Source organism: Nipponia nippon, unplaced genomic scaffold (genome assembly GCF_047370975.1).
Source record: "Nipponia nippon isolate SJK-2023a ecotype South Korea unplaced genomic scaffold, ASM4737097v1 scaffold_19, whole genome shotgun sequence".
NCBI lineage: Eukaryota > Metazoa > Chordata > Aves > Pelecaniformes > Threskiornithidae > Nipponia > Nipponia nippon.
The window spans coordinates 4874671-5841825 of NW_028262335.1; the positions used below are offsets into that span (position 1 = coordinate 4874671).

The 967155-nt window shown below is 46.7% G+C and overlaps 14 protein-coding genes and 2 long non-coding RNA genes across 46 annotated transcripts; 9 read left to right on the forward strand and 7 right to left on the reverse strand.

Moving 5' to 3' along the window:
• Positions 1-13515: 13515 nt before the first annotated feature.
• On the reverse strand, positions 13516-52845 carry SPSB1 (splA/ryanodine receptor domain and SOCS box containing 1). 2 transcript variants are annotated; one of them, XM_087755504.1, is made up of 3 exons: positions 52636-52845; positions 19329-20157; positions 13516-15668 (listed from the first exon to the last, which is right to left on the reverse strand). In XM_087755504.1, exons 2-3 carry the CDS (start codon positions 20020-20022, stop codon positions 15541-15543), a joined length of 822 nt encoding a protein of 273 aa, XP_087611630.1. In that variant the 5' UTR covers positions 20023-20157; positions 52636-52845; the 3' UTR covers positions 13516-15540. The 2 variants fall into 2 exon arrangements, with proteins under 2 accessions (XP_087611630.1, XP_087611631.1); XM_087755505.1 differs by lacking the exon at positions 52636-52845 and adding an exon at positions 52391-52412.
• A 9319-nt stretch (positions 52846-62164) lies between these two features.
• H6PD (hexose-6-phosphate dehydrogenase/glucose 1-dehydrogenase) lies at positions 62165-76938 on the reverse strand. 2 transcript variants are annotated; one of them, XM_087755501.1, is made up of 6 exons: positions 76885-76938; positions 74339-74510; positions 71897-72551; positions 70577-70694; positions 68077-68346; positions 62165-67393 (listed from the first exon to the last, which is right to left on the reverse strand). In XM_087755501.1, the coding sequence occupies exons 3-6, from the start codon at positions 72521-72523 to the stop codon at positions 66036-66038; spliced, it is 2373 nt and encodes a 790-aa protein (XP_087611627.1). In that variant the 5' UTR covers positions 72524-72551; positions 74339-74510; positions 76885-76938; the 3' UTR covers positions 62165-66035. The 2 variants fall into 2 exon arrangements, with proteins under 2 accessions (XP_087611627.1, XP_087611628.1); XM_087755502.1 differs by lacking the exon at positions 76885-76938 and adding an exon at positions 75376-76578.
• A 27978-nt stretch (positions 76939-104916) lies between these two features.
• LOC148056020 (uncharacterized) lies at positions 104917-114915 on the forward strand. Of its 2 annotated transcripts, XR_015704299.1 has the most exons (6): positions 104917-105033; positions 109228-109325; positions 110773-110984; positions 111154-111232; positions 112434-112507; positions 114028-114915. It is a non-coding gene; the product is annotated as an uncharacterized LOC148056020 (long non-coding RNA). The 2 variants fall into 2 exon arrangements; XR_015704298.1 differs by having other exon boundaries at positions 111154-112507.
• A 4777-nt stretch (positions 114916-119692) lies between these two features.
• Positions 119693-133319, forward strand: GPR157 (G protein-coupled receptor 157). Of its 3 annotated transcripts, none has more exons than XM_087755371.1 (5): positions 119693-120169; positions 126605-126818; positions 129285-129479; positions 130006-130269; positions 132469-133319. In XM_087755371.1, the coding sequence occupies exons 1-4, from the start codon at positions 119793-119795 to the stop codon at positions 130225-130227; spliced, it is 1008 nt and encodes a 335-aa protein (XP_087611497.1). In that variant the 5' UTR covers positions 119693-119792; the 3' UTR covers positions 130228-130269; positions 132469-133319. The 3 variants fall into 3 exon arrangements, with proteins under 3 accessions (XP_087611497.1, XP_009459202.1, XP_087611498.1); XM_009460927.2 differs by having other exon boundaries at positions 132472-133319; XM_087755372.1 differs by lacking the exon at positions 129285-129479 and having other exon boundaries at positions 132472-133319.
• A 5167-nt stretch (positions 133320-138486) lies between these two features.
• Positions 138487-148693, forward strand: LOC104008974 (solute carrier family 2, facilitated glucose transporter member 5). Its single transcript, XM_009460926.2, has 12 exons — positions 138487-138619; positions 140145-140243; positions 140697-140857; positions 141368-141492; positions 144071-144223; positions 144307-144432; positions 144720-144907; positions 145312-145422; positions 145911-146012; positions 146426-146501; positions 147650-147777; positions 148435-148693. The coding sequence occupies exons 1-12, from the start codon at positions 138563-138565 to the stop codon at positions 148666-148668; spliced, it is 1560 nt and encodes a 519-aa protein (XP_009459201.2). The 5' UTR covers positions 138487-138562; the 3' UTR covers positions 148669-148693.
• Positions 148694-150736: 2043 nt separating this feature from the next.
• On the reverse strand, positions 150737-168405 carry CA6 (carbonic anhydrase 6). Its single transcript, XM_087755476.1, has 10 exons — positions 168339-168405; positions 161029-161121; positions 158737-158919; positions 155531-155679; positions 155027-155122; positions 154395-154461; positions 153789-153946; positions 152498-152621; positions 151895-151993; positions 150737-151354 (listed from the first exon to the last, which is right to left on the reverse strand). Exons 2-10 carry the CDS (start codon positions 161105-161107, stop codon positions 150741-150743), a joined length of 1569 nt encoding a protein of 522 aa, XP_087611602.1. The 5' UTR covers positions 161108-161121; positions 168339-168405; the 3' UTR covers positions 150737-150740.
• A 4249-nt stretch (positions 168406-172654) lies between these two features.
• On the forward strand, positions 172655-188644 carry ENO1 (enolase 1). Of its 2 annotated transcripts, none has more exons than XM_009460924.2 (12): positions 172655-172767; positions 178569-178662; positions 180010-180105; positions 182346-182404; positions 183655-183724; positions 183920-184053; positions 184221-184443; positions 186004-186201; positions 186437-186638; positions 187028-187136; positions 187583-187641; positions 188173-188644. In XM_009460924.2, the coding sequence occupies exons 2-12, from the start codon at positions 178578-178580 to the stop codon at positions 188240-188242; spliced, it is 1305 nt and encodes a 434-aa protein (XP_009459199.1). In that variant the 5' UTR covers positions 172655-172767; positions 178569-178577; the 3' UTR covers positions 188243-188644. The 2 variants fall into 2 exon arrangements, with proteins under 2 accessions (XP_009459199.1, XP_087611472.1); XM_087755346.1 differs by lacking the exon at positions 182346-182404 and adding an exon at positions 182695-182753.
• A 16219-nt stretch (positions 188645-204863) lies between these two features.
• RERE (arginine-glutamic acid dipeptide repeats) lies at positions 204864-462771 on the forward strand. Of its 8 annotated transcripts, none has more exons than XM_087755174.1 (23): positions 204864-205017; positions 282112-282582; positions 303154-303224; positions 335564-335669; positions 336303-336347; positions 337183-337279; positions 340872-340976; positions 358955-359003; positions 362707-362831; positions 363709-363808; positions 379543-379641; positions 406227-406307; positions 443494-443656; positions 445843-445935; positions 446712-446911; positions 448181-448342; positions 449816-449929; positions 450861-452245; positions 452659-452881; positions 454115-454838; positions 458071-458217; positions 458449-458629; positions 459704-462771. In XM_087755174.1, exons 2-23 carry the CDS (start codon positions 282258-282260, stop codon positions 459735-459737), a joined length of 4629 nt encoding a protein of 1542 aa, XP_087611300.1. In that variant the 5' UTR covers positions 204864-205017; positions 282112-282257; the 3' UTR covers positions 459738-462771. The 8 variants fall into 8 exon arrangements, with proteins under 8 accessions (XP_087611300.1, XP_087611302.1, XP_087611299.1 ...); XM_087755176.1 differs by lacking the exon at positions 204864-205017 and adding an exon at positions 255604-255752 and having other exon boundaries at positions 449819-449929; XM_087755173.1 differs by lacking the exon at positions 204864-205017 and adding an exon at positions 255605-255752.
• Positions 398582-405951, reverse strand: LOC148056021 (uncharacterized). The gene is made up of 3 exons (XR_015704263.1): positions 405543-405951; positions 404778-404939; positions 398582-399485 (listed from the first exon to the last, which is right to left on the reverse strand). It is a non-coding gene; the product is annotated as an uncharacterized LOC148056021 (long non-coding RNA).
• Positions 462772-464413: 1642 nt separating the features above from the next.
• Positions 464414-525415, forward strand: LOC148056022 (uncharacterized). The gene is made up of 8 exons (XM_087755345.1): positions 464414-464852; positions 465201-465276; positions 496687-496912; positions 512714-512897; positions 518419-518464; positions 520405-520533; positions 521752-521919; positions 525328-525415. Exons 4-8 carry the CDS (start codon positions 512789-512791, stop codon positions 525404-525406), a joined length of 531 nt encoding a protein of 176 aa, XP_087611471.1. The 5' UTR covers positions 464414-464852; positions 465201-465276; positions 496687-496912; positions 512714-512788; the 3' UTR covers positions 525407-525415.
• Positions 525416-526677: 1262 nt separating this feature from the next.
• On the forward strand, positions 526678-708045 carry SAMD11 (sterile alpha motif domain containing 11). Of its 2 annotated transcripts, XM_087755097.1 has the most exons (19): positions 526678-526744; positions 530882-530987; positions 553856-553950; positions 580052-580094; positions 580862-580935; positions 581274-582076; positions 583559-583650; positions 620057-620235; positions 630783-630833; positions 651915-652039; positions 668784-668876; positions 675525-675689; positions 681343-681487; positions 690601-690716; positions 691105-691183; positions 691452-692155; positions 699533-699657; positions 704072-704182; positions 706436-708045. In XM_087755097.1, the coding sequence occupies exons 6-19, from the start codon at positions 581290-581292 to the stop codon at positions 706682-706684; spliced, it is 3021 nt and encodes a 1006-aa protein (XP_087611223.1). In that variant the 5' UTR covers positions 526678-526744; positions 530882-530987; positions 553856-553950; positions 580052-580094; positions 580862-580935; positions 581274-581289; the 3' UTR covers positions 706685-708045. The 2 variants fall into 2 exon arrangements, with proteins under 2 accessions (XP_087611223.1, XP_087611224.1); XM_087755098.1 differs by lacking the exons at positions 526678-526744; positions 530882-530987; positions 553856-553950; ... (1 more) ...; positions 580862-580935; positions 581274-582076 and adding an exon at positions 582859-583114.
• Positions 706723-763103, reverse strand: NOC2L (NOC2 like nucleolar associated transcriptional repressor). Of its 9 annotated transcripts, none has more exons than XM_087755107.1 (21): positions 762947-763103; positions 762603-762770; positions 761625-761796; positions 760964-761074; positions 760182-760302; positions 758854-758944; positions 757073-757151; positions 754963-755073; positions 753029-753142; positions 752168-752356; positions 749740-749879; positions 744344-744455; positions 737397-737510; positions 737125-737226; positions 732243-732386; positions 726174-726287; positions 721660-721795; positions 713084-713224; positions 709368-710515; positions 709065-709133; positions 708036-708893 (listed from the first exon to the last, which is right to left on the reverse strand). In XM_087755107.1, exons 1-19 carry the CDS (start codon positions 762964-762966, stop codon positions 710370-710372), a joined length of 2325 nt encoding a protein of 774 aa, XP_087611233.1. In that variant the 5' UTR covers positions 762967-763103; the 3' UTR covers positions 708036-708893; positions 709065-709133; positions 709368-710369. The 9 variants fall into 9 exon arrangements, with proteins under 9 accessions (XP_087611231.1, XP_087611234.1, XP_087611230.1 ...); XM_087755103.1 differs by having other exon boundaries at positions 708036-708980; XM_087755105.1 differs by adding an exon at positions 706723-706874 and having other exon boundaries at positions 707001-710515.
• KLHL17 (kelch like family member 17) lies at positions 762957-785941 on the forward strand. 7 transcript variants are annotated; one of them, XM_087755113.1, is made up of 14 exons: positions 763220-763481; positions 765388-765830; positions 766057-766257; positions 773649-773901; positions 774328-774449; positions 774920-775141; positions 776201-776317; positions 777466-777679; positions 777768-777912; positions 778474-778641; positions 778997-779085; positions 780177-780250; positions 781296-781477; positions 782148-785941. In XM_087755113.1, exons 4-14 carry the CDS (start codon positions 773691-773693, stop codon positions 782374-782376), a joined length of 1773 nt encoding a protein of 590 aa, XP_087611239.1. In that variant the 5' UTR covers positions 763220-763481; positions 765388-765830; positions 766057-766257; positions 773649-773690; the 3' UTR covers positions 782377-785941. The 7 variants fall into 7 exon arrangements, with proteins under 7 accessions (XP_087611238.1, XP_087611241.1, XP_087611243.1 ...); XM_087755112.1 differs by lacking the exons at positions 763220-763481; positions 765388-765830; positions 766057-766257 and adding an exon at positions 762957-763157 and having other exon boundaries at positions 773649-773855; XM_087755115.1 differs by lacking the exons at positions 763220-763481; positions 765388-765830; positions 766057-766257 and adding an exon at positions 763077-763157.
• A 3840-nt stretch (positions 785942-789781) lies between these two features.
• On the forward strand, positions 789782-816151 carry PLEKHN1 (pleckstrin homology domain containing N1). Of its 3 annotated transcripts, none has more exons than XM_087755109.1 (16): positions 789782-790050; positions 791764-791863; positions 797603-797749; positions 798128-798208; positions 799650-799731; positions 803045-803169; positions 804131-804280; positions 804669-804749; positions 809060-809129; positions 809630-809784; positions 810758-810952; positions 811514-811765; positions 812331-812483; positions 813272-813481; positions 813741-813789; positions 814210-816151. In XM_087755109.1, the coding sequence occupies exons 1-16, from the start codon at positions 789971-789973 to the stop codon at positions 814401-814403; spliced, it is 2124 nt and encodes a 707-aa protein (XP_087611235.1). In that variant the 5' UTR covers positions 789782-789970; the 3' UTR covers positions 814404-816151. The 3 variants fall into 3 exon arrangements, with proteins under 3 accessions (XP_087611235.1, XP_087611236.1, XP_087611237.1); XM_087755110.1 differs by having other exon boundaries at positions 813356-813481; XM_087755111.1 differs by lacking the exon at positions 813272-813481 and having other exon boundaries at positions 789784-790050.
• A 5940-nt stretch (positions 816152-822091) lies between these two features.
• Positions 822092-830507, reverse strand: PERM1 (PPARGC1 and ESRR induced regulator, muscle 1). The gene is made up of 4 exons (XM_087755277.1): positions 830387-830507; positions 827749-829797; positions 825695-825811; positions 822092-823850 (listed from the first exon to the last, which is right to left on the reverse strand). Exons 2-4 carry the CDS (start codon positions 829793-829795, stop codon positions 823771-823773), a joined length of 2244 nt encoding a protein of 747 aa, XP_087611403.1. The 5' UTR covers positions 829796-829797; positions 830387-830507; the 3' UTR covers positions 822092-823770.
• An 84102-nt stretch (positions 830508-914609) lies between these two features.
• Positions 914610-916704, reverse strand: HES4 (hes family bHLH transcription factor 4). Its single transcript, XM_087755322.1, is given in 6 exon segments — positions 914610-915089; positions 915091-915161; positions 915164-915598; positions 915689-915776; positions 915873-915968; positions 916117-916704. Coding segments are annotated over 6 exon segments (870 nt in total). The 5' UTR covers positions 916228-916704; the 3' UTR covers positions 914610-915020.
• Positions 916705-967155: the final 50451 nt, after the last annotated feature.

Sequence of the window (967155 nt, forward strand, 5' to 3'; positions counted from 1 at the left end):
GGTTCACCAGCCAGACACTGCCCTGTAGTAATACATACCAGGTTTAGAAACCATACCAGCCCATAGCAATGCTGCTGTCTTTCTGACCTCCATACTTTTTCCACTACCTGCTGTCACCTTCTGAAAAGGCTAAAAGGGACAGACAATTTCCTAGAAGAAAGAAAAAAACACCCAGGCGTTCCAGGCCTTTCTCTGTATGTGAGAAAAGAAGTCCAAATCTTTTCCCTGCCCCAACTCCAGCAACTCCAGTGAAAAAAGTCCCTTCTGGGTCTTCTCAGATATATTGCAGGCCTTATCCATAAGACGTTTCAGTTCAGAACAAAGCTCTAGTCCTGGATTTTGCATCCTAATAAAGACCGTAGCCTAGCAAAATAATGCTAAAACACAGTTCTCTGTCATGTCCATCACTGCCCTTGCATCACAGCACCACTTCCCTGAGTGGTGCCAGAGCAGGCTCCATGGGTACACATGGAGTACATAAGCCTTTTGCATAGAACGGTTCTTTTAAAAATTCCTTGAGATCATAGCACCAAAGAAAGGACCCTGCAGAGGCCAGTGGTGCATATGAAATGAAAACATTATGCTCCACAAAATGCTATCGTGGGGAAGCCACACAGAGGAGAAGGGAAGTTCTTGTGATGGTTGATTTATGGTTGCTTTGGCTCACAGCCAGCTTGGAATACCCCAAGCCTTTGGAGAACCTATGGAAATGAAATGCTGAGGAAGTTGTACATCTTCTCAAAGAGGCAACTAAAAACAAAGTGCAAGTTTTATAAACATGGTGTGCGTACACTATTAAAAGACACTCTTTCTGCTGGGTTTTGGCATTGTGTCTAATACTGCTGGCCAGAAAGGCTGGTTGGGAGCAGGAATTCGGGGATTTCTTAAAAATCACAGTATTGGAAAAATGTTGAAATGTTGACATTTCCTGCAAAATGAGGGTTCCGAATTTCTTTTTAGTCAGGAACCATCAAATGGTATTGTTTTGCTTCTTTTGAAACAATATCCATGTTCAGTACAATTGTATGAGCATGATTCTTCCAATATTTAAAAGGGAACATGAAAATTTTAAACTTTTTTTGCTCTGTAGGACATAACTGCCCCTTTATTTGTCAAGAGCAAAGCAACCCACCAAAAGCTTTTTAAGCTTTTTGATTTTCCTTCTTCTTTTCCTGCAATAATCTCCCTTCAGGGACACTAGCTTTGAACTGGTGGTAACAACAGACAACGTTACCTCAAGTGTTCTTTACAGAGGTCACCTATGTAAGTGTTTAAATTGGAGCAGGTGCTAAAACCCGAACTTAGCATGTTCCTGAGCTGAGGCCAAAGGCAGGCAAACACTGAGATCACTGAGTCAAGCTTTGCCACTGACATCAATAGGATTTAGCATAAGTCCATTGCTAATTACAATTGTCATTAAAGTTGTAAGGCAAGTCCTTCTTTTTCTGATATCTAGGCACTGTTGTATGCGATTCATCCCTTGTTGATGTGAGGGTGCTGGCCTTTAACTGTAGCCTTGCTCATCTGTTTTTTATAAAGTACAACTACTATTTCAGATCGGAAGAGAATATGTTCTACGCACAAATATCTTGTCTGCTTCCTAGCACGGCCGTTTCCAAGCGGATGCCACTCTGGCTCCTAGCCCTGTCTTCCAGAGTCAAGCAATAAATTCCATTCCTTCTACATAGTTTAGCAAAGGCCATATGAGTCATTACTGGGTGTAAGGACAATGATAAATGTTCCTTTAAAATGGTTTCTGCTTGACTATTCCTTCTTTAAGAGGCCTTTTGGGAAGATCTAATCAGGTCCCTGGAAAGAAGTGCTGCCTGGGGCCATGACAGGCTGTATAATGCTTTCTGCTGTGAAAATCTGAAAAGACCCTTCTTCAGGTAATTAAAGATATTGTCCTTCTCCCCAGGGATATTTGCATTTAGGCTATTCATTTCATGGGCTGGTTGTGGCTTGGCTGTGATGGTAACTGCGTGGATCGGGTTGGCTATTTGGCTGCTTCTGCCCTAGTCAATAAGACTTGGGTGCAAACAGCAAGATGATTCTCAGTGGGCGTAGCCATCACTGTCTCAAAAAGGTTTGTTCTTTCAATTAATGCTAAAGATTTCCATGAAACTTCTGGATAGGAGGAGATGCTACTGACAGGCAGGAAGGGATTTCTTTGTGTGTATTAGAATAGAAAATTCAGAGGCTTTGGGGTTGCAAGTGAGCAATTATTTTCAATGTGTATGTAATACCTACTTGACCAGTGCACTTATCTGGAACACAAGGGTTTATTTTAAACACCTATGGCTTATACGTCTGTTGAGAATGATGAGAAAGGTATAGAACTATTAAGAATTCACAGCTAATCATACTTTTTTGTGGCAATTTCATTTTCCTTCCCTTCCATCTATACCCCCTTCACATGAAGTAAAGGTGATTGCATAGTGCACAGAGCCTGCACAGGGAGGTGCCACAGATGGTGCTGAAACATGAAAAAGAAACATGGAACTTCAGTTGCATTTTTGATTCCCATACTCCTACCAAGAGATGCAAAGTTCTCCTGTTTGGGCAGATAGAAAGGGAATCAGTACTGTGTGCCTCTCCTACTGCAGCCTCAGGATCCTGGCAGGGGATTAGATGCATCTCTGCAGCTGAGCCAATAGGTATGTATTGCAGCTGCAATAAAGAGACCCTCCTGATGTGCAAGCAGTGTCCAAGATTGTAGATGAGAAATATCAGCAGGTGGGCAGAATCCTTTCAGCTCTAAGAGAGTGGTTCTGAGTGACCTTAGAGCTGAGGTCTTCTTCTGTGAGGAACCTTGGGTGGTCACTACTAACCCATGTGTATAATTTCTAGAAAGCAGAGCCAAATAAAAAGATTGTAAGGACCTTAAACAAAGTGACTTAAACATCACTTCTCACCCACAGCCTCGTGCGTATCTCCCCCATTTGAAACAAAGAACATAAATCAGCTCTGTTGCCAAGCAGCTAGAGAATATAATTTTTTAATGTTGAACAGCTGAGAATGAACATGTACATGCGTTTGTAAAAGATTTGTCACATACATATAGATTTTCTTGCCAGGAATCTGGGTTTACTATATGAAACTTAAGGTATTGCACCTTGAACTTCCCATAATCAGGACAGTTTCTTTTTCCTTGTTCTTTTTAAGTACTGTCATTCTTTAACATGCAGGCAGCACTTCAGTGGGAGCTGTTACTGTAGATGACTGTTCTGTGATATTTATGTAGCATGTTCTACAGGCTTAGCTCTAGTCAGGTCTGCATCTTTGTTCCAGGCAGCCCTCCTGTTGACTCTTAGCACTAAACTCTCACACCAGACGTCCTGAGAACATGGGTTTTTTAGGAAGCTGGCTGTGATCCATTCCTAGCAGTGTAAGAGTCATTGTTGTACCAAAGCTCTGCCTGATCCCTCCGGGAGACATTTACCAAGGTGTCTTAGCAGGCTAACAAAAAGTGGGACACAGCTCCAAATGTTTGTCTTTTCCTAAACATAGAAAACACACAATTAAGAGAAAAAAAACCCCTGAATTTACTTCTGCAACAAGATACTGATAACACTGCCAGGTGGCAGCAAGTGCAGTACAGGCCAGCAGGCTATTCCCTAGTGCATCTCCATTCTTAAACTCCTCTCCTTTCACTCCTCTTTTCCTTGCTTATGGATTTTGGCAATAAAAAGGTAGGTCAAGCACCTAAAAGTCAGCTGGGAGTGTGCATATCCCCATCCATCTGTGACTAGTACGTGTGGCCTGTAGAGAAGCCGTGGGCAGGCATCCTAGGAAAATGTAAAAGAATGTTATTAACAGCTGCAGCGGTGCTGCAGGAAGAAGTGATCTGTTGCTTCAGCCTGTGGTGCACTTTGGCATCAGCTCCGCCATTAGAAAAAGATCAGTACATGCTTTAAGTATCAATGCTTCCTTAAATAGCATCAGAAAAGGAAATTTAGCAAGACAAGTCTTGACATCAGAGAGATCATCTCTGCAAGGGGAGAACAGTCCAGGATTCTTTGGTCCTATTCACGTCTCCATCAAAGGCTCTGAGGGTTCAGATGGAGTCATTTAAGTTGTTCTCTTCCACAGTTTTCCTGCTCCATAAAAGACAGATCTTAGTAACAATCTTGTGAGACTGGACAGTAAATCTGGAAAATAATTCTTTACTGACTGCAACCTGCCTTGAAAAATCCCAATGAAAGAAGCTGCTGGCAATTAACACTGCTCAGTAGGATGAATAAAGAGAGCAAGGTGCAAGCCAGGTACATGAAAAAGGCTGACAAAAAGGGAGAAATGCAACACTTCCCTTGGCAATCTGAGCTACATGTCCACATTTTATAAAGGTTGTTGGTTCCTACAATTAATAAATGAAGGTCTTAGCACGCTGTTCTCTCTTGCATGCTCCCAGCGCTTAGGGGATGGCAGGTTCTGGAGAGTGCTGCACAGTGGCTCTGCACAGCTGTAACGAAGAACAGAAGCTGCAAGAAACTTTCCGCTTCCTGCAGGAAAAGCCAGCTGAAGATCTGTATAGTGAAAGCCATGAGAGGCATAAAACCATTTCCAGTGCTCCTCTGTGAAGCCTAGATGTGCTATGTAATTGTGAGCTCCATCCCCTGGTTCCTTATCTGGAAACTATTTACATTTCTGAGACACCAAGCATCCCCTGGCACGGCCCCAGCCAGCTCCAGTCCCCTCCAAGAGATGGCAAAGGAGAAGAGAACTGTGCTGTGCCTGCCTTCACACGGCCAGCCTATCCTGCCAGTCTCTGTCTGCGAGCTAGTTTGACAAGAGAAGGAAGAGAAAAAAAAAAAAACAACAAAGCCCCAAGACTATTTTTATTTATGACCATGTCCATGGGCCACTCTTTGTCTAGACAGCTGGTATTAGTATCTGAAGCTGTCCTGGAATCTGAAATACCACTTATTTACAGGGGAAATAAAAGCCCCGGATTAAACAGTTCATAAAAATAATCTGGGAACTGACATGGGGCCCAAGGAGACCAAAGGTAACAAGATCTAGAGCAGGCATCTTTGTTTGTCTTGGCCAGAGAGATGTTTTCTCAGAAAACAAAACAAAACAACTTCTCCCTCCCAGCCACCCCCCAACACAATTTGGCTTCATGAAAGCGTCTCCTTTTGCTTCCTCTCCTCCCACCTTTGTTTGGCTGCTTTAAACATATCCCTGTCCACCCCCCCAACAAGGAAGTTTCCAAACAAACTGGTCACCCAATTGAAAAGCGGGACTGGAGAGGAGCAGCTCTTGTCCTTCCAAGAAAATCCTTGGAACTGGGAGCTGCTATAGTTTCATGCAGAGAGACTCCAAATGTCACAGATGCAACAAAATGTCATTTTGACACTGACATCTGACAATCTTTTTGTTTCTGCCTGTAGCAAAAAATAAAAGCAGGGAGGTAGATAGCAGGAGCCCTTCGTCTGCCCTTGTGCTGCCACAGAGGCTCCACCAGGCAGTGATCAGTGCCTCCTGCGCTTGGAAGGGCTGTGTTGCAGACCACCTGCTTGGCCTTCACACTGCACTCATTTGTCACTGCCAGTTGACAGACTTTAGGAGGTTTCCAGACATGGAGCTAAGCAGGTAAAGAGCAAAACAAACTTCTGGGCTCCATCTGTTCCCTTCCCTTGAATGAGCAGTGCACCATCACCCAGGGCAGTGTATAAAAAGAGTTTGATGGAGTCACCCTATAATTTTACACAGCAGCTGCCAAACTTTAAAGACAAGTTATGCTACGGTATGAGACCTTCCCCTTTTAGAAGGAGCCACTGGCTCCTTGTTGAAGCAGAAAGTTTGTATTAAGTGAAGCATTAGACCTAATGCATAACTGCTTGGCTAGCAAAGTGCTACAGTGCTCAAACCACACGGGGACAGTTCAATCAATAAGGCAGCAGCTGCAGGAGAACACAGCAATATCAGGCTGGCCACGGACTGTCTTTGTGCAGGGTCAGCAGGGGCAAGAGTGGGGCTAAGAATGATGGGCAGAAGTTCTGAGCAGTTCCGAAGTATTTTGATGCAGAGGTCTACGAGGGGAGAAGCAACCCTGGGTTCTGTGATCCTCAAGTTAGGAGTGCTAAGAGCTTCTATTTTACTTTGCTAGTGTCTAATATGAATTTTTTCTCGTGCAGTCATTCTGGTAACCCCAAACATGAATGCAAAGCATGGGCCATATTTAATGAAACTACCAATTGCAGTTGGTAGTCTGTCCTGGTTTCGGCTGCGATAGAGTTAATTTTCATCCTAGTAGCTGGCATAGTGCTGTGTTTTGGATTTAGTATGAGAATAATGCTGATAACACACTGATGTTTTAGTTGTTACTAAGTAGTGCTTACACCAGTCAAGGACTTTTTCAGCTTCCCATGCTCTGCCAGGTGCACAAGAAGCTGGGAGGGGGCACAGCCAAGACAGCTGATCCAAACTAGCCAGAGGGCTATTCCATACCATATGACATCAAGCTCAGTATAGAAACTGGGAGGATTGGCTGGGGGCGGCGATCACTGCTCAGGGATGTGCTGGGCATCAGGCAGCCAGTGGTGAGCGGTTGCATCACTTGTTTTTCCAGGGTTTTGTTTCTCTCTCTCTCGTTGTTTTCCTTTTCATTATTATTCTATTATTATATTTATTATTATTATTTCAATTATTAAACTGTTCTAATCTCAACCCACGAGTTTTCTTACTTTTGCTCTTCCAATTCTCTTCTCCATCCCACCGGGGGGGTGGGTGAGCGAGCAGCTGGTGGTGCTTGGTTGCTGACTGGGGCTAAAGCACAACATAGTCTCATTTTAAGATACAGTCCAAGGAAATCTGCCATTTTAATGCAATGCAGGCAGTAAAGAGGGAAATAAAAGCCTTGTGCAAATCACCTCTGTTGCCTGTGTTCTAAAATTCAGCTATTAAACATGTTAGTTATGAAACTATTCCCTCTTTGTCTGCTTTAGACAGAGGCAGATACTGTCTTACAGTGCAAAGAACAACGAACACAAAAGACTGTGTATATTACAAAATAACAATTTGCTTCCTTTCTTCTTGCATGCTGTCTGCAATCTTTGAAGCATCTGCCACATTACCAAGAGAGCCACTTTCTGTGGAAAACAGCTGAGTTTTGGCTACTGTTGCAACACTCAATTTACTGGACCATGTTCCTGACCCAAGATGGCCAAACTTGTTGTAGTATGGAGACACTGCTAATGAGTTCAGAGTCTGAAAAGACAAATTCCAAAGCACAAAAAGAAAAGGATGTTTTCCTTTCCGCTGGACAAAACACAACTTTTCTGGCAGGCACAAGTAGGACAGTCTGTCCACTTTGGCAATACCCTGCATGCCTGGACGTACACAAGTGTGTTTTTACATGCAACCCAGTTTGATTACACAATCTCCCTCCAAGAGAATTTGGCAAGAAAGATATCTGAGAGACTTTAGAAACTGAGAGCAGTCTGCAGCGTACTGCTTCTCTCACACTATTTCTAGCACCATTCGGAGCAGCTGACCACTGGGAAAACAACCAAAGAAAACCACCTTAACTTGATCAGGTACCCAGCCTGCCATTTCGGCGATGAGGCAAGGTTGCAGGTTCAGCCTCAGTTGCCAGCTTGTACCTACCAACCTTTATCAAACAGCTAAACAGCTAGGTCCATGATCAGAACACTGAACCAGCCCCTAGGCTAAATCTTTTCCTCCTCTTTGTTTTCCCAAGAATGATTCTGAACCTTTGCCAAAAGCATCTGGTAAGAGATTAACATGTCAAAGGCTTTTCCTGACCAACAATCTTTTTGCACCTTGGCTTCTTCCAAAGTTGGATCTGCTCTTTCAGTGTTCATCCTTTCCTGAAAACACTGTTTAACACCCATCTGGGGAGACAGTATTTAATGCTGGTGCCCAGTTCTCCTAGACTCCAAGTTAAACTTTCTGGGAAATGCATCGTAGCTTGTCTTGGGATTCTCATGCTTGTTTAGGTTGCAGGTATCCTCCCCTATGACCATAATATTATTTTATTTGTATTTGCTGTTTACAGAGAAACATATGTGCCTTGTGCTTACTGAAATGTATTTGAGGTCAGTGCTAGTGCCAGGCAACCTTGCAGAGGAAAACAAGTTTATTCTAGTGAAGGTCTTGATTATGAAGTTTGAAACACAGTTAGCAAACACAAACATAAACGCAAGAAAATACAGACCTAAAGCATGTGTGGCACAAGTCTCTTACTCTAAATGTTAGGCATCCTCCAAGGCATTGCTTGCCTGTGGACCTGCAAGCCCACCTCAAGAGCATCTGAACTCCAGGATGCAGCTTCTCAGAGTGGGTTCCTGTCCAGAAATGTCTGTCGCCCTTTTAAACTTCAGGTTTATTTGCATTTTTCTGACTATTTTTTAAATGCAAATAAAAATGTCGGATTGCATACAAGAATCACCTTCTTTCCTTCCTAATAATGACAATCTTAACACACAGCACTTCACTATGGAATAGATAGTTGGCATCTGTGAGAGCATCAATTGAAAACACTTGTATTTATCCAAGCAAGATGCATCATAAGGACTCCGAGTGCTCATTCTTCTAGGTTTTCCCTTACTAAATCAACTAAAATCTTCATTTCTAGCATTCTGTAAACCTAATTTTCATTGCTGTAATTTCCTATTGTGCAGCACGGTTTCAATCAGTTTTCATTTAACAGCATTTCAGAGACAACATCAATACAGTGACACATCAATACAGCTTACTGTTTTAAGGGTTTAGTGTGTCAGTGTTGTTATCAAACACCACAGCCAATAACTTCTGAAATCTTGAAATTTGTGCACTGTCTATACCAGGTCAGAATGAAAAATATCAAAATGTCAGCCTTAGTGATCAAATTTCCCCACTTGTCTGCTTGATTCACTGTCTTTCCCTGGGTTTCCATATAGCTCATTAAACAAAACAAACCAAAACCAGGCCTTTATAGAAAGAAAAAGTTTGACATGATTAACTAGCTTTGCTGGTAATGTGTGCAACCCACCCAGGTGTCTAGACAGTTTGAAAAATACAGATCATATTTAGGAGTAACAGCTGTTACTCCTCAAGTCTCTGTTGGACCTCAAATTAAGTAGGAACAGACCCTATCAATATTAGGTGGTCCTCTTCCAAAAGAAACATCCAGCATGTTGCAGGAAATTAAGTTACTGATTCAGTAGGTGGCACTTTACCCTTCAGAACAAGGTACCACTTGCGCAGCCTGTGAGAAAGTTCTACACTCCCAAAGGTCCCAAAGGTACCTGCTTTGGGAAAGGTTAGAGAACAAAGAGTTCAGAGCCTCAGTTGTAGGGAAGCCCTCAGTATTTTTTCATAAAAGGAAAAGAAAAAAAAAAAGATCAACACCTGTGTCCTGGCCAGATGCCAGTTTAGGCAGGTGTTTCTTGCCTGCCTATGTACCCTTTATAATAATAAGTTGGAGAGCATGTTTGCTTATGCAAGTTTTAGACAGTAAAATTTTGCTAGGCCCTCCTACATAATAATTAATGGCTTAACGAGAGGTTGTGAGAGGGAACAATGACAGACTCTGGTAGGAACAGGCATTTAAGGAACTCCTCAGGACAAACAAGGTGCTGTCTAGAAGGTTATCCAGAAGTAGCATCTATTTCTTGGCCTACGTCCCCCACAATACCATTGCACAGCAAAGCTTCCCTGGGCCATAAGCTGTCGACTGCAGAAGCGCCACACGTGACGTTAGAGAAAAATGCAATGCTAGGTGCCTAAGAAGTGTGGACCGAAGCTGTCTGATTATTAAAAGATGCAAGTCTGAACAAAGCAAAAAACTGCAGGTTAAACCCATTTAACAAGGACTCTGCCTTAAGATGCTGTATTTGTATAGATGTGGTGTTGGAGCGCAAGTGGTGCAGAAGCACAGAAAGCCAAGGATGTGTGCTTCGAAACCTGTAGGCGTATCGGACTGCTCCCAGCTGAGAAATGTTACACAAATAGTGTAACTGGCTGGGATGCTGCTGGAGCTGGGCAAACACAAAGGAAATCTTGAGGTATCCCTGGTCAGCTGGTGTATCTTTTGATCAAGTCAAATTTGTCACAGTTCTGAAAAAACACAAAGGTCTCTGCCCTGCTTCATTGTATTTGAGAATTTATTGCCCATCTTACTCATGGGGGAAAAAAGATTTACAACTCGGCTAAGTTACAGCTAGTCAAAAGGCTGCCCAAGCCATGAACTGTGGGTGTTCAGTGTAAGGTTGTTCAGCAAGGCCTAAATTCAGGCCATAAGTGCTTTTATAAGAGACTGTAAATCACCTTAACTTTTATACACTGTGGCAACATGTGAGCAGAGGAATGTGGCTGGTCTGTGCTAGTCCCAGATGAGGCCAGCAGATTGGGCGGCAGACATGCAATGCCGAGCCTTTGAGTAAAATACTCAGACTTGTATCTCCCGTGCTACGTGCGTATGAGACTGGGGCGAAGGGGCGGGAAACCAGCACAGAGGTGCCACAGGAACAGAATGCACATGGGCAGCTTGAACACCCGATGGGAAGAGCATTGCTACGCAGTAAGCAAATTGTAAAACACAAGTCAGACAAAACATCTGGCAGCTGCTTCAAATAGTTTTCTGTCTGAAGGGCAGACAAGCCTGCAATAGTTTCGAATGAAAACATGTGCAAGGACAGGATCAGTGCTCCAGTGTGTTTTGTGCAAGCATTGAATGAGTTTTGTTCCTTTCAGCACTGTTTCGTATGCCAAGAAAGGTTTGTGCTTTGGGTTAGGTTTTTAATTTTAATAAACTTTACTAAATAAATCACTACGTATTTCCTTCTCCAGTCAAAGGCAACTTAGTCTTTGGCATAAGATCAACAGCATTAGCTTTGCATAGGAAGCATATGGGAGAGAAGAGGGGGAGCATGCTAGGAAATGTTTTTCATAATTGTCCTACCTTATGCAGGAAAGAAGGTGTGACTGCCAAAATAAGTTCTTAAAAGTATGATGCATATCCTTCTAAGTTCACACATCTCAGGCACAGGGAAAGGGAAAATTGCCTTGTGCTGGTACTGGCTAAGGACTTGACAGGTACAGACTGATGTCTAGGCTCCAACAGGGAAGTTGTTTGAGCTCGGAGAAATATATTTTGGTTCTGCAAATAAAGGAGAGAATTGGCAACTGTTTCTTCCCTCCCCCCACCCCAAGTTTTTCTGTCTTGACATTATCATAGCTTTGACCAAGATGCACTGCAGGGATGTTTGCTGGCACAGATATGCTGTGCAGGAGTGTAACCTGCATCCCAGACAGACTTTGCTTTCAACAGGAATTGTGACAAGACTGCTGAAGTAGTGTGACATACTGCCTTATCAGCTACTACACTCCTCCACTGAAAACTTCCCCTCTTGCACACTTTTCTAGACTCAAACTACTTTCACCAAAGCCTCAACTATCAGGAAGAAACAAAAGCCACCCCACTGCTTGTCTAGAGCATCAGGATGCCAGATTCTCTGCAAAATTGCCACAGCACTTCTGTATCACCAGCAAGGCAACAGCAGGCAAACTATCAAGGCCAGAAGCCTCCTATAAAATGTAGGAACAGTTCCATGTGCATGATTAGTCAGCAGCAGCAAGAAGATGAGAGATGCTGGCCAGGGTAACAGGGTTGGTTTTCAAGGAGGCCCTGATACAAGTAGGACTTGCACTGTTAATGCTACTCAAAAAGGAGTAGGTCTGCCTGCCACATGCCAGCGCTTGAGCAGAGGCAATAGCAGGGGAAGCAGAGAGCCACTGATTCATTAGGACCCGGTAATCTGTGATATCATTTGTTGATTCCACCAGGTCCAATCCCCATCTCATGACTTCCTCCACTGTTGCCATGGCACTGTACATAAACACTGCAAACTCCCAGCCCTGAGCAGGTCATTTGTTTCAAATATTCCATGCAGCTGGAACACAAGCCTGTTTGGGTGTCTGGAGCTCAGCATGAACTAATTTCTCAGTCTTCTGCACCCGCCCCACCTTATGCACCCTCCCCAGCCTGCTGATCTCTCAGAACCCCTCCAGCCACACTTCCAGCAAAGCAGAGGCAGCCTTCCACTGAAAGGTAAGGGGAAGCTGGCCTTGTTCACATGCAGGCAGAAAATAAGCGTTTCACTGAAGTCTGCCACTACCTGCAGCAAAACAGCAGTAATGATTATTGAATATGCTGGATATTTAAGCTTAGGATCTACAAACAGTTGTCTTCTACATGTGGGGGAAAGAAAACAAAAACAAGAGTCAAAAAGATTCTTGCCCTGACTGGAGACAAAAAAACACTTGCTTTTTTTTTTTTTTTTTTAAGCTCTCCTCACCCAGTACCCTTATAAGGCAGTTCATAAGCATACCTCTGAGCTTTAGTTGAGCCTCACGTGTTGTAGTGTTTGTGTGAACTGATTAAATCATCTGGTTTCCACACACAAGCTGGTAGCTGCGGGGAAGGCAGAAGAGTGTGTGAACAGGAGGGGGAATTAAAGCCTTTGTCATAACTGACAAAAATACCAAATCATCTCACTTCCAGTCAGTTTGGAAAGGCTTAACCTAACTGCTGATACAATTCAAGAGCATCTCTGTATTGCACAGGATGGAAGTGGAAGAGATTGGAGGCACTACCAGCAAGCAACAAACAGTTTGTACTCCACAAACAGTATAATCCATAACTCCTCATAGCCCAGGAATGAAGCCTCTTGTGCAAATAATCTCAAAATATATGAAAACACAGCAACTTACAGCAGTAGGTAAGGAGTGACAGAAAACTAATACCAAGTGACTTGAGCTACATCAGGTTCATGACCTGAAGAAGATGGCCAGAACACACTGAAATCAAGCAGCCATTTTTTAAGCACACATGATACAGGAATGACTTTCCCAACACTCAGCTTAACCTGCCACAGCACCTTCTGTAATTAACCTAGGGATCCCTTTAGACCTCACCATTTTATTTTGCTTTCTTCTATCCACCATCTCCCTTCCTAAGAAAAAGGACAGTCAGGTAGCAACATAAAATAGTAGGTTAGTGACTTGTTTTCATATGAGCTTCTTTTCTGGAAGAAAAAGAAAGAGTTGCTTGCTGTAATCTAGGAGTGAAGTTTGCAAGCCTGCACAATGCATCAAGTTTGTTAATATAACCAGAGCCCTGATCTATTCAATCTACTTGAATCTATTTGAAGAAAAAGGAGTATGGTTAATAAGTCAGTTGTAAACCAAGTTAAATTATGAAACCAAGGCTGCTGTCTCATCACAGATTTTATTCAACTCCATCTGGAATAGCCATTTTCAGGCACTAGTGGCAGCTCTACAAAATCTGAGGTTATCACACCCTGCCACCCTGTACCCATAGTTGCAGCTTGCCCTCCTCCACCTGTACACACCTTTCAGATGCCAGCTTTCAATTGTCATCCTTCCAAGCAGAGAGAAGGCCACAACAGCCCTTGCTTTACCTGTTTGCACTGGCTTCTTGGGGAACAAGCTCACCATTCATGTAGAAACTAGATATAAAGAACTCTGATCATTTCACACAAAAACCAGCATCAAGTAATATTTAATAAAGTTTATTAGGTTACTGAGCATTATCTACAGTCATAAAATAGAAAGTCAGGATTTAAAACTGTACAAAGCATGTACTGGTGAAGTGAGAAGAGATGGAAGCAAGGGAGCACAAAGAGCATTAGAAGTAGGGAGAACACAGCTGCTTCCCTGGAGTTCTGGAAGACACTGGTTCAAGTTGAAGGCAACCAAGTAGGGCTCCATACACACTGAATTTTCGTGTCCCACCCTGTAACAGAAACTAGTACAAACCCCTATGGTAAAAAGAATCACATAATATTAGATTAAAAAAAAGGGGCACATCACACCCCACCCAGTCTTGGCACCAATTCTGTGCTTTAAAAAATATACTATGCAAGTAGTTTATTTTAAAAAAGGTACCCTACAGCAGCTGTTTAAAACATGTTCTTATACATACACCACAAATATATATATTAACATTTTCAACAACTAAACCCATTTGTACCTACACAGAACTGAAGGGATAACTCAAGAGCAAAAAACCAACCACACAAACATTTTTCAAGACAAAGAAATGTGCAAAATAACCCCAGAAAGGCAGCATAGTAACCTGTGGATAGGTCAAGAGAGCAGCTCCTGCTAGTAAAGGAGTGTCATCCTCTTTACTTGGCTACTGAGGTGATAATCTATTTGGGATGTGCTGATTTTGCCTGAATTGCTTGTCCTGTTTATTGCAGTTCTCTCCTGCCCCCTGCTCCCAGCTCTGGAGAGGTTCAGTTTCTTCTTGCTGTACCTGAAGATCACCCCATTGGCCTCTGTTAACGTCTCACAAGTTATATTCTGCAGCAATCACCTTCTGGATTTCTCATCTGGCTGGTGGTACTTTCTGCAGTCACACTGCTGTCCCAGAGAAAGTGGTAGCATCCCACCCCCAAGCAAGAAAGAGAGAACGATTCCTGCTGCATAGTTAAGTGGAGATTATGCCGATGGTCTATGACAGAACAAAGCCTGGTTTGGATTACTTTAAGAAGCTTATTTAAGAAGAGAATTCCCTGGCAGAGCCATTAGAGAAATGCATTAGTATGTTTCTCTAAAGCCTTAACATGGAACAGGCTATACAGAAAGCAGACCTAGGATGGCAGGACTTACAGCCATGTAACAAATCTCAGCTCATACAGCCTGTCTCACCCTATTGCAGGAGAAGTTTTGTCCCCTCCCTGTTCCCACATCAGCAAGGAACCTCTGATCCCAGACTAAAATCTGTGGTTTTAAGTCAAGAAGGCAGCACATGAAGGCTGCTATGACTGCTCAATCAACTGAGTCAAACCCACTGAGAAGGGACAGAACAGACAATGGAGCAGGAGAACTGAGAAAGCAATGGTGATAATCAAGAAAGCAGGATTCACCATCTCTGAAATAACATTAGAACATGGTGAAAAGTCTTGGCAGAGACAGACATCAGCAACATAACCACCTTCTACAAATTAAGAAGTGTCCTGGTGGAAGGGTTCTTGGTTTTGGTGTTTCAGGGTTTGGGGGTGAGGGTTTGGGGGTTTTTTTGGTTTTTAAACTCAGCAATTAATTCTTGGTATTCCAGACTCTTCCCAGCTCTGCTGGCCACCCTGTGCCTTTCCATTCGTAAGACCTGGTCTTAACATTTCTACTCCTAATGCCTTTCCTGCCCCCAAATTATGTTCTTCCCTTTAGCTGGTACAGAAAAATCATTCACTCCTAGGCTCTACAACCCAAAGGATGCAGTATAGCCTTTTCTCAGGAGAAGCAGGGAAGCACAGAGCTTCTGTAGATGTTCCTTTTGTAAGTGTGCTGAGGAAGTGACTTCCAAAGAACAAAACACTCAGTTGTAAAACAAGGATTACTTGAGAGCTTGCCAATAAGGGCACATGGAGACTTAAGCAGTGGCAGGAATACTTTGGCCGAGGCGTTCCAACAGTAGCGATGACACGAGGGTGGAGAACCCATTGCCCAGTCGGTCAGCTCCAATATTTTGCCTTGGTTCCAACTCTCTGTCCTTGAACATGAAGGTCATTGGTAGAGCAGGTAACTCTTGAGGGAGGCTGGCAGTGGCAGTGTAGGGATCTCATTGAGTCTTTCCTTGCCCAGAGCAAGCCTCACAGCTCGCCGACACAAGTCCATCAAAGGCAGTGGTTCAGCTGGTAAAAGAGACACAAGACATTAACATCCCAACCCACAAGTTACACATTCATTTTGCTAGTTCTAAAAATCTCCCAGAAAAGACTGAGCAAGAGAAGTGAATGCCTAGCATGTCTGCAAGACCCAAGCCATTCAGCATTCACCTATCAGCAACTGCAGCTCCTCAAATACACAGGCAGAGCATGATGTTTCTGTAGAGGTTATTTAAGCCGCATGTGTGTGAATGAAAAAATACTAGAATCCCCTAATGGAAGTTCCTCCTCTGCAATACCATTCAAGTCAGAATATATCTTCTAGCTTGTGCCTCTTATTGCAGTATCCAAAAACCTTTGTAAGAGATTCACTGAAGTAAAAGGCTGCAGCAACCAGTTTGATAGCATCATGTGGTATGGGTACCCAGAAAGTAGCATGATTTGTTTTTATATAGTAGGATAACAGCTGCCAACCCCTTCATTTGTACTACATACTTCCCATGAAAGACAAAGCCATCCAAAGCGTCATGTCACTACTTGTATTGTGACATTCTCCATTACAGGATTCCCTCCTGTATCATAAACCTGGGAAAGATACAAGCCTTTGGCTATCATTTTTGTATCCTGTACTTACAAACACCGAACAAGATAATACTAGTTTTTCAGGAATGGCGTATGGGGCCCTTTGATGCTGAAGCGTCATTCACAACATACAGGGGACTAAGGTCAAAGCCAGAGTGAACACATCACAGCTGCACAGGAGGAAGATACAGATTAGTTTCTGACAGCTTCCGTTAAGTCTGTCAAAGCTCACCTTTACAGTTTGCTACTCAAGCCTAAGGGGCTTCTCCTCCCCCAAGAGAGGGCTAACATAAAGACATCCCAAATTAAGCAGATAACTGGACATGCTTTTAATAGCCTGAGGGCTCATCATGCACCATTAGAAAGCTTCCTTTACAGACATCTTGGGCTGACCACAGACACCTAAAAACATCCACAGGAATGGAAAAGTTTGGCTGAGAAGCCACAGTTTTCAGGAACCTTGATAGATGCCAAAGCTGTAGCTTCCACTACTACAAGCCAAATTAATTAAATACAGACATTTTGAACAGCTGAGAGACAGGGAAAACTTAGTTTTTCTGAGCATGGTCGTGTTACTGCATTTTTTACCAGAATTCATTCCATCAATAAGGTGGATACAAGCCCCTTCCTTCCAGGTTCAAAGATAACAGCTAACATTAAAAGCTGAAAGAGTGCTGTCAGTAGCCTCTGATTAGGCCACTCCTAATTCTGCTTTGGAAAAAGTAGAGTCATACTGCTTCATGTAGAAAACACTTCCAATGAGAAGTGGAGAAAGCTAATTTTTATCTAGTTTTTGGCAACATATCTGTGAGAAGGAAAGTTTAAGTGAGAAGAGACTTGGTAACAAAGTCAGGAAATGCACGCCTGAATTGGTCTGTCTCCTCAAGTTAGCAGCCAGAGCTGAACTAATGCCCTACTTCCCCGCTTTCCTTCCCTGCTGTGGATCACAAGCTATTACCTGCTCCAGGGGAAGCTGCAGTAGAATGTTTTTTCTAGCAGTTCTTCAAAGTTCTCTCAGTGCTTCAAGCATTAATTATTCCTGAGGAATCATGCCTCTATATGCACACCTCTCTTACACTGATAGCTGGGTGGAAAGCAAACAGATCTGTCAAGGCAGTGCTGTCGCTTCCCAAGCCCCACCATTTGTCATACATGTTCTGTGCCACAGTAAAACATGGCTGCGCCCAGCCCAAAGTACTGCTGGTCTTGCCTGCTCGTGATTGCTTCAGGATCCGTGCTGCTTCTTCTGCAGGGACGGGTCTCCACAGCTGGACTGCACGTCTCAGCTCTGGCTCTGACACTGCCAGAGAAGCCTATTACTGTCAGCACTCCTTTGGCACTTCCCAATGTAGCTTATTCTTAAACCACTGAGGTACAAATATGCTGTATTCAAAGTCTGTCCCAATTCCTCCTGCTCTGTATGGAGATAGCTGGGACAGAGGTATTGTCTAGCCAGCATCCCAGAGGACAAGGGGCCCTGACCTTCAAAGCCTAGAGACATTAACGTAACAAATACATTCCAGTTTAATGGCCTTAAAAGGAGAGGATCTTCTTCCCACAGAGATTAAGAACAAGAACTTCGTCCTCAGCTAGTTTGCACTGATAACCCAGTCTGACAGGAGATCTCCAGACCAGAAGAGAAAGCACACATACATCTGACCTCCTTCTATTCACAAGCACTACAATCACTGGACAGTGTTGCTATTGAATGCTCAGAAGTGGCTAGAGCCAGACACCTTCTTTCTGTCTGTGCCAAAATAGCGTCCCGTCATTCTTGGCCTTATGCCCACAATTCACTCCTATGCTGAGAGCACATTACAACCAAATCCAATACTAGAGGTGGCCGTTTCCTTGCTAAGTGCAGTTCTGTGCCAACAGCTCCACAGACTTGCTGGCTTTGAGGGAAGCTGCAGATTTTGGCTTTGACCCTTCAGAAAAACCTGGTTACTGGAGCTGCTGCCATTCTCTAAGCTGTTGTGGCAGAATGAGCTAGGTTTCTTTCTTTTGGTGAGAAAGTGCTCTGCCAAGAGCTCTCTATTTGGTTTTGCTGGGTTGAAGCGTATTTCTCAAAGCACTTGTGTGGATTTTGCTGCTGTCCCTTTGCAAGGCTTTCCTGGTTATTCTGACAGCTCAGTTTTTCTGGTGCCCAGCATCAGCTTTTTGTACCTCATGTCACCAGTGCCGGGGGTTGCAATTGCTGGCCCAGCATTAGAACATGTTATAAGGACAAAGAAAAGAGCCCAGTATGTTACAGCCTTTGGGCAGATACTGTTCTGGAATGCAGGGGAAACACTACTCTTTTCATACCAACACTGCCAAGTTTATTTCACTAACAACATAAATCCAGATTTTAATCCGCTTCCTTCACCTCTCTCCTCCACCCTACCCAGAGGACTGAGTCACAGTCTGGCCCAACGGGAACTTCTGACTATGAGAGATAACAGACTTTAGCACATTTGGACAGCCAGAATTATTACTAAGCTTAGCTAGAGATTGATGTCCCTATTAGTAAAAGGCCTGGCATGCAAGTTGGGCTGGCTACAATATCCAGCCCCACGCTAGAAATGTGCACACCCTGCCCTGAAAGAAGCAGAGAAGTGAGCTACTTTTTTGAAAGATGAGACATTCCCATTTCCTTAGATAGGGACAGATGTTCCCACTCTTGCCTGCAAGGGATTTTAGAAGTCCCTTCATTGGATATTCAAGGAAGGTAGTTGTCCCTCCTGTTTCCTGTAAAGGGACACCAGGATTACATTGCCAATAATGCAACTGTCAGAAGGTCATTACTGCTGATACTTTGGTAGCAATATAGAAAGGTTTGTTATCTCTAGATAGACAACTGGCATCACCTTCTCCCACCATACTACCTCCCCAAACCCTGCTTGCTCCCTGCAGTGCCTTGGTAAACAGTACATGTGTACAGCCAGACAAACTTTTTGAATTAGCCATTAAGGATTCAGAGCTGTATCCAGCCATCCTACTGCTGATGTGAAATCCTCACCTCTCTAGCAAAATGAAAACCCTCCCCAGGATGGTCTAGTAAGCCTGCACTTAAGTAGCACACAGATCCGTGCTGCTAGAACAAATACAGGGAGTTATACTCACGGTCCAGTCCATTCAAGTAGCGCATCCGTATTTCACAGTGTCCCCACACTGCGCTTACCACTGGATATAGCTTTTTCCCTTTGAGTCCCCGAAATGCAACACCCATGTATTGCCCATCTACAATGAAGCTCAGTGTCCCGTCATCCATGTCCAGAACCACCAGGAAGGAGTCCGGCACGATGAAAGTTTCATCCGGTTCTAAGAAGGCAGGATAGGTTTTACTTGGCTGGTTCTTGCCATCATGGTACAGTCTGTTGCGCCCAAGGTCCCACCCCCAAGATTCATGGTTATTTCCTACAAGCGTTGTGTAGCCTACTGAATGCAAAGGGGCATCTGCTGTGGCCACCCCTACCACAGCATGCGTGCCTCGCTGCCTCATTGCCCACGTGATCTGCCACACATGCAGTCCTCGTGTATATCCCACTTTGCCTCTGATGGCATCTGTACTCTGAGCCACCGGATGCCGGTGAAATATGAGTTTGTCATCCTCTTTCACAAATACATTCAGCGAGCGATCATCATTGTTCCATGAATGCAATAACTGGACTTCATAAGATACCGGAGGCATGTCCAGTAGCAAGTCCAGACGTGTGGGTTTGCTGTAGTCGAGTCCTTGGAGTTCCTGTTTCAATGGCCGGTATACAGGGTCCCTCATATCCACAGTCTTTATCCCACCTGTGACCTTCTGACCCATTGTGTGTTCTGATTTTGCCTATTTATAGGCTCCCAAGGCAAGCTCATCGATTTACCCGGCTGCTCCTGCTGTCATTCAGCCCTATAGGAAAGGTTGCTAGGAGACCTTGTCAAGATGCACACCAGTCAGTATTGCCTAATGGATGGAAAGAAAAACAAGAGACAAGTTAAACATTAGCACATACAGCCTTGTATGCAACATTTACAGAGCACAGTTTTAATCTGTTTATCCTGACAACTCGTCCTTCCTTTCCACCAGCAAGGAAGGGTAACGCATGCTACTTATGCGGTATACCCTGCATAGCAGAGCTACCATATAGATCAAATAGATAGGTACTAAGTTTCTAATGCCTCCTTCAGAAAGGCACTTGAATTTCTGCTTCTTTGTCTAAGGAAGGTATAGATTCAGCCACCAGAGCTCATCTTCTCTTTACAGTGAATGCACTGCTCCTTATTACTGCATCACTAAACCGTAAGAGATCACATCTGTATTTAGGCTGCCTCCAGCAAACCTTGCTTTTACATCATGATCACCTATATGGTGTCCAGGCTGGAAAATTTCAGAAAAGAGTTTATTCAATGCAGAAGACTCAGAAACCAGTACACAGTAATGCTTGAGACTTAAATTTTTCCTAATTGTCTTCAGTTGGCAGGAGGGCTGAAAAGAGTGTCTTGTATAAGCATAATTTTGCCTGGTCTCCCAGCCCTAGTTCATACCACAAGGTGAGGCTGAACAAGACATCCCAGTAAAAACCCAGGCTGCCCACTGGTGTTCACTGCTCCAGCTCCTTCCAACCACCATGGAGAATTTCTCCTCCTGCCAAAGCCATCTCTACAGCTATCCACAATGGAGCCAAACCACACAAGGCTTTTAATACTCACAAAAAGAGTCCAAACAGCTTCAGTCAATTTCTCAAAGACAGACCTGAGTTCACAATTGCATTGTCTTTGGATCCTGTAGTAACATGCTACAGCTGACTCGTAGCGAGGGATTGGTTTATATGGATAACTGCTCTGCAAAGCTTTTGTCTGAGCTGTCCCTAGCAGGAAAGAGTGGCATTACCAAATAAACTTCTCCCTCTGCTGCTCTAGAGAGGTTGGAACCACCCTGCAGAATGCAAAACATTCCTAAGTATAGCTTCCACTATAAGGAAAAGAAAGCAGGCTGCACTTCAGGAGGGATGTATTTGTGTTCTAGCTCAAGAAGAGGACCACAGTAAGACTGGCAAGTAGAACAGGCACTACAAACAGGCCTAGTACCCACAATGGTTTTCCAGGGTCCAGACCAGCTTATTCATGCAACACACCAGATCAGCACTTTGTGTTCTGCTAGCAGGTACTCCAGTGCTTCCTTTGCAGTGCTCCCAGATCTGTCAGACATTAGATGAAGACAACTAAACTCCAGCCTTCCTTTTTTGGCTGACAGTTGTAAATTAAAGTTCTTGGGGAACCTTTAGGATGTAGGCATCCCCTAGAGCAAAGGCTACATACTGCAAAGGCACACACAAGTATTGCTTGTTGTTATCCAGCCATAAATAATTTTCTTCCCTCAGCACAAACAGTTCCAAAAGAGAAAAAGCGTTGAACACAAACTATCTCCCCATAGAAATGATCAAACAAGGTAGGAGCCAGGCAATAAAAATGAAAGCTTCTCCATCTGGAGAGCTACAAACCTTCCACAGATCAGCTGACAAAGCAACTCACAGCCATAGATACAGGTTTGAGGAAGTAATTCTCTTCAACCCCACTAAAGCTTTGCTAAGTACCTTGGAGGCCTGACTGCAAGTCCAAAACAGCAGACAAAACCTGCTGCGTCCAGCCGTGGGGGACACCCATGCCAGCAGCTATTGGTACTATTGGCCCCACTGAATTACCCTAGTCAAGAGAGCAGATAAACCTGCTGTATGGTTTGTCTCAAATGAGCGGCTTCAGTTGGAGCGGCTTTTCTTCTCCAAGAGGGAAAAATCCACAGCTTCAGACACAGAGTCCAGGGGGAGGAGCAAGAGTCTTCTCACAGTTTAGCAGTTTTCCTTCCAAATTTAAGGGAAACTTCTAAAAAGTTTAAGCCAGCTTGGCTAGAGATACTAGCTCACTTTGCATACCTCTCCTCCAGCACTGCATCCACCGAAGTGTCTCTGCTCTCACTCAGCAACACAAACAACCCTCTGTAAGACGGCTGCCAAACTGGGGGCAGCTATTAGGAGATTTAGAAGTGGGAGGGGAGCGAACTAGCTTTCTAAGAAAAAAAAGTGTTATTTTAACATTTCCTGAAGTGAGGCAATCATGCAGGGCTCCTGCCAGCTACAGTCACAACACTTACTCACAACCAAGGACCTCATCTGGCATAGAAAAATAGAGCATGAATCAGATCTGGTTTAAAAATAAGGTTACTGGACATAAGCAGCAAGGCTTCAGCTAGAAGGTGACAGGGAACATTCATGTATGCTCTGGGTTTGGGATTGATTTACCAGCTTCCCTACAGGTTTTTACTACTCGTCCAGGGTATGCCATTGGAACAGTGAGCTCAAATCTTGTAGTTCTTAAGTAAAAAGAGACAAGACTACTTTTGCTTTCCTTCCCTCCTTTTTTTCAAGTATAGAAAGGAAAATGCCTGAGGTTCTTTAGAAATCGCATCCCAACGTACATTACTAGGCAGCAGGATAGCCATTTCAAACTATTCAGGGACCTCAGATGTATGGCACTGACAGACAGAAGATGGTTTGTTAAATAACCGCCATTTAAATAAATTCCAATTACATTATCAGCTGGTAAGATAACTGAGACATCCTGCAAGTTAAATAAGCACCATCCACATCACAATAAATCCTGAATTACGTGAGCCAGCTGGTCAACAGCTGAAAATAAGCTAGTAACAGCAAAACCAACTGAGGGATGGCACAGTCACTGGGTGCCAGTTTATCACCCTCTCCCAACACATAATTTAGTTGTTCTGCCCCACAGCTCAGGTGCTTGGGCCCAAGTGTTTCCACGACACAGAGGCACTCCCAGCCTCTAAGGGCACAGGCTCCCTTGCTCTGTAAGCCTAAGGAACAACAATATCTCAACCCAAGGGATCCCAAGAACAAGCTGATACAGACATGAGCTGAGCTGCTGGTGTACAAGTTCAAGTACACTGCTGTAACTGTCTTCCAGAGACTTTGTTGCAACATTGCAATGAACCCTACAAACCCACTTAGTAAGTTGCTTGATCTACTTTTTCAACTCAGCACATGCATTGCATGCAGTTATTCAAGGGTTTACCAGCAGTTCCTCCCAATCACCCCACTGTCCCATCTTTAAGCCCTCATGCCTGTGTGTACTCAAGTTCTCGGTTTTATACCTCCAAGCTGACACCAACTCTGTTATGAAGAGATTTGTGGAGTCACTCTAACACATGTCTTCCCTTCCCTGGGAAAGGCACGTTAATGCTGACCAGAAGCAATACTTTTTAAAAAGTTTCAGTGTAAGTCATTTGCTCAGGCTGGGATAAAGACCATCAGGCTGCTGAGACAGAACTGAATCATGTGGTGTTCTACAGAAAGTACCAGATGAACTACCTGGCATTCCCAAGGCCTATGGCATATGGACAAAGGCTGTCAACAAGGCACTGGCTAAAGCACACTTGGAAGTCTACAGGCAAATTCAGCTGTTGGAACTTTGATTAGGATAAAGGAACAAAACATTGGCAGAAGGAGGAGAGGCAGAGATTTCCTGAGAGCTGTACAGTACATGTGAGAACACTGCATAGGAAGCAAGAACCAAAACAAAGCAGACTGCCAGACTGCGGGAGTATTGGTGCAGACTGCTTTGAAGCACAAAATGCTCAAGGGAAGTAAGAGAATATAATTCCGTGCTCTTCATGAGCAAAACAATGCCTCGTTCATTATGACTTTTTGCCTTTTGCCAACATAAGCTTCATCATATTTCTCTCAAGGCTGCTGCACCAGAAACAGAATCACCACAGTGAAAGACAACAGGGACTTCTGAAGCACATGGGATAGGGTACCATCTCACTGCCTGCTCCAAAGAGAAAGAAGCCTTTCCTGAACACAAGCACCACTCGTCACTTGCATTAGTTATGTCTCTTTTCCCAGGCAGACTGTTAGCACTAGATGAAGGACAATGGCCAGAATAAAGAAGAGAAAGCAGGAAAGCCAGAAAAAAGATTAGGAAAAAAGGGGTCTATTAGAGTGAGAGCAGGTCAGATACTGAGCACAATATGCCAAGATTTAAGTGCAACATGGCTCCTTATTAGGGCAAGGCAATGATTCCTGCTCAGAGCTGGCTCCACTGTGCCTGGCGCTAGCCTGGTCTAGAACTGCAGAGTGGCACCTTGCCCTACAGTCAGGAAGCACAATTATGCCCTCATTTTTTTTAAAAGGAAAAGCCTCTTCATGCACAAGACAATACAAGCACTTTCCCTCAGCAGGACAGATACAGAAAAGCTTACCCTCTTAAATTAATGGATTAATGCCCTAGGCAGCTTGATATGAGACACAGCCAGCCATAAATGACAAGATATGCTAGGGAATTACCTACTTCAAAACCTTTGAACTGTTACAGGCTTAAGTAGAAATGTAAGCACTGAAAGTGCTTTTATCTATCATATCAACAGCTCAGGCTTACTGCAATTCTGCTCTGCTTTATAAACATAAGCTCATCCCCATGATGCTCTGTTCTACTCCCATGCTATTTTCAGTTTTATTGTTAACCTTCTAGGCTTAAAAGCTTTGGAACAAAGTTATAAGCGTGCCTCAGAGAAAAATGTTCACTGCTATTTTTGGTGAGAATTAGATCTCCCCTCAGTTTAGCTGTTCAGAGCAAGTAGGCAATTTGCCATACTAGAAAGATATGCCAGGTTTCAAAACAACTGCTTGCTGCAAATAGATCAAGGCAGGAGACAGCAAAGACATTTTAGTGGAATGTGTCAAAGTCCCTGCTGCCTAATGGGGAGAACACAGCTCTGCAAAGAAAAGAATGTATATGGCGGAGCAGAGGTGGTGTCCAACTTCTGTTTAGACATTGACATGAACCAGGCAAAATAAATGCCTACCACAGACCTCTCCAACTGAGGCAGTCATCTTCATTTATTCACCAAAATGCTGTGTATAACAGAGCAGAGCCATACCCTGTGCTATTTACCCCCTTCAGCTGGCAGTGAACCTCAAAATGCAGCCAAGAACCCAGCTAGGCAGATGTCATGCAGGTAGCAGTCTCAGCTATCCACAGCAGAATATTTTGTCCCCCAGTATGAATGAAACAACTAAGTCTTGACTTCAATTACTTCCCTAGTGTCCCCCAAAACTTAGAGGAACACCTTGCAAAAAATGAGACTAAACAGTGCCCTTTAAACAATTCATACAGCTAGATTGAAAAAAAAAAGTCATCCACGTTCAAAACAAGGCTCCTTATTGCTCCCAGACAATTCACCTCATTCCTACCTATGGTGGCATTCACACCCATTCACCTCATCTGAACACACACTAGAAATGCAATCCAAGATATCAGTACAGTGAACTTAAGCCAAAGAATACTCACCCAAGATGCCCTCATTGTTTTATCTGAAGCCAAAAGGCTGTTCCCATGCAAGGTTTATCACACAGTGGGAGGTTATTTCAGGTAGCTACATCTCAAAGTAACATAGGAATTTTAACAGGCTGCTGTGCAGATTTCACCTCCATTTGGAAGCAACTTGCACAGCAGCAAGAGCCCTCAAAGTCCCCAGCCAACATCTGCACACAAGGCAAAGTGTTAGTACTAGCCATTCAGGAGTCACTGTCACTGGTGGTTCCATTAACCAACCCAGCTCCTGAGCTGCCAAAGTGCTGCCAGAGGCTTAGTATAGCATCAGTGGTTCACAACTGAAAAATCCAGAGTATAAAGAGTTCTAGAAGCATCCTCTCCAAAACAAGGGGAAGCAAAGAAAAAAAACCAACTTACTGGAGGATGCCTGCAGTTGTTTAAGCACCTGTGAGGCACTCAGCCACTGAAAACATCTGTTTTCTTGAGGTTGAATACTGGCAAACCGTTCTCCTTCAGTTACAAACTTTACCAGAAGGAAGGACCAGAAACACTTCAGACAATTACAAAAAGTTTGATAACTTCAGCTCAGAAAACCCATGGCTCCTCATAGGTCCTCCCTTGCTCTGCAGCTCAACACCTATAGGACAGCTGTCTGGAACATCAATTACAAGAATACATGAAGGCTTTGAAATTCCTTGATTCCTGATCCAGTTTTACTTTAAGTCTATTTCTTTAAGTCAGTTTCCTGTAGCTCCATGTCCCCCCCTCAACATTTATTGGGTGTAATTCTACAGATAAGAAGCCAAACCTTTAAACACCCAGCATACTCTGGGTGCTTTACAGACAATGAATCAGAGCCCTACCCTGAAGATTTCCAGCCTGGAAAATACCTCAGGAGAAGGAAAGAAAATATATATATTCTGCACATGGTCATTTACTTGCTTACAGCTTTGGAACTAATAAACTTGGTACTAATAAATGAGACTAAAAACCCACTGTAGTTTTGCTCAGATTTCAATGATTTTACTAGAAAAACATTAAGTAAACTCGGTCCATTTTCTTGGGCTGAATGTTCGTCCCACAAGCCAGCAGACAGAGGAGCTACACTGCTCCTAGTTTGCTGACTAACCTGCCGGCAGCAGCTTACCTGGGGTCACCTTTCACATCCTTCAGGTATGTGCACAACTGGTATGTCAGAGAGCCCCCACAGAGACCCTTCACAGTGCTAGCCCTTCTTTAAGGTGATTTCTAGAAGCTGCTTTAACACCAGAGGTTTTCCCCTTCCTCCCTTGGTGGGGCTGAGAAGAACAGATCCCTTGATGACATAGACCTTCTGTAAAACCAAGCTAAAAGCCAAGACGGATCAGCAATGCTACAAAACATCCTAACTAGAGTGGAGAGACAAGAACTCACGTGCCTCAAATACCATTCAAACTTTAGCCCCAAAGAACCAGGACACTCAATTTCCCCTGGCATCAATTCTTAGCATCAAAAAATATACCAGCTTACTTGCACTATGTATTTCTGCCCACTGCAGAAACTGGTCACAGGGAGGCTGTGCACTGATGCAATCGCTTCACCAGCATTCTGGCTTCAGCACCCTTCCCACCCCACTAAATACTGATCAAACCCTGGGAAAAAAAGGCAAGCTCACCTAATGCTGTTGAAGAAGTTTTCCAGTGCTGTGTTAGCAGACACCAGGCAGCTACAGAACAGATGACAGGAACAACTGCACTAACAACATGGTTAGAGCTAGTTTCAGAGTGTTGCAATTTTGCTTGTATCAGGGCTGGGCAGGCAACCCTTATTGCATCGCATTGGTTTTGGCAGCACTGTTGGCTTCACTGCTATCTTGCTCCGCACAGAGAAGGTTGCCACAGGGGCAACTTCCTCAGCCCCACCTACTGAAGAGCAGAATCAGTTTGGCTCAGCAGGTTTAGCTGTTGGCAGGGCTGAGTGGCCTCCACAGAAAGTGAAACTGCAGTCACCCTGAGATCACAGGAGGTTGGGCAAGAAAGAATTGAGAAAGATGGCACATGTCCCAGCAAACAGGAAAATCCTCCAGCAGAGTAAGAGGCCCCTGACAAGTAACTGTGCTCAAGATACTCTAGGGATGGGGAGAACAAGACACTATTTGGCAACACTTGATTTACCTAGATTACAAAGTTAACAAGCTGCCTTGCTAAGCAAACAGCCTTATTCATCTACTAAGCAGACACCAATAGCTCTGCTTTTCTGTACATGAGGCAGCTAGCATAAGCATGCCCACCCTGAGATGCACCAAAAGAGGCTTCTGTCCAAGGAAGCCAAGAGCATGTCATTGCACAATGCTGCAAGGACTTGTAATCACTAAGAATCAGCTTGTCTGTATGAACACAGCACTTCACCGTTCCTCTCCTTGGGATGATGCAGACAGTTTCTGCAGAAGTTTCCTAGCTATTTTTGCAGTGTTGAAAGGCAGCATGCCCTCTTACACCATGTATGGAGTGTCTGGTTCTCCAAAGCAAAGCACCAAAGTTACTCAGAGCACCACATCTGAGTAAACTAAAACCTGAAGAACAACAATCACCCATCCTCAACTAAGCCACTTACTAGACACCAACTTCAGCAAGTTTCCACTGTCCACCTACCCAACCAGTTCCTGTTAACTGCAGTGCTGCATAGTCAGCAGAAAATACTACTAAGCAACAGAAGAGAGGTTACTTTGCAAAGTATTTGTAATGATGGAAACAACTCAAACAAAAGGAGTTCCACAAGTTCCTGCCAGAGGTCTCTCCTACAAAAGGATAGTTACAAATGGCAATTTTGGTTGCAGAGAAACTAAGATATTTCTTTCAATGAAAAAGTGAACTGAGGCTGGTGTTCCTCATAGAGGAAGTTTAGTGGATGTTTCAGAAAGGCCATTAGACTCTTTACAACCCTGTATAAGGTGGCTCCCAGGTACCTTATGAATGCCAACTGCATGTTAAAGACCAGGCACAATGTTTTCTCAAGGCTATTTAAAATAGCTTCTCAGAGGCAGGTTCCAGCCATTCACCTGCTCTGGCAATGCCATCTTTAGTGGGCATCAAGTCTTAAAATGGTCAAATATTTGGATTTAAGTTCTCCTTCTCACTCAAACCACGTGCTTAAAGTGACAGACTCTCTTCCCTAAAAAGCCTTCAGAACCACAGTGGAACACATTCTTCCACAGCCTCTCCCATTTCTGACTAACATGTACTCACAGGCACAGCATTAAGATCAGCATGCCATACTGGCATAATGGCTCTGTCCACCGGCACAATCCATGACCTCTCATCCCTCCTACATGCCTGAGCATGCTTTGTAGTTTATTGCAGAAAGCATTGTTTCATAACAGAGATGCTGGGCTGGAGACTTTCCTTCCTTAAAGGACAAATGGTAGTAAAGCATCTCATCAGGACCTCTGCTTCCTTGCCTCCCTCAAGAAGCAGAGGAAGCCAGCCTGAGTGCTAGTAATCCGAAAAGCTGATCCCAGCTTCTTTATGGATGCAGAAGACTCAGTCACTGCAAGCCGTTACATTCTTGGCATGAGGCACTGTTAGTCCATCTTCCTATGGTCAGTCTACTTAGACCAGTACTCTAAAACAATTCTTTACCTTTTCCAAAACTACCTTGAGGACGCTTTGTCCTCAGTATTCTGAGGACAGCAGCATCAGAAAGGAATGTAGGTTAAACAGTTACTACTGCTGGCTTCAGACATCTGCATTACCAACAGCACGGTTTCTCCTTATCCCCTTGTCTGACGTGTCCATTTCCTTTCCACCCTTACTCACGGTCTGTGGCCACAGCAAAAACTGTGTTCAAGTGGGGACAATGAGACTCTGGCTAGAAATAATTCATTTATTGGTAGTGTAACATACAGATATTAAAGAGTTAGGCAATTTGCTCTGGTTTCCCAGCATGCTAGTTGTACAACAAATTTACCCTGAATGCATATCCCTAACATTGCAGAACATCACCAGACAGGCATGCAAGTGTCTGTACTGCAAAGTAAGCAGCATTATATGGCATAAGGAGGGTTGCTAAGTTGACCATGGAGCCTTAGAGAAGCCATGGTAAAGTATGCACAGTGAGTAGGAGCTGACTGAACAGGCCAGCAAGCCGGCACCTAAAGCTCTTCCCCCATAAGGCAGGATGGAGCCCTGAGTTTACCATCCTACATTGAACTGACAGCTCTGCATCTTAGCTAAGCACTGAGAAATTTAGCCAGAGTCCCTTCCCATGTCCCACGTCTGCAGCTGCAGCACTGACCTTCCTTACACCTCTCCCCTTTGCTCCTCTCTAACTTCCTGCTGGTCTAGAATATTTGTTTGTAGCCAACTGGTGAAATGCTATTTTCCAGAAGCAACTTTAAACTCTGTATTCTAGCAAGTATTTGCAGGCAGCTGTTACAAACCGAGGAGACGGTCTTGATGAACTTGGGTTCCAGGTAGAATTCAGCATCTCAATCATGCTTGGTGCCACAAAACAGATTGTCACATGCTCAGATGACAGTCAGCTCAGCTAGCAGCCTAACCATTTGCCTGTGGCTCTCAAGTTCGCAATACATACAAATGAATTGCAGACATCACTTGTTTTCAATGCAGAAGTTGTAGACAGGCTATAGTGGGGACATACTGCTGATGAAGATCAGATGTGGCAAGTTCAGTTTTGAGCCATAGATCTGCACTCCAGATCATGTCTTTTGGAGGAAACAGCAAAACAGCTGTGGTTTGGCATTTAGGCCTGAGCTGAGACAGCACCTGCACATGGTGTTACAGGAGCAGGAAGATCCACACAGTTCCCTTCTTCCTGTGAGTAAGCATAGGGAGATGTGACAGCAGGGGCACAAAGCAACGCAGCCACTGCAGACAGAGAGCCTGGAGAAAAATTAGTAAGTCATTGCAATTACTATGCCCTTACGTACAGTCCTATTCCCACTCAGAGTTCTTTGTGCACAGTCATCAGCACAGCCATTCTGGAGTGCAGGCTGTTTACAGCCGATGCAGTGGATTGAGCAGCTTATGGGAGGCTATAGCACTCCAGCTGCAACATGTTCCACCAGCATAGCAGGTTCTCTGCGTGCTTCAGCATGCGGATACCCATTCAGAGAACACAGCAGCACCAGATCAAATGTCTTCCAGACCAGGCAAGACATACTTCCCCACACACCAGGTTCTCATTTCACTGGTCACATTTGGTAAAGTCATTTTTTTAGCTCCTGGTACCATTTCCAGGCTAGATCCAGACAAGTGATGCTTTTCCTCATTGCTTGTGTCAAGAACCCATTTTCTGGGGATAGAGTTTGCTTGTATTGAAATGAAGATTGTTTGATACAACTAGGGAAGGCTGCTCCCAGGTTGCTTCAGTGCAGTCTTTGCCTTAAGAAAAAGGCACCAGTGTCTCAGAAGAGCTTATTCCAAGGAAAAAAAAAAACTAGGCTGGCATAGATACACCAACTGCAGAAGTCACCTGCAAAAGACAGTCTTTTCACAGTTCCGATTTCTTTATGTGCACTGAAGAGATGGCTCTATGATCTGCTTGCAGACTAAGTACTATGGGAAATCAGTCACATAGGTAGCAGGAAGAAAGATCACATGCAACCTTTTTTCACCTTATCCAGAGGTTCACCTTTCTTATACCTTTGTAGCTGTCCAGCCACCTTCAATTGATTTTTCCTTATGTTATTGAGACTTTGCATGTAAACAAGCACTGTTTCCAGAGGAAGCCTCACATCCCTGTAAGGTTGAAATTTGTGCTTGGCACATTGCAAACAAAAAAACCCCAGATTTATAAACAAGCTACACCTGAAAGACTAGCTTGTAGGACTGAACTACCAAGTACACTGTCTAACAGCACTTGTCTTACAACTTCCCTGTCCTTCAGCAGCCAACTCCATGCTGCTTTTCTACTCCCACATATTCTTAAAATTAAAGAACAGCCCAGTTTTTAAAAATTCTTCTATAACCAAGGATTATACTGAGGCTTCTGTTCAGATACCATATAGTATTGCCCTTAGATAAGAACTCTTTCAGAGAATGGGACTGTCATTTTATCTGTACAAGGAGCTTAGCAACTCCAAGACAGCCAAGTGCTAGTGCAGCCAGCATGGAAGTGTCTCAGATGAGCTTATCTTCAGGACCTGTAGGTTAGATGGCTACTCAGGAGGAAGTCCCAGGGTCTTCCAGGGCTCTTAGTCCATCGTCACAAAAACAAGAGAAGACCAAGCATTTAGAAAGTCTACCTTTGAACCATGCCTTAAAACCTAAATTGCAAAGTTACCAATGTTGTGGTTTAACTCCAGTCAGCAACTAAGCACCACACAGCCGCTTGCTCACCCTCCCTCCCACAGTGGCATGAGGGAGAGAATAAGCAAAAAAAGTAAAACCCACTGGTTGAGATAAAGACAGTTTAATAGGACAGCAGAGGAAGGAAAAACATGGTAAAAGAATGTACAAACCAAGTGATGCACAATGCAACTGCTCACCACCCACTGACTGATGCCCAGCCTGTCCCCAAGCAGCAATCACTGCCCCCTGGCCAACTTCCCCCAGTTTATATACTGGGCATGACTTCATATGGTATGGAATAGCCCTTTGGCCAGTTGGGGTCCACTGTCTTGGCTGTGTTCCCTCCCAGCTTCTTGTGCACCTGGCAGAGCAGGGGAAGCTGAAGAGTCCTTGACCAGTATAAACACTACCTAGCAACAAACTAAAACATCAGTGTGTTATCAGCATTATTCTCATACTAAATCCAAAACACAGCACTATGCCAGCTACTAGGATGAAAATTAACTCTATCGCAGCCGAAACCAGGACAATCAACAAAAGGATGGTCCAAGTAGTGTCAGGAAAATGAACAGGAACAACGAAGGACTGAAGAGGTACCTGCCCTGACAAAGCTAAACTACAACACTGGTCCACTTTAGTTTCCCATTCAAAAGTATTTCAAACACAGCACCTAGGTTGGTCAGCTACTCAGAAGCTTCTGTTGAAGACTCATCTAGAAGGTGGGGAGAAGCAGTGGAAGCAGGACAGTCTGCCCTTTCACTGTAGTTATTGGCTGGACCAGAGGATGACCATCAGGTCAGACCTCGTTCTGGTGCAATGAAAACCACAGTCCAACAGCCTAGTAGTTACTGTTTTCCTCCAGCCCTTCCCATCCCACTCCCTCACACTGCTGTACCCATGCAAGCATTTGTGCAATCACACTGAAGACTGAATTGGGGAACCAATCCAGGATGATATTGTTCCCCAAGCAAGCTGTTTCACTGCCTTGTGCTACAGACATTTGCCCCAGCTCACAAGAGGAACAGAAGCAAGCAGCAATTATTTTGACAGCCACGACCCTCCAGAAGCCATTCAATAGGCAGAGTAGTAAACTTCAGCACTGACGTTTGAAAAACAAAGTCAGCACCTGGCCAAGTTGCCACGCCTGCCTGATGTTTCTCCTTCCTTCCCTCCAGCACTGGAGCTGTAACATCCCAAGACAGGCTGCATTTAGAAAGGCATTTCCTCCACAATTAAGCCACCATAAGTTTTAAATAGTAGATGTTCATATTCAGAGCTATTTGCATTAAAGAAGCCCACATAATCCATAATAAGCCACCCTCTTGCACAAGAACTCCCTGCTTTTAGTTATTTCCCCACTTACTAATTTGCAGCCTACACAGCTCACTGTCCATCCCTCATGTCCATTTAAGTATCTTGGTTCATTAGTTTTGTCTGATGATCAGTAGATGGCCAGGGGATCAGTGGGTGGAAAGAATGAAGCTTGATATGTCTACCTCTGTCCTGAGTTTCCATTCCCGTATCAAAAGCACTTTTTTTGCTATGACTGCAAGACTGGGCAACAAAACAAGCCATCAGGGCAAAGGCTTTGGTAACAAAGCACTGCTTTTGCCTTGAAACAGTTAACAATTAATCACTGTGGTTTAATGCTAGCAGCAGCTGCATTCAAAGAAATCCATGTTGAAGTTCTCAGCAGTCACCTACCAAAACTCCCCTTCTGTCTCCTTCCTAGATGACAGCAGGGCAGAGCAGACACACTTGTACAGCTGCATCTTGTGCTATCCTCTCCTAGGTCCTGGGAGGTCAGCCTCCTATTTTAGCTATCCTTTGCCTAGAAGCAAATTTTTAGAAAGCCTCTCTCATATGCCACGTGTTTGAAGGAATGGGAGAAACAACACGGTTGGGCTTGTCATAGGCTAACGAGTACAACTATGGTATCCCAACTGCTGGAAATCCTAGTTTAGAAGTTCTGTTTTTTTCCAGGATAGATGCTGTGGGCAGAATAAGGCAATGCACAACACCTCCATAAACACTGAGAGCCCAGAGTTGAATGAAGTCACCAGTACACACCAAGGACTAATACCTGCATGAGAACAGGAACTGAGCCCTTACTGTATTAGAGTCACGTAGATTTGGGTATTACAGACCTGAAAAGCAGCATTTTCTCAACTAGATGGCTTGAAAATATAATGTACACAGCAGACTGCTAGGATTTCAATCCCTGCTCCTAAAAGCAATACAGGATACTCTGCCAGGAGACATGTAGAATCCAGCAGGATTCCTTCTCTCAGGAAAACCATTTGCAGTTTGAGCTATTTTAATATTAAGGTTGCCCAGCTACTGCCGCCTCCTTCCTCTTTTCATTTAAAGAGGACACAAGCACTGCTAACAGTAAAGCAAAAATCCCCACAACAGAGCAGCTGCCAAGCACCAGATTACTCAGCCTGTTGCCCTCAAATAGGTTTATTGTGTCTGAAGCTTCAGTACATATATCTACATCAAATACATCTATGCCAAAGGGGAAGTTGTGCAAGTGTCTGGTACCGCTCATCAGCACTACACAAAAAGCATAGTTGAAATCTGGGCCACGTACTAGAAAAATAATTCTTGGTCCATCACAACAGTGTCTCTCTGCTCCCTCCAAGCAGAGCATTAGATCCTTACGGCACCAAACAGAATACTGTTCTCTGCAAAAGAGGACAGAGCAGCATATGTGGTCACAGCAAAATCAGGGCTTTGTGGTGCAGAACTGAAGTTATGTTCCATTCCTGCTTCATTGCCACTCAGCTTGGGAAGCTTCAGCACAGCACTTCCTTGGATCTGCACTTCCCCCATTTAGATGGGCAGCAATACCACTACCAACCTACTATGTAGAGTAGGGGAAAACACTTTTCGTACGAGTGGAAGGTCAATGGAAGCATTGCACACTTCGTTGTTGCATCGCAGGGAGATACTTGGGGCAAAAGGTGAACAACAGGACCACAGAGGATGCCCCGCAAACTGCCTGCTACTGAGGAGGAAATTCTAAGGCCCAGCACACTTGACACCCAGCAGGACAGTATTCAGTTCCTCCTCACAAAAAGCTGTTTTCTCCCTGACATTTAAGGAAGCAAAAGTTAGCTTTCCTTTCTCCTCCCGTTTTACAATTTATTTCTACTTGCATCCTCAGCAACTCAGTTGGCATCCTCTTCCTCACATTCAACCATCATGCTCCACTCCCAAGTTCACCCCTTGCATCCTCCCATTACAGTCTGCATTTAGTCACTGTGTTGTCCTCTACTGTCACAGCAATCCCACCACAGCCAGGAGGATGGATGTACAAAGGCTCCCATCCAACTATGCATGCTTGCTGCTGTTTTTCAGGGAGGAAATACACAAGCCCCTCAGGCAGGAGCTCATGAGTTTCCTGACTAAGTCTTTTCCACCTGATCAGATACTACAACAATCAAATCATGAGACATAAGAAAATTCATTCTATAACCCTGGAGCTTAATGCAGTTAAGAACCTCTGCATAGCTACTGTGTCTTTCTACATGTGACCAGTGCTATACCATAACCCAATCTATGTAGAGCTTTAAGTAGAAGAAAGGGCAGAGAAGGATGCAGTATAACAAGCACAACTTCTCCCCAAGCTCTTTCCTTCCACCAACTCAAGAACTGCTGCTAGCAGTACCTTGTCACCAGCAGCCTGCCTCCGCCTGTACAGTAGGTTTCCTTCCACTCTTTCACAACCAGGTCAAGCGATTAATTTAATTGTGCTCCTTTGACTTATCATGATAGTCATGTCCCTCTTTAGAGAAGGGCTGATATCACACAGTCAAACAAAGGGCCAAGCCTAGAAGCACTGCAGTCTGGTAACTGTTGTTTTACATCTTGTCTTATTGAACATCTTGGGAAGAAGAACACCTTCCAAAGCTACATTTGACTGACCTTCATTACACCTTGCAAGTCAGATCTATCCTCCTGTGGACTTAAGGGATATAAACTTTTTCCTACAATACTGAGCAGAAAGCTAGTTTGCCTTGTTAATCATTCCCCCACGTCCCAAACACTTTTTAAGGACACAATTCATGATGCTGCTCCTTCCCATAAATCCAGAAAGCAGAGGGAAGCTGCTCGGTCAGTGTACTGTCTGCTTTCTTAAAACTTAGTCCTTCACTGCACCCTGAGAAAGGATCCATCAGTTTCATCTCTCCTACCACATTCTTCCAGCATCCCAGAAGGGACAAACAACTAACAAGAGCTAGCTCCATTGTCCAGCCCACAGCACTGCAACAAGTCTTCAAAGCCTTCAGAGGCACAGCGTTGTACCAGGTACTGTCAATTGCTATGACAAAATAAACCCCTATATGACAACTGTAGAAAACTTCCTGACATACGGATGGGCTCAGAGGAAGAAGATAAAGCAAGCTTATGTGGCTGCTTTGAGAGCCTAGAAACACTGGTGTCCTTCCAAGGACAGCCTGCTCTAAAGGGAACAATACTATTAAAGCAAAAGGACTTGCCACTACTAAGTATTCAGCAATACTGCAGGATAGGCGTAGTTGTGAAGTTAAATCAGAGTCACAGTTTGTTTTGTAGCTCACCTTTGACACTGACACAAGACTCGAAGAAAGCTTTTTTTATACAAATGTTTAATTGCAGTAAAGAAGTTTTAGTAGTAATGCTGAGACAAAGCAAGTAATTCATCTCCTCTGTGTTTCAGGGCAATTTGTAGGACAGAAACTGGTTATGAGAGTTTCTTAGACAAGCTGGGAAACAACCAACCAAAACCCCCAGATTCTAGCCTGGCTATGCAGGAGATAAGTCTTGCTGTCTATCAACTAATAAAGCAGCCTACTTCCAGAATTTAACTCTTCTGATAATATCACAGCAAGATGCCTATACAAGCTTATTTCACAGAATCCTAGACTAATTCAGGCTGGAAGGGACCTCAGGAGGTCTCTAGTCCAATCTCCTCCTCCAGGCAGGGTCAGACTAGGTTACTTAGAGCTTTATCCAGTTTACTCTTGTCAACCTCCAAAAATAGACTGTACCACCTCTGGGCAACCTGTTCCAATGCTTGACAAGCCCCATAGTGACAAAAACTTCTCCTTATACTCGGGGTTATGCATCTTCCTCCCTGTTCAAGTCATTCCAGTTTCTTAATCAGCCAGTTTCAGGTGAATTTAGTGTTAATCCTCAGGTCAAATAAAGCCTAAACAAGTGAATGTAGTTCAGCCTCTTGTACTAGTTGTTAGCACGTTCTTTCTGGACAGTGAATTATGCTAAGCAATATAAATATAAATTTAGTTCACAGGTCTCTTTGTCTTACCTTGCCACATGGAAAAACTCAGCATTCCTCTGCAACGTTTACCCAGATCTCTTCATCCTGGGCTTAAGTGTTGAAAAAGAGGACTGAAGTTACATCCTTGTGTATAAAGACCCAGTAGATCTTTCCCAGCTTAAACTGTAGACTCAGGTCTTTCCTGTCCTGAGGTCTGTGGAGACTGAAGGTGTCACCACTGAAGACAAAAGCCTCATAAAAGGAGACAGTTGAGTCACTGAGGAAGTGATTTTTTTTCATACTGTTTAGAAAACCATTCTGTTCACTTAGCAAAAGGATGTTTTCAGAAGTCAACACCCCTGCACATGCATCCAAAGCAGGAGCTCATCACACAATCATGACAGGTTCTTTAAATCAAGCTTAGGCTTCCTAACCTGAAAGTCTGACAGATTCTTCAATGCCTCCAAGCACCTGCCTATGTGCAAAAAAGCCTTCTGTGGCCTCCTGCAGAAAGTCCGGTAGTTTCAGTAGGATGAGGCAGACAAAAAAAAAAAAAAAACAACAAACATTGCCACTTTCAAAAAAGTGCCTTTTGCCTTTCATCTCCAAAAGCATCTGGCTTCTACCATTTTCTAGGAGGTATTTCCCCTAGCCCCTACTCTCAAATGAGATCTTGGACCCATAACCTGCACATCAGATGTGCCCCTGCTGCATCAGATGATAGTTCTTGTAACATGCTAAGAGATGACAGCAACATCTTTTCTTCCATGTCCTGGCCGCTAGCCAAGCCAGCCGTGGCCTAAGTTTAGGAATTCTTCCTTCCCCAAAGCCGCCTGCTACATGAGCAATGCTGTGGCTCAGCCTTATCCACCAGTTGCCCTCCCTATGAGGACAGGCATGCTCTGGGCCCCCCCCTTGGAGACATTCTTCCCAATGCATGCAGCTTACCCACATCACCCTTCAGGAAGTATTGCACCTCACAGGAACAGGGCTCATCTTTTTAAGTGGAAAAGATGAAAGCCAGAAGCTGGATGTTCATACAAACCTCGTGCTCCATACAAGTCTTTGAAGGCAGGAAGGCTAGGGAGGGCAGGGTGGACTGGGAAAGACAACACTGTCTGGCTAGAGGATACAGATTGCTTCACTACCACAATGAAGTGTTGAAGACTTGTGTTCTCCTCAGCTCCTTCCCCCTGCTGGGCTCCACCTTGAGCTATGGGGTTGGCACTCCTGTGACAGCATTAGCCACACACTGCAGCTTATAATCAGCTGTAAGAAAAACAATCTGCAGGAACACTGTGCATCAACATCAGTGCCTGCCACCCTCTTCCCCATGTACAGCCTCACCTTGAGAAGCTGAGCTGCATCTCTACCTCCCACCCAAAAAGAACAGTCACTGATGTTCCCAGGCAAGGAGGGATCTGCATGTTAAGTTAGAGCAAGCAGGGTTCAGGAGCTTTCAACCCTCAGATTTGTTTCAAAGGAACACAGAATTACCTTCAAGATAAAAACAGTTTTATTATCAAAGTTAACTAGGTACTTTGCTTTGAAATACAGTTTCTCCCTTGCATCAAAGGGCTGTTCATTTTAGTCTTGTAGCAAAAAAGTAGAAGAAATGAAAGCAGCATCTGCTTCGAAGAGATGAATGCAAGATAAAAGGTGTCTGTGACAGAAAGCTGGCAGCAGCCTTATGTTTTCTATTCAAGTTTGATCTGGGAACAACAACCACCCTTAAAACATAACAAAAGCTGTGGAAAAACCCTTTCCAAATCCAACAACATAGCCGGAAGATGCAATTTCTCTTCTCCAACTGCTGCAACAGCCAGTTGAGGTGAAGAGTCCAGACAAATCCAAACTTGCTATCCCAGTGTAATCAAGCACCTTGGCTTGCTCAAGCCCACAATATCCCCCCTTCAGCTTCCAATTCCCTCTTCCCCTCCATCTCTCCAGAGGGAAAGCAGTTTCCTAGGGATCTCCGTTAGCAAAAAGGAAGCAGAGTCACACCATGGCAGAACACCTCCAGAATGTTTGGGCATAAACGGCTTGCAATCCAGCCAGTAGAGAAAGGAAAAAAGCATTGGCATTTCTTGCCTGCCTGGTACAGTCTGTTCTTTGCAGAGAGTCAGGTCAGGATCATCATGAGTTTGTTATATAACACAAATTTTTACACGTGCTCAAGTCCAGTCCCGTAACAGAGGCCCTGAAGTTTGTCACAGAAGCGTATCAAGGGTAGGTCAACTGCGCTGTTTTAAGTGGATTTACTAGCACTTCACACATTAGGGCAAGAGATGGTAGCTTTTACAGCACTGAAAATACTAGGAAGAGCAGCCATGCTGTGGTGTACAATGGACTTCCACCGGAAACAACCCAAACAGAAAATTTACATTCTGCAATGCCACTTGCACTATCTAAGCAGGGAGAATATATAAGCACCTTGCTCTTGTCCACCCACTGCCCCAGTACCTCTGAAGCAAGTCCCTCTAAATATCTTTACTATGCAGACTCATTAGCTTTACTGAGGGTCACTTTGATCTGCCGTCCTGAGGTTTTGGGTGGGGAAGGACTCTTCTCTGCCCTTTCCCCATGCCTTCTAGTAGCATCAAGCTTCGTCTGCTAGAGCTTAGGGCAAGCATCCAGAAAGGACCAGATAGCTAGCACAAAAGTACAAGGTACAAGCAGCTCACGTGAAAACTAGCTATGAAACATGGATCCAATACAAGATTTGCAGAATCTAAATGCTATGTTGATTACCATGCACACATTTATTCTTTTACTTCAGCCCACGATTTCTGCAGTGGAAGCATGGATCCTCATCCTTCCACTGATTAGCAGTTACTATGGAAAGCTGCTTCTATCCAGCCTTTAAAATGTTTGAAACTATCAAGCAAAAAGAAGCCAACACAGCACACTCTGCCTGACCCAACCCATTGCCAGTCTCTAGAAAGATGTGTTCACCTCTCATTTCCGAGGCAGCTATCAGAAGCTATGTAACTCAAACATTGGTTATATGAGCAAAAACCCAAAGGAAGATCCAGATAAACATGCAACAGACCAGTGCCGAGACATTTGTCAACATTCAGCAAACCACTCCATCAGTATGCTTAGTAAGGTGAGCCCTCCACATCCAGGAATACACACAAGCAACAAGCTGTCTCACAGCAGCTCTCAATAAAGTGCTGAACTAAGAGGATATTCCTGGCAGGCAGATTACACAAGAGACAACTCACACTGCCAGCTTTACTGGAACATACACAGCAACTCCCCAAAGCAGAGCATTCTGGGATGATGCCTCACTAGATTTCTGACTTGTCATTAGCCAGAAAAGTTTAATGACATGGTTGGACTCTGTTTAAATATAATTGACCTGGGACATACCATAATTAGGAAGAGAGACATTCTACATCTGAATGAAGCCTATAGCTGGGCACAGTCTCAGCATGATGTAATGTTTTGCTTTCACCATTACCTGAAAGGGTCCTTGGAAATTGCTATGGTTGTTTGAGACAGGCAGGGTGACCAAAAGCTTCAGCTGGGTTCTTACATCATGCAGCAAAAGGCTTTACATAACATAGCACAATTTTAGAAACCCTTTCCTAGCCTGACTGCTTCAAGTTTTATCCCTATACAAGTGCAACTACACAAAACAGATTTGAAAGCGTAGAGAGCGCCAAAATGAAATAGATTAAAGCACATGATACAAACTGTGGCTGCAGGAATACACATGCTGCCTTCAGAGGACATCTGCTCTGTAAGGTGGCCAGATATCCAAGAGCAACTTTTTCCTGGACATAACAGTTGTGGTAACGCAGAACAAATGTTTTTGCCAAAAAGCACGACCAAGACATGCACCTACAGCACTGTTCACAGTTGCTTCACTACTGGTTAGTGTCCCAAGCAGCTGGTTCAAGTGGCAAGGAGGGGAATTTGTCCCTCAGTCTTACTGGGAAACACTCAGAAATGCATTCCTAAGCAACAGTTTCACTAGCTTAAGCTCTGTAAATCAAGTGATATTTTAAGTGGCTTCCTCATCACCTCCTGTGTGCCAACATTAAGCTGCACCTCAATCATTTAGTTTGAGCAACGAAGTAAATCTGTGTGATTAGGTCCAACACTGCTAATTTACATAGTGGTAGTGCCTCTCCATTGGAGAAAAGTGAGTATGAAGTAACAGTTCACATCAGTTGCTTCAGCACACGCAACCAGAACAACTGGTTCGGACATAGTCATGCTCTGAATCATGCAGAGGGGATATATTGCTGAAGAGATAGGATATATTGGCTGAAGAGACACATTTGTACAGGCTTTTTGACAGTAAAGAGCTTTAAGTGTCATCTTTTCAGATAGCATCTGAAAGCACAGTAATTTTTACTCTGAGCCGCTTTAGCGTAATCATCCAGACTCACAAGATTAAGTCTTGTATGGAACAGTCCATCTTTACACCCAGCCACAAGAATATTTCTCCCAAATTATCCACTTCCAAAAAGCCTCCCAGCTCAGCATCATCAACAACAGTTACATCAACAGGCATGATGCTGGAACATGGAAAGACTGCAATTAGAAGCATCCATGACAACTTCAACATCAGTTTGAGGAAGGATACTCTCAAAAGTGAAGTAACTGAACAGTTTGCAGCTCTACACAAGACTTCCCTCTGCTCCCCATAACTATGAAACATATCGGTCTTGCATACAGAGAGTACCCAGCCACATGTGATAATGAAGTTTAGTGCAGAAGTCCAGTAAGTCATGCAAAGCTGACTGATGCAAAGGTTTTCATTAGCTACCTGGTAAGACAGTCTCCTGCAAAGATGGCAGCTACTAGCACATGATCTTCATAAGCAAGGTTCCATAACACCCCAAGCAGCTTTGAAAAGATCTTTCCTTTAAATTAGGAAGAAGCACAATCTCCTGCAGGGAAGGAAAGAGATGGCCAGTGTTCAATGTCTGAGGTCTATCTGGGGGTGAGAAGGCATGCGAAGATGGTTTTTATCCCTTGCATTTCCACCTTCAAATGCCCTGACACCACCACAGAAGCCTGAGTAAGCAGAGTTTGAAGAACATGCATGTTCACCATCTCTTCCTTCCCTCCCTAGGGCTTCTCAGCAGACTAAACTGTGGGTTTCCTCTCTAAAACAGCAAAATTCCAGTACCTGTAATTAAGCCAACAGCTTTCTGCTGTGACTATTCCAGAGATTTTCATCCAAGTCCTTTCCATTCAAGTGAGCCATTCAAAAACCTCTCCAATGTAAGAGACAAGAAACAGCACTATAGTCAGTGATGGGACAAGTTCATTAGATGTAAGCAAGCCCGAGTTGTCTTATCTAGGCATTAAACAGCTGCTAGTACTTTTACAGTTTAAAGGCAAGACAAATGCTGTACAGGCAACCTATCCTCCCAACATACCACCATCATCATGGGTCCTCATAAGTCAACATGCCTTCTAAATAAGTGTTTAATATAAACATTTGTACAGTCACTTAATTCCTGGTGAATTAAGCTATTTGATGTGGGCCGCAGAAAGCTTCCATGACATCAACAGAAAGTTTCCAATTAGGAAACTGTTTTTGAAACACATTAATAGAACTTAAGTTCTATTAGAGAGGAAGAAACCTTGTAGAAACAGTCAAAAGATCTGTTCTTAAGAAAGATGCACTTAATATACTTAGGAACAAGCAGAAAAGATAAGCTGCCTTGCTTTTTCAGAGTTTAGTGAGTAAGAATTGTAGAGATATAAGCACAGTTATGTTAGCTGCTCCCTTCAGTATCTAAGGTTCTGTCTTTTCTAAGGCTGGTCAGTCTCAGCCAAAATATGTTCAACTGTTTTTTGGCTGGTACAGAAGTCCTTACTCCTCCTTTTGAGGAGGCTGGATGGCTTTGCCAAGATTTGCTGCGTACAAGCACCAATTTGAAAGTAATGAGAAGGCCACCACCACCCACCATTCAGTACAGCACAACCTCCCAAACATGGAATAGATGTAAACTGTCTAGAATGTCTAATGCCTGGAATATCAAACAAAGCCACCACATCCAACAGTATTTTCCTCCTTTAAAAACCTCACACAAAAAAAAAACCTTGCAGTTTTATTTCTACAATCAATTCATTACACTACTTCTAATACTCTATGAAAGTATAAACTGAAGTCACCCTACACAATCCCAGTGCTTTGGTGATAACATACTAGGACTTGAAAAAGCTAGCTAGAGATATTCACCCTGCATAAATGCATCTAGGCATGTATTAATTGGACTGCCCAGCTTTTCTATCAGACTTGCAAAGAAAAAAGGGCTACATTCAGCAATCTGCAAAGCCATCTCTTTCACTGCTGCCAGCCTGCCACCTGCTGGGCCCTCTGCTTTGTCCTCAGGCCTAAGGACAGGACTTCCATTTGATACTTAACAACCCTGGGTCAGACAGGATTTCCACGACAAGCTTGTTTTGTGGGTGTCTTAGACATGCCAAAACAAGATTTAAGAGTATATTGAATGCTGCATTAGCACAAAAGCCACCTCAGCAGTAAAATCACTGATGAGGCTTCTGCTGTACTGTTTTGCACCTTGAAATGGAGATTCCCATGAGGCCAAGTATTCGTTCAAGAACAGTCTAGACTTGAGATTGGCTGGCATTTTTGGAAGGTTTAAAGACAGCCTAATCCAAATAACATAAGAACACATGCCTCCGAAAAAGTACTGGTTATAATACCCTGTCCTTCCTCTTCACCTTAACAACCATAAGCTTGAAACCTTTCTCCTGTCTCAAATACACAGAGGGATTTGTCATCCGTCTTACTATATCATCTATAGCACACTGCTCCCCAGTACCCACTAAGGTCTTACCTGCATCAAGAAATCTCTTGCCACTTAAAGGTCTAAGAGCCACTCAATTCTTGTTTCTTACCAGAAACAGTGAAACCAATAACAGCCATCCTTCTCCATTTTCACAGAACATTATTTCTACACTTATCCCATAAAACACAGTCCAGCTGAGGATAAGCCATATATCTTATCTTGCTCTTGTATGTTCCTAGATGCATACCAAAAGCCATGCCACCCCTCTGGCCTAAAGCCCAAACCTGCTTCTGCCTACTAAGCTTAGTCAGGGGACACTGCACATGTCCCATCAGCAATGTGCAGTCAATGGAAATTCTGTTTACCCCCACTGTTAATGTGCTGCCACATGGTTGTGCCCACAGCAGCAAGCTGAGCTGTTCTACCTAGAGGGGTCTGGCTGGGAAGGGAACACCAGCATGCACTTACAACCATATCCCTCCATCAGGGGACAAAGATTGAAGGCACCTCATGAGTCACAGCCAAATTCCTTTTTGGAGAAAACATGTACAGCAGAAAGCCCTTATAGAAAAAGATATCACCAAGTATGTATGCAAGTACACCTAGCAGCAAAGATTCTCCTCTTCCAAAACTAATAAGCTCAGTAAAGCAGCAGATTCACTGGAGTTCCTTGTAGGCAAACATCTGGACATATCTGCCATCCTGGAGTGACACAGCATACTTGGCAAGCTTCCCCTAGTAAAACAGTGCACTGTTCTGGCTCTGGAGCAAGCAGAAGGCAGTTGCACAATCACACCCTGCCTGCCATTGTGGGTTATTGCTCCTTCCAGGCTCCCTCTAGTCAGGTGTCCCCTCCCAGTTAAAGTGTTGACACACAAAGCTGTGCCTCTTGCAAATCCAGTTCAGTGTCCACACACCAGGCTTTATCTGATTACTCAGATAAAGCCTCGGGATTTAATGTTCTTCATGCCAAAAGTGCAGATTTGGGCCTGTGTGGGCACATATGACCTGCCCCTTCAACAAGCTCACTGGAAGGCAAGATCTTACAGCCACTTCGCATGCCTCATACCCAGAGGATCAGAAGCACGTGAGGAACACCAGTACCTCAGTAAAACAGGAAAGATTCAGCTGGGGAATGCTTAGCATGAACCTTCCAAGAAAGCTCTCAGTTCCTTCAAAAGCTGCTTCTTGCAAACACTGAGTTAAGAAAGTTAAACTATTTAGCAGCTTGTTGGTCCTTGAGTAGATCATCTCAAAGTCAATTAACTAAGGCAGATAGCAAGAACTAACTACAGTATCCAAATTCCAGGATGAACCTCAGCCACTGAAATGGACCCATATTAATAAACATAAGATACACACTTTGCCCTTTCTTCTTCTCCCCATCCCAACATACAGCAAGTCAAACCCACAACTTGGAAAACCAGTAGCATATTATCATGCTTGTCTGCCTTCAGTCCCGGGATTTTCAGCATTACCCAAGCTCACAGCCATTTCACAGCAGATTAGCTGCCCCTTTTTAACTTCTACACAGCAGCTGTACATTGGCAAGACAGCATGCCACATACCTAACCTTACAGCAATATCCTGCTGGAATCAGTGCCATGTGTGCAGCCCTTCTGCCCTTTTCCTCTTAGGCAAAAAACTAAGCTATGCTAGCAAGATCTGAGGCACATGTGCCTGAATCAATACTAGAGTCAAGTCTGAGGCTGAAGCCCCTTATAACTGCCTGTCTGATCCATGTTGCAAGAGGGACACACAGCACTCCAAAAAACCTGTGAGGTAACAGGGAGGAAAGCAATGCCCTGGCTCACAAAAAAAGGAAACATGTTCATTAGATTGATTCATTCCCACCCCCAGCTCCATTTTGTTCCAGCTGGAAGTGCACAACATGCCACATGGAAAACCCCAGAACATTAGTAGTGAAACTGCGTGGACAGCAGGCAAGGAAGCCAAGTGTTTAAGCCAGTAGTGCAGAACCTTGACAGCAAGCTGTAGGGTAACACAGCACAGCCTGCAGCAGCTCATGCCTATCATATAACCCCACAACAGAAAGTCTAAGCAACTACATTTCCTGCCCATAGGAGTCAAGCCAGGTACTTTCTGGATTCACGCAGGCCCCAAACATCTTTTCAGCAAAAGTGTCAACAGGTTTCTTCTGCAGCTGTTCAACAGTTTATAGGAACTAGGGCATAAACGCTAATTCTCCAGTTCAGTTTACCCCTTACCAGCTGGTCCATAGAGTTTTAGGTATTTCTTTACATGGGCACCACTTGAAACTTCAAGTCCCAGATGTACTAGTGCCCTGGGATTAGTATGGAACAAAGCAATCCCTCCCTCATTGTCCAAGTTCAATAGCATGACCGGTCCAGCCTTTAAATAGCATGGGGAGACTGTCTATCAAAGAGATAGGCTCCACGTAAAACTGCTGACAACACAGCACCAACCCCATCCATTCCACATACCCAGTGTTCCAATTCCTCCATAGTATGGAGCAAACACTACTGTTCAGAAGCATTCCAGGGTCCTTATTCTCCTCTCAATGAGGAGCAATGCTTCTTTCCTTGCAGCACAGCTCACTAGGCTACACCACTACAGACCCAGGGATCCCAAAGCACCATATGACAATGGGTCATGAATGAATTAGGGTATCAAGGTAAGAACTGCACATTGGCAAACTCCAGGACTTCCTTCAAGCCTCCAAACACTGTAGTTGGAATCCAGGCATTTTTCACATCTCTACTTAATGTAGCATTTACCTTCCAAAAGGCCATTCAAACCAGAAGTTATCCACAGTGAAGTTCGCAAAAGTTTAAACTTAGAAATTCTAAACATCCAAGACGAATGCAGCCTTCTCATGTAAAGAACAGCTTGGCCTTACCCCTTGCTTGCTTTTCTTGGCTGTTTACCATCTGTGGCTCATGTTCTTTAGCGCAGAGTTGTTTCTGCAGTTTTTGTGCAACCGAGTGCCTTTGTACATTTATGGTGTCAAGGCACCATCTGGGATCTCCTCAGGACAGATTCCTGACTTGATAACATACCAGCTATCCAAAGAAAGCAGTTTGAAACTAACATCTACACAGCTGCTCCGACTTACAAGCTTCATCAAATTCCCCTCCCAGGCTAAAAGAAAAAGCCCATGTTTGGTAACTCCATTCAGACATTACCACCTTCTGCCCCAAAGCTCTCAAGTCAAAAGTTGTTGCTCTCACTTTGAAATCAGGCACATGGTAGTGTGTTTTGGTGGTTTTTTGGTTTCTGTTCAAGTAAAACCTTTCTCCTCCCAGGGGAAGTTTTGCAGGTTAAAAGCCTTACTATTATACAGTAGCAGCACAGTTTGAAGTCTCTCTTCCCATGTTCTAGAAGAGGAAAAACTAGCAGAGCCATAAGACAAGAAAATGTTAGTGGACAAGACTCTCCAGGGTTAAGGAAAAAAAATAAGGCAAGGGCAGGTGGCTGTTTCTCTATCCAGATCAGAAAAAGATGTTAATCCAAAAGTCTTTGAAGCTGAAGTTTGATGCTGCTTAAGCACAACACACAAAACCAGAAGGAAGGACAGCAAGACATCTACCACATGAATGAAACATTAGAAAGTCGTTGGCGTGCTAAGCCCCCCACTCCTAGCTGTGGCACTTCCACACTGTGGACAGAAAAGACATTTCCCACCTTTTCCACCCCACTGCCAGAAATCCCTGCATCACAAGTCTTTTCTATTCCAGCTGCTTTGATGAGCCACAAGGTAGAGCCCATTGAATAAAACCTGGTATTAGTATCCATCCCTGCTGAAGGTGATCGGACAAGAACAGCATTAACTTTATTTTCTCCCTTTTTAAAAACCCTAAAGCCAAATGCTGAGCGATTGAAGCAAGGCCACACATCAAGTCAGATGTCTAGAGAGGATCAGCCCACAGCTGTCCCTGGCTTGCAGCCCTACACTCATCCCTCTAAACCACACTCTCTGGGGCACACACAATACTGTCAGACTGCCACAAGCACCAGCTGGCCTGGAAAGCTCTGGACCTTAAGCCCAATCCCAAGCATGACAACCTGTGACAAGAAGAACTGTCCCCAGCAGTCATGAGAGCACCAAGCACCCATCTCACTAACCAGCACTTGCATCTGCTCATCCCAGTGGTCCAGGCCCAGAGCTCAAACTTATAGTTAACACACTAAGAAATTGTTCTTCCCTCTGTACTCTTTCCAAAGAAGGGGCCCCTGCAAAGGCAGCCTGCAGCACCCAGGCAGTCCATGGGGCTGGGACAGTTTTACTCACTTTCAGCGCAACGGTAGGACATTATTCATGGTTCGGCTGACTGTTCTGCCAGTACCCTTACTCACTGCCTTTACATACAGAGGGTGGACCTCAATATAGCATCCAGCTCACACCAAATCTATTTTACTAGGGAAAGTCTCTTGTACTCCCTTCCCTTAAACACTACAGAGTTGAGGCAGTTTGCGCTGCCCCAAAGCTACAGAAGAAAGCGGCTCCCATACCCAATTAACACCTAGAATGAAGATTTAAATCACATTTGCTATATAAAAAACACTCCTTAGTCACACACTGTTTCCAGACAGGCAACTCTGCAGCATCAGTAACTCCTGAGCCTCTTCAGGATCAAAACAACACTAGCACAGCCTGCTTCCAAGCTCAGACAGGTTTGTTTCAAGATCACACTGTATCCCTGGTTCAGGCAGATGGTGACAGATTGTCTAGCGACTAGCCAAGAAGTCACTAGTAGAAAGTTGCTGGCTTTTAAATCCTCCATAATAGGATGCATTTACAACAGACATTTTGGTTGACATGAAGAAACCTTCATGCTTCAAGAAGGAAAAGAAGTACGCAGCTGGACTGACTGCAAGGGAGAGAAGTCAAGCCTTGCCTATGAAGATGTACAGGGATTTGTTAGCACTTTGGTACTTGGTCAGTTATTCCGATCACTGAACAGGAGGAGGATTTCACTGCCACCAAGAATGTCAATTCCTGCAACTAAGTCAGGGAAGAACTGCCAAACAAACATATACCTAACAACACTGGCAATACATGTGTTTGTTTACTACAGAGTTGCAAGTTTATCAGGCAAGATAACTAGGACAAAAGAAAGTCACTGAAAGAGCTAGACTGACAGACATCCATCCCCTTGCTCTCAAACTTTTTCCTTGTGACATTTATGTGAAGCTGTTTGGGCAGAGACAGTGCAGAAGCTAAGTGTTTCAGTCTGTCCTTTGGTGGAAGGATCAGGGTAGACAACAGATTGCTCTTGACCTCCCAGCTGTGAGGCAAGCAGCAGCAGACATACAAAAACATCATACGAGTTCTCCCAATGGTATGCACCAAACCAGACATCCTCATTTCCAGTAGCGTGCTCATATCCTTCAGGCTACTTGGTTTGCACTTCTCTCCCGTGTGTAAGACAAGGCTGCATCTCAGTCACACTCATCACTACATTTATACATTACATTTCATTTATAGAACCCGCTGTAATTCCTCCAGGAAGGCATCCTGCCATGCACAAGAGCGTCCTTTGGTCTCCTGTCATACTCAGTTGCCCAACCAGACTGCTGAATCTTTCCACGACAGATCCATTATATATTCTTTCTAGGCTTGATACTACTTCACCCGAAGTATGATCACCTGGAAGAGAATTTCCTGATCAATGCCACAGACCAATTTACTTTAGCCCAGGAGCTTCCAAAGCATTACCTGTGAGGGCAGAGCAGTATGGAGTTCAAAGGGAATCTATGAACAACGCCTTCCCTACTTCTCTTAAAGAGGTGACGCTGCTTTAGTAGTCCCTGGGGAAACACAGTTAACTGTGGCACTTTTTCCCCACCATGTGCTTGGAAACTAGAACTTTTAAGCTAGATTTTCACACTGTGAGTGGGTGTGGCCATCTCCTGTAGCACATATCACATCTTTGCTAAGGACAACTGTACTCATCTTCCCCCCCCCCCAGCAATTATTTATTGAAACAGTGGCAGCTGTAGCAGTTACTCACATGAAGTAACTCAAGGGAATATTTTTTTTTTTGGTTACTCAGAGCAGCATAGTAACTGGAAGTGAGTCAACACCTTGACATCAACCCATTCTGCAGTGACCACCAGCAAAGCAGTCCAGTGACTGCAGTTTGGTAACCTTGGTTCTCAGACACTTACTCACTTCTATTCCGCAGGCATTACGCAGCTTTGTCTGGAAGCAACTAGTGTCCAACTTGTATCTTGTACCAGCAACTTAACTTGCTAAGTCCCATCACATGCTTGCAAATATAAAGGAGCAAGGCAGCAATTTCACAGCCAGCCACATACACCAGCTCTTGGTAGAGTCAAGGTTAGGGAAACTCATACCAAAACAGAGTTTGTTAGTATAATCCATGCAGGTCTAGTAAGCTGTCTCTCCACTGCTATAATGCTACATCACTCTACTAGTTAAAACATGTACAAGCCTCCTTCCACAGGACATGAAGATAAGCACAGCCCAGCTGAGGTCATCTCATTGATTCTCCCTGCCAACTTCAGTTAATTCTCACTCCCCTTGTCAACACAAGCCCTCAGTGCCTCTAGACTCGGTCAGTACATGTATACTACAGCCCAAAACAATAAGCACAGCTTGCATCGGCGTATCGGAGCTAGCCTATCAGGTGCCAATTCCAGTATATTCAGTGGCACCAGCCACAAAATTTGACTGAGACACAAACCTCAGCCAGCCATAGAGCATACTCCCTTCCACATCTCTTCTTCAAAAACTACATTGTGACTTGGAAGATGAACTGTCAGCACGGTCTGCACTCATTCACAAAGCCTGGCATACACAGCGTCCTGTCTGGCTCACTAGCTACAGATTTTTTAATTCCAGTAACTTCATGAATTCTTAATCAGCCCTTGCAAGACAGACTTGACAAGACAAGCAGCCCTTGCAGACTGCTTTCACTTTTTCTGAGGAAAGGAAATGTAGGGGGCTGGGGCGGGGGAAGACACAGGAGAGCAACAAGCAGAGCACATTTTCCACATCCAGGATCTAGCAGCAGGGAACTGACTCCACACAGATGCAGCACATATTAGCTAGCCAGTTCCTGGAATACAAACCCACAGCTCAGAAGTATCTAACATAAGTTTACAAACAAACTCCAACCACATTATAGTGCACTTCAGTAACCTCTAAAGCAGAGGAGAGAGGCTGCAAAAAGCCTGCTGCTGATGTACTGCAACAATACGATGCCTCCCAGAGGAATCCACTGCTGAAGTTCATCCCTTGTCTTCAAGGGGGGAGAAGAATAAACTGCTGCTTTACGCATCCATCTTCACAACTACTGAGAGCCATGACAGGGCCGGTGGCCAGGCACACGGACAGAGCAGGGAGGAGACAGGCGCAGCACCCGCTGGTTGCGCAGGGAAGACGCTCCTCCACAAGCCAGTGAAGTGCTTCTCAGCATGGCCATTCACTTTGTAAACAGTAGCACGGCTCCATCACATTCCCCGTAGTTCCCTTATCAACTCACTGCAGAAATATCCTTCCTCATAGGCTGGGATAGCCACTTTGACCCCATCCATCCTATAGCCAGATCTCTTTTACTGCAAGCCACTGAAAACTCCACGTAGTTTGGTTCTGGTAATTTGGCAGTCAGCTTGCACCCAGCAAGACTAAGCTGCCTATACTACTGTGCTTTGCAATGCTGGATCTGGTGTAGAAACCAGACATTAGAGGGGTGGGAAAAGTGAAGACTGCTTCTAGAACAAAAGGTTCATAAATTCATCCTGCATTGCTATGAGGAAAAAAAGAGCTGATCATTCTCCAAGGTAGCAACTCCCATTTTTACAATCATTTTGTAAACTTCCTTATCTTGAGCAATGGCTCAGACAATTCATCCGTTTCTAATCAGGCATGGCCACCACCAGTCATCAGCCACACTGACCGCCCCCTTCTCAGCCAGGTAATAAGGAGAACAAATGGCATACTTCAGCACAAGGCTACAGCAAGATTAGTCTCTTCTCATAACAACAGTCTAGGTACTTCAGATATAGGATTATATAAGCTCCCATTGTATTAGCATAGGTTTATGTAGTAAAAAACCAGACATATTAATTACGCCTTGTAAGGTGTGCTCCAGAGACCACCACTGTAACCACAGATACTGAACAAACAACTCGACTTCCTTAATGAGCTGAAGATCTCTGAACTGACATTATCAGTGTTTGCTTTTCAAATCCACACACAGCTACGCCAGCTGGCCTCTGGCAGCCACCCATCTCACGGTATCCCAACCGCAGCTCCAGGAGCCTTGCAAACGCTGGGAGTTCTTCAGGCCCCGATACTGGCTTGAGCAACGGGTGCCCCATTAGCCCCAGCACTTCGGGCCCAGCCACCGCGACCATGCCCCACTGACACCAGTGCTCCCCAGGGACAGGGCCTTCCACGCTCATGGGCAGCCCCACAGCCAACGCCAGACGCTGCCCGAGCCACCGTGCAAGCGCCTTCGAGCTGCTCGGGAGGGTCAGAAAGCATGGCCTCACCCCAGCCTGGCGTTTGTTGGTTTTGAAGTTGGCACCGGTTCCGAGCAGCTTGCACGGGCGGGAGGGGAGCAGGGAGGAGAGACCCGAGGCGCCTCCGCCGAGGGACGGAGGTAAGGCCGCGGCAGCCCGGAGCCCGCTGCGGGGAGCCGGGCCGGCGGCCGCCACCCCGGGGAAGGGCCGCCGCGCAGCCGCCCGGGCCCGCGGGCACCCGCCTCGCACCGCGCCCGACCCCCGCCGGCTCCTACCGTTCCCAGGCTGCCGGCCGGACCATGGCAGCGGCCCGGCCGGAGGCTGCTCCCGGGGCCGCGGCGCGCAGCGGAGCGCGGAGAGGGCGCCGCCCGCCTCTCCTCCGCCGCGGCGGGGAGGCTGGAGCCGCAGCGCCCCGGCTCCTCCCGGCGCCAGGCGCGGCAAGCGGGGCCGGGCCCGTCACATGGCCCAAATAGCGCCCGGCGGCGGCCCCGCTCCGCCCCCGGCCTGGCCCGGGGCGCGGCCCGCTCCGCCCGGGCCCGCTCCGCCCCGCCCCGCCGCCGGCAGCCCCGGGGAAGGGGGCGGGAAGCGGGGCGGGGCCGGGGGCGCGGAGGAAGCGGCGGGGCCGGGGGGCGCCGCCGCGGGGCGGCCTCGGCGGGGCGGCCCCGGCCCGCGGGGCCCGGAGGCGCAGCCGGCGGCGGGCAGCGGCCCTCGCCCCGGGCAGGGGGACGGCGGGCTCGGGCTGCGACGCTCGGCCCCCGCCCCAGGCAGCGGGCGGGGGTGAACGCTGGCCAGCCGGCGGTACTGCTGGGCGAAATCGGGCCGGTGTAATTCTCGCCGCCCTGCTTGCTCCGAGAATGGCTAAAAATAGCCGCGAGTTTCAGGCTTAGCGCTGTTTCTTTCTTTGTGGACAATCTAGTCGCTTTTTAATGAATTGCATCCTCGGCGTCCTCATACATTGCCACAATGTTGCAATATTTGCATTGCAAATACTCCGGGGAACGTGTGTTTGCTTTCTTAAAGCCGATTTGTTTACCAAAATAAATCAGGGAAATACAATTCTGTTCCTTTCAGTCTTTTTTCAAAAAGCAACTTTTTGGACAAATCTGACCCAGCAATGTCTCTTTGAGATGATTCATTTTTCAGCATTCCCAGACAAAAAGGGTCTGTTTGTAGCAATACTGCTTGGAGCTATAAACCAGTGGATTGTCATAAATTAGGCAAGCCCTGTTCCATGGGATACCTCCAAGGACCACCTAAGAGCTGCAGGAAGTGGTATGAATGATTCAGGAGGTGGCAGCCTGCCATCTGAGTCAGTACAGAACAAATGCCCCTGCACGCTGCTGAAGTCACTGTTTTTTGGGGTTGGACATCAACACTGGGCCTTGACCAGTTCTCATCACTAATGGTCTTGGGGCACATGTGAAAAAAAGAGCAGGGTTAATTTGTGTGTCCTCGTTTTTTTACGTCCCTGCTTCCGGAGGACTTTGCTTTCATCTCGGCTGAACTTCATTTCCAGCACGAGGCCTTAATTCAAACAAGGCTCAACCATAAATGTGCAAGTGCCTGCTCCTTCCCTACCTTTTAATTAGACAGGATACTCAGCCGTTTTTCTCCTGGCTGTGCGCCTCTCAGGGAGCAGGGAGGTGAGCAGTGAGGGAGGAGATTCCTGGGTGTATACGCGTGCTGGATCTCTGGGGAGGCTGGCAGAAGGAGGCATGATCTGCTGAGAGCTGAACAGGCTTTTTGTCACGTTTCATGGGCCGTGCATTAATGTACAACTTAGACCAGTGCTTACAAGGAAAAAACTCCTGCAGCTGCACATGGGATGAAATGAAATTGCGTGGTCCCCAGGGGCCGTAAGCTCCCCACTGCTAGGTTATTCCTTCAGTGAGGTGGTCACGGCAGGACATTCAGTGACATATAATGGGGCAGCGTCCAGTGCTGAACCCACTGAACTGTCAGAAATCAGAAGAAATGAATGTAAAGCGAAGGCCAAGGTGTGGTAGCTAGCCTGCTGAATACTCCCCTCCTCCTCACCCCTTTCAGGCCACACAGTCAAAAAAATCCCCAAAGAGGACTTCAGCCAATGGAGGGAAAGAAATTCTGTTGAACTCCATGGGACAATGCATACATGTGAAGTTGTTCATATGTGCATTCATATCTTTGCAGGACTGAGGCACTAATTTGTTAAGCATATTTTGAAGTCCTTGGGGAATAGTTGCTCTATGCCAGCCATTGTGGTTAATTAAAAAACACATTCACATTAGATTAAATTTATTACTCTAGCTGACCAGAAACACCAGGGAGTTTGTAGATACAGCACAAACATGTTCTTTCACACCCTGCAAGATAGAAATAGGAGAAATTTTATGTTAACTAGATACACATTTGGGTAGCTTTTTCAAAACTACTTTGCTTTGACCTGGTCCTGCTCCCATTTAAGCCAATTTTCCCCACTAGTTTCAGCAGAAATTCTTCAGCAATACTCCCTCAAGTGTGTTATGAAGATCTCCCCCTTTAAGCTTTTCCTGCAGATTACTGTTCAGTTCTTGGACAGTTAGCCAAACCTTGGGGGCCCATACTCACCCAGAGACCCTGCAGATATTGCTCTGAGGGAGCCGTGGAAGGATTGCGGCACTGCGGCCTGGCTCCAGTGTTTTCTGTCGGCACGCTTGCAGCTTGTTGTGTGAATCCATCTTTGTTTGTGGAGAGTTCTCCCAGTTGATCTCCACTGTTCAGAAGATCCACCCCTGTCTCTTCTGCCAATGCCAAAGATGTTAGAGGAATGTGCCAGGCATACGTTAGCTGGAGAGCAAGACAAGCTAAAATGCTGTCTAGGAAAACTCCAAAACTGCTCAGAATCGGAGCTCTGTGGACCTGATTCTCCTTTACAGTAAATCAATCTACTACACCTACTAAAGTACACCTACTTTAAATGCTTTTTTTCATTACTGCTGAGGTGGGAGGCTGCTGTAATGTGAGAACCTGGCTGGTGGGAGGGGGGCAAAGGCTAGCATGGATTCATAACCTAGAAAGGCAGAGAGGAGGCAGCTGTTAATTCGTTGGCTGACAGTAGCTCTTGATGCCTAGAGATGTAGATGGGGGACTTTCCTCTTACCCTGAGACCTTGTCCTGCCCATCTGCTGTGACGCAGGGGAGTAACAGAGCAATGGCCAGGGCCAGGGTCCTGAGGGAAGCCGAAGATCTCGCTTGTGGAGACTCAAAAGCAGGTTCTCCTTGGCCTGCCTAGCCACAGCTCCCCAGGGTGTATTAAACGGTCAGCACAGCATGAGCACCTTCTGCAACAGCAGAGACATGTCATCACCGAGTCCAAGACAGTTGTGAATGATGTCTGAGAGCTGTACAGGAAACTCAGCAGGCTTTAGTCTGCCTGTGAATTCAGCTGCTCGCCTAACTCCACCGCAGCCATGTTACCTGCCTCCCAGCACGGGTCAGCACTGTGACCCATTCTCTCTCCCTGAGCACCTTGCAGCACGTTGCCATTGCCAGATGTCAGCTTCTCTGTCTGAGGGCTACTCACAGTCTTGCATTTTCTCGTGCACTAGTTCCAGGTGTGCAAGGGTTTCCTGCTCTAACGGATCTCTGTTTAAAGAACAGAAATGGGAGAAGGGGAGAAGGGGAGAAATGGGGTGGAGGAGGTATAAGAGCAGCAGGGAAGTTGGAGGAAACCAGATGTGACAAGTGCTGAAGCAGAACTTTTCAGCTTTGTGGTGGCTTCTCGCCAGATGAGATCACAGCTCCTACGGAATCTTGTCTCCTTTTATTTCCTTAATATTTGACTTTCTTGCTTCCTTAAGAAGCAGGAATTGCTAATCTTCAATCGCTTGCTTTGAATACTGTCTACGTCTCAAACAACAGTGCAAACAGTGGCGGAAGGGGGTGGCTGACAAATGCCAGTGTTTATGGCCTGCAATGGAATCCCTCTAAGGCTGTTTGGAAAACTAACTGGGGATGGAGCCTGGATTAGAAGAGACTTTTCCAGCTCTCATCCTTGTGAATTTATGCTAAGATTATTAAAAGGGAGGTGGGAGGGGGAATGACTTGGCATGCCTTCTTTTTTGTGCTCAGCATTCAGTATTGTAGATTATCTGTGGGGTCTGGAAGTGGATGAGCACCTGCCTTCTGAAAAATGGGTCCCTTTTGAATGTCTGAAGTTAAGCATCTAAATCCTTCTTAAGAGCACTGACTCTCAGGCTGGTACAGACTTTGTAGATGCGCTTCATGCCTGGCTGATACTAACCTTGCAGCGGTAGGCTGGTAGACTAGCAAAAAAAGGGGATCCTATTGCTTTGCATTTGGGGGGGGTGTGTGTATAAAGACAGGCAGGCAGCAAACATGCAGCTTTCTATGCCCTGGGGAGAGGGGGGGAGAGAGAGGGTAAACACTCTGCCCGGAAACACGTACGTGCTGCATGCAGGCTCTGCCTGTGGGAATTAAGGGAGACAATGCAACAGATACTGAACAATAAGTGTCTGTAATGTACAGCAACAAAGCCAAAGTAACACAGTGTGCCGCAGAACAGAGAAAGAGACTGTTAAAACAGCAGCTTCATGAGGTAGAAATCCTGCCAAGCCTGCTTAGAGGACAATCAACAAGCCCTCCTCAGCTGGAAGATGGCTCCATGTGGTGGAAAAGCGAATAAAAGAGAGTGAGATGGAGGAGGAAAACAAAGACATCCCCAAGGGGCCCTTTTCAGGTGTATTGGGTTTGTGTGGCAAGGTTTTGGTAGCAGGGGGGGCTACAGGGGTGGCTTCTGTGAGAAGCTGCCAGAAGCTTCCCCCATGTCCGATAGAGCCAATGCCAGCCAGCTCCAAGACGGACCTGCCACTGGTCAAGGCCAAGCCCATCAGTGATGGTGGTAGCACCTCTGGGATAACATACTTAAGAAGGGGGGGAAAAACCCCTGCACAACACCAGCAATTGCAGCCGAAGAGAGGAGCGAGAATATGTGAGAGGAACAGCTCTGCAGACACCAAGGGCAGTGCAGAAGGAGGGGAGGAGGTGCTCCAGGCGCCGGAGCAGAGATTCCCCTGCAGCCTGTGGTGAAGACCATGGTGAGGCAGGCTGTCCCCCTGCAGCCCATGGAGGTCCATGGTGGAGCAGAGATCCACCTGCAGCCTGCAGAGGACCCCACGCCAGAGCAGGGGGATGCCCAAAGGAGGCTGTGACCCTGTGGGAAGCCCACACTGGAGCAGGCTCCTGGCAGGACCTGTGGACCCATGGAGAGAGGAGCCCATGCTGGAGCAGGTTTGCTGGCAGGACTTGTGACCCCACAGGGGACCCACGCTGGAGCAGTCTGTTCCTGAAGGATTGCACCTCGTGGAAGGGACCCACGCTGGAGCAGTTCGTGAAGATCTGCAGCCCGTGGGAAGGACTCACGATGGAGCAGTTCGTGGAGGACTCCCTCCCCATGGGAGGGACCCCACGCTGGAGCAGGGGAGGAGTGTGAGGAGTCCTTCCCCTGAGGAGGAAGGAGCTGCAGAGACAACGTGTGATGAGCTAACTGCAACCCCCATTCCCCATCCCTCTGTGCTGCCAGCAGGGAGGAGGGAGAGAAATTGGGAGTGAAGTTGAGCCTGGGAAGAAGGGAGGGGTGGGGGGAAGGTGTTTTTAAGATTTGCTTTTATTTCTCATTATCCTACTCTGATTGGATTGGTAATAAATGAAACCCATTTCCCCAAGTCGAGTCTGTTTTGCCCGTAATTAGGGAATGATCTCTCCCTGTCCTTATCTTGATGAACAAGCCCTTTGTTATATTTTCTCTCCCCTGTCCCATTGAGGAGGGAGAGTGACAGAGCGGCTTTGGTGAGTCCAGCCAGGGTCAACCCACCACAGCAGGAAAAAAAAAGTCGTCTTCCTTTTAGTTAGTCTCTTCTTGTGAATTCAGATCTCAGCACACTGCAACAGAAATAAACGAGGCTGTTTATCAGAACCCTTTATCAGAAACAAAGTGGAATCCAGGTATTTTGCTTTACATTCACCTGGACAGCAGGGGCTTGCTGTGATGGTCCCTGTCACTGTTCCTTTGCCTTTCCGCTTCAGCATAGGGCGCTGGATGTGAAGTGGCCTGCCTTAAAGAACGGGATATATGCAACTCTGGAGCACTTGGATTCAGAAGACACTCTACAAACTTCCAATTCTATTTGGAGCAACCCTTACAACACCAGCTGTTTGCCCAGTTACCTCTGAGGCACATGTAGTAGAGACATGACTACCTCTTAATGAGAGCACGTGCCAGGAGCAGCCCCTTGAATTCACAGGAACTTCACTGGCTGACACAACTGTCTGCAGTAAAAAGGACACATCCTGACACTCCTTCTCCTTATTGCACTGTATGTCGCAAGCCTGTATGTACAGGGGGTAAGAACATGGTCGCAGTCTGTGCATGGGAAGCCGTTGGGAGTGGGGAAGCAGAAAAATGAGTTCCTTGCCTTTTTGATGGGGGACCACAAACGGAAAATGGTAGCAACCAGGATAATACAGGAATAGCAGCTGTGGAGTAGCTCCCGGGAGAGCAGGCTGACCAGAGAGCTCACTGTGCCACAGGAGATCAGCGCTCACCTCTGCGCTGTGTGTGGCTCAAGGAACAGCAGCAAGAGTTGGTGTCAGAGGCCCAGCTGTGTTGGTCTGTGCCTCTAGGAAAAGCTCCCTTTGCAGGACAGGGCTGGGAAAAGTCGTTCCCGCCAGCTCCTGCAGCGTGAGGAAGCAGCACCCTCTGCTGCTGGCATGCTGGCCTCCAAAGCACCTTTTTAGTTACAGACACCTAAGTACTTCCAGCGAGCAGCTCAGGAAAAGCAGCTACAGCAAGGTCCCTCTGCAAGTCAAAACACTGCAGCATGTGGGTGGTTTGTTTGTCAGACAGTTTGGGCATGTCAAAATACTGCTGTTGGGAAAGGAGATGCCAGGCAGCATCTGCTTGCAGCAGATAATAGCAATAAGAACAGGCCCTGGCTTTGTGCTGAAAAGATTTTGACTGCTGCTGTTCCCAGCAAGTATTTTGTACTTTGCCTGATATTGTTTGATGAACATGACTCGATACACACAACACGGACACTATAGGATAAAGATCTCCATTGCTCCAGCAGCCTTCCTCCGGCCTCTTCCAAAGATTTCACATCCCCATGAGGCAGCTGATTTACTATTGCTGCATAGCGAGAGGAAAGGGGAACTTGGGCAAGCGGCGTGACTCACCCGCAGTCAGGCAGTGGCAGCGTCCTGCCCCTTCAGCTCTCTCCTGCTAACCATGGACCAGCGATTCCCGTGGGGCCGGGAACACAAGGAAGGAGTCCCAACTCCTTCCACCCCTAAGCAATCCTACCATGGGGCGCACAGCCGTGGTGCTGCATCACTACCGAACTGGCTCCCTAGAAAGCTGTGGGATGATGCAGGATCCGTGCAGCCAGATGAATCCTAGTCACCCATGTTTTCTCCCTCCGTTTTGCTGAGGACTTTTTGCTTTTCCCAAATTAAGCTGTTTAACATCAGGTCTATCCCACAAGCACATTCCCAAATGGGATATGCACACCTCAGACAGACACAGAGTACTTGGTCTCTTCCTCCTGTTTCCTCCCTCTCCCTGAATGCAGCCTGCCCTTTTCCCTAGCGTCTGACTCCAGGTTTCCCTTCTTCGTGTGGGGTAATAATCTAAACTTGGTACCGGCTGCAGCTCCAGTCCCCCCCAGCTCAGCCAGAGACATATACCTGAGCTCCCATTTTGCCCCCCCATCTCACCATCTCCCTCTCTTCCTCTCTGCGAGCAGCAAGGGGGAGCCTCCCCAAATCTTCAAACACGCAGAGTACTGTGCTAGCCCATAAAATATCCCCACGTAAGAAAAGCAAAGCATGAAAAAAATGCCTGAATCCTGTTAAAAATAAGCTGGGATCTACAGAAAAGAACCTGCTAAACAGTTTGTGTCTGTACACCGGTCTCATTTCAGCAACAGCAATGCTGCTCAGAGCCAAACATCATTCACACAAGACCCAGATTGTTTTGTGGATAGGGAGATGCCTACAAAAAGGGAGCCCTGTTTAAGGAAAAAATGAGGCGATGTCTGGTCAGAGCGCCACCAGGACATAGTTTCTGCGGGAAATTCCTCTCCGTAGAGCAATCTGTCAAAGGAGAGCCAACATGTCCCGCCGCAGGGAGCAGCTTGAGGGCACAGGCCTGGCACAGTCTGCAGTGGCGCTTGCAGGAGAACCCGGTGCTGCATTGCTACAGGACATCATGCCAGCTCTCTGCAGGGGGAGCAGCTGGAATGAACCGGATCGATTCACATTACCCACAGACATTTCACAAGGCAGCTTGTTTCAGGATCGCTCTGGCTCCTGAAATGTACTGTTTTTCACTCTCTCCCGCCCCCCCCCCCCCCATCTCCTTTCTTGCCCCTTTTTAGGCAACAGCCACATTTTCAGTCATCTGTTTGGGGAAAGGAAGGCAATAAACCAAATCCCTCCTAAAGCAGGCAATGAATCCGGAGGCACAAATCCTACTAAGGATTGCCCTTAGCTGTGGCCAAAGGAGAAGTCAAGCACAGCACCAAAAGAATTGTTTTGAAAAGCGTTAAGTTTTGCTGCTTTTACCACCACTACCTCTGCTCCCTGTGTTTGGGGAGGATTCACTAATCCTGTCACTGCTTGGAGTATCTCTCTTCAGGGATGTGCAATGGTCTCTAAACTAGAAGAAAACTCTCTCTAAACTAGAACTAAACCACTTCTGACCTGGATGGGAAAATACTGTCCTGGCCCTATGACATGGCTGTTAAATCTCCTCACTTGCACATCCACCTTCAAATGCATGGGTTGCTTAGATAATTCAGCATCACCAACATCATCAGAAAGTATCATACACACATCATAGCAACGTACCCGGATGCCCACAGGAGCACTGGAGAGGGTTTGGACACTGAAAAGACCCACATCGCTTGGTACCATGGAAATGCTCTGCTACGTTAGCAGCCCAGGGGATCCACTGAAAACCCACAAAGAGTCTGTGAATGACAGTGCTCTTTCAACTGCGTTCAGGGGAACTAGCATTTGTGAATCAGCAAGACTGCAACAAGAAAACATCTGATTTCAATCCTCCTATCCTCCTCTTGCCAGGAAAATGAAGCCTTCCCTTGGGGCAATAGGATGAAACTGCTGTGCTCCTCCTTCTCTTTCCAGGGGACACTGTGCCTTTTCTTTCTCTGGAATGGAGGTGCCAGGTGAGACTGTCCTCCGAGCGAGGAGGAGGTGACTGGTTCTGGACAGGGACACTTGGGTATCAGCTAAACCGGAGGCCAGGCCTCTGAGCTGGGACCTGCGCAATGCCCTGCCAGCCAGAGTCACAGCACAGCGCCTTCTTGAAGTTCAACTGCATAATCTCAGCTCACAGATCTTGAATAGATTATAGTTAAAAATTCAGCTCTATTTTAAAAGTCTATGTTATTAAGTAACTCTGTACTATGGTGATAGTATCTATGGAAATGCAACTCAGAGAGTAAATGTGGATCAGTGGAGACTTTCCTAAGGCCTGGCGATTCAGGACCCTGCATAGTATTGGGTGATTCCATCTTCTCACCTTAAAAGGGCTTTGGCTGTTCCCCTGTTTTGAAAAGTCCTGGCCTTGTTTGGATGATACACCAAAAAAAAGACTCAGAGCGAACATGTAAGACTGCTGGTTTCACACTACAGAAAATTCAATATTGTCCTCTTTGTACAACTAGAATGTTTAAATTTCACTCACCAAGATGACAGGAAAAAAACCAGAATGACCACCGATCTTAGAAAGAAATTAAAAGACAGTCTTGTTAAAAACTATTTATTTTTTATAAATATAATTCTCTATTCATTACACAACATGAAAGGAATCACAAAACTTTACTCATGGGAAAATAAGATTTTACAACTTGATTTATCAAAGTTGAAGTGAAAAATTAATTGCATCCAGTGTTAGTTTTCTGTAAAACATATAAATAACCATATCATTAAATTCTAGGAATGCACTTGCCATTTTAAAAAATTAAAATTGGTATCAGTAGTCACTTATGGGAGAAACAGACTGTAAGAAGTTACTCCATGGAGTTGCTTTTGCAAAGGAAGGTTAATACAAGCTCTCAAGAAGGTGCACACCTCCTATTAATAGCTTTCACAAAATAAAAATAGCACTGCTTCCTTGGCCTATAGCCCAGTGGATTTCTACCATTCTTCCTCATCAGATTTGTTGCTTGTTTAACCCTTCTTCCCATCTGCAGTCTCTCTCTTGCCAGTCACAAATTTTATATATTTTAAAATATTTACTTTTCATTTGGCAAATGCTAAGTATTAAAGAGTTTAACAGGAATGTCTGTGTAAAAAAAAAAAAACCCAAACCCAAACAACCCAGACAGCTGTGTTCACTGAGGAAAACATGGAATCTTTTACTGGACTTTAATAAAATCTCAGATGAATTTTGGGGTGACCCATTAGAGACTTTGCAAATGAACTCTATTTTCAGCTGGCAAGAACAGCTGCTATCTGGGAAAAAAAAACACATGCTTATTTAAAAGTGCAAATAAACCTCTCTCAAATCAGTGGTTATTTCAAAGGGTGCCAGCCAAATATTAACAAGAAAGTGTGCAGAAATAAGAAAACAACAATGCCACAGTCATCTGCAAAGTAGTAATACATTCTGTCATTCATAACAATATATTTATTCTCACATCGGTCAATTTTTCATTAAAATTTGTTCCCTCACACCAAATACAAAAGAACTGGAATGAAGTTAACATGGCTATTTTTGTTTAAAAACGAAAAATGATGTTTGAATTTATGGACATACCAGACCTAAAACATCTTCTTCTGCACAGCTGTTTCAGCCACTGTGGTATATTTTGGAGCCAGTGTTTGCTAGCACTCGTCTACAAAGAGAGTTATTCCAGAAGACTTATTCCAGTTAACTCCTAGGTGTATGCTCTTACTCCAGACTCCCCTGTCAGCACATCTACTTGACAAGCGAGTCCTGCAGCAAGGAACCTGCAGTGCTCACCTTCCTCCCGCTTTTCTACACCACTCTCTTCCCCTGTGATTTCTTTTCACCCTTTGGTGTTTGTGCTGGTAGTTAAGCCTGCCTGTAACCACAAAGCAGGCAGGAGCAAACTTATTCACGAACACGCACAAAAGATGGATAACCAGCTATCCCGGCTGCCAAACCAGACCAGTTAAGGCGCTTGTGTCTCTTCTGCGTTTCAGCTTTTGAGAAGGCTACGCCACCACAACTCCCCTCCTTTCCCTTGCCAAAGCAAAGTGATGCGCATCAGTGCAACTCAGCTCAGCTCAGTCAAATACAGTATGTAAAATGCAGCTTTTCTGGACCATCTGCAAGGTGGGGGAGGGCGTCTGCCAGAAATCGCAGCCAGTCCCTGAGAATTTGGCCTTTTCCTGCTGCACATAGCTTCTGCCAGGTTATGTTCTCCCTGGCTCTGTTTGCCTAGGGACTGCTGACGAGTAACAGGCTCTCTAGAGCTTGCCCAGTGCACTTTTATCTGTGCAATTAGCAGAGGACAACAATTCTGATTTCTGCATTAAGATAAGCATTATGCTGAAAGGCAACAGCTCCTGGGAGCCTGGGAGAACAGGCTGCATAGACCTGCCCACCTTGCTTCATGTGCTATCAGACCATAGCACCTATTTGTACCCAGATTTGCATCTTCATCACTAGGATTCAGCAGGGAAGGATTTGAAGCCAATGCCTATTGCCCAGCTTTCTAAAGCAAAGTCTGTCTCCTTCCTTCCCTATACTTTCAGGTCCCTAATAAGGGGTCACCAGACTCCCAGGTCCAGCTCCTGAGGATCCTGTTTTTCCCTTGTGAGGCTCCAGGGCTGTGAAGGGCGGCCAAGCCTGGCACAGCCTCAGACCAGCCCTGCTGAAAGAACGACACCCAACTCAGAGCTGCTGCTCGGGGTCGGGGCGCCATCTCCTGTCAGCATCGGGGTCCCTGCCAAGCCCTCGGTCCCTGGGTCACCTTGGACCCCACCATCTCCACCCGGTCACCCCACACAGCTCCTTCTCTGTGGAAACAGGGCCAGCATTCACAGGAAGAGAAGATAATTCCCCTTGAAAGCGGCCTCTGCTCCTATGCAGAATCCTCCCTGCTGGCATCCAGTACTGCAGCCACGTTCCAGCTTCCCGCAGTGGGTCTGCCCCATCCTGGTGCCACCCTGGGTGAGTGGGTTTGTCTCTAGCTCCACATGGACCATCAGCCCAGATTATCCCATCTTGTGCCGTCTTGAGTTCATTACCTAAAGCTGCACTCTGGTGTGCTGTGGTCAATTACCCATTAGAGAAGATCACGGAGCATTTGGGGATATCATGAAAGCAGAGAGACACCCATTGTGCCTGGCAGCATTCTGGAAGGTGAAAATTAGGAAGGGGAGAGTGGGGTCTCTAGGCAGATCTCTAGATGTCTCCAACCCTTCCTGTGAGCAATGGCACTATACATTTCTATAACCATTTAATGTTGTCCTGTCACAGAGATGCAATTTTCTAGTTCCGTGTGCCCAAGAGATACATACAGAGAAAATTCCCTCCCCTGATAAGTCAGTGTCCTTGAACTCAAACCCCGCCACCACCATCTGCAAACACTGTAACTACCTCAATGTGTGCTGTAATGACAGATATGTTGGTAGTTTATAAATCTGCCTCCCGTAGAAATTTTATAAGCCACTGAATGACACTGCGAGCTTCAATTCTGAGGACAAAGAAAAGTTCATTTCAGAGAATGAGACAGAGAAAGACAGTTAAAGAAAACATTTCTTTGCTAGCTAAACCCAAACAACTGCTCTGAACACCAAGCTTTTCCCTCAGTAATTATTGTACTGCAGGCAAATAACAGCTCTGTGAACTGCCATATTCCTCACCCTGTCCCCATTATTCTAACAGCCTAAAAAGCAATGTGTCTTCCTTCTCCATCCCCCATGATATCAGCTATCTACTTAATGAAAGCAGCAAATTATGGCTTATAAACTCAGCCTCTGCTGCTGGGCAATTTGCAAAGACTCAGGACTGCAGTGAGCTCACAAATCAGCGTCAGCATTTAGAGGCCACATGCCACAAAAGCAAATGCGTGTCTCTGCTCCCAGGAGAGCACAGCCATAGCCAGTGGCTGGCTGACACCAAGATGGTCTGCACATACAAGACTATAGACCCATGTGCACCATCATTTTACTGAGACAACAACTCTGTCCCAGCCAGACTGAGCAGGGCAGTGGATGAACATGTTATTACTGTCTTCCAGCCTGAGAATTTAAAAAAAAAATAAAAAAAATTGGCAGGTAGTTAATTTAACAAGTCTCCCGTAGTGCCTGCGAGGTAGTTAAATGCTAGTAACCACAAAGGCCTGACAGGGAAAACTGAGGCACTTCAAGGTGAGGTAATTTGTCCAAAGTCACAGTCAGAATCCCTGGCAGAGCCAGAAATGCTGCACTGGGCTCTTGGCTCCTACATAGCTCTGAACACTGAGCCGAGCTCCTTTCCGGGCTCAAATGTCAGAGGCACTGCAGGCCACAGATTTCCCAGAAGGTTAGAGGAGCCTGTCAGAGACGAAGCTGCTGCTGGCAACAGAAAAACATGGACATCGGGTAGGAAAATCCAGGCTGTAAGGGCCACGCAGACAAGGGAGGAGGGACACTGAAGGCATCACCCAAGCAGAGCTTCATAATCCACATACCACACCAGCTGGCCAGAGCTGGGGCTGACACCCGAGATGGGCCATTTCCTTGGCGCATGGCCCACTCTGCTGAGCAGGGTGGTGATGTCGTGCTTACCCTTCCCCAAAACCAGGACAAACACCTGCCTGGCCTTGTTGATGAGGGGTAGGCTAAGGCTCATCCTTTGGTGAGGTTTGACAGGGCTTTCAGTCAGCACCACAGTCTGAGCCCCTTCCAAGCCATCTTCAGAGTGGGGGAAGAGCGAGGCAGTATGCCCATCAGTGCCCACCCCCAGCAGCACCAGGTCAAAGCTGGCATTGGCCACCAGGGCCATGATCTCCTTGGCGTACAGCTCCGGGCCTCTGTCCTCTTCCACACAGAGCCGCTGGTTCAGGTGCACAGGCATGGGGTGGACATTGAAGTAGGGCACCCTCACACTCTGGAGGAGGTGGTTGTGCAAGCTGAAGAAGTTGGACTCAGCGTCAGTGAGAGGGACACAGCGTTCATCTACCAGCCAGATGTGGGTGTGCTTCCACGGGAAGGCATAATGGTGTCTTGCCAGCCGCTGGAATAGGACCACCGGGCTTGAGCCACCTGAGAGGGCCAGGTGGAACCGCCCAGAGCGTGCCACAGTCTGGCTTGCTGTCTTCTCGATGTCAGAAGCCAGCTGGGAAATCAAGTCCTCAGACCATGCTGAGACCAGGGGACTTTGCCGAAATTTGGACTCAATTGTCCTGTAATCACTGGGCATCAGCCTGTTGGGGTTCAGCAGTTCCACTGGCTCTGCCAGTGTGAATGCCACTTCCCCACTCACCATTTCAAAGTCTAAGAGGTGCTGGTTCTCCACGCCCCCAGGGTAGAGGCGCAGGGGCTGGTGGGAAATGCTGTCCAGCAGCGGTGTCCAGAATCCCCAGGAAGCCAGCAGGTTCTCGGTGGTAATGAAGAAGTCCTTCCTGCCATGGTAGATGTTGGAGATGAGGACAGAATACGCATCTCTCTCTTTCACAGGGCTGTACACATAGTAATCAGACAATGGTTGTCCAAAAACGTGCAGGTCTGACTGACCCACTGCTTCTTTCCAGCTGCCTTCTGGCATGACAGGCCTGAAAAGGTTCCTGCTCACAAGCACCGCAGGGGTGTTGAGTGCGCCGTGCCCGATGTAGAAGATGATCTGCTTGGCTTTGCATTGGCTGTGCCCTGCATCCCTCAGAGTCTCGCTCTGAGTGCAGTAGGCCCGGTTCTTGAAGAGAACACGGACATAACCTACTCGTTCATCCAGAGCTTTCCCAGAAGTGAGGAGGAAAGGCACCCCTTCCCAACGCAGGTTGTCACTGTGAATCAGCACACCTGAAATGACAGTGATCTCAGCTACCAAAGTAAACCTGAACAGCAAGCAGATTTGCGGGGACCTCTATCACCTATCCATCATTCTCCTTCCTTAGCTCCCAGAAATCTTGGCGTCCACTATGTCTCTTGCTCCACATTCAGCCCTCTCCTGACATCACTGGACTAACCGCTCTCCAGCTACCATGCTGTGCTTCCTCCCAGGTATCTTACTTAATTAGCCTCCTTTCAACTTGCAGGAAACACGTTTCTGAGCAGAAGTATCATTCAGACAAAATCTTTAATGTTCAGAAGATACACTATGGCCAGAGATGGCCTTGTGGTCTACTAATCACAGAGAACTGCCAATGCTTTAGCCCTCAGATGCAGAGAGCAACTTGACTTCATGAAAAGGCAAAGGAGTTTGCAGGCCACTTCTAAAAATAATGCAGCAATCTTATCAAGAATAATGGGACTTAGCTCTTATGCAATGCCTCCCAGTCACTGGACCATTAGTTAACTAACATGACAACAGTATTATCTTGTTACAGCTCCCAGTTACCACGCTGGTGGATACCTGGAGACATCCCTGTGTCAGCAGCAAGGTCCAGAGTCACGGAGCTGGTATCAGCATGCAAGGACTCACATCTCCTACTCTCCTCAGCTCCTGACTATTCCCCTCTCCAGAGCCCAGATCAAACTCTCACCTGCAAAGGTTGGTGTTGTGCTGATGTAGTCTTGTGCCTTCTGCAGTTCCTCCCGTACCTGGCTGGCATATGCCTGATACTGACCCAACACGGCACTGTTTTTCTCCAGGCCCCGCAAGGACTGGAAGGCCTGCAGCTTGCACTGCAAAACTTCTTCAGCCCTGCTCACATTGGCTGGGAGCTCCATGGTCAGGAACATCAGGGCCTCCGTGAGGTGGTTCTGCAGCACATCCCGGATGACTCCATACTGCTCGTAGAAGCTGGTGCGGCCTGAGGACAAAGAGGAGGTAAGATGCTGGTAAACTGATGTGGTCTTCTTGCAGCCTTGCCCTCTGCATGTATAACGTGTGTGTGCGCCAAGGAGAACAAAGAGCAGAAGCCCTAATTGGTTTGCACCAAGCTCCTCTTCTCCTGGCCCAACAATTAACTTGAAGCTGTCAAGCTCAGAGAAGTTGTGGATATCCCATCACTGGACATGTGTTCAAGGTCAGGTTGGAGAGGGCTTTGAGCAACCTGACCTAGTGAAAGACATCCTTGCCCATGGCAGAGGGGTTGGACTAGATGATCTTCGAAGGTCCCTTTCAACCCAAACCATTCTACGATTCTAAGCCTTTCCTCTCCCTCCAGAGGGGCTTCCAAAATGTCTCTGCTACTGCAATAAAGATAAAAGGCTCCCACAGGACTGCTTGTCCTCCACAGAGCCAAGCATAATCCTCCTTTTGGGTGCTGATAGAGCCTAAATCCAGCAGGAGTAATGGTCTTGCCTGGTACTTCCCAAGCACACAGAGCAGAAGGCAGCTTTGCTTTCTTAGACTGCTTGTGCTTTCAGAAGCTGTGGTCAGTGACTGGCAGCAATCTCCAGCTCAAACCTCCTCCATACAGCATGATGCAGGGCCCCTGTATAACCCTCGCTCTGACACTCCTGTCCCACAGGTCACCGCACCTGGGCCTGGGACTCTACACAACGTGCAGCTCTACGCAAAAGCTTTGACAGAGCAGCTGGACAGCGAGGTCAGAGCAGGGACCCCAGCAGCTCTATAGCTACACACCAGGTCCACAGAACAGCTGAAGCTGGGCCCTGGCAGTGAGCACTGCTCTTCACTGCCTCTTTTCCCCTGGTTTTCACGTCCTCAGAAGGCTCTGGCTGAGCCATGCCCTTGAGAGGCAAAATTTCATGCACAAAGCCCTGCTTCTCTTTCCCTGCCTGACTTCTCATGCAGGTGGGAACAGGGGGAGAAGGACAATGCACTTACAAAGAAAGTGACTCAAACAGATGCCTTTCTGTAGCCCATCAGCAGCAGGCTGCACACTGCAGACTACATCGCAGCCATAGGCTTCCCCTATTGATTGATACATTTATCTCCCTTGCTCTAATCCAACGGCACATTCATTAACGTAATCAATGCTGCAGGCTCGCTGGGAGCCAGGCTGTCAGCTGAAGCTGCGCAGGGGAAAAAAGACGTCAAATGAAAAATTACAAAGTTGTTCAGAGCGGGGAGGGTACAGGGTGTAGTTGGGGCTACGCACAGACAACACTGCTCTCCCTAAATCTCTCTGCAGTGCATCTCTCTCCCACAAGCAGGCCTATGTGAGGTCTGGGCTGCCAAACCAAAGATTACTCCAAGTTTGATAAAGTTGCATTAATTGAGTTTGTGGTGGCTGAGGAAGGAAGGGAGGCGGAAGACAGAAGAGGAGGTAAAGCGAGTGGAGAAGCAATCCTGATGTTGCAGAACTGAGGGCGCCTGACATCCCAAGAAGTGCTGCGGGTGGCAGTCCAGCCCAGAGTGCTTTATGCTGAGCACTGCAGAGCGGATGCTGCAGCATTGCAGGGAGGGATTGCAGCCGTGTCCTTCAGCAGGAGATCCATGCTAGCAACTCTGGGCTTGGATTTTCTCTCTGCAATGCTCTTTCTTACTACAGAGAGGAAGGGAAAGAAATAGGCAGACAAACACAGACTGACCTAGGTACCTGGACTGACACCAGCCAGCCGATATGAGTAACATCCAGGCAAAAGATGCAAGAACATCTTCCAAAAAATAGCGCAAATACATACTCAGCGTGAGCTTGGTAGCTAACAGGACAGGAATACAAAAGGGGTGTTGTTACAACAACCAGATTATTGCAGCACTGAACTGAAGTGGCCTTAGATTGCATCAATTCCAAATCCAGTGCCTTTTACCAAGATTTGGGATAGAAAGCTAGGTGCAATGTCCCCAGAGCTCTGCAGCAGAAAAAGGTGGTGGATTCTGCCCCTGCTCCTGGCTGAACTGCAATGGGAATCTTTTCTTGGAAGCAGCAACACTACCTGGAAGAGAGTCAGTCCCTAGCACAGGAAGTGTAAGACAGTTCCTCTCTGTTTCCAGGGAGCAACATATCATTCATCTGCTCTTTTTTGTTTCTGCACCAGCCCTACCTCAAGGGCCACTTTCACATAATTAATGAACCTGCCAGTCCTCCTTCTCACTCATTCACCCTAGCTCTGCACGCTCGCCTCACCAACCTTTAGCATCCACAGTCTCTTTCAAGACAATCTCCACTCTTTCCACGTGATGTCGGTTCCAAATTGGATCCAGAAACTGTCGGTTCTGATCTCGAAAAGGCAGGATATGGGCTACAGCCTGTGAAGGGAAAAATCAAAGACCCAACAAAAACTCACCAGATTTCCACAGTATCTCTGCCTCACTGCCCCATCCAGCACTGGGATGTGGCCAGCTCTGGCGTGCCTGCGGACATGCCACACAGCAAAGAGCAGAGTGGGTCAGAGAAGAGAAAATCAGCAAGAGAGCCTGCAGCGATGCACAATGGTGTCTCCAATGACCGTACACAGCAGACATTAAAGGTCTTGAGGCATTTTGAGGTTTCATGTGAAAAAGGCTGAACTACAAACTGCAAGGCACTCAGTGTATATCTGTCAAAGGATGAAGGGCTGAGTCAGACCATCCTGGGACTAACGTACAGTTCCAAAGTGCTGAAATACATCAGATCAGATGCTTACACCACTAAAGCCATCTGCTCTTTTTGGGAGAAAAAAAAAAAAAAAGAAAAAAAAAAAGAGAAGAAATCCCCCCTCTTAGCAGAGATGCTCTCCTTGCAGCTGGACATGCAACCTTCTGAGTAATATCTGGCCACAGTGCCATGGCTGGAACAGGCTACTTTCAATATGCGGCATCACATTCCTCTAAAACAAGGATGGCATGTCCTTGAACACATTCCCTCTGGGACAATGCAGCTCCACATCCTGAGCTGTCCCTGCAGCAGCCAGTCCTCCATGCCCTCAGTGGAGCACAGGGCAGGAAGAAACCTTCTCCTAAGCATCCCGCAAAACTACCATCCCATCAGCTCCATATCATATCAAATTAAAAACTGCTTCTAGGAGCCACGGCTAAGCAGGGAGGCCTGTGTGTAATGAGATGGGAGAACTGTGAGAGGGAAAGGGCGTTGCTTATTCAGTGAAATCAAAGCCCTGACCTTGGTGAGAAGACCAGATGAATTCTGCATCTCTCCTTCATGTACACACAGACTTCATCCCTACACCCTGGCTTCCCTCTGGAGAGGGGACCCTCATCACTCTAACGGGAGAAAGCCCTGCTTTGGTCTGCACATCTCCTCTGCTCTGTAAGAGGACGGACAGCAGCCCAGTACAGGGCAGGAATAACAGTACAGGACTCCATAAGCAAATGGGGGCTTGGAAGCACACTCAGTGGCTCTGCCTGAATTTGAGAGAGGAACACCACCCTCATTAGATGCAGAGCTGACATCCAACACTCCCGGCCACTAAGTCCCTCAGCCTGGCAGGGGCTGCGCCTTGCAAGCTGCTCACCTGTTTGCCAAGGTAGTGGTCCACCCGGTACATCTCCTCTTCCCTGAAGAAGCTTGTCAGCTCTGCAGCCAGCTGCTGGGCTGACTCCAGGTCATGGCCAAAAGGTTTCTCCAGCACCACACGCAACCAGGCTCCTGGAGGCGGTCTGCAGCTGCTGTTGATGTGGCGGGCAATCTCTGTGTAGGCGAATGGTGGAACTGAGAAGTAGAAGATCCTTCCAGCCTCCTTCAGCCCCTCCTGGCGAAGCAGCGTCTCAATCTCTCTGTTCAGCACAGTGTAGTTTTCGGCAGTCTTCAGCTGGTGGTATTGGCTCAGCTTCAGGAATTGGTCCTTGAGCACAGCACACCTGTTAGGAGCTTCATCTGGGGGACAGGCCAGCTTCTTCAGCACATCAAACATCAGCCTCTGCCCTGGCTCCAGAGCTGTCAGCGCAGCCCCATGGAAGGTGAAGCTGTGGCCACTGCTCACTTGGTCCATGTAGAGCTGGAATAGCCCCTGCCACAAATACTTCTTGGCCAAATCACCTGTGGCTCCCAGCAAGACCACCGAGATGTGGCCCTGGGACACTGCAGCCAGCAATGGCAAGGCTCCCATGAACAACACTGTACACAGGACTCTCATGAGCATCTCTGGAGAAGAGGTAGACCCAGGAATACTAGAGGACAGAATTAAAAAAGAAAACCTGTCAATCCATGTTGTAACACTGCAAAACACAATGCAAGGTACCTGCTTTCCCATGGCGGAAGAGCCAGGGACTTCTGCCTGGATCCTCCAGCCGACAGTCTCTCCTCCCCTCCATGATTTGAATCATGGTAGTACCCTGGGCTCCTGAAAAGACTGCAGCCTCCTTATGCAAACCAAGAAGTGGAAGACAGCACGTGCCTAAGGGTTTTCGGTAGCATAAGCATTGTTCCCACAGCTGAGTTAATGAGGGGGTGTCAGTGCCTTTAGACTGTGAAACTGAAATCCATTTTAATACAAATTTCAGAGCTGGCTACAAATGAACACATGTGCCTGCAAATTAAGTACTGCTTTCAACAACCTCCTGTTTGGGACTTTGCTCAAATGGTATTATGCTGTCTTGGCATCGCTTCATGTCAATATTGTCATAGCAGCTCAGAGACAAGGATGACCACTGGCAGTTCCAGTACACAGGCTCTTCTTTAATACACTGCACTTTAATGACTCATGTGCACCACCGCTCTCATGAATGGAGCTGAATTAGGTTCTAATGAGCTACTGGGAGACAAATGGTCTGATAGAACAACACAGGGGAAAAAGAAGTTTAGTCCTGAAAATTTAGTCCAGACACGAGCCAGTCTAGATGCTGCCTCATGATGGTTGTGTATGCGGCCAGGAGACACGGTGGGGTTTGTGTTCTGCCTGCTGCAACTTTCCATCACTGAAGAGTGCATGTCCGCACCCGTTCTGGCCTTCTCCACTCAGTACCCATTCACACCACTGCAGCCACTAACAGCTGGTTTCCCTGACCAAAAAGCCCCTTTGCTCGTTCTTATTTATTCTTGTTTCTCTAATCCAAAATAAAGTTGTTTTTAAGAGGTATGACACATTTAGTTCTTATTCCTAGAAACATGGCAATGACTTTACATCTCAAGAGAGATAACCCGGAACAAGTGAATAAACCATTGTGCTGTTCTCATTACATCAAGTATTATTTCAGCAGCTCTGACACCGGCTATCTCATTCTCTTAATTTCATTTTCTGAAGTTGTGTTTAATTAGAGCATAGCCTTCAGAGCACACAAGACAGTTAACTTCTTTAAAAACTTTCGGTTCTGTTCAATAGATTTATACCTTTTTATTTTACCTGCGTAGGAAAACCAGCCATTTGTTGACAGTAAGAGGAAAAGTACATGGCTTTTTATACTGGTGCAGTTGCACCACTCTCTAGGCTTTGCACTGGAATGATTACACCATTTTAAAAAGGCAGTTTTGTGACCATACAACTGAGAAATGGATCTTGGGTATGAGAATAAACATGATCATCTTAACCTTCTGCGAGCAGAGACAAGACAGAAAAGTGTCTCATCAGATTCATACATTCACAGTCAGCTAGAAAACATATCACTGGCCCCATTGCTCCAGTTACAGCTGTACATATGCCCTAGGACAAAAAGCTGTTAGCTTTTACCTGCCCAGACCTACTCAGGATTGTTTTTCCTAGCCTGGAGCAAAAGGCCTGGTCCTTGCTCCCCTTGAATGGCAGAGGGATGAAGCACAGATGTTGTCCTAGCTCTTGACTGGTTCTCCCCTGGAAAGCTCCCAGAAAAGTCACTATTCCATCCCTAAATCAACACAGGGTTTAAGTCAGCTAAAGGATGAGGATAACTAAATCAAAACAAGGAACTTTGGAATATCTCTCCCTATCTGCAGCTTGAACTGGTTTTTATAAATCTTGTGTTTCTCTCCCCAGCAGACTCACCTGAGTAATACAGGAGCTTTACAGACTGCAGTGGCAAAAGTAGAGTAGCTGAAAACTTGTCTTCTTCACAGCCCCTCCAGAGCGCAGATCTCTCTTCTCCTGTGACTGAGTGTACGGCAGACTCTGATCAATAGTCAGGTAAGCAAGTAAGATAAGGCAGGTTGTTCCCTTTCTGGTAAATGGGAGGAGAGACCCAATTACAGCAGAGAAAAAACGAACGTGCCTCTGCCAGCTACGCCCCAGCACATCCCAGCTCTCAGCCCATACACGTTGGCTGTGCTAAACCTTTTGTCTGCCGTTTGTGAGCAGGCAAAATGCAGGCATATGTGGCAACTCCTGCTCCCAGAGCAACTAACTCCTCTGCTTTGCATGTGAGCTCAGATCGATGCTGAAGGTCTCCAGCTGAAACCCTAGTGAGCCTCCCCGGGAGCAGTCCCCACCCCAGCTCTCAGAAGAAAGGGCTTCCCAACACTACAACCCTGATGCAGCGAGAAGGGGGCAGTTTTAGCGAGCCCCCCTAGGACAGCAGGACAGCACTTGTACGATGCTGCTGTGCCTTCTGGGCACCCAGGCTTCCCTCAAGAGATCCTCAAGAGACAGTCCAGTATCCATTGCTCTTCTCTGGAGAGCTTCAGGAAGGTATATTGTAGTCTGTAAATCTGACTCGTATCATCCCTCCTCAGCCTTCTGTTATGACTGCCTCCCTTCTTGCTGTGCTATTTAAGCTCCACGTACCCACTTAAGGAATCCACCAAATAGTGTGGGCAATTGCAAAGGGGCAGAAATGTGGCTCCTAAGATTTTGCCTGCAGTATAAATAATTTTTGTTTTAAGCAGAGGTTTGGTTTTCCTCCCCCCACTATGGGGTTATAATGCAGACGACAAAGTTTCTCAGTGCAATAAAGTAATATTTACATTTGCTTGAGCAACCTTTATTCCAGGAACTTAGAGAAGTTTGACATACTGCCCGTTGCACCTTGGCAGGCCGCAGCTACCGCGATGCTGTACAGAGACCGTGGCTGAAGAGCGGGTACCTACCATGAAATGGGACGGGTTTGGGTGGGTCATTCTTTTCCGTGTACCCAAGGAAGCGACTGAATTAGGCAAGCAGTTTCCTGGCAGATTCAGCTACACAGTCACATGTATTTCCAAGCCAACTGAAAACCAGTTTCACAACACTCCCAATTGCAAAATATTGTGCTACGCTGCCCAGAATAAGTACGGTAAACCCAGGGATGTTTGTTTACTGCTTTTGTATCAGATAATCACCACTGTTCACATTAAAAAAAAGACTCGCAAAATCCCCCAGCCAGCCAGAACAAAGTTACTCAGTCAGGCTTCAGGAGAAGACTCCTGGGCCCAATCCATATAAAACACTGCAAAGGCTTAACCCAGCAGTAAGACTGTGTGTTCCCTGGCACAGTCACTGGAGCTCCAGTTTGACAGGAGCTCACGTCAGGTCTTGTAAGTTCTCCTGCTGTATGGAAAAAATGAAAAAGATCTTTTTTGTTACTGTTGCATCCCCACTGAAAAATAATTAACAGGTGCATGGCCAAATGCAGCGTGGCCGGGGGCTCCTACAAGGCTATGCACACGTAACACCTGAAGGAAAGTTACCGAGATTCTTTGAGAATCAGGAAAAACATATTGCTCTTCTGCGTATGCAAACATTAGAGCAGGACTGACCCCACCATCAGCTCCTGGAAAGGTCAGAGGTGTAATGTGGAGGCTCTCATTAAAGGCAGGCTGAGAGATGCATGAATTAGTGTTTGGCCTTTCTTGTTACCGATGCAATGCAGCACTGATAGAGTCTCACTCCTGAAAGCAAGCAAGCTCTGGCCCCAGCAGGCTGACAGTAGCTCTGTTTCCGAAGCCTTGGACAAGTAGGAGGACAGGGTTACAGTGAGAAAAACGACTACAGCGCGTAGGCACCACCTCAGCCACGCAGACATCAAAACCAAGCGCTGAACCCTGCCAAGTGCCTGTACCTTGCTCTCAGCCAGCCTGCGCCCGAAGAGACCCAAACCTCACCATCCACCGTCCCCCGGCTTGTCCGCTGGCGACCTCCTCCCGGCTTCCCGAGCACTGGGGATGCAGAGAGGACCCGGTGAAGGTCCCTCACCGCGGGCAGCGGTAAGCGGCACCGGCAGGCCCGGGAGGCCCGGCGGGGGTGCTGGGGAAGCGGCTGCCCCCAGCCCGCGGCGGCCGGACAAGGTGCGCCGGGCGGGAGGCAGCGGGGGGGGCCCTGCAGCGGCCGTGCCCCCGCTCCCGACACACGCCTCTGCCCCTGGCTTCTCCCTGCCCCGCCGGGGCCGCCGCCCGCCCCGGGCTGCTCCGCGCTGCCCCGCCGGGGCTCCGGGGAGGCTCCCGCCCTCCCGGCCGTGCAGCGGCCTCCCCGCTGCACGCTGCTGCACGGCACGGCGCCGCACGGGAGAAGGTCGCCCTCTCCGGGCTGCGCAGCGGGGGAAGCCGCGGAAAGAGCCGCTGCCATCTCCCATCTCCCGTCCCCCGACCCCCGACCCGTCCCCGCCGCCGCCCCCCACTCACCTCCCTCCCACCCCGGGCCCGCCGGTGGGGCGGCGGCGGCGGCGGCGGCGGCTGCGGGCGGGCCCGACACAGCGCCCCGCCCGCCGGGGAGCTCCTCCCACCGCCGAGAGAGTCTGCGGTTGGCGTCGGCTCTCGCCGGGCAACGGAGGTCGGGAGGGGCGAAAATCGCAGGGCTAACGGGGCTCTGGGGGCGCGGGCCCTCCCTCGTGCGGGAGCCCCTTGCCCAGCCCCGGCTGAGCACCGTCGCTGTGGCTGCGCCCTGGGCACTGAGGCTTGCACCCTTTCGACACCTGGGGGTTGCATCAGGCGTGTCCGCACGGTTGGGCGCGTGGTGCGTTCTCTTGTAGCGCGTTTGGGCGGGGAGGTTTGTAATGCACCGTTAGACCAGAACCTTCACTGAGGCCAGGAGTTTCAGTCACCAACAGTCTCTATTTTCCCCAGTTGCACTGGCTGGTCTACTATTTATATATATGTACATATATGTGTGTTTGTGCGTGTAGGTATATTTCCCTGCAGACCTTGCATTTCTTTGTGTTATGAAATTACCGCGACTCTAGCATGCTACCTTCTAACTACACATCTGCATCCACAACTGCAGTCCTATGTTTTCTAAACAAAGGAATTACCTTGTGAACCTCCTGAAGTGCATTTCAGTTCAGCTCGACAGTGCTTTTAGACACGTCAAGTTTTGGGAAGGCAGGTGGAGCGATGAGAGGCAGGCAGAAGAGAAGCAGAACTCTACAAATGCCCCCTCTGCCCAAGAATGCACACAGCAGAGCACTCGTAATAAAATGTCCTCGTACAATGTAAAACTTCCACTGGAGCTCAGCTGGTGTCTTCAAATTCACTGGGGTGAACAATGTCATAGGTATCTTTCCCATAGTTGGCTCCACTAAGTACATTAATATATGGAAATCTTTACAGTTGCTGGCTCTAAGATCTAAGCAGGCTGTAGTCAGACTGGGGGTCTCTGCTAGCACTGGGCTCACTGCTACATCAGGGCTCTAATTATGGATTCCATCAGCTCCCCATAAAGCAACACATAAAATTAATGTGAATATTAAAAATTCCTTTGTTAAGAGCCCCGGCCAGCCAGACTTCACAGATACCATCCTAGACTTCAGAAAATGCCGTGGTTTTGCAAACCATGACTTGTATGGCAATAGCAAGGAGCTGTAAGGCAGACTTGCACAGTTAAATAGCTATAACTGTATCCCATAATAAATGGCATTACATTATATGGCAAGACTAAACACTATTCCTATTGTCTTTTTCACTCAAAGGTCTCAAATTATTTAACACAAGTAGATAGACTTTTCCACAACTGCTTTACAGATAGGGAAACTGAGTCACATTGGCAGAACTGAGAACAGAATCGGGGTACCTTGCTGCTCAGGCCGGTAATCTAGCAATGACATTATATATAAGACAAGCCTTGCATTATATTTGTGATATATCTTTGAATTATATTTACAGTATAATTTCTTGATGCTGTAACCTTCTTCACCAATCTGTTCTGGAGGTTATTCCATCGGCATGTGTGCCTGGTCTCAGAAAGACCCTGTATGGCATTGCAAAGGTGTCAGAGTGACACAGTGTTAGCACCTAGATTTGTCTGCAAGATACGGGTCCAAATTAGGGATGAGGGAGACTGCAGTCTACCCTGCTTCACATGACACATTGCTTTATGATTCCCACCGTGTTACTAATGCAGCTTTGGACTGGGTAAAGTCTGAATGCTTCTAACCGTGGCCCTGTTTCCGAAAGCCGGCAGAGGGTAGATCACAAGCATAACTCAAGTGACGAAATTTAACAAACTGAACTTGGTGAGGGGGTAAATAACTCATCTGAAAGAGCCAGCTGGACAAATAATCCAGCTCAAGAGATCTCCCCTTACCACTCTGTGTGATATTACTACACAGTACATTTAGCAAGAAGCTTAGGGGAATCAGTGCTATATCCCATAGCTATGTATTTAACCCATTAGTGACCTGATGGCAAAGCTTGCTTAGCTCTCAGAAGCTAATCTGGGTCTGTTTGGGTATAGCAGACTGTGAGAAGAGGTAAATGGGGGTCCCCTTTTACAGTCTGTTTTCTGTTCTGGAAGAAAATGGGGGTTTGCCATCTACTTTAGCAGAAATCATTAAAGTGCAAATCTCCCTCCTGCATATTTCTGGCACACTGAATGAGACAAACAGCTGAGGCCCTGGTCACTTCAGCCTGTTATTATAGACAGAGCTGGAAGCTGGGAGTAGTTTAACATCTTCTGTTGTTTAACATCTTCTGTTGAGATACCATGTTTTCAGCTAGTTATATGATGCCAAACTTTAAATATTGAGGCTGAAATTGTTGGGGGGGGTGTCACTCTATGCAGTCATTTTTTGGAAGTCTCTGAAAAAAATGGTGCAGCTATTTCTGAGCTGAAGGTCAGAAGATAAAATAGGTTTTTTGACCATGTTAAAAATATCTCAGCTGTTTCATTAAGGAGCTCTAACATCTCATAATTTGGGGCAAGTAAGGTTTTATCAGGATGATGGTTTGGATCAGAATGTGCTTTTGCCAGAAGAAGCGTGCTTTTCAGACTTAGTCCGTTGCATGCTCCTTTAAGGGAAATAGGTCCAATGTGGCAGATGAGACATGTGATGCCAATAAAGGAATAAAAGGTAGTTAGCAAGGGAAGGGGCATTAAGGAACCAGGTGTTCTACAAGCAAATAAAAGCTCTGTAGGAAAAAAGAGCTGTTCTGGTTGGTGTTTAAAGATGGTGTTTCAGAGGAGGAAGTATTAAGCTGAAGAGAGCAGCTCATCAGTTGAGAGACTCTAGCCTGTAAAGGCTGTGTTTTGGCATAGCAATTGAAAGCCGCTCTGTAGCGAGTGGTCCTTTAGTTAGGAGTGGGGAAAACGATATAAAAAGTGAGCTTGATGTAGTGGGAGTTTGTTGCCCTTTGGTGTTGCGTTCACAGACTAGTCTCGAGGTGTGGAGAGGTGAAACTGAGCCAGCGTGGGGTTTGTACTGCTTTGAAGAGGTAAGAAGTGCTTCAGTATAGCAAGCTTTTGATAAGTAATCTTAGAGGAAACTTGCCTGATATCTGCCAAATTTCTTAGCCTCTGCAAAGGCATCTACTGCCAATGATCTATAGATGTGGCTGTAAATGACTGAGTAATTTCTGTGGATGCTTTATCATTCCTCGGTTTTCATGTGTTGTTTCGTGAGCCGGGAGCCCTGCTTGGTCATGCTGCTGCGGAGCCTGGTCCCTTGCTGTGGGGGGGGGACAAGCTTCCAGGAAAGCTCTGAAGTTCTAGACCATCAGCCTCACATGATTTTGAGTAAGGCTGGTAACTTCTGCTGTGAAGCAATAAAGAACAGCTGTACCGCAGCTGGGGTTCTTAGAAAATAAAGTTACTGTCTTGTGGCTTCTGGAAAACCAGACTGTAAAAATCATAACAGCAGTTTTTAAACTGGTGTGGGAGAGAGTAAGAAAGAGGGGCTTTGTTATGGCTATTGGGGCAAGTCAATAACTTAGCTACTTAATGAGTTCTGGAGCTGCAGTTGTGCCTGCAGTTAGTTTGTGGTTAAGCATGCTCACTTAAAGCCTTGAATGGGCCTGATAGAGGGAAATGTCCAATCCAGTTTAAGAAGTTTAGATTTAAATACTTATGCCTGTTTGGTATTAAATAATGCCATCTCTGTGCATCCAGATGAACTGTGTTTAGAGGCTGGAAAGCTGATCTACACAGGAGCCCTGTGGTGGTGATGGCAGGCAGGTGATGTTCCCAAGGCCTGGCTGCTCTGGTGTTCTGTCTGGACGGCTTGGTCCTTAAAGAGCTTAGCTTCAAAGTAAAGATGAGACACTCCAAGGTGAGAGAGTATTGAGTAATACTGCCTCTTAAGAGCTTCTCTTTCTATTGTTTGCTGACTTTCCTTTTTAAACTGTAGCTTTTAAGCTGTAGAAATCATGTCTGGTGAATGCTTCATAGGTGTGCAACTTGAGTGGGGCAGGAAAGTGCCTTAACACAGCGGACTTGCTGGGAAGCTGGAGTGAACGGCATTGCTAGCTAACTCAATTACCTCTCTGCTGCTATCCCTAACCAGTCATGAGGCTAAAGCATGACTTAATGCCCCGCGGTAAAGTTCTGTCACGAAGACTAGAGGAGCCCTTCAGCAGCATTGCTGCAGTAATGATGCAGTCTGCCGTCCCTCTGCAAGCAGGGTGCAGCTGCAACACCAATACTCCACAAAAGCAGTGACAAGGGGAAAGGAGGTGGGGGGTGGGGAGGAGGAGAAGAGAGTACTTCACCCAGAGCTCTACCTGAATCAAAACAGAACTGATCAATCAAGTAAGCTGTGCCTACTTTCTGCCTTTTGTTCTAACAAAGTGATGCTCTCATCAGCTTGATCAGCAGATTAAAGATAAAGTGCTGGCATCTTCCCCAGGAATTCCTGCACTGGGACAAGCAGCCTTCAGTCCCCTGTTCAGTCTTGGGCTAAATGGGGATGGAAATGGAAGTTATAGGCTAAACATGCTGTTTCTTCATTGTAATGTAGGGGAATATTATCTTCCTCTTGTACATGAGGACAAAGAAAGCTAGGCAGCTTTGCTTGGCTTTCGGTAGCTGAAGACATTACTTGTGACTCCTGAGGACCTCTTAGTACATTAACTAAAAGAGTAAGTTGTACCTATCATATCTGAGAAAAAAAATCATAAAGCAAGTACGGATTCCCATTGTTGTAGACATAACATGTGGAGATGGACTAAAATCTGTCTGCTCAAGATAAGCAAAGGTAATTCACAGATGAAGTGATTGCCTCCTCTCTGCCCTTAGTGTTAAGAGTGATCATCTTTCCTCGCTCGTTCTCTAACATGAACTGTTCTCAGTGTGATCCCAACTGATTCAGAGCTTCAGCAGTTTTGATCCTGTATCATAATCGGTTAATTTACTTCAGAAAGAAGCACAAGGCAGGCAACTTGTGTTGCTGGCTGGCTCTGACAGCTTCTGGAGTGCTCAGGGTTGAAACTGCAAGCCTTTGAAGGCTTAGCTATGCTGTGGCAGTACTTTGTCCACTGAACAATGCTGGCTTTCTCCAAACTCTTTGGGGCTGGATAAGTAAGAAATGACTTTTCTTGGCTTGTGATGTAAAAGGTGGAGGGAAGACAGGCCTGTAGGGAGTACTGTAATTACTGAGCTACCTGAAGTTCCCCAAGATGTACTTGATTGGAGTTTAATGGTTGCTGTATCTTAGGTAAATATTGATTGATGAAGATTGACACACTGAACTTCTGAAGTTAATAATGGATATTGTTGTGCTGGTAATCAGTTTCCTGACTAATTAGTATTGGACATATTGTCCTAGAAAAAAAAAACAACAACAAAATTAATAGGATATAAATAGCACACTTGTGAGAAGAAACCTTCAAATACATGGAGGCTTCCTAGTCTAAGAATACCTTAGCTCTTGCTTTGACTTCCACATCTTCAGTCCTAGGTTTTTATCATTCTGAGTGGACAGTGCCACACTGAATGCCAGTGTCCACCTTTATATTGAATTCTTAGTGAGTGATACAGGTTTAACCATTGCAGTAGGATTGTTTCTTCTATCCAAGAAGTTTTGGAAACTGTAATAAAAGCAAAACCACTATCTGCCAACCACCTTTATGTTCTAATAGAAATAGTGGCCCAGGCAGTATCTGATGGCATAATACTGCAGCAGAGCTGTGTTGCACTTCACGTCAGAAAGCTGATCGGCCCAGGACTGCTGCACTCCGGAGCAGCTGAACTGCATGAATACAGCTGAGGAAAGTCAAAGGTTTTCTCTGAGCATCTGACAGCTGAATGGGAAAACAAAGTTGAAAAGATATCCCTCTGCCCTTATCTCAATGGCACATTAAGATTAGATGGATAAAGTTAAAAACCAAAGTTCTTCATCGTAATGTATTTGTTCTCCTATAACAAAGTGAAATGCACCAAAATGCATAACCATGTTACTATTAATGGATTGTGTTGCAGCAGCAAATTGGTGCAGAGTTTGGGATGGTACGTGTTGTTCAGTGCATTCTTTGGCATATTGCATACAGGCTGTGCACTGGAGCTTTGTTTCATTAAAGTGGTGCTTTTTCTCATCTTATCTACTACAGATTAACTGTGTTTCTGGTTTGTAGAGTGAGTGGCCTTGAAGTATTGTGAAACACTTCAGTAAATCAATGTTTACAAAGCCTTAGCAAAGACGTATAAAATTTCAGTAAAACACTGATATTCAGGGAAGTCTCTTCTTGCTGCTGGTTTTAGCCTACTTTCAGGCGTCACCGAAGGCCTGCAGAGGTAGTGGGCTTTCTTATGCTGAGACTCTCCTGCCTGTTAATGCGACTCTGCCATGCAGGCGCTGCAGCAGTGCAATGCTGGTAGCAAGGCACAAGTAGCTATAAGTATAAAGCTGAAAACCCAGCTTTGTCTTTGTGCTCTTCTGTGGTGGTGTAAAACCAGAAGAATCGAGTGTGCTATCTTATGCAACAGGTATAAAGGAGTAAAAACTGACGCAGCCCCCTGGATCCTAGGCTAGAGCTCTGCTGAGTGGGTGGTAATGACTAGTGTGCTGGATGCAGGTCTTCATCTCACCTGGCAAAGAACAGGTATCCTGTGCCTTTGGGTTATGCAACTGACAGGCCGGTATAAGTGGTCCAGTCAAAAAAATAATCTCCAAATGGAAAAGCAGTGAAGGTGAAAAGGAAGGAAAAAGGCTTTCCAGTTAGTGCCAGGACTTTTTTGGATGCAGATAATCAGCATATGTGGAAACTTGATCTAAAAGCTTTCAAGGGTGGTACCAAAAGTCAATAATAAATTTAGATTGACCCTGATGTACACTTGGCATTTTGCTATGGTGCATTGAAGTATGTGGATGAAAAATTAACATGTTTCAAAACTATCACTCTGCAACTGTTGGTTCCAGAGCCAGCTTACTGTAGAGCTCTTGCCCACATATTTTAAATGCTGCCTGCTTTGGTTGTTCCCCTGGCCTTCAAAAAACTTGAGCTTAAGCTGGTTTCCCCTTCCTCAGTCTCACTTAATACTGGAGACTAGAATAACAGAACCAGAAATGAGTAATTGATAACTCTAGGATGTAAAGTGAAGTCTCTTCTCTGGACACCGGTTCTTTTGTTCCATAGTGCTGGCTCTCACTTCCATGAAATGTAAGGAAAATGGACTGGTGCACGTTGTCTCTGTGCTCATTGAATCTCTCTGCCATGAAAACAGGGGCTGAATCCACCACGAATACAGGGGTCTACATAGCTTCATAGCTGTAGCCTTCCAATGGCTTCATCAATGGAGTAGTTGGGGGATAAATTGTACATTTTGTCAAACCAATAAGAGGCAGGAATTAAATGTGCACAGGGCAAAAAGCTTTTCTAGGCCTGAGCTGGTTTAAAACAACATAGCTTTGCTGAAGTTAGTGGTAGGTCTTTAGATCAGGCTTTACACTGTTCTGTGTATTGGGGAAAAAAATTGGTTCTGTTAAATGTTTCTGGAAGGTGTGAGCCTTCTGGTTTTTTTTTTCCAAATTTAATATTTAACTTGCAGCTACTGTGTGAATTCTTGGTATGGTTAAGACTGGTGTTAGCAATATGATGGAGAATGAGATTTTTTTTTTTCCCCCTGTTCTTTTTGTCACCCCCGTCTTTACTGATCAAAGTTAAAGAGCACTCTCCCTGCATCCTTCCGGCTCCTGTTTGCTGGAGAAGCCACTGCTGACTTCTGAATAACTTCCAGCCTGCACCCCAAATTTAGACTAGCTCAGGTGGGAGCAGAGTATGTTTGAGAGGCTTCTGCAGAGGTCTGATTTGCTTTTCAGTTTTCCTCTTGCCAGAGCAACATCACCAGGTGAGAGAACCCAGCAGGCAATCAAATGGCTCAGTCTCCACCTTGTCGGGAAATACGGCTGTACAGAGAGCGAGCGCTTGCTTTTTAGATACAATCCTATAGGATCAGGGTTCTTGCAGTGTCAGGGATTTAAGACTTTTTAACTCCCCCTCCCCCTTTTTTTCCTCGCTTGTCTGAACAGCTCTGGGCTCTCCCGGCATCGCTTCAGTGCAAGGACCCGTCTGACACTACTTATGCCAGGTCCTGCCTCCCTCACCGGAGAAGCAGTCTGCAACTTTTGCTGCTCTAGACAACGCTTCATCTCTGAGAAAGCAGAGCTCTACAGAGTGGATTTGGGGTAAGAAGAGAGAACTTCTGAGGGAGGGAGGGTTTCCTAACCTGGTTTAATGGAAGCTCTTTCCTTTGCATGCTCTTTTAGGAAGGAAGGCATTTTAAAGGCTGTGGTCCTTCCTCCTGCAGGGTTGTCTTTTAGAATTGATAAAAGATTAAAAAGTACAACTTCTGGTGTGTGCCTGCTAATTAAACTTCATTCAGTTTGCTTCCTTTCTGCCTTTTTAATTCTCCTTGGGACTAATATGAGGGAGGCTGAATCAGTGGGGCTTTTTTAATCTGCTTTTTTAAAACAAAAAAACCTGACAAACCCAGAATTAAAACCACTAAAATGACTTGTCAGGAGCTCTGGTTTTGCATTCTCTCTGCTGCTGATTTTCCAGGCAGGTGGTGGGGTTTTAATGCCTTTAGGCTGGTGCAGTTGTGCTGCAGTCCGAGCCCTGTGCTAAGCTGCAGAGCCTTTGCAGGAGCGCATCAGGACGCGCTGACTTGCTGCTGATGCAGTACTTCAGGAAAGGAAACTTCCTGCATCTTCCCTCCTTTCCCCCTTTCTTGACACTTCTTAGCTCGTCTCCCCACTCTCACGCCCTGTCACCCCCCCAAAGAAACTGGGGGTTGTGTGGCAGGATACAGGAGGGCGAAGGAGAAATTGGACACTGCAGCTTTAAGAGTGCAGTAGTGCCAGAGCTTTTCTCCTTCAAGTGATCTGCAAAGCAGCAGCCTTAGCCAGGGATTCCCCTTTCCTGCTCCTCCTGAGCTCTCCGGAGCTACCAGCTGGAATCAGGGGTTTTGCAGCTCCAACTGACTGGCCTTTACCTCTGATTTTTAAGCAACCAGTTAAAACCCAGTTGTTTCCTGCAATGTCCGGACTCAGACCTCAGCTTCAGCACCCTTCTCCCAAAAGACCATGTCCTTGTGTGCTTGTATCTGAACTGAGCTTAAAAAGTGTGTTTTACTAGTCTAAGAAAAGTGGTCTCATGACCTCCAAGCATTAATACCTTTTTACAGCCTTCAAAAGTTGAATTTGCATTGGAAATGTGTTAGCACAGCCTTTTACTGCAGAAGTTTAACTTGCATTTTCTGGAGAAATGTGCAGTGTGAACACAATTTAATGGCATGAGGACTGAATTTTTAACTGTAAAGTAAAAAAAATTCACTTGGACATAAATGTCTGCTAGTAACTTGCATTTTCCTAGTATGAAAATATATATATTAATTGAAATGTAGCTTCTTACCAATTCCAGAGTCTTGGTAACTATATGAATGAATGGGACAAGGGGAAAAATGCAGTTTGAGCAATTATCAATTCTGTTGAAATAGCAGTGAAGTCAGCTGTGCTAAAATCCCTGCAGATACGGATTTCATATTATGTGTCTGGGGGCGAGGGGGGAGGCTACTCAACAGTCAGTTACAGCACATACCAAGTTAGATCCTTGCTGCTGCTGCGGAGTTGATGCTGGATGACATTAGCAGCATCTGAAATGACTAAATATTTGACTTCCCTTTTTTTAGTGATGTCTCTTGACACCAGGAAGAGTGTTCTTGTCCCCACTGAGGCTGAGGCAATTACTTGTGTCTGCAACTTTATTTGAGACTAGTAGTGTATGTTTGCATTGATTAGATCTGTAATTGTGGTGGCTTTTTTATTGCGTGCTTGCACAAGGACTAAGAAAAGTCAGTCAGATCTATAGGAAAGGTAAGTGTTATCCTCATCACAGAGGAGGGGAGTTGGGACCAAAGTGTCATCTCTCAAGGTCACGCAATGCAAGCTGATGGTGGAGGCAAGCCCCCAGGCACCCTCAACTGCAAAGTCGTTCTTTTAAATTCAATGAAACTTGCAGATCTTCCATCAGAGATCTCTGGCCCCAAGTCTTGAAGACGCAAGGGGAGTCATAGATGTAAGGCTGAACGCTTGAATTTTGCACGATGTAAACGAGAAGTTAAAGTAACTGAAACTCAGATGGTTGTGATGCAGACTTTATGCAGCCCACTAATACTGTGTTACTTCTGTTTGCCTTACGTCATCATGTTAATGAGCAAAGAGACTTAAGTTCATTTGTAAAGTACTTATGTGTAAGTTTGTGGCATTTATGAAGTACCACTCTAAGTGGTAGAATAGGAACAAAATAGAAGTAACTGATTTAACACCAGGCTTGATGTAAATCACCAAGGGATAATGAATGTGATGGGGTGTTCCAACATATGGGCATTGTGGAAGGGTAATCAGCATAGAAGAGTATTGGCCTCTGCCTTAAAAACAGCTGCTCTAAAATTGAACAGAACAGGCTTCACCAAAGGTGGTACAAGTGGTGAAAGCATGGGAACTGCAGGGAAGCAGCCTCATTCTCTGGAGTTCCGCTTTCTGGTTGTGGGCATGAGAGCCTCTTGAAAGGGTTCTCTTCATGTCTCCTTGAAAACCTGGCATGATGACTGTCTACTAGACATAGAAAAGAATGATTATAGAGGACAAAAATGAGCCAAATCCAAGACTTGTGCATTTTAAATAGTAGTCCCTGTACTGAAGTGACATCATACTGGTAATATCCTGTTCAGGTGAAATATAACTGATTACCTGCTACTATAAGGAAATTAAGGGCAAAGAACTCTTCAGTGCTGAGCAATGGGAGGAAAAGTTGCAAAAGACAACACCAGAGTGCAAGGGCTGGGGGAGGGAGGACGTACTTTATGCTACCTATCCTCTTACATCCTATGCTGCCCTAGCAGTTCTTGCTTTGCGCATCTGGGAAGGCATCCTCAGTGCACATTAAATCTGAACTGGAGTTCATAGCACCTCCGGTACCACCTTAAACTTCTGTGCTATGCCTACAGCAATCCAACATGATAGATATCCAGACAGGGTGAATATAACATAAGCCGGTGTACTGAAAAGCCTGAGTGCATAGATTCAGTGCCTCTGAAATCTAGACTTTGCTGTGTCTGGTGAAAGACCATATTTCAGCCAATTTCTTCCTTTAATGCCAGTCTCTGATCTGGAAAGCAGTGATCCTTTCCTGGCTGCCATATTGATTTTAGAGTGACTTTGAGCATTTTGGGCTGCCTGGGGTATTTGTTCCTGCTAGAGTCTTTGTTGTGGGTTTTTTTTTTAATCAAGAGTAAATTGTCTTGAGAAAGTACTACCTTTATAAAATGTAAGGAGGTTTATTCCTAGTGCCTGCTCTTGAGGCTCATGAGCTTGCGCAGAGATATGCCATACCAAGTTCTTTGTGGTTACAGCCAGCACTGCTACCAGAGCCTCAGATGACTCCGCTTCACCACATGTTTCATAACTGGGACTTAAATGGTGGTTTGCTTATTGCTGCTGGCTTTTCATTAGCTGTTTCCAGTGGCTGGTATGGAAATGGTTAAGAAAGATTGGGTCAAATGACAGCATGTATTTTTGGAAAAGGTCATGGATTCTGTGCGTGGTGCCCCACTGCAAAAGGCACCTATCCTTTAAATATCTGGATATGTCTACAGTTTGTTTTAACACTTGCCGTTGGTGCTGCTAAGGCAAATGTAGTGTAGTGCAATAGCAGGCTGTGGGCTAGGCTGTAGGCATGTAGCTTATTTCCAAGCTGGTACGTGCTTCTTCCCCCCCATGACATACTCCATGGGTATTGCCTAGCACTGCAGCACACTCGCATGCTGTATATCTTTCTTCCAAGGGGTCTGGTTTTATGGGTGAAGAAATACAGAAGTGATGTGAGGAAGGGTCTCTTATACAAAGGGGAATTTAAAAATTGCTGCTGGACCCCAATTGGAGGATCACTGGTAATGCCTGTTCCTGTGAGGAACTGGGAAGATACGCTTTCCTTTCCTGAACAATGTCAAGCATTTAAGTTTTGCCCATTTTCCCACAGACCTGAAACATTTGGATTGGGGCAAGGGAGAGAGGCTGCTCCTTGCAAAACCTCTGCAGATTCTTCCAGTTGGCTCTTTCCCTGCAGAATCCAGAGTGATCAGGAGTGCAAGGGGTGGGGGAAATTGTTGGCTGTCTCAGTTGTGCGATGTGATGCACCAGTGTATTAAAAAGCCTTACCAGCTGCTGTAAATTGCTTTCTGCCCATCCCTGTCTGACATGTGAACACAAGAATTCCCATGTGCCAGGAATCTTAAATGTTTTTTCTCCTACCTCTATGCCTGGGCATAAATGTCCTTAAGAAGTAATTTTTCCAGCTCAGCCTTTAGAATTTCTCATTCTGCTGGGAGAGCTAAGCTGTGGCGGGGTTGCCGTTCGGCTACCCTTGTGCCTTTCCCCTGCTTTTCAGACAACTGATCTTTTGAGAAGGGAGAGTCCCTACTGCTGAGTGAGGAAGAACTAAAATTTGGCAAATCTAAATGGATTTTAATTTGTATCAATATTCTGTGGCAAATAACTGTGTACATTTATAAATGGAGGGCAAAGCTTACCTCACTTTAAAAGCTTATTTGTGATTAATAGAAAGTACTCTGCTCTTGTCTTAAAGAACAATTAAGTGAGGATGTGCTTATCGAAGATGCCCTTCACTTGGTTTAGCAGCAGTTGTGTTGAATCCTGTGAAAACAAAATAAGGTCCCTGCCCCAGAAAGCTCACAGACAAGAGCCTATTATATTCAAGAAAAGCATGGAAATGGCCTTGAACTAGCTGTTGACCTTGAATTGTTGGTGAAATTTTTAGGTTTAAAATATCAATGGTCTGTAATTTAGCACCAGTCGCAGTCCTTTGCCAGTCCCGTCATTCAAAAAAAGGTGGAGAGTTGGCTGATTATGTACAACTTGATTAAAGGAAAATTGTGTGGAGAGCCATTTTCAGCTTCGAAGGTCACTGTCAGACTGGGGAGAAAATTGCTGGTTGAGGTTGTCCCTAAGGTGCTGTGTTTTGGCTCCTGCAGAGCTGCCAGGCTCTGAACGCTTCCCCAGACACGCCTTCTCCCAGGGGATACCTGAGTGTACCTTTGCACATGGTGAAGAACATACTTTTTTTGACAGAAGTCGTTGTGCTAATGCAGCAGCACTGTCCGTGCAGAACACGCCACGCTAACCTGTCTCCCTTGCAGTTTGTAGAAGAGCTTGAGCATGCCTGCTGTGCTTCAGTGCAACATTTGAACTGCTCTTGGCAAAGAGGGGCATGAAGCAAATATCCTTGAACTGAAGGGCGGGAGGAAATTGGTCACTAAAGCCTGTCTCGGAATTCACCTGGACTGTGGAAAAGCATGCAAGTTAGAGCACTGGGCTGCAGTCCTGAGGAGACAGACCTTGGGCTGAATACCAGGGAATATTCCTAGCTCTGACACTACCTTGCCTATAGAGCTAGGAAAATCAGCATGCCTCAGGGCAGTGGCAAAAGTGCTCTGCAGAGAAGCTGTATAAATGTGGTTATGGCATGCAGAGGGTAAAACTGAGCAGGATCCTTGTGTACACCTGGAGTTTATAGGAGGGGTGGTGCAAATAAGACCTGCTCCTCCTTGAAGGCTCAGTCCCATAGACAGGCTAGGCAGCCGTTCAGTGTCTGATGACTGAGCATCAGCTAGTGTGCCTTGGGTAGATGGGGGAGAAGTGAAGAGGAGGGAACACTTTGTGGTTTGCTGGCAAATCACCCGCTCTTTGATGCACTGCAGCAAAAGCCCTATCTGAAAACTCTTCAGCAAAGAAGGACATTGCAGGGAAGGTGGTGGGGGGGGGGGGGATGACAACGGACGGCACCCGACTGAAATGCTGCTGCAAGTGCTGTGACAGCCAACCACTGTACTCTGCTTCTCCCCCCCAGTCATTTAGCAATTGAGTTGGCCAAGTCCATTGCCTTATGTCTGTGAGCAGAATGCAGCGTCCTTTTTCTGGATGTCCTTCAGCTGCAAGGAGGGATGGTACTGCCTGTAGGCATGTCTCCGGGGCTTATTGTAACGATCCAGGTAACAGTCATCGTGAAGAAGCAGCAAGGCTCCAATAGGTGAACTGAACTTGGGTGACAAGCCACCACTGCAGCACCCGCTCCGCAATTGCCTCAGCCAGGATGTTATATGCCTCAGCATATAATGTTCTGGGGACTAAAATGACAGATGTAGCGCATTATGTAGCAGCAGGGTTGATGGAAAGGAAGCGTAGACCAAAGAAATGGGTAACTGCTGATGCAGTGCAGGTGATCCTTGGATGACTGTTGTTGCAGCATGTGCAAGGTATCTGGACTGTACCCTGAGGCAAACAGTAAGATAAAGGGCAGTTCATGTGTCTTATCTACGGGGGATTAAAGCTCTTCAATTAGTAATAGACCTTTTTTTTTTTGCCCCCCCCAACAAATATACCGTTGCTGCAGAGGAAGACTGCAACCTGCAGGCTGCCCTCTCAGGTGATCTGTTCTGCCCCTCTTCGGAGAATTACGCCCAAAGCAGCACCTCAAGAGAGGAAGAAGATGCCACTGATCTATGGGTCAGGTGCAGGGCTGCTGGCCACAGGCTGCCATGGACTCGGAGGAGTGCTCGTAAAGGGGGTGTCCTGCTGCGCTGCTTCCAAGCTGGACCTCTTGGCAGCACAACCTGCTAGCCAAGCAGAATTTGGCCACCTTGCTCTGGAAGGAGTTGCAAGAGGTTGTGGTAAGGCTTTTTAACTTTGCTTCTCAAAGTTAACCTGTTAGCTTAACTCCTTATACTACAGTCATAATATTGAGGTAGAGGAGAGGGGACACTTGCTTGGATTACCTTATATGCAGTTTCTTGTGGTGCTAGTGAACTGATAGTTGAGCACTGGAGAAGCAAAGCTTGCAGGAGACCTTGGATGTGGAAAAAACTTGCAGTTGTAAATTGTTTCTATTCCGACTGTTCCTGTGTAACACACAAGTTGAATACATCATGTGATGAATGTGTTTCTGTTGGTAGGTAGCATTCATGATATTAATGTTCAGCTGATGTTTATTTTCAGACACTCTATTTTAAGAAACTGACTCAGATTTACATGTGATGAGTGTTTCTAGTAACAAAGCTCTTAACTCAGAGCTGTGTTACTGGCAATGTTGGTGTGTTTAGTTGTATAAACAACTTGTGTGGCACAATATCTAAAAACAGCTACTTGAACTATGAACGTGGAACTGGCATTTGTGTGCCTGTGCGGCTTGATTTAAAGCTGGTGCTTTTTTTTGCCCCGTTCTCCTCGTATGTCCTGAACAGCTGCAGTAGCAGCCAGGAGGGACGTGGAGACCTGTGCATGCATGTTTTCCAAAGCTTTGAATTGCTGCAGTTCCGATCTTGATGATTGCTCTGTGCAGTGCCATCTCAATGGGTTCAACACTGCTTTTCACTAGGCAGGAACGGGCAGGGATATTGGAGAAGGATGGATTAGGAAAAGTATCTTCCCATGGCAGTCATTTCAAGAGGAAACAAGGGGTTGCAATGGTCGTAGAGAAAGCGTGGCCAGGCTAACAGAGCTGTCGGTTTTCTTCTGGCCTTGCACTGTTCCTTGGGTGCAAAGGTGGATGCTTGCTGATGCGTAGGCTTCCCTCCCTAAGCAGCGCTGCATGTGCGGCAACTGAACTTGACCCCTTCTCTTGCTGAAAACTCTATTGGTTCCACAGGTGTGAAGCATGCAACAAAATAAAAATACCTGCAGTCTGTTGGGTGTTTGGGGAGGGGAAGCTGACAGCAAGAAGCCCAGTTTTCCTAACCTGGTTGACCAAAGTGACCATTTGTCTGCACCTGTGAACTAGTAGGAAAAATGCGATGAGCTTCTCCCAGATGCCTCTGAGAGACTCTTCCATCTGTACCCCTCCTTACTGCTGCAGCCCTGTGACCTTGTGTGCCTGCGGAGGCCCTTGGTGGGGGATGTCTCTCCACTGGCACGCCGGGTTAGAGGAGGAGAGGATCCTTGTTCCGAGGACAAGGTGTCCCCTCTGCCTGCCGCCTGCCTCCCAGCAGAGGGAGGCAGAAGCACACCAAGTTGCAGCCATGCAGCCTTCAGCAGCTCTGTGCTCTTTCTGCCTTGGTGTCATCAAAAACAAACAAACAAAACCCCACACCACCTCACCAAGAGAAGAGGTGTTTCTCTTGCTGCTTAACGATAAAGCCTTTGAGTAGCAGGGATTTGCTACCTGTAATTGCACCAGCTAATCCTACTAGCAAGCTCTGTCCTTCACCTTAGGTACTATTCTTAGTTCAGTCCCTACTGGATTCTTGATAAAGCAAATGCTAAAGCTTGGTCTGTGTCTTTGGAGAGCTTAGTTGAATAAGTGAATTGGGAAGCATCTTCCCTCTCTTTAAGAGGCAAAGCCATGCAAGGGATTGATGGAGACCCTACTTTTCTGAGGGAGGTAAGTCCAATACTGATGGAACTGCTAAGAAAGTGGTGGAAATGCTGATGGATGAACTCGGTGAACTGTAGCTGGCCCTAGCTCAGCCCACGGGAGTGGACTGAATGACTTAAGTTTCTTGTGACTCTTTGCTCTTATGACCGTGGTACAAAAGTCTGTCTTTTGTCGTCTTGCCTTTTTTTATCTGAAGCTGGGTCTCCAGCTTGCTGCTCGTTATTTGTTCCCTGAACTAATGCACAGAATCCCTGTGCCATCCAGGCCCTGCTCCTGTGAGCGGGTGTGACACCAGGGAGGAGTGACGCAGTCCTGGAGGAGATTAATGGCTGTTTGAAGAGGTGTCTGCTTCTAGAGGAGTAATGTGACTGCTGTGTCCTCTGTAGTATTCTTCTCCCTGAGCCTACAGGGACAGGTTTTTGCATTGCAGGAAAAGTAGAATATGTCAAAGTGCCTCAACTTTGGGCTTTTGCAGCCTAGTGCACTTCAGTGTGTCTCAGACCATCGGTGGTACAAGTCCTTTCTAACAGGGCAGCTGCAAACCATGTCAATGTGTTGAGGTATACCTGCCCCTGGCAGTTGTTGCTGGATGCCATCTCCTGTGCAGCAGAGACCTGTGGTGTGTGTCCTTACTTCAGTTTCTACCTGATCAGGAGAGAGAGAATCTTGCTAAGAGAGAAATCCTGATCTTGCAACTGGGACGTGTCTGAGCAAGGAGAAACAGACTGTCAGAGTGAGTAAGGCACTTCAGTTTGAGCAGTCAGATGTTTCAGTTGTCACTGGAAATGTACTCAATTGCCTGGAACATCATCCCTTGCTCTGTGCTTGAATTAGTACAGTTCCTTATGCTAATTGTTCCTCTTCTGTTTCCTTTTTCTGCAAAAAGGGGAAATGGTCTTAAGCTGTTGTACCCACAAAATGGTTCAGGAGAGAATTTGCCAGCATTCTTGGAGACCAGGAGCTTCTGGGAGATGATGCTTTTGGTGATGTCTGAATGGGTTTTTCTCTGTTTAGACAGAGGCAGTGCAGGAAACAGAACTGGACCCAAGTTGCTGTGTGCTGATGGGGGAGGCCAATTAGCACGTGGCGTGCAGGGGTAGCTTTTATATCAGACCATGACCTGCGAGGTCGTCTTTCCTTATCTTAAGATATTTCTCCCTTCTTTGGCAAAGTATGCCTTCACAAATTCTCAGAAGTGATCACTGATACGTTTATTTTATTCCCTCCACCATCTTCACTGATTACTTTTCTCTTTAAACACAGCACCTCTGTTTGGCAACTGTGATGCAGTATAAACATAGCCAGACTGCTGCCAGCAGCCTGGGCCACACAGGATCCCTGACAGCCTGCCAGCCATGCAGGGATTTGGGAAGGCTTGCTGAACTCTGCAGGGACTCATGTCTCATCAGGGCTTTTCTGCTCTTGTTGCCAGATCTTCAGCAGTCTTTCCATTACTCTCCTTAAATGTGAAGCCAAAGGAAAGCCCAGATGTACTTGCAGAACATGACAGCTAAAGGACAATCCAAACACTACAGAAACTAGATGCAGGACTGGAAAGACCTGGTCCTTCATAACTCAGATTTGCAAGACGAATGGGAGCACCAATTATCTAGCAACCTAAGCATTGGCTGAGCAGCAGTATGCTCACTGATGCTAATCACTTTGCTCTGTGTTTACACCTATGTGACTGAAGAGACTTTGTCCCCATCTCGTTACTGTAATTAGTCTCTGCAAAGTACGCATGTATGTCTGCAGCAGTCTTGCCAGAAGACAGCCCAGGGAGAAAGTATCTGCAGAGGAGCTGAAGAGAGCTGGGCCTGTATCTGAGTTTTCAGGTCAGTGAGTTCATGACACCTTGTGCTCCTACAGCACCCTGAGAACTTCTTATGTTCAAGTTCCAGGTGGTTAATGTGTCTTAGTCTCCAGCCCTTGTCCATCCAGTTCCTATGAGTAAAAACTTGAGCAGGGAGCTAGCTGCAAGAGTGAAGTAATGATGGATTTAGACTCCAATCATGTTATCTCGAGTTGGTAGGTGAAATGTGCCTTCATGCTCTTAGGCTATAGCATATGAGAGGTGGCTGATTCAGGCTAATGCTCCCTCAGTGTGAGCTGATATTTGTTGTGTTAACTCTTGTTAGCACAGGCTATGAGCTTGTACACATGGACAGTTAATCCAGCTCTGCTGAAGCATGGCATTCCCTTAGCTAAGCTGAGGGAACTTGTTCAAACATATGACACTGCAGTTGGATGCCTTCCACGTTGGCTTGCTGCTAAAGTTTCCCAACTTAGACACTAACCGAGGTATTTCCGCAATGGAAGATGTAAAACAGGTTATTGAGGTTTGTCAGGTTTGTATGAAGACCTTGGGCTATGTTTCAGCCATGTTTTACTTAGCCTCTGGGAAACGTTCATGATACAAGGTAAAAGGGCCTGTTGGGTAGGCACAAACTATTTCTATAATACAAGCATGAACACAGTAACTGGCGTTGTACATACATTATTTCTGTTCGTTAACAGGCCACTTTGCTGCAATTAAGGTAACTGGACCCTCTGCTCATTACAGGTAGATAGGTACAAAGTCCTCTGTTCATCTGCCCTTGCAAAGGAGAATTGGAAAGGTACTTTGGGGAAAGCCTGCATTTTTTTCCTGTTTACCAAGAATTTTGCCATGTGTATGTTAAAATGATGTTGTTTGAGGGGAGAGAAGTCACATATTAGTGACTTGTGACTGACAGTTTGCATAAGTGTTCATGAATCTGCCGCCATAGTGCTACGATTGAGGGGAAGGGGTTGGAATGGATGGGGAGTGGCTGGGACCTTAAAGGAGGCACTGAGACTGCTGTTTTCCTCCACGTTATTTGAGAATACTCTTTTACCCTTGGTAGGTTAAGTGGTAACTTGGTGTCATGATGTCTTGGCTGCAGGATGGAGATCAACAAGCTGACACTCGGTGAAGATAGTAGGTAATTTTTCTGTGCGTATGTTTTTCTCATCTGGCATTAAAACCTACTGCTAATATCTGTACATAATACAAGTTTTTAACTGGTGCATGATACTGTGATTAAGGAGAACTGTGAAGGTAAAATGTGAGTTAAAGTAAATTCACGTTCAGATCATAGTTCCCTAGAGTTGGAGGACAGAAGGGATCTACTAAAGTAATCTGACCACTAAGCAGTGATAATTCATTCGGTTAGTCTACTAGATTGCTGGGCTGAACCAGAATGTCAGAAAGGTGATTTACCTTGATTTGAAGATAAAATAATCCACCATTTGCCTGTGTACTGTATTTCAGTCCCTAATGCGGTTTCTCCACTTAGTTTAAGCAGTATCTCTGGCATTGGCTTTTAGCCACTGGCTCTTCTGCCTCTCTGCTGCTGTAAAGAATGAGCAGCAGCATCCAGCATTTCTCTCTGGGAAGAGCTTCCTACCCTGTAATCAGGTTATGTCTGAAGGCAGCTTGGTTTAGCAATAAGGGCACTGTCAGTGAGACCAGTTCAAGTGCTCCCCGAGTGCCAGCAGAGCCCTAAACACTCAGCAAGAGTAAGCTGAGCTGAAATGACAGCAAGAGTAGCTCAGCTGCTAGTTGTTGTTTCTGTGCTCTGGAGAGCTTTCCCCAGTGAGACCTGCCCTTAATGAACTCTGGTGGATGGGATCATGGTTTGGAAGTGGTGACAGCTCAGGCAGGTTAAAGGCAGCGGTTGCCCCTTGTATGGCAGGATGCCAGTCCTGCTTCAAAAAACCTGTTCGGTCATGGTGCCAGCATGCCTGTAGGAAGCCTTGGATTGCTGGCGTCCGTGTGTGTGCACTTAACAAGGTCATTCGGCTTAATCTTTCTGTTCAACTGTAGTGTGTCTCAGTTGTCTGGGAAATGACAAAAATCGGCTTGTTCCTGTGGTGGTGGTGCCCAACAGTGAATAGGAGTGTATTTCCAGCCATTAAACCTGCTTGGGGTCTGTCAGACTACCCACCCATGCTTGGCAAATCTCAAGCATTTGGCTTCAAACCCTGCTTTTGAGGGGAGCTTCCAGGCATGCCCTAACCTGTGGTGACACCATAAGGCCAACCCAAAGGAATCCACGTGCGGTGTAAATACAAGTGTGGGGACTGGCACAGCCACAGGCGCGCTCCTGGGGAGCCTCCTCTTGTGCTGCAGCCAGTGTGCTGGAGGGCATCCCTAATCAGGCAAGCTGCGGTGCTGCATGATGCAAGGAGGTACAGCTGCTCTGGGCTGAAGAGGGTGGGGGGATCACAAAGCCCGGAATGAGTGGGGAAAAGAAGTAATTTTGTGCACACAAAAGCAGAAATTCATCCAAGCTGTCCCTATGCAACCTGGTTCCTTCAGACCACCTTTCATCTTTCTAGTTATTGTTCCCTTTTATGCCATGTTGGGGCACACTTTCACTTTACTCTGGCTTTTTCTGCTCTTAAGGGCCAGGGCATGATCTAAGAGGAGCCCTGCAATATATAGGGAGAAAAAGGCAGCAGCTATGAGAAGCGATGGACATAAGAACAAATCCAGCGTCAGTAGAAACATGCAGTTTAAAGGGCCTTCTCTCATCCAGGTCTGTGTGGGTAGAGTATAGCTGAGTCACTGACTCCATGTCTCCTCCTCTGTCACAGGCTTTCTCAATTCTCTGCCAGAGGACTGCTCTGGCACATCTCTTCACTTTGCTAGCCCAGATGCCGATTGTGAAAATGGCTGTAGTCACTTATGCTTGTGTGCTGTTGTCCGTTGCTGGCATGCAGTAGGGTGAATGTGTTTAACTGCACAAGTGCCACCATGAAAATATTAAACATCTCTCACTGGAAAGAGGCTGTAGACCTGCGTGATCTCTTGAGCAATGTCAGAGCTGTGCTCCAGTATACTAGCCCAGCGTGACCAACGTATATGCACATTTCATACAGTTGCTCCGCAGAAGTTGATCAGATCTCTTGACCATTGCTTTCTCTGTTTGGATGGCTTATCAAAACCAGCCCTCACTGAACAGTGGCTCTTATAGGTCGGGGGCACTTGATATTTTGTGAAAACTTAGGTGTCTGTAGCACTTCCTAAGTTAGGAATACAATCAGTTGCCATTTGTGGCTACCTCAGCAAGCAATCTCTTGTTATTTCTTATATAAACCATGGAAGCTTAGCTTAAAGGCAGAAATGATAGGAAGTTTGCCATCTGGATTGAACGAGGTTTGCACACTCGCTTTTGTATTTTAATGTAATAGCTTTTACATTTGCTTCCCGTGTAAACTGAAGTGCAGAGACTCGAGAAGACTGGAGACTTGAAATATTTCTTATTTGTACCAAATCAGCCAACCTCTGCATCAAACTCTGAATTGGTATCAGGAGGTGGGAGTTGTGAAGGGTGCTGGGTGGGAAAATGATGGGATTTGCTGGGCTGCAGAGAGCTCTCCACCGTCTCATGTGGAAAAGAAAGGCTGTTCAGAAGTTGTTGGGGTTTGGTTTGGTTTTTTTATTTTTTTTCTTGGAAGCTGTCAGTTTAGAAGTTTGAGTAAGGTGGAAACCTCAGTCTCATGAAGTGGGAGAGCCCTGATGAATTGTATGAGCAAATGCAGAATTAGCCCTTTGTGCTGCCTGTTGCTGTTAACACTGTTCAACATCCCACACTCCTTTCCACATCCTTCCCAAGTGGAAAATGTGGGGGAAAGGAGTGAAGGCTTGTAGTACAAGCTTAAGGAATTCTGTGCATAAGGCCAGTTTATTTTTTTAAATATTTTTGTTGAAATGCATTTAAAAAAAAAGAAAGCTTTGGAGCTGTCAGGTATCCCACTCACCCCTGTCATGCTGTGCATCCTGACCCCCTTTTCTTTCCCCGGCTGCAGGGAAGCAAGGGCGCTGGAGGGAAGCAGAGGAGAGAGGTGCCATTTGCTGCTGCAGCAGCAGGGGGACAGCCTCAGCGTGAGTCAGCCTGGGCTCTGTGGGCACTGGGAACTTCAGAGGGGCTCTGCAGTTGTTGGCTGAAAAATGCTGTAGAATTGGGTGGTCTGTATAGAAGTCTGTTTAAAAAAGGAAAAAAACCCAAACAAACCCAAACCTGCAAGCTTGGTCTCATTTTGTGCAGGTTTTCTCTTATGTTATCATGGCTGGATTTAATGGGCCAAATTCTTTACTTTCTCAAGTAGGGAATAGTGGAGCCATCCTGTAAGGCATCAGGGTTGCTCTGAGCTTGTGCGGTGCTGAAATCTGAATCTGGCCCTGCAGCTTTATTGAGAAAAGTAAATGTGAACACTCATCCATACAAAGGAGAGGAAAAATATCTGCATTGTGTGAGTGGGGAGGAGGCTGCTGCAGTTCTGTCTCTGAAGGGCTCCTTATTAATTAGCTGTGTGCACAATAAGTGCTTCTCTGGAGAATGAACGAGGTGCCTTAGCCTCCCTCCGCAGCCCTACCATTTGTAACAAAATTAGTGTTGGGGAGCGGGGGGGGACCCACCGCATTTGGGATGGGTGGGCTGCAGCCGCACGGGCTGGCAGGCAGGCAGCCTCCAGACCCTGGCAGATGGGGTTGATGGTGTGTGCGTTTCGAACCTGGGGTCCTGCACCGATGGGTTTCTGATGTCACTGCTGCAGTACGTCTCTCGGTTGCCAGTTCACTTTTTCCAGTTACTGGAGCCTCTTCTGTGATTGCAAAGTTGTGGGTTACATTCCTTTGCCAGGAAGAATCCTGGAGAAATCTTGCATTTTTCCTAGTGCGGGCTTCTTTCAGTGCAATAGATTAAATTCAGCCCTGGCACAAGTCCGCTGAAGTTGAAGTGCTCCTGTTCAGTGTATCTCAGCTTCACTGAAATCAATGATGTTGCACCGGAAGAAATTAGGTCCTGTATTGTCACAAAGTGATGTGTGCTGACCTCTCTCTGTGTTCCGCACCAGCCTGCGGGCCGCGGGAGACCGCCCGTGGTCCCCAGCTCTGACATCCAGAGGGCTGGCTTCTCTTGTAACCGGGCAGGCTCAGGAAGAGGCTTTATTTGGGCTTGTCTGGGCTTGTTCAGGCCTGAGCCTGCCTTTGTCTTTGCGATCACAGGGATCCGAGTGGATCAAAGAGGATCTGCCTCTGCGATTTGCAGCTGCTTTGCTGACAACACCTCCTTGAGAGACCCCAGCAGCAATCCCCTAAACTGGAGCCTTTCTGACCTTCTGTCTCTTCAGGTAAGTGCAGTCTGTGTGTGTTTGTACTTGTGCCTGCAGATGTACTGCGTGTAGCTGCTGATGTTACACACTCTGCCGGCTTTTCTGCAGAGCCTGTTTGTGCCTGAGTGGGGCTGTGGAAGGTGGTGGTGGTCTCTGCAAGAATGGGCAGCTAGGTAACCTTTCAGAGGTCTTGAAAGTTGTAGGAGAATATTACAGTAACTGCCCTTGTTAGTCTGTTGTGCTGAGGCAAAGGCTGTTTACTTTTCCTTTTTTTTCTGTTTCCTCTCTGTAGCCCCCTTCCTTCAAGCCCTTCATACACAAATGCACATGGGAGTTGGGGATACTGGTGAGTGTCTAGTTTTTGAGGGATCCCAGAAAGTAATAGCACCCAAAAAAGCAGCTGTGTGTTCACAGTATCTGAATGTGCTGCAGCTGTATGGGGAAAGCTGAGGATGCCACTTAACAGCTTGAGTCTAGTGAGCAGTAAGTGATTCTGAGTTTGTTGTCTGGCTTTTACATCCAGGAGACAAGGTAACTGAATTCATGTGGTAGTAGCTACTCTGTGGCTCGTCGTCCTGTCTAGCATTTACATAGGGGAACGTGGAAGCTGAATGGTTAATTCTTTGCTCTTTACAAGGAACTGACAGCTTTCCCCCTCTCTTGCTACACTTAAGATGGAGAGGACAGTTTGTGCTATTTCCAGTGTTACCTGGCTCAACATGTTCCCTCCACATTCATTTTGTAATGGAAAGGGTAAATAATATAGCTCAAATGCTGGTATCAGCTGATGCTCATCTGGGGGAAGAAAGCTCTGTTATGCTGTGTTTGGCTTTGTTCCCCACTGCCCTGTTCAGTCTGCCTGAACACCGGCAAAGTGGAGCTCGGCTTTACCTGCATCTGGGTGCCCTATGCATCAGGCACCTGCTTATCATGAGGTTTCGGGTGTCTGTGCAAACTGCCAGTGGGATTATCTATTATCCAGATAATAACGGGTACATTATGTAGGAGATGGGCCTTTCCATTACTTAGGGAGGGCTAGCTCAGACAGGAATTGAAGAAGGCACTAGGAGTCATTTCAGATCAGAGGTAAGTACGTACCAGTCCATTAGAGTTAACTGCCTATGCCAGCACAGGTCTGGGCTCAGGGTTTGGTGTTATTTCCCTGCTGCCTTTCAGGGGCATCTCAGCAGAGCAGGTGGGGTGAATGAAGTTTTCTTTTGTGTTTTGAAGACAGGCCCACCCATGCTTACCTTTTATATCCCTCATAAAAAATGTATTCATTTGTAAGCAACCTACCTCTCATCTATACAGTCTGTTTTGATATTTTATTAGCTGTATATATGCAAGTGTGTTGGAGTTTCCACCTCCTGAGGGTGAGTTTGGTTGATTGTTACTGGCTTCATAATTAAGTGGTGTGAGCCTAAATTCCAAACAGGGTAAGAGGGGCAAAGGATTCTTAAATAATGAGGCTTCTTTTTCCTTCCCTCCCACTTGCTGCCCTCTGCATCTGACCCAAGGATGCTGAGTACGGGCAGTTCTGGTGACCATGCTTCCGTCGTGTCATCTCATGCTGTGTTTTGTCCCCCAAGAGAAAGTTAATTGACCTATTTTATGTAGCTTCAGAAAGCTGAGGCACAAAAAAAGGTATTTGAGGGGTGAGTGATGTTGGAGCAGTAACATGAGGCTAAAGTCACTGCTTGGGCAACTCCACTGATGCTAGGGGTGCTTGTTGCTTTGTCCCTTTGACTCCAGATTGAGATTCTGTAAAACTAGTTTTGTGGGTTTGTGGGGCTTTTTAACTTTCTTCTCACTTAAAAAGGCTGACAAAAGCATTGATCTAGACAGACAGAACTATGGATAAGCTTTAGGGACGGGGTTTCATCAGAGCAGGAAAGGAAAAACTCCTCTGAAAACAGTAGCTTATAAATTTTCCATTGCTGCTAGCTGAGCATCGTATTCTCTAATACTCTGCTCTGTTTTGATCTGTTCTGTATTGTGGAGGATGGACAGGCTTATAAGGTAGGTGACACAGTAGCAGATTTCATACCAATAAGACTTTTTTCTGTCCTGGCCTATTGACATCTCAGTGCATGTACCTTGTCTCAAAGCGTGGGGGAACTAGAGGATTTTTAGTAGATTTTGAAAAATCTTTTCCTTGCACTCACTCATCCTATGGCCTTGGAAGAAAGCTTGAGAAACAAAACATCAGTGCTCTCTTGCCGAAAAGATGTCAGTCCTCCTTTTTATAAACAACAGTTACTTCTGGTTGTTCTCTACAGCTGGATGGAGAGGACTTCTCCTCAGCAGGTTTCCTTGTATGACAGATCTCATTTTGAGTATACGATGAAACTTGCTAGTCCATTTGGTAGACAAGTCTGTGTTTCCTTGTATTTTGAAGGTAGAACACCAGTAATCTTCCAGTAACTGGTACAGACCATCTCTTAATGCAAATAGAGAGAAGTTAATAACACATAAGCCATTGTTTTGTTTCCAGAGACACTCAGCTGAAGGGGCTTATACAACTGTGGGACTTTATTTTGAGCCTTCAGTTTTATGTTTTTTTTTCTGTTTGCATTTGAATGTATTGTAGGAGCAGTGACCAGGCATCAAAACTGTGCCCAGCCTGTCTGAAGCAACCTCCTCCCTGAAATAAGAATCCTTCACTCAGTGGACAAGAGAAGGCTTTGGTAAGAGGAATTAGAGTAAACAAATTGTATGCTGCTGAAAATGGAGTTTGAATCTCTTTCACTCGAGCCTTCCTGCAGATTTTCTCCCCTGGTGATGTGGGTCTACTGTTATACCTCTTTACAAGGGAAGCAGCTAAGGTGCAAAACTCTTAAAGGTGCAAAACTCTTACCTTGTCTAGAAAATTGCAGTGCACTCATGATTAATTGAAATGCATCTTACAAGGGATGATAGTCTTTTTTTCCTGTGCAACAAGATATAGTCCATGTCAAGTTTTGCTAAATGCAAGCTTTATTCACCTCAGGCACCTGAGGATGAAGCTAGATGCAGGAGCAATGTCTGGCACTGTTTCAGTACAAGTAACCTTGGGCAGGGGAAATGTGGGGAGGAAGATGTGCTTCTGGGGAGCATCTGAGAGAACTTCCCTAGTTGTGTTGCAGGCATCCTATTGCTCTTTCACCAGCTTTTGTGTCACAAAGTGTCTCCTTGGGCAGATGGGAAGGCCAGATAACATCTTGATCTTCACATCTCCCTGCATGCTTTGGTAGTGCATAGTGAGCATCTCTCAGCATAGAGGATGGTGACAGCTTCAGCCAGTGGTGCGTGGGACTCTTCTGAAGTTCTCTGGCTATTGTGAGGAGTGGCTGACTGAGCAGCAGTGGGCATCAAAATGTAATTTTCCCTAATGCGGCTCAGACAAGGGCAGAAGCAGCAGACCCTGCTTGACACTTTGCCTCTTGCTTTGAGGCAAAGATGTAGGAATGGGTGGGTCTGGCCTTGGAAGGAGAGAGGCGTGTCCAGAGGGAGACTTTATAAAGATCCTTCAAAGTCCTGATAAAGGAGGAGCCTGAACTTAAAAAGCCAGAAAGGACAGAACTGCTGTGACAAGAAAATCTCTGCTATGAATCAGCCTGGCAGTGTCCTCTCTGTCCCAGCAAACTGAATTGGGGGTGACAGGTCAGGAGCTTCTGGGGTTGCATAAACTTGCTTTCCCAGGCCCATCTAGGCTATAAAACCACAGGTTTTTGTTTTTTGGACTGACATGCTACAGTGGACAGGGGGCTACTGACAGCTGCGACTCTGGGTTTATGATCTATGGCTAATGCTTGCGCATTGCTTGGTTAATGAGTCATGGGTGCTTACGTGTGGCTTAGTCCTCTGAAATCTGCAATGCACTGGACTCTGCCCAGGCTTCTCCCAAGGTACTGAATCAGCAGAACCCCTAAATAGCCTGGTGTTCTTAGCTCGTACTGACTGCTGCAGAGTGGAGCCAGCTATGCAAAGGGGTAGCCTTGCTCCCAGGAGCTGGGGCAGCGTTGCAGCCTTGGATGGGGCTACCCACCATGCTTTACTGTTTTGCACAACTTGCTGCTGGAAAGTACTTTTGTCTGTGGCATGTCTACCCAAAAATTAATGGTACTTATGTAGATGTAGTAGCTAGCTCAGCTGCTAGTAGAACCGAGCTGTTTGTGTAAGCTCCAAAATGACAACTCCTTAAAGACCTTCTCTAAGATGCTATATAGGGAGAACCAATGTTTATGGCATTTGAGAAATGACCTCAGAGCAGGTTTAACAGAACATTTTTGCTTCTGCTTAAACCTTTGGGTGATGAAGTTCACTCTGTGTGTCTTATTTAAGTTAGATAAGATATGGGGAGGGAATTGTGTAAAGGGAAGAGCTAATACGCAGTAAGTTCAATGTGTGAAATATGACTGTGCATCTGCTTTCTTGGTAATGCAAGTGCTAGGTCCTCTTCCAGCCAGTGAGATGGGACTACTATAAAGAGCTTGCAGTTGAAGTTAAGATGTTGCTGCTGGACATCTCTGATCTCATTTGGGAGAGAAAAGGGGAAAAGAGGTAATGAAAGCTTCGTTAAATATTGTTATTACAAGGGAAAGAACAGAATTTACTAGAACGCAGAGAGCAGAGGGCTTTTTTTGCTTGTCTTCATGTAAAAAGAAACTGAAAGAAAGGAAGAAGTTGCACTGAATCTGGCAAGGAATGAATTGTTTAACTCTGCTGTGGAAGAAGGCACAAGTCTGGTGTACTCTGTGTGTGTGTTTTTCTCACTGCACAGAATGTAGAGAAATTCAGTAAGTGATGTGTATATTAATTCCATGGCTTTATCTTGTTTTGATGTGGGGATTTAATATTGCTTAAGCCAGTGATATTAGCCAGGCTCAGTGAGATCCCAAATGAAGATTCACTGGGGTGAGATGTGGTAGATTTTAAATATGATGCCTTTTAAGGAATGGGAGGAGATGGTTGCTCTAGATTTTCTTCATAGCATCCTTAACTGTACCATGTTTTATGGAATTTTTGTCTGTATTTCTTGGAGTAGGTAAGTGAGTGACAGACATAGCTGTCCTGCAGATCTCAGTAATGTAATCACCTGAACTCCTTCCTGGATTTTCCCTGTAATATCTGAGAGCTTTTCTGCTTCTCAGAGAGCAGGAAAGTTTGTGGAAAGAAGCTACTGAGAGTAGAGCTGACTTCCATCTGCAACTTGATCCCAGGGCTACAAAACTGCTGCTGCTTTTTCACTTGTCACCTGCAGTAAGACGAAAATAGCCTGTTACCCAAATGGCTGTGTCCCTCGGAGCTGAGTCACCAGCTGAAAATCAGTAGGGTTAGCAATGCAGCTGCCCTACAGGTAGAAATGCTGACCAATCTCAGACTAGGACTCTCATCTTTTTCTCCTGTCATTCTGTCATTACTTATCTTGCATGATTTTTGCCTATCTTACTGTGTTTTACAGAAAGGAATTGCTAGTACTGTCTAGTCTTTCCTCTTAGTTCTCCTTTGTTTTAGACAGCCGGTGACTCACTGCAAAGGTATTGTCCCGCTTCCTTACTAGCTGTGAGGCTGGCCTGCAGGAGTGGTGGCGGTACGTGGGGTGGAGTCATAGCTATAACAAAAAGCCAGAACTGTCTGAGTTTGCAGTGAGGCTGAATTACGAAGCAGGTGTCTGCACTGCTCTGGAGCCGGTGCTCAGCTTGCTCGTGGTATACCAGGCCTAGCAGCAGTAAGCTGGGATCACTTGGGAGCTTAGATGGACTTCGGGTACCACTGCCAGCTGGATCATCTCCTGCCACACAACTGTACGGAACTGGTAAATATCTTTCCTATCTAAGGTCATGTCAATACATCTCATAAGGAAAGCTTCTGCTGTATGATTAATAAAAAAAGGCAAACAGGAGTTGTTAAGCAGCTTGTGCCCTATATTTGGGGAATTAGGATGCTGTAGGGAGTTTGGAGGAGAAGAAAGTGACAGGGAAAAGTACGATAATAACAGTGCTTAATAAGCATTGCCAAGAGTCGTAGCCTAGAACCATTTTCTGGTTGACTCAGTGGCATATCACAGGAGTTGCAGTAGAAGATGGGATAAAATGGCACTAGCTTGAAAATTTTGGGAGACTAACCCAAACCCCGCATATTATAGGACTTCTATCAAATCAAAGTCAGAGATATCAAATGTATTCTTATCTTGAAGAATACCTTACCTGCCTGTAAGGTGGTAAGTCAGGAAAACTGATTGTGTTTGGGGAAGCAATACACTTCCTATCCTACCTGAAGGTTTCCACAACAGGAAAGACTGACACCTTCTTTGGGAGATAGGAGGGAATTTGTTCTTGCTCTGCAACCACCACTAGTGGTTTGTTACAGCTTTAAGATGACTTTTCTCTGGGATGCCAGTTCATCCTAGTTAAGCATAACAGATTCAGCTAGACATTACTTCTAATTCTTTAGAAATAGACAGGGTTGATCAAAACAGCCTGTATAAGAGACACTGAGCATCCTGATCTAGTTTGAAGTTAGCCTTGCTTAAAATAGGCAGTTGAACTAAGTGATATCCAGGAGTGTCTTCCAACCTAAGTATTTCTGAAGTTTGAAAACTGTCATTTCATCTTACTCATTCAAGCTTTCTCCTATTGCTGAGTTTCACCCACAAATTTCACAGATGAAAACTCAGTTTTGTTTTGCCTTAAAACAAGAAATATTTTCAGCCTCCAGTGACAGAGGATCTGTTTGCATCAAGCTTCCAGCAGGAGTGGTTCAAATCTGTAGAGAAACTTTATAATTCTTCAGGTACTAGCTCAAGGCTTTTGACTAGGTCAGTCATAGCCTAAGCTCCATTTGTTGACAATAGGAGGATGACACAATGCTGGGAATGAACTTGAAATAAATACGGTTAGTTAAATGAAGCTTATGGTATTGCATATTTCAGCGATGACAAAATGATTGCTGCAGATCTTACCTGGCAGGACTTTTTACTTTTTTTTGGAATGCAGTATTTCCGTAACAGGAGAGTATTTCCATCCTCAACACCCATCAGCTTGTTGTTTTATAGTAGTGATTTCTCTATAGGCTGATTCCTTGTAGACAATTCCCTAAAGCAGAATGCTTTCCTTAAATGCACAATCACAGTAAACTTGGCAGGTACTTGAACTAAAGGGAGGAGAAAAGGATTTGCTGTTAGACAAGCTGCTGAAATGGAAAAGTTGCTCGGCTTATTGGCCAGCACCTTTGCACAGATCTCTTCTAACTCTAAACGAGCTAAGTTGTTTGGTTTCCCTGTAAGACTTCAAAGCTGTTCCCAAGTCAGTCATCCATAGAAATATAGCTTCTGACTGTCTAGAAGTAAGAGCAAACTCACGAGCTGGGTAACTTTGCTATTGCAAATGCTTGCTTTTCTTGCAGCCCCAGCAGTGAATAGTCAGTTAAATGATTCTAGGTCTCTGCAGACGGGATGCTTGTCTGTACTTTTACTTCTGCTGCACAGTTTTCAGACTGGGCTTGAAAAACTTGAAGGATCTTTGCCTCATTGTCAGCTTGTTTGGATACCACATGATGGTAAATCCCATTCACATCTGTGGAGGAGACTTGTGGAGTTCTTATTTGTGGAAAAAATACTCATGTAATTAAAAACTTTGAGTTGCAGCTTATATGTTCCCTCCAGGTACATCAACAGGAAGGGTGGAGAAGGGTGCTGCTATGTACCTGCCTGTGATGGGGTTTCATGTATACTTAATACCATGAAGGTTTTCGTCCACATTAAGGAAAGATGATGTTTTTCTAAGATGGCTCTGCAGCGATTTGGGAGAAAGGATTAATATCTTGTCTCATGCAACACAGTTAATGTTGGTGCAGAATAAACTCTTTAGGGGTAGGGATGCATTCTTCTATATTGCTGTACTGTGCCTAGTACAGCAGTCCCCGTTCAGTTGACACCTGAGATTGTACCATAAAAAATAATGAGCTGCATTGATTTAATAGATGTTGTCTGGATTTATTGAGATCTTTGGCTGCCAGGAGCAGGACTCAATAGATTAGATCCAACTGAGGCATACATTTGCACCTAAGATGCTGGCCCCTTGCAGCTGAAGGCTTGAGTAGATTTGTTTCGACCAGCTGAGTGGTACTGATGTGGCATGCTGCACTCCCTCTTTTCTACTTTGGGTGCTGGGTACGTATTTTTTTGGGCTGCCCTTCCTTTGAGGCTTGAGTACAAGGGTGGTTTTGCTGCTCCATATTCTCTGAGTTTCAGTTGGATGACTTGTTTCCTCCTTTCCTAAAGCACTAGGAATTCTTATAGGTAGCAAGCAGCAGAGGGGAGCTAAAATGATTTGAAAAATTAAAAGCAGGATCATTATCCTGCTGCATAGACACAAGGTTGTTCCTCAAAGCATCTTTTCCCTGGCCCTGTTGTGCTTAATTTTTAGTGGCTCAAAGGAGAGTTTTACAGTTCCCAAAACAGCAATTCGGCAGTCCCGTATGTCCCTGGAGGAGGATGAAAGATGAAGTAGTATCTTCCTCTTCTGTACCAGATTGTTTTGCTCTCCTATAGCTGTGCTTGTCCCTGACCTGTTAATTGCCTTTGAGATAGTCTGGTTTGTTCTGATCCTGATGGGAAATGTTGGAGGGATGATTAGGTCATTGTTTAAGCAAGACAGCTAGTTCCAGAGTGGGACACATTTTCAGGGCAAGAAGGTAGCTACTGTTGTCAAGTCTTGATTTTGATGTTTTGGAATTGTTTGCTTTTTTCCTTAGGGTGAAAAGGTTACAGCCAAGAAATGATTTGTTAATTAATTGGTGCTGTCTCCTGGGCCACAGGGAATGGAGCCCATGTTCTGTTATCACAACGCCTGGTGGGTATTATTGTTCTCTGCTGTGCTGGTTTGACTGGCGTGCAGTTACAGCACTTCATTTCACCTTTGTCCGTCTCCTTTGATATTATATAGAGGGCATGAGCTTTTCCTATCACCTGCACTGCTATCCTGTACAATAGAAGCCACTGAACTTTATCTCCTGACTCTTGTAATAAACCCAACAGGTTTGTCTTGGGTTACTGTATGTCTTTTGAATAAACATATGCTCCCAAATGCTGGCCATTCTGAAGGCTCGGTGATAGTCAGGAGTTTGGGGTTTTAACATAAAGTGTTTCTAATTCTTGCCTTTCAGTTGGTGCTCACAGCTTTCTTTGCAGGATGGCAGGTTTCTGATAATTTGTTGGAAGATGAAATATAGTTTTGCTGTGAACAAAACAGGGTGAGAGAAAAAGAATTGAGAGTCTTGGCGCTCTCTGTCTTGCTATCCAAACAAAAACCAAATTCCTGAGTTTCTGGAATTTGTAACCTGGTGCATTAGGAGGGGGAATAGAAGGCTTAATGTCTCAGAATATCCAGATGTAGTGTTGCCAGTGGGTTACTGAAAGAAATTAGAGGCTGATGACAGCCAGTGAGCTTCTAGTCACGCAGCATGTTTTACCTTTATACTCAAGTGCTGCGCAAGAGGCCCTCGAGTAATAACCTGCTTCTGAGGCTATGATGCAAGAGTTAAGGAATTGCTTTGCCCTGAAGGTTGTCTTCTCACATGTTCATGTGTTTCCAGGAACTGAGGAATGCTAGATAACACCATATCTTGTGTATCTGTGTTGTGGTTTAACCTCAGCTGGCAACTAAGCACCACACAGCTGCTTGCTCACTCCCTGTGGTGGGATGGGGGAGAGAATTGGAAGAGTAAAAATGAGAGAACTTGTGGATTGAGATAAAGACAGTTTAATAGGTAAAGCAAAAGCCATGCAAGCAAAGCAAAACAAGGAATTCATTCACTGCTTCCCATCAGCAGGCAGGTGATCAGCCATCTGCAGGAAAGCAGGGCTCCATCATGTGTAACAGTTACTTGGAATGACAAATGCCATCACTTGGAATGTCACCTCCTTTATTTTTTTCCCCCCAGTTTTGTGTGCTGAGCATGACACATGGTCTGGAATATTCCTTTGGTCAGTTGGGGTCAGCTGTCCCAGCTGTGTCCCCTCTCAACTTCCCACCAGCCTACTCACGGGTGGGGTGGGGTGAGGAGCAGAAAAGGCCTTGACTCTGTGTTAGCACTGCTTGGCAATAACGAAACCATCTCTGCATTATCAACGCTGTTTCCAGCACAAATCTAAAACATAGCCCCATATGAGCTACTGTGAAGAAAATTAACTCTATCCCAGCCAAAACCAGCACACTCGGGCTGTTCCACATGTATAACAGGAAAGTCAAATGGCTTTAGTACAAATAAGTATTGGTTGCTTTTTCATTTGTTTTGCAGATGATTGTGTTCCCAGTGAGTTCTCTGCCTAACATATCATATGTGTGACTGAAGAGGAGAGCTGTGTGGTCAAGTGAACCTACCAAGAGCTTAAACAGTTTTGTGTCTTAAACTATTGAGCATCTAGAAACACTTGATTGTCCCACTGTCTTGGCTGAATGGTGGTGTGTGAAACTTAGGAACTCATTGAGATAAATATGGACTGCAGACAAGTAAGCTGGGTTTATCTTGTTAATATTTGTAATTCTTAGAGGCCTTAATCAAGACTGGGGGTAAGGGACAGGGTAACTGTCAATTTATGGGTTTGAGCCTCTTCTCTCTTGAAAGCTGTTTTCTTTAGTACTGCTGCAGTTGCTTCATTGACTCTTTGTTTGTCCCTAGACTCTTGCCTTCTGTGAATGAGAAGAGAGGAGGAGCTCGAACAACCTGCCCTAACTTCCCTCCTTGCGTGATGCCAGCTGTGAGTGTTTCTTTGGCAGTGTCTTAGCTGGTTGTTGTGAACAATAGTCAAGGAAGCAATCAGCAAGTATACTGCCCTAGAAGTGCTACACATTGTTGGGCCTGCCTCATCTCCCTGGCTTGAGAGGTGGATGGGGATCCAGGTTGGGATGCTGCCTGGGTGTACTGTGTTGCACTGGAGCTTGGGGTGTCTGATGGAGCGGAGGGCTCACATGAGAAATGCCACAGGATGCTTGACGATGTGGTCACTGCATCAGAGAGGAGATGAAGAAAAGAGAAGATAAACATGTTGCAAGTTGTTTTGCTCTTTCTTTGTTCTTCCCATGCGCATCTTCCTGAGAGTAAAATACCAGCTATTGTTAGTAACACTGCAAAAATGCAACACTACATATTGGGAGAAGGGCCTGCTTTTAGGAAGAAGTCTTCTGAGCCTCAATCTCAGGCTGGTAATGACAAGCCAACTTGGCTTTGAACCTAGCATGGGAGCAACTCATCTGTAGTCACTATTTCTCCTGGGTGCTGGTCAGCAGCTGTGTATTGCAAATACATGAAGTCAGGTGCCCAAAAACTTAGGTGATCTTTCTGGGGAAGAATTAATTAGATTTTAATTATGCAATGAGACATTACTTCTTGCCTTGCTTGTCTGGATAAGAGGGAGGCAAGGAGGATTTATGGGAAGGACAAATCTATGATATGGGATCGTTCTAAGGGAGGAAATGCAAGAGCACCCCAACCTTGGAAGAAGAAAAGACCTTGCCTAAATCTTGTTTAAACTCCCAGTACTCGCACAGAGGAGAAGAGCTTACATTAATTTTGATCAAACCAAGTTGGTTTTGTCTTTTCTCTATGGCCCTCACTGACTTGGCATGATTTGGGTGTCCTAATCCAGAGACACTGGAGCTCCAACTCTATTTAAAAGAAACTATGACTTTGCTTGCCCACACTTCTGTATGCCTTTTTTTTCCCCAGACATGAACATAATTGCACCAATTACAGGGAGCTGTGAAACTTCATGAACTGTCTGTATAAGTTCTGCACTCAGAAAATAATGGGTGGCCAGAAGGGAGCATGGTATCCTGCTGTTGCAAATCTTCTGAAACTTCATCTCTGCCTTTGCAGGATATTTGTCACGAGACGTGTTTTGAGCTAGTACATCAGATTTCCTGATAAAATACTACTTTTCTATGGCTTCTTACTTTCAGGTGTTTTCCTCGTTATGGAGCCAAAGATGGCCATCAGTTCCAGGCTTTTTGAGGAGAAACAGGGTGTGTTACAGGTAATGAGAATTGCTAAAAAAAAATCACTGGAAGATTGCCACAAAGATCACTGCGGAGACTGCCTCTTTATTCTGCGTAAATCCCTTTCCCAAAGTGCCACTGCTCCATACTTGAGTCTGAGCTGGGCGTTGGCTGGATGGAACTGATGCAATGGCTGGAATGTGGTTGGGGTGACAAATGTGGGGTTTGACCTGGCTCACTTAGCATGTAATTGCTGAGCAACTTCACCTGTATTAATGAAGTCAGTGAGTTTGAATTACAGGTTATAAGATAATGTTCTGCTCTTCATGTTTCCTGTACATAACTTTGCAGTAGTGCTTAAACCAGGATGGCTAGTAGTGACTAACCATCCAGTTAGTTTCTCTAAATGTGTGGGCACTGTATTTCAAATAGTTCTGTTAAATGTGCTCTTTGCTACCTGGGAAAGAAGCACGATGCGAACAGCATTGTTGAATACCAAGTCATTCTGGAGTTTTGCGTTGGGAATATGACCGCGACTGACCCCTTAGTTGGATGAATGGTAGTGGCTGTGCACCGGTCTGCTGGGACCTGAGCAGTCAGCACTCATGCATAGAGAGAGAATCTGTAAACTGTTTAACACAAATTTTATGTCTGCCTTCAAAGAGGGAGGGTGAGGAGTATGATATGGTGTTTTACAACCCATTTTCAGGGTCATATTTGGATTCTGGACTGTAAATGTTGAGTGTCCTCGTGTCAATGAAAGAAGTAGTCTCCTGGGCTCTGTTGCACCCTTTCCCTTTAGCAGAATTGTTGCTTTGCTGCTTCGCACTTCATCTGTTTCAAATAACTTGTGTGAAATAACTTGAGTGAGGCTTCTAGCTCAGTAACCAGGGAAGCTGATGTGCTTCATGACTTTTCCTACTTCAGGGTCTCATTACTAGCCTTTACATTCCTGTCTCATCTGTGTTAAAACTACAGGCTGTAGGCAGACTGTTCTGTTGCAAAGTACAGTGTATGCCTCAAATGCAACTTACTGTAAGAGCTACACCCCAAAAATACTACTATTTGGCCTATTTTCCTGCTACTAAATACAAGAGATGCAGTCCATACATTTTTATTATAGGTAATGAGAATGGCTAAAAAAAAAGCATTGAAAGATTGCCATGAAGATCACTCCAAAGAGCACCTCTTTGTGTTCTGTGCAAGTGCCCCTTCCCAAAGTGCTGCTGCTCCATACTTGCATCTGAACTGGGTGACCTTAAGACCAGGTCTTAAATAATATGTTTTGTTCATGGCATACTGTGTTTAATTATGAATGTACAATATTAAAACTTTATTTTTCTCCATGCAGCCACAGCATGAAGGAATATCCCATATTAATCTCCTAATTTAAATTTGAAATTAAAAACTATCGCAACACTTGGAGCATACTTTAATTTATTGATTGTGCTGGCTTGATTCCAGCAGTGTAACTAATTACATTCTGCCTGCAAAAGATTCTCATTGCTTGTGGCTTTTTTGAGAGTCGCTGGCTTGAATTCTTGTGTGATCTCTGCAGCCTGACTACACATTTTTGATGCTACTGGAAAACTGCTTGAAATGACTAAGCATCTCCTCTTGATGAAAGAAAAGCCATTGGTCTTGCTAAACAGATCCAGAATAGTGCTCTGCTGGTAAGTGATGCATGTGTCCTGTTCCAGCGGTTGCATACACACTCTCTGCTCTGCAGTTCTCGTGCACTGGAGATGAGCACGAAAGACTGCATAAATCCCAGGCTCATCCTGATCCAGCAGGTTTCTACACTGTTGTACTTGCCTTAGGGCCATTCTTCTATCCCAGTGCGGAGCCTGCCAACAGCTGAAAGGTTGTTACTGCAACAGTCGCCTGTCATGTTGGTCTGGTTAAGGAAGATAAGGGGACTGCATATTTCAGTCTCAAGAATCACGAGCAGCCGGGTTGGAGTTACAGCTAACATGCCAAAGTTAGTACTCGGACACTGAAAGAGGCCTGCCTGCATTGGAGGGCTTCTGTCTCTCTGTTGAACGACAGAGGGATGGGAAGCAGGAGAATGGTGGGTAATTAATGTAAAAGCAGCAGAGAAAGGCACAGTATTTGGTCTTGCATAATCAAGATAAAACAGGAATATGAAACTTTGCTTTGTAGTTTCCCACACAAGGCGAGTCAAGGAAAGCAGTACGTAGCTGTTGTAGCTCCAAATTACTGTACTGGCTCTGTGTACTTCTACATGTATTGCAGTTCTGCTTCCAGAAAGTCTGTTCTCCGTATGTAAAATGGCCTCCCACTGCACCCAGCTTCCAGCGTGGCTCTTCACGTGTGAATGTCAGATTCCTCCTACTTGACACAGTAGTACCTAGTTGTACTTGTAACAGAGTTGTCTTGACTCCAGTGTTTGCCAAATAAAACCATTCAAATCTCTGAAAGCTATTTTTCTGAGAAGAGCAACATGAGAGTTGGCTATAGTGTCTGCACCTATTTGACTGCCTTGTTTCTTAGCGTTCTTGGTAGATATGTAGGGAATGTATTTCCTTGTGGGTTTTTTGCTTGATTCTTCTAAGTCTATATGAAGTTGTTGCCTGGAGGGGGCAGCTACTGAGGAATTGTTATGAAGGCTGTCAGTGATCATTTTGGAATTTCTTGAGCAGCCCTAATGTCTTTCATTAATACTGTATCAAAAACTGTCTGTATTAGTGTCTATCCAAAATGGAATAGATGGGGTTAATAAAGTCAAGGATTAGGTCCTTAATCTGTACCAGGACTGCTAGAAATGTAGAATTTTTTTTGTCACATGCTACAAAAGGCAACAAAGGACAAACATGAGGATTTTCGTGTTTCAGAAGGCTTCTCTGAACCATGCTTCCCTGGCTTCCTTTCAGCTGATGCAGTGAACCTAAGGATCAGGTGATGATTAGAAAATGGTCCGTTTAAAAATTAGAAAAATGGTCTTGTTCTCCTGGACATGAAGAGCTCAGGTGCTGGTAAAACTGTTGGCTAGCTTTTTTTATTGTGCTACGATTCCAGGGTTAGTGTTATGTTCCCAGAGAATCAGGTTTAACTCTTGACTAGATGTTTTCATATATACGTAGTGTCTTGCATGGGCATAGCCAGGCTATGCAGAAGATCTGTGTCAGTGAAAAATTATGCACGATGCATTTAATTTTGCATTCCTTGGAGAAGGTGGGTGGGAGCTGGGTGTCTTGGTGCTCCCAGGCTGAGCCCCGAGAGGCTACTGAGTACAAGAAGCAGTTGTACTGCCTTCCTTGAGAGGAGCTGCATGGTGATTTGAAAACCAAAACATTAAAGGGTTTTTGCCCAAACTGAGCCTCTAATGGTTGATTTTTTAAAATTTTTTCTTCTGGTTATTTCAGTACACATCTACTTCTTTTTAATGGGTGCAATGAAATGGGTCGCTACTTTTTTCCAGGCTCCTACTTGAAACTACTTCTGTCTAAGCTGTGGGCATGACGCAGGGATGGCAAAAGGAGACCAAGGTACATCTGCTGGTGTTGGAGCCATCTGCCTTCATCGTGAGAGAGATATGGCAGAGAAGCTCTTGTTAGATCGGTGAAAATATTACTGCCTGGAACGGCAGTGACCTCTTGTGGGTAGTGAGGATGGGTGGTTATGCTGGCAGTTGGCACTTGGGAGTCAGAGGAGATTATTATGTTGTAATTATGTCTGTGGCCTTAAAGTGAATGTGGTGAAGGGAGCTTGGATTCTCTTGGCTAGGTATCAGAAACAAACAGCTATAAATGGTGCTATGTCTCTTCTTCCTCGCACGTGTGTGCTCTGAAGCTGTGATGTGAAATAGTGTCTGTTGTTCAGGAGCAGTCCTGACTCCTCTCTCCCTGGTGAACCCAGAGTTGGCCTTCGAGCACATCAGGGGAGTAAGATAGCATGAGAAGAGAACTTTTACTCGTGTACTTTTTCCATGAAGCGTCTTCATCTCTGATAAAAGCTGTCTCGCTGGTCTGGCACAAAATCAGGGGAGTAACATGGTACCATGTAAGCAAGCATTGCGTCTGTGATATGCAGTGGTACTGGGGGGGTCTCAGCCCCTAATAATCACTTAAAAGCCCTAAGGCATATAACCAGGTTCCCAGTTAACTGAGAACTATGCCTCAGCCCAGCTTCCTAGCCAGCTGCAAAGGCAAAGTAAAAACTTCTTATTGAAGCTTTTTTTTAAAAAGGTTATGTCAGTATATTCTATCTCACAGCGGAGGTAAATTTATGTAGTTATAGCTCAACTGATGCTTTATAAGATGCAGAGTGTAGCTTGTGTGTCAGAAAGCTCTTTTAGTAGTGGGTGAGATGAATTCAAGTCAGGAAAAAAGATTGTCTTTCCACCAAATACGAGGTTGCTTCACCCCCCTGTGCTTTAAGAGCCTCTGAAGGTGAAATTCTCGAAGGAGAATTTTCATTTTGGATGTTGCTTTATGACAAGCTAGTTGCTTAGATTTTTACTTCTCTCCCCTCTGAGCTACACACAACACTGCCTTTGAATTGCCGTGTATCTTTGGGCAGCTTCCAAATATTTCCGTTCTCCGGACAGCTGCAGATTCCATGGGACTGAAGGTAGGAATGCGTCTGGGCAGACAGCTGCACTGCTAGCCTGCAATTAGAAGGTAACAATATCAAGATTACAGGAATGCCACGGAGATGCTGGGTGGTGGATGTCTTGCACAGGCAGATGTCAAGAAAATGAAAGGTGGTAGGAATATTTAGTAAGAAGTTACCTGCCTCTTATTACTCAGTTTTGCAGCACTGACTCGTTATGCATGCCCTGCTATTGAGTGATGACTTGTGTATAAATTTACTGTATTCCTATTTTTAGAAAATAGGGAGAGATCCAGCAGAGGATCCTATGCCTGTCCTATTTTTTTGATTGCTAAGGGAAAGATACATATCTCAGTGAATTGAGACAAAACCAGGATTTGCATTTCTACTAACTTGTGGTTGTGATTCAGATATTCCCTTCTTTCCAGTTCCGAAAAAGTAGTTTGTCAGGTCATCATAAGTTGTGGAAATAAACAACTACCTTGCAAGACTTAATTAAGCTCTGTTGTAGAGCCACATCCATCACCCCAAAATGAAAGCAACACTCAAAAACCCGGGTATTTGATGAAGTGGTTTGTCTGGATGTTTGTGATAAATGGGCGAGTGTCTTGCGCTATGAAAGCGGGGAAAGGGAAACCAAAGAACAAGGAAGAAGCCAAGAATATCTCAGAGCAGCAACCGGGAACGCAGCCTTGACCAAGTTTTGTCTCGTGGGGTTTTTTGGGTCAGATGGTAGCTAAAGAAAGCCTGGAATAATGATTAGTTTAAAAAAAAAAAAGCTATTAGTGTCAGACTGTGTTCAGGGGAAATGCAAGTTGCTGCAACTTCCTTTTCCTATAAAGAATATGCAGAGGGCATCAGGCTCCAAAATAAACTTCTAAACATAAAAGCCTGCCTGCCTGAAGTTTAGCTGAGTGGTGAAAGTCAAAAAATACATAGAAAGAAGAACTTGTTTCCAAAATAAGTAACTTTAACAGAGCAAATGACAGCTGCATCAAGGTGACCAAGAAGCAGCACACCAAGCCTGGATATAGCTGGAGACTTAGTAAAGAGAATTTTAAAGCTCTGAAGTTCTAGCAACTTCTTGGAAAGTGTTGGTGTGACTTGTCCTTGGAGGTGAATCTCAGCAGCCGTGTGTTTGGATGGCCCAGGAAAGACAACTGTAAGATGGCTCATTTGTGGGGCGCTCTGCGTGCTGACCTATGTGGCCCCTTTTTGTGCTGTGGCAAAACTCATTTAACTCAATCTGATAAAAAGCTCCGAGGACTTCATTCAGAGCTGGCACCCAATCCTAGGTAGCCCAGGCACAGGGGAATGTTAGTGAAAAGCTCTTTGTGAACTGGCAGAGTGGGTGTGAAGACTTATCCTGGCAGCCTGATGTATGCCCAGGACTTCCAGGACTTGTTAGAAAATTGGATTTGAACTTAAAGCCAGATGAAGGTCATCAAAAGTGTAAGGAGGCTGTGGAACTGGCTGCAGGTTTTGAATACAGCTGTGCAGCAGAGTAGTGGAAGAAGAAATTGCTGCTGTGGAAAAATGGGAAAACCTGCTCTTAAAGAAAACATGTAAGCAGTAGTGGCCCTCTGATACATCTGAGGGGAATGTGGGTTTGTTTTTCTAAAAAGTGCAATTTTTTTTTAGTAAAGTGGCAAAAGTGTAAAAATAGAGTTTAATTAAATATTAGCTATCTTGAAAAACTTAGTTGTAAAATGGTGTGTTCTAAATACAAGACTGGTCAAAAGAAGTGATTTATAAAATGTTGAGAGGAACCCCTTCTCAATTTGGAAGATGGGAATGTAAAACTGAAAGGACACCATGGCCAACAGTAATATGCAAACTCTAAATAATGGTTTTTTTTAAGGTATTTGTCAGATGTGTTTTCTAGGGTGTGTGAGATGGCTGCAGGGTGCTGAGAGAAGCTTGGGTGGGGGATAAGGCACCTGGTTTTACAGGTCAGAATAAACCTTGTTAAAAATTGAGTTTAGCAGGGATCCTTCATGGCTAGGTAGCTGGGAAATGATTAAACAGAGAACAAGACACCTGAGACAATAACCATCTCCTTTGGAGACTGAGCACATCAAAGCTCTAAGGTACGAGTTGGTGCGTGTAGCCAGTGAAGCGTCGGGGAAGTCAAGCAAACAAGGAGAGGCTTTCCACTTGCCAGTTCTTTGGCGGGGGGAAGGACTTTCTTACCGACAGAAATGTAAAATCTGTTTAATGCGGTAGTGAATGCTCTGTTGTGCCTGCTTAGCGCTTTCTGCTTCACAGGTCGCGGGGTGCTGCAGGGGCCAGCGCTGGCGTGCTGCAAGGTGAGGGATGCGGACGGTGAGGATAACGGCGGCGCCGCTCGGGGCCGGGGCAGGATTGGGGCCGACGGCAGCCTCCGGTCCCGGGTGCCCGAGCGCCCTGCGACGCGCCGATGTACCGAGCCCTGCCTCGGGAGCGGTGGGAGTTGTGCGCCCTCCTGGGGGAAGGTTTGGGGTTTTTTGATTTTAAAGGAGAAAAGGTGGCTTTTCTCCCCGCGCAGCCGCGGGGTGGGTGTGGGGGGGGGGTGTGTGGTGTGTGTGGGGGGGGGGGGTGTGTGTGTGTCCCGCCGCTCCGCCCCGCCGCTCCCGGGCCGCCCCCCGCCTTTCCCAGTCCCGCCCCGCTCGGCCGCGCGGCCCGGGGCGCCGCGGGGGTTCGCCTCCGCTCCCGGCCTCCCGCGGCTCCTCTGGGACCGGGGCCGCCTGCCGGTGCCCTGCCTGCGGCATGCCCGGGCCGCTGCCCCCCACCGAGCTGTACGCCTCGGAGCGGGTCGTCGTGCTGGTCTCCTGCGTGCTTTCCTTCCTGGGATCCAGCCTCCTGGTCTGCACCCATGCCCTGTGGCCGGAGCTGCGGACCCGTCCCCGCCAGCTCCTGCTCTATCTGTCGCTGGCGGACCTCCTCTCAGCCCTCTCGTACTTCTACGGGGTGCTACAGGACTTCGACAGGACCTCCTGGGACTGCGTGCTGCAGGGCGCCCTGTCCACCTTCTCCAACACCAGCTCCTTCTTCTGGACCATGGCCATTGCCTTCTACCTCTATATCACCATCGTGAGGGGCTCGCCCACAGGCCCAGGCTTGCTCTGCTGCTTCCATGCCGTGAGGTGGGTGCTGTCCGCCCTTCCCGGGAGAGCGCGAGGTGCGGACCCCGCAGGCACCCACCCCGTGCCCAGGAGCCCCCGCCGCTGCCTGCGGCACGCTCCCCTCCGCCACAAAGCGCTTGGATGGTTGCTCGAGTCACCTGCTCTTTTCTTAAGGATAGCGTGTCCTTCTCGAGTTCCTTTAAAACAGGGATTTTGCTGTCTTTTAAGTAAACAGCCCTGCTTATTTCCCCCCTTGCCTCACAAGTGAAGAAAGAGATGTGGAAAACTTAAAAATTACTTGCTTAAGGTCACATAGAAGAATCTCTGGCAAGAGATAAAGACTCTGAAAATCCTGGCTTCTGCTTTCCCTCCACAATCTGCTCCGATGTCCTAGAAATAGTATCACGAAACTCGTGTTTGCAGTACCTGTGGCTGCTGCCAAAACTCCTGTGTTTGGGGGTCTGTTTGCAGAGCTCCCTGACTGCCCGGTGGCAGCCTGCTCTGTGGATCCTTCCCCTTTCCCCAGGCAGGTTGCTGTAATTCAATATTTGTAGGAGAACGTAGCCTACAAGCGAGGAGGCTGTTGGAAAAGCACTCTTGGTTTTGGCATGTTTGATTGAAAGCAAGGCAAAACAGACCATAGCTTTATGTCTCAGTTTCTGCTATTTAGCGAGCTGATTTTCCACATCGTGTTTAGTAAGAGCTTTCATTATGCAATTTGAGCTTGTGGAATCATGTGCTACTTCCACCCGGAGCAAAACAGTGATCCTTCAGTCCTCTGTGCTGCCAGGGTTTTGCAGTAAATTATAAGAGGAATGGTCTGGTTTAAAAAAAAAAAAAACAAACCATCAGGGCAAGTGCTGAATTTTCTTTAGTTTCTTAGTTGAATATTTGTCACCTTTTATTTTCAAACAGCATAATTTGGGAGATGATTGAATTAGAGTTGAGTCTGGGTAAGGGTGGGCCCGAGAAAGACATTAAGGCTAAGTGTGAACTGGGGAGGAATTTCAATTCCTGCCCTACCTGTTCTAGTTACTGCCTGACCGCAAGGTCTGCATGTGGGGAAGCCGGAGGTGACTACGTGTGCATCTGGGTGCACCAGGGAGGTGCAGTTGAAATAAGATGCAGTGAGACAGTGGAGCTTGTTAGGTTATTTCATTTCAAGTGAACAGGGAGTTGCGCTGTAAGAATTACGGAGAGGACGGAGCGCCAGTGAAGAGCCACATGTTGCTTAAGGAACAGAAAAAAGGAGTCTGACTTCTTTACGGGCATGCTGTCTGCATCAGGCTACATCAAAGAGTTGATGCAAATCTGGCCTATTTGTAATTTTCCTGTCTGCTAATCACTTGTTGCGTGGCCTTTGTCTGTACTTTAACTTCTCCATCTGGTTTAATGCTTCTCAGCCTCCTCGGCTACAAAGTGTGGAAAGAAACAGGCAGATTCACTAAAATAACGTCGGCCGTAATCTGTGTGCTCTTTTAAAACTGTAAAAATCCTGAAAGGTTGCTCTAACCTTATGATAGAGAGGAGGGAGTGTTCAAACTGAACTTTCTCTGGGTGAATTTGCTAGGTTTATTTTCAGGTCTTTGCAGTAAAAATAAAATGCCATCTTCTGTTCTTGGTATCCATCAGTTCCACTTGCTCTGTTTAAAGGGCAATATAGATAGCTTTCATCAAAGACCTGTTGCTGGGTTCTGCTTCGTAAATGATTCCCATTCTGTCCAGAGCCAGTGTTTAAAGCTTCTTACTGCTTTATGATCTGTATGAGAAGCCGGAGAAGACAAGTGAGGACCTGTTCTCTGCCCATCCCCTTGTGACACATCTTCCTTCTTGCCTTCCCTGCACTTTTATCATTACCTGAGAACTCGATCATAAAATCAGATTCTGGGCATAATGCTTGGAGATGGCTCCCCCTTGTGCTTTTCAGTGCTTCAAAGTCCTACTGGCTATCTGTGGGGCTGGTAGCCTAAAAATCTTTCAGTACCAGGCAGATAAGGACTAGTATCTTTTCCTATCAGTTGCAGCAGTTCCTCCATTCATTGCTGAAGGTAGGTGGGGGAGACCGGTCTAGGGCAGAAGGAAAGGTGGCAAAGGGCAGGTGATGCTTGAAGGGCTTAAAGATAAGTTTCCAGTATTCTTGTCTAGGCAAGAGCCTGGGATTCCCCCCGCCGCCTCCTCGCTTCATGGGTTGTTAATGCAGTCATGCAGCGACCATTGTGCAAAGAGTCATCCCGAGAGACGCCCCTGGGAGGGCTTCGAGGCACGACGGAGTTTTGTCATGCCTGCTTCCTATCCTTCACGAGCAGTTACTCATAAGGGGCAAGCGTTGGTAAGGATGAATGCTCTTTTGATGATGAGTATAACCAATAACGAGAGACTGTTTGTTCTTGGGCTGAGTGGAGCTGACTAAATATATGTTAGAAGTCAGTACCTGAAGTTTTCTTTTAGGGAAATGAGGATGTCACCTGTCAAACAGGTTTGTTCCTTATTCATGTGGTAACACATCCACCTTTACTGCTGCTGGACTGGAGAACTACAGGCTCTGGTTTGTTTTTAAACTTGTGTTGAGCTCAGATGTGTTTTGAAAACAAGCTTACAGTTAGCTTTGAAAATATTTACGTAGTTGTTAGGTGTAAGTTCTGGCATCCAGAGTGTAAATTTCCAGGCTGCCTCACTTGTTCTGGTTTTCTAAATATCAAGTATCATTTAGATGGATAATCTCATCTTTGCTGTGAGAGTAGCTGATCCAAGCCCGGGGGGAGGGATGGACCAGAGCCCACCTTGGGATTGTTTCTTGCTTTGCTGTTGATAGCAATGGCTGTCAAACTCTGAAGTATTTGCATTTTATCATCAGGCTATGCAGATGGCTATAAGCACATATGCTTTTATATACATGTATTAAAAAAGTGTGTGTAGTTATATATATATAGAGAGAGAGAGTGTGTGTAGAGTGTGTGCATGCACTGTAAGTGTATATATATACTTATATATACACATATATGTTTATAACCATGCATATATATGCGTGTCCATGGAGCACCTGGGGATCCTCTCGTGTGCTGCTGTGCTGTACATCTGGGTCCTCAGTGGGCTACCTCACGCGTGATTGTGACAGTGCTAAACTTCAAACTGGACTTAAATCCCTAAGTGTTTCCTGTAAGGTGCAGGGAGCTCTTGAAACTTGCTGTGGCTTTATCATTTAGTTTATAAAAGCTTGTCAGTCAGGCCAACCAAAGTGTGAGCTACCTGACTGCTGGTGCCTTAGCTTTTACGTTCTTGCAGGCTTCTCTGGGAGGAGTCTCTGCTTGGTACCAGAAGTTGGTACTTTGGTACTGCAAACTCATTTTAACATTCGAGTGGATTAAAAAAAAAGGAAAAAAATTAAATTGGAGCAGATTTGGTCTGGAGTTCTGCTTCCAATGTATGCTCAAAGCTCTTTCCTGAAATTGGCTGGTATATCCAGAAGACTGATTTTTTTTTTTCTTTTTTCCTCTTACAGAGTAAAAATCCCTCTTCCCAGAAGGAATTGCCTGCAGGCTTGCTGGTAGGATGGCTCGTTGTCTAACCTGTGCAGGCAGGTGACTGCGAGTCTTCCCTGCTCCTATGAGCCTCTGGGGGAAAAAAAAGCAGCTGTGCAGCGTAAATCAAATGTGGTATTAAGCAATCTGACCCGGGCATCCTGAGGACAAGAAAACCAACACAACTTGAGCTGTACACTGGTATAGTTTAAAGGCCCTTGTCCTACCTTGTATAAATGCAGCATTGGTATTAATATGGAGAGTTATGCCGGGCTGTATGTATTTTTATTAATAGATTGCTGGGGGCCATGTTGGGGAAACAAGTACTGTTGTACGTGCCTTAGAGATGGGATTGCCAGCCTTCCGACAGATGCACGGAGTCGCCTTCTTTCCCTTCTCCTCCCCCATTGATTGTGTTTAGACCCAAGTGTGCTTTTGAGAGGCCCAACCTATGTAACTGCATTGTCTTTGCTCAGAGTAAAGTTTCTGCCTCTGTGTTATCTTGAATCCTTTTTATTCCAGTTTTTACATATGCCTTGGGTGTGTAATATTGTGATTCTTCTGTTCCTCCATTCTTCTGGGTGGGTATATAACATTGATATTTTCTAGTCCTTGGAAATCTGTCATTTAGGGGTTCTTAAGAATAATCAAATCACTACTCTCAGTTCTCCTTCCCAGTTTTCTAAAATGGAGCTGAAGAAGTTCGCTGAAATGTCTGTTTACTTTCTAGATTCTCTCTAACTTCACTTTTCAGTTTGCAATCCTTTGTCCTTGGTGTTAGTGGTAATAGCCATCTGATCCCCATGCACTACTTCAGTGAAAATTAACTGCCTGAGGTGTGGCAGTGGTCTTCCACATTCTTCCTTTTACTAGCTAGATACCTGAAGATTTTTTAAGTCCCTTGCCTAGAGCTCTGTTATTTCCTACTGTGGCCTCTCTCACTGTGCCTGTACGTACTTATGCTGTTCTCTTCTATATCCATGCCTCGCAATTTGACCTGGGTTTATCTTCTCATATAATTCTCTTTCGGTTTCAGGTCACCATGGAGATCACTATTTTGGCAAATTAGTTTTTAATACACTTCCTTTTTCTTGGTGCTGGACTCATTTGTGCTTCTGTGCCTTAATGTGGTTTCCCTAAGCAAGTGCCAGTTCCCTTGAATTCTTTACCTTAGTGGCCAGCTCTTCCAAGCGTACTGAAATTTGAATGTCTTGGCATCTGTAAGCCTTGGTTTCAGGCAAATCATCATTTTTTCCAAACTGAGTCTTGAGTTGCGTAGAAGCTTTCGTGGTGGTGGTGATGTTTGGAATGGTTTTGGAAAGCCTGCTCCGATAATAATAGCACGGGGAGGGCTTCCTGCAGCAGGGCCGTTCTTAAGTAACAACGCTGGCTTGGGTTAGCACTGGCTGTTCTGAACCGAACGTTGAAACAAAATGTTCTAGACACGCTGAAGGGAGGACTCTGACTTTTTTTACAGCGTTATATTTATGCTTGTTTAGTTTTGTGAGTAAGTGAGCCCAGACATTGTTTAAGAGTAGGAAATGAGGTATTTTTGAGATCTAATATCATGGGATTATCTCTGATTTTTCAATTGGGCTGTGGAATTTCAGATAATCTGGCCTAGGCAACTGCTTTTGCCTACGTAGTCTGAGGCATGTGAAACAGATTTTAGGAGGAAGATCCTTTTCACGTTCTCTGCAGCTGCTCCAGGCTGCCTGTGAAAGACGAGTGTGAACCAGGAGGGTAACGAGAGCAATACAGTAATGCCTTTGTTTTCTTTGCATCTGGAGAGACCGGGAGGGTTACGCTGCGAGCTCAGTCTGAGCGCTCTGAAGCGTTTGTGCCATTTACTGGGGAAATGTCCCTTGTCCCTCTTAAGGCTCCACAGAACCTTTCTCTGAGGATGGCTACGGGAAGGGCAGGTGATGCACTCAGTTGAATGCAGGGCAGGATTTCAGTTGCGGAGTAATTTGCGAGTTGTACGTCATATGCTAGGGCAGGCCTGTAAAGTCCTGGTTGTTAACAGCACCCAGGAAGGGGCTAACTACTTTTACATTTGGGCTTAGGGAATTTTTCGGTTCTTGCTCATGTTTTTTTTTTGTGGGCAGCCCAAGCTGCTGAGCAACTTAACATGTGTCACCACAGTTATTTTTCTTCTAAATGCTTCCCTGTATTTGCCTCTGCTGTCAAGAGAGAAGCCAAAGTCAAAACACAGCTCCAAATTATGTGAATATGATGACTCTCTGCTTTTTGCTGTTACTGCTGGTGTTTTTCCTTGGGAAGAAACTTGCCCTTTGTGTTTCAGAAATTATCTTTTTGCTCCCAAAATATTGACTACACCTCCATTTAAAAACAAAACAAACCCTGATGGCATAAAGTTGTGGATTTCTTTGTGTGCTGGTCTGTTGTGCCAAGTGTCACTTAGGAATCGGAATGTGGGATGTGGTTGCTTGTGTTCTGAAAGCTGTGAATCAGCCAGCTCGCTCTTGAATGGCTGGGTCCTACAGGATAGTCACACTGTACGATGCTCTGGCCTTGCCGAATCCTCGACCTCACCTGTATCCAGGAGGGAATGGGAGAAGGGGAGTAGGTGGGATGTCTCCTGTTCACCTTGCTGGACACTGATGGCTTGCTGTGCGGGCCAGGTTCCAGTTCAGGATGTAGCACATCATTATGCATCTGTCCTTCAGGACTGGGGATCCCAGTTCCTAGAGTGGATCCCTAAGAAGTGGATTTGCAGTCCGCATTCATATGTTGTCAAATCTCTGTCAGTCACTTCCCTTAAGCCTGATGCAGGAGTGTTTGATGTTCTGGAATAGGTATTGGCCTCCTGTCTGGTGAAGAATCCCTTCGTTTGTCACCCATTTTCCCTGGGGTGTGGAAGGACTAAACTGAGTATGTTCTTGGCTTAACCGTACTCTTCATGTTCTTTCCTCAGCTGGGGCGTCCCCCTTGGCATTACAGTGGCTGCTGTTGCTCTGAAGAAGATTGGCTATGATGCCTCCAATGTTTCTGTGGGCTGGTGTTGGGTCAACTTGGATGCAGAGGATCGGGTCTTGTGGATGTTATTAACGGGGAAAGTTTGGGAGATGCTGGCCTATGTGACTTTGCCAGTGCTCTACATTCTCATCAAGAAGCACATTAATAGAGCGGTGAGTATTTTGCTGCTTTCAGCTTAGGTTACAGACTTGCTATGTGATTATATCCTCCCATGCTCTGAAGATTTTGCTGCATATTTAGCAGCTACACGGGCAGGAATTGCTTCATATACTGCTAAAATGCACCCACTGCTGGGAGAAGCAGTACACCTGATTGAGCAGCCTGCAGCATCGTTACATGATGACTTAGCACAAGAAGAATGTAAAAGCCCTTTGACAACTTAAGGGGTTATGGGATGTACATGAGTGAAATGTAAATCCTACAGTAAGAACTGAAAGAGGATGTGAAGGGCAAAATTCAGCTTTAATCAGTCTTCCACAGTTCCACACATACCAAGCCTGAGTTTGGCATCTGGACATGCCTAACCTCGGTCATTTTAGGATCTCTAATGATAGTTTGCGTTTATGAGTACCTGTTTTGTACTAGCAGTGTAAAGCCGCATTTGGGAGTCTGGGCACTATAGCATTAGGTACTATATGCATATATGGTATGGGAAGGCACCCTGTCCTAGGAGGGTTTCAGAATTCAGAGGCTTATTTACTGCTGTTTCTTGTGAACACAAAGAATCCAGGCATCTAGGACATTTGCATAATAGAGAAATCTAGATCAAGAGGAGCAGAAGGAACTACATCTGGAGAGTCCTCTTTTCTAAGTTGTATTAGGGGAAAAAGCCCCCCCATCTGGATAGATGTCCTTCTGGAAAACGCTGCCACTGCAAATCTGCTTGCTGTGGTGCAGCTATGGCAGTTGTAGTTGGGGATGAACACAGTTAGGTTAGGGCAGGATCCTGCAGACAAGTTGGAAGAACAGCATGGTCCTGAGAAAGGGGAGCTGGGAAGGGTTTGCTAGTGCCCGTCACCATCGCCCGACATAAATCAGACAGGACGCTGTGTTCCAGCAGCTGTCAAAGATAGCAGTGTGACTGCCTGGAAACCCGACCGGCCACCCGGCCAGGCTCCTTCCCTCCTGCTCTGCCAGGGATTCTTGGGCACGCGGCTCTCCCTTCCCCGCTCCAGCCCTGACCCTCGTGCAGGAACAGTGCCGAGGGCAGGCAGCTCTCACTCTCTTCTCTTAATGGGGGTCTGAGGGCTGGAGCAGCAGCACACAGGGCTTTCTGGACTGGAGCATCTTCTTGCCACTAGGGATTTTGCCAAGCCTGGTAGCCTGCTTGCTAAACCTCTTTACTGCAGGAGGTCTCCCACTTCCAAGGGAGAGCAATAGGCAACCAGGGCTGGGTTTGGGCCGTATTAACGGCTGAAGTGGGTTTTGCAGGAGTGGCTCCTGCACAGCCTGAGAGGCAGGAGAAATTATGGAAGTGGCTGTTGCGGGGGACATGCAGGGTGTGTACTAGGGGCTTTCCAAATGGAAAAGACTTCATGGGAGTGGATGGGAAGGTGCACTGAAAGCCCTCGGTGGGGTTTGGCTCAAGCCACTGTGCAGTGTTGTCATACAGCTCTGTTCTGGAGGAAATAGCGTCAGGACTGGGAGTACTGGAGTGAAGGAGAATACTACGCCTCAAAGCTGTGAGGGCTCTGTAGCCCTGATAGTAGGAGGAGTAGTTTTCTGCAGGTCAGCTATCCTGAGATTTAATCTCTTCACCCACGTTAACATCCTGGTATTCAGCATCGTGTATCCCAGCAGCTGCTCTGTGCTGTGTTGATCTGTTCCCCCCATCCAGGAATCTGAGTGCATCCAGCAGCTTCTACCGTAGGAAGGTCTCATGGGCCTTACACCTCCAGCCACCGTGATCCAGGGCACAGATCCCTGATTTTTTTTATATGTGCTGATATAGAAGGGTTTGCTGGCTTGTCCAAATCCATGGAAGCCCATTGCTGACAGTATACGGTCAGACATCAGGCAGCAGGCTCTACACAAACATACTGAAAGACTGGTTCACATGGGCATAAATGCCTTGTGGAGCTGGCTGTGGCTGTGTTGAAGGCCAAAAGTTTGAGTAGTTTGAGAAGGATGAGCCAGATTTCTCTCTGTATATGTGTGTATATATATATCTATGTATCTCTCTCTCTATCTATATCTATCTCAAGAGGCCTATCCAGGGCCAAACCCTTAGCCATGCATTTACACAGCGGTAAAGCCAGCAGCAATGGGGCCAGGCCACTGGCCCAGCAAAACTATTTTGTGGAGCACTGCTTTATTTTTTTATATTGTTATGACCTGGTTTCTTGGCAACTACTTAGTGATGTTTGTTAATATAAAGCTTTAGTGGGACTCCGATAAGGGCTGGATATCCTTTATTTGCCACTCCTTGGCTTCAGCAGGAATGCTTGCGTTAGCAAGGGCAGAATGTAGATGAAGATGGGCGCTCATAACTGTGTCCCTGTTAACTTCCCACAAGATGCAAAAGTTTAGTTTGCTTTGGAAAGAATCCCTGGAGCTAAATGTCCAATGTATGTAGCTTTTTGTTCACGTTTTTGTCTCCCTCCCACCCTCCATGGAAGCACGCAGCGCTCTCAGAGTATCGCCCCATTCTCTCAAGAGCACCTGCATTTCAGCCCCGGACTTCCATAGCAGATAAGAAGTTGATTCTCATCCCTGTCATCTTTATCATCCTCCGCATCTGGAGCACTGTGCGATTCATTCTGACCCTCTGTAACTCCCCTGCAGTGCAAAATTCAGTCCTGGTTGTTCTGCATGTAAGTATTTGCTAGGAAATGCATTAGAAGAAGGAGGATCTGGGAGGGAGATAAGGCTTTGTTGCTTTTAAAATCACTTTTTTGTGCCTGGATGCAGTGCATACTAGTAAAGCATGCGTGTTGGAAGAACTCTTGCTCCCTGCTGGCAAGTGCTGTCTGGGATGCTCAGCAATAACTATTTCAGCAGCATCTAGTGGCTACAGGGAATAATTGCAATAGGAGTGTTGGGCAATGCCGGCTGCTTGTAGGAAAAGCAGGCTCAGACCAGGAATACTGGGTGTCTGTCCTTCAGCAGGGCTCAGCCTGCTCCTCCCCTAGCCTGGGCTGTAGAAACGGCAACCCACAACTGCCGTCTGGTCTGCTGTTTGGTGCAAGGTTGATTTTTTCTGAATCTATTTTTCTCATTTAGGTGGAAGTTGCTGCCTGGCAGTTGGGCAGTACTGTAGCTGGCCTGACACGATGTTTGCTCTTCGCTGGGGGGTGCCTGTAGGAACAGCACTGGTTAATTCCTCTCTTGCCCTTGCAGGGAATTGGTAACACGTTCCAAGGAGGTGCCAACTGTATTATGTTTGTCCTCTGTACGCGGGTGGTCCGGACTCGGCTGTTTTCCTCCATTTGCTGTTGCCGCTGCGATGAGTTGGATTGGCCTTTGCAAAGATCAAACAGCTACCGGCAGCGCCCCGAACCCCCCAAGAACAAGGATGTGCCAGGCCCTGAGCGGATGAAACCCCTGCTTTCCAGCACCTGAGCCTGGGCTGCCTACAGCTTGGTGTTGATCTCTTCTTTCTTGGTAAAGATCCAGCGTGAGCCTTTCCTCCTGCCCTGCCTGGGCACAGCTTCACGGTGCGAGGGGTGGGGAGCGGCTATCAGTGAGCAGTTGACAGGGGTAGGTTGCTGCTGTGGGGCTTCCCTGTTGGACTCTGCAGCAGCTCCCCGTCATGCTCCTTTGGGGTGAAACCATTTATAGAACTGATCCACTCCTGTTCCCTGTGAGCTGGGGTGGTGTCTGTTACTCAAGCCTGTAAAATGAGGAAATAGACTGCAGTGCTGTCTGGCCCGCAAGGACAGAACACCAGTGAAAACTGAAGAAGAGGAATTAGTGGCTCCTTCTGATGTAAAATACCATGCACAATATGTTTCTTCAGTACCACACAGTTCAGATGTATTTAGTGCCTCAAGTATTCCTCATAAGGCAATGCAGTCCCTGCTGCTGATTGTTGTAAAAAGAAAACGGAAGGTGATTCATCTGAGCTTATGTAGAAAATGTATAGGAGCAAAAGCTTGACAGAGGCTCTTCATTTCAGGTACAAACTGGACACTGATGCCCTTGCATTGGTCTAGTTGTGTAAGCATCTTGTTTCCTTGCACTTGACCTCATGAGTGATAGTTGCAGAGCACACAGGGGTGTCAAGACTTAATCCATTTGAGAGCGGTTGGGGTGCTGTGTGGGCTGCTGTCTGTGAAGCAGATATTGATAGCACTCTCTTCAGTAGCAGAGTGCAGCTGAAGGAGGCAAGAACCAGAGCAGCTGTCCTGACTGCTTGGGTAGGTGTAAGCTGTGATGTGCTGGGAACCGCAGCCTCTTCAGGAAGGGTATGAAGCCCTGTGTACTTCTGCAGTTACACTTACCCTGCAGGTCACCCCCCCTCAAAAGGGCTGAGTGCCAAAGGCAGCAAGCCTGTCTGGGTGCTGGGCACAGCAGGGGCTGAGCATCCTGGAAAGCTAGCTGTGTATTGGGTGTGGTAGGTCTCCGAGTAACCTCTCTCATGGACATCTGTGTCTTGTCCTCCCAGACCACAAAGCCCAAAAAACCAAAGGATTTTTTAAAATCAATTGGCAGTTCTTTTTAAGTTTTTGCAAAGAGAACAGGAGCCTCATGAATTGCCTGGGGGAGAGAGGGCAGCTCTTGGGCTTCCACTGCTCCAGGCACCCAGCTGTTCAAAACCTGCTAGTTTAATTTTAGTCATCTTAACAGCATGCCGAACAGTTAAATGATAGCGATCTCATGAGACTATAGGCAGAGGCGAGTCCTGTTTTTTCCTGAATTGAAGACTTGGCATTAACTTTATTATTATATTAATATATTTAAGCCCCCTTGTACACAGGCTGTGTAAACATGGGAAGGTGGAGCCCTCCAGAGCTCATTCGCCCATTTCATGGGGCTGTGAGGGGCTCAGCTCTTTAGCATCCCTTGAGCCTTTGAAGGGTAGATGCAAGCATCTTATCTCTGGCATAGATCACTTTCAGAGGTTTTTCCTTCTTTCAAAAGGCACTTTTAAACTTCTAAAAGCTAAGTAGCAACCTTTAGCTCAACCTCTTGTTAATCCCACATGGCTTGGGAAGAAGAGCTATGTTAAAAACTTCCTGCAGAAAGGCAGGACAGTAAATCTTAAATTTTATGAGACTTAGAATTGTGCTGTGTTCAGTTTTTTGGAGCCAGCCCTGAAGAGAGCAAGTAGAATTGTCACCAACTTGGCTTAAGGGAAAACAAAACACCACCACCCCCACCCCCCCAATAAAACCAATAAAGTGATCAAAATAGATTCCTTGTTCTCAGTTTGCCTTTTTCCATAACAGAGCTCTGATAAAGGCTTTTGGAGGAATGTGCAGCTCGACAGAATTACACGCCAAGCTCCCAGGGGTTCAGGGAAGTGTGCTGGTCTGTAAAGGCCAGCTATCGGCAATAGCCCCTGTGCTGGTACGCATGGGAAGTTCTCCCTGCAGCCTCAGTTGTCTGTGATGATGGCTCTGAACTCTGTCCTGTCAGGACTGGAGAATTTTAACTCGGATGTTTCTGAAGGTGGCTGAGGTTGGGGTACCTGGCTGTACTTTAGGAGTGGGTCCCTCGTGCCTGTTTCCAGCTGCTGCAAGGTGATGTCCCCGTGGCTTGAGCTGCAGTGAGCCTGTTGTCCTGGGTCAGGGCAAACTTGTGCACACTGGCTGCAGGAAGATGGGTCAGTCCTGGATTTTAACTGTGCTTCCTTTTGAGCAGGTGCAGGATCATCCCGGAGTCCCACAGAGGGAGCTAAAGCCTGGGGAAAAGCACCGCTGGAGTGGCTGAGCAAAGAGAAGAGGTCCCACTCCTCAGCATTCAGATACCAGCTGCTTTGGTCTTGAACTTCGCTCAGGATCCACTGGAAGATACTCTTTGGCTGTACTCCATCTTCCTGGTTTTCTTCCCCCCTTCCCCTCTCCCTCCACTATAAATCTTAAAAATTGTTTGGGGTTTTGCTTTTCTGTCTGACAAGGCAAATGTGTTTTGAGTTCTGGGGTGAACAAATATCATGGCAATAGAAAAACTTCAGTAACTGCTGAATAGGACTATCCTGGGCATGGATTTCAGCCCTAGTGTGTGAGGTCTTCCAGGGAGCTCCAGACTGGCTCCTGTTCTTCACTTGAATGTGGACAATAGTGTGCAAACATGCTTGTTTTGTGGTGGTGACGGATGGTTCCTCTTGATGGTTTATTCCTTCTCTTTGGTGGTTATGGGTCGTCATCAGGGTTTGTGGTGGCAGCATGCTTATTGCCTCCCGGGGAAGTCTGAGCTCTGCAGTCTCCCTTGGTGCTCAGGGATATCTGGACGTACCAGCCCAGCCTCCAGCAAGGACAGCCCTCACCAGCAGCAGGACAATGCCTGGCATGTGCTCTGAACTCCAGATGTCCTCTGCCGAAGCACAGGCTACAGTCTGTTCTTGCTTTGGGAGTGTTATATCGGAGCTGGGGCGGGGATGCGTTGTTTGCTATTTGGAGATAGTGTTTTACCTTATTTACAGCTCCTCACTTGCTTGTTTTTTAAACATTTTCTCCAACTTTTACAAAATAAAGTTTTTTGTTTCTTTACCAAGATGTTGTTCAAGCATGTTGTGATGGGTCTCGGCACCTTGGAGAATTTGGATGAGAGACTGTTGCAAGATCTTCCTTCAGGTTTCTTTTGTGTCTACTGTAAAGACTAAGGCATGTACAGGAAGACAAATCTTTTCTACCTATTTGTAGATATGTTAATCTCCCTATATTTTTTATATGTATAGAAATGTAAACCTTTCATCAGCTTGAGCGGCCTGTTCACCAGTATGTGTTGTTATAGTTCATTCTTAATGGCCTATTGCTATGGACTGTGAAAAGACCTCTGAGAAGCGAGTACGTGGGTCTTGTTGACCATATGGACTGTGGCTCTTGGCCATGCGAGAGCTCAATTGACCTTATGGTCTGTGACTTTCAGCTAGGAGTCTACAAATTGCACCTTCTCCAGATGAGGCCAGGCTGTAAGGTAGGTGGGACTGATGGTGGGGAGAGCTGGTGCCATCCCAGGACTTGCCCAAATAGAGAAAATTCAAGTCATTATGGGGAAAAAACCCGAGGCACGGGCAGGCTGACAGCTGAGAATTGCTTTGGAAGTTGCCATGTGATTCCAACTGGTGAATGAACTCTTCCCAGGTTCAAACTTTGGCTGTCTCACAGGGCTGGAAGCAGCCAAGACCCCGGTGTAATAAGTGGTGCTGGACCATGGCTGTAGTCACGACTGATTGAGTGACGGTGCCCATTACCAGGGTTGCACAATGCCACCCGGCTGGGATATCTGCTTTTCTGTGGTTTATAACTGTGCCTCAAATTTAACTGGTTGATCTGGGCAGGCGAGGAAAGGAATCCCGATGCTGTAGACAGCAAGCAGAGGGAAGCTTTTTTGTTCTGCAGTGTTAGAAGTGATTGCAGGCTCCTTGCAGTGTTTTGGCTGCTCTGTCAGGGGGACTTGCAATGTGTGCTTTGTGTCAATGTTCTGCCTTCTGACTGCATGACAAGCCTTTGAGAAAAATGTTAGCTTGCACATCAAGGGTTGTCCTTCAGTTTCTCTATCCTAAATATTGCCATCCCTGAGCATGTCTCTGTGACTTGGAGCTCAGTGTGCTCCAGCACGCGGACTAGGGGCTGATGTCAGACCGAAGGGCAGGGAGCTGAGCTGTGTGCTGGTTTCCAGTAACTCTTGGGAGTCTTTGAAGTTCACAGAGAGGTTTTAAGTATATAAAGACAGAAAGAGCTGTATGTGTGGGGAGGGTGCTGGCTGCCTGTTATGGACTGTGGGAGTGCAGCCTGGGGAGGGAAAGTAAGAAAAGCTAGGCCTGCAAAGAGCAGGGCTTGTTAAATAACAAGAGCTGGAAGGAAACCGGGCTGGAAAGATGAGAAGGACTTGTGGCTGGAAGTGGAGCTGGAAGTTTTAAGTCTGACTGGATAAAAAAATACAAGCCTGCAATGAAAATGTTGAGTGGAAGAGAGTGGGTGGTGTGAAGGAGGTAGGAGTGGGAGGCAGCTCTGGATTGAGGGGAATAAAGAGCAAAGGGCTGTAATGGCTGGAGGGGGCTTGCCCGTGCTCTTTCCCCAGGCAGAAGCTGGTTAAACCTGGTGAGTTCGCCTCTCACTTATACATACTATCACTACTGTTATACTACTTATCAATACTGCTAATACCGATTTGGTCATTGCAAAATCCTATTCTCCTTTTTTCCCTTTTTGTCTTCTTCCCAAGGTTTGACTCTAATTGTGCTAGATAATCCGTGGCTCTAGGAGTGAACCAAGGTTCTGTAGTACAGGAGGATTTGGGTGATGGTGGCTTTACTTTAAAACCTAGAAATTGTGTGTTTAATGAACCATCTATTTGCAAAAAAGGCTAAATCTTCTTGTTCCTAAAGCAGAGGAGCATCTTAGAAAAGTAATTTCTGGTTGTGCCACTACTATCTTCTCTTCTCATCGTGAAGAACAGTTACAGAGGTGACACCAGAGTACTCTAATGCCAAACCTCATGTTCGTAAGACTTACGGTTGTGTAATACAAGTCACTCCTGCTACTCAGCAGCAGTGTGAATGTCTTGTGCTGCACCGAATTCCACCTATCTTGTAGTCTGTGCAGCCCCGTAGGGCACCGCAGCAATCAATGCAGAGCGGCAGGAGCCGGCAGAAGGCAGGTCTTGGCTGGCACAGTTGGTATGTCTGTCCTGGATAGAAGAATGAACCCACTAAGATCCAAGAGGGCAGTGTGGGCATTTTGACAGTCAGGTGCTTCTGCTGAGCAAAGTGCAGATGGGGATTTAATATCTAAGCATTTCAACACTTTCTGAAACATCTTCTGGGTCGCACAACCCTGCCAGTAGAGAAAGGACCAGACAGTTCCCAGACCAACTTCTCAGATTGTGATAGGGTAAGTTTGCAGATCTGTCCCCTCCTTTTTTTTTTATTTTGGGGATGTATCTGTGTGGCTGAGGCTCTTCTGAGATGGCCTTTGAGGGCAGCAATGCAAAAGGAAGAAGGCTGGCAGGATGCTACCTAGCATTGCCTTTGTGCAGTGAAAATAAGATCTCGTTTGCTTTTTAGTTCCAGAGCCTTGCGTCTGTTACTGTTCACCTGCAGAGTGTGCTTGCTTGTTCAGCAATCCCCTTTCCTATTGCTAGGGGATCAGACTGCCATATCTACCTCTTACTTAATTGGCTGGAAGCCATTTATGCAGCTGATAAAGCAGTATCTGTATGTGACTTATTTGCAGGCAAATAATTAGTTACTTAAATTTTTGTTTCACCTTGAGGCCCCAGTTGTAGCTCAGGGCTGCATATGAGGTTGAATGAGCCTTGACTGAACGTGCAGTTCCTTCCCGAAATGCAGGTGAAAAGGCTGCTAATGTCACTCTTTTGGGCATGTACTGTGGGATGTCTCCTTACTGCAAGCGTTGGGATCAGCATACTGCAGCACGGCTGACTGCCAGCTCCTAATCTAACCATCGCTTTTCTATAGCTCACTGCTAATGTTCTCCAGCAGATTTATTCTCCTGGAAACTAAGCCTCCCCTCTTAATCATTTTTGCCAAAGATACCGCGGTTTCATAGGACCCAGCTTTGAGCACAGGCAACTGGGCTGAGTGTAAATGGTTTCCTGCACACGTGCATGGAACTCTTGCCATGTGGTGGACAAGTGCAGAGGAGAGCAGATAGAGAGCTGAGTTAATGTCTTCAGGCAAATGCACTCTGGGGTGAAGAGCAGATGTAAGAAGCTCAGTATGTGCAGTAGCTGAAGTGGAAAATGTGCTTGTAAAATGCCTGTAAAACTTGCTCTCTTTGCTTGTTACTGGCTCTGTTCTTTGCCCCAGTGCAACAGGATCTCAGCTGTTGAAGTTTATACCCCTGCAATTGCTTTGAAGTCCAAGGAGAAGCTGATTCACCATCCTGTCTCCATTCATTGAACTCTTCAAAGATCATCCCAGTGCTGGTTACTACCTTATGGATGTTGTTACCAGGTTCTTGCTGTGATTAGCAAATATTGAAAGTGTTCTGCTGCCACAAGCAAATATTTACTCTGAAGGATTTCTGATGGCAAACATACATGTGCTGTTTGTTTTCTGTATGTGTCAAGATTATTTCTTCAAGTTCAGGGAAGGAGTTTAAAACTCCTTTCTTATAATTACTGAGCATCAAAGTGGCTGTCATTCTGCCAAGAGCTCCCAGAATGAGAAGGTCTTTAAGAACAGGAATTTCATGAAAGAAGTTTGTCCTCCCTGCAACTTCCCCACCCCTGGGGCGGAATGACTCGCTTTGCATTTTCCCTCTTCTGGGCAAAGATCTGTACAGGTGAGAACTAAACTATTGCTGGGTGGGCTATGACCTCTCCCACTTGTTTTGGGGTGCTTTGAGCAATGTTTGAAGGCAGCATGGGAAAAGCTGAGCTGGCTCAGACTGTCTCAGTTAGTGCCAGCTAGCTACAGTCTCTCAATGGGAATGCAGAGGAAGGTAGAGAAAGATGAGTTATGGGTGAAATGAATATTCTGGTCGGCATCTCTTCTCAGTTAAGACGCCACGTGATAGGTGGGACTGAAGCAGGAGTAGTTCCTGAAAGACAGGAGTGTTCTTGAAGTGTGATCCGCTGTCAAGATAGCCTAGCGAACAGCATCCTTGAGGATGTTAATTTATAACAAATGCAATAAAAGACAAATGACAAGAAGCCTAGGGACTAAGTTCTGCTACCCTGAAAGCAACAGGGCTCTGTTCCCCTTCCTATTTTTAGAGCAGGGTGCTTTCACCTGGAGGAAGGGAGGCTGCAGCCAGTCAAAGAATGCATGCAAGGCGCATGAACAACTGCTGTTGCTCAAGGAGATGCATTTTTTTTTAAGCTGGCTGTTAAAGATAGATGGGCCAATGACAATGAGGTTTGGTTCCAGTTTCTCCAACTGCTGGAGGTATCTGAACTTTGTATTTCTCTGATAAACTAGAAATCGTAGTCGACTATTAACCAAGTCCTGTACTGTTCAAAGCAGTCTCGTAGTGTAGGAGGTTAATACTAAGCCAGCAGCACGTGGTATACCTTGCGTGTAGAGGGAAAGGAACGACTGTGCTTTGGCGGAAAAAATGTGTTCTGCGCGCTGTCAAAAACACAAATCTGAGAGGAGGAACCTGTTCTCTGCAAACTGCAAAAGTGCCCTGAGCAAGTCGGTCCGTGCAAGGTAGGACAATGAGGAGCATTTCGGCCCAAGGGCAGATATGCAGTTTGTGGCTGCAGGAGGATTAATACAGTTCAGTTTTATCGCTGTGGCCCATGGCAAACACCCTCTCTGTTGCCAAGGCTGCTCCCGCAGAATGCTCATTTTCCATGGAATGCAGCAGTTGCCAGGCAGCCTCTCCAGCTGCGCCGTCTGCAGCTGCCCAGGAGCTGCAGCTCTATGGCTACAGACTCACCTTGGCCCACGTACGCATAGCTGGGGGGAACCAGCGCGTTCAGCAGCTTTTGCGATAAGTCTGCCCCTTCTAGTTGGGCAGAGGAGCCTGCTTCCCCTGTAGCTAGGCAGCACCTCTGTTTTGAGTCCGGATCAGGCAAAAGAACACCTGACCTAGCGGTGACGGACCTGAACATGGAAAAGAAAGAGAAGACACGGGGGAGCCACACAGAGTAAGGGAATGATCAGACAACAACAACTTACTTCGGCTGACAGAGCTTGTCGTTGATTGGATGTCTTCTGAAAAGGCAGAGGGGGGTTTGTGTAGGGCGTTTCCATCCCCTGCGTCGTCTGTTTGGGCTATAAAAGCCTGTACTCGGCATCTGCGATTCCAACACCAAAATGAAGTTGAAAGGGGAGAAGCAGGAGAGCTCTGACTACAATGGAGGTTCAAAGGGGGTAAGTATGCCAGACTGCAAACTTCTAACTTGAGCCTCCCACAGAGATGCAGAGCAAGCAATTTGAGAGCTGCAGGTACTTGTAGAGGAAGGAGAAGACCAAGATCTTTCGGGCTAACAGTTTGTCTGCAGCGTAGCATTGCACTTATGGTTTTCTCCCTTTGCAGCTGACCTACCATGTAACTTCGGTGTGACTTTCCCCTTCTGTGTGTGTCTTCTTTCCTACTTTCTAATCAGTTTTAGGCCGCAGACGCTTCTGGATGGGGGCTGCCTTTCACAGCAGCATTTTTTGTGGAATCTTGCACAATGCAATGCTCGTGTATGCCAGAGGTTTTCCTAAAAGTGCTGAATGTGAATAATTAACACCAGTGGTTCTTTTGAGCTCCTGGGATTTGTTTAATGAGAGCAAGGCAGCCTGCTTTTCATCACCAATGAGAGAATGTCAACAGTCTGCTCCTAGAAAACGGAGCTGGAAGCCTCAGCTTCCTCCTGATCCTTATTCTGAGATTGACTTGAATTTTGATCTCCTGCAGTGCCTTAAACTCTGCAGATCTCTGGAGGTGAGCTGCTAGAGCTTCTGAGGAATACAAGGCGTACCAGCAGCTATTTGGACAAATGTTCAGTTAGGGGAATGACAGATCCTTCATGTGAGACCCGAGTTGAGCGTTGGGACATAAAACCTTGCGCACATTAAGGCTAATGATGGTGACAGAAAATTATGTGTCTGAATGAAAAATTATTTTATTGATGTAGCAGCAATGAGATATATTGAGCTATAAAAAAACCTCAAAACCAGCTCAGTCACCACAGTGGGGCTAGCCTGAGGATTGAATAGCAACTAAATTGTTGTGAAAAGCAAGTTGCTTGTAACCCTGAGGACTGTGTACCCACAGACGTGGTTGGTGTTTGATCCTACTCCAGATGGCAATTTTACCCTTCTGTTTCACTGCAAAGCGCTGCTCTTATACCCCACAACCAAGCCCTCACTGAGCTACTGGATAAGTCCTAATTGGCTTCAATGGCAATCGGATTTGATCCATAAACAGCCTGATCCTGAAATGTGGGAGGCAGAACAAGCCAGCCTGTGAAAGCAGAACAAATGAAGAGGAAAGGGATGTTGCCACTTCATGCAAAAATCTCTTCTTTTTAAAGCTTTCCTGTGCCAATATCCTGTGTTATTTCACTAACCAATTTGCAAGTTGGAAAAAGAATAATCGCATACAACTTTTTTCCCTGCGGGGTGGTATTTTAAGAATGATAACTTAGAAATTATTCATCATCTGAATGATCCATCAATACCAGGAAAGAGTAGGATGAATTACTGTGGTGACTATGTGCAAATCAAGCAGAACGAAATGAGTTATAATGAAAGCAACCCAGTGGGCTTTCTTTATACAGTAACATGAAGTGAAAAACATGCAAGGCAAGTCTTAGGGTATTTCTTTGTTTTTACTGAATGCCATTTATGCCTAAAAGCCAAACCTGCTTCCAAGGTATCGTTTGTGTGTTTTCTTTCCCCTCTGCAGAAAATGACACTTTTGCTTGCACTGGTATCGCTGATATCTGCATTTGGATCTTCTTTCCAGTATGGCTACAACGTGTCTGTGATCAATTCTCCAGCCCCGGTAGGTTGGACTGTGGAGCGGACCATGACCTAGGAGTAGGATTACAAACAAAACAAGGCAGGAGCGTAGCAGTAGGTTATGGGTGTTTGTGGGCAGATGCTTGTACTTCGTGCTTTGAATCCCCGGGCTCCTGGTGAGACGTGGTTCCCCAGAAAGGAAAGGGGGGCTGTTAAGGTGTACAACACTACTGTTGGGACTGTGTGCCTAGGAGAGACAGGGCATGAGGAATGCCTTCCCTTCTGGAAACCAGGCAAATCCTATAAGGCAGGATAACTTGTAGTAAGTTATCTATTCTAGGCTTCTCCATCCCTCTCTTGCATTCATTTTCCAACTCAGCCATTCTGGTTTTTATCAAGATGTTTGTGTAAAGCTTTATGGCATTTCTTGTTAACTAGCTTTTACAGCATGAAAATTTTACTTACTGTGCTAAACACACTCTGTATTTCATTCCAGTACATGCAAGACTTTTACAACCAAACCTACTTCCACAGGAATGGAGTGCCTATGGACAGTGGCTTCCAGACGCTGCTCTGGTCTCTTACTGTGTCCATGTACCCTCTGGGTGGCTTCTTTGGGTCCCTCATGGTGTGGCCTCTGGTCAACAATTGTGGCCGGTACGTGACAGTGGTGTTTAACACCCTTTACCAACAGTTTGCTGGGTTCAGATAAGACTTGCCTCACCGGTCACTCCTGCTTGTCAAGCCCATCAGGAGCATGACTGTGTCACACACACCTTGATTGTAAGGCAGATGGGCTGGTGATTAGTTGCTGGACTCAGCAATACGTGTTGTCTCCCATGTGTAGAAGAATTTATATGGCTTTAGTATGGCCAAGGCCAGGCTGCATGCTGGGCACTGAGCCAGGTAGAGAGCAATGATGAAGGTCCCGGGCTGGGATCCAAGATCAGGCCCAGCTTCTGCTGCTCGGGTTTCCTGAGAATTCGGTTCTTTATTGAAGCCTTCTTTCCCTGCAAGAAAAATGGGATAATTGCCGCTTTCTCTTTGATTAGTCTTTGGGATGGTGGTTCATTTGAGTTTTGGACAGTATGGGGACAGCGGGGATCTATCTGCTTTTGAGGCCTTAGAAGAAAAATGGAATCTGTCTCCTTCTCTCTTACTTTGCAGAAAGGGCACTTTGCTGATAAATAACATCTTCTCCATTGCTGCTGCAATCCTTATGGGAACCTCAGAGCTAGCAAAAACCTTTGAAGTAATCATCCTTTCACGTGTGATCATGGGAATATATGCTGGTAAGTGAGAGGCTTGATGGTAAAGGGAGAGCAACAAATATATTCTTGGCTATGTAAAGGTTTTTTATTCTCACAACAGATGGTTTCACAGGTAGAACATTTTAGCCAGACATCTGCGTAACAATGCTCTACTTGCTAGAATAGCAGTTGTCATCTGCACATTGCAGAAGTACTAAAGATCCCTAGTAAACAACAGCAGTGAGACTGGAATTTCAGATGTAGAGAGATGTGTGTCTGTAGATGCAGCTATCCTCTCTAATAGGCATCTGCTAGGCACTGGAGCTCCAACAGCCAGCAAACCTGATGATGGTAATCTGGTTTCCCAGACATCTTAAAGCAGATAGCCTAACTTTTTTTTTTTTGCTTTTTAACATAATCAGAAACAGAATAATCGTTCTAAGTCAGTCATTGGAGACAATGCTAGATCCAACAATCCAGTCCTGGAACTGCCTGTTCTTCCTTCAGGGGAAAAGAAATGTTAAAAGGGAAAGTGAAGGGTTCAGAGCCACTGGATTTGCTGCAAAGCCAGTGGGGAGCCAAGGAGAAGGGTGTATGTGAGTTGCTGGTATAAGCGGCTGTATTAGAGCTACAGTAATATGGAACAAACAGAACCCCAGAACGGCTGGGTACCCCATGCAGGCCTGTCCTGAGCCTGCGCAGAGCCAGGTTGATAAGGGTCCTAACAGCATTTGGGCTCAGTTAATTGGCTTTGGGCTGGCGAGACTGCCATGCTCCGTGGTTTATTAGTGCATAGGGATATCCTGTGAAGAGAAAACAAGAAAAGGATAAACTGACAGAGGAAACCAAGGTGATCTGTACCATGCAGCAACTGGGGAGCAGGAAATGTATCTAGTCCAATGGCTGGGGTTTGGCTTTTGACTCTCCTAAGCCTGGCAACTGCTCTTAGCATTGGTTCTCTGAATAAATACTAAGGGACCTGTTAAGTGTGCTCCCTCTTTCCAGTTATTTATAACTGACAAAAGAACCTGGGCTGGCTGTCCTGACTTGCACTTCACAGCTTGACCTCCCTTGAAGTGCGGACGCTGTGTCTGGGCAGGGAAGCTGCTGAGCCATGGGAGCCTGCTTCAGGCTCGCTGGGATCCGAGCATCGCTGTTCCGCAAAAGGGCGGCTCCGGTGCTGGTACCACTGCTGTCAGCCCTGTTGTACGCAGGGGCCCTCTGACAGGGCTTCACCAGCATAGGTCTGAACAGTTAGAAAGCCACTGTTACTTCAGTGCAGTAGTCCAGGAGTCCCTGCTAGCATGTTTTAATTTGGGCAATTAAAAGGCTGGTTATGGTGTGAACTTAAATGCCTCATGAGTTCAGATTTATAATGTTTTCTAGTTGCTTTAACACTTGTTTCCATGCCTTTTGGCTTTCGGATAACAGCTTGATCATCTCTGTAACTCCAAGCTCCCGAAGGCTAGGAACTTTAGAAATGTAAGATAAGAGTCTCATGTGGTCACTTGACTCCAGGAGTCTGGGGTTTGTGTGCCAGGATTTACAGTGTAAGCACGGGAGCTGGCAGCTCTCTGGGGTTACTCTGGGTACCCATGCAAAGTTCCTCAAAACAGCCTGTGTCCTTAGTGTCCTGTTAGAGTAGAAATACCTATTCCAGCACGCTACCTGTAAGAGATCTCAAACCAAAGCATTACTGAGCAATTAAAGGAGTAGTGAATTTTTAAAAGCCAGTAAGAAGTCACAGCCTTCCACCCTCACATCAGCTTGTTTGGATACTGATTTCTTTTCTTGTTTTATAGGAAGTAGAAATTCCTCCCTTACACTTTGAGTTTGTTTCCAAAACTGAAGTAGCACACAATTTTTTCTTTGCGTGTATTGCGTTGAAGTACTTGGCAGACCCTGCTGGGAGAAAGCTGCTTTTAGGAAGGTAAATACTGAGAGCCCCCAAATCATCTGCCAGCTCTGTAGGCAAGACAGGCTACCATTAGCCTTCTCGGACTCCTAAAATGCTTTGCTGCTGAGCAGTTGGTAAGCTAGACCCTCAAAGCACCAGAAGGTGGGCAGGTTGCGCTCCCAGGGCCCATCATGCACATGTGGTTGGTTCCCTACTGTATTTCAGTTGAAATGGGTGAAGCAATCCAGGCTTCTTGAATTAACTCCAGCATGGGAATGCCTCTGCAGCTCAGCCACAGAGACTATTTCTGTCTTAAGATATGTGAGTGTAATAGTGACAGGCTTTGCGAAGGGACAGTGTTACTTATGAACAGAGAGGCAGTGGGACAAACTTCTTTCTCGAAGGGCTCCCAGAGAAAGCTAGATTCCTGGGCACCAAATGCAGTGATGGATTTTGTAGCTGTCCACCTACTGAGTGAACCAATGCCACATGTTTTTTGTCCCATGTTTCACTGAAGAGTGAGGAAAACATAATAGCTTATTCCCTGGCCAGAAGATGACATTAAATCTTCAGCTGGAGCAGAAGGGTTTGAGTGTGAGGTTTCCATATCTCCTGTGGTCCAGCAGGGATCACTTTGGTCTCACATGGTAAAAAGGCACCCTACTGAAGATGGTGAGTGTGCTCAGGTCAGCTGCATGTCTAACATTGTTCTCTAACTACTAGGTCTGGCCTCCAATGTGGTTCCCATGTTCCTTGGAGAAATGTCCCCCAAAAATCTGAGAGGTGCTATTGGGGTAGTACCCCAGCTCTTCATCACCCTTGGGATCCTTGTAGCTCAGATCCTTGGTCTCGACAGCATCCTTGGGAACGCCGAAGGTAAAGCCCTGGCTCAGGACTTTTCTGTGGGCTCCACTGGGGAAAGATTTCTCACAGTTGTCATCTTGTCTCACTTGTTGCAGGCTGGCCCGTGCTGCTGGGGCTCACTGGGATCCCATCACTAATTCAGCTCCTTATATTGCCCTTTTTCCCTGAGAGTCCCAGATACCTGCTGATACAAAAGGGCAATGAAGAGCAAGCCCGACAAGGTACAGCATCATCCTTTAAGGAAAGGGGAGGTGGAACGGGATAGATCTGACTGTGGGACATGACTGACAGCAACCAACAGTGAAGCAAGCGAGTGTGAAATTCTTCATTGACAAGTTGCTGGTGGATGGAATTCCTGCAACATTGCTCCTTTCTCTGCGTGTGTGAATCCCTGATTTCCCACCACAGAAGCACTGCTGCCCATATTGTTCTGACTTGATTTGAAGGAGGAGAGCTCACTGTAGACCTGTTCTCTGGGGTCTGTAACTCACCTTCCTCTCCCAACTAGCTCTGCAGAAGCTGAGAGGCTGGGATGATGTGGATGATGAGATCGAAGAAATGCGCAAAGAAGACCGGTCAGAAAAGGAAGAAGGACATTTCTCCGTATTCAGCCTGTGCACCTTCAGAGGCTTGCGATGGCAGCTCATCTCGATCATTGTCATGATGATGGGCCAGCAGCTCTCTGGGGTTAATGCGGTGAGTGGGAAGGCATGTGGGAAAGGCCAGCGGGGTGAGTAGTAAAGGGATGGGACTTTAGAGTGGATGATGTGGGCCAGTGCTGACACAGGAGCTGGAACCTAGGACACAGGAGTACCCCTTCCTCAGGGACACTGGTTCTGCGCAATGTTGTGGTTGCTTGACCCTGACCAATACCAAACCCGTACACACATGTACTAGATAAAGAGTCAACTGTCGTGTTTGGATGTTTTGAGTAAGGTGTTTGTGCCTGAATCCAAATATCAATGTCTCCAGAAATGGAAGAATTCACTTCTCAGGCTTCTGTGTACCTTCTGTACAGTTCCAGGACATAAAAGCAGCCAAAATGGGATTCCTATGTTCTGCCTTTGGCCACATATAAACACAGCTGTGGTTTTCTGCAGGTCTTCTACTACGCAGACAGAATCTTCCAGTCGGCAGGCGTGGACAGCAACAATGTTCAATATGTCACTGTGTCGATAGGTGCCATCAACGTTGTCATGACTTTGCTTGCTGTAAGTTTCTATTAGGGCTCTTCCTGAGTTCTAGCTCGTCCAGTCTCCCCTGTCTGTCACTGTTTCAATTAAGTTACGTTATTTACATGTACTGTGAGCTGCTTTGCACAACAGATGCCCTGCAGTGTCCCTTGGTTGAAGGCAGCTATGTTGAAGTCATTAATTATTAATCATACTGATTTCTCACATGCCTCAGAAGTTTTCAATCTCTGGTCTCCAGGCTGATATGCCCTCCTTTTGCTGCCCAGTGTTACCATGCAGGGCTTCCAGGCTGTTCTCACAGGGACTGGGTATGGAAGAATGGCCTGCCCATTCTCTCGGTGTTACTGACATAGTTCCTGGGTGTCTTCATGCCCACAGTCCATCAGTAGATGGTGGAAATTTCACTGAATTCCTTAAAAGACAAAGACTACCTTAACAAATTTTTCTGCAGTAAGAAGTGCTGTGCCCCAGGTGTCTGGTCACTCACCCTCTTCTGCGTCTTTCAGGTTTTCATTGTGGAATCCCTGGGGAGGAGAATCCTTCTCCTTGCTGGCTTTGGATTGTGCTGTGTCTCCTGTGCAGTGTTAACTCTGGCCCTCAATCTCCAGGTGTGTAGCTGAATGGCTCCGGTGATCCTACCCGTGCATTTCTGGACCTTCCAGGGACCAGGCCATTGGTACATTCGGAAGTTGCTTCTACACCCTGGGGGGCAGGGGACAGCATGAAAGGTTTCTGTACTTGTATATCTACCTAAAGTAAACCCAGGAGGAGCTAGGATCCTGCTTGTCTGAATGCTACTTCCAGTATGTCGTGTTCATAATACCTGTTACATCCATTTGTTGGCAGCAAGGATCATACCCAGGCTATAATTTTTGTTGCTAAGTATGGGCATATCTGGCAATGGAGGGTGACGCTGGCTTTAGAATGCCTTCAAATCTTACTACAAATAGTGCCCTGAATGTGTTGGTGAGGTTCAGATAGGAACCACATCTAACCTAACCTGTGATTAAATTCTTCACAGGCCACTGTCTCGTGGATGTCTTACCTCAGCATAGTGTGTGTCATTGTTTACATCATTGGACATGCTATTGGAGCCAGTAAGTATGCACAGTTTAGTCCAGTCTCCTCCCCAAGCTGGGTCGAGCCAAGTGTTATGCTGAACTTCAAATCACAAGCTTTGTGGAGCTCATCCAAGGAGACTGAGTTTCTTCTCTGTGTGGCCATGCACCTTGTTGATTGTCAGCTGGGCTTATGTTCCAGTGATTTGCTGGCTGTGTCCATGAGGCAGGGGAGCATCTGGCTTTGAAGAGGAAAAGCAAAGGCACAATTGTGCTTGTGCCCGAGACTTCCCCAGTAAGATCTGGAGCAAAACTATACTGAGACAGTGAGCCCTACCAACTGGGCAGAGATGTTGCATACTTGCATGTATAGGCAACAAATCAAATTAGAAGCAACTCAAATTATAGACGTGGCCCTGTACATCACTTTGCAGAAAGGAGATGTGCAGGTAGATGTGGATATTGGAAAGGCTTTGTCCTGACTTTGCTTCTTAGTGTGGTAGAGTTGTCTGTTTAGCTTGGAAAGCCATGCCAGACCCTTGCTGGATGCAGCAACGCGGTTTTGAAACTCCTGTAGAAGTTTCACTGGCAGATGGAATTACATGCAACCTTTCCTTTTCTATTTATATTACCAGGCAGATTCAAGTGCCAGGGGCAGGGAGATTGCTGGAGGGAGACCACCAGGCCAGCTGGACCTGTGGCCTGACCTCGTGAATGAGAACATGGCCTGTTTCTGCTTAACCATGCCACAGGGCGGCGGTGCAGGGAGCGGGCCTGAGGGCTTGTTCCATCAGTCATTCTTCCAGCACCTGCATGTGTTGGGGGTTTCTCTGTTCTTTTTTTAAGAAGCAGTTTCTTGCTTAGTTGCTGCTCATAGGGTGCTCTCCAGAGAGGCAGTTCGTGTTTATCAACCTTATTTTACAATTTGTGCAGGAGATGGGCTCATGGCTGAGGTGTAGCCGTAGGAGAAAAGAGGTTGACTGCTATGTGTGAGCTTAGGAAAGTCATCTAGTTGCCCTGTTGTGTTTTGGTTTTTTTTAAATTTAATCCCTTATTTGATTTATTGGGTGTTTCTAAACAGCAGTAGTTTAGAAACCATTGCCTGTCACTGAAATGAACAGTATAACCTAGGAATTCAGAGTGGGGGAATTGCCTTTGGGATTTCCAAATATGCAACTGCCTTCCAGGTCCAATTCCCTTTGTGATGATCACCGAGATGTTCCTGCAGTCATCCCGGCCTGCAGCGTTCATGGTGGGTGGGTCTGTGCACTGGCTATGCAACTTCACTGTGGGGCTTGTGTTCCTCTACATGGAGGTAAGATGCGATCACGCAACCCGGCAAGACTTCAGCAGAAAATTAGTATCTTCACCCCTGTGTTCTTACGGCCTTTTAATACTGAGAGCCATAAACACCCAAGTTGGCTCCCCGTACCTCTATGCAGAATTATATATTAAGGGCAAGAAACTGATGTTAATCAGAATTTTTTATCACATCTGTCTGTTGTACGTGCTTTAAAAGAAAGCAGTTGTTTTTCCAGGTGAATGTCTGATCGTGAATTCAGGAGCATGGAAAAAATTACAAATTCCCCATCTTCTATTTTAGCCAACTTTAGCTTTTGATCTGTAGTTCACCAGTTCAAACTGATCCCTACTAGTAGTGATCCATAAATGGGTACAGTTGCTGATTTTCTCCTGTGCAAAGGGAGCTGGTGAGTTTAGTTGGATTTATGTAACAGACCCTCAGCCTCATTTTCCAGTAAATCCATGGTGGTTTCCAATAAACCCATGGTGGTGGTATGAGAAGACAGAATCTAGAACCACCCCTAACTTCTAGTCATTCAACTTAAAATATATGCACATCACTGGCTGCTTTTTTTTATAGCTGTCTCAGGGTTCAGCATGTCCAAATCATGTAATGTACACAACTGGAGTATTCCTCTGATCCCTGCTCTGCCTTCTTTCATTGCCCTAGGCTGGACTGGGGCCCTACAGCTTCCTCATCTTCTGTGCCATCTGCCTCGCCACTATAGTTTACATCTTCTTTATTGTTCCTGAGACGAAGAACAAAACCTTCATGGAAATCAACAGGATCATGGCCAAGAGGAACAAGGTAGAGATTCAGGAAGATGAAGAAAAGCTTGAGGATTTCCACACTGTCCCAGGCGGGCAGGCAGAGAAGAAAGAAATCGCCAGCAGTGAGCTGTGACCCAGACCAGTGTTTGGCCTGGCCCAGACATTTTTCAGGATCTGTTCATTGGGAGAACAAATACATCAGTTCATAGTTTGATACTGATCTTCATTCAGACCTTCTGCGAACTTCCCACAGCAGGAGCTTCCAAATAAGCCATTGTGTCTTGAGGGTGTTCTCATTGTGAGTAATTAGCAGGACCACTCTGCTTAATGGCATAGCCACTGTCAAGGCAAATTCCTCATTCATGGTATTTGTCACAGGGAAAGGGCAACATCCTCAGCCAGCTCAGTTCCTGTGATCAAGTAACCTATGTCATAACATATGTCCCTGATGTCCTGACTGACACATCTCAGGTGTGACACAAGCCACACCTGGGCTGGGTTTTGGTCAGTCGTGTGCAAGGAGTGCACTATATTCCTCTGAGGAACTCTCATTCATGTATTTGAGGGTCCAGCATGAGTGATGCCAGGCCTGTGGTGCTCTGGAGTGGAGAGAACGTCATTTGTTCTGAGGTACTTTGTTAGATAATGGCATTTATTGTGCCAACTCTTGTCCTTCGTGTGCTTCAAAGGACTGCTAAACTGGAAATGTGTATCACTATAATCTCACCCCTACCCTGCTTGCTGACTGTCTCCTTCAAATCAAACCTAGTCCTCAGCTGTTGCTGATGAGTCCTTCCAAAGCCTTATTCTTAAGGTTAGGACTCATCCATCTGGCTGATGCTTATTCACAGGCAATTATACCCATTTGTTCCAGTGGTGCCCTAGCCTTTGGGCTGTTAAGCTCATTTCACTCCCTAGTGTTTACACTTCAGTTGCTAAAGAGTAACAGTCCCTCTCAATCCTTTAATAACCCCCATACCCTACTCTGTAGGCATGAGCCAGTTGGAGCTCGTTTGGCCCCCAGAGATGGGTGGTATTGAACTGAGGAAGAACCTCCCTGCTGTGTTGCAGGAGTCAAATTCAGGTTGATTCCTGTGCAGTGGGCTACAGGTTGGAGCCTGTGTTTGCAAAACATGTCCAAACTTGTCTTTAGCTTCTCACATAGAGTTGCTTAAATTTAGTTTTTGAAATAACTCAGCTCTCAAGTACTTGAAACCACTTGAAAAAGTCTTCAAATGGTTTAGAGCTTGGTCCTTCTACTGGTTTCTGGTTGTGTCCCCTAAGGGCACTGTTCCAGTGGAAGGCTAAATTGGTTTGGAAAAGCTCTGAGTCTGAAGGACTAGTGCTGGCTCTCAGAAGAAAGTAAAGTGCACACTGATAAAAATGGAGGATTTCTTAAAGCATTTATTAGTTTAAAGGGTTTAGGGGATAATTACAGCATAATTTAACATGGGGAAATTAAATTTAATTAATTGTTATGTGGGGCTGCTGCCCTTTGCTTTGTAAAAAGCAGAACTGTTGAAGAGCCAAGCATGGATTTTGTGTTGTTGATGGAGATAGTCCTTCACATGATTTACTTAAACCTTAGACGATGAGTTTTACACCTGCCCTGAAACCTGTGATGTGTACATGTTGAAAAAGAAGCTGTTTCCATGCTCAGTCTCTATATCCATTTACAGAAAAGAAGGCCTGCCACTGATCAAAGCACAATGATTGCATAGGACCACACTCTGTCCTGCAAGGCCTTTACGTACCCTGTCCTGTGCGATACACCTGCAGGGGAATGGGTGGTGGTTTGATGGTGAGAAATGGGAAGGGAAGGATGCATGCAGGGAAGATGGTGAGGAACTGAGCCTGGGTGAAGGATGTGAGAGAAATTTTACTTGAGAAAGTGGCTCCTTTGACCAAAGAGAGTCTCTTTGACATGTAGGAAGATCTATGTATGGGGACCCAAGTCAAACTCCCGGGAGGGGTGTGACAATACAAGGTGCTGGACTGTGCCAAGTCCTGCTCTGTTCTTTGCCTCTGTCTCACTGATGGAGGCTTTGCTCCCATGTACCTACTTGGACAAACGACCTGGAGCACTAGCAGGTACGTAGTGAGCCTATACAAAGCAGAAGGAGAAACAAGCAAATAATCTAAGTTTTTCCCAGTTTCCCCAGCAAGCAGTTTGGATTCTTCTGCTGCCTTAAAAAAAAGTTGGGGTCACTGGCAGCTGGTGTCAGACTCCAGAACCACCCCCCCCAAGAGGGTCATGGAGGTTTCTCCCCATGCTATGATATCTCCCTTCAGTTGCCCTGGTTTGCACAGTGCAAGTGCCCGAACATCTACAGGACTGAGAACTTGGCTCCACAGGTTCACATGAGTCATCCACCCTGCAAAACCGTTGGAGAATGTCCCAAGAAGAGTGTCTCTAGCTTTCCCAAGGACAAGCGTCCCTCCAGCCTGGCTCACGTACCCCTTCTGGATGCTCTTTGCTTTACCAGCTGCTCCATTGAGCCATAAATTTGCCATTCCAGACTGGGAGGCCCATGCCATGCAGTAATGCAGCCAATCTTGTGCCTCGTGGTACAGGGGGAAGCTGATGAAATGGCCTCCTATCCACAATCCTACATCTGTGCCCACGGTCATCACTAGCTCATTATCCCTCTCCTGTGTGGAGTAGGAAAGAACAGTCTGACTGCCAGCATGCTGGGCTTTTGTCCAGAAACATAAGGTGAAGGCTTGGAGAGACATATCATGGAGGGGATGAACATTCACGAAACTCTCAATGTTTTCCACTGGGAAGTAGAAAGCTGGAAAAGTGCTGGATTTAATACCTGAAATAACCAAAAAGCCAGGTGTTACATTTCTTGCTGTGCTTATAAATCAGCCCAAATCCTGCAGAATACACCCACGGGGACTGGCAGGGCTGTGGCAATCTTAGCTGTCTTGAGCCACAGTTACTGGCATGTGTCATACCAACAGGGAAGGGGCTTTAAATGATGAAAAGCTTAGCTCCCTCACCCAACTGTTAGGGAAAATAACTTTTTTCCCTTCTTCTTTTCTCACCCTGTGTAAAATAGAGATGACTATTATTTATCCTAGGGGAACTGTGAGCTTAAATCCCCCGCTGTAAAAATGTGCTTACATGTTGCAAGAGAACGCTGCAGTTGCTGTGAGAGCAGCTCAATTAGGGCTAGCTTTAATGATGGTGTAGTTAAAGAATTTCTATCAGCAGGCCTAGGTATGGGACAAAGTTCTACCTGCATTTATCAGTACCAAACCTGTTAATGACTTAGGCCATCAAGGACAGCAGGGCATGGGCTCTTCATCCTTGGAAGGTAAGCTGGATTCAAGAATAGATGCGTGTTTCTTACCGATGTGGCTTACTCCATTCAGCAACTCTTTCTTCATGTCTTGGAGCTGCATCTGGATTTGTTCCAGTCTGAGGGTGAATTCTTCTGGATCGCATTGTTCTAGAGCAATCGGAGAGCTGGATTTATAGAAGGCCAGGACCTGCACGTGGTAGATTTTCTGCTTTCTAGTTTGTAGAAGGTTGGGGGGAAACCTTTGTTTGAAAATGTAGTGTCTTACTTCCATATGGTGCCTGGCTAATCAGCCATGCCGGAGCTGCTTCTACAATGGTTAGTGTACCTCACCCATATGGATGCAGACACACCTGAACCTTGTACTCTTGTGTGGTGCCATGTAGCACCACTTATCTTGGGAGATATCTCTGACACCATTGCAGTCAAAAGAAGGGGCTGGCACACAACCTACAGCCACCACTGCACCACTAGAAGCAAGATGGGGTTGGCAGGGGGCAAAGAGGCACACGGGCCGTCCCCACCTGCTGTGCAGGCACACTGCAACTCCTGGGAAAGGTGATCTCCATGCCTAGCTTAAGTGATTTGCAACTTAACTCCTTCCACATAGGTTTCTGGGGGAAAGCTTGAGTCCTGCCTGCTGACTCCCTTTACCTTGGGTGAGTTTGGCTCTGAAGGAGGACTCCACCACCCGCCCGTTGAGGGGCTGAGCGTGCCGGTAGTCGTTGCGCAGGGTTCTGTTTTGCCAGTCCAGCAAGGTGTTCTCCAGGAGGCTGATCTGTGAGCAACACAGGCTTATTACCAAGGGCATTGGGAACAAGAGTTTTGCCTGGAAGTGCAGTGTAGGTCCTGCAGCTCAGGATTAAACCTAGCAGTTTTTTATAGAGGAACCCATAGGGTCTCTTGCTGAGTATTAGCAAGGGAAAGGAACAGAACGTGAGGGCTCTTATCAGTTAATTCATGGTAAAGATATTTTGCCTGAAGAAGTTTTTAACACCTGCCTGATGCTATGCATGCTATTCTATAGCATACTGCTTTCTCACAAGCGCCTACTAGCCTTCCCCCTCCCAAAAACAGTATTTCTTTTTCAAATGAGAATGCACTGTGATCCTCCACTACTGTAGGCTCCACTTTATCTTGTTCTTCTCCTAGCAGAAAATGTTTCTGATGCTTCTTTTTCGTTAAGGAAGATGAACCACTCTGTGAGACTCAGCAGTAAGCTTATTTTACTTGTGCTACTTTTTTCCCTGCTAAAGCCTTTGTCCTGATAAGGCAAACGGAGAGAAGGGGATCCTGCCATGGGACAGTATTCAACTGCTGCCACAAGTGGGGTCACTGCCCAGTGCTCCTGTGCCCTCAACAAGGACCTCTGTAATGCCTCTGCCAGAGCCTGAACGAACCCTCCCCGTCTTGCAGCCAAACCTCACAGCAGGCTGCTCCTGAAATGATCCCATCTAGCCGCACAATTAAGCGTAGACAAGGAGGAAAAATAAAAATGAAATACTCTCCTAAAAATGTGCCAATTATTCTGTAATTATTTTAATGTTGGGAATGGCTCTTTTATGTTTTTTGGGGCGGCGGGTTTGGACTCTCTTGTAGCACTTTTTGCCTTGCTGATTCTGACTGGCCTCTTCCTTCTTATAGCACTTCAGTATGGTTGAGCTTAACTGAGCAGAGCTTTATTATTGCTCGCCAGACCTCAGGTAAACTGCTGCTACACAAAACCTGACCCTTGCTGTGATGTGGCATCATGGTGCCATTACAGTCACCGGTAATTCCAGTTGCTTAGGAGTCTATCCTAAAAGCCCCATATCAGAAATGCCCCATTGGCTTCTCTGTCAGGCTGGTCCTCAAATCACTGGAGGCCAGAAAAGGAAACTTGTGTGGAAAGGTGAAGCATGGAGGAAAGAGAAGCTGCTCTGCTTGCTAAACAGCTATCACTTACCTGTGTGTGTGACAGGACAATCGGAGAGTGAAAGATGGTCCAGATCACGCTCTCGGAGCATGGAGGGGTTGTTAGTGAGCCCTGGTACCTGTAGAAGTGTGAGAGGTTTTCTGGCAGCATGGCTTGGACATCCAGAGAAATGAGCTTTGTTGACTGACCTCAAAAGGAAACAGAGGCAATATTAACAACTAAAGGGGAACAAAGAGGAAGGTGAGAGTGGTGTTAGAGCTGGGGTTGGCAAATCACTTTGCCCGGAGCGCTGGTCCTCCCAGGAAGCACAGAGTGGGCCAGGGCAGCGGAGCACCTGCTATCTGGGCGTACGGACTGCGGGATCGTAGGAAGATGGTGTTTGATGGTGCCGCAGTGTGTTGTGTAGACCTACCAGGAGTATGTTTATTGCTGCCTTGAGCATCTTCTACGCTACCCTGCTGTGTGGGCTGCTGTTTGAGCTGGGTGGGCAGGGATGGTGTGAAGTTGTGCATGGCTGAGGATGCTTAGCCACAAAATTGCAAGCAAAGCAGCAGCAAAATGTCTGTCCCCAGACCCAGTACGTATGTACAGGCCTTGAGAATATCAAGGATGGAAAAAGGCATTCCCAGTTCTTACCTGCAAACCTGATTTTTGCCAGTTTGGAAATGAAGTCACTGTAGTAGGTATTCTCAAAGTGCCCATCCTAAACACAGCATAGAAACTTGAACAAAAGGTTAGTGACCTGCCTGTCCTTCTATACTACTAGTCAGCTTGGGGGACTAATTGGTGAACTGGGAGACAAAGAGAACAAATACTATCGCAGATCTCTTAATAGACTGGACAACCCTGGGCATGACAAGGTATGTACGCATAGGTCTCGGGTAGAATAGCGAACTGCAAGGATCCTTTTTCACCACTTATAAATCCACGCAAAATCAAGTGCTCCCACTTGCAAATCAGAGGAAGGCCTTGAGGTACAGCAGTGCAAACCCAGCTGCCACACCTGATAATCCATCTGTACTACTGATGGGGCAAACTATTCTGGGGCTCCCAAGTTGTATTGGCTGGTATTGTGTGAGCCCCACATGATACAGGGGAACAGCCCTGCTACAGCACAGCTTCCTCAAACTGGTGCCAGACATCATCTCTTAGGATAGACCTGCAAGCCTAATACAGGCTGCTTGTGTCTGGGCCCGCTCAGACTGCGATTATAGTGTAAACAGTGATGACAGACTGGCCTTGCTCAGCAGCCTGGGCATCAAACCTACCACATACAGAAAGGCAAGCACAGCCAATCCATTTGGTTTGTCTTTGGCTTCTTCAAAGCTTGAGTAGTCAGCTGAGTTGTAATGGACAATGTGCAGCTGTCAGAAGAGAGGCAGGGTCATTTAGCAAGGAGTGATAAATAGCTTTCTCGGTGCTTTAAAGGACCCAATACAGACTGAAGGGAGAGCTACCATCCCCATTCTTGCTGCTTGTGCCTCACAGCACAGCTAAATAGACCTTTAGTTTAACAGGTTTGTGAAGAATGTGGATGAATAAGTCCATCTTTGAAAGATATTAGTACTATTGCAATGGCTTTTCTTAGTCTTCTGTGCCAGCACCATCAGGCTCAGCCCTTGCATTGCACCAACCACCTGCACTTACAGGAGCCCTTTTCTCCCACTTGCCTCTGCATTGCTTCCTGCAGGCTTTGTGGGCTGCAGCTTCCAGCTTCCCAAAGGCCAGGCTTGCAACGCACCCTCCCTCCAGCCCGCTCCCTTCACAGGTACCTCTGCGAAGTATCTCATCCCGTCTATGGTGTGTTCAGAGCCGCTGGTCTCCAGGTCCAGGCCACCCCAGTGCAGATGCATCTGTACAGCTGTGTAGAGGCCTGGGAGCCCTCTGGAGATGTGCATGGTGGGTGGCAAATCAATCTGAACTGAAAAACAGGATTGGAGACAGCAGTGCATGCAGCCATGCCCGTTCTTGCAGCTATGCTTGCAGTGCCTAGTGCTTTCTGCCAATAAACTGGCACGGTCATCTTCAGGGAACTAACGCCAATATGCAAGGAAAACCCCTGATGCTTAAAGCCAGGTGTGCTTAAAATCTTTCCAGACCACACCAGGCACAAAGATGACCGGGCACTGCTCTGTCTGCAGAGTTTTTTTCCATTTGAGCAGCTCTGGGTTTTTCCTTAGGCACTAATAAAAGCGTGTTAATGCCTCTCTCTTGCATAGTATATCACATCTTGCAGGGCTCTGCTCAGATTTGTTAACTACTTTATTTCCAAGGAAGAAAAGGGGGATAGAAACTAACAAAGTGCCTGAGGGCAACTGCACCTTTCTCGAGCATTTCTGCAATTTGGATTCTTGTCCTTTGCTGCCTTACAGATTACAGCACACGGAGCCAGCCTTTTTTCCCTATCCCTGGCCTCTGAGGTGGTTGAGTTAATGAAGGCCACACTTTGAAAACCTGCTGCTGGAGGAAGTTGCACAGGCTGGGCATTGATGACATTTTAATCTTCCAGAGCTGTGCCTGTACTAGAGGACCAATCCTGTTTAAAAAATAAAGTCCAAATGCCAAATACAAAAGGCTTCATTAACCTAAGGTTATCTGTGTAAGTGTGTCTGCACAGATGTGATAGGGAGGTGTAAAGTCCTTGTGCAGACACTCTGTGCTACTGCAAATAGGCTTTATCAGGTGGGGTTTAGCCTGGTAATTATACAACTGGAGAGAAAGTGTAGTTGGTTTCTTAGGTGAGACGCTTGGTCTTCAGCTCCTGAGAGCCTGTAAGGAGAGTCCTGCTGATAAATCCATCTCCTGTCCCTTTCAGATCTGCTGAATGCTTTCTCATGTGGCCGAGTGGAATATTTTCCTTGAGAGATATTGCTACCCTGTCCCATCTCACCAAAGCCAGTATAAAAACCTAGCCTGACTTCACAGGAGATGTGAATAAGGACAGTCATTTTGCCTTTGTGCTTTTCTAAAATGCCCTGCATCAGAAAATAACTGTTTTGATGTTAACAAAAGAATAGGAAAATACACACGTGCAGTCAGAGATCTGAAAGCTAAACCTGCAGGAATTAATTTGTAGGCAGTCAGGGTAGCAATGCTGACATGACAGCTTCTAACAATGTTGAGCTTGTGTGGGCGACAAACAGGAGTACTTATTCATTTTGATTTTTAGAAATACAATCACAACGGTCTTTCTCTGAGGGCAGTATGTCTCTTATCACTTCATTTTCCTTGCTCTCTGACTCTGTATTTCTCTCTGTTACAGAGAAGAAGAAAGGACTGTTGTGCGGGATTACAGAGCTACCAGCTTTATGTTCCAAGTGCCTTCCCAAAAATACTCATTCCCTCCCCAATGCAGCTATTAGAAAATTCTCTCATTGCTCATCTGTAGTCTAAAAGCATTATCCCAACAGGACCAGCTGATGAATTATTTAGACAATGAATTACAGACTGCAGCAGGGGAATCCAGGACCTCCTAAATTATAAGCCTTGCCCCGAGACTGTGTGGCCAGAGGCAATGCTTTTAACCCATGCTGCGCTTCAGCGTCCCTTCCTGAGACCTGAAACACCAATCCTCTGACTGCAGGGGAGGGATTCTCCTCTGTGTTGTGGTTGTACTTGGGGTGACCTACACCCAACCGAACCTCAGGTGCAAACTTGCTACTGAACTACAGTTCTCTATTCCTATCACTTCTAGTTCTTATTATTGCACAGGGACAAAAGATGCATTTTCTGCATGCAGAGAGGAGTCAGTATGCACCAAATACCATTCACTATTATAGTCCTGCAGTCTTCTAGTACACAGAAAGAAAGGGTCAATCTATAACGCTCTAGCTGCCTTTTATCCCTTTTTCATGTCTAACAGAGAAAATATCTTGCAGAACCATAACTGCCTTTTATTTCTCTGGTTTATATATGTGTTTCTGGAGAGCTTTCCTGTGTGATTGGGGAAAACAGCAAAACTAGGAGAGCAGAATGAAGTGAGATGGCAAAGCAAAGTAAGGTGAGTTTAAAAAAAAAAAAAAAAGGGGCATTATCTGTGAATAGCATTTCAATCAGCTAAAACGAATAATCTGTTCCTGCACTGTTATGAGCTTGACATCCTCCCAGGACATCTGCTTAGCCGGGGAAGAAAAAAACTTGCCACCCCCACAGCAAAGCTGGCTCATTCCACTGCATTTCAACCTAGTGTCACTTGCTGGCCACAAAAGGTTTGTGATAATGTTCTAGGTATGGCAGAGTGCTGAGATGAACATACAGAGCTGTTCCTGTATCCTGCATGTGCTGGGAAGATACATACCTGAACTCGTAAACTCTCCTTTATACCCCAAGCACAATAAGTGCATGCTACGCTGCCCAGGCGAAACCTCCAGAGGATACACCACAGCCTACTTCATAGCTTAAAAGCAGAAAGCTGTCAGGTTCAGGTATTTCTTCCATCAGCTGTCCCAGCAGGAAGGTATGTTCTTTCTCCCACTGAATGCACTGCAGGACTAAACCCCGTTTGATGCACAGAAACCTGAACTCATCAGTGCAGGATGCTAACAAAGAGGTGTGGATAAAAGGGTTGGGTTTTAAAGACAGACCTACCATTAAAGAGCATCTGCATTTCAAAAATTTAAGGCCTTTGCTTTGCTGCTGCTGGCCTGTTCCCTGCGCTGTTGCTGCCAGCATCCCTGCTGTCATGGAAACAGTGCATGGGAGGCCCCTGGATGCTGCATGGGCCGTGATCCGTGCATGTACCAGGCCATGGCTTGGGGCAAAATGGGGCTGAAGGGGCCTGGCAGCGCTTGCTTCCTCGTGCCTTAGAGCTTCTCTTCCTGGCAGAAAGGTGACTGACAGCTAGAGCTGCTGCAGGACCAAATAAACTCCTTGAGCTGGATGGCCTGATTTCTGTTTCAGGCTGCTCCTTTGTCAGCAATGACTTCTCGACCAGCTCCTATTTTGAGGTGGGTAATGAGAAGGATCCCCCCGGTCTTACCAGAGTGGCCGTTGTTGGTCATTGTGAAATCCCCTTGCAAAGGCCCATCATAACCACTCAGCTCCAGCTGCAGCAACTGGGGATTGTACCTCACTTTTTTCCTCTGGATGTCAATTGGAGATTGGTGCTTGCCAGCACAGTCTGCAAAGTGCTTTCCCCAGTGTTCTTCATCCAGCTCTCCTTCTGTGTGGAGGAGAAGCAAACCAGGTTATTAGGACATGGTGAGAACTGCTGTTTGCTCAGGAGTCAGAAAACTGCCCTCATTTGCCGGCAGGGCATGTCAATCTAGTTATTATAACACCAGGAGCTGCAGCAATAAAAGGTTGCTCTGCCTTCCCTAGAGTGAAAATATACATTATTCTGTCTGCAGGACAACTGTGCTGCAAAATAAGAAACCTGCATTGCAGTAATAGCTTACTGATGGCTGGAGACTGAACCTCCACCGAAAGAGAGGCAGTGTTTATACAGAAATGGGGATTTAAACAGGTCTCAGCTGCCAAAGGTGTGGAATCAGGCTCTCAACCACTGTGAGAGTGAATGGGACCAGGGCAATAGGTGGGAAGTCTCTGCTTAGAATCAGGAACTGGCAGCAAATTTGCTGTTTTTAACTAGGGGAAGAGCTAACAAAAGAAGAATAGGAATGAAATCATTTAAATAAATGGAACCTTTTGTATGTTTTCTGGGATAGGAGTGGCCTGGGGTAGCTTTCATGTCCTCATGTGTGTTTTTATTAAAACCCTGAGCGCAGTGCTATGCCTCTTCCTGGCACCCTCTTTTTATACACAATAAATAATGAGAAAGTGATTCATTGCTTTTGTGAGACAGATCCTGGTGTGGAATAGGACATGGGCGTCCCAATTTCAGGATTCAGTTGATTGCTTTGAGCTCTTGACACCACTTCAGCCCCCAGGCCCAACAGCCCCTAAAGGTCATGCTAAGTATTAATACCAGCTCCTTTTCCTACTCAGTGTCACTAGCTCAGACACAAACCTTTGACATGCGACTAAGAACTAAAGGCCCCGGCTTCACTTGTACATGCTCATCATCTCTACATATCTTTAATATTAAAAACGTCCTGCAGTCACCTATGGAGGAAACAAATGTGTAGGAGACTTGGCATGCTGGATGCTATCCTTTTTCTGATGGCTCTAAGCCTCTTAGCCCTAATTTGAATCTTTCCTGCAGAGGTCTGGGTGCTGCTGAAGCTAAAAACAAATGCTTGAATCCTTCAAGGCTATTTGCCCTCTCCATAGTGCGATATTTAGGACTTTAAGCATAAGTAGAAATTTTAGTGCCATCTCTGTCATGGCTGTGACTGACAATCAGTATGGAAACCTTTTCTTCTTCACCCCAGAACTGCAATATGTTGATCAATGTCAGAGTCATGTCTGTCCGAGACAAACAGAGCTAGAGCTAAGGCATAATCACCATGTGATTGTTGAACTCACGGGTTTCAAATCCTGCAGAGATGGTTTGGAAAGAGAGGTGATTGTTTTAAAAATAAAATAGTTCAAAGCTACTTCATCATCTTCCCAATTTTCAAATTATTATAATTATGGCCACACTTGGGCATTTGTTACTATTTGCCAATTCTTTTCTATTTATTTCATTTAAGCAATGTCAGTTTGCAGGTATTTGTTTCCTGACATTGATTAAATATGGGGGGCTTAGGAGATGCAGACAGCCTGGCCAAAAGAAAATCCAGAGAGAACTTCTGCAAACAGCTTAGTGGCCTAATTGCAATATTGAATCTTTTCAACAATTTCCTTTGTTATAGCTTGATTCCCAGCCCAGTGAAAATCATAAGAGGACTACCGTTTACTTCAATGAGCTCTGCAAACAACCCCCTGAAACAAATGAAAATCAGATAAAATTTCACAAAATATATAAATACATAAATAAGCACTTCTTAGTGATCTGTACCACATGGGATATGAGAATAAAATAATGAGCAGGCAGTATTTAAAGCTTTTCCTTCCAGGATCATCCAAAGGGCAGCTTTTATTCTAACACATTGTAAAGATTTTCCCCATTGTTTGAACCTCATCTGTCTGCCAACTCTGACAATGTGTCCTAACCACACAAAGGAGTAAAAAGGGGTGACATTGAAGGGAATCACTTTCAAGACATACAGGCATCAATAAAGTGGAATAAATTAGCTGCTCTGTGGAGATCTTTTGCTAATGGAAACAGGGTCAAGCCGAGTGTTGCTTCTGCAGTACAAAAAGGATGGGAGCGTCTTCAGCAAGCAGGCAGTGAGTAGCAATCCCAAAACAGCCCCATTTTCATTACCTTTGTATGTCCAGTGCACTAGGTGAGAGCAGCTCAGATGCACCAGGAGCAGGTGGAACCAGACCGCTGTGATCCACATGTCTCTTGCTGTATCTGCAGTCAGAACCAAGGTGGGGAGTGCGTGTCTTTAAAAATCCTCAGGGAGCGTAAGTACCAATTTACTCCAGGTCTGGCCTTTCCAGCACCCATCCTACCCTTCTCCTTGTTACACAGAGGAAGGAGCCAAGGCAGAAGGCATTTAAGGGACTGGTTTTCAAAAGTGCTGAGCATTCACAATCTTCTTAGAAGTCGAAATTGTAGACGCTTAGCTCCTTTGAAAATCAGACTTCTGAGGCCAGATTTAAAACTGCTCAACACCCACAAGCCTAGTATTTTGCTTTCAGCACCTTCCCTAGTCACTGAAAATCCAGTTTTGAAATGTGAGAGATTTGAAACCTTTGGAAAATTCAGAGCTCTGAAAAACCTTTTAGGCTGTTGAAAGATACAGGCATGACACAAGATACTGAAACCCTGATGGATTTTTAAAAAACACACAGGAATTCAAATAAAAACTAGCACATGGCAGGTGTCTAAATGCTCTTGTGGGCTTCAGTAGCTGCTCTGTACGTCTTCAGACACTTGAGTTCCTTAAAAATATGTCCCAAGCAAATAATTGCCCAAGGTCCAGTAAAAAAGTAATTCGGCAGACGAGGGAACAGACCATGGATCTTCTGCCTGCCTTTTTGTACCCTGTTACTAGGCAAATGTCATTGCCTTTGAAAAGCCTTCTCCTCCCTCCAAGAATGACAGGCTACCGACAGCCCTTTCTGCCCAGCAGTGCCTCCCAACCCATAAAAAAAAAAAGGCAGCAATATTAAACATTTGGCAAGAAAGCTCACATCAGCGAAATCTCAGCACTTCTCTTTGCAATGTCCCTGCCACTTGCAATAATTATTTTCAGCAATAAGGTACATCATAACAGCAATTCAACAATAAGAGCCATAGGGAGTTACAGATTTCATGTGAACTCAGTTTTCTAGGATTAGACTGTACTGAAGAACAGAAGCAGGTTTTTTATTCAAAATCTTATTCTTTGCAAGTGAATTGTTAACATTAAAAGGCTTTTCCTGGTTTGCTGGTTTGTGCAGTGCATATTTAATCTTTGGGAACTGCTGTAATATCGTGGTGATTAAGCAAATGTGTATTTTTCTCTCTGTCCCCTAAAGAAGTCATTTATTCTGACAGTTGCACTGAACTGTGTAAGGACTAAACTAATCAAACATGCCCTGCAATGCACTTCATAATCCTTGTGTATCCAGTTGGGTAAATAGGCTTTGAAATTAGCTGAGGGAGAAATTTTGGGGGTTTATACCTGTTTACAGTCCAGGATTCCGCACAGCAGCACATGCGGGTGTGAACAAGAGCCAAGAACAGGAGGTCACCTCTGCACCAAAGCATCCCTCCTGTCACCCTGCCTGTGCGCGCACGCCGAGAGTGTTTAAATGGACGTCATTTAGGGACAAGCTGCTTCTCTTGCCTGGGCTTTATCGATCAGCTAGCCCAGTCTGCACAAAGGATTTGAAATAAAGCCCATTCGGGAACGTACTAGTGCCAGGAAACTGGAGATGACAGTGAATTAATTTTTAATGGAGCTTTTGCAAGATGCTAAAATTGTGACATTTCACTTGACACCAGCGGGAGCTGTGGGTGCTCAGCACATCCAAAACCCACATCTGTGTTAGCTCAAGTTAGCTTCCCCCAAATTAGTGCCTACTCTGGGAGACACAGCAATCTGGGGAGAGGATTTACTAAGGGCGCTAAGTATGAATTTGTTCTGGAGTTATGACAGATAATTTTAATTAAGATCTTTAAATGTATTTGAGTATTAAGCTTCTAATTAGAAGCTGAATAATATGGAAGGAGTCCTTCTCCTGTATAAAGTATTGCACACGTCAACAGTCACTTATTAGTTCTTGGAGCTATAGCGGTTTTTTAGTGTATATGGTATTCATAGAATCATAGAATCATTAAGGTTGGAAAGGACCTCTGAGATCATTGAGTCCAACCGTTAACCTAACTGCCTAGTCCATCTCTAAACCGTGTCCCTAAAGTATTAAACCAGTATTAAACCTGGCTGGCTTGAGGCTTGTCTTTATTAGTCATCTGTCTTACTACCTCAATATAATTGCTAGAGAGAAGTATGGACGTAGTGCCTAGGAACTCCAGATATCACGGCAGGACCGTGCTTGAAGTAAACTGGTGTTTTACAGGTGAAGAAGATTGTAGGTCTAACAGGAATCATCTCTGCACCCAAATTTAGCCAGTGGGAAAATCTAATGTTGGATATCTCAGCCATGAATATTCTTGGCATGATTTCTCCACAAAGGCAGGCTACTTTCACACAGATGCAGTTACACAGACTTCAGCCTCCCCGCTCCCCTCCCCGACTACAGTAGGAAATAAGCCTTTAATCCCACATCATTGGCTTCCATGCACTTCACTTTTATCTCTACAGTTTTCTCTGACTCCTTGCCATCTTTTAAATCCTGCTTCTCCCAGGCTATTCCGTCTGCCCTCGCTGGACTAAAGCTCAGCTCAAGTCTGACTTTCAGGTCCATTCTGAGTATTGGTAGCCACATTAAAACCTTGACATTGCATTGAAGTAGCTGGCTCAATACCTCAGTGCTCCTTTGACCCAGAACTTGAAAGGGTTAACTCCTTTTCCTCTGAATCAGCAGGAATTTCATCAGGGGTTGCAGTAATAGCTGCATCACTCCCAAGTCCAGCAAACATTTGACCAGGAACAGGCTGTTTGATGTGAGACGGACAGATTGCGGTCAATCAAGCTATCGAGGTTTTCGTAAGTCTAAAACCTCTTCAAACAGAGCTCTCCCTGCTGAAGTCATGCTGGATGAATAGAAGTATTCAGAGCCTACACAAGTTTTACGGAAGACAAAAAGCAGCTAGTGCTGGTAGGCCCAAACCCATGAGTAAAGCTGGCAAGCTGTGCAGATTGAAACATGAGACCCTTTTATTCAACAATTCCTGTAATGTTTTTACATCTTCCTTCCAAAACTGGCCCTTGCTTCTTTCAAATTTTGCCTATTTTTTTCCTTTTTGCCCCCTGGCTTTCAACTACATACAGAGATCACAGAAGCCAGAGGTAGAAAAGCGCTAGAATTTGTTTCTCCAGGTCACACAATCCCTTTAGGCCTCCTTCCTCTTATACAATATTTTGACGTGCTTGGCTAAATTCACCTTCTACTGACATAAATTCAGATACATTTGTTGATTCTGCTGAAGCTTTGTGATAGAAGCGGGCTTTGAGGCAGTCAGAGATAGACACCAGAGGTTTACACCAGTGTTCCTAAAAGCAGGATTTGCCTGTTGTAAAGCAGAGGTTTCCTCTGTGAACTCCATTTCACGGTCTAAAAGATCTCAGCATTAGCTGCCTGCAGCTCATTGTCAACCTCGATTTTCTTTTGCTCAGTTTCAGCCAATTACTCTTAGTTATAGCTATAGCCCTTGGATTATCTTAAAACACTTTTCCCTCTTTAATGTTCACATCACTTCTGGGGTGGCTATCACCTCACCACACCACAAGCATGAGCAGCCTTTCCCTCACCATGTCCCCAAGGTGGCAAAAAGGACAATGTGATGGTATAAAAAGAAGACAACATGGTCAAATAACCCCTCTTCATTTTCATTTCCAGGAAATTTAATTACAGTTCTTGCAATGTCTATATAGGTCTGCTCTTTTGCTGTAAGTGACTTCATGTACCGGATCTTTACTTGAGACTTTGAAAAAAACAAAGCGTGAAGGGAGGATTAGGAAGGGGAAGGTCAATCTTCCCTCTGCATTTAGTGTGAGGTACACAGGAACGTGGCCTGAGTGTGAGGGTCGAAGGAGCGCTGTCAAGAGCCAGCCTGGGAGAAATTTTTCCGTCATAGCAGGGCTCTATGCTGTGAACTGGATGGTGGTGGGATAAAGAAGGAGTAATTCAGTGACAGGCCAGCTTGTCAGCATGTGCAAATACCTGCCCACCTTCTCAGACACTGTGTTGTTAGTATTTTATACATATCTGCACCTCCTTCCATAAAAATATTCATTTTGCTCCTGATCTCCCAGTGTAAAGAGGAAGCACAGTTGCTGCTCAGTCTCTCTGAAAATCAATAGTATCAGTGCATAAACATAGGAGAAGACCCCAAGCCCCTTAACAAAGAAACACTCTTCACAGAACAAATAATGGCTCTGGAAATGTGGCTGTTGCCCACTGCTGGGTAAGCACTTTCCTTTCTTATTTCAGCTGCATTGTGTGTTGAGCAGCTGTGACATCCAGTGGCCAAACACAATACAGTTGGGTTTGGTACGGAACTCTTCATACGTGGTAACAATAACAGAGCCCTTCCATTGCACTTTTCATCGTCAAAGAGCTGTACAAACAGTAATTCATTAACCCCTACACAGCTCAGTGGGGCAGATGAATGTAGTGACCCTACAAGTACACATTAGAGGGGGAAAGCACTCTCCAAGCTCTCCCCAAGCATGGCAATCAGCCCTCCAGGGTGGTGAGGAGCCTGCCCTAGGGCCAGAGTGCAGAACCCTCACCCACCACTGCAGAGAGCAGCTGCTGAGAGATAAGGGATCAGAAAGGTGCAGCTCATTCAGCATCGGATGAAGAGGCCACACCTAAGGGAAGGGTTGTGCCATTTTTCCCTAGGGCAAGAGAGCCCATGGTTAGGAGCTGGGGAAAGCTACGTGAGAGGACACAGCAGGACCAGAGCTGGTCTGAAGAGATGCTTTGTCAGAGGTCTGGCCAGAGGAAAAGGCTTCTGCAGTGATTTTCTGAAGATGCCAGAGGACTTTGTTGATAGGTGTGGAAGGTAGTGAAGGGAGGGCAAACATGGATTTGGATTAAGAAATTATTCCAGTGATGGAATCAAAGAAATGTGACTGTAATGAGATCCCACTGGTTAACTGGGATTCCTGCTGGGACAGGTAAATTGGAAGATACAGAAATCAAATCAGTGGAAAAGAGGAGCTGGGTCTCATCCATGGAGCAAGACATCCCAGACTGATGCTAGCAAACATCTATTCCACAAAGAGAGAAAGGGTTTTCACAGGTCCACGTTAGTGGGGAGGAATAGCGGGTATAAAGTCTCTGACGGAGGTTTAATGGTAGCATTTACTGCATCTGTTGCATTTCAGACTTTGCTCAGCTCCCTGCCTGTGCTTGAGCTATGTGCTGAGGGAGATGAGCGGGTGGGCCAGAGTCTATTTGCTGAGCTGCTCGCAGCCTAGGAGAGTTAGTTTTCAGTGAGTGTTGTAGATGCAATTACTCCATATCCCATAGCGTGTAAGATCCAGGAAGACATGTAGAAGTTATGTGTCTGGGTAAGAGTTTGCCACCTTAAGTTTCCTTTCCAGCCTGTGCAGAGAAACAGCCTTGATACAGATGCTGTGTTTCATAGGGGTGTCTGAGGCCAATCCAGACACGCCTGTTTCCTGTTGATTATAAAAGCAGACTTGCATGACTCAGAGATCCAAACTATGGACAGATGCATCCAGTTTCAGAGACCAAGAAATCAGTCCTCACTTTCCCCAAGCCATCTGTGCCCCAGCGTTTGCTTGCTCAGACCTGCAGTGGTTTTTTGCTGCAGGCCAGGTCCATGCAGGGACATTCAGCAAGAGCAGAAGCGCCTCAGCCCCTCCTCTCCCAGTAGCTCATCACCGCTGCACTCTGCCTGTGCAAGAGGGGGGAAGGCGGCAGGAGCTAAAAGTGATTCCCATGAGAATGAGGTCGATTTTTAAGGCAGGAAAACAACATGAAGGACATTTAAATCCTACCGTCTGTGCTGTACCTGTTCTGTGGCAAGCGAATCCTGCTTGATAACCCTTGTGCTTTACATAAGTATTATGCACTCATTAAGAAAACAAATGGGTTGTTACTGGTTTACCCATACTGTTTTTTTCAGGTTTCCACTGTAAAAAAAAAACCAACCAAACCTAAATACCAAGCATAGTTTCTTAATGGCTAATCAATTCCTAGCTTGCTTTCCCCTTTATAGCAGACTGTATTTCAAAGTGAGAGGGAAAGACCTGCTCAGCAAGGAGTCTGGAACACCCTGTAAGAGGCAGTCCAAGACTTGCACGCTGGCCTCTATAAAGGGGATTACTTAATGGTTTCGTCATGGTTTGAATGAGCAGCTATGGCCTTTGGATGCACAATTCCTGGCAATTAAAATCCAGCTGGTATAAAAGCTTTCAGTCTCACCTCAAATCAGCATATTGGATCATTAGCTGCTGGGAAATGTACTCTTTGGTATTAACACCCTGATTTGCGTGCTGGCTCCCTTCCAAATAACCCTTCACCATCACCTGAAAATGGATGTAGTAGTTTTATATGTAGGTTAGCATTTACAGTAATTAAAAAGTAGTATATATTTTTCCTGTTCCAGCCATCGTATCTGCTTTTTTGTTGCTGCCATGGTTGTTGTGCAGTAATGTTCCATTTTAAATAAAATATGTTCCAAGTATTCTGCCCAGTACATTCTGCCGGTTACTCTAATGTTACCTGCATCTTCAGCATCCGTTTAACCCCCTTTACTAGTGAATAAACCCTGAGCACCCATTTCATATAAAGTCAGACATAAAATTCTCTGGCCAAGCTCTGTAAGCTCCCTGCCCTGGCCCTGCTGGCTTGCAAACTGGGGGCAGTAATTTCCATAGAAAATTCACATCCCAAACCTACTGAAGCCAGCTGGAGTTGGAGAAAATCAGAAATCAGACTGTAGGGTGAGATAGCAGGCTGAGGTCCCTGCAGCCATGCAGGGTTTGTCATTCTGATAGCAGATCCTCACTGACAACTCTTAGGTTTTTGTGCTGTAATTGTGAGTTTTCTGTATGAGGACCTGGAAAGATCTAGTTCAGTCTAGGTCCTTCCCCAGTGTCATTGCACTGAAGTAACTTTCAGACTGGCTATTAAATGCAGGAACTGGTGGCTTAATTTTCAGGACATTAACCAGTCCATCTCTAAAATCCTGGGAGGAGAGAGGAGAATCAAGAGAAGTGGTGGAAGTTACAAGCATTAAGACAGACATTAGGTCTGTCATCTCAAGTCATTTCATTATTCTTGTGCCTAAAACCTGTGGTCTTTAATTGCAGAGTTAAGCTGTAAGACAAAAGCATGACAGAAAAGGGGGGTGAGAAGCAAGAGAGAAGGATGTAAAGTCAGAGGAGGTTTTGAATGCCTGGAAGAAAAGATCTTAAATAGTCATTCAATAATTTTAATAGATACCCAGAAACAGCATTAGTCAGACTCTGCCATTACCTTTCCAATGAACGTTCCTTAAAAATACCACGATCTGCAGAGTCAAGGAAGAGAAGAAATCTGAGCGACAGAGTGCTGACTTCTGCATCCGATCGCTTTCCTCCAGAGATCTCACCTCGACTGCGGTGACGTGGTAACGCAGTCAGAAAGCCTCATTCATAAGGCCACTTAAACGCAGGACTGCTTTGCAAAAAGAAACTTAGCAAAACATAAACAGGCTGGCACTTGCAGAACTGTCGGATGGAGCAGACGAGGGTGGTGCATACCCAGCGACCCAGACACATGTTCTTCAGGTGTTTTGTGAGGCACTGGGGAGAAAGAGAAATCCCTGAGCATTCAGGAAGCGCTTTCAAGGTGCTATGAAAGCTGACGCCCTGGAATGCACCCTACACTGCATAATGGTTATTCAGCATATTAATGCACCGGCAAGCAAGTCCTGATCTGTGGTGGTTCTGCTCCCTGCCTTGGCATCCTCAGCCGTTTGAACCAGTGATTTCACACTCTGCAAAGCTCTGAGCTCTCCTGCCCAACCACTTTAAACAGGGAAAGAAAAGGCTGGCCTAGTCAGCCTCTGTGCTTATGAGCATGTTGCAAGCAATCAAAAAACTTGCATATATTACACTTAAAATTTTACCATGGCCTGTAAAGCACGAGGAATGACTAGGCCTTGCAATGGAAGGGGATTTTGATCACGAGAATCGTTTTCCATTTCTGGCTGGTGGATGCCTGTAAGCCAGATCTGTGTCGGTGGTTTTTCTCCACCTGCTCCAGCAGCACGCTATGCCAATGTGATAGCGTACTTGCGTGGGCTGTCCAACTGGATTACCAGCTACAGTGGCTTCATGTTCCCTGAAACTCTCTGTTCCCAGTGTCCACCCCATTAGCCATACATCTTCCTCCCAAACCATGAAATACATTATTTTAAAAGAGTGCATTGAGTATTTGATTAACTGGTAACAAGCCCAGAGTCCCACAGAAACTCATGCCAGCTAGCTATGTTATAACCTTAGGGATGCTCAACTTTTTTTTTAAAGAAAGAGAAAAAGAAAAATCAGGCAGGATACATGACTGAGCAGTGGCATGTTTAATATCAGCTTTGACTTTTAATATGTATAGTACAGTGCAATTTTAAATCTGCTGATCCAGGAAAAATTATACCAACACCTGAACAGTGCCAGACTTCTGATCATGGATGCCTGATCAATGCTGCCTCTAGCTACTGTAGTGCCAGTGCCTTCAGCTGCGCCCTCTCTTGCGGACACACGATTCAGTGGAGCGGACACGGCTCTTGGCACGGCGTCCGTGGCCAGAACCACAAGTGAGTCCTGCCTGCCGGGGATGGACCGTGCGAGCAGGGGGGGGATGCGGGGTCTCAGCACACAGCTCTTTGCTCACACCCCACCGGAGGAAATTTGCTTGCTTTGTGCTGTTTTTGTGGTCACAAGGAAGCAAGAGCCTAGGCAAGGGACAAGTGGGAGAGTTTAGGCTGGTCTTCTACAGCCAGTCCTCTCACACAGCTTTGGTTCAACAGGAATACGGAGATGCAAGAGGCTCAGTGCTCAGCCTCCCAAGCCAGAGGGTTTGCTTTACTCCACTTCTGCCCGACACCAAGCTAATTATGACATTGCAAAATATGTCTTCCATTCCCAAAGAGCACCCTACCGTACTTTACTGTCAGTCTTTTGCTCAGCTACTACAATGTTGAATTTCCCTTGGCCTTAGGCTTTCTTGTGCTCCATCTTTTCTAGCGCATTGTAAGACTCAGCACCTCTACGTGATTTTCCGTGCATAGCAATCAAGGGACTTTTACAAAGTGGAAAGATGGTGGAGCATCTCTAATCCAGCAGTTATCCACCAAAAAAATGCAGTTTTATGATTTCCAGCATCTGACTGCTCAGGAGCGTGTTTTTGCAGGGAGTGCTCCCCTCTCATGCCTTTGCACCAGGAAGGGTAAGGCTCTGTGGTAAGTCAGGAGCTACTGCCAAGGACACAGCTGTAAGGGGTGTAACATGCAGTTTTGGGGAGGCTGGCACTGCAAAGAATCATCTACCTACAAAATGACAGTTTAATTCCAAGGGCTTTTCCTGGCCAATATTGCTTTATCTCAGCTGAGTGCAACCCAGCAGCATTTCAACCTGATTCACGGCTGTGCAGGGCTCATGAATCTGCACCTCCAGCAAGGCAGAAAAAGCATAAAAAAACGGCATGCAGTGCCGCTCTGGGCATGTGGGCCATATTGTGCTGTCACGAAACAGCTTGGGTTTGAAACAGCATCTCCTTGCTAGGAGCCTAGGAGTCATGCAGGGGGGCCTCACGGGGTGCTGCATCAGCATGGCGTGCCTAGGGAAGGCGGTCAGTTCAACAGAGTTCCTTTGCTTTTTATTAGACTTAAAGCTTGTCTCGGGGGGATGTTCTCAGGAAGGAAAGAAAAACGTGCCCAGAAGAAATGATCAGTCATAGTCAGGCTGGAAGGGCGAGGCAGCTCTGGAGCAAGCACGAACATAGGAAGCTTTGCAAGCAACAAAACGGCTTTGTATGGTGCAGTTGGGATGAACTGAGCACTGTCAGACCCCTGGAGCCCTACACCCCAACTCCAGGCTTTGGGAATATCACAGGTTCAATGTTATGTACTTGAAATACTGCAGAGCCAGGCCCCCATCAGTCTGAACACAGGCTGTGTAGCGTCAGGTGAAGTGGGACGAAGCAAACCCAGGGGAACTGGGAGCCCCCATGGGATTACACGCGTGGGTCTGGGCTCTGCAGTGTCCCAGCAAGGCAAAGTGCCGGTCCCTGATTGAGGCTTCACACTTTTGCGGCTGGGGATGGTGCTCTGTCTTGAACAGGGGCAATCATGTCCAGCAGGGAAGGCTAAGGGCACAGAGGGGGAGTTGGAGTGGGGCCTGGCCAAGCAGGGAGCAGCTACCGGGGGCAGTTGGATAAATAAGCCCGGGAAGGAACAGGATCGCTCCGCAGTGCCGCAGCTGGGAACAACTCATGTGAGTGGTCATGTCCTTATTAAACACCATGACACCGCTGAGTCCATACAAAGTTGAGTATTACTTTCCAGGGATGGAGGCTTTGCCGACCACAGAGCACCCAGATCATTCAGTGGTGCATGGTTCATACTTCACCATAATGCAGCAGACTAAATAATTATCAATGAATAATTTGATGTTTTTTTCAACATCCACGGAGGGATTGGAGCTTTTCAGGAGCATGTTTAACTCCATTTTGGCAAAGTCTTTAATTCTGTGACCTGGTGTTGAGCTCTATTCCACTCTGTTATATTTTGGAAGAAACATAGTCTTCAAGCATGTGTCTTGGGGCATCAGATGCCCTTCTGCAGGCACAGGCAAAACACTTGAAAAGTTTTTGTTCCCGTTGGCACACTCGCATCTGAGGTGTCATATCCAATCGCTTGAATGCTCCTTTTTCACCCCAGGAAGTTTAACAGTTACTCGTTTCAAAATCAAAGCAAAAATTTATTGTAATTAACCTTTTCCTAGAACTAATAAACCCCCCTCTGTCTTCCCTGCCTTCCACTTGTCAGCACGCTGCCTTCTGGCCAGTTTTCGTCGCCGTTTCTTCACCCACGCGCCCACGCACGGCTGCCTTCCGAGCAAGGGGACGGGATTTCAGCCACACGGCAGCACTAAGCTGAACCACGCACTTGTTGCGTCTTGGCAAAATCAAGGCTCAGCTTCCAGTTTTAGTGACAATAAACATGCTAAATTCCTTCTCTCCCTCCCCACCAGCGTGCGTGTGTGTTTACACGGGGACACGCGAAGTCGCTGTACGCATACGCGCACAAAGGAATCGTTTGCTCCGCAGGCAGCCGCCAGCAGGGAAGCCCTATGGCTGCCGCCGGCTCTCTGCGCAGAGCCTCACCGGTTTGCCACACAGGAGACAAACCCCCCAGCGCCTTCCCGGCCTTCCTTGCCTTCCTTCCCGGCCTTCCCGGCCTTCCTTGCCTTCCTTCCCGGCCTTCCCGGCCTTCCTTGCCTTCCTTCCCGGCCTTCCCGGCCTTCCTTGCCTTCCTTCCCGGCCTTCCCGGCCTCGGAAGCCCCGCGGCCGCAGCCCCCTCAGCACCCACGGGCCCGCGCAGGAGGGCGGGAGGCTCCGCCCCCGCCCCCGCCCCCGCCCGCACTGGGATTTTCCACGAGGCGAACGGGCCGCCGCGGCACGTAGCGCACGCACCCGAGCCTGCCTCTGGCGCGAGGAGGCGGTAGCCAATGGGAGAGCGGCGAGGAGCCGTGCCGACCAATGGGAGACCGGAGAGGCGTCTAGCCGACCAATGGGGAGCGGGAGGAGGGCGGCTCATTTGCATGGGGTGGGCTATAGCCTGGCGTCAGCGCAAGCGCTCGGTCCCAGTCGGAGGTGAGGCGGCGTGCGGTGTGGTGCGGAGCGGTGCGGGGCTGCTGGGCCGAAGGTGAGTGTGGCGGCGGCGTGGCCTGTTCGCCGTGCGTGGCCTGTTCGCCGTGCGTGGCCTGTTCGCCGTGCGTGGCCTGTTCGCCGTGCGTGGCCTGTTCGCCGTGCGTGGCCTGTTCGCCGTGCGTGGCCTCAGCGGCCCAGCCTCTCCGCAGTTCGCGGGGCGAGAGGTCCGGCTGGGGCCGCGGTTTCCCCTCTCCCGGGCAGCAGCTGCGGAGCCCCCGCCGCTCCCGTGAGATGGGGCCGCCCCGGCCCTGCCTGCGAACCGGGCCGGGCCCAGGCGGCCTCCGGGGGCGGGGGTGGTCGCTGTGGGCGTGCTTCCCGCCGCACAGCGCGCTGGCCGCATCGCGGGGGGAGGCCTGCGCCGGCCGCTGCCCCGACGGCGTGCGCGGGTGGGGGTGGTAAAATCTGGGGGATGTGGGGGGTCAAGGCTTTTTTTCAAAGGCAGGGTTTAACCTCTCTCTTAATCATTAACAGTTGGTCTCGGATTGCGTGTCGTGATTTGGACCTTCCCCTCTTTAGTGGCAGTGGATGTCCTTCAGCTTCGCATCTCAAATATTTAATGTTTGATGTCAGCGCTCAAATCTGTGTGCCTTAACTCTCCCAGTAGGGTTAATTAAGTACTAGTTATCTCGAGGCAGCAGTTGTGGGGAGTAGCACCCGGCGACTTGATGTGCATTGCTGGACGTGAAGGTGCAGAAGAAAAATTGCTTCTTAACCAGCGTGCCTCGTGCAGGTTGCAGGAGAGGATTTTGGTCTTTCTCCTGTTCCGTTACTTGATTGCTGAGTCACGGGGCTGGGCTCTGACTTTCTGAGCCTGGCAGGAAGTAGTGAAGTTTGTCATCCAAACCCACAGACTGAGGCAATGCAGTTTCAGGCCTCCATCTTACTAAATGAGAGAGAGAAAGTAGCTCAACGTGTCTGTGACTTATCCCCTGCCAGGCATTATTTAAAACACATTGCATCGTGTTGCAGAACATAAAGGTGAATTAATACCATGTGGAACGCAAGAGTACAGGATTGGAAGGTGCCCTTGTTGGTCCACACTTGTCCAGTTTTTAGGAGTGCTTCAGCAGTAGAATTGATATGTTAGGATCTCATACAGTGAAGTCAAAGGTCTAATGAGCAGTAAGCTTTTTTCCAGAGTGGTGACGGTATGAGACTTGCAGTCTTACAGGACCTGTAAGTGTCATGTAAGACTTCCACTGGTAACTGTATGGCAGTTCTGTAATAAGACACTAACTAGGATAGTTCTTTCTATGGCCAAACTTTACTGTTGTTTTTTAGTGTCCATTCAGATGCTTGCAGTGCTCAGTCTTAACCCTGCCTTGACTTAAGAGAAACATGGCTGCAAAATAGCTCACAAGTACAGCTTTTGGTGATCAGGTTGGCTGTTAGCAAGATCTCTGGAAATTATTTTAAGTTGGAGTGGTCTGCATTGGTGTTAAAGTACTGCACTCCCTGTGCAGAGCATGGGATCAGATTGGGAGTAAGTGGTGATTTCTTGGACTGCAGTTGATAGTGAAGCTGGTACTCAGAGCTGGCAGTGGTGCATCAGGCTGCAACTTAGCCTTGAAGTAGGCAATAACGTGTGCTCCTGGGAAGGTCAGGTGTCTGGGAAGGTCCTGGAAAGCTGGTGTGTGTGATTGCTCCCCTAAAGGGAGACACTGACCTTGCCAGCAGATTATAGTACAAAAAAAAAGGTTTAAGGCAATGCATGCATTAAATACCACTCTGGTATTTGTGTGTGTTTGGCTAGCTTCATCACTGAGTACAAAGGTCTGGAGCAGGCAGTGCTACTGATGAGCTCTCTTGCGTTCAGTTAGCATTTGCACAGCTAGACCTGTGCATGGGCTGACTCGCACCTTCTAGATGAGTTGACTGAATTGATTGAGGCAGCTTGTGATGAGCTAAACAGCATCAGATTTTTACCCAGGAATAGCTCAGTGGGAAAACTGTTTCTTGAACACAGAAGTGAGGGGGTTTGCAAGATGAGCCAAAAAAAAAAGGTGTGAGGAATTTCTGGAATGGCACAGGGCTGTGAAATGCCTCCTCATAGAGAAAAGGGAGGGACTACTGGAGAGGTCATTTGTCAAGGACGCTTGAGTAATGTCAGACCTGGCAGTGGAAGCTCTTGCAGTGTGTATTCCTGAAGTGCGACCTTCTTTGTGAAGGTTAATGAACAGTTCTTGCATTACACTAAGGCTTCCTGAGAGCTGGCTATGCTTTCAAAGAATAAGGCACCTAGCGTTATGTCACAAAGCCATGGCTCTGAAAATGAAAGTGAGGCATAGCAGGTGCCAGCCTAATAAACTCTGAAAGCCCTTCTCAGACAAGTGGGGATTCTTCCTGTTAGCCATTGCTCAGTGCAAGTGCGGAGAGATAAGTGTTAGCATGGATGGGGCTGATAACTGGAGAGTTGCAGGGATTTATTTCTAGCTTATATATTTACTGATTCAAGTTAAGTAGTGGCAGCACGAAGGCCAGCTTGAACTAAGTTGTCTTGCTTGTTATGGTAGTCCTATCATGTGTCAGTGTGCAGGTCTTACTGTAAAATTGGCAAGATCTAAAATCTTTGAGGTGCCTTATACAATATGCTGCTTAGAGGCAGGACAACTGGAAGGGGCCCTTCAAAGCCAAGGGGTCAAACCAAATGGCTACATGTGTTTTTAACATGGGGAAGGAAAAATTTGCTGTTGAGGAAGAATGAATATATGAAGTTAAACCCCCCCACACACAGTCTGTACAAGCAGCAGTATTTCTAAGGTCCTGTTTTCTTAACTTTCAGTAACTGCAGAGAGATTCATGACCATTTCTGTAAACGGGGTTACCACCCACATTGGCTTGCCAAAAGGCAGCTTCCAGATAGTTCTGCTTCTGAGGCTGAGCTTTCTTCTCTGCAGATGAACTGGGTTTGGTGCCAGTTGGTGGCTTACTGGCATTTGTATGACTTGATTTTTAAAATGTAGCTGAGCTTACATAAAGCATTCCTTACTGCAGTTTTCTTAAGGAAAAGTGTATAGACATGTGAGAAGGGGGGAGAAGGAAGTATTCAGAAGACTGCGGTGATTCCTCTTCCTTTTAAGAGGAAAAGCTATTCCAGTAAGTCAGGGTGTAACTATTAATGCAAGTTCTTAATTAGAGCTGTGACTGTTGCTATTTCAAGATAGGCTGCATTTGGCTCTGAACAGCTGCTGTGCATACTAAGAACTGTTGCACTTTAGTCTTTTATCAAAAAGAATTCTAACTAGTAGCAGAGATTTCCTGTATTAGGATTGCTTGGCTGCTCTTATGTGGTGAGGCGACGTTCCCTTGAATCTCTCTGGAAACAAGGCTTCTGGTTTTAGACTGTTCTTCCCACTTAGGTTGAGATTTCTGTCCTTTCAACATACGACTCTAACTCTCACCAAGTAGAAAAAGTTTTCCCAGTTGAAACAGCATGATGGTTTTGAACTATTCTCATGACTGCAGGTATTAACTACATGATATAAATGTCAAGCTGATGCTAGCAGCAGCAGTTGCTGCATGCTGAGAGGAGTGCAAGGCTTGGGAGGTCCCTGCGGAGGGCGTCTGAGGGGGTTTCTGCACCCCAGCACCCTTGGGCTGTGTGGGAGAGGGACCAGGCAGCAGGTCTCATGACGGGTGAGTGAGAGTTGGGTGGTGCCAGCTATGCCCGTGGCCAGTTCAAGCTGCTGGAAGCCACATACAACCAGACTCTAGGGAGCACCAGGGCATGGAAACAGGGAGTGGTGTCTCCTGGGAGCCGCATCAGCAGTTTGCGTGGCAGCTCTCCTGGGAAGGGCGTGCCGGTGTTTGGGCTGCTGCCCGCTCTGCTCACCTGCAGGCTTAGGCTGCAACCTGATGGTCACCCCAACTCAACTGGTGGCTGTACAAGCCTACCCAGAAGCTTGAGGTCTCCAGGGAAGTAGAAGGATGACATCTTTCAAAAGAATTACCACTTTTAGTGGGCTTCTGTTTTTTTTTTTCCTTGAGAACTGTAGGGAGACTGTGACCTGCTCAAAGAAATGGTGTCTGGCTGCTGCAGCTGCAGGGCTGTGGCTGAAAGCCAAACAGAAGCGCTACAGCTTACCTATGCTGATGTCTCCACCTGAATAGTGCTCCCAAGGTCTGGAATAGCTGTCCAGACCTTGGGTTGCTGGAGCTTCAGTATCTGGAAGTTCCCCTGGCACATGAAGGCAGCAGTGGATATCATAACTGCAAGTGCAACCATGGGGAAAAACTAGAACAAGTAGCTGTGTTACAGAGGAGCTCAACAGGCAGTGCAGTATGCAGGGTTGTGAGCAGGAGAAAGATACGTGGTATTGTGTCCTGTGCCAGGCTGAGCCCTGCCTTAATGCTGTGCAAGGGGAAGGTAAGCCTGAACTCAGCCTTGAGCTAACTGATGCAAGTAATGCGTGAGATGAAGGAGACTTGACCCTTGCCTCCGCTTGGGGTGCAAGAACCTTCCTCAGTCCCCTGAAATGCTCCTGCATAACAGTCATGGTGCTTTGGGATTGAAGCATGAAGAGCATGTCAGTAACAGACAGGATCCAGGAAAAGCAAACCATGCAAAGTTGAGCCACCCACCCACATTAGAACTGGTGCTGCTAGTAAAGCATGTAAGGTATTAGTAATTAGAGATTCCTTACTGAGAGGCACTGAAGCACCCATTTTCCATTCAGACAATTTCTCTAGAGAAGCTTGCTGCCCTACTGGAAGCTTGCATTCGTGACATCACTGAGAGGCTGCCAAGCCTGGCGAACCCTCCAAATTATCATCTGCTCCTGCTCTTCTGTGTAGGGTCTCATGACACTGCAACAAGCTAACTTAGAAACATCAAGAGAGACTTTGTCCCTTGGAGCAATGTCAAAAGAATCAGGAGCACAGGTGGTGTTCTCCTCTATCCTCCCAGTCAGAGGAAGGGGTTCAGGAAGGAGGAGATGAATTCAACAGGTGATTGCCTGGCTGCCTAGCTGGTGCCATACTCAGGATTTCGGCTTCTATGATCATGGATCAACCTTTGAGAAGCTGGGTCTTTTGGGAGCTGATAGGACCAAGTGGGGCAGGGGCATTTTTGCCAACAAGCTGGCTGGACTTATAAGGAGAGCTTTAAACTAGAGGTTGTGGGGGGAAAGAGATGGAGTTTTGAGTAACAAAGAGCTAGGGGCTGCTGATATATTAGGAACCAACAGGGAAACAGTTGTGAAATGCCTCAAAGGAATTCAGGCTTGTCCTAAAAAGTTGACAGGGTCGGTAGCCCAACTGAAGTGTCCCATGCACGCAGCATGGGTAACAAACAGGAGGAGGTGGAAGCCCCTGTGCACCTAGAAAGCTGTGATCTAATTGCTGTTACTGAAACTTGGTGGGATGAATCACATGCCTGGAGTGCTGCAATCGATGGCTGTAAACTGTTCAGGAGGGAAAGGCAAGGAAGCAGAGGTGTGGGGGTTGCCCTTTATGTGTTTTTTTTAAAAAAAAAAGAATGATTGTACAGAGCTGTGTTTTGAAGAATATTGATGAACAGGTTAAAACTGAAAGTTTTGAACTGAAAGAGGGTAGATTTAGTTTGGATATAAGGAAGAAATTTTTTATGATGAGGGTGATGAGATACTGGAAGAGGTTGCCCAGAGAAGTTGTGGATGTCCCATCATTGGAAGTGTTCAAAGTCAGGTTGGACAGTGCTTTGAGCAACCTGATCTAGTGAAAGATGTCCCTGCCTGTGGCAGGGGTGTTGAACTAGATGACCTTGGAAGGTCCCTTCCAACCCAAACTGTTCTGTGATTAATGCTAAACTCTTTTCAGGTGTTAAAGATGTCCATTCTCAAGATCCATGCCCGTGAAATCTTCGACTCTCGTGGGAATCCCACTGTTGAGGTAGACCTCTTTACCAACAAAGGTGAGTCCGTTGCTGTAGATGTTTATTCCTTTCTTGTATCTGATAGAACTGAAGAGGCAGTCAAAAGTATACAAACTGTCCTGTTCTGGCAGTGGAATTGTGCTTACTCTTTCCTCCATGCATATAAAATGTTGCTGAGCTTGCTATGGGACTTGCAGGAAAAACCTCTACCTCATTCTACGGGGATGAATTTGCTAAGCTCAGGATATTAGTCTGGACAGTGAAGGGTTTTTTGAATTGTGCTGCTTCTTACAGTCTAAATTGTGCAAGTGTTAATCCAAACCTGCCTTCCTCCCCTTGCCCTGAGTGTGAACTGGGATAGCATTTGGAAACTCGGAGTTAATAAGGCCTTTGTTCTTATCCTTAAGCAGCTGCTAGTTTTCAGTGTTCCCTAAACTCTGTATGACTGCACTTGAAATGTAATTCTTGAGTTGTCTAGCAGTCACTTTATGTAACAAACAGTCTTCTGCTGCTGAGTTGAATCTTGGGTAATGGTTTCTTCTCTGCATAAGTACTCAGGCATGACTAAACAAGTCATCTAATTGGGTTTTCACATATAACATCTTATATTTTTAATTATTGTAGGACTTTTCCCTTGGTCTGTTAGTTGTTCATCCCATGTCTGATAGGATCTGACAAAAGCATTGTGCAAACGCATACCAGTGTGGTTTGGTGGAATGAGCAAGCACAATAGCTGTAATACACTAACTAAATAGCTGATCTTTCTGCCTTGAAAGATTAATGCAGTCATTTAATGAGATTGCCCCTCGTAAGCTCTTTGCTGTAGTGGGATAAGGGAAAGACTGGAGACTGAAGCTGGCATCTTGAACCACAGGCAGAACAGACTCCAGTGTACCAATTTGCTCATAAAGTTCAGCATCCTTGGCTGGAAGAACGGGCTGTCTGGGTGGCTGTGCTGTTGTCGGAAGAGCTCAGAACTCGTATTAACAGAATAGGCCTCCTAATTGTTCCTTGTATGCCATATCTTAGAAGAATTAAGAGCTTGCCTGCCAGACTGAGCTCAAAAGTAGATTCAGTGACTAAAGCTACCTTTTTGGAAGGGGAATGGATGGCTTTCCTAACTTAAACACTTGAAATGCACAGTAGAAGAAAATGAATGAGTCGGCTTGCTGTTGATCAGTATGAGGGAGACACTGATGAATTGGTGATGCTGTAAAGGAGCAGAGAGCTCTCAGGATCACTGTACAAGTGAGCAGAGATGTGGTTTAGAGATCACGTCTCCCATTTCCAGGGATGGAAGCATGCGGTAGGTTGGGATGGTTTATGGGTGGAGAATGTTTTGGGGGTTTTAATGTGCTAAGACAGTTCTCTCTGTGTCGTAAACAGGTCTGTTCAGAGCCGCTGTTCCCAGCGGTGCCTCAACTGGAGTCTATGAAGCTCTGGAGCTTCGTGACAATGACAAGACACGCTACATGGGGAAAGGTAAACCTGAATTTTGGTACCCAGCTTGGCCTGTTGCCATGGCTGTGTTGCTGCATATGTTTATGCTGGATTGTAGCAGAGGGCACACAGGCTCCTTTACTGCTGACTGTGTTCTGTACAAGGCCTGGCAATCAAGTGAAAGCAGTGGAGGTTAACAGTCAGATGATGTGTGGGCTATGTGGCTGGGGCAGAGGTAAAGCACAGACTGCTGGATTTTCCAGAGGACAATGTGGAGAGTGACTCTGCCTCCAGCAGTGCAGCTACATAGTGGTGGAGATCACTGTACTTCCATAGGTGGGTGCATGGAGCTCAGGCATGCCGGCGAGGTGGTAATGTCTAGTACAGTATGCCCAAACATACTTTGTTACGCCACTCCTGTTGCCCTGCGTGTTGGTGCATGTCAGAGTATGGAGTGCTTTAGTAGTGTGTTGTAAGAGCATCTAAACTACCTGCTCCAAAGGGCTGGGTGATACTGCAGCTAGTCACAAGATCTCATCATAGACCAAACTTTCAAAGAACTGTTAAATGTATCTGCTCTGGCACTACAGACTGCTTAGATCCCAGCGTGTTAAATCCTGAACCTGAGACTTATGCCTGCTGACCACAGCTGATGTGCAGCTTTACACTGGTAATCATGGAAGGTACTTTTGTTTCAGGCTGCATAATAGCTAAAGCCACTTTAGCTTTTTGTCTGTCATTATAGGTAGCCAGGATATGTAAGTTTGTGTTAGTGCTGTAATATTTTAGTTGTCAGGGGAACAATTGCATGTTCTGAAAGGAAACTAAACACAGCAGTCACCAGACTGGCTTGGGAACAATTCTGGGGGAAAATGAGTAGCCGTGTACAAGATGTGATTATCTAATGAACATCATAATAGTAATTCTTACGACTACTCTGAGAGCTTGGACAGTCGGGACTCCTTTTTAGTTTGCTGCTGTAAAAGCATTGGTGATGCTTTCCAGGTATATGCAATCAACTTAACTTTTGGCTGGAGGGAGAATTACTTGTCTTCAAACTTTTCTGCCAGTCAGGTGAAAGAAACCTGAAATGTTTTGTGCCTGTTAGGAAAGAGCGGTTAGCATGGATAACTACTGAACTGACCTTGGAGAACCTTGTCTGAGACGGTTCATGGTTGTTATTACTTTAACATAGAATAAACTCCTCGATGACTGAATATCCCAAAGAGCTGAAGAGCTTATGCTGTTTACCTGGGGCACTTTTCCTTGAGAAGAGTAAATGTGTACTTACCTCAGTGTGCTAAATGTGTGTGTGCTTAGACCTGTTAAATCTGATCCTACAGGCAGTTCTTCATGGCACTTAACTAGACAGTAGTCTGAGCTTCCAAAACAGGCCATCACAGCTGAAGTTGTTTTCAGCTGGGGAATAACATGAGTTATGAAAAGATAATCACCAAGTGGGATGAGTTGTAGATAGCTGGTAGCTGTTTTGTAATATAAATCTGCAGACTTAGACTATCTAAAAGGCAATTAATGTGGTTCAGGGTGCACTTAATGAGCATCGTCAGTTCTAAAGCTTAGGTCTTTGGAAATCTTTAAACACTATACAGGGATGACAATATTCCTTAGGCTAATATTGGTAGCTGACTAATGATGATCTCTGCTTATGGGGAAGAAGCAAGTTCATACTGGAACTGCTGGTTTACGCAATGGTGGGTCCACATAGATTAAAAGGATGGTGCTGTGTTCATGCTTTATTCCCTGTCTGAAGCAAGAGCAGACAGTTTCTGTGCCTGCATCCAGGTAGAGAGACGGTGTACTTCAGCATTGTATCAAGTGTAAAATGCGTGCCGAGGTGATGCTTAGCAATGTTACAAAATGGTAGCAGACAGTGAAATGCCTGAGCTGCTGCATGCTGAACTTCTGGGGAGACCTTTTTCTTTCCCCTTACTCATCCATTCTATGAAGGGGTAGGAGTAGCCTATCCTAAAACCTTTTCTAAATGCTGTCATTCAGCCACTCGAGGTTTGGGTCCACAATGGTGTTTGTAATAGTATGGAAACCTGGGCGGAAAGACCAAATACAGCCTCGCTGGCTGATGCACAATTTCCTCTACCCTTTGAACCCTTCTGTTCCTAGTCTGCTGCTGAGTTTCAGACACTTGCTGACTTGTAGGTCTGTTTACCTATTTGTGTCCTCTTTTTCTTGCATGACCGGCTTTGGTTTTGGCTGTGAGTCTTCATCTCTTCCTTGATTTCTCTTGTCCATTTCGCTTCTGTCAGGTGTATCCAGAGCTGTTAAATATGTTAACGAGTTCCTGGCGACAGCATTGTGTACACAGGTAATGGATGTACTTTCAGTGCAACCTTGTCACTTGGATGAATTTCTCCAGTGCATGGTCTTGCAAACTAATATTGCAGCAGGCATTCCTAGATGATGCTTACTTCATGCAACTTCCATTCAATTGAGATGACCTCTGTAAGTGTTCAGATTTGGCTGTAAGCTCAGGTTGGATTGGGGTTTCAATAGCATGAGGTGGTATTCTTGAGATCTTACTGTTACTGAGATCACCTACTAATGCCTGCATAACCAGTGTGGTTGACCAGTGTCCGATTTGCTTGTTCCTTCCAGGTGTCTCAAAAGCTGTTGAGCACGTCAATAAAACAATTGCACCTGCACTGATTAGTAAGGTAGGAGCAATCTGTCTTCTGCTAACATCAGTTAATGCCAGTCCAGCGGGTCCTAACTGATGGGTTGTCTCTCTAGAGACAGTTACAGGAACTGTATGACAGGGAGGGGTGTTAGCCTGTCTGCTGGAGTGCATGTGAACAAACTGACCTACAGCAATTGCTTTACTTAATGACTGCATATCTAACACTTAATCAAAACAATCTCTAGCAGCCTAGTGTTGTAGTGTGCAGAAATACGTAAGCACCTGGGAACTTCAGTGGTGTGCAGTTAAGATACAAGCTGCTTTATGCTTAAAAGGGTGGCTGAATGATGGGGAGGGACCGGCTTTTATCCAAGCTGGCTAATTTGAAAGGGAGCCTGAGGGGATCTTAGTAAAGTCTGCTTGAGTGAGATTCCTGTGCACTGTGTGGGCACTAAGCCCCAGCTAGAAATGATGGTGCAAAACTAAGTGGTAACGCATAAAATGATTGCACATTCTTAGCGACAATTCCAAACATAATGTACTAAGTTACAAATGGGTGTATGTTGTGAGCAAGCTGGTTGTCTTGGAGCTTCTGCTAAAGGGGCAGGGGCCATAAACTGGGGCTTCCTCCTGTGCCATGCCAGGAAGATAGCAGTGTAAATGTCAGGAAGTCAAGGGACGTGACAGCCTCACAGCTCTGAATGTGAAGAACAAACCAAGCTTTTCCTGTGTCCAACTTATCTGTGAGCCGTGGTCTGCTGGAAGTGACCAGAAGATGCTGCTGTGTGATAATGACAAGAACTAGTCTCTTCAACTGTTGGCAGTTGCCCTTAAGCAAGTCTTGGTGCCTGCCAGGGAAATAAAAATGCAGTGGGTGGGTGAGAGTTTGTAGAGCCACGTTTGGTGTCAAGCAGTGCTTTGCTTGCTTCTCTCTGCAGAATGTCAACGTTGTGGAGCAAGAAAAGATTGACAAACTGATGCTGGAAATGGATGGATCAGAGAACAAATGTAAGTGGGCTTTGTGTTGCAGTGAGGTGTGAAAAGATGAAGATTGGTTTATAGAATTCTAGCGTACCTTACCAGAAACAATGGGCAGTGCATGGCATATGCTGTGCACTTCCATAACCAAGACCATGGTGCTGGTATTGCCGAGTCTCTTTATGAAAACGTAACATTTCTGTGAACGATTTCTTCCTGTTTCAGCCAAATTTGGTGCCAATGCCATCTTGGGTGTGTCTCTGGCTGTATGCAAAGCTGGTGCTGCTGAGAAGGGTGTCCCCTTGTACCGTCACATTGCTGACCTTGCTGGAAACGCAGAAGTCATTCTTCCAGTTCCTGTAAGTCTCTTGATGGGGCTAGCTAAAGACTTGATCTGACCAGGTGCTTCATGATGTCTTGTGGTCTTGGATCAAGTTTTCTGGAGAATGAAGAGTCTTAACATAAATGCTGTTACCAATTTACCCTGAAACATTCTAACTTGACTTTTCTTTTTGGTTACTCCAAGGCTTTCAATGTGATCAATGGTGGCTCCCATGCTGGCAATAAGCTGGCTATGCAGGAGTTCATGATCCTCCCTGTGGGTGCTGACAGCTTCAAGGAGGCAATGCGTATTGGTGCAGAGGTCTATCACAATCTAAAGAATGTAATCAAGGAGAAGTACGGCAAGGATGCAACAAACGTGGGTGATGAGGGTGGCTTTGCCCCCAACATACTGGAAAATAGAGAAGGTAAGAATGAGCCGAGTGTGGGAGGAGGCATAACTGATAGCCAGAGCATGAAGGCCATACCTGTCTTGTATGAATGGAAAGCAGGATCAGTAGGTTGTAGGACTTGGTGCTGTTTCTTTGCTCTGCTTCTATCCTGACGGACTTACCAAGATGCTGTACTGGTGTGGTCCAGTATCGGACCACAGAGCTATTCCCTTGGACATCAGTTTATGCACAGGATGGCTTTGACTTCAGCGCCTCATTACTGTTTCATTCCTGTAGCAGCAGCTTAAGGGAATCTTGCCACCTTCCAGTTGAAAAGTGGTGTGGGAATGTCTGCATACATTGCAGGTTTCCCAGAAGTCAGTAGTCAAAGCTTAGTGGAGCTGTTTTTCTGCTGACAAAGGAGGAAAACAGTTTGAACTGTGCCTGGTAATGTGTGGGAGTGCGTGAAGGCTTGCCTGGGAAGTTGAGGCATTGGCTGTTTCCACAGCCAAACAGTTCTGTTCTGAAACCTGTGGGGGAGGGAGGCAGTTTGTCTTGTGGAAAGCGAAATACCTGTTCCTACAAAAACTATCAGAAGAGCTGTTTTTCCTGCCTCTTTTGCAGAAATGGAGCTGCTAATAACAGTTCTAGTATTCTGCTGGCTTAAGTTACTTTAAAGCTGTTATATTATTGTTGAAGGTGGCCCCTGAACTGCGTTGCCTTTTTTGACACTGAAGATACTGAGCCCAGCACCAGAAATCAGGGTATTTCTGAATCCCACAGTCGTGTGCAGCTCTTGCTAGGTCTGTACGCTAGCAGACATCAATGAAGATGACCTTGAATGACCATTACAGTCCAAGGAATTTGTGTTGCTGGCAGCAGCTGCTTTTGCAGTTTATACTACATGAACATCTTAAACAACAAAAAAAAAAACCCCAAACTCTTGATTTAAGTTTCCTACTGTAAATAGCCTGGCTGACCCAGCTGCTTGGCTTTGAGCCAGGGGTGATTGGGAGGGTCTTACTGGTTGTGACTGTACTGAATTTCCTTGCTTGGACTCTGCCAAACAGGGTAGCATAGTGAGTAGTATCCAGAGACTCCTACTGAGTAGTTCTGTTCCCTCTTCTGCATATAAATATGCAAGTGGAGAGTGGGTAGATGCAAGGAGAGGCGGAGGCAGGTGCTCTCAATGTGTATCACGTTGCCTGTCAGGGTTTGCATGGTCAGAACCTGATCTGGAGCTAAAAGGGATTAAAGTGCAGTCACTGCTTCCTGCCCACATGCAAAACGCTGAAAGAGGATGTAGTATCATCTAGTATTAAGCTTTCTGGGCTGACACATAGTCCTGCCTGAAGAGATTATGAATCCCATAATGGTGTCTCAAGGGTATTACAAGCTGAAAGCTGTATTAAAGTAATATCTTCTTCCAGTCAGTTCAGAAGTGGGAGAGTTTAAGAACCTTTTCTATGTGGCCTTTGGGCTTTCTGTAGGGGGTAACGGAGATTCTTTGCCAAGTGAATGTACTGTTGTTGGTAAATGAATAGCTTTGAGTTAAGATGTTTGGTGGGAGCTCAGCAATACCTTACCATGTTTCAGCTCTGGAGTTGCTGAAGACTGCCATCAGCAAGGCTGGCTACTCTGAAAAAGTTGTCATTGGCATGGATGTGGCTGCCTCAGAGTTCTACCGTGATGGAAAGTATGACCTGGACTTCAAGTCCCCTGATGATCCCAGCAGATACATTTCTCCTGATCAGCTGGCTGACCTGTACAAGGGCTTTGTCAAGAACTACCCCGGTAAGTTGTTCGTTGACAAGAAGCACAGTATAGTGGTGAAAAGGGGTTGATTGCTGAAGGAAGGAGTTAGGATGCAGCCTCCCTTGTAAGAGCAGAACACACAGCTAGCCTTTTTGGGGTCTTAGAAATGTTCTTTGAGGTGGGTAGTACTTGGCTGCCGCACTTTGGTACCACTGCTTTCAAACGAGACCTTTCAGGGTGGCGTTGTCTTAAAGCTCCTTGTATCCCTCTACAGTGGTGTCCATTGAAGACCCGTTTGACCAGGATGACTGGGCTGCCTGGAAGAAGTTCACTGGCAGTGTTGGCATCCAGGTGGTTGGTGATGATCTGACTGTGACCAATCCAAAGCGTATTGCCAAGGCTGTGGAGGAGAAATCCTGCAACTGCCTCCTCCTTAAGGTCAACCAGATTGGCTCTGTGACGGAGTCCCTGCAAGCGTAAGTTCTCCCCTTTTGGCCATGCCAGGGAGGGGGATTGTCTAATTGAGGGAGATGGACATACAGACCAGAGCTAATGGAATAGAAATCTGTTGATTGGGCACCTGTTAAGGGAGAAAAATTCTTAACCAATAGAGGATATTGGCAATTAAACCTGTACCTTTTGTGGTCTTGAAGTCATATAGGCACATCAAGCAACTTCACCGGGTCTAAGCATGTATGAAAGCAGCTCCTTATCACTGTGTTGTCACGTGATCCTAACCCTAACATGTACCAAAGGGCAGTTCTGTCGTGCCAAAGCAAGGAATGCCTGCCGCTTGGCAGCATCACCAGAGCAATGGCTAAGCAAATAGGCATGGTGTGAGGCTTCATTTGTTTATCTCTTCCAGCTGCAAGCTTGCCCAGTCCAATGGCTGGGGTGTGATGGTGAGTCATCGCTCGGGAGAAACAGAAGATACTTTCATTGCTGATCTGGTAGTTGGTCTCTGCACTGGTCAGGTTGGTATCTGTAGCTGCTGTAGTTTGCCGTTTTGCTTGATGAGATGATACGGTGATGAAGTGATGCTGCACAGCAGATGGGGTCTGCTCTGACTTCAGGCATGCAGATGTGCTGTTTCTGGATATAGGAAGCTGAGTTGTCTAATGGGAGTGTGATGAGGGAACGTGTTATCTTGTGTAAACTCACCTTTAACCACTGATTTAAAAAAACCTTAGTCAGCTCCGGTGGGCGTATTGGGACTTCCTGATACTGCAGCTGTTAGCAAATGAGCAATCTTTATTGCTCCCAAGCCCTATCCTGTTTGAGTATACAGGTATTTAGGGCCTGATGCTGAAATAAAGCTTGTGGTTATGCTTATTACTCTAAACAGAATAGAATAGTTTTCTGTTGGCATCTGTGGCCTTATTTCTGCTATAGTTCTTTACTCTTCTGATTTCCCTTTCAGATCAAAACTGGTGCCCCTTGCCGATCTGAGCGTCTAGCCAAGTACAACCAGCTGCTGAGGTGAGACTCTCGGTGGCCGGGCTTGAGGGTAAAGCCTGACACCAAATGGACGCTCAGCTAATGCATTCGGGGCACAGCTTGGTCTTCTGCATCTCAGAAACACTCTGCAGCTTAAGGACATAAACTGACACTGTGGAAGAGGTGCTTTTGGGCTGGTGCTGTGCTTGCAGAGCTGGCTGTAGGCTAAATGATGAGGTGGATGGGTAATGTCCATAACAGATGCTCTAAAGGAGACCGTCATACAAAGCATCCTGCGATGCTAGATATGAGGCACTGGCCTTCTGTCTGCATGATGCAGTTCTTCTGGGCAAGCATTTAAAATGTTTGGGCAAAGTTATGTCAGGTGGGTGATACCGAACAGTGCAGGTGAACAGGCGTATAACTGAAGGTGCTTGGTGGGAAGTGGCTTGTGACTCTTGTAGTATCTTCATAGCAGGTAGTCGGGTGATTTAGTGTAAGGCCAGCAGCTGTGCTAATGCAGGAGTTGTACGCTGTCTGCTCACGCCCAGCACTCTCTTCCCTTTCCATCAGAATTGAAGAGGAGCTTGGCAGCAAGGCCCGTTTCGCTGGAAGGAACTTCAGGAACCCTCGTGTCAACTAAGCTGTGTGGATCAGTCAACCCCTGTTCTGGTTTAAAGCACTAGACATCTACTTAGATCACAATTACCTGTACTAGAAAGATAAGGGCAGCTGAAGGAAAAAGACCAGTTTGCAGGTCCTCTTCCCCCTTAGACGGTTTCTTCATGTAGTGTTTTCACCAACTCTGATCTGTTGCTCGTAATGCTCTGCTGCTTTTGTAGAACGGTCCCTGGGGGGGTGTCTGTGTATCGAACGCCCTCTGGGATCGTGACCTTGTGACTGGGCATAAACACTTTAATTCCTTTCTCTGCTTGTCTGGTCTTCAATGTTTGGAGCTGTGTGACTTGCAGTGCAGCAAGAGGTACCTGCATACAGAAATACTAGTGTTTTTACATGTGATAAATAAAAGCATCAAACAGCCCAACGAAGTGTGGCTTTGAGTTACTTTGGGGGAGATTGAGGAGCAGGGATGCCTGCCTCTGCATGATCATGTCGTGGTTTAAAGCTGTTCTGCAGGGAGCAAGAGTTGCACTGCTGTCACTGGCTGTGGGGTGGACTTAAGTTGCCTTGTGACAAATAGACAAAGGGTTAGCTGAATGCATGTGCCTGCTAGCCAGAGGTGGCCTTCAAGGCTATGTTCAGTCATTTGGAAGGGAGACTAAGAATAGGTTTCTAACCCCTAGATCAATTGTGATCCTGCAGGGGAAGAGAGAAAGCTCAGAGGTCTTCCCTCACTTATCAAAGATGAGGTGTATCCTGACAACAAGTGCTGTGATTAACCTTTATCAGGGACTGTTACAGGTGACCAGTTGTCAGTCTTGTCACAGTATTACTGAAAGAAATTCAGTGGTAGCCTTGGCTTTTGACGAGAGGTTGGCACAGCGTTAACCATGTTGAAAGTGAATTTGTAACCTCCATCTTCTCTTGCTATGAGAAGATGTAGCTCAACAGGATGTGAGTTGTGCAGTGGTACTGCTGCTGAACCCTTGTGCTTTCTTAATAGCACTCTAATAGAAGGTGTAATTGAAAGTTGATCTGATAGCTGCACTTTAATTTTTACCCTATTAGTATCTGGGTACCATATTTCACATGGGGGAAGAAAAGGCTTCAGGGGATTTCCAGCTGTGTGAGAGCAGATGGCCATAAACAAAAGGCTCATGAGTAAATATTTCTGTTTCCCAACCCCTTTGTTTTGTTCAGGTTGCAGCTCTGTTGGTTTGGCTAGGCAGGGCAGGGGAGGCAGCGAGAGAGACGGTGAAGCATATGGCTCGTTCTCGGTTGGTGCTTATGCTCTTGGAGATGAGGAGGAAGAATTCCTTTTTCCTGGGGCTTGGCCAGAGACTTCAGAGGCTCTGTTGCCATTGTGGTTCTGTTGCTCTGTGTAGTCGTTGTCAGAGCAGCATCCTCAGACGGGGGAGTGGGGAGCAGAGTTGTAATGTTTGTCCCTTACCAGGCAGGAAAAAGCAAATTATTGCACAATTGAGGGAGGGGTTGTTTAAGCCAGTTCTTGTTGCTTATGGGTTTTTTTTTATAATAGCAGATGTGTAAGGCAAATATTAATTTCTGACTCACTTCAATGACTCTTCTCCTAGTCTTTAAATTGCAGGAAATTCAATTACCTGTGGCTGGAAACTCATATGGTCTGTGTGGAGCACAAGAGTGCCCCGCTGTGGGCGTTGCGTGGGTTGCAGCGTGTTGCACTGGGCTGGTGTACGTCAACTTTATCTCTCATGGTTTTAAATTGGTAAGATGGAAGCAGCACATTTAAAGCCAGCGATGCTGCAGGGAACGTGTCATCATTTACCTTAAACCCTGGATCTTAAAGAGCACCTTCAGTTCTAGTTTGGGAGAAACCACCACATTTTATTTCAAAAGCTGCTGTTACCAAGTACAGAGCTACCCCTTACAGGGGTAAGGACTGTGTTACAGCCCTAAACAAACCTCTGCGACAGTGCCCTCCATCAGAGGGCCGGGGATATGAGACTGCCCCGTGAGGAGTAAAGCCAGAAGGGAGATGTGTGAGCTGCTGGGAGGTGTTGTGCCTGGTACTAGCGAGAGTAATAGCTGTGAAAGGATTTAGCAGGCAGGGGACTGGCGATGGGGAAGCCTGGCGTCTACGGTGTCTGTTAATCAGTGTTTTTTAACGAAAAGACTCATCTGTTGTTGGTGTTCCCAAAATACCTTGTCTTGGATAAAGCTGCAACACCAAGAACGCTCAACACCCCTGGCATGAGAAAGGAGGAGTTTTTGGCATCTTCACTATAACTGAAACCACGGAGGGAGGAAAGTGCTGGCTCTTGTACAGCGCCGTGTTTCCTGATGCAAGTAGCCCCTGTGCAAAAGGCTGGAGCCCGTCTTGAGGCAATGTGGCCCGCAGGCCTGTGAGCTCGCTCACGTTCCAAGTAGGAGGAACATTGAACTCCTGTCGCCCAGGCTGTGGGTTTGCTTGGGTCCAGCTCTGTTTTTGCAGTGTCCGAATGAGCTCGGACCAGCAGCCGCTGGGCGGACGGTGAATGCAGGCCCCAGCCACGGCCCGGGCTTCCCTGGCCCTGCAGCCCCTTCAGCAGATGGAGTCTGGAAGCGAGCGCAGGCGCGGCTGGCTCCTGAAACAAACTTCCCTGCAAAGGCAGTAACCGGGGCAAGGAAAACATCCCGTTGTTGGGCAGTTGGCAACTGTTTCTCTTTATGAGATTTCTCTCCTCTGTCAAGCCCTTCTTAAGAAGAGCTTTGCTATAAATACCAAATTTACCAGCCCCAGCTCAGCACATGGTAAATGCCTCCTCTCTCACGTATTTGTCCTTTCATGAGGCCTTGCTCTAAGCTGGTTGCACTCCATGCAGATTTGAAACCTGGTGCACTTTTCACACATAGCTGATCTCTGAATTAGACCTGTTAAATGAATAAACCAGCTAATTACGCATAAATCCTATCAAGGGATTTTTCTTCTTCTGTCGAAGAGGCAAGCTTGTAATCTACGCAAAATGGTTCTGCTAAAAAGCTTTCTAAACCATGTCGGGAAGCAACAGCATGGCTGTTTCTCACTTGGCACTTCAGAAAGTGAAGTCCAAATTCTCAACCTTACCTGGGCCTCTGTATTTCCAGCTGGTGATTTTCCTTTAGTAAGCATCAGAAAGCAAAAAGAGCTGGGAAATCAGGTCACCGGTTGCCATAAATCAACAAAACCCTAAACGGCAGGACAGCCATGGTGGAACGGCTGACGCGAGTAGCGGCTGGCGCCTGGGCTGTTGTACTTGTGCGCAGCTACGTACGCCTGGGGGAAAGCGTAAGCTGGTGCCCTGAGCTGGACTCCTCTGTTCAGCTGAGTAGTTTGGTCCCAGCTCTGACAAAAGCGCCTTCTACTTCTGCTGGTTACCAGCACTGCAAACGAAGCCCAGGTATTAATTCATCATCATTCGCACCTTGTCGGTGCAAGGTGGAGAAGCGGTACAGGTACAATTGCCAGATGTGTCATGTCTTAAAATAATCAGCAAAGTGCATGCAAAATGGCAGGATTAGAAGAACAGTGCTGGGGCTGTGAAGTCAGAAGCTGTTGAACCGTATGCTCCTTCTTACACCGGGAAATGAGTCCCACAATGTCAGACGCTGTGCTCGCCTGTCCCATCAAACCAGAGCTACGTAAAGCTTTGAAGTTAAATCTCAGAGTATTTGGGCCAGATCAGCAAGGTGCTTCCAGCTGCAGAGGATTCAGGCTCTACCTAATGAGGCTAGAGCACTGAAAGGAGTTACTTACAAAGGAAGAAAAGAGACCAGAATGGGTAAGTGCTGAAATGTGGGACTGTGGTTTGTAGATAAGAATTTAAAGTGTGTCAGAGAAAAGTGAATGATTGGTAACTCTGCGTGTGTGTTTGGAGTGAGGGGAATGTGTGAATAGGGAACAAGATTTGATTGCTGGAAATCAAGACCTAAACCTGCAGTGCTGGAGAGGGGGAGAGACGTGTCTGCTCCTTAATCAGGGCTTGAATTCCGCTGCACAGCTCCTCACCTTTCTGTGCGGTCCCCACGGAGCTCCTGCTCGAAAGGCTGTGCTGTATAACAGAGTGCAAATGTAGCACAGCCAGTGTCTTTATTACTGTCATAATTTGCAGGGATGGCACTCTTTGGAGCAGAAGGAGGCATCAGCTTAGCAAACACAAACTGGGAGGCTATTCTGAGAATAGCAGCAGCTTTAAAAGCGGATCTGAAGCAAGAAGCAGGCAGAAGAGAGGACTGGTGAGCAGGGAGGAGAGGCAGGCGGCACTTTCGGGAGCTATTCAGGTAACAGGATATATAATGGAGTGATGCAAAGGACTGGAGTGGGAAAGATCTCCCGTTACCCGTGGCTTCATCCCTAGGTTTGTAGAGGTAGCTTTTCTGCTTTGTAGCCCAGCCTGCTCTTAGTATTAATTTCCTAATATCTCGGCTTCTAGGTCTTGTACAGGTCCTGTCTCCAGGAGTTTGTTCTGGACAGAAGGGAATGTTGCCACCCCTCTATAATCAGTGAGAAACCAAATGATTCAACATCTGGCTTTCTCACTCGACATTAGCCCCTGGTAGGGAGTAAGCACGTCGTTCATAACTTTCACGCTCAGAAACCGAAGCTGGCAGCGCAGGGGATGTTTTCTAGTCCTGTGGTTATTTGGAACCACCCATAGAGCCTGCTCACTCATTTTCTACTATTGCGGGCATCAAAAGTGGACCCTATCTTCCAGCAGCACCAACAGTGTCAAACCCAACCGTACTGTAACGTTCCCAGCTCAGTCTGGTCCTGTCGGGAGCTCGCTGCCAGACCTCCCGCCTGGGGGGCAGCTCTGTCCCTGGAGCGCAGAGACCTGCCTTCACGCGCAGCCACAACACGATGCTGGCTGGGGCAATGATCTGGATTGCTCGGTGTCCGTGTTTCATCCTGTTCACCTTTCTTCCCTGAGTTGTGTGTCATTCAAAAATGTTAGAAATGATATTTTTTTCTTAGATCATTGATTTTTAAAAAGAAACAAAACTACAATTGCACAGTGGATCGACTCTGTTCCTTGCAGGAACTGCTCAGCTCAGTGAAATCTTGAGACTTGCCAGGTAGGACATTTTACTGCCTCTAGTGTGGGTAAGAATAATTTTACCTCCAATGCTTTTTTCCCCTCCCACTTGCTTATCCCGAGCACAAAAAAGTCACCGCCTCATTGTGTGCATCCAGCAGCAGCCCAATCCTCCCGGGGGAGCCTGTGGCATGCGCTGCTGGGCCCTCTGATGCCCCCAGGAAGGGACCTCGGCAAGCCAGGCCACCTTCCCTGTCTCTGGCGAGGCAGAAACGGTGGGAGCGAGCCGTCGTTCTTTGAAGGAAATTCATTGACTGCGGTGCTTCGTCAACACCCACTCGCTCATTCGCAGACAGAAGGATTTGTGTAAGCAGCCTCGCACGCTGCTGGGGGCTCGGCAGCTGGCGGCGGAGGGGAAAAGCCCCATGGCAGCACAAAGGACCCAAAAGATCAGATGAAGGGAGTGCAGCTGCTGTGTTTTCCCCACTGGAAGGGGAATATTTGGTTTTGCTGCTGCTGTGTAGGCTGCGAGGAGACATGAGGGTGGATGGTGGATGCAGGGAGAGAGGATCTCTGCTGGGCAGCCAGCCAGCCCTGCCTGCCCTGCAGCAGCATCTCAGGCTACGGCCTCATGCTCCCTTTCCCAGCAGGACTGAAAGAACTGTGCCAGGCACCAGCTTAGTCCCACCACTCCCTTAGAAAGCTTTTATTACTGTTCTCTTTGTATTGCTGGGTGAAATGATTTCCTTGTAGATATGAGCTGTGGGTGGGCGTGAGAATAAAACGCAAGAACCCTGCTCTTCTCTGAGCCCATGGGAACATAGCCTCTCCCTGCGTCTGGCTCCTGGGGTCACCCTGATGGGGCTCAAGCTGTCGCGGTTTGGTTATTTCTAAAGTGAGAGAAAGAGAGACACCCATTTGCGTTCCCTCGTTTGGTCCCCAAGAGGGACTGAAGTGCTATCAGATCCGATGCACTCTACGTGTCCTTTGTGCTCCGTGGCCCGATACAGTCGCAGAGACTAGAAGTGCAGGGTGTGGAGGAGGGTGAGAGCAGGAATAGAGCCATACCAGCTGCAGGACTCAATTCTGCCAGGAAAGCTGAAGGTAAAAAAGGAAGGGGGAGGGGGGGGGGGGGAACCCAAAACAAACAAGGAAGAGAACTGAGGCAGGGAGGAAGAAAAAGGGTTGAGTGAAGAACCTAGGTGATAAAAATAAGAGATATGCAAACAAAACAAACCATAAGGAAGAAATTAATCACAAGGCCTGGATCACCTCCTTGTGCCACGCTTGAAGTTTGCATGTGGTGAAATCTTGTGTCTCTAATACAACGCACAGGCTTAGCTCTGTCTAGAAACACATGCGTTGAATCATCCAGGGTAGCAGTTACAGGCTTAAGTTACAGGAGAGAAAAGAAATACAAAGTAGTTCTGCAAAATAAAAACTTCAGACAAAGCCCAGGCAAAATAACAGCTTGCTGACGCTGGGGGCTGCAGCGGAGGCACCGGGACCAGCCCTGAGCATCCCCGGGCCGCCAGCTCGTGCCTCTAGCGGGGCTGAGCCTCCGGCTCCTTGGCTGTGCTCGCAGCCCCGCTGAGTTCAGCTCTGGTTCAGCACCTCCCCTTGCTGATGCTGGCTGGCAGTAACCAGCAATTTCACCAGCGTAGCAAGGTGTAGGAGGTTAACCCAGTCGTCCAAAGAGTAATTTCAGAATGAGGGAGTCCTGCGAGGGGCAGCGAGTGTAGTGTTCCCTCTGAAAACGAGCTGGGAAGCACCTGGATCGCTGCATTTCAGAAGCGGAATATGTGGTCTTCCTTGGTTTCTTTGCAAGGGCCAGAGCTGTCCCAAGCAAGCACTGCCATGTGCTGTTCAGAAAGGGTTTTTTCAGAGGCAGTGGCTCCTTCTCTGCCAGATGCTTTGCTTGAGACAGATCAAACTCCTGCTAGCAGTGAGGAGTGGCAAAGATCACTTCTGCCCACCTGGAACTGTTTACAAACTTGGCAAATTGATTGGAGCTCAAAATATTATTTGCATGATGGTGTGTTTTGTTTTAGCATTTTGAGAACAAACCACTGTCACTAACATAGTTTGTTTTGAAGGGATGTTTCTTTTGAAAACTCCTGAAGAAAGCTTTTAAAACAAGCTCACAAGGGGACGGAAGGCTTCCTGCCAGGCCCAACGTTTTCTTTGCTGATGTTCCGCGTTGCTCAGCGTCTTGGTTTCAGGGTGACCTAACGCAACTCGCGTGCAGACAGGGAAACAGCAACTGGGATTTTTGTGTGCGTTTAACTTGCAGCACATGAGTTGCCGGAGCCCCTCACCCCACAAACTCCACGTACTTTTATTGTTGAGTCTCTGTTTAATAGCAAGCGTGTTTTAATCAGAGAAATCATCCAAAACCACTAGCTGACTCTTGCTTACAAAATGCTTGCAATCAGTGTCAGTCACGAAGGCGCCCGTGTCCTACAGCAGCTGCGTGACTCAAAGCAAAGGACGCAGGTAGAACTTCATACATCAAGATGCCAATATGCCCCGGTTGGTTGCTGTGGGCTTTATCCATGTCTCATTTTAAATGCTTGTTCTCACCCCCTGAAATTTTGCAGAAGGGTCTTGAATACTATATATTGCATTAAACAGGCACCCAGTACTGAAAAATAAGAGGACTGATTCTGTTAATTCAACTACCTCCGCAGGTGTTAAAACCAAAATGCAAGTGAAGATGTTGTCCAGGCGAAGTCCCGGCGGTGAAGGCCCTGGGGCTGAGCACAGAGAGCAGAGCAGCTCAGCCCCGCTGCCGGGCGTGGGGCGAGCGTGGCCTTGGGAGAGGGCACAGGGAAGATGCCTCCGCTGCCGTTTGCAATCCGCTTCTGAAAGCGCTCCAGCAAAGCGCGCGGACCTCGGGTTTGGTGGCTTCTGATGACCTGATTCTTTCTTGCTTATTTAGAGTGACAGGATGAATGTCCATCGAGCTGAGCCAGTAAATGTCAGACTGCTGCTGATCCGAGCCTTCCAGTATCAGCCCAGGTGATCAGTGTTCATAGATTTCAAGGGCAGAAAGCACCACTACAAGCTGACTGGATTAAATCGGTTTAACTTAACCGCTGTCCCAAACAAAGACAGCCCCCAAAGCCACGCAAATGCGCTGAATCTGAGGCTGCTTTCTCCCCCAACGCTGCTTACACTGAGAATGAAAGAGGGGTGGGATTTTGCAGGGGAGAACAGACGTTTGTGCTGTCCTTTTGCTTCCTTTTCACCATGACCAGAGTCCTCATAGTTTTTAGGTGTCTGAAGCATTGCTATGTGGCTGTGCAGAACGGAGTCCTGCCTAGAAAAACACCCTGCCGACCGCCTAGCTGTACCAGTGCTCCGGAGGCACCAGCTGGTGGTGAATATTAGCATAGGTTGGGCTTGGGGATTTTTGCATCAGAACCCTAATACCAACCATTTGCACTATTGCGAGTACATGCAAAATCAAAAGAATGCTGAAAAAAGCAGTGTATGCTAAAGCTCCGAAGCCAGTACTTTGGAGGGTAGGTGACAAATCCCTGGAACAGTCCTGCTTGCTAATCAGAGTGGAGCTGCAGGGCTTCTGTGAAGGCAGGTTCCAGGACGTGCTTCTACCTCCACACTATTTTATTTTTGATTTGTCTCCTCATTGAAGCAGGTCGGCAAACAAAAGCTGGGGAAGAAAAGTGCGCAGGCTGCTGCACTGCTCTCCCGTTGCAAAGCCGACTGATCCATGTTACTGCACTACTTTAAGTCAGTCCTGACCCATGGTTTTTATGCTCTGTAGTACTCAGGTTCTTCTCTCATCTCCTGCAATAACTCCTGCAATGATTGAAAGATGCATATCGTGGCTTCTGTGTAGGCTATAAAATCACTGACAGTGGGAATAGCTGAATCCAGAGCCTAAAAATCTACTGTCCCAGAATCCGGAGAGCAGATGTTTCTAGGCATATACAGCCTGAACCTGTCTCCAGTCTCTGAACAGGAGAGGTATATGTCTTTAGGAAGGCAGATCGATTTCTCTATTACTCAACAAAACTGAAACCCCCCTTGCCCAGCTGCTCGGGATGAAGAGTGCTAAGAACAGGCCTCTCCAGCGGAGAGGGTCCCCACGCAGGTGCCGGAGGCCCTGAGCTCACCGCAGCCCCGGACCTTTTCTGAGACCTCGGACGTGTTGCTCCATTTCTCTGTCGCTCCCCCGTCTCACCGGTCCCATGGGGCGGATGATGCTTTCAGTAAGGTGGGGAGAATTCATCAGTCGATTTTGTACAGTGCTTTGAAGATAACAAGTGCTGAGGGGAAAAAAGAGATGGTGCTTGAAATGGAGATTTTCCCATTTCTGTCACTATGTTTTCTTTCCTTTTAAAAAAGTACATTCAAATGTACCATCAAAGGGAGCAGTGCTGCAACACCAGGGAAAGAGCAGCTACAATGGGGAGGTGGGAGCCAGAAACCTCCTCCTGGAGGAGCAGATCTGCAGTGGGAAGGACAAAAATGCAAATCTGAAATCAGTCCATCTCTCTTTCCCTTGAACGCTTTGGCCATTTATAACAGTTTAAAGTGAAGTCAGTCACTGAGGACAAGAAGAGAAGCTTGTAAATCCATTTACTACTTTCTGCACTAAAGGAGAAGCAGCGAATTTATAGTGGAAATGCAGTAAGTGCACAGATGAGGTGTTCCACATCAGCAGTAGAGGATGGCTCAAAAATATCAGAGCAAGCCTTTGAACAAACAGAAAGCACGCAGGCCGTGGGCGCCAGACGTATCGACAGCTTTGTGGACTGATCTTCCCTCCACTGCCCTGGCTCTGAGCTTTCATCAAAGGCGCAGAGGTGTCTGCGCCACATCTCCTTTCGAGTCCCCTTTGTGGTCCCGTTGTGCTGGCAGCTCGAGCCTGCTTGTCGCTCCCCCTGAAACCTTCCCTGCCGCTGTGGGGATGGACTGCTGCGCCAAAAAAACGGGGATCCTTCCCAGAGCGGTGGAGTTCAGCCTCCCCAGGAGCAGGCGAATCTGCTTACAGCTCAGCAGACTTAACAGCAGGCGTTGTGAACATCCGAATTCCCTCCCATCGCCCCTGTTCTGCTCGTGGAAGTCACCGTCTGCCTGATTTAGCAAGACTCCGTGCCTTGCCAGACCGATGCTGTGATTCCCGAGCTCCCTTTCCTGCAAGGCCAGCGAGCCTGTACCGAAACCACCATGCCTTTGCTGTGTTGGAGGCAGCCAGCTTTCCAGTCTGTAATTTCAGATTCAGCTGTTTTTTACATACGCTTCTATTATGAGCAATCCATTGATGTTGACCATAAGAAACGTAGAAACGAGCCAACTCTGTGCGTGTGCCAGCATGTGCCAAACTTATCACTGACAGTGAAGCCCCTTTACAAAAGTCCAAGAGTTTAGATGAAATGGGAAGTACGCCCACCTCTGAGCTGTGTTAGGCCACTGCTGTGGCTTAGGCAAGGCAGCGCGTCCGTGTGCGTCTGCAGGATATGGCCTTATGCAAACCTGGCGCTTTTCTCTTGGAAAGGAGCAGCTTGATACGCTGCTGGCTTCTCGGTGCGTGGCTATAGACGGAGATCTAAACATGCCCGGGTATCTGTGTGTGTGGCTGTGCACGTACTCAGTTATTACTTGATGTCCAGTGGCTGCTACTTCTCAGACACAAGGCTATGATACCTGAAAGTCCAAAGGCACCACAATGCACAACAAAAACACACACAAAACCCCCGGAGCTTAGGATCCTTCTTACAGCATTCTGCTTAAAAGAACTACGTTCAGTTTGTGATGTTATTACTATCCAAAAGCTGTTTTGCGTTGAAAGTAAGTTTGTTATATTTTCTTTACTTACCAGATTTTATCTGGTATGTACATCACAGAATGAATTACCTTGTAACTCTCCCCAGGTATAAACAGGAGACAGAAATAAGCATCAAGGGTGATGCAATTAATCCCGCTCATGAGGAAAGGCTGCCATTAGTCATTTGCAGCTTCAGCACTGGTGACTTTCAAGGTGTACAAATCTCTCGTTAGAAACATTCCATGTTCTGCAGATGGCCATTTTGTCTTCTCGCTGCATGCACTGGAACATGCCCAAGTTTACAAAAATGAGAGGAATGATTGTTAGGGCTGAAATTTTTTGTTCATTTTCAATGGGTTTTTTTTTTTCTTTGCATGGCGCACATCCTGGGCTTTGATGAATGAGTCTCACTAGACACGGTGGTAAGCCAACCTCTGCTAATATTCATTATGCAGAACCCACTAGGAAATGGTCTGAGTCAGGGAAATGGAAAACCTTTCAAAGATAAGAAGAAATTTTTTTTTTTTTTTAATGAGGAAACTAATTTATAACACTTTACATTTCTGGGATGCTTTCGAATATTAAAACCAGAAATTTCAGGGTTGTATGTGCTATCAATGTATTCAAAACTTCATAGCAAAGATATAATGATTGAGCCATGTGCAAAGATACAGACAAGACACTTTTTTAGATCACAGAAAATGTATTCAAGGGTGGCTTAGGAGTCTGTCCTGGTTTCGGCAGGGACAGAGCCTGATGTTAAAGAACCTGCGAGAAGCCACCAAGGTGGAAGCCGGGTGCGAACACACGGTGTGCCACTGATGCCATCATCTCCGCAGTGGGCAAGTTTTCAGCCCATGATACATAACCAGTCGCTTCGTCCAGTGGCCCTGCAGGACACCGAGAGCCTCTGTACCGTAGTCACCACGGGGCAGCTGGTTCCCAGTAACCTGTCACTTTGCCCTGTCCTGTTGGTAACTCGTTTCTCCAGCTTCTGAAAACTTGCATCAGATTAACGAATAATGTGATTCTTTTTAACAGATTCTGTTGAGCCACTGTAATTTTGTGTGCACTTGAATGCGTGTGAATATGCTCAAATTGATTTAAATTTCATTTATGCTACTTTTGCTTTCATTGCAGCCCATAGAGCCAGTTTTAAATAGAGACAACTGTGTCTAGGAGATCACAACCATCCAGTGCCTTGTCCTTCAAGCGGTGTGAGCCTTCCAAAAAGTTCTCTAGTAATATGTGTGAAAATGAGATTTTAAATTCCTGAGATCTCTACAGTAAACAAAAGAAAGAAAAACCCCCGGAGCAAACAGTTTGCAGTTAAAGGGCTGCTATTCAGATATTGCAAAGGGAAAGAAAGAATATAATCCTTTCTTGTGAGTGGAGCTAGGTCATCTGTAAAAGCCTCTCAGAATATTATCTTCCAAGCTAATCGCTGTATTGACATTTGCCTGTTTCATTAGAGCTGAGTTTTTACTATGTTGCTGAGGTTAGAACCTGACTCATCTGTCATGGTCAAGGACTGGTTTGTAATTTCATGACTGTAGAATGATAAAAAAAAAATCTCTCCCTTATTTTAACTAGTTGGGTTGAAATGGTGTTCACCGAATTCTCAGTATTGGTGTTTTTTTTACTTCATCATTCTTAGTTACATTTTTTCTCACAGATCTTTGTTTCATTCAGTTGCCAAAGTGACAATTATTAAAAAAGAGCCATGCTAAAACACATTTGTAAAGAGATAATTTTAAAAAGTTAAGTATACCACATACATACACTAATATATAGATGTCAGATATAACAGATGCAAGTGCTAACAAAGGGAGAAAGAAAGAAATATTATCTAAAACTACAAAGAAAAAACAACTTAAGCCAGAACTAAGTCAGTTATCCATGTAATAAACCTCCATGGCTACTGACCGAACAGGTAAGTTCATGGTCTCTCTAATACACTGACAGTAAACTCTGCAGCGAAAGGGAAGTGTCAGAGAAGTTTTATGCACACGCAGGAAAGAGATCAGCATCTGAAAGGAATCAAAAGTTGTCTGCAGAATCCTCCTTTACCCAGGGCAAGAATTCTTCTTGCATCACACTAATAAATCCAGAAATGCTTCGCATCATTATTATGCAAATGTATTTATTCCCTTCCTGAGTGTTTCTAAGGTTGCTGGATGCCCTGCAGATCTTCTTCTCTACCCACGTGAGTGTTATCTGGATTTGGCAGCGAAGTTGTCGTGAACCATTTTAACTCTTCACTCATTGATGACCTATTTTGTCTGAAAGTGATTTTCCTTTTGCATCAGTGCCTGCTTTCTGTCCATTCATTAAGTGGTATTTTGCCACTGTTTTGTTTGTTTGCTTGTTTGGATTTTTTTGTAATGAAAAAGATTGAATGGCAACAAGACAAAGCACAGTATGATTTTCCTGTAGCATAAGAATAATACCACTAAGCATGTGAAGTTTCTGTTGTGTCTTTTGCCTCAGTGGATGCCAGATGCCTGACCAGCAGAACAGAACTCTGTAGCTGAGGGGCCCAAAAGGGAGCTGGCAGAACAACTTGGGACAGGAGGTCCGCGAGAGCGTGGAAGATGGAAAAGCAGCAGATGAGGCAGGAGCAACACCGCGTGTTTTCTGCTAACCTGAAAGGCACGTTGCAGCCTTCAGCAAAGCTCCTGGAGCACCTAAGAGCATCCTCTTGGCTAAATGAGCTCCGTGATGGACACCTACGCGTGCAGCGGGGACCGGCAGCCCTGCCAGCGGGTTTGGGAATACTGACGGGACTCTGGTGTGACCCTGTCTGCGGTCAAGGCAGAGGCGTTTCCAGTTGACAGCAGAAGCCGTGTTTCAGATCCAGAATACTTCGATAGCAGAAATGTTGCTGCATCAGATCTTTAGACATATCCAGGGGTAAGGAACAGGATTTTGAGGATTAACACTTTGTGTGTAGATACCTTATGTGGCATGTTGGAATTTAAGTCTCTTTGTGGATTTGGCCAATTAGCCTTTCTCTGCATCAGCAATTTCATACCTCCCAGGAGTGCTGGGGGATAGACGCACAAAACAGTGCAAAGATGTCAGAAACTGCCTTGTTAGAGACCTGCTAGTATCTCATATAGACAATCTATAGGTACATAAAATATTTTACATGTAGAACATGCCCAGACATTTCACCATTAATCTCTCTCCGCTGGGATGTGAACCATGAAAATCTGCAGTCACCAGACAGAGGAGCAATGCTCGCTCTCTGCAGCATTTGGGTCTTCCTTGTGTTAACTAAACCTTGCACTGCTTTAGCTGGTGGAAGATTACGGGACAAGCTCTGTGGCTTTGTTCATTATTGTCCACAGGGAGGGCTGCATCTTTGCCAAAAAAAAAAAAAAAAAAAAAAGGCAGCGGCCTCAAGTGCTATTCCTGCAACAATCCTCTGGTTAGGAAGCAAATTTATAATTGGATCACTTGTGCGTGGTATGAGGATGTGGGTATGCCTGCTCTAACTGGCTGTGAATAATCACCTACTTCTGCAGTTCAACTTGTATGATTTCAGGGGGTACACAGGTGTTAGTTATACAACATAGGAGGAAATTCCCCCCAAACGTGCTTATTTTTGTTTAACAACAAAATACGACATCAAAATGTTGTGAGTAAATACTTCTAATCCTTGTGTGGTGATGTGATCACCAGGAGGTTAGTGGAAGAAGAAAGAAGGAGAGAAAAAGAGAGTAAGAGAGGCTGCTGTGGAGAATTTTCTCATCACAGAGGTGGTGACCGGAGAAAGCTGAGGGCAAGCCCACAGTTGTGGCAATTCGTACAGCTTTTAATGCATATGTCCAGAGACCAAGGAACATGAAATTGTAATTAGCGGAAAAAATAGAAGAGATGGAATCAGACTCCATCAAGGACAGCTTAAGTGTAGCCTCCAAAATGGCTGTGTCGGACATTTAACTGATGTGCATTTTTAGACGCTTATCTAAATTAGTTATTAGAACACAATCAACTCGGTGTCTCAGCCTCTAGTGGTAATGTCCCTGAAGTTAGGCTAGGGATAAATTTGTCCTGTATGTTCAGGGCAAAGAACTAAATTCCTCTGACGTACAGACCTCAAATCTCCTTGTGTGTGCCTTTCTCTTCAGTGAAAACAGTTCCCACTTCCCTCTGCTGAAGGCAATAATGTTAACAGCCTCCAACTTATCTCCTGTGATACTACTAGAATCAGCCGTGAAGACAGTTTACAGAGACAGCAAACAGCTGGGGTTACACAAGTGTAATTGAGGGCAAAATCTGTCCTCACATATCCTAGTGCTTTTTCAAAAAGAAGATATAATTCCACATGAAATTTCTCAGATCCCCAGGAAGAATGTGTGACTTTCTTTACAGCCATGTGATTTATTTTGCTGGCCCATGTTCTCTGGATGAAAGGTGAGGTTAATGTTAAATAACAAGTTTGCTCTATTTTCGGCACTGGTACCCTCATGCTCTCTTTTCTAACTATGCGATAGCTCAGAGATGAAGCAGCTTAAAAATCTCCTAAGAGACCAAGTATTTTATTAATTGCTACTCAGTCATATGGACCTCTGCTGTTGTGACAACCTCCTCACCGCACAGAGCAATAAGAAACAGCATCAGCTTTTTATCTAGCAACACACTTATGCATAATCTTAACTTTCTGCACAAGACCAGTAACAGTGGCTTAATGTGACTAATATGGAGCGTGGACCTAAAAGGTCTGATGGACTGGAGCCACAGCCCAGCCAAAAGCTTCCGACAGAGCCATAAAATTTTGTGCCTTGTCTCCCATTGAAGACACTTCAAACACATTTACTCGTAACGCTGATAACTGTTTATTTATTCATGAGAACAAGACAACTCGGAAGAAACGCTTGCATGCCAAACGCCCGTTGAACACGTACTACGCAGAGCGGCGGTGGAGGGGCACGGCGCCGGGTACCACTGAAGCGGGGCCACGCCACAGCGGCTCCGCCTTGGCACCAGGCCTCGTCCAGCTCCCGGGCGGCCTGGGCTGGGCCACATGGCCGATGCCTGCCCGCCCGCCCGGGCCAGCGGGGCCAGGGCCGGGGCCAGGCCGCGGGGCTCCCGCTCCCCATTATTTTCCCTTGCCGAGCGTGCCATTGCAGCGGGGGATGAAGGCCACCTAAAAACACACCCCCCCCCGATGATTTTGAGGTTTAGTTGTTAAACCAACCCGCGGAACAATTAAGGGGTGTGCGTGTCTGCCTGCGATCTCGCCCCACGCACTCTGCTGCTGGCGGGCGGCGCTGTGCGGGCAGGGCAGGGCAGGGCAGGCCCGGCCCCGCGGGGCCACCGTCCCCGGGGTGCGCCCAGCCCCTCGGGGCGGGTGGGAGCCGGCCGCCTTTGTGCCAGCGGGCCCAGCGCTCCTCCGCCGGCGGCAGCCGCCCGGCCCGCTCCCCGCGCCCCCCCGCCGCCTTCCCCCTATTCTTTTAAATCACTTCCATCCACTTTGCCGATTGGTTCCGGCCTCCTGCCGGGTCACGGGGTGCCCCTCCTCCTCCAATGGGGAGGCCGGATACTGGCATGCGGCTCCGGCCTGGCTGCGTTGCTGGGTGCCCGTTCGGTGCGTGCGTGCGTGAGGGAAGGCAGGCGGAGGCAGCGCTCGGCTGCCTGGACCCCAGCCCGCCGCCGCCGCCGCCCCTCCTCCTCTTCCTCCTCCTCCTCCTCCTTCCCCCCACCCACCCACCCCACGGCCCCCCGCCCCGGCCCGGTCGCCGCCCCGCTCCTCGTCTCCCCGTTAAAATGCCCCTGGGCTGCCGCCGCTGAGGCACCGCGCGGGGACCCTGCCGCTTGCCGCCGCCGTCGCCGCCCGGGCAAGAGGGGAGCTGCTCCCCGCCGCCGCCGCCCCCCGCTCCCGCCCAGCGGCCCCCGCCGCCGCCGCCGCTTTGTCCCGGCAGCGAGACGGAGCCGCCGTTGATGGTGTAGCCCACCGCCGAGGTAGGTGGGCGCCGAGCGGGGGAACTTGCCGGGGTTTTGTTGTAGCCGCGAGTCGGGGGGGGGGGTGAGGCCCTTCCCTCCCTCCCTCCCTCCCTCCCTCCCTCCTCGCGTGTGCGGTGTGGGTCTGTTTATTTGTTTGTCGGTATTGGTAAGTGCGGGAGACAAGAAGGGGGGGCGCTGGGCGAGGGCTCTCCGGGAGGAGCGCCCGGGGCTGGGCGCGGGAAAGGCGCGGAGGGGGCTGCGGCCGCGGGCGGGAGGCTGAGGTAAAGTCGCTCGCCAGACTTCTCGTTGCTCCTGCCCGCTCTTGCCTGGGGGGGTGCGCACACGGGGGAGCTGGGCTCACGTCTCTGTGTCTGTCTGGTTTTGTTTGGGTTTTTTCCCCCTTTTTTTTTTTTTTTTTTGGTAGAGAATGTCGTGTCTGTTTAATGCTCAGTAGAGGAAGGGTTCTCAGAGAAAGGTTTAACTTGTTAACCTTTTAAATAAACGTGAGATTGGGAAATGTGTAACTTAAACGGACACACAGGGGAACTCGACTCGGGTGTTTCAAAGATGCACTTATTTTCATGTGTGGTAGGTATGGAATTGTGAAATGAAGATTTTATGCAAGTGAATTTGATCATAACATTTTCAGTAGTGTAGGAAGGGGTGGGGTTTTTTCTTTATTTTTTTATCCACTTCTCTTCCTAAAGTGTGAAGAGAAGGTGACCAGAATCAGAAAAGTAGTAGGAGGTAGACAACATTAGAGGCTTCATTGCTGAAACTGGCTGCTCAAGAAATTGCTGGGAAGAAAACAATATGATTAATTGTTGAAGTGTCTTTTCCCTTAGATTTATTTTTACACACTGGTTGCAGTTATTTTGATTTACTGGCTTCTTATGCCGAGTTTTTCCTCGAAGCAGTAATGTTCTTGGAGATGAGAAGCTCAGAGCGTTTTTATGCAGTCAGCAGGCCGCTGACTGATGTCTGTTTACTCCTGAGTTACATTGACCAATCATTGAAATCAAAGATACTATTTTGCTTGTGCACCAATGTAACTGAAACGAGGAGCCTCAGTCACTAGTTCTTACTGTTACAATTTAATAAAAATGCTTTCTCAGAACAAAGCTGAAGTGACATAATTCAAATAGCATGCCCATTCTTAAATATGGAATTTAACCGGATAAAAATGAACGCTGTGTCAAAAGAAGTAGCTTGTTGTAAAAGGCGTGTGTCAAATTTCTGATTAATGTGCGATGTATAATATTTTTTTGTAGTTCTAATATTACCGGGTAAACGTTTTGCGTTTTTTTTGTACACTGCTCCCTTAGAATTGAGAAATCCGTGGTGGTTAAGAGGGGTGGAAGCGTTTCTATAATAATAAAAGCACTTCTGGTAAATACATCTTATTTTGGTTTTACTCCTTGAGTTTGTACCATAAGCTATGAGCAGGGGTTGAGTTCAGTGACCCGGTTTGGATGAATGGCGATTTTAGAGGTTTGTGGTGTTGGCGGATGAGGTCTGGAGGGAAGAGGAGGTAGATGCACACAATGCCCAGGCTTGGGAGCTCATTGTTCTTTGCCGTAAGCTCCGCTGTGTTTGGGACCGTGTTCTCACTCAAACGCAGTATCTTTGTCTTTTGAGAAGTGAAAGGTAGAGAATGGGAAATATTTTCTCCCTCTTTCCTCCTTCCCCAGAATAGCCTTTTGGTAATTTTGCAAAAAAGCAAAATAGTAAATTAGAAGGTAAAGGGCGCCAAAACATTCTGTATGTTCTTTCCTCCTCCCCTCCCAGTGCTGGCTCTGCTTCTTTCTCTGTCTAAGTGAATATATAAAGAGAGAGGGAGCACATGAGGTGAGACTCGGAAGTACACTCTTTTGAACCCCTCTCAACTTTCATGTTCTACCTTCTCCCCCCAAATGAAAACCTCAGCTGGCATAAAATAAAAATTAATCCACTTCAGATTTGTGTATGAACTTTGAGATGTTTGGTCTGGAGGCACACGTGCAAGGAAAACTACTGCCAAGGGAGAATACTTCAGATAAATGCATTGGGATAACAAAAGTAAAAGGAAGTGTGCAGAGGTTAGAAGTTGATTTCAGTGTATACATGGTTTCCTTCCTTGATGATTGTTTAATGTTTCTCTTTTTACAGCAGCACCTGTAAAAAACCAACCAAACAAAAAAACCCCAAAAAACCCAAAGCCCACCAAATCCCCGCCCCCAGCCACAAAACCACCCCCCCAAAAAAACCCTCCCACAAACCAAAACCACAATTGTAGAATCATAGCATATCTCAAGTTGGAAGGGACCCATAAGGCTCATCGAGTCCAATTCCCTGCTCCTCACAGCACTACTACTATAGTGTGTGCTGAGGCTGTGAAAGAGCCACTGCTGCGTGAGGGCTGGAGCGGCTTCGTAGCTTGGGTTACTGAGGTAGGGTAAAATCTCGGTTAGCCCCTGATAACTTCAACTAGCTGATGATATTGAGGTATGCAGAGGGGGGTAAAAAAATAACATGTGGGTGTTGAGGAAAAGATGCCAGTATGCTAGATCCTCTGGAAAACAGGCAGCAGTGACTGTTATAGTTTAATTGTTAGGCCTCTAAGTTTTGTTTTTGACTCTTTAGCTGACTTCAGTGTATAATTGGAAGAAACGACTTCAGTTTCCTTACCTGAATAAAATGTGGTGATTGCCTCTGGATTGAGGACACTTTTTCTTAGTATTTTTCTACCACTTCTATAGCTTTGATGTGACTAGCGATAACTGTAACATTGTAGGCTATTGTCTGAATGAATGCTATGATTTGAGTTCACAGAGAGGTACAGTGAAATACTTATGCTGCTTCTCTGTGGCTATATGAGTCTTAGGGCACGTGAATTTGTACTACGGAGTGACTGAGAAAAGGATAACTCTCCATCTGGACATAGCTCTTGATATCCTATGCAAAATGGGAAGTGTTTCTCAGGCAGAAAAGGTAAGAGGAGCTAGGAGAGACCTGCCTTAAACAGTAATTACATAGCTGGATTAACAAATAGTGACTTATTTGCATCCAGGGGTTTGTTTTATCTTAGTGGGGGTTTTGCATGCATGCGGAAGTCTATCCTGTGGAGTTGTGGGTATAGATTCAGTGCTGCCACAGCAAAAGGCTAATAATCAACAACATTCATGAATGTGAAGAGATATGCTGTGTGTAATTCTTAATGCTGATTACAGCTTAGGTGAGAAAAATGCCATTCTGATGCTGCAGTTTAATAATTGACTTTTTTTAATAATACACTATTTGGAAATTTACTATCATAGCTACAAAATGCATCTCTCTGTTCTAGCCATACCGGGTAGCTGTTTTGCCCATAAAGAAGTTATTTCACTTTTGGGAGCGGCAGGAAAAAAGTGTGCTATGAGCATATAGAATTTTGCAAGTATGTGTTACTGGCTGTGTAATGGCACAGCAGAACCTGTGTTATCCTCTCAGCAGAGCTGTTTGTACATTAAGATTGCCTGAGGGTAGCTTTGATTTCATTACGTGCCATATTTAAGGACACCGTAAGCTTCAGTAACATGTTACGTTCTGTTGTTGGCATATGAATACAGTACTCAAATTGTAATTAATTTCTGGTTTAAAAAATAATCATAATTGGAAAACAATTAGTTATTACGTGATCCTGAAATAAGATGAGTGAGCAACTACATAAATTTAAATGGGATGGTTGGGGTTGGAGTTTACCATTAAAAAAACCCAGCCAACTCTCTAACTTTCTAATGTACAGGTTTTTGGTGGTTGTGTGGTGTTTGTTTTGTTTTTTTTTTTCCTAGGGTGGTATCCTGGTTAGACTAACTATTTTTAAGGTTCAGCTATTTTTCGCTCTGGTTTTGCTATGGAAATATATTGCAGTTGTTTCAGTTGCATGAAGTCTAAACAAATCATCCTGCTTGACTTAAAGGGATGCATAGTATCTGACTTTAGCTCAGAGCTTAAATTTAACTCAATTGGCTTAAAATATGGCATGTTTTTAAAAACGGCCTATCTTGGAACCAAAACAGAACAAACCCGCTATTGATTGGAGACCTGTTTATTTAGTGTGCTTTTTTTAAAGCTGCTTGAAATGAAGCTTGTGCTCTACTGATGTTAAGTTTGTTTATTGCAATAGGGAAATTAGAAGGTATGCGAGATTGGTGTTGGTGGCGTGGAAGGTATCAGAAGGAGGTGAGTGTGATTAGATGCAGTTTGGATATGACGTTTCCAGCAAGTTGCTAGGAAGAAAACCTAGCCACTTCTTGGAGTGATAGGAGGTGTTAGGGAGCAGGATCTACAACGCAGTATTGTGCTCTTTATGTTGGTTTGCCAGCAGCATTTTACACAAGCTTTTATAATGTTGGTAGCTGTGCCCAACTGCTCTTTTCAGAGAGGCTGATGTATGAACAAAGGAGCAAACAAGATATGAATACAACGCTGGCTCTTTTTGATTTATAAGTCTACTGGGGCAAGGAATTGCTGTAAGTGACTGAAAAAAACCAAACAGATCGAAATATTAGCTGACTATTCTCGCCTCAATAGGTGGTGTTTGTTTTGGGGTTTTTTGTTGGGTTTTTTAATACAAATGTCTGTTTAGTTCACTGAGCATCCAGAATAGTACGCTGACCTAGAGAAAAGTGAAACTAGCTTGGATACAAACATCAATTTTCCCTCTATGCTTAATGGGGATAATGATGGCCTTTTTTGTGAAATTCTTAGAAACGTGTGCATGAAATGCACTGTATCAGAGCTGATGGTGTTTCTCTGAATTCTAGGCATAAAGGATTGCATTTGTATTTAGCATCTTAATTCTGTTAAAAGTGCATCTCTGAAAATGTAGATCAGCTTAGGTATTGCATAAATTTGATAGATTAAAAGTAGATTTTTATGATTGAGTTATCGAAAAACGGGTAAATCTTTGAACATGTAGGTTGTCTTTTGTTCTTCCTACAGAGCATGAGAGGCTAGTTCACTGTTTTAAGATTCCAGGTAAGTGGAAGAAAATGAGTGCTCGTTATTTTTGAGGTCTCAGTTAATCTATGTATTTAATCTACTTGTCTATAATTAAAAAAAAAAAATGTTATCATGGTATTATCAATCCCTGATACTGAGAGTCAATTTTGGCCTGTTTCAAATATGTAACAGGATTTCTGTTTTAGAATGATGGATGTTATGTGGTCTTCTCTAGTGCATGCAATGAAGGTTGTCATGTAAATTTATTTTCATGACCAGCAGTACTAATGAAGCTTATGTTCCAGTAGTTCTTCTGCGGAGACAAGAGCTTATAAGTCCTGAAGTTTGGCTCCTCCATCCCTGTTGCCAGTTGCCTCCTCTTTTTCCCCTGTCCTTCATAACACTTGAATGGGCAAGTGGCCTGGATATGCCTACGGACTAGCTGGCTGCCAAGCAAAACTGAAAATGCTGGTTTCTGTCTGGCCATGCCTTAGTGGGGATGTAATTACTTAGAGAGTTTTTTCCTATCCATCTGCTGGCTTGCACAAAACTTTCAGGAATGTTGGTTATTGCTGAGATGACTGTCGTGGCAGGCTTGTTTGAAATTCATTACGCACCAGAAGTTACTGGCATGAAATGAGAGGACAAGGGAGTTAGGGAGGGAGGGAGAGAGGGAAGTGAGGTGAATTAGGGAAGTTTATTTTCTATAAGAAGCCAGGTTAAAGAGAAAGGAAGTTCTGTCATCAAGTGCTAATAGATACTTCTGTCTGTGTGATGAGTGGTTTCTCCTTTATGTTTGTCTATGGCTCTTGGGGTGTGTGTGTGTGTGTTTATACCAATTCTCCAGCAAATGAGTCCTTACTTAGAGTAAGCTGAATTCATTTTAGGGGACTAAAAAATTATAGATCTTATTTGATCTTGGATATCTTGCAAGTGGTATATATTAAATTCTTAGGCAGATGTTGTATATTAAACTCTTGATCCTACAGCCAGATTTCTGTACATGGAATCATGGTAGTCTGAAAGTGTGTAGGGGAACGGATGGGGTAATCTACTTGGGGGGGGGATTGTTGATCATGCACATCATGACGCACGTAACATATATATATTTTTTTTTTTGTGCCTAACGTGAGGTAGGGACACATTAATGAGTTAGTGAAGGATAAGTTGCTATGTAACTTACTGAATGTTAGATACACAGCAAGTGTTCGCTCTCAATGACAGCATATGGGAGAGATGCTGATTTTCTTTCCCTGAAGGACAGGTAACTTCAAGCAGCCCTGTTTACTTCTGTCCTTTAGGAAATGGCTCTGGGCGCTTAACACAGAGCAGCTGTAACTCGTGGGACCTCATCTGTGCATTTATACCTTGAGTCAGCAGTCTGTGCAGAACTACTCATTCCATAACCACCCATGTATTAGATAAGCTAGAACAAGACGATTTGTCAGTTTATATCTTAAAAATTTTAACAAAAGATATTTGTAATGTTGGCAAGAGAAGCTGTAGTGAAGAGAGGTTTTAAGTTTCCTTTAAGTGAGAAACAGTTCAAAGCATGTATACGCTGTGGGAGAGCTAAAATGTGTAGCGACTATTAGACTTTGAGTTGCAGGTAAAGGCATTGAGTCAGACTTTTGATGCCAGAGATAGGTCTTTTCTATACAGCTACTGAAATCGCTATGGTCTAGAGGCAGCTGGTAAGACTGTACTTTGTTTTAAACCTGAGCACTTAAGATAATTACATGGTTGCATTGCTACGTAAAGCAGGATGATCTAGACTTGAGTGTGTTGGTGTGGTGGAATAGGGAATTAAAACAGAATATGATGGTTTCTGTCCAAGCCTACTATTTTGGCAACCAGTTCAAAGAAAAATGGCAAGTTCAGTTAGTAATTAACTATGTATTATAGGATGCTAGGAGATCAGAAGCTTTGTGTTAAATATCAAAGTTACTAAATATATGTGTTTAAGGATTATGAATCTTAAACAAGTGTGCATATGACATTAGCCTGCTGATACCAACAGCCACAAGGGACTAGAATACATGGTGCTGATGCTAAAATGCCTCTTTATCTTGATTTAGGAATCTTCATCCATTCATGCATGTTAACATGAAAAGTGTCATGAATATGAAAGAAGAAAGTGATGGTACATCATAGAATTTAAGTACTTTAAGGGTTGTATTTCTCCAAGAAATTATACCCAGTAAAAAATCATGGTGCCCAGGCAATCGGGATGTTCAGATTTGCTTTGAGTTAAGAAGGAGCACTTGGCATGTAGGAAGGTTCTTCATGGTGATAGGGTGGACACACAGATCAAATGCTTTTTCCTATACCTGTAACTGAAGAGTGGCTCTGAGCTTGGAAAACTTTTGAGTTGAAGGGAGCTGCTTTTCTCTTAAACTTCTGTCTTCCACTGTGTGTGTGGTTGGTTTGTTTGATTTTGTGGTTTGGTGTTTTTTTTTTTATAGTGGTGCTCATCTGTACTTTGGAATTTTTTTCTCTCCCACAAAAACAACTAAACCTGTCTCTTGGAATTCTACCTGTGTTCCTTTATAATAATTCTTCAACTTGTTTTCCCATCCCCTCTGCCTGCAATAGCTTTCATGCAGGTAGTTCAGCACTTGTTCAGGTGCATCAGCTTCACTGTGATCATATTTCAGCATGATCTAGAACTGAATTATGAACTTGGAAGTATGAAAGAAACTTCCAAGTATGGAAGTAGAAGTATGAACTTAAATTGGTGAAATTACTTAAAATTTACCTGGTTAAGGCCCAGTATCTGACAAGATTCTGCAGAGAAAGTTTTTTGCCTTGCTCCTTGTTCTTAGTAAGTTTAAAAATGGAAAAGGCCACAGGTTCTTTAGGTGAACAAAACACACAATTTAACAATAGCTGTGTGTTTTTCTGGTACCTGATATCTCTGTGCCAGGATGGTACATCTTGTGTAAAAAGGACCGCAGTGTCTGTATTAGAGATCTTCTAATGAGGTCAGTGCAGGAGGCTTAAACACTTAATCCTCATTTTTACAAACTGGGAGTGAGATGCAGGAAATCTAATTTATGTCTCCAAGGTCATTCATTTTCACGAAACTTAATAGACCTGCCTCTGACTGCTCCTTAAACCACTGAATTATGCTACTTGCCTTCTAACATGAACCCTTAAGATGAGAAACTTTATCCGATGGTAGAAGGAACTTAAAGGTATCTATACATTTAAAGATTTCTGTGAGTCAAATGCCCAGCTAGTAAGAGCCATGAGGAAATAAACTGGCTTACTTTAAGACTGGTTTGAGCTGTGTGTTTAATTTCTCATCTATTTGTAAGGCTTCAACTGTAGTTTATTATTATCACACACAAGTTTATTTGATGTTACTGGGAACAAAATGGAAACAGGCGAAGTAAACCCCGTTTTATTTTATTTTTTTTTTGAGAACTTGCTGTGATTTGCCCCTTGTATCTGTGCTTAATCAGGGATACCTCTTCCCCCTTCCTTGTTCACTGTGTTTTCTGTGACTCAGTTTCCATGGTAAATTTTATATTCCTGCTGCTTAATTCAGCTGAGCTCAGGGCAGAACCTATGGAAGGCTTTCAGGTGATGACAGTAGAAAAACTGTTTAAGGCTGCTTTTGTGTTGGCTGGCCAAAGCTGGAGTAGGGTATTGTTTCAGAGGTTAGGCTTTAAATCAAAGGAATTGAGTGAAAAGGGGCAAACGTGGATAACTATGAAGGTGAACGTTTGTGAAGAAACATGGATGGAGTATGGTAATGCAAATACTCCTAAGGCAGAGATGCAAATAAAACAGCTTAATGTCTGAATAAAGGGAAAATGGATTTAGGGCTTTTCTGTTTATAAGCAGTCCCTTGGTGTTAGGGGAGGTTGCAATACATGCTTCTGGATGAAAGTCTGAATAATATTTGGATTAGAAAAGGGCCAAGTCGACTGTTACTATATGCTCTTGAAAGAAAACTTAGGGAGAATCCAAGTGTTCTTCTGACCTGCTGAAACAGTCCTGATTGCTGTTTGAAAGTCTTTGTCAAAGTTTCGAGATATTGTAGGAGTGTGGTAGGTGAAAAGATAGTGGTGCACGTAGTCTAGTAGTCTTAGGATTTTTTTTTAATTGTACTGATTTGTAGGGAGGTGATAGAATCATCAATGACATCTTGCTACATGTCAAATGTCCTTTAGCAGGTCAGTATAAACATGTGTGGCTTGTAACATTTATTTTTTTTTACTTCTGCTTATGGTTTGTTCATAATTGTGCCAATTTCCCTACTGGAGACTTTGGGATTCTACCTGCTGTTATTCTTTTTTGGTGATTAATGTGAGCATTTGAGGATATGTTTCTTTTTTCCATGGGTCTCAGTCACTATCACAGCTTACCTTCCATGGCTGGCTTTGTTAAACACAGTTCTGTAAACAGTGTATCTGCTCATTCTTCTGGTTAGAAAAAGTCATTTGATTCTTATTTCCTGCTTCTCTTCATGGTGAACAGACTTCGTCTTTTATTGTTGAATTTTATTGGCTAACTGCATGCTTCTCTTTCCATGTCTGTAATATATGAAAAATGAAACTGGCTCCACGTGTATTCTCATTGTATGTCACTTCTCTCCGTGCAGGCTTGCTTCAATTAATGAGAACGCTGTTCTCTTCCCTGCACTAATTATTCATCAAATAACTACTTCCATAGCTTTTGTCCCAAAGTACAAGTTTAGTAAGATGTGGAAAGTAATTACTTTTGTGTATGTTTAGTGAAGTCTTCTGAGTCCTGCTAAGTTATATTCACACTTTTGCTTGCTGGGACTTTTCTGAGGCCCTAATGCATGTTAGATATTCTTGAATAGAAACAAAGGCTGGGAGGGATTATTAATGAATGAGGCCTCTTGTTTATTACATTGTTTGAAATTAAACATGTTTCCTGTATTAAATCCCAAAGATATTTTAATTAGGTCATATATTTAGTTCCTGAAGATAATAAAGGGTCATACTGCAAGTAGGCAACAAGAGAGATTGGAAAGATTGCATGTTGTTAATTCATAACAAGAATTTAGATGATGTTGGTATTGCGATATTTGGATTGTGCTGCAGGCACTTTAAAAAACAAAACAACACAAACCGCCAAAACAACAAAACCCCACAACTTGTTGCATGACCTTGAGCTGAACAACTCATTGCAATTGTGTTTTTCTGCTTATGAAATAGGTGTGATGATACTTTGTCATTGTTATCGGGAAGTTTTATAGATGTTAAGCAATATGAAAATGGTAATTTTTGTTATCTGTTTACTTTGCTGATCTGAAAACATGTGTTAACTTAGTTATACATTACATGTTTCCTCTTTGCAATCATCATGAAATAGCTAGTTAATGCTTTAAAAACAACACACAAAATCCTCCCAAACCTAGCAGCCTGGCCACCCCCCGATACAGAGAGAACTTGACTTGATCTCTCAGAATCATGAAAATCTGTGCTGTGGCAAACTTTTAGTTTTATTTCTATGGTATGTTATTGTTTGGTATAGAGGACCAGCGAGCTCTGAAATAATGCTGAAATATGTGGGGGGGTTAAAATTTTTTTAATGGCAGTTTGTGCTCAGCAGTGGGTTTCAGGAATGATAGGTAAACTCAGGAACCTGTTGTTCTACTGGTTAAGAAATGACTACATGTCAAAAATATAATTTAAACATCTCCCTTTTCAGTTTATTATGGTTACTTCCCCCCCCCCCCGAAAGCTCTTTTGGTATTTTACTGTGTTACTATTTTTTTTTTTTTCCTGGTGGAACATAACGGGGAGGTAAGGTGTGCTTTAAAAGTATGGATGTTGTTTTGGTCATGTTTTTTTTTCTATATTGATGTCTGGAGATTGATAGATACATATATGTATATATATTAGGTAGTATATTTGCATCAAGGCACCAGTGAGCTCTGTTCTATGTGGCTATAGATCATCACTTTCTCACTGTATCTTTTAATTTAAGACATGGTTGCTCTTCTTTCACTTCAAAGTCTAACTCTGGCAACTTTCTGTTGTATCTTTGCATTTGTTATTTTGTGTCTTGATGTATCATCGATATCTATTTGGTATTACTTGTCCATATCAAAGCAGTTAAGGGTCATCTGGTAACAGCAGCTGTATATCTAGTTCTTCAGTATTGAATGGAAATTATTCTTATTGTTTTTTTAAATGCTTGTTCTGTTAGCTGCCAAATTGGAGTTATATTAAATTTTCTTTTTAAAGTTCTAGAATAAATTTCTAGCTTGCTATTTTCCATGGTTCTCAGAACTGTTTTATGCTACAATTCTTGTCCTGAAACAAGTTTGCCTTCAAAATAAGCTTTGTAGGAATTACTGTAACTTCTTAGTCCCTGTTTTACTTATTTGTGCTTTTAGCAGAAAATATATGCCTTTATGCTTTGTAATGGCAGGATGTCTCTAGCTATTACTAATGGAGAGCTCCTATCCTTAGTCTCCCTCTTGTTACTAATTGACTATTTGCTCATTCAGAGAACAGTTCTGCATCAATACTGGAAATCCTTTCTGAGTAACATTCTCTCTACCTCCTTAAAGTGAATGAAATTGGGATTTTGCTTTCAGGTGTACAAAGGTGAAGATACAAATGTTGACTGAGCCTTCCAAGATGGAAAGAGGTGGTGTCACCCATCAGTAAGCTAAGGAAAGCCAGAAGACTATTTCCTACGTACATGTTTGCTTTTAATAAAAATACGTTCTTTAGAATCCAGTTCAGTAGGAACATAATTTGAACCTCATTTAAATATGGTTCTTTAAAATCAGTCTGTGGTTCAGTGGGTGTGTGAAGAATAAAATTTGTGTTCTCTCTAGCTTGCTTCCCCCACCCCTGCCCCCAGGTGAGAGGAAGGAAGGGCTCCAGAGAAGAAAATGAGGCAGAAGAGATTAATACTTGCAGTGCAGAAAATAGACTGATCCTTCTGTGATCTGAAGTTTGTTTGAAGTCCAACCAGGTCTATTCTCTCTGCAGCTGGATGTGTTTTTGAGCTGGTATAGCCTTTTGTCTCATCTGTGATTAGGAGAAGAGGTGGTGGCTGTAGTGAGCTGGTGTTACGAGTAAAACCAAAATATTCTTTAGACTTTGAAATAAAACTTGACATTATACAAACAATTATTGGGGAGCATATCTGGGGGGAAGAGGGTTTCTTCTCTTCTTTTCTGAAAGTACTTGGGCATGTGTAGGAGTATGCATGAGTTGATGAATGTGATTTAGTTTTTCCCCCTGCTAGTTTATTTTTTTGAGAGAAAATGAAGACAGTGTCCACTGTGTTCATTTTCCACACTATGACAATACAGAAAGATACTGGACTTAAAAGGTACCTTAAAAGTACTGCTTCACTCTAGCAGCAGAGCCCTTTGTTTCGGTGTTTAAGGCAAATGCCTTAGTGATAAGAAGTATTTTAAATTTTGGAAGTAGTGGATTTTTATGTGGGAAGAACCTATTTGGGTAGCATCACTTAAACATCCCTTTGAGATTGTTGCCTGCTTAGTTCCTTGATGTTAACAGTTCTCAGGTCATCGGTTCCTACTTGCAGAAATAGGACTTCAGGGGCCAGTCATCCATAGCACAGTCTGACTTCTGTAGCTGCGGAAAAATGTCTTATGTTTCAAAAGACTGCAGATGTTAAGTGTTTGTCAGAAAGAACTTGCAGAGCGTGGTACGTGGCTGATATGCTTGCTCTCGTGACTTGATTAGCCATGAATTTGGACTCTAGATAAATTGACTGTCAGGGTGGGCTGTAAATGTTGTCTCTATAGCACAGTACATTTTTTTTTTTTTTTTAAACCACTGGTATCAAAACAAACCTCTACTACTGTGGGGACTGAACACTGCAGAAGCTTCAATTGGAAGTTTTCACATTTATGAGAAACTGCTTAGAGATAAAGGGTGTGCAGAAAGTCCGACATTTGGGGGTAGCCCTGGGTAATAAAGTGCATCAAATCGTTTAAGCGGGGGGAGCTGATATATGCTATTACAGTGCAACATCTAAAGAAGTTGGTTTCAAAATATGAAAGAACTTGCTATGAGCAATAGCACCCCTCCCTGATCCCTTTAGGAGCTGGATATCCATCTGAATTACATTTGTCCGTTATGACTAGTTGAATATATTCCTGAAAAGACAAAGGTTTTGTATAGTCTTGCTTTTTTGATGATCCTGAGCTTGAGGAAACCCACATTTCTCTGTAGTGGTAACTCATTCAGTTGTGTCTAAAATTTGATGCTGTCTTGTAGGAGGCAAAAATATTTGCTATGCATTTAGTTTTCAGTGAAGTGTCATAGCTGAAACATGTTTAAAGAAGTCTGCATTAGATTACAAGGTTTAATTTTGCTTGCTTTTGCACATTTTTTTTTTCCCTCCAACATGGGATTTCTTGCTATTTTCTCAGTGTGAAAGGAGCCCACACAGTGCCTTTCATTACGGCATAGTCTAATCCAAAAGGAGATTATATGAAAAACTTACTGGTTTGGGGAATGTGCTTCTCAACAAGAAGAATGTCACAGCTCACCTACATATCATTCTGTGTGTGTCAGGGCAGTTCAATATAGGTATATGTACTTTTATATGCTAAAGAGAATTCCTTTTGTGACTTTGAATAACCATAAAGCTCAGAATTACACAGCTGACGTCTTTGAGGTGAGAAATTTGATTCAGGTTTGGGATACAATTAGATGCCACTTCTGTGTTGGTGACAGGTTTGATTGTTAGCACCACACAAAATGGTAGAGTAAAACTTTGGGCTTCATTATTCTCGGTCAGAGTAGCAAAGAGATGGCTACGCGCGTGGCCTGTTGAGCATCCGTTGTGTGGTCGGTGCTGGCCTGACCGGACTACTTATTGCTTGCCACGGGTATGAGGCAGTGGCTGTGGTGAAGGTAAGCAGAAAAAGCTTTCTGAAGGCTTTCAGGCAGTTTGAGATATTTCTGACTGGGTTTAGAAGAAGGTGAAAGAGCTGTGGAGACGATTACTAGGGGAGCTTGGGAGTGCAAAATGTATTTATGGAAATAAGCCAACACTTAAACAGTAAAGACCTGTCTTCTGATCAGCTTTTTAATGTGAAAAGAGCTCCCCGGTTTGAATTACAGGGCTCTGGTTAAATGATTACATGAGGTATGTTTAAAAATAGCAAATGTATTTTATGTCCAGTCAAATAAGGTTCTTGGCATTCAGAACTCAAATGAAATCTATGTTGACTTGCATCTGACAGCCAAGTGGCTCAAATGCTATGTTTCTTGAGGGGAAAATTGCTTTTTTTATTTTAGATTATTTGTTGTTACAGGCTACAATGGAATTAATCTTGTGCTGGATTTTCTTTAAAGGAGTAGGATCCATAACTCTGCAAGCATGCTTCCGTTCAGCTATTTAAAATAGTTTTTTAATGCTTATGCTAAGGCAAGTTATAATTTGTGAAAACTATTTTTTCAGTATGAAATGGTCTGTTGAATGCTTCTTTAGCTTATTTCTATGCACTTCAGTTTGCCAGATTAACAGAGCCGTTAATAATAGCCACTCTTGCTTTTTCAGCATGAAAGAGTTGGTAAGCATGGAGCTATATGTAGTTTGTATTTTTAATTAAACTTGTACTGGGATTATCTTGTATTACCAGTTGCCTTCTAGAAGATTATGTTCATAAAAGGTTCATGAGTTGTTAAGTGGCAGAGATTAAAGTGATTGTTGGCGCGTTAGTAGAATTATTTGTTGCCTACGCAGCATTTGTTCATAGCTTTCATTTGCCAGTAATGGCAGACAAGTAAAATGCAAGCATCTGAATTTTAAAATCCACACTAGCTGACAAAACCAAGCTGTATTTTGGAGTGATTGTTCCTTTCATTATTGTTTTTTAACGTGCTGCTTAGTTGTTTAGAAATATTGAGTGGAAGAATAGTTTTTTTCAGTGTTTCTCTACTGTTACTTTGTGATGGCACTCTTAATGGCATGACCAGAAAAGTATTTTAATAAAAGAATGGAAAACCACTTAAAGCATGGAGGGCACAAATGAGCATAAAGAACTGATGAGCAGATTCTGGAGAAGATAGCTTCCATTATAGTGGACTTGTAAATCCTTGCTGTATTGGTCAGTCAATATAGGCAAGGCATTGAAGGAATCCTGCACTTAATAAATAATATGTTGAAATACAGTGTTTAGTATGATTATATGCATCTAGATCTGTTTAGAATTAACTGTGAAATACGTTGCAGCGGTAATGAAGAATACAGTGGGTGTCTCTCGGTTGTTATCAAAATCCATTAGCAAGTTTTGCTCTGCTTGAATGCCTTTCATTGTTATGCTTTCTGATTCATCCTAGAGCAGTATAAGTAAATGGCATCCATTCTGTGCTGATATAAACAGTTCCTATATGCTTTACAAACAATGATGTTACAGTTTGAGTAAACATCTGTTTAGCTTTTAATAATGGATACCAGGCAGGCTGCAGAACTTTTACCTAGTTGCATGTGTTACTACAACAAGGAAAAACAAACATGAGAGATGTTATGGCAAACTTTTACGTTGTCTGATTATGCACAGATATACTGTGGAAATGTGACGTGTTATTTTGAAAGGTAATCTGTGGGATGAATTTTTGTGTGTAGAGTAACTTGTTAATGGACATAGTAAAACCAGTTTCCAGTGCATTCTGTAGTGCTACAGAAACGTATTGCACTATTCTGCTCTGTATGTCTTCTAAAAAAAAAACAAAACATTTTCCCCTCCCATGTTTAACAGGAACTTCCCTTGTAGTTCTTTGAATTTGTGTGGGCTGGGGGAAAAGGAGATCTATCTGTACGTGACTAGATTTGAGTCAGTGCATCATAGCAGAGTTGCGCCAACATTGTGCAATGTTAATGCTAAGCCCGCTGTTTCAAACTGATGATGACTGCGAAACTTGACATTACCACTAACTCTTCCACATGCTAATACACTTATCTCAAATTTGGAGATGTTAGAGATGATTAAGAATTCTAATCTTAATTGCTCTTTGGCTGCCGAATGTGTATTCTGTTAACAATATGTCCAATTTATCTTCATCCAGCTTTTCTTCTGTCCCGTAATGATAGTTGCATTATGTTGTCAGTGTAAACATGTGCTCAGCTTACTGAATTTACAGAAAGACTTAGTGTGTGTGTGTTACCTGACTGTATTTAGAGGTCATGTATTGAGCAAGATGTGAGTTTAATTTGAAAACTTATAAAGCAGTGCCCATTCCTAGTGTTCTGCTCTGAACTGTGAAAACACAATTCCTGTCTGTAGCAACTGGCAAAACCAGATTTTCATTGCAGAACTTTGGCTGAATGCATCACTATGTTTTGAAACATAACTTCTTGGGGTTTCTTATGTTCTTACAGATAGGTAATATAGGCACGATAGCTAGTCACCACGTGGTGGCAATTTTCTCAGTAAAGGAATTTGTGTGGATAGAAAGACTGAACTTTCTTTGCTCAAACATGAAGAATGCAAGCATGCTTTCAGTTAGGCATATTAGTGCCATTGATCACTGTTTTCCAGATGTAGCAAGTTTGAGAAGGGGTATATATCAGAAGGGACTATCAAGAAATTAGCATTAGCTCTGTCTTTGAATTAGTATTTCATGCATGTCTAGCCTATAAAATGCAAAATGCAATTTTTTAAATTTAATTAATTATAATGTTTTAATTTTAATTATAAAGGCTTAGCAAAGCTTAGAAATTATTTTCTGATATTCTAAAATATGTACTATTTAATACATAATGCAAAAGGAAAATCTGGTTTCTTAATGTAAGAACATGAAAATGGAACGAGCTGCAACATTATGCCACCCTGATGCAGCTTTGATGCTACATTTTTAGCAGTAGATTAAATATTGATACCTCTCTCTCCCCTCTCCCCTTCCACTACACTCTTAAAGCTTTTGCAGTTGTTCTTAATTTTTTATAGAAGAACTGGTCAAGCTTCTGTAATTTTTTTCCTCTAGATTTTTATGAAGTATTAATAGTGTGTTTGTAGTTTAGGGGGAAAAAACTGTATGAGCAATTTTCTTCTATGCATAGGTGAATCTGTGAACGAAACTGCAGAACTTTGTAAGCTCAAGTTAAACAACTTCATGTCAATAAGGAGGAGCATGATGTCCTTTGGCTGCAGCAAAATCATACCCAAGATCAGGTAAACAGTATATGAAATTAAACTAGTAAAATGGAAAATAAATGTGTAATTATATCACAAATGAAAGACAGATGTTGGGAACCCAGGGATTACGAGGGTTGGTATGAAAACCGTGCAACAATCTGATCCTTGTTTGAACCATATGTTGGGTCTCGAGAGTGAGTTATATACCATTGAAACTGTTCAGGATACTGGAAAAAAGTTCTTATACTTCTGAGGATTAGGAAAGTAGAGAGGTTAAGAAGAGATTTATAAGGCTGTCAGAATATTCTGCTAGGACTGGAAACATTTGGATTCAGTAGGACAATGAGCTGCCTACTGCAGAAAATCACTTGGGTCTGATGGCAGGGTGTACAGGTAGTCTGTCCCACAGTAGAAGCAAGGTAATGAAAAGTTCTTCTTTTGTCTTCTGAGACTTAGCAGCTTCATGTAGCTCTTGGAATTAGCTTAGCCCATCCCCAATTATCTCTCACCTAGAAGCCAACTTGTGTTTTTGAAATGGATTCACTAAATGCTCTTTCCTTACTATCAAAGAAGCTGAAATTTCACAATACTAAACTGAATCTTGTTTTAGTGAGCTAAAGGTGGCACAGTGCAGCATTATAACTAAAGCAGAGTTGGAGGATCACTGAAAATGCTTCTAGGTCCAACTGTAAGCTCTGTAAAATACGTAGTCTGCTAAATTCTGGTGTCTCTATTTAGTCCTTATTGTGGTAGAAATCAAATCAGTGGGAAGTGTTTCAGGACTGGTCCATACAGACCCAAATATTAGCAAATTTTTTTTTAAATTTCTGTCAGTTGTAATGCCTTGCTTTTTATTTTTTTAAATTTTTTTATAATTTTTTTTTTTAGAAAATACTGTAGCAAACTGACTACTCAAGTTATCAACCCCAGGCTGAACAAAGACATGCTAAGGTGACATGACTGAAAGTGCAGCGCTTTCTTTTCTGATATGTTGTTTGGCTCTCTTGTATGTATGTGTATGTGTTTTTGCAGCTTTAGCTCTAAGTGGATACTCAAAGGTTCAAGATTTCTAAGATGCACAGAAGATCACTCATTCTGTGTGTGTTTTAGCTTATTGTAACTTGATGACAGCGTTGAACTGAGTGCTATGAGAAATTGGTTCTGTTGTGAAAATTTTTCCCCTTTGTACTTCGCCTTGTGGTGTTCTGCTCACCTCTTATCTTGCAATGGGGAAAGCAGATATCGGAGAGAACTTAAAACTTAACTAAAGTTAGGGTTCGCTCAAGGTGCCTTTAAGCTTCATTGGATAGTTAGTTCTTTAAAGGCCAAATTAAGATCAATACTGAAAATGTTCTTTTTTGTTTTGTAGTGGTTTATCTACCTGGCTAGACTGTACCAGTGAGGTGGGACGCAGATTTAAACATCTGTAGTGATACCCTGTGTTTCCCTATAAACCCATAGTTCTAAAAACTTGCTTGATTTTTGTAGAAACTAGTAATAGTTCTTGCTCTTCAGTGTCAAGCTCTGAAAAGCCCACTCAGCTGGGAGATCTCTTCTGAATTGTGGCTGTTGATCTTTCTGCTTAGTTTGTTTGCTCTTCTGCAAGCAGTTTGTACAAAATGTACCTATCATGTAGCTTTCTTTAGGTATTAATTTGATGCAGGCTTCCCTGTCTGTCTCACTGCAATTCCTCTGTCCTAGTTTTTTGTTAGTTTGTAATGTAAAAAGATGAGTAAATACTTCTGGGTGGGAATCCATCAAGAATAGAAACTGAGTGTCCAATGTAATGTTTCACATTAAAAAAAATATATATAATCTCTTCTTGGTACGGAAGAAAGCAAAGTACTTTAAATATTGGCAAAAATCAAAGGGGGAAGATAGCAATTAATTTGGAAATTCAGCATCTGTGGTGAATGTGAGTCCATCAAGAAATGATAGAGCAATAAAATTTAAACCACTGGTGGTGTTTGAAGTATTTGGGGAGATGTGGAATCAAAAAACATAAATCCTCTTGTTCTTAGAGAGTAATCACATTACTTTTTTTTTTTTAAATTCTGGGTGGAGAGAGAATTAACTTCTGAGTGCACTTTTTAATCTTGTTAGTAGTTTGGTTTTCTGCAGTAGCAGGTGTATCTGATTGCTTAGCTTGTCTTCATGTGTCTTGATAACCGGGCCAGCTAGTTATGTTTGAGAGGTATGAAGGAGAGAGCGTAACACTTGAACAATGGTGAGCTTGTTTCTAGAAGCCCAAGATCTCATCTGTTGTTTTTTTTTTCTTTTTTTTTTTCTGTTGAGCATAGCTTGTTTGGTTTTTAGAGCATTTTAGGGAAAAAAAAAAAAGTGTGGGGCATCACACAGGTATCTGGAGGTGAAAGGAAGGATTTGGTTGTAATCTTGCCTAGAAACAACCTCCTCTAATAAGAGTCAAAAGTCTATTAAAGGTGCTTGGTTTTGTTGCTCACAGAACTATTTTTTTTTTGGATGTTGTGGCTTGCTTCCTGGGAAACATTTCTGAATGATTTGTAGTAACTAGACAGTCCCAATCTTTGTGTACTGGAGGTTGAGTAGAGGACACCTTTAGTTACATCCAGTTGTAATAAGTAGTACTGGCTTTCCTAAACAGCTGTTCTTAAGCTTCTGTAATGTGAATTCATCAGCTGACTGCATGTTGTGGATGGAGTGAGAGAGAAGCCAAAGTATAATTTATTGGTACAAACCAGTGAGTTAATGGTTCAATGGTAAATGCGACGGTGTTTTAACATGATTCAATGGCAAGGTACACTTGATTGTTTACTGCATAGAGGACAGGGTCAGGCAGAAACGGTCAGGGAGACTCTCCCATTGAGTCATGAGGTTCAGAGAGGACCCCCTTGCTTTCTAAACTCCTTCCTCAGAGAGGAGTCTAGGTGCAGCTGGATCCAATCCTAGTTCCAGACTTGGTCAACAGTCTATGTCAAAAGGGTTATATATGTGCAATCAATCCTCTGTATCACTTAGCTAAGATTTCAAAGTTTAGCATGCTATTCGTCACTTACTGAGGATCTGTTGTGGCAAGGAATCTCTCAGCCTCAAGGAGTGACCTTGAGAGGCGTCCCTACTCAAGGGGAGATCCTGGCATGCAGCCCGCTGCCATGCAGGAGAGCTCAAAGGGCTCTTGGGCTGCTCACTAATTATGGGGGTAAGATGATTGACTCATAGTCACATTTGCCTACCGACCACAGATTTTAGTTTCTTCGCTGTGATTAGGTGAGCGCATTGCACAATAGTCCTTGGCTATTGTGTTATCTGTCTCCTGAACCCACTTTGAGGCAGATGCAGTCATCATGACCAGATGCAGCCCTTACGACTGTCACTGGTGATTATTGCCTGAGCAGGGTTACAGGAGATAAAGATCAGGGTTGGGGGGGATGAACGGGGGGGATGGGGGACACACACACGACACGGGATGGGGACACAACACACCGATGGGGACGCAACACACTCACACTGCATCACTGGAAGTGGAAATTGTGCTTGACTTAATTTGAAGGATCAGATCATTGACATTCAAGGGACAGAATGCAGTCGATATTCCCTAATTCTAATAAAACGTGGCAGCTTTACAGAGACAGCCAAGCATCATGCCTGCAGACTTCCACGTTTACAGAATTGCCAGTAATAATTCTTCTGACCTTGTTTTTTTTCTAAAGAACCATAAGCATTTGTGTGATGCAGTGGGTGGTTTGTATGAGACTGGTAGTTCATCTCCAGCTGGCTCCTAGACTCTTGGATGTTCTTACTGGGTAGTGTGAAACAGCATGTATGGTAGGGAAGAGAGTTTTGGTATTCCCCCCAGTTTGGATATGAATGTCTGCAGATTAAAGCCTACCCGTTGTTGCTTTTTTGCATTAATTCTCCTGTGTATTAGTGTTTGTGCAGTGGACTTCCCTGCATCTTGACTGCTGAAAGCTGTCTGGTGGGGTGTGAGAAACCACTGCTACAAAGCTTCTGTAAGCAAACAGGAAAGGAAATAAATGTATAGCTCCATGACAGAATGCTCTGTTCCGAAGCAGCATGAAGAGAAAATAGTCCTATTCTGTGACAGCAGAATCAATAGGCCTCTGTTGAAATGAATGAGAATTTTTATCTCTTGAGGCTATTGTTGAGGGCAGACTGAGGCAAATGTTTAATGGGTTCATGCTTTTGAAATAATTCTATAACTGTAAGGGAGAGGAACATGCTTTTAAAAATTGAGTGAGCAATTATGAAAAGGAGGTTAGTTGCCACTTCTGTAAATGGTTCCTTTTGTTAGAGTTGAGTATTCAGTATTTGAACAAGCATTGGGGAGTCAGTCATGGCAATCACTGAATTTCTGTTTATGTATGTATTTTGTGACTTCAGACTTGGTGTGTGGTGATTTGCATGTCTGTAAAATGTCAATGTCTGTCCTGAAGAAAGCTTAACATATGTACAGAAGTAGAACTTCTGGTTTCAAAGGGAATACCTCTGCAAAATATAACTTCAGACAAATATGATTATATACCAGCATCTTTTTCATTCTTGAATGTTGGCATTTAGATTGTCCCACAGGATGACTCTGAAAAGTATGCAGTTCTCAAAACTGATGATTGACACTGCAGACATAGTAACTGGACCTCTGCAATCTAGAGCCTGTTATTGACTGCAAAGGTACTCATAAATATTTAGGAACAGTAATGGTAACATGGATTACTTGGTAAGAACACAGTTGTACATGGGAGTAGTGAGAAATGGGCTATTCTAAGTCTTTCAAATGCAGTACCTGTTTTTCCTGGTGCAAAACAGATGAGAGTAACAAATGATTAAAGAGTGTAATATTCACATGCATAAAGTGTTATCCTAAACTGTACTTGAATATTGGAAAACTGTGATACTTCTGGCAACTCATGAAGGTTTTTTTTTTGTACAAAAACTTGAAATGTGTGGATGCTCTGTTTTCGCTTTTGACAAAATAGTTCTGGATAATATGCTGTTTTGGCTAGGCACGCAGCTCACTTAAACTTTGGAGGGAAGAGTGAGAAATTCCAGCTTGAATTTCTTGTTTATAAAACACATGTGTGCTCATACTCTTGTTCTTGCCTCCTTCATACATGTCTATATATGCATATATATATTGCTGTGGTATTTATTATGCAAACAAGGGAAAATGAGTACTCACTGGATTGCTAGGGATGTTCGTGCTTGAGGAATTTATTCTAACCTCCTAATTTTGTGTAAGATGGAAAGTGTTTACATAGGTCACTTGCCAAGTTTGATACTTTTTTGTTTTGTTTTTAAAATGCTTGGAGTACCAAAAGCCTTTGTTATGTCCTCACTTCAATTACTGTAGTAGGAATCAGGAAAATGCCTTTTTTTTTTTTTAAATAGCTTGAGTTTCAGAAATACTAAGCTGAAGTGATTTTTTTTTTCCCTTTACCTTGTCAAATTAACATGATTGCATGTTTCACTTTTTATGCTAAAGAGTTTCTGATCTTCAAAGGCAACTTTCAAAAAGACATGCTGGTTCAGCCAAGGAGACTAATATTTTAGAAGGAATATTACCAGTAATAAAAAAGACAGAGTTATGATAGTTTGCATTAATTTTAATAACTTTTTGTACAGCTCTTGAGTCAAGATGTGGGAAATTAAAGGGAAACATGGTTCTTGGTTTGACTGCAGTGTATTTATACCTGATGTATAGCATTATCTCAGACGTAAAAAGGCTGCATGAAACCTTGTTGTGTGGCTTGCTATAGTAGTGCTGTAATAGAGGTTTGCGTTCATTTTCTAATCTCTTGTTTAGGAGTTGCATGACCCCGCATCTGTATTGCCCCTACTTGTGATCTCTGCCCTTCAAATGGGGCCAAATGCTATGAAAATTATCTTGAATTTCAGTAGCATTGGGTTTAGTAGAGGGTAAAAAAAGTAATGTGGTCTGTGGTGCTTAAATTCTTATCCTTTCCGTCAGAGGCTGGGAAAGAAGATAGCTCTTGTTTTTTCAGACTTTTTCATGGCTACATTAATATTAATTTGCCAGTTTTGGTATATCTACTTCATACTGTAAAGTAACATGGCTGATGTAAAACGTTCTCCATTTAATTTTCCTAGGTTGGACCAGCTGCTCAGTATTAGTAATCCACTGTGCAAGTTGATTCCTTTTCAGTATGGGGGCTAGGAATAGCAGCTCTGTTTCTTCTGGTAGTCCAGTGTAGTAATTGATCGTATTTTGCTTCTATTAAGATCAAGTGGAGATTGATATGAAAACTTGGGAGTCTTGATTCCTTCCTTCCCCTCCTGCCCCTTCAGATTAAGACAATAACAGGTAAACATGCTGGGCTCAGAGTACTTCTGGGACTCTAGTTTGTCTCAGAATAATTTAAGAGATAGTGAATGTAATGAACCTAATCAAATGCATGCAAATAGGACAGTGAATATTCATGCAAAAATAATAAAAAAATTAAACTTAACTGCATTGTTAGAAACAACATTATATGCCTGCCTGGGAAATTTATCTAGTGATAGTGGTAAACAGTATTCTTGAATTAAACTTGAGTAAAAGCTTGTTTTTTGTTTCTGTCTTGGTAACTTAACTTACAGGTTTTCCATAATACTGTAAATGGAAAGTAAAGAAAAGAGGTGACTACCTAAATAACTTGGGGGGGGGGGGAGGGAGGGAGAATGATTAGATACACCACCCACCCCCACCACCCCCCCCCCCCCCCCCCCCCCGAAAAGCCTGGTACCTGGTGGCATGAGTGAGAAAAAAATTGTGAAATGGGATGAGAGAAATTAAGAAAGAAATAGAACTCTTATGGAGGAGATTAGATGATGCAATGCTAAGGTACCTTCCTCTGCCTTCCAGTGATACCAATGTCATGGCTTGTAGCTGGTGTGTAAGCCAGAGAAAAAGAAACTATGAGTTGCCTCCTGTGCCCTCCCTCCATATAAAAGATGCAAGTATTTCTTCTATGTGCTCTAAATATTGGCTAGGAATGAGAGCTCCTAATACATGCGCCTGCCTTTTCATGAAGTCTGTTAGCCACACAATGCATGTTTTCCGAAAAGATGTAAAATCAGAAACAAATGTAGGTCTTCCACTTGGTAGGTGTGCGGTATGAGTAGGATATCTAATGAGTTCCTGTGAAACGTCAAATTTCATTTATCATGATAACCATCGGTAATACACCAGATGTTTTGACTGCATTTAGTTTTGTATTAAATTAAACATAGGCAGGGGTGCATGAAGTTCATCTTTAATGCTGCCAAAGCTGGTGCTGTTGACAACTACTTTTTGTGTTCTGTGGTTTGGGGGTTTTTTTTGTTGTTGCTTGTAACTGTGTGTATGTGTTTGTAGGTGTCTTGCTTATAGTAAAGAATTGCTCTAAAATTAGTTGGCTTCATTCAGATAAGCTTATACTCTTAATACTGCTTTGAACAATTTTTTTCTTCCATCCTGTCAATCAATTCTTACATTATTAGTTAGTAAGTAATTACATTCCCTATCTGCATTTTACTTGCTGAAATGGAGGCAAGGTTATAAATGGTAATAATTATATGTAATACTTCTGTTGTAAGGTAAACATAAAACTTAAAATGTGCTGTCTTGTACTTAATAATACCTTTGTCTAAAATGCAATCCCCAGTGATTTGTTAGTGTGTAATACAAAGCCTCTGTAAATGCTAACTAATACATTTAGAATTTTTACTGCTAAGGGTTGATACACTTCTCTCCCCAACAGCCAGTGTACAGTAGGTACCTGCAATGTGGTTCTTGGCAACGTGTGGAAGCAGTAGGGTAATTAAGATGGCAAACGTTGGAGATCTAACGTCCCCTCCCTCTTTCCTTAGAAAATCAGCGACATCATTGAAATAAGACTTGAAAGCATGCTCTGAAGCCAGAACAAACACCCTGAAATTTTTATCATAATGTTGCTTTTAAAAGTCCTAAATGTCCTCTATTTAAAATGAAATTCTTTTGTATTAACCTGCTTTCATATGCTAGCTTTCACCAGACTGCAGAATTGCCTGATTTGACTTTCTAATGTAACTGTAATGAATCTTCTGGGAAATGGAGCGATTGAATGCATATACTGTGCAACTCCATTGTAAAATATTCTGTCAGATCTGCTATATTTCTGATTTTATTTTTTTTTTAGGGGAGGGGTGTCTCTGTCAGGTATTAAAGCCTAAACCAAATGTGTTCTCTAGGGAACTTCAGGAGCTCAGACATTACAGTGTGTAATATTGCCTTGATTAAATATATTTTCAGTGTCACATATATAAATATGCTGGGTGATGGTAGTACAGTTATATTAAATTCAAAGGCATGTATTTGGAGAGAAAAGAATAAAGATGAAAATTATTGGCAGATAGTCTGGTAATGGGCACAAACAGAACTGCTGTGTTACGCGTGTGTAGGTAGCAAGGTGAAATATCTGGTAGCCAGATAAAGGCCATATATGTCTGTATATAATAGCTCATAAGGACACTTCTTCTACAGATACTGTTATAATGTAAGCATTATATTCTGTGCTTTAATGTAGCAGCTGGTGAGCTTTTGAAAAGGGATTTCTGTGGTACAAGTTTTTTGTAACTGGTATATCCACAGTGTTTGTAATTGCTATAATATAATGCTGTTTTATTTGTGTGAAGGAAATTGAACACTGGAGTTTAATAATTAAGAATTTATTAGTTAAAACCTCATGTTATAATTAGCCAGATGCTGCTATTTTGAAAGAGTTAGCTGCAATTAGTGTTTTTAAATAGAAGGGTCTTGCATTTAATGCTGCATAGGTTTGACTTTGAAGATTTCAATCTTTAGAACCTATTGAAGTCCAAGGTTGAAGGTAAATTTTCTTTTTATTCTAATGAAAAGCAGTAATTATACTGAAATTTTAGGCTAGGTAAGTGAATTCAAACAATTTGAGATTCCCCCCCCCCCTCCTCCCCCCCCAACTTGACATTGAGGGTGGAATGTGGTGGTAGTTTTTGTTGTGTTGTGTTTTTGTTTTTGTTTTTTTTTCTTTGAAGTAAAAGATCGTTTCTTTAATGCAGTGTGTGTGTGTGTATGGACTTTTTTATTGTGGTGGGTTTTTCTGTTTGGGTTTTTTGAAGATAGTAAAAGGAAAACCGTGGCTAGATTGATTGTTCCATTTTAGGTACAGATAATCCAACCAAATAGGCAACCATCTAATAATACCCATGCAGGAGATCTATAGGTATCTGAGATTAAGAATGTATGGGACAGGATTTTTTAGAGAATGTGTTAGTTTTTTGTCATGGGCAAGTATTTTTTAAGAATACCAGCTTGAGTGGTGTGATGAAGCATCCGATCGGCCCTCCTGAGAGAGGATGATTATACTGGAGAAATATCAAACTATGAATCATTTACACTAACCTCTTGTGAAGCACAGCTTGCATTTTTAATGAAGGATGATTGCATTTCATAAACAGACCTTTAAAAATTAAAATAATATTGATCCTCTTTCATTTAGCTCTATTAAAACAGTAAGCTATATATCTCCTTCTAATAGCTACAGGACGGATGATTTTTAAAAAGATATCGAAGTGTGCACAAAACTCGAAATAGAGGGTATATCTTTGTGTTAAAGTGCCTTCTTATTCTGCAGCTGTACTCGCACAGTGTCTGACTTGTGAACAAAAAGACCATTTGAAAAATATTGCCTATACCATATGTGAAAGGGAGGGGGGAATCCAAGTATCTAATACTCAGCTGGGCACCTAACAGCCATTCCTTTCATACTTCCGTTTCGGGTTTGAAATGCCTGTTATTTGCACTCTTTACTGTCTACTGCCAGGGAAGGCCATACTCAGATTCTCTTGTGTATTGTCTGGGTTGATACCTTTTAAGGTGGTATATGTAGTCTCGCTTTTTTGGTTCCTCTATCTTTGGGCTTCCTATGTCTTCAAGACAGCCATTGCAACAGGTAGAGAGGGCTGACGTGGTTCTTGAGCTGTGTTCAACTTCTGAATGCTGCAGCGTGCAACTTTCTCTTGAAGCTGTCACCTGTCCTCACTGTGGTGGTGGTGTTACCGTAGCTTCTGGGTAGCCCAATTCCCCAGTGGCAGGAGGAAGCAAGCAAGCAGGTAGAGAGAGAAAGATGTTACCAGGCTATCCTTAAATTCTGTTGCTTTGCTTAGCCTCATCCTGCAGTGGAGCTGTAGGATGGCTAGCATACCATTATAGTCTGCTGTGCATGGAGTTTTCAGGCCCCTCAGCTTTCTGTGTTCTGTGCCTTTTGATTCATCAGGGCATACAGGTTAGTCAGCTTTTTAGTAAACTCTTCCTTGTAAATTAAGTTGAAAATAATGCTTGCATAATATTGGCAGTATTGTGAAACAATCTAAGTCAGAAGTTCAGGTTCTGTCTCTTTCTAGAGAGTAAGTGTCATTGCATCCTGGTGATGAGCAGGTTTAATATATTTGCAGTGTTTGTTGAGATGGGAGCCTTTTGCATGATAAATAGTCTCTTGAATTTCCTTTAATTATGCACATGTGTGGGCCAAAGTTATTTTAAGGCCCTGGGTTGAGCTGTTATACTTCAAAACTGAAGAGTAAACAGAAGCAGCAGCCAGTATTGTGGTAGCTCTTCAGAGCAGTAGGTTAGATTATTAGATTATTCTAAGCAATTTTCAACAATTAAACATAAGAAACAGAGATATTTTCCCCACTGTTATGATTATTGCATTTTATTATTACTTAAATACTACATTATGTATATTGCTGTTTCTCCATAGATTTCAAAGTACTTTACAAAACAGTGGAGTATCACTCTGTTGAGATCTGGTACTTGAAAAGGCCATACTTAAGAAAAAAATTCTATAGACCACTAGATTGTTGGTTGTTTCAAAGGTGACTTATGGAAATCACGTTTTCAGAGCAGTGGTGGGTGCAGTCACCAAATCTCCTTCACATCTGCACATGTATGTGTGGTGTCTTTGGGGAGGGGGTCGTGATCCATCCTTTAACAGAGAGGATAGGAAATGTTGGCAGTCGGAACTTAAGGCAGCAAAATAGTCGAATTATCTAGAAGTGCCAACTTCCATCTTGGTGGCCGATACAACTTCTCCTGGGAGGTCAATTCTGCTTAAAGAAGGATTTCTCCAAGAGCATATTCACCTGACAAGGCTCCAGCTGATCTGTTCCTTCAGAACAGTTTTGTACAATGCCCTTGTCTTGAAAGTAGTGAGTTGAAAATTGCCATGAATAAAACTAGGTATAGTTTATATACCTGTGGGAAGACAAATCAGTATTTTATTTGGTATCTGATGTTGAGTCTCACGGCCAAGGGGCAGATTTAAACTTAAATCTGTTTATCTTTAAAATGCAGGTAGTATGTTGTAAGTTGAAGACAGATAAGTACAAAGCAGGTTCTGAAGCCTTCGAGGATGTTATAATTTCTATACTTTTCCTGTAGATAACCTTTTTCTTTTGTCAGTTGAGTTTGGCAATTGAAATAAAGGCTGGTGTTGCACAAAAAAGATGTTCTGTGGACTTATCTCCATATCGCTCCCCTCTTTTCTTTCTCTGGTTTCCTTCCATATAAAATTTAATTCCTCAAATCCATTGCAGTAGATTGACTTGCATCTTTCTGTCTCTAAAATGAGTTATATACAAATCAGCCTTTTGTCAGGGTATTTGAAAAAAGCAGTCTACGTTTGGAGTCAAAGGCTTTAAAACCTGTGTGTGTCACTGTTTCAGCATTGAGAATTTATTTTACATGTTCCTATGTGGCAAGCGTACATGCTGTGTTTATCTAGAAATGAAATTTTTCTACCAGTTGTTGCCATTTTGCATTCTGTTTTTGTAATCATCTTTTATAAAATGGCTTTATTGTTCACTGATCAGGTGTATCCTGACATAAATAAAACATTGGCAGTAATTGGCTGTGACAGATTTTCAGCACTCCCTCCTCTCCAGCGTGCACAGCCTCTGACAGTTACAGAAGGCATCTATAGAACCCAGTCCTCGCACAGGAAAGTCCCTGGGGTAATTGGCTTTGACGGCTACTGGTTGCTGCAATAATACTGATCCATGGGCTTGTGTGAGCTGCATAATGCCTCAAGGATTTTGTACCCATCAATATGTCCTCAGCTTGAATCATTTTTTTTTCATACTTTTTCTGTGGCAGTTTATTAAAAGAAACGCTTGCTACATTTGCTGTGTATTTGGTATCTACACAGCCTCAGCTGTCACGGTAGATGAAAACACTATGCTGCAATTCTGTGCAAAACACTACTGTGTGTCTGCAGCTGATGCAAAGATGTCTCCTGCAATTGGTGGAAGACACGTGCAGTTCAAGTCTCTTACTTATGTAGGTACATTGATGTTTTAAAATTATCCGTGATAATCTGTTGGCAAGAGCACAACTGCCTTTGCTTGCAAAACTTAATAAGCTGTGAGACAAACCCGAAAATACGAAAAGGCAGAGATGCACATGGTGAGTGAGGACCAACAGTTTGTCAGTTATAACCACAGCTGAAGGCATGCTGACTTGTTTGCTACCTTAAGTAGCAACTCAGATTTTTTTTTCTGCGGTGTCTGGTAGGAAAAAAATCTCAGTTGGTGGTATTGATCACACTTGATCTTATTGGGACATTCTAAGAAATGTAAATCACAGCAAATCCACCTTGGTTGGATCCTAATCAACTGAAAGACCAAAGTTATGGGGTTCTCAACCAAAATTGGTACATAGAGTGGAAATGCATTAAAAGTAGTTCTTAAAACAGGATTACTTTTTCTCAGCTAGAATTACTGCTTGCTCATCACTTCAAGCAGGATTTTTGTGGATGAAGTGTTGGCCAGAGTAATTTACTATCTCAACAGTAATCGTGATTGTTTCGGGGAAGGAAGTTTGTATAAATATCCCTGTATAACTTTGTTATCTGCCAATTTTAAGGCGCTCTGTTTAAGGAATCTGTTCTAAAGGGTTCCAGTAGTAGTTCAGGAAACACTATACAGTAGACCAAGGCTACAATGGCTGAGGAGTACCTGCTCTTGAAATGGATACTACCGCTTGCTTAAAATAAAATCGTTTTCGCATAGATCAGACGAACCTGCACCTGTAGTGGAGTCTGGATGAGTAATGCGTCTTTACAAATGCCAGTGACTCAGGGAAAGGTCAGGGATTTTTGGTTGTTTCAGTGCCAAACTCTGCTAACTCACTAGAAATATTTTTTTAACTTAACTGTGATAATTCTAATGTGGTTTATGGGTTTGTAGTCATGCAATACCAGGGTGTTGATGACTCTTCTGGGGAAATATCAGATAACTCGTAGTGGGATATTCTGCATCTTTATTTTTAGAAGCAAAACACTTCCCAGAGAAGCAAACCCTCTGGTTTAGTTGTCATTATGGGAAGGTCTGGCAAAATTTTAAGTTCCTTGTTTCATGGACTCAGCTCTATCTTGATACTGAAAATAACTGTTATCTGTTTAATTACATGCTACAGAGAGGAAGTTTATGATCAATGCCTGGCTGGCGGTTTGCTTTTGGGTTCCAGTTTTCTCTGACAAAAAAAAGAGTTTCCTACTTAGCTCATATATTATGAGTTTATTTTATAACTGCTTGTGTCTTGAATCTTTAGGCAAAATCCTGAAGCGAGATATTCCTCATTGTGGAGTCTTTCTAGTGGTGTTTTGAAAGAAAAGATACTGAAATGTCTTTCCACTAGGTGAACACAAAGTGCAAACAAAATTTAAAAAACGGGATTTGCTTTGGTTTTTGGTAGATTATCTGCCCTGGAATCAGTAATCGTTTGGGAAGAAACCTTTCAGAGGCAGAAAGAACAGTTTAAGCAGCTCACTTCTGCCTTCAGAAGAAGTACTTTTATACCAGAATGTTGCAGTGTAATATTTTTATCCTTTTTCTCTTCCAAGTTGTTCATGCAGCGACCAGTCATATATGGATTCTGTCCCATTATGACAGATAGAACATTGTACACTGAAGATCACGTTCTGTTTTGTAGGTAAACCGTAATTTGAAAACGTAATGATATTTGAAACCATTCAGCCTCTTTTGTGGTGTGGTATTGATATTCCCCCCCACCCCACGAACCAAAACCAGGGAATATCAGTTTTTCAAATATGCCCAGCAAAGTCTTAGGAATCAAAAACAGAAAAATGCAATTACAGGCTAATTGATTAATGGAATTACATGTATATTTGACTAAAACTGGGTGCTGCAACGTTAGCGACTTAATTACAAAATGCATTATGGTTGTAAACCTAGCAAAAAATATTTTGCTGATAGATGTAGCTGCTATTTCACATCCTGTTTTCTACATAAACTAGTTTTGCTAGCTAGTATATGAACAAGTGAAATATTCTAATTTGCATCAGAATGAAGCTTGCTCTGGAAACTTAAGCACACTGCAAAATTGCTTACAAAACTTAAGAAAAGTAACTTTAATTCTTACGGCTTTAGACTCTTGCATGCAAATCAGATTTTAAACATCTTGTCATGTGCCAGCTAGTGAGTTCTCTTTCTTGGATGTCATTTGGGAATGTTGAACCTATTTAGGAGGAAGCATTTTTGCTTACTATGTGTCTTCTTGCTCTTTGTCCTTCCACTTCTGGTTTAGGTCTCTTTCTTTCACTACTGTAGTAGTATGAGTTTCAGTGCATGTTAGTTCAGCAGCTGACCCTGCCTAGGTAATTTTTTAAAAGCTATTTCTAAGCTAATCTTTATTGGCTTAACCAAAACTCTTGACTTGCAAATTAAATTTTAACAAGAGTGGCAACTGCGTATTGGCATGACTGAAGACCTTTGTATATGAGAAGAAAAGGACCGCGTGCAGTGGATATAGAATAGTTACTAGGCTATACTAGTTCTGTCTTATGGTATTTTGTGTGTTGTTTTTTTTTTTTATTTGGGGAGTGGGTAGTGGACTTCAAAAGTGCAAATACTTCCCAGCATTTGCCTAAAGATATCTATTTGAGAAAGGGGTTGGTTTGGCTTCTAGATTTTGGGAAGAGCCTTCGATGCAGTTGGAATCACTGTTCCATGGACAAAGGCTGGCAGTGGTCAAGGTGTGCTGCTTTTGTCCTTTGGGCTGCTGAGGAATCAGACTATAGGGTGACTTTCCTTCCCCCTTTCTTCTCCTCCCCCCCTCAAGTGGTGAAGAATTGCATGCCAGGAAAAGAACTCTAGTGACATGAACTGAAGTGTGGATTTAGATTGCAATATTATTCTGTGTAGATGTGTATTCTTCATGAAAGGTGCTTCCTGTACTGTTAAACTCATTCATTTGGGAATAGATTAAGGTAACTGATACTGGTAGTTGCCTTTTAAAAAAAAAAAAAAAAAAATCCCGTACTATTCCATCGTTACTCCAAACAATTTGTCCACATAGATAAGCTGAATGTTTAATCTGTTTCAGCTCCATTCCTTCCTCTGCTTCTCTACATGAGAAAATTGTCATGCCACATTCTGCTAGTTGCAATGCCATCTAGGTGTGTTTCTAACTTTCAAAAGCTCTTCAAAGTTATTGAAGGTAATGGCTTGTCTCCTGTGTCTTTTTATATGTGAAGGCTGACAAGGCTGAGCCATATTTCCTAATGTCTAAGTTCTTTCAGATTTGTATGTCCTGTTTACTTTGCACTCTGTATGTAAGTACAGGGTTTTTTTTATTCCTGTTTTATTCTTGCATGTATATGTTTGGGGTTTTTTAGCTCTGAGTTGAAGGAAGGTAATGCATTCCTTCTAATGCTGGTACCAGCCACCCAGTGTTAATTCAACACTAATGAATTTTTCACTAAAGGGAGTTTCCTCTGCTAACTGTTTATGTGTATTTGAAGAGAAGTGTTATAATCGGAAATGGTTATGCTAAGAATGGCAGAAGTCCCTACCAGTGGTTTGAAAAGGCCTAGTGAAGACCTTGTTTGTGCTGTTCTCTGAATGAGGTATGACACAATAAAGATGGCTAACGTAAGGGTTTTTCTGGTAAAGCTTGCTTTTTGTGTAGTTTGCTGCTGTTGCACAGGCAATATCAATAATTGCTGGGCCTGTTCCATGTACTTTTGATGCAAGCAAGAAACACGCGGTGACAGGCGGTGGAAGCTAATCCGTGTGGTATCTGTACGGGGAGCATAAATGTGGAAGCTTGTTGCACTGGCCATCTCTAGCATTAATATTAGTTAGACTAACTGTCAGTAAAGGTCATAGTCTTGCTGATCCAATGTGAAAGCTACACAATCTTGTTAGCAGATACTGTACCACAAGAAAGAGGATTACATAGCAATAATGTTCATAGCATATCTTTTTATTGCTCTCAAAGGCGATTGATTTATTTTCAGGTGTATGAATGACAAAATACAAAACTCGAGTTAACTTATTTTCTTAATAAAATGTACACTTCATGTAATACTTCAAATGTGCTCTTCTAAATAACCTCGTAATGATCCACAAGCTTGCCCTGACTTAAGAAGATTAAAGAATTAATGTCAAATTACAGACATAACTGCAAATAGTATTTAGTCTGTTCGGCATGCAGGAGAGGTAGAGAGTTGACAAACATTAAATGTATTTTTAAGATTCTTTTTTTATTCTTAAAGGAAGAATCACAACTGTTACAATAATTTAATGTTAGTATGTTGTGAGTGTGTCTGAGGAAGAGATGGCATTGGCCAGCGATAGCTTTGTTCTGTTTTGTGAGAGTTTGGCTAAGGATGCAGGCAGATCTGCTCGGTAGTTGAAGGTGTCAGGTTAGTCCTACATCAGGGAGTTTCTTGTATGTCAGCAAAGTCTAGAAAGATAACAGTTTTACAGCCAAAGTGTACGTGTGTAGCGGGTTAGTTTTGGTGTGAGATAATGATAAAATGCCTAAGAAGATTGTCTGTGTTACATAATAGTAATGTAATGGAATTATGGTTGGATAACCACACTTCAGGGAGGGAGAAAATGCAGCCTTTAGCTATGGGAGGCATAAACGTTGCTGCTGAAAGCCATGGCATAATTTGTGAGTATGTTTTTAAATTCAGTGTAGCTAGTTAAAAATAACACGTAATAAGTTTTAGTTTTCCTAGCTGTAAATGGCTTACCTTAATCTTTCTATTTTGGTCAAGTGAAAGGGAAATGAGGTCTGAGGAAATGCTCTTTAGCAAAGGACGGGAAAGCTACCAAGATTACTTTTCTGTCAGCTGAATTGCAGGTAATATTTTATGTGCACAGCAGTTTGCTCATTTTCAGAATCGGAGCAGTAGTGGTTCTACAGAATGTGTTATGCTGAAACCGTGGCCAGACTATTGATCCTTTTTGAAAAAGGAATCTATATTGAGAGATGTAGTAAAGATTTGTAGTTATCAAAGGCTCTAGATTTGTCTTTCAATAGATGCTATTTTTAACTACTGTTCTCAATTATTTGTTGATTTTGATGTTCAAAGGTAAATAAACATGTATGAAGGCATGAGCTTAGAACTCCAATTTGCTTCTTGCACTGACAGCTGTTATAAAACTGCAAACTCTGTATGTGTAAAAGTACAGAGCTGTGAACAGGAGGTCTGGTCGATATGTTAGCTGTGTATGACACTTAATTTAGACCTTAAAAGCTGTGATTTTACAGCTTTTGTGGCTCAAAACCCAGTATCTTGCAAATGATATTTTTAATCCAGCAATGTTTTAGATAGTTTGGCACTTTTTTCCATCAGGATATTGCTAAAGATTACGTTCAGAATGATTATACTTAAGGCTTGGGAACCTAATGTTAACCAGTGTACAGAAATTGCTCTTATTGTATGTTATGGTCACCCACACAGATGTATGTTTCTGTTCGTATAAAGGCATACAGGTAGTTGCTATTTGGATAAATTGGTGAAAACCAAGAAAAAAAAAAATAATCACATGTAGAGTTTTCAAGGAAGACACAGCTTAATCTTTAAGTTACCCTAAACGTGCTAGGATTTCAGAGTGATGGTTTTTTGCAGTCCAAGTAGCCCAGCCTGGTTTTGTTAGCCAGGAAATAGCTGTTGTGGCTGTGAAGTTGAGTTTTTTGACTTGTTAGGCAAATTTGTTGGGCAATTGCAAGAGCAGCTGTTATTTTGAACATTTCTCTTGCAACAGATACCTCTGTGGAAGATCATTTGCAATGGAAGCTGCTTATATCCTTTCTGTAGACTAGTGTTTCTGCCTGGTCATATTGCAAAAAACTCTTCCGAATTTTTTTCCCTAATCTTTATTTTCCTGGCAATGACTTAGTGTGTTGGAGAGACAAACAGTTTTCTTCTGCCTCTTTGGCTTTATGTTGAGCTTGTTTAAAAATAAAAACCACTTTGTTTTAACTCCTTATTTCTCCTATGATTTACTTTAAAGGAAATGGGTGTTTGAAGATAGCCCTGAATTCTTATGGCCCTTAGAGTTCTTGCAGTTACTGCCTGTGTCCAACAGCAGGGTCCTCAAGAGATCTTTCTGAATCCCCTTAGATGAAGGATGAATATCCTCTTCAAGAAAGATTAGAAGGATAATCATAGATTTTCTGAAACAGAAGATAGGTCTCCGGTATGAGATATGCGAGTGAAGCTCAAGAGCATGACCTTGTACGTTTTCTTGCTTTTCTGTACTAAAATGTGGCCCTCAGACTGGAGAATGGAGGTGGGGGGGTGGTGGGAGTGAAGGAAACGCCTTCCTCCTGCTTGGTTAGGAGCTTACAGTGCTGTCACAGCTCACTAGAAATTGCTTGCATCGTATAACTTGTTCACTATTCTCGGTTATCAGTTGCAAGTCTGCTTAATTTGGAGGATTAAAACAAAACCACATAATTAAATTCTTCAGTCTGTTTTTTTTCTCCCCTCCCAAAGGCTCAGATTTGGATGAAATGAATCACTAATAATTGAATTGATTAATAGTTACTTATTAGATGCTCTCTGCATAGCTCCTGTCTTGTCAGTGTTATCTTTTGCATGTACCTGCTTTAAGCAAAAAGTTTATACTCTCAATGAGCAAGAATTTAATGAGATATTTCCACATGGCAGTAACTTACCCTCATTTAAGGTTGAAATAGATCTTTTAATAGTAGTTTGATAACTAAGTGGACTTTTAATTACTGGAAATCCTGTGCCTTAAAATCTTTCACTTACAAATAATAATTTAAAACTCCAGTTCTTATGACTGTAAGGTAATCTTAGACATGACCGCTGTTAAAACAGATCAAGGACGGCTCCTGCAATCCATACTTGGCCTGATACAAAAAAATCTGAGAAACAGCAGCTTCCTTATTCACTTCAGTAGGAAGCTGCACATGAAGTCTTTGAGAACAAAAGACCTATACCAAAAGGTATACCTATTCAGCTTTCATGTCTGAAGAAAGAACCGTTTTGACATGGACACATGCATTACTTGGTAAAATCAAAGGAGTTAATGCTGCTTAGGTCTCTTAAAAGTATGCAGGAGTCGCCTGATATCCAGAGGAAAAAACATTTAGGAGTTTATGCAGAGACTGTTCATGCATACCATCTGTCAAAAGTGTTCATACATAGGGAAAAAGAGATCAAGATGCTCATCTCATGTTAGATGGTATAGTCTTCTGTGAATTCTTTAGTGCTTTGGGAGATCAAAATTAGTAGCTTATGATGCCCTTTAAGGCTGATAAGGGTGGAAGGACCTGCATCTTTAAGGGATGAAAAGTGAGTCCCAAAATCGGTTGCATTGTCTAGGATTGGCTTATACCTAATGTAATTCCAAGAGTTAAACCACTTCAAATTGTTAAGTTATTGACATTTGTGCAGAAAGGGGCATGTGTTAGGCTGTGTTCCTTTGTAAAACACTGATTTTTAAAAAAAAAAAAAAAATATTTTGTGCCTGTCAGTAAAAAGGATGATGGGTGTCTCTGTCCAACAGGAACAATTTTTTTTTTTAGATAAGCTCTAGAAATGCAGATAATTAACAGGCATATGACATAAAAAGCTCAAGAGCTTTTTAGCTAAGCACGTTGGTATTTTTTCTCAGCTGACTACATAACTTATTCTGAGCTGTGGATATGGGAGACATTTCTGTTCTGAGAAACTTTGGTGTTCCCACAAAACTGGGACAGGAAATAAAAAGAAGAGTGGTGCTAACTCCAGCAGAAGAAAAATTAAGCTTTTCCTGCTTTGTGACAGGTTCTTGATGACAAAATAGCCTTGGCGACTACAATGCAGTTCTATTCTTAGCTTTGCCATTATTTCCCACCCTCTACTAAATTTTCATGGGTAGGAAAGTTTGTCAGAAGTGAAACTAGTTGCAAGTCTTCTGGTCTATGAAGGAAGGTATCTTTAGGAGATAAACTGGGAAGAATGTTGCAACATTGTGGTCTCACTTAAGCCAAGCAGTTCAGAATGGAAGTTTGTGAGAGGAATTTGAAAATGAGACTTTTCAGCCTGGGTGATTTTGGTGATTTTGAAGTTTGGTTACTACTAAAATGCTTTTTTACACTGTTATCTTTTTTTTTTTTTTTTAATACAGCCCTATTCAATAACTTCATCTGGACATTGGTATTCCAGAGAAAAAAAAAGCACCTTTTTTTCTTTCAGGGATGTGGGAGGGAAGCTTATCCAAACACTAGTAATAGGTAGAGGAAAAGGTGCAAGTGCATGTGCGTACCAAGTAAGAAGCTTTGCTGCATGGTGTCTGGTGTTGTTTAGCAATGTTTAAAAGACCAGGAACTTTTCTGACCACTTGTTATAAGAAAACTGTAAAATTTTACAGATGTAGCATTGTTCCTGTGGACATTGTACTCTTAGAAAAGCTGCCCTGTGTGTAGTAAAGCAATGCCCCTTCATAAAGTAAACTCGGAGAAAGTTCAGTTGTGTACTGTCACACAATTATCAACAACCTGCTTAAATATGTTGATAGTTGTTCAAAACTATATATATATATACACACACACAGAGTATGTAAATTTAGAAAAGAACACATTTCTCCCCTGATGAAAAAATACTATTGTGTTTACCAATATATAATGGGGTCTGTTATCAGCTTTTGTGTAAAATACCACCGGTTTTTAGAAACCTGCAGATACCGCTGGTATGAATTTTTGAAATGAGTGAGGACATTGGTGTTTGATGTCATTAATAAGGAGCTGACTCTAGAGGGTGCTCTAAATCAAGAGAGCGTTCTCCTTCCCGGTCTTGAATGTGCAAAGATGATGTTTTGCTGAGGAAAAGCAATAAAAGTTGCTATGCATTCCTTCTGTCTTTCTCACCGACCACATGGCCTCTCAGTCTATTGGAAGCATGAACATTGGTTTGGCCTGGAGAGTTACTCTGGAAGATGCATTTTAATTATTTAGCTCTGGGGGTTTCCTTCATGAGGCTTCCAAAACACTGTGAGCTCTAACATCCTACCTGTTGTTTTCATGCTGACTTAAAGAATTTGGATGTTTGAAGTATCTTTTCAGGCCTTTATAGAGCACAAATAAAAGGATGAATGGTTCAAACTTGATGGAATTTTCTTCCTTTCTTGGACAAGAAGTAAATACTGTGTTTTTGCCTCAATATAGTCAAAGAGAAAGAAGCAGCGTCTTGACCTGCTGTGATTTTTTTTTAATATTCCTTTCTAGCAGCTAGTAATAACTGGTAGTAAAACACATAATAATGTACAAATTCCACACTGAGATTTCATGTAGGATTTTTTCCTGTTTGTAACTGTCCCTGTAACACTTTTTTCTTACATTTACATACAGTCTTGCGATCCAGTTGTTTAATGTCTTATCTCAAGCTGTAGCTCAAGTTCTTGGTCGGAGAATGTTTACATCTGCAAATGTAGTGTCTGTTCAGATTTCTCTTCTCTTTGCTGCTCTGTGGGAAGAATGATGCATTTCTTTCACAGCTTAAAGTTTTGTCTTGACTGCTTGGAGTGTGTGGCCATTCTGGTACATGCAAAATTAGGGAGTATGATTGTTTGGGCTCCCCTCTTTTGTACTGAATATGCTTTGCCTTCTTCCTCTGGAAAAGTGTAACTGTTTCCCCCTGAATATACAATCAGGTAATACTAAACTTGTAATTTTTACCTCTGACTTGAGTGGTTATGAGGATAGTAATTGTTTCAGCCTGACGGAGATTAAAACTTGTCTCCCATGTCAGTTATTAAATGTGGGAATAGCTGCAGGCTGTGGAATAAAATATGTGGTTTACAGTGCAACTCTGTGAAAGGCTATAATGCAAGGACTGTATAGATTTGTTTGGTATAAAAGCTTCATTTAAGATGAGAAGAAGCAGCAGCCTACTAGACCATTTCTGGTTGTGATTCCTATTTTAGTAGGCTGAAGCCCAATGTGGTGATTTGTGTGGCATAATGATGGTAATTCAGAGCTGGAAGATGAGTTGTCTGTAATTTTGAGCCTTTCTCAGTGTTACAGCTTCTTATCAGCGGAGTTAACAGGAGCTGAACTGTCTGTAATACATGGAGTTTTCCTCCTTTTTCAAGTTAAAGGTTAAAGTTGTTACAACCATGTCTGTTAGCTTTTGTTGGCATTGAAGAGTGCTTTGGACACTTGCACGTTATTGCTGTGGACATATTTTTCTACTTAACGTGCTGAGCAGTTGTTTAATTGGAAAAGCTGTTACTTCTCTTGATCCTGACCATAGTAAAAATCAATGTCTTCTCTGCAGTCTGAACTAATAGGAATCAAACTCATTGAAGGATGAAAATGGATTAATCAACAGAGAGCCATCTTAAAGGTTATTTAAAAAAAACCCAAGCCCACAAACAAACAAAACACCCCCACCCAAGCTCTGAAACTAATGAGCAAAACATGGTGCTTCCTACCTTAAGTTGGACTAATGGAGGGAAGGTAGTAGAAGTTTTAATCTGAAATGGCTATAGTGATATTCTTGGGAGCTATTTGATTTCAAAGTCTTTCCTTTTAAACACCGCCTTCCGTATATATCTTCAGTCTTTGGATGAACTGACAAAAATGAGGTCTAATTATGGGTTTCTTTGTAGTGGAGGCCATGAAAGGCACGCTGTCGATTCATTCCAAGAACTGAATCAAACAGGATTGTCAGGCTTGTTCTTGACCTCATTTGTCCAGTGAGGTCCACTTATTTAAAATATATATATTGCATATCTGGTTATTGGTATCCCAAAGTGTAGATTTCATTGAGAAAGAAGTAGCAAGGGGAATGACAACAGCGTATTTAGTTTCCTACTCCTTTGGACAAATGTGGTGGGGTGGTGGGGTTGGAACTGATGTCTTGTAACCCTCTAAATTGGGTAATGGACTAAGCAATCATTGCGTACATGCCTGTAAAGGGAGGCTATGGGGTATACTTCATGTTGCTTTCTTGAAATTGCATTCACTGTTAATATTTAACCACTGTTAACTCCTTACAATTCCCTGCTTAATATATCTTACAGCCATGACTTGTGCTACACACTGGCATCCGCATGGATGTTAGAGGTGTGCAGCGTGAGCTTTTTGTCTGCTCTTTAGGGGGAGGGCGCTGGTGGTTCTTGCTCTCTGTGTATGGTTACGTGATTGTGATGTTACGTGTGCTATTGTAGACACGTGACTGGATCAGTTTCATTCTGAAACTTGATGACTGGAGGTTATAAACAGGAAAGAAATGGATCACCTAGGGTGTGTTCTGTGACTGCTTAATGATGGCTATGTTAGGGAAATTGAAACAAAGTGTAGCTTTTAAATCATGTTTTCACCCCTTGATATGCCACCCGTGGCATGTTCAGATCCTAAAAAGCAAAGAAACAAATTTTATTCCATGAGGAAGTTGCCTGCCAAGCTTTGATACAAGTCTTATTATGGATTATTAATAAACTTGTGAGGTGTACACGTATACTTTTTTCCGATAAAACACTGGCATGAAAATTCAGCAGTTCCTGTCAGTCGCCTCATCAAAGCCTAGACATTGTGTTCAGAAGAGAATGAAATAATAGCTCATAGACCAAACGGAGAACACCTTTGAGGTTCTGTGTATCACGGGTCAGAAGACCTGCCCGCGTGCCTCTGGATTTTTGTGCACTTTGCACGCTGTTCTTGTTGTTCTTTAGTTCATGCCTTGGTTAGTGAATGGATTTGTTAGCTGGAGTGGGGACCAAACATATTAAAGAACTTCCTGTCATGTTGCTTAACTTTGTGCATTACATTTTTTCTGAATGCTTTCAGTTGGGCTGTCATCAGTACTTAAGGGGAAAACTGAAGACTTAAAATTTCCCATTGGAAAGTCAAGTGTCTGCATGGTCTTTGTGGCTTACTTGAATTCACAGGGTTTTCTTTTAGGAGTCTGACACTAGGTGGCATACTGCAGCTTGACCATGTCACCTGATTTAAAAATGGTCACTGATTACTCTTGAGGCCTTTTTGCTGAAAGAGGTTTATGTTTTTATGCAGTGGCTTTAAAGCTGGTTTTTCATGTTACGTTGGAAACTTGCCTCACATCGTCTGACACTCATGCATTCCTTTTGTCCAGAAATGTTTGCTTTTCATGTAAATTTAAGGTAGAACATGTAAATATTTTCTTAAATGAATGTTTGTTTTGTGAAATTGTCCCTCCTGCGTGTGTTTCAGTTAGGTCTTGATTTGCAATCTGCAGGCAGTTGATCTCATCGAAGATGCGATGTCAGGAACACAGTTCAGAAGGGGAGGGAATGGTACTCTAACGTGTTACAGTTTTCTGCAAGTACTTCGAAGAAATGATGTAGATAGCTCTCACGTATCCTCATTACTATGTTGCCTTGAAATTATTTGATTGCCCAGTTCTGATGGGGAGTATATATTCTAAGTTTTTCTGTCTTAGTTTGTGTGGATGGCTGTGTTTTCTCTCCATGTCGCAAGAAGAGACAACTAAATAGGAGACCTGGGATGTCTTTTCATTGAATTATTTTTCTGATAGGCCATTGAAGGAACAGTGTCAGGGAAAAACTGGCACATTACCAGTATAGCCTTCCTAAAAATGCTAAATTAATTTGCGTGTTTCTGTAGTAGCTGCCTTACATATGAAACCAAGGTGAACGTAGCTAAGACTGGTGTGGTTTTTATCTGTCAGAATTACAGTCATGTGAATGGGATTTTTAAGCCCTTAGTGTGATTTTATGTTAAATGCTGATAGGGAACATGCATTGTTTTGACAAGTAGCACAGAACTGATTTATGTTAAAATATACAGCAGGATCCATTTTTTTTGAGAGAGTGTTTGATAAGTTAGTGTAAACCATGCTTAACTATTGCCACCTCCTCATCTACAGTGTGAGAAATATTGTGAAACTGATTTTGAAAGGCCTTTTTGACTGTTAATTGGTTGATACTAGCTATCAAAAATCTGCCGCTTCCTTTTAGTTCACTTAAAGCTTCTGTGTAGGTGGTTGAAGACCGCTGTGTGAAAGACGTTCCTACCTCAGTAAAACCCTATCTGTTTGAAAAACAAATCAAACTAAGTTGAGTCCAGCAAACCGCGTGCATAATTTGTGTGATTTAAGGAAGGTCATGTTCACTCTGAGCAGTATAGTTTTGAATTTCTCTCTTTATCAAGTCTTGCAAAGTGTAAAGAGACCTTTTTCGGAAGGATAAAAAGTCTAGTTACTTAAGTAGAGTAGGCTGTAGCATGGCCAAGACAAAAACATTTCTAACACTTGGTTGCAATTCTTACCCAGGCATATTGTTTTTAAGGCTCTTAAGAAATGGGTGCACGTGCATGTGGGAAAGTATCAATTTTTGACATAAAACACTACTTCTTCCTATCAGATGAAAGCTATCTTGTTTGCTTACTCTTATGAATTTGTGGAAGGAAAGGGAGAAAAGGAATAAACTAAGAACCTTCACGGTGTTCCATGTTTTGGGGGATTCCGGAGGGGTGTGGTGGAGCAATGCTTGAATTACTTTCATACCCTAGGTATCTTCTCCCATAGTTTTGGGAAATCAAGGGTTTCTTCCCCATGTAACTGAACTGGAGTCATGTGGTTTCAGACTGTTAACATTTTTTGAAGATCATAGTAGAAACTTCCTGTTTTTAGAGCTTATCTCTGCGTCTGGAGGGAAAGATTATTATAGGTATGGTCACATCCTGTGGTGGTTGTCACTTGAAAAAAAAAAAAAGTCTGTTGCATTTTCTGAAGCCTTTGAATGTGAAAGTGATTACTACACTAAAAACTTGTGAGCTGTAGTCACATTTCCTATCTCCACTGTGATTTCAATAAAAGACCGTAAATCCATTGCAGATTTTACATATCTGTTAGTTCAATTTCTGCTATACTTGGTGTGTTGAGAAAATCTCTTGGTAAAGAATCTATCTTGTTCTGGAAGGAAGGTTGTAAAGGAAGCATTTGGCAGTCATTTCCTTTAGCTTGTGAGTATGAGCATGCTTTATATTATAATAGTTTAAACATACCACAAGCTGTTGATAGAGGTATCAAATTTTCCATTCCCAAAGTTACTTTTAGTTGAAACTGGAGGGAAGTAAAGGCAAACTTTCATTGTTTTACAATTGCTTTGATAGAGTTGAAAAAGATGCATTTACTTACTTCTTCCCTCCTGTTCTTTAGCTTTGCCCTCCCTTCCTCCCCCACACATCTAACTATTGAGAGTTTGTGTTTGCTTTTTTATATACTGCTGAGAACAAATGGTTTCTCGTGTTTTTTGTTTTTTTAAATAAATTTATTAAATTTTCAAGTATGTAAAATTTTCCTTTTAAAAAAATTACTTTTTTCTTGACAAGTATTTGGATTTTTTTCTTTTGTTTAAGATAATACCTTCTAAAATAAATTGCGTATGTCACTTTGTAGTTAAATTCAAGAAGCTGCTGAAGAGGTTGATGTCTTGCCGTAAGTACCACAAAATCTGGCAGACACAACTGGATTTGGTTTTAGTATTCTTGGCTTACAATGTACCATTCTGTAACTTGGAGTTTCCCAGGGCAGGGATTTTCTACAAAAACATTTTTGAATTTAAGTATTGGTCCCTACAGAGAAGAAGAAACAAACCAGAGGAGAAATATTGAAAAAAAAATGATTTGTGATTAGCAGACATGAACTTTTTTGCTTAAACTTGTCTTGCCTGGTTTGTTTTGATGTCCGGATATGAAAGCTGTAGCGGGGTTTCAAGTTACTTGTCTCACTACTTGTTCCCTAGTAGCTTGGTCACAATATCCCAACTGAGTTTATTACGCTTCATACTTACCTATGCACATAAAAGCTTTTATTTTAAATGTCTTGCCAAGTTGCTGCATTCCTCAGCTTGTTCATCTTTTATTGTCGTGTTGTTCCCCGCCCCCCCCGCCCCCCCCCCCCAGCATACAGTCCTTCTGGCTGAATTTTGTCCTTTTTGAGGTGCAGCTCTTTTAGAGCATTGTCCTTGAATTAAATTTTAACTGTAAATAGAAAATGCTGTCTCCCCTTCTCTGCCTCGTGTTTGTTTTTTCTTGGGCTTTTTGTTAGGCGTGCTGAAGTCTGGTTTCAAGGGTTTCTGTAGCTGGCAGAATTGAGTTACCAGCATTCGGAGGGGGGAGAATAGGGAGCAGGGGATGGGCTGACACTAGTGTGAACATTCACTTAATTGTATGGGGACTTGAGATTGAACTCCTAGTGGGCTGGGCCATGTCTGTTTGGTTTGGGGTTTTTTGTTGGTGTTTTTGGGGTTTTTTTGTTTCTTTTTCCCCCAACACTTACTAAGCTAGGCCTTCCTGTAAAATCCTGAGATTTCACATGCTAGCATGTGAATTGCCTTAGTCTTCACAGCTCCCTCGGGGAGCAACTTTTGTTTTTTCTTTCCTACTGTGACAGAAAAGCTGTGTGCATCCAAGATGCTGTATAAAAATAACCTACCAGATTTCTTCCAAAGACATGTATAATGGAATTATGCAGGACTTGTCCTTGAAGTCTCTATCCCCATTCTTCAGCTGAGCGATGCACTGACTGTACCAACAGTTATTTTTCGACTGTGTCACAGGTTCTGGATAGGCTGAGAAGGAATCTGAGGCAATTTGTGTTTTTTACCTAATAACAAGCAACTGTATTAACAAGCAGTAAGTACTGTCAGTGCACAGGTCTTGGCATTTTTTTTTTCTTTGGAGGATTTTTGTTTGTGCTTTTGCATGGCTCTTGACTTGTGCCTCTCTTTTCAGGTGGCATGTGGCCCAAAGGTGTTACCTTACGGGGGTGGCAAAGGAGTTGTTGGTGGCAGTTGGTGACAGTTACAGCAACGGCGGTGCCTGGAATTCTTGGGCCTAAGAGTGGTTAAAATGAGGTGGATGTTCCTCATACTTTTCTGTACTTGATAGGGTCCTCCTTTCCCAGAATACTGATGTGGTGTCAGATTTTTAATAGCCACTTGTAAGGACTTAGAGCTTGACTGGAAGTCATCTGAAATATAAACCTGAACACCACGTAAGTACAGAAAAAGGAGTCACAGTTCTTCAGCCATAAAATGCATGATAGTGTTAGTAGTTTGGTTTAGCAGGTTCTAGGTTTAGATGCTGTGTACCTAGAGGCTTGGGGGGGGGGAAAACCCTCACCCCAAACAAAAACAAACAACCAAACCAATAAAAACCACCCCACCAAAACCAAAGAAACAAAATCCAACCCAACAAAGCCAAACCTCTGAAGGTTCATGGTCCGTCAAGGGTATGGGTTCCATTTGAGGATTTGAGAGAGGCAAGGAAATGGTTGATCCAAATGGCAGCAGTTATACACTAAATTAAAATAACTCTTCATGTGTTGCTTTTTAAGAACTGCTGCTGCTGTATATGTAAACGTGGTAGAGTGGAAGTGGACAAGACTGTTTAACTGTGTGCAGAGTTTACAGTCTCCTTAGGCAGGCTTGGATTACAGAATGAAATGGCCTTTTGATTATGTTGAAGCAATAATAATATTGCACTGAATTTCCTCTTAAAAGATTGTGTTTTAGTAGTGTGGAAAAGCACCGTCACATAATTGTGGAGCAAGCTGTAGCTGAATTAGTGCTGTGGCAAGAAGCTGCTTAAAACTCAGTGCATGTTTCCTGTTGTATATTCACTTGTGCTCACAGATCTACAAGCGTAGACAAGATTTTTCCTGCTTCAAGCAGGTCTGAAGAAATTTGTGTGTAGACAATACTGTCTTAAGAGCTGAGGATCATTTATTCTCAGCTGTGTTTATCCTAATAAAACAGTGCATTATTTGCGAAGGAAGAAAACATCACCTCTAACCTGACCAAAGGTTTTGTTTTTAGAATAGGTAGAGCCTAGACACTTTGATGTTGAAGTGAAAACAAACAAAACTGGGTAACAAATATCCAGTGCTCCTGTTCCGAGCAGTTAAGAGGTGACCTTTCATGCTAGTAGCCCAGCCTGCTTTTCCTCTCCTCTGCTAAGGAATCTCCAGTTAACCGTTTGCCTTGGGAATTCTCTAGCAAACTTTCATCTTAAACTGCCTCTGCTTCAGGCTTTTTGTTTTGCTGGAGGTATCATTGTTATTTTGGCTGGGAATAGATGCACTGGCAGTGAAAGGGAAACTTCTGGTGAGGACTGGAATTAAGTGACACACCAGAAAAACAGTGCTGTGACAATAATATTAAGCTGTTGGCTTGTTCTTGAACCTACTCCCTTCCTTTTCCCCCCCTACCCAATGCCAAATCCAAAGGGAGAGCTTGATTTACGTGGAACTCTGAAGACAGTGTTAAGTCCCCTTTTAAAAATAGGTTCAGCTTAGCAGGGGTTTAATGTGTTGCATGTGTTGCTTGCCTAAGCTGGGAAGTAGTGTTATATTAGCTTTTAGAAAACACTTGTCATGATCACATCTCCATGTGTTCTTAAAAGCGAGTTTAAGGCTTCTTTTTGTACAATTAGTGCAGGCCAGACAGTGTACTTGAACCTGCTTTTAAAAAAGTTAACTGGGTGAGTTAAGTGCATGACTTTGGAGTGAGCTGCTTTTAAGTGTTTCTGGAACTTCTTTGTCTTGGATGTCTCTTAAAAAAAATTAATTTACCCATTTAATCTGTGTAATCTCATTAAGCCTGTTTACGGTTAGTTTGTGTTTCAAGTGTATACATATCTGGTAGACCTGAAGTTGCTCCTTTTGGAGCAGTTTTTCTAGTGGGTGAAATGTTTGTGTACTTGATGGCTAATTTTGTTGGAAGAAGTGGAGAATACCGCTGATCGATAGATCTTGTGGCTTGGAGGGAGTATGTCTGTATTTAATATTCTTCAAATTTGTATGTCTGTATTTAATATTCTTCAAATGTAGTAGGACTCTTGTGCGAAGTTATGAATTATTCGTGTTTGTTATGAGTAGTGTGTCTAGAAAGCAGCACATTTTACAGCCCTTTGAAGATGCACTGTCTGTCACTTCCCAGTGCTTGATCTTTCATGAGCTGAAGTGCGTAGGTACAGTACACAGTGTTACAGTATTCGCAGAAAGCGCTGAAAACCAAAAACTGCAAGTTAAGGGCTGCTTTCCAGTCCTTAGCTGTAAGGAGAGAAGGTGAACCTGGGTGTATGCGTACGTGCCTTTAAGCAATGTCAGGAATTACTGACAGCAACTCAAAGCCTTATTTTTTCAGATTTCCAGTTTCTGTTGTTTATTGTCACAACCTTAATGTTTCTTCAAGTGGGTGTTCTATTTAATTATAATGTTTATAATAAAGTCAGGTATCAGCTCCCTTGGCTGCGTGCTTAGGCCTGTAGCATGCGGAGTGCTTCGCTTGTAACTGCATCCCTTGTCTCAGTTCATTATCTGTTAATGGTACTCAACATGACAGGGTGGTTTTGATAAATGGAGGCTGCCAGGAAAACTGGGCTGGATTTTGCATGCGGTGGAATTGAGCTTTATTTCATTGTGTAACACCAGATAACTAACGCACACTGGACCAAACACGACAACGTGTTGTGCCAGGTCTGTTAGCAATTGTTCCACAGCCGTCATTTGGTGAATCTCTGCTCAAGCCTGCTCTGGGTCTCATTCTCTACAGTATTTTTGCCTAACCCTTCTGGAGGTAGTTTTTGCTTGAGTAGTCTTGATGGGCTTTGTGTATGTATAACTTTTTTTTTTTCTTTTTGCTTTTTCAGGCATGTGTTCTTTTAGTGTTAGAAGAAATGCTGTTGTAAGTTTATAATGCTGTGACTAGCAAAGGTGTATTTCATGACCAAGAAAAGATTTTTGTCTTTATCTTGTCTTTTGGAAATGGATTATAAAAAAGTCCCTATTGCAAAATGGAGCTTGAGGCTGTATTCTGCGCATGGTTTTTTATTTTAGTCTATGAAATGGGGGCAAATCTCCATATCTCATAGGAAAGCCAATTAGTGAAAGTTCAGTTGTTTCTGATGTCAACTATTGAATGCTGTAGCTGTTCTGTTCATTCAAGAATCTCCAATATGCTGTATAAAAACAGATGGGGCTTCAGACGATTTCACTGCCGTCTACCACATTGCTGAATTCTGAAGTTGGTTTGCCTTGGATTTGCAAGACGGTGTCTGAGATTCAAGAGTGCTCTCCAGTTCTGTTGCTGTGTTCAAACTGCTGGATGCTGTACTCTGCACTGTTTGAACAACTTTCATCCTAATGGGATACAAAAAATTCTACAGATATGCCTTTTCTTTTTAAATTTGATTGCATTTTTCCAATATATACTGACTTCTAGGATTTGTGGTCCAAGCTGGCTGGGTCATCTGTCCTAAAGGGATAAAGTGTTTTTTAACAAATACCATCAAACAGGGTATTTTTTCAAGTAAATGGAACTTGGCCTGAATGAACTTACTGCTGGAAAGCTCTTTTGGAAGTCATTAGAAGTAAACACTCATTTAAATACACGCTGGAGCAGTAAGTTCCTTTCTAAGATTTGCCAGGTGTCAGGCCACATTTGACTAGAAAATTGAAGCGAGGATAAATGCAATGCAGTTGCTTTGTATTGACTTCAGGATTGAATTTCAGCTCTGGCAGGTTTGGAGCTATCACACGGCTACTCGGTTACAAAGCTTATTTTGAACCAGTTCTTTCGCAGATAGGCTCCAGTTCAGAAGCTGTTGTACAATGAACGTTGCGGGAGTGAAGCTTGTGCTGCACACCATCCTCAATTTGTATTGATCATAGCAATCTTGCAGTGTGGCAAGGGCATTAGAATTAATCAGCTGCTTCAGCTGTGTTAGTGGTTTTAGGTGGCTATTTCTAGAAAGTACAGAATAAATTTTGAAGTTGGACCTTTGTCTCCTGAAGGACTCCAGTGCTGCCGTACAAAACATGGTAGAAATATCTATGGGTAAATAGAGGGAAAATACACAACTACAAATAATTAACAGCATCTGGAAAGAATAAGCTGGCAGACAGTACTCGAGGGTGTTGCTCTAATTAACTGGGTCTGTGAACCTTATTATTATTATTATTTTTTAATTTTTATTTTTAACCTGGCTTGGTAAAACCAGAAGGTGTGCTCCCTTACTTATAGGTAAAATACTGCTGCGTGGCTAGGAAATGGATTTGCTTGGCAGGGAAAAAGTGTACGTTGCCCTCGGGTAATGGGTTACATAGATGACTTGTTTTGCATGTTATTCTGCAAGGGAAATAGCAAAGCTTTGCTCTAAAATTAAGTTGGGACTAGCAGCTGAAAGGTCACGGTTGTGGTGGTGAGCAGCACAAGACATTGTGAGATTCAGACAAGTTACAGGTTTGCATGAAGACACATGGCAAGAGATAAATATTCATTATTTTTTAAAATTGCCAATTAAGTACAATTAAAAGGAACATGTTTTGCTGAGCAGATGAATTTCTGTTTCGAAGGGGGGGAGGGAAGACGTCGTAGAAAGGGTTTTAAACAAAATGGCTCACTAATTGAATACACTGCAACAAAATCCTTGCGTAGAAGCGTCTTTTAATGTGACACCGGACGGGCATCTCTTTCTTATCCATCTTAGGAATGAATGCTGCGTGTGGATGTATTCCCTCCACCCCTCTATTTTATCTGCATTTTCCCCACCCCCTGTGTGTTTTGATCAGCGTTTGTAGAGGCGAGGAGGGCTGGTAGCATTAATATTCCTGGCTGCAGCTCTGGGATGTGAGCCGCCGATCACTCCCGGGGACGCTTTGCCTCCTTAGTATCTTGCTTGCAGATGCATTTTCTAGCTGACCACGCTATTAAAGAGCTGCCATCAATCACGGGGCTCCCGGGTTCCGGCTCGGCTGAGCGGGGAGGAGGCAGAGGCGGGCCGCCGCCGGGGGAAGGAGCGTGTGGCTCCGTCTGCCTGCCTGCGCCCCGCCGGGCGGACCGGGGAAGCCGGGCCGGTGCGTGAGAGCCGGGCGGGGCGCGGCGGGGCGCGGGGAGCGGCGGGGGCCGGGCGGCGGGCGGCTTCCGCGCCGGGTTTTCCCCCGCGCCGCCTCCCGCTGCCGGGCGGGGGCCGGCGGCCGCGGCGTGTGGCGGGGCCCGCGGCCGCGCCGCTGAGGGGGCGGCTGGGGGGGGGGGGGGGGGGCGGCGGGCCCGGGCGACGCCGCTCGCTCCGCCGCCTGCTCCGCGCCCCGGCCCAGCTGCTCGGCGGCGAGGCGGAGGGGCCTCCTTTTGTTCACCAACTGCGCCTTCGCGTCGCCCCCGTTTCCTCTGCCCTCCCCTGCGCCCTCCTCGTCTTGGCGCCGCGGCCGCCCCCCGCTCTCCCCGCTCCGGAGGACAAACAGGGGTTTGCTGGGGTCAGGCTGAAGGAGCCGCTGGGATCGCAGGCGAGTTGTGTTTGCCCGGCACCTCCGAGAGCTGCAGCGCCTAAGCCCGAGGCTGGCGGGTGAGTGCACCCCTCGGTGCCGGGGGCAGGCCCTTCGCCTTGGAGGTGGCGGAGGCCCCGGAGCGGCAGGGTCGCAGAGGGGGGACCTCTCTGTAAAATGACAGATGAGGGTCGGTGGAGCGGGGCTCCGGGCCAGATTGATCGGGTAACTTCGGTGCCTGTGCGTACACGTTGTATTTCCAAGAGGAAAATTGTTCAGGTTGCTCTTAAAGTTGACCGATTGTTACTTAGGCAGGGATAGCACAGAAAACACCTGGATGGAGAAGCAGCTTCACTTAATTCTCTTTTCCCCTTTCGGCCGCTCCAATTTTTTTTCGGAAAAAGTTGGATCGACTTGGTCGGTGAGGCAATAGTTTTTATTGGCCTAAGAAGTTCAGAATGCTTTAAAACTGCAGGGTTTTCTTTCCATAACAAATGCTTTACCTCTGTGTTCTAAATATAAAGTTAAGCTAAACGGAGTGCTGTGTTTAATTCTGGGGTTTTTTTTTAAGCAAATGAGATAAGGATTGCATTTCCCTTATCCTGAAAGAAAGTACTTTTTTACTGCACTTGATAGAATGGAATGCCTTTGAAGTACTAATTGGTACGGTGTGTGGTGTAACTTTTTTTAGCGATGTTTAATCGTGTTTTAAGATAGCGACAGGAGACCTGCTTGGCCACTTCGTTTCCTGAGGAAGAAACCAGCTCTGCTTTGTTTTGCGATTGGTTTTAAGCTCCTCCTGAGTACATGTGGCTTTGCGCTGCATGGGGCATTGTGTGGCTGGATGGCCTCCTTACAGCCATATGGGGCTGCTTCAGTTGTATGGGAATGAAAATGGCAGTTGAGAGGCGACTTAATTTGTGTGGGTGGTTTTTTGTATTTTTTTTTTAAACTTAACATGAATGTTAGGCATGAAGTAGAAGAAAGTTGAGAATAGAAATTTAGTGAAGTGTAGTTTCAGATGCTCCACCAATATGTTTCTTCTGGGAACTCAGTTTAAAGTAAACTGGATTTAAAACCCTGCAGACGGCGACTATTCCAATGTAAAGCCGTTAATCTTGCAGGCAATTAGTTCCAGACGTGCAACCAACTCTGCATTTTTGTCAGTTTCTGTTCTTACAGGCAATCACATTTTTGAATATTTATGCCTAGTGCATATCACAAGACAAGCGTTTTAGATGCTTAACAGCAAGCTGAGGAGTGTGTAGAAGCAGCGTTTTAAACCTTTTATTTGTTTTTCCAGCCCTGTAGTTTAGTAGTGTTTAAACTATTTTATAAAGATCTCTGGGACCCGTGAAAGGTGGTTTTGAGTCCAGAGCACTGGAGTGCTTATTGTGCTCTGGCAGGCCGGGTGCTTGGCAGGCACTTCTTGAAATGTGATTTGATCTGGCTGCAGGATGGGATTGACCAGGATTACACCATTCCCCCCCCCCCCCCCCCCCCGGCTGTTTGAAAGTGATGCATCAGCGAGTGCTGGTCAATGGCGTATTTTAAGACATAAACTGCATGTATTCACTTTAAACATCTTTCCAGAGAGAGGCAGTTAAGAATTTGTCTTGCGGTTAGGATTTATGAATTGAGGCGAGGGCTGACGTAATCTATCCCACCACTTCCTTTGTGTGTGTTTTATAGTTGATAGTGCTTTGTTTTACTTAAAATAGCCGTGACTGTTTCTTAAATGTTTTCTATCTCCTTTATGCTGTGGCCTTCAGTATAAGCAGGCAACTTGCTGAAGTTGTGTGTGATTATGCCTCTTTTGAGGAAATGGTTCCTTCCTTTTGTCACTAAGGTTCAGTGAATTGCTTGTATGCTAAGTAGATGAGACTTTAATTTTAATTAACATAATGATATATACAGCTGTTCTGTCAGAATGCATCGGCTGTCTGCAGTTTTACTACAGGTTGTAGAGAATCTCTTGGTGTGTCTCTCAGCCCCTCTTTTGCTTACTTTATTTACGTAATGGTGACAGGATGGGGCTTTTGTCTCCTGATGTGAGTGGTTAATAGCTCATCTGTGAGAGCTTTGGTTTGATTTTTGTGTGGGAAAGAAAATAAGCTATTTATCATTAACTAATCCTAAACCTCCTTGGTGTTTTGGGTTGAGGGGGTTTATGCTACTTATTGTTTTGCTTAAGAGTAGCCAGAAGGAACCCCGAACTTCCTAATTTTACAGGGTCAGTGCTGCTTTTTTTTTTTTCCCTCCCTCCTGGTGTGCTGTGAATGAGTTCCTGCTATAGTGATTGACCTGTGTGTAGGTAAAGCACTTAAAGGGTGACTGCTTTTTATCTGGAAAAAAACCAAACCACTTTTAAAGTGTAGAAACAATGCCATTTTTTTGGCACCTGAGATAATCTTCATACTGCTGAAATTTTGATTTAATGGACCAAACTTCAGCAGGTGAAAAATATTCAGATCTCCACAAACTCAGTTACTTCAGAATCAACTGCAAGTACAGCTTGATATCTAGCTCATAGTCCAAAAATCCCATACGGAGGACCTAAATTAACCACTTGGTAGCATTTGATAGGGTTGAGGTTTATAGGCAGAAAAAGCCATCCTTCCAATAATTATCTACTTCATCTTGGTGATGGGGTGCTGTAGATCGTCAGGAAGATTGCCTCTTGCAGAGAGGCATTGTATTCTTTAATGAACGTACAGCTTTATAGAGCTAGCTCTGAATGTTGGGTCAGTGTGCATATGTTAATCTTTCCTTGTTCTGGGTCTTTTTCAAGTGATGTAGAGAGGTTGTGCAGATACTGTGTATGCTGAACTAGGAGTAAAAGCAGTTTGTAAACCACTGAAAACCAGTGTTTCTGTAACTTGTTAATATATACTGCTAACATATTTTACCTGAGATCCAGTTACCAGTAAAAAACAATTATGAAGGCAGAGTGTAGAAATAGATACCATGTGTTGAGACTATCATGAAATGCTGTTTTGGCCAAGTGATTTTTGAAATTAAGGATATTTCTTTGCAGCATGAGCCTAGGCTCTGGCAGATGAATGGATTAGAAGGTGATGACGGGAGCTGTTATGGTCCCCAGCTGTTGGCCTTATCCTTCTGGTGGCTGTTGTTACCCTTGTCCCCAAAGCAAGGGGTGTCTAAACCACGAGTGAAACTTGGTTTTGAACCGCCACTGTTCTCAGCCAGACATGTTTAGTTAAACAAATTCTAATTCTACTTGAGCTGAATGCACCGGGCAGAAAACAAAAGCAATTCAGGAGCTATGTTGCAAGTGTGCCTTAGAGTTCTTTCTTAGGGGTGTGATAGTTGTTGGGGACTTGGCTTACTTGGCTCCGTAGCCAAGAGATTCAGAAAACTGGATAGAACTAGCAGTGTTTTCTAGGCATTAGGAAGCAGAAATTGCATATAGCCTGTGGTGTTTGATGCAAATGCTCAGCACTTTTGTCTCTATAAAGGCTACAGCGTAGCTTTGACTGCTTTAGTAAAGTGGTTGCTTACAGATGAGATTGGGTCAGTCGGCAAGCCTGCATGTTAGCTTAATTTTTGTGAGCTGCAATGTCTTTGCCAAGATGTCTACCTCTTGCTTTAAAATATTTCTTTTGTTTTGAACCTTGTGTATTTAAAGTGTAAGACTCGGATCAGTCAATGACACTGAGTAGCTCTATTTTGCATTTTAAGGGTAAATAAGAGAAATGGTATCTTGATTGCTGTAGTCCTAGAACAGAAAGCTACCTGATACTCTGATGTGAATCTCTAATATTGATAGTCAGTTGCGTGAATCTTTAAACAAAGTTTTTCATCTTTGCAGAACACTGAACACTGCTTCAGAAGTAGATCTGCCCAAGGGGCAGCAAAAGTGGCTTTGGTCTGTGAGGGGAGGCTCTTCCAGTTTTCTCATCTAATGCATCACTGAGCTGCGTGTAGTATGGAGATAAGCATTAAATGTAACGAAGATTCCCCACTAAGATGGGCAGGCCTTATCTTGGAGTAACGTACTAGTCAATAACATGTAGATTAATGTGCAAATATTTTCTAATATGTATAAAATAAGATGCTTTCAAAGGGGCGTTCTAGGGAAGAAGGGCTGTGTCAGGGAAACTGGAATCTTAGTTGGCAAGTTCAAACTGTCATGTCAACTGGACCTCGTTCAGCTTTGCGCTTTGTTTAACTGTTTCTCATGTTGGTGTTTTCTCACAGAACAAATTTCTGTTACTAAAGAAAGCAAAAGCCTATCATGTTATAGTCTGATTTAAGTAATAAAGGATAGGACCTGTGAAAAACTTCCTGTAGTCTAGCTTTCTGTTTATGAAAAATATTGTGAACCATCTTTAAATGGATCAGAGGGAAATCTGTTTTCTATACTTCAGCTTTCTTAACAGAGGTGAAATTCTTTCCAGAAGAATGGGCAAAAATAATATTTATTCCAAAGTTTGCCTGGGGTAGTGGTTTGAGTTCTGACCTTTGGATACAAAGTGAGAACAAATAGTGTTGAAAAATGTAAATGATTAAAACAAGCTGGCCTTCTTTAGGAAACTTTTTTGTCAAGTTTTGCCAAGAAAAGGTCTTGGTGATTGCATAAACGCTTTACTACTGCAATAAATAGTATTTGATTGTGATGCGTTAGATTTTCTTATAACCACATGGGTTTTTTTACATAATAGTGGGCTTGAAATTCAGGTTTTTTCTAATGTTAGCAAAGGCACAGAAGAAATGGTGGCTGTAAATTTAGCATTAACAACATAGCTGTACACCTTCTCTTGGGAAGTAATGGCAAATTTTGGAAGTGAACTTGCTTTGATTAGGTTTCTCTGAAAATGGATATAATTTTCATTTTCATATAAGATGAGAATACAGTGTGAAATAACAAATCTGGAATCTATTAGTATAGGCTCCTAAAATTAGATACTTGCAGATTTCCCAGTCTGTCTTTTTTTATTAATGCCCTGACTGTGAAAAGCAGTATGATAGGTAAACCTTTTATTAAAACCAGCCAGTCTTGGTATAGATACATCGCTGCTTCTGTAACACCAATTTTGTGCACGTAATAAATTTTGTCTTACATGCTGATTTGAACCTTCTTGAAACTAGCCATAAAAAAAAATGCTTTGGTTTTGACAGTGTTTTCTTTTGCGAATTTGCTTGTTTGTAGAGATCAAAATGACTTGTTTTTGAAATAAAGCTGAATTTTTGTTAATAGGCAATAAGTGTTTCAGCAGCATCTGGAGTCTGATAACTTTTATTCTGTTTAGATATTTAAATTAAAAGCATTTAGTAGTTTGAACATTATTGTCCGATTTTGTGTGTTAATCTTGTCTTAGAAGATCAGGGCCTCTGTTTTGATCGTTGTTGTTAGGAACTGGAGAAAGTGCAGAGAGTTTAGCCATTACGTTGGATGTTTTAATTCACAGTTCTGTAATCTCTGTTCTTGTTCATCTAGCTAGTGAAATGATGGCAGTAAAAAGTTCTAAAACTTAAAAATGGTGTCCCTTTAGGTTTGTTCTTTACTGGGGAGGTTTCAGCCTGTTAATCAGTCTACTAAATCAACATATTTACCTAGAACAGGACCAATATGTTCCTTCCTCTGACTGTGGGAAGCTCCCAGCCTTTCTGTTCTTGCCAGCGGGTCCCCCTTCTGTATTGCTTGGAAACCTGTAGAAACCCAGCCGACAGTAGTAGGTGTTTTAACCCAAGCACAAGTTGGACCTGGGAACTTAGTTATTTGTATTTACATCATGTTGCGAAGTTTCTTGGATTTAGTCAGTGACTGATGACTGAAAGTGGCCTCAGCAGGTAGTTAAATTACAAGACAATGTGAAAATGACTGAGCCATAATATAAGAGTCAATACAATTCAAGCACTTAAGGTTGGGGATTTTTTTTTTAAAGTTTGACATAGTAACAGATCCATGTACGTTTTACTCTTCCAAGCAGTCAAAACACACTGTATTTGCTCCATTTCCTATTGAAATCTAACAAAGGAGCCAAAAATCAAATTTCCGTTTCCTGATAATAAAGCTATTCCTTTGAGATTAGAGCTGGGAGTGGATTTTTTTTTTTTAAATATAGTAGCTCCTGCTTATTAATTGAATGCTCTTAGGTAATCTTGTATGCTGGTTTGTATGCGAGTATGTGAGGAAGAGCGCATCTAACCTTCGTGTTTAGTATTAGACTATTGTAATTGGCTTAAAGTTGGAGACCTAGCCTGTGCTTATAGTTAAGACTGGTATAAAAGAGTTAAGAGCAACCCAAGGTTATTAGATCATTTGGAAACAGATTACCCTTTCACAGTGTAATAAAGTAATTATGAATAGTGTATGAAAATTGGTTGCAGTCTGTTTCAACATTATGACTGCCTGTCTTTAAAAGAGATTGCATTGTCCTCTTTTGTGTTGATCTTATAATTTGCATATTCAAAGCATGTTAGATATTTGCCACTTCCAGCTGTAAATGCTAAGTAGCATTTAAAAAAACAAATTATGCCATCTGTTTGTATAGGTTTTCTGTGAGGTTTTTCAGTTCTTGATAATATTTCACCTCGGGTCTGTTCTCTTCACAACAGTACATGCCACTATTGCTAAGGGAATTTGAAGCATGTTCTGGTCTAAACTGAAAGAATTCTTTCATGAATGGACAGAGTAGTTGCAACTGAGCAGGGCTGTTGCAACTTCATCTGTTGGTAGGGTATTTCCCCGCAGCCCTGACATAAGAAAAGGTGGTGTTTGGAAAGAAACAGCCATGATGCTCTATTTCTAACTCAAGTAGCACGTGATCAAATGCTCCAGTACATGGGGAGTATCGATGTGAATTTTTAAGATTAAAAAAAAAAAAAAAATCAAAAATAAGTTTTAGCCTAACTTGACTTTGTGCACATATGAGATCTGTGGCCTTGAGTGATACAATTTGTGACTAAAATATTGTTAATGTGAAAACCTTGGGATTGTTTTACCTGTGCTTCCCTTAGAAGTCCCCTCCTTACTGGAAGGGATGGCTTAGCTGCTTGTGAGGCAGCTGCTGATTTACTGGAATTTGGCAGCATGCCCTGATAGCAGGTACCACTTTGGGGTTTCTTGCAGCAGGCTGGTAATGAGGACGGACAGGTGCCAGTGGTAACCTCCTGTATCCCGTCGCTTTTGTCTGCTGGTTCTTGAGAGTCAGAGTCAGGATGTGAGGGACTAATTGTCTGAAGTTTGCCCTAGAAAGATGTGCAAACTCCATGTAGTTGGTAAAAGCAATTCTTGTGGCTTTTTAAAGCATGGAGTCAGTAACGTAAATTGGAATTTACACGCTGAACTTCAGAGTTTGACTTTTTTTTAACAAATGCTGCTGAATAAAGTTATATTTTGGCATAAAGTTTTGTTGAATCCATGCTTTTGGCTGAGCGCTTTTCTTCTGAGGACGTAGTGTGGTATCTGAGATGCCAAAGGTAAATATAACTGTCTTGTTCTGTTACATTCATGTGGGAGTTCAGCAGTGGTTTAGGATTTCAGGAGCACTACAAAATTTCTGACAGCAAAACCTTTGCTCAGTACACATCTCTCGGCTCATTTCGAATATAGAATTGTTGCTGGAGATAAATTATAAGCATTGTATGTCAGGTTAATAAAATCCTGAGGTCATTCTCTGCTCTGAAACCCGTGCTATGACATGTAGTGTAAAGTTGATGTGGGTCTCAGGAGAGCGCTCTAAGAGGCGCCCAGCCTCGGCTGTTTGGTTCCTTGAGCTCAGCTGGGGGTTGCTGGCTGCCGTGTTCATCTTGGCCCTGCGGTGGTGGCATGAGCATCTCGGCTGGATTTCAGTGCAAAGCCCTCTGGCATGGCAGAAGTGGAAGCTTAGCATAACACAGGTATGACAGCATCTCTGCACATCCAAATCTGCATGAGCTTTATTGAAATAGCATGAACAGACTCTCCGGCACTAGTAAAATGCCATGACTTTAAGCTAAACTGGTATGTTAGGTTTCTATCATGGGCTTTGTCATGGTTGAAAAATCAAATCCCTACCAGACTCCCTCAGAATAATACTTCAGTTATTCTGCTGCAAGCTAAAGAGTTGAGGTGGGTTGACCCTGGCTGGACACCAGATGCCCACCAAAGCTGCTCTACCACTCCCCTCCTCAGCTGGACAGGGGAGAGAAAATATAACAAAAGGCTTGTGGGTTGAGATAAGGACAGGGAGAGGTCACTTGCCAATTACTGTCACGGGCAAAACAGACTCGACTTGGGGAAATGAGTTTAATTTGTTACCAATCCAATCAGAGTAGGATAATGAGAAATAAAACTAAATCTTAAAAACACCTTCCCCCTACCCCTCCCTTTTTCCCAGGCTCAACTTCACTCCTGATTTCTCTTCCTCCCCACTGGTGGTGCAGGGGGATGGGGAATGGGGGTTGCAGTCACTTTATCACAGATTGTCTCTGTCTCTGCAGCTCCTTCCTCCTCAGGGGGAGGGCTCCTCACACTCTTCCCCTGCTCCAGCGTGGGGTCCCTCCCATGGGAGACAGTCCTCCACGAACTGCTCCATCGTGAGTCCTTCTCATGGGCTGCAGGTCTTCACGAACTGCTCCAGCGTGGGTCCCTTCCACGAGGTGCAATCCTTCAGGAACAGACTGCTCCAGCGTGGGTCCCCTGTGGGGTCACAAGTCCTGCCAGCAAACCTGCTCCAGCATGGGCTCCTCTCTCCATGGGTCCACAGGTCCTGCCAGGAGCCTGCTCCAGCGTGGGCTTCCCACGGGGTCACAGCCTCCTTTGGGCATCCCCCTGCTCCGGCGTGGGGTCCTCCGCAGGCTGCAGGTAGATATCTGCTCCACCATGGTCTTCACCACAGGCTGCAGGGCAATCTCTGCTCCGGCACCTGGAGCACCTTCTCCTTCTTCACTGCCCTTGGTGTCTGCAGAGCTGTTCCTCTCTCATACTCTCACTCCTCTCCATCTGCAAGTGCTGGTGTGCAGGGTTTTTTTCCCCCCTTCTTAAGTATGTTATCCTAGAGGCGCTACCACCATTGCTGATGGGCTCGGCCTTGGCCTTGGCCTTGGCCAACAGTGGGGTCCGTCTTGGAGCTGGCTGGCATTGGCTCTATCGGACATGGGGGAAGCTTCTGGCAGCTTCTCACAGAAGCCACCCCTGTAGCCCCCCCGCTACCAAAACCTTGCCGTGCAAAACCAGTACAAGAGTGCACCACACAGAAGGCTACCTTTTCTGTGTTCCTACATCTTTATTAAGGTTCCTAAAGACAGCTGGCGCAGCTGAAATACCCACTGAAAATGTTAAACTAAGCATGAGTTTCTGCAGTGTGTTTTTGCATTGCTGTTCTGGATATTTCAGAGTTTAAGGAAACTCCAACCAGACCAGATGGGCTTCATAAACACTGGTGGTGGTTTCTTCCAAAATTGACTTTTTAATTCAGTGTGAACATTTGAAATGCACCAGTAGCTTAAGCTGGTTTTGAGTTTGCTTCCATGGAAGTTCTAAAGTATATTAACTATTCTTCTTAAGCAGATAAAGAAGTGACTGAGTCCTATAGATAAGTATGTGGATAGATGATGAGTAATAGAAACTTCCCCTGTGATTATCTTTAGGACATGCTTGACATTTTTCCTGCCTCTTACAGCCTAAATTGTGCATGTGACTTCAATTTATTTTTGTTTTGCAGCATAGGTCTTAAGTGAGGAAAACAGTGGTTGCGTGGGGTTTTTTTTTTGGGGGTTGGCTTTTTTTTTTTGTCTGGAATTAAATAGGGATTTTTTTCTCAGAACTCTTGCTGTGGTTTTTTTGCTTTGTTTGCAGGGGGGAAGTTATAGGTTTTTTGGCTTTTTTTCCCCCTCCCTCTTCAAAAAGGTTATTACTTTGTGGGAGTTTTTTTAAACTCTGTGCAGTGTGAGTGAAGTTGTTATACCCATCTAAGAAGTAATGGACAAAGAAATAATATGCCCAGCACTAGTGAAAAATCATGAAAAGGTTTTCACTTTGCTCTTGGGCTGAGAGCTTGATAAATGTCCTTCTGTAGGAGTTTATCTTATTTTCTCTTGGCCCTATCAGTGCCATTTGATGCTAGACATAAAAGTTTATTTCACATTCTGAATAAAAAAGTTACATAATTGTTTTGAAATGTCACTTATACCAAAGTTCATTCTGATTCACAGGCCAGATCATAATTCAGCATATGTTAAGAACTAGTCAGCAAGTAATAAATCTCATCGTGGCTGTATGTGTTATCTCATGGGAGAGGATACAGGACTTTAGGAGAAAACAGGCTAATCCCTGAAATGCTGGATAGATTTAATTAGGTCCCAGTTGCTTCAGTAACTGGCACTTGGTGAATTTTCTTCTGTAGTATTTTGGAAGTAGCTCTTAAGTCAGCTCCTGATTAGGTTAGTGTTTCAGGAAAAAACTTTGACATGACATTCTTCTAAACTCCTTGTTTACTTGTTGAATGCTCATGTGCAGTAAATGATGGAAACTTCATAGACAAGAATCTTCAAAGGTATGCTTTCACAAGTAAAACTTTATTGCATTGTATTTATAATAAATAGTGTAATTTAGTTTGCTGTCTTTGGTTGCAAATGGATCACCTCAGGTTTTTATTTGAAAGAGCAAGCAAAATATGGTAATCCTAGTTTACGTTACTGTGGGAATAAAGAAAGTCTTAACATGCCTTGGTCACAGATTGATTAAACACTGCTGTGCCCAGCTCATGGTGCTCTGCTTAGCCTAGTGTCTTGTCCACTATAGACTGCAATCAGTTTTAGTAATCTTTCAGTGGTGTTTCAGAGCTGTTACTGGTGTCTAACCTTAAAACTTTACCTTGAAAATAGAGATAGGAATTTCATGCTGCTTCATTTAGGAAAAATAACCTCCATTTTGGAGGTGTTTTCGGTATGATATGTGGCTTGTGTGGTCTTAATTTGCATGTCATGGGATGTTAGCATGTAATTATGAAAGCTAAGGGTATTTTCCTTTTTTATTTCATGTGCTCATTCTCCTCTTTAAATGTTTCAGGTCTGTTATTTTTGTGAGAACGTGTCATTCGGTACACAAAGGATGAGTAGTCCTGGATTTAAGGAGGGCAAGGCACAAGGCCACAAAATCAAACGTTTGCCACAGTACCTCTGCCATCTCCCGATTGCTGTTGGTGCCAGATGATGAGATGTGGTGGTATTGTAATGGGAATGAGGCCACCACATTTCATGTGGGGCTTAATTGTTTGATTGGTTATTCTATGCTTAATGGCTTATGGTCTAATTTTGCAACATCATTCTCAGCAGCTTACAAGATCAGACCTAAATATGTGAATACAACTATATTGCCTCATTCCATCGCATGAGATTCCATTACTTTAGTCATACAATAGTTAAGAGTATCTACTGAGAGTACTGGAAGTAGAAATTATATTAATGTCTGAAGCGTAACGAAAGTCAGAAGTTATTTCATGCAGCGTTAAAATACTTCCTCTTGGTTTAGATTAGAAGCAGACTAATCACTTGCAGCATTTCTTAATGTTTTCTTCCGTTTCTCATGAAAGACTCAGCCAGTTATGAAGTCCCTTTCAAATGGGTTCATTAGCAGTGGCCAGCAGATTACTGATGCAGTCGTTCCTGTAGCAGGGAGAGACTGCTGTTCGAAACATAATTTATAGTGTTGAAAAACCTAATGTGCGAGACCTGCGAACTGGCCCTTTTTTCAAAAACAGTGCTTCAAATCTAATGAGGAATTCAGTTGGTTGCTGCCCAGGAGCAGTAACATGGATACAAAGAAGGTGATTTTTTCTGTTATCTTTGATACTGTGTACATTTATTTATTTATTTTAAAAAAGAAAGCTCTGTGATTTCCAGAAAAGTGAACCAGACTTAAAGGAAAAAACCTGTGGAAACTTGTACAGTGAGAAGTCATATTGGATGCCATTGAGCAAATGAGAGATCTGATATTCATGTGTAGTATGGAAAGTGGCAAGAACAGCGTGTAGGTGAGTTCCCTGGGCTGTTTAACACGGTCTAAATACAGTCTCTGTTTGCCTACATGAACTTGCTAAGAACTTTCCAGTGGTGCAGATGGCGGTAGCTGTAGCAGCTGAGCAGGAGTGCTGTGGTTTGCTGGGGTGTATCGTGCTTTGATGACTGTAACTGGTTCAGTTGTACTAGGAGAGTTGTGGTACAAGTTACTTGCTGGTGCTGGAGCAAATGTTACTGGTTTCCTAACTTACAACGAATAATCTAAAAATGACTATGGGCAGTGGGTTTTTTGTTTGTTAATCTGTTCCACTTCATTACCCTGTGTGTTAAAATAACCTATATCTTCTAATTTTCCTTGCTATTTGTCAAGAGAAACAAATCCATGGGATTTGTGTGATTTCTCTTGTGTTTAAAAACTTCTGACATAAAGAGATGGAATATTTCCTAATTACCTGTTCGCTGCCACTTGTTATCTTACACATTCAGTCTTAGATGATGATGGTATGGGAGTAAGCTGGCCCTTTCTGATTAAAATGAAATGAAGCATTACAATTGCACAATATTACATGTTGAACAAGGGAGTCATGACTTAATATTTTGTGGTGATTTAAGTTCTTACTATTTGAAGAGGCAAGAAGATAAAGTCAGGGACTTTGGGTAGTAACAAATTTTGCTGTGATATACCTGTATGCATAAGCAGTGTACATTTTATTTCTTTTTTTTTTCTTAGAGTGATAGAGGTGAAACTGAGGGGAGGAGGTGGGTGCATGCAGTGTTTCTTGCTGAGTCCGATGCGTGTAGTCTGGACACAGGTTATTGCAGGTCTCCCAGGGTCTCAGTGCGACCTTGGGCAAGTGGGATGTATTCACAGATGTCTAAAAGACACCTAGCTCTATTTTTGGGATGAAAATATGTTGGAAGTTAAATGCCAATATTGACCGCTTTGGTTTTCTATCACTTAAGGTCATACAAGAGATCATATGAACTCTTGAAATATAGACCCTCTTTGTGAATACCTTTTAGCATGTGTTTTGAAGTCTTTAGCAAGAATATGGAAGGATAATGAGCTGTTGCATAGGTTTACTGCAGTCAAACTTATATTGAAACAGCACACCTCTGTCTCACAACTTTCAGTGCTTGTGCTTATTCTTTCTTGCACACAGTATTGTGTGTTTGCTTGTTGAATAATATTCCTGCTGCCTCTAGCAGAACTTGCTCGTGTAGCTGAAGTGTGAAGATCGAAGGTCATACTTCCACTAGTAAGGTTTTACTGCTTTAAATACTACATATTTGTTACTGTTTTCTGTAAATGCAATAAAGGAAGCGAGATGTACTGTAATACATTTCAGTTGTTAAGTATTATGAAATTATGAAGAATATGCTGACCGTTTGCTGTAGACAGTCTATAATACGAGACAGAGATCAAGCCCGCATTTCACACACGAATAAGCAGACTTAATCTCATGATTACAACAGTGCTTCTGTCCTGGGAAGCGAGGCTTTGTAGGAAAGAGAATTCTGACGTCTGCTCTGTCATTAACCAAAGTAAGCTGCTCCTCAGAGAAAATGAGACCAATCTCTGAAATCAAAGACAGTTTCTCTAGACAGAAATATCATCTGTCTTGATGCTTATGTAAAAAGGTTTTTAAAATGGTGGACAACAAAAAATATGTCCTGTTAGTATCTGTTGCTCATTCTGATAGTATTGTACCATTTTTTCCCTCTTTGTCATAGGACTGAAAGAGCAGAATTTCTTTGTGTCCACTGCTGTGGAATTTTATGGATCACTTAAGTGGCATAGCTTTAGTTAGTCTTGTAGGTGGTCTCTGCAACTCTCGGGATGCTGCTTTCTTTAGAGAGAAATTGCTTTAATTATAGCTGCATTTCAGTGGAAATGTCTGGTCAGTCAGCTGATGATAGGAGCCCACCCTGCAGTTATTCTTCCACTTTAAGTAGTTCAAATACACAGGCAGTTCTGTGGAGTTAAATAAAACAGTTAATGTGGCTGAAGATCAGAGGTTTTGCCTTTCCTGCTCAAAGGGGTTTTTCAAAAATAACCTGATCTACTTTTCATTTGGGTGATTTGAATGAAGATATTTTGGAGGCTTTCTAGAAGACGAAAGGATTGCGAGAGGGCAGCTGGGTGTTTGGCCATTTAAAAACGAAACATCCTCTGGAGAAAAGCACAGCTATGTACATCTACCTATAGGGAATGGCAGTTTGGTAGATATTTGTAGACCTGTTGCAGAGATGGAGGTACCAAAATAAAATTTAGAATGGAAATTGAAATTAGTTGTAAGTGGGTACAGTTCTGGATGTAGTTACATTTGCAGTTGCCTGCAAAGCAGCAATGGTCTCATTCTAATAAACACACACAAATGAATGTTTTCAGTGTTATGCAAAACTCATTTCTGTCTTAAAATAAGTGGCTTCACAGGGCGGCATAGGTGTGTGATGTACCGGTAGCTTTCATAGTCAAGTATTCCTTAAAACTCGAGCTGTAGTAAAATGGGTGTATGATTCTGTTTCATGGAAATATTCTTTAATGTTACTGTTAGCTTGGTTGCCATTGTGTACCAGGAATTTCTCTTATGCTTTGACTTCTTTGTTGGTGTTTCCCTGGTCTGAATTTACAGCATTTGGGAATGTTTATATTTTACTGATTTTTAGTAAACATACTTCAGACTCTTTTTTTGCCACAGACCTGCCTGTCAAGAAATCCATATACATGCTTTCAGGGTTTATCCTTTTTGCTTCTGAAAGTCTGTCATTTTTTTCTGAAACATCTCCCAGCAGATTTTTTTTTTTTTTACAATAGTTTATGATTTATCAGGAGAAAGTGTAAATTACTTGTTGCTGTACGGATGGTCCCATGGCTAGGCTTTGGTGGTGATGGTGGAACGGTTGCCACTGCCTTTGTTATACATTCTCCATCCTAATCTCACTTTTTGTCTCTTACCTGTATTTTTTTGGCTGAATAGTTATCCTGCAAATCCAGTTCTGGCTTGATATGGTTGCTGGAAGGAAAGCAAAGTAATTGTGGCTGATAAAAATGTAATCTGTTCAAAATAATATGCTGTGTATCATAACAAGCTCTTGTTTAACTTTTTTCTGTTTTAAATGTTGTTAAGCAACCTTATAATGCAGATGTTTTCTTGGCTCCAAATGACATTAAATTCCCTAGATAATAGTTCTTGTTACAATAGCAGCTCTTTACAGGTCTCTTGGGCCTTTTCTCCCCTAACAGCCCTTTAAAGTGAGGGAGCTGTGTTGTGTTACATGAACATTTTAAAAAGTCCTATTTTTCTATAGTGTTATGGGATGACTACTTTACTTTACTCAGACATGTATTGTAGTAATCATTTACATTAGCCTGAATGATGTTGGGGAAAAGGATGTGAATACATGGCTTCGTATTTACTGTCTGTGGATCGTTGTTTGTTCCCATATGTTATGGCTACAGAGGCCATTAAAGCACCTTTTTAAATGACTAGAGGAGTTCTACCCGCCATGGTTTAATAGCGTGGATCAATACAGTGGGCTGGGATCTGAATTTTTGTACTGTAGTCGTGTTCTGTATCTTGGTTGCTCTCTGGTTTTGAAGAGGCCACCTGGCCACTCAGCCCTTAAGCTGCTTGGCATGTGAAGGGGGCATGGGATTGGGGAGGGGCTGTCTTCGGTGTTTGATGTATCACAGCATGGTCAATGAGGGCTGAACTCTTCAGGTGGTGACCAAACGACCAGCCTCATATCAAAATGAGTGTGCAGACAGCTCCGGTGTCCTTGCTGTTTTTTAGATTCCTCACCAAACAGTAATAGAGAGAACAGAAAGTCTAGCTAATTCATCTGTTAAGATTGGAAAATCTTACTGGGAGTACAGAAACTTTCTAAGACTGCGTTGATTTTATGTTGCTGCTCTTGAATTAATGTGGGGAGAAATTGTGACTTATTTGGAACTGCATTACTTCTATGGAAGCCTATGTGTAAAACTGTCTAAAAGCAGCTGTTTTCAGAAAGCGTTTCTCGGATCACTGTTGTGAATGTGGTACATAAATTGCCCGACCCATTTTCGAAGGAGGTAGGAGCTGATACGTTCACTCCAGACATTATCCCTGGTCTTTCAGTCTGCTCTGTGGTCAAAGCTGACTGTCCTGTAAAACTTTGTTCTTAGTACTTAGTGAGCGTATGACCTTTTGCAGGCAGATAGTTGTTCTACCTGTCCTATGCCAATTAGAATACCACAAACAAAGTGAAATGTCGCTTTCCTCTCTTGGGTCCTTACCACTCCAGTCTTCACAAATCCTCACAATTGCCAGGTAAACCTGGCTGCTTTCTGAGGAAGGATTTAAAGATACTTGAAACATTCTTGAGTAAAATGAAATGAAACATGTTCCTCCTCTGAAAATGTAACTCTGAAGACATGCAGAATAGCCTGTCATTTTCTGTTGATAAATGCTGAAGTGATTTTTTTTTTTTGCCTTATGAAATCTTGCTTTGCTTCTGGGAGGAATCTCCTTCACTCTCCTCTTTTCTCCTGTTCCTTTAAGTTTTGTAGCATCAATATTGTGTTGAAGAGAAGGACTTATGATCTTATCTAAGCTGTCATCCTGCATAGCTCTTCTGTCAAACAGACCCTCAACCTGGATTTCAGAATGATGCCATAATATCCCAAGTCAGAGCGTATCAGTGTGAAGGTGGAACGTGCAGTGGGAGAGTGCTGATATGCAGCATTACACAGACTGTGATTTAAAAACTGACAGCTGTGAGCATAGTTGGTGTAAGGCATGGCTCAGAAATATGAGATCTCTTGTTTTTCTTTTCTCAGGTCAAGTTGGGTAAATAGCAGGGGGGAAAAAAAGGTCTTGTCATGAGAAACACCTTGAATTGTCTGCCTTTATTCAAGTGATGATTAATTCTCAGCTGCGAGAGGTGCTGATGAAGTCAGTGCCCGTTTCTTTCTCTACGTGCTAGCTTGAACCATTTGGGAATGATTAGCAGAGAGCAGTTCAAAGTGAACAAACATGCTTTTAATTTTCTTCATTTAGAGGGCTTACAAGAGCCATGGACTGTAAATATGTAACACACAATGACCATCACTGCCCACAGTGTTCCAGTGCTATATTTGTGTTATAAACTCAAAATGCCAGTGAAGGAGATAAGGAAGACAACTGATAAGAGGCATATCATTCATTGGAGAGAGGCTTGTAAGAGCTTTTTAAAAGGCTTTCAGCAGACTGGCTTCCAGGAAGGTCACAGACTAGTCCCGGGAGCATTCGAGAACAGGCAGCGGACGCCTTCAACGCACACTCGGCTGTAAAGCTGGTGAGGCACCAACTAGATTGCATGGTCCTCAGAGGAGAGTCATAAGGTGCATGAGAACAGAGGAAGAAAATTAACTGTTTTACTGACCAGTGCATAAATGTTGTGGAAAGAACATTTGTGCGTATGTATATATGCGAGAACTTTGGAAGCCAGTTATCCTCTAAAGCTTGTAGAAAACTTAATGAATGAATACTAAAGTAATAAAAGGCTCATGATATTTACCTTACTTCATTCAGAGATCTCATAGCTTTACAAATGCTCAAATGCTTTTAAGACATCTTAAGATTCTGCAACAGGTACTGCTGCATGGAGTTGTTAGATGTTAGCTGTCAATATTTTTCTTTGTCTTGAGAGTATCAGTCAGGAAGAGCTCTAGTTTAAGGCTGTGTAAGTTGATTGTATCTTCTTATTTGGCATTAGAATGTGACTTCAATTGACGTGGCTGCGTTCACATTGATAACCAGGTCTTTCTTAAGAACTTCTGAAACCACTTGCAGATTGTTTTTTTTCAAACTATTAGCTGACACCCCCCGCCCCCCCCCCGTATCCCCAAAAAGCACAACAACAAACAAACAGAAGTCACTGTGCCATGTGTCAGAAGCATTTCAATTGAAGCAACCTTTTCTCAACTCCATCCCTGCCAAGCTTCGCTCTTGTTTTTCAGGTGCAGGAGTAGCAATATTAAACCAGTGTAACACTGAACACAGCACAACAGGTAGTGCAGCAGTAATAAGGACTGCATGAATCTGTTTTTTTGGCAGCTGTCCACTGTTGTAGAATAGTCTAGTGGGATGCGACGTAAGTCTTTGGGTTCTGTTGAAATACAAAGTCTAAAGGAATGGAAGGCCCAGTACTATCTATGAATTTCTGGTATTGACAGGCTTGCAATTTGATGTGTGCTGCCAGATAAGATAGTTCTCTGCTGCTGCCTTCAGGAGCTGGGTTTATTTTCCTTTCCCTATTACTGGCAGGGAGAGATCTGTGTTTAGGCTCTGTATGTGGCAGTTGATTGGAAAATACTGTAGGTAAACTCGGCAGGATCTGGATTATGAAAGTTGGGGTAAGTATCTTTAGTAAAAATCTCACTCCAAACTGTGTGAAATACTGTCCAAGTGTAATGGTATAAAGCTCTTGCTGTATTTTTTTTCCCCTATGCTGGCTTCTCATTGAATTCGACTTCAGTTTGCAACCTGTGGATGTGTGTTGTCATGAGGCTAGCGGCTCTGGCTCTCCGGTGTGAGGTGACGAAGGGATCGTGGAGGTGGGGAGTATTCTGAGGGATATCCTGCATGGACTCTTAAAATACTTCGTCACTCTGAATGTCTGCAACTTGCATTTTCAACGGCAAATGGAAGACGGGGAAAGAATGTGGGAGAAAGTTGGTAACAGATGTTCTTAGTTTTTTCTGAAACCTAAAGGTTAAACTTCTGCGTGCCTCCCCAGGGAGGTCGAGCCCATGCAGTTAATGAGCTTTATCATAGAAGGTGGGATCTTTTGAAGTGTAAGCTGTATAAAAGCTACTCCTTTGTGTGTTTGAAGCAGGCATGTGTGTATTTGAACTCACAGTGCTAGTGCTGCATTTTGATACTTGTGGTTTAGCACTTGGTTCTGTCTGTTGCAGATGAGATTTCCTTTTCCTAATGTTGTCTTATTAGGATTATTTTTCGCAAATGACCTTGCAGGTTTTCTTAAAGCAGTTCTTCAAACAGTATGAGTGTATGGGGGAATCTTAATGGGCTGTTTTCTCCTCCCCCCCCCCCCCCCCCCCTAAAATTTAATCCCTTGCACTAAAACCAAGTTAAAATTCTTCCTTGACATCAACATTAGAAAAACTCCGTGGAAGTAACTCTAGCAGTTGCAGCACTTACTTCCTTTAATCTGGCATTTACTGAAAACAGTGCCTTTTTACCTTGCAATATGAGACTAAAAGCTTGCAGAAGAATGGTCCTGTTGTGTTTATTAAGACTGGTAACACATGACCAAACAAATCTTGTCAAAAGATTTATCTATCTGGCTTAAATAAAGAAAAAGGAGCTCTTCTCTGTATTTTTAGCTACCCTGCACACTTAGATGCTTTCCTGTTTCAGTCTCATAGCATTTCTGTTGGACTTGCTTTCACATTATCTTTAAAACCTGACTCTTTAAGTATTTAAACCTCTTAAATAGTATTAATGTGCAAAGAGGTGGTATGTGTGCCTTTTGCTCTGATGATGTTTTCCAGGTGTATAGATCAAATAACTGTGGAGCTGTGTGTAATGGGTAACTGCAGTTTGGCCATCTTAACTCACAGTGCCCAGATCTGACTGTAACTCATTTCTCGTGGGAGAAGTAGTATCCTGCTTTCCAGACTTGGATGGGAAGATGTGAAGGTTTTCGTGTCTGAATAAATGACAAAACTTCTTCAATTTGAACTAAATTTAAAATGCTGGGGAAAAAATCAACCAGATGAATGTGGGGTAATGGTCAGTTGAAAATAATGAACTTCCACACTTCAGTTTTTTAAAAGTTTAAAGGTTAAATCATGCCTGCTTGAGTTCTCATAAGATACTTCGGCAATGACTTTTTTTACATCACATTTGAAAATGCATGGGCAGATCTGATCATATTTGTTATGGGGTCTTTGGGAGTGGAACTGAGAAGGGTTTAGTGAGAGAGTCAAATCTAACACCTGGCTGCTTTGGGGTTTGACTAGAGAAGGATTAGAAATAAGAGGCAGGTATATCCCGTGTCCTGAACGGTGGCTGGGACCTTCGTGTGTCACTGTCTGGGGTGATGCTGCTCTCAAGTTGCCTGTCAGATAGGTGGAAGATACCGAAGGCGGTTTCAGGAATGCAGGGACTGGAACTGCAGTGCTCCCCATCCCAGCTGCGTTAGCACTGAAGTGTTGCTCTTGAACTTCTACGGGCAGAAGAGTCATCCTCGAGACTTGTCTGAAGTTGTTACAATTTTAACTGTTCTGAGGAACTGTTGTGCAATGTTAAACACCTTTTCTGTATAAAAATAGTGTTTGCAAGCACTTTTAATGTGCTTGGGGTATCGTACTAAGTAGCAGAATGCTGTAGGGGCAATGTTCTGACTTGTCGAAGCACTTGCTTTCAGTCTTCTCTTTACTTGGGACACTTATTGCCAACTTGCCTTCATCATGTCTGGCCCAGACTCCTAAATTGAGGTTCCTGTCTCCTACCAGAATCCTAGTTTCCTCTGTTTCTTCATCTCTGGAGACCTGAACATTTTAACAGGAACAAGAGCATTTCAATATGACTTGAAATCATAGGTATCTGCATTTTCTGCTAGAAAGCAGAGAACAGAAGACTTCAGCGAGTAGCTCTGCAAACACATTTTTGGCTTATCTTTGATTTCTAAACAGTTTAAGATAACAAGGACCTTTTAATGTGTGCTGGCATACTGGGTGGAGAGAAATAAAGTTATCCCATACTGGATGTAATAAACTTACTTGGATAAATGGACATATCCTGAGGCTGTAGTTAAAAAATAACAGCGACAAAAAAAATCTTAGAGTGTGATTGCAGGGAAGCTAACATTTTTCCTCAGGTTTTTCAACTTGCATTGAACAAATAATGGACGGGGGCTATTCGTCCTTTCCTCTGTATACCAGTCTCAGCCATTAAGTGAATGTTCCCCTTTTAGCTGAAATGACTTCTTTCCGAGATTAATCTCTGAAACACTCCCTATGGAAGAAGCGGTAAACCAGCATCAAAGGCAGTTAATACTCTTCAACCTGTGGTGCTGTAACCTGAAATTCTTTTCTGTAGTGTGATGACAGAAGCAGCTGCTTTGGTGGTTGTTTGGTATAGTGAGAATGAGGAGCTGCCAGGGAGTAAAATTACTGGAAACCCAAGCTACGGAGCTTGCCAAAAACCACTTAAGATTTTCAGTGTATTTGCTTCTACTGTCCTAATCCAGATTTAAACATCTGCGTGATTACTGTATTTGGCAGTATACATGATGTATTATCCCAGTTTACTTTAGAGAGCAAAAAAGAAGGCTTGCAATATCTTTTTAATTTTTGTGATGGTGTTAGTTTTATGGGTTCCATATTCATGCGTAATTACATATAGAATGATAAAAGTGCTTAACCCACTACAACATCTGTAACTGATGAATAATGTTGAGTCAGCAGATGTGTTTTCACAGTATTTACGTTTTGGTCAAGAGTGATTAGGCAACATTATAGCTATGGAATATGGAGTTGGTAGTATTCTCCAGTTCCAGTGTGGTTGGTGGGTGAAGTAAGAATGTGTGAGATGAAATGCAAATGCTGAAGTTTGGATGATGCAGTATTGCAGTTCTGCTCTTACGATTGAGGAGATCCTTCCAAACGTTGGGTGTATGCTTCTATTTATAAATTGCTATTTGCTTTTGGTTTCTGGTGTTAGTAAATAAAAAGTGTGGAGGTAGCAAGGGGAAATGTTGTATTTCACTGTAGAGGCAAAATATATCTTGGACTCTTTAGAACATATTTGGATCATTGCTTAAATAATAAAGATTATTTATCAAATACTTCCCTGTGGTAATAATGGCTTAATCTTAATTAGGTGGTTGCTGATAAAACAATTTTTCTTTGCTCTTCTGGTAGTCCTGTATTACTGCTACACAGTTGAGGTCATGTAACAGTGTCTTGCCTCTGGGTTTGGTTTCTTTTTTTTTTCCTAGTTGTGGTGCAAATACCCTTAAGGTTATGTGACTGCTTTATTCTTAGAGTCAGAAGTGGTCATTGTTTCATGATGATCTTGGTTTAATCCTGCAATATTTTTGAGATGGAATATTTTTTTTTTTTTGTAGAATAGTCTTAGAAATGTGATATATTTCTGTAAGAAAGTTGAATAGTGCTTGTGATGAGATTTCACCACTTGCCTTTTAATGCTAGTCGAACTAGATAGAGACTGGTTAGATGAAGAGGCTTTCTGTACTGTTCATAAATACATTGGCTATGAAAATTACTTTTGTATGAGTTTGCCTGAAACAGGAGCTAGGAGGAGGGTGGCAATTTTGCTCTATTTGTAGCTGGAAATTTCATAGATGAACAGACTGAGGAAATTGTGGTATATGCAAATTCTTGCACAGCCCTACAGTAAACTAAATCATTATGAACATAGTGTTTATTTATTCAGTGTTACTCCTCTATGCAGAACTTTGCTGTGCAAAAAAAAAACCAAAAAACCACCCACCCCCCCAACAATTGGACTGGTAGTAAAAACATTAAAGTACTTTGTTTGAATTTAATCTGAGAGACACAACAAGGACTTAAATCTGCAGCTGTGTGGAGAGTTGCGTTAAGTCCTGCAGTGTTTGTTCTTGTTCGTGAATGGTGAGAACCAGAATTCCTCAGGGCTTCCTCTGCAGCGTGTGACCCCTGACGTTCGGAGGCTTCTCTGCTTGCGCTTCGTGGCAGGTTTTGAAGGGGGTTTTTCTCTCTGCTGGCAAGTTGGTTTTGCCTGTGCCCATAAAAAGTGTTGGGGAAGACAGAAAAACAGAGTAAGGGGAAGTGCATTTGGTATGCTACTTCTGTAAAGTGATTTCCCCACCAGCCGTATAGAGGTCACTGCGTATTTGATGTGGTGTTGAACAGATTCCACTAGTGTAAAATGGTTCACTTGGCATTTACTTTCATCCTGAAGTTTGGCAAGGAGCAGCTTGCACTGAAATTGTGGCTGCTTTTTCAGAATTATTTGCACAACTCTGGTTTCTTGAGACTTAGAGAGTACGAGGAAGAGCTCAGAATGCAGATAGAGTTTCAGGATGCAGATAAAATTAATACGGATGAATTATCTGTCAGTTACTAATCAACTTTGGTTTGTTTTTCTTTCAGATAGGAACTTTAAATTCCTTTTTCCTTTATGTTTAGAAATATGAGGTGGTTGGCACCTTCTTAAGTTTTCCTCTTCAGGCTTCGAGGAAAAAATGCTGTAGCTGGCCGGGTTTCAAGCCTGCTTTTTCTGTGGTTTGCCACCCATTCCCAATAATGAACTATTGTGGTGACTGATGGATTATTATTTTTTTTATAACTTGGAATTTTTTTTTTTAAAAAGGGACATTTTGTACTTCGCAGTCAAAGGAAGGTGCTTGTGCTGCAGTTGGCTGTGCCAGAAGAGGGGTGTGATCTTCTATAGTGTTGAAAAGCCGGTGATACTGAGATCTTCCACTTGGAAGATGCACTTCCACCCTTGAGAGAGGAAAGAAAAGCTGATGCAGCTTCTTTATGGACACTTGACTTAAGTCTCTTGATAAAAGTTGTGGTAATTCTATCATAAAAATTCTGTTGTATTATCTCTATCATCAGGAGAGAGAGCTGAAGAAAATACATAGGCTGCGTACAGATGGGCCTGTTCCAAGAGCTGTTTCCTGAAAGTAGTGTCTGCTTGCCTTTGTAAGCTAGGAGGCGCCTATTGTCAAAGAAATGATGGGGGAACATAAAAATTTGATTATAGCTGCATTGCATTTAGTCACTACCTATGCATATGCTAAGTATTGTTAGCACGGTTGGAAAATGAAATGGATAGAAAGGGTTTTTCCATCATGATTTTGTGCAACTCAGGCTTTGCATAACCTTAAGAACCAGTGGTACCTATGCTGGTGGTAAACCTAAGTGGTAAATGTAAGATGTATATTTGCACGTGAGCAGAGTTCCATGTTGTGTTGTACCTTAGTGATATTGGGCTGTGCAAGTGCTTCTTAGATGCTGCTGAAACATTCTTGATTTCACTGAAAACAAGACAAAAGGACTTGCTCCTTGGCTTTTTTCCTTTTAAGTTCTCCAAAATTAACTTGTAAACAATATTCAAGTTTTAATAAACAGGAGAGTGTAGTGATATCCTACAAGTAAGACGAGAAGCAATGGAAAAAGCTCTGAGAACAACAACTTTTTTGTTTAGGCTTCAGTTTCTTATGTTTCTGTACCTAACTCAAAAAAAACCCGAGTCTTTGAGAAGTAGGGTTAAGTATATAAGAATAATCAGAAGTGGCTGGATTTTATCCATCCTTAGAGGTCATTGAATAAAACTTTAGGTGTATCCTATATCCTTCAGTTTCTAATCACTAAAACACACAAAGATGTCTTGTACATAGGTTGAGATGCCACTATTTGTAATTTTTAGATTGCCCTGGGAAAGTAATTAGTTTTCATTCGAAATGAACAGATTATTTACTTTCTAAAGTGAATTTTTTATCAACAACAATAGAAAAAAACCCTCAAGCTTGCTGCTGGGGAATTTCCTAGCCTCTTGAAATTTAAGACATTTCTTACTGAGTCCCTGTAGGCCATTGCTATCACTGTTATCTGCAGCTTCTCTGGCAATTGACAGGTTCATTGTAGTCTCCTCTACTGGAGTTCCGTTGGATTCCCCTTGTGTGTTATCAGAATGATGGCAGCTGCTATAAGGAGGAAAGAAAATAGAAATTTCCTACCTGGATGATTGGTTCATTCAGGAAACGCTGGAGAGTTTCAAGCCGCAGCCTGAATTGTATCAGCAAAAGCAATTTGTCTCTCTTTGGCTATTTCCATAGCTGGAAGTAGTAGTCAACAGGGACAAGAATATTATAGTCTGAGATTAACGTAAGAGTGAAGAAATTTCAAATACACAGGATCACTGACTTCTTAAAAATCAAAATAGTCTTTTTCCTTCTCTAATGTAGTTTCAGATGCTTAATGCATGAACTTCCAGTCGTCTTAGGTCCCCGACTTTCATGCTGTAGTATTCTACGCAGTGGACTAATTTCAAGCTGCACCAAATAGTAGCTTCCTCAAAAGTTATGAATTGGATGTGGGTAAATTCAGCTTTATCCTGAATTGGTGAACTAGGGGGGAAAAAGGTAACTTACCTTTGTATGTTGGATTCACCCTTCTTGAAATATCCTTCTTTCATGAATATTTACAGGAAAAAATGGCGTGTTATGATTCTTGTTCAGTAGTAGCTGTAACTGTTCAGACTGCTGCTATTGAGCGATATTAAAAGGCACTTGCAAGTACTTTGATCAGTGTGAATTCACTAGAGCCTTTCCAGAAAAGGTACCAAAAATACTAATGTATGTGCTGCTGGCTGTCACTCAAACATGTATCATGCAACCTGTCAGTCCAGATCACTTTGATTTGACCAATAGAAGGGACGTTTAAGGAAACTCTCGATTTTGAGTCAAAAGAATAAAGGATATACCTGCGTAGGGCCAGTATTCTTTACCTTTCATTTGACTGAGGTACGGTAATAGTGTCTGATGGGGAATTAATGCAGACCCCAGCTGCAGGGTAGTGGAGGGGAGTTAGTGAGTGGCTGTGCGGTGCTTAGCTGCCCTGCAGTTGATGTTAGCTGTATTGATTAAATGATCAGGGAAGTAAAAACATAGGATTATCTCTTCTCTTCCTATTCCCTAGCAGGTAACCGAGTGTGTGAAGGTGATGAGTTATAAAATCCATCTCTATGTGCTCTGTTACTGGTAAAGCAAACATGAAAGGTTGTGTTTTTGATATATGGAGTAGCAGATTTTGTTAGTGCACTTCTAACTACTATGGTTTGCTTTGGTTTCAATTAATTCATTCCTGTAATCTGGGGATTACAGGTTAGCTCTATTTTTGGAAAAGCAGGGTACGGGAAAGACTTCCTAACAGATTGCCCTGAGGTGGCAGATGGCATTCTTTACTCTCTACCAGCTTTGTGGGGCATCCGTTGCTAGTGGTGCTGAGATGTAAAACAACACGGCCATTTGCTAAACTTTTTCATTTGCTTCAAGGAAAAAAAAGTTGTAGGTTCTTCCTTTCTTGCACTTGTCCCTTCCTAAATGGTTTTTTCACTTGCATGCTTCCTATTCAGCTTCAGGTATAAAATGATGTGTTCTCAGTGAGCAGTTCCTGTGCAAGCAGTTATTATATTTCTGTAGTGAACAAAAGAATTTTTTAAGGTGTTGAGATCTTTTTGAGGATGGAGATAGCTTCAAACATTTTACAGACACTTCATAACTTATCGTTTCTATGAATGCTTCAAAAGACTGCCTTGTATTTTACTGTCTTGTGTTTTCTGTGCTGAATTGCTTTAGGATGTGGGGTTTTCTTTGTTTTTAATTTTTATTTACAGAAATGGAAAGAATTTTGAATATTAACATGGGCTTTTCCCCTCTTTCTCCCCCTCCCCTCCCTTCAAGAACCTTTTTAAAACGCTGGGGTTGTTGGAGTGGTTGAATTTTTCCTGGATTTGAGAGAGAAATTCAGAAGACTGAAGCCCAGGCTCACTGTCTACCTTTCACGGAGGCCCAGCCGTGAGAGGACAGAAGAAGGCACGTGGCGAATCATGACAGCGGACAAAGAAAAAGACAAAGACAAAGAGAAGGACAGGGATAGAGACCGGGATAAGGAGCGAGACAAGAGAGACAAGGTGAGGGAGAGTGAGAACTCGCGTCCTCGGCGGAGCTGTACGTTGGAAGGAGGCGCCAAGAATTATGCGGAAAGTGACCATAGTGAAGATGAGGACAATGACAACAACAGTGCCACCACAGAGGAGTCCACAAAGAAAAGCAAAAAGAAACCACCCAAGAAGAAGTCCCGATATGAGAGAACAGACAACGGTGAAATAACGTCCTTTATCACAGAGGATGATGTTGTATACAGGCCTGGAGGTAAGAAATTCTTATGTTACATTTGCTTTGAAAGTAACGGAGCACCAGAGCTACCTCTTAGTTGGCTGCAGCAGAGAGCACAATGTGCTATCTGTTAATTTAAATTATGATTGTCCTTGGGGCAGGTTGCCACATTTCCATTGGAGACAAATATGGATATGCATGCAAAAGCTTTTGACTATATCTTGTAATATCTGATTTGTTGGAATGAGCTTAGCTCCCCTTTGAAAAAGAGCCATGCTTTTTTTCTTTCTACTGCATTAATTATCTGTGTATCATATGGAATCTGTCCCGGGGAATTTTAAACTGAATTGGATGAAGCACAGAGCACTTTGCTCCAACTTTGAAACGAGACCTGATCTGAGCTAGAGATTTGACTAGGTGGCATATAGAGGTATCTTCCAACCTTTCTGACAAGGTTTTTTCTGTGAATCTATGATTTCTTTGTAGGGTTCCTCTCCTGTCTTCTGTTTGTAAAATAATTCAGGTGACTTAAGATCTCGCAGCTATTATGCCATTGATTCACCCCCTCGTTAAGAGCTGGCTAATGCCTGTGCACAGCAGCTTAGCTGTTGGTCAAAAGAGACAGTGCCAGTATCAGCAAATATCTGGGATGTTTTCGGGACAGAGGCAGAAGCTCGCAGCGTGCTCTGGAGGTCTTGGACGTGCCTCTGAATTGCTGCCAAGTTCACATAAGGTTTTTAGGGTCTCATGTAAGGTTTCAAGATCTAACCTGTGGTTGCTGCCAGCTAACTTTTTCCTCAACATGAAATTGTACTTGAAATTTGGATTATTCAGCTAGCTGTATTCCTCATTTTTGAGTAAAAACTTCTGTGTTCATCTACACAGCATTTTTAAAGTGTTGATTGCAGTTGTTTGTTCCACCACAAGGAATAGTTATGTTTGGCTTTACTGTTCAAAGCACTGGCTTAAGGGCTCTGGTAGTTTTATATTACTTTTCTGTAAAATGATCAGTATGCTGTGGTAACACTGTGGAGCAGAATAGAGATGGATTCAAACTAAAAACCATGGAAACTAATGAGGTAAAATCTTGTCAGATTTTTCCATGAGGTGCTGTATATCTCAACTACTAAAACCTCATTGTATGAGTACAGATGTAAATGTTTGAAATGCTCTATCTAGTTGTAGTTGCTGTAAATGCTCTAAAACGCTAGTTGTATGTGTGGGCATTATCAGCTGCAGATACAGATGGGCTGAAATTCTGCTTTTGGAGGTGTTGCATTCCATACTTGTTATTCCACATGAAAGTTGTAGAGTCTGTTTTCATGTAAATCTACCAGTGTTTGTCAGAGTAGCTTATCTATTGAAATGCTTCAAATATCATTTCAAACCATTCAAAAGGTATGTTTTTTTCTCTTGGTCAGGGCTTGTAGCTGAGTAATACTTGTTGCTTGAGCAGTAGCAATAGGGAGGCTGCAGAAGCATCAGCTTCGGTGGCAATCTTATTTTCAGTGTCAGGGATGAAAAATAATTTAGAATCTGTTAAGAGCAGCTGTTGTGTGGGCCCAGGAGTACAGTGCGATACACTGGCTTTATTGCAAAAAGACTTTGCTTAAAATTAAGATGGAAAATTAGTTTGTGATCTCAATTTTCTCATGTTGTAGGATGGAGAAGTATTAGCACTCTTTATCCAGTAGGTGCAGTGCTTGGGGTACCTCTGATGTAGCAGCACTTGGATAGAGGGATATTTGTAGAACAGCAGGAATCAGTACTGTAGTTACACAGAGTTTGCACCTTTGCCAGATAATTGATAAAGGAGGGGAGAGAGCCTGTAAGTGCTGGTAGTGTGGGGAGCGCTTAGATTGTTTATGCTGTATTTTTCACAAGAGTATCCATTCGGAAGAGGAATCTTCATGTACAGACTGGGAAGAGCTTCAGTTACGGCTTGTACCTTCTCACTTCCCAGCAATTACGCACTGGGGGAGATTCTGTTGATGGACGGAAAGGCAAGGTAAAGCCTTAGTCACAGCACCGGCACGGAGATGTGTCAGAGAGCCTGCACGCAGCAGATACCCTGTAAGTGCTGGCTGAGCACCGCTCAGGCCTTATGGGACTTCAGGGAGCACACATTGTTGATAGTGTGGGAGAAAAATCTTCTCTAACAAGCCGAATACTTCATCAAATGTATTTTGGTGATGGTGGTTGCAGAACCAGTGATAAGGGAGCTGGCTGCCTGGGGAGCAATTACGCCTTGTACGAGCGGTGTTTGGCAGGGTTTGGAAGAGGCTGCGTGATCTGGTAAAGGATTTGAAAGCTGCTCGGCCCAGTCTCGCCTAAGACTAGTGCTGGCCTCGGGCAGCTTGCTTCATTTTCTGTTTGCCCATCTTTCTGTACTGTTTGAAGAAAAGTGTGTGTGGGGGGGAAGTGGTTGTATCTGGTCTGGAAGAGGTTATCTAGCGAAAGAACAAAGAAAGCCATAGAACTTGTGATAATTGAGGTATTTTATATCTTTTGTAATTTAACAACCTGCTTATTAAATTTCACATTTGTTAGTAGTAATTAGCATAAGAGATGTACACTAGCATTGAAACTTTTCTGTTGAGTTGCTCTTTGTGCCTTTTTTAAACATGCATCTGTCTCTTGTCTTAAACTGCAGAGAGCAATGAGACCACACGTTACTGGCTAGCTCGTTGGAGGCACGTGAGCCTAGCTGGAACCTTAATCAACTATACAGATTGTTAGATTTTACTGAAAACATGATTTCTTAACAGGAGCGAGATCTTGAATACACGTTCCCGTCTGTAATGTATTCTAAAGCAATTTTATCACCTATTACAGAAGGAAATTTTAGCTTCTGTCTTGTGGCTAGGTTACATATAGGGAGATGTATTTGTAGCTAAGGGTACAAATTACATAAAATTTAAGAGGGATTAAGAGAGTTTAATTTAATGAGACTTGCACAGCAAGCATTAGAAAGATGAAAATGAAAGGTGTGTGCAGAACGGATAGCTGTCTTCAGCTTACATCTTTTAGGCCTTAAGGAAAGGAAATCCTTTCCATTCGTTTGATTCTTTCTCTTAAATACTCTTATCTGATATGGATGAATGTTAAAGGTCTGCAGTTTCTTCCTGTGAAGTCCTTGGTTAAAATCTCTTATGTTTACCGCATTGCTGTATAGTACTTAATCCAACACTTAACGTTACTTTTTCTGTGCTGAGCTCAGCAGCTATATTTGAGTAATAGCAAATAAACTGTAAATAATAGATAATCAAGATCATTGGAATTTTGTCAAATGAAAGGTTACACTATATTGTTACTATTACTGTTCTTATTAATTTGCATAAATATAATGAATGTATGCATAGCTTTAAACCATGTATTAAAATTTATTGAGTAGAGCTTAGACAGCACTATGCAATTAATCTTCCTCTATTTTGTTGGAAATCACACAGGCCTGTCCTAAAAGCTTGTTGGCCCACTTCCCCATCTGTCCTCTGTTTCCACAGCCTCCCTCCCATTTCCTTCCAAATCTAATTGGTGGGGTTTTGTTTTCTTCTTTTTCTTGCAGTTCTTACCTTGCTTTTGTCAAAATGACCGTTATGGTAACAAATTAATTTTTATTGTACAATGTGTATGTGGATTTGCTTATAGGCTTCCTTAGCATGAGGTATTGATAGTATAAGATAGTTGCCTCAAGACTGAGATTTTTTTTTTTTCTTCCTCTTAGATTCAGTTAGATTATTTAATGCTGAATTTCCTTCCATTTCTAGCGCAGATTGATTCCCTTCTATCCTACTGGCTTTTGCCAAAATACAGCATGGTTTGAAAGGGTTGATTTCCCATACAGTTTATATGCACATGCAATATGGTTAACACATGGCTCCTAATTGGGTGTAGTCTAAAATTGGTGGTTTTGCTTTGCAGTATGTTTTTTGCAGTTCTACTTTTTTGATTGTCAGACTGTAAGCAAATTTGAATACTTTGATACTCTGCTGTGCAAACCCGACTTTATAACTACATCTGTTGTTTGGGTTAGACAATTGGTCTCTGTGTACGATTTTCTGTATAGAAGAACATACCGAAGTGCTGTCAGTCAAATGGCTGTCAATGTATTGCACTGGACTTCAGTGGCTAAGGTGCTTTTGGAACAGCTGTCCAGGCTTTTTCCAAGTGCCATGCTACTCCAACCGCTGTTGAGTAACATAGGGGCTTTTGTATAGGCCCTGCTTTTGATGCTTGGTTAAGAGAATGGCTTGCCTAGCTGGAAGAGGGAGCTGTGTGATGGAAAACAAATAGCACTGTCAGTAACTTTAAATTTCTGGCCAATGTAATGAAAGATGAAAAAGGCAGTGATGGTACTGTTCCAGAGAACCTTTTTTCCCCTCCCTGTTCTGGGGGGCAAAAACATGCTTAAAGTCTCACAAGAACCTAACGTTTGGAGGTATTTTTCTTGTGTATCTTCAGGTTGTCCTTGAACATGGAGATTTTCTTTTCAATATCCCAATAAATTGCTCTTATGAATTAAATGGGTTAAGATTCCAGAAGAAGTACATAGCAGAAATACCTGCATCAAAGTAATAGCTGGTTATGTGGATACTTTTATTGCCCTGTCCTTTTTGTTCTCTGAACTCTTGCATACCTTTCTTGCTGGAGGAAGCTTTATCATCCCTGTCCCCTTTCACCCTCAGTCTGTTCAACACGTCAGGAAGGGGTATTACTGTATTAAAGCCACAGAACTTAATGCTGAGGATATTGTTGCTACTGAGCAGACTGCTGTAATGTCATCGTGATGGCACCTTGAATGCTGGAGTGGAAAAACTTTGCTGGATGAAAGTCTAAGTTGATTTGGAGCCTCAGGAAAGCAGATGACTTGGTATGTCACCTGGAGATGAGGACAATATTGTTTGCTCTGCCTATGTAGAAACATTTAAAAGGATCTGCAGGAATTAAAAGGATTTATGAGGATCTGTTTCTACAGTGACATCAGTAGCTATATAAACAGCACATCAGCACGAGGAATCAACATGAGGTAATGCAAGGTGAAATGCTTCTGCAGGGAGAGTAGTGCGCTATAGGACTTTATTGTTTCCTAGCAAATTGCTTTGGAATAGCTTACATGAGAGCCTCTTTGTTCTAGGTGTTTTAAGATCTGTGTGAAGCTGGAAGAGGTGCAGAGTGTTAGATATGGAAAGTGTGGTTTGATACGGTGCAGGGAAAGAGGCAGAATTAGCTTTATGTGGATCCTAAACATCTGGCCTAGTATATGAAAAAGTAGGAACATGTCTCTGCCACTTTGAGACATTTTAGGCAATCGCTGTTTGGGACAGCTATTGGACTTTTTGGTTTTGGTTTTTTGTCTGGTTTTTGTTTTAAGTTTTGGTTGCCTTTTTTTTAAGTTACAGGAAATCACTGTCACTAGGATGAAAGTGAGAGTGTGCTACTGGAAAATATAACTTGAGTTGAGTACTAACTTTTCTGGATTTATAGGTTGATGTCACTTTAAAGTTCTGTTAGATTTCTATCCCTGAGTGCTGTTTAGGAGGCACCGTAACCCCATAAGCTATTATCTGGACAGGCATCAGAGAAGGAGAGAGAGAGAGACTGAATTTGCAGGTCGGATGCACTGTTGTGAAATACTGCTGCTCAGTTGTCACCAAATGTATCAAAGTGAGATCTTACATACTTTTCACTTCGATACGTACTGTGATTATAGAGTATCTGGCCATTTTTCAAAGGGAGCACTTCATAGGCTATGAAATAGTTTGCAGTCTTCAGTGGCTCAGATTTGAAGCCTGCAGGTGTTGGGTTATTGCACTGTCACAATGAGAAAATAACAAAAGATGGTGGGTGATCTTCTGTGTGACCCTGCAGGCCAGCCATCAAAGTGTCCTGTGGAGTGTGGCCAGTGGAGTTCCAGTCACAGTGGAACCAGAATTATATTTACCTAAGATCAAGTCGGACTGAGATTTCTTCTAGCTGTCTTAAAATCCACTGTCAATTTGGTTAGCAAGCAAGTATTAGGACTTCTAAATCTCTAAGCTTTAGCTTTTGCTGGCATAATTAATTGTTAAATGTTTCCTTTAACTGTGCTGAGATGTTTTGTGTGGTTGTAACTGAGGAAGCTGCTGAAATGGTTGTTTTAATCGAGAAACCTCCATCAGCTTTATAAAAATATATATAGACAAAAACCAAACCAAAGTGCTTCCGCCCTCTATTTACTTGATTGATAAGTAGCATACTGGTATTTCGGTTGAATGTTGGTGAAATGGAAACGTAGGAATTTGGCTCATGCTCTGACAGTGATTAGCTTGTGTTTGACATTGACCCACGTGTTTGTCATTCTTCTAGATGCAGCCTTCTATTTATTCTGCCAGCTTTACCAGCTGAGAAAGGTGGCCATGCCAGAATTAAATGTAAAAATACATATAATATGAACATGATTTTTTTTTTTTTTTCCTATAAACCTTGAAGCTCTGGGAAGTGTTTTTTAGGCTGCTAAAAAGTTGGGGGGGAGGTGTTTTAATTATTTTCTGGGAAGTTTTAAAATTTGAATTTTATGCTTGGGCAGAAGGAAGAAATACAACAAAATTATTTTTTCAACTGTACATTTTAATTTTAGGAGGTCTTTGGCCAGACTTGTTTCTGTCCATGTTGTGTGGATTGACCAAGTTTGTTGAAGACGTGTATTTTTGCATGTGTGGTCTTCTCTTCCCTCAAAAGCTTCATAGTTGAAATGAGCACGTATTCTAACATGATGTACTCTCTATTTCCCTCTTCACTTGAAAGTCTGTTACCGTCGTGATACTAGATCATGGAAATAATCAGATATTCAGTGACAGACTCTCAGCTGCTGTAAATAACCTCAGGAGCTGTGCCTGCTTAATGTGTTTATAAGAGTTCCCTTATTTTTCATGGTTACACCAGTGTGTTTTCAACCTTTCCGCATATGTGAATAGCGGTGAGGAAAACTCATAACAATCTTTTTTTAGAAGAAGATATTATCTTTAAGACTTTTGTTTCAATGGAAACAAATGCATTCTTTACCCATTCCTCCTTTAGTAATTAAAAGAAGGAAGAAAAAATTGAGAAAAGGCCTGGATTAGTAGGTGAGTCTTAAAACATGTCAAGAGGGTTAACAAAATGCATAAAAGCATTTTAAAATGCATAAAAGCATCACAGAAGGATTTTCTTTGAAGTCGGTTGAATTCTGTAGAGAACTGTTTCCACATGCAGCTGGAACTTGTGTTGTTATTGTTCTGTGCTATTGGATATAACAGCAGTTGTAATCAATTTATAATCTCAGCATTTGAGATTTTATGAAAAGTGTGTTTTTTAAAGATCAGGTGAGTAGGTGAAGAATATTAAGCGTAGGAAATAATTAAGACTGCATGACAGCGTACATTGCCTACTTAACTGCATATGACTAATTTTCTGTGTATGTGCTGTTAGTATAAGCAGTAAACGTAAGCCAAACTGGAAGAAAAAGACGATGCATTTACTGAGTTCATATTTACTCTTAAATGCGGCAGGCATTGCTCTGTGTATGGCCAGCTGCTGGTGCTTGACAGATGGAGTCTTAAGTGCAGATCAAGGCTGATCTAGCAAATGGCTTCCTCTGGCTTTGTTTGGCTTTTGGGTATAAATGGTGACAGCACCGTGAAGGAGGTGAGCGTACCAAGGGGGGGGCTGGCTGGGCCTGGGGCCGTTGCCCAGCCACCCTTGGTCCAACAGGTAGTTTTTCATATTGTCTTTGTTTTACATTAAATTGTGGCAGTGTTTTTATAACAGAAGAATTGTGGAAGTGGAGAATTTTAGATAAGATTTCCTCTATGAGGTTATTGTTAATACTTTATCTGTGAGTCATCTTCTGTGTTCCATCGCAACAAAACATGGGTCGCTCACAAAAGGAGCTGTACTACCATGGACGACTATAACGAAGCATGACTAAAAATAACATGGGTTACATGAACTCTATAAACATATGCTATGTACTAAATGAACTTCATAACATGTTCCCGGAGAACCTTGTAATGCCAAATAAAAATACCTTGTAAAGCTGTGGTGTTTCGGAGCTGTTACAGGATGAATGTGAAACTTCACGTGAACACCTTATTGGCATAATTTTTTGCGGGCGTCACTACAACAGCTATAGCTGAAAATTTGTGGTTTAACTACCACAGGTAACTCTGGAACACAGATATGAACAGTTTTGCAGACTGCATTAGGGAATTATTTTTGCAGAAGATGGATATAGAAAGATTGTAACTGAAGCAAAAAGTAATACTTTATGGGGAATGCAGCATGCCATTATGGAATTAGGCAAATGGAAATTTTGAAATAAAAGCAGTGAGTGGGAAGCAACTGTGGAAAAATTGGACCAAGGGGAAAGAATTCCTTGAAATAGTGGTTTTCAAGGAGTACAAGTGGAGTTTGTGGTCGCAGTAATTGCTCATGGCCTGTTCTCAATTTATTTCAATTAAAGTAGTTTGAACTTGCTAGTGTATGAACTTACCAGCCCTTTTTCTTACTGTTACTCTGTGGAAGTTGCTATTTCTTTTATCAGCCATTAGATAAAGGAGTGTTTGGTCAATTATAATGCCAAGACCTGTGTAAGCAGTAAACTAAACTCTTGTTTTAGCTTCTGTACTGGGAATGATGCTACAATTTCCCATGTAGCACACCAGTTTAGTTTATGCCAGAGGATTGCTTTAACTTTTATCTGGCGATTTTTCTGATGAATTGGGGGAGAGAGGGAGTGAAACTTAATCTGGCAGAATTTTGATCCTGGGACTAACCTTTGCTGCTTCATTTTGGAATACCGGTTTCGTGAAAATATCTTGTAGAAGTATTGATGGGGGGATGGAGGAGAAAGCTCATAGGTGAGGGAGATATTTCTCTACATGTTTGACACTCCGTGCTACGTGTAAGCAGGCTAAGTGAAGAGAGTATGTTAAAGTGAGACTGCCTTTTTTTAAATTGTTTCCAAGTGGCATAGAAAATGGGAGAGGGTAAATACAACTTGAGAATTGATGAAAATAAATTCTCCTTTAAAAGTTATCTCTGTTTGTGTGTTACTACTTGATGGGCCACACTGGTAAGGTATTTATGTCTGTAACTGGATATCTTCAGGCTGATAATTGAGGGTTTTTTTTTTTCTGTAGTATCATAAATTTTGGGCAACCTGTTTCGTTTTCCTTTTGTCCTAAAGAGAGAGTTTTGTATAAACAGTATCTGGTAGCAGAGCATGTGTTGCTCTAAAGAAGCCTCTCAAGACAATTGAGCTGCAAATGGAAATATTTTTGTTTTGTTTCAGCATTGGCAGGAAGGATGGGTCTATCTAGTCGCCTTTTTTCTTCAAAGCCCAAAATGCATTATGGATGCCTTTACCAAAAGCAGTAAAGATATTTAAAGCGAAAAAGGATCAGAAACCCTGCTGTAAAAGGAGTGGCTAGATGTATGTGAAAACTGACATAGATTTAAGAATTTTTCATTTGTATTGTTTGTTTAGGGAAGAAATACACCTAAATGTAGACATATACTTATTTTTCTTTGGCCTGAAAATGTATGCTTGTATCTTTACTGTGGGGATTGTACTCCTCTTAATAGCGAGGAAAGCATTTTTTCTCTTCCTGAAATGGGCACTTCTTATTTAAGCATGATCATTATGCTTTAAAATGAAGAAAAAAAGGTAACATACCAGTGTTGAAACAAACTAAATACACTTCTGTAAGATCAGCTGTACAGCTGCTGCACTAATTTGTTGTAGTGTATCCATATTTTGATGAGGTAGTGCGTTGCACTTGAATTATCAAAAGGGAGCTGAGAGAGAGAAGTTAAGCAACCATTTGGTGTTTGTCACGGGCTTGGGAATAGAAGAGTTTTTCTCTTCCAAGTCCTCTTGGTGTGCTTGTTTTGCCTGCTAGAGCACGGAGTTCTAATTATGCATGGTCCAACAGAAGAACTTCTTAAACTCAAAGCTATGTAAAGATGCCAGTTTTCACATTAAGTCCAGCTTCATGGGCCAGCTGTGCACTGTTGATTTCTCTTACTGTCACCATTGACTCATTACCAAAACTTGGGAAACACAAGTGAATGGAAAGTGCATGAGAAGAAAGATTCTCTATCTTGAGTGATGCAGAATCTTGATCCCTTAATCTCTTCAGGGTTTTGTGTGTATTGGCCAACTGCGTGCTCTATTCGAAGACATTGTGGGGATTGTTCAGTTGATTTAATGTAGACCGTGACAGCCGCTTCTGTTGGTTTCTTAAGACTTATTATTAATGCTTGCATTTAAGGTATTGGAGAAATTATCCATAGCCATGGTTCTTCAAGTGTGTTGTAATTTGCACATTAAGGATCTTTTAATAGGAAAAAAGTTAAGGATATCTAAAAAAGTGAGGTCATGTAGTGGTGTGGTACATTTGTGGTGCTGCTCGTCTTTTGTGTCTTCCACAGTCCTTTAGAAAGGAGTGTCCATGAAGAGCTATTGAAATGCATCCAGCTCAGGTTTGAGAGACAGGTGGCTACGTAGGCATTTGTAAAATATCAGTGAGAAGCAGCTGGAGCAAATGTTGCACCTCTAGCAAAAGCTGGCTGTGACCTTAAAAGATCAGAAAAGACTGTTTTAAATGGCATGCATGCAGTAAAGCTTATCTGTTGCTAAAGGAGGAGTTCTTAGACTAACTGGTTATTTAATTAATTTTTTTAGTGGTCTGCACTCTTATTCCCACCCCTCCTCCTGTTTCATGTATTTAATTGAAAAAGAGAAACAATTGTAAGACAGGAGGATACCCTAGCATGAGTTAGTGGCTGAGCATCTGCATTGTCTCTGCTTTGTGTGGCATTGTTTAGTAACACTACTTTCTGTAAGAAAATGTTTGGTTTGTATCAAAATTGTTAGCAAAGTATGTCTGAATGCGTCTTGGAAGAAGAACTGTATAGTGTTGTGGACATGCATGAAAAGTGCAGAAAAATAATTGGTGTGGGAAATCATGTAGCTGGGTGCCTGAACTGCGGAACAGTTGCTTTTATAAAATTGGGAACTGCAGACTACAATTAGCTGTCATTAATTTTGTTGAATAGAAATATGTTCCATTTATTGTACAATCAGGAGCCAGGCTTGAATGAGTTTAAATAGATGAAATCTAAATTATACTGACAGTCCATTAAACAGCAGCAAAACCCCTTAAAGAAAATGGATTCGCTATGATACCAGTTTATAATAAAATCATTTGCCAAATAAGAACTATAGTCCAGGCACCGGGAATACTCCTGTGAGTTTCAAATGAAAACAGTAAATTGGTTGAACCATTTATTGCGGAACAGGGCTCTAGCACATTGTTTTCTGACAAGGAGCCAGCAGTGTTGCTTGAAATCTGCTCAGCAGGCAGTGACACTAAAAGATCAGACTAGCAATTTGTTTGTTGTCAGCCATATGGGGGGAAGAGAGGCAACTGTATAGCTCCCTACCTGTCACTGGTAATATTTTTCTAGTTAAAACCATGTGTTTGTCATTCCCAGTGCATTCCTCCCTGTGTTTCTGTTTGTTACTAAACCGTCATGCTAAATGTATTGCTGTCGTTAGAGGTCTGTTTCCATTATTGACCTTTGTTTTCAAGGGTTTGGTAATTTTCCTGTATTTAGAATACAGGCAAATTCAGATGTCAACATTTAGAACTCATTGAATGTTGCAAATATTTTTCGGATCCTTTGAAAGGTACCACTTGGTTATTAATGATCTGTAACTGCTAATGTCGTGCTCCTAATCGTATTTAACTGTTCTGTGTGGTGAAGGATTGGGGCGTTTAAGTACCTGAGACACTGCAATGAAGAGCCCGGCTGCTTGGGGTTCCCCCTAGTTTTGGCTGGGGCAGAGGTATTTCTGGAGAACGGTTCAGAATTGCCTGATCATGCTTCTTCACTGGCTGGCAGGGGGCACTAGGACAACTAAGCCTTTTAATTTTAGACACCAGAATGGAGGAATGTAAATATCCTTTAATTCTGGGATGTAAATATCCTTTAATTATTTGCCTATCCCACAACTTGTATTCAGGGTGGATACATACATACATACATACATATACAAAATATACACACACACACACACAGAGTGTGTGTCTCCCTCCCTCTCAAGTCCTTATATATATGACTCTGTAAAGTCTATAAATAAAACTGTCTCCCAAAGAATAGGAGTGTATCTTGATAAACAGTTGGATTTCTTTTTTTTTTCTTGGCCCTCCCCCCCCCCCCCCCTTTTTTTTTATTTACATCCAGGATGGTTCTGATGAAACAAACCCATTTTGCAGGGCTTGCCTGGACACTTTCTTTTACAGTTTCTCAGATCCATCATCTGCATTTCTGCTGTGGTGCAACTGAATCTGTAGGCTTACTGAGGGTGTTGGGATAAGTGCTATCTCTAAGTTAGAAGTGGTGGATGTGAAACAGGAGCGTACACGTGTGCTGCGGGGGTAAGTGTCCCTGCAGCATGGTTTATAGCACACTGAATGGTTGAATATAGGGCGTGTGTTACTACTGATGACATGAGCCTGATGGTTCATCTGGTTGGTTGTGACAACGTAGGAGTTGCTGTATGAACTAGTCAAACTTGGTGTCCAACGAGCTCCCGTAAGTTGTACCTAAATTGTTAAGAGTGGTTTTACACATTTGGCGTATCGTTTTTCAGAACCTCTAACTCTAACACAGAATATCTGAAGGGAAGCAAAATGAGGGAAAGACTGTGTCATCTAGTTAGATACTGGGGTTGCAAAACTGGGAAATGTGTGTGTATTGGAACTCTGGTTGCTTGCAGCTACACTGTGAAGTCTGAGCTTGTGACCAGTGAAATACGATGGCGGAGGGGTTGTAGACAATTCCCTGACAATGGCTTTCAAGGAATATCTTTCCTGTGGAAGTGTGGTGCTGTGCAGAGAGCCTAAGGCTTTGTTTCTTGGATGATGCAAGTGTTGACTCATTAGGTAAAGCATAAAAGGATTCTGACTGTGAAGATGGTTACTACATAAACTGCAGCATTTAAGCTGGTAAAGGTTCATGTGTTTAGAAAAGTGAGGTGGCTGGTTTCTTTTTTTTTTTTTTCCCCCCCAAAAGATCTTTAAGTCCATGTATTGAAGCTCTAATTTTAAAAGAAGCTTTTAGTATGGGAATATTAATGTAACCCTTCAGAACTAGGGCACATCTGGTGAATATCACAAGCCCAAAGGCATAATGACTCTGTACCATGTGTTGTAGAAATACTTCATCTCCAGTGGGACATTTTACACGAAATAGGAAAGTAAGCAAATGCACTCATGGTTGGAGAGAGGCAGTGAATCCCACTAGCTGTGTAGGGAACTTAAGATTTCTTTGCTCTATTTTGCCATTGTAGTGGCAAAGGTTATGGAAAGCCCTTTTTCCCCCCCTTTTTTTTTCCCTGTTGGAGAGTTGTCTGGTTTGTCACCAGTAAACTCTGTGGTGTAACAGATCCCATGGGTAACTTGCCTGAGGTGGGCCTTGAAAGTTGACACATAGATGTTATCTTGCTGTGGAGAAAGCCAGAGTGTGAGTTTACAGCACTCCCCTTTCCTATGTGGTTACTTGCTTCATGCTTGCTCTTATTTACTAATAAATGCAGGACGACATGAGGGTGACTCTCCTTCCGTAAAAGAAAGCAACTTTTGCTTTGGTAAGTGTTCAGAGCAACAATTTTTGCTTGCTGTATTTGATCCTATAGCTTACTTTACAGTAATTTCCGTGTTGTTTTGCTGATTTTTCACTGAGTCAATGTGGATCATCAGGCATCCCCTTTCATTTTCTGCTAGTGGTATGATTCTGTCTATAAAGGGCGTCATGAGCCTTGCCTAACAAAACTCATCCTTAAGTTCCGTTTTCAAGGGATCTTTGCAGATGACAGAGCAGCCAGCACAGAATGTAGTTGTTGATGCAACTCTAATAAGGACTAGAAAAGAAAAAATGACTGGGAAGGGAAGGAGACTTGAAGGGTTTAGAGGTGGACAGAATACAGGCTAAGAAAAATTCTTTAAGGTTATCACTGCCTTGCAAGTTAAAGGGAATAGGGAGAAAGTAAGAGCAAGAATAATGGAGATGCAGCATGCACAGTGGGATTAACGTGTGTATGTTTAAGCCAAGGCCTCTTGCGAGACTGGATTTTAGTCGGCTGGGGTTTGGAGAAAGATTGTCATAGAACAGTGAAGAGCAAGCACTGGATGTGGAGCCAGTGTAGTGGTGTTCGTGAGTATTCGTTGGCCTTCTGCATTGTGTTTTGTTTTGCAGGGAACTTACCTTGTCAGGGTTTCTGTGCAAACGTGTATTGCCCTCAAGCTGCCAAATGCCAGTAGCTGCAACCAGGTCCACTGTCTGACATAGCACACTCAGAGGGGACAAGCCAGTGACTTACCTTGGATGAGCAGGCATAAAGTGGAATGGCCTAATTACAATTATGGGCCTAATTACAATTCTGGGGCACTCAGTCCATAATTGCATGTAGTGAGATGAGTAACATTTTCAATACTGGATAGTATTTCTTTGAAAATCAGGGGGCTAGGAATTGTATGTCACCATAAAGCGACTTCAGTGGACATGACACTGAGCCAGTCAATTGATGACGCGTTTAAATTGCGGAATTTATAGTCAGTTTGATTTTTGTTGGGCTTTTTGAGTGGAAAGGATTGAATGCGAAGGTCAGTGCAAATGAATATTAATATTGCAGGAGCAAATAGATGTCTGAGACATACCTGTATTGTGAATTCCTTTCTAGGATAATAGATGTTGAGATAACTGACCAGAATTTCTTTCAGGTGTCTGAAGGGAGGGTGTACATGGGTTCATTGTATTTTTAGGCTGACAAACAGCCTCAGGCTTCAGACTTCTATTCAGTGTGAAGAGAGTACATGTCACTCAATTTATATCAACCTGCTGATCAGTAAAAGAATTCAGAAGCAAGTAAACTTGTCTGAGGAGCATCTTGATTTTGTGATTTTAAGTATTTTAGCTGTTTCTTTATTACAAGTGAGGCATCTTTTGTAGTTGTCACAGAGTGGCAATAGATGCTTCGGCACAAAGCAGCCTAAGCAATAGTGATGAGAATTGACTGAAGTTGTCTAAGTCTATGCAGAAGTTCTCTGCAGCCATATAGAGCTAAAAATGGTCCAGAAGTATGTGATCAGTGGGGAAAAAAAAGGGTGCAACAGCACATTCCAGTGTACTATGGATAAGGAGGGTCTAATCTGTATTTTTGATGGGCGTAAGTCTTATCTGCGCAGGTTTGTTGCATTAGGAAAATGATACGCAGTTTTTCTTTGTTGCTTGGGTCCACATCGAAGCTGTTCTTCAAAATAATGTGTTTGTATTTTGGATTTCTGGTAAATGAAAGTAATTGCTCTTTATGATGAGTTTTGAGTGGCTAATGTGAACGCATCCATAAAAGTTCTCCCTTTGGCATTTTTCCAGTTTCTAGCCTTCATGGCATTGCTTTGCCACCTGGATTAACTTGTTTTCTTATCTTTATGGCCTCTATTGCTTTGGAGACATCTTAACTGGATGTCATCTTTGTTTTAAATCTTGGCAGGCAGCCAGCAGTGCCTTACTTAAATGCAATATACTGGTGAGTCAACATGTTTGCTTTATCCATAGTAGATGCCAGATTCTTTTGTGTCAGCCATTTCAGAGGGATGCTTAGCTGTTTATTCTGTGTGCTGTCTGATAACACTCTGGAAATGAGGCTTGCAAAACTGAGACGTTAAAAAAAAATCTTGGAAGTTGTGTTTTCTGTATCTGAAATCTTGTAGCTTTTTATAGACATTCCCCAGTGAATCCTGAAAAACTTCCCACAAAGGAGTGGTGGAACATCGTGTAAATGACTGATTCACCTGGGATACTGAGCGGTTGGTTTGAGTGAGTAAAGGGCTGTCTAAATGGAATGATTAGCCGAGGAAGTCTGGGGTAACAAAATGGTGCAGGAATACTTTGATATGGTTAAATTGCTATAGCTTCTGAGTAAACTGGGTTGAATCATACTGTATCAAGGCAAGGAGGTGAAGAGGATGCATTTGGTGCAAGGTAGTTCAGATGCTTACCTCCCAAGACAGACTGACTTAATAGCTTCTGTGGGATTGTCAGGATTTTGGATGACAAGTGCTATATAAGCGTGAGAAGTCAAATAGATCACTGTTGTTCTGGTGTTGATGGTTGATTAAATATATGATATTTCAAGTTTTTAAAATGTACGTAAGCGTGCTGTTGCAACAGCTGCTCCTATCCTAGCTAGGAAATACACAATTTGAAATTGGTCGTTTGGAAAAGGCAAGTTGTACGTGAAATAAATGGACATATTTCTTGATTCTACAGAGCTACTGGAGGTTGTTATATAAAACTGTTTATTGTTATTTTCTTACTAAAAAAGAAAAAAAAACACCCAAGATTTTAGTGCATTTTACATCCATGAAACTTCTTTCTCTTGAGACTCCTGGTGCAAGACATTTGGTTTGTCATGTTGTAGACTGAAAATACGTAGCAGAAAACTTCACACTGATGCTACTTATACAGATAGCTATGTAGCCTTGCTGTTTAGCATAGTTTCCTGTGATGCCATCATCATTAAGACAAATGACTATATTTAGTAAATACTTAGTTAGCACTAGCATTTTTGAAAGATTGTACTCCTGGCCATGTCTCCTCCTCTACTCTAACGCTGGAATGGTATTAAGGATTCATAATATTTCCGATATGAGTTAACTCCTTCTCACCATTTCCTTCTACATTGCTTTAAAATTTAGAATTGTTTGCTCTAAACCTTTATTCAATGCTTATAGCACAAAAATGTCTCTAAACACCTGCCTTTCTATTGTTTCACTCTGTAGTTGATTCCATTATTCTTCCTCTTTGTTATTATCTCTCCATGTAGTTGAGGTTAAGTTTAAGTCAGGTGGACATCTGGTAAAGAGATGCCAGCTGTACTGAAGTGGAATTCTTCCTTTGTTGGTATTTTTATGCTAGAAAGAGCTGTGCAGAAGTTCTCAAAAGAGGCCAGGACTGAGATGGAGCTGTAACTGACAGCAAGCGTAGGAAGGTCAGCAGCGGTGCTTCTCGTGTGAAAAAGGCTTTTGGAACTTGTGGCCTGAGACATCAAGAATTCATTGCAGTGCTATTTTTCTGGATGCTTTTGTAAAGAATGATGAAAACTTATTACAGTAACAGAAATTCTGGAAGATTTCAGTTAGATTTATGTACGTTAAACAGTGTCAGCTTCTAGTTAATAGAAAAAAAAAAGCCAGGAGAACTGCTTGGTTTGGAACTTGCATGCTAAGTTCTGATTCACAACACTCAAGCTGTGAGTTATTGCATTTGTGGGTCTTCTAGAGGGAACGTGGACACAACTCTGCTGTAATTCTTTCTGTACGCTTGCAGAGGAGCTTCACTGATGCTGATAAAATTATGATTTCAGATCAATCCAGATTCTTATCCTGTGTCTTTGACTCTTACTATAAAAAAAGCAATAGATTTTCAGCTTAAAGAAATCTATTTTGTAGGGCTCATTTGACTTTATCAAATGCTTTTGGGAAGTGATTAACAGTGCAGTTTGCGATGGGTGGAGAATGGTGTGGTAAAGAAGCCTGTTTTACAAATAGTGTTGCAGGTAGAAAGTTGACACTCGGATTTCCAGGCTTTGCTTCAGATGGTTCCTGTGGTTATGTGATAAACCAGCAGCGGGTGACTCCTTGCTGGTTACAGGGCGCAAGCGTTGAGAGGATGCAGATGCTCGCTATCAAAGTCTGCGTTCCAGGCCACCCTCTGTGCACCGTTGCTGTCACTTAGCCCTCACTTCATACTTCTCTGCATGGGGTTGTGCGAAGCTCCTGAGCACGTGATCTGTTCTGTGACCTTGTCCTCCATGGCTTTAGTTTTTGACTTCAAGGAATTGCCTAATCTATTCACAACTAAGTAGTATTTGTGCTAAATGGAATCTACTCTGAGGACGAGATCTAAGTAACCTTTTCCCAGGTCTGCTTTCAAAGCCCCTCATACTTGAGTTCTCAGAGCAAGGTTTTGGTGACAGTTGAAGTGATTGCTTTTAGCTGTTTGCTAGCCTTCATATTCTTTGGGGATGTAGAGCACAGTGAGCTGTGGCTGTCATTTGAAGAGTTTCTTTAGAAGACTTTCTTTTGCAGAAGTCAAGGTGACCTGCCTGACTTTGATACTTAGGTGCTCTGGCCTCGACCTGATTTGTAACCGCCTAAAGACCAGCATCTTTTCCAGTCTAGATTGAAATCATGGGTCAGTATAACTGAGAAGTAACCTTTGCCTTTTGAATTACTTCCATTGAATGTGGAATTCTAGCTATACTGATCAGCAGGCTTAATTTGATACTAGTACATAGAGATTATTTTATAGCCTACTGGGGAAAAGAGGTACTGCTCTGCTGTCATGGTTTTGCAGTTAAAGTGTCAATTCGATGGGTAGTGCCTATAGTGAGGATGTTGGAAGTGAACAGTTTTGCATGTGAAACACAGTGTACCAGCTTTCAGGTGTAATTTTTCTGGGACTAGTTGTTTTTTAGAAAGCTTGACAATACTGCCTTGACATACTACTGACATGGGACAAAATAAAGGTCTACTTGCAAAGTTGTAGAGATGATCTGAAAACAGAATTTAGGAAGATGAGGAAAAATACAGAAAAGGAAGACAGAAAAAATAATTTCGCACTTTAATTTTAAATGACTGTTAGAAAAGCTAGAACTATTTCCAACTTTTTTTCTCTCTTGGTCTCACCACTGAGATGGAGAGGAATGTCTTCTGGTATAAGCAGAACATGAATTCTGTGGCTATGAAATGTCCCAGTGTCAGTGTAGGAAGGGTTTTAATGGTATGAAGTATTGGACTGTAACTCAAAAGTTCATTTCCTTGCTTCATCCACCCCCCCCCCCCCCCACAAACCCCACAAACCCCAAACCACCAACCCAACCCTAAAACCACAACTCTCTGAAATCTCAACCTGTTGCCTGACTACTTCAGGCTACAATTTCTTGCCTGTAAAATGAAGATACTGGTGTTTTACTGGAATACTAGTATAATCTAGTGTTGCTGGATATGACTGTGCTTGTAGTCAAAGGCAGCAGGTCCGGACCTGCATGATTGCAACAAGCAGTGCAGAATTTGGGGAAAGGTGCTAAGTGCGTTTAAAGTTTGGTTGGCCAGCAAAGTTGCTTTGATCCTGGCAAAACATCAGTTATCTGAAATTAATGAAGATGGGTACTGTACACCTCTGTCTCTCATTAGAACAGGGTATTTACGGCTGCCACATTAAAAATCAGATACATAACCATGCAATTCTGGTGTATATCATTGTAGAAGATTTGAGAAGCCTGGCCTTTGTCCAGCGTGGTTGATGTAGCTACTAAGACTCTTCCTGCACTTTTGTTAGTCCTAAGGTAGTCCTGCTAAATAGCTGCTAAGTTTCTGTCTTACAAGTTGATCTTTGAGGTATCTCTCAGTGGTGGGAGAATTCCCGAGTACAGTTTGGGTTTCAGATGATTAACGAAGGGTTTCTTTTTTCTTTCAGGAGAAGACATTTTATTGTGATGAACAATGACAATGCACCCTTAGGAATGCTCTTTGTGGAGCATAAGAACTAGAGAATGTTTGTCTTGAACAAATTTTAGATTTTGCAAGATGTGAAGCAGGCTGTGTTTTGAAACATGTCTTACAAAATTCTAAGACTTTGGAATTTTTCTGTAGAAATATAAAAAGGTTCATGGAGAATCATTCATAGAATAGCTGGCGTTCTTTGTGTCTTCTGTCTTTTGAAGAGCAGTTACCTATCTGAATATAAAAGGCGACACAATGACTGTCCTTTGAATATTTGTTTGGCTTTGGGTGTAGCATCTTTGCCTTCTAGCAAGCTGCGTGTGAATTTTCTCATTTCTAAGGTCATTATCATTAATCAAGCGCTTCATTCCCATCCTTGCTGTAATTTTATTCTGAGGCACTGCTTTTGTTGCGGTTATTGCCAGGCCTGTTTTTAATACAACAGACGTTATTTTACAGCAACCTTGTAGAGTCCAGTTGTCAGAAGCAAACAAAAATAATTACTTAGTTTCTGTCATGTCAAATGTAATTTGAGAAAGCCCAGTCCTTCCCTGAGGTAAATCTAATTTAGTTTGCTGCATTTCATCTATGATTGGTTGCCTTGGTTTTCTTCACAATTAGAAGAGAAAATATGTTAGTGCGAGGTTCTTAATAGCAAGCTGGCCACAAAAGATCTGATAAGTTTCCTGTCTTATTTTGATCGGGTTCATAGGTTGTGACCTGGTCATTTTTATTAACTAAATTCAGAATGGTCTTATATGACTTCCTTTTGTTTTTCTAGCAAAATGTCTATTCAAATCAAAGTTAATTTTTATGCAGTTAATTCCCTTATTTATCATCATAAAGCATCTAGTTTCTATTTTTAGATCATACTTGGAATAAATTACATGTTATGCAAATGAAACGGTGGCTCTTTCTAAGCTTAAGCTGGTTTTGAATTTATCCTGTTTTTATGTTCTTTCTTGGAGGTACAGAAGTTAATTTCCATTATTTTAAAATCTTGTCTTTTTTAAAGATTGCGTATATATTGAAAGTCGCCGGCCGAATACCCCGTATTTCATCTGCAGCATTCAAGACTTCAAACTGGTAAGGAAAATTTTCACATCTCCTCCTTTTCCCTGCCCCATTCTCCAGTGAGATGGCAATATTTCTTAGTCTGTATCTCTTCCTGTAGCTCCTTCCGAGTAAATCTTTAGCTTCTGAAATAGTAGCTGTTTTGCTATTAAGGCAGTGACCTAGCCTGGGTGTAGATTTAGTTAACTGGGCTGTAGAGTTCAAATTGTGGTCTGTGTCATTTTAAGGTTTTGTAACCCCCAGACGTATTAACTTTGAGTTGAGTGTTTCTGGGAAGTTGTGGCTCAGTAAGTTAAGTTTTTCCTGGGAAGTTAAATTTGGCTGTGCCTTTACCTCTGGCTGTATATAGCACCGCTGTGTAAATGGAAGCACGTGGACTGACAGTTGAGGATGCAAAGAGAGACTGGACCAATATGACAAGTTTGATTTGGAAAAATATAACATTTAAGAATGCTTTAGCACTTTATTCTTTAAAAATGGAAAGTTGGGGACCTGCGCAAGAGCAAAGTAGTTGGAGTTGTGGTTTGCCCCTTTTTATCTGAATTTGTACGCTTGAAAGGTGAAACGTGTTCCTTCCCAGTATGCTGTGGCTGCACAGAAAACCACTTGCTGCTTAGGCAGTGCAGAGCAGGAGGGTGCTGCCTGTTGGACACAGAGGACACCTGTGCTTGTTCTGGCCTTTGCAGTGCTTTGGGTCGTGTAAGCAGGATATTTGGAAAGGTGACTGTTACTGCTGATCATCTTGCTGTTGTTGGTTTATGGAAGTTCTGAATATGTGATAAACTGGCCTTCTTATCAATGAATAATCTACAGATGTAGATCACCTGCTGTCTGTTGCTATCAGAATATATCTTCCTTTTCCAAGCTTTAAGTCTTCTGTTTTACTCCTTACAAGTTTATTTTGTGAGACCACAGTGGAGGGGAACGTGTAGACTTCCTTCAGTGTTGATGTCCATGGTAGCGCTTGGCACTTGTGAGCAGTGCTCTCTTCTCTCCCTCCTCCCCACCCCCTCCTTTTTTTTTTTTTTTTTTTAAAAAAAGGAGTTGTTGGATTTGTAGTTAACAGGTTCTAGCAATGGGTTAAGCCGGTTGTACTACTCTTGCACATTAGCAGGTGCTTCTGTGTCTGACTGGAATGACAATGTGATAGTTGCCATTCTGGGCAATAAGTTCCTGCTGAGTCGCATTAATTGCTCAGGGTATCAGCAACAAAAGCTGAAGCTTCTGTTGTCAGCATTGGTCTTGTACAACACATTAAAGCTGTTTGCAAAACTATGTGGGAAATGTATTGCAGTATGTTTTAGTACCTTTAAATTTTTTTTTGGAGTTGTTTCTCTTTTCTCATGTTTTCAGCATGCAAAGGATATGGCACCAGGGTCGCTGGCAATTTTTCCATATTTTTTCACATGGAAATAGTATCATAGTTTTATGTTTAGTTTTCCCTGCTCTGAGTTCTTTAATTTCTCTGTTAGATTTTTTTTTTTTACTGACATCATGCATAAAAGGAACTTGTAAAAATGACAAAACAAAAAAAACCCAACCCTTGATGCTGATGATGCTAGCAAAAATGAATCTTCAGTGTGTTTGTCACTGTTGATTTTACTACTGGGGGAAAGGAAAGATGTACAGTGGAAAGGACACTTGATTTCTCTTCTAGTGTGAGATACCAACAGGAAAACAGTCTTGTTTTGCCTTCAGCTAAATATGTCAAGTGAAGCAGGGAAGTTAAAGTCAACAGCTTTGAAATGTCGCCTACTAATTATAAGTACATTATCACGTTGGTTGTCATAAACTAAAAGTTTTTGGCTGGGTGTATGAGTCTTACCCTGTCCTTCCTGTTGTTCGAGGTGCACTTCAGGCATAGGAGTTGATGGTGGTGTGTTTTTACTGCTAAAAACAAGGAATGTAAGGTCGCATTTAAAAAAAGGGGGGGGAGGAGGGCGTTAAAAATGACAAAGCAAATGCTGTCTGATATACACATATGGTATCTTGCAGGGTAAAAGGTGTTGAGGGTCATTCTGGAGATGAGGCTAGAGTACCATTCAGCTTCATTCTTGAAGTAAACTGCAGTCTAATTTGCTTTTTCCGGTAAGATCTTAAATCATAATTAGATATGATTTTTGTGTTTATTGTGGAACTAGAAACTGGTTCTATGAAGTCTGGCAGTTTCTTCTAGTTTAGTGTTCAAGCTTCCTTCATTTGACAGATGGCAGGAGGCAAAGAAGGCAGAAGCAAATACTGAAGTAATGGTGTATTCCCTATAAATGGGCTTACTCCCGTTCATGTTACTCGAGTTGCATTAGAAACAGAAACTTCGTGGTTAGAACGGTTTTGCCTGCTTCACTTTCACAAATACCAGTGTGGAAAATGGGGTGAGATTACTTATAACTTGATGAAATCATACTACTCCAGAAGCAGATGTTACAAATCATTTCAGAGCAGCGTTGTAGTCTAGTGTCTAGATCTTGTGACTTAGAGAAACCAATAGTTGTTTTCCTATGCATGCTCTTTGCAGTTCCAGCAATTACGGCAGGCAAAATGGTATATTTTGTTGCACTACCTTGTAATTCCATCACGAGTTTCTCTTGACATGAAGATGAATCAGTTCTGCTAAAAATTATACTAAAGGAACAGCTCTTTTGCTTTCCTGAAGAACAATTGCACTTTACTGATGGCCATAAAATCCTCGTGATGAAGCTTTACTTACTGCCGATTCCTTTGTAATCTGTCTCTGTTGCCATCCTGCGTCGTGTTGCTCCACACGAAGCAGAGCTGCGATGCTGTGGAGACTGGTCATTCCCTTCGTGGGTTGTATTAGTTGTTGTGTTAAGAAAAGCTGAGGGTGGGAGGAAGAGCAACGGATTTGGTTGCCAAGCATTGAGGGCAACCGGAGGAGCACGGCTAGCTTTCCAGCTCCGTCTCCTGAGTCAGAAAAATCAAATAGTGCATTAAGGCTGGCCGTGCGGGAAGAAGTTAAATGATTTGATCAGTCTGGTCATGGGTAACATTTATCTTCTTTTGTCTTTAGTCTTTCTGGGATTCATGTAAATATCTTTTTTACATATTTTACTTTTTGAGAAGTAAAATATGATCAACTGTGATGTGTTGTCTTAGGGAAACTTGTCAACAAGAAGTGGCACTTTAAGTAATTAGTGTCCTTTCTGGTCTGCCATTACTTCAGTACTTCCGTAACACGGGTTTCACTGTAAGATTAATATTGTCTTTCAAAATCACTTCCAATAATGAGTTGATAGTCTGATAAGTTCTTGGGGAGAGAGCTGAATAACACCAGCACCAAAGGTATGATAGGAGTACTGCTTTGCTACGCAAACTTCTTGGCGTGCTTTTAAGAAATGCACTGACTATTCCTGCAGCTGAGAAACTGCTTTGAAAAAGCATTGATTTGAAACCCATGGGAGCCTCCTAGGGCACTGCTAGGGAGTAAAGGTGCTGACAGAAGGGACTTCGCCTGTTCCCGTATTGCTTGTCCTTTGCTACTCTAGTCTAGTCATGAGTTTGGAAAACCATCTGTAGTTCAGACTTGGGATTTAGCATCTACTTGGTACAATGCGCTTCAGACTTTGACCAGGAATTGCATTTTCCTTGTCAAACTTCATCGTTTTTGTGATGCCTAATTCTCTGTGATACTTAGAGGGAACTGTGTTAATCTAATGACATCCCTCCCTGGCCTCTGTGTCTGGTGTCCGTAGTTCTGGACCTCCCACCTAGGGGTTTTTGTGTTGTGGTTTGATGGTTTTTGTGGTGTTATTTTTTAAAAACAAACGAAACGTGTTTCAGTACACAGGGGCATCCAGTAAGGTTTGGAGATGGTGAAACAAGCTATCTGTTAGTCTTAAATATGAAAACTTAGCAACTTTCCTTTCTCCCGTAACTGTTTGTGAATACAAGTGGTAACTTCCATTTGTTGGGGAGCTAACAGGTTTCACTTTTTCTCACTAATGTTATATGTGTAGAATATTCTTAGTAAGAAAGCAATCAGGAATAATTTTTCCTTCTTTAAAAGCTATTTATGGCTTAAAAGCCACAAAAGTTGCCTGCCTGTAAACTTGAGTTTGTACAAATAGCAGGAGGGTTTTTTTATTGGTGCTGGTATGGTAAATATGAATGGAAGGTGCGTTAGTAGCTTGTGGCAGCTTAAGTTCCCTGATGTTTTGCTACAACGTTGTGTTCTCGTTTTAGAATTACTGCATAGCTGAGGCTCATTTTAATGGCGAATTTCTAATAAACTAGTCAAATGAACTTTGTTGTTGAGAATGATATGTGGTACCTTTCATATCACATGGGAAAAGAAACTACTGTGTGTCTTTAAGGAAGTTTTTGTGTGTGTCTGTTTTTTGTGGAAGATGCCACAGCAAGTACAAATACACTTACTTTTACTTTGCCTTGCCACAAAATGACAATGGATGTGAAAAACACCTTCTAAATAGATACAGTTCCTTTCTGGTGTAGTAGTATTTTTAGAATCTAAGGAAATTCAGTGCTTGTTTAGGACCCAAGCAAAGGGTTGGGGTTAAGGAGTGAGGCAACAGTGAGTATTTTTAAGGCACAGTGTCTTGGCTCCCTTCTGTTACTTTCATCTGTCTGAACTTTGCTTAAAAAAAAGCCGATGGATGGTATGCAGAAGCTGGGAGAGAGTGAAAAGTCACTTATACATTTCAGCTGCTGGCTGCATGCTGAGATCTGAGTGCTGGGTTCAAAACCAGCTGCCTCTCGTAGGAACCCTTTAGGTTCAAAAGTTGGGAGGATTTCAGGGTGGATGAGGGAAGGGGAAGCAGGGAAAACATGCAGGTCTCTTTCTTTTTGTTTTTCAACAAATCAGAAGTGCAGTGTTGGTCCAGTTTATCTGTTGGATCAGATGCTTCCTTATACCACTAAAAATGTTCTGGTTTTTTAATAGGTCATATTTTTCAGCTTTTGCCTTCTAATCTGTTTTGTCTTCGCATAATCAAGAATTTTGCTGCAATTTATATAGTGCCCACTAAATGGGGTTTGCTAAATGGATAGTAAATTTTAGTTATGGCATTAATTCTGACAGACATTCCCTTTGTACCCATTCCTTGTGACAAACTCTCTAGAATTGATTACCAGCATCTATCAGATACTTTGATAGAGAGGCACAGTGATCTTTTTGCTGGCAATTGGTTGTCCTTTGACAAACCATCTCAGCTGCGTTGGTAAGGTATTCCATAGGAAGTCCATCAATCTTCCGGCAGTCAGCAAAATTTAGCATGAAGGTAATTTTGTTGATGGTTCTTTATAGGCAAAAACCTGCTGCCAAACCCACTGTAGCCTGATCTGAACCAGGCCTAGTTGCAAAGCTGCCTCTGTGCAGAGATCTGTTAAATTCCACAGAGATGCACAGATCTAATACAGTGCAGTAACAGAGCTGCTGGATAAAAAAAAATACAGATTTCCAAATAGTGTCATTATGTTAACTTTTTTTACTATACCAGATGTCTTCACTAATAGACTTTTTTTTTGAATTTAACTTTTATTAAGATAGCAGTGATTGCGAGGTAATTTAAGTTTCTCCCTGGAAATATTCAGGTATACATTTAGTACAGGTGTTGTCCACTGATGACAACAGAACTCTCAAGTGTGAAGAATGTGTGCATTTTCATTTATAAACCCGAGTTTAACATTATAATATTTTTTTTACTAGAAAGCTTGATTTCTGCAACAGTAGATAGTAACCTGGTTAGTTAACCCGTTTTTATTGAAGGAGAACAGCAGGCATTGGTGGAGAAGAATGGAAAGATAGGAATGGAAAGTGTTTCCTGTGAATCTTGTCTTTGTTAGAAGAGGATATTTTTTTCCAGCTGCCTACAGAGCCAAGGTGCCTAAATAAAAATTACATGGCACTAGAGCAGACATGTTCTTCAAAGCAAAAAATGTGTGGTGCTTGAAGTGAACATTAGTTTCCTTTGCAAAGGAGCGCTGTGCTGTACTGCAGGTGTAGTGTGGGTTTGTCGCACCTGGGTGTCTCCCCACGAGAAGAAGAAGATGCCCTTTTTGTCCGAGCTGGATCACTAAGGGTACCTGTTCTTGTCCAGTGCCTCTGGTGTTCTCTCAAGGCAGCAGTTCTGTTGTGAAGGGATATATTGAAGATGTAAAAAAACACAGAATAATGTTTCAGTAGCTCTCATGCTATTTTGTTCCTTACTTGTGATGGTTTGGTTTTTGTAGGGAATTTTGCAGATTATTGAGGAGCAAGTTCTTTGGAAATCTGCTGTTTTTATTTTTGCCCTCAAATACTGAAATATTTACTATAGTTGTGAATGTTGACTGTTAAAAGTACAGCTTCTTTTTCTTCTCCTTAGAGAAAATGATGGGGTGGTGGGTCATGCAAAAGGGTGTCATATGCCATAAATGCTTTTTCCTTCACCTTGCTTTGCCGGTTTTGAATTATTGAACTTAACATATTTTAAAACTGAAATTGCCTTAGCCTGTCAGAAGAGTATGAGATAGTTGTCTGTACTTAAAAAAAACAAAACCAAGTTACTAGATCCATCCACACCCACCCACCCCCTTGGGTTATTTTGTGCTGTTTGTGACCCAGAACATTTTTTTGACCTCTTCAGTGCTAATTCATTTTGCTCTGGATTAATACTATCCTCTTTCAGGATTCAAGACCAGATTATCCTTAAGGACTTTGATTAGGAACAAACTGTGGTGAAGCAATGCTTCACTCTCTGCTTGGTTTATTGCCTTACAGGTGTTTACTGGTTCTAAGTTCCTTCTCTTTCATTGGTGGTACGAAATATTGGCTCTCGGTTACTCTGCAGTGTGTGCTTTCCCTCCCTCCAAGCAGGAGCACATCAGGGCAGCTCAACAAGCGGTTGGGTTTAAGTGGTCGTCTGTAAATCTGGATTACGCAAGGTTATGATTAGCTTCAGAGCAACTTTTCTAACCTTGTTTTGTTCCTTGGGAAACACTTTACCCATTTGTTTTAAGCCTGTGTTATTCATCTTACAATGTCAGTTACTTTAAAAATATTATTTTTTTAAACAAGAAACAGCAAAATATAATTGGAAAGCTGGAACATGTGAATAAAGCTTGTAAAAGGACATAGTGATGTGGCTTTAATACTTCATTGATGTAACTTGACTGTTGAACAACTACAGGAAGGAGGAAAATGGTGTTTTGTAGAGTGGTAAAACTGGGATCCATTAGCATTTAATTCAGGGCTCGTTTACTGTTGATCTTTTGTTTTAGAACAATCTTACAGCTTGGGGTTTAAATTACATGGGCAAGTCAATAAAATGGAAGCAGTTAATGCTTAGGCGCGTGTTTTTAAGATATCTTTCCCACATAAGTTTTTCTGATTAAGTTTTTCTTTCTGTGAGAAAATGTTAAGGTTGTTTACATCAGGAGATGCCTCCTGTACATCAGTCCGCTGCTTGTAACTTAATTCTGCAGTAGTACCACTGCATTTCTGACAATGCAGTTGTTTCAACAGCAGCATGCTGCTGTCTTAAATACACATTTTCTAGTCATCACAAAGTTATGGAAACATACTTTTTGTTCACTTTAATATGGTGTGAGTCAAAAATCTTAAAAATCTACAGACTTCACAAAGCATTTCTTAAACATTCTCTGGTGCTACAAATACGTGATCAAAGCATACGCAGCAGAATAACGATGACTGAGTCATGTTTTAGTTGGCAATGAAGAGGAAGTGAGGAGGGGTGAATTGTCTGCAGACCTGAAGTTTTGAACTTTAGTAGTTCTGAAATAAGTATCTGGGAATCAAATGTTGCTTCATCCCCCCAAACACTAATTTTCCAGAATTGATGCTATCTTCGCTCATTTCATGTAGTCCTTCAGAAATAAGCCTGACTTCAGTTACTTATCCTGTTATTGCGGTCTCTGTGCTGAAGTCTAAGCTCTGCTAAGAATAAATCAAACCTGGCCAAAATCACTTTGATCTCCTTGTTCTGAGTTTCTGGCAGAAGAATGGTACCTGGAATTTCTTGAAGAAATAGCTAAGGATCTGCACAGCCACGCATGTTGCTCCTTCACACATCAGTACTTTTTGCTGCTTCATTCCACCCAGCCCCCTATTCTCGCCCACCCCCCCCACCCCCCCCGAAAACAAGTTTGGTTTTTTTTTTCTTTTTTAATTGAAGAAGGCTGTTTTGAAAATGGAAATTGTCACTGAATTTCTTTTTGGATCAGGCCACTTGAAGAAACAGATTTGGATTCTCATCGGACTGAGGATATAGCTTCATAGCGATATTTTTTTTTTTTTTATTTTAAATAGTAATATTTCATGGTTTCCTATTATAGTTCAAACCTTGACAGATTCTTTGCATTACAATCGGTGTGTTATAAACAGTGAAATTTCTCTTTATCTCTTTGTTAATGGTTAACAAGTCCTAAAATTCAGTCCATTCTCTTTATCTTAATTAAAATGTTGATTGTGATTACTTCCAGATGATGAAAATACATGATTAAAACTTAGATGACTGACTAGTATGAGAAAATCCAATTAATATGCAGAAATTCAGTAAATACACATGCACACTGGTCATTGGGAGGGCTTTTGCTGCCCTTTTGCATAGGACCCCACCGAACTGGAAGGAAGCTGCTTTCAGTCCCGCAGGCTGGGGAGCGAGGAGGCATATGCAGCGCTAGCTAAGAGCTTATCACTGGTGTGGAATATCTAGGCAGACTGCAGGGCTGATACATGTAGGTAAGACTAGCTTGAATAATTTGCCGTGTGTGTTCAGTGGGCCTACCAGAGGGGCATGATGAGGTGTGTTAGAAATTCTCAAGGATGTAATTTATTTGGTATGGAAACCTATGCTGTTGTAAAGCCAAGGATCACCCCGCTGCCTGTTCTTCCGACGTGGCTTTCTGCTGAACACCGTGTTGTGGATGGGCGCTATCTGTTAACTGGCCAGGCCCTGGCCTTTGTGAGGATGTGTTCATGATGATGTGAACTTACCCGCGGTACTGGGTTAGGTAACCATTTTATAACACAGATGCGCATGCACGTGCCCCCAGTTACATAAACTAAACCGGCTTTAGGGAGAGCTCTGTGGTACGATGTGAGTGAGAAATCCAACAGGAGTATTCTTTTAAGTTCAATAGAACTTAAGCAAATACGTCTTGTCTCTGTGCAGAGGAGCACAGACACTTTGTACCAAGCTCTTAATCTGTCTAGTGGTGCGAACTGCTTCCTCGGGAGACAGCGGCAGCTGCTTCAGAGGGCTGTGGGCAAAACCAGGCTGCAGTGTTGGTTACAAGGTTGTTTTAGCCCACTAGAGCTTTTCTCCTCACCTTAAATAACCAGCTGTTGGCCTAAATATGTGATGCAACAGTAGTAATTGCATTTGAAATATGAATATGTTAATTATGTAATTCATCTAAACCCATGCGTATCCAGTTTTGATTCCTTGTCTCAATTTAAATATCAAAAGTAGTAAAGAACCGTGGCTATTGGAAATATGTTTATCTGTATGCAGAGATCAGTAGTAAAATAAGATTACTGAACATTAGTGTTTTGGGAGAAAGAAGCAAAGCACAGTGGAGAACTCACCTTAGTTTTAACTTCCATTGCAAGTAAGAGCATACCGAATTGAAAATGTAGCTAGTCACAGAACGTTAGACTTATGTGTATTGAATATGAAGTTCTGATTAATTTACTGAAACCAAGGCAATTTCCGTTTCAACTTAAAAGTTAAGCTGGAAACAGACACACCCAAAATGAAAGAGAAAGTGGAACTATCATCCAAGAAGTTTATATGCTTTTTCTCTGTGATAACAAGTAGAGGTGAAGTGAGAAGTTAAGTAAACAAGAACAACAACAACAAAACCAAAGGGCGATAACTGATGGCCAAAAGAAACACACAGCTGCTGGTAGTAACAGGATAGCTCTGACCGTGATACAAGCTAATTTATACAAATACAATACATCTCGCAAATCTGCCCTCTAATCCTGGCATTTAAACCTTGCTTGGTATGAATTTCCAGTGCTTGATAAATAAGTTCAAATTTCCTTTTTAAGGTTTTCCTTTTTTCCAGAGAGAGACAGAACCCAACCAGCAAATGGATTTCAGCAGCATGTTTCTAATTTGTCATATTTTGACTTAATTTGATGTCACATTTAAAATGCTAATGGGCAACACTTTGAATCTGAGCATCAGAGAGAAACTTTAACACAGAAAAATGGTGAATTTGCCATACAAAAGAAAACATTATTAATTGTGATGCAGTTGCCCTTTGTGCCTGTATGTTTACTTGATTGAAGCATCTTGACTGTGGTGCTTTCTCCTTGAAGCCTGATTTGAATGGAGTATACAGCTGGATTGCCCCAGGGCCTTGTAACAATTTATAGTCTGGATGGAAAGGCAGAAGTGCATAAAAAGACAGTTGTGAAATGCCGCTAGTGCCCTGTAATAGAAAATCTGTGTATGATGACCTTGTCTGTATGGGCCTGTGGGATCATTTTACTGTGATCCAAAGGATTATAAAATGGAAAGTGTTGCATCTCACCTGGAATAAAGAGGAAAAATTAAAAGAAACGTGCTTTTCTGAATTACGCAGTATATGCTTCCTCTCCTTTGCAGTCTTCTTGCATATGGCCTTGCATTTTAGCAAACATGTTAAAATTACATCTGCTATTCTCTGTGCTCTTACAGGAGCTAGTGTTTTTGAATGTAAATGTCTGGGTGAGGTTTCTGTAGCCACAAGCATTTATGTATTTAAAAGCCTCATTCTGTTTGTAGATGAATTGATGTTCTGTTCCTGAACTGCAGCTGAATTAATTTGTGGCTAATTTTTCCTGGCCAGTTATGAGGCAGCATGACCTTTCCTTTTTGGTGTGGAAAAAATGCTGATTAATATAGATTCTTGCTTCTCCAGATTTATCTCCCCTTCTACAGCCAAGAAAAGGCTGAAAGATTTTCTTTCTACTCAAAACCTTTGCTAGAGCGGCTCTCCCGCGATTGCTCAATCCTGCCTTCAGCACGGCTAAGTTGCTGTTAAGGTATGGAGCAGGCTCGCTAATAAGAGATAGATGAATGAGACATTTGAAGGAGTGCTGAATTATTTAAAATAAAAAATTTAGTCTGCAAATGAGATTGGCTTTTATGTCTAATGTGAAGCAGATTGAAATGCTGCTGTGATTACAGTGGGGCATGTGTGGGGTGGGAGATTAGTGTGAAAATGTGGGTATGGGGGGCTTTGAACGAGGTAGCAAGGAACGATGAAGAATCAGAGGTGACAGTTTAAGGATTGCATGGCAGGAGCTGCACAGTGATTAAATTCACTGATGCTGTCATTGAGCCGTAAGGCTGAAGATAACATTCTCTCCCTGTGCTGAAAACAAGAATCAGTACAAACTCCTTGACAGGGGCTAAATTATTAAATAGAGCCTTTCTTACAATGTTTCATTATCTGGGATTTACCTCAGCTGGTGATTTGTCAGCAGTGCAGGGAGATTTGCTGGGCATTTTGTATTAAAATCATTCCAGATGCACATGAATCCATTTTGATAATTCCTTTCCTTTTTACAGTGCTTTTCGGTAGGTATTTTTTGTTTGTTTGCTTTTGCCCAGATGACACCTTGAATTTTCACACCGATATTAAGCTGTGGCACACAGCAGCGGGGTTAGGTCTTGTCACATACGTGTAACAAAAAAATTCTTTTGGTAGTAACAGACTGTTCTTCAGGTGCTGAGTTGATTTGCTTGCTTTTGCTGTGTTAAATTAGCAAGGTATTTGAAATGTCTTTCAGATGAGAGTTCAGAATTGAGGAAAGAGGAATGAGGCTGCTCTGTGGATTTATGGGTATTGGAGTTTCACCGAACTTAGTTGAAAAATATAGCAACATTCTTTTTATTTTGTTGTATATCTTCTGAAGACAGGAGCAGAAACCATCCATTCTGAAGTAGCTAAGCCAGCATATCTTGCATTCCCAAAGTGCACAGGGCTGCATGAAGGCATTTTATTTAGACCTGGCTGATGTTGGCAGAGATCTGTAATTTCAGCAGTGGCATTATTTTGTCAAGTAAAGAGCATTTAGTATTTTCGTGGGGTTTTTTTGGTTTTGTTTTTCTGAGTAGCTTTGATAGTGTAATGCACCAATGCAACTGAATTAATTTATGCAAAGCTACAATGTATACGATGTGTACAATTGCATCACTGTCTTTTGGAAAGGGAGAGAACATACAAATTTGGGGGGTTCAAAACAGATGGTAGCATTGTTAAGAATAAGGATTAAACAGCTGGAAGTTAAGACTATATGTATGTCTTTTAGGGCTCAACTCCAGCTCTGCCTCCCTTCCCTTCCATATGGCCTAGAGCTTTACAATTGAAATCCAGACCTTACAACTTATGGGCTACATCTGAAGGGGGGGGGGGGGAACAAAACACGACAGAATAATCTACAGGGGTTTTTTTATGCGATTACCCTGTTTGTTTTTGCACCACCGGGCATTCAGAAAGCCAGCAATTGGAATTTTCATTGCTGGCTTCTTGCCACATGAAAAACGAAAGCCTGTCTGGAGGCTGTTGAGGATTCACCCCAACAAAGGCCCTGCGAGCTCTTGCGCTGGCTCCTGCGAGCCGCTGCTGGAGCCCTTCCTCTAACGGCAGAGCTGTGCGATCGTCCTGCGCTGCTGCCGGTGGCGAGATGCTTGTCTGCGTGTGCACCACGCTACACGTGCACTCCAAAAGAGAGAACATGGCGGACGGTGCCTTAATATGAGCTGGTGATGCTTCTCAGCTTGTTTTACATCAGAAAATTGCTCCTATTCATCGTGAAGCTGTTTTGTTTTGGAGCCAACTTCTGTATAAAACAGAAAAGGGAATTCTAAGAATTGCAGGGCGACAAAAATAGGACTGAATGTGAAATCCCACGCTCATTTTGCAAAATTGCTATTGTGTTATTTTTTCTAATTTTATAAAAAGGAAAGCAGGAAGCACAATAGATACAAATGCCATTAACAACACACCCACCCCTCCCACCCCCCATCTGATTGTGAGCCAAGGATGAAAACAGATACTGAGCAAACAGGGATAACAAGAATATACCACTCATGGTTGTGGAGTGTAATCGGGATTGCTTTTCCCATACTGTGTTATCAAGAGGGACATGTGTGGCTGATAATTTTTACATGAGAACGTGTTTAATAGCAGTGGCTTGATTGTAGATACAGGAACCATAGAATTTATTAATATCCCTCTGTATATTAGACTTGCCCATATTTTTAGGTAGTGTAGTCTTCAGTACCTTTTGCCTTTTTTTTTTTTAAGTTTTCTACTGTCTCGTTTCCTCCTACTTACCCAAAGCAAACCAGCTACACCTGGTGTTGAGATAATTGGCTGCTAAATAAATCAGTAGTTGTCAACTTGAAAATATAGAGAAAAAAGATTGTTATTTCTAGCTTTTAGGGGGGAAAAAAAAGTATTGAATGGTACATTAGCTGCTTTACATGTAGCAAGAGCAAATGGAGTTAGAATAAATTTAGCCATGTCCTCTAGTGTTGAATAGTGAGGGCATCTGTCATGTTTAATAATGCTTCTGACCTTTAGGATTATTGAAGTTGAAATTTTCTCTCTGGTCATTTGGGGGTACTTGAGCACTGTCAGATTTCTCGTGTCTGTGCTAAGTCTCCAAAGATACGTTGTTATGCTTCGTAAGCTGGTGAAGATAATTCATTGAAGAAATTTGTTTTCCAGCTTTCAAAATGATTTTCCTTAAGGAATGTGAAATGTCGCTGTGGTCACTGAATTTTAGTGTGTGTCCTATCCCTCGCCGTTTGCCTGCTTGCCTTTTGCTGGGAAAGGGCAGCCTCACTGATGTGCTTCATATTGCTCTTCAAGGTAGCGATAAAGCTCTTGTGAAAATAAAATGCTCAGTGTAGCATGTGGAGGTGCAGGACATACTAAACATCCCACCACCAGCTACCTGTGCTAGCCGTGACTTCAGCGGGGCGTTGTGTTTCAGCGTTGTGTTATCGTAGCTGGGAAACTGTTATAATGGCTGTGCTGTAGGTATGGTTAAGGGCAGCTTACATGCACAAGCATCTTGCTAAGCTTAAGTCCTATCTGGATGCTTAAAAATAAAACAAGGGTAGAAAAGAATAATATGTAAAATAGACATGTTTGATTTTTCCAGCTACACTGGAGAAAGCGCAGTTGAGTTGTAGTGGAGTTCAGTTATGGAAACCATCGCTGCGGCTGCCTAGCTGAAGTTTTTGTCCTAAGTGCTCTACAATAAGAGTGCGTGGTCAAAGGTGGGAGGTGGCAAGTGTCTGCAGTGTTGGCAGTCTTGGTAGAGAAATCTCTTCACCTGAATCTGTGTAGAGATGTGAGTGTAACCAGAAATCTCTGTTCCTCCTTCCTTGCCACATTTTGAGTTGGTTGGACTCTTTCTTCCCGTTTCCCTAGTTTCCTTAAGATTTCAGGACTTGGGGACATTTAAGGTTATTGACAAACGTGTGTTCATTTTCAGTTATGGGTAGCTTCCCTTGCAAGTATTTCTTGCCTTTCTGTTGTGCTGCTGCTCAAGCAGGTAGCAATTGTCTTTATCCCTAAAGATCAGCCGTTGTTCCTCTTTACTATGGAAGCACTTGGTAATGTGATAGACGTTGGGCCACTGGTGCGTCTTCTGAAATGTAAGTTTTCTTGATTATCACTGCCGATGCGTCGTTTCCATGCACTACCCTGAGTCTTGCTGTGTGATTGTTGTGTAGAGCAAGCGTGTTCTTGAAGGCAAGTGATTATTTCATCTGTCCTTGGTAAATCTGAGGTTGGTACACCATGCTGTGTCAAAAGGTGTTGATTTTGTGTAGACTAAAAAATACTAGGAAAGATGTCTGTTCTAGCAGTCTGCTGGTGAGAGGTACAAAAACGCTGGCATGCAGAAGGGAAAATAATGTAGATGCTCTTTGAATGCCTGGGATGCGCTCTGTGTTTGAGTGGCAGGAAAGGCAATGCATCTCCCCTTTTTATACGGCAGAGACTGATTGAGCCTCTTGGGGAAATGCTCCAAGTCAGCTCCACCTTGTGACTGTCTAATAGAGTTTCAGATCTTTTGCAAATTCTTTTTTTGTCTATACAGAAGGCAGGCATGAGGTCTGTGTGCTACCTAGAGCCTGTTTAGAGAGCATAAATGGGGCTTAGGGGCTGGCTAGCTGCCTGTCTGCATGAGCCCGAGATCCACGGTTTGTGTAAATGAGATAACCAGCTCTTTTCCCGACGTGGGACTCGGAGCAAGTAAAAAGTAGGGATGTGATGGATGTGCATTTTTGACTCTGTAGTCACTGAACACTAATCCATGGAGAATTTGAACTTTTAATTTGATTAAAGTGATTGATTTTAAATCAGCTTGAGTTCGTTTTGGGCCATTAGAGGGTATTTAAAAGGAAAAGAACTCTTTAATTAAATTAATAGTGCATAAGTATCCTGCTCTGCTTTCCAAGCAGAACTTCTATGTGTTTTTTAATCTTATTCCTTTCAGTGTCTTGTTTCTTGGCACATTTTAAGGTTAAAAGCAATGCGAAACTATTGAAACAAATGAACTTGTGCTAAGCAAATCTTAAACTTTATTTGAACTTTTTTCCTTTTGGAAGATACGCAAGCTGTGTTGTTCTGTAAAGCAATTCTTGTTCCATCCACCTGGAGGTACTGTTAATGTATCTCATGTAAGGAATGCTGTATAAAACAACAAACTTTATTTCCCTTTTATTTGTAAAACATCCTTTTTAAAATAGCAAAATACGAGTTGTAATTACAGCATAAAATATAAAGCAGAAGTCCATCTAAATGTAAGGTTCCTTCTCAAAAATAAAGTTCTGGCACTATAAAAGCTCTAAGAGAGTGAGGCTATGAAAATAAGTATTTTTCAGCCGTTCCCATTTTCGTAACAAATTGTGATGTTGAGGGAGGACTTATTCTGCGCTCTTGCAGGCTGGTGAGTGGAGTAATGGACTGGGCCTCGTGGTGTGGATCGTATTCCTGTAGTGATTTGCTGTGGATTTCTTGATGAGTCTTGACAAATCCTTGACTTTTTAAATCAAATGATGGGGATGCCTTCACAGCAATCTATAGAGTGCTCTCTAAAAGGTGGTCATCTGCAGCTAAGCATAATATTATAAAATTTGGTTGAAACATGAGCTGTATGAAATGATCTAGTGACTTGAGCAACACGTGATAAAGAATCACAAGAGGCGATACCTCTTTTTCCCATTTCCTAATAATGAAGGGAAGATGCAGAGACTCCTCCTATGACTAACCTGTTTGACAGCTTACAGTTTGCTGAACCAAAATTCCATGCATGGTTTGCATTTTATGAACGGTAAAAGGAATTGTCTTTTCACTGTGTGGTGTGCCGGGTACTTACTTCATTACTTAAGAGATGGTGTGTTTTAAGCATCCTGAGTTAAAGTAGTTTAATTATAGGTAGCAGAATTGGAAGGGCGGTTCTTATCTTTCCGGATACATTCTGTTCTCAAATCAATCTTTTTACTAATTTGCTCTTTATGTATAAAACTGGAACAGCACAATTGTAGATATATATCTCTCTCTTCTGGTTACTAATATGCTTTCTATGATTGTCTTAACCCATTTTGCAGTTGTCTGGATAAGTGCATCTTCATGGCTCTGGTTGGTGTGTTGTTTTTTGTTGGTTGGTTGGTTTGTTTTTTCTTTCCCCTTAAGTCAGTAAACATCTTAGAAATACCAGAAGGGTGGAGGGAGTTGAAAGAGGCACCCTAATTGAGCCTAATGTCATGGAGCTCTTTGGAAGTTCTTGGAGTTTTAACACAAAATATGACAGTTGTAGTTTTGCTGTAGAACTCTGGGTAATGTCTCAATTTTAGGATGCATATAGGATCTTTGCTGGGACAAGTGTTGGAATCAGCCTATACGACCAATGCAGCAGACTCTAGCCTGGGACATTGTAAATAAGATTTGACGAGCTGTAAAGAAGGTGGTTCTACTTACAAATTCCTTTCCTCTTACACCAGACACATCACTAGGGTTGTAGAACTTTTGGGTCTTGCTCGTCCAGATTTCATAGCGAAGCATTTGTGCGAAGCTCTCTGTTTTAGAGTTGAGATTTCCGTAAAGTGGATTCATTACTAGTCACAGTCAGTGTGAGCATTTTGGCGGGGAACTAAATAATCAATTTAGTTCCTTACAACACGGAATTTTAAAGGTGCTGTTGCTGGCCATGTCTCATACTGATGACTGGGGCGGGGAAAAAGATTCATCCCTTCCGCTGTGGTTTGCAGTTGGAGAGTTCCAGTGGATGTCTGATTCAGAGGGGCTTTTTTCAAGTAGCCTAACATCACCAAAGTGCTTGCACTTGCTCTTTTATGCTCCGTATCCTGATTTTGCTGGGAAAGCTAACTAATGCTTTACAGTGAATGAACACCCTAGGAAGTCTGTATCCCACGTTTATGACTCAATGCAATATGCATCTTCATGAACTGCGTTAAGTATCTAAGAAATGCTAGAGTGGCTGCAGTATAAAATATATGCGACTTCATCTACACAACAGCGCTTTCATATATGGAAAAGATTCTTGATTAGAGTTAAGGCCACTTGACAGCTCTACTAATTGGTTTACAAGTAGCTGTGCAGTAGAAACAGCAATAAATGTGGCATCTGTATGTTGTATATAGAAAAAGGAAATGGGAAGGAATGGTTAAGATGAGGTTTACGCATAACCTTGCGGAAAGGAAAGGAGATGGAACATTAATGCTAGGAATATTAGAGAAAGGAGTTGCAGCTGTTTACACCCTACTACGTGTCTGGATTATTCGATTTATGGAAAGAATCAAGTAATTAAGATAAAAGAATATACATGATTCACTACTGTGAAATAGAAAGACATAATTTATGCTCTGTATCTACTGTAGTTATGATTAGTGACCTAAGGCTGTTGAACTTCCTCTTTATGGATTGCGAAAATGCTGTGACAGTTTTCAAGGGAATTGCTCTCTTTGAGTTTAAAGAGATGAAAATGGGCCTGCTAACAAGGACCAGCTTCAGTATGTGCTTTCATATTCTTCATGTTTAAAAAAAAAAAAAGAAAAAAGAAAAAAGAAAGGCAATTGGGTGCTTTGATATGCCTGAACATTAGGACCTAGAAAGGAGGCTGGAGCCAGGTGGGGGGCGGTCTCTTCTCCCAAGTCACAAGCGACAGGACCAGAGGGAATGGCCTCAGGTGGCACCAGGGCAGGCTTAGGTTGGATTTTAGGAAAAAATTCTTCACGGAAAGGGCTGTCAGGCCCTGGCACAGGCTGCCCGGGGAAGCGGTTGAGTCCCCATCCCTAGAGGGATTTAAAAGCCAGGGAGATGTGGTGCTTAGGGACATGGTTTAGCAGTGGCCTTGGCAGTGCTGGGTTAACGGTTGGACTTGATGATCTTAAAGGTCTTTTCCAACCTAAATGAGTTTATGGTTCTATGAATATATAATATCACACAATGCATGCAATGTATGCCAAGAAATCTGCAGAAATCTGCATTCCCCTGGATGCTTTTCAGAATGTCTGTTGCTGAAAAGATTGAGATATACGTTTTCAAAAAAGGAAGCTATTATTTGGTGTTAGTTTTCGGGTTCTGATGTGTTGTAGTGTTTCACTTATTTATATTACAAACTCATTCATAAACCTAGGAATTCTTGCTCCCTGTGCTGTGCTCATGATCCAAGATGATGATTATCACCAGTATGGACTGTGATTGAGTACTTCCCTGCATTAGCTGAGGCAAATTTGTAAGGAAATACCTGAAAATTGTGTACAGATTTCAGATGCCGTTTCTATGTGCTTTTCGGAGCCCTCAGTACATTCTTTCAATATAAGCTGTTTGAGTTTTGAAGTAGTTTGGGCCTTTAAGCTAAAAACTTCACACTCTGAAGTGCAAAATTCCGTGAACTGTGGCAAAATATCATCATAAATCTTTCATCTGGAAACTGCAGCTGTCATGATGCTCTCTGCAGTCTTCCAGTGTACCCTGCTACTTGGTGTAATTCTGTGCACTGCGTAAGCTTCACTTCTCATTAGGAAGGACATGTCCTTTGAATGTGCTCCGTTCCCCACATGTTGACTGTTCTTGATGCCAAAGAGGGCTAATACAGTAGCTTTAGTTGGTGTTTAATACTTGCCTTTTGATGCTGAATGTGGAAAGACGATTAAACCAAGGGTGCTATCTGTCAGTAAAGATATTGGGCCAGGAAAATAAGCAGCTGGGAGAGTATCTGGAGCATGTCTGCATTTGAAATACACTAACTGCATAGTAAATATTTAAATTTGAGCTAATATTGCGTTGTATTAAAGATTCATTTATTACTGTACTCATTGGAAAGCAGTTGTAGGACAAATGCTATAGTTTACATTAGTTTAAGTGTTGGAAAATGGATTTGTCAGTGTCGCTTGTGCCAGCGCATGAATATTTTATTTAACTTTTCTAAGGTAATAAATACTCGGGTAGCTCCACACCTTTTAGGGTCAGGTTCCCAGTGCGCTAGGACCCTTTTCCTTTCTTCCCCCACCCCTCCCTCCAGTTCCGAGTGATATCTGAGGTCCCTTCCAGCCTGGCAGCGTTCTCACAACTTTCAAAGCCTTAGAGCACATGGTCTGTGCCCTGTGCTGCTCTGTGCCATCAAATCCGTGAGCTTGTGACCAGCAGAAGTCAGAGATGGTATGGCCAGAACTGAGGACAGTTGCACAAGCTTCTCAGGTGTGTGCTTCAATATTGATTTAAGTAGGCTTCTCCCTCTAACGTATGCATCAAAGAGAGGGAGAGCGCCGAGTTTCCTTACATGATCTCTAACACTTCGTTTCCCCAAGTGAGACTCCTGGTAAGCAGTTTGACGTACTAAGCTCATCGTGATTTTAAAAACAATTTTTAAAGTCATGCTGAGAGGATTGTATTTGGTAAAAGGAAGCTAATCTAAATAACGAACTATCTCGGAAACAGTCAAATAAGGTTTTACGCAAATTTCCTTAAGTTTTAGTAACACTTGGTTAGGGTGTTTTGGTTTGCTTTATGAAAATTTTTTCTTTTTTGTAAGGTACTCTGCCAGTTCCTGCAATTATAGGTAATGGTTGCACACAGAAATCTTAATCAGATGTCCTGTTGTTTTCAATAAGTCTGTAAAAAAAAATTGGCTATGGTGATACACTTTGTATAAATCCTTGTGCCCAGAACAATGGGAAGGTGTAAACTTTCAGTAAAAATACATGATGATTTCTGAGTCAAGAGCATTTGAATCTGGCAAAGATGGGTTCCATCCAATGCCTCTAGTAATAAATAAATTAATGTGAATTCTACAGGAGGACTGAATGGTTTATGGAACTACTAGTTGGTCTCAAAGCATTCTACTTCTGGATCTCTGACTGAAATAACACCCTGACTGTTTAAAATGGAAGCTATTAGTAGCTTCATTTGTTAAAGCTGTGGTGCTGTGATGATTATATTGCCCAAGACAAATGATTAGCCTTAGAATTGTATATTAGCTTGGCTGTCTGTATTCAGTTTAATCTTAATTCAAATGAGAGTGCAGATGGTGTCCCTCATAGTGTACTATATGTTTAAAAACTATATATCTGTTTCAGAACGCCTTGTCTTGTGGTTCGTCTTAGTTGTCTGTATGTTCATGCATCTGAGAAGTTTTCTTAATTTGTACCCCTCCCAACTTTTCCTTTGAGCGTTTTTCTTTTGTAGCAGGTAAATGCATCCGTTTTATTCTCCAGTGTAGTTATTTCTGATTTTAGCATTTTCAATATCAGGCTATTTCCAGATGAATGGAGGCCATCTTTCCAATCTACAGGTTTAGATTAGATTGCAGCCTGTGGACCTGGTTTGGGGTATATTTATTTAGTACTGATTTACATATAAATACAAAGAAAGAATATAAAGTCTAGTGTTGCTAATTCTAGCTATTGATATTGCGGCAGACAGCAACAATCTGTATTAGAAATTCCTTGCATAGTAAGATAGTCATGTCTGCTACAACTTTGCATTTTAAGACTGCTGTTTTGTTTTCTTGATCAGCTGCTCTGGCTTGTTTCACATTAATTACGGAGTATTGTTTTTATTAAGGCTATGTCATGACCCTGTTTATCAGCCAGTGCCTGAACACCCTAATATATGAAGCACGTGTAGAAAAGTCATTATTTTTTTCTGGTTTGAAATGTTAGCTTTTTCTATAACGCAGCATGTTAGGAGCAGTTTCTTAGAGGATGTAAACATTTAAGTAACTGACCATTTCCATAAACAAATGGTTACATCCTCTGAGAAGCTGCACAAGGAAACATTTACTTTCCAGGCATTTATTTTCCAAATACACTTTGTTTCCTCATAGGAACAGCATTTGATTATGTGGTGAAATAGCCAAGTCACAGGATCTGGCTGGTCAGTCTTCTGGTTTTTTCTTTTTATAAATTTAAACCCCAGCTTGCTGGCAGAGCAGGCCAGTTTGCAGAGGTGCTTTAATTTTTCCTGTCATAAAATTCCCCTGACTATTAGGCGATATTTTAACAGCCATATGACTGTTCAAACTCTGCTGGGTTTGCAGAGCAAACTGTCTCCTGGTTGTTTTATCCTTTCAGCTCTTGGTATCTCTTTGTTAAAAGGTAAACCCCTTAGTGAAATGTTAAAGAAAATGTGGCCTCTTGATATTTAAAAGGTGAGAAATCTATTTAAACTGTATATGATGGCTTCAAATAGTCCCACTGCTGTGCTGCTTGTTTTAATAGAAGTGATAAATACTGCGGCTGGTGGTGCTCAGCAATTAGATTTGAGCTATATACTATAAATGACATTTAATGGCAAATGTCAGGCATAGTCTGAATGATATCTTCATTTCAGTGTTGCGTTTCTTTAGGATAATGCTTAAAAAACCTTAATGGAATTTAATTACCAGAGCATATATTCAATGATTAGTTAAATGCATTTGTAATACCATTAGTTGTTAGGTAACTGTTTGCTTATTATGCTTGACACAGAGTGTATTTGATGTACAATGTGTAACGTATGTGGTGCAGCAATAGAAATGCTAATAAGCCCGCGTGTTAAGGAGGGTCGCTATCAATACTGTGTCAGCAGCTTGCTGCCAAATTTACTTCTGTGAGAAAGGCATAAGCTGTAATCAAAGTGGAGTTTGTAGAAGCAGCAAACGTGAACAGAGATGCTGTGATTAAAAAATAGTGCTTATTGCTTTCTCTAGTAGTGATTTTAATTACGGCCTATTAATGAATTCTCACCCCTGTTCATGTCTTTTGTATAGGGCTTTTGTGATACTTGTAGAAATAATAGCTGAGATGTGGCATCTCCACTGCTTCATCTGTGGTTTTTGTACAATGGAGCTGAGCGTACCATATCTATGCGCGTATAGAAATGCAGTAGTTTCGTGTGTTGTGAAGAGTCTTCAGCCCGAGCACAGTGCAAGGTTAGGTGGGTATTGCGTGGAGATGTGCCTTGCTAAACGAACCCAGGAGGCCTGGATGGACCCAGCTGACCGCGTGCGGCTGCGCTCTGCTGTCCTTGTGGGCCTTTGTGGAGGCAGCGCAGACAAAGGTGATCTGCACAGGTTTCATCAGATACATACACACTTAACTGATGTGGATCCACTGGTGTAGACAGCTGCTTATTTTCCCCAAGAAGGGAGCAGCCAGCTGGGGAAGGCTTTTTGTGCCAGAGAAGCTTTGGGGGGGGGGACGGGACGGGACATGGGTGGACACACTGTCTTCTAGCCCTGACAGCTATAATTAAACAGGCTTGTTCGTGGGTAGTTGTACACTGTAATAGTGTGGTTACTTTATGCTTTTGCTCAGCATAACTGACACCATGAACCACAGATGGGATTCAAAGAACATAAAAGGGAAACGGAGCAGAAAGATACCACAAAGGGATTAAATGAGGTAGTAAGCAATGACCCATAACCTTCATGAAAGATCTTTTGATAGTTTTATTTTAAGCCAGCCAGTGTTTAAGCATAACTGCTTTTTTTACAAGATGAAATTATCTTTTGTCATTTAGAATGGCACTGAAATTTTAAGGGTATTCTTGTACTTAAGTGTATTTCACTGACAGGAAAACAGGTGACTTGCTAGATCTTGGTAAAATAAGCAGCTTTGTTTCTAGTAAAGCTGAAAAGTTTATGGAATAAATACTATAGTTTGTTTTAAATACAGAAATCTCTTATGGTCATTACCTGAAATGAGTAATGTTCTTTTTCTCCTTGAAAACTTGGATGAGGCTGTGTTCAATTCTGTTTTCTGGGTTGTTCAAAAGCTAAAACCCTATGAATGAATATATGTTTAATATCTGATATTTGATGTATTGTGGGCTGTAAGGGTGCTGTTTCTGGTCCTCAATTTCTGTGTCACTGCCAGCTAAAAGTAGGGAAGCTGGGATTAATTTTAAGTGTTGTAGGTAAGGAGGAAGTTGCCTTGGGAATTTGGGTAGAAAAACACGAATAACCTGGGCAAAGACTGCATAGAGTAGTGTCTTGGTCAGCCCTAATTGACCTCTTTTGTAATCTTCTTAAAAACAGATGATGATGATGATGTCGGTTGATGATTGATCACATTTTCTGGAGCATGAATATGAGTGGAATTCCAAAGGAAAGAAAAAAGACGGACACCTTTTTGATATTGAAAGAGGAGTCCACAGAGCCTGGGTACAAAAGGCTGGTTAGAAGTTGAACGTATTGAAAACTGTTCTACTTTGACAGATGGCCGATGCCATCATGGCTGCAATTTCAAGTAACCATGTAGTCTTGTTTTGATCAATTCTAGTTTCCCCTTGTTTTTATAGAATTACACATACTCTCTTTTGCACGTATAGAAGTATGTCATTCTGTAACTAACTCGGGCCAGTGATTTACACGGTAGGTTTTTTTACATACTTCTCTTTGTTCTTCTGTCTCAGCAGAAAACAGGCTTCATGTTAAATTTTAATGGCACTATGCCTTTAAGAAACACTGTCAAAGAATAAGGTTTTAAAGTTACCTATTCTTTAACAAAATTGGTAAAGCCTAAACACTCCATTTCAGTCGCTGTTTCACAGTTGCTCTTTAGAATCTTTTTCAAGACTCAAGAAAGACAGGCTTAATTTTTATTTGGCTCATGGCAAGTGTCTTGTTAAAGCTATTGTTCCATGTGGGCTTAGGTCTTGGAAAGGAATGACTATTTGCCTGATGGTATTTTCATTGTTCCTTGTGTTTCCTTTTTCTTTAATATGATGCCTAATTCACAGATTGATATCCCGTTGTTGGCATTCAGCATAATCAATGTCAGCGCTTCTGTGTCAAGGGGAATTGCTGAGGTGCACCCCATGGCAGTTCATTTGGAAGCAAATAATTAGAGGATGTGGATTTGAAAAGTGAGAAAATAGAGGCAGAAGAAGGGAATAGAGGTGTCTGAAAGAGTCTGTTGTCCGAATCCGATTCCAGCTGCAAGTTACTAGCTCTTTGAGGATGAAGCTGTTACCAATATGTTGGAGAGGATTATCGTATCTCTACAGTGTAATTTTAGGAGTGCTGAGCTCTCTTCCTTATTGATGCTGTTTCTGTGGAGTGGTATTTGGCTAACTAGTGAGGTGCTAATGTGTAACACCTCCCACCTAAAGGCCCGAATGGAGCTGTAACTAAATGTAACTCTAAATCTGCAAGCACTTCCCTGCCTTGGTGGGTGAGTAGCTGAGGTGTCTGCAAAAGACAAAGAACTAGTCCGGCATAGTGGTTTCACTGGGAGGGTCTGCTGATGAAGCTGCGTCTACGTACTGGTTACGTCTTTGTTTCAATTATAGCATATCAGCTCCTGGGTGAGTGGGGCTGATTTTTGGCTTAATTATTTCAGGATGTTTTGGACATCTGGAAAGCAGAAATTGAGGGGAAGGGAAGATTTATGAGTGACACTAAATAAAATTAAGAGCTGGTAGGTAACATTTATTCCATATCAGTTGATTTCTGTAAAAGTGTGGAGGGGAAGACAGAGCTATGAGGAGCAGACAGATGGAGGAGAGAAAAATGCATTTGGATAGCTGGATTTGTTGAGCTTTGTCTTACAAGCGCATCTAATTGAAGCGCGGTGAAATTCAGTGCTAACCTGGACCCTTATGAGGCAGACTTTACTGTTGAATTCACGAAGGTTCGTGCAGTCTTTTAGTGCTATTTGTTGCGGTTTCTGATGGATCTTTCCCTGGTTCTCAGTTAACCAAAATTATTCTTTGTCTGTCATATATGCTATAGAGTTCTTGCCTTGTGACTATAATAACTATCGCACCAGAACATCTAGTGTTCATAAAATGGCAGTGTAGCAAGTTTTGATCGTACAGTTCTTCTGGTGATCTGAAGACCGTATTTTTTAAGACAGTCTAGCAACTATAATGCCAAACCACCCACACTAGGAGACAACATATGGCAGCTACCATGAATTAACATGCGGATAAGTAGCATATCACCTGGTGTTTTTAAAAAGGCTTGAGCCTTGATAGCTGGATTCTAAAGTTTTGGCTATCTGGCCATCTCCCTACAACGCACAAAAACACAACATTGCAGATAATGAGTTTTAAGACTAATTTTGGCCATGTTTTGCGTTGTTTAAAGGTGTAGGCAAACAGATTGTTGTTTTATACTTGCATATGTGTGTATCAGTATGTACATAGGCTGAGATTTACAGGTATGTTTATGGGACTTGCGTGCTTTCCCTCCTCCTTATGTAGGAAGCAACTCTGTCTACAAATAACCTGTCTATATTGTATAATGTTTGGCATTGCTTGCAAGCAGTTTTGCTTCAAACTTTGTAGAAACTGTAGTTGAGATCTAGAACAAATAATATTCCCAACAAAGCAGAGTGGCTCTGAGCAAAAGGACTGTGTTTCTCGTGTAGTCTTCAGGTCCGGTGTGTCCCTGACGCTGCGCGAGTGTTCGTGTGCTTATGCATCTGAGTGTGCAAGGGTGAAATGCAGGGGAAGGCGAGTGCGATGCTTGTCTTACGTTTCCGAGTTATTTGTACGCAAGACTGAATTAATTTCCAGTGCACTGAGGTGACTTCATGAATTCCAAAAGGAGTTTCATTTGTTAAACTTGTGAATAAAAGGGACACAAGAGAAATTCTTGCTGTAAACAATCGCAAAATGTCAAGAGCAAGACATTGTGAAAAAATCCTATATTGTTTTGTCAATAAATTATACTTTCTCCTACATAGATCACAGAAATGGGACTTTAGCCTGGAAATAGCAATATTTGATACCCCAGGCAGCTTATTCCCAGCTCAGCTCACACTTCAGTGAATACGCTGATCGATTATCCGCGGCTTAACCAAGCCTTCTCATTTCCTGCCTTCCATTACTGCGCTCAATCAAGCCGCCGGTTCTTTGTGGCCTGCCTTGTGTGCCGAGATAAGCCATCAAGGCGTGTTTCTATTAGAAAAGCTCTTGTAGATGGAATAGTCATTAGATAACACTAACAGGTTTAAAGGTTGCAGTCTTTGTGTTGGTTCGGGTTAAGAGGACAGGGACGGAAAGGGCTGCCGCCTTGGGTTGTTGTGTTTGAGGGGCAGAGAGAATGAAACTGCACATTGCCATATTTAGTGCTCTGAGTTAACATCTTTATTTCTTGCTGAACGCTGATAGCTCTCACTTTCAACAATGCTTCTGTGTTTGCAAGAAGTAATTATGTGTTAATATGCATGCATCTGAATTAAATAATCAAGCTGCAAAAATAACATTCATTTGTAGTAATAACCTCTGTATTTCCAAACTGGGTTTTCTTGGCTTACAAACAACTGATCAGGTTTCTTATTTAATTAGAAAACAGCCTACAAAAAGATATCCTGAGAACTTGAAATTACATGTGCTATTGCAGAGTGGGAAGAAAAATGATCCTTGCTGTATCTCTTCACCTCCTGATTTCCAGATAGTTTCATTTGTGTCCCCCCTCTGCCCCCCCCCCCCCCCCCCCCCGGCATCTGTGTGGTCTTTATTTTTCTTTTTCCCTCCTTTGAATATTGTAAATGTCAGAACTAAAGTAGTGGAAAAATACTTCTACAGTAGGAGTAGAAATATGGGTGGCAATTCAGCATGGCAGGGAAGGGCCAGGGAGAGGTGGGGCACGGCAAGAGGAGCAAGTCAAAGCTACCTCTTGTATTGCAGTCGGGCTGATGCTGGGTCATGGAGCATAATTAGAACTGTTTGTGTGAAATGAAATAATCATCTTTGGGCGACAAACAATGCCCCAAAGGAGTAGGTTAATTTGTCGTGTTAAAAAATAAATATAATGTCCACTTGAAAACTGGCTTTGTGGGGCCAGAGCTTCTGTGCTGCAGTGCACAAGATGTTTATTTTGAACAGTGGAGTGACTGTTAAAATATTTAACGTGTTAAAATAATACAAAGAATTTGGTAGCTTAGAATTAATCACGTGAGTCTCTTTTTCTGATAGAAAAATTTCATTGTTGAAAACATGTTTGAAAGGAAAGATATTCTTTTCCTTGTATCTATTTTGCTGTTTGTTTCTTTGAAACAGCTACTCTTCACTGACTCCAGCGTGCCCATCTGTCATCTCCAGCATTTGGTATATTGTTTCCAAAGCTAGTTGTGATTTAACGTGGTATCTAAATAGGGCAAGTAATGAAGGATACTGCTTAAATCCCTCTGAGAGAATCTGCAGGACATCTGTGATCATTTGCACAATTTGGTTAGTCATAGCCCTGGGAAGAGAATGTGGAATCTCTTAAGAGACGAATCGTAATGTACAGTAACTCTGGTTTCAAGTGTGTTCTAAAAGAAAACTGGCACCTTGGAATTGCCACAAATGCTGTGGAAATCGGTACATTCATATTTTTAAAGAGAACCTGCAAGTTTGTTTGGTTTTTTTTCCTTTTGGGGGAGAGGCTCATTTTTCAATAGAAGTTGACCAGATGCTTGTGCACTGGGATGCTTTAATCCATTTACAGATTTTATCTAATTCTTGTTGAATGCCCAAAACTGATTAATGTTGTTTAAAAGGAACAAAACCCCAAACAGGAGCAACAACAAAACCCCCTAATGAGTACTTCAGTACTGCAGCAATAGACAATATTTTCATTTAGGGGGAGAATGGAGTTTTGTAGCACAGGGAATCTTTTTGAGCTGACAAAGATGCTTTAAAGCAGTTGCCATTGCTGTGATTTATGCAAGTCTGAATTTGGCATGTGACTATCTGCAGCTTTTCATATGTAAAGGTGTAAAAAAAAAAAAAGTAACACTTCATGAACTAGGGGACACTTCTTTTGTGTGCACATGGTTCAAAAATAAATAGTCTACCACAGAAGTCGGCGCCTTGACACCTCTGAATATAGTCTGCTCTGTAAATGACATACATATTTAGAAAGTTGGCTGACAAAATAGCATGTTTAGGAATTTCTGTGCAATGAAGGATGTAAATGTGAAAAACAAGGTTCTGACAGACGTTTTGTATTTTTGGGGAGATTGAAACTTCAGGTTAAAACTCACAAAATCATGGATGTTGGAGAGTAAATACAGGAAATACTTTTCAAGATGAATCTTCTAAATTAATTGGACAAAAAGCAGCAATGATGGTAAAAAGAGGTATTTAGGAAGGTCACACCCACCCCCCCAAACAAAGCCACAGCCCAAACGCGACTGCTATCAGCAGAGCACAACTAGCAGCTCATTAGTATATCAGCATATTTTTAGTGGCATCATTGTCCAGAGGCTTTTCTGTAAAAAGTTACTTACACATCTCAGCTGTAACGATGATATTTTTGTTGCTGGTTTCTTATGTATGGAGGCATTGAGTCGTGCCATATATGTGCATTCTGTGATTCAGCTGATGAAGAGCCATCAGCATCGTGCAGGATGTGCTGCTTTCCTTTTTGAAAGATACATAATGAGTCTGATAATTTTTAGATGTGTACATTGGCCATGTTCATCTTTTCCCATCACTTACAATTCCTTTAAAATGCCTATTTCATAATATTTAGTTTTTAGAAGTTAAAAGCATAGAAGGTTGGTGTATGCCATGGCTTCAAATCTGTGCTTATACACACCATTTGGATTGATGTTTCTATTGTTTTTATCATCTGTTTTGGTTCTAATTGTAACTTCACTTTTTTCTCTCGTTTTTAAAGGTACATCATTTTTGTTTCTGAAGTGTAACGAAAGAAAAGCTACTTTTCTGTGTTATGAAAACCCCTGTAATTTCTTTTTCTTTGCAACCTCCCCCTCTGACAGTGCCTCACAACTGCATGCTCAAGCTAAAGAAGTCAATACCATTCCTGGTGGCAGGTTGCAGTGTAGGGCAATTCATCATTTCCCTGAAAACTCCTTAGATTCAGCCAGCCTCCTGAAATTCAATCTCCTTCCCCGTGTTCTTCCTGATTGTGAATCTGATTTCAGGGGAGGGAATGTTGTTGTTCTCTTTCACCGAGCAGAGTGACTGCTAACCTCTGGAATAAAGCACAGCAAAGGGAACAACTGAGGCGTTCTGTGAGTCTGAGAACAAAGTTTCAAAATGGGAAATGCGTACCTTCCCATCAAATTAAAATGCTTGAACTAGCAAAAAGCTCCCGACTGTATGTAGATGTTATGCTTTCCTAAAGTATGGGGTTTTTGAGTGAGAAGGTGATAAAATTCTGCGAAACATAGTAAATACTTTGCCTGCCTTCACATGTGAATATTCCTAATAGGCTCTTGTGTAATCCCCTGCTATTCCATTTTTTTTGCCGCATGTCGGGGAACCTGGGAGTTTGCGGTGAAGCTTACAGGAGCGAGCGAGCAATAAGCAAAAACTTGTCTTTGTATTGACTGAGTGACAAACTGGGAGGGTCTTTTGGGAGGAGGGGAGAGAATGAGGTGGGCCCTTACGGCAGCGAGTGGAAAAACCTCACTTCCAACCAGTAATTTCTTCTGTCCAAGTGTATCAGAATGCTTTGGAAGTGTTGACCTTAGCCTCATCCCCGTGCTGCTAAAAGCCCTGTGCTGTTCTATGATACAATAAGAAACTGAGACAGGGAAGTTAAGTGATTTCATCACCATCTCCTTTACAGTCTTGGGCGAATTCAAAATAAAGCTGCGACCTCCCAGCCCACAGCTCTGTGATGCCAAGGCAATGAAAACATTTGGCAGTTTTGATCCTTCCCTTTTTGTTGTAATATAATCTCAGTGTACGCACACACAAAGGACATTTTCACGCAAAATTGTTACAGTTCTTGAGTTCTTTCTGCAAAACTCAACTCATAGTAGAACCGTCGTAAGGTTACGTATGAGGCTGTAGCCGTTCATTCATCGTTTGCTCTCGTTGTCCTCTCCGTGACTAGCTCTTTTTACCAAGGTATAGTAACTTGTTTCCTTCTCTCAGATCTCTCCATTGGCTTGCTGGTTGTTGTTCAGACCTTTGATTCGGTTTGTGGCCAAGCATTTGGAAGCACCATCCCTGGCAGAGCGCAGTGTAGGTTTCTAGTCCATCTCCTCCCCTCTGATGTAATTTGCTGTTCAAAAACACCGCCACCAACAAAATTCAGTACTGTTTTTTTGTAGTCTTCCTTCATGGTTGCATATATATGTGTGCCTATGCCTCCTTACAGTGCTCCTTGGAGTGTTGTATTATTTGAAAGACACCCGGCTTCAGTGGCATAAACCAAGAAAACTGAAGCATTAGCTTTTGACGCTTGTTGTAAACCGTCCGTACGTGTAAGTGAGTAGTTTTCGTGCCACAGAGTGCTGCTCTCTGAGTGTGCTCTCAGGGCTTCGTGGAGCACAAGAGGGGTGTTTGCTCCTCTCAGCGAAGAAGTGCAAAGAGAATTTGCAGAGGAATGCTGGGTTGACGTTTCCCATCGTTGTTGCATGCAGTACTTGCTAGGACTAATAAATAGACTTTATGAACACTTACTTGTATTTTTTGTCTTCAGAATTCAGAGAGACTATTCATAGAAACTGTGATGCACAGGACTTTATTTAAGGAGAACGGTAAAGTCTGCAGCCACGCTTTTTGCACAGCAGGCAGCAGAAATCAGTGTTGCATCTCAGACTTTGTCCTTTTGCTTTTTTTCACGCATTAGACAAGCTTGTTGTCTTTGACTTCAAATATGTTATTTAAAAAAATTAAGTAGGTTCGGGTTTCTGCTGCACAGCCCAAGTGCGCTTAGTGCGTTGCTGAATGGTTTTCGAGGCAGTCGGCACACAGAGCACACGTGGGAGTGGTGGGGTCCTTAACAAACTTTTTTCTGGGAAAATGCTGCCACTAGCAGGTTTTTTGCGGTATTACACGTGTTTTTAATCAAAGGCTTCAAGTGCATTTAAGGGGAAGATTTCGATGTTGTTTATTAAGCAGAAAGGGTGGAAATTGCTGTAACTGCTAGGCTGATGCAAACAGGAGAGACAATAAGAAGTTTCTGGTCCAGTAACCTGTGATTTAACTTTCAAATGTAAATGTTTTAAGAACAGTCTTAGAAGGGTCTAGAGAACTGTAGTCCAGAAAAAACAAACGGTGCTTGCCATTGCCTCATTCCAAAAGAATGTGACTTTCCCTTTAGGCCTTCCTCTGTTTCTTCAAGTGTTTTGGAGCCGTAGAAAGAATTGGCTAGCAAGGGTTTCAAAGAGAAACCGAAGCAGAGTCTCTGTAATAACTTGATCTCAAAATTCTCTTTTTATGTGGTGTTTATGCTTCTCTTTTCTTCTAAGAAGGAACAAACTGGTAGCTGGATTCTCAAATGGAAAAAGAGCACTTGAGGAAGATAGTTTTTTTGCTAAATGTAAATTTTGCTGTTGGTTTTGTGAGGTGCTGAGCAGTCAGAGCCTGTAATTATTGGGATTGCAGTGCAGCGTCCTATTTCTTTGTGTAAAGGGCTGTAATAAAGAATGTCTACGATTATGGCTGAACCCATCTGTCCTTGGGGGAAAAAAGTCTGGTATCTCTTGGTTACAACTGTTAAGAATGGTTGCATTGAATTGTGTTACTATTGGTATTCCTTTGTGTTTGGCCATAAATACTTCTTGTTTGTAGAAATTAGCAGACTAAGATCATACTGCATGAGGCCAACAATCCCAATCCTTTTCTGATCCCTGCCTCTTCTTTTCTTGTGTTAGTGTTTTGTGAGTGAAATGATTAGTGTTTGCCGGTCAGATATAGAGAGAGACGCACCCGCGTGATGATGCAGTAGTCTTGTCGCCTTTGTCTAGTTTGAAAGTCAGTCTGTCACTAGCACATTGCCCTTGTTTCATTGTCATAGAAATATGTTTTCCTCCCTTTTGGGTCTTACCTCAGGTTTTCTTCAGTGTGAAAACAAATCTTATACTTTAGAAGATTGTGTCAGATGTGGTCTGATTTCCTTTTTAGTAATGCCTTTAGACCTTCTTTTTCAGAGTAAACGGGACCACCTCCTTATGAATGTCAAATGGTACTATCGCCAGTCTGAAGTCCCAGATTCAGTCTATCAGCATTTGGTTCAGGACAGACACAATGAGAATGGTAAGTTAGGCTCTGTAGAGTAAGGCCTTCTTTACTTGTACTCTGAATTTTAAGTTTTAACAGTCCAGAAAGCAAGAACGCTTTTGCATAGGGATATGAAGCAAGGACTGTTGATGAAAACAATATATTAGAAGATGGATGATAGTGTTTCTTACCTGCCTTGTTTGTTCTAACTAGCGTATGTCCTGTAACCATAGCTATAATCAGCTGCATTTCAGGTATGGTTTAAATACTGTGCTGTATTATACTAATGCCTTGAGAGAGTAGAAAAGAAAAATAACACTGGATCCTTTGTAGGCCTTCTGGACAGTGTACTAATACCTAACTGGCTGAAGACCAAGTTGTCTGAAGAAATTGTGAATCTCTTCTATTTTTTGTGATTCTGCCATAGTGTCATGAGAACTACGGTTTTTTTACATTCATGCTACCTTGCACGTATGAATACTCACTGTGATTAATATTGCAGTAAGTGGTGTAACTGAAGCACTCGTAGCGGAGTTTCCCCCTTTTCTCTCTGCAAAAACAAGTGTGATCTTGGGTTTAATAGAAGCAGAAGAAACTTTAGTACATATTCCAGTGTCATTTATCTCTTGCCTCTAGGGGAGACATAACATTTGCTTCTATTCTTACCAGGTAATTTCCTTGAGGCAACTGTTAAAATTCTGAAGATACTCCAAGGTGAATTGTGGTGATAAAAGTTGATGCTTGAAATATGGAACACAGCAACTTTTTGGTGCATGACAGTACAAAGTTGGGCATACATTCTCCTTTTTGCAGGCATTAAGGACATTTTGCGTGTGCTTTTAGCAAAAGCTGCACAAATCTAATGTCTCTTACTAATTTATTTGAAACTTCTAACAATGGGGTTCTAAGCACAGTGTCAAGAAGTGAGCATTTTTGATAACATGGCTGCTTTTTTGTGTCACACTCTTTTGCATGTGGAGAAGTATTTTTGTGTGTTCTTCAAAGGTATTATAAACAAGTCATGGAAAAAATTGTCTTCCAGTTTTTCGTTAACACTGAGAATTTTCTGTATTTGAACATGATTATCAGTATTTATCTCAAAGCCAGAGGACTAAGCAGTTAGTACTGTCAAAATTTTGTTGAAGATTTGAGATTAAACACACAAAACAACCAAAGCTTTAACCTGTAAAGCTGAAGTCGGTAATAAATTAGTTTGCTTAGTTCCTTTCACCTGGGAGTGACCACTTCTAGTGGTCGGTGGATGAGATGTCATCCAGTACCCCTAAAGGCTCTTTACCTTCAGCAGTTCTTGAGATAGGGCCAGGGAGAATTCCTGTGTAAAAATGGGTATCACATTATTTCCATACCTTACAGGCCATGTAAACAATCTGAATGTTTGTCATCTTAACACTGAGGAGCGTGTATCTAAGAAACATCCTCAAACTTTGACCTGTAAAAAATACCTGCAAAATTGCAGTGGTAAGATGCTTTCGGACTACAGCTAATGTGTTGGTGGTTTTTTTGTTTGTGTTTTTTTGCTCTCTGGCAGACTCTGGACGAGAGCTTGTTATTACAGACCCAGTTATCAAGAATCGAGAGCTCTTCATTTCAGATTACGTCGACACTTACCACGCTGCTGCCCTCAGGTAAGCTACAGAGGATGTGGTGCGGTGTCTCAGAGGTGGATGAGAAAAACCTTGTTGACAGAGGTGCTTTTTCTGGGTTTGTGTGGGGATCATTAGCATACTGCTCAGCCTGCTCCTCATCTCCTACAGTAATTAACTTGTGTTATCTGTTCTCATTCAAAAAGAAGCTGCAATTCTACAATCTCGTTTTAATCTCAGTTAATCAATGTTGCTCAGAAGATATTGTTTCCCATCGTTGCCAATTTAGGTTATTGCTAGTTCCTGCAGAAATACTACCCTTCCCTCCTCCGTGTTTGATTTCACTATTAACAATAGTGTCTCCTGGTAAGTGACTGTTAGTACGGTGCCCTGATTAAATTGCGTTAAGGCTTTTGCTCTGAGGCACTTGTCCTTGTTGCAGCTCAGCTAAGAGCTCCATTAAAAACTGGCTGTACAGACAGGAGGTAATGGGCCCCTGCATTGTTCTCTGCTGCCCTTCCCTGGAGCTTGCTGCTCTCTTTACTCTCTTACGTTTTTAACTTAAGTGGCTAACCTTTGACTAGGCTGAGGGGATAGACCATTACTTAAAAATGTTTTCAAATAGAAGCAGCGAGGCATTATTTTTCAGCAGATTTTCAACATGCCGAACATGCATGGATATTGTCAAAATGCAAATTGAATAATCTCCCCGATAATAATGCTCAGATGGTGTTTCGCTAGAACCATCTGGAGACATTTTTTGTTCAGAGTCACTTTGCTGAAGCCACTTACTTCAAGACAAAGTAGCTGCAGCTTCTGTTAGAAGGATCAGAAGTCTTTGATTTATATATATGACTTTTTTATAAACTTGGAAAATTCCAGTGGTGTACTATAATCTCATGAAATTCCACAGTGCCTTTTCTGACTTAGAGAAGGTCGCCTTCCAATTTTAAATTGGCGTGCTTAGAAACAAGCTAGCAGGAGGCTGGCTGTCTTGATGGAACCAATCTTGGAAATCTGTCTGCTTAAACAGAAAAACTGAACTATGTGTATGGATTTTTCCCTGGGAGTATTTTAACTTCTCTTCTACATACTTTCTGGTTTCTTTAAAGAAAACACAAAAATGGAATATGTGTGTATACCAAGGAAACTTGAAAAATAACTTTCTCTTCTCCCCTTCCAAGAAGAGTGGAGGCTGCTGAAAGACCAAACTGATCACTTTTTCAACCTGTCTTGTGTTTTATCTGCCGTCTTTTTGTTTGGAAGTGCGTACCATCGGCACCGTTCAGATCACTCTCTTGTTTTTCTTTGTTGGCATATGGTTTCACTGTTGTTTTGTTGTGTTCTGGATTGTTCATACTTTTGATAATTCTTACAGGCTTGTAGATGGTATCTAAAGATGCTGATAATTGAGAGAATATACTTTTGCAGGATAAAGATTATATTTTTGCTGATTCTTTTCTAGCAAATTGCGATTAATACACGTCACTAACTTTCAGCATACAAGGCGAACGTAAGGGTAATTGCACAGGATGTTCTTACATTTCAGTAGGCAGAATGGTGATGCATGAAAGGAGGGTTAACATGAAATTCTAATTTATTATAATATGAGATTATTTCTCTGCCTTCTGCAAGCAAATAGCTCTGGTCACACAATGAATTGATGACAAACTGGGAAATAAAACCAGTGATTGTAACTACCAATCTTCTGCTCTAACCGGTGGAAAAATTTAACTAGAGGATACTTGTAGATCCCTGTGGAAGCGTGTAATAACAGCTACATCCTTTTTACCTGTATGGTAAATCTTTGTGGTAATACGTAGTACTAATTGTCTGAAATGCTGTGAACAGGATGTACTGCTTTCATGAATATAGATAATACAGGCTTATCTGGAAAACACTTATTAACTGTCAGATGAATTATTGAAAGGAAACTAAATATTTTTCCCCAAAATACTTTAAAAATGTGAATTTAATGTGAAATATCAAAACAAATACCCGTTCTCATTTTCTTTCTTTCTAAATGACTAAGCTAGGAAACTAGCTTCAGCCACCAGGGATAAAATAAATATTAGCGAACAAGTTTGTCTTTCAGCATTTCTGTGTGATGTCTCAATTACAGACCTTGTTAATGTTCCCTTACAACCTGGCGTGACCTGTGCAACATCCAGTGTTGCTTTGTCCTTTGCCAGAAAGGGAATTGACTGAGAATTAGGCAATCACAAGGACGATTATGCAGCCTCAACTCACAGGATAGCTGTATTGATTTTGTCTTACAGCAGTCTTATTCAACTTTTTTTTTTTATTTTGTGCAACTTTTATTCATCCTTCATCCTTCTGCTGTGTGTTTTCCTCACCTGTAGTAGCTGATGTTGTGTATCGGAGAGCTAATGTTACAAGGCAAAGTTCTTAGTGGCTGTTGATTGGTAAGCCTTTTTGAAGTGCTTCACCATGAAAAGATTAGGAAGGGAAGCAAGCTTAGCATTACAACTTTCTAGCGCTGTTTTCCAAGTACGCAGTGCTTTTAGGCTCTGCTGAGGAGACTAGGCAAACAGGTCCAGGATTATTAGAGGCAGAATAATTATTCATCTTGGTGTACTGGTGGCAACAGCGCTTTTCATTCAATTTTAACCAAGACTGGCAAACCTTTTTACAATGTTAAATAAGCCCCATAGCAGCTTATTTATAGTAGCAAATACTATTCGGTAAATACAAGTGAAAAGAGATGCTATCTGTATCAATACCAGAAAGCTTGACATACTGAAAAAGAGCAAAATCTTCTGCTTTGTTTATTCCATCGAATCAGGTTTAGATAAAAAGCACTAGCTGTGGCTGTCTGGCCTGCTTGTCTCGGCCCGCTTCTGATCTGATTTCCTTGGCGGCAGTGCTGCGATGCACTGAATGACAAAACAAGAGCAGCTGTTGAACATTAACAGGCCAACAAACCCTTGAGGAAACAAGATGCAAATTCTTACAGCTAGTCTTGATGCTCATCCTTAAGGATAATGACTTCATCAACAAACTATATTAAAAAAAATTATTAACAATCTGCTGTAGAACAAGCTAATAAATCCTCTTTTCTCCCCCCCCAATGTGTTTTACTCTTATATAAGAAAGTAGAAGGTAGAAACTTTTGTATGTTTGGAATTTGCATTGTTAGGATTGCAGTCTTGCTAAAAACAGCATAGCTTTGCTTTTTATTCGGAAGGGTTATTAAACTGAAGTTTTATTTAGCTTTCTAAATAAAAAGCTGACTTCCCAAATAATGAGTAGTAGAATTTTCGAAGCTTCTTTAAAGATGTAAGTGTAAAAACTTTGAAAATAAGACACTTCCAGGATTGTGTTTCTAGGGTAGATATTGTTTGTTAGTTGGATTAAATTTGGGCTCCTCAGGACTGTGTCCTGGCTGAATGAGAACTAATGAATGTTTGTAGAACACCATCTGAGACGACGTAACTGAGTTTTCTCCCTTTCCACCGTGGGAAGAATCTGCATGGTTATTTGTTACAGCAGTCTTATATTTACGAAGTTTTAGACATTAGTCTGTAGCTTATATGCAGATTGCAGTGGCACTTAATTAAAATAGCTGTTATTCAAGATAGAATTCTAATACCATTTTCCCTCTTTCTTTCAGAGGGAAGTGTAATATCTCCCATTTCTCTGACATCTTTGCTGCTAGAGAGTTCAAAGCCCGAGTGGATTCATTTTTCTACATACTGGGCTATAATCCAGAGACAAGGTAAGTGAAGTGACTTTTAAAGGCAAGCTTTACCACTGGTCTGAGCCTGTAGCAACAGGACAACTACTCAAGGGAAGAAAAGTTAGAATCAAGTGTGATGCTGATAGGAAGGGGGGGTGGCAGAGAATGCGAGGGAGAAGCTACCTCTTCCTGCTGAGTGTATGTATAGGAGAAAAATTAACAGTAGATAACAAAATTCTGCAGTGAGTCATGATACCTGGTTGCATCCCTGGGTAGATAACACACTATGTCAAAACAGGTTTTTAGAACCATGAAATTTTTTTAAAGGTTGCAAACATTAGCAGGAAGTCTTAGCTGTCGCGTTGGCTAAATGCACACCCCTGAAAATACTTCAAAAAATACATTCACATCTTCTAGTGAGCAATGTTGACATTTACATGCTTTTAAGAAATCAAATTGAAAGTTTTTAAGTGTGGGAATTCATGCTTTCGTCTGTAAATACTCATATAGGGCCCTATATCAGCAATTCCTAGTTTATGCTTTGCTGGCCTGGAGCAAATTAGAAGTAGAGAAAGAAGGTTTGTTGTTTGTTTGTGTTTTTTTTTTTTTTTTATTTTAATATATATTTGAAGAAGGTATGTTCAGCATGCTCTTTCATTTCACAGTTCTTTCAATGTGCCTGGGAGTTGTCCAACCAATCTTTATCAGCTCTGTTTGGAAAGCAAAGCTGATGGTAGACTGTACCTTCGTTATTTTCCAGGTCCAAACCCTAACTCTTATTTTTTCATTTATGTAGTTTTGTAAACACAGAGAATGCCTTACAAATACCAGCCCTGAAGAGTTTGTTGTCTAGGGGTGTATTTCTATGAGCACTTGAGTAAAAGATTACTAATGTGCGACAGGGTGCAGCAGGGCCGGTGCCGACTGAAAGTTGTATTGTTTCTTTCAATGCAGAAAACAACTAGCTTGTGGACCTTGATTTCTAGAGATATTGTTGAGAAAAGTATTATTTTAAGTGGGGATTAGATAGGCATATAAATAATAAATATTTGAATTGTTACATTGTAGATTTACTGTTTTTAATGCAGATATGAATCTTCATGCTTCAGGGCATAGCCAACCACTAACTGCTTGCAGTTAGGAAGAAACTTCCCTGTGTGGGCATATTATTGTGTAACTGCCTATTTATGAGGCTTCTGTGCCTTACTCTGAAGTGTCTTAAGCTGTCCCTGTGTCTGAGAGAGGGCATGGTACATGGGAAACTCCTTAGGCGATTCACTTCGCGTTCATAGCAGGTGGTGTCAGTCCCCCGGAGGCAGTCTGGCTGGTGTATGGTGCTGAGCTCTGGGAAAGGGGCATGACATCCTATAATATTTTAAAATACAATATGTTAAAATGCTTTTGCAATGTCATTTGTGTATTTTTTTGAGCAGTCTGACAAGGTGAGGCATTTTTGAAGTTTGTCACGATACACCTCTCTTGATATTCAGCACCGTGCTTGACCCCTGTATTTAACTGTGTCGCTTCTCTCCAATGCGTTTTAGTTTTGAGGGTGTGAATGCTAAATGAACTGTTTGTATTAGTGTTCAAGTACTGTGTTTAATGGATTATTTCTCTTATGAAATGCCACTTATGTGAGTTGTCAGTTCAGTTTTAAACCCACTTTCTGTGTAGAAGTAGCTGTTAATTCTTCCAGCTATTAGAAAATGACTGAGCCTGAAAAGATCAATGAAATGACAAAGCATAGCACTTAGTGATCAGCTAATTACTCAGACTAGCCAGCTCTCGCAATGTAGGTTTTTCTTTGTTTGGTTGTGGCCAGGGTTTTGTTTGGGTTTTTTGGGGTTTTTTTTTGGGGTTGTTTTTTTGTTTTTTTTTTTAATTCTAGCTCTTCAAGTCTGTATTTTGTCTTGGAATGGGGCGAGGTTTAGAAAAAGGACCTGAGTTTAGGTTGCTTGATTATTTTTGACCTGTGTGTTTGCTACTGCTTTAAAATGCATGCTGCTTCGAATACCTAACTCTAGATTTATTTTGCTTTTGGAAGTAAAAGTACTGTAACACACATTCCAGGATGACCTGTTGGTGGTCTGTCTATGAAAACAAAACTTTGGCTTGAACTTGATCTGCTTGATCTCTAATGTAGTGTTTTGTTTCACACGGAAAGGATGGAAAATGTTCATGGTAGCTTGAAGTAATAGTACGTTGTAGACAAGGTTGTGAATACTGCAATATGACTCCCTCGACTGACTTGTAGAAATGTGTGATAGGATACATTCTTAGAGCAAACAAGCTTGAGCTGTGTATCTACAAAGATATATTTGTTTGATTTTATGTTCAGCATAAGACGCTCATATACTTTTCCAGGACTCTCAAATGCAGCTCAGTGTGTTGGGAATCAGACTGTTTTCTATGTTTTCATGTGTTCTATTTGCAAAACAACCTGCAAAAATCCCAGACCCCCAAAAAAACATCCAAAACACTGTTGTGGTGGATGTGTAATAAGAAGCTTTTTGTTCCTGGAGCACACAGTGCTAAAGTAAATTATGCTTTGTCCTTTCTTTTCTATTTGAAAGCTTGCTGACTATAGGTTTAGCTTGGGAAATATCAACCATGATCCTGGTGTTGATCATTCTGTGGTCTGGAAGCGGTAAACCTGTGCGGTTTGGGATAACTTTTTTCTTTACAGTGTGTAACAAGCTGTTGGTTGGTTTGTTTGGTTGGTTTTTTTGTTCCCTACAGAGTTTGGTAAAAGATTACATGCTATGTTTCAGTAATTCTCACGTCAGTGAGAAAAATCTGATTGTGGAATAACAACCTAAACTAATCTTAAAGCTAGAGGCTGGGTGTTATCACCTTGAATAGAGTGTTAATCAAGCTAGTAAGCAGACCTGCAGACCAGCCAGTTCCTGGCTCTCAAGAGTGCAGAATACATCCACTAAACTTGTATAGTCAGCTGAGAAAGAAAATTCATTTTACGCTAAGTACTTCAAAATAATTAATTTCATGTCTCTTCGGAGAAGTGACTGCTCTGACACTGACTAATTCACTAACATGGAATCCTGCTCAAACTATTGGGCTCCCCAAATGGCTGGATGAGACCAATGCTTTATCAAAGAAGAAATGTTAGGTGAATTGTATATGCCCTGAAATTAGTTTAGAAGCATTTCAAAGTGTATAGAATAGCAGTCAAGAAGCATTAATGGACAAAGAAAAACAGACCTGATGCCCCACTTCAGAAAATCAGTAACTGCACCAGCTTAAGCTGTTGATTTTGGTATTTGAGTCAGATACCAGCTCTGCCTGCTAAAAAGAAATACATAGCAAGGCTTGGGAGTGCTGTTGGACATGCCGCTTGACCTCAGACAGCTGTTTTTCACCAGCTCACATCTTACCGCTCATTTACTACAACTCTAGTTCTTACCCTATCTGTAGTATAGTGCCAGATGTAGCTGATTCTGGCCAGGACTTCTTCCAGTCCTTCCTTTTGTACTCCGGCATCCTGTATGGACTTAGAGAAACAACTTTGAACTATCTTACTCAAGGATGCAGGCATGCCAAATGCCACTACTGGTATTGGCCTGTTTTTGTAGTGTACTGGCATGTACTAATCGGCTCTTTGATCTCAAGGAGTAGATAAATACATTATGAAGTTTTGTCTCACGCTGACATCTGTATTTAGATGACATCTATACATAGAATTAAATGCTACTGATTTTTTTTACTTGGAACTAGAAATAATCAGATATTATTCTACAAGCAGTTTTCGTGGCCGTGGATCAAAATTACTCTTCCGCAACACTGTTTTGCATTGTAGAACAAAATAATACCAAACATTCAAGGCATGGGTGAATTTTCTGAATAGATGTTTTGGGAAGACCAGGATCTTGTCTGTGTCTTTATTGCACAACATTTGTTTCCTTTATTTTTCATCTTTTTCTTCTGAAGTGTTCTTGTTTGGTGATGTTATGAGCTAAATGAGTATTGGTGTGTCTTGGAGAGGAGTGTTCCCAAGAGTAAAATTGAAGGTGACTTGCTCTTTCTTTTTCTAGTCCTTCATGGCTTCCTGTTTTCTTTTGAAAGTCTGAATCAAGAGCCTCTTTTTTCTTTTTTTTTTTTCCTCCCCTTTCAATGGAAAGCATAGTGGGTGGAGTACAAGTTTCAGTTCTAAAAACAGATAAGAATAGTGTATATTCTTAAAAAGTCAAGAAGCCAATATGGAGTTGTGTGTAAGTAAGATTTTCAAAGCTTCCTCTTAATATTGCCTTTCTTTAGAAAAAATTGTAGTTGAATGATAAATTGATATCTGCAACCAAAATGTGAACAGAGGCTAAAGAGAATTGCAGAGCTCTGTTTTGCTACTTTGATCCTTTTGTCTGGTTAATTATTAGCAGTCAGAATAGTTTGATTCTATGCGTATTATAATGCCTAGGGCAGTGATAGAGGGCGACATGATCGTAAAGGTTTACGTAAAGGATGTATCCATCCTTATGTCTCAAATCAGAGCCTTAAAATGAGTTCTTATTATGCTTACGCTTAGAACACTGACGGTTTGTGGTGTACTTTAAGACAATTCCTACAGTGTATTGAAAGGCCAATTTTTTTTTAAATAGGTTTAGCAATTTTAAATACAATCAGAAATCCTCCTGATGGGGGAAATCAGGGACTGTTTGTATGGTATGCCCATGTGATGTGAAACAGATGGCTTCTGTATGTCTTACTAAATTACAGCAAAGTTGTTTTGTATCCCTCTTGTCTAATATTCCTGGGAAAGAATCATGGAAGATGCTGAGCACCCTCACTGCATGTCAGTAGGTATTGTCATGCGTTGAAGTGCCTTGCACTTGATTCCTTCTAAACAGACAAACCTCCCTCCCCAAACCTGTATTTAGATACATGGATGTATAACTTCCCTGGGTTGTTCTTTCTGGCTGATATCACGCTGCTTAACATAATTTGGAATACCTTATTTCTATGTGTCCATATCTCAATTTATCTCTGAACTGGAGTGTAACATAAAAGCTGAGAACTTTTTCTCAGGTTCATGTTGTGAACTTCAGGGGGGAAAAAACCCAACCCAGAACAATAACAAAAAATCCAGAAATAATTTCAGCTGTAGTGGAAATGAAGACTCAGTACCTTTGGCCTTGTAAGTGTTCTTAATTAAAAGCAGTCAGCTGGTAAAGACAGTGCAACATATTTGGGGTAGTCATCTTTTTCTAGGCTGTAGTCTGGGAAACCTTGGTCAGACAGTCCTGTTCTGAATGTGTTGCCTTCTGTGATGTTTTATAACAGAAGTGAGCTGATAGAATGTTATGGTGGATTTGTCTTTTTTTTTTTTTTTAAGCACTTTCTAAAACTTCATTGTGTTTCTGGAAGTTCTAAATACATAGCCTAGTATAGCTTAGTATTTTAAAAAACATAGGAAATTTTATCATGGTTGATTGTGTTTGGTTTTAATTTTTTTTAAAGTGTGAGCCAATTTTTTTTAAAGTGTGAGCCAAGCCCCTCTATCCTGTATCTTAGGGACTGACTCCTTCGGATTATGAATGAGCTTTGGTAGCATCAGATAGTTTCAGCAGAGCCGTGGTGGCTGAAATGTTCAAGGTACTGAACATTTGAATTATTGCAGGTTCATTGAAGGAGCCAGACTATGTTGGTGAAGTTTCCCAAGAAGGGGGTGGGAGGTAACATAAAATGGGAAACAGGAGAGGTGTATCCCCCTATGTTATAGTAAATCTTTTTCACTGGATCATTGCAAAAGAGAGAAAATTGGGGATTGTTCTGTGGCCTGATGTGTTTTGCTTAGTCTGTTTCTGTCTTTTAAAATGTAAAATTTTTAAACTTTTTATCCTTCAGCCTTGCAGTAAATTCAGGCACCTCAGGTGCTCTAAAACGGAGGCAGGTAGACTCGTTAAAGCATTGTATGCTGTGGGGGGAAGGGATGTTACCTTCATATATATGGGTAGCTAAGAATTTTTTTTGAAAAGTGCATTAATGAACAGGAATGCCAAAAATTAAGGCTGATGAAGGAAGCTCAAACAGTGAGTCAAGTCTGGCTCCTCTTGGGTTCACCTTGTGTTCGCACGAGCTTGTAAATGGCAGGGGCATTGTTGCTGAGAATTGATATTCTTTAAATGTTCTCATATATTGAATTATTGACAGGTAGAATAAAAGTATATAGTGAATCAGCTCGCTGCTTCATTTCCTAACAAATAAATTGTATATTAAAATGTGAAGCTTCTGTCATTTGCATCTGTGAAAACCTCTGAGCCTTTCAATCCATGTAATTTTTTTAAAAGCTAATCACAAACTAGGAGAAAAAGCTTTTAGAAGCCTTTTTTAAATCGATGCGTGTTTCACTTGGAGAAGAAGTAAAGAGTGCTGGCAGACAGCTCTCCAGACTTGGAACGGCTCTGCTCTCGAGCGTTGGCTGTATCAGATCCCCTCGCTAAGGCCCCACTTCCCTGCACACTAGCTTGGTATGCAGAAGCTGCAGAGTCTGTTCAGTGTGCTTTATTTACGGAAACAGCAGGGTTGAGATTGATTGCGTTGTAAGACAGTGTGTGGATGAGGGAGGGTCACAGCACATGCTCAGTCCTGTCAGTCCGAGGGCGAAGTTTCTGCGTTCTGCGTGCAGGCTTAGGTCATAGCACAAGCTCAGTGGAAGCTCTCTGAGGTCTCTCAGACTGCATGTGCCTCCATTTTGAGTTGGTAGAGTGGAAAAGGCAGAGTTTTAGCTGTTAAGTAGAGGGTTCAGGAATACATCTAAACCCACAAGAGCCTGTCATAGTCATGGATGATCCATTCAGCCCCTGCAGGTAGGCTACATCACTCTGGCCTCCCCTAAACAATAATGATTTTTGCTGTTATTTGTGACTTCTGAAATGTTTATGAAATCATTTCATTACTATTGCATGTTCCTCAGAACCTTGTAATCACATCAGCGTTGCTGTGCAGCTGCTTGTATGGTGCATGAGGGCACTGAGCAGGGAATCTGCTGCCTAAGGGGTGCATGTAGCAAAATGCTGAAGCTGTGTGGGCTTTTTTTTTTTTTTTCCTCCCCTCGTGGTGCAGTTTTAATTTCAGTTGTGCTGTCTGCATGCCAACCTTACGGCAGGTCTGTAGGGAGCTGCAGAGGTGCTCTGCGGGATGCAGCGTTACCGAAGTGGCTATTAGGAAATGTTTGGGCCTGCAACAGACTGTTTAGATAATGTTATGGGGAGGGTCGTAGATCAGCAGCCATTGGTTGCTCTGAGGATGGGTGGTTCTCGTTTTGATTGAGGGGCAGCGGTCCTGCTGATACTTCCTCAAGTATTAAGAGAAAAAAAAAAGTAGCCAGCATGGTTGTGCTTGCTTGTCAGTCACATGCAAATAACACTTATGCACCTAAACTGCAGCAATATTGTCTTATGCATTGAGAAGCTTGTCACGTGACAGCTGTGTAAGCAACACCCGCGCCGGTTTTGTCGGGCTAGCAAAACACGTAAATTTTTAGACTGATCTGAATGAAATAGAGGACTCGGGCTCTACAGTTTTGTGGAACGATAGTGTGGTTGCAACCGGCTTTGCGGTGCTTGTGGGACAGCCATCAGTGACTTGTCACGGCTAAATATAAATGGGTTCGAGAGGACTTGGGTGGGTTGAATGGGAGTAAACTCGATTCTGCAGCGTGTTCTCATTCACAGTAGTGTCTGAACTTGTGCAAAAGTGGGTGCTGTTCTGCTGTGGCCCCCTGCCTAGCCCACTGGCTTGCAGAACTGACCTCGGCACCACGGGGTCTGTTGCTGAGGGGAAATAATTCAATCAGGGTAACTTGTTGGTGAGTTACTGGAGTGTATTGAGTTTGAAGGTGACAGGATGGTTTGTGCTGCTCGTAGTGACATCTCTGGAACTTTATAGGAGAAGGTTGACTTTTAGCCTTGCACACGTAGTGGTTCACCTATGCAGTGTGCATTACTGGGGCACCTTCCTTCTCTTGTCAGAAGCTGAGGAATGAATGATGAGTAAGACTGCGTAATTTTGCCCATGTTAGTGCCATGTCTGTATCTGTATGCTCTCTGAAGTGTCATTCACTTTTCCATTTCCTTTTATACCTGTAGAGCATAAGAACCAAGAACACCTATTCCCTGTGGGTCACTGGTCGTTTTTGCCATTGGCTGAAGCAAAGTCATGCGAATGATGATAGAGCACAATTCCCTTGAACCTCAGTCTGGCTGAATCACCTCACGGTTGACAGGGTTGTCTCCCTAGGCCTAGGCTTTAGAAACATTCTTGTTCCTAATAATGGAGCTCCTTGAATATGTACAGGAATATAACACTGCTCTGCAGGAATACAGGGATGTCACACCTTGTGTCCTTAACGTTTGTTTTAGATATTGACTTATAAGCAGACGAGAATGCATTAAGGGATGGGGAGGGTAAAAAGCAGTCTGCTTTGTGCTATTTTCCAGTGATAATTTGTGCATGCATTTAAAAAAGAAATGCCACTTCTAAACTTAAAATGAAAATTTGGTTGTGCTTATTTTTAAAAACTATAAGGTTTTCAAAACTATAGCACAGGTGGAAAAAAAAATTAAAATGCCTCTTGGTTGTAACAAAACAAAATCTGATTGTCAAACAAAAGTATTACAATTGGCAAAACAAATACTGCTGGGATAATATGCCAAATAAGGCATTCTTCACTGAAACACCTGCACATGAGAACTTGTGGATGTAATGTTGGTTGTATTGGCTCCCAGGACTCACCCTTGAAGGATGCCTCTGGTGTCCGTGCTATGCTCCTGTAGAATCAGATGGTTCCTGCTCCTAGCAAATGTACAGATATTTTCATTCCCTGTGGCAGTACTCACAGCAGACCTTCAGTGTTTTTCAGATCTCAGTTTTTCCTTTCCACATGCTTCAACGCAAATGCCTTTCCCCAGTATTGCCAGTTGTGGGGTTGGTCAGACAGTTTATAATGAAAGCAGTTCCTTAGGGTTGTGCATAGGTGTACAAGGCTGTTACGCTTTGCTTTAAAAAAAGCAACAACACAAATAGAAAACCAACCTCCCCCTTCCCCCTTAAAACAAAGCAACCAAAAACCCACCCACCCTCTCTCCAAAAAGATAAAAACCTGAACCAAGAAGACCCTTGGTGTAGTAGGAGAAGTAAGGCTGGCTGTAAGTTATCTGTGGTACTGGCAAGGTACTTAGTGCGCTGAAAAGACCCTCTCTCCTTGGTCAGCCTGTGTTCTCATGCAGCTCCTGCAAATGGTGAAGTTTTAAGCTGGCTGGATGCCCAGAAGGTTCTCTCCAGTCCGGAGACTGTTGATGGGTGGTCGGGTGAGTTACAGTTCCACTCCAAACAACTGCTTGAAGTTACAAATACAATATGGGAAGTGCTTGTGTTTTGTCCTGTGGATGAGGAAATAGTGGCCAAGTACTTGATAGACTTACTTCCCCTTGTTCTAGCTTCATTTTAGCTTTTTTCAAGACTTAAATCAGTAGGATTACCTCTTCCCCCTTCCTTCCAATTCTTTAGGCTGTAATTTGTTTTAATTAGAGCTTTGGGTTTCCAGGTGTATGGCAGAGCTAGGGGTATCTTCAGGCTTGTTTTATGCTTCACATTCTTCATGCTTATCACCTTTAATGTGTGCTGTTTCTTCTGTGTATCTGCTGTTCAAGGAAGCTGGAGATTTGTGTTGTCAAGCAAGCTAAGAGACTGAGTGGTAGATCATTGCATCTCACCTTGATGAAGCTTTATGGAAAGAATGAACTGCTAGGGTGCTGCCTGGTTCCACTGTCCTGCATATAAACTGTGGTTGCGATAAAGACAGGGTGCTGATGGAGTATGTAGTCTGTTTTAATAGCAAATGTTTGCTCTGGGAAGTGCAAAGGCACTGTCTGGCCATTTTAGAAACTATACGAGATAAACACTTAAAGCAACATAATTCCATGTTGAATTCATTTTCATATTTACTTATCAGTGTAGATGTTGCTTGTAAATAAGTGACATTCTGGCTCTATTAAAATCACATGTAGACCAGATGAAACACTTCGTATCGTGCACAGGTTTCCACTAATTCATGTCTTTTTTGAAGTTGTGACCAAGATACTGGTGTCTTCCTTATTTGAAGGTAAACAAATACTGGAAAACAAATATTAGAGGTGATCAATGACATCTACAAGCAAAATAATAGGGACACAGGTAATTCCTGTGTGGAGGGAACGCTTGTTTCCTTGCAGTAACTTGTGTCTCAGAACGACTGTTTTATCATTACTTCCATCCTACCTTCTGAGTACGGGACAATACTTTTAAGGACCGTATAGTATTTTTTTTTTTTTTCATATAGAAACCTGATGAAAAATAACGTTATCTTGAAAAAGCTTTCTCTGTCTGACTCAAAATTCTGCAAGTACTTCCTTCTCCAAAAGCAGCGTGAATGCAGCACACACAGTCCTCTGCTTCCTTAAAGCTCTGACTCTGCAATCAGTCAGCAGGTTTGAGCTTGTACTGAGGATACAAATGTTAGTACATGTTTATTCATTCCTGCTTTAGATTGAGCAATCACTAAAAACGTTCCCATATAAGTTCATTTGCCTGAAATACAGGTTTGATTTTTTTCCACTTGAACACAAAATTGCTTGTGCATTATTTTTTATTAGAACACACTGTTACAACAGATTTTAAACAAAACTTAAACTTACTAGAGGCTGACCATTAGCAAGAATATATTCTGAGCATTAAGATACTTTGTCTAGAAAAGGGATTTTAAAATCTTGCTTAAAAAAAGGTTGAAGGCACAAGTGCAAGCTGGACACATGAAATTGGGTACCTTGAAGTAGAAATTGTTATGTAGAAAATAATTGTTGGAAAAAGCTAACAAGCCATTGGTTAATCTGTAAATTGATACAGGTTCCCATATCATGAAAACAAAACAATGTGACTAACTCAGTCTTAAAGCGAGAACAGCTGTTTGTTTTGAGGGGGGAAGAGCCAATTCTGTTGTTCTTAGGCACCTAACTCACAGGTTTGTGGTAGTTGTGGGGTTTTTTTGGTTAAAGGTTGAATGGCCTGAACCTGATTGTCCCTTTTGCATTTTGAACTGTGCCATGTAAGAACATAACACACATAAGAATGGTCTTCCTGGGTCCAACTGAGGATCCATTTGGCTCAGTATCCTGTCTCCCAGCAGTGACCATAAGCAGACGCTTGGAGACAGTAAGAATAGAGCTGTGATGTATGACAGAGGCTTATTTTGTTTGTGGGCAGTCTATTTTGCATCACTGTGGTGAAATCTTAGGACATCTTTAGTGCTGCAGAGGAGCAAATGTATGTAAAGCTCTTTTTTTATAGTTAAGTCTTTGCAGACGGAGCCTGCGTAGCATTGGGTGAGGGAAAATGCCAAGGGAAGTTCTGAATGTTGTTTTACGGATGCACAGAATAAAACAAAACAATGTCCAACCAAATGGATCTCTTGAATGTAGTGCCAGTCCCTGTCAGGCCCTGATAAACTATTTTTTAACCAGCTGAAGTTGGAGTGGAGGAATTTTGTTCTCTCCATTTTTGTCGCTCTAGAGATGGAACAAAATGAGCCTTGCCAGATGTTTTTAGAACTGCCTCTGAAGAGCACTTTTTTCATCTTGGGTATTGGACCATTTGCATAAAAGGATTTTTTTAAAAACCTTTTCTTGAGACTTTCTCTTTCCTGATTACTTCAGATTTATATTAATTTTACAGAACTCAGAAATATCTACGAATTGCTTTACTGTATCACACTTTCAATTCATGTAACTGATTATCTTGCCAAAAATAGTGACTGTTTGGCTACATCAATGTTAAACTGTATGATTGCAATTTATAATCTATTCTGCCTATAATATATATATATATCTAATCTGGTTTTGGTTTTATTTTAGTAAGCCATTGATTTTCTTACTAGGCTTCGTAAATAAACCCAAATCTCGAAAGATTCATTGTTCAGTGCTGTAGCTTGTTATTGCTTATTAAAAACAAAAAAACACCCCCTGCATATCCTAGCTTTAAGCAGTGTCTTTCCTCTTTTACTCTTTCGCCATATAAAAATAATGACCTCTTCCAACTGTTTTTGCACACTTCCTTAGCTAACAATCTGTCCTCACACTGCGATGGCTGAACGCATGGTAGTCACTGTTCTGGTGCCCCTTCTGGTCTTGGCTTCAGAGCACCCTGTCCCCTCCTACAGCCCGTGTTCAGGATGGTGAGAGCGACAGTGCTTCTAGTTTAATGCTTAAAACTTCTTTTGCCCTGTGAAGTTTGCCTTAGCGATGTGCATATGTTGCAGCAGGCAGTGTTTTTTAGCAAGGTGGTTTTGAAAACCCTTTTTGGAGAGCTCCAGAGAGAGCCGAAGGACTGTTTGAGAGGTAGTCTGTGGCTGAGCAATTTGGCTGGTTTAAAAACCTTTTTCTATTGAAGCATCCCTCTAGTTTAATTACAGATCACCTCAATATACAAAATCAGGAATGACTATGCCAAAAGTGGTTAAATGGGTAGCACAGAATGCTGTCCTATATGTGACGTTTGGGTTGTGGTGTTATGGTTTGGTTTTTTGGTTGTGGTTTTTTTTGTTGTTGTTTGTTTGGGTTTTTTTGTTGTTGTTTGGGTTTTTTTTGTTTGGTTTGTTTGGTTGTTTTTTTTTTTTTTTTTTTTTTTTTTAATTAATGGTAGCATTAAAGTTATTTTCATGTTTTCTGAGCTGTTGCTGGCTAGTAGCAGGTGTTTCAGAAAGCCAGTGGAAGTGTAGTACGTGGTGCAGAGCACTGAGTGCGTGGTGACCACAGCAGAACGAATTCAGCCATGTCTGTTGCTGGGTGAAATGAGGAACATCACAGCTGGTTCAGTGTGACGCTGCCGTAGTATCACCTCCCTCAGCCCTGTCTCAGGCACGTAAGTCAGTATAAAAAATGTGCGATGACTGCCTAGCATGTTTCTCGCTGAACTTTGGTAAAAAGGAAACCATGAAAGAAACAGAATCACCGTTTCCACCTTGTACACGTGATCCCTGACCTTGAAGGTCCACCTTACGTATGCAGTGTGTGTAGTTTCTTTCAGAAGCCTGGCTTCCTAGCAAAGATCTTCACTAAATGTGCTGGGTAAAGAACAGACTTGGATTCCCGTCAGGGATAGGACAAAGATAGGACAGCGCAGAGAAGTGCTACGCAGAAATCTGCAAATGCCTTTTGCCTTTGCCTCCAAACTCTGGAGAGTTTTGCTGCGAGTTTCCAGCCTTGAATCCTGTATGGCTCTGGCAATACCGTACCAGCAGCTGGTATCGCAAGTCCTGAACCCGAGGTATCCTCAGAGCTGCTCTAGTGTACTTCATCGCAGCCCAAACTCGGTCTCGTGGCAGTTCCTTTGTTGCCACGTTTCAGTCCTTAATGGCGTGGCAATGCTGTGTTATTTTTCACGGGCAAAGCTACCGGTTGTGCCAGCTTTTGCATAAATGGCGTGAGTCTGGTGTACAGTATAGACAAGGAGGTAGATGATAAACAGAGAGGATTAAATGTGTTTCTGTATTGGAAATCGTGCAAGAACTGTTGTCAGCCTTCCTCCTTCTCTTTCCTTCTTTCTAAAGCTGATAAACTAACGCTCTGCACCACCCTGTGCCGTCTCCTGTTCCTTTCTCATCCTCACCTCTGAACTGTTTTCTCTCAGTGGTGCTGCTTTTGGCCTTGAACCTCCAACCTCCCCTGTTGCTTTAGAATTGAAAGGACAAAGCTTTATTGAACTGAACATCCTCTCTCTTCTCCCCAGACTGTTGGGAGCAAGCCTCTCGGATTGGAGTGTGCTTGTTTTGCCCTGCTCTGCTACAGACGCTTCTTGCCTTTTTGATATTCAGTCGCAGGCTTCCATCTCCTTTCTGACCAGCCCCTGTTTACTTTGCAGAATACAACGTTGCCATGGCAACAGGTTACTTTTCAAAGGGAACATCTTGTCATTATATTTAATCCACTGCAGCTGAAGAGGACTGAAATATTAAGTTGTTGTTGCTATGGATACTGCTTTGTTACATCGGTTTCTTTTGTGTCGGATTTCATATACAGTGTTGGGTCCTTTTTTTTTTTTCTTTCCCGTAGAATAAACACAGAGTGCTGTTCCATTATTAATGTAATTGCTCTCCACCAATATAATTTAGCTAAAAAATCTACGGTGCATTTTAGTTTCCATAGCAAGAATTTTCTTTCCATTTGCGAACCCATTCCTGGGGACGTGGAAACAGTAAAAATTATTTAACAGATTGTGTGCCCTTGCGGAGCCATCAGCTTTGTGCCCTTTTAGAAAAAAGCGTGATGGAGTGCAGTCTGAAAGAGCTTCCCGCACAGCAGCGTAACTCAGTCCAGCCCTCACCTCTTGGGGCAGGGGGAGGGAGCACCTTTAGGGCGTGAAGAAAATCAGGGAATGGTAAATGAGTGCTGAAAAGGCACACAGAAATATTTCTCTCGACACTTCATTTTCACGTGAGGAATCATGGTTGGATAGCCCCATTGAGTTTCCCCAGCTAACTCCACGTGAATAGTTAGGAGCAGAAGTCCCATCCAAAACTTTGCTTTTGTCTCCAGGATCCTATAATCAGTCCTGATTCTTAAATGCTTTATTTATGATATTCAGTGTGATGCATCTGAAGAAATTGGGAGTTGGGGGATATTTGGAGTGCTGTGGTTTTTCTATCTAAACAGAAAATAGCTTAAAACCTCCTTCTGCAGCCTTTGGCTGATGCGAAGTATCGTAGCTGCCAGAAACTGCATAGACACGTTTTAGGTTTGACTTGCACTGAGTAGTAGAGATGTGCATGGCTTTAAAATGAATTCTGGGAATAAAGGAAGAGCATCAGCATTTTCTGTTGTCAGTTCCCCCTTCATTCCTCACAGGGAGAAATTCTGACACCTTGTACCTGGAAAAATGTACCCTAGTATTTAATTTATAACTCTGTTGTAAATATAAAATTGATTTTCTAGTTCAGTCATTTCTTTGCCTAACCTGAAAACAAGAGAACAGTGTCAGATCATGTCTTGCAAAAATAGGCATTGGAGAAAAACACTTTGACATGTTCTCCTTCTTTTCAGGAGACTTTTGGCACATATTTTGGAGTGGATCTGCTTACCAGGAAGGTAGCATTGCGTAGGCATCACGACATAAGATTGCATATTACAACACCTGTGTTTATTCCTGTCTGACAGGTTCTCCTGTCGTGTTGTCTTGGATAAGGGCCATTCAGATCCACTGCTGTAGCTTGCCCACTTGTGCACCAATGAATAACATTTCAGAATGGTCAGTAAGGTGAAGTTTAACTTAATACACATACAACATACTTTGAAATTTTGAGGTGAAAATAAAGATACGCAAATGATCATGTTAAAAAAACCTTCAGTAACCTTTTTGACTTCAAAATGGCATTTAATGGTTTGGGCTATCCATTGTTTTGCTTGTCGCTGGCAGTTTACAGCTGTGATCTTAGAGTTCCCTTTAAACTTTAAAGATTTTCTCAGTTATTGCCCATGATCATGGTGAACATAGCAGGGTGAGTAAGAAATCCTGCAGGGCGGCAGCTTACTTGTAAAATGATGTCGTTATGCCTGTAACAGCAAATTGCAAGATGAATTCAAGTTTGCTGTTTCTGAAGTAAAGATGGTGATCTGTTGGGTTTATGTGTGTGCTCTTCCTTGCTGGTGTTGAGACTCACTTAAATGTCTTGCCGTTATTGAAGCGTTAAATTCAAAAGTTTGTCTTAAACACCTCTGAATTTTGCCCTCCTTTTCATGAAATATGCAGGATATAAATAAAAGATGTCTGTTTAAACAAGGACAATTTATAGGAAAAGAAGAATGTTGATCTTAAGGATATTGAATTTCCTTGGATTTAGTTGTGTTCTTTAATGCTGTTTTACAGGAGTCTTGGAGGGTCATTTAAGTTTTCAGACTTGTCGTGGTTTAACTGCAGCTGGCAACTAAGCTCTACCCAGCCGCTCGCTCACTCCCCACACCCCAGTGGGATGGGGGAGAGAGAGAATTGGAAGGGTGAAAGTCAGAAAACTTGTGGGTTGAGATAAGAACAGTTTAATAATTGAAATAAAATGAAATAGAATAGTAGTAATACTACTACTACAGCAATAATAATATACAAAGCAAGTGATAACACTCTACAATTGCTCACCACCCGCCGACTGATGCCCAGCACATCCCTGAGCAGCGATCGCTGCCCCCTGGCCAACTCCCCCAGTTTCTGTACTGAGCTTGACGCCATACGGTATGGAATAGCCCTTGGGCCAGTCTGGGTCATAGCCCTTGGGCCAGTCTGGGTCAGCTGTCCTGGCTGTGCTCCTTCCCAGCTTCTTGTGCACCAGGCAGCGCATGGGAAGCTGAAAAGTCCTTGACCGGTGTAAGCACTACTTAGCAACAACTAAAACATCAGTGTCTCATCAACATTATTCTCATACTAAATCCACGACACCGCACTATGCCAGCTACTAGGAAGAAAAATCAACTCTATCCCAGCTGAAACCAGGACAAGACTGTAGCTGCATTGTGTCCCAAATACCAGCGTTCAGGCACAAGTGCCTCTATAGACTATAGTGATCTGGCTCTTGAAAAGAGCTGGACATGTGAGATTACAGCAGAGAGGTCCCATGGATTCCACTGTAGTCCTTGAGAAAGCAGCATTTCCAGTAAATAGTTTTGTTCGTGTGCCTTCTTGTTCCTTATATTGTAATATGTTTAATAAAGAAAAAGGGTCAAAGGGCACTCTTCAATGATAAAGTTCTATTTGCTCTGTTAGTCTGTTCAAAATTTCGGAAGAAAAAGAAATTCTGTTGTGTCAGATGTGTTATTCTGGTTTATATTGGCATACCTTTAACTTCTGTTGTTGCCAGGGTAATTCTACTGCAACATGAAAAAATAGTTTTTCTTCTACCATATAATGTGGTGTTTCAGCAACTCCAGCCAATGGTGTGAGCAGCACAGAGCCCTTCAGAGTATGATTCTCAGTACGTGGAGGACAGTTTATTTGGAACTTGAAGTTTTTTATATAAATATATTTTAAAAATATGAGGGCCAAGTGTATTATGTAGAAGTGAAGCCCTTTTTGAATTAATTGAATTAAATTAACTTCTGCAAATGTTACAAGGCGTGTTTTTATTGCTTTTTAGATCTTTCATGCTTGTGTGTCATGCTATCTGATGTGATTTTAGCAAATGAATTAACAGCAGCAGTAATAATTTCAACTTCTTAAAATGAGAGCTTGATAATTTTGCATGTGAGATCCAAAGTAACTTGAATGGTTTTCCATGAACTCTGCCTGGAAAAAGAGGAATTACTTTTGCCAGTTCTGGTAACGCAAGGAGCTCTGTTCTTCAAAGATTAATACCCCAAATATTTTTAAGATATTTTCTCTTTCAGAATGAAAATGACCACAAAGATGTCCATGAGGAACGTGATATTTCCTGTGTATTAATCTGTAGCGTAGTGCTTAGCATGTTGTCTGTGTTACTTTAGGTTTGATGTTGAAATAAGTAGATAAAGGAACACGGAACTAGTAAAAGGCAGATGCTTGTTGGAAGGGGATTCTTTGCATTGCAGGCTTTTGAGTTGGCTGCCTAAAGCATAGAGCCGTTCAGAGCTGTAGAGGCTTTTAAAGGATCTTGATTAGAAGTCAGTGCTGCTGCTGTACTGCATGAAATCTAAACATCAAAAAGCAGGGAGATGTGTGTCCCGTTGTCAGCTACCCAATGCTTTCTTGCTACTGTGAGGACAGATCACACTGATCCTCTTCTTGACTTCAACTGCTTGACTAAAAGTTCCAGACTTGCCCTCTTGTTTTTTGCCATTTGCAGTGGCCTGTAATACACCTGAGTATATCCTTTCTTGTTTCCTTAATCACGTATTATTTTTGCTTCCATTTTGTTTTCTATTTGCATTGGAAATACAATGACAAAAAATACAGAATATGATCCTAAATTTCATTAATTGTAATTCTTTCTCATTACTGTTTTTTCCTTTATATATTAGGAGGCTAAACAGTACCCAAGGTGAAATCAGGGTTGGACCCAGCCATCAGGTAAGGGATTTTGTTTGTTTTCTAATACCCAGAGGGTGTGCTTTTGCCACTTGATCTGTTTGGAGGACACTTGTTTAAAGCTGTGTGCATTCAAATGCAATGCGTTTTTTAGATTTATCATGAGTTCTTTAGAATTCCTTAGCTCAGTTAATGAGATTTTTCTGTGTCAAATGTTGGTATGTTAATGATTTTTACTAGCAGAAGTGCTTTTGGGTTAATTCTAGAATAAGATTGAAGGAATATGAGTAACTACTGGAAATGAAGGAAAAATCTCAGCTATTACTGGGCACATTCTGGAGTTAGAAATGAATGCATTCTCAGCTGGCTTTCACCAAGCAATGTTTTTAATAAACTATAAAAAATTAATTTAGTGGTGTTTTCTAGTTCTATTGAAAGTAGATCTTTAATTTGCATAGCAAAATTGTAAAGTTGATACTATGTTGCTTATCACAATCCTTTTCATGAATCTATGTATTTAAACAAAATGGAGTTCCATTAGAAGTGATTAAAAAATACAGTTTTCGAAGAACAACATTACAAAATTAGAGGGACGGGGGAACTTTAAACCTGAGAAAGGTTTGTTTCCCCTACAGCAACTGTGTTGAGATACACATATATATATTCATGTATGTATTCATCTTTTAACACAGGATACACTGCTTTTAAGCATGTCTGTTAACGTAGCTGCTGTTAATGCAGAATTCACTGTAAACCTGCTCTCCCTTTTATGTTTGCCTGTGAGCGCGCTCTGTCTGGTGTCATGTCTGTGGCTTTGCATTTCCTCAGGGACTTGTGTTTGCACTTGAGGGCTGTACATGTTCTCCTCTTATTTTTATGTTAAATGAGTTTGGCCAACTGTGGTACTTCAACATAAAAGTCAGGGGGGGCCATTGTGTATTTAATAAATCAACAGTTGTCTTAAAAATGAAATTAGTATTTATAATTGGAGCGGTTTGGGCGGCTGTTAGGGACAGACCTCGTTGTAAATACCCTTCTTCTGTCTTGCCCTGTGCCAACATCACCAACACACACCCCCCGCCATTCAAGAGGTTACCTGGTCCTCACCCTTTTACCTGCATGATTTTCATACAAAGCTTAAATTCTTTTTAACTAGGAGGCACGGTAATTCTGGACAATTATTGAAATATCTCTTTTGTCCATAGCCTACAGAAGTCATGTTATAATTATAGGATCTTATTTGTATTTCCCATTAAGTTTTTTATGCAGGCTTTCTTTTCACTTTCTGATGCTGTAGAGAGGATAACTTTTGGTTTTAAAGATAGGGAGTATCGTTGTATTGTTTGGTTGACTGTGAGAAGCAACAAGAACTGTACGTTCTTAGGACCAGTGCCTTAAGTCATTTGGATTGTTAAAATAGAAATTGAGAAAGCATGCTGAATGCGTTCAAACACTGAGAAGCAGAATAAGGTTAAGACTCTAGATGTTTGTTTGTGGTATGTTAGTTCTAATTTGAGGGAAATCCTTCATAAGCATTGACAATAATCTGTTCTTAAAGAGCATTAACATACAACTTTGGTTTCTAAGGCCACACGTGTCACTAGTAACCGTGTGCTCTCCTGTACCTGTGGAATTGACTCTGTACTGTCCAAGTGCTGGATTTTTGCATCCCAGTGATGAATATTCATTCAGACTCTTTTCTTAAAATCTTGTTTAATAACTAGGAAACATTTATGGAACCTATGTAACAATCTTAAGGATGTTTTGCATTTAGAGGAAAAAAAAGTCCTTGGCAATTAAACCTGCAGTATTCTTTTCCCTAGTCATAATAAGAGTACTGTAAATGATACCTTCAAAACAGCTTTCATCTCAAATTGTCATCTAATATTTTGGCAGGTATTAGTCACCTGCGCTGTAAGGTATAATTACCAGATGCATTTATGGATGGAAGAAAAAGTAGAAAGAAGGTCCACTGATTTAGAATACTGTTAATTTTTGCTTGCTTAATATTTTAAGCTTCCATTGTTCTTTCACTCATTTGCTGAGCATCTTTGTTTCTGATAAACGTCATTGCTAGGAGGATATATTCTCATCCTGTTAATTAGTATAAGGTATAATCTTAAGATATATGAATGGCTGATTGTAGGCTGCGGTAGGAAGTTGGATTAAAGATGATATTTGCCGTGTTCCATTCTGTAGGCTGATTCATTCTGTGGAAAGTGTAAAAATAGTCTCCTCTACACGCTGGGCTTTGTTAACTCAGGGAACGGATACACTTTCCTCCACCCACCTTATTGCGAATAAGGTATATGTAGCAGGATCCAGAAACCTGAGATCCCAGTAGTGTTTTCTGATGAATATCTGTTGCCTTCATTTTCCTTAAACTGTGTGTGTTACAGATGCTGGAGGACTGTTGGAGGTTATTCTTTGATACTTAGTGCACAGATACCTCAAACTACCGCTTTTATCATAATAGCAAGTAGGGACACAAGTGTAGAGAAATGTTCTGTAGAATTGCAGTTGTTCTCAAAATTCACATGCATAGGAGGAGGAGAGTGGGTCTCTGCTAAATGTTCTCCTGTGAAAACTTTTGGCTAACAAGTTAATGACCAGAGGTGTTCCAGAGGAAGTTGCTCTTAGGGACTAACTCTAGTAATTAAGCATATTCCTAAGGTACGTAAGGATGAACATTAATTTGTGAAAGCACCCTGGTTGTTAGAATGCGTAGCTCTCATAGAAATCTCATCTTGGTACAAAGCTTGCTTGTCCTTTTCCAGAAGAGAAGTTCAATGACATATCCATTTTCCCAGGCAAGAAGTAAAATAAAGTACAGATTAAAGAGCAGAACATGAAAGACATCTGAACCTGTGACTTGTAATTACCGGTTATGTATAAATGTAGCCTCTCAAATATGTTTAGCGTTGTAAGTATAGGAGGTAATTATAGGGCTTAAAAGCTGTTTCTGAAGAGCCTCTCAGCTATCTCATCCCATAGCAGTAGATGACTAAAGATGCTAATTGGGGCTCTGGATACAGTGTAATACTTATTTAGTGGCAGAGTTCATTTCACTGAGCTATCTCGCTTTCAGGAAATTTCCTTGGTTCTCTTCAGAGTTTTAATGATTTACTGAGGACTTAATTTTAAACCTAGCGTCAAATGTGTAGGGCTCTTTACCGATTTTAAAATGGTACACATGATAGCCACAGTCTTGCCTTTTTCATATTAGTATGATATAGGAGTATGTTTTAGCCTGGCAGGCAGGAGTTGTAACAGCATCTTTTTGACAAATGAAAACTGTCTCTTTGAGGGTAAATTGTCCAACAGTGTTTGACTTCTGTATAACGGAGGGCTACATATGCAGTGCAAAATAGCTTACTTTCAAGCTGTGTTACTTCTGCAGACACGCTCGCGCTTGGTCTGTGTACAGAAGGGCTTCACTGGTGGTGGACTGAGAGGTGGGGTTAACCCTGCATAATTGCCAGAAAATAAACAGCCCTTCTAAAAGAGGGAATGCTGGATAAAGTGAAGAGATCGGGGCTTGATGACCCAGTTTCCTCATAAACTTCTGAAACTTGGATCAAATAGCTTCACCACCTGTTGTCTGAGTATCTTCCATCTATGAGATCACATTATTCCAGAGAATTTACAAACTTTGTTATTAATAACACTTGTGCATCCTCCTAACATTGTTGATAACTGTAATGTCTGTATGAACTCTTCATTTTTTTTTTTTTTTTTTTTCTAGGCTAAGCTTCCCGATCTGCAGCCATTTCCTTCCCCAGATGGTGACACAGTGACACAGCACGAAGAACTTGTGTGGATGCCAGGAGTCAACGACTGTGACTTACTTATGTACCTTAGGGCAGCAAGGTAATTTCAGCCAAAATATTGTCTTTAGAATGCTGTAGTGGAAATGTGGACTGCCGTGTACGTGCAGTTGGCTACGGCCGCTCCTTCCTATTCTGTTTTGGTGTAGCGTGGATGTCGACCAGATAAGCTGAAATGTTTAGTTCGAGACAAGAATGCTCTGATTTGATGTTGGGCCAACACAAAATCTTTCCATTGGCTGTGGCTTTTGGATTTAAAGCGCAAAGCCAGCAGTATGTGCTAGCGTGATAGAAAGAGCTTTGGATGTGTACCATGTAGCCAGGGAAGTAACTGCTATGAGTGGAGTAGCTGTGATAGTGTAGGATTCCTTCAGAGACTGTTTTTTCAGTGAGCTCTAGTTTGCATCTCAGTTTCATACAGATCTCTGGTATGGCTGGTAGATTAATCAGATGCACTGGTGGGCCTCATAATAATTAAGAGTATGAGTAAATTACTCGTAGTTTGCAAGAATTCAGAGATGTGGGCAATCTGCAATTTAAGTCAGTTTTCTAACATAATGAAACTCAGATTACAACAAAAGGTTTGCTGTCTGTGGTGAGACTCTGTTCTCATGTGTGGAGGTTGTATCTTCCATAATCCTGATCAGGCTTTGCTACTTCTGCAGTGCAGATTTTTAATTGATGAAATGCACTTAGATTGGATTTCAATTTTGAATTAATTATTGCATATGCTGAAGTGACTCAGGTTTGCATAACAAATAGCAGTGTTTGTGGTGCCTCGTTTTACTTGTTTCCACGGTATCGCAAGGCCCTGAAATTTGTGGTTTAAGGTCTAAATATACTATTTGTGTATTGCCTGATGTGTGCATCAAACAGCAGCTGAAGAATTTAAACTTTTTTTCCCCCCTCAAACTGTAAAGGAGCATGGCAGCTTTTGCAGGCATGTGTGATGGAGGATCCACAGAAGATGGTTGTGTTGCAGCCTCCCGTGATGACACTACGCTTAACGCACTCAATACAGTAAGTATACAGAATTACTGTATGGAAGAACAAGCCTTCCATTTATTTCTGGACTACTTAAGGCACGTAGTGCATAAAATATTTAGCAGATAAAATAGATTTGGGGATCACAATATGAGTATGGTGGTAGCCTAGGATACCATAACCTCCTTTCAAATACCAACTACGTTTTGAAAATCTAGCCCAAGAACTTCAGAGAGAAACTTCTGGGTGGTGCCTTTAAGATGGCAGCTAGCGAATGTTCTGTATGGGAGGCTGCTTGGGTCAGGTATGCCAGCTGGAATTGTTGCTCAGCTGACACCTGACCTGGCTGTTGGTCCTTTCATTAGTCCAGCTAGCTTCTAGCTGTAGGAAAACAATAGTTATTTCCTAGAAGGAAAATTCATAATGCCATCAGATGTACAGTGTCATGTATGTGGGAAGGCTGTCTGGAATTTGTCCCACTCATGCTCCAGTCTTCATTATCATTTATATTTGGATGGATGGATGTCCAGTTATCTCTTGCATAAACATAATGGGTGTAAATAAAGCATTACTGAGTCGTTACATGATGTGAGTGTATGTTGAGATGCTCACGCATTTTCAGTGCAGCCACAACAATTGACTGTTTTGGGGAGGGTGGGGGGCACTAACATCAGTAAATCACGATACGTGAAATGGTATTTTAAGGTCATGCTGAAGAAACTTGTCTCTTATTCCGTATTTTTTGGTAAGATAGTGAAATCTGTAGTTGTTTGTTTCCCCAGAGCCCTGTCCACAGCTTTTGCAGAACTGTGGTGGTAATGACTCTAAGCTGACCTTTGTTTCCTTCCTGAAATATAGTAAAAGGAATTACCTGTAACTGGTCATATGTTACCCTGAAGAAACACATAGACAGATCTGCTGACTCTACCAACAAACAATTTTCATTCTTCCTCTTTTTATGTCTCCTTTTATCCATAAAACATATCTTGGAGGTATGAACAGTTGAGTTCTGTCCTGTCATTTTCGTGGTTATGGGCTACATTCTAATCACATGCCCTTGTGAGAGCTGTGGAAAGGATAGGATTTACCCTGCGCTGAACGAGTTTCTAGCTAAATCTGTACAATGTTTTAGGGGCAATCACAACAGAAATGTACAGCCCCCATGTATGGCTGGTAGGACTGGAAGCTGGGAGCAACTTCAGTTCAGCATGATTTTTGTGAAACTGCCAAGGGAGGATGCAGTGTGTAGCTTCAGATTTCATTTTTAAGTATCTCCTTTCTTAAATGTAGTTTTAAGCATATTCTACCTCACTGTCCAGTACTGTAACTATCTACAGCAACTCGTACATTCCTTTGTTCACAGTGCTTGAGGCTCAAGTAATTTGTTTTCCTTCAGTAAAAATGAAACTAGCGATACCAAGAAAAACAAAGTAGTATGTTGTACTCCTGCAAACTGGCTAAGGTTAAATACCACCTAATGACCACAATATTATGTCTGCCTCTGCTTGCTATGCTTTAATTATTTACAGTTGCATAGTCTTTAACCATTTATTTATAAAATTCTTAAAAGCTTGTAGATGGCTATGATACACATCAGAAACCGAGTGATAATCACTGTACCAGGGAACAGATAATCTGTTTGTTTAGAGGAAGTATCCTAAGCATGTTGTTATTTGGTTGTTTTATTAAAGTGAGTGGAACTGACTTTATCAAATTAATCACATTAAAAATGCTTAACTAATTCCTTACTGTCGGTAAGGCATCTCATTACATGAAGCTTTTAAGTACTTCAGAATGTTAAAAAGAAGCTCAATCTGTGTAAGTTGTAGAACTGGTTTGTAACTGGTCAAGTCTAGGCATCCATAACTTGATATCTACACTAAAGTTAAAATGCCTGTATTTTTAACATGAAAAATGTTACCTATGTCACGTTAGCTTACCAAAACCACTGGCATTGTTTTTTTGTGTTATTTCAGCTTCTATTTGATTACACGTGTCTCACAGAGTGCATCAATTTTTGTCTTGTTTCCTGCAACAGACAGGAGTAAAATAGGATTAAGATCTAAAATGTGGCCCTGTAATACTTAACTTTCCTTCTTACTCTGCAAAATTGTTTAAATGTAGCCTATACATTCGCATATATAGCCAGCTGAAATCCAAGATCAAATTCTGTATCGAAATGAAATGCTTCCTCGTTGTTCTCACTCTTACATCTGCGAAGTCGCGTGTTATTTCTCAGTGCTTCGCAGTGCCCTTCAGAACTGAGGTGAATGTGTAATTCTTAGTCCTTTGGTTCCTTTCCTAAAGATAGCCAATGTGTTAAAGATTTCTATACTGTTTGAGAAGAATTGCGGTTAAGTCTGTATTGCGCACACATTTCAGTTTCTTACCTGTTTTCCGTTTTATTCCCTTCCTTTCTCTTGGGATGGATGCCATCTGGTTCTGGTGGCTTACCTCTCTAGAGTTTTCCAAGTTGTTCCCTGACACCCTTCTTAGAGACTCAGATCTCTGTTAAGGCCAATAATCATCAAAGCGCTTTTGGAATTGGAATTTCTTTTCCCTTGTCATCCATAATAAAAGACTAATGGAGAAAATTCATTTAACTTCGCTGTTTCACTATCTACTTTAATTACCCCCTTTAATCACTTGGGAGTCTAAGGAGCCTGTAGTTGCACTTATAGACTTCTTGCTTCTGAGATTAGATTTGTCCCAAAATATTTTGTTTCTGTTCTTGTGATTCTTTTTTCTTTGTATTTCTAGTGCACATCTATTTTAGAAAATCACTGCTGATTCGTTTTCTGAATGGGGGAGGGTTTCACACTTCTGAAATAAAAGCACTATGCAAACTCTTAATTTAGCCTCTTAAGAATCTTGTCTGTGTAGAATATTTTTGACTGCTGTTGTCATGACTTCCCCTTCCCCCCAATATGACATCTTAATGTATAGCAGTAGGACTTACCCTGGGGTGTTCTTGTGAGCATCTCAGTAGCTTTGCTGAAGTTTGCCTTTTGTAGGTATTGTCGTGCAAGTCCTCCGGTCCTTTCTAGGATGGTTTTCAACCCTGTATTGAGACAGCATAGTTCCCTTTAGAGAGTCTGCCTGAACATGGACTGTTGTACCTCCAAGAAAATACAACCTGCAAGGTGTGACCTCAATGACTCTTGAAAGGTCCTTAGGCTTCTGTGATGTTTGATTTATTCATGCTTCAAAAATTCATTCTGTGTACTAATACTGTTCATCGCAATTTTTAGAAACCAGTGAAAATACTTTCCTTGTTCACTTCGAATTTTTCTAGAAAAGTGTTTTCTTATGAATGATAGTTCTGTCAGGTGGGATATTTCAATAAACTTTGGCTTATTTCTGAGAGCCTACTTTTTTGACTAACTTAAACCAGGTTAGATAGGTAGTTTGTTGTCCTGACAAAATGGTGCCCTTTTTATCTTTCTGTTCACCATCTACTTAAAACATACCAGGTTTATCTGATAAATAATTTGTGAGAATCTTACCCTGCACTAAGTTGTGGTTTTGTTTAGAAATTATCATATGCAACCCAGAAGATTAATGTAAAAAAAAAATGATATGGCGTGATTTCTTGTTATGGAAATCCAATAAACTTCAGAGCAGCGCTTCATATAAATCAGTCTTGACAAGCTCCTTTGCTAGTGTTTTATTTATGTAATAACAGATGCTGTAGCCCCCAGAATGATTTATTGTTAATTATACCAGATAGAAATGAAGATCATAGAAGGCACAATGCAACATATATATCAGCTCATTGAAATAATGATTCACTTAATGTTCCAGGTAAATTTTGACTCCTGTTCCTTTGTTTGGCTATTGGGATTTGATGCCACATTTGTCATTGTAACCCTTAGGAAGGAAATAAAGTTTTCATTTGGAGTTTGTTGCCCTCCTGACGAGTGCTGGCTGTCATGCTGAGAGAGATGGAGGAGGACATGGTAGTTCCTGAAAGTCTTTCACCATGATATTTTTAGATACAGAGGGGCTTTTTTTGTTACACTACCATAGAGCAGGTAGCTGAATTTGGCTGGCTTTCTAAAACTAGCTGGTTTTTGTGCTTTGTTTAAATATTCATGAACAAAAGCCGTTTGATGCATTAGACCTTAAAATATTAGTCATGTGAAACGAAAACATGCATATTCAATACCTTTTTATTTTTCCAGTTTCATAATTGAACCATAATGTGTGAAGCCATTTTTATTGGTGGAATCATAGGTGGTGGAAACATTTTAATTTTTTTATAGCTACCCAGTTCCTCCTATCTTGTGAGCTGGAGAACCACATTGCTTCGACACAGAACCCTTCCTAATAAGTGAAAAAGGAAATGGAAATGCTAATTTGAGTTACTCCCAAACCTTGTGTTGGGTCGCTGTGGACAATGTTATTGCACTCTGAGAGCCAGCATGGTTGATGTGAAAGTTCTATAATTAATACTCGATAGTAATGCACTTTGCCTTTTTAGCGCTTTTGGGCTTTGAGTGTGGATAGGCATCACGTTTTAATAATCATCAAAAAGTCCCTCAAAACACTCTATTTACAAGATACCTGTGGAGATCCTTAGTAAGAAAATCATGCAGGAGAGCCAGGGCTTAATCAGCCAGTTGTGCGTTGGGTTGGTTGGTTGGGTTTTTTTTGTCTGTTCCGAGCTAATTGAAATTTGGAAATCAATTGAAAACCTTAGAATTCATTCCCTTTCCAAGTCAGGCTAGTTTAATTAACTACCTTATTTTGCTTAGCATTCTTTACTTGCAAGTGCATCGCCCACTCTAATGACATGTTCGGTGTGGGAAAGCATCTGGCACACTGTTTTGTTCTCTTGTGTAGAAGGAAGAAAAAAAGTCTTGTGGAAGTATTTTTTTAGAAATGGCCAGTTGTGGTGCCAATATGTTTTACTTGTGGATAAATTTCTTCTGTAACACATGCAGTTGGTAGGCACCTGGGCCATCTGTAACAGTTAGTGGAGCACGGGGAGGAGTTCCAGTTTTCAGATGAAAATAAAGACAACCCTGCACTTAAGTTCTGTGGCAGGATCAAATTCAAGCATGTTCAGACAAGCAGGTGAGACTGTATTTTATTTGTTTCTTTGTGTGTCCTTGTTCTGCGTTCCTGTAGAGACTCCAGTTCTGGCAGTATGTTTTGCAAAACTCCTCTTAGACATAGGAAATTCAGTACTTGAGTGTTCCTTCGTTGTGGGACTGAGAACCTCTCAGAGGTGTGATCCTGGTGCTTGTTACAGAGGACATCCTTCTTGTCCGCATCATACTTTTAAGCTAACATATAGTGCCAACACATTTAAGCACATTATTGGACTGTGGCTTGCAATGTCAGACAAGTCAGGTTAAGCTTTTCCCGTGCAGTTCAGCATTGCCCTACGAAAAAAAGTAGTAGGAAGTAGTTCAAATGTTCTTAAAAGCAGAAATGACATTGAGTTTTGCCTTTGTTAACTCTCAGATCAGGAAGCATTACAGTTCAGATTAACAAAGAATACCAGAAAACTTAAAGACATCATCTTAAGGGCTGAGTTTTAAAATTGTATTTCAGCCCTGGGAAGCTCATTTCAGTGGCACGTGAATCACTGGAGTAATTTTTGTCTTGCTCCTTAGGAATCTAAAGGAGTGTTTGCCTTCAAATGTAATAGGATGAGCCCTTCTCTCAGTATTTGGAGCCATGTAAATCACTTCTGCAACTTGAATTCAGAAGTGATAACTGTACTGTGAGTCTGTAATTTCCTCCAGGTTAATTTACACTAATACATCGGTAGTAGTTTCTTTTTGTTGCATTTGGTAGAAATGCTTTAAACTCTTACATGAGAGAGAACTTACAGGTAAGTCAGTTAAAGGTCAGTCATTTTGAAACCTGGTTTTGTACGTGTGAAAAAGTAACATGCAAACTTAGCAAGCAGTAAGTCTCCAGCTCCATTGTGTGTGTGGTTTTTTGGTTGGTTGTTTTTTTTTTTTTTTTTTTTTTTGAGATGGAAAACAAGTATTTACTTGTATCACAGTGGTAGTTCTTTAGACATGATACACACATGGACCTTATGGAAGCTTGTTGCATAGCTTGCTACATACACAGAATAGCCAAATTTTTATTAGTGTGTCTCCAGATGAATGACTGTTCTGGTTCTCACAGGTGTTTTCTTCAGTGTTTTTTTCCTTTTCTTATCCCACCCTGACAACTTTCTCTACTGTGAGAATTGTATAGGAGGATTTTGGCATGATTGTTGTAGACTTATTAAGGATCTGCAGAGGTATCTTGTAAATACAGAGAGGTGTTTTGTGGCTTTTTGACAGTATTCTGGTTATGAAAACTTTAATGTGACCTCCAAAGTGGTGCTTTTGTGGTTTTGTTCATTTTTCAAAACAAGGCACGTACCACTTGTGGGATGCTCTAAAGTAACATCATTTCACACATGCAGTGTGTGGGACAGCTATCGCATAGTTGAATCGGCAGAACTGAGGAGGTAGGAACATCTCAAATCATTCTTCCAGCAGGACGATTTGTGGTGGCTTGCCCTTAGTTAAAACTTCAGGATGTCCTTTTCGAAGTTAACAGGCAAGAAGACCTTTTCATTTTAAAACCCCACGTCTGTTAGGCTGGTGATAATTGCAGCTGTATTGGATCCCTTAGCACTTTGAATGTGCTTTCATTCATAGTAAAAGAAATGGAGCTAAGGGAAACAATCCGAGTGAGCTGGTACCGCCTACCGTGTGCTTTAATATCACGTTCATTTTGGGCAGAAGCCTGTGTCTGTGTCTGCACCAATCTGGTTGTGGCATACAAGCAAAAACTCGGCATTCACCTCTGTTGCTCACAGTTGTTCACTTTCTCTAAAGGAATGAGAGCTCTGATGTATCGTTAAAAGAAAACGCGAGAGTTACTGGTGTCCCGGGGTACCGTATTAGGAAGCATCGCAGCAGCCGATCGAGGCTAAGCTGTATGTAGGGAGGAGGAGGAGGAGCAGGGGGTTCTTCCCCTGTTGTCATCTCGCTTTGCACCATAGGGGTAATGTTAGAACTTCACTGAAATCATGGCTTCGTCTTCAGCAGAAGAGTAGGCAAAAACTTTCAAGGATATTAGGAAGTTGTCATATCTAGAATTTAGGTATGCAAAGGCTGGAAGAATTGATTTTGAAATGTCTTAATGTGATGAGGGCCTGTTCCAAGAATTGGAGCTGTCAAGCCCTGCAGATTAGAACTATCAAAAGAAACGTTTAATACTACAACAGTGATTTTGGAGAGCAGAAATGGCTGACAAACAGGTTTGGAAAAAAATGCGCTCAGAAAGTTCATCCTGCTCTGTGGTAGAAAGCTGGTGCCCTCGATCTGACAATCCATGGAAGGGTCCTAACATGGTGAATATTGAGCATAAACATAGTTGCTGGCAAGTCCTGTGGAGTAAGAGTTGGGGCACATCTTGGTGTAGTTTCTTCCCCTCCTTCCCTCCCTCCCTCCCATTTCTTGGCCTCTGTCCGCCAGAGCTCTGATTTAGTATCAGATCTGTTTTAAGACCCTTTTTGTGCTCCATACTAATACAAAGCCACAAACTTATGACCTGTTTTATCCTTTGCTATGCCTACTGTTCAGAGTTTCTACAGCTCTTTTCTCAGAGAATCTGGGTCAAGAAGGAGTTAAATTACTTCTCAGTTTTTAAAAAAGTTCCATAATAATAATTTGTCCTCAGCCTTCTGCCTGACCCGTTGTTCTGATTCAAGAGTAAGTGTGAACATCAGATATATAAAACAGCAGACCCTGGAAAAGAAATTGGAAATGACAGTGTGCAAACTCAGTGTGTAAGAGCGAACCTCAGAGTTTTTGGTCACTTTGATGTGCGTGCTATTTTTGCTGGGGAAATCAAAGAGCCAGCAACTCTTATTTACCCTCATATGGTAAGAAAATACCACCACTTAAGCTTGCTACATGGAAGAAAGACAAAACAATCATACGCTGGTATTGTATAAATCTCTCCTTACTAATAGCATTGTTCTGACTTCTCATAACACACTATTACATGGGAACATGTCATTATGAGTGACAAACATGACAGTGTAATATCAGTTTAAGGAAATTCAGTTCTAAGAAAGATGTCACCCAGACAAATTACTCCCTGTTTTAACTTGCCCTTAGACCAGATTTTCTTGTTCATTAACTACAGACAAGGTTGAAAGCATAAAAAATTATTTAAATATATGTTAGCATTTCTTATTATTACTAGTTTTCCTTTTGAATGAGTCTTAATTAACAGCTACTCTCATGGTTCAAATGAGGTAGCATAGCACTTCAGGGGCCATCACTCTCTGCCTGGGCATGTTGGAAAATGAAGCCACTTCTAGTGCATTAGACAATTTTGCCACTTTGAATTTTCATTCATCCTTATCCTTATTCTTAGGGGAAAAACTTCAGCACTTATTTGTAAGACAAGTCAGGAAATCTTTCTAGAGAAACTGTTGAAATGAGCAGATAAAAAGGGCCAAAAATTACTGCTATGGTTACTTTTAAAAAATTGATTTCCAATATGTAAAAATTTTTAAGTGTGGGGTTTTTTTTGTTTTGTTGGTTTTTTTTTGTTTGTTTGTTTTTCTAAATGCTGTTGCAAGTTTTGCAGGTATTTGGCATGTTCTTGCCCTGGATGCTTGTGGGGCACTAGCCATGCTGTTGTGTTGGCCCACAGAACCAGCTGGCACAGTTGGCTCCCTCTACTGTTCTGTATTTTGAGCTGTTTGGCAGAGCCCTGGCAGTACCAGTGTGTGAAAAGTGGATGTAACGCAAGCATCTGGCTTTTTAATCTCCATCATTAGCATCTCGATCACTTTGCAGCAATTAAGAGTTATTTAGTAGCTTAAAATAGATTAGAACTGGGGGGAAGAGGTGGAAGTTGCTTCCCCTCTCCACCCCACCCCACCCCCCCCGAGCGATGGGGACTGACTTCTGTATTTTCAAGCTCTCAGATACCAGAAATCAGATATTTAAAAAAACAGAACCAGTAGAGTAGTAATTTTCTCTTGAAATAGCTTACTGATTTCTGTCACCTTCTTTCTTTTGTTGGTTTCAAATTCTGTTGCAGGCCAAGCTGTGTCAACTGGTTACAAATCAAAACTTCCCAGTTAGCTGTGACAGCATGTTGGCGAAGCAAGATTGTTGGGCAGAGTCTTTTTGTTGGATAGTTTAGGTTCTTGATAGGTTCAAGGTTCTGTTGTCCTTGGGCACCAGAGGGAGCTCAGCAAAGTAGTTTTGTTGTCTGAGAGCAGTATATTTTTTCACTGATCCAGATTTAGTGCGTTGCAGCAGGTGGGGAGGAGGTAAAATTTCAAAGAGGAGGGGGGGAGGAAATTCCTGGAATTAAAGGGCATTTGGGGCTAGTGTCTTGTTGGGTATCAGGCATGGTTGATAAAAATCAAATCTTGCCATTTTGGAGGATGAGCATTTTAAAGAATGGTGCAAATTTGAAAATAGATTTTGCTGTTTCACCTAATGAGATATATTTGCTATGGTGCATATTCCATTTGATAGTAGGGCAAGATGTCCGTAGCTATAAAGAATATCTGCATCAAACTGAAATTTGTCAGCTCTGCTACTGAAAGAAGTGGCCTGAACTACATTTTGTATTATATTAGGTGCTTGGATTAGAGTAATTACACCAAAAGACCTAGCTACTCAAGCCACATGGCAGTAATTCTCGTTCTGCTTTTCATTTTCCTTGTTGTCTCTTTCCTTCTCTTTCCTCCTCTTTATTTTGTACCCTCTTAAACATGCTGCAGTTTTACAAAGAGCTACTGGGTATCTTTACCATTGTCCCTTTCAGTGAGAGGAGCAAATCCCTCATTAATAATTACAATGTTCTTAAGCCTGCATAGATTACAATAACTCGTGCTTAAATAGGGGCGTTGTATAAGTACCGACAGCGCAGGACCAGGCAAATACCATCTTCTTTTACAATTCCCCTGCAGTATCTTGCTTGGCAGCAGTGAAAGATTTCTTTTGACTCATCTGTATTACTTGGGTCTTAAAATACTCTTGCAATATTCGTAGTATTTATCTCATGTTTGGCGGGTCAGGCTTTATATCTGTGCCCTGACAAGTGATGTGATTCATCCATGACCACTGGTCATTCAGTGGCAGAGCCAGCACTCGAACCTGGAGAACTCCTAAATTCCAGTGCTGTCCTGGAAATGCTGGCCATGACTGTATCCCCACAGAAGTGTGTTCTGGCTGAACAATCCCCTCTGCTTTTATTGGCTTTTCTGGGTAGATTTCAAAGTAGTTCAGTACTACTTTCTCACTGTATAGTAGCAATTTTTGCTTAGAGAAAAAGGCTCTGGAATCTAACAGTGTTCTTAATGGACTGCAATTATTTAATATTGTAGCATAAATGCAGCCTAACTCAGATGGGCTTTTCAACGGAGATCATAATGACTGTAATTGCAAAAGGATGCCTTGCTGAAGTAGAAGCTGCCAGATGCAATGCCATTCCGATCTAAAAAGGTCACAGTAAAAGGGACATTTAAATTAAGTTATAAATTACAATTGAAGAACAATATTTTGATGAGCAAGACCAGAGATGTCAGAGCTGCAAGATGTAATTCATGGGTTCATTACAGAACAGAGGTGCCTGACAGCTGAGCCATGCCAAAAGGAGAATTTATTTGCAACATCACGCAGACAGAAAATGGCAGCTCTGCTGAGAAGCTGTAGGAGAAACTTGAAACCTTGGGGTAATGTGCAGACTTTATGGTAATAAGGCTTGCCTGTGATCTAGCATTGTTTAATGACTGTTGTAATATAAATGAGGTTTTTGGACACGTGCACATTCAGAATTTGTCTTTAATCTAAAATCCTGTCCAGTGATGCAGACGTTGCTGTATTTTCTGTTTTAAAGCATAAGTACATTTGTGTCGATTCCTTTTGTTGCAGTTGTATACGTACATAATGTCACGGTGGTTCAAAATTTAGGTGGCAGAGTTAATGCTAAAAATGGTGATTCTCTTGATGACAGGATAGTAATCTAGTGTTTATAGCAATACCTTGGAAAGTTCAACCAGAAGTTAATGAAACCATAGGCAGTCATCATTAGCTATTATTTATATGTTTGAGTTGCTTGCCAATAAAGTGCTTATATATATTAAATGACCGAAAGTAATAAGCAGAGAATGAGCCAGATTGAAACACGTAAATTTAACTCTGGCACTTATAAAAAAAATATTTTTCCTTTTTGATGCATTATTCTACTCCTGGCACTTACAAAAGCTTCCCTCCCCCCCACTTGCTAAAAGTAACATTTTCAGGAGACTCTAAACCTGTATCGGGTCTCTTGCTTTCAAATCTGTGTCTTGTCTGTTATAAGACTCTTCTTCTTTCATGTCTGTGCTTATGGGTTTTGTGATTGTTATTAACGTAATTACTTGGTCAAAAGTTAATGCTCATTTTCTGTTGTTGATTTGGGACAGTTCTGATGGCCTGTAAACTCTTCTATTTTTCAGTAACTAGAGTAGTCGCCTGTCAGACCAGTCCGTTCGTTCTGGGCTCGTCTGATTGTTTGCAGATTGAACTGCTTGGGCAATAGGGCCGCCAGGGAAAAACATGTGGTGTCCTTGAGGCAAAATAAAGATGCCCTCCAAGCTACAAAGAGGCTTTGGCATTACTGCATGTTTTGGGAGGGAGCAAAGAGGAAAAAGAAACAGAAGCACTATTCTCTTCAACGCTGTCAAATTTCCTAAGTGAAAAATCTTTTAGGTAGTGGCACGCACAGAAAAAAGCATTTGCAACGTGAGCTAGCAAAACAAACAGTCCTTTTTTTCTTTAAGGTGGATTTGTTTCCAGTGCTGGAGTGCAAATGGGGAAAAATTAATGTGTACCCAGTAGAAAAGGCAACATCTTATTTTCATGCCTTTAAGTAGGTATTGCATACCACAGGATTCTAAAAAAACAAGTTAAAAAACTTTGAGGTCAGTAGTGTTGTTTGAGCATTGGCATGGAGCACTGGCTTAGCTTTCTGCTCTTATCGTTTGATTTGTGGCTTATGTGAGATGGACAGAGATCGGTGTTTCGCTTGCATGGTGGTGCAGTCACGGGAGCTGACACTGATGTAGTCAACAGAGGCAGATTTACAAGCCATCCTTCTGTTGTACGTTAGGAAATTTCACCTGGGGAGACAGGTTTGAAAGCAATGGTTTCTACTAAGTGATCTCGGGTAATGCATCTCCCTGACTTACAGCAGTCTGAGGTGCCGTTGATGGCTCCGATGGGTTCATGCATCTTGGAGCGGCAGCTTGCAGAGATCAGATAGCTGAAGAAGGCAGGTGGGGAGGAGATTATTTTCTGGAAACTGAAGCATTGTTGTCTGTGGTTACTCTGCAAAGGTACATATAGTTATAATTATTGCACAGAGTATCTGTAACTTACCTGTAGGTGCCATATAGAAACCTGAGAATGAATAGAAAACCACCCTGGCTTAGCTTGCTTTCTTGTTCTCATTATTTAGTCAAGCGCTTGTTTTACTGCAGTAACACCCTGTATCCTGTTGTTATTTTAGTTGTTGGTAAGGAAAAAAAAAAAAATGTTGAGGCTGCCAGTTAAGGGAACGTTATTGTTGGTTCTAAAAACACACTGCAGGTAGTGACCAGAGGCCTTTGCCCAGTAGTGACCTTTTATTTTTAGAAGTACTTTACTTACTTTAAAAGTCCCTCAACTATAAATAAACTTTGAATGCCCTGATAACTTGGTGGAGGTGAAAGTGCACCTTCATCAGTTCAAGTTCTGTTCCTATTGATAATAGAAGACTTGAGCCAATTTGTGTGACGTGTAATCCATAATGTACCAATTTATTCTTTAACACAGCTGATAACATGCTCATCCCCATCCGTAGGAGGTAGGCAGTATTTCTAGAGGGCTGTGCACTTCTGCTTTTGTAGCGAACCTGCATTTTTGGACCTCGGACCACCTGCTTGAAGTGTTCAGTAACAATTGTTGATCAAATTGTTTTCTGGAAACTCGGCTCTTCAGGTGTTACAAAGGAGGCTCAGACTCATATGGAACTGAAATTTCATCAGCAAATGGAATAAATTAGCTGTTGTTTTTAATACCTTGGGGTTCATGTGCAAGGACTTTTGTCTTTACTGAAGGAAACAAAGTAATTTCTAGTGTGCTTTGCGAACGAGTTGGCTTTATAGACTGTAACAACCCCTTCTGTGGCATTCATGACCAGAAAACTGCCATGCTAATAAAATAGATGGGAAGGTGGCATGGCATGATATGTGGTATCCAAAATCCACCATTTCATAAAGTGCCCCAGTATGATAGACCACAGTGCCTTCTGTGAAATGGGCACTTTCTGTTCTCTGAAATTCCCTGTCCATTTACGGTATCGTTTTTATTGAAAAAGTGAACCCTGTTTTATAAAAAAAGCAGCGTGCTTACAGATGCACAAGCTATTTAAAACCTGAGTTGACAAAAGCCAGGTAGTGAGAGTGAAGAGTGCTTTGTGCCAGGTCTTACGGATGTGCTGCTCTTCCCAGCTGCATGAGCCCTGTGGAGCACAGAGCTTTGCTTTCCATTTCCCAGCTTTCGGCAAGTTCTGCTGCAGCTCTTGAGGACTTGATGTATGTTCTGCCCTGTCATTCCCAGAAGTACCATGGCTCTGGAGCCATGCTGGCTTTCTTACAGTGGGCTTGTCCCATCTGAAACCTAGATTCAGCAGTGTTGCAGCTTTAAAGAAGCATATTTTCTATATACATGTTTATAATACACACACACATGCTCGCGTGTCTGTATTTTGCTGTAAATGTCATTGCAGCAATCTAAGTTGTCATTTGACTTTCTTCCTTCTGTAAGTTGTGTGGTGGCTTTCAAAAGTCAGCGCACAAACCTTTCATAGAGAGATTTATTTACCGGGAGAACTGTACAAAGCTGGCTTTCGGTGGAAGCTGATTTTTATTATAGTCTCACTAAAAAAAACTTCCTGTAGGACCAGTGATTTGTTTTTTCCTTTCTCTTCTATCTTGATTCAGATGTCTGCCTTTATTTCATAGTAGAAATCACTTAGACCTACTTAACTGAATTAAATTTGAGTAATTTACTTACAGCTTTTAAAAGTGTCTGAATCATGCTCCTGGATGCAGTATGAATGCAGGGCATTCTTGTACACCGAAGAGCTTACAGTCCGAGTTACGACAAGACCAGACAAAAGAAGCAATATAAGGAAAAACCAGTATTGTTAGGAGGTGGCCCTAAGGCAGAAGGGGTCTGACCATTGTCAAATGTACATAATCAATACTTACAAATTGGTTGAGAGATGTAAATAGCTAAAGTGAGCAGCAGTAAGAAAGTAATCTTACTATTTTTATTTGAAGCAGAATGCTGTTCTAAAATTTGACCCTTTTGACATAAGAAAAATGAGGAATTTTTTCCTCTTGTAATCAGGTTTTGTTATAACTTTATATTAACAGTGACAAAGTAGTTAATATCTTGTCGCTGTTCAGTAATTGTATCTTGATGCCTGGTCAGTTAATCAGTCTTGGGAAAAGTTCAAGGATTACGGTACTTGTTGCAATGTTTTCTGAGGCTGGTTAAGCCCAGGTCTAGCAGCGCAGATGCTTCTAGAGAGTGGGATGCAGGTGGCTCGGGATAGATTCTGGGTGGGAAGGAAAAGCAGGAGATAATCAGTGTACAGAATCATGTTTTGGTTGTCCCTCCTGTAAAGAAACTTTTGAGGGTCTGTAAAATTCTGTGATGTTAATCGTTGGCTTTGAAGCTTTGGTTTGCGTAGCACGTTGTTAGAAAAACTGCCTCTTGTCTGCGTAGGGAAGTTTGCATGCAAATAGTTCTTCCTTTTGGGTGTAGAAAGATAATTCAGTTTATGTCACCCCAGCAAAATTTCTTTTTCTTTGAGATTACTTTCAGAAGACATAGAGCAGGCTCCTGACTAGTCCTTCAATTCTTAAAATCCCAGCGTACTTTGAAGATAGGACAGGCTATAAATCTACAGTGTGCTAAATGTTTTCTATCAAGAGTTAAGAGCCGGAAATTCTCATGGGTTCATTGTTGAATGTTTTTTTTCAGTGTAGTTGTTTTTCTACCTCACCCTGATTTAAATGTCTACTGTCTACTTCAGACAGCTTTTGATCATATAGATACCAAATTTATGGTAGAAAATGAGGTACATTGTAGGCTGTGACCAGCTGAAACAGTAATGTCAACTTAGACATCCCTGCTTGCTTTTATGTACTCCTGTAGCTAACTGTAGAGGTTTTGTTTCTCTTTCATCCTTGTTTTCCAACAGCACGGTGATCTTTGCAGTGCAATAAAAGTAAAGAGAATTTTCTGGATGGGTAAATGTGACATCCCATGGCTTGCAATCCCTCCCGTATGTTAGCTTTTCCAGTGGTTTTACTAATCTGAACAAAATATCCCACATAAAATACAACTCCTTTTGAAAAATATTTTGCTGGAGCTTTTTAAAATTTTCCTTGGAGTTTCTAATGTAAAAAAATATTTTTTAAAGTTGACCAAAAAATCTTCAGTGCTTTATGGGCTCAAACATTATCTGGGAAAAGTTTAGGAAGGAAGGGGAAAATATACTTGTTTTAATGCTATTTCTTCTACTAATAAAGCCCCAGTTACCCTTCAGGTTGTTTAAATTTCACTTCATATATCAACAGTAAAAATAATTAGGCATGTGGCCCCCTTTAGTGGTTTTTCTCCAATATCAGATCACTGCTAATTCCATTAAATGATCTATTTGTCTTCTTTATTTTTTAGCTACATGAAAGTAACTATGATGCTGGAAAAGCCCTGCAGCGGTTGGTGAAGAAACCTGTGCCAAAACTGATTGAGAAGTGTTGGACTGAAGATGAAGTGGTAGGGAAATTAATTATTCCCTTGAGCCTTATAGTTCATGTTGCTTCTCCTGCTTTTTTTCTTTCTTTTTCTTTTTTTTTTTTTTCCCCCCCTCTTCTAGAGAGGTTATCTTTATGGGAAAGAAGAGGGGGCAACTAATTTGCTGCACAGGATAAATTTTTGCACAGTTCTGAGTTAGTGGGCCCTCGTTTGATACACCAAACTTTATTAGACTGGGGAAAATACCTTTCTAATAGTAGAATAAGAGAGGAGGATGAGCAAGTGACTCTTTTTGAGAGGCTGCTATAGGGTAAATGAACAGCTGCAGAACTTCTGGACTCTAAATTTCACTTTCATTTACACTCCCAAAAAGGCTGACCACATCCAGTAATTGGAGTAGGACAAGCTGTAAAAGGCCTACGAAGTATTGTTCCTGTTTTTTCTCCTGCTAGTATTGGAGGAGGCTTCCAGTGTCAGCTCAAGTTGGCTAATGGGAGGTTGGATATCAGTGTTTCTCCTAAACAGAGTTGAGATTAAGTCCCTTCTTCCCCTCATACGGAATGTTAGAAAGTCTTTACTGGCATAGTTCTTGAATCTTTGACAAAGAGCAGACCAAAAATAGATTGTCTGAAAGCTGGGATTTAGCCATGCCATCCACATTTACTTTAAAATATGTAGAAATTGTCAGGCTCCAAAACTGTACTGAAAACAGTGCATCCATCGTATATGTAGCTCCCAAAGTAATGTATGGACATGATGAATTTGGGGCATGCAGTAAATACGCAGTGCAATATTGTGTCCTCACAGTTACGGACCTGGAATCGCTGAGGGATTTGGGCTCGTACAGTTCAACATGCTGGTACACTGCAAGTCTCAGCAACTTACACAACTTAGCAGGCACATTCTTCACGTGGCTGCTGTTTCAGCACGTGCTGGTAGCTAATCTTTCTGGGGTTGGGGTTGTAGTGCAGGCAGGGAAGGAACGTGTAAACATGTCATTCTTTCCTTCAGACAGAGGTTGAGGTTTTTGGTGTATGTGTCTTTGGATTGAAATGTTACTTTTGTTATTAGCCTACTAAAAGACATTGCTCTGCAGTCTGATTAGTGGAAAAAAAATAATTTTGACCTGAGAAAGACACCTCTTCATAAAAGCTGTAGTTGAGAGAGAGGGTGTGCTGCTGGGAAAGCACTTCACACTCAAATGGACCATGGGTGGTTTTGGGTTTGTTTTTTTTTTTTTTAATTTCTGCGTGTTTTTCCAGAATTTGTGGGAGATATCATCTGTGTGAGAATTAGTGAAGCAAAGGTGCTTCTTGTGGTTCATTCTGGAGCTTAATTGCTGCAACTGTGAGGTTTCTGCTGGCTTAATTTTTATGCATATGATACAATGCAACTGTGCTTATTAAACAGTTTTCTGTAGGGTTGTAAACGGAAATAAATCATGTGAAGTTGGGAATAAATTATAGATTCTTAATTTGCTGACACCTTGTAAGCAAACAGATTCTTAAATATTGCATTTAACACGATGCGTTTTCTGGCAGCATTTGGAATCCAAATGCTGCTGCATTACACCCCCTTGTTTGTCAGAACTTGCAGCTTAAGCTAGCACACAAGTACTTGACTGTAAAGAAAAAAAGCGAAACTCGTGCATTTTCAGTACCTAGGAGAAATGCTGAAAGAGTTTACTTGGATTACATCCTAAAAATATTTTGCATTTTCACGCCGATGTTAAATCTATTCTGTTAAGCATAATTATGTGAAATGTAACATGTAAGAAGACGGTACCTCTTTAGCAAGCTGACTAGGCGTGTCTGGTTTTGTGAGGATGGAAAAATGTTGTATTTCCTAGCTCAGTAATTAGGCTGCAGCGTGCACTAAAATAGAAAATCAGATGATTGGAAGTTAGTTATGATAAAATATTTATCAGAGAAGAACTTCAGACTCGCTTATGGTTTTTACCTTTCACTGTTGGAAAAGCTGCTTCTCTCTGATGTACCATATTGGAATAAATGGGGATAGAAATTCAACTTTTCATGTATACTTACCAGGTATATAAATGAAAAAAATCTGATTCAGTGCAAGACAGCATTGCTCACGTAAAAGTGACAAGAGGAAAGTTTTGGTTTGTTTTTTTTTTTCCTTTGAATGAATGATTTCTTTTTAAGCTAGTTAGTTAATTGGTAAAGTATTTGAAGAAGTAAATAAAATTTGTGGTCTTGTTAAGCTACTAATAAAGTTGCAATGGTGCTGTAAAATGGAACTGATTAATAATGGGTGAAACTTCTGTGGTCTCTTAGCATTTTTTAATTATTCAGACAATGGCTGGAGAGACTTTTTTTTTTTAAGCTCTAGTTTCTCTGGAAGTCTTTCAGGAAGTTATTCCAATGAATTATGTGCGCTTGCTCTCTCCTTATGTAAACCTTTTTGCAAGAGCTAGATTACGGGTAGGCCGGGCCATATAAACCTGTATTAACGTAAGCTTGTTCTGAAATCCAACAAAGAACCTTTGCGGTAAGGAGACTGCCTGAAGTCGTAGAGCAAAAGAGGATGCGTAAAAAGCCTAGAACGCAGCTTCCTGATAAGTTTTACAGTTATCTTGTCCTAAAAGGAGTTTTGTTTAGGGAACCGACTGTCAGAACAAATACTTCAAGTGCTCTGCCCTGTGTTTAGTAAGTTTGTATTCATATTGTTTTAACCTCTTTTTTCTCCGCCTATGTTCTTCCCCACATCCATGGTTAAGTTGTACAGTGCCAACACTTCTCTTTCTGCGTAGATTTTTTTCAGTCTCCTTGTTTTTTTCCATCAGCTGCACTGTGCTGTGAATGCCATAGCTGCTGCAGCTCGGGGTTTTTTGATGAGCAATCCTTGTTAAATGACAGAGAATAGAGCCTTACAGATAAGAAAAAGCAAAGTTTATTGAAAAGTGAAACATTACTCCAAAAGTGCAAACTCTGTGAGTACAGAATAATGATCATTGACTCTATAAATCATTGTCAGCCTCAGCTCATTTTATCATATTTGTTCTTGTTCTGTTCCATCCAAGTTTCCAGAAACATTTGGCAGCCCTCCAGCCTCAGCAGAGCCAAAGATCAAACTGTGCTCTTATTTATAGACAGCTAAGCTCCACCTGCACAACTTCATAGCATGTTTGTCCCTGGCAGTTTGTAGAAAACTGCAGACTAAAGCAGCTGTACTGCACTTCTGAGCGTTTCTGAGACTTGCAAGGGAAGTTTCTTTACTGTTGGCTCTGTGCAACTGAGGAAAGCTCTTTCTGCACGATACGTAGGGTGCTAGAGCTGCATAGGAACTCCACAAGAAAGTATTTTTCAGAAAACACTGATGTGTCAAACCCAAAGTCTGGCCAAAACAATTACATTTTGGTGAGGACCTTATTGTGTGCATCCCTCCCCCATCTCGTGATGGCAAGTGATGAGCAGGAGGAAGCCTCTAGTGCTGCGGCTGGCTGATAATCCAAGAGACGCTTCTGAGGGAAGTGGCAGACCCAGGTCCAAACCATGTCCCAGTTTGTGCTGGACTTCGACTTAATCTCTTCTTGTGGCCCAGCAAATATCTACTTACTTAGTTTTCACAACTTGGATAAATAGGCAGATACCACGCCAGGTACAAAGCTTTGGTTAGTTAACCTCCCTAACTGAGAAGCGTTCTGTGGCGTGTGACCAATTGGAATGATGTAGATCATGGCTTTTGTTGCCTCAGTTTTTCCATTCCTGCCTTTCTAATCCTTTAATCATGTTCTGCCCCCTGCCATGTCTCCAGACCCCAAAAACATCACACTCCCCTTTTTTCTATTCTTCAGTTAATTTTCTGCCGGATTCTCAAGATGAGCATCAGAAGCGTTCTGTTGCAGGGCAGCTGTAAGGTGGTGCGGCTGGGCAGGGAGCAGAGGGGAAGGAGCATTGTGGCAATGTCAAGTCATTGGGCAGGGGGCAAAAGCAGCTGAAGTAGAAGTGCAGTCACATTGATGCAGGGAAAGAACTGACAGGACAAAACTAATTCTTAAGACGTTACACTTCCCTAAATCAAAAATCCTCCGTAAGTTGGTTGGTCTATTACTTGCACAAGTATCTTGACTGAGTCCGTTTCCACTGTGCTGGATGATGAATGTAGTTGATTTTGTTGTGCACACGATAGCAACGCTGTGTCCAGCACAGGTCTCTGTAGTATTCAGTAGTATTTGTGATATAACACTGTGTGAATAACTCAAATTTATTGAAAATTTATTTATTTATAAAGCTTTTAACTTTTTCTGTGGACTGTCTGTTGCCCAAAGGTAAAGCCTTTCTTGTTAATCAAAACAGCTTTGTTGCCTGTGACCAAACTGTCAAGTACGAGCTGCTTTGCAGTGATCAGAACTGATTAAAATAAAGGATGGAAGTTATGTTATTTTTACTACAGATGATGTGGTTACAGAGGTTTAGATCAAATTAAACAGAGGATAAAATTTGCCAGTGATTGAATTAAATGGAAGACTCTGTAAATATGAAGACGGAGGTTTGTTGTCTCCCTTATGTTTCTAAACCTATGGCTATTTTTAAACCTGTTTTATTCCAGTATGTAAATTCAGAGGCATACTGTGAAAACCAGTCTTCCACACTACCTAATAGAAGCGGCTGAAGAAGCTTCTTCACGGATGCATCTACACGCAGCTCGAACGGCAGCTGCTTCCTGTTTGTAAAGGCTTGCGCTACACCTGACAACATCCATTTCCAGCAAAGATTTGGGGCGGGGGGGGGAGGTTGGTTTCTCTTGTGATGCTCACGAATTTACTTCTGTAGACAAATTTGAGCAATTGTCATATATAATGCCATATTTAAGCACTTTCTAAGCACGCACCCTATAGACCAACGTTCAGCAGCATCACCTGGTGGAATCTTGTTCGTGTTAGGCTGCAGTTTCAAATAGAAAGCAGTGTGCAGTTCAGAGCGGATGCATTATTTGGGAAGAGGCCATGGAGCAAGGCCTCTGCTTTGATACAGCTGGTGGCAGTGCCCTCTTACAAGTTTCCTACCGCCAAATGCCACGTCTGACACGTGCCGTGATGTGCGCTGCCAGGGCCAGGTCAGCGTAGCTGGGAAAGGGGGGCTGACGTAGCCATCGGTACGTGTTCCACGGGTTGACTTTTGCCAATACGAGATTAGAGTAACCACTTTTCTCCTTTCATTTTCTTCAGCCATCTTTCCTAGTCTCCCTAACCCCTGGTGGCACCCGGTCTCTATAACACTGTTTTTGTCATTCTGTGTGTGTAACAGTAGGTTGTAGCACAGGCAAGATGTAGTTAGTATTTGTCTTGCTTTCCATGCACTGAGAAGACAAAGATGCTTCACTCAAACTCAGCAAGGGATTGTCAGAGTGAAAGAGAAGTAAGCTCTACTCTGCATCTCATGATCACATCTACAAATGTCTCTCTTAATCTATGACAGACTACAGGCATTTTTGATGCAAGCAATCAGAAATCCCTAATAAGAATGGGATGGTGCTGGTCAATTCTTCTCCAGTTGGGAATATTTCAAAACTGACATTGAAATTGTGTTTTGAAACATGCAGACTTAGTTTGTTGTCCATGGGGAATAAGTACAACAAACCTGAAACTGAGTGCCTATATTTAAACTCTGGTGCTTGCCCTGGTGATACGCTGGTTTACTTTCCACAGATTCCAAATTTGGAACTATGATCATTAGCTTCTTTCAGTTTAGGTTAAATTGAACACCTGTATTTCCTGGCATGGTTTCTGTGGAAATATTTCACAAGAAAAATTGTCCTTACAGAATTTCTACCCGTCTTGGGACAAAATCTTCTCTGCAAAATGGCTTTTATACTTTCAGTGATGTTCAGTACAGTTCTGACCCTACACTTGCTCCAGGTCCAAAAATGAGCTTATTGTGCACACTTCCACTTCAGGTAAATAACCTATCAAATGGCTATCATTTACAAAGGATACAATGTTCATCTTCATTTAATGAAATGGTTTTCAATTCTGGTGTGCCCCATGTATTGGAAATGGTGAAGGAAATAGGCTGGTTCTGACTGTTCTTCACGTAACAGTCCCGCCGATTTGATCTTACGTTTCTGTCTCTTTATTCAGAGTGTGCTTTTTTCTGTCTTTCTATCAAAAGTACTAACAAAATCAATACGGCTTACAGAAGAGAGAAATACAAATCAGAACTAAAAGAACCTCTAGTTTATTAGGTTTTTAATTAAACATGATGAACACATTTTAAATAACACAAAGGCCTCAGGCTGAGCTGCATCTAATCGAAACAGATTAAGTCACCCGTCCACACTTGGGTAGTTATTAATTCTGTTTACTTATGCATGCTAGCTAAAGGCAGAGTTCACTGCTGCTGCGTTGCAGTTTATTGCACAGGGATGCGTTGGCTGCATGGAGCTGTGCTCCTCGTTAGCCCTCCGACGCTGCTGCTGAGGAGCACTGGTGAGGCACCTTTGAAATTCAGGGCTGTGTCTTCCAAAGTTAGAGAATCTGGGTGAAACAGTAATTTTGCATTATTCCTTGGACGCTTCTTCCCTTTTCTTCTACACTTGGTCCCATCTTTTCAGAGACGTTAAATTCTCAAAAAGAAAGTGCTCAGTGTTCCTTAGGAAGAAGGTTTTTTTTTTTTTCCCCACTTGCGCAGCTCCATGCAGAAGTGTCGATGACACACCGTGACGTCCTTGATAACTAGCTTTTATCATGAAATATGCTGCCCTTTAAATATTTTACATTGCTTTTGATATAGAGCAGTTGAGGTAAACAACCTCGATTCAAACAACCTCTTAAATTTATGGGCAGGGATAGTTAATCCTTGCTGGCGATAAACCTTAATTGGCCATGTACATGGATTTACAAGTTCATAAATTTTAGAACATCCACACCTGGCTTCAGCTTAAAGCTCATTTGTCATAAAATACAAGTGGAGATCCTTCTGCCAAAAATGACAAGATACAGCAAACTAATCTCCTAACATGTTTGCAAGTATTTGTAATCCAGTGTAGCTGGTCAAGAAATAACTTATGCAGAACACACATACTTATTTGCTTGGCTTCTTTGCCTAGCATCATCTTCAAATGTCTCTCGTCTGCCCTTTTTGGAGTATCTGCTCATGAAAACATTGTTCTCATTGCTCACTCCTTTGAAGCCAGGCTTTTCAGATATGCTGGAAGACAGAGCTGCTTACTGGGGCAAAAATACTATGAATTTTATTTACTGTTTATATGGCAGCTATAGAAAATGTAATTCATAGCAAAATTGAAACGGAGCCTCTGGAATAGTCGGGGGGGGGAAATCATCACGGGATATTTGAAAAGGAGGCTGGCATTGCGGGGCCACATTTGAGTAATTGAGTGGGCTTAGAAGGTTAAGATACCAGTTACTGCTTAATTTTAATTTTTTTATCCACAGAAAGTAAACATTACGGCTTCATAGTAGAGTGACAGTTTCTACTAAATTAACATTTTCTGGACTCTAGAAATCAAGCCATCTAATGCCATTTGCAAGTGTGTTAATCGGGAACAGTTGAAAATTAACTGAGCATTGAGATTAAAAAAAAACACCAAACACAAATAGCCGTGGTCTAGTAGGATCTTTATTTTAAGAAGAATAAATAAGATTTTAGTTTAAGAAAGAGTGGGAATGTAAGGTCTTGTCTGTAGCTTATTCTAAGAACTTAGAGTGTAAAAGAACCATCGGTCCTCACAGCAAAAAGTAACCGATGAAGGATGAAATTATTCTGCTTGGGGAAAAAAGTTATTATTTAAAGTTGCATAAAATTACATTACTTAGCAGTTGACAGGTTTACAAAATTATAAGGAGCAATACAGCTAGAAAATATAAGGTGTAATATGGCTAGAAAAGATGAATTTAGACAAAAGAGAACAATCTTTTTGGTTGTGATTAACTTGAATCACTCTTTGATCCAAGTCCTTGTTTAAAGGGATCAATATTGCACATATAGCACCGAGTTTATTGTCAAGTCCTTTCGGAAATAAGACAGTGAATTAAAAATCAATTATATGTGCAGAAAAGTTTGTGTAGGGCAATCAATTTTGTCCTTTTAGTTTGCAGAAAGATTCCATTGTTTAACCAGCTGTGAAAAGGAATGAATTTTAAAAGCCTCCAGCAAATGAGATAGCCCAAATGGGGCGGGGAGGTAGATTAAAAAAAAAAAAAAAAAATTATTTCGGCATTTCATGTTCAGCAAAGACTGCCTTCAGGGATAAATCTATAAATCCTGTCAGTGACCTTGGCTTCAAAATGGGTGATTTCACCGCTTTCGCTAATCTTGATCTTTCCACAGCTGCCAGATAAGTTAGTCTTTTTTTAACAATATCATTTTTTTATTTGCTTTGTTTAACCGCCATATGTTTCTTGATTCATCGTCTTTCTGCCTTCGTGTGGAATATTTTTATCTATTAAGCACTTACCATACTGCTGATCCAAAAAAATAATACAACAAATATTTACACTGGCCAGTTGCCACAGCTTGCAAGGCTATTTCTGTGTGGGGACGGGAAGCTGAACTCTAAACTAAAAGTTTAACTCCAGTATAAACTAAATAATCTGTAGGTGCTTTCAGAAGCTGGTGTTTTGTTTTCTAGAAAAAGGTTTGTAATAGAGAGACAGAAGCACATACACATAGTTCACTGTTGCCAAGGGGAAAGAATCTGCTGTTTGAAAGATTAATAAATACGACAGCAGTTGATTGTTGAAACCATGTTTTTCATCTCATTTTCAAGGGCATCTTAAAAATGGAGATCACTTACACTTCCTAGCATTCTCAATCATCTTTCTGTGTTCGTTTAAAAATGAGAACAAGGCACTGGGGGACTTGAGAGATTGCATTCGTTCTCCCATAGGGCAAAGCGGTTATTTTATAAATGAAGAGGGCCAAAAAAGCTATCCTTCGTAGTTTCTTAGCAACAGAGCTGGAGTCAGTTTTAATGTTCGTGTATATCTTACAAGTGCTATGTATAGAAGCATGAGCTGTGCAGCTCAGCAGTATTGCAACTGAAACAAAGACTCTTCACCCGAGCCTTGTGCAGGGGAAGAAAATAAACCAAGCGTGCTAATACGCTGCATGGACTTGTCTGTCTTTCTCCTCCTCACCAGCAGCCGATATTCTGGCCAGTGACACAGTTATGGTCTTCAGTGCTCTGACCTTTCATTCAGATTTTGTCTGCTAAGAGATCCGGAATCTGGTTTAAATATAACATCACCCTATGTCCTGTTCTGCAAAAGGAAACTGAGTCATGGCATTACAACAGTAAGAGCATCTGGAGTGTGCAGGGATCATCAAAATTCTGGGAGTTCCTAGGGTTAATGCTTTTCCCAAGTGTTCATCTCTTCTGAGCATGGTAAAACTTTTCTTGCCCTGTATCTGTCTTTTGGAGGGAGGGTTGCTCTCGATTTAATTTTGAAAGATACTGTGTATCGAAGCTATCTTGCTTACATTCCACTGACCTATTTATTCTCCATTTCTTCGTACATAATTTCCAAAATCTGAAATTTAATTTTTTTAAAGATAATCCATATTTGTTAATAGTATGATTGCCTCTTAAAAGACTAATAGTGTTAATAAGATACGTTGCACAGTTTGCTTCCCATTCTGAATGGAAATGTAATAAATGGCCTTGAATAGATTGCTGGCTCATGCTCCTTGGTGTACGCTATCCCAGCACCCCAGGATCTAGGGCTGGATGAGTTTGTTTATGCTTTTGACAGCCATGTTATAATTCAAATATAAGGAATGTTGGTTAGCTGTCTGTTTTCAGAAGTTTTTTGGTTTGTTTTGTTTTAAATGCTATAAGTAGCGTGATTTAAATTTAGGTTCACCTTTTCTAATGGTTAAGGAGGGGCGACTGGTTTATTGGCTTGTATTGGTAGCAACATCCAGAGTTCTTGATTTGATTTCAAATTATTTCAATAGTCCTGTCATTTCAGTAGTTTGGTTGAGTTTATCTGTCTTGCAGGTGTTAAGAAATTTAAATTAGTCTACAGGATCCTTGTGTCCTTAACACTTAACAGTGCAATTATAGTAATAAATAATGGTGAAGTGCTTTGATATTTTTCCATGTTAAGTGTATGATGGAAATCTCCAGCATCTTTCCAAGTAATTTTGGCTTAGTCTAAGTTGATATAGGTAAAAGTGTTTCGTTTTGGAATACTTACGTACATTGGAATTACGCTTTACTAAATACATAGAGTCCAGGAATGGATCACTTGATATGGCAAATCACTATTTTGTTTTGAAAGAGTTTTTTGCTGATTAAACCATGGGAAATGGCAATTTGCTGTTCCTAACAAGATTGCTTTAAAACCACAAAAAACACCTGAACAGAGTAAATAAGGGGAATCCTAAGGCTGTAGAGGGTGTAGGTGAGGGAGGCTCAAGAACGAGCAGAGCTGGAAGCAGGTGAGTGTTTCGGTCAGCACCAGGATGGAGCTCGGTCCATGCTTCCGTGCCTGGCGGGGCGCACGAACCAAGTTCTCCGTTCCAGGGCTGCGGCAGCAGTCGACGAGCAAATGTTCATCGCCAGAGCAGCGTTTGCTGTGCTAAGTGATGCTCTGTGGAGAGAGAGAGAGAGAGAGAGAAGCCATGTTGCTTTCTTGGCCAAGCTGGAAATATGGAAGCGAACAAATCTCTTTTCCGGTGTCAAATGGTAACTAATTTTAAATAACTATCTAGCTTCCTAGATCTCTTTCTAGCATCTCCAGGCAATGAAAGCTAAAGGGGGGATTGGAGGAGGGAGAGGAAAAACAACTAGGTTTGCCACCTGGCTTGTGGAGGGTGAGACTACCAAAACGTACTATCTCGGAAGGCTTTAGTATAATTAAGGTTATATTTGAAAGGCAGCACTCTTGCTTGAAGCTCTGATTTTAATGTTGGAAAAGGCTCTTTTTTAACAGGTATTTTGATTTTTCTAATAATGATGAAAAAAAATTTTTTCCAAACTTTCCAAATGTCATTAGATTCCCCGTGGTTCTGCCTGACAGCTCATCTGAGAATTATTTAGTATGGCCCAGCGGCCATTGCAGCAGAAAAGGACAAAATGCTGCTTCAAATTGTATAGTGATATAATTCTTCTTTAAGAAACTTTGATTACTGTCACAATATGGATGCTCTGCATGCTTTAGTGCTCAGGACTTGTCTTTCTTGCACAAGCGTAAGCAGTATGAATGCCAAAATACACCTCATTTGCAAGTTCTGTTTGCATGATAAATTTTATTTTTCTAATCTTCCCTATCAACAGCACCAATTTTATTTAATCTTTCAGATGACATAAAAATGCATTTTAATGAAGAAAATGATATAGCTTTGTCTCCTTTTGTGTATAAACGGGGCGGCCATATTCAATTAGGCTGAAAAATGATCATTTGTTCTATTACAGGCTGTAACAGAGTGAGTGAAAAAACCGTCATCCATCGCCAGTTGCTCAGCTTTACGTTACTTAAATCACTTGCCGTTCTGTCAGTGGCTCTGAATCCTCTCTGGGAGCCATTATTTAATTTAAGTTTGTGGAGGTGTCGCTTGTTTGATAATAGGCTTCTTCTGTAGTAGACGCACAGTGACTAAATATTAATCATTTTCTGCATCCATCCAAGATTCCTAATTAGTTACAAGGGTAACAGTGCCAGTAAAGCTAATGATTATACTGCCATAAAAAGAATTTGACAGCAAATAAGGACTCGATCCAGAGAGATGCGCGGTACCTGCTAGTACTGAGGGAGTCTGCTAGAGCCGAGGAGGCCTAATTTCCAGGTCTGGCCCTGTGTCGCTTACGTAGCAAATGGGAGGGGTTTCGTATGATTTGGAAGGAAACTTAGATTCGACTGTGGAAATGCCGCCTGAGAAAAATACTGTTTTCCATTTCATAGCAGCTTTTAACCTTTTTAAAAGTTTACGGAGTCGACACAGATGAACCCCAACATAGCAGTCCCTGGACAGCTTGTAAATACGCTGTGCTTCTGCAAAGGTTCTCTTAAACCAGCATGTGGTTAGGTTTTCTCTTCCTTCCTCCTTGTTTAAGCGTTGTGTAAAAGATGTGTTGTGTTGATCAGCGCTCATGAGGGTGCATTTAAAAACTACTGCTTTGTGCTCCTCGTCCAACGCTGCTTTTGTACTTTCGTGTCCCTGTGGTTTTGAATATATTGTGGTAAAGACTCAAAGTGCACGTAGCTTCTGGGTTTGTGGTTTTGCTTCAGCTTTTACTGGCCTCTTGATATCTCACTTGTTCGCCTATCCACTTGTGCGTGATCCACCATGTTTTTCCTTATTCTTTTGTTCCTTTCCTTCCTTTCCTCCTCCTCCCCCCCCAGTATCTGCTCAGATTTATATAGCTTTTAGGCTACATGGGGAGATTGATCAGACAGGGCCTTATGCATTTAGAGGAGCTAATAAATAAGCATCACAGCATATTACCCTCCGCTGCATTGGAATAACTTCAAACACTCAAATCAAACATTCCATTTGTTACAAATTGGGGAAGGCAAAAGAGGGCACCTCTGTTTTATGAGGGTGCATATTTCATTTATCTGTTACGGAAGATGTTGTCCAGTTCTGCGTGTCTGGGGAGGTAATTCCATAGTCTCGGCACCACTTCCCCCTTGCCTCCCTCCCCCCCCAAATATCTGCCTTTCAAGTTTCCCTTGCCAGTGTTCGCCTTTGTTATAGACACATTTTGGGTCCTTCGTTTTCCAATCTTTTTTCTTTCCTCTTATTTGTGGGTCACTTTTTCATATTTGGCACCCCCCCACCCCCCTGTAAATGTTTTTATTCAGAGCCCCTTACACAAAAAAGGGAACTTAGGAATCGTCTGATTCTTTTTAAAACTACTTTTATACGTTACTGCCAAGATTACCTTATGAGCCAACGTCTTCCTCAGTAACTGGATGGCCGCGTTGCAGAAATGTGTCCTTCACTTGACTGACATCTTACGTGCTTCTGACAAAAACACAGCGGATAATGGAACGAGGAGGGTTGTGGTGTGGGTTCGAGACAGGAGCTTGCAAGGAACTGAAACCTTGTGCAGTGGGACTTACTGGTTAAAAATAATAAAAATAATATAATTATTAATAATTGTAATTAGAAAGCTTAGCTGACCATTTATCCGCTTTGTGATAAGCGGTCTTCTTGCTGATTTTAGTGCTCGGGTGCCACTTGTACCCATACTGGCAGCTGGCAGTAGCTAAAGAATTAGAATCTTGCTATTAGGGCAGCATTGGTGCTCCTTATTACATTCTGAGGCTTTTAAACATTAAGGCTGTGAAGACAATCTTTAATTAGCAATCAGTCAAAATCCTGGAAAAGGCTAGGCCTTTTTCCTTCTGTATTCAGGGAGAAGGCTACGTTATGCGATTTCAGCATGGAGTCTTGTAAGTTGGAGGTAAATGCTGCTGCTCTTCCTAGGAGCTGCTACGTAGCTGGGTCAGACGGGGCTACACGGCTGAAATCAAGAATTCATGACGTTACTTCAACGCCAAATTTGGGTGTTCAGTTCTTATAAAAGTGTCAAAGGATGTGTGTCTGTAACTTTGGAAATCAGTCTCCTCTTTAAGCTGTTACCCACCTTCTTAACAGTGCAGATTACCACAAGTAATGTTTTAATATCTTTGGCCTTAGCCTTCAGAGCTTACGAGTAACAGACACCAAGTATGCTGCCACTGTCGCCCCAGCCCGCATCGAAAGAGGGAGTTTAGGGGCTTGCTCACATGCCGCGATCTGCGCTCTTTCAGTGGAGACAGTATGACATACCTAGGTTCCCCTGTGATTTCTCATCTCTAACTTTTTTGACTGGCAGAACTTACTTTTATTGTAAAATCCTCAGTGGAAGAAAGAAAACACAGGTTAAAAATCTTAAATTTTGAGGCTTTGGAGACTGCACTTTCTAAGGAGCTGTATAGAATTTGCAAGCGTTATGAATATGCTCATTTTGGTCTTAAGTGCTCAAGATTTTCTGATACTGTATCATCTTAAGTGAAAATGGGAATTACTAAATTTTCATTTCTCTGTAACTAAAAGAGTATGAAATTCTTGAAACGCATCAGGACACCCTATTTTTGTGGTAAACAACTTGGCAGGGAGGAAGTTTGCTTTCGACTTGGTATAGGAAAGGTCTCTCACTAGGATATGCCTCTTAGCCTGGAATTTGACTTTGTCGTCACTAGTTGTCGTGGTTTAACCACCAGCACACTACTATTTCTTGTATCCAGATTTGCGCTCTCATGTAGCTCTTCACTACGCTGCAGTCAGTGGGACACTTATCCTGAGAGGAATTCAGGAGGTTTGCAGAGGTTGTCTCGTGTCATTTAGTAAGGGTCACAAACTGGAATCTCCATCTTAGTGCTTGAACTCAAACCTGGGCATTGCTACTGTGAACAGCCCTGCTGTTTAATTATTTACTCAGCGAAGTCACCTACAGAAATATTTGCCTCTCTATATGTATCATTTCCTTGGGGATTCTTGCCACCATTTTGTCTCATTATTCTTGGATTTGTTCATTGCTTTAAAGTATGGGAGCTCTTGAAGTGGTTTTATTTGTTTCCTTCTGTCATTTGCATAAAGTCACCGTTTGAAGGCAGAAATAGTCTCCAGAATAATTGACAATAATGGTTGAAATCCCCATGGAACAATATTTCTGCAATAGGGACCTTCCACTCGACATACTATGTTTGAATCTTGAAAGGATCATCCAGTATATTTCGAGTAGTCTGAGTGCAGCTTTTTTATGCTTAGTGTTACAAATTGACTGAAAGGACAAAAGATGCCACAGTGAAGGAGAACAACTTCAGGCTTGTGTAATAGTGTTAAACTTGAGTAAACGGACATGTATTTTCAGAACTCTGATCTGTGTAACAAAAAGAAAATTTTCTGGGGAAAAAGACGGAGAAAATGGAAATGTTTTGTTGTTTAAGAGCTCAAGCGGAAGCTTATTTTGTGTTAACCCTCACGTTAGTTATTAGCCTTGTGGTCTGATCTCGCTTGAACTACAGCTTAGGGGTTGGGGGCTGGTGTATCTCTCTGTTCACCCGCCCATGTTATTGCCTAGAATGGGCATTTTAGTATTGATGATTTAAGAGATCCGCTTTGTGTTAGCGGGCAGAGTGGTGTTCCCTACGGTATTCTAAGTTGAGTAAAAATCCTGTTGTTAAGAAAAACAGAAAATGAAATTCAGAGGGAGACTAATATATGATAATTTCCTCTTGGCTCGTTTCTGCCCGCTAAAGGTGAGGAAACACGAGGAACATCTTCCGCCCCGTGGAAGATGATATACGTTCCGATGTTGGCGTTATTCAAGGAAATATTCATAACTTCAAGAATGCACTGGCACTGCAGCTTTTGGTACAGGTATTTGAGATTCAGCCTGTGTGAGGAAGAGAAAGGTTAATATTCCAAATTGATGCATAAGAACCATTCCTTTGGAGGAAGGGTGGCGTAGTAGGGCATTGTTTATATTCCACAGGTGCTGCTTTTCTGTTTGTGTTCGTATTACATATGCTGCTTATAGGTATTTTTCTCTGCTTTTGGATTCTATACTTCGACTAGTTTCATCCTGTTCAAAAAAACCCAACAACAACAATTGGAACTATGAATTTTTTTTTTAATTGCATTTTTACCAAGTCTGGGTGAGCATGAGTTTGAGAAATGAAAAGCAAATAACTTTTCTTTTTTAGCTTGAAGTTTGCAGGTTAAGTGCTGAGTTGCTACTACTTACCTATATTAAAGGGAGATACTTTCAGATACCATATGGGAAAGGAAGTATGTCCTTGGAAAGGAACATGTTGTCCAACTTTTTCTTTTTACTTGCTCTTTAGTTTTGATGTATAAGAAGGCTTTTCGTATATTAGCATTTTAACAGCAGTTTAAAATAACAATCAGAAATGAATCTCTTTGTGTACAGAAAAAGGCAATCTGAAATATAATCAAAAGCTTTCTGTTGTCTCTTGGCAGCAGCATATTGTTTTGCTTCTCTGGGTCACAAATGTGCCAGACCTTTGTTCTTTAACTCTTAAAATGCATCTTTAAAAAAAATCATTCATGTAAAAGCACACTCAAATCATCTTAGCTTTGTTTGCAGCACCGAGAAACTGTTGATTACAGGAGATGACAATCTACAGATAACGTTATGTAAATACGAAGCTCTTTGTCAGTGAAGGCCGTCTCCAGTTTGGTGGTTTTTAAGGTTTGTGCCCACAGGAGGGGATAGCCTTTCACTGTGTGAAACCCGGTTTATGGACATGTGCAACATGATTGTTTTCTGAAGATCACGAAAGAGCAAATGTCTCGGGGAGGCTTTGTGAGCAGCTGGGGCGTTGCGCAGAGCTGGAGCTGCCTGTCGTGCCTGCATAGGTGGACCCTGTCCTCTGTCAGCAGCAGGTCTGTCGTGGGCATTTAAATATAAACGTGGGCAAGTTGGCCAGCCGAGTTTCTTGCTGGTGGGAATGATTAAGTTTCGTAGCATAAGGAAATGCTTGTCTGTGTGTTAGGTGTAACTGCCTTTCTGCAGTGCTGTGCAGAGGAGAGGTATGTGGAGTCCTGAGGGACTGTGCATTTCCAGCCTTCTGGAGGTTCAGGACTTGTTGCTCTCGGGAAGATCTTCCCGCAGCTCGACCCTCTGTTCAATGCCACCGGGGGGCGAGTTCTCCAGACCTGGTCTGGAAAAATGAATGCCTCCTCTTCCCACCCTTACTTTATTAGAGGAAGGTAAATTGCAAACGGAGCAATCTTCAAACAAGAGTGCTCATCTCTCCCTGCCTGGTCATCTTGCCGTTGAAACGTGGGACCATGCAACCACAGCAGTGTTAGGGTGGATAATAATGCTTGTAATAATCCACAAATTGTTTTTCCGAAGAGTCAAGGTTGTTTATCAAATACCCCTTCTAGAGCTCAGGAAAAGTAAAGTCAGGTTTCCTTTTTTCCTCCTGCTGCTGCTTTAATATCCAGCCTTTTTTTGATCTGTGCATCGGCTTCTGATGTGCCACTGCAGGCTGTTCTTAGATCAGGTTTCTTGGCGTGCTGTTGACTTTATCTCGTTTACCGGATCACATTTCTGTTGCCATACGCTGTGTGATCGCAGCCTCCCCGCAGCTTTTTAACAATTAGTAATTGAGCAGGAAGTGTGTGTTCATTACAATAGCCTTTTGATTTTGATTTTACAATCAGGCAGTGTTTCGCGCAGAGCGGAGGCGGGGGAGGCACTTCTCCCAAACACGTTTTTGACAGAGCCAAGTCTGTTGTTGCAGCCACTTGGCTATTTGTCAGCGGTTCTCAGCCATCCCTCCTGCGCAGGTTGCTTGGCAACCCGGGCCAGAGCCATCGCACCGCGGCCCGTGCCTTTCCAAGAGCAGGTTGGTAGATGATTTATCGGCGGGGCTGCGAGCGTGGTGAACCCAAGAGGCAGGACTGGACCTTTTAACAGGAATCGACGTGAAATGTGAAGGCGAGAGAGCGAGCGGCTGGCTTGGGAGCATCATCTGGGGGTGTGCAGTGAAAGCACCCAGCGCCAATAATCAGAGGGCACAGTTAGAGCAAAAAAAAAAAAAAAAGGCTCCTCGTTTAGACATAATTGATTTTTTTTTTTGCTATTTTGTTTTCTTTCTCATCTAGGCTCTCACGCAGAAACAGGTACGATGCAGAAAGTGCATCAACGCTTTACGTACTGCTTTGGGTGAAGCTGCAATCTCTCTCTTTATAAAAATAGCTCTGTTAAAATACCAATGGTAAAATAAAGCTGAGGTTAGCACATAAGGTTAGCAGCACCCTGACAGCTCAAAGCCTGGGGTGAAGGAATAGTTGAATTCTCCCCCAGCTTTGGAAATGTCTGAGAGCTGTTGTGTCACCTTCGATATCGCGTTGCCTTTCATATAGACTTTTGCATTGATCCCTGCCATTAAACAGAGAAGGGAAGGAAGAGTTCTATAAACTGGCATTTAGGCAGTAGTTCATGCTGTGGTCAAACATAGAACTCTTACACACACCACCCCCAAAACATCAGCGCCAATAAACTAAACTGAAGGAAATTTGGATAACCTTTAGGTAAGCGCTCCAGTTCAGTTTCTTCTGCTAGCTTGTAAGTCCTTTTTCCAGAATAATTGTGATGAGGGATTGGCAAGATGCAGAAAGCATGTTGACGAGAGCATTTTTGCATACTTTTAAGAAGGTGAAGAGGAGAGAAAGGATGATGAATCCACTTTGACCTCTTGAATGGCAGTATAAATACTTTATTGAAAATTCTAAATAAATGTGTTTGTAACTAGTAATCCTGCTCTGCATGCAATCTCATTTAGCCAACTGTGTATGCAAATGTGCTATTAATGTGTTTGCATCCAGTATAAATATACAAATCTAATCTGTTTATATATGTAATTTACACACAGCTGTGCTCATGCTCACTTAATACCAATATTTTCAGCAAGCGAGAGGTATCATGGGAGATCTATTGTTCAAAACAAAAGCCAACAGTGCAGCGCCATGGAAGGGGGATCATTATCATTTCAGGATCTTTTGGCATTCCCTTGAGGGAGTCTGCTTAATGACTTTCCGTCTGCGTATATGGCTGTGGCTATACGGAACACGGACTCTGGTGGATGTTGTGTGCCTCTCTGCATCTGTGTGATGCTTTGGTGTTGAATCCCTTACAGTTTGAGGTAGGCTTTAATTTTTCAGTATAGTTTTTCAGGAAGACAAAGCGATCCGATTGGGAAGGAAGGCACCTTTAAGCCTTTCAGCTGATATATTTCTTGTCCATTTGTTTACAGAGGATACTTGATCTTACAGGATATGGCCTAAGGAGTATGAGACTTTTACCACATGTAGATGACCAGCAATGCAGTCTGAAGAGGTGCTTTGAATATCCAATGAGAACACGAATGCCTTTTAATATAGATTGGTATCTAATGAATACCATCAAAATATTTTTGTTTTCCTATAATATCTTTGAGTAAGAGGACTTGGTGAAAAAGAATTTTATTTTCAAAGTACCACAAAGGTTAGAGGACAACTTTGTCTTGACACAATAGAATAATTTCATTAAAATAAAGTGACAAGAAAAATAAACAGACCAGTATCTATTAAAAGAAAGCTGAATTTGGCTTTAGTATGTATTTAGAACTAAGGTCACAATCTGCTGAATGAAGAAGCAAATTGAGTAAGTATATTTTGGAGGTAAGAGATGCTTTCAACCAAAAATAAGTATCTATACACGCACCCACATACATATATATGATTGTTCCCTTCCAGTCTTGCTCTACAAAATGATCACCTGCATGTGTGCCTTCTCTCTTGGACTGGAAGTCTGGAAACACTTTTGTGGCACAATTTGAGAAACATTGACCTGTTTACAGTCGCAAAAGGGGACTGTTAAAAAAACAAAACAAACAAAACCAAAAACCAAACCAATTTGTCTCAAAATCGGTTGCTTAAAAATTTGTAGTTTGTAATTGAGCAGCAAGAAGCGGCATTGCAGGGGTTGCCTGGCATTTATTGCTGTTCATGCTTCGCTGCCAGAGCTAGCTGGTGCAGCGTGCGGTGCGCCAAGGACAGCGAAGGATCTTCGCCTGCTGTTACTCCACAACTTTCTGCAAGCCAAACAGATCATGAAAGAGCTTGCGTGTATAGTGTCAGTAGTCATCAGAGCCCAGCCGTTCCCCTACAACAGAGGCCTCTTGCACCAGGGATTTGCAGTAAGTGGTTGCAGACATCTTCAAGCAGTTGCCAGACGGTGTGAACAGTTTCTCATACCTCTGTGTGGTTGTGTCAGAGAAGAGAGTAAGGTCCTTCAAATCATGACACGTGCTTCAGTGCAGCCTCTTCAGGGGGAGACTCTAAATCGCAAGCTGGTGACAGCCTTACCTCCTGCAGGAGCAGACAAAGTGCTGCGGTTAGAGATGGGACGGAGCAGTAAACTCAACCTAAGCGCATCTGAGATGGTGTAGGCTCAAGGCAGATAACGCTGAGGGAACAGTGGGAACATAGATATTTCTGCAAAGATCTGCTACTTCTGCTCACATGCTTGAGATCTGCACATATCTCTGATACAATGCCAAGGTCTGTGGAACAACACGCAGAGACATTTAGGGAAGGTTTATGGTGTCTTGCTATTAAACAAGTTTGCCAGCTAAGTCATTTTTGCAAGCTTGCTGTTAACTGATGTAACACACAACAGCACAGGTATCTAATGCTAAGGGTAAAATTGCTTGCTACTTCAAAATTAAATTCAAAGAACGTTACGGTAGTGACAGGAACCAATGAAATGAAGTTCAGATGAGGGTGAAGCATATCCTGTTCTCCCAGCAGCTGGGCATGTTAAAGGAACATAGCAGAGGCCTGAATGTAGATTTTTCTTGATAGTTCCTCTTTCCCCGTGGACTGATTTTTTTTTCTTTTTATTTTACAAAGGTTTCAGGTGAGCTTCATTGAGTCATCATGCTTGTTCCTCATTCTACATGCTACTGTCTAACCGAGAATATTGTGTTACCTTGGGACCAATCCTTGTCATGGCAAGTTGCTCTGAGGATGTGCATTCCCCTAGGCCAAGAAATTTCGGTGGAACGTCTCTCCCTTCTGCCCTAGAAAAGGGTCTTTTCCTCTCTTTTCTTTTGTAGCTTTCTCTCCTCTGTAGCTGGCAATTCGTGCATCTTAAAATTGTATTGTGGGGGTCTTTGGCCATCCTGTTCTCTCTCCGACAGGACAGAACATCTGTCCATCTCTCCACCTGCTTCTCCATCACGCAGCCTTCCTGGGCTCAGTGCCAGCGAGTGTTTTCCCCCAGCTCGCCCCAGGCTGCCAGTCCCCAGCCTGGGCTGTTTGAGAAGGCAGGACCGAGAGCAAGCCTGCCAGCTAGGGCTGGAAGGGGCTGGGGCATGGCAAGGGCATATCCATCCGACTGGAGCTTCCCATCCCCGCGAGACCTTCCCTTCCCTGGCCGCCGTCCTAGCTGGTGCAGTGTCTTAGGGCAGTTGGACTTTTTCTGGGTAAGAGCGTTCAGAGAACAAAGCAGCTTGTGGAAAGAGTTAACAGGCATGCTGTGGGTCTGCAGTGGTTTGGTGGGCTCTGAGAAGAGCTTGGATATGTGACAGCTGCGTTTTCTTAACTTCGTGTACCTCTTTTTGCCTTTGATGGAATTACTTACTGAGCAGTACTTAGTCCTGTGTGTTATTGAGCATACAGAATTCCTTTGAGGGACAGATACAATAACTACTAGCATCGTTTTCTGCTACAGCCAGGTATAGTTTGGTGAAAAAAAAAATGGTGAATAACACGAGTTACGTTTTTCTAAGAGATACCTGACGTCTTTAGGTTAAACTGTGTCTCTTCTTAAGGAAACTATCAGGATGATTCTGTTTCTAGAGGACAGTATACATCACTTAATGTTATCAGCAATTGCCTTTATTTGCACTGTACACACATAAGCAAAATATAATGTTAAAACTCAGCCAAGCTTTTAATAAAATGTACTCTGTGCACTGAAATTCAGCTGGTGTGCATATACAATGTCTGCATGCTAAAAAATTGTTTGGGGCAATCTATAAATGTGCTGCACATTTAACAGAAGTTTTGCAGATATAACCAGATCTCATTTTCTTTTCAGAACAACTGCCGTAATTTTTCATCTTGTGAAATTTAGAAATAAAGACGCTTTTATGCATTTAGTGTTTATTTGCTGTTAACTATTAAAACCCTGTAGATTTTCCTACTGTATTTACTATAGAACTTAAAAAGGCATATTAAATATGGAAGGTGGTGAAAACTTCAATTGGCATCTGCCTAGAAAACCTTGGGCCTTTCAAAACATGCACTGTACCTACTGCTTTCATGATAGCAAAATCTTCTATTTTTATATGCTCATAATTAAGGAAAAGGTTGAGAGAAGAACTTGCTGTTCTTGGACATAGTCTAAAGAGGAGATTTTTTTTAGAAAGACTGAGGGGGAATAAAAGTCCTTATTTCCTGGATTAAGAAGGAACAGAAAAGGCTCTGTGTTTGTAAATATACTGCATTACAACACGCTCTTCACTAATTAACCAGGTGGGAGTCATGGGAAGGGAATGAAATAGCACATGGATTTTCTTAGAGAAAATATATTTGATCTAAACCTGATTGAAGCATCACCTCAGAAGACACATACTAGTAGCAGTTAAGAATTTACCGTTTTATCAGTCGTCCTGCCTTTCTGAGGCCCATGAGGTTTCAGTTGGAAACTCTTAAGCTGATTAAACAGGCTGTTTTGTACTAGATGTTATTCTTGCATGCTTTTAGAAACAGCTTTGTTTTAGATTTCTGCAGTAAAGAAGAAAACTGAACTGGGAACCTCAGTTCCCTGTTAAAACCTGGGGTGCTGAATTTCAGCATGCAGCAGCAAATTTTTCCTGCCAAGCTGTAATCTCTTGATAATAGAAACCCTGACGCATAACCTTAACTACAGCTTTGCAATGGCATTATCATCACATTGATAAACATGCCATCTGAGCTCTGTTAGTCAGAACATAATGGCTTTGTGTATCTTGTCATGATATTTGTTTCTTGGGATAAAATATGGGACCTGCAAGTAACACACATGCAAACATTAACATGCTTGTTCCTTGTGCTTCCTTGGTTATTTATGGCTCCCTGTTTACGCATTGTAGCAGGATGCTGCAGAATCCAATACATTTCATTGGGGCAGCTCAAATTATAAAATGGTATTAGGAGACCTTGTGTTGTGGCTGGTCAATAGCCATGGTAACCACTTCGGGGGATGTAACTGCGTCGTCTGTCAACACTGACTGACTGAGCAAGCCACGGGGTTTCCTAATGCCACTCCACAGCAATAATGATCCGTAGCATTTTTTTAATTGTGTTACAGTTGGTCTTCAGTGAGCAGTACAAACAGCAACAGAATTCTGTCAGAAGTAATGTTTTAAAGTTAAACATAAGTGTAAAATTGAAATGATTATCTGAAGTTTTAGAAGTACAGAACTTGGGCTTTTAAGCCATCGTGCTCTAGAGCCACTTCTGCTCTTTATCAAAACTTTTCTCGTGCATCCCTAGGCTTAAGCCTCCTTGTTCCACCAGCCCTGTATTGTGAGACTATTTTAATTCAGCAGCTGTCATTTTCAGATGCCTTTTGTGAGCAGTGCAACATCTCCTGCACCATTAAAATGCAGACATAAAATTTGTTGCATGTCATTTGTGCAGAGCAGAGAAAATTTAAACTGTGTTATGCAGTCTGTTTTATGAGACGCTGGGGAGCAACAGGTCACTTCTGATTTGGTGTGCAACTATTTAGTTCTTTTATATTTAAAAACATTTAGAGGTCTCTATTGTGCTTGACTTGGAGAAAAGAAGTAGCTGATCTTGCTGCAGGCTAAGGGAGAACTGAACGTGATGCCTGAATTAGTGGAAGACTAGAATAGGGAGGAAAATCTAAAGAAGAAAATGTTTTAAAAAAAAACCTTGTTAAGCTTTAGGATTTCTGTCTAAGTTTCTGAAACTAATTTTTGTGTGCTTTGTTGTTCTTTGTGTATTAAGAAGTGGCTCTCTTGCCTTTCAATAGAGGCATGCAACTATTTTATAGTTGGGTATCTTGCACTGCCTCAATGGCCTAGTGATAATGCTGTATGACACAGATAAAGGTGACAGCATAATTGGCCAAAATTTCAGAATGCCAGAAGGATTGACTTCATTCATATTTGGAAATTGGGAACAGCGTTTCAAGCTCCCTCTAACTGTGTTATTCAGATAGGCTGTTTGCTAGGCTTACGTTCCCAGTAGGGATTTTTGATATCTCATGAATTCAAAAGAAAACAGTTTGTCATAGGCTTTTTTTTAATACAGAGTTGAATCACAACACAAAACAAAGGTAAAACAGTTTGGTTAAACGGAATCTTAAAAAAGAAATGAAATGGTCCCCTGAGAATTCAGATGCACCAAAGTAAGTTTTTGGCAAAATGAGGAATAGAGAATCAGGGCTTTTCATTTTATGCAGTGGACCAGATTGCTCTCTCGTATTTCCCTGTGCTTTTTCATCCATGGTTGGAGTGTTCCAGCTCTGGTTTCTTTCTATTCCCCTACAGCTTTTTATGTCGGCTTTTCCTATATATGCTCTGTTAACTGATGCTGCAAAAGCACCGCACCTCTGATGCAGTCCGCGAGGCAGCGATGTCAAAGCCAGGAACTGAGCTCCATCGTTTAGAATCTGAGTTCCCTTTGGATTGCCTGTTTTTAAATGTTTCTTGATTTAGTTGATTTTCATTCTTTGTGATAAGCTGCAGATGGGAATTATATTGCTCTTTGGGATGTTGGGAGTGGTATGAGGGCAGGGTTGTTTGCCTTGTTGCTGCTGCCATCTTCTCTTGCCCAGAAGCATGAGAGAAGAGGGATGCATATGGTGCCAGGGGAGGGATTGTCCCCCCCTCAGCGTAATGAAAATTCCTTGTCATTCCCGTGGTAAAAAGTGAGAAGGATGCGTGTGCACTAGTGACCAGTTACACATTGTAGGCAGTCTTGGTATCTTGCTCTGTAGATACTTGTGTGACTTCCACCTGTGAATGGGGGGCTGGTACCTTGCTATTAGTAAAGTTTTCCTTGTTCAGGAGCCCGAGCATCCCTGTCACTGAGCTCTTAAACCCCTGAGTGCTCTGCTCGCTGGTTTAAAAGGAGCAGATGGGTATGAGCAAATCGTACACTGGAAGGGACTGTGATCTCAAAGCGTGTGCAACTGGTGGTTAATGCTTGTCTCCGTGCCCCCAGGCATGTTCTTGGCGAACCCTAGCAGTCTTGCTGGTTTTGAGGGTCAGGGTTAGGTAAGGATAGATCCCTGTGGGAGCATATCTGCAAAGTAATATGCATGAGGTTCCAAAGAGACTGCTCACTCGTATTCAGCATTGTGGTGGGAGCTTACAAGGTGTACAGAGCACTATTTCAGTAGTGAATTACCCTTTCTGGGATTCCTTATCCACTTCGCTATATGGAAGCCTCTAATCACTTGCCCACCTCCTTCAAGTAGATGTTTGCAAGAAGATGTGGTCCAAAATGCATTAAGCCAACTCGATATGTTTCTTTTTAGGGCATTACTAATTCTCATCTCCCCCAGAATGTTAGGGCCCATATGCTCAACATGGCTCATCTTTTTTGAAGGCAGAATTTGGTATTTGCTAGCGTTTATACCTGTACGGTTATTACAGAAAAGGAAAAAGTCCTCAGGACTGGCCCTTCCAAAAAGAGGCACTCTTGTGTTTGGTCTTGATCTCCTGCTACTGATTCATGGTGGTGCGATGCTGGGGTAGAGGTGAGACTGGTCCTGGAGCTGCAGGCTGAGATGGCAGCAGGCTGCAATAGATTTACCGAATAATAGATATAGATATATGAAATATTTACCAGTGCTGGCCCTGGAAAGAGAGGAGGAGGGGAGCGAGCGATGCTTACAGCTGGAGGCTGAAGAGTTATCGGGGGGGGGGGGGGGGGGGGGGTTGCAGAGGGGAAACACGAGTGCGAGGGGCAGCTGAGGGGGGACCGACCGGAGAGCGAGGAGGGGCAGCCGAGGGGTGCGGCAGAGGAGAGCCGGCAACTGGCAGGGGCGAAGGACGCCAGGCGGCTGCGGAGCCCGCGGGGAGCGGCGGGCGTTAATCCGCGGCCGCTTTGGCGGGGCTTTCCCGGGGGCGCGGGGGCCCGGGGCGGGGGGGGCCCGGCGATCCAGGCCGCCTTTTGCGGCGCGCCCCGCGGGTGCCGCGCCGCCCAGCCCCGCCGCGATCACATGCTGGGCGGCCGCGGCCGCCGCCTCCCTCCTCCCGCCCGGCCCGGCCCTCCGCGCCGCTCGCCTGGCCGCGCCTCGGCTCCTCCGCTCGTCGCGCCGCGGCTCCGCTCGCCTCCCCGCCCGCGCCGCAGCCCCGGCCGCCCGCCATCGCCGCGGGGCCGCCCCGCCGCGCTCCCTACCTGCGCCTGCCCCCCGCCGCCGCCGCCGCCGCCGCCGCCGCAGCCCTGTCCCGCCGGGCGCGGCCCCGGCCCCCGCGGGCGGCTGCGGGGCGAGAGGAGGAAGCGCCTCGGCGCGGCGAGCGACCGCCGACCGCTGCGAGCCGCCGAGGGGGAGCGGCGGCCCCGCTCTCGCCTGGCGCGGGGCCGGCCCGGGAGCCGCCGCCGCGCTCCGCCGAACCCCGGGCCGGGGGCGGCCGGGGGCTGGCGCCTGCGAGCCCTCGTTAACCCCTGCGGCGCCTCCTCCGGAGTCACTTCCCTCCCCCGAAAACCGGCGTTGCGTATTTTCCCCTCGCCTGCTGCTGCTTAGTTGAAAAACAGACTTCAGAAGAGACGTGCGGCAGAACACTTCGGTCGTTTCGGAAAAGAACTGACTGTGGTACTGACTTCTGGTTTGGTTTTTTTTTTTTTTTAAAGCTTCAAATGTTGGAAGTTTGACATGGAAGGGAATGTGGTTCGAATTTTTCGGTATCTTTTCAAAGCCTTTTTTCCCCTGTCTGTTTTCAGTTGCTGTGCGGGTATACGTTCTCTTCTATCGACAGTGCTTGAGCTGAGAACATTGTTTGGCTGTTGTGCTGATTAACAAGATTTTTTTTTTTTTTTCTTTTCCTTCTGCTGACATACTATTTTTGTTATCTTTTATCACAGAAACGTTTTATTAAGGGGTTGAGGCAGTACGGCAAGAACTTCTTCAGGATCCGAAAGGAGTTGCTTCCAAATAAGGAGACTGTAAGTACATTTGGACTTTATGTAATTTGCTTTTTCTCTTGCTGCTTCAGTGTTTGATCTTACGAAACTATTTCCTTTTCACCCTGAACTGAATTCTCTGCAAATAAATGGAAGAGAAATCCGCAGCCAGAAAAGGTAGCTGTAATTTTTAGTGCGGTTTTTAGGTCTTGCTGTACAAGAGATGTTACATAAAATAGTCGTCGCTGCTGGACGGAGTCACTAAGGTTGGACAAAGTGTATTTATGGAGACCAAATCTAATTTTAAATTCTGACATGATGGGATAATACATTTATGTCACCCAGTTGGGCTCAAATGGCAGCAGGTAATTAAAGAAAGCCTAAACCAAAACAAAATCTAATTGAATCTGGAAGACTGAGGTATGTGCCTGCTCCTAGACCTGCAGAATTTGGTTGTTGTATTTAACTCTTCACCTTCCTGAAGCATGTGGACAGCAAGCGTGTAGCTTCGTTTCGGAATTGATGGGTGGCTTAGTACTCTACTGAACTTGGTAAAGCTTGCATAGCTGTCGTTCTGCTGGAAATCCCGGCAAGTGCTTAGGAGGAAGATGGACAGGGAGGAGTGGTTGACTTCTTCAAAGGAAAGAGGGTTTGGGAAGCCTTGGGAATCTAGTTACTTTTCCATTAGTCCTAATTGCCAAGCTTCTCTAGAAGCTTCGGTTTCTGTTCTGCAGGTGTCGTTTAGCTGTGGGGAGGGTGGTTCTGGAAAGCAGTTTTCATATTTGTTCTGAATTTAGAAGGGAGATAACTCGGTGAAAATTGAGTTAGACTATTTTCTAGTGATGTGTTAGTGATTGGAAGACATTTATTTAAAGCATAACTGGTTGTTTAGGCTTATCTCTGTGTGGAATTTGGATGTTCAGTGGGGAAGAACATTACTGTAAAAACATTTTAAAACCTATCGCTTACTGTAGGACGTTTCCATTCTCTTCTGAGATGTTCTTGTGAGGCGATGCTGTGATACCACGATCTTTCATTAGTAAATAGTTAGTGACACTGCATAAGTCAAATAGAAAGGGGAGGATGAAATGGTTCCTGGAGTGCCTCAGTTGGTGTATGTGCTCGCTGATTCTCCCATTGGGAATGATGGGAAAACTTAATTACCGGTCAGGTGTAGGTAGACTTTGCTTTAGTATCCTGTTGGATTTTGAGGCATGAAGGCCCAGCGTTGGAAAGATGACAGCTTAGAAGGAATGTCGAAATGGTCCGCTTCTCAGCAACATCTAACAAATCCAGCACATAGCTTAAGCGGTCCTTTCCTCTTTTCTTTAAAGTATCTCCTAGCAATGTATTTAGAACCAATGGGCGTTTACTTCAGAAATTAATTCTGCTGGTGGTAAAGTTTCTGAGAGGCGAAAGTACTCTTCTAAAGTTTGAATTACAGCAACTATGAAATACGCTTTTAAATACAAAATGTCTCTTTCTGAGAGAGAAAAACAGTTTGCAGGAGAAAGGAAAAGAAGAACTACAGAACTGAGAGCTGGGGGCAGGTGTCTGACCCTGTTTGTACCACTTGACTTCCACACTTGAACTTGGGTATCGGGCCTAAGGCTTTTCGTAAAAGTTTTGCAAGTCTGCAAGTGGTGGGAAACTTTATATAAGCTATCATTTTTCAAGTTTTACAGTTTTGTTTCATTACGTCTAAATTTTTAGTATAGAGAAGAGTAACTATTAAGTTTGAGCAACTGGGAAGCAGTGTGTTGATGGTTTTGAGCAGGCTTTTTTAGCCCCTAGTGGTAACTGATCTACAAATAACCTTTGACCTACAACGGATTGTTTAATCTCTGTTTCCTATTTTTGTCACAGGTCTCGTTCTGCTTTCTTTTCATTCCCAGTCTTTTTCAGACAAAATTTACAGCAGTTTTGCTGTAGCAGGACACGCAGAATAAAGGCTGCAGTAAATAATATTTGACTCTCCAGTTTTGCTTTTTCTCCTTAAAGTGGAATAATGAATAATGTAAATTACAAGGCTGTGGAATTAGTCTGTCTGTATTTTTTTCATCAGCAGAATAATTTCAGATACTTTGCCTGCCATTTTTCTATTGCAGTGTGAAGTAACCCTCTAGCAATTCCAGAAACGCTAGAAAAAAAGGCCTTACTTTCCTGTTTAGCCACCATATTAACATGAGGTGAAACTCTAAAAATTATTATATGGACGCAGAAGCACTACAGCAACTCCCAAGTTCTGCAAAAGCTACTTGAAAATGAGTCAGGGGCATTCTTGAAGTGACTTGTCCTAAATGGAAACCAGGCTGTAGGTGAAAACATCCTGCACGTTTCTAATTTATGAGAGTTTACCTTACCGGTCACTGAAGCCTGTGGGGAGGGGAGCCAGGGTTTTTGCCTCTCTGCAAAACGCACTTAAAGTTAAATCTCCTTATTATCATGCTTCTTGTATAACGTGTGCCTTTTCTAGACACATATTTATGCTACTTTCACTGGGGGAGAACTCCTCCTAGTATTGCCTTAAGCCCGGCGCTTGGAAGGTTGCAGTAGTGGCAGATAAGTAATACAACAGAAATACAAAATTATTGTAGAGACTGGGCCTCTTTTATGTTAAATCAAGCTGATGCTGCTGTACAGGAAGTCAGAATATAGGGGTGAATATGACGTCGTATTTCTCTTGCAGCATTGGGAGGTGTAAAGTGGCCATGGTGAGAGATGAGAATTACGCCGTGCTGTACGAAGTTTTCACAAGCATGTTAAGGGATCTCCTATTCGAGTTGTCCCTTTGCTATTTTTTTTCCTCTCCACAGTTAACGTACCGTATCTTCTAAGAAAACCCTGTATTTGTCGATGTGTGTGTTAACTAGTTTAACGTAGTTTTTCAACAATTTTTCGTTGTTTCTTCTAAATGAATAACCAGCAAGAAAAAAATCTTTATGAAGGAAAATATTTACTGCATATCAAAACTGTGTGTTTGTTTAGGTCTCCACTCTTCTAATTTATTTCAAATTTTCAGTTTATTTCAAAGTTTATGTCCGAGAGGCGTTTCCCGTGGGCAGGAGTGTCAATAGCTGTACCATTCTCTTCAAGCTTTTATAAGCAAGAGGCAGAGCAACTAAAATCAGCTCTCAGTTGAGCTGGCCCTCTGCTGAAATGGGAATGCTGAAACGGCTCAGGGAAAGCCAGCAGTTTTAAGGCCGGATCAGTCAGTGTTAACCTTGTGATACTCTGAATAAAAAGTGCTTCCATGCAGATGAGCTTAAATAAAACTTTGGAAACTTCCTTGGGTTTCCATTGAACTCTGTCTTAAATGGCTTTCTCTTAGTCAGTTATGGCTGTAGTTGGATGGCACAGCTGAAGTACCCTGCTCTCGTTTGGTTCATGCTTAGCAGCACTTTCGATTCTTCTACATGGTAAGCAGAGAAATAAATTTTGGAGGCACTTATGTGACGTGAACGGTTTTCATTAATAACTTTCATTTGAATTTGTATGTTGTGAGAATGCAAGGTACACAGCTGGCAACAAGTTTTCTGATTTGGCTTTAAATGTGTTTCCCCCCTGCCCCCCAGTTTTGGGTTAATTTGCTAAAACTTTGTGGTAATATGGGATTTTCAGAGTATTTAAAATTCTCCTGCTCTGAATTCTTTAGGTGATTACCTTGAGCTACTTGAATTGGAGAGTTTTAGAAGCACTAGCATTGTGATAGGCCTGAGATAAATGTACTTAAATGCCTACAAGGTTGGGGATTGACTTACTGTGTTCTTGTAAGTAGCTTAACTCTGTGTTAGTGACATGCAAAAGGTAAATAGAAACATGGAATGAAGGCGAGCGGGAGCAGAGCAGTAATTCCCAGTCGGAGGAGGAGGAGGAGGCCAAGTGGCGGTGCCAGCTTGCTCAGGTTTAGAGCTGGGTCCTGTTGCGCTCAGCCTACCCTTGCGCTGGTCGCTCAAACGCTTCTGAAAGCTTCGGCTAGGGTGCAGTTTCAGTTTGCCTGAACTATTTAAGGCCACGGTCCCAGAAGAAAGATTTGCTTTCCTCTGGCTGGAATTCCTGCAGCCTGCTTTATGTCAGATGTGTTGTCTGACCTGCAGAACTCAAACATCTTACCTGGGTTCGTTAGCCGCTAGGAATGGAGGGGGATGTATGTGATTGTCCCTTTGGCAGCCTTACATAGGTGTAAGAATAATACCATATTACACCGTTAGCTAGCCATGGCATATGCTGCAATTGAATTGAGGCTTTGGAAACACTGTCTTTCATGGGAATAGGCCCAAGTACTTTTGACCTCTTTTACCTGTTCTTAAAACTGGGGATGACACCTATCTGAATGTTCTGAGGTTCTCCAATGACTTCTACTGAATTCTTCAGGGAAGGTTTATGGTACAGTGACTGTGACCGTGGTCTAATTGTCTGCTTGGCTTTTTTCTGGCAGGCTGAAGCTCCTTAGTGAGTCCTGTAGAGCTGCTTGCTTAGTGAGAAGCCTAAAAAGAGGACAGTGAATCTTTGTGGAGGCATGCAGACTTTGGTCTGATTTTGTTTTGAATTTCCCTGTCGAGCACATAGGTATCTTTGGCGTGTATGATTTTTGGTTTGGCTGCTTAGCAAGAGACGTCAGAGTGCGATCGAAAGGTCTTGCCTCTGGGTGGATGCTTCTGTATTTAGCTTTAAAACACAGTGTAAATAGAAGTCATGAATATCAGTTGTTTTCCTTAGATCAGAATACCTATTTATGCGTGTAAGAACTATATATGCATCACTTTCTTCTTTAGGAAAAATATTCTCTCTTCTGATAGTAGAATCCTTCTGTCCAGATTAAATGCTGTTGGAATTTATCTCGGAGACTAAATAAACTGTGCTCTGTTAATGTTAGGAGACAAAATGAGCGCAGCGTGCGATTTCAGCATAAACTTCTGTTTAATTTTAGATTGGGGTTTAGATAAACAATTTTATTCTTGCCTCATTAACGCTTAATCTTGTGTTACATAATGTACAATATTGGCTTCCTGAGTGGCTCTTAAATATAGTGCAAATGTGTAGCAGCTGAAAGGTCACTGCAGTTACCATGTGTGCAGGCTGGCAAGGTGTTTGTCCTCTCCGAGGACAGACTGTATACTATTCGCATCAACAAACAGCCTCAGTAATATTTGTGCAAAATTCTCATGAGCATATGAAAGGTAAAAGATTCTCCCTCGACGTTAGTGTTCAAATAGCAGTTTTCCTTTGATCAGAAGAGGGGAATAATTAGGTGAATATATTTTGGTCTGTTAGTATAAAGTGATTAGTTAGCCCTACGTTGGCTTTTTAATGTTTGCATTTAGTGGCATAAGTTATTTGTACCAATAGCTGAGTTTGTGTCTGTGGCACGGGCATTATCGCTGTGCTCCTTTCCCGAAGGAAATATATTTTATTTGATGGTATATTCCCCTAATGATAGGATATTCATACATTGCATAGGCAAGGCATATTATTTTCTGACTTGTCTTTGCTGCAGGAGTGTTCAGAAAGGGACAAGCTATGTAAGCCTTTTCTGTTTGAAAGCTGAACCTTTTTTCCTTAATAACTTGTTCTAGCCTAGATGCAGTCAGAGCTGAAATTTTCCATTAGAGTTTGAAGTGACTGCCAACATAAACAGCCACTGCTTCTTTTCATTTCATCTCTGCTCGCTGCTGCTAGTGCTTCCATTGCATGGATGTTACAGTTGGAGGGTTTTGTTCTTGTTAAAACAGGGAGTATAGGCTTCACGTTTAAAAAATGATAGCCTAAGACTTTTTTTTTTTCTTTAGTCGTAGCAGCTATCCTACTGGGCTTCAGTCCATTTTGAAAAATGGGCAGAGGCATCAGTTAGTTGCTTTTCCTGTGTAAGTGAAACCATTGATTCATTTGCATAGCAAACTCTTCTGTAGGGAGCATGTTGCCTTTTTTTTTTTTTTCCTTTTTTCTTTTTTTTTGAGTGTGGCCATCTTAGCTGATTGAGGGAGAACACTAAATTAATACGTTTGGCTTTAAGGTAAAGCACTGTAGTGAGGAGGCATACAGTAATTCAGTTCACGCTTCTCACCAGGAGCAGAATAAGTAAGCCAAAGAATTTAATGAAATGCTGAGCTCATAGGAGCTGAGCTCAGATGGAGATATTCCTAAATTTAAGTGGCTCTGAGCTGAAAGCTGAGTAGAGCTGCCAACTGTATACTTTATTGGACAATCCTGGGCCACAGTTCCAGCTTCACGGTTTATATACCATGCGTGTTCCTTTTCAGTTTTTTGAGTTTCTTCTTTTGACTTAACATACCCTGAAGGTATATATTGCTTATCTCTTAAATCCTTGCTCTGTGAACTGCCTCTTTACATTGACTGTTCACTTTCAGGGCCCAGTGCCACTAGTGTGTGGTCATCTGATTAATGACGATGGCTACATCTTCCAGAGACCAAGATACCCTTTCGCATACCTGTGTGTCTCGATTTCAGCTGAAGCAAGTAAAACCAAAGCAAGAAAGTACCTGATGTGCTTTGTTTTCATTTGGTTTAAATCTCTTAAGCTTTCTCTTAAGAGAATAAGATAATTTATTTTCAGTTGTATTATTTTACTTTTCTATTCTAAAGGTAACTTACAATGTCATCAGCTCAAAAGCTGGGCTGCTTATTTGAGTTTCTTACTAAAAACCTTTGGAGGTGAAGAGCATAAAACCAGAAAGTGTATTCACTGTGCCAAGTGGACTCCAGAATTGCGTTTAGCATGGGTAATAAATCAACTCTGCACTCTAGTGGTTTTTTTTTTATTATTTTACATTACAAGATTGAAACTCATTGTTTATTTTTCTCTGAAGGTTTAGAGGTAGATAGGGGTAAAATATTCTTGCAAGCAAAAGAGGGCCATTAGGCAATTGCATTGAGTTCTGTCAGAGAGCCAAAAAGGACAATTTCTGCTTTGTAGCGAAAGGTATGTAGTTGAAGATCTAAGCCAAGGTTATTTGGGAAATTGGTACAATATTGTCTGAGTCTTCCTCAACAACTGAGAGAACACAATGCTTCTGTGACCCCTCGTAGTTCTCTTACACTGCATTTCCCTTACCTTCTGTTTATAGTTCACCACCATAAGGGATTTTGTTTTGTTTATTTTCTTATTGTGAATTCTCTTTTTTTGCATCTCTGCTGAAGGGTATGTGTGGCTCTGGTTAAAACGTTTTTGCTCATCAACAGCTGTATACTTTTTATTCTGTATTTTTCTTTCCCTATGAGAAAAGATATTGGTTCTTGTTCTTTTGTAGCAGTTGTCAGATTGTATCAAATACTCAGACATCAACCCTAAGGTCCTATTAATCTCAGGTACATAAAATAGGTATCGATTTGAGAATTTGTGCAGTTTATTTTCATGGTTGACTGTCCTATCCTGGCAAGATTCTTTTCCACAGATGCCATGCACCAAACCCTTCATGTTGTTGGTTTCCCATCCAGTTAGCGACTGAAGATCTGCTTTAAAACTTGAAGATGGCTTTCAGAAAGGCAAAAATAAAAAAGTTATATAAGCAACAGTGATGTTTGTGGGACGTCCTGTCCTAGAATGGTGCTAATGTTATAAAATTGGGGTAACTCCTTGAAGAAATTAATCTGCGTAATCCTGCCTGGTGTCTGATTTTTGAAATGGCTTAATAGAGAAACATCCTCCACGTAATCCGCTCTGTGGTACTAACTCACAGACCCACAACTGATACCTGAGGATCTCAGGATCTTTAATCCTAATCCTAATGTACAGCACTGTTGGGTACAGAGTTGAAGTTTTCACAAGTTAAGAGCTGGGTCAGAAGCAAACCTAGCGACTTGCTCAGGGAAGCTGAAAACTTCTGTGGCAAAGCAGGAAGATGAGCCTTGATGTCCTTTGTAATAGTTGCGTTGATGTAAAAATGGTGTTGCACTAATCTCATCCTGCAAGGACTTGATTTAATCTGTGAAAGATATACATGAATCCATGGCTTTGTTTTAGGGCCAATTAGAGATTTCTGCTACGCATGAACGTGACATTCTGAGACAGATGGTATTGTCTGTTTGGGGGGGCGGGATGGGACCAAAGGGGACGACACAGTGCAAGTCTCTTTGGAAGAGCAACATATCAGTGGTGAATATATGCTTCAGATGGTGTCTACTTGGTGCTGGTTAGTCCCTCTTTCTTATCTATGTGATGGGAATGCTAAATTTTAAAAATCCTGTACGGAGCAGACAAAGGAATCCTTTTTAAAAAGGGGTTTTAGAAAGGAAAGATGTGGAGACAAGTGGTTTGGTTGGCAAGTGGTGAGTTTTATGGCAATTGCTCAAGTCTGAGATACTGAAAAACAAACTGCAGCGAAACTCAAGCAGATTTTGCCGCTAATTCAACTTCTGTGTTTAAACTTGGTGTTTATGGCCTGTATGTAATTGGTTTTCTGATTTTGTGTGTGTGTATTTGGATCAAGCTTCATCCTTAGTTATCCGCTGGAAGCCAGGACAGACTGCTCTCAGACAGTTTTTGCCAGACTGGTGGCTTGCTTACATTTGAGAAGCAAGCATTCTGTCCTGCTACTTGTTTTATCTTCTCCTCAGCACCCACACTGCTTGCTTATCCTAGTCAGGGATAATGAAGATTAATTACAAATGTACCATGAAGGGGAAAAAAAAATGGAGCTGGGGCAGCTAGATTGTAGCTAACATAGCTGAGGGTGTTATCTAGGTGTTGTCCCAAGTGGTGCCATTTCATGTATGTATTTACAGTGTGTGAGAGAGAGAGATTACAATTCAAAAGGTATGGCAGCAGTCGTCTTTGAATTTTCAAGTTCAAGAAGAAAATAAATATGAACAGCTTTGACCTGTCATGTTACAGGAGAGTCAGGGTGATCTGGAGTGCTTAGTAGTGCAAAGCCGTTTTCGGTTCCTTAACACAGACATTCATAAAATCGTTGTCCAGGTTGTGTGGGGTTCAATAGAGCAAGACATTTAGGGGCAAAAGATGGTGTACCAGGAAAAAAAAAAAATCATCTGTTGGCAGAGAGTAAGCTATACTTTTAATGCGTCTTGCCTGCCACACTGAGCATGAAATTAACTTTCTTCTTCTACAACAGATCATTGGCCTTAATCGTTGCTTCCTGCCCCAGATGGCACCGTAAGAACGGTGTCTACAGTGTTCTTTTGGCATAGAGTCAGCCCCCAAATACATTATTCAGTCTTAAATATCCTGTAATATGCTGCTATAACTGTACTGTGAGAACAAGACAATAACAACTTCAGTAGACAGATGCACTCATTTTGTCATTTTTGTTTCAAGCCAGCTGTAAAAAAGAAGCAATGCTTGATTACTATTTTTTGTTGGGTTTTTGTTGTTGTTGTTTGTTTGTTCTTGCCAAGGAAAACTCCCAGGAATTACACAGATTGCGGAATAAACTGAGAACGGGGAGTTTAAGGATAGTGGATTTTGTTTAGAAGGGCTGTGCCATAGGGGAAACTAAGGCAGTTTGTGGCTAGAACAGGCTCTGTAAGCCTCGTACTTGAAGAAACATTTAATATCACAAGCTGAAATCTGCTATGTTTGCTTTTGTTTTGTTTCCCCTTTCTATTTTGTATCTGAAAGAAAAATGCTTAGGAGTATGATAGAATTCAAGTTCTCAGGACATAAAAATGCTAATGATTCCTCATAAGTGACGGTGGTGTTCTTTTGGGTAAACATCTACTGCTTTTATCACGGCAGCAGGTAAGGGAAGAGGCCTGCTCTGCAAGGTGTTCGGTTGGTAGGAGGAAGGCTGCAAACCCGAACCGTAGCCCTGTATACGTGTGTACGATGGTGGATTTATAGTGGGGGATTCCTTTCCCTGCCAAGACGTAGAATGTATTTTCAGGCACCTTAATGTCTTCGGGTATGTGGAAAACAAAGGTAATGAAGCTGTGAGCCATGTGAAATGCTTAGGCTTTGGGTTTCCCATTCCTGCTTGTGGGCAATAAGTATCTTGCAAGGCTGGGGTCCACCATTTGTGCTGTTTGTGCATTTTGCTTGGAGTAAAAGGGGGCTCCCGCTGCTGACTGTGCCTCCGACGTTGTCCCAGGTGGAACGCCCTTCTTATGCTGCAGCGTCACGCGTTCTGCAGTAAAGAAATCCGAGACACTGCTTCACTTCTTGCTTTTAGTCTAGTTAAGGTGCAGGTAGTGTCGCGTCAAGCATTGGGTAGTCAAAGCAGGTTCCACAGAAAACTTTTTGCTTTTTGCGTCTCTTATTTTTTGAAAATCTTAGAGTGTTGATAGGTGTGTTTCCTTCTGATTTAGATCTTTCAAGATTAAATTTTTCAATTCGCCTTTTCCTTGTAAACGTGAACTTAGAAACTTTCTCTTTTGGGGAGATGTAAACGGAAGAGGTGCTTTCCTAAGTAATCGCTGTATTTAAGTACTTGGAGTCTTAAGAAATACAGTGCTATGAGATTAATGACAATCAAAAATGCTGACAGTACTGATGGTTGGGAAATCGTTATTGGCTCCGGTCATCTGGTATATAGAAAATTGGCGGGGAATATTGTGTATTTTTATGCTACCAAACTCCTGTACAGCAGTAAGAGATCTGACATTAAAAAGGTGCGGATAAGTACTTTTATTGCCATGGTGAAATAGGTTGTTCTTGTTGGGCGGACAGTTGAGTTGATTCCTCTTCTTTCCCTCGCCCCAACGTATTCTCTGTGCTCCCTTTTCCCTTCCTCCCAATGCCCCTGACACAAACCGAATTATTTTGTACAATGCCGCTAGAGCCTAACCTTTAAAGAAAGGGAGAGTACATTCCAGGTTATAAAACAGCTCTTTCCTCCTGCAATCTGAGAAGTCCTCCCCGTTGTTTAATTCTGAGCCTGCTTTGTGCCTAGTGCCGCTTGTTGTGTGAAGCGCTAGGACATCCCACAGGAACTCTTGATTTATTTTGCTAACTCTGCCCTTCTCTGTGGTTCAGAAACCTCTAATGATCTGTGAAGCTCCAAGATTTCTGAGTTGAACAGTAGTAGTTTTAAGAACCTCCTCTACTACATGAAAGTCTTAACGCTTTCCACATGCTGGGTTTTTGGCCTCATGAAAAGCTGACCTCCTACAAATAGAGTTTGTAAAGCTAGGCGTCCTGGGCCAAGGCTTGTTAATGCTATTGTGAAATGGGGGAGGGAGAAAAAAAATGTAATGAAAACGCTGGGCTCTTGGCCAGCAAGGGAGATGTGATGCAGTGAACGTGTTGCTGTTGCCCTTTGTTACTGTTCAAGTTTGATTAGCTTTGTTTCCGGTAAGCTTAATTACGGAGTTTGGGTTTTTTGTTTGTTTGTTTTATGGCTAAGGAGGGGATCTTTGCCAAAGCTCAGGTCTTTCATTACCTGAATTGCAGTGGGAGGGAGCTGGAGAAATAAATCATGCCACCTCCCCAACAAACCAACCAACCAAAACACCCCAACCACCCCCCGCCCAAAGGAGACCCATTAAACTATAAAAACAACCCTTTTCTCTCTCCTTTCTCTGTTCCTGCAGCCCTACCACTACTACTTTCCATCCATTACTTGCCCTTTCCTGAAGTTTCTTTTAGGCCTTTAGGCTTAAGAGTGAATTTAGGCAAATTTATCTTTTCTATTTAGCAACACAAGGAAGGGAGAGAGGGATTTTGCCGTTCTAAATGCTTATTTGCAAGAGCCCAAACCGCGCATTTGTTGCCTGCCCGTGTAGGAGAGGGTGTGTCGTGTAAGCGCCACGACCTCAGCCGAGAGCGGGTGCTTGCTGGTTTGCGTAGTGGGTTTTTTGCCTGGGCAGTGTTCCTCACCAGAGCCTGCCTGACTCGGCTGCAATTCTGATGTCGCGCAGACTACGCTTTCTGCATAGGTTTCCTCTCCTTGTGTTAGAGTAATACAGTTGCAATGTATAATGGCTTAGAAACTGGAAGACCATGATTTACAGAAATAGGTGGGTTTTGGTTTGGACTCTGGTTTTGTTCTGCAGAATTTCATACCTTGCAGATTCAGATGTCATTAAAAATATGTGCCATAAACCTTGCACGCTCTGGATGCTTAAAGAGCATGTGGCAAAATGCGTTTATCCTAATGCGCGCTGTTAAATCGGATCCAGTGTGTAGAACAACTCTGTGGGTTGTATAACTGGACTTTCACCTTGTTGTGAAGAAGTGACATGGACAAAGGCCTTCCACCTTCAGCGCTGTGTTAAAGTTGTATTGATTTAACAATTCCAGCTCATGTTCTTATTCTGTGCCGTTTGATGTGATATTTTTTGTTGGTTTTGCCTGGCTTTAGAAGAACATGCTTTTGTTGTGAGCCTGAGAGCTTCTAAAAAGAATTTTGTCTGCTCACTGTGGGCATAAAGCTCTCCTCCCTATCTTTCCCTTATTTATATTCTCTTAAGGGGAGTAATGTTTTTGTTTCAGAGAAAACTGTGTTTCTTAAACTTGTAAGCCTTTCAAAAACGATTCAAATGATTTTCAGCTAAAGGATGAAAAGGAGGAAGCTGAAGTCTTGTTAGATTTGAACAGCCAGAGAGTTTTAACCCATAGTTGTCCAAGATATATTTGGAAATAATGCATACGCTTTTAAAACATTTTATTTAATAGGTGTGTATCTACTGTAGAGAGGCAAATGGAGGTTGTAAGCTGCTGTTTGTGGTTGTTATGAATGACCCCACTTGCCCCACTCCTCTGAATATAAAAATATGGAGCATGGAGCATATTAATAGTGCTGCTGAAGACGAAGCAGTGGGATTGTTAAGTGTTTAAGTGAAAACTGCCCTACCGTTTTCCCGCCCCATCCAGTCACTCTTTTATAGTCCTTATCCCGTGTTTACACACTCTTGAGTCATGACTCTAAAAAACCATGCTGGCATTTAGAAATTGCAACCGTAGAAGTTTTCATTGCTTCAGCAATTAAGTAGTACGTAACAAATTTATGTGAGTCACCACAGGATAGCTAGTTGTATGTATTCATGTCTGTGCCAAACCAGTGTTAAGTTTTGGGGTTTTTTTGAATTACTGAAGTTTCACTTTGACCTTTCCAAGTGGACTTATGTAGAAAAGATATGGGAAGTCTTTAAAACTGAGTTTCACATTATGTTTGGCTGCTTTAGTTGTCATCTCGGAGCTGAAAATGTGGATGGAATCCTGCAGGCTGTAGATAAACAGTTCTGGTGCGCTGTTCAGTCTTGGTTTGTCGTTCCATAAAGGTCATGTCAAAATGAGGAAAAAAAAAACGAAAACAACGAAAAACCCCAGACTAACGGGGACTTCTTGACTTAGGAGTAAGAAGTTCTTTGGGCTACTGATTTTTTGGATATTCTTGCTTCAGTCTCTCTCCAGGAATCTATCATCTCTCCTTCGGTGCTGAAAAGAGTCCGTTGTGTAACCTACTTGTCAAATACTCTGTTAATCAGCTTCCAGGTTTTGCAGCTTCATTGTAGTTGTAATACTCTACTGGCAAAAGGAAGGCGAAGAAGAAGAGGTAGTTTCTTTAATTGGGTTAATGTCTGTAGTTGAAGTCTTTGCAGATTGAGCGGTGCAGGGGAAGAACCCAGTTAGTGGAAACCTGGCAGACAGACATCGATAGATATGGTTTGCTCCGACGCTGCCATTAGACCTGTCCGATCCAGAATGGCTGGTACCTGGTGGAGGGACGGGGCTGGGGGGGAGCTGGTCTGTTGGATACCAGGTGGTTTCCTAAGATCATCCACCTGCTTTTAGTCCTGTGCTTCCCCCACTTCCCAAGGTCACCTTCATCTGCAATATATAGTGGGGATTTCCATTTTATTTCATTAGAAGTGTTTTTGAAGGGCAGCAGGAAAGTAAGTTAGATGCTGCCAACGCTTTGTTGCCTCTGTATTATTTTGCCTTTTCTCCGTAATAATTAATGTTGACGTGCTTGCTTGAAGGCTGCTGGGTTCCTGGCAGCTCTGCTTTCTTACTCCCCAGGGGATCTGTTAGCCCTGGGATATATGCCCTCTGAGACAGAGGCGCTGAAAAAATAAGTTGCAGGTACCTGCATCTTTTCTGAACAGAAACAATGTGCGCCCGTTGATTAAATCCTTTAATAGGTTAAAAGCCCTTTTGTAGGAGGCTTCCTCTGTAAGCTTTGAAGGATTTCTGAGGGATTCTGTGAAACGGTGCCTTCCGAACGCCGTGAGCTGTGCACACCGCGGCGCACGGGGGTTGCAGGCTGTGCACCTGTCTGGGCCCTGCCGCGGGACTGGGGTCAGGCTGCTGCAGGTTTTTCGAAGCCTGGTGAGTAACCGAACCACAGTAAAAAATGGCTGCTGAACCCCAGAAAAAGCTTTGTTCGCGTATTTGACAATTAGAATGGTTTCGGTTATGAGACCACTTTGCCGTAGCATGTGTTTGGTGGATTAGGGAAACAGGAGTGACAGAAAACCCGTCTTGCTGCTTTGTCTCTCGAGGCTTTTCTGAAGGGCGGAAGAAGCGCGTGCTGTTGAGGTTAGCAACAGCTTTCTGCTGAGTAAGTTAAGAAGGCCTGCATGGTTTTAAATATAAAAAAAATAACCAAATACTAAAAAATATTTAAAAAACCTTAAAATATTTTAAAATATTAACATATAAATATATAAAGGTATATAAAATATTATATAAAAATATGAAAAATAACAAAAGGAAATACACACAACCACTAGAACTTACTATTTGAATTCTGCGTTATGTGTGATATTCACTTACATTCTTTTTTCCACTTTTTATATACTTTTGAAAATTTGAATTTTCACGGGTGCTGTGGGAATTTAGACGTTACTGGGTGTTACTCTGCTCAAGGTAAGTGTCTGCTGTGACTGACTGTAAGGAAATAATTTGTATTAGTTGTGGGATTGTTAGGTTTTGTTGTTGAGTTTTTTGTTTGCAATTGCCAGAGCACTGAATATAGAACAGGTACTCTTCTAACACAGGTACAAAAAAGGACACAGGTAAACGGCTGTATCTTGTAACGCTTCCACCTTGTCCCACATATTTAATCTGTTTAAAAATTCAAATGTGCTTAGAAATCTGTATAGCTGTACGGTAAATAACTGTTGTTTTTCTGAAGTTAGTACCTCTATCTAAGGCCAAAAGGAAATTGGTATTTTCCTGCACTGGTGGATGTAGGACTTTGGTGCGTTAAACAAATATTTTTCCCTCACAGTAAATTAAAATATGCACCCATCCATAACTACAGTAGCTGGAGAATATCCAAAGTCAGGAAGCAACCTGGTTTGTTATCCCTTGCGCAGCTCACGTCTTGGTAGCTGGATTGTTCCTCTTGGGGAAGAACCACAAGGCAATCTAATAGGAAAGTAGTGAGTTTAATGGTTAGACTATGTAGCTTTTCCATGCCATGCAAGTGTTCTCTGCTGACCTGTTACCTTCTTGACTACAATTCATGGTTAATTATTTTTTCTGGTTGACTGTCTTTTGAACTCTTCCTGTATGGAAAATTATCATAGGTTTGGAAACCAACACAATGATTTTTAACTTTTAATCTTATCTGGACTTGTTAAACTTTTATGTGAATTTATTCCAAGGAGGGCAGCATGTGTGGCAGACAAAATGACTAACGGACTTGTTACTGATCAACATAATCCCGAAAAAACACAACATTAACGGTTTCCTCCCTCCCTGTTACCCGGTTGTTCAAAGCTAACTCCGTGTTACCGAGAGCCTCGCTCTTTTCTCGCTGGAGGAACACTGGCTGCCACGAAGGACAGTTACAGCCAGTGGCAATCAAGTATCTGATAATATGGTTGCCTGCCCTTTGAAAACGAAATTAATGTTAAGAAGCAAATGTCCTAGGATACGATGCAGTCATCTAGTTAATGACTTGGGATGGGGGGAGGCACATGTTTCGAGTCACTCTTGGTTTTTGGTTTTAAGGTGATAGCACCGGTGAGTGTTCATTGTGCAATGGAAAGCAATAATACACGTAGGTATCTATTGTAGCGTTAAAACCGCAATTAATGTGGTTTTTATGCGATGTAGTCTCACTCTCAGCTTGTCGATGTAGGAAAATGGACTACCACGTTTGTACAGAAGCAGTGTAATTTTAATGGAAAAAGCTAACCCATTTCCAGGGTAACATGACTGTACTTCGATATGTTCCGTTGTATTATTGGTATGCCTCTGTCATTCTTCGGTTCGCTTTCCTTGGGAGACAGAAGCTACGAAAGGTGCTTGGAAGGAACAAGAACGTAGCCTTGTAAGAAAACAAACCAAAAACCAAACCAAAAAACCAAACCACAACAGTCAAAACACACGCAAAAACCCCATCATTCCGAATTCATTGCTGCAATCTAATAAAACTGCAGGCTTGCGTTCGGGCAGTGTTTTCAGACACAAAGGGCCTAACGGCCTTGTGGCAGCATGACTCTTCCTGAAGGCTGGTTTTCAAATGTGCAGTTAACGTCAGCCTTTCGGAGATTATACACTAATGCACTATGGGCAGCCTGGTTCCTTTTATCTTGAAAGGGGCTGCTTTTAATGTTGAAAGTATGGAGCCAATTATTTCAGGGTTACATGGCAGTTGTTGTTTTGGTTTTTTTTTTCTTCCTCTGGCATGTTCCATGAGAGATTTGTGCCATGTTTCTCCCATCCTTTTCTTTTAAGCAATTCTACCTTGTTTCAGATACTTACTTGTGGCGTTGCTATTGAAGATAAAAATGGCTTTAAGAAAAAATATTGCCTGGTGAAATAAGCAGTACTCTAAAAGCTTGGCATTCTGTTTAAAAAAAAAAAAAAAAAAAGCCTTTTATGGTAATGGGGGGGAAAGGATTGATTAATGATGTGCGTGGACAGATATGGTCGGACTGTGACAACATCCTGCAAACTTCCTTTGAATGTAAAGCACAATGGTAATGTGTTTAACCAGTAGTGCCAGCCACAGGAGAAATGCTTAGTATAAAGATACATTCTCTTTTTGTGAAATTATTCTGTATGTGACAAACCAGTGCAATCTACCAAGCTATCTCGGCTTGACATGGAAAAATTACTTTGGCTTTTTTTTTTTTTTCTTTTCACAGGTTGATGTTTTTTTTTTATTTTACATTGTGTGTGCTTCAAAATTTATCAAACCTTGTATAATGCATACTTTCATACCTTGCCAGTTGGAAATTGTTGTACGCGTCCTTGTGAAATAGAAATCCTCAAGAACAACTGTTAAAATGTTACATTATATTCATAACAGCAGCATTATTCTGTGTCCCTTGCGTTAGAAAGCTGCTTTGTGAATGGTTGAAACTTTAAGAGCAAACATCGCTCCAGGGTTTATCATTTTCCAGAGAAGATGGCTGCGTTGATAGCAACACTTTCCCCATAGCCTTGCAGCAGATGCCCTGGTGCTGGCTTAACGAATGTTGAACATAATTCCTTACTGCCTCCTCATCCCTTTGCAGTGGGCTTCTTAGCTGGTGCGTTTTAGAAATATTTTGGTTTGGGTGGTAATTAAAGCTAGTAAAAGGGAGGAGGACTAGAGCGGGGGTACTGGGCAGAGATCGAGTTAGCTGGGGGGGACTGTATGTGTGCAGTTGCGGTACCGGTTTTGTGTTGATAGGGAAGATCGATAGTTCCAGGGTTTGTGGAGTTTCTGCAGAGGAAAGGATGGCCAAGAAGAGGGAGAGGTAAGGAAGCGGGGAGGAATAGTAGTTCTTAACGTGGGCTACTTCTGATGTTTAACTTAATAAGGAGCTTTGGACCGTCAATTAACAGGATTAATGGGTTATTTGTATGTTTGAAAGTGGATATTTGTATGCTTTCTTTTGTAAAGATAGGCTTTTCTGAAGAGTTTGGAATTTGCAAAGGGTGCTTCTTTCCTTCTGCTCCCTCATCTCCTGCTTTTTTTTTTTTTTTTATGCTTTAGTATTTCTCTAGCTTCAACTTTAGATCACAGTTCACCCATTTCACAGAAGTTTGAAGTTTTGCAGTGTTGCTCTCCATCACTCTGAAGAGTGGCCAATTCAGAAGGCTGAAGCAGCTCCGAGTGCATAGGGTTTACACAATGTCCAGATGAGTTGCTCATTGGTTTTCTCTCATAGCATTGTGTGTGTCTTGCATACAGAAGGGTAGGAGTGGATTTAGGCTCCTTGACTCCTTCAAATATTCTGATCCCCCAAGATGTATATTTGCTTCTTGGGAATGCTGCCAGCTCTTCTGTCACTAATGCTTCAGACTGAACTTGAACCAGGGAGTTGGAAGTGAGGAATTGCATGCCTTACCTATTCACAGTCCCTGTCCTGCTTTGGAGACATGAATGTGTAGTGGTTGCCTGCTGCTTACAGCTTGGTATTCTCAGACGTTGAGCTGTTGATGATATTTTTACATGGTATAAAATAAGCGATGTAAAAATTCTTACATGCCTGAGCTGAATATCAGGTGTTTGTTGGGCCTCTTGTGTGTGGTTGCGTATGAAAGATTCATGAAACATTTTAAAGAGGCGGTGGTACTGTTGTGAAAAATATTGCTATAGAAAAATTCCAGTAAGCGATTCCATATTTTTTTTTTTAGTGCATAATTTTCTGTATTTTCCCTCTTGTTTTTATCGCTAGTACCATTTGCATGAAAACATCTGCATTTGTCTTAATTTCCTGCTTTTGTTTTATTCCCACCTGAAGACACCCCTTCTTGTCCTGCTAGCTTGGTAGCAGCTAATTACAGCAGTGCATAGACCTGGGGAATCCTGGTTGTCCTCACATACATACAGGAATGGCCTGAATCCCAGACTGCAATTTCACAGGTGAGGCCTAAGCAGTAGGAACATACAAATAAATTGAGATATTATTCAGTTACCTTGCAAACAATACCTGCAAGGATGGACCAGAAATAAAGGATACATCTTAGCGCTGTTACTGTGATTAGTTTAAGGAGTGGAAAATGAGAGCTAGAATTACTTACAAAATGCTACGCGAGACACTCAAAGCATACCCTGTGCTTATAATGTACATGGCTAGATCCAGCGTAGTAAAGTGGTTTTTAACTGAGAAAAAAGTGCTTGTGGTCTGTCTTTCGTGTGTCACAGGCTTGCTTTTCCAGAGCTATGTAATGTCTCAGATCCCTGTTACTGCAAGATGCCTGCCTTAGTTGTGTCAGCTGGTTGGGTAATTGAACATATTTGTAATCAGAAAGGAACTTGCATCTTGAGTCCATGGCTTTTTGTTTCTTTGAATTTTCCTAAGCCTGCAAGATACGGGGTTTGTGCTTGGTGGAACAGGATGCTGTCGACTCCAAAACTGGACAAGCAGATAGGGAAGAGTTAAGCGGAACAGAAAGGCTGTTGTGAGGTGGTAATGTTGCTGTTGAATAACTTGAGGTGATGAATTGTTTGAAGCAGCAGATGCCTGTAAGAGCTGAGATGGCTGTCACTGCTGTGTTTTGCTCCTAATTGATGGCGAACTGCACATAAAGCTGAGAGCATTCTTAGGTTATTGAATATTTCATATGGAAAACACAGGGATTCTGCATTTAGAGAGGCTGCAAAGATGCCAACCACAAAGAACCTTTTTCTAACACATAGCCTTAGAAAGTACTTCTCTTTCATGCCTTTTGGACCAAACTGGATCAAATGCATCATGCTTCTGACTGGACTAAGTCACCACTCTTACAAGGCATGTAAGTAACCTCATGAAGTTCAGCGAGGCCAAGTGCAAGGTCCTGCAGCTGGGTCGGAGCAGTCCTCGGCAGTCCTCAGTAGCAGTGCAGACTGGCTGATGAGTTGATCGAGAGCAGCCCTGCAGAGAAGGACTTGGGGATACTGGGGGATGAAAACTTGGATATGATCTGGAAATGTGTGCTTACAGACGAGAAAGCCAGTCGTATCCTGGGCTGCATAAAGTGTGGCCAGCAGGTTGAGAGAGGTGATTCTCCTCCTCTACTGTTGAGACCCTGCCTGGAGTACTGTATCCGGCTCTGGAGTCCACACTACAGGGCAGGCACGGACCTGTTAGAGCAGGTCCAGAGGAGGGCCATGAAGATGGTCAGTGGGCTGGAGCACCTCACCTATGAGGACAGGCTGAGAGAGTTGGGGTTGTTCAGCCTGGAGAAGAGAAGGCTGCGGGGAGGCCTTATTGTGGCCTTTCAGCATATAAAGATGGAGGAAGGCTTTTTACCAGGGCCTGTGGTGACAGGACAAGGGGCAACAGTTTTAAACTGAAAGCGGGTAGATTTAGTTTGGCTATAGGAAGAAATTTTTTTTTTGTGATGAGACACTGGAAGAGGCTGCCCAGAGAAGTTGTGGATGCCCCATCACTGGAAGCGTTCAGAGTCAGGTTGAATGGGGCTTTGAGCAACCTGATCTGGTGAAAGATGTCCCTGCCAGTGGCAAGGGGGTTGGACTAGATGATCTTTGAAGGCCCCTTCCAACCCAAACCATTCTGTGATTCTGTCTCTCCCAAACTTAGTTTTGCTTATCCCTTAGCTGACACTTTTTCGTTTCAGTGAAACAGGTAGGAAGGAGGTGTAACCTGTAATGGGACTTCCCAGCGCTGCTGCAGGCTCTCTTTAGTGAGTCTTCAAGCACTGAATCTTACTATGATTGAGCTTTGGTTTTTATTATTTCTTCCAGTGTAGAAGCTTGGTGATAGCCCTCATCAGTGAAGTCTGTTCTTGTTCACCCCCCGAAAGCAGCTATCTGCTGGAGCAGGAGAGTGCGAATTCCTTGTGTCCTGGCTCAGCATAGCCCAGGCTCCCTGTGATCTTCATGTCTTTCTGTTCTCTTCAGCTACTGCTTACAGACAGAAGCAGCTTGTTAAAGGGACATTTCATTTTAAAGTTGGGAAATAAAATGCTTTGGACATGGTAGTCTAAAGAATGTGGAGGTCTAAAGTAGGCATATGCGAAATCTTTTTTTCTTGGTGTTTTTTTTTTGGCTGAAATTGTTTTTTGTCTTAGCAAGTCAGGGTTACTCTAAATTAAACCAGGGTTTAGGTGAGTAAGATCATCACTTTATCCCAGATGCTTTCACTTCTTTTGGACACCAGAGCAGAGTTTCTCTTTCCCTGAAAAATACTACCTGTCTACATTGCCCAGAAAATAAATCTTGTAATACCAGACCAATGAGATTTTCTTTGACATGTTGCTATGATCTTGTATTTTTGAGGAGTTGACAGGAGCAGCATATTACAACATGGTACTTAAATAGGCAGGATACCATCTCTTCATCTTCATTCACCCATCACCTAGACCCTGCCAGGAGGAATTGCAGGGGTCTTTGTGTCTCGTGTGCTCAGCCACTGCCCCTTCTGGGAATTTCTACCCTTTCTGATTCTAGAGGGATTGGAGAGAGGAAGAAAAAGTCTGACAGGAGGCCCAAAAAACAAAGCAGAAGAATGATTTGACAGACCATGAAGTTAGTCTTGTAAAGAGAAAACAGACTTCATCTTGTTCTTTTGTGAGCCTTCTCTTCTGGCTTGACCAGTCTCTCTCCAGGTTCTGTGAAATGGGATATCTCCGCCTATTCTGTAAAGATGCTGTGGAAATGAAACCACTTAAGATTTAGAGAGATCACTCCAAAGCTTGGTTGTAGGAGAGGCTTTGTAAGGACTGGGGCGGACAAGGAAAGGAAAAAGAGAGGAGCTGGAGGATTCCCAGAATGATTTGTCATTTGATGTCCACACAGCCTTTCTAAGCTGGCCTTTTTACTACAAGTTCGATGTGATGGGGCAGTATACAGAGAAACCCTTTACAGAAGTTACAAGTATTCGATGTCTATAGAAAACATTAACTTGTGCACTACATGTGGTTGTTTGCTGAACTTGGCCCTGAGCCCAAGCACTGTGTTAAACACTGCTCTTGTTTTGCAAATAGAAATCTTCCACAGTTAGAAGGAAAAACGAGAATGTGTCCCCACCAAATAGACTTTTGGCATTCCGGTTTTCAAACTTACACGCAGCAGTGAAATCAACACGCTGAACATCCATCTCAAGCTTTTCGGCACTGAGCTGTGTCGTTGGGTCTCTGCATCTCTCTGAAGAATTTACTTGTAGTGTAATATTTTGCTGTAGTAAACCAAATCCAAAACGTAATGCAACTTAATAATAGATGAAAGCTGCTGTTGCTATGTCTAGAGCCACAGGTTGGTGGGGGGGGGGGGAGGGGAATCTGTTCTTAGATTCTTTCAGGGGAGTGAATTCTTAAGCTGACTCAGCATGTACTTGCGTCTAGTTAATGGAGTTTTCCATGCAGTAAATCACTAGTTTTTACTTCACTCTGATTTACACTCACGTAATACTAATAAAAATGGAAGTATTGCTGCATGCAAAGTTAAGGCTGACAATGTAACCTCACTCTAAAGTATGTGCTTAAAGGTAAAACCAGGTTAAGTTTATGGTTGCAGTTCTGCTTGCTAATACCGCCTTGATCCCCCCCCCCCCCCCCAGTGGTATGCTTAAATTCTGTCTGTAACATCTTTTCAGATTCATGATGGAAATGCTGACTTATATCTTCAAGTAGATCCTCCTGTGTGGTGCCACTGTGGTTAAAACATAGGTACACGGAGGGCTGATTTGCAAGTGGCATTGCGTTACGAACCTGCAGTCACCATTAGGAAGCAATTGAAGAAGGCAGAGGATTCCAGAAAAACAAAGTTTAAGGAAAAAAAATGCAACAGGGAATTTTGGTGCCTAATAGGGATGGAAGTGTCTTGTTGAAAGTGTGAGATGCTTCCATGAGTAGCTTTGTTTGCAGACAGCGCAGTGTCTAGGTTGCCCTCTGGTAAACGTATGAAGATTCATATTCCAACAATTTCAGAATCTTTGTGGCTACAGCTTATCAGTTAATAACGGAGTATCATTTTAAGAGGCACACAAGTATACATGTATACTAGTAGGCTTCACTTTCTCTCAAAGGAGGCCAACAAATATTGATATAACCTCTTTTTTCTTGTTGTTTTGAAGTTCACAATTATAAGTGGTTCTCTTTTGGTTTCCGACACCTTGGTTGCTGTGTTGAATACAAGCCACTAATTAAAATGATCACTCACACTGCCTAGTGGTAGGCATCAACATGCTGTGACTGTTAGACACGGTCGCAGGGAATAAATGGTGTAATACTCTGTGTGTTTGGAATACCTGATCAGTCGGTCTCTGTGTTTCCAGGGTGTATTGGCATAGTCGAACTGTAACGGTAAAGAATTTCTGAGGTCTTATTGGTGCAACTGGAATGAGACTCTGCAGCGTTCATAAACTGATAACGAGAAGCAGGTCTGTGCGCTGGAGGGCTGGGTGGGTGAGCGGCCAGTCTAGGCTGTGTGGTGTGGTGGGAGCGGTCAAGCATCGGTCGGAGGAACTGGTTATATAGTTTTGCATATCTAATAAAGCAGTATACAATGAAGCAGTCTTGTCTTCATCTTCAGAAGATTGCTGGCTGGGTGAAAATGACATTTTACTCCTCCTTACCAGAAACTGTCTCCATCTCTGCTTAAGTTGTAGAAGAGCTCAGGAGGGCAGGTAGGGACAATGCAAGCCTAATGCCTGTGAAGAGGGAAGTAAACCTGACTTTGTGTACATGAGGGAATCGAGCTTTTCTTGGGTAGTGAAGTGAAATGTAGAGAGAAGCGTTTCAGGGAAGCAGAAGGGCAGCTCTAGAATAAGCTTGTCAGCCTGTTGTAAGGGGAGTGTTTGGTAAGTGGCAGGCCGGCTGCGTCCTAGGCCAGCGCCCTTGCTCGGCAGGTTTCCTGGGGTCTGCGCTGCTTTTTCCTCCGGCATAAGAAGGCAGGGCCAGAACAGGCCTGGGGGGTTGCTGAATCTAAAGTTCTGTTGTCACAGGCAACCATCTCTCAAATCCCTTTCATGAACGGATCAAACTTCATATTAAAGCTCGTAAGGTCCACAGCCATTTGTTCGTTTGCCAATACTGCCCTTTTGCTTTAATGGCTCTCCTGTCTCCCTGGTGGATAACTGCATGCGGAGCTCCAATTCTGTGTAATAGGTATTGTGCAGAGCCAGATAGATGAAGATGCCTTTTCTAATGCTGCAGCTGCTTTATGTCATCTGGTGGGTCAGAATGTGAAATTTGCCCAACTTGTGAGGAATAGCTAGTAGAAGGTTAGCTTGCCTAGCGGGGTGAATCAGAGCTCTTGGGTTTTACTCCTGTCTCTGAGATCTCTGGTCCTGGGTGGCAGTTGGTTTTTGGGTTGATTGAAAAATACTATTGCCTTAACTTTCTGCTTCCATCATACTTCTTTTCTCTCCTGCTCACATGGTTCTTCTGTCAGAGGTTAGCATCCCTGTAGTGGACATGACAGAAAGGTAAAAATGAGCCCACTGTTTCATTACAATTGACAGTGTAAACCGAAGTCAATGACATTTTAAGTTAGCACATTTTGTAAAATTAGCTGCGGCAGCCATATCCCCTGTCGTGACACCCCTGCTGTGGATGTGGGCCGGGTACGGGGAGGACAGGATTAATGGCACCAGCCTGATTTCATCTCTGAACTTGCTCTAGTATGATTTGCAAGGCCTCAGGAGTCAGAGCCCGAAGTCATGCCCCAAATTACTGGCGCCTTTTTTTCTTATCCCTAATTGTGAAGTGGGGATCAAATTCGCTTTCCAAGGGAGTAGCTGGGATTAATGCTTGCTGGAGACACCAGGGCGGAACAGAACTGTAAAGAATTAGCAATTTTTTTTCACTTTTGAGCTCACTGTATAGGTATTATAGTAAGCTACAATGAATTGGTGTTTCTAATACTGCTTTACAACTCTTACCATTGTCTTCTGGTTAAATTTTGCTTGCTAAGGATTTTTTCCTGACAGGAAGAATTTGGGACTGGAGAGGAGCAACAATAACTGAGGGATAAGCAGCTTACGTGGCAGTTCTTTTGTGGTTTGGGGGGGTGGGAGGGCGGCTTGATGTCCTGATTCCATATTCCTCTTTTCATATATTGCTCTGATAAACAGGAAAACACTTAAGTACCCCTCAGCCCTCCACACTTAATCTAGAAAATCTACTGGTTTAGAGAAATGTTCTTGGAGAGCAGCAAAAGGAAAACAGCTGTTCAGGGATCAGAGCTGAGAGAAACGAAGTCTGTTTAAAATCAAGGCTTAATGACAGGGATGTCTGAGAGGTTTTGTCTGCAAGTTTGTCGCTTTGTCCATAATTCAGACGGAACCGGTCCTCCTTAAACCTCTGTGCGTGTAGTGGGTGAATAAAGTTTTCAGTGATAAGCCTGGTGGTTTGTATGGGTTTATTTGATGTTTTCCAGGTGTAAAATGGATGGCTTTCTTCCTCCATCTGGCTTGTTCAGGTGTTGGACATCCTGTGATAGTGATTTTTATTAAGAGGTCAAATTCTAGCTGTCTTCAGAGTGGAATCAGGGGTTTTGATAGCTTTTGCCATGAAATAACCAGTTGGGAGGACTTTGAGGAGAGCTGCAACAAAGAAGGGATGAAAAATATTTCTGTCTCCAGGTGGTTGCGTCTTCACTTTCCTCATTAGCACTGAGGATTATTTTACGAGGTTTCCCTCCTGCGTAACTTTCAGTACTTTCTGAATGCTGTTGTTTTTAACATGACTTTATAAATAAACTATTAAAACTCAACAGCTCCCCTATAGGTCGTGAGCTGCAAAGGGAGGAAGCTGTCTGTCAGGGAAGGTAATGCACACAGTTGACAAGCCGGGCTTTGTGTGATTGATCACAGATGTGTTTGGAAAACCGAAAACATCTGTTGCACTGCAGTGTGGACCGCAGGTCAGCGTGCAGACACATCAGCGGCCTGAAACGGCGCTGCAAACGGTGGCAAAGTCACGTTGCTGGTGATTGTCTCACAACTAAGTGGCCCTTCAATTCTTATTTCTGTATTTAAATAAAAGCAGTTATTTATGGATGTGACATTCGAGAAAAAAATAGCTAATTCCTTAGTTACCTTTCAGCTCTTCTTGCCCTATTAAAACAGGAAAATCTGATCAAACTCGGAATTTCCGTTTGCTCATTTGGGTGTTTTTGTTTCCCTGTTTTTGTGGCATGTTATCTTCTCGGTGACCACTACCTGCCCAGGAAAGAAATGGGGTTAGAACTGCAGAGCACAGTGCAAGTAACTGTGCTCTTAATCTAGAGGCAAAACCCCACTCTCCAAAGCAATAAGGGGGGGGGGAGATGGACACACCAGACCTCTCTGACATCAGGAGAATGAACTCCTACTGAGAATGATGTCAGATTCCAATGATAGAATATGGCAAGAATCAGGTTTGTTTTGAAACCTGGAAATACAATATATTCTAACTTAACCCGGGGAAGGCATGAGACAGTTTCATACAAGGAAACAAGCAGAAGCACCAGCTATAATTAGCAGGAAGACAGTCCTCGGTGGGCCATAAAATGTTGTAGGATTTACACATTTGACTACTACAGAGAAGCTGCAGTGACTCAGGGATTGGAACTTTTTTCCAGACCATCCAAGGTGCCCCAGAAGTGTTGAATAATGTAGTCTGTTCGGCCTGAAACACTTGCCCACACATGGACTAATTGATGACTTCTAAAGTAGAGCTTGAAAGATAGCTAGAAACTTCTCAGTTAAGTGTTAGAGGCTCCAGTGTCTTCTCAGGTGGGTTGAGCCAGGAACTTGCATTGCAAGATGTAAGCACTCAACCATTTGAAATAATCTTTTCAGATCAGTAAAATGTCATCCATCTTATCACTGGGTAAATTTCCAGCTGAACAGAAGGGGAATTTGCTGAGCTATGTAATGGGTTGTCTGTTTTAGCTAATGAGGAGTGTGAACGTGTGGCAGTTATTTTATTGCCCCTCCCCAGTATTCTGGTGAGAGAAAACCTTTCTAATTCTGATGAGCTCAAAGGCAGTATTTTCTGTCATCCCTTCAGTTATGTGTTAGTGTCACTCCAGTGAGCCCGAGGCATCCAGTGGAGTGTTGCAGTAATGCAGAGTATTGATTTGAAGCGACAATTAACTGCAAGTGGGTTTTTTTAAATACCAACTTGCATTATTGCTGTGAAGTAGTCACCTAACACAACATATGAAGCTAACGATTATAACACGGGAAATGTTTTGGTAAGTATAGTTCGATTCTATTTGTAAAATTGTCATAATGCAGTAATAAAAATATTTTTGAAGTAGTAAAACTTCTTAAATAATCGCAAGCCTAATTTCAGTTGTGCAGAATTAGAAAACAAATTAGCATATGTATTCCTTACTGAAATGCAGGATTAAGTTCCCTGTTGAATAGTAGAATTGAATTTTTAATACTTTATTTAAACAAAAATTATGAAAGTAGAAAATGCTGCTGTCCTTGTGTTTGGAATGTCACTTTCTGCACACGCATGCACATACACAAATCGGTCTTTAATTTAAATTAATTAAAGTTGGCATGCAAACCACAACAGAAAATCGTCTAGTTGGGGATGAAATTACCAAAATCTGTCAATATTTTTTGATTGGTTTGAATAGCTGATTGTACTTGATGTAATTCTCGGCCCCTATATGAAATCCATAAAAGAGAAGAACTGCTGTGGTTGAAGGAACCTTTTTCATTTTCTGGCAGCCATTATATGCTGCCAGTACAAAAACGTTTTTTTCTTAACAGTCCTTTCTCAAGCTCAAAAATGGATTTCCCCCCAGCCACTGTCATTCAATTATCACCTCAGGAAATGCATAGATATAACTGATGATCCCTTTAAAACATCCTGCGGTATTCCACTCCTCCCATCCTTCACTTTTCTTCTCGCTCCAGTCATTAAATGTAACATTGCCAATGTATATTTTATAGGGTGACCCTGACGGCTGTCGCTTTGAGGATGTGCAGAGATAATAAGATTGTGCATGTGAAGAAGGGCAGATAAATAGAAAAATGTTTACGGGATGGAGTGTGGTAGTTTTAACTGCTTTATGGCTTGTTTCTCTCTCATATACACACCCACGTGAACCACCACTGATGCCTTTGCTTTCAATAGTGAAAATTATAGGCATTGAGAAAGATCATTGCGACGTAGCCAGTAGCAGTGAAATGGTTGGGGTTTTTTTGTCCCACACCTGAACTCTAGCAATATGCAACCAAGAAACTTATTGATTGAGCTGGTACAAAAAGAAAGTGCGGTTACAGGGATAATGTATCGGTGCTTGGCACCTTCATTGAGAAAATTCTGTTCCTTGGACTGTGCTGCTGAGTTCTTGATGTCAGCGGCATTGATGGAAAAGTGTACGTGAAGGGGGAAAGACGTGATCCAGTGCAGGCTACGGTGAGCTCTGCTCTGAAAGCTTTTCTGAATACCTTGGATTTAATGTATCTGGGTATTTATCCCACTGTCCTTTTTGTCCTGTTGCGTGAGCTCCAATATTGAGAACTTCTAGTTAACAAGAGACTGGCAGGGAAAGATGTTGCACGAAACAGCTGTGAACCCCAGGACTTTGATGTGGGTTGTAAAATGGCATGAAAGAATTGCTGGCTCAAGAAAATAGGAACTTCTCTCATCTTTGTAAAAGCATTTCATCTCTATTCTTCAGAACTACTTTGTGCTTAATTCACCTGGCCCATGTGCATTTTGTTAGGGGTAGTGCTTTGGGCATCAAGATGGAAGTGAAAAGGGAAAAAGGCTGAATATTTGCATTTGCTAGGAAGAACAAATGGATGTTGAACAGTGGGTTGGAAGGGACCCGCAGTGTATGCCAGCCTGAGCCTCTAGGAAGAGAGATGCCCTGGCTCCACGGGGGCTGAGTTACCTTCTCCAGGCTCTGTCTGTGAAGCAGTTTGTACTCTGTGCCAGGTGAAAACATCACATCAGCGCTGAAGAGCTGGGCTCGGCTGGAATGGGAGGCCCCTCCGTGCTGCCGATGGGGCAGCTGTGCCTGAGCAGAGGCCCTAGAGGTGTGTGGGAAGACCAGAGGCAGAGGGTGAGCTCAGGAGAGGAGGGGGACTGAAGTTAAATGATTGGAGTTAAAAGTGGTGGAACAAATCAGGATTTATATCCTCAGAAATTTTGATAATATAAGTTGCAAAGGGGAGCTGAGTAGAAAATAAATACTTGACAAATGCGTATAAGGCAAGCAGGTTCGTAACTTTCTCGCTATTTTGATAAGCTCTTAACTGATCAAGCACCAGAGATCCCTGCGGGGTGTACCTGGTGACACCGGCAGTGGTTACGCAGTCCTGCAGAACTATAACTGACACTATTAAAGATAGGCTCTAATAATTAATAATGGATGCAGCCAACAGTCTGTGAGTTCCTGTGGGGATTAGGAACTCTGTTGATTAACAAAGAGGAGTCTCTGGAGGAAGAAGCCTTAATTACAAAAGCTTTCTTTTCGTTCTGGCATGACGTACAGCTGGAGAGAGGGTCAGCAGCTTTTAACTGTGGCTGAGGCTTAAAACAATGCGCAAGCGTGCTATGCGTTTGCTTTTGCAGAACTGTTAAAGCTGGTGCTTAAATCCCTAAAAACGAAGGCAAAAAAAGAATTGTTCGCATAGATCAGATAGCGAGGGTAAGTTCCATAATAGGCTAATTATCTTATTTCCTATCAGTATAGGCAACCTTAATTACAAACACGGGAAAAGGTTAGCAAATGAACTACATGAAAATTGTGAGTTAGATGTGGCAGAGAGACATGTTGTTGGTGGTTTTTTTTTCAGGCTATGGACAATAACATTTAGATTTGTCTGTGGTTTGCTAAAACCATACAATTAAGTGGTAGGGATGAAACAAGAATATCCAATTGAAAGAGAGCAGCTTGTATTGAGGGCAAAAGGAAAGCTGAACTGTTGAGGAACAGTCAGCCGGTACTGGGCTTAATGGGGATGGATAAGCCTGTCCAGTAGGCCTGGGTTTGAGTTATGAAGGACTTTTAGAGCCTGACTGTCACTGGTGGAGCTGTTCACATAGTTTGAGGTTAATCAATACAATTGTACTTCTCACACAGGATTGATCTTGGCCAATTTATAAATCTTCTGTCTCTTTGTTTCTATACGCTATAAAACTTACAAAGGATGTGCTGAGACTTCATTTGTAAATACTTCATTGACTTTGTCATCAAATGGAAGTTGCTATACAATGGGTGAGTGTTACTGTGTTGCTGCAGATAAATGTGTGTTTCAGATGAGAGATTATTTACATCCTAGCTTGCATGTTTCTTTCCTTCCCCCCCCGCTGTGCAGTCCCTGCTCACTGACTCCTTCCTGCTGGTGATTCCGTTACTCTCTGTCTCGCTTGCCACTTGCAGTTCCCGTACGTAATTTTGTTCTCAGAGTTGAGTTTAGTTTGCACTCACCCGTTATGTTGATTTTTTTATTTTTTTTTTTAATTATTTGTGAAGGAGGGCAAATATATTCTCCTGGGAGAATTACAAAAGTGATCTGTGTGTTTAGGTAACATGAAAAATGAAATTATTTTAGCCTCTTCACTGCTTGAGGCACTTCGGAGTGAAATCTTCAGGTTCCAAACTTGTTTCAGCACTATTGGGAGTGACACAGTTCTCTAATGACCTGGTGTATCACAGGCCTGTGTTGGCTATCTAAACGAAAGCGTGATTTGTAGGAGACAGAAGCTCGCTCTTCCCCTGGTCTATAGAGGACTAAGCAGGGTAGCAGTGCTCATTTAGCAGAAACAATTGGAAAGCATAAAGCTGTATCTGATTGCAGGTTTTTTCCACAACAAAATGAAATCCAGAAAATACAGATGGAGCCTCGGCTGGGTTCCCAGGAAACTCGGTGACTGTTCCTGAATTGGGGGTAAATTGACAGCATGAAAAACCAAGGAGCTAGCCTGGGTTTCTTACATACCTATAATCTCCCCTTTTGGTTCCTGCTTGGCCAGCCAGTTTTGCCAGGAGTTGCAAATAAAAAAATGAAACCAGCTAGCTTGCCTTGCTGTTTGCAGAAGAAGGAAACAGAGCATTAGGACAGCCAGTCTTCTCCTAAAACTGTAGGTAGAGTTCTGTGCCGAGACCAGGGAGAGAAGGCTGTGTTGCCATCCAAAAGATAATAAATGGCTAGAGGAGCTGCTAGATAAAATGCCTATACTTTTAAAATATGCTAGAGAACTGAGAGACCTGCAGGATATTCCTTAGAGAGCATCACACAATTTTTAATGTGTTTTTTGTAGTGTTAATAAAAATATCACTTGGCTTTTAAAAGCCTCTCCGAAAATTTCAGTAACGTTTTAGATGATGCAGTCTTCTGTGCACCCAAGGTGGACGTTAATCAGTGCTACTGAACAAGCTGCTGAGACTTATTGCTTAATTAGAGCATATGCAAACCTATTTGTCATAGTTGGCAGAGGCATGTAGACCAAGCTTAAAATTGTAAAAATGCCTAGGTTCAACTCTTCTGAGCTGCACACAGCTGTTCTTTCTCTTCCCTGCTGCATTTTTTCAATACTTCAACTTGTTCAGACCAAGACAAGAGTTCTAGATTTTTCCCTGTCTGGGTATAGGCTTATAACAAGAAATAGCCATGCCGTGCTCTCCGCTCACCGCCCCATTTCTGCCTTGATGCGGTAGGCTGTGCTGTGCAGGAGGCCGGAGGATTTGTTGCGTGGTTGCGCTAGCCTGTTTGCATACATTTGTATTAGGAGCTTCTGGGTATGGAGATGCGCGTGATGGAAGGGACTGATACCTTCAGTTTTGTCTCCCAGCCTAACAGCGTGTGGCAATATTCTGGGTTGTTCTGTAGAGTTTCTGCAAGCAACCTGGAGGTGACGGCCGGCGATGCACTGGTCTGCGCGGAAGGTGTGTGCTATGGAGCTCCCAAAGCTGCGCACGTGTAGGCCTTTTTCTTGATGCGCCCCTTGGCGTGCAGGCGGCGTAACCGAGACTGTTAAAGCCAGGGGATTTGGTGAAGGAGGGAGGTGCTGGAGACAGTGTTTTTACCACAGGACTTTAGTAATAGGGAGCATTAGCTAAATTGAGTTGACTTAATAAAATCTTGATGCGTTCCAGAAAGATTGTGAATTCATTAAGGCCACAGCTGGACAATCTGTTCCCCTCTGGTCTGCCATGGCTGGTTTATAGCCATTGAAGAGAGTTGTCATTTACCTTTTCTGTTTAATTACTGTAAAGCGCTTCCCTTCCCCCACGATTCCCCACCCCTCACCCCCGGCAGAGCTAGGCTCTGGGGAAATTAAACAGCAATTATTATGTTTGCTCACTCTGTTATACCATAACAGATACTTGAAGGTAAGTTGATGTGTTTGTGTGATTGGCTTCCACAGGAGCAGCGGCTGCTGCAGCAGGGCTGTCAAAACCTCTCAAATCCCGAAATGCATACACAGTGTTAATCCTTTGTTTACCTAAGGCAAGACGAAACACAAACATGGGGCACAGCTTGTATTGTGTATTTTACATTTGAAAACTACTGATAAGAAGTGAGAAAGCAGGGCACGCAGCTCTTGCTGGCGCTCACTTAGTTTGTTAAGGGTATGGAAGAGTTAGCGAGGCCTGCCCTGGTGTTTTGGGATGTGGCTGGGAGAGCTTGATGGAGCTGCAAAAAAATACGGGTGAGAGCAGGGGGTGAAAATGGTGGGAGAGGGAAGAGAAAGGTGCCACGGGCCAAGGCAGCAGTCTCCTAATAAATGGTGGTGCAAGCAGGAGCGCTGGGTTAGGGAGGGTGGGGGCTGCGGGGCACTGGGAGGCTGTTCTCAGCTCGGCCTCCAGAGCTGAATTGCAGAGAAGGTCTCGCCGCTGCGTACTCCTGCGGGAGTGGGTCTGAACCATTTCTTTCTCTTTAAAAATAATCTCTAGAACAGAGTTAAAAGGAGGCGAAGCGTGACTTTTTTTCTATGTACCTACAACATGGGGTGAAATGGCCTTGGCAGAAGGCAAGAGATTTGAGGAGCTGTGAGCTCCAGATGAATTTCAAAATTGATGAAAGCCAAACGATGGTTTTTAGTGAGGAACGTATCCCCTTTGTCTTGTGAAACTTTGGTAATAGGAAAGTAGATGTTCTCGAGGAAAGGCAGCATTAAAAGCCTGAACAATGCTTCTCATTTTGCTTTATAAATTTGATTAATTTTGATAAATTGCTTGGGACAGTTAATGAGATGTTAACATAGAAAAATGGGGTTGTATTTGCAGAAGAGAGAGGTGGCGTTGTATCAAGTGGAGGTGGGGCTGGTACTGTGAACAGCTAAGCGGATTGGGAGAGAAATGTATCTTCTCCCCACACTGATGGAAAAAGCTGTTCCCTGATGGGGTTGATCTGGGAGGGCACTAATAGCATCTTTCTTGGGTGTGGCACAGTACAGGAATTAGAGCTGCTCATTTGAGGGATGCTGTTGGAGTAGACTTGTGGGTCGTTTTACTGGGACTTCTCTTCTAACATTGGCTTTATTGGTAAGGGATGCAAACGCACAGTTCTGTCACCAGCATCAGTATCTGGGGGTCTGAGAGCTGAGGGGGATTTCAGGGACAGCAGGCAGCCCATTAACAGTTCTGATGAAACAAGCAGTGACTTGGACATGGAGACCCTTCCTGCTGGACAGTTGCCTCAAAATACTGGCTATCTTACCACCAAACATCTGGGATGTTAGAGCTGCTCTGATTCAGTAGACTGGGAGCTTTGCTGAAGAATGGTTTTGCGTGTGCTGTGAGGGACTGCTTCATTGAACACTTACATTTCTCATTTGCGTATGCATCATGGGTCGTCCGTGTATGTGCAGCCACATAAAATTTTGCTACTTTGAAGTGGTGCTAAGCTGGGCCATGCATCGCTTGAGTTTACCGTTTCATTGTGAGGCTTTGCAGTGGTTGTTAATGCCTGTTTTATCGGCGGTCCCAGAGCTTGATTAAACAGGAGCATGTTATTGGGTGCAGGGAAGAGAAGAGGGTGGCAGAAGCAGCTGGATGGTGCTTATTGCAAAAGGAGACAGTCTCCCCCTGACTTCGGATGGTCTGTGCACTTCAGGCCACTAAACTGGATTAGAGAGTGACGAACAAGGTCACTGTTTCAAGCAGCAGGTTCAGCCCTCCCTGAACTTCGTTCGCAAGCCTTGGGTTTCTCTTCCACCATCAGCCAGAGACCTCACCACAGGTGGTAGTTGCTTCAGTGGTCTCACCCCTTCCTTAATTTATCTCTGAAGTTTGGAAATGAGGAGGATGTTACTCTTAAGTTGAATGAGTATCATGATGCAATGAAGGATGGTTCAGTCTGCTTTATCTTGTGTGATTTTAGGGCGTCTGTTGCTAGCAATACCCAGTTCTTGGCACAAAAAGCTTCGAAGGAGACATGCAATATATTTGCAGGTTGTTAGGTTAGGGCTATTCCCCTGGGTGTAGACCTGCTACCCAGAAAATCAGATTCACTGCAGCTGCTCTCAGCCCTCTGCCAGTGAAGCAGCACCAGGCCGCCTCAGTTCATCATGCTGTTAGCAATTACAGGACAGAGATGTAGGATGTGTTGACTGCGAGACCTTGTGGCGAGGTGAGGTGAGATCGCCAGGAACAAAATGATCATTACAGACCATTCACGTCAGCAGCGTTTATGCTTTCTGTTTGCTTGCAAGCAAAAACAGCAGCTAATTTGCAAGGCTGCCTTTTGTAAAAGGGCCTTTTGATCAATGCTTGCCTGCGTTAATGTTTCAGTAGGCTATTGATCTCTGCAACAGCTTTTGTTCCCTGAATTTATGTGCGATGGGTTTCAGCAGCGCACGCTATGCATCTTTGATTAAAGTTCATTTGACTTCACTTGCAGTGAAGCTGGAAGCTGTTTTTACTGCCTGTTTGTAGAACCAAAGCTTTCCTGACTTATTCCTTTGTGCTCAAGCTTCTGCCACCTGTGCAGTCACCAGCGTATGCTGTTTCTAATCCTTCCAGGCTCACTCCACTCCAGCATTTAATCCCTTAGGTAGACAATATAATATTAGATAGCCAGGCAGCTAATAAGATCTGGCATGGAATTTTTTCAGTGTAGTACATGGCTAACCTGCGTGTACGTATATAACATCAACATTCGCTGCGTATGCTTCCTCTCTGACTTTACTTCTCCGTCTTTGTCAGAAAGTTGAGTCATTTACTGAGTCACGTAGCTGTGCAGTCTGACGATGAATTTGAAGTACAGAGTATTCTCTAGGTCTTTAATATATCCAGATTTCATAGGTGGAGTAAAACTAGTTGTTGAATAAACTTCCGTTTCATTTTTACCTGCATGCAGTTGTGACTACAGTGTTGGGAGGGTCTCGGGAAGAAAAGCATTATGATCATGAAGTTAGTATTTTTTTAATAAATACATGCCATTTCTTTTTTTTTTTTAAAGTTTTGTTTATGATGTAGTGCATGTGTAAGGTGTTAAACTTCCCTTGGGGCCTGATGGGTTTGCGATGTGTAAACAGAGCTCCAATAGGTTCCCATTTCCTATTTTATGATAGGAGGAAAACAGATTGGTTTGCACTCTGCTGTTGCCATATGTCAGAGGACACATTAATTCACTGACATAAAGACATGGGATTTACTGACTTGCTGCTTGGTGCTGACACCTCAGATTTGATATAAATGAATTTATAGGTAAAATATGGCTGGTTTCATTTGCAAGAGACTTTCTACCCCTGAAAAGCATGGCATAAGCTTTTCTGCAGAGCTTGGTCTGCCTCCTGGCACAGGTCGTCTCCTCAGTTTGGCAAACAGTTGTGCTGGGTGGACTTTGAGCCCACTTAATGGACTCAAAGTAAAATGGTATTTCTAAAGCAAACACACGTACAGTTGGACATGCAGTAGCAGAGCAAGGTGCTGGGTGTCAGAACACTGTGTTCTTCCCAGATCTGACACAGCTCCAATGCTCATTGCCAGCCTGCGTCCATTTTAGCTTTAGCTCTTCAGGAAAGAGTTAGGGTTTTTTATTTATTTTTTTTTTTTTTTTTTAGTAGGGCTTTTGTCCTTCAGAATCAACTGTTGTAGGTAACGGTTAATTTTGCCCACTTAATCCTTCCTTCTCCTGACCAAGTATCACTCTGAATACAGTTTGGTGTGAATATTGCTCAGGTCTGTGGCGGAGATCGGTAGCATCAATCCCAGTCTAGAGCAGTGCAGATTAAAAATGCATCTATTCTGCCCGTCACCAGAAATCAAAGTTGTGGTTGTGTTCTTTGTCTGGTGTTTCTATTTTTAAAGTAGGCATTGGTAAAATTCTTAAGTGTCTTAAATGTCAGCAGTTACTGTCTAGAACAACATCCTCCTTTTGTCTTTCAAGTGTTTCAGTGGTACAGATGTTAGTTACGGCTGTAATTGCTTGTTTGAGGCCCTTGGGAGGGTTTGGATTAAGGGTGTGTCTTTATTAGAGTTAATTTGAGTGATCTGCCCTGAGTTTAGGCTGCAGGATTTCCCCACAGAGGCTGAGGTTCTGTTATTTGATCACATAAAATGCAGTTCAAAGAAACCCTTTTTGTGGGCAATTCAGGTATGTTTGTTCTGATGTTGATTTTTCAAGGGGCTGGTTAGAACTTCTCCGTTTTTCCCTTGCAACTTGAAAGAAACAACACCTTTTACCTTAGAGGCAGACAAGTCGCCAGGAAATGATGAGGTTTCAAAGTAAGAGAAAAGAGATTAAAACCACATGCTGTTCTTTAGTTCAGCATTACATCCGCTAGTTTGAATGGCAGCTGCTCCAGTTTTTGAATGTAAGCCAGATTCATTATGCTGTGAAATTATCACTCATTTCTCTAGGTGTGCTCTTTTAACTGCTTAATTAATTTAGATGTGGGCATATATATTCAAATTAAAACACGATTTACTGTAGTAGGGTTGAGTTATGGTTACAGACTTCTCATTGAACACATTTTTATTCCAACTTTCAGCTGCTTAAACAGGAATATTTAAAAATATCTGTATGCAGAATGTAGGTTGACAAAATGGCAGTATCTGTTTGACTTGATCCTTACTCCTTCTGTAAACACCAGAGAATTCCTAGGAGTTATCAGTCGCTTGTTCTGAGGGCTCCCTGGGAGGCAGTGCCTCTCCGGGTGCCTCCCGAGCTGTGCAGAGGTGGCACCAGGGTGCTGGCAGCAAGGCGAGGGCACCCTCGTCCGAAATGCGTCCAGGTGGAAGCTGGATACTCGCCACCCAACCTCTTTTCTAGTGGAGGAGGAGAGGAGCGAGAAGGCCATTTATTTCCGTTCCTCCCCTGCAAAAGCAAACAAAAAATATTGAAGATTTTTTTTTTCTGTCTTATCTAAAGCATTCTTTTGTCTGGCTGAAATACATCATGAAGCTTCCTACAAAAATACATGTGCACGCATACAGAGAGCAAAAGGGAGCAAAAAAGCTGACAAGTCAGAGTTGCATGCCCCTCTAACATACTCCTTCTGTATTTGCAGGGAGAACTAATCACCTTCTATTACTATTGGAAGAAAACCCCTGAAGCAGCAAGTTCTCGAGCCCACCGTAGGCATCGAAGACAGGCTGTGTTTCGGAGAATTAAAACTCGAACTGCTTCCACTCCAGTCAACACTCCCTCCAGGCCCCCCTCCAGTGAATTCTGTAAGTGGAAGCTAAAAGCAATGCATTTATCTTTGTTTAGATTCAGGGAGCAACAGTAATGTAATGGTGCTGTACCTTCAAGTGAATGAAGCAAGGAAATGGAGTTCAGGCAGTTGCCCTCTCCTGTTTCTATACCATTATGCTGGAATGTGGTAGGCGTCTTTGATCACCAAGTGCTTTGTGCAGTTCTTAAACATAAAAGCATCCTGTAAGGATGGAAACATTGCCCTGGTACTGAATTTCCGTACTCTTTTCTTGGTTTTGTTTTGTGTTGTATTTTCTCCAGGCTTATTGCAGTAATGGAAATTAGAAAATGCAAAAAGAAGGAAGGCCGCCTTCCCTTTGGAAGGAAGTCCCTTTCGTCCTTCCTTGGTGACCCATAGCTTCTGCTTGATCTCAGACTGTGTGCTGCAGCCAGCACTGTTGTATCTTAATGCATCTTGGAAGAACTTTGGCCTTGACTGAAGCAGAAGTGTCTAAACAAAGAATAATTGCCCAAACCAGTGAAATGCACTGCGTTGCAAAGGGTTATGATCACTAATGTCCATATGGATATATCAACTTCTATCCTTCTGTAAGAGGCTTATGTTACCCTGTGAGTTTTAAGTCTTTCTATGGACTGAACCCAGCACGTTTCACGTGCCTTCTAAAGAAAAGGGACTACGTGGAAGGCAGAAATTGGCAGAATGTTACTAATATCAGGGAGGTAGAGGATGTGATAAGCGGGCACGACAGAATTCTGGAGAGGGTGTTAGGTAGTAAGCAAGGGCTGTTAGCTTCTCCTTGCTGAAAGGGATAGGATTTCGTGCTGATTTCTGCGTGCACAAGAAGTGAGGGTCTTGACTCTACAGCTCACTCCAAGATACTCAGCACTTCAGAGTGCACGTGGCTGGAAGGACCCATCCATATGGATCCGCCTGCAGGGTGAGAATAAACATCAATTCAGTAAAAGAAAGCGCAAGTTCTGGTGTCAATTTTGCAGTCAGGGTTTAAACACCTGCAAGAATTAATGTAGAAATTACGGTAGTGCCCTGTGTTAATCTGAAGGGTAATGAGGTGATGACAAATGGTAATGGCAAGTACTGTAGAATCCCTCCCTCTCTATAACCTGCACGTATTACAAAATATCCTCTTGGAACCGTTAGAAAAACAGTATTCTTGCATCAAGGACTTCTTTTCTAATTAAAGACGTGAACAAAAGAAGCCACAGGGCTTTCTGCTTTTGACAAATTATGGACGTGTCATGTTGTGAATTTATAGTGGTGCTGCTAGAAAAATGCAGTACTCAATAAGAAAGGATTTACTTCTGAGTTGTTTTAGAAGATAAGAGACTGTTTTTGTGATGTCTGCAGATTTTCAGTGGCTTAGATGGTACTTTTTAGCTCACAGCCTTGTAATCAGCTAATTTGCTACTTGCCACAAAGGAAAGTGACCCTTTCCATATTCTCCACTTCTTTGAAAGATGACATTCTTGAAATTTGTTTGCCACAGGTTAAAACTCTTACGGAGGCTTGCAGTAAGAATTGGAAAGCTGGTGGTATCCTTGTCGTACTTCTCGTCCAAAAGAATCATGACGTGTTTTTCAAACAGCTACATTATATGCAAGCATCATTTCTTCTACCCGCAAAACATATCTAGCTCTTGGGTTAAATATAGCCGCTGTCTAACAGCATAGCAGCAGTCCCCATCTGGTTTAGAAGATGAAATCTAGAAACAAAATAAAAACCAGAAGAGCCACCACAGTATCTGTCCATGGAATCTAGTAAAGTAGGATTTAGGTATAGCGTATTTGATTTTAAATTTGATCAGGTTCTAGAGATACAAACCTCCTTTCTCTTGAAAATTGTGCTTTTGGAATGCAGCCTCTCTAACTAAGCACGAACAGTATTTGAACGACAACTTAATTGGAAAAGTACTGTGTACTGAATGAAAAGTTCAGTGAATCGTATCGTTTGCTGCCTTCCTGGAATCCTCCTTTAATCTGTAGACTGATCAGGCCTGGCCTTGCTTAGATTGCAAAATCAGAAATAATGGCCATCCAAAGCAAGGTGATTGTAGGAAGTCACAAAATTTATGCAAGAACTATTATTATTAATGTTTGTTTTAGCCAGTAGGAGGAGATAGAAAATCCTACTGAGTTTTTCTTTTCCATTTTTCTCTTCTTCCCTTGTTCTTTACTTATTCAGTGGACTTGAGCTCGGCCAGCGAAGATGACTTTGACAGCGAGGACAGTGAACAGGAACTGAAGGGCTACGCCTGTCGTCACTGCTTCACAACCAGTACGCACCTGATTCATTGCTGTATTTCTCTCCCTTCTGCTACTGCCTACTTAATGCAGGTTCAGTCAAGCAAGAGCAGTTCGTGTGCATGTACAGCTGTTGAAAAAAATGTGGGGTTGAATCAGCTAAAGTATGCAGCATTCCTGGCAGAGTTAATCATGATTTGCCATTGCAAGTTAATATTGCGGTGACAAAGGAGAATCCTGAAAGGTAGACATTTATTCAGGAAAAAATCTACATAATCCATAATCTACATAATCCGTTTGTGATACAGCAAATCAGTATTGGACTGTGACTGCCGCACACAAAACTTCTTCACGCTGCACCAAATCTCTTCTGCAGCAGCCTCGTTCCTACAGGTATTCCTGAAGGTTGTCTGGTATTTGGGCATAGGCATGGCATGGAAGTGTGAGCCCCAAAATGGGGAAGGGAGGGAAATGAGAAGTTCATAGCTCACTTCGCTTTAAGAAACCACAGCTTTGGAGAACAATAGCTGTCTGTTAACTCCCAGGTAGAGCAGATAAGGCTCCTTTCTTTGTTTCAAAGCTGTAGTTGCTTAAGTAAACAAATAGTTTGTAAGTGGAATATTGAAGATGTGCACTGGAACACAGACTAAGCCTGGAACAGGACAGAGTTTTCCAGAAATTTCTCCAACTTTGTTGCCCATAGAAAAGCAGCTACTTTTCTAGTTGTGTGCTTTTTTAATAATGCAATGTGTTTGTGCTGAGTATCTGGTACGTTGCCTATTTCTAAGCTGTCACTTTTCCTGCCCCAAGCCTCCAAGGACTGGCACCACGGCGGTCGAGAAAACATTTTATTGTGCACCGATTGTCGCATTCACTTCAAAAAATACGGAGAGCTGCCACCCATTGAGAAGCCTGTAGACCCTCCACCCTTTATGTTTAAGCCTGTCAAAGAGGAAGATGATGGACTTAGTGGAAAGCATAGCATGAGGACAAGGCGGAGTCGAGGCTCGGTAGGCTTAACACTTTTGCATTGCAGCTTCTTCTGTAAAGATGGGGTGTTGTCTGGAAAAAGGTAGTCAAACTTCTAAAATGACGCTTTCTCCATCTTGCTTGTTCGCCCTGGTATGTGCCTGCTGCTGCATTTGTGTATGCGAGTGTGAGATTTGCTGACGTTGAGGCTTTCTTTGGAAAAAGGAGCTGCAATGTCTCTTCTGCAAGTTGTAGTCAAGCTTGTTATTTTCACGTTTTTAATGACTGGCAGTGGACTGTCATCATGAGGGGGCCCTTGACCAGTGCATCATTACAGATTTTGTGCTAGTATGTATCCTTCTTCCAGCTGGAGCCCGTCAGAGGTAAGCCCTTGGGCTTATTTTAAAGGACGAGTTTGAAAAAATTAAATGCTATTTCTGTGGTCTCCTCACATTACTGGAGTTAAAATCCCTTCCCTGCAGAAAACTGTATTCTGCGCCTATGGTCAGTGTGCCCTGTCGCAGAGTTTTTACTCGGGGTGAAATGCTGGGAGCCTTACTGTGCGCAAGTCACTCGTGAGAACTCTGACAGCAGCTCTAGTTAATTTGATGTTTGCTTTGGGTTTTGGCTGATAGAAAGCAGCAGGTAAATTTCTTGCCCTCCCCTCTCCATCTTTCTGATCATGATGATGTGACCATTGCTTCTAAATACCTTGTGAGGCTACACTGTCAAGTAAGGTGGCTTTGTTGTTTTTGTGGTAGCCAGTCATCCAAAAAACTGCCAAACTGGGAGGGAAACAGCATTAATTATTGAAATACACTCTGCTGTGATTCCTTATGGCATAGCAGGAGCACATTGAAACTGTGGCTTTAGAAACTGGTCTTGACCTCTTGAATGCCAACAGATAGACTTTTTTTTTTTAATGGAACACAAGGGTCCCCTGCTACCTCATTCACCGCGTGTGTACACACACCTACAAATGTGCGCACATGCGTTTTATGACGAAAATTTAGCTTGCAAACAGCAGCAGCTTTGGAACATCTTTCTAATGTTGTCATTTCTAGCAGGCACTACTAAATAAAATAATCAGCACTTAGTTTTTGAGTAGACAAATTAAGGATTTGCCTCCTTTTAAGTCCGGATGAGCTTTCAAGGAGAAATTGTTACAATGTCAAATGCTCTTGGTTTGTCATTTCTCAAGCTCTTAGCAGGAGTGGTCCATCCATGCCCCTGATGTAAGACAGAAAAAAAAGTAAAGAGGTTGGACAAATGTTGATTTTGATACACTTCTATTTCTGTTAAACAAACAGATGTCTACACTACGTAGTGGTCGTAAAAAGCAGCCAGCCAGCCCTGATGGTAGAGCCTCACCTATTAATGAAGACATCCGTTCTAGTGGCCGCAACTCTCCTAGCGCTGCCAGCACCTCCAGCAATGACAGCAAAGCAGATTCAGTGAAGAAGTCTACCAAGGTAAAATTTTCCCGTTCTTCTTTTGTGTTAGGACTGGACACCTGAGGCCTTTTCAGTCAGCTGCAGGAGATGCAGATTCTAGGAAGCCAGGCAATCTCTCAGTGACCTAGAAATTCCTACTTGTTCGGATAAGCAAAAAATTTAATGGTGCATCTGAGTGATGGTTTGTTCCTATACATAAGGATGTGTAGTGATAAAAAGCATTAAAGTATACCCACATAACCTTACTGCTCTCATGATAAATTAATCCTTCAATTTCAGATGCAAATGCAAGCATGAGGTTCATGGAAGTAATACAGATCAGAAATGCTGTATTTGAGACAAGTAGACAGTTTGGGGGATTTTTTTTAAGCAGTGCTTAATCTTTGTTTACAAAGGAATATGAATATGTAGTAATTGAGTCTACTTCTGTTACTGTTTTTCTGTCGGTATATTTGCTTGATTTTTCAGAGCAAGCTGACAGTTTAGTCTGTTTAAATGAATAAGTGCCTTTCCAAGACAGTACTGAAGAAACAAAGCCAGATGAAGCGGGAAGGCTTGCCATTAAGCAGTGTAAATTGAAAAGTAGCAAGTTAAAAATAAATATTTATTTTAAAAAACAAGTCAAAACTGGAGTATGGAGTAAGTTTTCACATGCTAAAACTGAGAACTTAGCAAAATTTGAAGTTAGGTTAGGTAATTATGTGATGTATAAAGTTGTCCCAGGCCATGAAAGAAGGTAGTAATCTCGTAATAACTACTCACTGTTAGCCCTATATTTGAGGGGGTATAAAAATAGCCCTCTCAAAATATCTGGAGTAAAGCAAGGCTTTCATGTAGTAGAAAGAGACACGCTTATCTTGTGCCTGTCTACTGCAGAAGTTCTTGCTCCATCCTCTGTTAACAACTGGTGTTGGTCTCCATTAGAAGAGTGCACTGGGAGAGCTGATGTAGTGTGAGTTCCTCAAGGACTCGATTCTGCACAGCTGAAGGTGGAAAGACAACTGCTTTTGTTTAAAATATCCCTTCACTTTCAAAGCTCGAGACCACATCTGCACGATGAGGAATTCTTTACTTCACGTTCCTTTTTCTTACTAGCTTGTGTCAGAAATGTATGCAGGGTTTGTGTGCAAACTGCCCCTTGGGTTTCTGTCTGCAGGAGCAAAATTGCAGTCTGTCTTGGGTTCTGTCTTAAATTTGACCTCCAGAAGGAGTGGCTAGAGCATTATGTAGATGCAGGTCTTCTGGGAGCTGCTCCTGGCAGATAGGGAATACAGCAGCAGCTCCAGAACAGATTCCCCTGCAACCCGTAACTGGACAGAGCAACAGATGCATATTGGTTTGTTGTTAAATACTCAACTTCTGATCAGTCCTCCTGCTCCATAGGAACCCTTCTCGTTTATTTGTATTAAATATGGTAGCACTGGCATACGCTCCATTTACTTTTGCATTTGTATCACTGGTAACTGTTGTGTTCTGCTTCATTTGTGGCAGAAGATAAAAGAAGAGGTATCTTCTCCTCTCAAGAACTCCAAGAGGCAGCGGGAAAAGGCAGCTTCTGACACAGAGGAACCTGACAGGTCCAATGCCAAAAAATCCAAAACTCAAGTGAGTCCCACAAAGGAATATTTTCTCTTAGGAGAATGGCTTGAGAGTGGGAGGGGGTGCAAACCTGGTAACAAACGAAAAACATGAAAACAATTTAAGCCATAGTGAATTTGTAACAATCTGTGGCTGGAAAGCAACCCATATTATAATGTGTTCCTTCTGTTGAAAAAGAGTGGAATGATAGAGGGTAAGTCCAGAAGTCTTTTTTTTGTTCTAGTATCAATATCAACCATATAGGAGTATACTTTGATTATTTTCTACCCCCTCCCCCCAATTTTTTTTAATTGAAATTTGTTTTTTCTTCTTCTGTGGCAAGTTAGAAGACCACCACTGGAGTTCTCTTAATGTAATGGTATCAAAGCTCAATTGAAATACCTTTAGGATGTCTTTTCAGCTCCATGTACCTGACCAGGCTCACTCTGTGCACAGGATTTGGGAACTCTGGCACTGAGCTTTGCATATTACAGAATCACAGAATGGTTGAGGTTGGAAGGGACCTGGAGATCATCTAGTCCACCCCTTCTGCTCAAGCAGAGCCACCTAGAGGCAACCGCCCAGGGCCGTGTCCAGACGGATTTTGAATATCTCCAAAGATGGAGAGTCCACAGCCTCCCTGGGCAACCTGTTCCGTTGCTTGGTCACCGTCATAGTGAAAAAGCGTTTCATTATGTTCAGGCAGAACCTCCTGTATTTCAGTTTGTGCCTATTGCCACTGGACACTACTATAAAGAGCCTGGCTCTGTTGTCTTTGCACCCTCCCTTTGGATATTTACGTTGCCTGTGCTGTTTTAAGTCCTGTGAGGTTCAAAGGGTGGTACTTGCACTTGTGTTTGCACAGCATGTGTAGTGGGTTGCATCCTATGGCATGCTGGTAATGTTCTTCGTGCAGTTTTCTCATGCAGGGTGTTTATTCTTCCCCCTCTCCCTGCAGGAGATCAGCAGGCCAAACTCTCCCTCAGAGGGTGAGGGCGAAGGCGAGAGCTCTGACAGCCGCAGCGTCAATGACGAGGGGAGCAGTGATCCCAAGGACATCGACCAGGATAACCGGAGCACGTCACCCAGCATCCCTAGCCCTCAAGACAATGAGAGTGACTCGGATTCATCTGCTCAACAGCAAGTGCTGCAGGCACAGCCCCAAGTGCTTCAGGCACAGAGCGGTTCTGGCCAGGCTCCTCCTCCTACGCCGCCTATATCAGCCCAGTTACCAGCATCGCTGCCAGCAGCATCGAGCGCGACTTCAGCCCCACCGCAGGTCTCGCCATCGGCATCCCAGCCCCCCAGCCAGCCCCAGGCCCCTGCGCCACCACCTCCTCACTCTCACATACAGCAGGCTCCTGCTTTGCACCCACAGAGGCTCCCGTCACCCCACCCACCTCTGCAGCCTCTGAGCGTGTCGCAGAGCCAGCCGACCCCTGCCTCTTCGCAGCCTCACTCGCAGCCTCCGCTCCACAGTCAGGCCCAGCCTGCCCCTCACAGCCTGCAGGCCCAACCCCTCCTGCCTCATCCTGTACCTTCCCAGCCATTTTCCCTCCCCACTCAGTCATCTCAGTCTCAGGTTCCCCTTCAGACACAAGCACCATCTCATTCCCACTCCGCTCTCCAGGTTCAGGTAACGCAGCCTGTCCTACCGACTGCAACCTCCCTGCAGCAGGCTCAGCCTCCACGGGAGCAGCCCTTGCCCCCTGCACCCATGGCCATGCCTCATATCAAACCTCCCCCTACTACCCCAATCCCTCAGCTCCCCACTGCTCCATCCCACAAGCACCCTCCTCATCTCTCTGGCCCTTCTCCATTCTCAATGAACTCCAACTTGCCTCCACCACCTGCTTTAAAACCTCTGAGCTCCCTCTCAACTCATCATCCTCCATCTGCACACCCTCCTCCTTTGCAGCTGATGCCTCAAAGCCAACCGCTGCAGTCTTCGCAAGCTCAGCCTCCTGTACTGACGCAGAGTCAGAGCCTTCCCCCACCTGCTAATCACCCCCCATCTGGACTCCATCAGGTATCCTCCCAGCCCCCCTTTTCTCAGCATCCATTTGTCCCAGGAGGCCCACCTTCCATCACCCCTCCTTCTTGCCCCTCCACATCCACGCCACCCACTGTGCCTGGCATCCCGCTTCAGACTTCCATCTCCACATCAGCAGCTTCTAGTGGAAACGTGCCAGTGGTGACAGCATGCACGCTACCACCTATTCAAATCAAAGAAGAAGTCCCAGATGAAGCTGAGGAACCAGAAAGCCCTCCCCCTCCACCCAGAAGTCCATCACCAGAACCTACTGTGGTGGATACACCAAGTCATGCTAGTCAGTCAGCCAGGTACGGAGGTTGTCATCAGTGCGTCCTTCATGTGCTCTGTGTTTTTCTGTGTAGCAGGACACTCCCAGAAGCTGAGAAATGAATTCCTGTGGGAGCCGAGTGTATTTTACATGTGCATCTTGTCAGCCTCTCTGTCTAGCGTGATTTTGCTCTGTTTTTCTGGAAAGGTGCTATTTCAGCCAGTGTATTCAGACAGGGCGTTACAGTTTGTAATTGTGAGAGGGGTTTTATACTTCGCTTGCCTGTGGAGTAATACAGTACAATTAATTTTCTCATGGCTTTCAGGGAAGCTGGTAGCGCTATTGTACAAGTGTAGGGTGATAGTTGTTTTTTTTTTTTTGACATACAGCTCTTAAATCCCAGACTCTTCCACCTTTCCCAGGGCTAAGCTTTTTCTCTTTTGTTTCTTTCAGGTTCTATAAGCACCTGGACCGTGGCTACAACTCATGCTCAAGAGCAGACTTATACTTTATGCCTCTGGCAGGATCGAAACTGGCCAAGAAGAGAGAAGAGGCCATTGAAAAGGCCAAAAGAGAAGCGGAGCAGAAAGCCAGAGAAGAGAGGGAAAGAGAAAAAGAAAAAGAGAAGGAAAGAGAGAGGGAGCGGGAACGTGAAAGAGAAGCAGAAAGAGCTGCGGTAGGTTTATTTGTAGCTAAGAGCTGTTTAAGGGAGTTGGCGTGGTAGGATCTGACCTGGATGGTGACTACAGAATGCAAATCCCCAGAAGCGCTTTAATGCGTGTGCAATCAGGTACTTGTGAATATGGGAGCCTTGTGTATTAAGTGAAAGCCAACCAGCTGTGAGCACCTCCTGCCCTGCCTGTGACTTTCTTCTCTTTTAAGGAAATGGAGAGTTTCTACTCCTGGTCTGTTTCTGATGTGTGGGAAGCCAGTGCAGCTGGGGATAACTAGGCCAAGTATTGACATTTACGTGCAGTAGAAAAGCACTCTGTGCAGGTATAGCGAATGCCTTGTGTACCTTGTACTACTGTGCAAGCACAAGAGTGCTGTCTGCTGGAAAAAGGGGATCTGAAGGCTTTTTAAATTTGAAGTAAACTTAATTAACATTTTTATGGGGAGGCCCAAACTCCAGTCTTGGTGTAAAGAGCCAGTACAACTAATCCATTTTTCTGTGGCCTGTCGGAAAGGAATGGTTACTTCTGGGCCCACAGAATTGGTAGGTTAGTAATACATTATTGGTGCTGAAAAAGAAGGTGCTAAAGTCTTCCTATTCCATGGTGCATTTCAGGATTACAGAAGTCGGGATATAGCATCTGTCCATTAAGGGATGTGTCACGTATGGGGACTTTGCTTTACTTTGGGGTTAGGTATCCTTGGCCAAATGCATAGGTAAACTGTGCTTGTTGCCCTCCCCAGAAGTGCTGTGCTGCCCTTGTACAGGAGGGAAGAGCAGGATGCAAAGTCCTGATGTGAAAGGAGTGGAATTTGTTGTGTTGTACATCGTGGAGATGAGTTTCCTTGGGTTTAGTAAGTTTTAGGATACAAATGAGTGTGGAGAGGAGAGGAAGAACACACTGCAACCAAGACTGGTAGCATGTAGTGCCACGTAGCAGCCAACTGTTGCCCATAGCTGTGACATGTACCAACTAGTTGCTGTTCTACTAACTGTAAAGCAGTTAGTGTACCTTGGAGGCTGCCACTACGAAGTAGTTATCTTCTGGCCTACAGGGTAGACAGAATCCAGTTCTTCCCCAAACCACACTAGAGCACACAACTACAGGAGTCATGAGGCTCAGCAGGCTGAACTTACCTCTTCTTAGAGCCTGAAGCACGAGAAGGGAAGTGCGTGCCTGCTGTCTTTTTAAGCCAAGTGTGTTGAACTAAAATTCTCTTCCCCCATTCTGTGCAGCAGAAGGTATCCAGCTCCTCCCATGAAGGCCGTCTTGGAGAGTCTCAGCTCAGCGGGCCAGCACATATGAGACCTTCATTTGAACCTCCACCAACGACCATTGCTGCTGTACCACCTTACATTGGTCCAGATACACCTGCTTTACGAACACTAAGTGAATATGCCCGTCCTCATGTCATGTCGCCAACAAACCGTAATCATCCCTTCTTTGTGCCCCTAAACCCCACTGATCCACTTCTGGCCTACCACATGCCTGGCCTCTACAATGTGGATCCCACCATTCGGGAACGAGAGCTGCGAGAGCGGGAAATCCGGGAGCGAGAAATCCGGGAAAGGGAGTTGAGAGAGAGGATGAAACCTGGCTTTGAGGTGAAGCCCCCAGAGCTAGATGCACTGCACCCGGCTACTAACCCCATGGAGCATTTTGCCAGGCATGGTGCACTGACTATTCCCCCAACAGCAGGACCTCACCCATTTGCTTCCTTCCATCCGGGTTTGAACCCCCTTGAAAGAGAGAGACTTGCACTGGCAGGCCCGCAGTTACGGCCTGAAATGAGCTACCCTGACAGACTGGCAGCAGAGAGAATACACGCTGAGCGGATGGCATCGCTGACGAACGACCCATTGGCACGGCTCCAGATGTTCAACGTCACGCCTCACCATCACCAACATTCACACATACACTCGCATTTACACCTACATCAGCAGGATCCCTTACATCAAGGTGAGCCCAGGGAAGCGGGCTAGCAGTTTCCTAGGGAGCCTCTCTCCTGAGCTGCTAGCAGCAGTCTACCCAAACCAGGCAGGCTGTGACTCTCCAATTCAAGGAGCAAAATCCCTGTTTTCTTGTATATTATGTGACTTCTGTACTGTATAAGGTTGTGATAACTGAAATGCAAACGATTTATTTTTTGGGAGGGTGGACCAATAACAGTGATAAGTAAATGATGGTAACGGTACAGTGATCCTCATTGAGACTGCGTGCTGTCACTGTAAAAGGTTTGCTGTTCTGTTGTGTTTCTTAATTTTTTTAAGTACTGGAGTCCTAGAGCACCACCTTACAGTGGTGTCTGGTGTACAGGTGGAGACTCCATCGGGTGAAGGGAATTCACTAGGAGAGATATCATGGAACTGCTAACACTGCTAATGCTAATGGCTGTTATGAGTTATAGCTGGAAAGGAGCTGAAGCTGGTGTTTCCATATAGGAGCTGAGAAAAAAAAAATTAGGAGAGAAAGACTTCCATCTCTTTAGCCATTTGACATGCCAACCATCTGGCTTTAGTTGAGCTGAAATTCTCTGTCACAATTCTCATATGAACCATCTAAATTTATGGGTTGGCATCTTCCTAGCTACAGTATATTCTTATGTGTGGAAATTTTTTTCCCCCAAGTATTTAATAGTCTCAAAAATGAATTGATGCCTTGCTCATTTCTGAAGCAAACTACGTGGTTACTTCTCTAGAAGTCTGGAGTCTGTAACCTGGAGTCTGGAAGATGAGGCACTAAGCAGAATTTTTCTGATTTCCTGGTGGCAGACGGGAGAGCACATAGCGAGCAAGGCACCAGGTGCAGTAGCTGCTAAGTAAGGGGGGGAAAAAAAGTCCAAGTACTTAAAAGTGCAGCTTCTGGTGCAGCTGGCTACAAATGTAGTGTTTGTGCAAGCAGATATAGCATACTTCGCCTTGGAGCAGTACGTATTAAACGTAGCTGGGATGTCTGCTTTTTGGAGTTTGGAAGGAATGGAGTGCTGTTGCAGAAGCCAAGTTGTATGGCAAGGAAATCAGCAGGGTCTTGTGAGGTTGTTAAGGGGCGGGGGTTGCAGGTAGGAGATGATAGTGCTGAATATCGGCATTCTTAAAGCCATCAGCTGCAGACTTCAGTTCAGACTGACTGCACAAATTACAAACTGGTTCAATTTGAGGCAGGTTTGCGTACCCCATTGATAGCAGAAGAAATTTGTCATAGATCGTGTCTATGCAAGGATTCTGTCATCAGGTAAGTCACCACCTCTGTGCAGGTAAGTCTAGATACTCCCCAGTTACTTGTTGTGGACAAAAATATGGCTAGTGCATTCTCATTCTCAGTCTAGCGAGAGACTGGTGCAGACAAAGCCAAGTCAATTCCGTGTCAAGTCTCTCCTACCTGTATTCGAAAAGTAATTTGGCTTTAATCTTGGATGCCAGGTTAAAATGCAGTTAGGGGCTCTTGAGTGTCTCCAAGTAGTTCTTGCTCTGGAGTAGCTCCATAGGTGGGTAAGGCCCTAAAGTGCATAAGCTGTATGTCTCCTTAGGGGGGGATGAATAGAGGGTAAAATGACCGCGCATTTGTGCTCTGGACCAGATAACAGCTGAGGGAGAACTGTGTTAGCCGTGGTGTGTTCCTTTCACTTGCGATTCCTCTGCAATCGGCTAACAACTTAACCTGCTGAGATTTCAGATGAGCTGATGAGTAAATATTTTTCAGGTTTTGCTGGTGTCTTTTTTTCATCATATTGGTAAAGTGACATCAGAGAGGTTGTCTACAGGTGTCCTTCTCCACACAAGGGTGGTGACAATGTCAGCTTTTGCAAACAGAGGGTTTTGCCAGCTTTTAGCCCATCAAGTAGTATTGGTAAAGTCAGAAGGATGCTTAAGTGCTTCTGTACTAAATGTCACTAGTGATCCTTCAATTTTATGTGTGTAAAGGGGAAATAGGAGAGAGTTTTGGGGGAAATTTTTCTGAATATTGGCCATCTTTGTTGTGAAGAGATCAGAGTTCTCTTCAGAAAGAGAGGCCCAGTGTCAGAGACCGATAGCTAAAGAAAAACACAGCGTTTCCCTGTTACAGTGCTGCAATAAAGCATTCCACCGTTCTCTCTGATGGTTTTAGTTTTTCTCAGTGTAGTTACCGGAGCTGAGCATGTTCCTTCCTCAGGTTACTTGTGGGAGCAGATCTGTAATTCAGGTCACTTGCACTGATAGGTGGAAACGGGATCGCTTATTTCCAAGGAATTTCCAGAAAAATCAACTGAAGCAATTGAGTTTGTAGCGATATGTTTGAGGTAACTTGTACAAGCCAAGAACAGGAGATTCTTAGGAGAGCAGAGAGTAGTAAGTTTGGCCCAGAGATCCATGGATTAAGAGGTGGCCTCACATATAGCAGCACTACAGAGCTGAAAATAAAGCTGATCTGGATTTGCCCAACTGCTTATGGTTTTCGCTGGGTTTTTATCATTTTGTGTCTTTTCTGTTTGTTGGGATAATAGTGGCCTGTTCCCCAGGCTGCCCATTGTGCAGGCATACCAACAAGCAGTGGTAGGTAGAGGTGGGAACAAGTGGCTGGGAGGTAAAGACTGAAGAGCAGATTGCTTTTTTCAGAGTCTACTTAGGGTGTTTGACTAGGTGTTTGCGCTCTGAACGCATGGTGAAAAACGTAGTTATGATAAGCAGTTAAAAAAAAAGAAAGATCTGTACAGGGGAGAGATCTTGCAAGGCTAAGTAAAGGTAAGAGCAGACCTGTGCAGCAGGATTTCTTTTTTTTTAAGTCTCCAGTTATTGAACAGATTTCACAGCAACATCTCATTTTGCCTATGTTAGGCTGAGCAGCTCTGATTAGCAAGCACTGCTGCAGTGTTTATGGGAGGAGTGTGGAAGGAACAACGGAAAATGAAAGCTTAGGTGGTTTATTTACTTGATTTTTAAAATTTTTTTTTCCCTACTGCTTGGTGGATTTCTTTTTCTTGTAGAAATTGACAGCCCTGGGTTGTTGCTTTACCAATTAAGACTGTTTGGTAAGCAGATGTCACTTGAAGATAGAAAAGTGGGTTTCAAATTGGATGGAGCTAAGCTTCTGGTAATTACATGCCAGTTAGGCCAAATGCTGATCCAGCTAAAGTCTAACAGGGCTTTTGATCTCCCAACAGTGAGCGATGCTTCCCAAAGCAGCTGATTGCTTGTTTTCTTTCCTTCTTTTGAAGGTTCAGCAGGACCTGTTCACCCGCTGGTGGATCCTTTAGCAGCTGGACCCCACTTGGCACGTTTTCCCTACCCACCTGGGACCATCCCCAACCCATTGCTAGGGCAGCCACCTCATGAGCATGAAATGCTCCGACATCCAGTCTTCGGTGAGAGCATTTTGTGGTCTTTGCAAAGGTTGGCTCTTGATCTGAAATGTCATCTTTTCTTCTGGGTCTTCGCATTTCTTGGGAGGGGAGTTGGTAGAGTTGAGCTGTGACTTAGGTTACAGCCAAAGGTTGGTTGATTGGTTTAAAAAAACAAAATAAAAAGCTTCATGGGACAACTCTCTGCAGACCTCATAGCAAACAAGTGTCTAAAAATGGGCAACTTTCTCGTAGGTACTCCTTACCCACGAGATCTGCCTGGTGCCATTCCACCTCCTATGTCAGCAGCCCACCAACTGCAGGCCATGCATGCCCAGTCAGCAGAGCTGCAAAGACTGGCAATGGAGCAGCAGTGGTTGCATGGGCATCCTCACATGCATGGTGGTCATCTACCAAGTCAGGAAGATTATTACAGGTGAGAGGTGCAATGAAGGCTTTCGGAGACTCGGGGGTGCTGCAGCTGCCTTCCTCTTTCTCCACATTCCATCTTTTTTCTTCTGAATTACTGCCTTTCTTACTGTGTGCTGAGTTACTGTCCTGATGCAGTTATGGAAGATGGTGGAGCTGTACTAAGACCTAATTTGGGCACAGGTGATAGGGCAAATTGGAAGCTAGGTCCAAATTATTGGCACAGAATGTAGACTAGTTGAGTCTTAAATTGCAGAATTAGCTCTGATTGGGGTTTTTAGTGTGATACTATGATTGCCGCTTCCACATCTCTCCCTCTTCCTTGAGAACAGTGGAGGAGGGTGGGTAAAAGCTTTATGAATGAGAAGAGGGGAGGAATCCAATAAATCTTAAGAAATGACGAAGGGTAATAGGAAGTTGAAATGGGTGAATAACACAGATCCTGCATCACCAGCTGAGAAGGCCTAGACGAATCACGCAAGTCCTTTCTGCCCAGAATGCTACATGGTGTTGGCAGTAGAGTGGTTCTCTCCTTGGCCTACCTTATGCGACACCACCGTATTTCCTGTTTGGCCGTGACCACTGGCAATATGTCAGCTAAGAAGAAGAAGCCACCAGCACCTAGCAGGAGTCATTCTGCATGTCTGTGGGTAGCAAAGATATATAGGAAGCAGCAGATTAAACACCTGCCTTGCGCTGCTTTACTTTGATGTTTCAGTCCTCGCTTCTGCTATCCAAAATTGCCTGCTGGCCTCGTGCCATGGGGGCAGCCGGTCTGCCTGAAGCTGACTGTCATATCTGCAAGTGCAGATAAAGCTAAAGCATGAGGAGCTGGCACTAGTGATCTTGCTCACATGTAAGGAGCGCTTCGGTAGCAAAAGGTCATCGCTTCCTCCCACAACAGGCAGGGTTATCACTGCTGTTACAATGGCTTTCATTTTTGTGCTGAAAGCTCACAAGTCCTGTTGCAGCCTCTGTTCCCTTCAGGGCAGCCGGGTGAGGTTAGCAGGAAGGCAGGCTCTCTCTGAAGTGTCGTGACACCTCCTTCGTTTTGTTAAAATGAGTTTTCTTTCTCTTTCAGTCGACTGAAGAAAGAAGGCGACAAACAGTTGTAATAAATTATTTATTTGTAATGCTGGCTATGGAAACCCCAGTCCTTGGGAAGGAGTGGAACATTTTTACATACATAAGAGCTACAAAAGGAAAAGAATATCTTATAAAGATTTCTTTATATATTTAAAACAGAAACAACCACCCAACAAGTAGAGACTTATCAGCATAGTGTTCATTTGTAGAGAAGATTTCTCAAGACTGGTGTGGGTCTCCCTGCATGACAACGTATTCAGAAGCCTATTGAAAATACAGGACTGTGTGGAATATTCAGAGAACTTCCTGCAATCTTGGGTTTTTTTTCTTACTAGTTTGTTTTGAGTAGGTGCTAGAATCAGGTTCACAACACAAGTCACTGTGCGTGAAGAGACACTCAATGCATCTATAGCTATTTTAAAAAAAACAAGGATTGCAAGTAGGTGACATAACAAGCTCTGAATCCAAGTGCTATAATAATAAAAATCTACTTTTATTTTAATACATTGTAGGAAATCTTCATAATTTTAAAGAGAGCTCAGTTCTGCAGCATGGCTTTTTAAGTCTGTAAATAACTTTTTTGGGTAGAGGGGAGAAACAAAACAAAACAAAACTCCAGAAACGTTTATCTTGATTTTCAGTAACATCACAAATTGTGAATTCCTACCTGGTATTGACAGAATACAGAGTTGATTTTTTAATAAAATATATATATATAATTATCCCTTTAATTAAAGGGAATGATGAGTATCAATAATTTCAAATGGGTAAAAGCTTGAAATTTGGTTTGATATCAACAATAAGCATTAAAGGGAGTTGCAGGGATAATGTTGCAAATGACTGTTTCTGTTCTTGGTTTTTTGGTTTGTTTGGGTTTGTTGGGTTTTTTTGTTAGTGTTACATCTCTCTGTTCTGCAGATAATTTCTGTTGAGTTGGGTTTCTCAGCAGTACAGGTGTCCCTTGGAACTAGCTTACCCTTTTGATGCCTACTTCAAGGGTTAATTTTCAGTGTGGCCATAATACACTTCTTTCCTATTACCTTTTGAAACTTAATCTAATTACGTTGGTTTTAGACTTTAGGCAAAGGTTCAAAGAAATCTGTTCTAAAATCTCTTTTTAAAAATGTTCCGTGGCTCAAACTAGTACGGCCAGAATTTTGTATGCATGTGCATATTTTTTGGAGGACATGCCGTTTCTGGCCTCTTATGTTTGATATGTTCTTAAGAAAAGTGGATAGGCAACTCAGTGTTCTTAAAGTTGTTTTGCAAAGACCAGTCTGTATTTCTCTTTGACTGTTTTAGTTTTCTTTTTGTAAGCAAAAACCTTTTAATTGCCACCAGTGTTCTGTATCTCAGGAACTTACTGCTTTGCGATTAACCAGATATATGGACGGTAACATTTACTGACTCCCAACACAACAGGTCCATGCAGAATAACTCCTGTTGGCTAGTTCCCATGTGGATGGTAAAAGGAGAGGAATACACAGAAGGCCAGTGAGCATTGTTTTGGAGACAGCTCTGCTTACTGTCTAGGCAGAATGGGGTTTTTTTCCACTCTTGTGCCATGGGTTTTCTTTGCCAGAGCAGAGGGTGATGCAACCAATGGACATCTGAATCTGCTGGCCATTTTTTTCTGCAGGTGCATAACTTCCCCCCATTCTCTTAACTCATGAGTGCTCTCTCTCTGCTGTTGTAAACTGTTCAGTGTGATGGTTGTGTCATAGGACTGTGCTGAGCCATGGTTGATAAACTTGTAGTTAATCATACATTCTGATGGAAGGCATGGCATTCGCAGTGCTTTACCCACCTCATGGGTCTCAAAACGGCGTCAGTGTTAGTGCCCAAAGATGACTGTCGCACATCTAGTAACATCAATTTACCAATTCACAATATGCATCGAGGTATTCCAGGTCCGCTTAAGGCAAGAGTGTATAGGAGAGAGAGGAGGACTATTTCAGCTGATGTTGATCTTCCTTTTTTTCTGTCCTCCATTCCAGATTTCTCAGTGCTAAAGAACTGCAGTAGCATTTAATCAGTTCCATCTGCTATATTTGAACTCTCTATGAAGGTATTAGGAGGAACAGCTAGTGTTTCTGAGAGTTGGAAACCATGAGGTCAATCTAGAATCGAGGATGGTAAAGTCTTCTTCAGTCAATGCCTTCAGTTGCTGTCTGCAGTGATCAGGTGAAATGGTTTTCTTCTGAGTAACGTTTTTTACTTTTGCTAACAGCGGAGTAGCTAGGAAGATCGGTCTGCTCAGCAGAGAGAGTGCCTCAGTTTACTTTAAAGGTCTAATTAGGCATGTTTCAGTTAAACCTCCCCTCCTTGTTTTTACCATGTGGAATTTGGGAGTTTGGGGGAGTTCAGCCACCTCAGCCTTTTCTTCTGATCCTTCTCTTTTGCTGTTATTTTTAGCTATAGCTCTTCTTAAGGGGAAAAAAAAAAAAAAAGCTAATTGCCTCCCATGGTCCTCTCTGTATTTTTTTCCAGCTGAAGTTTGCAGTCTGTTCAGAAGTTACTCATTGATCTCTTCTTTTTTCTTTTTTTCTTTTTTTTTTTTTTTTTTTTCCAGGAAAGCATTCTGATAAGTTGTGGGAGTTTTTTTTGTTCACATAATTCAGCAAATAAGCACTGAAATTCTTCCATTTTAGACCAGTGATTAACTACAACTTTACATGCAGTGGTTTTTGAAGCCATCTTGGTGTTCGATGCCCTGTTAAAACAACCCAGACCTTTTGATTTTCTTTAAGAAATCTCTCTTATTTTTCCTCTGTTTTGAAAGTTTATTTTTTAATTTTGCTTTAGTGTTTTTGAAACGTCTCTCTTGTTCTATGTCGTCATGGTTGAGCTTGTTTCACTGCACCGTTAAAGCAGAGTGTACATTCTGACTGCTACATTTATATATATCTTGAAGCTTAATGTATATATGAGTAGTTTGCCATGGGATAACACAGTGTAAACAGAGTAGAAACCCAGAAATCGTGACTTCTGTGTTCTCTCCATTTGAGTATTTTGTAATTTTTTTGAAATATTTGTGGACATAAATAAAACCAAGCTACACTACAGCAGCCAGGTTTTGCCTGCAAGCGAAATGTGTCTGTTGATTGTTGTTAGTGGGAAAAGGGTTATTTTCATCTGGGATAACATGGGATGCCGGCACGGCCATCTTGTCTATTTCAAAGCTGTCTTGTCTTTCTTGCTTGTTTTTTCTTTCTTTCTTTGAGGTCGTTTCGTTTTTAATATACAGTACACAAAACACCAACATCATGTCCAGTTCAGAGTATATTTTGCCTCCCTGAGGCACGTTTATGCTCTAGGGCTGTACTGCATAGCTTTGGCATGTTTTTCCATAAATTAAGCAATCAAATTGATAAGAGTGAACGTGTAAGGATGTTTTGGCTGTCATGACTTAAGGGGCTTTCTGTGTACAATGTTAATATGTTGTAGCCACTGATCTGTCTGAGCACAAACAAGTAGTTAAAATGAAGTGTGTGGATAAGGTCTCATTGCATCAGCCAAAGAAGCGCAAAAAGACGAGAACAACTAAACCGGAGAGGATGATTCCTCTAGTTTCAACAGAGTAGGAAAGACTGCATGCCGTCGTCATCTTTTAAATTAGCCTGTGAACCAAAGGTGTTCAGAAGACGTGCAAGGGAAAATGAGGCCTGATGACTCATGAAGTGTGAGCTTGGAATTAGATATAGTACACTATATATACCCCAGTAGCTGAGTTTTTCTTGCATCTTATTTTCTAAGAGCTGTTACGTTGTGCCAGTAGAGTCGTCTCGCACACAACTGATAAAGAGCTGGCAAGAGATGCATTCCAAAGGGGTGATAATTGCAGAGAGAAAGATGCACAATAACTCATTGTCTATTCATTGCCTGCTGAAAAGCTAAAATTTGCTTTCAAATTGCGTAGTTACATGTTTGTGTACATTTCTAATGGCTCCTTGTCTTCCAGCTATCAGGGTTTATAATGCATTTGTGTGAGCTGGCTGTTTGGGTGTTCCATATTTGCAGTTCGTGATAATCAGCATCTCCAAAACTTGGGAGAATGTTGTGGTGCCACAGAGAGAAGTGGCGAGTATCTTTACAGAATAAATGTTTGGTCAAAAGGGAGTCAGGAAGGCTGCATCCTTGATCTGGTTCTGCTTTGGTTTTGATCTATGATTTTTCAGAAACAGTGAGGTATTTTGACGCCAGTTCGAGCTAATTAGTGCTCTGGGTATACTGAGAAAAGAGTGCCCTGTTGTTTGAACGTGCTTGAAGCAGAGGGAGAAGTATTCATGACAAATTGCACGGGAGTTTGGAGCTGCATATTTGAAGAGGCTGCTCTATTTATACCCTGTGGCATTTTATAAGGGGAAGGTCAGTTCTTGTCTACTGGAAATAGCTTCTGAAAGTGCTTTTCTGAGGCTGGCTTGAACATGTGCTATGGTATTTATTTTGACATTTCTTTGGGTTTTTTTTAATTCCTTGTACTTAACGTAGAACTTGAATGGGCTTAGGCTGCCCTCCCTTTCTTGTTACAGGTTCTAAGTTTCCAGACTTTAAACGATGAAGCCTACAGGGACAAGGCTGAAGAGGATTTTTATTACTGCTTAAATGGAACAATACAGTTCCTATTGCAATATTGGTCTTGTGTTAATGATGCCTTGCCATTGCAAGGGTAAAGGCTGGAAAGCCATCGATTGCATAGCTTTGTTACATGCACATTACCAGACTTCATTCTAATGTCATGGCAGCTGTAAAAAGTAACGTAGGCGCTAGGGTTTCGATCCTTCCTAGGCCATGGATAGCTTTTTACAACTTACATTCATTTAGGTCCAAGGAGAAAAGGTGAAGCCTGGTGTTCAGGAAGTTGATTTTCAGGATTGACAGGAAAAAAGGTAGCTCTTCTATTGCTTGTTGTGAACTTTCTGCTCTTTGCATTGGGTTTGATCCCTGAGGATCTTAAAGCGACTTTCTTTGAGGCAGTGGGACAGGGCTGCAGGGGGGCTGGTGTGTGGTGCTGAGGGGCTTGGGCGAACCCTGCTCGTTAGGGTGGGCCCTGCTCGTTAGGGTGGGGCTGCCCAGGGAGCACCTGGCCCGGAAGGTTCCAGAAGCTTCTGAGAGTGAGTTCCCTCAGGCGTGGCAGCGTGCAGGTAAGAGCTTTTCCCCTGCTGTGACAGGGAAAAGGGTGACGGAGAGGTGGTGGGAGGGAGTCTTGGGGCACAGCCTCTTCTCTGAGAGCAGCCATGCCCGTTTGCCTGTGGAGGGAAGCCCAGACCTTGGGGTACAGTGTCACCAGGCACCTCCTGGCAGTGCTCCTGGATCCCAAAGGGAGCCATCTTCCCCTCTGCCCCTCCTGGTAGTGTCCCTTGGTCCCCAAAGGAGCTGGGTCCCTCTGTGCTCCTCCTGGCAAGTACCCTTTGGTTCCCTGAGGCAGCCAAGACCCTTGCAAGGCAGGGGCTTGTTCTGTTTGCTGAGTTCCCTCCATGTTGCTGTGACAGGTGCTCTTCCATATGTCCCAGTCAGCTGCTCCTGCGTCGACAGATGTTTTTCCTCCCTTGCTCTTGTATGTGACAGGTAAGCTTGAGAAAGCCTTGCTGGTGTTCGTATTGTGTCTTTTTCCGGGGTAGTTTCTTACCCTAAGTGTATCAGAAAGACTGGATGTCTGATGTTGGAGGGAAGAGCCTTTTGGGTGCCCTGCATGTACAAGTCATCCTTTGCAAACTATTGTTCTGCTTGTTTCCTTCTTTGACTTTAATGCAAGGTAATTAAGCCTGATTTTTCTCATGGTGTTGACTGTGAAAAAACAAACTGGAGCAAAAGATAAAAACAACATAATGCAAACCACAAATCCCAAGTGGACAATTTAGCCAGGCTGGTTTTTGTTCTTTACAAAATGCTCATCCCTGTGAGAGTGGTAACTTGGCCCCTGCAAAATCAGCTACTTATATATATGTATATAAAGAATGTATTTCCCTGCCCTGTTCCTAATCCCCATCCTCTTTCCCTCTCTCTCCCTAAAGAAAAAACAAGTGAAGGAATCTGACAAAAAACACTTATCTGCATAAACTCTCAGACATTTTGCAAAACTGTATTCTGAGAATGGTCACCCCTGGCACCTGACAGATGTACCAGTGAATATTGATGCAGTGCAGGTTTCTGGCACATCATAAGGATGTCTTACTTGGGTCTCACAAAGGAGAGAGAAACATTGTTCAAATCCACTTGCTGGTTGGATGAGTAGTGGGAAGGGTTAAGCTAATCTTGCATTGCTCTGCAGAAGGAGGAAAAGGCACTATAAAAAGATAGCACTTAGCGAGTGGAGGACACTTGGCAAGTGGAAGTCACATCTAGGCCAGGATTTGATAATTCCATTGGTTGCATATCTCTCAGGTTTTGGAAGTCAGAGTACGTAAATTTTAGGGCACTAAATCAAGCCCAGCTTCAATGTAAGCATGAATAACTTTACTGATTATTAATATTAGTGAAGTAGCTTTCCCTTACATCAAAGCACACTTAGGGTAACACAGAAGTACAGTTGTCAAAGTGAAAGACCCGGAAGAGATTCAAGCAATTGGTCTTGTTACCCATTCTTTTACTCCAGATGACTTTATTGGGTCTTTTCTGTTTCTGAATCTTGTTGCAATTCCATTTCATTATTTGTTATCTTTTTAAATATTTGTCTAACGTCCTTACCTATGGCAATGTCACTAGAAAGAAGCATGCACTGCAAAGTTGTTGCTTAGCTTATGAACACTCCTGTCTCTCGCTGTAGCTGCAAGGCTGAGTTTCCTGCACCAGGGGACATGTGTATAGGAGAGAAATTACAGAATAAATTGATGCACTGGCCTTGGAAAATAGCTGTGTGTGATGTCAATGGAGTTGTATTTCACTTTGCCTGAGGTCTTGGTTTTCCTGGAACAGACTATTAGTCAAATCTGTAAGATGGAAATTTCTCTGGCATTACAGCTTGTTTGAATGAACCCTAATTACAAAGTCTAGGCAATTACAGAGAGTCTAGTATTCTTGGCCTGGTAACATGGTTGAATGTGTGCTTTCAAAATACTCAGCCACAGCTTCATGGGGGGTCTTCCTCCCTCTAAGTTGGGTTGGTTTATTGTCATCCGACTATCACTGTTTTATCCTTCTTCTGGCTTCTCTTTAGTCTGTTACTTCACAGCTTAATGCTTTTTATATAGTAGCAAATAAAATGGATATCAATAGCAGTATTTTAAGAAGCACAAGAGGATGCTCCGTAGCAAAGGAGTAAAGGAACACGCTACCCAGTTTCCCTAAGAAGCTCCAGTGAGCTTCAGCACTTCGTAATACCGAGGGTTTTGTTTGTCACCAAGGGAGTGTCTCTGACAATTTATTGGAAGTAGGGGGAGAGAATTAACAGAGGGAATTACTTAACAGTCAAAGTGTCCATTTTGAAATACATGAACTCTCTGGGTGCTCTGATTTTTTTCTGTGAAAGGGTCCGCTCAGCCCTAAATCTTCTAGTGGACAAAATTACACGACGTCCAGTGTGTCTGCCAGCAAGATCTTTTTATGTTGCAAATGTTCCTCTAGCCACTGTGAGGGGTGGAAACATGAAGGTAAATGAGGATCATATTTTGGCCTTATTAGCACTGTATAGATACACGGCCACTAAAGATAGGCACTGGGAGACAGGGAAATGCTCCTCTTCTAGCTGATGTGTCAGGAAGGATGACGAGCTTGAGGAGCATGTCGGAAGGAAAGCTGGAGAGTGTCAAGTGTTTCAACAGTTTCTGGAGCTATACCTTTGCGAATTTTGAAGGGTTTATCTTCAATACATGTGCAAATCCCTGTAATGCACTGTGCCCTTGCGGCAGCGCATTTTTCACTTGGCTTCTGGTGCCACCATGTTACTCCTCCAGAAGAGAAAAACGAGTATGATGCTGATTTTGCAGAATGAGCAGACGCATGTTTGCAACTGTTGCTACAGCACAAAACTGAAATGGTTTGTAAAATGCTAGGGTTGACACAGAGCCACTGTGAAGCGTCTCACCACTTGTAATAAAACACCATTTAATTAAACATTCCATCATGTGCACGTCCCTGATGTACAGGGACCCTCCAGGTGAAGGCAGGCCATCAGGAGAGCAGCAGGGAAGTTTTCCGCAGCTGCCTCGGCATGCGGGGAAGCTTTGTCTGCATTTGTGTAGGTTGTAACTTGTTCTAAGTTGACCTCAGACTTGGAATCTGAGCAGAGACTTCAGTCCCTAGGGTGACACTGAGCTGTAAGTACTAATTCATTCAGATGACAATACTTAAATAATCCCCTGACTATATCCTGTCTCGGAATCCGTGGCACATTTTTTCCTTACTTTGAAACTATTAATGAGGGTTTTTTTTAGTTTCTTGCCCCCTTTTGAACTGTTTTTTTGGCTCAATGGGAGAATGTGCTGGACCTAGAGGGTTTGTAATCTGTCCTTCATCTATCAAGCTGCAGCATTAAAGCCTGGTCTGTGCTGAGTTTTACTGCAGGTGGTATTGATTAGGGAGGTGGAAATACTTACTTTTCTTCCCCAGCTGACTGATGGCAAGATATTTATTTCTTTACAACAGATAAGACAGTAAAACATAATTTTGTTGGTTATACTTGCATCTGTTGCTTTTACTCTTGCAACTATTGTGTAGTGCTGAAACAGGACAAATTTCTAGCACAGACAAGCCTTTCAATGACAGCAGCAAAAAACACAGGTCAGTTACTGTTCACTGACATTTCTGTGGTGGTTGGGGACATGGATGCCAAGGGCAGTGAAAATCCTTGTCAGATCTGTGCTCACTGCGGGGGGAACCCCATGAAAATAGGTACCTTTGCAAAGCACTTCCACTCTATCAGTACTGAGGCAATGTACTGTGCATTTCATTTGTCAGGTGTCTTGAAGACTTAGTGTAATGAACTGAGTAAAGGCTGGAGGTAGAGCCCATGTGGTGTAAATTTGTGGTGGTACTACACAGCAGCACTGAATGCAGTCCGTTGTCAGTGTGTAAGGGAACTGTTCCTAGTCCAGTGATAGAAACCTCTGTAACTGTTAGGTATACACAAAGGAGGGCATTTTAACAGTTTGTGCTGGAAATGGAAAAATCAGTTTCTAGACATAAGCTCTTTGCTGTTTCTCCTTGATGTGATGATACTGCTCTCCTTTCACCTGTTGACATTGCTTTGCTACAGATTATGTGATTCCAGGTCACAATATGCTTGCAGTGGGACTGTAGAAATATATTTTCCCTTTTGCTTCCGCGTTATTTAAAGCAAAGCTCCTTGACTTTACTAATTTCTTCTGGAGACAGTACCTCGGGCCAGAAACTGTTGGGAGGTGCTGTGACAGAAATGCTTTCATCTAAATGTAAATGTTGCTTCCCTGCCTCAGGCTGCCTTTAAGAGGCTTTTTCTGTGGGAAGCAGCCACAAAGTAATGGTCCCAATCAATTTATTCATGTCAATAAAAGGTGTTTGATATACTTATTTGAAATGTGTTGTTCTGGGGTGATAAGACCACATTTGTGTTTTGAGCAGGTGCCTCAGATGGAATGAGAAATAGGGAGCATAAAAGAGAACGAAAAGAAATTGTGTAAGGTTTGTTGCGGTTGGGGGGAGGGGGTACAACTTGGGCTCTTGAGTGCAAAGAGTGGAAAGATCTAAGGTGCCTTAGTAGTGGGACACAAAGACAACGTGTGGTGGGTAGAAGTGGGATGGAACTCCCCTGGTGCTCGTCCCTGCGTGCTGGGACGGTCTCTTCTGACTTGGGTTGGGGGTTGAGTAAGTTCAATACAGAGTCCCTGACAAAGATAGAGGGAAAGATTTTGAGTCACTTCAGTGAAGTAACATCTGCTTGTAGATGACCATCTTGGGCAAAGTCAGCTTGAAATTCTCTTATCATACCCCCTCCTGTCTGGTTAAAAGGAAAAGCAGGTAAAGAGATGGCACACCAAGGTGCAAAACATAACTCTTTCTTTATATATTTCATATTCCCCATCAAAGTGTGATTTCTGTATGCGTGTCTCCTGCCAGCACCACCTGTGAGTGATTCCTTGTATGCGTGGTATTGCATTTTCTTTTGAGTTGGACTTCAGTTTGAGGTACTGTTCCTGACAGCGAGAGGCTAATGGGCATAGGCAGGTGTTGATGGCAGTTTAACTTACTCTGCCAATGGATCTCCGTTGCTGTAATCCTCCCTGCAACTCCAGGCTTTTATTTCTCTCAAACAGCATTTTGGCATTCATGACAAATGAATTAATGGCCTGTTGCAAGATACATTTGTCCCCCAGCGCCTGGGCTGGTGGCTTTGCTGATCTGTCTGGGTGCTGTTTGGTCGCAGATCCCAGTGCTGGTGTGCTGTGCCTTGGTTTCCCTGTGTATAAAACAGAGGTAAAGGTACTGACTTGCTCTAAATTCTGGTTTTGCTCTTTCAAAAGAGCTTTGAACAGATGGATTTCTACTATTTATATTTGTGCAACATAGATGGAAGAGAACTTAGTGTTAGTAAAGGGTTTTGAGACCCTTGAATCCTAATCGCTGCAGAATTAATAATTGCAGTCACATGATTTCAGAGGTGATGTGAACCTAGGTTGCTGGGGTTATTTACACCTTCTATTCTGCTAATAAGGTCCTGTAGTTATGTGGTGTGGATCTAGCCCCCAGTGCTCCTGACCGATTACAGGTTGGAGCATAAGCATCTATTCTTGGTCCATCATGAGCTGCTGGTTACACCACCATAAAGTAGGAAAGATGCTGTTGAGTTCAACTGGATTTATTTGGAGTAATTGAGAGCAATGCTAACAATATTTTACATAAATGTGTAATCTCTGTAAGATGAAGAGCTTGTTTGCACAGTGTGTGCCACGTTGCAGTCGTGTTTGCTCTGAGGTACTGGGGCACTACAGATGAGGAGCTGAGCCTTTGCTGCAACATCTGGAAAGTGAAGATCTGGGCTTGCACTTCTTACGTTATTACTTGTTGTGTAATTACTTGTATTACTTGTTACGCCTTTGCAGTGGATAAGGTCTCTCTCTTAAGAAGATGGCTGGCTTTTTCTTATTGGCTGAGGAATACTAACTTTCAGGCATCTCAGCTCTGTCCCCTCAGACTGTCTGGGTATGTGGCTGCTGCTTTTTTTATCAACAGTCTAACATGCTGCCGTGCGGTGTTCTGCAAACTGCAGTGCCCTGTGTATTTTTCCATGTGCCAGACTGAGTTCTGAGTCATGTAGAGCAGGCACTCTCAGATGATGGGGGACTGGGCTGTTTCTGGCTGGGCCTCCAGGGCTCTTGTCTGACTGATTTTTATTTACAAGATTGCAAATAAGAGAACATGAACAGTTGGCTGATGTCCCTGGCATGCATTCCTGTGCCCAGCTGGACTGCGGGGACTTGGCAAAGCTGCCTGCCTCCTGGCTACTGGAGTGCTGGCCCTGGGGCAGGGCAACTCCCTCTTCCACCTGGCGGGGGGGGGGGAGAATAGAAAGGACAGTGGCATGAGAGGAGACAGCATCTGAAGGAAGACCAAGGGATGTGAGGGGAGTGGTCTTGCACTAAACAGTTGTCCTGACTTCAGCCCTCAATGTGATTTGATAGTTTCCTGCAGCAGTTGATTTCTGTCTGTGATTCACCCAGGTCTTTCCCTGTCCAGACAAGTGTAAGACAGCTCCCATCCTCTTTCCAGGAGCTACCTCCTCTGGCCGGTGGGCTCCCCGGTGACTCAGGCCAGGCTGCAGGTTGTCACCAGGGCCCGGGCTGTCCCTCTGCCAAGGAAGGCCCTGGATGCCATTGCAGCATTTGCCACCGGATGGCAGCAGATGCTTGGAAAAAAGAAATTCAACCCTCAGCCTTGAGCATCTGTTTCCAGGAAAACTTGAGGAACTCACAGTAATTACTGTACCGAAGTCATAGTCAAAAAGCAAGACTTCCACAAACAGTGCAGCGTGGGCTTCTTCATAGCAGGGGAGAAGGGGCCCGTGAGATCGAGGGCCACCTGCTCCCACACAACACTGCACGTCTGTGGCTTTCCTTGGGTTTCATTTGTTTTGCAAAACCAAGTTTCTGTTGCCAAAATTTCCCAGCTGCTTCCTCTTTTTACCCTCATGGCTGTGCACCATGCACCTTTTGGTTTTATCTGGCACTGCAGAATGGTCGCAATTCTCTTTTGCTTCACTTGTTCCACATTAGGGGCTGGGAGACACAGACCTTTTAAGTGAGTTGCTCTGTGTGTGTGTGCACATTTATATCCTGGGGGAATGCAGTCTAGGAATTCTTGTCGGGACTCTTGACCAGCTGCGTGGCCCTGTGCGAGTTGCACCACCTCCTGGTGCCCTGGTTTCCCTCCTTGCAAGTAATGCTTTTGATGCCCTTGTATGGAAGCAGGGATATAAACACAAGGCAGCTTTCCTGAGAATATTTGTTTCTTTTAGATGGCCTTGACTCTGGGCTCACTCTTGAACTTGAAAAATACACAAGCCATGCAATAATATTTAATATAACAACCCCAACTAACAACAGCCCTCGTCTTCCACACTATTCAGCAGCTGAGTGGTGGCACAAGGGGTTTTCTTCTAGACTTTTTGGCTTTCTTGGCTTGACTGTCGCAGCGTTTTGAGAGCTAGCATTTGCCTGGAGGGCATGCCAGAGTGCCTGTCAGTTACTGCTGAAAATAGATGTCATTTATCAAGCAGATGTACTGCAGTGATCAATGGCTACTGTCAAACTGTATTGGTCTAGTAAGGACTGGTCTCTGTTGTATTGGGAGAGGATGCTCTATGTAAAATGCTTCTGACCTTATTGATTAGTCCTCTCTTTTTCTGCACATGGCACCTGTGTATCGAGAGGGGACCTATCTCAAGATGTCTTACGGGGAGTTTGGCTTTCTGAAAGTTTCCCGTGTAGTAATCCTGTCTCAGAGTGGGTGCCCAGCTCCTGGTGTCAGAGCACGAAGGGGCTTGTGGAGTATGTCCAAAACTGGTGTGCATGGACCATGCTTGGGCACAGCTTCAACCTGTAAGCACCTGCAAATGTGGAGCCAGGGCCCCTTATTACCCAGCCTGCATTTGTGGCAGCCCAAACCCTGCCTTTACATTATGCACTGCCCAGTCCCTGACAGTCTGCAGGACTAAGAAGTGGTAAAGGAGGTCAGAGCTCCAAGTTTGTTTGATCTGTTTGGTAGATAGGACATTTGTTTGCTGATCTGGCTGCTCCAGTCAATGGCACTAGTGTTTTCTGCTGAGGTCAATGTCTAACTCCATTGAAGGTCTCTGAGGATCTGGGTCGCAAATGAAGTAAGTGAAAGCATAAGCCATTGGGCCACAATGCATGCAGGCAGAAAGGTAGGCAGTGAGATAACGTGGCAGGCAGGAGTGTTACATGGGATGCAGAAGGGTGCCTTGGGGCAGGCAGGAGGAGGCAAATACGTGGCAAATACTTTGTCTCTGAAAAATCAATTTTAAAAGAGAATGATAGTAGGGGTCCACTTTGACAGTTCCTGCCATCTCCCCCCATTACTTCCCTGCCTCCAAGCCCTCCAAACCTTACAGTGTTGCAGAGCTCCCATAAAAGTGGTTCCCCCTCAAGGGTAAAAGTTGGGATAAGATTGTTTAATAGGATAAAGCGTTTCAGTTCGGAGACAGATGTAGAGTCTTTCTGCAGCTCTGGACCTGCTCTAATGTGAGCCATACTGCTTCCAAGCATGTCATGGTCAAGAGTACTCAAGGATGTGACTTGTCACAAACGCCATGCGACTTTATTCTCAGACGTTTCATTCCAAATCACAGACTGGGGTCTTCACTGCCTCCTCTGTGTGCGCAGCAGTGAGGTCAGGTTTTGACAGCTCAGCCTGTCAGTAGTAGCTGAATTTCCTGGCTGTGGATGATACCTGGGTGTCTGTACATGAAATATGCAATAATACTTTGTGTAACTCTTTTTTTATGTAAAGGTTATTAAGAGGTTGTGGCTTGCTGACAATATCTAAGAATTATTTAAAGTAAATTAATTAAGCTAGTAATTAGCTATGTTATGCAATATCTCTAATTACTGGTGTTAGGCAAGCTCTTTGGGGGTAGGAGTGGTGCCTTGCCTGTATTAAGAATACCAGCAGCACTTCGTCAATGCTACAGAAAACAAATTGTGAGGGAACCGGAGCTTACAGCAACTCAGTGTGTTGCTTGAAGTCCCTGAGGGAGGCAAAGGCAGCTGACAGCAGGTGCCTGGCTCCTGCCTCCTTCAGTGGTCTGCATTTACATGTAAAGGTGCGGCTTGTGTGTGTGTATATATGTATATGCTGAATTTGTGTGTGTGTGTGTATAGCACTGCTTGTGCATGCAAATCTGCCAGCAAAATGTCCATAGGGGCTGGTCTGGGTGCTGATTCCAAGTATTGAAATGCCTTTTCTCTTTGTCCCGGTTTCTTTTTGTCCTGCCTCTTAGCTTATTAGGACAGAGGTCTGTGCTTACCAGGTTGTCTGATCTTGGGTTTTCCAAGGAAAGCAGGCTCTGTCTCTCAGGTGTGGGAGTGCTGTTGCAACCTTCTTGGCACCTTTTCTGAAGACCAGGGCACTGACCCTTTGCAAATAATGTCATAATGGGGTGAGGAAAATCTTTAAGTTGGATCCCTTTTTAATTTCTTCTAACCCATCTGTCTAGAGGTTGTTCACTGTGGTGTGTCTCCAGCCCTAGCTCTTTGTATGGAAGTGTTTCATGACCTTTCCCTATGCACCTATTTTGCTGGGGAGCTCCAGGATTTGAGAGGACTTGGCTACTGCAACATGCTCTCCCAAGTGCTGTTTACGGATGTCAGGCCTTGTGAAGGCCAAGGAAAGCTCCAGCTTGGTTTTTCATTACAGCCATTGCTGGAGCTGTTGCTGGAGCTCCTGTGGGATGAAGGGCATGGGGAAATCACATCACAAACTTTGCTTTTAAAGGGAGAAACACAACGTGTTCTGCCTCAGTGAAATACTCATCAGCACCCCTGAAAGGCAGGGAAAAACATGTTACAAGTTCAAGGACAAGGCTAAAAGTTCTCCAACTGGGCTGCAGTCAAAGAAGCCAAGCCTAATAGAGCCTCTAGGCTTGTTTGAAATCCTAGGTTCCTATTTTATAGCTGCAAAGGCCAGTTTTACAACCTGGTCAGCAACAAGTATGTGCTCTTGCATAGTGCATGAGTGTAGGGGAGTTTGAGTGTCGTAGATACTTACAGATGTAAAGTAATCTGGCTATCAAGTGCCAGAAGTGTCTCTTAAGTCTTGGTTGCTCAGTCAGAAGTGGTTAGCTTTGTTCTTTCCATGAGGTTTTGTTCCAAGACAGCAATGAGGAATGTGCCTTCTCACTCCTGTGAGAGCAGACAGGAACAAATGGCCCAGGGACAGGAGTTTGCAGTAGGGTCCAGAATCAGTCAGCAACTCTGGCTGCTTCTGTATTTCTTTGATTCAAAAATCAAGGAGGTAGTCTCTGCCCCATTTTTAAGTCTGCTTATACTAAAAATGGCCCCTCTGGATCAGTTTGGGGTATTTTGTAGCCGTTCGGAAGGGGCGGAAGTCTATACCTCTTCTGCTCGAACCTGTAAGTGGTTTGTGGCCAGGGGTCACTGACAGCCCTGCAGGTACCTCTGGCAATATTCACCAGCGGGGGGGAGGGAGAGGAGAAGATGGAGAAACGGATGTGGAGAAGCTGAGATGATGCCACTCATCCTTTGTTTTTGTCACTGGCCCAGACAATTCCTAGCATGCATGTGTTTTGCACCTGCTTTTTTTCCTAGACTGCTCAAACTTGTGACCTATTTTGACTGAATTGCTTGAGCACAGAACAGGACTTCAGCACAGGGTATAACGATGTGCGTGCTGGGACATGGGAAGAAATACAGTGTGCCTGCTTTTCAAGCCTTTAGTTGCAGCAGGGCGGAACCATCCGTGTACAAGGTCTTTCTGCAAAGATGTCCTCAGACCTGGGGCAAGGAGCAGGAAGTCTAGTGTCAAGAGCTGGTGTGTATGTTGGTGTAGTCTCTCATGACTCTGAATCCCGGCCAGGTGGAAGTCAACCAAGGGTAGCCAAAAGCAAACCACCCCATTGCTCCACAAATGAACTTGGAATGAACCAGCATGTTGCTAAGAGCAAGCCTTCTTTGGCTTTCATGTTGTCCTCACAGCCAGGTGTTAACCCTCTCCCCACCAACCTTGCCAAGTATGTGGGACGGTTTAAGCTATGCCCTTTGATATTTAGCATCTCCTGTGCTAGGGGCCTATCTTTGTAAAGTGAGAAAAAGCAAGACCCTTGGCCTTCTGCCCAGCATGTGCATGGCATCCAGCTGGTGACTATTCAGCTTTTAATGCAATCTTTGGTGAGGAGATAAATTACAGCACCCCATTCTGCCATGCACCAAGGAGCACATCTCCCTTGTCCCCCATGCAGGAATGCTAGAGCTTGTGGATTTCTCCTCTTAACTTGCCATTACTGTTTTGGTGGCAAACGGTGATTTGACTGGAGCCGGGCTCAAAAATCACTCATTTGTTTCTTGTGAAGACCTGCTCTGTGGGCTCTACTCCAGAGTCCACCCTGCAGCCCACCTGCTCAGCTCCTCATCTCCTGCAGCATTGCTGGTGGGGAACAACTCATTCATGTATGTCGCTCCGAGTGCTTGTGGAGGAATGAAAAGATTTATGACCACCTCCCCTGCTCCCCATCCACCTCTACTGTTTTCCTTCCCCCCCACTTCTGCCTTCCCAGAGCTGGAAGGTCAGAAGTTTAAATCCTGCTTTGAGCAACTCCTGACTTGCTACCAGCTCCTACACATAGCTTCTGCTGGTTGTATTTTAACTATTTCCCGGGAAATGAGCCTACTTGAATGACTTCTTCATGAATCCGTATATAAAAACATCCTTAGAAAGGCCTCCTTTGAGTTCCCTTTTCTGTATTGATACATAGGGTTGGCCAAACTATTCTTATCTTCTCCTGCAATGGAAGAGAAATGGCTGCTGTTAATTCTGTTTAATGGCTGAATTTACTAGGTGAAATACTGCTCTGCATTCACTTGTCTAAGATCTGTTGTACTGTAAACACCTTTTTCAGTATGAAAGTCCCTTCTGCCATTTCTGATGTCCCTGGTCCAATACCAATATTGATTTCTTGTATACAGGGAGCAAGATTTGCTGCTTATTTTCTGGAGACATTTCCTTGGACTGCAGTACCATCTTTCTAGCTTCCAGAAATGCCCTTTCATTTAGCTTTTACTGCAAGGCCTCCCAACCACTGTCTAGCTCCTGGCAAGTCCTTCCCATTCCACATGGACAGCTTCACCTCATTTTCTCCACTTTTGTCCTGAAGATGCAAAAAAGAGTACCAACCATGGATTCACTGTGAAAAGGAAATTCAAAGTCTGTGTTTTTGGCTGGGAAAACTTCTTGACAGTATCAAAGGCAGAGAGATGACTTTGAGATCAGCAAGGTTCAACCCTGAGCCAGTAACCGGCTTTTTGAAACAGACCAGAGAGAGGGGAAGAGAAATAGTTCCCCTTATGTGTTCTCCTTTGTATTGCTTTTGCCACATCAATATATAGGCTTGGCCAATCTTTTGTTATCTTCTGCTTTCAGTGAAATGCAATATTAATTCTGCTTGCTGATACCTGGACTGGGGGTAAAGTATATCTATTCAAGTGCTATGGTGTTTGGACAATCTATATGGACACTGAATACTCCCTGTGAATTGCAAAGCACATCTATGTCCTGTCTGGATCCGCATGCATACAAACTCTGGAGAGACACCCAGTCTAATTAGCAGTGATTGGGGAAGAAGCTCACTTGTTAGGATCAGGATGCAATAAATAAAATATTAGCAAGAAGGAGGTAGGTGAGCCAGGAGACATAAACAGGGCTGTGCAAAAGCTTTTTTAAAAAGAAACGCTGTGGGGAGCCCACAGTAAAAGGGGAGAGACTGTCAAAAATGCACACAATATTCTGTTTGCTGCCTGCCCCTGTGGAATGCCTGGTATTATGCATCTTGGACTTCTGGGAAATCAATCCCGTGCACATGACCGTCCTCTTTTTCTCAATAGCAAGGGAGGATTTCAGCACATGCTAGGGAAAAGATGTGAGAAGCTCCTCTCAACTGGCTTGTGTTTCAGCATTTGTTCCATTCATTAAATTAGCCCTTTAAACATACTAGTATAGGTTGTTAATGGTTCAATGCACAGCATGTTTTTTTATGAGAAGGTTTATCTGCTACTGCTTGCTCAGTCTTTTTCAGTGCTTCAGTTTCCTCTTCTGTAGACTTATAAGTGGTACGAAGCTTACGTTAAGGATTGTTAAATGCTCTGAGATCTTAAGTGAAAAAGATTCTGAAGGGGCCCAACGTAATGTTGCGAAGCCATGATGAAAAAAGGTTGTCCGTCTATCTTAAATGAAAGATGTGTTGGTTTTTAGTCTGGTTACTAGCAGCTTGGGCAAGAATGAATAAATGTTGAGTGGGTTTAGCCTAAAAATAAAGCTCAATACTTAAAATGGGGCCTTTGACCCAGCCTTTCTTTTCTCCCTACGTGTAAAACATTAAGGGGTGTTTTTGCCTCCGAGTGATGTGCCTGTTCTGACAGCATCATTAGCACGAAGGCAGCAGGTACCCCTAGTTCCTTTCTTACAGCTGCTTGTTCTATGCTAAGGGGGTTTGTTCTGGATGGTGAACAGGCTGGCCCGCTGTTTCAAGATGGTCAGAAAAAGCAATGGCAAGACGTTTGTATAAAGGGTGAGAAAGGGGAAAGTTTTGTCTTGATTTTCAGTCTGTGGGTTCCAAAAGTGTACAGTTCAGTGAAAGTAAAAATGCTCAGTGAAAAGTGGAGACATTGAGGTATCTCACAATGTACAGGCATTTGGAGGTGACAGGATCTCTTGTACTGGCCGATTTCATGGAGCACCTAGGAGGAGAACCGCTAGGTGGGGTAAAACAAGGTCAAAGAAGTCCTTCTAGGGCAAAAGAGCAGTTAAAAAATCATTTTGGTTCTTAACAGGAAGGCAGTGAAGCGACTAAAAAGCGGGTGTGATATGTTGAGATAATCTAATCTAATCTAAGAAAGTACCCTGGAGGTAGAAGAAGCCATGTTTAAAACCATTAGCAGCCACTGGAAAGCCTTATCAGGAAGAGCAGGAAGTTGGGATAATCAGTCCTAGAAGGAACACAGTTCATTGCTGCAGCAGGTAGAGCTATGAAATATCTCGCATCTTAGTAATGTGACTTGGATTGTCCAGAACCCAGCAGTTGGATGACTTAAAAAACAAACAAACAAACCAACCCAAAAAACCCCAAGCAAACAAAAAGCCCTCCAACCTTGACTGGGTACTGTCATTAAGGGTCACATGCCACTTTTCACAAGAGATCTCTGAATCCAAATGCTGGAAAGTAAAGATACGTTCTGCCAAACAGCTTTGCTAGTTAACTGGATAGTGCATCTTTCATGTATCATGTTAAACTGGCACATGATGTTGAGATTTTCTGTTAAGAACTGCTGTACCTACTGTTGTAGCTGTGAAAGAATCATTTTCCTGTAGGATGCTTTGAGATGTGTGAGGATAGGCTCTTTTTAATTGGTATGTTCAGGCCTGTGAGACAGAAAACTTCATGAAGATTTCCCAGCCTCCTAGCAACCAGCGAAGTCTGGTCAGTGGCTGTTGCAAAGAAGGAGCAGCTCATTTTTCTCCTTCTATCGTTATTGTTCACTTCGGGGATAAAAATGGTAGAAAATAGCTAGGATGCTGGGCGAAATCCAACAACTGGTGACTCCCTAACTTGGAATCCAAAGTAGAGCACATCAAAACAGGCTTGTGTGATCTGCAACTTGAACTTACTTAGGACTCCTGAAGATTTGTGACTTAAAATTACAAAGCAAAGATTCGGATTAACCTTGCCTTTCTTCTAACACTGCACAGTCTGGCGCAAGGATTCCTCTCTGGGTGCTAAGAGTGCCTGGGTTGGTTAGACCTCCTTGATGTGTGATAAAGTAAGAGATACCAGTGTTCTGTATTACACTGGAAATGTTTTAACCAATTGTGTTCCTTAGGCAGGTAAGCACTACTCTTGTTCATTTTCACAAGTCTCAGCCTTGTATGCGTGTATATATAAATATGTATGTATGCATAGACAAATACTTAAATATTTTTATGTATCTATGTTCACAAATATAAATATGTAGAAGAGAGAGCAAAAACCTGCTGAGTGAAAGAGTAGGAGTGAGACAAGGGAGGGAGGATCTGGTTGTACAGTGCAGAAGTGAGAGAAGCTTTTCCAGGCCTGCTAGAGGAAACAGATAAGACAAGCCATCAACTTTAGAGCACTAAAAGGCAGTGAGCATGGGCACATCTAAGCTTTCAGCCAGTGCTCTGATCATGGCATGACGGAAATGGGACAGAAGTTCAGTATTACCACTGGCTGAGCACAGGATAATGAGGGCACAGACAACCACAGCTGGGCTCATTAGCCATTCTGCTGCCCAATTAGGCTAGGAGCTAATTGCTCATTAACGAGACCATACCTGCTGAGGCAGCTGGGCTTCCCTAGAATTCACGGCTGGAGCCACAGCAGAGACTGGGGAGAACAGAAGCAAGATTTGAAACCAAGGAAATGGAAAAACTCGTCTGCCACTGAGGAAGGTTTTTGCTGCCTCTGCCGCCACTCCCTGGGGACAGTAGTTCGATTCCTGGCACTGCTGCTGCCTGAAAGGCATGTCAATTAGCCCTGAGCTCCCACTGAAGGCTTCCTCTCCCTGGCATCCTGCGGCCCTGACGCTAATGACGTGGAAAAGGAGTGGCTGGGGCGAAGATGCTGGGGAGTTTAAGGTGGAGGGTTGTTCTGACCTATATTTCTCTCCTGAACATCCTCTGGAGAAAAGCCAAGTTTCTGACTAAGAGGAGGAAGTGTGATGATTTGAAACACAACAATCACAGACAAGGGTCAGCAATAGGATGTTGGAGAAAGCGAATTGTAATACTCTAGTCAAGTCCATCTCCGCAGGATATAGGCCATAGCAGCAGCCCCAGCAACATCATCTGGAAAATGAAAGCTGGAAGCAATAATGTGCTTAACACCACACACATCAGCTGTCTTTTGACACAGACTTGTTTTATTTAGCAGTGAAAGCACAGGGACTACACTGAGAATGAACTTTTACATATGTCCAGAGGTTATCTACAACACAGATAAGTATGACAGTCCATTGCCCACACACTAGGCAGAGGCATGTGAGATGAGGATTTCCTGCCTAACACTGAAGAAAGAACTTTTGTTAACACTGAGGAGTTTTCTGTATATGCCCTGACCTCCCGTGATGGACGTCTGCGTTGGGTTTAGTTATGAGTTTGTTACTTCCTTTCCCTTTTTTCCTTTCTCCCACTGTTCTTTATAGTGTTGTCTTGATGATTTAGGCTTTTTTTTTTTTTTTCCACTAGAGCAATATAGGAGAATGTTTCAGCGTGGTCCAAAGTTTAGGTGGTGGGTTTTTTGCATGTGATGTTGGCACAAAAATGGGCTGGTTTTTACCTGGCTGTGAGCAGTATGTAAATAGCAGACATGAGAGAGAGCTATTGCCTGCATTACTAGGCCAGTTCTGTACTCTTTTCTGGCCTGGTTGCTATTGGAATGAGTGTACTGGGCTCTAGTAGAATATTGGATTAAGACCCTGCCTTGGTTTCAGTGGATATGGGTGAAATAAAGTGAATACAAATAGTTTTATATTGTGAATGTGTATGGGAGGCTAGCTGGTAAAGGAGCATACAGGGTGATGGCATTTAGCAGTTCCCAAACTCAGTGATTCTATTTTAAATCCCAAAGATCACTATCTTATTTTTCTTTTTACTAAGGATAGAAAATATTATCATCCCCTATGAATAAGTGAAGAATTTGAGGCACGGAGTCACGGAAGGATCTTGTATGCAATGCATGATAGAGCTTGGAGCCCCAGTCATTGTGAATGCACATCATAGAGTAAAGAACCAGGCCTTTACTATGAGACATAACTGAATAGCTTCCTTTTCTCAGTGGCTGGATTAAAACCAAATGGTTTTATTTAATCAAAATAAGCTGAATATTGTCCAAGTCTTATTTATACAGTGTGTCTCCAAAAAACTCCATTCCAAGTAATTCACTAGCCAGCTCCCTAGTGCCATTGGTGAGAAACAGATACTGGTAGAGAGAGATGAGGAGGGAATGAGGTAAGAGAGATTTGGGGAAGGTGTTTCAGAGCTGCAGGGTGAAATGCTCCTAAATGCATGATAGTACAGTGTGCAACCCTGAATGTGGATGAATGAGCAGAGAGGAGACAGGGAGTGATTTTTCAGGTGGCTAAATTTCACTTTTGGAAGATTTTGCTTAAAAATCATCAAAAGTCAGTGCTATTCAGTCCCTCAGGTGCTATGTTTCTCTGAGAAATGGGATTTGAATCCCACAAATGCTTTGCTTCTATTGAATTATTACTTCAGGTCTATTAGGTGAGTGTATTGAAAGCCTGTGGAGTGGTTTTGAAGACCAGGAGTGCAGTAATCGGGCTGGCTCCTACCGTAGCTGAGGAGCCAATAGTGCTGTTGAGGTATCAGAAGGGGATGGATGCCCAGCCTTTTTTTGTAGCGTTACATATTTTTTTTGTCCACGCAGCATAACTTTGTATTTTCTGTTTGCCCGAGGCTATACTTGGTGGGGGCTGGAGGCCATCTGAGAGCAGCAATGGGATTAATGCACAAACATCCTATTTTAGTTTGCAGACTCTTTGTCTCAAAGGGAAGTAGAGAACTACTGGCTTGGGCTTGACAGTCCTGTGTCTTTTGGACCAGGCCCATACACTTTTTCTGTGAAGAGGTGGCTGCAGGAGAAGGAATGGGGAGAGGAGGAATGCGTTTCTCATTATGTGCTGCAGCCTCTCTGCTCTGGCAGCCTGAGAAGAGAAACTTTCTCTCCCTCCCCAGGCCCTCTACCCCCTGCAGCTTGCTGATCATTTTTGGCTGAGGTGGAAAGCACAACCCTAGCATTTTTCCCATAGGGGAGTGACCTAAGGAGGAGGGGAGTGAAGCCTGGGCTGTTCTCTTTGTGCTCTTTCAATTAATAGCCACACTTCTGCATGCCTATAGCTCCTTTCCTCTGAGTACACCAAAGAGCTTGAAGAGCTATGAGCTCCTCCCTGCACCCTCACCTCTGCTTAGCAGAAGGGGTGAAACGGAGGCAGAGACTTACTGGAAGTCACACAGGGAGGCTGTGACTTTCCATCCACTTTGCTTCGGCTTTTTTCCTCAGGCTCTTTTCATGCTGTTGAAGGCCCTTATTCCCGGCTCTGACTCTTGTGCTGTGGTTCCCTCCTGGCTGCATGCTGCTGTTGGTGATGCCTGCAGGGCATTGCTACGACTTTTGAATAGGAAGGTTTCTCTTGGTTGTGCCTTCAGTGGTCTCTTAAAATAGTTCTTGAAAAGCTGGCTCTGCCAGGCATAGGCTTGTAGCTTTTGAGGAATAGTGGCATGTATGTGGGAGTCAATTTGACGACAGAACATCCACGGAAGTTGCATTAAGGAAGTTGTGCAGAAATGGGTCAAGGACACCCCAGTGAGCCTGTGAGTGGTGTCTGCTCCCACTCAGAAACCAGTGCCTTGTGTGCAGGGTTAAAGCACAGTCAGATTTCCCAGGTTCTTCACTCTCCCCATTGCCACAAGGCAAACTCCCCATGCTCGGGAGCAGCCTGGCTTGTTTTCTCAGCTAATAGAAAGCACATGAGGAGCACAGTCAGGCACAGTGACAGCTGTTCGGAATGATTCATTTGGGACACAAACAGGAATTGAATACTGGCTGATTCCTGGGCAGAGCCTGTCCGCTGCTCCAGGCCTTTCCAGGGGGTGACCACGAACTCCGGAGCCCCCCCTCCAGCCCCAGCAGTGACTCACTTCCTCCGGCCTTGGCAGAAGCTCTGTGTGGGAGGGCCAACTGAGATGCTTTGGGGCATTAAACCTCCCAGACTTCTTCTTTGCTCTCCCCTGCCCCTTCTGAATCTGGCTTATTCTACTCCGAGGGCAGAGTCCATCCATGTTTGATCTGTGGGGCCAGGAGGGGAAGCCGCACAAAGGTCTCTAGCCAGAAGTAAATAGCACGTTGTAACATATTCAAGCCAGCAACAATGTGAACTGCATTGGAAATAGTGGAATATATGTCCTGGCTGGGAAGTCAGTGAGTGTGAGCAGCTTAAGGGGGGGGAGGTGGCTACTGATCATACATCCCCGTTTCTGGGGTTTATTTACTGTTTGTTCACATCCCTTGCTGGCCCCTGTTAATTTCCTGTTGCCTTCCAGGACCAATACACAGTCCTTGGATGGTAAAGGCTGGCTGTGAGATGGCCTGGATTGGGTTTTAATTTTTCTTACTACTTGTCTAACAGATTTAGTGCTTGTTTCAAAGTCTGATGTGCTTTGAAGCAGCGAAGTCTAGAATGACAAGGCTGGAGCATCTCAGGGCATTGAGAGTCCTGGCTTTCTCTGAAGGGCGACCTGATTTTTCCCATCCTGACGTGCTAGATCCCAAATTCACAGGGTTTGGTTTGCATATGGTGCAAGCTGCCTGTACCCTGCACTTGCTGATCTGTGACCCAGCCAGCCCTCTGTTGCTCCTGCCATTCTCTCTCTCTCTCTCTGTGCCAGCAGGCTGGTAATTACTGGAGCAGAAGAGACAGGCGGAGGTGCCACAGCTCTAGCAACAGCAGACAGAGCAAGCAAGAAAGGAGCTTAGGAGTGAGAGAGCATGTTCCTCCTTGACCTCTCTGAAGGCTTGGCAATAAAACAAATATTTGGAAAGTCCCCTAGATCCAGGCGCCGTCTCTTTTTAAAGCAGGAGGGCTCTGTTTTAGGAAGCCCGGCTGTGTGTGCAGAAAACTGAGGGAGGGTGGGGGAGGATGGTGACACCTGCTCCCCTCTTGGGACGCTCCAGTCTCCCATGGCTGCGCTCCAGAGCCATGTGTCACCCAGAGGAATTTGAACTGCGGGACGTGAAGCCTGGATGGCGCCACCGCGGCCCCGCTGTGGGGACAAACTCTGAAATTGGACCCTCGGCCCCTTGCTCCAGCAGACTGTCCTGGCTGCCTCAGCAGGCAGAGCTGGCTGCGTCCTGGGCAGAATTGCTAGGCTGGTCATGGAGGTCTCTTCCCCCACCCTGCGCCCCTGCCCGTCCTCCTCCCCTTCTTCCATCGCCCTTGCCCTTTTGCACTGACACTGCCCTTGGAATCGGGCCTGGCAGGTGGGATGTTGTCACTGGGGCTGGCGCAATATGGCATGGCTGAAAAGCGCTCACATCTTCCCTTCTTCCTTAAAACCCTCACATTCCTCTTGTGGCCTCCGGGCTGCCTGGATACCGCACTCAGCTGTCATGGGATAATAGCCGTCGAGTCCTAATTACAAATCTCCTCAGCTTGATCAGAGGGCGGCTGGGTAGTTCCATCTGGATCGTCTCTCTGGGACTGCAGTGGGGGGGACTGAAAGGGCAGGGAGTGTAGGAGAAATGCTACACAAATGTCGTGATACTCAGAAGCATCCGGGCCTCCAGCCTGAGACAAAAATAATCAGCCAGCTCCAGGGGGCACGGGGCCACAGGGAGGTTTGCTGAAGCGAAGGCTCTGCAGCGGAACATAATGAGACGTGCATACCTCACCCAGCCTAGCACAACCCTGTGCACACTGAATTGGAAAGGGCAGATGGACCTGATCCCAAAGCATCTCCAGGGGTCCATCCATCAATCCCTCTTGAGCTCCCCCTGGACTCCCTACAGTGAGGAGGGAAGCTAAAGAGGTTTCATTAGCTGTAGCATCTCCAGTGGAGACTTTGCAAGACCTGCAGAATCTCCATGACAAAGCACCGACTGTGCACAAAGGTACCTGCAGTGAGGCTTCCCTTGCTGCCTCTCTCCAGCCAGCTGACTCCTCAAGGCATGGGGAGCTCCCAGAACATGTGCTCTCTGTTTTCCCTACTGGCTGGAGCTGTCTGGACTGTAATGGCACTGCTCAGAAAAGAAAGAATGTGAAAGAAGGTGCCTCCCAAGTGCATTATTGTTAAATGATAAGGCTTGTTTTAGAACTCTCCATCCCTGAGAGAAAAGACCTCTTGTCGTGGAGGGTTTTGAAGGGACAAAGGATTGGGCCTCCTGGTATTTCACCCAGATCAGGAGTTAAATGTGGACAGGGGAAGAAGGCAGCTGAGAATAGAGTGGGGAGAGAGATCCTGAGGGCTGGGACTTGTTGAGCAAGGGGCAAAGAGGGGAGGTGTATTTTTGTGTGCTAGTCCATGCCACGATGGTGAAGTGGACCGTTGCTACCCACAAGCTCGTATGTAATTGCTGTGTACGTGGGGGACAATAGTGGGAGGGATGCTTCGGCACTTACCCATATGATATTTCTTGATATTAAGAGGCACGGTTCATTTAAAACCTGTGCAAGAATAATATATGCGACTCTCACAAGGCATCAAAGGGTCTGGAGCAAAAAATGAATATGTGGCAGGGACTGATCAGTCCTCTGGGGGCTAATGCAGAATGGCAGTTCCCCTGCTTGGCTTCCCGCTTGTGCACCGCCTCTTTCCCCCCAACCTCCCCTCACCCCGACTCCCCACAGGGCTCTTCTTCCCGGGAGTTATCCGAGGCCAGCAATGTGACAGTGGCTGCTGCCGCCACCTCTTCTGCTCCTCTTCCGCTGAGTTTAACCCAAGGTCAAGCAACATCATGGCATTTGCAGCCTCGTGAGTTCTTGAGAGATTTAATTTTCAAAGCGCTCCCAACATCCCCTGGGATAGAGCTTGGCTGAGGTCCAAAGCCTGTGACTGCCAAAAGGAGCTGCACTAGGCCAGACCGACAATAATAGCTTGCTTGCCCTATTCCAGCAAAGAAAGAAAAGAGAAGCAGTGGGGAAGAAGGGGAGGGGACCCAAGGCCCTTTTGGCCTTAAGCAGGCTTAGTGATGCCTGCAGCAAAGTGTAACCTAGGGTTGACACGATAATAAAGCACACGAGGATGAGATGCATGTGTACAGAGTCTTGGCCCCTCAAAGACAGCTGCTGAAAATCTGCTGCCCAGCACAGAGGGGTTTGTGAGTGTGTCCATAGGAGGAAAGAGGGTTTCCAGGGATTTTTCTCTTGGAAAACAGAAGGGGCTGCTCTTGGTGCTGAGGGAAGCAATGGGCTTACCAACATGGCTATGGCCAGATAACATGTAGAGAAGCACTGGAGAAACTTTTATCCCCAGTCAGCCGGTGGGCTTTGCCAGAGACCTCAGTCCTGACCCGTAACATCTTCTGCTGTTCCAGCCCCAGGCTCCGCCAAACGTGAATCTTTTGAAATGCTTCCAGCCTGATTTGCTACCCCGGCTCTTTCAGTCCAAAGAGCTCAGCCCTGATGCATGTTTTCTGCTGTTCCCACACCGAGTTCCCCCTTTCTGTCCTGACAGACCCACTGTATTTCATCACTGGGAATCCACTTCTGTTTCTGGGACTCTAACCTTCTCTCTTTCACTCCTGGGTTCTTGCAGTCCCTCTTTTCTCATGGTTCTCAGTCTAGTGCAGCAGCAGCAGTTCAAAAAATAGCAAAGGGATGTGTTTGAAACAGCCCTGTCCTGCTTTTGACCCTCAGAGAGGAGGTAACAGGCTGATGGAAGGTACCGATAAGTACCAAAAAAGGGTATGTTTAAAGGTAAGGGGAGGCCTGCTAGAGGAGTATGGAGTACTCCAAGATGCAGGATGCTGGACGTGGTTTTTTGGGGTTGTAGGGTTACTAAGGAGGACATGTAAGGTAAGTGAGGGATGCTTGAGGATTTAGGATTTCTTGCATGGATCATGATCCTTTCTAGAACCAAACCCCACTCTGAAATTTCCTGGTATTTACATTGTGATCCAGGTACTGATATTCACTGCCTGACCACTTTCATTCTGGTATACTTCGGAGTGCCGTTTTGTGTTCTCTGGCTGTTGTCTCAACTGAGCATTCACTCCCTGTTGCTCCAGTCTGTCTGGGTTGAGCTGGACGGAGCTGCGTTTGCCCTTCTCATTGCAACCTGCCTTGGCTGGACTATGCTAGGCCAATCAGGGACTGCACCCGGCAGTTGCTGGGCTGCACTGAGAATGGCCTTTGTCTATCTGTTTTTACTTTATTCTCTTTACAGTCCTAGAAGCAAGACAGGAATTAAGGAAGGAGGAGATGGTTATTTTAGATGTTACTGGTCACAAGCCAGCAAGCTGGGAAGGCAGGGGATGTGTGGGGGGGGTGTGGGGAAGCAGGGGTTTACTAAGTCTAAAATACTCTCATGTTTCTGTAGGCATGAATGCAAAACCCAAACCAGAGGTGGTTTTGGTTTTGACCTTGTAAAATGAAAACATGATGACTGAGCTATTGCCAAACCCAATCCCCAGCTGCCTGCGCTCCAGTCTAGCTGTGGTCCACCGTCCTGCCATCGCTCCCGGCTATCCTGGCAGGCAGAGGCAGCAGGAAGCGGGAGGCCTGTTTCTTCCCAGATGGGCTTTAACACTTGCCTGCAGCAGCCAGCCAGCTAGGGGGTAGGGGGGGAGCTGTCTCAGATGCGCTTAAACCTCCGCTCTGTAATCACGGCTTCCTTTGTAACTTTATTGTGCAGACCTACACTGGAATAGTCTCTGGAACCACGTTTTGGGCTCTCCAGCGGAGTTAAAAACAGGAGGTTCCCCAGGCAGGGAGCAGAGCTGCTGGATTTGTTGGAAGGCAGAGCAGCCAGATGGTGACAGAGAAGGGGAGGGGAGTTTGTGAGGGAGCAGCTCCGTATTCCAGTTTCCATTTGGGACTCCGCTACCATGAGAATCCCCTGATAGAGGCTGTCTGTGGCAAGCTGCAAAGGCCTAGAGCTGCAGAAAGCAGTGGGTAGGGACAGGGGAAAATGAGGGGAGGCAGATAGATATGGCCATGGCAGCATGTACTGGAATGAAAACTGATATATGTGCTTGCATCTTCTGAAGAAAAATTCGGGCTAACGTTAGCTCCCTGTTGGAGGACAACTCCAGCCACAGAACTGCTTTGCAGGAGAGAGGTGGCTTTGAAGCTGTTTGGTTTCTTTGATAACAAGTAGTGAACGTAACACCTATGTCCCCTTCCAAAGACTGGGAGAGCTGGGCCCCTCAGAGGGCCAGGGAAATCTGTTATGACTGTCCTGGTCTTTCATAATACAGTGCCTGCTCCGAACCTGTATCCTGGGTATGGCTAAGCCTGAGCTAAGCAAGATGGAGGTGTACAGGGGAACTTTATTCCCTCATGCAGCTCATCTCAATTTTTGTTTTTATTACTTCAAAACTGTAAGTTGGCTGTTTGTGGTCTGGCTATCAAGTAAGTTCACAGGTACTGCTGATAAGGCTTTGTACTAAGTGACTTATTTGGCAACGATGACCACGCTACAAGAACTGAATTGTAAGGATATTACTTAACATGTAAAAAGAAATGTTATTTATCCTGGTGTTACAGAAAGGATGTGTGGATTTGAGGAGGAGAGGTTTTCCGATGCTGTTGGCTGTTTTTTGTTGGGTGGATGGATCAGAATTTAATGCATGAATTTGACTACTCACACCTCATAATGTCTCGTGGTCAGATTTTCACCAGAATTAGCACAGGCTGTGGCTTTATCGGTATTACAACAGGAAAATGTTTACTGGCTTCGAATCCACCCACCCCTAAACCAAATTCAAGGAGCAAACTCTTATGGAGGGGAGATATGAATGTGACCCTATTTCTACTCCAGAAATGTATTTTGGTGTTCTACTCTAGCAATTGTATTGTATGGTCTATACTACACCTTCCTGCTGCTACAAGTCAATAAATAACATGAGTATATAGCCTAGTTGTTAGGTGGACTGAACAGCCACAGTTCCCAGCCATGTAAGTGGAATTTAGGAGTGCTCTCGGCCTGTCTGAAAATCAACACGTATGGCTGCAAAAAAAAGTTAAGGTCCTGAACAACGTAGACAAGTAAGTGTCCTGTCCTTCCATGTGTCTCTTCTGGGTAACTATGGAGAGGAGGCTGGACAGGGTGGCAGGGTTTCTAACAGCGGGGCTTGGGTGCTGGGACTTGTGCATGTGGTGTGTGAGATCAGGGCCCGTTTTTTCCAACTCTGGCCTTTAGCCCTTGGTGTTTGTCTGCAAGGAGGATGGAATTTCCTACTGAGCATGTTAATAGCACACTTGGGCCAGTCAAGCCCTGCATGTGATGCTGGAAATTAATCTGTTTGAGATTTTTGTTGTCTACATATAATGCCCCTTTTAAAACGGGGTTGCAAGTATGGGGAAGTCTTAGCTCTGAACATGGGGAAGATCAGCTATAAATAAATTTGTGACACAGCTACTGTATATAGCCAGAATGGCTGCTAAGTTTCCTGAAGACTGCAGCAAGTGGTAGTTTAAAAAAAAATCAGGGGAAGGGGGAATAGTCTTCCAAAATATGGAACACCTCATAAAGCTGGGGAGGTAGGAAACAAGTCAAGCAATCATAGCCATGGTTCAAACTCACAGGAGGCATACTGTACAGTACATAAAGCCCAGGGAATCAGCTCAGGATGCCAACTAATGAGCTTTTTAATTAGCTGCAATTGCAGGCAAGGTTTAAAACCCAAATAAGTAAGTAAATTAAAGATTTAAAAGGCTGAACAGAATCAATGAGGGGTCAGCACTTAAAATATTAAAATGCCAAAGCAGTTAACTTTACAGTAAGTTCGCAGTGCTGAAGCGGAACTGCCCCTTTAAGGAAGCAGAAGGCTCTCGTTTTTCTGGTCTGAAGCCCTCTGGCTGGAACATGCCATCTGCAAAGATGCATAAATCATCCTGCACTCAGCAGTCTGGAGTCCAGCAGGGTCTCCATGTGTCCTGGCCCTCGCCTGGAACCTGCAGGGCGTTTGCTGCAAATGGAGGGTCCTAGTCAGGCGCTCCTTTTGGCTGCAGTCCAGATGTTTCTCCCCAGCTGCATCCCATGGGGCAGTGGGAACCATGGCCAGGAAACTTGCAGTCAGCTTGGAAGCCTTTGCTCTGCTGCTGTGCAGCAGTGAATGGTCTGTGCAGATTGCACCGGCACTCCCTGACTGAATGCTCAGGAAAGTCCGCTCGTGTTATGGTGAATGGTGACAGACTGGGTGGATCGTCCCCCACGTCCCCCGCCGCGTTGCTTCGCAGCACTCTCTTCCATCTGAGTGCCCGACTCCTTCCAAACTTGTCTTTCTCTGTTTTACTGTGGGGTGCTCTGTAACCATTCTGATATGTCAGCCTGTTGTCCCTACCCTTTATTTGTGCCTATGAGTCGGTGTTCAGAGGCCTTGAAAGTCAGATTGTCAACTCCATGCTTCTTACCTGCAAATGCAGGAGAGAAACAACTGTGGAGACAGTCTGATCACAAGTGCTTCATGAGAATGAGTTCCTTTTTCCTAATTGTACCCAGGGGCCAGACAGGGTCAGGCTTAGGGACCATAAGATATTCAAGATATCTTTACCTACAATATCTGAGAGCTGCGGTCCTATTCAAAAGTAGCTCCTTTTGGAGTACTTTTCTCATCCTCATGTGTTGGTCATGCTATTAGACACGCAGAGGACACAATGAGGAAGTCTATAAGGAGCGATTAAGTTTGGGGACAGGCTTAGGTTGTACTCCTGTCGAATCTCAGGCTGGCAATAGGCTTTATCTCAGAGAGCCACCACATACCCAAATTGTCAGTTTAAACCTACAGTGACTTCACCAAGGCCAGAAGTGGCGAAGTGGATTTGTATGGGTGCAAAAGAATGAGAATGTGACCCATAAACAGAGATCATTGAGAAATTAAAGGACGTGGCTCATATGTGGCATTAGGATTGTGCAGGAGTTTTTCCAGCTGTCTCACCCATCACTCATCAGATTTGCAGGGCATCATGGTTTTTTTGTATCTTTAGCAATTTTTGTGGCTCATATTGTGGTTCAGAGGGCAGCGAAATTTATTTAAAAGTAAAAAGTCACTGAGAAATTAAAGCGTTTTTAGGACCATTTTATTTTAAACTACTGTGGATGGTGTTAGCCTGACGTTTTGGGATGCTGGAGCAGCCTGCGTTGTACTACATCATGTGTCTTGGTGTTCAGGTGTTTGTCACTTGTGACCTTGGTGTGGCTGCATGCACCTTGTGGGGTAGTTGTGCAATGACACAGGCACCTGTCTTCTCTGACACAATTGGATGCAGTGGTGTATTGTTGGGGTTCGGGGGAAATGGGGCATTGCTGACAACAAACTGCCACGTTTTTCACATTCTATGTATAACACGCATGTCAGAAGCAATTCAAAATCACCAAGATGTCCCCTTGTGCCCTTGCAAGCAGGCAGAGCAAAAGTAGAAACTGCTCTTCATTATGCTGGTGCTTCTGGCTGCCCTCAGGGATGGAGAATGCTAAACAACCTCAGTCCCGCCAGTATGAGGTGCTTTGGAGAGCCAGGCAAGCCCTGGAAGACAGGGCTGCCCCTGACTCCCTCTCCAAGTAGTACTGTCACATAGGCAATAATCGTATCTTACGGTGTTTGGAACAGGAGGAAATGAATTTGTCTGTAATCATGATGGTTCATTAGGGTCTTTTGTCTGAAGATCTCAAACAGCTTTGTACATATCAATTGATAAAGCCTTACTTTGCGCTTCCAGGAAGATAAATATTATTGTCCTAGGGGAAGCCTGAGGCATAGAGGTCAAGTAAGCAGCCCAGCAGAGGCAGGCATTGACAGAGCTTGGGGCTAGAGTCCAAAATTTCTGGCATCCCTCTGCCCAGATGTCAGCTGCTGTCTTTCACCCAGAAGGAGTCTAATATTTCAGAGGGCTGAGCAAGATGGTTGCTGTGGAGTAAGTATGGAATGGAGAAACATTTTGCTCTGTTTCTGTCGGTTGTAGTTTCATTTGCCAGTGTCCTGCCTTATTGCATCCTCCGCACTTCCATTCTTGAGGCTACGCTGATTAGAAGCTGCCATTTGGACCAGCGTTCCCCTCTGGGTCAAACAATGCTATCATACTTGATAAACCCATGGGGATGCAAGTAGAATTTGAATCCAGGCTTTGGAAGTAACAAAAGGGCCAAATATGAGCATCTAATAATGAGCTACTCTTGTGGGAAAACTTGTTGTGTGTTTGTGGTTTTTTTTTTTTTGTTAAGCAAGACAATAATGCACAAATTAAAAGCTGTTAGAATTTGGATATGCAATAAGGGCCAAATGGGTTTGTTCAAATGATGATTTACTGAGACTTGTGTAAAAGAGGGGAGGAGAGAAACAGGAGAGGTGGGAGGCAAAGAAGAATCCAGCCCCCAGTGGCCTTGAAAGCAATCTGCAAGTGACTGCTGTCTCCATGCTGATGGATTTGCTGTCACCTCTCCCTGGCATGAGGTGACAGATTTCTCTGTCGGATGAAGCCAGAACCAATAGCCATCCATCACTGTGAGGACAGACAGGAGTAGGAGGGAGGTATAGAGGGGGAGAAAGCAAGCCCTGGCAAAATGTATTTCTGCCCTCCTTCCTTGTCAATGCTGGGTCATGGGGAAACAGGCCTTCTACATACATAGATTGAGGATGAGAATATTGGTGTCCGTTACTGAAAGGATGGAGGGATCTGCGTCTGGGGACAGGAGTGGAGGGGCACACACTTGTAGGGAAAGCTGTTTTCAGAAGGGAAAGAGCTCTACTTGGGAGACTTCTCTTGGGATTTTTATTACCATATTATATCATATTGCACTGTATTATCCAATCATGGGGGAAGGGCTCCTGGAACGGCTGGTATTTTTGGCCTGTCTGTTGAAATTACAGATCCTAGCAGATGGAAGGGCAGGTCACTGCTGTGTTGCAGCTGGGTCAAGACTCTCTGAGTTGGCTTTGCCAACTCTGCCTCCTTCTATGCACAAGCAGCAGAGCCAGAGCTCAGGAACCCTCTTGGGCACCCTGTGTCCAAGAGACTTCTCTATACCAGTGAGGTTAAACACCAGCAAAGGTGAATAGCTGTAGCACAAACTGAATGTAAGCATTTTAGCTGGAAATCAGGAGATTGCTACAGCGCTGCTTTAGGCCAGTGAAGTTCTATAGGGACCTCCAAGTGATGGTGCAGTGTAAGAAGTCCAGATTATTTTTAAGATGAGTCTTGGTCAATTTGAGACAGGTATGCAGCATGTATCTGTGACAGGAGAGGCTGGAATCACAAACACTGGAGGTCCTTTTCTGTCTTGTATGACTGTTCTCCCTCATGAAGTAACCACAACTTCCAAGTTTTGATAGTCCTATCTGTGTTATTACCTTTGTCATGTGTAAGTAAACATCAAGGAACTCTGGAGTGTGGTTTCTGCATTTGGACAAAATCCAGATATTTCTCTATATAGTTGACAGATGAGAGGAATGTTCCTCTCTTTTCTGTTTCCTGATGTTTCCTGAAACATTAAAAACAAACAAACAAAAACCCTTTCCCTGTATGTTTCTCGTGCAGGGAGAAAGGATGTATGACAAACAGATAGGCCAGGTATGTGGAAGTACTTCTATATGCCTAACCATCCCATAAAGCCAAAAGGAGTTAGGTACTTCATTCATTTAGATGTTCTTCTAAATCCTGCAAAACATGTTTCTCAGTCCTTTGTCATCTAAATAGCTTTGTAAATCTGGCCCAAAAATCTCTATATGAAGTGTTTACTTCTAGGTTGTTCTTACAAATTGCTAAGAGGGGGGAAAAAAAAGAACGTAGCTGTTTGCTGGAAAGCAAAGAGCACAAGAATGTTCCTTTAAACTGAATTAGCATGCATAAACCTTGGGCTGCTGTTGAAGCTTTGCTGCTCCCAGGCCTCAGACTTTGCATCTGTTTTTTCATTTGCAATAGGCTAATGTGCTTTGACACTGCACCCCTCTGGGAAGTTGCCAACAGGCGGTGTCAATATTTCCTTCTGAAAAAAACCCAAAAACCTCTAAAGTGTTGCTTTACAATATGCTTTTCAGAATTAAATTACGGAGCATGCAGGCTGGAAGCCTCCACCTGGAGAAAATGTTCCCAATTCAACCCATGCATTTCCTGCATCCCTGGAGTCCATTTTTTTTATTGTCTTTTCTTTTCCTTCTCCTCTTCAGAAAAGAAAGGGAATGTGAATATTCACTGTCATTTTTGGCAGCTGCTGGACGAGGTTATATCGGTGTCTAAGCCAGGCCGTTGTGCTGTCAACTGGAAGTTCTCCAATTTTCAGGAGTCAGGCACCCAAAACCTGGAGATTGGCCTGAAGATCAGGAAAATGAAATACAGGCATTTGGAGGACTGTTTCTTTTTAGTTTGCTTATTTTGTTCCGTTGTTTTACTTCTTTGCTTTGACATTCTAACAGTCATGCTTTCAAATTTTTCTGGGAACTCACAAATGCTAGGAATTCTTCTTTAAAGCGAGAAAGATACAGGTCTCAGGCATGAGCACTTGACTCCAGGAGTGAAGGCTTTGTGAAGACCATGAAATGCCAGAAGACACTTGTGATTAAACCGCAAGTGTTGACAGCAGCTGAGGTGCACTTTCCCTGGGGCTCTGGTAGTGCTGTTGGGGAGGGTGAAATTCACACCATTGTTTTCCTTTCCATCTGGACAATTCTGTCCATTAAAAGAAAATGAGAAAGGATACAAAGGATACACCCTGACTCCCACCAGTAACTGGCATACACCATTAACATCTGTGGGACCGCTCATTGCCACCACTGGTCCAATACCTGTTTGATTTCTTGGTAGTCTTTCTCACTGAGTTCCTATAACCCCGTGCCAGTAAGCTAACTGAAAACACAACTCTTACAAGCCTCGCTTTTATTTTGGTTATGTGTGCAAGAGTTGAATTCACTGTTTTGTAAAGGGCCAAGGTGAATTTATTGAGCTGATATGGTTTATATAGAATTTCAAATAGTTCATTGTTTAACAGGGAACTGTTTACCTTAAAGCAGCCTTGCTGAATTAGCAGCGTTGGATTATCCAACTATTGTGCTATTTTACCCTAAAGCAGACTTTCAATAAGCTGACCAAAGTCACCCTTGTGAGGCTTTAATGGCTGGTATTTGGGGACTATGCAGGAGGATTGTAAACACCAGCATCGTTTTACTGACTTTATACTGTTCAGCAGCAGTTTCTGTGAAGCTGCGTTGGCTAGTCCATCACTGGAGACTTAAATCCCTTCTGAACTTGCAGTTGAATACCATCTGGCCCTGGTGATTTACTGTCTATGAGTTCCTCTGCTCGGTTCATAACTTCCTCCTTGGAGATTTTGGTGTCTGTTAAGGCCACGTTCTGATTTCCCATCAAAAGGGCTTTCAGAATAGGAATCTCTCCATTGTCCTCAAAGGAAGAGACAAGATCCACAATTAACTTCCCTACTACTTTCTTTTAAAGGGACTGAGGGCTTATAGTCATGCATACATCCTTCTTGCTTCTTATTTATGTATCCTTCTGGCTTAAGAGAGTGTTTACTCTTAAATGTATGTATTCTCAAGTTTTCTTATTATCTACTCTGATTTGCTATTTGAAACTCTTAGATGTAGATTATATTCTAAATGGCCATGTATTAAGGGGGCAATTGTCTTTCTCAAGGATGCTGAGAAAATTTTGTACTTATTCTCTGAACTGTCCCGATTTTATTCTACCTCCCTTGAATCCCATACACACAAGCTCCTGTTGCAGTGTCCAAAGTGGCTTGCCAATTAATGGGATAGTTTTGGATTTTTGCTGCCTCGTTCCTTCATTCCCTTTTACGTAGTTGACTAAGGATCTAAAAGGACCTAAAAAAAACAAACAAACAAAAAACACCAAAAACAAAACAAAAAAAAATCAATCCTGTGGTTACTGCATCTTTAAGTTATTCCATTTTAAACAATTCTGCAATACAATACCGGTGGGTTTTTCTCCTACAATTTTTATTTATATTAACTGGGATAAGTGAATCCCCAGTGCCCACACCAAACATAATAATAACGCTAGGAACAAAAAACTGCACAGATTTCTCTTTGTGAAGGGCAACCGAGCACGTTCTTGGTCATCTGTGGCTCAGCACTCCCGTGCCAACTCCAGCAAGAATACCCCAGAGGAGCCCGGTCTGGAGGCGCCCTGTGATGGTTCTGGATACATCTGGTCTGTGCTGTGCTGCGCATTGCCAGGCGGAGATCTTCTACCTGCCTCTGAATGAGCTGATCATAACCTGGAAAAGAGAGAGTGCCTGTTAGGGAGATACTCCACCCAAGGTAATTACCTAATTACCTGAGAAGTAGGGTTAATTAACCTGGGCGGATGGCCACAGCCATGACTGCACTGCTTCTGTGAACTGAGCTGGTCTCTTTGTGTGCTTTGTGATGTGTGGATGGACAAGCTCATGTGGGGCTAGCTGTGATATTTCTATTCAAATGTGCTCTGCGATCCCCTTAATGTATCAGGACCTCATGAATGCTGAATTAATTAACTTTCACTGTGATTTCATGGCTATTTAATGATCTCTTTGTTATGGGTGGAGAACTGAGGCACAGAGCAATTAGGGACTCTCTCAAGGTCACCCAGGAATTTTCTGGGAGAGCTGGAGATTGAAGCCAGCATTTCCTATCAGTGATTTAACCACGGCACTTCCTTTTTTCTCCTTTGAAGAGCTGCAGACAGGTGCATCGGCTTGGAAGCTGCGTCCCAAGGATGACTGGCTGCAAGTTGGTGGTGGGGGATGTGGGGGATGATTAGCTCTCAAGAACTGTGGGTTCATTCAGAGGCTTTTAGATAAACCCTCACTGTGGCACCGCAGCTCTGTTCAAATGCAGGAATGAGATTAAAGGTGAAGTTTCAGCCCAGAGCTCATCCTCAGGCAGGACAGAAAATAGAACCAAGTGAGTTCTCTGGGTTTTTCCCCAGCCTGGAGATGCTCCATTGGCCAGAATGTCACTTCTGATTTTATTTGTGCTGTTCTCTCATCCTTTCTCATTAACCCCTTCTCCTGTGTGAATCCTGCAGACTGCACAGAGCTCTGCCCTGCAGCTGACATGGCTGCTAAGAGAATCATTCTGCCTCTCTGAACAGGAATTCCCAATACGTGGATTTCCTGCTCTTCTCTCCAGGCTCTCCTCTAGTCTTCCCTGCTTTATGTTCTTTACAATTTAACCATTTTGTGGCTCTCCTTTCTCCCTTGCAACATCCAAGTCTATGCCACCTCTCCTCTTGCTAACATAAAGTGTTCCTCTTTCCTACTGTACCTCCTCAACACCCCCCTGCTTTTGAAGATGGTTGTAGGAATGGAGCCAGGAGCTGGCAGACCTGTGTGCTAGCCCAGTGGATCTTGCTGTGTGTTTTGACAAGTTGAGTTTTATCTGCCTACCTGCCTCTTGCAAAGTGTGCCAAGATGGAACTTTGAAAATTGCTTATTGAGGTTTCAAGATTTAGCGTCTCGCCACTGCTCATCAACTCTTCTTTCCCATGGCTGCTCCATAGCAGTGGCTGCCTGCCATGCTGTGTGGTCTTGTCAGATTTTTGGTTATGCCTTTCTCTGCCTCTCAGTAGGTTTTGGGTAAATCCTCCATTTTATCTTCAAAGCACTGTGCAAATGTTAACTGATTGGCATGCCATCCCTCTAAGGCACGTGGCATTATAGTTCTTTAACAGAAAAGGAGAGTTAAGTCATAGAGCAACCTCAGTTAATTTACCCTCAATGTTACACCCTAACAACTGTTCTGAAAAAGATACAAAGTGGACATGAATTTGCCCAGAATTTATACGCTTCTATCTGCCATTTAATCTGGTAGCCAGTTATTTAGAAAAAGGTTGTTGTTAGCATCTGTACTACACAAATGACGTCTCGTTTTTGTATGCATGGTATTATCAATAATATCTCATTTTATAAAGCTCCCTCCTTCCGCTCCCCACTCACTGCCAGGAATGTATTCATTTAGGTCCAGATCCTAAGGATTTTCAACAGGCTCAACTTCCCAGATACCTTTCAGGAAACATTCCTACTTCTCTTTGCACCTTGGGTCCTCATCTGTGCAACCTCTGATCTGTGTCATTTAACCCAGAAGGGTCTCACATTTTACTTGTTTGATAGAGGTCAGATAAGTATTTGGTTCTGGCATTGGGAATCCAAGAATGGTATGTCACCATAGTGTACTGGAGTACCCTTTTTATGAAACGTAAGGCTTTTGAAAGGCTAGTGTTGTGCCATTCAAGTGAAGTGTCCTAAGAATTCAGAGCTTGCCCTTCCCTGTAACTTTCATTGCAAGAAAGACGATGTGGGATGGACTTGGGTACTCATGGTTCTGCTGCTAGGCATCCCCCAGGGCTGGCTGCAAAAAGGCTGAAGTGTAAAATACAGAGAATTAAGACAGTTATTAGTAAAGGATAGTGTATGATTCAGCAGTAAAAATGGAGAGAAAAAAAAAAAAGTGAGCAAAAATATATGCATGAAAAGGGAATCATTCCCTGTACTATTTTATTAATAAAATGGACCAGCTCCTGAAGGCTATACCCCGTCTGTCTTCTGAGATCTATTTGGGTGAATCAGAGGCCTTCTCTGTGTGAATACATTGCATGACAAACATGAGACACTCTCTGTCTGTGAAAATTAGGGTTAACTGTTTCCCCCACTTCTGGTATGAAGCAGGTACTGTCAAAAAGGGCTACTGTACGCTTTGTAACTGGGGTCTGGATGGGTAAAGGGTGGAATTTGCTCCTGTCCAAACAGGAATTCCTGCGTTCAGACTTCATGTAAATTATTAGTGAATTAGCTCTGGAATACTCCCAAGTAATGGTGTAGGCCAGTCCTATGTTCACTGAAGCAGGAGGAATCGCATCACCTGGGAAAAGGGGAAGCAGGAAACCTGCTGATATTGGGGTTTTGTTTAAATGTAAAGGGAGGGAGATTCTTCTCTATCAAATTGATCTTGTAGCTCTTATTTGTGGTGAAAGGAAAAGCATTTTGGAAGGTGTTTCAAGCACATAAGCTATCCCAGGATTGCTTGTGAAACTATGACTTGTGGCTACTCTTTCTCAAGGTGGCCATAAGGGGCACTGCAGGGTAAGGAATGGGGACAACCACACTGGTCCCAAAGTGAGAGTTTGGTTTCAGAGGATACCACAGGGCATAAAGAGTAATCCCCAGTAACACTGAAGGGCTGTCTGCACTTATGGTTTACGTAGTGTGGTAGGAACAGGGATGGTGCGCTCCCAGCTATGTCTGTAGAGTCTTAAAGATTGAATGCTAAGGGAGATTGTTGTGTGGGCACTGCCGAGACACCTATGTACAGGCCTAAAACCTTATAACTGGTGGGACCTAGCTGATGAAATGGTCCAGACCGGGGTGGGGTGTGTGCACAGGTGCACACATTTTTTCAAGTAAAGGTTTGAGTGTCTGGCTTTGCTTCTGAGACATGTATGTGTGTGCATGATCAGTCGTGAACATATGATGCTGCAGGTAGAGGAGGTGATGCTACTGAGGGATAAGGAGAGGGGAGTTCAAAGCTTAGGATTGTGGGGAACATTGCTGTCTCTGCTACCAAATCATTATCTGAATGACCTTAGACAAGACCTTTAACAATTCTTTGCAGCAGCTTCCTCACCTGTAAAATGGGGCAGCATTCGCCTGCCTGTGGGTGAATGAGATAAATGTCTGTCATGTGCCCGTGCTTTGCTGATATGAGGCACAGTACGAGTTGGGTTATTAAGACAGGTTTGTATGTTTCTTTATGTGCAGAGGGAGTCTGAAAAGGGCTTTGCAGCTGAGGGGTGTCTCTTTCTCATTTGTTTGCTGTTGTCATTCTTGTCTCCCTAACAGACTTTTGAGAGGTAAATGACTGTAGGACGATAATGAGCCAGCACTTCTGTGACATAAAAGCTGAGAAGCACAAAGCAAATGAAAGGATGTGTATGTCTCAACATGTGTCTCAAGGTGTGCTGTGTATTTGTGCGTATGCATATGTTACACATATATCTGTATTACTTTGCCTCTGTGTGTCTGGCACAATTGTATATATGCACATGTACTCAGCCCTACATGTATGAACGGGTGCTTCAGCGCACGTAAGAGTGCCTCTGAATGTGTTTAAAGACCTCTATTTGTGTTCTGGAGTGTCTGTATCTGGCACAGATATCTCTGTGTGCAGTCAAACGCAACCTTTTAAATGTGTGGCAAAATGACAACTTACTTTGGAAACCATGACTGAAAGGCATGGTCCAAGGCGTGTCTTCAAAACAATTTAAAAAAAAATGGAAACACTGAATGCATCATTATCAATGTTTTGATTCCAGAGTACCTAGGGTCTTGCTGCAGATGCAATGTTTTCTCCTTGGAATATCATTCAAGTTGAAGACGGCAGTCAGGGTGCCTAATTTGGTTTAAATGAGTACTCTCTAGAGAGAGTACATAACTACACGCTCTCATAAGCACCTGCTGTGTCTCACCTGCGTGGTGTTGTGTAGCGTACCGAGTGACTGTTTGAGGTAACAGCATGTAGAGCAACTGGTAGATAGGAATGTGAATTCCTGGCTGCTCCCACACAACATGCAGTATGGGGCTCTTTGTTTATCATCTCACAGATAACTAGAGCTCATATCCCATGCTTATATGGGCAAGTGATAACATTTAGAAAACATTTACCTATGGTACATGCTGCTTAAGGAGTATGTTGACCTGTTAGTGTGTAGGGGATATTGTTACTCCTGAAAACATCATGGTTACAAGCCCCTATTTAAAGTGGTCCCGTTCCATCTAAGCGTGACACTTGTTCTGTTAAGAAACACCTGAAGGTAAAGAAAGCAGTTATTGAGGGCTATGGGTAGCAAAGTATGCCAGTATATAATTCCACTTGAAAATCTGAAGATTCTTGAATTTATTTTGCATCTGCCGAGCAGCAACATTACTCTTGCTTCCAACTCCAGGGTGATGCTCTCAATATGTTGCATGTGAGGCCATGGCCCATGTGTCCATGTTTTGTTCCTTCAGCTCACAGAGGCAGCACATACTCCTGGGGGCCTCTTAGGACCTGCCTGCCACTACTAATCTTTCTTCTGCAGTGAATCTTCCATCTATTTCCAAAGTCACAAGATGGCACGTTGACTTTCAGCTGCAACTCTGCTCGCCTTCACTTTGGTTTTTCTCCTCTGTGCCAGTTTCTCTTCCAAGGACCCTATTTGTTTTTAACTTCTGGGATTTCTAGCTTGCATTCAAAGGACTCCAGCATCGTCTGTACAGCGCAGAGAGCCAATGCCAGAAAGTCATACAAGGCACTGATTTTGCTCTCGCTCTCTTCTGCGCTTTGCCAATTCCATGATTACTGTCAAGTTTAGTAACGATTTATACATCATTTCATTTAACAAGCGGATCTCTGAGTTTCCATCCATAAGTTGAGAGGGTGTGCCTTTTTAAATGTCCATTTTCTGTTGTACAGACTGCTTTTCTATATTTTAAGCGTGGGTGTATTTTAAAACGCACACCAAAACTAAGATGTGCTAACAATAAGCTGTAAAGATGTTTGGACTGGCAATTCACTCCCACCTTGCTGCAGGCTGGTGGGGCTGATGCATCTAGTTTTCCCCCAGTGTTAACTGCAGGAGAGGGCACCTTAGGTTTCTGTCTGGGTAGGCTGGCCCTCACATACTGTAGTAACCTGTCAGCTAGTGAGGGTGTCTGCTGGAATGACAGTGTTTATTCAGTTGTGTCTCAAGAGATGGTGTCAGCATCTGTTTCAAAAGGAGACAGCATTTCAGCTTGGAAAGGACTGAAAAACAACCCTTTCCCCACTGCAACATCCTGGTGCAGACCCTGCCTGATCACCTGGCATTAACAGGGTCTCCAGAGCAGCCTGGGAAAGGAACAGGGACACCTTTGCCATCATTTGTTGGAATTGCTCTTGTACCTCATTAATCTGACGGCAGACAGGCTACCTGAAGCATACTCTGAGGCCCATCCATCTGATTACAGAGACTTTTCTACCAGCAGAGTGGACACAGAGGAGTTTTCAGTGGAAGTCTGATCCCATGTCGTTATAGCCCCAGCTTCCTTTTTCCCTTACTTGAAGCAGATTGGTGTACACATGTGCACACACACACTGGAAATGTGAAATTATGTCTCTCTCGCAAGACTGGCCTCCAAAGAGTTAATCTGTGCAAGAGAGCAGACCTGAGGGGAGAAAGGGGGTGCTCTGATTTGCTGTTCCCCGGATCCTAGCCATTCTGCTTGGGGGTTGGCTCACCAAGTCCTCCAGTCTGCCGCCCTTGCCCCTTCTTCCTTCCCAGCCTTTCATGAGAGTGGAAATCTCTCTTCCTTGCCTCTCTCCAGTGGAAGCCCCACTTCGGAGCAGCAGTAAATCTCTTCATGCAACCTGGCCAACTGTGCTTTCTCAGGAGGGAGAGCAAGGCGGGGGGGGGGGTCAAGCCTGAGCTATCACCTGCTTGTGGTCTCATCTATCACCTTGAATTGTGTTGCAGGATAAAATTACTCATCCAAACCTAATGTTAAATTAAATCAAGTCTGGAGCAAAGAGGATTAATGGGCTGTGCGTGTACATGCACACGTTTGGCAAAGTGGCTGTGACCCAGGCAAAGTTTGAAATGCTTTCTGGAAATGATGGAGCCAATCACAAGGTAGGCTAGGGAAGGCTGCGAGACTCCTGCATCCATTTGCAGGAATACATTGGGCTGTGGGACCAGCTTCCACCTCGTGAAAGTGGAGGTGACTCCTAGTGGAGTCATCCGTGCTATGTAAGAATTTATCCAAAGGGGAGGAGTCTCTCTCCTCTGATAACGGAGATCTTGTGTAGATGGAGTAAACCATGGAAGAGGAAGACTTTCAGTATATGACTATATAAGCCATAAACATATTTGATGAAGACCAACAGCATCTGTGTTGTTCCTGGAGAAACAGCGGGCTGTGTAAGAGCAGAGACTTGGAGTATGAACAGTGTGGGAATGTTTAGCAATTGCAGAAGTCAGCTGTCAAAACCCAGGGCAAAGCAATTCTTAAAGCTTCTCTTTGTGTGCCTGCTGTAAAATGCAGCATGCTTTGGAGGACTGAATATGGGGCTGGGAGCTAGGAAGCTTAGGTCCTCTTCCCTGCTGTGCTCGCTGCAGTAGGCTGGGACAGGCTCTGTGGGTCCAGCGTAGCTTCACCTCTCATGTGAAGCTGGACTGGGAAAGTAGACACTCATCAGGATGCCCTTCAGCCTCAAAATCTATGAGCGTTACCAGCCTCCATCAGTGAGGAGCTGGCAGCCTTTGATATTCTGTGCCCGTTGAGTAATTCAGGGGTGTAAGCACTACAAATATTTAGCATCCCTAGAATGCTTTGTCTGTGAAGCACTTTACAGAAGCCAGGCCCTCACCAGTGCCCCAGTGACAGGCACGAATTAGTCCCGTTCCTGCGATGGGGACACTGAGGCACAGTGCCGCGGATGCCAGGTGCTCTGAATGTGCCCTCCCCGGCCTCCCTCCCACTCAAACCACTAGATCACACTGCCTTATCACCTGACAATATTTTCCAAAATCAACAGCCTCATAAAGCTTTTCATAATCTACAGCAGATGCTGTAAGGAGCCCATTTATTAGCTTCATGGGGGGAAAAAAACAAAAACAAAATTAAACCCCAACCTTCTCCTAACCCGCCACATAAAAACTCTATAATAAATAAAGCAAATGGGGGGGGGGTAGTTCATCCCCAAAGGAAACAGGGTATTTCTCTCCCTCTCTCAGGTTTGGCTAAAAAAAGCAAATAAACCACAGAGGAAGCGCGTCATGGTGCAAACCGTAACCAGATGGCGCGGGTGAGGGCGTGGGAGGGGAGAGGGGGTTTCTCCGAACGGAATATGCATGTCAAAGAGGAAAACTACAGAGAAAGGCAGTTATCAGAGAGACCTCTTGTTTGTGACGGTTGGGGTTGCCCCCCAGCCATGGCTGAGAGTCCTCCCTGGGGGTGCGTTGGGGGAAAGTCTGTGACTGAAACCGAGATTGTGGGGGGCTGCGAGTGGAAAATAAAATAGGGCAGGACTCCCCGGAATCAGCAGCAGCCCACAAAACATCTCACTCAGCTCCTTTCTTTTTCTGTTTCACTGCCGCATGCTATCGGACTCCGTCAGGTGCTTCTTTCTCTTCTCTTCTCTCTCACTTGCTGCCTCTTTTCTGAGATTCCCAGAAATGCGTTTCTGGCCCTTCTCTTCCTCCTGCACTCTCCCCCATGCCTACCCCTCTGCCTGCCCCCAGTGATAGGGGCCTGCCAGGGTGGGCCTGTGGGGCCGGGGGACGTGCTGGGGAGCTGGCCCGGCTGGGCTCAGTAGAGGCAGGGTGCTTTGCAGGTGTCATGGTGCCTGATGCAGGTCTCGCTCCTTCCCTCTCTGCTCCCACCTCAGCCGGCATCCTGCTGAGATGGTTCAAAGACCATTCCTACTAGAAGGCCTCCCATGAGGCCTTCTCGCAGATGACAGGTGGGCATGGACATCAGCTCTTAAGATGTCTTCAGTCTGTGACATGAGGAGATGAGCTGGATTTCTGTGCCCTGTGCTCTGTTTCTCTCTCTTTAGCAGTACTTCTCCTTTGCATTGGGTGAGGTAGAGAAGGATGTGTTTTTCCCCCATGGTGGTTATGTAGGGTGGTTTGCAGCAGTGAAACAAGCAGGGCATTCATGTTGTGAAGTAGGCATTGCTTTTGCTTCTGTAAAATATAAATCCCCTCTTACAAGGCAGCCAGAGCTCTTATTAGACCCTTTTTCCTTCAGCGTTGGTGCTCAGGCCAGGAAGGAATGGGGAAACTCCACCATGCACTACCAAAGAACAGCTCCAGCTGGGGTGGAGCCTTTGGGCATGCATGGGTGCAAGGTCTCCTCTTCTTCGTGTCCCTTTAGTTTGGCTCAGCCTTGTCAATGTGTTGCAGGTGATTTTTTGGTATAGGGGATCAAGAAAAGAGATAAGCATGAAAGACACTATGGAGAATGGGCAAACAATTAGAAACCTGGTTTGGCTCTGATGTTTTGTGCATGCATGTGCACGCATTCTTGCAGTGTCAGCAAATAGTATACAAGTCAAGCGTCCATCTCCATATGCATATCATTTGAAGCATCATCAGAATGTGGACAAGCTAAGCAGCAAGGAAGCTGGCCTTAGGACTTCTTCAGAATGTTCAGTTTCTGTATATCACTTGGTCACAGTTTTCCCAAAAGGCATCAGGGACAGAAACTGCTAATAATATTTTGAAAAATGTCTCCAAGCAGTCTTCAAATATTAACCTTCATTCTGCCTTAGGCAGGAGGTGATGATCATTGTCATTTTAGATGTGGAAACTGGGGCACAAAGAAGTGAAGAGAATTGCCTGAGGCCTTGCAGTGACTTGCTGCCAGTGCTGGGAGAAGAGTTTGGGGGGTTCTGGTTCCCAGGCTGGGACTCGGGCCTCAAGACAAATTTCTGTTTTCCTGTCTTTCCAACATTTCTCTCCCTTCCTTCCTTCCTTCCCTCCCTCCCTTTCCCCTCCCCACCCCCACTGACCTCAGACATCTGGTCTGCTGCCATAGTGATAGGCTGCCAAAGTGATAGGCTTTGGTGAATTTGAGGGGAAAAAAAAAAAGGCTTATTTGGTTTTGATACAATGTTGGCCAGAGTTAAAAGATTTTGGGAGGGTCTATGGTATTAACCTGTGTGTGAGTAGAGGGGCTGACAAGGAAAATATGGTGAGGTCACCTTCTTTAGTAGTTTGGGAGAGGGGAAAAAGTATCCTTACAAATAAGGAGGACAAAGGGAAATGTTTCCTGTCTGCCCCCATTCCTGTGCTGGTCAGTTTTTGATGCTTTAGGGATGGGGGCTCCTGTCTCAGCTCTTACCACTTGCAGGCCGCTTGGCTGGCAGAAAAACCTGCATCAAGAGACTGGGTATGGTTCAGTTTGGCTGTCTCAAACGCGTCTGATTTCACAGATACATCCTCTGGGTTTCTGAAGGGCAGAGAGATTCTACAATTGGTGTAGTGCCCAAGTGTTTAAATTGCTAGGGACAGCAACAGCTAGGTCCTGCAGGCCTGAGCCATGTGCATGAGAAGCTGAATGGCTTTGTATGAGAGAAACGGTACATGCACAGGAAGGTAATCAGCTGCTAAGGGAAAAATAGGGAAGAATGTATGAGAGAGCAGGTAACTGGGACAACTGAGTGAGCATAGGCAGGAACTTGTAAATAAGGTATGGCAGGGTTGATTGATAGGAATCTGAAGAGGAGAGTGGTGTCTGAATGATGTGTGGAGTGAAAAGCAATGTGTGACAGTATATAAGAAGGTGTAAAGAAGAGGTTTATGGGGCGTGGTATGTGAAAATACAAGAGGGAGAAAGGAGAGTTGTGGTGCTGAGGTTGCAGAGTGGGATCTGCCAGGAGCAAGAAGTAAGGGTGAATAGAGCTGTGTTTGGAAAGAAGTGGAAAGGGTCACAAACTTGAGGGTGACGATGGGGATGGAGTGAGCATGTGCAATGGGGGAGGAAGATTTTATTGAGGGCTGGAGAGGGAAAGGGTGCATGTGCAGGATTTGGATGGGTTAGTGCTTGGAGCGTTTGGCTTGTGCAGTGCATTAGCAACACAGAGAGCCCGGAGTGCTGTCCTGTCGGCATGACTGATGTGGCTCCAGATTGCGTGTTGTGAGTGTAGGGGTTTTGCCCTATGGGTAGAGTGAAGTTATGCATTTTCCACCCACGGAGTGTTTCAGGAAAGGGCTGCTGCAGCTCCTCTGGCAAGAGGGAGGTTTGGGCAGATCTGCTTCACCAGCCAGAATGACAAGGGAAGGATGGAGGGAAAAAACCCAACACACAAATAAGAAGCCCTCTGTTTGTTCCCCCAAAGGAGAGGCGGGTGTTAGCAGCCCCCCGCACACGCAGTGACTCCCAGATAATTAACATGTCTATAGAGCAGAGCTTCTGGCTCTAGGCATGCAGAATATTTTTCAACAAAATAAAATGCAGATATTTTTTTTTCCCCAGTAAGTACTTGTGTTAGCTCCTGCCTCTCTCCCCAGTTTCCACCCCAGCAACACACAGGCAGCTCCCATCCCCTGAACGTTCAATTATTGCTGCTGCATGCTAGTTACGCACTATGGAGTAGCTTGGGGGGGGATGGCAAGAGCTGTGGAGAGAGAGGGGCACAGGAGGAAATAAACACCAGCAGCACCATCAGGACCTAAAAGCAATGTTACTGGAGCAGAGAGAGGGAGTTCTCTCTACTTTAATCCTCTTCTCCGTCCGCTGATATCACTGGGGACAAGATGGCATCAGCCATGGGCACACATAGCTGTGTTTCCCTCCATCATCCACCACGATGTGGTACTCTCCTATCAGCAGCAAGGAGTGCCAGGTGGGTCCACCGACTTCTTGGGGTGAGACGTGACGCTGCAGCAGGTAATGGAGATAATCTTGTGTTCTGGCTCTGAATAAGCGTATGGGCTGTGGCAAGTGTTCTGCCAGGGATGTAAGATTTCAGGAGCCCATCTGTGGAAGTAGAACCAGGAGTATAGTTTGTCTTTTCCAACTGAGACTGTGATAGAGACACACGGCATATAATGTTTTGTCCTTCAGGGTGAAGACAGGGGCCTGAAAGGAGCTCTTTGAATTAAGTCCTCAAAGGTGAAGGAAATTAAGTCTTCCAGGGAAACTGAGGCACAGAAAAATAGGAATGAGACACGTTCACGAGGGGAAATAGTAACAGAGCCCAAAACTGAGCTTCCCAAAGCAACCCTGCAGATTGGGTTATCAGGTTGCCATTGCTTGTACCCAAAATACATCCTTCCTTTTGCAGGTGAGATCAGAACAGAACTATGAATAAAAACAAACTGTTAGCAGCCAGCTTCAGTGGTGGCAATGTGCGGCTTTGCAGGTGACTGCATTATTTCTGAGTGTTACAAGCAGGTAACTCCCCAATGATAGACACAACTGATGGATTTAATGGGCCTGTTTATGTGGACAACTGCTTTTGCATAGCAAGCAGCGTGGTGCGCTGCTAGCCTTAGGATTATAGTGCAACACTTAATGCAATCGGTTCCTGATCTCTGCAAATGTTGCTCTTACAGACAAGAAGCCAGCCTCTCTCGGTGGCAATTGCTGTGAAATGAATGACACAATTTGCTAGGACTTTGGCCTCCATTTCCGTTGCAAACTTTTTCTCTTGCTTCTCTTAACTCTGCATGTGTTGCTCAATCTCTAAAACGGGGTCAATCACCATGAGCTACTTGTGGAGTTGATACTGAGGAAGAATGTAGCCCCTAGCCTCTAATCCCTCAGAGAACTACACATCCTTAGGGGGTATTCATCTTCAAATCTAGGCTCTATGGCTTAGGCTAATTGCTGGCCAATATTAGCAAAAAGCATTGACAGGACATGGTGTTCACTATGTTCCATAGTGAACTTGTTCCATAGTCATTACCTCGGTGAACTCTTTCATGTCTTTAATGGATAAGTTGGATTTTCCTTCATTTGAGTGTCTGGTATTGTTTGGAAGTGTTTCTTGATATCCAGGTTAAATATTCCTCATCCTAAATTTCCCCACCTTTACACTGTCCCTGAAAGGTAGGGCGAGAGTTGGCTGCCGTGTCTCATTCTGTGAGAAGGGTGTTTATGTCTGAATGCTGCTGGGATACATCTGTTGGCCGGTACTAGAATGCACCGAAATGAAGCTAGAATTAGAAACCACATTAGCCCTCCCATCCCTCCCTCTTGGCAAGGGGTGGGGCAGGAGAGAGGATGGGAATTTTAGAAGGCAGTTCTGATGAAATCCATCTCCCTTTCCTGGCCCTCTGCATGGAAGCAATCCCAGCAAAACAGAGATGCAGATGGTCTCGCCCCTGGAGCCAATGCCTATGTCAAGAGCCTTAGAAATGTGAGACTATACCACCAATGAAGTTCAAACAGCACTGAATATCTGCTGTCAATGCTGAGTAGACTCCCCCACCCTCCTTTTCCTTTTTTTGTAGTTGCTGATGCCTTTCTTGTTTTGTTTCTTTTTATTTTGTTTTTGTGTGTTTTGTTTTCTGTCTTTAGGCCTTCTTGGGGGCCTAAAGAAAGACTGATGGAAAAACAATCAGTCCTACTTGGATGGCTTTGCTAAAGGATAGAGAGATCCTGTTTTGAGATCGCATCTGGCGGGGGTATTTCCTAGGTATATCTCTGTATCTCTCTGCCCCTCCCTCCCCTACCTCCTATGTTCTTTTACCTCCCTCCAGCATTAACACTCATCAGAGTTTCAGTGGAAGTATTGAATAATGGGTACTGTGGGACCCCAGCCAAGCCCCGTGGATCAGTCCAACATCTGACTTGTACAGAGACAACGTTCACATCGTGGCCTTCTACCCTGCTCTGCGCGCTGTACCCGGGGAGACAGCCTCTCCTGCTCTCTCCAGGCTTCTCCCTCCTCTCTGTGGGCAACACAGCCCCTGTGTTTATGGTCTTCCAGCATCCACCTTACTCTCTTGGCACAGCCACTGCTCCATCTCTGCTGTGTCCTCAGCACAAGCTCTCTTGCTGCAATGATGCCATCCTATGAGTAGGTCTGTAAGTTTTAGCTCTTGCTGAGCCTTCTATTTTGGTAAAGTGAAAGCTAGACTGCATGTTTCACAAATCAGGCTGTCTTCTCAGGCCCTAAGTGCAGAGGATGGGCAGAAGTCTCAGATGAACATTATATTTTCTAGGCTACATATGACATGAACTGCTAAGCTGGAAGCAGTGGCCATTCTCCACTGTAGCGGTGGGTTTCCCAGCATCCCAGCGGCAGTACACTGATCGTATTTCAAGCCCTGTGGATTCATCAGATATCACACTTTACATTAGCCATTGGTCCCTCAAACGAAGTGAAAAAGGCAGGGCAGATGGGTCTGGATGCTTCCTGGGCTGGGGCATCCCAAGCCGGCTGGACCAATCTGCCTCGACTTGACAGTGTCTGGCAAACTGCTCAAGGAGAAAAGCCTGGGCACAGAATGGCCTGTTGGGCTAAATTATCATGCGGGCTCGAAGAGATTAGAAAACAGTAATTTGGTGACTGCTGCCATTCTGTGCTACGCTTTCTCATGTTGGATCACGAATCAGGTTTCATCTGGGTCTAGGGGAAAAGCGTGCGTGTGAGGTCTGACGTGTGTCCTCTGTGGTACACGTTGCAGGGAAGTAAATAATCTTTCATCCATTCATCCCAGATAGTTGTAAGTTGTGGGCTTCTTTGGGAGAACATTGTAAAGAGCTACAAACTGAAAGACCAGCCACTAAGCTTGCTTTGAGAAGATTCATAAGAGCATGCGTACCTACTCAAAGAAAACACAGAACAGAGGCACAGGCATCGAGAGGCTGCTGGCACTGGCTGTTTCAGAATGAATTAGTTTGACATTAAGAATTTATTTCCAGGTTTCATTCTTTTTGCACCTTTTCCCAGCTTTCAGTTTTTCACCACTTGCTTTTTTTTTTTTTCTTTTTTTGTTCTAGTCCTAATTTTAAAAGGGGACCAATACAGACAGCTGACTAGCCCTCTCACTTTTCTTAGCTTTTTCTTTCTGGTTTCTGAAGTAATAAATAGCAGGGATCAAAATAAATCAGTATATGTCTGGAAGAATTCAGAGCACTTGGACATGCAACAATTCACTGAATATTCAGAAAGAAAGATATAGAATTAATCAGATCAGCAAGCAACTATGAATCTAAAGGAAATATAACCATGATAAAATTCCTGATGCTGGAGCAGCGTGGAGTTTAATCATCGGAGATTTTGAAAAGCTTGTGTATGTTTTGAGACATTTTTATTCTTTCAGTCATGTCTTTTGAGATAAAAAGTAATAAGCTAATTAAAATGTACCCAAGCGTGGCTGTGAGTAATAAGATGAGAGTATGGACATAAAAAACCCAAACAAATATACATACAGTCCTTTCGTCTAGTTCAGGGCGTGCAGTCATGTTTCAACTTTCTGAACATCAGTGTTACCAGTGGGAATATAGGCTTCATTAAATGCTTCGACAGTCCGTTCACTAATCGGTCAGACAGGACTTAGTAAAACTGGAAAGGCCCTGTTTTGCTCTTGTGCTGGTCAAAAGCTTGTATGACAAGCAGAGGAGAAACGGTGCTGTAAGTGATGAGGAAATTAAGCCCTGGTCTGGCCCAAGCTCCAAAGTCAAAGTTTCAGGGCTAGTTTCAGAGACAGGTGGCAAGTCCAATGGAGTCACGTCGGTGAACAGGCACGGCACATGAATTATGATAAAGAGGTAATTATGATAAGAGATAAATATACCTATTTGCAGGAAGGGGATGGAGAACACTTATTTAGTAGTGCTTTCTGATTTTGAATGAAGAAGGGAGGTTGAAGGGTATTTATTATTTAACTTACTGATTTGGGGGATGCATGGATGAAGCAGTGTTACTGACCTTCAGGTGAGCTGCAGGCTGGACCTTCTGGGCAGTATTCAGTGCAATTGGGCCAACACAAACGAAACTGAGGGCAGACCTGGGCCTTTGTTGGAATGATTGTGTGTTTTCTCTTGCTACAGCTACAGATTTTGGAAAAGGATGGGAATGCATGTGAGCAAAAGGCTTAAACGTGTGGACAAAGTAAGGCTCTGTTTGATAGGCTCCTTTGAATTTTGCTTAAAAAGTCCGCATGAATGGTGGTGTGCCTCTATTATTTATTTTTTCCTTCAGATTTCCAAGTCCAACTGTAGGTGTGCCTTGCCCATAAATTAAACATCCCAACAGAAACAAAGGGCTGCTCATAAATATCTCCACCTTAACCCATCTCCTTATCTTGGAGGGAAAGAGGTGGGCTCTGTAGCATGAAGGGAAGAGACTTTCTCACTCATCCTTTAGCAAAAGAAGGTGCAAATAGAACACTGTTAAGGCCTTAGTTCTTCTCATTTTTGTGCTGATACCCTGCTTTTCTCTCACCTAAGCTGATGCCTCAAGCTTAATTCAAACCAGCTAATCATTTGCTATTGCAACAATCCTTCTCCCTCATCTGACAATGCTGACCAAACACAGTATCCTCCTCCTGCTCTAGGCATGGGCCCTCACTTCCTCTGCAAATGGGTGTTCTTGCTGTTCCCACAGGTAGTCAAGGCTCGTGCTGCTGTGCAGCCTTGCGTATTGTTGCAATTTCTATTTCTGTGGAGACATAAGACTGGGATGGCTCTTCAAAAAAGCAAGACCCGCTGGGCCCACAGCACAAACACTGAGCTGAAATCCAGTGAACCTGAGGTGAGATGCGACTTGCCCTTCAGGAACAATTTAGAAGGTAAGTTGAAAAACATGTGCCACCTGAGTTTGTAGACCTTTTCCTGGTCTGCATGTGAATGGTAGTGGCTTTACAGGAGACTGAAGTGGGTACAGGCCACCCTTACATGCTCCGCCCACAGACTGTCGTGCACAGCTAGAGGGAATTGATACCAGTTAGTATGGGGCCAAACTGTACCCTGCTGTAGAGATGTATAATTAGCACCACTTGCAGCAGCATTAAGAGAATCAGTGGACTCATTTACAGTCAGGCCAAATGTCAGAGCCCAAAAAACAGTCCTTGCTGTAGCAACACAAGTACTCTCAAGGAGGTTGTGTGAGGTTTTTCACACTTGACGTTGCTGCTGCTGCAGGGTGGGTGCAGCCAGGAGCTCCATCACTCTCACTCTTCCTGCCACCAAAGCGCTGTTTCCATTTCCTGCCACAGTGCTGAGAAAAGCCTTCACATTGCTGCCTCCGCCCTCGCCCTTTCAAACCCCCTCTCCCCAGTTGAGTCTGCTTTTTGACATATAATGTGCCCTGAGGAGGATCTGAAAGACAAAGCATGCTAAAGGGGTACTCCCCACACACATGCTTACTGGGCAGGCAGCCTTTGGTAATCTACATCTCGTTCGCAGAAGTGCTTGCCCTTGAAAAGAAACGCCTGGTGGTTAAAGTGGTTCCAGTAAAATACCTAGTGAGTAGGTAGCTAATTTCCATAATACAGAGAAGCCTCAAGAGAAGAAATCCCTGGGGCTTGGTCTGCAGCAAAGAAATTGCCTGTCACTGACAGCAGGCTGGAGCGCTGTGTTCAGTACTGGTTCGGGTTTGCTCAGTGCTACTTTTGACCCTTGCCTGTTGTAAGGCTGCTGAATGTGGTTTAAATCACATATGTCTGAACTCGCATTGAACCTGTTAGAAAAACGGTGTTTTTCCAGTGCGGAATGGGGATGGGGACAAGTGGGCATGCAGAGAGCTGACGTCATTATTGTGCTCTTCAGTAAGGGAACTGCGCCCTAACATTGCTGGTAATTTCTGTCCCTTGGAAAACTCTGCCCCAAATCAACATCTGGTTTTCCAAATGGCTCTGCAATGCTAGTTTTTTTCCAAGTGCTTTTCAAGCTCAGTTTGCTGACTTGCATCTGGAGGTCAAGTGACTTGCCCCCATAGGTCATGCAGCAAGTGAGCACTTTGATCCTTGTCCCGACAGATGAGATCAGTTTGAGACACTTCTGCTGCCAGCATTGAGAGCTGAGCTTCAGGCTTTGGAGTCAGGGTGTTTCCTGGATTAGAGCTCTGTTTGCCAGAGACTAAAGGGACTGCGGGGAAAGGCTTAGCTGTTTGCTTCAAATTTGACCTGATCTCAGGTCTGAAAGCAGAAAGGCTTATTCTGTAAATGGACTGAAGGTGTGAACTGCCTGTTTTATCACTCCATTCTTTCACCTCAGGGAAAGTGTAGACCCTGCATCACTCCAGCATTGCATTTTAGCTGCAAGGCGTTTGTTTCCATGGGCCACGTACCCTGATGGGCCTGCTGGCTTTGACAGCAGCTGCTGAACGTTTGGCTCTTCCTGGACTTTGCAACCCTTATTAATAAATGTGTTTCAGCTCGAATGGCATTTTGAGCAGAATAACAGGTCAATCCCAGGGCCTCTGAATAGCAAGGAATAATTTTGCTAGCTGGTTTCTCCTGCAGTATACGCACAACAGCATGCAGGCTTACCGGGCTGAGTGGGTATTTATATTGTGGGAGTGGGTTGGAAAGGTTGGCTGTCTTCACTGACACTGATGCCCTCCATCTGCTCTGTTACGGAGGCCTCTCTTGTTATATCAGAGCCAGTCCATGCAGGTGTCCTCTGTATCATTGTTTCCTGTCATCCTTGGAAACCTTGTCACCGTTAAGAGGGCTGAGTGAAAAGAAGAAAGTACTGCCTGACCACCTGCCAAGACTACCTTAATGCATAAAACCTCCTTTTGTGGGCAGGCAGGCTTGGATGAAGCCTAAGGTATTCCAACTATTACTATTCTTCCTCTTGCAGCCCTTTCTAGCATCCAGCAAGGGGAGCTGAGAACCTGCTCCCTTCCCTTTCTCTGTCACAACTGCATCCAGGCTGTCCCCAAGTAAAGAAGGCAGCATCTCTGCATCAGTTTACAGCTTGCAAGGGCTGACCCCCACCCTGCTGCATTTGTCTCGCTGCTCTTGCTGGACTGGGATGCTGACTGAAAGCTCTTGGATGGGAGCCTGCGCACCAACAGGCTAATGTGCTAAACAGCTGTTGCAGGGCCATATTTCACATCCACGCTTCACTCTCGGACCACTTGCTCTCTCCCCTGCATCTCAGGCGGGAAGGCCACGCTTTCCCCCTTATTGCTTCCCACTTTTTCTAGCGTGGGAGGGTTCCCTTTCATGAGATTTTTTTTTTTTTGTTCTCCCCAGTTTTCAGAACTCTATTATTCCCTCCTTTTTTTCTCCCCTTGGTGGTGCCTTAAACACAGCAGTTAAGCTGAATATACAGGGTCAATCCATAGGGCCATGCCTAGAAAAGTGCCTAGGCATGAAACTGCCTAACTGGTTTCAGCAGTTAACCTCTTTACTCTCTCAGCCTTTCCTGTGAGGAGACTTCACAGGGGGCATGCAAAACAACAAAAGTTTAGTCTTGTTTTCTGCTATGTCATCCCAGGAGAAGATGGAGGCTCAGTCGCACTTTAGAAATTTGCATTTCATGTGGCAATCTCCATACACCCGTTCAGGCTCGGTGTTCCTGCACCAATCTCTGTGTTTTCCTTTGGTGTCAGCCTTGCCCCGCTCTTGAGCAGCGTATTCAGCTGGCTCCCTAGTCTTGGCCCACAGGGAACGCACAGGTCCTGCAGGCAAAATCCAAGTTGTTCCTATACACTCTGTGCTCCCTCCTCGGCCTCCCCTTCAGGTGGCCAAGGAAGAAGTCAGACCTTCCTTTCTGTGCTCTGTGGGGGGAGTTCCAGGTCTCTTGCTCTAGATTGCCTTTAGCAAAGTTCTGCTATTAATTTCAATAGGAGCAGGGGTAGGTTTTTGGTTTACATGAGTCTGGGAGCCTATGGAGTGTTCCATGGGAAGAATTCTTCTCTCCAAGCTGTGTTTTTCCATACCCATTCTAGGCTCAAGTTTTGTGCTCCTCTCCCAAGGTTTGTACTGAGGACAGGATCTCTGTCAGGGAGGGAAAGTGGTGGTACACACTGTTTCTCTGGCTCTCTGCAAGGTCTCAAAGCCATCTATGTTGCCTCTGTGGTGCCAAGAAGGGAGGCAGATGCTGATAAATTCCTATCTGAAATTTTATTTGTATTGGCTTCACTATGGAGAAATATAGTTTTGTCCTCCTCCTCTGCTTCCTCAGCTACCATCAGGCAAAGGAGAAAGATGTTGTAGACGTGAGATCTGCATAGCAGGTGATTCTGCAGTCACAAAGCACAGGGAAGAAGGGAATTAAGGGCTGTCTAGAGCACGTAAGTAGGAAATGCTTCTAAAACCACGTTAGAAAAGAGCACAGAAAATTGAAGCTAAAAATAAAACCCATCTGAGCGGCACCACAGCTCCCATCTTCCCTTGCTCTGGATGCCCTTTGGACTTGGGAGATAAAGCGCCACTTTTAACTTCCTTTGTTTCGTGTTTCTGGCATTCACCTTGGCAAGGATATTTGCCTCTGCTCTTGGCTTTTACATTGGTTTTAATAACTTCCCATTCTGATTATCCTTTGATATAGATATATGCATGCACACGAGCATTCACATACAAGATCACCCTTCCATGCAGGCAGTGAGGCTAATCTTTGAGATCTTTGCAAAAATTAGACTTTAAATGACTTGAACTCTGTGGCACGCATTGGGTCCTTCCTGGCAGTGTAAGGATGGCAGATCTCCGATTTCCCCATTTTCTCTGGTAAGTGAAGAATCATCAGGAAACTGATGAGCAGAGAAGTTAAATGATTCAAGGTTCACACAGAAATTTAGTGACAGCTGGAAGAATAAACCCCCCGATTCCCAGCTCCCCATTGCCTGCCCCGTGGCAGGTATGAGATGTCAGGAAGGAGCACTGATTTCCCTGGAGCCCTGCAGCTGGCAGATACTGCCCATCCCTCCTGCTACAGCAGAGCGTAGCCACGCTGTCACCGCACACATGGAGCTCCAAGGCAGCTTGAAAAGAATGCCATTCATTCATATGAAACCTCCTGAGAGCAATGCCCAAAACTTGGGGGATTTGCATATTTTTTTTGCTCCTCCCCTTCCTTTCCCTACCTTCATGCTTCGATTAAAAAAAAAAAAAAGAAAAAAAAAAAGGCTTTTCTGTCTCCCACCTAAGCAGTCAAACATCGCAAAATGCAGAGACACCAGTGTAGGCTTGCCTCTGTGAGCCTTTGCTGGCCAAATTATGTGGCAGTGGGTGCTGGGAGTGCACATGTGCAGGGAGAAGTGGGTAGAGAGGGGACAGAGCTGCTGCCATAAGGCTTTTTTTCCCACTTCTTGCCAACATAATCAAAATAACTCACTTACACCTAATAAAATAAAATGCAGAATCCAAAAGCCTTCCTTCCCTCCAGCGGTTTGTCTGGATCCCATTCCTTGAAGCTGAGCTGAGAAAGCAAGAGGGGGTTTTATTTTGGTTTTGTTGTTGACTTTTTAGAATGAAAAATACCAACAGTGAGGCAGAAGGTGCAGCACATTTCTGGCACAGATGGAAGTCAAGTGTTCCTAAAGCTGCTGGCTTTGTGGGGACCAAAGTTAATGCCTGGGGTTTTTTTCCTTTTCTTTCTTTCTGCCTTTCTCCCCTGCCCCCATTTAATTTAGTCTTTGCTTACCACAGATAGGTGGGGTTTATCCCCTCCTTGTCTGCTCTAAATATATGTGTATGCTTTTCCAATTAGACCTGATATGCCCTTCCCTTCGATCCGTTTCCATTTAAGATTGCTTTCCATCACAGCTGTAAATCTCCAAAGTACCAGACAGCGAATGTGGGAAGTATCAGCAGTCCTTTACAATGTGCCAGGAATGACCAGAGATGACGGATCCAAAGGTGCTAAAAAATAAAAGAAAGCATAAAGGCACGAAATTCCACGTGATGTAGTGACAATCCTATGTATTCATTAACTGTTCTGCATATGTAAATTCTAACAGTGAAGGGGACTGCGCCTGTGGTCAATTAAAAAGCAAAATCGATGACTTAGTGTGTTGGTGATACAAAGCTGGGCTTGCTTCTTTGAGGCTCTGAGTAACGTTGATTGTGAAATGATCAACTGAAAGTGCGAGTTTGTTAAAAATTGAGAGAGTGATTGATTTTTGACAAATTTTTCAGGGGAAAGACATTGAAAGAAATCGCCTTAGACTTCTCCGTTTTAGGTTTCTCCTTTGACCAGAATGTGTCATACTGAATCAGGATATTGCAGGGACAGACACAGCCCTGATGTGAATGCAAGCACAGCTGTGACCACATAAGGGAATGCAGGAGCACCCCTGCCCACCTTTGTAGGCCATGAAAATATGCAATAACCCAATGCCTCTTATCTTTGTTTCAGTTTTGGCGAACGACAGGGAGAGAAGAAACCTGCCCTTCAAACACAGGTAAATGGTCTCTACTGAAGGCATTGGGGTCTATGCGTATGCTCTTGAAGGCGCAGGTTGCCCATCTTTATTACTGGCTAAATTATGTCATAGAAAGGATTGTGTTATTTCCACTTCCATCAGGACTTACATATTTAAAAAAAAATTGTATTTAAAAAAACCCTAAAATCTACTGGACAGATGTGACAAAAGACAAAAAGATGCTGTATGATATGAAGGTAAAGGAATAAGCTCTATATGCCTGTATGCATTTAAGGGCAGATTTAGTAGGGAGGCAAAGGGGACTGTGACCCCAAATTTCTTTTACACCCAGTGTCACAGTGATGAGGGGCAGTTATTCCTGTCACCAGCAGGCTGCACCCAACCCTGGCATGAGCTGTCTGCTCTCCAGATGTCCCACCAGGTACCGCTCAAGGCTTCTCAGCCTCAGTAAATCCTTTTTCATTAAAGCTACAGAAGCTCATGTTTTTAACACTGGTGGTTTCCCAAAGTTGAATCTTTGGTGTTGGTCAGATAATGCTGTCACATATGTGCGTGTCATTTGCCCTGCAACCCCCCATTTTTTAGAGGCAGATGCAAAGTAAGTAGGAAAATTAAGAGCGCTGATCCACTGACAAAAGCCACCTCTTTTTAGATCATTCATTACAGTATGTAACATCCTTGAGTGAAACGAAGTTATTATCCAAACCTGCAATTTTCAAGTAATCCCTGAGTTTTGAGTGTTGTCATGTTATTACCAGCAGTAGCCAGCATTTGAAAAGGAGGCAGCAGAGAGATTCTATTAACATGCAATAAAAAATATTTTTCATCAATGGCATGTTTAAAAGCTGAAGTATCAGAGTCATACCTCGTGAATCCCTGTCTATATTAGTGGCAGTAGAGCGAACGTGTAGCGAAGAAGGCAAAAAGTCTGATGATAAAAAATTACAGACACCAGGAGAGAGGCATATTACAGTAATTTGCAGATTGGGATGAAAAAACCATCAATGCTCAATTCTGCGTATTGAGCTATTACGTAGAAGTTATTATTAACAATGTAATTGCTCAGCTCAGGTGCTGGTGGCAAGAGATTCATATGATAAATGCCTCCAACATAACTCAATTCTCTTCACTAGCATTTGACTGAGCACAAATTAGGTTGTTTATGTCTGGGAATGAATTTGGTGAAAACAGCCTATACCAAAGGGCCTGGAGAGTTGGAAAGGTAGGGTAAGATGAACATAAATGTTTCCCAGTGCAGAATATTCTTGACCCCTCATAGTAAACCTTCTGGTACAGGATTCAAACATGCAGAAGTCTGATACACGTGCAGTAGCACTGGTTCTTTTTGTATGCACCGTCTTCACGTAACATTGAAACTACCAGCTCAATTTTCAGTATTGAATATATGGAGTAATTGTCACTTTAAATTTAACCTGTTGGAGCAGACACAATTCCATTGAGACACTTGCAGTTCTTCAACCATTATCAGTTGATAATACGCAGTACAAAAACCGTCCTCTTCCTCATTATTTCAAAGCTCGATTGTTAAACATCTTAAACAGTTTTGGAGGAATAATAAAAATGAAAAGATCTTAACAAATCAACCTTATCTCCTTAAATATCGGGGAGGAATTAATTTCCCTTAGTGCCTTCCACAATAGTCTGTTATCGTGAAGGAGGGACTATGCTGGCTTGCTAGAAAGAAAAAAGGGAGGGAGGAGAACACAGCCATTGGGGAAGCTCTAGCTCCCTAAATATATTGCCACAGCAAGTTATTTGCAGTCTGTGTCTCGCTCAGTCTAGGTACCCTGTGAGAAGTTTTGCTCCAGATCCATCAGTTCAGTTTTGCCGCTGCTCAGGAGTCCCAAAATGCTCTGGTCTTTTCCATATGCCACAGGGAACCCAAAGTGCATTCCAGGAGCCAAAAGCATGACTCAGATCTTTCTTTCTTACTCCAGTGACTTGAACTGCATACTGCTTGTAGCGCTGCAAAACCAAACCTGTGACAGGCTCAGCAAAAAGCTGTTCAGTGGCAGAGGAAGCACAAGCAAAAGTGGCTCTGCACACTCAGCATGGCCATGCTACAGGTACGACTCTCCAGCGCCAGGTGCGTTGCCGTGCTCTCGTTCTTGGCTACTTTGGGTACACCTGAGAAGCGCGGGTGCCTGCTCAGGGCTGGCCTGGCCACCCCGGTCTGTAACCAGGGCCTGCAGGGTGGCATCCTGGTGGTGCACAGTACTGTCGCCTCACCAAGGGTCGGTGAGGGAAGAACCGAGTTAACCTCGCTGCAGAGGTGCCGAAGCACAGCCTGCTCTTCGGCGGGCCTTGGGCTTGACCCGGCTGGGGTTCAGCTCTGCCACCGGGGGCTGGGAGCCTGCGGGCAGCGCGGCGCCTGCAGCCCCGCCGAGCTCGGGGCGGCCCGGGGAAGCTCCGCGCCCCGGCCCCGCGGGGAGGCAGGCGGCAGCCGCAGCGGCGCCCCGCGGGGCCGCTCCCCTCAGGCGGAGCCGCGCCGCCTCCCCCGCGCTCCCCCCCCGGGGCTCGGCGGCCCGCCCCGCCGCTGCCCGCAGCGCGCCTGGCCGGCGGCGGCCACCCGACACCCGCCGCTTCCAGGAAGCCGCCCCCCCGCTCCCGCCCGGCCCCGGCCGCGCCGCGGCGTCTGGGGCCGCCGCCGCCCCGCGGGCTGCCGGCGTGGGGCCGGGGGGGGCGGCCCGGCGGCTGGCAGCGCGCCCGCCGCCGCCGTGCCCTCGGCTGCCGGCCACCCGGGGCGGCCCCGCGGCTCTCCCCGCTCGGGCGGGGTCCCGGAGGGGGTCCCCCGCCTCGTCCCCAGCCCGCCCGGGCAGCGCGGGGGGATCTGCCTCGGCGGGGACGCGCTCCGAGACCGGCTCCTGCCTGGGGAAAGCGGTGCTGTCCTGGGATAGATAACCCCGCCCCAGCGTACAGGCGGGGGTATGGGCCTGCAGGGGAGAGACGAGCGGGGAGGGGCAGACAAGGGCTTGTTCTGCAGCATTTCTGTAATGTAATTACACAAGATTTAAATGAACGGGCGTTTCCTACTGAAAAATAATCACTGTTGTTACCCCCGAGCTGCACCATTCCGGATCGCCTGATCTATATGTTTAAAATGTCAAGCCCGGTGCAGGAGCAAAGACTCAAAAAATCTAATTCTCAGTTTAAAAGAAAATCCTTTTAGAGAGAGAGAGAGAGTGTATGTGTGGCTGGCTGGCTTTCTGCAGTGCTGAGAACCTACAGTTCCCATATGAAAATCAGCTCATAATGCTTCCATGTTTTATTTCGTCCTTCTACAGGATCTGTCCGTTGTTCTTGTCTGGATCCATTACTAACTTGCTCCGAGTTGATGGCAAGCTTGTGAATGTGTCTCCCCAAGAGCCATCCAAGGTGTTGGGGCTATTATCCCTGCTTCAGAGAAAGGGAACCGAAACATGCCCAAGGTCACCCATGGAAATCTGCGCTAGGTTAGCACCTGGATCATTCATTCTGGTCACAGAAATGCTCATTTCATCAACCAACATCTGAGCAAAGCCTTGAATGATATGGCTGTATGGAAGATGTAGGTATTGCTGGTGTTGGTCCTACTCCATTAAGCTCAGTGGTAAATTTCATTGGCAGTGGAATGAGATGTAATTAAATATTTTCTTTGGGTTTGGTTCTCTTTTCATTAATGTTGTTTTATGTAAAACTGATGTAAGCAAGAGAAGAATTAGACTTTTTATTTATTTAATTCTTTTATAAAATATTTTTTTAATTATTGTGGAATTATTCAACAACATGCTGATTTCTCATAACAGACTGGGATATCTCAAATGAATGTCATAAACTTTTTTTTTTTTGTGCAACCCTTTACTTCTGCATTCTTTACAGCAGGAGTAAGAGATAATGGGGCTGGAATGTCATGTTAGTTCTCTGTGTCAAGCAGGATAAAACTCCAGCTAATCCTGCCATAAATTTAGGTATTCCTAATCCTTCAGAATTCCCACTTCTCTTCAGGCATTAGACATGTAATCAGTCCTGTGCCAAAAAAAGAATATTAAAGAAAAAGTTGGGGCTGTAAGCAGCTATAAAAACTGAAAAAAAGTACAAGCTGCCCAGTATTGCTCAAGTTCAGATGGTTTTAATAGCTCTCCCCTCTAACCTGGCTGGCTCTGCAGTCCCTTTGCACAGGAAAATTTATATTTGGGAGCACGCAGAGATCTCTCTTGGGGCTGTTTACATAGCTCAGTACTCTTAATAGAGTGGTATAGTGGTGCTTTACCCCCTCTTATTGTAGCGTCCATTAAAGGTTTATATCTCTGCTCTTCATAAGTACGGTAGAATTGGACAACTACCCCCAGCTAATGCATGGGGCTAGTGAGGAAAGGGAGCTAACTACGACATTTGGAGTTAGAGCGTGGCCAAGCCTATCCTCTTGGGATCTAAACAGGAAAGAGTGGTTCCCAGCGAGAGGGGACCCGTTGAGAGCTGCTGCCTTACAAGCAGGGGCCCAGTTTTAAGATGGGCTGCTTCTTGTAAAGGTATGTGTTATCCCTTCTTCCCTGTGGAGCTGAGGTGGGGCAGTCCGCTCTGCAGTCCTCTAGCCAGAGCCATGGGGATGGGAACCGCTCTCCAGGACAGGGGAATCAATAGGGAGGACAGGGGAGGGGGTAGAAGGAAGCAGGGCGCAGGGCAGCTTCTCCAAAATAAAGGCAGAACTAACGCTGCTTTGGGGAGGGAAAAGATATGGGGGGTGGATGTCCCTGCTGCTAATAGCGACTGGAAAATGCATTCCTATCAACCTGCACAGTGGTATTTTGCCATGGTCTGCTTCACGGCTGTTTTACCCCTTTCCTGATGCCTTATCAGTGATCGGTATTATGTGATCCCTTGCAAAAGTAACATTTCTGCCTCCTTCCCCCTTCTTCCTAGCCTGTGTTAAGTTTGTTCTTTCTTCTCCTGCTTAGCCTGTGGCTTATATTACTGATGTGTTTAAAGAAGTGAGTTCATTTTCCTCTTCTAGGTTGTATTTATTTCTTCAGGAGTTATCAGTTTGATGTATGTATGCATTATGAGGTGCTGCACTTCGCAACAAGTGTTTTGCTGGAGGAGTCTGTTATTCTTGCTGTGGCTTGAAAGGGCTTTGGGGGGGTGTCATTTTTTTTATTATTAAAGAAAAGACGACAAAAGGAAACCAACCTCAGCCTATGAAGCTTCTCCAACACAGTGAACTTGGTCAGAACTGCTAAATGGCCACTCCATTTAACGACAGCCTCAGAATTATCAAGGGAACAGTGAAAATCAGGCTGGCTATTGGTATAACAAACGGGTGGTTATTTTCAAGGCATCTACCTTTTCTCAGGTAGCAGGGAACTGGAAATTGGAAGCCAGTGCAGGGTATTGGCAGTACACGTGTGACTGCTGCACACTCGGAAAAAGCCCAGCAGCTGCAATTCCCGTACTAGGTTAGGTACATGACACAGGTATTCCTGCTGTCCCACGGACATGTCAGCACGGGACAGGAGACTTACAGGCAGACTTTGGCTTACCATCCTTTTCCTATACGGTGGGAGGATCCAAAGAAAAGAACCTGCAGGGTTTTGAATGGGAGCTGTCAAGGAGGGTGCGGGCAGAATCCAAGGTGAAGTGTTCCCAGTGCTGTTCCCAGCTCTGGGCTGGAGTGGTGGTCAGTGCCTCTCACTGCACGTTTCTAGATAATTGGGTCTGCCTGCTTGAGTGTCTGTGGGCTCTTCCACCCCAGCCATCCCTCTTCTGCTGGCCTGTTTGGAGCCAACTCGGGGAACCACCTCTGTGCACCACAGGCACAAAGGCGTTGGCCTGGCCTTACCACCGAGGGGTATTTTCTCCCACCAGGAATGCGCTATGAACCATATATCTGGTATGTCTTTCTGGCTGATGGGGAGGCTTTACAAGCAAGCCAGCTGCTGTGAGGAGGCCACAGCCACACAGCTCCCAACTTGGGTTTTTATAAACACCAAAATAGACAATGGGGAGAAAAATAGAAGTAAACAAGCTGGCTGCTTTTGATTAGGAGCAGCCCTTCTTCAGTCTGCACTAAAAGCACTCATGTTTGCTTAACAGTATGAATAATTAATCATGTGAAAATGGATTCCTGGACCAGGATAAGATGGCAGGACCTTTTACTTGCTCGCACAGGTCTATTTCTGGTGGGTTCCACTAGCATCTTGCTGGCATTCTCTGGAGGATGAAGCCTGTAGAAATGTACAGGGATTAGTGAAATGGTTCCTTTGTCATCAGGCAGTTCTGGATCAAGCCCACTGTGCCAGCTTCCCTGTTGTCTCCAGTCTGCGGGAGGTTGCTCCCTTTTGTGCTTGGGTGCTGCTAAAACAAGATTATGGGACTCTCTCCATAAATCCATGAATCAAAATGACCAACCTGACTGGCCTTAGGGACAGCGGTTTTATGCCTTGATCCTATGGCTGCACGCTGATTTTCACACTCGGCAGCAAAGCATATCACTTCTTTGCTTAGCAAACAGTGGCTTACATCTGACATAAAAACGAGTGTCATCTGCAAGTTCTACCAAGGGCCTATGAAATTAGGGTTTCTTGACCGTATTCCCAGTTTCTCTACCAGCTGCCCATGGGCTTCAGTTTCTGCACCTATAGAGTGGGAATAGACATCCATATGTGCCTTACAGGAATGAATAGTGTGATGTTTGAGAAATGTCTGTGCTATGAGATGCTCAGATGAAGGATGTAGCTGTGAACAGTTCTTACTGCTCTTACTAGACCCTGCTAACAGAAGGGAGAAATAGTTCTGTGCTGCCTTGCTTTAAATGGGGCAGAGTGCAAGGTGCAGATACAAATGAAAACTGTTCAGATTGTTTCTTTTTTTCTTTTCCCCTGCAGAGAACCTGGCCCTGATTCTGCTGTCATGCTGGTGTGGAAGAGCAATTCAACTGGTGTCAGAGGATTTCCATTGACATAAATCTAGTGTAAGCAGGAGTATCATGGGGCTCTGTATTGGACATTTTCCACTTTCCAGGGTGAACGTGTGGACTTCTCTCAAGCAGACAAGCCTCAACAGGCTGCTTCTTTGTCCTTGCCCTTAATTTTTCTTCTATTTGCCTATGTTATTTAACTGTAAATTTCAGAATTCTGTTGCATAAATGTGTCTTCCATAAATGTGTCTTCCATAAATGCAAATGGAGGTGCACATTAAAATAAGCCATAGTTAAACATTTTTTAGAGATTTTTCCACTTGCCACTGATAAGCCCTCCCAAATTGGCAATAATATATGGATTTCGCTATCCATAGGCAGGCAGCTTTGCTGGTATTTATCATGATTGATAGTGATAATTTTATTAATTAATTTCATAGCATTTTGAAGTGTTGCAAACTTTCTCGGTAACAAACAAGGCCCTACCCTGAGGAACTTTGCAGCAAAGGTATGTCTGATAAAGAATATTGAATTAGACTGAGATGTGAGTACGTAAGGTCAAGCTTGCTATTCTGCTTTCATACAACTTCTCCAGAAACTCCCACAATAATAAATAATAATGATTACCTAATTAACTGTAAGGCATAATAGCCGCTTTCATCCAAGATCTTAAAAACTCTTTGAAAGATGGATTTTTGCAAATGTAGAACTGCAGCGCAGGGATGAACAGCTTGATTTCTATCAGACAATGTGGAACTTGCCAAAGGGATGGATACACAGGGGAGTGTGTAGCAAAGAGGGATTGAATTCATGCTTCTTGCAGCACTGTCCAGTGCCTCATTTTTGTGGGAGGTTGTGCCACACAGTTCACAGAGTCACCAAACATCCTTCCCACAGTGTGCCTTCTTGTCTGCCTTTCTTCGTTATGTGACCCAGAGCCCTGGGTAGTGTCTTTCAGGAGTATCTTTGAGACAGGTACTCCTAAAAACTTGGATCTGGCTGTAGAGGGATATTTATTCTGAGCAAGAGGGTTGTGTGCTCAGCACCCAGGGAGCAGCCTCACAGGATAACCTCACACCTGCAGATTGCAAGATCAGAAAGGTTCTGAGCATGGTGCGCCCTGATGGCAAATGCACAACTCACACAGAGTCATGCAGGCAGGCAACAATGTGTAGAGTATCTTGAAACATTTGCAGGATTAGAAAAAAATATTTACTGCTGGTCCCTTTCTAGACTGTTCTGTTTTTTTAAAAAGACATGTGGAAGCAGCTTCTCTAATACAAATGTATTTACTGTAGGTTTTCCCTCCCCCTTGTCGTTTCTGCCAAAAGAACTGGAGAGCTGTGGTCAATGGCGTTGCTGAAGGACATGTGGGCTGACAGACAGTAAGTTTGCTACGGCAAATACTGCAGTCTCTTCCAAAAGAGGCAAAACAAATCACATGTTGTCAGTGGTATTGCAGGTCAAGCATGAAGTTTTGCCAGCTCCCCCAGTCTGAGCAGAAAGAGAAATCCAAGCAGTGAAGGGAGACGGAAAAGATGGCTGACTGACTAGCTGCCTGCTCAGAGCTGCCTGTTTAATTTAGTTATCTGCTTATGTCTATTTTGCTTTTTTTTTTTTTTTTTAACGCACACAGTCCCCCAGTTTTCTAATATTATAGTGAGGAGTTTCATTCTGTGCCCAGCATCAAAGCTCTCCCCATGGTGGTACATATTGGACACCATTTTTCCCTTCCCTTCTTACCAATTTATTGCATATAGTATCAGATTTGAAACCATTACCTTATGCCCAATGATTTCATGCTGTCTGGGAGGAACAAGAGTGGAGAACACCCTTAATCCCTCTTCCTCTTGGCCAAAGAGGTAAAAGAGGAAGGGCAGTGTAAAAGAGAAAGCTGGTCTCAGCTGAAACCCTCTTTTCCCTGCTTCATCTCTCTCCCTTCCTGCATCTCCTGTCCCTTCTCCCCTTCTGCTCTATTGCCTGCTCTCTGACCTGTGCTGTAGTGTGCCGCTGGTGGCCTTGCGCTCTTCTCCCCTGCCTTTCCTCGCTGTCTGGGACAAGGTGCTTGAGAGACTAGGGGCCCCATACAACTGGCAGAGAAGCCCGTGGAGTTGTTCCTCCTCTTTCCAGCTGTGAATATGGCCCAAGAGGCTTCTAATCACTTTCATTCTTTCTGCGCACAATGAGTAGAGCAGCAGAAGCTCACAACAGGGGAAACGGAGGGAGAGAATTGGCAGAGGAAGAAAAGGATGGGAGGAGAGAGACGGGCTTCTCTCTTTATGCATGAAGCTGGAGACTTCCCTGTTTGGGAAATGATGGCCCTCTGACCCATGGAGTCTGTTCCCTCCGGTTCAGACAATGTGCAGATGTTCTGCCAGGCCTTGCTGCACCCCTTTTGCAGCTATAAAGCCTTTACATTCAATTCTATCAGGCTGGCTCTTTCCCAAAGACATTATTCACATAAGAAAGAAAAGCACTTTGCAGTGCTAGAGCTGTTCATTCCTCGGGAAGTCCTAGAACTTCATGAGTGGAAGGCAGAGACTCTCCAGGAGACTTTAGAAAAGCCATTTGTCTCCAAAATAATCTGGGGCAAGAAAGCAGAAAGTATGATCAGACTCACCTACAGGAGCAAGAGTTTGAAAATATACTGGGGAAGTAAAAGAGGTTAGGGCTGGGAGGGCAAAAACGTTTTGAAGAGACCTGTGCTAAGATGAGAGCCTAGAGGTTTCTGGCATTGTACTGAGTTAGTACTTCATGGTGTTGTGCAAAGTTGAAGGGCAGGAGAGGGGCTTTGAATGGCCCCATTTGGAACTTGTCTCTCCTTTATTCTCGCCCTGTGGGGGTCCTTGGCCTACCGGTCAAATGCATGGAGAGCAGCTATCTTCGGTCCTACTAACCTGTGCCAAGAAAAGGGATAATGATGGTATGAGCAGGGTGTGTGTGGGGATGGTTGGCTCTGCTCAGTGAGAGAGATATATCGGTGAACAACTAAGAACAGAAGAACATCCTGTAAGTGTGTGTGTCTGGCAACAATGGGGTAAGAAAAAGGCAAATATTTCTAGACCAGCCTTATTTGGTGGAATTCCTAGGGTCATCCATGGAGAAGGATGGGAAGCAGCTGTAGAATTACAGAAGAATGTGTACCTGGAAATCCAGCACTCCATTTTACAAGGAAGCAGCCCCTCTTACAGGGGCTGTGCAAATGCTTCCAGCTTCCTGATCTGTATGGAGAGCCTTGATTTGAGAGCTTTTGTGGGGGGTGAAATCTCATGGCTGTGCTGCTAGCACTTGTTGGAGCCTGGGAGAGCTGTATGTGTTAGATGTAAAAGGTTTTCAAGGTGCAGCAGGCCCAGAAATGCTTCCCTCCATGCATGCATGAGATACTGTGATTAAAAATGCTCCCACAGAGAGGAAAATAAAAACAACAGCCCAGGAACTCCTTGAAGACAGATATTTATGTCCTAAGTTGTAAAACTAGCCAAGCTCCCCAAAGAAACAGCAGTAACAGAATTTAGCTGTTGGAACCCAAAGATGCATTGTTCTGATTTAATAATTAATGTGGCGTTAATTGAGGCTTTTACTGAACTGAAACAGGATAAAAGAAACCCGCCAGTCTGGACGCCATGGTTCTCTGAGAACAAGTTCATTCTGTTCCCCTGTGACCCCCTCCCCACTCCCTCTGCCGCACGCCGCTCCCCCTTTCTTTTCCCCCCAAATGGGTGTGGAGCGTGACCGCTTCTCTTCTGTACACAAAACAAGGAGGCAGGGAAGATGGCCACAGAGGCATCTGGGCGTGGGGAAGGGGAGAGCTACGAGGGAACCAAGGCTGGTGGTGAATGGAGCTTTCCTCCTTCCCTCTCCTGGACCATTGTTTGACAGGGATTTTCCATATATGCACTGGCTTGGGAATTACTGAGCCGTGCAGCAGTCACAAAGAATGCCTCCAAAAGGCAGCAAAATGGAGAGAGACACAGGGAGAAGCTGGCTCCATGTTATCTTTAAGAAAGTAAATAATGACATGGGTTTATGGCTTACAATTTAGTGCTTTAGAAGTTGAGTCACAGAGAATGTATCCAGAACAAAATGGCTTTTAACCCCTTGGAGTATGTGCAACGTGAATAAATACTACTTAGTTCTGTTGGGAAAAATGGTACAATTTTGGTGTCAGGGCTGTCAGTTACTAGAGAATGGAATGATCAGAGAACATTTCAGATTAGGGCATGGCTGCTAGTTTTTAGATTCTCTGGAAGAAAGGCTGGAGTGGCCTTTATCTTATTGTAGTCAGTAGAAGTCTTTATACCAATTTCAAGGACCTTTGGATGAGAATTTATCAGCCTCTGATGAAGGAAGAGCCATTTTTTGTAATTTTATTTCTGATTATAACAGTATTGGGGGAACATGAGGTGCTAGGACAGATGAGTCTTGGAGTAGATCTGCCCTAAATTCTGCCCATGCAGTCTCCAGCCCTGGGTCTATGTTCCGTGGAAGAATGTGGCCCTTGTTTCAGCCTGCTGACATATTATGGTATGTTAGTAGAGAGCTGAGGGAGTTCTGCCGATACGGAAGGGGTAAAAGAAGTGTTTCTGAGAAGGAATGGCTCCTCTCTCTTGATTCTCCTTTCCTTCCTTTCGCCCCCTTCTTTGTGGGGCTCCTGCTACTTTCATTCCACCCATCATCATCCTCTTAGAAACCGGAGGAACAGCAACAACTGTTGGAAGTCCATGAAATTGTGACTGCTTAGGAGTTTGCAAACCAGACTTTGAATATTACCACCAAAACTATAAGCCCTGCAACTCCAAGCCACCAGTGGTGTATGGTGTGGGAGGTTCAGACTCTTCTGTCCCAAGGACTTGCTTTGCAGATAGCTGAGCTTCTGGGATCCAATTAAGCCTTCTCAACACGATCCCTCTTACAGGATGAGGGCACAGAAGTCAAGGGAACCCAAGGAAACTAGGAAGACCCTACTATTTAGCCAATTCTTTTTCTTTTTTACTAGGTTTGGTGAGGAGAAGGGAAGCAGGAGCACTGCCTGGGACTCAAGACTGAACTGGATTTTTGTTCAATAAGCATTCATGCACATGCAGAATCAAGTTTATATACAGACATTGAAAGTGTTTTACCTTCTTCCTCATCCCTATCCTGTTATTCGAGTGGTTTATTAGGGAGCTCACATAGTAGTGGCTAGAAGAATTACTTCAGCAATGCTAAGCCAGAGTTCAGTTCTCCCTCACTTTCCATTTTCAGTTGCTGCTTTCAGTGTTCCAATTAAGGCCTCTGTGTTTTGCACCCCTTTGCACTTTCAGCCACCAGTCATCCTCTCCTCTAACATACTGCAGAGGAAGGAGTGCCTTAGCATTCATTTTGCTGTGACATTCCAGTTGAGGCCTTGTTGCCCTAGCTGGAAGTGGGATTATACTGGAAATGTGGGAGGACCTTTGCCCATTTTCCCATTTCGTAACTGCTTTTCAGCAACTGCCTCTGAGGTGGAACTTTTTATTTAAGTTTTCCCTTCATTATTCTAGGTTCACTGAACACAGTGAGTGAAAACTCCTGCCTGGAGCACAAAAGCCTGCAAAGCAAAACTCCTCTACGTTGCTGATGCTCGACGGGATCATCAACAGGAGTGAGGTATGCAACACTTGGGATTCAGACTCTCTCTTTGGAAAAGGGAATGCTGGAACATTGGGTCGTTTTCCCTCCAAACGAGTGGGGTGACATGAAAGATTACTAGGCTTGCAGAAAGTGCTTTTTCACCACCTCTAAGTCCACACATCTATATCTGTAGCCCTGAAAACCACCTAGGATGTCATCTCCAACGTATATGCTGTTCTTAGAACGCTTGTCTCCAGACCTCTATAGAGTCTTCATGCTGGAGACAGTTACTAGCCACCTTGAACCTTGACCAACTTGTCTGAATATATATTTTAGAAAATTAAGTGTATCACATGTCTACTACAAAGCAAGCACTGCATGCACATTCGGGAATCTACTGCACTCCCCCCTTCTGCTCTGCATGAATTGGAAGGAGTTAGGGAATGTTGCCAATGACAGAATTTGCATGGAGAAGCACAACGGTAAACTGCTGCTGATGTATGTGCTACAGATGTTGGTTTGGGATCTGGTAGTATACAGGACGTACACATTCTGATTATGGAATGGGGACTCTTTGGATAAAACTACACAGCCAGTTAATGTACCATCTAAAAACTACTTTTATACCCTGAAGAGATTAGTGTCTGTCATTTGGGCTTTTACTTTAGAGTCTAATAGCTGGAGATCTAATCCCTTATTCAGAGAAGTAATTATTGTTCATATAAATAGGTCTGTTGGAGTCAGCGAGCGGAGCTCACTGAGGGAGGGATAGTCAGTTTTACCAATCCAAGTCTCTACAGCATTGTCCAATGTGCGATGCAGTACTTAGTACATATAGGAATGGTGTTCAGTGGTAATCTGTGGAAATATTCAGGTTTGGGTGCTGACTGAGGACATAGTCCTTCACATCTACGTGTGATATATGTGGCCGCATCAGCCCCTTCTCAATGATGGGTTGGATGGCAGGACGTGGTTCCTCCTGAAACCAGTCTTATGCAGGGTGAGCCTACTTTGGAGCTGGGATCTCAATCTTCAGACCTCACAGGTAGTTGCTGCTAGACCACCTGACAGGGTTTTGATGAAGCTGGAGCTGTAGTTTTGCCCACTGAATAGAAATATGCATCAAGTTTTGGGTTCCTTCATTTTTAACTGCTAAATACATTAGGTGTGATTTCTGTGGCTTGAAACAAGTGAGGTTGGCAGGAATTTATAATGTGTTGTTCTTTACTGCCTATACCAGCTGGGTCTGAAGGGGGTCCTGCAGCACTTGCACCCTTATCTTTCAAAGAGCATTCCTGGCAATGGTGCTGGGGTTGTCATGCCAGGCCAGGAAGCAGACGTGCAGCAGCAGAGCTGTGATTTCTTCCTTCCTCCCACCTCCATGTGGGGGAACTTCCTCAGCCATCGTGTGAAAACACTGCAGCACACAGCACCTCTCTGAGTGTGGAAAAGGGGATGCTGGGCACTTGGAGAAAGAGGAAGGACCATGAAGAACAAAAACTGAACATAATCACACACTTCTTGAGGCTCACGGGAACACAGTATATAGGTGCCTGCTGCAAGGTAGCACTTTAGGTACATCCCTGGTCATTAAAAAGGGATACTTTTTTTCTTCTGAGCGTGTGATGCATGTGGGGTTCAAAGAATAGAAAGGTGTGTGGGATGAGGGTCTGGTTGTGGTCATTGTTGCCAAAGACGACAATTTAAGAAAAAAAAAAATAATAAAAATTGCAGCTGGGTGCTATTATTATTTATGTGCAATCCCATAGTAGCCAGAAGCCTGTATCACAGATTAGAACCATACCGTAACAGCTCCTCTACGGCTCTTAAATTCTCGTGATTGTGTTTTCATTTCTGGTTTTAGTTTTGCTGTTTTTGTTGATGCTGGTTTGGTTTTTCACTATTGTCGCTTCCTCTGGAGATTTATTGATTCTGCATTTGGGTGAGATTTTGAACTGCAGTTGGTGCTGCTTTAGCTTTGTTGCCATTTAAGATAGTAAGCTGGTCTAATTCTGTTCACAGCATACTGGCTTCTATAGGAATGGAGTTATGCCAACATTGGTAGTTTTGGAAAATCATTTGCAAATGTGTGCCAAACCCCTGGAGGGTTTGACATTTAGAAACATAGAAATTAGAAGAAAAGAATGGGTCCAGTGATCCAGTTCCTAAGCTGTTCATTGTATGACCTTAGGCAACTCATGTAATTTCTTTGTGCCACAGTTTATCTATCAGAAAAATAGGGATAATATCTATTTATCTCTTGGAATAGGTTGGGAAATCTAATAAATGTTGGCAATAAGCTTCTGATCCTGTAAAAGTAACGGAGGACAGCAAAAGATGGTATTGTACAAATCCATGTTTCATTTTCCATGTAATTGACATCGTTATGGTGCTATTTGGAATTAAGCTGATGCTAAATAGTTCACTGAAACAGAATTCAACAGACTCTTGGTCCTGGCACGCGGGAGGTTCTAATGTGACTTAAATTCAGAGTTTCTCTTTCATTTGCTTAGGCAGTTGAATTAAGTCTTGTTGGGCATGCAACCCCAGACAGGCCACATTGTATAGCTTCCATGGATCACCCTTCCTTGCTCTCCATAGTACCACCAGTCTTCTCTGTTGTAGGCACACTAGATAGAGCCCTGGGGGCCACGCGTAGGTTGACCAGGTGGCCTTTGACTGTGTCCTCTGTCTTTCTGTAGGTGATCCTGTGGTTTTGGCTTAGTGAGTGTAGAGAAGGGCATTGATCGTGCTGTGCTTGTATAGGAAAACTGGTCCATAAACAAAATAAATCGCAGACCCAGCTGGAGTTGGAGCTGTGAAAGCAAGCAGCACTGGAAAATGAGCCTTGTTTAGGGAGATTTATTGAAATGAACCGTATACTCACACCAATATGTATTATCTCTGTGTGCATGCTTACCTGTACCTGTACATGTGTGTGTATTAGAAAGGTAGAAATCTAATGGTCATAGAGGAACCATATAAAGCTTTAGGGAAGAAATGAACATAAATGACAAGGAAAGTATTTCCTTCCCTAATGAGAAAATGAAAACAAATTTCAAAAAAAAAAAGAAGTTAAAAAAAAGAAAACACATACATGTACATTCTAAGAACCGAATACCGTCAGCTGGACTGGAGGTGCAAAGAGGGGACATATCTGGCTCTCAAGGCTTTCTCAGGACTGTGATCTGCCATTCCCCTCGAACATCAAATTGGATGAGGAGAGCAGATCCCAGATGAAGTCTCCTTCTCAAGGTCCCACAGACCTTATGAAGGGCCCAGAGGGAACATGTACATCAAAGAGAAACAAGCAGAATCATGCCAAACAGGGGGAGAATTTAATTCAGGCTTTGAAACACCCAAAAGGGGATTAATATCCATAATTTAAAAAAGAAAAAAAAAAATCTCCTGTCCATTAGAAAATCCTTTGCCTCCCTGCAGGAGAGAGGAGACTGGGAACTGAACAGAATGTAGGATATAAGAGCAAACTGTAACCCAGTGAATTAGTCTTAACTATAGCGAAAACAGCACTTGTGTAAATGAGGCCCCTAAGGGCCGATAACCAAGCAGTAAAATGTTACAGGAGGGAAGTAAGTCAGGGCTATAAACCTGGGAAGTCAGGACTGGGTAGCCAGTATCTGGAGCATAAAGCAGGCAAGATTAAAGGATGACAGATGAGGGCTGGGAAGGATGCATGAATCCTTACCAGCATAAGGATTCCAACTCCTGTGGCCTAAAGACAGGCTTGTTCCTCTGAGCACCGCGAGGTACTGCAAAATGACTGAGACGCCCACTGAGAACTTGTGAGGAGAGTAGAAGAGTGAGCGATGGATGATAAATAAAATAAGGAAATATAATCAAATCAACATTGAGTGTATTTGATTTAAGAGGACACCAATGAATAGAGAAGGGGAAGAAAGCAGCAGGGTGAGAGTTGCTGTTGGATGGGACTGTGGCTTGAGTGAGATATAGTGCAAGCCCTAAATTATCATCATCATTATTTTTTGGCTGGGCTGTGTTGTGACATCAATACCAATTTACACTCTGGGTGAGTAGCACTTACTACCTTCTTGTCTTCATAAATTGTGCATTGTCCTTATTTATTTGCTTCCCTGTCCCCTTCCTCTCCTCCCACACTGCCTCTCTCCTTCTTTATAAGCATAATGGGGATGGTGTATCCTTGCTATGTCTTTGATGAGTTTGACATTTAACCCCAGTTATGGATCCCCAGCTCCACTCTCTTTTGTGCCAGGTATGGGAATGTTCAACTGGTATTCTCTCTTGTGAGGAGGATGGTGTGTACAAAAGGAGGCAAGGTTGGCATTACTCTTGATAGACCTGTTAGCAAGTGATTCTTTTATCATCATGCGGCTGGTATTTCCGTGATGCTTTGTGTTCCTGCTGTCTAGCCAGGAGTAGACATGTTGGCTATTCTGAGTCAAAGCCTTTTTCCTGACATCGTGTGGTCTGCATTTAAAGGTCATAATTTTTATACTTGCTTTCTCTTCAAATTTAGTAAGCCACCTCATATTGTGAAGTCCACAAAAGCACTGCTGTGGCATCACAAGATATCTTGAAAACCACCTTCAAGCATGGAAGAAGCAGGTTGCATCATGGCAACCTCAGCAGTGCCTGGAAGCAGGTCTGCTATTTTTGGTATGTCCATAGGACAGAGCTACTCACTCTTTTCACTGTGTGGACTAAATTCTAATAGAGAAATCATTCTGCAGGTCACCTGCCTTCCCAGGGCATCCCTTTGATGCCTATTGTAATGTTAAAAAGACAGAGCATCTGTTGTTTTTCTTCAAGCATAATATAGCAGCTGAGGGGAAAAAAAAAAAAACAAACAACACATTATAACACTGACCACATTATCTTAGGTACCTACAAGATGTATCTTTCTGCTGTTCCAAAAGAGCATAGTTAGAGAGAGAGAACCCATTTGATTATATATATATTTTTTTTCCCTGTAAATCTGTGTTGGAGTTTTCATCCTGCAGAAAACACAGCATTGAGAAAGGCAGCGTGGGAGAAGCATTAGAGGACAATAAAATCAAGTGTATCCCAAATAAAGATCAGGCTTGCACTGTAAACTTCATGGAACTTTTGTAAAAGGGTTGGGAAGTAATCTGAATAGCCAACAAGTTGGAGAGTTTGATCGTGGGTCTCAAGAACAGTCTATTCCAGACAAATGAATAGATCCCAGCTACTGTAGAGTTCTCAGAAATTGGAGACCGGCAATGTGCCTGGCCCGCTGTCGCTCACCATCCCCTTTCTCATCTCAAATTGATTAAAAGATTTTCTTACTTGCTCTTTTGGCATGAACCATCTGTCTTGAGGAAGAAGATGAAATTCAGTTACCACATTTCCTTGGAGGAGGAGGACTTTCACTCAGCTGATGACCTTTCTGGAGTAAAGTTGGAGACGTGGCAGTCGTCTGTCTTTGTTTTCCTTCTACTCCTTGTACTCTCTCTTTTCCTCTGTAATGCTGGAAAGAGTAATCAGCTTGGTGTAGCAGAAAGAAGATGAAGTGTCTATATCACGTAGATGCCATATAATTTACCAACTTCTTTTGTCCCCCATTGTGCGCTAAGGACTAAAGGATTCCCAGGTTGATATCCACAGCCAGGTATGTAGAAAGGAGCCCTGCAGAAGAGATAATGTGCCTTATAGAACACTGCCTACTTTTTTATAAGTACCTTTGAATACATACAATTAAAAGGAGTAAAAAGCATGCCCAGGATAGTGGGGGACTTTTTCTCTGTCTTACTACGAGGTGAGGTTTTTGGGTACTCCTAATCATTGGTATAAAGGAGGGTAGGACTGCAACGAGGGAAAAGAGGAACAATGTCTGTCTGGGTTACTGGTTCAGGTTCCTATTATCCCGAGGTCCAAAAGAGTATGAAGGGTTGAGCTGTGCATTCCTGGAACCACGTGGGTCTATGAATGGTTAGCTGTTCTTGCTGTAGCCTGAGATCTTACCCCAGGATTTTTAGCTGATGATGTGACTTTTGATTTTTTTTTTTTTTAAATATTAATTCCCACTATGTGACTTTGTAGGACAAAGGGTGTCTGTAACCATTAGCAAGAATAATTATGGAAGGAGAAGAAATCTTGATTTGGGAAGCTGATAAGCTGTCATTTTATGTCAATCAGCAGAGATGCACTGGTTTTCACTGATAGTTTGTGCTAAACCACTGGATTTTACACTGAAACAGCTGAGTTGTGCACATGTTCTACTGTTCCGGCTTTGTGACGGGGTCAGTGACTAAATGAATTAGAGAAAGTCCAATTGGAAAGTGAACGTGTGCCAGCTCCCTTTTTCAGTTTCATTTGAAACTCTGATATAAATTAAACTGAAATAAGTCTGGTTCAAAATGAGAAACCTTTTCAGTTGCTTAAAATCACACCTTCAGTTGATCTGATATCCCTCAACATATGAGCTAACTCTTAATCTCCTTATGAATTGAAGTTTGGCTGTCAGAGGGGCAGATGGTAAAGCTGAAACTAAGTTCTCAGAATTACCTGGTCATGATGTTGTAGTGGAAAACTCTTGGCTGTGGCATGAGTGTTAAGAAGTAGAATAGAGCTCATACTGACCGGTTTATTTTCAGAGCATGGTGTCCACACTCACCCACTCAAAGTTGTTCTCCCACAACAAAACCCGAGGAAGAGGGTGGTAAGACAACAGCAGCATGCCGTGAGCAAGTACTCACATGCAAAATCCCATTTAATCGAGGGGATTTCTGTCTGTGTAAGCACCACGGTTGCATATAAGGGTGCAGAAAATGCAGAACTAACAGCAGTAAACTCAAGAGAGAGAGGGAAGCAGAGCGGGAGACCAAATTCATTTGGGAACGCCTCAGTCAGTGTGTGTTACTTCATTCGGCACAGGTGCCGGGTGCCGGGCAATGTCGCTATCAGGAAAAGGACAGAGACTTCTATGCTGAAGGCTTACAGATTTAATCTAACAAAACCTGTCTCCTGTTTGCAGTAGTAACTCCAGTTCACAATCTCTCCTGTCATATTCTGCACGTAGTTGAATGTTTATTGCTATATACAAGAAATACAAGGTTTCTTCCTGATTCCTGTATGATCAGTTCATGTTCTGATGCTTATAGCCAACGGAACAGAAAGTGGGGAATTTGCTTTCTTTTGAGAATCCACTTTGCTGAAAAGAAAATAGATTCAGATAATATGTAAAGAACCTAAGTGCTGGTGCCTGCCTAGAGGAAACAGGCAAAGGGAGGGGCAGACTGAAAAAAAACCCCCCGACCTTATTTAGGGGTAGTAGATTTAATAATCTCTAATGGAATTACTGGTGAGTAATCTACATGCTCATCTCTTTCCTGTAAAGGGTTTTTTATTTGGGGGGGGGGGGTCCCCCCTCTCTCTAGCCTGCCTTCTTCTGCAGGGAATCAGTATGTCGACATTCTCCTAGGACAGCAGCTGCAGGATGGCACCCTAGCTGTAAGGTCGTGCCCTTCCATAATGCATTATGAGACAGCGGGTTAGAATACGCTTAACCCTGTACAGGTGCACAGGGAAGAAGATGGATGCAAGGAACTTTTTACTGCTGCCTCTGTGCAGGCGGCAGAGAGGAGGCACCCTCTCTGAAACTCCTTTTACACACTGTATGGTGCGGTGGGAATCTAGTCCAGCCTAGAATGGAGTCTAGCCCCAGGCACAGTGCCTTGGGGAACAGCTGCCAGCGTTGAGTCCTTCTTTAGCTTCCCCACCCGCCCCACATAAGCAGAGACTTGCAACTCTAGCTTTTCCTACAGCACGGAGTTGCGATAATGCAAACTAATTGCCAGGATGCAGCAAAGCAAGCTGAATCGCCTGCCAAAAGGATACAGCAGTTCCTTCATTTCCATTTTCTGCCTGCACAAAGGAAGAGCAGGAATTAAAATCCTGGGGAGCGCTCGCACCCTCTCAGGCTGCAGCTGAATGATGGAAATATTTGGAACTTCACTGCTAGCTCTGTGGTTTGTTTGACTTGGGGGAAGCAGGAGACATAGACCTCCCTAGTGCCCCATGCAGAATAACATGCCTTTCCTTAAACATTGCTTTAGTAAATATTCTGGGTAAATACTGGGTAAAAACTGCCATGTTAGATTTTTCTGGAGGGAATTTTCTGGGATTTGTAACTAGTCTTGGTGACAAGGGAATCTCCCTATAGATAATGACATGAGAGCAGTGTCACTTCAGTTCTTATTGATGCTATGGTCTTGGACAAATATGAAAGAATAACTTGGCAAGAGGTGGTGATTTGGTGGACAGTAGATACCACACACACACTAAAAAGACATAAAAAAACAGCAGCATTAACTTTTAAGTTTGGATTTTCCAAGAATGAATGTTGAGCAGATGAAATATGCGATTAGTTTGCTATGTTAAAGGACTGCACCCCTTTTTGTTTGTTGCTTGTCTGCATCAAGAACTTATTAGATTCATTGTTTAATTTTAATTGGTATTACAGTAAAATCACTCCTCCAATTTTATTTCTGAATATCAATCCATCTAACACGTCTGTACATGAATGGCCCCATTGTATTCACTAGCATCAGTAGTTAGTAATTCTTAGCTGGATTAAATCATGAGGCCCTGATCCTGCTCACAGTATTGCATTATGGGTAATTTTACTCAGGGATTAGCTGCACCAAGCTTTGTAGACTCATCTGGGTGGAGTTGTTTGTAAACAACAAGTATTTGCTAGACCTGAGGTATTAATGAATTCAGTGGTATGGCTCATTTACTTTAATATTAAGCATTTCTATAATGCTGAAAATTTCAGGCACTGAATGAGATAAGGAGCACCTGAAAGGAACAGATGTATTTGGGCATATTTTATCATACAGTTTTTGTATGTGAAAGATGCTTAAACTAAACTGTGTTAAGTCCTTCTCTATGGCTAAAAGTATCTAAGGACAATTAGATTATATTTATAATATTGTATAGGTGAGATCTGGTTATTCAACACACAAAAAGCATCTGAATTTTGAATGTAGGAATGTCAGGATGGGGCCCCAACCCGGATGAGTCCTAAGACTTTACCCTCCTTTGGAGTATCAAGCACTGTCTGCTGCAGGAGGCAGGATGAATGCTGAACTCCTTGGAGCAGCGCTGTGATCTAGAGGCAAATCTTCCATCCTTCTACAAGAAGCAAAGCACAACTTTCAGACAAATGATAAACACCCAATAATTTGTGCTTCTAATAGAAATGCCAACAATCTGTTGGCTTGCCACAACGCCAGGGAGGTAATTTGCAGCAGACTCCAGGATTGCCCAGTTCCCAGACACCCGTCCTGGTTGTGGCTTCTGTGGTGCAATCAACCTGGAGCAGGGCACAGGCGTTTTTGCTGTGTCTGTAGTTGACTCACCCAAAGGAGTTCACATGGGCTTCTCACCATCCTAGAGACACATTACCTCACACAACGCTCCTGGGCTTGATGGCTCAGATGACAGGACTGTTACGTGGGCCACGAGGGCAGGTTCATGCCGTGAACACGTCACCTTTTTGCTCTAGAGGGTGAAGCATTCTGCTAATCCCCAGGTCTAACAGACCAACTTCTCCCTCCTGCCCTCCTCATGACCCCAACCTGATCTGGAGGAGCCACTCCTCCTGAAGGTCAGAGATAATTCATGTGGTGCCATGCTGTGTCATTCACGATGAGTGACTGAACTGGTGTGATGAATGGGGAAGGGTCAGTTAGAGCGCTAACCCTAGGAACAAATTTGTGGGGCCACCAGTGTCATTTTATTTAGGGTCTGCACAGAGCCCTCCAGGCTTTCTGCCTCAAGAATGAACAGCTCGTCCCCGAAAGGAACTTAGCTTTTTCCTCAGGGTTTCCTCCCCCCCCCTTACGCTAGGAGAAGAGGAGAGTCAGAAGCATTTGCAATTCTGTAAAAAATTATGAGCACAAAGGCTAGTCCATCTAATTGATAAGAAGCCTTAAATCTCGTTTTTCAAGGGTTTATAATGTGGCACTGAAAATTGCTGAAACTTGGCATTCAAAACTCATCTAGGGAGCAACTCTTTTCTTCCCATCTCTCTTTTTAAAAAAAAGATTATTTTCTCACATCATCACCTCTTCTGCTCCGCACTCTCCCCCCCACCCCCCAGTTATAATTCCTGGCAGAGTTTCTCCGGGAGCAATTGCTCATGAGGGCTCTGAGCTCTGCCGTTTTTCTCCCAGTGGGAGCTGCATCCCAGCATTTTTCTGGAATTAAAAATTTTCTCAGGATTTTCTTGCCTGAAACAAAGAACAAATGATGCGAAGGCTTGAACAGAGATTTCTGCAGTTCTGTGTTCTTTGTACCTATGACCTACGTGTTAAAGTCATGTCTGCCGAGGGCCCACAAAAACGCCTTTAAGACAATCAATTTCCATTTTAGATCAGAAATGAACCCTGTTTTACTCCACTGACTATACCAATGTAATGGAAGCCCTATAACTTCTCTAAGCTACTCTAAGATAAAGCACATATCATGCTGGTATAGCTGCATCCTTTTAAGGGTTGTACTGATAGAACTTTTCTGATAAAATCAAATTCTTCTCTCTCTCCCAAATACGATATTGGTAAGCTAAAACAACTTTCGAAGGCCTTACCTGAATTAAGAGATGAACCTAGTTGCCACCTTCTGGTTTTCAGTGTTTCTGAGCTAGCACAGCAAGCACTGACAAGGAAGAGGGTTGGGTTCCCGGGGCCAATGCGCAGGGAGTGCACTCGGTGCATTGCAGAGGCCTGAGTTTTGGGGAATACTTCGCTGCAGTGTTAGGGCCGCCTCCCGGTAAGTTGTGGGGTGGACTGAGGAGCAGAATCCTACCCATTTGATTGTAGTGCTATTTTCTAGTCTTCCTCAGCTTCTTGCCCCAGGGCCGTGCTATCAGTGCAGAGAGGAATCTCTGCTCCGATGCGATGAACGTGGCCCTTTGGGCTGAGCAGGTGAATTTCGTTACGAGGTGTGAAATTTGCCACCCCTCCTTAGGCAAAGTTTTCACTGGAGTCAATGAGAGTTTTGCCAGAACGAGATCGGCATTGTCAGGACTGTTGCTCCCTCCTGGCTTCTGCTTGCACAGCGGTATGACTAACATTCTCCACACTTGTCTCATTGCCATTTTTTATTCACCTGTTTTGGCAGGGCTAGCAGCATGTCCCTGGCCAACAGGTTCTTATACTGGGATGCACTCGGATAAAAATACCTCAGATTCTACTGGCAAGTTTGCCTGCCTCAGGTCTGCGGGCATAAACACAAAGCCCCTTTCTCATGTTTCCGTAATTCCAAAACAGCTTAAATTTTAATAATAAAATATTGCAGGTATTTACTCCATAATATGGATTAGGCCCCCCCTTAGCTGCTTAGGAGAAGCAAACATAATTTAAGTGGCAGATAGTTTTGTCATTTGAAAATTAGCTACCCTGTAGCTGAAATAACCCTTTTTTGTGGTTGTTGGCATGGAAACAAGTATAGCCTGCAAGTCCTTCTCCAGACACCTTTGTAACTCCAGTAGAAGTTGGTAGGAACCTGTGGAAAGGCTCTGCAGCTCTGGAAATCACATGTCGAATACCTCACTTTCATCCTCAAAAAGTACCTGATTTTGAAAATTAGCTTCATTCTGAAGAAGGTCTGTCTTGAAGTAGTGACCTGGACCGGTCTGAAGTCAGGATGTATATTTAGAGTTGAGGTGAAATATTTCAGGCGTTAACAGCTCCTTCTACACCGTCTGGTTCCTATGTATCGTGTAACAATGAGATCAAACGCCTCGCTGTAGCTAAGCGGACACAACTCCACTTCGATAGGTGTCATACCCCTTCATGCTAGAGCCGAATGTTGCTTGTGACAGGCTACTCCTTTCCCCAATCCTTGTAATATCAAGTAGAAGGTGACTTTGATAACCATGGTAAGTTTTGTCCCATTTTTGGATCGGCGTTAGGCTAAGTCTAGTCAGATATTTTGTAGATTGCTATGCTTAATTTTTTCTGCGATGCAAACTCACGAGAGAAAGAACATCTCCTCAATATATGACTTGATGATCTGGGGCAAAGCACCATCATGTTGTGATGAGAAGTGATGGCATTTTACTGAAATGTCATGGCTTGAGATACAATCTGTCTTTCCCATTCCAAAATGATTTCCAGGAAGGCGAAATTGAAAGTGGGACCATGATGATAAATGAGTGAGATTTTTAACTGTCTTGTTGAAATACAAAAAGCCCTTCCTCTTGTATAGGAAATATTTTTTAACTGTTTGAAAATGAAGCCAGAAGAAGGTCATCTTTGAAACCTGTCAGGTCAGACAAGGTGGTGCTTAAAACACAGTCCTAGTCCTAATGTAGTTTTTAAACTAGCTGGCTTTTGTGCGATTGCATCAGATCTTCGGATGAAGGGAAATGCTGACAGAGGGAAAAAGGCACATGCATGGGGGAAACAACCTCCATCATCTTCCTTACTTTCCCAGGAAACAAATGCATCTCTGTCTGAGGGAACAGGAGAGTAAGATGCTTGCTCCGGTTTCATCTTTTGTACAATGGAGACCCATCTCCCTTAAAGATGGTCCATCATGCTGAAAGGAGAGAGACATGGGCAGAGGAGCCAGGGGTTTGAGCCTTGCGTCATTGCATTGCACCTGGTGTTGCAAAGCCCGTGGTGGGTGGCAGCGAGGACTGGGATGAATGGATGTAGCTCTCAGCTGAGCAGTACATCCTTTTCTAGGATAAAGACAGGGAAAATTGAATCTTGAAACTATGTGCTTACTGCCAAAGCCTGTCTCCATGAAAGGTCTTGCTAGGTGTGGGGAATCTTCTGGCAGATGTGGCTTGAGGGGATGGGGCTCTGGTCGTGACTTCATCCTTTTGCCACACCACCAGTGCTCGGAGACTATTTTGTACTCAGCTGGAGCGTGGCACTTGATGATTTAGAAGACTTTTCCTATGTCTAACACCTGTACCTGTCTGTCCAAGGGACAAAACAGAAATGTGAAAATCTCGGGATGGTAGCTGTTCATTGCTAAAATATTCAGGAAAGCACCAATATGGTGCAAAATGCTAGCGATGGTGCGCTGTTCTGTGCTGGCGCAGTTTGATCATCGCGTGTACCCTGTGCTGTGTGCCAGCAACGCGTCTTGACGGCTCCCGAAGACGAGGCCGCCATGTGTGACACGGTGGTTGCCCTGAGAATTGCTGTAGGTTGGTGCTTTGTGGTTGCACGTACAGAAGACGCGAGGCCAGTGCTGTGTGCTCTGTGAACGTGTCTGGTATGCCGCTGTCGGCTGTGTTTGCACGTGCAACTTCCACGTTTTATTTTTGCTCTTTCGTCAGTGTTGTAGTAGTGCATCTGCGCCGGGTGTGTGCACTCCTGTCTCCTGCTAGTCCCTGCGTGCCCTTGCCATGCTTCTCCAGCCTTGAGTACCGTTTCCCCGAGGGTGGGTTCAGCCTGTGGGTGCGAGGAGGGGGCTCGGGGCTCCCCGCCTTACTCCGCCTGTTTCGCGGGCGCCGCTCGGTGCACGCCGGGCTGGGGGCTGCTGCCGGGCTCCAGCTCTTGGCGCTGTGTTTCCATGCTATCGCCCTTTTAAGCCTGCTCCCCTCTCCCCGCCGAGCGCCGGACGCGCCGCTGGCTGCCTGGCCCCGGCCGCCCGGGGAGCGCGTAGGCGGCGACGGGCGGGCCCCGCCGTGCCGGGCCCCGCCGTGCCGGGCCCCGCCGTGCCGGGCCCCGCCGTGCCGGGCCCCGCCGTGCCGGGCCCCGCCGTGCCGGGCCCCGCCGTGCCGGGCCCCGCCGTGCCGGGCCCCGCCGTGCCGGGCCCCGCCGTGCCGGGCCCCGCCGTGCCGGGCCCCGCCGTGCCGGGCCCCGCCGTGCCGGGCCCCGCCGTGCCGGGCCCCGCCGTGCCGGGCCCCGCCGTGCCGGGCCCCGCCGTGCCGGGCCCCGGGGGAGGCAGCGGCCGGGGCCGCCGCGCTAATTGAAGCGTGTCGGCGGCTCATGGCCGTCTCGGCTCCGCTGCCAGGGCCACTCCGACCGCGGCGGCGGCGGCAGCGCCCCGGGGGGGGCGGGCGGCGCCAGCCCGGGCCGGCCCCAGGCAGCGCTGCCGGAGCCCACCCCGGCCGCGCCGGGCCCCCCGCCGGCTCCCGCTCTGCTTTTTCCTCCCTCCCGTTCTCTTCTGCCCCATCCCCGTCCCGCTGGCTCCGGCGAGCTGCCGCGGGTGGCTCGGCTGCCGCCGCCGGCCGCGGGGGTGCCGCCTCGCTGGGACCCCCGTGCGACCCCCGGGTTCTGGCTCCTGGAGGAGATGCCAGCGGAAAAGAGGAACCCCCTCCCCTGACCCCCATCCCCTTTGTTAAGTAATGCTGCACGGTAAACCGGTCCCGGAGATGGCGCTAGGATTAGGGCAAAAGCTCTCTCCCTGGCTGTTTCGATTTCGTGTAATCATATTATTCACAAAGTCCATCCGATGTAGGGCCGTACACGTACAATATAATAGAGTATTGTTTTGTCTCCCTGCGGATTCACACACAGTACCGAATAGACACCTTGAAATGTTACACATCTATAACATGTATTTTTTGGTACCTTTTTTCCCTTAAAAAATAAAGTGTGTAGTCACCATACAGCTTAAAAGAGAGCCTCTTATGAGGGGTTTACAGGTCTGTAGGAAGGGTGTGCGTGTAAAATGGTTGGTTGGAAGGTTCAGTTTCTATGCTTTATGGGCCTATTGTGAGATCAGTTAAAAACTGAGCTGTGGAAATTTGTACATGTGCATGCAATAGTCCGTAGACCAAGCGGGTATATTATTCTTTCTGGTTGGAGTGCTGAAAATGTTAAAAGTACTTTGGATCCTGAGGAGCAAAATTAAAAAGGCTTCTATTTCCTGCTGTGGTGGTGTATGGTGAAGGGATTAGGGAAGGGGGGGTCAGTGTATTGCTCAATATCAGAAACTCCTATCTATGATTCTCATTTAACCTTTTAGGCATACACGTGAAGGTTTTATTGGCAGTAGAGCGTGGCTTCCAGAAGGACTGGGAGTATAGGTTATACTGGGTTTGAAGATAAAGCTGGTATTAGCTTTGGCTATTAAAGTAAGGGCGAGATGCAGATTTGGGATTAATGAAATGTAAAAGCGGGAGGGGAGACGGAAGTATGAGACTTTGAATACTGTCATAATTATTGCTCTTTTTTAATAAGAACTATGGATGCTTATCATCTCAGTAAATAAGGTTGTGTCAGGTGCCTAGATTTAGGCACGCAAGTTTGAAAAATGGCACCTTCCTGGCTTGCTGTCAAGGTCACAACAGCTGGGTGACAGATCTGGAAACAGGACCCAGGAGTTCTAACCCCTTAGCCTCTTGCCTCAGGCAGGAGGGAAAGGAGCCATGGAGCTATAACTTAAGGAAAAAGAAGTACCATAATGAAGATCGTGCAGGAGCCAACTTAGATGCCTGGAAGGGAGAAGCACAGAGCTAGAACTGAAAAGATGAAGGACCTCATTGAACTTGGAGTGCCTCATTAAGTGCAACACAGCTTGTACGTGCACAGTGGCAGATTTTTCAGGAGTTATGTGCAAAGCTCAGAGTGGGAAGGGTGGGAGAAATGGGGGAAAACAGTTCTCCTTCGAGAAATACTAACGTTAAGTATTATTACATATAATGAAGCTAACTGAATTATTTTATGCTTAGTAGGTAGTAAGTAACGCGTGCGGTCCGTTTTAGAACAGCCTGGTCATGTGGAGGTGCCTGTGTATAAGGAAACAGTTGTCTGCTGTTCCTATCTCTAGATTCTGAAATGCCAACTGCTTGCCCTGTGCCTTTGTTTTTCCACAGACGAGTTGAGGGTAATAAGTTGATTTCTCTGAAACTTTGTGCACGGACTTGTAGGGCAGCAAATATCCATTGGGTTGAACGCTGTGAAGTAAGAACAAAAGCAGAATAGATAGAAGAAATTGATTTGGAAATTCATCTACGTATTGAAATATTAAGGAATATTGAATAGCAAAATGTTTTTATGAGGTTCTTAGTACTTTGGGGGACTGCTCCTAAAGCACGGGATTTTTTTTATATCACTGCCATGCACATCAGAAATCATACTAATATTTTCCTGCGTTTGGTGCTTCCCTGGCTGCCCAAATTACTACCGGCAAGCTGAGAAAGGACTGTTGGCCAAGTGTTTCATGAACTTCAGATGATGGTTGCTATCGCTGTGCAAAGAAGCATCATCAATTAAATCAATGGTGTGCTGGCTATAGGAAAAAGAAGAGAAAGGGATCTGGAGAAGGACATCTGCTTGAAGTGCTGACCTCTTCGGAAGAGAGTGACTGAGGAACTCCTGCCAGTGGTGCCACTATAGCGTTGAGATTTCAAGATGTGAAAATAGGAAGTGCACTGTTTCTTTTAAAGGGTCTCCGCCACGCGTGCTGCCTGATTTATCTTCCTGGCTGGTCCTACACTGACAGCATTTAGCCTTGTAGGGGCCATTTCTCTGTTATTATTCAGATTAAGCTGGCAAGGTTTGAGCAAATGATGCAGACAGGATTTCCAGGGACTTGTTTGAGTATGGTGTGCAACCAGATGACTCAGCTGAAGAGCTGTCAGCCTGCTTTTAACCTTTAACTGGATGCTGAAGTCCAGTTCCATGTTGGCTGTCAAGTAATTTCTTTAGGTATGTTTGCTGCTTTTAAATCCACAGAAACTTTGCTGGACAGGTTCCGCTGTAACCTCCCCTCAACGTCTTGCCACTGCTTCACCAGAAATTTTAAACTCTTCTGCAGTTTGGTTTCATCTTTTCCATGAGAGCTGGTATTTGGCCAGCTGTCTCAGCGAGGGATGTGACTAAGGAATTGGGGAGGGCATGGAAATGTCACCAGGTGTGGGTCCTCGAAGAGGCAGCATGGAGACAGTATTTTGACAAGTCCTGCCAACTTATTTTACAGAAATCATAGCCTTGGCAGGTGTTGACGGCAGCAAAACAAATTTGGAATAGGTTGTGATAAAGGGAGTTCTCTTGGGAAGTGGAAAAAGGAGTGATAAAGATCTTACAACTGTTTGATCACAGGAAGAGTGAAGATGTGCTGCTTGGGGCACTCGGGAACTGTCCTCTAATGCACTAAATGTTGCAAGACCATCTGGGGGCCTGGTGAAAGCCCAAGAAGATTTCCGTTAAGTGTTTTTGCAGTATTTTTCTCTTCCAGGATAGAAATTTTCCTGTCCCAAGGACTTAAAATAAATTTCCCAGGATTTTGGGTCCCTAGGTCCTGAAGGGACAGTCGGCCTTTGTTCTAAATGCAATGAATCAGAAGCCCTGATTTCAGGCACCCTCTCAGTTCATTTGGGTTTGAACCTGGTGGCTCTATTTCATCCTTATTTTTGGGTCTTTCTGCAGCCAAGTAACCTTCTGCTCACTCATTTTTTTTCAGTATCTGCTTCCAGTCATGATCCCAATCCTTGATTTCAAAAGGAACTAGATGGTTTTTTCTAGCCTAGTCTGCCGCTTTAAACCGGAGAGTCCAAACTGGAAGCGAGCAAGGAAAAAATCAGAGTAGTGATGGCAAACAGCATGGGATATGCGAATCTGGGAGAGAGAGGATTAGGGAAAAGCCCAGGATTTGTGTCCAGTAACCAGGCGCATGTACACAGTGCAAAATGATTGCTTTTGCTCATGTGAAGATTCTCTTTTTTGCCCATTAGTGTAATTTTGTGGTAGACCAGAGAGGTTGCTACTGTGATCTATAAATCCTTGTTCTGAAGGAGTTCTGTGATGCTGGTGTTCCTGTCTTTGAATTTTTTTCAAGGACAGATCTGATAAGTGATAAAGCATGCAACTGTTTTTGTTTACGTTCATTTTTTGTTTTAAATATGCTTATTACAGCTGTAACGTGACTGCAGCTGTAGTCCCTCCCGTGTTAACATCTTGCGCGTGGACTCACTCTTTTCCCGGATGGGGCCGAATGGGGAGTTTTCCAACATAGGTACTCTGAGATAACGGTGGTGGGCTGGGGTTTTGTGTGTGAGCAATACTTCAGTTTGATAGCTGTCTGGGCACATGGACTTCCTAAACTACCGTGGGGTGGGCATCCTGCTACGCTTGATGAGGATGGTGTGCTTCTCTGCAGCTCTGTTACACGCTGGTGGCTAGTGAGATTTTAGCTGGTCGGGGGCGGGGGGGGGAGGCTGCTCTTTGGTTCTGGGTGAAACTACCCCAGTGAAACAGAGCCCTAGTGACGCTCCTTCAGCAGATCATAAGAATTCAGGGTGGATATTTGGAACATAGTGTGAACCATGGATGTGTTGGATGTTACCCTGTAGACATAAGCATCATTTTGAAATGATCAGTGACTCACCAATACTGTATAATCACCAGAGACAAGCCCAGCACCGAGCCATCAATCACTCTTGAACTGACAGTACACCTTTATGCGTGTGCTATGCCTGCCCAAGACCCCTGTTATAAATCCTCTTGGAATGGAGGAACATATGTTCCTTGTAACGTATATACGTACGCAGGGGTGCCCTAAGCATGTCACATCATTCTGTTATTGATAGACAACATCAGGCCTCAGTACGGCTGCTTGTGCTTAGCCATACTGGCAGGAGAAAGCGTTCCGTAAAGCTGAATAAAACGCCCCATGATCTCCAACCTGTGGCTCCACTGGAGCTTGTTGCACCTATGCCCTTCGTAATAGGCACCTCCAGTATGCACAATCATTCTTGGCCTCCCACAACCTGGTTTATGCAGCAGGTATTCGGCATTCCAAGAATCTGGGAGGAGAGTAGCGGGCTTTGGCTGTGACAGGAGGAGTGACTAGAGCTGCCAGTGCAGTGTGTAAGGAGAGAGTAAGAGAAGGTGGATCCAAAGACTGCTGTGAATGGGTGCTGCATAGTAAAGCACTCTCAATTGGTGGGTAGTTGGCTTTCAATGAAGAGTAGGCAAAGCTACTCCTGCAGCTCCTGACTTCTCTTATCTGTAGAAGTTTATGGTTTGCATAGCCCTTGGCAAGTACGTTTGCAGATGCCAGATGTGCTCTGTCCTCTGAATCTGTCAGTACTTCTTTTGAAGTTAAGCAGATGTTGGTGCAAATGTTCCTGGGACACAATTGAAAGAGACATGCTGAATGGAGAAGACCATGAGGCTGACATATGGAAAGGTCCAAGAATTTTGGTGTGGTTTATATGTGAACTGCTGTATTTCACAAAACAATTAGTATCACTAACGAGCATTTCAGTGCTGTGTGTCAGAGAAACAAGAAGGATGTTTTGATAGGTTTTAAATGAGCTTTAATCTTTAGCGCATTGAGGCGTTCTTATGATTTGCCTGCTTAATGCTATAGGAAGAGAAAGCCCAAGCATTTCCTCAGCTACATCCAAGACTGAAACTTCTTAACCTGCAACTATAGCCATCTTGTGTACAACCCGATTCCGTGCCAGTACTTTCCTCCTGCTCTTTCAAGGATGGTATGAATTCCGGTCGTCTTTTATCCTCACGCTGAGATGCACACATGCAACTTTCTTACTAGTATTCCAGATATCTGATAGAAGCTGGCAGGATGGTGGAAGCCTGTCATTTCCTTACTCTGAGAGTTGTCAAAGAACAGTGCTTTCATTAGAAACGTAGTTGGCAAATGGCAGAGTACCTGCCTATCTCCACAGACAGTGGCGTACACGCAGGCACAATACAGTGCACACACCTGCCAGTATTCAGGTGGGGAGGAAGATTGGAAGGGAGGCAATGCAAAAGCGAGTCTGTGTAATTAAAGATGGAATAGCCATCTTTGCTGCCTTTCTCATGCAGCATAAAATAAGACCGAGACTGAGGGGTTGGCTTCTGGCGATCTAGCTGTGGCAGCATGAAAAATGAGGAGGAGTGCGATAAGAAACTAATAATTTATGTTCCAAGCACAGACTCACACCAGTGTGGAGGGAAATTTGTGCCAATAACTCCTACTAACTCAGAAAGGCACGCAATCTTTTATTGCACAAATTATTAACGACCAGAAAATAAATGACTCTGTAATCAGATTGGTGCTGCTGGCGCTTTTCGTTTCTTCTTTTATTTGTATAAATTCTGAAGCCAGTCCACCCCTGAAGCTGAGGCAACGGGAACTTTTACTGGCCCAGTGCCCTGCCTGACAACAGAACAGATTAAACAACGATGAAACAGGAACGTCCTGGTATCTCATTCCCTATCAGAGACGGGTTTACTCAACAAACATTTTCTGGCCCCTTCAGCAGTAACAGCTCTGTAGGTACACAGGGATCTCTGATTTGGAACTCCATTGCATAGTGATTGGAATAGCCAAACGGCAGCATAGTGAACCTTTATTTATGAAAATGTACAGAAAAAGAACAGCTCCCCGTCATCTCCTCTTGGCCCTGTCCCTTTTCCGGCTCCTTTCTTCACGTCCTTCCTCTGTCCCCAGGGCTGCTGGTGTTGCATTCCATATGCTTCTGCTCTCGTTTTTCAGCATTTGTGCTTAATATTCAGAAATGCTGGGCACCTACAGCGATTACTGAAGTATACTAGAATTGTGGATTCTCAGCCCTTCTTAAATCGGGCCAAGGTGAATTTGGGCCTTGGACTTGCATGGGGAAAGGAGCATGAGGAGTCTGATTTATTTAGACAGAGTCCATATGGAAACAAAGCATTGAACCTTTTCCCTCCCACCAAATGATTACATCCTGTGATCTTTCTTGAATTAAAATCTTTATGATGATGATGATGAAGAAAAGAAGCATTGATGGAGAACGAAACATCTTAAAGAGGAAAGATGATGACGCTTGGATTTGCTGTAGGTTCCCTTCTGTTTACACGGTGCTTTGTGTAATCTGAAGGGTGGCGGTGTTCCTGTATTGGGTAGGAGTAGTGAGGAGTTCAGGTGTGATGCCACAGCAAGATGAGGAATTTGATTTGGGCTTGAACTAGTAGTTATTTGGAGGGAGACACAGGGTGAACTAGAATGGTAGAAGCAAACAACTTTGAGCCCACAGGTAACTTTGGATCAAGATCTGAGCTTCACTTGAAAGTTATCATGATAACATACCGAACCTAATCTTGGTCTGTGTTCCAGCCCTGGGAGATATTTGAATTTGAACCTAAAGTTTGCAGGACTTGCTGCATCCAGCCTGTGGGCCAAAGCAGCCCTGTTTTGAAGCCTGTATTCTGAACGGCAAGGCTTTTTGGCCCAAGATCCAAATGCAGCTGCGAGGCCCATGGCTACAATTTATGCAGGTTTGTTCTGATTCAGATGACCTACGCAAGCCTGTGTGACCTGGCTAAGACTCATTTAAGCCCTGTGTTTAAGGTTTGTAGGGTGGTGTTCCTTTGATAAACAGGGTTCCTTGAGGGCAAGGGAGTTACTCTGTATGCGATTAGAAGCCGCTGTCTGTGTTTAGTCCATCTATTTTTCAGTTGGTGGGAGAGACCCATATGTGAGGCTCAGGCTTTTCTTCTCCCCTCCCATTCCCCCTCCCCATTTTGATTATGTGAACCATACGATAAGGAAGAAAAGTGTTTCTAGTGTTAATTCAGCCCATTCGTTATCAATGGCACTATCTCCCTGATGGCTTCATCTGAATAGGGAGGAGGGGGAGAGTTGCTTTTCCCCCCCTCTCTTTTTTTATGGTGAGGGGGTGTTGGTGAAGGCTACCGCAGCCGGGCTGCAATAATGAATAATGTGCAGATTGTTCCCGGGGACTGCAAGTGTTTTATTAACGCAGGTTTTCTTAGACTGAATGCCCAATCACCACAGAACCATGAAACTCAAATTGCCTTACAGCTCTCTCATGAACATACTTTTAATCTCATTGACCTGTCGTTATACTACAACACATAAATTCAGATTTGGAGATCTTACGTCCAATCATAAATTGGGCTGGCAGACTTCCGATCAACAGAATAAAACTGTCTCCTGTGAGGTGGGTTTTTTATTTGTCAGTGCTGTTCCAGCAGACGGAGTGGAGGTACAGTCAGCTTTTCTTAATAAACTATTCTTTAAAAAATGGAGGGAAATAAGAAACCCAGCATGAAATTCACAGGAGAGAGAAGAAAAAAAATAAGGTGATGTTTAAATAACATTAACATTGGACATAAACTTAGAATGTGGAAAACTGTGAATTAAGGGGTGTTAGCTTCTGCTAACAACAGGGAGAAATGATAGAAAAACAGAAGAGTTTGTGCAGTGGCATTCAGGCATACAGTTTTGGCCGTAATTCTGTGTGTTTTTTGGGGGGGAGCACATATGTGCCAACTTCATAGAATTCCTTCCTCTTTTCTTATGTCTTTTTCATCTTTTACTTAAATGAGCAACCCAGCGGAAATCTAATTTCTCCCTCCCTCTTGTTTTGCAGTGTTTTATTTGGATTCAGCAGTGAGTGGGGGATTTGAAATTTCTATGGGTCGGTGGGAATTTGGATATGTGGGGAGACTTTGCTATGCTGATATCAGGTGCGGGTACTCATGCGGAAGGGTTTCCTTGTGTGAAGAAAGATTACAACCAGTAGATCCTGCTAAGTGCTGAGCATGTTAAGAGTGGTGCAGCAGGCCCATCTGCGAGTGCAGTCATTGCAATTTCTGTTGCAATGACAATTTCTGTTGTCGTCAGTAGAGATGTGTCACCCTAAATGCTGGTAGAACAGGTCAGATAATTTTTTGTGTATGCACGTTTTCTCTTTACAGGTCATTGTAGAAGAGAGTCCTGTGATGATCTGGAGCTGCTAGCAGTATTTCTAATATTTTTGAGTGGAGCTGCCTCCTCAAATGCAGCACACAGTGTTCATATATCCTTAGTGCTTTCATTTACATAAATGTCACTTTTTTAACGCTCCCCAGTTGTATGTGTTAGTCCATTAGAAAATACACATTAAAAAAAAAAAGTATTTCATACTCTTGCAGTGTGCTGAATCAATATTTTCTCTTTATCTCCTAAAGGGTTCTAACAGACAGCAGTGCAGGCTTCCTCCAACACGGCTAACTCCAACGTACTTTGCATCCTACCTGTTAGGACCAGCTCTGCAGTTAAGAGGGTAAGTCAGTAACATGCACCATCATTACACGTGGCTCCGCCAACCCATGTTGGAGCTAAGCTGGCAGTCTAGAAGTAATGGGTGTCCTTTTGTGCGTGGCTTCACTTGGGGGAGTGTTGCTGCTAAAAGGAATCCCTCCCTAAAGACAAAGAGCAGCTAAAGTTCTGTATTGCTCAAAATATGGAGACCTTTTCCCAGCCTTTCTAGGAGAGTCTGTGGTGGAAGTGGCTCGTTTAAAGAGGGTCATGGGCTTTTCAGTGTCTTTGGAGTGTTAGCAGGTGAGAGCAGCACTAGAACATCAAGAGTTATTGCATTATATACTCAGGCATCTGGACCTCACTTGAGAGGTCCTGCACACTGGGCAGGCAGGCAGTGCCCTCAGTTTAGCCCCTGTGGTGGCTCTCTTGCTCTCAGACAGGCAAAGCAGGACAGCAAACTGGTTTTGGACAAATTTGCAACTTCTGGCAACTGCTTTCCTTCAGGTGCTGTCCTGTGACATCGCAGCTGCTACTGCCTCTGCCTTTGTTCCGCTCAGCACTCCAGCCCCGTACCTGTAACAATTTAGCAGCAGTCATTTGAGGAAATAAAGCACTTCGGACTCCCTCCCCCAGGGTTTTCTGTCCTTACAGTAATTTTTTGAAGGCCTCTGTTTTCACAGCACTGGGATAGATGGACTCCTAAAATATACAGCCAATTACATAGCAGAATTTATTAGACTTTATTCTGGTGTGCGTTACATGGTGGGGGTGGGGGAGAAAGAGCGAACTCTGAGAGGAAACCCATAGCAACTGAAAATGTAAGTGTGAGGATTAGAAGTTCCCATAAATATACCTGACTTTGCCATCTCTTTTAATTAAATGCAAGTCATGAAACACAGGCACAGAGTGCATCGGTGACAGCGGTGTTGGTGTTCAGAGACAGGAAGGAAGAGTAAGTGGGGGGAACTGGCTCCGTGGCCTGGGGCTGAGATGCGGAGCAGAGCCAGGGGGGTTAAAGCTACATGGGTGATTTAGAGCCGGTCCTTCACAGCGAGGCAAAGGGAACTCTCCGATCAGTTATTAATGTTTCCTGGTTTATCTTCTCATCTTCGTGGGTTTCATTGTAAATTATCCAACATGCTGTACTTCTCCGCTGTGTTGCCTTCTCCCATCCCAGATAGGTGGTAGAGGGATGCCGATGCTAACGAGGAAAGAGGGGGCATAGGAAAGGCCTGTCCCCTCTGAGCTTTGCCTCAGGGTTGTGCAGCCATGAATTGTGAAGCTCTCTGGGCCTTAGGCTGTGATTCACTCAGCTTCTGAGGCCTTCTTCCCACAAAATGATGTGCCAGAATTTGGATTATATGAGCAGTGGTGCTTGGTTTCCCTCCAGATATGCGTGGCCCAGAGGGCCCATGTCTGAGGGACCAGGATGAGGTACTGTGTTAATTCAGTCCTCCTGTAAACAGCTTCCTCATTTTCTCCCCCTTCTACGTATTCAAGCATTTTTCGTTTCCCAGCTCTGTTTCGCCTTTGGTAATCTCCCCGGCATGTACTCCATCAGCACTCCTGTGGGGCTTCTATGTGTAGGAAATAAAGCCCGTAGTTCAGCACTACCCATCTAATATCTTCTGACTGTCTTTAATCATAGCATTTTCCATTTAATTGGGAAGGCAGGCACACTTTGCATATTAATACAGCACAGCCTGCACCTCCTAAGCATTAAAATTGTAGATGGCTGGGATGTGTTATGCAGTGGCTGTGACCCTGCTGGGTGTCCTTTAGCATCTCTGTGAATGGGGTATTTTCAGCAGGGCTGTTTTTTGCCCTCCTGATGGAATTCAATTAAAATCAACAACAACAACAACAACAAATATTTATATGGATTCTTGCCATTTAAATAATTGCTCTGCAGACAGTGCCGCCGTGCCTCTGTCTGTTGTGTCCATTGTCTTTCTTAGATCATAACAGTGCTGGTCCCATTGTCTATTCAGCACAGCCAAAGGGAAAAATATCATCTTCCCTTCAGAACTGCTGGTTGTGCCCCATATTCCCCTTCTGTGATCCATCTATCCATGAAAGACCCATTCTTTCTGTTCTTGGCTTCATACTGCCACCCAGGAGTCTGTCTGTGTGAAACCAATAGTTTTGTCTTAATGTCATTGTGGTTTTCATGGCTCTCTTTCTTCTTCTTGATCAAAACTTGCCTTGGGACAGACATATTGGTTTTGCTTTGGAAGAGGTCTCAGTAGGTCTTTCGCTTTTATGTCGAAAAAGCTTTTCAAGAGCACGCTCACATATGCACCTTGCTATGCGTAAGACACAATGGGTAATTGTTGCTGTGATTTACTATCACCGTTAGTTGATTGTATGTCAGATGCTGTCCAGAAAGATCGCAAATGTGCAGTTCTGTTACGAAGAGGATGTGTATGCTTTAGACACAAGATAGGTCCCACTTACAATTTTCATATTCTCTTGAGGTCTCCCATTCTCCAAAGTTTATGGTATATGTCTTTAAAGTTCCTGTTCAAAGTCAGTAGGGAAGAAAATTGATGAGCTGAGTCTGTACTGACATTTGAATATTTCCATTATTCAGAAGAATGCAGATCTAGAGTCCTGCCATCTTTGAGAACAGTTGCCCCTGGGTTTGGATGGTATGGTGCAAAAAAAGGAGTATTGATCAGACATTAATTTGCAGGCTATCTATGGCAGCGATTTTATCTTCTTTTTTTTTTAATCTTCTTTCTGGTTGAGGCACGCTGGCCACAGTGCTGGGTCTGTGTAATTAATGTCAGTTAGATGAGCCTCCCATTCCTGCTTCTCCATGATGCCTGAAGCATTCAGGAAGCACCCGGATTATTCAGCACCAAAGTGGCTTCCACTTCCCTAGGAAGAAATCTGGAGTGTTTGGGCACTGTCGTAAGGTTTGTTAGACTCCCATGCATTGGCTCATAGCTCCACAAAAGCACTTAATAATGGCCCCTGTGGAACGGTGCTCTTAACTGGGGATTGTAGGGTACCATATAACACTTGTTCTGCGTTGGTCATTGCGATCCCCGAGTGAGATCCACAGTACCCAGAGGGCACTGTCTGTGGCTTTACCTCTTAGCCTGAGTTCAGGGCTGTGTCTGTGAGAAAGAAAGAGGTAAACCACTGATGCTGGACAACCTCACCTGGTCTGGAGGCCACACACAAACCCCTTGGGCGGGCACTGAATCATGCTTATGTATTTAGCTTCCAAGCTTGACAGGGGAATGCAGATGACACCAGAAGCAAAGTAGATAGACTGGCTTGGATTATAGACTGTAACCACTACGAAGGCAATGTAACATTTTAGTTTTCAGGAATATGACAGCGTCCAAGCCATTTTTGTCCTGGTTATCAGTAGGTTCAACAGTTTGGTGAATTTTGTCTTGTTTGAGCGATTATCAGCAGCCACAAATGCTTACTTCTGCTGTTTGTGTTTCTGCCATTCTTCAGTGTAACAGCTTCCCTAGGAAGTTTTTAAGCATGGCTGTACCTGGGACCTTCTGGAGCGTGGTCCGATATTCTTAGATCCCCATTTCATGAAGCAGTCTGTTGATCTTGCTGATTGCTCTGTCAAAACTGGTTGCACTTCATAGAACTATGACCTGTCCTTTTACAGAAATAACAGCACTTCGTCATTCCTGGTGCTTGGCTGTCTCTAGGCTGTGTGTAGATACTGAGTTTTGATCATTGTGATCATTGTGACCCGTTTGGTTGTAATACTTGCTCAAACATATGCAGAGACATGGAAATATGTTTATTTTTCCTTAAAAGCATGCCTAAATTCGGCTGCCTTTTGCTTCTACTCCAGTCTGCTTTTCTGGATTCTGAGGATAAAAAGTTGCTCATTAGATTACCCCATCAGTTTGCAGGTGGTGTGTTCCTGTTTTGAGACTGCTTCTGGGATTTCCAGGCAGAATTTTGGAAGGAGGACAGTGAATGGTGTTCTAGTTATAAAAATTAGTTGGATGTTTTCCATAGCTATGAAAATACAGCTTGAAAAGAACAAAATAGAGGCAGATCTTGCATGCTGCAAGTATTTTCATTACTGATCTGTCGTTGTTCCTGCAGTGTGTCAGTAGTCCTAGTCATTCCTGTTTTTCTGGTCTAGTAAGAGCTATGTCATTGCGTCTCTGTCTTGACCTACAGTTCCCTGTAGACTTCGTAATTACGGCCTTCTTTAAAACAGACATCACTTACCATGCCAGAAATTGTCACAGTGTGGAGAAGTAGATCAAAATCCATTAGGGAACAAGAGGTGACTAAATTAATTTCCACCTGAAATTTCAATTAAGCTTTTCAGTGTGGAGGTAGTATGTAAACCAAGCCCAGACATAATGACTCTTGGTTTTGAATTTTAGAATTGGTCTGATAGGAAGAAATAGATGGAACTTTCTTGACTTCTAAAGTATGTGGCACTGCTACAGACAACTGAGTAGAGCTGTAGATAGCTGTAAATATTTCAGATGTTGAAAGCCACCAATATGTAGAGGTTCTCCTCATGTTAATGTGTCTGATGTGCTTGAAAGCTGGATATCCTCCTGGAAACAAGTCAAAACAGATTCTTCTACTCATTGTTATTTAAACTAGAGACCCAGTCCTCTTTGTTTCTCTTGGAGTAAGCAATAAACTAGTCCCCAAGATAATATTGCTGCACATGTATCTAGTAGGTATCTGGTTTTCTGAAGCATCCGAGAGGACTGGTAATCTGTGTGTGTGCGTGGGCTCAGGGTACGTATACGTGCATTGCTGGACCCTTTTCAAAATTTCTGACTAACAGCAAACAACTTTTGGAGAGGCATTTCCGATAGAGCAACTATGGTTCACCAATTACTGCTTTTCACTACGTGCTCTCTCTTACGGGAAGGAGAGGGACCAATAGCCAGCCCCCATCATCGCTGCTGTTCGAGACAGTCTCAATAAGACTTGTGCTGCAAAGCGTCTAAACCATTTCTGAAAGGAGAGACAGGATCCTGTGTGCTGAAACTGCTTTGCTGTTTCTGGTAGCTCTGTTATTTCTGCAGTACCAGACCTAGTTGTTTCCCTGTGCTAACAGTGTGGCTGCATCCCAGCAACTCTTGGGCTAGAAAACGGGAGTTTTCAGCTGAAACACGCAAGCCTGATTCCCAGTACCTTTGGGGAGACAGTTGGCTCTCTGCATCTTCACATCCCGCGCCCTCAACGCTGAAAAGCATCTGTTTGAAGCACCGCTGTGGAAACACAAGAATAATATTGCTGGCATTCTGCACCAGGCAGGAACATAGAATGCAGGATAAATTGAAATGGCAGTTGATCTTATTTTAGGGGGCTTTGGGTTTCATTGCCTTTTTAAAATTTCTTTTTTTTTTTTTTTTTTGGAAAATGCCTGATTAACACTGACCCATAGTGACTGAGCTTCTCAGAGTAGTTTGGAGGTTTCTTCTGATAAGTGACATTAGCCACAGAGGTCTTGCGTAGCCTTCAGCATACATTAACATTGAGCAGAAGATGATGTATATCAGAACGAGGAGGACCTGGGTGTCACAGCACCTCGGGTCTTTCCCTGACTCTGCCGCTTCTTTGTTCTGTCCCCAGGAGCCTTATTTAAGTTCTCTCTTCTTTCTCAGACTGTAATACAAGTGTGATCACTGACCACCTCCATCACATTGGAATTGTGAGACTTAGTTGTCAAGGACCTATAGAAATAGTTAGAAGTCTGAGGAAAGTTATAGAAACATTACGTTTCTTATTCTCAATGGGCAGAAGAGAACCGATTGTCGAGTTTGGTGATTTTTTTTCATAGCTTACAGTGAGACCATGAATTGTCCTAAAAGAGCACAAGAGGCTGTTCCTAAGGCTGGAAGGCATTAAAGAGTTGATGGGCTCTTCTCCAGGCTACAGTATGTTTTTTGCGGTGGCTGTTACTGCTCAAAAGATGCCAATGTGTAGATGCCGCTCACAGATCTGTGCTTTTGGAAGTTCAGTGCTGGGAAGGAGAAGGGGGTGTTACACGCAGGATAGCAGAGATCTTTGTCATTTCCTGGGCTGTGAAAATAGTTCTGTTTGTTCTTTTGAATGGCAACAGGAGTGAGGTGCCTTCTCATTTATTAGACACTCGTGAAGATGGATGGGGGGAAAAAAGCAAAGAGGGACAAAGTCTGGAAAGCTACCCAACAGGCTTAATCAGCAACTTGTTACTGTGAAACACTAAAAGGATGCCCCCAAAATCTAGGGACTAGGAAGTCACTGGACTACTTTGAGTCCTATTTTTTTAATTTGGCAGAATGTCCCCTACTTCTAGCACTTGCAGTACGCATCTTCTGAACACATCCTTCCACGTTGTCGGGGTGTGTATATAAAATTAGATCCATACAAACTATGTGTGTGTATACAGCCATATGCGCGCATGCACACACACACATACACACAGAGCCATATATAGAAGCCGCAGATCTTGGGGACAGCCTTGGGAGTCCCTGGAGAACAGGCTGTTATTGCACTTATTTTGTGTCACCCTTATTTCTAATCAGACACACACGCACACACCTCTCACTGGCTCACTTCAGCTCTGTATCTAGTTTCTTTTATTATCCTGGCAGGAGGCGAGCTTCATTAGGGGAGTGGAGTCTCTAACAAGGATGGGGAATGGCAACAACAAAAGACTGTAGCAATATAAAGTTATGTCAAAAAACCTTTACAAGAAAAACGTCTGACATTAGAAACAGTGTGCATTAAAAATTCAAGACGGTTGGAAGGGGGGGGCAGGACTGGGGAGAGAGAAACAAATAAATACACAGGCTTTAAACTAATAAATCCTTGTATTTGGGAAATGCATCAAACCCCGCATGCTATTAAAAAACTGGGTTTATTTCTGTTATTGTTAATAACAATGATAAATACATTTTTTTTCTTGGATCTCAGTGTGGGCTATCAGCATTTTAAATACACATTAACCGGCTAAGCAATCTTTCCCTTGTACTGTTTCTGTTGCTAATATTCAGTGACTGGGAAGTCTGTTTCATCATACCTGGAATGGAACTGGCTAACTCAGCCAGCAAATCATTTTGGATGTATCTTGACCAGTAGCCCCAATTTAGTCAGCTCTGTAAAGTTATACCAACCCGTCCCCCCTGTTTCCTTTGGCTAATCAGATATGCTAGCAATCTAGTTATCCCTGGGTTTTTCTAGTCAAGCTCTTGTGGAGAATCAGTTGACCCAAACACAAAACGTTAGGCTAATCTACTGGTAATAGATTAATCAGTTTTTGCAAGGAGCTGAGAAGTCCAAATCTACCTGTAAGGGAGAAGGATGTGGAAAGGCAGTTAGATTGCTGTGCTGTTTAAGCAGTAGGAAATTCACTTCTTAGTCTGATCTTAGCATCTAGCCCTGAAGATCTCAAACACGTTATTTATTTCCCTCCTTCTCTGCAAATTGACAAACACATCTGTATAGAGTAAAACTGGACCACTGATCCAGTTCTGCAATCAGCAGAATTTGAAATTAGAACTTCCACTTCTATCATCTGCCTCATTAGAGAGGTGAAGACTTGCGTGACAGGTAGCAAGCTTTTCTGTTCCCATCCAGCTGAGCTGTACACCTGAGCGGTGATGCCCCAAAGGCAGGACAGTGGTGGGGGTAAGTTTGCCATTTTGCTCCCCTAACTTAGAGAATTCAGAAGAGGCCCAAGGTTCTCTAGCCTGACCCGTCGAGTCCTTCTCACCTACACTAAATTCTTATTAAAATTGTGATGCTCTCGCCCAACTCCTGAGTCTGAATTTGCAGTTGCAGATAAGCGTTCAGGGATGTCTTCCAGGTGGAGAACATCTCGTGGTGCTGTTTTTATCTGCTTCTCAGGGTGTGTTAGCAGATGCCTATGGGTTTGGGTTTCGTGTAGTGGGGGGCCTGGCTTCCTAACTTCTCCTTTGTGTCAGGTTTCTCCCACTTTTTACAAGGCTCATTCATACTGTTGTAATTATAGACTTTTACAGACTTTCACCAAACCAGTTCTACCCACCTTTGGTTTTAAATGCAGTTGAAAAATGACACGGCAATGCACAGAGGTTACCAATGGTTCTTGGGAGTGCCAGAGGCTGGGCAGGGTATGGGGTAAAGGATTCCCCTTGTCTCAGAGGACAGCTTGCTTTGCTACTTCTGTGCAGCCAGCATGAAAAAATGGTGAGCAAAAACCCTCCCAAATGCATGAGTCAGGTAGCAGAACCATCAGCATAGCCTCTCCTAAATTCAGCTTCAGATTAAAAAGGTCCCACAAAACAAAGGAGATAAAAACAGGAACCTCTTTCTTTGACACTTTCAGCTTTATTGCTTTAGAAGTGGAAGCAGCAGAGCCATGCTTAATAAATCCCGGGATTTGGGAAGTATATCAAACTCTGCGTGGTATTAAAACTAGTTAAAATGCCTGGTGCTACTGCCTGTTGTTCTCGTGACTTTCTGAATAGCTCCAACAGTCCGCCGGGTGCTTTAGACAGGTCAGAAAAGGAGACTCCTACCTACATCTAAACTCTCTCACCTCCTTTGTGTCTTTACCTATTCATCCTGCCTTCCTTGCTTCTGCCCTAGCAGACGGCCATGGGCCTGTCTTTCTGTCTCTTTTATGTATAAATGCATTGGTTTTACATGAAGAATGAGGCATCCTGCTGGACACTGAGGATTTTTTCCTTTCTGTTTTCTTGCTACAACTGCTACGTGTTCCTTGAGGTCTTTTTTCTCACCATTTGTGCTTCTCTTTTCCAGCTCTCTTTCCTCAGCAGCATGAGGTTGGATATTTAGAGCTATCCAGGTGGCAGCTCTTTGAGTTCCCTTTATTACAACTGCTCAGAAAGGGTGAGGTAACAGAAAATCTCCTGCAGTTTCTTCCAGCCTTCAGGGAACCATATCTTCCCTAAACAGCCCCGCAGCCCTCCAGCAGGTTAGGATCTCTACGCTCTTCAATGCACGCTCTCTGTAGTAGTGTGGAGTGTAGACAGAGTGCCCTGGTGTTTGGAAGCCCCAGCGGAAAGGGACAGTTGTGGTTAGCGTAATACCTCCTCCTTGATTTGTTCAGGTGACGTAACGCAACCCAAAGCAGAGGGAACGCTTTGTGTACAGCCACAGGACCTGGGGGAGCTGGGTGGTTTTAAACTCCCGCTGTAATGCCAGTTCGTGACCCTCTGAGCAGTATGGTACCTGCACGTGTTTATTCACTGGCCTTCCATGTGCAGCAGGGCAGGGAAAGTAGGAAAAGAAGGTGGTGAAAGGAGGCTGGGGTCAATGTGTTGACAGCAAAATATCCACTGAGAAAAAAACTGTTCACTTTGGAAAAACAGTAACAACCACCTTTTCTGTCTGTATTTGTTTGTACAGTTGTGTGTATGTATGTGTGCAGGCTCTCGCTCTCTCTCTCACACAGTTCTCCTCTTAATATTATTCATCCTTATTACGTATCATTATTCTTTATTATGATTTATGTGCTATGCCATGGCTTTATTATGATTTATACCCCTGCCCCCAAAACGGCTTACAGAAGGCATCACATAGCAAAAAGACAGGCATCCCTGTACAGGGGAAGAAACATGGCTTTCTCCCTAAGCAGCGACTCTAACGTTTATTCTAAGCTATAATGAACCTCATTTCTTGGCTTCTGCAAAAGGATTTGGTTTTAGTTGTACCAAGTCTACAAGTCAAGCTTTTATCCAAGGCTATGGTCCCCAATTCCTTTGCTGCTGAGTGTGAACAACTGCCAACAGTGTCAGTAAGAGCTGCTTGTTGCTGGCAGCAAGGAGCCATGTCCCTTCCCTCTCCTGCTTCTTCTTCTAGATCTTGATTTTCATCTTGCCTATTAAAACAGACTCTTTTAATGATTGCCCTTAAAGCAGGCTGATCCTTGTTCTGGCTGGGGAGGAGCTTTCCTGGACTGTTTTACAACAGCTTCACTCAGTGCTACTCTTAAAATTAGTCTCAATTTAGGGACCTTTCCACAGCTCAAAACATCATAAGAGGCAGCATTACATTTGGGTACATATGTGTAAATAACAATGATCAAGTGAATAATGCTTTCTAAGTTGTCAATAATATTGCAGTGTTCACCCTGCAGGAACCTTAGCCTGTTGCTTGGTTTTGAGCAAAAAGATGCCCTGTTTTGTCAGTTGCGTTGCTTTGTTGAAAGACCTAAAGAAGTGAAGTGCCATGTCTCCAGAACCCTGGAAATTTTCTCCTCTCTTTGGTAACACAATAACTTAGCTCCCCAAACCAGAAAACTGAAAGAAGGAACCTGCTCAGCAGGCTAAAGGCAGAATCTTCAAAGAAATGTAAAGGAGACTGGAGCTGTCTCAGAATGAGACTTTCAGAACTAAGTATCTGGGGAGCCCAAGGACATGCGCTTTCCACTCCCTCAGACCTTTTGTCTTCACTGAGAAAAATATGTGTATTTTTGAAATGTATAAACTTCAATTTTTTATGGCCAAGGCCTTACTGCTTCATCCACATTAAAATTTAAAGCTAGGCCAGTCCTGGAGCTCCTTTGGAAGCGCCAGTCAAGGCCGCAGCAGGTAGCAGAGAAAAAAGCGGGGAGATGCAAGACCATAGCAATAAGGAACTCATGACCTTTCCTTAGGAAAACGTTGCTGTTGAGGTGACTGTGATTCTCCTTGTACACCCTATGTTTGCGTTCTCCATGGTGCTCTGTCTGCTCCGTGATCCAGCGTGCAGGCTCTGCCCCCAGAAAGCCCATCCCCAGCCATAGCTGCGCTCCCGCGGCCTCCGGCTCTCTCGCCCCTCGCTCGTTACTGTGCTTCCAGGACTTCCCTGAATGCACACGGGAAGCGGCAAAGCTGTCAGAAAACCTGGATTTCCTGGAGCTGATGTTGTTCATGGCAAGGAGGATCAGATTTTTTTGTGTTATGGGAAACCCATGACAACGATAAAAATAACAATGTCCCACCCTCCCGCTTTGTTACTGGCCATGATTTAGATGGTTGGGCTGCCTGCAGCGAGGGATAATCTCATTTGGGGAAACGGGTCTAAGGTGGAGGCAGGAAAAACTTCCGAGAACCATTCTGGGGTTGGGAATACAGCAGTGAGTGCTGTGAAGTGCTGTTTCACGACATGGAAGCTCGCTTTTCGGCATGGGTTGTGCATTGTAACATGGCATAAATAATGTTTGCTGGGTATTTAGGTCTGTGTGCAGCTTGTGGAGCCCCCGTGATGGAACGATGCCAGTGAGGAGTAAAGGAGGAGTTAACCAAAACCTTCAAATACAACCAACTCCCCTGTGGCAGAGCAAAGGAAACAAACTCTGAGCTTAGGTTTCTGCACTGTTTGGGTTTTTTGATCTGGCATCCAGTTTGGATGCCAGAAGTTTCTAAAGTTGGCCTGGTGTGACTCTGATCCTACTTGAAACATTGGCAAAACTCATGTGGAATTCAGTAATGCAAAAAAGAGCAGAGTCTTGGAGTGCATCAGCTAGCTGTTTGGGACAGGGACAGTCTTTTGTCCTTTGTCTGTACAGCACCTGATACAATACGGCCCTGCTTCTGAGATGTAACAGCAATGCCGACAATAAATAATAACGTTTTGTGAGTTGATCAGGGCTTAGGGCAAGCATATATGTATGCCACGTGTCTGTATGTATGAATAAGTGTCAGAATTAGGGAGTGGCGAATACTTAATCACAATAGACAGACACATTTTTTTCCCTTTTCCCGAGGAGCTGGTCAACCATCCAGTGATTTTATTTATTTATTAAATATCACTGGAGATAGTTCAGCAGCAGGGGAGCACTGCTCTGTCGTCCTGAATGATGATTGTCATCAGGCTTGCGAAATCAGTCATTTCTGGCAAGAAAAAACTGTTTGGTGGGTTAATGATGCAGGGTAAATACTGACAGTGGCCAGTGGTCTGAGCACACCAGACATGACCTAAGGGAATCATAGATTCTGAGGGGGCTGCTGCTGCTCTGTAATGTGATTGCTTCTTTATAATGGCTTCAACTTCTTCTCCTTTTTTCCCCCCCTTTATCATTATTGACCAAGGAGCATCAGTAAGGCTAGAAAATAAATAGTTCCCTGATGGTTAACAACAGGCTCTCCACCAATTGGAATTCAAGCTGTGCTCCCTGTTATATTCTTTATAATCACACTTTATTGCGTAGAGCAGAAAATAAAGCATCTATCTATCCATCCCCCCCTTTTCCTCCTCACTACCCCAGGGAAATTGGGTGCCGTCTTCTCATGGAACAGGTGAGAGGAGGCTCTCGGGCTGGGCACGCACCGGTGGGACCGGCTGGCCCTGCAGCCTGGAAGCCCCTTCCCGACGGCGGGGGCAGGAGCGACGCCCCCGCCCCGCGGGACCACCCGCTGCCGTGGGGGCCGAGCCGGGCAGCCCGCAGCCGCCGCAGCCCCGCCGGGGAAGGCGAGCCGCCGCGCTCTGTGCGTGTGTGGTGCCGGGGGCCGCTCGGCCCCCCCCGCCCTGCCCTCCGCAGCCGGCCCCGCCCGGCCCCGCCGCCCGCCCCCGCTGCCGCCACCCCCGGCGGCGCGGCGCGGCTCGACGGGGCGGGCGGCGGGGCCGGCTGGCTCCTCCGCGCCCCAGTGTTTGCGCAGCCACCCCCCGTCTGGGGCCGGGTTGGGGCTGGCTCCAGGCTCCCGGGGGCGGGAGGTGATGATTTTCCAGTGGGTATTTGTCAGGTCAGAGTCTGCGCCGCCCGCCGGGCTCCGCGCCTCGCTCCCCGGGTTATTTATTACCTCTCTCCCCGGCGGCAGCGCTGCGGCTCCGGGGCTGCTGCCAGCAACCCGCGGCGGGGGCCCCGCCGGGGGGTTCCCGAGCAGCGACGGGCCGGCCGGCCGGGAGCGCTCCCCGTCTCGCCGCGCCGGAGCCTGCGGGCCGGCCCTGCCCGCGTCCTCGCCCCGCTCGGGGCCGGCGCTCCGCGCTCTCGGCGGCTCTCGCCCCTCCGGTGCAGCCGGGTCCGGTGGCTCCGGGAGCGTTTGCTGCCTGGCGAGGGAGAGGCAGCAGGGAAAAGGCTTTTCTGCGGGCTGGAAGCAGGCTGGTTGTTAAAAAGCAGTCTGGAGCTGAGTTAGGGGAAAAGGAATCTAATGTATTTCTAATCGGGATTTGATTTGGTGGAGCTAGAGACACCGCTACAGCAGAGCACCCCAGCCTCCGCTGTTGTCGCTCAGTTAGCTGAAACTCCTGATGCCCTAAACAAGCTCATCCCCTCCTTGTTCATGAGCTCAGAAGTCTCTGTCAAGCAAGGGGGCGAATTTGGTTTTGCAGACTCCTCGGTGACTGCAGCCCATGGCGGTCAGAGAGAGCTTAGGCTCAGTGAGCACTGCGACCTATTGGGCTCTGTAGCGAGGCAGAGCCGCTCTGGAAGGCGGATTGCAAGAGGATGGAGCTGCAGCTCCCTCAGCACTCGGCCATCCCCGCAGGTCAAGGGATGGGGGGGAGACAATAGGTTTGCCTTTAAAGAGCTCTGGTGTGGACAGCCTGGACTGGAGAGCAACCACACAATATACTGTTTATGATGCAGAATTACTCAAAATCCACATGACAACACTGTTACACGATTTACACTTGTTATATTTTTGTTGAGTCGCTGTAGGTAAAGTTGAATTTTTAAGATAAAACTGAATGCAATCCCTAGGCTGACCCTATCTGCTGTTACTGGCTGAGTTGGGTTTCTAGGATACCTTTAATCCAAGACTCTCCTAGTGCTTTCCAGATCTTCCTTAACATTTCACCCTTATTTCAGCTTGTTTGTTTCTTTGCATGCAGATTTCTCGTGTGCCCCATCAGTTTGTTCCCCATGTCAGGAGACAGTGTGACTAGGGTCCCTGCATGGATTTTGTCTCTGGGGTTGTGACGTGAGCCGTAAGTAGTGTGACAGGAACACCACAGGATCGGGGAAAGGCCTGATTTGTTGGCTGACTGGTCAGAAGGAAATGCCCTTGGCTTGTGGAGAATTGCCACAGCATAGGGTAAAAATGGTCTTGCTTCTGTGATGGGGATCCTGGTCTAAGCTTTACTTTCTATGCCTTCTGTACCAGTCTGCCCCTTGGATAGAGGAGAATTGCCGGCTGCTGGCCTTCCTGTAAACAGCAGGCCCCTAAACCCAATCCAGTGATGCAACTCTAGGGTCCCCGCACGTGACAGACGTGCAACCCACATTTCTTTTGCAAGGGCAAGCAACTCACAATTCAGTCTTGCTCCTGACAGCTTGACTCCTCGCTGTTGTTAAGGTGCCTTTCAGACTTGAAACTTCTGTGCTGCTTGCGAAGTATTACCCAGTTCAAAAAAAAGCGGGAACTAGCGAGCAAATGTTTCTCTCTCACGGTGAATTACACCTCTCTCATCCTGACCAGAACTCCTTGGATGCAGGGGAATACAAGAAGCAAAGTAAATATTATTTTGTTATTGTTTAGCTGGATTTCTCTCCTCGTGTTGCCTGCTTGTCTGCAGATGCGCCAGGATCCCCAGAGCTCCTGGACCCTTCCACCCCCCCATCTGTTGCCCTCGGCCCCACTCCCAAGCAGTGAAAATACATCCCAACAGGCTTTGCCTCTGGTTAGCGGGGAGAGGAGAAAAGAGACCGCTATAAACTTGTAGGATGTGTCAGGACAACTGTTGTTACAGGCAGGTTAACAGAGACACGCGTGGAGGGGAACTTGGTGCTCCGGAGGCAAAGGGGAGTGCACACGCAGGTGGGAAGGCCAGGGCAAAATGCTAACGAGTGAGAGGTGGTTAGCAGCAGTCAGAAGCTGCTAATTATCCCACGCTCCAGCTTGTTCTCATGAGAGCTGGGAAACTCTGTCTTTGATCCTCCTGCATTTCATCTCATAATTGGATGGAGGTTCCAGATGTTACTGCTGAGCGTTGTAGGGAGCTGATGGAAAGAGGTATCTTGAACCAAGGGCCTTGGACAATCCCAGAGGTATTTTCAGTGCTTTGCTAAAGGAGCGCTTGGGACGCCATTCACCTTCTTGTCCCTGTTGAGTTATTGCTAGGGTTTATTTGTATCATCTCCTGAATGGCCTTTTCTTTACCATACACATCCTTAAGGTTCCACCCTTTTTTACTCAAGTTTCATGGAGAGCAGAGCTGAATTTTTGTTTCCTCCTGCTTAGAAGAGGTTTGAATTGGATTAAGTTTGTGTCTCATTGCTGCAGTTCTGTATGACTATTCCAATAAATGGATTTACTGATTTAGTGGCATTTAGTGGTAGCTACTGCAGCAGCAAGTCTGAAGACAGCTCCAAGAACATCAATGGAAAGGGAATTTTGAACTTGTTGCAAATATGCATGTTGAAAGCCCAATTCTGGCAGCTAGATCTTTTCATGAGCGGTACCTCCAACCTAAGCAAAACAACTTGAAATGTAAAGATGTAATTTTTGCAATAAGTTGCTCATTAATTGGCCACAGATCGAGGTATTAGCAGAAATCAGCTGGGGAGGATTTTTCCTGTCTATTCCATGACGAGACAAATCCACTCCTGAAACACTTGGTCTCACAGAAGCTCTGATTACAGACTCTCATTGCACTGCAGGTTTTGTTAGTATTTCCAGAAGAATTTCTGCTGTGGCACAGTACTGGCAGAATGGAGAATGATAGGGAGTGAGAAAGGTCTGTTTGCTTGAAAAAAAAATTATTAAAGTATCAGTGTAGTCAAAGTACTGTGGGTATAACAGTATGATCTCTATTATTATTCCAAATAATAATGCTTTACCCCAGTTGAGTAATACAAATAAGATCAGAAAAGTACCTCTCTCAGAAAAGCTTCCCAAGTGGGAGTTGCGCAGTATGAAATGGCTCTATAATTTTAATGGTAAATTTCTTAGTGCAGACAAACCCTGGCTCTCGTAACAGTCCCGGGGAATGTCACAAAAGAGGGCGTTAGTGTTACTAAAGGGCTAGCGGTTTTCTAAGGAACTGTTTTCCATAATCAGCTGTAATCTGAAATGAGATAACAGTGCCTAGCTACCATAGTGACATAGATAGATGGGATGTGCCAACTACTCCCTGTAACAACATCTTGAGGATCTCCTTATGAATTAAAACACCCAGTCACACACCTATCGTGAAGGCTTATAGCTCCAGATGGACGAAAAAGCTGCATTCACCCAGGCATGCACGCTCTTGTCGATCTTACTTGGCTGTTGACCATGAGCACAGCATGGAGCTGCGTCCCCTTCCAGAGCTGCTGACAGAGAGGAGACTGGGACCCATCATCCCTAGGTACTCATGAGGTAGAACAAGAGCACAGAGGGGAGAGAGTGTCTTTGTCCTCTGTAAAATGTTGTGTTTGCCTCCTGAGATAAAGGTTAAAACGCACAGGAGAATCCTCAGCAAGGGGTACCAAAGCCGACGTCTCTGGTAGTGCTGATATCCCCAGGGAAGAGAGATAGGCAGCCCTCGACCCTGAGCCCCACGCTCTTGAATTACAGTTCAGGAGGCAAGTGGTGGGATCTGAAACTGGTTCACTCTGCAGAGTCTGTGAATGCGCTATGGGTACAACACTCCTTGACTTCTTGGATATGAGCTCTGCTCCACAAAGAATATGACAGAAAGCAAATACGGAGGAATTTCGAATATGGATGGCTGAAAGTTAAGCAGACACATTACTGGGCTAATCTCTGTAATCAAGGGCAGGTTGTCTGTTGCTTTTGGAGCTGGGATTTGGGGCAGGTGTTATGGGGTTTTTTGGGAACCTCTTGTTTTCTTAGCTGATGTGAATCTTCATGTCTGGGCACTGGAGCACAAGCTGTTTCAAGTAGATCATTCAGATCTTTCGCCCTGCTTTGTCTTGATACAGGCGTTCTGGCTGCTGAAGCCATTTTGGAGCTTTCATGCAGCAGTGGCTGCCATCAACTCAAAGTGAAGATAAAACCACACTGCTGAAAAGGTCTAAAATATTTGCAAAAAGGTGTGGGGCGTGCGCAGAACTGTATCTTAGTTTGAACTGTGTGCTTGCTTGCTTGTTTTCCTGCCACCACAATCAGCAGGACTGGACCTATGCCTGTACTTGGTGAGACCTCCAAAGAAACCCCCGTGGTGCTGATGATTCCGTAGTTTCCGTCTGTTCTCAGGGGATGCTGGGCCTGGTGGCATTTCATGCTTCTCCTTAGGAGGAAAAAAAAAAAGGTGAAAAATGGGATGTGAAGGGATTTGGAATTTCTCAGAGAGAGTCAGTTTATACAGTATTGTTAGTGGTGAAGGAATAGTTTAAAACCCTTTTTCTCTTAGTAGAATTAAGGATCTGGACAGATGTCAACTGTCTTAGAAAGGACTCCAAGTTGCTGTTCCGGAGTTGGCTTGATGACTTCTGGTATCTAGAGCCTCCTCCTGTTGTACCACACCACATGTCCTGAGAGCAACAACATGGGGTATTTCTTCTGTGAGGATGGAAGCAAATGGTGGGGGCATACACAAACTATGAGGAGTAGCCATGGGGACCAGGGAACTAAGGGAGAAGGGGAGAGAGGATGGGAGGCTCAGCCCAGAATAATGTGGATATAACGTCCCTAAGCAAGTTAATTTACCTGGGTTTGCACCGTGTCCTGGACTTCTCATGGCTGATGCTAATAGGGTCGCTTTCATTTTATAAAGAGAGAAATGAATGGCTTAGTTTGCGTTACTGTATTTCAAGAAGCAAACTACAAATCTGATTAGAATGAGTTATAAAATTGCATAGGTGTATATGGCCAACGTGTTTGTGTTTATGTGCACGTGTGTACAAACACACATTACTTCTAAGCAGCACAACATGTTTGTAGTAGTCTGAAGGTTAATCCAGGTTGGGACTTGATTTCCATATTCACTCAGTGAAAACTGATACAATCTTTGTAGTAGTATACAATACTGATGCTGATACAATCTGTGTAGTAACGAAAATACCAAATATATTGGAACAATGAGCATTCTTGCAGTCAAATACAGCAAATCCCCTGGTGAGTTATGCTAGGTCTACTCTCTCAGGTATTAGTAGGAGAGAGGGGGAGAATCTTGCACTCAATAATTTATGGATCCATAAAGATTTTTTTTTTTCTGAGCAAGTAATAATTCTTTGGAAATTAAGACTAGTTAAAAGCAATACCATCCCTATAAACACATTCAGTTACTTTGTCAAGACAATTTTATATTTGTTTCCTAGGGTGTTCCCAAATGCATCCTAATCGGCACTTTGCTGTAATTGTGATTAGAGACCATACCACAGAGACAGACTCCTTAAAAACAGAAGGAAATAACAGGCAGTTGGGTGCTAACAGACTTGAGTGTCTTCTGGATATTTACAATGGATTAGGCTTTTTTATTTTAGGGTCATTGCAGCCTTAACCTATGTGCAGTCGTTTATGGCTAACGCCAGCATTGCTTCTGGGTGCAAAGCACGTGTGAGAAATGTCTGCATGCTTGTGTACTTAAAAGGGAAGACAAGAACTTAAAAAGATCTCTTTCCTCCACTTCTCATCCTCGGCAATTGGCCCCAACTTCCTCCTAAGTCTTTCCTGGGTAGTCAAAAATGAAATGTGTGTTGGAACCCAGCTTTTTGCCCCTTCAGCTGTTGGCACATCTGTTAGTCTGCTGAGGATGAGTTGCAAGTTACCATATGGCTGAAACGTTAGCGACTGAAATTCCGATGACTGCTCCCATCAAGCCAAACTAATATTTCAGCAGTGTGTCTCTTACCAATTGATATGCACAGAACCTCAGGTTTGATATTTTCGCTCTTCCTGTCTTTCTCAGGGCACAAACCAAAGAGATATTAGCTCTCTTGTTTACCCACCATCTATTTTCCGAGTGCCCGTGCAGCTCTGTGTGTTGGTGTCTAACAACGGACGGCCCTCGGTGCCAGGCTGTCACAGCTACTGCGTGTGTCGACTGCTGCAGGACCGTAGCTCTTCCCATCGTTTTATCCGCAGCTATGGCTAACTCTGTGCTACAGACAACAGAGGAAAGGAATAGCTTTTGCAAACAGTACAATGTTCAAAATGTCTTTTTATCCTTGCCTCTTGGTGCAAAACTTTAAACTTTGTGCCAGTGTACAGAGTAGTTTCTCAAGTGTGTGCTGGCAATGTATCTACTTGCACGCCTGAGAGCGAGTGTAAATAGCTTGTGCCATGTCTGGATGCAGATTAGTTTTGGCTAAGGCAAGGAAGGTGTATGACGAACAAAATCCTTTTCTCCTGCTGTGAACAAAATAGTTGTTTGTAAGCATTTGCCAAAGAGTTTAGATGAACAATTTTAGGCATCAGGCATCAAAATTGTTTGTAAACTGCTTGCTCTGACATTTCTGCATTTGCCACTTGTGGTGTGTTACATCTTACAATTACTTGGTTTTGTTCAGTGATTGAGTTATTGAGCTTGAGAAAAAGAGAGATATAGAAATATATAGTATGAGATAGAAATGAACGAGGAGTATGAACACCTGAAGCATTGTGCTTCCCAACTCCGCTTCACAGAGATGTTTTCTCCCTATTTTATGAGTGAAGAACCTGGGTTTGGAGTCACTAGGTGAATTGCTGCAGTCACATAGTGAAGCAAAATAGGCAGAAGTAGAAGTTGGAATGCCTGACTCCACATGTAGAAAAGTTCAAGTTTGGAAGTCTGACAAACAAATAAAACTCGGCGCTAACTAGTTGCAGCAGGCAGCTTCTCTTGTCCACAAGCACGCTGCGTTTGCTATGAAGCAACACAAGGGAAGGAGCAGAGAAGTTGCTCTTCTTCCAAGGAACTCAAATCACCATGAGAAGATTCAAATGTGTAAATGCCTGTTTACATATTTTTGAAATTCCCTTTGTTTTGTTTTTGGGGTTTTTTTTCTTATATCTTATTGTTTGATTAAAGCACTCTGTTGCAGTGTAGTCATGGCAACAAGTTTACTTGGATGAGTCTCTTTTCTAGGAATGTAAGATTTAAAAGAAAAGAAAAACAAATGCAAACAAGACAAGCCTTCGTGTGGTCCTGACCCAGCATTTATTCATAATGATGGAGGCGCGAGCGAGGAGCGAGTACAAAGTTGTTCATGTGCGTTTGTCTCCGTGAGTTCACTGGAGACTCTGCTTACGCTGCTGACCGTTCGTAGGTATGTCTTTGGGCACGTGTTGTTCAAATACAACGTACGTGTAGAAGAGACCATGTAAGAGTTCTGGTATGACTGCCTTCCTGTACCAGCGCTGACCTAGATAGCCCACGGAACAATTGCAGGGAAAGCACAGCAGCACAGATGTCGGGAAGAATTCCCGACGGAAACCTGGGTCTGTGCTGACAGAGCTCCTGCGTGAGGTCTTCTCAGAGTACCGGTGTTAATTTAGTAACATTTAGCTATGGCAGATGGACGCTTGCTGCAGTCATATCTGAAAGCGCAGTATGGACATAGCCCTGACTCGGGCCTATCTATCCATAAAGTTTCACATTGCTGTAACGAGGATTGTTCAGAAACCCTCCTAGGGGAATTTGCGCAGCTGCCCAGTGGGGTGCAGTTGTGCTAGTGGAGGGGTGATGTATGCTAATCCCATCGTTACTAGGGCAATGACTACACGACGTCCATTTCTAGAAAGGAGGTGAATTAGAACAATACAAAACCTGTCTGCAGAGATGCCCAATGATTTAAAAACTTTAGAACATGGTAGCTCTAATTAATGTGTTTGAAAGCTGCAAGCCAGCTCAGGTAGTGTGTACTTCAGCATGTGTTAAATTGGTCAAGGTGGGCTCTACCCAGTCCTTAATCTGATCTTTCTAGCGTGTATTAAAAGCAGTCACACCTTCATTACGCTAGACTCTTCCGACACATTACTTCTAAAGGATTAGCTAACAAAGTTTATCTGCCTAACCTAAAAAAGCACTCTGTTCATGCACACGTGTTTGTATACACTTGTGAATTAAGGGACAGACCCATGGCGTGTTCTTTCATGGCACTGTTTGACGTTGGGATGGCACACCTAATGTTACCTTCTTTTCAGTGGTCACTGATTTTTTTATTGTTTTAACCCAGCAATAGATTCCAGCCATGCCCAGATTCTTGAACAGTCGGTTTTTCAGTGTATCTTCTTGTTACTACGATGGTAGGAGGGAAGGCAGGCAGGAAATTAGGGATGTGGAGTAGCAAAGAGTGATCTACAAGTGTTGGGACACAGCCAAGCTTTAGATTAATACAATGTGACCATTTCACCATCTTTTGATAGAGTGAGCTTTTCTTAGCAGTGGAGCAGAGCAGAGTAGCACAAACAAAGGCTTTAGGAAAAAGAGAGAATCTGGTGGAGGCTTTCTTCTGCATTAACAACTCGGATACCTCAAGTCTTTCACAGCAGTTAAGAATTAGCAATAAATAACCTCTGAGGAGAGAGGAACAGACAAAGGAGAAAGATGCATTTTTAATTGCAATATGTGCAAAGAAGAATAGTTAATGAGAGAGAAGCACAGGGAAGCTGTCCAATGACTGGAACTGCAAAGAAGGCAGCTCTTGCCTTAAAAGTAAAGGGTCAGAGAGAACGGTTACTGTAACAGCAGCTTTGGTACTTACGACCTTATTCCATTGGTGATTTCTGCAAGTGCTTTTTTTTATTTTACATCATGGAGGCATCACTTGAGTGTAGCTAAACTTGTTGTTTTCCAAAACCTTTGCAGAGAAGGGCAACCTCTTGCTGTGTTATGGGGGGGCTAGAACATTGAAGTGTGAAGTCAGTAAAAATTTGCCATTGTTTTTAATGGAAATAGGATTGTGCCCTTTTAATTTAAACTTCTCATTGTAGAGATCTCAGGGCTGATTCTGATCTAACTTACCACAACATACCTGAACTTCAACCAGTAAGGGAGAGAGGTGCATCAGTCCTTCTATCATTGGACAGGGTTTCCAGCGCCGTATCCTCTGACAGCACATCGCAAAGGAAGAGGGCCCCTCGGTGCGCAGCCAGCCTCCTAGCGCAGGGCCGTTCTTGCTGGGCAGTATCTGTAGCAGCATACAGAGGTCTCTGAGCTCCGGGCCAGCTGACTCTGTGCAGCACAGCACAACCACTATACCGAGTCAGAAAGGGGACAGAAAATGTGTTCCCTGCATGGGAAATTATTAGTTATTTAGAAGAAGGGAGCAGCTAGTTTAGAGTTAGTCCTTGCCACCCAGATAAAACTTCCTTCGCTTCTCCCCAGCAGACATTTAATTCCTCTCGTTTTTTGAGTACTGCTCTACTTAGACTGGTCACATAGCCATACAGGGCACTTGTAGGGAAGGTGACCTGGAAGAGGTATTTTGTGAAATCAGTTTGATGAGAAGAGAGTTCCTTAAGGCACCGTTGACTGTCCCAGGCTGTTCTCTTGGAAGCAGACAAAATGCCTGCATTAGGACAGGGATGTATGCAATTTACAGCTCTGGTTTGTTGTGTAAGCTCATACTACCGTGACCCTACTTCCAAGAAAGACAGAAAAAACCTCTGAGTTCCATGGTGCTCCTTTTTTACTCCAATAAATTGGTGTAAAAGGCCATGTTCTCTATCAGTGGGATTAAGAACGGTACATCCCAGCAGTTCCTGAGAAAGCATTTTTTGAGAGCCAAAGCCTTTCCAGTGTCCTCCTTCCCAACCCTCCTCCCCTGAATACCCACCTGTGCCCTCCCTGCTGTTGCTCTTGCTGCTGGGCTGTCAAAATATCTCTCCTAATGAAGCAGTCTGGCCTGAGGCTACTATTACCTCCAATACCAATCCCGCTGAGCATGACTCTGGCAGCGTGGCTGGCTGTTCACACGCAGTGAGCATAGAGCTGGGCTACACCTGGCAAGGAATAAAAGACAAAAAGCAGTGAATCCTGGCTGTTAGACAGCCTTGATGTCCTCTGAGACTGTGAAGGAGACTGGGGAAGGCATGAATATGGCTGGCTCGGGAGGTGGTGGCGTGGCTGTTTGGTCTCCTTCCCTGGCTTTTGGTAGGCTCAGCAATTTGGTAGGGAGAGCCGTTGCTTTCCATCGCTGGTGTGACAGTGTCAGGGTAATTCTGTGGAAAGATAGGGAAGTGAGGAGAGGAGCTGTTAACTTGCAGTCATAAAAGGCTAAGCACCCCAGCTTCTCTGGGGGAAACAACATGGTTCAGTGGATACTACACCAATTGTTGAAAGTCCTGTTTTATTATCTAAGCTCTTGTGTACAAGACAGAACTTTGCTGGTGTAGTTAGTTTTGGGCTGTGAGAAACTCATGCTACAGACCTGCTGCGACAAGGCCGGCAAGACCAGTGCTGTAGATGCAGCTGTGCTGGCAGAACGTTGTATCTGGTCGTTTAGCTTAGCTTAGGCAGAGGCATAATGGTGCCAGAGATGGCATGTATGGCGCCTGTGCTGGAATCCTGCAAAGGCAGCAGCTCTGGATTAGTTTGTGAACTCAGGCTGCTCATTTTACATGTACCTGGGTGTCTCTCTCCTCCCGGCCTCAACCTGTCTTTCCTGTAAAGGGGCAGGGCCTGCATCTGCAATGAGTTTTTAAAACACTTGGCACAAAGGACCTTTGATCTCAGTTAGAAACTCAGAGGGTTACTGTCACACATGTAAATAACAAATTACATTTAGGATGTTTCCCCTCTTTTTATGGGTAGAATATTGGAGGCATATCCAGGATAAGTGATTTGTCTGTGAAACTGGTGGTAGAATAAGAAGGAAAATCCTTATCTCTCAACTTTCAGAAGCACCATCTCGTCTTGTAAAATGCTTTACAGCACAGCTAGCTCTTCGCAGTTGTTGACACATTTGACCTCAGAGAAGTAAAGATCCCGGGTTTGTTTCAATCCAACATGACGTATTCCAGAGATGGAGAACTAAATGCTGGGAAATGATCACTATGTTTACTGTGGTAGCGCCTCTGTGAGCAAATGGAGAATCATGCTTTCGCTTTGCTTAGGTGCCGTGGAAACACACAACAAAAAGACATGGTGATTCGTGCCCCTAGACTTGAAAACATGTCCCAGTTCCTCAGTGTGGAATTTGCAAAGCGTACCTGGTTCTCTCTCAAACCACGTGTGCATGGATTTGCTTAGATCTCTCTGATCTGCTCTCCAGCGGTGAATCTGTTTACACTAATCCCGAAAGCTCTACTGTTAAGGGACTGGAGCCGAACAACTTCAGACTCTGCTGTTGAACTCGGACATCCAGACAGAGCTCTTGTTCTTTATTGCAGTGGGGAGGGGTAGGGAGGACTTGTTAGTAACTTCTAGTGCTTGTAAGAGACTGATGGGATCAGTTTGAATCTATGCCTCTCGAATCCCCCCCAAAGTTCACTAGGTTCTGCCAGAACCTTACTGTGTGAGAGAAACCCTGCCTGGTCCAAGCCACGCACCTCATGTTGAGCCACTGTCATGAGGCCTTACTCTTCCAGCGCTGGACCTCTGCACAGCCTGGCCAGTGCACCTATATCATGACCGGCATACAAGTGCCTGTTTTTTCCAGGAATGAAACACAGCCAAGTAGATGCTGCCTTTCTAGAATGAAGATTCAGCATATTCATTTCACTTATGACTAGGTCCAGATTTGAGCCCAGCTTCTTTAGAGGTAAAAAGCAACTGAGCTGACATGCAGTGGGAAAACCTCATGGCAAGTCACCTTTTCCTTTAAAATAGAAGGTAAATAAAAGTTTTCTGGCTTAGCAAAAGTCTCATTACAGCTGTTTGATAGGGCAGACTGGATGGCAATGCAAGGTGCTGTTAGGAGATTTGAGTGTGCATCCAAACCACAGAGATCTGAGAAGTCTGGCAGTACCGCAGAAGGATTTGTTCCTGGAGGACGAAGGCCATTCTTGTTCTGCTCTCCTTGACCCCTCCTGGAGGACGCATGGAGACTTGTCTTTGGAGAAGGCTGTGGCCAAGCTCTCTCTACACTTGGAGGTGAAGTTGCCATTAGGAACAGAGGTGGCAGAAGAGTAGTAACCCTTATGGCTGTAAAAAAGAAAGAAGGCTTTGAGAAAAAATACCCACTCCCCTCTAAAAAGTGAAAAGAAATCAGTCCCCTGAAGCCAAGTTACAAAGAAGAGGGAGTCAAAGGAAATCTGAAGTCGTTCTCAAGCCTTTGCAGAGAGCTCTGCGGTTCTAGGTATGCCAGGCATGAAGGTTTTTTGGGCATGTAAGAGCGAACGGTTCTTCTCGCTGCATGGCCTTCTCACCCGACCTCTATCCAGAATCCTCTTATACGCTTTCACTGAGAAAGCCTGTGTTTCCCAGAGCCTCTTCCAAGCATTTTCCTTGGTTCATTAGGTGATAATAGAAAGTGATTTTTCCCCTGTCATCTTGAGCAATCAGAAGCATTAAGAATAAGAGCCTAAGCCTGAAAGCCTAAATGAGAGGGTTTTGATGGGTATGTATATCTGCCTCCTTCATTAGAGCAAGAAGCAAGGGTGGCTCCCAGAGCTTGCATTTCTTGAGAAGAAATAGGCAAGAAACAAGGATCATGGTCAAATGGGGTCAAGAGAAAACTGAGGTTTGGGGCTTAGATTCCATTCCCAGGTCTGCTGAACCCCAGAGAGGCAGTTTCCTCCGCCTTTACTGGTACAAGCAATAGCTTGTCCCACAAGTGGGCTTTTTGTAGAGAGGGGTACGTAGCAGCAGAGAGCTAAAGGGGGCAGAAAATAACACCTCTAAGATCTCAGGCAAATCACTTGGGGCACAAACGTGACCTCGTCACCCGTATTTACTCATAGTGGGAGCGAGTAGCTGCATAACCCCGGCGTGAGTACAGCGCCTTGTGTTCTGTATCAGCCTCTTTAAGCTTCAGTTTCTCCACCAGTAAAATGAAGCTAAAAGCTTCATCAGAGAGGTGCTAGGAGGTGGTGGTCTTTCTCCTCTGTGAACGCTCTGAGGGCCGCTGAGAGATGGTGCTGAAGCGGCAGGGGCTCTTCTTGCTCAGAAATTACCCTGCTAGCTCTGTCCATGGCTGATTGTCACAACGGCAAATCCCTTTCTCGCTGTCTGGAAGGCAAGTTCAACTTGCCACCACCTCCCCCCATAAAAAAGCAAGAGGCACACCTCGGGACAAAGCCAAGAACTTGTTGTTGTTGTTCAGGGAACTCTCAGACAGAACTCATGCAGAACTGTGTTCTGCCACTCTGTAAGACTTGTGGGGGGTGTATTTCTTGTACCGTGTTTAAGGGGATAATTTATTTTTATTTCCCTTCTAGGTAGGATTCTTCCCGCGCAGTCGATCCTACTTAGCATCCAAAGGTAGGCAACTCCATCTTGTTGACGTGACAAATGTCTGTAAGAACCACATGACTTAATTTTGGGCCGCGTTGTCCTCTCGGGGCAGTTTCACATGGACCTCGTGCCATGTCTGCCACAGCTCGTAATGGAAAAGAAATTCATACCGTGTCTCCTAAGTCTTGCTACATCAGCGCATGGAAAAAGAGAAGGCTCTAGCCTGCCTTCTCAGGGTCTGGCCGGTCACCACAGCAGCCTGCCGCGGAGAGGCGGCGGCGTTCCTGCAGGGGAGCGCCCCCGGGGATGGGGAGCGCCCCCGGGGCTGCGGAGGGCCGCGCACCCCGCCGGCAGGGTGCCCGCCTCCCCCCGCCGGAGCCGGGGGGGAGCCCCCGGGCCGCCCCGCCGGGCTGGCGGCTGCTGGCGCGGCGGCGGCGCCGGCCCCGCCGTCCCTCGCTCACCCCCTCGCCCCGCCGCCGCCGGCGCGGCGCTTGCAAGCGCCTCCGCTGTTTAAATGGGCCAAGTTAGAGCGGCGGCGGCGGAGGGAAATCTTGTTTGGTCCGAGTCTCTGAACTGTGCCGGGACTCGGGGGCAGGGACCGACCCGTGCCCGGCCCGGCTGGCAGGGAGCCCGGCCCAGTAGCCCAACATAGCCAGGGACCGGGGTCCGGGGGCAGTGGCACAAGGGAGCGCGTTTATACCCACAAACGTCTGTGTCCGTGTCTCTCTCTGCGTGTATATATATATACATAGATCTACGTAACGTAATACCATGTTTTTTAAAATTTTGTGCAGGAGTGGAAATTAAACACCAACTCGCAGTGATCACAAAGCCTTCGGTGGGAGCGGGGCCAGTCTGCACTTTGCAGGTGAAGGTGGGCGGCCCCCGGGAAACTTCTCCGCCCGGGTGTCTGCAGCCCCGCGGGCAGAGCGGGGAGAGCCGGCACCGGCCGGGGGCTCCGGCGGAGGCGGGCAGGGGATGGCGGAGCGGCGGCGGGGGCGCAGCGTTTAATTTTAATTATTGCATATAAATAAATAAACCAGGTGTCAGCTTAAAGGAAGGAGGGGGGAGGGAGGGTGAAAGGGGGCTGGGTGGGCGGCGGGGAACCCTCCAGCCTGGTGAGAAGGTGGGTCGATCTAGGGGAATCAATAAGCTTTTTTTTTTTTTTTTTTTTTTTTTTTTAAACCAAAATAATGTCTACGGCAGCAGAGACCTCTCCGAGATGTCAGGTATTAGTCCGGAGGGGCAGATCTGCGAGCCACACAGCAGCTCCCGGGTCTACGGTACATTAGCCTCTCCGTGGGAGAGGGATCCCAGACAGCTCTGCTGGGGAGCCAGCCCAGGAGATTTGTTAGCGGGCTGCTCCGGGGGATACCAGCCACCTCCGGCACCCGAGCGCCAAAGGTGCTTGTGTTGCTGCTGCTGCTGCTGCTGGCGCATTTCATCCAAACTCCAGCCAGAGCGGGGGCAAGTTGAACCGGAGACATTAGAGCCACTGTGCTTTGGAGAGACGAGGGCGCACGGGGAGCGCGGCGGCACCATGCCTGCTATCAAGAAGGAGCGACTTGACAGGGAAGAGATGGCCCTGGCAGCCTTTAACCAGCCCATGGAAACCTTACCTGACTATCTCGCCCCTCTGGCCGCCGCTGCCATTCCGGTGGTAGCCCCGCACCCGCCGGCTTACGACCAGATCTTTGCCCACCGCGCGTACCTGGGCTTCCACGAGACCCCGCACCCCCCCCACCCCCACCCCCCCCACCTCCCCGAGGACCTGATGCTGGAGAGGTTTTCCTCCATCCCGGATTTCCAGCCCTTCTTTGACAACGGAGAGCCTTGCATCGAGGTGGAGTGCGGGGAGAACAAGGCGCTGCTCTACATCAATAAGTTGTGCCAGGGGAGCAAAGGACCCTCTATCCGGTACCGGGGAGAGTGGCTCACCCCCAACGAGTTCCAGTTCGTCAGCGGCAGGGAGACGGCCAAGGACTGGAAGCGCAGCATCAGGCACAAAGGTAAGGGCACTGCTCGCCCCTCGGCTTGTGCCGGGGTCCCCAGGCTCCTCTGCTCTTACTCAGCATCCTCCCTCTGGCCCCGTGCTTGGGATCGGGGGGGGGAGGCTGCCTGCCTGTTCGCGGGGGGGGGGGGAGCTCAGGACCCGGTCTCCTGTAGCCGTGCCCCCCGTCCCCTCTCTACCGGGGTCCCCTCTCTACCGGGGTCCCCTCTCTACCGGGGTCCCCTCGCCGAGCGCCCCGGTACCGGGGGTCTCCGGAGAGCGGCGAAGTTTTCCGAGCGATTTGGGAACAGTTGCTTTGGGGTGGGAAGAAAGGGGCGGGGGGGTGGTGGTGGGGCTCGTCTTTTCTGGCGAGAAGTTTCATTTCGCGCGGGCGGCGGTTTAAACACCGGGCGGATCGCGGGGTGCGGGGGAGCGCCCCGCGGGCACGCCACGCGTGGGGGCCGGCGCGGCTCGGACCGGCTCGGCTCGGCTCCGCGGGGGGCGGCGGGGCGCGGAGCCGCCCGCCCCTGCGCGCCGGCGGCGGCGGGGGGCTGCGCGGCGGGGAGCGGCGGGGAGCGGCGGCGCAGCCCCCGTCGCGCCGGGCGGGGCGGAGCGGGGTGTTCCCCTCGCAGCTGGGTGGCGTGGGACCTCCGCGGCGCTGGCGGCGGCTGACGGGAGCTGCCCTGCCTCCCGCCCGCCCTCCCTCCCCTCCCGCCCGCGGTGCAGCCCGAGCCAGCGCCGCAGTCCCGGCAGCGGGGCCGGGGAGCTGCCGGTGCAGGCGGCAGGTGGAGAGCGGGGAGGCGGCTGCGGGCCGGGGCCGCGGGGGGGCGGGCGGGGAGAGCCGGCGCGGCGCGCAATTAGCGGAGAGCCGGCGGTGTCAGCCCGGGGGCCCGCGGAGCCATTAGGAGGTGACTGACACCTCGCCGTGTTTATTGATCGCCAGAGAAAAGGGGAATAACTTCGGGGGCCGCGCTAATTGTCATTACACCACTCATCTCTTCTGTTTCTTTTATTCCTGGGCTCCTGGCTGCCTTCAGGAAATCTCAGTTCCTCTGGGGTGAGTCAGGAGGACGAGGTGACACGGACGGAGGAGCAGGGGGGAGGCGCCGAGCGGGCTGCCCCGCTGCCACGGCCGGCCCGCGGCCGGGGTCTGGCGGCGCGGGCAGCGCGGAGCCCCGCGGGGGTGCGCGCAGGTTGCGCGGTTTGGCCGCTGCGCCCGGGCGCCGGCTGCGCCTTCTGCCGCGGCTCTCTGCGGGCTGCGGGAGCCTTGGTAGCAAGGTCAGGCAGGGGCTGACGAGGGTTGCGCCGTGCTCCTTTCCACGCTTGTCTGCAGGGGAGAAAGTTGGCTGGAGGGGCGGGCGGGGGGCGCTGGCAGGCAGGCAGGCAAGGGGAGGGGTGTTTGTATGGAGGAGACGCGTGCTTCCCGCCCCCCTTCCCTAAATACTTTCCTTTTATAAAGGTGCTGATCCTTCTTCTTCTTTTTCTTCTCCTCTGCATCCAGGGAAAAGTTTGAAGACTCTTATGTCCAAAGGAATCTTACAGGTACATCCTCCAATCTGTGATTGCCCTGGGTGTCGAATTTCGTCTCCAGTGGTAAGATTATTGTTAAACTATGTGCTTTAGTTAAGACATCTCCCCTCTCCTCCGCCTCCTTCCCTTAAAAAAATCCCTTTGCTTCTGTGATCATGAAAGCGTGATCTCTGAGGGCTAGGAACCGTCAGTCACTGAGCCTTTGCCAGAGCCCTGCTTGCGCTGCCAGCGTACCTGCGGTCTGGTCACAGGCTAGCAGCAGAGGAGTTTGCAAACAGAGCAGATGGGAAGAGCAGTGTCTGACCTAAGGGATGCAGCACGCAGCGTGGCTGTATGGTTTTCAGGGGGAGCTGTCTATGCGCAAACGGCAAATCATTCAGCAGCCGCTTCCCTCTTCTCACCCCTTCATTTTTGTGTGTTGTGCAGAGGTGTAAAATGGCTAAATAAAGCAAAAGGGAATTATAATTGCATCCACGCGTTAGAGTCAGAACAGCCACAGTTTACAATCGTTAGAGAATTTTTTTAGATAAGCTGAAGGAGGAACAAGCTCATCTTAAACGCTTACAACTTTTCCAACATTCACGTCATAGATCACAGTTATTGCTTTTATATATCTTTTCTTCCCAACTTTTGAGTTCCTTGTGTTTTCTGCTGTCTGCCTGAGACTTTCAGAATCTCTCTACGACGTCAACGTTTTCATGGAAAAGATGTTGATGCTATAAATAAAAAGCTACTGAAGTCATAGTAAACTAAGGCATTAAAAACAGTTCATCACGTGCAAAAATAACCATAAAATACAATAACATCTAAATGGGATGGCAAAGCTGTTGGTTTGTGGAACTAAAGCAGGTCTTGGTCTGAAAAAAACACCATGACTTAAAACATTGTCAGTAGCGCTGGGGAAGCAGATGCAGCTGGAAATTTATGTACTTTTATCCACTGCAAGCAACCGTTTTTTCTTGTATTGTTTCTTTGAGATCAAATGGACAATCTCTTTTCACATGCAGTGTCTTTAGGATTCTGCACGACAGACGGAATCGCGGATTTAAATTATTTCTGCATGGTATATATGTGCATGCCTGCCTATGTATACAAATCTGCACATCCGCACGGGAAGGGGCTCAGAGCAACAAGCGACAGTTACATAAATTAAGGTGAAGATGCCACCTCTGTGACGCCAGTCTCTTGCGCCTGTTTTGTGCAGCAGCAGTCCGTACCAAAGCAGGAACGGCCCCTCCAGCTTACGGGTGCTGGTTGTATTGCAGCATTGCCCTGGTATTTTAAACCCAGCAAAGCCGATAGACCAAAACCTGGCTTTTCCGACGGACTCATGTGGTTCCTCTGAGTTTACGGGGCAAAGTGCGATGCGGTGTAATAAGCTTTCTCCAGTTTTGAGTTTTGCATGTGCTTTAGTTGCCAGTCATGTGGATCACAGGCCAACAAGCAGTGATCTGTGGCCCAAAGTGATATGCCACAGCTGCTGGTGGTGTTGAGAAGTGTCTGGCCAGATGACGCTGTCTACTGGTCCCTTTCTGGGTACCGAGTTGCATTAGGTGGTAGCCAAAATGACTCGTTGCGCTTTCCTAGCAGCAACATTTTTAATAGTTGCACAGGGATACTATGCATTTACAGATGGGAAGGCAGCTCTGCATGAAACAAGTGTCTTTTAAAATAGAACTGAATTTGAGAAGCTCAGATAGGGGAAAAGAGAGGCTGGTATAGTTTCGGGAAAGGAGAAATAAATCCTCCTGGACTTGCCTCCTACGGCTTCCCCAGCTGTATAAATTAGTTAGAGGGGAGGTTGATGTCAGAATTTGCACAGCAAGGACAAACCCCAATGAGAGCTTTTATCAGAACGCTGTTTCTCAGTGCTTACTGCATTTTCTGTGCTGTAATTAGAACATATACCTGACCAAACGACAGTTTCACATTTTGAACCTGAAATCTTGCGGTAGCGCCTTGTCATAGCTACATGCGCGACACATTCAAAACAGTTACACAAGAAGGAGGATTAAAAACGGGGCACGGTTTTATCTTTCCCCATTTAGCGATCGCCGATTTAAGCACCACTGAGATCAAAGGGCTGTTTCTCCTCAAATGTAGAAATGCTTTATATTCTGTAGTGTAGGTGACTTGCGTTGCCTGGGCCCTTGTGCTACTGTGTTATCACATGGGGGGTGTGGAGACGGGGGGCTGGTTCTGTCAGCAGCTGGTTCTGCTGATCCGAAATCAGTCCTTGGACAGCGGGAATGGGCCAGAAAAACTCAAGCGTTGCCTTTGGAATGGGGCATCTGCATCTTCCCCGTCTGCCAACTGCTCCAAGGACCCGGCCCAGCTCTGCCTCCGGGAAGGGTTGCATCCAATTTATCCAGCCCCGCCACCCTTGTCCAATCAGACCGGTAACCTCAGGGGCTGTAATCAACAGCCGCGATTGTTCTGCGGCCCAGTCTGGGTCTCTTTCGGGGCTGGGGAGAGGAGGGGTCGATCGGGAAGGGAAATTGCATCGAGCGACAGGGCCAGCTTGCAAAACGCGGCTGCGGAGCTGGAGCCTCGCCTCGCCTCGCCCGGCCCCCCCGTGCCCGCACGGCCCCTTCCCCGCCCCCGTCCCACCCGGGCGAGCACCGAAACAGCCGGGCAGCGGCCCCCGGCCCCCTCCCGCCCCGCCGGGGCTGGCGCCGAGCCCCCCCCGCCCTCGCCGGCCGCGGTGCCGGCAGCGCCGGGGGCTCCCCCGCGGCGGCCGGGGAAAGCGGCGCCCGGCCCCCGCCGAGCCCGGCTCCGCCGCCCCCCGCCGCCCCGTCGCAGCTCGTTTGCTGCAGCTGCAGACAGCGGCCGGCGCCGGGGCCCGCTCCGCCACCGACCGCCGGTTTCCTGCGAGGCGGAGGGGGAGCAGCCGCGTCGCGCCGGCCGCCCTGGCGCCTCCTCCCCCGGGCCGCGGCCGCGGCCGCCCCCGCGCCGGCATCCATCAATCAGCGGCGGGGCCGGGGGGAGGCAGGGGGATGCGGGAGGGCCCCTCTGGGCCGCAGGGTCGCTCCGAGCTTGAGGGGGGGGATGCAGGGAGGACCCCCGGGAACGGGGGAGTGCGGGAGGGTCCCTGCGGGGCTGGGGAGGGCATCCCCGGTGCCGCTTCGGGGGCTGGAAGGGCAGAGCCAGGCCGGGCCTGCGCTCAGCACAGCGGAGGGCTCGGCGGGGCAGCGGTGCCTGCACGGCACAGTGCCGTCTGCTTTCCTCTCCAGCCTTGCAGAGATGGGGAACGGGGCGCTGCATGCTCACCCCACCCCGTGCCCTTCTGCAGGGTGACCGCGCCTCCGATTCCCCTATCCCCTTTTCTTGGTACCCTAGCCTTTGCACCCGAGATTTTTCAGATCTGGAGGGGAGAAATGGCACAGGTCTCAGTCCCTTTGATTTTTTTTTGGAGGCACAGGATGGCAAGCGTTCGCAAAGTAAGTTGTCAAATGTGAACCGGGGTCTTCCCCCATATTTGTACTTGTCAGTTCTGGGCAGACACAGTTCATCTTGTTTGGAGCCCTGGATGGATTCCAGTCTATTCTGGTGAAACCCATTCACTACAGGGTTCCCTCCGTCCCCATCAAACTTCCCTCTGTGCTCCAAATATCACTCACGCATTCTCTCCATCTCCGCTTTCAAACCCACAGCCGGGGCTGGTCTTGAAAGCGCGCTCACAGGCAGTGGTCTTTTTAGCCAGCGGGAAGGGGGAAACCTCATGGTCTTGAGAACAGCACTAAAATCTTTATTGCTCAAACAAAATATCTTAGATTTGTAAAGTCCAGCATTGCATACCCAGTGTAACAAAGGAGAGGCATTCCTTACGATAGATATACTTGGTCGTTTCCCTTATCAGACAGAGTGTGACCCTTGCTGTGTTTTTCCTACTAGCCAGGCTGCTTCTGCAGGTGTGTTAGGACTGGACGTTGGCTGCTCCTCATCCTCTTTTCCCATCTTTTCTTGGACAGGGTGTCTGAAAGGTAGCCCATGTTGGAGTTTGAGGTCACAGGTAAAGAAGGAAAAGCAGGCTTTCAAAAAGCTATCGTGATATGGCTGTATTCAAACAAAACGAAAAGCACAAGAGAATTATTATTTTTTTTTTTACCCCATCTCCTTTGTTGCATGTCAAGACACATGGTAATTGTGCATAACTCAGTCAATGACAATGGTAATTCATTTGCTTACCGGGGCTGTGTTTTGCTCTTGATTTGATTTATATGTGATTCTTTTTATTTGCTTCTTTTTGCTTTTCGTCGTCATCCTTGTTGTTGTTTTCTTTTGCTGCCCCTGAGGTTAAGGCATTAGTCCAAGACTTTGCCAAGGATGGAAAAAGTAACTATCTGCTTACTTAAAAAACTGAATGCCAGTAATCAGCAAAATCTCTGTTACTTAGCCCTAAGATTCCTGAACGTTCTCCCGTCTCCCTGTGTTAGAGGTGCAGGGCTGGAAGGGAGCTCTGCATCTCCCCCGAAGCGTGGCTTTGTGTGACTTGTGCTGTTGGGTTCTGGCGGCAGCCGCATTCGCTGCCCTTCCCAGCGATGCCCTCCTGGCCACCAGGCTGCTCCGCAGCTTGCCTGGAAAGCCAGGAACAGAGCTGCACAGGGGGAAAGAAGGGAGATCCCTGGGCTACCGAGTAGATCCCTGGGTTGTGGGATCCAAATTCAGAGGGTGGCCCAAAAAGGGGAGTCTCCCACACTGGACACGAGTCTTTGAAGAGAACTTTCCTATGAAAAGAAGACTTTTCCTGCTGAAAAATTTAGTTGGCTGCCTGTAGAGGCAGGATTAAGTCTGAAATTTTACTTTTAACTGAATAGATGAGATTTAGGTTCCTTTCTGAGCTGCTGTGGACTTAAGGATTGGAGCTGGAGAATTGTGGGGTTTATATGAAGGGGACTGTTTTCATAACTTTGCCTTCGTGTCTCTGGGGGCTGCCTTATGACTGTGGAAAAAGCCCCTCTGTAAAGCAGACTTATAAACCTTTTTATCCCCTCAAGGGCTTTGGCACAGTCTGTTGGTTTTTATTTGTGGTTTCATGCTGATTTGGATTGTTGCTTTTAATCCAGCACATTTTAGTTTAGGTTAGCATTTGTTGGAGTTTTTTGAGTTGGTTGGGTTTTTTTGTTTGTTTGTGGGTTTTTTTGTTCTGTGTTTTAATGGACTTCACTCAGGTGATTTTTAGTGTGTTGCACTGCAAACTTGTAAGTTAAACTTGAATCCTTAACAAAAGTTTATTCAAAATCTGTCAGCCATCACCTTTATAGAGTAACTGGAGATAAGGTACGTTGTGCTCTTAAACGGGGTGAGAGACTCGCACATCCCATCCAGTACAGGGGAGAGGTGCTGAGTTCAAGTCCACAGCCTCAGCTTGCACGGCTTTCTAATGCGAGGGCAGTGGGAACACGTGTGCCTGCTGCTCTCACAGAAGGGTCCCTAAAATCACCTGCTCTTGGGTCATACAGCACTTCACAGGGGAAACCGGACAGCTTGAAACGGGAATCAGTGTGGGCATGAGAGGTGCTCCTAGGTGTAGTCTGCACTGGAAGTTATTCCTAGTGGTCCTCAGGCTCAGCTCACGAACAGGGCACGCTGCAATTGCGTGATGCTACCGAATCATAGAATCGTTTAGGTTGGAAAAGACTTTTAAGATCATCAAGTCCAACCGTTAACCACTGTCAGAGATTTGGGTGTTGCACCAATAAAACGACTAGTTGTTATTTTACGCAGAGGCAGAACAAACCCAGATCAATGGCACTAAGAGTGCCAGCACAGTACTGAAGGATTTAATTTTGTGGATTATTAAATACCCTCTGGAAAGGAAAATATTAATTGGATTGCAGTCTTGTGAGTGAACAGCAGAGATGTATAAGCAGCTATGGCTTAGGAAAATAATTTTATCTTACAGTGGGATTTAAGGAGTTCCAAGTGGGGGAGGTTTGCTGTACTGAAGGTTTCTGCTGTTCCAGTGAGCAATGTTGAGAAACTGAATGGAAAAGGTCTTGCATGATGGAAGGACAGAGGAAGATCCACCTGTGAGTTCAGTTTAGCGTTTGTGAGGCGTTTGGGAATAATGGGCCAAGCTGAAAGAGGGTGAAAGAATATTTATGCTGAGGTTGGTGTGCATGAGGGATTCTGCCTGGAGTGAGCAAGTTTCCTCCTGCTGGGATTCCGTAAAGACTGCAGAGGGGCTCTCCTTGTCCCGCAGGCTTTTGTGTGGTGCGGATTCCCTGGAAGAGCCAAGACAGAGTGTCATTTCTGGCGCTGCGGCGTTACGGTCTCCAGCAGGCTCAGCTGTAGGAAGAGGCAGCTTCCGAGCCCTCGGCCCCTTTGGGAGCAGGTTTTACATGCTAAGTCAGCAGATGCAGGATGGGCTTTGCAGCTAGCGCCGCTCGCCTGGTGAATTGTACCGGGCTCCATCCACTGGTCTGAGGAAAAGAAAGTCAAGCATGGGAAGAAAGATAGATAAATAAATATATAGAAGCAGGGAAAGCAACATCATCTTGTTAGTGGTGTGTCAAGGGCAGTGTAAAGGTGACATAAGATAAGTAATTTTGCTGTCAAAATTATTTAGAGATGTCATTAAACTGCTTAGGGCTGTCTCTGCCGCTTCAGGGCGCAGACACCTGGTTTTAATTTGCTGTGGTCTACGTCCAAACTTGCTGGCCTTATTCAAAGGGATCAGTGCTAATTTGGAGCCTGGTGGCAAAAGCCTTTAGTGAACATGGGATCTAAATAGCAGAGGTGACTAAAGGATCAGAATTAACTCCCTCGTAAACTTTGTTCATTTTTCTTTTCCTGAGGATTAAAACTATCAGCTAGTTGAAGTTTGCAGAGATGATGAACTTTTCAGATGGCTTGTTCTGGTTCAGTTATGAGCCGGGGAGAACAGAGAAGCAGTTGCCTATTGGCCCTGGACTTTGGAAAAGAGATCCACTCGGTTTTTAACGAAGTAATGCTTGGTCAGAATTTTATGCTTGCAAAATCACTTTGTCTTGTCTATATTTTTTCCTTTTTCTATCTTTCGTTTGTTTGTTTTTGTGGGGTTGGTTTGTTTGTTTTTCTTCTGCATTGTCTCATTCTGTTTCTCTTCTGCACGGTCTATTTCCTTCATCTGGAAAACGTCTTGCTACACAGCAGGTTCTTGTTTGGATCTATGCCCTCTTCTCTCCCTTCTTCCTTCTCCATATTGAAATGCATCATCTTCACTTATCCAGCAGCTGAAGAATCACCATTCTCACCATTTCAGGGCTTTTTTCTGTTAGGAGATGCTCACCTTCCTCACTTCTGGTAGATGTCAGTGAAAAACTCGTTATAGGGCTCTGTGTCCCAACGTTGTGTTTTCCAATTGAGGGCAGTGAAAGACATCTCCTGAAGAGTTATTTATTGTTGCAGGAAGCATGTGCGGTTTCATAAATAAAACCAAGAACGTCTTTAGCACCTCTGCTTTACTCTCCTACTGCTCTTGTGTGAAAGTAAATCTTCTGTATGTACCACCTCCACTGTTGGAGCAATGCATTTCCTTTCTTTTATTTTTGGTTCTGTAATTTTAACAAAACCAGTGAGAACAGAGAAGTTGTTACACATTCCCCTGGGTCATAAATATAATCTGATATGGGATTTTCTTGTAACGTGTCTGAGGACGAGGAGGGATGGATGGAGGGAATTCCCAAGCATAGAAAGAAAGGCTCTTGCTCATTTATTTTAGTCAACATGGAACTTTTAGCTTTTACTGATTTCATTTTACTTTGCACAGGCATACAAAACTATGGAATCTGGGAATACCATCAAGCCCAAATTTGCCCTGTTCTTTGATTACCTGTACGAAAATATTCCTGCACATCAAATCCCTCCTTTTAAGATGTCGAGATAGCTTCAATCGGTATGCAAAGTAGGCTTTTTTAATCTTTTACATCTTCAGCTAGAAAGAAACTTGTGCCAGCATTCGCCAACAAGCCAGGTCACTGGAGGCAGTCTCACTTGGTGTAATGTGTACCGACATCAGCGAAGGCTGTTGTCCCCACGGCTGCTGTCCTGTGACATTGGACTAGGGGCCCGTACAGACAGCCTTGCTTTTTTCAGTGGGATGCTTGCCAGAAAAAGGTGGTGGTCATCTGCACGTGTGCTGCTGCAGCAGCTTTTGCTAGTAGAGTTGTCCTATGTTTTTGGCGAACGTTGCTGTGTTTACCAGCGCCCATCCAGAGCTCAGCTCTTTGAAAGTGGTGTAGGGGCAGCGCCATGGAGCAAGAGGCCTCGTTGTGCCTCTGCAAATGGAAGGCGCTTGTCTGTGAGCCAGTTCTGCACTGATGCCCGCTGGTATAAAAAACCCTGAGCCTTGATGTGGCCTTTTGTTTTATCACATTGTAACATGGAACAAAAAAAAAAAAAGACTTCTTGGTAAAGTTTAATCAACATTTTTAAGAGTAACAGCATCTTCTGTCTTAAGATGTAAGATGGGGTTTAGTCTGGAGAAGTGGAGGCTCGGGGAGACCTTGTCGCTCTCTACAACCACCTGAAAGGAGGCTGGAGCCAGGTGGAGGTCGGTCTCTTCTCCCAAGGAACAAGCGATAGCACCAGAGGAAACGGCCTCAAGTTGCACCAGGGGAAGTTTAGGTTGGATATTAGGAAAAACTTCTTCACCAAAAGGGCTGCCAGGCCCTGGCCCAGGCTGCCCAGGGAAGCGGTTGAGTCCCCATCCCTGGAGGTATTTAGAAGCTGGGTAGATGTGGTGCTCAGGGACATGGTTTAGTGGTGGCCTTGGCAGTGCTGGGTTAATGGACTTGATGATCTTAAAGGTCTTTTCCAACCTCAATGATTCTATGATTCTATGATGAGCAGTACCCGTTATTTCTTGTGTTGTGCTAATCAGTTAGGAAGGTAGAACGTCCCTGAATGGCTTCCAGGGAATTAAGAAGCAGGAAGACTTGGGGGCTTTTGGTGATAGAAGAGACACTCAACAGCCTTTTGGTCTAGAAAGTACATCTTCTAAAATATTTCTAATGATGACACTGCAACAAAGTTGTCTGCTTGTAGTTGATTCCCAGTTTAGTGCTGGGAGGTATGATTGTTTCAGATAATTTAAAAAGCAGCTCTGGGATTTTAAACAGTTTCAGTTAACTTGGGCCTCTTAATCACCACAACTTCTTGATATAAAACTTTCCTCTTTCTTCTGAAAGCAAGCAGACCACTTTACCAGACTAGTTTGCTGTCTATGAGTCTGTTACCCCTAGGAGCTTGTATTTATCACCGAGTCTCTGGGGCCTTGCTAATTCAGAGTTATGAGTAGATTCCACTCCAATGGTAGCTGCTGTTCTGCCTATCTCTACCCATCAAATTGCAAAAACTCCCTTGTAACCCCATCCTTTCTTTTTATCTGGAGATGAATGTGATAGGTGGTACTCAGCTCTGTTGAAGCTGCTTTTGCTGGGTTGCTAGGGTAACCGGAGATAGCCCCTGAAGACAGGAAAGGGCAAGCATTCCTTTCTGCCACAGTCTGGAGCATCAGTGATTGAATGAGATTAGATAGAATTAGATAATCCTGAAATTCACAGTGATTTGATGCCAGACCTTTATTAAATAAGTAAAAGTACCAGCCCTTGTAGTAAAAATGAATTCTTTTAGATCAATAACTTTTCCCACCATTCGTCACAGCTGTGATTCTTGAGATCTCTTTTTTCTGTGACATGGGGTGAACCACACAAACATATCTTTTTTTATCCCCCCCCCACCCTCCCGAGGGGACGATGATATCAATTCCTCTTTTATTTCCCCCTTGTGATTCACCCACTTAACTGTAAAGTACACTTACAAAGGAAGGCACTACAAGATTCTTCAGTGATGGTTCAATGAACTGGAGTTTACAATAGTAGTGTTACTTAAAAATTGTACACCGTTAGTCTTAAGTATTATAGTGTTTTAGGGTCAGTTGGGAAAAAAAAAAAAGAAAAGAAGTTGTATATTTTGAATGGCTGGGTAGTTTTTTGTTCCTTGTGTGTTCAGTGCCTAAAACTGTTGGGACCTCATCCATGCCTGGCATGTTCCTGCTTAGCTGCAATAGAATGGATAACATCATATTCTGATCTAAAGTAAATGTGGGTTAAAATGAGCATGGCAGCGTGAATGCAGGATTGGGCTTTGATCACAATCAGTCTAGATTTACATCAGTTTAACTCTGTTGACTTCTTTTTCATCTTTAGACTGGCATGGCTTGCATCAAAATTCAGTGTGCATCAGAGGACACCTTGCAGAGCATGGAAAATTTGGTGTGTTCTGGCCCTCAAGCAGTTTTGTTTCTTATCAAGCTAAATTGGCTCTTTCAGAGCAGAGGGCTGACATTTATTTTTTTGGTGGTGGTGCTGTCCTTCAGGTGCAGCTCTAGACACCACTGCGGAGGTTTTTGCAGGCATAGTGAGCAGTATGTGGTCTCAAAGTAGTCAAGAAGCAGCCCATCCAGAATGAGAAGGGCAGCCTGCATACTCCTTAGAAGGATGCTTTTAATTCTGAATAAAAATATAATACGTTCGGTCTGTTTTTTTTTTTTTTTAATCCCCAAATTAACAATGTGATTCCTTAAAATATTTTTGGCTTGAAATTCATGAGCTGGTAATTCAGGGCTGGAAGTCTGTGGATCTGCACTTGTTTGCATCGGCAATGTGGATCTGTTTTTTTGAAGTCTCACCTTGCTGCGATGGATTTCTCAGAAATAAGTTCAGTAAAAGCAATTCTGTGAGGCTGGTAAGCATTTCTCTCCCCTGGTGTGTGCAGAGGGCAAAAATCATCCTTGCTTTGGGAGGATTTAGTTCTTCCATTGATGTCTCTGCTATAGTCTTTAAACCACTATAGAATCAAAAAAAAAAGTATGGTTAAAGGATATTTGAAATTATATGCTCTACAACTTACTGTGCTTTTCCTTCAGCAGTGTGATGCTGAAAAACTTACATCTTGAGAGGAATTTTGTTGTTGTGCTGGGACTTTAATACCCTGGACTGCTTATCACACCAAGCTCTAGAAACAACAGCGAAAACTACTTTTTTCGCCCATATTGCAGGGAAATGCATGCAGCAAAGTAAGAGAGAGGGAAGGACAGAGGAGTCTGAAGAACATTTGTGTGTGAGTACTGTATCTTAAGACCAAAGTCTGTCTTGATCTGTACCGTGTATAATTCCACCCTCACTAACAGGGTAACAGGACACATTGATGGCAGAATATTTTTGCTTGGTACATAAGGATACAGGCAGTCTGAATTCTCACCCCTGCCTTTATCCAGGATTCAAGTGCACTGAAAAGAGGAGTTGAGTGATGAAGTGTCAAATCCCGCTAGGAAGGGAAGCCAGGACTACTCCAAAATACAGAAAAAGCTGGGATTCAGATCTTTACCACACAACAGAAGCAAGATGATTCCAGCTTGTGATCAAGGTTCTCACCTGTCCTGCTCTTCACTGGCTCTGGCTGCTGTGGGGAACAAGGTCCCAAGTATACCTAGAGCGGGTAAAGCAGAGGAGGTGTTGCTGTATCACATCCAGTGTAGCTACTGGAAGAGCAGGAAATGCTGTGTGTAAGGAGGTGACCCAGGTGTTCATGTTTGTTGCAGGTGACAGCTTCAACGGGGATAATCATGCTCTGTTGCCTAGAGATCTGCCCCACGTGAGCCCTGTCCGGCTTTGGGGGAATCCAAGACGTAAGTCAGGGAAGAATGTGGCTTCATAACTTTAGTAGCGTTATAGTAAGGACCACACATGAATTCAATACATAATAAAGTCTAGGTATCAGTTGCTTCAGTGATTTCCCATGTTTGGAGACCAGCCTCCACCTGGGGAGGTCTCTCAGCGCCGACAAGGAAAATCAATTGGAAACATACACAGTGCAGAATTCTTTGTGGTGAGGATTGCACTCCAGCTTTAAGTTGCTTGAATGTTTTAAACTGTACTCCAGAGAAGTTGCCCTTAATTTGTTGGAACTCTTTAATGTCATCTCAGTGCATGATTCTTTTTCTAAAAGGCTTGTTCTCTGTCTGGATGGAGCTGGCTGACACTGAAGAGCATAATGAACTTGGGTACTTGGGGCTCTTCTATGGACTGGCATTGGGGACCATGTTAGATGGCTGCTAACCACGCACTTCAGTGGCAAAGCACAGGGCATTTGGAGAGAAAGATTTTGCTTTGGCTGGTTGCTATTTATTGCCACTGAATATATCGCCCAATATAATGGACATCAGATTTTGAGATGTCAGTTGGCAGCAGTCCTACTGCATGTTCCTGTGGACAGAGGGGCATCTAAAGCCAAAACATAACTATGCAAATTCAGTGTTTCATTAAGAAAACCTGATTTGTAACTTCAGAATCAAAACCATAGCCTGCACTTCAGGATAATCATCCTGCCTGTACTGGCTCTGTTCACTTGTGGAGTAGAGTAGGGAATGCTGTGGGCTGGCAGTCAGGTGTCTGGGCCTCTGGCCTTTTCCCTGCTGAGGATAACCCACCCTCCTTTCTCCAACCTTTGTTTTCAAGTGCAGCTTCTTATTTGGGATCTTTAACTTAGCTTACCCAGAAACATACTTTCTCAGGGCCCACATGCCTTTTATTCCCTTTCACATCAGGCATCTGTGCAGTGTTTGGTACCCTTGCATGGCCTTTGGAAACACAGGCACTAACCTTTCCGTGAGTCAGCTTCCCCATATACAGGCTGGGGAGAGCACCTCTGGTATTGCATATGGAAATTGAAATATTTAGATTTATGGGTTAAAAGGGCAAGAGACCACTGCTGCCATCAAGACTGAGTTCTTGCACTATATTAAGCAATAGGACTTCCCCAAACTAGTTCCTGTTTATGGTGGCTTGTCTTTGTACTTTTCTTTTTAAGGAAAGCATCCAGTCTTGATGAAGTGTCCCGGTCCTGTCCTGCATTGATCTAGTAAATTGTTTCAGTGGGTAACTACTCTCCCTTTTTAGGAAACGGTGATGCTATTGCTAATTTGAATTTGTTCAGTCACATTCCTGCCACTCGCTCTCCTTACAGCTTTGTACGTCACTCTTTGGAACTCCCTTTTAGTAGTCACAGACCATCATCAAGAAACCCTTTTGCCTTCTCCTTAGTGAGTTAAATAGAGTGAGGTCCTTCAGTCTCTCCATATAATGAGGCAATCCCAAATCTTTAATCACCTGCATGACTCTTCTGCAAAACCCCAACGCTATATATCAGCATCCATCTTGAGCTGTTGGCACTGTATTCAAGTAATGTCAGGTATATATATGTACACACACTATAATCTTCCTGCTCTGATTACTACTCTGGCATTTATATCCAGATTATTGATATGGCTAGGCCATTGCCCGTGATAAACCTTTTCACCTGGTTCCCACCCTGACCCTTGCACCCTTTGCAGAGTCACTTTTTCCTGGGATAATATTCCCTGCTTTTAAAATGCCAACTTCACCCGCTAGCCCACTCTATTTTGAGTCTATGACCCTGGGATTGCGTTAGTTGCCACTAACTCACACGTTCTCTGTGTTAACCATCAGCGATGACTCTTTGTTTTCTTCCAGGTCATCGATAAAAATATTAGGGAGAATTGGTTACATGCTTATATTCTGAGGTCTTTTAATTACCTTTCAATCCATTTAATTTGTGCCATGTTGACAGGTAATGCTCTAATTTCTCATTCAAAAAGTTGTGTGGTGTAAGATCAAATAACTTGCAGAAATCTAAGCACATTACACTACCACTATTGTCTCAGCAAAAAAGATCTATTAGTTTAACATCTTTTCCGTTAACAAGCTTTAATTTGCATAAATTATATCACCCTCCTTTAATTTATTATTACTCGTCCGGTTTCCTGTATTTCATTATTTCTCCCGGGGGTTATAAAATTATTTGGATTATTCTGCTTATGCTTTTTAAAATACAGGCACAGTGCTATGTTTTCCCATTTACCTTGTATTTCCTCATTATTCTGAGGCTCATTAAAAATCTGAGTGCAGTGTCTAAAGAACTTCTCTGGCTAACTATTCTGAAACTCTTTGAGAGCAAGTTATCTAAATCTGCGGATTTAAAACTATATAACTTCAGAAGTTTCTGTTTGGAAACCTCCTAATTCACTGCTGGAATGAAAAGTATTTCATTTTCATACCATGTTAGAGCTAGCTTTTTCTCCCAGTGCAGAAATGAAATATTTACTGAACATTCTTACTTTTTCAGCATTTCTGACAGTTCTACAATTCCCATCTAGTAATGGACTGAAACCATTATTACCTCCTGTCCTTTATAAGCCAGTGTTTACAAACCAGGTTGGAGTTCTCCAGTGAATGAAGGAATTATTAAAATTACACGTGCAATTATTTAAGATTAAGATCTTCATAATGGGCGGGGAAGGACAGGCCTTCACCACGACAAAGGCCCGTTACCGCATATTATGCTGATGAAATGTCCAACTGTCTTAGAGTCTGTTACTCCTTAGTATTTGCTTTATGTCTCCAGTGGGATTTCTGCCTTTTTGCCTCCTGTTGTTCAGCGTTGGTTTAATCGGAAACCTGGCGTGTGGATCAGCTGGTGGAGCGTTAGGGCTCTGTGAAGAGAAGGATGCTTTCTCTTCATCTTCTCAGTGTGGTATATGCTGCTTGCCAGGCTGAGTGTTTACAGCTTGCGGGTTCGGGTAATGAATAGATGCGTTGGGCTTCAAAAAAATGACCTCTGTGGCTTTCTCATGAAAGCCAAGCCTTTTTCCCCCACCTAGATGCTATTCTAGCTTACACTCCTTGTCTGGCTGCTTTTGTTTTCTCCTGATCTTTCAGTTAAGTCTTCCTGTCTGGCCGCCAGATTGCGAAGCAAGGTGGTATTTGAATTATCTAAAGAAGTGATCACGGCGTGTTCTGTCGAAGCTTGCAACTCCTTAAACAATCAAATCTACCTTCCTTCGATGTTTGCTTTAAATGATCTTGGAAGGGTGTCAGTACAGGGTTATACGTGCAAGAGAAGAGGTGGAGGTGTGGTAGATCTGGAAGTCTCAACTTCTCTGCTTACTAGAATAACCATTAGGAAATACCCTGTCGTCCACCTCCCTCTTCACAAGACTTGTACTCATCTGTACAGAGAAACATCCCCACCGTTGGCTTGCACTAAGATGCTGTGCTGTTAGCCTTGGCTGGCATGAAACATCTTGATATCCTACGAGCTGTGAAACTTGACATATGCTAAGGCAGTAAGAGGAAGAGAATCTTTCCTCAAAGCTTCCCTGGAATGTTCTGACAGTATTTAATCTGTCGGGGTCTGCTATGTCATTCAGACTGATCCCAGTAGGCCAACGAGTTAGAATCAATAATATCCTTGATCAGCAAATAATTCTACCTTGATCAGAGAATCCTGGTAATTAGAGCTGAAAAAGATGTGTGACATCACTCAGTCTGCTCCACAGAGTGCTCTGAAACATGCTGGCATTGATGTGTGTGTTTCTTGGGGCTTTTTTGGCTGCTCTTGTAATAGAACGTTAGCCAGGCTGTGCTTTTGAAGGAGGGCTGCAGTATTATTGCCAGAAAGTGACCAGTATTAGGTGCTGCCTTATTTTCCCTCAATGTGAAACCCCCTGTTTTAAAAATGGAAAAGGTGAGGGAGAAGTGGGGCATGAGGAGGGGAAATGGGCCCTTGTAATCATCCAGGAAGGGAGCTGGAAATGGAGTTCAGCCCCTGTGTCAGCCCCTGAGGCTCCATTCCCTTTTGGTAGACGGCCTGTTTATCCCCAGCCCTCTCTTGTGTCAGCCCCAGAAGTACCCCCTCTGCCTCCCTGACCAGATGGCATTATGAAGGGATGCTCAGTCGCCACGGCTCGCTCAATCTTTACCTGTCAGCTAAGATTGACCAAAAAGAGAGGCCCTGCTGTGGCAGCACTTTGGTGTGATTTGATAGACAGGTCAAAAGGACCTGAATCATGATCAACCCACCGTAACACACAGGCTGCTACATGGCTACTTGGCAGTTAGCCTGACAGCGTCACCAGACTGGGTTTGGCTGTAGATACTGAAGTAGATGTAAGTGCCTTCCTTTTTTCTTCTTTCACTGATGCCCTCATCTCTCCTGGAGTTTGGAATTTGCTTAACTGGGACAACTTGTTTATTTGGAATGAAATCACTTCCCTGGGATTTAGCTGAGCGGCACTCAGTGCAGAGCTCAATGGGAAGGAGAAGGTGGCGAAGGAAGATACTTTTATATAGCTCTTTCATGGTAGCTAAGAGCATTTTTGTTCTGTGGCATAAATTAGAGCAGCTCAGGGCTGGCTGGAGGCTTAAATGGTTTATAAGTGAATGTGTGGGAAATGGGCTGGGGCGTGCTGTGCTGGGGCGAAGGCTGCCCCCAAAGAGGTAGTCATCAAAACGCAGAGCACACGTGCGGTGTGTTGCGTACCAGGCGCGGAGAGAAGGATCTGTAGATGTGTTACGCAGAAAGCCAGCAATAGTTGCTCATTACAGACCTTTGAAAATGAGGAAATAAAGCTAGGTTTTCAGTTCTTTGTGGCTGTCTGTGTGAACCCATCAAACATGAATATGGCTGCTTGCCTACAAACAGATTAGTTTCTTATTGCTTTTGCCACTTCTGTGATGCTATAAGGCCCAGCTGTACTATATATAGCACAATAAATCTGGTTTATATCAATGTGAACTTTGATATATTTTATTAATATCACACTGATGATTTGAATGTTTAAATATGCATGGCACATACCAAACTGTTATTTAGCTTATGCTTATTTTAATTAATTATTTTAGATTTATAGAACACCTGTCGTCAGCTCGTAAGTGCCATGCAATTAATTAAAAATACAGTCAGAAATTCAAAACTGCCTTTCTGGCCCATCTAGATTATCCCTCTTTTTTGAACTCATCAGTCCCTCCGTTTCCTAACCAGGTCTCTTCCAGCACCATAAACCTGTTCAATCTAATTCCAGGATAAAACATGGTGAGGACAGGGAGCTGAGCCTTAGGGTAATGTGCTTGCAGGTACATGAACTGCAAGTTCACATTACAGGAGGAGAGCTTTGAGACTCCTTAATGTGGATCAGCGTCTTGCTGTCTTGCTGTTAGGTGCTATACAAACAGCATCGCTGAATTACACAGCCCCTATCCTGGAGAGCTGGCAAACCAGGTGTATGCCTAGACACAAAAGGGAGCGCGGTGCAGCCCATCTGAGGGATGAGGTACTCTGGGCAGCTTGTTCTCACTCTCAGCCATTTTTTGGCACTGATTCTAGAGATTTCAGTAGGATTTGGCTTTACATGCTGACGAGGTTGCCAGGGCCACAGGATTAGACCTTTTGTGGAGTGGTGATTTGTGAGCATCATAAGTTGCCACTAAAAAAGTCACCGGTGGATTGAGGAAGGAGCTGTGGCTAGTGAAACTCTCTGACCTGGCAGCAAGAGCGAACGACCTCAGTTGCATGGAGGAGGGGACCCAATCCTAACTGGCTCTGTGACCTTGGGCAAGTAAATGGCTTATCCACCCTGTGTGCTAGTCGTTCCAGATGGAAAACTGGGTGAGGAAAAAACCTCAAGAGCCTCAGCTGAAACCATATGATGCCTCTAAGGGGTGCCTTCCTGGGTTAACAGAGTGCGGACAATTGTGCCGAAGTTTGTCTGGGAAGGAGGGGAAAAGATGAGGGGTCAGGCAGCCCAGGCAAAACATCTAGACCTGGAGGAGACGGGGTGGAGGTTCAGCAACACATGTGGCCCAAAACCTTTGCTTACAGAGTTCTTCCTCTTTGTGAGCTGCTGTGGCAGCGCTGCTTACAGGGAGCCCTAACGACACCTTTCCTTCTTGCCGTGTACTAAAAGCCGTAAAGGGGAGGGTGTGGGAGTTAATGCTGCGTTAACTCCCACCGGGATACCCACAAGGTCTGGAAGGGAACGTGCATTAGCATGTCTCAGCTTTCCCCAGTTTCAGCCTTAACTGTCAGCAAAGAGCTGTTAAGAAACAGTCTGAGGATCTGCTGGGGACTTTCAAGGCAGGGCTAGCTGGATACAGAGTACGTGTTGGCCCCTGGTTTCTCCTGCCCTCTCTGCCCAGCCCATCCCCTCTTTCCCCCAGACCGTGGTTATCAGTAGAATTATAGAAACAACATTATATTGGTTAATATTTTTTGGCACATCTGGCCCACATACCCCATAGCAATTTGCAGTCCTTTTCAAAGTTTTGCATATGCAAAAAGTCACGTTCTTATAGGTGGAAGCCAAAAGGCACAGTGAGAGCATTTACCCAACTTGGCTGAAGCACTCTTGACCAAAGCAGCCTGAAATATATTTGAGATAATTCTCTTTCTCTTATTACTGCTGAATTACCTCTTAATAGGCTGCAGAGAGCTGCTGCTGCAGGGTGCAGCGTGAGCTCCCTTCCTGTTGCCTAAAGGTCAAGTGTAGCCCCTTTCTGTTGCAGGAGGTGACAAGGCTGTTCTGAGTAATTAGTTTAAAAAATACATATGTATCTCTCTGTGGTACCAGAAATGCTGACTAAAATCCAGCAGGAAATAACAAAGCAGTTGCAAACACGCTTCAGAAGAAATTGTTTCCCCGTATGAAATAGCCACTGTTGCATTTGCAATAAAATTAGCAGAAGGGAAAATGCTAGGGAAATAAGAGGTTAAGAAGCTGTCAAATCTTTTTACAAGTGTTGTCTTTATTTAAACAGCAGAGATCTTGGGGTCAGGTTTGTTCCTTTGTTCTGCTTAAACAGCACCTAGCACCATGGAGTTATGTTTGGGGACTCCTAGCTGTTGTTGCAGCCAAAAAATACCTAATAGTGATCTAGAGAGGAGTGTGTGCTGCAGCGATAAAGATACCTCAGTGTGTGCGCTCTCTCTCTCTGTATAATTGTAACTACAGTGATAAGGATGATGTGTACCTGTGTAAAAGGGGCTGAAAAAAGCCCATGGCTGGCAGTACTGAAGAAAGCAAGCAGTAGGTGAGCTAGTGGGCAAGAGAGGTGGGATACAATTTATAGAAGACTGGGAGACATCTCCTGGAAACTAATGAGGCATTTGAGTTTCAGCCAGAATGAGACAGAGAGCATTCTGCGTTTGACTGGACAAGACCAGCTGGAGATGAGCCAGAAGACACAGAGTTTAGTGCAGGTCCTGGAGAATCCAAGGATGTGTAAGGAACAGGAGGAGCTATCCTCTACGGCCTTGTCTTGTTTCCCGGCCACCTGTACACTATTTTCTCTGCAAATGAAAGGACAGCAGCCCGTTGGACAGGACAGAGCAGTTAGCAAACTTTTTGGTCGTCTTGCGCTTTGCTTCCTTGCAGAGAAGACAGCATATAACTTTATTTTCAAGAAAAAGTAAGCTGTGCTCCAACTGCAGATTGGCAGGTGAGGGAAGATAGGAATGAAAACTAGATGGTGACCCTGAGGAGGAGATAACAGGTGAGAGGCAACAGCTCGGGAGCCCGTGCTACACGTTCCTGATTTAAAAAGCATATTCACTGCTTGCCTAGTTGTTCCAAGGTAAGAAAGGTAGCAACAGTGGTGCCAGCACAACAGATCAGCTTGAAAATAAGGCTCTCTTGTTTGATATCCCTCCTCCGGGGGAGGTGGAGCTCTTCTAATCTCCTTCCCCTTATCCCTCTTCCAGCTGACCTCCTGGGCTCAGTAAATAACACCTCAGGAGGCTGCAGGAATTAGTGAACAATAAGTGGCCTCCCAAGGGATCAGAATTTCTTTCCACCTAAACTCCACCTTTGCAGTCTTTGCTAAAGAAGCCACAATCATTATTCATTTAACTTCTATTTTTAAACCGTGTATCCATCAGAATTTGGGCTTGTGCTGGGTTTTGGTTTTGTTTTGGTTTTGCCTGTGCAGAGACCACATTGTGGAGTTCAAGTGATGTTGTGCTGTACTTTGACATTTGTATTCTGCTTTTGTTTTGAGCTGGAGTGAGGCAAATCCAGAGAAATAGTTTTAAATCCATCCAAAAGAGACTGCATTCCTCTCCTTATGTATGGGCTTTCCTTGGCAAGACTGTTGTTGAGCTGTGTTTACATTAGGGATCCCTGTACCAGTACCATCCCAGCACAGTAGATAGACTGCAACTGGGCCCGCTCGTTTTCTCTTCCCTTCATCTCTGTCTCCCTCGTTTCTCTCCCTTTCCTTGGTGAGTGTTGCTGTTTGCTATCTTTTTCTTCACCTGCTTGTAGTGGGGTGCGGTTAGGAAAGGGTTGTGTGGAAATTCCTGCAATGAGCCCCAACCCTTCCACCCCCACACGCTACCCTGGGAGAGACCCAGCCGGGCAGGGTGACTCATCCAAGGCTGGCTGAATCCTGGGGCTGCCTGCGGGCAAGGGCAGGCCCCCGGGGAAGGCAGCCCGGCAGCTGGGGGGTGGCTGCCGCTTGCTTCGCTTCTCTTTTTACGCAGCTGAAAGCACAGGGACCTTGTAGGGTGCAGGGGAGGTGGTTTTCAGTTGGCGTTAGGAACTGGTGGGAGAGGGGCACTGAGGGGAAAGAGGAGGGGAGCGTGAATGAACGCTTGGCGCATCTCTGCCTTCCGTAGTAAGTACAGCAGGGCCAGCTAGTGTCATTGCGTGCTGCGTCGTGCCACCGCGGGACATCTTCAGTACCACTGCAGGTATTGTATGGAGCTGGCATGTAATGACATCCAAGGTCCCTGACCTTGCTGTGTCCTTGCTGACCTGTTAAGGTGCTGAGAGCACAGGAGCAGTTGCGGCAGCAGAGGTACGTTTCAGATCTGGAGGTTAGCCACTGCCCCAGCTGCTGCTTAGCACCCTCTTCTGAGCTCAGCTTGGAAGAGTCACTGGCACAGCCTAGACCACTGTTTTTCAACCTTTGGTCTGTTGATCCTAGCTGGTGCATGGATTCCAAGAGTCTCTGGGAAATAATCAGGGAAAGCAAGCCTGTTATCAGGAAATCTAAGTTCAGTCTGCCAGGGTCCAGTCCTTCACTGAAAATATTTAAGATTCAGCAAACCGGAAGCAATTGAAAACCAGTGGCTAAACTTTCCAGGTTTTTTGCGTTACCTAAGCTACTCTCTGGGGCAAGGTCCACGCAGGCAGAAGACCTGGAGGAAGATGTGGTCTGTGTCTTTGTCTTGTTCTTCAGACTAGAATGGGATTGGCCCTATCTGCCTCTGGAGGTGCTGATCGTGGAGAGCACAAGTCAGGTCTGCTTTCAGGATTTCAATGGCTCTAAACTTGGGTGGGGATAAGACAGGGAGAAGAGAATCCCCTCATTTCTTACCCCCTCACTGGGAAATGTGAGGAAGGTACTGGCTTTTAACTGCTCCCTTCCCATGCCTTCTGGACTTACGGGAACGCAGGTGTGCCTGTAGAAATGTGTGAAGACATGTGCGTGCTAATGGCACCTAAATATAGCAGCTGCTCCATGCTCCTGTTAACCTGTCAAATGACTACGCACTCTCCTAGGCTTTGCCAAATCGTAGATATTACTCACCTCCATGACTAATTCCCTTTGGAGGGCCCCTAAAGAGGTTTAGAAAACAAGTCCTCTGTCACTCTGGGGCACGAAACATTATGTCTTTTTTCTGAATTTGGCTAATGAGAGGAGAAACGCCTGTAGATAGAGTTACCCTTGAACTGCAGACAGGGCGTCCTCAAGCAGGTTTTCTCCATAGCAGCCTGGCGCCCTTATGAGGAGGCGTCTGCACCAGTTCTTGCTACGCTTTGAAACTGTACGCCTGGGTGTCTGCAGGAAAGACCAAAGCTGTTAATTGGAACTGGTGATTTCTGCAGGAGGAAGATGTGATGGAAACATGCCTAGGGTGGGATTTCACTTTCGCTTTCACGGGCTTCTCCAATGCAGATGCTTGCCGGGTAAAACCGAGCTGCTTAACAGTGCACAAGAGGATCATGCGACCGCAGAGAAGTCTGTCTCTTCTTGGAGCTGCAGGGGGGGAATTAGGATTGGCAGAGTGTAATTGGTAAAGCTTGTATTTGGCTGGGATTTTTATTTTAACAGGCCTAGAAAATCACCAAGTAAATAATAAGTCGGGACCTTAAATTTGCTCTCCAGCACCTCTGACGGCAAAGTATACCCAAGTACATTTATTCAAGAAGGAAGAGTGCCACCTATTGAGTCACAAATTTCCCCTCCTTCAGAAGGCTGAGTATCCCAGGTAGGATAGTATCCCATCCAGGTACTTTCCAAGCACAGCCCAGCATCATTCACGTGATGGGAAGGAGCCGCAGCCTGGGGCAGTATACTCACGCAAGAGAAAGCAAAAGTGTATGCACTGAGAACTGCGTGGTTTTTATTTTAGATTTTTACAGATAGGCTGTGTTTTAAAGCAGTGAATGTCAGTTGCAAAAGTTGCCATCAGCAAGCTTCCAAATACAGACCCTTTTCTGGAGCAAGCTCCTTGTTTAAAAAACTGAAGAGAACCTACCAGACTTACAAATAGTTCTGGGCAAGGTATGTTAACACGGCTTTAGGTACATTAGACTGTTTGATTTGGTGGCTTTGGGCGAAAGAAGCTACTAGACTTGAGCAGGTTTGTTTCTTCATGCGACTGTCTCAAAGCCTCTGTCCATGGTTGAAGTGTTCCTGGAGGCCACATAAGACCACGCTGTCTCTGTCAGCAGCTTAGTGGCAGACTTTGTTGCCCACCTCAGGGGGAATGCTTAAATGCTTAAGAAGGGAGATGCCAGTTGCCAGACAAAATGTTTCACCTTTAAAACATGCCCCTCCCTCCACCCCCCAATTTTGTTCCAATTAATTTTGGTTCTGATTTTCACTCCCATGAGAGATGAAGTTTTTTTCACCTGCTCAGAAAACTTTTCCCTTTGGTATTTCTTTTTTTTCCTTCCAGCTTCTTGGTTTTTCATTCTTTTGATGAATTATTTACCTCTCTTGGGTTTTGGTTTTTCTTAGTATTCTCTTTGTGTTTATCTTCAAAACATACAACTCCCAACACTCCCTACTTCCATTAAGTACTCATCGGAAAGCCACTGTATTTGTTGGTCATTTATTTCCCAGTGTTATATTTATATATACAGATGCATTGTAAATCACGCAGTATCATCTCGTGTTCCTCCTAATGTGCTGAGCCAACTAGTTGCGTATTTCTGTGAGTAGTTTTGGTTTATCCTTTGGTTTTGGATAAACAGTCTGAGTGGAACCCGTGGTTCTAGGTGCCGCACAGTCACAGTGAATGATGAGCACTACCCCCGGTGCTTGCAGAACAGATATATTAGGCAATCGGATCGGGTAGACTGCTTGAGTTCAGGATAAAGATAGAGGCATAGCGTGTTACACAGTTCTTTACAGACTGCAAGCAGCGGTATCGGATCTGCCTTCAGTTACTCACAAGTAGATCTCAGCTGGGTTTCTTTTTCAGGGGTGCACTGGTTACTGGGTGGTGGGAGCACCAGATTTGGAGACAGGACTGTTCTCTTCCAGTCTTGGATCCTCTACCATTTTACTGTGTGACAATAAGCAAGTTGTCCCGCCGTACTTTCCCTTGGTCTCACTTCCCTAGAAGATGATATAAAAGTACTTTGTAGCAAGAACTGCTATGAAGGACTGGACCCTTTTTGCAAAAGCTGCAGGTCTTGAAGTGAAAGGCTATGGACAATTGCAAAGTGCTGCTAATGATATGCTAAAGTTGGACTTTAATGATTGCTCATTGTGTCTGTTGAGCGAGAAGAATGAGTTTCACATTGTGATTCCAGGGACTGAGCCTTGTGAAGCTGATAATGGGTTCCTTTTTGTTGTCCTTGTCAGAGCTGTTGCAATGCCCACAGCAAGTCACCTGTCTGACACCCCATTTTTTAATACAAAGCGCCAGAGCTTGGAAGTTCACTGTACTGGATTAGATTAGTCTCTGGATTAGGTTCCCTCTCTCCTGGCGCAGTTAATCAGCACGTGTAATCTGGTGTCTGAGTAGGAGTGGGGCATGAGAGCAACTTGACCTTGTAGCGCTGACTTCCCTGTTGAGGTGGACTTTCAGATGTGTTCTGGTGACTGCCACGCAGCAGTTACTGTGTAGCCCATGAAAGCGCACCACGGAGTGAAACAGCTGCACGCTATACCGGTAGGTTGTGGGAGATGCATCTTTGTCCTCACCAGCTTCTGTTGAGTGTCATCCTCAGTCATGACGTACCTCTTTCTGGTGCACTCAGCCATGCAGCATTTTGATGGACTGAGGGCACGTCAGTCCTTAGCAGTGCCAAGAAGGGAGGGATTCCCCTGAGTCAAAGAAGCTAAGCAGGAATTTGGCATGCTTTTAGCCTCATGCCTGATACTCCCAGACTCTCTCTCCTTTCATTAATTCCACTCTGTGCTGCAGCTGAAGAGCACGTATTAAAACTCTAAGGAGGCATGTCTAGTAGTTGTTCAAAATCAGTTAATTTTTTATTGGATTTGAAGTCAGACTTCATGGGCCAAACCCACCCCTAGAGGACTGGGGATGGGGAATTGCAGGCAGTCGGGACTTATTCCGGATAATTGACTTTCTCTTCTGTGTCCACCCTTGCTCTCAGATTCACCTAAGAAACCTCCCTATCTTTGCTTCTCTGCAGTGCTAAGGCTGCGAGGCCTTTCTCCCTAGCAGCCTCAGCCATCAAGATGTATTAAATTAAACATACACACACATCCCAGCCCTGAGGCTATTAACCCCCCATGCACACAAATAATCCATTGTGGTCTAAGTAGAATAACTTATGTTTGGACCTTGGTCTAGTCCAATTCATTTCCACACCTGCGGGAGTGACCTTCAAAACTTGCTCGAGGCTCTGTCTCAAAAGTCGTTTTCTCATTAGTGGAAATGAAATGTATTGTGGAGCTATTGCTCTGTCTCTGCATCTCTGGGGAGGCAAGTGCAGAACAACACTTCTAGTCCCTGCCCACAAATCACGCCAGGCCGCCTCACTCCCCGTTGGTTTTCTAGAAACCCTTCTTCCCCGACTCCTCCTCCCTTTCCCTCCACAGTAACGTAATTAAGATTAAAGAAAGCCCTTGCAGCGTGCTCCCAAAGGTTGCAATGAGCAGGGGCTGCCATTGCAAACGCTTTGGACACCTGGGTGTGCTGGTGGATGGAGAAGGCACCTGCGGTGGCTCACAGCCTCCCGCTGTCCCTGCCCGGGCCAGTCTGCTCTGCCCTCTGTCCCCCTGATTGCTTCATCTGCTTTTGCTTGGCCTTGAGGCTGGCCGGTCCCAGGACTGAATCTCTTTTAAAACAAGACAATTTATTCCCATAGTAAACATGCTGTAGAATTGCTTGGTCTGGTACCAGTGTTTACTTCCAGCTGCCATCTGTCTGCAGTACTATTACAGCGTAAGGGGAAAAAAACCCCAAACCCTCCTGTTGTGCTTCGAGTCCTTGCCATCCATCAACCAGGGGTCACAGTAACTGCAGATCATATGCTCGGGTCTCAAAAACTGCAGGAAATCAGTCTTTGTTACATGGAAAATAAAGCAGTCTATGGGGAAAATAACCATAAATGTTCATTATTTGTACAGGAAAATCAATTTGTAGGCCAATTGACCAAATAAAGTAATACAATTTGCTGGGAAATCCCCCAGGTGTGGCAGGCAAATCATGCAGCGGAAATGGAAGCAGTGGTTTCCATAGGTAGTCTGTGGTGGTTTGGGGGTGGGAGAGATGTGGGGAAGGGAGCAAAGCTTAAGAAAATGAATAAAATACAGAAAAGGGTGCCTTTAGCTGTGCAGCCAGTTGAAGGAGAGGTGCTAGTGAAAGGAGGAGAAGAGGAAACGGTCTTTTTCTTGTTTTTATATCGCAGAGGGTGGTGGAAAGACCTAACAGTGGCACGATACAGTGCGTGACAGCAAGGAAGGTGCTCTCTTGAAGGGGCTGACAGACGGAGAAGTGGAGCCCAGTGGCATGGCTGGGATCTGGCAGCAGGAGCAGGGGAGGGACAGACACACAACCCTTCTCCGTTCTCCCTCCCTTTGTCCTCTACCCAGCAAATCTCAGGCAAGTCATTTCCATAGTGCAGGCTATGTGTGTGGCGTGAAATCAGATAATCACCCCAAAATGACTTTAAGGTGGTTCTGTGAGTCTCATGTCGGTGGTAAATACCATTTGCGGCCTTAGAGCAGAACTGGTTGTTTCTGAACGAGGACACCCAAGTCTAGCGACGGGTACTCTGTGCCTGGACAGCTCTTCGTCACAGAAGCATGGTAACACTGACCAAGTTAAAAAAGCTAAGGAGCCATTTGTCAGTCTCTTCCAATTATCCGAACGAGATCCTTTGTGCTGCCTTGAGTGGAGGCTGTGTGTCTGTGCACATATGAAGGCAATGAGATTGGGAGGGAGAGAGAGGGACATCTTCTTCAGCTGTTTTTTACATAAAAGGATGCATTTATGACCATAGCACTAGAAGGCGTTGCTAAGGTATTGTAGTCCAGTTCCTGTGATACTTGAAAAAGGTCTACAGAGCTGCTTTTCCCCACTGGATGTGAATACGTTGGCCCTTTGGCTTTGGAAGCGCAACAGGCCACTCCTGGCTCTGCAGCGGCCTCTCTGTATGACTGACTTCATGGGCTTACGTATCTTCATCACGCTTTGCACCGCTGTGAAATGGGTCTGCTGCTCCTCACTGGCCTCTCTGATGTGTTAAAAGCCCTTAAATAACAAAAGCTTGTAAAACACGTTGTGCTTTCCAAATGAAAAGCATTGCATAATGGCGGTATCACTGCAGCGGATGACAGGCTTTTTGGCTCAGATCTCACTTGCTTTTGGCTCTCAGTGATAGGGAAGGGGCTCCAGGGAGGCCGTGGCCTCACTTTTGTGCATGCAGCAGGTGTCAGAGCTTTTGATTTGTAAAAAAGGGTCCTTTCAAAGCCTTGAGTGGCTGCAGAATACTGTTTAGACAAACTCTGCCAGTCATGTCACATCTGTGAACAAACGGCACCTTTCTCTGTTTTGTTTTGGTATTGATAGTTTAAGAGTATGATGTCTACTTAAACACCAGGCATTTTTTTTTGCAAAAGTGGAAGCAATGCCTTAATTAATATTTGTAGTTTTCTTGTTTGCTTTGGATTTTCAAAGTTTGCTTGGCTGTCGGGAGAGTTGAGTCATTCTGAAGAGACTTCACTCGGTGAGCGGCAGCGCTCTCAGATTTTTCTGATCTGCTCTTCAGTGCTGGGATCAGACTTGAAACACTACAGTATGTGGATCTTTTTATGTCTTTACCAGCCTGAATGATCTATGTGCAGGTGTTAACTGAAGGCTTGAGCTCAAGGATCTTGAAGAGGCATGTCTGCCATCCAGGGAGGATGGTGCTGTGCTGCTGGGTGGTCCTGTCATGGAGGCAGATGTGGCTGATTTTTGGCACCAGCCTCCCTGGGGAATACTAGGATGTAACGCAAAGCTCTGGTTACTCTGTCTCCGCTGTGTGGAGCAGCTGCTGTTTCTCTGCTGTCGTCAGTTTGGTTGCTTCAGTTTTGAGGGAAACTGCTGGGAAACCAGTTTTTTTAAAGCTGAGAAAAATTGCTCTCTGGTTGGTTTCCATCTCATTCTGCCCATGACAGGAGTGGTCCAGCTGTGGGGATGGACAGGAGGCTTTTCTTGGGTCGGTCTAACACCAGGGTGTTCGTGGTGAGTATGGCTGGGGTCAGGGACTGACAGTCTGGGAGTTCCACTGATGCCTCAGGAGCTTATGTTTTCAAAGTCACCAGTGATCGTGAGGCACTTCAAAATTTTGGAAGCCCAGCTTTTAGGATGGTGGCGGACCTGATTTTTCCAAAGGAACCAGCTGTAGCTCTCAGTAACTACAGTAGCAGCAAAATCTTCCTCCATATAAAGGAAAGGAGGAACTGACTGTCAGCAAATCCAGGTCTGTCTGTCCCATTAAGTGAAGATAATAATTATTGAACTTTGTAAAACACACTGAACTGTTTAGATAAAGCCTGTTTTGGTTTCTAATACAGCAGCAACGTGCATTTTGGGAGGAACTGTGTAATGTTTCTGTTTGATCTCTGTGAAAGTTGCTCTTTATGACAGTGAAGACTTATCAAAAAAGGAAAAAAAAGCTCAAAACAGAACTCGAGGCAGAAATTTCACTCTGCCCAGTGAAAAGCTACTGTGGCTGGTCCTCATTCTTGTAGGACTTGGACAAAGCCTGGGTCTGTCTCCTTTTGGCTGAGCAGGCTGTAAGCCACACTTGGAAATCTTGAGGATCTCAAAGAAATGCTTTAAGCGTGTGTCTCCAGAGCAGAATAAAAGTATAAAACCCAGTCACATTCCCCTTGATGAAATATTTCAGGCTCGCTGGGAAAGGCTGTGTTCTCTTGGACCTGATGTAATGAAAGTTTGGAGTGAAACATTAATACCTGGGGGAACGACGGACAGTTATTTTGTTCTCTTGTCTTTCTGTTACTCGAAAGGTACGGCAGTGAGGTGCGCAAAAAGAAGGGAAAATGTCTGAAAGCATCCGTGCTCTTTTGCTCCTTACCTCTTCACCAGAGAGGAGGAGCAGGAAAGAAAAGAAAAAAAGAGAAAAAATGTGTAAGTTTTGCTTTTGTTCAGGAGATAGCACCAGTGTACCACATCCTCAGCTGGTGTAAGTTGGCTTTTACTCCATTTACACTGACTTACATTGGCTGAGGACCTGGCTTCACGTCTCTGCTGCCTTCTTTGCAACCTCCGACTGAAATGGACAAAGTTATTTGATGTGGAACAGACATAGAAAACAAAGACTAGGCCACTTTTCAGCCTTCTTCCAAAGAGTTTTTGAAAACAGGTAGCTCCAAAGGACTGATAGATTTTTCTATCTTAGAGTTACCTCCCTTCAAAGACTGGAAATTCCAGTTGGCTTTTCCAGAAAAGCATAGCTCTCACTCTATTAACAAATTATCCTTTAGGCTTTATAACTCACTCAGTGGTAATAAATGGGAAATGTTCCCTTCTGTTCACAGATCTTGCTCATCTGTTTCTTTAGGGCTTCAGAAGATAATGTTGTTAATATTGATGGGAAGAGCTGCAGCTTCCCTTCTGTGTAACTTTCTTTTGGTTTAAACCATACATATTTTCTCCAATTATAGTAGTACCCACAGCCCTGTTTCTATGCCCAGCCTCCGACTCAACACATCATTCTCTGCTCCAAAGAGCTTACAATATAAACAGTATAGAGAGACAGGTACAAAGGAGGGAAAGTGTTACTAATGGCTTTTTGTAGCAGGGAGACTGAGCGCAATGGGGTCAAATGAGTTGCCTAGGATCACACAGGGAAATTGTGGTTAAGAGTAATTTTCTTCTTTGATGTACTTTCCCTGTCTCTCTCTCTTTCTCTCAAAAGATAAAAAACCCTAAAAATGGGCCTGGACTGTCTGTACTGGAATTGATAGCTTCCGTATAAGCCAGTTGATGACAACTCAAAACTGTTAATGAGGAATCCTCAAGTGTAGACCTAGAGAGCCTGCTGGGGTACAGTTGTTCCCAGAATCTGTTGTCCCCCCGGCCACAGCTCTTAGACGTGTCTGGCTATGCTGAATTGCCTCCTCAGCTTGCTTCTAGTCACTGCCAGAAACTGTAAACCACTTTCATGAGACTCTGATGAAGAGTGCGACATGGTTCCCAAAACCTGGAAGAGTGTTTGTGGTCTGTACTGCCTTAATTTTTTGCCTGACCATTGCTGTCTCTTGCCTTCTGCTCCCTCTGTACTTCGGGCCATCCCTCCCGTGCTGGAACAACTTCCAGTGTAACAGTGGTGTCACTGGAAAGAGATGATAAATAATAAACCTATTAGTGGTCAGCTTAAAGGGCTGGACTGCAGCTGACAGGGAGGCAGAAAAATAGATGCAGTGGAAGGCTGCCAGCTGTTGTTTTATTCATTTGTTCATTACCGAACACTGGAGCAGGAGGTGAGGTGCGAGGCTGGACGGCTTCTTCTGCCTGTGACCTCAGTTTTGACAGAGAAGCTGGTAAGCGCAGGGCAGCAGAACTGCGCCCGTACCGGATTGGCTACCGAAACAGTCGGCCTGGTAGCACAGTGGCCTAGAACGGCTAATGAAGGCCCAGGGGAGAGTGGAGGATTATCTTGGAAGGCAACTGACCCTTTCTTAGGTGTTTACACTAATCACAGCTGAAGGTAAATGCAAACTCTGTCAGTTATCCTACAGGGGGATGTGTGGGCTCCATTGCTGTGTAATTTTCCTAATTAAAGACATTTGACTAGGTCTATTATTTGAAAAAGTAAAAGAAAAATATTCCAGGCTCTCAGAACCTCTCCCTTTCCTTTTCCCTATCTTTATTATCAATAAAAAGAGAGAGAAAATGCTGTCTGGACTTGAGGATTTCCTTCACATATGGAAAAGATTTAGCATTCTTCAGCTCCCAGCATTGGCAGCGCACAAACCTCCCCTCTTACCTCCCCCCCAGCATTCCCTGTCTGCTCCCTGTATTTCCCAGATCGACGTATACAGAAAGAATGCAAGTGCTGTTGCTTCTGCAGGGTTTTTTTTCACCCGACAGAAATTATTTTTAAGAGTTGAATCACAGGCACGTGAATCATCTTGTAAACAGCTTTGATATTTTTATCAGTGTGCAAACTCTTTGTGCCTTTGCATTTCTGTGCTTTTTTTCTGGTATCGATTTGGATGCTGAAGAAGCGGTGTCCATAGGGACTGCACCTGCTCATCACCTTGGGTCAATTCCCAATGGGATCAGATGTCCAGAGGTTGGCTGGCAGTTAATGCGGACTGGCAAAAGCTTTGCTTTCATGTGCATTTTTCTTTCCATGGAGCTTTTTGCCTTGCAGCTCTCATAGCAAGAGGCCTTTCCATTGCTGGGATCAATTAAATGCTCACCAGGGACTCTCTCTGCGAGGAATCTTTCCTTTTCTGGCTCACTTTGAATGTCACACCAGGGCGTTCAGCTGTTTTGACCCTGTTGCAGTAGGTCCCAGGGCAGGAAACCTTTCCTAACCCTCCCTTCCTGCCTCTTCCCCCAAGTCCTGTGCTCTCCGCCCGTCATTCCATCTGCGAGCTCTCCCAGGGCTCTTATGCAACAGTTCAGTTTTTGGTATTCTTGGCTGGGAGAACACAGCTCCAGGGGAGAGCTATGAGGGGGTTGGATGGGTGGGGGGAGAAAGATTTTATTTTGTGACTCTACTGACCTTGCTGAGCCACACAGAGCGGAATTTTCCCCCGCTCTCTGGAAGGGAAGAAATATCACCACTGTTTTCTTTTCCATCTTTTCTGATGGTCCCTTGCTTTCATGACAGACCGATCGGGCTTCCAGGCTTCTCCACGCAGGTAACCTACCACTGTTCCCAAGTTGTTGGGTTTTTTTACTTGTAGTTGCATCTCTAGACTTGGGTAATCGGTGACTTTAAATAGTGTGTTGGTACCCATCTGATTTTTCCTGGGGAAAGGAAATATGCCTGTCTGTGATTTTTAAAAACAAAGCAACCCCCCACCCCGACAATACTTTGAGAGGCAATGAAAGCAATTAATGGTGTCAAAAGACCCTAGGAGGGTGAAGTGGTGAGTGACCGAGGGCTGGACTGATGCAGGAACGGCTGGGTGGGTAGCTGAACGTGTCTGGGGACTAGAGGGTTATTGACTCAAATTCCAGCTGTGTTTCCTTAGCTGGTATCCTAACCCAGCAAATTAATCTTTAACAATGTATAAAGGGAAGGGAGTCCTAATATATGAGGCAGTTCTGCAGTGCCCTCAACACTCACCCTTGTAAAAGCTTTGGAGACTTGCAGAAATGTTTTACTTTCTAGTTACACTAATTAAAGAGAGGATAAGTGATATTCTGTTGTCCAGCCCCCCTGTCCAAGGGGTGGGGGAAATCCTTGTGTTAGGAAAGGAAGGCGCAAGCTCTGAAGAGGTTTCCTCTAAGCTGAGTTTGTCCTGAAAGAGAACATCTTGGACTCCTCTCAAGCACCAAAGAGGTTGTGGGAGAGTTCGTCGCAGGAGAAGCACCTGGGCAGTAACTGCGGCAGCGTTTCGGCTGGCTGGCTGTATTTCACCCACAGATGTCCGTGTTGAGAACAGGTCCTCAGTGGGGATCCTACGTTCCTCCTGCTCTCAGGGGTATAATCTGTTCCTTATACCACCGTCTGTCTGTGCTCCCTGGGGCAGGGAGCTGGCAGGCAGGCAACCTGGCTTTGCTGGACTGAGCTACAAGACATATTTGCCACTACGTATGCTTCGTCTTTTTTGCTGGGGGTACTGCACCTGTACTAACAGCTGCAGGCTCTGCAGCTATAGAAAATGCCCCTTCTGACCCGTTGGCCAAAACAGCCGTACTAGTTTAAGCAAGCCAGCTGGCAAAGCACACCTTCCCCTTTTCTTCATGTGTGTAAAACTGGAGTTGTTTAACAGGGGGGAGCTGGAGTCCCAAGGTGCCTGGCTCTCTGGCAGTAGGTGACTATTGATTGGGTTGTTTTCCCAAGCATCAGACTCCCAATGAATATCAACAAATTGGGAGGCAGTTTTAAAATAGTCAAACCTTCTTATAGGGTTCATGGTTCAACAGCAGCGTCCCATTAATGTATGAGATCACTCTGTAATGACACTGTCACACAAATACAAGCTTTTTTAATGTGAGATTATGAGGCTTACATCAAATATCTATAAATCCTAATGTACCTCCCCATATATAACGATGCCACTGCAGTCTCTGGGTGTATTCCTGCACATAACACCGCTCTGCTAAGTGCATACTTTACTACCTGCCACTGCATGCCAAGTGATGGTTGATAACCCTGAACCTGAGTGACTGTAGGTATCTCAATATACTGCTCAGCTCTGTAGGTACATTCCTGTCCCATAAGCTCTCTGTACAACTTTAGCAAAAGCCAGAGTCACAGGAATGATTCCTTGGATGGAATGCATCTCACAAATGAGTGCTTTTTATTTGCAGCTTGGACCAGTGCCCTTTCAAGTCAATGGAAAGACAATTGATTGTAGCAGGTTCTGGACCAGGCTTCTGGATACCTTTGTGCTTAATTTAAAAGTAATGCGTATCCACTGGTGAATGCCTCTAAACAGATTAAGAAAGTGCAATTGATTCAAAACTGACTATAGATGAACATAAAAGGCAAAATTGATTGGCTCAGTCTATTTTAATTTTCTGGGAATGGAGAAACATAATAAATAAATAAAATGCCCCAAACCTAATGGCAAAAATACAAAGTAAACACAACTTTAGAAAATGCATTGCTAGTGCCGGAACGCGGGTGTTCACAAGGGCACTGGAGCCAGTGTGGCCCTGGTTCTGCTGTTGTCCATGTCTGGCCCCTGGTCAGAACAAACGTAGTGCAGGTCAGCTGTGACCAGAGATGGTGCGGGTGTGGGTTCTCTTTTCCATTCATGTTCATTCGTTTGTCTTTGAAGGTCTCTGTGTGTTAGGTGATATCTATATAGGTACGCATGTACATATTTGTGTATTACATATAGAGAAGTATATATATGTGTGTATATATATAGGTGTATATATATGCAGCAGCTTTAGGTGTAAGGATACAATTTACGGAAAGGCAAAGAATAAGCGTTCTGAGGAGCAGAGGAGAGGGGGAACCTGCGTTGCTGGTCTGGTGGGCTGTTTCTCTAGGTTTAGTGCCTCCCTTTTCGCTGCACTCTCGCTCTTGTTAGGGCTGATGAGTCCCTGGGCAGTCACTGAGACCTGGTAACTGCTCGAAGGTACCATAATGGCCATAAAATGATTTTTAGTATCTGATCAGTGCCGTTCTCTTTAGCCTGTGAAGTCACAGCAGAGAGTGAATTGCAATTATTTTGAAGCGGAAATTTGCACACCCTCCCTCCCCTCCCCCTTTAATTGTTATGATAAATTGCAACTTCAGAAAAATATATAAAGCTTTGGCAGATAAAGCTCATGCTGATGTCAAGTCCTAGCTTTTCAGCATGACAGAAATCTGGTGCAAATACTGCCATCCTTGCCTTTCCTTGCCTTCCCCTCACTTTTCCCTTTCTCTCCTCTTCTCCCTCCTGGCCTTTTGACACTGTGCAAGCTGGAGTTACTAAGATGGCTTTAGACAGAGGGTAAGCTCTGCGCACAGAAAAGGGGGCAGGGGTGGAAATGCACCTAGTGTGTATTTAAGGGCAGGAGACGCACAATTTATATCGCGTGTTCCTCCAGGGAACAGACAGTGAGAAATCTCTTTGCAAAGGGCCATGCGAGTGGATCTCTGCTACTGCGTAGGGGAGCCCGCAGGGATGAGGGAAAGCGTTTGCTGTTTGTCACGTAGGTGCGGTTGGCCCCTCACACCAGCGCAGTTCACCTTGTGCAGGTGGGTCTCTGAGGGTCCCCAGTAATATTCACAGTACGGATATTCTCCTCTGTCTGAGTCTGGGCATTTGGACTCACCACAAAGCCTGCTGCAGCTTCATCCAAGTTTTGTACTTGGGATACTTGGAGATGTAGGAGCATTCACCTGTTGCTAGCCAAGGGTGCGTTTTTCTTCTTTGCGTCTCTCTCAAGAAGAAAGCATGTGTCTTTTTCCTTGTATACATGCATTTTCCCATTTTTAAGCCAGTTTGGCCCACTGGTCTTCTCTCCCTTGGGTGTCAGCTGTTCACAGACAGCTGTGTTCTTGGCTGGGAAGTGCATCAGTGCGAAAGCTAATGTGCCTCCTTGGGGTGATGCCTTCCAGGTGGATTTAGCTAATTATCACAACGATTACGGCTCCCCTTAATGACCACAACTGGAATTTATTGACAGAAGTAAACAAGAAGGTTTTGTTTTGTATTTGTGGAAAGTTCTTAATTTGATTAATTAAAAAAAAAACATGGGCTCTTCTATCACTTAATCTTGCTCCGTTCTCCCCTGCAGGGAGCCTGACTGGCTTTCCCAGGACGTTTTCATTTTGCCAGGTTTATTTGGAAAGTTGGAGTCAATGTTTCAGAGAAACTGTTATTAGTTAAATGTTACTCTGCACTTACTCGACCTGTTTCATACACCTTTCTTCGTTTTGTTCCAGTCCTTGCTAAAAACACATCTCTTTTCTATGACTTGTCCTGTTGAAGGAAGTATGCCTACAGACCCGTACAAAGAATGTGTGTGAAACTGTGCTTCATTTCCCATCGCTGTGGTTCCCTTCCCAGTTTCATGATTTTGTTTGCTAAAACTTTAAATTCGGTGGGGCAATGACATTACAGTCTCCCTGGGTTTCCAATGTACATCTTCCACTGTCAGTGCTTGTATTATGGCTCTCTGTCTTGGTCAACCACAGATTGAGCTGAACACCTCAAGTGCTAGAAACATGGTCTATCACAGTGAGAGCTAAAACCCCAGCACACTCCAGTTTAGGCTGCACTAGTCTCATACCTTCTTGTGGATCAGGCACAAGGGGTGCAGGGACGGAGTAATCTATAATGCAGAAGATGGGTTGCGACCAGGGTCATGTTGTGCTAGGTTCTGTACACAAATACACATGCGGTGAAAAAGCAGCTTTTGCCTCCTGGGAATTTTCCTCCTGTTTATTTGGGTCTTGTCAGAAGTGAATTGTTGAGGGCAGTACACTGCCAGGACCACCTAGGGAAAGCCTGCACAAGGCAAGACCTGCTGGCTTCATCGAAACATGCAAATGAACGGTGAAAAGCAGGCTCAGTAATTCAAGTGGAAATTGATGTGGACTGGTGTGAGAGTCAAACCTGCTGCTGGCTGGCACAGGCAGTTTTCCTTTTGTGGTCAAAGGCCTTCTCTGGGCTACTGGCAAAGATTTAATTTAACCTGTTCTGCTATGTTAATCTGCAACATTTGGTGGGAAATATTCTGGAGAGAGAGACTGGTGCCTGAAAAGGAAAGGCTGAGAGAGTTGGGGTTGTTCAGCCCGGAGAAGAGAAGGCTCTGGGGAGACCTTATCGCGGCCTTCCAGTACTTAAAGGGGGCTTATAAGAAAGATGGGAACAGACTTTTTATTAGGGCCTGTAGCAACAGGACAAGGGGTGATGGGTTTAAACTAAAAGAAGGTAGATTCAGACTAGTTATAAGGAAGAAATTTTTTATGATGAGGGTGCTAAAACACTGGCACAGGTTGCCCAGAGAGGTGGTAGATGCCCCATCCCTGGAAACGTTCAAGGACAGGCTGGACGACGGGGCTTTGAGCAACCTGATCCAGTTGAAGGTGTCCCAGCTTATTGCAAGAGGGTTGGCCTAGACGACCTTTAGAGGTCCCGTCCAACCCAGACCATTCTATGATTCTAATTCTGCTGCCATCTTCCTTTCCTATTGGCGTTGATGAGACGCAAGCTAGGAATGAAGAGGTGGGGAAAGGCTGGAAGCGCATGACTTGAATATTGGAACTGGAAGAACTAGATATAGATATGCCTCTGCTGAAAAGTCTTTTGCAAAGCGAACATAACCTTTGCCCACCCAACGTACCAGTCTGCAGCCTGCAATGACTAACAGCATTGCCTTCGCAGGGCAGCCATTTGAGAGGAGCTGCTTGGTTCTGGGTTGCCTAACCAAATTCTTGTTTTCTTCTCTTTTCCTCCTGCACTTTCCTGTTCCAACTAATTCCATCCTGTGCCAGAACCGGGGTCGTCTGGCAGAGAAGAGGACGATCCCCTTACCTCCAACCAGGATCCCGAAGAAAGAGCTGACCTCAATTTTCTCACATAGTGACGACAGCGAAGAGAGTGATAAGAGCAATGGTCAACACCCTGAAGTAAAGCAGGAGGAGGATCTCCATATCAGTATCATGAAAAGAAGGTACTTTCCTGCCAGGGAGTGCTGCATTGCAAGAGCAAAGACAGAGAAAACTGGACAGCAGGTGACCAGCCTTTGTGGGCCAATACTGCCCAGGCTGCCCAATGGAGTCACCTCCAGGGCCCGAAATTAAAGTGCAAATGTCACACTATAGCTCAGAAAGAGTCACTGGGTCCTCTTTTCTACTTACTTACTCCTCTTTGGGGTGAGTAGGGCTCTATGGGGCCTTGCACCACGGACCTTGTGTTTGGACTAATGGCGTCTGTATTTGCAGACTGTAAATTGTATTTCACCCTCTGTCCAGCATTCTGTATCTTTGTGCCTGGTGAGGCCAATGAATTGCATGACCAAGAAGTCATCTGTGGGCCTTTTACGTAGCCGTCTGAAAATACACAGAGGGGTATGGGTCCAAAGTTCTGCCTTTCGCTTTCAGTTGTCCCCAGATTCTGATGTAATATAAACTGGATAATTCAATGTTGGGGAACAAAGTTTGGGAAGGAGGTAGCAACAGTGGTGGTTGTTACAAGTTCTTGATTACAAGCGTCAAAGAGCATAGCCGTGTCTCACTGATCCTGAGTGCCTCTGTAGACTAAAAGTAGAAGTAATGGAGTTGCAGTAGGCAAAGAGTCACTCAGATCCTGGGGCTCACCTCAATACTTACATATTTTGATCCTGTCTTTCTCAGTACCGTATGTGTTCATCCTGGAATCATGCAGGTTAAAGGAAGAGGAGAAGGCATTGTCTTGAGTTGCATTCTGGTAACTGTCACTTGGGCTCTCATGTATAGTCTCAGTGCCCATAATATTCAGCTGCAAAATTTTGGGTTCTCTCATCCCTCTGAAAAAATATGATGTTTAGAAGACCTGTAACTACAGGAAAATAAATACCGAAAGGCACTGTGTCTCAGCCTCCCATGCATATCATTGCAACTCATTTTGATTGTCATCTTCCTCTGATGCATAAAATCACTCAGATTCTAAGACAAGCCCTATAAAAACAGAGGAGTGGAAACCGAAGGCATGTAATTGCTTTTCTTATGTTTTATGTGTTTCTTGCTCCTGAGTAGATAAGCTGTTTCCCCCCTTGCCTTCCAGCAGATGCTGGTACATTCAGCAACTGAGAGCTAGAAAGTAGGGAGACAAAACAGTCACCAGCTCTTCTCATAAAACCCGCCTGTAATTAAAGTCTGGGTTTATCATTGCAGCTGTCCAACAGCCATGTTCAGGGGTTATCGCTTGGAAATGAAAAGGTGTTTGGGGAATGCATCTGCACTGTGCATGCGCGCAGGAGCCGCAGAGGAGAGGGAACCCTCCTAATTGGTTTTGGTGAACGGCCCTTCTTCTCCTGCCCCCTTTAATTATGCTTTTAATTCTGCAAAATTATAGTGCTAGATTGTCTCATTAGGAGGGAGAACAACATGATAACTATATAATTGATATGCTGGGCCCCCCAAATATAAAGTGCTCTTATCTTAAATCTTTAATTACTGTAATTGCTTTGCCTTGTTTATTAGGAAATGAAGCAAAAATACTTAATAGTTATTAGCCAAAGGTCCCCCAGCTTACCATTTCTGTGCTCTTCAGTACTTTTCAATCAGTTTGTCTGAAGGTCTCTTGTTTAAGCTTTGTCTTGATTCCTTAGAGGAATGCATGATTCTTACCAGGCAGGCTAGACTCCCATTGCTTTTGTACAGTTGTTCTCCTTTTCATTTTCCTGGGAGCTCTGATACAGTGTGTGGGGCAAAGCTAGAATAGCTGGGGCAAGCAGGGGCTGGGCAGCATCCTTGATGAGTGCAGTAAGAACAGAAAAAGAGAGCACGTAATTCAGTGCTTGGTGCCCAGGTAGGGAACGTCTACTGCTCAAATCCATCAGCATTTGAGAGCATTTTGTCCCTTGCAAAGGGGTCCCCTGACCCTCCTGTCCCAAAGAGGGGGAGGACTGGCCATTTCCACCTGCTCAAGAGCAATGAACAGAACTCTTGCAGAGCCCTGCTGGAGGGAGCAGGCTCTGGCTCTGTTCCCGGTGTCATTAGCAGCCCAGGGGTGGAAGGTGCGATGGGGCTGGCTCCAGAGACAGCAGCAGCAGCATAAAGGCTAGACAGCTCGCAGACATGACAGCTGGGGCCCGGCAGAGACAGTGCCCCATCTGCTTTCTGTTTTTAATTCACCTGTTGTATCCTCCCCGATTGGTGATGGATTGGGCTGAGGTTTTATTGTCTCCCACTGAGAGGAAGAAATAGGTTAAACTGTGATAGTAGGAAAACGAGGTCAGGGCCTTAGCAAACCTGTGTTTTCCTCTTGTACCCCTGGATGGCCCTCGTGCACACCTGCATGCACGTACATTATAAACATTAGACTTGCATTATTGCTTTGAACATTGTCGCCTTTTCTTTTTTCTCCTATTCCCAATTTCCTTGACATTGATTATTTCCTTCCATTGTTGGCCCAAGGGAATGCTTACTGCTACTTTGAGGTCTGGGCACTGGTGAAGAAAAGACTCTAGGGATTAGAATAGTAGTTGGAAGAATAGTAGTTGGAAGCTTAGTTTCTTGGCTAGTCCCTCACCCTAGCCTTTGACAGTGATTTACTCTGTGCTCTTAGGCCCATGGTGATGGCCTTCAGAGAGGTCTGAGGCAGAGAAAACCAGCCTCATGGTGTTCTCGCAGTCCTAGAAAGGAGCAGAGAGCTGTAACTACCACTGAAGTTAGTGCATTTCAGTGCATGCCAACTTATTTCACAACCAAGTCCTTGCAAAACTGTGTCACTTTGCTGTCTTGCACATAGGTAATTAAGGAAGCCAGGTCTCACACTGAAGTGAGCTTGGCTCATCTGCTTTGAAATCCAGGTGACCCAAGCTTAAAGGTGAATGTTTTCATCTTGCAGTGAGACCCCTTTAGTCCTCTTTAGCCTGCTTTGCAGGGTGTGCTAAGTAGCCTTTGTGTTATGCCTCCTGTCTGGAAGACAGAGGGCTTTAAGTCTTGTCTCATACAACCAGAGGCATCTGCTGAGGTTGATACCGTAGCTTGATACCCAGACTGTAAGCACTCCGCTCTGAAGATTACTGGGACAGCGTTGCAGAGAAAAATCCTTTTTCTTTCGATCAGATTTTGGGTTCCTGAAAATCTTGTTCTTTTACAACGTTGCCTACATGCAACAGTTGGCATTGCCTTAATTGCCACGGTTTGGTTAAGTTGTACTGACTCCTGCTGAGGATGCTTGTCTGGCTATGAAAATAGTTTTTCCTATTTGGGGAAAAGAATGATGTCAGTATAGGGCATTGCTATACCGAGGCACCTATGTCACCTGTACGGTTATTTTAGTTACAATAATACTGGCACAGCTGAACTGGTACAGAACTGTGTAGAGCATACTTCAGTTAGAAACTTTGGCTTCGTGAAGCGTTTTTCCTTTCTCGCAGCCTATTAACTAAGCTGCCTCTCCCCAGCAAGCTAAACTAAAAGTTATGCCAGTCTGCGTTTTTGTTACCGCTCTCTGGTTTATCCTAGACACAAAATAAGCAATGCAGAGGATGTTTGAGACTACAAATTCCATTGCTCTGCAGTAGTTTGGGGAGCATTAACTTCCTTACACTCACTGGGAGATTCCAAGTGACATTGAGAGATGCATTACCTCAGGAACAGCTTGTGAGCTTTTTCACACTGAGGTTCAAACTGCCTTTAAGGATCTCCATTATGTTATCCCAACGATCTCCAAACAGAGCAAAGCCAGTGTAGCTAGCGAGTAAGGTTCAGCTTTAAGAGTAGGATCCTCACATGCTGTTGGATTTAAGCCCAGCATTGTCTTGTGGATGGATGAATTTAATTTCTATTTTAAAGACTGGCCTTTTTCATTAGTATGGGAGGGGAGGGAAAGAGAAGAGGAGAAATATAATGATAGCATCTGAGATTTAACAAGGTAGGTTAGGAACTGCTCACGCACAGCTCTGTCTAAGTCCCCAGCGAAATGTGATGGCATGGTTAATAGTAAGAGGCAGGAATACTTAAGCACCTGTTTAAAATGGTGAAAGTTTTTGACCTGACCTGTCTCTGAAGGAACCCTTATGGGATATCAGCAAACATGTACACTGGACTGAGTAATGGGCAGGATAGGTGCAAATGGACATGTATGGCAAAAATGCCTTTGAAATTCTTTTACTAAAAAAAGAGGATTGGGAGCAAAAGTAGGAGCAGATTGTACAATGAGAGCACACAACAGGCTGGGTTCCTTGCCAAATATTGCTCTGAAATAAAAGCCATTTTGAGGAGAAATAACAACAGTTGTCCTGTAACAGGGTGTCTGTGCAGTGAGGAGCAGATTTCTGAGGAACCTCATACTGCCCTTACGTCCTTCCTCCTTTTTTATGTCACTCCCCCCCAAACCCCTGAATTTTCTCTGGCTGTGTCAGCAGTATGACCCCGGCGTCTAGCACCTGGCATGGGATTTGTGTTATTTCAAACCAGAGGAGAGCGTTTGAAGTGAAGGTGCTTACTCAAGGAATGGCGGAACGCGGTCTCCTTGCCCCTATTCACACTTGATCATGGATAGAGTCCAGACAGGGGCAAGTCGCTCTCCCCTGTGCCCCAGCATCCCTCACCTTGCAGACCAGCTTTACAGCATTCTCCTCACTCAGCATCCATTTTCTAGTAGTGAAATTACTGACCTCCACTAAGCCTTAATGGCTAGCGGCTGTCAGCCTTTCCACTGCCTGCCTTTCTAAGCGGAAAGCTATTTCTTACATCCCATAAGGCTGCCGCTCTTTGACTCCCTAATTATTGAAGATCAAACCCAAGCACCCCCCCATTATATTTGTCACACGCACCTGCTTGTGCTTCAGAGCCATGGGGTCCCGATGCCTTCTCAGCTACGTGCAACGTACACAACACTGCCTTTGCCTTCCTTCTCTTGCCTGGCCTCTTCCTGCAGTGCTCCCAACCAGTCCGCCCTGGCGCTGCCCTGGGCTGAGCTGGGTGACATCCCCCCTCCTGCTGGAGCTCGGTTCCACGGCGGGATATGCCACACAACACTGCTTTTGGCAAAGCCAGAGCAGGTCTGGGGTCTGGGCTAAGCTGACAAAGCACACAGCTGAAGAGAGACTAGGCACATCACAGAGCAGGGCTCTGGGCTCCAGCCGTGAATCAGGCTCTTAGATTGGACTCGATAGCCCTTCTTCTAATTGTCTTGACTCAAGAGAAGGAGGGAGGCAGGACCCCTCATGTGGCTGGAGATGTATTTTGCTGCTTTATGACACTTCTCTTTCACAGCTTCCACTGGTTATTTTCTGTCAGTCCCTTCTTCCTTCCTCTGCAACCCTTTATTTTCTCTTCTCCTTTCTTTTTCCTCCCTCTTTCCCCCTTTTACTCTGAACCATGCACCACTTAATAACAGTCACCATATTCAATAAATATATTAAAGATCCCTCTGGGAAGCAAAGGCTGGACTTGGTCCAGAGTGCCAGGAAGCATGTCATTGAGGTAATGAGGACATATATTTAAGGGGGCATGAGAGAGAGAGGGAGAATGGCTACTTACTTCTCAGGGATACTGCAGGATAAAATAAACACCAAGAAATCCTTTCTTGCCCAGGAAGGAGAGATGAGACCGGAAAGAAAGGTGAAGTGTGAGAATGAAAGCGAATGAAATCTGGACCCGCAAGTGCTCTTGGCTGCTGTCTGTATCTCCTTGTATCTGACCCTTGCAGCATCAGTTCCATGGTGGAGAATAAGCCAGATGCCCCAAGTCCAAGTCTCAGTCCTGCTGTAGTCTTTAGGCCATTCTTCCAGCCATCATGTGTGAGGTTCCTGGAGGAGCCTACCCCTGTTCATTGCCTGCACAAGCTTCTTAATGTTGGCTGCCTGAAAATAGCATCATATGGATATAGGGAGACTGTGGAAGCTGAGACAGTGATACATGCAAAGAGTAGGGAGGAGAGAGGAGCTAGCTCTGACCATCCAACCAAGCAGCCTGCATTATGGCACCTGCAAATACATCTTCCCAAACTGCTTACCTGCAGCATTGTGATTTGCATTGCATAGGCCTCTCTGTGTGCTTAAGTGCTCTGTGTTTCCATACAAGAGGGTGGTACGCAGGGCCTCACCCAGGGCGCGTTGCATTCCCAGTGATTCCCAGTGTTGCGCTGTGCCAGTTGAACAGAAGTCCTTAATTCACCCTTTTGCCAACACTGTCCCTTCAGTGCACTCCTCTAAACCAGAGGATGTGGGGAAACCTTGTCAATATTTTTCTCTTCTCAGTGGCCTTGCCTGTGCTGGAAGATTGAAAGGTACAGACAAACTCCATCCAAAGGAACTGTTGGTCTTATAATTAAATGGGAGTAGAAAGGGACAGTTGTGGGTAGGAGATGGGGCTGCGATGGGTTCTCCTTCTGGCAGTAGTGACCTGTTCTGTAGCTGGATGCTGCCCAGTATTCTCCACGCTTACATGGCATGTGCAGCGTGCACCTGGGACAGTGGAGCGAGCCGAAGGGAGCAGCAGAAAGCAAGCTGGCCAGCGCGCAGCAGCTCAGCTGCAGAATGAGGTTGTTACGGCCCCCGGAGTGCCAAGGCGTTAGGGGGGTGCCTGACTCACTCTGCTGGCCTCTTCCATGGCTGCCACTCTGGTGTTGAAAGCTTGCAGGGACTGCTAGGGTAAAAAAGAAACGACAGGGAAGGGAAAAAACAACTTTAAAATTCAAAACTAGCCCAGCTGCTCTCCATTATTTTGCCAGCTCTGTTGCTTTCTTTTCTGGGCTGGATTCTCATTCCAGTGCAGGCTCCAGAGATGCCTTGAATAGCCTCAGCCCTTCCTGTTATTTTTTTTTTTTTGGTTCATGTACATATATAAGCAATTTCATTCTTTGCACAAACCAAACCCTGACGTTCTGGTCCCTCCTTGCTGAGGAGCCTGATGCAGCAGTTGGTTATTCCCCCAGCTCGCGTACCCCTGCCCTGCCCTCCCCGCCTACAGAGCCGCGCAGGGAACCTGTGGGGCCCAGCTGGTCATTTTTATTGAACGCTGTCTAACTGATCACACTGTGTCTGAGCCCTTGGGTGGGCGAGGAGGTGGGAGAGACAGCAGCAGCTTGCAGCACCTTTGCTTGCCTGGCTATGGTTTTTATTTTTCCCCCCTCCTTTTCTGTTATTAATTTGTAAGGGACTGGCTCCTGCTCACCACTCTTTGTACAACCCAAGGACGGGCTTGTGTAGCTGATAGTTTGCAAATTATTTGTAATTTGATTTCAGTTGGATGAATAACCCGTTAAAGCAAGACGTACATTAGCCTCAGAAATCTAATTGGTGATAACGGCATAGAGATGTGGAATGAGTGCTTGGTTCTGCTCCCTATCCCTCTCCCCTCCCCCCCAAAAAAAGATAATTAGGATTTAATTTCATTCTCACCTATTCATTTGTCTAAATATGGGTGTTTAATTATCCATCTCGACAGATAGATGTTTCAGCTTCTGTGTGGATCTGAGCTATTCCTTTGGTATGAGGTTTTCCCTCCCCCCTACTTATAACTCTCTGATGCAGTGTTCTTGTACTTTGAAGTTTAGCTGTGCTAAGCCTCATTATCAGCCATGCCGTCGCCCGACACTGAGGATCGCTATCTGCAGTCTATCCCTGTCAGTAGCTGCAGCAGACCACGAGAAGTTACGTTTTATGGAAGGCTGAGACTTTAACTTAGAGACTGAACCCCAAGTGGGGAGCCAGGAGCCCAGGCCAGCTCCTGCTCTGGTGCCAGTTCCCTTCGCTGCCTGAGCAGATCATTTCACCCTCCAGCCTTGTGCCCTTTGGCAGTGCCGTGGCCAGGAGGTGCCTGCCTACCTGCTTCCTTGGCGTTTGGGTGGGACGTGGACCCTCCCGTTAAGGTAAAGGCTGTGCAGTCCTCGGATCTGAGTCAGAGAGCTGCAAGTGAGGACAGTTCCCAGTGTGGATGGGAGCTTTTGAATGAGGTATATTAGCTGCACGGATAAAAGGAACGTTGCAGCTCTACTTTGATATAGACTCTCGGAAGAATGCTTTTTACCTGCCCGGTAGTGTTATAATAGATGGATGGCTACTACGTGTTGTGAGCTCCAGAGCTGAGCATCTGTGGAAAGGAGAGGCACATAGTTAGCTGAGTTTCAGGGTGAGACAGAATGGTTACCGGTGCGGCAGAATGGGATGCTCTGTCGCTGTGCATCTTTGTGTGCCAGCTGCACAGGCTCCGTGAGGGCCCTACGGAGCACACCCAGGGGTGCAATGGGAGCACACACGTGGTCCGAAGTGGACTATGGCCCACTGCTAGGCTCTGAACACTGCTTGGAGGAAACGCACGTTGCCTTCAGAGAAAGGCCCATGGGGCAGGTTACCTTAACCACGGGTTTTCTGAAATGTAATTTTTTCATCAGTTTTAATCAGACAGATATGGCGTTTAATCTACATATAGCTCAGGGCCAAACTCTTTCAGTTTTTTTGAGGGCACTGAAGAATGTTTTATGGACAGAGAAACAGGAGAGGCACAAGGTTCCTTTTCAGACCCGCAGCTCGATTTCCAGCTGGTCCCACAGAGTTCATCGCTGTGCGGTATTTGGAGCTCTCCCCACTTCCACTGTGCAGCCGCCAGGATCTGATCTGCACAGTGCAAGGTGCTGAGCTGGGATTAAAGGGGGTTTATGAAGGTTTTGTGTATGTAGGAAATCTTGTATTCTAGGGAGCAGTGCGAAATCAGGCTTACCACCCTCCACCAGTTCCACTCTCTCGTGAGCAGGCCAGACCCTTCCGGGCCTGTTAGGACCATAAGGGCTTTGGGTGGCTTGAATTTGCTTTGAACTTTGGATTCAGATCAGCTTACCTGGGAAGTCCAAACGTGTCCCAGAGTTTGACCAAACTTCAGTTCATGGAAATGTTACTCAATGCCCAGTTTGGCCTGTCCTTTCCAAAAAGTTTTCAATTGTTGTCTGAATTTTAACTTTGAAGAACAACTGTTATTGCTATAAGCTCAGTAGCTGGGAAGTACCTGTTCCATTTCTGTTGGAAAGCTGGGATAGGTTTTCTAAATTGTTACGTATGAGGAAGAAAAAGAGTAGGAAAAACTAGGTACACGTGGAACTACTAAGTACAGTTCTGAGCACAGCTCTATTGGTGGAAGTTAATATCTACTAAAATCTAATCCCCTAAAAGAACTACTCACCCCTAAAAGGGGCTCAGAGAGCAACCAGACTCCCATTCTGAGCCAGTCTTGCAGGAAGAGCACAAAAGGTATGCTATCGCATTAGTAAAACTTGCAGCAGCATCGTGTCTTGGGTGTGAAATTATTTCCGTGCTAAGAGCTGTTTTCAGTTGATTTCTGAACTAGGCTGAGGCAGGGGCACCCATTCAGGAAAGCACTTAAACAGACACTCGAACCTGAGTTAAGTCCCATTGACTTCACTGGTCATGCTTAAGTGTTTTCTGGCCCAATTCAAAGCACATTCAAATCGGAAGAAAGGCGCTCTTTTACTTCAGCAGGTTTTAGATTAGGCTTTTTCTGCAGTCAGATGGTCTTCAGCTACACACTGTTGCTTTTTCAAGTTGAGGACAGAGGCATAGGATTGAGGACAGTGCTATAGGGATACGCAAAATACGGAAAAGTGCATTTGGCTTCTGCTACTTGTGATATTTGCAGCCACTTCTGTTTAATGCTTTTGGGAACCTACATCTGCAGGAGCTGATTTATACGCACAGCTAGGAACCAGCATGTTCGCTGGCAGATGCTGAGACGTGGGAGTGGGTTTGTGCAAGGATATGGGCTTGCTTGCCAGTTTGGTCTCAAATGGCTGGGGTTCTCATCAATCACAGTGACGTGGAGCAACAGTGGTGGTCACAGACCTCCTCTGGGTGGTGGGGGAGATCAGTGTTCCCTGATATCGAGTGGAGACACCGGACCACACAAGGTCAAGCATCTGCCTTAGCCCTCTGGGTTGGTGTAGATGCTGTCTAGTAGCAAGGGGAAAAAAAAAAAAACAACAAAAAAAACCCCCTTGGCTGCTCTGTCTTAATTTAGGATATTGTTCATCTAGAATCTGCTATTCCTGCTTGTCAGCAGGCAGAGTGACAGAATATGTGAAATTAATTTCCGAGGTGGGAAATTGCTAATAATTTATTTACAGCTGGGGCGGGTGTGGAGGAGGGAATACAGTACAGACAAATTTGGGTTTTCTTCATAAAATGTCAATGCTTAGCTCTTCCTGCTTCCTCTGAATGTGCCCTATTAGTTGAGACAACGTCCTGAAGTCCCTACACCTATTAGGGAGACTGCATGCAGCAAAAAGAAGCTCTCTCTCCGCTGTACAGCACCTGCAGGTCTCATTTACAGCACTGTGTGGCCCACTGTGGACACTCAGGACTGCCACGTGTGTGCGGCGTGGCTCGTCACAGCACCCCGCAGCTCGGAAGAAGGCAGTAGCTGTGGTTTAAAGCTAAGGAGAGGGAGTTTGAGAGGACCACGGGTGGGTTGTCATGATGGAGCAGATCTTTTAAGTGGCAAGAGATGCAGTGTTCAGCGTGTGCCATTGACCTCTCTGTTTGTTTGTTGACAGGATACACACCCACTGGGATTTAAACATCTCCTTCCGAGAGACCTCTTGCAGGTACCATTTTGGGGCACCCTCTTTGTATGGTAGGCTAAGAGTTTATGATACGTTACTGGCATATGGATGCTGTTAGATGTAAATGAACATTTCTAACTGTCAGTGCTGCAGGTTTTTTTCTTTCTCCTTTGTTCCTCTTTCTCCCCTTACCACATGTCCTTTCTTTTGTTTTTATTTTGGGGAAAGTTGTCTGTGGGGGGAAACAGTCTCTTTTATGTTGGAAGAGAGAATTGATTAGACTTGTAAAGAAAGCCCATTATTGGTTTTGATACGTTTACTCTGGTCCCTTTTTGGAAGAATGCAAGGTTGGGGTGGCCCAGATCTGTTTCCCGACATAAGAGACACGGCAGTCTGCATCTCATTTACAAAAGTGATTCTTTGCACAAAAGGCTCATTGAAGGCCAAACTGAGGGATGCTCCTGAATTGCTCAGGAGCTGCAGTGTTGTGCGTAGCAAACTTAAAGCAGTGCTACCTTAAAAGGTGGGCTTGTGACTGCAAGTGGCAAGAATCACTGGATGACAGAGGCTTTAGATAATATGATGCCACTGAGACACCCTGGTCTTGCAAAAACTTATGCATGTAGGCATCGACGGCAGCGTTGAAGTACGAAGTACTGGAGCCATTAGGACTCTGCATTTTGCAATGTGAAGTATGACTGGGTTGAACTACAGCTGCAAAAGTGCAGTGCAAGGTTATTTACAAGTCACCTCGGGAAAAAGTTGATGTTCAAAAAATGACAAGTGTTTTACAAAGCATAAATAAAAGAAATGACATCGAAGCCTGAACTGTGAGAAGAGAAGGATTACCAAAGCAGTCTGGTATATAGGTTTTAAGGTCTGATCTCCTGCAGTAACTGATACCGTAAGAAGGTGGAAATTCATAAATTGAAGGTACCCATTACAAACATGAATATTCCTTTGTGACCTCTGGGTTAGTTGATACCCCGAGCATAGTGCATTTTCTTTCTGGGTTGCTAGTAGTCATAAACTTTTCTAACCCTTTAAAAATACAGCTGCAGAAATTTGCCTTTCCACTAGAAAAAGCTGGAATTTTGAAATTTCTCTTTTATGCTCAATTGCCACATCAAGAGTGAAATAGTTGAGCCTGGCAGGTGCTGCTTGTTTTCTAAAACAAGAGAAAATAATCTGTGCAGCTGTGAAACTTCTTGGGGAGCATAGAACCGAAGGAGGTGGGTGGGGTGCAGCGCAGTCCGGAATCTGGTTCTGCATGTGCTACCTGGATGCTATGTGGATACTGTAGAAAGCAGGATCTGGTCCATTGAATCTGCTTGCAAATAGCAGGCCACTAGTAACATTTTTGTTTTGCTAAAAGTAGTTTCTGATGCTTTGTGTAAACTTCCTGTTCAGTTAGAGATTTAAAACCAGTAGGAAAATATTACTACTACTACTACTTGTGGAAGTGCCCACTGCATGCTAGACACTTCACAAACATTTAAGAAACAATTCATACTCAGTGGAGATCAGATTGTCTGGACAAGGGAGTGCAAATAATTTCATCTGATTACTTTTGTGACAAGTCTAAATGTGTGTAAGACTCAGTGCAGCAAATGTAGTGTTTACTCAAGAGGACATTGTTTAAGAGCTTTAGAGAGACGTACCTATCAGTATTGCAGCTGATGTGGGCATTTCTCTGTTATATCTGTGAGCCTCAGAATGTTTTGCAAATCGAAGCATCGGTTACAGGAGCAGAGAGTATTAGAAATTACTTCCATCTCCATCACATGCCCTTCAAATGCTGTGCTAACAAGTTCTGTCCATGTTCTGTGTGCTTCCCAAAAAACTGTGGCACAAGAGTGAAATTGGGCAGCAGGGAAGTGAAGGACAAAGAGTCTCTGTCATTTTAACCCATTCACACCTACCCACTCCCTCCCTGCCCCAACCTGAGGACCGTTTGGACTGTTCTGTTGGCAACATTGGTGTGTGAAGGTCATAGCCTAAACTGTGCACCTGGAGAGACAAGTCCATCTATATTTAGTCGAGTACTGGAGTATGAATTAAGTCTTGGCATCCCTATGAGGTTCAGTGGAGGCAGTGGGGAGCGAAGGGTGGGAAATCTGTACTGATTCATACTCCGTTAGGGAACGAGTGAGGGCAGAGGTATTTACTGGTATGTAAGTAAGCACAGACTTTGGCCCTGAAGCAGAAAACCCCATAATTCCTAAAACTTAGGATGTTAAGAGTACAGAACCCCACGCTGATCAGTAAGCATCCAGAAGCCAGTCTAGCAGGCACATCTCACCCAGCACTCCTATAAAAAACAGCCCAAGTTTTTTGTATGGCAGCCTTTAGAATAAAATCCCTGGTTTGTTGCTATAAGCTTTTGGGACTCTAAAATACAAAAGAATGGATTCCTTCCAGGCAGATCCTTTCATGATAAATTTCAGCCTAGAGCAAAGTTTTATGGCTGAGTTATAAACTCCTGAAAGGCAGAGGTTTGTAATGGAAGTGCTGACACAAGCCTTAATTAAGAGCCATGTGAACAACGATTCTGCACAATGGCAACTAAGGGTGCAAACACCTTTGGAAATTAGAATCCCTATCTTAAAAAAAAAATTGTAGACTTTCAATGCATAGAATAAAATAACAGTCCGATTTTTATGTCAACAAGTACGCTTTTGGGGCTTCCTCAGCTTAACTGTTTGTTCCCTTCAGTTTAGCTCTCTCCTGGCAGAAACATCAGTAGTTCCTCCTGGGAACAGAAGTTTTGCTTTTGCAGATCAAACGGTTAGTTTAGCTATCCAAAATTGTGCCTATCCTGCTAGTTCCGAAGAAAACACCATGTGTTATGCTGTGTGGCAAAGAAAGTCATTTGTGTGTTTATGTGTTGGTGCAGAAAAAGGTTGTATGTATTTACGTGACCCAAATTGCCACACAGTTCTGTAAAACATCTGGCACATCTAAAATACATCACAGGGTGGGCAAAAAGGTTTAGCTGCCCTGTGTTCTCAGTGACCGGCACAATTCAGCACATGGGAGTTGCAGAGGTCATCCCAAACCCATGCCAGGAAACCATCACAACGCACCACACCTGCATGAATACACACTGTCACCGTGCTGTTTTAAATCAGGCAGGTCTGAGAACTGCCATCTTAATTCATCTGCCTCTTTGTCCTAAGTTTGTCTTTGATCTTCCTTTCCAAGTTGTCAGAGGATACCTGGATTCATTGGCTTTAGCCGCCTTAGAATTGCTGTCTGCGGTACAAATCATTCCATATGCAAAGAACTGAAAGCTCCAGGTAGGGGAATTGTCCTGAACGGGGAGATTAGGATCTCTCCTTGTCTTGCCAGGTGCTTTGCTCCCTTCCCTTGTAAGCTTTGAAGTTAACACAGGTTTAAGTTTTTGTTTACAGCTGGACTTCCTTTAAAATTGCCTTTTTAAGGTAGAATTCCCTTGTATGGACATATTGTTCCTGGAATAATTTGCTGAAATGTGTTAAAGTTGTTCAGTAAATGATGCACTTCTCCTTTTATTTCAAGACATGCCTGTCAAATTTTGAAATAGTAAACACAAGGTTAAAGCCTGGTCTCCGCCACAAGATGCCTACTCTCCGCTCCCGTTGATTTCAGCGTGGGTCACAGTTGCTCAGCACCACAGGCAGGATTACCTTTCTGAGGCTGAGGCATCTCATGAAAATAAATTGTGGAATAAAAAGGAGTTCTGGGGAGGAAAAGGATTTTCCTTCTATTTGTTGCCACTTGATGTCTTGAGGGAACTGCAGGGAGGTGAGGGAGAAGTAGATAAGAGGCCATGCATGTTAATACCATGCAGTGATGCAGCTCAGGATGGAATAAACATGTTGCCCACCTGAGAATTTCAAGACACTGCCAGTGCAATTAAGCCGTCCCTGTTTCCAAGGAAATCAAGAGTTGTTCAGTGTTGCCCTTGTTAAAGATGGCCTGACTGGTAGGAAAGAAGATGGTATGTAATTTGGTTAAAGCTGCGTAAAAAGACAAGGAGCATAGCAGAGAATTGAGCTCGCCATCTTGACGTGCAGCCACACGCTTCAGCTTTTAGCTGCGTGGTAAGCAAACTCTGAAAGAATATCCGAGGCAGCATTTCTGTCTTCAAAGTCCTGCGCTGGTGCAGGCATAAAACGGTGACAAAGGAAGAGGCAGGAGCATGCAAGAGAGTCTCTTCACTGCTGTATGAACAAAAAGCCACTTGAGGGGACACTCCAAGCTTACTGGGCCTGCCAGGGGATCATTTTATCCAGGTACATGCCACATGAAGGCTGCGTAAGGAGAGGGAAGGAAAACAAAAGCATCGTTTGCCCAGAGCAAATAAAATGCATTTAACAACCACAGTTTAAGCAAAGATTACAGTGGTGTGTAACCAGCCTTTCTGGATGGGCATGAACCATATTAGAATGTATGTTAGACAGACAGACATTTGACCAAAAGCCTGTGTATCGCTGTGCATGTGTATGTTTAAATCTGACTATAACATACTTAGTGGGCCTTTCCACCTTGATTTAACCCTAGCATAAACCCTTACTCAGGCAGAACTGAGTTTAAAGAGCAGTGCTTACACTGGATTGTTACGTGCATATTTGGTCTATGTGGTACAGCTGCACACTTTTTAGAAAACTCTATTTAAGGAGGAATGAAACAGGTTAGTCAGGAAGGAAGAGGACATTAAAAAATCAGGCCAAGTGGAAGAAGCAGATGAAAAATACAGGAGAAGAAAACTAAAGAGAAATTCACTGATGTAGCTCATTCCTTTGGAAGATACACAGGGAGAGAAAAAGAAAGCAGGAGAGGAGAAATGAAAAGTAGATGGTTCTGAACATGTCAAGGCTGATCCTGACTCAGCAGAAAGTATTGCTGTGTGATGCAGGTAACGTTATCAAGTGCCAGAGCATCCTGCTGCTCTGCCCTTTAAGGATTGATATAGGATGGCTTCTGGGCTGTCTATTTATATATTTAGTTATTTATTTTTCCTAGTAAGCTTTTGCCTTTTAATCTAGGAGACCTGAAGTAGGTACTAAAAGGTCACAAGAAGTTTTTAGCACCTGGAAGCTAGATGTGACCCCTTTATGCCCTGCAGTCTTCAGCATCTGCTGCTAAAAGAGCTGGTATTTGTCAGATAAGCACCTTTAAGCTACAGCAGAAAAATCAGACAGTGGCAGAGGGACAAGAGTGCCTTCTGATGGGGACCTGCCTTCGCCCTTCCATGTCAGTCACTGATTTCTGCCTTGACACCAACGGGCAGCAGGGCTGAAGCAGTAGCCCCACTTGAAAAAGCTGATAGTGAGCTGAACTAAACAGAGCGAGTCAGATTTTGCCCATCTGATTTAAGTCAGGGCAGAGAAGACTGGTGAGATACCAACTGTATGTAGATCTGCAGAGCTGTTTCCATAACTCATGATGACTTTGGAGGACAACTGTGAAGCTGACTCTTGACTGTATGTATGCTATAGAGAGCTTAAAAAGATCCCAGTGAAAGACCACAGAATGTATTAACTGTGACTTCTGGATTGGTATGGGGAGGACACTTACTCAATACGAGGCTGACTTTGGCCCTTCCAGATTATTTCTGCAGTGGCACTGGGACGTAGACTGCTTAAGGAAATGTTTTAATCCCCATCTTGGCGGAATATACAAAGAGCTCTCACCTTTGTAACTGTTAAAGTTAAAGCTGTGAACCAGGACGTGGTTCCTGAAGGCAAAGCCAATAAATACAAGGAAGCTCTTGGCTAATGCCACTGTTGTTGGCAGTCAAGGCATGCTTATATGGAGACAATACGTTGGAAGGAAAAGACTTTCCAGATGGGTGAACTCAGTTTGTTCATCAAACAGTGACATACCTGTTTGATTTTAGACAATAGTTGCCCAACAAGTAAATGGATGTGTTCTTTTGTTTAACTGAAAGACGAGAAGTAAAGTAAATCCACCCCAAATCCACATAGTTGATAGACGTTAACAAGAACTTTCTGTGTCAGAATGAAGAGTGTTTGGGAAGGTTCAGCCAAGGAGCTGAGCCTCCAGTTCTTTAGAAAAAAATGTTAGCAACCTTTGCTTTGCTTCTGTTTGATCACCCACAAAGCATCCATGTGAAGTTTGAAAGTGTAGATATTGAGATAAAACGGGAGGAGCTCCTACGTATGGGCGTGATGTCCCATCAGCTGCTTTTTGGGGACTTCAAATGGCAACAGGACAGACTTCTGGCTCTATTCTATAGAGTATATGGTTTCCCTTTATTTGTGGATCTAAACCCCCCAAAAGACTTGTACTGGCAGGAAACAAAGAAAGTTGTTCTTGACACCATCTTGCTGGAAGGCACTGATGAAATTCAGTGCTAGAAGTTGCTTGTATTCCTAGACTCCACAGAGGCTGCTGGCAGGACGCTCCCCAAGGCCCACGTGAGTGCATGAATTAGGCCTGGGATTTTCAAGGAGTCTTGTAGAGCAGAGTTACCTGGGTAGCTTCTGCTTCTCCCTGGCCTGTAGGGATAAGGCCAAACAAGGCCTTATCTATGGCCTTGTCTGTGCAGATTCTGGAAGGAACATACTTGTAGGGAAGAACGGATGAACAGGGAGGAGAAAATCAGTACCTGTTGGTTTGCTGAAAAGTATTTCAGTAATTCATCTGAAATAATTATTTCATCATTATTTCATTAGCAGTACTTTTTGCTCTTATATTCATTCCCCGGAAGCTTCATTTGGCTATAGGGATGGGTTAGGGAAAGGAGACCGTTTATGTACTAGCAGAGATACAGAGAAATGCTAAAGGTGAATAGGTAGCTGATAACCTAGTTTTAGCTTTCATTTTAAAGCTAGAAGAATACAAATATATTTCAAATAGGGTAGGTGAGAAAAGCTGTTAGATACCTACAAGATGAGGGAATGCTTAGTCAAGGGTAATGCTCTTCATATTTATCCCCAGTATGTTGTCATCTCTTTAGTGTCTCTGTCATGGGAGGGGGGGTACGATGGACCTTTTGTAGGGAACTGAAAGGATTCTGGATAAACTGAGCCTGTGAAGGCATTTAAGACCTGCGTATATTGTTGAGATATACATTAGCTTGGTTGCAGCTTTTGGGGAGCATTCTTGATATATTTCAGCTGCATACAGCGATCAAAGAGAAAATCGTATCCTTCTGCTTTTAGATTGTATGTTGGATCAAAACTTGAAGGGCATGTTCCTGGAATAGGAGGTTTTCCGACCTCCCTCTTCACACCCTGCTGTGAAATTGAAAGGATTCAAATATAAGTCTGTCTTGTCCTTAATACATTGGATATGTGAGTGATTCCTGTAGATCATCAGTTCCCACTGTTCATTGTCTAAACTTATACCCTATCATCCATTTAAAATAGCTCATCTGAGTATTTTAATATTTCATCAGTTCAAAGCAGGCGGCTTAATGAATTGAGAAAATGAAGAGAATTTGGGATATTTAAAGAGACTTTATATCCATTAGGCACACCAGCTGCGTGTCAGCGACACATTCTTTTTATTGGCTGAGCAAAACATTTCTATTTGTCTGTTACTGCGGAACATTGGAACGCAGCATCTAGACAAGTCCAAAACTTCAGGGAACACTCTACATGTCAGCAGGACAAGCCCGTTGCTTTTGGTGCAAATCAGATGTGCCAAAAAATCTGTCAGGAGAAAAATCAGGACCTCCGGGCTGCCTGGTGCTGCAGGCAGAGGAATCGTTTGGCCCTTCCCTGCACTTGCATGCATGCAGCCCGAGCAGCTGCTTAGCGCAGAGGGTGAAGCTGGGTGTGACTTGGATTCTGACAAGTAACAGAGTTTCAGAAGTATTTTTTTAAGGGACGAGTTTGGAGATCCAGCATGGGAGACCTAGGAACTTGGGGAAATTTGGGGTAAGCAGGGGTGATTAGGTTGATGTTAATGACAAACTGGGGAACTGAAAGAAGGGTTTATAAATTTGCATGGGAACACGCTAAGCCCCTGGGAAATAATGTAAAGGAAAACAAAGAGACACTGAAGCTCTAAGATGAGGGAGGGATCCAATGTGAGCTGCAGGAGTCCATGAAGTATTGGAGGTTGACTCACGAGGTCTGTATAGTGAGGAGGCAGGGGAAGAGCAGAATGGAGATGGTTTTAGTTATTCATGAAATGCATTTGACTCAAAATAAGAGATTGTCAGAAGTATGTGACACCCTGCTCTCCAACCGCGTTTCTGCTTGCCATGGTTGCCTTCATTATTCTCTTAGTGAAACTTTTTTTATTAGTGGCCAAGGTGAGCTGTAGCCTGTGCTCGGGGAGGGGGTGATCAATAGTATGGGCTTGATGGATGTTCAGAGGAAAAATGCACAGACGCTTGTAGTGGTTGTGGCAGATGAGCCGATGAAGATGGACCATTACGGAAAATCCTTCTGAACTCTGGTGAATTTGTGTTGGGTTGCTGCCCAACAAGTGTGTGCGTAGAAGGCAGAAGTCAAAGATGTTTTCAAGGGACAAGTCATGTGTGTACTTGGGCGCACATCTGCACTAAGAAAAAATGTCAGGCGGGAGAAAGACTGTAACTAACCTTCAGGCTTCTTGCCAGCTTGGGGTACTGGATTCAGTGTCCTTATGAGAGGAAAATAGCACAAGACCTTTAGGTGTCCTGCCTCAGAGAGAGCCGGGGGCAATGAGGCTGGCAGAAAGTGCAGGAGACTGCTATGAACAGCAATGCAAGCGTCATACGGGGATGGTGCTTCCCAGGAGCTACACCTTGCCAGTGAGTCTTGCACAGCGCTTACACCAGGCTTTTGTAATCCCTGTACTTTTTACAAGTCTAGGTGAGGTGTCTCATCTGGAGGGCCAGCGTATCCTGCTGGTAATGGAGGAGTAGTAAAGTGACTGACTATGTTTAAGGTTTTCCCTACCTTGTTTGGATTCAGGCTCTCATTATTTCTAATGCTTTGCGCCCTTCTCCTTTTCTCAGACGTCACCGTGCTCCTTTATCCTGCTGCACAGTAAGCTTTTTGGCTCCGAGATTACAACTGTGGTGGAAATGCAGGGTTCGAGATGCACTAGGCCTGTCTGATAGTTTTTCAAACTCAGAAGCCCTATCTGCATTACTGCACACAAGAGGGAAAATCTGAGGCTAAAATGTGGCACCTTAGCAGATGGGCACGTGTCAAAACCAACTCTCAGAATAAGGTGCCCGTAATGACAGACTGGGTTTGTGCTTCATCTCAGTGCTTTATCTCTTCCCCATCTCTAGTCCAGCATCAATGTGGTGTAGTTCCATCTCATTTTTATTTATGGGCTTGCAGAGAGCCGAATGACAAAGCAGGATTACAATAAAAACATCTTTATACTTATTTCCACCTAATTTTGGAGTCGCCAGCTCTACGGATCATTTTTATGAACTGTCATGAGCATTAATGAAATTTTATGAGCATTTTGCTTGGGACATTGCAGGATGATTTTTTTTTTTTTTTCCCCCAAGAGAAGTCTGCAGGCAGAATTAGGGCTGTATTGCCCATGGTTGTGGTGGGGATCTTCAGGCCTCTCAGCTCCCTCCAGTTGGTAAAACTTGTTTACTCCTCCCTCTTTCCTCTTTTCCCTTCCCTTGCCTTTCCCCTTTCCTTCCCTTTTTGCCTGTGTCTGATGGGTGACATCTCATCAGAAGGTGGAGATACCTGAGAGGCAGAAGTGGGCGCTGGTATATTGTTGTCTGTCAAGGTCTATCAAGATTGATGTCTAAGAGAGTGACCGAGAGGTTTTTTTAATCAATGATGAAGTTTTAAAAGGCAACCAAAAGACTGAGCAATAAAAATATAACCAAGAAGGCCAAGGAATGAGAGGCAACTGTGCCCTGAGCTTTGCCTGCTGGAAATGATGCTTCTGTCTTCTGTCTAGAGCGCAAAACTCCCCTGGGGTACAGCTTACTGCTGTGGCAGTGGAGGTAGGTGGGAGCCTTTCCATTACCTTCACCAGGCCCCAAGCTGGATCCCTGAATAACAGGGCCAGCTTGCACTTGGTTGAGCATGTGAAAGTGCTGTTGAACACATTGCTGGCTACAAATGTCAGTCGCCAGGTAGATGCACGGTCTAGCTTTTTGCAGCAGATAGGGAAGTTAGAGACGAACTTGGGAAATAAGGAGAGGGAGCCAGAAAGTGCATCACAAGGTGGGTTGCCTCCCGGCAGTTTGCCACATTGCAATTCATGAAGTGGCAGGTCAGAGGAGCTGAGGCTGCCCAGCTTATGCCAGAGAGGTCCTGGAGCGTGAGAGGTGGGATGGGGAGAGGCAGTAAGGCACAGAGAGGTCTGGAGGAAGGAGGGAGCCCCTCTGCTCCTCAGAGCTGCACATACATAAGCTCGCTTGCATCCAGCTTCTTTGCCTGGGGCTTATCTGCCTATCTCTGATGGAAAAGTGACACAGCCTGTCAGCGGGTCGTGCTGCCTGTTGTTTAACAGTGAAACAAACTCTGCTGCTCCCCCTTGCACCCCTCGGCCCCATCCACGTCTTTATTAGTCACCTGATCAGAGCCTTCAAATCCTTGACCCAAATCCTCCTGTGCCCAGCTTTAGGTCTTATCCTGCTCTGGCTGTTCTGTCCACCGCCGACCTGCGAGGAAAGGTATTGGCTGCGCGCTATGTGATTAGGGAGATGTTGCTGGATGTTTTGAGCTGTGTGCAAGGTGATAAGCAGGAGCGAGGGAGGAGGGGAAGAGCCCTTGATCGGTCTGAGCTGCGAGCTTTCCCTGATCCACATCCCTTCCCTGTTTCTGCTGACTCAGTGACCCTGGTTTTACTGCCTGGGAGTGTCAGAGACAGTGACCTTGCCTGTCTGCTCAAGGACCTCTGGCACTCAAAGGCCATGCCAGGGCAAACCAAGACATGCTGAGGAGAAAGTTATTTTGCAGAATTTTTTATCCCAAGATGACTCTCAGTTCTGCCGGACTGGAAGATGGTTAATACTGCACCGAGTTGGTGCTGCGCATGTGGCAGGGAGTCAGAGCGGTCATCTTGTGAAATGCGCTTTTTTTGTCTGGGTAGGAAGGTTTACATACTAGTAAGGAAGAAGCTGAGAGGATTCATCAGCTCTTGGGAATAAACAGACCATTTTACTCCCAGAGCACTGGACTCTGTGGTCGGGGTTCTGAGATGGAGGGTCTCTGTTTGCTTCCTGGTGGGCAGAGACGCAGGTTGCACCTTTTGTTCACTCTGAGCTGCCGCGATTAACTGGGAATACGATAGGGTGATTTTCTGACAGGTTCTGTGCAGGAGGTCAGACGAGGTAGCTCTAACGGTCCCTTCTGGGGCTTAAAATCAATGAATCTGTGATTAAATGGCCCACAGAGGCTGGACATTGCAGTTTAAGGGAAAAGGAGTGATACTGGTGGCATTTCTGTGGGAGCCGCGGTCAGGTATTTCTCTTGCGGCAGCACAATGGCCAGCAATCCCCAGGTCACGTCTGTCTTTCGAGGTCCTCTTAACGAGCGCCAGATTTACCTGCGCATAGCAGGCAGACAGAAGGTGGATTTTTTTTCAAGGGCTGGGCTGGAGTGCATGTGTTTCTTCGGAAATTGGTTATTAGTTTTGTTTTGGGTTTAAAACAAACGCTAACTAAAAAATATGAGAGCCTTTGAGTTGTTATTTTACACCAGTCCTGACATTACATAGTTGTGCTGTTACATAAGGTTGTTTCTCAGAGCTATAATGATGCAACAGTATTTATGGACCAATCTGGGTTTTCCTTTTAATGGCTTCCATAAAAAGCTCATTATTCCCTTCACACAGTCACTGACTGATTTACATGCTTGTCCTGTCCCTGGGTGTATGCTCCAGTTTGGGTAGCCCTGAGCGACACACTCGCCCTGTCTGCTTGTTGCTAAATGGCTCTGACAACAGCCTGGCTGTGGCACGGGTCTGATCCTTACACCAGAAACTTGTTGTTTGGGGAGGTGGTGAGGAGAGGGGAGAGGAGGTTGACAGAGAAGAAAAAGTCACTTGTGTTTCTGCAGGTTCTGGCAATATTGCCATCTCCTTGGAGCTGCAAACTGTCTGTCATTCCTGGCGTATTGACCTGGCCAGGCAAGGGACTTGGCCTGGGTAGAAACGGTGTGTATGGTATGTAGAAGGACGTCACTGCAGAGTAAACAGAGTCTGTGGATCTGTTACCTGAGCCAGGGGGACCACTGAAATCCACTCCTGAACCGGACTTGTGTCCGGTCGGGCTGAGAATGAGGAAGGAAAAAAAACCCCATGTGTGTTCCTCAGAGTGACATAGGAGGGTTTGTGCAGAGGATGCATGGGCACACACCTGCGCTGATCTCCACCTTCCCTGGCTTAATCAATGTCCTCGCGTCTTTCCCGCTGCAAGCCCTGACATTCCTCCTTTTGCATATTGGATTTTTTTTTCTTTATTGTAGGGAGGGGCAGAGGGTCGGGACAGTTTTATGGCAGCTGTATTGATCAGTAAAATTTAATATAATCCCTGCACTTACTGTGTGATCGTTAAGGGGATGGAGAGCTAGTGAAACATATTTAAAAAGAAATATTTTTCAGTTTTATTTCCTCCCATGCTACTTTTCTGAGTCTCCCTGCTCTTCCAAACCTGGCATCAATCTCCTGCTTTGCATCCCTTCAAAGACAGTTGTACATTTTTGACTGGGTTTTCACAGTTTGCCTTTGATTTGATTAAGTATTAGGAAAAGACTTAGCCAGTCTGGTCCGGTGCTAGATTCACTCACCATTCCCTCAGCTATTTGTCTTGCAGTTTCTGGATCTATGCAATTTTGTGTCTACTGCAAATATCACTCCCTCTTTTTTATCTCAGGTATATCTGGAACTCCTATTGCTGAAGTACCAGGTTGCCTCTTGGGGTCTAATGCCTCCCACTCACACAGTGCCCCTGTGCATCGCCATGTGTATGGGAACAGCAGCACAAAGCGGTTAACTGACCTGCCAGCAAAGTCTGGGCAGGAAATTGGAGCAGAAAAATGGCAGCTTGAGTTTCAAACTTGCGCTGAATATCCTAACCACTGGAGCAGCCTTTTTTGGGCACAGCTGAGTGGTGCTGCACCGCAGGTGAAATACCTCCTCTGCAGAGCAACTTGCACTTTTTGTGCCTCCTATCAAGCACTGAAAGGTTACTGTATGTGATCTTGCAGCTCAGAGCATGGGCAGAGCAAACCCTGTCTGACAGCAAGACAGACAATCTCTAGGAGGCACACAGGGCTCATTCTGGCTCACCCTGTGAGGAGGATGGGGCACGACGTTTGTAGTGAGGTTACTGTTACTATTGCCTCCTTATGTTGGAGAGGGCTGCAGCAAACAGGGAGGCAGCCATTATTGAAAATTATTTAAATTTTGACCAAGTTTTCTCCTTCCCGTCTCCCTCCCCCTCTTTGCAATCGCTCTTTTCAGTCACTTCGAGCAGCGCGTTGTGAGAATCACCAGACCCTGCGGGCGCCTGGCTGCCTCTGCTAGATGCAGAGACTCTGACACTGATTTATATTTTAGTTAATTGTCTCCATCCATTAGTCTCCTCATCCTTCTCCTTGTTAAAGATGCAGTTGCTGCTAATGTCTGTAAATGAAACACATTTAAAAGGCATTGCTCCCAGTCTGAATCCGGCTTGGGTTAACAATCACTGGAAACTGCCACCTCCCGCGGATCTCCAGGGTGGTGCGTCTCCACTCAGGTGCCCTGCAGGGGCATTTGTCAGCACCTCCCTGCTTACCCACACTGAAGGGGCCAAGAGCCTGAGGTGTCTCCCCATTTGTGCAGTCCCCTCTGTAAGTCACTCCATGCTGTGTGCGCTGGCAGGGTTGGCTCCAGAACCTGGCTGGGAAGACAGCTTTCAGCAGAGGTAAGGGACTGGTTTGCTGGGGCCATTTGAGATTGAGGAGAGGTGACTGGAGTGAGGGTCCAAATGCTGGTCAGCATGAGGACCAGGGGACAAGACAAGGACCATAATGGGTCTTGGAGCAATAGCTGCTGGCTTCAAACACTGCCAGTCAGAGGGTTATGGTGCAGATGTTGCTCAAAAAAAGATCATTGTTCCCAGAAGTCAGTCACACAGGATTGCTGCGTGTCTGGTTACCACAGCCTCCCTGAAAGGGCTTGCTCCTAATTCATTTATATGTCCCAAGGGACGGCCACACTTAGCAAATCTGACAGTTCAGTGGCGGTCCCTATGATAGACTTCTTCCTTGAGCACAGGTTGTGGCTCATTAGCTAGACTAGATGACTTTGCTTACACAGTGTGTGCCAGAAATGACAGCACTGCTGGTTTAGCTGTTGTCCTGCAGGTGCTTCTCTGCGGACTCCACAGCTGTGCCCATGGATTACTGTGGCAGCTTGTCCCAAACAGACACCTTCTGTCCGGGTGATGCTGCCACCAGTTGTTGATGTGGCTGTCTCTCCCCTTGAGTGCCTTTTCCTGTAAGCAGTGCAGCTATCAAATGACCACTGGTGGACCATTATACTGCCATTACAGAAGGTCTCATCAGAACAACCAGCTTCGGGGGAGACAGAGGACCAACTAGTTCCATTAAACATAGACAGTGCAGCAATCAAAGCATTTGTAGAGAACATTAGCAATGGGGTTTTTTTCCTCCAGTGGTAATTTTTGCAGCCATTAGTTATTAGTACGTCTCATTGCTGCTTGCAGAGCAGGCTCCTTATATCAGAGCATTGGGATGTGACAGGGAATTTTAGACTATCAGCTCTGATCTGTATCTGGGCCGCACAGTTATCCGTGTTGTCCTGACAATGCCCCCAGGGTCCTGCACCAATGTTTGTTGGGTTTGGGTGGGAGGTTTTAGGATGAGACCTTTTTTGTTGTTTCCCAGACCTAGCATAGAACCTGCGGCATATGCCTCCTATGCTGTGCTCCCCTGCAGTTTTCTTTTGTTGCCAGTATGACAGGTCAAGTGTACAGTGTTTTCAGAAATACCCTCCAGGGTCAGGTGGCTGTTTTGTTAGAGAGCAGCTTTCATTTCATACTACATCCAGGTAAAGGAGCCGTTTGGACTTGGCCTTTAAAGCTTTGTGGTTGCTGCTTGCAGCATGGATGGCCTGAGTTGTGGTGGACTGGTGAGCTGCTCAGTTGCCTGTGGCTTAGATGAAACCCTTATCACAGCTTTCCTGCATTCCTGGTAAATGGATCTGTTGCTCCTGTGCCCTCTCTTCATTAGGATTTGAAAATTGCCCAAGCCACAATAATATCCAGCCACTTCTCTGACTGTTGCTTTTGGCAGCAAGACAGAGCCTAGTGGCAGAATGGGATTCCTGTTGGATGGAAAGCAGCTTGCGAAAGCCTAGGACATTCTTTTCAGTGGATAAATGGGCCAGGCAAAGGCAGGATAGCTACATGGCATGTTTGGTGGGATGGTTACTTCTCCGATGCTACATGGAGCACAATAATAAACAAGCACTTACACATCACCGGTGCCAGCTTTACTCCTTGTTAGAGTCTTCCTTATGAGGCCAGGTTCATTACAAGGTCTGTGCCACTTGCAGCTATTCTCAAAGCTACAGCTGGCCTTGGGGGAAGTCTACAGTGTTGTTAGGTAGCTGCTCCCTTTCCCTTATTTCTTAGTAGGAAGGATTTCTTAGTGAAGACGGGATCTCATTCCTGCATCAGCCATCATCACGCACTTCTTTGCCGCACAAGATCCTCATCTTTTTGTAACATTTTACTCCTTTCCACAGATGCTAAGTGTGATGACTTACAGGACAATGGATTCAAATAGAGAATGAGCAACAGCACATCAGCTGTAATTGAAAGCAACAACAGGAGTTTATCTTTACTAGACATGTTTAGATTCACTGTTCAGATACAGGACAGGGCGAATTTCAGCATTCTGGATTGAGGTTAAATGTGCATTGGATTTGAAGTTCAGACTCAAAAATCTTGTAGTGCTGCAAGTTCTTTTGTAAAACTTTGCCCACCAACATCGCAGAAATACCTGAAAAACACTTTTTGTGATCAGAGCTTCGCTCATCCTCAGCCAGGTATCAGAGGAAGAAAGGTCTTATGAGACTGTCAGTAGCACTGAGTCGCTTCCCAGTTCGGAAGCAAATTTGGCTGTGGCCAGCCAGCCACCTGCCTTCTGCAGTCCCAGACAGTAAGTACGCCGTTTTCTACCCTGCATTTTACCTCAAGAGCAAAACTTGCTGCTCTGAAGTGGAAGTGCCCAGACAGTCATGCCTCAGAACATGTTCCTCTGCTGCTTGGAAACATACCTGTATTACTGCGGGTCCCCAAACCATTAATTACTGAAACCCATGCAAACTGAATGTTGCCATGGCAACCTGCAGCCCTACAGAAGGCTATTTGTCTCCTCCTTGACCTTTCAGGAGATCTGTATCTTGCTCAAGCCCCCTTCTCTAATCTGGTTTTTAAAATATAATAGTATGCTACTGGAAGGGATCAGACCTTTAATCTGATTGTGTGTGCATGTGTCAGTGCATGTATGGGGGAGTGCCTGCATTAACAGGCACCCAGCAGCGGCTCAGAGGCAAGACAAAGGAAAAGCGGAGTGTGACTCTGCCCTGCTGGGGCTGCAAGTGAGCACCTGGGTGGAATTACTGGCTTCAGCACACAGATGGGGGAATCCTCTACATGGGAAGGAGCAGCCCTCTCCAATCCCCTTAATGCAGGCTCCTTCCCACTGAGGTCATGCAAGAGCTGTGCTCTTGCTGATGGGGACTTCGGAGGGGATGCTGTCACACCCGTTTCGGTTTCCCTTCCAGGGAGCCTAGGTCCCTGCCTTCAGTTGCATTAATGACTGTGCCAGACCAAGCAGCCAAGTTTTAGGCATTACGACATGTATGTTGGTATCCCCAAAGTGCGTGTTCTGGATCCGACCTCAGGTCCTGCAAGCTGGCTGTTCTTTTGCCTGTTGTATTCCCTCCAAGGGAAGGATCTTTAATCCTGCATTGGCTCTGCCTGCTGGAGCCCTGAGCCCGTGAATTTGTTGCCTGTGCTGTATATGACAGGGTTACTGTGAGCAACTTAGGTGGTGTGTAAACCCAGGGGAACGAATAGCCTTTTCCCCAAGAGACTTGCTGTCTTTTGAAAACGCTGTCCTCTATTGTGAGCGGGTTGAACAGATAGAGAATACCCTGTAACCTGGGCTGAGGGAGAGGGTCTGGCTTCTGTGCTGTGCCACTTGTTCAGGTTGTGCTTTGCACTGCTCAGCTCTGTGCATCGAGAGCCAGCCTCCTAGCCGTGTCCGCGAGATGGGCTTTGGTAGGTGCTGGACGGGGCCTCTTTTACAGGACGCGGGCACAAATGTCCAGAGCCGACAGCGAGGAGTGAAGAATGAGGAATGGGACTGAGGAATCGGGGACCAGTTAGTCAAAGGGAATGGAAACACGGGGTGGAGGGCCGGCATCGGCAGCCTGGGGCTGCCCTGCGCAGGTGCGGGCGCTGCCCGCGCGCAGGTGCTGCCTGTTCTGCAGAGCCGCAGGTGCTCGCTGGGCGACCGGGCTGCTCTGCTGAGGGCAGCCCTCTGTGCAGTGTGCAGTTTGCCTTCAGAAGGTAAGTGTTTGGTTGAGTTTTTCTAGGCTGTTTCTAGGATTTTTGTGGCAAATGGTTGAGGTAGGTGTTTGCCTGCCTTGTGGTGTAGGGCTGGTGTCAGTGAGTGTGATCTGGCTGAGGTGTTCCCTCAGGGCTGGGGGGTAGGCCTGGCCAGGACTGAGTTGTGAAGGAGTTTGGCCAGGCTGGAGTTACAACTCATGTTTTGCAACTTCTAGCATATGGACCAAGCAGATCTCCCAAAGCCTGTGCTAGTGCTATGTCTTTTGTCCTCCTGCTGGGCCAAGCAGCAGCAGAAAATGTGATTTCAGGGTTGGAAGTGCAGTTGCAGTGCTGTAGTCTGAGGTAGTGAGTGTGCAAAAGCAGGGTTATTTCAGAAAATTGCTGGTAGCTGGGCAGAGCCCTTCTTCCTGGCTAAGGCATGGAGTAACTGAAGAACTGAGACTCAATTAAAAGTTAAACTTTCACTAGCTTTATTAAATGGCATTGGGACGAAAGCAGTTAGTTGGACTTTGCTCTGTGGAGGTTCAGGAGGATCTCTTGTAAAAATGGTGTTTTGTGGAGTCACGGGTAAGGTGGAGGTGGCAGAGTTCTCAGCTGCAGAACCAAAGCTGGTGTTTTGTTCTGTTGATCCAACATGGTGGCAGAAAGTCCTCTGTGGTCTAAGCAGAGCCCTGTGCAAGTATGTTCCTTATTAGAGAGCCCATGCAATCAGTGGAGTCTGATTGCAGCTGTGTGGAGCTGTATTTGCTGGGGCTGGCTTGGCCTACCGTGTTTTAAAAAATGCTTAAAGTCTTCACCTATGCAGAAAGGTACCTCAATTTTTCATAAGAAGCTCTGGTTACCGTTCACTCTCTTTTCTCATACTAAGACCGAGCCCCAGCTATAAGCTACCTCCCATAGTGCCAGGTGTAGAACAAGCCCAGAACAAAAAGGCAGTCTCTGCTTCAAACCTCCCATGCACTAAGGCAAAAGGAACAACTCCTGGGGACAGTTTGATGTCTTAAAAGCTGTTTCAGCCTTATGTCTAGTCTTCCTTCCCTTTCCTCTCAATGTCACCTTGGTGTTCGGTTTGCCTTCCGCAAAGGTATTCCAGCAAAGTCATGTTTTCCTGGGATCCTGCCTAATTGCGTGGGTAGACTGCGTTGAATTCAAAGCCTGTAGAGTATACCTGTCAGCCCTGTGGTATCTGCTCGTGTGTGGAGTTACAATTTGCTAACGCACCTTTGCATGCTATGATGGTTTTAATTTTAAGGCCATGGAAGATCTCCTAAAAACACAAGATTGTTGGGGAAGAAAAATAACACTTCTGGTGTGGTAATGTTCCCTTCTACGTAGGTCTCCTGGTTTTAGTTTACAGTGGATATATTGCAGTGTTCGGCACTCTTTGCGTTTTGGAGAATTAAGTCACGTTAAGGAGTTGCTATGCTCTTCTGCAGAAAGAGAGTTAGTTGCATTTTAGTGGTGGATAAAACAATTCCTTCTTGTAGCTCTCCTAACGTGTTTACATATCAGAGGTGCTTTGGGCTCAATTGGGATGCAAGACACTCTGCAAATGCAAAGATGTAATTATCCCATTTTTCTCTTCCTACTCCCTGCCTTTCTCCCTCTGCACTTCTGGCTCATCTCCTCCGCCCTTTCCTGAGCATTGTGCTGATGGCAGCGTTTATCTGCATTTGTCCTCTGTCCCTGACATCCAGTTATTGATTGGCATGATTAAAAGGAACTGATAATCACTTCACATTAATCCCATAAATGACTTAAGACACCAAAATATTTGCATAATGCATCTTAAAGGTGGCAGCTAAAAGAGGATAAGACCCAAAACTGCTTGGCACAGGAGAAATGGGCTTCCCACTCACCTGTGGGCTTGCTTAAGTAATTAGCCTTCTGCTTGCATAAGGAGGAATCTGAACTGGTTTAGCGGAGGAAGATGCAATGGGTGCTCAAAGGCTTTGAGATCCGAGCATCCTATCTCATCGCTGAGATTGGGGGTGGGGGGAGCGCGCGGGGGGAGCAGCAGGGAACATGACAGCGGCTGCTGAAATGAGAGTCTGTTTTTGTCTGCTACATCTTGTGAAAATCTGGAGCCAGACGCCCGCTGAAAGTACCTCTGTCTAAAGACTTTCTGTCATAAACTTATCTGATTAGCAGAGAGCTAGACGACAGATTAGCCCCTGCTTCTGCACTAGGGATGGGCTCTCTGGAGCGTTTGAGCAGATCTGCTCCTGTTGCTAGTGCTGATAGCCTGTAGGTGGGGGTGCAGCAGGTGGGGAGGAGGTAAGGGGGGATAAGAGGGGGATATTTAAAGGAAGATCATTGCTAGGTAATTCTGCAGATAATGCACCCTCCGTGCTGTCCTGCTGGTCTCAGGTGAGGCCACTCTCCTCTGCACCAGTGAGTTGGTGGTGGTCATGTGCTGTGTGTCCCAGCAGCACAGACTGGGTGCACTTGTCATGTGAGTAGAGGCTGGGAGGGAGCTGTGGATGTGGGAGGGAGGGCAATATTTCTAATATGTATAATTTTTTGTGAGTGTCTCTGGTTCTTCTGGCTGTCATCTTCCATTTAGAAAGAGGAGAGGAAGAAAAATAGCCACATTTAGCTTGGGGGAAGCACCTTGTGCTAGAAGGATGGGTGATTTACCATATACTGCAAACAAACAAAAGGGAGACATTCCAGCACTTCCATTTAGTATCATGTATACGTTTTAGCTTGTTCTTCCTATTCAGTGTTTGTATATGATTTATTCAGAAATATTTTGCAAGTGGATAGTGGCTTGCAAGCAAAAGCATTTGCCAGCTGAACTTCAGTATCTGCTACAGTGAATGTCTTTTTGTGTTTGTGTTCTCCCTCTCCATAGAAGGAAAAAAAAAGAAAAGCAAAAAGACTAAACTAGACTACTTAGCAGCAATCTGATGCAACGATAACAGGCAAAATAATGCTAAACTGCTCTAATGCATTCTCTTGTCCCAGAAGGAAGAGAGCATTGTTTCAGGATCTGTTAGAGTGAAGAGTTGAAAATGAGTTTTGTAAATAAATCTGCACCCTCAGCTCTGAGCAGTGCTGATCTCCAGGTTCATGGTGGGTTTCTCTGTAAAAAGAAAAACTATTATTCAAGTAAATAAAGTAGTCTTGTGTTCCAACAGTGATGGAATGGAAAAACTTACTTTTTTTTAAGAATAGAAGGGTGGCAACTGATAGAAAGCTATCAGTTATTTCAGTTCAAGTTTCCTATTAATTCTGGAATAGATCTGCCAATTCCTACACTTTCAGTTTTTCCATCTGAGATGTAAGTTCTGGCCCACACAAGTTATATCTGGCAAAACTGAAATCAGGAGCTCTGGCAGCTGCGGAGTCCTTTATGGGAAATGAGAGTTCTGTTTGGGAAGTGTTTTGCACTTAGCCTCCGCTCCCCCAAACCAGAGGAGGTTACCTAGGAACCTGAGGGGTAGGAGGGGGAGAACCTTTCTTGAAATACAGCTATGGCAGGGGCAAACAAAAGGGTCTTGCGTGCGCACACACATATGCTCATACAGACAAAAATCAATTATGTGGTGGCAAATAGGATTTCCGTAACTTGGTGCTTTTCTGCTCTGTTGCAGCCGTGATAACGACCTTTCCACTATCATCTCCAACCTGCATCAGAGCCGTCAACTCGTTATGCCAGAGACCCAGAGCCGCTGTGAATTCAAGAGAAACAGCATCGACGTTGGCTTAGGAGCAGCAGGTAAGCAGCTGGAGCACGTCCTGCTGGTTTGGGTTTGTTGACTTCCCTCCTCTCTCTTTCACATTTATTCATTTTTTTCAGCAGCTGCTTTTTCTGTGGCTGTTTGTGTTACACTTTGGAGTGAGCTATATGAAAGCTTTTAATATTCTGGTTAAAGATTAACATGGAAAGGATTTCATGGTGATGTTAAAGTCCTTTTGAGATCTCAGCCCTGTGGTATTCTCAGATCTAGTGGTCTGTGTTAAACTACTGGCAAAGGAGCTTGCGCCAGCAAAGAAGTGAAATGTCCCCAGGGTTAGAGTCAAGTGAAGCAGAAAGGCCTTGCAGAGAGCATGGTTTGATTCGTAATTTCATTAATCAGAGGTTCCCCATGCTGCCTCTGTGCCTGCCATCTCCTTTGTGAGCATGATCGTTTGGTTTTGTAGTGCTGCCTGGCTTTTTTGGGAAGTTCACCTGGTTTCAACTTAACATGGTGAAACCAGAAATGCTCCTCTTGGATCCTGCACCATGCCTCTCTGGCTGTCAGTAAGGGAGCTATGGGCAAGGATGCTTTGGTGGTAGAGATGCATCAGTCAACAAGTGAGACACTGGTAATAAAGTAGGGATCTGCTTGTTGTTTGCAGAATCTACGATTTGCTTTTGATTATAAGTAAAAGTTGAGGAAAAACTGGGAGCTATTCTAGTTTTTTGTATTGAGTGATCCCTGTCCTTCCAAATCAGAATTGGATCTCTGTATGTTAATGCAGGTCTTTCCTGAAAATCTGTATGTTTGTGGTTTTGTTCATATTTTCTTGTAAGTCATTCTATTGACTGCGTAACTTAACCCCGGATCTGAAGGGAACACAACATCTAATACACTTTGGGAATGTCTTTGGAGGATATTCAGTAATGGGACAGGCACCTGGTTTGCCTTTTGCATGAGGCTTGACCCCTTTCCAGAAAGGTTCCTCCTGCCTGCAGTGAAGTTTGTACTGCTGTGACTACTTTTGCAGTAAAGTGTTCAGTCCCATATATGTGTTGTGCTGAACTGAGGGATTTGTGCTATGTCTGTAAAGCAGCCATGGGCAGCTCCCAGTCTTTGCTTTCACAGCTGGATCTCCATATTCTCTTCATTAACGAGCCTCCACAGTCCCTTTTCCTACACAGCTCTAAAAGCCAAACTGGACAGAGAGATACGTTTTTCTGTATGACCTTGCTTGGTCTATATGTCCCAGCTGACCCTGTATGTTAAAATGGTTTTTAATATTGTTTGCTTTACAGAGAAACTGCTGAGCTCGATCAGCGTTGCTGAAATTCTTTGAGATCCATAGCATTCCAGAAATGCAAAGGGTACTTTTCATTTCCATCAGTGTTAAGCAGTAGAAAAGATGGGATGGAGAAGTCCTAATTCTTATTTGTTAGGATTTATGTTTGAGGTTCTCTAGTTAGCTTAACCATAAGAAACAGTAAGAAATATAAAACATAGGCCCCGCACACATGTTGTAGCAGTGAGGGCAGCAATGCTTGGCTCTGACCTCAAGGAAAGTCTGAGCAATGAAAAAGAAGAGGGCTCATGCACACAAGAGGCCACCAAGCGACAGAGCTTTTCAGGACATGATAGATTTGGTGACAAGAGCTGACCAGCAAAAGAGTAGGTGGGGGGATGGTGGGGAGATTAGGTATCTGAAGGGAGAGAGGGCATTGTCACATCTCCACAGGGACAGTTTAACTCTGATTTTTCCCCGCTGTCTGGAGCCAGCTCACTCTACATGCTTGTTTGGTTAAGGGAAGACTCATTTGCCAAAGCCTACACAGAACTTGCCAGCTCTGACTTCAGAGCATGTGCTGAACTGGTACCTATGCCACCACCTCCCGGACATGGAAGTCAAGGGAACAGAAACAAAATGTGCTGGGATTTGTAGCTGATGCCGATTATTGGGTTTATGTCTTGGTTCTGTTTGTTTTTACTGGCAGGGGTGAGAGGGAAGAATGGTATAACTAATTGCTACATATATCATTTTAAGAGAGTTAGTGTTGGGTTAGTCTAAAAGACTGGCGCTTGTTTAAACCACTTAGTTACAACACTAAGGGAAAAAGAAATGTGCCCCCAGTTGTCTGCTGTTTGCGTTGTATGCCTTTGAGAACAATACTGTGTATTTGGGTTATGAGAATCTTGCCCTCAAAAAGGCATTTGGAGATGGACAATGCTGAATAAATGACGTTAATGCCGATGTGTTTAAAAACTCCCCTATCGCTCACAAGCTGCAGTGCTCTGAGTGTAAGTTGGAATCTGCTGCTAAAACGTTTTCTGTTGCTGGTTTAGCATTTATGGTTTGAAGTTAGGCATACAGTCCCATCCAGTAGAGGCTGAACACTCCGGAGGCTGCTCTGCAGCTCAAACTGCAAGTTGTACAAGTGCAGGATGAGGGGTGAGTGCATACTGCTAAAACGGGATGCAGAAGGGTACATGGCTTCTCGGCTACGGCTGAGGCAGCGTAGAGGATTGAGAACAAGGACAGCATGAATGGCAGAGATTTGCTTGTTGCAGGGTCCATGGGGTTAAGAAGAGGGTTGAAGTTGGTAGGGTTGGTTGGTTTATGATTAATTCTGTGAGGGAGTTCCTTGATTTATAGTTAAAACCAGGATTAGAGGCAGTGCTATAGTTTTGAACAGCATGGACTAGAAAATGAGAAGTATTACTCGATCTTTAATGGTCTTTGAAATGCAGAAAGGGGCTGAAACTAATGGAAAATAATGGCATTTATGAGTTCTGGGAGATAGGTGAGACTAGAGTCAGGGTTAAAGCTAGATCTGGGCTGGTGTTCAGCTCAAAAGGGCTGAAGAGACTGATGTATTGCTGGAACATATAAGACCTTTGGTTGGAAGAGCGGCACAGATATTAATATCCTTGGAAGGCTTATGGATAATTTTTAAGTGAAAACAGGTCGCTTCATGTCAATGGTGGTGGTTATATTTGGGAACAAGAGACTAAGAGCTTAGTTTGGGACAGCAGAAGCTGAAAGACTTAGAAAATAACTGGGTCCTGAAAGACTCAGATAGGGTTTGGCCCTGACTAGACAAGGATTTAATAACCCACCTCGGTGGGTGTAATAACCCACAGTGGTGGGCGCTAGCCATTTGGAGCAATAAGCCTAGAGGAGGTGCAGTCTTAGGGCTTGAGATCGCTGGGACAAAAAAACTATGCTATCTGTTGCATCAGTGAGGTGTGATTAAAACCAATGTAGTGATTGTGACGTGTTGGTAAATTCAGCATCTACAGAAATCTGGGCTAGCAAATCTGAGAGCTATAGTGCTTTGAAAATAACACTTACCATAAATAATGGAAAGACTGTTATTGCTAGTCTACAGTGATAAAGGGGAAAGGGAGGTAGTTATGTTCCCAGCACGTGAAGTTTCATCAGAAATGTTGGACAAGATGCATAATGCCTTCCACCAGTTTTCGAGTATGTTGTAGAGGTGCATGAGTCAACCAAGGCACAGAAACGCAAATTTGCCCAAGACCATAAAGCAAATGATGACTGAACAACAGAGCTCGGTTTCCTGTTTTGTCCTCCCTAACTTCTCTGCTAGACCTCTGTGTTGTCCGCACTGTGACAATATGGAATAGATGTGGATTACAGCCTACTTCTAGAGATTCAGCATATAAGAGATTTGGGGGTGGGGGTGGTGTTCCCCCCTGCTAGTGTGTGTACTGAAGCAAGGCGTCTAGATAAGAATAGCTGGCAGCTTAACCCACGTTTGAAGTGTCTCCTGATACTGGACCTTTAAAGGAAATAAAGAATACCAACAGCAAAAATCTACAAGAAAAGCAAAAATCTGCTCCAGCCGGTGCTTCTCAGTAAGATATCTGGAGACCCGGAACTGGCAGGGGTAACTGAGGCTTTTGCAATGACAGCAGAAGTAGGTGGCCGAGAGGCGTGTACTGATAAAATCTAATTGCCCTATCGATTGGCTTAGGAGCCACCGTCAGCTGTGGTAATGTTTGAGATATTCTTATGCGTTTGATGCATGTTAGCTGTATCTCACTGCTCTGGGCCCACTGGGGACCTTAAGGTATTACAGAGATCTCTTAATCATGGAGCAAACTTGCGTGTGTTGGGCCTGCTCTGCGGCACTACAGATTTATTACAATTACTACTGATGCACTTGGATTTCCTTAGGTCCCAGGGGGACCTGGGTTTCGGGAAGAGCTGCCCTGTTTGTAACTGTGAATTCTTAACTGGCTGAGGAAATCCATCACACTGGTTTAGGATTTTTACCCATCTGCACCCTCTCACACTATTCCTCCTTCCTTCTCATCTGGGTTGACCGTTGACAGGATCGTGTCCTCAGACTTTTCAGAACAGTGAACTTCTTTCTCTGCCTCTCTGTGACTGGGAGTGGAGGTGCTTATGTTTGCAAAATGGAGAGCACTGGTTTCTGTAGGCCCTGGATAATGTCTGTTCACCAAATGGTTGTGCAAATTTCAGGTGTGCAAGCGTTCATTGTTTCCAACTCAGATTGAAAGAGCATTAAATTCTTGTGGAGGATCAGAGAATGTAGTGTAAAGGAAGGGCACTTGCCTCTCTGCCAGCTGTCTTGCTCTTCATTGATCAAAGTGATATCCAGTTCCTCTTTTGAAGTCTATGTTACGTCTACATTGGGTTTATATCCATCTGCTAGGTTTAATCTACTTCTCTGGCCAGTGTTGGGCCTTTATTTATTTATTTATTTATTTATTTATTTATTTAATTATTTACCTGGAGCTAGCTGATCCAGCTGCTGAGAGGTGAGGTTGGCTCTTGGGCAGAGAGGTGCTCCCTTTGCAGAGAAGAGAGGTGAGCTACTTCACCTACGTGCTGACAGTCCGCAGAACTGCAGCTGGGGGGAACATATGTAGAGCCTGCCTGGACAAACAGGCTTTGGTGATGCCCAGAGCTCCCGGGCCAGTTTACCTAGGAGACGTGAATGGTTTCTCCTCTCTTGACCCTGCGGACTTGATTTTCTGCTGCGTCCTTCCCTTCTGGTGGTATTCTGCAGTGGAAAATGCTGGAGAATGCTTTCCTTGGTGCTAATTAAATTGCAGTCACGATGGGGATATAATATGCCAAATGGAGGAAGAAAGGAAAAGTATGTATAATGGGGTCTGTACTTCCTTAGGAGCACACGGAGGCAGCCTGCACTGGTGAGATTCAGTAAGAGGCTTAACAACATCTGCAAAGGTAGGGCAAGTATGCTCAAATGCCTCAGGGGGAGCATGCATGTGGAAGGGGAGGGCAGGCGATGAGTCTAATGAGAATATAAAAGTCGTTTCCAAATGGATCAGATAAAGGCGAGGCAGCAGACAGGGTACAGCATTGGCACTACAGAGGGGCTTACCTTGAGAGCGGATGATGGCACAAGGCGCTTTTAATCTTAATTGAGAGAGAGAGACACACACACACAAGGATGAGCAGAGCCAGGGCTGCTTGACAAAGGCACAGTAGCAAAGCTGACGGTTTGCACATCAAACACGGATTTAGAGCCCTTTTAAGCAGCTAGCGGTGTGTCTGTAAACAAATCCAATCCCCTCTATCCAGTTTGGCTAATGCAGTCTGCCAGGGCATGCAGGCTGGGGGAGGATGGAGGAGGCCTTGTGGGGCTCCATGGCTCACAGAAAAAGTACGGGTGCCTTCTCCCATGTGTGTGTGCACGCTTTGCACGCTGCTTTAGGATTTGAACAAGCATTTTGCAACAGAGTCCTGGTCCCAAGGCCCTAAACAATGTCTCCCCTGCAAAAATCCTGTTAATTTCTCCACTTTCTCTCCTCAAATACCCTCTGTTCTGCAGCGCCAGATTTCATGGCTTTCCAGTTGCAGTAGGACTATTTGCATGGATAGAAGTGGAGGGATCAGGCTCACTGATGCTAGCGGAAGGTGGGTAGAGCTTCCCTCTCTTCCTTCTGCCCCTCGTGATTACAGGGAGTTGGCTTGATGTCTGAATATTGTCCAAGAGAGGGCACTTAATGGAGACATGGCAGAATATCAGGTCTTGCTCCAAGCAGCAAGCAATTTGCTGTGGTTCTGCATAGAATATTTGGGACTGCTCATGGATTAAAGACCCCTTCCCCAGTGATCAGAGGCTTCTTTGGCTGTGCTGTGGGAGGCAGCAGAAGGCCAGCTTTCCGATGTTGCAGAGCTCCCAGACAGCTTGGGCTTTTTCTAGGGGTTGTTGGTCAATGTGATGGAGATGACAAACCCTGAGAGCCTTGGCCTCAGAGCAGTGGTGTCCTCAGTGACCAGTATCGTTGTGTGTTGACCTGCCATGATTCCTGTGGAAATCCCACATGATAGGGAGAACGTGACCCTTGAGGAGTCCCACTTTAGGGGAGTCCTGCTCCATTGGAGGTCATGTATACTCGGTGCTTTTGCAGTCCTGGAAAAGCAGTGTTCATCTACGTGTCTCAAAAACATCATGAAAGAGCTCTTTTCTCTCTGCGAGGTTATTTGTTCTACTGTGTTAACGCTCCTGTCTCATCTTTCCACTTGGTGCTCTGTTAACTAAGCAAGGGAGAAGGAGAAATTTCAGGAGTGAACTGTAAACAGATTCACATTTAAAAATTGGTCTTGGAATTTTTATTGACAAGGCAGTGCTCGTAGCTCGCACACGTGGAACCGTAGCTGATCAAACTAGTTGTCTCACTTTCTTTGGGCCTATCCCTGAATTTTGTGCGCCTGCCGTGTAGGGCTTCCCAGTAACTTCATTTGGCTTTGCACTGAGACCTAGAGCTTTCATCTACTAAGGAGCAGTTAATATTGGGGGTGAAAAATAATTGGGATCAGTGATGTTCTAGCTAATGGTTAGAGACAGAATCACAGTGAACGGCTGTTTTCTGAGCGTGTGATAATGAGCTAGGATGCAGACATGTTTTCATTTAACAAAGCCAAACAACAACAAAAAAAGCAGAAGCCTTTATTGAACTGCTGCCTGAAATTGAGCAGAAAATCAGCACCAAATGGGCATCTAGGAGTTGTAAGCCCAGGCACCTTTGTTTACATGTTTTACCCTGAAGGACAGTTGTTTACCTAGGCAACATAAGGGTCTAGGCTCTGTCAATGCCATTCATCCTCTTGGCTTGGATCTGGAGGACTGTCCTTTCTTCGTGCTCTGTTTAAGTTCATTTTTATTTCTTCTGAAGCCTTGAGGGAGTGGGAGGTGACCAGCATCCTTTTGTAATATAAACGGTGGTCTTGGGAGGTGAAGGAAAAATGGGAAAGCCCAACATGGAAGCACTTTTGCTGTGCCCTGCAATTGCACTTGCAGCGTCGGTTAGTGCATGGGATTTTGCTGGTGTGAGTGTTAAGGTTTTATTCTTGGCTTTGTCACTGCAGGAGGAGAAGGAGCCAAGGCAGTTTAGTGCCCTGTTTTTGGAGTTCAATAAACCTTGCTCTTGGCAGGGATTTGAAGCCTGCTCCTGGCAGGAGGGTTCTTGTGGGATGGCTCTGCAAACACCTTTGGGAAGGTCAGTGATGTGTTTCAAGGTGTATCTCCCTCATTTGTAGGAAAGGAGTGCCACAGCTGGACCGGGCTCACCATGGGAGCTTAAGTATCTTGGCCTCCTCTGTGCCGGGCGTGACCAGGGCAGACTGGCCGTAGTCAGGACAATGAGTCCATCACTCTGGCAGTTGGATCAGCCACCAAACTCATGGCCAGTACATGTTGCGGCCTTGAAATTGAAATAAACACTGGCTCTCTCTTCCTTTCCTTGCAGCTCTAGGAAGAACAAGATTATCCTGCTTCCAAAAATAACCTCTTCCCCGCCCCCTGCTTCCACCTCCTTTCCCGGGTGCCTTGCAGGCAGCTAGTAAAGAGCTGAAAACAAATCATGGGTGCGGTGACATCTCACTGATGTTATATATAGAAATCCAGTACGGATTGTAACGTGGCACCTGACTTGTCCACTCTTGCTTGCTGCTGGGTGGAAACGCAGGGAGAGGAGGCACTGAGTTGCTGCTCCTGACCCTGCCACAAGTCAAGTTGATACTTCAGAGCCAGGGTTTGGCACTGTTCCTGCTCCAGTGCGTGTGTGTATCTCTGTGTCACCAGGTTTGGATGCTGTGGATTTAGTCCTGCAAAGCCTAGCCTTCTGCTCTCACTGCACAGCAGGGGTAACGCTGTCCCCCCACAAGTTCCCCATAGCTGTGTGTCTGGAAAGCTTGCATTGCGATTAGGTGCCCGGGTAGCAGGCACGGAACTGCTGCTCTGCTCCTCGTTTCTTTCAAGCAATCAGCAGGGTGCTCTGTGGCTCACAGCTTCCCGAGGTCTCTGGCGAAAGTGAGGGAGAAGTCCTGCTGAAGAGAAGGGGGTGCAGGGCTGTGCATGTGGGAGAGGCGTGTTGGAGACGACACGTGAAAATGTTGACCCAGCCTTTTGGATTGATAGGCTTGAGAGAAGTCCACCAGGAAAATAGACCTGACCACAATGAGCACTGTGCATTTAGAGCCCCAGGGCAGGCAAACCTGCCAGGGCGGTATGTGACCATGACTGCCTTTCCTTGAAGCCCTGCCAGCTCAGTCCCTGCCTTCAGCGCTGCTCCAACACGTGGAGCCTTTGGCAAAACAGGCCTGCCCTGGGCTGATCTCAAGTAAATGGGAAAGAAGATGATAACCATTACTATAATTTGTGAAAGGTCATGTGTTGTGTTTTTTTTTTTTTCTTCCCCTCCTGCTGTCTCTGCATATACGGGTAAGCCCAGGTTTCCCCGCAGGGGCACAGTAAAGACCCTCAACTCCTTTCCCTCTGCTGAGCATGTCTGATGACTTTCTACGCTTATTAGCCTCTTCAGTGCAAATCAAGGAGATGGGTGGGGATTCTCAAGGGTTAAGTTGTATGTATATCACTGTGGGGAACACTCATAAATTAAACTGGAATATGTCCTAATGATGCCCTCTCCCCAGATGCAAGCGTGTGGTTTCAGACCTGGTCAGGGGAGTCAGCAGTGCCGCGTGCTTTCCATCAGACGTGAACAGACTTGGGAGGAGCTGTCCTAGGATGGAGGGCTGGGGGTTGGAAAGATTTTATTAATGATTTGCTGTGAGCAAAAAGAGGGTCAGCTGCCTATTTCATTAATTTTTTTAGCTCTGCACAATCTTTTTGTTGCCAATTCCTTTTCTTCTCTTTGCTCTTCTCCCCTTTCCTGCTCTTTTCCCTCCTCCTTGTGTTTCTTTGGTTCTCAATCACTTTTCCCCCCTTCCTTTTCCATTCTTAATTGCCATCTCACATATGCACCCTTCTTCCTTTCCATTTCTCTTCCTCTCTTTAGTTCCCTTGTCCTCCTCCCTGTTCTCCCTTCCCCACCCTCCCTTCATCTCCAAGCTCCTCGGGAAGAAGACAATTTGAAGGCTTTCCGCTCTGCTCTCAGCTGAGAGGCTCCTTCCCTCAAGCCAATCAATGGCAGCCTTTCAGCCCCAGTGGGGCTTGGCAAACATTAGATCAATAAGTTATTAGCACCATTCTGTCAGCTGTAATGTGGAGATTGATCGGGGCCGGGGCTCCTGCATGCTGCCTGGCACTTCCCCAGCCTGATAAAGATGACAGATTAAGGGAATAAGAAAAAGGAATTAAGGAGTCTGGCTGTCAAAGCTGTCACGGGCTGGAGGAGCACTGTTTTTTTCAGGGGCTGAATGAGTGCAATTGGACATTTAAATGGTGCTAAGGGTACAGCACCACCAGCAGCTCTGTTGGAAATCACTATCTTCAGCGTTCACTTTTCCAAAGAAATGCTGGGAGGCTTGTAGAAGGAGCAGCCAGAGGAGGTGGAGCAGCCGTCCTGGGTGCTGGAGGGAATACCAGGTTGCTGGCACAGACCACACGCAGAAGATTCAGCACTTAGGAGCCCCCAGGGAAGTGCGAGTGCTGTCCCCGCCGCGTTGCCTTACCCACCTTTTGGTACGGTTGGGTGTTGTGTGGCATTCCCCAGGACTGAGGGAGGTATCTGTGTCAGAGGAATGATGCCAGTTTTCATAGCTTTTTATCACAGATATAGAAATTGAGGCCAAACAACCTTTGCCCAAGAGGTTTGTGGTCCCTCAAGGAAAACCTGATCCTTATTGGAACTGTGCTTAAGTCTTCGATCTAACAAGCTTCCCCCTTCTTCTGTTTTACCCACTAGAACATGCTCCTTTCTAGAGCTAGAAGGTGAGTCTCCAGAAGGCCTGGACTTCCAGCCCACCCTCCCAGCCTCATTCTTTAAATCTTTTCTGCAAGAGAGTGGGGATTCACAAGTTTGCAATTGCTAAAAAGCCTCTCTGCAGCATATAAAATTAATTCACATCTCTTAAGTGCAGTATATCCTCTCCATAAGTGTTTTTCATACTATGAATATTTACTACCTTTCTATGGCTTGGTGCGTGCTGTAAAAATGAATTTTGTAACAATCTGGAAGACAAGGGGATGTTGGTGCACCTTCTCCAATAAACAGCCTCGTTACAGCCAGACAGGAGGATGGCTCCAGCATGACCTGCACCTCCGTGTTTCACTCCTTGGGAACTGATATATTGGGACAGTCCTTTTAGGAGCTTAGCTCCAGCTAGGCGAATCGAGTGAGCACAAAGAGGTGGGAAGTAGCGGGATACTGTTTGCATGGTAGGAGGAAAGGCAGATGGCCAAGTGGTTAGAGCTGAGGAAGGGGGTGCAGGCTCCTTCTCAAGCCTAGGAAAGGATGGTTGATGTGTTATACATTGGGAATGCTTCTACTCAACTACTGTCTTGTTGCGTGCTCCCGCAGCTTTCATATATGCTGCGGTTAACTCCCACTTAGGAAGGGGTTAGTGACACTAGGCCGACCTTTGGGGTGCTGCTTTTGATGTAATGCATCAAATGATGTAATGCAATTTTGATGTAATGCATTGAGATCAGTGGGTGATGGTCACTGACTTGCCTGTTGGAGTCCTCTGCTATTGAGAGGAGTGACTGCACAACCAGTCTGCCAAAGTTAGGTTCTCTCAAAGTGAGCAGGAAAGAGAAAAACCTTTGATTACTCGATATTGCATCCTCCTTGCTTTGTAGTAAGCGACCATCAGTGTGTCCCATTCCTCCCTCCCCTTTGTTTCCTGTTTTTCCTCCTGTTTCCGAGAGCTTCTTGTCACAGGGAACTTGAAAGGTGATGCTTAGGGAACATTTGCAGATACCTAGGCTAGGTCTAGGCTAAGGACAGTACTGAGCCAGGAGTGCCCAGCTTGCTCTGCTGTTTGTGCTATTTGTACTATTAAGACTGGTACAGCAGCTAGCAAAAGGATGGCTCCTGCCCTGGAGAGCATGCATTCTAAATCTAAATGACAACCAACGAATAGATACAGATGTGGAGACATAAAGGAACAATGAGATAACCCAGTGCAATAGCTAAGGCTTGAAGCCTGCTGCCTGCCATGTCCCTAAAGCCGTGAAGCTGACCTGCTGCTAGGAGAGTGCTACCTTTATTTTACAGCTGGTTTGGCATCCCCTTTGTGGAGATCCAGCAGTATTTCCCCCTTCCTTGCTAGAACTAACCCTGCCCCATGAGCTGGCATGCACTTGTATTATTCTAGGATCCCAGGTCTCAGAAGCCCACTGCTTCCCTTCCCCCAGCTTCCCCAATAATTTTTTTTCCATTCTCGTTGCCCTCAGTTAAATTATGGCCCGTTATTCCCATGACCTTGTGCTTCACTCTGCCTTTGTTCCATTGATTCCTGCTGGCAAGGGATGGGGCCGATGTGCAGCCAGATTCCACGCTGCTGCGCGCAGCCGACTGCGTGGCCCCTCGTACGCCAGCCTTTGTTGAGAGCAGCTCTGGGCCTGCTGGGACTCGGCAAGCTGGTGCAGCTTCTTACAAAGGCACAAGCCCATCGCTGGGGAAGTCAGTCTCCGCGGTCCCTGCAAACCTGTCACACTGGGCACAGGAACAGACTGAGCGGCAGGGCTGGAGCACCAGAGCTTGAGCAGAGCAGCTCCTCTGGTGGTAGCCTGTTTGTGCCAAAGGAAAGGGGAGAGCTGAGTAAACGGAGATGCTGCCAAGACATTTCAGACTGGTCAGTGGGAATTGTCATCTCCAGGGTTTAAGTTTGATGGGGGAATTAAGAGCAAGGGAGGATGTTTTCCTCTTAAAATAATGTGAAAGGAGGTGAAGAAAGGACTTTCTTCTTGTTAGATGTTGGCTATCTGAGACTGGGTGATTTCCCATGTAAATTGGCTCAGTTCTCTGTTTACTCAGGACTTCTGGGTCCAAGAAGCTTTCAGAGCAAAACCAATGATATGGATAGGGAGCGTGAGATGGGTCTTGATCTCTTCCCGTTGTGTCTGTAGCATAACACAGTGCAGAAAAACTTGGTGCAATCCCTTGGCCGTAACTGGGACTCGCTCTATAGTCCACCCATTTAACAACATTGGGAGGGCAAAAATTTTGTGACCACCTCATCTTTATTCATTTCCCTTCTCCAGGTGAAACCCTGTGCTCAGTCACCGGGACGCAGGCTCAGTTCTCACCCTGCCATCGGTGCAGTGTGTGTCCTTGGTGCATCTTCTCTGCTGCAGATGCCCTTGTAAAGAGTGCAGATACAGTCCCTCCGTCTTTGGGGAAACCTAGAGACAGGTTTTCTAATCTTCCAGCTGACTTAGGCTCCCAAGTCCTCTCTTCAAAGCTGATAACGAGGCTTGGGATTCTTAGACGTGTTGGTGAACATGACTGTCAAGTCACCCAGCTCTGCCAAGTGCTGGGAGGCTGAGGATTAGAGGCAACGCAGGAGTACAAAGCACTGTTACTTCGAGGTGACGTTTCCACCCATGGCCTCTAATCAGTGTGTCTCAAGTCCAAAGAGGGCTGTGATTAGATAAAACCCATATTGCCCTGGCATCTACACAAAGCTCGTTTTATGGTGCCATACACGCATCCTTTCTCTTTATGGTTGCAAGGTCTTTGGGTGATACTTCTGCATGGGGACAGAAGTGCTGTCCTCCTCCAGCTGACCTGCCCTCCTGGCCTGTCTCTATCCATGTTTCACTGTAGAAGTGCCACAGGTGAGCGCTGGACTTTCTCTTCCGATGAAAGGCGGGGAACAAAATCCACTTTGATTTCTAGATCTTTGGGGAAAATATTGGACTTTGTTTCCAAAAACCTCTCTGGATCACTTTCTGTACTGCCTTGTCAGGCTAGCAGGAGCCTTGAATGCAATGCAGGATCTGGGGACCTGCACGGAAGATTGGGGGGGGTTTGTGTGGTCAGGGCTGTGTTGCACTGGTGGCAATAAGTGATCAGTATGCTTGGGCTTCCTCTAGCACTCCTTACTTGTATTATTGCCTGGCTTAGCTTCATAACATTACAGTTCTACTGATAATGTCTTTCATTTTCAGCTTTAATATTAAAAAACTGCCCTGATTTGGCTTCCTTTCAACTGAAATGCTTTTTAGAAGGCAGGAGAGAGGAGGCAAATGCAGGGATTTGGGGAACAAAAAAAAAAGGGGGGGGGGGAAGCCCCACAACCATCCCTCCCCATCCACTGTCTAAGGTGGAGTGTTGCCTTTTGCAGCTGCATGGGCTGAGCAAAGAGCTACCTTTGGGCTTTCTGGTCAATGAGTAGCAATGTACTTGAAATGCACAACTTGTCTGTGAGAGTGGTAAGAAATGCAGAAGCTACGCTGCCAACTCATTTGCAAAACATATTTGGTTTTGCTGGTGCTGCAAAGTCAGGGGAGATGGACTGTGGATGCTCCCATCCCAATGCCTTCGACCACTGTCCTGGTTCTTTGCGTGTGAGCATAAAGAATGGTTGGATGAATGGCACGTGGACATAAAGGGATGAATTTAGAGTACGGGCTCCTGTAAAAGGGCATGTGTTCAGCTGGTGTAAGTGGTATGCTGAAGCTGTGCATTATGGTTTAAGTTGTAAAGAGGAAAGGATTGGTGCTGTAATACAAATACCTTGCCATTTAGGTTGTACCCCAGAATCTGTGAGTTTACTAAGTAACTAATGAAAATGTGACCTTCGTCTTCCCTGCTTTGCAGCTAAGAAAGCGAAGAGGGGGGTATGACTTCTTGTAACGCTGGGCTGGAATTCAAAAGATTGCTATTCAGTCATGTGCTCTCCTACTGACTCAGTAAATTTGGGGTGGATTGATAGATCTTTGTGCCTCCATACTGGCTACTGATGATAATTATTCCCTTTTCCTTGCTTCCTGTATATCTTGTTGATTTAGTCCCCACACTTCTGGGGACAGAGGCAGTCTCTGACACATCCCAGGACTTTGCCTTAAACAAAGGGGGGGGAAAAAAAAAGGGAAAATTTTCGTTCTGTGATCTAACTGGCTGCCATAAAAACTGCTGGGGAGCAACCCAAATACAAACTCAGTGTGTGGGATTTGGTGCTTTGGTACAACGTGAACCTGAGATGCTGGAAGGAAAATGCTGCAGATCGTTCTAGAGATTAATACACTAATGTGGGATCTCTCTGGAGGGCCCAGTTCAAATCTCAACTGCAGGACATCTGGGACCTGTCGCTGTGGCATGCCGGTGGTGGCAGGCTGTCACACCTGACTGTTCATGCAGCTGCCAGCTCGCTGGCAGGCGTGCTGCGGAGTGGGTGTTCTGGAGGCTGGTGGGGCATGGGTCTGATGGAGTTGCTGCCGCTTCAGAGTTATTGTGTGATCTTGGTCTTCCCCAGCACAAGTGCAGCCGGTTGGGAGCAAGATGGGACTTGCAACCTGTCCTGCTGACGTGTCTGGGAATAGCAGGGCACGGTGCTAGTCAGAGCGAATGTCTGCTGGCAGATGGGCGCGTGGGGGTGGGAGCGGAATAGCAAGAGAGAAGGAGTGATAGGAGGGTAATGAGGTGCCTTGGCAGAGTTGTGAAATGAAGGCATCTTTACTGCTCATATTCTAACTGCTGTCACATGTAGCTGGTGCTTCTGTCACCAGTTCTTCCATGGCGTCTCTTCTGCCTGAAGTACATAAGAACAAGCCCTGTTGGGTTTTGCTGCCTCCTGCCCAGGCTGGGAGGGGTGAGCTGAGCAATGGGACTTCTGTTGTTTCAAAGCCACAAATCCCGGATGAGAACACTTCTGAGGAGGATATATGATCTTGGCCTCCAGCGCTGAGGGTTTGCAGCATCAGACTAACATTTCCAGGAAAATCACCATGAAGGATGAAGCGTTCCGTGGGGAGGGAGCTTGTGACTCTCTTTGTGCTGTGTGGCCAGGTACTTCATAGCCTTGATGCTGGCTTGGCAACCCGATACTGTCTGTGGCTTTGGAGAAGTTATTCAAGGGTAAACTGAGGCAGGTGGAGTGATAAAATTCAAATGCTGTTGAAAGGCTGACTCAACACCTGGGATGTGAAGTGCTGAGAAAACTAAAGTGCTGTCACCGGCTGACTCTGTCCTTTCCCATCTGCTTTCCAGTTGCCACCGTTTTGTTGTATTTACTTTGCTTTTGGTTATGGATGGTTGCAAGCCTCTGCGGTTGTCTCCGAGTGCCAGTTTTGTTAACAGGCTGGGTGACAGGGTCATGGCAAGATAAGATCGGAGGCAGCTTGTGCTCTTTAAAACCTTGAAATGCCACTTGTAACTTTGCAGAGTTCCAGAATTGCTCTTTGGATAAAGGCATTGCCTGGCAGGCTCTGCCCTCGGCACGTTGACTGTCTGCTCTCGACACTGCTCAGCCTGTGGCAGCCAGAGATCTGTGCTCTGGATCTCCTGATGAATACAATGCCAAGGCAGGGACCTGGGCTTGCTTAGCTGAATTCAAAGTAACGTGGAGTGATTCTGAGTGTGAGGGACAGTTGCTTGGCTTAAAATGTCCCCTGGAACATAAATAATTTTGTTGTTCTTATAAATAGCGCCAGGGGGGTTTGTAACCTTTCTTAACCAACACACTTTGGGCAAATTGCAGCAGCTTTGCATGCGTGTTGACTCACAGGCAGATGCAACGTATACTCGCTCAAATATGGTGCTTGTTTGTGAGATTTTTTTCTTTTATTTTAAGATGCTGCATCTTTAACAAGCCCTTGATAGATGAGAATTTGATGCTTGCAGTGACAAACAGTCTCTTCCTTCCTGCCCATATGCAACATCATGCTTTCAGTTTCCCCAGCGTTATGATGGGAGGATATTGATTTTAAATCTGTTCGGGGACGCTGTAATTGTATATTAGATATTTTGTGTTGGTTTGTAGGGCTGCAGTAATGCAAAAGGCTTGAGTGTTTCCGTACAATCTAGAGGGGGAAGATTGCTAAGGACCTTGAGGTTTGGAAGGAGGAGGGGGGGGAGGAAGGGGGGGGAGAGATTGAGAGAGAGAGAGAGAGAGAGAGAGAGATACTGTGGTAGGAAGATTCAGAGATCTGTTGTGCTTTTTTTTTTGTGTTGTTTTTTTCCTCCCCTTTCTCTCCCCCAGTTGCTTTGCATCAGGGCATGAAAGGAGTGGAAACACCAGGGGGACAAAAGGCAACAGAACAAATGATGAAACTCAGTAAGGAAATCAACTGGATTCAGAATTTATAGCTTTAAAACGTTGCATTGATCAGTGTGTGAATAGTCATTATGTGCTTTTGGACTGCGTGATTAGGAAAGCAGATCAAGGCTCTCAAGATGACGATTTTTCTTACTTTCTTTTTTTTTCCTCCGCTTGTAATATATGTGTGCGTGTGTGTGTGTCTGTGTGTGTGTGAGAGAGCGAGAAGCAAAATACCAAAGTCTCTCTGGTTGCTTCTGCAAAGAGGAAAGTACAACCTTATCTGATACTCAGGTTTCTCATCTCTCTTCTAGATGAAATTTTAGGCAAGAGAAGAGTATGTTCTCCCAACAGCAGCAGTGAGTGTCCTTTAGAAAGCAAGAAAGCCAGAAGTGAGTCCCCAAAGGGTAAGTGCTGCTTCTCCCTCCCCCATCCCCTTCCCCTTTCTTCTCCTTTCTTAAGAGTGGAACTTAATTGAAATTAAGGAGGGAGGGAAGGGAGGGCTGCGAGAGGCTGCGGTGTGGGAGCTGCAAGTATCCGGCGCTGAGGGTGCATGCAGGAGGCTACCAGTGCACTGTGCTTTCTTTATCTAATCGGAGGGAAGCTTGCAGTGCGAGAAAGGGATTGCCGCTTAATTAGAATAATTGTTTTATGATTAAAAAAGCAAGCTGCAGCTTTTGGGGTGGGTCTTAGGGGTGTTTGTACTTTTCAGGCAGAATGTCTTAATTACATGTTTAATATAAAAGATACACACAGGCTTATCACGCTGGCATCTGTTCCTTTAAAGGGGAAAAAAAGAAGCCTAGCAGGGAGAATAGGGCTGCCTAGTTCTTTCTTATGCATTTATGGCACTGTTCCTATAGAGATGGAATCTGCAGAAGGTTTCTCTTTTTAGGGATTTTTTTTTTTTTTTAATCTCCTGATTTGTCTTACGGTTCTTTCCTGTAAACATGATTTTTAAACTTTCTTTACGACTGGCAAAGTGGAGTGGGTAATGGAGCCTGCAGTTAATGAGTTTGTCTCCAGGTTGCATAAATGAGGTTTTGCAGGCCCTTCACTTAAAGGCTTTGTTGTTAAGTTCAAACTAATTAGCTGTCAGTAATACCCATCTCGATCACTGTGCTTAACCTGCACTCTTTGGCCACAAAAAAAGCAGACTAGCTTTCTGAAGCTAGATCCTGTTTCATGGGTTTGGAGTCCAGCAGCCGAGACTCTTCAAGGTGTATATTTTCAATAACCAATCCAGGGAGTCCAAAGGGCACTTTTTGCAGCAGTTTGTCCTGAAGCCTTCTTAAACTACATACCTTATATTACGCTATATAAAGATATATTGTAGGGACCTGTACTGCATCCTAATTTCATATAATGTTCCTGTATATTGTCTCATCTTGACTCCTTGTCCCCAAATTATGATCAGAAAGGCAGCATACTCTGAGAGGATGTTGAATGCTAGTGTCACTTAATAGAATATTGCTAACACTACCTAAGAACATACTAAATCTTTTCTTTCTTGTAACCCTCTCCTGCCTGTTAACTCTTTAATACAAGTAAAAGCGCCTTAGCTTCTTACTGGGCTTTTCTGAAAGGTGTAAAGAGGAACCCTATATACTGCTACTCCTTACCTGTTCTCCTTGGTTTTTTCGTCTGCCCTATTCCTGCTATCCTTGAAATGTTTCTAGTAGATGTGCAGGTAAGTTCCAGCAGGATGCTTCCATAGATTCTGAAACGCATTTGTTATATAGGGGTGTGAGGCTCCTGTAGCACACTTGATACACCTGCTGTCATCTTTGCAATCCTTTGTAATTCCAAGTGCATGCTTCGGAACCGAGTCCAGGTAACAGCAACCTATGTGGCCTGGCTGAGAATGGGCTAAAGTTTAATCAAGCCATCTGAAACCAAAGTATTGCATTTGGATTCACCCTAATAAAGTGGCTAGACTTGGACAAATTGATATTTCTGCCATGGGAGCAGCAGGGTCAAATGATCCCATTCCGTTTCTTTCCTCTGACCTTCCCACCATTTTTGTTTACTTTGAGTGGGTTGCGTGCCGTGCGAGGCCGATGAGCAGCCCTTGGCTTTGCAGTTTGCACTCAGGATCTAAACTCTGCTCCTTAACTCTGAATGACTCAGGGATTCCCCCAACTCATTAAGAGAGGGGTTCCTAGGAAGCCCTAAATAAAAGCAAACTTTCGTTTCCTACTCCCACTCTTTTCTCAGAAAGCCTTCCCTGCCCTTTAACAGAGTGTGAGACGGAATGGAAGTTCTGAGCGAGGCCTTTTACTAATCTCCCGTGTTACCTGTTTTTTATTATATTAGAACATTGGGAACCCCTCTTCTCCCCAGCACTGTGGCAGGCGTTTTAAGCCTAGGCTGTGCTGATGCTAGAATACCATCAGAATAGCGAGGGGCCGAATAGGGGCACAGACTTGCATGCTTTTGCAGCCTTTTTCTACCCACCCCCTGCTATGAAAAGGGGGTCAAAGGAGGGGCTATAGCCAGTGTTGCTGTGTCTTAAGCCCCAAACAGTGAGAGCACCGTGCAGCTGAGAACTCCCAGGAGACTTCCCATCCTGCTGACAGACAGGCAGCCTTCTGGTGGCATGGATACTGTGGAGGGCTGGGAGGGGAACGACCCCTGTGTTCCCAGCTCTAGACTAAGGAGCTGGCTGAAAACAGAAGGATCCGTGTTGTGTGACAAGCCATTTTCAAACAGGATGGGCCCTAGTGGCTACTTACCTGGAATTTGGGAACTACTGCTGTAGAGTAGTGCTGTAAAGTGTAAGATTGTGCTAGAGCCCCAAGCTTGGCTGGGACCCAGATGCTGCGAGTGCAGTTTGTGATTTAGGAGTGGGAAAGGAAACAAGGACCAACTGGAGTTTTGTAGCCCATGCAGCCCCACGCTGTCCTCCGGCAGGAGCCAGGGCTGCAGTGACTCCCTGCGGCGCACCCTGCCTTTTTTTCCGGCCCGGTGGCGTGCCTTGCCTGGGTGCCGCTCCTCCGCCTTTTGCACTCTCCGGTGGTGATGTACAGCTCAAGGTGGGGACTCTCCCCCTCTCCGTTACACACTGGCCCTGGATGCAGCTCTGGCTCAGGGCACAGCTGCATTGTCTCTGAACCAGCCTTTTGAAGAGGAGAAGTGACCCCATGCCCGTGGCACATCTCGTGCTGCTGTGGCTGCGCCTGACAAGGCAAGGAGAACAGAGGCAGCTGAGTAAATCACTCCTTCCCTCTGACTGAGTGAAAAAACACCTGTAGGGCTGGAAACCCTTCCAGCGGGGAAGCGGTAACCTTCCCTTCCCCCCTCCCCAATGCTCGCAGTGTGCGCACCAGAGATCAAAAGAGAGCCCTATCTCAGTGGAAACAGGGCCGCGCCAGCACTGCTGTCAAACAGAGCAGAACGTTCTCGCGTCTAATATGGAAATGCGAGCATATCAGAGGCTCGGAGCGAGGGCTGTGCTGGCAGGTCACGGAGGAAGCTTTCTCCCCGGGAGACAATTCCCCAAGTAAAACCTTCACTCCTGCGGCAACAGCATGTCTGGAGATCTGCTTCTCCGATACCTCGAGACACGAAATAAAACTGAGCGATTGCAAAAAGAGAAAATCAGTAAGAGTATTTTGGTTCCCGTTTGAACTGCTGAAAAATAAATCTGGTAGAAGTCTCATCATTTGGGAAGATTTGAAACTAGACTGGACTAAGTGCTGGAAAACACACGTAGGGAACAATATTGCACTCGCCCCCTGGGGTGGGCTGATGAGCTCATATGCTGCTCCTTCTGCCATTCTCTTTTCTTTGCTATTGTAGATAATTTAAACCAAAATAAAATCTTACTGTATCTTTGGCTAATGAAGTAGACCATAACCGGAGCTGGACTACAGCTGAGCAATTCAGATCCAGCCTCTGTCAGTTTGTTCCTCTCCTTTTGCGAGGGGGATAGCCGTATGCTGATTGCTTTGGCAGCTGTCCAATTAGGCCAAATGAAGAAATAACGTTTGGCCCCATTCTTGCTAACAGCTTCACTGCCCTCCAAACCCGTCCTGCTGAATATGGTAGGAGCGGGCAGGGGCCCTCTCTGCCCTGGCAAGTGACAGCTCAGGCAGCAAAGACCCTAAAGCTGCTGACTAAGACCTGGCTTTGAACCTGGGGTGAGATGCTTTTGCAACAGGCTCCTTAAGCTTCTACTGTGGTTCAGTAAAGGGAGCCTCGGCCTCTCATGGGTTTGTTGCAGCAAAGGAGAGCAGACAGACAGGCTGGGTGCTCCTGTCTTGTCTGGGATTGCTTGGGGAGGACGAGCCTTATAAAAGCTTGGTGAAAAGGTTGTGCAGGAATGACACGTCTTCCAGGCTGAGCAGAAAACCTGCGTCCTCAGAGAGCCTGAATTCCCTGGGGCTGCTGCCATCAGGACCCTGCGGCGTTGGTGGCGGGTGGGAGCGGTGGGCTCCCCTTGGCCCGGGCGAACAGGGAGGCGTGCTGGAGAGCGTGAAGGCCCGACAGATGCCTGCCTCGGCTGCGCCTTCCCGGTGACCGTGCCAGAGTCCATTTCACACCTGGCGGCTGGAAGAGATTTGGCGAGATCAGTCTCCCGCATTACCCCCTGGTAATGACAAAAGCAGACAGCAAAGCTTCAGCAAAGCTGGAATTATCGCTGGCTGAGTCATGTGAAATCTTCCAAGTTTTAAGTGTGGAAATCCAGCCTTTCCCTGGACTCCTCCTTCCTCTTAGCCTCCCCTTGCCACCCCCATTCTCCCTCCCCTCCTTGCACCTGAAATCTGCTCTGTGGCTGATCGGATAGAGTTTATGGTAATTAAGTGTTATTAAATCCCCTCCCTCCTCCCTTTTTTCTCTAATGACACAGCTGTGGGGGAAAAAAAATCCATGTTTTTCTAAATCAGGTCTGTGGCATGCGGCTTTGCTCCTTAGACCTTTGGTTAAGAGCATCAGAAGGGAACTGAAACAGTTGGTGCACTTCTGCGTTCCTGGGGGAGGTGGCAGGAGCGGCAAGAGAGCGGAGGAGGATGTGGGAATCTGGCCCGCAGAGTGACTTGGCGGGAAGGGGACCTGGAAGGGAACTGTGGTCCCCACCCCCCTGCTCCTTCCACGGGTGTCTTGCAGGCTTGGGTACCGGAGGCGGGGAGTGGGAGGGAGCCGGCATGGCATGGCTGTCGTCTTGTGCAGCCTCCCTCTTTCGGGTCTGGTTTCTAAGCGTGATGCACACCGTAGAGGGTGGGGACCCAGCTCCTGATACCAGCTAGTTTGAAGCAGGCCATGAACTTGTGATTTACACAGGAAGCCTGTGGTCCCTGAGATGCAGATACATGTCGCTGGGATAGAGATCAGTGGTTGCAGATACGGCCACAGATTGCTATACTGATGGAGCATTCCTTGCTGAGCTGGACGGCTGACCTGAGTTGGAGGGGACTGAAGTAATTTCCTTTTTGCAGAGGAAGAGTGCCTTGAGAGCTGGTGATGCAACCCTTTTTTATTGAAACTTTGTGCAGCTCAGGCTCTTTATTATTAGCCCCTCCTGTGTGTTGGGGAGGAGGTGGCTTCATTACGACATGCGAAGGTTGCATCCCCAAAATCTGAGCCCCTGTATGCTTGGTCATGTAATCAGTTTGGTGGCAGACAGCACTTGGCCACTAATGGCCTCTCCTTCTGGCCAAGGCAGAAGTGAACCAGGCCCTAAGCTGCTGTGGCAGGGCCACGTTTTACAGGTGCTCTGTTTCTTGGACTATATTTGTTTGCCACAGGCTATCTTTTGTGATAGCTAGCTTAGGGGTCTTTCTCTCACCTGGGAGAAATCCACAGCTCTTTTCCCAGCAAGATACCTAGTGCCTGCGTATTCGTCACAGTGCTGACGCTGGTGTAGAGCAAGCAGCCTGTGCTTGGAGCCACCGCCTTGCATTTGGAGCCAGTCTAGCAGCAGAGTCACCTGCCCTGATCCCTGAGGGATTCTTGTCTACGAAATGAGGTGGATGAAGGAGCACGAATCTGGGGCACACGGTAGGGTGGTCTTGTCATTCACTGAACGCAGCGGTGGTCTTGTGACTGCAGCGCGGGGGGAGCCCTTCCCGCTCCCTCCTTTCCCTTCTGCCTGTTTAGATTGTTACTGGGAGTTCCTCTCTGAATAATGAAAAGGGTTTGCCTGTGGGGAAGATCCAAGATAAAATAGTGTTAGAGCAGCCACCGCCAAGGCAGAGAACGGTAATTACTCTGAGTTCTGCTTACAGTAAACAGAAAGCCTCTGTGGTTTTATCTCCCTGATTGTCAAACTGGGATCCCTACTGCCCAGGGAGCAGGCAGGGCCGTCCTCAAAGCCCTCCCTCCTGGGCTGTGCAGTCATTCCGGGAAGATGGAGGGGTAGGCACGCTGGGTGTAATTTTAATGGCCTCAGGGTGCTTAGCTATATGTACAGATCTGAAACAACCTGCTTTTGTGACTTGCCTTCGAGAGCTGGGCAGGTGGACTGTCATCGCTGTCTGTCGTGTGGTTGTCAGCATCACCTGCGCTGGGTGCTTGAACATCTTGCACGTTATTGTGTCCTTGCGGGTGTTCAGACAGGCGGAGGAAAGAGGTGCGTGTCGGATCAGGTATTAGTTGAAAAAAAGAACTCATATCACCTAAGATGAAAGGGTGAGAACTCAGTGAACTCTTTCATCCTGCCTGTCCTCGTTGCCACCTTGGGGGTAGAGAGCTTGCTGGTATTTTTGTGTTATTATAATGCGATGCTTGTTGCTTTGAGGGGGACGGGGGGAAGTTGTTCATGGGTTTTTTAGGTGCTGTGGCAACTGAAGCTGTAGACTTTTCTGTATATGTGTGCCCATGTTTGGAGGCTTAGCAAGTTGTAGGTGTGTCTTGACTGTACATCTCGGAGAGCAAGGACAGCTGCGTTTGGCAGCTTGGTACATCAAGTTCAGTGGGTACGCTACAGAGGTGTGGGAAATTGTGCTAATATCCCTCTTACCCCCCTTTCTCTTTCCTTTGCACTGTCCCTATACTTATGTGATTTTCCACTGTATTTCTCTCTGGAAAAAAGACCAAATCTTTCTGCTCTTCAGAAAACTCCCACACGCCTCTGCTTGAGGACTCGGTGACTCAGATGACCCCAGAGGAGCACTACAGACGCATGATGTCAGCACTGAATGAACATGGCACGTTTGAAGAGCAGCAGCAACAACGTCTCTACCAGCTGGCCAACAGCATGGCGGTGCCCAGCCATGGAGGTACAGGGTCTTCCAAGGGGGAGAAGAAGGGGGTCACTTTGCCATTTGGTATAAGTCTTGTAAGATGTCCCTAACCCCTGTGTACATGTGAGGAGGATTTATGGGCTGCAGTGTTGCATGTTTATCATGCAATGAATACAGGTGGTGCTAGTGTCCTACAGACCGTTTCTCCCACCATCTCTGTGGGAGCATCTACCCTCAGCCATCTATAAATGCTAATACCTGCTGTAGCTGTAGCTGTGGGGGCTATGCATTTGTTTACTGGAATAGATCAGCTGCAACATCACTGCTGTGTATTTTGCAGTGGTGGTGAGGGGGGCCTTTTCTTCCTTTGTTTCAAGAGTTCGTGTCAATCTGAATATTCAGAATCTGTGGTGTAAACCTTATTTGGGTCATAGTGTGCAGCAAGGGGAATGAGTGTTGGTATAATGCCAGGGGATGTGAGATGTAGGCAGTGCCAGATACTGCTGCCATTTAGTGATGGGCTCCGAAACAGCAAGGTGATATTGCAGGATTTAGTTAATCATTGATAGTGCTAGGTTTAGAAAGTTTGTGCGATAGTTGCTACACACAGACATAGCAGAAATTGGTGTTAAAGACCTTTCACCTTAATGAGAATTAGATGTCTTATGATTTTACAGACAATTAAAATATGTAGATGAAGCTAAGTTGCAGTGAAGACAGCTTAGCAGGCAAATGCTGAAGTCTGTGGGACAGGTTCATCCGTGGTATCATCTGTTGAAAGCAATGATGTTTACGTCAGCAAGGACTGATCTGGTCCTTCACTAGCCGGAACCAGATTTGCTGTGGAAAAGTGAGGGGAAGGCTTTCTGAAAGGAAGAGACCTTCTTCCATACCCAGTGTATGCTTACTTGGTGAGGGCTTCCTTGGAGCATTGCCGTAAGGACCCTGTAGGTCACAGCTTCCAGCACTAACAAATTGTCCCCAGACCTTCCCAGGATGGTATGGTCCTCTGAGGTTGAGCTGGGCACTAGGGATAGCTGAGGGACCCTCCAGCCCTTCTTTATTTAAGGCCTGTTGTGTGCACTGCAGATTGTGCCTCTGTGCGGGCCTGTCTGCTGTTCCTAGGCTGTAGCAGCACAGGGGTATTTCTGCACCGATATCTGTGTTCAAGGGAAGATGCTGCCATTCTGCTCTTTAAAAGGAGGCTGGCGCTTGTACAGTTACGTTAATGCAAGGAGGGGAAAATCCAAAACCTGGTCCTGAAGCAGCCTCCTCATTAACAGATACCATTGTACAATGCTGCTGCCTTGTCCTGGGCCTGGAGTGATGTCCTGAGGGGATAAGGGCCCTGCAGTGCCAGGATCTAATGGATCCCACATGAACCGAAGGATTGCCGGCGGGTTTTGCCTCGGCTGTGGAGGAAGCTGGCTAAATCCAGCTCGGCTGCAGCACCCTGCGCTGTGCCTAAAGGGGGCACCAGGCAGTTACAGGTTCTGCCCTGGGAACCGCTTGGCACAAGCATCCCTCCACAGGGACACTTCACCTTTCCTCGGGCCAGCAGACCCTGCTGGCTCGGCTTGGTCCAGAGTAAAGCCGTTCATTGTGCCCAAGTCCTCCGATGCAGGAGTGAGGGGTGAGGGACATAACTCAGCTGTCTGGATCGGGCAAAGCCAGGGGGACGGAAGAGGTGACGCTGTTCCAGTCTTGGAAGCAGAGGGTTGAAGCTTCACTGAAAAGCAGTGCTGTGCAAGAATCTGTAGCCCCTGTGCTGCTTCTTGCCCATGGCGGGGAGGGGTGACGCGTACCTGCCTGGGTGATCCACGGAAGGAGCGTAAGCAACATCGGCAAAGCATCCAGCAAGAGCTGGAGGAGAATCTCCAGTCTAGAGTGTAAATCCCCAGGGCTCCTTGTTAGGTTAATGAAGAAGCTGTCTTCTTTTCCACTCTGTTTGATTTGATTGGCTTCTCTGGGGGCAAGAAGGCGATTTCTGTTGCTGTGGAGTAAGGATTTGCTTATCAGCAAAGGCATGGCATAAACCTGTGCTGAGGCACACCGTAGTGAACATGGCACATGCTTCTGTGTGTGGTGTTCAGCCGTCCAAGACATTTACAGAGATGCAGAGCTCCTGCAAGCATGATACATAGGTACGGGGCAAAGCCACACACCGTAGGGCTGCGAGTTGCCACGCATACGTGCAATGAACACAAGCACAGTACGCGAGAGGACGGTATAGAACATGCATCGTGCACAAAAGGATAACGCATGCAGACATGCAAATGTTGAATATTCAGCCATGACATGCAGGGCTGTGCAGACCGTGTTGAATACAACAGAGCATGTACTCAGCACAAAACGTGTTGTGTGTACCGGTATTGTAACAGTCAGTCACGATAGACCGCTTCAGCTGGGCACGGGATGGCTGCTGGGCATGCGGAACGTGCACATCCAGGCAGAGCGTGTGCTGCAGAAGAGCTGGTATCACCCCCTTCTCCCCCCATGTAATGAGTAAAGTAGCTCATTACATTAAAAGCCTGACGTATTTTTTATGATTATGATTAAATTGTCTCATCAGCATTTGCTAGGTGAGGGGTCACACGGAGGTTTTGGGGTGGGCAGGGGGAGAAAAGGAGTCTGCACAGACAGACTCTCTCATGTAACATGGACAAGACAAAACTTCGCGTATTTTGGATTGTCTCCACACCACAGGGCTCTGGTTGGGCTATAAATTATTAGTGCCAGTACAAAGCGCAGTTTATCTGCGGGCTCACATGGAGGCACCAATAACATTAATAATTTAAAAAATGTTAATAATTTAGAAATCTTTTTTTTTTAATTGCTTTTCAACCCCCCTCCTCCGCCCCCATTCTCCCAGTGGCATTCATCCCACATTCTGAATTCAGTCTGTCTCCGTGCCTGGAACCTCCATCCGCCAGCGTCCCACTGTCAATCAATCTGATTTCCCAACTGTCAGAGTGCAGGATTGTAAATAACAGCTCCTCGGGGGGGCCTGGGCGAGGGGGTAGGGGCGCAGGGGAGGGGAGGAGGGGAGAGGAGAGGGTGTGCGTGTGGGGGGTTGTTGCGGTCATTCAGGATCAATGCGGCTTCTGGAACTGGCTGCATGCCAGCCTTCTAAATTACAGGCGCTGTGGCAATAAGGAGTGACCTGGGTTTTTCAGATAATTAATTTATAAACATTGAAGGTGCACGGTCCCTGGCTCGGAGAATTCTCTAGGCTTTTTATGTGATCTGATGGGGTTTGTTGTTTCGCTATTTCTTACGTGCTTTTGCAGTTCAAAACTGTACGTCATTTTAATGTTTGTCCCTTCAGTTGAGGGCGTGGGGACAGGGATTGTGTGTGCATGAATGTGGCTAGAAACGTTCAGGTACTGATGTCGTCCTTACCGCCAGCAAAAATAGCAGCTGTGCAAGCGTTTCCACCCCAACTTGCAGTCCCACCATGGGGCTTCAACCCTGACCATCACCAAAATATTTGATGAAGGGATTGGTGAAGCTCAAGCTGGGCTGGGCACATCTTGGGGCTAACAGGAATATGGATGGCTGGGATTTCCAGAACCGAAGGAAAACAGCATGGTGGTACGAAGGAAGGCAAGGAGATGGAAAGTGTATCGTTACCAGGGCCATGCAACACTTACATTAACCTAGCTTTATGAATCAGCTGTGAGGAGAGGACTAATATGCTGCTGGATGTGGAGTGCTCTGAAATCTCAACATGCGAGTTGGTCCTGACCAGGGTGTGTTCATTAAGATAAATCTTCCTCTCCTCCTCTCCCCAGCTGTGTTTTGGTTTCCTTTTGCGGAGTGGTATGCAGCGAGTGTACGAAGGTTTCCTGTAAGCGTGCATCTGTGTGCGCGTTTCCCGTGTATCACATGAACGGCAGCAGAGGTTTTGTTGTGGTATAGGGTGTTGTCAAAGAGGTATAGGAACTACAGGGCTCCTGATGCTTAACTGTGAGAGAGTAGCGCTCTGGAAAAAGCCTCTGTCAGCGCAACTGGTACAGACGTCCGTGTCACCAGACCTTCTCGTAGGTCTGCCCAGCTGCGTTGTTCCCTGAGAAGGCAAGCGCAATGGCAAGCCAGCTGTACTTGCATCGCCTGCTCTTCCGTGGAGTACGCTGTGATCCCCATTAACACGTGCTCGTGGTGTACCTGGCTATGCCTGCGTTGTCCATCACACGGCACTTGCGTGGGCAGCTCGTCTATGCCAACACCCACCCTGGAAGGCTATACACGCGTATAACCTGTCATTGCACAGTCCGCCTGTGTTATTACAGAGGGTTCTGCAATGGTAACGCGGCAGCACAGGTTTAACGAGGGGTGCATTTCTTTCTGACCTGCAGCCCGTGGTCTGATGAAAGTGGTGTTGCCTCAGGCTGGAAGGGGCCCCTTTCTGTACCCCATCCTCATCTGCTCTGTGGCCCAGCCCTTTACTTTCCTACAGCAGAGCTGCCCTGGGCAGGTACAGACCTGCCGGGGCCAGCTGTCGCCCCTTGCCCAGGTGAGGGCCGCAGCAGCGTCCCCCAGCTCTGGGCGGCTGGCTGGGGGGGTTCACCATGCTTAGGGAAACAGCCCTCGGTGCTCTGGGGCGCCGCGGCCCCCAGGCTGTACCTGCTAGCAGGGATGGGGGCTCCCCGGCCGAGGGCATAGGGGCCACCCAGGGAAACGGCCCCCATCCCCTGCTTTCGGCAGCAGCCGGAGATGCTGGGGCAGGGAGGGCTTCACAGCGGGAGATGCCGGGCCGTGGTTTTGGGGGGGGAACGCTGCCCCGCCGGGGGTCCCGGGCGCAGAGCGCTGCCTGCGGCAAACTCGGTGGCCCCCGGGGTCTGGGCCAGCTAAAATCGGCGGTGGCCAGCGAGGGGCCTGCGGATGGCGGAGCCGCTGCGCGCTGCCCTCCGCGGGGGGTCGGGGCCGGGGCCGGGGCCGGGGCCGGCGGGAGCGGAGCGGGGCGGGCGGGGGGACGCGGCCGGGCCCCGGCAGCAGCAGGTGGGGCCGGGGCAGGTGGTGCCGCCCCCGGTGCGCTGCGAGCCGCGGCCCGGGGCTGCGCGGGGGCAGGCGGGTGCCCGGGGAAAGCCTCCCTCTCCTTCTCGTCTCCCCCCTTCCATCCTTCCTTCCCTCCCTCCCTCCCTCCTTCCTTCCCTCCCTCCCTCCTTCCCTCCCTCCAACAGGAAGGCAATTAAACAGCAATCCACCCCCTCCCGTAGTTGCACAATTTCCTCCGCTGCCAAACTCCCTTGGCGGCGGAGGCGGATCCCGCTAAGAGCCCGCTCCGCCGGGTGAGTGCCCGGGGCAGGGGAGCCGCAGGGCCGACCGCGCTCCCCCGCCTCCCCGGCGCTTGACAGCTTGCCCGCACCGCGGAGACGGGCGGGGAGGGGGGGCAAAGGAGCCGGCTGTCGCCCGAGGGGCTGCGGGGAGGGACGGGACGGGACGGGACGGGAGCAGCCCCGCAGCAGCAGCCCTGCCGCCCGCGGGGAGCCGGCAGCAGCCCCGGAGCAGCAGCCCCGGAGCAGCAGCCCGGGCGGTGCGCGGCTGCAGGCGGGGCGCCGGAGCAGCCCCGCGGCGGGGGGCGGGCGGGCGGTGGGTGCCTCCGTCCGTCCGTGGGCGCGGGGCGGCGGGGCGGGGGGCGATGTCGGGGCCCGTACCGGGCAGCAGCTCATCCCTTCCCTCTCCCCAGATCTCCTCCGGGCGCGGCAAGAGGTGGCGGCGGCGGCGCGCAACCCCGGCGCGATGGAAGCGCACATCCCCTCGGCCAGCAACTCTTCCAGCCAGCGGAGGAAGCAGGGCCTCCCCCAGCACAGGGACACCCACTTCCCCGAGAGGTACCGCGGGGCGGCTCCGCCGGGGGACGGGGCAGGGCCGGCCGCGGCTCACCCCCGCCCCGGGGCGGGGTTTGCTCCAGCCGCCGGGCCCGGCGGGGGGGGGTACGGGGCGGGGGGGCTCTCGGACCGGTGTGCAGCCTCGGAGCCGGGCTGGAAAGGCGTGTGCACGGGGGCCGTGAGGCTCCGGGAGGGAGGGGGGGGCAGATTTGATGTGTCCCTGTAATGCGTTAACGTCCCCCTGGACGTTTGCACCCTTGGGCGTTACGCCCAGGTGCCAAAGCGTGGTTTTGCATGTGTGCCTGCCAGATGCCGGGATGCCTGTGCGCGATTTGTGCTTGTGCACATATGTATTCACATCCAGCTTGGCGACTGGCTGGCTGGTGGGAACGATCCCAGTCCTGCCTTGGATCTCCAGAGCAGATGCTAGACTCTAACCTGTTCTTTGGCACAGAGCAAGTTAAGATGTTAAAGTTTGCATTTTATAGCATCCCCAGATAATGAGAGAGAACGAATGCTCTAGGATGGAATAGAAAGAGAAGAAATTTTATTTTTTGAGGAAGAAGGAGGCATGGTTTCCCTTTACCACTGACAGGAGTGCTGGAAAGCTGATCCCTCTCCCCCCCCCCCCCCCCCCCCCCGAAATTCTAGCTCATTTATCTTGCTCTGTGCCATGAGCCATTCCCTCCACAATCAAGAACTTCAGAAGGATATTAAATTGAAGCTGCGTGCATTTCTGACAAGGATAGCAGAGGCGGGAGAGGGCCTGGCAGCCTCAGGGACGCAAAGGCTCTGGGTATCACGGGACACGCCGTGAAAGGCTCTAGTATCTAGGCTTTTTTGGCTTTCATCTCGGGGTGGGGGCAGGCAGCAGGCTGCAATATTAATGCTATAGCGGGCGTACGTATGTGTTGGGTTCAGAGTCATGTCCCCCTCCCATTTATGGCCTTGGAGATCCTGCCTCGTTTTCCTTCTTTCTGCCCAGTGGCTTTGCAACGTGTAGGGGCTGGGCAGACCTGGTAAACCTTTCTCCTGCAGGGTGTACTTTGGCTAACCCACCTAATAAAATCCAGCCCAGTCCGTGCGGATTGTAGGCAGACCTGTGAGGAATGCAGAGATAGATGAGTTTCAGTGCAGCCAGTCATCAGGAAAATTTCTCCAGTTATGTGTGGGCTGGAGCCGTGCCAGGCCAGCCGGAGGCCTGGCTGGAAAGGCGCGTATGGAAGGGTGGAGGTTGCGTATGGTGAGGTGCTGCACATAGGAGGAGCAAACTGAAAATGAATTAGATATGTATGAAATCCAGAGGTGCCTGCCGCTGCCAGACAGGTGTTCTAGCTAATGGAGCTGGGCTAGGCCAGAAAGCGTTAAATCATTTGGGAAGAGGGTGTTATCTAGCAGGTTAAGTAGAGGACTGGAGTTAAGGCTGGTGTTCCTCCCCCGTTATGGGAGGGAGAGAGGAGTTACTCGCTAGCTCAGGGGACAGAGGCTGAAGGCCAGGAGTTAACGGTTGGAAAAGACCCCTACTCCTCATCTTGGTTCAGTTCTCCAAGTAACCCTATGGACAGTTGCATTGGTGTAAGCGAGAGGGAAATCCTGGCGAGGCGAGGAGGGGGAAAGGAACACATAGGGGCACAACCTGCCTTTGATGTTGAGAAATGTTTGTGGGACCTTGGATTAAGTTTGCAGGAGTCACTCTGTGTCTCAGGTTGCCTTGCTGCACGGTGACTGCTCGTTGCGAAAGCAGGTTGTACTCAATGTTTGGGAAGGCCTTTGAGCACCTCAGTTCAAAGAGCAGTGTAATGTGGGTGTTGTGTGGAGCAAGGATATTTGCACCCATTTGTAAAGGTCTAGTTATTTGCCTATAAGCAAGACCAGCCTGTGGCTGTGCTGGTGGGAACGAAACAAAGAAGCTGTCTTTTTCTCTGTGATACATATTCTGTAGTCTCATTTCTGTCTAAGAGTTTGCAGACTGAAACAAGGTTCATAGCACACTATCAGCCCTGGTTTTGTTTTACTACACTGCTCCCGCCTTGGGCCATACGTACAGGACCTGCTCTAAATGCCCGGGCAGAGTAGTTCTCCAAGGAGTTTTGAGATAAACCATGTCGAACATCACCATGGTGGGCCTGGCTGGGCACGTCCCGTGCTTCCTCCTTCCGCCATGCCAAGGCATGGCAGACCAGCCTGCTTGTTTTTTCTGCAGCCATCTGCTCCCAAAAGGAGGGTGTGAGAAGGCCCTGTGTGGCCTGCCTCCTTGGCCAGGCTCTCAGGTGTGATAATCCCCGGTTAGCAGAGCTGGGGAGTCCTGCTGGGAAATGGGAAGCTACAACTATGCCCCGTAGTCATGACTTGGTCAGTCTGCTTGACGTTAGTTCACATGATTGTTATTTCTCCCCAGAGGTCTGGCAGCCACCTGAGTGTCACTGAGGGTCAGCACCTATCACTCTGCTCCCACTCACAAATGGCCTGGTTGGAGCTGTCACATGCAAACTGTTTCTTGCTGTTTTGCCAAAGCACCATGAGTATTTTTAGGTAGGCCAGGAGAAGCCGTGGCCAAGTACTGTAAGGCAGTAAAGCACTGTATGGGTTAATTCCTCCCTTCCATTCTCCCTGTTGCTGTTAGCCTTGGGTTGTGTACTTGGCTGCCATGGTCTTTGTCAACAGGGTAAATCAAAGGACCCTCTGTGCACCTTTATTATGACGGTATAGAAATTTTAAAAGGTTCAGGTGGGCACTGACAGAGGAGAAGGCGATGGAGGAAGCTGGCTCACGTACGTCGGCAAACTGTGGGTAGATTTACGGCATCTCCTTTTCCAGGAGCAGAAGTAATAACCCATGATGCAGGGGGATGTGAACTGTTTGGCATGGTGTTAAAATTCCATTTCGGCTTCCTATTGGGAGATCTGTGGGGATCAGGTCAGCTCTCAAGTGCAGCAGCTTTGTGGGCAAGAATAATTAGCCACTCCAGACTTCAGCCATTACGTCTGGCAAAGAAAGGGGGGAAAACCTATACTGGTGACCCAGTTTTATTTATCGGGGCAATGCTGCTGTTTTTGCAGAGACCTGTACCTGCTAGTGGGAACTACAGATACAGTTTTCCAGTTTCCAGGTCTGAAGAGCAGGGTGGTGAGTCTGAGCTAGGGAACACTTGGGAAGATAGGTACGTTCAGACGTTTGTCAGCTAGTTAGCATCCATCTTTGCTGGTCAGAAACAGGCTGGTAGGTTTAGTGATAATGCCCCAGGCAGGCAGGTGGGTGCTGGCTCTGAAGGAGATGATAACACACACGTGTGCGCACAGACACACTGAATGTGGATTTTCTTGCACCAGGTTCCAAGGTCCTTTTGGTGGAGTAATGGTCCCTTCACCTCTTTGCTCCAGCTTCCTCATCTGTCGAAAAGAGTTAGTAGAAGTGGTATGTCTTGCCAGAAGTAGACTCAAGCTGCAGGCTTGAATCCGTTTGGTTTCATGGTTTTTGTTTCCTAAATCCTTCTCTAGATTGATTCAGACTCGGATTATAGAACGCCAGGACCTAGTGGTTTGTTTGAAAAGATTGTTGAGTTCAGTGTTATAAAAAGACTTGGAAGAGGAAAGGGTACAACTAAAAGGTGTCGTTGTAACTACTCCAGCCTGGAGTACTTCCCATCTCCAAACTGCTCTGTCTCCTGCAAAAATGGCAGGTGGCTGTAGCCTGCAGAGATGCAGAGTGGCTTGGATCCTACTCCTTGGATCCTCTCTCCAAAATTTGTTGGCAACGTTCTTGGTTTTGCTGGGGTCGTTTAGCCTGGCATGTTCTTACCCAGGGTGCTCATCTCCGGGTACGTGCTGCAGAACTCGCTCCTGATTGTACTCTTGAACAGACAGACTGCTGCTCACAGAGCAGGCTAGCGTGTGTGAAGCCTAGGGAACACTTGCCTTCATCCCCCTTTAGGGAAAGACTTCTACAGCCTGCAAATGAAAAGCATGGCAAATGGAAGGTGCGCAGACTAGGCTGGACGAGCTGCTTAGCAGTGTGATCAGTGTGGTGAAGCTTGTTGGCTAAATACGATGCATCAGTTCTGTGTTATGAGTTGGTAGGAGCTTGTTCATATGCGTACAGTATATGGCATGGGGTCTGTGTGGGAGAACCTGCCTCTCTCACAGGAGGGGGAGAAGGCAGATTATAGTCAGAGAAAGGGCCTGTTGAGGTAGACACTTTGATAATAGCATTTGGCCGTCTCTGGTACCGTCTATAAGCAACACTGGGGACACAGTTCATCTTCCAGGACCATAGACAATTATGGGGTGAAGGCAGGAGGAATGCCAAGGAGCAAGAAATAGTGCCTGCGTGAGATGCCATCAGCATCCTGATCTGCTGGGTTCCTGGGAAGCCAAGCCCTTTGGCCTGGAGTGTTCTGGGAGCGGGAGCCGCAGAGTCTCGAAGATGCACTCGTTGCCCTGCCATTGTAGTAAGCTGACAAACATTGTGCATCAGCCAGAGGCCTTTCTCTGCGCAAAGATGTGCCTGAAATACCCTGCAAGGATTTTTTGGATTGGGTTCTTTCCATCTGCTGTTGCTATCATTTTTTCTTTCGCTACCTAATTCCCCCCCCCCCGCCCCCGCATCGCGGAGGCTTTCCTTTGCACTCCTGTGCTCCTTGGGCACATTCTCCTGCCCTCTCTGGACACATTCTCTCTCCTACCCCAGCCTCGCGTCCCCCTCTCTGCTCTGAGTGCTGTATCCCTCTTTCTCTGATTTTTGCACTGGGAGGATTCCTTACCAGATCCCAGCTGGCTGAATGTTAGGCAGAGCAAAGGCCAAAGAGCTTGACCTGATTTAACTAATTTGGTTTTAGCACCAGTTTGGATTTTGAGGGAGCAATTTCCCCTGGCAGCATAAACCAGACCCTCTCTCTGTCCAGGCCTCCTTGCTGCCCTAGAAGGGCAGCGCCAGTACGTGTCTGTCTCTGCCTGGAAATCCCAAACACCATTTTTAGAAAGCCCTTTCATTTTATTTATTTTCCCTTCCTGGCACAGACAGTGTCTGCGGATGGCGAACCAGCAAGGAGCTGTGTGCTGCTTGCCTGTTACCTCAGGTTTAAAGTGTCTCTTCCTATCAAATGCAAAGCAGAAGAAAGCAGAGCTTTCATGCATTCTTTTTTTTTCCCCTCTTCCATCCGTTCTAAATTTATTTCCATGCCTTGCCGGTTTCAATCTGCATTTCCTGACCCTCTCACATCTCCAGTCACAGCCTGTGCTCCGAGCTTTCCTTTTGAGCTTGGAGTGAGTCGGGGGGAGCACTGCTCTGGGCTTGGGAGGATAGGATGGGGTTAAAGTGAAAGGCTTGGTTTTAACAGTATAATGTGTAACCCCATAATGACTTTAAATATTGATTATTTGAAGGCCATTAGTGCTTATTGTTAAAGAAAAGTCGATACTTTTTAAGCCTTGTGAACCATTTGTCTCCTGTTAAAGGACATATCAAATTTAGCAGCATGCAGTGCAAATCCCCTAATACCCTGCTCACAAGCCTCCAGCTGGCGTATTAGGGGGAAAAAAAAGGAGGTGGGGGAAGGAATATGCAGTAACACAGAATTGCTCTCTGCAAGGTAAGGACAAGGCTTATGAGATGTAATTGCCAAGGGCTAAATTCACATTCTCAGAGTATGGAACTGTAATTTAGCCCTTACTCTGAGAGGCGGAAGAAGAGAAGGAAGGAAATTAATGGGGGGTTGAAGGCTGATGTGTACCTGAGAAAGGATGCAAGGGTTTGTGTTTTGGTACACGTCTGTCTAAAAGCACAGTAGCCTTTGTTAAGGTCTCTGGGGCTTTTTACTCCGGGGTTGCCAATTCATTTCCAAGCTTGCTTGGAAGCAGTTGGCTGTATCTGTACCAGGCAGCCTGGGAGGGCTTTCCAGCTCTGTGCCAGGACAGGACCTGGTCGTATTCCCTCCCTCCTGTGCCAGGTTTCCATGCCAAGGATCAGGCAGATGGGCTGGAAGGGAGCAGCAGCAGGCTCCAACAGGTTCCCCGCCTGGATGGCCAGGAGGCTGGGTTTGTGGGACGGCAGAAAGCGTCTGTCCTTCGTGGTAACGCAGGCGGTGTGAATCACTGCTCCTCGGGGGCTCCGCAGCATGAGCTAGGGAGTATCCATCTACCTGCAGGGAGAAGAGTCCCTTGTCCCCTGAATATTCATGAGCATACCTGCTTTCTTTCTAAGTTATCTACTCCTGGGGACTGATGCTGAGCATTAGGGGGATGGCAGGAGAGGTGCGATGACTCCTTGTTTGGCCGTACGCAGCCTCCCTTCTCTGACTTCAGGCCACAGACTCCACGGGTGTAACAGTGCCCGTCGCAGGACCTGTGGTCAGTCCTGTTCACCTGGCCTCACCCAGCAGCTTCGCCCTTGCGCGTTTGGTGGAGAGCTCCAGCGTCGCTGAGGGAACGACGCTGGGGTCTCCGTGTGGTCTGCTCTGTCAGGCAGGCATGATGACAGCACGTGTAAATGTGTCTCCCTGAATTTTCTAAACCTTTGGACTCATCCCGTGTGTTGTGTGTGTATCATAAGCAGCCACCGATCTCTCACGTTCGAAGTCGCCCCTAATGTGTTTCTTACAGCCCCTCTTACAACTCCCTCCAGCCCTTTCTGAGCCACTGCAGGCTGCTGCGCTCAGCCGTGTGTGTGGCAGCCTGCTCGGGTCCCACAGCAATTGCTTTTCTCTGCCGTCCCCCCTTCCCCAGTTGGGGCATCGCTCCCCGGCCAGTCCAAAGTACGAGCTGATCCCTGGCCCCAAAAGGCAGGGAAGCTGCAGAGCTCTGATGAGAGGACAGAGGGAAGGAACTGCAGGGTCTCGAGTAGATGTGAATTCCTTAGGGATCAAAGTTAGGCCCTGCACTGCAACATTAAAGCATAAAAATAGCCTCTGATTAACATAGGGCTGCCACCAAAAGGAGAACCTTTTATTTTCCAGTGCCCAGTCCCAATTCCCATCAAACAGTATGCTTTCTGGGCACAGATTGTCTCTTCTTGGCCAAAATCAAGAAGGTCTCTTTGTTTTTAGCATTTCCTTCTGAGCTCTCTGTGTGCAGCCTGCACCTGGGGCTTCTGTGCATTGTCGTCTCTCCTACAGGATCCCCTTTTCTGCATTTATAAAAGGCAGGGAGGGCATGGCCACTGCTTGCCTGGCCATGGAATGGTTAAAAGCGACTTGATTTCCTAAATTGCTTCTTATAAAACGAACAGCACGTCTGCCAGGCTCGTCTCCCCATGATTACAGCTAATTACGATCGAACGGACACCTCCTAGCCCCCGTCATGCCGCTTTAATTGTCCGTTACTCATCTGCAGGCTGTCCGGGGTGGCAAAGCACTTGGCAGCCCAGCGACCGAGGCCTCAGCTAATTGTGAGGCCTCGGGGATTAGGGCAGGTGATTACACACTTCATGGTGTAATTACATAAGCATCGCTTGGCTGCTGCCCCGGCTCTGAGCCGAAGGTCACGCGCTGCGTTACCTGAGATTAATTGGAGCTGCCACTGAAGTGCGAGGTGCTGGCGGAGCGGTTATACGATTAGCATTAACATTTCAACAGCGACGGATCGATCTGTGGCTCTCCTCCAGACACAGTGAGCTGTGCAATTAGTTTAGAGGAGAGCTAGGGGAGGAAGGAGGAGGAAAGGAGACGGAGACAGCCAGGGGAAGGGGAGCAGGGGAGCAGAGACAGACGGGAAGGGGGGAGGCAGAGACAGGCAGATGGGCAAGGGGTAGGGAGAAGGAGGAATTTCGGAGGGGAATCTCAGCCCGTTCTGTGCTGTGGATCAGCGTGTGGCAGTGTTTTGTAGTGGCTGCTGCATAGAATGAGGATAAAACTATGCCGGGAAGACCTAGGGAAAGGATAGGAATCCTTTCCTTGCCCACCTCATCCCCAAAGACTCCTTGTCTGGCTTTTCGTGAGCCGTGGTGGTAATCCATCCCCAGCTGTGTGGGATGGGGGCATGGATGGCTGGGATTCTCACATGATCCCACACTCGAACGTCATCCCCCCGCTGAAAGGGGGAGCATGGTTGTGCGTATGGTCTGTTTGTTGCAAAGTCACACGCACCTTCTTGCTCCCTTTCTCTTGCCCTCCAGTTTCTCCTGAAGCAGATTTTATAGGGAGATATTGTAAAATGAAAATAAACGGCACAGCACTTGGCTTTGCCTCTAGATGCCCTGGTGAAGGTAATAATGTTGTAAGTGGCCATCAAAAGGAATTAAGAGACGTGCAGCCGGAAAGCAGAGATTTGCTTGCAGGCTCCCAGGGCAGATTTGACTAATGGAGGAGACCTTGGCTCTTATTCCCTTCCTGCCTTTTTTTTTACCACCCCCCTCTCCCCCCTGCCCCCGCAAGCAAGCAAGTGCTACCTGCCTTGCTTCCAGGTATTGTCCTCTTCCCCACCCCTCAAACCTGCCTCTTCCAGCTTGCTTGCCACCTTCCATCTGCTCTGCCCGTTGTGGCTAGCATTGCCCACCCCTTCTCCAGTAGTACTCCTGACCCCCGGCACCTCCTGCTCACATCCCTCTCCCCAGCTCTCCTGTCTGTGTCTTCCTCTACATCACTTAAAGCTTTTTTCTCCGGAATTAAAGATCACCTGTTGTCCCAGCTAGGACAGTGATTTTTTTTTTTTTTTTTGCAAGGCATGCCAGCGATGCCTTCAAATCTTTCCAGACCCACTCTCCAGCTCCCAAAATATAGCATGCCTTTTCAGTTGTAAGGTAGTTGAGATAGAAACCTAGGCTTGCTAAGTGGACAGGCAGATGCAGCATCTTCAGCCTTGCCTTTGCTAGCCCTGGGCAGCCCAAGCCCATTTGAACAGCCCAGCTGAAAGGCCACAGAAGCAAACATATCAAGGTGGAAAGCGTGTGGGACCTATGGAGTCCTGGCTGCTTTCTTCCCCTTCTGGTTCTGCTTCTGTTCTTTTTTCTCTCCCTTTTAAAAGTTTTGCATATGGGTGAACAGGCATCTTTCTATCTCAGAACAGCCTCTGGTGCAGAATGCAGGGCATCCGCAGAAGGGACGGTCTTCCTGAGCCAGGGCCCTTTGGGCACTGTGGATAGAGCCGCCAGGTTTTCAACATGAATTTGTTTTCTGATTTCTGCAGGGAGATATCCCACCCACCACCTCTGCTTTCACCCCAGAATGCACCCCATATTGCCCTGGGACCCCACTTGAGACCTCCTTTCCTCGGGGTGCCTTCGGCTCTGTGCCAGACACCAGGTGAGTGCATAAGAAATGCTTGCAATCAGCCAGGGGAAGTGGGTAGAGCGAAGATGCAGGCTGTGACAAACTGTCCTTTAGCCAGACAGCCCAGGCACATTTTCTGTCTTTCCCCGTTACTGTTGTGCTGACTTCACCCTTGGTTTGCAGTGATGGAGCAGGTTGCCTTGGCTGCTCTCTTTTTTAATCCCCACCAGCCTGCCTGGTCCCATGTTTCGGCAGCAGGCTGCGCTGCCTTGGGAGTGAGGGAATAGATGGCCTCTAGAACAGAAAGGCAGCTCCCAGCTGCCCTTCCTGCTCAGTTAGCCCTCTGGGGAGCTGGCCCTGAGTTAGCAAAGAGTCAATGCTGAGATTAATAACCCCATATTATTGTTCTCCCTGTCCCCAGGTTACGGGTTCCTACAGCCGGCACAAGCAGAGATGTTTGCACGGCAGCAAGAGATGCTACGAAAGCAAAACCTGGCAAGGTAAAGAGTGTAGAGGGCTAGCCTGCCTGGGCTTGGGTTGGATTTTTCCTTCCCTTTCCTAGCAGCAGGCAGAGTAATGTGGGGTGCTGTGCTGGATGAGCTGTGCACAGGCGACAGAGCGGTGTCCGAGTGAGACCAATGGAAACAGTGTGTGGGTGTGGAGGTGGCATCTTGATCCTGCAAGCTCTGGTTCAGCGTGGCTGGGAGTTAGCAAGTTACTCACGGAGCCCACCCCCCTGATGTTCCCTCTCTGCCTCTCCCAATTTAGGTTGGAGATGTCGGCCGAGATCATCCGCCAGAAGGAGCTGGAGAATCTCCACAGGCAAAGGCTACTGGCTGGTGACCCACTGAGCCTGCATCCTGGCTTGCCCCCAGACCACCCGGCCCTGCGCAACGTGCACGACATCCCCGAGGGCCACCCGCTGCGGGAGGAGCTCTCCCGGAGGAACGCCATGCTGGTGCTGCGGCACAATAACACTCCCCTGCTCTCCCTCAACCCCAGCGTCCCCAGCAGTGCCACGCCACCCAAGGAGCAGCCCCGGCGGGGCAGCCGGAAATCGGCACACCACCGCGCTGAGCCGCAGGGGCTGAGCGAGGCCAAGGAGCTGGCGGAGCCCCGGGTGCGGGATGGGGTGCCAGACTGTAACGACGAGGAGATGAAGGACTCTGAGAGCGATGCGGATGTGAGCGACGAGAAGCTGGAGAGCCTGAAGGCTGAGAGCAGCAGCTCGACCGCTGAGCTTAAGGAGTGCAAAGAGACGGGCAAAGTCTGTGAAGGGGCCAAGGAGCTGGGTGAAGCGACGGCTGGCCAAAATGCCCCCTGCAGCTCCTCGAGCGCCGAGTCCCCCAGCCATTTGCTTGGCCCAGGCATCAACAAAACCGAGGTGAAATATCTCCCGCCAGCTTCCATCCCACCACCTCAGCCGCTGCCCTTCGGATTCCCTTACACGATGAGCCCCTACTTCCATGCAGGTGAGTGCAGGGGGGGCTGTTGCTGAGTTACTGGCTGGAGCAGTGACGTGTTTTGCAGCGTGCTACAAGTGGGACTCTTCCCCCTTCCTGTTCTGCAGTGTGGTTGTAGTTCTTTTTTCTCTGCAGGGAACCAAGCACCCTCTTTTAATTGGTATAAAGGACCCCATTTGCAATGAAGCAAACCAAGGGTCATAAAGAGGGCCAGCAGGGAGAAAGTGAGTCCCAAGCACATGAGAAGGGAGATTGCAATATGATGGACTAAGGGATCTTGCAATTGCTTGGGCCGCCTTTGGAAGCCATGTTTCCAGGGCAGACACCAGTCAACTATGGGGGGCTTCAGGGAGGGGCAACAAAAATTATTAATGGCTGCAAGGTGCTGTCCTACAAAGTAAAGGGCCAGAAGTATTGTGTCTGGAAGGGTGGCCTGAAGGGCTGCAAAGACTGTTGGGCTGTGCTCATGTGATTTCCAAGCAGTGGGGATTGGAGGGGCCAGGTTGGAGAGAAACACCCAGATACAGCAGGAGAACGGAAGGAGGGCTCCCCAGGGTGACTTGGATCGGCCCTGCGTGGGCAGAGGCCACAGGCTGGTCGTGAGGCTGTTCTGCAGGGAGAGGTGCAGATGGCACTGGGGATGTGCAGGGCTGGAGGGTGGCTGGCTGGTTCCCATGTGCTCGGTTCTCCCTCAGCGTGTTGCCCTGGTTTGAGGAGAGGTAAATGAAGGATTAAAGCTGCAGCATTTTCCTCCCTGCTGAGTATCATATCCGGGACATTTCCAGGGTAGTGTGTGAGACAGCACCTTTGGGATGGGGTGTCAGAGAGTTCCCCAGCAGTGACTTGCACATCTTGGCTGCCCCGTGCCCCTGGAGGTGTCAGAGTTACCACTGCCGTGCCCCTTTTCCAGGGCAGAGGTAGATGGGCTCTTTCCCCTGCCTGTGGCATATTTCTCAGTCTCACAGGCACTGGTATAGCTGGATTGGTGCGTGTTGGATGGGACAGGCAGGCAGGGAAGTCGTTGCCAGCTCGCTTTCTCAGTGGCGCCGTCCCTTGGGCTATGGAGATGGGCAGCAGAGGCAGGCACAGCTGGAGCCAGAAGGGAGCAGTGAGTACGGGTGGTACAAAGTGGCGTTTCAAATCCTGGTAGCTGGTCTGCCCAGGGGTCTCCTGCAGGCAGAGCAGGGTGGCAGCCCCGCTAGCCTAGCCAAGAGCCAAAATCTGCCTCAGCTAATTACTTGGCTGAGCAATTAGCAGGAGGTAGGACCTCCTGCCACGTGGAGGAGGGAGAAAGGGGGGCATAGCATGTGGGTTGCTGAGGCTGCCTGTTTTCTATGCAAAGAGCTGCCGCGGTTGTGAACGCGGCTGCCCATCGCTCATTAGAGCTGCCTTCCAACCAGGAAGGAGGAAGCGATTTTTCTGTGACAGGCAGGTGGCCAACATGATAAATATTCCTGCTGCCTTGGGCTGCTGAGGCTTCCTCGCAGGAGCCTTTTTCTCCCGGCCATTAAAAAGGGAAATGCACAGCTCTGTGGTGCTCATCGCTTGTGTGAGGCTCTGCAGGGAGGCCTGGATTGTAGATGGGTTTCCTCCCTCCCCCAGCAATCCGCGAGTTACTGTAATAGGCCATTTATTATTATCACTTCGAATTTATATCACGATCGTGTCTTGAGGCCTCGGCAAAGATCAGGGCTGTGTTTCACTGCCCAGTTTCCAGGCACTCTTGATTTGTGGAGCCTGTTCCAGCGTTGTAGGTCTTCTCCTGAGGGCTCTTTTGCTTTCGGCTAGCTTCACATGTTGTCGTGGCTGTTAATATTGCCTGTTTGCGGGACAGCAGAACTGAGTTCAGGCCCTGTTGTGGAGGCACTGTACCACTCCATAGCAAAAGCTCTCACCTGAAACAGCCTTGGGAAGACAGGGCACCTTGTTCGACGCAGCACAGCAGGTCGATAGGGGAGTTGGGAGTTCAGCAATTGAAATATTGAGGGCTATATTGATCCAAATGCTGCGGGGATCGTGGGGTGTGCTGGGGTAACGTGTGTCAATGAAAAACGTGTTACTTTGGCCCTTGGGGAAGACAGACCACCGGAAGACAGACAGACAGAACTGCACCCACCTCTCCCCTAGTGCCAGATAATTTCCGTAATCCTTTTTTTGCACAAGGACTGCTCTTTTTGCCTGGATGGTGGCAATGTCGTGCTGTACGCTGGAGGCTGGTAATATGAAGTAACCACCTAAACGAGGCAGGTAACATGGCGGGCCGAAAGGAAGAGCCAGAGGGAGGAGAAGAGAGAAGTGGCTGGCTGAAAATGACCACTGAGTTTCAGGCAGTTCCTCTGGTCTTCCAGCAAGGGGAGGCTCCTTTGGAGGCAGAGCGCTGTTTTCTGTCCCTACTGGGAAGAATATCGATGAGGCAGCCAGAGCTGGGTCGATTCCCTGAGCTGCCTTCTGGGGATCTGGCGGCTGCTCGATGACCTCATCTCGTCAAGGTTTCAGCAGCCTTGCTCCCCTCCTCCTCCCGCCGCCCTGCTCTAGCCCCGTCCTTTGGAAAAGGTGAAGGATGGAGTGTGCAGGAGGCTAAAATCCTTCTATCGATCTGTAGTCTGGAGAGCAATTAACTCAAGCCTTCCAGTGCGACTCCATGACCCGAGCCCTCTCTGGTGTGCGGGAAGGAGGGGGTGCATGGACAGGGAGGAATGGGAGAGGGGTTAGAGAGTGGTAGCAAAACTGATTAAACCCATAGGTGGGCTGACTTCCAAGTGGGTTTGCTTTGTGCACTGGTCTCCCAGTTGGCACCCGAATTGTCTCCTGTGATGCCAGGAGCAAAAACTCGCATGTCTCCGTGCCACAGAGACAGCCCCATTGCAGCCTGGCTGCTGGATTTGCGGCAGAGGTTTCCCTTACTGGGATGGCCAGAAGCGTTGCTCTCCCTGACCCATTCAGCCTTTGGCTTCTCTTCTGAAGCAGCTGGATATCAGGAGGAGGGAGGGAAATTATAAATGGATTGCGGCATGGGCGGTGAGGCTTTTACGTGGACACCTGTCTACAAGACACTGGCCTGGGACGATGGATTCTTTTCAGCCCCTACATGCTGGGCCCCATCTGGTGAAATGCTCTGTAATCCATTACCAGTTTCTCGGACCATCATTTATCACAGAGCAAGACAGAGGAGGCCTGGCAGGGAATAGATGCTGCCCTTTATGCATCCTCGCAGTCCAGCAGGATCCAGTGACATGTCATTATTATAATAGAAGGTGCGTCCCTTCTCGCCACTTGGCACCTATTTGTTATCATTCTCCAAACTGCCAGAGCAGTGGTGAGCGGGTGCAGCCGTGCACAGAGATGGAGCAGACGGTGCAGTATCTTCCCGAGAGGCACGGGAGGAAGGACAGGAGCCCTTTTGCTCTAGGGAATTTAGAATTATAAAGGGCCAGTGACTGGATGCCGTGTGCTGAGGGCTGGCCCTGTACTAGTTGCAAATTAGATACACACTGAGGGCAGAGGGACCACTGTAATCAGCTCTTGTATCCTCCTGCAGAAGTCCTTCCTGGGGTTATTCATGCATCTGGTGACTTCAGACCGGTGATGGAGCTGAGGTGGGAGCAAAAGGGCAGCAGGGGATGCCTGAACACCAGGCTCCACATGCCTGACTTCAGGGGTGCTGAGTGCGCAGAATGGCAACTGAGTCTTTGGAGCTACTAGGGCTGAGCTCTTCTGCAGTCACCCTGAGATTTTGGGCTTTTCTGCAGGGAACAGGGGTGTGTTGCCACTAACTCCAGTGGAAATAGGTTTCCACCCTCTAGCTTTTAAGTTCTGTGGCACAGAAACTGCTAATAGGCCAGAACCCAAAGAATTGGTATTTACCTTCCCCCTCCCAAGAATATTTCCACCAGTCAGTCCCTGTTTCCCTGGTATAAATGGGAAGGGAAAACAAACTCTCCGAGATAAATATTTTGGCCGTATTATATTTCTCTGTGTGTGGGTACGTGGAAAATATTTCTTGTTCCCATACAGCAGGCCTGTCTTGCCCTCACTCTTGGACCCAGCAGGCTTACTGTGTGTGCATCTGCGTGCATCCTTTCTCCTGGGGGCACGAAGAGACAAAGCAAAGAAAACCACAGAGGCGAAAGGCTTCTGTAGAAGGAGCAGTTGCTAGCCCAGCTCTGCTGGCAATGTCAGTAACCCTGCAAATGATCCCGCGCTTGGTGCGCTTCCAGGGTTGCAAGCGTGTGTGCAGGAGAGGACCGTCGGGAAGCCTTACACCTTTCCCCTCAGCCCTGCCGGTGGTGAATGAAGCGTCTGGGCTAAATCTCTGCCCACCGGTGGGACGCGGCGAGCGCGCGACTGGCGGGGACTGACCAGCCTCTCTCCGTGCGGGCCGAGGTTAAACCCTGAGGATGGGTCTGGCTGGCTGGTGACTGGAGAATTCATTCCCAAGCCCTGTGTTGCTGCAATTCAATCCTTGGCTTGCTTTTGGAATAAGGAAGTACCTAATTTTAAAGCAGTTGGCTGTTAGAGTCGGATCCCCTCAGAGACGCTTGCTCTGGCTGCAGATGGAGGTGTCTCGCCCGAGCATTGACTGTGCCTGGAATAATTGAGTTCAATTTCACTTCCTCTATTTACCAAGCTGCAGCCACTCTTCCAAAAAGGAGAAAGAGAATTATCCCCCACCCCGAGAAAGAGAAACCCTCCCCCAGAATGGCAAAAAAAAAAGGGAAAAAAAAGCCCTCAGCCATTTGGGCGTTTTGTGAATTTTAACATAAGCAGCTGTGAGCGTGTCTCCTGGAAAATGGAATGCAATAGGAATGAGAATGAGGGCTCGTGTCCATCTGTCTGTCTGTCTGGTAGCTGGGGGTGGCGAGGGGAAGGAAAGTGCTCGCTGGCTATTTGGCAACGGCCTCTGCCTCCACCTCCCGTGCTGACAGGCGCCTCGCTCGCAGGAAAGCCGCTCGCTTTCTCTGCAGCTGTTATCAGACACGCAAAAGTATTTGAAGCTTTTTCTAGCTGGAAGAAGAAGGGGTGTGAAGAGAGTGAGGAGCTGCCTGGCCTCCAGCGGGGCACAGGGTGCCGAGGCGGGCGGCAGCGAGCTCTCAGCCAGGCAGAGCTGCCCGGGGAGCAGCAAGCAGAGCATCTTGCAAGCCCGGTGCTTAGGCTGGAGGGGAGAGGGCCCTGTGCCTGCAAGAAGGAAAGATTGGAGTAGAGACTAAGGATGTGAGGAGGGTGTGAAAGTCTGGTTGTTGCCCGCAGCGAGCACCCTGAAGGTCCCGGGCTGGTAAGAAGCGCTGGCAAGGAGGCTTGCAAAGACGTGCCCGAGTCCCTGAGGCATGGGGAGAGAGAGGGACAGCCCCGTCCGTACTCCAGAGGGACAGGTAGAGCTGGCAGAGGCAACAGGCCTTGGAGGGCTCCTGTCTCTCCCCGCGGCTCCAGCCAAGACGTTCTGGCACTGGAGTTGGCACTCGTCTGTTTGCACTGGCTTGTGCGTAAGGAGAGACGCAGGCTCATCCCCGTTTGCTGGGGGCGTTTGCGAGCAGCGGCTGGCCCTCTCTCCACGGGAGGCTGATGGTCCTTGTGTAATTGCTGCACTAGGAGATGCACATTGACTGCCCGGTGCTGGGCTGCAGACAGGGCATTGCTGGCTCCTTCCCCAGGAGGAGGCGGCGCGGCGGGAGGGGAAGCGGTGGTGTGGCTACAGAAGCGGTGGTGCGGCTACAGGACCGGTGCGGAGGGTGAGGCTGGGAAGGGAAGGAGGAAGCTGGGAGCGGAAACGTAGTGGAAAAATGATTACATAGCGTCTGGCTGCTTCTTGTGCAGACTGCTGTTGTTTTAAAAGCATCTTATTGCCACGATAACTTCCTCTGTAAATCCTGTCCTTTTCCTGCTACCTTGGACTGTGCTGGTGGCTTTGCCAACGAGCTAGTGGAGACTCGGCGTGCGGCTTTGCCGTTGACTCTTTCTGTGCCTCCTGCCTCTGACCTGGTGCGTTCCCCCAGGGAACCGGCCGCTCCTCCTTCTCTGAGCTTGTGCTCCCCACCGTGATTTTGCTGCATCCCACTTTATCTTGTCGTTACTTGCAGAAGCGCTGTCCGACCTGCTGCGGACAGGAGCAAAGGAGTCACAGCCAGGGGTTACGTCCATGGTGCTGATCAAATGCCTCAGGGAAAAACCTTAAGCCCTACAGAACAGATAATTTTGTCATGATAGACCCCTGGGAGAGATATTTTTTCTGGTAATTTGTTGTTTTGTGCCCTGAAGCATAACAGTTTATACCCCTCATAAACTCTTTGTCTACCCACTATGATCATGGATGTTCACATAAATGTCCTCTTGATCTTTTGGGCTAAATGCTACCATGCAGCAGGGAGTTCCACAGGTTAATAATGCCTTTTTTTTTTTTTTTTCCCCCTCCTGAAGTGGCATTTTCTGGAACTAGGTTTCTTCCTTACTTGTTTCAGCATTTTTCCTTTCACGTGCTACAGTTGATACAAGTTACCTGGCTGGCATTTCTCTCGCCATTTCTTATTCTCTGTGCCTCTCCTCCAGCTCCTCTCTCGGCTCCGGTCTGATTTTCTCCCCGCGTGCACGTCCTGTGCTGTCAGGCGCTGGCGACGCAGGGCGGCGGGGGGGGCTTTCTTCCACCCTTTTGGAACCCATCACCTTTGTCTCTGCTGACAGGGCTGGGACCTGAACTGCTGTTGCGTTTCGGAGAATTGACATATCGGCTTGAACTGAGCTGTGCTATCTTCAGAGTGTCGCAGGGCCCGTCACCCATCAGATGCTGGGCCAGGAGAGATGCCCGGCTCCTGTGGTGGAGTGGAGGGCGGTGTATTCTGAGGCAGCGGCTGTGTTGGGGCAGAGCGATCCAATGGATATTTCAGGCTGGGGTGGATTGAAAGTGAACACTTTGAAAGAGCAAGGCGTTCTCCAGTGATTCACGCTCCGGCAAGGCAGCGGGCCACCGGGGAGAAGGGCTGGAGCCTGTTATCATTCGGAGCACGTAGCCAGGAGAAGGGCTGGGGGAAAGAAACCCACAGGGCAGTCAGAGTTTTCCGCTTTGCGGTGCGTGTGGAGAAACACTCCTTCAGGGTTTTTTCTTTTCTCTCCCCTTCCCCCATTTCTTCCCCGCAGCTGAAGAACATTAAACACATGAAATGCATTAGCTAGGATTTTTCCTTTCCCCTGCCCCCCTTTCTAAGCTGGGGACCTCCAGGAGGAAGAGGCCTATGAATTGACCCTGCCCAGTGCTTTAATTGACAGGTCATTAAAGATGAATGTGTGGCTAGAGAAAAATATTCAGATTGCAGGCTAGTTGTTGTCCGTGTGGGATTTTAATGATTTATGTTTCTTTCTCCTCCCCTCCTTCCTACCCCCCAACTCCAAACAATCCAGGCACCATGGGAGGTCTGTTTCTGGATGGTGAGGAAAGCCCTGCGCTGGAAGACATCAGCAAATGGACGGTGGAGGACGTCTGCAGCTTTGTGTCCAACTTGTCTGGCTGCACCGAGTACACTCAGGTAAATCTCTTAACAGCCTCAAGACCATCACGGGAGGAGCGTCCTCCCTGCAAGCCCCTGTTCTCTCCCTCCCATCTGTGCCTATTTTGTTTGCATCGGCCATCCTAGGAGAAGGTATATCTCAGAGCCCTGCAGGGCCTGAAGCTTTTTGGTTTGTTTTTTTTTTCTAGTGGATTGCTAAATAGCTGCTTGCTGCCAGTGAAGACCCCGAGAAGGTGTGTGATGGGCCTTGCAGATGGATAGCAATAAGGACAGAGTCCAGCAGGAGAGGATGGGCGTAGGGGCAAGGTTAGGAGTGAGCATCTGAGCTGCGGGGTTGATCATGGTTAGTGGCTGTTAGTATTGCTTACCTCTCACTGTCCAGCTCATGCTTTTAGAAGCTGCCCTGTGCTCTGTTGCAGAGCTGAACACAGCGGTGGCTTTGTGTGGGGCAGCCGTGCTGTGGGACGGGCTGTCGGGCAGTCCCTGGATCGGGCTGGGCAGCTCGCGGTACCAGCCAGCCTGGCAGAAGGTGCCGCATTCTCTTGCTGCACCCAGAGCGTTGCGAGGGCAGAGCGGGGCTGTGCGAGACCCTGCCTGCACAAGCGTCAAAGTAACCACCGTGCTTACGCTGTAGAGTGATGGCAACTGTGATTTTTAAGCTCATTATAGCAGAGTTGAAATATCCACTGGTACTGGGGGCTTCATAAAGCCTGCTCAGTGTGAGGTCGTGAGGTGCAATACAAAAACCAACCCTGTGTTTTTGGCTTCCACATCTGCTAGAGTCCATTATAAATGCCCCATTGAGAGAATGCACCAACTGCGAAGGCACAGATTCCTGAGCTGTCTGGGACAGCCTTGTAAAGAGGATCTAGTGTGCTTAGAAGGCAGGGACTGAAAGTAGCAGAGATAGAGAGGCAAAGGGCCAAAGTTCGGGACAATCCAGCCTTTCAGCAGAGAGACATCCTAGGCTGAGAACAGGTCTTGAAAGGGAGGAAGGAGAGCAGGAGTTGGGCTTTCCGGACATGCCAGTTCAGGAGAGGAGCTTCCCTGACTGACAGCTAAGGAGTGCGAAGCTGTGCTTTGACATCCAGGCTGGCTGAAATCTGAGTTCTAAAAATCTGCTGCCTCGTCCTCTGTGGCCCTTGCTGTCTCTCCCTCTGTTAGTTGCATTAGGCAAGCATCCTCGCCCAGAACTTATGCCTGCCCCCAGCCATTTTGAGGAAGGTAAAAGCTCAGCACCCCTGCTTCTGCGGGGACCGCCTGCTAGCAGAGCAGCGTGCAGATCTGGCTCCAGGGAAGCGATTCCCTTCAGGTTATGCTGATTTGGGAGTGTGCCACGGGGAGAGGTGCACGCTTTTGCGTCCCTCCAGAGAGGGGATGGGGAAGAGAAAACCTGGAATTGCCCCACGCCTCCCCCTTCTTGCTCAGGTGACGGGATAATGTGCTTTCAATCTGAAGTCTGTCCTTCCCTGCCCCCTGATGGGAGGGTAATCCCATCACAACATGCTTTGTTAAAACCACCTGTAAAAGCCGTGCTGCTTTGGAGCAAACAGCCGTGCGTGCATGCATGCGAGAGGCGGTATTTAGGACGGTGAGTGCTTGTTAGGGAGACGGGGTGCATGTAACATTCCCCAAGAGGAAGGGCAGAGATTTGGGTTGGGCTTGGGAGTGGGTCAGGGTGCCTGGGTGTGTGGAGGAGGGAAGGGTCAGTTGGTGATTATGGAGAGACGGAGGGAAAGGACCCTGGTTAAAAAAAGATGGTGGATGGATGGGTGTTCACGGGAGCGAGAAGCAGCAGGTCTGTGCCTGTAGAGGAGAGTTCAGGAGCTGGGTTTAGTGAGGATGATAGGGGGATGAGTGATGGGTTCGTGAGTGTCCATGGGTGGGCTGCAGTATGTGTCAAAGAGAGCTCAAGCAAAAGGCTCTAAAACCGAAATATACAGCTACTCACGTTCTCTGTTACCCCCCACCCCAAACAGAGTGCTCTTGCACTGGTGGTATTGCAGTTTGTCTGCATTCCCGCATCGGGGAACGAAGACCAGAGTTGCCTGGAAGCTTCTGAATTAGGCCAGTAGGAAATGTGCAGCAATCTTTAACACAGCCACCTTGCAGAAGGATCATCCATTTACACCTCCCATGCCAGCTCCTGGTGTACCAGTGGGGAAGAAATCAATAGCTTGCTGAGACAAAGGTTCAGCAATCTTCTCAGTGCATTGCAAACAAAATGTTTTACGATAATGGGAGCTGCTGTAAACAGCCTCCTGTCGTGGCCTTGCTATGTTGCATTATGTAGGGGGTGCATGGCTTAAGGGATGATGCGTTTTTATGCACTATGGTTATACGCTTAACAGGTTTTTTACTATGTGAAAATGCCAGTGTTCAAGGGCGACCCAGCTCTGTGGCTCTAAACTGCAGAGCTGCCTGTGTTCTCTTCTCCAAAACCACAGCTGCCGGGGAGGTCTGGCACTGGTCTGCAGGCTTCTCCTGCCAGGAAAACCCAGCAAGAGTTTGGTGGTATGCTGTGCATTTAGAAACATGTCTCAGACAAACAAGAAAACTTCAGCAAAAACAAAAGTTGCCGTGCCTGATCTCAGCCCTTGACAATATTCAGCTTTGTCCCCGCAGTGGATCAAGACCTGTGGGACGCCCAAGGGGGACGCTTTTCTCAAGTTAAGGCTTTTTGTGGAGGGTTTTAGTGCCGAGCGAAGGGAGGCTTTTGGCTCCCAGCCACATTGGCTTCAGAGGAAGGAAAAGAAATTGGTGTAGTAAGTTTTGCTAGGTCAAAGAGCAGAAACACATGCTGCAGTCGTGAGCAGCTTTGCCGCTGGAGTCCAGCAATAAAAAACACTTGCAACAGCTCAGCTGCCTTGGCTCTAACAGCTACTGCCACTCTCCGAAGGGACGGCTCTGGGCTAAGGTCTGCTGCCGAAAAAGAAGCCATTAGAGGAAATGGAAGCCCCCTCCCTTGCCGTAGCGGTTAGCAATAATAATGCTGCGCATAAGGCACTGCACGGCGAGACAGCAGGATCAGGCCCCACAGGCAGCTCCTTTGGGTGAGCACCCAGTATGAGCTGGGGCGTGAAAAAAATGCTGTGGCGTAGAGGTGTGGTTTAGTAAGAAAAACCAGGCATCTGAGCGACGTCTCCCAGAACCGAGGGGAACCTGCTGGCTAAGTGACCAGATGATGGCAGTTTACTCTTGAAGCGTTGAGCCGTACGTCCAGAATAAACACCCAGGGGAGGCTGGCGTAAGCGTAGCCCTGCTCTATATATGAAGAATGGAGCAATAAGACCACCTCTCCAGACCTTAACCTTTATAACACAGTACGTATTAGGTGGAAAACTCTTGCATGACCCTGTCACTTGAAATAGATAGAGGCAAGACAAAGTATTTTTTTTTCCGTCCTTAAGACTGTGTTAAAATGGGATAGTTTTGCATGGCTGGCTGTATTAGAACGTGTTCATGTGAAACTGCTATTTTATAAGACTATGCTAGCCCTGCTGTCATTTTTATTAATCCGTGTTGCTAGAAGTGTTGGGGGAAAAGGAAGGGCTTAGTGCTAAAACAGACGGGTGAGGAGGGCTCATCCTCCCTGATCCCAGCTGGTGTTCTGGGTATCGGGAGTCGCTGCCAAGCAGCGTGGCGGGCTGCGTTCTCCGGGCTGCTCGCGTGTTCTAGGAGTGGTTGTAATATGCGGCAGGCAAAGGAGGAGGAGGAAAAAAAAAGTGCAAAACTGAGTGTTGCACATGAATCCATCTAACCTGCAGAATGTGCTCCACAGATCTGGGTATGTATTTTGCCTGGAGACTGTTTTGGAAATCAGCAGCTTTGAGAAGGAAATGCATGAACAAGCGAGTCCCTCCTTTTCAGTTGCATATGCCTCACTGAAGACTGCAAATATTTTTGAAGTCTGCTGGGTCAGCTTTTTCCAAATATCCACACAAGTGTGAGTGACCTAGGATTTGCCAAAATTTAGATTCTTATCTTTTCTCCTATGTCTTCTGCCCTTTTTGGAGTTGGGATAGGGCCCCTGGGCATGTCACTCTTCTTTCTCAAATCTGCTCTCATACGCTGTCAGCTAGGTCAGCCATTCTGGTTGCTAAACCTGGGGATGTTCCCCAGAGAAAAAAAAAAACTTCACGCCCATTCCCAACATTAAAGAAAAAAAAAAGAAAAAAATGTATTGTTTTATCTAAACTGGCCCAACCAGCCCTAATTCACATTCCTACGTGTGTCTCCTTTTACGTGTTGGCTCCTAGCTGTGGATGCAGGACTGTACGTACCTCTCATGTATTAACGTGGGCCGACCTCGTCCCTGAGGCTCTCGGAGGCCACCTTTTTCTACGGCGCCCTTCCGTGCAATGGCAAGGCGAGCGCGTCAGATACGTCACGGGCATTTCTAAGCCTGGACCTGTGCTCTGGTTTCTTGCAGGTATTCCGAGAGCAGGCTATTGACGGCGAGACCCTGCCCCTCCTGACGGAAGAGCACTTACTGAACAACATGGGGCTGAAACTCGGGCCTGCACTGAAGATAAGGTCACAGGTAGGAAAATTTCCTACGTAGTAGCAAGTGGCACGCTTTAAAGGCGTCCTAGCTGGAATAGGGCTGTCAAGAGAACTGGCTTATTGAATATAATTTATCAAGCAATAATTGTTTATTTATTTGTAATTCTGGTTTCAATAAAGCTTGATCCGTCCTCCAAGATGTTCCACCTTCTCACCTGGAGCCAGTCCCATAACTCTCTCAGGAAGAAAACACGGCTGGTGTTCAGTGCCCAGGGGCAGAAGCAAACAGTTTGGGACAAGTGGTGGGAGGGAGTAACAGGGATACAGTGGGAAACTCCTAAAATGGACCAGCTCCCGCTAGGAAAGACACATTAGGCTGTTCCCACAAATACCGGCCAGGAAGGAAAAGCTGTAAACGGGCGAGGCAAGGTAGGTGGTTTCAAATCAGCTGAGCTTGAAAAATAGTCATCCCGAAGTACCTAAAGAACCGGGTAAAGCCACCTCGGGAACCAGTTGTGTCTTTTCTCTAGACTGGACGTAAGTCAGTCAGTCCTTTTGCTGCTCATTTTCCTTGTTACTAGAGGGCTCGTGGCAGTTCTTTTTAGAGAGGCTTGAAGCACAAATGCATTTAACACATCTGAGCATCATCTGTTGATTACCTTCCCTCCCCAGTGAGTAATGGACCAGCGCTTTCCCTTCTCTGCTGGGCTAGTAATAGACTGCTGTAACATTTTTCTCTCTTGCTAGTCATAGCTTACTGGTCTTGCTGATGGGCTGTGCCACCCCCACCCCCAACTTGTGCTATTTATTTGTATTTTTGATACACTGGAAGTAGAAATCGTATTTGCCTGTGTTGAGTTAGTCAAGTTCTCACTTTTAGGGGACTGTTTGTCCCCCTCAACAGACGGTTGTGGTGTTGGGCCCTTACGGTGATGTTTCTTCTTCTCAGAAGACCCCTTTTTCCCCCCTCTTTGCCTTGGCTCCCAAGTCTCTGCCTGTAGAGGTCTGCTTTCCTACAATTGCTTTGCTGTTCTCCTGCCTTCCCTCGCTGGCGGTCATGGTGCCTTCCATTTCAGTTGCCTCCCCTTCCCCTCTGTTGGACTCAAATCTAGAAGAACATCTCCGCTAGCTTCTTTTTTTTCCCATTTAATGATCAGAAAATGGCTTCTGACACACGTCAAGAACAGGCTGGTCTGTTGCGGTCCCTCGGGGATTATGTCATGCAAATAGTTATGACAGTAACGTGCACGTGCACATACATGGGTTGCACAGATAGTAACTATTCTGGCATAGGTTCCCTAACGCACAAGCTATACATTTGTTGCATTATGTTAAAACAATAAGAGCAACTTTACTACTTTCCCTACAGCCCTCACTGTTTATGAGGGGTCTAATAAAAAGGTTCTGTGGGCAATTGTTCCCTGTGGGTCAATTCGGGAGGAAATAAAACTCTTATGTTTCTTAAAAACAGAGAACGCCAAATAGCGCACAGACATTCTTAGATCGGATTTGGTGGGGGGAATATGAGATATGGGCTGAAACTAGAAAAACCCTGCTTCGATTTAATCAATAGTGTTTAAAGTTCTATAATAAGGCGTGGGGGGGGGTAAGTGGGGAGCGAAGTCCTGATGTTGCTAACTGAATAATGCCGCAGTTGTCTGGTTTGAACACAAGCCTGTGTTTTTGTTTAAGCTTAAATGTGAAACAGCTGTGTAGGTGCTGGAAAGTCGTGGGGCCTTTGGCCCTTGCTGGGAGGCGAGAACTGCTTCAGGAGAGCTTTCTTGGGTACCGCAGAAGGGAGAGGCTGCAGGCTTACCGCTTCCTGTGCAGTTAGCAGCAGCCACCCTGTAGCCAGATTTTTTTCTCCCTCCCACTGTCGCCCCCGGCCCCCCCGGTCCCCCAAAGCACATCACGGGAGAAGGGCCTGCACGCCAGGTCCCAGCACATCTTTAGTCTCTGGGACGTGATCTAGGGCGGACCTTGCGGCTCCAGCTGCCACGCACCAAAGCGCCCAGAGTAAGAGCTGGGGAGCCCGACTGCAGGAGAGAGTCCTTCAGAAAAAAGGAGAGAGGGAAACCTTCCCATGTCTTCTCTGGGAGGTCACCAAGGGGATGTTTTTTGATGGATTGGGAAGGGTAGCTCTTCTATTTGCAGTTCACTTTGGAGTACAGAACCGGGCCTTGCTGCAGGAAAAGGCAGCTTCTGTGGATTTCTAAAGACAGTTTGTGCACATTCTCATCCTTTTTAGTCCCCCCCTGCATTTATTTCCTCCTTTTTTTCTTTTTAATAGGTCGCCAAGAGAGTGGGCAGAGTTCTGTACATGGCAGGCTTCCCCATGGCTTTCCCACTGCAGCCTCCTGGTTTACGGCCTCCGGAGCGGGACCTGCCCGCGGCTGATCTCCGGCCGTCCTCCACAGGCAGCGTGGCCTCCCCTTTCAGCAGCGGCCTGCCCTCCGCCAGCCGCGTCTCACCAAAGCAGGAAAACGGAAACCCCTCCATCATTGCTGGGATCAATGACGCCACGAAACCTCCATCTTAACTGCAGGACAGCTCTTGACTGCTTCTGGGACTGAGATTCAGTTGAACAACTGAAGGTAACGCATTTTGAGAGACCAGGAGAGCCTCCCTCAGCAGCGTGAGACACAGGAGTGAGGAAGGGAGGTTTTTAATTTTTTTGGATGCATTTGCTTTTTGTTCAAAAAGAAAACAAACCACAGAAGTTTTAAAAACTGTAAAAAGGGAAGGAAAGAAAACGATCCAAAGATGTACTGAGACAACACGAGTGAAGAGAAAGAAAATGATTCTGGAGGACGTCAGCAGCATCCCCATTCCTTTTCACACCCCTTCTTGCTCACCAGTCTGAGATGGAGTGCCGTGGACAGGGAATGAGCGCTTTTCTTTGTCTTCAAAGAAACATGGCTTTCAGGAACTTCTGGGTGTGACTGCAAGCAGGGGAGGGGAACAGGCACGGCTCCTCCCGATGGTACTCAGCACCCCTGAGCAAAAAAACCCATCAAAAATGTAACCAACCACCTTCCCAAATATCTCCTCCTCCCTGGAAACTGTACGCAGTTCCTCATTCAGGTGTCTATGCATCTCTAGCAACTTTTAAAACAATACCAAAGACAGACAAAAAGACAAAAAAAAAAAAAAAGAAAAAGAAGAAAAAAAAGGCAAGTTCCGGTCCATGTTTACTTCAGTGTGGATGGTACGGCACAGGCGGCTCAGCGCTGGCCCTGTCAGCACACACAGAGAACGGACTCTGCCTGTGCTCCAGCCCTGCAGAGGTTTTTGGGTTTTTTTTTTCATTAGATGTTTTGTTTTAAAGAGAAGAAGAAAAGAGTATGTGCTTTGGTGGGAGGAGGGGCCACAGGCCTCACTCCAGCGTGGCCCCCTCCCTCCTTCACGTGTACAACAGACTCATTTATACATTTGGGGTGGGTTTTTTTGTTCGTAGGGTTGGTTTTGTTATTTTTAAAGCCTTGTTACAGAGGTGGATGTAGTTGCACATTCTGGCCTGCTGTGGACCATGAGACAGATACCTGTGCGTTCCCAGAGGAGGGGGAGGGATGCTGGGGGATTCAGGCTAAAAACAGTGGGTAGAGTTTTTACTACTGTGAATGAGATGGTAACTCCTGGGGGTGACCTCCTGTGACTTGTACAGTTGTGAACAACAATCACATGTGGTACTTTTCTCTCTCTCTCCCCCCCCCCCCCCCTTTTTTTTGGTTAAACGTTGCACGTGCTACCGTTTTTCTTACAAAATAGCTTGGTGGTACATTAGCTTCTTTATATTGTAAAAAAAAAAAAAAAAAAGTCATTATCCATCACATCACGATAAAAATGCTTTCCAGCAATCAATTTAAATAAAAAAGAAAAACACTTAATTTACAAATGGTACCTGGCTTCCTGAGCTCCTTGCAAGTGGCTGCTTTACCTAAGACGTCTCCTTTCGCTGTGCGTACGGGGGGCCGTACGCCTTCCCCCGGGGTGGGTAACTCGTGGGGTGCTGGAGTGGCTACAGCCTGAGGGTTAGCTCACAGCTGCTGGGAGGCAGACAGCACCTTGCCCAGCTAAGTCAGAGAAAGGAGAAAAAGCAACTCCTTTCCCTTCTGGAAGAAAAGGTAAGTTAAACCTTTTTCTTACAATTCTCACCTTTGCAGTCACAGCCCAGGCTGCCATACGCCTGAAGACAGAGGCTTTACCAGCCATAGGGAACCTCAGTCTCGAGCACTCCTGAAACCCCTAAGGAAGCAGCAGGTGCTTTGGCCCCTCGGAGTGGGCTATAAATGATAATAATAATGATGATGATAATAATAAAACTTAATTACTAATTTCTAAGGTTACTTCCTCCCCCTTACGGGACAAAGAGTATCTAGATGCATGTCTAGGGAGGGCAGGTCCAGTAATTACTGTAACTGCAGTTGGGAAGAAGAAACCCTCTCTATCCCTATTCCTGCCGCTGAGCTCCAAAAAGACGTAACAGACTCTGAATGAAGCAGACACCCCACAACACCCTACTAGAGCAGTAATTACCTGTGCGGTAATGATGTCTGGAAGTGGGCAAGGAGCAGCACTCAGCGTAGGACAGGAAGAGCATAATTACCTCTTTACGTACACCGAGTTGTTAGCACTCACACATGTGGGCGAGAGGGAGACCACTAGCCAGGCTACAGTACACTCGGGGTTTTAGCCGCAATAAGGCAGTGTTTCTGAGCTGTGGTTCTTCTGACGCCATGGAAATAGAACTTTAAAAAGGAAAAAGGTTGTTCTTTTAAAATATTTTTTTTAAAAAAAGCATCTTGTCCTCTTGTGATGTGCAGGAGTAAGGATGCCTGGAGGGGAACATGTAGAAGGCAGCGATGAACACGTCTGTGCAGGCAGCTTGGCCACCCCAGCGCTGGCAGACAGCTACTGACCTCACTGAATGGCGGTGGAGAACAAAGATCGTGTTTAGTCCTGGCCCCCTCTCTTCTTTTCCAAAAAATCTGCATTAACAAATAACAATGCTTTGAAAGGCACAGTTAATTTTCAGGAGTGATTCTGTCAGATATACCCTAAGAATACTTAACTTTTCCTACCTCTCTCAGCAAATACCCTCTATTTCCAGTTTATTTTCCAAAGAACTATGTTTCCTAGCTGCCAGTCCTGCAAACTAACAGGGCTCTCAAGAGCTACGCTGTTTATATTTTCGCAGCAGATCACAAATTGCCCTTACCCACCTTGAGCTACGCAACGTCCTCCCACAAGCACCGCTCCTACAGGAGGACACCTAATGAGCTGCATCTAGAAGCTGCCCCGGTGATGCAGAGGTAATAACGAAAGTCTGGGTGCCCACGACAGCCTGCAATCGTTATTGCTGTTTTCAGGCCTCGCAGAACAAAACTGTGTTCACCACCAGCATCGGCAGCGAGGACTGGCCCTAGAAAGAGGTGATTTTATGTCACTACGGATAACAACGCGTCTGTTACAATGCACGGGCTCAGACTTGTCCCGTGTTTTTGCTAAGCAAATGTATCCCACGCAAATCCAACTGCCATCACAAAATGAAAGTAGGTTTCCTACATCATTAGTTTTGCCTCTTTTTACTCCTTTCTGCCTGCGCCACCTCCCGTTCCCCCCCATATCCTAAGGCACTTGCTTACAGTTAACGTCTTTAGCATACTTACATCCAGCTTGATTGAACTGCCTGAGCTGCTTCTGATGTTACTGATAAAGGCCGCCATTTGCAGCGCTGAAACACTCTATGCCATCCTTAAGAACTTACTCCTTGGCAAAAGGGGGGGTTTGGTGAGGCCCCAGAGCAAATGCGGGGCAACGCAGGTGGCTGGCTGAACGGACGGGAGGACCCTTAGACAAAAGAACTTGTCCTTCCCTTGGTCAGCTCACTCACAGGAGCTGAAACTGAACCCTATGCTATTTAAAGCAGCAGATTTTAATGAGGGCTTTTTATTACCTATGCTGAGCAGTTTTACTGGCCTTGACGTGACCACAATTTTATTGTTACCAAAAACATAACTGATAGAAAAAGCTTGAAAGTCCAAATAGCGTCTCTGCTGTGTCACTGAGAAAGTCCTTGGTGGCACCTGGGGCTGGCCGCCCACCCTCCGTGCTCCCCAGCGCTCACCACCTCTGAGACCCAGCTACAGGTGCTGAAGGCTGCGTGAACCAGTATGCAGCAGCTCCGTAAGGGCTAAGCCTGGAGAGGGAGGCTGCGAGGGTACTCAGTCGTCATCAGAGAAAGCCAAGTCCTCCACAATGTCCTCTTCTCCTTGGGCTAGCTGTTCGAGGTCGGAGCGTGACATCCCGCGAGTGCAGCTCCTCTGCTTCTGTGACCCTTGGGAAACCCGAGCAGCTTCCTTGCCTTCCTCTGTGGGTGGAAAGAGCGAGAGGTGTAAATCCTGCTTTACTGGGAGTGAGGCGAGTCGAGGCAACTCATTGCTAATTAATCCCAGACACTCATTAATTTATCGGCGCCACTGCAGCTCCCAGATAGCGGCAGGAGAGCACTGCAGGGTGCTCAGTACAGCACTGGCTCTGAAGCACTTGGGGCGATAAGAGAGGAGACCTAACTAACTAACTGCTGTGCCTGAGGCAGAAATGCAAAAAAAAAAAAACCCAAAAAACCAAACTGGGGGGCACGAGCCAGGCAGTGCCTCCAAACCTTCAGCCCTCACAGCTCAGGTCAGTCTGCCTCACTAGAGATGTCAGGCTGGGCTTTAAGAGCTGAGAGAAAGGAGCTGTCACAGGTAACCGCAAGACTCCCAAATGCAAAACTAGCCCCAAGCTCTGTCCTTTTTGACATGATATTGTAATAGTGGGGAGCACAGGTGAGAACTGGTTTCTAGGGGCTGTGCAGGACTGTACATGTCGTTCCCAGTGCCCTTAGCTCTCATTCCAGAAGCGTGGCTCGAGCTTCCTACACCTTGCTTCCAAAGGGGGCCCTGCAGACCATCTTTCTTAGGCTCTACCAGCAAAGTATCTGCTCGGCACCAATGCCTACCTGCAGTCTTAGGCCCACAGCCTCTCACCAGCACTCTCTGGATCAGCTGCCGGGCTCTGCCAGTTCAGCCCACTCACCCAAAAGGACAAAAAGCTACCTCTGGCTGCCCAGGTCGGGGGCTGGATGCTCGCTGCACTTCACATCTTTCAAAACCGCACTGGTGACACCAGAGCATCAGGACCACAGAAGTGCCTCTCCCGAGTTCTCCCCTAGGGCTCTGGCCTGCTGGAGGGTGGGAAGCTGTCACGGACACCAGCTCCTCGCTGATCCATTGCCCGACCAGGCTGCATGCATGTGTGTTTTGGTAAAAAGCACAACGGGAACGCTCAGCACGCAGCGCTTAAGACTCGGGAGGGGCAGATCTGCCTGTCTGCCCGATGTCTGAAAAAGTGCCAGAGCCCAGGAGCACTCAGGCCTGAATGTCACTGCCTCTACACCAGCGTATCCAAGCACTAAGAGACGCTGCTGGCTCTACGCCGTGCTCCCACAGCCCGCAATGAAGGAAGCTGCCATGAGGGGTGAAGGAGGGAAGGCTCAGAGTTCCTGCCCCCCCAGACACCACGGAAGGGTGCTTTTCCTTCAGCTTGTCTGAGTGCTCCACTAAGCAGAGAGGGAAAACTCTCCCTCTTTATCCTTTACAGCATTGTCAGAACATGCATCAAATACCCATCTATTCTCGGCGCCGAGGTTTGGGTGTGCATGCCAAGCCACAGCCATCTGCCATGCTAAATCAGTCAGATTTTGCTCTCACTTGGACTCTTTCCCCCACTCCTGCTCTCCCTGCTCCCCAAACAAGTAAAGAAAGCCTGCACACAGGAGCTTTTGTGGCTGTTCCCCACAACCACACATCACACCCAATGGCATGCTGAGGAGCAGAGGCTTGGCACTCTAATACAAAGGCCTAAGCAAGTGGCACACAAAAACCAGCAAAGGAACACCACAGCAGCCAGAGCCCCTGGCAGGCCCAGCTTCCGTCTGCTAAGTTAGCAGAGTGACTTGGCAGACACAGGCAAGACTGAGCCGAACGTGGTTAGCTGCACTCTGCTGGGGTGCTGAGCAGGCTCTCGAGCTGGCTGTGGCTCTGTGCAAGGGACAGAAGGGGAAGGTACTTTCTCCTCAGCTGCAACAAAGCCTGGCTTGGCATCTAGCACAGCCCCGGTAACACAGCCAGCAGCTTTCTCGGTAGCCATTTAGACAGCTGTTCTGGCCTGCTAGGAGCACGCTGAACTGGTAGCCTCTCACGCTGACACCCACCACTCTTACCGATTCTGTCCCTGGGCGGCAGCTACTAACTGGCAGAAGCGATCAGGACCAAGCACAGAGGTTCTAGCAGGGTCTGTACACATACTGGCAAAGATCACTGTTTCATTGCAGAAACACCAGACAAATGCAGGACTTGGACAAGATCCCCTCCCAGTCCGACCCTGGGAGGAGCTGTTGAGAAGCAGCTAAAGGGTTGAGAAGCAGTAACTAAAGGGTTACCCCTGTGCAGCCCCCAGACCCCAGGCACTGCTCAGATGAAAAGTGCACCCTCCACACCCCCATGCGTGTGTAACCTGTGGAGAGTCTCGAAGCAAGGCTTCTGTACCCTGTTGGGGTGGGCTGTACTTCAAGAGTTTGTTTGAGCCTCTCTGCAGGAGGCCCCTGAAAAGAGATGAAAGGGACTGGTGGCTTGTTAGAGCAAGGCCTGCAAAGACTTTAACCCTTTCGCTCTCTTCTCAGTATAAACTCTGAACTGCTGCCAGGTCTCCCTGTCCAGGCTGTGTGTGTGTCTGTGTGTAGAAGTCCCTCCCGACACCCTGCAGCTCAGAGCAGCAGCACAGCAAGAAAAGAGGAGACGGTTCCCTTGTAGGGGAGCTTCCAGAAAGCAAAGGAGCCCTCAGTTACCAGTGCTGTCAATAATTCCCTTCCCCTTTGCCCAGCTGCACTGCTTACCGTCTGAGTCACTGTCTTCTTCCAATTCTTCCTCATCCTCCTCGATTTCATACCTTCCTTCTTCTTCATCATCATCCTCACCATAATCCTTGCTGCTTGCTTCTGAACTGTCGTCTGATGCCTCCTTGGCTTTGGTTTTACCTGCAAGTATTTTCACTATGTAAATGGAAACATAAAGAGCAGCACACAAGCATACATGTGTAGGTATATATATATATCAGCATATGCAAAGCACTGCCATCCCAACGGTCATCCTCAGCAGTGCAGTCATACTGTACATACATGCTAAAGGGGATATCCACCATATTTCTCCAAAATCCACGTCCCCTTGTACTAGAGGCCCAGAGAAGGATGCATTTCATTTCAGAGGCACCTGCTGGGGGCCAGGAGGGCCAGGACACAGAGAGTCAATCACCTCAGAAGCCCATAGCAGGGTTTTACTGCTAAAGCCCAAGATTTGCTGCTACCTGGTATTTATGGAGCACCATCGGTGCAGCACCCAAGCATCCATCATGAAGATACCGAACTGTCTGCCCTGCTCAGAGAGACACGAAAGCTAGGGAGATGAAGATGGACAGAAGAGCACAATAAGAAGAAATGGGCCTACTGAACAGCTATGAGAAAGGAGAAGGAGTAAGTCACGAAGCTGAGACCAGAGAAGGGCTGGTCCCACTGAGAAAGAGTGCCTGCGTATAACCACCTCCACCCCTCCGTGGCTATAGGTAACTGAAAACAGGAGTATACTCTCTGGTTCAGGGCATCCTTGTAAACCTCTCTTAGCTTTATTCCCTCTGTTAGACACAAGAAAAAGGTCTAGGAACAGACATTGCTGCAAATTCCCTCTGCGGATGGCTAGCCAGGTCCAAGGGAGGAAGTATTAAGAGCCTTTGGGTGCTTGGCCTGTGGGAAAATCATCTGCCTCTGGAACCGGACTTCTTTTACTCAACATGAGTTCACTTCAGTGGAGGAGTGCTTCTCCCCTCTCCCTCCTCCGGACAGTGTGAGTCACCAGGCATTTAAATGACAGAACACCAATTCTGTACAGAGGGAGCAGAAGAACCAGCTGCTTCTTGCCTCCTTCCAGCCACCACCCCTGAGCTAAGCCCAGCTCAGTGCTGCAGGTTGCCTGCCCGTGCTTACAAAACTGCTGAAGCAGCTATTTATTCACACTTCAGACTCTCTACTTGTAAACTGGCTGTACATCTTTCTCACATTGTGATTCCTGGGCCCCACCATGGCATCTATTTTTTGCCCCACCCTCAGCAGCTGACCTACGTTACTCACCGAACTGGATACAGAGCCATTAATAAGCTGGCTGCTAGCGTTCCCAGCTCCCCGTCATCGCCCTGCTCGCTCTGCTTTCCCCCATCTGTCAGCTCTGCCAGCACGCAGCCTCTGTGCAATTGCCCCCCGAGGGATCGGAAGCTACATCTCATGGACGGAGCGATCTCGGGTGCCCGCAGCCATGCGGAGAGCACCCGCTCCACAGGAGATGGATTGCAGCGCTATTCACTGCACCGCATCATATTGATGGGCACCCGAGCAGCTCAGGCAACAACCGAGAGGGGCACGCTCTCATCCATCAAGCAGCACCAGCAAAAGCACCGACAGATCTGGCTACCGGCTCATCTGAGAGTATGCAGAGAAACCAGCTGTGGGCAGGGTCATTCCTACGTGCTACAACACGGGCAGCAAGCCACTAAGAGGAATTTACTGAACTTCTCCAGCCTCCCCTGAGCTCAGCCGCTGCCTCCCCTTCCACCGATGTACACACACCGAGGCCCCACTACAGCCTTCGTGCAGAACTCAAGCTTCCATCTCCTGAGGCAGAAGTGTATCAGCACGACTCCGGCAGACAACACTTAGGGTGCTCCGGTTAACCAGTGCTTCTCCCCTCTTCCTCCTCACTCTGCCTCCAGATCCTCAAGCTGACAGCCCACAGCAGGAATTTTGTCACTGAGAAAGGCCATGATTATTCTGCTAGGAAATGAAAATGTCTGACCTCTCCTTGCACACCCCTGGCCCCCACCAGTCTGGCATTAAATTGATGTAATATGATTACGTGAGGGATAAATGAAGAAACCTGTTCAAGTTCATTAGAGGCACACCAACACCTAATGTGGACAGATCACTCATTACAGCCAGGTCCGGAGAGACGCTGCAGCCACACTCCCTTCTCGCCTTTAATTGCCTCATGACGAGGCAGTCCGGCACCTCTTTCTAGGCCATTAATAATTTCCAGGAGCAGCCGCCTTTCCTCCCAGAGATCTGTCAGCTGGTAAATGAGAGGAACGCGTGAACTTCCCCGCCCCCACCAGCGACACACAGATTGATCAAATCCACGCTCTTTCCTCCCCGTCTCCTGGCTCTTTCCACCCTTGCCTGCTCCGCGGTTCCTGAAATGTGCAAAATTGTTTCTTTCCCCTCTTCGGACCTTGCAGAGACCCAAGCACGGGAGCCTCTCCTGCCTGCCAAATGCTTTCTTCATTCCGGAGGGCAGCTTGTCTTGATGTGATGGAACTGTTTGCGTCCACCACCTTTCCTGCCCCCCGAAGGAAGATGCCCGGGGTGTGCGATCCTGCTGAAATAAGCAGGCAGCTTTCAGCTCCACCTGCACAAGGCAGGGGGAATCTCCCCTCAGGTCCACAAGATTAAAACACAATTGCAAATTCATCACTCTCCTTCCTTTTCCCGTGCAGCCGTATCTGCTGCATGCATCAATACACTACTTGCTATTTGTTCCCACAGCCAGGTGCAGGCCAAAACAAAGCAACCAGAAAAAGACGGCCAACAGGCAGCGTCCCCTTGTTAGAAGGACCACTATGCTGGACACGTGAACTCAAAGTCCTGTCTCAAACCCCACTCCAACTGTGTCAAGGTATCCTTCCCTCTCCTGCCTCAATTATTAAACCTGAATTTTTCATATTAACTCACTAAGCAGGGACTACTCCTGCCCAGCAGGCTACGCAGCAGCACCCCTCACCAAACTCCATCTCGGCTGAGGTCTCCCAGTGCAACGCAAGATGCACCGTCAGGGAGCTAACCAGCGCTCCGACTTCCAGGTTCTGAAAGGAGCAGATATGGATTTGTGCTGATGAACTCACTGACCGAATTCCCAAGAACTGTCCACCACCCTCTCAGTTCTTTCAGGAACCCCTAAAATAAACAGAAGTGCTGGTACTGATGGAGCAGGGGGCTCAAACCACAAAGAAACCCAATGAGACTTCTCTAAATGTGACACCAGACACAGAAACGCTTGTTATTGCTAGTCTCGTGGGATTCAGAAGAGAGTCAGTCATTCATTCATTGTTGGATTCGGCAAGGCCTGAGAAGTGAGAACGAAGATTCAGATGGGTGGGAGCCTGGGTCCTACCAGGGACCTGAGGTCTACAGCAAAGGCTGAAGTCAGGGTTGGGACTCAGGAAAGAAGAGACTGAAGACCTGCAAAGCTTATGGAGCTAGGGAAAAGGCTGCTGCTGTCAAAGATAAATGGCTTATCACAGTTTTGGCTGCTGTGACGCTGCTAAGGCTAAGGTTAAGGTAAGGAAGGATCAGAGAGCTTAGCTACTGCTGGGTCCTGCAGGACCTGAAGGACTAGGAAAAAGGCCTGGGCCAAGGGGAGCAGATGGCCTGCTATCAGCCTTTCATCTCTGACCTAATGCAAAACTGGGGCTGGGATTCAGAAGAAGACAGGCCTAAGAGATAGGTTTATGCCTGGATCCTACATGGTCCATTAAAGCAGGCTGATGGCTGTAGCCAGCGGGCAGTAGGCTTAAAAAAAAAAATTCTTTTTTCAAATAATGTCTATGTTAAAGTTGTGGCATGTCTTACCGTGTTACCAGCGGATGCTGTGGAAACCACAATAACAACGAGGATCAGGCACAGTCAAGGAACCAACAGATTCATCAGTGGATATTAAGCAAAATGGTCTCTCCGCAGTCCTCAGTTCCGAACATCTCTAAGGTGCTGACCACCCTGTAACCTCCCCTGCCCTGAACATACTTTTTCCTCTTCCCTGGCATCTCCATATATTGCAAGAGCACTGGAGGTGTTCAGCTTGCACCTGCATCTTTATGCACCTGCCTCTTATCGCTCTCCTCAACACATGCAACACATGCAACACGTGCAGCCCTGGAGGTGAAGGGCAGAAAGATCCAAGGCTGTAGCACCTGGCTGGAGCCGACTTCCACCTCTGAATCACTCCAAGGATTCCTCCAGGAGCACCTGCCCTGTGAGAATCCCACCACCACAATGTTATGCCCACACTGATTCTCCCCACAGGAACCTACCCCATGTGAACCTGCTCCCCAGCCCATGCCGGTTTCTCCTACTTTCCGGGAAATCTAGGATGCTTCCTATTCAACTCCAGGGCAGTCCCCAGCGGCCCCTCCTTGCCTGCTCCAGGGATGCTGTTCCAGAAGGATTCTGGAGGAGGTGCCTCTGCCAGATGTTGCTGCCGCTCCTGCTCCCCAGTGGGAGAGAGCAGGGGAGGCTGGCTCCCATCTGGGAGCAGCACAGGCTGGGGCCAAGGGCTGCGCGAGCTGCAAACACCAAACTGCTGGCGGCCATTTACTGCAGCAGTGCCCGGGGCTGGATGCAGCAAATCTCCTTTCTCTGCTACAGCACAGCTGGAAATGGTGGGGGTGGACAAGAGGGGGATGCTCAGAAGAGAAGGGAAGGTAATGCACCACTGCACCAGCGCTGCTGCAGGACAACAGGATCTGCACATTACCCCCCTTCCACGCGCAGGGACGGTTTTCATCATCTTTTTCATCATCTTTTTCATCCCATTGGCCCCCCCAGGAATGAGTAATGGCAAACTGTGAGAATAAGGACCTCCCCTGCCCCCTCAGTTTGGGAAAAACGTGCCATTCACTCCCTGCCTTGGGATTGGAAAGACTCTTTCAGAAGCCTGCTCTGCTCTGGGAAATACAAAGGTATTTGTATTTCAGAGGTAGAAGTTAATTAATGAGCAAGATGTTTTGGCTAGCAATGGTTAACGCAAGAACTCTAGCCACTCGCCAGGCCTACCCTATTCCAGAGAGATTAGGGACAGTGTAAACTGAAATCAACATTGCACTGATACAATACTTAATTTAAATCAAAAGAAAAGGTAAGGGGGGATTTGAACAGCAGCTAAATAACAGAAAACTGATGATTTCCTGGCTTTTGGCAGGCAATTTTCCACTCTTGTGAATTTGGTCTGGGACCTGACAGGCCAAAACAACTACTAATCAGAAGAACGTCCTGTCAACACAGGAAAGATTCTGCCAAGCCAAATGCTGTGGTTGGTGAGAGGTGGGAGCCATTTTCACTATGCCTCCAAACCCAACATCCCACCAGAAAGCCACAATAATGCTGCACCAGCAGCAGGTTCTGAAATCCAGACTTTTATGTAGTAATCATCAAGAGGAAGAGAGTTTTCCAGACCAGGCCAACCATCCTCACAGATTTAACCCGTGGGGTTGCCTAAGGGGATGACTTACAGCAACAGACCACTGCAACTATCTAGGCTAGGACTTTTCTGGCAGGGAATTCCTTCGTTTCCAGAAGTTCCTCCTTCCCTGCCCCTTCTTTGTAGAAACCTACATGTCCCCAGGGCTCTGGAACTGGCTCTTTCCAGTAAGAACTCAGAAGAGCATTTTGGGTGCTGCTGCTAAGCCTTGCTAATGAGCAGAGCATGGGCGTCTCTGGGTATGGCTGACCGTTCCAGTGAGCCTCCTATTCTTTTCCCACATCAGCCCTGGCATTCCCAAACCACATCCCTGCTGCCATTCCCTGAGCAGGGAGGACACAGCCCACCAGCCCCATCTCTTCCTGCCTACATCTGGAAATAGAGTTGGAAGGGCTGATCTGTTCTGATGGGCTTCCCAGATCCCCACAGCACACCAGTGTCACAGTTCACAGCACCCGCCTGTCTTGGATCAGGTCTCTCCCTGTCACTTTTCAAGGAGGTCAGCATCACTGGGCATTCTAAGCTATATTTCTTGTTTTCCAGCTATACTTCTTGTTTTCCTCTCCCAGAAGGTCCATCCAGGGCAATCTTATCTTTCTGCCTAGATTTCTGCCATCAGCTGCTCAATGTGTCTCTCTGGAAGTAGGCTGAGGCTGATTCAAGATGGACCAAAGTCCTTCCATTGTCCCAGACTCTCCTTTTGCCTTTATCTGAAGAGAGGAGATTGTTACGCCTTCAAACCTCACAGGTAAAGCAGCGAATACACAGGCCACGGCAGCTGCAGGGCCTCCCAAATTCCCTTGCATCTGGCCACTTGGTACAACAATGGCCACAAAGACAGGGAACTGCAGCAAATTGAAGCATGGGCTTCTCTGACTTCCATCTGCAGCCAGCCCTGACAGTTACTGAATGCAGAGCACGGCTGGGAACATCTCACACCCCACACAGAGTAAGAACAAGAGCTCATTGTATGCATCTCCCAAGACACAGGCGCTTTTCCCAGCCTCCCTGTTCCCTGTCCCTTTCCCATTGCGGGAGTCACACCATTGCCTGGAGGGGAACTTCACCCTATGCCACAGAAGAGACCCAGTGCCCCGCTGTCTCCACCCAGCGCCTCAGGATCCATGGTGGGGCTGAGCACAGTTGCTCCTTGAGATGGAAGCTGCCTTCAGGGCCTGTTCCCTCCGTCCAGAAAACACCCTACTAAGAACAAAGGCAGCTGACCCAGGAATGTTGGAAGGCAAGACCCATTACCGACACTGGAGTGCTGATGCATGCTCAGCGACTAGATACCGCAGACTAGATACCACCGCTGTGGGACTCATACAAACAGAGCAGGGAGAGCCCTTTGATATCACACGGACCTTAGTCCTCACTTGCACTCTCTTTACAATATATGTCAGCCCCTTAAAGCTGCCAAAGAACCTCATGGACAGATGTCACAAGCACATGCACAGGCAGGGGGGTAAAAGCCATGCCTAACAAGTAGATTGCAAACCTTTATTTTCGGCAGATTTCTACAGTAAGCAGGCAAGCACCAGAAACAAGGTAGAAGCTGCGTACATTAGCTGCCAGACAGACAGCTGCCATAGACCTTGTATTGTATCATCAGTAACGTTCATCACAGACATGCTTCTTTAGGATCCCAATGTACATCCAGAAGTTGACCAGTCCAAGAAATCTCCTGAGCATATATAAAGTCCGTTCCTGGGAGGCACAGGAAGAGACCCTGGGTTTCCCTGGCTCCCAGCAACCTGCCTTCTGAACCGCAATTATCACGGCCTTTTTAGAAGCCGCTGGCATTCTTCTAAGGCATCGACTCATATGGCAGGCAGGACAACCCCAGATCTCAAGGATATATCTCAGCAAATCGTTTTGATGTCCTACTGATCTCTCAGTACCTTGGTGGGTCATGTGCTCACTTTTGCTCCCCTCCCATTCTTTGCCGGGTCACCTACAAAAAGCCACTGACTTCAACCTCAAGCTACCAAACAAAAGTTTTCCAACCTTTTCTTCCTCCTGTGTCACAGATGCTGGTGAGGGAGACAACGCTCACTGGTTCTGTGGTAAGTCTCAAGATTTATCCTCACGGCTTACAATGTGCACAACAGACTAGGGCTTTATCCATAGATTACATCTCCGAACAAGAAAACTCTGTATTCCTGCAAGTCGCCCTTCTATATGGATGACAATCCATTTAGAAAACCTGTGATATCCCAAACATTGCAAATTACAAAGAGAACATCTGAGTTTTCTCTCAAACTACGTGGTGAACTTCTCGTGCAGGTTCCACAATTTACTGTGGCCCCCTCGTGGTCACAGCCAGAGAATGACATCACTCCATTTTCTCTAGAGGCTCTAGACTTTCTTGGCTTGTCAAGAACATTTGCAACGTCAGTCACTATAAAATAAATAAATCAGAAGTGCATGCAAAGAGAGGATAAACATTCTTCCATCAAAGATCCTTGTTCTGGTAGCCAGCCCCTATGATAGCAATGATGTATACAGCAAAGACCCAGTATGCTGTCAGGTAGAACAACATTCTTACTCCTCTTTTACAGGTGCGGAAACAAAACATGGATTTCTGCACTTCCACCTTTGCAAGAAGACAGCAAACCCTTTTATGTTCTCCAAGGTGAGATTTCAGCCCAGAACCTACACGGATTATAAGCACAAGAAGGAGGACACACTCTCTGGGAATTACAATATGAACCATGGCTGGTACTTTGAAGCCTTTGAAAGCAGGGTCTCTGTTCAGCCAAACACCCCCTGGTTCTCGGGCTGTCATGTTGAGGTCAGTGTCTGTGACAAAAGAAAGGTGCTAAGGGGAGGGGAGAGTATGGGTCACGTACAGAAGACGACTAATGCAGGACTAAGGCTTTAAAATGAGCTGGAGTGACAAAGTAGGAGATGGAGAGAAAGATAAAAGCCTCCCAACTACCTTCTGTCTGTCACTTTAAAAAGCCTCCAAAAGCCATCATCATCCTGTGCTTGCTCTCTAACAGTGTATCTTTTGAACCGAACATGGCCAGCACGCATCCCCCTGAGGGCAGGGCTGTACTGACCCACATCATACAGAATTCTGGACAAGGAAAAGGTATGCCCAGCCCCAGCCCCATACCTTTTATAGGGAATCCAACATTCTCCTCATCAGAGTCACTGTCCAGGTCAAAGAGGTCCTTGAATTCCTTCTTATCTTCCTCCTTGCTTTCATCTTGCTTCTTACGCTTAATTTCTGGGAAGTTCAAGTCTTCAAGCTGGAAAAAACCAAACCCAACAGTAAGAACAACCTTAATTTGTACTTTTAAACATAAAATGCTGAGCTTAAACACAGAACTTGGCTTTGCCCAGTATGCGTAAGCCACACTGCCAAGAACAGTCGGGTCTGCCTGCTGCCAAGTAGGGGAGCAACAGATAGATTTGAGGGTCAGTTACAAAGGTGAATGATACATGCAAAGCACCACTGTTCTATTGATCTTTACCTAATAAACTACTTTTGCTAATGGGCTGTCTACTACTGGTACCTTAGCATGTATAAAAATGCAAAACATCCATGACAAGCTGGCTGTCCTAGACCTCTGGACTGAAAGCCATGCAGGCCCCGTGAGCTTGGGCAGCCAAGCACAATCAAGGCAGACTGTGCTGGTCATCTCTGAAGTAGCAGTTTTCCACCAACGCCAGGAGCTGCGACAGCTATAGCAAAAGCACCGCCTTTTGGCTGCAGATTTCGGCACAGTTAAATGGCAAGGTGCTGAAGATGCTTAAGGTCTGTCTACACCATGGCTTCCCCAGTTGCTAGCCCTTAAGGAGATCAACGGGCCAAGAGCCTTGCTGCTGCAGACAGCCAATATCAATGCCATTAAGTACTTGCAATTGACACCACCTCACTGCTCTTTACACCTCTCCAGAGGGGGATTAGGGGAAGGATTTACTTGCAAGGGCTCAGGCCGGCAGGGCAAAGATAATCAGAATGCAAATTAAATCCCAAGTGCTCTCTGAACATCAGCTGCCCGCTGCCCGTGCCTGGCTGCACACCTCCTGGGAAGCACTCATGCATTAGCACACATTAGCTTGCTTGGAAACATTCGCCCTGCGAGTAATAACTCATTTGCTCTCTCCCACCCGTCAGACCACCCCTCAACACACTCCTCTCTGACCACATCCACTTCAACCCTCCAGTGAGCTTCCCCCAGCAGGAATAGCAGCAAAGCACAGTCTATATAGAAAAACAGCTCTCAGCAGAGAGAGAAAAAGAGTGAGAGTATGGGGATGGGGGGGAGAGACGACGAGAGACACAGAGACGCGCATTTGCTCCTGCAGCCAATTCCAGCAATTTCTCCCAGCCTGTTTCATGGTTATGGTCCCCAGCTGGGCAATATTGATTCTGGGAGCTGAGCACTTACAAGCAATAACCTGCAGCACCAGGATGGAGAGTCAGAAACTGGCCAGAGAAGGGGAGAGGAGAGCAAACCACCAACCATCATTTGCAAGGTCCTAATTTTAAATCATCTTCCCACCTGCTCTTTTCCACTATGAGATGCCTCTCCTTCCACCAGCCCTGCAGAGACCTGCTGGGCTGCCTCTATGCTGGGAAGACGCGTGAAGAAAGCAGCATATGACTGGGTTCCCAAACAGCATTCGTTGTATGCCAGAGAACAGACTTGGGAAGGAAAACATAGCAAGAGCAGCAATCCAGAATCACTGCCAGACGGCTGCTCTCAGTTGACCTAACGACATACTGTAACCATCCTCTTTCCTAGGGTAGTTATGCCCTAGCAAGCTCCATCGTGGGGCAGGGGAGCTGCTATGGTGAAAATATCTTCCTTAGCCCCTACCAGTTCTGGTGGACAAGACAGGCTCATGCTTCACTCCTCTCATCTGTTCTGGCATATAGCTTTATGGAGGGTGGGAGGGCAGAGGGAGATGCTCCAGAAATAGTGATTCAGTGAGAGGGTCCAGAAATAAAACACAAAGGTCTCAGAAGCTAAAATATATCAGCAGCTATGCTTCTAACCCAGCATTAGGCTGTGATCACAGACACAGTCCCCGTATCTGATCCCTTTCAGTTTATACATTCCTGCTAATACATTGCCTAAAACGTCTCATGTACATGATGTGGAACAGTCTTCTCCAAACTTCTCCAATTCAAGGGAGCAAAAGAGAGTTATCTCAACATGGTGAAAAATTTCTCCAGTATCCTGTGCAGGGCATGTACAGCAGGGAGCTGTTAGTTGGGACTTCTTTATATTTTCATACTGCTTAGGAAAAGTCCCCATTTCCAAAGGCACCCTACAGTTCTGGGTGACATCAGTACTGGCTGAACTCAACCTGAGCATATTAAAAAGGACCTGGAGTTGAATCATGCTGAGTTGTGCTACCTCCAAATCTCTGAGACTCCACAGGAGTGCCTTCAAGATGGGCACCTCAAAATAAAGGCACCAGAAAACCCTACTAGCTGTGGAGTGATCACAAAGCAAACGAGTGAGACTTGTACTGAGCCACAGCTCACAGATACAGCCTGTGTTCATCACACAGTAGCAGTAATTAGGTAATTTGGGGGCCAGTGTTTTAATCCCCAGATAGAGAGTTACTATCTACTGAGTCTCACGAAGCCGATTAGTCTACATCCCATTAAAAACCATTGGGAAAAGCAAATGGAATGGGCAGACGGGGTCAGCGTTGTTATATAAGGCAAGCTGCAGCTCATAGCAGCTGAGAGCCAGGCTGATTTTTTGTTATTATTTTTCCCCCCCAATGGCTGCTAATGGGACATGGATTTTCCCAGCCCTAATGGGCCTCATGGTGTTCACTCTCCTGCTGGGGCTCACAATGCTGCATCATTAAGCTCGCGGTCCCCACCGAGAGAGACAACAGCCCCATTCACCAAGCAAAGATGCCAGGCAGCCACAGACCTTTCAGAAAGCTAACTCCAAAGTCTGTCTCTCTCTACAGTTTATCTGTTCAGCCCACTTTCTCCAAGAGAACAAGTCCCTGTCACTGTCCTTCAGACTTCCTCTGGTTTCAGAAGTCACCCTCTTGAGCCTTGCCATAGGAAAGCAATCCCCGTCAAGGGGAGCTCTCCATCTCGGCTGGTCCTGGCCACCCCAAGGAGCTCCAGCTCCCCCCCCCCCTTTAACATGAGACAGGGACTTGTCTACACTGAGGCCTGATCTCCTTTTGATACCTGCTTCAGTACCAGGAAAGCGTCAGCTCACACCAGCAGGGCCAGTTTGGGGCAAGAGATTAGCCCCACTCACAGCCATCATTTCTTGCTGCTTTTTAGCTCCACGGCCCCCAGATTTCCTTTCTGCAAAGGCTGCATTCTCCTGCCGGGTTTGCACAGAAAACAAGCATGCTTTTTGTTCCCTCTGCATGGCTGCCCCAGGGAATTTCAGCCTCCTGTCCTTATCTCAGGCTGGTATACAATATTGAGCATTTCTAGGATCTCCCAGGTCTTCTACCACACTCTGTGACTTGGCTCAGAGCCAATCATCCTCATGTCCCATCGATTATTTTAATTGTTCCCCGCCATACGCTGGAGACACCAATTATATCTATTTCCTGCTCGCTGGCCAAGAGCCTAGCTCAGCCACTTTCATTGCATTAGCATCGAGACAGCTTTCCTTTAGACTCCTAATGTAAGCAAGCTCCCACCCCCACCTTCTGCATCCTGGAGCGCAGTGCCACGAGGAGCGGCCAAGGAGCCTTCCCCTGAGCGGGAGATGTGGGAAAGGGCAGTCTGAGCACTTCTGCCCAGACAGCAAGTCCCACGTCACAACCAGCCACCCCCACAGGGGTGAAATAAGAAAATGCAAAACAGAACTCGTCTCTGATATTCCCTTTGCTAAGAAGAGAGGCATCTTCCCCTCCCTACTTTCTTGCAAAGTTAGGTTTTAGCACAGCAATCCAGTCACATTTTGCAGAGCTGGAAAAAGAGCTAAAGGCCTACACAAGCTCAACCCGTTCTGTTTTACTATCAAGAAAGCAACGCAATTTGCAAGAAATGATGCAAACTGCCTAAAGCAATGTGAGAAGGCCCATGAATGTGGGGATGAACACACAGAACCGGAACCGTGCACACAGTCTAAACTTCAAAACTACATCACATGCTTGTTCCAAAAGTAACATCCACAATAAGGCCATTGCCTCAGTTGCTCAGACACAATCGAATTAGTTACCCAACCTACCCCTGCCAGTACACACAATTACTCTATCACTACTGTCTTCAGCTTCCTGGTCTTGAATTAAAAGGCTGCTGTACCAATGGGTCTTGAACAGCATGACCCTAAACAGGGACAGAGGGAAATGTACCACAGCCCTACTTCACCCTATCTCACCTATCCTCTATTAACTTGGGCAAATGAACAGGCTACAGGCAGGGGCCACAGATGTTGCTCCTAGAGATCCCAGCAAGACAAATCTGCAGGGAGCTGAAGACATCGGCTAGGCTGCTGTCCAGCCACACTCATGCTCTTTCCAAGAATGCCCAGCCTACGCACTCACACAGCTAAAGCCAATTTCAGCTCACACCAGTGGAGCTGGTTTCCACCAGCCACCATCCTGCTGCCAGGACACGGCTCTCTTGTCTTCCCATGGCACAGATGATGCCCAGTAAGTTAGGCGTTTCATTCTTACTCTTTCTTTGCCGCTGATTTCCAGTTGTATCTCCTTCTCTCTTAGCTTCTTCCACTGAGTATAATACTTGGTCAGAGGTGTCCCCTCCTCTTTGACCTTCTTCTCCCATTGTTCCTGTGCAGAGAGAGGGTGAAAATTTAAGAAAGGTTTTCAAAGCAGTTTTCCAATACAACTTTGGCAAATGCAGGGAGTCAAGAGCAGAGGTTAAGACCCTTTCCCAAACCACCTTTTCCCAGCTTCTGGGTAGGAAATTGGCGAACGTGACTAAGAACGCGAGCAGGACTAAGTGTGAATTCAGGCACAATCATTTAAGCAACTACTGAGTCAGGAGTGGTGAGACGGACAACTCTCCTTAGGTAAAGCAATGCCCGGGCACCTCAAGGAGATCAAAGAAAGCCAAAAGATGAAATGGACAGGCTGGTCAATGCCACAGCTTATTTATGCAATACCTAAGCACAGGATACCAATGACACTGAAGGACAGCGTAAGGTCCTCATAAAGGAGCATCTATATGGTGGCGCATAAGATGCTTTAGCATATGGAAGATCACCATCCGGTGTGTGGTGGCCTGAAATGTGGGTTCCCAGATTCCTATTTCTCCCTTCTAGACGAGGCCTGATTCTCAGAATTGTTAAGAACTCACAATAGGCTCTCCTAAAATCAGCTCAGTGCCTTCTGGGATCCATTATTACTATCCTGGCCTTGACCATTCACTTCTACTCTAGCTCTAGTAAGAAGACACTGACACAGAAGTCAAGTCAGACGATGCAGCCTGTTGTAATGAAAAAGAAATTACTTCACCTGAAACCTGAAGGTAGAAATCAAAGGGACAGATCAGGGGATCTGTCAGGACAAAATTTGTCCCCTGCTCCTTCAGTGGAGGCATTTGATCACCTGCTCAGTTCATGCTTTTTATTTCAGAAAAACCTCATGCAAGCATTTACAAGACCTAAGTACCAAAGATGTCTGACTACCTTTTCCCCCAGTCCTACAGCCAAGTGTTTATTCTTGAAACAAACATTCCCCTGCAGGGTCTTGGACTCATCCCAACCTTGAGAGAGCAGAGCATGAAGAAGTGTCGAGCCTGTTTCCGCTGTCCAAGCAGGGAGAATAAGGAGGTGCAAACACCGTAAATGGTGGGAAGCAAATTAGATGGTTAAAAATTCTTTTACGCTTCAATCATTTGGCATGTTACTGCCAAAAGTGGGGTGGTGGTATGTCATATTAAAATACATTCTTCTTAACCTGCCGACATCCCTTTAACTTAAAACCCACACAGAACTGTACCTGTTAACTGGATTACCACAGTGCCCAGAGGCTTTGCATTACCACACAGTAAAAAGTCAATCTAACGTAAGCAGAAAGACATGACATACAAGTAGGAATTGAAACAGGCGAAGGAGGAAGGGAACGAGCAACAGGAACAAAGGTTAGCATAGATACACCCAAAGGTCAACACGGATCCAAAGAGTATCCCAAATCCAGGGCTGAGAACAAATCCAGAGCTCTGTATGGGCAGCTGCGTGTACACAATGCTGCTGTTTGAGGGTGGGAACAAAACGCCAGACCGTCTTCACAGCAGAAAACACAGCAGCAGCTCAAATATTCTTCAGCAGATCCCAGATGAACTGCTTCTAGGGAGCTGAGCCCCCAAACTAGGGAGCTATGGTGTGTGGCTGCAGCCTGTGAGCTAAGGTGCGGGAAAAAGTTTGTTTAAGGAGCAGTGTATGAACAAGACGACAGAAAGCGCAGGTGTCCGCAACGGATAGCAGCACAGAGCTCCCAGCTTACACAAATAAGCAAGTACTCAGTGCATGTTGTGAAGTGAAATACATCAGTCTACGCCAGCTCTTGATTTGGTCCATCACTGGGAGGGAAATGGAGATGATCTGTGGTCTCAGCAGCTGGCACCAGGAGCTGAACTTTGGCAATTAAATGGCGACCAGCTTGTGTCACCTGCACTCTAATGGTGCAGAATCTTATTTATGCATCCTACAACAGGCGCTATCAATACTGCATCAAGCCAAACAGGCCCTTTCTGGTAATCACGGGTCCCAGACTCACAACCCCCACGGGACTGTTTGTAACACGGCTCCAGGTCTGCACGGCTGGAGCCTGTATCTGCTCTCCGGTCTCCTCCCCGGCAGGCTGGCTGAAAGCACAGCTGATGTACTGCCGACTCCAGCAGCACTCGCTAGCGGAGACGCCAGCCAGCAGACAGCACAGCTTTACTGTCGATCTGACCCACCGCTATGGCAAGAGGAGTAATTCCCAAGGAGTACAAAGTCACCCCATTTATAGATCAGGCTGCCAGCTGTAATCAGGCAATTTGTTGATGCTGCTTGGTATGGACAGCTTTTGAGAAAGACTCTTCCTACAGAGGGCAAAAGTCTATTTGTTCTGTCTGATACAGCTTTTTTGGTTTTAAAGTGTGCCGGAACCCAGAGATAAAAAAAGACCATTAAAACACTCCCATCTTCCTACTCAGAACACCTCAACAGGAATTTTGAGAGAGCAGATGCCATCACACCCATTTTAACCATTTGCAATTCTCCTTCTATTACTGCTTTTGCATCACTGTGCTGTCAGGCAACACCCAGCATGGATCAAGCCCACAGTGCTAGCACCTGTACAAACCTAACAAAGATCATCACCCACCCTCCAGAAAAACCTCCCATCTGAAACGTGAGATGGGGATGAATGCAGAAGATCTGGAAACCCCATGGAAATGAGGCAATGCTTTCCATCAGCTCATTCCCTCTCTTCACGTTTCATTAAGCGTAACAGCCTGCTGGGCTGCGCTGTTCTTAAACGAAGGTTCGGCAGCTCAGTGCAAAGGTCTGCCTGGGAGCCACAGAGCTGTAACGCGGCCCGGCACACACTGTGGGTCCTGGTGCACTCTTTTCCTTCCCTGCATTTTCCCCTGCCAGCCCAGGGCCCACGCTAGTGCAGACGAACCTAAAATCAGAGCTGCACATTATGCATCTGGATTCAACTTCAGCTGCAGGCTCCACTTGTTTTGGCTCCCCTCACAAAGACCTTAATTAGTATAGTAACCTATTAGCATTGTACTCTCAAAAAAGCACTGACTCTCAATTATTAACCTGCTTCTTATTAAAAAAAAAAGACCAAAGTTCTCAATCTTAAAAGAACGTGGAAGAAGTCAGGTTGAATGCATCTGGTGTGCCTATCCCTCCATACCACAGTTCCTGGGATGCAAAGAGGGATCCCTCCACGTTAAGCTAAACATTGCACCACTCCTCCCACAGCGCTAAGTTCAATCCTCAGGCTGCTTCTTCTTTAAAATTATATCATATAGACCCTTAGGTAAAATCCAGCTTTCTAAAGCACACCCGCTACTCAGGAGTGCAGATCCAATCACATTCACAGCCTTTATTCCCCTCGTTTAAACGTATTTCTCTGTAATTTCCCCCATGAAAGCCGCATTTCAGCATTTTGCATGGAAGAATTAGCTCAGAATTTGGGCTCTGCTTCCTACAGTGGAGCAAGCACAAATGCATGGATGTGAATACCAGACAGCATTTGCTTTCAATTGCTCTTGCTGGCAAGGGGGACATGCAAATATTTCCCCTCCCCTCACCCCTCTCTTTCCCTTCCCTTTTCTGGAAGCGTTTGCTCATGAGAAGTGCCAATGCCCCACATATCTTGGAGACAGCCTGGCAAACTAAACCCAGATTTCGAGGGACACTCCAAATCGTTCTGGGAAGCCCAGCCTCTGTGGGAGCTTTGGCCCTTCTTGGGAATCTACACCATCTGCTTGCAAAGGAGTAGGGGGGAAACACAGGACCACCTGGGCACAAAATTTAAGCCACCCCAGAGAAGTACCGAGCGGGCTGTTTCCTCTGCTCCCAGGAGCACTGATTTCCCATTAACCGAAGGAAGACAAAAGGCTCCCTTCTCCCATAGGACACCACCATAGTGCAAAAATACAGATTGCACAGGCAATGCAGGCATCCTCCCTGAGCAGCACTTTACACTGTTGCTCTATCCCCTTAAATGGCAGAACAGCCATCTCCAAACAGGCGTGGCAAACTGGTGCCTGCTTCCCTTAACCAACCGCCCTTGCTGAAGGCAGGCTGCCCGTTGCTGCCCCTCCAGAGCCAACCCTGCCCGATTCATGCTGCTCAGCCACCCAGATGTCCCTGGGAAAGCAGGTGCACCAATGTCAACTAGGAGACGTACAGGCAGCAAGATGTTAAAATAATCATTTAGTTCTTACACAAGGGACTGCAGCCAGAGTTGCTGGGAAAAGCAGACAGTGGCAGAGTTGTTGGAAACCCTGTTTTATTTAGCCAACGACCTTCCCCAGCTCATCTGTCTCATGGAGAGCCCTAGAGGCTGAAATCTCTACCTCTGCAGAGTGGGTGGGCGGTCACAGCATTGCCTGCAAAAAATACAAACCAACAAAACCCTAACCACTTCACTCCAGACGGGAAGCGTAATTCCTTTAGCAAAACAGTCCAACCCAGAATGGCATTTACAGAACCAAAGACTACTTAGTCACTTCAAACTCAGTTCCATCAACCCCTTAATCCCAGAATAGCGCTGCTGTGTCCTGGCATTGATATTTCAAAGGCTAATTTTCCTGCAGTCCCTGCCCCTTAGTGTCTGAAGACAAATTAGTCTGCACTGCGACTTCTGCTCCATGCTCAGCTCCATGCCAACAGGTGGAGCTTTCAAATATGCAGAACTCCAGACTTTCCAATGATACCATGTGGCCAGAGAGACCACTCTGACCCATCAATTACCTTGCAGAGACATTTTCACCTCTCTCCTGCCAGGCAAGGAAGAGTCAGACCCGCTACTTCTTCCCACACAGAGAGGCATGCACACACAGTTCACCTGCTATCAGGCTTGCAAAGGCTGCTGTGCTGGATAGAAAGCAAAGATAAAATGTCCAACCCAAAGGACAAACTAACAAAGCTTCATTAACAAGGATTCCTTCCCTTTGGCTTCATTTACATAGGGCCTGGATTTCAAATACCTCAGAGTTTAGGTCAGGTCAACAGGTCCCCAAAGAAGGATGGAGCAAAGCAGAAGAAAAAAAAGCTTCAAGCAAGGACACTGAAAGGAATGCCCTGACAATAAGCCACACCATCCATAGGAGGACCTGGCTCAGAGCAGGCAGACTCCTGGAGCAGGGGAAACAAGGAGAAAGGCAGCATCTCTCAGCCTGTCAGTCAGATGGCCAACTATTAGCTAACACACCCTCTAATATACTGTTTCCTAGCTGTGCTACAGTTCATTTCCTAAGATAAGAGGAGGAATCATCACCTTAGTCACTCCTCTTCATCCCATCACTAAGGAAGAATCCTGACGTTTAACTCAACTGCTCCACAGGCCCTATGAGCCACCCAGAGCCACTGCAACTTTTCTAGGTGTCAAATGGGCTCAGCATTTTCTCAGCAGGCTGGATGCTTAGGCTGCAGACAGAAGAATATACCAGCATCTCTCTTGAGAAGCAACTGCAGTGCCCAGGATGCCTGATCACTGTTCTTCTGGCTCATAACTTTCCTGATGCTATAGCTCTGTCTCCAGAACAGCCCAGGAAAACAGGGAAAGGTTTGCCTCAGGATCCTGAACTGCCACATATCAGTCTGCCAACGGCTTGGTTCTACACTGCTGGAGACCGGTCTCTACAAATTAGGAGGAAACAACATGCTTCCAGAGGCGGCAGAATCCCCCCTATCACTTTAGGCACAAACTGGCACCTACGTATCAGGAATGGGATGATGAAACCCAAGTAACTTCTCAGCAAAGGAGATGCCCCAGCAAAGCAAGGCGCTTCCACACATGTGTGTGTGTGTTATAAATAATAGAAGGGTATAATTTACAGACTGCGTTTTCCATGAGGCTCTTGGCTGCAGAGTCTTGCCAGCTATAGCATCAGAGCCCTGCCGAGTTCAGTTGTTTGTGAACATCTGCCCCACACCACACACTCCCATTTCCATGATCTCGCCGTCCCTCCTCCCTCTGCCACCCGCTCAACCCCAGCAGCCGGAGTCTGACTGTCTTTCCAGGAAGCCCAAATCGAAGTAGCAGACTCACCACAGACTCCCTGCTGGCCACGCCGAAGGTAGCTTTCTGACGCTTGCTGGCGATGTAGGCAGAATTTTCCTGCAGTTTCTCCAGGAGCTGCCGGATAGGCTTGCAGTAGTTGGCAATCTTGCATTCCTTCAGGAAAGATTTTAGCTGGGAGGAGGAAAAGTAGAGGAAGAATGAAAGCAATGTAATAGTTTCCATAAACAGATCCCATCAGCAAAAAAACATTTCCCACCCCCCGTGACAGACAGCATGGGGTGCCTTTTCCCTTCAATTCATACCATACTCCAGTGTATCACCCATATTCAACCCTGGGGGTCCTGCCACCCTGGGGTGGGAGGATGCAAAGAGTTGCAGTGACAGGCCAGGTGTTTGTACACAATCCAGCACAGGGGCCTTGCTCAAAAACAGCTCTTTGCATCCTTTAACAGTGCTTCTTTCTGAAAAAAGTATATCAGTGGAGTTCAAGCAGCCAGCAGGGAAAGTCTATGCTCTCTGGAGCCTCAGCTCCTAGCTGCCATGGTAGTTACACCACCATCGTCTCCTGCTCAGCCAAATGGTAAGGGGGACTGTGGACCAGATGCATGGAGACCAGGAATAACAGTGGATACCTGTGGATGTTAACCAAAAGCACAGGGAAGCCAGGATTAGAACGGGGAAAGGTGTCTGTGGGTTAAGACTGTAGAACACCAGTGGATATTGGAATGGGAATACCAAATACAAGAGGCTGTGGAAGAGACTGATGGCTGGGATTGAAGGCAGAGCTTGAGAAGAGACCTAAAATTGGGGTGGAAGTGTCTGTGGACTGGGACTAAGGGTCTTTGGCATAGCTCGGTGGGAACAGTCGGGGCTGCTATAGAGCTGTGGTCAGGACAGGGCCACCTGCAGAGTCACACGGGTGAAGTTTGCTCAATGTCTGACTGTACCAACCCAGCTCCAACTGGCACCGCTGATTTTTCAAGGGTGCAAACCTACACACCCACCACACAAAAATTTACAAAATAACCCTCTCTGTGAACAAGTTGTGCAGCATATGCCTAGATAATTCTTTCTTTTAGACCCAAGGCCTTATGCGTAACTCTCGGGACAAGAGCCAGTCTGAAGAGATGAGACAATGAGACTTCATTGCAAACAGAGCATGGTTTTGTGTTGTTTTCTTTTTTTATCTCAGTAGCCTTGCCCTCAAGCAAACCTCTCTTCTCCCCACCAAAGATTTTCCCTCCCAACACAAACCACCCTCCAACACCACGGCACTGTTCTGACACCTCCAAACTAAAAGCTGAGGCAGCAGTGGATGCTCTTGCTGACAGAGAGAGAGATGGGGGTGTCCAGATTGACTCATGGCTTGAATTCCCGTTTACTACACTCTCTGCTAACAGTTTTGACCAACCCCAAGAATTTTGGAGTGCTGTCCAAATTCTGCAGGCCAAGCTCTTTGCTAGAGCCAGTTATATGTATACACATACAGACACTACACAGACACTTGATTTAGAGAAAGAGATCCAACAAGGCAAGAGAAAATGGTTAACCACAATGGAACCTTCATCTCAGCTGGGATCTGCACATGCTATCACGATAGAGATAAAGGGCTTCTGGTCAGCAAATACAGTACTGCCTTCTGTACTTATGGCTTCAAATGTTCTGCCTCAAAAGACAGAGCTTGGGGAAGGAGGAAGATGTCTTCCTCCTGTCAAGCCTACATTTTGGCTTGATCTTACATGCCAAGTGGGTAGGTATTAAATGTTAATCAAGAGGTGACAGTCACACCTAGCCCCTCTCTGTCAGGACACTGCTTTCCTGCTGGGTATATTGCTGCAGGATCTGCTGTCTGCTACACACGTGGAGAATGTCCCCCATTACCGAGCAGCAGGGGCTTCTCTTGTCCCTTTTTCCCCCAGCATATGCCCACCTGCCATCATACATCCAACTCAGAAAAATGTGAGTTAAAATGAACACCTTTCCCCCTTTCCACAAAACAAAGAGCCCATCAAACAAGTACAACGAAACCATCAGCAAAACTATTCTTCTGCTGGTGAAGCCTGTCCTACCCTCACCCCCCTTTTCTAAAATATTTATTTTTTATAGGTGCTGCATATTTATCTCCACTGAGAGATGCATTTGTCATTCGATTTATCTCACTTGATCCCCACAGCTGCAGCCCCAGATCCATTTCATCCGCTGCCACATAAATTATTATTTTTCTTCCGTTGCAGAAGTGTCACCAGAAATCCTGCAAAATCTCAGGCTCTATCTGTGCAGTTTGGTGTTGTGTGTTTGCTCTCACATCCATATGCTTCATTTCTTCTTGCCCCCTCCTCTCTCCTACCCCTGCAATCCCTCACAGTCCCACCACTATCTGCCACAGATACTAATGAAATGTAATGAGATCTCAGTCCTGCGTTAAGAGGCAGAGAACACAACCAAGAAAGTAAAAGAAGATAGGAGAGAGAGAGAAAGGGACTCTGCGTATGCCTTTTTCCACTCTGCCAAATACAACCATATCTTTCCAGGATAAAAGCAATCAGAACATAGGCGTGTATGTGTGCGTGCATGTATGTCGTTAACATCTCACGTCGGTTCCTAGCTAAGCAGCATTGTGATTAGTGGGATTGATTCTGTTGAACTGCCAGCCTTAAACACCAATGGTTTATACCAGCAGAGACCACAGCAAAAACCCAGCTCCTCTTACTGTAAATGACGCAGGGAACTATAAATGATCTGAAGCAGCTGGGTGTGTGTGTTCCAGGGAACCCAAACCAAGGCCAATCCCCCACTCACAAAAAGCAGAGGGAATATTCAACTCAGGACAGAGAGCGAGCAGCAGTAGGAGTGGCTGCTGGCAAGGCAAACCGGCACCTCCTGCCCTTCTGTCTAGCTGCAAGTCACGCCTAGAGCATGCCACCTCCTGCCTCCACCCAGCAGTACCTACCCCTTACGGACACTTGCCCAGTTTTCCCCTTTAACCTCCCACTCCTGCTCTGTGATGCCTGCCGGGGCTCCGGAGGAGGGAAGAGGCAGTCTCTTCCAAGCATCCAGATGCACAGGCTCTGCACTCTGAGCTCCTTACCAGCCCTCGGAGGCAGTGACTGCCATGGGGTTGTCCCAGCGGCTGGGCAGACCAGAAGCCTTTGAACTGCCTCCCGCCCCTACTGGCTCTCCTTTCCTTTCATCTGCCAGGGTGCTTCCTGCCTTCCAGGCAAGGAGGTTTTAAAGCTTGGTTTGAAAGCAGTTCAGCCTAGCTTCTCCCAAAGCCGCTGACCAGAAGACGAGGAATGCAACCCCCGCCAGCTGGAACACAGCCCCTACGACACGGCACTGAGAGAAGCGTGAGCTCATCGGGGAGGAAGAATCAGGACAGATGGATTTTTACAGATAACTGGCACCATTCCAGGAGAAAAGGCTCCCCCCCACGCTTTCCCGAAGACTCTGAGATTTTGGGAAGCTAACCTCAGCACCCCAGCCCAGCAGACGCCACGAGGCTGTGGTTAGTGGCAGCCAAATAGGAATCCGATAGCATTAATTCTCTGCAGAAATACAGGCTGGTCCCAGGGTGTGTTTGGAAGCCACAGGGCGCTTGGTGCCAGAGGGCCGTCAGCCGTTTTTCATTCCAGCTAGAACATCGGCTCCGACAGCTTCGATGCTCTCAACAGCTGCTGGCTGAGAGGAAAGGGCTTTGTTCACTGCTGATAAGTGAGAAGCACGCAAAGCGAGAGCAAGCACAGGAGCTGCTCTCCTAGCACAGAGAGTGCCTGTCAGCTCACATTAGCCAAAGCTGCCTACTGCCAGCTAGGCAATGGCCTGTGCCAGGCTGCAGGGACCCAGCCAAGAGTCATGCGCCTGCCAGATGCCAGCCTATTACACACAGCAGAAACAAGGAGATTTGCCTCCCAAGCAGCCTGTGGGTCCCAACCGAGCGATTGCTCCCGTGTCAACCAGATGCATCACAGCAACAAGGTATGCAGACACAGGGTCTCACGGCAGGCACCAAAGCAAAGCAGAGGTTCATGTCCCCATGGAAGATATGACAGCAGCCCTCTGCCAAACTTGTACGACACCTGCCACTCGTGAGTTAAAAATAGAGAGAACTGGGAGGAAAAGAGGGAACAAGTTCCAACATGTTTTCAGTGAGCAATCTCACTGTTCAAAGCAGAGAGGTCACTGCTCATTCAAAACTGAAGCCACCCAGATAGCAAGGTATTAGGGAAAGATTACGTACCCAGATGCACAGCACTATTAGGCAGTTTTATTGCAGACAATGAAGTAAGTAAACATGAAGTAGCTAGGAAGAACGCCCTACACCATGGAACGCCAGGGGAGAGGCAAAGGAGACTACTTTGCAGCACTGCAGTTAGGTGCAGCAAGGAGGAGGGATGGAGACAGGAATTGTACTGTTTTGTATGGAGTGACCTAGGGAGAAAGTGCCCCAGTTGATGGAGACACTGTGAAAGGAGGGAAGATTGCCATCTTGTGGAGAGCACATGAGGGAGGCCGGAGGCAAGGAAAAGTACAGGCTCACAGAGCACAGGTCCTGCTCTGAGACAGACAATACAGCAATTCGGACAACTCTGAATTGCCAAGAACTCGTCTGCATTCACTAGTCAAAAACACATCTCTACAGCAGTTATGTAGCCCTCTGTTCCCCTTTGGCTCCCAAAAGAGTGATTAACTCCACAGACACTTTCACCTGCCTTCAGCCTCCTAATTAGATCCAATGCCTCTGTTCCTCCCCAAGAATTCCCCAAAATGCAAAGAAAAACTATAATTAAGAAAAGGTAAATGGCTCTCTCCTCACACTGTGAGGGCCACCTTGAGTTCACTGTTAGCTTAAACGACTTTATCCCACTCTGTGCACATTCATGGCATGACTGAGAAGCATCTTACACCTTACCTGAATGACAGTGGGGAGAACCAACTCTGGGAATCCAATGCTGTAGGCTTGGCAATGGAGATACTCAAGCATCAGGTCATAGAGCTGTTCAATGAGTCCATCCTGGGTGGGGGAAGCAGAAATAGAGATATCAGACAGGAACTAAACTCTACAGCCCCCAGACTGGGAAACGAGTCTTCAGCCTTACAGGACAGGAACACAAAGCATATTGCTAGGGCAACTCTTCTGTTTACAGAGTGCTGTGCACTGTTGGTCGCTGGGGTTCCACTTACTCGGAAGGCCTTCTCCTGCAGGTTGGCATTGGAAAGCTTCAAGATCACTGCGAAGTTTATAGGCTTAGCACTTATACGTCCTGGCTTCTTGTTGAAATCCACTTGTTGGAAAACCTACAACAGAAAAAACTGAATGTTAAGATGATCACACTGCAAAACAAAACAGATACCAAATGACTCAACTAAGATCGTGCAGTTGGTGGCAGAGCTGAGAAGATGATCCAGAAATCCTGACTGCTGCTTGCCTGTTCTGATCGTTGTACCACACCTTTCTTAAATACCCCAGCAAGGGACAGTTAGGGAGCAAACGCCAACCACACTTGAAGCTTTAGCGACCTGAGTGTGAAAGATGCCACAGAAGTATGAGGTAAAAGGAAACCAACACAAGCAACAGCACAAGAAACTAGAGATTTGCTCCTCAGAACCATGCTTCTAATGGTCAGAAAGATCGTACTACAAAGCTTGAGTGTATTTTGGAGCTGTCCCTTAAGGTGAGAAGCTTTTCAACAGCAAGACTAAATGTTGCTTGCACCAAATCCATTACCCTTTTATTGTCACTGAAATAATTGTCCCAGGAAGCAGAGAGACCAGTAAGTCCTTCACAAACACCCCTTGCCAGGCAAAGTTTCTGTTCTAACACATTTCCCATTGGCGTCCCTTGTACCAATTAGAACTGAACAGCCTTTGAATAAATGTGTATTATTCTCCATGGACACATTTCATTTTATAGCAAGGGACATGGAGAAAAACTGGCCCCTTCCCGGAGTTTGAGAGGAGACCATGCTCCCTGCTTATCAAATGAGGAGCACACACAAGCTCTAGGGTACAGCTGGATGCCCAGCAGACCAGTAGGCAACATCAAAAGGCAGACCTGCACCTTTACTTTTGTGTTTTTCCTGAGCTTGTTTAATGATAATGGTTAGGGAGAGAAGTATTTCTGAAACAGAAGGTATGAAGCTTACACAGTAGAAAGAAGAAAATGGAGAGGAAGTTTACATATGCGTGCGTGACTGGCTCTCCAGGGTGGCATCTCAAGTTTGGTTTTAATTAAGAAGAGCCGTTATTGCCTTAAAACTCAATAAACTGTAATTAAGACCAAGAACTACGAAAGCCTTTTTCCCCACTCTCTCCTATTTGGGAGGACTCTCCCAGCTTCGCTGGGGGAAGGGGAGCATGAATCAATGAGAATTTCCATTCTTCACTTCCCCAAAAGGCTACATTTGGCACGCGGGACAGCTATCTTCAGCTGAAATCAGCTACAGCCAGAATCTGCCTTGGTCCCTGCTGCCCTGGGCAGACATCAGGGTACAGTATCCCAATACACCTGTGTGCTGTGCTGTTCTTCCTCTGAAGCTGTGATGCAGGAAGGAGCAAAAGGTTTCTAAAATGAGCAGCAACAAAAATATGCCCTTTCCCAGCCTGGTAGGGGCAGATCTCAGGAGAAAGATGGTAAGAACTGCAAAAACCACCGGATCTGAGGCAGATTCCCAGAGACCCCCATCAGGGGATAGCAAGTGGCAATCAAGGGAGGTGTTCACTAGCAATGGGATCTCATTAAAAAAAAAAAAAAAAGCCAACAATTGGTAATCATTTGCATATCTGATGACAGCCATTGAGGGGGGCTGATGAGGAGAATATCCTGCCCACCCATACTTTTGAGCACCTCAAAAGCAACCGTACAGTTCCTCTCCCTGTCCCCAATGCTTTTAAATCATACTGCTGAGAAGGAAATCATTTCTATTCCCTCTATGCAGCAGGAACACGTTCATCATCAGACCCCAACCAGCCCAGCAACGTGGGGATGCAGCGCACTGATTGCTAGAGGGCGAGGAGGAAAGGGAGGGTGTTCAGGTCACATGGATGCCCCCAGGCCAGAAAAGCATGAAGACGACTATTGATTTTTTACATTTTATTTGTCAATCCAGGTTATTTGGAAGGGAGGGACAAGCTTGGTGGCTTGTGAAAACAAAGAGCCCTAGCCTAGGGAATCGATGCTATAAACCTCGTTATGCACGGTTATTTCTTTGGCCAAAACAGTAGTATTGATCCCTGAGGTCAGACACATTAAAGCAAAAGGCGTCAGGCTCTGTGGGATCCTAACATGCCGCTAGGCAAGTGGGGAAACGCAACCAAAGGTTTTGAAACTGTCCCAGGAGGTGCTAGGGAGCCGGTCAGGACGTGTGGGAAGGGGGGAAAATGTGGTTCCCATCTCAAGACTGTGCAGAATGGATCAGCTAACAGCCAGACTGAAGGAGAGGATGACTGATGTCTAGGAATCCTGTGGCAGGGTGGAAAGGCGATAATGAGGGACTAGAGGGCCAGAAAATGTCAAAAGCCAACCATTTGGCTTCAGTGATAACCACTAGCAGACAGAGGAAAGGACAGGGCAACACAGGCAGGAAGGAGAAGGATTTTTGGCAATCTCAAGCTCACAGGCGATTTCCACGTGGCTAGTCGGAAGGGTGCTCAAATATACAGTTTACACTGCAGGAGTGCAAACCAGAGAACCAGCTCTGCACCCGCAGCACTCCCACTGTATTGCCCCATTTCTTTCTCTCAGGCTCTAGCAAAAGCCTCCTGGCATCTGCTTTGATCACCCCAAAGCTGGCTGCCCCAGGCCAGCTCACCGCAGGGATACAGTGCTCTGCTGGGCCTGCCTGCAGCTTGCCCTCAGCTCTGCCAGTCACCCTCCCACTTCACTGCGGGAAGGGCTGAGAAAGCCTAGTTAAGCCGCTCCGGCAGAGTCTGATTACTGTCAAGTTCAGATAAGCTACCCAACTTTCTGCAGAAGCTGGCTTGAAGCACTCGGTCACAAAACAGTTGAGGTTGGAAGGGATCTCTGGAAGTCATCTAGCAGGGTCAGCTAGAACAGGTTGCTCAGGGCCACGTCCAGTCAGATTTCGAGTATCTCCAAGGATAGACACTCCACTACTTATCTAGGCAACCTGTTCTAACCTCAGCATATAAAACTGTTTTGTTTTGTTTTCTCCAATGCTAAAGTGGGACCCCCTGTATTTCATTTTCTGCATATTGCCTCTCCTCTTCTCACTAAGTGCTACTGAGAAAAATCTGGTTTCAACCTCTTTATTCATAGAATGGTTGAGGTTGGAAGAGAGCTCTGGAGGTCATCTTGTCCAGCCTGCCCTGCTCAAGCAGGGCTACCTGGAGCCAGCTGCCCAGGACCATGTCCAGATTGCTTCTGAGTATGTGCCAGGATGGAGACTCCACAACCTTCCTGGGCAACCCATGCCAGTACTCAGTCACCCTCACAGTATATTAAAAAAAAAAAAAAAAAAGTGTTTCCTGATGTTCAGACAGACCCTTCTGTGTTTCAGTTTGTGCCCATTGGTGCATCGCTGGCTCTTGGTCAAGTTGTTGTCCCTGTCCTTTTCTGCAAAGCTGCTTTCCAGACAGTCAGCCCCCAGGATGTCGTTATTGTGGGGTTACTCTTCCCCAGGTGCAGGACATTGCACTTCTCTCTGTTGAGCTACATGAGGTTTCTGCCTGCCTGTTTCTCCAACCTATCAAGATCCCTCTGAACTGCAGGACACTTATCTGGTGTATCAACAATCCACCCAACTTCCTATCATCTGCAACCTTGCTGATGGTGCCACTCTGCCCCACCATTCAAACCATTAATGAATATGATAACCAGTATCAGCCCCAGTATTGATCCCCAGGGTACATCGCTAGTGTCTAGCCTCTAGCTAGATTTCATGCCACTGATCACAGCATGAGCCTGGAAGTTCAGCCTGCTGTCAATACACCTCATAGTCTGCTTATCTAGTCTGCAATTCATCACCTTGTCTGTGAGGAAGTTATGGGAGATGGTATCCAAAACCTTGATGAAGAGAAGATAAACAACATCCACTGCTCTCCCCTCATCCACTGAGCCAATCATCTCATTGTAGAAGTCTATTAGACTGGTCAGGCATGATTTCACTCAAACAACCTCTGATATCTGCAGGGCTGTGATCCAGAATTTAAGAGCTGCAATATAGCGGTGGAGGGAGGAGAATGAGGAAAAGGAAAGATACATCTTCAGTTGGTGCAGTGGTTCAGCTTAGTCTGTCTAAAGTTCCAGTTTTTCCTCTCTGTGTGAAGGAGGCAAAGACCCCATATCTTGCAGAAAACAAATCTCAGGTCTGCGCTTCGATGTATGACAATGTCCAGCAATACCAATTCTCCGACTACAATATTCGCATCAGCCGATTTCCTCTGACACAATCCGCTGCCCACTCCCATACATGTTGCACTCCAAGCCCCTGGGGACTTTCTCTGAAGCAAGCTGCACATCCAAAACAAGACTCAAGCCATTTTAGTGTCCGAGTGAAAAACTCATGCCTTCCTAAGCATGTCAGGGTTAACCTCCTTTTCCATTCCTCCACAGAGAAAGCCAATTTTAAATTGGCATGTCAAGTCTGCCTGTGGGAAGATTTCCTCCTTGTTTATCCACACCTGCCTTCCAGTAGATGAGCCACCAATGCTCCTGCTGCAGAAGCTACTGCCTGGCACACAATAATTGAAATGATGAAAAAAAAAAATAAGCCTGGGATCTCATAGGCCCTTCAAGGAGAGTAACAATACAAAAATAAGCACCTGCCTACTTTACACTCTCTCCCAAGCCACCTCCTATCTAAGATGTAACTGTAGCAAGCTGCTGCTTTTGCTCCATCCTGAAAAGCAGAGTCAGAGAGGAGATAGCATTGGATGCCCACGCTGGGGAGCATCAGCCCTTGTCAAGATGCATCAAGCAGCCAGCTCTCATTTCTATTGGCAGGGGCTTGGGGAATTCCTGTGCCTACGGGAATTGCACAAACATTCAATCTGCCATCTCTTGAAAGCACAGCAGCGACGGGGCTGAGACAAGAGGTAGCAAGGGTTGGGTTTCCTTGATGGAGAGGGGGAAGGGAAACAGATTTACACAGTCACTTCTTACACAAGAAGCTTCACAATCTACACTCTAAGGCCATGCAAAGCCCTCTCCAAAAGGTGCACAAAACATAGGGTCACAAACTCCACACCCATTCTTTTACTGCACTCAGATTCAATTGCAACAGTGATAGAGCAGCCTTTCCTCCTTCCTATCAAACGGAGCATACCTTATGCTGGGATAATGGGCCTAAAATGGATTTTGTTTCATGACATGGTGTGGCATGGGACTAATGTCTATTGACTAAGTCACTGCTGAATTTGTGAGCTGGTAGGAACAGGCTCATAGTTAAAGCACTAGGCTGGGCATCAGAATGCAGATTCTCCTCCCAGCATCACCACAGCCACCTTGGGACTTTGTGCAGGTCCCTTCCCCTCTGTGTGCTAAAGCTTTCTGCCATTTCATCTGCACAGCTGGAATACATCTGCCTGAAGATAGCTTGTGGAGACACACTAAGGGGTGTAAGAGTGTTCAGATACCTCTAACAGAGAGGAGGAGGGAGTCGGGAAGAGATGGAAGTATAAAGGGAATAGCACTGAGTGGTTCTGGGAACTCCAGAGAATGTTTGCGGGATCCCTTGCAGGAGACAGGCAGGACGAAGGGAAAGGCTGACAGCTGCAGGGAGATACGGGAGTTTAACATCATGCCAGTCACCCTGGGTTACAGAAGTCAAAGCAAAATAACTGTTAAAGTCATGTGAAGGAGTATGCAAGCAACACACATGCACACATTTACCCTACCCCCATCTCCCCCCGTCACCAACACCTGGACAAGCTAAGCCAAGTAGTGCGTCACAAACAAACACAGCAGGATCGGATGTGGTCAGGGCTTGTGGAAGCTGGGAGGAAGCTCAGCGTGCAGTGTGGTAACGTCTGGCTGGGGCCCGACACACAGATTACAGCCGAGGTGTTGGGGCCAGAATGCAAAGAGGGAGGGGAAGGCCTTGAGGGGAAAAAGGCTTTATGTCTCAGAGCACTAAAAAGTAAAATGCAGAGAAACCATCCTCACCCCAAGCTCTGCTACCCCAGAGCAGAGATGCCTCTATCACTAAATCTGGTTGGCAGAATTTCAAATATGCATGAACAAGAGGAAGGAAGCAGGCAAATGGCAAAGCCACACAGGCCAGGGCCAAGGAGCGGCGGAGGAGGCGGGAGAGCAGGAGGACATTTATAAACATCGCTGCCTTCCACAGGCTCAGAGGATGTGGTCTGCAAAGGACATTTACAACAACACGAAACCACATAATCCTTTGCTTCAACAGAACTTGATTAGGAACGAGTCCAGCTGACTCAGGCCATTTATTATACAAGTCTCCCTCCCTCCTCCTCTTCAGTGTCCAGCCTCATGCTGACCTACTGGGGCTTCTGCATTCCTCAACCCTGCCTCGCTCATGCTGCTTCAGTGAAATTTGGCTGCACCACTTCTGTACCAGCTTCTCACAGCAGCAAGGCTAGAAAGACCTATGCGGAGAGACGTCAGGCATCTGACGTGGGAAAGCTGGATGGTCTCTTAGCACCTGTATTTCACCAAACATACTGCATTTTGCCAGGCTGCATTCACAGAGATCTTTTTCCTAAATAAATGATTAATTCTTGAAGGGCTTTTTCCTTCCATTTCCCTTTGTCTGCAGTTAGGAGAAACTCTTCCTTTTCTAAGACATGAACACATCAGCAGTATCAAGTAACAACAGTTTGGGAAGCTACTGCAACCAGTAACCTTGAGCCTCTGAATCTCTTCTTTGGCAAACCCTTGGCCTACTCCAGCTGCATTAGTTAAACCACCTAGGAAGGTATTTTTGCACCCAGCTGATCTCAGATACTCTCTACTCGCAGGCCAATAAAAGTTTAAACCTGTTTGCTAACCAAACAATACATTCTGTCTGATGCTGTTTGCCAGGGATTTTAGGGAGTAAGCAAACTGGGCAATCTTGGGAGCTGTTGGTGGGTATAGTGAGTGAGTGTGCTTATTAGGTAGTCGGCATAAGCCACTGCTAGGTCAGCAGGAACCAACTAACCTCCAGGATAAACGGCAACACTGGGATGAAGGTCCTGGTGTTCTCAGACAACAGCGTAAGTGCACGGATGCAGTGCATGCGCAGAGGGTAGAAACGAGCCGTTGGTACCAGCCTAGAGAGGGGGAAAAAAAAAGAAAGGGTATTAGGCCAAGTTTATACAGGAACTGCACCTGCAGCCTTCAGTGACACCTGAGAGCCTTTCCTACTCTGCAAAAGAAAGACAGCTTTAGTATTGCACAGCAAACTGCTTGAGCTGCTGAAGCTATCCCATAGTGGGAAATAAAATTCACACATGTTAAAGCTATAACACTAACACACAAATTCCTGCAACCAAAGCACTAGGTTTCCAGCTTCTGCTGGGAGAAAGTGCTGCAAGACAAGAGCTTTGCAGATGAAGTTTATCACTGATGCTGTTTAGTCATGTTTAATACTTGTGGCTTTATGCTCCCAGCACAGGTAGGTATGCAAGAAAGTGGCAGGAACCAGCAGTAAAATATGCATCTAAAGCAGCAAGTTTGACCAAGAAAAGGGCTCCCCCAGCATGCCAGAGGAACTACAAGGAGGAAGATGTTTCCTATTTCAGGCTACATACCCTCTGTGTTCCCACAGAGTTCATGATGTCACCTGAGCAGTGATCCTCTTGGAGTGGAACGTCACTGAGGCAGAAGGAGCTGGACTAGCAGTGACCAGCATATCCGAAAGGACAGAGTGGGAATGAGAGTGACCTCTCACAGCCAAATCTGTTCAGCTCTCTTCAATCCAGAGGAGCACCTGAGCTATTCCTATCTCCTTCAGAGAGGCAACATGTACACTTGAAGAGCCCGTAATCAGCCTGGAGGGGAAGAGGCCAGACTCTTTGACCCACACTTCAAACCATTATGCACTCAGGTATTAACAAAGAAGTAGAGCTGACTCCCTTTGTAAGGTTGGGACTGAGCAGGGTCAGCTCCCCCAGCACTGCGTAAAGCCAGCAGCAGAGCGGAGAATGCAGCGCTATGCCTGAAAGACACCAGAGCTCATTACTGTACCGCTCTAGAAACCTCTCACTCTGAATGACCTGTACTTGAACACATAGATGCCTCCAGCATTAACAAGGATTTTTTTTTTTTTTTGAAAAAAGATCGCAGACAACAGGCTCAAGTCTGATAAATGAACCCCTCCCCTCCCCAAAGAGCTTGCTGAGCAATCCAGAAGAGAAAAAAAAAAAAAAGCTTGACCAGGCACCATAAATCACCTGCATCTCCCCCCCTCCAAATAGTGAAATAATTATCATTGGATCCATTATAGAAATAAATCTACTTTGCACCCCTGATCTGGCACCACTGGAGATGACGAAAGCCATTCTCAGGAATTAATTGATCGAGGAATAAACCTGTTAAGTGTATAGATTTACTGTAAACCAAGACCATTAATTTCAGCGTGCGCGGCGATGCAACAATCTGCTCAACTTCCCGATGGCTGGATGCACAGGGAATACAAAACACAGCTGGGTCCCAGCTCTGCTGAGGAAGGTCCAACTGCCTCTTTAATGTCTTACCATCACTGTCCCTGCGAATGCCTGCTGTACTTCTCCCATGCAGCCAGGGCACAGGCTGTGGTGTAGAGAACAGCCTAAAGGCTTCTCAAGGCTTATTTTTACTCACTACAGCTCCTTCTGTTATATTCCTGGGTGACCACAATCTTCCTCTGGCTGGAGAGGACAAAGAAAGCTTCTTTCAACATCAGCCTCCACCCCATGAGGACAGGTCACTGCAAGAAGTTGCTCTGGGACACCAAGGCTGTGCTTATTCTCCATGAAGGAGGCTGTACCTGCTTTCTCCCCTCATATGTGCTGAGAAGCCAGAAACCAAAACTTAATGGGCACCAAAAATCCTCACTTAACTATAAGCCAGGGAGGAACTTCATTTTTACAGCTTAGACTGGGAGCAAGGTAAAAATCCAAGCAGACATGGTCAGAAAAAACACTTTATGGGATGAGGGGAAAAGGGATAACAGAACAGGAGCTTCGGGGCGGGGAAGAACCCAAGCCAAAAACCATGAACTTGGGACAAATGCAAGCACACAGATCAAGAGGAGGAACTTATGGTCTGTGGAGGCAGAGAAAGAAAGGGAGAAATCATCTCCTCCACGTTCTACTATCTCTGCAATAGCTGCAACACTGCCCCATTGGTCAAACTAACCGCAACCTTTCAGCTGTTTGCGAGAACAGCATCGCTCATCATTACATGGCAATTCCAGGAGCAAACTCAACAACGAGGCTCTCCTCAGCATCACAGAAGTCAGAAACCATCAATTCCAGCACTTCTCTATTCAGTAGTCCAACTTCCCTGGACCGCATCTTGAGCACAGGTAACTTCCAGACACACATGGGGTCCACTTCTGAAATGTGTTATTAAAGACAGTTTCAATGTATTCTATATGCTGGAAAGCAAGAAGGAGGAGCTAATTTTGATTTTCGCAGGCAACCCTCTTCTACTAGTTATCTTATTTAATCACTTTTCAAATTCTGCCCTGGTCCCTGCCTAGAGCCAAAAGCCTGTGATGGATGGTGGTTTCTCCCCATTACCCTCACATAAGATGCCACAGGGGCATGAGGAGCCGACGGGGTTCTACAGACAGACGGACACCTGCTCGCTGCCCTTTTGCTGGAGCCAGGCGCCACCTCCCGGTACCAAAGGCACTGGGGAAGGGGAGTCTCCTCCCAGCACTCACACCCTCCAGATGTGCCCCAGATCACCACACCACATCAGGAGCAGAAATGAAAAAGGTATTCCAGATGCTACATAGCACCCTTCCCCACCACCTGCTCACATACACCCAGCTCTCAAAGCTGAGCAGCCCACAGAAACAAAGCGAGGGGAGCAGCTCATTCACACCATCTCCCCAAGAAAGCCTGCTTGCAGCAGTCAGATGCTAAGCAGCCCCCAAGCAGATGCATACCCCTAAATGTGCCTTCCAGAAACACATCAAGTGGTACATGAAGCAAAAAAACCCCCTTGACCTGCAGGGTAGATTATTTTATCCTCTCACCTCAAATAGAAACAACCCAAGTTCTTCCATTACACTCAGTTGCCACAGACTGATGTACACCAGGGGATGTGGCACAGAGACTGACTCTCACTACTCTCGGTTTGGACAGCACAGCCACCGACACTGAGAAAAGGCTGTTTATACTCAGGAAGGAGCCATCAGGGACCCTGGGTACAGACTGAAGCCCGTGGAGCCACATCATTCCCACATCTGCTAACCTACCTACACCCTTTTTATATCCTGGACACTGGCTTGGCTCAGTAAAGAAGCCAGGGTGGGATTTATTTATATTTTCCCCACCTTAGAACTCATCTGTTGGGTTCACAGATCTTTGAAGCCTTGTCAGACGGTAACTGTACTTCATGCCAAGCAGCCCTGCCCATCACAGACGCGAACAAATTCTGTTTGCTGCTCTTGCTGAGACTCACCTGATTCACCTTTCCTTGGCCCCAGGTAGCTGATTTATCTGCCTGGACAAGTAGAAAAGTGCCCAGATTAGTCTGCAGGACAACTAAAGCTCTACAACAGCAGTGGGAAGCAGCCTGCGCACATGGGGGATGGGAAGAGGGATGTATGCATACTCTAACGATCGTTTAAATCTGCTTATCTTCATCACCACTTGGGAGTTTTTCAAGACCAGGCGGGTGGTGTTTTAAAGCTGAGAATCTGGTTAACAGAGCTAACAGGATTTCAGAGATCACCAGAGATTCAGAAATTCCCTCAATGCTCGTTAACAACAGCCACTTCAAAGCACAAAAAATTTCATATATAAACATATAAACTGGTGGGAAAAGAGAAAGAAATTCTCAGCAGAGGCATACTAAAAACAATAAATGTGTCCTAGTTCTTCAAATTCTAACAAATATGCACAAAAAAATGCATCTTCTAACTGTATTTACCGAGCTAGAGATGAGGACTTGATTCTGTGCTTTGGCACAGTTAGGTCCTGAGGCAAGTCAGTGCATTTCTCCTTGCCACTCTGTACGCCTGGGAGGATAACATGTCCAGGCTATTCAGATCACAACTTCTGCGGACCAGAGAACCATCATCTACGCTGCAGACTACCTCAGAAGAGCCTTACTACTGCAGCACTACTGCACAATGTACAATTACTGGCTGGTATTAAGAGTTCATCTCCCCTTGGTCTCCAATTGCACACACGCTAACAACACTGGGATTCCATGATAACCACTGGGAGAAATTCCACCATGGTTCAACTCCACTAATGGAACTAGTGGAGTTCGGCAAGCTTGAACGCAGCCCAATATACCTGGCCAATACTCTGGAAGTGAGAAAAAAAACCCAAACAATTCCCAAAACAAACAAAAAACCCAACAACCCATAAATGAGAATAGCTTTCACGCTGCCAAAGATACCTGAGCAAGCTTTCCTACTGGTCTGCATACTTTAAGACAAAATAATTTTAAAAAAATCTAAACACACTTAGATTCCAAAACCAAGTCCCCATCTCCTCCCTCATTTTTTTCTGAATAGCTCAGCTCTGAGACAGTCAGAAACTGCTGTACATGGCATGCTTGCACTTGGACGGTTCTCCATGGAAATATCCAGACAGCTATAACCTCTTGGAAAAAACACTCAGCAACACAGAAATACTACCTAGTGCTGCAACTGCTCTACACATGACAAAGCATTCCGATGGATGTTAATAAGCTAAGCTGCCCCACTTGGGATAGTTCTTCATATGAATGCTTGGGGACAACTAAGTTATTTTAAGCTTTCCTTCAGAAAAAGAGGACACTATCTTAGAACGTCTTCTTGGAGATACAGTTCTCCAGAAACAGAGGTACTGTGCTTTTTAGCACCAAAGTTAACTGCATTGCTTTGGGTCTCTCCAGCTCCCCACTAGATGACAGCAAAAAGCATTTGCATCATTCAGAAGTGTGGCCAGACCACACAAACCCTGCAAATATTCTACAGCACAAAGGAAGAGGAATTTCACAGTATTTTCTGTTCTCACTGCCGGGCACCACTTAGCTACTTTTCAGATTAGCCCAGAAATGGCTGCAGTTTGACGCTGGGTGACAGACCAGTCGGTCCTCCTTCAATATAGGAGCTCATGGAAGGACTTGAACGGGACACCAAATCAGGTAGAACTGAAATTCCTTATACAGAGAATTTAGTTGTGGTGTAGGTTACTCTTTCCTAGGCTTTCTCACCACCTCAACATACCAGTGCTCACAACACATCTTCAGCTGGAATGCTTCGATCAAAAGCAGCTCTCAGACAATTCCTTACAATGCAACGTTAAATCCAAATCACGTAACAGTAACAACCCTTAGTAACTGCTCTGCCACATCAAGCAAGAGAAAGAAGTATAGCCAAAAGAAGAAAAAAATCATACTTACTTTATACAGCCAATGATGACCTGAGTCAAAGGATAGATCAACGGCTCCATGACCTCACTGGGATAGATTGTGCTGAGAACCCGACACCAGAAATACAGGCAGTGGATATACTGCCAGTTATAAACAGACTGGAAGTTCTCCTGCAGAAAAAGGAAAAACACAGGCACAAATTTGAAAATGTGACATTTGAGAGAAGTTCACTCTGGTTTCTCTACAGGACTCATTTTATCCAGCATTCTCTAAGAGAACACTGCGTACTGTTTAGAGAGGAATAACTAACATTCTAGCCATTGCTTTGATGCTAGCGGCTGACCCACCATCCAGCAAGTTCAGATGCTGCACTGGCAACATCATGATTTGGTACTAGTTAGTGCCTTGAAGGAAGTAATGAGCAACACAGGCTGCTTTTCTTCAGAAGTATGGCTCATTTGAGAAGGATGATTTAATAACCCAGCTCACAGCAGATGGCGGGATGTGGCCAAGCATTAGGAAACCATTAACTGTTCCATTTACCCACAGTCCCTGGGACAGTCCCTGGTCTCCCACAGGTAGGAAGGCTGGGAAGCAGTCCCCCCTCTGACACCCTTGTACGTTGCCCCCTGGCCTCTGCAGGCCAGAGCAGGGCGGAGGGAAAGAGTGTGTAAAGCTCCACTACAGATTCAAGCTAGCAAGAAATTAATCTGAATCAAACTCCTTTGGATGTTATGTAGCAGCTTGTCCTTCCCACTTGAGCCTTCCCTTCCCTCAGCTGTATTAATCAAAACCCCCTAACCATCACCCCGCTAACTCTACAAGGTAACATCATTGCTCATTTTAAAGATGCTCCTATGAACATTCCCTGTCAAAGCAAGGACCAAATGATCATCCCAGCACTCATCCCTGCTTTTGGAAAATACACTACCCAGGACAGTTTCGTTTTTTTCAACTGCAGAGCAAGTGACAGACAGCAGAACTGAGAAGAAAATTCCAGCTCTGTTTCTCAGCCAGCCTTTATATTACCAGCAAAAACAATGCAATAGGCCAGCAGCCTGCCTGCCATGCAACGACATGTGAACCAGCATTTCAGGCTGGCTCAGAAGTATGGCGAGGTGTGGGTTAAGCCTTGCACCAATCCAAGAAAAACTGTTTTCAAAAATGTTTGGGCAAGCCCCCACTCTCTCCCTGCCATGTGCTTAAGCAGCTCATAGTGCCAGATTAAATAAAAACCCAGAAGAGTGCAGGAGTCCCCCTTAAGGACACCCTTTCCAGAGTTCTGCAGGCCCACGTATTCCCCAGAATTACACCAAGAACTTATGAAATTGCACTTAACAAGGTGCCTCAGCTCCAACTTGTGTTTGTTTCAGACAGACTTTCAAGGCCCAGGTCACCTCCTCTTTTGCATGGATGAAGCAAGATATGCAAGTCCTGAAACAATGACAGAAGCCCTCAATTGCAGCCACTGGACCAAACCTTGCAATAGGGACTTAAGCCGTAGCTGGAAATGGTAGAGCTCTCTCAGCTCTCACCAGGTCACTGAGATGTACCAAGAAGCTCTGTTCTCAGCTTCTCTTGCACAGAACAGATAAGCAATCTGCTCTTGTAATCACCTTCCACAATCACTCACTGCTCAATTTAAATTAATTGGCTTATTACTTGGATTTGTATATTTTGGTTGTGCTGTTGTCATTTCAAGTTCCTACCAGCCCTCCCCAGCTGTGAAATCAAGTGGATTTAGGTCTTGTCTGGGCCAGGACTGAGGGTGTACGAAGCCAGTGCAATCCAATTAGGGCATATGCAGCCCAGACTTCATTTATCTCTGCTCATTTATCCCCATGTCTGAACAGCCGGGAGATTTAACTGGTCACCAATCCTGCAATGTTTGGGAGCAGCTGAACAATTAATTTATAGGGGTCTGTTTTGCTAAACATGAATAAAGCCAGGATTAGCAATCTGACTCAGATTTCCGAGGTCAGACAGGAGATGGCTGAAATCAGGGCTGCTCCCAAAAGGTCTGAGCTGCTTTGTTCAATTAAGTCCTTTAAATAGTATGGACTTCACACACACCCGGGCGGTTCCTAATCTTCTTTACCTTGAGGTTTTGCAACAGAGGCTGCAAACAGCAGCTTCACAGAGTGGGAAAAGGGTGGCTGAGGCAGAAGATGGAAAGCGCATCAAACTCTTGCAATCTGGGGATAGAAAAGTGACTTCAACCCTGCAGTTGTCTTTCCTCTCGTTCCTTGCTGAAATTCTAAACACAGGCAACTATGAGGTGATCTCTGAAGCTCCCAGCCCTTGCCAAAAGGTTCCTTGGCACATTATGAAATGGGTCAGACACAAGCACTGACACTTTAGAGACACTACAAAAAGCCTGAAGTGGCTACTGTAATTTTCCCCTCTCCGCACATTCCCCCTAGGAGGGTACGCTCCTTCCACACTGACAGGTACCCACCTTCTTCTTTATCGTCATTGCACTGCGCAGGTGAATGGCAAGCTGACGGATATAGATGAAGGCATGCTGGTAAGAGGTATGTGTGTCCAGGGCATACATCTCTGTGAGCGTGCGCTGCATGAAGTTGATCATGGGCAGGACATTGGGAGAGGTGAATCTGGAATTCTTCACAAATGCGATGTACATTTGCTGTGCAGGAAAGAGGACAAGACACTACGTAAAACAGAACAAAAACATTCTTTCACTAACCTTCCCCACCCAGGTACGTCCAAACCAGGGGTGAAGTGTTCCTTTGATAAGACAAGTCACTTCAAAGGAATATGCAAAAATAATAATCCAGCCTGCTCCTTCTTCAGGGGAGATGGGAAAGAGTCTGTTTAGCACAGAGCTTTGAGATGCCCCTTCTCCTCTGCAAGAAGACAGAACTATGGGATGGCTTTGAACCACACATGTTTATGGTTGGTCACAGTTCTCTTTCTGTACAGTGGTACCTAAACAAACTACACTTGGGAACCACAGCTATTAGCTGAAAGATCAGAGCAGCTCAGTAGCGCCGAGTAGTGTGTCAGCACTTGAGGAAAGCCCTCAAGAATTTGGAATATGAGTATTCATTCCATAGACAGAGGAGTACCAGAAGCCTTCCCTGCTAAGCCCCAGTGTGCCTCTGGCAAGAAGGGCAGTAGTAGGACGCAGGATATAACTCTGTCCTCACATAGAATTCCTTCCCTGTTTAATTTTTTTGAGGTAGCCAGCATCATCTCCAGTACTTGCCCTACCTAATAGGCTGCAGCTCATGCTCTAAGGTCTTCACATATAATGTGAGAAAGAAAAGCTGCAGAGTACAACAAGTACCAGCCTTACCTTAAGCAAGGGACTTAGGTACACCTCTTTCTTGTAGCGGCAGATTTTGTTCAGCACAAGGAAGGCCAGTACTCTCACTGTTTCCTCGCCTGTGCTCCACAAATTAATTGCTTGCTGGAATGGAAAATAAAAAGATACAGATAAGTGAAGGGACAAAGAGCCCCTTCCTGGTTATAGACAGGCCTGAGCTTCCCTCCTTCACACCAAAAAAGCAAGAGAGGAGGAAGATGACACAAAGATGGCAGGCTGTATTATCACAGAACCAGTCACAACAGCACTGGCAGCCATTCTGCCCTCATACTCTAGCTGCGAGACCACACAAAAGGCAAAGTCGATGTTTCCACAATCAATAGAGGTAATTGTCCAAAACTAGCATTTCCGAAAAATACATGCACTGCTATTCATGTGCCTAAATACACATTTGAGCTTCTGAGCACAAGCACCAGCTTGTGCATGCAACTCAATCTCCTAGGATTTGCAAAGCTTCCTCGCCATCCTCTAGAAAGGAGCACCACACTAAATTACACACTTGGCCAATACATCTCCCAGCCCAACAAAAAAAGGTAATTTTTAAGTCTTACACTGAATACTGCAGAATAGAACTACACTGCTGTTACGCTCCAGTTCTCACCACAAACACCAAATTCTAGTTTCTCAAAGAATGCTATTAAAGATGCATTTCCCTCTGGAGAGGGGACACCAGGGTTTGATTTCTGAATTTATCAATGTTCTTTCCCTCTGGGCAAATAGGTTGCAATTCCTGAGATACATCTCCTCGTGGTGGTTCTGACTTAATTCCACTTCCCTGGACATTCACTGTATTAATTCAAATGATAAAGCAGCAGAGGGGTTCGGAGCCAAAGACAGGACCTGTGTAAGGCAGCACGTCTGCTGAGACATATCCTTAGTCACTCCGGTACAGACATGATGACGAGCACTCAGTGCATCATAAAAATACCTACACCAGCTGGAGAGAGGTAGGTTAGTCTGTGCAGAGGTCTGGGCTAACAGAAAGCCTGCCACTGACAAGTAAACTCATTAATCTGAGTTTTACCTATCTCTGCATTGCATAAAGCAATCATATATTGGTCTCTTCCTTCAACTTCTTGAGAAGCAAATTAATAGATTTTCTTGAGAAGCAAATTAATAGATTTTCTTCTTCCCAGGCCTGCCTGCATTCACCTGCTCAGAGTACAGATTCACATGGACATGGCTGGCCCTGTCAGGAAGCATTGGTACAGCAGGACCACAATCATGGCTGATGCCTCCAAAAACTAGTTACCTTATCTCCAATAATGAATTCTAGAGGCAATCAGATAGATTCCAGCTACAGGGCTGAAAAAGCCTGCTCAAAAATCCCTAGTGTAGCAGTGAGCACACTGCTACACCTTCAGATATGAGGTGTAACAGCCTCCCGTCTTTATCACCAAAGGGTTCGCAGCCTCATTTAAATGTTGCGTTGCAGCTTTTCATTTAAATGTCACCCTGTTGCCCTCTTCCACTCTTCCATGCCTCCTTTGTTGTTCTTAAGCGCTCAGCAGTTGTGACTAAGTTTCTGCAAAAATATTCCACCCCCAGCTCTTGAGTGAAATACTATCACAGACATACACACAGACTCAGCACACAGGCAGCAATTACTCCATCTGCACGGAGGAAGCAGGCAGCTTCCCCAGAACACCTCCGTGTCACTTTGCATGGGGATTAGCAGTAGCTACACGTAGAGCCACATGCCCACTCACCACAGCATGAGAGCGCTTCATGGCACCTAGAGGGCCTGTAAGAAAAGCAGGAGCCCTTTCCGGGACCAAAAGAAAAGCAAGGGGACAAGAGACTGAACTGTGATGGGATCCAGCCCAAATACCACGAAAGGCTCATCTGAAGGGGTAAAGAAAGTACCTCAGATCCAAATGACATATCATAGCACATCACCTTACCTTGAGAAGTGCACGGCACTGCTTTGGAAAGGACAAATAATAAGGCACTATGGAACTGACGTGCTGAAGGACTGCTACACCGACTGAGGCTTCTGTTAAACAAGACAGGAGCTACAGAGGGAAAACACAACATGATTCCATTTAGAGTGTAGTCCTCATCACCTTTTCCTTTACCATTAAGCATCTGTATTTTGCTCTTTCAAAGTATTGCTGTGTTACCAAAGGACTGGAAGAGTAGCCCTCCCTAGGAAGAAGCTCAAACCCCCAAAAGCTGTATCAGGAAAGGAGCAGACACATGGCGGGTTAAATAACTCCCCTGAAAGTACATCATCCTGACAAATGCGAGCTCAGGCTACTGGACTTGGATGCCTAACGGCACCTGAGCTCATCACATAAAACCTCATTTGCGTATACTGCAAAAGCTAAGTCTCTATACAGTTTAAGACATCTGACAGAGGGCATGACACCACTGCCTCTGTCGACTCACTACAAATGGTCAAAACACAATGAAGGCACCCTCAGCCTACATAAGGCTTGGAACCAGACCATCTGAGCTCTCTGATGACTTACTGAATTTCACTAGGATTTCTTTAATGGGAAGCTGGAATACTATCGGGTATCAAGAGGTTAACTCTAGCTCAAGGAAAAGGTTAGCCAAACTATTTAAGAAGCAACATCTTGCTATTTCCAGGTTGTTCAGCTCAGTTCACCTGAAGCCAAACCCAGAGATGTCTGCAGTTTCTAATTTGAAGACAACAGTAAGCTCAAAATCACTTCAATTTGAGAGAGGTTCTGCCTGATGCAGTGCCCCCTCTTCCCTGCGATCCCAGTTGCTGGAAGCAGAGGCATTTTTTCTGCTTTCAGCTTTTCTCCTCATTCTCCTCCTTGCACTGCAAAGATTCTGGACTGAGCACGTCTCCTTTGCAAAGTCCCTCACACACCAAAAGGAAAGGAGACGATATTGTTCAGAAATTACTATGCCAGAAAACCACTGTAGTGAAACCTGGGACTAAGGGCACTCAGTACAGGACGAGGGATTACTTCAATGGGACTGCATTGCCAGCTTTTCCTTTTCTACTGCAATCTTTAGTTCCGCTGCTGGCGAGAGGCACCACAACTTGAGAAAAAAAGGTCTACTGATCAAAATGCTCTTTCTGCTAAGTCATTCTGCCAGCTTACAGCTAAGAGGCATCAGTACGCTCTTTTTCTTTCCTTATATCCCCCCCCTTCCCTCAGCTTCTGAAGAATATTTCAATGTTGTTCTTTTGTTTTTAATATTCCAAATTTGGGGACGCATGATGAAGCAATCTCAAAAAAAAAAAATTAACTGGGGGCAGGAATTTCCTTCAGAAATAATCCATGAATTGTCTCTGAAACACCAGACATCAGCAACTTTGGACGGATGGGATATCCTAGTGGGATGGAGCATAATCATACTTGGAGATGTCGTATATGAGGAGCAGAGGCTGTCAACATAACGTCTTCTTAGTATTTACTACAAGAAGTGGCAAGATCATAGTGCCGGAAGTTGAGTTAAAGATGCAGGATGCAGGAGCACAGCACTGCAAACTACTTTAAAGCTCACTAAATATTAATTTGTCAGACAAATTAAGACAGAAAACTGCCAGGATGTTAACCCAGCCCTTCGTTACAGGCTACCTATTTTGACCCAACCATCCTATGGACGTCCAAATTGTTAGACAGACCAAATACTTCCAAAACAAGACAGGGAACTGGGCAGCCACACAAATCTGATGCCAAAGGCTTTGAGACTCAGTGAGACTGCTTTTGCTCACTGCAGTCTCACCCAGTAAGTCTTATTTATTCTCCATTACAGAAGAAGGCATAGAAACCAATACCCAAGGTTCCCAGTACTGTGATGACCAGAAAGTCACCCTCAAACTGGAGTAACACTCTTTTCAAAAGGAAAAGCACCTGAGGCTACACTGTCATCTGCTCTGTTAATTATCTTCTTGATTGTTTGGCTCTCCTTTTAGCAGTGTTGTTTACAGATGTAAAAGCCCATCTGCTTCACTCCAAAATACTCTGAACAAAAGCCCAGCTATGCACAGACTGACCCCAGTAACACAAACATGCTGAAATTTCTTACTTGTATAGTACAGCTGAGGTACGCTTTTATGTCCAGTCGCAGCTTGCTCCAAAGTGGGCTGGTGGAAGGGAGGACCATTCTGGAAATGAGCAAGAGTTGGGTTCAGCTTTAAAAAACCCCCACCAAATAAATCAGATTTCAGCAGCACAAAGAACAGTGAGTTCACTTCCCCGATGTTGCCAGTGAGCAAGAACAACTGCTTGCAAAGCAAGAAGAAGTAACAATTTTGTCATGGGTGAAAAGCAGTACTTCTACTCTGTAAAAACTGCCTGAAGAACAGTATTAGAAAATTCAGTTCAAAGAGCTTCCCAGCACAGTACCCGGATCTCTGGAAGTGTGATACAGGGAGCTGTGACAGCCAAAAAGCCTGGTGGAGACCCAAATCCCTCACACAGATGTTATCTTCTAGTCAGGTATTCTGCAACCACTGCCTGAGAACAGAACAGGCTGGCTCGTAGCAAGAAAGTCTGTTTTGGGGACCAAACTAGTTGTGAGACATTTGCTCAGTTTCTTCTAAACTTTTGACACTGCACTCGAAGTAGTGCCCCCAGGCCATCCCAAAATTCAGACCCGGTCTGTACAAGTCAGGCCTGGGGAGGAAAGAGGCAGGTATTTGCTCAAAGAACTGGAATTTACTTCTCAGACTAGGCACCACTGTCAACAAGGAATCTAGCGTTTAGCTCACCCCTCCCTTCATCTGTGACAGGGAAATTAAAGATAACTGCCACAAAAATTACCCTGGAACTGAAAGCACTTCTGAAAGACATTCAGTTCTCACTCTACCCAAAATGGGAGAAACAGAAGAGCTCAGACTACAAAGCAAGTAATACAACTGTGTGCAGCTGAAACTCCAGAGATGACTGAAGTAAAAAGCTTCTGTGAATGTCTAGTAGGAAACAAGTACGGGGCTAAATAAGGCTGCTCCAGCTTGCAAAACATACTGGGAACTTCACAGCTTGTTTTATGAAACTGGGCTCATAGTCCCCAGCTATGGTATTGGTTCACCCAGCAAGAGTTCAGACTGGCATTTATTGAGTTTCCAGCACCTTTTGCAGTTGCTCCTGGGTGAGCCATGCTGATACCTCTTCAGTTATGGGCCCAGCCTGACTCTGAAACTGTGTGAGCACCAACCCACACAACAGCCAGAGAATTCCCGGCTCCCAGGCAGCAGTTGAGATTTCAAAATTGTCATTCCTCCTCTCTAGTCAAATCAAATTGCATCAGCAAATGCGACATAGAGATACTGGACCAATGCTGCCATTCTGGAAAAAACAAATTGTACCATTCTTTGCCCAGCTGCATGCTCGTTTCCATTCCATCTATGCTCTAACAGTGAACACCTCAAACTCAGATGATCCAGCCCTCAGACCACCAGACTCTAGGGTGTAATACAGCTGCTAAAGCCCTGGATTAACTAAAGTCGCATACTTGCAATACTCTGCCTACACACAGACAGAAGGCTTGGTCCCTTTCTCTGAAAACCAACTCAAAAATGCCTTAACAGTGCTCCTGAGTGCAAGCATATGCAATTCAAGATGCCCTGTTGAAGCCACATGTCCTCTGCAAATGGCTGGAGTCTAATATTAGGATGCACTCCTGGGGAAGAAAGGCTAAGACCTAAGAAAAATACCTGGCTAAGACAACTGTGAACATAATCAGGCAACTTTGCTAGTGTTTGGGAAGAGCTTCCATCTTCTTCCAGCTTCACAGCCAGGTTGCAGTTCTCAAAAACCCCAACCAGCTCTCTTTCACCTGCAGTTCTCAAATCTCCTCAGACTTACTTTAGTTTGTTCTTTGGGGTTTTCAGAAGAAGCAGCTTCTGCAGGCAGCGGAAGAGGTCTCGGACACAGAAGGACACAAGGGCATTGAACACTGGTTAAAGAAAGTCAGTAAAGCATTTGTAAGTGATTTTCGTGTATTCCTGATTTTTCAGCTAATCTGAAAAGAGCTCCCCAAGGAACTGAAGCCAGTAATTCCCACAGCAGAACTACTGCGTTTCCACAAGCTTCCGGAAAACATCAGTTTGTCTTACCCTAGAATTTTTTATCTAAACAGCAAGATTACAACTGACAACTTTCTGGCACAGGGGCCATCTCTTTGCTCTCCGAGTAAACAGCACCAAACACAAAAGCAGTCTGATCCATAACTAGCAGTCTATACTACCATCAGTCTCCCCCAAACCATAATGAGAATTAAAGGCACTTTTTAATTAAAAAAAAAAAGCCACAGAAATAGGCACGTGAATTCTATGTAATGTCTTACATTAAAGAATGAGATTTTATGAAAAGCAATGAAAGAGAGATAAAAAGCCCTATGCCAGGCAAGAAAGGATTAAGGAGAACATGTTGGTTTAAGCAGTCTCACCCCACAGTGCCAGTTCCAGATGGCACACAATAACAAGCGGATAAAACACAGTGAGAAAGTAGCTGCTAATTTAGTGGTAAAAGTAGGCGGGCTGCAGGTCACATCCTCTGAGACACTAACAAAGATGTTTCCTGCTCAGTCATGCTGTTCCAAGTCTAAACCAGGTCTGTCTGCAAAACCTGGAGCTTATGCAAAAGAGGCTGCACCTCATTTGTTCTACAGGCATGATAATCCTGTAGAGGAGGAGATCTAGACATGCAGTATTTTGAGAGGTCCTGGCTAGGGGAATGAGAACTTGATAGTGCAACTGAACTGTGAAACGTTGTGAGGTTATAGAACGCTATTTGGTAAGAAGACTTAAAACAGCGTTGTAGGATTAGTTCCAAGAGGGATCAGCAAGAAGCCGCAGCAAAACTTGTCCAAAAACACGTGCACTACAAGCATATAAACAGTATCCAACTTCACTCTAAGACGACAGGTGAATGAAGTGTGGTACTTTCCTCAGCAGTCTGCAAGCCCAGCTGCTCCAGGCATTCACGCTGAGGGGTGTGGGACACATGGGGACACCAGAAAAAATACCGCTGCACAGACTCACCACCAGGAAGAAGGTAAGCTGCTTAAATGAAGCCTACAAAAGGGCAAGTTAACTCCCACCAGTACTTATCCCCACTCTCTTCCAATAGCTAAACCTTCCCCATCAAACGACTTCCCTTCTCTCACAGAAGTAATACAGTGACCAACTCACCTGCAGCATCAGTGACTTGAAACTTGCTGGGATCAGCCCCACCACTGTCTCCTTTGGTGGTTGCTACAGATGCTTTAAAGGCTTGAGTGATTTCATGGAAAAGTTTTGGTGTTAGGTTTCTCTGGGGAAAGAAGAAAAAGGATTGTTGAGGAGAAAAAGCAAGCAATATTCTGAAACACTGAGGCACTTTACTGGGACAGGAGTATTGAAATTCATTGTAAGTTTCATTGCAAAAATAGCTCCATCCTACAACACAAAGGAAAAATGTCAAGACAGCATTAATGAATGCTCACGGCCTTCACTTGCTCTAAAATGGGCTTCTAGGGCTTTTAATTGCTTGAGGGTTGAGAAGCAATGAATCAGTTGCAAGCAACTATCCAATTTGACCTTTCCCTCTCAGCAGCAAGCCATTTCATCACTACTCAAAATGTGACTAAAAAAGTTCTTGGAGCTGCCAAAGGCACAATGCTTAGCAAGAGGATGAAAAAAGCAGAATTTAACCATTCTGACCTCTTCTGAGCCACACAAGTTTCTCTAGCTTCTCCCTCAGATGGAGCGCAAGTACTCTAATCTTGCAGCCCAAGAAAAATTGCAAAGACAAATCGTGCTGAAGTAACAAGAGCTCTAGGAGTATGACCTTGTATGCAGGACATACATCTGCTCTGTAGATTTTTGTGAAAGATGAACAAATCAAAAGTCGGTCTTTTAGAGGCAGCGACACATGTGGAAGAATGTTTAAAGGAAAACACTCAAGTGCCTTGTATTCCAACTCCCTTGCTCACCTCTGCAGCTTTTTTCCATTCTTCAACCATTTTCAAGCTCACGGGGATGAAAGAGACTCTTTTCCGCTTGACTGTTTCATGTTCTTCTTCTTCATCTTCATCACTTGCTTCCTAGAGAAGTCAGTACCAAGACTGAGAAAAGGTTTATACACTTCTTCTCTGGCCCCATCTCTTTTGCTGAGTAGCTACTAAAGAGGAAGGCAAGCAGGCAGCAGTGAATTTTATTAATGCTGTTATCAGCACTTTGTGCAAAGCAGTAATAAAATCATGGGTATTACAAATTCCAAAAAAGCTACTTAAGCCCTGCAGCTTTGCTACATAAATACAATGTGCAATAACATAAAAAAGAAACATCAAGGAGAAAGGGTATCACTTGAGGCAAAACAAACTCCCATTGGGAAAGGAGACACAAAACCAAAGCCACAGAGAAAATACACTCTAAGGCTCTGCTTTCACAATCTTTAACGACCTCCTCATGCTCAGTTCAAATCCACAGCTGACTTGATTACAAGCCTGTACACCTGCAGATGATCTTTGGGGAAGCTCCTCCCCAGCCATCTGGGCCACTAAAAGCCCAAATACACTTGCAATGAAACTCAAATGCTTAACGTGTAAGTAATTGAAATAATTGATTTCAGCACTCTGAAACAGGGCCCAGTACCTCCAGTGTATCAGGTGGTATGTGCAACCTCTCCTCCTCCTCGTCAGAACTGTCTGAAGCATCAAAATTCAGTAATGTGCGATCATTTTCCTCCAAAAACTTATAAAATTCAGGATCTTTGTCCTTCAGCCGGGCAAGCTGATCTTTATGTTCAGATGCCTTTCCCTTCTTCCTGATAGATAAGAATTAACATGCGTTTATTCATTGCTCAAACTTCTGCTGATGCTGTAAGAAAAGCAAGCAACTTCTGGGGACTAAAGCACACCTGGAGCTAATTTGAATGGTGATGGATTTATCAGGGCTGTGGCCACAGTCCTGTATCTCGTTTAACACCTGCTCTAGAGGACTTACAAAAGGTTATTTTCATTCAGCACTAAGAAATCTTGAGAGCAAACTATCAGGTTGTATCAGGATACTGACCAGAGGTCATGAAAACATCTTGCAAAAACAAAATAATCTGTTTCTCAATCTCTCAGAATTACTCTCACAAGCTTTTTGTAAAGAATGCTGAAAGCTATACTGCCAGAGAAATCTGACAATGAAAGCTCAGTAAAATCTGATCTGGTACTAAAGAATTGTTTTGGCTTCTAGGAACGACCAGCAGTGCCCAGGCACTACTTCGTCACTTTCCACCTGCAGACACTCCAAGGCCTCCAGTAAGAGCAGATACACACAAACTGAAGAAAAACAAAGTAAGCTTTGCCTGACTCCAATATACCCTGTAAAAGATTAAAAGCATACATAAGCTTTTTTCCACTGCAGTTACTGAATTGACACAGGTATGGCCAAAAACCCGACTGCTCTGTACTCCATAACCACACTGCGGTCTTGAACGCAGCCTTTTTAGGCACCCCTGACGCAGCCTGTCCCAGAAGCAGCTCATTCTATGGCAGATGCTACAACGAAGCAGTAGTAAAGTAAAAGTAAAAAGAAGGGGGAGAGACCCCCGGCCCAGCCCGCCCAGCGGCCTGCCCTCACCTCGCAGCCGGCCGGGCCTGCAGCGGCTGCCTCGCCTTCCCGCCCTGCCGCCGCTGCGCCGCAGCCCCCTTGGCGGGCCTGGCGGCCGCCTCCTCCTCCGAACCGCCGTCAGGCTCCGACTCGCAGCCGGCGGCGAGGAACTCGTCCAGGCTCAGCTCCGCCAGGCTCCTGTGGGGACCGTGACAAGGGGGGGAAGCTCAGCGGGGAGCCGGGCCGGCAGCGCCGGGCCTACCCGCTCACGGCGGCCCGGGGGCCGGCAGCGCGGGGCTGACGAGCCGCCCCTGGGCCGACGGTCCCGATCCGCCCACCCTCCCCGCCCGCAGAGCGCTGCCGCCGCCGCTCACCTCTTGCCGGCGGCCGCCATGCTGCCCGCCCCGCTCCAACGCGGCCGCCGCTTCCGCTCCCAGCGTGCCGCGGGGCGCCCGGGCCGCGCCCCCTCCCCGCCCCGGGCCCGGCCCCCCCCCCCCCCGGCTCCGGCGGCCGGGCCGCGGGCTGCCTCGGCGGGGCCGGTGCCACGCGTGTCCCCGCCCCACACAGCACGGGCCCCCGCACCCGGTAAGTGAGCGGGGCGGGGCGGGGCGGGGCGGGGCGAGCTCCCCGTCCCCCGCAGCCCGGTGACACGTGCGCGGCGGGATTTAACCGCGGGGGGGCCGGGCCCTGGGCAGCTCTCGCACGGCTCCGCGGCGGGGTTATTCCGGGTGAGGGAGGAAGCCGCAGCTGCCGGGCTGCCCCCGGTCCCGTCCCGCCGCGGCCCGACCCGAGGAGGAGCCGCGCACCTGCCCGCCCCCTCCCCGCCGCCGGGCCGGTGGCAGCGGTGCGGGCATAGCGGCGACCCGCAGCATCCCACTGGCCGGGCTGGGCCGTCGCTGCGCCGGAGCCGTGAGTGCCGCCGGGGAGAGGGAGGCGAGGGGGCAGCGGCAGCGCCGGGCCGGGGACAGGGACTCCGCGGGAGCGCCCCGGGCGGGAGCGGGGTGACCGGGGGGGGGTCCGGCGGCAGGAGGACCCCCCCGGGGCAGCTCTCCATCACTCCCCGCCGCTGCTCCTGCGCTGCCGGTGGCGCGTCCCTCCTCGGAGAGCAAGTTCGGCGGCCGGGGAGCGACGCGGCAGGGCCGGCGGAACCCGGGGCCGCTCGGCAGCGGCCGCCCCTGCTGCTCGCCCTCCGGACCTCGGCCCCGCTCCGTAGCCGAGGCCGGCAGCGTTTCTGCGCTAAGTGCGCTCTCCTTCCCTGTCCTCTGCCAAGTCCTGGAGCGAGCCCTTTGGTAAAGGAAAAAGCTGCAGCTTTGGAGCCTGGCGAGATGCTGGGATCCAGGGAGTGGCTGTGGAGAGGCTCTGACAGTTGCGGTTTTGCTTACCCTCGGTGGAAGCACGCGGGCTGTTTGGTATCATCGGCTGCGGGAGAGCTGAAGGGCACAGGGAGAAACGTTGCCACAGGTTTTCTGGTAACTTGGCAGGGGGGGAAAGCAGGAGGCAGCTTTTTTCTGGCCTCTGCAGTGACCATCAGGGCAGAGAGCTCTCCTCCAGCTACAGCATCTCTGTTTGTGGAGGTGGTCCCGGGGAGCAGCAGGCCAGGGCAGGCGGCTGGTTTGGCTCTGCTGGCTGAGCAAATACCTCCCTCTCCGAGGAGTGCTGGCCCTGGGACCTTGGCTTCTCTAGAGCAAGGAAGAAATGCAGCGGTCGGGTGGCTGCCCCTGCTCTCTGTACATCGGTTCACGGCCACCGACTGACCGGACTTCTGTGCCAAGCTAGAAAACTGCAGAAACGGTGGCCTTGCTTTTATGGGGCCTCTCTGTAAAGGAAGCCTGCTCTCCTTTGACTTCAATGGCTGCTGCCCGATGAGCGCTGTCTTGGGTCGCTCTCCGTTGCTGGGGACCAGAAGGAGGGAGCTTAGTTCTGGAGTGATTCAGCAGCTTGTAGATTTTCAGGTGCTTTTGATCCTGACAGTCTCCAGGTGCGCTAGGCTGATGCAGGTAACTTGTTGCCCTTAGGGCAGGGCACAGGTGAGATGAGCCTCAGAGAGCCACTGCCCCTTTTTGGTACGGATGGTCCGAAGGCATGAGCTGCATTTGAGGATGGGAGGAGGGATGGGGCCTCCACAACAGATTTGGGGGGGTCTGTCTGCTGGTGTTTTGCACCAGGAGGTGCTGGTTTGTTACAAGTTCGCTGTTATGTGGCTCGCTAACACTTCAGTGTGCTTTTGGTTATCGCTACAGCCAAGCAATCACCTCTGTGGAATCTCTCCCCTCTGTGCCCCAGGTTTCTTTTGTGACCCATGAGCATCTGCTGGAAATACGTTATTCAGCACGGCAGTGAGTAAGACTCCTAGGGATCTTGGGTGTAAAGATCTGAGTTTACTTCCTGAGAACTGATTCATGAATCCCAGCAAACAGAATCTAATTCAGAGCGGACCAAGAGCTGGCAGGTGTGATAGTCACCTGCTCTCTTGGCTTGACAGTCTAGGATCCAAATGGAGTTGCTCTGTAGTATCTTGGGTAGCTAGGATGGTCCCTTATGCTTTCTGTCAGCTAAGGTCAGCTTGGTGAGGGTGGCAATGGAACCTCTTTGCTCTGCTAGCCCATCTGGTGGCCATCCGCCCTTGCCCTGATCCGCATCAGTCTCTGTAGATGGTGTGGCACATGAAAATCAAGGCAGGCCTTCTCTGAAGACTGGAGATCTGCTGGGGAGACTGTTCTGGGTTCTGGTCTTGCTTTGCTGCATTTCAGGCTCAGCAGCTCAAAAATCAAACAGCCATGCTGAAGTCTCAGTGCTGGCTTCTGTATTTTCTCAGGTGCCAGAGCGTTGCCTCCAAACCCTTAGGCAAGCTGGACTTGGTAGCAAGAGAAGCTTCACCCTTTCCACCTGGCCTGCTAGAACTGGCTGCAAACCACGCTGCCTCCTCTAAAGGATGTGACTCCTCAGGGACAGGAATTCAAGCTCCTTCAGCTGAAATTCCCAGGGTCTGGGACCGGCTGACCTTGGCAGACCCCCAATGTACCAGCAAACTCAAGGCCATTATGTCACACGCTCCTCATAGCTCGCTTCTCACATACGTGGCCTGTACTGCTGCCTGCGAGAAGATGTGAGGGAATTCTCTTAATTGTTTTCTGGCTTGAAAACAGGCTCCTACTGCTCCACAGTGTGAAGCACTGAGCTTGTTCAGAAGAGGAAGAGCAGATCTGCTTACGTGGTCCTGTATGTCTACATTGCCAACCCACGCTACAATGGAGGCTGGTAGGAGGCTTCGTAAGCTGTCTGTAAACGTGGTGCGGGCCACGCAGTCTCTGCAAAAGGGATGAGGCCAGGGCGCAGCTGGTGACCTCCTGGTTCGGAGAGTCGCTCGTAAGCAGCACTTCACAGGGCATCAGCAGCAGCATTGTTCCCTGGCTTATCCCTCTGTAAACGGTCCGCTTGCCTGTTTGCAGCCAGCAGACCTGAGTGCTTTTTCCTTCTTTCCTAGCCTAGTGCTGGAGCCACTAGGCCATGCTGCCTCGCGTCATGGAGTCAACTTTCCCTTTAGAAGCCAAGTGGTAGCTCGTGCTGAGTCTCACCAGATTCATCGCTCTCATCTGACATCAGGGCATTGCTGAGCGGTAACAACCCGTTCTGAACTGGCCCACTGCCACCTACTCGAGACGCCATCACCTTGCACAGCAGACAGGTAAAGGGCACAATCCCTCTTTGAATAGCTGCTGGCCAAGGATGTTGCAGGCAGGGAGCTCCTGGGCAAGTCTAGGAGCCAGGAATATTGAGATCCTCTGATATGGGCTGCCTCCAATGACCGGAGTGCTCTTGTCTTGTCTGTTTACCTGTCTGAAAAATGAGTTGAGGACAGAGATGTCTGTCACGGGGGAGGCTAGAAGGCCATCAGGAATACCACAGTGATGGACAGTGCAGCTGAAGCTGTTAACTGTCACTCTGCTGCCTGGAGAGAAGACTTGCTTGATGCCTACATGTAGAGGTTTGGCACTGCTTGTGCCATAAAGTAGCACTGGATGTGACAGTAGCTCCTTTCCAGCGTCTGCTGGGTGACGGTGCGAGGGGGGAATTGGGACATGACCCACATTTCCAGTCCTTGGCAGAGGCAAAGGGCTCCTTTTGCTTAGAATTTGGTGTGCTTAGTGCTGGACTGTAGGAACTGCTGTCTAATCCCAGTGCAACTGGAGATCTGCACATTTTGCTGAGCATCTCAAGGCATGAATTAGTTTCCATTTCTTGTTTCTTCCTAACCTTAGAATTGGGCAGTCCCAAACCTATTTGGGTCCTGACCCTTACAACCAATTACTCAGTGACCCAAATGTTAGCACAGATGCCTCTCAGTCTCTCAACCATGGAGTCCTGGTTGGAGCTGCTGTGATCCCCTGTGTGCAAAATGCTAAAGGTGAAAGCTGAATTCGAAGATGTCTGCAGGAGGAGTTGCTGCCTGTGTGAAGTGTGCATGAGAGAGGGAGGAGGTTGTGTACCCAGAGAGGCACTAAGCAGGCTGGGTACCCTTCATCTCTTTTGGGTGTGGGAATGTCCCAGTGCAGGTATTGAGGCTCTGCCTTGCGCTCCCTCCTCTCTCAGCTAAAGCACTTCTGAGCGTGAGCTGGGGTAACTGAGAGCAACTTTGAGCTGAGTTTCTGAACAAAACTCCCCAGGAGTAATGGGGAGACAGGCTTTAATTAGAAAAGACCTCCAACCTTCTGTGTGCACCAGAGCCAATTGATTGCAACCCACTGAGTTGCTGAAAGACACTGAGTAGGTCAATGTGCTGAAGGCCCTTCTTGCCCGAAGCCAGCACTGTCTCTGTGCTGTAGAGCTGGCAACTGTGTGCAGTTTTCCCCCATCCTCCCCACCCCCTTGCCGAGGCTCCACATCCTCCCTGGCAGCTTGTCACTTCTCTGCAGATGTCTAGACAGGAGGATTCAGTGCGTGTCAGTTATGCCTAATTCATTAAAAAAACCCAAACCCTACTGAGAGCTGGGGATTCTCAGTCCTGCAGACTCAGCGCTGTCTGCGGTGCCCTGTGCTGCCTTGAGGCTAGCTCAGAGCAGATTAATTCCACCGATCGGCAGGAGCAGCGCGTGCCTCGCCCTCCCATCCGTAGCAGGGGGCTTGGGGAATAGAAGGCAGATGTGGTCAGGAGCAGCGCTGGCAGCAGGAGCAGAAGAGAGAGGGGAGGAGGTGAAGAGGAGTGTTTGGGGCTGAGGTGTGTGCTCCTAACCTCTCCTTGCAACTCACCCCGGTTGTGTGTTCTTGGCGTGCTCATGTCCTCCACTGTGTCCATCGGGAGCTGGCAGAGGGGTGCAAGGTGTCCAAGTCCTCAATCTGGCTGTCTGAAACTGCCAGCTTCCTAATTCTACTGTCCCTCCTGCTGTCTCTGAGGGCAGAGCTGGTGCTAGGAATGACAGCTCCCCTTGCCACGTTAAGTCACATTTCCATCAATATTTGCGGCTCTGACCTCTGTATAGGTGCAGCTGTAAATCAGCCATCACAGTAGCGACGGCTGGACCTGCAGTTCAGAGCATCTAGTTCACTTGCTGGTCCTGAACTATAAGGTCTCTCTGCTTCCTTGCAATTACGGGCTCTTCTGGGCTGAACACACAATTAACCTTATATTAAAAAGACTGAATGTGAGCTGCTGCACGCTGTCGGTGTCTGAATTCCCTGGATGCAGGTAAAGTGTTACAGGGGCTGAGAAGGGACTGAGCCCCAGAGTGTTGTATTGAGGGGGATAGAGTTTTCTGTCTGTGTCAGTGACGCTAACATGACAGGTCCTGGTGGGGACAATTGCCTAGATTTAGTGCCTGCTTTGCATCTGAGTCCTGGGCATATACAGCTGGATGATTTCCAACCCTCTTTGATTGTGTTTATTGTGGGAAAGGGAGCAGGAAAGGTAGGAATGCAATATATTTTGTAATGGGCAGTGCCAGGCCCTCTGAAAGAAGCAAGGATTTGGGATATCCAAGTTTGAGGTGTAAGGGCAGGTAGTGTATATCTGCCATAGCTTGTGAAAACAGCCCTGGTGTCTTAGACATGCCTTCTGCAAGAGGATTACTGATGCAAAAATGCTGCTAGTCATCTGGTAGTTTACAGCCGCTTTTTAGATGCGGGCTTCAGAGCCATGGACAGGGTTCAACAAAAGGGATAGCTCAGCCAAATTAACGGGGCCTCCACAAAGCAGTAAGGAAGGTGAAAATTTGCAGGCCTGCAGTGTACTCGGCTGCATCTCTGGATGCTGGCACACGCTGCGTTAGTGGTCTTACTTTGCAACAGCGCAGCAGCAGTTATTGTTACTGCCGGCTCAGCTGTTTGCGTCCCTTGACTGTTGAAGGGAAGGAGGAGAACACAGGAGCACATCTTCTTCCCAGCCCTGCTCCCAGGAGGAAAGAAGCTACGTGCGCTTGTGTGCACACCCACACAACCGGGCAGGGGCTTGCCTGTGCCCCTTAGGCTGCCCCCATCTAGTCCTACCCTGAGCTTTAATGTGCATTGCACGTTTCAGTTCTTTGGGGGAATGCTGAATTGCAGGAGGCTGCTTACTGGCAAGTGACCCCTCTCAGAGGGGTTAAAAATAAGAATTCTGACTTCTGGTGTAGGGGAGACAGAGATGCACTTGGAAGCAGCGATTCCTGACTGTGCCTCCACTGTCAAGCTCCTTCTTCCCCAGGGGTCCATGCGGTTGCTCTGCCCCAGGATGAGTTTTGCTGTGCTGTTGTGGAGGGCACTGCTTTGGCTCCAGCGCTCAGAATGGAGGTCTGAAGCTGCTGAGCACAACAGAGTAGTGCTGCCAGCAGCCCCTTCCTGCCTGGGGACAGAGCCAGAGGAGGTCCGTAGGCAAAAAAAAGGGCTTGGCGCTGGGGGTCGATCTCCCAGGCACAAAGGAAGGGGGAGAACCCCTCCTCTGAAAGGGAAACTGGCAACATGGTGCCACCTTATTGACTCAGGTTGTGCTGCGCTCTGCTCCGTTAGTGCCGTGACGTGCTGGGGTAGTGAGTGCCAGCCTCACTTAAAGTCTCATCCTGAAGGTCTCATGGCAGCACTTCTGTGGGAGATGCAGTGCTGGGCACAAAACAGGGCTTTGTAGCTGATTTACCAGAAAAGAGGTACTGGGATATCAACGTAGGAACAGGGCATGCATGGCAGTGATGGATTTAAGCATGACTGTATGTCAGGCCTTGGAGTAGGGGATGTCACCTCATCCCCAGCAAAGCCTCGTCCCCAACATCTGACCAGCTGCACAGGATGTGTCTTTGCGGTCTCCTAGCTAGCCTGGCCGACACAAAATCTCCATCCAGGCTGTCAACAAAAAGCCATTCTCCAGGGCCTTCCTGGGGAAAGGGCAGGCTCTGAACTTTTCCCTGGAGGATACTCTGTTCCCTGTTTATTGCTCAGCATGCTTCTTTTCACTCTCTGCAAAATATGTTTTTTTGTGCAAAGAGAACAGACCTCCCTTTGGGCAGGGATCATTTGCATTAATTAACAGAGCTGTTATGCATGGCCACGCTCTGTCGCATAGGAGCCAAACAAACGCCTTCTTTTTTTTGTCATAACCTAAGAGTTATTACAAGTCAGCCACCGCATCCATTATAGCTGATGTGTAACACGTGCATTCATGCTGCTGCGTGTCCCACAAAAGTGGGCTTGTGTTTACTTCCCCCCGCTGGAGCTCTGGACACTGCTTTACTGTCTCTTGGGGTCCAGGCACTGTTCCCCATTAATTATATCTTAGCAGTGCTCTTAGACCTTCATTTCCTGGGAATGAAGTTTTACAAGGAAATACGGAATATTTAGTGCTGCCAGTGAGGCTGACAGTTCAGGCACAGGGAGCAGCACAAGCAGCAGTGGGGTGTCCTTTCCCTTTTTCCCCACTGATTATATTCTGACCCATTAAAGCAAAAGAGCTCCGATGGGAACAAGTTATTGCAGAGCAGAGGGAGCACTGGGAAGTGGGACTGAAGGGGCTGTACCTTAGGCCAGGCCCATGCTGGTGTTCCCTGCACTTCAGGATGGTAACCTTTTCCCAAGGTGGCCGGTGGGTGGGCGAGCTGCCCTTCAGGGGAGGGATTGCTGAGGCTGTAGTGCAGCTGTAGCGAAAAACCATCAAGCAGAGTTGGTTCAGGCTGCCTGCAGCTGTGGGTCAGGTCAGCTGTGGACTGTCCCCTGGTGCAGGGATGCTCGTGGGAGCCCAGTGGCAGTGCGGTGGCTGGGGTGGTGTCTCCCTCTGGTCCTGCTCCCTGCTCGGTCATGTCAGAGACCAAGTGACACGGTGGTGGTGTAGCTCAGGGTGCTGGTGTTTCAGTCGAGCTCTTCAGAGCTCTGTGAGGTGCATGTCAGCCCTCACTGGTGACGGCAGGGTGGAGAGGGGGGCGAGCAATAGCTGGTCCTTGCCTCTTGGTCATGGGAATCATTGCAAGGGAAGATAATGTCACCCTTGTCACTCTCTGCATTTGTACTTGCCCAGAGTTGTGCAATGACTCAGTGGCAGGGCTGGGAAGAGAGCCCAGCACTTCCGATCCTCTTTGGAAATGCGTTTGATTACTGTGATGCCAATGCATCGGCTACAGCAACCTTCAGTCTGTTGTGCCCTCTGTGTCTCCCCGACCGCTGGAGCTGGGTTGTGTGCTACCCCCCGCCTGGCTGGGGTGGGAAACCTTTTCTCACCAGTCTCCGAGAGTGCAATGAGAAGCAGTCCCATCTTCTCCCTGCTCCTCTGCCCTGTCCTGCGCTGTCCCCCCCAGTCCTCCCACTGCTGCGGAGCCGGGAGCTCCCATCCTTTGCTACCAGTGCCCAGGAGGGGCAAGGCGAGTGCTCTCAATTAGATCTGGGATGTGACTTAAATACTGATGGGGAGAAGTATGCTCAGCAGTGTATTAAAAAAATAAACCAGCTCAAGCAGATCAGGAAAACCCTCAGGCTTGCAGCTAGGGAGGGGAATAAAGGCGAGAAAGCACTGTCCACTCTGCCACTAAACCAGGTCTGGGAAAGGAGCTCTTGAGCCCAGGTAGAGATGCTGATAATGATAAACCCCCTTCATGTGGGCACCTCTCATCCGGCAGTGTCCATGCATGTGAATTAACACGCTGAGGGTGTCCTAGGGATGTTGCAGCTTTCTGAAAAGCTCAGCTGAGGGGTGTGGGAGGAGAAGGCCAGTTAACTCATGGGCTCTTCTTTCCTGTCAAGGGCACAATGGCATCCTACTCTCATTGCTGGAAAGCATCAACAGGCATTGCCTTTGTTGTGTGCCCGTGAGTCTTCCCTGCTGACAGAGATGAGGAATCTCATACCGTGCAGGATGATGCAAATAGAAGAGGGCATCGCAGGCTTCTCTCCTGCTCGGGAAAGATGTTTATTCATCTTTTTTCCTCCCCCAGACTCTAGTACACGATACAATTGCTATTTAAAAATGAATAGATGGCTGCATTCGTGGCTGAGCAGGCACAGCATGGTGGGTTTCTATTTTTAGGCTCAGCACGGCTGGCGACGTGTAGGTGTCGTGAGGAGCACAGAGGCTGAGGGGATTCTCTCGCCGCAGGGATGCGGGGGCAGGCGCACGAGTGCAGCACATGGGCTTTTTTTTTTTTTTTTTTTTTCTTCAAGCTGCCTTTTTTTCCTGCTCCTTCCTCCTGCTGCTCAGTCATTCTCTCTTCACTCCCCCAACTTTCCTTCAGATGCTGGTGGCAGGGAGACAGTCAAATGCCTTTTGAAACACCGTGAGCAGCCTAGATGCAGACAGCATGGAAAGAGAAAACATCTTTGCACAAATAAATGCTCTTATTCCTTGATTAGGCAATTTTTGTTTTCTGCAAGCCAATCAAGTTTATACTCCTGCTCCCTGCCTGGGCTGTCCCAGATTGTATGGAAGGGCTGTCCCGCTCCGTGCTCAATGGCGTGTATGTGCAGACTGAGTTCTGCATCGGGTCCCAGCTGCTCGATCAGCATCTCTGTTCTTTGTTGTCTGTCCCTCCTGTCAGCCTTGTCAAACAAAAACTGCCTGAAGTTCAAAGTTACCTCCTGGAAGGACAGCCAGGGGCTCAGCCAGGGCTGCTTCCAGGGAGCTCGAGGAGCTCTGCTTTGCCTTGCCCAAACTGCCTGCTAGGCTGGCGCAGGAATAGGAGCCTGCGGTGCTGGAGCAGGGCTGTTTGGTGCGGCCTTGAGGCTGCGGTGAGGTTGGATGTGCCTGGGTAGAGGATGCTGGAGGGAAGTGGAGATCAGGATCCTGTTCCCTAACTGACCACCTGGGAATCCCCTGCCTCTGTCTGAAAAGAGGCCTGAAATATAAAATGGCAGGAAGAGTCCAGTTCCAGGTCTGCAGGATTCTGTGCTGGAACTGTAGAGCTCTGTGCTGCAATTGCTTTTGCCCTCTGCCTCATCCTCCTGAATTGTGCGGGCACAATTGTGCGGGACAACAGCTCCCTGAGCTTAACTTTTGAAGGCAGGCGCGCACATTACAGATCTCCTAGCATCTTCTGGAAGCTGGAAGGGAACAGCCAGCACTTGAAGAGCTGTGGTCTATAACATCACTCTTGCCTTTTAGGATATGGGATTCCCTGGTTATTTTTTGTTTAGGCTAATCAGGGTTGTCATGTTCGCTGTCTCTGGTGGTCTGTTTAAGCTGTGTTTGATCAATGCAGGACTGGCATGCCCTGGTGAGACTAAGATCAATGCTTCTGCTGACATTACATAGAAATGCACCTTGTTAGGCAGATTTGGAGATGGTGCAACTTCAAGGAAAACCAGTGTGAGCACATATGTTTAGAGTGGTACCCTTCTGAAGGCAGGTAAGGAGGATATAGATCCAGAGATGAACACAGCTGGGAAGCAGCGAGTGTCGCAGAACAGAGAAGAGTCTCGGCATCACTTTGCATGACTTGTGTTCTTCCAGGGACTGTCTCCTCCCTGTTGCTGGTTTGTGAGCAGGATGATGTTTCCCTGGCAGGGGCTGATTAGGCAGGAGCTGTTCTCGTGCAGGGTCTTTAAGCAGTGGCGGGCACACTTGGGGCCTATGGGAATTGTCTGGGGCTAGAGCTATTCCTGCCTGGGTAATGCTTTGGTTTTCCCCCATGTCAGTGCTGCTGAGAAGGGAAAGCCCACCATCTACCACCTGCAGCCATGGAAGGGGGTGTGCAGCTCCTCAACCGCGACGGCCACAGCATCTCCCACAACTCCAAGCGGCACTATCACGATGCCTTCGTGTGCATGAACCGCATGCGTCAGCGCGGGCTGCTCTGCGACATTGTGCTCCATGTGGGCACCAAGGAGATCAAGGCCCACAAGGTGGTGCTGGCGTCCTGCAGCCCGTACTTCCACGCCATGTTCACAAGCAAGTAGTGTCCTCTCTTCCCCATGGCCTGGGTCTCCCTGCTCTTCAAACCCTCTCTTGCCTGCAAAGCCCTCCACTTTCTGTCCTGCTCCCTATTCTTACTCCCCTACCCTACGGAAATACGAAGCCTGTAGATCATGTCTGTGAGCAAGTGCAGTAATGTTCCTCATTTGGCTCCCTTCCATGAAGCTCTTTGCCCGTAACCCCCCCCACAGGTATCCTGATGCCCATCCTGCAGACATGGACCCCATTCCCTAGAGTATACTGCTTCTTCTCCTTGCTAAGAGGTGGGCAGGAGACCTTTCTGGGCTGTGATGCGGGGCTGTGGAGGTGGATGTGGCTTGTTCCATGCATGGTCAAGTCTTACTGAGGGGAAACAATCCTGCTGTGGGACTTTGTTCATGTCTAGTATCTGTGTTGCCCTAGATGAGATGAGTGAGAGCCGCCAGACCCACGTGACGCTGCACGACATTGACCCGCAGGCCCTGGAGCAGCTGGTACAATACGCTTACACGGCTGAGATTGTGGTGGGCGAGGGGAATGTGCAGGTAGGAGCTTCCTCCCAAATCCCTCCTCTCCACAAAACAGTTCTGTATGAGACTTACCTCCCGGGGGCTCTTCTCTCCCTCTACTCAGCACTTTCAGCTGTTGTTCTGTGACGGCACCTGGATCTAGCAATGGTCAGGGAGTTCAGCTGCTCCCCTGCACCCAGTGGTGTGGTTCCTGCGACTGCTGTGGCTGGGAATGGCTCCTCAAAGCACTGTGCAATGGCCAGGTCTAGTCCTGAGCATCTGCCATTCTCCTGCCATCTCCTGGCCCTGTGGGGATTTACCAGTGTCCTCCTCAGCTCTTCTTTAGCTTAGTCCTGTTGGAAACAAAAATGCTTTGTCCTCTATGTGCTTGTGTGCCTGAAGGTGCTCAGTAAGCCTGTTCTGTTATTGACTTGCAGTGAGAGGAGGGTGAAAATGGTTTCCTTGCCCTGGAAACTCTCTTTTCCCCCATTCTTTTCCACTGCCAGACACTTCTTCCTGCTGCCAGCCTGCTTCAGCTCAATGGTGTGCGGGATGCTTGCTGCAAGTTCCTCCTCAGCCAGCTTGACCCATCCAACTGCCTGGGGATCCGGGGCTTTGCTGACACGCACTCCTGCAGCGACCTTCTCAAGTCTGCGCACAAGTATGTCCTCCAACACTTCGTGGAGGTGTCCAAGACAGAGGAGTTCATGTTGCTGCCTCTTAAACAGGTGAGGTCCTGATGGGAGTGTGAAGGTATGAGTGTGGCGAGGCTTTTCATGCTCTGTCCTGGAAGGCACAGCGTGTGTGTGTTGAGCCTAAGGAACCTGCACTGAGGGGACAGGGTTTGGCAGGGGGAATGTACCCAGATTCTGTGCTTTGGTCCTCTCTGTTCAATGGAGAGACAATACATGGGAAGAGTGCTGTCAGAGAGCGAGCTTAATGCCATGTGAAATAGGGATGGGAGGGTAGCACGGAGGATAATTGCTGTCGCTGGTGCTTGCCACGTGAGCTCTGAGCACACTGCCCTCTCTCTGGGAGCACAGGCCAAGGAATAAGTCCTGGCTGCCCTGGTCATGTAGCTGTGATATTTAATTCCAAGCTCAGCTGATGTTTCCCGCTGCTCTTCACATGGTGCCAGTATGGCCCCTGGCTCAGCGCTGCCTGCAGGGTGCTGTGCGGTGCCCTGGCCAGCAGGCATTCCCAGTCCTTGCTCTGCATCACCCAACCCTGTATGGTCCCTCACCAGGATACAGACGCGTCCCTTCACCCGTTCTCGGGGCAGTGGGTTACATGGCAGCAAGAGGAGGGTACAGATCTCTGCTTGCTCCAGCTCCATCGTCCTTGGCCGGTGAAGTGTGTGCTGGGAACAGCCAGGGCACCTGGCTCTATCCCATGAAATATTGAAGGGACACGTGCAAGCAGAGTCGTCTGCCTGATCTCACTGATGTTGATTGGAAGTGTCAGGCATTGCAGCAGCTTCAGACGCAGAAGGGGGAAAATGAGCCAAAGAGGATGATGAGGGCAGAGCTGTCTCCACACCAGTGCTGCAAGGAGAGGGGAGGCACAGCTGCACCTGCCTGATTTGGGGGACGCGGTTGCTCTTTGGATCCTTCTGTATCCAGTGAGAGAGAGTAGCTCTATACCCCTCAACCGCCAGCACCTACAGGAGGCGAGGGCTCTGCCTCTGGCAGTGCTGTTCTGCTGGGCCAGTTACCTGCGTGTGTGAATGTGTCCTTTCCTCCCAAACCACACCAACCGACTCCTGCGCTTTCCACCCCGCTCTGCAGGTGCTGGACCTCATTTCTAGTGACAGCCTCAATGTGCCATCGGAGGAGGAGGTATACCGGGCTGTGCTCAGCTGGGTCAAACACGATGTGGACAGCAGAAGGCAGCATGTCCCCAGGGTGAGTCTGCTGGGGAAGGTGGCCTGGTTCTACCCACCAGCTCCGAGTCCCTGGTCTGGGTGGATACACAGCTGCAGGGTGGCCAGAGGGCAGGGACAGCAGGTCCCTGCCACAGCACTTCCAGAGATGAGGGTGTTGCTGAGAAAGTTCAATCGCACAGAGTGAAGTCCAAACTATTGACAAATCTGAGGGGGATGCCCTGTCTGACCCCTGGCAGCTTGGGCGCACGGAGGTCTGGGGAGGATGCAGGCAGCAGGAGAGGTCAGCTTTGCCTGCAGCCTTCCCGAGCTTTCGCGTGCATCCTCAAACAAAAAGCTCAGGCAAATTTGAGCAGGGACTTCTTTAACTGATGCTTTTGTCTCTCTGTATCTGCACCTTGGAGCATAGGTCTGCGAGCCTCCTGCCTGCCAAAGGTGCACCTGGAGAAGACATGGTTAAGCCCTTGCTTGTGGGGCTGCCAGTGCTTGGCACAGCATGGGCACCCTCTCACGGATGCAGCCTCGCACTGCAGTAGAGGCTGTGGGTGCCTCCAGCAGCCCCGGCCTCCTGTCATCTTGCTGCTCGAATGCTTCCAGGCAGGCAGCGGGTAGAAGCAGTGGGAGGAAGCATCCCTAGGTGTCCTCCCGAAGGGTGGGACTGAGATGGGACAGGGTGAGAAAGACTTGAAGGGTTTCCCCTGGGTTTCCACCTACCCCAGGGCTTGACCCTAGAGAAGTTCTGTCTCCACCTTTGCTGGTTGTGTACACTCAAGCATCCCTCCTGTGGGCAATGCAGGCAACGTGGGACATGCTGGGCAGAGGGAGGTGGTGTCTGGGCTCTGCAGCCCTGCAGCGAGGATTCTTACTTGTAGCATGAGTGCTGGAAGAGGATGTGGGTACCAGCAGAGGGCAGGGGGGATCTGGGGTGGCTGTGGGACGTGTCGCAGCCAGGCCAAGGGCTCCTGGCTCTGCAGAGACATTAAGGCTGAATTGCTGCATGTGCTTTGGTGCCCTTTGTCACCGGGTGCCTGTCCTGCCAAGCGAGCAGGATGACATCTCCAGGTGGAGTCAGCCTTGCCAGGATCCCTGGGGTTTGTAGGGAAGATGTGGGGCAGCACTGGGATGAACCCTTCCCACCCCGCTGATGGGGTGCGATTCCTCTCCCCTCAGCTTATGAAGTGCGTGCGGCTGCCCCTGCTGAGCCGGGACTTCCTCATGAGCAACGTGGACACAGAGCTGCTGGTGCGGCATCACTCGGAGTGCAAGGACCTGCTGATTGAAGCCCTCAAGTACCACCTCATGCCGGAGCAGAGAGGGGTCCTTAGCAACAGCAGGACGAGGCCGCGGCGCTGTGAGGGGGCCAGCACCGTGCTCTTTGCTGTGGGTAAGGCCCTGCCACGCACACACGTACATGCAAACCCCTTCTCAGGGCCTTGGACTGTCGTTTGCTCTGTTTGCCATCCTGTGCGCAGGTGGGGGGAGCCTGTTCGCCATCCATGGGGACTGCGAGGCCTATGACACACGGACGGATCGGTGGCACATGGTGGCCTCCATGTCGACTCGCAGGGCCAGAGTGGGCGTTGCTGCCATTGGGAACAAGCTGTATGCTGTGGGCGGGTAAGGAGGGCACGGGAGCCTTCGGCAGCCTCTGAACAGAGCCGATGGTGAGAGCGGCACAGAGCTGCTCTGGGAGCAGAGACGGCCAGCAGAGCCTCCCAGGGCCAGCCTCCAGATGAAGCAATCCAGTATCTCTGGGTTACTAATTGCAGGAGTAGCAACTGAAAACTACTTCCCTGCCCCTGCAGTTCCAAGCAGTGAGTTTGCTAGCTCTCTGTTTGGTGCTGGCTATGTCCTGGACTTGCGCTGCTTCCTCCCGTTTGCCTTAGCCCTATGCTGCAGGCTGCTAAGAGCCTGCTGACTCCCCAGCCCACCTCCGCCCTGGTGTGTGGGGGCCCTCTGAGACCTCCTCTCTTGGCAGACCACCAGGAGAGCTCAGCTAAGGGCTCTGCACTGTCAGCAGGTGCTTTAGTGCACTCTGTCTTGAGGAAGCTGGGCAGGGGGCAGAGGGGAGGGATGGTGACAGGGACCCAAGGCTCTTGGTCAGCTCCAGAGCTGTAGGACCAACCTACAATTCAGGCTTCCCAGCTCTTACATGTTCTCCCTTTTTTCTCCCTGCAGCTACGATGGGACCTCTGATTTGGCCACAGTGGAGTCCTATGATCCTGTCACCAATTCCTGGCAACCTGAGGTGTCCATGGGCACCAGGAGGAGCTGCCTGGGTGTAGCAGCGCTTCACGGGCTTCTCTATGCCGCTGGGGGGTACGATGGGGCCTCGTGCCTGAACAGGTAGGGGATTGCCTTGCTCCAGGCTCCTCCACTGCTCTTGCATGCACTGTCCTTGGTGCTGGGTGCCTGGGAGCCCCCAAGGCCTGCTCCGGACAGACAGACTGGCCCCAGAGTAGATGTCTTGCAATCCAGCTCTGTCTTTGTGTCTTTGGCACAGGCAAAGTTTCTTCAGGGGAAAAATCATTTTGTAGCCCTGTGCCACAACAGAATATAGCCTTTGTCAGTTCTTCCCTCCATTTTCCCTGTCTATTCCCAAGCTTCCTTGGGAGCTGCCCCTGAGAGCCTGTGTCAAACAGCTTTGACCTGGGCTTTGCCAGTGTCACACCTTATGTTCCTGTGTCCCTGCCTGCTGCAGCGCAGAGCGGTACGACCCTCTGACAGGCACCTGGACATCCATCGCTGCCATGAGCACCAGGAGACGCTACGTCCGGGTGGCAACGCTAGGTGGGTGATGGCGTGAGGACCTGACTGACTTCTGTGCAGACTGTCTCTTCCGTTTCTGGTGGTTCCTTTTGATGTTCTTCTGTTCTAGTTCCTGCCCCTTCTTCCTAAATTCCCTAGCTGTGAGTCCGGGTAGCCCAGCCATTCCTCTGCCATGTCCTGCCTCTGTCGTCCTCCTCAGTCTCCTTAGTTGGGTTTCATCACGTTCTGGAGGCAACTCCTGAGGGGACCCACAACTTGTTCCTCAGCTCCTTTGTGCCCCTTTACTTTGGAGCAAGAGGGCTGGCTATGGATGATCACCTATCCCTGGAAAGGAAGAGACAATCTTATTCCTCCTTCATTATAAAAGCAGGACAGTCCTTTTACTGATGATCCAAGCAGTAGTGCAGGGTCAAAACTGTCTCTACCAGGGGTGTCACAACATTAGGTGCAATGCTGTGATATCTCCTGACTCCACTGAATGAGTCCCCTCCTTAAGGAGGATGCAGTGTGAGAACTGGCCACTTCACTGTTTAATGCAGCTATGGAATTAATGCAAGTACCGCTCTCCACCCTAGCAGGTGCTGGACCTCCCTGGGGACGCCAGGGTAGCATGCTGCACCCACTGTCCCAGGAACTGCTGTGCGGTGTCCCTGTGGTGCCTCTCCCCGCCCTGTTCTCTGATTTCAGCTCTCAGTGCTGACTCGGAGGTTCCCTCCCCTCCATCACCAGCTCATACTCTCTGCCTGCCACAGCCTTTATTGGCATTCCCCTGCTCCAGCCTCCACTGCTAAAAATAACCCATTGCTCTGGTGGGGAGCACTTACAGCTCCCATAATGAGGAGGTCAAGAAGTGGCAGGCGAACGAGCTCTTTGGGAAGCTTGCAGTGTGGCAGAGAAATTGCTTGATGAATATTTCGGAATGCTCTGTGCTGCAAGGGGAGGAGGAGCTGGGGGAGCCCCGCAGAGAGGAGCTTGGCTGCCTGGGGAGCGGGAGGCACTGGGGCTCAGCTGGCACCTGTATGGGCACCCTGTGCAAGAGTTGTGGGAGGCTGTGCTGGGACTGGGGCCACGCTCTTTAGCTGACTCCTATGCGTGTGTGACTGTCTTTGCAGAAGGCAACCTCTATGCCGTTGGGGGATATGACAGCTCATCCCACTTAGCGACAGTAGAAAAGTATGAACCGCAGGTAAATACAAGAGAGAGCATGCCTGGTAACCCTTTTCCTTCTCCCCTCGTTATGGCTGCCTGAAAGGGCCCTGCAGAAAGCTGAGGGCCACACAAGTTGCTAGAGAACTTAGCAGACAGTGAGAGATCAGCTATGGTGATCTCTTAACAAACAGCTGCCGTAGCTGAAGATGTGACACTGCTAGCGAAGTATTGCAGCAGCAGTGGAGCAGAAGGTGTGCCCACATGAGCCTGTGCAGCACAGGCATGCCTGCCTCCTTGGAGATTAAAGCCACCATGTGTGACTATGAGATGGAGTGGGTATCAGCCCCCTCTCTACCTCTTCTGCAGGGGCAGAGTATCTGGGGTGCAATCCAGAGCAAAGTGAGCCAAAGCTCATCCAGGCAGGCGCCAAGATATCTCTGAGATTTTCAACCACCAGAACACTCTCTATCCCTGTTGCTTGTAGGCCAGCTCAAGTTCTCTAAGAAGAACAGTTCTTGTTCATGTCCTGAGCTGTTGCCAGCTTCCAGCTGAGGTCCTTGCTGCATGCACATCCAGAGCAGTTAGCGGGGATTATGGCAGGCTGGGAGCATGTTCTGGGCCTGGGGTCTCACAGCTCTGTTAGAGCAGGCTAGATCACTGCAAAAAGATCAAAGAGAAGGTCCTGGAGGTTTTTCATGAGCTGTAAAGCCACAGTCGTGACTTGTACAAATTTGAAATAGATACAGCTCAACCCCCATGACTGGGCTGGGATTCAGCTGTGACGTGACTGGTGGGCTGGCACAGAGATCTCTGTGCTCAGGCCCCTGGGATGGCAGGACTCCTGCCAGCTGTGGCTGTGCTTTCCTGAGCCAGTCGTCAGAGGTCTCTCCTGGGGCCTGCAGCTCTTCCTGGGGGAGAGTTGAAGAGAAAAAACTGGGGTCCCCCCAAAAGTTTTTTTTGGGGGAGGACCATTATGCGAGGAGCTGTGTGGCTAGAGCAGGACTAATATCACAGGACTGGGTTGGCAGGGGTACGTTGGAAGTGACTTGCACACCTGGCTCACAAACATTGCCTCTTCCCAGATCAACACCTGGACGCCCATTGCCAATATGCTAAGCCGCCGGAGCAGCGCAGGAGTGGCCGTGCTGGAGGGGATGCTCTATGTGGCTGGCGGCAATGATGGGACCAGCTGCCTTAACTCTGTTGAGCGCTACAACCCCAAAACCAACACATGGGAGAGCGTGGCACCCATGAACATCCGTAGGTAAGGAGCTCTGCCCCTGCCACACTCCTGAGCTGCAGGGGAGCCTCAGCTGCTGCAGCCAGGAATGGGGATCCCATCTCACAGAGAGCCTTGCCTTGTTTGGCATTGCAAACCGTAAAATGCAGACCGTGCCCCAGGGCCTGGCTGAGGCTGCAGTTGGCTGGCTCTGTGCTGCTTGCAGAAAGGCAGCCCACGCTCCCTGCTGCACTGCGAGGGACTGGCGCATGTGTGTGCCAGGAGGGCAGAGCAGGGACCTTCTGCAGCAGGCGTTTCTGCAGAGGGTTTTATTCTCAGCAGTCTGTGTGGCCGTAAAGAACCAGGTGGTATAGCTGGCTGAGGCCACATAGGAAATGTTGCTGGGCTGCAGGAGGATTTAAGGCTTGGAAGTCCGAGGATTTTAGGCTCTTAGGGCCTGTTATTTAGAGGTGGCACTTCTCCAGTGGCAGGAGGTATCAGAGCAAAGGGGAAGATCTGAGGCTCTATACTGCGCTCTGCCACTGACTGACTGTTTGAGCCCCAGTAGTTCATTTTCACTGGGCATTTGTGAGGCCGGGCACTCCTTTTTGTGGGGCTACAGAGCTCTGGCCAGTTCATCTGAGGTGCTGAGCTACATCCCACATACGCTGTATTTGAGCCTCACACCCCGGTGGTCTGTGCATGGTCATTCCAGGAGCACCCATGACCTGGTGGCCATGGATGGGTGGCTGTATGCAGTGGGTGGCAACGATGGGAGCTCCAGCCTAAACTCCATCGAGAAGTACAACCCCCGTACCAACAAGTGGGTAGCAGCTTCGTGCATGTTCACACGCCGGAGCAGCGTGGGGGTGGCTGTGCTGGAACTCCTCAACTTCCCGCCCCCCTCCTCACCCACCCTGTCGGTGTCTTCGACGAGCCTTTGACAAAGAATCAGGACCTGCCTTACCTCAAGGGGACAGGGGTGCCTGGCGGAGCGCTAGGCCAGCGTGGCCCGCCCCGCGGGGCAGCCGGTCGTTGTAGGAGGAGAGTGAAGGTACCGGCTGCTGCCTCCAGCCCCATCACTCCTGTGAACCCTGGAGCCATCCCCAGTCTTGGTGCACACATCGGATCAGCACGACCACAGCAGTTAGAAATGTGCTTCCTGGACGAGCACCCTCCTTCTAGAGGGCGAGGAGAGGGGGTGCTCTCTGCTCCGTTCAGACTCATCTCACCGCTCACCCAAAGGGCGTATATTTTCTTTGGGGAGGGGAAACTTTAAACCATTGCTGCTTCTTGGATTCACGTGATCCAGCCGGTGCCACACATACGAGCACAGTCAGCCTTGGAGGCTTCCAGGAGCCCTGTGGGGTGGCAGAGGTGAACATCACTCCTCCCAAGGACGCGGCTGAATGTGCAACCATTCCTCTGAATGTCACTGTAGCCAAACTCTTTACCGAGCCTGTTGTGCACTGTTAAAGACTCTGAGGCCACTGTATGGTTCTCAATGGTGTCTAATTGATGCCTTAAACACAAACAAAAGAAGCCCGGCTAAGGGACAGGGCCTGGAGGAGGTGAGATTCGGAGACAAAACTGGATGCCGCATCCTGAACCCTCCAGTGTTGCCATACTCAGCTGACCCCACCTCATTCACTAAGACCCCAGCTGCCCATTGCTCTGGGGAGTCCCCAGCCAGGCAGATGGGTTGAATGACCTTGTTTGCATCCATGCCACTGCTGTCCCAGGTTCAAGTGACTGTGCGGCTCCCTGCTCTCTGCATGTGGTCCTGGTTCACAGTTTGGCTGGGAACGGATCAGCCTGTTTGCTGTTCCCCTCTCTGCAAAGCAGATTCTGGGATTATGGAAAGGTATTGGTTCTTAAACAAGAACAGTCCAGCCTTCTAAATGAGGAGGATTGCCTGGTGTTACTTTTTTGGGTCTTAATTTTTTGCCTTTTTTTATTTGAATGCTAATATTTTAATTTTTAATGACTTCATATCCCTTTATTTTTTACACTATCCTTGTATTCCCTATCCCATCTGCTTTTAAGGCAGCAGAAGGGATGCAATTACTTTTCTCATTTGTCGATGAGATGATGACTGTGTCCTGGAAGACGTTCTCTATAGATGTGTGGGTGTGTGTGCGTGTGTGAGATACCGTCTGTACAGTGAAAACAGCATGGAAGGGACCATTTGCAATTAGTGACTCCCCAGCAATTAAGCAACCACTTTAATTAACTAAAGGTTGAATAAATTAGTACTAAGTCACAGGCCTGTCCTAGACCCACCTGTGCCATGGAACCTCTTGGGTGGTGTTTTCAATGCATATGCTGTAGGGTGTGCGTATGAGCCTTGAACTGAGAGATACTATCAGGTGTTCTCCACATTATAGAGGAATGACTCAACCACTGGTACCTCAATAGTCTTCAAATGTAGCATTGGAAATATGGTCTAACTGTTTGTTTTGAATGAATTCCTTTATCCTTTTCCCCCCGCTCCTTCTCATCTCTCATTTACAGAGTTCAGATTTCACTTCTGATGGTATTTGTTGGCCTAAATTTTCAAGTGGCTAGGGGTTTCTTCTTTTATCTTTTCTTTGGGGTGAAAGGAGAGTTTGAGACCAGACAGGGACTCCCCAACTTTAGAGACAATTTTTATGGCAATCTGATTTCTCCTGGACAGGTGCCTGCATGTTTTACAAGCCCACTTACAGTGCCTAACATTGGACACCTGAAATTACCAGCACCTTCTGAAAACCTGGGCTGCTTCTCCCCCCAGCCTCTCCCCAAGGACAGTCTGGGCTTCTCAGGCTGTGGCGGCCTTTTTGGCTTTTAGAACAGACTCTAAATCTGCTTTTCATTCCCATCTCGCTTGCCAAGCCTCTGCCCCAGCCTGTTACTGCTCAGCAGCTCTGCCATTCCTCTCTGTTGCAGAGGACCCTGCAAATGTCCAGGCTCTGCTCGTGCAGGTTGCCTCTTGGTCAACATAGAACCGTTTAGGTTGGAAAAGACCTTTAAGATCATCAAGTCCAACCGTTAATCTAGCACTGCAACTAACAGGGCAGTAGGGCTGCCCTAAGTAGGTTACATGAATCTCCTTTGTTCAAAGTAACGATGAAATCGGTGAAGTCTGCTCTGTTGCATGCGTGTGCGTGCGTGTGCCTATGCGTCAGTGAGGTCTCAATCCTTTTCTTCCCATTCCTATAAGCAACATCAGGATTTTAGTCTTCTGCTGGACTTGTATTGACCAGCGTACTCAAGGTGCCCCTGGCTCTAGGGTCCTCTTTGAAGGAGGATCAGCCCAAAAGCCCCACGGCCGTGTCAGAAGTGAAAGGTGCTGGCGCTGGGCCTTGGCCCGATGTGCCGAGGTCCTGCCGAGGCCTCCGTGTGAGGAATGGCGTAAGGACGGTGGAGCCCAGCCGGGCTGCTGAGGAGTACTGCACGACAAGGAGGGGCAGCGCAGGGCCAGAGAGCAACTGCTGAAGGGAGAAACAGGGCTGATTTCAAACAGGGATGAGTGGTTATAGCAGTGGCTCAGCTTCTGGTCCAACTGTGGCTGCTGTAGCGTGATGAGCGCTGCTGCCTTGGGGGGCGGCAGGCAGCAAAACCAGAGGGGAAGCGAGCCGTGGAGCAGGCTGAGAATTTTTATGCCATGTGCCCTTGGCCCCAGTTGTAATCTTTAGCAATTTATACTACAAATGGCGTGCAATGCTGTCCTGCCTCTTGAGGATCAGGGAAACGGGCAGTGTGACTCCTGTCACCAGCCGGTTGGGTCCTGAGCAATATCACCACTGAGCCTGTTCTGCAGAAACCTGGGGAGGAGGGAGCCTTTTGTGTCTCTGATGTACTAACTATGCAGGTGCTCACTGCTTTCCTGTAAAGGAGAAAGAAGGAAGGAAAGGGCAAAATACTTCCCCAGCAGCTTGCAGGGGTCCAGAGCACGCCGACCCACACTGTGTGGACACGAGGTGTCAGCATCTGCCCTGGGAGATCCCAGGGTGGAATTGCTTCTGGTGCTGCACATCCCTTGCTGAGCTGGAGGCCTCGGAGGGGATGTGCGTCTGTGTCTGTCTGTCTGTGCGTAGTACCCTATCTGAGGGGAGGAGAACTGTCAACTGTGTGTGGCTTTTCTGCCAGTTTTAGTTAGTGGTGTCTCACCCAAAATGTTACTTGTGCGATTTCCCATGTGAGCTTTTCGCAGCGGAGGAGCATCCCTGAGCGGGTGGCTCCGGGCTGTGTGTGTTGATGTGTTTTGCGCAGGGACCCCGGTGTCAGTCTGCGGTGAGACGGCAAGGCCAGGCAGGAGCCCTCGCCCCGACATGGGGGCGGAGGTTCGCTTGGCCTTACTGGTAGGCAGACCCGGTCTACTCCATGTCAAACCGTTGTCACTCTGATTTCTCTGTAAGTTATCTGACTTATTTATGTGGAACTCTGTTTCTCTGAATTTTTTGCACTACGTGGGATTGGGGAGGGGATACAAGCAATAGAAGCCAACACGTACAATAAAGATGTTTTCTTGAATACCGGATCCTGCCTCTTGCATCCTTCCTTGTCGCTTCTCTGGCCCCACTCCTGTGGAGGCAGGGAGCTGCTCCCTGTATTGCCCTGTGCAGAGGTGGGGAAGGAGCGGCAGGCTGCTGTGCATCTGTGCCTGAGCAGCCACCGATGAGATCTCATCTGCCTGGGTGCAGCTGCTCCAGGCTTTGAGGCATTTGCATGGAGCAGGGACAGGCACCCATCTGGAGGCCACTTCGGACCGGCCCTGCTGTTGTGGATGTTAGCAGAGGAGGCCAGAGGAGCCAAAGCCAGCTTTGAAGGAACTGCTGCACTACAGGTGAGCTAAAAGGTGCTCTTAGCCCAGGTCCTGGCCCCGCGCTCAGCTAGCTGGTGCTGGGTGCCTGGCCAGGAGGCTGTGGTCCCGCAGACAAGGTGCTTCGTATTCCCAGAGAGGGTGCTGTGCTGGGGCTGTCCACCACTCTATGCACCTTCACCCTACCCCAGAGAAAGGGCAGGGCAAAGATGCTGATGGTGGTGGAGACGGCTGGGAAAAGCCCAGCCCAAGGCACAGGGGCTTTAGAAGCAGACTGATTTGCACCTTTCCCTGCCATTAAATTCTCATTTGGTCTCCCTGGGACTCCCAGTCCTGCTGTTAACAGCTTTCCCCTGCAGTGGAAATGAAAACCAGATGGAAAACATTCTCCTTTACCTCCAGCTGCCACATGCATCTTGCCTGGGGGCAGGGGTTGCCTGGGGGCCAGTGTAGCTGGTTGGCCCCATTCAGCAGCGGGGAGGCTCTGCAGCAGATCAGATCTGCCTTCCTAGCTGCTGCCAGTCACTGCTGCCTGGGGGGGAAATGCTAAGCCCATTTCACAGTGGTGGGAGTGCAGGGGGTGAAAAGAGCAATGAGAAGCTGCATGGCAGCATCCCATGGGGCCCGAAAGGGAACTTTCCCATGCGTGTGTACTGCAAGCCCTGCAGTTAAGCCGCGATGCTGCACACTAGGCACGACAGACTTGGCTATAGCCCTGCCGTGTCCTCTTTCTGGCTGCTCTCTAGGCTCTTGCTTCTGTTTTGGCTTTCTATAAATAACTACTGTGCTGTAAAAGTCTTTCCAAAGTCTGGAGCCTAACTGCTTCCCCCCCAGTTCAGGCCCTCCTAGAAGCAGCGCAATGGGGGACCCGGAGAGCAGTTTGCCCCGCAAACCCGTGTGCCCAGCACGCAGAGAGGGAGCTGTCCTCAGCGGCCGGTCACACCCGGCCCTGCCAGCCGTGGTGCTGTCACTGGTGTCCCAGTGAGCGACATGATGCATATTTGCAGGACCTACAATAACAGCAGGAGAAGTGGCAGTTATATCACTATTTTGAGCTGTAAGGTTTTATTTAGAACAACCATGTTGGAGGAACAGCACATTTCTGGTCACAGTGCTGACCGTGTTAGTCATGGATCTTAAGAGGAATCGTACTTTTCTTGCCTAAAACACAGTTGTTGCTGTTTGCTGTAATTTTTGGTCTCTGCCAGAGGTGCTGGGACGTGGCTTTGCAGTTGGATAGTTGTTTCACAGCTGTGCAGGGAGAACAGAGCTTGCAGAAGCACCCTGCCATAAAAATGATGGAGTTTGTGATAGGGGCCCGCCGGAGGGGTGTCCTGTGGCTTTCCTTGGCCATGAAGGGTTAATGGATTATAGGACAGAAAGGGGAGGGGGATAAAGAGGCTGTTTTTAAAGGTCAAAAATGTGGAGGCCTTTGGGAAATTTTATGGCATGTCCGTTACCAGCAGCTCTCTCTGGGCAAGCGTTGCCTGGCTGTACAATTACCTCTTTGGGGATACGTTGATTTTGTTACTTCAGTTCCAAGACAAGGCAGATGCAAATAGAGAGAGTCTAACACATCCAGTATGTCCATAAGACCTCACGTAGCAAATCCCAGTTTGATTCAAACTGATTTTCTAGGAAAACATCCTCTCCTGGTTTTAAAAAATCCCTTGCTGAAGAAGCCATCACAGTCCTCTGGGAGTTGTTGCGGTAAGAAATAACGTTTCCTGCTAAAAATGCATGCCTTGCTCCTGGTGCAACTTGTCCCGCTTCACTTTCTCTGCATCTCTTCTCCTTATCTCTCTGCCAGCTGGGTGTCGCAGGTCCGTTCCCCACGCAGGCGCTCCCAGCCTCGCTGCGTCACCGTAGCAAGATGGAGCTGCTGGACTGTTGCTCAAAACAGTCTGGAGACAAAACCTGCTCCTGGAGCAGCCGGCAGAAACGCTCTCCCCAGAGAACAGTCCCCGTTCGCCGTCGCTGTTGACTCTCCCTGGCTGGACAGTCTAGAATAGATTTGTGGCTCTTGCAGTCTTTGCAGTGTTTCAGAGTCTTACTAGAAAGTTGCAGAGCTGTGTCACATCACGTGCTTTATAGTAATTTCTTAGTTCAGCACTATTATTTATATTAACGAAATCTGATTTTTTTTTTTTCAAATGTGGTAGCAATTAAATTAGTTTGACAAGATCTAATTTCCATAACCTGAGTTGATTTGTATTAATTGTATTCTCTTTTAATTCTTAAAGTTAATCAAGTTCCCTAACAGCTGTACATCATTTTCCTAGGAATCAGTGTCAGCTGACAAACCCATAATTACCAGGATGATCTTCTTTACCCATTGAAATATTGGTATCTCCATTAACTTCTGCAATTTCTTTGGAAATTCCATGGTCCTGCAAAACTTTGTGCAAATGAACAGCAGCGATCCAAGACCTTTGTTGTTCAGGCATTGTAACACTCTTGGATAGGAATTCTCTGGACCTTCTGACCCAGAGTATCCAAGTGTTGTGTTTGCTTTTGAACAGCCACCGGCAGTACCGTGGAATGAGAGGGGGTTTGTCATTTCCTATGACTGCACTGCCTGGTTTTTTCAGTCCATTGAACAGAAATATTTATTCTGCATCTACCTTTTGTATTGTCAATAAGGAGTCACTGTTATTATTTCTATTTCCACACAGTAAGGGACTCATACCGTGGTCAGGAATCTTTGGTTTGCCTCCTTTTAAAGCATTTCTATAAATATTCCTTTAGTTTTGCTGATCATACGCATCTTTTGGTCTTTGCTTCCTTTATCAATTTGCCTTAATTTCTAGGTTTCAATATATACTAGCTTTCCCCTGCTTATTTGTTATATTTTTACACTGTTTGTTTCACTTCACCTCTAATCCAGGCTGGTTCTTTTTAACTAACACAACTCTTCTCAGTGCAGCCTTTTGAACACCTCGGAGAATGCTTAAACGATAATCACCGATATTATCCTTCTGCATCCTTTTTTATTCCGGCTGAACTGAACGGTGATCGATTTCCTTTTGGAAAAACGCTCCGGATGGATTTAGCATTAGATGCATTAGGGGCTCCTCCAGCTTCGCCCTGTTTGCTGGTAAGAAACGTCAGTGTGCTGCGGTCGCTCACCGCCTCTAAGCACCGCTGGGTTTTTAATTCTGCGGTTAATTCCTCTTTACAGGGAAAATGAGGTCTAAGACCGGATTCGCCCACCTCGAGGGCACCATTTTGTTAATGGGGAAATCCCCAAGCTTGAAATGCTGCTAAAATAGAGGCGGGAGCGGGGAAAGAGAGCGGCGCTCGGGGTGGCGGCCGGGACCCCCCGCCCGCAGCCGGGCTCGCCGGGGAGCCCTCCCGCCGGGATGCCACCGCGCTGCCTGCCTGCCCTGCTGCCTTTCCCTGCCTGCCCTGCTGCCTTCCCCTGCCTGCCCTGCTGCCTTTCCCTGCCTGCCCTGCTGCCTTCCCGCTGCCGCTCACCTGGCTCGCCCCTCCCAGCGCCGGCGCTGCCAGCCCCGAGCGGGGCGGGGGAGAGGGGCAGAGGCAGGGGCAGGAGGAGAGGCAGGGGCAGGAGCAGGGGCAGGAGGAGAGGCAGGGGCAGGGAAGCACAGCCGAGATCCTCGCCCACCGCCCACGCCCACACGAGTCACCCCGGGCGCAAGGGGAGCCTCTGCGTGACACAGGCACGAAGCTCCCTGCCTCCCCGCTGCTCCCGGGCGCTTCCAGTCGCTGCCGGCATGGGGAACGTGGCTTGTGTTCCTCAGGCACCCGGGAGGCTCAGAGGCTCTTTCAGAAGGAAGCCTTCGCTGAAGAAAGAGTAAGTACGCTTGCTTTTACTTTGGGCTGCTTTTCAAGTGGTGCTGGCTTCCCTGCTGACTTTCTCCCCTGCGATGCACCATGCAGAACTGGGCTAGCAGCTGAGCCCCGCTCGGGAAACCCAGGAGTTATTTACCCGCTCGGCAGAACCGGGCTTTTGCATGGTTTCGCAGGGTGCTGGGCAGTGCCGAATGCGATCAGCTCCCCACAAGTGCCTGGGAAGGGATTGTAGGGTTCTGCTGGCGGAGTATCCCAGTGACACTGCCCCCAGGAGAAACGCGATTTATTTAATTCCACTTTGAAAATTAACACTTCCCTCTATGGGACAGGCAGGGCAAGGTGCAGAATGCCTGACACTCCTTGTTTTCACTTGCGATTTTTTTTTTTTATTCACGGTGCCCAGAGTTGCGGTGCTGTGTTGTGAAAAAACAAGTCACACTCCTCTTACTTTAGAGAGAAAGCCCCAAATCCCAACACTCTGCCCATACGACTTGACCTGCGTTTGTAACCCTGAAGGAAGACATAATAGAAAATGTCCATGAAATCTTCTGGGGACTTTGGTGCTGGGCTGGCCAGGGCAGCGTTCAGGTACCGCGGCGATGGACGGCTGTCCCAAAATAGAGCCTACCCAGGAGTGCCGAGCAAGCTTTGCTGCACGCCACTGTTCCCACTGCCCGTGGTCCCGTCAGCGCGGTGACGGCGCTGCTGCCGTTACCTAAGCACATATGAAGCAGAGCCATCCCCATCCTGGGCACTTTGGGCTGGAAGGGAGCTCTGTTGGGAACCAGGGTGATTCCTCACAAACCTGCTGGCCCCATCCACGCTGGGTCCAGTGTACGTGCTGCGCTTTGAGACAAACCCCATAAACTCTGCTCGGCTGAGGGGTTTCTAATCAAGAGGAGGCACTGAAACCGTCCCCTTGGTCTCCTGTGCTGCCGTAAATTAGGAGCAAACCTGTAGGAGTCCGTGGAGCTACTGTGGGGTAAAAGAGAGGGGATCGGTTGGGGAATTTGGACCCCGGAGGGCTGATATCAGGTAGCTGCAGTGGAGCAGCCAAGCCCCAGAGCACCTCCTGTCCCACTGACTCCCGGCTTCCCACGCTCATGGCTCTCCGTGGAGATAAGCCTGGTTTCTGCTGAACTAAACGCTGCAATCTGGTTGAAAAAGAGAGCGACTGCTGGGAAGTCCCAATCAATCAAGCAGTCCCAGGGCTTCTTAAATGGCATTGGTAACTGCTCGTTAATGGTGTGCATGCAAGGAGGAGCTGGGAGCCTTGCTGGGAGTGGAAGGAAAGAGAGAGGAAAACCACAAAGACAGAAATAAAACCTGTTTGTGGATATATGGTGGTGTATGTGTACATATGCATCTCAACTCCAGAGGCTTTGGAATAGTTGTCAAGACTGGGTTTGGTCTTTGTGTTTTGCAATGGAACATCTGGTCCCTCCACTGATTTGGAGACACAGGTGAGCCTAGCTGATTGTTTGGTTATGCAAAGACGTGTAAAAAAGCAAAGAAACAGCAACAAGTGCAGCACAAACCCCATTACAATTCTCCAGGCTGTTTATCAGCCCTTCGCTGGGCTGGGATGATTAGAAAGCCTGTGACAAATTGCTTGCTTAGCTCTCTGGCTTCCTTATTTCTGGGCAGAATTCACTATGCATCAGCGTAGATCTGTGTTTGCATGTGTGTTTTGTTTTTTTTCTCCCCTCTGTAGACAAAATGGCAAGAAAAAACTGCCCAGCTTTTTTGATATAGAAGGAGGGCGGGAGAGAGATACGACCACAGACAAAATCCTGCAGTATATTCCAGGAGAGGCAAGTACAAACACATCCAACCCCCCTCCCCACCGCTCCCAGAGGTTACTCCCACCCACCCCAAGGACAGCACCGTGCGTAAGCGGGACGATGGGTCTGGATCAGGGGGCAGCGGCAGGTCTGTCTCAAGGAGATGGAGGTCACGTCTGCAGCCCAGGAAGGGATGAGCCCTGTGCCCTTCACAGAGCTGGTGGCTCCAGGGTCCCCATGCAGGTGTTGAGGGGACCTGCCATCAGCCAAAACGGGAGTGGCGGGCTGGGAGGGCATGGCTGAGAGCAACGCAGGCAGCATGGTGGGAATATCTCACACACCCCTTTGGTCTTGGTTCTTTTGTTTCTGGGTAGCCTGTGAAGGAAGGGAAATTAGAGCGAGCATTCAAAGGTAGGATGATTCATTCCCACGCTGGAATGAGACGGAGCAGGCAGCGTATTAGCAATAAGCCTTGGGAAGGTAATCAGGAAGGGCAGGTCTGTCCCAGGCACGTACCAGCCTTGTGGCCATATGGCCCATTTCCCAGCACTGCTCAGGGAAAGCAGAGGTGAAACGATGAACCCCAGTGTGTTTGCTCGGTCCCTTTGGGTGGGCCAGGGATGTGGACTGAGCTTAGGGGCCTGCTGGGCTGCACATCACCCCCACTGCATGGCAAATAGGCTATGTGGATCTGGGGGAAGGGGAAACTGAGGCAGAGACTCACAGCTAGACAGAGGTGATTTCAGAGAAGGTCGGCAGCAGGATGTTCTCTTGGGTTTCGAGCTGCTGGTTAGGTGTATTTCGCTGGTGATGAGGTGCTTGTCAAGGGCTTGGTGTATTGCAGGACCCAGTTCTGAGCAGCCCTGCTCGTGTGCTTTGGGTTGCTGCCGAAATTCAAACGTCTGCTCCCCACAAGCAGGGACCTTGCAGTCCCTTTCCATTCAGCTGCTCCCAGGGTGGCCCTTTCCAACCCAAAGGACCTTTACTTTTCCTCATGTGCGCCTGAGAAGGGAGCGGGACTGGGATCCTACTCCTGGCTTGTGAGGTGGCCATGGGTGAGTGCCGTCCTCTCTCTTGGGGAACGTGTCCTGAACTGTACGGGTGGGAAGCACGGCAGAACTGGGACTGTTTCACAGTCCTGCCCATTATTTGTGAATGAGGGTAATGGGCATGTGGCGTGGGCATGGTTCCCTGTGGGACTCAGCTGGCATCCAGAAGGGCTGGGCAGCATTTGATGGGACCAGGCTCCAGACAGATCCTGGACACTTCCTCTGGGGAAGCAGGGAGAGCTGTCATGTTAGCGGATCCTGGAAAACGAATCCTGCAAGCTGACAGAACAAAGGTCACTGAGAGATTATTCATTTGGGAGCACAAGAGAGTGTGGGATCTCTTCAGGGAAGGAAGGAGGGTGGAGCAGTTGTTTAGATGTTACCCTCGCCTGGGGCAGATGGGATTCAAACTCCCTGCTCAGCCACAAGCTGCTTGTGTGGCCTGGAGAAAGCCTTCGCTTAGTCCCTTTCCCACTCCTGTCTTTTCAGGAGAAATGCCTCTGAGAGCAGGAGGTGACCGGGTGCTGCAGGGCCAGGTTAAAGAGGAGCCATCAGCACGGGACTCTCCTGGTGCAATCTCAGAGGAGATGGGGGACACCAAACTACTGGGCATGGCAGGCAGTTTGGGACTAGGACAAGTGACATCCCTGAAAACCAGGCCTCCTCAGGACCCTGCCACGGGCAGCTGGCACACAAAGCCAGCGCCTTTTGCTCCCACCAGCCTTCTGCCCTGTTTCCCACACTTCCCAGTTACGGCTTCTGCGAAGCCTAAGCAAAAATGAGGGGGAAGCATGTGCCAGAAGAGCGGTGCTTCTCATTTGTTTCTTTTATCATTAAACAGCAGCTTTTGGAGCCCCAGGGCACCAGCCTTGCAAGGCTGAGCTCTTCCTGCTGCTAGGGTTAGTGATTCAACTGGGAGTCACTGGGGTCTGCAGGGGCTGAGGCAGGTTAATTATTAACTCGCTCTACCTGTAGGATGAGGCATCCGAGGCAGAGGGCGAGAGCGAGAGAACATGTCAGGGCACTTGCACTGCCAGAGACCCGCTGCTTCGCCAGACCCTGAGAGAAACCAGGTTTCCGATGACCTGCACTGCCTCAGAGCCGGGGGATAGCTGAGCTGATGGAAACGCTGCTCAGCAGGACAGGGCTGGGGGAGGAGAGCGCTTGCCACCAGCACAACCCAGCCAGGGGAGTAAAGAGCTGGCGGGGGAGGATTTCAGAGGGGTGACAAATGCTAGTTCCCTTTCATTTTGGCTACGCGCTGAGGCATTCCCATGGTTTTGGGGGGTTCATGGGCCAGGGAGATAAGTGATGCTCGTGGAAGAGGCTGCAGCAGCTCTGGTCCCTGACCCTCACAGGACATCATGGGGTTCCCAGTGCTGCTTTTTGGGGGATGGCCAGATGCAGGCCATGCTGGTGGCTATAAACCTGTCTCAGAGAGGGCAGGGATGCACTTGTGGGTCTGAATCCAGAGACATCTGAGATTCAGCAGGGGCTCTTTTCTCCAGAGCCTGGGTTTAGGCAAGTCCTCCGCATCCTGGGAAATTGCTGTTGTCCCTAGACAGATGATCAGGTGTTTATGGGAAGCACCATCAACCTTACAGAGGGTTTTTCTTCTGAGTGGGAAAGCCTGAGCCAGCCCTAGTCAGCCTGCTTCTCCAAGTGGGTGACAAAGAAACCGTAGAAATTGCAGATGGACAAAACAGATGAACTCAAGCCCAGTCCCCCAGGCTCCCTCTGCGGCCAGGGCAGGATAGTGTCTGATGCCACCTCTATGCCACCCAGCGTAAGTGGCCTCGCAGAGAAAACCACAGAATCAGAGGTGGCAGCTGTGGCCACTTTGTCTGCCCATGCCACCTGCCAGCCCGCTTGGCCGTGCCACGGCCTGCATGCTGCCTGGGAGCTGGGGTCTGACCCTGGCCCGTGGGCAGGCCAAGTCACAGCTCTTCCCTGAACTTCAGGTCCCCAGCAGGAAAAACGGGGATTGTGGTTGTGACCACCTTGAGCAGCGTTAGAAGGGAAAGCAGCAGGGAGGAGGTGGGTGTCTCTGCTGCCCCTGGTGCAGCACAAACACGCTGTGCTGGCTTTTACTGGGGACTTACGCTAGCTGTCGGATTTAATGATGTCCAGCTCCCTGCTGCTGCTCTCCTGAGATGTGGGCAGGAACCTGCGGAAAGCTGTGAGGGCAGTTCTCCTTGCACATATGCAAACGTATTCATTTTGGGTTTAACAGTGGCACCCCAGTGAAGGACATCAAATTGCTAGAAAAAAACAGGAGAAATGTGCCTGGTAAAAGAAAAACAAAACCCCAAAAGACCTGAACAGTCCCACTTCTTCCTGTGCAACCAGGATACCTGATCATGAGTGATAGGACTGCTGGGGCTTCAAAGACTGGTGTGGCACGGGCAGACGGAGTGTGCTGCGTGGGAGCCTGTGGCTCAAGGGGCGGCAGGAGATTTCAGTGGTGTGCTTTGTCCATGCTTAGCCACTAAATCCAGCAGTCTTCTCAGTGCTGCTGCAAACCCTTGCAAGCTCTGGGGTTGCTAGATGCTTGTTTGGGAGAGGGAGGTATTCTGTTTAATTTGTTTCTTGCCACATGAACAGCGGCAGTGGAAGCTCTCCCTTTCCCTCCTGATCCCGGGAGGATCCCTGTGGAAGCTGGCAGGTTGGCTGAGCTCTTTGCCAAAGCTGCTGCTGGATTCCCAGCTCCCAGGTTGCTTTTGCTTCTTGGGGCCTTACTTATTACTGGGCAATTTGGCTGCCGCATTCCAGGCAGGAGCATCGCCCTGGCAGCTGGTAGCCGGCATTGCTGCTTATCGCTGTGTCCGTAATTTCATTACTTTATCCTCTCCTGGTTGCTGCCCTTATCCAAGCAGTGTTTTGGTTTTGCTGCCACAGCTGTCAGGTGATCAGTTGCTCTTTGTTCTGACAGCAGCTTGTAGCACAAACGTAATCTTTTCCTACCCTTAATTGCCTCTCTGTGAGACCATTAATTGGCTGCCAGCAGGTTCCCACCTCCAGGGGAGGACCTGGGTACGTGTCCATGGGTACTGCTTGGAGCTGGCTGGAAAAGCTGGAGGGAGACTTTGAGCAGAGAAGGGGTTAACTTGTGTCCTAAAAAGAGTTATCTAAATTCAATGAGGCCCTGGAAGGAACCCCAAGCTTTGCAGGTCGAAGTGTCCCAACAGCATTAGGTTCCCGTTACTGGTTCACCAGCTCCCCTCTGGCCTGAGCACTGCCGATGTCCCTGGCATGGTTCTGAGAGGGGTTAATCTCATGCCGGAGAGGTGAGTCATGGAAGCCCCAGCTAGACAGATCTGGTTAGCTCTGCTGGCTCTTCATTTATCACAGGGCTTAGGCAGCTGTCTCCTTGGCACGGCGTGCTGGGAATGGGCACATGTGGGCCAGGCAGGTTGGGCGGCGGGGAAGCGCTGGCTGCTCTAAGTCCCTGACTGTGCAGGGTGACGGGCTGTCACTGGATCCCTGCTGAGCCCCGGCAGCCCTCTCCCTGCTCATTCCTGGAAATGCTGTTTGGACAGAAGCGTATGAGCCCCAGGGAGCCACGTGCCACCGCTACACCCTGCTCCCAGCTCCAGCAGGGCCATGCCCTCGCTGGAAGCATCCCCAGGAAACACAGCCGCCAGTGCTCAAAGTGGGGTCCCACCAAGGCGGCCTCACAGCCTGGCGACTGAGCAGCAGGGCAGACCTTGCGTCTGCCACCTGCCTTTCTCTTTTGCTTGGGAATGAATATCCTAGAGTCTGTGAGGTGTCTAAGAAAGCTGACATTTAAAACTCGGGTATGCAAGTGGAGTGTAGACCTGGGGGGAATCAGTGGCGTCTGTGGCCTCGCTGGGATACAGCCCTTCCCTTCTCCCTGAGGAAATCAACCAACCCCCAGAAATAAAAATGTTCTTCCTAGAGAAACTGCAGGGAGAACTTTTCACCCCTGGGATTTATGCAGTGTCCAGAGAACGCAACAGCAGCCCCGGGCTGTGAGCAGTGGAGTGCCGTAGGGATGGGGGTTTGTGCCATTGCCCAGAAGGAAGAATTTCCGTATAACCGGAATGCAGGAAATTGGGAACCCCCAGCCTCGAGTGCTGTCTCCCTCTCCTGTCAGCCCTTGCTCTCCCCCAGCGCTTGCTGGCTTCCCTTAGCTTTTTGCACTGACAACGAGCAGCTTTGCGACTCAGTGCCTTGCAGCTGCCTTTATGGCTGTGGGACTCTGCCTCAGAAGTGTCTGGGCACCTGAAACAACAGACTCTGCCTAGAGAAACCGAGATCTGAGCAGATGGGAGCGCTGAGGAATCCAGGTGGAACTAGAGCACAGAAAACCTTTCTGCTAACCCCAGTGGAAGGCAAGCTGCTTAGCCTCGATTGCTCCTTGTTCCAGTGAATTTGATTAGGATGGCAGGAGGTCGTCCGTGGAGTTGGAGACCCTAAATGTAGGATGTGCTTCTGCACCCACTCTTTCCCAACCCAGAAAACCTCCCTTTAGGTCAGTATCTCCCCCTGCCTAGGGAGGACGGTCTCCCAGCAGTAACCGAGCCCCAGCTCCACGCTGGCATGGAGACCCAACAACAAACAGCCCAGCCCGGGCGCCTACCCAGGGCGCCTTTCCAAGGAAGCCCTTCTGGGAAGATGTTCTGGGAACATCTCTTCCAGACATCAGGCCCCTGCCTCCCGCTGGCTCTGATTTCTTTTTCCTGAATCCTTGGTACAGAATATTCAGAACCAGGAAAACCAGAAAGAAAACTTGGACCAGAGGTTCCCCAGCCTGTTCAAGAAAGGACGAAGGAAAATGGCTGTCAGGAATCTGGGGAGAATTATCTATTACTCCAAGGTCAAATTTAAGTTTCAGAACTGCCAGGTAAGCTGAGGCACGTGTTTGTGGGTGTTTCTTTTCCCAGGTGTGGAGTGACCCTGCAGGACTGGGAAGTAAAGTGTAATTCTGGGAAATGCGACTCACAGAGACTTCTTCGGGCTACTGCATGGCCCAGGGACTTCTGCTGCCATGCGGTGCATGGGTGCTGGCTGGCGCCCACCGGCTCCCATCCTAATGGGGACCTGGGCCGTGCTTCTGTGCTCAGCTGCCGGGCTGGCAGCAGATCCACCAGTAGAGATGCAGTGGTGGCCCTTGGATAAGCGACCGCTGGCTTTTCTGTGCAGAGATCAGTCTGAGATGCAGAGGGAAGCTGGGAGGAGGAAGGCATCCTGAGATAAACCCCAAAACATGTCTTTTCTGCAGGAGGTGAATGACTGCGTCTTGGAGCTGTTCCAGTCTTACCTGAACTTCCAGTCCATGGACTCCAATGGACTCACCCATGAGGTAGGGGATCTCCTAGACATGCTGGGGAGAGCGCTGGGGAGTTGGGCAGTGTGGCCAAGCTGGGGGCACTGGGCGGATGGGATGGGGCAGGGCAGGGGGCTCTGCTCCTGGGGCTGCCACTGGCGTCCCCTCAGTGATCTCAGCAAGTCCCTTCCCCTGGATGCCAAGCTCCCGGGGAGGAGAGCATTTCTTCCTAAGGACCGTATCCAGCCAACCTCAGTTTCACCTGGGTCCTTGGCCTTGTCTGTGGGGAGAGATAGGACCCCATAGAGGTGGGAAAGGGGCTTGTGCAGGGCTGGCAGGCAGGACCAGGAGTGGGAGGTGTTTAGGCTACCTGGACTTATCTTTGTGTAGAGCACCAAGCACGGAGAGCTGTGCCTTGGTAAGGGTCAGAGCCCCTGTCGCTCAAATCCCACTGGCCTCGGTGCAAATGGTGGACTTGGCCTTGGCTTCTGAACCAAGGGGGAGTTCTTCATCTGCAGGATAGAGAAAGAGGCATACGGGAGAAGGCAGAAAGCAAAACCTGAGGGAGCTATCCTGGCAAACCATTCATCAATCTTTTAACCTGAAGATGCTGGTGAATTACAAGCAATAGGCTGTTTTCCTCATGCAGCCAAAAAATCACAGCCAAACAAATAGGAAGCCCTGAACGTGCTCTCCCTCTACCTGAGTGCGTAACTGAAACTGAGCATGGCTGTTTTGTAGATGTTCATAAAATGTGTTCCTTTTAGAAATGATTTATTTTCTTCTAGGTGACGTGAGGTTAATGCAATATGCCAATACAATCTCGAGTCACCCAGCAAGCCAGCCTTCAACTGGAAAGACACGTGTCAGAATACAAACAATTTTACAAAACCTCCCATCTACTTTATAAACAGTTCCTTAGATTATTAATTCTAGAGGAATTAAAAAGGAATTAATGTGCTAGTACTGGCCCTAGACATTACAGCAATTACCGTCTTTTACAGTCCTTGTTTAGAAAGCCCAAGACAGGGATCACAAACTTGTCATCTGTTCCGGTGCTTCATTGTAGTTGGACTCTGATGAACTGGGGTATAGAAACCAGACAGCTCAAGTTTCCTTTATGGTCATTTCCATCTTCTGGCTTTCTGGTGTTAAACCAGCAATGTTTTTTTAAGGTTTCTCTTAAAACTGAAAGACTTGGAATATAAAGAAAGTGTTCTTGCCAGCATGGCAGATGATTGCTGCAGCACCGGCCCCATGGAGCCCAGGGAGCTGCTGAAGCTGCTTCCTCTGGGCAGTGTGCTGGATCCCAGTCCCAAATGTTTCCCCTCAGAGCAGTGTTTTGCAGTCTGACATTGTGAGCCACAGCAACCTCCTGGTGCCGAGTCTGGACTGCCAGTCTCCTACGGCAAAGGGGCATTAATTGCAGAGCCTGCCGGCGGGCTGCTCCCCAAAGTAACGGTGTGTTCTTACGCAGGGACTGCTGCCTTTGAAAGAGCTGAATGTGTGTGTAATCGAGAAGAGCACTGGGCAGGAGGATCACGCTTTCCGCGTTGCAGGTTGGTGCCTCTTTGTTTGTTTTGAACAGAGAATACAGGGTGCCTGAATCACGCCTGTGTCTGCTCTATGTCCTGCTCTGACTTAGTCCCAGAGGAGAACCACATTGTGGAAAGAGGTTGCAGAGAGCTGAAGCTCTTCCTCCTGGCATTAGCATCTTTCCCTCCAAGGCTTCCCTGCTCCCAAACACCTGGACAGTGGTGCCCAGGGCTGCAGGCAGGGAGGGGACCGGATAGGGAGCACGGAGATAGGACGGTCCTGTGCTCTGACTGCTTAGGACTCAGGACACATGGTGACAGTTCCCACCTCTACCAAGTTATTTGCTCTTTGTGCACCACATTTGAATGAAGGAATGGAATAAAACTCCTTCTCCCGCCTCTCCTCACCGTGTAAACCCCGAGGCCAGGGAGTGACTCCAAGCAGGCACGCGTTCGGCGCTGTGCGTGCTGATGCGTGGTGCTGCTCAGGTAGGCAGGACGGCCACGGGTGCCGAGAAGTGATTTGCCTCTACCAATAATGCCAGGCTGGTGCTATCAGGACCCGATGTCACTTCAACTATTTCCTCACCAGCACGTCTGCCTCCACAAGCTTTTTAAAATTTTCTCGGAGTGATCTTGCTTTATAAAAGTTGTCGTGGAATAACAACCTGTCTGCAGCTTGGCTGGAAGCTTCTCTGGGCTTAGTCATTGCTGAATTACAGCAGTCGCCAGCCCCCAAGAGCAGTAGTTAAAGTATGAAGTACACAGGGGTAAATAAATAACCCAGTAACAATACAGAGCCAAGAAAGCTCATTTGTGTCCTAGGCCCACTGTCTATGTACTCTGGTGTCCTCTGTTAGAGAGAAAGTTATACAATGGCCACTCAAACAAAAAAATGACATAAATTATAAAAAGGAGCTGGTACAAACAACCCATCAATTTTAAGCCTGCTGAGTTGTGGTTTCATTGCACCGGACTAAGCAGGGCTCTCCAACCCTTTTGGGGAGTCTGTGAAACGAAGGAAAGCTTCTCCCAGGCGTAACCTGTCAGGAGCATCTGCGCTGGGGCGGGTGGACTTGTTCTGCTGGTATTAAAACACGCAGGAGTGTGGCTGGGTGGAAAATTGCCTCGGGAAAGAACAAACCAAGGCCTTTCTGACAGGGAATGCTGTATATATCAGGAAGCAGTGTCACGAAGAAAGCAGGGAGGCAGCGATATTTAGGATTGCCGGGAGATCAGTGGAGCAGTTTTATTTTTCTGCTAGAGCGGGAGGAATCAAGGCAGGGAGGGGATGAGAGCCTTGTCCGTGGCCACACACAGGGTCAGGGTGGAAGTCTTTTGTCTCATGACTCTGAGACACAAAAGACACACATCCATTCTCTTGTGAAATCCCGTCGTGTCAGTAGTTCCCCATGACCTGCACTTTCTGGGGTAGTTCAGTACGTCAGAAGATGCCGGCACGATCATTGGAAGTGTGAAGGTGGAGCGCGAGAACGAAGCCCGGCAGTGTGCAGAGCCGTCCCTCGGTGCGCTGGCACGGAGAAGTGGCCGGCAGCTGGCCATCACCTTGGCTTTGTGGTCCATCTCTTGCACAGCCTCTGACGCTGATGAAGTTGTTGAGCACCTTAAATTACCTCTGCCTCACCTGCAAATGTTGCAGCCTTTTAGTCTCTCCAGAGAGAGATTTGGGTGGCAATAAACTGCTGCTCTGAAAAGGAGCTTTCTTGCTTCCAGTATTCCTCTGGAAGCATTCACAAGGAAAGAGGAAGGACAGGGCAGAAGAAAAGAGCACGAGGGCTGGCACAGGTTGCTCAGCACGGCTGTGTCATGGCCCTGCCACAAACGTGCCCTGGGGGCCGAGGGAAATGGCAGCAACTGAATTAGCAGCAGCCTTTCAGGCTCTGCTTCACAGCCTCCCCAGCAGCTCCTTGCGTGAGCTTCAGGCATGTCTCAGGCTTCAGGCTTAGGCAGGAGTTTCTCTTCTCATTTTCTCTTCCTTTGGGGCCCTGTTTAGATGTGGCAACGTGAACAGCCCTCAGGACACGTCTGAAAGGCTGGCCTTAGAGGAGGTGGCAGAGCAAGCAGTGCCATGTTAAGGGTCATGCCCGGCCAGAAGGATTCCTGCTGTTTGTATAAGGGCATGGATGCCCAGAGAAGTATCCAAAGCTGCCAGAACAGATAACGTTAACACCCTTATACCCTCCTAGCAGCTCTGTAAAGTAAAGGGAATCACTTTATCTCCATTGCAAAGACAGGGAAACCAAGGCAAGCGGAGACAAGAGAGCTCCAGAGCCACAGTGGTACACAGACACTTGGATGCCCAGTAGTGCTTGACACCTAATTACTGTAATGGGGCTGAATGGAGTGGCTTATGGAAAGTCACTCAGGGAGTCCCTGCCTCAGTTTCCCCACCTCTGTTTTGTCTCTACTAGTGCGTTTCTTGACAGACAGAGGTGTTTCAAAGTCTTAATTAACTGTTGCTCATAAATAACGCAGGAATTATGGGATAAAAGGCTCCACAGAAGGGCAAAGTATCATGCTTATCCAGTGCACTTGCTTATCTGAATACTTCCAAGGCCCGCAAAGACCGATCTTACTGAGCATGCACCAAGTGTGGTTTAATGTGAGATCACCGGTAAATTATTAATCATAACATAAATTCTACAGCCTGCCAGAAATTATTATTAACATCACTAGGTTATGTCTGTAGTGAGTAGCAGAGGGTGTGTGAGACTTTTTTGCTCGTGCTACTAAGCGAATGATAGCTGGAAACATTAAAATCAATAAGATATAGGGCTGTGCCTCCCTTCAAGAGTATGTCCGAGGGCAGCTTCAGCTTGTCTGGCACAGATTATATTTGATGAAGCAATAAATAAATAGTGTCAGAAAGCTACCGATGTTCTACATATTGAGTACCAAAGTGAAACTAAGAAATAGCACAAAACTTTTGCGTTGAGTTAGGCTGTCTGCAGCAGCACGCTGTGATAGTCTCTGCCCGCAGAGATGCTTTTCACAAACTGTTGGGGACTTTTAAAGCTGAAATCTGGTTCTTGCTTTCAAGCTTGACTTTCGTACTGCCTTTGATTTTTGTTCTTGGCCTGGTTTTGGACTGAAGAGTGACTGGTAGTCAGAGCGAGGTGTGGCTGTGTGAGCAGGCGGTGAGAAGGCGCTGGAGCAGTCCCTGCTGGGGAGCTCCCCAGCAGCCCGACGACGTGAAGGCAATGTGCTCCAGGCAACCCATGGTGTGATGTGCCGAGCATAACAGCTCTGGCCAGCTAATTGATGTTGCAATTGGTGCCCTTATCTGCTCTGCCCATCTTGTGTCTTGCATACCTAGGTCCTCTGCTGAATCCCCTTGTTGTGTTCTGCCCTACTGAGGCAGAGCTGAAGCAGTGGCTTTATCACCTGGAGAAACAGATCCAGCTAAATGGAGGAAGCTTTGGCTTGCCTTTCCTCTCTGAGGTTAGTGTCTGAGGATGGTGAGGGGCACAGCCGTTTCCCGTGCTGTGGGCTCAGAGCTGAACGACCGGGGAAGCTGGGCCAGTTGGGTGGATGCTCTGCTCCTGCTGTGTTCAGTGGGAGGGATAATCTCTGCTTTCTTTAGTTATTCCGCCACCCCTAAAATAACCATGGATAGACATGCTAATTACCCATGCTTGACAGACATGTACTTGCTTGGGAACTCCTCTGCCTGTGGAGGAACCGTGTATTTGTGTTCAGATGGCCTTAGGGTCTTGGGTCTGTGCAACCAGCGCCCGAGTGAGTGTGGGATTTCAGGCTGAGTGGCAACCCCAAAGGTGCTCTGTACTGCTGAGACCCAACAACAGCTTGCTGCATTTCTGCTGCGTGTGTGTGCGCACACAGCTTCTAATTTTGGAGCTTGCCTTTTGTGCAGTCTCCTGCGAGGGAAGGGTGCAAACAGAAAGGCTTTGCAAGGGGCCGGGCAGGGCACATGTGCTGAAAGGCAGACCTGCGACCCAGAGTGCCACCACCCCAGCCTCTGAAGGGTCAGAGGTTTGGGTCTGGTTCAGAGAAATTCTCACACAGTTGGATGCATGCACAATTATCTGGAGTTTACAAAACATTTGGAGGAGGAGACTGGGACCAGGGCTTAGAAAACAGGACCAGATTCAAGAAACCTGTCTTCTCTTCCGCTTTCTGTGGGGCGTTTTACTTCCCTCCCTTTCTCCATCTTCCCACTCGTAAAACAGAGTTATTCCCCTTTGAAAGGCAACGTGCAGATGATGCTAGGTATCAAGTATGATTATTCAGTCCCAGCTGAAAAACTGGCTCCTGTACAGATTTATTTACTCTTTCCTGCTTCTGCCGTGCTTGAAAAGTGTCCAGAGATGGGCCATGTGCTAGCTAGACTCCTCGGGGAGGACATGTCTACCCTGCTTCTCAGTTCTGCTCCTGTCCCTAGAATGACTGGAAGCAGAGCTCCATGGGGAAGGAGGAGCTGCGGTGGTCCGTGCAGAACATGCCTGTCCAGGAGTGGAGAGGGACGGAGCGGGAATCCTTAGGCGATGTCCTCTGTGTTTCCAAAGTGAAGCTTCAGCATCTGCCTTTCCAGGTAGGACACATCTCTGGGGAGCAAGCTGCTGTCAGCGTGGCTCAGAAAAGGCAATGGATGGAGCGAGTAGCGCGGACTCCTGCCTACCTGCTGCCACTAATCCAGTGGGTCCTTTTACCCACATGCCGGTAAATGGAAAAAGGTTTGTTACTGCTCCTGTGGCCCAGCAGCGGTGCTTGGGGACAGCACGTGCATAAGCACTTGCAGGACAGGGCTGGCAGCGGGAGCTGGCAGGAATCGCCTGCAGAGCCCAGTTGCAGGGAAGCAGCTCAGCTGTTTCCAGAGCCCTTGCCTCAGGCTGCTGTCGGAGAGACAAAGCAAAGGGCTCTCCAGATCTGAGCCCTGTCTGGCTGTTCACAGGGATCCCTCTTCCTCTTTACTTTCCAAGGAGCAGCATGACCGGCTGTTGGTGCTTTACCCGTCCACACTGGTGATAGTATCTGAAGAGGGCAACAGCCTCTGTTTTAAGGTAAGTTCATTTTGGACCACCTTCCTGCTCTCTCTCACCCATCCACAGCAGCTATTTCAGCACTTCTTTGGCTTGTTGCTCCCCTCCATCTGGGTTCCCTTGTGCTCCTCGTGTTGGCAAGGGCTTTCCCTCCACGCTGCTCCCTTGCCAGCTGGCAGGTGAGCAGGCAGAGGGATATTGCAAGCTATCTTCCCATGAGAAACACCTTGCCCTCCTACAAAAGCCCGAGGGGAAAGGAGCTGGCTGCCAAGGAATCTGGGTCTCTGGGAGGAGGGAGGCTGGCATGTTTCTGTGTGGTTATGCTGGCGGAGAGCCCGGCTCGCTTGCTTGAGACAGGAGCTGGAACAGCCCCAGAGAGAGCCCCCGTGGGGGCTTGGCTTCCCAGGCCCCACTCGGGACCGCTTGAAAGCAGGTAGCGCCAGGCAGCACATCTGATGCTCGTGGGGAAGGGCAAAGGCAGGCGGGCGGAGAGGAGAGGCCGCTGCTGCTGCACTGCGTTTGCTGCTCTTTCCCTGTGTGGAGCAAGGGTCCTGAGCAATGTCGGGGCACACCAGCGGAAGGGCTAACAAGGACATGGAGGCCGAGTGCCCCAGGGGATGTGAGAAGAGCTTCTCTAGTCCACTGGTGTGTCTTTGCTTGTAGGAGCGATGCTGGGAGCCTCAGCACAGACGGGCAGTGGCACTGTGGGCCCTGGGAGCTGCATTTACATTGCTTGCAGTCGGAATGGCCCTTAAACTTGATTGCCAACATCCATCTTGGACATCATTGCAGTGGCTGTTAAGCAGCCCTGTGCTTTCTGGCCCTGTTTTCCCGTGCTAGAACAAATGTGCCAAAAAGAGCGCTGAACTGTTTCTGAACCTGCAGGTGCAGCACCACCGGCACATGGTGGAGCAGAGCCGAGCTGCTTCTCCAGAGGAGCAGCATGCTGCTTAGTCACTGAGAGAGGAGCCAGTGACAAGGAAACCCTGCAGAGATTGAGGGCTTGTGAAATTCAGTGTGAACTCCCTGGGGTCCTTCTTCACATGATTTCACCATGTCCACCTCAGGCCCTGAGCCATGCAGGCTGCTTTTAATTCAAACCCCCTGGGAAGCCCTGCATAGAGCATCTCCCTGGCCAGAGGAGATGGCTGTGCCTGCAACGGGAAGGGGTGTGAGGAGGGACATTTGCCAGCGAGAGCTCTCCTCCATCCCCAGTGCAACAGCGGAGGGTGTTTTCCAGCAGCTGGTGGCTTGTGTAACACACCTCAGACAGAGCTTGTTTTTGGGAACATGTTGTTTGCAGCTCCTGGGAATGGGGCACCACGTAAGGGGGCCTTGGGCTGGGCTCTCAGATTAACTCATCTCTTTTGAAACCTTAAACCAGATTTGTCTGTGCTGTCCGTGCAATGTTCCCTTCCCACGGTGCATAAGCGTTGGTCCCCGGGCGTCTCACTCGCTGGGGTAATGGCAGGGCTTGGTGCAGCCCAGTGCAGGCGGGAGGTGATTCACCAGCCTGTGACACTGTAGTGGGAACCTGATTTTCCACAGGCATGTCAGGGCACAGGAGCCTTCTCCCAGGGCTTCTGCAAATTAACTTCCCTTCCCTGCGAGCAGACGCTGAGCCCTACAATTTGTGTGTGAAGGAATAGCCTGGCCCTTTTGTTCTTCAGTTTCATACAAACCACAGGAGCTGCTGCTGCCAAGTTCGTGTGTGGGACAGGGAAGGGGAAGGCAGGGGCTGAGCCTGCCGGGACGGCGCTCACCCAAAGCACAGGCTCTGGCTCACCGCTGGTGGGAAAAGGCCCTGGGCGAGGCGTAAATCAGTGATGGGGGAGCTGCTGGCGGGGGGCAGGTTCATGCTGTGCCGGGGGAGGACGGAGGGGCTCTCTGCAGCTGATGTACATGTTATTTGTGGGATGCTGCTGCACTTCCCTAGGTGGGACTCCAGTCCCTGGGTGTTTCAGCCCGCTCCCACGGACAGGGGGCTGTTGCCTTAGGGAGGACGGAGCACCGGGCGCCTGGGGGAAGCCCTGCACAGTTGTCCTCGGTGGCCTGAGGGCTTGCTCGAATGCGCTGGAGAGCTGAGGAGCGGCAGGAGCAGGCGGCACTGGCCCCGTGCACACGCAGCCTTGCAGCACCTGTGCCAGTTGAAGTGTCAAAGTCCATTTCTTATGGCAGCAGGGGAAAACGAGTCATGGAGCATTGCATGGGCTTTCCCTCCCAAGGTCAGCCTTCCTGTACTGCTCAGCCCATAAATCACTTTTTGTGCAAGAGAAATAGCACAGAAGCCTGTGTGTGCCCACAGGCTATTGCAGAGAGGCAGCTGGCCAGCACAAACCACAGACGCCTGGCTTCACCCCGCGTTTCCCTTGTGGCAAAGCTGTCACGTCAGCCACATTCCCCAGAGCCTATGCAGCTGGGACAGCTTTGCAGTGAGGACATGATGAGGGGGTTCTGCAAGACACCTTATTTTGCAGGCTGTAAACTTAGGCAAATGAATCCTAACCGGTTGCACCTTTTGAGAGGACCTTCGGCTAAATGACAGGGCTTTGCTCCTACGTTCTGTGCTTCCTCCGCTGCCGGGCATGGGGGAGAGTGGCACGAGGTGGGAACTTTGTTCCTGAGCGCTCCCCAGACCCTGCGTTTGCTCCCAGGGCCATTGCCACCAGCTGCCCCTGCCTAGTGCTGCGTGCCCACAGACAGGGTGAGGGTGACATCCAGGTGAGGTGAACAGGGGCTTAAGGAACAAAGAAACTATGTCTCAGTCTCCCCCTGCTCAGGGAAAGAGATGAGAAGTAAAGCAGTGAGCTCATCTGTGAGATGGTTCCAGTGCAAAATCTGCTTCAGCTGCTCTCCCAGGACTGTTCCTGTTCCATTTATGTAAGGAAAATTCAGCTTGGGGACCCCCAAAGAAAGAGGAGACCTAGATCCTAATTCAGTGTTGACAAACACTTGGCCCTTCTGCCAGGTTGCCCATCACAGAGAATTAAACTGGCAGCGATGGCACTTAAAGGACATCTGGCAGCAGGGCAGGGCTCTGATGCTGGGCTGAGGATGGGCCGCAGCTGCAGGAGCAGAAGAGGTCTGGACACTGCCTGTTCCTGCCCGTCCCACAGAGCTGACAGGAGAGCTGGGCCTGGCACAGGCCAACGCCTGTGGCAGATGCAGGGATGGCCAAGGGACACCGGGTTATGGCAGAGAGGACAGTGGTGGATGTGCACGCAAAAGCACTATTGCACTTAGGGGCAACAGCACGTGGTATCTTCTAGCTCCAGTTTTTCCAGGGGCTGGGGACAGGCTGCTTTAGCTTCTCTGCTTCAGCTACCTGCTAATAGGAACATACATGCAGTGCCTGCCGGGGCAGACCCCAGTCCGGTCACAGGAGTGGCATCCGCAACTGTGCTCTGTAGCACAAGAGCTCACGTTTCACCAGCTGGCATTTACAGGGCTCAACCCTGTCTTTGTAAGGCTTTGCAAGACTTTGCAGGGTATGGATTGTGGGGATTCCTGTTTGCAAGGCTGGAAGTCTCAATCCAGCAACTAAAACCTTGTTCAGGACCACGTTTGCAAAATTTTCTGGAGAAGTCAGCCATTAAACTACGGGAAACTATTGAAAACAGAGCTAGAAGGGAAGGAGTGTTTTTCCAAGCTCAGGTCTCAGGCGGGACTTTGTAAGAACAAAACTTACAGAAATGGCTCGTGCAGTCACGCTGGCTTCGGAGGCTTCGTTCCTGCAATAAGGCTGGTGGTGGGAGAGCGAGCTGTGAGTGGGGAGGGTGAGTTTACTGGGACAAGGCTGAGTCAATCTGCTGGAGACGGAGTTCTCCAACGTGCCAGTGCCCCACACCCATGAGAGTGTAGAGGTACCCAAGTCCTCGCCTAGGTTAGCAGCAGCTTGGGTGCCTCTCCTCTCCTGCAGACCTAGCCTAGGGGATTTAGGCACCGAGCTTCCCCTTTCTCCTCCCCTTCCCTGCAGAGGACCCCAAGGGCATTGCCAGCGGGGCCGAGCTGCACCTTCTCCCCATGCCGCACAAAGCGCAGCCAGGCTCCTGCCAGCCTTGCCCCGTCCCCACCGCCAGCTCTGTGCTGGGCGCTCCCCTCCTCGTGCTCCCACCTCAGCTGGCAAAACTTTGCAGTAGGCTCCTAAAGCCTCGTGGCTTCCCTGACGGGAAAGCCCCTGCAGAAGCAGAGTTTATCCAGCCAGGTGCCTGCAGAGGCTCCAGCCCTCAGGCGGGCAGAGCCGGTTGTCGTTCCCGCTCCGCCTGCCGCACGGCACGGACTGTGAGCTGCGCTCAGCTGTGCGGTCCTAAGCCTGCTTCTCTCTCCGACAGGGCGAGCTGCCACTCAACGCCATCCAAGTGCTTTTTGAAGAGAACGAGAAAACCTCCTTTTTAATAGAAGGTGCGTGTCCGGCATGCCGAGGGGTGTGCTGGCAGCAGCCACGGAGGTCTCTGGGGTCGGGCTGGTTTCGCTTAGCTGCTGTGGCCATCTTCCTGGCTGTGCTGGCTCACGTCGGCACCCAGGCTCTGTGAACTGAACTGCTTGGAAATCTCGGACTGTCTGTGTCCTGGCTGCTCTGCAGGGCCTGGCTTTGCTGGCAGGGAGAGGCTGTGAGCCAGCGGCAGCGCTTGCACCCAGGGGTGCACTTGTCGCAGCACGGCTGCACAGGTTCCCCCTCGTTTAGATCTGGCCTGTGTTTGCCCCTGTCCTACGTTCGGCCAGATGCGAATGGTCAGTGCTGAAGGCAGAGCGTTCCCATTGCCCCTGCACTGGTGTCAGGATGTCCAGATCCCGGGAGAACGTGGGGAGGGATGGAGCAAGGGGATTCCCGCGGGTTTCTGAAGGAAGCAACACGGGCTGTCGATCAAAGCCGTTAACAGCAGTGAGTGATGTTTTTACAGGCCGACTAATCAATTCAATCCGGGTGATCTGCCGCAGCTATGAAGATTACCAGGAGTGGCTCTACTGTCTCAAAACAGCCCAGTTTCGAAACGCCGACTCCTCCCTCTCTGGATCAGAGAGTTTCTCAGGATCAAAGCTGCCGCAGCCCGGCCAGGTAACAGATGTGGTGGGTTTGGGTGGTCATCAGTAGATGTCTGCCAGGACTCCCGTCTGTCCTATCTCTGGCCGTGTACGAGTACTCTTGTGACACAACAGACTTCGCTTCAAGTCCCCTGCTCAAAGGCTGTCATGAAGTTGCCGATCCCTGCAAATTATTTTGAAGCCCTATATTGCATCTGAAAGGAGGCTGTAGCGAGGTGGGGGTTGGTCTCTTCTCCCAAGGAACAAGCGATAGGACGAGAGGAAACGGCCTCAAGCTGCGCCAGGGCAGGTTTAGGTTGGATATTAGGAAAAACTTCTTCACTGAAAGGGCTGTCAAGGCCCTGGCACAGGCTGCCCAGGTTGAGTCTCCATCCCTGAAGGTATTTAAAAGCTGGGTAGACGTGGTGCTTGAGGACATGGTTTAGTGGTGGACTTGGCAGTGATAGGTTAATGGTTGGACTTGATGATCTTAAGGGTCTTTTCCAACCTTAACAATTCTATTCTATGATTCTATGATTATATAGGCATATATTATATTAAATTCCTTCAAAAGCAGAGCCCTGGCCATAGACTGTGACAGTGTTGTGCAGCGAGGCATTGGCACAAGGACATTAACAGGGTCTTGCAAGGCAGGGGAGACCCACCCTGCCAGTACTGCAGCCGGGATGGGGTCAGGGTGCCCGAGCACTCTTCACCCCGCTGCGAGCCCTTGTCATTCGCCCCTGTCGCCCCTGCAAGCCGGCCTCAGCCACCCACTCAGCCCTAGAGGGCAGCAGACCCCGCCGCACCGGGCACGGCTGCCCTGGGCAGCTGCTGGCCATGCGGGCACAGCCCAGGCCCAGGTCTGACCCCAGCTTGTGGGCACGGAGGGCTGGGCTGGGCTGGGCTGGCCCGGCGACGCTCAGGAGGGAGATGGGGCTGGGGAGGGATGTGCCTGCAGCCATGCAGAGGGCTGTTCCTATGTGCTGCTGTTCTCCTCCATCTAGTTTGCCGGCAGCGGGAGAGGGTCACTCACTTCTGATGGCCGTACAAATTCCTGGGCGTCAGCAGGGAGAGTGGCCACCTTAACACACCTCTCCCAGAACAGCGGCTCGCTCCCTGATGGACAGTCCTTCGTGCTGATGCCTGAGAGCAGGGTGCATGAAGACCCCCTCTTCCCTGGCTATTCCCAGCCTCTCCATGTAAGTGAACCCCCCCAAAAGCCTGGGACATGTGTGGGAACAGACCCTGCCTTTGAGCAGAGTGGTCTATCCAGGTGCCCAGATGGGCTGAGCTCAGACGGTCAGTGTTTGCTGTGTGGCATAGCAAATCCGTGCCTGCAGCCCGTATTTGTCCTGGTTCAACTTTGTCATTGCTGATAAAGGAAAAGTCTGCTGAAGGGTCCCATCCCAATACTCCGCTCTGCATAAGGATTGTTTGTTCAGATTGCAAAAGGGTAAATGGGACCGTTCAAGGGTCAGGCAATCCCAAAGTAAAAGCCCGTGGGTGGGTGGAGGTGACGGGCTAGGCAGGCCTTTGCTCTGACCCTGTGCAGCATTCGTACGTCCAGGGGTGTGTGCGTGGGCAGGGAGGAGCGCGTGGGGCACGGGCCCGGCCGCAGGACCGTGCCGATGCATGAGCGCAGCGCAATGCCCACAGCAGCAGCCCTAGCAGGGGAATGCCTTGCATGGGCTGCAGGTGGGTCTGTGAACCTGGGGCTGGCCTGACGAGAGCCAACTCTAGGGTCTGTCTTCTTGTTTCAGTGCCTGGCACAGGCCAGCTGGCCAAGCACGGGGCTGCCCGCACAGGACCTGCGGAGGGGAGGCAGCACCAGAAAGTCCAAGGGCAAATGTGGCCAGCAGCTGCCCAGCCAGGACATGGAGAGGACCATCTGCAGCCTCATTCCCGAAAACCCCAACGGCGAGCTCGTGTCCTCAGTGTACAACGAGCCGTACTCCGCACACAGCTCGCAGCATCACCCTGCGGCTCCCCCACCACACCTGGACCTGAGCAATGTAAGGGGCTGGGACGCGGTGGGGCTGCCCTCCTGCCTGGGAAGGGTCCAGCAGCAGAGGAACTGGTGCACGGTTCGCGTTTTCCTTACAGTGCTACTTGCAGGAATAGCTGTCCTGGCAGGTGCTCTAGGGCAGGCGTGAAACCCGTTTCCATTTGAAAACGGCCCATGGGAGGTGAGGTTAAACACAGCAGATGGAGCAGCGTCTCTGGGTGCTAATTCCTGGGGCAACACAAGCAGCAGTGCTCTGCAAGTAGGAGTGTTATTGCTTCATAGGACACAGCCTCTTCTTCTGAGGGCTTTCCAGCATGTGTCCATCACTGGTTTGGTGTGTGATGCCATGTTTCCCTCCCCTCAACCTCAATGAACGTGCATCTGCCTCAGACCCAGGGAAGTCCCCTTGTTGGCACAGACGGCTACAGCCAGGAGTCAGCCCCGCCATCCCTCCCACCTGAGCAGCATTTGGGACTTGAATCGCAGGGAGATTCCCCACTCTGATCCCTCCTGGGGATGAATTGCAAGTAGGGAACAGCATGTCATGTTCCTGTTTCAATTTTGCCTTTTAGCTGAACAGATGGAGCTTGGTGGGAAGCCAGCCCTCGACAGCTTCCAGCTCCCTGGAGAAGCCGGCCGTGCCCCACTCCCCCTTGTACGCCGACCCCTATATGCCCAGCTCCCCCAGCGCTGGCAGCGTGGGGGGCTCCAGCTTCCTGGAAGAGGTACCCTGTGTGTTTGCTGCTGGTTACGGCCCTGACTCAGCACGCAGGCTTTTGGCTCCAGAAATCGTCCCTCGGGCCATTTCTTTTCCTGCTGTCTGCCTGAGCCTGAGCGGGATGTGGAAATCCCGAGGCCTGCATTTCGGGGTGGGGCAGGGCACAGCGTAGTTCTCTGTTTTTTCAAGCCAGGACAGAGTCAGAGGGTTACAGGTTTCCCCTGTCTTATCACTGGATGCCAGCGTCAACAATCCCAGGAGGAGCCAGAAACCACAAAACAAAGGCAGAGACTGAGATGCGATCCAGTCTACAGAAACTAGAGATGACTCAGACACAGAGACCACTCTATCCACCCCCAAAAAAAATTCCAGATAGTTGAGTGCCTATTAAAGGCCACATTTCTAGTTTTGCACATCTCTTGGGAAAAGACTGTTTCTGAGCCTGTGGCTGGCATCCACCATACTGCTGAAGTCCTCCCTTCCCTCGGAGGGTTCTTCCTGACTGCTCTCTGTCCTTCCTCGTCCCCTGAGCTGCCAGTAGTTTCCATCCTACCATCTTCACATCTGGCCAACTTCCACTGCCTCTGTGGGTCATTGCAAGGGACCCGCAGCCATTCTTCCTTTCCCATCTAAGGCCTTCAGGGTTGGAACATAGTAGAATTTGCAAGGTAGGCAGAAAACCTTGGTTTGCCTAAGTCTGTTCACAGCAGGGCTGGCTTACAGGTGGGAAGCAGCAGGTCAGTGTTCCCCAGCTCCCCATAGCAGGTATCAAATCTGGAGTTTGTTTTGGTTAAGTTCCTGCAGTGTCACGGGCAGACGGGTTCGGCACAGGCGAACGGATGCCCAGCCGTCCTGGTACCCCAGCATCTCTCTCTGCAGAAGAGAAACTGCCAGCCCCTGCCCAGCAGTCACTGCAGAGAGGTGCCTGCAGCTCTGAGTTACAGCCTGCCCGGCATTTGCCGTCTCCAGCTGCAGCCTCCTGCTGATGCTTCTTATCTTGCAGATGTGAGTTTGTAAATGCAGTCCTAGTGCCCCGCACTGTGCAGGCTGCAGGGCAATACATGGGGGTGCAGGGGTCCCAGCTTGCTTTTCTCTGGGCTGGGAGAGTGGTCAGTCACCGCAGGGCTCTGAGCCTGTTGCTCTGTGATGGGGTGCATCTTGGGGAGCAGGGATGGGGGAACCAACAGAGAGCTGAGTCCTGGCGTGCGATATCCCAGGACTGCAGTGCTAAGTCACCCTTATCAGTGTCTCTCTTTCTTTCCAGGTCTCTTCTCTGCGAGAGGAACATCTGGGCCCTTCATTGCAGCCACCAGGTAAGACTCTCGGGGGGCTGCTTGGGTGCTGCAGCCCACCCCGCCTCGCCGGTGTCTGTCTCCATAAGCGTCGTTCAAAGCAGGGCTGAGCGGGAGTGTGGGGACTCATGCATGCCCGCCCTTCCTCCTGCTTCCTCGTGGTGGGACCGAGTCTGTCACCCTGCCCCTTGCCTGCGTCCGTCTGGTGGAGGCCGTTGCCTTGGCTTGCACTCGCTGCCCACGAGCTCTGGCCACCCCTCACACGTGCGGGCTCGTGGTTTGTTCTCTGGCACGCTTGCGGCTTCCGCCGCTTTGCCCAGATCTGGTTGCCTCTGGGCTGCGATTTTGCTGACCCTCGTGCGTTCTCTCTGCTGGCGAAGGAGAAGGCAGCCACTGGGTGGCTCGTGAGCTCTCTCAGCGCTTCGGTCTGGTTTTCTGCAGATGGGAATTTCGGCACTTACGACCTGCCGGATGCCAGCGGCTCACACCGCGACTCCGCAGCCTACCATGACTATGCCGAGCTCCAGAGCTTGCAGAGCGACTTCAGCTATGACAACCTGTGGGAAGCCGAGGCGAAGGAGCCAGGCACCCCGCGTGCCTCCCCAGCTCCTGGCCAGCAGTTTTACCAGGCCTGAGGGAAGGCTTCCACAGCCAGGCACGGAAAAGCCCCCGGGCTCTTTTCTCACTGGGCTTCCTTCCAGGGTAAGGAGCCTGGGACGTACAAAGCACAGGGAAGGACCCTGCTCTGTGAAATGCTGGTTCCCATGTCCCGGCAGGTCCAGAGTTCAAACTTCTCCCCTAAATCTGAGGATGGGGATAAAGCACAAAAGCGACAGCCTCTGCGGACCCGGCGGAGCAGCATGTGTGCTGTGCTAAGGAGCGCAGCCTGCGGCTGCCCCGGCTTGGAGAGCCCTGGCTGGGGAACAGCATTGCCCCCCTGAAAATAAAAGGAAGAACAAAAAACTAGTCAGGCTCCCTCAGATAAAAGGGACTGGGTGTTCAGATGGAGCAGTCACTCAAAGGCCAGAGAAAAGGGCTGGTTTTCGGCTGGGTTAGTTTGATCATTTTCCTTTTTACCAGAGCCCTCAGGCTGGTCATTTTGAGGATCCACTGATCCCCGAGAACAGCTGTTAAGCCAAACCTTCCCCCATTGAGCTCTGAAGTCTGCAAAGATGCATGAGACGTGCCTCATCATAGCATATAAAGTTGGTAGCAATAGCTGTGCGCATAGGATTGTCTTCCTGCAAGATCAGAGTTATCTGACAGAGATGGACAAAAAATCCAGATCTGGACAGAATAGGATGTTCTTTCCACTTTATGCAAAAAATTCTTTCCTGCCAGTGCTGGCTCCAAACCTGCAATAGTATGAGCCTGACACCTTGGCAGATGGAATCAAGAAATGTGCTGCCAGCAAATATGCCAAATGGCTTGTGTTTACCAAGGTCTTCCCTGGAAAGGATGCCCTAGATTCCTCTTCCAGGACTGCGTCCTTTCCTCCCACCCCTCTGCACATTACTGGACCCGCACTAAACGCTGCCTAGGAATATCTAGGCAAGGAGGGAAGGAAGAAAATTCGCTACAAGCCAAACTCCAGTACAGCCGTAACACTCCAGGGATCAGAGCAGTGCCAGCGTGGGCTGCCACCTCTCTCTTCCCCGCTCCAGAGCAGCAGCATGACACAAACAAGAGGGGACAGAGTCTCGGTGCTATCTTTTCCAGCCTCTTAGGCCAGATCCTTTAGCACATATAAGGTCAGCAGCAAATCCAAATGTTTTTACCTGAGGCTCTAAATCCTTAACCTTTGTTCCCTAAAGAGGCTGCAAACCAAACATTAACAAAATCTCTATTTTCATTCTTTCACAAAACAATCCAGGAGCTCTTTGTACTTGAATATCTATGTATTACGTTGTACTTTTTTTTTTTTTTAAGGTATCCAACAAAGTTTACATGCAAGGTTTGAGTGGATTATATGTATTTAATGTGTAAATGTGGCAGAGTTGAAGATCTATTTAATTTTGTAGTTGTGGATGATGTTCAGTACTGTAGAATGGGCAGCTGTCTGCACATTCATGTGTGTGTTGGTTTGGGTCTTCTAGCTGTTATTGTATTGTTTCAGGTTTACTTTCATTTTAGAAGATTTGTATCTAATAACCCCCAAAGGATCTATTTATTCAGAACAAAATTGCACTAGGGAACATCAGAAGCACATAGTATGCTGGGAGGCAGCCGTGCTCATGAGCTCCTATGAACACGTTGACTTTGAAGATGGTCACCATGATCTTTTTAATCGGGCTTCAACAGGGATATCTGCAATGTATCCAAAGGGAAAAGCCCCTCCCTGTCGCTGTAAAAGTTCCCTGGTGGATTTCTGTCGGACTGGACAATTGCAATACACATTCTTCTGGAATACTTTTCTTCTCTCTTTCTTTGCCATCATCTGGTTTAATGAAGGTGAATTTTTGTCCGTTGCTGCTGTCCTTTCCTCCCGTGAGGACTTTGGGTCCCTGGGTCCAGGAGGATTTCCAGAGTGCTGTCTCTTGTTCAGGTCAGGCGCTTGTAAAAACCTAATCCTAGAGCAAAGTCTCGCCTGCGTTTGTCAGGCAACGAGACCTGGCTAGAGGTTTAATGCCAAAGCTGCTCAGACTTTGCTTCAGCCCTGTGTTCTGGGGGTCTTGGAAAGGCGCTCTGTAAAACTCGGTGACTCCGAATGGCTCCATGCATTGTGCAGCTGGGAATGCCCGTGCCATGCTCTGACTCGGGATGGCCTGTGCTCTCTGCTATGTAGCCACACTGGCTAGTGGGAGTGGGATGCACTGGCCAGCCCCAGTGCTCGGGTCAGAGATGGAGCTGAGCCCTCCGCGGGCTGCAGATGGTGCAGGGTTTGGCTCTGCCTTTGCCCTTTTGTCAGTCTGACCACACTTCATGGCAGCCGCTAACAAAGCCGGTTGGGAAGGGAAGATGGCCACAGCAGGGGCTTGCTTGGCAAGGAAATATCGTCCTCAGGACTGCATCCAGATGCCCGTAGGCCACTTCTGTCCCTGCATCTGCTGTGGGCAGAAAACCAGGTGTCCTGGCTGCCTCTGCAGAGTTATTCTGCAGAGAAGACCAGTGAGGAACTGGATATGGCCCTCAGTTTAAAGTTCAGTAATCTCTTAGGGCTGGGAGCAGCGGGGCAGGCAGAGGGCTTGCCCTCCCAAGCTCCGTGCAAGCCAGCAACCCGCAGCTGGAAGGCGCTAGCACTTGGAAAGATGGCAGGTATTTGTGCTGCAGCCAGAGGTGCTCAAGAAACTGAATAACCAGGCAAGAGGTAGATGGGTTGGCTGCAGAAGCCCGGTGTATCTGTCCCCCAGTGAGCAGCTCTCCCGAGCTGCGACGTGCAATCACGTTGATCAGTGACAGTGATGCACACGTGCACAGGGCCACCTCCCACCTGCAAGGTGCGAGACCCTGATTTCAAAACGCTGCAGACATGACACAGCTTCTAAAGCAGTTTCAATCCTGTTCCCAGAGTGGCAACTTTCCTCCCCGCCTACATCTGGGCTAAATTTGTCACTCTTTCAAATGCTGCCCTTTCAACATGCAGGCTGCTCATTTCTCACGCTTCCAGCACGCCTTTGTGCGCAGCTGCCGTGGTCTGTTTGGCTCTTATTTCAGGTCCCGAACTTCATCTCTGCATTCGTGCGTCTGTGCCTGAGTTATTGCCTTGTTCCTGCTGTACTTCTGGGGCAGAGTGTAGCTCCTTCCAGCTGCTGCCCGGCGCAGAACATAGCGTTTCGGGATGAAATGCGAGCGTGCCTTTAGCAAACGGGCACGGTCACGGGCTTGCACCAAGAGAGAGCAACAGGACCTGAGTGTCCCGGCCCTGAATGCTGCTGTCCCATTGACCACTAACGCCTGCTCCCGGCTGTTTCTTCACTGCTACCCTGAGGGAATTAAGGATTGTGGTAACAAACTGCTGCTGAAATGGTTACACAGCCCCTGCCATACAAGTAGCTAAAAGAGTTTTACTTACACGCTTTCCCAGCTGGGTTTAGCTCCCCTAGAAGAAGCACTTCGTCCTGCTCTCCCTCTATCTGTCCCTACTTTAGAAGGTTGTACAGCTTTGCTAGGCTGGTATAATTAATGCAGAGCAATTTATGCGTGTGTACAAGCCCTAAAATATTTCCAAACCAGCCCCTATAAGCATCAGATCGGTCAAGACCCACACCCCAGCTCCTCAGCCCAGCCTGGTTTCCCTGTCGAGTCATTGGTTTTGCTGGCTGTTGGTTTTCCCCTGATGGTTTCCTACCCAGGTGCTGACCTGGGCGGCTCCATCACAGGTGGGAAGAGGGCTGTGTTTGTGAGCTCTGTTCACAGACACCTGCCTTGTGACCGTGAACAGCCATGCTCTCTTGCTTTTCCTCCAACACATTCAGGATTTAAAAATAGAGGGCTTACTTAAAGTGGCACTAGACGTCTCGGTGCAGGTTGCATTAAAATGGAAACTGTAGTACCTGTAAACACACAAAATACCTTTCATTTCCTGAAAAATGTATTCATCTTTCACAGCCTGGCCGCACCAGAAATAGGGTCTGAACCAGGTCACCCGCAAACTGCAGGTCCAGTGTGCTGGAGCTGCCAGCAAGCCCGCACACATTCCTCTGCTCAGCTTGGTCACAGGATAGCTGCGTCTTTATTCACAGAGGCAGATGAAAGCCATGAGATGATACTAGCTGCCAACAATTCACTCTCTGACAAATGATCTCTCCACCCCGCCACTCCCTCCGAGTGCTAAAAGTCCCGAATCAGGTCCCCCCTTCTGAAACCATAGCTGGAAAAACCGGAGCAGTTATTGAAACACCAGGGGCTGCTGTATTTCTCTCTGCTTTCTGCTTTCCACAATTTCAAACTTCTTCTGCTCAAAGAATAAACAGCAGAGAGGTGTTTTTAAAAAAGAAAGTGGAGCCTGTCACCTGCTTGTTTGGCTTCAGGAGTTTGGAGAAAAAGCCCCCGTAAGCGAAGGCACGGTGTTGCTGCAGCAAAGCAGCCCGCCTGGCCAGCTCCCGCTCCTCCGCTGTGCGTGGACGTGCCGATCTTTTTATTGTATTTGCAAAGACACTCGAGGGTTGGGAATTCCTCGGTGAGCACTTTGTATGAACGTGTCTCTTCCCGTCGGCTGCCTGAAACCATGGCTGAGGTTGGGGAAGAACCTGCTGGGCAAACCTGTTCCCTGTTCCTGCTCGGAAAACCCAGCACCTCCCTGGCAGAGCCCTTGAGGAGGTGAGGATGTGCAGGATTTGCTCTAGTCTGGGATGAGCAACTCCCTCACTGCCCTGTGGGTGGGGGAATCCACCAAAATATGTCATGCTATCATGGACCCGCCGACCGAAGCAACTGGCATTTCTGTCAGTCCTAGATAAGAGGGAGGTCACTGCTCCCTCCGCTCTGCCCGCTGCCTGCCTGCGCTGGCACCCGGGTCTGGCACAGCACCACGAGCCCTCAGGAATCTCTCTGAAGTGCGGGAAGAGGACAGTCATGACTCAGAAATGGCCTAGCAGAAATGTCCACGGGAAGTTTTGCTCTGGTTTTATTACAGGGAGATGAAGCAAAAATAAGAGCAAAGGAGCTGCTCTGGCAAAACTGATTGCTGCAGAAGAGGGGGGAGAGAGGCAGTCCTCTTCCAGGCTGGGACTCCGGCAGCCGGGCGGCACAGGACGTATCAAGGCCAGATAAAATACGGAGGCAGCTCTCGAGGGTGCACCTGCCTGACTTTTTCATCTGCTTGGCAAGACAAGGTGTCAGATGTGGGAGCTACGTGCAAGGCAAGGAAGTGGGGTGGGATGGCACGGCTCCCACCTCCAGCGCTGACACTCTCTTTGGTGACGGGAAAACAGTCTCACGGCAGCAAGGATGCACTGAAAAGGTCATTTCTATTGTGGTGGCTGCTGCTATTGCAAAAGATGGTGAGGTCCTGGCTCCTTTCTCTGGAGTGAGATACAGGCAAGATGACCTCGCCATGGAGGGAGAGAGAGCTTAAAAGTTCAGTGAATAAACCAAGCATTAAAATTGCAGGCAAGCCCAGGCTGGTTTCAGTGAAGGACACTAGAGACACCGCTGCTTAGCCGAGCACCATAGACATTCCCAGAGCTGATCTCCTGATACCAACAAGATCTTTCAATATTTCCTTTTGCTTCTGCAGTGGGTTGAAAACATCTATCTTCTGAAATATTTATCTCATCCACTTCTTCCAGTAGAGATCAAAAGGAGTGTGAAAGGCACCTCTAACCTGGTGGATCGTCACTCAGTAACTGCTAGCAGGGGAAGGTGCCAAATCACATTTACGTCTCCAAGCCCACGCTCTAAAGGATCAGACACCAGTTATCACAGATGGGCAAAGGGCACTCGCTGGTAGAGGTGACAGGCCCCTCGTGTTACCTACAGCAGAACATGACTGCTGATCTCTCCTGGGAAGAAACTTAGCACGAGTTTTTGAACACTAGGATAGAGGCTACCATTCCCGCTTCTTGCAGCATCTAGGTCTGATTCCTTTCTGGATCGTATCTGGTATTACTAGTTGCACCCAAACCACTCCTAAACTAGTTGTCTGCCCAGCAGCTTTCCTGCAGCCTCCCATCAGTGCCGTGCCTGCCCTGTGCAGTTCAGGAGAACTGAGGGTAGTCTCCGGCTGTAGCCTGACTGCCCACAAGCAGCAGAACAAGTCGGCTTCCTGCAAAACCCATGCACAGAGCCTTCAAGCAATGGCAGGAGAGGATGCATCAGTCTCTTCCCAGCAGCAATTTAGCAGCTATACATTCCTGGTGAAGTTCTCCAGCCCAGCCTCAACTGACTGAGCTTCCTCATCCCTCTCAAGGCGCCCAGGCGGTGAGCTGAGCTGGCAGCACCCCCATTGCAGCAAATGTCTGCAGCTTTGGCTTGTGGGGAGCGTCTGAGAGCAAAAACCACTTCCCCAGGGAAGATGAGGTCCTCAAAGTAAGGACATTGCTTAGAAAAGATCTGGCTGACATGGGTACATGCAGACTCCCCACATCCCAGCACTGAGCCCTGCCCCATCCAAACCTCCCTGGAGGGGCTGATGTCATCAAAAGTGCCTTCAACATTATGGCTTCTGGCCAGAAACCCTCCCGGTTCCAGTGAGATCTTCAGGCCAACTTTGTCATCCCTGAGACACTGAGACAAACCAAAACAGCTCTCCCAACCATTTTGCCCAGTATTAAATTCAGTGACTTTTAGCACAATCGTTTATTAACCGCCAGCAGTGCACCTGGGAGTACTGTGCATGGCTGGGAGGGAAATTAACTGTTCCTGCACCCGCGAAGTGAAGGGAAAACATTGCTTCCTCCAGATTTGTGTGATAAGGCTAGAAAACATAAAATCGGAAAAATTCAAACAAGCAAGAAGTCAGCAGTGACAGTTCAGGATTTAGCCACATCCCTCACCCTGGGGAATTCACTCTGCACAAGGAACTAGGCATGAAGAGCCAGAGCCCCCCAAGATAGGAGCTGGCAGCCCCCGAGACCCTTTCCTTTCAGCAAACCTGTCTGCTGCCCTCCTCTGACCTTTTTCTGCTTTGCTCGGCTCGGTGTGACAGTCTCCCAGGAAAGCCCGGCATAATGAAATTGCCTGCTTCCTCCAGCTGTTCCCCCATTACCCACCCGCCATGCCAAGGCTGCTGTATTTCCACCTGCCACTGAGAATGCGGAGGGCGCTTAATGGATTATGGCTGGATAACCAGTAAAACTGAGCACATGCGAACACTTCAGCCTCCCCTGTGCCTGCCGTGCTCCTGCTCGTCGGAGGGAGCGGGGTCTGCTGGGCAAATCTTTCAGGGCCTGAGGCGTTCCTGGCTGCAGCTCAGGATGCGGAGCCTGGCTGCACTGAGGGGGACTGGGGAGGGCAGAGGCGATGAGGATCGATGGACCGAACCCAGGAGCTGCTGCTGTGCATTGATTTGTGCTCACTCATCTGTTCGGGGGCCCCTGGGAGGAGCTGGCTGGAGGGCTGGCAAGAGCGGGGCTCTGCTTGAGTCCTGAGTGCTTTTGAGGCAGGAGAGAGGGCAGGGCGCTCTGGATCAGGCTGTTAGCGACGTGCGACAGCCAAGATGTGTCTCAGAGGGGTAGGCATGGGGACCGAGCCAAAGAAGAGGAGAAGCAGCCCATCTCCCTGCATACTCTGTCCTCCAGGGCTCCTCTGCCAGCACATCAACTCCTACATTTTTTTGTATCAACAGACACATAATGGATTGATTTCTCATTCTTTAAAACTCAGTACTCATTCAACAGTTTCACACACAAACAATGTAGACGCAGGAATGTACACAAAAGTATTAAATGAGATAGATCTTTATTAGAAGCTTCCAGCATATTTTATCTATTCTCCTCCTCCACAAAACTCCACTTACTGGATATACAGCTACTATAGTCCATATAGAGCCTGTACATCTCTCTCTCTTGCTATTTACTGCTACATATCTCCCTGTACAATTGTACAGTGAGCTCTCTTATCAGCAATAATACATGGTCTTAAGTACAACCCCACACACATTAAAATTGCATGGCACTGCATTACAAGGAAAGAGCTAAACCTCTTCTCCCTCATTTCGTAAGACAAACATTGCCACAGACTGTTCCTATAAAGCTCATAGGCAGATCCGCACAGGTATTCCGGGCAGATTTCCCCCAGTACCTTTGTGGATCTGGTCCCTAAGTGCTTAACAGATCTCACATTCGTGCTGTTATCAGACTTGGGAGTGAAGAAAAACCCTCATGAATAATGCCCTTGAGTGATCAGGAAGGCACTAGAGACAGGGAAGAACCCGAACCACTTCCTTTTCATTTTTCACCCCACCTTCCATCCTGGGTCCCCTCCGGCCCTCTCCAGCCCCACAAGGTTACGCACTCAGCCACAGCACCTCCTCACTCGATGTCTACTCCCACCCAATTCTATGTCTCTTGGATGGGAGGCAGCGGAGGGACCAAGTGATATACCTAGACCCTTCATCTGGTGAGTGTCAGAGCCAAACATGCACATGTGCCTCTTCCTCCTCTCCAACATGCTCCCGTCCTTGTCAGGGCTCTTTCCTGAGGCTTCCCTGAGCTTGGCCCCTTTCCCTGCTGCCCCTGCAGCCCCTTTCCGTCCTGCGCAGCCTCCTGCAGGGCCCTTCCCCGCTGCCCCTTCCCCGGCTCTGGCTGCCTGGCACCTGCCCATCCTCTGCCGATGGGACTGAGATGTGTCCTTGCAGTGGGTGCTCCTCACCTGCAGCAACAGACACTGCATCTGCGGCTCTGGCTCAGCAGGGCTGAGGCAGCCACATGCAACAGAAACCCTGTCTCAGCCTCCTGAACTGTTAGACCGAGCCGTGACTTCTTGGAGTGAAATCCAAGAGGATGAGTCCTCCTGCAGTGAGCCAAACTGGTCATGGGAGACCTGGGCCTTGCCAAGTGCGTGGCCCCTCCATCCCCCTTTAGCTGCTGCCCAGCTAGCTGCATGCAGCCAGCACACGCTTAGCAAAGCGCCATGTTTGGACAGAGACAGCTCTTCCCCAAAGCTCTCTCCTCTCTTCCTTCACAGATACCCCAACCCTTTCATAGGAACAAAGCACTTTCCTGGTTTCCTTTGCTCTCTCCTCCCTCCACTGCCTCCATGCCTTCCTTTGCCACCAGGTGACTTCACCAGGGAGGACAGACAAGCAGTGCCCTGGAACAGACACTGTGACTACTCCTAGGAGATAGCACAAGTATGCAAGAAGTGTGCAAAGAAAGAAGAGAGCCAGCCCACGCCGGGCTCCTCTTCTGTCCAGTACAGGTACAAACTGCCTACCATATTGTAAATGACTGTCAGCGGAAGGATCCTGCTTCCTGTGACATCCTCTCCCCTTTAGGGATGGGTCCAGAGAAGTCTTGGTGTGGGATCCAGGCTTCTCACACTGCCCAAGAACAAAGTCCCCGGCCTCTGCCTCCACCGTCCTCGCCTGTCCTCGGGAAGCACCTCCGGTGTGCGCTGAGCCTAGGTCCGGGGGTGTCCTTCTCTGACCTGCCTTCGGAAGTAGCGGATGGCAGAAAGTGTGCCAAAACTTGCCAGGAACACTGGAAAAGAGCCCGACACATTTCCAGAGTGAGTCTGGGTGCTTCTTCCAACCATGAAGATCTTTTTCCAAACTTGAAGATCACAAGGTTCACTCTGGACCGGACCTAGGGGTTCGCTCCCCTCCATTTCTCAGACCCCTCCTGCCTTTGCTCTTCATCCCCCCCACACTGTGCTTGTTCCCAGTGTGTTCAGTCCTGAGCTGCCCACAGCCTGGCTGACCACATCTCATCCTATAGTTTGGGCACACGGATCACACCACCATTTCACAAGAAACATCTGTTTTTAAGGGAAACGCAGCATGGACTTCACGCGTGTGGTGGAGATAGGTGGTGGTTAGATATACAGGTTCACATAGAGAGCTAACGGATCTAATCTCGGATGAGAAGGCCACAGTAGAAAATCTCACCAGGGCTTCAGGACAGTCCCTTCATTTTCTACTTCTGTTTGGACCAGGAAGATGCCAAGAAAGATACCGTTTTGTGGATTAGCTGTGGATACTCTGATCCCACCCAAAGGCAGAAAATACCCAAACCCCAGAATCAGACAATGTAGAGATACAAAAAACAACTAATGGAGATTATACACAGAATCAAGCTCTTCTCTGTACTTCCAGCTAATGTTTTTAGCTTGGCTTACAAGAGAGGTCAAATTCCCCTGCTCTGTTCCCAAGCAAAACTGGGAACCCAAGCCATGCCTTTGGACTTCCCAGTTTAAATTCAGACTTGATTTTGATTTATGTGTTAGAGCCTGAGACATAGACAGAGACATTCAACTTGTTTGAACGTAAAATGCCAAAAGAGAATTGCTAGTCCAGGATGTCAAACCGTCTCTTGCCTCCCCTCCTCGCCGGGGTGCTTACTGCACGCTGGGTTACGCAATCCTGAGGGCACGAGGCCCATATCCCACTTTTCGCACCCTCTCTGAGGCCACGTCTACGGTCTAATACTAAGAAGGCAAGGAGGAGCAGGCCAAAAGCTCCTTGTGATGATTGCGCTGAGCAACTTTAGCTAATGAGCTATTCTCAGCCCGGGTGTCAGCTTCCTGTGTGACCTTAGCGGGGAACATTCCTGCCCCGGACAAGCAGTAGGAAGCCCTGGCCCTGGCATCTCGCCCCGCGGCGGGGGCTCTCCGGTGCCGACGGGCAGGACCCCGCACTCAGCTGGCGCAGCCAGGGCAGGGTTGCTGTACTTGCTGTCCCGTGCCCTGCTCATCCAGCGACCCGCACCCCTTGGGCCACAGCTCAGCTAATTCGTGCTGCCCGAGCTTCCTCTCTCCCCACCAGTTATTCAAATGCTGTGGTTAGAGAGGAGCGGAACCCACAGAGCTCCGTTTACTCGCAGGACTCAGTGCACCAGGATAATACTTCAGCTAAGCTGTGTGTGGAAAAAAGATTATACCTTTACAGCACGTTAGAAAAACATGTGCGTTTGTTCCAGCTGAGACGAAGGAGTATAAACCTGCATACTCGAGGTCCTGATTCAGCTTCTAGCCAGCACAGATCCTAAAGAAGCCTCTCTCCCCTGACACACTGGTGCTGGTCCCTGTCAGTGGCTGGATGGAGCAGGGCCAAAGCTAGGAATACAGACTTGTCCTATGGCTCAGTTCAAGGCAGCAGCCACTTTGTGTGGGGATGGGACAAGATAAGTGAGTAGGAATCAGAACTGCCATTTCTATAGGAGAGACAAGATATTAGAAAGTAACAGGACACTTTGGAAAAGCAGGAAAATGACTGCATTTTCCCACAGGCACTGTTAGGTGTGTTAGCATCCCTGCCTTTCTCCCTGCCATGTCTTCCACAAGGTCCTTCCCACCCCTCTCCCGCCAGGCTGGGCACCGTACGTACCGGTCTTCCAGGCATCCGGAGCCTGCAGGTCAGAGGTCTTCACTGCCCAGGACGCAAAGGCACAGAAGACGAGGCACATGTCTTTGTGGGTCAGCGCCAGCGGAGCCTCGGGCCTCCCTGCGAGAAGAAGAGCACGAGGCTTGGGGTTTTACGCCGCCTGCTCTGCCACAGCCGGCTCCAGTCCCTCTGGGGCAGCGAGTCCCTTGCATTCCCAGAGAAATACATCTTTGTCACACATTTTCCTCCCAGAAGACCTTTTTTTTACCATTGGTCAAGTCAAACAAGTCTGTTCAGGACTCAGGTATGTTTCCTAAGGAAAGGGGCATATTTTTCACGCCTCTCAGTTTTACACTTTGTTAAGAGCCCAAGGCAAATATTTGGTAACGCTGCCTGTGGGGCTGGGAGGCACAGCCAGCAGACATGCCGCCTCCAGGACCTCTGACTGCCCCACCACCTCCCTGCATTTCTTCCCCGCGCACCCCTGGGGGGCGGCTGGAAGCAGGGAGCAGATTTAGGAGAGAGCAATTCCTGAGCTGGCTGCCGATGCACTGGGGCCGCTCTGGAGTCCCCTCCCTGCAAGACGATGCCCCGAGACGCGTGCAGCTCTAGTACCACACATAGCCCCCGTGCTCAGCATCTCTCCGCGGATCCCACCTCACTCCCGCTGCCTGCTAGGACCAGGGAGGGAGACAGCCCTGAGTGCTCTGCATTTCTTTCTCTGCTGGACTTAACAGTCTAGCACAACTTAAAGACATATTGCAAGAGTAGGTTATTTTTGCTCCTCTATTTATTTGATCAGGCTTTTAATTAAAGCTGGCTTATTAATTAGCTATGACCATGGCAAAGGGGTTTTTCCTCTGTGCAAACAGACTGGAAGCTCTATTTTGAGGCACCCTTTGGGATGACTCATTCATTGTTTGGTTTTAATATTAACTGTGAGGCACTGTGGCTGTAAGCATCACACAAGCTTTAAGATAAATACGCTGGCTGTCCTAGTGGGTCCCACTTGCTCTCCCTTTATTCCTGTTTCTCTTACCTGCCTCCAGTAACAGTCAATGTTCAGGCAACCTCTGAGGTCTCTGGAGGGTGTTTTTCAAACTAGTGTGTGTTTTAAAGTCCCCCTCACCTCTTTCAGCTGGAAGCCTTGGACATGTTCCACTCTGTGCACACCTTTTCCCCCATCACTATTAGACCAGCTAGCAGCCCAGCCTTAACAGGACAGCAGCTCAGCAGCCTTTGCCTTATCTTGGGGGCATGAGTTCTTTGGTACAGAAGGATTTTGCTGCTTTGCCTCCCATTCCCTCATCAGAAATACAGGCATGTGGTTCTGCAGGCAGTTGGATGGCACTGGGATGGGGGATTCCTATCTCTACCAGACCTTGCAATAACACCAGCCGTGTTTAATGCAGCTATCCGCTTCAGCAAGTTTTTCTTGGCCAGAGTGCAAAAGGATAGATTAGATCCACAGTAAGTTATATCCATTCAGGGGAAAAACTGAATCAGCGAGCACAGGGACTTTGGGCCAGCCTGTGTTTCAGCTTGTTGCATGCATGCTGCCGTGACTGCCTCTGCCCCAAGACTGGAGTTTGCAGGGAGCAAAGCAAGTTATGCCCAGAATATACCCAGATTCCCTGTTCATGCCTCCTGCAGCACTGGGAGCCAGCCTGCGGGGCCTGGCCAGCAGCACTCACTTGGCATAGGGACAGCGTGAGCATCACAAGACAGCGCCAATGCGACACAGCATGCCATGGTGGTGGCTTTAGCCACGCTTCCAAATATCCCTGCTAAAGCCCAGGGCTGCTGCGTGGCAAGGCAACGTGCCAGGAGTGTGATTTCAGACCAGCTACGCCTGGCAGAGCCCACCGAGATGTTCCCATCTGTACAGTGCCCTTAATGCTGCTGCAGCTGGAGTGGAGATGGCTGCAGCAGGGCCGGAGCTGGCTGCCGGGCTTCCCAAAGGGCGGTGGGAGCAGGGGAGACTGCGCAAGGCAGAGGCATATCCCTATGCGCAGTGGCGAGCCGGGGCTGTCGGGCAGGGGGTAGCAGTGCTTTACCTGTCAGTGCAAGGGCCATGTCCAAACTTTCTGGCCGCGGCTGGCCTCTTCCCAGCGGAGCCAGCGGGACAAGGGAGAGCTTCTCTCCAGATCCTCTCCGCACGAGAGCCTGGGGGGCTGGGGCTTGGCCTCTGATGAGATGCATTGGCCTTTGCAGGAGGGACTTCAAAGCCCCCACAGCTTTCTTCACCTCGGAGGCTGGAGTGATTGAGAAAACCCCCCTCCAGCCCGCCCTGTTCCCAGGACCATCCGGAAAGAAGTGTTCATACACCTCAGGGACAGAGATAACCAGGGAGTCTTTGACTGGGGCCAAGCTGGGATCCTCATTTTGAAGCTGAGCGTGGTCCAAGCTGCTGAACTTCTTTCGCTTTCTGTCTTTACCCTTGACTTTTTTCCTCTTTCCTTCTGGTTCATTGAAAAAATATTCATACAGTTCAGGCAAGGATATTTCCCTTTCCAAGGGTGTTTTCTCCTCCTCCAGTGAGTTCCCCATTCCTTCTTCTTCCCCTTGGGAGTCACAGAACAGATAGTCGTACATCTCAGGCCAAGTCACGTCCAGGGTGTCTGCCCTTGCAGAGGCCCCTGCTGCAAAGCAAGGGGGGCCCAGCTCCCCGGGGGTCTCAGCTGCAGGCTCCCCATGAGCTCCCTCAGCATCATCCCCTCCAACAGCTGCCACGCTCTTGGGATGGAGAGGCTTCCCCGGTGCCTCCTGGCATGCCTCTCCCAAAGGAGCTCTGGCTCCGCTGGCAGCAATCACTGGCACATTGTCACGTACACCCAAGCCACCAGCCTGCCCTGGCTTTGAATGCTTGGTGGCCTTTGCCTTCCCCAGGGGCTGTGCCCCCGGCTCCTTCACCTTCTGCTTCGGGGGAGTGCTCACGGTTGGATTGCCCTCGTCCGTGCCAGGGCTGAGCACTGGCCGTTTGCTCTCCCCTGCCTCCTCGCTCCCCAGCTTCACAGGAGCTGGCTTGGCTGCCTTCTCCTTCCCTTTGCTCTTTCGTGAGGACAGCGGTGAGCTTAAAGGTGCCTTTGCGGGTACACCAGTCCCCTGTGCCGCAGCCCCCGCAGGCTCCCTGTCCCCCTGGGCTGCCTCGGCGGCACTGGCTCCACGTTGCTTGCGGCTTTTTCTCAGCTGTCCTGGCACCTTGGGCCTCACAACGTCTGGAGAGCCAGCCGGGGAGCTCGGCTCGGTGCCCGCTTTCTCCCCACTCGCCTCCTCCTGCGCCGGGCAGCCGGGCGCTCTGGGCGCAGTCTCTGGGCTTGGGGGGTGCTCACGCGGGGGTTCCCGTAGCCTGGGCTCCAAGCGGGAAGCGCTGCTGGGACTTTTCCTTGCCGAAACCTCCGGGGAGGTAGCCAGCGCTGGCGAGCTGCCCTGCACGGGAGCCCCTGGCTGTGCCGCCACCAGGCTGCCACGGGGTTGTTCCCCTCCTGCGTCCCCTCCCTGTTCAGGGGTGCTTGTTCCAGCTGGGTGGCTGGGAGGCTCCATGGCCTGACTGCCGCTGGCTGCTCCTTTCTCTGATGCCGATGGCGGCTGCGGTGCTGCTGCTTCACATGCTGTGTCCTGCCCTGGGCTGCTTTCGGCTGTGCCACCAGCCGGGCCAGCAAGGGTGGCTGCGGGGGGACAGGGGGGCTGCCTCCCCTGCGTGCTGGGCATTGGACCGTAAGAAGGGCAGCCGGGCTTGTCGCTCTCGCACAGAAACCTGCCGACCGACCCCAGGTCCGTTTCGTCCTCGCTGCCTGAGAGAAGCTCCGGCAGGGCAAGGTGCCCGCCGGCAGGCCAGCGCAGGGAGGCGTCTCCAGCCACCCCACGTGGGGCAGAGCTTCCCGTGCCAGGCCCTGGCCTGCTGCCCACCCTCGCAGCGATCTGCCCGTTTGTGCTGGCGCGGCAGTCCCTCCCCGGCACGCCGTCCCCTTGTTCAATGTCACTGAGACACTGCTCCTCGGCCGTGGCCAGGGCGACCGGCGCTAGGTTGCATTCCTCCGACGCCAAGAAGAACTCAGCCCAGTCCCTGTCGTTAAGCTGGATGCTGTACTCGAAGTTATCCATGCCTGCAGCAGCAAAGCAAGAGGAGGGGTCCGGAGAGATCAGGGCATGAGGAGGGGGCACCAGCATCAGCAGACATAGCCGAGGTGTATGCCCCTAACCCTTTCCCCCCAGGTTCCTGCCCTGTTTCCCTGCCGTCCACATTCACTCACCCTCACTCGTTTCCAGCTGAAATCAGTGGGAGGCAAGGGCAGCTCCTGGCAGACCCAGCAGGACAGGTATCGCTGTGCTGGACCACAACCCAGCCAGCAGTGAGAGAGACCACTACTACCCCCCTCCGGTCCCTCCTGCCTCTGCTCCCCGAGCACAGCAGCACAGAGGGTTTGGGATTCTCTCCACAGCAGCATCGCACCTCACATACCCCTTTCCTACTGCTTTTGCCTACAACCCATTTTAAAAAGTGGGGGCTTTACACTCTTGAGCATTCCTGCTGCCACGGCATGAAGCAGAGTCCAAACAAGGACATTTCAGCAAGTCACGGCAGCCCCTTCCATACCCATGGCTCTGGGGAGGGAGATGCAACAGAGCCCAAAACTAGCAGGGGGGATCCAGCTGTAGGAGAAGAAGCAGAGAGATGACAAAGCTGCATCCTACCTGTACCACAATCTAAGGCGGTGATGGAGCCATTCAAAGAGCCACGCAGGAAAATCCTCCCAGCACAACATGATGCTGTACCCTTGACGGGGGCAGAGAGCTCGGCTCCAGCACAGATCCATTCAGGGACTAAAAATAGACCCCCCCCCTCCCTCCCCAGTGTGTCACTTGAGATCCGAGTGTGATGGGTTCAGAGAGGGCAGACCCATATATAGAAGCTGGTGGGAAAAGGTGAGGGTGCCAGCCAATGCGTTTCTGTCCCACAGCCTCTGGGGTCTCTGGGACCACTCCTGATGCCCACTGCTCGCTTCTGCCCTCTGCCTGGGGCTGCTCCGTGGGATGGCCAGCAGAGAAGGGGCCCAGGCCACAGAGCTTGCAGCCTTTAGCACGAGGCAGAGTGTGACATTTGGATGGCAATGTGTTCTTTTTTCAACATACTCACCTCTTTGCCTCGGTCTGTAGGTTACCCATTTCTAGGGTGACAAAAACATGCCTCAGGGGCATCGTTCGCCTGTTGATAGCACTCCTAAGGGCACTTATTGCCAGCCTGCTGCAGATTTACGTCAAAAGATCACAGCCAGCGTCATGGTCTTGTGACAAACCCTGCATGGTGTGGCAGCCGTCCCACGCCGCCCGGGAGCATCTGGTGTGGGTGGCAGAGGGAGCCTTGGGTTGGAGACTCAGGGTGGGCTTGGCACGAGGGAGTTACAGGGGAAGCAAGTGGCCAAGGGTGGCCTGGCGGGTCAGCAACCAGAGCCAGAAATAGCCCTCAGGTCCTGCGAGTCCCGGAGCCTGCCTCCCCCTGCATGCCCTTCCCTGTCCCAGGGGCCAGAAATAGATGCCCTGAAGTAGCTGCCTGCAGCATGCTGCCTGTGAGTGTGAGCCCAAGCCCAGCTCCGGCCCCTGCTGCCCCCAGGGTGGCCAGCACTGCCCCGAGGCTCCGGCCACCCCTTTGGTCACCAGGCTGCTGTAGAGCCCAAACTGGAGATGGCCAGGAGATGCTGCAGGAGCCGAGAGGGACCCGTGTGCTCTGCATCCACCTTGGGGGTCCTTGGCAGGGCTGGGGTGCCGGCCACGCCGCATTGCATGCTCCAGGGAGCCGGGGGCCAGCACCCAGCTCCTGCCCCGCTGGCCGGAGGGCAACTGGGCCTCTTGCCCTGCCCTGCCCTGCCCTGCCCTGCCCTGCCAGCACCAGCCATCCTGCGGGAAGGAAGCTCCCCGTCGTGGCTGCCTTCACACACTGCACTGCCAGGGAGCGAGCCAGAAGCGCGCAGCCCTCCGGCAGCTGGAGCTGAAGTGCGCTGCCCCACGCCGCCGGGTTAATATTGACGAGGACACGCTTCCTTTCCCCGTGCTCTGGGCTGACGCATGCAGGGAGCTTGTCGAGCTGAGAAAATATGGAAGGAAAGAGGTTTGCTGTCTTCCCATCCTATCTCATTTCTGATCTGGCTACACCCTTCTCCCTCTCCCCCTCACACGCGCTCGCAGACGCAGAAGGGAAACCAACTGGCTTCCTTTTCTTGGCTGCAGTTGACTTCCTTCCCTTTGAGTCCGGCAGCCAGGGTTAGTCAGAGAAACCTTTAAACTCTGCCTTGCAAACCGCAGCAGAGAACATAAAAGAGACAGAGGCAGCGAGACGGAACTGGAAGCCAGCAGCGGGCTGGCGGCCTGCGTTATCAGTGTCACATTTAAAACCAACGCTGGAGCAGCCACACACCAAACCCAACAGGAACTGCACGCACCCCACCACGCGTTCCACCCTGGCCTCAGAGACACAAACAAGTCTCGGCACAGGAGACATCCAAGTATTTATTTAGCTGTCCAGGGTAAAGCCCACACACCGTCCTTGGGGAAATTACGCATCTGCTAGCACTTCCCTGCCTTCCTCTGGGGGGGCCATAAAAGCGCAGCGTGGACTTCAAGGGCAAGGCGTGCAGGCTGCAGAAGGGGCATTATGCCGTCTGCAAAGGACGTCCAGCAGTTGCAGCCCGGACAGACCGTCTCCGATTACCTTCTGGCGTGTGGTGCGTGACCCTGTGCCTCTCTGGGATACTTGGCTCCAGCTCTCCAGAGCTGTCTCCAGAGGAGCTGATGGCAGATGCTGGGATGCTGCAGGGCTGCTCCAGCACCTCCGGACCAACGTGACCGGCGGACGCCACCTGCTGAGCCGCGGGCAGGCGGGCACAGGCCTCCCACCCCCTCCCAGCACCTCCAGTATTGACGCTTTGGTATTAGAGACATTATATAAATAACTAATGTCAACGTGTAATTAGAGAAGAGCCTGAAATAAAGCAGCAGATGAGGCTCCTCTCTGCCTGACAACATAGGACACGGCGTGGGAGAAAGAGCCGGAATCAAGGGCATGGAAAAGGGAGCTAGGCAAGAAAACCAGGAGTGCCATGGAGGGGCACCTCCTTTGGCATAAAGACGCCTTCTGTGGCTTCAGGCTCCACATTTATTACTCCCAGTGTAAAGGGACTTCAACAACTGGCAGGGGGGAAAGGATCTATCAGAGCTATGTAGAATAATACTCTAAGATAAGCAATTTCCTATCCAGGAAAGGCCATTTGGGAAAATTCTACCTTCACAAAACTTTTAAAATCCACTTGGCTGAATTCACTGCCGAGACAATGCAGAGAAACATGGGTCTGATTGCAAACACGTCCTCCCTGCCCTGATCTAGACCCATCACATGCTGTGTGTTAGGGGAGGAAGAGAGCGATGAGTTTGCAAGAAAAGCAGTGGGGGGAAAAAAAACCCAAACAACATAATGGGAAGAGAAATATGTCCACAGCTTCAGGAGCAAGACTACATTGGCCCTTGCTGCTTCCCACTGCCTGGGACAGACAGCTCTGTTTGTGGCCATTTTCTCATGCCTTCTTCCACTTTGGCTTGATCGTCATCCTTCAGCCTCGGTCACTGATATAGCGTGGCCTTGTCTGCCCAGCTCTGGATGATCCCTGGACTCCGGTCTTCTGCTCTCACAGCACCAGCCCTTCCATCTTATGATCTCCCCCCGATCTGATTCATTTCTCCCCTTCCATAAATTCCTGCAAGGTACAAACTGCCAGATAGATAGCCTCGTGTCCAGGAGTAGGGAACGCTGAGCTGCTCAGGTACAGCTTTGACCTTGCACCGCTAACAGCCATGAGACCTCCCTTGTGATGGGGAGAGAGCAAACGGGGAATTTAGATCTACCCCAGAGAAAGCCTGGAAGCAAGAGTTACTCCATGCTGAGGAAGGGGTTAAGTCTGCATTGAAACTCGGAGTGCAATGAAGTTGTAACCACCAGTCTGGTTTTGCTGGTTTGGGGGCAGGTGAGTGGCTAGGAATTATCACCCCCAAACCATAAGAGGTCTGCATTGTTTTTGCCTAAACCCTTTAACTGTTTTGGTATTTTTTTTTTCGCCTGAAACTCCCCAGGCTCTCTTAAAATTCAGGCCCATGCTTCCCGAGCAGCCAGCAGCGGGCTCACTCAAAGGTCAGCCTTAGCTGACTTGAAACTCAGCCCGCACTTGCCTGAAACTCTGCCAAGCTCTTCCAAAAGCCTTGTATCCTGGCCTGAGTTTCGGGTTGCTAATCCAAGTCTCACTGGGTTTCAGGTTTCCCTGCAAGCTTTGGCTTTGCTCTACACAAGAATAGCCTCAGGCCACATCTACTCTGCTGCCTGGACCCTTCCTGCCGGGGCAGGGGTGGCAGCAGGCAGCCAGAAAGAGGAGGCAGGGCAAACTGGGCACGCAGCTGCCTCGGAGGCACAGATGGGCCCAATATCCATGACCCTGGACTCACCGGCCCTGAGGGGCAGGTTCTGCAACTCCCCAGCTTTGCCTCTCTCCAGGCGCTGCCAGCCAGAGTAGCCAAGGGGCTGTGGGGCCACCATGCCCTGCCCCAGCGTGGTGCACAGCCGGAGAACCCGGCAGGACGAGCTACAGCCATACGAGCTACAGGAGAAGTTGCTAGCTGTTGGAGGACCAAACTGCCACGAAGCTTAACAGTGCAAAGTCACCTCACTGCGTTGTTTTAACCTGAAGTATAGCCCAGTAATACCAGACCAGTGCATGGTCTGTTGTGGCTGTAGCGTTTCTGGCTCGGGACCAGCAGCCGCAAGGCCAGGTGACCACTGTCATGTCACAGCCATCTCGCTTTTCACGTTGCTCACTGATGTGAGACAAACCAAGCACGCCAAGCTCTCTGCAAGTCACACCCAGACAGATAGAGCTATTTTATCTTTTGTACAAGTCCTGAAAGGAGGCTGCTGGGCTGAAGTTCCAGCTCACAGGAATCAGACTTTCACCACTGAATCCAACAGGATCAGTATTTTACCTGTGGAACTCATTAACTCATTTTTCCTGCCATTTCCACTAGATGTCACTTACAGCCAGAAAGTTAGCAGTTTCCCTAGATTTTTAACATCCTCCTGGTGCACAGGTCTATGCTAATCCTAAAAAGGGGTCTTAGATGTCCAGGGCATTAGGACTGTAATGGTATTAAGAGCAGTCAGGATTGCAGGCTGTAAAGGAGGGGTGTAGGGGAAGCTAACATCTCCTGAGCATCCCATCCAGCTGGTGCGGTGCCTCTAGGGGAAAGGAAAAAGCCGCATTCCGTAAGGCTGGAAGAGCAGGGTCTTTGCCAACACTGACTTGTGCATGTTGCCAGTCTACAGCAAACCTGTCCTGCTTTGTGCTGCAACATTAGACGTTCAGTGATCCATGCAGGTAGGTCACCAGCTGCCACGTGTGGGTGTCCAAATCTCCGAGCCAGCAGGCACCTCGATCTCCGCAGTCACCAACCCGTCCTAAGCACTTTGGGGTAAGGCCTGTTCTGCCCTTGCACATCGCGGCACACATGAGGTGCTTGGCCCTGAGCTCAGAGGTGCTGCTGCAATGCGAGGCAGCAGTACCAGCAGTCTCCCGGCCCTGGGGGTCACAGCATGGCCCGGGCCACCCCAAGCCCTCCGGACAGCAACAAAAAAACCATTGGCATCTCCATCCTAGTGCCAAAGCAGCTGCCTCCCTCACCCCACAAGGCTGGCACCACACCCAAGTGCTGGGCTCAGACCTTTCCTTCAGGGCTCTTCTTCATATGCAAAACAGAGGGGTGCAAGCAGCCCAGGGCATTGCTGAGCCACCTACCCTACCCGCAGCAGGACCTGCTTCCCCTCCCCACGGCCCAGTCTCCTTCCCAGTCCCACCAGCAGGCTGGGCTGGGGGGCAGCTCCTCGCCTGGCCTTCCTGGGAGGCTGCTGGGGGCTCAAGGGCAGGACCAAGGGCCCCTCTGTGCGCAGTCCCCCCCGCCAATCCTGTGCCCCTGCCCCAGCACGCTCTACCTCCCCTTCCCCGGCCGCTGGGGCGGCAGCTCTGAACAGCATGAGGGCTGCCCGAGCTCAGGATGGGAGCAGCTGAGATTGCACCTCTCGCTTCTGGGATCAGGCTCTCTGCAAGACAGATGCCATCAGATCAAGATCAGCTACTTTCAGCTACCCGCTAAAGGTTTAACCAGCTATTTTATCTGTGCTTAGCAAAAAAATGGTATTTTGGGCAATCTCAGCTGGGGATGAGGAGGTCATCAGACCCATGTGGTAAAAGCATAAAGCAAAACTCAGAGGAGAATGAGCTGGTGTCTTGGGCCACCTCTTTGGTGTTGTTTTTTTTTTCCTGCACCCAACACCGTGACGTGAGGGAGAGAGACTGCTTTGGGCGGGAAGAGTGGAGGTGAAGGCACTGGTGGCCAGCACGCTGACCCTGGCCCTCAGGAGCGAGAGCAAGCTCCGGGATGATGCGGAAAGAGAGAAGGACCTGCGACTTTCCCACAGAGTGTCAACTTGGTGAAGCTCTCCCCTCCCCATTCTGGCTGTGGGCCTGGAAAGGGCAACGGTAGCTGGACCTGCAGCCACAGCTCCGTTTTCTGTCCAAGTCGCTGATTAATTATGTTTTGGGTTGAAAGGGCCTCCCCTCCCACCCGAGCCCCAAATGCAAGCTGTTCCACATCTGCAGGACTCTGTCAGTCCTCAAGGTCCCGAGTTCCTCACCCCTGTGCTGCCCACCCCCTTCCAAACAGATCCTATTCCCAGCTGAACAGGGCATCGCGGTTGTGTTATTCTAACTCCCAGCAGATCGGCCACTCCACTGATCTCAGCCCACCCACTGTCAGCAGCTTCAAAGAGCAAAGGAGAGGTCAGGTTGCAAGCACAACAGACACCGGTAGCTCCTTGCACGCGGCTGCTCTGCTCGGCCTCTCTCCCGAGAGCGGGAGAGTCTGGGAGCAAAGGCTCCAGCTCCAGGGGAGGCTGCCTTCTGCAGCACTCCAGTCTGGCTTGAATTAAATCAGCCTTGGAGAGCCGATGACATTAACCCTCTGAACGCTGGGGCTGTAAAATGGGAATCCCAAAATATTTGTTTGTTACGGAGAGCTGCGCTCCCCTCCGCCCACGGGGAAGTGCTTTCAAAGCACCCACCGAGGTGCGGGCGCTGCTTACTGCCACGAGGGAGAGCGGAACCCGTGCCAGCTGTTGGGGAGCGAGCTGTGCCAACAAGCAGCACGGCAGAGCCTTGCACTGTGCAGGCTGATCCCCAAAGCCGGAGGAGTCCAAATGCCGCTGTCAAAAAAGCTAAAGCTCTTTGCAAGTTGAAGGCTCCCAAGGACCTGACTACATCGTTCGCCTGCTTTTGAAATACGCTGCCTTCGGTCACCTGTGAATTAAAAGCCCCAATCCTCTGATTAGCTCTTTCCAGGGAGTTAATTTGTTTCCACATTTTGAATACAAAAGCCCCACAGAGAATCATGGCCAGGAGAATAACAACCAGTGGTCCTTATCTCCTCAGGTTGAAGATTATTACAGAGATTTCTGAGACAAAATTAGGATTTGAGCTGGGCCAGTACCACAAAAACAATTCTTGGTTATCCATTCGAGTGCCTAAGGCAGTGTGTGTGCTTGGAGGCCTCCCAGCAGCCCAGGCAGAGCAGCAAGTGTAAAGCCTGAGCTGGGACAAAGGAAGGAGCTTTATTTACATCCCAGTAACGCCTAGAGCTCCTGCCTGCCTGCGAGGGGGGCTGATTCTGCTGGGGGAGCCCAGTGCAAGGGAGAAAAGCTGTGCGGGACATGGAGAGAACAGTCAAACACGAGGCGACAGGAGATGCAGAAGCACAGGGCTGGGACGCGATGTTCCAGCCATCACTGGTGTCCCAGTTTTGGTGGAAAAATCAGAAATCAGAGCCTGGCTGGCTCCAGGGGCCCATACGCTGCTCTTGTCCACTAGACTGGGATGGCTCAATTGACCTTCACAAGTCCTGATCTTAGCTGTAGGATGCCTTTGCAGTCCTGCGGTCAGGGAACAGAAACATCTGGGCATGATTCCTCTGCCCTATCTGCAAAGCATAAACAGAGATTGGGGACAGAGAGTTATTTGGGACCATTTAACTGTGCTGTGCACATGCAAGTGAGCATATCCAAACACAGTACCATCTTACGGAGAGGACGGGTCTTCCCGCAGCTCTCACCTTTACTTGCTCCCTGCTTATGGCTGTTCAAACACAAGTCAGGTCAGTGCTGGTCACTGTAACATGTTCTTCCTCCCCTTAACCAGGTCTGGGAGCTCCCCCACACACCTGCAGCTTGAGCTGGATGAGTGTGCTGTCTTCAGGAACGCAGAGCAGCCTCCTTACAACAGGCTTCTCCGCCTGTGCTCCTACAGGCATCTCCCGTTGCACCACCCCACGCAGAGCTCCGTATGTTCCAGCACAAAGACCACCACCCCGAAGCACACACATACTGTACACAATTTGCTGGCCGTGGATCAATCTGCTTCTGAGCAGAACCAAACAAACCCACCTCCCTCTATCAGGCTATTGTCTTTCGAGGAAATGTTATTGTTTCAGTCTTTGAAATCATGCTTCAGCAAAAGCCTTCCACAGCAGTGATTTCTTCCCATCTTCCTGTCTCCCCACGCCACATTTGGGAACCCTGTTTTAAGTGCACATTTTTCCTCCCCTTCTTAGGGAAAGTAAGATATTTCTTCCCCCTATTCCTTGTGAGTGGGCTGGATGTGTAGCTTGCATTTGTATTTGCATACCAGTTATTTGGGTTCTGACTGGGGACTGGGTGTTTCTGAGCTATTGAGTCCCTTTGCATGCTGCAAAAATTCTTGTGCTTCTTTGAAAAGAACTTAAGGTAGCAAATCCTGGCCTGGCGTGATAAGGAAGACTATGTTTTTCAGCTCCAGTCAGGCTTTTTACTGGCAAGGTCACAGAGAAGGCAGTTCCAGGACCCATGCCTGGGAAAGCAGATGAGGAGGCCTGGGGTGTATTTTAGGTCACCCCAGCCTTTTTGCGTGACCTTGCTTGGGACTCACTCTCTCTCCTTGTGTTTCAGTGCCCTGGCTGCAAAACAGGGATGCAATAGCTCCTTTGCCTGTTCAGCACATCAGCACTGGCACCCTTTCCCCTTCTGCACTGTGCCAAGCACAACAAAGTGCCACTCTGGACCGGAGCCTCCAGACGCTGCTGTAATAACAGTGCTAATAATAACGACAGCCCAGATGCACAGCACTAATGGAAATCTCTGTGCTACCTGGGGCTGCCAATGACTAATCTCTGGCCATTGATTTAGCAGCTGAGGCCAAGCTGAAGAGGCAATAACAACTGCAAAGACAGGAGCAGGCACCAGAATTACAGCTGGAGTGAGATGAAAGGCTTGGGAGGAGCACGGTCTATCCCTTCTCTCTTGCAGCAGTGCGTAGGACTCCTCTTTGCTTTCATAGCCAGGACAGTCATAGAAATACGGCATTTCTACCTTTATCTACCCCATCTGAAGCTAGTCCTGTCGGCAGCCGTGACCACTACCTGACCTGAAAGCAGCACCCCCCCGCTGCGTGTGGCTTGGGGGCCTCTGGAGACCTCGAGCCTCCTCCAAGCCCTTTCCCCAGAGATACGCAAAGAGCTGCTCTTCCTCTTTCCTTCGCAAGCAAAAGGACCGGGTCTCGCTGTCGGTGCCACACAGCCCCGTCTCCCCCATCTCCGCCCTTCAGTGGGGCAAGAGGCCCGTGGGCACTGCGGGCCGAGGGGGTACCCGCCGGGCAGGGAGCCTCGGCCGAGCTAATCAGCTCCGCACCGGGCAGCTGGAGGTAATTGCCCAGGCAGCAGCCTGGAGTCGGGGGCGGGCGAGGGGCTGGTGAAAACAGAGGCTGAAACAAGTCAGGCAGCAGCTGACTGTTCATGCACCTTTTTATTTCTCCCCTGGGGGACAGAGGCTTAGAAAATCCCGGCATGGGACCAGGGCTCCCCTGTTCTGGCATCTTAACAAGAAGCAGCTGCTTAAGGCAGAGTGAGGAATCGCACAAGGAAAAGGCCCCATTGCATTAATTAAAGGTCACGGGGCCATTCCAGAGGCTTCCCAATTACCTCTGGAAGAGTGTCGCTAATGTGAGATAATGATGTCATACAGCCACTAATGAGGCAGGTTATCCAAACCCCAGGCCCCCCATGGCCCCCCTCCCCAAGAGGATGCTATCACCAGCAGAGGAGCCAAAGGGAAAATGGCCACTCTTCCCCCCTCGCTCGCCTCCACCTCTTCCTTAACGACGCGCCTGCAGATAATGGAGCCCGGGGAGGCAAGAGGAGAGGCCAAAGCCCTCTTTGAGGTTTTTGTGCTGAGGAGCGTCTCAGCAAGGCCTCTTCTCCTCTTGCGCGGTGAATTGCTCCTCAGAAGCGATGTCAACAGGATATTGTTCGGCGCTGACCCTGCTCCCTTATTGCTCAGGCCAAATCCAGCCCCATTAGCGCTCCTTAATTGAACGTAATTTGGAGCTGAAAACCTGCCTACTGGTATGGAGGGCTCCAGCCCCTTGACTCCTTGTGCCCCCAAGCAGGGGGATCTCCAGCAAGCAGGGTGGATCGGCCCTGGCTGGGGAGAAAGGCCACCGGCCCTCCTTTCACGTGGCCCCGCTCAGCACCGGCTGGATGGTGCTCCTTCGCACCGAGAGGCAAAGTGCCCCTCAGGCTCTGCCTGGGCAGGGGACACGCCATCCTGATGGGACGGTCCCCTCTGGGGAGCAGCCATGTCCTCGCCTCCCCTCAGACCTGAGCTCCGGGGGGGCTGTGCTCCCAAGAGCTGCTTTGTCTGGTAAAACTTTGACTAAAGCAGCCACACAGGGGTCTTGGGTCAATGTTGGTTTTGGGGACAGATGGAAAAAATGTTGAAATGTTCAATTCTATCCGCCCTCCGCTGTGCTGCTTGTCTCTGGCCTCAATGCCTGGGCAGTCTAGGAGTGTAAACACCTCTTTGTCTTACAGCTCAGGCACCAGGCAGGAGGTAAGGAGACAAAACGCTGTAACAGAGATTAAAGTAAGCCCACAAATGGAAAAAAGCCACAGGCCCTCAAGTTCTTTGAACGGGAAGAGGAAAGGGGACAGAGAGCAAGAGAAGCGCCCATAATAAAACAAACAGCGCGTACATCTGGAGTTGAGAGAGTTGTCCACCCCGAGCTTCAAAACCGATGGGGAAGGGGGACAGCTCAGGAGGGGCTGCAAGACCTACGCTCTTGCTGCCCTAATTCTCCTGCAGCCGCCGAGGGCCGCGGCAGGCAGCACCGCACAGGGTCTGTGCCCCTCCTGGGAGCAATTGGCCGGTCTCAGCCTCTCTCCTAGCGAGGGGTGCTGTGGCAAAGCAAGCAGCCCAGCAGCCCGAAAGGCTCCCACCACCACTCTCAGCAACTTCGCAGTCCCTTCGCTCACCAACACGGCCCCGGGGAACAGATGCCTTTCCCCCAGGCCCTGGAGCGGGGTGCAGGGGTGTGCCTGGGTGAAGCGGTGCTTGCCGTGCAGCTGTGGGGATAGAGCCTTGTGGGCCAGGGTGCTTCCAAACCAAAGGGGGGACCTTCACCAGCATCCCCCACCCCGCAGGAATGCCAGAGGCTCCTTTTCTATCCATGCAATGCTCGCCTTAAGAACATCAAACCTCTGCACTATGGCCAAATTGATTTGGCTACGCAGGGGGAAATGATGGAGGAGAAGCTGCACAGTGGCATGAAAGCCGTGGCCTCAGCCTCAGCTGCAGAAGGCAGTGGCATCCACGCTGTGGAGGAGCACTGACCCAGTCCCCGAGTGTATTCTCCAGGGTTCTGCAAAACAGGTGAGCTTTCTGGTGAGCAAGCTTCTGCAAAATTGATGCTTAGGAGAAATCATGCTTCAGAGACAGAGCGAGCGAGCGCAATTCAGCACCCACCTGGCTGCTCCCTCTTGAAAACAAACAGATCCAGCACTGAATTTACCGTGCAGCCCTTGGGAGGTGATTAGAGGTTATCAGCAGCTTCTCCTTGGCCTCTCCCTCTTGTGTTTCCTGCTGTTTGCTCAGGTAGTTTCTGCAGCAGCTCTGATTTGTTCCCCCTATGAGGCACTGTCCAAAGCCTCCTCTTTCTTTAGGTCCTGCCTTTTGCCTTTCCAGATAATCTCTCTTTCAACGCAAAGTACTTATTTCCAACAGACTCAACAGTAGGAAAGCAAGGAGGAATCAAGGAAAAACAGGAGCTAGCAAATAAGGAGAGCCCTTGCCCTTGCCCTAAGCCTGAAAGACCTGCAGAGCTGCTGGAAACTAGCTGGAAGGGGCAGAATAGGAGAGAGGGAGGTGGGAGAAGGAGAAGCGATTCCTGCCAGCCTCGGGGCTAGGGAGATGGGAAGGCTCTACTACCTCAACGTGGCTTTACCCAAGATCTGGGCAAAGCCCTCACAGACCCACATCAAGAAGCTGCTTCTGCAAATGGGGGTTGCCTGCGGAGAAACCGTAGTGACACCCATCTCCAGAAGAGGGGCTAAGCCATCCCCTGTCCCTAGCTCAAACCGAAGCCTTAGCCACCAGCACACACATAAAATAAGCAAAATCTTTTGGAGCAAGAGCTCCAGCTGCAATTTATCAGGCAATGGGAACAGGCAGCACATGACTGGAAGTGAGAGAGCATTTGTAGGGGGAGGCAGAGGTGGAGGGAGCAGGAATCTCCGAGTTCTCCCAGGAAGACAGAGCTGAGAAGTGCTGGGGTTATTAATTATCTGCAGCTTTCATCCCTCCCACATTCTGCAAGGGAAAAAAAGTTGTCAGGGCAAAATGAAAATGGGCGGGAGAGAGGAGAGAGATGAAAAGACTAAAGGCAGAAAAACAAGGAGCAGAGAGTATGCTGGGATCCAGCTTTGCTAGAGAGAGGGTGCCAGGACCAGGAGAACACAGCGTTTGCTGATAAGGAGATTTCTTCCCATAGGGATCCTATTAATTCCCCTAACACGCTGCAGCGGCCAAGGGGTGGGGTATTTTCCATTTGCCAGTATGATTACATCTGCTCTAGGAATTCTGCTCCCATGGCTCCCTCCGACTGGGTGGGATTTTTCCATGCACTTACAGATCAGGCTAAAGCAACAAAATGTTCAAGCGTAGCCCTAACCTGCAGTAAAGGAAGAGACTGGGAAGGGCTGGAGCACTAAACCCTGACCTTTGCTAATCCACAGGCAATAACTGCAGGCAAGAAGTATGCTGCAGGCAATGTCAGACTTTGCTCTCCCTATGGGCAACATTTTTAACCTTAATAGCAGACGGGCTTTCCTGTCAACTTGTAGGCAGCAGCTGTGGGTCAGGGAGTTACTGGGGAGCTGGGAAGCTGTCAGCTGCCTGTGAGCGATGGGACGCGCAGAGGCCAATTCCAGCAGTGTCTGGTGGGAAGGCCACGGGGCTGGGGACCTTCGGGAAAGCCGTGGTGTGCTGCTGGCCTCCCAGGAGACCTTATTCAAAACACAGCACCTCCCTTTGCTTACATCTTCATTTCTAAAATGGGGATAACGAGGCTGAGACCTTGGAGATGTTACTATAAAAAACAATCACTGTGTAGCAACTGAAGCTGTTACAGCAGATTGGGAAGATGCTCCGGGTTCCAACCAAAATATGGATGTTCTCAGCAAATTCCTTTAATCATCTGTTAGCATCAGGATCCTTACTAGTGAGCCAGAGCCTCGTTTTTAGCTCAAGTTTTCTGGTCCCCAGTGTCACTCCTCAGCCATAATGCAAATATAGGGTGTCACCAAGCACCAGTTTTATGCAAAAACATGCCTGTTGCAGCATACAAAATATTTCCTAGCTAAAAAAATTAAATAGTTGCAAAGATGAGTAACACCTGCATGCAAATCCATCCTCAGCCCTCCTCCCTACTTGCCCAGTCCCCATCACGGGGTAGCCACTGGCCCATGGCAGAGGCAGAAGCAGAGCTTTCTGCTTTCCGTTGGGAACATTGGTGTCCGGATACATGTTGATCTGTCTGCATTGGCACATTCTGTTGCAGCAGGGAAGGGGTGCAGAGGAGTTTACATTATAAACAAGAGGCAGATGGAGTGATCTGACGGTGTCCGAGGGCTCGTTCCAGCAGGACCCATGCAGTTCCCAGCTCTGTGCTGCCTAATGACAAAATCAAAAGCCTTCTCCCAGCTGGGAGCACGGATGCAGGATTCCCACTGGACACATTGCAAGTTCTGGTCCCTGCCCCCAGATACTTGAAAAGGTAAGAAGACAATCTGTGACAGATGCGCAGATGTGCCTTGCTTATGGGGCTCCAGGACACAGCAAGACCTAACCTGGTTTTAACCATGCCCTGAAACTGCCACGTTGTAATTGGCACCGCTGCCCTTTACGTGCAGTTCCCGCTCCATCCAGGCAGGGACAAAGTTGGTGACTCGAGGAAGAAAATGACTTGTACAAGGCCTGGACCAGATCTGTGCTAATGGAATTGCTTCCTTGGTGCCAGTTTCTGCAGACAAGGACCCGGCCTTCAGCTTTTAAAACTGACTGGCTCCTTTGTCCTACTATCTGCCTTGAAGCCGGACTATAAATCTGGGGGACGGTTGTTTTCCTTTGGAACCTGCAACTGACTTCTCTTTAGGCAGAAAATCAACACTGAGTCTGTCGCCTCTGAGTTATGGGGGAGTTTAGAGGCTGCAAGTGTGAAAAAGTTAATTGCCTAACACTCCAGTTAATCACCCTGAGCCTACAGTGGCAAACTGCTTTGGTTCATGTGCAGGGCTCAGCGTGCCACAGAGCACCACTGTGAGCCAAGGGGTGGCCTGTGTTAGCCCCTGCACGGTCACCGTACCAAGGGCTCAGTGCTGGCCACAGCGTGGCTGCCAAGAGGTGCCGCTGAAGGATGCTAACCTGGGCCTGCCTCTGCTCACCGTGGCATGTGCTAGCCAGCCTGTGCAACCATTTAGGTTTTGCAATCCCACCCATTGCAGCTCTCAGCCCCAGACACAGAAGCTTGGAGGCTTTTGTGCTCATGTGGATTTGCACGAATGGGGGTGTGGCGGAGAGAAAAAACACTCGGTGGCTTTCTTTCAACTCCTTCAGATATTAGCAAAGCCATCAGAGAGCGCTGCCTGCCAGGGACCCTGGGGCTAGCACGGTGCTGGCCATCGTGATGTATGGAGCATAGGTAGTTCCCATCCATAAAGTAAAAAGCAAGCACTTGACGGCAGCGAGTTGCCCCAGGTGGTTTCCCCCTTCCCAAGCAACATTTTTCACCTGGCCCCTGCGTGCCCTCCTTGCGCACAGGGCTCTGGAGACAGGCACGGCAGGGCTTCGGTCTGATTTCATAAGGAGATTTTTGCCGTGCCGCGTCTCTGACAGAGCCAGCGTTGGGGGTGGCGCTGGTGGTTGTTTCTGGTTCTGGTTCATGTTAAGCAAAGGGCTAATGGGATCCATGTGACTCTGCTATTTCTCTGGAGGAAGAGCTCCTTTGCCGATAGGAGCAGAACTGTCAGGGAGCCTGCCTGCAGTTTGTAACTCCCGGGGAGGCCACGGCTGTGAGTGCCAGACACGCAGAGCCAGCGGTAATGCCTCCGGAGGCAGGCGGCTCATTAACGTCCCTCTGCGCGGCTCCCCCGGAGAAGGTGCGTCACCGGGAGCTGTCGCGCTCTCCGCTTGCCCTGGGTGGGATTAGCGGCTCCCTGAGGAGCTGCTGCGGTTCAGAGCCAGGAACGCATCCTTCTTTTGAAGCTCCCCTTTACAGCACGCCTGTGTGCACACGTGAGGAGGAAAGAGCACGCATTGCAGCTCTCCTAATCACGGAGGCTGGCGGCGCGGATGGGGAGCCAGGGGAGGAGGGCAGGCAGGACTTGCTGCTGCCAGGCTCCAGAAAAAGAACGTCTGCCTTTTAATCGTGTCGACAAAGCGCCTTTGTGCAAGGCTGCGTGCAGCCAGGCACTGCCCCGTGCAGCTCGAGGCTGGAGGAAAGGAGGGGCAGTCCTTCCACCAGCTTTAGGAGCTTTGGCAGGGGTGATTTTCAGGCGAGACATTTACCTGAGCCGGTTTTGGCACAGCACAGCCCGACCCCAGCAGCTACGATGCCTACAGCCTCTCTCCACTCAGTACTGAGATCCTTTGCTCTCCTGAGAGAGAGAGCCTCGTCCAGGAGCAGATGAGCTGCTCTCGCAGACGGAGCCACTCAGGCTCTGCCTCTCGCCGAGAAGGAAGACAGTCTGGTTCAGTCTCCCCCAGCGACTCCAGGGGCTACCTGGGCTGGACTAGGGGATGGAGTCAGTCAGACCCTCTTCTCCGGTGAGATCTAGCCACTTAGCCACTGACACTCATAATTTCAGCTGTAGTTTCCCTGGGCCTCTGCTCCTCAGTGCTGAAACAAGGATAAATATTCATTTCGTTGCTCAGCTTGTCCGACTGGATGGCAGGGGCTTGCGCCTGTAGTGGTGCTTGGACAGCATCTGCCACAGCAGGGCTCTTATCCAGCAGGGCCAGGAGGAAACGTGGGCAATACCCCAGCAGCACTGGCAGCGGGGAGGCTGGAAGGAAGATTTATTTCCAGACCTGGTATGGTGGCAGCTCCTTGGTGCTGGGGAGCTGCCTTCTAACCCCACTGCCTAGGCCTGTGTTGCTCCACGCATGGTCCATAGGGCTGCAACAGGTAGCCTGCAAAATGCTTTCAAAAGCATTCCCAGACTCCACACTTGCACACATCCTACCACAGTTACCAGGACCACGAGAGAGCTTGCCAGCTGGTGTGACTGGGAACTGGACCTCGGTCCTGCCAGTTCCTGATAAAAAGGCTGGCCGTTATAGTAGCAAAATGCCAATTCTGTGGAACCCTAACATGCTAAGCACCTATTCTTTTCATCACACAAGTGCCAAGCAGAAGCAAATCAGCCATGGTCCATGGACACTGTCAGAAGGCACAGGAAAACTTTGGAAGCAAAATTTGCATCAGTTCAACCAGAAAGAGGATGGCAAATTGGCTTACTGATAAGGTGCACTTGCCCTTGCACATATACCTCCTCTCACGCTGGTTTAGTTATACCTGCTCCACACTCCCAGGACAGAAAAGTGAAGTTGGTTTTTGTACCTGATGCAAGGCACCATCCAAGATAGGCTCATCTCAGTTCTGCCTTACGCGATTCCTGCTCAGCGGCAGCCTGGTTAGTGTGGCTGTAAGAGCACTCCCACAGCCTTTTGCACTGGTTTAGCTAAGCTCACGCTAAATCGGCTTCCCTCTGAAGTGATGCAGCTTTGCACGGAGCTAAGCACTAATGCCTGGGGCCTCCCCAATCAATAACTGCAAAGCAACAAGGGGGAGAGAAGAAAACGTGTGGGATGGAGCATCTTTCCCACCAAGCTGCAAACTTCTCTTGACAAAGCAGTGGCATTAGAAGGCATTGTTCTGCTTCCTCCCCTCCTCCCTGTCTGGCACTCTTTCCCAGGCAGCCCGGCACTGCTTGGTTACTTGTGAACGTTTATCCCCCTCTCCGGCCAAGTGTGAAACACTAATTGCTGTTGACACTTGCCAGGCTGGGATATTTAGCTCCCCCCCACCAACAGGCACATGTTGGGTGCTGAAAACTCCCCTGGAAGTGGCAATACTGACTGCAAAGTCTGACCCTGCCGTCACCGACTCACACCTCTCGGGCAAGAGCGGGACCTGGTCTCCTCTGCCCTTCTCCAAAGCACATGGCAGTTTTAGCTGGGCTTTTCCCCACCTACGCATCTTCCAGGCTGAGCTTTCCCTGGAGAGCAGCATGGTGCTCTGTCCCATGTCCTTTGGGCAGAGATACCCGGCAGCACTAGGGGCTGGTTGCTGCACCTGGAGGTGTACGAGAGGCTGGCACTTCCCTTGGCCTGCCAGAGCCTGGTGGTTGGCCTGTGGATGTGCCCACACTTCTCCTTGGCTCCTACGCAGTGTAAATCACAACTTTCTGGCACATGCGGAACCTCTGCTTGTGCTTCCCCGAGACTGACCGCACCTGAGTTGCACATGGCGAGACACAGCTTTTTCCCTATCGTGTCTATGCCCAAGCACGATGTTATGCTTTGGATATGAGAGTGTTTTCGAACATCTCCATCCAGCCTGCTCCGACAGAGCTCCCTGTGTTTGGGGTCTGCATGCACAGCTCAGCCCCGGTTTGGACCGAGTGTTTCTTCTACAGCCAGAAATGCCATCTGGGGATGACACATTGTGACAGAAGGGACAGTGGTGACAGAGGGGATGGGAGACCGCTGCAGTAGGACTGGGATGCAACGGGTTGATGCCAGGTGAAGGAAACGGGCACAGCTGAGGCAAAGGGGCAGAAGAGCCCCTCTCAAAGCATCAAGTGGGGAAGGAGCTAGCCCTATCGCTTCACAGCCCTGCACTCAATCCATGAACAAAAAGTCTTTCAGAGCCCTTTAAAGAGGAGCCAAGGGCAGCAGTTGGTGTCTGGAGGCAACACCCACACCATGAGGGTGGCCAAGCTGCCGCTTGGGCTGGACTCATTGTCTCCTTCAGAGACATTGTCCCCCGCTAACGGAGAGGCCAGTCCCAGGAGGGGAGATCAGGCCTCCAGAGCAGGTCCCAAGGGATGTGCTTCACTGGGAAAGGTCTGTTTCTCAGCCACACGTCTGCACAACTGGCAGTGCTGTCAGACACAGGAGATGCACTTGAAGCTGTGCCAGCTGCCGTCCGGTCCAGCTCTCTGGGGACCAGCCATGTGCAAGGAGCCTGCTTCTGCAGCAGAGAGGAGAAAGGCAGCAGGGCCGGGGAAGCGGAGTGACCTTTGGGACCAGCGGCGCTGCCCAGGTCCTTCCTGGCTGAAACAAAGGGTGACGGCTCTGCCCTGCCTCCATGAGCTGCTGCCCTCCCTCCTGTCACCGAAACGGTTAAGTGCTTGCAGATGAAAGGCATCCTGGGGATAGGCGAAGTGTTATAAACAAATAAATAAAATCTCTGTGTGCAAGAGAGAACGGGGAGGGGAAGGGGGCTCCCAGGGAACGATGCAGCCTCGTAAAATGATGACGCATGCACCGAGAGTGGTGGAAGGATGCCAGGGGATCTGGAAAACAGGTTCTCCGGAAATACACCCTCTTGCCGATTCCTTCTGACGTAGGCAGGAGCGGGAGGTGGAGGGGCCCGGGCTTCAGCTACCTTCAGCTACCCCCGTCTGTGGTGCGGAGCCTCCCCAGCAAGTCTCAGCCTTTCTTTGCTGCCCAGAGCCTGAAGTTGCCGGCATGCCTCCTGCCGCAGGACCCAACGTGCCTGGTTGCAGGAGAGGGCAAAACACTTCAAACAGCAGCTCAGCAGTGAGCAAAACGGCCTTTCTCCACTGCAGTGGAGAAACCCAAGCCCTTTCCCACCCAGCTGTGCCCTTGGTGCTGAGGTGCTAATCCCCAAGTGTTTGATTAAACCTTGAAACAATGACGATAATGACTCCGACTTCCTTCCCACCATTGTCTCCCTGCCCAAGGATGGGGAAATCTTCGCTGAAATGCCTCTATAGGAGGTTTTTTCTTTATGAGGCTGCTGCTTTGTTTTTCAGGAGTATCTCCCAGCCCATTGAACATCTCGAAGTCTGGGAGGGAGCAAGAACCAGAGCAGAGAGGATGTCAGGCCACGGGCCCAGCATCGCTGATCCGGGCTGGGACACAGTTACCTGTCTTGGCAATATGGAGTTGATCTGGATGCAGCATGCATGTGCAGAACTCCGTGGGTAGACGAGCCTGGTGTGTCCATCTCTTCTACTCCCAAATTAACAAAGATGTCTAGTAGCTAGAAATTGCTCCCATCAGGGCGAGGGGGTGAAGAAGAGATGTCAGGGAACTGTCATGGCATGTTCTCAACTTTGTCCTGTCAGTTCTGGTGCGGCTGTGTTTTTCCTAGGTAGATCAGACCTGTGGTTCAGCTGGTGCAGGATCCAGCAGCCAAGAACGGGCAGGATTAGGCTGCAAAAAAGGCACATGTAAACTGCTGCCAGCAGTTACCTGGGAGGAGAGGTTTCTTCCTGAGCCTTGTGAATCACCTCTTGTCTATTCATCTGTGAAAGCCAGATACAGCGAACCTGTCTGAAGGGCTGAAAGACATGAGCAGCTCCTGAAGCTTCTGTGTTACCATGCACCAGCTGAGCCTTGGCAACTGTCTGCCCATCAGCTCTGCCCCTGCGGCAAACACTGTGTAACACAACCCAGCTTAGGCTGCTAGCGCTGCCAGCTAAGCTAAACTGAATTAACCTGCATTTGCTGCTGAATAAGAGCACGCACACGTCAGTTACCTCGGCTCAGCCGAGCAGGGGATTTATCTCGTGGTGGTAATTTGAGCGTGGATCCGAGCCCTCTCCTGTCTGTGAGACATTAAGCAGCAGAAAAGGAGAATTAAGAAGCTGACAGCACATGCACAGCTTTCTTCTTCCAGGATCCCAAACTGCCCAGAGAATTGCTGTATACACAGGGTAAGCATGTGGGCACTGCGCCAGCCCCTGCAGAAATGCAGGCAGCTCTGGGGCTGACGTGCACCAGTTACATCTCTTTGGAAGCAGCGGAGGAACTGGCTAGCCAGAGACAGAGCTGCTCTGAGTCTTGCAAGTGCCTGCGGTAGCCTCGCTGGTGCAAATTCCATGGGAAGGCCTGCAGAGCTGGGATTTACATCTTGGAGGGAGAACTGGTTTTGCAGTTTAGTCCCTGGAGATCTGGGTTTAATCGCTAGGTCTGATGCTGACTCACTGCATGCCCCTGGGCAAGTCCCTAAGCACCTCACATGTCAATAAAATGAGAAGAATAATCATTTATATGTCTGCATTGTCCAAGCTTTTTGGGCCAGGGACTTTTCCTTGTTCTGTATATACAATGCCAGGCAAAACGGAGGCCTGGTTTTGGACGGGCGCCTGTAATCCAAATAAATGCTGGAACGAACTTCCAATGCTCTGCCCACATGGCCCTGACATTCGGAGCCCAAGAGGCTGCGTACTCTGAAACCAGGATGACATTGATGGGGGGTGGTGTGGTTATTCATCGTTATTTAATGAGGACATTAAACCGTAGTGCTCAGCCGTGGCCTGTGCATTTGATGAGTCTTTGGGGAGTAATTGTGCTGAGAAATGCTTGCTCCTAGGGACGGACATTTGATGTATTAACTTTGGCAATACTTGCAAACTGTGTCATGCCAATAAGGCTATTGAGATTGAAAAAGAGCTGAACTGGAAAGGTGGGTGAGAGCGGAAAGTCCTGGAGACAATTGACAGAGACAGGGCAGGGGGAAGGTACCAGTGATTCCCTGCTCCATCCAGATGACACCACTTTAGGACTTAAGGAAAACTGACAGCCAACAAAAAAGTCTTCCCTGTCTTCCAGCACCAGTGCCCTGAGAAGTCCTCAGCAGAACCACGACTGAGCTGTAAAAGGCCTTTGTGTCAAAAGGGGTGGGATCGGCATCTCTAAGCTCTGCCTCACTGCCCCGCACCGTGGTGCAAAGCCCAGCGGCTCAGGGGCTGGGGTTCAAGACGCCCGTTAGCAGCGATGCAGGCTGTGGAGAGCACCCGTCACTCCTGCCTGGGGCCCAGGGGCTGGGACAGGACTGAAGGACAGCCGCCAGCTCCCCATGGGAACGCTCAGGTCTTCCAAAGGCTTTTATCTGCGAACAGAAACCAGTTGCCGTTTAACCCCTTCAGAAGCACCGCCAATGTTGCCGCAGCAGTCCAGTTCACTGCTAGGAGTCCAGCTGCTCAATACCCTCCCTTCTCCTGGCACCAGAGTGAGCCACCCTGATGGGCAGGCGCCAATCTGCCTTCCTTCTGTGATTGTTTTTCATCACAAATTAGAAGTGGGTTAGCAAAACCCATCCGTATCCCCTTTAGAGAGCAGTAGCCTGTCCTTGCTGTTGATCTTGGCTGCTGTGGGAGCTTGCGGTATTTTTTCAGCTGCAGCGTTTGGGGTTTGCTCTTTCTGTCTTTCTTTCCTTTTTTATTTTTTTCAAGCCAGATTCATATCAAGTTGTGTTATTCTGTATGCAAAGTGTAAACATCATCCTGGGTACCAAAGGCAACACCACACACACAAGGAAATAAGGCAGAGGCAGCACGAGCCAAAGGCTGGAATGTGCAGGCACCCTGGCTTCCCTCTTCTCTGAACATGAACTCCCTGACACGGAAACCACCACCACTGCGCGAGGAGACGGCCGCAGAGGCTGTCTCCTGCACCTCTCTTCTTCCTCTGCCCACTTCCCCATGCCCTGCAGATCCCCGCCGGGGAGCGAGGAGGGGATCTGGTCGGAGCTCAGAGGAGCGCACTGGGGTTGTTGACTCTGAAGCATAAGGAGGAACAATGCAGGGCACTTGTAATTAACCATTGCATCCCTGGATATTCTTTCTGAGACATCAGCCTGTGTAGTCCCAGTGGCAATCTGGGCTTTGGGAAGAAACAATCCAAGGGCCTGGCTCCATCCCGACCTCTATACAATTACTCTATGCTCATTTTCCTCTTATAAGAAATCGCAGATAGGACCACGATACTTCACCTTCCCTCTTGTATGCTGGCCAAGCTGGGTCCTCCACGCTCACTAGCAGGAGCTCCGACAGAACCCTGGCCCATAGCTTGCCACCATAGCAGCAAAGCAAAGCGGATCTTTATGCCTACCGAGAACAGGCTCTGTGCAGAGCAGGGTCTCGGCATGGCTGTACCTGCCAGACCCAAACCATCGCTGTGAATGCCCAGGGAGCTGGCAGGCTGGCCCGAGGCTCTGAGTCGCTCTGCCCCGGGGGCTGTGGGGAGCATGAGGCAGCCCTGGGAGCTGCGGCAGCCTGCAGCACCTCACAGTTTGCCCCGCGGCTGCAGACACGGCTCTGGACCCCGTGCCGCAGCCGCCTCTGCTCGCCTGCCCCTGGTGAACCCTCTGAGGACCCGTCTCGTGGCACGCCGATTACAATAAATTAGCAACGCCCGCTGCTGCGCTCAGGGTGGAGCGCCCAGCCCTTGGGTGGATGTCTTGGAGACAAGCTCACCTCTATTACTCCATCCTCCTATTTTTGCCTCGGGACTCAGGGGCAGGCCCTGATGAGCCACACTCATTTTCAAGCAGTCTCCTCAGTCAGCTGGATGGCTCGGAGACGTCCGGCACCTGAACTTCACCCAGAGCCCCTTGAGGTCTCACCATTGGTACCAGCAGCCCTTGGACTGGGTCCATGGGGCACCAGGCAGCAAGCTCAGGCTGTCTACCAGGTCGCTGTTGGCTCGCACCACGGAAAAGGGTGCGGGTCTGCAGGCAGGGCGATCTGGTGCTTTTACGGCTGGCTTCAGACTGGGGCCACAAATGAAGCTGAATGGAAAAAGCTGCACCTGAACAGCTCAAGGAAAATTCAGAGATACTCGTTGCATGGCTTGGATGCCTCTGCAGCTAGTTGCTGCTCATTTTGGTTTGCAGGGACATCCAAGGAGGAGCAGGAGGGGAAAAGGAAGGTGAGGGGAGAAGCGTGGCTGCAGGATGCGACCTGGCTCTTGGCTCCCTGTGGGCCATTGATGGCTTCAGGTAGAAGCGTGTGTGTTCTGCGGCACTTTGAAAGCTGAACCTTGGAGAAATCAGAGGTCTCAGCTGAGTTTGTTTCAAGTGGATTTACGTAGTGGTCAGAGGGTTTTAAAACCCTATGGGTAAAACCAAAATGCTGCTGTTGATACTCGCAGGTCTGGTTACAATTTCTCTGTTGCTCTTTGGGATTGCAGCGCTCTTGGCCTGGGACAGACAGTTCCTATTAGCATCTTCTGCTCTGGCCCAGGCAGCACAAGGGCATCTTTGTCATGAGAAAAATACACTGCCAGCCGCCCGCCTCTCATCAGCTGGCGTAGCCCCTTCTCCCAGCCTGCCTGTCAGCCTGCCTACGTGCCCCTGCCTCACGCCGGCGGCTGAAACCACCCCGGAGCAGGCGGATTTCTCTCCCTCTTCACAGAGTTAGGCAACTTCTGCTGGGAGACAGGGCTGCTGATAAGAGACGGGGCATAAAATGTGTTTAAGGGCCTTGCATACTCGACTCCCCGGAGCAGTCCCTTTCTTCCCCCCGCCCTTGCTGCCGGGTGCAATTCATTAACCTGGGCGTTCGGGCCCAGCCCCAGGACCGACGGGCGGTCTGGCGGTGAGCGAGCCAAGGGGTGGAGAGTTCCCACAGCGTGGCCCCACGCCTCCCGGCAGGTGAGGGCCAAGGCGGCCCGCGGCACGGGCGTCCGTGCTGGCATGGCGGGGCCGGAGGCCGCGAACACAGGTGCAGCCCAGCGAGGAACCCGGCCATTTCCGCCCTCTGCGGCGGCGGCGCCCGCCCCCGCCCTTTGTGCCGGGGAGGACAATTCCCCTTGTGTTAGGTCAGCCAGTCTGCCGGGAAGAAAGGCGCTTTGTTCAACAGATACTCGCAAAAAAAGAGAAAGCCCAGCACCGTGTTTCCTCTCTGAAGCAGCACGATCAGGGTGCTCCATGAGCCGCTTAAAGCAGATTAGCCATGGTACCAGACCCCTGCTCGGCAGCCCGGTTGCAGAGGAAGGCTTGCCTCTTGCGGGAGTCAGCGACTGCCACGAACAGGAGCAGCCACGGCGGCAGTCTCGGCTCGTCGCCATGGCTAAGGAGCGGATGCAGTGTAGCATCTAGGGCACTTCTCCTTCTGCTGTCGCCGCTTGGCGTGGCCGTGCCTGCTGCAGCAGCCGGGCTGGCAGGGCTGAGTAAAGCAAACCTGGCTCTCGGGTCAAAACCCCACGGGCTGAGGGAGCTGCAGATCCGGTCACATACCGGGGACTGGCAGCAGGTCCTAGCCTAGGGCCACGGTTCCACCAGGACTGGACGTCACCGGCTGCTTCAGGTTTCCTACCCATTAGTAATATCACTAATTACTCAGTGACCCGCTCCTGAGAGCTGTAGGCTGCTACAGCAGCCAGGCTGCTGATACCTGGAATATCAACAGCCTTTGCGGTTTTGGCAGCCGGGTAGACTTTGAGGAGATAGCAGCACGTGGGCAACCAGGCCCTGTCACCTAACATCAAACAAGCAGGGCCTTCCAGCACCTGGGATGTTTACAATAATTATCAGCTTTGTTCGGAAAGAGGGCACTTACACCAAGACGCCTTTTATTTGTTGTAATAGCCCGATAAACATCTCCATATGAATGCATGCAAACACACGGGCAGATACACACACACTCTACACGGGCTGTCTGAGTGAGACACTCTGCTGATGTTCACACGAGCAGACACCTTGTGTGTTCTGCAAATTCTTATCGGAGCGGCAGGAATGTAAGAAGGCCCCAGTTCAAGAAAGCGCTTAAACAGGCGCTTAACTTAAAACATGGTCTGAAGTGCTTTGTTGAATCTAAAAGCACCTAAGAAAATACTTAAATGCCATTTTAAAGAAGGCTGCTTTCCAGAATTGCAGACAAATGGCAGAGCTAGCAGAGAGGAAACTGTTGTGTTAATGTAGAAACTGAATTATTTATTTTGTCTGACTTCAAATGCTTTCCTCTCCTCTAACATCTGAGATAGTAAGAGCAAAGATACTCCGACTTCCTGAGGATGCCAAACCCCTTGCTATTTCTATGTGAAAAATCTAAGCTCCCATCCTCACCCCAGTGAGGGTGCCTCGCGCTGTAAATAGCATTTACAGAAAGATTCATTGTTTTGGTGCTGAACCTGAGTGATGGGGGGAAATGAAGAGTTCAGCAGTTTCTGCTCATTTCGGAGCTCTCCGTGAGGTCCCGTGCTCCAGGAAGGAGGGTTCTTGCACAGCTGGTTCTTTCCCAGGTGCTGCAAAGGTTTGCCCAGCGGTTTTGCTGCCCCGGTTTATATTGTCCCTAATTTGAGACATGTTGGGTTGGGTTGGTTTGTCTAGCCCTCAACAAACTAATGCTCATTATTTTCCACCTGTAAAATAAAGCCAATGTACAAAGGGCTACAGTGAGAAGGGACCGAGAAGGACTGAAGGTAATTGTCAAAAACATCATGCAAAAATGACAGCATATAAAACCCCCATTACTTGAAAACCTGGAGCAGCAGCATAGTCTTCCTTTGCCACATCCTCTGTGGGGAGGAGTGTTTTGCAGGGAGAGCACCATACAAGACCCTGGTCCTGACTGGTTTTTGGTCTACTTCTAAAAATCTTCAGCAAGAGATGTTCTACCACTTCCTCAAAAGCAAGTTGCTTATGGACAAGGGGATCTCAGTGACAAGAGGTTCTTCTGCCCTTCACTAGAGAAGTTTCCATTCTTAATTTGAAACTCTCAGGAGAAATGTAAGCATGAGGGATTTGACGAGGACTTTCCTAACCTCAAGTGAGCAGCCCGCAGAGAGGTGATGGAAAGCATGCAGCACACTGGGGGGGCCTGGGGTGCTTAGCAAGGAGTTCAATTGCACAGAAATAATTGGTAAACAAGTGGATAATGGTGGGTTTGGTTGGTGTGTCTGCCCTCCTTCCTCTCCACGGCAAAGTATTCCACCTGCTAGCTCCAGCCATAAAGTCATTCCCGGGGCCACAAGGAGCACTTGTAAAATCAACAGGGCTTATCGGACCTAAACTTTGGTAAATACTCGGACAATCACTCCCCTTGTGTTTTCGGCCCGGGAGTGTGTTAGAAGCCAACAGGCTCGATAATGTACCAGTAAAGATGAAGTCTCTCAAGAGCATGAACCTTATCCCTGAGCTCTGTGCTCCCAGTGCCCCTCCCTGCCATCAGCCTGGTGCTAACGCTGCTGCGTGGGTCCGACCCATGGCGGCGGTGCCCCCCGCAGCCTCCTGCACCCCTCTTAGCAGCTGAGCCACCGTGGGTCCTCACCCCACGGAGGAAAGGAGCTGGTGGGGGAAGGAGAGAGGTGCTGGTGGGTGCCTCTGAGGAAATGATGGAGTGTCGCAGTCAGCTGTGGGGGTGACTTTGTCCTCTGAATTATGGTCGGCTTCTGCCACTCAGCTGCCTTGGCTATGGGGAGTGAGGTGACCTGCGCTAACACCCGGTGTGCCTCCTCCCAGAGCTGGGCAGGGTGGGGAACCGGGCTTACAGTGCAGAAGGGCAGCTCCTTTGAGAGGCTGCTGCTTTTCACCCCAGCTTCCAGGTCCCATTCCCGTACGCAGCCCGTGCATTCGGCCGCACAGCTTTGCGCACATCCTGTACCAGAGCTTACTCCAGAACCAAAACATCTGCACTCGCTCCTCAGTGCTATTAGGAGTATCATGCCATGAGGGGATGTAGAGGATGGAAACATCTGGGAGAGGATGGAGTGAGTCCACAGAGCCTGGAAAACGAGGAAGGTGATGTGGAACAGATGCTGAAAAGGCTGCGGATCCAGCAGAGCCTTTGGAAGGGCCAGGCGAGGGGTGCGTGCCTGCACGCACATGTGTGCAATATCTTTGTGGCTTCTCCCGGGGCAGCGCTGAGAGACCCAGATTTGTTCGATACCTGCCACCCAGGGAGGAAGCTCCCTCCTGCAGACAGCTGTGCCAGGCAGTGATCCAGGAGCTGGAGCTGTTTTGCCAAGAGCACACGTTTCTCAGAGCAACTCATGCCACTGCTGGAAAAGAAAGACAGCTTTGTGGCTGAGCAGACGCTGCACATGCTGTGCTCCGCCAGCCCCTGGAAAGCTCCAGGAAGACAGCTGGGTGCTCTCTTCGGTCAAACTACGGTTGCTGAAAGAGAAGAGCTCCACCCTGGCTGCAGTTAGTCTGAGGATACACTTAGCAGCTGGACAGAGTGCCCTGCTTCTGGGCAGCAGTCATCTGATCTATGACTTGACTGGACCGGCGTCAGCAGGAGAGCTGCATGTTCCAGAGCAACCAGCTGGTTTGTTTGCAGGGCTCCAGACAGGGTTGCATAATGTGGCGAGGTCTGGCTCGGGCTCTGGGGAGGAAGAGATGAGGACAAAGGAGAGGACTCCGCACCTCCTGCCGCCTCCCCTGCTGGGAGTGGGATGCTTACAGAGCAGGGACGTACACTTCGTTTGTAGATCCCACCTGCAGATTCAGTGCCCCTACCACTCTGTGCCTTTCACAGCTCCCGCAGCCCGGTCTATGGTAGTCACTGTTTGAGCTGTACTTATTCTGCAGACCTAAGACTGCATTTCTCATTCTCACCAAAACATTTCCCTCCTCCAAGCAATCTTTATGCCTCCCCTCAAACTTACTTAGAACGCATCCAGTGTAACACTAGAGAGCAACTCTGCATCTTCCCAGTGTCCTTACCGCGGCGCCTGCACGGCTTTCTCATCCGTTGGCATCCCTGGCTCCCTGTTCCCCTGCAGGCTGTAATGACTGGAGTTGCAGTACAGCACAGGTTTATATAGGATTGCCCGGCGGCTAGAATCCTGGCTCCATTGCCCTTTTCTTTCAGTTCAGAGGCACCTCACTGAAATAAAGCCAAAGAGCTGAGGGTGACAAGGGACACTCCATCAGGGAGAGGGAGAGAGAATGAGCCATGGCAAAGGCAGCGGCACCTCTGAGATTGTGGAGAGGCTGCTCCCCCTGAGCAAACCGGGAACGGAGGGCCCTCACAGGCCAAGCAGGATCAAGTCAAGACAAAATGTGCTGCTTTAATTGCAGGTGAAACCACAGATGCTGCAAAGGATCAATATCAGAGGTGAGGGAAGGCAGGTTAAGGCTAAGAGCGAAGACTATTCCTGTCTAAAAGCAAAGAGCCAGCTTTCCTTTCCCAGCTGGGACACTACCTGTAATTGCAATCCTGAAGACACCAAACGGCAAGGCTAGGGAAGCTCGTATTTTCAGAGGAATGGCTTCCTTCATATCCCCCAAACCCAGGCCCAAATGTTAGAGCCAAGTGCAAGCCAGAAAGAGGCAGCAATCCAGACACTTGAATTTGCTCTCTGTTACAAATTACACACACCCAAACGAGGCAGGGCCTCTGCTCTTTGAAAATCTATCCCTGAGTGTTTATTATAGAAACCAGTTGCCCTCTTTGTTGACAGCCAAATTGCAAAGGCCTGTTGGAACTGTAAGGTCCACACAGAGCCGCGGCCTCAGCCGAAACACCCACAAAACTCCCTCTCTGCATCTAGCAACACGGAGCTCTCATTAGGTCCTGCTGGGATTTGAACCTAACGCTTGAGAAAGCCTAGCTGTTTCGGGCGTGAGGCTAAAACCACCCCCTCCAGCACCACAGAATACTCTCACTGTAGAGAAAACGCTTTGTATTAATAGGGGCAGTAAGCCGCCAAGTTCCCAAACGTTTGCAATGCCAGAAAGAACACAGACGGTCATAATTAAATAAAAGAGGCGATGCGAATTCCATTTTATCCCAGCAATGCTAGCTAGCCAGCCACATTTTTCTATGCCTCTATTGCCTTCAGCTACCTGACTGCCAAGGCTAAGAGATACACGTCTCCCCAGCTGCTGAGTGCAAGACTGAAGGTTATCTTGGGAAGGATTTTCCTTGAAGCATTTTTTGTTAAAACAGCAGCAATGGCCCTCCCGAGGTAAGCACTGCGCTGCACGAGAGGCCCCGGGCTCTGCCATTAAATGGCTTTGCACCTCGGTAAAAACGGAGCGGAGCCTCTCAGGGCTTGCAGAAGGGGAGTCCTCATGCCATATTCCTTACATGCACATACTGTATAGGTGCTTGCTGGGCCAAACGCATGTGCAGGCACACAAAGCCCATGGGTTATCACGGGCAGAGAGTCAGAAAGGTTGGTTCCCGGCTGTGCCTCTGCCTCACCGCGTGAGTCACTTCCCTTCTATCTCGTGCATTTCCCACTGGGAAAACGGACTTGATAACCACAGGTGTGTTTACGGGATTTAACTCCAGAGTGACCACGAAGTACTGTGGGACAGTAGGAAAGTGCAAAGTGTCTTGCTGGAACTGCTGGCCTTTCTCACGGGCGCTTAGCCCTAGGCTCTTCCTTGCTTTTATCTGCCAGGGTTTTGTTAAAGAAAACAGCGAGGGAAACCAGCACTTGGCCTGAGTGGGCCAGTGACTCAGTGGCCAGTGAAATGGTACTGCTAGTAGCACAGAGCTCTCTCATGGGGCATTTTCTTTATCCCTGGGCACCACAAGCTGGGCTGCGTGACCTAGACCAGCAGCAGTGCCTTTAAGCAAGCCCTCATGGCCATCATCTTCCTCCTGCCTTTCCACGAAGAACATAATTTATCCCAGTGTGTCCAGCGCAGACTGCTAGAAACACCCCACGCCTCTTGCTGCCCTTCTCAGCTTAGCGTTTGCTAGGCCAGGGAATTATCCAGAGCTGAACAGTCAAAGGGTGGTGGCGGAGAGGGAGGTGAAGCAACTTGCCCAGCAGGCCAGTGGCTGAGTGTGGCACAGCCCTGCCGGAGGCGGCCAGCTCAGCCGGGGCGCTTCACCCGGGACACGGTCTCCCTGGGGGACAGGTGCCCATCCCATCCCATGGCCCCATCCCTGACCTCGCCGGGGCCGGACAAGGAAGCACGCCAGCTTCGCTCCCCGGCGATTCCCACTCCAGGGAGCCCTGCACACCTGCAAGGCACACCCTTCGCTCCGCCTGGCAGGGCTGCATGCTCGGGCACCTGGCGAAAGGGGCCCGAAAGCCCGGCTCTAGCCCCTGTTGTTAACCGAGGGGGAGACCCCAGCCCACCCGCGGGAAACGCAGAGCCCGTGCCCCATCCAGGCAAGGCGCCGGGATCTCTCTTCCCTCCTCTGCGACTTGGGAGTCTCTCTCCCCCTCTCCCCCAGCTTTGCTGGTGTCTGCCTGCTGACTGAAGCTGTCATTATCAGCTCAATAAATCTCTGGCACGGGTTTTATTGAATCACTGCCTGAGGGGGAACAAGCCTGTAAAGGTTGAGGAGAGCAGAGCTTTCCCACGCCTAAGACACGCTGCCGGAGCTCTTGCACACATTCCGGGCCTGCCAGCACTCCGCAAATGTTTGGACAGCCTTGAACAAATAACACACCTTTAAAGAGGCCAGCATGAAATTTTTCCTCACCACCCAGCCACCCTCCCACCACCGCTTCCCCCTCCGCCTCCCCCGACCATCGGAGCGCTGTGTGTGTGCATGCGTGTGTGCGCTTGTGTGCGTGCGTGTTTATTTTAGGCTTGTCTTCCCCTTTGTGTTTAGGTTGAGCAGTTCGTGGCTGCGTTCCAGCCCTATTTTGTGGGAGGAATCCTGGCCTCCGCTGGGGTGCTTGCGAGCGCTGACTCCGGGCGGTGGGGGAGGCGGGGGCCGGGATGGGACAGAGCGTGGAAAAGGGAGGAGGTTTGGCTTTTTTCCTGCCCAGATTTCCTTCAGCAGGTAGAAACCAGCCAGCAGGGATTTTCTGCTGACAGCGTGCCAGGCTGCAGCGGTAACCTCTGGATGCCAAGATTTTTCCACCGAGGCCCGTCTGCCTTGCACGCTGGTGTAAGGTTCCAGCGACAGTCTGCTGGGGCTGGCACGCTCCGCTTACCCACAGAACTCCTCTAATTAATGCAGTGGCTTCCTTCACACAGCCCTGCTGATGTGCCTTAACCCTGACCCGAAGGGAACTTCCCCAGGGCACGAGGGGCTGCGGGTGGAGGTGGAGGCAGTTTCTCTGCAAGGCGCCGATGCTTGGGCTGTCCAAATGGCCTCTGGAGGAGTGCTGCGCTCCAAAGCTTTCTTGGAGACAGCCCCTGGGATGCACGCAGCTAGCTTTCACATGGGGCAAGGAGACAGTCCTGCGAAGTATCCAAGTTTGCTCAGGGGGTCTGGAAAGCAGCTTCAGCAGCTGAGCCAAGGAGGAAGAAAAACACGGATGTAACAGCAACATCCAGCTGAGAAAAGCGCAGCGCAGCTCACTCCGACTCAGTCGGGGAGGCTTTCCTCTGCCTTCCTGAGGAAAAACAGCGTCTCTGTCCAAGCTTTTCCCTGCAGCTCCACACAGCCTGCTGCCATGGGAAATCCAGCTGGGAGTAGGGAACCCTGAAACCGCTCAGGCTTAATCCAAGTCTGTGGTAGGCAAGCACAACAGGCGCACAGGTCCCGTTTTGCCTTTCAGCGAGATGGAACGCAGCTGCTGGTGTTTCCCCATCGCGGTGTGCAAGGGGATAACGCCAGGATGGGGCCATGCCTCGCATGTTCTACGGGCATAACAGGAATGCATTCGTGGGGCAAAAGAGAAACTTGGAAAGGATTAATAGACCAGACAGCTGCCTGCCTGCTGAGTTCTGGGAATGTAAAACACTGCAGCCATCTCAACAGCTCCTAAAATTCCCCCTGACTCGTTTCCTGTTGCTGCTTTCCCAATGCTGAAAGGCTTGGGCTCCCGTGGATAAAAAATTGGAGAGAATCCAGAATTTAGATTTCTGCCTACTCGATCTTTCCTGTCAACGGATCGTTAAATAAGAAGCAGAAACACTGTATTCACCATACGCTCATCACCAAAGAGCTAAGTGAAAATCCTGCTTCAGGAAACAAGTGACAATCAGTTTGATGGTTCCATGCTCCTCGGCCATGTCGCCTGACTTAACCAAGTCATTGCACACGCTAGGCAGTGAGGCACCAAGGTCATGCCTGCTTTGGAGGGAATAGTATGAGCAGAGGGTAGAAGGAGCTGCAAAGATAAAGGTTTAGCTCTCTTTGGGGAAATAAAGACATGGAATTTATCCACACACGAAACACGGATGCTGCAAGTTACAGTGGCAAAAAGCAAGCTGTTGCATGTACCAGATGACAACCCCCCCTTGGACATGCTGGTGAAGGAGCTAAAAAGGTAACAGGATAAACACTGAAGTGCAGAAGTGCATTAGGTGACACGTGGGAAGAGCCAGGGCTAGACGGCAGGGGCAAAGCAGGTTGGGGAAAGAGTCGTGCATGGGCTGGGGTATCTGCTCTGAGAGGCGGATGGAGCAGAGGGCTGGCTGGGAGCTGTAGAGCCAGGGCACTGGCAGGCGAGAACGAAGGTTGAGGTACGTTGGCACAGCACAATGCAGAGCTCAGTACAAAGTTCATTGCCACCACGCTCATAAACCACGGATAAGGAAGCTCAGAAAATATCTGAAATGGATTTAGGTTCCACTGAAACGTCCCCGATTTGGACACTCCTGGAAGTGGGGGTATAGTTTCTGCAGTCTTTCCCAGCTCCCCTTTGGTCCGCAGTGGCCTTTACGGCCCGTCCACCTCAGGATGCTGTTACAACCCAGTCAGGTCCTGCCATGGTGGATGGTATCAACCCACGCTGTGAATTTGCTCGCTGGCTTTTATAGTTCCTCTGAATTGAGCTGGGCACACCGGCGACATGCGGCAATAGGAGCATATGCGCGTGGCTGCTATTATTAGCATTAAACAAGAAGTGCTAACGCCATCGGGCAGGAGCTGTCGCCCAAACAACCCACAGCTGAGCAGAGGAAGCCGCGGGTCCCTCCCGCCCCAGCAGGGCTGGGGGCACGGCACGAAGGGGACCCCGGCCCGGCCTTCCCTGAGGCTGTGCCCCCGCAGCCCTGTTGCAGACGGAGGGACTCACGGCTCCAGGCTTGGCAGCCCGGCCCGCCCTGCCCTGTTGGCGGCATGCAGGCACATGCCCAGCACGGGGCTGCCGGCCGTGCTGTGCACCGTGTTCCAGGCTGCGTGTGCCCTGGCGTGGACTGCGTGTGCCCCGGCGTGGGCTGCCTGCTCTGTGTGCATCAACCCCCTTGGCACGCCGGAGCCGTGCGTGCCTTGCACCGCTCCACGCCGCCTCGCATGTGTGCATCGCTGCAGCCACGCGTGTATGGGTGCTGCCACGTGTGTGTCCCCCGGCGTCACACAGGGGCTGTGCTCACAGCCCTCAGCACTGCACCCCTGAGGAATTGCATCCTTGTCCCCCATGCTGGAGGGACCCTGGGTAAAACAGGAGGCGTGAGAAAGCCCCCCGGCTGTGTGACCCATGAGCTACAGAGCCCGTGCTGGGGCAGATAGGCTGCAGGGCCAGAGCCCGAGGGTTGCAGGCTCTTTTCCACGCTCACTTGTAAGATTTGCCTGGAGTGACCTGATGCCAAGAGCAGGGCCCCAAGGAGCATGCCCACTGCAGGGACTGTGCCACTGATGATGCCCACGCTGGACCAGGAGCGCCCTCACTGCAGCAGCTCCCTAGACAAAGACCGGGAGTGATGTGCTGCCAGGCAAGGACTGGCTGCAGGGCTTCCAGAAGTGTTGGCCTTCTCTCTTGCCCCTCGCTTGGTGAGCCGTGGTACCTGGCTGCGCTCTGCTTTGCTCTGTTTTAAACCTTGCATGCTGGTCTGGCTCCCGACTGTTTTTTGCAGAGCAGGGAACAGACTGCCCTCTCCTCCTCCTTTCCATATCAAGTCTAGCGGACACTGGCCTTCACTCACAAGTGCTGAGATTCTGCCATGCGTTTGGTTTCGCCTTTTAAGCCTCTGTAGAAGACAAGGCACATGTCTTAGTGGGGACGAGGGGGTTAATACTGCCTTCCTCTGCCAGCATGTGGAGGGACCGGCACATGCAGCTTTTAAGTTGCTTTTGAGTGATGATGCTGAGTGGAGGTTGGGCTGCTTCCTTCTGAGCATCCCAGAAACCACCCTGGGCTGAAACTCCCAAGGTTCAGACAAGGTCTCAGCCTGGTTAACTGGCGCAGCTGCCCCCAAAAAAGCACAGGAACCACTAATTTACAACAGGAGGCAGACAAAATCATCTGTTTACTTTCAAGCCTTAAATTGTCTGTTAGCAAAGTGCAGACCACAAAATGGGTGGCCCCTTTCCTGGAGAAACTGTGAAAACCTGCTTAGTTCCTGCGCTAGTAAAGCAAACAAACAAACATGACCCGGAGCTGGGTTTCAGCCTGCCTTGCTGCTCACCAGTACATGAGAGCATCTGAAAACAAACTAAGAAAACCCTGCCTTGCTGATAAGAACCAGCCGTGACAACAACTGATGGGAGAACCCAGGGATGCAATTAGGAATTTTGAAATGTTTTAAACAAAGGGCAAAAGCAATCAGCAAAAGGTAATTAAAATGGATTAAATGAAGCAAAATCATCTGAGCAAAATGCTGGGAACCAGTCCAGCCAGGCGGGGTAGGTAACTATGTGAAATGTGTGCTCTGAGTTTGTGCATTAATATTACTTTGCGCTTCTGCAAATCTTTGAGGACCTCAGAGCAGCCTGCAAGCAATTAAACCTCACAACACCCTGGGGAAGCAGAGGTTATTGTACGCACTTACAAGGTGGCTGTACAGAGAGGGTAGAAGTGATTTATGCTGGGCCCACATGGCAAGTTAGAGACAGAGTGGGAAATAAACCTCAGAGTCCCGAGTCCTAGCAGTTTGTTTTACCAGCGAGGCAGGGGGACGGTGCCATGTGAAGAGAGTATTTTGGCTTCCACGGTAGGCATGGTGTGAGTTCATTCCTCTAAGCTGTCTTGTTTATTTTTAGCACCTAAGTTTATATCAGGAATGACAAATTTGGCATTCATGCTCGGATGTGGCTAGGACAGGAGCAGCTTGCAACAATAACATCTTAAACACACTGTGGCTGCCTCCTCCTCTCGCCTTCATGAGCTCTGTGCATTGCACACTTCTGCAACAGGTCTGGCGGGGCCGCGGGAGCCGGGCCCTGCTTGCCTGTGCTTACGAGTAGTGGGGAATCCACTGGAGACACTTGCACAGAAGGCTTTGACATTCGACAGTACCAAACAGGTAGAAGTGATGAGAGGTACGTTTCACTTGTCCTTGGGAGAAAAAAAAAAATCTGTCATATCTGTATTTAAAAAGCGAACTCATGTTGTTGGAACATTAATCAGGTTTCTGGGATACTGGCTGATGCATTCACTCCAAGGGCTTAACTTCAGGAAATAAAAGAAGGGATAGCAAAAGGAAAAAAAATAAACCCTGAGGCTTCCCTTTTCCCCTGGGACAGCATTGAAGCAGAGCATAAAGAGCTCTGCTTGCCAAGGTTCTCTGACGCCATGTGCTTTGGGCTTTGCTTCTTCAGGGGCAGGCTCTTCGAGCAGGGGGCAAAGAGGCATCGCTGTAGAGCCTCTCCCGGTGTTCAGGCCAGCTCGCTGGCTTCTTTTTAAAAGTAATTTGTTTAATTGGCTGTCATTTTTATTTCAACACACCTGTTGAAATGGAGGGCTGGGCAGTGTCCTGCCTGTTGGGAAGGGGAGATTAGACAGCAATTAAAGGGGGACTCCTGCTTCGACCTCTGCAGAGTGCAGCCGAAACAAGCGCTCGATCGATCACCCGGGGCCGAGGCCGCCGGCCTGGAGCTGACCGTGCATGAGCCGATCCTTGTGCTGTGTCAGATCAGGGCTGATGAGTTTCAGTTCCCCATTCTTTGAGTACCTTGAGGAACACAGAGATCTGAATCTCCCCTCCCTTTGAAGACAGCTACCGCTATTTGCATCCAGCTCTTTTAAGAATTAGCCTCCTCTGCCTAGACCTATTACGCCTCATGTTCTCAGTGTGAGACTTGTGCATTTGGCCTTCGTTTCTTGTTCTCCAGGCTGCAGCGTATGCAGCTGAGCGTGCCCTGGGTTGCACAAGGTGTTTAAAATCCTGCAGCTGGAGGGGCACCGTGGCAGCCATCGCTGCATTGCAGGAAAGCAGACTGACCAGTTAGCATCCTCATCCTGCATCCCCCGCGTACCTGGATGCCTCCATGAGTCATAAGACTGCAGGGTCTCAGTTGCACGGGTCTGTACAGTGCTTCCAGTCAGGTGCCCAGAATGAATGGACCTTTGGGAACACATCATCCAACATCTAGGAATACCCTGAAGCAGCCAAGCAGGGCCCATACAGGATGCATTGCACTTATGCCTAGGTGATTCTCTGGCTTTGGTTTCCACGTAAGATGGTCCATGCGGGATTGTTGAGCACAAGGCAGGCAGGGAGCAGTTGGGATTAGACGGAGCAAGGATTAGGTACTCATATGCAATCACCAGGATCAGGCACCTGCTTGAGTAACAAGGAAACATCCAGTTACAGTGAGCAGGATGAGGCATCGTGCTTGGGGCATGAACTGATCCAGCACTGGCTGCGTGTAGGAAGACTTTTTGCTCAAGGGCAGTAGGTTACCCAGGAGAAGGCTGCTGTTCTGAAAGGGTATTTTAGGGGCACTCCATCCTTAGTAGTGACTTGTGCTGCTCACTGTCAGAGATAGGAGACTGCTCTGAACAGACCATTAGTCTTATCCAGCCCAGCAGCTCCCTGTGTTTTGGCTAGGGTATGCAGATAGGAATTAGCGACTGTGCAGTGTTTGTTCTCACAAAGCAGGAGGGGAGGCTGACAGAGAAAGAAATACAGAGCAAGAGAAAAAATAGCAAGGGAAAGAAGGAAGGAAGGGGAGGGGTTGTGTGCAAACATGTAAATACACATCATGCTTTCAAGATGAGCTGGGCACAATGGAGAAGTCCCCCCGCCTCCATCCTACACTGAAATTTCAGCGCAAACAGTTTTGGGAAGGGGGACGCGCCTGGCTCTACGGACCTTGGCAGGTCTCAGCGCCAAGTAGGTGCTGCACCCCCGGCGCGTGCTGCACGAGCGATAGCGACGGCGAGGGAGGAGAGCGGGAGTCACAGTGCTGAGAGAGGAGCGAGCGGAGGAGGAGGTGGGATAAGCGAGGAGGTTGACGAGGTGCTCCTCTGACACACGACAGCAGCTCCAGTCCCAGGCTGCGTGGGTGGCAGCGCAGGCTGCGTGCCTGGCTTGCCTTTCCCAGGCACGAAGCAGCCAGCCTACCGCACAAAGAACGTGGTCGTTCTGTGACTGGTGCTCCCACCTCGCTCTCCCCGCTCGGCTCCCCTCCCTGCCGCAGCACTCGCGGTTCCTCTTTCAGTACCTTTTCAAAGCGCTTGAGCCACCCGATTCATTACTGCCTTTGCACCGCGATGGGACGGGATGGGCTGGGATGGTGGCTGGGCAGCCAGACAAGGAACATGACATCATTAATTCCCAGTACACGGACAGGAGCCAGGCCTGCTCAGGAAAAGGTATCGGGGCAGAGCACACTTTGCTCGGAGCATCAGCGATTTGGGCAAAAATTTTGCTGAGGGATACGCCTTTCCAGTCAATGTACAAACTGGTATAACCTTGCCACCTTGGCACTAAGGGGAGGACAAGAAGTCCAAGCCAGGGGTAAACAGCGTGTCTGGCTTACAGGACACCGAATACAAATGTTTTCTGGATAGCAGGGTGAGGTTAGAGCCTCTGCGGTTAGTTTCATATGTGGGTTTTAAATAAACTTCACCCTCCAGATTACAGCCTATCTGTAACTGCCAAGTGTGGGTTCACTTTGGGTAATGCATTTTTCATGTTCGTCCTGAAGTCCCCTGCTTGCTGGACGCACCTCATCGAAAGTGGGGTGCGGGATTGCCGAGCGGTAGCACGGTGGCTCTGAAAGCTTTGGCTGTCTTTGCCAGCCTTGGGAGAGAGCCTGTTCAAGGTATCGATTCCATAATATAGGTCAGCTTTAGTCATTAAGCAGAGGGATCAATCACACCAACCAGGCTCCGTGCAACTTTAATCAGTGTGACAAAATCAGGGAGTTTGAGGTTGGTTTTGCCCTAGATTTTTTTCCCTTTATCTCCAACTCTGCTCCCATCAGTTGGTGAAAGAGGATCTAAGCTGTTTGGGTTTCTTAATGCTGTAGCACTGGATGGGCAGGAAAGGTCCAATGATTCCTCCACAGCCTCTGAAACGAATCCCAGTTACTGCATGAGGAGACTTTAATTCTTAAAATAAAGGGTTTGTTCAAATTCTCTTCTTTGTGCTGCTTGAGGATGGGAATGCCACCTCTTTGTCCTCTGAAGGATCAGACCTGAGAATCTGGGGTTTTGGGAGGGCGCTGTAAAAACGGCGTCTTGGGTCCCCAAGACCCAAGATGCACATTACATCATGCATACTCCTTTGGCAGACGTGGAGGGCTTTTTTCAAACCGCGGTTTCTGGAAGCAGCTTGTGCTGTAGGGTCTTTCCCTCTTTCTCTGTTGCACTAGCCAGCAGCATATATCCTATAGGGCCTCTGTGAGCGAGCTCCGAGCCAGACAGACACGAGCTAGCTCCAAACCGCAAGCTTTGTGGCCTCAGTTAGCGCAGCGCCAAGCAAAAGCCCATGCAGATGTGCTCTCGGAGGGACATGTGCTACTCTCATGTAGTTCGCACTCTGCCCTGAGTGCTCCAGGAGCAAATGATAACTCTTGAAGTTGCACAAGGAGCGACTGAATTCCCCTTCCATCTCGCCTTCATGCTTTTCTGTAATCTGCTCCAGCTCTGCCAGGCTGACGGGTGAAAAGCAGAAAAAAACCTGCTCCTGCACATAGACCAGGATGTGCAGCTCTGCATACATATAATTTTCAGGCTTCTTGAGGAGAAAGGTCCCATTTCCACATAGTCCCTGTGCAGAAGAGAACTGGTGGGAGACAGCACGTTTCCTTTGCATGGAGCTTATCATTCCCATTGCCTTTCTGCCCCTCCCTGTCTGTCTGGCAGGCTACCTGGACTGCAAGCAGAGATGGTATCACACAAGAGACCGATAAGGGCAATGGGGATGTGGCAATCAAGGGTCAGAACCTCCCCTTTAATCGGATCTGCTAGGACTGCCCAGTGGTAAACAGACTGATGTTTCGCAGGCTTCCCCCGCACCCTGTCTGCATTGCTTTCTGTACTGAAATACGGTGTTTGAGCCATGCATTTCCTTTGGAAAGCTCCAGGCAGGTGACATGCCATGTACCTTGACTTCTCTTTGCACTGCCGGCACCAATGCTCTCTTTTTTTTTTTTTTATGGCTGGAATTTGTCCCCTTCGCTTTGACCCTGACACAGACAAACACCACCCCCTGACCCTGGCTTGTCAGTGATTTTATGGGAGGTCAACTCTTTTCTGCATGCTTTTGTACATGGCAAAGGGGCACAGTGGCAGGGGAGTCCACCTGTATGATTTCAAGAAGAACCTGCCTGTCTCTGAGGAGCGGTCACAGAATCATGGAATCGTTTAGCTTGGAAAAGACCTTTAAGATCATCAAGTCCAACTGTTAAATCATGCAACAGAGCAGCTCACCCCGCTCTCACCCTCCTGGGCCAGAGCTTGACCAAAGGCTCTTGCTGGCTGATACCTCTTTGGTCGCATGCAGGAAACTGGCAGACAGCTGTGGTCCGTTTCCCAGTGGATGTGTGTCTTTCTGATGGAGAAGGGTGATCTCAGGGGCTGCTGATGGGCTCCGTGATGGCCCATCCCAGCAGAGGAGCCGAAGGCAGAGAGGGACAGAGAGCCTGAGACCTCAGTCTCATCCCTGGAGGTGGCCCCTTTCACAGCAGGGTTTCAGCTGGAAAAGCTGCTCCTCTGCCTTTGCTACTTGTTCTGCATACAAAGGGACAGCTTGGGTACGTAGCGCTGTCAACCCAACACGTTTCCCCACTCCTTGGACAACACTTTACACAGGTCTTTTTTCTTTTTCTTACAGCCTTTACAGTACTTCTGGAAATAAATACATCTTCCTGGTTTCGATCTGCAGCCTGGCAAACAGTTGGTAGCCTATAGAAAGCCCTGCTAATGCCACTGCTGTCAGGCTTGTTTCACTGTATTTAATGTGACTTAACCGAGGAGCACGAGAAGACAGAGGGGCAATATGTGGCTGGGATGGGCAAATAACGATTTCTGAGGCATCTCACCTTCAGCAACAGCTTGGTGATGGCTGTGGGTGTCATGGGGCACATTTGCTAACTCTGAGAAATAGGTTTGATGTTAATTGAAAGAGCATATGCAAACTAAAAACCGCTGCAATGGAAGTCTGTCTCAGATTTATGGTCCCTCTTACATTAGCTAGTTAAAAAAGTAGTACAAACATTTAAACACCAGTGGCAGTAAAGATAAAAATGTAAGCTTGATTAGATAAAGAATAAAGATACGTGTTTTATGTTTACACCTGGACCACAACCTTTGTTTGCTTCAAGTTAAGGCTGCTCAAGTGCACAAGTATTAAGCAGAGATTTCCTGGAGGCCCAAACACCTCCTAGTGTAAATGAACTTTCGGGGTGTGGGTGCACAATCACTTTGAAAACAACCTAAGTGCTTGCGACTTCCCTCCTGCAGGAGAAGAGGGGCGGAAAGGAGGATGCGAGCGCTCCTTGGGACAGAGCCAGAGGCGTTAGAGTAAGCCCCTCTCAGGGGGGAATTCAACCAAGCGGTGGGTATATGTCCTCCAGCAGAGAGGCAGCTTGGGGACAGGGACACTTTTAGCAGGTGCAGCTAGCTCTGACAGCCTGCCTGCTGCAAAGCGATGGGGTTGTTAAATGAAGCCTGTGGACTCTTCTGGCTGAGAATGGCTCAGGAAGAAGCAAGGTGCAGGTTGCTGGGTCTCCGACGCTGGCTCTCTGCCACGGGGACGGCAGTGATCTGGTGTCGCTGCTTCCCACAGGCCCGGGAGGGTGATAAGACGCAGAGGACCTCCCAGGGGAAGGTGTGGGTTATCACATGCCTGGAGCTGTGGCAAGGTGGGTGCAAAGAGCACTTCCCCTCAGATCCACATCACAGCCTGCCGGGTGCAAAGCCGAGGTCGCATCAGACTCCTCGCCCACGTAGCAATCTCCTGCGTGCGCTGATGTGCAATTAGCAGTGTCCTCCCCACTGTCATCACCACAGCTACCAGAACAACCAGTCAAGACCAGCTCAGACCCACGGTCTGACAGGTCTGGTGTCCCTCCTATCTGCCAGGACCAGGCGTTGTAGGAGGGACAGACCCTTGCATGCGCTTTCACAACAGATGCAATTGCCACTTGCGCTGCAGAAGTCCTGATTTTTTTGGCTCTGTCCTCTGTTGACATCGAGGTTAATTTAGTGCAGCTCCATGGACTTGGTGGCACTGCCTGCCTCCAAGGCACGTGTCAAGGGCATAGAGAAGCAGGCCTTGGGGACATGGTGGCACATGCCTGTCTTTTTTTTTTCTTTTTGCACACGTCAGCCGAGCAGATTCCATTTTAATGTCACGCCTGTGCGGTGGTGGTGCATTCCTTTGAGCGTTGCCATGTGAGGCCAGGATGGTGTTTGGCTGTGGTTAAAGTGCTTTATCAGTTTCTGAAGTCACTTTGTAAATAGTGGCAGCCAAGAAGCTGGAGGGGGGGGAAGAAGGGAGAAAATAAAAGCAGGAAGAAAAAGGGCTTTGTTAATTTTAATAGGGTGTGTTATGTTCCTCCTTCATCTCCCAGATATGCCACACTTGGCGATGACAACCCTGCTTTATGGAGCCCTCGGTTTCCCCTAGCCCCCCAGCCTAGTTAAAAATCCCACACTGCATAGCAGAGAATAACTTGCATTGCACTTCTGGCAGGCGAGGGTAAAACGCGGCTCTGTTTTCATCACGGAAAAGCCTCCAGGCGCATATTTTTGTAATTAGGCTTTTCTGCTCAGCAGTTTTTGCAGCTGTGATGACACTTGGGTGTCGCCCCCTGGTTTCTCACGCTCTCCCTGCCAAGATGCAGAGCGGCTGGGCCGCAGCCAGCGCCGAGGTCAGCCGGCCGGCCGGCCCCCGCGCCGCCCGCACGCGCTGAAGAGAAGGCGCTTTGCTCTGCAACTCGTGGAAATGGGCCACGGTTCCTCCTCAAGGTCACTGCTAATGCCTTCGCTCGCTCGACTCGGTCTGGCGGCAAGGAACGGCAGCGGGGCGGCAAGCGATGGCAAGCTGGGGGCTTCGGGGCTGGGGGCTTTGCTCCCTCCTCTGCCTTGCCTCCTCCAGCAAAGAAGAGGTTTCCTCTTCCCCTTCCGTTGACTTCTCCCCTATCGCCTGGCTTTTAAGCAGGCTTTTCTTAGCCCGTGGAGCCTCTGGGGAGCCTTCCCTCCCCTGCCTGCCCGGGGATGAGGAAGGAGGAGGAGACGGGAGGGCCTGGAGCATGTCCCATGCTTGGGGGGGGCTACGAGCCTCCTTCCTCCCCGCCAGCCCCGGCTCCGGGAAACGGCAGGCGTGAGCTGGACACTGGCAGGCTCCGTGCCGCCCGCCCGTCCGCCCACCCGTGCTCCCTCTCCCCCTCAGCTGCCGGCCCGGAAACCTCGCTCCAGCTGTGGCTTATTAAAGCCGGAATGTCTCTGCGGGACCCGGGAGAGCCAGAAGGATCATTAATAACAACTAACTATGCTGCCTTGCGTGCCAGCCCAGGCCTCAAACAGCAGCTCCCACACAAGAGGCAAGAAACATGCCCCCCCCCAGCAGCATCATTTTGTGGCTGCGCACCCACCTCCCCAGCCCGACGGCTTGCACCGTGCCCCCTTCCCAGCCAGGGGCACAGCAGAGGGACGTGCTCCTTCCCGCCAGAGCCGAGGGCATGACAGGGATCCCTTTGCTGGGATCCCACGCTCATTACGTGGGTGCAGCTTTAGTGAGAGATGAAATCTGGTAGGAGCCTGACCCCGCTTTGCTTGCCCTTCCCAAGGGGTAAGAGCTGACCCGAGCAATGCAAAGCCTCTGACCGGATACATTTTCTGTCCTAAGAAGTGCTTTAGCCCCAAAGCTTGGGCTCTGCACTCAGATGTTGACCTACCAAGTGATCGCGGGCAAGCAAATTCACTTCTGGCCTCTCTCTTCTGGCCTCTTCTGTTTCTCCTCTGCCTTGCTTATTTAATAGCGTGTTATTTGGAGGAGGGATGGCTTCTCTCTACTTGCAGGGCCCATGATGTTTCTTGTGTTCCTACCCTCTACCAGAATTAACATTAGTAGTGGTCATAAAGCATTCAGTGACTTTGTGCTTTTTTCCTCTTCGTGAGTACATCGGAACTAGATCCTTAGTTCTGTGATTGCAGACGCTGGCCCAGAGCCAGTTCTCATGTAAGTGGGTGGATGTCATCTCATTGAGGCCACTTAGCTCTGCATTTCAGCATCCATTGCGACAATTGACTGCCTATGCTTTGGTGAGCTGCTGGGCTTCTCCATTCCAAAAAACCTGGATTATAAAGAGCAACGTGGCAAGCCTACCTTGTATGAATAGCGTATGCCACTAAGCAAACGGAGACTCTGGCCATCCTTTTCAAGAAACAGGGACGCACTCCTTTTCAATAGCTCTTTGATGCACTCCGTGAAGTGGAGCTGAGGTTCACAGCCCAGTTCGTGTCAGGTAGTTTTTCGTGTCACTTGTTTTACAGTTGTCATCACACCATCCAATACTGATGGCAGCAACAAAGAATCAGATCACAGAATGGGCTTTGGGGACCAGCGTGATTTCACCTCCTCTACCAGGGCTTTAATCCCTGAGAATTTTCCTGGTGATCTGTCTGCTGTATCTAAGCATCTATTATATAGGAAAATACAGGTTTTCATTTTACACAGGACTTTCCTTCTAGCGTCGCTTGCAGAATGGTAGATTGAGCAGCCAGAGACACCAAAAAAACACCTTATAAACATAGCATTTAAAAAGCAGATTGTCTTTTGACACCAGGCTATTTGTTATAACAATGAAGGCTCTAGACATGGTTGGGTTTTTTTTTTATTTCAAATGAAAGCTGATTTTTCTGCCGAGATCACTTGACTCCAGGAGCTGCAACCTGGAGTAAAATCACTTTATACTGTAAAATGCTCTGCTGAAACAAGACGTAGCAGCAGCATGCTTTCCCTGAAAACTCAGTCTTCTGATAATCAGGAAGAGGAAAGAAGCCAGCAGCTTTGAAAGAGCTTACTAAAGTGCTCTCATTTATTCTTGCTACTAGAAGTCTTGCACGCCAGCATCCTTGTAAAACTCTTCTGTACAAAATATCTAGAAGGAAATTAGATTTTTTTAAAAGAAAATCAAACCCCCTCTTTCATACCAATGCACAAATCAGCTTGTTCAGAACCAAAGCAATAAGATGCATTTCTGGCTTTGGTTTTATTAAGTGACAGGGTGGCTTCATTCAGAGCAGAACAAAACAAAAGAGCAGTTTCTGTTCAGAGCCACACAATCTGCCCCCCGGGTGGAATTTGCACTTGAGATGTTGCTGGGTCTAGGGCTTGTGCTGTCCTTTGGCACGAGGGATTTCACCCTCTGAGCTGCATCTCCACGTGTTTTGGCATATTGGGTATTCTCCTCCTTCTCACATTATACCAGCAGCTCAGGCCAGCTCCGTCCTTGTCCAATCAGCCCCAGAGAACTCACAGCAGAAGTCAATTTGGCCCCTCTTTCCCATTACTATTTTAGTCAACTGGCTTCAGCTGGGGCTGTTTCCTTGCTCTCCCTGAGAGCGGAGGCTCTGCTTGTGGGCTGCAGTGGCCAGTCCTTGGAACCAGGCCCACGTTAAGCACCGGCAGAAAACTGCGTTGGCACCACCAGCGACGGCTATGGTTCCTGTAAAATCTGTTTGGTGTCTGACTCAAGAAGTCCACCCCTGATGCGCTCGAGGTAAGCCTAAACCCAGGAGCTGGTGAGGGAGGAGTGGAGGGGTTGGTTTGGGCCGAAAGACATTTGTTCGGGTCTATTGTGGGTCTCTGTGCTGTTGTTCCTACAACGTAGCCCCACGTGGTTTGGGGTAGATTGCAGGGGTGTTGTTGCAGTGTGGTCGGTGGCCGAGTACCGCGAGCAGCTATTCCACTGTGCGTGTCAGTATGGTGCTTGCCACGTTGTAAGTGGAGAAACTGAGGCAGGGAGCGGTGCTGGCACTTGCTGAGCCTGGAGGAGGCTGGGAGGACAGCACAGGGCAAGGTGGTCGCCTGGGGCAAGGCAGAGCCCTGTACCTGCAGCCCTTCCACCCGTCTGCTCGCTTGGACCCGAGTCAAATGCTGCTGTTCGTGTTGCAGAGTGTGGCTCCCAGATGTGTTTCAGTGTCATCCTCCTAACCAAGTTCTGTCCCTCAGGGTCACAGCTGGGCACCACAGGGACAGGTTATTACTGTGCAGAGCCCCCTCCGGCCCTGCCGTACTCTGCTGCTTGAATTTTGGGCAGTCATGCAGTGTCTGGGTGCCTCAGCTCCTTGTCTGTCTTATGGCACCGCTGTGAGGAGAATACAGCGCTTGAAAACCAAACAACTTGCGTATACTGAAATACCAGGATTGGGCAAAATAAGTAGTTTGCTTAGAGAGGGGAAGAGATGGGGACTGGGATGGGGACAGTGCCAAGGTGACAGCAGCATACTTGATTTGACCATGCGCTCAAAGTGACTGGTGGTTTTGGCACAGCTCGTGCATGTGAGGCTTTTGCAGGATCCCTGTATCACTTCTGGAGGTCTCGGCCGGGGAAGGTCTGCTCTGACCACTTTAGTACCTGCTGCTGGGGATCTGTTCCCAAATCCCTGGTGCAGCAAGGAGGAGGCAGTAACGGAGCTGATGAGGACGGGCGCCGCGGCTCAGTCCGCGTTTTGTGGAAAGGCTATGTTATATTCCTTAGGCTGAACGCTGCTTATGTTGGTTTGTGCAAATTCATGAATGTCTTTAAACCCCAACAAACCCACAGCTCTATAAATGAACACACTGCTCGAAACTGGCGGCTCCCAAGCCCAACGCAATTATGTAAAATTAAGTTCCAAATAAATTACGGAGGGAGAGGATGGGGGATCAAGGAAGGGAAGATTTTGGGAAAGCCTGTATAATTGGCCTAGGCCTTTTGACCCTGTCTATTATAGAGGATCTAAGGCTCCTTCATTACCCGGCTCCACGTGCATTGTAAGTGTCAGCTCTCTCCGTGAGCAAGCTTTTGGAGGCATTTAGAATCAGACAAGTGTAGAAAATCCTCCGAGCTCTCCCAGATAAAGTCCCTGGAGGATTCAGGTCTGCAGGCCACTCTTAGGCCTTGCGTTTGGCCTTTTCATTTTGGCGCCCAAACCTGCCATTAGTCACTGACCCTTCAATAAAGCTTAGTCAGAGTTCATTGGAGGCGAAGGAAATCACACAGCCTGCTTGCTGCGGCCGTGGGGCGGTGGGGGCAAAGGCTGCCAGCTCCAGGAGACACTGGGAATTGTCCTCTTACAAAAGGAATATTTAGCTGATGCCATTGCTATGAAATTCCTTTCTCTTTTTTTGGTCAGCGTGCAGCTTTTTGGGGGAGGGTGGTGCAGACAGCAGAGGGTCTTATGCATCCCGCGTCGAAGAAGCACTGGCTGCAGGAGGGTGAGGAGAGCACGGAGCAGGGTCTGGATCCTTCCCAGACAAACTGGCGGTGAAGTTTACAGCATGTGGTGGAGTCCAGGCCTTCCTCCACCAGTGGGGAACCATGGTATCAAAGAACTTGGGTCCCAGGCAGCATCCTTACTGCTAGCCCCTCCAAACCATTGCATGGTGCTGGCCCTGCTGGACTCCAGTGCTGTGAGGAAGAGGAGGTGCTGTCCTTCTGAGGCCCTCTCCGGCTCTTTAAGATATTGTGAAAACCGCCCCCGTGCTTTGCTCTTGTGTCCGTCGATAGGAAAGAGCCTGTGGAAGGAACCCATCCAACGCATGTGCCTTTTCCTATTTTGAACCATGCCATGCTTGTATACGATGATGGATGTTTGAACCGGCCTCGGGGATAATGGGATTAGAGAGGAGTAGTGTCACAGGATTCACTATGGAGCAAGGACCAGAGAGACCATGTGGGGTTTTGTTGTTTTTTTTTTTTTTTCCCTGAGCCCAGATCTTAAAATATTCTCAGGGTACATTAATTTTCTCTGTGCAGTGCAGCTGAGTCCGTGGGACAGTCTGTCATAATAAGCAAGTATGACAGGTAATAATGCGGACCAGACTTCTTGCACTTCGCTCAGTCGTTAGCCGACGGTTTAACAACGGTGCGTCTTTTCTGCTTAAATGGCACACAGGGATGCAGTTGCATTTTCCAGACCGATCCAGAGCTGTTAGCAGGTGAGAGCTGGTGTTTGTGAGCAGTGTTTAGTTTCCTTCAGACTTCTTTCTCTCGCTTGTGATAGCTAAATATTTCCAAGTGATTTTTACAACTGGCTGATGCCATTTTTAAAAATAGCCTTTTCATGCATTTAATATTGCCTACTTTTGAGGCGGTATGAGACACAGACCTGTCTGTTCCCAGCTCAGAGTGTTTCTCCAAATTTCTAATAAATCAGCAATCCTGCTGTAGCTGACACAATTTTAGCTCATTGCCAAAAGGGGATGAATTATGATATATCCACATTTAGAAAGAACTTTGAGATCTTCCAGTTACAAATAGCTCCCAGAGAAGGAAAAAGATTCAGTGAACCTGACAGGCACTATTTATGGAGGTTATAGAAAAGTACTATAGACTGATCTGGACCATTTTTATGATGACATATGTTTCTAGGATCTCTCTGCTTTGTTCTTGCCAGCAATGGTTTGGGGGTTCCTTCCTTTGGTTTCTTTGGATTTTCTTCTCCCTTTGCACTTTTCTTCCTTGTCTTCACTAGCTATTGCATTTTATGACTCGTGGTTGAATTCTGTGCTTCAAACTGTGAACAAGATGACCAGAACGTAGCAGAAAGTATCTTTGGTTATTGTGTGTTGGAAAGCATCTCTTGCATACACAGTTGTGGGAAAAACCCTGCTTGATTCATTTTAAAACTAGCGTGAAAACAGCACAGGGGCAAATTGAGTAAAGGCTAAACCCCTGTGTTTTGCAGTGATCTCACAGGAATTCTCCTACCGTTCTATGTGTTGGCCCTCGAGGCACGTAAAGAAGAATGACACTGGTGTCCCCAGACACTCAGAAAATCACGAGTCAGCCCTATATGTATATGAAGATCGGGAAATGAAATTTTAAGTCGTGAGACTTAGAAAAAAGAAATGTGGGGCTCGATTGGCCTTGCAGTTTTTTAGCCTCTGCTGTTTCCTCAAATTACGTTTTCAACCTTTCCTCTGTAGCCACAAGGGCCGTATTTTGATCACTTTTTAAACAAAAACTGAGATTCTCATGCAATCACATGACTGCAGAAACTGTGTCTTTACATAAAATAGAGCCTGAACCGTAGTAACACGTGAGTTTGTCTACCATGAGAGCTCAGGATTTTCACCGAATGAGCAGTAATGACTGATTTAAATGCGTTGGAGGTATAGTAGCAAACAGGTTGTATGTGTCCTAGGGGGTTTCAAACCAATTTCATTAAAAACCGAGCGTGTGCTTGAAGCTGTACCTGCTGCAAAGTCAGGACAGTCTTTGCCAGGACCTGCTAGGTGCCATGGAATGACCTTTCCAGGTAGGATCTGAGACCCGGCGTCTGTGTGGTTGTCAAAAAGGAGGAAAGGAGCCAGCCCTTCTCTTTGGCGAGCCGGCTGAGCTATAAAGGTTACAGGTTTGCTGAGCCCAGCCATTGTGGTTCAGTGCTTTCGAATATTCAGAGCTGTAGCTGAGAGCGATGGCTCTTGGGCTGTGTTTGGATGAAGGCTTGGCTTAGGTGTATGGCCAGCACGTAAATACAGGTGCTCAGGAATTCTCATCGTGTGCCCAAAGTCAATTCTGAACAGAGAGCTTTGGCATGATGAGGTGAAAGGAGTCTCCGTGCCTCAGTGTCCCCATCTCGGCAATGATCCTCCACTACCTGCGGTCGTGAGAAGTGCCTGGTGTAAAGTTTGCTGCAGAGGAGTGCCAGATGCAGGATGAGTAAAAGGCCAGATTCTCCATTTTTGATTGTGGGTTCTCGGTTGCCTTTGGTCAGGAGCTGCCACTCGGCTTATTTGCAGTGATGCTTTGAAAGCGTGCACGTGAAGTTTTATCGCTGTCAGACTGCCTTGTTCAATAACACTTTTGTTTAGTTTCTTCTCCAAGGTGAAATGCGACACAGTCTAAAGAGGTCAAGGCAGCAGGGGACCCCACGAGAGAGGAGGGCGGGAAAACACAGGCCAGAAGCCGTGGCCATCCATATATTATGACAAAAAAGAGAAAATAGCCTGGGTTTTGGTGAGTGCCCCCTCCTTAGCTGCACCCTGGAAACAGGTCTCCCTGCTCTCATGGAGGGAGCGGGGAGACCCAGAATTTGGCTCTGCTCTGCCACTGCTGAGCTCTGTAGCTGTGGAGGAGCCCCTTTCCCTCCTGGTGGCTCAGCTCCGGGCGCAGAGAAGTGCCCCTGAGGGCTGACAGGCAGACGAGCTGCGGCAAGGACTGTAATGCACGGATATCCTTGATGGAAAGGGCAGCCGAGGGCTGCGCTTTGCTGCCGTGCACGGGACGGGGACCCGCGGTGCTGATGCTGCATGGAGAGCTGGGCGCCCTCCTCGCCCCATCCGCTCGCATGAGAGATGCTCGAGGTCCCTGCCTGCGTTGCTGCTGCATCCAGGGGAGTGCGGTGGGAGAAGGGAGGGGAAATAGCTACATGTGTTTCTTCTGCAGCTCGGTTTCAAGGAAAATTTGCCCTTTCACAGTTGCTTAAGCGAAATGTCAGCGAATGCCAAATGCCCGGAGCCACATATGCTCTACACAAGAGAGGCTCCATAAATCAGGGAGCAGTTAGTGGGAAAAAATCAGGTTCCAAGGAGGAAAGCAGTGGGATACGATTTTTTTTTTTCTTAAAGCTAGGGCAGCAGTGTTTCAGTTTATTATGCGGCCCAGCAGTGAAGGAATTCATCACATTGTCACTCCCCTTCTTTTTTTTTTTTATCCGAGGAGAGAGTGAGAGTATGTGTGTGTGTGTGTGGATACGTGTGTGAGGTGGGGGAGGAACAAAGCGGCCGTGCAATCAACTTTGTATAAAATTGGCGCCGTGTCCCGTTCACAATGCGGGACAAAGGCTGGGGGGCTGGTGGCTCAGCTGGGAGTCAAGGCAGCACAGCTGTGACCAATGCCAACACAGTTCCCGTCAATATGGAGTGACCCTGGCTCTTTTTGCAACCTGCTTCCAGGCTCATCTCCAATAATTCTCACAAAAGACGGGAACAAACAAAACCTTTGTCAGCACTTCCAAGACTTTCCCTGGAAAATCTTAAATATTTCATTAGACTCTTCGTGTCCCTTTCTTTCTCTTTTACCTGATCTGGGCTTAAAAAAGCAATTGTGGACACTAAAACTCTCGGTCAACAAACGATTAAAGGAAAGGCTTAAAAGGAGAAGGGATGGGTTTAGTAGAGGGGGAAGCTACTCGTGCTGCCGTCCAGTGTGGAACACTACAAAGGCAAGAAAGAAAGAAAAGAAAGTCTCCCGCTTGTTAGTTAGCACTCGAGGCAGGTACAGTATTTTTCTAAACCTGTTTACTTAGAGAGGCCCAGACTGAAATACAGAAGCCGGTCGCACAGGGCCTGGGGCGAGGGCAGGCTGTGCGGCCAGCAGGGAACTTGAGCCCCAGGCTCTGCAGCCCACCAGCTGGCGGGCGCCGCACCGCCTGTCCTGGTGCCCCGTGGAGAACAGCACTGCCAAGCCATGATGGTGGCTGTGGTAAGGGAGCACTTCATGGAGTCGTTTAGGTTGGAAAAGACCTTTAAGATCATTGAGTCCAACCGTTAACCCAGCACTGCCAAGGCCACTGCTAAACCATGTCCCTGAGCACCACATCTCCACAGCTTTTAAATCCCTCCAGGGATGGGGACTCAACCGCTTCCCTGGGCAGCCTGTGCCAGTGCCTGGCAGCCCTTTTGGTGAAGAAGTTTTTCCTAATATCCAACCTAAACTTCCCCTGGTGCAACTTGAGGCCATTCCCTCTGGTCCTATCGCTTGTTCCTTGGGAGAAGAGACCGACCTCCACCTCGCTACAACCTCCTTTCGGGTAGTTGTAGAGAGCAATAAGGTCTCCTTTGAGCCTCCTTTTCTCCAGGCTAAATAACCCCAGTTCCCTCAGCCACTTCTCGTAAGACTTGTGCTCTAGACCCTTCACCTTCTTTGCCCTTCTGGGGCTCCCTCTCTGGAGCAGGTCTTCTGGCCGGCAGCAGTTCAAACTCTGCCTGTCTTTGACAGGCCCTAAGACGTGAGAAGCTATGGCAATACATAGGTGAACCAGTGCCAGCCTCCGTGCCTTCCCTCTGCCACGCAACAGCTCCGAGGAAAACACATTGCCACTCCTTTGCAACCCAAATAAGCTTGAGCCTAGTTGGGTCAGGAAAAAAAATCGAAGTGTTGTCCCTCATCTGGGAAGAAAGCTTTGGGAAACTAGCATTTGGCTTGCCACCATCATGTGTCCTCTTCAACATTACTGAGTTGCTCACTCACACCAGCCTGGAGCAAAACCAGGGAAACTGTGCATCTGAAAACAGTCCTGCATGCCGACACTTAGGATGATGGGCCCTAACTCCTTCTGAGGCAGAGGCGGCCAAAGGATGTCAACGCTTCAGAAAGAGGAGGTGGAGAAGGGAAAGAAAGAAGTCAAATCCTTCCTCCCCTAACCTTGACCAAGTCTGTAAAATGACCCTCTGCCTAGGTTATGAGGGCTGTGATTTGCTCCGCAGGCTCTCCCAGGCATCCCTGAGCTAACAAAAGGATGTGGTTACAAATATTAAACACTTCTTAATAACTCTGCCATGCCATGAAACAGAGTCCATTCTGGTTCGCTAAATGACTCTGAAAGGACTTTTTTCCTCCCCTGCTTCCCTTCTCTTGCCTGGTTTAAATAGGCCCTGAGTGGTAGGAGCCGGCACAATGGCATCACTCCGGCTTTGTTTCAGCCTTGATTTAGCCACCCTTTTAAGGACCCTACTGAATAATTCAGTGTTATCATTCAGGATGACGCTGGATTATTACAAGGGTTTCTTCCCTCCCTTCCCCCTCCTCCTTTCCCCCCATAACCTTTAAATTCTTTTCACACGTGAATGGGTTCAAAGGAAGTCGTGTAAGGAAAACACACAACGAGGAGGTTGCTGCTCTCCCCCTCTGCTGTCAGTTTGATAAATATAATGTGTCACCAATTAAAAACTCATTGCCATTCTCCTGCTGCAGCCATTGCCTCGTTAAGGTCCTCCTCCCGGGGTGGCTCCCAGGATCTGCTGCTATCATTGTTGATAACAGAGGGCCTGTTTTTTTTCCCATCCTGGGCCATTTCAGTGCTACACATTGGCATGTAAATAAGTTATTCACTCGACATCACTTTCTGATAGAAAAATGACCATGAAACTCTTTGATTTTGGGTTTGCTCTTGTCACAAGCGCACAATGAAATCAAGAGTTTCAGTTTTGTGTCTGTGGCTTGTGGAGGGCTTTTTTTTTTTTCTTCCTTTTTTTTTTTTTTGGCTTTTCTCTTTTGCAACTGCCTCTTTTCAGCATTTGTATGGAAATTGTCCCACCACACAATTTAATGCGGGCATAGTTTGACCTGGTAGGTGTCCCGACTTCAATATAGCAGATTGTTGTTTATTTTTGCCCTCCCCAGGAACATTAAAAAACAATCTGGGTCATCAATAAAAAGTCGTTTTCTTTTTTCTCTCCTCGTTGTGCTATTAATGCCTTTGAAGAAGAGAGGTGTGGCTGGCACCAGAGACCCCCTGACTCCTTCCCGTCAGGGACACATGGCAGGGACCTGGCTGGGACAGTCCTGCAGCTCTGCTTCGCTGCAGGGTGCAGCAAGGGGGAGTAAATGCCAGGGAAGGCCAGTGGTTATGGAGGGCAACCTCTCCCTGGAATATTAATGCTTGCCTTCAGTCTCCCTGCCTCTCTCTAGCTGCTTTTCCCCTAGGTATTTGTGGCATTCCAGTTTGCTTCTCGGAGCAGTTCACAAATCAAACGCATTTTGCACTGTTTCCCTCTATTTTGCCTAAATTCCTGGCCGCTGGGCACCTTCCCCAGTGGCCAGAGCCACCCTTCTCTGGTAACGTGATCCCGCGGCCACCAAAATCAGCGGCAGGCTTCCCACAGGCTGATGCATGCCAGTGAAAGTGGGTCTGCAGTCCCGTTGTTCCTTCTGGATCCCAACAAGTGCTCGTGAAGTTTTGTGTCTAGCGGCTGGGCGATGAGGAATGAGAGAGTTTTGTAAGAGGCATTAAATAGCACTCCTTCAAATGCCTCAGTCTGGCTGAAAAGTTTCCTTCCAAACTTCTTTGTATCAGGAGTTGGTGCTGTTACCAATACCCATTGCTGTGAGGCCGTGTTTGTGTTTCTGCGTTTCTGTTTTGAGGTGACTGAAATCTTTGCTCTTTTCTCACTGGAAAAGCTCTAGCCTGCGTGGTTTTCATCACAACGCCACCGACTGCCTTTTCATTTGCTTGCTTATTTTTTGGCAAAAAGCTATTCTGTTATCATTGGAAACCTGTCCAGGACACTGGTAAAAGTTCTTGGCTGCTATGTGCCTAGGTTTCAGGCTGAACACTGGGACCGGCTTTTGAGAATTCAGTTGGACTGAAATGTGGGCATCTACGCAGCTCCGCTGTGGTCAAAGCTCCTCATTTCATCACCTTGAGAGCTTCAGTGCTTTGCTCTCAAGTCACAGTAACCTGGCATGGAACATTTCCAGGCAGGGAACACCATGACTAAGCTTTGGGGCTTCCTTTTTTGCGTCTTTTTAAAAAAAAAAACTTCAACAGAGCTTTTGGAGAAAGATTGCAGAAGCTTTCATTTTGGGGAGCTGGGACACCAGTTTTAGTAATAAGGATGATTCTGTGTAGCGTTTGAAGTGGAAATGCATGCAGATTTGAAGCATGTATGCTCCCAGCAACGTTCTGGAAAGCCTTGATTGTTAGAAAAATTTAATAAAGCGATGAGTTTCTCCCACCCACCCCACCCCCTGCTTGCCCGTCCTCTCTCCAGGGCTCAGCCTGCAATCTCTGCTGTGAAGTTCCCCTCATCTGCCAAGCACTACCTTCAAGATGGGGAGTCCCCTGGAGCTGAAAGACAAAAGGGTTTGCAATCAAAGCCTTGGAATAGGAAAAAAAAAAAAAGCGCCTTCAAAAAGTTTTTCCATGTGCATCCATGCTGTCTGGGCAGCTTGGTAGTGGAGGGGGGAGAACTGGATTCTTCTTGCCCCATTTACAGTGAGGATATGTGGGCACAGCCACGGGGGCACAGTTATCTCCCACGACCCTGGATCCCCCAGCCCATGGATCTACTAAGGCACAGGAGTGTTGGCTGCCAAGGTCTCTCATCTCCTTTTGTGGCCCCGTGATGGAAAGAGGATGATAGAGTTTAGTCGTGTGGGATGCAAACTTGCCTTGAAATGCTCTGTCGTGCCTGCTTGACTTTCAAGAGAACACGCTCTCCACTTTGGTGCAAACAAAATAAGGATCAGGCTTGGCGGGTGAAGCAGAAGGGAGGGGAACATGGTGTGCGTTAGAGGTGGAACTCTTGCTCTATATGCCCAGTCTCCTTTTTAAACTAAATACATTTTGAGAGCGTTGAGAAGTAAAAAACATTCCATGGCAAAAGTCTGCAACTAAATTCAACTGTATTTTTGAAAAGCCCTAAAAGCGAGGGGGGCAATAACTATAGCCTTGTTGGGGAAATGAGAGAGAAGACGTGGTGCGAGAAAAGCAATCTAGAGATTAGTGGAAAGAGAGCAGGACAATCTTGTTTCATTCTCGCAGATCTGCAGTGCTGTGGTAAATCTGTCCCCAGCAGCTTGCTGGCCGGCTGGAACAGGGAAGACGACAAAGCTTGGGGCATTCACGAAAATGATTGCAGAGTGTCTTAAAAAAGTACAGCCCTCATGGCATCTATGAAAGGCCTTTATGAGGTTTGTGTCCTTGCGTGAAAGGAAGCGCTGATTGCTGACACAGCTGAAAGGCCACCTCTGTAACCAGCGTGATGACTTTTGCCTTTCTCCCTTCTGATATTATTTACCTCGCTCTTGGTTTGAAGTCCCCAAAGCCAGGATGAAGCCCCGCGTTTCTCCCCACCCCTCCTCCACCCTCGTTATTCTTTAACTTTCTAAGGCGACCGTCCTCTCTGTTTACCCGGCTGTGGTGCCAAAGGCGAGGGTGCCCGGAGACTGTTTATCTGCTGTCAGTCTATAACGCAGCATCCCTCGCCCCTGGGGTCACCCAAGGGATTGACACCTTAACCCAGGGGCCTGGATTCCGCCCTGCCCTCCTTAGAGATGCACCAGGCTGTCAGTAACGAGGCCACCGGTTTATTCAACTGAGATCTCCAGATCTCAAAAGATAATCTGGGAATAATTGGGACTTAAGGAACTTGTGGGAATCTGATTTTTTTGCAGCGCTGCCATTCATGAAACAGATGGACATCTTATTTCTCTCTAATTTGATGGGCTTTCTTGACAAAATGGCAGAGGTTGCACTTTGCTACAATAATAACCTGCCACTCAGACTTTGTAAGGGGTTTGTGTAGATTTCTTCTTAATTAGACCGTGTCTCGCTATCAGCGAGGAGGTGCGTGCGTGTGCGTGGAGCGGGGGTATTCTGAGCGGCTTCTCTGCATGACGGAGCCTAGAAAAGAGTGGAGAAAAATCAGGGGGCTTTCATGTTTGTGTCGGTTTTTTTTTTTTTTTAAAGTCTCATTTGAAAAATAAAGATTGGGATGTGAGCTCATTGTCTAGATGATAATGTATTCATGGATTTGCTCCTTCTCGAGACTAAACAACAGTGAGGGGCAGCTTTCCATGGGCTGGGGGGCAAGTTTGAAAGCTTTGCAAACCATTGGGATTACTCTCAGGTTTGCAAAACCCACTTTTCACTTGCAAAAAACTTTCCACTCCTGCCATTTAACCCCTGACCTTCTCTTCTGCTTCCCTTTCCCTCCTCTCCCCCACCGAAGTGGATCCTCTGGGCAAAGCACGGGATCCGAGTCTCTTCAGATGTAAGTCAGCAGTATGCTTCTCTTGCTATCCACAGTGCAAGTAAAAAGCAATTGGGAACTTTTTTAATTACTCAGATATTCAAGCTCCTTAATCAAGCTCCAGGTAGTGATGACTGGTTAAAGAACCAAACAAAACCCAACCACTACCAAAAATAGACGTGTTTGATGTTATTTTTGTTTACCTCATTTCTGTGCCTTTAGAGACGGTGGTTTTAGCTTTTCTCTATGGCCAGATGAACTAGCGATTTTCTTGTTGAAAACTGAGCTTATTGTGCAACCGCTTGACTTCAGAGACTAGGATGTGAGAAGGACGCCCAGTACTGTGAGATGCCACCGCTGCAAACTGTTGCCTATTCTGCATACAAGGCAATGAACCGACTTCGTGCTCCAAGGTGGGGTGAGCGGAACGTTAGCTTGACAACTTCATTAGCATTTCCCTCCCCTCACGTTCACCGCTCAGAAACAGAACATAACATTTGCAGGATGCACAAGTCCCCAAGGAAGGAGGAGCCACCAGAGGTGACAAGTTAGTCTAATCATACGCTCCGTCAATAACACTGTGGCATCTTCATTCAATTTACCCTTTATTCAGCTTCATGTGTGTTTTGTCAGCCGTCGTCACCAGGCTTCCCACAACAGGTCCTGCTCCTGGCAGGGCCGACTCTGGGCTTCCTTCATCTACAGCAAGGATGAAGACTTGAAAAGTTGTGTCCCGTGTGTTTTGCGCTGCTTTTTCAGACAAGAAGTTGTCTAAAGCTCACTTCACGAGACACTGTCAGCCCCTGCTCCCAGGGAGCTGTTCCAGCAGGATCCATTGAACAGGAGGTGCAGGGTACGCAGGCACCAAGGGCTCATCTTTTGCCTTATTAATAGACAATTGTTTAAATCAAGAATCAAAAACCTGGCGGATGCAAGCTGTCCCCCCCCCCAACAGGAATTTGAACTTGATGACAGTAACCAGTGTTGGGATAACGTCCCTTTCCCCCGTTTGTGCATCTGTGCAGCAGACTGCACGAGGCGACAGTTCTGGCCAGCGTTTGTGGCCTGCTTTCGTGACTGGATAGCCCATGTACTTCTTCCCACATGAGTTCCTTTCCGTAGCAGAGGATGACAGAGTAAATCTAGTTACGATTAGTTGAGCCACCATGTCTTCACAGGACTTAGCTTTATCTTTTACTGTCTGTCTCAAGGGTCCAGTTAATTCTTCTTCCCTGAGCTCCTGGCTGGGAGCTTTGTCTGGGATGGTATTCCTGAGAGGTTTTTTGGAGGATGTTTTAGGAGGTTTGGGCTATGTTTTGTAGAATGAAGGGTCTGCCGCTTCCCCATCCTATCTAGCAACTCTTGGCTATCCTGGACCATCATTAAGACACTACGTTTCTTGGTGCTGAGGCAGCGTGTGGGAACGCCCCGAGCCCTTCGTGCCTCCCTTGTCCGCAGCCCTGTGTGCTGCACGGCCACGCCAGCAGACTCTGAGCCCCTGCACCACTTGATTCACCCCCCTCAGTGCTCGCTTCTCCTAAAAACTATCTAAAGAAACGAGCCCTCCTCCTCCTCCATTGAGATCATTACCGCTAAAATAAGTTTTCTCCCCGCTTCCCATCGGCTTGGGCTCAAGGTGGTTTCTCTCTGACTCTCAGCCCTTTGCAAACCTCCAGGGTAACTGTGTTTAAACAAACCGCAGTGCTCCGCCGTGCTGCAGAGGAGCAAAAGTTTAAAAGGAGGTCAGAGCCGTCGTACCACCTTCTGCAAACACAGCCCTGACGTGCCTAAATGGAGCCACGCTGCAGGATGGCTGCCAGGAGGCTCTTCCAGGATTACAGGCCTTTCCACGAGCGGGTACCAACGCGAAGGATCTTGGCTTGATTTATTCCTTCCCAGAGATGAGGTGGCACGAAGGATTTAAAGAAGCCTATCTAATAGAGTGCTGGAAATTATAAATCAGTGGGGCTTTGTAAAGGTTATTACTTTAAACAAAGAGGGGGCTGAATGGAGCCAATTAAACGGCACCTGAATTGATAAACAAACTGGTTATTGTAGGGGGCTATTCTGCAGCTCCGGCGGTCCCCCCTCGCTCGGAGGCCGATGAATGCGGAGCAAGGCCTGGGGAGAAATTTACATGTGATTGGAGTTTAATGGGCCGCAACAGGCCTCCCATCCCATCGCCATGGAAACCGGCCCTTTCTCAAGATTTTAAACAGTCTGAAATGTCCTTTTATTGTCTGCTTCAAATGTGTCATGTGAGCCCAACGGGGTGGGCGCTTGTATGTATCAATTTGTTTCTGTCTCCGGGCATGGCATTGCGAGGCCATGAATATATGTGGGGGGACGCGGGGACAAAGGGCCCAGCTGATGGGGCTCCATGGAGACCCCGCCGCCCCGCGCGCAGGAATGGTGACATATGGTCCGGCCTGACCCCAGGCAGCCCCACAATAGGCAACCACGCTGCCCCGCTCCACCGCGCCATCCATCCATCCGTCCCCCCTTTAGCGCTGGCTATTCATCCCTTGGCCAAGTCAACTTGCCCAGACCGCTCCCCCACTTGTTTGGGTTTGTTTTTGGTTTTTTTTTTTTTTTTTTTTAAAATCTCAGCCGTTGATCACTAGAGTCTGGCAAAAGGAAGAATGAGAGAGAGAGAGAAAAGAAATAAAGGCAGAAAGAAAAGGCTCTCCATGTCCCAGAGATGTTTGCTTTCCACTTGATTGGAAGCTGAATGAACGTGAACATTGGAGCAGCACGAACGCTGAGCAGGAGTGGGAGAAATGTTCTCCGGTATTTGAACAGTTAAGCTGGATCAGGCTGAGGGTCCACCTGGCCCTGGATCATATCTCTTACAGTAGTCAGGGTTAAATGTGTCTGACAAGGACGAGGAATCTGAGGGGATATTCACCCCCACACCCAAATTCGAATTTTTCCAGGTGACTTGCATGTCAAACCGGATCGTTTTGCATTGTTTTACCTCCCTGACAAAAATGTGAACTGTGTAACTCTGAAACCTGTTTTCCTATGAACGCCCCACCTGCGAGCTCTGCTCAGCCCTCGGCTGCGACGGGCAGTGAATCCACAAGCCAACGGTATTTGCATGTGGACACGTAATCCAGTCACCTCTTGCGTTCTTCCTCCAGGAACATTTGACGGAGGGAGAGCCACGGGTATGGATAATTTATAAATTAATCTGAAAGTCAGACATGCAAAAGTCATCAGAAATAGGCTGCCGCACTAATGTCATGCAGGCACAAGTCGGAGAACTGGGAAGGAACCAGGCGAGCAGGCGTGCCAGTTGCAGCCAGTCGAACAGCTCACTGGCAAAAATACCTGGGGACTGGGCTGTGAACAAAGAGGAGCTGGCAAAACTGGGGAAAAAACAAGTCTTTTGAAATAATGAATCTACTGAAGACAACCTTCTACAAGCAGGGAAAAATGAAAAATCTCTTCAGCCACTCACTGCAACTTATTTGCCAAGCTCTACGTAATGCTCACAATATAACGTGGTTACTGTTTGGTTCTTAAGAAGAGAATTTTTTCCAAATGTGACTATGAGACAGGATGCTGTCTGTGACATTAAAAGATCAGTCAGTTCTTCCTTGCTTTCCACCCCTAGTCATCTTCTGCTTTCAAAGCAATCCTGAACTCTGCTGTGGACATGCAACTGGTGTTAAAGGGGGACTGGAGATAAGCTGCATTCCCCCTTTCATCTCTGGGGTGTGAGTTCGTCTACAGCTGCATGACGAGAGGAAGTTATTTCCTGGCAGTTTGGTAGTCTGCATGCATCCAGTCCATCAGATCTGAGAGAGCAAAATAATCTCATGTCCCTTGTACTGCTTGTCTCCAAAAAGTTGCAGCAGTCGGAGCATAAACTGAGAGGGAATTCCTGAAAGTCAGGACTGAAACTTTTGGCAGTGCAGTGCGACGTATCTATACCAGAGGCTGCTCTTCAGGAGACCAGGAGATCTGTTCTAGCGTCTGCTTGAGCAGGAGCTGGGCTATAGGAGATCTCCTGCCTTCTAGATCGCAGAGCAGGTCTTTCCTGCTGCATTTCAGGCGCTTGCAAATCAGTTTATTTTACACGTTCTCAGTGTTATCTTCTCCCACCGTTTTACTTTCCCTACCAGAGGGTATGAGCAGACAGAGCGCACCAGCTAATAGCTGCTGAACTGAGCCACGTGAACAACTTGCAGCGATGCATATAGCTAATGAGTAGAGCTTAGCTCATCTGTGGTAACCCAGTAAGTTGCTCTACCCTACTCCTTGCGGGTGTCTGTGCATGTCTAAGAGGCAGGTAAATGGCTTTGCATCAGGGTAACCATATGGTTTTAAACCTGATTGAAATGAAAGCGGTGCAATCCCCTTAGTTTGGGGGAGGTGGGGGGAAAGGGCTTCTTTGGTCTCACTTTTCATTAATATATTCCAGAGTTGAGCTTAGCTTGAGATTTAATGCCTTAATTTGAAAGCTACCAGCTTCTCCTGGGGAAAACTAGTTCTTATCCTTGGAAGACCTTACTGAAAAGTCTTTATTCATGGTATCTATTAGCCCATTTTGATTTGGCTTGATTTTTTTTTTTTAAATCCCTTTTTAAAGGAGTCTGATCCTGCTCTTAAGCTTGGATCCGTGGAGGTCAGGCAACCAGCAATACATCTGCCCATGACAGCAAAGCACCCTCTCTTTTGCATGTAACGGGCTTACCATTTGCTTAGGAGTGATTCTCCTGCCAAGTTTATTGCCATTCCTTGCATTTGAAAGAAAATTGCTCTTATTTAGCTGGTGGCATCTGAGCAGGAGAATAACATAAAGCAAAGGGAAGGTTAAAATCTTGCAAAAGGCATTCACCTGCAAGATGAAATTGTAGTGTAATGGATTTGTTTTCATAGCATAGCCCGTAAGTCCAGTGAGTTTCATTTTTAAACAGGATCTGGGTAATATACCCTGTCGCCGGCCCTCTGCAGAATGATTTAATTGTCGGCTGGAGAGAAAAGGAAGGTTGTAAGGTGAGACTGAAAGAGAGGAAGTGACGCCAATACAACATCACATCCTGACATTTAGCACGCTCTGCCGCTTCAAAGTTCAGGAATGAATCCTTCTCTCTTGCTAGCTAATTACCCAAGCTACTTCCAACATCCCTTCTGCTAATCAGGAATAGTGCGTGCTATAAATGGAGAGGGAGGAAATGGCTAGCGTGCAGCACGTGGGAATCGCACGGTTTAGTCTTTCTTTAGTCTCTGGCATTGCTGCCTAAAAGTGAAGATGCAACAGCACCTGGCTAGGCGTACTCTTGAAGGGATGGATGAGGGGAGATTTTCTGATGGAAAAGGGATGGAAATTTGTACAGTGAGGAAACTACTTCTTTAGTGAAGTCTGATTTGCAAAGCCTGTGCGGAAGGCTAGGACTCAGTTTCTCCTTTGCAGGCTGGGTAAATGCTCGGTGAGGTGGAGTTATAATCAAAGCAATAGGAATAAGACAAAAATTCCTGGTTTATGGCATCCATTTGGTGCTTAATGGATTAATGTTCTCCGTGTTTCTTGCAGGCTTTAACATTTGTGCCTGTCGTAAACTGCATTTTTCTCTCTTCTGCTCTTGTTTGCTCTCCAAATGGCTGCCCTCGCCCTCCCACACTGGGTCGCAGTCCCTTCAGAAAGTCATTTAACAAAGCTGCTGCCTTGTGGACTCTGTGTCTTGACAATGTCAGTAAAGTTCAAACGCTGCGAACGGGCCTGGGACAGAGCGGGACTGGAAGATGTGTTCACCCAGGCCTGGACAGACAGAGGTTGACACTGATGCTGCTGAGGGTTATAGCTGAGGGATCAAGACTTATTTATTTTAAAGTCTGTAAGCGGCACAATACCCCTGGTGGGCCCCAGGCTGCTGAACACATCTCCCCTTGTAGTGAAGAAAGTCATTCTGCAAAGAGATGACAATGTGGCCACGCAGATGCTTATTCCCTCTGTGAGGTCCACATCAGCTTGGCTCAGTTTAACACTGGAAATGCACATGGGGTGCTAGCTCTCAAAGACGATACTGGCCATCTTTCTCTTAGTTACGTCACTGTATTCCCCGGCTGGGACAGAAACGAATCCAAATTCAGCTCCATACTCATGGTGGTCAGTCGCTGGTGAGTCAGCTTTCTTCCCAGTGGGTGAGGATGCAAAGTCCCTTGCCCCTAACGTGTGCTGTACCTGCCACAGTCAGGATGGCACTTGGTGGGCACTGTGTGAGTGCACTTGAGGTTTAACAAAAGTGGCTTGGCCCAGGTACCACCACAGGAGCTGGGAAAATTGCTCAGGATGTGCACCTATACAGCAATTCTGGGCAGGGGGGACCCCAGAGCATTGAAGAAGCCAGCGCAGGGGCTGGAAGCATCTCCATGCTGCCTGGCTGCCTTACTGCACCTGGAAGGCTATTTGCTCGGACAGCGTTCAGCCCTCACACAGCTCTGTGCTGAGATAGCCACAATCTCTTAGCATGGCTCTGCGTTTCATTGCTCCTTCCTTCCTGAAGTGCCCTCGAGAATGCCAGACCAGCCCCAATCTTCCCACCGCATTGGGTCAAAAGCTTTGTTACAAGTGAATTAGCCAAGCTGTTAAACCCTAATAACTCAAGGATTGCCCCTTGCAGCAAATAGTAACTCCAATCACCTGCTGGGGGAGGGGAGTCTGTTGTTGGTGCTTCTTTGTGGGGTTTGTGGGCCGTGTGGCTGGGATGTTGCTGGGGATTCTCCAGGGAGCCTTCACGCGCCCTTCCTGACCGTTTCCTTCTGGTAGAGCTGAGGGAAGCAGCTCTTGCGGGGGCCACTAAAAGAAGCGACACGGGATGTTGATGTCTCTCCTCTTGCACGACTGTGATGTACTCTGATGCTCAGGGCACATCTTATGTTCCTGGCTCTTCCAAAAAGGAGGTCCCAGCAGGACTTGGGGATCTGGCTGAAATGCAGGCTGGGTCTATCCCACCTGCACTGTAAGCCTGACCACATCGTGCTGGTCAGCACAGCGTGGCAGCCCTCTGGACGAGGCAGGGTATTGCTCGGCAGCGTGGTCCCAGCTGCAGCGTAGTATTGCAACTTCTGGAGCCTCAAGCTGTGCACACAGCAGCCTGGTGGAGCACAGATCGGGCCAGCTTGCTGTGGCTGATACCTGGGATCCTGGTCTGGGCAAGAAGCCACATGCAAATATGTGAGATGGAGGCAGATGTGCCGACCCCTGCTAGCTAGAACATATGTCAGATGGTGGAGAGTGTTTCCAGATCTCAGCTGAGGTGACTGGGTTCATTGCTAAGGAGTGGGCTAACAAAAGCTGGATTCAAACTTTTACAGCCAACAGTGATGGCAACTGTGCTGGCAAAGAGCTTAAAATGCAAGCCAGAAGTGGCCTCAGCCCCAAAGGACGGACACACTGAAAGAAAGGGGTGTTCAGAGTGCCTCAGGATTCCTCTAAAGCAAAGTGTGCACCTTCCCTCTCCAGCCTGGTTTTATAGTTTGGTACTTCTGTGGAAAGTATTGCAAGTGAGAAAACATCTGGGTTGGAGATAGCAAAGCATTCGGTTAGGTTCTGCACGAGAGACAGGTGAAGGCTTGAGGCAGAGCTGCCAGGGAGAGCCAGAGGCATGAAGGTGCTGAGTTCTCCAAAAGCAGTTGTCCTGCTCCCAGGACGTGTAGCTGAAAGAGATGGGCGAAGGCTTGTGTTTGTTCTGGGCCTAAATTGCAAAGCGGAGATGGAAAAAAAAAAAAAAAAAGTGAGGTACCCAGTGCTCGGTTCATGTGCAGCACTGCGTTGAAGCCTGTGGCAGGTTCACAGGTGGGTGGCAGATTTTATTTTTCAGGTTTGCTTCCTTGCTGTCCCAGTACCAATGAGTCCCCCAAACAGAAGTGTCCAGGGAGCTTAGCCAGGATCCACCACAGCCTGGCCAGGTCTCTGAAATCAGACAGCATGGTTCTCGTTGCATACTAGTTTCACATTTGGGGAGTTACGCTGACCTCGGCAAACCTGCACCTGATTTACACTGTACTGCTAATTTTCACTTACTGTGTCATGTCAGGCCATTTCTTCCTGTAACCCAGTAAAGGGGACTGTGTGCCTAAATGCCTTTGGCGAGCCGCAGCTAACGGGTGCTTGCACCAGCGATGAGTGGCAGGAAAATGCTCTTTTGCTGAGCCTAAGTCCTGAGCTTTATCCACAGGGGCATCCTCCTCCTTGAAGCCTCAGCACAGAACACTGGTTATATTCAGCAAACGTTTGGCAAATTCCTGTCGCTAGTGCACCCCTCAAGTTTGAATGGACGTGAACAGACCTTGGGGAATCACGGTGCTGCACAGTGAGTTTTTGCTAAGTTTAAAGCAACCAGCAAGACAAAAACGTTCTTTTGTTTCCTCAAAGGATGGAATAGTGCAGGGTTATTTTTCCCCCTCTAGGAAAGCACGCTGGAAGCGTACGTAGTGGAGGTCCCAGCTGTTCTCATTTGTCGTGAGATGGGAGATGAAACAGGAAGATTCGGGAGACGTACACCCAGTGTTCTGACACGTTGCTTTAGGAAGAGCTGAGCTACCCTGGGAATCAAAAGCTAAGCCAGAAATCCCAGGCATTTCCCAGCTCCCCATTGCATGGCTGCTCCCATTGAGAGAAGAATCCCTTCTCTCTAAAGAGAGGGCTTCGAGTGTGTCTAATTTAGTCTCCAAGGTGGGCGCCGGAAATTGTGGATGAAGCAAGGCAAACCGTGGTCTGCGAAACTCATTTGCAGCCCTCCGTAGAGTCTGCTAGACGTGCTGCGGTAGCCTTTGTCCAAACCACCAATTTGGGGGATTAAATACCTATTGATTCTATGGAAAATATATTCATATTTGTTTTTGGTTCTAAGAGCAGTACAAATGATTTCTTTCCTCATGAAAATCAGCTCAGTGCTATTAACAATAATGGGTTTTGTCTCTGAGTCTGGGCTCTCTCTGTGAGCTGGTTTAATTTAGGAATATCTATGTTGCAAGCACTTGAAATGATTCTTCCCCACTCTTTCTTTCTCAGATCCATACTGCTATCTCCATATCCATGCAAAAGCTTTATAGTGCAAATATTTTTTATGTGTCCCGAAGGACAATTCCTATAGCAAGTGCTCTCTCCAATAAAAATGTTTTCAGGGTTAGGCTATGAGACTGCTATGTGTGTGTATGCTACAGGAAAAAACAAATCCATGCTTGTAAACAGACAGACTTCCTACCCTCTTCTGAGCAAACAGTAGTTGTGACCCAAATGTACCCTCTTTCCTAGAAAAACCCTTGTTCATTTAATATATTTTAAACATAGTGTAAATGTCAGCTTGCTTTCTCTGGGGCTTGAGTGTTCCAAGGGACTTTCCCAGCAAGATCCATGGTGTCCTGCTTTTGAATTTCCATTGCTTTGGAGAGGCAGAATAAACTCTTTTATACACCTGAGCTGAATCTCTTGGGCTCCGCATATTTGACATCACGATGAGTTGGCAGAAGAGCTCTGCCTCTCTCTGCGGCCACTAGAATGTCACAAGATGTTGCAGTACCATACAGAAATAAAAGTGAGAAGGAATCGCTGCTTAGAAAGGGTGAAATATCTGGTTTTCAAAAGAAAATCTGTCTGCAGGATGCCTGCAAATTAATCTCTGAGAGTTCTGTGACTTGTCTTTCTCCAGTGTCTGCCCAAAATACAATAAAAACTACATCAAAGGCAGAGAGAAGGGCTGTGTCTCCTACCGTATAATCTTGTGTTTGGCTGCTGCCCGGGTGCTCGGCAGCATGTGACCGATATCCTAACCTCCGTCACTCCCATGGCCGGGTCCTTGTGTGCGTCACGCTCGGACACGCGCCCGGCCAGGCACGCACCGAGCGAGTCCAGCGCGCTTTATCTGCCCCTGCGGTCCCTGGCTCTGCTGGGGCGCGGGGAGGCATGAGCGGCGGGGTGTTTGGGGACAGCTCTCTGCTTTGGGGTTCCTCTGCTGTTATGAAGCAGAAGGAGGTGCCCCTGTGGCAGAGCTTGGTGGCTGGGCTAGTGGAGGTAAAGGAAAGCTAGTGCCAGGCTTTAGGACGTGTTTCGGGATTGCTGTCACAGCTCCTACGCGAGGAGCTATATCACCCTAAAAGCTGCTTCCCCAGAAACTTCCCAGGATGCAGAGTGCATTTAGACTGCAAGAGCCTGCTGTCTGAGCAATAAGATAAGCATGCCGATGCCAAAGCACGCCACTGAACTCGCTGCCGTTGGCTTCAGTGAGTTGAGAGCACAGCACCAAGCACCAGAGTGAGAGCTCTGAACTGGAAAACACAGATGTGCTCTAAAGGCTGGCTGTTTTGTTTTGAGGCTTAGTCTGTGTTTATATGGAATATATAGGTTTGAAAAATGTAATTTTTTTAGCTTAGTTTGTTCTCTCCTGCCCCTATCCCTAAAAAAACAGGGGAGATGGAGCCCGTTTTGGGTTAAGTACAAGTCCCGTCTCTCCTCCTGTGTTTTCTCCTTCCCAGTACCACCCTATCAGCTGCACTGTTCACGAGTTGAAGTAGAAGGTACAAACCTGGAGCGTGCAGGCATCAGAGCTGTGCTCTGAGCAGGGGCTCAGCCCCCAGGCTGCTCTTTGCTTGGCCACAACACAGCCCTGCAGAGCAGGCGCTCCTTGGAGACCTGCCTGACCTGGGAGGAACCGGCGTGGATGGAGGAGCCTGCTCAAACGTCAGGGAACTTCCCACCAGGAGTGGAGAGGGGAGCCACATACATGGCGAGGTGGAAGGAGTTGCTTTTAATGACGGTATTATTTCAGTAATCATTGAGCAAATAATGCAGCCACGCCTGAACAGGGACTGGATGGGCAAGGTGAGCAGGTCCCTTCTGCCGGAGTGCTAGCACAAATGAGTCAGCAGGTCAGACACATCAGTATTTGGGCACTGGCACCTCACCTCCACGATCAATTCAAGGAAGCTGCTCAGACAGGGGCTGTTTGGAGTGACTCAGAAGTGTGACAGACCTGGTACCCCACTGGGACACCCCGAAGTTCCCCCTTGCCCCCATATTTCTGTGCAGTGCCGCTGTGTCTTTGGATACCAGCCACACTCTGCATCGGTGGCTGCGTTTTACCTCTGCGTACTTTGTAAAGCTCTCTGGGTTATTCCTCTAGGATCTTCAGTGTAATTCTGTAATGAGCAGGGTGAATGGGATGGGCCTTGACTGTTGTAAACCACCAAATCTGCAGTGAGGTCTGTGAAACTGCGACGGTTGATATCAGCCAAGTCTGTGACCCTGGTGGTGCGTTGCTTCATCTGGGGACAGCTGAGGGGTACTGGAGACACTTCTGTGCAGCTCATAAGCAGAAAAGCCCTTTCTGTCTTCAGCCTTGCTCTTCTTCCTCGTGGTCCCTTTCCACTGCTCCTGAAGGGACCTTCATGTAGAGAGCTAAATCATTCCTCTCTCCCTGGGAAACAAATCCCTCAGCAGATTAGATTCCCTCTTTTCATCTCTGTGAGCTGAGAGAGGCCTGTGCATCCAAGCTGCTGTGGGGATAACCGTGGGATGTAGCGCTTTTCTGGCCCTTACTTTGGTACTTCCATGTGAGCAGAGCTCTCTAGAAAATCTGGCCTCATGTATATATTTAGGTCTCCTGCGCTTCCTCGTGAATCACTAAGTCCGTTCCAGCAGCAGCCAGGATCACAGCCTGGCCGTGTGAAGTCTCAGGAGGCTGTGCAGCGATATCCCAGGGAAGAGAGGGGATGGAGAGTGGGGCAGCCAAGGAGATGGCAGTTCAGCTCCTTGCTCCGCTCTCTGCTCGGCTGCGTGGGCGCATAGCTGTCACTACGCTCCCTTGCAAGTCTTTGGCACCAGTGAAGTCCCCAGCATTCACTGGACATGTCCTCTTTGATATAAAGAGAATGACTGCTCTAAAGCAGCATCTCTCACCAACAGAAAAAAACATCCTTTCGGTTCTGTCACCCTTTGAACGAGCCCTGTAGCTGCTTTGGACGTTCTGTCTCAATGGCTAACACCAAGCGGGGAGGAAAATAAACAAGCAAACAGAGCGACAAGGAAAAAATACAGCCCTGGAAGGAAAAAAAAGCAACATGTCTAGAAGACAACTCAAGGGCAGCCAGTGATGGGCAGGAGAAATCCTGCCACTTCCAGTCATATCAGGGGAGAGGAAAGCCACGCAGACACTGTGTTATCATCCTTAAAGTACTCAGGTTAGGGAGAATGATGACAGTTGTGTTCGTAATGCATGTGAACGTGGGCAAAGAGCTGATGAGGGCTCCGGTTTCCCCTGGCAAGTGCGTAGCATGCTGGCTTTGGGCAGCAGGCGAGGCGAAGGAAGGTGTGGCTGCTGTACCAACGGCGTTGTTCGCCTCCGTGCCGCAGCACTGCAGCCCCGGGCTGGAGGGTTTGTGTTACCAGCCTGAAGGACAAGGGGGAAGCACGTTTGTCAGGCCACTGCCTGGATCCAGAGCGGGCTGCTCACCTTTTTTGGGAGCGTAGCAGGTGCATGGCTCAAAAGCTTTCCGTGTCGCTGTACTCCAAGTGCTTGGACACCCCTCCTCTAGGTGAGATCCTCACCTGAGGGTGAAGACCCCTGTAACTGCAACAGTGAGTTTAGGAAAATCACTCATTTCTGTGCAAATTAAGGGTCAGTTCCGTTTTTTAGGAGAGTCAAAAAGAACAAAATCCATTGTGATTCACTCCTGGGATGGTGAAAGTAAGCCAGGAAAGACATGAGCAACTACTTAATCCCCTTCCCATAGCTCCCAGGCAGCCAGATACCAGAGCTAATAAGTGCTCCCACAAAGAGCCCGGCCCCCAGGCTGGGACGGTGAGCGGAGGTGCTGGGCTGTGTCACGCAGCCTGGCGGCAGCGGGAAACAGCTGGGACACATGCAGGGAATGTCTGGAGCAGAGAGAGACCCCCGAGCTGGGAACGGTGCAGGAGAGGAGGGGGTGGCAGCGTTCCACACCTGCGATTACCTGGTAACTCAAAGCATGGCTGCTGCTTATGCAGGGCGCAGAGCAGCTGGTGGCCCAGCAGCACTTGGTCCTGCACGGCTGCGGTGGCAGGAGGAGCCCGTTCCCTGAAGGGCTTCTGAAGGAAGAGAAGTGATTTGCAGGAGGTGACCTGGCAGGGCAGAAGGGGGGACTCGGGAAAGAGGAGGGCACTTCATAGGTGGGCAACAGAAGGAAAAACCTGGGACGCAGAGAGGAGCGGAGAGAGAGAGAGATTCACAGGACTCGGAGTGGGAAGCTGAAGCATCCAGCCAGTAACTGCTGTGTGAGCCCCAGATCTGACTTGGGGGGGAAAGCCTCTGCTATCACATGCAAACAATTTAGCTCAGAAACATGGTTTTATTGCCTGCCGAGTGCTTTTCCAAATGGGACCTGGAGCTTTCACACACTTCTCTGCCTCTTCTGTATTCTCTTATTCCTCAGAGGCAGAAGGATTTTTATCTTCATCCAGCATTAAAAAAAATCCATAAAACCAGCTGCCTTAAAAAATAAAGCCCCTTTCCTAGTCTATGCTAATAATTTACTATTATTCCAGGTTTTATTACAAGCTCTTTCAAGGGCTGCCCAGAGCCCCATCCGTAAATAGCACATAACTCAGGCCATGAGGATTTCCTCCCCGGTGGGACTTTTAATGTCTAAACCAGAGGTGTCAAACAAGCAGCTCAGAGACCCGTTGTGGCCCTGGAGAGTTCTACATCTGGACTATATCTCAGTGCTTAACACATTAGCTTTTGCCCCAGGCAGCTCCGGATTTCCCTCGTCGGTTTGCACTGAACCTGAGTTAGATTTGATTTAAGAGGCTAAGCATTCAAAGGAAAAGAAAAGGTATCTGCTTAAACGTTCAAAGTGCTGCCCTGAAGGCTCCCAGGGTTTTGGAGCAGGGTGCAGGCACATATCTCCCCTGAAGCAATGCACATTGCACCCGGACCTGCTTGGAAGAGAGAGGGAGGAAGGGCTCTCTGTGCCAGGCGCTGGTCCCACGCACCATCCCTTACTCTCTGGTTATCGCTGCATCTACGCACCGCCTGTACGCTCGTGGCTGTGCGCGCTCGGGAGCTGTGGCTGCCCTCAAAATCCGGTTCATCTCTCTGGCAGAGGGTGACTCTGCCGGCCTGGCCTCTGGGCTGCCCAGCAGGCTGGCACCGGCGGCGCCGCGAGCGCCTGCGGAGCGGGCAGGGAGCAGGCAGGCCAGGGAGAGAAGCTGGAGCCCCCGTGTCCTGGCACGGGGAAGGGAGCACCAGTGGTTCTGCATCCTCCTTTATCTCTTGCAGGAGATGGAGTGTGGCCTCAGAGGGGGAATTTGGGAGACTCGGACTCTCCTCCTGCCTCTTCTGTTACCTTCGTGGGTGGCACTAAGTCGTTCCCTTTTCTGCTTTCTCTCTTGTTCAGTCTCTGCCTATTCTGACGGCTGTGTCTGTCCCCTTCATCTGTTCACGTACTGTCCGGCACAGTAAGGCTCTGATCTCAGCTGGGCCATTAGGGTACAACAGTGCAAACAAGTAAAACATTGAAGCGCCACTTGCGTGCACAGAGAGGGAGGCTGTGCTGCATCCCTGCTGCCGCAGAAATGTCTGTCACCAATAACAAAAGCTATTTTAACATTTCGTGACTAATTCCGTTCCGTGGCTTGGTTAGAGCACTCTTTAGCTTGCTGATTGCAGTCCCAAACTGGGCAACCGGTCTGGAGCGTCGATGAAAAGGGTGCTGGGGGTAGATGACGTGGGTCTCACAGCCCCACAGCTCAGGACCCAGCCCAGCTTGGATGCTCAGCCTGGGGATTTGTCCCAGGCTGAGTCCTTTGGAATGCAAAGATCAGGCTTAGGGGAGAAAAAAGAAACTCCATTTCTGTGTGTTTTTTCCTGTCCTAACTCTTCTTGATGTGTTAAATCCTGAGCCCATCTGTGGCCTGAACCTGCCTGAAGTACAGTATTTCATGAGACCACGACAGTGGGATTGTACGGTGTCGGTTTAGAGGATGGCCATTTGGTTGTAGCAAGCCTCCTCTGAGCAGCCTGAATTCCTGCAGCCCATGCAGAAAAAGGCCCAGGTGCTAAGCACCAGCCAGGATCTGGCTCACCCCTTGGGGAGAGCGCTCCCTGCTTTCCCTGCAGACAGCCGGCAGGGTGAGGATGGATTTACCCACCGCAAAGGGGCTGGGGAGGGTGCCCAACCGTCCCCTACGCCCCGAGCAGGCCTGATGCCTTTCTTTCTCTTCCGTTTGAGGTTTATATTTCAGCACTTGCAGAGACATGGGTGTGCTGGGGAAGCCAGCCCTGACAACCCATCCCATCCTCCTTCTGCACAGCACCTGCTGCATTTCTAAACCACTTCTGCCTCCGTGTGAGGTCCGGGTGGATCCCGTTAAACTACCCGGCAGAAGGCAGAATGGGCACGCGGCTGCTAGCTCCAGCACTGCAGACTCTCGAGCGACTCTCTGCTGCCTTTCCTCTCTGGACACCCGCTCCCTTCCCCCTGCCCTCCTCCCCGTTCTCCTTCTCGTCTGCCTGCAGCAGGTTGATAGGCGAAACCTGCTGCTCCTGTGTAAGTGTTGTAATGACATTAACAATCTGCCACCGGCAAGTTTCCAGCGTGAGGCGAGCAGCCTCTGCTCCGAGCGTGCAATCTTGGCAGGCTGACACTTTCCCATGCCTTCTGCCCTCTGTCAGCGGGGAGGTGGGCCACTCCCAGCCTGACAGCTCCGACAGGATACCTTCACAATGACTGAAATAATAGACCTAGTGATGGGAAAATGAGGCCAAGAGAACCCAAGGGTGAATTACAAGATGAATAACTTCCCTGAAGCCACGTCCCAGAGCATGCCTTGGCCTGCCGTTGATTCACCAGCTGACTTCCCCTCCTTTGCCTTGCTCCACCGCCCTCCGCTCTCCTCCTGGGAGACAGACCTGTCTGGATTCCGTCACTCGCCTAAAATAACTGAGAGGGTTCAGAGAGGAGAGAAAAGGCAGCAGAGAGGACAGGCGCAGAAGAGCGTAGAGCAAGCCCTGCAAAGCATCAGCCCTGCGCACTTGGAGAAATGCACTCTCTGAGTGGGACTTTTTAGAAGTGGCAGCAGGTGAGGATGAGCAATTGGGCTATTGCCCAAAAACTGCAAAAACTGCAGAAGTTGCTTTAGTTGGCTGTCCGTGACCATCCTTTCTGGCCCTAGGCTCCCTGCTTTAACCTAAAGCTTCGGGTGGAGTTCTTGAGCTGCGTTTGCTCAGGTACCAGCCCCGGAGCCAGAAAGAAGCAGTAGTGGCTGTTGCTCTAGAGAATTATGTGCTGTCCGAATTGGGAAGCCCTGGCCACGCAGCTGGCTCCAGACAGCGAAGCCAGACCTACGGACAGAGGTCCAGGTGCAAAGAAGCAGGGCAAAGAGGGCAGCACTACACCACACGCAAAATCGAGCGTGGCAGCAGACACCAGAAGGGTCCCCTGCCCTCCACGGTGGAGCGAGATGGCTGCTTCAGTTTTCGAGGAAGCAGCCAGTCCTGGGGCTAGGCAGCGAGATTAGGAGACAGCTCATTATCGGGTGACTGACATGAGGAACCTGCGTATTGCAGCAGTCTGCAGTGTCAGCACAGGACTGTCTTACACCGACGCTGGGCTGGTGCTGCTCTGCCTACCACCCACAGCACTTGGACTTTCCATCAGGATGCTATTAGCAACTACGCTGAAACAGCCCTAACAGAAAGCAATGAGCTTAATGTTCCCCAACAGGTAATCAAAGTGAACGCCATTATAGCAAGGTGCTCTGCCCACAGTACTTTAAAACTCGCTTGCTTTTTGCCCTGGGTTTTAAAATGCACAAGGGCTATGTCCAGTTGGAGATGAGCCCTGTTTCTATTCACATTCCGTATTCTGCAATTCGTATACACGTCAATCAAAACTGTTGTTAGCCATAGCTGTCAAGTCCACGTCTAACAACACAAGTGATTGACAGCAAAGTTTGTTATCTGTGAATGTGTCATCCCATCCAGCACCCAGTGCTGGAGTGCTGCCTGACAGGTCATCAGTGGGAGACTTCCATCATCCATATATTATGAGATGGTTCGAACAAATCATTTTTCAGCTAGTCTCAGACGCGTGCGTTCTTCTGCATCCCTGTTAAGCTGCGATATAGGGTTTGACAGTGGAAGGAGGCAGAGGCCGATGGACCTTGGTCAGACAAATCCTGGAGGGTCAGCGAATGAAAACAGGCTATATCCATTTCTGTCCTAACTCTTCTGAAGGAATTTGAGGCAGCAGGTTCACAAAGAAACAAAGTATGGGAAGAAAATCACTGGAAAGGAGCGGACCCCTGAAGGCCTTTCATCAGAAAGCCCCAAGATACAGTGGCTTAGCAAACTTTTACACAGACTGTGAGAGCTCGAAAAGACCTCTCTCATTTGGCTTCTTGCTTGCTTATCTTCCATAAGAACCAGCCCAAATCCTCTTTTGCAAAGAACTATGCGGGAAAAGGAAACGATAATTAGAGAGTGACCCGTGCTCGTCAGCCAAAAGAAAATCAGGATGAGTTCTGAATGAAAGTTTGGGTTACCACTCAATTGATTTCATATACTAGCTCACTGGCCATAGAAATCAGTGGAATGGAAGGACTCCAGTTCATCTTGATAAACTTTGAGCCAGGCCTTCAGTGCGAGGTGATCCCAAAGAGGTGCGTGTTTCAGGGCCCGATAAGCGCGAGTAGGGCAGTTCACCTCCGAGGACAGCTGCATGCAAAACAGGGCGAGAACTTGGGAGTGAATCAGTCACACGTCAATGTCCACAGGTAAAGTTTCGAGTGATATGGAAATGCAGTGGCTTGTTAAATGAACTGGTTTAAGCTTATTTTTCTTTTTTGTACTATAAATATTATTTCGTGTGAATGCTTTAATGCTGAGATGCATTATCATGACAGGTCTTAGACAATAAGATTGTTTCCAAAACAATATTTTTCACAACATTTTTCTTCCCAAAGACCTTTGAAAGTCCATCCTCTCTGTTCAGATTTGGAATTAAAATTACATCTGAAGTGTGGTAGAAAATCTGCATGTCTTCTGAGGTAGAAATTTTGTCCTCCAAGGAAACGTAGCCACTAGCAAATTCATGGCCTGGAGTCAATCAGGCTCAGGAAGAGTTTGATCTCAGGTCCCCTGAAAACTCTTCTATCCATTTTATAGTACTAGGGACTCTGGGCTGGATCTTGATTCTTGCTAAAGCCAGTGGAATTTTTGCACTAATATGTATCAGCCTCTTGCAGAGTACCTGGGAGGTATCTCTGTCTGCATCCCTGCTTGGATGCAACAGAGAAGTGATATGTATATCTGGACTTTTTTGTGACCCCAGGAATGGGACTGGACCACAGAGATACCTTTGGAAGCCAAGCAGACGTTAGTTTACGAACATAGAGGTCAGCTTATAACAGTGTGTATCAAAGAGATATTAAAGGCAAATCATAAAACTACCTTCCTTCATCCCACACAACCCTCATGTTTTGATTTTCTGGTGAAGAGACCCAGAGGTTTGTTTGGACTGTAATTAGTGAGGTTTATACTCGCAACTCAATCGTAACAACTTCATTTGGCTCAGGAGAAGTTTAAACCCAGGAAATGCAGAATTAAATCCACAACTGCCTTTATAATTCTGCTCTGCTCCACTTAAAAATAATATTCGCAAAGACTTTGATCTGCTACATTTTGAAAGCTTCCAAATTTGGATACGTGGATTTCCAGTGAGGTGGAGGGGAGGAAAAAGATAGTTGAGACTTTTCCAAACACTCCAGTCAAACACCGCTAAACACTGAAAAAAGCTGAGTTTTTATAAAATCCCATGTGCATTAGTGTATCTATTAGATTCATAAATACAGATGGGTGGGCAGCTAGCTAGGTAAATAGATGGACAGACAGATAAAGAGAGAGACAGGGGCTGGGAAAGAGGAGCAAATGGGCCGAAGTCTGAAACAGACCTCAGGCCATGGACTTTCCTTGTTCTCGAGAGCTCTCAGCCTCAGCAGGACGTGGAGAGGAGAGCGCCCTGGTCTGTACTGCCCTGGGCATAAGCTGTCAGGGGTGCTCTTGCTGCTTTTCTCACCCTGCTTCCCCAGGCAATGAGCAGCCATTCATTCAGAAAGCCATTGGTATGACAGCCTTCTTGCCAGCCAGATACCCCTTAGCTGGCCGTAAACTACAAATCAGTGCTGGCAGCAGCAGGCGGCGTACGCTGTCTCCCCTGGTGCTGAGGAGCACGGGGCTCTGTGCGTTGCATACCGTGTCCAGTGTGCCCAGGGCTGCTAAAACCAGGCCCGCTATGAAATCCCTCTGCCTCAGAAGGGCTCACTTAGTCTGCGAGAACCTGTGCCTTTTAAATTGCTGCAAGTGCTGCAGGAACGCGACGAGGCAGGCGCTCGCTAATCCACACTAATTTCAGCCTGGCAGGGATCCCTTGTCACCTTTCTAGAGAAGGCATTTGCATGTTCTCACGAAGCGAAGCAAAGCAGACCCCTCTGGCAAAGCACATGTGGTCCCGGTCTCTGAGTGGGGAGCACCCGATTTCTGTATTGATTTCAGCCACCATGCTGCAAGCCTTACGCATTCTCTGAAAATTAAAATAGCATTGCAGAGAGACGTTCCCCTGGGACACAAAATGGATAAGTAACCTTCCTTTGCAAAAGGTGAGGCATCCACCCATTCTTCAGCAGCTGCTTCTTTCATGCAGGACTCCTTATGGCTGCAGGGACCAGAGACCTGATGCTGACAGGAATTTGTCCCTGCTGAAAACAAAGGGCCAGTCGGTAATACACCCGCTGGCTGGGTGTGTTTTGCTTGGCACCTTTTCCACGAGCTAACCACCATGGTAGGAATACTGTAGGCATTGGTGCCTTCTGCTTCTGAGGAGGTCAAGTCATTGCCCCAGGGCGCAGGGAGCAAACAGAGACTAGGCAGCTTGAGCCCCTGTGCCCTCTGCAAAGAGGAGGTTGTGTGGAAAACTAACAGCAAGGGATACCTTTCCTGGGAAGAAAGGTACCTCAAACCCTGGCCCAACAACAGTCTGAACCCTTGCCCTGCTCTGCTTCCCAGCAGTAGGACTCTGCGCTTGAGAGCTTTGCTCTTAATGACAAATCAGTTGATGGGGGAAATCAATTCTCCAACAGCAGGGCATAACGTTTCTCCAACTGGTCCTCTGAGATTTCACAGCGAAAGCTGCTGTAACCTTAGAGCTCAGAGAGAATCCCACAGTCTTGAGAGCATTTAGGATAAAAGTTAAGGTACAAGAGCTCAGTTTATCTTGAGCAGAATCCGCCTTCAAAGCCACAATCTGTAATTCAGTAAGACTGGATCCTTTCTGCCATGTAGCCTCCACACGAACCATTAGACCAAAAAGGTGAGCTGCCAGGTTCACTGCTGAAAGCAGTTATCCATCCCAAGACAGACACTGATCTGTATATTTTCATAAAACTTAGGACGGGACTAACATCACTGATATCTGACCTTAGGCCAGACAAACTCCAAACAGCAATTCACAACTAGAAAATGGGATTCATTCCCCCACTGCTATTGGAGTGATCCAGCTCCCATTTAGGATGTTTTCAGTGAAGTAGCCAAAAGGACCTCAACAGTGTGCAGCACCCTGGGTTTTGGGGAACAAATCTGCAGGAATGTGTCTGTAACGCAAGAGCTAGCTTTAGTCTGTTAGCTGGGATGTCAACAGTAAAGCCACAACAGCCTGAGTTTCAACCGCTGAATATGCAGCCAGGATCCCGGACTTGCCGCACTACTGCTAGTCAGAGTAAAGCTAAGCCGTGGGTATTCACGCGGGATGCGCACCCACCTCCGGAGAGCAGCGTGGATATTTCAGCCATGCCCCGTTCCCTAGCTCTGGATAGGGATGCACGCACAAGGTACCAGCACGGGTGTGAATTTACAGCGCGCTGCTGCTCCGTGCTACGCGGTTGTCTGTGCTCTCTCACGCCGTAGAACACCCCGGGCGGGTTTCACCGATGGCACCGGTGTACTGCAGGTCAAGAGCACACGCAGGCAGCATGGGCCTGGGGAGCAGCTGCGGTGCCGCTGTTTGCTTGCAGGCGATAGCCCGTTCTGTGTCCATACCACAGCTGCACGATGCGTTAAGTAGCGCTTTGTTTTCCCCTCCGGACTGAGCCATTTGAAGTCCTACCCCTCAAAGGCCACATACAGAGAAAGAAATTATGGAAACAAATCTTTCTACTTGTGTGTTTTCTGGGCTGCCTATTTTTAATGAAGTACCCTCCTTGCTTGCAGGACGCAAGCAAGATCCATAGCCGTGGGACGGAGTCACGCTCCTCTGAGAGCAGACCTCCGTTTTCAGCAAAGTTACGTTACCTTGCCTTACATTAACACATGTTGTCAGCTATTTTAACAGTAGTACGTGAACGGCAATGGGAAAGAAGAAAAAGCTTCTAAAGGATGTCGCTGTGTCTCTTGTTAGCGGGCTGACCTTGTGCTTCCAGAATCACGTGTGTGCAAGGGGCACAGTCGGCTTCGGTTCTCCTCTAGCCAGGGGCCAGGGCACTTCAAGACTTGTCAAGACGCTGGTACTGAAGGACCGTCCACTTTGGCAGGAGGGGGAAAGACAGTGAGGTTTGTAGCACAGCTCACATTGGTAGGCGAAACGATCACCAGCCAGGATCGCTCCTAACAGCTTGCTCTTTCCAATCGAGTTGCTCCAAGGCAGTTGAATTTACCCTCCGCACAGCCAGGGCACTGCACTTTGGTCCCCACTAAAAATAACCAGGCAATAGATGTGTCTTAGTCTGTTTGAATCTTAAATAGCCGTTTGTGTCACCTCGTAGCTTGCGTGTACAGTTCTGCGCTGTTGTCTTTCCAAAGTTGTTACGCAAAGAAAGCAACGAAGCTTTTGATGGTCAGCAGTGATGGAAAGATAATTCCCATTTGGGCTCAGAGTGGGAAAAGCTGTTCACAAAGCAAAATATGCTAAAAAACTACTTGCTGGCTATGGCCATTCTTCACACCCTCACTAATTCCTTTGGGTGCCAGTGGCTTGCAGAGCGGGGTCCCATTCCTTGACTGGCGGTCTAAGTTGATGGTAGCACGCAGATAACAGCAGCAACAACACGTGTCATTGCCTTTGCTGTTAGCGTCTGGATGTGTTCCACCCTCTCACTTCTTCACCTCTTGCCCCAGGACCTAGGGTGCAGAGGGACTGGAAGATACAAGAGGGGACCCCACAGAACCCAAGCAGCTTGGGTGCCAAGACAGCCGACAAATACTGAGTGCAGAGGCTGCGCTGCCGATTCCCCGTGCTTTCCCCAGCCTCGGCGCAGCCTTCCTCGCATCACACGTGGCAGCAGTGCGGTACCAAACAGCGGCGCACGGCATGGCAGGAGCAGGGAGGGAAGAAGGTTACGGGGGAAACAGAAGGGGAGCAGCAAGGATGCAAAATGTCTGTATTCTGACTAGATCTGGCTGGGTCGCTATGGCTTACACTGTTGCTCATGTGAAAAATATGTAGAGTGGGTCAAGACTTTATTTTAGGATTCACAAAGAGAAGGTGGAACTTTGGTATAATTTTTGTCCTCCTCCTATACAATGGGACAGATTCTAAACTCAATTATATCAATCGCAAGATCAGAATCTGACCCGCTCTCTCCAAACTGATGCTTCTTTGTCTTCCCAGAGAAAATCTGTGCTCTGGCAATTGCCCCTGTCTGAGCCGCGTACTTCATAGTTGTTTTTTCTTCTCCAGATTTGGGGGGAGAACAAAATCTCTAGACGTGTAAACAGCCTTAATGAGAAAACTATAAACCAAGACCTGCCTGCTTTCAGAAACAGAGTTAAATATAGCTTCTAAATGCTGCTAATTGATTTTAGATGTCTGGGGAAAGCTTTTGCCTTCACACCATCCCACCCACGCTGCTCAACAGTTCCTCACCTGCCCCCGTTGCTCCATAGAGCACGGGGACTCGGTAGCACAGCCTCTGCACTCGGTATTTGTCAGCTGTTTTAGCACCCAAATCCTGTCAAAAAAACACGGGCTGCTCAGAGACCCTGACTTAGGCCTTTGTTAAACCTACGGGGATTCTCATGCCTTCTTTCCATCTGCTGCAGTCTATTTTTATGTTTTGGCCTTGAAATCTTTCTCTTCTTTGAAAACAAGCCTGTTTACAAATATTTGCCTCATAAAAGTTCTGCTGTTCAAAAAGGCAGAAAGAAAAACCGCTCATCTCTGCGTGGGCAACATGCACACCCAGATGTGTACGATCTTGGACGTAGCCTGAAAGGCCTGGTTTGTGAAAGCAAGGATGGCTCACCCCAGAGCTGTCTGCTAACAGATCAGAAAATAAAAAGAAGTGCAAAGACAGATGTGAGTTGTTTGCTAGCTGACGCAGTAAGGGATAAACTGTGGATGCACGGTTGATTTTTTTACTATGCAAGAAGTATAAACAACAGAGTAGTTATTGGTAGACAATTACTGTAGAATATATTTCTGCACGCGTCGTAGACTTTTCTGTGCGATCTCTGAAGTGAGACAGGTTACTGAAAAGGATGTAAAGTAACCTTCTTCAGCTGAAACGCTTGTGGGGGAGCCAGGGGTTTTGCCATTTCCCACCTGGTCTGTGGCCAGCCCCGTGGGGTAGTCCCACCCGGCAAAGAGGTGCCTCCAACCGGTGCAGGAGCCCAGTGGGATTGCACTTGCTGAAAACAGGCTATCAAGGCTTTAAAAACTTACAGTAAGGACTGGTCTCTTACCAAGGACTGACACTTTTTAATGTTCCTGTTCACTTTAAGGTGTCTTAAAGAGGTTGATTTTTAAAAGAGCAAAACTCAGAAGTTCTTGAAGATCAGACTCCCTTAAAGCCCCGCTAGCTTTTGCAGAGCCTGGTCGTGACTGATAAAGATCCACATCTCATAGGTGTCTGCGATGTAGACTACACTTTGTGGCTGTTGTCTTGTACTTTAGAGTAGTGAATGGGAAAGAGTTGGGAGGTTTTTGGGGGGAACCCCCCCCAGTACCAGCCAGCATGACCAAGATCTGGGGGGGGTCCTTAATTGCTTATGCAGCTCTGCCTAAAGATGCGATGCACATATATTGCACTTCTAATCCTGCCGCTGAAATAATAAACATTTTGCTATACAGTGAAATGGAGATACTGGCCCCGCATTGTCTGATAGAATAAAGAAATAGGAGCAATTACGTTATATTCAATCAATGCATTTGGATGTAAGAAACATCCTTCTGCTTACCGGGCCTGAAGTAGGAGTGGAAGAGGTCCGCAGCAGTGTACGTGCTAATTGGATATGCTAACTTCTGGCCGATCAGTTATACAATGGACAAGCTCTCAGTGCTTTTAATGCGTGTGGGATCTGGCTTGTCTGTGGCGTACGAGCTGTTCCATAGCCATACAGGAGTGATTTATCTCTGGGTAATATGATGGGCTCTTGAATTGCAATGAAAAACCCTTTCTTTAACAATAGTTCGGGGTAACCTTGTAATAACCTCCTCCACCTTCCCCAGAGAAATGCTTCAGTCAGATAAAGGAATTTGTTATCCACACAGAAACATCTGCCCCCTTCCTCCGAAAGGACCGACTTAGAGTGACAGTTACCCTTTCCGCACCATTCTGCCTTGCTTTTTAAAACAACAGCAGTATCAAGCTTGGATGGAGGTTTTCGGGTTTTTTTACCTACCGGCTTTGGTTGCGGAAAGATCACCTGAGCTGGATTTGTAGAGTTGGGTTTTATTTCATAATGATGGATGTGCTGGTTAAATGTAATGGAAGAGGCAAGATAGCAGAGCAGAAATTTGGCGCCAACTGCCTCGCTTTGAAAGAGCCTGCATTCCAGCCTGCCTAAGAGGGGCTAAATGGAAAGATCTGATTAAGCGTCTCAGTGTTGTGACCCTGACCTCAAAGAACACGCCGATTCTCTGGAGGAACTTCATTTCAATTAATCAACTTAACAGCCTGAGTAAATCTGGCTGCATCCATTGAGCCAGAGGAACCGCTCCCTCTCCTCAGAGGGTCTCTGGGATGCACGACCCAAAAGGACGAGGCGGTGTGCGCCAGCCTGTCCGCCTTGGCCGCCCCGGGTCGGGGAGGTTGGGGATGCCTGCGTTTCCCTGAACAGCAGCAGGCCGGCTGTGGAATAAGGGGGAGACGACCCCGGAGCCCCCCAACCCTCTGTAACACCGCCGGGCCCCTCATGCAGCCCTTGGCCGCCTTCCAGTGGGGCTGCTGATGGGATGGGATGGGATGGGATGGGATGGGATGGGATGGGATGGGATGGGATGGGATGGGATGGGATGGGGGGCAAGACCCCATGTGGAAAGAGAGGGGTGGGCAGCTCCCACCCCTGCACCCTGCGGGCCTTGGTCCCCCCCCCAGCTTCTCCTGCGCTGCGCCGGTGCCGGGCTTGCCCAGGGCTGTGGGGCTGCATCACTCCCTCCCGGGCAAGGAAGGGGAACAGCTAAGCAGCAGCAGAGGAGGAGATGTAGCTGTAGGCGGAGGAGGCAGAGGGCAAGGAAAGAGCTGGGGGAGGCAGGGAGCAGAGCGCAGGCAGGAGGATAACCCCAGAAAATTTTCTCTCTGGGAAACTTGTAAGCAGAAGAACACAAAGGCACCAGGGCAGGAGATGGGAAGGGAAAAAGACCTCAGCCAAAGCCTCGGGTGCTTTTCCCAGGTGCTGCTTTGCTGGCCGGTGAACTGGGCCAGCCCAGAAGCTGAAAGGGGCTTTGCTTCTTGCCTGGGGCCTTGCGGGAGACTCTCTTTCCTTGTACCGAACTTCTTAGAGGGTGCCTGTTGGGGCCACAGTGCTGTGGGGATGCGGTTGGACTACTGCTGAACATTTCACTGGGTTTTGCAGCTGGAACTAAATTCCCTGCTCTGGTTAGCCTTCTGCCGGCTCTGGAAATGGCTGGTTAACAGCTATCCCCATATCTTTACTCTTGGAACAGGGTAGAGGTGTTGCAGTTAAGTTCAGATGGAGGAGGCATCGCGGGCTAGCCGGGTTTCACCGCTGCCTTCCTCCCACCTCGCCGTCCTCCGCCACACCCAGATCGTGCCATTACACCCATGGACTTCTGGCTGCCTGCGCTCTGCCTAACCATTATCACTTTGGCGCTGTGTCCGTTCCTTTGGACTTTTACCTTTCAGCAGCGGCATACTTTGCTCTTTTACTGCACTTTTAAAGGGATAAGACCAAATTTAGCACAATCTGGAAAAGCAGCTCTATAGAAAGCCTCGAAGGAGCGTGGCAGCCACCCCCTTGTAGAGGAATAGCCTGGCAGAGCCAGAAGAGCAGTTGCAGAAGTAGAGGGTCTGGGTGCAACCCAAGGGCAGCCACAGTGATGGAGCCCGAGCTGTACGTCTTCCGAAGCGGTCTGGAGTTAAGGGCAACAACATCTCTTCCTGCAGAAGGATTTTGAACTTCTGGCGTGCAAGTTTGTGGGTGCCATGCACCTCATGTCCAGCTTCTGTACCACCAGGTGTAGGCACAGAGAAGTCTATGACTTGCCTGAGGCCAAAACAAGGGCAGGTGGCAGTGCTGGACGTAAAAGTAGGGTGCTGGCAACTGGGGCTCTGCTCCTTCACTGCAGTGTTTATATGGAGGCCGAAATGACAGTGGGACCCTTACGTGCTTGCACCCCAGGGTCTCAGTTAAGAGGCAGAGCAGTGACTGACTGCTTCTCTCGTGCTGGGAGATGAGGGTCCCAGAGGAACGCCGCGGTGTGTGTCATGTTTGCACTGCTGCAATCATTCCAAACCCACTCAGAAAAGAGTTTTTTCTGTGCCTGAACTCAGCAGCGTAGCGCTTGGCAGTCTCGCTTTTGGCCTGGGTACCTTGTCAATAAAAGAAATTTGCTGAATCCGGGGGTGATCTGGAGGGGACTGAGTAGTGAGGGACAAGTCCAGAGACATGGTGCTGCCCCAGGGAGGTATACAGTTACGCGCAGGCGACAGGCAGGCTTTCATCTGCTCTTCCAAGCCTTCTTCAGACAGAAGAGGAGGGGTAGTTACTGGCTGTGGGGGATGGAAGAGAATTGCTGTAACATGATTTTATGTCTGTGATTGCATAACAAAACCTCCTGGGAACCTCCTGAGTCAAATGGATACCTAGTTCTGGTTGTGCGATGGAGGACTTTCAGCACCGATCGATTGCCCACGCTTTGGTGCAGAGGGATCGCTGGGCTGGCTCAGCACCAGGCTCCAAGCAGCCCGCACGCCTGTATCTAACCTTGGCCAAAATCTCCTGAAGGTGTAAGAAAGCCTTCAGAAGCGGATAATCTGCTTTATATACCCGCCAACACACACATGCACAACGCCGCCTTCTCACAGAAGCTGCAACCTGCTTGCTCATAGAACTAGACCTTGAAAGCTGAAATTGCATTTCCAGTCTAAAAAATCCCTAGGCCTGTTGAATTAATTGGATGTTCTGCAAGCATCGAGTCATTCTCTGAACTTTGAAAGGCTGCGGGTCCCACCGCGACCCAACCCACCTAGCCCAACCACCAGGAAAAACCCTAGGTCTCGGGGAGGGGGGGACAGGAGCAGCGGCTTTGCCGGTGGGGATCCCACAGCCTGGAGGATGGAGGAAGCCCAGCCGAGATGGGTTATGCCTCTAGACGTGGCTCTGGCGTGCAGACATGTCATCTGTTGGCTTTGCTCTCCAAGATTACACGATAGCCCCACCTCATAAATTTGGAGCAAAGCACACAAAGCTTTCCCTTCCATACTGTGCATTCACTCTTAATGGTCTCTCTCCACACCACGGCCTTATTAATTGGCGACAATTGGAAGTGGTTAATTCTGTGTGTGTGAGGCTGCAATTGCTTCCACTTGGCCAGGATTCAAGTACTGGGGGTGAGTCAGAATGGGTGGCAAAACTGTCTTTTCCTCAGTTCCCTTGCTTACTGGAAAAAAAAAAGCCACAACCCCGAGTTATTCTCTTTTATGAGGTAGGCATTGTGAGGCCAGGCAATTGAATTTACAACAGCATTGAGTATCAGAGTCTATCTGGCCCTGTCAATGAGAGTGGCGAGAGAAAAAAAGACACACATTAACCCTCAGCTCCGAGTTCCCAGGCGTTTCAATAGGGTTCCCAACTTCCCAAAGAGCCCGCTGCATACTCGATGAGACCCTTTATACCTTCTAATTACCCTCCTCACAATAGGGACAGACTCTCTTGCCTCTTTTGTAGGCAAGATAGTAACTTTTGCACACACACCCCCCCCCCAATCCCGGCTGCAAGGTGGTAAGGAGCAAAATCTCAAGAGCAGCGTTATTTCAGGAGCGCTCTGAGCAGGCAGCAAGCGATTCCTCAGGTTCCAGGAGCAGATTTGCAAGAATCTGTTTCTTCTGAGCGGGACCATGACACTTGCAAAGCTCTCTGGAGACACTCCTTTCCCCCCCCCCCCCCCAGCTATTTTTCCACAGGAACCCCTTCCAACTGCCTTATTTAAGGCCATAAAGTTCGCTCCTAAGGTACTTTTTGGAGGGGGCTGCACACACAGGCTGAGCTTGTCCCTGCCCATTCTCACCCAACAAAATGAAAGGAAGGGGGGGAAAAGTTAAATCTATTTCAAAGAGTTTATTTATTTAAACACCTGCAATTTTTTTTTTCTTTTCTTTTTTGGAAGTCTTCAACACAGGCACGCACACACACACAGACAAACGGGATACAAACAACTTTGGCATTATACTTTTGAATATTTGTTACAAAACTATTTCTCATTTATTTTTTTTTTAAAAAAGTATCTCAAATAAAGGCATTTTAAAGAAGTAAAAATACAAGTCGAGATCCCAACCTCTGAAAATAATAAATAGCACGTTCATAGTGAGGTCCTTTTTTCCTTTCTGTTTAAATCTGCTTAAAAAACCCAAACATAACAGGGCTCCATACAACGGAGCCAACAGAAGAGTAGTTTTGTTGGTTGTTGGTGGGGTTTTTTTTTTTTTTTGGAGGGGGGGAATCGCTTTAGGCAAGTCACCAAGGCCTCCAGACCGATTCACTGCGCTCTCCGATGGGACTCCCCGCCTGGGACGCTGGAACGATGCTGCCCCCAAATGATGTCAACCCCTGCACCGGGGATGCTGACGGGGTGGCGGCCGCGTTCCCCGAACCGCTGCCCGCGGACACCGGGACGTTGGCGTTGGCGTACAGGGGAATAACGGGTCCGGAGCTGGGAGGAAAGGCCGGGTTCGGGATGAGAAAAGCAAACTGGCCGTCGGTAGCAGGGACGAGCTGGAAGCCCCCATAGACCTTGGGGGACAGGGCTTCGGCGGGGTTCAGTTTGCAGGGCACGGGCACAGCGCCGGCCACTGCGGGGGGCAGCTGGACGTGCAGAGGCTGCTGCGCCAGATGTGCGGGCTGGCCGGCCGGCGGCGGCGGGTAGTTCATGGCCACGATCTGGCCCAGGCAAGCCGAGAGGTGACTGAGGAGCCGGGTACGCACGTCGGTGTTCACCCCTTCGCAGGTGGACAGGAACCGCGTCACCTCGTTCATGCACTCGTTGAATCCAGCCCGGTACTTGCCGAGGACGGTGGGGTCGGCGCTGAGCGCAGCTGGAGGGCAGAGGGAGGGCAGGTGAGGGCCAGCTCAGGCGCCCGGTCCCCGGTCCCCAGCCCTCCCCGGGGCGGGCAGCTCGCACTTACCGGTCATCTGCGCCCGCTGCAGGTTCCGCAGGTGCTTGACGGTCATCTCCAGGATGTCCGCCTTCTCCAGCTTGGAGTGCCGGGAGCTCTGCGGGGAGGAGAGCGCTGCTGTCAGGGCTGCCCGCGGCCGGCCGGTGCCCCGCAGCCGCCCCCCCCCCCCCCCGCCGCCACCGGCCCCACTTACGTCCTTCTTGAGCGCGTCCAGGATGAGGGTCTTCAGCTGCCCCAGGCTCTCGTTGATCCGCGCCCGGCGCCGCTTCTCCATGATGGGCTTGGAGGACTGCGGGGAGAGCGGAGGCGGTGAGCCCCGGGCCGCTCCGGTCCCGCCCCATCCCACCCCGTCCCCGAACACCGACCTCAGCGCGGCCGCGGGCTCGCCGCCATCCAGCGCCGCCGTTGCTGCTCCCCGACCGGCACCCGCCATTTACCTTCCGGTGCTCGCTGGCGCTCCGCGGTTTGTCCGGCGTGTGGCTGGCGCTGGCCGGCGCCCCCGCGATGGGCGAGGCGGTCGGTTTCTCCATGCCCGTGTCGGCGGGCATGGCGGGAAGGCGGCGGCGGGAAGGGAAGGAAAAAGGCGGGCGGGCGCGTGCGGCGAGCGCGGGGCGCGTGCGGCAGCGGCGGCGGGCGCGCGGCGGGGCCGGCAGTGACGGCGGCCGGCGCCCCCCGCCCCTTTATACCCGGCGGCGGCTCCCCATTCGTGTGAAACCGCCGCCGCGGCCGTTCCCACACTCCCGGCAGCCAATCAGCGCCCGTCCCGCACCCGGCCGCCGCGCCGTCCGCCTTCTCATTGGCCGGCGATCCCGACGGCTGTCCGTCACCCGCGCCGGCCCCGCCCCGCGCCGAGAGAGCGCGGCCACGTGGGGGCGGCGCGGGAGGGGGGAACGGGCGGGGCTGCCCCCCCCAGGGGGGTTCCCGCGCCCCGACCGCGGCCCCGGGCGGCGGGGGCGCAGAGCGAGCGCGGCCCGACGCTGCCGGGCGCGGCGGCCGCCCCTCCTCGCTCGCGAACACCCGCAGCGCCCAGGGGGGGCCGGGGGCCGCGCGCGGCGGGCGGAGGCGGCGGCGGCGGCGGCTGGCGCGGCACGCGAGGCGGCGGCCGGCGGGCGGCCAATGGGCGGGGGGGGGAAGTGGGGGGAAGGGGGGGGCCGCCGGCGGCGCTCACCGCCCATTGGCCGGCGGCCGCCCCCGCTGTCAATCAGGCGGCGGGCGGGCGGCGGCGCTCGTGCCTCCGCCCCCGAGACGCGGCCCCGCCGCGCGCCCCCCCCGCGCCCGAGCACGTGCCAGGGCGCTCCCGCCTCCCCGCGCCGGGCGCGCCCCGCCCGCGGCGGCCATGGGAAAACCCCGCCCCGCCGCGCTGCTGAGCTCCGGGGGCCGCCGGGCGGGACCGGGACCGGGACCGGGAGCGGGAGCCTTGCCGCCGCTCGGCCCTGCCCCGCCCCGCCTTGCCCCGGGCTCGGGAGCCCCCGCTCCGCTTCCGCAGGGACCAAATTGCCGGTGCGCGGCGCTCGGAGACACGCGTGGGAGCCGCTGGGCAGGGAGCGCGGCGGCGGCGGCGGCGGGGGCGGGGCGGGCGGGGGCTCGGCCGCCTGCCCGTGCGCGGCGTGGGGAGGCGAAAGCGAGCGGGGAACCAGAGCCTTTAACGGGGCACGGCTGCACCCTGCAGCCCCCCGGGGCTCAGCCGGTCAGGGCCCCCCGGAGCCTTGAGACCCCCCCCGGGGAAGGGCGTCCCCGGCCGGGCCCTGCGGAGGCACCGGCGGGGCCCCGGCAGCTGCGACCCCGCAGCGGGGCGGGGGGGCTCGGCGGCAGCCGCCGGGGTCGCTGCCCTGCCCCTGCGAGGGGGGAGGCGGCCTCTCGCCCCCCCGCTTCTCTGCTGCTTCTCGCTCAGGGAGGTGAAAGCGGCGTTCTGCTGCCATAGCGAGAGCGTGACGTCAGGCGCGTGACGTCATCCCGCTGGAGGTGCAAAATCCTCCTTCTGGTGGGCTGCCCACCCGCGGACAGGCCGCGGGGCTCCCTTCGGTGGCCCCTGCAGAGGGGAACGGCGGGTCCTCAACGCCAGCGGGGCGCTGGGACACCCCGGCCTTTCTGAGAGGGGGCAAAGCAGCCGGGGGCATTGCTGCTGGTAGCCCGGGCCCCGGCCCTCGGTGCCCACGCGGGTCACGGTGCCCACGCACGGCCCCGCCGGGGCGGCCGCTGGCTCTGCAGGGCCCGGGTGCTCTCCCACGCTCCGCTGCCTCCGTGTCCGGCACAGCGCAGCCCTGCACCGGTCAGATCCTCTGCTCCCGCCTCCAAAGGCGCCTTCCTTTAGTCTGGAAGTGCAATCGTTAGGCAGCCTTCAAGCTCTTGGCTAATTTCAAAACCTGCCTATTGAAAGACCTTTTTAGAGAATGCAGCGTACATATTAAATCTCTGTGCTGCAGGCTTAAATCTTCTAATAATCATAAATTGGGGATTAACTTTCCGTGGACCAACGTCTGAAATTCAGAATGGTATCTTGACTTGAAAAGCATTATGCGTTTTTTCCTTTTATTACAATTCTGAAGCAAGGATAAAAGAGTCGGTTGCTAAAATTTTGAAAACTCTCATATGAAAACGCGTTCGGTCTTTCCCTCTGAAAACCAAGCACGACATGGCTTAGTTTGGGGAAATTTTTTTGGAGGAGAACGTAACCACGTACTACAGTTAATCCCTATTGTTGGCCCGTCTCGTGCTTTCCTTTTAATTCGCTCCGATGAATCATTCTGTTTGCCTTAACCGTTTCTGCAGCCGGGGCTGTAATTTGTGCGTTTCCTGGCGCTGCTGCTGCGCTGGGCTGCAGAGACGGTCTCGCACCTGAGTGCTGGCAGCCAGGGTGCGGGGACAGCCCCCGGTGCCACCTTCCGCCGCTGCCACCCGCCTGCCGTGGGCCGAGCTGGGGTCCTGGGGCACCCCAAGGCCGTGCAGCCGGGGCGAGCGCCGGCTCTTCAAAAAAGCCATTCTCTGGGCTGCAAGCACAAGTGCAGCGAGTTTGGTGGCCTCAGCGTGGCCGAGGAGGGGGGAATGCCACCGGGCTGCAGAGCTGCGGGTGCGCAGCCTCTGTGGCCGGGGCAGGGGGTGGCCTGGAGGCTCCCCACGGGATGGGCTGGGGGCCAGGGGATCTCCCACGCTGGCGCGGGGAAGGAGGAGAGCACCGGAGCGCTCGCCAGCCAGAGCTGAAGGTGTGAGGCAGCGGGAGGGATCTGGTCCCAGGCACCCAGCCGATGGCCTCCCTGGCTGATGGCGGGCTCGCCACCCGCGCCGTGCAAAGGGATGCAGAATAGGTGCCTGAAACGCGTCCCGGCTGCCCACCTCCCGGGGGGCAGGGGAGCGGGAGGAGGCCGGTGGGCTCTCGGCCAGCCGCCTGCCTGGAGGGGCTAGCCCTTCGTGGGCATGGCAGGCAGCGACACGTGTGTTCGCCTGCACCGGGTGCTGTGGCACGGCTCAGAGGGGTGCTGGAGGGACCCAGAAGGCCAAAGAGAAGGAAGGTAGAAAAAAAGAAAGAAAAACTCTCGGAAATATTTCCATTCCGATTGCTGCATCGGATCCTGGGCCTTTCATTTCAGGTGCAATTTGAGGTGGTTTGCACACACAGACTGCAAAATGCGCCCAAGTAAGACACGCTGTATGAAAGAGCATCATCTTCCTGCAGACATCAAAGCGTCTAGGGGAATACATTTATTTCAGGATCCTTTTCCTCTGTCACACTAACACGCACGTGACCACAGAAACAGCAATTCTTGGCTGAACTGTGATTTTTGGTTTGTGGGAGGTATGGTGTTTTTCTGGGTAAGCGCTACTTATCTAAATGCCCCCAAAGTCTAGCCTATTCCTTTGCAAAAAGTGCACCGAGGTGCATGTTGTCTTACTGAAGAATAATAAATGTTTGCTTTATAAGTCTCATTGGAAAGGTTCAGGGATCTGTTTCCTTATGAGACCAATAAAATGCAGAACAACAGCCCTTTGTGCAATTTCCCTTACTCATGTAAGAATACTGTGAGGAAATAACTAATAATAAAAATAGTGTCCCTCCTTTGACAGTTAATTCAGAATGCATTAATTATATAATTACAGTGAAAAAAAAAAAAAACAGAGCAAGTTTTTCAACAGAATCTACATCAAGTGATGCAATTCCCAGGCTGGGAGCAGCGATTATTGACTGCGCTCCTCTCCAGAGAGAACTCTGCTCCGTGTGACAAGTTGGGAGAATGTTTGTCGTTCTAAAACTCTGACATAACAGATTTCAAAGCTGAGTGAAATCTGGGGAAAGACTCTCCTTGCCTTAAGTAACTTCAGATTAAGCTAGAATTCTGTTTTAGCCGCCCGGGTTGGTATTTTGGAGATGCTCTGTTGCTTTTGCTGAGTCTCGTTCCTACCTGAGCCCACATTTCCATCATGTTGCAGTTGCAAACCTGAGGCAGAGCTTGCTTGCAAACCCCTCCCAGAGCGGGGAGGGAAGCTCAGCTGCAGTTTGGAGCCCTGGTCTTGCCACCGCTCTTTGGGGGCCCTGCCGTGCCCAGGAGCCCTGGCACCGGAGGATAGCTGTGCAGCGGCTGAACTGGTTCATTAATTGCATTCTGCAAGTGAACCGAAAGCCCGTGTCCTGCCCCCCTCGTGCTTTGCGGTTCGGCGGGCTGTCGAGGCGCTGGTGCTCAAGGAGATGGGGAGATGTCCCAGCAGACCCCCTTCTGCAGTATTGTACGTCCCGTTAGCGGCAATTTAGCCTGCACGGTGGTGAGAGGATGGGACACGAACAGCCTGCCTTCCCCTCTGCTGCCCTCCGTGCGGGTCGGCTCCGGCCGTATTCTGCACGGGCGAGGGAGCTGGGGCTGCACGGCAGTGTCCTCTCCTGCTCGCAGCCTCGCAGCCCCGGGGCGGGCTCCCCAGGCTGGCAGAGGGCACGCAGGGACGGGGAGACTCCCCCCTGGCCCCAGCCGCGGTGTAAGGAGCACAGAAAGTGCCCAGGGGGTGAGGAGCAGGCGGGGGTCCTGTTTGCAGCTGGCTGCACCTTCAGGAGGTGTGCAAGGGCCCATGGGGACTGGCCAGAGCGCCCCGAGTCCCTGGGGATTTTGGCTGCCGGCAGGGCGTCGGAGAAACACGGGGCTGCTGGGCCGTCGGGGTACAGAGCGGTGCTGAGCAGAGGGAGGGCAGGCTCTCTTCTTCACAAAGGCTTTTCTCCTTATAAGCAGCTTTTCTCCATGCGCATCTTGTTTAGGTCCCGTTTTATCAGCGATGTAGTTTGCTAGCGAGGTCCGTAGGAGATGCCAAAGACACAAAAAGCGGGATTGGTGAATTCCAGTGCAACCGGAATTGCATTTATTCACTGGCATTTAATACGAGTCTCGTGCAATGATTCACTTGCAGTTAGTGCTACTCTGGCTTGGTATAATTTGGGTTTTACGGTTTGTGTCACCAGCAACCTGTCCTGAATACGCACTGGGAAAGTGAAAGCCTTTAAACTGTCTCTGGATGGAGACCTGGGATTTTCTTTCTTAAGGCTCATGTGAAAAGACCCTGTGATTCCTCTCTGGGCATGGCCTATACATTTAATCTTGAACCCTTAAAAAACCATCATGTTCATACATGTTGTGTTTTTAAAAAAACAGCTTAAAGGCTCTTTCCGCCTGAAGACTGGCAACGTGAGACAGGTTATTAATCCTAGTATTGGTGTTTGATTAGATGAGAGAGAACAGAAGAGGACAAACTGCTCGTGGCGGTCTCCGCTTGTCCTCGCCCAGCCCGGATATGCACTGGATCTCCAGCTCTCTTTGATCATTAAACCCAATTTTATTACAGCCAGGCTTCTAAAATTTGGAAGTGCAACTCAAAAGCTTGCAGCTGGGGTGAAAAGGCTCATAAAAGGCCCGGGGTCCCAGGGGGCTGAATGCAGGTTTTGTCTCCTTCCCCGAGCCCGGGCTGCCTGTGCCCCTGGCCGTGCCTTGTTCCCCGGCGCTGTTTGTTCTGGGTATTGTCGGGCAGACAGCTGTGGCTGTGTTCAGCCACTCCAGCGCCTGTTTGCCCAGGGATTGGGCTGTAATCCCTCCTGGATTTCCCTCTGCTTGATCCCATGCAATCATCCCCCGCCATACATCACTTTGGATAGTGTGTCAAAGGGAATGCTGAAGGAGAAATTAAGACATTAAGGCCTGGCAGATTGTGAGGAGGTTCTTTAGCAGCCTATAACGTGTAACAAATTACAGTACAGCCTTCTGCCCCGAGCATCCTTTTCAAACCTAGCACGGCCTCTTTTGTCCCTCTGGAGCGTACCGCTCTAATCAGCTGAAATTAATTATCGGGGTCGCATCACTCGCAAAATCCCCCAAACAAGCCCAGGGCCAGAAAGGGGTTTGGGGAAACACGAAGCGGTGTTTTGTGTACGCCTGCCTCCCTCCGACCCCGTGGCCCATTTCTGCTGCTCTCCGCTCCTCCGTTTCTCTCTGGTGCCTCTAAGAGTCGCCTCCGAACAGCTTCGGACAGGGAGGAAACCGCAGGCTCGGACTCCGGCGCAGCCGTCTCCCCCTTATCCACAGAGGATAAGGCTGGGAGGATAAGGATAAGGCTGGGCTCAGGTGCCTTCGCAAAGGCGAGGGCTTCGGAGCCGAGGCCGGGTCTCTCAAGGCAAAAGCTCTTCCTTCGCTCTGTCTCGGGGCGTGCAAAAGGTTTCCCCCGTTCCTCCGTGTGCTTGGTTTCACGCTCCCTGATCCCCGCGCGCTTCCAGACCAGCGCACGGCACGTTCCTTGCGTCCGACGCGCTGACCGCTCGGGCTGCACCGGCGTGTTGGGCACGGGAGCACAATTGGAATAAACTGAAGGCATTCTTTTGCTCCAAGGAAATGTCAGGGCTCATTCAGCTAAATGCAAAGATATTTCTAAGAAAATTAATGTCTGTGCTAATAAACTATTATTCATTGTGCCTGCTGCTATTAAGGACATCCTTTTCAGGGCTGCGAAACTGGCTGTGGGAATGCAACGATGGTAACGCGGTAGGAATTTTGCAACATTAGAAATGGAGATTTTCTGGGGCTCTTTTACTATGAAGCAAATGGATTTTAATTTCTTTTCTCACCTCCCTTCCTCCTTCCCCGCCCTTGGAAATTTTAGCAAAAGAAAATTGCAACTGCATACACAAAAAACCTTTCTGAAGACATTGCCCTGGTTTTGTCTTTCAGCGCCGAGAGCCTCCGTTGAGCTGCAGCGATAGAATAGACCAGCTGATTGAGACAGATGTTCTCTTCTTTAGCAAGTGCCAACACTTTGCCCAAACACATATTTGCTGACTTACCCTTAACTGGAAAACATCTTGAAAAGGCGGCAGAGATAAAAAGGAAGGGAACGAAGCCGTGTTGTGTCCAGATTTAACACAGCCCAGTGCTCCATTCTCTAAAACCAGTCCTGGTTGAAGAGGTCCCTTTCACTGGATCCTGTTCATTTGTTGACAGATAATAGGGGCTGAGTTGCGGCAATCCGTGTGCAGAAAGCAGAAAATAGAGTCAATTACATCTGTATTAGGTGGCCTTGGGGAGAAAATCTCCTTACATGCCTTCCACTGATACTGTTCTTAATTATATTGGCTAAGGAGCTGCCTATGTTAAATCCAAGAACTACTCGAGCTGCTCTAAATATAGAGCCTAAAATATCTCCTGAGGAGGTAATGGTGATGTAACTTTCCGTCAGGGCTTTATATTAGGCTTTTTATTTCGCCCACAATAAACATCCTCAAATGAGACGGTGCGATGATGCCATCACCCCCTTTCTGTGCCCGGGGTGCTTGACCCTGCACAGCCCCTTTCCTCCTTGGAGGGGATGGAGCTCCGGGCTGCGGCACCACACCGGCACCGAGCCCCTGGCCCGCGGGGGCTCCGCTGCAGCTGGCCGGGTCCCTGGGGCAGCAGCAGCGCGCGTTGCCGGCGGCGGGGCGGCAGAGGTGCGTGCCTGCTCCTGCCCGGCCCCTGCTGTCGCCAGCCCTGCGCTGAGCAAAGCAGAACAGGGGCAGGGGCACTGTCAGGGGGGAAGCACCCCGGCGGGAGGGTGCCCGGTGGGAAGCAGGAGCAGGTGACTCAGAGCGGCTCCACCAGGACCGGCCTCAGGTTCAGGGCAGAGTCCTGAAAACCTGCCCTTTTGCTGGTTCTCTGCTCCCCTGGGGGAGAAATGAGCGGCTGAACGCTGGCGGGACGGGGTCTGCATTGCTCCCCTCTGCTCTGGCTGGGGCCTCCTGGCCAAAGCAGCCCCCGGCCGGAGGAGGAGGAGGGCTGCTGCAGCCCTCCCCAGCCCAGGGCAGAGCCGGGGGCTGCGGGGCGGGAGCCAGGGTCGGAGGGATGGAACGGCCTCCCAAAGCCTTCAGCTCTCCTAGGCCAAGTCTGTTGTCCTTTGGTCTGCTTCTCCACTCCTCGGTTGGGTGCTGCCGTCTCCTAGAGTTTGGAAGAGCACAAGCATTAACTGGGTGTGGGGGAACCACACACGTACGCTTCCTCAGGGACCTAGGAGCATAAATGATACGCGGTAGGGTCTTTTTTTCTCAAGGTTTGATGTAGAGTAAGTAAACTCCACAGACCTATGCCATCCAAACAACCAGGACAAGCATCCGCGGTATTTCACAGCCCCTTTCATTTTGGTTTCCCTTAATCTTATTAAGTGTCTGTCCCCATACCTGGGGAAAAAAAAAAAAAAGCCATCAATTATATTTGCTTTGCCTTTGAAAAGATTTGCCATTTTGCCATCTGTAGGCAAGCATGCTCTGCAACAATAGGTTTTGTTTGACTTCTCTAGTAAAAAGGTCCCTAGTTTTTTTCTTGGCCCCGTCTGCAGCTTGCTTTCCCCCGCCTCATTCTTTTCAGTGGGCCTGTTGATGAGCTTGGCCTAATCAGATTAACTCAACCCAGACACAGCAGTGGCAGTTTATTCTCTTTTAAAAGGACTCCACGGTTTCCTACAAACTTTTTGTAAACTCTTCATCTCCGGCTAAACTCTTTTGTAAGCTGTATCCAATGGACTCTTTGAGAGACCCACACTCCCCGTCAATGAAGACCTGTTAGAATGGGTCACTAATCCAAAAGAGGGGAGAAATGCCTTTAAAGCCGTGCACTGAGGCATTGGGAGCCCTGACGAGCACCCGCAGAAAGAGAGAATTGAATTCCCAAATAGCTGGAACATTTAATTTGATTCCTAAAATAAATATTTTGAAAAAGTCCAACTTGTTTACAACGCTAATGAAATAAGCTGTTTTCCTCTGAAGTTCTCTGGGTGCTGGGACACGCTTTGGTGTCTGGTCTTTACCCAGCCCACCCTTCCCCTCAAACAAACCCACAAGGAGCTCAGAAGAAGAGAGAAATCAAAGCAACAGCTTCTTGACCGGTTTTTAAAGTTCTGGGTGTTCACCCCGCTTTTCTTTTGGCAGGCACCGGGAAAAGATCTGTTTGGGACCTTAACACACCGCTATTCCTGATCCGGACGGGAGGCTTCTCGCTGCCTCCGCGAGGCATTCTGTGATGCTGCTGCGTGCCGGACCGCTCCCTTCGCTTTGGCATTTTGATGCCGTCCCACTGAAACCACGAGCAGAGGTTCGTTCCTCCGTCGTCAGTGGGAGGATCGAGCGGCCTGGATGCACGCCTAACGCCCAGCTACGCACGCGTGCAACCCAGAGCCCCCCGAGCTGGGCGCGAGAGCTGCCGCTCCCCGCTCCCTCCAGCGCTCCCGCTCGGGAGACAAGACCGATCTGCCGTACATAATTTAAAGATTTCTGATGCACTGCGACCGGGAAAAAGAATTTTGGTGATCGTTCCTTTGCTTTTTAGCTGGGGATGAACGGGGCTACAAAGGCTGGGGTAACGCACGTGGCAGCAAGCACCCTTTTCCCTTGGGGAGGTTGGATGCAGGTGCAGGCCTGCCTATGGCCACACGCCTCCAGCAGGCACAGCCAGCCCCGGTGCAGCACCACAGCCAGCCCCGGTGCAGCACCGCAGCCAGCCCCGGTGCAGCGCTGCAGCCAGCCCCAGTGCAGTGCTGCAGCCAGCCCCGGTGCAGTGCCGCAGCCAGCCCCAGTGCAGCACCGCAGTCAGCCCTGGAGCGGTGCCGCAGCCAGCCCCAGTGCAGTGCTGCACTGCCAGCCCCGGTGCAGCACTGCAGCCAGCCCTAATGCAGCACCACAGCCACCTCTGGTGCAGCACCGCAGCCAGCCGCGGTGCAGCGCCGCAGCCAGCCCCAATGCAGCGCCGCAGCCCACCCAGGTGCAGCACCACAGCCAGCCCCGGTGCAGCACCGCAGCCAGCCCCAATGCAGCGCTGCAGCCAGCCCCAGTGCAGTGCTGCAGCCAGTCCCGGTGCAGCGCCGCAGCCAGCCCCGGTGCAGCACTGCACCCAGCCCCGGTGCAGTGCTGCAGACAGTCCCGGTGCAGCGCCGCAGCCAGCCCCGGTGCAGCGCCGCAGCCAGCCCCGGTGCAGCACTGCACCCAGCCCTGGTGCAGTGCTGCAGACAGCCCCGGTGCAGCGCCGCAGCACCAGCCAGGATGCATGCAGCAGCGCGGTCCCCCCGAGCCCTTCCCGTGCCGCCCCGAGTCACGGGTGCAGTGAGCCCTGGAGGCCGGTGCTTCAGCAACCGTTGTGCTGCAGCGAAAGGGGAGAGGGGGGACTGCTTGGAGCCCGCCCGATGGCTGGTGGGTGTGGAGGCCCTTGCAGCCCTGCAAGCATGGGAATGGGGTGTCCGGCAAAGCCAGGAAGAGGAGGGAGCCCAAACTCTCATTCTCCCAGCCTCCCATTTCACTCCAGGTATGCGTTGGCACTTGTGCTTGTAAAAAAACCCACATAGGCACACATTTCAACGTCTAGAGATCCTCTTATTAGCACCACGCCAGACCTTTTCCTTCCAAGAAGATTTTCACTTCTGTAGTTGTTGTGAGCTAGTGATTGGCATGTCTGAACAGCTTCATTGTGGCGAGGATTTCATGGCATTCAGTGGAAGTTTCCACTTCTTTAGAGTTGCACAGAGAAGATTAACGTTGTGACTTCATCCCCCTGCCATTGTCACCGTGACTTAGAGTCATTTCGTGTCTTTGATAAAACTTGCCCCAGTTAAAAATAAGCAAAGAAGGCCCCACAATGCACACAATGAGCAAAACAACTCCCTGAAAAATACCCTATTGTCTTCCAGGAAGAAGACCATCATTTTCCATGGTATCAGCTTTATATTAAAAATTGCACTGAATGGCAAAAAGAGTTGTCTTAATTGGGCGGGAGAGACAGGACACCCAATCTGGCACACCTCCCACTCCCTGCAAAATAGTAACAGTCATCGTACCTCGCTCGCTCATGGTCTTAGGACACATTTGCTCCCCTAAGCATCGCAGAATGTCCTATCTCCAGACATTTCTCGTGTAGCCTTGTCTCTCCCTACTTTGAATCTGAATGCGCCAAACTTCCCCTGAACAGGCAAAATATTAACTTTTGTTCTAGTTTCCGCCTGTTATTCTTACTAAAGACATTATGCCTGGATTAAAACCTGTTTGAAAATAAGATGAGAAAAATTAGTCTAGGATTTGTACTTTGAAGGAAGTAGAACTCAAATGAATCATTCTTAAGGCTACACTTAACCTAACCGGTCGCTCTAAGGAACAGTGTGTGTGAGGCATGGGAGGAACAAAAATGAACAAATCCAGAGACAGGTAGCCAAGATCCTAGCACAAGTTAACCTGTGAGACCCCAAGAAACTGCCGACGGGGTGGTGACGTGCTGTGCTCAGACCAGGGCTAACCTGCAGCACCCATCCCCAGTGCAACGGTGCACTGCACGGGACGGACTCGTTTCGAGGCAGATTCCCCGAGCAGCTGGGGAGGGCCGTGGCTGTCTGCGTGGAAGCCGGCTCCAGAGCCCCTGTCAGCAAATCACCGACCCAGCTCAGCTCACAGCAGCCACGGCACCCTTCCCCCTTGTTGGCTGGGTCAGCGAAGCATCGAGGTTTCCTTCGCACAATGACTTGTTTGTCAGTAGAAACCCATTCTGTAGACCACCCCCCATTTCCCAGCCGGTTCTCTCCATCCGTCCAGGACTGCCCATGCAGGTTTCTCTTCCCGTTCCTTACCATGTCCCTGCCGATGTGCCTGGCCCAACAGCTTTGTTGCTGCTCCAGCTGGATCATCGGGAAGGAGGTTCCCGAGCCTGCACCCTCAAGGTTACGTGTGGATGAAAGAGCTGCGGTTGCCGTCTGGCCTGTTTGCAGTACTCACCCTTTATCGCCCGACATTAATGGTTTATGGCAATTGGAAGTAAGTGATGAAAGGGAAACTGCTCTGGCTGTGAGGGCCTCTGAATGACCCTCTTCATTTCCCAGGATGGATAACAAAACCAGCCACTCTGGAGAATGCCAGGGCCATTTGGCCAGCTCAAAGGGACGCTGGGGGAGCTCCACTTGCCGGGCTCTTGCCAAGTGTCCCAGCGGCCGCAGTAGGGCCGGCCAGTCAGCCCCAAGGCTCCCTGGGCTCCCCACGGGGTGGGCTGTGGCCTCGGGCTTGGTGCACGCAGTGGGTCTCGCCCCTGCCAAAGTCCCCCGCCACTAATTCAAAGCCTTGTTCTACCCCCAAATTTTAACGATGGGAAACCTTTTGTTTAAAAAAAGGGAGAGGAAGGGAAGTGGGGGCCCGTCCGGCTTGGGAGAGTCAGGTTTTGTGCCTACCTTATTATGTGCTAATTGGGATTTTAACAAAGATTGTCCCATCACGTGCAGGTGGCCAGTGACAACGTGCCTGTGACTGAAGAGCACGTCTTGACATAAGGAGAGTCCGGGAGCTCAGTGGGAGCCAGCTCTTCCTGACTGATCTTCTGCGTGCCCGTCTGGCGCTCCATGAATAATTAATAAATTAATGATACACCTCGCTGCTGTACGTTAAATACAATGGCAGCTTGCAGCTGAAACCTACCTGCTGCCGTGCAAAAACCTGGCGGAGCGCTTGGGTGCAGGCAGATCGGTTCATTACTGCGGGGCGGCGCGTGGAAAGCTGGCCCTCGACCGGGGTGTTTCATGTGGAAGGGTGCAGTGGCACCCTTCATCTGCAAGGGAGATTAAACCCTGTTAACGTGGTCTGGCTGCGCAGGTGGGACTGGGCTATGTTTAAACCACGCTCCTCGGCCACGGAGACATTTACAGAGCCGGGAAGATGGACTGCATTGTGTGGAGGTGGGGTTTGGTCCCATCTGTGTGCGACTCTGCCAGTGGAGCGGTCCCCTTACGGTGGGATTTCCCAGGTTTGTAATCGCTCGTCAGGGAAATGACCAATCTGACAGCAACCAAATTTGGGCCAGTGGACTTCTGTTAGGGGGTTTGTCAAGCTTTTCCTTTTGGGCTGCTGAAACTGCTCATCAGGAGTTTCTGCACTCCCTCGCGGTGGTTTTTCAGGTCATATTCAGAAAAATATAAAGACCAGCCAATGATTTAAAAGAGCCGATACTAGAAAATTATTGCATGCCAAGAGACAACTTCGTTAAGGCTGCAAAGGCAGGCACACAACACTTTGGAAATATTGCTTCAGCTTGTGCGGGCAGCCCCATCTCAGCACCTTCTGCCTGATGGTGTCTTTAACACCATGGTCATGAGCCACGTCTCTGTAGGAGCCCCAGCTCATCTTGTGCACGGGCTTGGTTGATGTTTGCCAAGCCCCGGGCTCACAGCAGGAGCTGGAAGGTAAATGCACCAGGGGCACATGGGGACAAAAAGGAAGATCTCCTGCAGGCAGTTTCATCCCCTCTGAGTTTGCTGCGGGCATCTCCGTTCCTGCAAAAGCAGACACCTAGCACGGAAAATTTCAGCTTAGGCACCTGAGGTCTGGCAGAGTTACAAGCAACAAAACCCGAGGTCTTATAACAGGATGCTTCAAGCAATCCCTACAGCAGGCAATGCTCCAAGCCACTGCTCTGGCACCGGCTGCGATGTTACAGCACCGCGCCGTGGGCTCAGCGCCCCGGTAGGCGAAAAGCCAGTCCCTCCCGCACACAGCTCACCGGCCGGGTCACTGCCGGGCTTGGAAATGGGCTGACCGAAAAGGCAACTCGCAGGGGCCGTTCCTGCCAGGTAGCCCTGTTCCTGCAAAGCGGGTTGAACTCCGGTGAAGCGGGTGGCATTGGAAATACAAGGCAGGCTGGGGCGGTTTGCAGAGGCAGCAGTGCCCTCCCGGGTCGGGGGCTGCAGCACTGGGCTCTGAGCGGCTCTCGCTGCAGGGCCTTGTTAGCGGCGTGTGCTGCGCTGGGAAGCCTTTGCCCAGGGTGGTGTGAAATCCTCCGTCCTCTCCCGACGTGCCAGGCATATAAACATGATGTTCCCCTGGTCCCTGCAGAAGCCTGCTGCATCGCAGGGGGAAAAGGTTTAATGAAAAATTTAAAGGCCGGCGTCTTAAAATAAATTCCAATCCTGGCTGAAATTTCACAGCGGCTGCTAAATGTCTCTCGCTCTAGGACTTGTGTGCGGGAAGCGAAACAATTGCTCCCTTCCAAGAGAAAAAATGGGCCTCGTTCCCTCGCTGGGCTGATGAGACAAGAAGCCAGCTCCACCAGAGGGGTGGGAGGTGATGGATGTAATTAAAAGCCCAGAGGGAGGGAGGGAGGGAGGAGAGAGGGAAGAACAATAAATGGAGGCAGCTTATCTTGCGGCTGAAAGCTGATCTTCATGGGCATGTAACATATGGTATTTTCAATAATGGATAAACAGTTTAAAGGGGACCTGCAAATGTTGTCTTTTAATGAGCTAGCAGCAGGGTTATGTGCTGAATACCCTCAACTCACCTTTTATCTTGCTCCCAGGTCCCCCCAGTTGTGGCCAGCCGGGCTCCCGCTGGGCTCTGAAGCCCCAGCACACACTATGTCATGTCACAGCTGCCACGGACCCGGCCTGGTGGGGTCGAGGGGGTGAATATAATTACCCAAGCTGGACTTTGGCCAGGACAGCAGGGCTAGTTCCCTTACTCTTGCAAAAACGGCTGTGGGATCTTTAATTACCACCGCAGGTCAAGACCCTTGGTTTTACCAGCACATTTCATCTCTAAGACAGCATCGCTGGCAGCCCAGGGCCCCGCTGCCGCAGCGTTAACTTCGGAGCACTGAATTGTGCCTGCGTTACAGGTGCCGCCTCTTGAAAAGGTAGGGAAGCAGCAAACGAGCATTATCTCAGGAGCAGGTTTCAGGCTTGCTGCTTCAGGCATCTGTTTTGCAGATCCCCAGAGGAGACAGGCTGGAGGTAAATGTTTGAGGCAGCCTCTGAAACAGCCGCGCAGCCCTTACTGCTGCGCCCGCTCCACGGAGCTGCTCTCCGTGAGTGGGGACAAAGATCTGTGGGCGCAAAGGAAACTCTTGTCCCAGAAAAAAGTTGCATGTGGAGATCAGTCTCCAGAACCTGGGGCCTGCCTTCGCTGGGGGACCTTGGGAAACGCTCAGCAGCTGGAGCCTGTATTTCCCATATAAGCCATGCCCAGATAAAAATGGGAAGACTTGAAGAGGCAAGCTGAGGTCTTGGCTCCACCTGCACCTTGTGGGCTTAAGTAGAGCTCAGGGAACTTGGAGACACTTGGGAGAGACACATTCAGCCCTGTAAGTACTTTTCCATTGATGGGATTTAATTTAAGCTCTAGGTTCATTTATTTTCTCTCCCCTGGGAAATAGTCAGTGGAAGCAATGCCTGTCCAGTGTACGCCTTGAAAGCAGGGCTAAGTGGTGGCTGTGTAGAAGGGAGTTAAGGAAGCTTTTACCTGTGCTGCTTTCCCTCCGTTCCCGCAGGCAGCCTGGGAAGGGGAGATCCCAGTCACCTCCTTGCCGTGTTCACGGCTAAGCGAGGGGGCAATCGCGCTTCTGTTTCCTCAGAATTGCAAAGAGAAGGACAACTTGCAAATTTAACCTCCGAGTCCAGATGAGAAGGCAGCTGGCTGGGTAGCGGCGGGGGGGCACAGGACCTGCGCTGGGCGCTGTACTGGCAGCAGGGGGTGAAACGGGGCAACAACCAATGTGTGTGGGTTTTGGAACTCCTCTGTCCCCGCCACTGACAGACCTTGCCTCTGTGAGACAATATATGTGTTTTAAAATCACTGTCAGGCCTCAGTTGGGTTAGGGTCAAGATACCAGCTACAGCAAGCTAGGAGGATGCAGTGCCTAGTTTATCTCCAGTGCCTCACAGTCTAATAGCATGCTTCCAGAGGGTTAAACTGAATCCACTTTTGAGGCTAAGCTTTCAGCTGGCAGAAATCTGTGTGGATCCTCCAAAGCTCTGCTGCTTTACATCAGCTCAGGCTACAGGCAGCCATGCTCTCTTTTCATGCTGTAATCTCCGCACATGCTTATGCTTGGAATTATCTTCTTCATCCTCTGACATCCTCTGATGCCCACCAACAGCCCTCTCTCATCCGTGTCGGCCTAAGTTTCATGTTTGTGTTAGCTTCTGCCGGACCACCGCTGAGCATGCCCTGTGTCTCCTGCTCCTTGGGAAAGCCAGACTGCGCGGGAGCTCATCACACATTAACGGGGACGTGGAGATAAGGCTGGAGAGCTCTCTCCTCCTCACCTGAGAGGAACACAAGATTTGCTTTTAAGAGGCATCCACTCTGTAGGCAAGGTTCAGAGCTTTTGTTTAATACCCTTCTACGAGTCAGCTTTTCTTAACACCCGAGAGAAACTGAGCTCGAGAAACCCTGGTGCTGAGCAGAGCGCAGGGCAGGACATGGTCCCACAGCCCAGGCTCCTCCGAACCCGGAGCTGGGCTCCTCCTGCAGCACCCCAAACCCCTGTTTCCGTCTGCTGGCACATTTCCTCGCCTGCGTTCAGACCCTTCCCATCTTTCAGGCAAAGCCCTGGGAGTCTGGGGCATTTTTAGTTAACTGAAAATATACATGTGTTTTGGGAGCCATCTCCTTTTGTACCAGCTCATTAGGGGAAATAAATGGCCCCTGACCATCTGTCATCTTTGTGCAGGTACCTGGCAGAGAGGGGTGGGAAAAGGCGCGGAGGATCCTTAATCCGCTCAGGCTTCAGCAAAGTGAACGGTGCTTCCCACAATATAATTACAGCAGTCCTGCTGGAAAGTGACAGACCTAGTGAGTCGAAATAGATGAATGTAATTAAAATCCCGGAGAGCAAGCGATGGAGACGGAGACACACAGAAGAGCAGCGGAGGGAGAAAGAGCGGTGGAGGGTGAGGAACCAAATAACAGGAGGCAGCTAGTCCAGGATAGGGACCATATGCTGGTCTCATTAATGAAGAAAAAGGGTAGAAACTTATTACTGATAAATTCTGGTCTTTTCCTCTCTTCTACTTGCCTTTTTAAAACATTTCATGGATTTAAAGCCTGAAGGACAAGTCTAACCATGCTGTTTGACCTGATACGTAAACCCAGCCCCAGTGGGCTTTGCATCCAGATAGGAGGTTTTGCCCTTCGAAGCTTCATGCCACTGCCTGTGGATTAAAGAAACTTTTGTCCTCTGAGCATCCCTGGTTTAAGAGGCTACTGGTATGAGGTGATGAGCTGCAAGAAGTCTGCAGGAGATACACATGCCACTGGCAGAACGTGGGAGGTATGAGGGGAGGCTGGGGTCAGGCACTGCTTCATAGGCATGAGAGCAAAGTGCTTGGGAACCTGGGGCAGGGATTTTTTCAGCAGAAAGCAGCTTTGCTGGAGTTGGCCCCACACGAAGCAGAAACCCAGCCACTGTCAGGAGGACTCTGGCAGCAGCGACAGCTTTAGACCTTCTCTTCTCACGCTGTCCCATGTCTCTCCTCTCCCTTCAGCAACCACAGGAGCAGCAAGCCCAGCTCTCTACAGCTCTTCCCCTTGCTCTCAGTCCAATTGGTACCCCACGTCCTGCTCTCCTGTAGCAGGAGCTGGCCACCCTCTCATCCTTAGGAAGCCAGAAGTCACCTTTGCCTGCCTTGCAGCAGGCTGGCTCCGGCCCTTGCCACCGTAACAGTGCAGGAACGCCAAAGGAGGGGAGCTGGTGGTGACTGCTGGCTGCAAAAGCCAAGCCAAGATTTCAAAAGCTGCCTCAGCTTGCCAAGTGACCGGCCAGAGACAGAAACCTCAGGGAACTCATTTACTGGGGTTCTTTTAAAGCTGTCAGGGCTGGCACACAAACCCCGCAGCCCCAGGATCGCGAGTGCTCCTGGAAAGCCTGGTGCGTCCTTAGCAGAGACACGCAGTTGAGCTGCTTGGTGCTGGGCTTGTGCTTTAAAGCAGCTCTCAGAAGCACTGTAATTGTATTGATCAGGAACGATTGTTTTCCCTCTTCTTTCCTCTTTAAAATGCCTTTTTTCTTCCTGCCATCTCTTTGATGTCTTTTAATTACCTTTCCCCTCCTCCACATCCCCCTTTTAGAGAACTCTGAATAGGTGGGCGAGGTTTATTTATTGGCTTTGCTATGGATGAGGCTGGGTGTTGAGCAGCCTCTTCCTTGAGTAAGTCATCTTCGGGGGAATAATGCAATAACAGGGGCTGGGGCTGCTTTCCTGGGAGAGGCTGAAAAGCCCCGTTATTGCTCCATGCAGCCCTTGGGTCGGCTCCTGGCAGCCTCCAGCCCGGAGCTGGGGTAGCTTCCCAGGATGCTCCCAAGAGGAGGAGGCTCTGGTGGATAAACTGACTGTCATGGAGTACCCTGCTCCTACCACAGGAGCAACCGGGCTGTCTCCCAGCCACCCCCCAGTTTGGTTTCAGAGCTGAGGGAAGACTGGACTCCATGCCGGGAGGGAGGGAAAGAGGAGGAGTTTTCAGTCCCCATCTTGAGGAGATCTTCACCTCCCTGTGGCGCAGACCAAGGCTGGATTGGCACGGGTCAGGCCTGGGATTAGCAGCTCCCCGTTCTCAGCACAAGCGTTTTGTCCCTCCGCTAGGATCAGCGTCTCTCCGGAGAGAGCCACTTTGTCCCCATCCCCCTCCTCCACCCTCCCCTCACTCGGAATGGATGGGAAATTTGAGGAATGTTCAGATTTTACTCATTAGCCCAACCTCCTGCTGGCCCTGGTTTAAAACAACCTGCAGGGGCTTCCCTTGATCGGTGATGTATGAGTGGCAGCGATGGGGCAAGCCAGACATTGAGCCTGGCTGGAGTCGGACTGCCTCACATTTCACTGCTAACTTGTCTTCTGCGACTGGACATAATTTAGTCTAATTGTCTTCATGTGGGTTTCTTTCATCATGGCCACAATCTGGTTTAGCCAGCGGCTAACAAGGACATTTCAATGGGTGTCGGTCTGGTCCATCTCTGCTGCTTCTTTCTCTTTCAGTTTCCCAGGGCAGGGCAGCGCGCTGATGGGGAAAAGAGGCACTTTTCCAAAGAGCTGGGCTGAGCACAGGAGAAATCGGGGAGAGGGACCATGTCCCTCTCAGCAATGAGCTCTGGTATGGATCCCACGACTGATCCTGCTTGATTGCTCACGTCTCAGGGAGCAGGGAGGGAAAAACAGCTCTACCTTTTGCCTAGCTGGGAGGAATTGCAAACGTGCAAATCCTAAGCCCTGGCCAGAAGGATGAGAAACTGCCGTTAATGTCCTTCCGTGCCGCTGCCGGAGACAGTGAGCTGCAGAAATGGGTAAGCCACAATCAGAGGTGCTTCCTTGGAGCCCTCTGCTCCCAGCCAGCACGGAGTGGACTTGCCAAGTCCTCCCTTTGCCCTCCGGCAATGGCACGCAGGTCATGGCAATTGCTGCTGTGGCTGTCCTGGGAACCTCTGGAGGCCAGGTTGAACGTTAAGTCCCAGCAATTATCAGACCTCTCAAAGTTTTGTGTTGCAAAGTCGGAGTTTCCCCAGCAGCTGAGAGGCTGCTGGGTCCGTGCCCTGCAGAGCTGAGGTTTAGCCATGGCACCAGGCAGGCCTGCACCCGCGGAGCATTTCCCCGTGTGCTGCAGGCACAGGCTGGCTTCAGCCGTCGGCACCTCCAGCAAGGGCCTCCGTGGCAGCTGCCCTTACTGGAGTGCGCCAGCGGCTCCGGGCATCCTGAACCGCACACGTCCTTCTGCCGCCTGTGACGTGCCCAGAGCAAGCAGAAGATGCTTCCTCTCCGTCCCAGGGACTGAAGCAGTCTGGGAAAATGGGCCACGTGCTTGGGTCTCCGGGCTGCCTGCAGCCCGCCATCCACTCGGGAGCCGCTCAGCTGCGGCAGCGGAGGGCTCTGTGCTCCAGGAGGGCCCGGAGCACCCAGCCGGAATTATCTTGCCCTTTTGTGCGAGATGTTTGGGTTCAGGGCTTTGTTGTTGTTGTTGGGGGGGTTGTCGCTTTGGTTTTCTTGGAAGCATGTCCCTAGATTTTGACGGGAAGAAGCTGGCGTTTCATGAAAGCCTCTCCCTCGTTATTTAATGTTAAAGCACTTCAATTAGTTTCATTTGATTTACTTTGATGCTTTTGTTCCCCGAGGTTTCCAGCACACAGGGCTGCTCCACCTCTCGGTGGCTGCTCCACTTTGATCTCCGCAGCGCTGCTAAGGGCCTCCTGCCACTCCCCAGGCTCTCGGGACAGAGGCATCCACGCACAGCAAAACCCGGTCCCCGCGCTGGCACCGCCGGGGCTGCGGCTCTGGCTGCTCCGCTTCCCCCCGTCCTGTCGTCACCCCCATCTGTTCCAAAACCAATATTGACTCGGGAGTGGGGGAGCCCCCTGCCAGGCTGTTTTAATCAAAGCTTTCCCCAGCAAATGAAGTTTTTACAAGAAGGTCTCCAGGTGCTCCAGCTAGGGGAGGAGGACACAATGGCCGGCCCGGCGGGGGCTTGCTGCTATGGCAAAGAGGGGGAGCCGGAGGGGCCAGGAGCCCCGGGTGAACTCCTAGGGTTAGGCTGTATCTGCAGGAGCCAGACAGTGGTTTGAACACAGAGCCAAAACATTTAACATTTGCAAACCAATTAAGAAGAGGAGAGAGGCAGGGAGGGGAGGTTGAGGCATTTCAGCACAGAAATTTGTTCTCATGGGAATGCTACAGCAAAGCCCTCTCCGCGTGACAGATGCCCTCGACCAGCGTCCCCAGCTTCGGCATGAACCTTCTCTTTCCCATTCCCACTCACCAATAGCTTTCAAAAGCTGTTCTTTCCCTAGTTTCTCCTTCTGGCCAAGGATGAGCAGCAAGGTTTGGGTCTCTAGAGCCTTGCCATAATGATTTGCAGAAGAAGTGTTAATACACGGTTGGGAGTGATGCCGAACTCAAAGCAGCTGGCTCCAAGGGTCAGAGCAAAGAGTGGGCAAGTACGGGAGGAGCTCTTCTGCCTCCTCACGAGCATCGCGCCGGTGACTGCTTTCTTCTCCGAGGTCTCAGTAACTGTTGTACCTGTGTCCCACCAGGGCTGGAATAGAAAGCAAATTGGGTAGACAACATGAATGCAAGCGAGGGATGTGCTGCCATACTGATTTGGGAAGCAGGAATGGTTAGGAAGATCACTTGAGTGATGACCCTGCCTGGGCCGGGTACCACACGCACGTGGCAGTGGCAAGCTCGGGACTTGCTCCTGGCATTTTGCCTTTGGGTGCCACTTCCACTGCATCCCTTGGGAGTACACAGGGACACCTGTCTGCCTCCCAGCAACCAGCTGGCTTGCTTGGGGACGGCACATCTCGGCCCTACACCTAGGGATGATACCACGGCATGACAAATCCATGGCCATCTACCCTTTACATATCCCGGAGCAAGCCCAAGTGCGGGACACAGAGGTGAACAGGTCAGATGAGACATACTCCAGAGCAGCAGAGAGGTAGCTCAGCACTTTTTGGGTGCTCCTATACAAAACGGGGGGAAAAAATACTAGTAATCAGTTAAAAATGCATCTATTGAAAACAAATCAACAGCTCAGAACAATGGGTGAGGGTAAGGAGAGGGGCTGGCTCAGGGAGAGCAGATAGACCCACGGAATGAAAGATTACGCGCTGAAAACAAGCATTTAAAAATAAAAAGCAATCTTTACACCACTTTTCAACTGCTTGGAATATTTCCCCTGCTATGGAGGTCGCTGCCCGAAGGCGATTTTAGGTAGGGACAGCATAAGTAGGGGTTTGTGGTTAAAAGCTCAGAGCTTTGGCGGCAATTGTAAAATGCTACCAGGCTTCCCAGTAAACGAAGCGCCTTTTATTTTCCCACTTTAAAGGGAATGTAATTAGTTTAAAACCAGCAGCAGGGAAGCACTACAGCTCCTTTTCCAGGGACAATGGCAAAATAAGTGTATCAACGCCCTGGCCAGCATATTTTGCTTTCCTGATGAGACCAGCTATTGCCTGGAGCCTCTCTTTTCCCCTGAGAACTATCCCAGGCTGCTCTAAATTGTGCACTTTTATTACCGAGCTGGGGGCACGGCAGGCCGCCCGGCTCCGGCCCCCCAGGAGTCCTCCCACAACCGACCACGGGCGCCTGCCCCGCAGGTAACCGCAGCCAGAGGCATCGACTTCTGGGGACCCCGGCTCCATCTCGAGGACTCCACGTCTGCAGAAAGGCTCAAAAATTTTGGCCGAGCTTTCCAGCCGTTTTTCTGTTACCTGCCCCAGTACGTGTCTGCTTGACCTGCACGTGGGAGCATTGTGAATGGGTTTATTCTCCCAGCACCCCCACGAGGAAAGCAAACAGCTATTATTTTCTTTGGCTTCTTACCAATATTTTCCAGTTTCTGAAACAAATTCTCTGGAAAAACTGAACCAAACAATATCTCAGGACTAAGGAAAACCAAAAGCTTTCCAGCCACAACCTTTGTCCCCATCATGAGCCTGAGCTTCGTATCGGCTCCAGTGCTGCTGGAGTGCAAATGTCGCACTGAGCTTTCTGCACTTGCCTCCGTGTTCTGGGGAGCGTTTTACACCGCTCCCTCCTGCCGCTGGGCAGGGAACCGGAGCCTGTGCTGGAGGTGCTGTCGCTCGGCTGGCGGGTCGTGGGTTCCTCCGGGATGGCTCTCCTGGTGCCCGCTTTTCCCGGGGAGGGGGAAGCTCCCTGCTCTCTGGGCAGGCTGGAGGGGCCGGGGCTGCTCCCTCTTCCCTCGCCTGGAGCAGGAGGCAGCGGTCCCAGTCCCATCCCACCGGGGATGTGCCTCCATCCCAGCCAGCCTGGGGGACACATTATTATTTCCCCGTTGATAGGGTTCAGTGGGACTGAAAGAGCTACACGCCCTCTGGTAATTTGTAGTTTGTCGATGCTGAGCTGACATTTAACTGAACCCAGGGCAGCAGCAGGCAGTGAGGAGCGAGGAATCGCTCTGCTATTGTAATACCCGAGACACTAGGAGCTTGGCTAATAGGGGACATTCTTTCCTCCCAGGACTTCCTCCATGACTTTAATGCATTCAGGATCAGCCTTGATTATTTGGACTCATTAATGGCAGCATTTGGGTGACTGTCTTCCCCATTTCCCTAGCATGAATATTATCCCTATTTTGTTCTGCATTGTTCATAACCAGGGGGGACAATTAATCAGAGCAGAAAGGACTTTATTCAGCTGGAATTCCTTCCACGGCTGGACCACTGAGAACAAATTAGCAGTTCACACATTGCAATTGGCCTTTTCTGTGGACACAGAGTTTGGACCACAGTCACCTCTGAGGGGTGCGAGGGAGCCTGCACCTTCCCCCTGCACGGGGGTATCACCAGGGGCTGACCGAGCTGTTGGAAGGCATTCCCGCCCTCCTGGAGAGCACTGCGGGAAGGCCGGGGCTTCAGGGAGACAGAGCTTATCCAGAGAAATCTCAAAGTGGCAACTAACCACCAACCTAAGCACTTACATTCACGTCTGCTCCTAATTTAGGATTACTGCCTTCACCGCTTTTTCCTAACTGCTGTTTGTCTGCGTGTCCAGGCAGTGAAGTGGTAAACGGACAGGCTCTAACCCTGGTCCTGACGTTCACTTGCTTATCTGCCACGCTGCTTTTTTCAGCAAAAATGGCTAGAATAGCACGCCTCGGAGCAGGCTGGGGCTTGTGAGAGCAGTGGCCTTTCTGGAGTGAACATCTGGGAGCTCTGCAACCTGGCCTGGGCTCAGCTCTGACATTTGTCTCTGCTGGAAACCCAGACCTTCAAGGGCCGAGCAAAAGTGACTTGCTGAGTTGTGTTGCTGCTGTGCTCCTTGCTTTAGCCGCTGCCATTAGCGGGGCTTGGCTGGCCGTAGCCCTGGCACGATGCTATCGACCAGGTGGCCGGGTGGAGGGAGACGTGGAGACTAATGGAGTTCAGGGATTCTCTGACTCAGAGGCTAAACGCAATTTCATTCATTGGGCAGTGAATGCTAATTGCTGATTAAAAACTGGTACCTGAGGTTCACCTCTTCCCAGAGGACACACCAGTAAAACTGCAGCTATTATAAATGTCCTAAGCACAGCCTCCTCACCATGAAATACAGCGATCTACAGCCATTATTTTCAGCTCCATGCTGCAAACTGTTTGCCAGCTGAAGGGCTAAACGGATCAGCTTCCCTGTTCTCTGCAACACGCGACTGATGATGTCAGCTGCCTTGGGGGGGTTCAAGGCTTCCTTGGAGATGCTCGGTATTGATTAGGAGGTGGAGTGCGATCGTCCTTATCTGCCTGGTTGCTGAGCTTTGGGAGCTTCCATAATGGTGAAGCAGACCTCGCCCCTCGAAACAAACACTTCATCCAAGGAATGTTAGGAAGGAACGGGCAGAGAACTTAAAGATGCCTGGGGGTGCTGAGCCACGCTGGGAAATGGAGTTGTTTGAAGCACAGGGGCAGTCCGTGGACGGTGCCCAGAGGCACGGCTGGCTCTGTGCTCCTGGGGCTGCTGGTCTGGTGGCAACCGCTTCGGCCACAAAGTCTGAGATCCTCTCACAGGGACGTGAAGTTGAAACATAGCTCCTTTCTGCTCGCTCGCGGCAGGGTTCAGGTGGTGTGAGAGCATGGAGCCTTCCACGCTGCGGCAGCCAGATCAGCCAAGGTCACTAGCAGCCTGATGCTGTTGCCATCTGATGTCTGTTTTAAGGGTGCTCAGAACTGACTGACCTCATCTTGCTCTGTTCAGGCAAAATGAATGCAACCTGCAGCCTGTTTCGCTCTCTCAGCAGCCACTGGAAAGCAGCCCAAGGACTGGGCCTGTTGTAGAGAGTGGGGTCCTGGGAGGTGTTTCTGCAGTGGAGCAGCAGCAGATTGACTGAGATTGACTCTGTGGCCGTTCCTTTTCCTTTTCCCTTTTCCCCTTTTCCTTTTCCTTCCTTTTCCTTCCTTCCCGTTCCTGATAAACACTCTGCAGATAGACAATCCCCAGCTGCTGTCCCTGCTATACATCTGTGTTGCACTCTTTGCTAATGACGTCTGCCCTGGGATGCCGGATGCAAAAATACCACCACCACCCCCCAAATCTGGTTTGCATTTCCCAAATTTTATCAGGCACGGATTCTTTGAGGTTTTTAAAGACTCCTCTCGTAATGGCAGTCATTGCTTTTGGGCTGCAATCTTCATTTACCGGAGTCCGGGCGCCCTGTGATTCTCAGTCCATGCTATTTGATCTATATGGTTTGCTGCTCCTGTGCCTTTCGCAACTCGAAGGCATGGGAACAAGGATCTCGCCCTCCACAGCCCATTAGGAGCGTTGATCCAAGACGCTGCTCAGCGGCGCCAGAGGAACACTGTTACTTCTGCCTGCAGCAGGGCTCAGCTCCTCGCTCGGTGACCCTCAGCCCAGCATCGTGTCTCTCCGGCTGCTATCAGTGAGGCCTCCGAGGTGTCTCAGCAGAGCAGTAAATGACCTGCTCATCAGGGGATGAGTTAATGTGGGAGATGAGCTTGGCCCTTCAGGCTCTGTGGTCTCCAGGCCTGTGTTTGAACCCTGCAATCATGTCTTTGCAACACCCCACGCCCCTGGTCTCCGAGGAGGCTACACATCGAGCTGTGCACAAGGTCCCCAGGGACACCACGCGCCCAGTCAACACACCCAGCCCATTGCAATGGCTTGGCTATTGGGGTGGAGGGGAGTGGCAGTCACAAAAAGGTTAATTTTCTAAGAGGACAATGAATGCAGGATGTTCAGACAAGCCGGGCCGGCTCTGTCCTTGTGCTACAGATTTGCTCCAGCAGGCATGAAACCAGAAAGAAGTGATTCAGCTGCTGACCTGCAAGGCAGCCCCGTGGGGCTTGACAGGTTTTGTTGGAGAGGAGGACATGTTCCTGCCTGTGAGCTTCCAGCGCTGATCTCGCCGAGGCGCAGGTTAGCAGTGGCAAACCCTGGCTGACCCAGCTGGGAAGGGAGCAGGCTCTGCGAAGAGCTCTCTCAGGAGCTGTGTCCTTTCTGGGGAGATCAAACAGATCCCCTGGCTGAGCCCAGGGGAGCTTCAAGGGGTTTGGCTTGTGGCTTCCACAGCAGCGGTTCACAGAGGCCACTTTGGGAAGCAGAATCCATTTTCCCAGATAGGGTTCAACGAGGGGTGAGAGCTGCCGTCTGCCAGCCCTTTCTCAAGCCCCCCTAAGCCATCCCGTTGTGGCTCCTTGCAGGTGCAGCTCCACAACCTCTGCGCTCATCAGCCCGCGTGGGGCTGGAGAGAAAGGACAAGAAGGAGCACAATATTTGCATATCGATAAGGACTCTCTTTAGGATTGGCATTTTGAGGTATGACTGCCACACACGGCAAGGACGATCAAGATGTGCCAGCCACCCTGCCTGCAGCGTGGAAGAGTACGCGGGCACACAGGCTGCACGGCTGGGGAGCGCAGGGCAGAGTCACGGGACCGGGGAGGCCCTGGCCGGGTGCCTCCTGCTAGGATGCTTCCCTCCACCAGAAATGCATTAAGAAGAAATTGAGTTTGGCTAGCAGTCATTCCTCCGATCGATGAGATGAAATTTGATAAGGAAACAGGAGGAATGTGCTCAGCACATGCAAAAACCCATCTTCAGATCTTGCCCTGTGGGAAATCGGGCAGGAGGGATGGGACTGTGAATACCAGCCTTCCTGGAAGGCTTTTCTTGCCGATGTCTGCCCAGGGTATCCCAGGGGAGTTTTCAAGCTGGCTGCATCTCAGGAGCCACGGGGCCAACATGCAGGCAGGCCAGCGGAAGGGCACCAGAGGCCGGCTGGTTTCAGCAGGGCGAGGGCCAGAGGGAGGCATAGCCCCTGTAATCAGGTGTAGGAGAACCAATTTCCCAGCAAACCTGCTCCTGACTGTGAGTCAGCCAGTTGCTGTCCAAACTGGAGTACTTTCAGATCACTTGGCTTATCCCAGAGTAGTGCCGTTTTTATGTGAGAGTACCTGAGAGGGGAATCCCACCGGAGGGGGTCTGTGCTTTCATCGGATTTTCAAGGATTTCTGAGTGTCTCTCTCGCTACTGAACATGCAAACCCTGCCTGGAGGCAGCCGAAGGGCAGCCAGCCACAGGACAAACATCCAGCCCTTTCACCAGAGAGCAGCACCACATGGAGAAAGGACGTGCGGGAAGAATTGAGACCCTCTGAGACGCTCCAGCGGGCTGGGAACGTGTTGTGGAGCTGCTCTGCCTTCACTCGGTGATAAATGTCACACAGGGACACAGGCAACCTCCCTGCCTTCACTGCACAAATGGAAACAGGGAGGTGGCTGTTTGATCCCCTGGCGCCTGCGCTGCCGCTTGAAATATGGGCTCGTGTCAGCATCAATTTCGAAATGTCTCTGTCAGGCAGGCACGCTCCCCTCAGATGCGTGGTGGTGGCAGGCAGCACACCACGACTGTGATAAATAAAATTTACTCATTTACTGAAACGGGGGCAATCTACAGTGAAACACGCTGCAGGAAGCATGCCCTCCTCCCGACGCGCCCAGTGAGTCACTGCAGCTCCCTGAGGTATCAAGATCTGGAAAGCACCCAAGACAACAATCAACCAAATCGGGTCTCGGCGATAACGCTGCATTATCAGGCTCCATCCAGCTGCTGAGTCAGCCCTACCCGCCCTCCCAGCCTGGCGGGCGACCAGCGACAGGGCTGCTGCCTGAGCGATAGGGGATCAGGGCCCCTTCCCGCCCCGTGCAGCTTCCTCAGCAGCTGATAATCCCCCCCGGCTGCAGTTGTCTGCTCTGCAGACCCACGCAGACGGACGGCGAGTGCCAGCGCTGAGGGCGACATGGAGGAGCTGCGGGGTGGACTGGCTGGCAGCCGCGCAGATGGGCCCAGCCAGAGCCCATGCACGGGCACAGGCGCACGTGCGCAGCTTTCTGCTGGCCGGCTGGGGCTGCGGATACATTGATGGCTTTGGCCATCAGCTGGCGGCTGCCTTCGGTGGCACCGTGGTCCCCAGCTCAGTGTCTGGCCCTTCGATCCCGCCGGCTGCCAGGATCCGGTGGTGCATGGGTGCAGCGGGCAGGATGCCCCACCGTGGCACAGGCAGCCCGGGCTCCTCTTTCCCATGGCTCACCCTTGCCCGTAGGCTTCTGCTTCAGAGCAGAGCCAGATGAGACAGACGCTGGTGCGCAGGGGCTGGGAGGAAGCGAAGCGGCAGGAGAGGGAGGCCCTGAGGAGAAAAGCGGTGTGACTGTCACCCTGCGGAGAGGGACTCTTTGATGGTCACGTCCGATAGCTCACGGCGGCTCTCCGAGCAGACCGGCTGCTCCCAGCACGGCTGGCTTTTGCTGTTAATGCTGGAAATCCTCTCTTGGCCAGCTGCGTGACCAGTCACCCCTGCGCCCAGCAGACACAGCTGCGTTTCGGCTGGCCCTTCAGCAAGCTAACCTCCACTAATAAAAGTCAGAGGAGCAGCCTCCTCTCCCCCCGCTGCCGTGGGTGCACAGGCTGCGGGGATACGGTCCCCGCCAAGCTTGCGAACAGACCTGCGGCAGACTGGGCTGAGTGCACTGGGAGGCCAGTACTTCTACTGGGCTGGGGCAGGCAGGAGCCTTCCTCCACGGCTGGCAGGGGGACAGCCTCTCTCTGCAGAGCTGGCCATGGGATGGCCAGAGCATCTCCTGGGTGCCAGCATCCCAAAGCTTCTGCTGCTGGGAGGAATCAGGCAGGGAATGGCCGGGAGAGGGAAATGGGGGTGCCGGGGAGAGCTCAGCACGATGACAGTGCAGGTGGGAGTGCTCTGAAAAAGCTGCGGAGTGTCTCATTTCTTTGCAATATTTAATGTCTCCATCTAGCATTACTGTATTGTTTGTATTACAGTATATTATCAGTGATGTACTGCTGTGTTCCCATGTCCTAGAGTTTCAAAATTTCTGTTTGACTATAATTTAGGGACTGCGACCAACAGTGGTTTGGAACTAAAACAGGTCTGGAAAAGGCAGACTTGTTTGTGGAGCACAAACTTAGCTTTGCAGCTCCATTTACTTCCTACTCAGCTTTCAAACCTCCGCAGCTTCCTCCCCACCAAGCTTCGCTTTGAGTCTCACTTTTAAACCTGTCACATTTCACTTGCTTTAACAACAAAATGAGAGGCAGACCTGAGCAAGCAAACCCTGGACCAGAACGTTCAGTATCTTTGCAGCTGGATCCATTAACTTGGGACAAGAGGGTGGAAATTCCCAGCACGTTCGGTGCACATGAGCCACACACTTCAAAAAAAAAAAAAAAAAAGAAGTCCCTGCTAAAGAAGCCAGTGGGAAAAGCCCACAGGATGGTGAGCGGAGCTGGGGGACTTAGTGCAGCTCATTCCAGGGGATCCCAGCCAGCACCTGCACATCATTCATCTTCTTTTATTGCCTTTTCTCAGCTTCTTGCTGTATTTTAATGCAAAGCCTGATACCCCCTTTGGAAAGAGATATTCTCCAGGCCTTCCCACATGCTTGGGAACGCTGCTGGCCCTGTGTTCTGGCCAGATAAATAGGCAGAACAAGAATTTGGGCCCAGGGATGTGATGAAAGTATTTTCACCACCAGAAGCCTTGCTTCCCTCAGACCGGCCTGAGCAAAGCCTGGGCCACAAGGTTGTGATCTGGACCCAGCTTTTCTGGAAATGCACATTTGCATCTGTGGTTCCATTCAGCCCCGGAGCAGCAGTAGAGTCTAGGTCTAAACTTCAGAGTTTTCTCCCCCTTCCAGGATGTTCTCATCCTTCCAGGCTTCATCCCGAGCTGGGGGACCTGCCCGTGCTGTGACAGCCTGCCCCAAAGTCCCTTTTCCCATTGCCCGGTGCGGACATGCTGGGATCCAGTGTCTGGCACCATAGGTGGGTAGTGCTCCAAAAGCCCCGCAGTATTGCCCTGTGTTGTGTGTGATCGTGCAGTGCAAGACCCGCCGGTGCCGGGGGTGGAAGGACGGGGACAAGGGGCTGGGGCAGGGCTGCCGGGCAGTCGGCGCGGCCGGTGCTAAGCCTGGCCCCCGTTCCTCGCTCTGGCGCTGCTCGCGGCTGGCCGTGCAGCAGCAGGTGTGGTGTGACACATTCGCTCTGGGGCTAATCCCTTGTCCCTATTTTCCTCTCAGCATGGGAAAGCAAATCACTACTTTTAATCTCATTTTCCAGCTCCCGCTCCGGGGGCGGGGGGGGGGGCCCAGGCCCAGGTGAGAATGCCCCGGCCTCCCAGCTCTGTTTATTTTATCTCCTGACCTGACAGAGGGGTTTTTCCCACATACAGGACAGTCAGAACTGTTGGGGCCACGGAGAGCTCCGTGGTCACTAGAAAGCCAGGGAGGTTGCACGCCGGTGAGCACAGAGCCCACCAGAGAAGGGGGAAGAGCTGCTGCTGTGTACAGCCAGGGTCCTTTGGGCACGTCCCTCGCATCCGTGCCTTCGACTTTTTCTCAGTGGTATAGACCTCTGGGTGCTAAACCCAACCCTTTGCACTGACACAGGCTTCCCTGCATTACCGCACTCCTCCCTGGCCCCGATCCCCAGCAGAGGGAAGTCAGGCCCTGGCCCAGGCTGCCCAGGGAAGGGGCTGAGTCCCCATCCCTGGAGGTATTTAAAAGCCAGGCTGACGTGGTGCTTGGGGACATGGTTTAGTGGTGGGTTTGGCAGTGCTGGGTTAATGGTTGGACTCGATGATCTTAAGGGTCTTTTCCAACATTAACGATTCTATGGTTCAGAGCAGGGACCCCCAGCCCAGCTGCGAGTACAGGGAGGAGAGCGAACGGTGGGGCTCAGGCAGCTGCCGGCTTTGCCCCAGATCTCCCCCTCCCAGCAGTGCTCCGGGCCCCTGTCCCAGGGGCTGTCCCACTGGTGACCCCAGAGCATCTCCCTCCCTTCCCGTCCCCGGGAGGTCCTGGGTAGCCTGCCTTCCCGCTCCCAGCTCTGCCTGCAGCTCTGGGTTTGCAGCTATTTAGCAGGCAGCAGCTTCAGACACATTTTGTGGCCACACGCAGAGACAATAATCACTTGTAGTCTGGCCTCGGCATTGCCAGCGGCCTGGCTGGCTGCGCGGTGGAGGCAGCGAGGACGGCGTCTCAGTGCGTGGACGACATTCCTCGCCATCCCGGCGTTGGGCTGGCCCTCTCCCACCCGCAGGACCCCCCGGGCAGCGGGGACTGCACGCCTGCCGCAGGGCAGTGCCGGTTAAAGAGCAGCTGGGATTTTCCTGCTGTGCACCACCGGCCCGCAGAGCCCCACATGGTTTTGCCGGAGGCTGAAACGTGACTGGAGCTGGGTTGTGGTAAGTGGGTGGGATGAGAGTTTCACGACCTGGTTCCAGCAGAGGCGTGGGCAGCATCACTAGAATGATTAATGCTGGGGGGAGGCAGAGAGAGACCTAGCAATTGCTGATAAGGGAGGGCTGACAGAGACGAACGACAATAACAGAAAGGACCCGCTTGTCAGTCACCACGAGAAATCCCCCCCCAGGAAATGATAAATCGTGCATGCCACCTGCTTCCACCTCTGCCGATTCAAACCATGGGATACCTGGGAGGCCAGCGCTCACACTACGTGAGATTTCCAGGGTTATTTATTGGAGCTTGTAATTCAGATGAGAAAAATGGAAAATATCATGCGCCTCTCATCCCAGCTGCCTCCCCGGCTGCCCATCCTGCTCACTGCTTTCTGCTCCCTCCCTCCCAGCTCCTGGCAGCTGAGAGGTGAAGCGCAGAAGAATCCAGATGATCGCTAAAGCTTTGCTTCCCGGGGCTGTGGAGAGCTGGGTCCTCGCAAATTTGCTCTGCAGCTGCCAGCGCGAGGGTGGAGGGCAGGCGTGGGGAAGGGGAAGCGGGAGGTGAGACGAGGAACAGATCCGCTTCAGAGAGAGCAGCTCTGAGGTGCTCAGCCCTCAGTGCTGGCACTTGCGATTCTGCTGCCTGCGCCGGGGCCTGCGTTGATCCACCTTTACACAACCTGGCAGCAAAATTAAGTGGCGTGTTAGCAATAAGTGGTCCTGCCCTTCTGATTGCTGTTTATGACTAGATAGCATCAGCTACTGCCAGCCATCAACTGCTCCTCGCCTAAACAGGCAGGGAATCTCAGTGCAGCCAGGGGAGCAGCAGAGGAGCTCAGGTCCCCTCTGGGGCTTTACGGGCAGCGAAGCATCCTGCAGCGTGGGAGCAGCCCTGTTCGAGCTGGGCTCTGGGGTCATCTCCTTTCCACTGCTGGCTGCATTTGGAACGTAAATGAGAATATAAGCGACCTCTGAAGATCACCCAGGTGAAAGAGCTCAGGCCGCCTGTCCGTGCCCTGGGGCGCTGGCTCTGCAGGCCCGGGCAAAGGCGGAGGCTGCTCGGGCACCCCCCGCCCGGCCTCGCCGCGGAGCTGCCGGCGGCGCCGGCCCCGGTGTGCGCTGCCCTCTAAAGGCCGAACCCCGGGGAAGCGGGAGCAGCCCGGCGGCGGGCAGCGGCCGGGAGCGAAGGGCAGCCGGGCAGCGCGGCTCCGGGGCCAGCTTCTCGGTAGCTCAGCGGGGCAGAAGCGCTGCTCCGGGACCACCGTACTGGGCTCGGCTCTGCGGGGCTGCCCGCCGCCCCCGAGCCGCCCCCGGGGCTCCCGCTCCGGCGGCGCGGCCGGGCTGCGAGTGCCCCCGCGCGGTGCCGGGGCCGGGGCCGGGGCGAGTGGTGCAACCGCGGGAAGAAAAGCAGGCAGAGAGGCCCTCTCGGAGGTGGAAGGGTCACCCGGGCCGGGCCGTTCTCCTGGTCCCCAGCGCGGCTGGGATCCGCATCTCCCGGGGAAGGAGGGAGCCCCGCTGCTGCCTGCGGGACCCAGGGCTGCCGGTGTGGGACGGCGGGGCAGGTAGCGCAGGGCATCCGTGCTATATACCCTGCTTGCAACTGTCTGATGAGTTTTTAACATCTGAGCTATAATTTTTCTGCTTTGTTTTGCTGGGGGTAGGAGGGCTGCTGGAAAAATGCCTATCAAAATCATTCAGCTGGCCCTTAAAAGAGGGGGGAATCAGGCTGTGCACAAACTAAAAAAAAAAAAAAAAAAGGATTGCTGGCTTTTCTCTGTTGTCCTGTTCCAGCACTCTCCAACATTACACTGAGACAGGAGAGAGGAAGGACGAAGAACCCTGTACCAGAGATACGGCTTTTGCCATCCCTGTGAAAATCCAACCTAATTTGGGCAATGCTAAAGCTTTATATATATATATATATATGTATATATATGTAATCTCATTCCACAGCTGTAGAGTTGAGATTTTGCAGGATTTTAGTAATTAAAAAGCCTGCAAATTGAAGCAACACTGTGCACATTCCACCCTGAGTTAAATAGGACTTTCCTGAAAATGCAGGTGTGGGTGATTGCAGGGTAAAGCTCACAGCAGAGGGATTTGGTGTGCGGAGAGTGATGTGGGAGCAAAAGGCTGGGACCAGCCCCTGTGATGGGGAGCTGGGGGAAGCCCTGACTGTCTCCAGGCTCTGCTGTGAGAAAGCTGCAGGGGAGGGAGAGGCCGGACAAGGCTGAGCTTTGGGCTGGGGAAGCCAACCCTTCCTCAGCCTGTTCCCAGACTCCGGAGCGGCAGCCAAGGCTTCCCGGTGAAGTTCAGTGGCGTGTCCCTTCAGCAGGGCACCGGGAGAGCTGGCGGGGTGCAAGGGGAGGTGGGCCATGCTCCTTCTTCCAGCCCCCTGCCCTCCTCCCTGCTAGGCACAGCGTGCCCAGCACCGGGATGGGTAAACTCAGGATGCTCGCCTCCAAATAGCAGCGCAAGCGCAAAAATCTGAAAGCCTGAGCTGCTGCCCCTGGGGCTGGTGGCTGGGGAAGGGGCTGCCCTCCTTCCCGTCACGCCAGGCTGTTAGAGTGCTGGATCTGCCATGCTGCGTGCCGGTTAAAAGGCTGGTGCGGCATGGCCAGCGGCCTTGGTGGTGGTACAGTCCAGGAGGGTAATGGGTATTGGATTGCTCCCTTAGGTCTGTTCTTGAACCTAATCCTCATTAGACTGAAACCCATTTCAATTAAGACAGGCTGGGCTCCTCCTTTGTCTTTCTTTTAATTGGACCGTTCCCGCTGCTAAATGGGCAGCTTAAGCATCCCAAAGACCCTGAGAAAAGCCCGGCATGTCCCCTAATGGGGTTTGAAAGTGGAGAAATAACAGCATAATCAGTCTCTTCCTCTTTGTGTCAGCCCTTGATTCACACCGCCTGCCCCCCTCCCCTTCACACCCTTTCACTGAGTGGCTGCTGACAGATGGGAACAGGACCGCCACCTCAATGGGGTCTGTCGGGGGCTTTCATGGGCCCTGTTGCCATTCTCTGTCCTTCTTCGTCTACTCTTGGCCTTTGTGCCAAGACTGGGAACAAGCTGGGAAAGCTGAGCCCGTCCTGTAAATACCTGCCTCCGCTGGATCAGCTTAGGGCTTAAAGGACAAGACGGGGAATACTTGGCACAGCTCTTTATCCCTTCCTCTGCTTGCCTTACTTTCCCTCCTCTATCCTCTCTTGTTCCTTTTTTTTTTCCATATTTATATACCTTGTTTTTCTCTCTCGTGCTCCTCATGTCTATTTTCCCTGCACCTTTTTCCTCCAGCGGCCTTCCGTTGTCTCCCTTTGCTCTTGTTCTCCTTCCAGTGACCCCTTTGGTGGCCATCACCGGTCAGCTTTTGGCTTGCCCAGACCTCTCCTCCCAGGTCCCTGTGCGTCGCCGGGAGCTTGCAGAGGACGCGTGACCTGCTTGCAGGGGAGCCGAAATTGAGGTAATTGCTGGGCAAGCAGCTCCTGCATCTGCCTGCTCTGACGCTCCTCGTGCTTGCCTACCCTAGCGTCCGTGTGTTTGGAGCAAGCGGCCAGAGAAGCGCATGCTTCTGCCTGTATAGCTGACTTCCCAGCTGGCAAACTGGTCCAAACCAAGGTCTGCCCTCGCACAGGGTCCAATGGGCTTGGCCAAGCCCAGGCTTAGGGCTGCCCACAGTTTAAAATCCAGGAGTTCTGCTTAAGCACCCAGGCAGGTCTGCTCAGGTCTGGGCAGGCTTGCCTACCTGCCCCGTAGCAGGGCGGGCACCAATTCACAGCGGCTGGGGCATTACGCTCCCTCTGCCAGGCAGGCTAGCCAGGAGGGGAATCCTTCATTTCCAGTAGCTGGGCCGGCTCAGGGCTTTCCCTTGTGCTGGCAATGGAAGAGAAGCTCAACAGATTGATGTGTGACTTGCTCTGTCCATCAGTGTTGATAGTCCAGAGGGTGTCCTAACCAGTCTCTGCCACTGGTGACTGCTGGGGAGGTGGGTTAAGGGGCCTGAACCTGTATTTCAGAGACATGGCCCAAGACCTCCCGGGACAAAACAGGGCTTTGATCCCCTGTGTCGATAAGTAAAAATGGCTGAAGAGACACTTCTCTTACCCTGGAGACCCCCAGGCACGCAGCTGCCAGTGGGGGAAGAGGGGTCATTTAGAGGCTCCTCTCGTGGCTGGAGGACCAGCTTGGCACTTCGTGCTGGGGACATCCTGGAGCACCTCTGGATCTCCATGCACGGGGATGTGCCCTGGCCGGGAAGGCTCTTCACAGGGTTTTGGACGGCACTTGGTGCTTGGCCGATTGACAGCTCCTGCCCTTACTCCTCTCTGCTGACCCCCAGGCCAGACTCCCCCTTTGGTTATGCGTGCTGAGCTGTAAGACAAAAGCCGGTGGGAGGCACCGGGTGTATGTCAACCCGCTTAACGCGGACAGGTCACCTCCAGATTAACTTGCATAAATCCTGACTTCATTAAAGCTGCAATCCCCTTTTGCACAGAGAGCTCTGGCGAGGGGAGATGAGGTGAAAGTGTGCTAGTCAGGCCGTCCATCTGACCCCGGGGTTGCTCTGCCTCATGTCGGTCCCGAGGCAGCAAGAACAAGATAAATCTTTCACGCTGGAGTGTCCCCAAAGAAAGAATGAAGTTAACATCTGCCTGGGAGCTGTGGCAAAGGTGTTTTGAGGGAAAAGTAAGAAAGCAGAGCAATACGAAAGCTGGCCGGAGCTGCTCAGGGGATGCTCAGGTTGCTAAATGACGGATCCTCTTTGCAACGTGGCAGCTGGAAGCCAGGGGAGCTCTCGGGGTCTGCGTGTGAACTCTGCCGGTCTGTGGACGTAGGGGACCGAGGCCTCATTTATCACTTGGTCACCAGAATGTTTCTGCCATCCCACCCAGAAAGGAGGAAGAAAAGTGAAATATGGAGAAAGTTGGCAGTTTTTAGCTTTTTTGGGGAGGACTCTGCCCTTAATTAGACTTTCCCCAGGAGCTGGATTTTTGAGTAGGTCTCCTCCGCCATCTCTCTCTGTGCACCTCCTCCAGCACCTCCCTGCCGCTCCTCGCATCTCTCCTCCCGCGTTCCCTCCCACCATGGCTGACACTCCTCAATCTGTCTCTGCTCTGCTGGGCTGATGTTTCTGCACGCGATGAGGCATGACATTTGTTTCAGAGCTGACTGGAAGCAACTGTGATGGCCAAGTGCAGTTCATGCTTTCCTCCCGCACGTCACCTCCCGGCTGCTGAAACCTGCCCTGTATGTCCAACACGACGCTCATGCATGAGCTAATCGCGTGCTCAGGTGTGCGCTAACGGAGCACTCATGCATGAATAATTGGTCAGTCATGCAGGCAGTAATCAGGCGCTCATGCAAGAACTGATTGGGCACTCATGCATGATGTCATTGGGCGCCCAGGCATGATGCTACTGGGCGCTCATGCATAAAGTAATTGGGTGCTGAGGTGTGATGCAAATGTGCACCCGTACATGTTCTAATTGGGAGCTCAGGCATGAGCTAACAGCTCATATGTGAACTTATTGGGTGCTCATGTGTGACGTAATTGAGCAATCAAATTAATTGGGTGTTCTTGCATGAAACTAATCGGGTGCTGTGTGTGTACTAATTGGGCCCTCATGCATAAATTAGCTGGGCGGTCATGCGTGAACACGCTGGGCTCTCATGCATGTGCAAAATGGGTGCTCAAGCATGCGCTGATTGGGTGCTCGTGCGTAAATGAATTGGTCTGGGAGGCCATCTGGGCATGCTGTGCTCATGTTGGGCATGCTGGGAGTTGTGGTTCTTTCCCGTGGCAGCTGGAGCAGAGGTGCCCGGGGGTGGATGGAGCGGGTGGGGGCTGCCTGGGATCCCCCTGTGGGTGCCCCCCGCCATGGGTTCCCCTCCATGGGTGCCCACGTGCTCTGCAAGGCAGGGGAGGGTGCATGGCATGCAGATTTCAGCCCTCAAAGCAGCAGCTGGTCAGACTTCAAGCAGCAGTTCCCAAGTGGGGCTTGAGCCATGCTGTGGACCGCCCTTCTCCACGGTGCGCTCCTGGGCCTGTGCACATGACGGAGAAGTCAGATCTCAGCTGTAAGTTTGGGTATCACTTCTTCATTAATAGCTACATAAACAAAAACTCATGTGTATGCAAGAGACATCAGTAACCACTAATGACTTTGCTGTATTCAGGCATCTGTTATTAAAAATGTTCTCTGCAGAAACACACAAATATGGATGAGGGATAAATCAGGCATGTCTCTGCTGCTCTGCTCTAATGTATATAATCTTACCTCTGTGCATGCACATACCAATAAATTTGAAACCACTCTGGCCACAGCCGTACCAAGATGTCCTGCTGTTGTTCTACGAACATGATCTGCACTAAAGCTATGCCCAGCTCTTGGTGTGGGCTGCTGTATGGTGATACACCGCACAGGCAGTTCAAACCAATACACCGGCACTTGGAGGGATGCAGAGAAAAAAGCAGTAAATTACATTTAATTAATGTATAATTAATGCACTTTCTGGCTTTCTGTGTTTCCATGCAGGGCTCTGGATCTGCCTGCACGACAGGCATTTGGTTGCTGCTGCGGTTACTCAAGCTAGCTAATTCAGAACTCCAGTAGGGCTGCACAGGCGGTCTGCAATCTCTGTCTGTTTGTGAACCTTTCAGTATTTTCCAGAGTAGAGGGATGCCTTTTTACATCTTACGCATATGATGTGACCTACTCCTAGTCCTTGGGCTCCTGGAAGCCTGACCTGTCTTTTCCTGTACACCCAGAGACATGGAGAGACTCTTTGCATAGGTGTAGGGAGACCAGGAAAGGCAAAAGAGCTTGCAGGACTCCCAACTCCAACTCCCGCTCTCGGGGTGCCCGAGTCTTTCACTCCCGCTGCCGGCTGCGACACATTCGCAAGAGGAGCTCCGGCTTGTCGGCAGTGGCCATGTGCTTCCCAATGGCTAGTCTTCCCAAAAGAAGCACAGATCATAGCACATGATCTGATCTATGGCCATTTTAATGACTTCATATCACCCAGCACTGGAAATACTACCAGACTTCTCTGCACCACTTACAGAAAAAAGCAAGAGCCTAGTTTATCTGTATGTAGCACCGTCAGTGCATGTCAGTCCCTCCTGGGTCCTTATAGGCATGAACTCGACCTCTCTTTCCTTCCCCCTCCAAACAGGTCTTATGTACCGGGGGGCTCTTTTCTCTTCCATATGGTGTCAAGCCCACCTTGGGCCAGAGACCCTGGGAGAGCGCCTGGCAGACAGCTGGGAACAGAGGGAAAACAGCAGCCGCCGCTACTGTAACTTGCAAAGGACCGCAGCAGGATGGGAGAGGGATGCAGCGCCAGGAGCTGTCTCCCTGGAAACCGCAGCGTAGGAGACATAATGAGGAGTGTCCCTCCCCTCCAACCGCTCTTTAATTCCTTCTTCATCTTTCTTTACAGCTGGGGGAGTGAAGAGCAGAGCGGCAGGGCAGGGTGTCCCCCTCAGCCCAGCCTATTGTGAGTTTATGACACCTAGCTTTAGAAAAGCACATTTTTAACCCAGCTGCCGCTATAACTTATTGCGATGTCTTGTTATAGCTTGGGAGCGGAGGGGGAGGGACAAGAAGGGAGGTCATGCAAAGGGTGCTGTGTGTCCCAGAAGGGACCCTCAAAAAAAGTCAGAGGGGGAAAAAGACGCGGGCTCCCATCTCTTTCTCATTTGGCTCTTCCCACAAGCGTGGTTTCTAAATGATGCATTCAAGACTGGGGCATCTGAAGGCACGCTGGGGACAGAGCAATGGGACGGACATATTCATTCGTGCTGCCTGAAAGCATGTATGTTCTTACACTCTGAAGGCCGATTCAAATGCAGGCGACTAATGGGGAGGAGGGATAACAGCCCCGCAGAGTCGAGGTCCCCATGTCATCACTGCTGCTGTTGCCTGGGACCTAGGTGAGGCCCTGGAGGGTGAGCTCACTGCCCGGTGCAGAGCTCCGAAGGTGCTAACCCTTACAGCCTGCGGCTGCACCCTGGGGTGCCCGCCTCGCGCGCAGAAGCAGGTAGGCACCGTGCCCCGGTGCAAGAACAGCTGAGGAAAGCAAGCTCCATCCCAGGCGGGAGGAGGCTCACCGCGTGCATTTTCCCCAGGCTCTCGGTGCTCGTGGCCAGAGCAGATCCTTCATGGCTATGAAGTAAAGCGCTGGTGGGGTGCGGGCCCCGCCACGGACGTCCTGACCCCAGGGCTGCGCAGCTGAACTCCCTCCTTGCCCTGACACGCCGTTCTGCACTGCAGGGTCTTGCGGCAGGTAAGACGGAGGAAGCTGCCTTTTAAATCCTGCTCCAAAACTCTTAGAAGTTGAAGCAAAGGCTCCTGCTGCCTCCTTACGTGCATCAAAGCTTTAACCTCCTGCCCCTCGGAGGCAGCGTGCCCAGGCACAGACAGACTGGCTGGCTGCACAGACAGGCCGATGGTGCCCTCGTGTCCCTTTGCTTGGGGCAGAGATGCCTGTCCTGCCCTTTGGCTGTCACTTTGATTGCTCCTAGATGCTGCACCGTACTGCAGAAAAGGGAACTGGCTGCTGCCTCTCGCAGCAATACCCCCATGCCTCCTGCAAGACCTCCCATTCCCCAAAAATGGAGAGAAAAGACAGAAGCAAAGCCAAACATTCCTGCCATATGGGCGTCCCTCTGCTGTCCTCCGGCCGGGAGCACCCACCTCGGCTGGGGATGGGCACAAAGGCAGAGCAACTGCATCACCACGCGGCGGTGGCTGGCCCTCCCCTGTGCGGGGCCAGGGCTGGATGCTCTGCCTTGCGACGGGCTCCCGGGCTGCTCGTGCTCAGAGGAGAAAGTGAGGGAGCTGCTGCTGTTGTGGCCCCAATAAAAGGCTTGGCAGAGGCTTGGGTCCCTGAGTGACTGGGACCTTTTCTCCCTCCCCTTCCCCTACACGCCGTCTGTCCGACTGTACAGGACAAATGTCAGCGCTGACCTCTGAGGCTGGAGAACGACCTCCCTTAAGCCCAGCCACGCTCCTCTCCTTTGTGGCCCCAGGCAGATGAACCTCGGAGGTGCCCGGGAGCGGGACCGGGTGGGCGCCGGCAGAGAGCAGCCAGTCCCTCTGAGCGGGAAGAGGGATTGCTCCCCAGGGAAGGGCATCCGAGGGCGTTCGGCCTTTTTCCCGGCAATGGAGCCACCCCTGCAGGGCAGTGCTCCCCTGCTCAGCCCCATCCCTTGCCACCTCCCTTTTTGTCCTTCCTCCCTTTTTGTTATTTGAGAAATGAATTTTAAAAAATGGAATCAGTTTTCCCTTTGGGGGGATTAGAGTCCTCAGCATTCAAGCTCCCAGCGCAGGAAACAGTGGCTTTTCTTCTGGTGCAACTTGGAAAGACATGGCTCTCTGTTCTCCCTGAAAGCCCCTCACACTGAATGACCCACAGGCCCTGAATGAAGTGCCTCTCAATTAAAAGTTTCCCATTGATGCCGGCTGAATGAGACCTTGCTGCGGAATTCACCCTGGCTGAATGGCCCAGGCCTTCATCAAATATTAAGGGGCCAATAGATTTCCCACAATATTTGTACACCTTCCTTTGTGGGGATTTTTCCCTCCATTGAACCAGAAACCGTTAACACATCCGCTCCTGACGTGCCCCCTTCTGCTGCTCATTAGGGGCCGTGGCAGGGACGGTCACCGCTGCGTGCCACCCCCGGGACGGGCCCCGGGGAGGGCCAGCCAGCGGGACGCAGGAGCAGCCACCTGCTTGCATTCATCCTCTGGAGAGGCCAAGCCGAGCTTGAAATCCCACGGAGAAACGCAGGGAAGAGAGAGATGGGAGCGGGCAGCGCTCCTAACCGGCCCTTGCCTGTGCCTGCCCCGAGCCCTGGGCAAAACCCCCCCCAGTCGGGGGTCACCTGGCCGGAGAGGGGGCTTCGGTGGCACTAGCCCTCGCTCTCTCCTGGTGGTCCCAGGGACAACACAGGGAAAGGAGAGCCTCCCCTCCCACTCCCCCTTCCCAGCACAAAGGGAAAGTGGGCTTAAGTCCGGGGCTCCCTTCTGCCCAGGGACAAAAGCCCTGGGACACTTGAAGAGCAGCGAGGGCCTCGCTGACAGCTCTGATTGTTAAAGCACTGTGGCAGCAAGGCTGCCCCCACCCCGATTAATGATGCTAATTAGAAACCATGCAGGGCAGCCTCTTGGGGGTGGGGGTGAGGAGAGAGGGGTGGGCTCTGCATAATTTATTCTCACTTAATCTCATTAAGGGGGAAAAAAAAGAGAGCGAGAGAGAAATGAGTGTGGGAATGCAGTGCCCAGGAGGAGAACTACTGCTCGGTCCTTTTACAGCACCTCTTTCCGCCATAGGACTCAAAAGAGCTAAGTATCATCACCCCTGCTTCCCAGGTGGGGAAAAGGAGCATGGAGGAGGGTAGCCAAGGTCGCACAGCAGGTCTGAGAGAGCTGGGAACTGAACCCAGGGTGTCCACGCTTCCCCTTTTCCCACTGCCGTTTTCTCTTCCCACATTGCTCTGGAGAGTGGGATTGCCAGAGGGCTGGAGAGGTAAAGGTGTCATAGCCCCATCGAGCCAGGCATCAGGCAGGGCAGAGACAGGCCATGACCTTGCAGCAGCACTGTTTAAGCTCAGTTGCTTCAGAAAGCGCTTGAAGAAACCATTGCTGTGCTGCTATCAGCAGGTTATAGGAGACAGAAGTTGGGAAGCGTCTGTCCTTGCAGCCCCCCTGGGACCCTGCCCACACGCAGGCCCTGCGGAGAGGCTCCACGCGCTTGTCTTGGTGCCAGGAGAAGGCTGCCCTTGCCCTGCCTTTGCAGCCTCAGACTGATAGGGGTGGGGATAACCCCTTGATTTCCCCAGCCTGGGCTAAGCCCTGTATGACTACAGTCAGAGAAAGCCCCTGCCCCACCGTGCCCGCAGGCTGAGCAAGGGGTGCAAAGCCTGTGGCCGTACATTATGCTTGAAGCAAATACAGGGAAGGGACTTGTGGTGCCCAGGGTCACTTGTCAGCACCCTCAAACTGGACCAGCTCTCATTAGCTCTCCTCTGAGCTTCACCGTTTTATTGCTGCTGCTGAGGGGTATTACAAAGCTATTTCACAGCCAACAGGATAATAACATTCACGTGTGGCTGCCCAGAGGGACAGGGCCCTCACGAATCCCAGCCAATGCAGACATTCTGGCATAAGTCAGGGTAAGAGTAAAGCAAAATGAGTAAATAGAGTAATGTTTATTTTTGTCTTTGTTTTTCACCTTCTCTAAGAAACTTCCTTCTGCTCCTCAGCCCTGCCTGCCCAGAAGAGCTCCTTCTAAAGAAGAAACCAGAAGGAGGGAGACATAATGACCAGGCTTAGCCCTGGCCTCGCTGCTGCTTGCCAGCTCAAGCATGATGGGCCTGTGGAGATGGAAGAGTTTTTTACAAGGGCTGTGTGGGAACGTGAGCTGAAGAAATCCATGACTGCTGTAAGCAGGGGGACAGGGGATGTGGGGCTGTGTCCTGGCAAGCCACAGCACAACCAGGTACGTGTCAGAGGGGCGGCCGCAGTGGGTGGCTCCGCGGGAACGATGCTCACACCAGCCAGTGTCTGGGTACCGCCAAGGTACCAGCCCCATGAGGTCTCCGGGAGGAAGGGGCGGTGGATCTTGGGTGGATGGGGTGCTCAGGAGTGTCGCTGCACTGCCCTTGCCTTTCATCTACCCTGTTTTAGGCAGCAGGGGCGGCTGGTGTGCGGGCAGCGTGGGGCCTTTCCCACCCTGGGACCAGCGTGTGGGGCTGGTGCTCGGGGATGTGGAGGGGTCTGCCCCGGCTGAGGGTGAAGGAAGGCAGGCTCAAGGAACAGTAATGTCATCCTTGCCTTCTGGGCTGTGGTGGGGGCTGTGAAAACCATATCCTGTTATCCTCTGGAGCAGAAAAAATTGCCATTCCTTCCCTCCGCTGACCTGGAAATTGTTAACATGTTCCTGTGGCCCGTGGGTCAGCAGCAGCATTGCCTGGGTCGCCACGCTGCATTGTGCGGGGGGGAATTAGCCACCTGTTCCCCAGCCCTAATCCTGTGTGCAGGGCAAGGGCGGCTCTGCTTCGCTGGCCTCTCGCACCGGCCGCTCCGCAGGCACAAAAAGGCCAGTTAACCTGGGAACCGCCTTGTTTGAAGATCAAGGGGAAGGGGACTCTGTTTGGGAGGGGGATCTGGGCTCTGGGGAAGGGCACGGGAGAGGGGGAGAGGCGAGTGTTGCCCCTTGTTGACTAATTCAGCAGCTCTGTTTCCACGCAGGGCTCACAAGCCCTTTGGCTGCACACATCCACGCTGTAGCTGGGTAGACGCGGTGCCGGGTGCTAGAGCCTGCTCCTCAGCTTGCTTTATGCCCACCTTTTACACTGCTCAGGGCTGCAAAGGAGCTTCGTTTGTACCTACCAGCACAGACTAAGCATCGCCTGAAGCCAGGCTCTTCCAGGTGTGGTTTGCCAGCAGGCACCGCTCAGTATCAGGCAGTTGGCGTAACAGGACCAGGGTGAGGCTTCTCAGCTCCATCAGCGCTGCCTGCAGCACAGGGGCAGCTGTCTTTGAGTCCTGTCCTTCCAGAGCAAATGGCTGGAGGAAAGAGAAAAAGAGCAAAACAGTTACTTGGAGATGGAACCAGACTGCAAGCCTGGGCTGTGTGTGTCCCTCACCATCAGCTTTCCAGCCCTGCGCTCGGGCAGACAGCCTTTCCCTAATGAATGAGTGGAGGGGTGGGCTCCCTCAGGGCTGCTCTCGGGAGCCCTCAGAACTTTAGCAGGACTCTGGGGGCCCTTTTCCTGGGACGCTTCCAACACGAGAGATGGCCGAGGCACAACTCCTGGGTGCAGGAGGACTGTCTCCTGAGTTCTGAGCTTTGGACCCAGCATTTTGGTTTGGCTTTAGGCAGAAAGAAGGGATAACATTCACAGTTGTAGATTTCTGCCTAGGGGATTTCAGCAGAGGTGGACAGTGAGATCCCTTCAGTGGGGCCAAATCCTTTGTCTATAACAAAGAGAATGCTTGCACATGGGCTATAGGTGCCGGTGAGGACATCTCTTATTTATCCGAGCTGCCTGCCTTCAGCCTGCTGCACCGGTTTCCCTTCTCTGCAGCTTGGCAGCCAGCTTGCCCACATGGCCACGGGGAAGGAGGCTTTAAGCATCTTCTGAACCAGAGTCTTGGCAGCCCAAAGGACAAAGTGCAAAGGAAGGCGGACGGCTGAGTGGAAAACAGGCAGCTCCTTCACGTGATAAAACGGGCTGTGAATTCCCCCCAGCCTCTGACGCTGAGCACAGAGGCGTGGAGAGCAAGCGGCCGTAGCCCTGCTCGGTAAGTCAAACAGTAGCACTGCCAGTGCTCTCCGACTGTTTCTGGACTGCCCTCTGCTCCCTGGGGAGCTCTGGAGCCATCCATGTGGGGAGCATGTGCAATTTCCCATGCAATGTGCTCTGCATATGTCTCAAGCATACGGAGGAATGGTTCCAAAGCCAAGGGACCAAAAAAAAAAAAAAGCAAAAATGAATGCCTGCGTTGAAAAAGCTTTCATCAGACCTCATACTTCCACACTTTGATGTGTTACTCAGCCTAACCTTGGGCGATTTGATGCAGATGGGCTGAAGCTTTGAGGGATCAGACTTACAGTTTCTCAGAAAGGCCCAAGGCTTTATTGAACGGAGATCCAAACTCCCACTGTGGGTGGAAGCTGTGAAGAAGGATGTCGGAGCCGTTTCGGTATCTCCATCCCAGTGCTCTGTGGCACCCTCAGCTGGAGAGCCGCAGGTGAGATGGAGACTGGCCGGGAGCTGTTGTGAGAAGTCACTGCGTTTTGGGGGTCCTTGGAAGCATCTGCTTGTTCCTCCTGCGCTACCGCACAGACCAGCGAGAACGGCCACCAGGACACACGGACAGCCAAGATAAGAGAATACATGACAACATCTGTGTGCGAGGGGCTGCCACAGCTGCTGCAGTGCCCGCGAAAGCGCCCTGTGGCTCCATCTGGTTTGGGGACAATCCCGGTTCTGATGGAAACACATGGCTGACATCTGGGGAAACAGGAAACGGCGGCAAGCGTTGCCCCAGCAACGGCGTGTCCCTCCGTCTGGTCCCCCACCGGGAGAGCCATGGGATCGGCAGCTCGGGGAATTCAAAGTACAAGACCAAGGCGACTGATTGATGGGTCGGGTTCAATGGGGAGGGATATGATTAATAAGTGTTATGGCCCCATTGTTCCTGCTGTGCGGCTGTCAGTGCTGGTTAGCGCTGATGGACGCTTTGATGACTCTATACCCATGAGCGAGCCACCGACTTGATGAATCTCAGCCAGCAGAATAATATTTGCTATGAACCCCTTCTGCCTCCCTCGGACAATAGCGGGGCCGGTCCGCATTGTGCAGGGTGTGGGATCCGGGTTGGGTACTGAGGCCTGGTTTTTCTCCGGCGCGGTAGTTGGGCAGCGCCCGCCTCTTTCCATCACATCGCCCCCCCCTTACGGGATCATGGTCCCTCGTCCTAGTTGACAGCTGGCTGTGCCAGGAAAGGAGAGAAGGATAAGAAATTGTGGCTCGCTCTTAGGCTTTCTTAGAAATGCAAACACAGGGGCTTTCAGGCTGGAACATCACCACGGGCTGGAACCGACAGCGAAGTACTTCTTTGTGCCAAACATTTGTGTTTTGCAACCCAATGGGTTTTCTTTAGGCGCTGTGGACCCCGGCAAGGGGCAGGCACATGCTATGACAATGTCTCGTGAGCTGTGCTCTAATGAGCTCTGCTGTTGGTTCACTCTGGATCTGCAGAACAGCCGTGTACCTGCCCTGTGCCTTGACCACCCTCTAGCACTCGAGCTGCTCGGAGGCACGGGACGCTCTTTGGGACAGGAGAATGCTGGGGGTATTGGGTCTCCCCGCTGATGGCTGCTGCAACCTGGATCATCCGTGCCAAAGCCACCCTGTGACAAGCGGTAACTGCACCAGCAGGAACCTTCTTCCCAGTGCACCGTCCTGCTGTTCAGGACAAAACGATTTCTGAATGCAGAGCTCAGCCGCGTTCTCCTGCTGCTCTGACCTGGACAAAGCAAGCCCCCTCCCTCCACAAAGCAGCGAGCAGGTCTGGGAGTGCAGAAGGAGGGGGTGCTCAGCCGGAGCTTCCCCAACACGCTCTGTCCAGTATGGCTCATTGATTCCACCAGTTTGTCTCCTGCTGGTTGTCTGTCCTTTCTTGATGTTTTAATAAGGTTGCTGCCACAGAGGGTGAGCTAACGCTGGAGCTTCGTGTACGCAAAAGGTGACAAAATTTGCTTTAGAACTGCTTTTCTTCGGGTTGAGGGGGAAAGTAGAAATCCCAGCTGTGCACGGTAGGCATACGCCCAAGGTGTTCCGAGTGGTTTATACCAAGTCCAGCAAAGCGCAGCCTGGGCTGGAGCACGGCTCGGTCCGCCTGGAGCCGGGCTCCGGGCTGGACCCAGCACCCAGGGAAGGTGACCCCTGCGGCAGGACGGGCCCTGCGGCTCCCCCCCATCCCTGCCCGGGGGGACGGCAGCCAGGAGCGGGGGGACGCGGCACCGGCTGCCGCCTTCCCGGCCCCGGCACCGCGGGCCGCTCGTGCCCCCTGCCGGCCCCTTCCCGCTGCTGGCGGAGCTCGGGGCCACCGCCCGGCGGGTATTTGTCGGAGCTCGGTTTATGAAAAACATGTCCTTGGCTTAGCCCTGAGCGTCCTCTGGTAGCCGGGGTGCTCCGCAGGAGCCCGCAGAGAGAGAGGAGGCGAGCATCGACGAGGCGATGGGAAAAAGCGGTGTCTCCGCTGGGAGAGCGGGAGCAGGTTCGCACCGATCTCTCGCCGTAGGAAAGCTTTATCTGCCCGAGCAGGGCTGCCCGAGACTGTCCTTCCCCAGATCTGCTCCTGCTGCTTCCCCTCTTGCCGGGCAGCCAGCCTGGGCGATGCAGGGCTTGGGCCGGGCACCGTGGCGTGCCCAGGTTTCCCTGCTCACGTCCCTCCTTGGGGCCCCGATGGCATCCCTTCATGTCCCCGAAGTCCCATCCCTTCATGCCAGGGCAAGGCGTCAGCCCAGGGGCGCCTGGGCGCTGCTGCACCAACCCCTGCTCCTGCGGGCTGCAAAGGTGCGGGCTGCGCTCTGCGCAGCGCTGCTGGCCCCGGTGCATCACAGCTTTCATCCACGAGAGGCCACTTTCCTCTAGCGTTTGCTGCTGCAGCAAAAAGCCTTCCCCAGCCAGGGAAGCGCTGGGAAGGACATGCACTCATTTCGGCAAATGAGCAGAGGACAGGCTTGGGGTTGGATGTCTCTTCCAGTATGTGGCTGGCTGTGCTTTTCTGCATACGCCCAGCTCCTTCCCAGCTTTTCTCCACTGCTTCGTGCAAGCAAGAGAGCAATTGGTAAGAAACTGCATTGGTGTTTTTATTGGGACCGTACCTCCTGCCTGGCTTGCTTTGCTTAGCTAACACCTTAGGCCTGCCCTGCAGGGTGCCTGAGAGAGGCAGGTGGGACCAGAGAAGCAGCAGCACAGACCACTCTCGGGGCTGCATCCCACCTCCGATGTCGGCGATGCCCCTACTGGTGTCCGTACTGCCCAGGCAGCAGCAAGTCACTTCCCACTGTGCCCGTAGGGATAAACCTACAGGAGGGCAACTCGGTCACCTCAGCACTTCAAGCCCATAAACTGTGGCTTTGTGCTTAGGGGATGCCAAAGGGCAAAGAAGGGCTTTCAGCAGAAGACCAAAGGTTTGAGTGGGACCACTTCAAAGCCTCGGGGCCACCCGTGGCCATCGGCTGCCTGGCAGGCTGCAGGGTCAGCTCTTGGCAAGGAGACAGGCTGGTTAATTGGAAAGGCAAATGGCCCGGGGCCTTGTGAGCCTCCGCTCGCTCACAAAGGGATACTCTGCGCTGTCTCTCTCTCCCAGCCATGCAGCTGGATGGCAGCCCAGGAAGGCTCACCCTAGCACAAGGCACTAGAGCTGGAAAAGCCACCTCCTGTCTGCGGGAAGGGAGCAGGACTGGGTGTTACGTGAGCGGCTGTGCCCTTCTCTCCTGGCAGCCAGAGCCAGAGGAACAAGGCAGTGCAACACCAGCGTTATTCTAACATCTGGGTCTCGTCAGCCCAAAGCAAGACCAGGACAAGAATCGCTACGCCGCCTCTGTGCACCCGGTCTCACCCGTCCCTGAGAACCCCTGCCTACAGTGCTGGAGAAAGATCTGAGCCGCTCGTGCTTGCCATGGGCTTTGCTCTCAGGGAGCAGGCTGAGACTCTCCTAAATGCCTTTTGCTGGTGCATGCTGCTCTGTGGTGCCCGTGGGGGGGGTCGTCTGTTTGGGAAGCCCTGCTGGGGAGCAGAAGGAGGTTGGGCTGGTGCTCGCACTGCGGTAGAGAGCAGCACTCCTGTCCTCCTGGCTCCTCCTGGCTCCCCTCCCCAGTTTCCCCCTGTGCCGGCACGTTAATTACTTAGGGCCTGATTTCCTGGGTTCTGTCACTGAGGCTGCATTGCAATAGCCAGTCAGTAACTCAATCACTGTGAGTAATACCTAAGTACTGCATCTTGGTGCTATTATCGTTCCCCACTTGGTAAAGGTTTATGGCATTTCATTTCATAGAAGCTTTCCTGCTGCCAAAGCCTCCAGCCAGCCTTTTACTTTAGCTGTATTAATTCTCCTGGGTCAGCCCTGCTTATATTGTGTTTTTAATTGAACATTCTTTTCCTGTCTCACTTTTGCAAATTCAGCCTTGATTTTCTTCCAGTTTTGCAAGGGAAGAAAAGAATGAATATGGCATCGGCTGACCCAGGGACAGCACTCGTGAGAGGGACCCACGTTTGGCGGAACCACCTCCCCGGCCAGGAGGGGAACGAAGGGGAAGGTTCTGATGAAAACAAGTGGGAGAGAAGCGAGGGGGACTTCACTTGGAGAGAGCTTCGCCTCCCCTGGCCCACAGAGGCAGACTCATGCCAAGGCCTCTGCCCTCGGATCCCAGGATGCTGGAGTTACATCTGCTGTTTGTTACAGCAACCTTTCCTGCCTGGCCACAGCCGGTGAGCCACACGTGTTCCTTCTGATCCCCAGTCCAGGACCAGCACTGGGATTGGTTTCATTCTAAAGCATCTCCCTTGGCTTTGGCAGTGTTTGTCCCCACGCTGGTGGGAGGTGAGGGGTGCGAGATGTTGCTTCCAGACCCCTCAGCTCTTCTTGTTCTTTCCTGCCAGCACGACTGGAGTGGCTCACATTGCCCAAGCTGGGAGAAAAACACAGCTCAGGAGGAAAGATCAGCTTGGCTTCAAACTGGTTCTGACTGGAGTGGTGCTCTGGCTTGAGGTGAAGCAGGTCTTGTAACAGCAGGGCATCAGAGTGATGTGAAAGGATTTCCAAGGCTTGAGACTTGTGAGCCTGTTTCTAGCTAGCACCAGCAAGCCTGATTTGGCCATGCTTGCTATAATAAGCGTAAGTACAATTAATAACAGTGCCTTGCCAGGGAGAAGTGCATGGGCTATGCCAGCCTTTCTCAGACTGCGGTCAGCCCGGCTCTTGCTTCTCTTGTAGCTGTCAGCATCCATGAGGGAAACATCTTCTTGCTGTAGAGGTATCCAGGGCACTAATGGTTTCCAAAAGTGGATTTGACCGACTGAATTATAAAGCCAAAATAGAGTAAGTTGCTCGCAACAGATCCTGCTTGACTAGACTATAAGCAAGCCCTGTGCAAATGTCTGGTCCCAGGCCTGAACTTTGATTTGAACTACTAAACCAAGAGCAACAAGACCGATTAGCTTCCCTTAACACCCCCCCACGCCAAGCCTCCGGACTTAAAACTTCTGTCTCTGGTCCATTTCTGCACTATTTTGGCACGTTTTACTTTACCATCCAGTAAATAAGATGGGGTCAACCCCAGTTCTGACAGCTCTGCAACACATCATCTTATTCCTAGTGCTCTTTACAGCTCTGGAAGGGGGTAAGCAGAGCTGGGAGCCCTTCTTTTAGTGGGGGCAGAACTGCGGCGGCTGCAGTCAGCTCATCCAGCCCCAGACACAGAGGGGGTCTGCTTACCAGGGCCTCCTTCCTGCCCCAATCTCCACCCTTGCCATCTCCCAGCAGGGCCCAGCCGTCCCCGGCAGAGGCTGCTGGCTTCCCCGTGGTACTGGTGCTGGGTCAGGAGTGCCCCCAGCACCCAGCTGCTGCCAGGGAGCTAACCGCTGCCTGGCCCCCCGGGCTGTGAATGCACACACTGTCCGGGCTGCCTCCAGCTTGGCAGCCGATAGCGTGGGCGCATTCATGCAGCCAGGACATGAGGAGCTCCTCAGTTTTAAGATCCTAGCGCAGAGCTGTTCACCCTTGGAAATGGCCTGGCTCCTCAGCAAGGATTATGTGTCTGAACAAGCCTTCAGCTCAGAAGCAGCTGTTTTCCAGCTATTGCCTAACAAAGAAAACTTTTATGACTACAGGAGAAGAACAGGACTTGGTTTTTCTGCACCAGCCATCTGATCGGAGGGTAGCGTGGCTTAGGAAGAACACCTCCTCAGCCCACCGAGGGGCTGGGTCGCTCCTCACGCGTGGTCACTCGCACCCTGCGGCAAGCATCGGCCAGGACCTGCAGCTCTGCACCACCCCACGCCGGAGGAGCCGATAGCACCCACAGAAGGGGGACCCACACGCGTGAACGCGCAATGCCTTCTGCTTTGGCATCATGTGCATTTGTCTCCCTGCCTGCCTTACCGGACTGAAAACATTGCCAGCTTTTCCCACTGACTTGAACATTGCACTGGTCTGCCGCGAGCTGCCTCTGCTGTCAAAGAGCTAAAAGCGCAGCCTGCCTGGGGCTGCGAGATTTGGTTTGTCATGGTGGGGTCATTTCTTTCCCCTTGCACAGACTTCAGCCTTTCCTCTTCCTTTCTGCTTTTTTAAAGAAACCAATTTCCCAAATGAAGTGCAACGGGGAGCAGACAGTCTGCAAGTGCCTGAGTCAGATGAGCCTAATGGATGAGGCGGCAATTCACTGAAGCACTTTGTTTAATTGAAAGGCTCTGCCGATTG

Bases quoted from the DNA above. Each gene is read 5' to 3' on its own strand.
- LOC104008974 (XM_009460926.2), top strand. From the start codon at position 138,563: ATGAAGTTGAAAGGGGAGAAGCAGGAGAGCTCTGACTACAATGGAGGT. The intron at 140,858-141,367 runs GTACGTGACAGT...CTTACTTTGCAG, and splicing joins CTGGTCAACAATTGTGGCCG to AAAGGGCACTTTGCTGATAA. The intron at 144,908-145,311 runs GTGAGTGGGAAG...GGTTTTCTGCAG, and splicing joins AGCTCTCTGGGGTTAATGCG to GTCTTCTACTACGCAGACAG.
- CA6 (XM_087755476.1), bottom strand. From the start codon at position 161,107: ATGTGGATCACAGCGGTCTGGTTCCACCTGCTCCTGGTGCATCTGAGC. The intron at 155,680-158,736 runs GTAAGACCGGGG...CCTGTTTTTCAG, and splicing joins GACCAACAACGGCCACTCTG to TTCAGATTGATTTGCCACCC. The intron at 155,123-155,530 runs GTACCTGTGAAG...CTCTTCTGACAG, and splicing joins GGATGAGATACTTCGCAGAG to CTGCACATTGTCCATTACAA.
- SPSB1 (XM_087755504.1), bottom strand. From the start codon at position 20,022: ATGGGTCAGAAGGTCACAGGTGGGATAAAGACTGTGGATATGAGGGAC. The intron at 15,669-19,328 runs GTGAGTATAACT...CTCTTTTACCAG, and splicing joins CTACTTGAATGGACTGGACC to CTGAACCACTGCCTTTGATG.
- PERM1 (XM_087755277.1), bottom strand. From the start codon at position 829,795: ATGGATAACTTCGAGTACAGCATCCAGCTTAACGACAGGGACTGGGCT. The intron at 825,812-827,748 runs GTAAAGCACTGC...TTCTTCTCGCAG, and splicing joins CATGGCCCTTGCACTGACAG to GGAGGCCCGAGGCTCCGCTG. The intron at 823,851-825,694 runs GTACGTACGGTG...GCTCTTTTCCAG, and splicing joins TCCGGATGCCTGGAAGACCG to TGTTCCTGGCAAGTTTTGGC.
- GPR157 (XM_087755371.1), top strand. From the start codon at position 119,793: ATGCCCGGGCCGCTGCCCCCCACCGAGCTGTACGCCTCGGAGCGGGTC. The intron at 126,819-129,284 runs GTGAGTATTTTG...CCTCCATGGAAG, and splicing joins AGAAGCACATTAATAGAGCG to CACGCAGCGCTCTCAGAGTA. The intron at 129,480-130,005 runs GTAAGTATTTGC...TTGCCCTTGCAG, and splicing joins CAGTCCTGGTTGTTCTGCAT to GGAATTGGTAACACGTTCCA.
- PLEKHN1 (XM_087755109.1), top strand. From the start codon at position 789,971: ATGGGGAACGTGGCTTGTGTTCCTCAGGCACCCGGGAGGCTCAGAGGC. The intron at 798,209-799,649 runs GTAGGGGATCTC...GTTCTTACGCAG, and splicing joins CCAATGGACTCACCCATGAG to GGACTGCTGCCTTTGAAAGA. The intron at 803,170-804,130 runs GTTAGTGTCTGA...TCCTGTCCCTAG, and splicing joins GCTTGCCTTTCCTCTCTGAG to AATGACTGGAAGCAGAGCTC.
- ENO1 (XM_009460924.2), top strand. From the start codon at position 178,578: ATGTCCATTCTCAAGATCCATGCCCGTGAAATCTTCGACTCTCGTGGG. The intron at 184,054-184,220 runs GTAAGTCTCTTG...GGTTACTCCAAG, and splicing joins AAGTCATTCTTCCAGTTCCT to GCTTTCAATGTGATCAATGG. The intron at 186,639-187,027 runs GTAAGTTCTCCC...TATCTCTTCCAG, and splicing joins GTGACGGAGTCCCTGCAAGC to CTGCAAGCTTGCCCAGTCCA.
- NOC2L (XM_087755105.1), bottom strand. From the start codon at position 762,966: ATGGCGGCCGCCGGCAAGAG. The intron at 732,387-737,124 runs GTAAGGTGTAAG...TCCTCCTCCCAG, and splicing joins TTCTCCCCACTGTCATTCAG to CTAAAATCTTTCCTGAAGGA. The intron at 721,796-726,173 runs GTAAGAATGAAA...GGTTTTTTCCAG, and splicing joins AAATCAGCGGCAAAGAAAGA to CTTGAAGACTTGAACTTCCC.
- KLHL17 (XM_087755112.1), top strand. From the start codon at position 762,965: ATGCTGCCCGCCCCGCTCCAACGCGGCCGCCGCTTCCGCTCCCAGCGT. The intron at 763,158-773,648 runs GTAAGTGAGCGG...CCCCCATGTCAG, and splicing joins AGCACGGGCCCCCGCACCCG to TGCTGCTGAGAAGGGAAAGC. The intron at 773,856-774,327 runs GTGGTGCTGGCG...GTGTTGCCCTAG, and splicing joins AGGAGATCAAGGCCCACAAG to ATGAGATGAGTGAGAGCCGC.
- RERE (XM_087755174.1), top strand. From the start codon at position 282,258: ATGACAGCGGACAAAGAAAAAGACAAAGACAAAGAGAAGGACAGGGAT. The intron at 303,225-335,563 runs GTAAGGAAAATT...CTTCTTTTTCAG, and splicing joins GCATTCAAGACTTCAAACTG to AGTAAACGGGACCACCTCCT. The intron at 362,832-363,708 runs GTAATTTCAGCC...CAAACTGTAAAG, and splicing joins ATGTACCTTAGGGCAGCAAG to GAGCATGGCAGCTTTTGCAG.
- H6PD (XM_087755501.1), bottom strand. From the start codon at position 72,523: ATGCTCATGAGAGTCCTGTGTACAGTGTTGTTCATGGGAGCCTTGCCA. The intron at 70,695-71,896 runs GTGAGCAGCTTG...TTCCCTTCACAG, and splicing joins ACCACTACCTTGGCAAACAG to GCTGTAGCCCATATCCTGCC. The intron at 68,347-70,576 runs GTTGGTGAGGCG...CTTTGTCCTCAG, and splicing joins AGAGACTGTGGATGCTAAAG to GCCGCACCAGCTTCTACGAG.
- LOC148056022 (XM_087755345.1), top strand. From the start codon at position 512,789: ATGGCTCTTCAAAAAAGCAAGACCCGCTGGGCCCACAGCACAAACACT. The intron at 512,898-518,418 runs GTAAGTTGAAAA...TCTTTGTTTCAG, and splicing joins CTTCAGGAACAATTTAGAAG to TTTTGGCGAACGACAGGGAG. The intron at 521,920-525,327 runs GTTAGCACCTGG...TTTCCCCTGCAG, and splicing joins CCCATGGAAATCTGCGCTAG to AGAACCTGGCCCTGATTCTG.
- SAMD11 (XM_087755097.1), top strand. From the start codon at position 581,290: ATGTCAGGTATTAGTCCGGAGGGGCAGATCTGCGAGCCACACAGCAGC. The intron at 582,077-583,558 runs GTAAGGGCACTG...CTCTGCATCCAG, and splicing joins GCGCAGCATCAGGCACAAAG to GGAAAAGTTTGAAGACTCTT. The intron at 620,236-630,782 runs GTACTTTCCTGC...GTTTGTTGACAG, and splicing joins ATCAGTATCATGAAAAGAAG to GATACACACCCACTGGGATT.